This window comes from Halictus rubicundus, chromosome 6 (assembly GCF_050948215.1).
Source record: "Halictus rubicundus isolate RS-2024b chromosome 6, iyHalRubi1_principal, whole genome shotgun sequence".
NCBI lineage: Eukaryota > Metazoa > Arthropoda > Insecta > Hymenoptera > Halictidae > Halictus > Halictus rubicundus.
The window spans coordinates 8,100,445-9,253,877 of NC_135154.1; the positions used below are offsets into that span (position 1 = coordinate 8,100,445).

Consider the following 1,153,433-nt stretch of genomic DNA (forward strand, 5'->3'; position numbering starts at 1 on the left):
AATTTAACAAATTTTTAGTTGACAAAAACTCCAACCCTGTAACTTTAATAAATTTTTTATTGGTGAAAATTTTAACTCTATAACTACGCAAATCACGTCTGTTTAATTTGATAAGTCTTCAACTGTTGGTCTCCAATTATAATTTAAGAAATTTCTACGTTGGTTTCTTTTGTTTGCAGTATGCAGGCTCCAGGAAAAAATTGTATGATCAACGACATGATCAATCATTTCGGCGGAATTTAATTTTTTGCGTTACGATGAGTTACGCTCACGTGATGCATCAAACATTCCGCGGTTATTTTCTATATCTACAAGATACATTGTTCCGCACAGTACAAATGGACGAGTTCTACGCGAGATACATTTCTTTTCCAGGATTAATGCGGCACTCCTTTTTCCTCCAAATTATGAAATATCGGTAGATCCCGAGCATTCATACCGTCGGAGGATTTCCGATGGTTAATATTCATTTTTTGCAGCTATACATTCTGTGTAATGCTGTAATATACTTTCAGCCGTAGATTATATAACTTCGTTGTTCATGGTCTCCTTAAATCTTCCAAATAACTGCGTTTCCCATTGTACTCCTCTGAATTAGATCATTCGTGCCCCATAGAAGTAGCTGTAACGGTTCCAAAGTCGTGGAACTGAAACTCGTGACTATGGTTCCCGGTATTCGAGTTAGGTTTTAAATGTTGAAGCACGCGACGAAAATTGTAATTGAAATTTTTCATCCGAAAGTTTCGTTCTACTCGGTCACACGAAGTAACCGAAAATTACGAAACTTTAAAACCAGTTTCATAAGGATATTTTATTATTAAGCAAGATGTGAAGATAGGGAAAATTTCCAGCCCAATTACAGCGCGCTATAATATGCCGATGTCATATTTTTGATTCTGCTAATATGAAAACTTGCTTCTCTACAAAATTATCTCTAGAAAACTTTCCCCATTACCGCTTCAGGTACTCCGTTAACAAAACGTGCGAAGAAAGGTAGAATTTTGTGGTGTTATACAGGAAACAGCACATTACGTGTTTGAACGAGACTATTAATTTATTTTTTAACCCTTTGCACTCGAAGCTATTTCAACTCCAAAAGGAAACATATAAAATATTTCCCTTCCATGTATTTGTTTTCATGTTATACATATAATATAAAATATGGTGAGATTTACTCGTACAACAGTGAAATGTTTAGTAATTTATTAAATACAAATTTAATAATGCAATAGAATATTTTGAATAATGATACAGCAATTTTTAGTGGTGCCTTACAGCCACCATTCGAGTGCTAATAATGTGAACAAGTTTGAAAAATCGAGGTGAAATTCTACAGAGTTAGCTGTGCGAACACTTTTTCCACCGACTGTACATACTGTGCGTGCCGCGCAGGAAGTCTCGCGAAAGGAATGCGGGTCTGATTGGTCCGAGTGGAAGGGGCACGCCTCTAGCTGCTCCATTGGCTAAAGCGGCTGCACATACTATACAGCGTGTGACGTCAAAGCCTAAGCCTTAGCCTACTGGAGCGTCAGCGGTGGGGATGGGCGAAGCGAGCGAGTGCCCCCTTTGCCCTTGGGGCGTCGAGACTTCTTGCGAGGCGCTTGCAGTACACATCTTTTGTTTAGACTGTGTTCTTACAAAATCAAAAGACATAGTAAAATATATTTGTACCAAGAAACCTGCTAGATGTTTCGAAAAGCACGATAGCCGATCGATGAAGGAACGGTTAGCCTAATTTCCTGTTCTTGTTCCAGGTGCAGGGACGCGATAAGCTAGAGCCGGAAGTTGTGAGGATCGACGGGGCGACAAGGAGCAAGCAGCGTCTCGCGTTGAGTAACTGAGCACATGTGACGGAGTGTCGTGACCCGAGACACTTGTTGCACGTCGGTTATCCGTTAAAAAGTGCGCCGCGAGGCGTGCCTCTGTCAGGACCAAGGGATTAGTCAACGTCCTTAAACAGGGGAGAGAGAAAGAGAGAGAGAGAGAGAGGGGGGGAAAGAAAATGAAAAGAAAGAAAGGAAGCGACGCGCGCGTGCCTTGAATCCCGCTCGGATCTGTCAGCGTTCTTCCGGCGTACTGTCAGCCATGCTGCTCGTGAGCATGCTCGTCGTGTTTCGCGAACTTTTCCCGTTGACGCGATGCGAGTCCGCCGGTTGCTTCGATGAACACCTGTGACTGTCGGCTGTCATGCCGATCGTTGACGAATCTTCGCGCGGCACGGCTACCTGTTAGCTAGCTGCTCGGCGACGAGTGATCCACGCGCTAAAGTTCCTCTCGATTGTCGCGCGTGTCGCGTGTCGCGTGTGTCCTTCAAAAGGGGAATCCGTGAACCGTAACCGGACGAACAGAGGACATGATGATCGTGTGTTCAGGCCGGTGACACCGGTCGCCGTTGTGCGCGAGTGCGTGTGCGCGTGTGCCCATCGTCGCCGGTTCTCCTAGGTGGCGGACTGTCATCGGCGCGACGGATATTCGACCGTGGTGAGTTCTCATCCATTGTTACGCGAAACTGTAAGAAAAATAAAGAGAGACCTAACCCTGAACAGACTAGTCAGATGCGACGCCGCATCTACCACCCGTTCCATTTTATTCCGATATAAGGCAATACCTCGGAACCGGTTTTCGTCTTATTTCGGACGGGAGTACCTATGCGGCTTGATTTTGTCCCCGGGCTTAGGGGAACACGGAGAACGAGCTCGGGCAACGGTAACTTTCCTTGGAAGGGGGTAGAACATTTCTTATTTCGATATAAGACGATAGCTCGGGACTGGCTTTCGTCTTATTTCGGACCAGGATATCCATGCGGCTTGATTTTGTCCCCGGGCCTGGGGGGACACAGTATTTCTTATTTCGATAGAAAAAGCATCGTCTTATATCGGAATAAATCTGTACCGGAATACAACAATTGCATAGTTAGGTGTGCCGACCAATTAGTTCTGCAACTATCCAAAGTATTATTTATTATTAGACTGCGGATCTTTATGCAAAATAAAAAATATTTGATTGCAAGACACAGGAGCGAAGTAAAAATTTCTTCTTTTTAATTATTTTATCAAGCTAAAACCAACATGCTGGTGCCCTTACATCTTTTTAATATGTCCTCTGATTTAACACGTTGACTGCCATGTCACCTATATGTGGGCGATGGAATTATTTGTCCAGGTTCTAAAATGAATTTTTATGTTAATATATTCATTGTACCAAATTTGATTAGGATCTGTAAAATGCGAAAAAGTTGGAGGACTACTCAATATCATACATTTAATTTTTTTCAATTTTTATTTCATTAAATAACTTACCTTGATTTTATGAAATTTTTCAGGTTTCTAGTTTGGCAGTCAAAGTGTTAAATTGTGCTTACCCATTTTTGTCATAGATGCATAAAATCCGCAGTCCATTTATCTATTTATCAAGATTGTCGAATGAAGGCAAGTTTTGACCAACAAGAAATGACCTTGAACAACCTTGGGAACCAGAACATAAAGCGAGGAATACTGCTTAAATTAGAACCTGGCGCATACTAGATGCTTCCTGTTCTTGCTCATTTAGTTGTCACACAATACCCCCGTCCCCTTGAACTGCTCCTTTAATTACACCGTGAAAATTTGTAAAGCAGCCAGCGGGAAGAAAAAGAAATTGTTTTTGCAGACGAGAAAATTCAAGTTACAAAACTGAAATCACCTGAGAGTTGTTGTCCCCGGAGTCACCTCTGGAAACTGTCTTTTTCGTTGTTGCACGAAGTCCTGGAAAGTTTTATCAAAATCGGAAGAGGACGGTCGGACGATGTCCTTTGTGTTTTTCACTGCAATTCCCAACCCATTCAGAGGCAACGTGAGACGGAAAAAAAAAATAGACAGTTATCCCTGAAATTGTACCTCTCCAGACAGCGGCCTCTCCAGCGGGGTATGTCACTGTATCTATACTGTGCACCCTTTTGTTGCTGGAGCGGCCTCTGCTTGGACTGAAAATAACAAAAATAAAATTCGTGCGCTTTTAGAAAGTTCTACGAACGAACGTGACAGGTACGCCAACTCGAAGCCTCGTGGTTTTGTTTAGCAATCTTCGATTTTTACATTTCTCCGACAAAATACTTGATTAGTGTTATAATTTTTCGATTTAAGATAGACTTCCTTAATAATCAAACTTAACCCTTAACACTCGAATGGCGACTGTAAGGCACCACTAAAAATTGCTGTTCAGTATTATACGAGTAAATTGCACCATTTTTGTATGTATAACATGAAAAATATATATAGAAGGGAAACATTCTAGGTCGGAAGAAATGGAAGAAATGGTCGTTTTGGAGTAAAATAGCTTCGAGTGCAAAGGGTTAAGACTAAACGTCAAAAATTAGAAGAACTTTCAAAAACTAGTCTATTCTATTTCTCTATATATCTATAATTTTAATATTTCTCCACAAATGAGCGGAGCGAATAACGAAAAAATTCTGCAGGTCTAAATTATAGGTTAATAATCAATATTAATGATGACGTGCCCGGGATATTGTATCTGCATTCAGGCTATCAGCGCGCACGCCAAGCGCGAGCTTCCAAAATAATGAACCCGTCCATTTTACGAGCAGATTCATGCTGCAAAGACCGTTGAATAATCAAAGCGTGCGTGGAAACGCTCCGTTGAAGGCCTCAAAAGGAACACGTGCTTGTTCTTAAGTGTTAGAAGCACGGCAATTCGACTAAGTGATTAAAAATAAATCACAGCCTGTCTTTATGACACGTTCAAAACAGTTTAGCACGCAACTTTCCTGTGATCCTTACCCTGCACTGTCACTGTCAAAGAAGTTTTTGTTTCAACGCGACGACATTGTTGGATCAGCGATATACAAAGAGCTGGTGGGACGTTTGAGATTATAAAATTCGAACGGAGTGTCTTGCCGCAGGAACAACATAAAGACTGTAACAATGCTTTTCAAAAATATTCAGTGAACCGTATCTCTGCAAATTCTTGAACATTTTTCCACTTATGCGATACGCTACGGTATTCCCATTTCCATAAAATTGCACAAAGGACACTATTCAAAGGATAAAGATATTGTTAATTCAGATGTTGTGCTAAAGTTTCCAAACGTGAATGTAAATATAAGGGCCCGGGATAGTCACGTGACTTTTTAATTAATAATTTGCATTCACAGCCTTCAGACAGAGATTTAAGATCCGTCTTGGTCTTGATCCGACGGGTGTTCAGTCTGTGACTAAACTTGTCACATTTTTTCCTCTGTATTATCGATATTATGAATTCCTCTTTCGAACGAGCCCTTTATCAGCGACAAAATATTCTCACATAAGGACGAAAACTTGAGGCACGTAAAACCATTTTTTGTCGGTAATGTGGTCACTCTACTTTATCGCGAATCTACGTAGACCGGGACCTTAAGAAATATCTTGAATGGTAATAAGAAATAACTGCTTGAAATAGTTTCTCTTATAGTTGTAATGTTTATGGTGCTCAGCAACCTTCGGTAACAACGCAACTTTTAGCTGTTCGTTTCGGACTTTACGAGAAGCTAAACAGTTTCGACGCGGTGCCTTGCTTTCTCGCTGACTAAACTGCAGAAGCGTTAATAGTTTCAAACGGCGCTTTCAGCATGTATCGAACCAATATGGACGGCTTTTCGATCGTGTAAGACCGGCAACGACTCGAGCCGATATTGTGCGCTGCTGCAGCAGCCTGGCTCCGGCTTAGCAAAAGATTAAAACATTACTGAACGTTACAGAATATGTACTCGGAAACTACAGTAACACGTAACGCAGTTTCAGCTGGATATTTTCTATCGATTTACTCTTAAAAAATATCAGAATTTACTTTCCTCGAGATATCCGTTTTCGTCGAGCACACTTGTCACAAAATTAAATAAAACGCTCCGCGAACATTTACTTTATACACTGGGACTCTAAAACAGAGAGATACATATGGTAACCAGCGGAGAAGGGGGGATAGAAATGTTCTATTCTCAAAACAAATTACTCGTTGGTACCGTTGGTACCAATTACTCATTGGAACGGGGTATACTTCGCGGTAGTGGGGACAATTCCGCGACGTTTATCGTCCATGCCTTGGCGACATATATAGAGAAATCACTGTAATATGTTTTAATAGGTACAACCCCCGAGAGACTTCCCTTGCCCCCTTTTTTTATTGTTTTGGAGGGGGTTGAAATGCATTTACGCACTACTTCCTAGGATCATCGCAACCCTGGAAAAGTGAGGGAGTCGTCGGTGATCCCCGGTTCCCCTGACCTCCTTCTAATCATTATCGTGAGGGTTGCAATTCGTCCAGCTCCCCTTGCTCCCCTTTTTTCTTCTTTTTCTTGTTTTGGAGGGGGTTGAAATGCATTTCCGCACTACTTCCGGGGATCATCGCAACCCCGGGAAAGTGAGGGACTCATCGGTGATCCCCGGTTCTCCTGGCCTCCTCCTAATCATTACCCTGGGGGTTGCAATTCGACCAACTCCCTTGCCCCCTTCTTTTTCTTTTGTTTTATTGTTTTGGAGGTGGTTGAAATGCATTTCCGCACTACTTCCGGGGATCCCCGGTTTCCCTGACCTCTTTCCAATCATTATACCGGGGGGTTGCAATTCGTCCAACTCCCCTTGCCCCCTTGTTTCTTTTCTCTTATTGTTTTGGAGGGGGTTGAAATGCATTTCCGCACTACTTCCGGGGATCATCGCAACTCCGGGAAAGTGAGGGACCCACCGGTGATCCCCAGTTCCCCTAACCTCCTGATCATTATCGTAGGGGTTGCAATTCGTCCTTGCCCCTGAGTCGTTTTCAGCTGCCGATAATACCGGGGCGAATTGTTGACGAAAACTTATAAATTTGCAGGTGGATATCTTCGGGCTCGTACACGGGTGGCTTCGGCAAAGACAGGAAGCAGAAAAGACCGGAAGGCTGGATCACCTCCGTGGAATGTCTTCGAGCGCCAAGCGGCTGGTGCAGTCGCTTAGGGGCCGCAGCGGAGGTGGCAGAGGCAACGTCGGTGGTCGCAGCGATGCTGGCGGTGAGGAAGGCAGCGGCGGCGGCGGCGGCGGCGGTGCCAGCAGCACCAGCGCAACCAGATTGTGCCATTCTGATAACAGCCTTGAGCTCAATCAAATCTCGGTGGTCGGTGACACTATCGCTACAACACCCTGCCACTGCGGCGGTCTCAAGTATGACAGGAGGCAAGCACTGTTCAGCATCGCCGATTGGGTGCCCGACACACCGGCGTACAGACTCCATTCGGGTCAGTACCTTTCTTTCATTCACCGAATTGTCTTTCGCAGGCTTCAAGGTGACCCTTTCCCTCCGCGCGGTGCGCCGAAAATTCCGTTTTCTACACAAAATTACGTTACCAAGATTGTAGACGGTACGAGAAAACGTTTCGGACAAAAGTTGTCACATGTAGAATAGAGTCCTTGATGATTCTCCTTGGTTGACATTGCGGTGACCTTGAAAAGCTCCGTAGTGATTACAATTGGAACTTTTAGTGGGAACCTATATTTTTGATTGCGTAGGCACAAAGGTGACTCGAGGTTAATGCAAGATTTAAAACAATTTTCGAGTTTTTTTGCAGAAGCAGATTAGAAAAATTAGTTATTTGAAGTTGTCGCGTGATTTTATCGTCGATCGAGCAGAATTCCTCGTTAGCGTTTAGGCTTCGACAAGACTAAGACCGCGGCACAGAGTCGAAGTAGAGGTTTCACCCTGTTTAACCACCCTCGTTCCAATAATGCTCTGCGACAGACAGGATTCGAGCAAACTTTTCGGCAGATCTGTTATAGACACGTCCGATCCGACAGAGTTCGAATCAAATTGGAGCCAAAACAATCATGTTTTTGCTGGCGGAGACCGCTCAAACTGTTAAACCGTTTACCCTAAACCATTCGATCCGGTTCGGAAGCATTCCCGGAATTGTGCCCGAAATACCGACCACTATTGTCGGACCGCTTCGCTCAACGTTCATTTGTAATAGAATGGGCCAGTTTCGGTATCTACTTTGATCTTAGGCATCCGCCATGCTCGGTAAAGGTGAAGCAGAAAATTGAGCCACGGATGACTGAGAAGTGACGCAAGTCCAATCAAACTCGACCGTCTCTATACCAAGCTTCACGACCTTCGAACTATACGCGGCAACGCAGCTCGGTGCGTGTGTTAGTGTGCGATTATTTTGCGACGCCAGATCAACAAAATATTAATACCGCGACACATGGAACGGTATAAAAAGTGCGTTGTCTTTTTAGGGTTAAATTGCAGGGAAATTAGAGTGGAGCTAAAACACGGTTTGCAATGTCTTCGAACATGATTCAGTATCACGAAGATGATTTTGCAACGCCAAATCAACAAAATATTAATACTGCAATACATGGAACGGTACAAAAAGTGCGGCATCCTTAGGGTTTAATTGCAGGAAAATTGGAGTGGAGCTAAAGCACGTTTTGCAATGTCTTCGAACATGATTCAGTATCATAAAGTTTTTTTATGCATGAAATATTCAATTATCCAAGCATAACAAACGCATGTAACTTACGTAGTCGATTTGTCTAAAAATTGAATATGTCGAAACGATCGATTTATTTACTAGGGGGCAGTATAAAAATTACGAAAAGAGTCTATGGCGATTTTCCAAAGATTTTTTGGCAATTTTTGAAACCGTTTCTTCGTGTTTGGACGTAACTTGGGCAGAAAGTTCTCACGAAAATATTTTCTTTATCTGCCGATATTCCTGCCGCAGGGGTGAAAGTTCAGCCCGGAAGTTGGTGGCGCGTGGATGAATATCTTGGTGAGAGCTAAAAATATTTCACTAGAGCTGGAAGAAACGGTAAAGCTATTTATTTAGAGAATAATTCAACTGTGGAAATTCTATAAATTTCCATAGGATGCGTTAGAAATCTGTGTTTCTCGGTGAGTTTTCTGGTAAAATGTTTGTCCGCTCGACGACGATTATGCGCCGGCAACCGTTCGATGGGTAGGAATAAAGAGAGAAACTTGTTTTCACTTTGCGGTGGCGAATTATTTGCGCGGAGAAGTTCGTAACGCCGCTACTTTCCGGAATTTTCATCAGACTAATGCTGCGCGTCAATTTGCGAGTTTCGGCGCTGAAAGGAACTCTCGGGAGCGAACACTGTGGCGAACATAAACCCGAGACCGGTTCTCTCGCTGAAACGAAAGGCGGCTATCAGTCGCTTTCGAGTTTCGCGTCTCGCAAGTGGACGCGTTCGCGCTTTTATTGCTGGAGAACGGCCACAAGAACTGCCGACAACGCACAGCGGAACCTTGATTATGCGAATTAATTTCGGATCGAAAGTGTGACGGAAAATCGGGAACTTGGTGCGCCAATACTTTTTGGAGCCACGGGGTGTAATCGCCGATGGCGAGTTCCCCGACGCGCATGTAGTGTCCGCGGAGAAGAATAGGTCGAGTGATGAGGGGAACAATGGAATAGGGGACGAAGACAGTTTTCCGAGTTCTGAGAGGAGAAAAAATTTCGGAAGCAGCGCGCATCAGCCGCCTCCATTCAAAGATGTCGAGGATTCGCCTTGCGAACATTTAGCAGGGTGAATGGCCGGCGAGGGGAGGGCGGATAGGGGATATTCGGAAGTGGCTCGAGGACTTGGAAGAAACCGGCGAAATTTGCGGACCGCGTACAATCATTTACGCAAAGAAGTTGCCGCGGAGGTTGGCCGAAACTTTTTCTGCGGCGCGATAAGTGCGCCCCGTCGTAGAACCGGCCGCTGATTAATGGACTCGCCAAGACTGTCATTAGTAAAGCTATTCAGCGAGAATTGCCCCCAACGAAGAATCACAGTGGGAAGATGTATCGCGGATATGTGTCTATCAACGCGGATATTACGAGTCATGCTGATATCACGCCCCGGAACCGAACATACCACGCCGAACAAACGAACTACAGAAATGTTCAATGTTCGAACCACGATAATTTCGTTAAAAAAGACAGTACAATAACAAATTTCGACTCGTTTTAGAGCTCGACGCCTCTACCTTCGCACACCAGAATTTATTTTGCCTGGCATATTTGTGCACGATACAGCAGGTGAAAAACTCTGGACACGTTTTTCCTCGAAAACTATGCAAATTACATCGTCTGTAGGCGTATGAAAAATTTTTTTCTGAATGAATCTATTACAGACTCGAAAATCAAATCTTCCCCCTTACAACGACTGCTTAAAATTTGACGCATGATTTTTTTTTTTGGCTGTTTTATAGAACAAAAATGAGGAAGGCTGTGCGAGGCCTTCGGGGTGTACAGAATGCAGCCCAATAATATGTATAAGCGGGCACGAGGAGATTCTTTAAGAAAAATCGGGTTAAAGTTTGCTTCAGGAAACCAGAAATTTGTACCTCTTTTTTATGAAATCCTGTAGATTTTGGCGAGAAAATGCCGAAAATCCAAGTTTTAATGTTAGCAATTCACCGGTTCAAATGTTAAGCGTGTTTAAACCAATATGGCGGCGCCCTTACCTGTCAAAAACACTGAAAATCGCACATCTTTACACCAATAAACCATTGTAGTGCGTGGAAGCAAATAAAAATAACGACCAATATGGGATCCGGATAAAAAGGGATCTTCGAATAATAGAAGGCAGTGGCGCGATGGCGGCGAAGAGCCACGAGAAACTGTCTATTTCGCGCGTGTGGGGACAAAGCGTTTCCAATATAGGAAATTCATATTTACGGCAGACAACTGCAAGAAAGCGAGAACGAGTAGGTCAACTCGCCGAAGAATTCGATCATGTCTGAAGCATTTTGTCCGTTCAGATTTCAAATAAAGAAATATTTTCAATGCCACGTCCGGGGAATTGTTATAGACATTACTCGAAGGTACTATCGCAGCTTTTAATAATATTTTGGTGAATTTAGGACAGACGATTTTACAATACTAAAACAAATACAATACTAAAAGTATTCAAACAAAATATTTGAAAGTATTCGAAAAATTGTATATTGTATATTGTGCGCATAGAAATAATAGTTAGAGCTGCAAAAGCGAGCTGGAGGTTTAAAAATTCCATTGCAATTTTTATTAACTGTGAAGGGAATTTTTAAGAGTCCCCGGACTTTCCGTGTATGCCCGTCGGAATTCCGGCGGAAATCTCGAATGTTCACGGCGGATAAAAATGGAGGTGTACAAAGCGGAAAAACAGTTTTGCGGAACAGATTGAGAAAGACTTTGCGGAGACGTGGGGGATGGCGAGAAGATTTAAGAAATTGTATCTTGCCGTTTTATTGCGGGTAGTCTCGCATCGGCAAGATCTTTACACGGCCAGTGAACGGATGCGGTTGAAAGAAGCTCGCGCACATTTTCCGGTGAAAAAGCAACACCTATCGCGAAGACGTATACGCCTGCCACTCGGATTTTCCGGCAATTACGAATAGTCAAGAAGATTTTCGTTGGTCGTCGACTACACCTGCATCTTCTCTTGCACGGTGCGAAGATAAAAAGTTATTCGTTCCATCGATCTCCGCGCAGGTTTTTTCGCGCGTTTTCTTCACTTTCGCGCAGATTTTGCGATACAAGTTTCTTCGCTTTCGGAACGATTTAAATTCTTTTAAATGCATAAACTCCGCGACCAAATTATAATTAACAGGAAGATCGCGTCAAACTTCGAAGTTAATCGGATGAAAATTATAGCAGATACTTACCGCCGCCAGTTTTGAAAGTCTCGCTTTGCGAAAACAAGTTTGGAGGCTTTAATTTGTTGCTTTAGCGGGTCAGAGCTAGTAGTGAACATTTTCAATTCGGAAAATATAAGAAAAAAGAAAATGATTATTTTCTGAAAGGGGTCTAACCCTTTAACAGGGTCTTCAAAATATTTTTCACCGAGTAAAAATGTATAATAAATGTCGCGGTATCAGCAATACAAATTTTGTCGAGCGCAACACGCCATTTTAAGGTCGGAGTCCGAACGTGCACGACGAAATTGGAAGTAATTTGGATCCCGCATTATTTGGTTTTATTTTCGGGTGGTTTCCGCCGCAACGGCGATCATTTCATCAAACGCTAATAAAAAATGACAATTTTAATTTTGATTCGCGCACGAGGTTTTCCGCGCACGCGATTTATTGCGCTTTACTGCCCGCTGGCGGTAGCAAACCGCCTCTCTCTGTTATTTTGCATCCCCCTATGCGTGCCGCGCCTGTTCTTATTGAATGGTTCCGACGCGGATCTATTCACGCGTAAAACAATTCGCCGCCAATATCTGCGCGTGTACATTACATTCGAAAATAGTGATTTATACCGTGGAATAATTCTGATCGGATACTGAAAGACTTCGCCGCGAATTAATGAAAATTAATTTAACGCGAATCATCTCTACCGCGTGCACGACGTCTGCGAATCGATGGTACCTCAAACAATTTATTCCATATTCTCCTCGCATTTTTTAATGTACTCGCTCTTTTCTATTTCACTCATTTTTATCCGTCGAATCTGTAACACGAAAAATAGTAAAATTATATTTATGGAAAATAAAGTGGAAAATTGAATGGAAATCAATTTTTGCTTAACCCCCGTTTGTTCCAATCGAGTTGGAAAAGGTTTCTGCATAAAAATCCAGAGTATAATTATTGCAATCGCCAGGAGAGCAGAAAGAGATTGCAACCACAGTATGCAACTGTATACCAAGTGGCAAAATTTATTAGCACACCGTACTCACAAGGCTCATTAATATTGATCCAAAAACTGCCGCATTGTTCGTGCTGTAAATGTTCTATGTCCACGGTGCAACACGGATGTATAATTCAATGGACGTGCAAGCTGCTTAGTGAACGGACCGCTAACATGTATTTTAATGTGTTACACTATAATACACATCAGTATAATGGACACAACCTCGATGCCGTTGCGACCGCAGCCTAGTTTATCCACACCTTTTTCCACTAATTAATGCTGCCCGTGATAATGGTAAAGAACGTAATCCAATAATTACATCGCGGACACAATAATAAACGCGGTTATATCGTTAAAATAAACGAAGTTACATTATTGGAGCTGCGACGTAATTTCGCGACTATTATATAAGGGGCGGCAAGCAATCATTTTAAGAAATTTTATGTACATACTTTTGTGTAAATACTTGTTAGTTTCCAATTGTTTAAAAACAAGCTCTCCCGGTGTGCATACGCTTGCAGTAAATTCAGAAAGCAACATATAAATTAAAATTAAATAAAAACAAACGCTGTTTTCTTTTTTAATAACTTGGTGCTCGGAAAGCAGTGCAAGAATATTTCTAAAAATTGCGGTCGCCACAATGTTGTGTTTCGATTCATTTTTGAGTGTAAATTGCACAAAATTATTGTCATTGCAATGCGAGAGAATAATCCCGAGGATCCATCCGGAATCATTGGATGACAGACGCGGATTCTTCGGTGATTTACGATTTCTGGCGAGTTCTGTGCGGCGACGCGCGCGTTAAAAACACAAGTGGAAAACCAGCAGGCAGGAAGAATAAAAGCTTGCAGCGAGGCGAGGCCGCGAAGCTTCTCTTGCGGTTTAATTTTTGTCCGGGCAGCAGTTGCAGCTGATTATGCTCGAGCACTCAGCGCAAACCTGGCAGAGGCAGGACTCGATATCAGGGAAAAAAAGCAGCAGTTTACGTTGCTGAGCGTGCACGTATACATAATATAAGCAGTAACGTGCCTCCTGAGGATCCCGCTAACACTGATGATAAGGGAGAAGTACTTTTCTCTGCAATTTGCCCTCAGATGCTATCCGCGAATTATTTGCCCTCGCCGCCATGCACATTTCTCCGCTATCGCACCCGCAACGACTATGAATCTATACGCGTGGGAGAACGGTCCTGCGAAATGCACAATTCCTTCATTTCGAACGATCTCGTTCATAGATTTTTCAAACTGAAGCTTTGTTCGTAGAAATAGCGAGATTTTTAAATCATCAATAGACGGCGGATCTTTATACAAAATAAAAAATGCATTCATTGCAATACACAGGAGGCAAATGAAAAATTTTTTCTCGCTTTAATTATCGTATTAAACTGAAACTAATACGCTGATATTTTTATCATAAATGCACAAAATACGCGGTCTAATCATTAAAAATAAATTATTAGATTGTTGCTCTTCATGCAAAATGAACATTTTCAATCGTAAAAAGCAGGAAGCAAATAAAAATTTATGTATTTATTTAATCATTTCAATAAGCTGAAGATAATGTATCTTTATTCCCAATTCTATTAAATTTAGCTGCTCAATTTTGTTATAAATGCATAAAATCCGCAGTCTGTTATCGTGAAAGTTAATAAATATAAATTTATCATGATTATGATTTTAAACCGTAAGATTTATTGCACGAATTTTGTGAGAACATCGTTTTTACTGTTCTCTGTGAAAACACGTGTGAATCTTTTATTTCTGAAGTTGAGGGCGCAATTTTCAATCTATTTTAGGTTCGCGTGGACTGCGTCGCATCTCAATTTCATCAGAATCCCTGTTACTGCATCCAAATAGTGGCCCGTTTGGCGTCGAGTGACCCCGTTAATGATCTCATCGATACATACACGACATTCGTTTGAAGCTTGGATACTACGAGCTTCGAATCTGTCTCGTTCACAGTATCGATAATTCTCGTTCACGTGCTAGTGAAAATTGTAGATTTGCTCGCACAATCAAGATATGTCGGATTACGTCAAATATTTCTTACGACTTTTTACAATAGTTTCCATATTTTGCACATTCATGGAAATGCAAAAAATAAAAATAAAAATAGAATACTTAGTTTAGTTCTCCCTATTTTGCACATTCATGGGAACACAAAGAATAAAAATAAAAATAGAATACTTAGTCATAGATTGTAAAAAGTATTACAAATGATCTGTAGACGCCCTTTTCCAGAATGATTAATCGAATACCGTACCATAAATGAAAGATTAATTACCTTAACCCCTGTGCTATGAATGTGTATTATTAACGATGCTAAAATTTAAATACAATTAGGTAACAGTCATTTGTGAAGTTCTACATTATTATTGTTTAGCATTCCAGACAAAATTAATTCAATTCATGCAATACACAATTATTACCAATTTAATTTGTCACGAATGAAAGACAATTTGTTGTCTTATTGCAATTTCCTATGAATATTCTAATTTTTGTAGAAACATATTTCTTCTCATATCTTATACAATAATTTAATGCAATTTAATTTGTCACGAATAAAAGACAAAATCTGTTGTCTTATTGCAATTTCCTATGAATATTCTAATTTTTGTAGAAACATATTTCTTCTCATATCTTGTAGAATAAAATTTGGGAAACGAACAAACAGCAAGATCGATAAAATATTTGCAGATTGCAGCGACACAAAGTGCGATGCACATTTTAAAACTGGGCTAGGTTGTTAAACATTACGAAGTGGAGTAAAAAGAAAGCTCGCTGTTTCCATATTCTCGCGAAACGGTTCGAATTGGCCATAAGGAAACCCATGAATATGGAAACAGTTGGATCATTGCACGCGACGAAGCCTATAATGAGAGCCTCTTAAACCAGCGTTGTTACTTGGTAATTAGCGACAACAAGTCGAATAAGTTCATTGTATAAGCGCCTTCGGATAGGAGTTCGGAGCTCTGGCGACGCGAGCAAAACCGTGTACGATATTTCTAGACTGTAATTAAAGCAGGCTACGCTTCCGGGCATTGCCGGAAAGTTACGAATAATTTGCAAATTTGTGCGCCCATGGTTTTGTCGGTCAGACGGAAAACCAGGGGTAGCTTATGCTGACTTTTCGCATGGTTGTTTCGAGAATCACGTCCGATTTGTTTATCCTTTGCTTCGAGCTGTTTGCGGAGAATTAATAATAGCGAATCCTAAATAGTATAATAACTGAGCAGCAAAAGAGTTGTGAAACATTTCTATAAGTTACAATCGAGAACATTTTTGGAAAACATTTTTTGAGAACATTTTTTTGAACATTTTTAAAAATATGTTTACGTTACAAATCACGATGGGATTGAATAAAGAAAAATTCTGTGGATTTTATGGATTTGTATGAAAAATTGTTGTAGTCTTTTCTCGGTATATGTCTCTGTGTGAGACCACTACTAATTCAATAACAAAACTCCTTTATTTTTCATTATTTTTTTATGGAACCTTTTTAAACCCACATAAAAATTTGTCCTGATTTGTAAAAATCTCGATGATTTTATCATTCTTTTTGTTCGACAAATGTTTTCTTTTTTAATTGAATTTCGGCTGTAACTTAAATCACAATATATTAATTGTACAGTTACTTCTGTGATTGTTGATGTTAACAATATTCTGATATTGATATTTTTACATATTAGCGACGAAACGATTCGCAACTTTTGTCAGGAGAAACATTTAACAAAGAAAACCTAACACAGTGAAAACGTTTTAAAAGCTCAATATAGAAACACGTGTTTTGCAGAAATGGCTACTAGAAAATGGCTGCCACGCTCTTCTAGATCAAGACATTTACTTCAATTTTTCAGCACGCACTCGTTAAACATCACGTAATAACATATTAATTTTCCAAATAAACAGAATTTTATAAATTTAAGTAATTGTTTAGTCCAAAAATTGTTTACCTGATTTTTCAACAGTTTCACGCCTCAAGCGTTAAGGCAAAATCCAAGGTCCAGTCGGCCTTACGAACGCGAGAATACGCGATCAACGAAGTTGTTAATTAATGTAACAAGCGTAATTATATCGCACGTTGTCGAAGTTGTTAATCAGCGTAACTGGTGTAGTTGCATTACCTGTAAAATATAATTCCGAAATTAATGGCAGTACCGAAAACTTTCGGAACCGCGTATATATGTACCGTGCTTACATTTAATTACATAAGCAAGACGTAAAGCAATGAAATAATTGAATCGAGATGTTTATCTTCGCGCGGAACGAGAAGTAATGTTATACGCGGGTCGGAAATGGAATGCAAAATGGGCAGGTTAACAACGTGAGGTGGATAGCGTGTAATCGAGGCTGGGCCTGCTAATGACCTTGTCGCTGAGTCGCTACCTTGTCATTACTATTAACGATACATTCGAGATGAGAAATCGTCGGCGTTAATACGATTTCGTGACAAGCGTGTATCGATCCTGTCCGGCTGATATGTGTGTTCGTATCCGGGCTTGATTAAAGTGATCTGCGAACGTAAACGAGCATGATCGAATTTCGAGCCCCGATGACGCCGTGATTCCCGCCTTCTTCCTGATCACTTTTCTACCGGTCTTTCACGTGCTCTCGAGCAATCAGTTCCTATTATACGCACCTGAATTGCTTTTCTCGCCGTTACACACACTGTGCGCTTTCAATATAAACCTTTTCCACGAATGATTATTATTTATCGGTAATTTTTTACGGATTTGATATATTTACGACAAAAATAAGTTTAAAATACAAACAATTCAAGCATCTTGGTATACAATGTACGATTTATTAAAATTATTGTGATCAATTTAGTTAATTATTACTGGCTTCAAAATCTAAGATTATATTTGTAAGATAAATGTAAAAGAATTGGAAGGTTAAAAAGATTTGAAGATATCGGTATATAAAAGACACAATTTAGTACAACTTATTAAAATTACTATGATGAATTTAGTTGATTATTACTGGCTTGCGAATTTTATGCATTTATACCAAAATTTGTAAAATAAATGTAGAATAATTGGAAGGTTAAAAGGATTTAAAGATGTCGCGGTGTATAACACTCAATTTAGTACAATTATTGAGACAAAGGAGAAATTTTTGTGCAAATTAAAACATGTCTGTTCCAAATTTTTCTCGCGTTTTTTTTAAACAGAACGTCATTGATCAATACGGTTATCGTCTGTTACAATCGAAGGAGTATTTTTCGGGAGGACTGTTAATATTATTGTCTTTTAACTGCACGTTTGAAAAGTTGTACAGTTTACTAGAAAGTTCGGTTGCACGAAGCTTCCTCAGTTTTGCCGCAACCCCTCTCCCTTCCGCGCCCTTCCCCTTCCCTTCGGTCCTATTCATTCCGTACGAATTGGAATTCCGATTTTTATGAAACCGAATGTCCCAAGAATTTGTTAATTGCTTCCCCCGGGAAGATTGAATCGAACGATTCATCCGGCAGAAATCGTGTACCCGTCAGTCCGACCTGATTAAACGACCGATTTCGAGAACTGACCGCACACCAATCGGCGCGAAGGCACTCCGTAAGCGGTTTATAATAATATTGCTCTATGTGTCGACGGGCGCACCGAACAGTGCATCGAAATTGGTGCACGCGTCTAATTGCACCCTGCTCACCGTTTCACTTCGCAATCAGTTGACCTGCGAGTATATTCAATTTTTATTCCATTACAATCATCTGAGAATATGTGACACGTTGTTTACAATTCATCCAAATTATTAATGAATGAAATCAATTTTTATTTAATTCCCGCTACCAATGAGGAACATTTTTATTTTTCCTATGGGTTCGCAGTCTAATTGGACAAGGTATTTTATATATTTATATAAAAATAAAAACAATTCGGTGTTTCCATAAAAATGACTGTGAATTTTAAAAAATGAAAGAGCTATTCCGTTTGGAGCTAGTTTAGTGACTTTGGGTCACCCTATAGAAAAATAGTATATATCGTTACATGTTGCGTGCAATGATTATTATCGTGATTATTCACGAGGTATGATTTAGACGGGAATTTCACGGTTTTTTTTCTATTTTCTTCTGTCGCATCCGTCCGGAAAAACATTGTTTATAAATAAACTGAAGGGAAGAGTGGATGTCGGTGTAATTTCTGTGTGAAAGCACGACGATTCTTTCATCAAACCGACTATAAATTGCAACCGATTGCAAATGCTAGGTGTCCTGCAGGGAGTCAATCCGTTTTCCATGACGAAGGCGATGGAAGTGGAGCTTGATGATAACAGAGAGTCCTTCGTCAAAGGTTTTGCGGTTATTACAAAGGAATCTTCATGGTCGCGTTCAGTTTCCAAAGGCATTGACAGTACCGAAGTATTGATCCCCCTCAATCCACATAACACTAACGTGATATCAATAGCACCGCAGTGAGAAAGCCATTTTAGAACGACCGAGACAGAGAGTGCGAGAAGGAGAGAAGAAATGCCCATTTACGTCACGGAAAATCGAAAGCTAGACTTGAATCCTGCACCGTGCTCGACGAACGATCCCTTCGCGCACCTTTTAAAAAACCAATTCCCCGCAAACATATTCCGGTTAATGTTTAAAACAGCTTCGACGGCACGAACCCGCAAACAGGAATTTAAAATACCCAAAACCAAAATCGTTTAAAACGATTTCTCGTTTTCAGTTCTCGAACGGTGAACTGAACTCTCGTGCTTTCCATAGAAATCCTTCTGACACTAAAAAAATTAGATTTTCATTTTCTTTTAGTCTTAATCCTCGAGAGGACCTTCAAAATGTGTTTTAAAAATAATGTTTAATATTCATCTCTATCGAAATGGTAAATACCGTCTTTTCTTCATATATGTCGCAAACATCTAGCCGATAAAAGTCGTATAACTATCCCCACTACCACGGGGCATACCCCCCAAACCTCGAATGGCCGCCGAGGAGTGTAAACATAGTAATTATGCCCTCCCGTGGAGTGGATAGGCGAACTGACTAAGATCGTGTAGTTCCGTGCGGCTTAGATCAAGACTTTACTGTATAATAGTAACTATGCAGTGTGAGTATTGTGATTAATACTTTTTTTACTAAAACTGCGATAATTAAGATATAAAATTTGCACCTAAATATGCTTATATTACTTCCAAGTGTCTACGTCACAATAACGTTAAGGAGAAAAAAGAAACCTCCGATGGAATTAATTCGTGCAATTAATATAGCTCGATGGAATTAATTGATAGAATTAATGTAACTCAATGGAATTATACATTTTCTGTCTCTCTCTCTTTTTTAATCCTTTTAATCGACATCTTTTCTGCCGAAGGCTTCCATAGAAAATATGCACAGTAATCGGAGCGATATATCGACCGATGAGAATGAAATATTCTGATGGATTAAACGCATTCCTAAAATGAGTTCTATTGAATGGTTCATCCAACTTTTATCAGCGGTGTGTACAGAGCCCTCGCTTGTTTCAGAACTGCTTTATGACATACGTACATATTGACGTTTGTACCCACCTACCAATTTTCCAGAACCGAATCGATAGTACGTTTCCTGACACCCCCCCCCCCCACCACCCAAAAAAATATATGAACTAACAGAACAATTTTTTGCCTGTGAAAGATGCATGCATCAGCTCCGAGCAAACATTTTCGAAATATTGATTGGGTTACACTCAAATTCATTGTGCACACACCGCTAATGTAGATACACAACAATATGATTAATGAAATGCAGTCGTACGGATTTGCTACGTTGCAAAATAACGGTCAACAGTTTCAGTTGAAAATGGGACAACAATATTTCGGGAGCATTGCTTCTGTCAGACAATAACTAAACTGACAAATAATTCGATAATATTGTTAGACGAGAAATAATCAGATAGTATTATAGAAAAATAATCACTGCGAACTTTTGTGCAAAATAAAATTATAGAAGAATAATAACTGCGAACTTTCGTGCAAAATAAAATTCCTTCTCGTAATTTACAAAAGAGCAATCAAATAATAGCTTCCTATATTAGTAATTTTAATGTGTAGGTATTAATCAATCGGAATGCTAGCAGTTTCATTTTTTAAAAAGTACATTAATGTTTCGCGCAACTTTCAGCCGCGAGCGTTCACCGAGATTAAACTCGTAAAGAAAACTGATGTAAATATCGTGAACATACTGTACAAACCTGCTGCATAGTGCTAGAAGTTTCTAATACAATTAATTTATGGGAACGTGCATATCCGTGGCGTCTTTCTGGAGCCTGTAAATTATTTCCGTTCCTACTGCGAATTAATTTCACGAATTTAACAACTTGCGACATCGTACACTTGCCACGACTTTAAATTAAAAGTGAGCTTCAATGGTAACGTAGCAAGCAAGCTGACAAAAGAATAATAAATCAGAGCAAACAATAATATCTTTAACACGAAGAAAACTTCAGGTTATCTTCATAATTATGTTCTCAAGCATTTTTAATAGCAAAATAAATATCATTAACATTACCATGAATAAATATACTCTAGTTATTATGGAATTTAAAAAGTGGAGAATACATCAGAGCACCCTTTTTGTTCTAAACAATTTTACCATTAGGCATTTGTTGTCCAGTAATACCAGTAATATATCTAATTATTAGTGGCTAACTAATCTACTTATAATCTAGTTATAATATAATAATATTTAATTATAGTATAAATAATATGTTATTTTAAATTTCACCTGTAGGTATTTGTTGTCCTGCAATGTCTAGTAATTACTTCCTCCACGGTATAATTAGACGTGAAAGTGACGTTTTATAGGTGCCATTTGACTACAGAGGATTAATAGTGGCTCGAAAGAGTAACATACCTCTGGTATCGAATGATCCTTGAACGGATCTACAGCGTGTGTGCTAAACTCCTGTTTTGCGGGAAACTGATGGATCCAAATCACTCTTGGCGGTGTATTGAATTGCCCCTTAACAACTAGCGGTACGTACGAAAGCTTCGGAACTTCAACCAGTGGTTATAGGCTTGATTTGCTCGTGTAATGAAACTTGGATACCTGTATCAAAAGAACAATACCATGGGAAACCTCTGAACAACGCGTAACCATATATCACCAATTTCGAAATCGTGTCTAATGACTAGACTGTGGGTCTTCACAACACTAATTTCCTACGCCAAATGCAGGAAACACGAGCCAAATACTCTTGCTCTACAATAGTCCCAATATACTCAAATTAACAGATCGATATTCTAAAATTTTCCAAGTTCTTGTCACAAATGCATTTTTTTAAATCAGTTAGAACTTTTTTTTGAGATGTTAGAATAATTAATTTACTAGCAGACGAGTACAGCAAGATGGTGTAACTGCATAGAAAATGTGTTTTAGTTGTTTGTGTAAAATAAATAAATTCGCGAACTAAGGGGTTACGGAATTAATTTGTCACACCTGATGCAAAGAGAGGAAATTTTGTATGCAACTTCTGACTTTTGTGTTCGACGAAAAAACGTTTTATTAAGCGCAAAAATTGCCGGTCTAACACGACGTTGCTCGTAAGTCTATCAGGAACTATACTAAGCGCAAACGAGGTTGCTCGTTTTTCTCGCATTCTTTAAACTGCGGACGATATTCGACAGTTTTGCCAGTGCTCTCGAAGCGGAAGGCAATTAGTTGGTGCCGAACGGCCGCGTGCATACCTGCGCACGTTTTATTGCCACAATGGAGACCCCGAAGTGTCGATCGTCGATTTCGATGGAAGTTTGCACGGTGGTGGAGCATCGAAAAATATTAGATACATTTTTTTTCATCGAACGACGCTCGCGTTCGGGTGGTAAAAACAACCCTCGGACTGCAATTTATTTCGAAGATACTCAGGGGTGATTGAGAATCCGTGCTGCAGCACTATCTTTCTTTTTTTTTGCAGAATTACTGTACTCGTATCAATTACACTTATTTTTCTAGCATAATCAATATTAAAAAAGCGATATACAGCAATATATCAACTGATTTTGATGCAAAATCTTGATACACATTATATTTTAAAAATAACTATAATTAATGTAGCACAGTCCCTTTCCGTGTCTATGAAAAATGTTTGAACGTATTGAAATATTAGGTGTAGAATACTGTGTTTGTAGTATTTACTATGGTTTGAAATAACAAAGTGTATAAAATTAATTTAATTGGTAGAAGTCAACTGCTACTTGTTTTCCATCGAGATTAATATATTTTATGATTTTGCACACGATTATTTACCCGTTTAGTTTTTCAGTGATATATAATATAATTTTTGCGCACCGTAGGATATAGTCAGCAGAAAATCACCTGCCACATTTTACGCGATCGACTCTAAATAAAACCCGAGATACTGCGAACGTTATAAAATTAGTATGAAGGCTGCTGACTAATCGATAAATCCAGTATACTTATAATCGTTTAACGAGGACGCTATAAAAGGAACTAACATGGAAAATAAATTTTCCATTTTGTAAAACATATTGCTGTGCGTAGCTCGCTAATCTGTTAAAGCGTGAAAATAATACTATATAATATATAATATACAATATAATAACAAAAAATAACATGTGTTTAAAAATTATCCTAAAAATTCAAATAAAGTTCAGAGGTTGTAAGAAGTATTAACAGTCGTGGGCAAGCATGACCCCTTCTGGGTCGTTTATGTCCAGGACTAATTTCTTACTGTTCTTTCAAAAAATCTAAAAAAATTCTGGAACGTGCATTGAAGTCCTCGTTTTAATATATAATCATTGCAACATGAAATGCAAGCATTAAAGGGGAAAAATAAATATTGAAAGGAACCAAATTCAAGAGTGAAATTTTGCTCCGAGCATAAATGACCCAGGTTGCACGCCTGCGCACTCGCAGAGTTAATAAAATTTTAAACAGCAGCTTCTTTTAATTTTTGTTAAATTCCGTTGTTTAATATTGTATAAAGTAATAATTTTATTGGACTGGACTTAGCGGTAGAAAATTCGGAAGTCTCGAGGTAGTGGGGGTTAGGAAAAATGATCATTCGGGATCGGCGAGTGTATGCGAAAGACAGGAAGGAATTTCGGAAGTATCTAAACTAAATTCGAAATATCATCTAGGTTATTATCCGAGACTTTGGTCTATAGTTCGTCACAGCGTGCACCGTGTATAGTTCGGCCTGTACGAGCGCGATACAGACGGATCGCCTCATTGAAAACGGGAGCAACACGATTCGGCGCGTAACACAATTTCAAAAACAGGCTGGCTTATGCTGTCATGATCCCATCGGTTCAATTGTATCACAAACTTCAGACGAGCCCCGACATCCTTATTCGCGAGCAGCCAGATTGGATTCTTTCGTAATCCTTTCAAGACGAGGGAACGACTGGCAGCTTTTCTTGTCGTCGTTCCGTATTTCCGTGACAGTCCACCTAACCCGCCAGAGAGGAGAGAGAGAGAGAGAGAGAGAGAGAGATAGTACAGATCGGGAGACCGTGTATTCAGTGAACTGCGTCCTCTATGAATGTGGACTGCAGCCGGTCCACTTCCTACAGAAACCGACGCGACGGTTAAAGCTGGAAACCTGCTAAGTGGATATGTAAATTGCGTCCTCTGCAGGTACACGGCCCGGTACATAGGAACGTTTACAAGGGTTTTGGGTCTGATTTACCTTGCCCGGCGAGCACGATGCTATCCCGATGACAAGACTCGTCCTTTGGCTCTCGCAGACGTGTGTTTACTCCCGACGAAAGCTCCAGTTAAACCTCCGACGGCCGACCTTTTTTACGAATGCACTGTTGACCCTGCTTAGGATCGTCGACGGCATAATTCAGCTATTTTTTAAACCTATTCTCGTGGGGACACAGTCCAGTTGGAGAGTAAATTGACGACGGTGCAAATATCACGAATGAAATCAAATTATCGTGTTGTTCTTATTCATACGCTACGAGTAAGTGAACAAATACGTTAGCAAAACATTTATCATTAGACTGCGGATGTTTACGGAATTTCCAATTTTTATAGACAAATGTTAAGAAAGTGGAATGGAATAAAATCCTATTTTTAATGGGAACTTCTCTTGAAAATGGAAATTCTCTTGAATTTTGTATTTTTTGAAAATTTCCATAAGCCATAAACGCATATCCGCGGTCTAATTATCGTTATTAATCGCTAACCTACTTTTCGATACGACTGTACTAATAAGCATAGTAAATATCGTAAGTGCACTTTCGAAAATAAAATATTTTATTCGTCCGAAAAAGTTTTGAAAATAGTATTTATTTGGTTTGAAGGATTCTCCAAATTTTGTTCTCCTATTCTAATATTATTTCTGAAAATATGTACAGGATTATAGATTGCCGAAATAAAAATATATCTATCCATAAATACGGGGTGAGGCCGGAAGGGTGGTACAACCGGGCAGGGGATGATTCCACATATAAAACTAAGTCGATAAAAAGGAATAACATTTTTTCGTTTGACGACTGGTTTTCGAGAAAATCAAGTTTAAAGATCCTGTCGGTTTATGCAGGAAGTAGAATTGGTTGGCCATGGTCAGACGCGTCAGACGATTCCTAGCTAATAACATACGTATTTTCTGCATTTTCAAAATCGGTTTTCTCAAAAACGAGGCGTCGAACGAAAAATTATTATTCCTTTTTTCCGACTTATTTTTACATCTAGAATCATCCCCTGCCCCTTGCACACCCTGTATATCAAAAACATCTTGGAAAAAAATTACTGCTTTAGGCTTTCAAGTGAGGTTGCTCATTGTGCGATTACATACTTTTGACAAAATTGTAATAAACGGGGGTTGACAATTTTTCGGAAAATTCGAAATTTAGCGTGTCGATAGTTCCCGTAGCATTGTAGTTGTCGAGGGTGAAGTTTTTATGCTGTCGGTCAGAATAGGCCCGGTCCCCGTCGTCGGAGGGTAAATAGCGTAGGTATAGCAAGTTTCGCTCTTTCGGTTTTGCGTCCTTGGAACACGAGCAAAATGGAACTCTCCTTCTTCCTCGTTAAGCTCGGTTTCTTGTTGCCCGACCCGATAACACCGGTGTGCGAACATTTTTTGCTCGCTAATGAGTGGATAAGAACCACTGTCGGCAGAACTCGTAAATGGCGCTCCTGTACGGTATAACGAGACTTTCGATCATTCGTATTGCGTTACCCGGAACGCGGAGCTTCATGTTAATTAAAATTTAATACAGCCCCATTCTATTATTCGTTCGCCATTAGCGACAAACAGAAAATTCTGCCCCTATAGTTCATTCCCTCTATCGCAATGTGAATATTTTTTTTTGTTCGTATATCTGTAGGATACACGGTGGAAAAGCTCGTATTAAAATAATAAAAAGTATCGGTTGTTATAAAAATTTGTACAAGCGCGAGTGCTTTTGCTTTTATGATTTACATACATGTTCGAATCATTAATGGAGGGTATAAAATGAAGAGTATTTCGAAATACAAAAACTGGCAGAATTTACCGGTGAATAACATAAATTCGTGGAGCGAATGTTGGATTAATATGGTTTCGTATTATTTATTAACAATGTGTATACACGTACACGATTGCTCTTATTTTTATGATTCATTGAAGTAGAACCTATTACGTCCCGACAGATAAGCATTAAATCATCTGGAATCGATGATCACTAATTTCATCATAGTAGATTGAATGATGACGATGATGACGATGGGAATGAAGGATTGATTAATATGCAGGTCTGCTGACGAGTTTCATTTCCCTCGTATCGCTCATTTGCTGCAACTATGATATATCAAAAAGTCACGATTTTAGGAGAAACTAGGCGCCTCACGATACTCCACGGTAGTGGGGATAATTCTGCGACATTTATCATCCAGGTCTTGGCGACATATATAGAGAAATCACTGTAGTTGCATATTTAAACCGCGTCTCTAAATTCAATAATATAATAAAATTCAACTTCAGAATCTTTTCGACAACTTTTTGAGTCATTTCAACAATGATCCATAAAAGAGATTGTTCGGCATTGTGCGAGGCGTGTTCGCAAAATATCCGGATGCATTCAATGTTATCGAATCGATTCGACTTCCCTTGCGTTTTATTATGCCGTTCATCGCGGGCAGAATTCAAATAAATGATTGTTTCCCGACAGCGATTCGCGAACCGCAATTTAAAAACCGAACGCGTTTAACGCATAAAGCAGCGTACTCAAGCGTGTAGCGTAACTTCATCGAAAACAATGTCGACAGTCGAATCATAATACGGCGTAACAAACCTGTAAACAATTTCTGTCAATATGAATTTCTTCGTGAACGTTTACAGGACTCGCCATAACGCGCGGACATTATTTAACGACGCGGCGCGAAAATACGATAAACAATTTTCGTAAACGAGTTACTATATTTTTGGCGAATCAATGTTTGCTTTACGGAAATTCAGATGCGAATCTGTAACATTTTACAGGTTCAACTTAAACGGGAACGTTTCAGCTTTCGCGGGATCGAGTTTGAGCGAATTAAGCCGTCAAAGTTTTGAAATGCTGTGTCAAAATGGACGTTAATTAACGTACAGCCCAATCATTTATCTCGAGAGTATTAATGGCTAGACATTTAGTTTTTAAATCTTCGGAGCCTAATTAACGAAAATGTAAACTGTTCAGAGGATGTTAAAGGACAAGAATATTAAATTTGTTCGATTTCTTTCCGTACTAATTTCTATTCAATACTATTTGTTATAACTACGTAAAGATCAGCAGTCAGTTTTTAAATTGCGGTTTTCGTGTCGAAATAAAACGCATCCATGAGATCATTTGCTACAGCGAATGAAACAGTCCCATAAATGACCACCGCGTGTCGTGCCTGCATCGCTCTTCCACCATTATATTCCACCATTGACCATAAAGCCTTTGGTACTAAACCGCGTATTTTAGCCATAATGTTAGCTCTCGGCTGTTGTAAAGTCGTTGGTTTGTTCGCGTAAACCTGTTACACGGTATACTCCTACAGGAAATCGGTTACCATCACGTCCGATGATGTCGAGGCCTATGTAATCGAGCAGAAATGATTTTGTCATTAAAAACTGAATCTCCGGACATGTTGCTAAATTCCTATAATTTTAATTCTCTCTCGATTCCCCTCACTTGACATACTCGTCAGCGGTTCCGGATTTCCGGATAATTCCGCATTTCATTTTCCGATATATTATATATTTATATTACTCTTGAAATAAATATTTATTTTTCGGAACCGACGCGTAAGCTTTCTTTAATTACTCGCAGTAGGGTGTCAAACACAAATTTCAGATTCATTCACAATTACAAAATTTCTTTATTTTTCGTTATTGTTTACGGGACTTTCGCGAACTTATTTGTGGTATTTTTCAGATTGAAATGACACTAAACACGATATAATTTGATGTGTATTCAGTGGTTTAACACTAAACCTACCAAGGCCGGTCAAGATGACCGTTCCAGATTTTTTATTTTACAATTACTGAAATTGCAAAAATGCTTTGGTGGGAAATGATTAAGTAAATATATTTAGGAGAGTAAACATTGAAATAAATTCAATGTCGTCATTTTTATAAGACAACATGTATTAGATACTTTTAAGGCTCGGTAGGTTTAGTGTTAATTGGGGGTACGTAGTGCGACCTACACGATCTATGTCACTGCGGGGACCCGAGCATTGGACTTGGATCAAGTACTTTATTGTACGTGAGCACGAAAAGTCGCGTCGTTCCGAGAACCGCAGCGGTGGCTGACAATTCCGGGACAGACCTAAAGGAATAAGGTAAAATCTTGTTTGGGTGAATCGTTGGATCACGCTAAATGGGAGCGTCGTGGATTAAGTGCTTGAAAAGTAAAGGAGCTCTCGCTTGAGCCCTTGCCGCCGGCGCGGCGTCACGGGAGAACGGTACAAATCGCCGTGCCGTCTCTGAAAGAGAACGAGAAAGTTGTGTAATCCGGTTGCACATACCCTTTTGAAATCCTCGGAGGAGTTCGACAAAAGAGGTTTTCTTAAAAGGAGCACGGCCGACTGCCTGGCCAACTTATCCTAATAATATAGAAAATATTACAGAAACTGGGAACGTTTCGCAAGAATTCAACTTGGTTCGTCCCATTTTACCGAGTACCAAATTAGGCCAATAAATAGTCGCTAACGAACTCCATTCCGTTCATTATATCTCGAGAAAACACGTCTGTCTTCAAACGTGTCTGATAGTTCTGAGACTTTTACCGGCTAGATAGTTGGGACATATATCGAGTAAAGACTGTATTTAATATAAAATGAAATATACAGTAAAACGATTTCTCGTTTTCAGTTCTCAAACGGTGAACTGAAGTCTCGTGCTTTCCATAGGAATCCTTATTATACCAAAAAATTTAATACAGTATGCTTGTATTCATTTATTGTTCCCCTCAGGGTTACAATCCCATTACTCGCAAAATCGCAGACCACTAAATACACACACAGAGAGAGAGAGAGAGAGAGAGAGAGCTAATGCCGCTTTTCAATATAATAAGTATAATAAAATAATAAAAACGGACATAAAAATATAAAATAACAATATATCAAAATAAAATAAAACAAACATAACGCTCGCCATAACGCTCGCCATATATGCAATATAATAAAATAATATAAAATAAAATAAAATTAATAATAATAAAAAATTTAATACAGCTTAACTAGATTTCCATTTTCTTTTGTCCTTAACCCTCGAGTGGACCTTCAAAATGTATTTTAAAAATAAAGTGGTTCAATTGGATAATTTTTAATATTCATCTCTATCGAAATGGTAAATACCGTCATTACTCGATATATGTCCCAAATATCTAGCCGATAAAAGTCCCAGAACTATCCCCACGGGTCGGGTGTATCGGTGTGAGACCACTACTAATCCAACAACAAAACTCCTTTATTTTTCATTACTTTTTTATTGGACTTTCACCAATATATTCGTGGCATTTTCTACTCGTGTTTACTTGTTCGCTGTCCTGTTCCTTGGACATACGTGTTTTGGACATACATCATGTAGACATGTATGTTTACATTCCTCACCTACCAAGGCCACCCGAGCTTCGCTATCCTGTTCTACGTAGGGCGGTGTATCAAAGAATAGTATCTTCTAGCCGATAATTGTCCCTGGCCAGGCCCGCGTTTTGGACATAAATCGCGTAGACGCTGTATTTTCTTTATATACATATGACGAGGTTCTTTATCGTGCTGGCCTTGTTCTGGAAGAATTCAACGCTTCCCATTTTAATAAAATATCAAAATTCAATAAAATATCTTCTTCTTCAGGGACAACACCTAATCGTCCGTGATAATCTGACCTTGCGTACAGTCACCCACACTGCGCACAGACGTCATACAGTCAAACCTGTTTTTGTGCGGTCCTTTTCTATGCTTAGTTTTGTCCGATCTTTTGTATTGTAGTTGTAAAATATTATTTGTTACAGCTATTTATAAAGTTTCTGAATATTTTCTTTTTTGTGTGGTTCCTTTTATGCGGTCACAGGTTAAACCAGGTTTGACTGTATCTGAAGGATTAAGAGAGTCACTTTCGGCCATTGAAAAGTGGGCAAAGCACGGAAAACGGTATAACAACAACAAAAAAAGAAAACGAATATTTTTTAGTGCTCCAGCTGTTCCGTAAAAATCGACGACCGACACTTCAGGATTGTTCCTTGTTAACGAGCGACGCGGAGAGCCAAAGCCACCGAAGAGTCGCGGCGTGTGTAGATGTGTATATGTGTGTATGTGTGTGTGTGCGTGTGGGGTCTATAGAGGGTGTCTGGTTGAATAGAGCTCGCAGCAGTGCCCCACTCACAGATTTCCCCACCGCGAGAACCTCAGCTCTTGGAGAGGGTGGGTTGCTTAGCGCGTCGCTCTTTGCTTCCCATTCTGGATCCCGAAACTGGATCGCACGAGCACCGGCCTCAAGATCCTCGGCCTACTGGAAATCGCCACTTAGCTCTCAGTTAATTATCACTTTGATTCTCAGTCGAATCGGCCCCGCTGAAATATTTTCATCTCCCGGAACGCGGTTTTTAATCGTCTCGAGTTTCGCGCGTCCGTTCGCCCGCGTCCGAAATAAAACGAAGGCACGTCGAGGGCATTCCTGGAATTTGCAATCAGCGCCCTTTTCAGGGAAACGGTGTCCCTAACGTTACCGCACTGCTCCTCCGTCGTTCTTCTTCGATATTTGCAATTATTATTTTGGTTTTATACTCTCCCGTAATCTTCAACGCATTGTTCTCTCATCGCGAACGCCGTTTTGACACATTTTTCACTGTTTTCGTGCATTTTTGGAAATGCCAAACTATAGAGACATTACACGAATTTTAAGAAAATTTGTCGACTTATTGAATGATAAAATGTATTCTCATCTGACTTCTATTGCTTATAACTGGGATGCTTATGCAAGTTTCAATTTTTGTAGACGAATTTGAAGAAAGTCGAATCAAATAAAATCTGATTTTCACTTTAGATCGGAAGTTCCCTCTTTAGTACCCTTTTTCGATCCGAAGTAAATTAAGATCGTGCTAAACTCTGTCGAATTTCGTGTTCTAGCATTTTTTGAAAATGTTCAGATGCCAAAATTGCATAAAGATCCGCAGTCTAGTTATAACTGACTCGGGAAATTTGTATTTCACATGAAATATTTTTCTTTTATTTTATTTAATAAAAGTTAATAAGGTGCAAATCTCGATTCCCTAGATTCGAGAGACCTGAAGACCCTAAACTTCTAGATTCGCAAATTAAACCGTTTTAGGAGTGGAAAAAAATTGTAGAAATAGGCTAAAATAGTTTAGCGATTAGCATTTTTGCGTGGAAGGGTAGTTCTGTCATTTTCGTCGCGGTGGTGTAGCACGTTGTCAGAGGCGTATTTTGAGCTACACGCTTTACAAGCTTCTTCCAGCAATCCCCGGAAAATTACTCAAAGCTTTCGTCGTGGAATAGACACCTGCTGCGTGTCAATTCGATTTCATGCTAACGAAGTAAAAGCCGTGAACTTGCATTAACGTTACTCGGAGTGAGATGAAGTCTTCCGACGTCGAACCGTGATGCTCGAGCATCCGCCGCCGTCTTGGGGGTGTAAAATATGTAATGGCTGCGCGCTCCCGAGAAGAAAACAGATGGGCCACGCCAGAAACTGTCTTAAGTGAATTAAAAAAGTGTTAAAGCTAGATTTATCCCTCTCCGTTTCATCCTTTAACCCCGACGCGTCACATAAAGTCCAGTTTCGCCTTTACGGCGGCCAATCTTGGCTGTCCACTGTGCGAAACTGTTACAAGATCTTAACTTCTTGTAATTTCTCTATTCCTGCAAACAGCAGTGTTCGAAAATTAACAGATGTATCCTCCGGACGGCGGTCCATTTTTACAACTGTACAATTGGTGATGGCAGCACCACTCACTGCTTTATTTCACAATTTCTTCAAACTTATTTTTGGAGGTGCTTCTTGGAGATGCATTAATCTTTATATTGTTCCTATTGCAGCATTTAATTACGGATTACGATTTTATTTGCATCATAAAGAAATGTGAAAAGAAGGCCTTTATCACCGAACTTTGTTTTTTATTATATTTAAGTACAAAAATTACTACAAGTAAAAGAACTTCATATTTCAGCATTATAAGAGAAAATAAATTGAGCGTATATATATATGCTGATGATGCAAATGGGTTAATAATCTGGGTCAAAGTAGACCCAGACTCCCTGCAGGGTTAATTCCCGGTGACATTCTGATTCGTTTTTGGAGAAATATAAAATTTTAGCCTCTTCCGCCCTTAATTAAGGGTTAACGAATCGTAACAAATGTAAAATAATGCTACGTGATGATTATAAGAAAATTTCGATGGCATCAGAACACGAGGTGCTAAAATACTGTTTAATTTCTTGCTAAAAATTTTGGTTTGTTAGAAGAATTTCCTCGATGCTTTGGAATAGTCGAACACTTTCTCCAATTAGTGCTAAATCTTCTCATTCTGTTTTTTTTCCATTACTGATTTTTATTTACAACAGTTTATTCACATGTTATAACGCAATTGCCTAATTTCGAATTCTTGAAAAAACACGAAAACAACGTCGCTATAAGCAAGAACAGCTCCTTAATTTACTTCCGTGATTTTAAAGGATTGTGTATCTTCCTCAACGATTAAATCGTTTCAGTAATCTCTTAATACTTTAATACCAATCCTTTTAGATCTTAATCCATTCATTATCCCACAGAGTGAACATTTTAGGATAGAAGCTGCGCTGAAGTAATCATTAACAGAGCGCTCTAGTTGATATCATTTCGCCTAATAAATAATTTTTCTTTCATTAATCTTTCAGTATGCAATAAATTCGTTTAGGGGGTGGGGATAAAATAGGGTTAGAGATAGAAATTTTTTGTTATTGTAATAAATGTTGGGGTCCTGCTTTCTCTCCTAACAGTTATTTAAAAAAAATAAAAACATTAATTGTGTACTGAACGGTTAGGTCCCTCGGACCGTTTAATTAAAGGAAACCGGAATTGGTATCTTCATTAGACTCTGAGAAAACAGCTCGTAACGCTTTATTCGGCACACCCTGTACACCGGCGGTCCCTTTCAATTCCATGACCAGGGTTTCCCGGTCTAGCACCCTCTTATGGTAAATTTCGGACATGGGCCATTCTGTAAATGTTTTTTATACGGAACGAGCACCTCATTAAGCGGGCGGAATTCGGAATTCTGCCAACGGTCCGCAGTTCTCCGCTTGCCATAAAGAGTCTGCCTGTTTGCTATCAGCTACGCTCGGGAGCCCCGCGCGAAATTAGTGTTTCGCGCACCGCATCCTGCATTCGCTCGAAATACTCTCCGAATTGAAAAATATTCGAGAAATTGTCAAGTATTGCACGATAATCTGCAAATAAAACAACTTACCGCGAAAAAAGGATCGTTAAGTATAGTATCGATAAATTTATTGCTATCATTCGATATTCATTTAGACAAATACTAATGTCGATATCACGTAAATTACTTTCCGATACCCTTCGATTCTTCCATAGAAGGAGTTACTTGGAAATTAGGAAAATGAGTAGGATCATTTCCATAGCTAGCGATCATGAGTTAAAAATCACGAAGATTAGAAGCTGGAAAAAAGGGAGACGTTTCGATATCGAAGAAGCATGCCCTCCCGCCGTATATCGATTAACCCCTTGCCGAAGATTAATGAACGAGCTTAATCCCTTAACACGTCCAAGTTGTTTCCTACGGCCGCTTGTTTGTTCGCGGTAGCATAATCGGGGATCAGCCCATAGAAGCATCGGCCTTTGAACGAAACCATAGGGAAACTATTCCGAACGAAGAAGGTAGAAAGCTGTCACGAAGAAGCTACACGGGCCATTAAACGTTTCCTGTGAACTGTTAAATGGTCGGTCGGGTTACAAATTGCAATTCATGATCGTGCACGCGTGATTAACGCTCGGATGAAATTTCCCTTAATAGTTTCAAGCATCGCTCCGCGGATGCAATTCTCTATAAGGAATCAGCCGTGCAACAATTTCTCGTGAAAAATTGACAGAGTCGGATTACAAATTTTCACCCCCAATTCGACGAAATATTTAAACCTCCAACTTGATTAAAAACTTGAATACCCAACTTGATGACAAAGTTTAACCCTCGGTGCGATGAATGGCCTCCAGTTTGATGAACAATTTACAGAGAATGATTAAAACTTTTAACCCCCAATTCGAGGAAATATTTAAACCTACAGTTCGATTAAAAACTTTAACACGCAACTCGATGACAAAATTGAACCTTCGGTGTAATGGAAAATTTTAGACTTCAGTTTGATGAAAAATTTACCCTGCAGTCTGATTCAAAATTTTAACCCCCAATTCGAGGTAATATTTAAACCTCTAGATTGAACTTTTAGTCTGATGAAAAATTTTGACCTCGAGTTTGATGAAAAATTCACCCTAAAGAGTCTGATTAAAAATTTTAACTCCCAATTCGACGGAATATTTAATCCCAATATCTTTCCCCCATTTCGATGGAAAATTCTAACCTAGAGTATAATTAAAAATTTTAATCTCCGGTTTGATTAAAAATATAAAAAAACTGCTGAAAAAGAAATTGATATTTGTTCTCGTTTTTCACACAAGTAACTTAACATTAATAATCATTTTATACTAAGTAAAAAGTTCTTCATATACGAGGTGTATCCATTATTCTGTTCAACTGAAATCATATAAATTGTGATATGAAACTCTAGTGAAATGTGTTATGAAAACTACAAGTAATGTGTCTTTTGTTAGAGCAGAAAACTGTTAATGTTTTATTTATTTCTGTTTTTGTTCGAACATTTTTAATATTTGTTGACTTTACGATACTCTAAAACCTCATAATTGTTGTAATGGGTGGTGACTACAATTAAAATTGATCTCAACAAGAAACTTTACTACACTCTCGACAATCATCTCTGACGACATTAGCTACGGTCAATTAACGTTCAACAAATTTTCGTACTTGTTTAGCACGCACCATTAGTTTATTGCCGCGTAGTATTAGTTTATTCCCATAAATCAGAAAGTGTCCAAGTGCAACGTGCTTAGGATATATTAAACCGATGTAATAGCATCTAGCAGAGGAAAAGCAATTTAGTTTTGCATTAGCTATAATTAGCCACAATTAATAAAAATATTATCTCTCATACCAAATGTTTTCTTAGATACATGAGATACAAAATCAGAAAGAAATACAAACCAATACACCCAAAATTTTTTTAACATCACAATAATTTCTTGCATGCAATTAAAAGATAAATACTTTTTCCAAATAAATCGAAGAATTCAAATCCAAGGATCCCAAATTTTTTTCCCAATCAAAAAACACATACTATCCTTTGTATTCAAAGTTCCAGCAGATGGAGAATAACGCGAAATTCTCCGGAACTTTTACCCGTATTTTAGCCTAATCGATATTCCCGGATTTTCGAAGGAAATTTCGCAAACCGAAACTCATTTCCACGATCGATCTGCGGCGATTAATTGCAGCAGCGTTCCTGAATACGCCGACACCAAATTGTCAAGCGTGTTCACGGAGAATGTCATTAAAAAGCAATTGAAAAAAAGGTTGAAAGATTCCATCGCCGGTGTTGTTGTTTTCATTGGCGTTTCCCATAGACCCGTTTTCCCCGTGGCTATCGAAAAATAAGCAAAGTTGATAAACGGAAACATTCTCCGTCGGATATTTTCATATTCGGCGGCGTTGCCATAACGCCAGAACTAATTTAACTGTCATCTAACGCTGGACGCCATTATATTCTGTCGTTACGCGTTTTCGGTATTGAAAACGCACGCGCGCGTGTGTGTGTGTGTATGTTCGTATAATTTTCTTCGTGGTAGAAATTGTTCCGCGCTTGATAAAATTGATATTTCCAGAGAATGTGTTGTTCGAAAATAAACAATACAAAAAGAACAGAACAATTCGATACACTCTATAGAAATTGCATATTCTCCGCAATTGCTTTGTTCTCTGCAATTTTGCTCAGGAAGGGAACTTTTCAAGAGAATTATAATAGAATACTTAAAACATCAAATATTCATGCTATTGTATTAAGAATTCTTATGGAAATCCTCCTGCTCGCAGTTGATGCAAAAATGATTCACTTTGCGAAGAAATCCGCTGTTTAATAATTGGACTGCGGATGTTTATGCGAAATAAAGATTGTCTGTGTACAAAACACAGTGGCCGGTCAGAAGTTTTTATTTTAGTAATCCTAACAAGTTGAAAAAGTGTTATATTATTAAATTCTTTAAAAATTTTCTGTAGTTTTAACAATGGCAACAGCTCGTTTTTCTTACAAAAATCCACAGTCTAATTAATCATTTTTGTATCTTCATGCAAAATTTCAATAAATTGTTAGAAGCTAAGATTAGGTGAAAACTATTTAGAGTATTTCAGTGAAAATAGCGTAACAGTGTTTGTAAGTCCTTCACACACCAAATACAACAACACACGCCTTCCTAAATATAAAATAAACTCAAAATTCCCAATAAAGCGAACGCTCTTCTTACGTTACGAAATATTTTCGTACAATATTATTCGCCTGGAAAGCTATTAAATTTCCGAGGTGTCACGAGGTTCTGTGCGTGGTATAGCAGCTGGGGATATAGGAAAAAATGCATATATATATATATATATATATATATATATATATATATAAAAGTAGTTTGCACGCAGATGTATTCTCATTTGCACACGGCTATATAGTACATAGGACTTGCAGGTATCATTTGACTGGTCTCGCTGCTCTTTCCTTAGAACGCTTTTTGGTCTTTCATCTCACGGTACATTCGCCTTGCTTTTCACACTACTCTTCGCCAGCTAATCTCACTTTTCTCTCATTACCACGTTATTCCCGCGTCGCTTTTCTCTCTGCATTTCGTTCTCCCAGACATTTTGTAGTCATTATTCACTAATTTCGCTTCTGCTTTGCACTACGCTCCGCTCGGCCCGTTTACTGTGACCCGGCTACCACTCCACTAATAAAAGTTTGTTTGAAGAACACGTCGCTCGGTTTATGTTACACTTACCGGGCGTACAATCACCGATTTTTTCTCTTAATTGTCGTTAACAACCTCGCAGCTTCGCTACGAAGATCATGCACTGCGGATGCTTATGCAAACCAAATCGTTTCTGCGCCAACTGCGCGAATCAAGAATTCAACAGATTTGATCTGCATGATTTTAATAAGCAGAAGACAATATAACAGTGTCTGTGGATTTTTAAAATATGTTTAAAAGTCATATTTAATTCCCTTATTTTTGTCGCAATAAATCTGCGGTTCGATTGCTTTATTTTAAAATGTTTTAAATGTATCTACTTAAAAATATTGGTACTTCAAACCACGGAATTTGTTGTTTCGAGAGAATAAACGAACAAGAACATTAAACTAATAATCATTTGTATTATTTGAAATTATTTGTGTGTATGTTTGTTGTTTTAAAAAGAAAAATAATCCAGTTTTAAAATTAAAACTTAACGGGGTAAAAATTAACGAAATTCGAAAAAGTTTATTTCAATGTTGACACTTTCTTATGTTCTTACCGTTTTAAAATTCGTACTGTTTTACAAATGTCAGGAAAAGATTCGAAGGAGTGACAGGAAAATTTTCAATCGAGACTGCAGTCTGTCATGGAATGTTTGTTTATGGAGTTCCATGAATTTTTGAAGAAAATCGTGTAGTAAGACGATAAATCGCGATGGCGGTAACTTCATTACCAGTGAATATAGTTGAATTCTAATACTGTTTGCACTGACCACGTCTGGAAGCGAAGATAACGCCCGGAAATTACACTCGCGGGTTCGTTTCCCGTGATACGTCCCGTAGGAATAATTCTCCTCCACACGTAACCCCCATTTGCACAATCTGTACGAAACACAAAGCCCCGGAGCCCGCAACTTCTGTTTACGCATGAAAAATATATATTCTTGCGCACAGCTCCCGTATATTTTTTCGCGATCCTGAAGAACGAAGGGATGCGGCAGAGCTTGCTATTAATTGCGCTACGTTCACGACACGTTCATCATAAATTCCGGTAATCTTTTATACGTCGAGTCTACAGAACCACTGACAATTTTACCCCCTTCTGCATTTTATGAAAATAATTTTAAGAATTATTTTAATGCCCCGAAATAACAACTCTGGAATGTATTAATAGGTTACTAACTTCAGCAGACCAATAATATCAGAACTCTCCCACGTTTCTCGAATACTTCCGGTTTCTCGTTACGTCGATAAATCATGTGCTCGACACCAGCGAACGCTCGTTGTTCGTTTTATTTTTTCTGTTGAACCATCAAAACCGGCTCAAATATCGCGACGACCGATTCACGATGACAGATCGTCCGGCTGTAGGAAATGTATCGACTCATCAGCAGCTCCGGTGCAGAGTATAGTGAGCGTCGTTGAAAGAGAAACTGCCCGTTGAATAAAAAGGATCGCGGTTGTCACGAGAGAACAAAAAAAAAAATCGCTTCGTGGGAGACTAGATAATCGTCTCAAGAATGTTGCCGCAAAATTTGATCGAAATTGGCCCGGCAATTTTTCAACTATTTTTGGTCCCGACTTCGAAAACTTCGTTTAAAGTTTCAATTATCTGTTACCGCCATGCAATACCGACTGCACTCTCGGAGCTATAAATCCAGCAGTTTCGCGAATTTCCAAACTTTCGGAGAGCACCGCAGAAGTGCCGTGGTGGTGCCATTTTTTGGAAAATCGATTTTTCTTATTTCACCGAAGGTACGCAGCCCGTTATGCGAGCATCCGAGGGAAACTTTTGAAATCCCGAGCCAAAGAAGACCCAGGCAGTTTAAGCGGTTAATGGCGTCGTGCTTCCGGTCTAAATATCGTTGATAACGGAGGGTGGGGAGGGGGTGGAGAGAGGGGAACCGATTTAGTCTCGAATGAAGCCTGCAGAGCATTGGCACGGAGCACGGGAATATAGTACTGTGTCTATTAATGGGGAATCAACGGTGATAGAGTGAGGGTAGCTTAAGCTCCGGAGCTTAGATTGGACAGCAATGATTTAATTCAAGAAATATTAGGTGTCTAGGGTTGCGAGTGTATCGGTGGCGGAGACTATCTCTGCCGTTCCGTTCGCTAGTGACGCACGGATGGAAGCGTTTGAGAACATGTCAACTATTGTCTGATTTGAACTGGCAAATCATTTAACGCGGAGAAATAAACGGAATCAATGCGAATCAATATCGTTCAAATTTTCTTTCCCTCTCTCTACTATTGCTGCTATCACTAGAAAATTCTACTACCGAAAAGAAGTGTTCTCAACAATTCGCGGAAATTATGTCTCCTGATTATATAGAATAACAGGAACCGTCCACTTTTTAGTGCCCCGCAGTTCCAGGTCAATGAACAGCATTTTGCAAATAATATTCCCTAATGTAGCGAGAAATGAGAGAATATTGGTAAACCTAATACCTTAATGGTAGCTTAGCATAGATACCGTACACGGTATCCGTACCTACGTCTATTTAGGACTAATAACCCGATTACGCTAAGCCATATCGTTTGCGCATTATGTATCCTAATTCAACATTTAATGTTCGGTTTTTCACTTCGGAAATAATACCACGATCGATTAATCACAATTTCGACAGATTATTCTGGCGAAATCGGAATAGGAACGAAATTCCAGATCACATAAAATCTAACTGTATCTTAAATATTCCCATGAATAAAAATCGCGATTTTGACGTACAGTGATGGAGATATTTGAAAATTTATTTAATCCTCTATTATCTGACGGAACTCGTAATTGCGTGAGCCGTATTAATTAATCTTACACAATTTCACGCTAATATGACGTTTAAACGATAGCTAAAATTGCAGAGCAAAAAGATGTGAGAACACTTTTTAGCCAATCCAATACTTTACACTTACCAATTCGGTGAAACCCAACATCGAATGAAAGATCTATAGAACGACCGTTGGAAGTCGAAAGAGGAGCTACTAATTACTGCCTCTCCAACTCCGAAAAAAGCGACGCGGACCGAACGAACTGATTAGAACGCAACGGTGCAATTTATCGGACTCCTCACGCCTTTGACCGCGGTTTTATCCTCCCGTTTTCCATCGGAGCTATAGCTTAATCGTTTGCACATTTTATAAGTATCCACTTGCGTTGCAAAAAACACTGTAAACATTTTTACATCCACGACAATCTTCCATATTTTATGCAATTAAAACAAAAAGAAAAATGTATACCTGCCTTCGTCAGTTATTGAATTTCATTTCAATTATTTTATCACTTTCCGAAGGACACGTTCCACGAATGCTAAAAGCTTCTCGATGTTAGTATTTTCGCGCTGATAAATCTTTAATTTTCTGTATGTGCAAGGTTTAAAGTGGTTTTCAATTTGACATTACATTCTTATCTTTAATATATTTTGGAACGTACTTTTTAAATATCAAACATTGCTTACTAGCGATTATTTCAGGATTTTAAAAAATTGATAATGCATAGTTAAGGTTCTTTAAATCAACTTCCGGCTCAACTTCAGCTTGGCAACCCAGAAATTATTAACTTTTTAATATACATTCCCGTACGTCGTGACGAGAGAATGCCAAAAATCGAAATTTTAAGGCGAGGAATTCGCTGGTTCGAAAGTTATGCGTGTTCAAAGTTGAGCGATTATACTTTGTTCTCGGATAAGTAGTCATCGAACAGTAATTAAAATATAGAGAATCATATACGGGATCTCAAAGGGAAGGTATAATCCAGGTTGGTTGTGATTAGGCCTATGAGGGGAGAGGCCATCATGCCGGCCTAACCATGATTGCAAGTGGACGTTATCGACATCAGTGCTTGTGCTGCCATCCAGCGATTTCGCTCATCAAACGTCGCGCTATGCCGAGCGACACCAACATGGCGGCGCCCTTACCTGTCAAACACGCTTAAAATCGCTCCACTTTAAACACGCATAACTTTTGAACCAGTGAACTCCTCGCCCTCAAACTTTGATTTTTGACATTTTCTCGTCGAGTTGTACCGAATTATATAGTAAAAAGTTACAAATTTCGGGGTTTCCAAGGTGAAGTTTAACCCGATTTCCTTATGACAATTGCAATTGTGACAACTCATTAGTAACGTAATCCGATAACTTTGTTTAAGAATATTGGTTACAAAAGTTTACTTAACCCCCCTTTTAATACAACACAATCATGAAACATTCTCCAGTAAATGAAATGTTGAAGGGCGCGAAATCGCTCCTCACGAAACAATGGTTCCACGGTGTGAAAGTACACACTATAGTAGTGCTCGTAGTATGAAAGTCTGCCGATGCCGAGAATAGACTATGCGTAGCCGTTACACCCCGGCGAACCATGTTACGTGATTGAAGGCATGTATAATATGTGTACACCACCGGCTTTGCATATATTGCATGCATCATCTACGCTATTAATAGAAATTTAATTATTTCCCGCCCATTCAGTTTTACCGCGGCAACGTGTTCTTCGTTCAACTTCGCGCTAATTTCCCGCGATGTAGAACCTTGTTTCGGAAAGCAGCCACCGTTTAAATCGAAACGGAATGTGCATTATTAAATTTCTTTCTACGGGGGAAGAAGTAACGGCAATTTCGTCTTCCTTTGAGGTCGATGCGAAATAAAAATTGTCTACCTCGATCGCAATAAATTCTAGAAAGACAGAAACTGATTTTCTTCTTAGCAGTAGCTTGAAAATAATATAATGACAATTTTTAATTCCTCTAATGTTTTCGCTGAGGTAAAATGGAAATTGATTTATTTTCTTAATAGCAGGTTGAAAATAATATAACAATTTAAATTTTTCTAATGTTTCTACCGTTTTATATTTTAAGTGTGTCTCTTTGGACGTTTTGTTTTACAGATTGATATTTTGAACATATTTTAAAGTATCATGTAGGAATTCGCGAATTTGACAAAAGTATAAGATTTAAATGTACTTTCCTCGAAACTAGTTTTCTTTTCATGGTGGCAGCCTAAACTCGCGCTGCGTCCGTCCAATTAACTTCAAAATTTGCATGCGGCTTCCTAATTAGATTCGGCGCCTGTTTACGGTGGCCTTTTGTAATGCGGATCCCCATTTTTTATTTATGAAAAAGGAAACTAGATTTTCCTTACGATCAACGTACCGACCCTTTTCCTTGTCATAATACCATTTTACTCGTGAAAACTTTCAAGATAGACTTGCCCAGCCTAATAGGTAGCTATTAACATGTTAAATACAAAATCTTTCATTTCACATATTTACAACAACATTGAGTACGTGTAATTTAAAGCAGACGTCAGAAAATTTTTAGAATGTTATTGTGTTACCTTCAGCCTACTAAATATATTAAAACAGAAAATAATTTTTCATTTCTCTCCAGTTTGTCGCAATTCAGGTTGACAATTTTTGAAACTACAATGTCATTGAAATTAGTTAAACAAAATATAGATCCTCGTAAGCTCAAAATCCTGTAAATGAAATAATGAATTCGTTTCAGTGGATCTTTTCACGTTAGATGAATGGGCTTATAAATATTTTCGCATTCAATATATTTCGTTTCGAATATAGTAATCGGCTACAAATATTTCATTCATTTTATACATAGCGCACCGTTCGATATCGTCGTGTCGCGTAATCGGCCTTTTGAGAGATTAACGCATGCGATTGGCCATTGTACCGTAACATTTTCCACATATAACAATTACCGTTATTGTTACGTTCTGTTTCGAAATATTATTAATTTATTTAATCATCCACTCTTTCGTTAGTAATTCTTTCGTAACTGCCTCTCCTTAACATTTTGAACGCCAAACTAGAAACCCCCAAAATTCCATAAAATCAAAGTAAGTTATTTAATGAAATAAAAATTGCAAAAAATTAAATGTACGATACTGAGTAATCCTCCAACTTTCTTGCATGTTACAGATCCTAATTAAGTTTAGTACAATGAATATATCAACGTAAAAATTCATTTTAAAACATGCACAAATAATTCCGTCAGCCACATATGGCTGACGTGGCGTTCAACGTGTTAATAATCCAAGAATAACGTATATACATGGTACCTATAACGTTAAATTGAGAATGTCCATAAAAATATAGAAGAAATTTTAGAAAAGAAGCTTTTAAGTTATTGAACTACCCAAATTAATATTGTTAACTATTATGCTTGTTTTTAGTACTCGATATTTTAATGCTTGTAATACTTTGTTCTCTTACATTTCCTATATTTCTTCATTTTCATTCGAAAATTCATGGAATACAAGCTCAAACACACACAAAAATAATTATATTATCAAACAAGCAATTTCGGAGTTAACAAGTTGAAGCAAAGTGGTCATTAAATAATTTCTCGAGTCGCGCCAAATGTAGAATTGTCATTTAAAAGTTGGAGGAGCATGAACGAATATTTTCAGTTCGTCAAAACTGAACCGCCATAAAACTTTTAACTTTCGAGCGCCGAAGCAATTATTCCTGCCCTATTTCATCTGTGACTAAAATATTTTTTCCGAAAAATTATCCTCTCCATCGTAAATTTGCCAGGGCACTGCCATGTTAATTTTCATCGGAAATTTTCGCTTCGATAATGTAGGACTGTCAAAGTAGACTAATTTACTTTGCCCTTCAGCCTCGGACACAGTCCAAATTTGTTCAAACTTATCGTACGTGGACACGAAAACCTTACAGTTTCGCTCCGGAGAGCAAAAATCATACCTAAATATTTGTCGACCGAACGTGGGCTTGCCCTTCACCGTGACGTAGTTTTATGTTAATGACGAGCGATAGCGGTTCCATTTGCTTTTTCTGCTGGACGTACTGCCATTATCTGTGGAATCCCTCCTGTTAAAAAATCGTTCGGTCATTATTTTTCCATTTTTGTGAAATTACTTTCGCTCGTTATAGCAATTAAATGAACACGAACAATATTACTATAATATTACAAAATTACGATATTACTAAATTACAATATTACCAAATTACAATATTAAAAAATTACAGCATTACAAAATCGCAATATTACAAAATTACAATATCACAAAATTGCAATATTATAAAGTTACAATGTTACAAAATTGCAATATTACAAAATTACAACATTACAAAATTGCAATATTACAAAATTGCAATATTACAAAATTACAATATTACAAAATAACAAAATTACAAAATTGCAATATTTCAAAATAACAATATTACAAAATTACAATATTACAAAATTGCAAAATTAACTCTACAATATTACTAAAATATTACAATTAATAATTAAAAATTCGTAACTTGATCTTCGTATCGTTAACCAAACAAATAACTGTCGACCGATAGAAAATAAAATCATCACGCACAATTTCAGCACTGTTATAGTAGTCTTGGTTTTACGAGATCGCTTTTATATCGGGGTCTATCACTTCTAGAATACAGTTCTGTGTCGGAGTGTCTCAACAGAACAGAGAAGAACTGGATCGCGTAATATTACACCTTTTAGCTCGAAGGGTATATCGTAAAACCTGTTTATTAACTGAACTCCGTTCGATGGGCTCAATGGGATGGTTGAACCCCTCGCTATCTGGCGAAATACGGGGTGATTGACCTAAGTGTGCTGAACTACTTCCAAACCCTTTGTCATATGGAAAAATAGATCCAGCAAAATTTGTATGATAACAATCAGAACACGCAATATGATTATCAATTTTTTCCTAATTTTCTTCTTCCATGATACGTCCTCTAATTCTTTAATCCCAATATAGTGATGAATATTACCCTACGATTTGCTAAGTTTATTTAACAAGATATAATTGCAGGGTGAGCTACCCAAGATTAAATATTGTTATAATTTTCTTTACCACTTTAACTAGTTCTTTAATGCCGATTAATATTATAAATATGTTCTACAACTTGGAGACAATCGATATTTCTTAACCGAAACCGTACGACTTTGAATTTGATCTATTGGATCGTAGCATAGAATCGGTATTTTCCATAAAATCGAAGAAATCGAAAATAAAGTTATCGGACATTTATGCGAACTCACATTGTCACAGATGAAAGAACGGACGGGGTTAAGAAGAGCTCTGCAGCAGCAATTTGATCTTTCCGCTTTATTGCGCCTTAAAAAACTTTTACAATCTACGATGAGATGAAAATCATAAAAATCTACAGTCCGAAGGCGATCGAGATTCATGTTTTTTTCAGGGCAATCAAGTGCTCGGTGACTTATGGACAGAAACGTCGATAGCCGAGAAGTCGGCGTGTAACGCTGCGCAGTCTTATTGAAGATGAAGTTTTTAAGAGAAGCTTACATTGATATTCTGTCGGCGGGGAGTTCAATGATTTTCACGGAGAAAAAAATATATGGTTCAATTTAAAGGAGCGCGACGACGTTAGTATCGGGGGCTTGGGAGATCCGCGAGCGAGAAATTGATCGTGCAGTGTGAATTTTATCCCGACACTGGCTCAGATCCGGAATATCCAACTACAATCACGTCGATTTCCGCCCTTACAGTAAACCACGATATTCCGGTGTGCCGTGTCGACGAAATACAGTAATGCCCCGATATACGTGCAAGAGATGCGCACGATATATGTGACAAATTTATCACCTCTACCCCGCGGTGTACAAAACAGTGGCAAAAATTTTCTGACAATTTTTTCGTCCAAAGCCACGTTAGAATGAACTTTTGGGAAAATATATTTGGTAATAAAATTGCATATTTTTAATAATAAGTAAGAAACATTCTGGTCGTCTTTCGTACACATTTTCGTGTCATGTTCCCTATAATTCCGCTGCTTCAAATTCGTCGTTCCGGTTACAGGAACGACAGAAATTCTTCCGGCAACCAGTTTTCGAATTTAGGTAAACCGAACATGTCGTTCTATAATGTAGACAGCGAACGAGGCGTGATTAAACACGTGCATCAATTTCGGTGCACCGTTATGTACCTACCGATTTACGGAATAATATGGTCGTAACCGCCACCCCTGCTAGACACTTTCGGCGGGCGAGCAGCGCGTTTAATTTTCGAAATCGCTCGCTTAATTGGGTCTAATCGTCCTGGATACGATTTGTCCTACAAAATCATTCTCTGCCGTCGCTAGAAAATAATCAATCGGGCTCAATTTGTAAATTAGGTCCGACATCATTGCGTAGGTGTTGATAGGCGAAGTCAGTGTAACAGTGAACTCTGGCCTGGTAGTATAATATTATAATTGCACTGAATTTAGCATATCAATTTAATTTATATATTGAACGTACCCATTCAATTAATAAATTAGAAATATCTTGTCTACGTGACCAGGCGCTCGGTCCATCGGGACCATACTCAAAAGTATCAATTTAATTTAGAAATTTGAAGTGGCAATTTAATTTATAAATAAAATTTCAATTCAATTTGCAAGTGAAATATCAGTTTAATTTATAAATAAAATTTCTATCCAATCTGCAAATGAAATATCAATTTAATTTATTTTAAAGCATAAATTCAATTTCGAAACATGTAAATTTAATATATAAATGTGAAGAATAGAAATATGAAATTTAAATTTAATTCAATAATGTACACATGCACGTGATTTGACAGTATATAGCGTATATTTCGTTACAGATGAGTATACATATGACAATATTTTATATAATTTCTCACTGTAAAAAGTACTTCAGATTTTTAATCAATTGAAACATTACATTATTAAGATTCGCAAGTGTCGCATACTGCCAATAATCCTCAAGATTTAAATTGGCGTGCAGTTTTGCTTTCGCACATTATCTTCACATTGCATAATTCACTACAGAAAATTGGAAAAGAGAGTTTACCTGTTCTGCACGACCCTGAGTGTTCGTTTCATTCAAAAAAGGTAAAACGTGGATTAGGTGTATCCTAAATGATCCAGTTAACTAATAACTGAGCTACAAATTATCAATCATCTTTCTGGATGTTACCTGGAGGCTGCATAATTCACCGCGTAAAATGAAACATCATCCCTAACGAGTATTAATCGAAACTCGCGCAGCGATGTTTTCACGCTGGAATTTCCTCGTGCGCGTCGTGGTACACATTGAACCTGATCCGGCCTCTACTTAATGCATCAGGATGGTACTTCTCGACCTCGAGAAAGGAAGGATCATCGTGCTTAGTAGAATGTCTAGCGCGTTGAAGCGATGGAGCTAATCTCTCAGGATTTCTGCGTGCGGTCGGGCTCTAAATTTGCTTACAACGCCCGGCGCTTGGTCGCAGCTTGCCTGCTGGTTAACCAACGTATTCCGATCCGTCGCGTGCCCGGAGTAATTCGTACATGCACGTTAATGAGACACGCGTATCGCTCTCCACTCGATAGTCGCGGATACTGTTCGCCAACTGATACGCATTCGTTATCAGAACGGCATGTGTTTGACAGTTATGACCGGCGACAACATGTTCTGATAATCACCTGTTTTCGTCCACCGCAGTTTCGACGCCTGTCGTTTAACGTCTATTACTTCGAGGAGATTTCGTTTCCACCAACTCGCCAATTACGAGCCCGTACGGCTACAATCAACGTACGTTCACCTACAATTACCAATACAGTGACTTCTCCATATATGTCGCCGAGGCGTGGATGATAAACGTCGCGGAATTATCCCCACCACCGCGGGGACCTCGAGAGGCCTCGGACACCGAGGAGCGTAAACCTAACACGGCTCAGTTATGTCTCCTAGACACTTGTCGTTGATATATTATATGATAAAAAATCAGTAGTGGATTTTATATATTTATCATAACAATATGTAGGAGAATTTCAAAATAATGTTTATAGAATGCCGATGATCAGTGGTTCATGTTTGCAACGAGAAAAATTTGCTATGATATTTATTTTAGATAAGTCTTCTATATTTTTCTCTATAATTAGGATTCTCTACAATTTTTGTACTAGATGGAGTACATTAAAATCTTTTTGAGACTGTTTTTAATTCTGCGAAACGAGACGAGGAGGAAAATAAAATAATATATGATTTTGCAAAATTCGAGGAGGGTCGAAAACGTTAAGTTCGACGCAGCCCTTTAATAAGGAAGAGGAAGGGCCCTTTGAGAAATTCCAGTTCCCGTAAATTACTGCATGAAAATTTACGTTCGCGCGAAGATCTGCGCGCCACGGTGCAATTCGTTAAGCCGGGATCGGCGTCAGCCAAAATGGAGACCGCGCGGCGAGCTTGTTACAGACAAGAAATCTCTATTCAACGCGATCCTTCAGAAATTTATTTTTAAAACGTGGATATTTGCGGTCTGCTAATGAGTCACTTTTCCCGAGATACTTGGACAAACAATGAGAGACATGCTCGCGGGTATGGTAGAAGGTGTTCCTCCTTTCACGGCCGGGGTGAAACGCCCAAGAATTACAGCATTTCGTGTCAAAAACGCTGACACGGACCTTCGCGGGTTACTGTGCCGTCTCACGGACAGGTGCGCGAGTGTGTGCAGAATGTGGTTGTGCAAGGTGAGGCAACCTATGTGCGCGAACCAGCGGTGCTGCAGCTTTTCGCAAAATTGTAGAAAGGATTGCGCGGAAGTGTCGCTTTAACGTCGCCAACGAAGAAAACGTCTTTTACCGCGGAGACGCATGTTACGAAATGGCGGTACTGCTTAACCACTTGCAGGCCATAATTCCTGAGAAGGGAATGCTCTTTTCTTATACGTTGTGAATCAAGAGCTAAAAAGAGAGCTCGGGAAAGCCTTTACGGGTCATTGAAATGGTCACAAACGACGTTAAAAAATGTAGAAATAAAAATTACTCCACTCCTTCCATCGACCAACAAATTTCGACTATTTTCACGAACAGTTGTTAAAATTAACATCTCGCACTGCGAATTCGTAACTAAACCGTGGGTCTTTCTACCAAATAGTATTGTTCAATTACATGAAATAAAAGCAGAGCGGGAGTTCTTTTCTCTCTATAATAATTTTAACATTTTGAAAATAATATATTTATTTCATTAAACTCTGTTAATCTTTCTACTGTTTTAAGCTACGTTTACCGACTTCCACCATAATTCGCAGGCTATTTATAACTGAAATATTATGGAAAAGTCCGTGTTAAAAACTGTGTTCAATTAATTTTTTTCACACTCCTCTTGACAACTGAGATCAGAATGGATGAATATATTCATTTTAGTTTTATTCTTGTTTCTCACAATTTGTTCACAAAATTTGTGTCTTGCATGAAGACCGGCGGTTTAACGATAAGCTCTCAGTGATAGTGCCATGCCAAATGTAACTATTGAACGATAAGGGGTTAATTTCGGCGTAGAATGCGATCATCTGTATCTCGAGAGTTGGTTAATGGTTCGCTCCCTTTCCCAGTACCCGTTTAACGACTTCGTTGTCTCGGCGTTGCGGTTAACTTACATTGCATACTAATTTCATAGCTGGCAAGCGTATGCTCGGTCAACATTTGATTTCGGGACCCTATAATAAATCAACTGGATTCAGAAGATATGTCACGACACGCGACATAATTTATGCAAGGTTGCAACGTGAAGTCTCGGAAGCGATTACTGTGGTGCTTGATGACCTTGCACGATAAATTCTCACCGGGCTCGCGCGAGTCGAAAGTTAAACAATTACGAGTTTCGCACAGGAATTTCAGAAGAACGTCTACGTGCACGTTCCTCGAATTCTTTAGCGGAACAAAAACTTTTATCGCTAAGGAGCAGTCATTTTTATATTTCTCAAAATTATTGAAAATAATACTACTTTAAAGATAATATATTTCGCTCCAAGTTGGCGCAAATTTGTTTTCATTTTTCATATGTTAAGGTTTTGTCACATCTCTAAGTTTCGTAATTTTAAAGCAATAATATGAGAATAGAGTTGAAATCTCAAAAGCTAAAAATCTCGTATTTTCGGTAAAAAGAAATGTTGGATTCACCCAATTTTCCTAGGCTACCATTTGCCCCTGAATACGTCACGATATGAACGAATCTACTTTAAAGATAATATATTTCGGTCCAAGTTGGTGCAAATTTGTTTTCATTTTTCATATGTTAAGGTTTTGTCACATCTCTAAGTTACGTAATTTTAAAGCAATAATATGAGAATACAGTTGAAATCTCAAAAGCTAAAAATCTCGTATTTACGGTAAAAAGAAATGTTGGATTCACCCAATTTTCCTAGGCTACCATTTGCCCCTGAATACGTCACGATATGAACGAATCTACTTTAAAGATAATATATTTCGCTCCAAGTTGGCGCAAATTTGTTTTCATTTTTCATATGTTAAGGTTTTGTCACATCTCTAAGTTTCGTAATTTTAAAGCAATAATATGAGAATACAGTTGAAATCTCAGAAGCTAAAAATCTCGTATTTTCAGTAAAAGAAATGTTGGATTCACCCAATTTTCCTAGGCTACCATTTGCCCCTGAATACGTGACGATATGAACGAAGTATAGCTGCCCAGTTATGGCTGGCAGGGGATCGTTCAAAGCGTCCGCCGTCGACAGATTAAACTCGTTTCCCCTTAAAATAAAATATGTTCAGCTAGAATATACACGGGACCGTTGACAGAGCAGCTGAATAAATTCGTTAGACCTCTACTCTGAATAATTGCTGCAACTGATACCGCGCACCATCAATTACCCGAAATATAGGATCAGTGGCAAGGAGGTTCGTCAATCGAACGCGGAATATCAATAACAAATAGCGTTCTGTGAGCCGGTTCCGCAGCAAATGTTAAACTTGTCATCGGCGAGGGATCAAGGGGCCCCAAAATTACAGTGACGCGGACATTGCATCGCAATGACGGACCGGCGTGGGTGAGGGGGAGGGAGGTCACGTGCTTGCGTGTTAGGGCGTTGGTCAAACAAATCACGGCGTTACAAAGCCGGCGCCGCTCAAAGTGTTGCGCCGTTGCACGTGCACACGCGCTGCGCCCTCGCAACCCGGCAGTATTGACATGCACCGTGCTCGAGCCTCTTATGTGACCCCGCTACCCTGCTCGGGAATTCTCAATGTCAACGTTTTCACGTGCAAATGTTTACCGGCGTCGCTGCTGCGAGATTTGTAACTGAAACGGACTGCCGACTTCCAATTGTTGCATTATTGGCAAAAGCCACACACGCGAGAAGGATACAGCGTGCACACATTTTTTCTCCGGCGCGTATTTCGTTTTCCTTCGATATAAGGCGACAGCTTGGTACCGGCTTTCGTCGTATTTCGGATAAAGAAGAAGAAAAAGAGGGGATTTTCTTATTTCGGGATAACAAATTGTCGTGTTATACGTGACGACAGTGAAGAACCAGGCTGAGGTAACAGTGACCGAGCTTATTGTTAGACGAACCACAGCCTGTCCAATCATGAACGTTGAAATATTTTCGTAGGCGGAGCGTTCGAGGTAATGATAAGGCAGATCGGTGTCCAGGGTTAACAGCACTCGGGGATGACGTTTGATAAGCCGGGATCGACGAGGGCTTAGGAGGGAGAAAACGCGGGATCGAGTGGATGAAGAACAATGGCGACGAGTAGAGGAAGACGATAAACTCGAGACGAGACGGTCGGGGGAATCTGGGCGAGGGATCCGGTGCTGTGAATAATTCGCGCGCAGCCGGGAACACATTCGCCGGGTATAAACTAGCCCCGACTGCGAATTTATTCGACCGTAAGCTAAAGGATGTGCGTGGATACGCGGGCCCGTTGTTCCGTGAAGAGCCATTGCGCCTGCAGAATGGCACAGTTTTAGCCGGGACACGGGGTAATGAAACGCTGCGTCGCGGCAGAACGGACCATCGGGAACAACGCCGATAGCAATCGGATAGGCTGTTTCGTTTGCCTTTTACGGAGCCGTGACGGAATCTGCCCGTTTAATCGAAGGACAATTTATGCATCGGACCCGCTCTCCCCTCTCTTCCCCTCTTTCGCTATCTCTCTTGAGCGTATCACGCCACGAGCTGCTTCCCCTCCTGGGCACCAGTTCCTGCGTGAGCGATCGTTTTCGCGCGAAACTAACGCCCCTTAACGGATTAACCCGAACACCACCCCTCCCCATCCCGCCACGCCGCCTCGAAATCAAATGACACGCGAGATCGAAGCGATAGCCCGCGTTTCTCACTGCCACCGATTGCTATTATTTCGGATGATCACGTACCGCGGTCAAGATGACATCGATACGCCGCGCAGCCACGATGAATTTGTAAGCGCTTCGCTCCGGGGCCTCCTAATCCGTGATATTTCTGTACCGAAATTGCAGCGAAACGACAAGAGGTTATCTAACTCGGCTAACCAATTTGGCTAATGACATCAATTTCTTCGGCGATTCCATGCTAGGCGCTCGAACGTCGCGCGTGGAACGCGCCTCTGTGACACAACGGATTAGCGGACGCGATTGGTGTAACTGGACTGCAGGTTTTTCTCTCTCTCTCTCTCTCTCTGTATTTATGTATTGTTATTTATTCTATTTCGGACATTTAAACACAAATTGTTCGCACAAACATACCGAGGGCCAGCTAAAGAGTTATCGGCCCCTGAATGGCTCTCCGCGTTCCAAATGTACCATTCGAATAACGTCCCCGCATGTAAAGCAGAATTAGGGGGAAGTATACAGTGAAGTAGAGATATTAGGGGGGCCCATAAGTAATCAATTATTTTGAAATCTAAAACGAGCTTTGTAGTAAATTCAAGTTTTTATTTCTTAATTTATTATGTAATCTCCGTCATTATCGAGGACAGTTTGCCATCTTTCCTGCAAATTTTCAATCCCCTTATTATAGAAATCCAGGATTCGTGAAGCAAAATATGACTCAAGGCGCCTCCTTACATCTTCTACAGAAGTGAATGTTCAAGCTCAATTTGCTTCAGGCTTCCAAGCAAATCTAACTCGTCCAATCGAAACGTAAAATTCTGAAATTGCATTACACTGTGTTATACACTTGCGTAAATCGAAAACTACGTAGCATAACAAAATGTAATAACCAGGCTGTAGATCTTATGGAAATTTTTGTGTGTTATTTTATGAAAAGTGGAGTACGTTAAAATTTCCTTTCGGTTAGTACAAGATGAAAATATTCATTCAAGAAAAATATTCATAATATTACTATTACTGTAAATATTATTTGCATCTGCAGTTTGTAATCACTAGACTGTGGCAACACAAAATCATTTACAGAATTTGAATCCGTGATAATTATCAGGGGGGCCCATAAGTAATCAATTATTTTGAAATCTAAAGCAAACTTTGTAGTAAATTCAAGTGTTTATTTCTTAATTTATTATACAATCTCCGTCATTATCAAGGACAGTTTGCCATCTTTCCTGCCAATTTTCAGTCCCCCTATTATAGAAATCCAGGTTTCGTGAAACAAAATATGACTCAAGGTGCCTCCTTACATCTTCTACAGAAGTGAATGTTTTATTTCTTAAATAATGCTCCAGAGAGCTGAAAAGATGATAGTCAGAGGGAGCAATATCCGGTGATACACATCTCCGTAAACATCGCAAATTTTCTTTGTTGTTACCGTTGCATTAAATCCCGCATGAAAATGAAAAAGTGTGCAATGGCGAATATGATCCTCGGAAGGTACGGACGCCGCCATTTTATTACAGGGTTGTAAAAAAAAATTATACTTTTTAGAATATTTTGAACGCAGGCTGCTTTACCGAAAACTGTAAAAGAATATGTGTTTCCTCTTCAACGATCGGTGCAGAACTAAAGGCAAAACAAATTCTTTGCAAATAATTGATTACTCATAGGTACCTCTAATATATGCGTAAAATTCCTTGCCATAAACATTTTAAAATTCGTCGGATGTGTCGCAGAGTGCTACAGTATATGATGGAGCACGCAAGCTGAATCTGTACATACATTATGGCAGGATTCTTAAAGTGTGTGTTATGAGGTTCCAGCTTCTCCTAGCAGAGCATATTTCAGAACGACGCTACAAAAGTGAGGTGCCGCGCTGGGCTATGGTTCCCATAATATTGACACTTTCGAAAGTTTTGTCGTCCAGTAACACTCCTCGGAACTCTGCCACCTTTTTACGAGTGAACATTGCACGTCGACCGAGAGATCTCAAGCTACGAAATTACAGAAAGAGAGATATTACTTCGCGCCACATCGAGCTACCACTTTGCGTCGGGAAGTTCGAGTGAAATCACTATGTTGTTTAACACCAGCATGTGCACAGCATTGTTCGCTATCAGTGTTTGTCTCGCTGTATGAAATGTTTCTTCAACGCTGGGTTTACGGAGCACTAAAAGTGAATATTTAAATTACTTTATAAAAATAAAATTTTCAGAGATCTTTACTGTACTGTCTGTCCAAAGAGATAAGTTTATTGAATAATTCCCCGTGAATGCATCTCCACAATTTTAATAACAAACTGCAAGTAAACAAATCGAACTTAATAGTAAATATTGTGGAAGTTTTTTATGCGACTTTGGGTAATTGTTTATCAAACCAGAATTCTCCTGAGTCCCGTTAGCACTACTGTCGTCATTCAAGGGAGACACCATCCTTTTTATCCGAGGCACCGGTTTTATTTATGTGCCCATAACTCGCAAACTACAAAAGATATCGAAAACACATTTACATACATTTTACGTCGTTTTTGATGGTACACATTTGGTTGTCAGAGATGCCCTGCCTTCTTTTTATGGAAATCAAATTTCCTCTGCCTTCTATTTCAAAAAGATTCTTTCCAGATGAATACAGGCTTTCTTTTATTCTACATCCAACAATATGGCAATATATAATCTAATCATTCGGTATATACATATTTAATTATAGTGATAAAATCATTTTTATTTCATCCCTTTATTCAAAATCTTTTAATCCTTTCACTGTCATCAATTCCACCTACAGTTTTACTCGATACAGTAATTTCTCTCTGTATGTCGCTAATGCCTGGACGATAAACGTCCCGGAATTATTCCCACTACCGCGGGGTATACCCCGTGAGGAGCTAAGAAGCTCGAGAGCTTCGAATGCATACAATCTGTAGTCTGAAAATTTCTTCGAAACAATTATTACTATTATTATTTATAAAATTACTTCGAAAGAATTTTCAAAAAAGGTGGTACTAGAGAAAGCGCTCAATTTTTCCGTCGAAAATGGATCGTAGACAATTTTATCCTGCAGAAACGAGTTTCCGCGATTCTATCGTCGCGCCAATTAAAAGATTTTTCACGCTACTCTCGATCGGCAATTTCACACGCACCAAGCCCGCAATAATAGCGTCGCGAACAATTAAATCATAGCTGCACGAATAAATACGAAAAAAAGGAAGAATAAAATTGCGGGAGTCCATATACAGAGAGAGAGAGAGAGAGAAAGAGAGAGAGAGAGAGAGAGAGAGAGAGAGAGAGAGAGAGACGTCTAAGCACTAAACTGGTCGAAAGTGGAACAACCTTTCAATGGAATTGGGGCTTTCAGTTGAAAATTGAACGACGCCCGGAGTCTCTCCAATCCGAAATCTGGCTGATGAACTCGTTCGACAAAAAAAAAAAAGAAAAATGGCGAAGGGTCACTTTGTTCCGTCCTGTTGCGACGCTTTAAGAACGCAATAGCGAAAACTCGTTTTGAGGGGCCGCTGTAAACCAGTTGTGTCCGGACACTTTTCCACGTTTTCCGCTTTTGCTGTAATCCTGCGCGCGTCTAGGCGAATTTACACTTCTTCGCTTTGGATGCGCATCGCGGATGGATCTCCCACGATGAATACGAAACCGGAGCCAACCCCTCTGTGCAATCATCCCCTCCACATTTACACCGTTCTGGGACACCCTGTAGACATATGGGATAAAACAGTTTACGAAACTTCAAAATTGTTTTTCAAGAGAACGGTTGACCCGAGACCTATAGTCCCTTCGAGACTTTTGTTCGTCACGATGAGTACTACAGGATGCAATAGAAAAGAAAGTTAGACCTTGAGAAAAGGCTCAAGGTCAAATCTGCGATACATCTTTTTTAACAAATCTCCACCTATACAGAGGCGCAGAATCAGGATACAGAGGTCGCTACATATAATTTTGAAACGAAATGGATGGCTCGTACGTCAAAATGGAGCATTGAAATTGAAAAAGATGAAAATCAGCGTTCGGGCAGGTTTCGACTCGGCGTTTCACTGTCACGTTGTCGGCCAGTTATCCGGGACTGCAGATCCAAAGTGAAAAGTCGAAATTCGCCTTCGACGTATCGCCTCGGCGATATATCGAAGGTCGCACCGGCGAACCGGTCGAACCATCAATTTCATGTAACTGAACTTCACCAATTCGCGAAATGACGGGCTCGTGAACATTCCTCACTTTCGTTGCGCGTGTAATTGACGGCGCGCCGGGAAAAATTTCCCGCGGAGACGAAGAGAAACGGCGCCAATTCGCCGCTCGTCGATAAATCAATGCTGTCTTGGACCGTTTCAAGCTCGAATTATTTTAACAGTTTGCCCGCCGGCTGCCCATTAATAGAATTCTGAATAACTCTGATAAATCAGGCTGCAGGGTCTCAACCCCCACCCCTCACCCCCCACCCCCACCGGGTATCTATGTCGGCTCGGTCTCGTGACAAATATTTCAAAGGTCTGTCAACTATGAAGTTTTCTCTCTTCTTTTATGTCTTAAATTTTCGTTCTTTTGCTATCAACATTCAAGAGATATACAGTTAGGGACAAAAGTATCGGCACACTTCAATATTATTATTTATTTTATACGGGTAATATTTCGCGTGTAATCCCTTATTGTTTATAACCGTTTCGGCATTATTTCTCGACTGTAAAAAACATTGCTTTTTCTATTTGGCAACCCAGGAATGAGTTCATGCCAAGTTTTCAAGTTTTGTTTGAATTTCGAATTCGCCGATCTCTCCTTGTCGCTAGAAGTAATGTAAACTGCCATATTTCCTCTTACAGAAGTTAGTGCCTCGCGAAGTATTGAATCGGTTTACCATACATAACCCGAGTTAAGTTCGAGAGAAGTTTTTCAAGTTTTCTACGAATGGGGATGATCTGTATAACCAGGTGAATGCTATGCATATAAATAGGGTAGGAAAATAGGCGATAAAGAGGACCGTTTTAGATAAGCAATCCTTTTCGAATTCATGATACCTGAAACATCTTTTTCCTGTTACCGTTTGAACACCTTTGCGTAAGTATTTTGCGAGCCGTGTACTCGGAAACGTTGTTATTCCAGTCTATGTATAAATTAACACGAAACCTACCACGGTCTGAATGACCGATTTTATATTTTACAATTGTGGAAACTACAAAAATATATTTATGGAAAATAGCAGAATAAATCTCCTTGTTCAAGCATTTATTATATTGGAAATTACGGACAATCTCAATAAATGTAGGGTTGCCATTTTTAATAGCAACATTTACCAGATACTGTTAATGTTTGGTAGGTTTAGTGTTAATAACGGTGAATGGAAATGCATAAAGTAAATCTTTACTCTCAGATTTCAAACCTCTGTTACATATTAATAATAATCTATGCCAAACTATAATTTATTTAAACACGATGTAGTTTACACTTATTGTAAAAATTTGTGGAAAATTATTGAATAAATTTATTTCTCTGAATCTAAATTATGAAAAGTATTACTAAAAATTTGAATAAATATGTCCCTGTCGTTTTTACAAAATACTGCGAAATATTCGCTTTTAGTTCTCCGTAAAGTTAAAAAATTTAATATTGAATTGGGATTTACAAGTAAATATTTTAAATCTCTATGTCTTACGTGGCCTTATTAGTTCATCACAGTCCTATTCAGCGCACTAATTTATTAATTCGTAAACATTCTGCAATCAGATCGCCAGAATAATTTATTTTACAACTTTTCATTTTGAAGTTTTATCCGTGAAATTCGGGACAAAATTTGAAATAAAGCTGGACGCCACTGTCGCGCGAAATATCAGACAGAAATTTCAGCTTCAAACAAAAAAAGAAAAAAAAAAAGATTGAAGGTATAAAATTTCAGCTTCGAGCACGGAGTTCCGTACGTAAAATTTGATTCTGAATTTTTTATTTATTTCCGCGTGCAAAATCACCCCCTGCTCAGCTGACCACCGTGCACCGCTATTTTTGTAGAAATTTAATTAGTTTGCCGAAATTTCGCAAGGTCTCCTTGCATTTCAGATGTTAAAACGAAACGAATTCGGTTAATATTAATCCGAACGGGATTAACAATTCTTGTCGTGTAACCGGTATAGTGTTGCAACCGCGGAAATTCATTGTTTTCATCTGAATCAAAGCTGGAATACTTGATCCCTGGAAAGTCCCGCTTACACTTTTGTGACGCGGCGTTCAATTCAGTTAATCTAGCCGGAATGGCTTTCTACCGGTAAGTCTCATTGCAAATTCAAAAGACAGAAAAGAAAAATTCTCAGGGTTTCCAGGGGAATTCAAATTAGTTCAAGCGACCGCTAAAAGTTTTACCGAAGGCCCCGTTCCGTTCTACATTGCAATGTTTGCCATTTTACTGTCTGTTCTACATTTCAATCGTATAGTTAAAGAAACAATTCTTGCGCAACGATTAATTCTATCGGAATACTGTCTCACAAATGCATTCAAATTTATTGTTCTGAAACGAAGAAATTATACATTAATATTTTAGCATCGCCGCGATCACTAATTTTATAAGACAATTTTACGAAAACGAAATTTTCCCTTCTTTATATTCAGCCGCTACAGTTTAGGCAGAAAATGTTAATTCATTAGCTTACATTTGTAAAATCAATGAAATGAACAAATATTTACAAAGTACGAAAGTAATGTTATTTTCTAAAAATGATACTTGGAAGCGAAGGAGCAAATTTCTTTGAGTGGTATGTGAAAAATGATATTTTGATTATACAGTAAAGCCTCGATCTAAGCAGAACGGAGCTACATGATCTTACTTAGTGTACTTTACTATTACCTCGAAAATAAGTATCACGCAAAAAGTACGTCATTGTGCATCTTTGCATACAGGACAACCTTTTGGCCCCAATAGTAGACCTGGGACACCTTATGAACATTTATTAAAGTTCCATTGATACGTCCTATGGAATGATGTGATCGGTGCATGCACTTTAGCGTTGCCATGAGACTTGACATCGTACAGTTATAATGCTCAATATGGTAATATTGTAGTACTGCACTTCCTGACGCGAGTATAACGCAACAGATACAGAAACAAGAGCTTTGTCATGTAAATGTATCGATCCGTAACGAAGGCAGTAGTTATCGATTAATTAATGTGCCATTAACAAAAGGAACAGTAGCTGTTACGTATACGCGGATGCAATGTTTGCTGAATATGATCTGGTGCCACCAACACGGCTCCGAAAAGCAAATGGAAAAACAAAGACCCTCCAGCGAGTGGATCATTATTCATAAAATGTAACACTAATAAAACCTTGTTTATTCTTGATTTTATTAAAATGTTCATTGAAATCAAATTTTATGAAAATTTTATCGAATGTCATGTAGTATTAAAATTTCATTAAATTTTATTTTTTATCATACAGTTTTATTTTGGTTTCAATGCAACACCACTGCAAAATATCTAACAATTTTACACGCATTTAATACCTAATTTAATTTTTATTCCGTTTCTTTTCGAAACAGCGTACTTTTCTTCTGGCAATGAATATTTATTGCAACTAACATTCTGTGTAAAGTAAATAAGTAACTGAACATTCCGTGTTTTAGATTATCTAAACTTTACCTTTTATAACCGTTTTTTGTTTAGCGGTCAGACACTAACAGTCGGTGAAAAACGCGCCGCGCGAAAGGCGAACTATGAAAATTTGATATTCTTTAGCATCCGCGTTTACGAAGTGCTCGCGTATTCTTTGTTAAAACGTAATTTTCCGACGGAGTTATTGTCGCTAGGGAACGAAAATGTGTTGATAAATAACACACATTGCGTTTTTGCCAGTAAAAGCGCACTCTCCGCTCTGCTATTTATATTTCAGTTGGAAATGCGCGTAATTTGCCTGATAAAAATTACAAACAAGTTCGTAAATCAATTAGCAGAGTCAAACTGTAGATTAATATTTTTTGGTTTGCTCGAAAATATAAAGCGAATTGTTTAAAATTATTGTGTCGACGCTCATTGGGCAAATTATAAGACGTTACTCGATGAGAGATATTAAAATCAGTAGTATACTTGGTTTATCTGGAAATGGAGGTTTCGGTTCAGCTACAGATTAATTACATACAAATAATTCATACGCGCTTTAATTAACAGGATTGGACAAATTAACTTTTTGGTCGAAACTGACTGCTGTCGAAACAAATTAACAGGCAAACCATTAAAATAATCTATTATACACATATACATAAGCCTATATGTACATCGTAATGTTACAATTTTGCTTGTCAAATCCAGAATCACCATGTTAATAATTAAAATGACGAGTGCTGGGCATGTTCAGTTTGTGACGTCTGTGTTATAACCATTCTAGCAAACAATTTGTCATAAATTCCTGGAAAAATGCTTAATATTGCCTAATACAAATTTTCATCGTTTCATTTAAGCCTTAAACATTTTTACGATTTTTATGGTTAAAAAAAGGAATACCAGAAATGTTAGATCTTTAATAAATGCAATAAAATTATAGCATTCTTAGTGTTTCATTCATCAGAATCACTAGAAAGAACTCGATGAAAAATTAATTTTTAAATCTGCACAAATGAATTTGCGTTCAACGTCTTAACAGTAAACGATATTATTAACAGTAAAATTATTATTATTTCCCTAATTTCAAATTTTCTTTTTACTTCCTAAATTCTTTTTCGCAGTCTTATTTAACTGATGATTTTAATTTAACGAATACGAACCAAGCTATTCTGGCGTTTCATCTTGAACGATTCGAAATAAATAAAAATGGTGTGTTCTGCAATTACTTTCTTCATTGTCAAGCTTTCCGTGTCGCGTACATTCGACATCGTTTCCCCAAAAATAATTGGCATTTGCGGTAACGGAGTTATTAAGCCGGTCCAGTTAAACAGTTAAACGATAAAGCAACTCGTTGCGATAACCGCATCCACCCGACACAATTATAAAGGATTACGACGAAATCGCAGTTCGCAATTACTAATAATGAGGTTAAACTGTTTCCAATTATGATAAACGGGGCTCCAGTTATAAGTGTCCACTGCGATGCACTCGGATTTGAATCTGTGACGCCGGGTCCGAAAGATAAACAGTTTTTCAAGCTCAATTTCCTTCAGGCTTCCAGGCAAACCTAACTCGTCAAATCGAAATGTAAAATTCCGAAATTGCACTAGACTGTGTTATACACTTGCGTAAACAAAACGTAATAACCAGGCTGTGGATCTTATGGAAATTCCCATTTTCGTGTGTTATTTTATGAAAAGTGAAGTACGTTAAAATTTCCTTCCGGTTAGTAAACAATATTTTGCGATCAAATGAAAATATTCATAATATTACTATTACTATAAATATTATTTGCATCTGCAGTTTGTAATCACTAGACTGTGGCAACACAAAATCATTTACAGAATTTGAATCCGTGATAATTATCAGGAGTCATTTTTTTTTAATGTTTCAGTGTATACGCAAAATTTCTTTAAAATGCACTTGAGAACGTTCGTGAGAAAAATTCATAAAAATGTCAGTATCCCTTTTTTCGTGCGAGCTAAACCCGAACCGAGCAGTGAGATTAAATATCGCTTTCCACCGGCTATTTGTATGCGGGCATTGCACAAAGCCGTCAAGATTCTTCTTTGTCCATGAATTGAACAGTCTCCCCGTAAAAATATATAGGATTAAACAGGCGACAGAATATTTGTCCGTAAATCTAATTCGCCGAGAAAAACTCATCCCCTTACTCGGGAGCGTTTTAGCGTAAAACCTTCCTGCAAAAAGCTCCGAGATAATACATATTACAAGACCTACGGTTAGCAGAAGCTATTGCGGCTGGGAATCCTTTTCTCCGAGTTTCAGATCTCTGAATTTAATTTCTCGAAAGCTTAAACGTTTGCTGCTCTCGAGCCCTTCCCAGTAAGAATACGGTGACGTGACGTGAATACTTCTCACCAGTATCGCGCGGAGACGCTCGTATATTACCGACTAGACTGCGGATGTTTACGCGAATTCCCGCTTCCGTGGACAAATTATGAAAATGGAAGTTCGCGGCATTTTATCTCCTCCGGACGTTGCAGCGACTTCGGAAAGTCTATTCGAAAAATTTCTCATATTTGTCTATCTGGAAATAGTGAATAATATGCAACAAAATCATAGACAAAATAGTTTATGGCAAAAATGGGCTTAACTTTACCTCGGGAAACCAGAAATTTTCAACTTACACACGCATAACTCCTGAACTAGTGATCTCCTAGGATTGACACTTGGACTTTCAGCATTTTCTCGCCAAAATCTACAGGATTAAATTAAAAAAAGTTAAAAATTTCTGGTTTCCCGAGGTGAAGTTTAACCCAAAAATGAGCAAATGCAGCTGAAAACAGTGGACTCGTGGCTTTGAGATGATTGAAATGAGGAACAAAATTGAAATAAGCAAGAATAAAATTCCGCGTGGCAGTGAACGTGTTGAAACATTGTGCCTATAAAAGACCGCGGCAAGACACGACGTTGATAGCGGTCGCGTGAATGGAAATTTCAATTTCCACATTCTAATCCGTGCACACGGGAAAAGTCTTTGGCGAACGATTTCCTTCTGTTCGGCCCGAAATAGGTTGCGCTTGTACTTCGCGATTACGTTTGAAAGTGAACGATGTTCCGGGGAACGCTCGCGGCACATGTTTTCCAGCTTCCAATCCCTTTTGCAGAAAGAATCGCGGCGTTTGTACGCGAAATCCGCCTGTAGAAATCGATATGCATGCTGCTCCGAGGTAAATTCATGAAGAGAACACAAGTGAGCCGGGAGCGGAAGCTCGGCGCTCAGGTAACTTTTAACGATACAGGTTGTAGACGCGTAGAATGCGGATGTTCGCGGAACGCAGTCCCAGAGACGCATCGATCGTGAAACGAAGCAACCGACAATTGAATTGCACAGGCTCAAAAGTTCGATCTCGATCTACGGTGGATCCAAAAAAGTATTTGAACATTTTCCTTTTCTAAAAATATTGTCAATATCTGAACCACCGTAAGTTCGTTGAAAAAAATAGTAAAATAATGGAATTTGGGCTCGTTTTAAAGCTCATTTCTTATCTGAGACAGCTAACTAGAATGAATTAAAAAGAATCCGCTGACAAACATTGCGCGTCATTCGAAAAATATGCTAAAAATTCCAGGTGACACGTAAGGTGGACAATCTACCGTGAAACCATTACTAATATAAATATACGCGTGCATAAATATTGCTTGATAAATATTCATACGGCAAAGCGCAATCCAATTATCTGAAAAATTCGATTATCATATTTGAAGGAAATCCGAAGCGCGCGTGAAAAATAATTAAAGAGCTCGTCGGAGTTCATGAATATTTTTATCTAATTTCAAGTTCTCAAAGAACGAACCTCGGCGAATGAAAAATAAATTCCGCGGGTAACGATATAAACTGGAAGAGGCCAGTGAATTAATGAGTAATATTTTTTATTTCCGGATCTAAATAAATTGCCGAGCGAGCCCTCCTTCAAAAACAAATTTATGTTGATTCCATGTACACTGCGGACTTTTAAACATTCGCTAAAAAAATATTACAGTAACGAGACTGATAACACGATTTTAAATTGTTTTGCATTTACGTGTCCAGCATTAAATGATTACTTTTCGACTGAAGCGTCTATTTTTGCAGTCCATTTTCGTCGAAGATATTTAAATTATTAAGAAATTTTTTCCATGACTCACAAAGTGTAACATAGGTTTGAAGATTGTCAGTTCGCGTATGGTTTTTCTAAGGAGGTCCAGTATTTCCTGTAAGGATAACACAGCATGCTTCTCGGCAACGATAGGCGACTGTATTTTATTAATCTGCTACTTTCCCTGATGGAAGTTCCTTCAGCTCTGAAAGCACTTAGTCGGTACGAAAATAAGTTTGGCTGAAACGGACGGCAGACTTCTGGATGAAGAGAGGTTGCGGCGAGCCGGATATTGGAAATATGATACTCTCTCATCGGAAAAGTTCGAAAGTGAATACTGCCTTCAGAGAACTTGCTCGCTTTCGTGGAAACATGTCGGGGAAATGCGAAATTGTGAAACGCGGCGAAGTCGAAACAGTGCGCACTCTCGGAGCCGTCGATGAGATATTTTAATGAGGCTAATCACCCGAGAAAACCGAACGGTTCAGGAAATTTTATGCTCCACAATCGACAACAGAGCTGGTTAATATACTATTCCGTACAGTAAACACAGTGTTTACTCTATATATGTCCCAAATGCCTAGCTCAAAAAAGTCGCAGAAATATCCACCCTGCCCTATAACAAAACTTCCTTATTTTTCAATATTTCCTATTTTCACTATTGTCTACGTTCGGCGTGGATCAAAAAATAGTATCTCCTGGCCGATATAAGTCCCTGGCTAGACCCGTGTTTTGGACATATATCGGGTAAACTCAATAACAATTATTCAGTTGCATCTTTATTTTTAATCTAAATTTTTTATCCTCTAAATTAGAGTTTCGTTAATTATCAGTGAGGTAAAGTAAATGCACAAAATTTGATGCGAATTATTTTCGACAGTAAAATAAATTTTAATTGTTTGTAATATTATCAAAATGGCTATAAAAAAGACACTGTCGTAATATCTTGTGTAAAAGGCAAAATGGCTCGTTTGTGCTAAATGAAACCTATAAACTAAACGGTGCGAACGATATTTTCAAATCCGGTATTATTTTTAGCCGACGCATGAAAAATCGAGGATATTGAAGCATGAAAGCGTAAAACTGACATGATCATAACTTTCAGCATTTCTATTTTAACTGCTGGCTTTTATCATTTTCCTTCTAAAAGAAGGTACGACCTATTTATTTGAACAAAAACGTTGTTCTGATATGATACATTAATTCATAACATTTATTTCAAACAATCATTAAATCAAGGCAATACTAAATATTGCCTATTCTGAAATTCTTTTAAACTTTTTGCTATGTTAAATTACACCTATGTACGCGTTTCTATCAGAAATGTATAAAATATACAGTCTAGTAACAAATGTGAACAATAAATCAATATACTCACATTTTATCTCTGGTTACCAACCTCAAATAGCGGGAGTTGGGTCCATTTTGACCCAAACGTTCTAACTAAATCCTATATTTTTAGCAGCCAATCCAAATTTTATCAACTATTTATATTAACTAAAAAGATCAATGACGATCTCAAGAAAGTGGGTTCAAAAATATATTTTAAAAATCGCTACCAAGAGTTAAGGAATAAACACGCGATAAATGACAATAATTTACTGTGTAATGAAAAATAAAGTGTACGAACAGTAAGAGAAATCTCGAACAGGTTCCAGTTTATAGAAAGTAGTTTTTAATCATCGAAAGAAGTAGACTTGCGGTGAATGGTGCAGGAGGAATAGAAGGAAACACGGTACACTTGATTCGCCGTATTGGAAGGACGAGAATAATGCGGGCGAGTTATGGGAATACAAAAGGGACTGTCGATGGACGTTTGCCAACGTCGGTTGGCGAAAGACGTGGATCGCAAGAATTAACGCGAGAAGATTTCCTATAATTCCCCGCGATTGTTCCATGACGGCACGTAATGCATGCAATCCGATGCTCTGGAACTGAAAACGACCGAGGTATTCATAAAAGGTTCGAATACGCTCCGTCAAGATTCGAGTGCACTCACAAGTCGTCCGCAGAATTTATGCACTCGTTGCGAACGCCGCCGCCGCGCGAAATACTGCGAAATAAAATCTTTAGTAACACTTAATTCAATTTCTTTCTGCAAATTGGATTGAGAAACTTGCGGCGAAATATACGAAAGCAAACGTTGTCAAACATTTCATAATTTCCAACAATAATTTCATGAATTCCTGACATTAAAGCACGGATTTTCGGCAATCTCTCGCAAAAATCTACAGGATTACGTTAAAAAAAAAAGTTAAAAATTTCTGGTTTCCCGAGGTGAAGTTTAAAATTTTTAATTTGCACTCAAACGTAGAATACAGAGGTCTATTTCATTTATACTGTATATTTTTATTCGTGTATTACTTGTTTGGCTCTCAGTGACTAGTTGTTGCTTCGTAATTATAATTTTTAAAAACACAGGCATTTTTACATTCTAAATTCCCCTCGCGAGCTTGAAAAGCACAAAATTAATCGAAATGTACCCGTGGTCCTATTTCGAGGTTATTCCACAAACTGTAGAACAAAATAGAAGGCAGGAAACAAAAGCTTAATATTCTAATGTTCATTTCCATCTCTGCAGACAGGATTAAAATTTCGCGGAGTCGTCAGGGACGCCACAGTGTCGTTCTAAGGTTAACTATGTTTATAAGTGGAACATAAATGGCGGGGGTAACAAGTGGGTAATCCTGACTGTTATATAGGTTTTTGGAAAGTTAGCAACAGTGTGTGGATGAGAGCAGAACACGAGTTTCATGCACGACCATCTCGCGAAAATAATTTGATCATTGCTGTACGTATACTAAAGCTGTTCGTGCAAATCACCTTTTCGATAACTTATTTTATTAAATTTCGAAGGCATTGATTTTGTCGAAATTGTTAAAGTTGTTGCTATTGTCACGAGGGCCAAACGAAACGAAAGCACGGCCGAGTTACCGATCAAAATGTTGAAGTCAATTCACCACGAAATCAAAAATCAACGTACCGTACGAAAATTGGAATAACGATGAGCACTTGCGAACGTGTAAAAGTTTCAATATGAAAGAGTCAGCGCCAATCAGTTTGCAAGCTCGGGTGTAAACAATAGGAGCATGCAATATCAGAACATTGTTCCAAAAAGTACGATACATCACACATTCGGGTCAACGTTGCCCAGCATTTGGATAACTGTGTCCCGGAAAAAAGCTCGTGTCATGAAGGGCGCCGCCATTGTCACGAACTACTGTCCAAGAAGCTCTGTTTCATATTCATTTCATTTCTTTGAGGACAAGCGCACCGTGTCGCAATGACAATATTGAACTTTTCAATGTTCGGCGAATTTATGGCAACTCCTGTGCTCGGTGTGCCGGAAAAAATTAATCACACAATTAGACTGAGACCATGAGAAGAATAAATTTTAGAATTTCTTAAAACTCTCTTGTGATTTAATATTAGGGGGGCCCTTATATAATCAATTATTTTGAAATATAAAACAAACTTTGCAGTAAATTCAAGTTTTTATTTCTTAATTTATTATATAATCTCCATCGTTATCAAGGACAGTTTGCCATCTTTCCTGCAAATTATCAATCCCCCTCTTATACAAATCCAGGGTTCGTCAAGCAAAAGATGACTGAACCAACGTTGACACTTGTTCACCTTCGATACATCTCCATAAACATCGCAAATTTTCTTTGTTGTTACCGTCGCATTAACCCTTTGCACTCGAAGCTATTTTAACATTTTGCACTCGAAGATATTTTAACTCTAAAATGATACACATTTCTTCCGACCCAGAATATCACCCTTCTACATATTTATTTTTTCACGTTATTCATACGAAAATGGTGCAATTTACTCTTACAATACTGAAGTGTTTAATAATGTAAAAAATATTTTCACTAATGATACAACAATTTTTAGTGGCGCCTTATAGTCGCCAATCGAGTGCTAAGGGTTAAATCCCGCTTGAAAATGAAAAAGTGTGCAATGACGAATATGATCCTCGGAAGCTACGGACGCCGCCATTTTATTACAAGGTTGTAAAAAAAATGATACTTTTTAGAATATTTTGAACACAGGCTGCTTTACCGAAAACTCTAAAAGAATACGTGTTTCCTCGTCAACGATTGGTACAGAACTAAAGGCAAAACAAATTCTTTGCAAATAATTGATTACTTATGGGTATCCCTTATACTTTGATGGGAACGCTTTTGTTCCCTAATTTTGGTCATACCACAATAATGTTGATGTGACCGTGCTTCAAAATTAGTGGAGTATCATTTGATGTGGCGTAAACGCAATCCAGACCATTCTAAACAACGATGCCGAACCTAAAGGGTTATCTTTATGTCAATCATTCAGCAGCGTCAAAGGATTTGAGTGGTGGAATAGTGCTCGGCGCGGACGTAGGCTTAGCAGTCATGCTCGCGACTAGGGGAGTCTGGCTCAAAGCTAAGTTCACGGCACTCCTGCAATTCCCGCGGGACTACACAGAAGGTGTACCGCGGGATTTTACGACCTCGGAGCTTCCACAGCTTGTCTGCCGGTACCCAGAATTTTCAGACATCTTAACTAGAATTGCGCAGCTACAAAGAGAATGCTATTTCCAAAATATGCAGTACCGAGTAGCCGAGTACACGAAATTCCGAAATCAATTTCGTATTTAATTCTACACGAAAGCTGTCATCAGTGAGATTCGCGGAAATTTAAGCGAACTTATGTTATGACTGGACTGCAGATATTTATTGTAAAATTTTTTCTAAGTCGAACACGTTCCGTGGCACGTTTTTATCGACTGCGGAATATCGGAAGGAAATTTAAAATTATTTGCATGTAAACACGTCTAAGCACATACCTAAACGTTTTACGGAGATAAGCGAGGATTTGCGGCAGATATCCGTGCAATCCATTTATCCTCCTTATCTGTCGTTTTCCGCTTGGTACCACGTTCTGGCAGCTCGTCAACGGTATTGTTCTCCTGAAACCGGTTTATCCGTTTGTCTACGAGCGCTCCTCGCATTCTTCGCTCATTCTGCAACCTCTTTACGTGACGTTTCCGACTAATCGGACGTGCAAATGTAATGACTTCGGATTGGAGAACCTCCAAAATGCAAATGACTAGACCGCGAGCCTCTGTGCAATAGAAACAAATCGATTGGAAGAACAGGAATTAAATAAAAATAAATTAGACAATTTTCGAAGGTATTAAATTGTACCGTAATACGTTTTAAAAATCATTAATGTTGTAATTTGTTAAAGCACCCTACAGCCGCTGATGCGACTATAAATAAACGCAATTAAAAAAGAATATACAGTAGAATTTTATCCAACTATATTTTCAAATTGATATACCTGTATAGTTATATGCTTTTGAAAATATGATGTTGTAAGAACGTGGTAGGAAATCATTTTTATTTCAGAATCTTTTTGTGTCTAAAAAGTTCGGGAATGAGTGAAAAGTAGTGCAGTTCGAATGTTTGCGGTTTAAATAATATCGTTTCCTTGCGAAAGTCGAGCGAAACCGAGGTACACGCTTTCTGGAACGTGTATTAAAGGAGGGATCAAGGTACCTGGAAAATCGCGAATCTCCAGATAAAATTCGTGGCGTTTATTTTATCGCACTTCTTTACAGAGAACGTAACCGCCGTATGGAAAGAGAAAACTCCGTAGAAATGTGTGTACAACCATAATACCGAAAGAAACATTTTTGCAAACGTTTGCGCTTTATGAAAAATTTTACGGCGTGTATGAGCTTCGACTCGGCTATTTCTGAAACAAAATTGTGCACACAGGGAACATTTGATATTCGCCAAATAACATTATTTGTAACAATTGCTAAAATGAGTTTCTCCTAATTCTGACATCAATATTTGAAAACGTTCCACACACGCCTAACTTTTGAACTAGTTATCTCCTAGGATCGATACTTGGATTTTTGGTATTTTCTTGCCAAAATCTACAGGAATATATCAACAAAAGTTAAAATTTTCTGGTTTCCTGAAGTAAAGTTTAACCCTCACCTTTTAACACTTTTAAAACTAAAATAGGAATTTAGATATCTCTTTGTATAATTTTGGGTTTTGTCAAAAAAGACAATTCTATTTAAGGTTTACCATAATTTTGAGAATTTAGTATAAGTCGAACAGAGAGAGATATTTCTCCTCGCTAAACAAAGTAATCCCCTTATTCTTGGAGTCTCCTATCAATTATCGATCACTTTCATCCCCTTTCTCCTCCGTCATTTTTATCATAATCTACACCTTCCATTTCGCGCAGAAGCGTTATTGATTATTACATCACCCATCAAGTTCTGAAATTTAATACCTGATATCGATCTCTGTCTTCTATATTTTGTTTAACTATGACCGACATCCACGACACACTATACATCCGACAGCGATTTAATGGTGTGTGTTCGTTCATCTTTCATACTCATTAACCTTCGAACACACATCTCTAAACACTATTACGTACTGAATTTAGATCAATATTTTAGGACAATTTTACACATAATTTAACACCTAAGTGCAACCTCAGAATAGTAAACTCTCTTTGGCACCATATAATTTATCTGAAATATCTTTTCGTATGACGAACAATCCATGAACAATTTATTCCGACATTGCTCTAATCTTGAAATACGCGAATCGTTTTACTGTTTTAAATTTTACAGGGTGACCTATAGGTCAGTGGACCATTTAAAATTCGAATTTGTATACAGAAAATGTGAATTTCTAAAAAACGATATATATGGTAAAATGAATGGTCTAATGCGTGTTGGACCAGCCTGTATCTACTTAATTTCGATTAAAGTTGATTCTCCACTGTTTAAAAATGTGAGAAAAAGTGGAACTACTGACCGATAATTTTGTTAATGGAAATGTCCTGATTTGATGTTGCAGGCGTGATTATATCGAGTAGCGGCAGTGCTGTGAGGGACCGGATCACGGGGGGGTCCACTTCCGCTCTAAGCTGTAAATGCATGAATCGCCACACACCCACGCAACAACAGGTTAGTTCTGTAATTGTTGCTCCAGTACTTCTCGTTAATTGCTTAGACGAGGCTGTCAGGTCTGCGCTAAATGCGCGAACTCGACAAATAAAATTCTGCCGTCGTTATTAAGGGTTGCAACGAGGTCAGAAGAAAAAGAAGACGTAATAAGACCGTTTCCAACTCTTTCTTATCCGAGGCCATCAAGATCGCAATAAACGTACAAACTCTACAGTTTATTTATTTCGTTCCGCAGTTATTGCGTCCCCTATAAGTTCATAAGATAATACGCCTAAATTCCCGGAGTCGGTAACGGTCGTTAATCAGGAGCTTACCAAAGTTCCGTGCCGCGTCGTATCACCATACTATTATTTCCTCGTTTTCTTTCCCCTCATTAACGTGCTTCTTCTATCATGCCCAAGAGGTCTCCTATTTCTCGGGGTATTCTTCATCGACCTGTTTATTTTTCCGAAGGAAAAGCGCGGACCGGGGAAAAGAAACGGTAACCGGGGGAACAGGAGGTCCGTACCGTCGTGAAAAGGATGAAATTCCCCATTCCCCGGGAGCAGATGGTAAAAAACGAGAACGGGCCTGAAACGCACAAAAGAAGAAATTTTTCCGTGCCGGTGGAATAAAGCGCGAGAGTCTCCCTTAATCAAATAAATTGTCCGTATCAAACCCCGTGGAACAACCGTTCCCGGACCCTTTCCCTTAGAAAACCCATTCCGATGTGATCCATTATTCTTATTCTTTCGTTGCGAACAGCGTTATTCGATTACGGCACGGCCTCCGACATTTTAATCGTGCTAGCGACAATGATAACACTGATTACTGATCGGAATGATCCACCTCTTTCTCATGATTTCCGACGAAACACGCATAACTTTTTCATTCCTCGCTTTAAAACTTTGATTTTTGGCATTCTCGCGTCAGGACGTACAGAATTATATATTGAAAAGTTAAAAATTTCTGGGTTGCTAAGCTGAAGTTTAACCGGAACCAATACTAATTACGGATCATGGCTGCTCGAACAAAAACCCCGTTTCCTTCGTTCGCTATAACGACCGTATAGTCGACGCGCCAGCCATAAATCCCCGTACCGGTTGCCACGGCAGAGTAATCTCGCGGTTCTGAAAGCCAAAGGAAAGGAAAAAACGCATTATAGATTCTATTCAAACGCGCGTCGCACAGTCGGAAAGAGCAATGCTTTCTATTTTATTTCCCCCGGACGAACGAACGACATTCTATATGCGTACGCAATTGCGCCAGCCATGACACGGGAAATGACTTGCCGCGATATAAGGAGTTTCAGGGTGGAAGTTGAAGAGCGCGTGACGCCATTTGTACGATGCAATTTTTAAGACAAAGCGGCAGTACGGTCCTGGGTTCCAGAAAATGGTTACAACGGTTAGGATTGCTAGTCCAAGGTCTGAGCTCAGTGAAATACGCTCCTATACTTTTATTGACAAGTGTCAATATCGCTTGCCGATGCCGAGCACACTCGGAATACGCCAATCTATCGAAATCGAGCATAAAAAAGTGGACGTTCCATTTTAAAAAACAAAGGTGACCTCTATATCTTCTCTACGCCTCCAATTGCAAAAATATCATTTGTACCCTTCTGTAAGTAACATTTTCTCGTATTGTTTGAAATAACCAAGATATTCGAGTGGACGGAGCTCGTGGTACACACTGTATGTCCAAAATACGGGTCTTGCCAGTGACATAGATCGGAGAGGAGATATTCTTCGGCAGGATAGCGAAGCTCTAGAGGTCTCGGTTCATGACCCCGTCACGGGGTATACCCCCCGCGGTGGAGATAAATCTGGGACTTTTATCGGCTAGGCATTTGAGACATACAGTCCCGGACGAAATGATAGCACATGTGTGCTATCTTTAACACGTTGAATGCCACGTCAAAAATATGTGGGTGACGGAATTATTTGTGCAGGTTTTAAAATGTTAATATTGGGCTATACTACTTGAATTTTTTGAGAAGTTAGAACAATTGGATCGCTACATAAAGTGAAAAAATTTTTTACAAAAATTGCAATTGGTCGAAAGTGCAGAGAAACTACTAAAAGTTGTATTTTGCAACTTTTTTATGTGGACTTACATTGAAAATTTAGAAAGTACGATTTGTAGATCTGCACGAATTATACATGTTCTGAGAATTTCATCAAAATCAGTCAACGTTGCAATGAGCTGCAGAAGTTCCAAAATGATCACATAAGGGCGAAATTCCCTGAGAAGGTCAAAATTCTGCGACTTTCGCCCTTAAGTTTTCATCGATAAATGTTTGTAGCTCAGTGCAATGTTAACCGATTTAGATGAAATATTCAGAATATGTATAATTGATAGAGATGCACAAAACGTACTTTTTAAATTTTTAATATAAGTCCGCATGAAAAAGTTGCAAAATACAACTTTTAGTACTTTCTCTGTAACTTCGACCAATTACCATTTTAATCAAACATTTTTCTCACGTTATGTAGTGATCCAATTGTTCTAACTTCTCAAAAAAAAAAAAAGAAATCAAGTAGTACAGTCCAATATTGACAAAGTTATGCGATTTTTAAGAGCGTACGAATACTTATGGGACTGACTGTATATGGAATGAACAGTGTACTTGAAAATCGCGAGAAAGAATTGGATCATTCCCATCGCCGATGAGACTTTCGCGTTGGACTGCATCAAAATCCATCGGAATCGTTTTCCGGTGATCGAGATGCGTCAGCGTATGCACCGGATAAGAAAAACATGCACGGTCGCTCCGTTCTGTTTCAGGGGGCTTACGTAAACTACGAGGCAACCGATTTCGACCTAACCCGCAAATCAGAGAAGGGGGACCATCTGTGGGGCAGATTCAAGCTGCATGCAGATACGCTGACACCCTCGCGCGACCAGTCGCACCTGCACACACCGACGTCCATCAATCATCTGAATAACAGCAGCTGCAACGGCACCGAGACGTAAGTGTGCGATCGATTATTGGTGTTACGCAGATGGTGATCGTGGATCGAGCCCCGGATTCTCCTCCGGCTGAGACAACAAGCTCGATCATCGTGCCCGGTAAATATTGTTCGCATCTCCGTGTTTTCGTTTACCATAGACAATGCCAGCCAGCCCGGTTAAGTCCAGGGACGAGGAACCGCACTTTCGATTATACGTATCCCATATACCTAACTACTGGTCTTCCGTGTGGCATACTTCCCGCACGCCGACTATGAATTATTCACCGGATATTGCGGCGTAAAGATCCCGGTCCCGTCTTCATGTTTATCGTGTAAAGTGAATTATTCATTTCTTTATTTCGCCAACGATTCTTAGGGTTTTACCTGTCGTCGATCGATCTTTCGGATAGCAATCTGAGCATGCTCTTACGGAGTTTAATCCTTCGCACTCGAAGCCATTTTAGCTCTAAAACGAAACATTTCTTCCGACCTAGAATATTTCCCTTCTATATATATTTTTTCACGCTATACATACGAAAATGGTGCAATTTACTCGTACAGTACTGAAATGTTTAGTGATTTATTAAATACAAACAAATTTAATAATGTAAAAAATATTTCGAATAATGATACAGGAATTTTTAGTGGCGCCTTACAGCCGCCATTCGAGTGCTAAGGGTTAAATCATTATCTTGACCATAGAAAAATGTGGTCTTGGGAATTTTTTTCAGGGATAATTGATAAGTGAAAAATTCTGGTTTTTCACGGCGATATTAACATAACTCTTAACTTTATTCTCCAGTTTTCCCCCCAGAACGGAATATCAAAAATGGCAGAGTTATTCGGTGTTTCTGGGACGGACTTTTATTGGTACATCGATGGATGCCCGCCGTTGCCGACATAAATTGAAACATGTGGAATGAACTATTTTTTATTTTCTCGAACTAGAATGTATTGTTTAAACCGGAGCGGAAAATTTTTATGAAATTCAATCATTGTAGAAGTGGCAGCAGGTTGAATCGAAGAACTCGCCGTTCACGTTGAAAAATTAACTTTAATCGTTTACAGCTGAACAAATGTTTGAGATATCGAGGAAATATTACGGTACATTTTAGAGTATTGTATGTAGAATGTTCCATTAAAATTTGGAAAATATAGGTCAGAGGGTTCCAGAGATTTTCGGCCATGCGACAATTTTTAGGAAAACTCGAAAAAGGTTTCAACGATTTGGAATGTACAGATGCTTGTACAGTAGAAACGTTCGTTGGAACTGGACAGGTTCAAAACGAGAATCGAAACGTGTTCCGCTGCCAATTCGAAATGTACGCAATGTACGCTGGACTCAGCATGATTGATTTCCTACGCATCTTTCTTCTACCTGGAACGCTCTTGGGAAGAGGAACCCATCTCTCTTCCGTGCGACTAACATGTTTCAGAATTATATTCCGAATGTATTCAAATCGATGGATGCAGGACACGAATTTGTGTAACAATAGTTCCAGGGTAACAACGACCTTTTCCAGGTCCAAGAGCTTTAAACATTAAAGGTTCACTCTTTTACGTCAACAAAATATGTTTCATTCATAGTGTCATTTTACCCCTCGGACCCCTGCAAGATCTAGGCCTATGCCGGAGTCATAATACACTAATTACTACAGTAATTCACTAATACAGTTTTATTCCGATATAAGACGACGGCTCGGGACCGGCTTTCGTCCTATTTCGAATGAGGGTATGCGGCTTAACTTTGTTGATAACCATATTTTAAATTATATTACATACGGAGGGTCAAAGAATTAGCTCTGGAGGGTTAAAGGATTAACCCGACGAATTAATGTTGTGAACAGCTGCTGCCTTAGGGACAATAGAAAGATTAACGTGTCCATAATAAGGGCCACAAAAAATTGATAAATAAAGCTGAGAGTGGGTTCTGAACGTCGTCAATTATAAATAGTCGTAATTAGAATGCGAATCAATATCCGGACCCGATTTCTCGTGTACCTTCACACATAGCGTGTCTAATATTAAATTATCCAAAAGGGAAACCCGTATACGTAATGGCACAGTTGCCGTTTCCCTTCCAGGGAAAACATTTCTCTCCAGAAACCGTTTCTCTTTACATACCAACGACCCGGGGTCCCGCTAAATGAAACGTGTGCGTCCCTGCTTAGACCGAGGACGCAATTTCAAGGAGCAAATTTTACGACAGATACAGAGTCGTTTGAGATGTGCCAGGCTTTCAGTTACATCATGCGAACGTTCAACAACTAACTAGTTTGACGCAGACAGATAAACAGAAACTTCTGCCGGAGCTTCTCAAGCGAAACAGCTTTGTTTTGTGTTGGCGTTATATGCATACTGGTGTCTCTAGCGCGGAACACGCAACGTCTACTGGTCACACACAGCGCATAAGTATGACGTACAATGGCGAATGTATCGCATGCTCGAGTAATTTTTGAAATACACTTTGCGGCACACAGTTATAAATACGTTACAGCGTTTAGGGTAAGGGTACTAATTATACCGATTTTTAAAGTGTATCGAATATTCGAAAAAGTGATATTAAATTTTTTTCATTAAAATCTCATTTTAATATTCATTACGCTTTAAAAATAAGTGTAATTAATATAGGAATAATTGGTACCCCCTCGGTAATTGGGTCCCTTACCCTATATCAAATATTAATATTATAGAAAATAAAGTAGACACAAATTTTTCGGAATCAGCTGTTTCCGTCGGGTTCACAGCACACTATTATTGATTTCGGAGACAGTAAACACTGTACAGCACACTTCGCGAAATCGTGACAGCGATCGAGGAAAAGTCACTCTGACCACGATCATAATAATAGTGCGATTTCAACCGCTTCGCTCCCATGTGTTAAGGTCAGGTTATACTAGGCAGGTCGGACGCTGAAGGTGTATGAACGCTACATGCAAAAACAGGGTAACCGAAGGTAACCATTTATTTACCGTTTTTTTTGTCTAGCGTTTATAGACCCTCACCTGCATAGTATAATCCCGTCGCGACGCCGGTGCTGTTCGTACAAGGGGTCACTCAGTCACTTAGGGTCAGTGCCCGTTTAGCCGTCCACGAGAGTAGGCGACGATGCCACTATTAAGAAATCGTATTATAAGTGATGAATCTAATTATGAAGCACGCGAGATATGTCGTCTGTGGCATCTCGCGAACGGTATCGGCGTCACGACGTAACACGTCGTTAAATAGTTATAATTTTCAACAGTGTCATTATTCAAGCATGAAGAAATTCTAAAGTGTTCTTCGAAGATTTATAAACAAACCTGTAAAGATTCACTTTGATACGTTCATTAGTTTCGTTTTTAAAAATTCAAGTGTACGAGCTATGCGTCAGAAGGACACGAGTTGTGCAGAACTTTGGAATGAATTTTTCGGAAACTGAAGATGTCATAGGTATGTTACCACTATTATAATTACAGTGTTTCAAAGCGATAGACTTGAAATAATATGTGCAGTCCGATAGGAGAACGAGGAGTTGCGAATTGAATAAATGACCGTTTCAGCGTTGTAAATTGCACGTGTGCAGCATAAAATTTCTTGTCGCAGTTTCGGGTGGACAGTAATATTGAAATATCAAGCGTTCATAATATCTATCGAGTGAAATTACTTAGGGCAAGCTGAAATGCGGTTGGTCACGGCCCGGTTTGCTCCTGCGAGAGCGACACGTGATTGGTGGATGAACTTTTAGTCGGCAATTTGGCTGGTCGTTACGGAGTTACGTTTCAGAGGACAACGAGTCGCGAATTCCTAGAATTGCAGGTGGTAAATTCCAGGAATCGAGTGCGGCTGTAACCTGCATTCTACCGAAAAGTGGCAGTTTATGACAGTACCGGCAAAGTAGAGGGAGGCGTTCCGTGTTCATATTTTCGTTCCGGCCTTGCGAGTTTTACGATTACTACCTGAACTTATAGGATAATAAATACCATCGCATTTTAGTAAAAAAAATATTTCTATACGTACGTTATTATGCATATTGCTCTTAGACAGCGGATCTTTGTAGAAAATTAATACTCTGTGCCGATTGTGGGGAGCTGGTGTTCGATAAAAATTGATTTCATCCCTTAATGACTATTTAATAAAATTTCTTTATAAATGCATAAAAATCCGCAGTCTAAATACCACTAATGAGACGTTTGTTAGGTCAAGAGAGAAAAGAATGCTTAAATTTAGTTTGCAACGAATCCTGAGAAGTTATGTTGATTATTTGTTTCTCTACATACTGGACCAGCGAATTCCTAACATTAAAACTTGGATTTTCAGCGTGTTCTCGCCAGAGTCTGCAGGATTACATAAAAAAAGAGTTAAATATCTCTGGTTTCCTGAAGTAAAGTTTAGCCCACATGTCTAGTTGAAGTTTGAATTAAAAAATATTTTTCAATGCGGAGATAATACCACGCTACAATGTGTTTTAAAACTTTAAGCTGTGAAAGTGTAATGATCCTAAAATATTTTTGTTACTGAGCACGATGAGTTTCTAATAAAAAATGAGCAATTGTATATGTACACTTTTAAATCCTGTTTCTCGTCCGTAGCAGGTATACAGTAACACAACAGCAACAGCAACGTGGAAGCAGAGGATATCCTGGACAATCGGGAACGAAAGGCTTCCGTACTGGTGCTCCTAACTGGTCCTTCATCTTTGATCCTGCGGGACGCCTCTGTTATTATTGGTCGATGGTGGTATCCCTTGCCTTTCTCTACAACTTCTGGGTTATCATCTACAGGTTCGCCTTCCAAGAAATAAATGGTTAGTATAATTCCTGCACACTTTGACTCGCCTGTTATCATTTCTTTATTTTAGAGGAATATTCTACGTGTTTTTCATACTTTTTTACAATTCTTATATTGATTCTTATTTAGTGTACCCTCTATCCAAAATTCAATAGACTCGTGCCTCTATATTCAAAATTTAAAATTGCCAGCATTTCGGATACAAAGTTTCGACTTTTTTTGTCTTTAAGAGGCTCTGAAAATTATAAAAAATATATTTCGGCATGAAATCTGTTGGGTAGTTGCAAAGAAAAGATTTAGATTTATTACCATAGTACGTTCTTTAAAATATTGGCAAATAAATATTACATATAGCCTAATTATTTTTATCTTCTTAAGTGAAGCTCGCTTAAAAAATGTCAAATAATTTTTCAAGTTTTATATTATACGACAGTCTGATTAAATTGAGAAGAAATTACTAAAGACTGAATGAACATTTGAAAAATTATCCCATATAAGCGCAGCCATTGTCTATGAATGCTAAAGGATCGCAGCAGATTTCAAAGTCAGCTTAAATAAATTCAAGGGACTAAGCGATTCGATTATTCGTTTCCTCGAAGGATTTCATTCAACTGAAGGCGATATTTCTCTCTGTATAAGTCGTCTGTATTCAGTGGTCGTCGTTTGACGCACAGTAGTTTGAGTCGTCGCTCGCAGACTCTGAGAATAAGAGGAGGAACGACCTTAAGCTCTGAAGCTTAGTTCGGACATCATTGCTTTCTGGTATAATAGCTTCGCTAAATGTTGTGCCCCAGGCTACCTAACCGGACAAATAGGATACAGTAAATACAGTATTGTTAAAAATATACCGTTATTACCGGAAGAACAATACCCGCTATTCTGGTCCTCTAACAAATACAAGGAAAGACTTGGCTGGACTCTACAACTTCCAGACGAGTAAAATTCTTTTACGATATTGAAATTATAAAAATGTTTACATGAGAAATTTTTAATAAACCTCATTACCCAAAGATGTATTGCCACAATTATATTTAATGCTTAATGCAATATGCAAAAATGCTAAAATATCAGGCAAACGTCAAACTCACAGATGCATACGCTTCAATTCGTTTCGGATTTCTAAGTTGACAAACGTGGTAGTAAAAAAATCAAAAACCTCAAAAAAGTCGGAAAGGTGGAGAAATTGTCGGATTTTGCAGTGAAGTTTAAGAGCAATATCATTTATTTTTTTTTGGCAGCATCAGTGTATTGTTGCAAGCGTTGCCTGTGATTTTTTTCAATTTTTATAGTGAGGTGAATCGTAGTAAAAAAAAATGAAAATCGCAGAACGGCAACTCCACTGCTTTGTAGCCCCTGTGTTGCCCCGGGCAATCTAAGCAGAATAATGCAATATTGTACCGTTTATGTAAATGTTGAAGTCGAGACTTCCTAGCCATTGGATTTTCAGCACCGCCCGAGTCTACGATAAGAAGAAATCGATTTTCCGAAAGTTCTAGTCCAGAATACCCCTTAATCCAGGACAGCGGCTCTCTGATTGGTCAGCGCCCGAAATTGGGTAGACGCGATTTTCTAGGAACAGTCAAAATGATCGTAAAAGCACATTCTCTTGGATAAAAATTTCGAGACAACGATCCAGTTAACTCGGCAGACACTCGCTCCTCCGCTGGGGTTCGTAGATCGAAAATCAGTCCCGATAGAAGGTCGGCTTTCCTCTGCCTATCTTACAACTCCCGTGAAAGAACTCTGCGCCAGCTCGGATTTAGCACCTCGGAGAATCACCTCGCTTCTCTATTCCAAAAATTCCCCGGCTCCTCCGTGAGAAAGAATCCCTCGTCCTGCTTGGTGAAAAGCAGAAACTTCCTCGTTCCTCCGTCAATCTGGCCCCCGGGTTTCGTAACGTCCGAAAACTTCGACGTTCGCTCCGATATCCACCGGGAGATATCGAATTGTTTTCTTTTATTAGGGGGACCCATAAGTAATCAATTATTTTGAAATCTAAAACAAACTTTGTAGTAAATTCAAGTTTTTATATAATCTCTATCATTATCAACGACAGCATGCCATCTTCCCTGCAAATTTTCAATCCCCCTCTTATAGAAATCCAGGGTTCGAGAAGCAAAATATGACTCAAGGTGCATCCTTGTATCTTTTATAGAAGTGAATGTTTTATTTCTTAAATAATGCTCCAGAAATCTGAAAAGATGACAATCAGAGGGAGCAATGTCGTTATCAAATTCAACTGGTCGTCCACTTCGAGACCTGTCAGAGAAATCATAATCACCAGCAGCAAACCTTCTGAACCAACGTTGACACTTGTTGAACTTCAATACATCTCCATAAATATCTCAAACTTTCTTTGTTGTTACCATTTCATTAAATCTCGCATGAAAATGAAAAAGTATGCAACGACGAATATGATCCTCGGAAGGTACGGACGCCGCCATTCTATTACAGGGTTTTTAGAATATTTTGAGCACAGGCTGCTTTACCGAAATCTGTAAAAGAATACGTGTTTCCTCTTCAACGATCGGTACAGAACTAAAGGCAAAATAAATTCTTTGCAAATAATTGATTACTTATGGGTACCCCTAATATTTTTCCTCGCTAATTGCGAGCGCCATTAAACGAGTCTCTCATTCCATTCTCGGCCCATTCTTCGAAAATATCTTCGTCCTACGAGCTTCCTGCCCGCACTATCCTTTTACTTTTCCGCTTCGCTTTCTTCGAGAAATCCGCTGCCTTCGCCCAGTTCACTTTCCCGGCAGAAGTCCCTACAAATATCATACTGCCCAGCATTTATACTGTTCTCTATTTCTCTCTCGAATTTTGTTCTGTAGCTCAAATGAGAGCGTTCCAAAGTGGACACATTTATAATATTTCAAGACACACGGTAGCAAAGACCGTGTTCCAAAGACTCGCGAGATTGTTTTCCTCGTTGCTTTAAATTGTGCTTGCTGTAAATTAAATCTCTATCTTTGTTTTGCACGGAATTGTTTGAGAACTGAAAGAGTATTATAGAATTGACTGTAAAACATCTTGTATATTCTATTTGTAACGCACTTTCCAAATGACAATTTTCAACAAATATTCAAAAGAAATGAATTTTTGTGAATATATTAAGTCGGTGCAAAAACACTAACCGAACTCTTCTAAAAAGAGTTAAAATTACTGAAACCAAAATCAATACCATGGTGTTCTTTAATTAAATTATTAAAGTTAAAGTTTACAGAAAATATTGACGTGTTTTCATCCAGTTCGCGGAATAGTAGTTTTGTGTAACGAAGATGACAATTGAAAATGCTATTTTGTTTAGAAGAGATGTTTGTTTGTTTTGCAGGCGAAACGCGGTGGGTGTGGTTCTGTCTGGATTACTTTTCCGATTTTTTATACGTGTTGGACATAGTATTTCACATTCGAACCGGATATTTGGAGGATGGCGTGTTGCAAACCGACGCGACTAAGCTGCGGAATCATTACACGAACAGCACCATATTTTACATGGACATCCTGTGCCTGCTGCCACTCGACTTTTTATACTTATCTATAGGATTCAATAGTATACTGCGAAGTTTTAGACTTGTGAAGATATATCGGTAAGTGACGTTTCCAAAATAACATTAATAACACCGAAATTCCATTAAAACCCCAAATTGGTTACAATCGTCCCCGATTTACAATTTTGTTACATTGTTCATTCGGCTCCAAAATTATTTCGCAAATGAATCGATCTTCGAGAAGGGCACACTCGAGTCTGACAATTAAAGAAGCTACATATACAGAGGATTCAAAAAATCTTTGAACATCGCAGTTTCTAACTATGGTAGTTTCAGTGTTCAAATACTTTTCGGATCCATTGTATATTTATGACATTTAGGTGCTTCCCTTTTTCATATTTCAACGAATTTAAAGGGAATAAAACAGAATTTTTAAATTCTTCAATTCCTCTAAAATCGTTGTCTTCGATAACAGTCGAGTTACAATCGGTTACTAGACACATGAGTTTCATTTCGTCGAGACACCGGTAATTATGCGGTGAACGATCAGGGGCAAACAAACCGTGGTCATCTCGTAAACATTCTTCGGCAACTATCCGCCCCCCTTATGGTTGAGCGAAAATTCCATGGCGCGAAGAAATTCGCCGGCGCAATATTTTAATAGGAATTTCGGAATTTATCGCCGGGTTATGACCACCACGCTGGAATCTCGTTCAATCTTCTTTGTCCATTGTCACGCAGGTTCTGGGCGTTCATGGATAGAACTGAGCGACACACGAACTATCCGAATTTATTCCGCTCCACCTCCTTGATACATTATTTACTGGTGATCTTTCACTGGAACGGGTGCCTCTATCACATTATTTATAAGAACAACGGCTTTGGCAGTAAGAACTGGGTGTTCAGCGACTCCGAGACGGCGGACGTCGTGAAACAATATTTGCAGAGCTATTATTGGTGTACGCTGGCCCTGACGACCATCGGCGATTTACCACGGTACGTATCGCCTAAATTTCCGAAATCTCGTTAACCCATCGCTGGCCCATTGCGGTCTTGGAAAGCCGAAATAACCTTCAATATTTCTGTTATCTATAATAATATGAAAAAATGCGTATATAGAAATTACATGGTATTCCTTGAAGAGCAATGATTCCTAAGGTCATTTGAAGTAACTTTTCCCTTTGCAAAAATGTTCTCCGACGCTTCCTTAAGGAGTTATTAACGAAAAACACGGACCAATCGCAGCGCCGCTACTAGCGGACCGGTTCCGGCTCGGCCAATGCCAACGTCACGCTCAGAGCGCGATCTGTGCTCTGATTGGTCCGCGTTCTTCGTTAATAACTCCTTAACGGAGCGGCAAAGAACATTTTCGCAAAGGAAAAAGTTACTTCAAATAACCTTAGGAATCCCATTCAAGGAAGTAAAAAATTTGTGGGACACCCTGTACATCATTTTTTCGTATTATAATGGAGATATCCAAGACGGTCGAAATTACTGGTCCACCTTGTATTGAAATTTTTTAAGTTTGTTAAGAAAGAAAATGGTAAAGATTAGGCAATAATAAAACGTTGGCAATAATAATGAAAATTTGGGACACCCTAGTATGAACAATTTGAAGGCAAATTCATTTGCAACAGCTTCCGTTGTAGTTGGTACGCGGACGTAGCCCGAGGCGATTGCGATTCGACGCGACAAGTTCGAAAGAGATCGAACAATACCGGTTTGTTAGGTTGAACGCGCTAACGTTCGGAATCGTCTTTTATTTTCAGGCCGAGGAGCAAAGGCGAATACTTGTTCGTAATAGCTCAGCTGCTGTTTGGCCTGCTACTGTTCGCCACCGTGCTCGGGCACGTGGCCAACATTGTTACTTCCGTCAGCGCGGCCAGGAAAGAGTTCCAGGGTAAGTGAAAACCGAATCCAATTATTTCCCCGTGCACCTGATTCGTTTCGATCAGCTGGGGAGAGAGAGACAGAGAGGGAGAGAGAGAGAGAGAGAGAGAGAGAGAGAGAGAGAGAGAGAGACGGTCGCAGCTTTGCGGCTCTAGCCGGTCTAAGCTCGCGATTGTTTCCCTTCAAAGGCGATCCAATGAACGCGGTTGATTGCATGTTCTTCATACTGAAGAAAAGTTTGTGTCCCTTTATTCTACGCGTTCCGGACTCCAGGCTTTCACGAAAAGTCACTATTTTACATTACTTCATAAAAACAACAAAGATGGTATCTATACAAATATTTAGCCTTTCTATTTTTGTACAAACTTTGGCTTAGGGGACCACAAATTTTGGACCTTTTTTTATATAATCCTGTAGATTTTGACGAAATAATTCCAAAAATCAATGTTTCTACGTTAGGAATTCACTAGTTCAAAAGTTATGCTATTTGATTCCTCCTATATGTACGTATGTATGTACAGAAATAGGAATTACTTCGACAAGTTCGTGGATAGATTCAACCGCATGTTTGCATTTTTCATGAAACCAATGCATTTGCCGTGCAAAGAGCTCTGCGTATTTTCATCTGCATTGCAGAACACAGATTTAAATAAACGTCACTCAGTGGCCGGAAACCGAAAACATTTGGAAAAACGGAAAATCTCGGAACTGTATAAACTCATATATTTTTGCCGTATCTGTTTGTTCGACATTCTATATTAACTGACTTAGTTGTTTTAATAAATGTGTGCATGTTCGACGACCTGATATACCGTCTGGGAAAAGTCAAATTATTTCTGCTCGGTGTTATTAAAAATCGCAACGCGTGGCATAATGTTCTTGGAAAAACATATATGCCACCCAAAACTAACCGTACATGTGCGCTGGGAAGGGTAACGATGAAAAGTTTGCAGACGTTTCGACTTTAAAAGTGCAACCACCCCACGAACACTATTATCGGTTACGCTATCGAGGGGTCAATGTTGCTGTCGCTCAAACTTGTTCCCAGTGAATTATTGTCGGCAATTTCAATAACGCCTCTATAATACAAACAATTTAAACTTTCCGATACGATATAAATCATGCCGAGGTTTGCACGAGGGACTCCTCTGTTTATAATGCCAACATATTTTATTAGTTTAATAATACGCGGGAAAGCTGTCCTGTAATTAATAAGAGTCCTGTTCAAGCGCCGGAACAGAGAAATTCGCGAATAATGGAACAATCGTTTTGCTGATACTAAATTTCATGATGAAGAGCATAAAAACTCAAAGGAAGTAAATTCTGCATAGACCAGACGATAAAATATTATCTACTTCTATATTGAATAGTCAAGTAATGGAGGTGTGAAATTCTACAAATAATAATAATGGAAAACTTAATTTTTCTTTAATATTTTCATAGAAGCTAATGTGGAAAACCTCTACGACTTTATTTCCATTAATTTCTTTTATGAATCATGAATGTCTCCATAGGGGAGCCAACGGAATGGTAAGTGCTACATAATTGGACGGAAAGGGAGTGTTTAGTGTTTCTCTCTGGCAAAGCAAATGTTAACTCTGGGAGGCAGGGAATCAGAATCGAGTAGAACAATTAGCCATAATTAAATGTAAACAAATGTTACTAATAGAGGAAAAATAATCTCTGGAGGCAGTGTCTCGTTGCGATATCTTCTGTAAATAAATGTACCGGGTGGTCCACGGTTCAATTACATTCCACAGTCAACATTACAATTTTTTACATTACGTTACCTTACATTCCACGGTCCAAATTACAATTTTTTATATAATGTATCAAATAATTCGGCAAAAATTATATTCGCCTGTTGAACAAAAACATATCTTTTCGTAAACCTTATTCAACGTCATCCCTGCTCAATAACTATTAAATAGGTGCAGTACGACAGTTACGAACATTAGACAAAAATTCAGGGTGGCATAGCTACCTCTTGCACAGAAGTTATAACACATACAGAATGATTCATCTGCACGATTATAGTAGAGACAGGAATTTAGCCATATGGGTAAAAATAGTGGGATAATAGTAACTATACACTGGGAGGTAGCAGAATAAACAAAAATCTAATTTTTTAATATTTCGTGGCATAGCTCCCTTAATTGTGAAATAAAAAATTTGGCACCGTTCATTGGCAGATTTAGTGTTGAAGGTGACACGTTTGGCAGATAGCAGTGAAATGTGAACCTCCCGGTACAATGTCGCATTACGCTGGCGTGCTCGAGAGACCTGCTTCCATAGCTGTCTTTGATTAATTACCGTGGCTTTATTTGTAGTTGCTTTTCAGAAGCTATCGGATCGATAAGGAATAAACGGCGCGGATGTTGGTCGCTTTATTGTTGTATGTCCCCGTGGTTCATTCGTGCTCCCTGAGCTGTTCAACGGAAAATACAGTTCTTGCTCGAGTTAATCGGCGTTCCACTCGTGGAACACGAAAAGTCTTCCGGCCAGGAGGATTCCGGATGTGCTCGCGACACTGCGCTCTCGGCTGGCGTTGCCAGGTTTTCAAAACGTGACGAGGCTGTTCGGTACGCAAACGTGTCGCGAATCAATCCGAATCCGAACGGTTAACAATGTTACAAAGCCACCGGGACGGGGGAAGCTTTAGCGTTCGCCATATACACGGCTGAAACTTCAATTTCAAAATTCCTAACAACCTTTACACTTGATCTCTCGCTCCCGCTCGGAAACACCCGCGGACATTTTCAGCCGAATCGGCACGAAACCTCGCTCGACAATGGAACGAAGCTTCCACCATATACACCGGGCGATAATGAAAATACACGCGACAAGTATCCGAAACGAAACGCTGCGAATCCCTCAAATTCTTCCAGTTCCTATTTTTTCTTTTTTATTCCGAGTCGTGGAAAGAAAAATATTTCGGTTCTTTCAAGAAATTCTTTAACAAATTTTTCTCGGTTCTTTAACCAGTTTTTGGGCCCAGAAAAAATTCTGATAACGCAAAAAGAAAATTCTGATGCACGGAGAACTCTCCTCCCGAGCAAGTGAAATTGAAATAAATTGTGTCAATCGATCGAAACGTGTTTTGTTTAAATAAATCGTGTTAAATGATTGGAATAAGTGAAATTTCGATGAATCGCGTCGAGCAGCCACGATGGATGTTAATTTGGAAATGTTTTCGGTCCTCGAAGAGGGGTGTTGTCACCGGGCTCGCGTTCGTTAAGGGCTCGTTTCATTAATACTGCAATTTTTAATTTACGCTGGGAAAGTTATTTGCGATTCCTCGGGCCCCGACTGTATTTACCACGAGGTTTCTCCCGGGCCGCGGAAGGGTTAATATTGTAAATGTAATCCCGCGGAATCCGAAGAAACGTGAAACGGTCCGTGGCGATCTCGTAATGGCGCGCTTCTCATTCTTACAATTTCCTTCGGGGGAATTGGACTACATTTTAACGCGGTGACGCTGATGGGATATTAAATTTCATTTTCTGTCGACCGTGCCTAAGCTGGCTCGTAACGTTGGACATCTGCGATTTTATCCTCGACGAGCGTTTTAATCATTCGGTGACGATTCCGTTTGATGACTGCTTTACGCTTCGGCGGAGTCCGCCGAAAATTATTTTCAGCTTATTTGGGGGTTTTAAGTCAGCTTTTTATTACTGTGTATACATTTCACTGAAAAGTGTCGCAAATCTATTAAATATAGAAAATTGCTACACCTACGCGATCTATGTCGTAAATCACGCTCTTTAGCAATATTTCGTTGATCAATACTGCCATAACAGGTTTCATTATCTTACACTCTATTGTCTCTGGGTACACGAAAAGAACCGTTATAATAAAACCCTAACGGTATTGTGTGGGCGACAATGTAGTAGAAATTTTCTCGTCGGTAGAATGCTTTTGTACGCACCTAATATTTTCTTTATAGATTTTTTTTTGCTGTCGATGCGAATGGTTTTAACGAGCAATAATACAGGGCCGTCCAACGTTAAATAAAGTAGCAACAACAACGGGGAAAGAGGACGATGGGGCGTTTAACTTTTTCCCCTATGGTCTCGCGACGTGTGTACAGAGTATCGACCGAATATTTTCGGTGGCAGAGCACGCACTGGGCCAAATGTTTATAGCGAACATTGGTGTCGAATGCACAGGTGGTAACAGAGTCCGCGCCGAACAGTTTCATCTGGTTACATATTCATATAAATCCTTGATCCACGGGGCGCGCATTTTTATAGGAATTCACGCATAGAAATGCAACAATCCGAAATTCTTAAAATAAAAAATTCCACTCCGCAACATTTGTTACGGTAAATTAAACGTCACTCGATAATTCTTTCTTTGCTTTCACTCGCAACGATTATTTGCGCATTATATTTCTACCGTAGGACTTTATGCAAATTTATTATTTCATGGCCGAATTCGAGGTAATTGGAATCCATTCTGTTTCCTTCGCGAGTGATTTCAGCAAATTTGGAAATAAAATGTAAGTGTTCAATTTAATCCATCATTTTTAATAATATCGAAGCCTGTAAAATATAGAAACGACAAAACTCTGGCGTGTAATTGTAGTGCACAGACTCTGTCGAAACGAAAATAAAAATACTTTTCGCAGTGTTGCGTTATTCTAGATGTACAGTGATTCCCACTAATATTCGAACGCTCTTAAAAATCGCATAAATTTGTCAATATTGAACCATACGACTTGGATATTTTTTAAGAAGTTAACACAATTGGTTTGCTAAATAAAACGAAAAAAATTTTCTACGAAAATTGAAATTTGACGGAATTGCAGAGAAACTACTAAAAGTTTTGTTTTGCAACTTTTTTATGTGGACTTACATTGAAAATTTAGAAAGTACGATTTGTAGATCTGTATGAATTATACATATTCTGAGAATTTCATCAAAATCGGTCAACGTTGCAGTGAGCTACAGATGTTTCAAAATTATCACATAAGGGCGAAAAAGTTGCAAAATACAACGTTTAGTACTTTCTCTGCAATTTCGACAAATTGCAGTTTTAATCAAACATTTTTTCACGTTATGAAGCGAACCAATTGTTCTAACTTCTCAAAAAAAATTCAAGTAGTATAGCCCAATATTGACAAAGTTATGCGACTTTTACGAGCGTCCGAATATTAGTGGGAGTCACTGTTCGTAACTATATGAATTTCTACGAAACATTTCTAGGAGCGTATTTCTAGCGGAACGTTTCGAAATGTGCTGTAACATTTATAAGGATTGTTTTCTCGGTGGTCAAAGTTAAGCTTCGGGAAAGCATACAAAAATATATATCGATCATCGAAGCCATAAACGTTGAATTCTTCCATAAAAGACTGTCTCGAGGGTCAGAGACTAAAAATACTCCTTGTTTCATTTCTCTTTACGGTCTTAAACGAAGATCAATAGACACTCCTCTCGAGCCTTACGGAGCGAGCAAAGACAGCCTTGTGTTAGTTGAAACAAAACTTTTTTCTAACCGAAGAGAAATTATTCCGTTAGAGTATTCAATGAACGGAACTGTCTTTAGAAAATTTGTCTCGAAAACGATCCGCACGGAGCTCGTTAGCAGGAAGATTGATATTTTCTCCGATTCCCGCGGCCCAGAAAACCGCAATTAACTGAAATTTATTATTCTCGGCTGGTATTGATAGCTCCTAGAATATTATTCGGATGTAATTAACATTCGGAGAATGTGGCTGATACGAAATGCAAGTTAATGAACCTTCGAACGGGAGCGCTATTAATCTCACGGTTTTCATCCAGCATTTGAATGAATGATAAATTGCCGGCTCTGACGCTGTCCGATAATTTCTAGATGCTTCAACATTTTTTTTAAATATCCTCGAGGTATTTTTCTAAATTGGGAAAATTTTTAAGCTCCTTCAAACATTATTTTGGAAAAAGCTCTAGCTACTTGTAGACGACAGATTACTATTTCGCTTTGACGAAAATAAATCTTTAATTTTCAAACGACTGTTAAATAAATTTTATGGAGTGAAGTACTAGTTTCTTTATGAAGAAAAGCCACGAATTGAGGGAGGGGCGTTACCCTCTTTCTGTCACGTGACTTTGCGGAGTGGGGGTAGGCCGTAGCACAGCTGGCAGCCATATTTTTCAACCACAGCTTGTCCAGCGCTCTTCGCCCCTTCGATATGGATATTTGTCAACAAAAACAACGTGTCAAACATTTTTTCCAGGACAACATGTTTTCATGAAAACGTTTGACACGCACAGAATAGCATAAAGCGTTTAGGTAATAGGAAATCTGTGCGTAGAAGTAGGCGGTCGGAGAGTTCGTTGATCCTCGGCATGCAATCTGCTTTGGTGAACCACAATACACCAGGTGGCTGGCCTTGGCTAGGCCAATATTAATTTCGTTAATTATGCGCCGCCATGTTACGATGTTAAGGCCGGTCCAGCCGCTTGACTTCCCGAGCATAATTTTCCTAGGGAATCGCGGCGACCGAATTCGGTCGAAGCCAAAATGAAAACTTAGACTCTGTTGTTGAACGGCGTGATCGCGGCGAGTTGCAACGTGGAACTTTCTGATTAAATTAAAAAAGGATCGCTCGCGATTAAACGCGTGGACCGGTGCAACTGGCTCGAACGATTAGGGGATAATTTGTCAATTGACAAGCTTTTAAACCCTCGGTGTCTATGCGGGAAATTGGCGATAATTAAGAGTTAAGTAACAGTCTGGGCTTCTTTGCTATAATTACTTGGGTAGAATTTATTTTTCTGTTAATCATATTTTGGATCTAATAACGAATATTATAGAATTTTACATTATTTTCGCATAGTTAATCACTGTAACTGGAATAATCTTTTGGAATTTCAGTTTCAATAAATAAACGACTTTGGTCCTGTAAAATTTCTGTGCTTGTTGACTCGTCAGTTGCAAATTCGTGTACACCTGAAAATTGATTTGCAACGCCAAAATAATTTAGAATTTAAGTTGCTTGCTAGCGTAAATTGCTTTACTTGCGGCAGTGAAAACGACCGTTAACTAGTTTGATGTAATTCCGTGGGCGTGTCAATTCTCTAACGAACTGCTCTTTCCATTCGGCACACAGGCACACATAAGTCAATACGTTTGAATGGAAGGTTCATTGTATGTACATACGTAGCGGCGGAAAGATTCAATCTTCTGTTGCCGTTGGCAGTGGCCTATTCAAATGCAAAATGGAAGCTCAGATGCCTCGGGCCGAAGCATTTTTTTTTCTTTTTTTCTGTTTTTTTTTTTTCGACGACCTAAACGCCGTGTGGATAGCATCCACGTTTGCCCAAACTTTAGCGCCTCGCGTTTTCTCTGTCAACAAACCGCTGTGCATCTAGATGCATTTAGGACTTGTTTCCGGATGCTTCTGCATAATTCAATACACATTTCACGGACAATTAATATTCCATAAGCGACCTCCGGTAACCTGGAAATTCGGACTATTGTTTATAAAATATTATACTCAGTCAATGTGGACTCATTTTAAAACTAGAGAAGCCTGCAGTTTTCTAGTCCATCGTCAATTTTATTCTACGACTTTTTTCGCGATGTACGAGACTCGATGACACGTTTTTGGTTAAACTTTCCCTGAGGGAACCAGAAATTTTTTACTTTTTTTTATGTGATCCTGTACATTCTGGCGAGAAAATTCCGAAAACCCAAGTTTCAATGCTAGGACATCACCAGTTCAAAAGTTATACGTGTCTAAAGATGTGCAATTGTTATGTAGTGACCTTCGTTTTTCAAAAATGCTAGACACCGGGAACTAGAAAGGAGACTTTTGTCCTAAAATTCCGTTTGTCATTCAGTTTTGTTGCTGCTCTTTTATTTGCCTTCGCCGGCAGATTCTCGAATCCTTTATTTAACTTTCTCCCTTGTACAGGTATTTCCACGACAATAAATAGCGGCTCAGCTGGATTTACACTGCAAGTCTACATCCACCATTCTTTATTTACGTATCCGGCTTCATACAACAGAATTTTTCAAACTAGCATTGAAGGGTATTACACGTCTAAGTGGAAATAATGTAGGAGAGCATGGGAGAGCTGAGAATCCAGGACACATCCGCGGTTCTGGATCGATCCAGAAATTATTACAAAATGTCTAAGGACAAACAGAAACGCGAATTCGTCGACGAAAAATTGAATCATCGACGGAAACTAAATATTTTTACGTTTTCATGAAAAATATTCCAAGTATGGGAAATAATATCATCGTGGGGTAGTTAAAAATTGGACTGTGGATTCGTACGCAAAATAATTGATCGAGTCTGAATGCAGTTTTGCATTCGGTATTTAACAAAAGATCGACGCGTTGCCAAACGTGACGGTGTAAACGAAATGTCAGAGTGAAAGTTTGCAACGAAACACAATCCCGGCTGATTAAAATCTTCAAAATTCGTGGTCCGGCTCAAAATTATTAATAATTCTCTTTCACTTCCTCAACGTCAATTCAATCCCGGTGCACAGTGAGTATGCACATTTGTAAATACGAATTCTTAAAATTGCAATAATCAGAAAACAGAACGTGCATCCTTCTCGATTTAAGTTTACTTTACAGTTAAGTAAAAAGTAAATACAATTTGTCCTCCCCTTCTATTTTCTTATATGCCTGTACTATAAATTCTATGTATACAAATGAAATGCATTATTTAGTGAAAAATATTTGCACACATAAATAGGGGAACAGTTTCAAGCGCGAATAAATCGATTTTCAATAATTTCTTTTTTAATTAATTATTTAGCTTCGTTTCACCGCCGACAATTTATTTTGTGCATCAAACGTGACAATCGTTCTTGTTTCATTTTTCTATGAAATTTTTCAAAGGTGAAATTTCATTCTTGCCGGATGAAAGATATAACTTTCGTCGAATGACAGAGTCCATAGCAGAGAAGACACTGTTTCCAGAATAGTTTTCGTTCTCCCCTTACAAAACGCAGATCACTTTAAATGAAGGGGATCGCGCAAATCCTTCACGAGTAAAAGCTAGTGACGATCGAAGCGTGTCGCGTTCTCAGAATGGCAGAACAGGAAAAACAGAGTCTCGAATCGGTTTCTAAGTCTATGTCTGAACGGGATCTAAAGCCAGGAAAATCGCAGGACAAAGCCTTGCCCGATCCGTTCGATTGCACCCCAGACTGCGTCTCTTCTGCCATAGAGGACGATCCAACATTAGTTGTGCGTAGCCATTGTCATTTCACTCTAACATAACATCGAGCACAAACCGCTCACACTATTTATTTTACGTATCTCAAATTTTAACACGTCGACTGCAACGTTAACCACACGTGCTTGACACTTTGACCACGCATGGGCACTGATTTTTATTTAAATACATTCAGGATTAAAAACATTAGGATTTTCAGAATACAAAAGGGTTGCATGTTAATTGAATTATTTTTGGGGGATTTTTTAGGGTTGATATATTCGGCAGTCAACGTGTTAAAAGAAGGATTCTTTCAACAAATCAAACATTAACTCTTTTTAATTACCAACTTTAATAATATCTTTCTGTGATTATTCTCCATCTCTCGATTGTTCACCAATAATTTGTTGATATTTTCAATTTAAAAATTCATTGCATTATATACTCGCATAAAAGTAATGATAATGGGTTGGGTAAAGATCAGAATAACATAATGGTAGCGGGGTATATTCAAAGGCAGTTATTGTTAGCGTCGTGACCAAGGAAAATGACTATACGAACAATACAGAGTTTCTGGATATTGCTTCAGTCGTTCGAACAATGTACACTATTTTTTAGCATAAAATTGTAAAGGCAGTGTGTAATTGCAAGAAGAAAATGGCGAACATTGGTCTCTCTTGGACTGTGTAATTAGAGTTTGAATAATATTAACAACGCTTTTTCATTACTCTGCTGGAAATTTAAGCATTATTTACTCGGCGCCAATGCAACGCATTCGGCTAGCAAAAACTCAAGTGCCTTTCCATTCACATGTAGATTTCTTTGTTCGGAGGCACGGTTTGCCTCGAACATTTCTATGAAACGTAGAATTAAAAAATTTAACGCTCCTATATCATTTGACATGCCAGTGTGTTAACTTTTTATTATACAATTGCATGGTACTCTACTTTCAACGAAGTTAAAATTTAAAAAATTACCAATCCAGCGGCAAAACTGTGCAGATTATAGTAAAAAATATTACGTAGTGACATACGCAATACTTTTTCTAAATAAAATTTATTTATCGAAATAAGCTCCATAGATTTTTATGCAAAATAAAAATTGTACGAAACAGATGTCAAATAAAATTGTTACTCTTTGTTTAACAGCTTCAGCAAGATGAAAATATACATTTTTTAATTCCTCAATTCTTTTACTCTCTCAAATTGCAAACACTCATTTTTGCGATAAAATTTGCAGTCTAGTAATCAACATGCTTTGTCAACGAACTGCAAGCATTTCGAGTGCATTTGACATTCTTGATTATTCACGGTTCTTCGTTTACGAAATTGTTATACAAATCTAAAAACATTGTCGTTTTCAATGTGTCAAAGTTATTAAGAGATGAAATTAATTTTCGATGCAGAACATTTTTATTTTGCACAAATTTCCATTCAGTGGCATTTTTTAGAAAATTTTGCTCGAATACGAAATTAGAAGTTTATGTATTGAATGATCTTAATATTTTTTTTTTTTTATTATGTAACGAAATCCCGACTTTTCCGGTCCCGAAAAATGTGAGGCATGTTCTCCGAAGTATTTCGATTATGGAACCAAAGTCGGTCCCGAGTAAGATACGAAATGTTCCGTGCGAACGTACCCCGTGGTGCGCGCGGAATATTCGAGGCGGCGCGCTCGATACTCGAGGTAATTCAATAAATACCGCCTCTATTAAGAAGTTCCCTGCGCCGATGAGCACTAAATAATTCCAAAAGTTCCGAAAATTGCCGAGAGAGGAATTTCCCGGCCGAAATCTTCTCGATACGCGCGCCTGTATCGCGTACAACAAACTCGAACCGAGTTCGGGCATTTTTCCGCCGAGTATTTATTCCCCTCGAAAATCTTTTGAAAACGATAACGCGCTTCCACACTAAAACAGTCAACTCTAACAGTCATATTAACCCTTTGCACTCGGCGCTATTTTCATTCTAAAACTAAATTTTTGTTCCGTCTTAGAATATTTTCATTCTATTCATGCGAAACTGATCCGATTTCCACATATAATATTTAAAAGTTTAGTAATCTATTAAATACAAATTTTGTAATGTAACAAATATTTTGTAATATTTTTTGTTATTTCTTTGAGATAACGTCACAACAATTTGACTAACATGTGTTTCTCACCTTTTTGTTCCGTCTTGTATTAATTTCGAATAAATTCTTCATTTCCACGGATTAATTGAATTCATTTCGATTTAAAGAAGATAGAAGCATTTATTTACTGCAAGACGCGAAGGACTAATGTTCACTAATTAGTCATTTGGTTATTGGTGATTGGCGGCGAAATGACTAATTATAGTCATGCGGTCGGATATGCGTTAACACATTCGCCCTGCAACTCGTCGTACACCTGCTAATTGAACGTCCTATTATATGCGAATATTATGTTTCCTGTTACTAAATTTAAATACCGATGCTAAGAATAATGATTTGAAAATTCGTTTCTGCAAGATGAAATATAATACAGTATAATTTTAATTTGATTTTATTTTTATGCGTGATAAAATTGGCGATAAATTCTACACTCGATCGGGATAAATTTTGAAAGGGTTAATTTTGAGACTACGAAGGGCTCCGGGACGGGAGAATTTTTCCAAAAAACTTTCCCCTTATCTTTTCATCCTCGACTGCTCCGGTGCATTGAGTATGATACCCCCATAAATCTTTTTGCTCGTAGAACTACCGAGAACTGAAAACTGACTAGTTTGCATCGCCTTCTAAAAATAGTTTTTATTTAGTTACTAACTGAGTGTTTGTTCGTGAAGCAATGCAATCTTTAACTAAAATCGAAATTATTTAAAGTCGCGCACTACTTGGCGAGTTGAGAATTTTTCTATTTATTCTAGAATTGTTGCAATGACCGGTACACGATAGTTTATCTTCAAAGTAATACTACGTTCAACTAACGTTACACTGAAATCGGAAGCTTTATGGACGCTAGTTCGTGTGACAAATTCTCACGGAAACCCAGCTTCGGCAAAAACTAAAACAAACCGACCAAGTATTGATCGATAGCATGGTTTGTACTTTTTTTTTCGTTTTAAAGACGATACCCGCGATACACCGATAGTCGCAGTAGTTGTCCGCTGCGCTACGAACACTCAAATGTCATCAGTGTGAAGCGATTGTGGTGGGGTAGACTGTACGGTGCCTCTTTTTACCGGAAAAGAGCCTATAATGTTGACCGACATACGATTTTATCGAATCGGGGCTGTTACGTTAAAAGCGCGAAATCCGGTAAATATGTACAAAGTGTCTCTCCTACCATAAGCATCCTAAATATCTTACTTATTTTTTATGATAGAAAATATGTCTCAAAAGGTGAAAATATTTTACTCAGTTATTTAAGGAACGAACCTGGACATTCTCTAAATGGGTATACATATTTTTGTCATCGCGATATGATAAGATTATGACACATGCAGTGACCTATAACACTATGACCTCCAAATGACCTCGAATAGAAAACGAACCATAGTAGTTAAACAGTGGATGAAACGAGTAGAACAGTAACCATGATTGAAAGATTAGTGAAGAATAAATTATTTTGTTATATTAAATGTTCAAAATAATGTCCACTGAAAGTAATAAATTTGTTTATAACTTAATATGCTTCATTTTGCGTAAGTCTTCTTCATGGAAGCAAATAATGTTCTTAAGAGAAACGCTGTAACAATGCTTAAACGAAAATAAATAATATTGTTCTAGTTTTTGCAACCACTGTCAATTAAACATATGATTGATGTGAATTTGTAGAATTTGCTATTTCAAACAAAAATTAGGAATGCAGATGAGGAAATATTAGCTCGTTACATATGAAATATCCAATTTTAATAATTTTTATTTTATTTATTTTTATTTTATTCGATCAAGGAATTACTATTATGGGCCATAAGTTTAGTATACACATACCGCTTTAAACTACAAAGCTGACCGTTAAAGTAGTATTTTCAGTTTTTATTTGAATATATAATTCTCTTTTCAAACAAAGCTTACCTCCACGTCGATCAATATGATTTATATTTTTGTTTATACAGGTAGAAAAATAAACGTATTGACGGTTGTGGGATGTTGGGTAAAAATGTGAAAGTAAATAAACGCTCTATTCCTCGATGGTAAATAAATTTGATTTAAAAAAATTGTTTCTCATGTGTAGCAAACTAGTATTTCTTAAACAAATACCATATCGGAAGATAGAGTGGACAGTTTGTCGAGTATGAATTAGTTTTGTGTTTCACGTCAGACATTGAAGGATTTTCGACCGCCACCCTGCGAGAAACGTTGCAAATACGCTGACGAATTACCAGCGACACCGAAGAAGCCGAAAGAAAAAAGTTCCAGGTCGCCAGAATGCGATAACTACTGTTAAAAAGGAGGACTCGTTAATCTTTCTTAAAAGAAGCGCTTCTGGGTCACGAAGATAATCTTACATCGAGCTGAGACAAAGACTTCGCCTTTTACTTTTCCTTTTCGAAAGTAGGTTTTTGGTATTACCATACCGCGAATTCTCAAAAATTTCCACACACCTCCTCTCGCTGTTTAATTGACTCTTCTGAATTATAAAACGGGACTTTTCGCTAATAGAACCAACCCACCCCGCGCAAATATAAAAATCCACCACAGTGAAATTAAAAGTCTAAAAAAGCAACAATTTTCTTACAATTTTATGAAAAAACGAGATACCAAAAATTTCGTAAGAGGAATATAAACATTCGATAGACATAAGACAAATTTTATATTTTTGTAGACAAATTAAGATTGATTCTTTTTAATGGAACTATGCTGTGGTCTTATAAAAAAAGAAGAGATAAACAAGTAGTAAAGAATTAATAAATGATTATAATGATAATATTTAACATTTTCAATTTTATCATATGAAGTTCTAATCAATCTTTTTTTATGAAGTTAGCGCTATCTACATAAAGGAGTTAAAATACAGAATTAGAATTTGATATAAATCTTCGTGCGATTTACGTGTCTGGTTTTCAGACTATACAACAGTTTAATACATTTCTCACTGTAGCGGGTAATTAAAAAATGCCTATCATTGGTTGCACAAAGGAGAACAATTGCAGAAGACTCGCGTATCTGAGGGCGAAGATGCTTCAAGAAGAAGCCCAAAAGAAAGGTTGATTTAATTATTTTATCCTCATTTTTAAACGAAAGTTTCCACGGAAAGTCCATTTTCGGTTTACAACTACTGTGCAATTTTGAATTCTTTTATGACCGTGTTTGCAACATTTTTTTTCACGAAAACCAAAGACATTTTGTGTAGCCATTTTCGAAGAGCGTAGTTTAAACGGAATCGCAATTTTACTTTCCGCCCCGTTTATTTATTTCATTGCACCGTTGTTTCTCTTTGGAACAAACGCAAACAATTTTCGTTGTGCGCCACTTTCACCCTGTTTCGCTACCGGCAAACTATGCGCCGGCCGAATAGACTTTAAATCAAATTTTCAAATTCAACGTCTAAAAATTGATCGACTTCTCGATTGTATGGTCCCGGTCCCGGCGCGCCTTGTATGGAGCGAATGTTCCGTGGAGAAATACAATTTCGAAGTAGATTGGAAGGGCACAAAACAGTAATGTAAACGTGTGAATTCGAACCTAGAGGGCCGTGAAAGCGTATCGAAGGACAACGAACCTAACGTACCCTCGGCTACGGACGCCGGGTCGCAAAAGGTCGAAGATTCGAGTAAAAGTGTCGAGGTTAGCAAGAGTGAAACCAGCGAAGTCAGTGAAGTCAGTGAAGTCAGTGAAGTCAGTGAAGACAGAGAAATCAGTGAAATCAGTGAAGTCAGAGAAGTCAGTGAAATCAGTGGCACCACGACTGACTCGCCGAAAAAACCGTCGGAAGACGAACCGTTTGAAGAAGACTGATCCAAAGAAACGGCTAATCTCGAAAAGAACTATGAACGAGCGTTCGTTTAGAGCACAAGGAAATTTCGAGGTCGAACAAGGTAATTAGAGAGAGTTCAAAAAGTTGTTTAAAAATATTACTACCCCAAAATATTCAGTATTTCTCTAGACATAACAATATAATCAGAGATGCTAGAAATCTGATTAAATACATTTTTGTTATTTTCATAGAGTAATATAAACTAATCAAATGATAACCATACTTTCAGAGCTCTCGAGATCTAGTGTCAATTATATCTATAACGAGAATTTCTCGAGTTTCTGACTGAATTAGTTTCAACTCTAAATGGGTTAATGAAAATTTCCGATGTAAAAGTCGATTTCGCGTCTCGTCGTATTTTTCATTGAAATGAAAATATTCGGAATGTGTTGAAACATTGGATATCGTGAAACACGTATTGGAATTATATTTGCAACGAGACAGGGTTGAAAGTTTAATGGAACTTCTTCATTAGCTATGCCATAAATCTCAATGCACGTCAGGGCTATCATAATTAACTTTTCTTCGAATGAAATTTCTATTTGGAACTGGGGTTCTCCGGGGCGGGCAATCAATTTAAACTCTCGAAGAAGCTGAATCGATATTCGGAGACGTTCGAGTGTCGTGTCGAAAGATACATGCACGTTCGAACAGACTCTCGCATTTCCGTCTGGGAATGTCGATAAATAAACTATCGGAGGTTCCATTCTGGTAATAATTTACACTTCTGAACTTGATATTATTTTTAATGGACATAATACATTGTCTATATTTTTTACTTTGTTTCCTTCTAAACGTTACAACCGAACGTTAGAGTTTAATGTTATTAGTAAACTGCAAATTTTATGAAGTTCATAAATTGATAAAATTATTGATTTAAATTATTAGAAGACCGCGTGCTTCGTGCGTTTATGATAAAAATGGGCACATCGAATGCAAGACGGTGAAAATATGTGAACCATTTCAAAATTCTACCGTATTACTTTCCGTTTCATTAAGATGATCAGAAAAAAAATTGAATTGATGTCTACGCAGCTCCTGTGGCTTGCAATTGATTCAGACAATTTTTATTTTGCACAAAAATGCTCGGTCATTTGAAGCTGAAATTACTCTACGACAAATGTAACCCTTCCAGTTTTAATTACACGAACTGAATTGGATTGATTTTATTAGATCTTCCGGGGGTGGTAGAACTATGACAAATTTTCACCGGCTCCGTTCAGAGTGTTATACATTAGATCGCGGAAGATTCTCTCGATAGGAAACGCGGCCATGATGGTTCGGAGCATATTTTTCGCGTTAATTTCGGCGAGTCGGCCGCGTCGAAGACGTTCCCGTTCCTGGCGTATCAAATTACGCGATTTTCCACATCTGGCCTCGTTAGAGTCACAACGTGTTTATCATAAATTTGCATCGTTCGAGCGGAAAATCTCCCCGGAGAAATGCCGCTGGCTTCGGGAACGCGTCGCCGTCTAACTGTGTAATCACCGGAGGCAGATTAATTCGTCGTCGCCGCGAACATTCAGAGAAAAGTGTGTATGAGAGAGAGAGAGAGCGAGAGAGAGAGAGAGAGACTTCTGGCGGCAGAGCGAAACGAAAACGGCAAGAAATAGGAAAAACCTTTTGCGCTTAACGACAGCTTAACGAAGAAGGGGAAAGAGATCCCGGGTAAATTTGCCGTCTACTTCGCTAACTGAGAGCCGTCCGAACTGGTGATTCCCTTCGCGGTGAAAGAGGGAAAACGCCGACGAAACTTGTCCTCCCCGCCCGATAACTCCGAGGTTACTTTGACTTTCTTCTCTTTTTCCTTTTCGTTCTTTTTTTTTCTGTTGACAATTACACCGCGATAACGTTAGACGGCTCGGAATTAAATTAACTTGTTCGTAGAAGTCGATCGACACTCGAGGAACGCTTTCCAACTGCTAACTTCGACGGTTAGCAAGCCACCGAAGGAACATGGCGGCCGAAAATGGCGAACCAGGTGAGGTAATCAAGGCTCGCGTACGCGCGATACGCTTCGGTATTTTTAGAGACCTTTTAGCGTTCCAATTTGACGCATTTCTCATTTATACGCACAGTATTAAATATACAATAATTAACTACAATTTATTATGAAAACTGCATCAGCACTCCAGTGTAACACAATCAGAAAACTATATATATATATATATTTTTTAGGTAGAAATAAATGTACGGTAAATGTAGCAACAATTATTTAAAAATACTTAACGCTTACATTACAAATACTTTACGCGCACAGAAGATACGCAGTCTTTTTAAACAATTTTTTGATCGCGTTATGAAAATAAAATTTTCTGCATTCGTTCTAAGAAAGAATATAAAAGAGAAAAAGTCGAAAATAATATAACAGTATTTTTAAATTCCTGGAACATTCTCATTGCTTGATACAGTAATATATGAAAATTGAAAATGTGGTGAATGGGAACACCGAACTATAAATATTAGAAAATTTTGTTCGCGATGAACCTGCCATGGATTCGAAGACTATTGCGTCCCTTTCACAACGATCCCCTAAAACATGATGTACGATCCTTTTTTGTAGTGTCGACAGTGCATATTTCATTGGTAGATCAATAAAACGATCAAAAAAGATCGTATATCATGCGTTAGAGTTAGAGGGTCGTTGTAGAAGGGGCGCTTCAATTTTCATGTATAGTGAGGTTAGATCTGAAAAAAGTTTTCCAGAAATTTTAGTAACGTGAACTTGCTAAATTTATATATTATATATCCTAATTTAAAATTTATTCGGACTTGGTAAAATACGAAGAGAAATTGACAAATCTTACTAACATGTTTGCCGTATTTTTTAAAGTAATGAATTCGTTCCTTTGCGAGGTAGATGTCTCTTTTTATCCTGACTTTTTAATTGGTTCTATGAAAGCTGATTTAGAATGTGGAAGAATAATGTGTAATTTCGCGTAGGTACGTCCGAAAAGGCTACAGCCGAAGATGAGATCACGGTATCGGAATCACGACAATACCCAGCATGCTCGGCCACGAATCTGTTTGGTTCTATGGACGAGAGAGCTAAAGAAAGTGAGGAAATTTCCATTTGTTCGAAAAACGCAAATCAAACTGTTTGCACTCAGAAAATATTGACTATTTCCAGATATATTTTACCAATAGTATCATATAGGTAATCGCTGGACTGCGTTATACAGGGTGAGCCATAAAAATACTCGTTTTTATGTTACTAATTAATATTAACAATCCAACATCACCCAATCGATTACAAAGAATTGTATTTTCTTTTGGAGATCCCAAGGTCACCTTCACTTTTCTAAACAGGACCGCCCCTAAACACCTACGATCACAGTCCCTTTCTTTAGGTATTCCGTGATTACTCAAGGTCAGTCAAGATCACAGACAGAGGAAAACTATGAAGTCTAATTTCCTCCGTCTGAGACCGAGAATGACCTTGAGTAATTATAGTCGCTGAATTCCTAATGAAAGGGACTATAGGTGTTTAAAAGGGAATGGTTTCCGAAAAAATGGTGACCTTCAGATCTCTGAAAAATATAAAAACAAATATTTTTATAGAATCCCCATTGAACCGTTCAACTTTGCCCATGAAAAATTTGATAATATTTTCATAAAAGCAACAAAGATACTCGGGATGCGAACGTTAGGTGATTCACCCTGTATAGCGTTCGTATAGGGTAAGGGACCCAATTACTGTGAAATTGATAGAAAAAATTGCAGAGGAAAACATTAGTTGATTCAGGGGGACAAATATTAAGATAAGCAAAAAAATTTGTTCAAGGTTATATTTTTTGAGATTTCAAGGTCATCGAAGTTTCTTTAAATGGAACGATATATTTTTATTGTCGCTATACGATAGCCGAGCTCAAGACGAATCCAACGACCTGTAATATTATGACCTTCACGTGACCCTGAGTATGAGAAATTCATAAAAGTAGGACATGATCCCCCTAGGGTTTCAAGAAATGTTCTTGAACCTTGATTAATGACTGTAATCACGCTCATAATAAATTGTAAACACTGATACAAATATAACCATGAACAAATTTTTTTGCCTATCATAATATTTAGCCCTCTGAACCAAATAATGTTTTCCTCTGATATTTTTTTCTATTATAAACGACAAGCGAGATATTTTAGGTGCTCCAGTTAGGTGAAACACCCTGTAGATTCTACTGTAATTGCAAGGAAAATACGGAATACGAAGTCTGAACTTTCGTGCCGGAAGGTTTCACACGCGCCTCTAATAACCGGCGTGTTGACAGTTCCCGGTGCTGACGGCAGAGAGACGTGATGTTAGCGCCGGCTGAAACAAATATTTCGCGAATAAACAGATCTAAAATAATAGAGGCAACGTGTGCGAACCGGTCCGGCCGAATTAACCGAAACAGATGCCGCGGAATCGGAGTTTAGTTTGAATTCCATCCTCGCAGGATTGGGAACGGCTGTCTTTACTTTGGCCACGTTCGCCGCGGTTTTTGCCGTCTACATTTGCATCGTCTACAGTTTGAGCAGTCGGCCGACTGTTATGCATCAGCTATAGAAAACTCCCCTCGGTCCTGCAACTCCGACCGGTACCGCAGCCGAACTTCCATCGGATTGAACGTTATTATTTATGATACCACGTTTCTGAACGAACGTGTAGCGTATCGTGTTGTCCGGGGAGCTCGTGCCCGATTCTTCGTGTTATGGAAACCGATCGGACCTCCGAGGAAATGAAATTCAATGAAGATTTCGCGAAAGTCGATGTCACAATTTTATTCCTCGGTGAAAACTTCGACTTCGCGAGCTACGAATTGTTGCGGAATTTTTCGGAAGACTTTTGGACACTGTCCTTTCATTCTTGGTTCGTCGAAATTTCTTAGGAAAGATATAAAACATTCTTAGAAATTTTTATTCCACATGAGAGCATTTTACCTATTATTTTATGGCAACGGTATTCGTTGGTGTATATTCAAATAATTTTGCAATCTATTATTTTAAGTATTGGCACGAACTTGTCTGACAACGCAGTACACATGCTCAAGAATACATATTCGCACAGTGTATGCTAAAATATTCTATTTGTTTAGGTTGCCGTGAGATTGGAAACAATATTGCGGAAATCGGATTATTGAAATTTAACAGGAAACTACACTGATTTCCGGCGACGGGATATTAATTGGCAAAATGAGTCTCGTACTGAACTATGAATGCATACTAAATGGATGAATAATATTTTACTATTTCCTACAAAAATAAAAATTTAATAAAGAGTGTCTTTAGTTGCTTAAATTACGACTAAACTGCGGTGCGCAAAATGATGAAATTTGTGAATAGAAGTTAATATTCTGCTGACGAAAACCGCGCCTAAATCCAAAACATAGTGAATTTTTGTTTCGGAACAGCGAGGGTAACGTAATCCATTTTTCCGATTCGAACTCGTGAAATTCTACGTGACCGATATCGAATTTCAATTTTTCCTTACAAATATCTCCGCCGCGGAACATGAATTTCAGCGAATTTCTACCGCAGAGTGTAATGTGTTCAAGTGAATACGACGTATATCTCGTTCCCATCGACTCAGATTAATTAAATTTCCAGAATCCTTTGACAGAGAACGATGACCCTTCACCTTTTCGCGCTATGTAACTGCCGGCTAAGCCTGTCTAGGCCTGCCTGTGAAATCGCGAGTAATTAGTGCACGACGTAAATAACGGATTTCACAAATTAGGAGATGCAACTTGCGTTCGCCCGCCGTGCTTAATCCTCATTCTAAATGCATATTTGTACCTTATCTTTATCAACATTTATGCGTTCCGCCAACTAAATGTTTAAATTCTATTTCACCGACGCCCCGAGCTAACTGAAATTCCCTTCAAATTCAAGAAACTGAATTTATTGAGAATTGGAAATCGAAATATTTATGAAATATTGGAATACACTCTACGTCACTGCAAATAATCAATAAAATAACATCTACTTTTTATTGTGAAACAGAAAATTTAATATTTCATTTTAACTGAAAATTCTATTTTGTTAATTTATGCAATTGTAACTGTAAAATATACAGTAACGTTTTATTGTGAAATATTGGATGTTTTGAATTAAATTAATTGCATAATATCAATTAGATTAAATCACTTTGTACAGTATTGTACTTGTTACAGAAATATTTCTCCCGTTTCTCGTCTAATATTTTAGACATTGTTTACACATGAAATATTTTTTAGATGTCATTACCGTATAGAGACAAACGTCTCGAATAGAAGTTATAGCCTGTAGAACTACAAGAGATCCACGGACTAGGCATTTTTAACAGAATCTATTTCCTCGTATCTGTTATAAATGCGCTGCCATCTTCTTTGTCACATTTTATATTGCCTGTTATATAACACGGCGACACTTGCTTCCGGTCTTCCATACGTTGAACTCGAAGCACGTTACATCGTCATATTTCCGGAATTTGAACATGAGATTGTGTAGAAGTATTTCCGAGTGGGAGTACTTCAAAAAGCTTGATCTCTGCAAAGGGGAAGCTCCTTTAAACCCAGGGTTGTTTCAGTGACGAGAAAAATTGTTCAATGTTCTCACAGGCGTTTCAATTTGTAACACCTCGAACCGAAAAGGTGTCTCCAGTTTTCCAGACGTAAAAATATAAATATAAAAAATTTAAATAATCGAATACTTTTTGGGCAAACTGTCTTTGATAATGATGGAGATTATATAATAAATTTAGAAATAAAAACTTGAATTTACTACAAAATTTGTTTTAGATTTCAAAGTAATTGATTGCTTATGGGCCCCCCTGATATAACGGTGGTTCCACCGTAAACATAAATTATACGTCCGAAAATGGCCAGATACAAATCAGATTGCGCCGGGCCCGTAAACTGCGGAACTTTAGGCCAGATAATAGACTCGAAACTGGGAACGGACAAAAGCGGGCCGCTGAAGATGCCATTGTTCGACGCGAGCACTGTCGTGCACACATGACCGAGCCATTCAATAAACGTAGTACACCGCGAGTACTCCGCGATCTCAATACTGTCCATCGGTATTGTTGCATTCAAAGATGTAAATATTGCCGAGCCCCTTTGTCCGCGAAGATAATTGCCGAGAACTCGATTTTTCCGCCAGCCGCTACGCAAGCGAAACCGGGGAACATCTTCTGAATAGGTTCCGTATCGCTAGATTGTAGATTGCGGAACTTCTGGGGTACAAACTTCAATAATATTTAGCACAACTTCACTTCGCTGCTGACTCACGAAGACCATCCATCGGGACAATGGAACACTGTGTAATTTATGGCGATTTGTTTACTACAATGCAAACTTACCATTTCTGCGATCTACCCGTGACGCTCGTGGAATTTTGCTTACGTTTCACTGTGATAACTAGACTGCGGAAGTTTCTGCAGGTGTAATATGCAATATGCAGTGAACATGGGAAGTACATGGAAGATATGTGCGAAATACATGTGCAAGAAACGCAGAAAATATGCAGTTTGAGGAGAAAGAGAAATATTCGTGTAATCTAGTCCAATGAATGCACTCATTATGCAAGTACTAACGTTAGATAAAATATTGAACTATAAAATCGGTTAAAACATTTATAAGATCATGAAATAGCTAATGCAGTTGTATGAACAACATGTGAATGATATATAAACTTCATAAATGTTGATAATATTAGAAAATAGTTAATTTTATGAACTATTTGACCATGATACACTTGTGTCGCATCTCTGAGTGTACCTTAAGACAGGCCTGGACAACTTCTTCCCCGCCGTCGCTTCATGACCCCCACTACCACTGTGCAGGTTCCCCCACCACTTCATATTAGCATACCGTGCTTTTATCTCTTCCGGAGGCAACCTCCTATATAGGTTCCTAGCCCCCCTCCCCCTTCGTCGATACTCAGGAGTGGGGAGAGGACTGGCCTGTGGCTCGCGAGCCGCCAGTTGCCCGGGCCAGGCCCAGTGTCGGCAGATCAAGATTTGTTCCCCCACTCTAATTTCCCCTCCTACCGTGCTGTTCCCCATGCTTCGGTACTGGCAGGGAGAGGGCAACTTGTTCCCCTCAATTCGTGCTCCCTCCCCTCATCTGGCAGTACTGGCCTGGACTAAGATGTTCTTTGAACAAAGGACTCTAAAATTTGTAAATTTTTGTAATAGCCAAAGTTAAAAAGATGTGATGTTACGTATGAAAACTACATTCGATTTCCGTGAGCAGTAGAAAACTTATGAAAATGCCTATCGATATCACATGGACTTTCAAGAGTTTTAAAAGTTTTAAGAGTTGCAGCGACAGGGAGACAGATCAGACACGGCAGCACAGAATATTTTAGTCCGTTTCGAACTCGTTCAGAATATTTTTCTATCAATATCTAAAACAAGAGTCATACCGTTCTCGAATGTAGTATGTTCCCTCTTTCAATGTGCTCAACAGAAAATTATTTTTCTCGAATGAAGTTCTCCAGTCGCACGAATTCATGATTATTAGTGCATCTTTATGCAATTATAGCGTTTGCACATTTGTAAAATACAATAAAACTCTAGTTGATAAATTGAACTTGTTCCTCGTCCTGATTTTTAAATTCCGCAGCCTAATGATTATCGTGCCTGATAATCGTGCCCAACAATTGTTTTTTCCATTTTGCAACTTCGTCCCTAATTAACCACGAAAAATCAAAAAAAAATCTATGTGCGTCGTGAACGTAAATGCTTCTGATATTTATAAATCCATGGAAAAACAAATCTAACGCATTCTGGACCGACTTTTTATCCGTTTAATCCTATTTCATGTGCCCCAGAGAATATAATTATGTAATTATAGATTATATTGTATAAATATAATATAAAATACCGCGTTCCTAGCGGTTTTTTCATAGAACCTATAATTACCGGAGATATTTACGTAGTTCCCTCTGTATAAATCAAATAGAGCATACCGCCAGGCCAAACAATTTTTTTCCTTGTTTTTACGAAAATACATGGCAAGCAGCGTTCCCAAAATACCACGAATCTTCCGCACGAATAGAAATAGAGAGAGCAAACGTGAAACAATATGTAGTTCCAAAAACGAAACAAAAAATTTTTTCAAATTATTTTTCAACCCCAGCAACCATCGGTAACACGCGATGTTCGTTTTGCGATAGACAACACCGTGTATTCTGCTTCGTGTGTTTGCGAATGTTTGTATGTTTCGCGAACGGTCGCTCATTATGCCACATTCTGTTTTATTCTTCGCTCACAAAGCCGTTGGACCAATTACTACTCGAATCGCTAGAATTCCAATTATTTTCAGAATTATTTTGCGATACGTTAACCGATAGCCCCGTTCGTTAATGAAAGGTAAACATTCGTTAAAACGCGAGCCGGACCCAATTGCGCGGATAATGAAACGCCGCGAAATATTCTGTCACGCGAAGGGACTCGTCGAACATTCTAAGCGATCCAATAATTCAGTATAGCAGATACAGCCGTCGGAGAAATTGAAATTTAACTCAATCCGCGGGAGGTCTAAGTGGTAATTTCACATCGCAATGCATCGCTTAACGTTTCCGCTGTTATTTCATGGTTGGAGCTAGGCGAGTTCAGTATTACCGCTCCCGAGAAGAATTTATTTCGCGTTATTACCGCTGCTATAGTATTTCCTCCTCTTCGGCGTCCTCGAAACACGATAATACATTCTTACGCACAGTCACAGCCGAGGATTGGACTGGAAGATCAAGACTTCACCGTATTTTTAAATAAACGGGACTGAAAAAATTCAAGCAACATAATAACAGAATAATACAAACATATAGTGACGAATTAATTATTATCAAAAAGAAATGTCTCTGTTAAACTCGTTGCAACTTCTCGCATTCAACGACTCTAACTTACCTGTTCATCTGTTTCCAAAGCAAATAGATAAACGAGAGCACAACAAATTGATGGAGAAAATGTGTCGTTGTTTTTCGTAACAGGAAATATACTTAGAAAAAGGACGTAAAGGGTTTACGGCTTCATAAAACTCATTTTTAATGTTTAACAGCCGAGACTACTAAAATTCTCGGAACACTGCGGTTTACAACGGTTTTATGGAAAATTTTATCCGTTTCTAAACGGAAGTACGTAATCTTTTTATTAATCTCTCCTTATTGTGTATTTATGCACCATTATTTGCTAAGTACAGCTATCGATAAGTTTTACGATACAGTCATCATCCTCGTAAAATCTCCGATAATCCAGCGTAGTGTGTAAACACTATTATCGAACCGGAGCCACGAGACATTAAAAATTACGAGGAACAACGGAATCTGTAAACATTCAAGCACGCTCGCGAAAGTATTCCAATTTCGAAATGGAAAATGCGCGTGAAAATCCTAGTTTTGAGCTCAAGTGGCTAGTCAGCCGTCCACTTGTGTACGTCACAAATACTTTTAATGGCATTTTTAACTGTATCACTTTTTTTAAATACAGACATTCTTAAATTCTTTCAATCTCTTTACTGTTTTATACTTCACCTACTCGTTTTCACCATACAAGTATGAAATCCACAGTTTAGTAATACTCTGCGGATTTTATGCAGACAAAAATGGATTGGTCAAATACAAAACTGTAAGGACAATAGTAGAATTGATTGATGTTGGCAAATTATTCTGGACTTTCTAAAATTATTAGAAGAGAAAATACACTCTTGTTTGCATTGTGCTTCCTTTAATTGTCTCGGAGAATTGTTATGCTAAATAAACATCCGCAGTCTAGTAATGATGCTCGGTACGTTGCCAACGTCCGACTGAAGCTTTCCGCTCGTTGTCGGATCGTTTTTCCGACGAAGGTTGTTTATCGTCGGTCCCATGGCGGTTGGTAAAATGGGGGGGGGGATGCCCGATTCAAAACAGAGCTATCTCTCTTTCGAATGGCTGAGACAGCGCCGCCGGCCTATCGAGAAACGAATATTCCCGGGTATTTGTCCCAAGAGATCCGAGATCAGCCGTGATAATATCATGATGCGAGCCGGTCTCGTCGACATTTTCGGGAAAGCCGTGGCGCATCCCCGCGATATGGAAATTGCCGACCATTGGCTGGCTCGCTGCAACGCCAATTAATCGAACCCATCCGAAAAAGACAACACGCGAACACACTCAACGGGCCGACTGCGTCACCGAAAATCCGGCTTTTATGAAAACTCGTTCGGCGCATTATACCGCGACTTCTGTCGACTTTCTTTACAGGCGGTACCACTTTGCCGAGCTGGGTAACTATAGTAAGTATATTGCGATTTTTATCCATTTCTTGTGCCAAATCGACGGCTTCAAATGTGGCATTCTATTTGTCCTTGCCCAGAGCTGAACTACTATTTCAAATAGTCGTACGTGCACCGCCGAAAATAAAATATTTTGATGGTTAGAAAATTGTTTAAAAATAGTATTTGATCTAGAGGATTCTCAGTGAGAATTTTATTCGAAATATTTTATTGATTTTAATGTGTCTTTCCTCTTAGTCTTGTTTTATCTATTTCCATTTTGCATAGATATTCGTGATCTACTATAGAATGAATAGAATTTAAAATTTCGATTGTTTTTCAACACGCACCGACAAAAGAGTACAGACTAGATGCAAAACTTTGGACGCTGAAAACTGAAAAAGTTCAACACTGGAAGAAAGCATTGTTATTAAAGAATGAGGAAGCCGGCTGTAAAAATGCAATCTCTTCATGCACCTCAAAGAACAACTTCCAGCTGGAATGTCATGGCTGACCACAAAGCGTAACTTGCCTCCACTCTCGTAATCCGATTTAATTCTTCATTCGCAAAGATTTTACGAAAGCAGCAAAGTTTATTCACGCTCCGCGGAATCCTCTGATGTAAAAGATCCAGTGCTGTGCGTCAAAACAAAGTTACACCGTCCATTCGGTTATTTATTCATTTTGAAAAAAATCTATTTCATGTACTTTTGCTTCACACACATAACCTCAATCATAATCTCGAACAACAGCCATCTCGAAAACGAGACGGTCAAAGCGACTTATTGCGAACGATTGGCGGAATAACAAATTCTGTTGGTCTCGAAAACTCGAACAATGTATACTAAGGGAAAAAATCGTCTAAGCAGCAGGCCATATTCGAGCTTTATATTCCATAAAAGTTGAAGGAGAAGACCGTTTATAGCATGCAATATTTCACGGGTGAGAAAGCTGACGTGTAATACTTATCCCTAGACAACGTTCAGTAATTTTTAATGCTGACATTTCATATCGCGAACTATAAGCTCTACTTATTACATCGATATACGGAGACTCGCAATCAAGTAGCAAGGCTTGTAACTTAAATACCTGCGATCAAGAAAGACCATGATTGAGGCTTCTGTCAAAAATAGTATAACAGTAATTGTAAACTCTTTTCATGCTTTAGAAAATACACAATCTGCTGACTAACAATTGTTCATTGATTACACTAAATTTCATAAATAGACTGCGCATCTTTATGCAAAATAAAAATTTTCTACCCGAATTGCAACAGACTGGAGTGAAATAGAAATTTATTTTCTTTCTTAATACGTTTAATAGGTTGAAAATAATATAACAGCATTTTAAAATTTTTCTAATGTTTTTACTGTTTTAGGATACGCCTACCCATTTTTGTCATAAGTGCATAAAATCCGCAGTCCACTCATAAAGTATGTAATAATGATGTTTCGTACAAGTATTGTTTTATTGTATTTTAAAGACGATGTCAAACAATTTTTTAATACCATTTTACTGTAAGTTTACAAGTTTCGTACAAAATGTGTACTGGAGACAAAAATTGTTTGCAGCTACCATATTAGATTAAATAAATTTTTAATAATTGGAATTTTAGCATCTACGTGGAACCCGAATAAACATTCTGCTCTGGCAAGAATTCGGTCACAGATTCGAAGCTGCGGTCGAATATCTCGTCTCCCATTGTGGCAAAACTTTTCAGCGCAGACATTCAAACTCGCTCCTCCCCTCCACTTTTTCATAAAAATTGTACGTATCGAAGAAGAATTTTTCGCGAAGAAAGGTGCGGCTTGCCGAAAAGCTGGCCATTTTTCCGACGGACTTTCCCCGGGAAACGTAGTCGCAGCCCGCCCCTGTAACAGGAGAATTGTTTGTCTTGACTTGGAGGAGAACTTTCAGTTCGAAATGAGATACTATGGCTACGATTTACATAAATATGACAATCGTGTAGCTCTCCTTCTCTGCCATGCAAGTTTAGCGCGCGAAGAAATGGCGAACATTCCTCCGGGGGGATCTAATGAAAGGCGCAGATGCTCGCCGAATTAATTTTCAGCACGCTCGAGGCGTTCGCATATTTATCCGATTTGCCGATCGGCCATGTCGGATTTCTCCTCGGGTGTTATATTTTTAAAACGAATGATTATTCGAAAATAATCAATTTTAGTGTTCTGTAGATCTACTGTTAAATTACGTTATCATTACTTTGTAGAACAGTACTTTTTGCTAAAGAAGTAAATATTTTCGTTCGACATATAAATTGCAAGATACTAAAAGGTGAACGCGAGGACGATTCGCGTGGCCACGCCTAATCCCTGTAATTCCTGAATAAAGGGTCACGTCTGCGGTCTTCGGATGCACGCCATAATCAAAGACACGACATAGATCGAACGATTGTCTATCAGCAAAGACGGTCCGCTCTCCGAAGCAAAATGATTCCGACCAATGGGATCCGTACACCGGGACGCACGAACATCTTAGGGTTCGGCCATCCTTCGGCGTCGTTCAATTTCCGGTAATGGCTTCTTCTGTCGGATGACGTCTCATGGTTGGCGCGGCCACGGGTCACCTTGCGAAATATTTCGCTGACAAACAGCGGGGTCGGGGGGTTTCGATAACGTCGAAATCCCTGTGGCTCGCTATTCAAAATACACACGCTATAGTAGAACCGCTAACCTAACAATCACAGCACACCTTCAATAAAAGGTATTGGTAATAGTAATTGACAAAAATTGCCTGTATAAAGTAGAAAACACAAGGGTCAAATAATTCCAGCTCAAAGCCACAAGTCCACTGCTTTAAGCTGCATTTACAAATTTTTGGGTTTAACTTCAATTTGGGAAACCAAAAATTTGTAACTCTTTTTTTTATGTAATCCTGCAGCTTTTGACGAGAAAATTCGGAAAATCCAAGTTTCATCCAGAGTAAAATCCATCAACTCGTATTGATGGTGCTCGCATTCATTTCGGGTATTAAAAAACAAAATCGGCTCGATGTGTGTGCAGCGAGAAATGCATAAGAAATGAACCGGTACTGATGGCTTCAGGAAACTGAGAAATACGCCGGATAATGTCCGAAACGCAAGAAACGCTGGAAACAACGCCGGTCGAGTTTTTGCACGATGAAATGTTTTTGTTGGACTATGCTCAATGCAAAGCTTATGCGTGCTTCCACCGGAGAAAAATATCATAATTTTTCTGAGGAAGCTGACGCGCGCGAGAGCGTGGTACTCGATCGTATTTCTCTTCCGATGGAAGAAAGTATTCGGTTCAAAGTATTTCGTTTAGGGACCGATTATGGTTCTTCACCAATGTTGCAAAATTAAGGTCAAGAAAAAAATAAATGTGTGCTATAGATTAATAGTTCGTTAAGGTACCCGTTTAATAAATGTTATACACTCTTGTTCTATTTTTAATTTATTGAAAGTATAAATAATACTGGTACAAAGTTTATGGACTACTTCTTTAATTTATTAGATGTACGAATTAATTTATAGCCCTTTCCTCGTGCATTCATTGTTCATCGAGGCCAACAATTTATTCTCAACTTTAGATTTATAATAATTATTTCCTATAAACAAGATCAGTTTTCTAGCATCAGCTTAGGTTGGCAAAACTTTCAAACTAATAGCTGAGATACAAGCTCGACCGACCTCGTTAAATTATTATACCGAACGAGCAATAAATCCACAGCGAATTCAGCTAACGAAGATTTTATACGAAGAATGATCGCGCAATACTAACTCGTCGGAGTAACGCTGAGTTACGATTTCTGATTTCGTATGTCAGATTTATACGCGCATGCTTCCGCAGTATTTGCCGGGCAATTACAATTTTCGTCGGCCATTCCGCCCACTTGGAGCAATGTTTATTAACGTAAACACCGTGGACAAACAGCTCCCGTCTGAATCAATAAATCCGGAGCATCTACAATGGTATAGTTTATCTCCGCTTTGATCGCTGGGTAACATCAGGTATAGTGACCGTAAAACGCTTCGCGTAGCATGCCGCCGAAATAGTTCGGCCTTATTACACCTTACAAATTTTATGCGGAACGAATTCCATGTCGAATTCCCCGGACAGCATTTCGCGAATATTCACTGACGTTTCGGTAAGCGAAACACAACTGTCATAGTAGAATATCTCCTCTGACGACGAGTGACATTGTTTTGCAAAAATTCGCGTTACAAACTGATTTACAATAGCTCCGAAAATTGATCGAGATTTTTTATTGTACAGGAAAGTCGGGTATCGTAAAGAATATAATATCAATTTTCTTTGATCAATCGATGGGAATGTTTCAAAATATTTTGAACAGTGATTAATTTCTATTTTTCACCGTTTTTAACGAGTTTGAACACGATGCTATTTTGTATTTTACAGGAAGAAAATCAAATTCATTTCGGGCACACCGTTATATAAAATTGAAGCGCTTGATATTCAGAGAATTTATAATTGTTGTGAAAATACTCCTTCTCGTATCTCGTGAAATGATACCGTACATTTAATAGTTGCTACGATTATTATTTGTATTATATTATTAACGTTCAAGCGATTCAATTTTTTAATGAGCGGCCACTTGTAAAATTGACGCGAGCATACTGTTTCGTGATACTAAACGATTTTCTCGGATTTGCGAAGTAATGATCCCGGTTTGCTTGAGATTATTCGAAAGCTGCGCTCCGTAAGCGGTATTATTCTAATTGCCGTTAACGAGGTGAGCCAAATTACCATCAGCACTGCCGCGGAATCACCTGTCGAGAATTATTCCATCTATTCCCCGTCTCCTCTTAGCCTATCGCCTAATCCTTATATCACCGTCTTCATCTTCCTTATATCGGTCCCCTCTCTTCAACAGGTGCTTGTGTAATTCTTGGCTCGAGCTTGCACCTTCTTTCTCTTAACATGGTTGCGTGATCCTATTTAGTCGCACGCTACCTTTTGCCTGACAGCGATTTTCCCTGTTATCTACTATACACTTTTATCTAATATTCACTATTTACTTTAATATTTAATATTTAGATAACTGCACGATATTTGTGAAAAATTTGTGTCCACTACCGACAGAACACTTTTACTATTTCTTTATGAAATTGTTATTAACATATTATAAATTATTTCTGTATGAAAGTTTTACCAATATATTTGTTTGATTTTTCTGATTGAAACGAGTACAAACACGATACAATTCTCATGATATTTCCTTGTTTAAATCGCAATAAAGTAGAACCTCGCTTATCCGAACGGATGATATAATCCAAATTCTTCATTATCCGAATTAAATTCAATCTAAAGGGATCCATAAAAAATACTGTGACTGTTTTACTATTCGAACACTCGTGTCCCACTGACTAGTTCGGATAATCGAGGTTCTACTCTATCGTGTATTAAACGAGTAAAAATAATCCTTATTGTACCGTGTTTGGTGTCGTTTTAATCAGAAAAACGTCACGATTGTGTTGATAAACGTTTCGTGAAAGAATAGACCACAGTTTAATCATTAATGACTGAATAATTAATAACTTTATTAATGCAAGGTGAGAAAGTTTCGGGTGACGTCATGTTTTCTTCATTGGTCAGCTTCCAGAAGAGATGTTGCTTCTTCAAAATGAACGCCAAAAAAGACAATTACTAAAGATACACAACGTCTTCTGCTAATATTTGGAAAACCATCGCCTCCTTTCTTTATCAAACAAGCAAATATTGAAACCGAGATTCCTTTTCTGGGTCACATCAATTAAGATATCAGTGTCATAATATTTAACTGTTTTCAGAGTACACAGTCTCGGCAACTCTTGATTTTACCCGCGATTTCACAATGTTACATTATTTAATTTTTAATCGCGTCTACATTTCGATTTACACAAACATCGTCGAACATTTCGGCGAGCTCGCGCGCCGAAAATAAAAGTTTGAGAGAAAAAAGTGAAGAGTGTCACTCTCCTTTCGTCGAGTTGACATCCATAGCATCGACATAAACCTAATTAACGCGAGCCGGTGCGGCACAAACACGACAGTGGCATAAATTTCCGACGGTTCGAGCGAAAACTAAAATTGACTGAAAATCGCGCGCGGGCCACGCGACGATTTCGCGAAATTGATATTCCATGTCGAAATTAATTAATGATGTTTCAACGGGAAAATATTTGCACGGAATTGTGGAATTCGTGAACGCGGTCCTTCCTATTTTCGCGTAACACTCCTCCGCCAGCAGCAATTTGTGATTTATAAAAAATAAATAATCTAACGCACAAGCCTCGTCGGATTTAACTGCACCAGAACTTCATCCGACGAAAATATGCAATTTAATTAGGGTCCCGTTCTGTTTTTGACGTGTTCGTTCTGCACCAGGGAACGCTTTTATGGCGCTGTTTGAAACGAGAATTAAATCTTAAAGTATACTACCTTTAACTGTTGTTGTGCGCATAAAAACCGCATTGTTACGTATAAAACTGTACGACCATGTGATAAATTTTTCAGGGGCACTAACAATTTCAATTACTCACCAACAAGTCTTTAATAACACTACTAATTTTAATACTTAAAAATATCTAATATGCTCAATACTTATCTAATGCGGTGACAAAACTCTTCCGTTTTTAACTACTTCGTGACATTTTTCTGATTAGAATGAGACCAAACACGATACAATCCGCATGATGTCTGAATCACTATTCGACTAGCCCAATAGCCAGTGAAATTTCTATAATTGTAACGCTAAAAATGATAGAAAAATTTGTACACGCATTTTGCTTGTTGTTGTTTGCAAAATTCCTCCAGAGGATCGCGCTCGGCGACAAAACGGGGCGCGGCGTTTAAACGCGAAAACGTCCCGTTTAATTACCAATATTATTTCATCCCGGGTGGCCGAGGACGACGCGGGCCTTTAAACCCGGAACGTAATTATCGTCCGTAAAGTTTTCTCGTTTGTATCTTGTCACGTTCCATTTTCTTAATCTGAGACTGCCGGGCGAGCGACAACTTAACAGCGTCGTATTGCGGTTTATCAGCCGTGCAATCATTGCACAGGTCACAGATCAATCGTAATTCAGTGGAACGGAAAACGAAGATACGGACGGAGTTTTATCCGCACGTACCAGCCGCACAGCCGCCCGCATTTGTACCAACTGAATCCGCTGAAACATTTAAACGTTCGCTATAGCCGGCCGAATGAACGCTCTGCTACTTTCGATCCTTCGCGGTTATGCGTCCACCTAGACTCGACATTTCATTTTATTGGAACGGCTACGTGTTTTAACGATCCGTGAGCTATTTCCTCAGGATTTTACAACTGCGTATTGCGCCAATGCAATCTCGCGGGGGAAACCTTCGAGAAAATCCAGTTTCGTATAACGTTAGTCGTCCAACCGTTAACCCTTTACGCTCCGAATTCTGCTTCAATTTTGCTCCCAACAACTAACTATGGGCACAGTCGCCAGATCGAGGCTTGTTCCCCCACTCTAACTTCCCCTTCCACCGCGCTATTCCCCTACGCTTTTGCCGCGGCCGATCACGTGACGCGCCAATGTCGTGCTTACTTAATGGGAGAGAGGGGGTAACTATTTCCCCTCGATCCGTGCTCCCTCCCCTCATCTGGCTACATTGGGCACAGCGACGGACCCAAACGGCCCGCTAAGTGACTCGGAGTGGGGTTAGGCCGTCGCACAGTCGTACCTAACCACGTAGCTATGACAATATGTGTGACAAATACATGGAGCCTTGCCCGCAGGGGCGTGGCTTCGTGCCCGCCGTTTTGTGCACGCCCGGGGCAAGAAAATCGCTGCTCGCACGGACAGATACTGAACAGCTCTGAACTTAGGGAGGGCTGTTTACATAAGAATTAAATTGTTAACAAGAATTAACAATTCTGTTCTGTAGAACATTTAGTAACGAAAGTGTAGGTACCACTTTTAAATAGAATTAATATAGTGTTGTGTAGTGTATTCGATGTTAGGAGCACTTTTGATGAAATTTGGCTGACGTCGGTGTGGTAAAATCCGGCAGGACTACGAACGGATGTTCCTTTTGCTGATTCGATCGAGTTAGGTTACTCGAGCGGAGTCTTCGGCACTTCAAACATTCTCAAAACTGCTCTAAAAGGGAAACTAATTTAGGAGAGGGCTACTTTGCACAGCATCGGCGGCGAGTCGCTCTCCTTTTGTCCCGATACACTTTGTTGACCGTCGGTCCCAAACTCCTCTTTGTGGTCCCACTGAATTTAGCACCCCGCTTTGTGCATGCTCCATTGCTTCGAGAATATTTAATGCAGTTCCGATTCTAACGGGGGATATCACTTCAGCCTAAGACCTCTATTTTAAGGGTACCTGCGTACGTTAATTGTTTAACACCGTTTAATTCTGCCGTTGTCCTGAATACCGAAAACTATACCATGATTACTATTCTAACGACATTAAATCATTATTACTGTTATTTGCAATACTCACGTAGGTAATTTATAGTTTAGATCTTCTTTGCATTTCTCTTATTGAACCTGTTCTAAACCTGTTAATAAACATTTTACATGTACAAATTTTTTCCTAAACGAGCCATATAAATTCCAGAATAACTTATTTATACTTTAATATAACTGTTTATATCGACCTCTGAAATTTAACAAAATGAAAAATAAATGTGGTAATGCGTACCACACGCCGATACAAAAGAATGCGTTAAAATTGTTAGTTCCATCCTTCCAATAAAAGTAAGAGTAATTATAATAAAACAGCTATCTCCACAAGACGACGGGAGCCCGAGCAACAAACCATTCGAGAAGTTGTAAAATTCCGTAATATCCTGGATAATCATATTACGTCCTGCGTCTTTAACCTTTTATGTCCTCGGGGTACCCACTATAAACTATAAAGCAACATTTCCATCAAAATGCTGCTATAAAAGAAACATGCTTTAATTTTTACAAAACTTTAGTTTATTCATAGTTTTAATAACTAAATACCGCAAATTCTGCAATAACCATTGAATAGAGAGTTATCATAAAAATGTTGGATATTTATTTACCTGAAGACATAAATAAATACTGTTCCACTAGAAGGGATATATCAATAACAGTTTTCAAAGCGATTTTTCTATGTCAGTGCCTGCGACTTTCGAGTTACGTCATCATTGCGGCAAACCAAAATGTCCTCCGAAGCGATGGTGCACGTGTGTCCTTTCGAAATTCAAAGCGAATAAGAAAAATGGACCGAGGCGTTCGAGATTATTATCTGGTGGACGGGTTTGATGGGAATGCTCGGCGGAAAGAGGAGAATTTATCGCGCCCCCGCAAAGATATTTATATATTCCGCGTCCGCGGCCATGCTCATGTAAATGACATAAGGTTTCGAGGATGGTAATGCCGTGTCGCGGGGGAAACGATCGTTTCCCCAGCACCGAAACTGTCTTATTAAGCGCAAACACGATTCCCCGTTGTATTATCGCCGCTAATATCGGTCTGGTAACTTTACAAAAGGCCCTTTAACGGCCAATAGGAATTTCAAAATGAAACGCCATAAATTGACGCCGGACGGCTACTTTACGGCATTAATACAGAGACAACGTGGAAGTTCGCGATTGTGGAAGTATTGAAACGCGACGACGCAGGCGGATCGATACTTTTAACCGAAACGTTTTCGGTTACGGTAATTCCTCGCATTACCGAGAATTTTTCAACACCTCGCCCTTACAAATTTAATTACAAGGTTTCGCGTGAAAACGCTTTAAATTGCCATCGGTGGGAAATAAAATAATTTATGCCTCAGAATTAGCGTAAAATGGTTCAAAAACAGCGAATAACTCTACCATTTTTTAATATCCTCTCCTGAAAAAATGGAGTACACAGTTAAGAGTTGTGTTAATATCTTTGCAAAAAACCGGAATTTTTCATCGATTAATTATCCGTGAAAAAAAATGTTTTAGTTGGTGTGAGAGGGTGTTGTCACGTAGAGTTTCGGAGAAATGGCTGCTTAGTCTTTCTACTTCATGATGTCTAGCTCAAATTTTCAGCAAATACTGTTCGAATGATATACGATGATATGTGTATAGTGATTTTTTGATGGAGCCTAATTTTTTATCTGGAAAAAATTGTTGAATTGTTCTTATTTTTCAGTCGGCGAAAGGTAACGAACCCCTAGAATCCCGCGCGCTCCGTATCGGAGGGGCTGACATTTATATAATTACACGTAGCCGCGATGACTGCGAATTTCTGGCATGACCGAGCACGCGTCGCTCGTTAATCTTTTCGCCATGAGGATTTTTATTTCGAACCCTTCGTCGCGATATAAAGAGACAGATATTAATATGCGGGTTTCGCCTAAATATAATATATTTCGGGGAATGCTGATTCGATTGAACGCATGGAGAAGAGAAAATGGCCGCTGCACACGAAGTTCCTATCACGCGAGTAGATTTTTAGATTATGGTCTCAAGGGTATTGCATATGGTAGCGGGGGGTTGATTTAATATTTTGATTAAAACTAGAGTTGGAACTTATTTATTTCCCCAGATTCAAAAAAGTGAAAATGTCGGAAGAGTAGGTATGTTAAAAGGGAATAGATATATAGGTATATTAAAATATGTAGAATTTATATCAGAGTCTTGTAATCTTCCTCCTATTTTAAATTTTGTCATAAATTCATGGAATCTGCAATCCACTAATTTTAATTGACGTGTTAATCAACGCCGATCAATTTTGCAAAATTGTTGTTCCCTGTTCGAATATTTTATATTCAAAAATACGCGTGTAGACTAACGCAGCTGAGTGTATGCAAGGTTTATTTGAGTATATAAGTTTCGACTGTCTATATTTTCTGAGAAGCACGGGAGTACAGGTGAGATAATTTCGTGTTGTTTGGAAAAAGTAATCAAGAACAGAGGGATCCCATGAAACCCGGTCCTTCTGCTCGCCGACGATCCTCTTCGAAGTGTACGTCCTTGCCAGAGTAGCTACGGAAGTTTCAATCCACTCAACTAATCGTAAGTGGAGGGAAATTGGAAAGGCAACGGCACGCTTGTCTGAAACTTCGAGCTGACAACGATTCATTCAGAATAATCGTTCTAAACGCGCCGGGGGTCAAAGACTGTTTAAAACGTAATCGCGAATCCTGGTATATCAAATTGCGCGGAACTGGTACGCGTTTATCCAATTAATGCACAAATACGCGCATTATGCTGCCGGTATTGATCTGTTTAAAGGTTTCTGTCGCCAACGTCTAATCACCGGTTTCGGAATTTGAGGGACGTTCAACTTGCTATACAGCCCGTGCCAAATAAAGTGTCCCTAGCTGCCACTTAAACGACTCGAAATCGAGAAATATCTAAACAAATTCAATATTCTTAGTTTTATAAGGCGACCGGTTCGGTTTGCGTTTCAGATTTTTCATTTTACCCACGCACACATTTTTATAGAAATCGAAAAATATCTAAACAGATTCAACATTGTAATGTTTATAAGACGACCAGTTCGCATAGTAAAGAAATGGTTCGAGTAACTTTTATTTAGTGTAATGAGAACTATCGCGACAAAATCTTAATACCATCTCCTAAAAAATATTTTATAGCTTTTTGTAGTTTTTCCCCCCAAAAGATGTATTGTGTGCTAAAAGTTTTGCAGCCCTGAAAAAAATAACGCGAGGCAGATATCGTCATTGGTTTCTGAGAAAACAGCTGGAGAACGCTTGATTTGGTACGTCCCGTATATACCTCAATTATCGCGTTATTAATTTAAGTTCTCCGAACTGCAACAGCTGTTTCCCACTCTGGAAATTTTTGTATAAAATTGCTGACAAATAATGTAACAAGTCGCAGAAGTTGCAGCAGGTATAGTAAGTAGTCTGTTCTTGTATTGCAGCAGACACTCAGTAGCAACGTTCATTAAGGAGAGTGCTTCGATCGAGTGAACTAAAAGATACACGACCTTATAGACTACGCCAGTGATAGACCTCTGTGTACGTGTAAGCTTGAAAACGGACGCGCGTTTTTACTGCAATATTTCGGAATTAATTTGAAGAAAACAATCCGGACCAGTGGATTAAAATTTTGCGTACGTGTCTACCCAAGCTTGAAGTAACGACACGAATTTTAATCAAACGTTCCACTCAAAACTACAGAAGTTATTAATTGCGCAATGTCACGAAAAAGCTGTCCAATCGAGCATATTCGTTCGCACAGTTCCTCGGACATTTATAATAATAATTCCTGTAAAACTTAATAAATCGTCTCACAAAAATTAGTGCTGACATTTCAACTGTATATAAACGTATCTGCAAGATTTCAACCTCCTAGGTTTCCCCGTTTCCCCGAAATTAATTCCCAAAAGTGACACTGCCCAGACGGGAATACCTCCTCGAACGCGAACAGTGTTCTCCGACTTCTATTTGAAAAATTCCGTCGCTGTATCGTCGACCAGCTACAATATTAGAATGCATTTTCCTGTTCCCCCGTATTCTCATCCACTTCATCATACGGGCTCTCCAAATATTTGTATTGCGCCTGCGCTTGTAGATTCGCATCTCCCGTAAGTGCGGCGCGTATAGGCAAATATTTAAGAATCCGCGGAACATTCTCCGTCCGCGTCTCGCCGGAGAAAATCATTGCCGGTTCGTTGTCTCCGTTTAGCCCGGCGGATCTCCCTTTGGATCCCCGCCAAAAATCATCGCTTCTCCTTTTGAAAATCGTTCCCGACCGGCCGCGGGAGTCTCTCTCTTCGGTTTTTCCGTATTATCAGCGGTGTTCGCCTATGGCCATCCCTCTTACGGACTGTCATCCGAAATCTGTAGCTGTTCCGCGAAGAAAAAGACCCGTTAGCTGGCGCGAACGGGAAAGTTTAAATTGCATCGCCGTCGTATATCACAGTTCGGTTGTCGTTTATTCGACTGGTTCGAAGCCCATTTCCGATTGAAACCGATCCCCCCCTCCCTCTCGAACTTTCTTCTAGGCCGCTTTCGATTCGGTCGGATCCTTCCAACTGCACAATTTTGAAAGCTGCGACTCCTGCTGTGCATGCACGCATTATCCCCCTTGCGAAGATCCCGAAACTCGAAGCGGTTCGACGAAATTTACAAGAAATGATTTATTCATTCATTTCACCTCAATGGTAGACTCTATGCAGAATAAAAATGGTCCGCGTCGATTGTGAGAAACAGAAATCCTTTTTTTCTTTCGAGAATTTTAATAAGTCGACAATGGCGTGGAGGTGTTCCTAAATTCTTCTAATGTGTTTCCCTTATTCGACTTGCGATTAACTGGAAACTGAAAATAAAACTTATTAACAGGAATCAAAATGGTATTTTCTCCTTCAACAATAGATAATGCATTGACGTGTTTAGGTTTGTTTAATCTTCGTAAAATTTCCATTTTCACTCAATTCCGCGATAAACCCGCAGTCCGACGGACTTCAATTTCTAATTCTTCTATAGAAGGCAGCCACGTTGCCGGACAAAATGTCAACGTTTCCCGGCGTGAATGCCGAATCAAACCGCGCGCGATTCCATGGAAAAGACTCGAATCCTTTCCTCGTGTCATCGTCAATGCGGTCGACCCCCCGACGCTGGCCGCTGACCCGTAAACTCAATCCTCCCCTCGGCTAACGAACTAATTCACTCTCTAACTGTAGAACAATCATCCCTTAATTAGCGGGACCTTCTAAGCAAACAATCCGACCGCCTAAACAACATGATCAGGTTAATCAGGTGTCTAATATTACAGCCGTATAACGAACGGCCGACGATCATTCCCCGCGGTCTGTCTAATTAACCGGTTTTGGGTGGGGGCCTGATAGTACGTGTTCGCGCCCGCCAGCACAAAACGGAAATGTAGAGTCTTCCAGCTGGCCGATTCGCCGGTGCAGATAACCGGGAACGAATGGCTGTAGTGAATTTTCGATCTGGCACGGCCGATTCCGTCCAGGTAGCCCTCTCGCACCGATAAGAGAGGTACAACGTACAGATTAAAGGGCTCAATGCTAAACTAGACTGCAACGATCCGGTGCCGTTTGCGCGGTTACAGTCTAATCCTGGCAGGACCTACGTACCTACGGATGCGTGCATACGTAATCAGGTATTAAGGCACCGACATTAGGTGGACGTGCTAGAATTAATACGATCCTCTTTGTTGCTTCGGCTGCTTACCGACAACGAGCTCTAAATGGATCCCGATTGATACGATAACCTTCCCCAACCCCCTTCCCCTCAACCCTCTCCTCTCCAGGACACTGCCACTTCGCGCATTCACCGCGGCAAATTGATCTCTCGAACTGCCTTCGCGTCTGATGTCAATCGAAACATCAAGGCGAGCACGGTGTTTGTTGAAGAGAGCACTCGATTCGGTGGGGAATTTCACAGTGCTCTGCGTCGAAGGATTTAGGAACATTCTGGCGCAGGATACACATAACTCTATGATAGTTTCCGGTTTGAATGTGTTGGGTTGTTGCAGAGGAAATGTACGACTTTAGATTGTTGATGTTGCGAAGAGCTCTCGTCAGGAAATATTATTACAGTATACGGGTTTGTTGCTTACCATATTCAGGCACAGAGCTGTTCTTTGAGGATCTATCTTGATATGAATGCCCTAACTGGGCTCTGTCTAGATATTAATTCCCTATCTATGTCCTATCTAGATTTTTAAGGACCCATTTAAGCCCTATCTAGATTTTTAAGGTTCCAGTTAAGCCCTATCAAGATTGTTAGGGTCCTATCTAAATTTTTAAGGCCCCATTTAGGCCCTATCTAGATTTCTAAAGCCCTATTTAGGCCGTATCTAGATTTCTAAGGCCCTATCTAAATTTTTAAAACCCTATTTATGCCCTATCTAGTTTTTTAAAGGCCCTATCTAGATTTTTAAGGCCCTATCTAAACTCTTAAGGCCCTATTTAGGCCCTATCCAGATAACTAAGGCCCCATCTAGGCTCTACCCAGATTTTCAAGGCTGTGTTTATCTGTACCGAGATGTTTAATTTTCCTTATAAATAAACTTTATTTCTATCGCGTGATGCATCGTGCGAACTATACACTTACGTTCGGGCAGCTATCGCCGCGATCTTCCCGGAGACAAATTGTTTATTCGATCCTTTGTATCTGATGCCAGTTCCGATAGCGAGCATTGCGCTCTCATTCTCACATATTGGATCGCAGCGAAAGGTTCCCCCGCCTTTTGAATTATTCACTTTGAGATAACATCGCTCCGATGAAATTCAATATTTTTATTAAAATATACACGCTCGTCTGCCGAGAGTCTCCTCCGAACGACAAAGGCGCCGTATTTCCGTTTGATTTATAAAAAGGAACGAAAGCGGACAGTTTTGAATTTAGCGTTTTTATTGATAGCCCGGACGATAATTAACGACAACGTACCGATATGGTTGGACAGATTCGACGTTTCTATGACACTATTGATATGGAATCGCGGGTAGATTGGAGTTTTATGCGACAGCGTATTTCGATATGCTATTAACCGATGTTTTGCATATTGCGTGTGTTTTGCATATTTTAATTAGAAATCGCGTGCACGTGTGTGCGCATGTGTGAAATATTACTTTCATGTCTATGCTATTATTGTCTCATCGTATCTTAGGTACTGCATATCTTATTCTTTACATTTTAAACAATACTCTGTGCAATATCATATACTAAATATGACATTATACTAAATTATAGTATATTATACTATAATATACTATATATTACATATATTACACTATACTAAATTTTACTGTATTATACTATAATATACTAAATATTACATTATACTCACTTATACTAAATTATACATATACTATATATTCTGCTATTATAATTCTTTTAACAATTTTCTATTCTATGCTATGTTGTGAATACCATAAAAGCACTCTGAACGTGCATAATCCGTAAAAGTTCTTCATATTTTTTATCCGCATATTCAAGCTTCACGCGGAATGATGAATTAATTGCTGGAATTTTCCGATATCTATTGTATTTTCAAATTAATCGACAATAAACGAAGGTTTCGGTAGCTGCGGATATTTTAATTGAATTTTCGCATGACACATTTCTTTCCTGAAAACCAATGTTCGTCGAATCGATTGGCCAACAAACAAAATTCACGCGATAAAGAATTTAATTATGAGTTAATGCAGCAACAATTAACTCGTCGGAAAACTGTCATGAACAACAACGAAAATCGTATGATTAGCTCTACGTAAGTCTGTACTTTGTTAAATAAATGAAGAGTTTAAATTTACGTTGAATCTAAGTCGAGTGCCAATAACTTTTCAATTTCTAAACGATATTTTAATACTGTACGATGAGACAAAAAAAAACACGTATACGAAACGTCTTAATTTTGACGTTAAAGCATCATTCTTCCGTGAACATTGATGAAAATGAATCCTTAAGAGGGGGGACAAATTAAACAATACGGTTGATCGATCGTAGCGCACAATGCCGCGGCCGATCTGTCACGTGCGGCAGTTAAGGTGTTGGAATGCTTTTATGAAGGGTAAGTAAAGTAAAAAAGCGTGTTATGTAGAAAAGATCGTTTTCAATAAGCTCCGAACAGTTTGGCCGCGCTGGACAGGAGAAAAACGTAAAAAGCGAATCGAACTCGATACGGGGAGTTTATAATTAAAAACCGGAAGCAAAGGGCGACTTCAAAAGGTAAACGCGAACGTCCTTTTCAATTTTTCTCGGAGTCCCCCTTTTATCCGGTCCAGTCACTTCTGGTGTCAATGGTATTATAAAATGGAGTCGCGGCAAGTGACGAACCTAAGAAATCACGCTACGTTCTGAGCTATACTTCAAATTCCACGGTTGTGCATCGTCCCCTCGCTAAACGGATTTCGTGGTTTTCACTCTCGGCCATTTTGCTTCTGTCCCGCGGAGCTCGCTCGTTTTCCTTTTATTTCGTAGCTTAAAGAAATTCAACGGTATTGTTAAACGATGGCTGCTTAAGATTAATTACCGGAATCTCGCGGGTCGTTGACACGACTAAGCATTTATACCGCATTTCTGTTTATACATACAGGGTGTCCCAAAAATGGTGTAATTCCTTGAACAGGGTGGTTCCTGAGGTTATTTCGAGTAATTTTTTCCATCGCGAAAATGTTCTCCGCGGCTCCGTTAACGAGTTATTAACAAAGAACGCGGACCAATCAGAGCACAGGTCCCGCTGAGCGTGACGTTGGCATTGGCCGAGCCGGAACCCATCCGTTGTAGCGTCGCTGCGATTGGTCCGTGTTTTTCGTTAATAACTCCTTAACGAAGTCGCGGAGAACATTTTCGCAAAGGAAAAAGTTTCTTGAAATGATCTCAGGAATCATCGCATTCAAGGAAGTATAACATTTTGGGACACCCTGTATAGCTCTCCTACTGTTTCCCTGTCGTCCAAAATTTGGGAAAACAGAAATTAAAAATCATCCATCAAATGCAACCATCTTTGGGAAATGGAATTTATAGGAGAAAGGAGCAAATATATTTAACGTCAAAATTAGGTAATTTTGAAAGGCTTCAATTTTTTAATTTACGACTGTTGGTATCGTAAAGAGGAATAAATTCCTATTTGGTTCCCACGCAATGCAATTAATATATACGATTTTAATTTTGCAAGAAGATCCAAGGTTCAGTTATAGCATGAACGTCATAAAAATCCTAACCGTGCGGAGGAGGATCTCGCCAGAAATGATATTGTCAGAGGAATCGCCGGTGCACATTTTCAGTTAGGAAAGCAGTGGCCCGTTAAGCTTGAGTTTGCCAACTGGGTACATCGATTCAGTTCTTGAGCAGACGCCCCGAGGAATCCTTTGTTAATTCGCTAAACGAAACCACTCTTTTTTTGGCCAGATCTCACGCTGACTTTCCGCTCCACTTCGCGCGCAGATCTACTCGCGCTCGGCAGTACAGTTCGAAAGTGTATCGGTGAATTATTCATGCTGCGTTTTCTTTTGGGCTGCGTTAGTACCCTGCACGGTGGAACTTCTCGTTAAGATGTTTACGCTGCGAATACAAACGCGTCCGGAGAGAAATAAACGCAGTCATCGAACACCGGGTCGAATGCGCAGGGATCGAGGAAAATAAATCTACGACCGTCCCTCCCCTGCGAACAAAGCTACCTATACATTTCGAGCCATCGGGCTGTTTTATTGCGAAGCGAAACCGCGCGAAACCATCGCGCCATAGTGATCAAGCTATCCCGAACTGCGTTAGGTCGAATATGAAATGCCCGATTTTAGAATGCAAATGTCACGCGAAGCGTTCCGATCAAGAAACACTATTACGACCCACAGCTTTATAATTATTTTTATTTTATAAGTAACTATTTCCTTTGCAAAAATATTCTCCGCGGCTTTGCTGAAGAGTTATCAATGAACAACAGGGACCAATCAGAGCGCGTTATAGCAGTTCAAGCATAGTCGATAGATCAAGACTTGTTCCCCTAAGTTCCCCCTCCATTGCGCTATTCCCCCACGCTTCCGCCACGGCCCGGTCACGTGACCAGCACTGGTAGAGAGAGGGGGCATCTTGTTCCCCTCGATTCGTGCTCCCTCCCCTCATCTGGCGCATCCGAATTCGTCCGCTGTAGCCGCGCTCTGATTGGTCCGCGTTTTTCGGTAATAACTCTTCAACAAAGCCTTGGAGAACATTTTCGCGAAGGAAAAAGTTACCTGAAATGATCTCCGGAATCTTGTCAAGGGAGTACAACATTTTTGGGACACATTTGTCAGTTATCTTGTATTTACATAAAAGGAAATTTCGTGAGATAGTTACATCAATCAACAAAATTTGCTCATTAGCGCATAGTTCCTGTTACAGTTTCACCGTCCCAACCAGTTCACCTACTTTTCCGTCAATACCCGCGAAATAGGTGGGCAACAATTTCAATCAGTTCCAACAAGTGGTGCGCCTCAACTTTGAAATATTATCTGGAGATAGTCCCGATGGTTCGGAACTTCCGGTGGAAATTCAGCATCAACAGACAAGAGAATTCTGGAATGACAGACATTCCAATCTCGTGACAGTAACCGATGTGGAAAGACACCAGCTGAACCGTGTCGGCTCCCGTGACGTCTGATAATATTCAGATCACTGGAATCTTGCTATTATTCTAGGGAAACGTTATTATAACGAACGAAAATATTTCTCCTAATAACATCAGACACACGTAAACTCTGCCCTCGCGAGAAATAAATTGTGTAAAATTGCCTGGGTTGTCAAAGAAATCGAATGGAATAATTGCCAACATTTCAAAACAGCCTCTGTACGAATAAACAAATTTTTTATAAAATGATTTACTTCAGAATAATAATTAAATTCTTCATATTTTTGATCTGCATATTTAAGTTTCACGTGGAATGAATTCATTGCCGGAGTTTTACAATATTTATCGTATTTATAATTTAATCTGCGAACAAACGAAGCTTTCAGTTGCAGCGAATATTTTAAGAGAAATTTCGCACTGCACGTTCCCTTACTTGAAAACCAATCTTCGTCGGATCGAGTGAGGAACAAACAAACAAAATTCACGCAATAAAATTGGCTGAATTGCATTTCATTTCTGTTTTAATTTACTTGCAATAATTACCGCCGCGGGATTATAAGAACAATACCAACGACTCGGTACACAATTCGCTACGTTCAGTGCAATGAAAAAAGCCGACGGATGCGATAATAAAATGCAACGAACAAGAAATAAATGAATAAAAAGCGTGCAATAAGTAATACGAGGTAACGCTGCTGATTATTGACGGTCCGGTGTGAATACTTGAAAACATTCTCGAGCAGAAATCACGCCAATGTAATTTCATCAGCGGAACAGGTTTAAAGATTTGCTCGACTTTAAATAATCGCGAAACCATTTTTGTTAAATGTCAATAAAAAATAATAAAAAATTCGTGTAATGTTTCATCAGATTCATATCCATAGTTTTTTACTTGAAAATATCACCATATTACTTTTCAAATTCAATTATTAAAAATTCAGATAAAAATTTCGTTTCCTTCACTAGTATCTAAATAAATCAAGCCCGTATGTATTATAAAAGAACTTTACTCACTCTTGTTCTACATTTTTAATTTTTTAAATAATGTTTCAAGGAAATATTTCGAAGAAACCACCATGAAGAATGTACGAGTCCTAAGAATTGTTTATCCAAGATCCTTCGTGGCGGGAATAAAATAAGTGAGCAAAGTTGATGGAATATATTAGCCATTTGTTAAATGGCTTGGATGAAATTTTGTGGGAAGCGTTTTCATCAACGGGAAAGTATCTTTTGACGGGGTAGTTAGAGCCTCTTCGGGGATCCACAGGGAAATCAGAAAACGAATTCTATAGCCGATTATGATGCACCCACGAGGGATCCTTCCACGAGCGTATTCATCTTTCTGAATCGCAAAAAAGTTGACAGTTTTTCATTTACCAGAAGTACATACAGGATCCTTCCGACTTCTTCGAAAGTTTCTGGAGCGTCGGTAGAAAGTTTCCGACTCGCGGAGAGTTTCTTCTACGACGACGTTTGACTCCGACGAGTCCCTTTTGACGAACCGGTCTATAAATCTACGTCAAATTTCGTTAAACTTGATCTATGCGATCGTTCATCAAGAGCCGAGGTAGACGTGCGAGGAATCGGGTCACGAACAAAAATGTATTAGCACAGCTGGTTTTTAACCACACGACTTACAACTTGACACTTACTGAATTAATTTATTTAATATTTTACGTGCAGTCCATTATCAGCGCATTAATTAGAATTTTTAAAGAAACTGACCGAATATCAATTTATTCCTTACATTTATGTGCAATTATGCAATTAAAAGCTAGTTTCACAGTTATGCCAATTAATTCCTCGATATATGCGAAAATTTTACCTGCAGAGGAGTATAACAAAACTTATTTGTTTTTAACTACATCTTCGTAAAACTTTTACCGACATATTAGCGACACTTTTCTGATTAAAATGAACCCAAACACGGTACAGTTTCAGTCATATTCTCTTGTTTAATCCACGATTTAGTAGAACCTCGATTATCCGAACCGACATATCGTTGACTCCAAAATTTCCTCTGTTTTTAAGCTGTGAAAGATATTATCTTTTACACCACATTTTAAAGTAGCCATTTAGTCGACAAATATGATGTATTAATTTTTCAATCAAGATTAGGGATCGAAATACAGCTTGTATCTAATAGAAACGATTTTTTCTTTGTTGCAGCAAAGTTGGATGGTGTGAAAACGTACATGAGAATGAGAAGAGTGCCAAAGCATCTACAGGTGAAGGTGATCAAGTGGTTCGACTACCTCTGGTTGACGCAAAAATGCTCGGACGAGGAAAAAGCAGTGAGCTGTCTTCCCGGTAAGGATTTATTAGGTTTCCACTAAGTATGCGACTTTAGCATTCTCCTAAGTGAAGCGTATAAAAATATACTTCTAAAAAAATTTTAATCAAAATAATGTCGCTAGGTCTATCGAGAAAATATCCATATGACACTAAGAATAAAATATTATTTACTCTTTCCACTGCACTGTATCGCTTTTAATTATAATTTACTATAGTTGATACTGGGAAAATGTCGATAGGACATGTTACAGAAATGACGAAACTCGGAAAATAAAATTATTTGATCTACGACACTCTTTTAATCATAATAATATTGTTTTAAGTATTAGGAAAATATGGGCCTAACGTGCTAAGCAAGAATGTGAGATTAGGAAAATAAAATTATTTGTTCCACGAGACAAAATAGAATTATTAATTAATTATATAGTAATTCTATTTTGTCTCGTAACAGTTTTACGTTGGGGAAGCTCCTTTCTTTCCCTTTGTTCCGTCAAAAATGATATACGCCTTGAAAATATCTCCGCGGTACGATTCGAGGTTGGATCTCGGACCATAAAAAACATTCAACTGTGAAATATGCCAAGAAAATTCCTTCTGCTTTTATGGAGATACTAATACCCATTTTCCAGGACGTTACTCGGGAAAACGATATTATAATACTAGTAAAATGGAGTAATAATAAAATATCCGTTGACATTCGGATCAATAAAGTAGTCTGCAACAAATAGAACAGCCTGCATAAACGCTTACTTTACGTACAGTATTGTATTAGAAAATGCACTGTTCGCAAAATGAAACGATTAAACGACAGAAAATACAATCACGTAGCAGAAGTTCGCATAACCGGGCCTGCTATTGTATTCACCAAACGAAAAGTGCAACTTCCAAAGTCGATGCTTTCTATTCCGTTCGAAGAAGCAGCATTTCGATGCGGAATCAGCCTCGCGAGAACTTCCGTATCTAATGACCTTATTCTCGAAACGTTCCAGACAAACTGAAGGCGGAGATTGCGATAAACGTGCATCTGGACACGCTGAGGAGAGTGGAGATCTTTCAGAACACGGAGGCCGGGTTCCTGTGCGAGCTGGTGCTGAGATTGCGACCCGTTCTTTTCTCACCTGGCGACTACATTTGTCGTAAAGGTACGTATCCACGTCCACTTCGTACGTACCTACATATACCTGTCGAGGTGTGTCCCGCTTCCTTCTTCCGTTTCGGGCGGCATGTTTTCTGGATACGATGTGATTCACTTTTGGAACGAGCTACTGGAACCGAGCCAAGAGATGTACCAACCTGGAAGGGGGCTGAAAAGTGATTGCCCTGCCCTTTCCACTTGGCCTCATTACCAATAGCGCATAGAGGTGACGCAGTTATAACAGAACTACTTCATTCCGAGATATAGCCGTTTATGATCGCCGATCGTGACTCATTCCCGCGAAACACATACTCGTATATCAACATCGTTATTCATTTAGTTTCCATCCAGTGTCGTCAGATTAGGGGAAGGAGCACGAATTGAGGGGAAATAGTTACCCCCCTCCCCTCTCTGCCAGTACCGGAGTATACACGTAAGAGACTGAACGCGTCACGTGACAGGACCGCGGCGGAAGCGTGGGGGAATAGCGCGGTAGAAGGGGCAATTAGAGTGGGGGAACAAGCCTTGATCTGGCGACAGAGACGGAACGCGTCACGTGACCGGGCCGTGGCATGAGTGTGGGGGAATAGTGCGGTAGAAGGGGGAATTAGAGTGGGGGAACAAGCCTTGGTCTGACGACTATGCGACAGAGGCGGAAGCGTGGGGGAATAGCGCGGTAGAAGAGAGAATTAGAGTGGGGGAAAAAGCCCGGTCTGGTGATTATGCGACAGAGGCAGAAGCGTAGGGGAATAGCGCGGTAGAAGGGAGAATTAGAGTGGGGGAAAAAGCCCGATCTGGTGATTATGCGACAGAGGCAGAAGCGTGGGGGAATAGCGCGGTAGAAGGGAGAATTAGAGTGGGGGAACAAGCCTCGGTCTGGCGACTATGCAACAGAGGTGGAAGCGTGGGGGAATATCGCGGTAGAAGGGGGAGTTAGAGTGGGGGAAGAAGTCTTGATCTGGCGACAGAGATCGGAACGCGTCACGTGACCGGGCCGTGGCGGAAGCGTGGGGGAACAGCGCGGTACAAGGGGGAATTAGAGTGGGGGAACAAGCCTTGATCAGACGACGCTGCTTCCAACATCTATAAGGAGATTCGTTTAAATAAAATTTCGAAAATTTCCTCCGTTTCGAAGAGTGTACTTCCGCGACTAACTGTGCAAATTCGGCGCGTCATAGTTCGAATAGGTTTGCGGCGTGCCCAGGTCGCCGGCAAAATCCTCGATTGCCGAGTTAGCCGAATCAATTCAGGTGTGGAATAGTTTTCGTTGGATCTGTCACGAGCCGGTCAATACATCTCCGGTCTTTCGAATCGGCGAACCCGCGAGCAACCGGGCAAATAATTCTGCCTCGCCTGGGGAAACGCGCGGTGGTAAAATCGGGGCGAACGGGGATGAAAGAAGAGACGAAGAGAGGTCATCCCCGCTGTCTTCTTTCTCTTGTTCATCGTCGCGGAAACGACAGCCGCATGGCTCCCGGAATGCGGCAACCGTTTCCTACCCCTACCACGGTGATAAACGCTTTCGTTTGATGACCGTGCTGCTGCGAGTGCATCATTGCCGTGCAGTTGGCGTCGACCGAGTTACACACGCCTCATGACCACATCATGTCGCACAGATCGATGAAGTTGTCGTTGTTCTTAACGGCGCGATCTTCAAACGTAATATGTAACTGGCGCGAGTCGCCTAACTCTGCCATCTTTTACTTTGTCCGGCGAAGGTTCGAACAATCTAGGATTTACAATCGGGGTTTCAGTAATAAATGTAATTTTCTTGGTCATTTTTTCAGTTTCAATTTTCCCGCCAACTTAAATCGTTTAGATTTACAATCGGGAGATTATAACAGCCATTTTGTTCGCAGGCAAACGAATTGTCTTGTGTCAAATAACTTTTTCTGTGGTTCTTATCGTTTCCACAATTCTTTTCCATATACTTGAATACGAATTCATACCTAGCGTTCACAGTTGAAACCGCAACTATCACTCATTCTCACGACAAAGTTTCAAGTTTCACTTAACAACGATATATCATTTCTTTTGCCCGAAGGCACAAATACTCTTTCGCAATCTATCTTGCTCGAACAATTTGTCACGCGAACTGCAGTTTCTTATTACAGCTGCAGTTATCCGCGGGAATTCATTTTGCAGATGCGTTAAATACCACTCGCCGAGGCTAATCTGACGTTCCTACTTTAATTGTGGACTTATGCGTGACAGATGAATTATCGATGAGCTGAACCCGAGGTTAAAAAACCGCTGCTTCAAATTAGAATGTTAACTACCGTCATCGCATATGTATGATATTAAACCAAATTAATTTTATGCACACTCTTGTTTAATGCCACAACTTTCGTTTAAAGTAGTTTGTGAATATTTTATTGTTGTGTGAAAATCTGGCATAAATTTTGCATTAAAATTTGAATGAAGAAAATCGGCACGTTTTCTGAAAGAGGTCGCCTCGTTGAGGCTGGCAGGGTGATTAGGTTATCATCGAGCACAATGGGGCCGTTCGACTGAAATATTTGCGTTGAAATTCTGTTAAAATCTGTTCCAGGTGAAGTGGGGAAGGAGATGTACATAGTAAACAGGGGGAGACTGCAGGTGGTGGCTGACAATGGGAAGACGGTACTCGCTACACTAAAGGCGGGTTCCTACTTCGGGGAGATCAGCATTCTCAATATGGGGACTGCAGGTAAAGAGTGCGGTAAATATTCCAAGCGGACCAGGGGCCCGTGAGCTGTCCCCCTCATATTTCACGATCACGATTTCACGTTTCACGTTCTTACCACTCTGTGAGAGGGCAAGCCGTCGAGCCGGTATGAGCCGATCTAAAACCGATTCTTTCTAGTAACTTTATTTACTCTTGTACTCTCTCTGTCACCGACATTCCTGTTGTCGATATCCACCAGCCACTCGCGATCGACGATCACGCAACGAGCATGGGACGCGCAGGGAAACCAACCTAACGCAAAAAAAGTCGTCCTCCGTGGTGCATCCACGCTTTGCAATTCGGTTCAGTATTTCTGAAACGAATTAGATTCGGGCACACATCATTTCAAGTTTAACAGTACATTTACACGAGGTCACAAATAATTTCTATTATATCGATATTATTCATCATAATTATTAATCGGGATGAAACGCTTACCAACACATTCGTGACATTCTCCTGATTGAAACGAGCCCAAACAACATATAATTCCGACCATTATTGCGCGTTCAATTCACGATTTAGTAGAACCTCGACTATCCGAACCGACGATATCCGAAATCTCTATTATCGAATTCCTGTTTCACATTTATGATTCATTGTACCAATCAGTAACGCTTTAGTCTAACGACGTAGCAAGGTAAGTGTATAGTTATCCACGAGTCCTATTATAACACGAGTGTTCCACTTATTAGTTCGGATAATCGAGGTTCTACTCTAACCACGAATTCACGAAGTAAATATGATCCAAACCGTGTCGTGTTTGGGCTCGTTTTAATCAGAAAAATGTCACGAATATGTTGGTGGGAGATTCATAGAAAAAGATCATTCAGATCAAAAAATCTGTTTTACCGACGTGCTTTTCTATGTTCTACGCTAATAGATCAAGTCTGTACACGACGCAAGCGACATTTCGGACCGAAAGTTTCCTCATATATCGAGTTGATGCACTTAACAAATTGAACGGTCAGTGAAATTTTTTTGTTATACGAATTGCAGTGTAATACAGCCAGCGTGCATTTGGTATATTTAGCAGCGGATTCGACGTCTATCATTTACGGGACGGTGAAGTAGTATTTATACTACGAATTGCATTTGCAAAATTGAACATGGAATCCAGGTCGGGACAGAAAGGGCTTGAGGCAGGGCTGCGCGGGATAGAGCTGATGATAGCTAATGCATGAACCGTGGGGTTAAGGAGCTGATAAGGGTTTTCGTACGAGCTGCGGACGATTTCCCTCTTGCGCGAAAGCGTACAAACTCTTGATCACACTCTCCGTTGACACTCTAAACGCAACCTGAGATTTTACATCCGAACAGAAAAATATATAGCACGCTCCAAAGTGTTCGTTTTGAACGCAGGAGAGAGCCCCTAACTCTCCCTATTTTAATTTAATAGCACAGTCGTCGCCAGCGTTCGTGCCTGCAAATTAGAATAGTTCATTAAATTCGGCACGCTTCCATTTTAGCGAAACGTGAACAAAACTCGACCGAAGAAAACTCATAGGTTCCCGGGGATATTATGCGTTATGACTTCGAATAACAACGCGCATAAAATTAACGCGAATCTCTTTGCGCAAAATACGGGATCGCGGTCGTCGCACATGCATGGCGCTGCTCCGGCTAGCGCGTCCAGCATTTGCAAATGAAATGTTTTTATGTGCATTTTTTAGACCGCATGTGCAAATGAAATGAACTTAAATCTTAATGACGGATTTAGTTTTATTTCAGCAGCACCGGAACGTTGAGGTACTGCGACAGACGTCTGAGAAATTAGTATACAAAAGAACTGCATGCAAAAGAAAAATTGCCCAAGTCAATTGTGGGAAACAGAAGTGAACTGAAAATGTATTTCTTCCTTTGATCATTTCAAAAAGCTGATAGTAACTTAATAGTAGTACAGTGAAGTCTTGATCAAAGCCGAACGGAGCTACACGATCTTAGTCAGTTCGCCTATCCCCTCCACCGGGGAGGGGAGGAGGAGAAAAAATAAATTATATTTGTTAGGATAAATGGAACTGAATGAGAGAAACGTGGACAAAATCGTTGCGAGATCGTCGAATCGTTTTGGAAAAGGCCCGTGACACGAATTGCCCTTTAGCCTTCGACCCTCTGTTTTATCGATTGTTGTCTTTCAGCTAACATACGTATATCAGCACGATCTACGAAAAAAGTGATTACAGTGACTAGTATTTTATGGAATCTGTTCGCATTGACTGTGTGATGTTGATATTGTGATATTTCGTAAAGAAAATGTCTGGAAACACTGTAGATCGTGTTGGTTGATCGATTTATGACAAAAAGAAACATATCTTTAGTCACTCTTGACTTTTATCATGCTTCCGTAGTTACTTTAGCTAGTTTAGAATTTTCCATTATGAAAATGGGACATGCTCTTCTAACATCTTTTCAATCCTCTTTCCAACTTCTTTTGGCGATCGATGACGCTTTTATGACATGCTAATACACATATTTCTTGTAACTATACGTTTTAATTGACCGAAGGAAACATTTTTCACGTATTTGGCAATTTATTTAGCTTCAATCTGTTTGTTCATCTATTCGGTACCGTCGAACAGTGTTCAATGATGGAAATTCGTGCAAATGATCCTTGCAAACAGTGCTAAATTGTTAACATAAGTCGATTAACATTGTCCTTGAATGTGGTTGTTGAACGAATTATATAGCTGGTCGCAAAAATGTTTGAATATTTATATGTGTACTATGATATGTGTGTTTGTACAATTCTATATTTTCTATTTAGTGTTGCACGAGAAATTACACTACGACCACCTGTAAATACAACCAGGAAGAGCACACTTTATATACATATTATGTTGCTGTTTAACTAATTATCAAATCTACACAAACAACGTATGTATAGTGTATTCAACCTCGAAATTATGAATACGTAATCAATATTGTAGAACCGTTAACATCTTTTTGTATTTGTTACGTCACAGTGTTCAAACATTTTTATGATCAATATTATAAATTTTGGGCCACAAAATCGGGATGATCGCATTAACGGCATCGTTAGTCTCCAAATGAATTTTACAAATAAATTACAAAATACACAAAATGTTTCTTGGATTTCTTTTCGTTTCTTGTACTTTCCTATTGTTACTCGATGCATTACTGTTATTCATGTATTACATATTTCGCAATTCGCCATTGCCGTTACTTATCGTAGCCACTAAACAATGATTGTAACTTACTGCTGCAATGCATACACTCCACAAACGTGATTAATCCGCATCCGGATTGCTCATTATTTACGCCCACATATTTTACTATTACAGATCCCTGTACATTGTACAATTTCCATGTAACAGACATTTTGTCAACATTCCCTGCGAGGAGAGGCAGTCAACACTGCCTTTGACTCTGAAATTACATTTAACCCTTCACCAGTCACGTGACAACATTGTGCAGATTTTTGCAATTTTTTTTTACCAATCCTACGGTTTTTATAAAACTTTACGACTGTTTTCAATCTACCAGCAAAAAATACCTGATTACGCTTTTCTATTCTAAATTTGTCGATAGCCATTCATGCGACTGGTCAAGCGTCACATAATGATAATAAACAATACGATGATTAGGGTAAAAAATTTCTATCGGCATGAACAGTTGCGCGAAGGAAGTGAAAAACGTTAACAGTGAAGTATTAGTATCAAAAAATTTAATTATATTTTACATTATTTGTGTTTGAGACTAACACATTTTATAACCTAATCTGACGTATTCGTTCCACCAGTATACTAAATGTGAACGAAATTATTGGAACTGTTAAACACACTGTTTCAAAGTGGTACAACGTTTGTTCAATGTTCTGTAAACGATTTTAAACTAATATTTTGTGTATAATCCCCTATGCATCTGAGTCCCTCGAAATATTTGTGCACTCTAATACATTTATTATCAACCACTTTACACAAAGTAACTTGTCATCCTCGAAGACTAACAGCTTGATATCGCACCTCTTCTTACTAAAACTTTCATAATCGCATCGGCGTGAACACGCGAATGTTTGTTGCAGTGAATCCGATGCACTGACAATTTTTGGTAAATAATTCTCCCACAGAAAATAATTCATTCTTACACTGTGTCACGAGAAATTTAGTAAAAATATTCTCCGTAAATTGAATTTCAATCAGAAGCACACAGAGTATAACACACAACGTTCAAACATGTAATGTGGGTACTATATGCTATTTTTTTAATAGTAAAACAGAATGAGCTTGGATTCAATAACAATTTACAGCTTACGTTTTGTTTCACGGTATTGACAATTTCTGTGCGTATTTTATTCGTAGCAAAAACTATTACAGCATAAAATATTGTTGTGTGGTAAAAATACTATTGGAAATAGCATACATAATCTTTCGTTTATTGTGTCAAAATCAAAGAAATTATTCTCGATCATTATTCCATCTAGAAATATTGAATATAAAACATTAGTATTCCATAACTCCGTGGAAAACATTTAGTTTGCAATAGGAATCACGTACGCTTATTATTGTAAATTATAAATTGCAATTGCAACAACGCGCTAGTGTGTGACAGATATGACTGTGTTGTGGATATATATCGAGTAGACACTGTAATTGTTATTTTCATTGAATTATTTTCATTTATATAGACTGCGAATCTTTATGCAAAATAAAAATTTTTTCCATCAATTACGAGGCGTGGGAATTTCATAAAAATTAACTTCCTGTCTTAATAATTTTAATCTTTTAATAGATGGTACATTCTATATGTGTTATCTTATATCTAAAATATACTAGAAAATTTTTTAAATAACATAATCATATTTTGATGTCCTCCTAGTGCTCCCACTGTTCTATGTTTTGTGTAAAACTTAGTGCTCCGTAAACCCAGCGTTAGTAAAACAACGTACTTACGAGAAGCAGGTGTGAAATCACCGGAAGCGTATGTGATTCCTTAGAAGATTCAGTAACTCCAAATGTTCCGGCGGGCTCGTCGGAAATTTGCATTCGGGAAGTCCCATACGAATAAAGTATCACGTAGCTTGTCAATCGACAATGAAAACTTTTCTAGGCATGAGTTTTACGGCGTACTAGCCAAGGTTATGCTTCCGATATTTCGATAATGGAGTTTGCATAATAGAATCCGAGAATCTATTACAATATGCAACGTCAGTTAAGGTAGGATCACACACACACATTCACACGACCAAATGGGAATTTGTGAGGTTCAGAAACGATCGATTCTGAGCGGATACAAACGAAAGCTTGATGCATCCCGATAACCAATAAATGGCTACATCGTCGCAGGTAACCGGCGAACAGCCAGCGTGCGATCGGTCGGATACTCGGACCTGTTCGTCCTCAGCAAGAAGGACATGTGGGACGTCCTCAAGGAATATCCTGCTGCCAGATTCCGCCTCGAAGCCATCGCCGTCAAGAGACTCGAGAAATACAAGAGGGCGCCTCCGGAGAAGAGTAAGAATGATTTAAACACCGTTCTCCTAACTTTATTTTTCAATTTTCTCCGATCAGTCCACAAGTTAGTAAACCGGGGATCATTGTGCACAATTTTATCGAGTATTTCAATAAATTTTAAGCAATTTTTAAACGATTTTTAAGTGATTTTACACCTACAGTGCATCCGAAAAGTATTTCAACGTTAGATTTCCGATTCTCGAGAAATTGTCAATAGTTGATTTCGTTAAAAAATATGCTAATAAATTTGGACCCTACAAGATAATTCGTGTAAAGTATAACTGCTTTCAATAGTGATTTTACGCTTACAGTGCATCCGAAAAGTATTTCAACACTAAATTTCCGATTTTCGAGAAATTGTCGATATTTGATCTATGAGAAATTTTTCTTAAAAAAAGTACTACAATAATAAATTTGGACTCTAAGATGATAACTCGAGTAAAGTTCATTGACTTTGGAAGAAACTCTTTCTCTTAAAAAATAGACGTTTGAAATGTTTGTTCTATGCCAGTGATGGGCACGGTAGGGGCCCCTCAAACGCCTGCTTCCCCCACCAACCTCTTACAGGCGCTTACTGCAAGGGGACAGTGATTGCTATGGCGGGGACGTCATGTCTCAATTCAGACAAAAATGCCCATCCCTGTTCTATGCGAAGCAACCTGTGGACTGATTTGATACATTTTTTAAATATCTAGTATTTATTATTTTTTATTATTAGGTTGTTGCATCTAAATTGTCCGTGAACAACAAAAAATTTAATTTTTCACCGAGATACTCGTAATTCGTTGAGAAAATATGCTGATTACAATGGTCCCTGCTTTGATCAATAACTTTTCTTTAGAAAAAAGTTAGGTTTATTTAAGGTTACTTAAAAATCGGACATTTTGTACGCAACAACGTAATGTTAGTCTTAATAATTTATTTGACATACAAGCTTTTGCCGTATACATGCACATAACAGAACGAAATTAAAAAATGAACCTCTGTTTCACCTAACTGCTTAGAACCACAGACACAGTTCGAAAATCTCTCAAAATTAGCAGGGTCTTTGAGAAAATTTTGGGGGGGTTGAATCTTTTGTGTCTAATGTACACAAAAGTGTTAAAGAACCTGTTCAATGATCGCATAAAAATGAACCACGGACAGAAAAAGACAACTACGTTGTTGATAACGAAGATTCTCGCAAAAATGTATTTGTTCGAAGCCAGTATCGGATAATCAATATTTTGAAGTATTAATAGCTGTTTATGCTTGTTTCAATAACTACGATATTCCCTCGTTTAATTTTCGGAGCAACTCAAACTTGTAATGCACGGGTCAGGCTTGATTTATGATATGGTATTTTGGTAATAGCATATATTAATAATTATAATTAATTCCGTGTTAATAATTAATTGTTTGTTAATAATCTATTAGCTGTTTACGATCAGGCATTCCTGTATCGACTTACAATAGAAAAGCTGTTCGTTTAGATACATTTTAACAAAAAGTTAAAATCTTTTGCATACTGCAACTTTAAATTAAAAATAATTCAAATTAAAAATCATAACCACATAATTGCCGATTTCACCTGTGCTCCTTTTAAAGTACAAAATCTTTGCTTCCGCACTCTTATTTTTTTTTTTCAAAGACCTTTTTTTGTTACAAAATTGAGCAAAAGATTGCAGTTGCTTTTCCACTGGTGAAATGTTACATATGCAAACTATTTCACGTAGTTCAACAAATTTCTCTCCACATTCTTTTCAATGTAATCTCACGAGGGAAGTATCCTCTCCACATTGACCTCTCAAAACTTGATCTCCGATCCTCCGTCGCGTTTTTACAGTGTACTTTACACACTAGACCCACGTGCGCTATCCACACATACTAAAATTTCAAAAGAAAGGAGACAACCTCAGTGTCTCGCTCCACTTTATAAGGGAAAAGGGTCTCTGAAAATACTAAGTTTAAGGGCACGAAAGTGAAGACTTTATCCTCTAAAATGAGCGCTGGCGGAATATCGGAAGATTACTTTACAGGAAGTTACGGGGTTTCGAGCATCGACAGTTTTTTTATTAAAATTTACCGCTCGTTTAACTTATTAAAACATCTTAAAGCACAATCGCGTAAATTTACCGATATTAGGAGAAGGTAGATTAATTTGGATTTTGTAATCTGAACATTCGCTAGTAATGTAGATTAATTAATTGTTCTTTCATTTTTTCGGGGAGGTTATAAACTAGGCGCGCATTTTAATTATTTCTTTATGAACCCTTGCAACTTGCGTATGTTATCTTGCGAGATCATTGCCCAATCACGCAGCTCCAAGCTATGCTCTATTCGACGAGCCGAGTCAGTGCAGATTAACAAAACATCGACTAAGCCAAGCACGTCATAGACGCAGCGGCTTATTGGCTCTGGCCAACTAATCCGACTTTGCCCTATTTAAATGGTACCATCGGAGTGGTAGCATCGAAATGATCGTCACGCGCACTTGTTTACCGCTGGTGCCACTCGTTCGGCACACCACGGATTTTCTTCGGGGCAGTGGCGGCTCGTAGCTGAAATTAGTGGGGGTGCTGCTCCAGAAAATTTCAGCAAATTTCAAAATTAAGTATACAAGAATTATCGAAAAGACTTGGGTCCACATGGTCAACTATACAAAGGCACCTACACAAAATGGGAAAGGCATATAGGCAAGGAATGTGGGTACCGCATCAATTATCTGAGACCAACGAGAATATTCGTCGATTAATTTGGACTTCATTGCTATCCAGATTTCGTAGAGATCCATTTCTTAGCAGAATCGTTACCGGAGATGAAAAATGGATTCTTTTTGATAGCATAAAGCGTTCCAAGCAATGGCTTTCTGCAAATCAAACCGCAATATCAACCCCTAAACCTAGCCTATCACTTAGAAAGGTGTTACTGTGCATTTGGTGGGACTGTCGTAGCATAATTCACTTTGAGTTGTTGAAACCTGGAGAAACAGTTACTGCTGAGTTGCATTGTCAGCAATTACAACGGCTGTATTCAGAACTATTGAAAAAGAGGGCATCTTTAGTCCACAGAAAAGGTGTAATACTGCAAATTGACAATGCCCGGCCCCATACAGCGAAACTCACTCAGGAAAAAATCAAAGAATTGCAATGGGAAGTTTTACCGCAACCCCGTACTCACCGGATATTGCTCCCTCTGACTATCATCTTTTCAAATCTCTGGAGCATTATTTAAGAAATAAAACATTCACTTCTGTAGAAGATGTGAGGAGGCACCTTGAGCCATATTTTGCTGCACGAACCCTGGATTTCTATAAGAGGCGGATTGAAAATTTGCAGGAAAGATGAGAATTTACTACAACGTTTCTTTTAGATTTCAAAATAATTGATTACTTATGGGTCCTCCTAATATAAAATAAAATATAGATATTTTCCTTTCTATACTTGACATAAAAATGTCGAGTGCACAGTTTCTCTTCGTATGAAAAGTAGCTTCGACCTGGTGGTAACTAAACTTGAAATACTTCCGGCGCGTTAAGGGTTAATAATATTAATTACACGTGTATAATAAAACAATACAAACACACTCGTTTCAGGTATTGTTTAGCCACTTTCGAAACTCAGAAAATCCGCAGTAAGGAATTATACAAACCTTTTTCTCTTCTTTTTTTTTTTTTTAGAAAAAGTGTAAACTTGCTTCGCGTTTCGGGAAAAGCCTCTTAAAAATCCTGGAATTCCGCGAGCTCGCCGAGGAGCGTAGAAAGTGCCGTAATTTAATTTCCCCGATTTCAATTTAAGGGTCAGCGCGAAGTTTGGTTAGGTCCTGCCGCGCTAATAAATGCCGGTCCACAAAGGATAATTTTGTATCTTTGTTTTATCTCTTCCGGCAAGTGTAACGGCACACAAAGTCGTCTCCACTCGTTCCCTCTGAACCAGGTGTTCGTAACTCTCCGGCCGCGCCGCCCCGGCAGTTTTGCCTGGAGCGACCGCAAGCGGCCGTGCTTTAGCACAGGTGAGTTGCCCGAGTCTTTTGAACACTATGGTACTACCCCTGTAGCCCTGTACTCACGTTGCTCTTATTACAAGGGCGAACCCGCGTAACTGTAACGACTTCGATAACTCGGTAAGTAATCGCTAGACTGATGCAGATCTTCATGCAAATTCGGATTCTTCGGGATACCTTTCCCGGTGCGCCGAAACAGATTAAAGCGAAAGCTTCAGCGGCTCGCCCGAATCTCCTGGCCCCGAATAGAACGGAAAGTCTAAAACTAAAACTGTAAATCTAAATTGAAACTAAATTTTTCTTCCGTGTTAGAATATTGTCATTTTATTCATACGAAACCGATCCGATTTCCACATATAATATTTAAATGTTTAGTAATCTATCGAATACAAATTTTGTAATATTTTTTCTATGTTCTTTGAAATAATGCCGCAACAATTTCCAGTGGCGTTTCAGAGTCACCACTCGAGTGCAAAGGGTTAATACTTTCAAGCCAGCTACCTCGAAAATTGTATACAGTCAAAGTACGGTAATGTCTCGATGTACGTACCAGAGATCCGCACGATATTTGTACTTCGATAGAACTTTTTTCGTGTTGATAACAGTCTCATAATGATTGCAATAAAAAAAGTTGTGTCCAACCAAATTCGTACCGCGACTTCAGCAATTTGTCCGCGAGTATGCGCACGTTGGACAGCAGTCCGGCCCATTAATTCCTCCGAAGTGGAAAGCCGTTTGCAACAGGGTCCTGCCGGAACTCCTAATTGTAAGCTGCTCTTCGAGCAACTATGCTGACCGGACTGGTAAGAGCACAGAGTGTCTGGGCGCCGTTGTGTTAGTGATCGCGAACGAAGCATGAACGGCTTTGCCTCGAAGCTTTTCGGTCCGGCTTCGGGGCGCGCAGCCTAGCCCGGATGCTTAGCATGTTCCTGCCTTTCGGTTTTCTGCGAGAGAACTGTACCGCCGAGATTAATTATCGCAATTTTACGGGTTCCTCGTGAATTCCCTGTAGGAGGTCTCTCGCGTAGCTCCCGCGGTTTATCGAAATATCGTACCCGATACCACCGCTACCATGACATCGCGGCCTCGCATTTTAAAAGGCCGCGCCGCAGAGAGGAGTTCGCCGTTTCATTAAAATTCCATGGAAAACTGAAAACTTCCGTTCGGTTATTTTCGACCGCGACGGTACCCGCGAATTCTGGCCGACCATCAGCTGTCCGAGCGACTCTTTCGATCTGCAATTTCGCTGCAATCGTTGTGTAGAATTTCTGCGGAACACCCCTCCGGGAGGGTCCGGCGTGCGCTATACAGTGGCATATTCATTTGGCGGCGATATCGACAGCCTAAGTGAATCAAATGCGCTGCTCTACAAATGGCGGACCATGGTCGCGCGCCGCCGGAAAGGTTTATAGCCAACCGGGTCCCCGGCACTGTGCCCCTATTTTGATATTACGGAATAATTATTATTATTCCTTGAAAAAGAAGAAGTTTTGAAGAATGTCTTGAATCCGCAGAAAAATGGATTAGCCTTGTTCGTTGTTAACGGTTAGTTTCGTCTCTATTTATTACGGTCGGTCCGAGGGACATCATAAAGCGTAGAAATCCATCGTGCGTTATTGACCGAACAAAACTCTGATGCAGAAAATATGCGAAATCGGGCACAGCGCAGCGCAAGCAAATTTGCTTGTACGTATAACACGTACATGCACAGCCCCGTGAGTTTTATATTCGTTACACGTGTCCTGAATTAGAGCCTCAGTTCTACCCACAATTCATTTTGAATATTTTATACGCGTGTTTTAATCCGTTCGAAAACGAACCAAGCGAATTTCTTTTCTTTTTTTTTTTTTTTTTGTTTGTTTACACGTAATTTAAAACGTTCCGATGGTCGTACAAACGCGTGGTCATTTTACAGTTTCGGTTAACCGTTTGACTGCGTCCAGAATATTCTTGAAAAGAACATTCGGTCGTGGGCAGATATGCTCCGAATAAAGATTCAATAACGTCGCAACAAAAACATTCATTAACGCTTCATTAATTCTGGCGTAATATTCATTTGAACAGATTTTTTGAAATTATAATGACGAAAAATGGACAAACGAAGAATATAAGGGCGCGATTATTATTTAGGACGGTAATACTACTCTGTATGGAAAAAATGTTTAGCAACGAGGCTATACAGAAATACACACATTTTACCTGTACACATGTTTAGAGGATAGTGCACGGAATTGCAACAAATCGGTAAATTACAAACGTGCGAAAAGTTTTCCGTGGAACGTTTAAGCGGATGAACATGTATGTATACAAACGAATGGGGTCCATTTCACGGTGAATCGATCACTTGCGTGCTCTCGGTGTCCGTGATTTCGTACAAATTGAAATATATTGTAGCAGGATCGAAATAATCGTATTGCTGGTTTCGGAATTGACTGGAAAAAAAAACACAGATGTTTTCCCCGGAGAGTTTTCACAGAAGTATACAGGGTGTCCCGAAAAATGTTGTATTTCCTCGAAAGTGGTAATTCCTGAGGTCATTTCAGGTAACTTTTTCCTTTGAGAAAACGTTCTCCGCGGCTTTGTTAAAGAATTATTAACGAAAACCACGGACAATGCCAACGCCAGGCTCAACGCGAGCCCATAGTCGCCAGGTGAGGGGACGGAGCAGGAATTGAGGGGAAAAGGTTACCCTCTCTCTCTGCCAGTGACGGATTAGTAGGGGAATAGCGCGGTGGAAGGGGAAATTAGAGTGGCGGAACAAATCCTGATCTGTAGATTATGCGACAGAGGCGGAACGCGTCACGTGACCGGGCCGTGGAGGAAGCGTGGGGGAATAGCGCGGTGGAGGGGGTAATTAGAGTGGGGGAACAAGTCTGTAATCGCGCTCTGATTGGTCCGCGTTTTTCGTTGATAACTCCTTAACGAAGCGGCGGAGAATATTTTCGCAAAGGAAAAAGTTACTTGAAATGCCCTCAGGAATCACCCCCGTTTCAAGGAGCTGCAACATTTCTAGGACATCCTCCGAGGATCCATTCTTCGCAGATGTTGAATAGAAATTGTTTGCATAAATTGCAAGACATGAGACCTGAAAATACGAATTTTTATTTCTCTTTTTAGCGGTTTTATTGAATTATAAGAAATACATTGGTATTCTTAAACCCCTCTTCTGTCCTGCTACTGTTTAAAATTACCCCCATCGCCATAAACGCATCAAATCCGCGGTCTATTCATCACGCCCGGACGTCGCACAATGGATGTGAAGGGACGGTCTAATTGGCGGATACATGAAAGACAACGAAGAAGACACGAGAAGATTTCTTCCGCGCGGTGACGGCAACAGGCGTAGCCGGGCAGAAAGTTCTAATTAATTAATTCTGAAGTTCGGCGCAAAACAAATGCAGCTTGTCTACCCGGTAGCTTCCTCCGGCCGGTGAAAGAAAGTTCTCGGGGGCGGTACGAGACGAACTTTCGAACCGGCGAATCGTTTTGTGTGAACTCCGGGAGGCAAAGTTGCGGCACGTAGCACACGTCGGGGCGCGTGCGCGCACTCGACTGCAGTGGCTGCACAATGAGAAAGGTGCGGTGGCTTAATTAAAGAAGCTCGCCGGTGAAAATGAGAGATGGCTAGACGCCGCGGCCGGGACGGCAAGGTGCGTGCGAGACCAATAACGAAACAGTCCGGAACGAAACGCGTCCGGGACGAAACCGAAACACGTCCATGAAAAATTCGCTCTTCGAGCTGCATTTTAAACTTGCCGAAACCTGATTTCGGTTTCTAGGTGGTCATAGAGAGCCCGGTAGTCCCGGAAAAAAAATCAATAATCTTCTTTCAGAATATAGGCACGAAAACTTCTGTGAACAAAAACGAAACCTATTTTTTAAATAATCTTTCGAGAAACATGACGATACGGTTTTTACCCAGGTAAAAATAAGGGAGTAGTCCTGTACGTAATTTTAACGTCTTAACTATCTTCAATCGTTTTTACAATAAATAATTAACTTCTTGTTTGCCAGTAAATTTAAGCTCAATTTACGCTTTCTATGTATAATTTATAGCGTACTAATAACTGAATGTATACGTCGACAACATATTTTTTTTAAATCCTTCTGTTAATTATTATTTGAATTTCTAACAGTGCCTCCATTGTTCTTGAGATTGTGTTTTATACCGAGCAGAATCATATGTATTCGGTAAAGATTGATTTCCTACCATAAAAAGTTATGTTTGAGCAAATATATTTGTTCGTTACTGCGTTCCGTAAAACAAAACGTTTTTCCAGTTCCGATATTCCGTTTATGGAGAAAAAAAACACTTGTTTATTCTTAATTATTACTGGCCCTGAGGGCTATTTATTTAGTACGTCCAATACTGTATAAATTTTATTGGACATGGATACGTTTCCAATCTCGGATAACATTCTTCTGTGTGTTTTATTGAATATTTCCATATTTCATTTAATCATATTTTCAAATTAATGAAACAATGTTTTTACATCTCTTCTGTATATGATATTTGATCATCAACTTTTAATTGGCAGAACTACAAAACAATGCTGTCGTTACATTAAAATGTACCCACCTTTTGTAGATGAATGTAGGGAATAATTATTTATAATTTAACAAGGACAATTAATAAAAAGTGCTGTTTTCGAAGAAGATATTTAGATGGCCACTACTACATAAAAATTCTCCTACGTTTTTATTTTAAAAAATAAATTTTTAAATTTAACGCTACTGTCCCATAATTAATTCATATAACGGAAGTTCAACCGTACAATAGTGCGCCTTACATTTGCATCTTGAAAAGTTAGATGAAAACAGTATCTCCTCAGCATTCACCTTCGGGAGACTAAGTTTTAACCTTTGACTGGCACCGCGGGGCTTGACAGGCCCCAGTCAATTTTAAACGTTCATAACATTGTTATTTCGATCGTCCACATTTTACACTTGTGAATATATATACACTTGAATATATATACTTATGAAAGATGTGATGTCTGCATATGTTTAAACAAATGTTCTAAACTTTAGAGCATAGTCGCATGTTATACCAAAGTTATGCACGAGATTTAAAGCATACCTTTGTACATATCACAACGGATCACAGTGTGACGAGCAATGGACAAAAGTCAAAAGACATAAATTTAAAATTCAAAACATTTTATACCATAAAATACTAATAAAGATACCGTAGATTTTAGCACCGCTGATAATTTTTATGAAATTTCTCATTCTGTTGTCAAAAATAATAAAAGTTTATTCTTTCCTTGGACATGTGCCATTTGTCGATTATTTCCTTAAAGTCATTCAAACAGACTTGATCACAAATTATATATTTTTCTTACTATCGATTGACACATTCCCGTACCCCGTTTAAAAAAGTATTTGGAGTCCTAGGTCCAAAATGCAATAAATAATTTTACGAACCTCCATATACGCGTCACACTGTGCGGACGTCCGAAGCAATAATAACTAAGATTACAAGCGTTTTTCATACAGGGTCTGAGAAACCCCGCGTGACCGAGCACGTGATTCAAAAGGCACGTGACCAATCAACGGTTAAAGTAGCACAGAGAGGATGAGTGCGGCTGGTAGCAAAGAAAGCGGTAGTGTCTTGCGCGAGGTTAGCCAGAGCTAGGACGCATGCGAGAGAAACGCTTTTATCCTCTGATCTTCGGTCCAGCATCCTCCTGCACACGTCTGTAGATAAACTAAATTTTCAGCTTCGATGGGACGGTGTCAGAGCACGCCGGGACTGGTGGAGTCACGGGGTCGCATACCGTTGGAGGAGATGTGGGTCTCGCCAGTCGACACGAAGTCCACTCATACGTATTCAGCCGGACACTCGTTGTTCTCTCCTAGCCCTAGTCCGGTGATACCGCGCGGTTTAACCGTCACCGGGAACAATGTCAACGCCAACACCGTTCCAAGGAGCATGGACAGCCCGATGAGCGCCGCGAGCAGCGGCCACAGCAGCGAGGATCAAACCGCCAGGGCGCCGCAATCCGCGGCCACCCAACCGTCCACCGGCCGACAGTCCACCTATTCCGGCAAGTATTTCTTCTGGGATTGTTAAGTACACACCGATACTAGGGATACGGTAGTGCACGGTTAAATTTACATCGAGTCTGCACGGTCGAATTTGCACCAGTCAGCCCCACTCATCTACCGGCGCAGTCAGTGTCTCCGAGCTCGGCGAAGCTGCCTCAGCAGACGAGGACACAGAACGAATGTACAATGTATGCAACGCCACGAAAACGTAAACATGAAGTGAAGAAAATTTTTTATTTTCAGCCGTTGTCGCCTCACCTTTGTAATTCTAGCACCAAAGGATAGCCGGGATTCTTCCGATTAAAATGAGTCCAAACACGAGGCAAATCGCCCGCCTGTACCCCCCCCCCCTCCCCCCTCCTCAATTCCAAAATTTACGACTAGGGATTGAATTTCGAGCGGGCCAATGGAAACTTGATACGTATCGGGTATCGGTATCTAAACTCTCAGGCGCACCCCCTCTCCTTTCTTCAGTTGAAACCACCTCCCCACTTAAACGTTTCGGCCCTCGTCAAAATGGCGGGTTCCAAAGTAATCTGTAATTATTGAGAATGTAAAGATGCATCCATGACGAATTATTCCACAAATTTATTTCTTTGTATATTATTAGTATACTGCGGATCTTTATGCATTTATGGCTAACGAAACTTTTCAAAAAATGCTAGAATATAAAATTCAATAGAATTTAGTACGATTTTGATTTCTTTTGGACCAACGCTGTTCCCGTTGAGAATGTGATTCTATTTGATTCCGCTTTCGTAAAATTTGTCTATAAAAATTGAAAATTGTACAAACATCCGCAGCCTAATTATTAATATCAATGTTACATTACATAATTTTGAATCGATAAAAATGGTCCGATTCACGTCGTGTTTGGACTCGTTTTAATCGAAAGAATCTCGGCTGTCCGTTGGCACTGCAATTATGGAGGTAAGACGTTAATTACTGAAAATGAAATTTCCTCTGTTGCATGTTCATTTTCCCAGTTTCCCTTACTACTACTGTTTTCCTTCACAAAGACATCCTGCTCGACTGCTGGCTCCCGAACCGATGTAAATTTAACCGTGCACTACTGTATCGTTTTCTCTTCGAAAGTCCGAGCCAGGTCGTCGAGAGTTCGTGCCGTTTCCGGAGCTGTCTCTTCGTTGTCCTTCACCCTAGGTCAAAGCCAGGCTACTTCAACATTAATTAACCGGTTCTCCCACTCTTCAGCACCCCTCCCAGCTTTATCTCCAGAGCTGGGGAACTGGGTCCTGCGAGTCGCACGCTATTTTTTTCATAGGATTCTAATGGTGGGAGACGCTGGTAAGAGAAGAGGGGAATGGCAGAGTGTGCGGCCCATGGGCCACCAGTTCTCCGGCAGGGTTGCCAGATCGAGACTTGTCCCCCCACTCTAACTTCCCCTTCCACCGCGATATCCCCCACCCTTCCGCCACGGCCCGGTCACGTGACGCGTTCCGCCTCTGTCGCCAGATCAAGGCTGGTTCCCCCACTCTAACTTCCCCTTCCACCGCGATATCCCCCACGCTTATTCCGGTACCGGCAGAGAGGTGGTAACTATTTCCCCTCAATTCGTGCTCCCTCCCCTCATCCGGCGACACTGGACCCAAGGTATGAAATGTCCTCTGACCTTGCGAACACGTAGTCTTCTAGATTTATATGCGCGTGTGATTTATAGACTCTTCCTTTTACTTCTGCGGGAGATGCAAACGGCAGACCGTGTGTGCCGGTAGTCAAACTTTGATCACCCTAACAGAAACTACTCTAGTTCTAGGGAACGTCGTGAATAAGGTTTTCCGAATAGGAGAAGTCGTTCGTAGGCGAAATATTTCAGAGAAAGAAGTGTAATTGCGGTGATAAAATCGTTTGATGTCGCGATTGCTCGCACAGCAGAAACTGTGATACAACTTCATGAAACGACACGAACTCCTCGAACGATCTGACGGACATTTTTATTGCCCAGAAACCTGCAGACATACTAATATACTCATATTAATTGTGAGAAATATGTAGCGAATTTTTTAAGTACGATATTTATTGAGCTATTACGATATCCAAAGTACCTGTAAAATAATTCATTGAGACACGAAGTGATTCGTATTGGTTCGTAGTGATTCATGTTTCAGTATATTTCAGTATAAGGCTAACTAATGTATCGTCATCCACATCTTTACATTTATTTTGTCATTATTCCACTTTTGAACACATTCTCTGGGAAAAGCTTCTTAAAGTGACTTGATCGTAAAATAGTTTAATCTTAAAGTGACTTAATCTTAAAATAACATAATCTTAGAGTGATGTCTAAATGGAACACGCATAACATTTTTTCAGAACATGTCTGCGTAACTTACTTCTGAAACGATGCTCACGTATGGCGAATGTAAAAGTGTTCATATGATAGACGACTTCAAATTTGTTATCCGAAACTTTATATAATTCCGTTATACATGTATGTATGTACTTCCATTATATGTGTATATGTACTTTTTGAAATCTTTGGAATATATTTTATTTAAACAACACCAGGGTACCCAGATTTTTCGTGAAAACAGCACAATCGACAGAAGTAGCACGCTGAATTGTTAATATACAACGTGAAAGCTGCTACAAGTTTTAACATTGTACAATGCAAATATGTGAACCCATTACACCGAATACAGAAGTACGCATTGGGATTCCACATTTCGAATTATTAAAATGCTTATTACAATACTTATTAATACAAGTGATACGTATTAATGCAAGTCCTATTTCCAGGTACTTTATCAACGACATATGGTAATAATTAGACTGCGGATTTTATGCATTTTTATCGACAAATTTCTGACAACTGAAATAAATTCCTATTCGGTTCTCATGCTTTGCAATATTAATGTTAATTTTCCACAAAGATCCGCAGTCTAGTAATAATAGTTCCGCTTCGTTACGATGCGAGAAATATCTTTCAAAACGTTCCTCCGCGGGAAAGCTCATTCGAAAAATCATGTTAGCTCGCTGTAACCGTATCGATTCAACGATAGTTTAAAATATTGTTAGAATATTGGCAGACTATCGTACGGATGATTGAAAGCCGCTCTTTTTGAGGGATTTTCGACGAACGGTATTTTGCCGCGGTTAAACAATTTATTTCCGATGCCTCTAGCATCCTGGCATAAAAGCAATTTTTAAAAGCGATCGACGTGCTGTAAACCTGAAGACGTGTCGCGTCGACTAAAGCCTGGTTCTGACGTGAACCGAACAGCATTTTATGACGTGATTGCATCAGTATGGACGGGCACAGCGAACCTACTACCGATTCCACCGATCACCGTCATTCGTCGTGCTAATAGCAAACTTTTTTCGGAACCGGAAATTACTGTGCACAGAATAACACTCTGAAATCTTCATTGAAACAATACATACATTTTCACTATCAATTGCTAGTCGTTCTTGGCTCTTCTAGGTCGATTATGAATTCAGAATTCTACCTGTTCCATAATTGTAACTCAGAAGCGAGTGAAGGAATAAACAATTAAAGAATTTGCTATAAACTGAACGTACTATAACTCACAATCAGCTTACTATAATCTTTTTACTCTGACCTTTTACTCTGACTTTTTATTCCGAATTCTACTTGTTCTGTAATTTCAACCCTTGCTCGTGTACATACAGTGTGAGTCAGTAAGAAACTACCATCTAAAATAATTCGTCTGTTGGTTGTGTCAAAAAACTTTTTAATGGATTACGTAACATTGTAAGGGGATGAGTAAAATTCGATTTTTCTGTATCTCATTTTGTCCGAGGTATCAAGGTGACCTTGAGATTTTTCAAGGTCAATGCAACTTTGTCTTGACACCACGTCGTCACCGATGGAGGGACGAATTCGGCGTAACACTTAAACAGTCGCAAACTTGTTTTAGTAAAAATTAATAACACAAATAATTGTGGGAAACTCATTGGCGTGTAAAGGTTGTAAATTCTACGATTTTTAATGAACGTAACCATAACCGGGAAATGTGCTCTATTCAGTAAAATGTCTGATACTCTCAGCTCGTGTTTCACCGGAATAAAGAAGGGTATCGGTACTCAAAATAAGCAAAAACAAAGTCCGCATAAATCGTCTAAGGCGAGCGAGGTTCCTGCGCCCATGCCAATCGGTCATTCAATAGGTATTGACATAGTTGTAATGCAGATGAAACTGCAGATCTTTTGCATCTGCTTGGTTCCCACTTAAAGAAGGATCTGCCTAACCGACCCTACAGGTAGTAAATCGGCGTATCAACATTCAACCTCGCAGCAGGTAACTGATTTAATAAATAGAACACGTTGTACATTTTCCAAGTATCCGTTTGACATTCCCGTTGCAATCTGTTGACATTGAATATCATAATATTCCCTTGACGGCGCCATAACTCTTGACGACGGCCTGCATGCATACTTATTAATTTATGGCCTGCGTGTGTAATAAGTCATTTTTAATGGCTGTGAACGGGAGTTCCAGTTTCCATGAGGTGAGTGCTTGGTCCTCGTTGTCTTTCGACGATGACTATAGGCGCCTCCATCGAGTTGCCTCACGAATGACGGTGATCGTCGGATTGTCTGTTTGTTGAAGATGATCTGTGTCCAATATTTAAGTGTTTGTAACTAAAACCGAAGCGTAATTAAGCTTAATAGCTTCACAGTTTCATCATTTTGTTGTCCTCGTCTTATTTCATCATGTAGAATCAACCCTAACATTTCTTCTTACGGCTAAACCACTCTCTACTCGCCCGTTCCCCCAATCTCTTTTTATGCTTGATTGATGAGATCAATTTGACAATTGATATGGGATTGTTTGAATTAATTATTCACCAAACAGCTTGCGCCCCAATTGCAAAATCTGTAATGGACATTATGATCAAGGGAGGCCTGTGAACAGGACAAACAATTTTTTTAATGAAATCATGGAGAAATATAGGACACGATGTATGCAAATGAGGCCCTGAAGACTGGTAATGTTTCATCATTGTTGTAAAAAAATCTGTAAAATATGAAATGGGCATTGTTAACGAAGGTGGCTTGTAAACGGGACAAACAATTGTTTTTTTTTTCATGAAATCATGGTGAAATATAGGACATGCTATATGTAATTATAACCCTGAAGACTGTAAATGCTTTGCCTATAAAGCCTCCCATAAGCAGCCTCCATTATCAAGGCAACCAAAACGTTAAACATGGCGCCATCTATTGCCTTCTGCTTCCAGCGCGAGAATTTAAATTCTCTGTTAATGTTGATGCTACCTTTATTAAAAATACTTGCAAATCTGTCGGCATTTATAGCGTTTACACTCAATTTTTAAATTTATATTTCATTATTTCCGTGAAGAACATTTTAATCAACGAAATAAATGCCTCCTTTGGACGCAATTTGATGATAAATCAAATAATTATGAAATTAATTCCATAGCATGTACATATATAAAATTCCAATATAAGATTGTTAATTTTTAAAGTCTAATGGCGCAGCGAGATTTTAAACGCGAAGAAAATAAAAAACGATCCTGTTTGCGGCCTCACAATAATTCATTATATTGATATTGTAGATTGACTGACCCTTCTATACACTTCCTTATATTTGCATACATATTATATATTCGTTTCATGGTAAACACTATATAATATTTATAGGAATTATTGCAAGTTTCTGTGTTACAATTTATATATTATAAATATTGAGCAAAGGTGTAAATACACAAAATATTAAAGGTTCTTTAAATGTTAAAGAGTTGACGCTTTAAATGAATGTATTTGAAACTTAATATTAATTTTTCAGTGTTTAAGTAAACGCGTTTTAAATGTATTGTCGTGATGGTTAGTAGGTACATGAGAGTATAAACAGTGTATACCTGATTGTAAGTAGGTAAATGATACTTACTCTGAAAAAACAAATAGAGTATTCAGGTTCTGAACAGGACGTCTGTAAATAAAAAGTTGCGTATGCGTTTGAGATGCTTGTTTAAAGTCAGTTCTACGTTTTTTCATCTTTCAAACACATAATTCGTTGCTATTTACGCAGAAGAACATTGTGCGTCATTCATTTTGTTTCTTACGTTACCATTATGCATTTTCATAACATTCTAAAAAATGTATGGAAAATAGAACTACAATCAATAAGAAGTTAAAGAATGATCGAAAAATAAAATTAGTTATCGCATCATGAGTAGTTATGGCAATCACTATTACAAGCATACACTAAAAATATAAATGTTTACACGTCATAATTTCATTTAGTTCGTACACTTTCTATGACCGAAAAATTCTAATCATCCCTTTACAATATCGATAGAGTAATTGAACTAGAACTACCCAAAACGCCAATTTGGTTTCCGTTTCTCAATTTTCACCAATAGGAGATTAGCGTGTGAAGGGACTGTACACTCACCGAAAATTAATCCTCATCCGCCTCTTAGGTCAATTTAACACGTCAACTTGAGACCAAGGTGACAAATTAAGCTCGTAAGATGAGGAACGGATGAGGGTTAATAAAGGAACTCTAAATCTGCACTTCAAACAATAAGCACATAGAATATAAGAATTGAACGCACTGCTTCGATATACATATCCAAAAAGTATTTGAACTAATTAAATACACCAATCTCGAGAAATCGTCCATATTTGAACTGTGAGAATTTCGTTAAAAAAAAAAATACTACAACAATATAATGGGACTCATTTTAAAGCTTGAAGCCTCCTCTTTTGCTATCTATCTATATAGAAGATATTTTTTCATGATTGAACGACTGGGGAACTGAAGACAATTTTCTGGTCCAAAATGTTGACATGACATTGTTTATTAGACAAGTAAATATTATCGGAATTATATTTGGTATCATTTTTATTCGAAAAATGCCACGAATATGTTGGTGAAAGTCCCGTAAAAAAATAATGTAAAGTAAAGAAGTTTTGTTATTGGATTAGTAGTGGTCTCACACAGACACACCTAACCCGAATTATGTTTACACTCCTCGTCGACCGAGACCACTCGAGCTCCCGATATCCTTTTCTACATTCGGCAGTGTATCAAAAAACAGTATCTTCTATCCTATAATTGTCCCTGGTCAGACCCGCGTTTTGGACATACATCGTGTAGACATGTACGTTTACATTTTTCTACAACCGAGGTCACTCGAGTTCCGCTGTCCATTTCTACATTCGGCAGTGTACCAAAGAATAGTATTGTATCTTCCATCCGATATATGTCCCCGGCCAGACCCGTGTTGTGGACATATATCGAGTAGAACTTATATATCGCTGTAGTTCAAATATTGGGAATTTCTCGAGAATCGGAAAGGGTTCGAATGCATTTTGGGTGGACTGTATATTAAAATGACTGTTTGTCTGTAGGGATGACTTATAACAGCATGACGCAGCTGGTGAGCGACGGTACGGGACCGTTGTTGGATACCTACGAGACGTTGCTGGCCGAGATCAAGCGTCTTCGGAAACGTCTGATCTGTTTGGAATCGGAGAACGCGGCGACGAGCGTCAAGCTGAACCAACAGCACCGGGAAGTGAAGCATCGATTAGCGGAAATTGAAATGCAGATTCAGACCGGAAGCTCGTGGAGCGTGGAAGACAACGAGAGGAATCGGGAGAGTAGCATTTAACAAGAAACAAGGCCGCGAGAGCGCGGCAAAACTAAAACTGGGCGAATACGGCACTACTTGGCGGACGCCACCGACAATAGGTAGGTTTCTTCTATTTATACTCATTCCGTTTCGCGGTTAGGTCAAAGGAAAAATCAATCGAAACAATCAGGAGCTCCGCTTTGCTTCGTTTCATCCTCTATTTATACGACGTTCTTTCTAGCAAAACACAATTCTTTGAGACCTCCGTCGGCCATGAATCGTCGCTAATAGTACACTTCGAGAGCAACAAATACTTACATATTTTTTAGATCTACTAGCTTTCGTCGGGACTCTTTGACGACTAAAAAACACTTTAGGCACTGAACCAAATTTTATTTAAAGAGCGATTTCTCAAAAATTTAGAGTAATAACATATTTACTAAGCTGAATATGTTTCTAAAAGTTGTTGAATTTGTAAATATATTTAAAAAATAGTAAAAAAAGCAAATATCACTTCGATATCTTTAATAGTTTAGAACTTACACCAAAATGTCACGAAATTTCGTGAGAAAAGTATATTCTGGTATAGTCTGGTATATTCAGGTATATTTTAGTATATTATGGTATATTCTGGTATATTTTGGTATACCTTGTATATTCTGGTATAATCTGGTATATACTAGTATATACTAGTATATTCTGGTATATTTTGGTATATTCTGGTATATTTTAGTATATTCCGGTATATTCTGGTATATTCTGGTATATTGTGGTATATTCTAGTATATTCTGGTATATTCTAGTGTATTCTGGTATATTCCGGTATATTTTGGTATATTCTGGTATATTTTAGTATATTCCGGTATATTCTGGTATATTCTGGTATATTGTAGTATATTCTAGTATATTCTGGTATATTCTAGTGTATTCTGGTATATTCCGGTATATTCTGTTATATTCTAGTATATTGTGGTATATTCTAGTATATTCTGGTATAGTCTGGTGTATTCTGGTATATTCTGGTATATTCAAGTATATTTTAGTATATTCCGGTATATTTTGATATATTCTGGTATATTGTGGTATATTCTAGTATATTCTGGTATATTCTGGTATATTCTGGTAGAATATAGAATTTCTAGCGTACGACGCGGCAATAGCGAAATGTCTGAGCAACGTTGACCGATTTCCTTCTAGATACACCGGGGAGGATCAAGAAGAGCCGGAGGGTGCCCGGATCTCGGGCCGATCGAGCGACACGAAGTCGATCGGCAGCCTCAGTCAGCACTTCTTCGAGAGCGACGAGGACGAGAAGTTCTTCGGGACGTGCAACGGGTACGCCTCCCAGCCGGGCAGCAAATCAAACTTGTTGCTATGTAGTGAGTGCGACCAGAAGTCTCGAACTTGCACGTACAGGCCGCAAACGCCCGGCTCGTACAGCAGCCGGTACGTGGAGGAGCGTTTCGACGATCAGCTTCAAACACCGGGTACCTCTCGGTCGTACAGAAGCCCGGTCCGCGGGTCGTCGCCTCAACCGTCTCAGCGGGATCAGGAGACGAACGGGCAGAGCTCCTCTCAGAGTTCGTTTTGCTGCGAGCAGGAGTATCAGGTTCGTCAGGGCTGGTCGAAGAAGCACGAGCAGGACTCGAACGGCCACGACCACTACCGGGACAAGCTCCTCGACCAGGAGGACGAGCTGTGCGAGCTTTGCCACGGGAACGGTCGGGAGCCGCAGTGCGAGCACTGCGATTGTTCCAGCGACGGCAACCTAATCTGCTTCCAGTGCGAGAGGGACGAGAGCTCGTCGAACGGCCGAGTTTGTCCTCGTTGCGAGGCCGGCGACAGAGGGATGATCTCCGGTAAATCGAGATCGCAGAGGGCTGCTGCATCCTCCAGCGACGAGGGAAAGTATCCGGTGGACGCCGTGGTGAAGATCCAGGTGAACGATCACGCCATGGACGGGGACTCCGACGAGACGACCGACAACGACGTATCCGGAGGTCAACACCATCACAGGAGCCCCGTCGAACGGCTAGACACCATAGTCGAGGTGAAGGAGTCACTGCCAGTGAGGATGACGAGGAAAATGGGGGTACAAAGATAAATCGAACTGACGGAGGATATTTCAATTACGCACCTGGCCAGGACTACTGGTCTTCTTCCCTGTAAATAAACACGGTTACGATCACCGCGGTTGAGCTACGGGGTTCGCCGATGGCGCATGGAGAGTATTGTTGAGATTAGAGTACCGACGGTTCACTGTAGACACCGGTCCCAGTAGCGTTGTGCCAGTCCCGCGATCACCGATCGACGTACACGATAGGCGCATGTATTTGTAGCGTACTGCTGTCATATTGTTATACTATCGTACTAATCTGAGCTAGTAGTATTCATAGTGTACTACCGTAAACTTTTTATACTCTAATATGCATCGTTTATCACATTTTATTTTATCCGGTTGCTTGGCTGTCGGTTTGGCGAAAGAATAAAAACGCCAGAACAATTTCAAACTTCTGTTGCATTAATTTCAGTCTATTGAGATTATTAAGAAAGGAAATAAATTATCCTCTGGCACCTGCTCGCTGCAATTGAAGTATTTTTAATTTGCGTAAAGATCTGCATACTAATGATTACATTAAAGTAATATACCAACAGTGAATCGAAAATTTTTCACTATTAGATTTTGCAATTTTACATTTAAAATTGGTGATAGCAATTTGATCATCTTAACAAGTAAATCAACTTTCTTAAGAAAAGAGTGAAGGTATTTGATTCGCCCAGTTAATAATAAATAAAAGGCAACAGTATTAAACTTTAATTAATTCGGCAATGTATACAGAGTGTCCCAAAAATGTACTCCCTTGAAGGAAGTAATTCCTAAGATCATTTGAAGAAACTTTTCCTTGGCGAAAATGTTCTCCGTGACTCCGTTGAGGAGTTATTAACGAAAAACGCGGACCAATCACAGCGCTGCTACGGCGAACAGATTCCGGCTCAGCCAATGCCAGCGGCCCGCTCAACGGGACCTCTTGCCTGATTGGTCCATGTTTTTCGTTAATAACTCCTTAACAAAGCGGTGGACAACATTTTTGCAAAGGGAAAATTTTCTTCAAATGAGCTCGGGAATAATTTTTTCGACTCTCTGTTGAAGCTATGATAAGAATAGCTCTGAAAAGCTATGCAAGCTTTTCGAAATGATCATATTATAATGAAATATTTACGAATGAACTGTGACAAAATTTTTCTTAAAATCTTCGAAACAATGATCGAAGAATTATCCGATCCTGGCAACGAGAACAGTGCATTTGTTATTGAACAGAAACTTCGTACACTTTCGTAGTTACGGAACCACTTTTAATTTTATGTTCCGTTTCACAAGAACTGTAGAATTTTAGTACGCAAGGAAAACTTCCAGGCATAAAGGATTTTTATTCCTTTCGTTTCTGCGTGGAAATCTCGAGGAGCTCCTGTCCAAGAATTCGAATAATAAAAGAAATGAAACAGAAAAAAAGATTTGAACAATAAAAGAATTTTTCTTCTGAAGTGTAGAAAAGAAGCTAAACAAATAGAAAACGATTTGGACGGAAAAATTATTTTTCATACGTTCAATTCTCACGCGTTTAATTATACTTTCTTCCTTTCAAAGACTGCTGAATACAATGCTTTTCTAACACTTAGCATCGCTCATTATTTTCTCACCCTTGCGGAGAGAACTTATACTTTTCACGATAATTTTCAGAATTTTTCAAGAAACTTCTAACGACGCAAAAAGTCCATTACAAACCACTTTTCTCGCAATTTCTCCCACGAAAAAATATATGCAAAATTCTACACTTTAAATAATAAAGTGATATGAACATTTTTTGAAATTTTTCACGTTTCTCGACACCCACAAATTACGTTCTGTCACGTTGTAGTTTCAAAAAATTCAAGCAAATACTGTAGGATTTATAGAAGCATAACGAAAAACATGACAATCTCAGTTTGTCACAAAGGGTTCATATTTGCAGTTTTATCCTGTAAAGCATTTGCAATAAAATCAATACTACACCGTTACAGAACCGATACAATAACTCTTTCAAACTGATGTGGAGTCACGATAAAAGTGATATACAGTGTATGAAAAAAATAATCGACCGAAACAGATAAAATAAATGTTAGATTGAAAAAGATTGTGGTACCAGCAAAAATTACAACAACTCCTGCTAATAAGAAATCCTGCCTTTCGAATACATTGGTTGCTCGTGGTAATCGAAACCATAATCGAAACTGATCTACACTTTCGATTCTTCGGAAATGTAACGAGAACCGAAATCAATATAGAGTTATTTTCAATCTCTGCTTCGAATAACAAAAAGAATTTGAACGGTAAAACCTGTTCGATTCATTTGTAAATGTTTCATAAGTCAAGCAAATAATATAATATAAATAATATAATAAATAATAACATATTTATATTAGGTATTAGTGTCTGAGACACCAATATATATCGTTTGACATTATTAGCGAGTTACAAATGCCAAATTTTTCTTAACAAACACTTTTGTCAAAGATTTTTATGCAAAATAAAAATTATCTGCATTAACTTCAAAACACAGAAGCCATACTGACGTTTATTTCTTTTCTTAATAATTCTAGTAAGCTGAAAATTTTACAACAGTGTTTTTAAATTCTTTAGATTATGGTTTTATATTTTTGATCTACTAATTTTTTCATAAATGCATAAAATCCGCAATCTAGCGATTTTAATATGAACACTTAACAGGAGTTTGACTGCAGTGATTCATAAATCGACCTAAATCGATTTTTTAAAAAGATTAGATTGCATTTTCGTATTTTACGTACACCAAAACAAGTACTTTCTAACAAAAATAAAACGAGATTTCCGTTTCTCATGATAAAAAATATAAATTGCCAGTTCATTTTACCATGCATCAACTAACCGATGTTTTGCAATAAAGATTGCTATAATTAACAAAACAGATTAGCGACAGGTAAAGGCAAAGGTGAATAGAAATTACAAAGTGGTAAGCTGAGATAACATTTGATAACTACTACTCGCTCAATTGATAAAGAAAAAAAAAGGAGATGGTTGACGAAGCGACTGACCAATAATCAACAACGACACTCTCCATCCAAAACGAAACAGAGAGGAGTGTTACTGCGCCGCGAAACGAAAACCTATTATTGATTTTATCGTCGCGTTAGTTTCCCACGATGATCCCCCGGATCGTTCGACATCGAAATTTGTTCGTCGTGCGAAACGCGTTCGGCGCCGTAGCTCGACTCGCGTGTAAATAAACTGCCAATAAACCTTATATCGTAGGGCTGTATAGATTTAATAAGTAATCCGTAATAGTTAAAAGTGCTATGTGAGTGTGAATCCGAGTCGAAGAAAGAAACTAACGTCGGAGAGATGTAAGAATGAAAGAGAGTGAAGAGAGAGAGAGAGAGAGAGAGAGAGAGAGAGAGAGAGAGAGAGAGAGAGAGAATTTTACGTTCGACACGTGCTGTGTCGCCATGAGCTAACAATAAGATGCGTGATGCAACGATCGACACGATTCCATGCGCGACTTTTAGAATGGATTTGTGCAGAAATCGTACTCATTTGAACCTATACTCGTTTCCCCATTCCTCGCCAATTAGCCCTGGACGTTCCTTTGTCTTATTGTTAGGTAAGATGCATTGCTGAAGTATTTAGATTAATGGGAAATCGAACGTGCTTCCGACTTTCTCGATAGGAAATCGAGTTTCGAATAAAACGGTTCTTGATACAGTGAATTCTCGATATATGTCGCCGAGGCCTGGGTGATAATTGTCGCGGAATTATCCCCACTGCCGCGGAGTATGTACTACCCAGTTATCCGAATCTGTTTCGAGCAAATTTTGCGCAATGTTTGGGTCACACTTTGCGAGCCTAAATTGCTTAGTGGGAGTAAAATGGTTAAATGATTTTTATGCAGCAATAAAACGAATTTAAAACAGCACCTGATTTACAAAGTAGACATGCTGAAGAGATTAAAATATCATTAATAAAAAGACGAAGAATCGAATGCGGATTAGGTAACTCTGTCAAAAATTGTTAGAAAGAAATTCGTTATTTTTTACTAACAGAACAGCGAATTTTATGTGCCTATTCATGATAAAAATAAATAGGCGAAACACAAAGCAGTAAAAATATCAGAACTATTTAACAATTCAATTGCTATTGATAATTCAATTTCAAGTAAACATTTTTTATTCAAAAATGTACTAACATTTTTAAAGACAGTATGTGCAATCGAACTATTTTACTCGGAATCACGTTTCCTGTCGAATCCCCTAAACGGAAGCACCGATTCAAGCACGCGTTTTGAACGCAAAATCACTCGGGATAGTTGAAAAGTAATTAGCGTAATTTTGAATCAACTTTGATTTTCGCGTAATCTGAGTAATTGTTTCAATCTGATTGAAACCGACCTGCTTCGAGCAGCTTGTTACAGTAAAGTCTTGATCTGAGCCCGATCCTCGGGTCCGTGCAGTGACATAGATCGTGTAGGTCGACCGGGCGGCCGAAGGTGCACTACATACCGTCAATTAGACCACTAAATACGGTTCAGATTATATCGTGTTTAGTGTCATTTTAATCAGAAAAATTCCACGAATAAGTTAACGAAAGTTCCATAAAAAAATAATGAAAAATAAAGAAGTTTTGTTAAATGGATTAGTAGTGGCTCACACCGAAATACCCAACCGGTATCGAATTACGCGGCATGATTACCCTACTCGACCTTCTCGAGCTCGAGCTTCTCGCGAACTATGCCCGCCAGTGGAGGGGATAAGCGAACCGACTAAGATCATGTAGCTCCGTTCGGCTTAGATCAAGACTTTACTGTAGTTTCGTCCCGGTTCGAGCCGATTTGTCAGTCATATTGATCGCATAAATCTACGGGAAGAAACTCGACTTCGTTTACCACGATGTTCAGTATCTCACGGTGTTTCGAATAAAAGTCGACTAATTGAGATTTATACACAAATCCATTGTAACTCATGTTCGGGACCAACTAAAAACCACCAACCACCATTGCTGCTGATTTTTCCGTTCTCACTTCCGGTCGCTGTGTTTCGCATACTGCATCCTTGTACGGAATATGAAAATAGTGCAGAAAATCTGTATTGTCATCAGAATCAGTTACGTTCCATTCGAATCTCAAAACTGCATTTTTGTACACCACCCATTTCGAGTACTAATGTGTAACTTTAAAAGAAAATCAATATGACAAAGAAATAAACAAGGTTTCTCCAAACTTAATTTACACGGGAAATTTAATCTCGCTATTTTCACTTCCTGGTACCGTTTTCCCTTTCGGAAATGGATGGGAAAAACTGCGAACGAATCGTATCGGTAAACGAATGTAATCGAAACGAATAGCAGTACAGTTTCTCGCTCTCGAGCCAACAAATTATTTGTTCAAATTGCGAAAATTATTCAATATCGTACAGAGTGGATCCAACAAGTATTTGAAAACTAAATATTTTTTGGATTTACTGTGTATCTAGTGAGTCAACGTAGAATTTTTCTTTGTGGCATCGTCATTTATCTACCATTAAAAGAACAACAACAACGACGTCGCAGCTGAAGCTGTAAAAAGTATTCGCGCGTTCTTCCGTAATCATTTCGAAATTCGATACACGCATCTGCTCCAACGACAGTGAGTTTTGTTTTCATACTCGAAGTAAAGTCTTAGTGTAACGATATCACCGATAGAATAATAATCTAGATGACCAAATAATAATCGCGTCGACGAGTAAACGAGGGGCTGATATACAAAACGCTGTTTCAGGAACTGACACAATTCTGCCGGTCATAATACTCGACAGCGTTGATTGCATTCGGTGAACAATGCGGGGGAAGCTTGACGATGCAAAAAAGTTTTCTATGTACAATGATTATCCGAATATTACACACCACCGATAACATAGACAGTCTGAGTATAAATAATTCCTGAGATTCTCAACGAAGTGTCTTAAATAAAAATATAAGTATCTAGAGGATATGGGATTTTCCTTTGTTCTTTCGCAATTACTGTTTCCGTGTCCGATAGTTCTCTCGTGATAGTCATCGTTCGCGTCGCACATTCTCGACTTTCGGAGACTCAACTTTTCAAACATCGAGAATTCTTTTTTACGAATTTTTTGAACCACTCGGAAGGCTAGTTAACCCACCGTGTAAAACTGTCTTACAGCTATGCAAATTTGTAAATCTATATGCAGATTATCGTGTTACAGGCTTGACTACATGCTTACAATTCCATGAAAAAAGAAGGTAATAATAATTAGTAACTGTTTGGCATTTTTGTGACGAGCTTAATATTAATTGCAACTGAAGTTTAAATAAAACCATAGGTGTTAGCTATATGGACAGATATGAAAACAAACTTGTTTGTTTATTTGGGATCAACTCGTCGACTCGTCTCGGTGAGTACAATTATCCTGTAAAGTCTTAAATCGGTTTTTTTAGCCCTGTATATCTATACTTGTAGGAGTTTGCAAACTGTACTGTACATACGTATACTGTAATCATTGAAGTTATGTAACTTTTTTTGTAGCTACTGTTTTATATTTTTGTAAATAAGAATATTTAACCATTGGTTGAGACGTTTGATCAAATTGGATAAAAACAATACTCAATACCTTATCTTACAATAAAGTCATGAATATTTCTACAATAATGTAGTATTTCTTCACACAAAAACTTTTCAAAAACATATTTGTAAAATAAAACAAAAATCACAGTTTGATAATCTGCGTATCGATATATACATTCGCGAAATCTGAGACAAGTAGTGTACTAAGAAAAATCGATGACTATTTACCATTTAATTTATATTTATCCGCTTAACTATTTCATATTGCTGTTATCATTGAACAGAACCTTATAGCTAATGTAAATATTATGTATTGAAAATTGGAATTGTAAATTCACCAACTTGTTTTAATTTGCTAATCATAAAAACTGCTGGACCCCATTTTTTTCTATTATGTTATATAATGAAAATTTGAGTCACACCGAAAGACCGAAAGAAAAATTTTAATTTTTTTGATTAACACATAATTTGAAATATGGACAACAATATTTGTTTCCCATCTTATTACAGCATTCAATTTATATTATAATTATATTTATTTATATCCTATTCTAATTATTATTCACTCAGACAACATGCAACAAACGTTTAAATAGTGTGAATCTCGGTGAAACAAAAACATGTAGAATGGTAATTAAACTGTTAAGCTCTCGAAATAATAATATTATCGGTGAATGTACTAAATTCGACGAAAAAAAAAAAGAAACCACTTTCCTCAGTGATTTATGAGTGAACTGAACACGATCACTGCCAAAAACAGGTCCGTTCCTGGGTGCTGCGCTGTCTTAAAGATTTTAAGGTTTTACGTTCTTTTTCAACAAAACAAATGGGATCATTAATGTTTAAGACATTACTTATAGACTAAGCTCTTACAGTAGTAGGTGTGTATAATGGTCGTAGATAGCGATTTATACTAACGAAGTTTGAAGTCACGTTCACATTGCTCGCGGATGAATGAACAAAAATCACGAATGCAACCGACGATGCTGTCGCGCATTTATTTATATTAATTTCCACATAATTACATTATCAGTTTTCAGAAAAGAAAAAATCTTACACCGCTACCGCCGATGCAGTGTCGCCAGGCGAGAGGAGGGGGCACGAATTGAGGGGAAAAGTTAACCTCCCTCTGCCAGTACCGGAGTAAGCACGACATTGGCGGAACGCGTCACGTGACCGGCCGAAGGGTGGGGGATAGCGCGGTGGAAGGGGAAATTAGAGTAGGGGAAGAAGTCTTGATCTGGCGACACTGGGCACAGCTATGGGCAAGTGACTTAGCGAAGTGGGGGTAGCCCGTAGCACAGCCATAACTTGCCGCGTAGCTGTGACTATGCGTGTGACAAATACATGAAGCCTTGCCCGGAGGGGGCGTGGCTTCTTGCCCGCAAGGGGCGTGTCTTCGTGCCTGTCGTTCTGTGTATGCCCAGGGCAAGAATATCGCTGCCCGTACGGGCAGACGCAGAACAGCTGGGCTCTAGAAGTCTCCTTGAAACCTTACGGATTACACCGATATTTACATAAAAATAATGTCAATTTAAAAATGTATGAACGTAGTACTGCCAGATGCAATGATAGTTGGACATAATTTAAAAATGGTTTCCTTTAGATTTAAAGTGATTCCTATAACAATACAGTCTTAAGAATCCATTTACTTGTTCAGCGGAAGTAATCTGTATTATGTAAATAATTAACAAGTTTTTCGAGATCGTTACCAAATGCTGCAAATTCGAAAGTGTTAAATAACAACAACAGTGAAATACATATAATGAAGCAGTCTACAATCTACAATGAAGCAGTTTGATTTTAGTCGGCCGAGACAATTAAAACAGGGATTAGCTTACCAAACGTGCATCGTTCGATGCATTCGTGTTTGCAATGATCGCGGCAGTGTGGACGTGACGAGTTTAGGGTGTCGGCGAACAAAATAGCCAGACGTAAAATTCCCGAGCATCGAGGTACCGATAGTGCTCGGTGGCAGTATCAGCAGTGTAGACGTAGCGTAAGATGTATGCATAAATCGACATCGTAATACGAATGTAAACCGCTCATTGTAATTATGCGAAGAGTTTTTCGGGCACCACGGAACCGTTGAGTTGCTCGCAAACGTGAACAACGTACGCGGATTTAGCAGTGAACGTGTTAAATAAGAAATGTTTTCGGGACGTTTACATTGCACACGTGGCATTTCACTAAATAAATTCGAAATCTCAGGATGTTTAGCTTCGATGTAACGGTGTACAATAAAATATCTGTTTTTGGATATTGTTGCAATTTGTGATCGGAATCGGAACAATAAAACGTACGTGCTTTTTTTTTTCTTCTTCTCGCGAGAACCGAACGTGTTCGACTAATTTCTGGAAAATATCCGAAAGAAATCCACACGTAATTCTCAAGGAAAAATGAATTCTTGGTAACTTCTCGCATGTTCGGATTAGTTCGCTGAATTGTCACTGGACGTGTCTCCGTATTCATTGTTTCACTACCTCTTTACTTATCGCGGCGCTTTAACGTTAAATAAGCTATCCGATTAAACGAAGTGGGAAGTTTCTTAATGAATGGTCACTCAGGAATAAAGTTACAATGTAACGACGATATAGCGATAATGAATATTAACGTTTAGCGAGACTACTTCTTGTAAATATTGAGTGTAGCGTGTAAGTATAAATATAATAACGAATACACAATAACGATAGTATGAATATGTACGAAAGTTGTGTACAGGGTTATTCGAACTGTACGATCGGAGCGAGCACTGTTTTCTTTTTTTCATTAACGATTGTAATATGATTTTAAAAGGATACAAAATAGAAAATCATGCGTTAGAGCAACTAAAAGGATGCACGGTGAAACCTCGATCATCGAAACGGTGGTTAACGATTGTTGGAATTACATTTTTTCGCCGCCATATTCATTTCTTGAAACGAAACGAAACCGTGTTTTATTGCGTACATTAATTTTTTAAAGTTGCAACAATTTTTCTGTTCCGTGGTATTAAACCTAGAAAATTTATTTGAAATGGAAAAAATCTTGAAAGGAAGGAATAAACATTCTTCGATATTTTGATAATACCCGACATGGTATCGAAGACGAAGGAAATGGCGATGTAAACGAAAAAGGGGGAGAAAAGGTGTCTAAAAATAATTCGAGCTCTATCTCCACACGCCGGCGAAGCTTTCGCTCCTTCAAAAACAGTCTCGAAATGGATCGAAGCACAGAAATAACAAAATTAAAAATTTTCCCAAGAAAATTCGACGAAAAATGGAAGCGGTAACTGTAGAAAATTGTTACCATTTTCCCGAAACGTTATTTCTAAACCGAACTATATTACTAAAATACTTTCAAAAAAATTAGTTTCGTGTAATCGAAGATTCACCGTGTGCTTGTTGTTCTTTAGATCGAATTAGCGATGCCTGTCGCGTTAGAGGTTCTCCGATCAAACGCCAACGAGAAATCATCCTGTACAACTCTAGAGCATTATCCCAATAAGAGATAAAAAGCCTGAGATTACGGTGCGTGAATGACGAGGAACATGTGAGAGAGAGAGAGAGAGAGAGAGAGAGAGAGATGAAGCGAAAGTAAGCGTGGTAGAAGTATTAAGCGAGAATTTACTTCCGATTACAGAAACTGACCAAAAATGTCGACATTAAGGTTGCATAACGTTTGTGGATGATCGTGACTTGTGGGAGAGACACACAAATAGAGCAAAACGAACAAAAAAAAAAGAAAAGAAACAAGAAAACTGTCACGACGAAACACGGCTGGAAACCATGCGATTATCAATTACCATTCGCAAGCATGCATCGTGTGTGTTGTGAACTATACATATAACTTACCCGTGAACTACCATTTTTCCCACTCACATATGCACAGATTTTTGTCCATCTCGACACATACATACATACATATTAATATCCGTTTTTCCTCTCCTCAACCAGTTATTTTTAAATTTTCGAAACTTCGCTGCGCCGCTCCCGTGTGCGAGTGTTGTACAATCGGATGTCAGTAGAAATTCACAAATATAAATAGACAATTGAACTTGGCGACATGTTTTCTTTCACAGACCCACCGAACCATACTAATTAACAACGAACCTACTGAAAGCGACCGACGTGTAATGAAGGTGGAAAAATTTGGTTACAGTCGAAGTAGACAATTTTTATTTTGCATGAAGATTTGCAGTCTAGTTATAAAATAAAACTGCGTTAATTTCAACAACAGCAATATTCGCGTTAGTAACAATTTTCTTATGGTTTTCTTAAGGAATTTGTCTTTCAAAAAATAGAGACGTGACATGATGAAAAGTAAGTGCACAATGCTATAATTTTACAATTTTATAATTTTTTAATGGTATTTAAAAAATCAAAGAATTGGATACACTGCTACAAAGTTAAGAAAATCATAGTTTTCTGAGAGACGCTTCATCCACCTCTATTCCGAGATGTGTGTTTATTACCGTGGAATGTTCTTTATGAATCAGCATACGCAATTACAGTAGGTCAAATTGAAATCATCAACACAGGCCCCGCTGACACTGTTTTCGGCGAAAACAAGTTTGACAAACATCAGCGTTGACCATAAATATCTTCAACTCCTTGTCTTATCGAGCCACAGACGTTTCGAAGATCTCGAACCGACAATGATGACGAACTGATAATTAATAGATATGAATATTAACGTTAATAAACTGAGTAGAGGATCCGATCTGAAATAAATGAATTATTTACAGTTGGACCTTAGTGACGCTGCATTTTTTATATTTCTAATATTTCAAGGTAACAAGGCTAATGAATAGTGTTTGATACATAAGTCTCGGTATATGTATACATACATCGTTTTACGAGGAATTGATCTAACCGGAAGTTTCTTTGCGCAATCACGAGCGCCGTCGATATGATTGCTTCCGCCGTTGATGGCGTGGTTGCAAGCATGGTTGCCTGCGTTCAGGCGCCAATTCCTTTGACCACGTGTTTCCATAACAACTATACTTTTATATTCAACAGTACCGTTAAACGTAGATAGAACAAATATTATGTAAATTCACTCGGAATAAATGAAACATTGGAATTTTATACTAAACAACAATAGTTCCCATCGATATGAACATGGTAAATGTATATTTCAATTCAATTTGATTAAATTATTTTTTTCTAATTCATTGATATTCAATCATTTTATTTCACTCGATCTTTTCATTTACCCTTTTTCCCATATCAGCAATTAGAGTAACAATTGATCGGAGATAGTGTGGTCTTTATAAGAATATATATTTATTTTATTGTCCTCAATAAAAGAAATTAAAGTATAAACATAATTAGCAACTGTTTCCGAAACACTTATCGTTCTTCTGCGATTACTTCTTCGATGCAACGAAAAAATCGGTAATTCTTCTTATCGAAGTACATGATTAACATTTTGTTTTTGTTTGTTCAGGCTTATCCAACCGTGTGGTTCTCATTTTTTTAGGCATATATTTTGTGCTATGTAAACAACTTTTAACAATTTTATAATATTGGTATGCAGTGTACATTTATGGAATAGCTCGTTTACAACTTTTTAACTCGTAATTTTTCATAAAATTACGAGGACCTTTTCCATATGTATTGGAAAAGTGAATGTGTTGTGTTACTTTGTATAATGCACGTGAATATAATTTCAGAAAATTTGCCTGACTCTTTACAACTTTAAAAAAAAAATTTTCTAATTACATATGCTTGTATAAAACCTCTTTTCTTATTACTAGGTGTAAAAATTGGTGATACAATCCCAATATACTTGGAAATAACCGATCTCGGGTTAGTAACCATCTACGATTGGGAAAATTTGACCTGCATGTCAACGCTCCCATCACATACAAGGAAACGTTACCATTTGAAAGCAGTGGCATTGTGTGCACATAATATGTGTATGCCTGTATACGTACACGTATCTCCCACAGAGTCTTCCTATACCTTCAAACAAATCACACAATCTGTTCATATAGCTCTACAAAACCACGCAATGCAGAAAATCGAACACAATTACCAAATGCTATTTGTTTTACGCTAACAGCAGCCAATTAGTTACTGCTAAAATATAAACGTGGTTAGAATAAAGTATTCCTGATCTCATGAAGCGTACAGAATTGTTTGTGCAACAAACGAATTCGCGTTACAATAACGCTTAATTGCATAAGAACGCATGCAGGCTATCGTTGCATATTCTTTAGTATTAATCTTCATGCGCTGAATTACATCAGAGAGGAGACTGCACCGAGCATAGTTCGAGCAAGACACGTTAATATCGCCTACACGCCTTCTCGCAACGAACGCCGAGAAAAGTGAGTGAGAAAGGAAGTTGAATTCTTTTTCATATCGTTATTCAATACCCGAAGATTCGTGAGATTCAAGGTCACGCCGTTGAATCTCGCGTTACAGATGCATCAATCTACGGTTGAACATTGTGGCCCTACACTCTCTATCTTTTTCTTGATTCCATAGCTACGCATACAACCGTACATCCTGAGAATACCTGTGTGTAACATATATATGTTTCCCGGCACGCCTGTGTGCTGCGTAACCGTAGCCTCGAAACCGTAGCTCCATTTTGTTCAAAGAGTTTCTATCGAAACGATTACGGAAATCGACAGATTAATAATGTTATTGCTAGATGGATATTAGTGGAATTACTTTGCCAGCTTTTCAAGGATAGAAATACCGCGAATAATGTCGACAGAAACCGTTGATTATCCTACAAGTGATCGATACGATGGAGGCGCTGGGTTCGAGATTATGGTTGGGAAGCCCTATGCGCATGTCACTTCACTTCGACGATCTCTTTCTGTCGTGGCATCTGGAGGTGAGTGGTTGTTCGTGGTTTTTACACGGGAGTATAATCCGTCGATTTTATTATCGAGACGGTAGCATCGTACGTCAGGTACAGAATAGAACAACGATCGAAATATCAACGAAATGTGTTGTGACAACAGTTTTGCGGAAATATCATTTTTTATCGGTGAATTGCAACGTTGGAAAAACAGGCGCATGGCCAATCGCCGTTTTAGCCGGCTGTTCGAACCCGCGGACCACATGCTGAACTTTGTTGAAAATCGTTTAACGTGGCCTGTAAAAATCGTGCGATCCTCCGACCGATTGCCGGTCGGATAAAAAATAAAACACTCGCGGTTTACGTAAAGAACGAATTAAAAATTTCGTTCGGCTCGGTTAAAAAGTTCGGAAAAAGCAAATAACCGGATGCAGTATGGCGGACGCTTGTCACACTTGGAGATTCGGTCACGTTCGTGCATCATTGGAGATATCCGTTGTGTAATATTGCTCTTTGTGAGATTCGCAAGCCTTTCGAAAACCATTTCTAAAAACGTACATTCGCGGAACGTAACCAAAAATGAACTGTAATCGGTTTTGTTCTTCGCAAATGGTGTACGCGGACGAACATCATGATCTGCTGGAAATTGTATGCAACGGCGACCTTGTGGGACGACTTGTTCCTAACAATGGAGTTCATTTGCCGCTCTACAATATACCTAACCGGCTCGATTTTTTTCTTCTCGTCGTTACATAAACGATCATTTTTGTGCGAAACGAACAACACATCGAGTGGAATTATTATTATAACGAACAATAAGTGATTAATTCGAACGCTATTCATGGTGCACGTACATGAGACTTATCTTAAATTTGACTGCTCGCTAAGCAACGTTAGTTGATATTTTTCCGAATCTCTAAAATTTTTTAGTATTTCTAAATATCGTTCCGACATCTTCTTGACCAACATTTGCATATACGCTTCGGAATGTGTTAAGAACGCTACTTTGTTAACCTGAGACTAATGCTACGCGAAAGCGGAAAGTTTATCATTATTTTGCCGCAAATTTTAATGCAAAGTAAAACGTCGAATCTGTAAGGGTTAATTGCGGCTCCTTTCATTAGAAATATTACATGTAATTCACAACGTGGCATCATCCGATGCCAAGCGTCAAGGAAATCGTGGCAACGTTGCAATATCTCGCCATCTACAAAATGGCTGCCAGTTCCGTTCTAGAATATTCAGACGTCGCCACGTGTACGGTAGAATAGACACCTGCTGCTTTTCGCGAGTTTTTATTTGTAAATAACGTAGTCGCGTATATATAATTTTGAAATAAGTTAGTTTTGACAAAATTATATATTTTATTAGGTTCGTTATACTCGTATCACTTGCTTTAACACAGTTTAGCGAGCATGTGGTCGACTCGTATAACCTCGATTTATTAACTCGTTTCGTCTCGTTGCTATTAAATAAACGAAGTAATATTAACATTTTTTTGATTGATTGCAGAGATAACCAGTAGTCTCGCTAAACGTTCAAGATGGGAAAGGAGAAGATCCATATTAATATAGTCGTTATCGGACACGTCGATTCCGGCAAGTCCACGACCACCGGTCATTTGATCTACAAATGCGGTGGTATCGACAAACGTACCATTGAAAAATTCGAGAAGGAAGCCCAGGAAGTAAGTTATAAAACATGTAACACATGTAAAAATATGAAGCAAGTATTTGAAAATTCTAACAATACTAACATGTGATTTCTAAAATTTCTAGATGGGCAAAGGTTCCTTCAAGTATGCCTGGGTATTGGACAAACTGAAGGCTGAGCGTGAGCGTGGTATCACCATTGATATCGCCCTGTGGAAATTTGAAACCTCCAAATACTATGTAACCATCATCGATGCCCCTGGACACAGAGATTTCATCAAGAACATGATTACTGGTACATCTCAGGCCGATTGCGCGGTATTGATTGTCGCTGCCGGTACTGGTGAATTCGAAGCTGGTATTTCAAAGAACGGACAAACCCGTGAGCATGCTCTGCTCGCTTTCACTCTGGGTGTCAAGCAATTGATCGTTGGTGTGAACAAAATGGATTCTACTGAACCACCCTACTCCGAAGCCCGATTCGAAGAAATCAAGAAGGAAGTCTCATCCTACATTAAGAAAATCGGTTACAATCCAGCTGCTGTTGCATTCGTACCAATCTCTGGTTGGCACGGAGACAACATGTTGGAAGTTTCTTCCAAGATGCCTTGGTTCAAGGGATGGGCTGTGGAGCGTAAGGAAGGTAAGGCAGACGGAAAATGCCTTATTGAAGCTCTTGATGCCATTCTTCCACCTTCGAGACCTACGGACAAGGCTCTCCGTCTTCCTCTTCAGGTAAGAATCGCTGTAATAGACAGTAGCATTAAACTGGGGTTTTCTTTTCATGATGATAACTTCTATTACTCATTCGCGGTTTCCACCGGAGGGTTTTTCAATCCGTTGATGGCCAGAGGTGTCTGACTAAAATAATAAATTTCCAAAAATTGTCAATTGTTTTAGAACGAAATATTAAGAATGTTTGCTATTTGATTACAGGACGTATACAAAATTGGAGGTATTGGAACAGTACCCGTCGGTCGTGTCGAAACTGGTCTCCTGAAACCCGGTATGGTCGTCACATTCGCACCTGCTGGTCTCACCACTGAAGTTAAGTCCGTTGAAATGCACCACGAAGCCTTGACGGAGGCTGTTCCCGGCGACAACGTTGGTTTCAACGTGAAGAACGTGTCTGTTAAGGAATTGCGTCGTGGTTACGTAGCTGGTGACTCGAAGAACAACCCACCTAAAGGTGCTGCTGATTTCACTGCACAGGTAGGTCCTCCACGAGTACACATAGAAAATTTGCTACGGTTATTAGAACAATTGGCATAATGATGAGAAATTGTATACTTCATTCGCGGTTTCCACCGGAAGGTCTTTGTATCTGCTGACGGCCGAAGGCGTCTGAATGCTGATCACAATGCATTCTTTTAATACAATTATTGAAGGATATTGTCTTTAATTTTATGCTTCTATTTCGCGCAGGTTATCGTGCTGAACCACCCTGGCCAAATTAGCAACGGATACACTCCAGTGTTGGATTGCCACACTGCCCACATCGCCTGCAAGTTCCACAAAATCATCGAGAAGTGCGACCGTCGTACCGGAAAAACCACCGAAACCGAACCGAAAGCCATCAAATCCGGAGATGCTGCTATCGTCACGCTTGTCCCGAGCAAACCCATGTGTGTCGAGGCTTTCCAAGAATTCCCACCCTTGGGGCGTTTCGCCGTTCGTGACATGCGTCAAACGGTGGCTGTAGGTGTCATCAAGGCCGTCACCTTCAAGGACGCCACGGGTGGCAAGGTCACCAAGGCTGCAGAGAAGGCCCAGAAGAAGAAATAACTAGTTTCCGTACATATGTATCCCAAGATGGGCGTCGGCGTATAGTAGCTGGAAAGTAGCTTACCTTCTTTCTTCATGTTCCTCGTGCGAGAATGGCAACATATCGCTTTCATCGCGGACTACGATGTTACCTATGAAATCACAGCCAGTGATTAAGAATAACAGGATTATCAAATATTCCCGGCGGATGGCTTTTCGTGCACATGAAATAGCACGTTCCTCTAACTTCTTTTACATTCGTTTGTTCCGTTTGTCGAAGTGGTTGCGCCGTCATTTTTCCCATCGCAAAGAATTTCGTAGGAAAGGTCGGCAGCCGACGATGGCAAGCCTCGGTGAGCCATCTCTCTCGTTTCTCTACGAGTTCCATGGCAAAAGAAAGTAAACTACGTGAGCTACTCCTAACATCTGTTTCACAAGAACATCTCAACAGACATCATAATTTAGCTCGGCTTAATTATATTTTCTAATTATTATACGGAAATAAATCCTATATCTGCGATATTCGAGAAATTTCATTATTATTTTTTGTCGTCGTTATTACTAATTATTCATCATCATCCTTATCGTATAGATTTCTCAGTAAAAAAGGATATTTTATTTTTAATTGGCATGTGACATTCTCATCATAAAAAGAAAAGAAAAAACTATCTTATACGTCGGCGCGAAAGTAAGCAGCGAGAAACACACACAAGCGATCGGTAGTTCCAGTGCTGATTTAATTGGGGGAAATGGGACCTGCTTTTTTATTACTTTTCAATTACCTGACTCGATAAGGAATTGAAGTGCTGGAAGATATATACACGAAACACTTTTTCTACGAAATATTTCTTTACAAATATACCTTTCCTTTTTACACTTTCTACATTGAGAAAAGGGAGTATGTGCGAAGATACGATTGGTCTGCAACGGTTCAATACTTTTGCCCCGCGTTTCTTCCTATGACCGAGATTGGTTAACAACGGTTTTCTGTACATACCTATAAATAACAGTAATAACGAATGAAAGTGAATAAAAGGAGCTACCGAAACAATTAATAATTCATTTGTCCAATAATGTCCAACATTCTATTCCTCCCAAGTGTTCCTCTATTTTTCTTTAACGAAGTTATTGAAACGAATTCCAGCAATTTTACCGTCTTTAGAGAAGCTTACATGAGTTAGCTTTTAAGAACTAATAATCTAGGGAATTAAAAGATTTACAATTATTTTTTCTACTGTGGCGAGGACAGGTATGAGAATTCAGTGGGAGTGACTTGTGTGAACTACTTTTCTCTTGTGGACTGTAACACAGAAGCTAATGTTTTTAAAAACACTTGAGATTTATAAATTACGCAACGGAAAACATGTGTATCGAGATACGCAAATTGTGTTACTGGAACATTGTACAATTCACGTTAGAGAACGCAAGAAATATAATTGTATACAGTATACAGTATGCAAAATGTATTAAAAATAAGTAAATATGGTAAAATATGCATACGTACAATATGTAACGACAAAATGAGCATATATGAGAAAAACTTACATTTAATAAAGAAAAGAACAATATTAATTTATAACTATAAAACGGACGTTCTTCCGTTATTCATTCTAAAGAAAAATGTGTTTACGTATGTAAACATATAATTCCAATATATTTTATGCATCGTCGAACAAAATAGTTGTTCATTACATTCTATTATAATATTGAAATATGTTCGGCCAATATTTTTATATTGAATCACTCTATTTATACTTAGAAATTTTCTAAAAATGTATATTTCCATCTTAAAAAGTTCCTTAAAACAATTACGTTAATATACTGCATATTTTGCAACTTGAATATGTAATTCCATGTTAACATTCTATTTTGCATAATCCACTTTAAAGTATGCATACAATACATAACAATGTGTATGTGTAAAATTGTGTATAATAAAATGCTATTTTTCATAACGAAAAGAGAATGAGGTGGACAACTATTTGTTTAACACTACGCAGGGTGTTTAATCACACATGTTAAAAGATAATTTAACAAAAATTTATTTATAATATGAGAACAAAATCAGTGCCACTTTAAATTTTTATATTCATAGCCCTTACTAGAAAACTGCGTCAGATTTGCTTCGAAGTTTTTCCAAAGTTTTACCTGAAAAGCGTTTTTTAAAAATTTGTCAGGCATAGTGACTGCACAAGCATCACTAATACGGACAATTTGAATTGTTATCATTTCTAATATCTGCAGAAGTGTTACACAAGACTTTGTAATGATCTATAAGTAAACTTCGGATGTCTGTACGCTCATTGCGAATTGCTATCAATTTTCATCCTACTTCGAATGCACTGAAATAATTTTCTGGTCGATTTCAATCAACGAAAATTAGTTTTTCAAACTGAAAATTGCGTAAACATCCGCAGTCTACTGATAGGTCATAACGAGATACTCGACCAGTATTATACGTAGACACGCAACGGAATTTTATGATAGGCTCAAAGTTGAAAACTATTTTATAATTCTGAAACAAATGACGTTTGTACTCATATATTTCTTAAATGACTCCTAACGTTGTTAATTGTTTCAATAAGTATTACATGCATTCATCTGCAATTCGGCCTCAACTTTGTTCAACGCTCTGTATATTTCACGTACTATACGCACATTGTGTTCATTATTTATAAATTTATACAATTTTTGTTACATAACTACTGCATTTTTATAATACACAAATTAATGCATACAAAGAACGATTATGTCATTATTTAGTAGAACTTACGATTAGTGCAAATAGATTTCCGAGTCATCTAAAATTCTAAATACTTCACCCTTGTCTTATATTAGAATGACTATTAATTTTGAGTTGATTTTTCAAATTCCCCCAGCGAGATACTATCACATTTGATAAATTTGTTTGATTAGCTAATATTTGGTCTTGTTCATTTTCAAATTGTTGACAGTGAACTCGGTTCTTTCTGATATTCCAAAATTAGCTTGTTTCTCAAATATAATTCATTGTAAAATAATTGTGTACATTTAACTTATTAATTTGTGACGGAGAGTAAATTCTAAAGTGAGTATATTACATTTCCTGATGCAATACTATTCTTATCTGAAACTGATTAAATTACCAATTTTTAAACCCTAACAATTCTAATTTTTATCGCATATTTATCCATAGCTGCAGATACTATTGATAAGTTATAGTAAAACTAAAATAGCAAGTTTATTTGGATCTATTCTTTGTTTTAGATACTGTAAAAATTGTTTCTCTAAAATTTAAATATGAAATTTTTATTGTACAAAACATCTGCATCTATCTTGCTGTTTCAAATAATCACACTTTACAGACTTTGCGCTAGGTGGCGTATTTTCATCAATTTGAAGATAAACAGAGGTGTCAAGCATGGCGACAATAACAAGTAGATTGACGAGTTTCTCAAATGTTCTTTTAAAAAATGCAAGTTCTACACTATCTGGTGTAAGTATTAATAAATTTTTACAGTATTGAAGATGTCATAAAAATATATAGTTGTATATATTGTATTACGTAAGCGTGAATACTGTCTTGTAACTGATGTACTTGTGTGATCAGTTTCAGCAAATACGTAACAAATATGTTGGCCGGTGGATGATTCGAGATATTAAACGAAGAAAATTGGCCGAAAAACATGCTCCAGAGCGATTACGACTAGTTGCTCTAAAAAGAAACGATATTTTACCAGTGGAAATTCGGGTAGGTAAACCTAACCTTAATGTGTGAAACAAACTAAAAAACTATGAACGACAAAGAAGTTCTATGTAGTCACTATAACCATAAAATAATATGTAGCGTAAGGGGTTAAAAGCATTAATAATTTTCTACTAACATGATTTGTTTTATGCTTCAGGAACTTGCTGGTAAACAAATAGATGAGACAATTCCTCGTCAAACAGCATTAAGGCAGTTAACATTCCGTTGCGTATTAACTTCTCGTGCCCGTGGTAATGTTCCGAGATGGAGATTATCAAGAATAATGTTCCGTCATTTAGCAGATTATAATAAATTAGCCGGTGTGCAACGTGCTCTCTGGTAAAGCAATAAAGTAGTTTAACATGTTACCTATGACTGCTTGATACTTTTAGTGCGTTAGAATATAAGAAAGTTGAATAAAGTTATAAAATATTAGACGATGGTAGATTTAATTGTTTCCTTACAATGTGAAACAATAACCATTCCCATTTATTTAGAAGAAAATGCTAAACATGAAAGATGGATAAAACCAGTCCATCACTTCGGATAAAATTAACTCGATTGTGAAGAGGTCTTTGAATCGATTTTAGGATGTACATGTTTCCATAGAAATTTTTAAACTTTTGAAGACTCAAATTAAACCTGGAAGGTCGCTCGTAATTATAAATTTATTTAAGTTTGAATAAATATTCGAAATTCTACTGAAAAATTGATATATCTAGATCGATAACTCTGAGAAAAATGGTTGAATTTTGAGTGGTTACCTCAAACTGATTTTAAAATGTATTTTCATGGGTGGTTATGAACTTCTTAGCATGATATAAAGTAGAAAATTTGAACCTAAAAACTCTTTGAGTATTCAATGGATCTCCCATAAAAAAAATAATACCAACAGACTCTTATTCAGGGGAATAAGTCCTAATTTCTTATACAGAAAAAATCATCAGAAAAACATATACTTTTATTGTATTTTACCATGAAAAAATCAAATAAATATACCACTTCTAACGTATCGAAATCTCAATGAATATCGAATCCAACGTATAATCAACATTAAACCGCGAGGAGCTAGTAGTACAACTACCTATCTGATCTGGCATGCATAGCGCAGGTCCGAGTATACACTTCAATTCTTCTGAATCAAGAAACTTTCCGTGTTAGTATCCGTTCGCACTGTCATACAGTGAATTCCTCTTTGTTCCCGTATCGAATTTGACTTGTTGCATTTGTTGTTGTCATTTTCCGGAGTGGGACATCAAGGGAACGTATCTTGCGTCTAATTAATTTCCTAAGCTCCTTATGCGGTAAGTAGAATTTATTTTATAATTATGCAGCTCTAGCAAGTCGACGCATGCATGCCGTGAACAAAAATCGAATTTATCGTTGTTCGGTGATATCATTAGTCGTGTTAGGTAAACTATACAAATGTAAACATTAATTCCCGAAGAGATCGATAGAGGATTAGTCAAAATTGGGTATACATCAAAACCTAATTACTGAAAAATTAGTTTCCAGTTAACAAATTCTTTTCTTTCCTTAGAAAGTAATTCAAAAGGAAACAGTACAAAACTTATAAAAGTTTCTTTTTGCTACACTGGACGTTATTCATTTTTTTCAAATAAATTTTTTAAAAAATTTGTTTCATTGAATGTAAACACAATATCCAATGAAATGGGAGAGATTATGTTTAATGTTTACTGTTTGGCGCTTGAAAAAGAATGGAAAGATAGTTCCCGAAATCGGTATTGTTTATTTAAACGTAATCGCGTGCGATTGAACACTGAAATAAGTATTGAAGATATTTGAAGTGACCCTATGCACATTTTTTGTTTTCTCGTTCCGAATCCCCCGTTTAAATGTCGCACTGTGCGATGCTATGAAATCAATAATATTATGAACTGATAAGAGATAAAAAAGTAAATCATTACCGTTGCCGGCAGCGGTTAATATGTAATTTCTGCAAGGTTGGGTTGTGCAAAGTCGTTCGTGTGCGGTAAAGTATGGATCATGCAAAGTTTTCATTGTGTAAATATTTTTCACGTCTTCTGTCCTCCGATTAACTATACCAGACATTTGTTGTCATATTCAAGTCAAGATACGGCCCGAAGCGCTGTTGAAAAATTTTCAACGGACAATAAGTTCCATAAAAACTTTAGACGCGGCGAGTTAACAAGACTCCGAAGCGTCAACACATTACTTCACATCCTGAATAAACATTTGTCACCCCCATTCCAGGAATATACCGCATTGTTACTATCGGTCGAGCCGAATGCGCGTCACGTTACAGTGTATGGTAATTAATTAAGAAGCGTGTAAACGGCGGCAAATGACGCAGCTACGATCTAGAGTTTTTTGCAAGTTCCCGGCTATGTTGCTTTTCGTAATTAAGGTTGCCGATTAACGTGATACAACGATCGTGATCGGAAGCATGCGATATCGGATGCATTCTGCAAAATAAAAAAATTCACCTCTCGCTTGCGTGGCGATAACTGCAGTTAATCATGTCACAATTTTCCATCGCTACATTGTGCCTAAGCTGAACTTTCCGAAGTAATATTCACGGAAAATTTACGATCCTAAAAGGCGTCGCAGATATCACGGAATTTTAAATATTAAACTGGAGCGAAATAGACATTTTCTGCTATAAAAATTATAATTAAATCGAGCTAGCTAAATGAAGATAGCTGAACAAAGCAATTTTTTTTTGCTTCTTGAAAGCTTTCAGTATTTCTGTGAAGATTTGAACGCTTTTGGAATAGAAGAATCAATTTTACAAATTACATAGTGGGGACAGGAGTCCAACTGTAATATTCACTGCTATTTATGACTGCACAAAGTTCAATTTAATTGTGCTTGTAATCGTCGATTTCAACTCCTACAATGAGACGAGTCAACGGAGATAAACAAAAAGATCTGGACGTGTTCTATTTTTAACTATCCCAAAAACGCGAATGAATCTGACTCTGTTTGATTCAAATGACGTCACGTACAATTGTTTACAGCTACTGACTCGACATGTGAACTATAGTAATTACAAAACTAGCGTGGGACGCTTGGAACGTGTAAACGGAGCTAGCCGGTAAGTTCTGACCAGGTTTTTCGAAAAGCGTTTTATTGTTTCGTCCATAGCTTTCACAGAATTTTATTACAAGGCTTTATTAAATTCATTTCATTCGTTTGTCCAAATTGCAACGATTGATCTTTTAACTATTCATTTAATTATGTATTCTTTACGTACTTTTTAGTATTGTTTGATGAAGTTATTTTGGCTGTAATTTAATAATAAATCCCAACATTGGTCCTTAAAGTGACTGGAGTTGTATATGATTTTTCTGATTAAAAAGATAAAGTTCAAACATTTGAGTAGTAAAATTTTACTTTTCGAATGCTGTACAATAAACTAAAAATTATTTTATCTCTAAAAGCAGGTAGTCTTAATTGCATACTTTTACATATCTTGTTTACGTGCATTTCTTTTTGCTTACGGTTTAAGTAAATATTGGACAATAAACCCTTAAATGCTATAACATTAATAAACACACAAAGAACGATGTGCTTTGCATTATTATTCCTTCCGCCAATATGCAACCCAATCGGTTCATGTTAAATCCACCGTGTATTATAAAAATGTCAAAGCGTTACGTGATCTCTGAATGTTTTATCTCATTGCTTGTTTTCCACATCTGTTATTAGAGCACGCGTGTGTACAGTGATCGAGACCATCGCAGTACAATTTAGATGAACGATGATCTAGATTTCGACAAATTACTCATTACTAGAAATAAATTATTCAGATCGGTGAATCGAAATTGTGTGGGTATGTAAGTATTTTCACATACAGATAGGCAATAGTTCCCCAACGTTTGCTCCAAAGAAAAGAATGTTAAACTGGTTGTTTTATATTCTTCACCGTCAATCTAACTTTAAAGAATTATTTAAATAACAGCATATCAGTACGTATTTTCTCTGAATATAGAATCCTTAACAAAAATATCTTTTATATTTTAAAAAAATCTTCGTCAGCAAAGATCCAAAAATTTCACGCCCAAATTCTGATAATAGAAATAATTTATCCGAACCGAGCGTTGAACGATAAAAACTTAAGAAAGGGGTTGCGCCTGTTAAGCCCGTAATAATTCCAATTTTTCGCAGGATTATGTCCGGATCAGAAAATAATGGTTGTCATGCGAATGTGCGTCTCGCAATTTAAGTCATGCTTTTGGAGATGGAGATGATCTCCCTTAATGAAATTCCTAGTAGAAGTAAGAGGCTGAATCAAAGAATTTGGCCGTTGGCAGTGCAAAGAAAATATGACAATATTATCGGGGAGATAAGGATGAGTGAACAAACGCGTTTATCTACGGATGAGTATCAACGTCGACGGAACTATTCTCCGCATTCTGACGTGAGGATCTAGTGTTTAAGACAGAGCCGGGCAACACTCACTGATGCCAGATCAAGACTTGTTCCCCCACTCTAACTTCCCCTTCTACCGCGCTGTTCCCCACTCTTTGTCGCGCATGCGTCACAACGTCACGTGACTAACCCGGTACAGGTAGAGAGAGGGTAACTTTTTCCCCTCAATTCGTGCTCCCTCCCCTCATCTGGCTATACTGCGCACACTGTTTCTTTCCCCTCTTCTCAGTTCCTACCAGCGTCCCCCCTCCACTCGATTGGTATCCTATGAAAAAAATAGCGTATGAAAGTCAAGTTAGGAGTGGAACCGAAGAGTGGGAGAACCGGCATACTAATGGTGGGGTTCGCATAACGACGGTGGGGAAGAAGTTTCTCGGCTCTGGTTTTCTAATAAGGGGACCGCGGATCTTTATGCGAAATGAAAGTTTTCGGCATCAGTTCCGAATTAGTTAAATATTATATATAATTATTTCTGTTCTTAATCAATTTTAATAAGTAAATAATTTTTTTAAATTTTCTTGTCTCTACTCCCACTTATTCCGCCAACTTATTTTCACCGTAAATACATAAAGATCCGTAATCTACCGACAAGTGTTTGTAATATGTATTTTTGTATTTAATTTCAGAATACGAGCATATAATTTCTAAGTATAGGTGGTTGCAATATTTATTGTTTTAAACAATTATATTCATCTGAAAAGAGTTATGCTTGAACTTGCACTTCTAATTAGAAAAATTGTGTAGTAATAACGTTATTTATTTTTCTTTTCACAGAACGCTGAAAGTTTTCACTGTGCGATGGGGCCTATTTTAAACATGGCTCAAGTGTTCGGTATATTTCCGGTGTCTGGGGTACGAAGTCCATCGCCATCGACACTTCGTTTTAGCATAGTCTCGGTGCTCACCATCTACTCTTTTTGCATCATTGCGATGCTACTTTTCGCGACAGCCGTATCACTGATTTTCATGCTGAAATCTTTAAACGCTTCAACTTTTCAAACTCGTGGTAGGTATGGCTCTTCAAGCATTTTTTCAAACTGATATAACGTTAACCTGGAATTTTCCTCTTCACTGGCTCGGTTCTTCGATCATGCACACGATTATTTACTATCGCATTTATTTATTTGCTTTTCGTGCTTCACTCGTGTGAAGATGCAAATCCATCAACTGTTATGCAAACGTGTTAATTATGTTCGCAAAGGTTTCTACAGGACTTCAATTCCATTAACGGTTGCATGTCCTGTGATGATTAGTATTGTGAGACTGTCTCGTGAAACGTAGAAACAGTGTTCCACATTCTTCCCGCTGTTTGCAATTATTTTTCATATTGTTAACGTGAAAACTGAGTTCAAAGTCGCTACAGTAGATTGTTACTTTCCATTCTTATGCCAAAAATCATTGTTACGATAAACTTTGTCTTTTCTCGTATTATTGTTTATTTTTGCGTTTTAACTTTGTGTGACTGTTATGGGAATCGGTGTGGCACTTAATGCGTAAAGCGATTTTTACTCTGATTGGAATAAAAGTTTCAGGAAATAATGTCATCCTCGCGTTGCGCGAGGTGTTGACTTGTGAACGCATTATGTGGCACCACTTTGCAACTCCAGATATCCGGTAATATTGTTTAACGAATCGTTGGACAAATGATTTCTGGGAACCGGGGTAGTTCAACCTTTTAGATAAGAATCCGTAAAAGTATAGAAAATTGCGATTTTATGTGTGTTACCCGGCGAGTAAGTGGGCACCATCGAGAGAGGGAGAGATAGAATCATAGTTCGCGTGACAGTCGAAACTCTGAACCCTGGCTTTGACGTATTGACGTATTTATTACTGTACAACAAAAAAGTCGTCGTATTTTTCACCGTACAGTCACGGAAGTGTCGTCAACTGACTAACGAGATTTTTCCAGCAAAGTATTTACTAAAATCAAGTTTTCATCTTCTATAGTCTGTTTTTTTATTGAGAGAGAGAACGTAAACTTTGATGTTTTTCCAGATTCGGGGTGCACTAATGAACGTAAACAATTGTTTATTTTACTGACAATAAAATTGCGATTTTTGATTCTATTTTTCTACAGAATGTTAAATCGTGTAAGTAGATTGTGTTGACTAATGTGACTGACTGATTGTGTTTCAGGTGGCATAGGTGCAGCAACTGTCGGCGCGGTGTTCTATGGGAACAGCCTGCTGGGCTCGATTCTATTTTTCTGGCTATCTTCGCGATGGTCGTCCTTCCAATGCGAATACAGAGCTATGGAACAATGCATAGATAGGTCAATATCGTGCAGATGTAAAGCGTGACATGGTTCATTTACTGATCGTGTTCTTCATCCTTTATCAGCGATGATCGACACGCGATTTTAGATAGCTATTAATCGACATTACGTTCCGAAGGGAGGATAATTGATATGTTTTCTACTAGCATGACTGCGCATTTATTTACATACACTGTTTCTCCAGAAAATTTGTTTTTGCACCACGGATGCTCATGCGGGAGCACGGTTTTATGGCGGCGATAACGATGCAGGACCCGGATGGAATCTCCGTTTTGTCTTTAAAAAATAAAGTTTTGTAGATTTGTGTCAGAATATCTTTTTAGGATGACATTAAAAGAATTTAAGACTCCTGTTCCATTACTGTCAGCTTACTAAAATTATTGAAAGGAGAAATACATCTTTTATTCGATTTCTGTTTCCCACAATTGACTGGAACAATTTTTATTTTACATAAATATCCGCAGTGTATTAATGATTATGCATAATCTCCGTTCCTTTCTTTTGTGCAGCAACTCCACAGAGAAACCGAGACTTCGATGGAAATTCTTCTTCATTAGTTCTGTTGTCCTGTTGCTGGCACTCGTCGAGCATATTCTGAGCATGCTAAGCAACGTCGAGAACACCGAATGGTGCGAGAACCGCAACTCCACGTTTCGCGACTTCCTAGAAATATACTGTTTGAAATCGAATTTCTTCATCTTCGATATATGTAAGATTTTATTTGTAGGAAATTATTGTATTACCGTAGAACCTTCTTGATGAGTGGGCGAAATCCAAAACGGTCGAATTCGATGAAATTAATCGGTTCCAGTTTCTTGTAATTGACGTGGACGTTTTTTATTAAGAAATTATATGAAAATTATTTTATGCGAACATTTTCGTCCCTCGTTTAGTTCGTACAATGGAGGTTCTACTGTACATGTAAATACGTATAACACATCTGTACATATAACAGTGTTATTGCAGTGATTTTCGATTTCAGTGGACTATAATTTTGTCTTCGGTTTATACATCTTTCTTATCAGTAAAGTGGCAACCTTTACGTGGAACTTTACGGATCTCTTTCTTATGCTGGTACATATTTCATATTTTCGTACGCTAGGATATTTTAGTATTATTATTATATTATTCATCTACTTAACACTAAACCCACCGAGCCTTAAAAGTAACTGATACTATTTAGATTTCGTGGGGTTCGCATTATAATACATGCTCTCCTAAATATATTTATGTAATCACTTCCCGTGAAAGAACTTTCATAATTTTAGTAATTGTAAATAAATAATTTGGATCCGGTCATTTTGACCGGCGGTGGTAGGTTTAGCGTTAAGCTGATTAATAGGGGACTTTTGTTATCAGTTCTCCATTGAGCATGAAAGCTATCTGGCAATTGGAATGCAAATATCGTTCGCACACTCTGTCAAATATAAAAATTAGTACGTGGTTTTTAGATGTCCACTGGTCTGGCTGAAAGGTACAGGTCTTTAAATAAGAAATTGGCGATCGCTTCGAGAAATAGCCGGTCGCATGGTGGTTGGTGCAAACTTCGCGAAGATTACGCCATCTTGAGTTCCATCGTGAAAACAGTGGACAATTACATTTCGCCAATTACTTTCCTATCCTTCGCAAATAATCTCTACTTCATTTGCCTGCAATTATTGAATGGCCTTTCGTGAGTATATTTATCAGAAGCTGTTGATTAACTGTTTAGTTAACTTTGTTTAACCGGAAAGAGTTATTGAAAGTTCTTCCGTTCTTGCTTCAAGAATCGCGGAAGACAGCACCATTTTGAACGCAATATACTTTTTCGGCTCGTTCGCGTTCCTCATCGGCCGCACGACCGCGGTTACCTTATTGTCTGCGAGGATATATGACGAGAGTAAACAAGCGTTGCCGTATTTGTACAATTGTTCAACGTCCAGCTATGGTATTGAGGTAACTTTTTTCAAAATCTGTTTTTTATTAGCGCACAATTTATTTTAGTAACGTCACATTACATTCTTTATCCATTGCCGTACGATTTTTTTTTCCTCCTCTTTATAATTTTGTATGTGATTTTTTAATTGTTGTCATAAATATATAAAACCCGCAGTCTAGTAATGATTGCTTGCAGAATAGATATAAGAATAGGATATATTCATAAGGAAAACAAGTTTCTTTCAGTAGGAATTCAGTGACTATAATTACTCAAGGTCATTCAAGGTCGCAAGAGATTTAAAAAGATTTATTTTTGTGAGGTACGCTACAAAGATAGCAGTATATTCTGCTTCATATTTCATATCTTATACGTTTCTTCTGTGACCTTGAATGACCTTGAGTAATGGTCACTGAATTCCTGGTGAAAGGAACTATCATCGTGGGAGTTTCATCCTGTATATATACTGAAATAGAATAGACCTACACACATTTTTACGTAGATTTATGTTTCTTTGATAATAATGCAATCAACTTTTTTTAATAGACGCAGAGACTGCAGTACCAATTGGCCACGGATGAGGTAGCATTGACGGGATTGCGATTTTTCTCCATCACGAGAAATTTCATGCTAGCGGTATGACCACACTACTTCGTATTCAGTATTTTTTAAATTATAACCCAACTGCCAAATTCCAGTTTCAACTTGTACTACTTCATTGTATGACTTTAAATTATAATTTTCACTTAACTTAATTTAGCACCGGTTATTCCTACTGGTTATTAAAAGAATAATAATGAAAAATTGCTGAACAATGTAATGTACAGAACCTTGTTTATTTATAGATGGCAGGCGCGGTCATAACATACGAAGTCGTGCTCTTGCAGTTCAACGGTAAAAGTTAATCAATCGTACCTTTCGGTGATATCAACAACGCGCCACGAGTGCCAAACTCAAGCATTATAGTGAATCGGGAAGAATCGATCAGCATAGTATCCGAAATATTGGCGTTCGACACTTAGGAGCTTCGCGCCGTTTGGCACATCACAGTGTTTCACGAATTCACTATATACTCGTCCCGCACTCAGTACGAACAAGGGTCTACACTTGACACGCGATTGCCACACTTAGGATTATACATTGCCAAATGTTTCGGTACCAATAATCAATAATGTACACTATTTTTCTCACCTGAACCCTCGTGATCCTATTTCTCTGTTATGCGAGCATTTTGTAATTTCTTTTTCTATCTTTTGTGCACTATACAGTGTCTTCAATCCTCGCCCGTCCCTCCTTTCCAGAGTTAAATATAAAATATAATGGAAACATGAATAATTAACATTGCAAATTTATTCTGTAATCCTTGTGTTAATATCTAACATTTTCTACGATGTTCAATAGAATTGTAGTCGTTAGACTTCAAGGTTTTAATGTGTTTGTTGGTGTTTCTAACATTAATCGAATTATAATTATCCAGGGAAGAACATTTATAAAATTTTTAAGACAAATATAAAATAGGTACCCAGGTACTGACATAAGGGTCAAGGAACATTTAATTAAATTTCTAGACAATTGTCTTGGTCGTGGTACTATTTGAAAAATATCATACACTTTGAAAATTCAAACTGCATTTTTATCTTGAATAGTTCTTCAAATATTCAACTGTAAATATAAAAAAAAAACGCGAATTACGTGAATAGATACTCGATGTATTATTATACGTATAAAACACAATAAACCAAATGTAAGATGTGGTTGAGAACTTCTTTCACTATTGTCACATCAGTTCTTCTCTTATTGTAGTGCCACGCAAAGTGTATTTTCGAAAATTGTACAGTTCGTCGAGGTTTTTCGATCTGCGAAATCATCCAGCAAGAAGAACTGCAATAAACAAATAAATCGGCAATTATAATAACAAGAATGTATTTCTTTTTATTCAGTTAATAATTTTATTATGTATCGCTTGTACTTCGAGCAAATATACACACCTATGAATCATGAAATAAAAATACGTTTTTCCCCTTCGGGATCTTGTCCACTTAAATCCCCAAATCGGAAACCTATATAGGCCGAAATAAAAGTTTATTTAACACCTAGTTATAACAGAAACTTTTAACTATTGTTACTATAACAATGACATTAGTATAAAACATTCTTTACACTTGCTTCTCATGTTAGTTTTTTATTAATCTAAAAATTATGAGACCGTTGGTCATTGTTGTCTATTTACATATGTGCACAAGAAGTTTCATTTAATACCTCGATTATCCTTTTGTACAGATTAAAAAACACATTATTAACACTTTACCTACTGGAGGTTGTCTAATAATGTCCTATAAATCAACAATTAACAAACTTTGTAGTTTTTTCATGAATTTTTCAGTAGCAATTTTATTTATTAATCGAGATATTTCCAGCAAAACGATTGAATAAAACTTTGTTAGGAATTATTATTGACAAGAAAATTGTCATTGACCTATTTAATACTGTGTTCCCATATAAATAATAAGACTATTAATCTGTAAATTAATCTTGCAACAGGTAAAATGTTAAATGTGGAAGGGATTATGACTTAACACACTCAAGACCGGTGACGCAACTGTTACGTCATTAACTGATTCCATCATCATTAGTCTGTTATTGGATTATAGGCGGAAATATTATGTTACAAATGAGGCAAACTATAAAATAAGTGTCAATATCCTTATCTGATTTTAACACGAGTCTAATTACTATTAATTAAACTGAGAGTAGAAAAGTATCATCAGGAAACAGTTTTACAAAATTTGCCGATCTTGAACGTGTTAATAATTGTGCAGAGTCCAATGATAATTGAACGATCTTTTTGCTGGTATTTTATTTACATTATTTGTATGTACAGTGTAAACAGGTGCATTAAATAGTAATAAACATTCTATTTATATATTACATGCATGCTTTTATTTCTTATAAACATATCTGAGACATTCTCGCAATAAATTATAACCGTGTAATGTACAATTAATTAACGAAAAATAAAATCTCTAAAGAAATCATTAAATCTAAATCTCTCGGAAATTTCGTTCCGTGTAAAATAAACCTTTATGATATTTCAGTATATGACTATCAATATAATACTCTAAGTACATGTTCCATACATAGTGTAGTATCAGCATACGTGTTTATACAGTCGTACACGATTGTGAGATGAATTATACAACACTTTTATACACTATACATATAATACACATATGGTTGAACAATAACAATCACAGTAAAAATGAAAGAAAGAGCCAGGTTGAGGAGTTTGGGGGCGATAGCGTAGCTCAGGGAGTTCTAATTAATGTCGCCAGGTGAGGGGAGGGAGCACGAATTGAGGGGGAAAAGTTACCCCCTCTCTGCCAGTACCGGAACGCGTCACGTGACCGGGCCGCGGCGGTAGAGTGGGAGAAGGGGAACTTAGAGTGGGGGAAGAAGTCTTGATCTGGCAACTGTGGTTCTAACTTGTGGATCGCGAGCCATACGCAGCTTCTTCCAGCGTTGCCAGATCAAGACTTGTCCCCCCAACTCTAATTTCCCCTTCTACTGCGCTGTTCCTGAAGTTTCTCCGGTATTGGCAAAGAGAGGGTAACTCTTTCCCCTCCATTCGTGCTCCCTCCCCTCACCTGGCGACACTCTGCTCCTTCCCCGCTTAGATACTACCCCCACTCTACTTTCACGCTACTTTCGGAGAGGAACAAGTTAGAACTCCATGGCGTAGTTCACAGAACGTTGTTATATACAGCAGCTTTATACAATACCGTAACATTCCACACGTATGCACACAAAACGAAGAAAAACCAAGGCGGGGTGAAAGGCTGGGAGGGGAGAAATTGGAAAATCTTCTACGCTTTTTGACAGCGTCTTGGAAGGTGTTTGAAAACGCGTTTACTTCACCTCACAAACGTTCGTTACGTTCGTCGAGTCAATTTGCTGGGCGTAATTGAACTGGACGAGGACTAATTCGTAGGTGACTATGGTCCCTGCAACCTGCAACGTATTATCAATGAGTAATTCCCATTCCCATTGAAAGAAGAGAAGGAAAAATTGTATAGTTTTGTAAGCAGAGAGCAATTTGCAAGTTTTTGTTACGTGACCAGCAAAACAAAGGAAAAACGTTATTCTTCGTGTAATTAAATATCCTGATCTTCATGATAAAAGTCTACAGATAAATGCATCGAGATACGGAGTTATGGCGGTTGATACGCACCGTTAACACGAGGCCTCTGGTCACTGAGAAAAATTTCATGCCTGTCAAGCAGATACTGTCCGTCGTCACCTGAGTTAAGAATCTCATTACCTGGCGAAAATAAAAATAGAAAATTTTATTTATAACATATGCAGACAAACATTTTTATCGCTTGGGAGGTTTTGATCAACATTGGAAATACTGACAATCATTGTAAATTTGTTTCTGTACATCGGCAGAATTTTATTAAGGATTTTAGCTTTATTCACGTGAATTTTGACCATGCTTTTCACAAAATTCGATAGGTTTGAAAAGAAGAACGTCGACTATGCGTGAAAAATGGAACATTTCTAAGCCCGATGACACAGGTTCGGATGACACATTCGGAAAGTAATTTAGTATTGCAAGAAGGACCAAAATGAGAATCTTACTTCCGTAGAAAAACTGCTTCCAGACACGCTGTACAAAATTGGAGCCGGGAGCAAGGATTCGTCATGAATCGACGCCGCGTACAAAGAAACCAATGTTGTCCTCGCCAACAGGAAGCCGAAGGAAAATCCGAAGTAAATTTTCTCAACGATGCCCCGCATCGGACTGTTTCAAAATTAAAAAAAAAAATGAATTATCTTCGTAATTTTCGACGAGAAGAGGACACTGAAAAATAACGAAGCAATCGCAAGTTTCAAATAAAAGCAACTAAACCGCACAAGTACAATAAAATTATCAAATCCGACCAAGGATCCTTGTTCTGAAATTTAGAAAATTTAATAATTGTGAACTTCGCTGTACTTTCCTACGTTCGGCAGATCTTCTAGCCGATATATGTCCCTGGGTAGGTCCGTGTTGTGGACATATATCGAGTAAACACTGTATTGGGTTGACCACAAAGTCTTCACGGTTTCCTTTTTTGTTTAAAACAAAATGAAGACGCCAGTTCAAACTGGCCAAGCTGATATTAAAGTCGATTGCAAAATAAGGAAAAAATACTTGAGACAAGATGTCCCAAACAAAGCGACGACACGGTTCGCACGACTAACATTTATTGCGCGCTAGGCATACTTGAATGAGAAGAGAAGTTGTATGCAGATGAAGTAGAGATCGGTGGCAAAGGAGAGAAGAACCATAATGGAGATATGAGAGTCCAATTGCCTTGTCAAGCTTGCCAAGTGGTTGTAGTCACTTCTCGCTTCGGCCCACCACCATTCTGGCATCGCCTTAACAATGAAATGATACTAACGACCAAGATTCGTCATTAGAAACGATACTACGATTGTCCCTCCGTTGTTGACATCGCATTCGCTGCACGGTGAGTGTTGCAAAACCGATTTTGTCGCACTTCGATTCGAATCGATATTTGTACGAGCATAAATGTTATATCCAAACCGCGGATCTTCATGCGAAATGAAAATTTCTGCAGCGATTGCAAGGAACAGGAGCTACGTTACTTCTCCTTTCAATAAGTTTAATAAATTAGTATATAAATGATAAATTTAATAAATTTCTAGAATTAATTCTAAATTTTATATCATACACAATACTATACTGTAGAATAATTATGATCGCCTGACAGCCCGGTAACTATACAAATTTTCAATTAAACGACTCACCTTGCCTTTTATCGAGTACAAACGATTGTTCAGTTGACGAAACTGCTCCACCAAAGCGATGCTAATTAAGATGAGGAACAGGTCGACAAAGTTCCAAGAGAATGTGCTCAGAATGTTGATGAGGTCCACTATAATTCCCATCCACAAGCTGTACGAGATTTTAGAGAATACCTGAAGAACAAAGGCGTCATTTAATAATACACCCCCATTAATATTCAAAAGGCTCTGTTAATTTAACACAATTAAAAATTGGGACGCCTTTTCACCTGTGGAAACTGGGACTCGAAATAAACACCGACGACGTCTGAACTCCCCTGAAAATTTGCGCATTCTTGGGCTTTGTTGAAGCCATGAAGAATCGAGAAGCCATGCTCCACTGTGAACAAGTAAGTGATTCAAAATGAAACCCAAAATTATGCGAGAGTATTTATGTCTTATCAATACTTATTAGACCATTGTGATAATTTGACACGCGAGGGATACATCGAGCTGCGAAAATGAGGGATGAAGTACAAGTGGTTCTAATGCTAAACATAGAAACCGGTGTTTTGTGTCTCGAAATTTATAATTATGCGCACTATTCGAATAACGCTACTTGTATCGAATACTGTTAACCTAGAGCAGATGACCCAGATATCCGTATCGAGCTGCGAGGCGCCAATTAAGAGTTCAGTTCTTTGTTATTAAGTGCTGAGAGACTTTCATGGTCAAGTACTTGCTAGAGGAGTCTCCAACGAATCTGGCTACAAGTTTCCAGAATTTTTAACACGTCGTGCGACACGTACATGCAGGGTTGCACGCAATGAAAACAGTGAAAAGTTACGGTAATACAAATATTACTTACCTAAAGCCAGTATCATCACTATTATAGTGACAATCTTGAATTTGGTGGACAAGCTTGTTTTCGACAATTTCCTATGACGGTTGGAAAATTCTTTTTCGAGCTTCTCCCACGTCAGCATCAACGAGGGCCACTGCATCGCCAATTTTAAGAAAAGGACGGATGCAATTAGGTTCGTTCCATTGAATACGAAGGTGGCTAGTTCACATTTGAAAAAAGCAAGCTGTTACTTCAATGATACAATTAGTTGAAAGTGAGCTGGTATGATTAACCGAGAGTTCGTCGTAGTAAATAAACGATTCTTTTTCCTTACTCATTTTAGTAGAATTGACTGTCGTTGTGACCATCCTCATAATGTTGAAAACCGTCAACGTCATCGCTCCAACCAATGAGATCGCACAGTATATGATCTTCGGACTGCGCCAGGTAAACCTGAACAAACAAGTGAACGTTTATTAGCAATAGAAGTGGACTGCCGAAATTTGCGGCAGTGGGGATAGTTCTGGGACTTCTATCGGCTAGATATTTGCGACATGTATAGAGTAAATACCGTACATTCTTTCGAAAGAACCCCAGACAAAAATTTTTCGATCAGACTCGACAGTACGACATTGTTTTTAAAACACTTATTGCTAATTGTATAGGAAAACTTTACCTGAGGTACGATGCATCCGGAGTGTTGACACCGCTTACAGGAAACATGGAGAAACATTGAGCCAACATAATGATCGGCTTCATAGACGCGTGCAAACTGTCGGTTTGAGGATTGAAAGCGTTGTCGGAGGGCACTGCTGGGCCTGACACTACAAATTTGATTAAACAATCACATTTTCTTGCCTTGTTATCAAAATCATCATAATCCAAATGTTAACAATTTTCTCGAGAACCGGAGTGTTCAAATACATTTTAGACTGGCGGTACAACTGAGAAGGGGGGAATAAAGATAGAATAAAAATTGTCCACACTTTGTCTACTAAAATCCCGCCGTCTATTCATAACTTAATAAATTTTTGCATTGCACACGGCTCACAGATTTCAGAGGAAACTTACTCTCAGGAGCCACCAGAGTGGACTTCAGATTGTCGAGTTTCCGGAATGTCGCAACGTCCCTGGGCGATCTGAAAATGTCATTCGCAAAAACTGACTGCACACACGAACTTCCACTGACAAAGAACAGGTCGCGGAGAAGCACGTGGCAATTATACCGATTATGCGATAGGCGACACGAATGTTGACGAGAGGTGGGTTCCGCGTAGCAGCACTCGCGTCATTCGGTTCGCGAAATATAAAACGAACCGCGAATTAATCCGGGTGCGATCGTTTTGCGATGAATTCGTGAGCGCATTGATCTATCAGCGGCGCGTCGCGATCGACGGTGTGCACGAGGCAGGATCGCATGGCGTACAGAAGATAAACTCGTTATTTCAGAGTTTTATCATGCGTCAGGGGCGAAAGGGTGGAGGGTGTTTTACACACGGCGGAAGCTCAATAAACGTCTGCTTGTACAATCATCGGAAACGTCGCGTCGCCTCTGTCGGCCCTCGCGAACGAGCATAACTCTTGCTCGCGGCGCAAAATGATTTGTTTTCCTCATGCTAGAGCAAGTAAGCGTTCCCTCGAGTTGCTACAATATGTCTTGCCCGGAAACATTGAATCTGACAAGGGAACATATTCCAGTTACACAAGCCGGTTTTGATGAAACTTATGCGAGACGTAATTCTTCGAAAAATATTTCACACGTGTTTCTTTCTTATCGTCAACCATTCACTTTGAAGGGGTGAAAACAGCCCTCAAAGTTGGGGGGTCAAATTTTTTTGTGATATCTCGAGAATCATCTCCGAAAGAAATTGAATTTTTTGACCCCCAACTTTGAGGGCTGTTTTCACCCCTTTAAAGCGGATAATTGACAATTGAAATATTTAACTACAGTGTTTTCTCGATATATGTCAACAGCTCGGGTCTTGTCAGCGACATACATCGTCCAGGAGATACTATTCTTTGATCTACGCTGAACGTCGTACACCCCACGGGGATAATTGTGCGACTTTTATCAGGAATTTGTGACATGTATCGAGGAAAGACTGTATCTCTCACATAAGTTTCATCAAAATCGGCTCGCCTAAATTGAATATGTTCCCTTGCGAGGTAGAGTTCGAAGCAGAGACTGAAAGAGTTACGGAACTTTTTAATAGTTTTATTTTATTTAAAACAATATTTTTACAAGTGGCACAGAATGGCGTATCCGAAGTGTTATCAGCGAAGCATAATAATAGAAATTCTCTGCACTCGAGGGTAAAATGATATACGCTAAAAAAGATAACATTGACGGTCTAAACAAATACTACGTCGCCTAAGCATTATAAAAATTATCAGAAAACTTATCATAAAGCTAGGTTTTCCCCGCGGAGTGTCGACTATTAGGTCAAGGTCAATGTTTTATTGTATCCTATTCGTACATCTTGAAGAACGGTTCTATCAATACGCATCTGCCACACTAAAAATATTGCGTTTGTAGACAATACGACATTAATTGAAACGTAAAACTAGTGAAATGGAGATAACGTTCGTACGAGGTATGTCATGAAAAGAAGATAATATTTTCCTCAAGGTTATCAACAGAAGAACAAATTTTAATATGTTGTCCTTCAGGTAACCTTCTGTACGATATCGACATTGCACGTTGTATTATTGCAACTGAAATGCTCGCGAGCACGCATATTGTCCTTTTACGCGGGCTGGATTAATGATTCAGAAAAACTAATCCCCAGAGGTCATCTAAGAATTAACGAGTTACGTACAGATCAGCCTCTGTTATCGTTTATGATACTGCGCTAATGAATCGTGAATTAAACATCTAGACGCTATCCAAATTGTATCGTGTTTGGTCTCATCTTAAGCAGAAAAATGTCGCAAACATGTTGGTCAAAGTTCGACCAAAAAATGATTACAAGCAAGTTTTGTTATTGGATTAGTATCGTCTCGTTTTTCGCAATTATCGTGCGCATCTTTTTCGCATATATCGAGACATTACCGTGATCGAGCTACTCCATCTTCGAAAACAACGGGAAGTGTTTCCACTCGTAAAGCCGTATAAAATAGAGTCTGTCGTTTTCGCTTTAGAATAATGGGGGAACAGATAACGAAGCGATAATAACGCTCACCGTGATACGGATAACTAATGAAGACTTCCGCTAGGTTCGCGTCTATCGAATGATCTTGGTCGCTTTCAGTGATAATCTTCTATTGTCATAAATCTAATGGGTTTCCTCGTATCCGTCTAGCTAATATGCGCCTCCGAGCAAACATCCTTCCAGCCAATAACGAGAGTCGAGTGAGTTTCCCATAACACCTGAGTCATGTGAGTCGATTATGACGATGAAAATTCAGGTTAGGGCGGTAGAAGGGGAAATTAGAGTGGGAGAACAAGTCTCGATCTGGCGACTCTGGGAAAGCTACGGAAAAGTGACTTAGGGGAGTGGGGGTAGCCCGTAGCTGGCTCACGTGACAAATAAATGCAGAGGCGTGGCTTCCCCGCAGAGGCGTGGCTTCGACTACTATCTAAACATTTCGAACCCTCACTATAAATTAAATTGAATGCCTCAATTTTATATTGTTTCGTGAAATTGCTTTTGTGGCATTCCGTTAAGTAGAATATTTTTGGATTTTTTGCTGGAATCATTTTTTCGAATATCAGGAAAAATTGCGCAATTGATGCAGCTATGAAACCCGCTGATTTTGTTTGCCGACTTCATTCGAACAATACGGTGCGTTTACGATGCGATCAGCCTGTGTGCGTGACTCGCTGCAATTACCTACAGCCAGTTGCATCGCGACAATTATCAGTTTATTTTAATAGTATACAGAGAAGCTAGTTTACTACAGAAGATTATCCTGTAAAAAGTATAGTAAACTTCGTAATACTCTTTTGAAAATTCTAAATATTTGATCGTGATTGAATTCATGTTTGCTGCATCTTTTATATGTTCTTTTACATTTTTTATGAGCAGAGCGAATGAATGACAACTAAATTTGCTTTTTATCATTTCCGAGCTACGAAGAAAATACATTTATATCTGTAAAATTTCCAAAAAATTGTTACTTATAATTAGTATCATTGTTCAATAGGAAACTTCAGATGAGTGTCTGACATAAAAGTTTGGATAATCAATTTTTCGAAATAATATAGTTTCACTAAAATGTTTAATCCTGAAATTATTTTAATACTTCACCTATTGGTAGCTATTAGGAAACCAATGGTTTGTTAATGAACTGTTCGATAATAATAGCAATTTTATTTGTAAACTGACAGGTTATTTTATATTACGATATATACCTCTAATTTATTTCTCAAGTAAAATAGACCATGATTTAATTGTATTCGGAAAATATGAACACAGCAATTTTCCAATTGTAAGTAGTGTGCAGCAGAAATGACATCCCAAATTATTTATTCAGCCTGGTTTTCAGTAAAGTGAAATTATATTTCGTTGTTAGGAACGACAGTAAACATATAAAAGAATTGATGAAAAAGCCAACAAGCGCCTGAATTTTAATGAAATCGACAGGACAATCAACAAATGTGAAACCACTATATTTGTACATACCCGACATTGATTGACAAAATCTTTGGAGTTTTCTCCATCGACAAATTAATCGGCCGCATAGTGTTCAGTATGTTTCGTGTATCACTACTATATTTCGACATATTCGTGTGAACATAGAACCATCGTAGTCTACACAACAGAAGAAAATAGTGTAACGATTACTATCGATGCAGAAGTAAATCCGTTCTGTGCATTTCTACGATCATTTTAGCAAACACACTCTGTATCGTAGAAAAATATAAATAGAAGAAAATCGAATGGTAAAGAGAATATTTAGATAGAATGATTCGATATGAATTCCAGAATAGACTGTTGCGTAAAGTGGAACATCGAGTAATTAAAAATCGATTAAACTGTAAAAAATCGTATTTGCAACGCGGTAGCGAGGATAGCTCGTTCCGTTGGAGAACGCGTCAGAAAATGAACTGAGGATGCACTGGACGACTGCATCGGGTATACACTTATATTGTTTATACAGCGCCTCTATAAACTATGACAGAGAAATAACAGATATGCACCGCTTCATAAAGGTTTATATATGGACGGACATTTGACATACTTGACGGGAATGTCATTCAATAGGACGCTCACACTATCGACTGGTGCTCAACTTCAATGTATTTCACGCATTGGAAACGTCTCAAACTATCCAATAGAAAGCTTTTTTTTTCAAGCACAGATCACGCAAGCTCTCACTTTTAATTGATTAAACATTTTCTTCTCTCCGTTTTTAGGCTGCTAGTATCCATGCAACTGCACATTTTTTTTAAAGTAAATAAAAGAAAACAATAAAATGTTCGTGACATCTAGAAATTGCATTTATCGTAAATAAATTCGCAAGTTTTGTGCGGACTAAAATTGTTGAAAAAATATTGGCATACAATATTAACTATGTTATTACGAAACTGTGGATTTTGATGAGTACCTAAGTGTCATTGCGTGATTTTTTTAGAAAAAGATTGACTATAATTTGCAAGAGAGGAGGTTTTTTATTCGTACTAAACAAATGTTCGCATACGTTGAACAGAAAAATCTTCCTTAAATGTTGTGACACTAATTGTGTTAATTATTTTAACGTTTTAATCAGTGATCTCAATGATATGGAGGGGGGGATTATGGGAAGGAAAGAGCGAGAAGCAAAATCCTTCGTATTTTTGTACAATTTTTAATAGTGTTTGTCCGCAGCCGAGCACAGTCTCATTACTTCAGTATTTTCCACAGCAATAGTGTTCCGCATACGTGAACAAACGATAACCTGACAGACTGTGTAAACAGAATTTTTCCATTGTCATGCCGCGCGCATTTGTTTCCAGTGAAATGGGACGAGTGTGTGTATCCTCTCCCATAACACCGACCCACTTTAGTATCCTCTCGTTTTTAGTCGTGGAAACCAATAGATCCAATACCTGGTACTCTGTTGTTTAAACTTTCGAACGTGTCACGGGTGTCACGTGCTTCAACAATACCTTTGGGCAACAATTAACACTTCATTCACTTGCTAGGCTGTGCGTTTTACGTAGGGTAAGGGACATAATCAATATTAAAGAAGAGATTAAATGTTGTTTAATATTCGTTAAGCTTTAAAAATAAGTAAAATTAGCATAGGCACAGTAATTGGGTCCCTTACCCTATTTATAACAAAAATGAATGAACAACACACCAAACTATTTTTAGATAATTGATATTAGTAAGGGGAGACATTTTAATTTTGTCTAGCTATAAAACTCATTTCCACGAGGAGCGAACAGTTCACTATTGTGATAAATCAGTTGTCATAACCCTGTAACATGTTACGATCAATCCGTGAAGCATCTGAAGTGGCTAACGATGATGAAGTGAAAACATGGGTGGAAGGTGAAGTTTGTCAAAACAGAAATGACGGTCGCTGACATTTCCGGTTCGGGAAATTTTGCTCACTTAATGTCCGCCATCCGTGCCACTCAAACGGTGTTTAAATGGACTATCAATAATAGTTTTCATTCTATTTCTTCGCGTAGTTAATGTATTATAGTATGTCTAATGAAAACTTTTCTACCTTTCGAAAATGTATTCTAAACACGTTTCACAAGAGAAGTGACTATTCTCCTCCTTTACCTAACCGTTGTTCTATTTTTTAACTTTGAGTATTTGTTTATTATTAATAAACTGCAAGAGACGGGGACTAAATAAAAATTTCTTTTTTTTTTCTTTATTGGGTTAATATTTTCTATAGAACAAAATATAAATGTCAGCGTGGCAAAAACTTCATTTATTCGAGTGAAAACACCCTTTCATATCTAAGATCATTAAAGAAATAAATCATGACGTGACGTAGAACGTAGCAGCGGTACGTGTATCCACGCGCAAGTCGCGCTAATTAATCGCCGCGTCGCAATTAAATATTCATTCCGCCGTGCGAGATACCGCGAAACGCGATCATTTCTCCTTAATTATGTACCGCCTTATGTCTGGCCTGTTTACTCGTAGTCTTTCCCGACGATCATTTCGAATCCGAGATCATTATCGGAAACATGATGGAGGAAAGGAAACATGTGTTTACATTGCAGTCAATTTACACTTGTGATTTATATTTATTTTGCGCTCCTGCATACGCGTCGGCTGCAATCGTGTCGATTCTCAGTATAAAAGTGCTCGATCAATTTTACAGTGACGAAGGTCGTTGTTTTGTCTACAATTTATTTACAATCTATCAAAATTTATCATTTATTTAGTCGTTATTCCATAATTTAATTTTGAATAGAAGAAGATACTTGTTTTCGTCGGTTAGGGGTTTCGATACGTTTCAAAGAAGCAGGAAATGTTGGCTATCGGATGGCGGTGGCCGGGTCCATTTTGACCCAGAATTTCAAAGACTTTCACTAGCTATTCAGTTTTTGATAATGATAACGACAAGTACAGAAATGATCGGCCACTCTTTGTGCAGATCTGTAAATATATACATTAGCTATTCCAATTTGCTCCAGTATAGTTTCAATGACCGTGTGTCACGAATCGCAAGGTGCTTCACGCGAATGTTACGTGCCTTTCACATAAACGTGCTTGGAGATTAAAATTCTATCAGGCTTACCCTAACTCACTAGTCCCACGAGATCCAGCCGTATCTTCATTCCCAGAACATGATTCGGCAATCTCCTCACGTATACAAATATTATTTTATTATTAATATATTGTCGGGACAAGTTAGCATTAAAGAGACACTAACTATTTTGCACAGCTCACTATTTTACATGAAAATAATATTAATAGCATATAAATCGAAATAAATTAAAATAAATTAAAGAAAGAGAGAACAGCGCGCACGTTTTCTGATAGGGTATAAATGCAGGAAAGCAATTTCGCTTTTTGCCCCAGTCGGATTTGCTTGGAAGGTTATGTTTGCATGAAAGAGGGTGGGCAGGTGAGCTGTCGTTAGGCGATGATTTATGATCATATTGGGTCATTCGTCTATCGGTTGTCGCACGTTTATTTGTTGTAGGCCAATGAAACGATCGTACGCAAAGAAACTGGTATCAAAAACCTGATTGAAGGAACCATGCAATTATATGCTCTGCCAAAAACAATTTCCATTCTGATTTTTCTAAATATATGTATGTATATTGATGTAGAATATTTAATAATTAATATTCGTCGAATTTACCATCTCAATTATTATTGGACGTAATTACTATTCTATTAAATCATTCTCGTTACTATAATCAGTCCGTGTCCATTTATCACACTGAATAATTGTAATGTAAACATTCTCGTTAATATTGTTAATTCATAATCATTCGATAATTTTTCGACGTTATTTATTTATCACGGTGATAGATTCGAATCATCAAAATTCGACAATATTTCCAGCATCGATTTATTTTTGTCGACGTGCGATTAGTTTTCTGAATTATTAATTATTTTAACCCTCCGAGGGGACAACCTGAGTCGTTTATATACAGAGCGAAATTCTGTCCTCCCAATATTTATATTTTCCCACTAATGTTTTAAACATTTAGCGTTCGAACAATTTTTTCATATTAAAGTGGGGACTTCAATACGTAGTTCAGAATTTTTTTAGATTTTTTGAGAGCCCAGAACAGTAAAAAAAATATTAGTTCTGGAAGTGAACGACCCAGGTTGCTCAAAGAAGGTGCGAAACATGCTTAAATGGATTAGGAATTATTTTACTGTATTTTTTCTGGAATAAGTGCCGCCATTTTGCTATAGAAAAATGAAAGCTGGTTGATGCTGAAGAGACAAACAAACTGGTAAACGTTGCTGAAAGAAAACCGAGGTGGTCGGTTAATTAATGCCGGGGATATCACTTCGTTTGATCCGAGTCTCTGGGTTTAAACTGCAGGAACGAAGTACATGCTGCGTGTCACCCGTTGCACATTGCACATAGATTATCCGATTGCGTCTAATGCATTTTAATTGCCTTGATCGCATCAACGGTTTCCACAACTCATGCATGTTACACGACACTAAAACAAAACAAAAAATTCTGGAAAAATTAATTTTCTCGAATGAGCAATTTGGTGAAAAACTGAATGAAATTTACGTATCACATTATTTATCTATGGATGCACAATCACTTCAATCCATCCGGTGGAGCGTTAACAAAATCATGTTTACAAGCTCTTAACAAACCAAAATATTTATTGTTGCTTGGTCCGTCGTGCATTAGATACTAATAATATAAAGTCGAAAAACGCATCTTTAAAAAGTGATGTAGCATTTATTTTGTAAAAATTTGTTAATTTATCGAAAGAATAATATCACACTTTTTCCTTATTCTAGTATTCTACTTCTCCAGTATTGTTTTCTCTGGAAGCAAAATTATGTCTGAAACTATAAAATTATAAAATTATTCACTTACCTCGATCAGCTAGATCTGCGACCACTGGTCAAGATATAAACCATAAAAATAAATAACACTGTGGGGCATTAATGCAATGAAATAATCGTAACGAACACGCGTGAGCATTCGTTAAATAATAAAGGATAGAGCTTCGTGAAAACGATACATATACTTCGATAACTTTCGTTTAATATCAAGAAATCGTTTCCAGAATTTATACACAAAGGATTCCAATCTTTATACAGATTTCCACTACAGGTTTCGGACAATGAAAGACGGTGATTTAAGCACGATCTTATCCGCAAAATGTTTAATTTGGCCACAGAATATTCTCATGTATAGACAACACAGAAAAGGTAGTTCCAGTTACGCATGACGGGTCGTTTTCTGCCGCGAGTTTCCAGGTTTGGTCTATGCGAACTTTCTAAAGCTAACATGTATTCCTAGGAGTCATACAAATGATCGTGCTAACTCTTGAAAAGTACATTCGACGCGACAATGAGCATAGGTGTCCAATTTCGAGTTTGTTCTTCAAGTAACGAGTCCGATTATACCACGTTACCTCGTTGACTCTGTTATACGTTATAAGATGGACATTAAACTCGAAATTTTAAAGACGCTGCCAAGGGAATTCTAGCGTATGATAATACAGAGCTTGTAGGTTCACGATAAGAAGTAGACATTTATCAGTGACTACTATTGTCCACGTAATCGTAATGTTTCTTTGTACAATGTATCTCGAAATTCGTCATATCATCCTCACCTGAAAGCCTTAGCAATATCATTGCCAGCCATTTTACAAATCAATTAACATTCATGATTTATCGTAGAACTGATTCCGAATCTCAGTTTGCGAGTGACGATATTTCTTCTCAAAGTATTGAGCCATTTTTAATGGAACTGATTTTATTAGACAAACTTTTTTCCTTTTAATTAATTCCTTCTGTTACACAAATCTCACTCTTTGCCCGTCGACGAATGCCTATAGCGTTTTCTCGTAACGGACTATATCACGCGAAGCAACCTATTATGATGATGAAACTGCTGCTCCAATTTCGTCACTCTCAATTTTCCTCCTATTTCGCCGCGTGGAATCATTTGCTGAAGAACAGTGCAATGAATCAGTGCATCATACCGGACACGTATTTACTGCGCGCATTCTGTAACGTGAGAAACGCTCGCGAACTCGAAGCTAATTGCCTCGGTGTCTTCTAATTGTTTCGGAAAATATTCCTCTAGGCTTCTCGTTTATTCAATTCTGGCTGTTGGAAATGACTTCACTCTGCTTAGACTCATGGCTTTTACGTTCCTGTCTACCCTTTCGTGAATCTGCGAGCTCGCGATACAGATCTTACGAAGGTATACACGTAGATAGCTAGACCTCTTTAACGTAACGTGGCTTTGCAACACGCTGCCTCATTGAAAAAATAATAATCTTCACTGCTTAACCCCCCGACGGCCGGTCTAGTTTGACCCAGGACATCAAAATCGTCATTCAATTACTCTATCGAATCGATTAAACGAACAGCTGCTGGAACAATAGAAAGATTACCAGAAGTACATTCAAAAATATGTTTTCAAAAATTTGGTAATTGAGCAGTAGTCCTGAACATCGTTAATCACGTAGTTGTAAGAATGGTTCGCCGTCCAAGGGTTAGTAAGCGAATTCGAAATAATTCTTTTCGTGTTTGTCCTACAAATGTACGGACGTCGTTGCACGCTATTAGGTCCAACACATTCTTCAAGAGTTTCGCCACCCTTTCCTAAAACTATCACCCATCGTTGGGATACAAAAATTATCTCCTCTCTCTCTCCCCCCCCCTCTCTCTCTCTCTCCTCTTCGTTGACTGTTTTCGTGCCAGGCGAAATTAGACATAAACTACGAAAAAGAGACTCATAGGCCAGTTTCGATCTGAAGATTACGGCTACAGAAGAAGCTCGATCAGCCTTCGAACGACGAATGAAAAATTTTCAATATCAATATCAATCGTCAACACCTCGCCGGTACAGTCAAACTCGAAGGTCTGTCGCAAAATGTAACTGCAAAATAAAGGATGCTTGCACCTTACGTTTATTCACAATGATTCCGCGGTAGGCCAGTTCGTCGATGCGTGAAATTGGTACACAAAGATTGATCATTACCGCGTGTAACGATGGAAATCATAATCGTTAAGCGAGAGACGTTATGTACAGCAACCTACTATCAGCAGGATCCGCGTCATCCGAAGCATCGCTTCTAAAATAGTGCCTGCAGCAACTCCGTATACATACTGTTCGTTATGTTCGAGTGCGTACGATGCACTCGTATCATTGAACCTCGACCAGTTGCCATCAACATTTTACGTCAATGCGCAATTATGAATCTTACATACGAACGCGTCGGAACTTACGTGTTGACAGATTTTTTTTTTCTTTTTTCTTTTTTTAGAGTACATGTTGAGAAGAGTACATTGTTCAGAGTTTTGCGCACACATAGTCGTATATCGCGCGCGGTATGACGTCGTTGATGATTCAGCAACCGTCCCCGTAGAATCTCCATGGGTACCGTTTGCGGTACCGTTTATATCGATCGCGTGCGTCGATACAGAGATCGAGATAATCACGGACAGAATATGGATTCACGTCAACCCTGCTGTTTCGATGTGCCTGGTGTGTTTGGATCGTGCGCGCCATTCTTTGATTGACCTGCAATCAGACCGATCGGACGCTTCGAATGATTCCCTCTGTTCATGGATATTCGACAATTTTGCTGGGAACGCTCGGAAATATCGAGCGGAGTGGAAATATGAAATCTAGAAACAATAGAAGATAAACTGATCGCAAAACTCTCGAGTCTCACACGCCTAGGGACCCCCTCTGAAAAATCCTGCAGATTTTAGGAAAATGACTATACGAGCCGCTCATTTCCTAAATCGATTAATTCGATTCTGCATTTGTTACAAGAAACAAGAGTCGTTTGGGAGCTTCTTTCTTTCGTTAACAATATTGGTAGGTCGAAAATTGTATATCACCACTCCTCTTTTAATTTGTTTACTGTCGTAAATTGTGGCTAATCACTTTTCGGCATAAAATCAGCAGTCTGATGAGTAATCAGCGTTTTTTTTTACGATCGATAAGGCTGTGTTCGTTTCGTTGCACGGCAGCGTTCGATCACACGTTTCAGAAAAAAAAAACCCAGGAATTTAGCGAATCGGTCACGCAACACGCAGGCTCGCCAATTATTATTCAGCGTTAACAATCGGTTAACCACCGAACCAAACATCCTCGATCCCCGCGGCCGCAATCTTTCATAACGGAGCAGCCGGTTTTCAACGTCTATCAAAAATTGATTGGCCTGAAAAGTCAAGAACGACGAGACGGAATACGTAAACGCGCCTGTTAATGGCGGAGACGAGCCTAATGGCCTTTGCTCCGATTAATAAAGTTTGTCCCGGGATAAGTTAAATTACTCTGAACTTCACGGATCAAGATCCGTAATTTATTTCTCGAGAAATGAGACTCTTGGCTATTTTGCAGGTTATACGTCGCGTCGTTCAGTAAATGGAAAAGAAATACGAAACGACGGGGAATTTTTAAACGAAGTGGCGCGAACGCTAGACTGTACTAAAGAGAACGCTGTAATGAATGAAAATGTAATACTGCAACATTAACGCGAGTGACATTTTATGCGTTGGGAGTCGCGAACTCTACCCACTTGAACTCCGTTTAACGATGAACTTTTGAAGGTAGAATATTTGAGAATTTTTTCTCAAAAACTGCAAGACTATTCGAGAAACGTTTTAGTATTTAAAACGGGTTGCTTTAGAGAGTGCGTCTGAAGTTTTTCATTTAAGAATGCTTATTAATCACGAAATTGCGTAACATTTTGTATTGTCTAGTCCTTGAACGAAGAACTTCTGGAAACATTGATCTGAGACAATATGGCGGACGCTTTAAGGCGAAAATTTTAATTTTAGATGTGTCCAACAGCAATGGTTATTATCCTTTTTTATAGGGTCTCCATAACATCAGCCGTGAATAAAGAAATTAGGGAGTGCTGTCTAAACTAAATTGTTTTAGATGTGAAAACACTTTTCGACTAAAGTCTTATGGTTTTCTGGAAAAAAATTCTCCGATCTCCCAACGCATGGTGGGTCAGGTAATTTATGGTGTATTTCATTTACCTATGTTGACAGTGAGGTCCTCGAAACGGTTTGGCAATTCTAGCATCCCAGCCTTAGCATGGCAACGTAGCACATTCGTGATGGCGTTCCTCCTAGCAGATCTATTGGTTGAAAGAAATTCCCATAACTGGGCATCGCGTCTGCTTGGCGTCACCGGTTCGCTTCCTATGGTAAAAATGTAACAAATGTATTCCGATTTTTGGAAAAGTAAAAAACAAAGCACTGTTGTCAAACTCTACGAATATCATACATAACGATATAAAAAAGTTAACGTTACTCAAAACACAAAAAAAATATAATATACTTTGTCACGTGGGTTCTATGTTTTATTTACTAAGGCAATTCGAAAACTTCGCAACCTGTAACTGTTACTTATATGCATATAGTATATAGACTTAAAATTCTGTAATTCAATGCAATAAAAAGAAAGCATTTCGTTTCTTTGTCGATGTAATAAGAGGAAAAACTTGAAAAATATCTCGATGGCCGGGAATTTCTATTCGATGGGGAACAATAAGCTATAATAAACAATTACTTTGAAGAACTTCAAGCACTTTGAAGAACTGGGGCATCGCTGGATCAAGCACGTTGACTACGTTACAAGCATGAAGAACACAGTTACTACATAACTACATTGAAGAATAAAGTATCTGTTTCCATCGTTAGCCTGCGAAATTCTCAAATTGCCCTGGTATAATTATTTTTATGATAGAAATAATTTCGGTCATGCCATACAAAATTAATCTTCCAATCACTTGATTGTATGTAAAAAGTTACGCACATTAAAACCGTTAAAATATCATCCATTGGTCGACAATGTTCTTTCCATAAAAATAAAATTAAGCGCGATACACTCGTACTTTGAGGTAACGGTGATAACGTCATGTTTGTGGAATTCTTAAGATAAGATTAGGTTTTTGGGTTTAAAGATCGGTTTACAGATATAATGCGTTTCAGCATAGGGCGATAGTAGGATAAGTATGCGTTTCATTTACTGCGTCAATTCCAACAAACATAAGCCAAATGGAATTTGCTTTCTACCTTTAACAATTGTGTTAGGTTCGAAATAAAATGTTGACGTTGCTAAATTCCTTTAACCTCTCGATTGTTTTAAATTTCACCTACTCGTGATTGTCGTAAGTGTATAAAATCCGAAGACCGATACTGACTTTTAACGTAGAGTATTAAAGGCACGTAATGAAAAATGTAAGCTCATGGCGAGAAATTAAAGAGAATCGAGTACGCTAATAATTATAACAATTTTTTAAAATGTCCATGTTCGTCGTGCCTGGAATTACCGAACCGTCAGTCGAAGTGCTGGGATTCTTCTTCTCAGGTTCGTTATCATCGATAAACTCATTGTCTTCTTCCTCGGGAGTGAGAGATCCCGATCCGTCTGGCGTTTTGCTCCGTTTACTCCACTGCAAACACAAAAAATCACTTTCAAATTTCACCATCGCCAGTTCTCGAAAAATGTTGATGCTCGTCCTTGAAGGAGCATACGAGGGTCGAATTGAAGAAGATTTTTTTTTACTGCAACGATTTTGTAATAGAAATATCCGAGAAAGTTTCCTGACGTACATCTTAACAGCTGTGATGCGGCAAATTTTTTGCTTGCGAGAAGAAAATGAAAAATCTCGGTTTTCTTTTTATTGCTACCCTAATGGATAAGGATAAAGGGTTTTGGCCTTTGAGTGGTTGAATAATTCATAGACTCAATGGAGCTTTCGATTAACACATTGATTAATAACCTTTAGTAATACTGTAAAAAATACTGTAAAAATATTTTTTAAAGGAACTCTAATTATATGATCACTCACTGCATGTGACAACAGTTTAATTATTTCATAAAATTAGTAATGTTAGTACCTGAGTGTAACATTTTGTGGTGTTAGTAAACAAACATAAATATTTGAAAATAATTGTCTATTGTATGGAAAATGTACATAACACAGGCGTTTCGAAAACAAACAATTTAAACGTCCTTCAAGTTGGCATTGTAAGATTCCATCACAATAGAAACTAGCTATACCTTACGTTCGATAGTTTGTACAGTGTTCGCGTTGTCTCGGTTTGCCATGAATATGACTGTGAGTATTAATAACGTTTGTTCGCCGCCGGTTACGTACGAAGCAACAATCAGTGACGGATGTTTTTTTGAGCTGGAAAGTTGCGTGCCAGGTCGAAATCGTGCAACACCTATATGGCAGCACTGAGCTCCCGGTTGTTCGAAATTGAAAGAGACGTTAAAAAATCGACATTTTCATCTGTAGTTGAAGTTGCAATTGTGACGTGTGGAATTCAGCGGGTGCAGTTTTAGTTTACTTTTTAGCGAAAGCACGCTAAATTGTAGAAACTTTTTTCATCGAGAGAACGAGAATACTGATATACCATTTTTTGAAGGGAAGTTGATCTATTTCATTTTGATACCAGTTTTATTGTATTATTATGCTTTGATTTTATTTTAAGTATTCAATTCATTATTACAAAGAAAAGTTTATTTATTTCATCTTTGTACCAGTTTCATTGTATTGGGTTTCAATTAAAATAAGGGCGGGGGTTGGGGGCGGGTTTTTTGTAAGTAATGCTAAAAAATTTTTAAATGTTCTTACAATAATTTTGCAAAGACCTCAAATGAGATACTTGATCGCATGAATCACTCCGCTTACTTTATTAGTTCTTTAAATAATCATGCGTCAAGTGAATTTTAAATAATAAATACGAACATAAAGTGAAAGTTACTTAATTTTACTCATTACTATTCCAAAGATTAATATTGTCCAAGACGCATTAAACAATCTACCTCGAACATCAGTCACAGTTGTGACGTAATTGCTGGCTTTCTTATCGCGAAACATAATCGCATGGAACGCATTACTAAAATTACAACCTTACATGCATAATATCATAATTAGTGGTTTCCCTCCAACACGTGCACCGTTACGATAAAAGTTATACAACTGAATAGCATGTGCTATCGTGTCAAGAATCTAGTAAATATTTTTTGAAATTGATCATCGTTTAAAAAATTCACATTTGAATTCCATAAATGTGGGAATATGCTATTCTATCTCAAAGGCAGAATAAATATATTATGCAATTCTATTGTTCTAAAAAATATCAACAATAAGTCGTTTCCTTGTATTTTTGTTAACCAGAGCGGACAACTGTAAATATGTCGAAGGAAAAGACACGAGTACACACATTTTCGGTAATTGATGCGCATAAATTTGGATTGACCTTGACGCGAAGAATTTAACCCGTCCACGGTTTTATCAAAAATTTAGGTCAATACAACAGAACGCTACGAGGCAGCATATTCGTTGCTTATTTTCTCTGTATGATACAGTTTCTTCTATTTTAAAGTCCGTTTATGCGATCCGAATTTGCGTACTCGACACGACATCATACTGACAGAACGCTATTGTTCAAAGCGTAAAAATAAAATCCAGGACGTTTCGCAAAATATTTGTAAGATTCCACACAAAAATGCTGCACTTATGGGCTGTTTCTCGAAAGAAGGCACTCTGATGTTGATCACAGTAATCAGTAGCGTTATCTTCAGTTCGTTTACGCTATTGAAGGGAAAAAGAAGCTTCCGTTCAGCTCTCATTTGTTGCAATTCGAAGAAAAAATTTCAATTTCGCATAAATGACAGCAAATTCGCAAGTTCCATGCAAAAAGGAACGGAATTTTACACTCGAGTAATTAATCGCTCTAGTCCTTCCACGTTCAGTTCTCCGTTTTATATAAAAAAAGGATTTATTTCTTAAATAAATCGTAGAAAAAGAAAACATGATCGATGTCAACACCAGCTTGATGGTGCTATAGATGATGACTATATCCGCGTAACAACCCCCGAAGACAGTGATCGATCCTTCTTCGGTATACAGTTACATGAAAGAAATACCAACTCTGTGCATAACTGCGATCATCGTCAATGTTTCAAATCGGGATTAATAGAATTTTCAATGACAATGCTGCCGTTGAAACCGGCATACCCCATTTTTGACCTAACCAAGAACGTTCTTAAACGTGATCGCTATCGTCGTTAAAAAATCCATTATCAAATCAATCAGTATTATTAAATCAATTTATAAATTATGCACTGATTGTTAATGATTTTTTAGGTGTTGTACATTACAAGGTGTACAAACTAATTCGTAGCCCTATTTTTGCGAGTCTATTAATTATTTATAAACAACCAAAATGTATTCTAGTCTGGAAAACGATCTTCGCTACCTTCTATGCATCTGGTTCATCTCACCAATAATTAATGAGTCTGCAATATGGCGGGCAGAAGGTGTGAGTTTAAAATAAGGTTACACTTGATTGTGTGGGCGGCGAAATAATCTGTGCACAGTATGTAGTATTTATAAACTATTATGAAATTGATTAGCTGCTAAGTACACACAGCATGGAATATCGAAGCATACGCTTTTAAGCCGTAGAAAATTGATCATCGGTCTATAGTTACTTGGTGGAAGAATATGGCGAGATAAGGGGGTCAAAAGCACCCTTCAATGAAAGTGGATTAACGATGGATCATTCGATAACTCGCCGACAAAAAGACATACTCTGTCATGATTAACCCTAATGTTCGAATGTTCTTTTTTTACGTCTCTTCACACAGTTGCTTATTAAAATCCAAACTAAATTATTAAATGTGATAATTAGACTGCAGATCTCTAATTCCAGGTATAGAAGTTACATATTTACATGTAAAGTTCATACTAATAAAATTATAGGGATAGAAGTTGATCTTCATCACTGATTTTGATGACCTTGAAATATGTTGTCAAGGCCATCATTCTGAGCAACTTTTCCCTGTACATGTTACCACCGCTCTACTTTAACTTACGAGATATTTGTAAAAAATTTTTAGGTCCATTACAACGAACTCCACTATTATAAATCTATTTTGGTTAATTCTGGGTTAGGTTTTCGGGAAGGGGTTGCAAAAAAAAACACGTGTTCGGTCCATTGAAAAGGGAAGAATTCGCTGGAGTGGCTGTCTGCACTTTTCTTGCGAATATCTAAGAAGCTAAAATGTTGTTCAGAATGATGACCTTGACCTTTTGCATCCGTTAAGAGCAGGAGTCATATAAAAGTGGAATTCATCCCCTAATATACAATATGATAAATTGAAGACAACGTAACAATATTCTTAGATTTGTCTAGTCTTTTACTGTTTTTTATTTAATTCAACCAGCTTCTTCATAAAAACCTAGATAGCTTATGAATGCATTAAAATATGTAGAAGAGGTTCCCAACAACCCTTTTTAATTTCTGAAGATTAAATAAGTTTAGGAGAGTTTAATAGTTTATTTCGAGCCAGAGTAATGCAAAACGTTCAAAAAACTTAAACCCTCTACCCCGATAGAAGGGGTGGTAATACCGGATTATCCGTTTTTGCTCTATTTTTCTTCAGTCGTATATTAAAATGAAAATAATGGTACACAGCATACACATAGGTACTAAGCGAATTTTTTCCAATCTTTTATCCAGTTGAAAAAAAGTGAAAAATCAAAGACGGTACGAAATGCAGCTATGGAATCGTCTCCGCAGCATTAAATTTGTATTTTTAATTTTTTAATTAAAAAATGTATAGTAAGGATAGACTATAGTAAACATTAAAAACGAGTATATTTTCAAGTATATTAAAGTATATTTTAATGAAATTTTAATAAAATATATTTTAAATTACGTATTTTTCTATGTAAAATATATTATATTTGAAGAACCTTGTCAGACGACTGAATTTTCATATTTACGTCTTAAGTGACCTCGAATTTTTTAAATGTAACCATTAGACTGCGGATATTTATGCAAAATAAAAATTGTCCACGTCAATTTGCAAGTAACAAAAGTTAAAGGAAACTGCAGTTCCTCTTTTAATAATTTTAATAAATCGGGAGTATAAAACATTGATCAGTTCCTCTAATGACTTTACAGTTCCGTATTGGACCAATCAATTTGTATTATGAATGCATAAAATCCGCAATTTAGTAATCGTAAATTTCTTGTAATATTGTAGCGGATAAACAGACGAATTCAACGACATACAATAAAGTCATTATGCAGTAACGTGCAAAGTGTATCGATAATCTTAATTAATGTAGTAAAAGAGAAAGCTCATGAAACTCAATGAAATTCGCCGAATGTTTCACAGCAGTTTTCAGTGACAAATACAGGGGTTGCGACACCATGTCATTTTGACAGATTCCAAATTTTTCAATTTACGATCACAGAGATTCTAAACACACGTCTATAGGAAATTATCCGAGAAATGTATTTCTTTGGGCGTATATTAAAATAAAACCACAAAGAATAAATGTTACTTTTATAAAGTACTATCTTCTATTTTTTTGCTAATTATTTTTTGCTCTATTTCTTAAGAAAACGGGACCGAAGTAGCCTTCTTTCTCTAATGACTGCAACAAGTTAGAAACAATACACCGACATATTCAAATTTTTCTAATCTTCCTATTCTTTGAAGTCACTAATTTTTGTCATAAACGCGTAAAATCCGCAGTCTAGTAGTGTAAAGTAGTCAGTTTTGGTGTTCCGTCAATCTAGCGGCAGCGCATTTCGATAGTGTGAAAGTACGAATCAGTGACAGGTAGTACCGAGTTCCCGAACAAGGCCTGTTCAATCGTAGATTACCGACAGGTGCGTGTACGGTCGAGGTGCAATGGAAATCCGGCGGACGCGATGCAACCAGCACGTAATGTGAAGTCTAAGCTCACCATTGGAGTATTAATTGCGTTTGTATTCCATGTATGCGGCGCGATGATGTCCGTTGTATATTGTTGACTGTCCTAGCTACACGCGTATCTGCAGTCACGGGTCTACGTGCTACGGAGGATGCACGAGACGTTGCGAGCCTTGTGGAAAACAATGTGACGGCCAAAATCCCGTGTCAAACAGTTAACAAAATGTTTTTTTCACCGGCACACAACTCGCACACCGAACCTACGCGTCATGGAAGCAGACCGTGCGACGACCGCTTATACAATACTTTCCGACCAATCGCAATTCCTCAACTCGGTGAGAAATTAGCGACAACCGAGGCCGACGGGAAAACTCTGAAACAGTTCGGAACTTGTTCTGGTCCGTCGGTACGGCAGTGCGAAGTCGATATTCGTAGAGGTCGATAAGGTAGAGTGACCACATTACCAGCAAAAATAGGCGAAAAGTGGTTTAAACAGCCAGAAATAATAAATTTTACAGTGAATTGCGTACGATAAATTAATGCGTGCGAATATTCATGGCTTAAAAGTTATTCTATATCTGGGTTTCTATAATTTATTTTTACTAAATAATTAGTTGGCAAGATGGTCAAGGGAGTGCTTGTCGACATCATTGGCGAAAGGAATTGTTATAAACATTAAACAGCCAGAAATGATAAATTTTACAGTGAACTGCGTACGATAAATTAATGCGTGCGAATATTCATGGCTTAAAAGTTATTCTGTATCTCGGTTTCTATAATTTATTTTTACTAAATAATTAGTTGGCAAGATGGTCAAGGGGGTGCTTATCGATATCATTGGCGAAAGGAATTGTTATAAACATTAAATTGCCAGAAATAATAAATTTATCAGAGAATTGTGTTCGATAAATTAATACATGCGAATATTCATGGTTCAAAAGTTACTCTGTATTTCGAGTTCTATTAGGTATTTTTACAAAAAAATTAGATGGCAAGATGGTCAAGGGATTGCTTGTTGATACCATTACCAAAAGAAATTGTTATAAACATTAAACAGCCAGAAATAATAAATTTATCAGTGAAATGTGTTCGATAAATTAATACGTGCGAATATTCATGGTTCAAAAGTTACTCTGTATTTCGAGTTCTATTAGGTATTTTTACTAAAAAATTAGATGGCAAGATGGTCAAGGGATTGCTTGTTGATACCATTACCAAAAGAAATTGTTATAAACATTAAACAGCCAGAAATAATAAATTTATCAGTGAAATGTGTTCGATAAATTAATACGTGCGAATATTCATGGTTCAAAAGTTACTCTGTATCTCGAGTTCTATTAGGTATTTTTACAAAAAAATTAGATGGCAAGATGGTCAAGGGATTGCTTGTTGATACCATTACCAAAAGAAATTGTTATAAACATTAAGCAGCCAGAAATAACAAATTTATCAATAATTACTATCGCGGCGATCGAAATCTAGCGAAGTTAGTTTGGGGTGGGGGAGTTGCGCACCGCGCACCGCGCACCTAATCTCGGCGGCCGCGCTCAGTCCGTCAGTCGAGGTGCGCACTCAGGAGGGAGCGGAAGGACTCCGGGACCAGAAGGACGAAGGACCTTGGAGTTGACCAGAGGTTCTCCAGAGCTGCCCTGGCACACCCTGACCACCCTGGCCTACCCTCGCCTACCCTCGCCTACCTTCGAGTGGACCAGCGATCCTCCAGAGCTGCAGTGGACATCACTGGTCAACCCTGGTCCACCTTAAGCTGGCTCGCGGTTGGCCAGCGGTTCCTGGAAGCCGTCTCCGCTCACCTTGGTCAACTTTCAGCAGTTGGTAAGTGACAATACAAATATACATTTTCTGTTTTGGAATACGTGATGATTCAACGAACGCCGTCAATTATTATTTGTGTATTTTTAATTCGAATTTGCTTCGGAATTTTTCACAAGTTTCTTTTCTTGAAATTACATTGTATTATATTCTTGACATAAATTTAGTACTCTGAAATTTTATTATATTATATCATATTTTTTACATAAAATTGGTATTTTGAAATTATATTATATTATATTATATTATATTATATTATATTTTTAACATAAAATTGGTATTCCTCCGAATGGAGGTCCCTCAAGGGGCTCACTCACGGGTCGGGCCGTGGGTGAGTACGGGTATTAGCGAACCCGAGGCGACCCTAGCTTGTAGGTCGTTGCGTCATAATTTCGCAAGAGTTATTTTTGATTGGGATTGTTCATCTTTCCGATCGAATATTTACTTCTAAACTTACAAAAGTCCCTCTTGTGAAATTTATGTATCTGATTTAAAATTGGTATTCCTCCGAACGGAGGTTCCTCAAGGGGCTCACTCACGGGCCGGGCCGTGGGTGAGTACGGGTATTGTCGAACCCGGGGCGACCCCAGCCTTTATGTCGTTGCGTCCCAATTTCGTTTGATTTATATTCGATTGGAATTGTTCATCTTTCCAATTGAAATTTATTTCTGAACTTTCAAAAGTTCTTATTCTAAAATTTATATATCTGATTTAAAATTGGTATTCCTCCGAACGGAGGTCCCTCAGGGACTCACTGCTGTGGGTGAGTACGGGTATTGGCGAACCCGGGGCGCCCCGAAGCGCCACCTCAGTAGAGTGAAGTTCTGACTTCATCTACTCTTAGTTTCTTGTCGGTTAGGTCGTACTTGTGTACGAGGTTGGTTTGGCTCTCTTGAGGTGGTTAGATTCGCACTCTTGTGCATATTAGGTAGGCCGTACTCGTGTGCGGGGTTAGCTTGGCTCTCGTGAGCTGGTCTTAGGTTGGCTCTCGTGAGCTGGTTAGTTTCGCACTCTTGTGCGTGTTAGGTAGGCCGTACTCGTGTACGGGGTTAGCTTGGCTCTCGTGAGCTGGTTGTAGGTTGGCTCTCGTGAGCCGGTTAGATTCGCACTCTTGTGCATGTTAGGTAGGCCGTACTCGTGTACGGGGTCATCGTTTCTTCTTTCATTACTTCGGAGTTCCTTCTTTTTATGTCTAATTGTTATTAGTCTGTTTCAGTTAAATCACAACAGTTCAGCATGATCATCGTTGAACGAAAACAACCAACAGTAAGAAGACTTCACATTATTTATAAATTAGTATTAGTTGTCGAGCAATTATTGTGTTCGATTCATTTTGTTAGTTTCGCTTGTTGATTTGGGTGATAGCCTTCTGCTGTCACCAGGTGGTAGCGTCACCCTCGAACCAGAGCCTTCTGCTCTGGTTCTGTTCTTCCATTCTTGTTTTTCGTTAATCTGAGCCTTCTGCTCCATTTTTATTTTCTCTGGCATTGTTCAGAGACTTGTCAGATTCAGTTTTTTTTTGCTCACAATAATTGCTCGACCTGAGTGCGTGCGTTAGTTGTTAAGCTTGTTCATTAGTATTGTATATATGTCGAGTAATTATTGCCATAATTTCACGTTGCTCGGCTCGATTTTTGCTTTCGACACAGCCTTCTGCTGTGTCGGACCTTGCTTGTATGTACCAGACCGGTTGGTACCGGTGCTCGGCGTAGATCCATTGAGAGGGATGTTCGAGAGACTTGTTCACTCGTGTAAAATCCTCTCTGCTGTAAGGCCACCCGAGTCGCCTCAACGCTAGTCGTTGCCTGGCGGCAGGTGGGTGGGGGAAATGGGTAGCGTTTGAACGTTTCTTTCGGCCATCGCTCTTCGTGAGGACACGTCGGGTATCGGTACTGGCTGGAGTTGGTTCTGCAAGCATTGTACGCGTCGCGTCACCCTCGATCCAGAGCCTTCTGCTCTGGTTCGGTTTTGTTTCTCTCTTTGAAAGAATCAGAGCCTTCTGCCTGATTCGTTTTTCATCTCCCGTGAATCGGAGACTTCTTCTCCGACTCGCACCTTTTTCTCCGCAATAATTACTCGACATATGCTGCGAAATTTAGTTTGTAATACTCGAAAGCGTCGTTGTAAGAAAGGGAGTCAGAAGGAAGCGTATTGAATTCCTTCTGGCTTCCTTTCGGGTCTCTTGTGCAGCAACCTCCTCGTGGTGAGACCCGGGCAATCGGTAATATTCTCTATTTGTTAGATCTTCTATTATCTTACAAATAGAGAATAATATCGAGCTAATAGCTGCTCATTTATAATTTGCGATATCATTGTGAAATAAAATTTAAGACATACCAATAATAAAAACATGTTTATTTCATTGAATTGTGTATGAATTTATTTTAAACTTGCTTTGGGTGGGCCAAGGGTCCTTCCTGCTTTCCTTCGTGCTTTCCTTGTTTACCCTTGGCCCACCGACGCCTTCTTGGCAGCTCCTTTTAACTATTAATCGAAACACACACTTCTTGTTTCGGAATACTTTTTCATTTAATAAACATCGTAATGTTTTTCTGGATTTCTAATTGAAATTTGCTGCTGAACTTTTTAAAAGTTCCTTTTCTTAAAATTGCTATGTTTGGCTTAAAATTGGTACTCCTCCTAACGGAGGTCCCTCAAGGGGCTCACTCACGGGTGGGGCCGTGGGTGAGCACGGGTATTGTCGAACCCGGGGCGACCCCAGCCTTTATGTCGTTGCGTCCCAATTTCGTTTGATTTATATTCGATTGGAATTGTTCATCTTTCCAATTGAAATTTATTTCTGAACTTTCAAAAGTTCTTATTCTAAAATTTATATATCTGATTTAAAATTGGTATTCCTCCGAACGGAGGTCCCTCAGGGACTCACTGCTGTGGGTGAGTACGGGTATTGGCGAACCCGGGGCGCCCCGAAGCGCCACCTCAGTAGAGTGAAGTTCTGACTTCATCTACTCTTAGTTTCTTGTCGGTTAGGTCGTACTTGTGTACGAGGTTGGTTTGGCTCTCTTGAGGTGGTTAGATTCGCACTCTTGTGCATATTAGGTAGGCCGTACTCGTGTGCGGGGTTAGCTTGGCTCTCGTGAGCTGGTCTTAGGTTGGCTCTCGTGAGCTGGTTAGTTTCGCACTCTTGTGCGTGTTAGGTAGGCCGTACTCGTGTGCGGGGTTAGCTTGGCTCTCGTGAGCTGGTCTTAGGTTGGCTCTCGTGAGCTGGTTAGTTTCGCACTCTTGTGCGTGTTAGGTAGGCCGTACTCGTGTACGGGGTTAGCTTGGCTCTCGTGAGCTGGTTAGATTCGCACTCTTGTGCATATTAGGTAGGCCGTACTCGTGTACGGGGTTAGCTTGGCTCTCGTGAGCTGGTTGTAGGTTGGCTCTCGTGAGCCGGTTAGATTCGCACTCTTGTGCATGTTAGGTAGGCCGTACTCGTGTACGGGGTCATCGTTTCTTCTTTCATTACTTCGGAGTTCCTTCTTTTTATGTCTAATTGTTATTAGTCTGTTTCAGTTAAATTACAACAGTTGAGCATGTTCATCGTCGAACGAAGAAAAGGAATCGTATGAAGACTTCACATTATTTATAAGTTAGTATTAGTTGTCGAGCAATTATTGTGTTCGATTCATTTTGTTAGTTTCGCTTGTTGCTTTGGGTCACAGCCTTCTGCTGTGACCAGTTGGTAGCGTCACTCTCGAACCAGAGCCTTCTACTCTGGTTCGCTTCTTTCATTTTTCTTTTTCGTAAATCTGAGCCTTCCGCTGCATTTTTATTTTCTCTGGCATTGTTCAGAGACTTGTCAGATTTAGTTTTTTTTGCTCACAATAATTGCTCGACTTGAGTGCGTGCGTTAGTTATTAATCTTGTTTATTAGTATTGTATATATGTCGAGTAATTATTGCCGTAACTTCACTTTGCTTGGTTCGATTTTTGATTCCGACACAGCCTTATGCTGTGTCGGCCTTGCTTGTATGTACCAGACCGGTTGGTACCGGTGCTCGACGTGGATCCATTGAGAGGGATGTTCGAGAGACCTGTTCACTCGTGTAAAATCCTCCCTGCCGTAAGTCCACCCGAGTCGCCTCAACGCTAGTCGTTGCCTGGCGGCAGGTGGGTGGGGGAAACTTAGGGTATCGTTTGAACGCTTCTCTCGACCATCACTCTTCGTGAGGACACGTCGGGTATCGATGCTGGCTGGAGTTGGTTCTGCAAGCATTGTACGCGTCGCGTCACCCTTGAATCAGAGCCTTCTGCTCTGGTTCGGTTTTGTTTCTCTCTTCGAAAGAATCAGAGCCTTCTGCCTGATTCGTTCTTCACCCCCCGTGGATCGGAGACTTCTTCTCCGATTCACATCTTTTGCCCCGCAATAATTACTCGATATACGCTAAATGGTAAAGTGACCTTTTCCGTCTGTGGAAAAGTAATCTTTCCCATTTAGCGATCTGCGAAATTTAGTTTCTAATATTGTAAATCGTCATTGTAAGAAAGGAAGCCAGAAGGAAGCGTATTGAATTCCTTCTGGCTTCCTTTCGGGTCTCTTGTGCAGCAACCTCCTCGTGGTGAGACCCGGGCAATCGGTAATATTCTCTATTTGTAAGATCTTCTAGTATCTTACAAATAGAGAATAATATCGAGCTAATAGCTGCTTTGCGATAACATTGTAAAATAGAATTTAAGACTTACTAATTATAAAAACTTGTGTATTTAATTGAATTGTGTCAGAATTTACTTTAGGCTAACTCGGGATGGGCCAAGGTGGGCCTTCAATGCTTTCCTTGTTTTCACTTGGTCCACCTTCAGATTCTTGGTAAGCTCGATTGAATTACTAACCAAAAATCACAGTTTTTGTTTCGGATTAACTTGTCATTCAATAAACATCGTCACCTTGTTTCCTGGAATTCTAATTGAAATTTGCTTCTGAACTTTTCAAAAGTTCCTTTTATTAAAATTTTTTGCCTAAAATTGGTATTCCTTCGGTCGGTGGTCCTTCCATTTATTACAGGTGTATGGTCTAAGCTTCTCGTGGATCTAGTTGCAACATTTATCGTTCGTCAGCGTAGAGGGCGTAAGAAATCTAGTTGTTGTTAACGATGTCGGTATTTCAGATCGTGAGACACGAAACCCCATATGGTGATTGGTCTACTCCTATACCTCATTTGTGCCCATATAATGATTGGTCTACTCCTATACCTCGTCCGTGGTATTGTCCTTGTCTCACGCTGAGATGGTCTTCTCTTCTACCAAGAGAAACCAATGATTCTACGTTATTTTCACATATTTATAGAAGGTAGTCTTCACACAACATTTAGAATTTCTTCAGTACCATAATTATAACACGAGAAATTAAAGCTAGCACGCGCGTACTATTTTTTTGTCTGGGGGGTATACGATCTGATCATTCCACGAACACTGTCAATGTTTATTTCTGAATTTCTAATTGGCATCCCTCCGGGGCTCACTCATGGTTGGGGCCCGCGAATGAGTACGGGTCATCGCGTCCACATTTAAATATTTTTTATAAGAGTACTCAAATGATTTCAAAACAAATTTCTTGAAATGTTTTCGGACCAGGTAAATATAGTTCAATTTTAATATTACGTGTCAATATACCTACTACCTAACTAAATATGTAATTGCAATAAATATTGACTATTAAAGAAAAGTCGTAACATGGAAATGCTCTTACTGAATCAAATATTGACCAGTTGTGGCAGACTCGACGTATACATACTATTTTAGTGGACGTCACTAAATAGAGTCCACAAGGAAACACTTACATGCTGTCTTCACTCGTCGTCCGATGTAAGCTAGTAATACAATAATTATGATATAGATTTAACGTAGATATAAATAAGAATACCTGGTAACTTTTCACCGCGTTTTATATTTTTTATATCATACAGAGAATGACTAAATTATTAGAGCCACAAATTTACGTATTTACACTAAAACAATCAATTTTTAAATCAAATCCCAGGTCACTGATCCCAGATGCCCAGACACAGTGACTGACTTACCTGCTTCGCGCCGATGACAGACAGAATGCCAGTCATCAGGCGCGTTGACTCGAATTTTGAGTTACTTATTTTCTCCTTTTTCATTTAGTTAGTCACCTAGTTACTCTGTCCAGATCTTGTTGCACAAGTTTCCGTAAGTTATGGGAGCCTATCTTTATTTTTAACACTAGAACTATATAACCCAACAAAATGGCGGTTACCAAATCGTTTAATTTATTATTTGTGATCCGTGATGCGCTTATTGCGATCCATTCAAGTATTTTGGAAAATAAAGGAGAATTGTTTATTTTAACGAACGCAACTTCAGGACAATTTGCATTGTAAAAATGTGGTGTCATTTTCGTCAACAACTTTTCAAAGGTCGACTGCGGCAAGTTCATCGACAACGCAATCATCGTTTTGCATTGTAAAGACGTGGAGCTCATACTTGTCAACAAAATAATGTTCTTCTTCAAGACCATTGGAATCACGACGAATATTTCGAAAAAATAAAACATATTTTATAGAACATTAAAGATGTGACTTTGTTACATTACTTCGAATTTATCTGTAATGCTTCGATGACAATTGATAAAATTAATTTCGTACGTGGAACTGTATTTTTTGAAACGATCCGTGCAATGATTGATCATTATTTGCGAGTAATAATGAACATAAAAGTTGATATGTTCACCAATTAGTGAAACTAATCATTTACAACTACGTCATCAATCTGTAATCGAACGATTGATGTCACAATGACGTCATGCTAATACGTACAGCAGATTCTAGTATGATTTTGATATAAATAATTGATTTTCAAAACGTGTTCTGCACTTTTAAAAACATCTTGTATAATAAACTTGACTTTACGTCACGTGTTGAAGTATTGTGAAACGTTTTGAAGGTGAAAGCTATATATGCGCGTTGAAATATTTAATATGCAGTATGTTGCATATATAATGATAGAATACTAATGCAACGCGCGCGCATCATCATTTTGATTTGACTACAGTATCTCTTTTTCTTCTATCGAATTCACTGTTTCCTAAATGTTCAGTAGCATGTAAGTGTAGAGTTTAATTAATTAATTTATTATTGCTACAAACCCCTTTATTATTACCCTACCCCAAGTATTTATAAGATCACACGAATTAAAAAGTTAGGGTACTCAGAAAGATGTAAGATAATATCTGAAATATTTCACAAAATGTTTAGCAAAATGGACAAAACAGACAAAATGTAAAGTATGAATTTGTAAAAGTGTTGTACAGGTATCAGAACATCTAATTTTTTGTAAATTTCTTTATGCCGGGATGGAAATATATTTCAATTTGTGTATATAACAGTTTACTGAATTTTAGGGTAGTTTGTCATTCGTTTTATGCGACAACGGAACGAACCGCTGAATCGGTGAAATTGAAAAATGAATAATTCGTTTAACGAGTCGAAACTTTCTTTGAACTTTTCTTGATCCTCCATTTAAACGATTGGGTGCATTACTCATAAACATCACGTACTTCGTGTAACTGTACAAATTTCTTATTGGACAATGCGGAACAAAGGATGCCACGCCGCCAACGAATTCTTACGTAAGCTATCGTCAGAATTTTTTCTCTTTTAATCACTGCGAATTAATAGTTGAAATTTTCATTTCGAACGTTTTTCTATTAAACTATGTACAACAAGAAACAGTGAAAACTACTGATAAAATGACAGTGCGATTGTGCAACACATTAATATCAACGATAAATGTTTCTTAATACTTTGTCAAACAATTCATACAGAGTTTAACATTTTTTTTAAATCTCTGCGAACGTGATTATCGTCTGCAAAAATAAGAGAACATTCTAAGTAACATTTCACATCAATTTTACAATGTGCATAAACTTCAAGAATATGTGAAAAATTGGCATAAAACAGATTCGATAGCATGATCTGCAATTAGTATCCACATAGGTGTATGCAGAAATGATAATCGTTAATAGTTGTTCAACTATGTATCTGTGCCTCCAGGTTGAAAAATATCTTGATTAGAAAAACGGGGTGATTGAATCTTTTTATTCATCAATTTTCTTTTCTTTCTTTTTTCTCTTGGCATTTACATAGTCATGCACCCATTCTTTCTCGCATATTTAATACACCCGTTTCTTGTTGCAGTAGCACCAGCTCCATGTGCGTTGAGATCTAAGCCAGCTTTGAATGTCCTTGAAATATCCGACAAGAAAGTGTTTCCACAAGGCTATCCCCTTCAAACAGAATATTTTGTACACAAAATATTTCAGATTTCTCATGATTCCACAACACTTCGGATCATTGCGTTAATCACATTCCAATCAGGTCGTATATTCAACCCTTATGTCAATACCCAAAATTTTTCACAACATTCATTAACATTGTGCTCGTTAGAAAATTCTACAGATAATTTGAAAATATAACTTGGCTATTAACATAACGACAATATTAATCTATCCCTTAGCTTGAAAATGAATCAACAAGAATTCCTTTTAATGGAGCAAATTAGGGGAGAAATTATTTAATTATTTTGTCGTGGTACTGCTACGCTTTATTTTATTTTTAATTCCACAGATTGACATTCACGTGTGACAACACAGCAGCCTCCATCTCCAACATTTTTGCAAAACGTCACAATTGAATTGCAAAGAATTTGCAAAAAATACACGGTCGGTTAATGAAACGGGGACAAAATGGAGCCAGAGTCGTTGGATAATAGCAGAAAAACTTTATTCAACTGTTTTTCTTTTTCTTTTTTTCGGCGACGCAAACTAGACTGATCTCCATTCACTAACACGTACCACGGTAGAATGGCATCGATTGATTTAGGGTCAATAACTCGTACGTGGCATTTACATGCGCGGTGATGCAGTCAAGTGTAATTAAAATAACGAACGCGCTATGCGTAATGCTATAGTGCACAGAAGGCCGATCATTCTGCTCGGCGTTGCGCTGTTTGAATTAATAATGATCATTGTCACTTTTCATCGGCCAACAATGACTGATGATCCAGTGGCACACAAAGAGACTCGTTGTTCATAGAACCTGTTTTATTTATGATCTTATTAGTTCTCATTCGTCGAAGTTTATTAGTAATTATTAGATTGCAAATTTTATGCATTTATGCCAGAAGTGAATACAAAATACAAAGCTGTGAAGACATTGGAAAAATATTGTTGCACTATTTTCGACTTGTTAAAACTATTAACAGAAAACATTCACTGCATATGAACATATATTATCCATAATAGTGGCATAACGCATTTTATGAGCTTCTTCAGGTAGGTGTACATTAATTCACTAGTTACCCTAATTTTATAGCGCCGTTGTCTATATTCAGTCAGACATATAAAAGAAAGTTTTCTCTTAATTTTTATTTTCAGTTTTCGCACCGTTCAAGAAATTGAAAAATGGTACCTAACGTTCGTGGACAGAAACGTTTCGCATAAACGGAGCCGTAAGCATAGAGGTTGTCCACCATATTCACAGATCGCACCGAGCCGTTTTGCATTATATACTGGTTCTCGCGTTAAAAACATATGAAAAGTGTACGACGGTGAGAGGAACAGAGAGCTCGTGGAATGAAAAAGATCGCGATTGTCGGCACGGCAGAAAACTCGGCTGGAAATGCAAGTGTCAAACCTGTATTATAATCGACGGAGCTATGTCTCTACGTCAACCACCTGTTCGAACGTGTTCGCAACCCGACTGCAAAATTCTGCTATAAACTTTCAACCGCAGGTACCGCGAAAATAAAAGAAACCGAGCATCGATTATAGCGTGGTTCTCCCTTTTTTCTAACTTTGTGAACAACCTTATAAATATGCGAACACCGGGTACATTACGAACAGGCAATAAAGCATGAAATTATGGCGGAGTTACTTGCACCTGAACACTTAGGGTTGGACAGCAATGCGAATAGTTATAGGAGGGTTATCAGGTTATTAGAGATTGTTACCTACATCGACGAGTTTATGTTCAAACAATCAATTTTTCGATGAAAGACCGGCCACACTGAATTCTTCTTATTATTTATTTATTGCTTTGAACTACACTGAATCATGTTACTTTTTTTTTTATGAAATATTAATGTTTTCATATTTCATGTTTTCTAGTTAAAGCGTAGTGTCCGGGGGTTTTTGCGACTTTATTTTTTCATTTCCGAAAGAGAGGTGTATAGCAGAGTGTTAAAGAACGGGTTTAGTCGTGATTAGAGTGGAGTTCTAGGTAAAATAAGAAAAGGATATTAGGAGAAAGGGATTTAGAAGGAAAATTACAAGTGCAATACCTAGAGATACAGTGATTGAAGGAGATAGATAGATAAGCCAGGTAGGTTACCGCAACATGGAAAATGATGGCAGGCAAGGTAGGCTGAAACTAGTTCTCGTAACGAGATGTGGTAGTTTAGAAGAGACGAATGAGTACCCGATGGCAGTTGAGTAGCAGTTAAGGCATATTATGTAAGGACGTAATGAGGAATTTGAGGAATTTCGTAGAGGGATGAAGAGGGACAACTGCAAGCATAAAATTAGATGAGAGGGCAAAAAGACTATTCTTGTTTTATTGTTTACATAATGAACAAGCAATCAGCTGGTTAATTTTATGATTTGGAAAGATATATATCTATACAGGGTGTCCCATTTGAAGTACCGCATGCAATTATTTATCAAACGTTCCAAAAGATTTCTTTAAATAAAGCCTGTATTGTTTCAGAGGAGACGTCTCATGTGGATCACTGAATAGCGGATTTAATGCATTTATGACGCGAATTTTTAGCTCAAATTCAAAACAAAAGAAATATTCCAAGAATTTAAAAATACATCATTTTCGACTTATTAAAGCAATTAAGAAAAGAAATAAATGATATGTATATCGATCACAAATTTTCTTTAAGCGGATGTGTTTCCAAGAGTTCAAGGTGACCTTTACGTAGCCAATTCATTGACGAATTCATTGATCTATAATACGTTGATCTTCGGAGGTCATTCAAGGTCATTCATCGCCGTTCGAACCTTAGCTTCGTTGAGCGCTCTTGAAATTGTTTGTCGTCTCTTGTATTCACGAAGATGACCTTGTGGAATCTTACAAGACGAGTTTAACAAGAAGAATTTGTCATTCCTGATAACATGATGATAACATTCTCGTGTTTGAGACGTCAATTAGCAAATTGGATGTATAATTTTTGAGAGGGTAGGACACATTTTATTTAGAAATCCACACGATATATATTTGTATTACTAATGTGTCTTACGGTACCCCGGCTCGAACGAGCAGGGTATTGACCTCGGGTCCATGTTTTCATTGCTTTTAAGAATATTTCCGGATTGTTAAGTGTCTTCCCGCAAGCTTTACTAGAGACATTACATAATATCTTAAAATGAACGTTAACTTTTAATTTCTCGGAATTAAATTGATTAAAAACCAATTTGATTTGGAATAGAAGCAAATTTCAGTTGCAATGTGAAAATAAATTAAAATCGTTGAATGCTGTGTTATCATTTTGTCACGCGGTGTACAATTTAATGAATACCGTTCGAGGTCTTCATGGCAAGTCTGAGTGGGCGTGATAGCGCAAGGGTGCACAAGGTTAAAGAGGGATTGCATCCCGAAAAATTCCGAGAGCCTTAGCCCCAGGAAATCCGAGAAGTGATCTATCATCTACCTAGCTGGCCAAAAGCTAAAAAAGGCGAACAGTTCCGAAGAATTCGTCGTCGTCGACGAGGTCCTTCCCAGAGTTCTAGAGTGGGAGATGAGCGCGGTGTCCCACCCCTCTTCTCGCCCTGTTCGTGAACACAGGTGACTCCGTCGTTTCACGATCACTCATAAAGCTCGCCTTCGAACGATCGAAGCAATCACAGAGACCGTGAAGCGTCCGGTGGCACACTGTTTTACGAATCTGTTCCGACTCTCATCACATACACACACACAAGCCTGTCCTCGCATGCAACAAAAAGGCCGCACGGTAGTTCGTTGGGGACCGTGCTCGAGATCGTCCGCGAAATTCGTCCGGTGATCCTTGGATCTTCGCGTGGCCCGTCCGATCCGAATGTCCCGAAGGATCCCCGCGATCTATACTCGTGGTAAAATCTCGGACCGGCGCTGCTCGTTGGATCGACGCTGACCTCGAAACGTTTCGGGACGTTCGATTCGCGGACTGGAAGCGTTTCGCGCGAAAAATGGCGTTCAAAAATGAGATCCTGAAGCTGTGGGCTGTCTGCTTGCTGATCAAGCTGTCCCAAGCCGGAAAACCCGTAGACGTTCTGACTTCCACTGGATTGAACACCTTGGAGGAGGAGGAAATCCTCCGAGTGCTCTCCCACAACCAAACCACCCTCTCGTCCAACTACTCGCTGATCCAGCTGATCGACGGCCTCCGAAATCACACGATCGAGACCGGCGAGGACGCCTGGAAGCCCCTCAAGTTCGAAGTTCGAGACACGAACCCCCTGTACGGTGAGTTTCCCGTAAATAGATCGTTTGATCGAGATCCTAACCCTCCGTTATAGGGATCGCAAATTTCTTCGTTGACATTTTTTTTAACCCCTTAATTCTTAAGTGGTCCAAAAATTGTACACCTTTTTTGATTAATGGTTGGACATATAATTCTTAAATAATAATAACTCTTCATTTTAAAAAGGTAAATAACATATGAAAATATATGAATGTCATTTATTGCATTTTCGATCACATTTTTAGGTACATTTTAGTTGCACGAAATGGCTTGCACGAAATGAAATAGTATTACATTTTAATATGTTCATAGTATTACATTTGAACACTAAACCTACCGAGCCTTAAAAGTAACTGATACATGTTGTCTTATAAAAATGACGAGATTGCATTTATTTGGATTTTGTGGGGTTAGTATTATAACACATGCTTTCCTAAATATATTTATTTAATCATTTCCCACGAAAGCATCTTTACCATTTCAGTAATTGTAAAATAAAAAATCTGGAACGGTCATTTTGACCGGCGGTGGTAGGTTTAGTGTTAAAAGAATGTCTCATAGTACAGACAGAAAGGGATTAATCATTTTACAGTATGTGAAAATAGTAAATAAATTTTCATCCTGAGGAACGTACTAGGGTTAAAAGCTCAGAGCTTTCCTTCCTCAATGCTATTGAATTCCTAAATAAGTTTACGGAGCTTGGAGACCTAATCCGTTCATCGGAGGGCTAATTAACGTGATCGTGGACGAAGGTCAATAAATCTTTATATTTTTGTGCGAAATTCGCGGCTCGACCGAAAGGCAAAGTTAATGGTCCTAAATGAGCGGTTAATATTGAAGTGTCCTTTAGAATGGTTCTCGGTGAATTATAGTTACCGAATGCACGGTAGCACGCTGTGAAGAGTGTTAATGAATTGCACGCCGTTTGCGCGTCCGTTACGGTGCACGCCACGGCTGTGAATATTCAAGGAGTTATGGTTGCTCGAAAAATTTGCCTGGTTGCGTCACGTGTCGACTCGAGGTAAATCAAAATTTAGGTTTACTCTCTGATTTTTAGTACATTAAACTGTGGATATTTGAGAAGCTTAATTGCATCACGTGCCGGTACAAAGTGGATCAAAATTTTTTATAGTATTTCCTATGGCAGTAAGTGTAAGGACATTTTAAACAATCTTTTGCACATTTTTTTGTACATTTACTTCCACAAAAAGCACATATAAAGTTTCTTGATCGCGTTATGCAGGAGTCTGTTGTATTCGTAAATTTTGTTAATATTTCCACCGTGTCAAATTTGGTTGTTTGTTGCAATCGATGCAGCAAATTTGTGCGTTGCATAAGAATCCACAGCGTAATGATTGCTTCCATTAAATATGGTTTGTACAAATGCGTTTGTTCTACGTCAATCATTTTGACGTCATCGATTGATTTACCATTTCGAGAGTGAACCTTGCTCGGAGAATACTGCTTCAATCATTCAACGCGGATGAATGAAAGTGAAAATACATTACGATGCAATTACCGCACACATATTTCGTAATGAATGAATTATTAGGTATACTATGAATTGAATATCCGGATGCCATTCTTAGTGGCTCCAAAGATTACCATTAAATTTTGGCATTAGCGGTTCATAACGAATTTTTCAATAACGACTGAAATTTCAGTCTTTTTTCCGAACTTCTTTTGAAGTTGTTATTTAGAATAAAATTGTTATGCACCTCTCAAACGTGGTATAGTCATTTCAAAACTAAGCTCTAAGAGTGTTACTCACTCTTTGTCTTTCTTTTTACATGTATTGTACTACATGTTCAAAAAAAAACAGAGCTTGCATATTAGTTCGAAGTTTACAATTTTAAATTATAAAATTATACAATATTGCAGAACTTCGGTTTATTCGTTAGTCTATTATACTTATAAGATGAATGGAATGTACAGAAAGTGATAAAGATTATTTTGAGGAGTAGTAGTAAATAATCGATAAACTCGCGAATAAAGGGCTACGAGTTAATTTGTTCACCTAATACTGTCAAAGACAAGGATTCGCTGGCGCGATTGCTTTTGTTACGGGGGAAAGGGACTGTCGGTGCAATGTCAAAGGTAAATACCACATTGCAGGAAAAAAAGTCGCGTGCCTTTCGACGACACGAGCCGGTTGGTAACTCGAGCAGGCGCCGCACGATCGATCAAATTTTTGAATCTGCTCAAAGAGTTTCGGTCGGTGTCCCGCAGCGGGTCAAACGAGCGTAGAATGAGTGAACGTCGGAAAAAGGCAAAACTACTTTCGACGTGACGAAATGGTAGTCACTACTCGGGCCTCCGATTTTTATCCATGATACAGTGTCTGCATACCGCATGCGCGATTTCGTTGCTCATTGTGCCGCGTGCCCGCGGCGGCCGTCACGATTCGCGAATATAATTACGCCGGCGACGTACGAAATGTGATGTGAAAAAAAAGAAAAAACAAAACAAAAAGAAGTATACAGCGGTTCGACACCGCGAGAAAAAATATGTCCCCGCTTCGGAGCGAAAACAAAAACCCGATGCCGATGATCTCGATTACAATTCGACACGCAATTACTTTCTACATTTCGACACGTGTAACGTTCCCGGCCGGACTTTTCGTCTGTGCAATCCGCCTCGGCGATCCACGAAAAGTGTCACGCCGCTTCTGCTAATAGTACAGTGCCACGAAAAGAAAAGTACGATCATCGAACCAGTTTAAAACTCGGTTTTGATAGCACGCGCGAGCTTTCCGACGTGGACCTACCGGCCCCGCTTCCCAAGGACAAGTCAGTATTTAGATTGCCGATTATAGTTAACTGTACATACATGCAGCTCTACTTCTAACTGGTTTGACGAACTTCTTTTGCGCGATATGCGATTACAATATCATTCTTTTTCTACCGGCACTGGTTTCCCTTTCACGATATTACACTTTTTATTCCACATTTGGGTCAATGCTTATGTTCTTTTATTCAGCGTGCATTTACAGCGATCTTTTTTTTACTGGCTTCTTGTTGTCACCGGTTATCGTGCATGTCGTTCGATGATCGAGTAGAAAATATGTATAATTTATGTTCACAGTGGAACTCCATTTATATGAACTGAATTTCAGCAGCGATTTGTTAACTGAACTCTAGCTGGGCGAAATCCTCTTTTACGAACGCGAGCTCCTATTAAATGAACAAAATATCATAGTAAGTGGTGGGAGACAGGTGGACTCCTATTATATGAACCACCTGATTGTGTGGTCCAGCTTGTCCCCCAACAGATTCATATTAGTTCGTATCAATGGAGTTCTGTTGTATTTTATGAACAATTCAAGAAGTACTAGAACACCGAATAAAAGGCTCATTTTAAGGCTAGGAGCCTCCAGATGGGCATTTTTGTCTCCAAGTCTAGAGACATTAACTAACTTTCAAAATAATAAGAAAAATGTCCGAGAAATTCTTTTTTCGCGGAACGTTAATTAATCGTTAAAGTTTACAGCAAACAGTTGATTAAGACGGATGTCTTCGTCCTCGCGAAGCATGCCTCGCTCAAAATCGCGTTTCTCCTGTTAACAATAAATATTATTTCATGAAATCTTACTATCGACAAATGTACCTTCACGGCCTCCATTGATATGAGTCGCGAGCCCGCCGATTACTATACCGAAACATACTCATTGAACACGTTCCGAGGAGATAAGCGCGGATCGTCCGTGACGAGCGCGCGATCAAACAGCGTGGTTACCTGATCGTTACCTGTGTAATTGAAAATATTTTTATCGCTGTCCAACTGCATAATTATCGACCACGACGGTGGTGACCACAGGTATACACCAGTATACTGAAGTTTGGAGAACCGTTTCCCTGTAGAAACCTTATCTTACGTCATTTTCCATTGCCAACGATGATAATGAAGCCGCACGGATTGACAACGATACACGTTTCTCGAATTCCTCGACGTCCGTATTTTCACGTTGATAATAATTTCCTCGTGAGAATCGATTTCCGACGGATTCGCGATCCAACTTCCGCGATTTCATATTGCAGATTTACACTTTCTATTAAACAGTTTGCCTCGCGCGTTTCTTGTTGTTGACTTCGGACGCACGCGGCTCTTACCAGATAATTTCATTCTTTTTTAATTAGAAATTTTACGTCGCATCAACATCGAAGGAATGAAAAAAATAATTATTCACTCATTAAATACTGTTTATTCATTTTATTTCTTTGCTGAAACTAGTTTGAGTGTTAATTGTTTTATCAGGTGTATACCAGTTTTTTTTTATTTTCACTCGTTAATCGTAAATTACAGTGTTTACAAATTAATCGGGAACATATGATCTCTTATTTTATATAATTTTCCGCTGCCTTGAAATTGTCGGATTTTTTTCACGAAAGACTAAATGCTAAAATAAATGAGACGTAAAAATAAAAATTGTGTGTATTAATTGTGAGTGGTAGGAGTCATTAGTGACTAGATTGCGGATTTATTTACAACAAAAATTAGTAAAGAAAATTAATTACACTACTAACGATACAGTTCTATTGTTTTCGACTTATGAAAAATATTTCGAAAAGGAACGCAGTGTAATTTAGATTCTGTTCTTTGCAAACCATTTTTTATTTTGCACAAAGATCCGCAGTCTATTAATAACTTATGTTTCAGTGCAACACAACAAGACTTGCCAATCTAATTACTATTCATCCATCGAAATTTGCATTCTATCGGTAATTATGTAACTAGACTGCGGATTTTTATGCATTGGAAAAAAATCTCTGCAATAATTGCAAAATACATATTTAGACGTATTTCTTTTCTTATCAATTTTAATAAATTGAACGTAGAATACTTGCTTATAGAATTTTTATATCATTTTGTATTAAGGTTAATTTAAAGAATTCTCCTTATAAATTCGTTAATACAAAAAATTCGTCGAATACTTTTTTCTGCTTTTATGTATGTGACTCTGTTGAGATTTTAGAATAAGTGTTGATACAGAAAAAACCTTTACATAACAAGTTTCAACAGCCATTTTCAGGACTGTTCAAACCTTAGTTTTCAGCACGATTCTGATAAACTATATGTCTAACGATGTTTAATTCTAATGTGTTACAATATCGACTTAAGAAACGTTTCACAGTTTTTGTAAATAATCCGACTCGTTGCCGTCTGTTCCTCATTATCTGATTACGCAGTCGATGTGATCAAATGCAAATTTAGGAAATGCTGACTCCTGTTCGATTTTAATGAACCACGATTTCGGAATAAATTTTCTTTCAGCGGTTCATCGCAATTTATTCGAATGATTGTTATCTTGACTACTTTCGAACTTCTTCGGTTTCCATTCCCAGAAATTTTTCGGAAAACAAACATGCGACGACAGGTAGTATGGCTACGTAACGGTCGTAACGAAGCATTGACCTTAAACTTCTGAAGCCACGAGTCATTCATTCAGTGTCCGCGACAGTTATGACCAAATTTAATTTCTCCGAATATTTTCGTATGAAATATGGTCGTATAAACATTGAATTCTGCGGTTACGGTTACGCTAATCATTTTCTACTTTCTACACAAATAACATTTTCAGTGTGTTTCGAATAACCTGATAAAATCTCTTGTTATGTATTTTTTATTATTCTTTTGCGCCCAGAGTCCGCCTCCGCAATTGTTTATTTATGATCGCATCAACAAGTCGTTTCACTATATCTAAGTAGCATGTTAGGGTTAACGTAATTAGGGTACCGCCATTGTCTTCGTCGAACAATGTCCGTTTGTCGTAATTGGTGGTCATTCATTACCGATTTATTTACACAGTCGCGGTCGATGAACAATTATAGTCCATTGTAGCTGGCCGATTGAATCATTTCGAAACGATCAGGTTACCAATGCAGGCACATCCGGTCCTATTGCTAGTTCGCTGACACTTGTTGCAATGAAATGTCGCTCGAGGATTTGTTACGACAAAAATGGTGGAAATCGGGTCAGCCTCGATTGCGGTTATATTAACATTTCGAATGAACATTGGTGGTTTGTTACGAAAACGTCACCGGCTTTCACTGAATTTATTTGCATGTTGTCGCGCGCGGCTTACATGTGTGTAATACGCTTACGACGCGCTTAAGAAAAAAAATACAAATTAACATTTCATAAACGCCGCGCGCCGTTCCAAGATGTAGATAGTACGTTTACTCTTAACCTTGGAACGTGTATCTAATTCGTTTACATAAAATTTAGAAATAGATGGAAACTATTTCGATAGCTGAACTGAATTTAACATAGCAATTAATTACCATATTAACTACAACACAATTTTTTTTCGCTCAGAGGGTTCATATTTAATAATACATTTGGTAATACATTTGTCAATTTACTAAATTTATAAAATATATAAATAGGCAAAAAGTATTTTAATAGCTGAATTGAGATTAATATAGTTATTAATGTTGCATTGGCTTCAACAGAAATCATTTTTCACTTAGAATGTCCATATTTTTAAAATAATTTCGTGGTATTATTACCGGTAATACATTGAGCCATTTAGTTGAATAAAAATTAAATATACGTCATTATTACTATTATGACTACAAGTGAACTATAATCTTGAACAAACTCAGGTCGTTCAAACGCATTTCTAGACGGTCATCTCTTAAATGGTGCACAGAAACATTTTCGATTGACTGTATATGACGCAAAGTTTGCAAGATCGAAACACCGTTCAGATACGAGAGATTCCGTCGTAATAACGTTGAACAGCATGTTTTATATTCATCGTGCGTTCCAGCTAGCGACAGCTTTTTCGGGGATTTCGTCAGAGCAAAATCATCATTAGTTCTTTGACCTTTTCCGTTATTCTGTAGTTTCTTCCGCGACGATGTCCAGGATCCCACGAGCGTTGATCGAAGAAGGCTATATTTGTGGAAAAGTTATGTGAACGCGTCCAGCGTAGCATGTCAATGTCAGCGACGACGAATTTTGTTTCCCCGCGACGAAATCCCGGTTTGCACGCGACCCACGTACGCGCGCCAATTCATTACGATTCACCTGAATTCACTCGATTGAAAGACGGTGAAAGTCTTTCTTCACTGGGTTCGTCGCAATCTCGCTTTCGTGGTAACCGTATCGAAAAATCTATTGTTCGCTTACGTCTTTTACACAGGCTTTGTAAACTGACGCGAAACCTGTCCGTGTACGTGTGATGAAAAAGAAATCGGACTCTGTCAGTTTCTTTGTGATGTCATCAGATCAAATTTGATGACTTGGCTAGTCACTTCTCTGTGCTCTTGTATGTCAGTCTGCAAGTTTTTACTGAGCTGCGGACATTTGAACGCGTGCTATATGCGATTTAGCCACACTAAATTCGAGAAGGTTCTGTCAATCAGCCAACCTAAATTTGACTTCCATAGTACAGTACAGTCTAAGCCGAACGGAGCTACACGATCTTAGTCAGCTCGCCTATCCCCTCCACTGGGAGCACACTCCCAGTAGCCCTACACGATCTATGTCACAGAACGGACCCCAGGATTGGGCTTAGATCGAGGCTTTACTGTAGTTCCCTTCTGCAACAGAAAATACATGTAATAGAGTTTTTTTTTTTAAATCTTCATGCGAAATTGTTTGCAACGATAGCAAGGAATTTAAAATTAAAGGAAATTAAAATTGCTTAAAGGAACTTGCATACGTATCTTCTGCGGCAGTAATTTTACAGTCTCATTAAATAATGTTTATTGTGTATTGAATTCAAATTTTCAATCTGATAATTTGCACCTATTAATGATTATTACAAGTCTTTAAATATTTAATATTGTAAATGGCTTCTTTATAAAAATGATACTAGAAGTGATTTATTCCCTGATACAAAAATTATGATAAAATAATTCAACGAAAGAAAGAGTCTATTTTTATGTTAGCATGGTTTCTAAAATTATACCCCAACTTCACTCTTTCGTTTCTTATTTTCACCATTTGCACTCATCCGAAGATATTTATATATATCCGCAAAAATGTTGTTCGAAACCTTGCCAGTGTATAAAATAAAAATAGCATGACTGATATATACTTCTTGCTGATGCCATAAATCAACGCATTCTTCCGTGAACATATCGTAGATAATGAATTTTGGCGACGGGTATAATGACACAATAAGAATAAAAATCGTTATGTAAAAATGCTAAGAGGCTGCAAAAAGTTTTACCTGCAATAAAAAACCGTTTTTTTTTCTGGATGTTACGTTACGATTTCGAGACCAATAAAAAATGTAATCGCCGACATTCTAAAAGACGCGTTTTTTTAAACAACGTTTTATATGTCTTCCCTGCGTTTCTGTTTGATTAACTTAAAATGAATAATCACTGTGACTGCCGATCTTCATGCAAGATAAAAATTTGATATATCCATTGCAAAAACCAGGAGCTGCATAGACATCTGTATCTTCTATTAATAATTTTGAGAAGTTACAAATAATATAGTCGGAGTCTTAAGATTTTTTTTAACTTTTGTCATAAATACATAAAATTTAAAATTTAGCCATCGATGACTTATTGGAAGGGTTCTCTTTTACTTTATATCGACATGAATTAATCAAATACTTTAATTTGTTGCAGACGATTTTTCAGGACAGATCGATCGCGAGGCAAGAAGATTGTTGCAAATTCTTCCTGCATACGATCCCGGTGCTGGTCGGGTGAGCCCGCAATGCAAAAGACACGCCGACATTTTTCGCCAGGAATTGACTAAATTCACCTTATGGGCCTTGAAAAGTAAGTTTACTATGTTATTAACACATTTTTTTCTTCCAATTACTCCATTCATTCGAAAAGCCTATAATTGATGGCTGAGAATTTTTCAATAAATTCCTCAATAGCCTTAGCAATTTTATGAACCGCAACTCATGCACAGTAATTTTACTAATAACCACTGTTGGACATATTATAATGCTGAAGTTATGCTGCTGCCGTGATATAAGCCACGTGCCGTCCTGCATAGCTAATAAATTTTAATAAGCAACTTTCGGCCAATATTATACAGTTCCAGACATTTACGAATGTTAATGTTATTGATATTGCATTTTTATTACCAAGTTGTATATTCAGTTCCTTACGAATATAGAATTTTATTTTTCATAGCATTTAATTTGCTGGGTAGTCTACACTGTCCTGTACATAAAACTTTAATTTTGGAGTCAGATATAGATGATCTAATAACCGATTTTTATCTAAACGGATTTTACCCTATACAGGGTGCCCCAAAAATGTGGTACTTCTATGAAAGGGACGATTCGAATGACGTCGGGAATCGTCTCTTTCAAGGAATTATATTTTTGGAACACCCTGCATAAATCATGAGCCAGCCATAAATCCCAGCAAAAAAAAATCAATTCCAAAAGCTATCGTCTCGTGAAAGCATTTGTCCGGGGTCCTATAAATATGGATCTGAATAATTAACTATTTTAGTCGGAACCATAAACTTAAATCGGGTATTTTCGAGACATCTTTGCGTACCCTACTGGATCTTCTGCTTTCCTTTTGTTTTTAGTGTACGACGCAACTGCGAAAATGCCGTCTGGCCTTCTCAACGGAAATGTAAATCAGTTTGGTGACTTCGACGAGTGTATCGGGATTCAAGGAAGTGAAGGAATCCAAGGACAATACTGTTTGGCGTACCTGCAGTTCAGCATCGACGAGTCGCGGATAGATCTCAAACATGTCCAACGGCTTCTGCATTCTCACTATGCGTTCAGAAGCAACATTACCGATGTGAGTACATATTTATGAAAGAATCCTGCGACCGCAACATGTTTTCCAAGCCGCCGTTATTGTAATTTCTCAGCGCATACTCGCGCGCAACAGCGAAAGCGAGAACAGATTCTTCGTGTCAAGGTGGCATCCCGGTTTTTCATTTTCAAAAAATCGATTTTCATTTCTTTTCGTCTACGGCAGACCAAATTTCGAACAATTTTCTTATTAAATGGCAAATTTTTTAATTATTTCACGTTAACTGAACAGGAGACGTTTTTAGTCAATTTTATTTTTGAATTGTGTGATGCTAATTATTTTCCAATTATCTTTTTGAAATAAGTCAGATTTATTAGACGTACAAATTAATTCGTAGCCCCTTCTTCCTGAATTTATTGATTATTTACGAACAACTAGAATACGGTCGACTCTTCAGAATGATCTCCATCATTAATTTAAAGAAACGCGCAGTTATGCTACACTTAGGTACGGCGAGTTATTAGTTGCACAACGAAGTGGCTTGATACGACATACCGTGATCGAACTTGCGCAAAATTATACCAAAGCTGTTTAATACCCCCGGTTTGCTTTCGTCGCAACATGTCGTCCAAGTTTTACAATCGATTGGTATTATACTTTTAGAGAACGTAACGTAATGCGAGAAAGTGTTTCACGCGGTTACCTGTAACACGCACTGCATTGGAATTGCACCCCATACTTTACAATGTGACAACAATACCTAAACGATGCTTGTGTTGTTATTGCAAAGCGTGTTGTAAAAAAATGAGTAATAATATTTTCGCCACAAGCATTTGATTCACTACGAAATACATCGATTCCCTGATTAATCTTTATTTAATAAATTTTCAAACTACCATACATCGCAATTATCAAAAATAATTTTAATTTAATAATAATGAAATTTAAATAATTCATTTCGTAATTGATCGTTCCAACAAAAACAAATGCAATTTAACAGCTAAACATAATTCATTAAAACTACCAAAATGATGGGTCCTTTATAGTTTTGCAATTACCAAAAACAGAAAAGATATTATTCACGCTGTCTTATTATTAAAACTAAATAAAAATCTCAATAAATCTGTCCTTCTAAGTAGCATAAAATAAGATCCAGTCACTTTGATCTACGCTTCTAGTATCGATCCGTTTTTAATTAATGCAGAGAAATTGCACACTTTACAGGATTAAAAACTGGTCGAGCAAGTTTTTGCTACGATTCGTTTTTGCATGCTCGACCGACATATACAATTAATTTAATCAAATAAAATTATTTAAATAAACTATCCAACTGATTACTTTAAATGCAATGAACATCTTTCTAAATCAAAGCATTGTTCAAATATCTGCTATGCTGATTCTACACACGGTATTCAATTTTTCTTTCAGCCAGGACATCGAGTACCCAGATTCAATATAATAAATTGGGGAATATGTGCACCAGCCAGTTGCAGCCCTAAGGACGTCGAAACATCTGTTCGCGACATCGTTACGAGGTACACGTCACAAACCGACATCAACATTACAGTAAAAGTGAACGAAGAGATGTGCCAGGTGAGGAAGAGGGAACTTCCAAAGGAAACTATGTATGCCAGGTAAAAATCAACGAAAATTGTCTCGTTGTCAATGTCAACGCGACAATTGATATTAATTGAATTTACTATTTGAAATTAAATATAAATTGATATTAATACACCAATTGTATACTTTTCAGTTTATTCTTCATGACGATACTGGCGCTAACAATCGTGGCGGCATGTTATGATCATTATAATGTACCTGCCAGCGAGCTGCTTCTGTCGTTCTCGTTGAAACGAAATTTTAAGAACCTTGTGTCCTTAGACCGAGGACAGAACGATATAGCTACGCTTCACGGCATTCGAGCCATGAACGCCTTGATGCTGCTTTTAGCTCATAAAAGTATGGCCCTGTTTTTCAATCCATACGTCAACAGGACAGAGATGAGCGAGGTATGATCCTTCTACATTAAAAAGAAACACAACCGCTATGCCACGACACGGTCAACAAACAGAAAACGCTTGGCAAACATTTTTACCATTTGAACATTAACTATGGACGGAACAAGTTATGGCAATTCTTGGAAAATACCAATGAGATTTTCTTTAATGCTTTTCGGACAATTTTTCCTATGTCTAGCCAGAGTTGAAGCGTTCAATCGATGTTGAATTTCCGGCGTAATAGCGGAAGGGTTGATTATCTTGTTAAGAAGGTACACAGCAGCATGTTCTCGTTTCAGTATCTTGGTCAACCGTGGACGGTTGTAGGAAGAGCCGCGAGTCTTTACACGGATCCTTTTCTAATGCTTTCTGGACTCTTGACGTCGTATTCTTTCATCGGAAAGCTGAAGAAAACCGGAAACTTAAATATCAAAGACGAGTACCTGTCCCGTTTAATCAGGTGAGACGAAACGGCTCTCGTGCTGAAAGTTACCGACACTTATAAAATATATATTAAGACATTTTTGTAAATACCCGATTCTCAAAAAATTGCCTACAAGATAATCGTACGAGAATTTTGACTCATTTTAACTGAACTCCCTTTACCAACTTCTAGACTTATACCACCATTGGCGGCACTAATGTTGTTTTGCACTTACGTAATACCTTATGTCGGCTCTGGCCCACAATGGAATTTGGTTGTGACCGAGCACGCGAATATCTGCAAAAGGACTTGGTGGAGAAATTTCCTATTTATTCATAATTATTTCGGCTTCGAATCAATGGTAGGTAGTCCGTAATGAATTTTATACAAATAATAAATAAATTTTATAGACATGTATTCTCTTTGATTTCAGTGTTTGACGCACACGCACCACTTAGGCATAGACACACAACTGTTTATCCTTTCACCAGTGCTGGTGTTGTTGCTTTACAAAAAGCCCAAGGTCGGAATGATTGTACTGACGATAGGCGCTCTGTTTTCGACAGCGTTGCGATTTTTCGTAACGCTTGTGAGACAATTAAATAATTATGTGTTCTTCGGCACGTCGTAAGTCGAGTGCTTTTGCAGGGGTCGACTCGTGTCACAGGGTGAAAATGAGAGTAAAAGGAGAGTAAAAAATATTTTTTTATAAAAAAAATATACTGGTTGTATTTACCTAAGTAATAACTTTTATTTGTGCGAAAAAATTCGATTTTTTCAACCAGTTACACAAGTTGCGCCCTGACATATGTAGGTAACGGTATCAGAAAATTAATAATTGTTAACGGTGATTTCATGTTTGCAGAATAAGACAATTATTTGATACTGCAGATTTTTCGTACACCTTGCCATCACATAGACTGACAGTATATATTATAGGTATTGCCATCGGTTATTTATTAAGATATTTGCCAAAAGATTACAAGATGAATAAAGTAAGTAAAAAAGATTGCGCAAGTTCTTAAATGATTGCGCTCGAATTGCATCGCTTTCATATCTTTCAGACAGCTTTGTATGCAGGCTGGATCCTGAGTACAATAATGTTTTGCTGCGCACTTTTTGGTCCTGCGCACATGGGATCTATAGATTACGTCTATGACCCAATACACGCTGCAATGTATAATGCATTCGCTCCTATTGGGTGGTGTGCCATTTTCGCTTGGGTAACTATAATGTACCAAACTGGAAATACAAACGGTAAGCACCGTGCCATGGTAAATAAAGTTTGAAAAATTACATCAGAACATCGACTTTTTTTTTTAAACCGTATAAATTATTTAGAATATTAACAGCTAATTTTCAATCGTTTGTACTAAGAAGTGATTCTAAATTACAAAATTTTTACTATAATACATCTTCATGAATATTACATTTGTGTTGAATTTTAGGTCTGTTTAGCCGATTTTTAGCATGGAAAGGATTTTTAATAACCACAAGACTGAGTTATGCAGTATATTTAACGCAATTTCCGATATACTTTTATAATGTTGGAAAGACCAGGAGTGCCACGCATTATGAATTCTTTAGTATGCAAGTACGTGTGCATTAATTTTGAATATACACGTTTGTTGGATTTTATTTTACAATTTCTGTATTTTGCAGTTCAACTTGAACGAGTTCTTGATGATTCTTGTTCTATCAGTAAGTCTCACCCTACTCTTCGACATGCCATTTCAAAATATTAAAAGTTACTTGTTGAAGAAACCTGCGTCGAAAGCAACAACAAAATCGATTAAGCAACAATAATGCTTTTTACCAAATAATGAAAATTTTTCCCAGCCATTTTATGGTATTGTAAATAATTTTGGAATTTTCACTTTGTTCTTAGTAAAATTGAATCGCATTGCTTGCCCTCATATACAATGTATATGATAGCTAACAGTAATTATTTATAGAATGTCGTACTTAGACTGAGTAAGTGCTTGTAAATAACAAAGGTTTTTGTAATTATAATTTTATATGTTTAGGTAATATTTTGTAAGTTAAATGTCACGTTACTCCGCATAGACATTTAGTTAAATAATTTAATACAGCGTTATTTATCCAAAAGAATGTTTCTTATTGCATTAGTACTATTTAAATAAACGTATTTCATGGCTTATTTATAGGTATGAGGTAATTGTTCATTTTCTTTTCTAAAAGCAATTTTGTAAAAAATATAGTATCTCAAACTTTAAACTTCAAGTAATTTATACCATACACACTGTGCATGTTTGTAAGCTACATTCGATTTTTATAAAATTCACACTTATACATAATAATTGCATATATATATATACTTGATATCATTATTGCCTTTACACCAAAACAACTACTGTCACGTTTTCGAAATGTAACATGTTACGATGTAAACTTTACCTATAAAATAACAAAATTGTTACTTGTTATAAAAAAATAATAAAGCATATTTTGTATTATTGCTATATTATGCATTAGTCTTCGTTTACTTCCTTGTTTTTCATGCAAACAATTATTTAAAAATTTATGAATTAGAAGACATACTTAGAAGCATTATGATAGTATTCTAGTGATAAAGTTGCATAAATAACATTGATGAAGTATGAAGGCGTATTTATTTGAACTAAAGGAAACTTTCATATCACATGATACAACTTAATATTATACCTTTATAAAATGGGCTTATCCTTAATTGTATTTTATATGCACGAAGGATTAAAAGAGAAACTGTGGTAGAATATACAACCATTTATTATAATTATGTATGCTTATGTTAATTAATTCTTAACCATAGTAGCATTTGATTTTTATAGTTATAATATTTTTCATTATATACTTCAAGCAAACAAAATGCTTCTGAAAGACATAGAAATATTTGAATTAACTTGACTGAATAACACTTCGCAGTTTGCCGTTGCATTAATTAAAGTTCTGCAACGAGCGGATGGCCGTCCCTCCTAAGAATGTTGAATCAAGCATGCTCCTAGTAATTTAATTACGAGACTCAATAAATTAACGTATTTGTCGTCGCAACAGCAACAGGCTCAACAACAATACCTGGCAATATAATTAATTATCTCTTATATTTCCGTATAATAAAACTATATATTTTATATTTGTTCGTAATAATGAACATAATATGATAATACTTTTTATGTAAATGTTGATAATACTTTTCATCAAATATTATCAACGATTAATATTTTACTTTAATAACACGATCTACGTTATAAATGGGTATTGCGATAGTATTAGTGGTCACATAAAATGGTGAGTAACTAAATATTAAGTATCGCCTGTAAAAAAGATCCATTTGATAAAGATTCCAACAGAAGATTCGCCACAGGTGCTCTGTGATGTTAGAATATTGAGGTCTATCGACGATATTATGTCAAAAGCCCTAGGTGTCTTGACGCAACGTATTCCTTATAATAACGAAACATCAATAAACCATTGTCTAGTAATTCTAAGTTTAAATAGGTTCATTTTCACTGGCATACGAATAGTAAAAAAAATATATATCAATTTAATTTCTTATACAATCAAAGAACGTCCAATACAATGAAACAGTAAAACGCGACTTCGAGTTATAGGTTGATGAATGCGAATCTCTTAAATGCCGCCATTCTATGGAAGCTCAAAAATGATAGTCAAAGTTATGTACCAATTTGAAAAAACATTGTAATTACTAAGTACCCCAAATTATACAGATTGGAGTATCTACTACTTACTCCTTTTGCCGTTTTGCGGATAAATGTATGCACTTATGAGAAATCTCGGTTTCTTAAAATCGCAGGAGCAATTAGCGACCAGGTGTAGAGACCCAGACACATCCACGACGATATAATCTTTACCCACATTGAAGCTGTGTTGGCGTTCAAGGTTTCCAAATTCGAGTTGGGTCTGCAAAATTGTAGTTATATGTAAATATGTCTCGTCCTGACCTAAAATTTTCGGGTTCTTACACAGCTCTAGTAATATGAAATACTTACTGATACCAGTTGGTGAGTGTCATCATTACGTATAATGTGGCAAGGGCGAACATGAGATGGAAGAAACTCCAGTTATAAGCTACCGTGTCCTCTTCGTTGTCCCATACTTTGGCTTCGTTTCCGTTCTCAGCATCGGGATTGCGACCTTCTACCGGAGTATAATCTGGTTACATTTAGGAAAAAGACAAAATAACTCAAACTATAATATTTATAGTGCGATCAACACTCTATCGAACATTCCTGTTAGGGTTAGTAGCAATGAGTGTTAGTACATACACGTATCCGTGCAGTGGCGGATTTATACTCCTGCCGACTTCAGCTTTCCTTAAAGGGCCAACTCCCTCCTCCCTACTACGCTTTCCCCCATAGGTTTATCAATAGCACAAAGCACAAAATCATTAATACTACCCTAATTTTGTTCACCTATTTTTCAGATATGGGGTGAGTTACGTACTTGCATTCTGCATTCCCCTCCCGTAGACTTTAAATGATTTCTTGTGATTTCATACAACGTCATTCAAACATGTTATTTTTATTTTTAAATTGGTTAACATTGTCATTTATTTGTTTTCATTGTTGTGACTTGTGCCTTTAATATTACCCCCCACCCCCCTAAATCCGCCACTGTATCCGTGACAAGTTTTGTTTAAAATTAAACACCCAACATCACATTTTTAAGCAAACTAAAGAAATAACGTGATACATTGTGTTGATTAAATCGCTAAATGTAAAACGAGTATTGTGCCAAGATTTTTTTTTCATTTAAGAAAAATTAAATCATAATTTTAGTGGTAGCAGTAATAAAACATGCTGCCATTTTAAAGCCATAAGAATCTAATAAACTTTTTAATCGTCTAATAAAGCACAATGAAAGAAGGCACACGCTGACTACCACTATACACTGGATGTTCTTTGATTAGTGGTAAAATAATTGTTTTTCTCCACTAATTTCCAAACATCCTGTACATTACTTATAACGAAAGTTATGTGTATTTAGCATTTCTTTAATTTCGCACGTCTAAAGATGATATGACAATTTCAGCAATCATAAATACTGTACGAAATATTTATCAACTGAAGAACAAACTAAATCTCAAGTGCACAAAAATATTATACCTACAATGTGATGCTACTTTCTTCATTATAAAGAATAAGAAATGATTTGAGTAAATACACTGAACTTAAAAAGTTTATTTTAAGGTAATGGTGTGCCTACCTTCATTGTCGATAAGACTCTGGTCTCCTGCATTCCTGACTGCATGAAGAAAGCATCATTTTATTTATTAAGAGATTACACGAGTAATTAAAGTTTTAAAGGTAAGCAGACAACTTGTACAAGATATATATAGTCTACGAAACTGTCCGTATCAAAATTTGTAATGCTTTGTAAACTCCTTATCTTAATATCATCTGTCTTGTATGTACGCCATTATGTATGCAGAGTGTTCTTTTGTTTAAATTATTTTTTTAAAGAATCATATGAAAAAACACTGATGAACACCTTTGTAATATGTAAATTAATATACATGCATATGATTATAATATTCTAACTACATATTATATTATGTATATTATTTTACAGTAGAATAGACTTGTATAAGTTTTATATTTTACACATAACTGCGAATAGGTGTAAGTTTCAGAAAGACAACATTTTTAGACATTAAGAAATAACAAATAGTCACATAATGATTTAAATAAAGTGGTTTGTTACGTACCTGCTCCATTATCTTTGACTAGAATGTTCTCAGACATAGTAATTTTCGACGATTTCGAAACGGTACGTAAAGAGCTGTACAGGACACAACTGAACCAAATAATCAAGCCAATAATACTTTCTTTGTCAAAAGCAACACGATTTTTCGCGTCAGCGTCATTGCCAGAAATTATTTGCAAGAATCCTGGATTACAGTTATGATCTGAAAACAATATGAAATATTTGTATCTCAAAAACAGATAATATTACACGTGTGTATGTATTTGAAAGAACAATGGTTGAACATTGTTAAAGTATTAAAAATTGAAATAAATTCAGCATGTTTTCCCTCATTCACAATATGTACCTGGACTGTTTGAAATTCCACTCCACGTTAAATAAACCACATACAGTGTAACAATAGACGATTGAAGAAGTCCTGAACGTGGATGGTGTTCTTGCACAACCGGAAGAGTTGATATCACGCTAGTAATTGCGCACAAGATTAAATTGAAAGATATGAAAAATTTATTCAAAGCACAGCTGTCGGCCTGTAATTTAGAAACAAATAAATTAATGACACCTATTAAATACAATTACTAGACGTGTGCAAGAACCGAAAATATCGGGTCGGGACGGGTCCAGAATTTTATTTGGGATTATGACGGATTCTCGAATATTCTCGGAAATCCCGAGATTTTCGAGAACCCGACTCGTTTCGACCTATCCCGACCATCGGGTTCTCGCAGACGTCTAACAATTACACGACAATATAATCAGGACACGTACGTGAGTGAAATACACGTAGAGTAAAACTATTCCAGTAATAGAAGCAGCATAAAAGAAAAATGTTGCTCCTAAGAGTGCAGCATACCTAGCACATTAATACGATTATATAGCTTAACTAACTACAACACGAACACGGTATAACAATGTAGACTTATTGTATTCAATTACATACCATCCTTTCGATTCTGTCTCATTATAATTACCCACCCATTCGTCAGCCCATGAGTGGGCAAAGTCAACAATAAGAATTAGTTGGATAATAATGAAGAGAAAACCACCTATCATTCCAAAATACATCCATGTTATACCAAACGACGTTTCAGGGATGAAGAATGCACCGATTATTCCACCAATAATTAGAAGATACTTAATGGCCCAAAATCTAGAAACATAATTTATATATAGCAAATAATTTTTTATATATAGTTGCTCGCTAAAGTATCCCAAAAAATCAGGTCGTTTAAAGTCCAACTTTAAAAGAGTTAATCTGTTTTAAAGGGTGTTCGAATACTTTTGTGAACAACTGTACACAATATATCAAATAAATATTATCATACCCATTTTGTATAGGAGCTCGAGGATCTTTAGAACTTCGTACTTTGATCATCATAACTGACATCAAGAAGAAGTAAAGAGATATGATGAAACATATTCTGTATACTGCCAAATAACCGACAGCAGAATTACAATCAATAGTAACTGTTGATGGAACATAATTGGAGCTGTTGGCACAAAATGGTACCTGCAAAGGAAACACATGATCAACATACATAATTCTTTATCATAATTGGATTAAAGCTGTGATGAAGGTTGAAGGCTATGTGATGTATTTAATATTATTATTAAATTGTTACCTTCTTAAGTGCATCTTGTAAACCAGGAGACAATGTAATGCAAGCAACAATGGTTCCTAGCATCAATAGTAATGCATACATAATCCGAGTACTTGTACTATTGCGACATGTTGGACATTGGGAACAGCAGAAACTGCAAGCTGTGCTGCCACAGAGGCAAGCAAGCTGAAAAGTAAATAAAGTAAAGAGACAATTAATACAGTAAAAAATACTTTTTAAAAATGTTTAATGCTATGAAAGTAATTGTTTTAATTCTATTGAAACATCTGTTGTGACAGATGTCCGATCATCAAAACAAAGAAATGTATGTGACAATGGTATTGTTCTATATGTTCTATATACATTTTACGCTGGTAAAGAAATAAATATTAAAATAAATCTTCGTATAATATAGTGTTAAAACAAATTAAACTATATATTTTCTTTTTTTACACATTAAAACGAAAGTTTAAGTATCTCCTGACAATGGTATAAAACATTAGTACAATATATGTATAATCAATTAAGATAATCAAAGCTATAATTGAATTTGATGATTCATCTGTCTTTCTTGCATATTGTTAGGTATGGGATGTTATTACTTAAATAACAAGAAATGAAAGACCATAACCGTTTTATAAAATATCGTATAATATCTTCAGAAGACTATTTGTTTAATACTGAATTTTTCTGAAAATTATATATAAGGTGCGATTTAAAATATAGAACGCTTACCTGTGCTGTAGAACAAACGAGACCCATTTTGACGTTTTCTCTCGTTCAATTTATTGTATGACACAGGAAAACGTGAGATTTACAGCAATTTTAACTACTCATTAGTTTAAGTGAAAGAACAAACACGAACTCGATACAACACAAATTTCACAATAACAATGGCGTCTTGGCAGATCTTCATAGCCAACTTCATGTTATCAGCTGACGCTACAGTGACGTCACGTCCTTTTCCCCCAAATAAAACCTGTATATTTGACAAGACTGTTCTTTCTGACACTAATTACTAATCCTAATTAGTAACGAATGAACTCGTAATAAGGGCTATCAGATGGTGTAATATATGAAACAGAATACTCTTGCTAACAAAATTATAATAGACCAATGCTTATCAATACTTCGTATCGCAGCCAATATATAAAGCCTTACCTTTATAATATTAGTTATAAAAGTCGATAGATAAGTAAACGAGATAAGTTCTAGTGTATCGAGCGATTATTTTACGTAGTAGAACTTATTTGTTCAACAGAATAGGACAAAAAGGATAATAGAAAAGGTAAAAATTTCAAAAATTGTATATTTTTAACAGAGTACATTTGATAATCCTTCATAATCCTATAATGGCAAATAATCCGCATTCTTTAGCCTGTATTATTGACACAAGACGCTTTTTAGAATTCCAATAACTAGAATAAATTAAGCTTCAAAGATATGTGTTAACAATTAAATCTACGTTAGAGATGAAAGTGAACAACAACCGCAATATAACATAATTGCATCCTTGTAAAAATACAATGGCGACTTTTGTGTTTTTAATAGGATTGTTTAATGTATAATGTGAAAAGTAATCAAACTTTAGAACAGTGTCAAGGTTATTAATTAAAAAGATAAGTAAAAGCAATCATAGAGATTCCATTTTCAAATAAAGTAACATATATGTTTTAATAATGAAACGTTGGATAAAATTCGAGTATAAACTTGATATTATTAGCGGTGTTCAGATTTTTTCCAGGAGTGTTAAGTTAGCTACTAATGCGGTTCTATTTATACATACACACACGCATACTTCGCAAATGTACACATGTAAAACATACAGTTGTTCACGTTCGTGACTCACTTTGAGAGATGCTATATTGCAATAATTGATTGGTCCGGAAAACATTCCATTATGCTTGTAGTCACAGTTACATGAAGTTATAAACAACTAAAAGTTAATGTAAGCATTATCCACAATACGAACTGTACTTATATCTATTTTTAACAGAACTAATGCTTTCGCACACCTTAAAATTTGCATGTATTATCTATTTGCATTTCTTCAAAATACTAATCTGAAAATCGTGTAATATATGCGTAATAATACATATTCAAGGCTGTAAGACTGTAGCATTGTTAATCATATCAAAAGTCTTCTTATTGTTTCTACGAAAAATGGGCGATTCATTTTTCGTAAAAGTTGTGTTCGTTCAGATATAAAGTTTCTACTTAAGCCGTAAATAGATTAGACTGTATTTTTATGCGAATATAAATTTGACAAAAATAGATTTCCATTAGGATCTAGATGCAAGAAAGAAACATAGTTAAATCGTTTTTAATATTTTGCTGTATTTAATTACCGACAGAATTTACAGTATATTAATAGGCATTGATGCAATCAAAGTATTCAATTCTATGGGTATTTTATTTTACATTTACCTTCTTTTCTTTTTTATATAGTTGCATTTAGTATAATTAGTATAAAAAAGAAATTAGTAAGTTTTGTTATAAGTATTCATTGTAAAGGATATTGTTTAAAGGACATAAAGAGTTACATCTTTAAATTGAAAGTATGTATACATATAAGTAACTTATCTTATCAGTATTGAAGAAATGGACAGTCTATCTTAGCAGTCCATCTCTAACCAACTAGTTGACATAAGAAGGTGCAATTGATAAGGGAACTTCTTGTGATTCATGTTTTAAGGACTGATCAATCTTTTGTGATAACTACTATCCTAATTCTTGGTTCCATCTTAATACGATAAGATATGTAGAAACAACTTTTTAACAATGTTATTTATTAACATTGTTATTTTAATATATTTCTTAAATATTCTGTAATAAAAATGATTAAATATGTATCTTCACAAACTAATGCGTAATTCTCTTTTGCAGAATCGATGCAAGTAGATAAATTGTATCTAAGTTAAAGAAGAAATTAAAGCTGAAAGTTAATCATACCATACAAATGGAAGGCAAAAGCGAAGATAACAGTGTTTCCAAGCCAACCCCTTGGCCATACATGAATATAGGTTCACTGACCATGTCGTTTTTTACTAAATTAGCAACTGCTGGTTTCATTTGGGGATGTGGATATTTGAATGTTAGTGTAGCATGGTTGATTGCACCCATTGCTTTATTAGCATGGAAGGCAGAACGAAGAAAAGACAACGAGTTAAAAGTAATTACTGCCAAGGCAAGCATAATGGCAAAAGAAAAAGAATTGATAATGAATCGATTAGACGAACTGCCTTCTTGGGTTTATTTTCCTGATGTTGACAGAGCTGAATGGTTAAACAAAGTACGAAAACCTTTTATCGAACAAGTTATTCTGAAATATTCAATTTCTATTAATTTCAATTACTTTCTTCTCAACACAAGGTTCTCTATAAAGTTTGGCCAAATATAAATCACTTTGCTAGAGAGCTATGCAAGCAAAGTATAGAACCAGCTATTGTTGAAAAATTGACAGAGTATAAAATAAAAGGTTTCCAGTTTGACAGACTGGTTTTAGGTCGCATCGTAAGTGGATTATAATACTTGATTCTAAATGCTTTCTACAGTTAAAAAGTCTTCAATATACATTAGAATATGTCCCTCTGTTTTTCTAATCCGACATGTCAGTGTAAATACTTTATCATATCATAAAAGTATTGTGTGTTATAGTATTTACACAATACGATTCATTACTATGTATGTTTACAGCCTTTAAAAATTTATGGAATCAAAGCATATGACAAAAACACTTCAAGGAATGAAGTTATAGTTGATGCTGATGTTATGTATGCATCATTCATGTTAACAATATTTTTGATATTCTTTCATTACTGCTTATATTATTTATCTAATTATTTATCAATATCATAGGTATGCTGGCGATTGTGATATTACCTTTTCTGTTGGAAATATAAAAGGCGGTATTAAAGACTTTCAGGTAAAAAGTTATAAGTAGACAGCGGATCTTCATGCAAAATAAAAATTTTCTACTTGAATTGCAACAAACATTTTTTTTCCTAATATGTTGAATAGGTTGCAAATAATATAGCACTCTTTTTAAATTTTTCACCTACTCATTTTTGTCATAAATGCATAAAGTCTGCTGTCTAGTTATAAGTACACTTTTGTTATGTATTCAGCATTTCAAAAATTTAACGCATAATTTATAATTCATTTTCAGATTCGTGGAATGATGAGAATAGTGATGAAACCATTGTTACCAATTATGCCTATAGTTGGAGGTATACAAGCATTTTTCTTAAATCCTCCAGCTATTAATTTCAATTTAGTAGGAGTAGCAGATGTTCTTGACCTACCAGGATTTAAGTACGATTGATTAATTTTATTTACTTTAAATATGCTTGCCTTCTACAGAATGAAAATATAATCAATCATATATTTTGCTTACAGCGACATTTTAAGAAAGACAATAGTAGAACAAATAGCAGCTTTCGTTGTACTGCCAAATAAAATTGTTATACCTCTAAGCGAAGAGGTACCTGTTGAATCATTGAAAATGCCTGAACCAGAGGTGAGACATCTATTATGGCTATGAACGATTCCAGTTGTCTTTTTTTTTAAATAGACCAAAATAAATGTAATTATTAGAGGTGTGCGAGAACCCGAAAATTTCTCGACCCGACATTTTCATGTTCTCACACATTTCTAGTAAAACACAAAAAAGTTATACAAAACTTCATTATACATTTTGCTCCTGTACAGGGAGTTTTACGAATACATGTAGTAGAAGCGAAGCATCTTATGAAAAAAGATATCAGTGTGTTGGGCAAAGGCAAGTCTGATCCATATGCGATTATAAATGTTGGAGCACAAGAATTCAGGACAAAAACCATAGACAACACTGTGAATCCGAAATGGGATTACTGGTGCGAGGTACGCATGACGCATTATCATAATAAATTAGACATTAATAGTATTGCATGTGCTTTGCTATAATTTTTTTTTATTGTAAGTCCATTAAAATTACAAGTACAGCATCTTTCAGATGGTAAGAAAGAACATCATTTATTCAAATAAAGCACATAATACAGTAGAGAAAGTAGATTAAAGTATAGAATATTTTCAGGTGCAAATTTAATTTTTCATTTTTTAAATTTAATTGTTACACATGAGACTACGGTGAACTGTTGATTTCTTATTTCTTTCTCTGTTTTTTTTTTTTAATATGAAAATTGTCCATGGTCTTATTTTAGTTGTAACATGTTGCTGATCTAACATTGACCACCGTGATTTACTGGAGACAGCTTTTCCTAGTGAATCGGGTAAACTATAATCTCACCTGCGATTGCATAAAAAATTGTTCTACTTGTAGTAGCGCAATATAGTTATTTGCTTACGTGTATAGATCAGAAACATCTTAAATCGTGTCGATCTAATTTAAGTTCATATTTTGGTATGTATGTGTGTATGTGATGTGCGATGTGTTATGTGGAATTAGTGTGCCGTCTCGTCGGCCATCGCTCAACAAATTACTGTGCTGCTGTGGGACTATGACGATACCAAGGGCGATGAAAGTCTTGGAAGGTATGAATAACGTTATTATATATTTTTTCTATATTTTATGCCAAGTATAAAATTATAATGAAAAAAAGAATTGCCATCTTATATATTATACATTGCATTGTTCTTTTATTAAGGCACACAAAAATGATTAATAAAGTAATAATGTAATAAAAAGAAATTGAAGGTAGAAGAAAAACAATTGAAACAATTTTTCGAATTGATATGCTGATTTAATATTGGTATTATTCATTAATATTTCAATAATATTACTATTTAATGATCACCTACACTTTTTCACAACATATCTGATTCATGTTAACATTATTAAGGCAGTCACTGTTATTTGTAAAATATATGAGCATGTCGGTGTTGCTTTGGTTTACCGCAGTATTATTTATAATAGTGGATTTATGAGTGTTGTCTGTATGTGTCACTTCACTGTGTGAGCAACCTAATGCTTCATCATAAGATTTCTAACAGTAGATAGAATAGGGTTTAGACTTATTTCTTTAATAATATATTTATTTCTTTTAGTTGTTTGTATATTAATTTTTTAATCGATTTATATTCATAGTCATTTTATGTGGCACATATGTATGCAGTAATAATAATTATAATTTTTAGTGAAATTGTAATTATTATTACTATACGAACGAAAGATTTATAAAGTATTATCTTGGTTTTTTATATCTTATATACATCCCTAATATTGGCATACAGGCTGTGATCTACTCATGTATAATGCAGAAGGCTATGGTGTTTCTGTGGGATAGGGATGCAAACATTCCATGTGTTCAGTATGATGACTTCCTTGGCAGGTAGTTGTGTGTTTATGGAAAGTTGTAACACAGTAATTAATATTTAACAGCAATTACGAATAGTGATCTACTAATTTTTGCACGCCTGCATTATGTTTATAAATCTTTCTTGCAATATCAATATAATTTTCAATTAATAATTTTTGTTTTTTATATTAATTTCTAACAAAGAATTATATTCAAATGTACATACATATAAATGTGCCATATGCTTAGTGGACCTCGTTTATTTATTATATCTTAATAATGAATGATATTTGTTGTAACATATATTAACTCTAGAAATATCTTTAGGCATTCAATTTGTTTTGTATATTTCTTTGCATTATATATTTTTTATCATATTAAGGTGGTCCTTAGCTACAGGGGTTGTTTTTTGATAGAAAAATGTTATCGACTAGAGGTGTGTGCTTGAAAATGTCAACTCGGGACGGGTCTCGAAGGGTCTCAAAGGTTTCATAAAAGAATTGGCACGGTCCAAAGATAAGGACTACCCTAATGTAGCACATATATTGTGGGAATTTTTATGTAACAACATTAATCGTTTCTTTAATGAATATTCTTGTTTTCTATAATTTAATCTTAGATGCGGAACGTTTAGTTGATGTATTTATATATTTTAATTTCATTATGTTGGAATTTTGCTTTTAGTTTATTTTTATAGTTATGAGAGTGATTAGGTGACCGTAGTTGACAAATAAGAAACTAAACTAGATTGTATGATGACAGTTTATAGTGGATAAGAGCTTGGGAGCCTATTACAACAGAGTGGTTGCCCATCTCTTTGACAAAGACAACGCTGGTCAAGATGATCCACTTGGCAGGTATTGCTACTTGCAGCAAGTACATTTTTCCAGGAATAGAATGCATTTGAACATTCTTCTCTATAATTAGTTTAGAAGAAACATACTTAATAATTTCTTAGTTACTGTAGATCGCGCGCTTGAAAATCTTGAATTACTTTGAAAAATGTAATTGTACTATATCAGTATGATGCATGTTAACGAGAGTTATTCACGAAACATGGTGAAGTCATACAGTTAAAATTTTTCATGAAGTCTATGTGCCCTTTACAGATACAGTGAAACAAGAATTCATTGTCACCACATTACTCTTTTCATTTCGTTCTTAATTATATAGTTCAAGAAGCAAACTTTTATTAACGAGATTAAACGATTCTCTAGAGTGCTGCTTATATGACTATGAATGTATGTAATATAAAATATATGGTGTTTACTCGCAAAATGAAAAGCATGAAAATTTAAAAGGAATTGCTTCTATTGACGTGGATGCTTCATAATTGCATGAAGCATGTTGAACACTCAGCACATCGATCATCAATCATATTTGCATATTCGTCATGATGACAAGTGATAAGCTTTACTATAACAAATTTATGTAAGCATTACAAGCAAAATAAATTCTATTCTTACTAAATATACTGTTTTTTTGGTACTGTAATAATATAGAGCTAGTATCGAGGTCAGTCGAGTAAAGAAGAAAGGAACAATTGATACGGTAAGAAAAAAAAGATATTATTTATATTGCAAGAAGAAACTTATAGCGATAACGAATTCTTTTAGTGGGTCTCCTTAGAGCAAGCGAAACATGGCATGATTCATCTACGATTAATGTGGTTTCAATTTTCCAAAAACGTCGCCGATTTAAAAGCTGTATGTATTATTGAAAAAAAGTACAATCTTAAATATTCAGAAAATATTAATATACCATTTTTATGCACAGGCTTTGATTGAAACTCAAGAATTGCGAATAACATCGATGAGTACAGCTCTTCTCGTCCTTTACGTCGATTCAGCAAGAAATTTGCCAGTACGAATGCAAAATTTCCGTACTTAACATCAAATAAATCTTAGATTCAATTGCAAATCAATTTTAATTGTAGTGCGTCCGAGGAAATAAGCAACCTGACGTTTTTCTTGAGGCGACCGTTGGAGGGGACAAAAAAAGAACAGCAACCCTGTTACGATCTTGTGATCCAGTATGGGAACAAGGTTTCACGTTTTTAGTTAGCAACCCGGAAACCAGCATATTGCACATAAAGGTTTCAAAAAATTCTTAGAAAAGTTCGGCTAATTGTTCTTGTTGTTAACACGTTTTAACTCGTATATTTTTAGATCACAGACGAAAAGACTGCTTTCATTGTAGGAGAAATGAATTACAATATCTCTTTGCTTCTGAAGGAGAACAATCTTGAAATCACACAACAGCCTTATGATCTGCAAATGGCTGAGGCTGACAGCAAACTAATACTGTCTATGTCTTTAAGCGTATGTTTTCTTTCTGATTATGTAAATGTTTGAATTAAGTGAGAACGTTATATTACGGTTGTATACGTATATCTTCTGTTCACAGATTTTGAAGTATGAAGAACCTGAACCTACTTCAGAAGAAGACGATGACGATCACGACATTACTCAGCTAAATAAACGAATTGAACGCCAAGAATCGAATATTAGCAATACTTCTAGTCGTAAGTGTTTGTTATTTCTTACAATTAAATCTATTCTATACGGAATACAGTTTAATTATATGAACGCATACAAATGAAAGGAAAAGCACAGTATTAGATTAATTTTTTTTTTATTAACCATAACTACTGGATATAATTTTAGAATAGTAGAACAAATTTAAATTGATTGTATTAGCTCATCTATCTCTAAAAGTAGTTTCATTATCAGAGTGTCGCTCCTTATACCTACTCTTTGCCTACACGCTCTGGTATTCTGAAAAAGTTTCTAAGCATAATCACGTTCTTTCAGTTCCACCTAGCCCGTTGAAAAGACAACCGTCAAAGGAGTCGGTTAAGAGTAGTACTGGATCAGGCGCAGGCAATGGACCTGAAGAAACAGCTCCACCAAATGAAGAAATAGTTGTTATTAATACCGCTTCGTCGCTTACCGGAAGTCCCCAATTACTTCATAGAAACCTAAGCATAACGTCATCGTCCGGCGAAGCTAAATTGGGACGAATACAACTGTCGTTGCGTTACAGCGTCCAAAGGCAAAAGCTTATAGTCGTAGTACATAAAATAGCGTACGTAAATTGTGCACGCAGGAACTTGTAAGTTGTGTACATTGTTAATTGATTTCTTTCCTATTGTTTTAGTAATTTACCTCTGCCACATAACGATCCGTACAATATACCGGACCCGTACGTAAAACTGTATCTATTGCCGGATCGTCATAAGGAAACCAAACGCAAAACAGCGGTGATGAAGGACAACTGCAACCCGGTCTTCGACGAGCAGTTCGAATATGTTATTTCTCAGGGTGATCTGAACACCCGTAAATTGGAGATATCGGTATGCACCCAGAAAGGCTGGCTATCTGCCGGGAGCAAAGTTATGGGTCAGGTGCATATAAATCTGAGCGAGATCGACGTCACAAAGTCTTTTACGAGCTGGTACGATCTGCAACCAGAGACTAAAGACTAGAAATTGAAGAAACGCAAGTGGAAATTCGCACAGTTGTTCACGTGTTTCTGAAAATTGCCTGTTGCCGAATTTTCACAATGCAATCTCACCGGAAATGAGAGAAGTTCAAGTGAAGTGATCTGGAAAAAGAAACAAGAATCACGAAACACAAATTTGCTATTTGGGACTTTTCGAGATATATGAAAGTATCATCAGTTATGTTTATTTATTTATACTTGGACCGTCCACTGTCGCTAAATGGTTTCGTTTCCGTATGATGCCATGTTTATCGTTCAATCTCAACTTTATATTATTTGAGCTTATTGAATTATTTTTGATGATAGTGAGTGCCATCGAGATCTATTACAGCATGCTTATGTGATGTGCACAAGGATGTATGCATAATATTGCTATCGTATACATAATACTAGTTTAGACTGTTAAGAGATACACGACTTAATATTTTATGTAAAAGTTTAATTAACGTTGAATCGTTATGTTGTTTTGTGTTTAACATTACAAACGCTGGATGTTTGATTTTCGCTTTTACTACGCTTAACTTTTACTGTACTTTGTTACTAATTCCTACACATTACTAATTCTATAGACGACGCATTTATATATCGTATGATATACTACTAATTTTATGATCTGTTAACGTAATTCTACGATCTGCACATTATATATTATTATTATATAAGGAACATGATCAAAACTACTGATCGAAGTTTATGGCTAGCATAAACTACTAAATGAAATTAATGTAACATATACATATACTATATATATGTTATGTTTATACAAGAGTTTTGCTATATTGTATATTACTATATATATATATATATATCTAATACATGAAGCAAAAAATTTATATGTTTGTGTATTTATCTGTCGTTTAAAAACTTTCGAATAGTAAAGTTTAGGGTCACGACATTTGCCTCGACCCATTTTGCCTGGCTGATGTCTGGCCAATGTCCTTTTACTTACAGAGATTCGAGTTGCTAGGAGCTAACGAACGATGCCGGCTAGTAAAGCTAGTGTTATATATATATGCTTTTTGCATACTGGTCAAAGATTGTACCAGTATAATGTTGCGAGTTATTGAAGATAATAAATAAATATACGGTTTTAAATTACGGTTCTTTCCTCTCCCATACTTACTTCATGGAACTATCACCAAGGAAACACAACGTCAGTAAATAGGGATATCTCATTCCTTTACTCCAATGTGAGGTTGTAGAAAGTGTTTACCAGTTATTAATACTTTTCTGGGTTAATTGTGCATTGTTGCATAATGCAGCGCGATCATATGCTTCCTTGTTTACCCGGATATAATTTCAACACAAATGTAAGTCTCTCTGCAAATGAATCCTTTGAAAATATAGTTAGTAAAGTGAACTATTTTAACGAAAGTTCAATATTATATTTGTAGCTCGGTCGTACAAGTTTTCACAGAGATCAATATTTTGGTAAGATACACGAAGGAGTTTATTATTTATCAGATAAAGCGGATAAAGGAGAAACTGTTAGTTATCCGTCAATATATCCGCGAGGAGAAACACAGGAATTGCCGTCATGGATTGCTTTTGATGGCCAAGTACAATGATTGATTACAATATTTGATGGAAATAATATTGACCCCTTAAGTGACTAGCCCGTGGCAGTCACGGGCCCGCGTAACGCATGCAAGCAAATTTTTAATATACTTAAGAATATTATAAAAAATGTAATAAATGACCTTCATTTTTGTCCACCATTTTTTACTTGTTTTGTACCATTTTAGAATAAAAAGCTATTATTTTACCAATAATATCGACTTTTTGGACCGCTTTCTTGACTTTCGCGAATCACTTAAGGAGTTATGATCATTATATATAGTCTATAAAAATAACAGAACATAGTACGATTTACGAGATGTACTTAGTCTAAACCATATCTGTTTTAAAATATAGTATACTTTTTTAGAGATTGATGTTTAAAGCTTTCTTTCAAGAAACTGTTGAGGAAAGATGGAAAACTGCTTATCAAGTACGCACAGTAATCATCAGCTTCTTTTTAGAAGATGGTACAATGAAAATTAACGAACCTCCCACGAACAACAGTGGTCTTGAACAAGGTTTACTCTATTGTTTTCTTGATTATATTGTTATACATATTATATTATTTTTATGAACGATAATTTTGTCACAGAGTCGCGAATGTTCTTAAAAGTCTTATTATTCAATAATAAATATTTCTATAGCATAACTAATTATTTATTACAGGCGTTTTACTCAAACGTCAGAGAGTTCCAATGCCGAATCCAGCGAGGTACAGATTTTATGATATACTTGATTTAAATATTGGCAAAGAACCGGAAATATTTGGAAGGGTGTACAAGATTGTCGATTGTGATAAATTCACAAGACGATTTTTGAATCGTATGGGTATTCCAGTTCCAGATCCCATTAATATTCCGAAAGATCCGTATACGGAACTACGACAAAGTGTAAGTAATAATTTTCGATTTTATTATCATAGTTTTTTAATGCATATTTCCAGTATGTATTTTTTATTTATAATTGTATGTGAACAATTGTTTTTGTATTGTAACAGCAAACATTTCCAAAGAAGCCCAATCGAAGGATCGACACTCGCGGGGATTTTTTGAAATATGATAAACAGGTGCTTCGATTTTACGGTTACTGGGATGACACGGATAATCTTTTTGGTATAGTTCACGACCTTGAAATTCATTACTATTTATCCGATAACACGATGGCAATTAAAGAAATAATACCACCCAACTCCGGGCGAAATGCTGGTGGTATGTTTTTGCACCGGATGAAAGTTCCTAAAGTAAGGATCTCTGTATGCGTTAAGTTATTATTAAAATCGCTCAACTTTACACACGCCTAACTTTCGAACTACTAATTCCCTAAGATTGAAACTTGTATTTTCGGCTTTTTCTCGCCAAAAGCTACAGGATCACATTTACAAAAGTTAAAAATTTCTGGTTTCCTGAAGTAAAGTTTAGCCAAATGAAGAGTTGCAAAATTATGTTTGCATTACAACTTTTGGTAGAATTATAAGTTTCGTCACTGTGATTATAGAATTTAACGCTTTTTACGATACAATAAATTAAGAAATTAATTTCCAAATATAGTTTTTCTCCGAACTGGATGCAATCGGCTCGGCTGAACCTATCACTGTCTTAAATGTCATGGGAGAGGATACGTCCAATGGCTATTATTCAATCGATCCATTGAATGCTGGAAAAACGAACAAAGAATCTTATAAAGACAACGAGATTGGCATTGGTGCCCAGATAAATGTTTTTGGAAGGATAATTGTTATAACGGACATGGATGCATTTACAAAGGAGTATTATAGGTAGCCGGAGAAATAAATTCGTATTTGGTTTCGTACGTCTTGCAATTAAGGCAAACAAGTTTTATTTTGCATAAAGACCCGCAGTTTAGTTATAAATTAGTTAATAATATATAAATATGTGTTTGTCATTACTTTATCGTGTCAAAGGAGAAAGTATGGCGTAGAGGACGTAATTCCTCTGGAAAAACCTCGGAAAGGCGACGATGTTTGCATCAAAGTGGAGAAATACATTCCACCGTACAACGGTTATGGGAGCTACGAAGATTCTCTTGGAAATTGCTTCAGTGTTCTGCCGCAGGCACCCAAAATGGACCTCATAAAATTTTTGCATTACGACAAGTACACATTTCTCGAGATATAAATCGTGCTACCGTTATCGAACGTTGGAACTCGTTTTTTGTTTGATTTTAGGCAAGGCTTCGACAGCTATGTTTTGAGATTTAGGGCCAGGATGATATCGAATATCCCAGAAAACGAGGACAGATTGTTTATAATAAGAATTTTTCTGATCGACGACTCGATTTCTATTTATGAACTGGCAAAGAGAAACTCAGGTAAAGTTTCATTACAGTTGAACATTATAGTCTAGTTGTCGGAATAAAATTTTGTTTTATCATTGTCTTGGTAAAAAAGTGTTAATTATCATGCTGCACGCGTACTATGGCGTACACGTGAGACATCTCGACCCCAATTAGTTCGAAGAGCGCAACTTGTAAAATTCTATGCGGCTCATTTTGTATAAATATCGTGCTATTTACGACACGGTTGTCATAAAAATTTCGGTGACGCTGGTTTAACGATCGCAACAAATCGTCCATGTATTTATAGGTTTCCGGCGCTGCCTTTTCCTAAAAAGGATGCCGATAATGCAGCCTAATCAGGAAATATTTGCGAGCACAAAACCGGCTTATTACAAACCAGAAGATTTCTATATCGGAGCACGTGTTAACTTGAACGATTTTATCTTCGAATTCACCTCGGCCGACGTTTATTGCCTTCGTTACATGGAGTTACATTGCGATAAGGTTCCATGATTTGTACCTGTCGCGGTATTTTATTGTTCCTCGGGCTTCGAACTCGACTCGCGCGATTAACGTTTCTCACGACGTCCATTCTCTGCTCGCAGAAATATTGAGACATTCGACTTTTCCAGTTTCCGCAAGCCGACGCCAAACGAGTGCTCGCCAAATTACAGCAAATTTTGAAACCCGTTTACAAGGAATTTATTGAGCTTTACACGCCCGTGAAATCCGGCGATGAGCTTCAGATATTGCCCTTCGAAAAATTACGGTACCTAAATTTTTATTCTACTAATGCGCGTAATAAAACAATTGGACATTATAAATCATTCTTTTAAGAAGTATTTTTATGTTTTTAAAAGTTCAATGTGACCATTTATTATTTAATCATTTGTGTAAGCTTAATAATGACATTTAGCATTACGCTACATTTATTTCTATAACATAGTGAACAATTTTTTACAATAACATATAAATTCTTTTGATCTAGTGAAATCATCCACAAGTACTCAGAAGGTAAAATAACGGAGCACGAAATGATTACTATAGCTCGATACTATTCTTCACACGAAGAGAAAGAACACCACAGTCGAGAATATGTGAGGTAATATATTTATATTTATAATTAGTAGATTTTTGCGAACTTTATACACCCATGACAAAAACCAGTGGACGAAATACAAAATTGTAAAAATATCAGAATTTAAAAATATTTTTATCGATTTTTTATCTCGTACAATTGATTTAGAAAATTTTTATTTTGTATAAAGATCCGCAATTTAATAATTACCGGTACTGTTTCAGTTAAAATAATTTCTCCCCTTTTATTTTTACGCATAATAAACGCATGATGCGGTATTTAATTTTTTACGAAAATATGGACATAATATTTCTTTTTTAATCATTCTTTTCAGGCGATTAATTCATACAGAACTTTCTCGAGCTTTATGGATGGACCTGGACCGTTTGGAAGAGGATCTTCATCATTGCGATAGGGAACGTACAGGATATTTATCACGCGATACGATGTATACTGTTCTTCGAGGAGCTAGAGTACCAGCTGACGTTGAACTCATAAACTCTATGCTCGATCAGTATGTAAATTGTTGATATTCTCATTTTATAAAAATTATACAAGATCTGGTGCAATATCTTTGAAAAAAAAACAAGATATAAAATTAACACTGACATTTTCCTTCATATTTTCGAACATACAAGTGAATCATTTTGAAATTTAAATTTAATTTTAGTTGACAAAAGGTGTGAAAGAAATTTTACAATGTCCAACGTAATGGCTTCGAAAAAATGAAAAAATGAGATATGAAATCAATATTGACGTTTTCCTTTGCATTTCCGAACAAATGAATAATTTTCAGAAATACTTTATTCGAAATACTTTATTTGGCAATATCATGGAACTTGCCGATTAATTACTTTGTAATTATAGAAATACGTTTTTTCAATATAGCCTTCGCAGGAATGAGAAAGGGAAATTGGACTACAACGATATGCTGCAGTTCATGAATGTGAAAATTGATCCTGTTCCAGCACTAGTACCGATAAACGTCAAGGTAATTTTATTATTGACCCCAATTTTTTACTCGGACACGCAGTCACTCACACTCGATTGATTTGTGCGTACTTTCTAGACCGCACTTTGGTGGGCATCGGAGAAAGAACCAGATTGCGGTGCTGGTATAAATTGGTGTGCTTTCATAAAAGATTTGGACATTAAATACGAAGATGGAGACCCTGATGACACGGCGAAATTGCAATCGGATCCAAAGTGCATCAGAATTGGATCTTAAAAGAGTTTTTTCTATTTTAATTATACATTATTGCTACGCTGCGGATTTTATGCATTTATGACGAAATTGTGTGGGTGTTATTTGAGACAGTCAAAAAATTAAAAGAACTTAGTAAGATCAATATATTATTGTCAACTTACCAAATTGTTTCAGTGAAGAAAGAAATTGTTATTTGGCTCATGTCTCTCGTAATTAATATGGAAAGGTTTTATTTTTGCATGAAGATCCGCAGTCCGTTTATATACAAAATTTTGTAAGCATTGAATTTTTAATTAATCAATTATCGTATTGCATGTGCACTGTGACAAGCGTAATGGTCGCTTTCCGAGCAAATAAGAACACATTTTTGTACATGAAGTATTATTTATTATATAATTTCCATATAAACTACATCAGATTTAGCAAATTATTTACATTGTATTATGTTTATACGTGTCCACTACGTCACTACAGCAGTGTCGTTCGATAGTCAACTTGCAAATTGATATTATCCGACTTTGACCGAACATTTTTGCTAACCATTTTTTTTTTGCGATGATACTGTGGTCATTTTGGCATAGTTGACTGACAATACCGTGGCTGACAACATACTCGGGAGAAGACACGGAACGTAATAAATAGTAGGCGACATAAATAAGAGTTCTATAAAATATTCTTATCGTTTACGTTTTATGCAATCCTCTGATCAAATGTTAATTTACTTAGATAATTGTTTAATGTACTCGAGTGCTCGTATCCACCGGTTGTACATACAATTTTCGATGTAATTCACGTCGACCTCTAAAAACTGCTACGAATACGCGTAATGTTGAAGAAGTTCTTTCAGTTCTTACGACAATCAATCGTTCCGTATAAATAAATTTCGTTCTTCACCGCGGGCGCGCGCGGTTTCTTTTTCAAAATGGTGGCGCGTATGGCTCGATCTAATTTGTTACATCGGTTTTCGATTTCTTATCGGCTTCGGTTGCTCGCGTCCTCGTGTCCTCTGCATTTAATTGCACTCGTAGGTCTTCACGATTTTCCTGCACGTCTTGCACTTCACGTAGCAGCAGCTGACGTACTTGCAGTCGCATCTTTCCAGGACCTCCTCCGTTCTTGTGACGTGTCCCCGACTGCAGCAAAGATATTCGCAACTCTCGTATCCAGAACTGCTGCCGTTGCATTGCCTGTGCACAAAATAAACAATTTTACACAAAATACGCGTAATATTTAGCTAATCAGTCTTTAAAACCCGAAAAAACTAAGTTTATATTAGGACAAGATGAATTTTCGATTTAATGCCTCATTTGCAAAAATAAAAAGAAAACGTACACATAATTTATATTCGGGTTCATTTCGAAACGATTTAGTGATTAATCGCAAATAAATTACTGGACGAGGTCAACTTCGAAGGATTTTGGAAATTAATCGTTTGCTACTTCCGGGCACGCTAATATTTCATTTCTAATTGTACACGCTATTAATAGCCCAGTTTGCTTTGGGCACCACTGGCCACGCAGCTCTGCCGGTTACGGCTTACAACCGGTAATTATAACCCCCCATATAATTATACAAAGTGGGCGTGGTGAATGTTTATTACGGCACGCCTTCGACCATTTCTCCGTACACTTTCCGAATTCGTTTCTTTTTTCCTCTTTTCCTTAACACTGTATCTGTGTTAAACACGCTGTAAATTCTGTAACTCGTGAGAGCCGCTTTAGTTTTCGTTCGTTTTTATTTTCCCCGACATTGAACGATATCGGGAAATGAACAGCTATGCCGAAGGGTAGTTTGTAAATTAGAATATGCAAATTTCTGTAGAGCAGGCGAGTCAATCTAATCCTTATTAAAACTGTCATTTTGTTATTATTGCGGAAAGAGCATATACAACAAAATTATGAAAATTATATTATAATGAAGTCAATTTTAATTTGGCGCGGGAGTATCCAATTAGCAAAAGTATCAGTGTTAAAAACATTTAATAAAGTAAGACTTCTACTTTCATTATTATATTTATAATATTATATGTATTGTGTACCAACTAGTCAGAAACGAAATTTAAATAAAAATCTATCTTTTCTTTTAATAATTTTAATAAGACAAAAATAGTATAACAATGTTCTTAAATTCGTCAAACTTGTTCACAGTTTTGTGCTTTATTTATTCATTTTAAAACGTATAAAATCGGCAGCGAAGTAGCTCAATTTTTAATGAAGCAACAAAAATGGATTTTAAAAAATAAATACTAGAAAAATACAATATGGATGTATACTTTACGGATTGAATAAATTAATTGTAAATTTTGCATATACTATGAATAAACTCTTTATGCAAAATAAAAATGTTGTGCGTCAGTTGGAACTTGCAGGAGTTAAGTAAAATTGACGTGTTTCGTAAATAATTTTAATATGTTGCAAATAACATGTTCTTAAATTCTTTTAATCTTTCTATTAAGTTTTGCCTACTTCGGTTATAAGTGTTATAGCAATAGTGACAGCCTAGTCATAAACGTTTCCACCGCGCCAATTAAAATAGGTCGATCGTAGAACTCTGAAGGCTACAATTTCTCTTCTGGAACATGAATAATTAATTGCAGTTTGACGAAGCGAAGCAGAACATCATCGGCGATAGTTTCTCAGTGGAAGTGAGTACTTCCTCTGTGCTTCTCGAACCGGTCACCATTCTCAGAATGTCGTGGGTGATCTTAATTCGCGAAGACTGAGGCGTGAATAATTGAACGCGACGAAGGTGCTCCTTTCGCTTTACCACCGGAAAATCCATAGCGAATGCAATCACAGCCATAAGAAGGTCATCGTTTATTCTTCATTTCCCCCTGTTAGGGCGTTACAGCTAACAGTGATTGCTGCATTTCGAAACACCTTTCATGATGTGTTTAGAAATTATGCGTCCAAAATAAATGACCGCAAAACGTATTTCGTGGGAATATGTTACGCACAACAATGCAACGGGATGAACAAAATTCTTTAATTTTCAATTATGACCAACACATATTGCGCGCGTGAAGGTATACGAGACCCTAAACCTAAACTATCGAAGTTGTGGCAGCAGCGTTAGATCAAGGAGACCGTTCAAATGCCGTAAAATGGAGGATTTATTTCGATTCGAGAACAGGTTTCCCGATCACGGGTAAAAATGGGGTTCCGCCCTATCTCTCGAGGGTCTTCTCTCATAGGTAATTACCGTCACAGTCGCATAAATAAGCTAGTATCTGGCTATGTCGAAGATAACTAAGGTCGAACGGAGGAATGCGTTGTGTGTGGCTAGTGACGACAAGAAGAACAGCGAAAAATCGAGTGGATGCACGAGATGGAAGTATTTTATTAGTACGAGATACCGATTAGTTGACGACTAGCTCGGAGACAAAAATAAAGGCTGCGATCGTGTTCTATAGCAGCTCGTAAACCGTTCTTACATGCTGCAAGACATATTAGTGCCTGTACAATTTTCTTCCTATTTTTTTGTTTAAACGTCGATGGAAGGCTAATCGAAGTTAGACACGTAGTCGTCGATGTCGACAGTGAACACTTTAGAAGACCGTAAACAGTAATTTATTCAATGCGAAGGTAAGGCTAATTGCAGTTTAAAATCTCAAGAGATTATCTCGTTAGTCGTCAAGAATAAATATTTAAACAGTGTGATATTAATCTGAAAGAACCTGATCTTCAGGAATTTTTTGTTGAAAATGTTGTTCGACCTTCTTTTAAACGAGCACTGTTGAAACCAATTAGTCGACATCCAAAGAAAGTATTTTAAACAATAGTGAAGCGTTAAACACTGAAGAAACAGTTTCTTTGAGTATTTAGAGGATAAATTGATCAGTTCTAAGAGAATTGAACATTCCGAGTCCGCATCGTATCGAATAATACAATTACGCTCCTAATTATAATTTATCTTTCCCCGGGCGAAAAGTTGCTACTGATTTCTATTCGGGAGATTTTCCTGGCATTCTTAAACCCTCCATTGTGGCCGTTTTCAATCGCAAGGTAATGACTATTCAATGGAACGTTACATATTTCATAAGACGGTATAATATTTTCAGCGCATAATTTTATCGATCTGTGTAATCAGTCGCGAACACATAACCAGCTAAACTATGGCATACGGAATGGCCGATTTATAGACGAATGGGACAGTGAACGTCGGAGTTCGTTAATATACATTATAGATGCCTCTTATCGCGTATCAATCTAAAGCTCTTTTGCCGGTATGATTATTCTTTTTGCGAGTTTATTCTCGCCACTGTCGTCGTCGACCGGAGGATGAATAAGCACTGTAGACTAGATCATGCTGCAGCTGCATTGTTGAAGATACCAACGCAATTGTTGCGAGCCCTGGATCGAAATAAACAGTTATTATTCTTTAACACCTGAATATTCAGCTACTTATTTCCGACTTGCTTTAAAAAATTATTGAACATTCTTGTTGACAAAATTGCTGTGGACTTCTACATTCTTCTGGGATAATTATAAATTAATTTACATTTGGGGCATAAGAACATGCGTTGAAATTACATAGTACATTCCTATTCAACGTCGTAGAAAATTTTTGATATTAACATAGTGTTAAGAAAATTTTCATGTGGGACTTTTGTTTTCTTATGGATCAGATACTTTAGAATTTGTACAATAAATATGTATAATAAAATGGTCCTTGGCCCCCAAGCTGCCCACTTAAAAAACAATGAATTGAGTTAAACTTCACCTCAGGAAACCAGAAATTTTCAACATTTTTTTTGTATAATCCTGTAGACTTTGGCGAGAAAATGTCGAAAATCCAAGTTTCAATGCTAGGAGATCACTATTTCAAGAGTTATGCGTGTGTAACAGGTCTACAGGTTCACATAAAGGAAGTTAAAAATTTTTGGTAAACTTAAGCTGTAAATTGTTTAGGTTCTAATAAATAATATATTTAGACCATCAATTTAGCTGTAATGGCTATCTAATACTGTTGTATTTACTATATTGTTATAAATTATCGTTAAAAAAATGTTGATGCTCGCTACTGTTCTTTATTTCATCCGTTATCGGTTCGCGTTTGATTTTGTATCATTAATTTGTTAGGATATAAACGCTAACAGAAGAAAAGCGAATTACCTGCCGATAGTTCCCAGACTTCCCCTCTTCTTATCAGGAAGACAATAATCCGGGCTTTTAGTAGTGTATAGTAAGTTATCGTGATGATACAGCGGCGGCAGCCTCCCGCCTGATCTCGGTCGAACTTCCGCCGCGGTGGCGTATCTTCGAAGTAGACGAGTTCCTGCAGCCGTAGGCCCTGAAGTGCCGAGTCCTCTCCAACAGGTACGCACACTGCACGATCCAGATACCCCGTGGCACTTACATTCCAAGGTCAACGATTGTTCAACCGCCTTATGGTAATGGTACACACCAAAAAATTAATAATCTTGTACAGAGTCGCCAAGTATAGGATTATTTTCAATCAACTATGCAAGTCTCGACTGCAAGCCGCTACCTTTCAATCGCAGCTGTGCACTATCATTGATAACTATGCGTTCGTGGCAAAGCCGAATCGGTAAAATACGAAACCCTGAAGGAATCTCGAAGCTCTGCTTGCCGATTGTGAACCTCTCAAGCACGGCGCGTTTGTCCGCAACTCTATCTCCCAGGTACGGCGCGCCTGGCCGTGAAGGGCACAAAAGCCACTATAGTGGCGTTACCGTTCAAACTGACGCTTCCCACGGAAACCACTATAGTGGCGTGCCGTGCTTAGGAGGTTGATGAAAAGTGTCGAACGAAACGCGTTGGAGAACCGCGCGTGAAAGAGTGTCAGGTGAATCAGGTATTACCCTTCGACCGGCCCGATTGTTGTGCATATTAACAGCGTGCATAAACTTCGCTGTGGCGCCGGTGCCAGGAGGCGTTGCGCCCTGAAGAAACCTTTTCGCCATCCTGGACGCTGATCGGACGTCGTCGCCGCAGCCGCCCCATTTAAAGGAGTTCCTGGTGGACAGTGTCCCGAAGGAAACCGGTGTCGCTGTGAAGGACGACGGCGATATCAAAGCCGACGGCGAAGGCGGTTCCCTTCGCGGAGGAGTTGCGCACGAACAGGCTGCGAGACTTCCCAACGCGCAACCCCTTGCCAGCCTCCAAACTGCAGCTGCAGCTGACATAGCGTACACGAACGCCTGTTCTCTCGTCCCTAGTTCGAAAACAAAATCATCACGAGTCTGCGGGTCCTCATTTAACCCTCGGAACTCATGCGAGCTCTAGTCCCATGCCGGAGTCATCTCTGACTCACGCCGATATTTCGTTCCCTTTCGATATAAGGCGATAGCTCGGGACCGGCTTTCGTCGTATTACGGATGAATGAAAAAGCGTCGGATTGTACATATTCATGGTCGCCCGAGCTGCTCCCCACCGCGACGGGTCACGAATGACTCCGGCATAGCACACGGAGAGTTAAAATAAAAATTGCCTACGCCTGTTGCAGGAAAGGTCACTTTAATATTTAATACCAAATATTAATATTTAAATATTTAGTATTTAACACTGAACCTACCGAGCACTAAAACTGAGTGCCGGTGATCGTGGAAGCAGTGTAAGTTGAAATTCTAATTGACTTTACTAATAATTACAGTATACAATTTGTGTAAAATTTACATCTTCAGCAACTAACAAGGAATACTACATACAAGGAATATTACATTTCGAACGACTCGACTGGATGATAGCACGGTCCCCGGTGTCTTTTTAAGGACCGCATTTATGATCTCTCCTTTTGACAGCTAATTCCAAATAATTGAAGGAAAGCTGATTAGCACACTAGCGTACCGCGTACAAAAGGAGAGACCCTTTAAACCTTCTAATACGTATATTGGGCGACTACGTTTTTCATCAGTGTCGAAATTCAGATTGAGCGTCTCAGTTTTCTCATTAACGAAGGATCTGCTTCCGACGGACAATTTTATTAATTAATTTGTAATTGGAATGAGGAAGACGAAGGGAGCCAAGTTGCGGTCTCATAATGACTACTAATTGAGACGCCTTTTTATGAACGAAATTCTTTTCCGTAATTTATCATTATTATCAACTTTGAAACTGTGTCTGACAAATGTGCGTATTCGAAATTGCGATAAATAAAAACAATTGAGAAACGCAATTTCCAAATGCATATTCGGAAATTTGATTTTCTCGAGAACAGATGCTTACACGAGGAAGTTTAATTAATATTATTTAGTATAGAATACAAATTAATTTTATATTTTATTGTACTATTATTCGTGTTGTTGTATTCACATCGTACTTTTCTTTTTCTCTTATAAATCAGGCGATCAACTAAATAATTGCCAGGATTTTTATAAGTTTATTTTATGGAGCGAAATAAATTAGTTGTAATTGGAAAAAGGAATTTTTGTCGGCATAGGAATGGCGTATTACAGCTACAAAGATTGAGTTCTTCAGGATTCCGGTTTCAACGAAGCAATCATCTGGATATTTATAATTCAGCATCTTTATATCGACGGTTGAAATGAAGTTTTTGATGAACCTAGAAAGATGTTTGCCCTGCTAGTCTCTATGGGATTCAAGAAAACCACGGTGCGAATGATGATAAACGACGATACCGTAATTTCCGTCGTAGATACATCTCCCAACCGTTTCTTATAATAGAATTGTGGAAACTCTCCGAGGTAATCGAAAACGTACGTTTATGAAATTTGGAAAAAAAATCCGGGAACATAAAATTCGATAGAATCTAGTACAATTTTTATGTATTTTAGATCTCATAGGCTATTCCCAAATAAAATTCCATGTGATTCCACTCTCTTCAAATTTGCCCACAAAAATTGAAAATTCCATAAACATCCGCGGTCTAGTAATCCACATAGAATCCTTACGCCGCCCTCGGACTTCCGATAAAGTTATACGTGTAGATACGATGTTTGCAAAATGTTGAGAAAATGGTCCTACTGAACGCGGTTCGCACGCGGAAGTCACGACAAGTGATAAAATTAAATAATTTATATCTTCCTCAGAGGTGTTCGAATTTTACTTCACGTTTGCAGGCTTCTTAGCATACGAACATTATGTCATCCATAAAAGTTTGAAACGTCTTTGCGCTGAGCGTAGGCACATCGCCGTTCGCTCGAACGACTTGAATACGCGAATTCTAGTATAGATCGCCAGATAATAGGATGCAAAATATCTCCCAAAATTAAATCGTAATGCGTAAATCAAATCAATAAAGAATTAGAATGAAATTCATTACAAAATTGTACAAAATCGAAATAAATGTAGTCTTCTATAAGACTGTTGTCTCATTTTTATAGTGCATTAGTTCTGATGCTCAATTCACTATTCAACTCACTATAAAATTATAAGAAGGCGAAATATCAGTGTGGGTCAGAAACGACCCCGGAATAGGCCTAGAACTCGCAGGAGTCTGAGGTTTAACACTAAACCTACTTATGGATCGTCTTGTGGAAAGAAGAAGATTGAACTTAGTTAAACTTTGTATGATTTTTAATATAATATGTCCTTAAATGAAGAAGTCATTTCAGTAATTTTCTATGAAAAGGTTTTTACAATTTCAATAATTGTGAAATAGAAAACCGGTCATTTTGACCGTGGTAGGTTTAGTGTTAATGTGTTACAGCATGAAATATTATTGCAGTGCGAAAAATACTCTCGGACTTATTCTACACCGATCAAAAATAAGTAGAAATTCTTATATCGTGTGGTGCACGGTGTAAAACTATCTAGATCGAAATGTGACGTCGAATAAGTTTCGACGCAGGACCGGCAAAGGGTTAAATGAAAGCGTAACACGTGCGTGAATGTGTATTCCTTTCTTCGAGTTTTCTACGGGACGAAACGTTTTGATAGAAAATCTACCGGTTAGCAGTTCGGGCGTGTAGTCCGGCGCTCGTTCGATGCTGCTGCAATTCCACCTACGATGTCGAAACGCTTGCTGGCATACTGTCGAAGTGTCCAACGCTGCCTGCACCAAGCTGGGCATTACGTCCGGCGTTGCTCTACACGCCCTTGCCTGCTTTCTCTCCAACAAACCGGCGCTCTTCGCGCTCGTGCAAGCTTCCCTTGTCCATGTGTAACCGTTCCCTGCACGGCCGAGGGCTCTGGAATTGAACAGGTAACGAGCTTAAGTCTTCGAATGGAAATTATTAATTAAAAAGTCACGTGACTCGTCAAAGTCTCTCGTGTTCTGCAACTTTCCATTCGCGAGACAATTTTTGGTCAATCTTCGCAAGAGACCTTCAATTTTCAGCCCTTGCACGGCGAGGGACCCATTTACTGTGCCTATATTAATTAGACTTACTTTTAAAGCGTAAGAAATATTTTAAAAAATTGGGTAGAAAAATGCCACAAATATTAGATTTTATTGAAAAAATTCTGCAGTGGAATATTCGCCGAATATGTTGGCGAAAGTCCCATAAAAATATAATGAAAGATAAAGAAGTTTTGTTATTGATTTCCCTATATATGTCACCAAGGCCTGCATGATAAACGTCGCGGAACTATCCTCACTACCGAGGGATGTACCCAGTGAGGGGCCAAGTAGCTCGGGAGGCCTCGAGGAGAGTAAACATAACACGGCTCGTGTACGTCTCCTGCACGATACAAGACGTTGATCAGACCCGTGTATTGGACATGTATCGAGTAGACACTGTAATTCAACTGCGGATTTTGTTCGTTCGTGGTACAAATGAGTAGAAGGAACACAAAATGCCGAAAATAGTTATAATTTATTTTCACACAACCCATTACGAAAAGAGAAAAATTTCCATTTTACTCGAGTTTGTTGCAGTAGAAAATTGTGCATAAAAATCTACTAAAATAACACGAGGGTCAGTTCATCTTTAACGTTGACGGTGCGAGGCTCCCCTAGCGATGGGGCCACCCCGGGGACGAAATGGCAGAGAAAAGAAGACAGTAGAGGAAGGGGATTCGGCCGTAACGAAAATCGAAAGAGAAGTTTTGAAATTCACGTCAGGTGAAACAGGTTCGCGGGCGCGCGTGTGCGCGCGGGAACGGGATTCACGGGTAGAAAAGCGAACGGGTGAGTTGTACCCGCGCGCGGTTCTGTCAGAGTCGTAAATCAGGGGTGAATTTCGAAAATTATAGGGCGTGAAGCTGAAAGGTGCCTTTAAGCGGCGCGGGTGGATACGTGCGCCACGGTGCAAACCGTACGGAGGATAATTACGGACACCTGAAAGTCAAAATGGCTCGAGTACGGATACGTCTAGACGTAACAGCCCTGGGAATGGCCGGCCCGCCAACCCCGTGTCAGGAGCCTACCCTCGAAATTACCCTATCAAAAGGCCGCGGCTCTAATTCATTATTCCGTCGCTGACGACTGCGGAGACTGTGGTTTCCAAGATGCCATTCACGTTATTCGAGCCCCTACCTCTCCCCATTCACGACACTTTCCGAACTTCGCAAGCCCCGTGTACCCCGCGAACTGGGACAGCCATAAATGCTCTCGCGCTTTTCTATTGTCCGCCGGCCTTCGGTTTACGCGCTCGACTTTACGATCCATTTCGGTAGCTTACCTGGCGGCTTACCTCCGACGCTAACTATTTCGTTAGCTTCACCCGATGTGGCGAGGTTGCCAATTACAGTGAATTCTCGATATATGTCAACTGCACGGCTCTTGCCAGCGTCGTGTATCGTACAGGAGACATAGCCGAGCCGCGTTTACGCTCCTCGGCGTCCGAGGCCTCTCGAGCTTCGGGCTATATCCCGCGGTAGTGGGGATAGTTCCGCGACGCTTATCACCCAAGCCTTGACGACATATATCGAGAAATCACTGTAAATATTCGGTTGTCCCAAAATGTTTCTTCCGCAACGATCACCCTTTTACATTCGTTTCACTCCTACCATGAACGAGACCATCTTCGACTTAGGACAAGTCATTTGACTTTTGAATGAAAATGAAAATTTTCATTTGGCTCCCTTATGCAAACATCTCTTATTTCGCATGAAGATCTATTTTTCACACATCTCTTCGCATTCCTCTAATTCGTATTGTGGTAAATGTGACCTATTTCGACACCTACCTGACTGTATATCCCTCTAATGTTTTAAATTTTGTCGATTAATTTTTCTCACGAATTCATAAAATCCGTAATCGTCGCTTTCTTTCATTTTTCATTTTACGTGGAATTAATGTCGCAGAAGCTACCTTGCAAACGCGACCTTTTTAAACAATTTTCTGATCGCGTTGTATAAGAGCACACTGTAGACGAAACAATACCAACCACGATGACGGAAAAATTTAATTACAGGTAATTATGTCTCTTTTTTTTTTTTGCTACAACTAGGGGATTACATTTAATTATCAGGTAGACCACTTCACTGAAGCTCGGTCTAGAGGAGCTGGTTTTATCCGCGCGTCAGGTTGCAGTCGTTTGCCGCACGTTTAGGAAATACAGATTGCCACGGTGCGTAACTTATGGCACAGGCCATTGCGGGCCGTAAGGAATTACGCGAATCTCGGTCGTTTTAATCGTTTTATGGCCGAAACCAGCTGTCACGCGGAGGATGTCACGAAGTCGGGAAAAATTTACTATACATTATCATAATTCGTCCTAAATACACTTCACAATACAGCTCGCTTTCACTACTGGGGATTACACTTTCTACCCCCAGGAACATTGACCCCTTTCACTGACACACCTGACGAACACCCTAGTTGCCAACACTTATTTGTTGGAGTCTATACAGATATTAAACTGACCAGGGTGAGGGACCCAATTACTGTGAGGGGGTGTCAATTACTTATTTTTAAAGCATAATGAATATTAAAAAAGCGATATTAAATTTTTTCATTAAAATCAGTTAATATATATGTTCTATATCTCTTTTCTTCATATTCATTGTGCTTTAAAAATAATTAATATAGGCACAGTAATTGGCACCCTCACAATTGGGTCTCTTACCCTTGTGGATCTTTATGTAAAGATTTTTGCATCAATTTCTGAGAACCATAAGTTTATTTCTTCTTTTAATGATTTTAATAGATTGAAAATGATTTAATTCTTAACTTTGTGGAGCTCGAGATATACAGAAATTATTTAAGATCTGTGTAGCAGAATTCATTTTTGTGAAGAAAGTAGAATGTGCTCGAATGAAAATGTTTAAAGGTTCATGCCTACTAATAATCTTGAAAATCTAGATTTTCAGAATTTTATTTAATATCACATTGTTTATAATATGTACTATACACGTTAATTTTTATTTTTAAAACAGATGAGGTATTTCAGATATATAGAATTCGCGAACCACCCTATATGCAACTCGCACAACAGGTGGAACTAATTTTAAAGAGCGATTCCACACGACGAAATTAATTATACTCCGAAAAAGTAATCCGTCATGCTCGCGCTATACCCTTGGCTGCAGCTTGTACACTAGATCTTAAATTTAAAATGTACCATACTTTAAAACTCACATATTTATTAAATTTTTCAAGCTAACTAAAATAGCTGGCACGAGCTTCTCCTCGCTGGTTTGAAACAAAATTGCATTATATCTTGTTTATGGCTTCTTCAAAAAAAAAAAAAAACGTTAATTACCGTCACGCACACGAGTGACGGAAACAATCTCAGGAGTCAGATCAATACTCCAGAAGTGACACTTGACAGATTCGTGTGTACAATTTATGTTAACTGCTTGTCTGAAACATGCGGGGTGATAGGTAGCAATTATTTCGACATGGGAATGCAACTCGTTTTGCTTTACAGTGTTGTTCTTTTTACCATTTTATATCAGTTTTTTTCTTGGGCGAGAATTAATAGCGTGTACACTCACACACACGCACGTACTTGTCCACTAAAATTTATGCTCGTACGTAATTTTTTTCTTCTCCATTTTGTTTCGATTTTAAGAAAGTATTACGAAGTTTATACTCTTCGTGACGCAAAAATAAACCAATATTTCTTTTCAACAATAATTTAATAATGTCCAACAATAATTTAGTAATCGTAAGCAAAAAGTGGTGGCAAAACTAATAACAAAAATAAATGGCTACGGGTCGCTTCAAATAATGGCAAATATACGATTAAATAAAAGAATTAAGGGAGAAATTATTTTTTGTAATTTTGCAATTTTGGGCCAATAAGTACTAAAAAGTGTCATTTTAATGCGCAATGCCAGAGGCATCGTGTTCCTTTGTCGCTTCGTGTCAATAACCATCGAACGAAACGGACAATGCGCGAGAGCGAACAGAAAACTGTATACGGAAATAATGAAGCCGTTATGCAACATTCGTTAGATAAATCATTCGCAGAAACGGCACGACAGCAGCTGTCCGGCGGTGCAATTTGCGGCGTGCACGGTTAAATTTGTTACGACTTATTATTCGTGGGCAGTATATCTCGCGTCGATAACCATTTCAATTAGCGAATGAACGGATTTTCGAGGCGATTCGAACGATCGCATCGAGATCTTATCTCGCGAGACCACCTAGTACGCAACAAGTCCGACAAGGTGCTGCGAACGAAGAATATCGTTTGTTGCATGTTCCATTTCCATGCGATTATTTCGGGCCAGTATTGATATCGATTTCCTTTACACGAACCGTGCACGATTTTATTGACCGCAATAAGCGTGCCGTTCTATTTTTCTTCCTTTTTGTCTTTTTCGCAGCCATTCCGAAGTGTTTATGCTTCCTCGAGAGCGTACGTCTCGGTTTCAGTTAGCTTTATTTATTGGTTTTTATAATGCAGAGCTAACAAGACAAGAACTATCGAAGCAAATCAATATTTGCTCTTGCACGGATTTATTCACGCGGCACAATTAGACAATTATACTTTTGATATTTTGTTTATCGGCGATCATAGTCTGATTGATTATCTCATTGGTAGACTCTCGTTGGTACATTGGTTCTGCATCTCGTAACGGATGCAGGCAATTTTTAGTTTGCAGAAAAGTCTGCAGTCTACGCACGAGAAAATTTATTAGATCGTTTTGTTGGAAATGTTTCCTTAGTTAATAACTGAAATTGCCATTGAAGAGTCGATTAACCTTGAACAAACATGGAAAGCTTCAATAAAAATTCGGTTCGAAAAATTTTCGGAAAATTTTCCAGGTACAACCCAGATTAAAAAAGAATTTAGTTAAAATATCTGCGTAAGGTATTAAATCAGCTATCGAAATCAAATGAAAACAGATGTCCACCTACCAATTACCATTTGTGTTTTAAAAAATGCATACACAATTCAAACATGGACTCTTTTTCGTAGCTTTGGCCTCGTAAATGATACAAGTTAAAAGTCAAGTAGTTTGACTTGAATGTTACGACGGTACAAAGCATCGGACTATGTATGTATGTACTCTCCTATTAGCAGAAATAATTGCTTATATTTATGTGCACAGTCGAGAGAGATATGTGCATTAATGCATCGAGTATACAAACCCCTTATTGGAATCTTTCACCGGTCAGACGTTCTGATATACAATATGAAAACTTTCTTATCGAAGCACTCCTTCCAATTGCGATCAGAAAAATTATGCTTGTCCCCTTGAGCTGCTCGCTCTCCGTCCGTGTTTACTATAGCCTGGAGAGAATCGTGAGGATCAAGCATATGTTGCTCTTAAACATTTGCAATAAACATGTCCCGGATAATCATGCCCCGGTGACGGCAGTGCAGATTTATAAAATTTATAACTTCATAATAACTTCCATTAACGACGAGCCATTTTGCGTCTACCTGTAATTTGAAATGCAACACTTCGCGTCTTTTATTGCGCTCTTTTCAACGTTTCGCCAATAAAGGGGTGATGTCTCAATTGCGGCAAAATTTACGAATTTACAAGTTTTCCAAATCTCGAATTTCTGGATATCCAAATTTCCAAGCTCTACAAATTTTCAAATTTCTAAGTATCTACGTTCCCAAATTCTCAAAATGTTGAAATACCTAAAATTCCAACTTCCCCAAATTTTCAAATTCCTATATTTTACAAATTTCCAAATATCCAAATTTCCAAGCACCCCTTTACAAATTCTCAAATTCCACAAATTTCTAAATATCCAAATTTCCAAGCACCCCTTTACAAATTCTCAAATTCCACAAATTTCCAAATATCTAAATTTGCAAGTTTCTAACATCCCAAATTCTCAAAATTTTGAAATATCTAAATTCCCAACTTCTCCAAATGTTCAAATTCCTATATTTCACAAATTTCCAAGCACCCCTTTACAATTTCACAAATTCCCCAAATTTCCAAATATCCAACTTCTCAAGTTTCTCAATTTCGCCAAATTTCCAAATATCAAAATTCCCAAATTTCTAGATATCTATATTCCCAAAATTTCCAAATTTCTAAGTATTTATATTCGCAAATATCTGAATTTCCAAATCCCCCAAATTCCAAGTACTCAAATTCCCAAAATTCAAAATTTCAAATAACTCGCGTCGTTCGCTGTAATCCCAAAAAAGTTATTCTCCTTTAAAGAGCGTGCAGATATCAGCGCGAGTCACCGTGGGCATTTTTATTAGTCCTCTGCGAAAAGTTCCCAGGAGAGTTGCATATTATTTTCCGACCGTGTGCATAAGTATGCGAACCCCATAAATCCGTGATCGGAAAAATCGTCGGGAGCGCGTTACGATTCGCTATTAGATCGTTTATTGTGGTGGTAGCGTAAAACGAATGGTCAAGTAACGACTACCTCAGTTTCGTTTCCATTTATAGCTGGATAAGCCCGAGGCCTCGGCGCGAGAGACCACAGCCGGGGATCGTAGGCGCCGGCCTATTATCAGCACCGTAAAAACACTACTTTACGATTCCGCGAGTCAAAACGAATTTCGAAATTGCATCCGACACTCGGTTATACTCATCCGTTCGAGCATTTCGAAACGTACGTCAACGAGTTTTATTGAACCGTCGTGCATTTTCATAAGAATGTGTATACCCGTGGTCGACCCTGAACTTCTCGGAGAACACAGCCCGTCCCTACACACGCTTCTACACAATGTAAGCCTGTAGGCGAGGAGTGTATCCCGAATTTATTGGCGCACACCTTTTTTTCCACCATACGCAATTTCGAATGAAGGTGGCAAAAGAACGCGACCGCTGATTGCCACCGAACCGAGAAACCGGTAGCGTGCCTCTTGCATTATTATTGTGCATTCGAATCTCTTGTTTGACCGGAATATTTTATTAACTAAACTGCCGATCTCGCTGTTTTGTGCGAACCCTGCAAATTCGATGAATATTACATTCGCAATAAAACCCGATTGCAGGTGCATCGAATTTTCCATTTGTTCTTACTCGCTTCGGTAGTCGGCCATTTAAGGCCCATAGTTAGCAATTTGAGCATTGTTACTATTAATTTGTTAGTAAATATTTATTTGTTGCGTAGAGGACTGATTTACTCTAATACGCCGAGAAAAGTGGTTTTCATTTTTTCCAGCTACGACGCACCAAACTCAAAAATTTGAAAAAAATCGAGTACAATGCTTACGGCAGTATCTCATTGCTGAATTAAATCTGTGGTAGCGTCTCTTCAACTTCTATACGAAATCTGCACTTTGTCGATTATTTTCGTGTTTTTCATTAGTTACAACCAGAGTTCGCAACGAAAAAATCTGAAAACGATTCATAACATTGGTGTTCTAAGTGTGTCAGATTTTCATCAGAATTTTGAATCGTAAACAGGGAAAATGGGCTAAAAATTGGATTTTTGATTTTCCTCTGTAACTACCCCTAGAGAGGAGGTATCGGGTTGAAATTTGTCAGCAAGGTTTCTTTTTTGGCAGGCAGTCGAATGGTTTGAGCTCGATTAAAATTAGGCTTCGAACTCGATTGTAGTCTTTGCCAGACAGAAAATTTGGTCTAGTGGGGCTATCAGGATTCTAAAAAAAAAAAAATGGAAAATTTCGCGTTCCCGGGAGCCAGCGTGGGATGATTAGTACAGAGAAGCGATTCGTCATGTTTATTGTTTGGCCGGGCGATTTGTTTCGGAGTTCCTTCGAGAGACTGAAAAGTCGCCGGAAGTTCCGTTCATAAATATCCGTTGAAAAATGGTTGCCGTCGATAGCACGGTCACTGGCATGGGCACTGAAAGTGACAGGATAGATGTCATTTGGCCCCGCGAGGCAATAAAAGGGAATCAGTGACGCGCGCGCGTGGCCCCCGACGTAGGAAATCACCCTTCGGAGTCGTTTCTTGGTCGATGATTATAAACAAAAGAAACGCGGTAGGGGGACCCGGTCGCCGCCTAGAACCATGGGGAGATCCGTCGGCGAGCGCGTTCCGAGAAACCGGCGCGCGTGCATAAATCACGAATCGCAGGCAACCCCTAATTTCCCACCCTGTTCGAACCGGCAACCACCCTCGGCCTCTGTCTTCCTTTCGTAGTTTTCTTCCCCCCCTCCCCCGGGGTCTCCTCAAGCTCGTATTTTGATTTTGCACGCAAAACCACCATCACTCCGCCATTCATCATCCGCCGGCTAGCAGCCTACTCTCTTTCTGTTTCCGCTTTTCCAACACCCCCCTCCAACCCCTCTTTTCGCAAGCACAACCCCGGCCACGGTTTCTGCTCCGTCGTTCGGCGAAGCGACGAGACGGTGAAATTCGCTCTCGAATCACGGGACAATTAACGTCGACGAGCAGCTACGTGATATAAGGGAGATTTTAACCGACGATCACCTCCGGCGTGAATGATAATGGCATATCTTCATGCTTCGTAAGCGGTCAGCGAATGGGTCGAGGGAGCAGGACAATATGATTCATAAGAAACGCGAGGAGCCCGTTTGCGGAGGAGGGGGGGGGGAGAGGCCAGAAGAAAGGAACGAATTAATTGATACGGAGAATGGAATTAAAGCTGGAATCCGCGGACGGGAATATTTCTTCTGGCCGATGGAAAACGATTAATCTCAGCCGAAGGAAACGTGATTGATGGAATTTGGAGGATGGCACGCAGCAACGAAACTTTAAAACAGCTATTTTTTTTTTTGTTTATCACCAATCTTGGAAACCTCGTTCTTCGTGAACGTTTAACGTGCCAAATATCAACCCCAGAGATTCTAACAAAATCAGAGTAATTTAGTTAATGAAACCGAAACTAGAAATTTAACATGTATTATAGGGGATGCTGTCTTAACCCTTTTGAAGTTGAAAGACTCCAATAAAATTCGATTTATCTGGATATTTTGTAATAAAAATGAATTTCTAAACCCAGTGAAAGATCACTGTCAGTGATGTGTGACAGACGTGGCAGGTAACGCGTTAACCCATTTGCATCATAAGGAAATGTGAAAAGAAGGCCTTTATCACCAAACTTTTTTTTTTTTATTATGTTTAAGTACAAAAATGACTACAAGTAAAAGAACTTGATATTTCAGCATTATAAGAAAACAACACCCTCCATTTCTATTTGTTAGCTAACGAATAACGATAGTGACCAACAAAGTTGGGTTGATAAAGTTGGAGTGACTATAATATGGAGTATATGTACGCTAATGATGCAAAGGGGTTAAAGAAGCAGAGGACTAGGACTGGAGCAGAGTAATTACGAAAAGATTTAAAAGAGGGTATACTTTGTCTGTGATATATCAGTCTTGAAAATATATTTACAACAAATTACTGGTGAGTTCGTTTGTTTGGTGAAGCTAGAGGGTGTGGATAGTGGCGCGACCGGGCGCGCAAGTATAAATCGGAGTGCCTGGCATTCGTGATAAAAGCTGACCATTGCATCAAAATACCACATGGCACCATTCTGTTATAAAGACCTCCCCGTATGCACTATACCTATACATAACCCTCCCCAGCCACGGAATAGCCGATTAATTACTTATTGTAGACTATAAAACTTTTGTTCTATTTGGAAAGTGATTTCCAAACGAAATCAATAATTAAATTACCCATGGAAACATTAAAAAGAAATTTAATTTCTCATTTTAAACGCGGAGAAACTCTTACCGGAGGTTACAACTGTACAATAAAAAAAAAACGGAGAAATTTTCAAAATGCACATAATTCAATACTACTTGTCGTAGTCTAAAACGCGCATCTTCTTGTGATAAGAAGATCACAAGTATGTTATAATGCCAACACCGCTGGCATTCATATACCGCAAAAAAAGAAAATCGCACAAAACAAATCGCGCAAAATAAAATTCGCATAGAAAAGGACCGCACAAAAACGAGTTTGACTGTATAACATTTAAATGTTTAGTAACCGATTAAATACAAATTTTGTAATGTAACGAGTATCTTGTAATATTTTCTGTAATTTCTTTCGGATAATCCCACAACTAAACTAAAATGGCGAGCGCAAAGGGTTAAAATACCGTGCTTTCGTGGCGGACAAAGGAAGACGAATTTCCGGGCCCCTCGCAACAGAATACCCCATTAATTCGGGGAATTCGAATTGCGCGGACACTGACTTTTTTGTCGAAACTGGCGAACGGTGATCAAGGAACAAGTAATTCCCTAATAAACGTTAGATCCTGGATCGCGCGCGAGGATCCTCCCGGCGATAAATCCTCGTTGAGACTTATTGTTCCCGCGGGGCCTGCTCGCGCTCGCAAGAAAACGAGCAGAAAAGAAATCTTCATAATAGAGTAAATGATTCTTGTTCCGCTGGCGTTCGTTCCCTCGCGTGCGCGCATCCTTCTCGGCCGCTAGCCTATTTGTTTCTCATTAACGGGCCTACATTAATCTTCGGGCTGCTCCGGAGGGCCCGCAAACGGACGCGAGGATGCTCGTTAAAGGCTCTCTCTCTCTCTCTCTCTCTCTCTCTCGCCTGATCAAGCCGGGTACGTTTCGAACTACGCGAAACGGATCTCGAAGGGAACTCTACTTACAGCCACTTGATGCACTGGCCGCCTTGGACCATCAGCAGCAGCATCATCAGCGTCGGCCAAGCGTTGGCACCGCTTCTCTTCGTTGCCAGCATGTTTGATCGCACTTTACATTCTAGAAGAGATCGGCGGCGTACTTTTCTCGCGTTTCCGCACCGGTATCACTACAGGTCGTTCAGCATTGATGAACAGTTTTCAAGGACCGCTGTGCTTGCCTCGATGATCGGTCGATCGTTTCGCCGACGAGTGCGGTGCCCTCGGTGCCTCCATGCTCCACGGAATCTAATTTTTTTACCGAGATTAATCGGCCGTGGAGGATATCAACGTGACAAACCGCGAGATATCGGTCGAGGAGCACGGTTGGTACATAAATTCACGGGACACTGTGACTCCTTTAATTGCCGTTGTCGATCGAATGATAAACACCGGCGGCGGCGGCGGCGGCGGCTACAAATCACGCCCTGGTGCGCCGTTGTTGTCCGGTTTCTTTCTTCCGCGTCAACATCGCGAACGGTTCCGGTGAAAATGGCAATCGGCAACAACCGATCGGATAAGATTATGCGTTCCGTTCGCCCGGGAGAGAAAGGAGAAGTTATTCCTCGAGAGACTCCGATTCGAGACGCACTGACACTTCACGGTTAATCTTGGATCGATCGGCACCCGGTGACTTGTCAACGCGCCCGTATTCTGAATGATCCGCGACCGATACAAGTTCCCTATCGGGGAAGTTTCTTCGCATCGTCCCGTGCTGCAGGGAGTCTGCGTGGTTACAGGTGTCCGTCGAGCCGTCCTGCAGGACTTGCCGGTCGTCGTGGAGGTGGAATCCTCCTACTACTACTCTAATTCCTCCTACTTCACCTACTCGTTTTTCGTTGGCCGAAGAACCGGCCACAGGGATGGCGATCACCGAGTCCGAACACCGCGCCGGACGACCGCAAGGGAGCACGGGAGGACGGCCGGTGTTCGGGTTGAACTGCGCTCGTTCCACATAAACAATTTTTCACAAAATCGAGACTCTCAATATTGTCACGTTGCAAATGTTTCCGTTTTGCCAACCTGTTCAGCTGAATTTGACAAAAATACGATTTTTCCAGCGGGACTAAATGGACAGCCGCGTAGAAAATTAGTGAATGATGTCTCGCGTTTAATCGTCGTGGTACGAGCGGAATTTACATTCGTTTCGCGAACCTAATTTCTCCGATTGTGCTTTACTTTCTCTTTCGGAATAATTACACACACGCAGTGGCTCATATTTCCTTTGGCGACGTGCAAATTACTAATTGTAAGTCGCGCTGACCTTACCTGCAAACACTTCCATGGTAATTAACTGCACGGATTGTATTACTCGCGATTAAGTTTCAGCTGTTTTCTTACGAACCTGTACTGTTAGACGGTGTTTCGCACATAGGATATTTAGTTGCAAAATTATTTTATACTCGAAAGCGTCGCGAACACAAGGAAATTAATGTATCTATTTTTGAACGCTGCATTTTTTATCATCATAGAATGATACTTAATTTTAATACTACTTTGATGCTCATACGTACCTCAGAGTGAAAATTTCCCCATTTTCTTTTTTTTGTCTAGATACTGTAAAATGTTTGTTGTAAGATGTACTACTTTCAAATGTGACATAAAAACAAAACATAATTTATTAATTTAATATGTGAAGCAAGAATTGATGGTGTATTGTCCTAGGATTTTTTGTGCAACAATTTCTGAGGTACTGTTTTTTATGGGAGTCTTTTATGGGACCAAATTATAATCGCTTGAAAATACTTGAAATACTGTCTCAGAAAACATGTACTTCGAACATGTATATTTATTTATTTGTATATTAATGTACAAGAGAAAATCTATTATTTTGTATACACTATAAAGAAGACTAGCAACATTGCTGTATTGAATATTTATTTAGGTAAAGAATATTATATGATTTTTTTCCCAAGTTACAATTATTATTAAGTGAATTTTCAAAAGGTTTAAAATTAACAACAGGTTGATGAGTATCACCGCGAAGTGCGCACATTATCTTGAACAATCATTATGAATGATGCAGTTCTCACTGGTGTGAAATGTAGCATGTTGAACATGAAACGTGGCAAACCTGTAGGAAGCGTTGGAACAGGCTTTCAGATCAATATTCAGATCAATTAATTTTGCAGGGAAAGCGAGATCGCGAATTATTATAGATCACGAAGTCAGTATTCGAAATATCAACGAAAGTATCTAGAAAGGTCTAAGGAGCCGGTTCATTTTCCACGAACCGTTCGTCGAGTGTCTCGCTTCGAATTAGGCGAACGTTTTCCGTGAACGTTCGCGCAAAATATTTCCCGATTTAGCCCTTGAACAAACTATTAGGGCAGATGCGAACCCGCTCAACATGCTAATAATTATTTAGCATGCAATTATTAAAAATATAACTATTTTTGGATTTAGGTGAAATTTTACTAGTTTCGTTAAAGATCGATAATATGTTCAATTAAATATAATTAAATATAATTAAATATAATTTAATTTTATCGTTTATCATATTCATTGAATTTTGAATATTTTCACTATCTGTTTAATTTAACCGAATCCTTTGCAGATGTATTTTCGAAGACACGTGCTTCAAGAAAATGCGAGAAAAGAAAAACGGAATTTTTCAAGGTTGCAGACCAGAAGAACCCCTTAATGAATCACATAATAATGAAAGTAAATTATATCCGATACTGTTTCGGCAATTTACACTGAAAATTAGTACGTAGATACCGGTTCGGAATAATGAACGCCGGCCTCCCGTTTCATCTTTGTTCCCTAGGTATTCTCTTCCTCCCTACCATCGCATCGTCGATAAATAAACCTCTGTCAGACGGTTCATTACGTCGTTAAGTTCGGTTCGAACTTATCCGCCCTCTTTTTACAGAGTTACCTGCATTCGTTTATCTCTATTTGCGCTGCGCTGTACACCGCTATCATTGCTTTACACGAGAGAGAGAGAGAGAGAGAGAGAGAGAGAGAGAGAGAGAGAGAGAGAGGGAGAGAGCGAGAGAGAGAGAGAAACTATATTAAAACGCGAAACTGTATAAATTAAGAAATCTTTTTTGAAGTGTGTATATATATATATATATATATATATATATATATATATATATATATATATATATATGTATACTGTACGGTAATTGATCACCAGAGAGCGTGAATGAAAATTATGGCCCAAAGTTTCTGCCTTAATTGCACGCCCTCCCGAGAAAAATAGCTCAGATTATAAAATACTTATCAGTTTACAAACTCGTTAAATTAATTGGAAGCCACGAAATTGGGAGGGATATTTATATATATATATTTTTACTACACAGAAGTCTAGCTGCTAAACAAATTATTTATACTATGAAAATTCTTGTTAAGTATCAGGAACTTTTCAAAAATATTAAAAACGTAAATAATTGGTAATAATAGTTTACAGGCGTCTCTGATCGTTTTCTGTAATAAATCACTGTCATCTTTTTTTAAATCGACATTGTACAGTGATCTATAGAAACAATTCCAGTTTGGCTTCAAATTCAAACGAAATATCTCTATATCCAATTTTCAAGATCGCCATGTTTAAAGTTTTGTGACACCCCTATTCCGAAGCATCGTTCTCCTGGAATCGTCATAACGTAGTCGTTTCAATGAATTCGAGGGGGTATTTTTGAGGTTACTTTTGACGAGTACGATTATAAAAAATAAAAATAGATTTTTTCGACCCGTCTACGCGAGACGAGCGGCCCCTTAAAAACGGTTTATTGGCAGAGGATCGCAAAGGATGGCCGGTTCTTTCGTTCCAGATTATTCCCCACCATTATTCGTCGAAGACGTCTAGCATAAAAAGGGGGCAAACAGATCCGGCGACAGCTGCTTGGCTATTAAAAGCGACTTAAACCTCAAACCCTCGCCGTGATTGCAAAAGTTACCTCTCGTTCCACGAGCTCCTCTCGCATCAACCCCCTTCGCAATTACGCACAAAGCTAAACGCATCCTTATACGCTACTGTCTTTCCTAACAAATAAGCAAATTGCTAAATGAGCCGTGACGCCGCCTTGCGAACCGCCAAAGAACCAAACGGATGAGGAAAAAAAAGACATTAAACCCGCTTGAACTGCAATTATCCCTCGCACCTTATAATTTCGTCGAATTTCATTGCGATTAATTGCTAACGTTTCGATAACAGAGTAACGAGATTTTAATGTAAAGGCGAGTACATTCGTACAATGTAATTTGCGTGCATCTTACATTAGCTGCTACATCAACAGGACATTTTCTACCATCACTTTTAGGATCTGTTATATCTCGAATATATTTTATTAATTTTTAGTTATAAATCTCCTGTTAATTTTAGAAATTTCAATATTAATGATCTGATTTTATGCATTCACAATTTTAAGATTTCTGAAACTCAAATTTAAATTCTTGATCGTTAATTACATCCTCCAATATTATAAATTTACTATTAATTTACTGTTATTGATCAACTCAATTCATCCTGTATTTTATTAACTTTATTTTACGTATCAACTTCATTATTATCTTTATATCAATAATGACGATTTATAGTTCAAGGAAGAATTATGTCAGGATATCATACTTTAAATGTTACAGATTATTTAATAATTTCTGTAGCTCAAGCAAAATAAGAGTAAAATTTGTTGTTGTTAAGAAGTGAGTACTACTCGAAATGAATTACTTACATATTTGAGCAGAGAGTCTGTCGGAGAATATTTAATAACAGTACTTGTTTAATAAGTAACAATAATAACAGTTGCACTGTTTTGCCAGTCGGATCGAAGAAGTTGCAAACTGCATATCCACGTGAACACGCAGATTAATCAATCTGATATCATGCAATTAAATACACATCAACCTACTCTGCCACATCAGTGTCTTATCTGCATAATTTGTAAATGATAACGTCACGAAAAAAAGGAGACTTGGCTCCCTTCCTCCGTAAACCCTTTTTGTGAACTTCTTACCAGCGCCGCTCGCTTATGAACAAAAGCGCAAAGTTCGTCAGTGCATGACAAAATTGAAAAGCATTTATTATGCGAAATAAAAATTGTCTGCATCGATCGCAACTTCCTTCCTCTAGTAATTTTAACAAGTTGGCAGTAATGATTTGCACTATATTCAGTAATTGCTATTATAGACGCATAAAATCCCGAATCTAGTATTTTTCAGTTCGAGACATCGTTCACGTGAACGTTGCATAAACTTTTAAATTTTATTGTTTAAAAAAAAATTGCATACCCATAACTGAGAAATGTGTTATTTAAACAACGCCTTGCTTTGTTCCGATACTTTCTATTTCATTAATCAAAAAGACAATTTCGACAATATGACACAAAAATAAAAATTATTCCGCTTTGACAGTGAGTATGGTACTGATTTAAATATCTTAACAATGAATTGATACTTTGATTGTTGGATGTACAAGAATGATTAAACAGGTGTTTGTTTATGACAACGGGTTGAAGTAATGTTCCAACGAGCCATAACCATCCGGCAATACTATCCAAGGCATCCACGTCCCATTGAAATGCTCAGGGAAGGAATTTGGATCCACTGGCATTATCGCTGGAGGTACCATAACTTTCGTATAAGCTTCAATGTAGTCATTGAGGTCGTTGACGATCTTTAAATAAAATAATTCTTTAGAAACGAATAATATAATCATCAAACGTGTAATAATTAAACAGAAGTTCAGTAAATATTTATCTCTTCCTTTAATGATTTTAAGATTAGAAGAATATAACAATAGTCGTTAATCCTTTTAATGTTTTCACGGTTTTCTATTTTTTTTTTTCTACTATTCCCGTTAATTTCTTTTTCTAGTCATTTTTCCAAATATTTTCGATATTTAAAGAAATATGTTCGTACCTTTGGATAAATAGAAGACAGATCTGTAGTTTCGCAAGGATCACTATGCACGTCAAACAAACACCTATCCAGACACTTTGGATACTTCGTAACATGTTCGCATAGTACTCTTGCTTCTTCCCGGAGCTTGATTACATCCTCAGTATTCAAGTTAGACTGCGATACTTCCATAATCGCGGAGCCCGCAAGCGATTTTAAAACGCTCGACGCGTTATACTTTGGATACGATTTTTCCGTACCAGAGTCACCGTAATAATCGTTATATTCACGACTTGCACCTACATCAAAGTTACATTAAGCGTAAACTATAAATTAAAGCACGCAACGTAATTACCATTTATCAGTTTGTATTTTCCGATTATAGCTGCAGAAGTATTTTCCACCGGATCGATGTTCAACAGTGCGTCTGTCCGTTTGCTTTCTTTTTCATAAACAAGCGTGGACCATTGATCGACGCCATCAAGATTCTCTTCTAGATCTTCTAAATTGCCACCTGCAGCGGTGTAGAAAGTTGGCAACCAGTCCACTATGTGCATCAAATGATCAGCAACTCTGGAGGACCTTTTAATTAACGGCGAGTAAACGCATGCTGTGCCGCGAATTCCACCCTCAAACAGTGTGAACTTCAACTGGAAATCATCATATAAAATGTTCGTAAATAACCCGATTTATTTAGTCAATATTAAATTGAAATCCAATGGGCTGAATACAATTGAATTACCCCTCGTAAAGGATAATTTGATCCATAGTTCTCCAAGAGACCTACAGTCTGTGCCCCATTGTCAGACATGAAGACTATGATAGAATTGTTCAACATTTTTGCATCATTCAACGCCTTCACTACTTTACCGACAGATTCGTCTAAAGCTGTAAGTACACCTGAAAGAAGAATATTACATTACGTTTAATATAACGATTATATTAGAATTAAATGAAAATTAAATATTAAATACAATATTGAAAATAATTATATTAATGGTAATGTTCAATATTCTATTTTATTAATTATAGATTATAGTTAAATAAAATGTCTACAAAACTATTATATTGTACACCTGCAAATTTTCTTCTCTTGAAATCTTTGATGTAGCCTAAGCTCGCGTTCACTTCTTTCACGTCACGAACTTCCATCACGTCCTTAGAGTCGGAAGAATGGACGGCCGCATGAGAGAGTTGTAGATAAAGTGGTTTCTTGCGATTGTGTTTCGAAATTATGGTTTCAGCACGTTCTGTTATAAGATCGGTCATGTATTGATCAGTGTGATCCACTGATAGTCTTCCAGGAATGTCGTAATGCAAATCGTATCCCGTGTGATTCTAAAAACAGACATCTCTTCAATTGAAGTCTATACTTTACTTGAGGAAACCAGAAATGTTTAACTTTCTTAAATGTAATTCTGTAGATTTTGGCGAGAAGATGCAGAAAATCCAAGTTTTATTCCTAGGAGATCAGTAGTTCAAAAGTTATTGTAAAAGTTTTTGACAGGAAACCAAAAATTTTTAACTTTTTTAAATGTAACCCTGTAGATTTTGGCGAGAAAATCCCGAAATCCAAGCTTTAATGTTAGGAATTCACTGGTTCAAAAGTTATGCGTGTTTAAAGTTCAGCGATTTTAAGCGTTTTTGACAGGTAAGGGCGCCGCCATATTGGTATGTAGTCAGATATCGTCCATGTGCTGCCACCTAGCGGCTCCGCTCGTTACACAAGTACATACCAACATCGCAGCGCCCTTACCTGTCAAAAACGCTTAAAATCACTGAACTTTAAACACGCATAACTTTTGAACCAGTGAATTCCTAACATTAAAGCTTGGATTTTCGGGATTTTCTCGCCAAAATCTACAGGGTTACATTAAAAAAAGTTAAAAATTTTTGGTTTCCTGAGGTAAAGTTTAACCCAAACGAATTTTCTTCAAAATTAATATTTGAGAGGACTCACGGCTTGTACAATTGTATGATTAAAATAGGTAACATATCCATTGTAGTATCCAAAGAAGGTGTTAAACCCACGATTCGCTGGTGTGTGATAATCACTATAGTAGCCCACATGCCACTTCCCTACTAGATGAGTGCTGTACCCTAATTTTCGCAAATACTCCGGTAGAAGAGTATTGTTTAATGGTATCCCGCGAGACTCGCCTGCCTTCAGGGGATATCCTTGCATACCTACAATAAACAACACGTGTCATACACTAAAAATTTATTTTTAATGTCAGGACAAAATACGGGAATCGTCTAAAATTGTTTTTGGAAAAAGTCAACGTCATTTGAGAAGAGAAAAAGCGATCTAAAGCAAAACCAAACCAGTAAAATACCAAACTGTAAAGACATTTAAAGAATATAAGGGTATATTTTTATTGAATTTCTGTTTCTCAGAATGAACTTACAAAATTTTCATTCTGCACAAAACATCGCAGTCTAGCAACAATTTGTCAACTGTTCTTTATTATTTACACCTCGTATTATTTTCTCTGTTCGAGGTCCAATTGTTTGCAAGTAATTTCGCGTTCGCTCAAAAACTTTCTGGCATGATTTCAGCCAAAATGTAAGAGGAAAACGTTTTACAAATTCCTATAAACGATAGAATGACGATAACAACAACTAATAATAACAGTAGCAACTTTTGTGGGTCGGGAATGGAAGGAACAACTAAAAATACATCCTCCGTTGACAAATAGAATATTTTTAAATGTAACCAAGTTCCATAATACGTGACTTTGTACGACCTGAAAGATTGTGTAGTCGCATCCTTGAATATTTTCATTGTACAGATGTCGAGCGATGCAAGATAAGTCTCACCTGTTTAAAAAATTAATGGAAAAAACAGACCGTACGTGACACATTGACGTCACGAATCGTTCACGAAGAAATGTTATGCATGAAATATACTTGAGAAAGCTTGATTTGTTCGATCGAATAATTTTTCCCAGGGGCGTACTTTCGGCCGCACCCCGTACGCTCGGTTACCCTTTATGGTGGTCTATATCGAACACACTGAATCGCCTTTATCCGCACACAAAGGTCGGCTTGTGGTCCGGTTGCTGTTAATGCGGCTGAGAAAAATGTGTAAACGGGAATGTCACGGCGAACGCTCGCTCGTAGCTCCTATAGTACAGTACCTATGCTAGTAGAACAAAGTACCTGAGCGAATAGGATAACGTCCTGTGAGGAAAGCTGTCCTTGATGGCGTGCATATCGGCAAGACATAGTGACTTTGCAATATCACACCATTGTAAGCGAGAGCGTCGATGTTCGGCGTTGGTATTTCATCTGCACCATGAAAACTTACGTCATTCCATCCCTTAACGAACAAACATTCGAAACATTCAGCAATGATTATATCATAAACGTAAACAGCACGACATTTTTCTTTAAATAATAAATATATTTCTAATCATTTCAGTTAGCCTCGAACGGTGCAACGTTATTATTAAATTCTCTTTCCAATGTATTCACAGTTTGGTATTTCATTCATTTACACGAACAATTATTAAATATTGTAACATCAATGTAAAAATAAAATTTTTCTTTGAAAAAATTTTAGCGAGTCTCGAACGGTGTAGCATTATTCATAAATTCTTTCTCTGATGTCTTCACTGTTTAGAATTTCAATTATTCATTTTCGTCATAAATGCACAAAATCCACAGTCTAGTAATCAGTATGACGATCAGTATCATTTTCAACGAATATTATACCGATCCGATTTTGTGTATTTAGAAGAAAAACGAATAGACGAAATATTGTTGTTATTATAAAACTATCTTATTTTTATCCTGCTGATGTTATCAAGAGCAGAACCAAATTTGCTACTCGCGATAGAAAAATTTATATTGTACAAAACTCTATAGTTTCCTCACTGTTTTTTTTTTGTTTAATAAAATTTACAGCCTTACCAGGTCATCCGCCATAATAACAATTATATTCGGCCGTTGTGGGTCCGCTTGTCGATGTTCTTCTGACAGTGCAAGGTAGAGACATCCTGATAGAAGCACCATAGACAATAACAAATATACTGCACGCTTCTTCGCTTCTGACATGGCTACTTTCTAACTCGATCACGTGCGGCGGTTGCTTCACTTTAACTGTGTTCAATGAGTTTTTCGTAGACAGAGAACAACGTTGGTGCGCGAATTACTTCACGAAAAATTAGGCCACTAATGGACTGGCATTTCGGGGAAACAAACGAATGACGCAATAAACATTTCCACGGGCACAGGCACACGTAGCAATAGTTCTTGCACGTTTTTCTTGTTGATAAGAAATCTGCACTCGATAATAACAGTTTTGCGTCAAGAACGCTACTGTAACGAGTAACCAAACTTTACTGGCTTTATACATCCAGCAGCGAAAGTATTAGGGCATTGCGGTGGTCTTGATCCAATTGTCTCAACATTAAACACGCACTAAGTAATCGTCGGACGAAGTAATTGATTTACTCGACACGATTTGCATTATCCTTAACGATTCTTAACATTTCCAACAGCATTCGTATTTCATATGTTGTATAAAATAATAAATTATTATGTTTCTATATTTGTTTCAACTGTTTGTAAGACTAATACTGCGGGACCCGTTAAAATGGCGGATTCGAAATCTTTTAATTTACGATTGTTAAGATCGCAATGACGTATTTATGGAGATTCCTTTTTCCATAACGAGATTAAAAGAACACAATACTCATTTCTCAGCAAGAAAACGTTTCAAATTTTAACAATAAATTTTACAATGTTATTTTTTTTTTTTATTAATAGAATTCGAGCACATGTTTTCTGTCACGAATAAACAAAAAAGCTGTGTGCTAAACTTCTGCAAATAATCCAAATATTCGAACAAGAATACACAGACGTTGCGCAACTGCAACCATAATTCATTATCGTAATAGCGTGCTGCGCACTTTCCATAGACACGTATATTTTTCCACAAATAAATAGAAAAGAAAAAAGGAAAGAAACATGTAAATACTTCATACAACAATATGTTAGCGAACAATAACTATTTTTCCGATCTCGTTTAGAAAGAGAACAGCTATAATGCATTTACTCTTGTTTGCACAAGCTGAGTTTAATAGTTGAGGACTTTGCACGCGTTTGCTTTCAATGAACATCGTTCGTTTCTAATTTTAAACAGAAGGTTAAGCAAGTATTAATGCGAGGAACTTGTAATGCATTACGTCGAAAGGAAAAAGTATTCGACAAAAAATATTCGCAACGTGAATTCATGAATGCATTGCATACAATAAGTATTGCATAATTTTGCAGAACAGTGTGAATTAACAATGTGAATTTTTTAATTGATCACATAAAATAAATTAACAACTACACTTACACGACAGACGTAAAACGAAAGAACGACTGAATTGTTACAGATCGTGAATTTTATAGATCAAGGTCATTTCAAGGTCATGGTGTCATAAGTCCTTGTGCTGGCCTTGATGTCGACGATATCGCAAAAAGTCGATGTCAATATGCAAGAAATGTCGACGATCTTGGAGTAACGTTCTAGTCAACCTTGAATGGATTGTGTCCTTGAACCGTATAAATTGCTCGGTATTCCAATAGCAGTGGGAATCATTTACACGGTCGATACAAGTGTTACACCCTGTATAAAAATAGTTAATGGTAGCAACCGATAAAACAAACGCAGGAATATATTGATAATATAACTGATAAGATTAGGTCTTCCACTTGGATTTCGAGATTCTTGTATCGCGGTGAATAGTATTGATCGGAATTCCGGTGGGATCGGTGAAAATTATGAATTTAGAAGGACACACGATAGCATAGCGCAGTGGGCTTTCGGGACAAAAATCATAACTTCTGAACTAATCAATTTTCGACATAAGTACCTTTTTGGGAAGCATTCGTTTGGGTACCATTTTGAGAAGAATGCAAAGATGCATTGATTTGCATAAAAAAATTATATGATTTCACAACAAATATTGTGGTCACCTTTATTTTTTATCGAATGAAAACTTTCATGCAAATTTCCATCAACATAATTTATTGTTAGCCGAATACTGAGTAACTTTTATTGGAAATATTTTTACAATATCTAACAATAAAAAGTAATAGATTAAACGAAAAAAGAAAACATTTTATTGTAAATCTATGTAAGAAACAACAAATACATACCACAAACTAAAATTACTTGATGAGTATAAATAATAAATTAGTATAACTGCAGTCCGCGGGTTGCTCGTCACTGGCATAGCGTATTAAATCCGTGCTGCGCCGCGACAGTTAGTACAGTATGAGAAACTTAGAGAGTATTCGCAAATCCGTTAATATAGGGTTTAATGAGCGAGTGACAACAGTGACAAATCGTATTGATATGAAACGATATCTTTCTAGTAAACCTGTGCTTAATTATATCGGCGATATCGACGTAATCCGTTTCGTTAATAGCAAAGTCAATATTTATGTGTGAGATAACGATTGCTATAACCTAGTCTTAAAAAAAAAATGATCTCAGCCCAAAAAATTCTGATTTTAATTAAAATTCCCAGTATTGTAGAGTATAATGAAAACCTATTGTAGATAAGGAACATTTCCCAGAAATTTACACGAAGCAGTTGACATAAAGCTGAAGTGTTCGAAGTTTGTTACATTGGCTGGTAACATTTATATTTAACAGAATACTTTCGTGAACAGTCTAATTTATTGATAATCCATACTAAATTATAGTTACATATTTGTCGTTTTTCAGGACTTCGCCGTTGGATTCGTTGGCTTAATGTTTCTTCATTGAACAATAAATAAAACAAAATAAATACATACGTATACGCACATGCGTATAAAAAGATTTTTAATACATCGATAATGCTGGCATAACTTACTCCATCGCTTTTTGATACTTAAAATGAAACATTCGTTTCGCCTGGTACTTGTAATCATACTTATCGCTTAAGTAAGACTGTATTGTACTTGTACACGTTTATATAATCCATCGTATTGTTAAAAAGCGACTCTAAACATTATAATTTTCATGTCCTTGGAAATAGAAATAAATGACATATCGGAGTTTCTGAATGTTTAATTTTTTAGTTGCACTCACGATCCAGGTATAAAGTTCAATTATACTTCGTTTTATACATACAACTTCGTACAGTTTTGTCGTAAAATAAATTAATCCTCGATATTTCTTCTAACGTAAGATTTGCAACGGTTTCGCTACGAGAATGACTATGACGCGTTCAAACGCCGGTGTTCAACAAAATCGAAACAAGGATGAACAATAGATGAAAGTAACAGACTAAATTGCCAAGCATGGCTGCGGCGTTCGGAACGTATACCGCGGCTCCCGATTTCATCCACGGTTCCCAGGTATCGTTCCTCCTCCTAGGATCAGCTAACCAATCGACAGGTACTTTCGTTTGTCTCACTAAAATGCGACCGTATTTCTCCAAGTAAAGGTCCAAGTCCTGCGCAATCTGTGAATCATAAATCTGTTTGTCATAATTTGCCCACCTTCGGGCGAAATAAAAATTGTTTGCAATTTGTTTTCGTTGCAAGGAATCTCTTTCATCATTTATCATACTCTTAAATTCACGGTTATTGAAATTCCTTATATGGTTTAACCTCTTAAAGCACGGCGCGCTCGTCCGCAACTCTGTCTCCCAGGGACGGCGCGTCTGGCTACGGATGGCACAAAAGCCACTATAGTGGCGTTACCGCTCAAACTGATGCTCCCCACGGAAGCCATTATAGTGGCGTACAGTGCTTAAGAGGTTAAAGCAAATAAATGAATAAAAATTTAATTTATAATTTCTCTAAGTAGCCCTGCTATTTTTATATCAAGAGATTAATATAATTATATACATGGTGGCAACTGAAAATGGGGCTTACCCGTGGGTACGCTTCGGCAATGTTTTTCGTTTCGCATGGATCGTTTACTATATCAAACAAGCATTCCGTGACGTTGCATGTGGTGAACGGGTATCGGCGGAAGTACGTCATGTTTGGACGACAATTAGGTGTCGTCGCGTCCTGTCGTAATTGCGACATTGTGCTCGGTTGTGTTACTGGGCCGCCCAAGTGATGGGTGATGACCTCGGATATAGAACTCCTCATTACAATATCTGAGTATGGCACAACGTCTACGGTTCTGCCAGAATCGCCGTAGTATCCGTCGTAATAGCCATTTTCCATGGAACCTTAGAAACAAGAAAAATCAAAGAATTTCAATAATTTGGTTCTAACGTGATGACCACGTCACCTGTAAGTAGGTGACGGAATAATTTGTCCGGTTTTGAAAATTAATTGTGCCAATCTAAAAAGAGAACTTGAACTTTTCATTTTTATTAGATAAACGATTTCGATTTCATTTTCAGGGCTACTGGTTCAATAAACAATATCAGACTTTTAAGAACTGAATGGTCGGGGAAAACATTTCTCCTATTTTTTCTACAGATTAATATCGTAATAATTAGTACGTAAAATTGATTTATGCGATGTACTCGTACTGGATATCTCGAAGAGCGTCACGCGCATAATAAATAAAAGCGTTTGACTTTCCGAACGTCCATATTTTCTTCTATCTTTTATGCATGCGACCATGACATCAGTGAATTTAGATATTCTTTAAAATTTCGACGATATGTGTATGCAAAATAAAGTCGTGTATGTTGAACGTGACGTAAGTCACCGTCTGAGAGAATAAGTTAAAGCTGAATATCTAGAAGTCAAGAAAAATTGTAAATTTTGCAAAATAAACTGGTATGTATTTATTATTAAATAAGCATTACCGGATATGCATAGGTTGGAGACGAAATTAAATAAATGTGTATTATTTTACAAACGTACTATCATTTTGTGCTTGATATAAATCAGTTTCGTTTCGCTCTATACAAAATTCCCAGATACCGCGACTTGTATCGAGTGGTCCACTTATTCTAAGCTCGTGATCTCACCGACTTATTTGTTAAATACACAAACACAAAATTGTACATCGTCGCTGCGAAATTAAAGCTCTCACGTGATAAAACAGAAACCGAACTCTGTAAGTACTGTTGCAACGCTATCAGATAAAACTTGATAGCTTACCTAATCACCTCTTTATGCTCTTACGTATTGTTCTGCCAATTTACATCGAGCTGCAGATATGTTAATGCGTGCTACATGCAATTTAGTAGAGGTATGACCGCTCTGCGATTTGACAGTGTGTCGAAAAGTGGAAAGAAACCCGATTCAATTCAAAAATCCATCAATTAGTTCCATTAACCGACAAATTCCATTTCCGTCGCGATAGCTCTCTTCTGCGTTAGTATAGCGATTCCAACAGTTCTGCAATCTACAGCAGTCCCGTGCGGCTATCGCCCGTGCGGGCAGAGAATTTTGCCCCTCGGGCATAAGCGACTTGGCGGGAAACGAACCACGCCCCCTTTCGCTGGTTCAGCCCATGACAATATTTTTCCCGCTGACGTCACATTGCCCTCGGCTATACCCGCGGGCATCGGCGCGCGCCATTGTCCGTCGCAAGGACGATGAATTTCTTGCCTTGGGCATACACAGAGCTGCGGGCTTCCCAGATGAGGGGAGGGTGCAAGCATTGAGGGGAAAAAGTTACCCCCTCTCCGCCAGTACCGGAGTATGCACGACGGAGATGGAACGCGTCACGTGACCGGGCGGAAGCATGGGGGAATAGCGCGGTGGAAGGGGAAATTAGAGTGGGGGAACAAGTCTTGATCTGGCGACTCTGGCTGCGCCTTGCAAATTGTACATTACGCTTACCTCGTAGCAGTTTAAACCGACTGTATATTGCCCCCTCGATTTTGAAAGCTTCGTCGATGTTTAACAAGAGAGTGTCCCTGCCACGGCCGTATCCTTCGCTGATGATTTGCCATTGATCCATGCCGTCGATCTCGCCGAGATCTTGCAGGTCCCCGCCGGCTGCCGAATAAAGTGTCGGCAACCAATCGGTCATGTGCACCAATTGGTTCGAAACCCGTGCCGCTTTTTGTATCCTCGGCGACCATATCGCCGCAACGCCTCTCACGCCTCCTTCGTATAATGTGTATTTCGTCTGAAACGAAATGGCAACGAGAAGCTGTTTAAAAAAAACCTGAAATTTGTTTGTCCGAGCGTGATGCTGAAAGTACAACGAATAGGGAAAGAGCAAACCTAACGTAAGCATGTCATGAAACTAAATTAATTACGTTGGTATAACAGTTGCTAAAAGCTTGAGGCGTGATTCTAAAGTCTATTGTTTTAGATAGTTAATTTTTGTGTTAAATCCTTGTTAACACGTTGACCGTCGACTCGGCGATCAGAAAAATGAGATAAAATCGAGGTTTAACAAAAACTGGGAAGTTACAATTTATGATGTTAACTACTGTTTTAAACCGCTCGCACTTTACAGATTACAAATTTGGCACACTCAATCTAGCAAGGCCATAACTAATTTTCAATTCTGATCGCATAATTCCAAGTGATCCTTGGATGGCTCGGCAGTCAACGTGTTAGTTGGTTAGGTTTATTAATTTTTATTGTAGTCTTACTCCTCTCAAGGGGTAGTTCGAACCCCAATTTCGATGTTTTCCGATCGACGGAGCTCCGTTATCGGTGAGAAACAAGATCAACGAATCCTTGAGCATTCCCTTCTCGCCTAATGCTAGGAAAATTCTTGCGACCGACTCGTCCAATTGCGATACCATTTCTAATTGCAATCCAAATATTAGATAGCTCATATAGACGTTGAAATTACACAAAAATTCATATAATTACCACAGAAATGGGAAAAAGTAATAGAACAGAATGGAGAGTCTGTTATTGAATAAATCTATGGATAAATACATCTTAATTTTTAATTTATAAACGCAACGGACTTTCGTTCCAATTTTCACCAGGCCGAGTTACCAGATCTCGAAGGCGATGTAAAACAGGTTTGACGTCGGTTTACTCACTGGCATATTTACGCCGATTCGGTTCCCGAATTTGACGGAAATCACTATCGTTGTCATCTCCCGCGGGCTGTTCCAACGGAGCGTGAACCGCGAGGTGAGACACGTGAAGATAAAGGGGCCTTGTAAGTTCGTGGTTCTCGATCACTTTAACGGCTTCCTCGGTGAATAAGTTCGTAGCGTATTCACGATTAATCCCGTGAGCAGGATCGTCTCCTCGGTGCATATCGTATCCGCTCATGTTCTGGAAAAACGCGAACTCAATATTTCGAGAAAAATTCATTCTTTTCTTCTTCCTCTTCCTCGTTATCGCGTCTTGGGGAATGCTCGAACTTGTGCGTCTCACCTGATTCGAATACCTGTAATCGTAATAGCTAATGTAGCTATTGTAGAAACCAAGGAAGAAGTCGAAACCCCTATGCAGCGGTGTATACTGAGGCGTATGGAACCCTAAGTGCCATTTTCCAATTAATTTCGTGGTGTATCCTAATCCTCGTAAATATTCCGGTAAGATTTTAATATCCAGAGGCAGGCCGCGTGGTTCGCCGCCATGAATTCCATCCCCCTGCATCCCTGTAACCAGCAGTTTTTCATAGTTTTTAAAAGAGTTTTGAGTAACATTTAAATCGAATAGAAGGCAAAGAAATGTAATAGACGTTGTCGTATTTTCAGAATTTGACTAATTTTAACTAGCAAGTTATAAATTATATTTGTTTGAGTAGAAACAATATATATTTTTTCATTCGACTTAAAATCTATGATTATTCGTTTATTGGTGGACGTACCAAAACGTATTGGGTACTGTCCAGTAAAAAAGGCAGCCCTAGAAGGTGTGCTGGACGGTAGAACATAATGTCTGTTTAGTATAACCCCGTTATATACGAGAGCGTCAATGTTGGGGGTTGGTATCTGATTCGATCCATGAAAGCCAACATCGTTCCAACCCTGTAACGCAGCGTTCGATATCTACTGTACTTTTTGTTTTGAAAAAGAAAACAAACATTGTCTTGGCATGCGTAGCGAAACGGTCGTTACGCAATAAAAAGTAACAACACGATTTTTGTTTTGCAGTTGCGTTACAGATGACTCACGCCGGCACACTAGCATCCTTGTTAATCGCGGAGGCGTAGATAATTTTCGAGCTACGATAATTGTCTTAACTGAGGGCAATTTTAATTCAAAACGCTTCCATACTACAGATTAATCGTAGCGAATTAAGCAAAGTAGGCAGGCAAAAGTAATACTCGAGAACGGTCACACGTTACATTTACATCGTTTCTGGTGTAATATTGAAAATTGAAGCAGCTAATGTTAACAAACCATTCGCGTTAGTCGTCTAACATAGGCTGATCGGAATTTATAATAACCAGATCGCAGATTTTATGCATTTACGAGGAAAATGTGTAAAATTTAAAATAGTGGAAAGATTAAAAAAAATGTATTCAGCACGTTCGTTTAAATAATTATCTTCGAAAGTTTAACCCAGTTTGACGAACCATTACCTACCGTTTCTTCTACGCACTTCCCCCTAAACCACGCATACGTTTCATAAGAATAAAGAAATTGATGAAACATAATCTCAAGCTGCAAAATTCTTTTACGTCGGATTGTAAAAGTCTAATAATTTATTAGAGTTTCTTGAACTACAAAAAATTACTTTAACAAACTGTTGCAAATGTGATAAAAATTAACACAATTCAAAGTCGATAATTAAGAGATTATTAATAATTTATCTGTGCTCTAATAAACATTTGTGTAAACATTTGTATCCATTTGTCGTCCATATGTGAAACGGGTAAAACAAAGATTCGACTTTGGACTTTTTTACAGTTTTTTCCGAAGCAATAGTTCACTGTAAATATACTTATGTTATATATAAAAGTAAAGTAATTAAAAATTTTAAATATAAATTAAAGTAAAATGTAAAGGATTTGAAAATTCCACATTGCCTACAGTAGCTCATGCAATATCAGTGAAAATGTATGTTTTAAACATTTTCTAATATTCAAGCCAATTGAATAAATCAATGCCAAGCGGTATTATGTAAATTATCGAACAATATTGTAATCATACCAAATCGTCGACCATAAGCACGATAATGTGCGGCGCTTTTTCGTACAAATTACCGCCGCTACCAGTTCGTATCAGGAGCAAGGAGAACGAGCTTATCCAAACTATAGAGAGGCTGCGCATTTTTCACAAAAAGGTCGGTCGGTCGCACTAAAGATTTGAATAGGAAAAAAAGAAAACCACGAAAAAATAAAAAAAAAACGGACAAAAATTCAAAACTGACGAGCACTTCCTCTTTTGTCACTTTCGGAACACAATTCACGAAGGGGAACCGTTTAGAACATTATGCACGATGTTTATCAGAGAGCTCCTGCGGGATACAGAAGAATGAGAAACAGAAATAAACAGGTTTATATAGTCCACCCACGAATGAACATGTGAATGGGCTACTTGAAAGGGAAGGGAAAATACACTAATAATTACGACAATAAAGGAGGTACGTGTTTCAACTGGGTTGCTTCTCATATTACGTGCTATCTTCCGTACTTGTGTAATTGCTCATCTGCCTATTCACCGTATCACGTCATGTGATTTTTACATTAAATTTCCGGATGTCGTGACAACAAATATCGGATAAGCTTTGACACCTTAATCCCCGAAGCTAAATGCTACAAAATCAGAACAACTCTTGCTTGCCTCGTGCACGAGCTCGATTCGCTTTTTATTAGGTGCAGTGGATTTTAATTAATTAAGAGAGCAACTTGGAAGTCTGGAAGTGATAAACACTCCAAGAATAAATTAAAAACGAGATCGTACTTACCGATGAGGGAAAAAGTATCGATGATCTAAACAGCGTTTATTATAACTATCAATATGCATGAAATAAAAGTTAAATATCTATACCCACAGTAATTTATCGAAATTTAGAATTTATAAAACTGATTAGTTGAGCACCCTTATACTAAAATTTGTTCATAATCACAGGTACAACTCCTATAATATTTATATCTAATCCGATTCAATAAACGCTTGATTGCATCTCCATTTTGGTAAATTAATAAATCTAATTATTTGCGGTAATAATAGCATCGGCCTTAGTTGTATTTAACCATATTTTTATGTAAAAATTACATAGGCTACGATTTTTTACAATTTATTCATAAATATGATGCGACATGGAATTACACTAATTACACATTTAGAACTGGTTTTATTACGTATATTTACAGAATCGTTCGTTGTATAAGAAAATGGTATTCACAAAATTTACATAAGTACATAAATAGTTTCAGAATAGATGTTCGCAATACTTACGAAAATTATATTGCCTTTCCTTACACCTAAAAAGCGTAAGTTAGTAATTTTTAATTTAATTTATTATTACAATGCATTAAATGTGTAAAACGTACTTTGTTTTATACAACTGGCCTGTTCCAACTCTTCTGCAGCCGACGATACGAACGCGACAGTTTCGACCAATTACCGCCAACAATTTCCAAAAATCTATAGCTGAATGCTCGAATGTTTGAGCATTAAAATGAAAGTGTAAAAAATGTGTTGTTATATAAAATATCCAAATTTTCTAATCTTTCATTTTTAAATACTTTCGGTAATCATAAAACTAATTGATAGACTCCTAGTAAATACAGATTGAACATTACAAATATCAAAAGACATAGAAGCATAGATAAAAGCAGCCAGCTATAGACTTTAACATCATGTAGAACTATTTTAACAGCCTTCAAAATACACAGTTATAACGACGGCTGTAGAAGAGCTAATTAACTTTGTACTTTAACTTTACTATTATACATTTGAATGCATTCATGTTTGTAGTACCGAGTTGATCGATTTTAAAGCATTACATATATTTTTCTGCACTGATATCTGATAGTGAATCTGTGTCCATTGGCATTGTAACAATTAGTTCACACTAATGAAACAGTGACCACGAATAAGACACAAACACTACAGGAAAGCACATGGAATGTCATAAAAATGGTATTTTTGCTCTTGATCTAGAAAGTATTATGCATTCATCTGTACTTATTATCACAATGTCTGCTGCATAGATCATCAACCTTCTACAATTTCAAATACATACTACCAACAAAGAAACAACAAACGTTTTAACAATTTATGTCAATAAAATTTCATAAATTTATGTCAATTTATATCAATAATGAAACAAGGAGAAAAGAACATAGAGCTGAATAAAATTCATTATCGCTATTATAAATTTCTAAAATTTGAGTAGAAAATAGTTCTTATACAAAGCATAAATAAAAATATTAATTTGTTAGTATATTTTTTTAATAGACTCAACAATGTGTTTCTGATGTAGATGTTAGAATTATACGATTCAAAAAAAAAATTTTTAAATCAAATTTCCTTAAAATTTGAACATTCTTACTATCTTCATTCTTCAATCAAATTTATGTATTGTTCCGTGATCCTTCATTTGTTCTAACTTGTGCAGATTATCCCACCAGAGTGACAATTTATGCTTAAGAACTAAGTTAAACCATGGAGACAGTGGTGCATCTAAATTCTTAATAAACTCGTTTATATTAGATTTTGATACCCAATGAAGTTGAGCAATTTCATCAGGATTTGGATCTAATGTTACATGATCTTTTTGCGCGAATAACATATAATCTATTTCATGCTCTCCCCAATTACCGTGCGCCATGAAATAATGAACCCTTGTCAAATATATTAAATCGGATGGTAAAATTTCGTTTGAAGGAATTCCCAATTCGTAACCCATTCTTCTGATGGCAGCTCTGCGAATTCCTATTGCCTCATGCTCGTCGGTCTCTTGTGGAATTTCTGCCAATGGATGACTGCAGCATGTATTCGCGTAATAGTTTGGAAATGTAACCTGTGACAAAGTAAATTATGGTCCTTCTACGTGCACATAAAATCAATTAAAAAGATTTTTATTATACATGAGATTACTTTTACCTTATTCGCAGACCGCTTTTGTATCAATAGCTCTCCTTTCTTATTGAATAGAAAAACACTAAATGCTCTATGAAGTGGAATACGTCCATTAGAATCAACGGTGTGACAATCCCTTTTCGTAGATTCACCAATTACTCTATCACATTCATCCACAAGGAGGCAACGTTCATTTAAAGCAGCTTCTTGCAAAGGTGCTACTTGTGCAGTACCAAATTTTCTTGTTGGGAGTACTAGTTGTTTTGCAACTCCACACACTTCCTTCAGCGTTTTGACCATCATTGTAGCATGTGTTTTGTACAACTAATTTTGAAAGCTGCAGTCGCTCGCCTTTTTATAACACACATAACGCATGTAAATAATAGGTTAACAACGTATGTAAATGATAGGTTAACTAAATCACTGACCAAGTGCAAATGTGACAGATAAACTACTTGGAGATGTAAAAATGACTTGAAGTATAATGCCAGGTACTTAATACGTTTTTCAAATGAAATACTTTCTTCTTTAAAAATGCGGTCACGCACTGTTAACACACACAACACTATGTATAACCTTAACGAAACATCGGTATCGTCTTCTGAATATTCAAAGTTCTTCGATGTAAATAGTACGTAGTATACAGTCAACTGAATATACCGTGAATACTGTCAAACAAGACTAACAAGCGTATATTATAATTTGAACACTATGCTGAAAACTAGGAAACACAAAGCAAACATTTTTCAGTGAATTATAAGTGAAGAATAATTTTCGAGGTAATTAGGTATGCACAAAGATACGGTCACTTCAAGGAAAGTATATCAATTAAAATAGCATTTAAAAGTAACAGGCTTTCAATTTCTTTTGATTTGCATACTATCTATTAAACCGAACACTATTAATACCGTAAAAAAAACAATAAAATTGCACAATGTTATAAATAAATAGTTTATCTAAAAATTAATCATAGCCGAAATTGTTTACAGTTATTCATAGACCGAAACATTCATCATTTGAATCGTAATGATCGATAGTTCTCGTTTACTCCTTTACTTCGATTGATCGAATCGTTTTATAGGATAGTTGAGTAGGTTTCAAGACACTCACAGTGTCTGGAATAAAGCCGTTATATAAAAAAAGTTATTCTTTCTTTAATGTGTTATTTATTATCTACGTTTCGGTATAATTTAAGTCATTTTACATCAACTTGTTAATTTGTTGGTAAAAAAAATCTCAAAATGAGTGAAAACGCAGAAATTGCAGGAGTAACATCACCTGAAGATGCAGCCAAAGCGGAAAAATTTAAAGAAGAAGCGAACGAATACTTCAAAAGTGCGTTTACCGAATGTTATTTTAAATTTGCCGACACAATTTAGCTTATAATCTACAATAAGCGTTAGGAAAACATCGCAATTACCGTTAAATGAATACAATTTAGTCACGTGCATGTTTAAAACTAACCCAACTTCCGCAGCGTAAATGATCGTTACCAATTACCAAGCGAAATCTCATTGTTGAAAGTCCAACATTGAAAATTTAAAACAACCGTACTGTTTGCTATACTTTCCTGTACAGTTGTATTTCAAATAATTATTTCTATTTGTAAGGACACATCGTAGAAATATTACACAAACTTTTACACATGACATGTCTTACTTTATATGTGTCACGATTTCAATAAATTTTTACAAACACAAAGATACTTACACGCAACGTTCGAAGCGTTCGATTAACATTGTAAACAACGAAATGAGACTGACTTTATTTTTACAATTAGTCCCGTCTTATTACTTTTTAGATCAAGATTATAACAAAGCCATAGAGTTATATGCTAAAGCGATAGAATTAAATCCTGCAGTGGCAGTGTATTATGGGAATAGAAGTTTCGCCTATTTAAGGACAGAATGTTTTGGATACGCGCTTACAGATGCGTCGAAAGCTATCGATTTAGATAAGAATTATGTAAAAGGATATTATCGTAGAGCTGCAGCTCATATGTCACTTGGCAAGTTCAAACTAGCTCTTAAGGACTATGAGACTGTTACTAAAGCTAGACCAAATGATAAAGACGCGATGCTTAAATATACAGAATGTTGTAAGATATTGAAAAAATTAGCCTTTGAGAAAGCAATTTCTGTGGAAGAAAATAAAAAGAATATAGCTGACACGATTAATTTAAAATCTATGGGTATGTTCGGACTGTTATGATCTAATCTATTTTATATAAACAGATATTCCAAACTAATTGTCTTTTTGTATTTTCTAGTCATTGAAGATGAATACACAGGGCCTAAACTTGAAGATGGAAAAGTTACGTTACAATTTATGCAAGACTTGTTAGAGTGGTACAAGAAACAAAATAAATTACATCGTAAATATGCTTATAAGATTCTTTTAGATGTGAAAGCATGGTTCATGGCACAGCCAACTTTAGTCGATATTACAATTCCCGATGATAGTAAATTTACTATATGCGGAGACATACATGGACAGTACTATGATTTACTTAATATATTCCAGTTAAATGGTTTGCCTTCAGAAACTAATCCATATGTATCCTTTGTACTAATGAAAGTGTTATGGTGTTATAGTTTTGTCTCGAGAAACGCCAACAGCTTGGAATCAGCTTTTCAAAACAAACATTGGTACCGTTTCTCAAGACAGAACTAGATTACCTCCCAAATATTGTATTATTCGCAAAACTTATTCCTTAACGATCATACAGTTATTCAATGGAGATTTCGTAGATAGAGGCTCGTTTTCTGTAGAGTGTATATTTACTTTGTTCGGATTTAAGTTGTTATATCCAAATCACTTTTTTATGTCTAGAGGTATGTAAGTATTGTTTTATTTATTTCGTCCAACACCAGTGTACATTTACTATAAGAACTGACATTCAGGTAATCATGAATCTGCCACCATGAATCAAATGTACGGCTTTGATGGAGAAGTCAAGACAAAGTATTCTGCTCAAATGGCAGAGCTATTTACAGAAGTTTATAATTGGCTCCCTCTTGCACATTGTCTTAACAACAGAGTGCTCGTAAGTTTTACTAGTGTATAATAAAAATATTCATCACTGCATACAAATATATACATTTATTTTGTAGGTAATGCACGGTGGTCTGTTTTCAAGGGATAATGTTAAATTAGAAGAAATTCGACAAATTAATAGAAACAGGCAACCACCAGAGGAAGGTTTAATGTGTGAGTTACTGTGGTCCGATCCACAACCACAACCTGGAAGAGCACCCAGTAAGAGAGGAGTTGGTGTTCAGTTTGGACCTGACGTTACACACCATTTCTTGTCTTTGAACAATCTCGATTACATTGTTAGGAGTCATGAAGTTAAAAATTATGGTTATGAAGTGGATCACGACGGAAAATGTATCACTGTGTTCTCTGCTCCAAATTATTGGTACATTGCATATGTGTATATTTCATAACGTTCTAATTCGTTAACCTTTCACCAGCAATATTTTAATTACACTTACCTTTTTTCAGTGACACTATGGGTAATCAGGGTGCCTTCATTACACTCAATGGCAAAGACATGGAACCTCATTTCACATCATATGAAGCAGTGGTATGTTTTATTTAATACATTGTTGTATTGGTTTTTCCTACAGAACTATGCAATCATATCTTTTTTTTTCAGCCTCATCCAAATGTAAGGCCAATGGTATATGCTAATTCCTTACTAAAATTCATGTTTTAGTGGAACACCTAGGTACTGTTAATAAATAAATACGAAATGATAAATGAATACGAGTAGACCAATCAAAGTGTGCGTAATATATTTGATACTGAAATGGGGAAGGTGAGAAATTCTTAGTCTTCTCCGAAACAATAAATACTGTATTCTTTTTAGGAACGAGAAATTTTTCTGTATAATAATAAATGCATTGAAGGCATAATATTGATGGGTACAAAAATGATGACAGTTTGCTTGTTTTTATAAATGGTGAACAAATGTAACAAATTTTCTTGCCTATGGATTAGAACAAAACCCTTGTTAGAGATTTGTGTACGATTAGAATGAAACGACGCGCAAAAGAGAACATTTCTATTTTGTACCCTCAATTAAACCTTATTGTTCATTAAAGATATTAATGTTCACGCACAAAAAGAAACCGAATAAATGATCTCAAAGATCTCATCAGATTGAACTTTAATTCTAATATGGTGCTGAACATATAATGAACACACCTATTATGACTTTAATTTATTCTTTAATGAATAATGATGCTTTCTAAAAATCAATGATTATTACAAAGATATTTAACACATATGCGATCTAGCATGACTATGTAGTACAATTTTCCAGCCAGTCACTATTTATCGCAATATTTGCGATACCTACTTTTTTTACAAATCTAACGTGATTGGAAGGATTTTTATAATCTAACATTTTGTTTTTTTTTTTTTTGTTAATAATAAACGATGTTTATAATGTATTTGAAATTCAATTGTTTTTTTTATTGGAGCAATGACAATTGTACCTTATGAAAAAAGACGAAGTATTTCTTCTGCTAAGTTATCCCGATTTCGATGATTCACGGTTATGAGTTTAGATCTTTTATCTGCTTGCAGTTTTTGAAATAGTGACAAATATTTCTGTGGCACTTTGTGCGTTTCAGGTATCGTTGCGATTATGAAAGGTTTATTTGTAGTTCTAGAAAATAATTCCAGTACCTCATCGTGAAATTTTTTGCTGAATAATTCCATTTTACCGATTTCATCTATGATCAATATGTCCTATAAAAAAAAGTAAAACTTTAGTAATTTCAATGTAAAATAAATACAGATGTAATGTCTGAAAATAATCTGCTTACCGCATTCGACTTGAAGACTGGTAAGGCCGCGGATTCAAAATCATTAATGAACACATAGTATTTCCCCACTTTGTGTTGAGTTCGTTGCGACTGGTTTATGACATCTCTGTTTGCAATAACAATCGTTTTAAACAAGAGTAAGATTAAACTGTTTTATGACGATAAAGTAATACTAACTCAGCCTTCGCCAAGCTTGATTTTTTCTGAGAATTGTTTACAAGTACAACATCAAACCCAATTCTATTACCACTCTGATTCCGCACTTCCTGTGTATAGAATCCGTCAACTTTACGAGCTTGCTCCGTTATGTTTAAAGCTATCTTTTTGCATATTGTAGTTTTGCCTATACCTAATATAGTTGTTTTAATTAAATATTAGCGAATCCCTTATTTACAGTGATTTAAATATTATGAATAGTCAGAGACAGAGTTGGGCAATGTGTAGATTTCAACCGATCAATGCCCAACTGTGATCAGAGATTTCAAACGATTTTATATATACAGTTTTGTCTGTTGAGGCTTTCGGGTGTAAGCCATGTCCTAAAGGAAGAAATTTCCCAACGTTCCGCAAGCATTGCAGCTGGCTTCATGTGGGGGTCAGAAGACACAGATCAGTGTCAGTATCAGTGTATCCTGCGAAACGTTGGAAAATTTCTTCCTTTAGGAAATGGCTTACACCCGAAAGCCTCAACAGACAAAACTGTATGATGCCAAATCAAATCTCTGATTTTGTATATATTAATTGATAAATAAAAGTTTCGTTATTCCATAAACGAACATTGCTAATAAATTACAAAAATGTAAGTATATCGATGTCTGATTTATCGTAGGTAAGAGTTTGTTCAATATTCCCGGAATAAAACTCCAGGGATCTTTAGGATACTCTGTATTTATTGTATTCGTTGGTTTTCAAAAGTCGCGGACTCACCAGGGGGACCGGTCAGAAGTACACGCGAGACACGCAACGTGGCGCCGGTATCCATGTTGGTTGTTTTTTTAACTTCGACCAGAGATTGTGAATGACAGTTGCTCGTTAAACGTGAAAATAATACTGCTGTAGAACATACGAAAAAGAAGTTTGTGATTTGATGTAATCGTGATTCGGTGATTAAAATGCACGCGAGAGAAACACCGACGTTAGACCGGCTGAGAAATATTTGCGAAACTACCGCGACGTGGAACCGCTGAATAGCGATCAGCTGATCGTGCTCGAGTAAGACAATCCGCTCGAGTGGGTACAAACGGTTGTGTATATGCAGGTATTTCATACTTTGCCTGCGTCGGCAGTGCGTTCGTGCGTGATACGCGCCTCGTGCGACCCCTTGTTTGTGTGAGTTCGTGAGAGATGTATAATCGCGACACGTCTGTCACAGAATAAATATAAGATCGACCACAACGAAACTTATAATAGCCGCAACATCTAATAGTTTCGCGAACTTGATTGCGCCACGAATTTCCGTACGCGTTCCGTTTTTCCGGTTGTTCGATCGAAAAGACGCGAGATAGGCTTTTAAAAATCTCGATTTTGCACAAAGGAGGATCTTAACCGAGCAAGAGAATACGGGCGTTTACAGGATACATGGAAGAAAGGGACGAAAGGTGAAGACGACGGTTTTATCCGTTTTTCACGTACGGGAGCAGTACCTACGAAGAAGAAATGGCTCGTCCTTCCGTTTGTAATCCGCTTTCGTACCTTATTACGCGACAGATCGACAATAAAGTCGATCACTGCAAACGTCTCGTTAATGCCCGATTCGAAACCTCTGAAAATCTATTCAGAAAGGATCTATCATCTCATTATGGATGTGTTAACGCTATCGAATTTTCGAATCAGGGTGATCTTCTTGTCTCCGGTAAGATATTATAAATTGCATTTAATGTGTTTCAGCTTACGCGATGTTACGTTGTCGTCGTCTTTGAAAATCGTAGTTCAACGGAAAACTTTAACGATGTTTTCAATGGTTTTTCTAACGTTTCGATTCTTTGCAAAGGAAATCGGTTTTTTTTTTTCGTGTACATGGTTTTGAATTTATTCGATTAATCACTGAACCAAGTACTAATTGTGTAACACGCGCATACTTTATGCACTAATTTAACAGGTGGCGATGACAGAAGAGTTTTATTATGGAAAGTTGAACAAGCGATACATGGTGTCGGCAAACCTGCTGTCATGAAAGCTCAACATATTAGCAACATCTTTTGTCTTGGTTACGATAGCAGTAAAACCAAAATATTTTCAGCGGGGAACGACGATCAAGTTATCGTTCACGATTTAAGAACGTACGAATGCTTCGAATCCAGAATATATCCATTTAAAGTTGAACAATTAATTAATCGTTTGTATTTTATAGGGGCGATGTGGTAAATTTCTTTCTACACGAAAAGCCTGTGTACGGTTTATCGGTTCATCCACACAATGACAATGTGTTTGCTAGTGCTTGCGATGATGGGAGAGTTCTAATTTACGACATCAGAGGTTCCAGTGCTATGGAAACCGTTTGCCTAGCAAACTACAAAGATGCTTTTCATTCTGTCATGTTCAATCCCATGGAGCCTAAAGTGCTTGCTACTGCCAATAACAAAGAAGGTGTTAGCCTGTGGGATGTGCGAAAGCTTTTGGAGTAAGTAATCAACGTAAATGTACTTATTAATTTTAAAGAACACAAAAAAAAAACAACTGGTTTTGTATTTGCAGACCTGTGCTACGTTATGGAAATGAAAGCTCTGCACAGAGTTGCATGAATGTTAGGTTTAACGCAGCAGGCAATAGACTATTAGCTTTGAGAAGGAGGTTGCCACCTGTACTCTATGCTGTGGATTCTCCTACACACTTATGTCAATTCGATCATCCTGGATATTATAACAGCTGTACAATGAAATCATGCTGTTTCGCTGGCGACAATGATGAATACGTTCTTTCTGGTAAATAGATTTCTTGTAAAGATATATTAACCAGTTTGGTGCATGACCGACACTAGAGGTGTGTAACAACCCGAAAATATCGGGACGGGTTCTCGAAATATAATATTTTCGAGAATCCGTCCCGATTCCGAATAAAATTCTCGATCCGTCCCGACCCGTGATCATTGGGTTCTCGCACGCCTCTATCCAGTATACACATGTATACTTTTAATCGTAATTTTATTCGTTTTAGGTTCCGACGATTTCAATCTGTACATGTGGAAAATTCCTCCTGAAGGAGTGAAATGGGTAGAGTCTGCACATATGGTGTTACGTGGCCATAGATCCATCGTTAATCAAGTACGATACAATCAAGCTAACTGCATTTTTGCGTCCTCTGGAGTTGAGAAAATTATAAAAATTTGGAGCCCGTTTTCTCTTGGGCATGGTTGTTTAGGTGGATTGAAGGTAACAAGTAACATATATATCTTTATTATGATACACGTATTATTCATTCATAACTTATTTTATACATTGATTTTATAGAAAGATGTGTGTCAGAGACAGCGTAGAGTCTATACTCACGACGAATACATCGGATTAGTGTTACGCAGTGGTCAATTTATGTCACACGATTACAGTCATCAGTCGACTAGAGAAGATCCAAGAATGATGGCATTTTTCGACTCATTGGTGCAACGTGAAATTGAGGGTTGGAGTTCCGAATACATGACGACGACACCAGAAACACACAGCGACTCGGAAAGTAATCCTACAAGTGGGCGCACTTATAACGCAACCGATTCCGACGGTATTTCATCCCTCTAAGATCGAATTACAGTAGGTACTCGCTCGTTTCACGAAAACGGGATCCAATCAATCGTATAAGATTTCTCACCTATAACTTGCCCACTATTGACTCAAAGCCGCGATCAATGTGCACATAACAGTATAAGTAGCATAGTTATGGGCACATGATATAAGGTTACAGTCGCGACGCGACTCGTAACACTAACAAGAGACGATCCCGAAATGGCATCACCAGATTCTTGCAAAAATATGTGTCTAATATTTTCGCAACAGCTATATCCTCCCAAAGTTTCATTAATATCTGGTGATATCACTTCGAGATCGTCCCTTGTAAGTTACATTCCCCACCTTGTTGCGAACAAAATGATCGGGAGTGCAATGAGCGAGAACTTACTATATGGCAAACTAATTGGAAAACATCATTTACATTATGTAAAATCATAATATGTCTTTGTAGATTCGACAGCCTCTGATCAACAATTAATGCTGAGCATTTTAGGGACAGTGGTTACCTCTCGAGGATGTTTAGGAGGTGGGACAGCTTCCGAAAGACCTTTAGAGTCTCCGAATCGTATAACTCGACTTATAGCAAATCGCAGAGAAAAATTGATGAGACTTGCTGCCATGGACTGTGGTACACCATTAAATAACACAACTACTATACCTCTTGGTCTGTCTGCTTCAGATTCTGCGAGCGACGGTGAAAATGCGCAAACGAAGTGCAGATCGAAATCAAAAACAAAAGTAAAAGGTATAAAGAGAAAGCATGATAAAATTTCTGGAAGAAGAAGCAGAGCTAGAAGAAAGTGTGCCGTGCTACAAATTAACAGTGACTCTGATAGTGACGAACAACCAGTCGATACGATGCAGCCTAGTACCAGTTCTGGTGTAATTTCTAGAAGATCACGATATGTTGCAAACACAATCGAGAGTGATACGAAACATTCAAGTTATAGCTGTAGCAGTTCAGACGATAATGATAGTTGTAGTAAACGAAAACATTCGAAAATCGATCCCGATACTTCTACAACGGTACACAGAAGGAAACATGGTAAATGTAAAAGTAATTCAAGAAATGACATTAATAAAAACAAAAGCAAACGGCAACAACAACAACAGCAGCAACAACAACAACAACAACAACAAGCCGATTATGACACAGAGGAGGAGAAATCGGATTGGAAGATATATTTGAACGGTGTTAACACGACAAAAATTCAAGAGGATGGCCCTTCAACGCCTGTGAGCAAGTCATGCAAATTTCCTTCAACTCCTGATAGTGGTATCACGTCCGGAGTATCTACGATTGAGAAGGATGGTGAACAAGCACAAAAAGAGCAAAACGACGCGGAGAGTTCTGATCACGAACAGAAATTGAAAAGTTTAGAGTGTTTTAGGAAGAAAGTGGATGTAGCGAGGCGGAGCTATCATAATCGATCCACGCCTTTGTCACAAACCATTTCAACTACAACTGATTCTTCCGATTAAGCTCCTATTACCTTCAGACTTTTAATCCCTTTCCTTTTGTACATAATGAATTTGTGATTCCTTAAAGTATATTTTTATAATACTAAGTTTGATCACACACGAATATGGTCGTTTTTTTTAAATTTTCTTTTACTTTTTATTATCTTTCTGTTATCTTTATAAAGGTTCTTGTCATACAGAAAGATTATTATAAACGTCAATCCTTTTTTTTTTTTGGAATCTCTTACAACACTAAATACTTTTGTAAATTGTTCTGTTAGAATCTCTCTAGGTACAAGACTGTTTCAGAGTAATAATACCGTAAAGCTCTGGTAACAATGTGTCTTCACCGTAAAATAATTTTAATCATGATTGAATGACAAATTAAATTTGTTGAAATTGGTATGCAAACTTATGAATTTTCTAATTACTTGTCTCTGAAATTTACTAACGACCGATATCATAATTATTTAGACCAGCTCGGTTTTTTATTACAAAATTAACATATTTCTATATGACCATTAAACATCATATGTAATCGAAATTACCACACCACCGAGAATTATATATAAAGTAACGTTACATTAGCTATAACAATGCGACTCGGCTAATGTGTATTGTTGACATGGTTTGTAAGTGTGATGAAAAATAATAAAACAATAAATTAATATACTTTTTTTTATATGTTCAGCTTTGAAAACAAATTAAGAATATTGCATTATTTAATCCTGCATTTATATTTCTCTATTAACTTATGACAAATAAAGGAGGGAATTACTTAAATTTATGTATCATTTTATTATTATGGATTTGCGATATAGAACTGCGGTAATATTACAAAACGTTAGTGCCGGATAATACCTACACAACGTATTTGCGGTTTCTAGATACGTCTTTAGAGCTTCCTGAGGATATGAAATCACCTCACGAAGTCAAAGAGTCTAAGGAGCAGCAGTGTACATTATCCTCTCTAGCTATTAGTTTCGTTTATTTTACTGAAAATGGAAAATTTATCTTCACTAGTCATACTCAACATATGGCTATGCACGCTTATAATGGTACGACATACAGTACTTCCGTATAATTTGGATGTTGATAATGCCAAAATTTTCGATATTCCAAAAAATTTATATCATGAACGAGCAAGTTACTTCGGATTCTCTGTCGCGTTTTATAAGAAGGGAAAAGACTCTATTTTACTTGTTGGTGCACCCAGAGCAAATGCGAGTGCAACACAGAACGTAATTGAACCAGGATGCATGTATCAGTGTCCAATTAGAGGCACATGTACAGAGTGGAATATTAGTAAGCAACATAAAAGGTTCCATAAATTCCGAGAATTTCAAAATAATATGTGGATTGGAGCAACGATTGCTGTTGGAAATAAAGCGGATCCTCGAATAATGGTATGTTAATATTTCATTTATTTTCTCATGAACGTTTCTTTTATGTACTACATTTTTAATTGATATTTTTATATATTCTATCCACAGGTTTGCGCTCCAAGATGGAAATTTGATTTATACCATTCTATTATCTATATGACAGGTATTTGTTACTGGAATACAGTTAAGACTATCGCACCGTTCGAAACAGAACTCGAATATCAAATATTGCCATTTACGAACACCTCGCAATTAATGGATAACCGCTATTATATTTATGATTATGGAATGAGTCAGGCTGGATTTTCTTTACATATTCCATCTAATACAGCAGAATGGAAGGCCGTGTTAGGCAGTCCTGGTATGTTTCATTGGACAGGTGCACCTCTAATAACAGGACCAAATAGACAAGTACAAAGGATAAATCTATATGATAATATATCTTACGATAGATATTTGGGTAAATACTATTTCAATATTTTGTCTGTCTATAGTACATCGTTAATTATACACACTAAGAAGTAAAATATTCCTTAGATTAAACAAATTAACCATGAGACCCTTTTTCACAATCATAAAGTTGATGTTGCTTAACACCATTCACAGTTTTATTTAAGATAAAGATACCTTTTGTAGACCCTTTTTGTAGTCTTTCTGATATTCCTAAGGTGAAAAGTTGGTAACTTACCTTGTGTATACTGTATTGTAAAAAGAATTCATTAAATCTTTTTAGGATACGCAGTAACGTCAGGCTGTTATTTTGGGAAATCAGAATTGTGGTTTGCCTCTAGTGCTCCAAAAGCAGCTAATATGTACGGAGATGTCATTGTATTTCAACAGCATTATAAAGCAGCAACTGAGAAGCTAATTATACATGGAGACCAGTATGGTGAATACTTTGGAGCAACTTTAACATCATGCGATATTAATAATGATGGTAAAGACGAGTTAATAATTGGTGCCCCGCTGTGGTCAAAAGATGTAGATGAGGGTCGCATATACATCTATAAAACTTCCCATGAAGTATGTATAGAAAGAAAAACATGTAATCATTGTAAAGAATTCAGTACTATCTTGAAAAGCAATTTGCAGAAATACCAAATTAATTACATTTTCAGTACCATATCTATTTTATATTTCAATAAGTAGTAGATCATCATTATAGGTTCTGAAATATCAAACCAGTTTTTCTACAGTGCATTCAGTTTTTGAAAAATTTAATTTGGAGGAAAAGTTGAATTTTCAATTTTAACATATTTTATTCTTTAACAGTAAGAGTGTACATATATGTTTAGAAGATTATAAATATTTAAACCGATTTAAATCTCTTGTGAGGTATACTAGGCACCAAATACTTCTTGCGTTGTTGTTGTCTTTATATTACATATTAATTGTAGAATATGTTTGAAAAACACACATTTGAAGGGGAGATATCTGGAGGTCGGTTTGGTACTGTTGCTACTTGTCTCGGTGATATCGATTACGATGGTTATGCTGACTTTGCTGTTAGTGCACCATACGTTGAAGACACGGGTGCAATATATATATTTAACGGCAATAGAAATGGATTAATTAAACGTTACAGCCAAAAAATAATTGGCAAACAGTTTGGAAAAAACATTCGAGGATTCGGAATTTCAATTTCTGAGCCTCAAGATATAAACAATGATATGTATCCCGATATTGCTGTAGGGGCTTATTTATCGGAGCAAGCTATTTTAATCAAATCTAAACCAGCCATAATTTTAACAACAATATTAAATCATATTGAAGAAGAAAAATTGTTACAGAACTCTACGTATCTTTTTATTGATGCATGCACGTTCTATGATGGAAAATATTCTCCAACATCTCTAGGTAAATGTACAATAAAGATGTCACAAAGTAGTGATGTATTTGAAAACGTATAAACACTGTTAACAAACTCTATTTTACTCAGGTGTTGTTCACTCTTTAAAATTTGACCAATTGCATGGAAGAGCATTTGGTGATGAACAAACATTGGAGAAACATATTGATGAAACCTACAAATTTATCCAAACAGTACTCTTAAAAGACACTGTATGTAACAGGTTCAAAATTCATTTAAAGGTGAACATATGATAATATATATTATTAATGGACTGCGGATTTTATGCATTTTTTATCAGAAAGAGTAGATGAAACATAATCAGAGGAAAGATAACAAGAATTTAAAAGCATCGATACAGTTTCCTTTCGATATAAGACGAAGACTTTTACTTTCGTCTTATACCGAAAGAGATGTGTATATCATAATCAATGTATGAACATTATTAAAGGAAGAAACAAATTTTTATTTAGTTACAGTACGAAGTAACAGAACATTTTTATTTTGTGTAAAGATCCGCAGTCTAGATGTTAAGAACGAGATTTATGAGTCATAAAACTTGTATTACCTACTTAATTCATTTGTTTAGAAAAATATTCAAAACATAATAGACCCGTTAGAAGTATCTACATCAATTGCTTTAGAAAAAGATTTACAGCCTAAAAATAAAACAGCAACTCCAGATATTTTCTGTAAAACCTGTGCAAGTATAAATAAATTTCTCTCTAAAACTGAAGACTCAATAAAACTGCCATTTGCTGTAGACTGTGGAGAAGACAACATCTGTATATCAGATGTTAGGATAAAATTGTCAACAGATTTAAAGGATAACATATACACGGTTGGGTCCACGTCTACTGTCATGCTTATGATAAATGCCTATAACTATGGTGAACCAGCATATCAACTTAAAGTGTACATATACATCCCACAAGTATTATCTCTAGCAAGTGTCCCACCTGCATGTGCAGAGGGCTCTCACATGCATAATACTTTGGAAGTAATTTGCGACATTGGAAATCCATTGAGAAAGAATGTAAGTTTTGACTGTTACAAACAGACTGCGGACATTTAATTTTTTCTTAATAATTTTAACAAATTGAAGATATTGTATTGATAGACTTCAATTATTTTAGTTTTTCTACAGTTTCACATTACACTTACTCATTTTTGCCATAAATGCATAAAATCCGCAGTCTAGTTATGAATACGAATTTTTAAAATAGTATAAATAAAACCGTATATATATATTTTTTAGGAAACACTAACATTGCAGTTGGATATGAGCGAAATTCGATACAATGTTAAAGAAACAGAGCTAACGGCAAATTTTACTACGCAAAGTGTACAGGTGGATTCAGTAAATAAATCAGACTCTTTAATTATATACTTTGATGCTGATGTTGATATAACAATAGCTGGGTTAGTTAATGTAATTATTAATGTTGTTATGTACAACGTCATTAAATAACGATCATTTTCATAAATGTACTAGGAAAGCACATGATGATCTATATTCGTATTATCATGATGAAGAACACCGATTGACTAGCATGCAATTTGAACACATTTATGAAGTTCAAAAATTTGGTGTAAGTCCACTGGAAAAAGTGATATTAATAGTTAGTATTCCATCATATTGGAGACAATCTACTGGAGATGTACATATTGTTAATCTTAATAAGACTAACGGCAACATGGATGGGCAGCAGTTTTATTGTACACACTCTAATTTTACATATTCGATTCCTTCAATTAGCACGTCAAACATTTATCCTATAAATTCTGACTTTAATGTGCAAGAAAAATTTCAAACAGAGACAAATTTTTCAATAAACTTACCGCCAATGAATAGGACACTATATCTGAATTGTTCGAACACGAATGTCCATTGTACACATCTTGAATGTGCATTAGGTCCATTCGCAAGTTATTCATCTGTCGCTAGACTTTCTCTTACATTGGATCTTTATTTGACAAATTTTGAACGTAAGATTCACTTGTAATTTGCTAATACAAATCTAACTTTTGAAAGCGCATCTCTGATTCGTATACTTTATTATTTTATTATTTTTACAGCAGCTGTGTTACAAATGAAAGATATCATACATTTTTTATCTAATGGAAGTGTATATATTGCACAGCCACAAAACATTACTCAAAGATATGACAACAAACCTGATAATGCTATTGTGGCTACAATGTTCTTAGGTTCACCAGTAACTGAGCAGCTTGCCAGTTGGATAATCATTCTATCAATATCTTTAGGTATTATATTACTTGTGTTCTTAATTTTGGGATTGATTACACTTGGATTTTTCAATAGAAAAAAGCGAGAAGAGCTTAAAACATTAAAATCTGACATGAATGTAAGTATATCATAAATGAAAAATTGAATACATATTCAAATATGTGGCAGCTGCTAAAAGTTATTACTATTGTAGAATGAAAACAACACTATTGTTGTGAATTCAAACTCAGACAGAGAAGAAGTTTCTTAAAAATAAATTCACCACCAAAAATATGTTTATGCAGGTATATATTTTTTATTTTATGTATATCACGTCAACAATAAATAACAAAATGTTCTGCATTCCATTAACATATAAGGCATATATTTCTTTAAGGCTTCTAATACTTTCATAAAAATATAATAAATCTTAGAAAACAACAATCAGCTTATAAATCTTCACTCCAGCCGTTTATAAAGCTTGAAAAATGTATATTAAATATATTTTATTTCATTTGTTCGTAATCTCCGTTATATGGTATTCTATAAAAGCATATTGGGTGAAGAACTATCTTAAATAAATAATTTATATACAAAATATCAGATCGTTTCGTATGAGATTCAGGCAACTTGTACTATTTTTTCTTATATATATTCGTTCAAATATACTATCCACAAAATTAAAATAGCTGTCTTCGTGTACTCTTGACATGGCCGGAATAACTATATGCTTTCGCTATTTATATTGAAAATAACATAGCGTGTTTCACGAAGTCAATAAAAAGGATAGCGTGACACGCTCTTTCTATACATATGTATATGTATATTTTTTGTGACACTTGTTGTCTCAACTTACTTTAATCGTCCAAACCTAGGCCTTTGGAGATTTCATCCGCAGTTAATTTGTGTCCAGAAGCAGGAGGACTGTCAGAACGTGGAGCGGGTTGAGAAGGAGGCGGCGTATAAGGTGGCGCAGGAGCTGAATGACTCTCATCTTGAGATTTCTGTACAAGAACAAGAAACATGTAATTAAATGATGAAATTCATAGAAATTTCAAAATTCGAAAATATTTTATACTTACTCCTTTACCATGCTTGCTGAGACTGTCCAAAGCAGAGCTAAACAAAGAAGAACCAATCGTGGACCCTAGTCCCGACAAAAGATCTGAACCTCCACTCGGTTGTTGACTGGAATAACCGCCAGAAGGTTGATAATTTCCGTAGCCCCCTTGTGGTTGATATCCTGGTTGTTGACTTCCACCACCACCGCCGAGAACTCCGCCAAGAATGGATCCTAGAGCTCCCGACAGCGGATCAGATGGCTGACTTGGTGGTGGAGGTGGGGCTGCATGACCACCACTACCTAATTTAAACATAGAAAGTATACCACTTAAGTATACCACGTAGAAAATTCTTAAAGTTAGACTATCTCTAGTAGTAGCATATATAGAGATTATATCCGCCTCAATGTCTCAAAAAGAAATTCGAAGTAGTTATGCTCATGAAACATTCTACAAGTTTCAAAAAGAACTGCTTCATGGTTTCTTAAAAAAATGTCAAACATTGCCTTAATTTTAGCGCCCTAAACCAGGCTTCTTCTCTAAATATAACAATGTTTTAGTAAACTTGTGTGAAAATGTCTACTATTTATGGGTTTCCATCATCACTGGTAGGACATGAATAGTTCTTAATAGATGATGTCACCCTATGTAATCATTTCAACATTCCACGATAGCTTTACTCACTTTAAATCGCCGTTTATCATATCTAATGAGCCGAGTATTAGTGGGAGGTTGTAATGGATTACCAACTTTTGGAAATACAAAAAACTTGTTTCTGTAGTAAGTGATGATCGTAATTGTTTAAATTGTGAATCGTACACATACCTAATGCTCCAAGGATAGAGTCTAACACACCACCCCCTCCGGATGGTTGAGGATAGCCTTGTTGTGCATTACCGTTGCCTTGTAAAGCGTTGCTCACTAAATTACTTGCTAAAGCTGCGCCAAGAGAGCCAAGATTCAAGCCACCCTCGCTTTCTGTTTTCGACTTTGAAGCGTCCGTTTTGTCATGATCCTGTTCAGTCTCGTCATCTTTCTTTTTCTACAAATTTTAATACATGCAGATAGTTGTATTTCTCAAAGTTTCGGTGCTCACTCTGTCCTGTAGTATGGCATACATTTAACCAGATAAATAAAATACGTATATTCATAATTTAGAATGAATAAACATAAAATGTATACCATAGTCCTGAACAAAGGGAATATCGTTGGCTTTGTTTACATACGTGTAATGCATGAGCAGCAGCAGCTATGCCTCCAGCTGCAACTAATCCACCTAATGCCATACCAACTTTGTTCAAACAACCACCAAATACATCTTCCTCTTCTGCTTTTTGATGATCTGGATGATACACGTATGGTTTTTGAGGATTAAAATCAGTTGGTGGTCCATATCCTCCAGGCATAGGACCATAACCGACGACTGGTGGTGGTCCATATCCACCCTGTGGTGCCTGTGGACCTAGTGTTGGATATAATCCACCTGGGGCTAAAATAATAATAATATTTAGCATATACAATACATACAAAATTCATTGTTAACATGTGAAATGCTACGCTGGCCCCTAGGGACTATATTGACTAGAGAAGTATGGAAATACAAAATTCTTTATTACGTGGAGGTCCGAAGTTTGCTGTGGGCACTTCAGGTATAGGTGCAGCTCTTGGAGAACGAGGAGGATCAACAGGAACAATTTCATAAGCAATAGAGTTCAATTGCACATCACCGTCGATGACCAAATGGGTAACTTTCTGATACGGTAATCGGTGATTAAATTGTGCAAAGTGTCTACCATTTATAGCAATTTTATAACACGCAGGTTCGCATAAAAGCAATATTTCGAATTCTTGACCAGGCTGGATCCACATAGGACCATCGTTCTCTTCTACACCCCAAGCCATCGATTCTATATGATTCCTAGTGATAAAACCTTCTGGAAAACGTGGCGATACATGACAAGCTATATCGTCCCTTGGGTTTAATCCAGGTCCTAGCTGATAATTGACAGCAAAGCAAACTGCATCCAAAGGAACCTTTCCTTGAACTTTTACCATTTTGCCAGGTATCAGACCTCCTTCGACTAGCCCCACATAAGGTACTGCCTGTTAATATATAAAAATTCTTTTACTAAATTGTACAGTCTACAAATTTAAAAAACGTATTTAAAATGAAAGCATTATCTCAAATTTATGGTTCATTCCATAAAATATAGTCAACTCTATTTGTATGTCATTGGAAATACAACGGCATTGCAGGTATCGAATTTATCGCGGATCAATGGTTGTCACTTTTCGCGTTACTCATCAGCAAAATATAGTTTTGTCATTCAAGAAACGAATTTAGTACTCACCGGATTTAAAATTGGCTCGGACATTTTTTCGCTATATTTTATATTACGAATACGAAACAAATGTATACTCTAGTGTGCGACTGAAGACGCGAAAATATGCACTAATGCGCACACGAAGAACCGTGTATTCCCTTCCAATTCTCTTGAAACATTTCTATTTAGAGTGCTGACGTTTCCAGCTTGAACTGTGCAATGCGGCATACACTATAGTGACGTATTGCTTGCTGCGCGGTGGTTTTCTTCGCGCATGTACATATTTCAATCCCATAGTTCTACAACTACAACGATGCTCCCTCATCGCTGTAAAAAACGCGCGAATTTATCAAATTGACTCGATTTCAAAGTGGACCGACACGTGAAAACGAACCATTTACGAAGCAGGAATGATCTGACGTAATTAACATGGATGGAGTACAATACATTACACTACAAAGTTGCGCGGTTCAAAATAATGTTATGCGGTGTATTCGACTATATCCAGTGACATTTTTGAAAGTGCTATTCTAGATTTTGTGAATTAAAACATGGGGAAAATTCAAAATGATGGATTTGTATTAGTAAATTCGTTCTTAAGTTTTGAAAATTTAAAAATCAGTCAAAAGCAGCGCATGAGTGACATAGTTACATATCGCCTTTCGCATGATGTCACGGCCATGCTGACTTGACTTGCGCCAGTATTGGCGCATTATTATGATTCAGAGAAATTTTGATGCAGCAGTATTGGGCAAGTACAATTAATGGTTCCTTCTGAGTTGAATTGGTTTTTGCAATTAATTGTGGGTATATTTACAAGTAATTTTTACATGTTGAAATCTAACATGTTGGAAATTTTTGCAGTTATGGAGCGATGAAGATAACCCAACGGAGGACCTATAGTCGGTGTATATAATTTCAGGAGTATCAATTATTTGAAAGCAAAATGCTCCGAGGTGGGTTACGCACAAAACAAATTTTTGAAAAAAATAGTCGTTAGTAGTTTATAAATGGTCTTGCAATGATTCAATATTGATGTTCAAGTATTATAGAAACTTCGGCAATAATTCTTTTTCTTTTTAAACTGGCCTGTAAACAATGAAATTATGTGTTATTTAGTTCTAATTTTCTAATGGGGTAAAAAATTGTACAATTAATTATATATACTTTCAATATTGGACCATAAATTTTAACTATTTAAATAAATACATAATTATAGTACAAATGGTTATACTACGAAATTTTGTTAATAAACTGACATAAATTATATAAATTTATTTACAAATTTTAAAGCTGTGTTCTCCATGCATGGGGCCCACTATTTATTCCCTTAATTCGCCATTGCTAATAAAGAATAGCGGTGATAATAAAACGTAGAGAACTCAGATTCTCATGTCTGATCTGATGCAGATGGCAGTGAATGGCATCGAGTTTAGTTGACAAAGGTGGTAAGGTAGGGGAACTCCATTTTACTCGTGAGTGAACCTTGTGAGGCCCTTGTTATGGGACTGATGGGGCCCCCATATGCGTCTGCTCTATTTCGAAAACCTCCTTTCGAACACTTTGCAAGAAAGAAATATTTTATCTACGAAACTTCGTCAGAAATGTGATTTCAATCATTTACAACTTATTCTTTTTGTTTAACGTTATTAAAACCTTGTTGAACACAACTTGTTTCAACTATTGTGGATCACTAGAATTCCTTATGTATTTTCGTTTTTAATTTTAATTTTAATTATTATATGATAATATATTTGAGTTTTCATTGGATATTTGTAAATTTTGATATAATGAATTTTAATTTAATATTTATCAAGTTTGACATATTAATTTTTTATCTATATATCATATTATTCATATATCGTAAATTCTGTTTGAAATACAGGTTAATAGATACAACATTGGTGATTTCTGATACCTTTAGCTGGAAATCCGAATGGCCTTGAAACATCAGTCCTCGAACGTTGCAAGTTGCGAATTACGGAAGAACATTACACGTGCTAAAGTGGTTCCATTAAAATTATCGTTTGACTGTTGCGTAATTAATTGGTGAAACAGTTACAGCGAAGTGAGCGCAAATGACGGCCCACGCTCGTTTTTGCCTGTACATTGTTTAACACTACGGGAAACTAAACAAACCGTTCATTGAGATACACCAGTCCGGCGCGGAAGAAAGTTTTCTTGGCGAGGGAAATATAAACAGTCAAACGGGAGCCAGTTAATAGTCAGCAGATGTCTTGTATCAATTCGGATCGATAAAACTGATGTAGGAACAGACACATTCTGCTCGCGGCATGTGTTTGAAAATTAGAGACCGGTCTATCCGTTACCTGTGGGAACAAATAATCTTTACACATGCGAAAACAAATGTTGATTGCGCTAAAGCGATGCAAACATTTGCGAAAGTTCAAGATATACAGAAATAACTTTCAAGAACTACGGTGCGCTAAAAGTACTTTACATTACAAAAACAACGAGATTATTTAGTATTTCTCGTTTTAACAATTTTAATAAGTCGAAAATGATTTAATCATATTCTTAAATTCGTCGTTTTCTGCTTCGTTTCGTGATGGTTTACAATAAGCATTAGCCTATGAAATTACTAGATACAATGTTCGTACAAGCTGTAGATTTTGCTCGATTATTATTACAGGCTCCACACACGTAGGGTGTGTCACTATAAAGAGTATCTGAAGCGTGCAAAGGCTAGGCACTGACGCGCCCACAACCATACACATGAGCACGTCTGAAATTGTATTTATCATTTAATTGGTTTAATAGATTGTGATAATAAATATAAAAATTTATTTCACAAAAAGATAAACGAATACTCCTTGATTCAAGGCGAATTTAATACCCCACAATTACTGTGGGGGTGCCAATTACTGTGCCTATATTAATTATACTTATTTTTACAGCATAATGGATATTAAAAGAGGGATATATTTGAATATATACATTAACTGATTTTAATTCAAGTCGAGCAATCCGTCCATGTTGCTTTGCGATATTTATTGCAGATTGGAAGGAGTTGTTAGAACGATTTTGTTCGCGAAGACAGCGATAGGTACAGGACTGAGAACGACGCAAGGACTCGAGGCGACGAGATCAATAAGCAACGTAAGCGGACCCTTCTTCGCAAGGTTTTCAATGCTTTCTTAAAAGCGGCTTTCCACGTGTCGGCTTTGTACGGGTGTACGTGTACGCTCGTTCCATCCATCCCCACGAATCCAGGTGTCTGCTAAGGTAACAACGGTCCGTGTTCAATGTACTCAATCGTCAGAACACACAATCCCAGACTATCTTCCTCCGAAGGCAACAATGGCTGTATTATATGCACGCATCTACAAGTACGCTCTTATGTACCAGGAAATAAAATTTATCGTATATAGTACACGGCGTGCAAAATTACGTTCGCATAACTGCTGCCCTTGGCGAAAGATATTCAATCAAGATTCCGAATATAACTGTCTAAAGGTAAATTATGCGTGCGTGTATTAACCCTTAAGTGGGCCTTCAGACTGTACCTTAAAAATGCAAGCACGCATACAAATGTTTCTATAAACTGAGACAGAAATAATACTTTATCATCAAATATTTCGTTTTCTTTTATAGGGGATCTCAAGCGTTCGGTGTGTTTAAGCTCATGGAGAGATTAGTCGAAATTGCAACATGTGTGTAGCGGCATAGTTGGCAGTGTCGCCAGATGAGGGGAGCACGAATTGAGGGGAAAAGGTTACCCCCTCTCCGCTAGTATCGGAGTATGCGCGACAGAGACGGAACGCGTCACGTGACCGGGCCGCGGCGGAAGGGGAAATTAGAGTGGGGGAGCAAGTCTTGATCTGGCGACATTGGGCCCATGGGCCCACTGTTTCTTTCCCCTTTTTCAGGGCCTACCAGCGTCTCCCACCATTCGACTAAGAGTCCTATGGGAGAAACAGCGTGCGGCCCGCAGGGCCCGACTCTGGAGATGAAGTCAAGCTAGGAGTGGTGCTGAAGAGTGGGAGGGGTCTCTGAATAAGGGACCCAATCACTGTGCCTATAATAACTATACTTATTTTTAAAATGATAATGAATATTAAAAAAGAGATATATGCTTTAAAAATAAGTATAAGTAACCCCCACAGTTGGGTCCCTGACCCTATTTTTTGTGATTAGCTACGGGCTACCAAGAAAAGAGGATACGTTCGCAGAATTTCTGTATTTGTGCAATTCGGAAAATGTTGATCTGACATGCAGGCCCGCAGTTCGGTTATTACGTGTCATTCGGTGTTAACATGTTTTCCTTTTTTTTTTTCTAATGTCGAAACCGCAATAGCGAGTGTGCCCAACTGATTGTTTCCGAAATGTCGGACAGGAAGTTCGTATGAATGCAGGTATCTAATTTCGGATTGCAGCTTTGCGTATACGAATATCGTGCGGGCCCCTGTGTGCGCGCCACTTTATTCGAATGGTAGTGCGTTTCAGTATTCGTACTCGCGTCGGAAGCACGTATCCCCTGGTCGTTGTGTCCTCAGCTGCTGAATAGTAAAAATGTGCACGTGGGCACGGGAGGCAGGTTAAATGTAAATTGCTTCGTAGCTAACAATATTTGATATTTTCCAGAATGTCTGGAATCGCATTAATTACTTCGTCGAGAAGTAAACCGCTTGGATAAAACACTTCTGCGATATCCTCATCCTCGACAGCGCCTTTATTTTATTTTCTTAAATTAATTATTTAGCGTCGCGTCAACCACTCTCGTGGGTTACCAGGAACCTCGTGATTTACAATTTGTCCTGGAATTTATTACGTTTTGGGTGACATAATAAATTTCGAATCGTTATAAACATGTTTAGTAATAAAAGTGATTTTTCTGTGTATCACAAGTATATTTAGGAAGTATTTCAATGTGTATTAGAAGAATGGATGTTTCAGTTAATTATACAGAAATTATTGTCGTAAAATTGTTGTGAATTATATTGTCGGAAATGATGCAGAGCGAATATTAAGAATGTCCATAAGTGTTCGCGTAAGGGAGGTTCCATTGTACAATCATACAAGCCGGTTTGCTCTAGCAGCGGTGCCATAGTGAGCGCACTATAGGACGATGGCGGAGGTGCCTAACACTCTTTTCAGCCCTCGGCCGACAGTTCAACGTAGTCTGCAGTGTTCGACGGTTGCTCCTCCTCGGATACGTTGCGTTCTCTTGCCGCCGTAATCTTCGCACAGTGTTTTCACCAATTAAACAACAATCCACTCGTTTACAAATGGAAACTTTTGTATCGCCAATTTCCACGGCTGCAAATATGCTACACCGACGTGTTCATGGGAATACGGTTGCTTTGTGTCAGTGAACGAAATTTGCAACACTTCCGAGAAACTGTCGTAAACTATTCTTAGTGAACGAAATCAAATAATGGTGAGAATATTAGTATTATTTTTACAATTTATCCCCGGAAAGCTGTAGAACGAAAAAAGCGGCCCCACGCGAGTTGAGAAATTTTTGTGAAGAACAAATGGCACGATCATAGTGTGTGTTTGAAAATATTTGTCAATATCTCGATCGTTTTTCGAGTTATTTCAGAGAAACAAGCTAGAATGATTATTTTTTCTCTTCTTTCCGTAACAACAACGAGAAAACGAAGATAATTCGCCGGGATCAGAGGTCAAGCCGAGATAAACGTCCTCCTCTAAAAAATGTAAGGGAAACCTCGCTCCGACGATAAGGAGTATCTCTACTTTCTCAGTATGTTTTTAAACGTAAGAGCGCATCTTCTTTCGTTAGAATGTTCGGGTCAACAAGATACAGCTTCTTTCACCACGCAAAAACGTTTGTTTGTTAATTACTCGGTGGCGAAACGCGAGTTAGGCTGCTTCATTAAATCTGAAAACTACTTTTCCATTCAACTATGCTGCTGCGAACAGTTTCGCAGACGGCGAAACCGAATTTTTATTAAACAAATGCGGCTTGTTAAGTCCGACGTTTCTACACAAATAATTAACTCCAAAGGTGGAGTAAACCTCCAATTAGTATTGGCTGTTACTAAGAATTGGAGATAATTGAAATTGTTATTTAAAAAAATATTGAATACTTTTAGTGACCAGTTCGCGGATTTTTATGCGAAATGCAAATGTCCTGCGTCAATTACGAGAAACAGAAACCAAAAAGAAAGTGCCACCTGATTTCACGAATTTTCAATTCTTCGTATTAGCGTATATTTCACTTACTCGATTTTGTCACAAATGCGTAAAATCCGCAATCTAGTAAACAAATTATATTTGGAGTAAAAGCTTCAGCACGTGCCAAGGAAAAATGGTAGAAAACACACCCACGGGCAATTAAAACGTTTTAGACGTTGTCTAGAAGGTTGCTATAATGTTACAAGATAAATACAGTTTGCTAGCTACAGCGTTGTTCTTCGTGCTACGCGCCTTCTCGAACGTCTTCAGGAACCGAGCAGGCTCGTGACATAATTTCTTAAGCGACCATTGCTTTAACTAACTTTCAGATTACTTCGGAGTAGTTCTCTTGTTGTCTGTGGTGTTTTTCAAGTTTTTCTGAAGAAGCGGAGAAGTGACTTCGTGCAGAAAATGTGGATAAAATCAACAGGAAGACATTCCACCTTGGATCCGAACAGCCAAGATATCCGTGTTTCGCGTACAGAGCCCTTAATTGGACTTAATTAACGATCGTCCGTCTTTGTCGTCAGGCTGTGACTCACAAACGACTATAACTTCCAGTACTTACCTTACTTTATCTTTACACTATTCTTACTTACCCTCTGCGCTTTCAACCGGTTCCATAAGCGCTTTAATACTAAGTTCACGGAGCACTAAACATTACTATTTCATATTATCTTATGAGAATAACAAGGATGTACGTATCCAAATTTTTAACCCTTTTTGAATCGTGTATACCCAAGGAAATAAATTTGTTGAATAATTCATAATGTTTACTTTTAAAATTGTAGTAAACACGAGTATTTAAAAGAGATCTAGTTTTTCTTTGTTTTGCAATTGTAAATGCAACGGGGTATATTATCATGCTACACAATAAGATAATTTCGAGCGAATACTGTAAAGTTTAACATATATTTTTAACAATGTTATCACATTGTTTAGTAAAACAGTTTCAACTTAATACTCTGGTGTTTATGTAACAAGTTGTAAGAAACATAAAGATTTAAAAAAAGACATAGCCTTTGTTTATTTCACAATAACACCGTTTTTCAACAATCCTACGGTGTTCGGGTGAAAAGTTGCAAGAAGCACGAATAGTATGAAAAATTTTAGTAACATGGAAAATATTTTGGTCAAATTTGAGAACACAGAGGGCCGACCTTGCCACACTCGTGAAGGACACGAAGGGATGAATCATTCCCGAAATGAAATGAATTACGCGATCGATATCAGAACCTCTCGACATTCGAGTCGACCGTGTGTTTCGCGTGCAGGCAGTACCATTTCAACGCAGGCATAGTGTGGACAATAGATCGGTAGATAAGATGATGTAATTATTCCATATCACCATGAACTTGTGTTGTGATTACGTTTCACGTTGTCTTCCGTATACTTGCAAAAATTAGGTACGCTAATAGGTTTATTTGATAGTATCATGTCGTCGAGTTGTAGTTCTGCTTGATGACTTTGTTCTTGGGCGATTCTGACTTATATAATAAACTTGTCACGCTGTGTTCGAGTAATTGATAATTAATAAGCGTGTAATTCTGTGTTTCGAAATTTTGCTTAATTGCTTTTTAGAAATGTTCTTTAGTTAGTAGCTTATACGAATTCCTAGCATAATACTAGACAACTTATAAATTAACTTATTAAATTAACTTATTAACTTATTAATTAATTAAGTTAACTTATACAATACTTATAGATACAAGAAGTGAGAGTTACTTCTAAACATTTTCTATAATTATAAAGAAAATTCTCGTGTAGACATACAATTGTTGGACGAAACATTATAAATTCTTTTTAATGTAATGCGTTTAACGTATAATAAATTTGACAATACGTTTAAAGTTTTGAATAAACTATGAACAACGTTTGGTCACGGTTAAAAATTATACGACGAATGAAAAAATATATTTGTATAGGTGTAGACATTATTAAACAACCATAGGAGTCTACAAAAATTGTTTAAACTCAATGCAATCGTTTGAACGAACCGATAAAACTATAGCAGGATCAACTTCAAATGTGTTAAATTTTATGGTATTACAAGAACAATGAAAATATTTTGCTTCAGCTGTGAGAACAGCCTGAAAACAACGCACAAAGTGCCATAATTCTTTCGGAAACAGAGGATCTTTTTTAGGATTTACCTTGGATCAGGATGATGATACAGCAATCGTTATCGTTTGTATGGCACTGTCCCGTCGCATTCTTATCCTGTAATCTTTCATACACTTCCGGTTGCGACAATCATACATACAATGCGTATAAAATAAGTTTGGATACTGAAGGAAAAGGGTATGAAAATTTTAGATCGGAAAGTAAAGAAACATTTTTATTTTCTTAACTATGATGCTCATTATAAAATAAAAATCTGAAAAACATTAAGCACGTTGCTTTCGACAATATGTCACTATTGTGTTCGTGTAAAACTGGCATCTCTAAGACTTCAATGAGAAATACGTATTTTGTCGGATTTTTTGGAGATTTTCAATTCTTTTGAAAAAATCCAAAAAATTACAAATTAGTGATAAGATACTAATAATGATAAGATCGTAATAAGATACAACTACCATAATAATATAAACGCGGTCATCGGATAGCTCCGATATAAAATTGGGGATTCTAAGTTTACAAAATTTTAAGTTTACATTAAAAATCAGAGACGAGGGGGCCCGGCTGCTGGCTCTGCCTAGTGTCGCCAGATGAGGGGAGGGAGCACGAATTGAGGGGAAAAGGTTACCCCCTCCCTGGGGGACCCACGTGACCAGGTCGCGGCGGAAGCGTGGGGGTTGGCGCGGTGGAAGGGGAAATTAGAGTGGGGGAACAAGTCTTGATCTGGCGACTCTGAGTCTACCTAATCTCTAGAGAGCTGCATCTACCGATTATCTACTTATTATAACTAAATCACTGTGATTCATACGAAACACTATTTATTGTGCAAATCGATACAGATCGAATCTGCAACCAAGCAACTTGCTCGAACGTTCACGGTTCTCTGTTTAGTTGAACTGTAACTGAAAAATGTTTCTCTGTTCGAAGGACCTAATCGAGGTGGACTTCGCATGATCGGATCGCGGTGCCCATTGCCTTCGAAGATGTCGAGGAAGAGGCCTTAGCATGAACCACGCCGCCTTATTCAAAATTCTGATACTGTTGCTAAATCTTGGAAACCTCGAGTCGGTCGCAGTGGTGAACCATCATCCGGACGAGGAGTATTTCCTGGAACATGAAGTCCTCTACGAGGATGCAATCGCCGAGGCGAAGATGCTTAAACTTTACCCCGGTACGAGAGACCTAACAGATACGCGCTCTGTACACACGTACACACAGTAAAAGCGTTACGCTCCTTGTCCGACTTCATTCTACGTCTGGTCTATAAAGCATCTTTACGAAGCACAGAAATCTATTTATCTTTCCTCCGAGAATAGCTTGCCTTTGATCCGCTCAAACGGCTACTTCGGGCCTGTATCCTCGACCAGCGAATTAACTTCGTCAGCCTCTCCCTCGGACGCCGGGAGTTGGGTCCATTTCGACCCGGAGTTAGAAAAGTTAAAATTCCAATTTTTCAATAATCAATTAACCCTTAACGGACCAATGCCGCCGTATAAGCGGCATGGCACTTTTACTTACCGGGTCCAATGTCAAATTAATGTCTGGATCCAAAAATCAAATTAATTAATAATAAAAATATTTAAATTTATAATATTAATATTTTCCTTTCTATACTTGATGTAAAAATGTTGAGTCCACAGTTTCTCTTCGTATGAAAAATACCTTGGACCTGGTGGAAAGTAAATTTGAAATACTTCCGGGTCCGATCTTCGTAGATTCGCGATAAGGTAGAGTGACTACATTACCGTAAAAAAATGGTTTTACGTGCCTCAAGTTTTCGTCCTTATATAAGTATATTTTGTCCCTGGTAAAGGGCTCATTCGAAAGAGGAAGGTTCAACCTAGAGCGTGCTGGTCAGGAGCTGCCGAGATTATGCAGACATTTGGTAACATAAGCGTTAGAAGTGGGCCAAAAATTGACGATGTGCATGCCGCGGAATCCAAGCATTTTTATGCCATTGGATGAGTTTTCTGGATGAAATCGAGAGCAGCGCGCACTAGAAAATATCTCCAGCTACAAATTGAGCTATATTTTGTCTTGATTCTCTGCAAAATAAAGCGAAAAACTTGAAGCACGTTTCTGGCGTCAGAATTCATAATATCGATAATACAGAGCAAACAATGTGACAAGTTTAGTCACAGACTTAAGACCCGCCGGATCAAGACCAAGACGGATCTTAAGTCTGTGTCTGAAGGTTGTGAATGGAAATTATTAATTAAAAAGTCACGTGACTATCCCGGGCCCTTAAGGGTTAAAATTGTTGGCCGTTTAATATCTATTCCCAGACGCAGGCTAACGTTGATCCGAAAGAGATTGAAAAATACTTGAAAGACAATTGCTATGTAAATATGTATTGGATTGAATTGTGTGTAAAATAGTCTTTCTCATTTTCCTGTATTGCAGCTGGTACGGATCAAAAAGGTATCGCGGTAGATTCGCAGATCACTGTTGTCCGTTTAGGCTTTGTGCATGATACCGGAGGACAATCATTGGCGTATATGAAAATTATCGAGCATCCGAACCGATCGTTTATTTCTCCAACGTAGCATTACAATCGACAGGAAATAACAGCCAAGGTTACCTCCTTTGTCAGCGACTCGAAACTAGAGGGCGATTAGTTTAGTTTCTGCTCTTTATAGTAATTTAGAGAATCGATCCACAGCGTAGCTGATCCTAGTGTTTACCGAGTGCTTGTTGCGCTGTGAGACTGTAAGCCATTCATTTCGATAGATCTTTCACTGTTTAGCTTTTCTTCCAACTAGGTCAATTCCATTCCGCACCATAAGAGTTTTATTACATTTTTATATCTACTTATTTGTTTATTTTCCTTTGTACATTTATCAGATTTATTTGTGTACCGAATGCAAACATACGTGGACTCGATCGATCTCATTTTTTACAAGCTATTCTATGCTAAATATAAAAGTAGATGGACTCATTTTTACTGACCCACACGTAGAAGTAACATAAACATTTAGCGAATGCACATGTAAATGTTTTCAAACTTTCTGGCTTCATAAATTGCGGCCATTGATAGCCTAACAGAAGATCTAACGTTTAGTAAATAGAATAAGATTGTTTTAATATTGGTACATGTTTAGTGCCCATTTTTCATGTCTATTAAACACACGTACAAATTTTGGAAGCGTTCAGCTTATGGTCGGTAATATCCTAACAGGAGAAATGGCGCTAAATAAATAAAGTAAAATTTGTTTCAACGATGGTTTAGAGTCAGCTATTTAATTTTGGCAAACACGTGTACAAGCAATACAAACGTTCCACTTACGGTGCCTAATAAACAAAAGAAAAAGTTTCAATGTCAGTACAAGTTAAGAGTCTACTTTGAACTACGCCGGTAAACATTGTTCGGACTTGCAAATAACGGAATGGAAAGCAGCGTTTATCTGCGACCGGTGAACGTACCTGTACGCAAAAGCAAGTATCGCGAATAATGCCATCAGCGTCGCGTACACGCGGACAACACCGATTTCAAAACAATCGCGTGAAACCTCGAGACAGCAATTATCGTGAATCATGCTAATATTCCGTCAGTTTAATACGATTGTCTCGTATTTTAATAACGCCGCCCGGAATCGAGGATGGCGAGGCGTAATTTTAAATTGTCCAATTAAAATGGTAGATGCGTAGTGCGTAATTTTTAAGCTTCGGAGGCACAGTGTTTTGCAATATTTTTAACTATGCGGTATGGCTGCGACCTGAATGCTTTATCGTTTGTACTGGCGTAAACGATTGTCCGCTTTTCCATAGTTAATTAATAATTTTCCACTTAATAGTTGAGAGTTACAGTAGACCGGTTAATTATGTGACGCATCAATGACGAACTCGCATGCGCCATTTATGCGTCATCTGGGGATTATTTTAGCGAATTGTTATTTGGACAAATGATGTACAGAAAAAATGTTCACGAAGGTCCAACGACGTATAATATGAAGAAACATGAACGCGTTGAACCCCCATGCCCTTTTGTTTTAGTAAGTTTTAATAATTTTTCAATTTAGGTATTCGTTATAAATTTAAATGTTTTCTTTAATCGAAAAATAGATTGCAGATTTTTATGCTAATCTTTGTAGATCATTTGACGCAATGTGACGGATATAAATGTACAGAAATTCAGAAACTGACAACGACATTTCGCATAATTGGCGTTCTACTGTAGCTCTGCTGTAGTGCTTCAATATAAATAACGAAATTTTCTAAATGAATAAATGGAACGTGTTTGTAAAAATTTTCCAGGACCAATTCCAGGATGCAAGGCTTGCACGAGGTCGGAGATGAGTTATTGCGAAGACGAGAGCGTTATAAACGATCATTGTTGTTGCGATGGCAGTTTTAACGGTGAGTGCTATAGTATTTCCAGGTTCATTTTTTTATACAATTTTTTACGCGTTTTTTTGTCGCTCCCAATAACGAGGAACGATATTTAATTAGATTGTGGATTTTTATGCAAAATGAAAATGTTCTGCATGACTTGCAAGAAACAGGAAAAGTCTTTTCTCCTTCAATAGTTTTAATAAACTGATAATAATGTGTATGTTAAAAAAATTCTCTCAATTAGCTGCCAGATAATTCAACAGTACAATGAAATGTTGATCTAAGCCCAATCCTCGGGTCCGTGTTGTGACATAGATCGTGTAGCTCCGTTCGGCTTAGATCGAGGCTGTACTTTATTTCTAAATTCTTTAAATGTTTTTACTGCTCTGCCCTCGATCTACATATTTTTGTTCTAAACGCGCAAAGATATACAGTCTAATGATAACCTTGCTTCTTCAGATTTGCTTTGTCCGCCATAATGCGAACCGCTTGAAATTAATTCTTTTTCTACGGTTTCTTATTTCGATCGGTCCCGATAATGTGGAACAGTTACCTAACCAGACGATTTCTTTCATCTTTATTAGCTTTCCCATTATCCATCGGTCACGTATTGTTACCGTATTGTCCTTCACAATATCGCCTGAAATCACCTGAAAACAGCAGTCGCGTGTAGACAATTCATGCGTAAAGAACAATTGACCGTGGAAACGTCGGCGACACGATTATGCAACTTTTTACGGACATTTCGAATAACCATAATGGGAGCTGGAATCGCCGCGATGCCTATAATCCGTGCAACAGAGTAACAGATCTCGTAATCTGAATCATAGACACACGATTCAAATCGCATGAATGCACGTCCTCCTGTTGCGCTTGGAAAGAACACAATACTTGTGCCAAACAAAACAGTGGTTTCCATGAATGAAAATTTCAATGATTTTACGCATTTGTAAATTATTAAAAGTAGAAATAAAATTAGATTTCGTCCCCCTTTGTTGCGAATGATGCAGGAATATTTTATTTTTCATAAAGACGGTTTCAAGCCTAAGGATTTAATAATGATACTACTCGGGCAAGCGTTATGATAGGGGAAGCATTCGGACCAATAAAAAATGCATAAGCTCAGCACCTCAGCACCTTTAAATACAGCTGGACGGAAGGACAATCACCTGTTCAGGAAATTATCGTTAGCAGCAAGAAACCATCCTTGTTTCTCGCACGCATGTTAATGTCAACCAGGCACAGGATCGTTATACCGGGTGACTAATACGAACACAATGGCGTGTCTGCTAACGGGGCTACTTCGTATTCCAGGCGTCCTTCCTCCGAACTGTTAGCATGACTATCGGTCATCGGCCCCTAAATTTATTTGCTTAAATTTCTGATTAGCATGTCTCCGCGCGACCTTGCTTCCTAGAACGGACTACGAAATAATATTTCATCGGTAAATCATACGATTTTAGACCGTGACTAATCGCGCATTCGCGTGTAACTCCTGTATTGTTTTTAGCGATTACCGTGTGTAATCATCCACTGAAAATGTTAGTCACAGTATTGTAATTGACGCCGTCATATTTTGTCAACAGTTTATCAATCATCGTCATGTCTTATATCAAGCAATCCTTACCCTGTAGTTTCAATAAAGCAGCATTTCAAATGGGGTATTTTTTCTAAAAAATGAAATATTTTATTTTTCATTATTTATTATTTGACAAAATATTTTACCTAGCTCTGTTATCATAGTCATCTGTTTACAAGATCGAGCTCACAGATATGCAAACATTTTTAAACAACACATAATGGTGACGTGTGAATACAAAAATTCAAGTACAAAAAGCAGAATGAATTTCACGCGGGATTACGTCAACTGAAACGACAACGTAAAAATATTCACATACTACATATTTTCAAGTATGCGATAAGCATTTAACGAGTCTGATAGTGACACGAAAATGTATGCAAATGTCTCGTATATATCGTTACGATAAATTGCCTGATGGAAATCATTTTTATAATCCTCAACCACCACTCTTCGTTCTTTGAATCCTTGAGAACGTAGTGATCTTTTAATTGATTGTTAACTGGACGTTCATTCTGAATGACTCGCGAACCCAACCTTTTGGACGATAGTGTATGTAGTCAAGCGTAATGTTCCGCTAATTGCGTAAATATTTTTCACTTTTCTAACTAAATAATTTCTATTTCACCGCTTTTACTTTTGCGATTACTCCATAAGGATTCGTCCGTACAAGTAAATGAAAGTTTAGGGTATATTGGTCGCATGAACCGTTACTTTTTCATTTATTTTGTAGTATTCAAGCACAGCAATTGTAATATCAAGAATTTCCGGACGAATGCGTAGGATTATGTAACATTTCGATATGCACAACACAATATTCACTGTTAACGCACGTCAAGTGGATACGCGAATCGCAGTAACAATGACAGTAGCAATAAAATTGCGTTACTGCACGCACCACGCAGCACGTATCGAATACGTGAGTTCGTTTCGATCAGTCATACGAATTGCACATTCTGCCTTGCACTTTTCTATTCGACCGGAACGATTAAACAGTTGGGCGGCGCCGGTCAAATCGATGCTGATCGTTTTCTTCGCAGAAACAACTATAGTACTTGACAAATCGGTTAACTGTACAAAATAGAAAGTAGAGAAAATTGATGAAATCGTATAGCATAGTAGAGTATAGTACAGTCTAGTATAGTATAGTATAATATAATATAGTATAGTATAGGATAGTATAGTATATTATAGTATAGTACAGTACAGTACGATACAGTACAGTATAGTATAGTATAGGATAGTATAGTATATTATAGTATAGTACAGTACAGTACGATACAGTACAGTATAGTATAGTATAGTATAGTATAGTATAGTATAGTATAGTATAGTATAGTATAGTATAGTATAGTATAGTATAGTATAGTATAGTATAGTATCGCATAGTACAGTTTAGTATAGTACATTTTAGTTTAGTCAGTACAGTACATTTTTCTTGTCTCCATTGGCACAGTTTGCAGCCATTTGTTCTTACAAAGAGTTGTGGGATATTTAATCTGGTCACAGGAAACCGTAATTAAGCCATTCCAGTTTACTTTACAACCATCATCGTTATCTGTAAATGAAGCAGAGAGATACGATTTGCCCCACTTACACAAATTATCGTGAACGTCTTAAAGCTTCGAATAACTGTACTTTAGATAACCTTTTAGATAAGCTTTACACAAACTTTACATGAGAAGGGAGTGTTGCAAAATTAAGAATTGGAAATAAATGTTTTCCCACTCTTTGCACAGTGAGAAAATAAAAAATCTTTTCGTGATGTTTATTGAAAGTATTGTATTAAAATCGCCTGGTATTTTTATTACTTTGTGTTCTCCCCTACTTGTTATTGTTATAAATACGTGAAATCCGGGGTCCAGTCATAATTACAAATACTTGATAACTTTGAAAATAAAATTGCTACCTTTGGACGAAAAGCTCCGCAAATAAATCGAATTTATGGTCGTCGGTTACGCTACCGGAACCGAGGCAGAACCGGAAACCCTCGGCAACACGTTCCATGCATTGGTTAATCGACCCAAGTACAAAACCGGTTAGTTATCGCGATATTTCGTTTCGTGTTCGATTGTTTTATCGACCGTAGAGGCGATATGTAAAACGAGGATTCGTCATATTTCGTTTCAAAACAAATTTCAAACCACAATGGCTTATTTATATCGATTAGAGCGCGTAGCCTCTCTCGGTTGTGCTAATTTTAATTTGCTTACTGCGAAAAGTAGAGAACCTTTGCAATTTGCTCTTAAACTATTAAATATATCGTTAAACTAAACAATCGTTATTGCTAATTGTTAAACTAGCGAAACGTTGAAACGTTTCGAAGCACCCGGTAGATTTCTAACGTTTCTGCAATTTTCATTGATCGCAACATTTTTTCTCATGCAAAGTAGAAGAGATCGTGTTTCGTATATTTATCAGTCTATTGTTTTAGAGGTATTCCCTTTCGTCAAGCATACTTGTCGCGTGGGACCAGAAGAATGTAAAGTGCATGCTGGGGACTGCGCTGAATACGCGAGGTTACGGGAATGCTGTTGTCATTCCTATTTAGCTTCTTACTGTAAGTATTACTTTCCTAATTACACCTTTCAAGCCTGTACAATAATTAACGAAAATACTTGGTTACCGATGTACATTCCCATCCATAAATCACTGGACAACTTCCATTATTGTCGGGAAAGTAAAGTCTGTGACATTGTTCTAAGTAAAGCGATCGGAAAAATTTTTGAACATTACAATTCCGATTCTCGAAAAATTGCCTATATTTGAACTGTGATAATTTAAATATGAAGAATTTTTCGAAAATCGGAATTTTAGTGTTTAAACACTTTTTGGATCCACTGTATATGATATAAAACGCTAAAGGTGAATAAATATCTTGTTATTTTTATAAGGCGACGTAAAATAGTCGTTTTTGATTTTGTTTATTTATTCAAATGGTGTACAGCGAGAAAGGAGGAACATTTTTTGATTGCATTACGGGTCCACACCACGGTGGATAGAATGGCGTCATTTTGAAGTTCCGGTCATCGAGTACAGCTGTTTCACGGGTCATTGATCGATGACTCCTGAGAAGTGGGAAAGATTTCGAAAGGTTCTCAATGGACCCTTTTCAATGATGCTATTTTCATATAGTATTACCGTGATTAGACTATGAAGCACATATTATTAGAACTGAATGTTATCGCCATTGAAATGGTTCAAGGAAGATACGATTTATCGTACAATCGTTGTACAATCGTGTTTAACGTAAACTTTTTGAGGTATAATGAAAAAAATAAATCGATTGTGTAATTGTTAAATGATCATATGAAAGGATTTGCTGTATGTCTTTGGGAGGTAAACAAAAGCTTTCGTTAATATTCTGTGTTTCCTAGTTAATATTATAGAGACACTTGTACAAAATGTCTTCCTATAGTTTTCATCCATTTTTGTTTTACAAAAGATTGCAAATGTTGAAGATTGCGAATAGAATGCACTAGACACGAATATTATTAATTTTCTTTATGTCGACATTGATTTTGAACGATTTAAATGATGAGTGGTTAATGTAATAAATGTGACTGTACACGAATGATTGTAGAGAGTTACACAACTGTTTCTGTTTTCGAATGATAGAGCAGAGTTAGACTTCCTTTGAACGTTAGGAAAAAAGATTATCTTATCAAAAGTCCATACGGGTTCGTATGGGATTCTCAAATGTTCATGTGGAACTGTCGAATGTTCTTGACTATGCAAACCCCATACAATTTAAATGCGTATTTCACCTTTCTTCAAGTTTAATATATGCCATAGTCAAAGTACTTATTTTTAATTATGATTAAATAGAGCTTATATTTTCGATGAAACATTTAGTCATAGTAGGAATAATTTATCCACATTTATATAAAACTGACATACTTTCCCACTTCTTCAGTGTACTATTTAATTGATTTATTACTTTAAATATTCATAATATTTCATTTTTTATTATTAATTTAGTATGTATATCTTACATGTTCACAAGTCAACGCAATGTCATCGGCATTACGACGACCAGTAGAAAAGTACACGCAACCTAAAAAAATGATAACAAACAAATTTCCTAACTAATTATTAACAAAATGTTTGTTTTCAGGGAAACATTTGGCGAATAACGCACAGCTGTATGCAGGCACATGTGTCACAAAGTTCCTGGCGATATTAGTGGTGCTCAGGTTACTCGCATAACCGACAGAAATACCAAATATTTTGTATAATACGAATTATTCTAATAAATTATTTTTCCATGAAAATACCGGAGGTACAACACGAAATCGAATTTGTACGGATTTGATAACATTTGTACTTTTACAAACCTCACCGAACAGTCCATTTAAAGCCATTTTGACAAATTGTGTACAAGAACTTATACATATGAAACTTACAATAATGTATAAGACAATGAATCCAAATTCTTAGGCGGCAGTATGACTAATTAAACCACACAATGATAATGCTCTAACATTTATTTGCAAACTCATTGTTTTTGTGTAAATACTAGGATAATGTGTTTATGTAGGCTAAAATTGTTCGGTACAATTTTGTCGTTCAATATTTGTTTAAGAAATGGCAAATATTAGCAGCACGCGAAATATTGTGGGTCTCCATGTACGTAAATAATATTCCAAATACTATTTTTTGTGATATGTAATGTAAGAAGAAAATAAAAAATCACGGAAAAGTGTATTTTATTATTTAATTCGAAATTTACAATTGTAAGAAAGTAAATGTGATTCGATCTTGTACTATGTATAATCAGTTTTAAGGCAGAATCAGCATGTATATTGTACCTAGAATTACATAAAGCAACTTAATTGTATATTTTCATTATTGTTAATTATGGTTGTTGATTACTAAAGAAATATAAATATGCTTTATGCATTCGGTACGTAATACGCGCAGAATAAGCATGGCATTCTATATATTGAGTTCTAAATTCGATTTCTAAGAAAAATGTAAATATTTGTTAAATTGTATCGTTATGTTGTGTATTGTTGTATGCGATATAAAGGTAGACCATCTTTATGACAAAAATTTTATAAAAATATTTTATGAAACCAGATGCATGATTTCTACCACAGGCGAGATTATTTTCTGAAACGTATTGAAACAATAAGACACACTTACGTGCTATCTATTTAATCATCCATTTAAAGAATTGTTTGCATTTTGAACCATAAGACACACTGCAAATATTGGCAAGAATTATTTGGTTCATAAAGTCTGTATTTAGCGCCATTTATCGTAGCGGCGAAACGTTCAAACTGGTACAAAAACGTTACCGACAGAAGAAATTTTTTTTTTTATTTATTACGCATTAGGCCAGAACTGGCCTGTCAGCGGACATACATAAAGTGAACATAGTACTGATAATAAATAACAGACAATATGCCTCTCAGACATATTCAGGTACTAACATTACCATCGTATCATAAGAAGAAATTATCCAACGACCACAGACGAGGTATAGGAGCGTCTGTGGAGATACTCTCGTCGGTTGTGGAACTAAGAACGTGGAACTATCACTGATCCACCGACGAGATATATATATATATCTCGTCGGTGCCTGCATCATCTTTTTAGCTTGGAACAGAACCTGCATCATCTTTTTAGCCTGTATTAGAACCTGCATCATCTTTTAGGATGGATCAGAGCCTACATAGAAGAGCCTCTTTTAACATAGAAGTAGCATCCACTCTGTCATTATTTGGAATTCGCTGTTAATGATGAAGGTTCTGATCTAGGTTAAAAAGACGATACAGGTTCTGGTCCAGGCTAAAAATTTGACTAGGGGGCAGCACTATACCAAGAACAATAAAATCCCGGGCGTGAGCACTCTCATTTCCTCTCTGTCTTATATTTTAGTAGCAATAAATAAACGTTTTGGCATAGTACATATGCAGAAGAGTCCCTTACACATTCTCGTACCTTCAGAATATTTTCTCAACCCTTAAATAGCTTGGCCTCATCCTAGTTTCAAAACGTATATTACCCTCACAGGGGTGATTTAATTCGGATGTTCCACCGCTAGATGGTTATAGCGTTTCTATCCCTGTGGAGATATGATTTTTCAAAGTCGTAACTAGATATGATTATGAGAATGTGCGATATGGTTTCGATGCGTAGGAACACGAGGAACAGTCTGAGACCAAAATTAATAAATTTGAGCTACTAATTACCAAGATATTTAATTTTTTCTGTTTTAATGTTGCTTGTTGTTACCGCTAGATAGCGCCGCCATTCACGAAATTCTTTTGTCTGTAGATAATGTTCCTCTACTACTTTGCGCATTTTGTCACAATCATGAATGGCGTTCAATTCAGATTTCACGAAACATATGATTCTTGTCAATATTGCGCCTTATGAGCACATTTTTAAAAAGCATTGTACTATGTTTAAATTAATTAATGTAATTATTATATGTTTAAATTAACTCATTTTTAACTGAACAAATATTTATATTTTTTTGTAAAGCATGTACTATAAAAATGATGTACAGAATGGTGAGATCAAATTTGGAAGCAGAGTGCACACGACGTTTCTTTCAACTATTTTTATTATGAGGAAAAAATATATTAAGATTTTGTCAAATTTTATATAAAAATATCTACTTTCCTTTTTAAGTTTGAATTTACAGGAATATAATGAAATAACATTCTTTCACGGATTGCGCACTGCCATTTTACTAGTTCCAAAATGGCTTTCAAGCTAATTATAGAATACGCGCTATTTACTATCCTATTATAAAATGTCGTATAATTCATATACCAGTAGGAAGATTTATTCAAGCTACGTAATTGGAAATGCTTAAGATTCCAACAAATTATTATTATTTACGTGTTGTAAAATAAATCGTAATAGCAAATTTCTCTAAGTGGAGGATTTATACGGTACGTTATTTAACATGTACTGATTTTATACGGAATAATATTTATATACGCGACGAAAGTTATTGTAAATCTGTGACAATTGTCAATTGACTGTTCAGTCAATTTTGATAGAATAGATTTTATTCGTGAACATTACACAGAAATAATGTTTGTTTTTCCATATAAATTCAAAATTTGATTGTCCATTTTCCATTTCATCACTTTTCCACTACTTGGGACGTCCAAGAATGTCTTTATCCGGCCTCATCGGTACATATCCTATGAAAACGTTTCCTAACAAGTCGACATTTATACCGAGCCTATTAAAAAGTTCCCCAACTTTAAAAACTCCGACTTTAAATCCTAATATATTTCTTTAACACTATGCTTACCCGTCCAAACGACGGGTTCTAATATTTTATTATTTAAATCGCGAAGATGCGTCCCTGAGAAACTACACAATAAACGTATTTCTTCGGGTACATATGATTAACACCAGGTTTACGGAGCACCGAAAATGACAATTTCACATTACATTATAAAAATAACGTGAATGTATTTATCAAAATTTGAAATCAATTTGTTAAATTATTCCCCACGAATGCATCTGTACAATCTCAATATTCGTAAATTAAAAATATTAGAATCCGTCATTTTCACCCGTAAATCTAGTGTTAAAGAACTGGCTAAAAATGTGTATAGACACGTTCGCGTTACTTCTACAAAGTAATGTAAAACAGTTACTTTCAGTGGCCCGTGAAACATAGTGTGAAAACATGGCCAGGTCAGTCGTACAGTGTGTGTTCAGTGATAAAAACGAGTTCGAATACTGTCGACAGACACTCGACCCGACTCACAGTATCACAAAGCTCGTTAGGATAAAAGTAAGAATAAAACTGATCTGGAGTGGTGCGTTCTCGAGATGCTTCTGGCTACGTTGTTGACGGCCGATTAAACGTCGGTGCGCCGCAGTGGTGGCTGCGCGTGGTCGGTATGCGCATGCCGCGCGTGCGCGTTGCCCTAGTGCCGCTACAGTGGCGCCAGTAATGGCGGCGGAAAACACGCGCGCACGCCACACCGCCGCCGGTTTGTTTCTCCACGCCTCTACCTCGCCTCCACCACCGCCACCGTTCTCACGACTCGTGGGTAAGTATCCTCACACTCCAATCAGTCTGCACTCGCATGTCCACGAGGTTGCTCGCACAGGCTTGGCGCATTCCTTCCGCACTGACCCCTCTCTCGTACCTGGCTCACCACGTTTAGTGCATTACCAGACATCCGTACCGAGTGAACCGAGCCACCAGTTGAGGTACTTGGTCGGGTATTATCAGTCGCCCGAGAGGTTAGGTCACAGTGATCACCCGTGGCGGGCTCACGGTCTCGGTTTGAATTTGAATTCGTCGCGCCACGTTCGCCGAGCTCGATCGCTGTACACCACGGGTCTACGAATCACATCAACGTTGAACGAACAATAACATTCCGACGACTGTCAAAACAGTTCGACGGTTTGTTTGTGGTTTACGCGGCTGTCGGACCGCGTGACAGCCACACCGGTGAGGTTAGGTTTATCCGTCGCCTAACGCGCTCTTTTCGAACGGATTGCTCGCGACGTCGCTTCGAAATCGATTTATGCGGTTATTAGTGCAAACAGCTGGTGATAACGACACGTCCCCTAAGAGACGGATAAGGACCATGAGATCCATGGAAATAGAGTGAATGTTTTCAGACGGTCGTATTTCGTGCAGTGACTTCTTCGGTGATCAGCAAAATGTACGCGTGATATGGTGATTTGTATACATGCAATTTGTTTACTTGGTTGTTTTCTTTTTCATACTTACACACGCACACGTACACTAGACTTCTGGTCGGCATATTCTCCACGTAATAACGATAGTACGCAACGTGTTCTGACGCGTTTCAAAACACCGATCGAAATTACGTTAGCCTGTTGCGTCGCTGCGTTGCGGGTGTTCAGTGCTGTCACGCGTTCGTTGCTCGTTGAAAGTGTTTAAACAATTTAATATAATTGCTATACGATCTTCGGAGCAAGTCGCATTTATTCGTTAGACGGTAATCAGAGTTCCGAATGAATTGCATTGAAGTGAAATTATTGTTTACGGACCTGTTCACTGTTTTATAAAATTCATTTAGCTCAAGACATTTTGGGAAAAATTGTCTCGGATAGATACTCGTGCAATTATTAAATCAGTCGGTTCTAGGCGTACAATTGCTAGAAAATAAATTTTTTGTTTACTTTATTAAGGGTTTCATAGGCTACCCCTTGTGACAATGACCAACATTTTTAGTAGTGTTTAAGACAGGATTCAAATGTTTAATTGTGAGGGCTCTGAATTAGTTTATAATCCCAATTGATTTTTGCATTAGATTGTTCACTACCAAAATGAAAAATTTCAAGAAACAGTAAGGGACTGAGCCTATATTAATTACACTGATTTTTAAAGCATAGCGAATATTAAAAAAGAGATATTACATTTTATTCATTAATAAAATTAATATATATATATCTTTTTAGTATCCATTATGCTTTAAAAATAAGTACAATTAATATAGAACAGTAATTGGGCCTCTTAGTGAATCTATACTAAAAACTGTGTAATGAACGAATTAAAAAATTATTGTTTGGCTTTCCCAATATAATATGTTAATAAGCATAAGCGAATTTTTAATTTCAGTATCTTTTATCGATACACGATGTAAACAATTAGATTCGCGATATAATTATACATGAATTATCGTGGGTACTAAATTCAGTTGGTTTGCGAGCAAATTTGTTTGTCCGTTATTACTTGTTGAAAAATTGCTCGGAACGCGGCGAGCGGGAAAGAAAATTCGATATTCGGTAACGGAAGCTAAAATACTAATTTCATATCTGTAAGCTAATTCCGAAACAGGCCGATTCGAGTACTTTCTCGAATTTCGGTTTGTATATTTATACGCTAAAATTCATCGTCGCGCACCATTATCGTGCAACCCAACGCGCGCCGGCAATTAAATTCCATCGGCGATACAGAGTCGGCGAGACGAGCTATGCACTGATTTTTAGATATTCGATAAACGGATCTGAACACCCACGACGATTTCTTTTCTCTCTCTCTCTCTCGATTCCTCGAGTTTTTCGCGGCGGAAATTAGCGCGTCGCTTTTTATTTTTTTTTGTCTTTTCCCCGCGCTCCTCGATGGGAGAGACAGAGACGGTCGATACGACACCACGATCGATGCAGTTGCTCGTGGATCAAATTCGATAGCTCTCGTTGAAACACAAGAAGGAACAGAAATCGAAGTCATTTGTCGATCGAGTCGTTGACTACATCACGCTCGAATTGTCCTGAAATGTTCCAAATTATTCTGCGTTTACAGCGCTAGGCTACGTTGTCTTTTTGTTTGTCAAATTGTCTATTTGGAGGTGCTCCTAACGAGCAGAACCGGATGCAACAAAAAGTATTGGAAACAGTGATTGAAATACTTTTGCTCGAGTAAAGTAATGTGTAAAATTTTGTCTCAGTTCTGCAAATCAAGAATATTTGAAAATATCTATTTCGTTACGTCCGAATTGGAATTATTGATTGAAGTAATCGTGTTTGCGTTGCCCTTAAATGTTATAAATTATTCTACGTTTATAATACTCGTTGTCTTTTTGTTAATCAAATTCTGTTCAAGATCTATATCAAAATGTCCATTTGTTATACACGATTCGGCAATAGTTTTTGCGGGATGTATGACGAATAATTATGCGAATATTGTTTAGTGATGTATGAAAAATAATTATTTCAATATTTGATGCCTTTCAATTCACTTTACAATGCGACACTCGTAGTTATCTTGTACAGAGGATTTAATCTGCGTACAAAAATGTATTTCAAACAGTGTTTCCATTAATGCTACAGTAAATAATTGTTTGGAACAATTTAGGAAATAATCTCCGAAAATTATGTGATTGCCTATTTCAAATTCCATTGTACCGCTGCAACCAGTATGCGTAATCAGGCTGCGGATCTTTGCGCAAAATAAAAATTGTCTGCTGCAGTTACGAGGCGTATTTCTTAATAATTTGAATAAATCGAGAATAACAATGTCGATTCTTCTGATACCGTTCGGTATCTGTCCGCTTTGATCATAAACGCATAAAATCCGCAGTCTATGCATAATTTAGAGATGATGAAATTTTTAGTTTACAATTTCGAATTTGAAATTCGTGAGGTTTGAAATGACGTTATGGAATGATTTACAACTAGTCGATCAAACGTGCTGTATAATTTGTAATGATTGCGCAACGGGCTGTATGGTCTTCAGTTTCTACCAGCACTGATTCAGAGTTCGAGGCGATGAATCAGCATGACTATAGTGAAGGGTCATACCGTCGATTTTCAAAGAGACAGAAATAATTAAAAAAAAAAATCCAAATTGTTGAAAGAAAAATTGGATCGTCATTAAAAAACTGGACCCAACAGTTTCTCAAAACTTGCTAGCATTTTGTATTTTCCCGATAATAAATTTAATAGTGAGTCCAAAATGATTTGCGAGTAATGTCAGTTTCTTCGCCTCTCTTGCTGCCGGAGAAAGTGTAACAATAGTCTTTACCGTTGCTGAGTCAGCACGATTGATCGAACATTTTTTACCGGAGGCAGTGGTACTAAATTGTTAATAATTTTTATCAGGTGTTGTATTAGATCGGGTTAGCTGTATCAGATTATTTAAATGTATAAAATCTTATAAAACAATTCGAGGAATTGTACGAAGCACAGGCAATTGTTAACATCACACTGCACACAACACACTTGCGACAACACAACATAAGGATTACGAAGAGTACCACAAATACTGTTTCTTATCGAATCGAATGTCTCATAGCAATTTTATAGAAATTCAATTACAAAATGGCAAATAATCGTGCCTGCACTTTTGATCATTCCCATAACCATAACCAAGATAGAGTTGATTTCCGTTTTATGATGGCAGAAATAATCGTTGGTTAAAAATCTGTGTAACGTCTAAATATTTTGAAATAGTATTTTATACAATTGGAGATCATTGTTTTCAGAAAATTGATTAACTCTATTACTTATCCATCGAACTGTAAACCAAAAGAGTTATTACAAGAGCTGTTAAACAACCTAGTGTACATAAATATATTATAAAAAAATTGTGATACAACATAGATATCTATGTATACGTATCTATAACAGAGCAAATGCAATGTCTGCGTTGTTTTACAATTTTTCTTAATTTTCGAAACATTTATGCATTCGTATAATACAATTAAAACTACGTTGTTGCTACAATGTTCGTAATTAATTTCCTAGGAACAATGATTTCTACAGTATAAAAAATATGCGAGCATAAAATCGTCCGGACTGATCTAATTCTCCACGCGATCGCGATAACAGGGATAATAAAAAAATCGTGGCAACATTGAAACATTCCAAAAGAATATTTTACACGATAACGAGCGTAGCCTGGTACCATAACGAGCGATTCGTTCTGCCCTATAGTTTCAACACCAGAATCCGCGATTTCTTGTCTGGCGATCACCGGAGGCCGCGAGGGCTCTCCGCAGCAACAAAGCCATCGAACAAATTTATTTATTCCCCGGGCCGCCGTGAAAAATTACGCAAAATCTCGAGCGGACACGGGCCTCTCGTAATTCTCGCGAGACATTGGAAACCCACAGCTTGCTTTTAGCGCTCCTAGCGTTAAAGAGACCGATAAAACGGCGCGAGAGAGTCTCATGTTTCCGACCAATGCACAGAAATCATATCTAGACATTCGATTCGATACAAACAGTATTTTCGCGCTCGATCTCCGTCCGAGTCGGAGCAGTTCCTCAACTTACACGGACGCGGATATCTTTACACCGGGCAAATGGCTTTTCTTCAATTTTTTCTTTATCCTCAAACCGAGATAAATCGCGACGAACATGATTTTTCTCTCTCTCTCTCGACAATTCGGTTAATTTCGGGATTGCAGTTCGCGACGACGGATCGGCCGTTAGGCGACTGATTGAGAAATGGAACACGACGGTATCTGTTCTAGATGGATAATTCTGCGTACGTGCCAAATCATCTACCGCCGCCGTCTCTGGTTGTGTTTTCACAGTCCGGGGGGCTGCCGGAGGCTCTGAGAATGCAAAGACCCTTCAATCCACAAGTTAGTGTCCTATTATCCTTACCTATAACGCTTCGGCCTGTGTGTGTGTGTATGTGTGTTTGCTTGTACCTCGCCGCCCGCTTTCGCACGCCAATCTGCTGAAAATAATATTTGCAACAGGACCATGCCTCGCCGACGATCGGCTTGATCTCCTTTCTTCGCGATCGCCTGATCCACTGGTCCCGTTTCTTCGTTGCGTGTTGCACCTAACAACCTCAAACAAAGACTTTTCAGAATTTGCCTCATCAAGACCGACTGCGTCGCTGATTTCATGCGCTCATGCCGGAATTAAAATGGTGAAAAGATATTGAGTATTACACCGTCTTCGTTTACAGTGACTCACGTAATTAATTGCACACACGTTAATGCACTATTTTTATAAATGGACCTCACTTTTCCGGCGAAGCCAAGAGTAGGTTACGTGTAATGATAGTTTTTGGAAAACTTTTAACTTTTATGATGCAAATGTGTTTAGTATATTCACTATGGCATCAGCCCTCCTGTATGCCGGAGTCGGATATAAGATGGCGCTTTTTATTTCGAAATAAGAAAATCGCTGTTCCCCCTTTTTCTTCTTCTTTCGAAATACGACGAAACCCGGTCCCGAGCCATCGCCTTGTATCGAAAGAAAACGAAATACGGGGTCAGAAATGACTCCGGCACAGGCCTAGCAGGGGTCCGAGGGTTAAGAAATACAGTGTTCACATAATAGAACGTTCACATAACCGGTGTCGATAAACCGCAGACTCTACTGTAACATTTAAAAACAAGTTTGTTATATCTCATGAGATTCAGTTTGTTTGCTCTGTACGCGAACGAGGTTTGTCTTCGTATGGGCAACCATATTGTGTAAACAAGCTTGAAGCTTTTACCCTCGACTATTGGCATCTCTATGGAATGTCTTAAATCAGTAATTATTTAACTGTGTTCGTTTTCAATGAAGTTGTAACTTTCAAAACTGTTCGAAAACTTGTGTCGATACGTTTGGAAGGACGATTATCGAATCGCGACACAGTTCACACCAATCGTCGACAAGCAAATACAGTGTTCACTCGATATATGTCCAAAACATGGGTTCAGGCAGTGACATAAATCGAACAGGAGATACTATTCTTTGATCCACGCCGAACGGAGAAAACGACTGGGGAGTAGAACGTAGAAAAGGAGTGGGTATAGTTCTGGGACTTTTATCGGCTAGGTATTTGCGACATATATAGAGTGAACGCTGTGTCCACGTGCGAGCACGCGACGCGTGAAAAGGCTTTTGTTCGAGCGCGAATGGATTTCCTTGGAATCGACACTGTCCGTCGGAAAAAAAGGAATTTGTTTATAAAACGTTCAACCGTTGAACATTATCGTCATCGCGAGCGATTCAGACGCTGTTCGACGGGGGAGGGGGGCTGGCCTGTAATTCGCGAAACATCGGTCGCTCGTTTTCCAGAGAACATCGGCGAGCAGAGTCGATCATTGTCCAAAAAATCACGATGAGAAAATTCTGCGCTAGAATATCAAAAGCGGTTTTAATCAGTGTTACGTTTAATGAAAGCCGCCTCGCGCAGCGCTGGTCTTTATGTTTCTCGCAGTTTATTGCGAATTCGTTTTAGCGCACTATCGTAGTGAATAATAAAAGGGAGCCGCCGCCGCCCAATCTTTATGCTTCGAAAAATGTCCATTCCAATGGGCCAACAACAGATGCAATCGCTTCGGCCGCTTGTTGCTTTATGCACAGCCACTGATAATTAATGCATGCTCTGAATAGGGATTTTGTTGCATGTGGGCGAACGTGCGTACGTGTACGGACGGGATAAGTAGTGTAGTAGACAAATGCACGTGTAGATACGCATGGTTACAATAGCAACTCTTCGGGAGGAAGAAAAAAAGAAAATGACGGGACAAAAATCATTTCACCGACACGGGGCTACGTAAGTATTGCATGCGACTGCGAAAGTTATTCAGACCGTTGTAATTGTTGTTGCTGGACCTTTGTGTAAAATTAAAATTCTCTGCGCTGATTTCAAGGAACAATTGGCACGTTGAAGTGTCCTCCTTCTGTGGCAATATTAACAAATTGATAATGATCGACATTTTTTTAATTCTTTAAGTCTCTCTACTGTTTTTATTTTCACCGATCACAGAAGTTATGTTGTCTGAATTATAGTCACAGTGGGTGCGTTGAAGTTTCTTTCCTAATAATCTTAATAAATTGACAATAATACGCGGACGGTTTTTAAATTCTGTTGGACTGCGGGTACTTTTGCAAAATAAAAATTGTGTGCGTCAGTTACAAAAATACAGTTGACACAAAAATGCAAAAATTTATTTCAAGCGTGTCTGTCGTATTTGTTCTTAAAGAAACAAGTGAAAATATGTTTGTAGCAACAAAACTCGTTGCAGTAATAAAAGACATTTTTAATAAAAAGAAATTGTCAGTATTGGACAGTTTGATTTCAAAGAGAAGACAGGATGTTTAAAATGCTCGAATTTCTCTATAATTTTTTCCATAAGATTTTTCATAATTCCTACAACTGTTTCTCAAACTTTTTCGCAATTTTTCTGAATTTTTCGAATTCTTTCTACAAACTTCAAGCTTTACTATTCCAATCTTCTGTCGACCAATTTTAACATGGTTCAGACCCGTTTCGACGGACACAAAAACCCAACTCGGGTCGCAAACAACCATATCAAATACATTGGACGAGGGGGAAGAACAAAGCGAGAGAAACACAGTCGTCTAAAACTGAATCTGTACATATACGATTTCGTTTAACTTTTGCGGCAACAATTCCGTCATGTCTCTTGGTCAATTGTTTGATAGAAATATTCGTAAAATAAATCCTTAAAAAATATCCCATTCATAATTGAACAAAAACAGGGGAAGAATAACTGAACGATAATAAATATTTAAAAAATTCACTGGAACAATTGATTTACACCAAAACTAAAACGTACAATAGCGAAAGCAACTTGATATATAAAACTGCGTTCTACAGCAACAATAAACGATAGCATATGTCCGCGAGGTATTTCGACGGTGTTCGCATAAGTGTCCAAGCGACACTCGGATTCCTGCGAGTCCTATGCCGGAGTCATTTCTGACCCACGCCGATACAGTGATTTCTCGATATATGTCGCCAGGGGCTGGTTGATAAACGTCACGAAATTATCCCCACCACCGCGGGGACCTCCTGCACGATACACGACGCTGGAAAGACCCGTGTTGGTGACATATATTGAGAATTCACAGTATTTCGTTCTCTTTCGATATAAGGCGACAGCTTGGGTCCGGCTTGCGTCGTATTTCGGATGAAGAAGAAATTAAAATTGTCGTCTTATATCGGGATAAAATTGCATACATTGGAGCTTATCCCCACCGCTACCGCGACGGGTCACGAATGACTCGGGCACAGCACACGGAGGGTTAAAAGCGGGGCGAAAGCGTTCGATTCGAATGCGTGCCGGGCGTATGGATTTTTAAAGTGTTCATTAACGAGTTCGTTTGAACACACGTCGCGGACCGATATGATGGTATTATGGAAACCAATTACAATGAGTGCGCGGAATAAAAAGTATAAAAGCCTCGGTGTCTTTCAAGACACGTACGCATCAATCGATTCGAGCCGGACAATAAAACGCGCGGCAGTGCATCAAACTTTGGTAACGCTAAAAAATGAGATAATTCCGTTTCGAAATTAATCGCGGCGGAACAACCAGATTTGCGCGCGTTTTATTCGATGCACGACAATGATCCGGAGCACAAAGGGGCAGCGAGGGGAGGTATCGGCGAATTAAAAAAAATATTGTGAATATGCAAAAAGCGCAGTCGGCGGCGATCGACAAAACCAGCCGTCGGACGGCGTAAAAAAAAATATAGCCGGCCACCGGTGGTCGGTCGGTTGTAATTAAAATAATAATGAATACCTAATAAATCACTGATTGAACTGAGCCAGAAAGGGGGTGGACCGGCGGGGGTGGGGGGTGGGCTTGCAAACGAGAAGCTCATTTCCTGGCATAAAAGAATAATAAACTAATCGTGCCGTACTAATTCCCGTACAACTCGTCGGCTACATCATTATCGATTCGATGAAATGTTTATTCGGAAATTCGGAAACCTATCGCCAGGCACATTTCCGTCGACGATCCTTTTTTTTTCTCCGGCGCGGTGCTCGTTTTCCGTTTAAAACTGCATCGAACGTTGCAATTTTTAACCGGGGAAAGCGCAACGCTGCAACAATTTTTCAATAAATCGCCGAATTAATACCGATACCGAGACTCCGTTACGCGTTCTTCGATGTCCGTGAAAACGAACGATTAATTCGCTATTGTAGACTCTAATTCTATTCTAATGCTGTCGTAAATTGATCCCTCGCTGGCGATCGTTTCCTTTTATTATTTGTTGCATAAGTTCGAAATAAGTATGGCGCCTGTTACCAGAAAGGCTAACGACTCGGAAAGAGATTCAGGGTTACAGTGAGTTTTCAAAATTTTAGAGAAAGCATACATTAAAATGACGTTACGTGGATTTGACGCGAGGCTGAACAGCTATGCGAATGAATATTGATCCGATAGTGCGTAAGCATTGTTCGAATATTAGCACACTATTTTCGAAGTTGGAACGCTCCCATTTCTATTCGGAGTACACAGTGAATCTTTTAGCGAGGATTTCACGTTTGCAATTATATGAACTATGTTGCAGTGTCGCGGATTTTTTCATGTGTTCGAACGGCAGATATTTTTGCTGACCATAAAATTAATTATGATCGCTCGCAGCTTCATTTATCCATTCCTTTAAACGTAGTTTTGCAGGAAAATAGGTAATTAGTAAACTGCGAAAAAAAAAACGAAAGAAAACCTTTTATGCAAAATAAAAATATTTCTTCGAATCGCAAATAATATGATCGATCTCTTAACCCTTAACGGACCAATGCCACGTTTACTTACCAGGTCCAATGCCGCGTATATGGCGGCGAAAATAAAATAAAATATAAATATTTTCCTTTCTATACTTGATATAAAAATATTGAGTCCACAGTTTCTCTTCGTATGAAAAATAGCTTGGTGGGAAGTAAACTTGAAATACTTCCGCACCGATTAGGTATACCTAATCGTAGTCTGAACGTGTTTATCAACATACACGTTGTCTATCATCTATACCAGAGCTGTGTCTGCCCGTACGGGCAGCGATTTTCTTGCAGTGGGCGGGCACGAAGCCACGCCTCCTGCGGGCAACGTTGCATGTGTTTGTCACACGCATTGTCACAACTACGTGGGCCAGCTACGGCTGTGCTACGGCCTTCCTCCACTCCGATAAGTCGTTTAGCGTCACAGTGTCGCCAGATCAGGACTTGTTCCCCCACTCTAATTTCCCCTTCTACGAGAGGGGGTAACCTTTTCCCCTGAATTCGTGCTCCCTCCCCTCATCTGGCGACGCTGGCTTTGTCCTTTGGTCTGATCTACATGGTATACATATCGAGAAAAGACGGTTTAAAGTGAATAGAAAATAGCAAGAATTATAAATGATTATATCTTGGTAAATAATGCGGAGAAGTTTTCTTTCAGGGTTGTTTAATAAACGTGGTAGTGATAGTGCTGATTCGATGAAAATTCGATACTTCATATTCCCTGAAATATCCGACAAAATTCGTGGGTAAAACTTATCATATTATATAACCGGATATCTCATTTGCAGCATACGGGTATTCCTATGCATTGGGGCACATTGAAATAGCGTATAATACCAAAGCAATATGGCATTATACTGTTAATAACGTGAAACCACTGTGTTATAATAATCCGTCAAAACGGTGAAGCTTTCCCCCGTCAGTTGTATCATTCTATTCGGAGTGATTGACGAGTCTATTAAGCTGGCATAGTGAATGCTTCGATGGAAATCAACGAGTTCTGTTTTGTAACGTTTATAATAAACGAAATATCAGGCTACGGTAAATGTCATCCTCGCCTCCTGTAATAGACAGCGGCAGCATTGACATTCTTCGAGCGTTTAATGCGTTCCGTTGCTTTTTATAGTCTGCGGGCGGAGGGGGAGAAAATGAGCAATTTTGCCACCGCGAAATTAGCATTCATCGTAATTAATACGCGCGCGTTAATCGGCTCTCTGTACATGTAACATAGACGGGAGCTCGTGAATTTAATTATTTCTCCTTCTATCAATGACAATGCTCGAACGCTTGGACGATTCAGCATCGTGCTCTAGGTAAGTGCGAAAGAATTTATGTTAATTTCTTAATGGGTATAAATGTTGCGTTCGACGAATGTACAACGTCATTTTATTACTAAATAAGTTTCCCGAGTCTAATTAGGCACGTTACGGTCCTCTAACTATGGAGTATCAAATTAAAAGGTAACGTCTTAACATGCTGAGTCTCCCTTGTTACCAATTAATCTGCTGCCCTTCGTTAACGTGTTTTTTGAAAGCGAAAATTAAAAGTGCAGTGTTAGCGATCAAGTATACATAATTGTAAATAGTAAAAATTCTCGAACAAAATGTATGCATACATGATTCTTTCAGGTAAAAATTAATATATAAATGTAATTTATACGTGCGTATACATGATTTTTTATAACTATTAATTCACTTGGTGACACATGTGGAACAAACTTCTCGTTTATAACATTTTCTTGTAGAGAAAATTGACAAATAGTTTCAATAAAAAAACAACTGAAAAACAAGTGATGTGCTTCTTAACTACTGAAAAATGACATTACAAAGATCAGATCACTCGTTTTCCAAACTGAAATTAGAGTCGCAGAGAACAGGGAAACCACGCCTAAACGATTGAAATGCATACGCGGCCGCTTAAAAATTTGGCGCATGTTATGCGTTTATATTAAGTAAACAAATGTTCAATTGAAAATATTCCGTTATGGACGTGTATGTATATAAAAAAAAATGAAAATCAATAGCCGTGTGTGCCGCAGGGTGCTGGGCATTAAAATGGGAGCGAAAAAAGGATATTGCTTTATAATATCATGTTTGCGACCACTTGTTGTTTAAAATTGAAACAAATTTTCGGCGTTACAGATGCGAAATAAAAAAATTAAAAATTTATCAACATGGAAATATTAAAACTGAGCAACCTCTTGAAATTCATCGAACGCAAACAAGCTTTAAAAAAAATAAAAAGAATAAATAAATAAAAACACTAACACAATTTGGCATAAAAATCAAATTTATTCTCGGCAAACGTAAAAACGAGCGATAAAATCCTAGTACATAAATGTAAAATACACGTCACTTTTGCTCGTGCCGCGTATCTATAAATTGACGTAGAATCGCGTCAACGGTCACCGTTCATAGACATTCAAGCGACGTAAAGACATTAGCCGGTAATCTCCGATTACAAACAGTCCAAACCTGACACAGTTAATAGTGTTTATTCAATAACGGCAGAGTGTCACGGCAGTGTAAGCTGCCGTGATCATGGCAGTCCCCGCTAAATCACCTTTATATAAATAAGAAAAATATAATAATCAGCACGGTATCGTGCCATTTATAATCCTGGCTATCTTCTCTAATCTTGTACTTGTAAACTCTACTATTTTGTCGTTGGCTCCAAATTACAAAAAAAAAAAAAAAACAAATGTTTAACACGAAGTCTGGAAGTGATAAGAATAAAGAGAAATGCGCCCCGTGCTATCAATAAGGATTCAATCAAACAACCGTTCTATTATCCAAACAGGCCACTGATTAATTCGGATAATCGAGGTTCTGCAATATCGTGGATTAAACGAGTAAATGTGGTCCAAATTGTATGTTGTTTGGTGTCATTTTAATCAGAAAAATGCCACGGATACGTTGGTAAAAATCTTATTATTGTACTGACATTATTGCACTAAGACAGCTATCTAATCACTGCATACGGGTGAACTCGGGTTAGCAGCTTGCTGTAACGCCAAGCAGAAGGGTATAAGTGATACTAACCGACTGTTGAGCCTTGTGCCTATAATTTGAGTGATCTAATCGCCGCTAACATGCGATATTCTGCTGCCCAGGTGACTGATTCGAAGGACCTCCAAGTGCCGTTCAGCACAGCAGCATCCCTGGGCTACGGTCTCCATCACATGCTCCACTTGCCACCGCAATTTTTGCACCCTCTGGATCATCGTCTGCCGTTCGGAGGGTTCAGGCCCCTCGGGCCATCGGCCTTCGCTCCGCCGAGCAAGTGTCTCAAAGTGGAAACCGGAAACGGACCTGTGACCAGCTCCGGATTGCCTAGCATCGGCTCATTGTCCAGTATATCGAACATGTTCTCGCCGTCGTCGTTGTCCTCCGCCGGCGGGAGCGCCGTGGTGTCCGTTTCCGGTGCCACCACGGGCATCGGGGGCGTTGGGGGCGGGGCGAGCAGCGCGTCGGGCCAAGACGTGGCACCCCAGAGCCCAGCTGGATCGACGAGTCGATCGCCGACTGGCCCCGGAACTGGGCCCGGATCCGGCCCCAACAGAGGAACCACCCCCGAAGAAGAGGATCGCGACGCCAACGCTACCCCCGGCTCCGAAAACACCGAGCGGTCCACGCCTGAGGAGGGACGACCATATCGCCGTGAGTCACGCAGTTTTTTCTTCCTTTTGTTTCATTCTTAGCCACGCCCCCAGGGCGACGCGATCACCAGAAAGACAATCGACCGGTGGACGCGAAAAATCACGGCCACTTGTCATTTTTCTAATTTTTTCGCGGCCATTGTAAATGGCCAGAATCATAATTTAATTTTTATTAACTACTACAGTACGCATACAGTCACTCAAAAAAGTCCCTGTACACAGGTACTTTGAAACGGAATCATTCCTTTTAAAATGAGTTTAAAACGGATGGAGCTCTTCTGAGATATTCGAAGTTTACTAGTTGGCGTATAAAAAGGACTGTGGAAAAATTTGCAATTTGTCGGAGTTGCAGAGGAAATACTGAAAATTGTTTTGCACGGCTGTTTCATGTGGGTCCGTATGGAAAATTTAAAAATACATTCTGTAGATGAAAAGACGACTACATTTTAAATTTTCAATGCGGGAGTAAATGAGAAAGTTTTGAAAAGGCGCCTTTTTTAATTTTTCCACGTAACTCCTACCAATTGCAATTTTTGCACAATCTGGCTTCCACGCCATTTGGCAAACCAGTGTTTCTAATTGCTAAAAAAAAAAGTCAAATCGCTTGGCCCAATTTTAGAAAAGTTATTCCGATCTTCAGGGCGTTCGAATATCTTCTATTTATTTGTTAATTAAAAGGTTAGAAACAGGGTTCTCTATTTTCTACGGTGACTTCAGATTTTTGGAATTTCCGTCGACGCGATTCTTTAAGTTCCATTTTTCTTGTACCGTTTATCGCAATAAAGTTCACGTTTCTCACGCGACGGAATAATCGTGTAAAAAAAGGCGATTAAGTAATCGTCGCGGTGGAGGTCTGCCGTGGCGATAAAAAGAGGGGGCCACACGCACGTGACCGAACTGCGCATCTTTACGCATTTTCTCGTTGTCATAGATTATTTCATAAGAACCAGGATATTGAGAAAATTGATCTCGTCGAGCAAAAAATTCCTTCCAGCAAAGTTAAAGTGGGAACGTGTCCTTTATGCTCGCGAACGATTAAAGATATAATGAAAAAGTAATTGGATTTGTCACGGGACACCTCTCCGATTAAACGGAGTTCTATATTTGCGTGAACTTGTCTTTTGGTATTTCTTAATATCTAAAATTCGCTGTTCTGGCATATTAATTAAATCCTATCAAACACCCAATTAGGGGAAAAAAACTTATCTGTAATTCGATTGCATTATAGACTGTCTGTTTTTAATAAATCTCTATATTTGTACAACGAAAGAGTATACTTAGACATTAAAGTATCCTTTTATGAAAGGGCATCCGGGTTAACGAGCCATTTTTCACTCAAAAGTTGTCATGATAAGCGATAACTACCAAATTCAATTTCTTGTTATCGTTTTATTAAATTTCCCTGCGCTGATATTTGTAGGCCGACTGAATTTAGAATAATTAAGAAACGCTGTTGCATCATTTTCAACCTATCGAGCATATTGAAACAGAAAATAAATTTTTATTTCACTCCAGGTAGAAAATTTGTATTTATGCGTAAAGATTCTCCACTAATAACCAACATACAAAGGCACAGCCTAGAATGATTAAATAAAAAAAAAAAAGAAGGAAGAGAGTGGGTTACGTGTTTGTCGGATCCTGTCTATTATATTTTATTACAGTTATTTCCGTTATCATAGTAAGAGCGAAGCGTCTCGCTGCATTTAATATACCAGTTGGAGGATTTCATACTTTTTACGTTGACAAACGATGTATATACAAAGACCAGCTGAAACATATATAGGAATTTGCAGAGGAAGAACCGCGGAGATTTGTATGCTTAATCTACCTAAGTCGTTTATTTGAATTCTCAGGGGCGTAACAGCTGCGCCGCGTCCGATGGCTCCGCGGCTCGCGCGGCTTTCGTTTCCACGGGTTTGCTTATTTTTCGGTGCTCGGCGTAGTCTTAATTACCGAAAGATAGAGCCATACATTTTTCTTTGGCTAGAAATTTCGTGTTTCCGTCGTCGGGTGCCTCCTCCTCCCGGCATTTTTCATTCCCTTTCCGCTTTTTTGTTCTGCACCCTCAAAGAATCGTGTCTCGCGCTTTGTATATTCTCTCTTGTTAAAAATCACCGAAAAAAGGGGGAGAGAGAAAAACGAGAACCGGGTGGTCGAGATTCCTGTATCCTTCTCCTCTGCCCTTGCTAATTTTCGTTTGATTGCAAGACGAGCAAATAAAAAGCGGGGGTTGGAAAAGGTCGAAGGCGTGCAACCTTGGCGTCAAGCCGCCTTTGAGTTTTTATTTTGTATTTTTCTTTTTCCGACGAAACGCGGCCGATGCCAGGATAACGATGTCCTTTGACCGCGGCCAAGCACTATGTAACCTTGTTGTTAATTAGTCGATATTCACTTTGTCACCGTGCGCGTGTGTGCCCCCCCCCCTCTTCCCCCCCGGGGTCCTGCACAGAAGATCTCGCGTTGCGTAAAATATTGTTTGTTCTGCGGCGTCGAATCGAGAATTCGTTTCAATTGCGTAAAGACCGCGCGCCGGACCCGTCGACAATTTACATTTTTCCCGATGAATTTTCGACTGTCGGGAATCGTTAATGTTTTTTGAACGTTAATGGCTTCTGGTTTTTTTTTTTTTGAGAAATATTAATGTCGGATCGAGCGGGTCGCTCAAAAATATTTGACCGCTTGTTCGATGAAAAATGAGACTTGGCTGTTCCGGTAAACAAAACACGAACGCGGCCGAATTCGAGACCTTCCAATTATGAGTCATGTTCGCCTGCCCTATTCTGTTACAAAATACGGACGGATGCTTGAGCTTTTACGCACTTGACGGTAATCAATGTGACTGCAAATGATGAAACGGGGCTAAATGAGTAGGCCCCATTGCTTTTTATCCAAACGTTTTCTCTGCGAGCGATGCAAACTGAGCAGACTTGATTTCAACAATCAGCAAAACGAGATTTAAATCAGTAAAAAGTTTAAAAAGATCGCAAAAATATCAATAGATTTTTCTCACCTTTTTGAAAATTATTGGGAGAAAGAATTCTCCATTTGGCCCCTGTTACAATAAATACGCAAAATTTCTATTTCCCCTAAAAATCAATGAAAAAATTTTTATACTGTCCTAAATTTTATTTCCTCAGATTCTATAGCGTTTAATATTTTTAAATCAGAAAAATTGATGGAATTAGATCAGAAAAATACAATCCGAAACTTAAAAAAGATACTATAACGTGAAGCTCAAGTATAGTTAAACAGCGTGAACGATTAGATTTCGAATATTTATGCAGTTTCTGCAATTTGTAAAATAAAAGGGTCGTTTATATTAGAAGTTTTCTGGTTTAGAAACCAGATCAATTTATTGCTGAGTTTTGCGTTGTAAAGTAATGAAATTTTATTAATTATTATTTGTTTGAAACGGCAGCGGAACGAGATCGCCACTCGGTCGCGTAAGATTTTTAAACGGCGTATATTAATTGCATAATCGGCGTACGAAGTTTGAAGAATTTACGGGGAAAATTGTGACATGATCAGCAAATAATTTCATCGGCGCGTACGCCTGTCGGCCGGTTCTGTGTATTTTAAACTGAACGACGCGCATCGTTTTGCTCACATAGCCGCCGTCCACCCTTTTTGGTAGCTACACCGAATAGAGGTTGGAATATATCAATACCTACGCATGAAATATGCTCATTATCTCGATTGACAGAGATTCATGGTAAATATTCATTTGCCTCGCCATTCGCGAATTTACACTATCGTTATTTGATTTTAGCGACACGGAAAAATTGATCACTATTATCTGATCGCCGTGGAACGATGCGAAATCGCCCGTTCTAATTATCACGATTATTTTTCGACTTAATTGCCGAAACAATGCCCTCGTATCTTCCACATTACTACATTTTTTTCATCGAAAATGCTTAATTTCTTCCGTTTGCAATATTCAAAATTCTATTTTACTTAGGATATAATTGAAATTTTGTATGATTTTTCTGTCAAATATTTAAATTTATTTACATGTAAATTTTCGTCACTTTTTCGCACGGTTTGCGGACTGAAATATGGTTTTTTAATCAGTTGAAACGCATCTCCCGTTTTACTGTAGGAAACGTATCTTTTTTTGCGCGATTTTTCACACCGATTTTTTGAGTTTCATTTTTTCTGCCGAGAGTAAGTTTCTTGCGAAATGTGCGATTTTAAGCATGACGAACGCGGTGAGTGCGCAACGAGTACGGTGCTGCCTTTGCGCAGTTCTCAGTGGAACGAATGCCTTTGTCGGATCGGTGAAGGATTACCGGTATAACAAGTAACTCGCATTTTTGCATCGAAATCAAATCGATTGTATCGTAATCACAAAACAGAGAAAATAGGGGGAAGCGAAAGAGTCGGGGCGGAGAGATATTGAAACGGAAATGCAGATATTTGTCAGGAAATTGATAACTCGAATAAACTCGTCGCAAAACGTTCAAACAGTCTGCCAAACGGGACGATTTTACCTCTTCTCCCGGCGGCGCATCCCAAACTACATTTGTTGGACCGCGTGCGAGCGCACGGTGCACGGTGCACGGTGCACACCCGTGTGCATATCGGCCGCCGAGCCTCGCTTACCCACATTATTCCGATTCGGAATAAAATTTACGTGGAGCCGGGGATGTACTGCGCGAGGAACTGATTATGGCCAAATTTCCCAATTATTTGCGTTTTTCGCTAATTTCATTGTGCCATTTTTGCCGGGCATTACACTGATTGCCCGTAGATTACATCGTAACTATAATGTCGCCGGATTTTCACCCTCGTGCACCGTCGAATTTGTAAGAGTCGCTTATCCCGTCGAAATTATAACTGTCCATTTTTTTTTTGTTATTGCTGTCATTACATTTTTACGTTCCACATTTTATTTTTGTCGCCGGATACCTCAACGTGTGGAATTAACTGTCTACAATCTTTATAGTGTTTTATTTCTTTGTCAAAATCATACTAATGATACGAATTTCAGAACACGTATAAAGCTTTTTTAATCTCACAGTTAAAATAAATCTACAGTGAATTCTCGATATATGTCATCAACACGGGACTTGCCAACGTCATGTATCGTGTAGGAGACCTCTCGAGCTTCGTGGCCCCGCACGGGGTATACCCACGCTAGTGGGGATAACCGCGACATTTATCATCTAGGTCTTGGCGACATATATAGAGAAATCACTGTACTTAGGCCTTGCAAATAATACTATATTACATACTATTAAAACTGTTCGAATAGTTGACGATTTTCGAACGTCCTAATTTGATTCGTAGCTAGACTGCGGATATTTAGGAGGAGTAGAAATGTTCAAAGTCGATTGTAAGAAGTAGGAATCGCATAGAAACGAATTTTTTTGGGGCGTTCACAGTGCGCATCGCTAATCTTCTCAAATTGTTCTAATGTGTTCATTGTTTTGTATATTACCTATTCATTTTTGCCACAAAAATTTCACAAAATTCTGACAGAAAATGACTCGTCGACGATCAGCGGTCCCAATGAAGATATCAAACAATTTCGTTGTCGCTATTGTTACAAATGCCGGATTATTTGTGCGGTGTAAAGGTGGACTCGCATAACGACTAATTTTCGAGTTTGTCATTGAGTCAATACGGAGTTATTCGGTAAATATTAGCCTGACATTGAAGCAACGTTTGTTCAATCCGTTCACCTAGTACCCGCGGAACATTTTGTGTCCTCCATGCAAAGTGCTCAACGTCAAACTCGCGCAACGTCTGTCGATATTTATACAATTCCTCATTGGCAAGGTGGTACATCAGGTTTAACATCGATGCACGCCCGCGTTTCGTTAATGATCAACGTTATTGGCCGATACTGATTTACCCGGGGGTGAGGGGGTGGGGGTGGGGTGTTTAAAATTCACTCAAATTAACCCTCGGACTCCTGTGGGTTCTATTTCTAATTCGCACCGATATTTCACTAATACGGTTTTATTCCGATATAAGACGATGGCCTGGGACTGCCTATCGTCTTATTTCGGATGAGGGTACCCACGCGGTTCAGCTTCGTCGAGAATCTGCCAGAGGCTCGAATATCGCGGCAAACTATATGTACAATTTTGTTTCAAATTACTTAAAGGGTTATGGGGACTTCGGACGCGCGTATTGTTCAACGTTTGAAAAAAATACGGGGCGCGTATTTGCCAAAATTGAATGTTCAAAGAATATCGGTTACAACATTCGACTGGCGAAATCCGAAATCCTTGAACAAGCTCTACCCCTCCAGTTCCACGTTAGCTCGTTGCTTTTATGCATACGTAAAAACCACGTGGATGGACAGTTCACTGATATACGAGCGCCATGATTCCACGCGTCGCTTATGTGATGCACGCGGTGCACTTTGCACTTTTTTTTTCTGCCCGCGCGAAAACGCAGTTTGTAGTCGATCGTTTATACATATGATCCTCGGAGGGTGGGAGGAGGGGCTGGGGGTGGGGGTGGGGGTATTTACGCGGAGAAAAACGAATGAGTAACGAGAGTCTGTATTTTATTTCATTGTTTTGTTATTACATATTAATTTTCATTTTATTGTTCCGCGCTGCCATTGAAAGACGTGATACGAATTAATGGGACCGGATTCGGCGAACTTTTAAATTGGAACGATTAAATTTCACAACATTTCCGTGCGTTGCAAACAAAATTTGTTAATGCGAAAATAATTCGTTGCGCAATCGTTTCTCGAAAAATCGCTCGCTTATCGCGCTGAAGCGTCGTTTATACTCGTCGAACGCCTCCAATCGACGAACTCTGCTCGAGCATATTTTTAATTCGCTGTTGCCCTAAGCTGATTGATTTAATTGTTGATTCGCGGTCATACGTGACGACTAGGTTTCAGATTTTACGCATTTATGAGGCAAAAATTAGTGGGTGAAATATAGAAAATTAAATAATTCCAGATGAATTAATACTCATCCGAAATAAGACGAAAGCCGGTCCCGAGCCATCGCCTTATATCGGAATAAAACTGTATTGGTGAAATATTGGTCAGAAACGACCTAAGTCTAGAACTCGCAGGAGTCGCAGGGTTAAACTGTTAATATTTATAAAAGAAAAAACAAATTTTGCCTCAAAATTCCTTTCTTTTACATAATTATAGAAGCTAATTTATTGCGGCATAAATATTCTAATTGAACTAGCGAAAATGCGGAACAACAAAATAATGCCATAATTTCTAGGTACTCGCACAGTGTGACATAAAATGGGGTTAAAAATATGTTTCCGTAAGAAGAGAAAGTGGAACACTGGAAATTTTTTATCCACACATTTTCTGCTCGAACATGCATTTTTTTTGTAACTCCCCATTGCTTCCGGTGTGTGTATTTAATATGTATAAATATGAATTATAAAAATTACCCTCGTCACGCATGACACACCGTGCGTTTACGAGAGGAAAAAGCTATGGCTTCCTGTTTTCTGTGTTTAACGATCCTTAGATTTTTAGATAAAAAGAAATGCAATTTTTCGAATTGATATGTCTCCAAAATTTTTATGGTGACTGAATTCACCGTGGACTTGAAGATCAAAGTTCCCCATTGCAAAGATTCCAAAATATACGAGATTTTTTGTCACAGTTTACTCGATTTTTAAACGGAGCATCGATAAAGATACACTAAATTTTGCATGGAAGAATTTGGATGCCAGCTGTAAATTATTTATAACAGCAAAGAGATTGAAAGAATTTGGGAACATGATTCTCGTCTTGCCGAAAGGATCAAAGGAAGAACAACAATGTTATTTGGCTCCCGTTTCTGGCAATCGACGCAATTTTCATTTTGCAGAAAGACAGTCCGCGGTCTGCACAGAATTTTTTCGGGAATTGCGTGTTCCGTGTGCAAAATCAATTTTCAGCGCGCGAAAATGCGCTGCAGCAAAATCGAGACGCGCCCGGCCGATCTTTCTCGCCGAGTGACACTTGACTTTCAATTTTTGTTTTCGCGCGAGGATTACACACGCGCACCGGGGCCCCGCACGTTAGGCGCATATGAAACACGATACTTTTGACGAGAATTTTTTTTTCCACGGTTTTCGCTTTTATTGTTCGACAAGAGTGATTGGTAACTGGTCGCGACCGTCTGCAATGTCGCCGTTGGTCATCACGCTCCCCGCCGATCGGACACAAACGAACGAAGAGGACAATGGTCGGGTATGGGATTGCTATGGCCCATAAGGCACCCCTTGTCTCTCTTTGACCGGTCGAAAAATGCAATTAAAAATTCAGACGGTAATCAGGTCGGGTACACGTCGTCAATACGATTTCGGAAGTTTGCGAAATCACCGGTCTTCGACGTCAAACAATTTTTTAAAAACCTCTTTCCGTGGGACTTCCGGTTTCCTGCTAGGAATTAACTTGTCATCGGTAATTAACCCTTTGCACTCGGAGCTATCCATTCTAGACTCTTAATGTCCTCTTAAAGGGTTAAAGGTCGCAGAAAGAAGTTTCTGCTTGGCTTCCTCTGGAAATGTTTGATTTTTCCGCGAAGGCCCGTGCGGAATGAGAAAATTGTGAAGGAGAAGGAAGCCGTGGTTTATTCCGAGTGTGCGAAATTTAATTTCGAGCCGTGTAAATGGTCGAAAATGGTTCCACCGTGTGAAACGTATTCTTATTAAAAGCGGAAGGCGGAGAACCGGTTTCCGGTCGACCGCGGATTTTCGAAAAAGCCCGGCCCGTCGGCCGCATCCATATTCAAGCCTTTTTTATCCGGCAAAGAAAGGTTGTCGAGATTTTTGTCCGCTTGTTCGTCGGTTTCATTATCGCTCGGCCGCGTAGGAGCACTTACCCTCATTTGTATTCTAAGAACGAACACGGCGAGCCGCGCCGCGATTTACTAGCACGTTCTACGAATTATTTGGTAATCAAATTTTTCCGCCGTCCACCCTTCTCTGGAGAAACGGCCGGCGAGGCGCCACGTCGTTTCGGACCTTTTACAATGATTTCTCTATTTTACGGTGGCTGCGTGAGAGGGCCATTAGGAGGCCCGTGTAAAACGTGCCACGAAAACGATTTCCCGTACGCACCACCACTTTTAACGCGGGACAGCCTGTCAAGACTAATTGTATGCGGATCGATCGGCCGGGGCATCTCGCGATTACTATATCTTCCATATTTCTGCTCTTCCTTGTATTTTTTAACGAATCAGTCCCCCCCGTCAACGTTCGTCGATTATTGTTTGAAAATGCTGTAACTCTATTTCCATAGGTAACCTATTTAGAACAGTTAAAAATAATTGTCGGTAGGTAATGTATTAAATTATGTACTTAAACGAACTGAGAAAATTTACGCAGAATTTTGGAAAGGTCCTAGCATGATGCTTCGTTATCTGAGTGAACACTCAAGGGTGAATTTCTTCGAATTTAACCCTTCAGGGACGACGTGGATTATTGTTGCAAAATGCTGTAATTCTATTTCCATTGGTAATCTATTTAGAACAGTTTGAAATAAATGCAAAAATAATTACCGGTAGGTAATGTATTAAATTATGTACTTAAAAGAACTGAGAAAATTTACGCAGAATTTTGGAAAGGTCCTAGCATGATGCTTCGTTATCTGAGTGAACACTCAAGGGTGAATTTCTTCGAATTTAACCCTTTAGGGACGACGTGGATTATTGTTTGCAAAATGCTGTAATTCTATTTCCGTTGGTAATCTATTTAGAACAGTTTGAAATAAATGCAAAAATAATTACCGGTAGGTAATGTATTAAATTATATACTTAAAAGATCTGTAAAAATGTACTTCAAGGGTGAATTCGTTCAAATTTAACCCTTCAGAGACGACGTCTATATGTTGTACCAATTCTGAAAAATATTTGCGAATTTTTCTGTTCGCTCGTAATTAAATTTTACCTTTAAAATCGTATCACAAAATGTGACTATTACATCCACGTAATTTTATAAAAATTGAACGATTGAGCAATATGTGCTTGAGTGAAGAAATTTATTTATCATGAAACCGGTCATTTGACTGTGCTAAGGTTAATATTGATCTTTCATGTCTAAATCGTGCGGAGGAATATTGGAAAATTTGAAAATTAAATTAAAAAGAAATATTAAAAAGAAATGGATTATTGCGTTACAAAACGCGCTAAAGATCGCGCTCCGTTGTAAAATTACAAGATCGTAAGTTTGACAGATATTTGGGAATTTTTGTAATGGAATTTGCGAATTTTTTCGTAACGAATATTTCTATTTAATTCTTGATTTTTAAACCGCGCGGAGGAACAGCGAGGAAGACGCGAAAAGAGTATAGAGTGTTTCGCGATCAGTTATCTGCAGGCCGACACATCGTGGTTGGACAGTAGTCGATGGAATGCCGGTCATTTGTAACTCAATAATTCTAGTTCGTTTGTAATCCGGTAATCTATACTGCGGCTCGTTATTCACGCATCGTAATGAGTTTCGCGTTACGCGCCTTTTCTCGCTGCGGACAGCTGGAAAGTTCCTCGTAATGAGTTGTCGATACCCCCGGCACGGGTATTTGCGATAATGGTAATAGGGAAAACGTAACGCGGTGAATATCTCCTCGCGCCGCGCCGCGCCGCGGAATATCGGGTGTTGATTCTTTTATTTGTATATCGATTTGCCGGTATCAACGGTGTGTCGTTCCAATCGCATTTTATAATTCGCGGAAATTTGCAATTCCATTTTTTTTTGTCGCGTCGCGATCGTCGTTGACACGCGTCCACGTTCGCGGGCTGATCTTTTTTCCGAGCGGCCCGCGACCAATTATGATATCCGAACCCTTAACACTAGGTTTACCGAGCACTAAAAGTCACTATTTTGCATCACTTTATAAAAATAACGAGTACGCGCTACTGACATTTTTTAGCAATATATTTTTTTAAATAATATACACCCATAGAAATAAATTTGCTAAATCATTTCTCACGTATGCGTCCTTGGGATCTTTATAATTTTAAATTAAAAATATTAGATCTCGCCGTTTCGATGGGTCCCGTTAATCTAGTCTATCTATTTTACATCATTTTTTAATATTTTACATTATTATTATAGGCGAGTCGATTACACTCAGATTCCGTTTTCTTTAATTTAGTTGAACGTTGTTTGAATCGTTCCAAAATATTTTTGAAACTGCCATTAACCCTCGGACACCCGCGACTTCTAGGCCTGTGCCGGGTCATTTCTGATCCACGCCGATATTTCGTTTTCTTTCGATATAAGGCGACGGCTCGGGACCGGCTTTCGTCGTATTTCGGATTAAGAGGAATTTTCTTATCTCGAAATAAAAAGCGTCGTGTTATATCGGAACAAAATTGTACATATCGATCTTATCGCCACCGCGACGGGTCACGAACGACCCCGGCATAACATACGGAGTGTTAAACCGCTGATCTGACGTAATTGACGAGCTGAAAGGTATTGAATGGGCGGGCAATAAAGATTTCACAATCGTATACCAGAAAAAAAAAACAAACTGCACTTTGACGAGTGTCGGCGAACACGCGCAACGAAATTTGCATTTTTGAGGTGCACTAAAATGCAGTTCGAAGTCGAATATCTGTGCCCGCGTAATAAACGTAGGTGTTATAAACGAGGAAAGAGCGCTGACATAATGAGAGTATCACCATTTTGATATTACGTACACATTCTCGTGACATCGTTTCCTATTAAAAAGCCGACCGCGCGGACATATTGGATTTAGTTTAATGGAAATGCAAATTAATTCCGAAAGAACACATTTACGCGCAGGAAGAAGTGGCCGGTCAGGAAAAAAATTGATCGAATCATGAATGCACAAAGTATCCGGCTATGGATAATGGTGAAATGTGCGTGATAATAAACGTGTTTTCGATGAAAAACAAAATATGTTGAACACTCACCCCCGGACTCACGCGAGTTCTAGGCCTGTGCCGGGTCATTTCTGACCCACGTCGACATCTCACTACTGTTTTCATCCGATATAAGGCGACGGCTCGGGACCGGCTTTCGTCGTATTTCGGATGAAGAAGAAGAGGGGGTAGCGATTTCCTTATTTCGAAATATTTTTATTAAAAAATAAATATGTAATACATATATTTTTTAAATGTATGTTTCTATAAATATAACATATATTTATAAAAATATCTATTTGTATATAATATATAATATAATATATATTTATAAAAATTTATATTTTTTATAGAACTGTACAAAATAATATGTTTAGTGTACATCGGTTATTGCACAATTATTTACGACAGAGTGCGCATATAAAATCCTCGAAGGCGAACATCTCGCGACACGGAGCGATTAATGTGTAATTAAATGCGTCAAGGTGATATCAAGGTCACCGAAACTTTTTAAACTGGAACAGTTTATGTTCGATTTCACGAGCATACGGCGGGAATGGCTTGGCGATGAACGTTCGGTTTTTTGCAACGAATTGTAACGACCGTGAACTCTACGACTGTCGCATTTTGCTCGTAAAATTGTTTTTCACGAAGTAGATTTCGCCTCTGCAGTAATTATCGCTGCCGTTGCGTGTCATTACAAGACCAAGTTCCACTTCGGTATACTAAAGTGACGAGATCAACACGTATAAACCAATGAAACGTGTATTGCGGTACTTCGACCCCCTGACGCATAATTATTTTTAATTATATATGTCGTTTCAGTGCTTCGAATTAGATTTTAATCGTATTGCCGCTTGATCGTCACTTTGAAGTAGTTACTTTAATTAAGATGGCTACTTTAAAGGACTAATTATAGCAATTGTCTGAAAAACATTTTGAAGTCGCAATTTTACTCTCGGGCACGCTCTGCTGCGATCACTATGCTTCTATAGATCACAATTTCTGTAAAATGGTCACTTTTTTAGTGTTAATAATCTGAACAAGTCAAGAGAAATATATCCTTGACACGTTAACTGTCACGTCAGTCACATATGACTGGCAGTGATTTTTGACTGGGTTTAGAAATTCATTTTTATTATGTGATGTCCAGATAAACCGAATTTTACAACGTCCCCTATAATACATTTAAAATTTTTAGTTTTGGTTTCAATAATTAAACTACTCTGATGTTGTAAGAATCTCTGGGGTTGATGTTTGGCGCTTAACGTGCTAAAATATTTTAATTTTATCATTATTCTGAATTTCAGCTATTCATTTCTGCCGTAAATGCATAAAATTAGTAAGATCGGATCATTCATTGTAAACACCGGTTGGCTGGTGATCCCACGTGCAAAAATAAGTCGAAAAACAGGAATAACATTTTCCCGTTTGACGCACTGTTTCCGAGAAAACCGAACTCGAAGGAGGAATCGGCTGACGCGTCTGATCACGACCAACCAATTCCACTTCCTGCGTACACCTACATACCTAAGCACGCTAACCCGACGGACCTTAACACTAAACCTACCAAGCATTAACAGTATCTGGTAAATGTTGCCTTATAAAAATGGCAACCCTAAATTTATTGAAATTGTCCTTAATTTGCCATATAATAAATGCTAGGACAAGGGAATTTGTCCCACTATTTTCCATAAATGAATTTTTATAATTTCAATAATTGTAAAATATAAAACCGGTCATTCGACCGTGGTAGGTTTAGTGTCAAACTCGATTTTCTCGAAAACGAAGCGCCGAGCGAAAAAATATTTTTCGACTTACTTTCATCACCGCCAGAATCGTACCAGAAATTTCACAAATTCGAGAAAAACCACGTTTCGCGAAACCTGCCGCTCAAAGTATCCGCCAATAATCACCCATTCTAATTCTATTCCCAAGCATGTCTGCCCTCGCAACCACGATCTAAGCAACAACCACATTCTCCGAAAGCCGACTATTTTCTAAAATATTCCAGAAAAACGTTTGATTGTCGAACCTCGATTCTCGACATACCTGCAGGGGCCAAAGGGTGAAGCTGGTACCCAATGCAATAATTACAAACCCTGATCCTGTTACCGAGCATTTCGAACAAACATTCTTTTAAAAAGCCGACCATTTTCTGTCGGTCTCTCCCGGCACTTAAAGTACCCGCGGGTGGTAAAGGGTTAAAGTGGAACCGTCTGTATACTGTGTTCGCCGCGTGTTCATTGAATTCCAGCCTGGTCAACATACTCGGACATAGTTCCACTCGGATCGGAAAACTACCGATGATTTCAAGCGGAACAACCATTTCTACGAGAACGGTATTTCTCGTTTCATCTCCGCCGGAGAGAGTCGCTTTTCTCTATTTTCGGTTGGTCCAGGCGTCGGAGAGAGAGAGAGAGAGAGAAATGCTGTGCGAGTAGAAGAGGGGAAGGTAGAGGAGGGGGTACAGAGAGGAGAGAGAGAGAGAGAGAGAGAGGGAGGGAGGAGGGAAGAGGAGGAGGAGCGGATAGCTGTGAAGGAAGACGTTCGATTTATTATACAAGAGCAGGTGCAGCTGCAACTGCGACGACGTCGAGTACGCTCCTCCCGTTTGCCGGTATATACATGTAGTCGGTGCCAGAATGGAAGAAGAAGTAGGAGAGTTGAAGGTAGCTCAGCATTGGTGGCGGCGCTGCATGCCGTAAAATAACTGAGACGTAGAGTCCTCCTCCTCTCAACTGCAGCCAACTAGGCGGAGCTCTGTATACGAGCTGCATGTGCATTGGATAAAGACTCCTCTCCGCCTGGATCCTTGCGCAATGGAAAGGACTCGGTTTCTACCTAGACGCCCTGTACTTCTTCGACGTGGTCTCACCTACACGTACACACTCTACCGAGGCCGGCTGCAACTTGGCGCACGAACCTGCGCGGAAGCACAACCGACATCTATACTCGTCCGTGTATACTTGTTTTCGTTTCCTGACCGCCTCTCGCTTCTCTCCCGATCGATCCGACGTCTTATTTCGAACCGGAAGCTCGCACTATTATTTCCCGAACTCGCGCTCGCCTAACGTTCCGCGCGGCATCGGCCGCGGCCGACTGTTTAGGGTGAACGCACCTGGGCTAGCGGACCGGTGTGATTCAACAAATTGAAGATCCTTGGTCGATTAGGAATGAATGAAATTGTTAACCCATTTGCATCATTAGCGTATATATACGATCAATTTTCCTGGTCACTATCACCGGAATTTATTTATTCTTATAATGCTGAAATATGGAGTTCCTTTACTTGTAGTCATTTTTGCAGTTAAATATAATTAAAAAAAAGTTTGGCGATCAAGGCCTTCTTTTCATATTTCCTTATGATGCAAATGGGTTAATGGGTTTTTTTGTGAATAATTTTTCTGTCAAATTGTTGCCCTTATCGCTACTCCGTGGGCAGATTGCACATGAAGGTTTTGTTTTTGTGGGATCATTCGGTAGGGTAAGGGACCCTGTGCCTATATGAATTATTAGAAATGGGCAAGCATAATTTAAAGCAGTAGACGTATTAACACGTTGACTGCCATGTCATCCATATATGGGTGGCGGAATTATTTGTCCAGGTTTCAAAATGAATTTTTGCGTTAATACATTCATTGTACCAAATTTGATTAGGATCTGTAAAACACATCAAACTTGGAGGACTACTCAATATCACACATTCAATTTTTTCAATTTTTATTTCATTAAATAATTTACTTTGATTTTATGGAGTTTTTGAGATTTCTAGTTTGACAGTCAAAGTGTTAAAAAGATTTAAGGGGGAGCAGTGTATTTGGTTTCAGCTTGATAAAATAATCGAAAGGAGAAAGAAATGTTTATTTCGCTCCTGTGGCTTGTAATCAATGGAAGTATTTTTTATTTTGCATGGAGATCCGCAGTTTATTATTTATACCTACTTTTAAAGCATAACGAATATTAAAAAAGAGATATCAACTGATTCTAGTGAAGAAAATTGAATATCTCTTTTTTGATATTCATTTGCTTCAAGAATAAGTGTAACTAGTGTAAGCACAGTAATTGGGTCCCTTACCCTAAGATGACTCGATATTAAATAATTTTAATCCTCGCCATCGCGATGCATTCCCTGAATTTAGTGTATATCGTTTCCCAACTGTTTTATCGAAAAGAAACGAGAAGAAAATGCTGTCAAACTAAAAATCTCACGGTTATAGCAAACCGTTACCTTGGTGTACAGCAAAATATGCTGCACCCGGGCCTCTCATTCGAAACTCGGTAAAAAGATCGCGAAAAAAATCGTACCTCAAATTTTAAGGGGTACCGTTGTGAAGAGGAAGCTTCGATCTTCAAACCTGTGGTAGATTCAGTCACGAAAAAATTGTCCGACGTCCCCAGAGACGTTAGATTTGATTTGAAGGATTGCAAAACTAATTTTCTAGGAGTTCTAAACTAATCGTGCGACTCCTCGCAAAATTCGAGCAGCGTAAGGATCGACATTTTTCCTCAACTCGGGAAGGTCCTGTGCCTGAGGCTTCCGTTCTCCATTGTACACGTGTTCCGTATCTCTTCAGGAGCATGACATTTTCCGTGGTTAATACTGGGTCCCGAGTGGTGTCTGCTTCCAGTTACAGCGGGGCGGCGTCGGTCAGCGATAACGGAAAAGGAAATGGTGTATATTCTTCTTGTTCGCCGGTTGCCGACTTGAAACTATATTTCTGTCTCGTTGCAATGGAGTTTGCCAGGAGAGGAGAGAGAAAGAGAGAGGGAGAGAGAGAGAGAGGACAGCAAGCGCCATGGCGATCTCCTCCGTGGCCTCTCCCACCTATATGCGTATACTCCTACGCGTGCTCCTACTCTTTCTGCTCGTCTTGCAGCGTCGCGACGCCGTTCACTTAACGATCTCTCTCGCGTTTCGCCGGGGATAGAAATAGATGCTCCGCCTCCTAGACGAGCTCTCTCTCTCCGCCGCGAACCTGGCGCGGACCGAACGTAGACCGAGAGAGAGAGAGAGAGAAAGAGAGCGCGAGAGAGAGAGAGGAATTCTGTGGTACGTGGGTGGATCTCGAGGTACGAATCTCTTTGCAAGGATCTGGGCGTGGTGAGGGAGGAGTTCTCTTTTATCGTGCACGCGAACTCCTTTATATTCACCATCAAACCGGATGTCTGCACACCACCCAGACATCATCGTACCCCGGTACGCCTGCAATTATCCTGCCTCCATGCACCGGTGCACGCGTTTACGCGAGAAATTTCGCTGCGAGGAATATCACCGCTCGCTATCATACCCCGGCAATGCTAACTGCTCCAACGGTGTTTACTCTCGGGGAACCGTCGCGTCTGGAAATCGAATCGCTTCGAAAATTCTTCCGGGACGAAGGCTGGTTTTCCACGATCTTATGTTCTTTTCATTTATTCTGCGCAGATCGACGCGTTACTTAATTAACCGCGGTAGTTTAATGAATTTTAGACGCTTTCGATTCGCAACTGAACATTATTCTGCGCAGGTCGCATCGACGCGTTACTTAACCGTCGTAGTTTAACGGATTTTAGACGTTTTCGATTCGCAACTGAATATTTTTCGAGAGAATGTCTGAGAGTCATGGCAACAGTTTTCTTTCATTTTTCTCCAGTTTTCGCAGAATCTTGTTTTCTTCGATAATTATTGTCGCGAGAGATCGCACTGATGTGACTACGCTGTGGATCTTTGTGCATTTACAACTGATAGAGATCGAAATATTTGTTAAAATTATGAAAATATCACAAGTAGTAGGAGAATGAGTAATTGAAAAAAAAAAAAGAGAATAGTAGAAACGACACAAGCTGATTTTAAGGAGTTGTTGGCAGAAGGTTGTTTTTACGAAAGTATTGGTTTTCTTTTTATTGCGGTTTTCATACTGAACGGGTCCAATTCATCACAGGAGTTTACCACCTATTTGAAATTTTATGTTCGTGGGTTTTGTCTTAGGAAATACGAGAGCAGTTACACTGCGATATTTTTATAATGCTGAATAAAGATTTTAGCGCGTCCGTATTTTGTACGTATTTTCTGTTCCATTAACTGAATTGCATTGATCTCATGCAATTTCCCGCGGCGTAATGGTGACAATAAACGCGTGTAACAATTTTCTGAATGGGTAATTTGATTCGCGAGCAAAAGTTTCACGCAGCAGAAGGATACAGAGACATCTCACTCGAAACGCGCGAACCTTCCATTGAATCCAATTATCTACACAAAATTAAAAAGGGACTACAAAAAATTGAGTTCGGGGACGTGAAAGTAGAGAAATTCGCTCTTGAAAATGTGCCCGAGAAAAGTTACACCAGTTAAAAATGGACCGTTTTTTTTATTACAATTCAACGTTCTTTTAATTTTGCGGAGTAGTATTAGTAGACCACAAATTTTATGTAATAATAACAAAATTGAATAAGTAACGTTAAAAATAGTGGAACGCTTAAAAGAATTTAGGAATATCAGCGTATTGTCTTCAGCCTATTAAAATTAGTCGAAGGAGAAAGACGAAACACGGATAATTTTTATATTGCATAAAAATCCACACTCTAATTATTCCTTCGTTTCTTCATAAATTAAACGATTCCGAAAAAGCAGAAAAGCATCATAGTGTACTGTAAACTGTAGCACACCTTTCGGACAAAGCTCAGTAAAATAATTAAAAAAAAAAAGAAATTGTACCTCAAGTTTCAGGGGACCATTGTAAAGAGAAAACCTGAAGTTTTGAATCTATAGCTTCAGTCACGAAAGGAATAAAATTTACGCAGAATCAGTGGAAAACGTGTGCTTAACCCAGACCATGTATTTCAGTAGCACAACTTTCAATCGAAACTCAGCGAAATAACCAATGAAAAAAATCGTACATCAATTTTTAAGGGATCCTCATAAAGAGGACACTTCGCTCTTCTATTATAAATTTTACGAAAAAAGTAAAGCATAACGAGAAAGAATTACACTTTTATTCGATAAGAAATTAACAATTCATTAACACTAAACCTACCAAGCATTGACAGTATCTGGTAAATATTCCCTCATAAAAATTGCAACCCTAAATTTGTTAAGATCCTCCGTAATTTTCAATACAACAAATGCTTGGGCAAGGAAATTTATTCCACTGTTTTCCATAAATGAAATTTTGTAGTTTCAATAATTGTAAAATATAAAACCGGTCATTTTCACCGTGGTGGGTTTAGCGTTAATGTGAACCGCGCCGCAACAGAGTTTCGAAGACGGAAGCATCGTTACAATTTCAGTGTTTGTAAAAGAAAAAATCTGGAACGGTCATTTTGACCGGCGGTTTAGTGTTGAAACAGCTTCGAGTGCAAAGGGTTAAAAAAGAAGATGGCTCCGCAAACTGTCAAACTCGGGTGTTCCACAGTGTGAGCCCTTAGGCTACACACGACCGCACGATCGCATCCTCCAACTAGCATGGTCAGTCTCGCCGAAAAACGTCGTGGTGGTCGTTCGCTGGCGTCGTCGTCGTCGTCGGCGTCGGCGTCGGCGGGCTAATAGAATTTGCGAACGGCGGATTTCGCGTTAGCCGCATCCGCGAACTTTCTCAGAGATGCGTGCCACGGATTCGCGCGGCACCTCGGCGCATACGTAAGCAGTGGAAAGGGAAGGGAAAGAGAGGACAGATTGGTCGAGGGTGTTGCGAGGGGGTGGGAGTGTGAGCGGGTGTTGCGAGGGTGGACGGAAGGAGTGAGAGGCGTTTTGCAGTAACGGGCCGCGTTGACGTTCCGTGCGGAACACTCGACTCGTGACAGAAATTACTAAACGGTGCCCGGGCACTCGTAGCTCGTACAATCGCGGGGCATACGTAGGTTCCTACGTGTTCATGCACGTATTGTATGTTTCGCAAATGGGAGCAGAGAATGAAAGGACGCGACGCGACGCGACCCGACGCGACGCGACGCGACGCGCGGCCAGGATACGGCGACCAGCAGGCCTGGCTCGCGTGTGTGTATATATATATGTAGGTACGTGGGCGAAACTGAAGGACGGAAGATCAGGAGGGCCCTGCGGGGGTGTTCGAGCGTGCGAGCCTCACGCATATTAATCTGTTCGACCGCACATCAGCCTCCGCGTCACCTCTCTCCGAATCTCGTTCGTTCACGCACTTCATCTCCCAACCTGTTAACCGGTCGCGCACCTACGCACAACGCCTGCGGGAAATTGGTCTGCTGCGGTGCCAGTCCGCTTTCCATTTCCTCTTCATCGTTCTGGAGAACGATTTCCGTGAACGCGCGTCGATCATCGCGCAAACCACCGACGAATTAATATCCTTTCCCGAGCAACGAGCTCAGGAATCCGCTCCGTGGCTCGCCTAAACAACGCTCCAATGAACCGGGGATGATCCACGCGAAAAGAAACGATCGAAACACCCGTCCCGGTGATCGTGCTCGCGACAGGGTATTCTCGAACCGTGGCCCGCGAACGTGTCACAGGTTGCGAGCTACTGGCCGAAAAATTAGGCACAGTGTTTTTGACATATATCGTACAGGAGATACTACTCTTTGATCCACGCTGCACGTTCTACCCGATCCTTATCACGTTTACACTCCTCGGCGACCGAAGCCTCTGTGACTTTTATCAGCTAGGCATTCGCGACACATATCGAGAAAAGACTGTACATAGTTTTGGACGTCTTCCGTGTTCTTAATAATCTTGAAAGGTGGTCTGAACAGAATTGGTTAATTCAATTATAATTAATGAATCACACTGGGATCGTTCTAAAATTTTGTAAAAATTTACTAGAACAGTTTCAGTCACCTATGGAATTTAAGAAGAATCCTCACGTCCTAAGGAAGTTGAAGAAACTTTGTATTCGCATTAGTAGCTGAGATTAGTGGACAGAAATTTTGTTGGGGTCACGAGAGACCCCTGTGCAGCGGGTTAACATTTTTAGAAGGCAACGTGCAGCGATTAGGTAGGTTTAGCGGCGACCGAACGTTAACCAAACGGCAATGCAACACGGATAAAAGCTGGTGACGATGCTCGGATAACGAGTTTGAAAAAAAAAAACAACAACAACAGCAGAAACGTATCAAAAGTGCCGCTGGAGAAACGGCGATGATTTGGCACGGGCAAAGAGAGGCAGAAATCACGCGTGCGGTTTTGCGGCCAGCATTTCTGACCGCCGAACGCCGAAGTTCGGATTGAACTGTCACCATCAGCCCGTATGGCGGTATACACCACGACAACGTGTCATATATTCGTTCGTAATAACTGTGGTCGACTAGTCAGGACACTCGGCCAACCGACGTTTTATGGCTAACTAGTAAACTAAAGCGTCGATATTCTTTCCCCCCTTTCCTGTCCCATCAACGATAATTACGTATGCGGTCCCCTAACGGTTTTTGCCAATTCGAGATTCGATTCTGTTTGGCTCCCTCGTTCCTTCTTCACTTGTTGCTCGCTTTCTTTCAAAAACGTTCGAGCGTAATGGAAAATGTAAAAAATTTGCGCAATACAATGGCTCACATGTTTTTTTTACAAGTTAGAGCAATTAGTTCACTAGGTGTTGCAGGAAATTTTGGGACAGGGTGTTAATTTTAACTCGAGAACCTAAATTAGTTCCGCTACTATTGACAGTAAGAAAACACGGCCAAATCCTGTGAAGGTCATTTTAACGGTTTGGGTAAGGTCATCGCATTTTTTTGCACATTAACATGTACTTTTTGTAACGCGATGTGGTAGTTCACGCCAAGACGAGTTCAACGAACTTCACACCACGACCTTGAAGTGACCTTGAAGATGGAACTATCAGTTTCAGTTTGAGGAATGCAAAAGCTATAAAACGAACAAGTACCATTTTACTGAAAACGAAAGTACCAAAGAGAATTAGGTATTTTGGTTGGTGGTATTTTTGTAATTGTATTAGTTCTTTGTGTAAAATTTGTATTTACGAAAAATAGCCCAGAAAAACCGATGCAAAATGACGCACCGATTCCAGCTCGATCTACGTTCCCATAAATCCGGCGTTTTCAAACTTATCAATTAAATCTGCACAATTTGTGGAACCTGTGGCAGGTTAATCTTTTTGCCATTTGCTTCCGATAGTTTCCGGGAATGGCCAGCCAACTATGGTTTCCATCTCCACAATTGAGAGTCGTTTTCATCCCCCATTCACGACTGATTCTCGATAAAACAAAATGCTATTTTTCAGCGTTCTAACTTTGTGGAAAATTTTGTCAATATTGGTGATTGTTACTTCGGTTCTCGTTAGTTTTTCGATTGAACGGCCGCTGGTACCGCAACGTTATTTTTTAGGGGATACATATGTTATGAATTTTGCAAACTTGTCATTTGTCGGATGAAATGTGTACAAAATGGTGTTTTTGTACAAAATGGATTGAACATCTTTGTGGATGTTCACTGTGACTAGAGTGAAAATATTATAACAAAAATCAAATTTTCTAACCAAGGTTGCAGTCTGTTGAAAATAAATTTTTATAATCAATACACTTGCACTTGGTTAAAAATTCGTGCATCTTTGTGTAAATATATTCATAGATAATCGCCGCAGTATGAGAAGTAGCAACACGGTATACGACTCCCAAATTATTGTAAACATTCCCAGTCGTGTAAATCGCCTTATTTCGAACGTGGATCGACGTTGCAAAATTATTGCTTGACTCGGAAACAAAGTTGCGCAAGCTTGCAGCTGGATTCCGGTTGAGAAACTTGTCAGACTCGGAATACGTCTTAAACGTCGCAGTTTATTGCAGGAGTCCCACATATAACACAGAAGTGTAACAAAAATTATGGCAATAACTGTGGATTAACAAAACACCGGGTTGCTCGCGGCGGTTGAATATCCGAGAATGACCATTTCAGAATGATAAAACCCATATACGGGTGACACGATTATTTTTGTGCCATGTCGCGATGTGGAACTCAATGGTTTTTATATCTTTTACAAGAAAGTATAAATACCAATAAAAACCGATGTTGAAAGGGAGAAACGTATCATAGCGATCGTCTGACTGTCCCTGTCACCAGATGCAATTTCGAGTTCGATGCTAGGCTTCGAACTGCACACTTTTGGCATAATGTTAACGCAGCAGGACGGCCAGAAAACTCCATTTTGTGCCATTATCTGTATTTTTAACAAATTTCTTTGGTCCAAAACTCTCGTCGAAATAGTCACAGATTTTTTGGAATAATTCTCTCCACGTTTATACCATTCTGGGACACCCTGTAGACATATGGAATAAATTAATTTAGGAAAATTCAAAGTCGTTTTTTAAGAGAACGGTTGGGTCAAGACGCACGGTTTCTTCAAGACGGTTTGTCCTCTCGGTGAGTAGATTGCGATGCAACAATAAAAAATGTGACCTTGAGAAAACCGGTCAAGGTCATTGCACGTAATTTTTCTGAAAGATCTCCGCCGATCCAAAGGTACAATTGTGATAGTCTTTACACATAATTTTGATACAATAAAATTTGGTTTACTAAAATTTTCTTCCGGCCTCATGCGGGAAGAGACAAAGAAACGTAAGTTGTCCTGCCTTTTTATCGCCGACTGTAGTTTCCCGGCGTGGCCGACAACAGGTTTTCGAGAACCGATTTCCCCTAGATAAAGCGATAACTTTTAGTGTTTACAAAGTGTCCCGTTTGCCCGCGCAATTAATCTTCGCCGCGTCTTGCTCGGTGTAGGACGATCAAGCCCAATAAAAACCGGCGTCGCGTGTGAACGATAAGAGCGGCGACAGTAATAGGTGGCGTAACATTAACAGCTGCTGGTAGCACTAACGATAATACCGATGACAGCGACAGAGGTGTTAGCGTCGAGGAGGGAGGAATGGAGGGGAGTACGGTAGTCGAAGGTTAGACAGTGACAAACCGCCTTGGCCCGGTGTGATTTCAGTTAATTGTCGGCGGGGCCATTTCTCACTCGAACGGCTCTCGGCTTCTGCCCGGGCGACGACGTTGTAAATATCCCTAAAGATGGTACGGGTAAAGGGCTAAAGGTGGAACGTCTTACTCCACGCAGGCTTAGTTTATCCCAGCTTAACCTCGCATCCGTGAGCCGCGTCCCTTCTCCTTTTCTGCTGTTCTTTTGTGGAAACGACCTCGCGTCTACGGGGAATGCACGCCGAACCTGTCGCCGTCGAAAACTCGGTCCCATAACTCCCGAAACCGATACGTGACGAGCCCCAAACCGGCGTAATAGTGCGAAAAATATTTTTGGCATCGACACCGAACGCTACGCTTAATGAGCACTAAAAATTCCACTACTTTATACTAAAAGTAAAAAATGTCCCTACTCAACCTGATACTTGTGCAAAAATATTGAATGCATCAGAAAAATAATGGCACTAATTTTCTTATGGCTGGGGGCCTCAAGGACATACGAAGGTCAACTCTGTTTTCTTTTCTTCTGAACAGAACAGTTTTCTGTTTACATTCTGGTAGTGTGTTCTAAGACGATGGCCTATTATGAAGGTCATTCAAGGCCACTCGAGGTCACTAGAGGTCAACTGTAACAGAAAATAAATTGTCTCAAAGCGAGCAAAATATGACTCAGGGTGCCTCCTTACATCTTCTATAGAAGTGAATGTTTTATTTCTTAAATAATGCTCCAGAGATCTGAAAAGATGATAGTCAAAAGGGCGCAATATTCGGTGAGTACGGGGGGCGCGGTAGAACTTCCCATTGCAATTCTTTGATATTTTCCTGAGTGAGTTTCGCTGTTTTTGGGCCGGGCATTGTCAATTTGCAGTATTACGCCTTTTCTGTGGACTAAGGTGCCCTCTTTTTCAATAGTTCTGAATACAGCCGTAGTAATTGCTGACAATGCAACTCAGCAGTAACTGTTTCTCCAGATTTCAACAACTCAAAGTGAATTATGCCACGACAGTCCCACCAAATGCACAGTAACACCTTTCTAAGTGATAAGCTAGGCTTAGGGGTTGATATTGCGGTTTGATTTGCAGAAAGTCATTGCTTGGAACGCTTTATGTTATCATAAAGAATCCATTTTTCATCTCCGGTAACGATCCCGCTAAGAAATAGATCTCTACGAAATCTGGATAGCAACGAAGTGCAAATTGATCGACGAATATTGGTCTCAGATAATTGATGCGGCACCCATATTCCTTGCTTATATGCCTTTCCCATTTCGTGTAGGTGCCTTTGTATAGTTGACCATGTGGATCCAAGGCTTCTCGATAATTCTTGTATACTTAATTTTGGATCAGGTTCCACTGAAGATTTTAGGCTGTCATTATCAAATTCAACTGATCGCCCACTTCGAGGTCTGTCAGAGAGATCATAATCACCAGCAGCAAACCTTCTGGGCCAACGTTGACACTTGTTGACCTTCGATACATCTCCATAAACATCGCAAATTTTCTTTGTTGTTACCGTTGCATTAAATCCCGCGTGAAAATGAAAAAGTATGCAATGACGAGTATGATCCTCGGATGGTACGGACGCCGCCATTTTATTACAAGGTTGTAAAAAAAATTATACTTTTTAAACTGTTAAAGAATACGTGTTTCCTCTTCAACGATCGGTACAGAACTAACGGCAAAACAAATTCTTTGCAAATAATTGATTACTTATGGGTACCCCTAACAGTAAAGACTCGCCTTCCTCGCGCGATACGAAATATAATTAATTCCGGAAAGCTTCATTTGCGAGTTTAGTATTTCACTGGTATCCAATAGGCCCGCTGGTCCTGTCGAGGATAATTTATCGATTTAGAGCAGACGAGAGGAGAGCAGCGCGAAAAATAGGAGAACGAGGCGGCGACGCGGGAGAAGAGAGAGAGAGAGAGAGAGAGAGAGAGAGAGAGAGAGAGAGAGGAGGCAGAAAAAAAGAAGAAGAGCACGGGTGCCGCTGCGGCTCTTCATCAGCGATTTAATTCGTGAACGGCGCGCGGCTTCGAGTTTATTTATTTTTTCGCCGACTCGTGACCGGCGCCAAAACGAGGGCGAAAGAGGGACAAGATTAAAAATCCTCTAATTACTTAATCGCGTTACCCCGATACGACCGTGTCAAAGAGACCTCTGGCCCTCTGCCCGAAGGATGTCGGGACGCTCTCTATGTCGCGGCCGATTTTTTTCCTTCCTGCTGTTTCGCAGATTTCAAGTGCACTATTTGTCGAATACCGGCTCGCCCTCTCGCAGGTATTGCGCTTCTTCTTCGTTAATCCCTCCGGGGCCCCGTTCAAATCAGATCATCGGTAACCGTTAACCGGATTTTGTTAGAACGAACATCTTTTTTGCTGCCGTCGGTCCTGTCAGAAATTGCAGCAATTTTCGCGAAAACGCTCGCAAACGCGCCGGACCGCGTTTACATCCCTTTTTCCATCGTCGCGTCGCAATTAGACGCTTCTTTTGCGAACACGCCCGGCGATACGTCGCGGAACGACAACGGACGACGAACAGTGAGTCGAATGACGAATCTCATGCGTGGTCGTCACAGCGTCATTTCAATATACAGACGCGTTAACGTTTAATCTTCCTTGTTGGTCCACTTCTGTAACAATTTCTGTTTTAAAACGTGTTTTGTTGAAAGCTCGGCGAATTCGCCGAGATTTCGCTGATTCGGTTTGAATAAATTATTTTGCTTTTGATGTACTGAAAATTTGATTCAATTTTAAAAGGATTTCTTTTTGTTTGATGGCAGAACGAATGTAAGATGTTTTGGATTTTGTCCTGCCACTTCTACGCATTTGACAATTTGTCTACTGTAACTGTTAATAAGGTTAGCAATAACTGTATTCTGCTCAGAGGGAACTCAGAATTGATGAAACTTTGCTATTTTACTATGAAAGCAATTAAGTTGCGTTACAAAAGAAATAATTATGTAAATATGTTATGCAACTGGAAAGGGATTTTGCATGGAAAAATATGTCGAAAACATAGTTTATAGTTTTTTTCATACGAGTTGTCTGAAATATCGTGTTTGTATGTTTAGGAAGTATTTGTATAAAAGCATAAACCTTCCATGAAAGAAACATACTTCTTTTTTTCTCAGCATTTTCGGACGCAAACTTTGAATGTTTTGAAAAAGCATGTTTTTCTCGCAAGCACTGTAATACCTATAAAAACGTACGAAAATCATGGAAAAACCAAATGAATTACAATCAGTATAAATTCTTCTTATTCTGAATCCATTCAAAATAAACCTGCCGCCGACAATGTAACACTTCAAAGTTATATTAAACATTCAGCATTTTTTATGGGAACTAAAAATGTATTTTTGAGTACTCTAATCTTCGTACGACTCCGTGAAAATTTGTTTCACAATTCCGACGAATAAGATAAAGAACGAATCTTTTGTTTAACAGCGTCCGCTTTGATTTGTCCACATAAAGGATAGAATTTGTGAACAGCGCCAAGTTCGTCCGGCAATGCATACAAATTTTATTGATGCATTATCTTTGTCGCAGGAGTGAAAGCAATATCGAAGGAAAATACAGGATTGCATTGCTGCATCGGTGCAGCGCGGAGGCGTAAATGGCTTTGTATGCGTTTGCGTGTGCACGGTTGACCGAACAGTAACCAAAGCAGTGCTAAAAGGCCAAGCATAAACACATACCACCTCTCTTATGTTGCTCCCTTTCTTGGTCTTTTGTATCTCGATCTTTATCTGGAGCTTCTCCTCCAGCCGGGTTCGATCCTTTCGCTTCTCGTTTCGTTCTGGACGCTTTTGAATTTAAAACTTAATTAGTTAAAATCGCGAAGCATGCACCAGCGTGCGTAAGTGCACCGCACATTCGATAGTCTGCAAAATAGAACCAACATGAAAAATCTAAGGAACAAAATCATTAAAAATTATTCCAGAAATTAGAAATTTTATTTTATTTCAAATGATGAAATACAAAAATTCGTTGAATAAAGGCTCTTCCAAATTTTTAAAGTGTCCTGCTAGTACGAGGAAATTTCAAATTGGATATCGTTAGGGATGAAGTAATAGTTCGAACAGGTACTCTTAATAAAATATTAAGTTTCAAGAAAATTCTAAAGAAAACATTTATTGGACAAAGGTTTCAAGAAAAATCAAAAAAATTAGACAAAGGTTTCAAGAAAAATTTTAAAAATTAGACAGAGGTTTAAAAATAAATCTAAAAAATTACACATAGGTTTGAAGAAAGACTTTAAAAATTAGACAAAGGTTTGAAGAAAAATCTTAAAAATTAGACAGAGGTTTGAAAAAAAATCTAAAAAATTACACGTAGGTTTGAAGAAAGACTTTAAAAATTAGACAAAGGTTTCAAGAAAAATCTTAAAAATTAGACAGAGGTTTGAAAAAAAATCTAAAAAATTACACGTAGGTTTGAAGAAAAATTTTTAAAATTAGACAAAGGTTTGAAGAAAAATCTAGAAAATTGCACATAGGTTTGATGAAAACTTTTAAAAAGTAGACGGAGGTTTGAAAAAAAATGTAGAAAATTACACATAGGTTTGAAGAAAAATTATACGAAGGTTTGGAGAAAGATCTGAAAAATTGAACGAAGGTTTGGAAAAATCTAAAGAAAAATTCCTTGGGCAAAGATTCGAAGGAAAGTGTGCAAGAACACTGTCGAGAAAATGGCGACGAATATTTCGAAGATTAGTTCTATAGAATTCTTTCGCACGATCAACTGTATAACAGGAGTGAATTCGGACATCTTGGCACATGTTTAACAGGAGCGGTCAACGCCTCTGGTTGTCTTCTACTTCGGACCGGCTTTTTCTGCGTGTCGCCTCGGCCTCGTCGTTTTTTAACATTTGACAATTATTCGGCAATTTATCAAAACGTCCGCACACAATGGTCCACAGCGAGTTTCGCGCAAAGGAGATGCCTAACGGTCTGTCCTTTGTGAGTCCCCCATGTAAGCGGTGTTCGAAAAATACTCGATTTTGATTTTCGTCCCTGACTGTCCACTTTAAACGTTTATACGCTAATACCGCAAGTTTATAAATGGAAAAAATGAAATTAATATTAATATGAAAAAGAAATTAATATCGAAAATATTGAAACGGGAAAATTCTGTACGCGGCGAAGTAATTTTGTACAGATATTCTTAAAAAACTATATTTTCGAAAGATGTTACTGCACAATTTTTTTTTTCATCAAGGAACCTATATCTAAAAATAGAACTAGATACAGAAATTGAACCAGAAATTATCAACAAACTTTTATAAATGTTGCTGTTAGTAGAATAGTTCAGTAAATTCACGTGTGTGTGTGTGTGTTTAATAATTAAAATAAAAATTACCGGTGACAATTGTCGAAGCTAATGCTGCAATCTCTGTCGATGAATGATAAAGTCATGGCGTGCACAGCCGAATGATTTTGCTAGAGCTGTGGTTAGTGGTAAAATGCGGGGACGAGGGCACAACAAAAGGTGGACAAGTCGAATAAATCGCGGCGTTGGCTTTTAATCAGCTCGTTCGCCTAAGGTACTCGGAAGATTCGCCTGAACTCCTCTCGGCCGCAAGAAATTTTTCTCTCCGGGCGGCTCTTAGCCAGATAGATGATCCGAACCCATCAGCTGGGCCTCGCCACAATGTATTCCTTACAATTACAAGCAAACCCCGGGGAAGGTTGGCTTTAATTCCACTCGTTTCGCGTTCACGTTTGCCACTGCGGAGAATATAATTGTGAACCGTCGCCAATTAGCGGAATACGTCCGGAAATACAGGCACTAATTTCACGAGTCGTCGCCATTTGTATACCTTCGCTGATTGCCGAACCAGTAATTTGCTCGTTCACGTGCGTTCCCTTCTTATCTATCTTGTTAGTACAACGCTGACTATTTGATTATTTCGCTGTCAGTGTTAATTAGCGGGTATTCCTCGAACAACATTGTCCGGGTCATCGGAACCTCTCGATCCCACTCGATCTAGATCTTCCTGTCTTCAATCGCTTTCGAAGCTCACTTTTTCTTTTTACTTTCACCATTCGTCCATGGGAATTAACAAAATTGTTTATTAAGTACATTTTCAGATCAGTGATCGTTGGCCAGTGGATTTTCTGCATTCGTGGCAAAAGTGAATAGACCAAATGCGGAACAGTGAAATTGTTTAAGAAACTTAGAAGCACTGTTGTGTAAATCATTGTATAAACAAATTTTCTTTGTAGCCTCTGCATTCTGAAACTAATGCAAACAATTTTTATTTCTCGTGTAAACGTGCAGTCTAGTGGCCATTTAGCTGGTTGTGCAATCGAGCGCAATAAGATTAATGGATCTAGATAAAGTGCCATTAAAAGTGTACTTTAAAAAATTGATAAACTGCCTAAATGGAACTAAACATTGCCATTAGCGCAATCATTAAAATCGTTCGCTATCCGAGCGTTACTATACCAGGCAGGCAGTATGAACTCCTTGCCTCGAGATTTTGCAACTACGTTTATAACAGCCATTTTATGGTTATTAATTTTCTAGCATGTGCACGGTTTGCTTTTACGTTTATGCTAAAGGTCAAACATTATTAACAGGAAGATTAGTATCCAATTTCAACTTCATACCAGGCACTAAAAGTGACTGGCATGTGTCGGCTTATAAAAATAACAAGATTTTTATTATAACACGCGCTTGAATAATAAAATTTAGAAAACTCTCTCGTGGAAAGTTTCTTGCCATGCCAGCGATAGTCAAATAAAATATACGTTAATATAAGTTGGTCATTTGACCGTTGCTGGTAGGTTTGCTGTCAATAACAATTCTTTCTTCCGTTAATAATTTTAATAAGTCGAAAATAATCGATGTTCTTAAATTCTCTGAATATTTCCACTGTTTCGTATTTCGTGCAGTCATTTTCGTGGCAAATGCATAAAATATGAAGTCTAGCTGTCACTGTTACAGATAAGTGGCGGTCACAACCTCCCGATTTACTTAACGACACTAAAATTTTACACAGACTGTTACTTAACGAGCACAGAGTATTCAGAGAGTCTCCTCTGTTAAATTGTTCGAGTATTTCGAGAATCAGACGGCGATAGTGAACGCGTTAACAAAATATTAACGCGTTTACGCAGACATGTAAAATGGCCGAGAAAGTCACACGACGAAAATTGTCGACGCTGGCGAGGAGAAATTGATTAGAAAAATAATAAAATGGAGGGACTAAAGACGGTGCAAGGTGCGTCGCATTTAACAAATTTTCGGACACCAGGTAGACAGATATCCATGGCACGGAACGTGCTTCCGTCGGAAAGAGAAGCAAAGCGAGTGCACGGCTCCCAAGGAGCGGTGGAACAAAACTATCTCATTGTGTGTTAATACGTTTTGCCGCTGCCGCCTCGGCTTCAGCGGCGTGCAACTGCAAGTATGCACCGCACTGTTGCAACGCAGCGAGATCGCAATACCCGCGGCATTAAGGTTTCAATTAAAAAAAGAAAAAAGAACCGGGAATGTGACGTATAGATCGAGGCGGAACAGGTGAGCAGCATTTGTTGTCGGAAATTAAACACGCCGGAATAACCGGGCATGCCGAAGAAACGACAATGCAGCCGAACGTTAAACCTTCGATGCATAATTGATATCGCACCTGGGATTGTTTATTACCGACGGCTAAGAATTTACCGGCATCAAACCGCCGATACGTATTTTTTCAAAACTAATTGACCATGGGAATAATTAAGTGCGAGGTGATCATGCTGGGAAACTCTGTTTCTCCGAGAAAAGAGTGTTACACGGGTTTGTTAAAATTAATATTTTACCGGATTTTCGTCAACTGTATTTGCTATGTTTTCCCACAAGTCCACAGTATAATAGTTACAATTTTACAGTGTCAATCACAATAATTCAATTTTGAGGAATCTTTGTTAGCTCTTGCTATAAGTTTAAAAAATGATCAAATAATAACTCTATGTATAATGTTATTGCATTTTCAGCTTACCAAAACTAAACTCTAAATTAAAATAAATTAAATAACAAAATTAAGTAAACTCTAAATCTGTCCAGGAAATTTCAAACTTGCTTGAGATATTAATCTTATGATACATAAATTAATTTTGTCTTCTACTCTAACCGCAGGAAACTTTCGTACGAATAAAGCAAAATTTTCCCAACGTTTTGAATTTCCTAGAGCAACGCGAGAAAACAGATATTTGCATAAGGACGCCCCACCTCGAAGCTTGGCATCTCTGCCGATTCCTCGAATTTGTTTGTAACGGTTTCGATTATGATTTTGAAAAAATTGTCAGAGCGAAGAAATTCGATGGTTTCGGGGAGACAAGTTTAACGACGGCGCGCACAATACGTAAGCGCGTTTAACATATTCGAAACGGATCTCCGGCTTGTCAAAACTTTCGGAGTAACCCTCGTATGTTTGTTTGCGCGTGAAAACTGTCGGAACATCGAACCACCTGGATCTCCGCTCGTCCTCTCGCACCGTTTATTTTTCATTTCAAAGTTCCTCTTGGTAAGCGAGCCTCTTCTTGCCGCTCGGTTCACGCCGGAGGTAGCTCTCGAGAATTCTTCGCGCAAACTCGAGTATCGGCAATAACGCTTTTCAGTCATGCCGCGTAACCCCAATAGCGCGCGCGACTTTTGCGAAAAACTCGCTCGGAACGGCAGCTTCGACCAACTTCCAGTCTTTAATTTGTTTGGTTACTTCTGACGCTTTGCCAGCATCGTCTTGCTTCGCTTATCGGCTCGACGCAACACTCGTTTTATTGCAATTTTTATTTAGATTGCTTAATTTACAGCGTTCATTCTTTTTTTTTACAATTTTACGAAGAGAAACGACCTCTTTCGCACCTCCTTGAATTCGCCTGAAAATGTGCATTACCTACACCAAAATATGGCTGTTTGTAAAAATCAAATTGACTGAAATCTCCCTCACCGTAACAGGTATCAAAAAAATATACCCCCCTCTATATTAAATAATTTTTGTTGGAACATTTTTCTCGTAGCACCATTCCCTTAAAGGGTACTTCTCTGTGACGAGATAGTAAGAGTACAGAGTACAGTTTTAACCCTTTGCACTCGAGTGGTGTGACTCTGAAGCACCACTAGAAATTATTGTGGCATTATTTCAAAGAAATTACAAAGAATATTACAAAATATTTGTTACATTACAAAATTTGTATTTAATAGATTACTAAACATTTAAATATTATATGTAGAAATCGGGTCGGTTTCGTGCGAATAACATGAAAATATTGCAAGACGGAAGAAAAATTTCGTTTTAGATTGAAAATAACGCCGAGTGCAAAGGGTTAACAGTATAATTGTTTATGACTATGGAGTAGAATTGGACTAAATGTGACCCAGGATGTGACATAAAACGAATACGACAAAAATTCCGAAATTCCCTGTACACCAGTGTAGAAATTTAATGCAGTCGATAAAAGTTGAAAAAAAGGGGGGATTTAGATGAGAATGAACGTTTGAAAAATCGGATATGAAAAAGGGAATGCTTGTAGCGCGGAGAAAAGTGCAGGAATCAGGACGAAAGGATGTTGGCATGGTTCGAGAGGGGCTGGTGTTAGGAACCTGTCGTTGCGCAGCAAATTACTCGAAAATTCGCGGACCAATTTTCAGCAGATTAGGGAGGGGATGTTGTTCACAGCATCCTCGCAGGTTGAACGCGTTTAGCGGGTATGGGCGGACCACATATTGGATCATATCGTATCTTCTCACACTCCATGAATAATGCATCTTGGAGGTCGCCCCTCTGGGCCCATCGTCTCCCTTTCCTGACCATCCTTTACCGCTTACCATTCTTCCCTTCTCTTCTCTTCTCTGTGTTCGCTCGCTCGCTCGCTTCTCTTCTCTTCCCTTCTCTTCTCTTCTCTCGCGCGCATAATACTTCGTCCAGTCGCGTCCCGAAATCTCTTCGTAATTAAAGCTGCCATATATTTTACTTTAATCGTAGAGATCGGCTTGCTACCATTGGCTACGACGATTTATCACGCTTCTGACTCTGCCCGCTTCCACCTCCTTCGCCAAAGCGCTCGCTCGCTGGTCGCACCTCAAGAAGATTATAAACCCCGAAGACGTATACACACGCGGACACGTGTAATTGCGCGATCCTAGCGGGATTTCGGTTTTAACAAGCTCGCACAGAACCACCCCGCGTTTCATCTCGCCGCGAGATATTTTCATCGACTCCGCGACTCCGTTGGACACCTTTGATCGATGTTCCCCTATCTTCTGCTACCGCCAAGGACGAATTGCCGGCGACGCGTCACCATTTTAATGGAGCTGCCGCCTTCAACTTCGGTTCTTCCTTCTTGTATTTCACCGAAAAAAGTTATTGTCACTTGCACTATACATCAGAGATTCTCAGTATTTCTATCGTTTTCAAACTGGTAAAGGTTCTGATTAAATTCCCAATCCTGATCCCTGGCGATTTAAGGCCCAGTCCTCGGGTCCGTGACATAGATCGTGTAGGGCTACTGTTTTCTCGCGACCGGTAATATAAGGAATGAAGTATATAAATTACGAAACTGGCGGAAAGAAAGAAATATAAAAATACAATATAATAGAATGAATCATACGTGTTCGCATTTGTTACATAGAAATCTAATAGAAAGAATGAAAAATGGCGTATGATGAAAGGAAATAAAATATAAATGGAGAGCAAGTGTACAGAAATTTCTGTAATTTATGGTGTTCGAGTGCGAAAAATCTGTAACTGTTTTATTTAATTTAGTTTTGTTCTCCTATAGTTAGTTCGTAGAAATACGTGGACGTCGGAGCTGCATGCTACCGCCTTCGCCTTCGGTCCTTGCTTCTTGTATTTCACTGAAAAAAGTTATTGTCACTTGCACTATACACTAGAGATTCTCAGTATTTCTATCGTTTTCAAACTGGTAAAGGTTCTGATTAAATTCCCAATCCTGATCCCTGGCGATTTAAGGCCCAATCCTCGGGTCCGTGACATAGATCGTGTAGGGCTACTGTTTTCTCGTGACCGGTAATATAAGGAATGAAGTACATAAATTACGAAACTGGCGGAAAGAAAGAAATATAAAAATACAATATAATAGAATGAATCATACGTGTTCGCATTTGTTACATAGAAATCTAATAGAAAGAATGAAAAATGGCGTATGATGAAAGGAAATAAAATATAAATGGAGAGCAAGTGTACAGAAATTTCTGTAATTTATGGTGTTCGAGTGCGAAAAATCTGTAACTGTTTTATTTAATTTAGTTTTGTTCTCCTATAGTTAGTTCGTAGAAATACGTGGACGTCGGAGCTGCATGCTACCGCCTTCGCCTTCGGTCCTTGCTTCTTGTATTTCACTGAAAAAAGTTATTGTCACTTGCACTATACACTAGAGATTCTCAGTATTTCTATCGTTTTCAAACTGGTAAAGGTTCTGATTAAATTCCCAATCCTGATCCCTGGCGATTTAAGGCCCAATCCTCGGGTCCGTGACATAGATCGTGTAGGGCTACTGTTTTCTCGTGACCGGTAATATAAGGAATGAAGTACATAAATTACGAAACTGGCGGAAAGAAAGAAATCTAAAAATACAATATAATAGAATAAATCATACGTGTTCGCATTTGTTAAATAGAAATCTAATATTAGGTCGTCCCACAAGTTCGTGCCGTTTACTCTTGTACCATTTAAACTCTAAAAATAAAATATGTAATCACCTTTTCATTCCACAACCTCCTCTAACCTTTTTGGCAAAGACATCATACCGTCACTATAAAATTTCTGCGGTTTTTCATTAAAATACTTTTCAGTGGTGAATCATATAAACATATCCACGACACGAACTTATGGGACGACCTAATAGAAAGAATGAAAAATGCAGTATGATGAAAGGAAATAAAATATAAATGGAGAGCAAAATATAAATGGAGTATACAGAAATTTCTGTGTACAATAATTTCGAGTGCGAGAAGTCTGTAACTGTTTCATTGAATTTAGTTTCGTTCGTGTATAATTGTTTCGTAGAAACGTGTGGACGTCGGAGTTGATGGAGACGCGAAAGAAATTAGGCAACACACGGACAGATATTATCGGCTGGAAGCAGTGATTCTTTCTCCGGTTCCCGGCGCCTATTTCCTCTTGTCTCCCGGTCGGATTGGTTGGCAAAAGCAGTCTGCAAAAGTGGAGGGATCCGATAGCCCTTAAATCGCAGTAGGAGCAGCAGTCCTGCTGTCACAGCCCGCGGGGATAAATCTTGGATTACCACGCGCTCCCTTTCTGCTTCGCCTTTTCTCGATAGTCCAGCTTCCTGAGTACCTGGTATATCGATCTTCCTTCTCCGTTTCATCCTCTTCGTGTTACCCTTTTCGGGTAACACGGGCTTAACACCGTCTTATAAGCCGCGACAACTCGGAAACTACCGTGCAACCCCTGCGAAAGCCGCTCCTACAGTTTATGCGTTTACCGTGTCACGTCGACCGGGTTCGTTTAAACATTTGCTTCTCCGGCACAGAAATCTCTCATTCGTTAACAAAAATATCCCTCAATTTCTTAGCGTACGTTCAACCGACAATTTTTCTACAAGAAATAGTCTGCGGATTTGTTATGCTATACAGCGATTTCTCTGTATATGTCGCCGAGGCCTGCGTGATAAACGTCGCGGAATTATCCCCAAGTGAGGGGCCAAGAAGCTCGAGAGGCCTCGAGGAGTGCGAACATAACACGGGTATGTCTCCTGGACGATACATGACGCTGGCAAGACCCGTGTTGCTGACATATATCGAGAATTGTACAACCCTGATCTCTCAAGTCCTATCTTCAGTTTCTATTTGTATATACAACATTACTTTCAAATTAAGTTTATTTCCGTATCATTGTATTTTTTTTATATGGGAAAATGAAGATAAAATGTGGCAAATGTTACTGCTAGTCAGTGATAGAAAAGTACAGATGACAATCTAATAAATAAGGAAAGTGAACGACCAAGAAATTCAATTTTTAGAAAAATCGAAAAATTCGTAATTTTTTAATGACGATTGCTGATTATTTTAGTCAATAAGTTTTATTTAAAGAAAAATATGTTTAACCTAATATTGACCTAATATTTTTTAACGAATTTTTACCCGAAAGATCGGGAGGGACTTGTTTGTATAGCTAATAAAAATCGAAAATAGGTGTAAGTGAGTATCGAAAATGGTGGCAGGAGTGGGGGCAGTCACGACGATAAGGAAGAGGACGCGACCCTCTTCGTTTTCTCGGCGATCCGCGAGATGCCACGGAGCTCCTGGTAGATCTAGTCAGACGGTGCCTGCCAAGAGTTCCCGAAGAGCCGGAGCCCTCTTAAATTAATTACAGGGAAAAGATCCTCGCATCCAATTCCCCTACTACCACTGTAACCGGCTACGCGTGTGTCTGAGCGCTTGTGTTTGCGTGTGCGTGTGCGTGTCTGTGTGTAGTTAGTCTCGCCTCTTCAGAGTTGAAGAGAGCGAAAGAGGGTTGTATGTATTCACCGCGTTTAGCCGGGTTGAACGGACGGAAATCTTCGTTAAGGGAGAAAAAGAGCGTCGCTGCCGAAACATTCCTTTTCGTGCCGCCTCGGACGATAAGGCATTTAAGTGATTCAACCGCGGTCTCCTCGATACCACAAACCGTATCGACTGCTATTCATTCCGGGCAGTCTCGATTTCAATTTCAGCCCAGATCATGAAATCCTTGATCTTTTCTCGAGTTATAAGCGGACTGCGGGTCTTCCTGCGAAATTAAAACTGCATCTCAGCTGGTCGAAAATAATTCATACCTTCCAATGCTTTCGATCTCCTCCTTACTTGCCCACAAGAGAAATTTAACAATTTTTCTTGTAACTTACTTAGTTACAAGAGACACTGAACAATTTCTTTTTCGTACACAAAATTAGGCGTTTTTAAGAAATTAATACGCACGTCTTATTATATGGTATTTGGTACAAAAATTGAGCTAGATGTCTTAAACTGGAAAGACGTGGCAGCCATTTTCCCAGAAGTATTCCTGGGAAACGTCGTTTGTGGCATCAGGTAAACATATCTCGGTTTTATTTAATACACAATCTTCAAATTTTACATTGAACTAGATCAAATAATCTAGTTGAAACTAATTTTCAAAATTCTTGTGAAAAAGTTGCTGCTATCCGAGCCCAAATATATACAACTCGGTAGTTTTTGGTAAAAAAATTGAGCTAGATGTCTTAAGCTAGAAAGACGTGGCAGCCATTTTCCCTAGAACCATTCCTGCGAAACGTCGTTTATGGCATCAAATATATCTCGGTTTTATTTAACATACAGTTTTCAAATTTTACCTGCGACAAAATAGTCGAAACGAATTTCCAACAATTTTGTGAAAAAGTTACAGCTAACCTAAATATATATAATTTTCAATCTGAGTTGTCAGATTCTTTTGTTTGTAAAAAGAGGAAAAGTGGACCAGATAGTTAAGAATGTTGCTGCAAATTGGCTGGAAGTTGAAAGCTTAATTTTGGGAAAAACGGTGTTTAGATGTTTTAATTATTTTTTCTCGGTGTGTAATTTGTTTTTTTATGGTATAAAGCGAGCGGTGAAAGTTATAATGTTGCGGGGCAGGCGTTGTCAGTGGAAAGTGAGCAGCAGAATGGCAAAGTTCGGTGGAAGGGGTGCGTGCGGCACGGGACAGTAGGCAGGCGGATATATCGAGCAAAGCGAAGAGGGTGGAACGGCCTATCGGTATTATTCCGACCAGTCATCGGGACTTATGCCGCTTATGGGATTACACAAGCATTAGCAGACAGCTTGTTCTCTACCATTTTGTACGAAATTCGCGATAAAGCTCAGCATTTCCGCCAATTCGTTCGCGCAAACTAGCCCCAACTTTCTTCGATTCTTCTTCCGCTCTTATTGCTCTTCTGGAATTCGATCTTTGTCCCATTTTCTTGTCGTCTAAGCCTTACAGATTAGGCGAACTGCTCTTCAAACATATCACGGTTCCCTATTGTCGAAAACATCAAAAACTATATTATATTAACGATTAATTCTCCGACGAAAATGAATAGGTGAAACGCAAAATTAAAAAGATATTAGAATTTAGGGACATTTTTGTATTATCCGAGACTTACTCAAATTATTAATAGAAAATATATTTACTTCTGTTTCTTATGTTTAATCTAGAAAATATTTATTTTGCATAAAGAATCGCAATCTATTCACCCTCCTTATGCCATGCCGGGGTCATTCCTGACCCGTAGCGGTGGGGACAAGCTCGAGCGACCGTCAATATGTGCAGTTTTACTCAGAAATGAAATTTTTCATTCATTTGCATTAGGAAAATTGTGTAGGTATTACACAAATTACAAATTATGTTGTTAATAATTGATAATTGAATATTACAATGTTCTTCAAGGCTTCTTGTTGAATAAAATAGAATCACACGACACTGATGAATTTAAAGAAATGTTAACGTAATGCCTCACTTTTTTTTGAGAATTTCAAAAATAAATTTTTCTAATGGATTCCAAATGCAGTTTCGCATCAGTATGTTTCCGCGTAAATATTCATCGGACGGATATTCCTCGGGAAAGAATGTTAATAACAGGACTCTTTAATTGTCATCGGTGACATAAGGAAACTGTTTTAGCGATACTATAGTGACCAGGGTATGCAATATGGTTTCTCTTCTCGAATTACCTGCTCGACAGTTTTTCAGTCTCACGATACGTCAGGTTTACGGATAGTTTGTTATACGTAAATGCTGAAAGTAACATGAGTTGGAGAAAAGTAACACGACGCCGTGGCATATTTTTAAACCGGCCAAGTGTCAATGATTTTATACCATCCCTTCCGATATCATTTCTTCCGATCCGCAATATTGCAATAACTTTACGAACGATTTCAATCAAAAATTCCACGGGCATCATCATCAGATTCAAATTCATTTCATAATTTAATTTTTGCAAAATATATAACAATAATCGAAAGCATGCGTGTGAAGCTATTTTACTATTCAATACTTTTACTATTATATATAATCTTTTACTACATAAAACTATATAAAACTTTTACTATATATACAATTTATACATTTTTTGCTATATTTTACTATTCAATATTTTCATTATTTTCTTATTACTTATTTTGAATTAACCCTCGGACTCCTGCGAGTTCTAGGCCTATGTCTAGACCTAGGTCTTCTCAAAATACGAAATTTAAAAAAAAAAATATATAATAATAATCAAAAGCATACGTGCGAAGCTATTTTACTATTCGATATTTTTATTATTACTTATTTTTAATTAACCCTCGGACTCCTGCGAGTTCTAGGCCTATGCCTAGGCCCAGGTCTTTTCAAAAAGAATTATTTTATCAATTTCATAAATTGAAAATTGTGTAATTTGATTCGTTCATATCTGTGGCTGATAATTTTTTTTCTCGATTTAACCCCTTGGTGCCTATTCCTTGATGCCTATAATCTACTAGGAAAAATAGAAAATTTATATTTATTGTATAACCACGTGCCCTAAAAATGGCTAAATGGCTAAATATTGAATTTCATTTCAAGTTAAAGGGAATTAATAGTATATATATATATATTTAGAAAATTTTGTTGGAAGTCTTCACCAAGAGTCTGACTCGATATTACAGTACAAGGGGTGAATTCACAGCTACGAAAATTCAAATAAATGATTAAAATTCCAATAATCATACCTCTCTTCATTTCCGACCCTCGATTTTCAAGTTACACTCGGACGTTAGTGCCTCGAGTAAGAAAAATCGTCGACCGCGCGTCGTTCCCGAAGGGTCAAGTAAAAACGTAAGAGAGGGTATTGCGCAAGCAGGCGACGAGCGCAAGCTCGACGCGCAGCGACCAGACGCTGGAGAAACGGTGGTATTCCCATCGAGGAACATCCGCGTGTGTTCAACGGCGTGGAAGAAAGAGAAGATCGCGTGGAAGCGATTCAAGCGCGGGCCCGGTATAATTTATTTAATTATATCGAATTCACGGTGAGAAGCGCGTGCCTGGAGTTCTCACGGTAGCACAATAAGGACATTCATTCGTCCCTTGGGTTCGGGGCCACGGCGCGTTCGGACAAGCGGTTTCTCTTAGGTCTTAATCGCTCGCCACGGAATGCGCGTTTAATGCAAAAGAGGACACTGCCGGCCTGTGTTTGACTTCGCCTGTATTTTCTCCGGTTGTCCTCGGCGACACCGCGGAGAGCTTACTTCACCGGTCGTTTCCATAGGCTCCCTCGGGCTCCACGGGGCCCACCGAAATTCTTCCGTGTATCGCTACGACGCTAATGATACCCGCGCCTAATCCAAGCGATTGTTCGCGCGCTCCGGGCCTAGGTGCTTCTCGGACCCTGTCGACGCAAGATCAAATCGCCGGAGCTAATTTTTATTCGAACGAATTATCGTTTCGCTCGACCTGCCGACCTTTTTTTTTTATATAAAACAGGTGAAAGTGAGGTATTACCGTAGGAATTGAACATTTTTTAGACGTTAGAAACGAAAGTGAAATTGCGAGAGGAACGGAGGGAAGGTTTACGGTCGAACGCTTACAGCCGGACGCAAAACCACACTTTACTCAATGGGGTATAGACCGGCGGAGGACACGTAGTAATAATACGGGAACAATGTAGGTGACGTTAGGTTCCGAACAGGTCGACGCGACGAAAGGGGTACCCGGTCGCAGACTCTGTATGAAATATCAACCACCGTGAAACTTGAACGCCCTGAGAAACTTCGAGCCATCCTCCGTCGACTCTCGTTTTCGCTCGATCGGCAATCTGCCGGGTTCCCCAGAAATTAGGAGGCTGAAAAATCTTGGGAATTTCGATCAAAAACCGGGGAAACTCCGGCTGACCAGAACCCGCACGGCAAAGCCGGACCTTCTCGCAAGACTCGCCCAGCCAATATTCACCGAACTATGCGCGCGAGTATATCAGATAGGAGGCTCGTTGCTTTATGAAAAAGTTGTAAAATTAATAAAGAATCCGGGAACCTTCCCGGCCGTCCGCGGGTATCCGCAATATGGAGGGGTTGATTCGAAGGAGCCCTCTATGCATGGAAATTTTCGGTGACCGCGATTCTTCCGAAATTTCGGTCTCGACAGTCATTATTAATATTCCTGTGTGCTCCCGCACGCTTTGCGCAAGCTGCGATTCAATTTTCTGCTGCACGGAATTTCCTAAGATTGCCAGTGATATCTTGTTGAATAAAATTTAAACGTTTTCACGGATTTTTCGATAAAAATTAAACACGGGCAAATCTTGGATGAATCATGGATTAATCTCGGATTGATTTGAGTTTGGTATAAAGTTTTGAAGTCCGGTGAAAAATGGATCGTTTGTGAAAATGTTTCGTCAAAGATGGCGAGTGGAATCCTAAAGGGAGGAATTTTGTTTCAACAATTCCTTCCGGCGTATATTTTCATATCGCGTATTGGTCGGCAGTGTGCGCGACGTATCGGCGCGGATCCTGTAGCCGTGATTGTTAAACTAATATTGAAACAGACGATTCGGGAACCGCCGCTATTTATGTCCCCGTTTGAACTGGCGGACTTCCGCCGTGGGATAATACGGTTAACCACGCTGGCCATTAGTCTTTCCACAATCGATACACGCCGGCTGTTACGGTGAAAATCGACGTCGATTATCATCCAACAGCTTCGACTGCTCTCGTCCACCTTTCTCTTCTTCATTCCGCTATTCTAACTTTGAACTAATCGAAATACTAATACCGTTCGGCATTTTGTTACTCGACGATGCCCTGCGTCGAATCATCGACCTAATCTGTTTAACACTACGGGCCGTCGAACGCTCGACAGCGACTCATTTTTCTGAAAGGAACAACAACGGAAATGCGCGAACGACCATAACAGTTTCCGTGTGATCTTCGACCCATTCACTGCGAAAGACGTTCAGTCGTTTGCAATAATATTCTAGCAAAAGACTAGGACTTTTTTAACAACCGGTCAGGCGACTGGGATTTTTATTAGCTTATTACGTGACGTGAAAAACAAATTTTTGAAAAATTCTAATCGGGAGGGAGGGAATGCTAAACGTTGTTTCCTACAACTTTTTTGTGTGGGCATATACTGAAAATTTAAAAATTACGTTTCCTGGACCCAAGTAGATTATATACATTTTGGAAAGTTTATCAAAATCGGCTAACATGAACAGTTGGTGAAAATTGCACTTTTTCAGAATCTAACTGCAATAAATCTAAAGATTTTTTATTTCTTTCTAGCGTTTTTTTCTGCATCAACCGATTTCGATCAAATTTCCGGAATATAACTGACACAAAAATGAATTTTTTAAATTTTCAATATAAACCCCAAAAAGTTGTGGAAAACAACTTTCAGTATTTTCTCTGCACTCCCGACCAATTGCAATTTTTGTTTTCCAAATTTCTTTTTGGGGTCATGCAGTAAACTAATTGTTCTATCTTTTTAAAAAAAAGTTGTATGATCCAATATTGAACAAATTACCGTCTTTTTGAAAATGTCCGAATATTATTGCGAGTAATAGTATATGTGTAGGCTCAAGAAATCGGTAGATTGCGGATTTTTGTGCAAAATCAAAATTGGCTCCGTTAATTGCAGGACGCACGAGCTGCGTGGACATTTATTTCTTTTTCCAATCATTTTAATGAGCTGACTTTTAAATATCTGGATATATTTCGACGCTTTTCCGTTCTTAACAGTGCGCTTTCACTGCTTTCACTGCAGCAACAATTTGATTGCGAATTAGTTTAGCCAGTCACAACGATTGCCATGCGAATATCGCACAGCAAAATGCTTATGGTTTCAAGAGCACTCTAAAACGCTTTAGTCAGAGGATGAAAACAAACTTTTTTTTTCAAGTAGCACAAAATACTTCAGATTTTTTAAGAATGAAACAAAATACTTGTAATTAGTTTTATACAAAAAACGTTGTATAAACATTGTTGTTCACCTTCATTTTAAAGCAAGTTAGTGTTGTTTATACAAGATTCAGATACACAGTTATCGAAACGTTCAGAATTATTTATAACCATAATGGAGCTTAAATATATTTTCTTTATCATCATTTTTGTGTGCAACTATGATACATTTGCCGAAACGTAATGATTCGTATGATGAACGTACTGAAAACATGTTCCATCGAAATACAATTTACGGGCGAATAAACAGTAAAAATTACATTAACAAGTATTCGGATTTAATGATCCATCAAATGTAAATATTAAATGCATTAACTTGAGTAATGAAACGAACGCGAAATAATAATTTACTTTTTATTCGAAGGTGAAATATAAGCCCGTAAACGTTCCGTAGATTTTCAAATTACAATTTAAATTGTACTTAAATTATAATTCAGCATTATCGCTTCTTTAGTTATTATTGCCTGTTTCGGGGCTTGCCGGATTATCAAAATATCATACTTGTTTATATCTCATTCGTTCGTAACTTACATGTATATTTTTAAGGTACAAAATTGTATAAAAATGCGTATCGTATAAATGATTTTTTAAAATCTTCCTATTACGGAATTCGGAATGTTTTAAACAGACTGTTTATAAATGCATATTAAATTCAAAAGTGAAGTTCGCAATAAAATATACAGTGGAATTAAATCTCTTTTTACTCTAATTTCTTACAGAAAAATCTTTCGGTTATAATTCAGTGTCCGGTTTCATATTTTACAATTATTGAAACTATAAAAATTCCTTTATGGAAAATAGTGGAATAAATTTCCTTGTCCAAGCATTTATTCTATTGGAAAAATACAGAAAATCTCAATACAGTTTTATAAGGCAATATTTACCAGACACTGTTAACGCTTGGTAGGTTTAGTGTTAATTCTGTGCAGCAAATTTAATTGCACCTTATAGTCTAGTCACAGGAATTCAATAATCGACAGTTTGTCGGTGATATAGATCGTTGTTTCTTCAATCCCGTGGAGCGTTAAAATCGGTTGCAAAGAGATTACTTTGGAAACCGCATCGCGGAAGTTTCTCTAATTAGAAGTATTAGCCGGTGAACGATTCGATATCGATCTTATGGTTCCCGGGATCTCTGGCTGCGGGTTGCGTCGCTCCGTTCCCCGTTTTTCCAGCTGGATCTCGTGCTCGCAGCGTTGGATCTCACGCCGGGAACTGAACCAGCTAAGTTGCCGCAACACAATCCACTCTCGAGTACCCATGTCTGAACGTCTCGTCTTCTACCACTTCTTCTGTTTTACAGTAACTGAGCTCTCCCCCTTTCCTCGGCGCATTGCTCATTCTTGCGAGAGAGTGATCCCGTCCCTTCGTACACGCACTCACCTCTCCTGGTGTATCGTGCACCTGCAACACGCTCGAATCGTTCGCATCGTTACATCTTTCTAATAACCATGGAATTTTTTAATCTCGTCCTCCACCCCCAATCTTATTTCAAACGAACTTTCCAAGACGCGGTCGCTAGATGCTGCATAGATCAAGTACAAAACCCTGAAACCATACAGGGTGTCTCAGCGAAATGAAGCCACCCGTCTTCTTTCCAATTGGACAACAAATATTTATGGCATAAGTCAAATGGCATCGAACTTCGTACAGTTGGACAGATTGGATAGATTTCTTATTTTTTATCGGGAAAACTTATTCCTCGTAGCCGGTGAAAGAAATACATTCGAATATGTTTTGAGTCATGACCTTCGGGCGACATTGAGTACCAAAAATGTGATAAAATTGTAATATTTGGACACCCTGTATAGTAGATTCCTGTCCCTTGCGGTACAGTATAAGTGTACAGACTTTGTAAAACGTTTTCTGGGAAGAAATGTTTAAACAAAATGTTCCAGCGGATTGGAAGATTTTTTAAATAAAACGCAGTTTAAGATACTGATGAATAAAAATGGGAGATTTCATACGTCGCAGCCTAATAGTTTGAATCTAGAGAGTGCCAAAGAGTGAAAGAGTGAAAAGTCGGTGTTAATCCTCGGTATGCTCTGCCGGAGGGTCATTGGTGACCCGTCGCGATGGGGATAAGCTCGAGTGACCGTGAATATGTACAATATTATAAAGATGACGCTTTTCATTTCGAAATAAGCATTTTTCTTCTTCATCCGTAATACGACGAAAGCCGGTCCCGAGCCGTCGCCTTATATCGAAGGAAACGGAAATATCGGCTTGAGTAAAAATGAGAAAATGGTGGAAATGACTCCGGCGTGGGCCTAGACCTCGAAAGAACCGTGAGAGTGGGCAACGCGTTAAAACCTGTCGCACAATAGTGATCGGTGCGTCGATCTCTCCTGCGGATCCGTGTAGAAGAGGATCGGGTGCAGCAGTCGTCGCGGCAAACAAAACGCGTTTTATGTAACAATTACCCGCAACAAAGTCTCCGCATTCCCCCGGGGGGAGTGTCCAATTTCTTGCGAGGAGGACGACGGATCATCTCGCGGTGGATAGACGACGGTGTCTGGGACGTCTACGTAAATGGAGGGCGAGGTGGGGAGGCGAAGCTGAAGAAAAAGGCGGTGCAAGAAGAGTAGAAGAAGAAGAAGAAGAAGAAGAACCGGGGAAACAACGGGAAACAGGAGACCGGCCTAACATGGTGCACGAGACGATTCCGAGGCATCCGATTGTTGCGCATCATGATCACGGCAGCTGACAGTCGATCCTGCGATCTTAATCTGGTCAACATACTCGCGAGTAGGGAAAGAACTGCTCCCGGGATGGGGACAGGGGGATTGGGAACTGGGGAGAAGGAAAAAATCGGTAGCTGGTCGATTGAGAGGACGGGAATCCGTCTGTCGGTTTATACGGCTGAGAGACCGGATCAAGAAGCCTTGAATAATTCATCGAGAAAGCGAGACTCGCTGCTGCTGCTGCTGCTGCTGCTGCTACTGTTTCTGCTGCTTCAGCTTCGACTGACGTTCCGTAGCCTGTTTGCACTGTTAGCTGATTCGCTTTCTACGCCAACTCCTCGCCTCGGCTATTTCTGACACCCTGCATCACCCTGTCCGTTGCTGCTCTTCGCCACCCTACGACTTTTCTTGCCGGGCGAAAACCACGCCGATTTTTGACCCAACTCTTTTGCCGTGCGCGGGAAGCTTGTCTCGCAAGAAAAACGGAATGGCTGATGGCTAAATACTGTATTATGGCTGCAGTAGCAGCTACGGGTTCTTCTGATGCTGCAAGGTTTATGGGGGAGTCGAACTGTGATGGCTTCTTGTAGTTTTATCGATTTACTGATTCGAAAGGATTCAGTGCAGTTCTAGAGGATTTTTCTCAAAGTGAAAGTTTTTTTCCTAAGTGAATATAACTGTATCGAACACGCCTTGAAGAACTCACCTGGCTAACAGGTGAATTCTATTTGGCTAACGCAAGGAGTTGTATACGTGGTTGCAGTGGAAGCTCAGGGTTCTTCTCATGATGGAAGGTTTATGGAGGAGTCGAACTGTGATGGCTTCTTGTAGTTTTATCGATTTGCTGATTCGTAAGGATTCAGTGCAGTCCTAGGGGATTTTTCTCAAAGTTTGTGTTCAACCTAAGTGCATATGACTATATCGAACACACCGTGAAGGACTCACCTGGCCAACAGGTGAATTCACTTTGGCTAACGCAAGGAGTTGTATGTATGTGTGGCTGCAGTGGCAGTTCAGGGTTCTTCTCATGATGGAAGGTTTATGGGACAGTCGATTTGTGATGGCTTCTTGTACTTTTTGGGAAGATCTAGTGGACAATTCTCTTTTGCAAAAGGAACACACTTTTGCAAAAGATTCGCCTGGTAGAAAGAGAAATTCTTGTTGGTCGAATGCTGCATAATTGACTGCAATGGGAGCTCAGGGTTCTTCGCATGATGGAAGGTTTATGGGGGAGTCCAATTTTGATGGCGTCTTGTATATTTTGAGATCTAGTAGAAAATTGCCTAACTGGATCATGGATGTTTGGAACACACTTCTGCAAAAGATTTTTCTGATGGTGGTAGGTTTATGGGGGAGTCGATCTGTGATGGTTTCTTGTATTTTTGGGGAGATCTAGTGGACAATTGCCTAACTGGATCATGGATGTTTGGAACACACTTTTGCAAAAGATTTGTCTGGTAAAAGGACGAATTCTTGTTGGTCGAATGCTACATAATTGGCTGCAATGGGAGCAGAGGTTTTTTTATGATGGTGGTAGGTTTATGGGGCAGTCCATGGCTTCTTGTGTTTTTGTGTATTATTGAATTGGTGATTCGGAAGGATTTAGTGGAGTTTTTGAGAAAGTTTAAAGTTTATGCTGAGTACCTATTTAGATCAAACTATTGTATTGTATTGTATTGTGTCTGGCTACAGTTGGGAGTATGTCATTGTTTATTCCGACGTTGGAGGTTTTATAGGAGAACTGTATTTCTCATATATTTTTGAGAGGATCCACTGAATGATTGTTTAACCGGTTTGGTGATTCGAGAGGATTGGATAGATTTTTTAAAAGTTGACTCTTATCAGTGGAACGTGATTATGTCAATCGTACTGAACTGTAATGTCTTTTTAATTGTAGCGTGCAGTTTTGTGGCTGGAGGCTTGATGAAACGGTTGTTAGCCTTTTGTTTTATGAAATGAAATGTTAAATGAATTTTGAGAAATTGCGAAACATTCTGCTGCCTACGAATTATTGTAATATATTATAAAAGAGTATGTTTCCCATTACGTATTCTGAGCAACAGTTATTCAATTACCAACATTTCCGAAGTTATTGTAAAATTGCTAGAACTTTAGAACAAGTCACTGTCTACGAAAATATTAATTGAAATGAGTACTATAGTATCGCTATTAATTATTTTAATTATTATCATTAGTACTGTTAGTTGAGATTTCCACCTCAAATATTGGGAAACTAAAATTCGTAAATATCTGAAAAATGCTCCGGGTGGGGATTGCCAATTTTTAGACTATTCTACAGAAATATAAAATATAATACCTACACAAATTATCAATCATCCGTTTGCTTCACGGTCGCACGAAGAAGCCCCCGTCGACAACAAACCTGATTGCGTTCCCTGAACAGTCGACGTGTCTCTAATTAACTAAATTGTGGATTACCGCTCTTTAACAAAGAAATACATTTTTTCCGACGAGAACGGTATCTGTCGTCGTGCGAAATGAGTTTTCAAACAGGGAGCTGCTCGTCGAATTTCTTCGGCAACGAAGAGAAAACCACCCCAGTGTTTCGTGGCACCGGTTAAGCGTCTACATCCGGCACGGGACGTTATGGAGGGGTCGGGGGAGAGGGTGGTGGGGGGTAGACAGGTAAAGAGAGGCGTCTTTTGAGGTTCTTTTCGCCGCCTAATTGTATCGGGTGTCTTAATCAGCGTGTAAGCTCCTGAAGTCAAAGGTCTTGAAAAGAACGCGCGCCTCCGTACTCTGCATCTCAAAGGCCGAATTTAAAAGCCGCGTTCAGCCTCCGACATTACACTCGATGCATTTACCCTCCCCGAGCATGAATTTAGATTGTGACTTAGGCGCTGCGTGCCGCTCCTCGCTACTTCTAGTATTTTCTCCTTTGTAATCCCGCGGAGAAATTGCTCGCGAAAAAAAACAATACACCGGAAGCTGTGGCTCGCGGATTACAGCTTTCTTTATTCCAGCAGATTAATCAAAATATAATTTTGTCGGTTCATTTAATCGGGGGACGCACGGTACTCGGGTTAGATCAGTTTTCGTTATTCCTTTTCAGTTAATTTTTCGCGATTAATTTTCTACCATTTCGACTCGACTAATCTTTCAATATTGCCCGGTGTCACGCACGTCGCTTTGATGACCCTGAAAATTACGCGGTCACTGTAATGAAAATGACATTTTTACGTATCAATAACGGACGAGCACGCGGGCGCGCGGCATTCGTTTATAGCTTTCATCCAATGAATATGAATTTAAGCTGGATCAGATACAGGAAGGGTCTTTGATAGACAACCGACCGCCACGTGCTGCCTACATACTAAAAACCAATATAATCCGCGCGGAACGTAACGACAATGCTGTCTCTATATTTGACCGTAATAATGCGAGCTTCGAAAGACGACGAGCTGGATAAAAACATCATACGTTCAATACTCTTCGGAGCGATATCGTAATCTGTCCGTTTCATCTTGTTCGGCCGCGTCGTTGAAGAGGCGGAGCCCGCTTTTCACCGTCGGCTTCTAATTTCCAATTTCGACGTCGAGGGTATTCTTTATTACGACCGTGCAATTAGTACTCAGTGTCAAAACAGGAGCGCACACGCGTGTACGTTCGATTTCGAAAATCCGCCGGTGATTAAAATATTAATATTCGAGATGAGTATTAGAAATGAAATGGAGCATTAGAGAATAATTTTGTAGTAATACTAAGTAATTTTATTTATTGTTTATCGTAGTTGAATAAAGAAATTTCGAAACTTGGAATATGCAGATTTCTTTGCAGCAGTTAATTTTGATCGAGATTGGTGATCTAGATTGAGGATCTTAATCCTCGCAGGGCCGGTGATTTTGACGACTTTGGGTTAAATTTTATTACAGTAAAGTCTTGATCTAAGCCGAATACTCGGGTCCATGATGTGACATAGATCGTGTAGGACTACTATTTTCTTGTGACCGCGACGACCTTAACGAACGTAGAAAAGGACAGCCCGTGTAAATGTCTATTGAACTACTAAATTCAGTTCAAATTATATCGTGTTTAGTGTCATTTTAATCGGCAAAATGCCATAAATAAGTTGGCAAAAGTCCCATAAAAAAATGACGCAGAATAAGGAAGTTTTGTAATTGGATTAGTAGTCACACCGATATTACGGCGCCATCTTTACGTTTTTTATCGGCGACCGAGGCAGCTCGAATTTCTGGGGGCAGCCAACTAAAATCGTGTAGCTTCGTTCGGCTTAGATCGAGACTTTACCGTACATCCGTTCGAGTGTTGAGCATAATTTTTTCATACATTTCTTGTTTTCACTTGTTCATATTCGGTCCTTCTTGGATCCAATGAACAAATGACTAGAATTGGCTACAGAAAACTTCGAATTCAGATGGAACTTTTATAACACTGGGTCCGACCGGACCCGCCCTCCGGAGGTTTAAGACGAAAGGCCTCGTGTCTACACGAGCAACGCGATTGTTATTAACTGCGCCAAAGGAGAGAATTTGCATGAACCTTGTACTAATCTATATATAACATGTATTGTATTGATGATGACGATGACTGATGACCGTTGTTATGTGGGTGATTCTAGTGGGGCCTGTGTTCGGGGGCCGATGCGGCGCGGAGGCGCTCGGGCTGGGGTTAGGGTTGTCGCTGGGCCCAGCCTACAGATTCGCTCTGCCCCCGGGACTCGCTGCCAAGACCACCCGCTGCCTTGTATTCGACCAAGGTAGGCCTACCAGCCATCTTCATTAACGCCGCATACCATCCCCAATCGACAACACTCATTAACCCTCTCGTTAGGCTCGTTCAACTAAACTTTCACTCCTTTGTTCCGTTCGGCGTCAACTATACCTCTCTGGTCCCTTGCTTCCTTCGTTTTCAGAATTTTCCATGGATCATACTCTATAGTTATCGAAATAGTGCTATACAGGGTGTCTCACCAGACATTACCACCCTAATTTACGTAATTACGTACAGTTTTTATGGACACGTCGAGAACGTATATTTTTCATGCGCCAATCGATGCTTATACGTTTTATTCTCCACAATGTTTGACAAGACTTGGTCTTGTGCGGATCTAAATTAACCTAAGCGTTCGACACTTACACCCGGTTCCCATTTTGTTTTATTGTTTATTAAAATAAAGAAAGCAAGTATTAACCAATGTCGAGAAAATGATTAGTTTAGGAGATATTTTAGCTGAAATATTGCTGAGAGATTTAAAAAAGATTCGGTCAAGAAAAGAACTTTTTATTTGGATTTTCTGCAATTGATACGGAAAATGTTTCATTTGCAATTATTTGCAAAGAAAGAGCTCTTTGCTTGGCCCCTGTTTCTCGTAATTGAAAATTTAAGTTTTGCGTAAAAATCCTCAGTGGGGAACAAAAATTATTAACTAGGGATTTAGAGATAGATGACAGATGTAGATAGAGCTCATTTTACAAAGGCCAAAATTTAAAACTTAAAGAGAATAGCTGAACCAAGGAGAGTTTTGGTTCCGATGATAAAATCTCGCTGACCTCGCTATAACGAGGTAGCCACCGCGATTGTGAAAAATATGCGAAAATATGAGGAAAAAGGATCGCGGTTTGCACCCGGCGTTAACGATCAAGCGGACGAGCAACGGACAACCGTCTAACAAACGATCGATCCTTGGATCACATCATCGAACCGATATATTGAGACAAGAATATCGATTGCTCTGTTAATTTCCGCAATTCCCAGGGCTTAGAGTGGTCCATCGATCCCCGAAATCCAGCTATAAGATCGACTTGCGCGTTTGCACAGACTAAGCCAACGAGCTATGCTCATCTTCGTGTCTACAAATGTAACAAGACCGATCGCAAACAAGCTTGCACTTCCGACAGATATCTCGAGGCCGGTTTCCGACGGGTAATGCGTGACAACGATCGCTCTACCGTTCGCATACTTGCGCAACATTAGCACGTTCACCGGCAAACCGGCTGCCATAAAAGTTCTGCAAACTCGAAGTCGTTTATTTCACGATGGAAAATAGAAAATGTTGAATTTTATCACTCTTTGCATCACACGGATATCAACTGAATTTGATGCAGCCAATGTAGCTGCTGGAAGCTAATTAATGGACATTTTTACACAAATGTTGCACAATTTTATGAAAGTTTATCACTGATCAAGCGTATTGCAATTTTTTAGATAGAGCTAGAAAATTGTTAGGGCAAATATTACATTTTTCGTGAAAATAATGTTGCCCATAGATGCAGATGTTTGAACTATATTTTTCACAACTGATTAAGCGTATTGTAATTTTTTAGATAGAGCTAGAAAATTGTTAGAGCTAATATTACATTTTTCATGAAAATAATGTTTCCCCCAGATATTGGAACTATATTTTTCCCAACTGATTAAGAGTATTGTAATTTTTTAGGCAGAGCTAGAAAATTGTTAGGGCAAATATTACATTTTTCATGAAAATAATTTTTCCCCCAGATGCAGCTGTTTTAACTATATTTTTCCCAACTGATCAAGCGAATTGCAAATTTTTAGATAGAGCTAGAAAATTGTTAGAGCTAATATTACATTTTTCATGAAAATAATGTTTCCCCCCAGATGGAGATATTTTACAGAGCCATAGGTATTTTATGTAAAAAATTACATCCACTCGATTAAACGTACCGTTCTGCAAATTTTATTCTCAGAGAATGTTTTTGGAATCGCAATCGATTTGGAACCGAACTCGCAACAGTAAGAAATGTAAGCTAAAAGAAATGCACCGAGTATGCGATTTAATCTCGTAAACGCGCGAAGGAAGATCCGCCTCTTGATTTAAGAACATTTCATATTACGTGTGAAGCTTTTTGTTCGAGAAGCCCCTAAATTATGCATTCGCTTGTTTCGCCGGCAAGGTGCACCCGACGACGTCAGCCGCGGGAATGGAATTTCAAAGGCAAGAACAATGACTCGTTTCGAGCTTTCTCGTTCTCCTAGATCATCGTTGCCGCCGGAACGACAAGGATCCTCCTCAGAACGGAGGTATTATTTTTCATAAGCGCGGCGTAAATGGCCGTTCCGTGTGATTGCATGGATCCTGCAGGATGAACGCGTTCCTGGTTTTACTTTGGTCGAAACGTAGAGGGCAATTCCGACGATCCTCGAAACACCTTTTCTTCATCGCGCGTTTAACGCGTTTCTCCTGGAATCACTCATTTTTCTATAATGTTTTATTTTATGTTCGTTTAAATTTATTTTACAAATTATACGCGAAGGTTACTATATCGAACTGGGGACGACATCTTGGCAGAAATGGTCACGGTTACATACAATTGACATTCGTTAATTGTCGTATTATTCGAAAAAATTGGAATTTTTCCCATACAGTTTATATGGCAAAAATTGTCATAGAATACCTAATAATTTCTAAGAATTCCTAATAGGAATTGTAAACGATGTTAGATTCGGTTTGGAATTATGAAGAAAATTTTAAAGCATATAGTTTCTCGCAAAGTTTGGTATTTTTCGGGCACAGGGCAATACTTGTCAAGCGACTCGGAGTATTAAAGCGATACGTTACCGATACGCCGCGACCATAAAGAGAGCTGCAAGAGAGAGAGAGAGAGAGAGCCGGGCGCTTCCGGCTGGCTTGAATTCGTTTACTTTCTATTACTACGTTTTCATCGAGGGATAAGATCATTATGCCAGTCCCTGCTCCTGGTTCCCCATGTAACGTCTTGCATCGCCACCTTCTCGTCCGACATCCTGCATCCCCTTTCCTGCAGCCGTTCTCTCCCTCCCTCCCTCCCTCTCTCTCTCTCTCTCTCTCTCTCTCTCTCTATCCAACCCCCGGCCCCTCGTCCCGTTTGCTTCTCGCCTCTTCGCGCGACAGTAATTTTACTTAATTAAATTCCGTTCTTTCTGCCTTTGCTGGTACGACCCCTCTGGCCATCCCCGTCCTTCTATCGCCCAGCGAGGATCGTCACTGATTTTTCTCGGCTGTCTTCTCCTCTCGTCGCAGCTTCAAACGATTTTTCCACAATTTCGTGCTCGCCGGGATAGCCTAAAAGCGTTGACAACACCCGACGACGCCGAAACTTCGGGTTTTCTCAGCCGCTCGGCGAATCAACCGTTTGCGAGACTCTAATTAATCGCTTTACACCCGTCGATTCCACGGTTCAAACTTTTTCCCGAAATATTCCCTCCCCTCTTCCACGGTTTTTCCCCTATTTAACACTGCGCGCGTGTGTGTTTGTGTGTTTTCTGCGGTGTTCTGCGATGGTTCTTGATTACACTTTAGGATTTTTATTTATTCGGAAAAAGGATTCGCGTGTCCTCTCCTTCGGCGTACAGAAGGAAACCTAAACAGAAAAATTTTATTAATTTTTAACCCTCGGACTCCTGCGATGTTTCGGTTTCTTTCGATATAAGGCGACGGCTCGGGACCGGCTGTCGTCCTATTTCGGATGAAGAAGAAGAAGAGGGAACAGCGATTTTCTTATTTCGAAATGAAAAGAGTCGTCTTATATCGGAATAAAATTGAGCTTAAAATTTAGCTGAAATCGAGCGTATCTCCACCGCTGTGGGTCACGAATGACCCCGGCATACGGAGGGTTAATGATACAAATGCTTTTGCACATTTCATTGCACATGCCGCAAATGCATGAACAGCCGCAGTCTAATCGTAGATGGTGCAAGTAATAACATAATATTGGATACGAAAAAAAGATAATATAATAATAATTTATGATAATAATATCTAATAATTATAATTTTCATAATTTAATATACTTGCAGACTAGATTTTGGAGATTTTAGTGCATGAAACTCTGCATCATTTCCAAACTGGAAATTATTTGGAAAAATGTAGCCACGAAAGCGTGAGTTTTTGTTCAGGACATAAGTTTCAAGTAATGTATGTGTAACATTGTTATAATATTCCCGTTGAATCGGTTTTCAAAATTTCATCTACAGGCGGGGTTTTTAAAGTGACGCCCTTTGACTGCGTTTCATCAAAATGAATCGCGTAAAGAGAATAAAAATGCACGCCACTTTAAATGTATCAATATTTTTACTTGGACTCTCAAATTGGCGATACATCATGTAAAACTGCTAAAACGTTCATGCTAAAACGATTTCGCACTGTTCACACGTTTGCGCGCGCCGTACCTGGCGGGTTTTTATGAAAACAATTTTATCGCGGATTATTGTCAATTGAAAAAATGATAGGCCAAATGGAGGCCGAAGTGGGAAATAATTGAGAAGAATTTTCGAATCACACGATTTTTTCAATCGCGAGCAGGCCTGATAGATTATACTTTTCGATATTCCAAGACAGAAAGATTATGCGACTGCGCGTGAATTTTTTGAGATATGAAAAATTTTCTCCTCGGAAAATTGGATCGCTCACCAAAGAATTGAATACGGAGAAAATTATTTACAGATTTTTTAGTATCTAAACAATTAAATTGTTTGTTTGCGACTTTAACGCATTGACTGCCACGGTACTTTTCAGGATTCCGGTGTAAAAATCCAATTTAATTTAAGCGTAATCGCAAAAGACTGTTCTTCTTAAACAATTTACCACTTTATACGCGAATGTCATTTCTCAATGCAAAAATATTATGGAAAGTAAACAAATTAAAACAACGTGTTAACAATCGATACACGAGTCTAACTCGTGCCGAAAGGGTTGAACCACGAAACCCGAAGTCCAAGGGAGCGTCCCGAGAAAAAAAGAAAAAAGGAAAGAAAAGATAAAGAGACCGTCGGGAGGGAAATTACGGGAAGATAAGGGGTAGCCATTCGGATGAGGAATGATTTACATTGAGGATCTAGCAATTGCGTACAGCAAGATGTCAGCGAGGCCGTAAACGAGGGAAAAATGTCTCTATAGTGGTTTTCGTTGGATAATGTTTGCGGGTACTCGTTAAGCGTCGTAAGTATCAAGGGCCAAAGGGAGAGCAAGAGAGAGAAAGAGTGGGGGGGGGGGGAGAAGGGTAGCTCTCCGGCAAGGACTCAGGGGGGGACTTTTTATTACTACTTCATCTGCAATTAACATTTATGGACGGCGACTGTCGGCTGGAAAAACTAATTAAATATTCCACGGCACGCCGAATAGGGTTGCTCCTTTACTTACGACCTTGACTGCCAAGAATAAGGAGCGTAAAGACGAAATAAAGAGATAAGAAGTGAAAATGATAGTTGAACGCGGCTTCTTTGATTAAATAACGCGTAAATTCATTGCTTCCCCCCTTCCACCCTTCTCGCGAGGATTTTTCTTGAAAAATTTCACGCGAGGGAAATAGTGTGGTTGTTACCACGTTTTAATTAAAATTTAATACTTCCTTCAAAACCGCGCGTTGACGTCGCATCATCGATGACGCTTGCCTTTAACCGTCGATGTTTATTCCGCTATAAAAAGTAGCCGGCGCCTCGCACGCGGCTATCGCGCGTTAAATTAATCAAACGTTTTAACGACAACACACTCCCAACGTCCGCTGATTGCACGTTATTTTCTATTTCTATATTATCCCTTTCAATTTCATGGTAATATTCAGATACTGTTCGGTAATAATAAATATCGCACCGGCAATAGACGAAACGCCATTTATCAGCGGGGCGGAATCGTCGTGATATATATTCGCGTTAATAAATTTTTTCCGAGCTCGTCCGACCAACGTTGAATAGTTTGATTTATTTTTTTGTCCGCGGGCGCCCGATTCGTTTTAATCGGTTAGGGCTTTAAATAAGTATTAAACACGAGACGTATATCATCCGGGAACGGTCATTTTTGTTTCGCCGTCGTGTTTTGTACGCGCGTGGCCGATTTTTTATTCGCACATAAATTTACATAATAGCGCCGGATGATCGTCACGATCAATCCGAAGTTATCTATCGAAGACGCGTTGAATTTTCCACCGTGTTGCATATTTTTTTGTGTTTTTTTTTTCCTTTTATTCGATGTATTATCGAAAATGGACAGTCGCTTTGTTTTTCACCTCTTTTTTCCCGCCCCGCCAGCGATCGCAGATTAATTTTTTAAATTCCACGGTAAATCAGAATTACTCCTTCGAGTGCTTTCGCTCGGGGAAATAACAATACCCGGCTCCCGCGCGATCGCATAAAACTCGCGGAAATTACGTTCCATCGAACGTTTGCTAAAATCGTTTTCCCGGTGAAGTGATCGGGGCTGCTGATTAACGTTAAACCGCTCTTGCACAATAAGATTCGATTTTCTCCGATTATCGGTAACGCTTGCACGGAAAATGTTATTTTCACCCTGGCAGATGATTTTTAATAAGAAAACGTTGCCTTTTATCGCGGAGTTTTAAGCGAGCCGGATAATTTATTGGAATGATCTCTTCTTCGTTGTTGAAGAATTGGCGGTGAAAAATTTAATTCGAAAAAGAATTAAAAAAAGAATGTTCTCGTAAACAAAATGTTATTTTCACCGTGGCAGATGATTTTCAAAAAATACTCGTTGCCTTTTACCGCGTAGTTTTAAGCGAGCCGGATAATTTATTGGAATGATCTCTTCTTCGTCGTTGAAGAATTGATAGTGAAAAATTTAATTGGAAAAAGAATTAGAAAAAGAATGTTCTCGTAAACAAAATGTTATTTTCACCGTGGCAGATGATTTTCAAAAAATACTCGTTACCTTTTACCGCGTAGTTTCAAGCGAGCCGGCTAATTTATTGGAATGATCTCTTCTTCGTCGTTGAAGAATTGGCAGTGAAACATTTAATTCGAAAAAGAATTGAAAAAAATTGGGTGTGCTCTTAAACAAAATGTTATTTTCTGCCGTACCGTGGCAGATGATTTTCAAAAAATACTTGTTGCCTTTTATCGCGTAGTTTTAAGCGAGATAATTTATTGGAATGATCTCTTCTTCGTCGTCGAAGAATTGGCGGTGAAACATTTAATTCGAAAAAGAATTGGACGTGCTCGCAAACAAATAATCGCGACGATCGAAAGCGAACGTTTCCTTCGGCGTTGCTATTGTACTGTTGCTATTGTAAATTCGAGGCGTAGGCAGGCGCGCCGTTAAAAGTCGCGTGAGAACGCGATTTGACGAGAAGCTGCAAAAACCCGGTACTTTGGTTTAACGCGATTACGAGCACAGAAAGGCCGCTGTACTAGGAAAAGCAGTAACGCAGGACCAAAACTGGCCACGGGGATATTAAGGCCCAGCATAGTAGCCGTTAAAATTTATATATTCCTCGGCCCTGCTGGTCGGGCCGCCGCGCCAGGAGACCTTTAAAAATCATTTCCGCCGGCCTATCGTCGCGAAAAGGGCCCGCAGCCGACGTTTAATCGGCGATCTTCTCGTGCCGAAAAATCGCAACGCGAACGACGCTTTTTACGCGGCAATACTACGCGATAAAATACTCCTAATGTTACGAGTACTCCGTTACACTCTTTTCCCTCGGTTTACGCTTCCTTGTGAAATTTCTTCCCCGGAAATTGAATTAATGTTGCAATCGAATCGTTTTTCGACGTTACACGACGAAATATCGGCGACCCTTTCTGCAGGCTTTTCCGTGAAAATTCCGCGTTTCGGGAAACTCTGTGATCGTGAAAATGACCTTAGGCACGAGGGTTGGAGAAATTCGTTTCTTGCAGTTTTTAAACGGGTCGGCTGGAACACGTGGAATATTCTCGACGAGAGCGATCGAGAGGGGCTGTGGGGAGCAGGGAGATATTTATAGAAAGATTTCAGAAATGTGTTCCTGCATATTTTTGCAAATGCGAAGCGAATAATAAACAAAAGTGCGCTTTGTATTTTTCGATGGATTATACTCGTGATATTTGCACGGGCGTTTCCGAGCGTTTCAAAATTTAATCTGAAATATTCCGTGAAAATTACACGCGTTACAGAGGTCGGAGGAGCTTTGTAATCGTCGATCGAATCGAAACAGTGCAACTCAGCACGTGCATAAATTCATATTTTATCGCAAAATGCATTATGCATCGTTCCGGCATATTTTAGCTGCAGTTTTTGCTCTGTTGCGTTTCACTCCCCCCTCCGCCATTGAAATGAACCGCAGAGATTTTGCTATCCAACGTGTTTTTAATCGTGCGCGTTACAGACAGGTTTTCCGAGCGGGCCGAGGCATTCGAGTACTCTTCGAGCGCATTGTTCCTTGCATTTTTAATCATTCAGTGTATTAATCTACCTAGTTGCCGGCGTTTCATTCGCTGTACGCCAGTCTCCACCGAATAATTCAAAATCTTTGGCAGCATTCTTTCTCAAAAGTTTATTTTTGCTAAATACCATTTTTCCCCAGACTCGTGTAACCACAAATCCTTTTGTTTTATTCGCACTTTTCAGATCTCCTACTCGACTGATAATTTTTTTCTCGATGAGCGAAAAATATTTCAAAAATGGCACGGTATCAATTATATAAAATTGCAATTCGTTTTTAATCCCCTGATTTTTTCATCGCAGTATGCAGCTCACTTTACATTTTTTAAATACCTATGATCCTTAACGTTTCTCCTCGCACTTCAATAAAATGTCAAACATTGCGCAGAAAATTTTATAATAAACAGCGTTTGGAGCTGACACGTGCACAACACTCTGCAACTTATAAAATATTTTTACGTTATTCGGCAGGAGTTATTCGTGTATGAAATTATATTAGGCTGGTCGCAAAAGCTGTTGCATTTTTCCATTTAACGGTATTATTTTCAAGAATAAAAGTTAACATAAAATAAACACGCTGCAAGGTGGTGGAACCTTTTTCGAATAGACCGAACAACCTTTTATTCACGAATATTTTATTAATTTCAATTTAACGCAGCAGCACTTGTAAACATAAAAACAGTTTGGATTTTCCAGACCAACGCAACAATTTTAAAAAATATGTTTCTGGTTTAATTGACCAATAATTGAAAAAGGTTGATTAAAAAAAAAATTATGTGCCAGTATGATCGAAGATAGTTAATGTATTCCAAAAAGTGAAACGGCAAAGGGGGTTGATATAAATATTGGGGACAATGATTTCATTGTATAGCAAGAACTCGACGCGGAACCAGCGACGAACCGAGCGTCCTCGGGCGAAACTAATTAAATCGGTAATTAAAATCGGGAAGGTACATCGGGATGAGCGGGGAGGTAGGTATTTCTCAGACAGCGGGGAATAAAACGAGACCTGTTAATTTATCGTAATCGTTTCTAGTGACTAAGTAAGTGTGTGACGTCCTGCAATCTTCTTTATTAAAATATCGAGCAACCGGCTCTCCCGCCTTTCCTTCGGCCACTTCCCTTCAGTATTTCATCCCCGACGCGACGAAACACCCTAATCTCGACGGGTATATTTAGGTAGGCGGAACATAAAGCGCATTTACCAGCTGAAAGCGAAACAGGATTCTATTTAATTTGACTTTTTCCATGATATACTCCCCCTAGGACACACAGCGACAAACAACAATTTATTTTTCACGAAATTATGCTTCTTTGGAAAATCGATATTTACTAAAAAAAATTTTTAGAAAAGATTTGGATAGGTCCTGAAATTTGAAGTAAACTGCCTGTCGAGAAGCAATTGTACAAACAAATTTTAATTGGTCAGCGGTGGCCAAAAGACTGGAGAGGACAGTTTCCAAAATTATGCAAATAGGCGCAACTAATTTGACCGACGCTTTTTGTTTCGTCAGGGCGATGTTACACACGGGCGCTAGAAAATATTTGGTCTCCTTGCTGATTTGTTTCGTTCGCTCAAGACTCGACCGGCATCGATCGAAAACAGTCTCGTGAAAACATATTTCAATATCCGGTCTACTTTCCTTTTTCAGCAAACACACGTTTCAATATCTATTTCCTGTATAACCTGCATTTTCCGGGGCTGTGTACGTTTTTTTTAACTCGTTACCAGGCATATCGACAACGCGGGTCCTGAATAAAACGCGACTCCCACAGGCTGGCCGCATCTCCGCTGGTTAAAGCCGCGTAACAATGTGTTTTTGTTGGTGTTTCCGTGCGCCGCGGCGCACGAGCTACTTGACTTTCCGAAAATGCAATTCTGCGAAAAATTTGCTCAGAGAAATTCGTAAATCGAGTCGCGAAGGGCCCCCGACATTGTCAATCGTATTGATATGCGTCTCCGATGACTTATTCACAGGTAGACCTAAAAATAAAAGTTAGTTAATTGTCAAAAACAGAACGAATTAATTTTGCGCAGACGAAATTAATACAGTTCTTCAATTTTGCGAATATTTCATTCTTGTCGCGGATAAATAAAATCCGTAGTTTAATTTTAAAAAATTGGTCAATGACATCGCGCGTCCTATCATTTTGTCCGACACACTAACACCACGCGTACACAAATGTTTCACAATAATATGTAAACGTTTGTTCATGTATTGATCGGCGGATGTTTATGCAATTTCCAATGTTTGTAGACAAATTTTAATAGAATGAAATAAAATCCTACTTTCCATGGGAACAGCCTCTGTAGATCCGAAACGAGTAAAAATCGTACGAAATTCTATCGAATATTACAGCATTTTTTAAACATTTTCATAAGCCACAAACGCACAAAGATCCGCAGTCTACTGATGTATAATTGTACCTAGATGGAAGGGGATCAAAACCGATAAAACGTTAAACATAATTTACTTGCATTTTCAAAGTACCCGCCAAAACGACGGATTCTAATATTTTTAATTTACGAACATTGTAAAGATGCAATTGAAATTGATTTCTCCTGGTATACATTATCAGTATCAAAGTGGCCACAAATCTCGATAGATACGTTCATGTTATTCTCATAAAATAATGCAGTATAAACTAGCATAAAGTGCTCCGTAGTGTTAAATACCGTTCTTAAATAGCGACTGGAAGCGTTACCTTATACCGGAACGTTACCGTGGTTTCGGACCGCCTTCCGAAAAAAACTCCCCACGCGCGGATCATCCGGCGATCATCTCGCCGGGTTAAATTACGTTTCTAACGACGCGAATCATTAAACCCATCGATCACGCGCGCGCACCGCGGGCACGCCGCGCCCGTATAATACAAACTTGGTGGAATCGCGGCGGGAATAAAGCGCAAACATCCGAGACGGTTCTCCGAATTCAGAGCGGCCGAGATTTGATATTGACATTGCGCAGTATCGTTTAACTACGTTGTTCGGCCCGATCGCGGGCGTAAAACGCGCGCGTCATCTTTCACCAAGGCTCGCGAGATCGTGTGGCGGTCCGCGGTGCGCAAACATAGCATAATCACGATACGTTGACTATTTGTCGGCGGCCTCGTAAGCAGGGGTGGTGTGAGAGTAGTCGCACGGGGTATCAGAGTGAGAGAGGGAGGGGGAGAGAGAGAGAGGGAGGGTCATAGTTGTCGGCGATTGGGTGAGAGTATATTTGGTAGTATCCTGACGGTGTGCGAAGCATCGTAACAGTCGTGGTTGTCGAGCACAATCCACGTAAGCCCCTCACACACGATAAGCATTCCGATAACAGTCGCAGCCATCCCTCTCCGCGATTCCCTGACCACCGTCGAGCCCCCACGAGGGTAAGCGCTTTAAATTTTCACCGATTTTCTTTAAACTCGCCACTGGGATGAGATCTCCCTGCTCATCCCCCTGCACCCGCCGCCACCACCCTGACACGTGGAAAGGAAAAGGACGGAAAAGTGGATGGATGCAAAACAATCCTGGTTTTCGAGCAGCCGCAAGGCGGCAGGAGATAGCGCTGACGGATAGGGCCTGGCTTTCGGGGAGGATGGGAGCTGTTTAGAGATTTTCGAAATGATAACGCGGAAGCATGCAACCAGCCAGCAACCCCCCTCTCTCTCTCTCTCTCTCTCTCTCTCTCGCGAGCGTGCGATCTCTCACCACCGTGCCTGGTGAAATCTACGCACATATGCGACCCGTAAGCGGCTACCGGGGATTCCCACTGATTTAGTTTCCTCGCCGCGCTTTTCACACCCTGACAGATCCTCTCGAACGATTCCACGCCCGGATTCGTTCTTCCCAGGAACCCATTTTCTCCGACCGATATTTCTCTCTCTCTCTCTCTCTCTCTCTCTCTCTCTCTCTCTCTCTCTCTCTCTCTCTTTGTTCGACGTTTCGTCTCTCACCCACTTTCCGGTCCCTCTCCTCGGCGATGGACGACTTTATTGCACATCGGAGACGAGTTCAACCCCTTGCGCTACGATTTGTTTCACGGTTTCAGCGATTAGAACTCTTTTGTAATTCGTTGTTTCCTTAAAAAGGGAGAAAAGTTACGTCTATTGCATGCCTATGCGGTCTTCAACGGCTGTACGCCAAAATAGAATTTTATAACACGTTGACTGCCATGTCACACAAATGTGGGTGACGGAATTATTTTGTCCAGGTTTTAAAATCAATTTTTACGTTAATATATTCATTCTAGCAAATTTGGTTGGGATCTGTAAAATGCAAGAAGGTTGGATGACTACTCAATATCACACATTTAATTTTTTCAATTTTTATTTCATTAAATAACTTTGATTTTATGGAATTTTTGAGGTTTCTAGTTTGGCAGTCAAAGTGTTAAAGGAAATTAATAACATACAGTGGCTCCCACTAATATTCGGACGCTCTTAAAAATTGCACAATTTTGCCAATATTCGACTATACTACTTGAATTTGTTTGAGAAGTTAGAACAATTGGCTCGCTACATGTCGTGGAAGAAATGGTTGATTAAAACTGCAATTGGTTGAAACTGCAGAGAAAGTACTAAAAATTGCAGCTTACAACTTTTCTATGCGGGGTTATATTAAAAATTTAAAAAGTACGATTTGTACATCTGTATCAATTATACATAGTTCAAATATTTTATCTAAATCACATACATACATATGTATACGTACATATTTATTAGACTCAGCTCAGAATCTTCGTCACGAGTAGGACTCGATATTGTAGGCCAAGGGGTTAATAATTATTGGTCAGTAATTGGGATTCATTTTGGCGGTTAGCCCTTCTAGGACCATTTCAATTTACTAAAAATAAAATAAAATAAAAGAGAAATAAATTTGTCTTTAGGGGACCAAAAATGACTTCTCACAGGCTGGAGTTTCTCCAGAACAATTTGAATATATTTTTAATGTTAGAAGGGAGTTGGATAAATCAGTTTTCGATGAGAGTAGAACCGTTTGGGAACAGGAAGTGTCCACTCGTAAATGTATCGGTGATTTTCCGGGATTTTTTTTCCTCGGACTTAAAGAATAGAAACGTCGGAATGCCGGCCGGGGAATGTAATTTAAATACTTGCGAGGGGTAACAAATTCTTGTAGACGACGACGACGACGACGACGACGCGTTCGCGCTCACACAAATCCTGGTGCGCGTGTCGCGCGATAACGCGCCCGGGGGATTCGGGCCAATTCAGTTTCCTCGATTCTATTCCTTTTCCCCGGTGCGAAGCGCGATTTACAAACGTCGCGTTTATGGCGACCCGTGAATCTGTTTAATGCTATCGTGTTGTCAACACTTTCGCCAGAGATTTTGCCGTTCGTTATCGATAATCTCCCCGCACTGGGCGAGGGGAAAAAAAACACGTTAGATACGGAACAGATGAATCAGTCTCTGGTATTTATGAGTTTTGAACATGCGTCTTCTTTTTTTACCTCCTATCAGTGTTTATTTACACGGTGGTCATTATAAAAATAATTATGATACGTTTATTATAAGAAGCACGGATTTCAGGTGTTTGCAATTAGTGGAATTGGAGAAAAATTATTATTATTCAATGTATATTGTTTCATATATATCTTCATTAGTTTAACAAGTTAGTTTAACGCTAAACATACCATGCTTAAAATGACCGGTTTTATATTTTTCAATTATAGCAACAGGCAGAGTGTAGGTGGATAGGTTAGAGTAGGAATGAGTGAGTGAGAGAGAGAGAGAGAGAGAGAGAGAGAGAGAGAGAGAGAGAGAGAATACGTGGATAAGTTTTTTTATAAATATAGGATATTGTAAACCGAGTCCAATTCTTGGCTGTAAGGCAGAATAAAGCAATATATGTATTTTACAATTATTGAAACTACAAAAATTCATTTGTGGGAAATACTGGAATTTCCTTATCCAAGCATTTATTATATTGAAAATTACGGACAATCTCAATAAATTCAGGGTTACAATTTTTATGGGGCAATATGTACCAGATACTGTTAATGCTTGGTAGATTTACTGTTCAAACGAAATCGAAAGAACAACTTTTACTCTGTAGAACCAGCTCGAAAGAAGAGTTTCAGAGGAAGTAGAATTGGCTGGCAATGATCAGACGAGTCGGTCGATTCCCATCGCCGATTTTCAAACTCGATTTTCTCGAAAATGAAACGCCAACCGAACAAATGTTATTCCTCCTTCTGTACTTATTTTTGCAAGCAGCCTGCACCTTGATAAAAACAAAATACAATTTAGAAATAAATGTCTACTTCACTCCAATTTCTTGCAATTCTCGGCACAAAATAGTTACTTCTCATAAAGATCCTATTCACTATACCACGCAAGGGTAGGTTACCGAGAGCCACCCTCTTCCATGCATCATTATTTACATCCCAATGTTCCATTCCCGAGCAAAAATTCTAGAACACGAAGATATCGTTCAATTCGAGCCCACAGATAAATCAGAGTGGTTCCCATCACCACAAAGAAGCGCGCCTAAAGAGTATCCGCGATCTTAGTTCGGCGTTAATGGGGAGAATCGTTAGCCGGTTCGTCGCAGAGAGATCGGCCCGCTCGCGCGCGCGCGCGCGAGAGAGAGAGAGAGAGAGAGAGTGAGTGTCGTCGTACTCGTATGAAGTACTATCGTAGCTGTCGCGTGGGCAGCCGCTTTATCGCTTTAGCGTCAGATTAATAAGCCGCACGCTCGGCAATAACGCACCCACACGCGCGAACCTATACAACGTGTATATCACTCCGCGGGCTCGCACATAAAGTCACGGGCTCGCGTGCAAATAAACGCCGTTGGTGCCGGGGCAGCAGCGGCAGCGGCATCGGCAACGGCAGCGTAGAGAGACGCGCGCGCGCGAGCTCGTGTGCGCGTACATACGGAATCGTGACCGCCGGTACACGCTGAAAGCCCTTAGTATTTATTTTATTTGGCTTATTCGTTTCCGACGGCGTTATATCGCCGTTTGCTGGAATTCAATCTCCGTTCGTGTGGGTGTGCTGCTGCTCGCCCCCGCGCTCGTGTGCACACAGATTACGCCGCTGCTCGTGTGTACCTAGGGCTCCCGGTGCGAGAGAGAGAGAGAAAGAGAGAGAGAGAGTGAGAGAGAGTTCCCCTTTCTCCGCAACCCCTTTCTCTCCTGCCCCCCCCCCCGCCCCTTTTCTCCCTACCATCCAGCTTGCGTTTCGGTTGCGTGTCTCTCTTTCGCAGTGGCACGCCCCCCCTGCCCCCGCGGACGCGCGCACACCGTCGCCTTTGTGTGCAAACAAACGACAACCAGAGTGTACGTGGACCCACCCTCATCCCGGTTCTCTCCTCCACGGGCTTCTGCATGACGTATGATCTTCCATATTGCCAGGGCACACAGGCTGCGCACGTACGCGCGACCGCTATCCCGTGTGCCGACGTATATGTACGTCGCGCGGCGTCGCGACGCCTCGCGTCTCGCAAAAACACGCGCGGCTACCGACAAACCGGGAGGAAAGGAACGTTTGTCAACCGGGGGCACACTTCTCTTCTCTTCTCGCACACACCGGTTTCCTGTAGCGCGGCGGCGGCGGCGGCGTCGGCGGCGGCTGCATTATATCTCAGAGTTACACCGTACTTCTCGTAGTCGACTGCAAATAGCACACGGTGGTTTAATCAAAAAATCGCCAACCCCCCTGTTTATCTCTTCCCCTCCGTTCCCGGCGAGGTTGAAAGGAAGTTATGAAGCGGAGGGAAGACGGAAAACATCGCGATACCACCGCCGACCGAGATCGCCGACGGATAAATCCCGCGGGACAACTTTACTTTCGGACGCGCCGCGGTCGATCTGCACCGGGACCTGGACGAAATTCTTATCTTCGGTTGTTGCATCGTTCGTCGTTTATACTTGTTGCTACCCCCCGCCCGTAATGCCGCGAGACTGCGCTGCTTCCGCGAATTATTAGGGCGAGAAATGTGCTTTTTGTTCTCCCTCGAGGATAAATAATCCTAATATTTTGATTTCGAATATCTTTGCGTGACAATTCTTCGTTGAAATGAATTTAGAAATAGTTGAATTTTTCGAGATAATTGGAGGAAATGACTATTAGGTGATACTCCCATTTGCTGCAATAACTGCGTTCACCCCTTACTAGAATCGAATTTGCACAGTTTTCATTTTCTTTGTATTATACATTGTATGGACCGTTTATTTTGAAAGTCGTGTAAGTCCATTTTTTTTTTTGTAATGAGGTAACACTTGATTTTTATATTTGCAGTTTTTTGCATTTTTTTATTCAACAATAAATGCACTTGCACCACTTTCAATATAAATATACCTTTAAACGTTTTTATATAATAAAATAAAACGCATTGTTTTTGACCTTTGTTTAGAAAAATGCATGTTTAGAACAGTGCTATTACATGCTGTGGATTTTTTTGCCAAACTAACATTTTTAGCATCGATTTAAAGAACAGAAACTAGGTAAAATTTTCTTTCTTTTTACTATTTAGATCAATTGAAATGAGAATATATAAAGTACCTTCTTTTTCTAATAATTTATCAGACGTAAAGATTTTGATTTAAAATTTAAATTATCATGCACTTCTTTTTTTTTTATTGAACATTTGGAATATCGAATGAAAAAGAACAAAATAAAAATTGTGTGAATTGTTTGCCAGATTTAGGAGCTACATAGACTTAAAAAAAAAATGCAAATATCAAATGCAAATATGCAAATTATGTGATACCTCATTAAAAAAAAATGAGATATCACATAATTTGTATACTTGCATTTGATATTTATAGTTTTTTTATCAACAAAAAATGGACTTGCACCACTCTCAAAATAAACGGCCCATATAATGAGAATTTAGGGTAACTAGTTTGCATTTAAGAATGAATGCGTTTTAGGTTTCCATTTAAGAATTCATTGATTCAGTGTGAAATCAATCAAGGTGTTTCTGAAATCATGATGTAAGTGGCCGGATAGTGATTTCATAGCGGTTCGTGTAAAAATAAGTCGAAAAGAAGGAATAACATTTTTATGTTTGAGAAAAATGAGTTTGGGTTCTCGTGCCTTACTATCCGCAGTAAGTAGAATCGGTAGGTCATGACTTTTACGAAAATGAAAGTTTCGAATGTACTTTTATTACACTGTTCGATTTTAATCACCCCTGCGACTGCAACCTGACATTCGACGGCTGAAACTAGATAACGATTTTCCTCAATTACTCTTTATCGTTGGATCGAGTCTAATCACCTCTTACCTATCGTTCCACGAAGCTATTACGGGAATAAGGAAGGTAGAAAATTGGCGATTGACCAATTAAATCGGTTTTTTATACTTCAAAGCGACGCCGAACGTTTTCGAGTGTCAACTATTACGGCGACCTAAAAATTGTCTTCTTTATTGTCGTTTTACGAAACTTTCACCGCGGCATTAGTAACGTTTTCTCATAAAATGAAGACCGAACACGACGTTGTTCATCCAACTTTCTCTTTTGCTCTTAACAAATAGCTTCAACAATGTACGGAATTATTTAACGTTAGAGATTCTTTGCAGTAAATATATTTTACTAATTTGTAATTTTTATTGTATCCCGCGAGTTAAGAAATCAATTTAACAAATTCATTCCATTCATGAATTCAGACCATTTTAATCAATTTTATTGTTCTCGAAGTAATAAATACTGGAGATTTAAAGCGGAAGGTTTTTTAAGGGTTGAAAGTATAAAATATTGCGAAAGAAATAATTTTAAAAAATTGTCACGAAGCTCTAATTGCTGTGATGTGTTGAGATTGGTAGATCACTTGGTTCATTTTGTTGTCTCCTAGTTAATAAATAAGACTGTTGAAAGTCGAAGATCTGTCACGCGTAGGGAGTGAAAAGCACTGTAGAAAAACTAGTTTAAAAAAATTTGTCACAGAGCTGTAATAAACGCAATGGAACGTGAAAACTGGACGTTTCACCGGAAATTACCATTTTTAAGCTGTACTCCGAGATAGCCATACTTTTTGCGGTGACTCGGAAGAGAAGTGGAATAGTGGATAAGGGGTGGTTACCATAAAGCACATAGCACGAGTCATCCATGGCGCGACTCTTTGTTCGGGTAACAATATAAGGGTGAATCGCGGTCGGGGATTGTTTGTACCACGCAGTTGTGGCAGGGGTGGGGTGGGGTGGGGGATGATTCCACCATTTATTATAGCGACATTCCAACCTGATAATACTAGGAATACGACTGCTAACCGGAATGCTGGTTCGTTCCTTGTTGTTGGATCAAGGAGGACATTTATAAGTGGAGGGACAAAAGAAAAAGTTATTGGCTTTTTTTGCTCCGACAAAATTAGACATTTTCCGAACAAATACGTCGCCAAATTTTCCCGAACAACTTCATTTCGTTGCTTTTTGACGTTCTCCAGTATTCAATATGTTTTCCTGTACATTTTCAAAAAAATTTTTTAAATAAATTTTTAAACCTGAACGAAGATCATTTAACGTCCGAAGCGATAAGAATTTTAAGGGGTGCTTTAATTGGTACACTACTAGGTACACCATAATTGGTGACATTTTTATATAATAAAATACAACGTATTGTTTTTTTACCTTTGTTTAGAAAGATATAACAGTGCTGTCGTTTTTTTTTTGCCAAACTAAAATTTTTAGCATCGATTGCAAAGAACAGAACCTATGTAGAATTTTCTTTCTTTCTTCAATAATTTCTTTTAAAATTATTTATATAGACTTTAGATCAATTTTTACCCCATTTTTACCTTGAAGATCAAGTATTGATAGGAGAAAAATAGTATATGATTTTGATTCAAAATTTAAATTATCAAGCACTTGTTTTTTTTTATTGAACATTTGGAATGTCGAATACAAAAGAGAACAAAATAAAAATTGTGTGAATCGATTGCCACATACAGGAGCTACATAGACATTTAAAAAAAGAGAATAATTTTATAGTTGAAAATAACAGTATTTTTAAAATCTTTAAATGTTTCACTGTATCGCTCTTGATGTACTTATGTTCATCATAAATGCATAAAGGCCACAGTCTATCCATAATATGATGGCGATTAATTAATGCTCACAACAAAATCTATACGCGTCGAGAACAGTATTATCAAATATTTTTTCTATTCCATTTCGAGCGTACTGCACGACGGTTTTTCTATTACCAAACTGTGCGGGGTTGGGGAGGGGAGGGATAATCGAAGGTTTGTCAGAGTTTTTCTGGTAACTGAACCGTTAGTCCGGTCCCAGCGCAATATTTTCGTTTCATTGACAAACACTGTTTTGATAACAGTCGATCGGCCGGTATTATTTTTTTGGTCCCGATCGAATCGCTTAGTCCATTCGATGATTTGTCACCCGTTCTTGTTTCTGTCGTCGGCGGCGTTTACATCGATTTATTACGCCGAGATTTCGAGCCCTTTCTGCGCGCGGATACCGAACGCCGAACGGTTAAGTGTGGGTGGCGAGACACCGCAGAAACCGAGTTTTGCGGTGCTAAAATCAATTCCGTGTTTGCCTGTCAATTTATCGCTAATGGCCGGCCAGGTAACAGCTGATGATAACGCGATGCTCCCTGGCAGTTTGCCTCGAATGTCGCTTTTAGTGTTCAAGCATTCGGATGGCCACTGCCTCTCTCGCAACAGGCATGCACGCATACTTTGTAACTTTCTATCGAGCGTTCATTGAATGTGTTAATCGATGATTCGGAAATGGCGCGTATAAATGGAGATTAATTTGTTCCCAGCTCTTGCGTATTGTACCTGTAAACGATTCGAGCGAAGATTTTATTATCTTTGACCCGGATCGACGAATTTTTCCTCAACCCTCGCTCTGTCTTAATGTTTCATCATTGCCTCAGTTTCGCTTTAATTATATTCCACGATCATGGCATCTCCAACTCGTCAGAAAGATGACGAGAGATCGTAGAACAAAATGGCCACCTGAATCACCGAATAAAAACGGGGGCGTCAAAAGTTGTATATTTTTCTGCTAATAATAAAAACAAACAGGAATTCTACGAGGTCTCCAACTCTTCAGAAAGATGGCGGAAGATTGCACGACAAAATGGCCACCTGCATCGCCGAATGAAACTTCTTCGAAATAGTGAAAAATGGTCTTTCGTTTTCCGCTGAAAAACGAAATTAATTTCCGAATAAGCTAACTAGCGAATGCTCGATGATCGCAACGAAACGAAAGCCAATGAAAATCGGTATAGCGTGGAGAAGAGAAACCTGCCAGGGCATCATGCGGAATAGAAAAAGTATAGTTAGAAGATTTACTGCTGCCCGCGTCCTCCCCTTCTGAACGCCGAAAGATGCCGGGTGTCCCACAATGGCCGGATGATTTACGCACATATAAATACCGATCGTCCTCTCTTTCGTTTTTTTTCTCTCTCTCTCTGTCGGCCAACGAAAACTTTTGGCTACTCTTCGATGGATCACAAAGAACCGGGGAATTCGTAGGCCGTTCGAAGATGCAATATCACCCCGTTATGACGGCCTCGTATTTTAGTAAGGTGTGTAGGGTGAGATTCCCATTGGCTGGCCCCAATGCTATGGTGTGTATCGTAACGCGGTACCGCTAGCACGGTACACACATCAATCACCGGCATTTTAATATCGGGTACCGTACAATATCACCGACACCGATATTCCACGGTACTCTACCAACCAACCAACCAACCCCCTCCCCCCGTTCACCTTCTCGAAAACCGGTTTTTATGGCGAAATTCTTCTAATTCGCTCTCTGACCCCGTGCTCGCACATTTCATCCGCCGTCGACGTCGATTATGGTTACCACTTTTGTTTCCTTCCCTGACACTTTCGGTTAACCCCTTGCCCCATAATATCGTGACATACTCATTACGAAGACTTCGAGCGAAATCAAATTTTGCTATCGGTATTTGATCACTGGACCTTTATGCGAAATAAAAATGTTCCTCGTCAATTATAAGCCCCGAGAGCCATTTGAAATATATCAAAATCCTTAAACTGATCCTTTTCTGTCAAATCCCTCATCGTTAAACACTCATAACTGTTGAACCGGTGAATTCCTCGCATTAAAACCTCGATTTCCGGCATTTTCTCGTCAAGATATACAGGATTGTACAAAATCAGTTATAAATTTTTGATCCCAGAAGGTGAAGTTTAACCTTAAATTTTTAAAATTATTCTCCTGTTTTAGGATTCATCTATGAAATTCCCAGTTTATTAAATTCTCGTCGTGTCTTTCCCATGTATAAGTTTATCAAATTATTAATACTTTTATCGAACGAATAAATGTGTCGAATCAAACGAACGATTGTGAATCAATCGCACACCTGCATTTTATATAGCATGTGTTATACCCCATGGTATACGGGGGAATAACGGTATGTATCGTGCATACTGAAGTGCGAAGGGGTGACGCTACAATGTTCTGCTGAGCAGTGACACAGTCAATGCACATTTCGCTGACGATTTCCGTAATTGCATCGACGCATTCGAACGTCCTACATTGCTCGGAGATAGGTAAACAAGTTAATGGTTGGATGAGTAGAGAATATGATACCGCGAGCGAAATTTGTCTTTGAGCTACTTTCCTAGCGGACGCGCTATGGCCTGTAGTAGATAGTTTGCTAAATACGAATCCTCATGCAAAGATATAGTTTGTGCATGAATTTCGGGAAACATCAGCTGACTAGAAATTTATTTTCTTATTTAATAATTTCTTAATTCTTGAATGAATAGTGGAATGAATGTTCAAAGAATAAAATAATATACAATAATAATAACGGGAATAATACCTTATAAAAATTCGTTTCTAATGAAAGAGATTTGTTAAGGTGTAATAGTTAGAAAGTGGCTCAATATCAAACACAATTTTTAAAAAATAGTATTTTCTTTTCGATCATGACGTAACTTGATATAAGAGAACAGTCATTAATTAAATTAAAGAATCCACAGCAGAGCAACGAAATATTCGAATCGCTATTCCACGTTGGCAAAAACTCGCGCAAGAAATTGATAATTGGAGAAAACTCTTGTTCCCTTCATTAGCGAATTCGCGGAACGAAAAACCGATCTGAAAAAAAAGAACCGCGACATTTCAATTTTATATCTTACAAAACTTCACAGATTTTCATGCGATGCCGATGCGTCAGGATCCACAGATTATAATGATCGTTATGAGAAGCGAACAGAGAATATTCGATAGAAAACAAAAGAATTGGATTATTTCGATAATAGCGAAAAAGAAATAATAACATTAACGAGTCGGCTCGGGCACGGTACAGGAGGCGCGTTTCTCCCGTGCGCAACAAAATGATTTTCTTCGTGTTGCGCGATGGCAAAAACAATACCGTGAAATTAATTAAAACAAACTAGAGCAATCAGAATCGAAAAGGGTACGGCCGGGGTTAGAAGGTGTGCCACGCCGATGAATATATGGGACGAAGGAACAATTTACGCATGGTTGAATTTCGTTTTCAGTTTTCCAGGACAAAGTACCACAAATATTGACGATGGGAAACGTCGGGTATCGGTCCTTTTGTAATCCATACATTACATGGGCTATATTTTCATTTTTATTTGGAAACAGTTCGGGTTGCAGCAACGCGCGTGCGGCGGGAAGGGGTGAGTGTGGGTGCTTTTATAGTGACTGGTCCCTGTCCGTATGTACACACGCATATGTACACCTATGCGAATACATGCCCCCCCCCTCCCTCCGTCTATGGATTGGTGTACGGGCTCGTGAACGGGAGATGAAATTCACCTGGAACACGTGCTGCCCTTTTCCGCCTCGTGACGCGATGACGTAGATACTGAGAGGATTATTTCTCCATGAAAAACTGATAGGCACCGTTAATCGTACAACCGTGCACCGGCATTATGCAATAACACCACCTACAGCGTCGCGTTAAAAGATACGAGACGCTCAACAAATGCCACGTTCACTATCGTTTATTGTCGTTACTTCGGCCAACCGATCGAAAAACAACTGCCGCCACACGCTCTTTCATCTCTACGTTTTCATTAGCTCTTCGGGACATTCAATTTTTGCGGTCCTGAGCACTAGAAGCGACTGTTTTACATTAAAAATAACAGGAACGTGTTTATACAAATTTTTAGCCGTCTTCATTACAATATATATCCAAAGAAGTCAATTTGTTTAATAATTCTTCATTGACACATCTTTACAAAAAAATAAAATATTAGTACCCGCCATTTTGACTGGTCATACAGAATATTGTGCGGCTTGAAAAATAAAAATTGTCTTACCTGAATTGCAACGAAGTGGAGTGAAATAGAAATTTATTTTCCTTCTTAATATGTGAAGATAATGCGTTTGTATTTTTAAATTGATTAACAACGAAAACGGAGACGATTCTGCATGAAAAAGTGAGTCGAAAATGTAGAATAAAAATTTTTTGTGGGAGGCTCTGCTCTCGAGAAAATCGTCTTTGAAGATCAGGTTTGCGTGCTTAGCATTCGTAAGTAGAATCGGTAGGTCGTGATCAGACGCGTCAGACCATTTCCACTGAACAGCGCGCGTATTCGCCGAATCTTGAAACTCGATTATTTCGGAAACGAAGCCTCGCATGAAAAAATTTTATTCCACATTTTCGACGCCTTTTTAAATGTAGAATCACCCCCCTCCACTTACCAATTAACTACGAATCCATAACTAACGAATCCGTTACACCGAATAGAAAATGGGCTAATATGTTCTGCTCGTAATGTCTTCGCATTTCTTGATAAACAAATGTTTCAATTGAATATATTGTGAAATTTAGGGGTTTTAAAAAAATGTTTTTCTTCTTTGTGGACTGACGTCATGGACACGTTGTACACGAATTATGTTTCAATGGTTGCGCTCACTATTCTTATCACTTAAGGCTGATAACATTTCAATGATTGGAATAGTATGAACTATTTTGACTGTGGACGTGCGACTTTAATTGACCCATGTGCGAGTGACAGGTTGAAGGGTTGTAGTCAAGTGGATCAAGCGACTGTTCGAATTGGTGTATAGTTAATTGGTCCTCCTGAAAAATGGCTTGCATGTTCGGAGTTTTTTTTTTTTGTTGACTTTTCAAAGAACACTTTTACAATTGAGTATGTCGAGTAGTACATACGTACCAACGTGAGTCGGATCTTTTCAAATGCAATGTTCCATCGGAACGATTTTAGCATATGGACAAAATCTTTTATGCACGTATTAGTTTTTTTGGATGCACTTTGGATAAACTAAATTTCGAGAGGATTGTCAGTGTGGATAGTTAAAAGTGCAATTTTTCGAATAGATCTTAAATTTTACTTTGAAGTATATCCTTTCAATTTTTAATCTTAAATTTTAATTACATCTGTTGTGTGGGATTTTCGTGAAAAGAATATGAAACAAATATTGTAACGTGTTACAAAATTTTGCGATATTTGTCAGACAAATTTGAATGAAATTGTAAGTGCAGAAATACTTTGCACGAGACACAGAAATATTAATGTGTAAAACTTAATTATTCAATATAGGTAACTTCATTTTTAACATTTTATTAATTTTCTGTATTGGTTGTAAGAAACCACACAAGAGCACAGAGGAGCTACTTAAAAGTGATTTTCCTTCTGCAATAATTTTGATTAGTTGAAAATAATATATTCATATTCCTAATTCCTTTAATCTTGTTGTAAATTTCACCTACTCATTTTTATCATAAACGCATGAGACCAAATCTCATTTATAATAAATCTATTCTCCATCATCTACAAATCCCATTTATAATAAACAACAGAACCGCGATTGTCCTTTATGAAAATTCTTTTACAGAGCCTTTTCTAGCGTCGCATTAATTATTTTAATCGGATCGTTGATAAGGATCACAGGACAACGAGCAGAAAGTCGTGGAATTAAAAAACTGCGTTGCGCGCCGACAATTTGTTTTTTATCCTAGAATGTAGATTAGATAAAAATATTTCATCGCACGGTTCCGGTCGTGCTCGCAGATTTACAACTGTAACTTTCGTCGGTGTAACTGCGCCAATGCGTCAATAGGCCGTATTAAATCGCGAGCGTGGAATATCCGGTTTTTATCATAAAAATAACCGAAAAATTCTGGGCACGCCACCGGCCGAGAAATATATGGAGCTAAACACAAATTATTGCCGCAATATTTTTCGCTCCGCTCGATTGTTCACCGCCATAATCTCTGCCAATGAATTGGTTAAATTAATTACTCGCCTTTCGACATTGTCGACGAGTTTTTTTTCACCGGCGTGCCGGACCGAACGGAATTTATTCGGTTATATCGTAAGTAATACCGTTTTTATACGTATAATGCGTGGACACGGTTGAATGGCTGTTGCGCGAAAAGGAAATTGAGATACAGTTAATACCCCGAAAACAAATCGGTGATAACACGCATTTATCACCAAGTTCTTTCCACCGTGGATTTTACTACGACAATGAGAATTCGCATAATCGACGGGGATGTTCGAAGAAAACAATAGAGCCTCGATTATCCGAATTAAATTGTGACGCGTCGCTGCGATTACGCGAGTTTTCCAAACAATGAAATTCGAAGGGACGCGAATATATTAATGTTGGCGAAAAGTATATTGAAATTAATGAATGTTAAACTTTCTTCCATAAGAAAAACCTTCTTTTTTAATATTTGTAGTTTTTAATGATTTTATTTTCCTCTTGATTGAATCAGTTCTTACACTTTGTTATATTATTACTGATAAGGATAATTGTGATTTCTACAGTGTCCTCAATGCTTCCTAATGATTCAGAGAAGAAGCTTGGTCAAAATAGAGTAAATAAACTATAGCATTAAACACGACAGAACATTGTCAAGAAAGTCACAAAAATTCGAGATCAATTTTTACCGTAGGATTTATATATTTAATATATTTAATAGGCTCAGCAACGTAACCGTTTCGAACATACCTCGCATATGCTCTAACCGCATTGACACTCTAATTTGCTGCACCTAAGATGGATTGCTTTGTAACGACACACGACGTGATGCTAGTGAGAATTACACAAGCAGTGCGCTGCACGCCGTGCAACACAATTTCTGCGGAACAGGATTATCTTATTGTTAAACGATAAATTTACTTATAGCGTGAACCTGCAGCCGAAATTCTGCACATTTGTTGCAAACGCATTTCGGTCTTTCCACGGTTGATTAAAATTCCTTCGAAATTATTTTACACACAGTAGAGCAACAATTGTCACTGCAAAATAATTTACACTGAAGATTCGTGTAATTATTGCAATGTGAACATTAACGGAAGACAAAATTCTAAATCGTTAGAGAATGTAAGAGAGAACTGCAAGATAAACACAGGAAAAAATGCTGGTCAAATATGTGTTTCAAAAAGAAAATTCAAGGAAAAACAAATTCAAAGCAAAAATTCAAACGAAATTTCTTTTTTTTTTTAAATAGTACTTCAAGAGCTAGAAGCATCTGGTCACGATTTAAAATTTGAGCTATCCAAAATTTTTCACTTTGGCCCCCTCAATAATTCAACAAATATGTCGAACGCAGTATACTTCAAGGAAAAATAAATTCAAAGCAAAATTTCATTTTTTTTTTTAAATAGTACTTCAAGAGCTAGAAGCATCTGGTCACGATTTAAAATTTGAACTATTCAAAATTTTACTTTGGCCTTAGGTCCCACTAATGAAATAAATATTTCGAACGCAGTATCTAATTAGAAAAATCAGTTTCGCCTAAGTGTAACAATCTGACGAACGGCGTCGACGTATTGCGGGGAGAAATTTCGGTACGCTAACTGTTTTGGATACAGCGCGGAAATCACCGTCCGCGATTATGATCGCCGTCGATTCTAACGTGCTAACGATTCGTCGGCTCGGATATTCCGCTTTGATTCGGTTTCGTAGCGAAAAGTACTCTTCAATGTCATCGTCTGTCAACGGTCTCGCTATTATTCGCGATAACGTTCGTTATATCAGGTTTTCGACATTTGAAATTCGCACCGGCCGAGCTGGAGGGCAGATGATGCACGCTCGTGCCAAGCCGCGGCCGTTGATACTTTCGCAAAAGCTTTCGTTCGAAATATAATCCACCGGCAGGTTAAATTACAGCTATGCTGAAATTCGCGCCGCCGCGCGGAACAGATATTTCAATTGACAACGTTATTCCAAAACAATTATGGACTGCCTGCGCGTCTTTCTGCGCGCAACAGCTTTTTCGCGAACCGGCTTTTCCCCCGGATAATAGACAAGATTTTTCGCCTGCTTTTTACACGGCAGTTAATGCTCAAAAACCGTGCAAAAAGTCCACGAAAATTTAACAGTCTCAGTTCCGAGGTACAGGTTTTAATTAACAAATTCGATACCGTTTATTCGCAGGCTAAAATGTTTCTGTTGTTGAACAGAAAATCCGCGGTTTTAATTGGCGTTGCTGTTTCTGCTTATAATAGTACACATTAAAACTAATTAGACTGCGGATTTTATGCACTTATCACGAAAATGACCGCATGAAATACGGAACAGTGGAAGTACTAAGAGAATTTAAGAATATCGACGTATTATTTTCAACGTTTTAAAATTATTAATGGAAGAAAGAAATTTTTATTCGGACCCTGTGTCTTTCAATTGATGCACAAAAGTTTTATTCTGCAAACTTTGCGTTTTATTTTGAAATCACTGATAAAACATCTACTGATCCTTTTTAAAAAAAAAAAAAATGTTCTTCTAAATTAATTTATTAGTATTTATATTATGAGGTGTCTCATTAGGTGTCCTTTTAGTACACTGTGGATTTTATGCATTCATGATAAAAAAAGGAGCAATCAAATGCAAAACAGTGAGGATATCTAAAAAAATTTGAGAACACTTTATTTCCAACTCCTCAAAATTATTAAAAATAGAACTAAATGTCATGCGGCTGCTACACCTTGCGAGCAATTTTTATTTTCCGTAAAAATCCGCAGCAATGAGTATTTTCAGTTTAATAATTCTTCGTTAAACCCACCTGTGTCTTTTCGCGAACATGATCGTTTCGTCGGACCACTCGAGAAGAACACGGTTCCGCGTTGAGCGTCGAACTCGTCCCGGGTGCGCGTTTGTTATTAATTTATAATCGGCGGTGGCCCCCCGCGCGGTGCTATCGAGTTTAAAGCAAACCCTCGTTCTTCCCCTCTTGCCACCTATTCCCTCTTCAGCTTTTATACATGTGTGAACGCTGATTGACCCACGAGCGATTGCTCGGCCGTGAACGCGAACCGGTGGCTCGTCTGCTCATTTTAAACCCACAATGGAAAATACGAATTTTCCCTTTTTCAGTATTTACGATAATTCTGGGCAGCGCCGAGCTCCCCCGCTTTTCCCATACCATCGTACATACCCGTCGCGCATTTCCATGTCTTTTGTTGCTCATCGTGAACGAGCGGACTGCTGTGGGGTGAACATCATTTTTCCGGGAACGCTCTTAACAGCTTTTTTTTTTACCGAAACGCTGACAGACACCCGGATGATTCAAATACATTTTGCTCACTGGCAAATTGCGATTATTGGTCCAAATTGCAGGAAGCGGAAATTCTATAAAAATGCGTTTCCTCTTTCTTGTCTCTCTATCTTGCCTTTATCTCGCCTTTGCGCAAAATAAGAAATTTCTTTCTTTTTTTAATTATCTCATTAAGCTGAATAAAAGTGCTTTAAATTTTACTCGACCATTTTTGTCGCAAACGGACAGAATCTACAGTCTGTACGTTAGTAGTTGCAATTAACAGTGTCTACTTTTGCGAGGGTGCTCAGAAAGCAAATTAAATGGATTTGAGGGGTTGAATTTTGAAAGAAATATGACCGATGTGTGGATTAAAGCATGACTGAAGCGCAAATATGGCGGCGTGGAAGACGCGGCAGCTCGCTCGGCGTAAAGTATCCGAAAAAAAGACGCGAATTTCCTTGTCGGCGATTTGCACCCTTCGCGCAAAAATCGTACGGCGAACACCCTCGGCGACTCGTATGCTCGTTCTTCCAGCACGTTTCATCCCCTCGCTGTCAGACGACTGACAGCGGCGCGCGGTTCTCTCTCTCTCTCTCTCTCTCTCTCTCTCTCTCTCTTGCCCGCGGTCTTTCTTTTTCTTTCCGATGCCGTCTACTCTCGAAAATTTTCCCTTCTTTCATAATTTTATTCATTTTTCTTGCCAGCGATCCTACGCGGCCGTCTGTTTGCCTATGGAAATGCCGTGAGCCGGCCGAACTACCACTTCCTCCTCCACGACCCAACACTTTTCAACCCTCGTGTACATTTCACACCCGCCCCCTTTTTCCGCCGAGCTGTCTGAATATTATTAGTAATTAACGAAAGGAACGGACACGAGAAGGGATTCCCGCGGGTAGCCGCGCAAAATGATTTTATTATCGAAAAGTTTCAACCGCGGGGGCCGCCCGCTTGCTCTCTTTCCATGAAAATTTCGATTTTACACGGAACTTCGCCGGGCCGGCGCTTGATAAGCCGGGTTACGCAAATCTGTTTCATTCTTTCTGCATAATACCACCCACCGTGAGCTACGTTTTCGATCGGAGTGATCGCAGGTTGCCAATATCCACGCGATTTCTATTGTTTCAGCCACTTGCACCAATTGACGATTTTATTTCCTCGTGTAGTCGAGGTAAAACAAAAAGAATTTATGTGCTTCAAGTACCCATGAACGCGTACACAAAATCCTAACTCAAAAAGTTGAATAGTTGTTTTGAAAAAAATTCCTAAACATTGTTAGATTTTGTATCGTTCTCAAGAGACCGCTACCCTTAAAAGACTGAACTAAAAAATATATAATTCGAGCAATTTTGATTATTTCGACGTAAAAAAAATAATTTATACGCTTCAAATACCCGCGAACATGCGTACCAAATCCTAATGCGAAGAGTTGAATAGTTCTTCAGAAAAACAATTCCTAAACATTCTTACATTTTGCATCGCTCGCAAGAGATGCACCCTTAAATGACCGAATAAAAAAATATACAACTTGTGTAATTTTGATTATTTCGATGTAAAAAAATATTTTACACGCCTAAAATACTCATGAACTCGTACATAAAATCCTAACTCGAAAAGTTGAATAGTTCTTCTGAAAAAAATTCCTAAACATTGTTAGATTTTGTACCGTTCTCAAGAGACCGCTACCCTTAATGAACTGAATAAAAAAATATATAACTCGAGTAATTTTTAATAACACTTCAAATACCCGTGAACATTCGTGTCAAATCCTAGTGCGAAGAGCCGAATAGTTGTTCAGAAAAAAATTCCTAAAAATTGATGAAAATTTGACATTCAGAATCGGAATACGCCCTTTAAGTCTCGATAGAATCCTCTTTGAGAGTAGAAATAGAAAAATGGAAAAAAGGGGAGAAATCGATTTTTTGACATTTCTGGACCAGATTACCTTTTTGACTTGGTTTGCGAACACTGATGGTATAATTCGCGTTCCGTCGATTCCTTCGTTTATGCGGGCAAGTATCGATGGGAATAATCCGGGGCAAATAAAATGAGAAGCTTTCATATCTTTTAGAGGAGGCTGTCCGGTAACCGGCGCGTGTTCGTATTTATACGGAGCACAAGTGGCGCGCGATGATCGACAGAGCAGGGCACGTGATAGCTTTATAAATTCGTGGCTCTGTATATGGGCGCACATGTATCCCTAGTAAATAAATACGCGGGAGCACGTATTATTCACCGGGGATCGAAGTGGAGAGCATTATGGAATTTATTTAATCCACCGGGCGCACTGGCTTTGTCACATACGAATGTACGAAATTGCAATCGATGACTATATTCCCGGTGGCTCTTGTAAACGAAAACGTTCGTTAGCAGGATCTTCAAACGAGAATTCGACGAAATTTCATTTCGGATACATGCGCGTTTGTGTTTTTTTTTACCTGTCCATTTTTCCGTGTGTGTGTGTGTGTGCGTTTTTTTTCGTGGTGCCATTCTTTATTTTTCGCGTGTTCAGGCAAAAGCGAATTCGCGAGGACACGCGACAGGCTGTTTCGCGAGTGATTAATCTTAATTAAGCAGCCGTTACCGGTCCCGGTAATATTCTAACGACGAGAAGTTGCCCCGGGAGAATTTATTCGAGGGCCATGAAAATTTCCAAAATTCCAATATGCGTTGCGTTATGAAATTACAATAGGTAGGTTTCATCGAGCGTTTCGCGGATTTATTAATACGCGAATATAATCCTTTGAAGCACGGCCGAAACTATTTGGCGAATATTAAAATATCGTAGTATGCGGTGCGTAGTTTCGAGTGACGGTTTACAGATGATTTCGGGCTTCCGGTGTAGTTTCCACAAAGAAATTTTTGCGATCGACGGATTTCTCTTTTATCCCTTCCGCGGTTAACACGCCGCGCGATTCAGTTCTCTTTTTCAAGGATTTCTAGATCGTGATTTAAATTGTTTTTAGATCGTCTTGTAATTCAAATTATTCGTAATTATTTGAACTACGGATTCTGTGCATTTATGGTAAAAATGGCTAGGCGAAATATCAAATTGCAAAGACATTGGAAGAATTTGAGAATAGTGGTACATTCTCTTCAATCTAGCACGATTATTAAAAGAAGAAATACTGTTTTGTAGAATTGATACAGAAAATTTTGATATAGCTTCTGTGTCAATAATTTATAATTAATTAACTGGTTAGAAGTTTTGTGAGAGTTTATTTGGAAAATAATGTTGGAACTGTTTAGTGAAAATTTCTGTAGCTAGGAAATTTAATAAAAGTATATTTATTTAATTACGTTTGGTAATATTGAATCTATTTGGCTATGCAATTTAGGTTTTCTGCTCTGTGATACTATAGCCGGAATTTTCGCTTGAAACGGTGCGAAGCAAACAGGGAGGCTGGTAATCCGTCAGAGAAAAATCGACCTAGTGGGGAGGATGCTGGGAAATCTCCCATCCAGCTGTCGAAGAACCATTTGTGTTAAGTTTACCGCCTAAACTGAAACGTTATCAACAAACATACTATATTTCTCACCTGAACCTCCACATTCTTCACCGAAAAATTCACTCTTTAAATATTAATAATTTCTATTTGTTATTATTTTGATCTATTCTTGTATAAAAACTATACCAGCCTATTCGTGACATTTTCCTGATTAAAACGACACCAAACACGACACAATTCGGATCATGCTCTCTCGCTTAATCCACGATATAGTAAAATCTCCATTATCCGAACTAACCAGAGAAATAGGCATCCAGCTTCGATATTACATTCGTCCTTCACTGTCTTGCACAATAAAATATATATGGAAGGTTTCAGTCGTAATTCACAATCTGAACAACGTTTATTTAAAACATCAAAAATTATTCCTGGACTGGGCACGTGTCAAATAGCAAGGCGTATAAAATTAATTTATCTCTAACACTAGCGGTACAGGACTCGTCAAGATGATTTTAATACTTTCGGTTCACGATTATTGAAATTGCAAAGATGTGTCCAATTATTCAATAAATTTATTTCTGTGGGTACATATTACTTTTAAAAAATGTCTGAAAATTGGGATGGACATGTTGTTGTTATTTTCATAAAATAATGTGAAATAGTTAGTAAAATACCTAGTATAGTTACTAACACTAGGCTTACAGGGCTGGTCAAAATTTTAATTCACGATTATTGAAATTGCAAAAATGCATTCAATTATTCAATAAATTTATTTCTCTAGATATATGTTATTTTTAAAAAATGACTGAAAATTGGGATGGACGCATTCTCGTTATTTTCATAAAATAATGTAAAATAGTTAGTAAAGTACCTAGTATAGTTACTGACACTAGGTTTACAGGACTCGTCAAAATGGTTTCAATAATTTTGAATCACGATTACTGAAATTGCAAGGATGCGTTCCATTCTTCAATAAATTTATTTCTCTAGGTATATATTACTTTTAAAAAATGGCTAAAAATTGGATGAATGCATTCTCGTTATTTTCGTAAAGTAAGATAAAATAGTTAGTGCTTGGTATACCTAGTGTTAAAATGTGCTATTTCCTCGCAAAAGTTAATTCTTTGGTGGCTCGGGCACTAGCAATATCGTACGTTCAGTTGGCGCGCTACCTGACGAAGGAGTGGAGGCAGCCAGCATCTTGACAAGAAAATCGAGGAGCAAGGACACACCGGTATCGCGGGGCCACAGAAGTTCTGTCGATTTGTCGCATCTGTGCACGTTAGGAAGTTACTACGTTAGCCTGCCACTTAAATCACTGTCGACGGGGGTGAGGCGCGGGGGAGGATGATGCCTAGTTTCGTCTTCCACGTAGAACCTCGTCGCCGAAAGTTCATCCCCTTGTCGGATCCCCGGACAACCGACTCTTTATTACACCGTAAAGTTTTCCGCGATGGACACGTGTCCCTGATCGCTATCAATCCCCTTCTGATCCTCGCCGTCGCCGGGACCGCAGCCTCATCGGGACGATATTTAAAAGTATCGTTATCGAAACAACTCCGAGCCACCCCCCACCACCAGCACCGCGAGCAACAGACTCGACGTGTCGTTTCAGATTCGCGAGATTAACGATCACCTGTCCGCGACAGAATAATGAATTCTCCCTTTAACGCGACGGATTTTTCGCCGAACATTTTTGTTGACCCGATTTCTATCGCATACCTTCGCGAAACATCAATTTTACCGCGATTTTCACCGGTTCAACGCGACGGATATTGCCGAGCATGATGAGCCCGACGGTTCAACCATAGTACTTCGCTGATACCATGTTCCTCTTCACTTACCTCTTTTCAGACTCATTTTAATAGTTTCCGGGGCTTCGGGGTGGAAACAACCCTTAAATCGGACTTTGACTTTGTACATTTTGAGATATTTTTACAAAAATTGCAATGAACGTAGAATTTTATAGTGGATCATATTTATAATGGTAATATTTTTCTAGTTTCCGGGGCTTCGGGGTGGGAACATCCCTTAATTGGGACTTCGACCTTGTACATTTTCAGACTATATTTCTACAAAAATTGTTGCAATGAAGGTAGAATTTTATAGTGGATAATATTTGTGATAGTAGTATTTTTCTAGTTTCCGGGGCTTCGGGGTGGAAACATCCCTTAACTGGGACTTTGATTTCGTACATTTTCAGACTATATTTCTACAAAAATTGCTGCAATGAAGGTAGAATTTCATAGTGGATAATATTTTTGATGCGTCAGGGTGAAAACATCCCCTAAAGATGGACGCTGGTTTTTCGATTAGATTGCACATTTTTGGGCCACATTCCCGAAAAGTTGTCGCAATAAAATGTTATATTACACCATTGCATACTATACTATTTTTTTTCCTACCTCCCCTCACTGTCTCGTTTATGCCAACACTGCAATCGGTACCTTTGCCGTCCCTGATTAGATGTTTTAAATAGCCGAATCTATCTCCGCGCAAATGGTTTTATTCTATTAGAGGGTGAGTTAGGTCTACGGACGTGGTTTTCGGGGGGCCGAGTTAGGCGCTCAAAGCGTCGGATCCGCAAAGTCGAAAACCAGGATCGTAAATTCCATCGAATGAGACATTTCGAGGAACGTTTGCGGGTCTAGCGAAAAGTGAAAGCGAACGGTGAGGCACGGTCGAGGTGTGATTCGCCGGGTAAAATTAGATGTTTGAAGTCGAAAGATAGGTCCTACGAGGTTGTTACGACCGGGGACGCTTACGGTTGGAGGATGGGGTTAGAGAGACGGGTAAAGGGATGGAGAAGCACCATACGGACGAGCCATTTAAACTTCTCACCCCCGAAACCACACGCTTGTCCGCATTCTGACTTATACCAGGCATCGTTCACCCCGTCGTCGGAGCCCTCACTCCCTCTCTCTCTCTTCACCCTCTCTGTCCGCCCTCAGTCACCCCTTACTCCCGCGTTATTATACGCGTTTGACATTCGCCACTTTAACCCTCTTCGACTGCACGACGAATCGCTTCGGGAAAGGGAGCAGCCCCCTCTACGATCCTCTTTTTTATATTCTTGAAAAACTTGAAAACCGTGCCAGAAATCTATATCCTAATCGTTACTCATTTCCTCTGCAATCAAATGAACATTTCTGCACGCCGATTTTCGCCACTGCGTTGCAAATAGTTTCTTGAACTTTTTTCGAAAATATTTAGATTATGGAATATATTTAGTATCTCGGAAATTTTTTACAGAATTTTCGAAATGTCCCACTGCGATAATCTGACTAAACGTGGTACCATTTCAGGGTTGAAATTCTATTATGCACACTGATCGATTTGTTAGAGCCACTTGCATAGATCGACGATTTGTCTTTGAAATTATAAATTCTGAAACAATTAATCTTGCCACGCTAAACTCTTACTGTTCATATATGGAGTATTAATGTTTAGAAAAATTAGAAATGAAAAAACAGACATAAGAAAAATCAGAAAAGTCAGTTCGTTCATAGGAAAAGTGACATAAGTCAGAAATAAAGAAATTTTACAGGAGAGCCATCTGAAAATGACCTAAAATTGCCAATTTTCTTTAAGGTGTATAACTTAGAAATGTAAAATAATTTGTTGTCATTTAGATACTAAGTTAATTGTCCCGTACATTAGTTACAAAGTATACCAGAATTTATATATTTATTATTATAATTTTTTTTCATAAATATATTTTGAGATGTGTCACTTTTCTCATCGGTGAACGATATGCGATGCAAGGATTGGATAGATTTTCTATTACATTGATTTTGGAACGAAGATTGTGACCTCGCGTTGTAAGTAGAATAACAGTGGATTAATAATTGTTGTACGCATACTACGCGAACTCGTTGCAGCAACAGAAGTACGTCGATACCGGCCAGACTGAAACTGGCGTAAGCTACAAGAAACTGGGATATACTGATACGAAACGATCAATACTGCAAAATGGAACGACCAATATTTGATCAACACTAATCAAATCGTGCACTACAAATGATTACGATGTTTCGTCGGTCTTGCATAAGTGTACAATATTGAGCTACTCGACCAGTCGACACCGAAATTGTTTCTTTCAAAACTGTTTCACAACTCGCTCGCCGGACGAACATTGTCAAACAATTTCAAGCATTATATTTACTAGAAGAATATTAACCATTTAACTGGAGACGATTTCCTAGCTTGTTCTTCATATTTGCTATCACGTGTGAAAAATTTTCCACTTCTTAATTCGACAAATAATTCTTTCACTTTCTCGTAATATCCATGTTAATATAAATTACATTCACGCTAATAATTCGACAAATAATTCTTTCACTTTACCGCAATATTCATATCAATATAAATTACATTCGCGCTACCCACGATTTTTATTACGTCCATTCCATCGTTTTATGTTACGTTTCTATGCATGATTGAAAAGTCACTCGGTTAAATGGCGGACACGTATTTTTGTTAAGTATCCTTCTGCGTTAGGAGGAGGTCAGCTTACGGTAAAATGTTTCTTTTTCGCGCGAGTCCTATTAATCGTGAAAGGGGCATGTGGGTCCGATAAGAGACATTCGTTTACACTCCGCTGTCATGCGGGAAGGATTAACTCTCAGACGCGAATGCTTCTTATGGTTACTTTGCAGGTGTTGTACACATGTGCACACGTGCAGGTAAACACTACTTACGCATGTATATGTTGCACCTCATCAAGGAAACTCTACTATTACTGACCACCTTCTAAACTAAAACACTCCCCTAACACGTTGCCTACCACTCCAGTAACCATAAATATTCTGTAAAATCGAAGCAATTTACTCAATCATAGTAGTTTTCACTGAAGGCTACACAAAAATCTTTACTTAACGAAACATATTATATTTGGGTCATTTGTGACCCGTCGTGGTGGGGATAAGCTCGATATGTACAATTTTATAAGTCGACGCGTTTTTATTCCGAAATAAGAAAACTCTTCTTCATCCGAAATACGTCGAAAGCCGGCCCCGAGTCATCGCCTTATATCGAAAGAAAGGGAAATATCGGCGAGGGTCAAAAATGACTCCGGCACAAGTTGAAAACTCGCAGGATGGTTAAGTGAAGATAAATCTTATGCTACTGTATAATATAGGAATATAGGAAAATAGATTTCTCTATATATGTCGCCAAGGCCTGGATGATAAACGTCGCGGAATTCTCCCCACTACAGTCACGGAGTTCGAGAGACTTCGGACGTCGAGGAGTGTGAACGCGGCTCGTGCACGTGTCCTTTACGATACGCTGGCATGAAGACCCGTGTTGTTGACATATATCGAGAATTCACTGTATACCCATAAAGTCCCATTGACTCGAAAATTTGCATTTTTCTAGTAGTTTTACCAACTGAACCGTAAATAAAAGCAGTAGGATATTTTTTGTTATTTACCGAATAAAAATTAAATTGATCCCTCTGTCCCCGAGACTGTGTCGAGCATGCGACACGGCGATAGCGATCGCGTTAGTGTAGGTCGTCGTATCGCGGTCGATCGAAGGGGCGCGGGTGGGTCTGACAGGGAATTCCGGAATTGCTTAATGGACATTCGGGATCGGAGTTATCGTTGGTAGCCGCGGTGGCTCTTATGAATGACATAGCAAAAAGCAGGAAAGCGAGAAAGCAGAAAATCGTGGGGAGGGGTGGGGAGGGGAGGGGTCCCGTCGTGGCTTAAGCCGAAGTGTCAGGGTGATTAGCGGGCATCGGTACGCGTTACATTTCGACAAGCCTCGCTTACAAATACCCTCGCAGACGGGCTCGTCGGTGCACTGACCCGGCAGCTGGCTGCTGTCTAATCTTTCCTCGATTACGGGGCTAGATGTAAATCAAACCCGAAACCCTACACCGCTATTGCCCGCCCACTATATACACGTATCCGCGACGTATCGCTCCCCACGTTCAATTCTCGTTAAAATTCCGTGGCTTTGCAAATTTTGCTTTCCACCGCGATACGTTTCCTTTTTCCCTTTGCCATCCCCTTCGCCCGTGATTTATGGGACGTTCATTAAGGATTCCGCGCCGGGATCGACTAGATTTCATTTCTTACGATTCGCCGATATTTTTGTCGGACTCGAAATTTCGGGGAACACGCGTTCTCTTGTGTAACAACCCCCGTGTTCGGCAAAACATGGGGCATTCGTTGCAATTTAACATTTCAAATGAATTTTCGAGCCGGGACTGCCACGACGGCGTCGTCGAAGGACGAGGAAAATTGAGATGACAAAAACGTAGTGTTAACAATGTTAATAGCAATTTATAACAATATATGGACTCTATGAGAAAATGAAGAGTTTTTGAGTCATCCCGTTTGAGTGATCCCGAGTTAACAATCTTTTATTTTTATGTTTCTTTTATATGTCGATGGAGGGAGTAGTAGTGGGGTGACAAGAAAAATTAGGTTTTTCCTTAGTTTCTCTTATCCTGTTTGATTGAAAATTCTGCAAAAAATCAGGCATATTTTAGCTATCACAATGTGCACATCTGTGAATTTTTTCAGAATTTTTCGCCTCGAAACCGAATTTTTATTTAGGGAGTTAAATTAAAATGGACTAAAATAATGGACATTAACGAAAGACAAAATAATTCATCAGAAAATATAAGAATGAAGAAGTTGATAAATAAGGAAACCGGTGCGAAGTAAAACCGAGCAGCAAGCATTTAATCCTGGAAAATAGTGAAGCATAGCGTGAAGGGGAAGGAGCCGCCGCAAAACAAGTTACCCTAATCCGGTTATCCAATTGATCGTCCTTCGAGAAGCTATTCTACTAATTGTCTTTCTCCCGTCCTTATCCGATAGAGGGGGTGGCCTCTCTGGCCATGTTACGATATCAGTCCGTGTCCCCGTATACTCGTCCGAACGATCATAGATCACACGAATTTACTTGCGCGTCCGGTTGCACGATTTACCTGCGGTGAACCGCCCTTTACACGACGGAATGATATTAATTATAAGCGGAGGTGGATGTTTTGATTTCATCGCGCTGCAATTAATTTGTAATCCGGATGCGGTTCAGCCGCAGTGACATTATAGGATTCGATCGGCCGAAAATATTCATGTACATGGAAATACCGTCACGAGTAACTAAATTCGTTTCGGGCAATCGCTCTGTCTGCCGTTCCCGCGCTATTTTTCGCCGCTGATCATGCATATTTTGTTACAACCAACACGTCGCCAGATTGATCAGCGCTTAGAAACGACGGGATTTCAGATTTTTTTTCGCAATTAGCGAAATTACAGAAATATTGAGAAATTTTTGAGTCTTGTAACTCGAATAACTCCGTAAATTATTTGTTGCACGGTTCTCAGGGGGGCATATTTTTCCCGAATTTGAATTATTTCTCCCTAATAATTTTCCCCGAAAAAATATTGGGAATGCTTAATATTTTTTCCCAAATTCGGATAAAGCGACACATTTGGTATAAAGAGGTATTATGCTATACCAAATTCCCGCGCTATTTTTCGCCGCTGATCATGCACATTTTGTTACAACCAACACGTCGCCAGATTGACCAGCGCTTAGAAACGACGGGATTTCAGATTGTTTTCTTTCGCAATTAGCGAAATTACGAAATTTTTTAATCACGTAACTCGAATAACTCGTAAGTTATTTGTTGCACGAAAAAAACTTTCGAACAAATGTTGCACGGTTCCCAGGGGGACATATTTTCCCGAATTTGAATTATTTCTCCCAAATAATTTCCCCCGAAAAAATATTGGCTGAATATTTTTTCCTGATTTCTGATAAAGCGTCGCATTTGGTATAAAGAAGTATTATGCAATATCAAATAAATACGATCGCCTGTACCCTAAAATTTTTACTGGCGATATTTTTTGTACCGCTTATATTTTCGAAGATGTGGAAATCGGTCGGGGAGAAGAAGGGCTTTGCGACGCCAGTGTGCGTCACCGGCGAAGGTGGCTCTAATTTCGCGTGAAGGAAACGAGGGCGCGCGGTCGTGGTCGTCGGTCGTAAACGGTTTCATCAGTTGTCAGACTTTCTTTCCTCGGTTTATCGGGGGCAGATCGTAGAAGTGGATGGCGCGGCTGCTCGTGATCGGGAAAGCGTAAGAAAAGATCAACGAAAAATCTGTCTCCTCGGCGGTCGCGACGAAATGGTTAAGCTTGCCGGCGTTTCTTGCGTTTTCTGCACGGCGGCGTCGTCGTTCCGGTGAATCGTCGCGGCGTGAAACGAAACGGAAGGCGAAATCCGCTCGAGGGCGTCTTGCCGAGAGGGGGCGGGGGGCGGAGAGGGGAGGGGTCCGGCGGATCATTCCTCTTTCTGCTAAAAATACGCAATCTCGCGGCCCTGTCAGGCTGAAGAATTGAAATACACGTACCCTCCTTTCTACTATCCTCGTCTCCCCTTTGATATCGTTTACCCATAATCATTTAATTTTCTCGAAGCGTCGTGTGGACCGTGCAGACTCTTCAGGAACGTCTTCCTCTTCTTCTTCTTCTTCATCTTCTTCCATCGTGCGAACCTCCTCCGGCTCCCAGATTTCACGCAACTTTCCATCGCGTTCCTTAACACTAGGTTCACGGAGCAGTAAAAATGACTATTTTACATTTCCTTATAAAAATAGCATGAATGTATCTATCAAAATCTGTAGCCATTTTTTAAATAATATATACCTGGAGAAATCAATTTGTCAAATAATTCCTCATGGATCCATGTTTGCAATGTTAATATTCGTGAATTAAAAATATTAGAATCCGTCATTTTGTCCGGTAAATCTAGTGTTAAACGTCTAGGACCCCGTTACCGGTCGTTTCGATCTCCAGAACCGGAAGAATTTCCTCGCTGATCGTGTACAGTCGGTCGAGAGAGTGTCTCTTCTTCAAAAGAGTCATATTTGTCTCACACCGAACCCACCGAACATTAAAAGTACAGCGTTTACTCGATATATGTCCGAAACACGGGTCTAGCCACGGACATGTATCGGCCACGAGGTACTATTCTTCGATCCACGCGACCTTACACTCCTCTGCGATCGAAATCTCTTCAGGGTCTTACCGGGTACACCTCGCGGCTGTGGGGATAGTTCTCGGACTTTTATCGGATAGGTATTTGGGACATATATAGAGTAAACACTGTAACATTGCCTTGCAAAAATTACGAGATTTCATGTATTTAGAATTCGTACAATTTTTATCAAAATAATTGAGCAAGGAAATTTATGTGATCTTTTCCTACGAATGCAGCTCTGTAATTTCCATAATTGTTAAACGAACAGCTTGAAACCGATCATTCAGGTGAAAGGTACAGTATTAACACGAAGTACTCAAAAATTGGTAATAGCTAATATCTAGACCGAGGATTTTATGAATTTACGAGGGAAATAAGTGGCTGAAGACATTCAACTAATTACAGTCTTTACTCGCTATATGTCGCAAATATTTAGCAGATAAAAGTCGCAGAACTATCCCCACTGCCGCGGGGTATGCCCCATAAGGATTCAAGAAGCTTCGCTGTCCTTTTCTACGTTCGGCAGTGTGTCAAAGAATGTTCTATCCGATGCATGTCCCTGTTTAGACCCGTGCTGTGGACATATATCGAGTAAACACTGTAACCGATGTCCATTGTCTTACAAAAGTTACGACATTTTATGTATTTAGATTTCGTACAATTTCTATCAAAATAATTGAGCAAGGAAAGTTACCCGATCATTTCCTATGAATGCCGCTCTGTAATTTCCATAATTATGAAATGAAAAGTTAAACCGATCATTCAGATGAAAGGTACACTATTAACACGAAATATTAAAAAATTGGTAATGGCCAGTACTTAGACCGAGGATTTCATGAATTTACGAGAGAGATATGTGTGGGTGAAGACTTTCAACTAATTACAGTCTTCATTCTATATATGTCGCAAATATCTAGCCGATAAAAGTCACAGAACTGTCCCCACTGCCGCGGGGTATACCCAGTGAGGGGCCGAGATGCTTCTCTGTTTTTCGGCAGTGTATCAAAGAATAGTATCTTCTATCTGATATATGTCCCCGGGTAGACCCGTGTAAACTTGTGAAATGAGAGAGGATTATTTTCAATGGTGTTCAAATATTGAGTAGGTTGCACGAGGAGAGGTTAACGTGCCGACGCTCTCGGACAACGAAACAAACAAGTGCAATAAAAGAGAAGGATGGCGACCGGAGGATCGTCGGACAAAAGATCGACGCAGTGACGGCGGACAGTTAGATCCCGCGGAAGACGGGTAACAATAACAGTCGCGGGAACACCGGTGGGGGAAACACTTTCGATGCAAAACTACGGAAGGTTGACGTATTTCTGCATCAGGGCGCCCGATATCCTGATCTGTTATTGAATTGTTAAGCCGCGCCGGAATAAAGAGATATATCCACGTAGGCGAGAACGACCCCTAGCGGCCCCCTATTTCTTCCAACACGACACTGTCCCCGAGATCCTCTTCTCTTCTTCTTCTCCTCCTTCGTTTCTCCCTTTTTCCCCATTGGTTCGAGCTCGTTTCATCCGCCACCCCCCCTACCCCTTCACCCCCCCTTGTTCAGGGGTTTTTGTTCTCGGCGATGGACGTCGCAAGGAACGGCGACGCAAATACGACCGCGAATAATATTTCCAGCCGCTAAAATGTGTCAGCTCGCTGATCCCTGTTGACATTTGAATATCTGTGGCTCCCTAGGCCGACGGGTATCACGGGTTTCCGGCGATATTTCGAAAGCTCTGGCGAATGTGCTTGCCGATATTCCTCCGGCGTTCAGCTGCTTCACACCGGCCAAATATCGTGCACATTTCAACGTCCAATGCGCACAGCGAAGCAGCCTAACACGAGACACATTTAAAAAAAAATTATGACTCTCTATTAACCACACGCCTTTATTAAAAACTGCCACATGTTTCAAGGAAAACAGTGAACGCGGTTTTGTCTTTCAAGGTTACGTCTAATAATAATAAAGAAATATCTATAATAATATTAATAAGTATTTTACATGATGTGATTTATTCTGAATTTCTTAAACATACACTATGCATATACTGTAACATTACTGGCTCCTCTAATTATGTTTTAATGCTCACAAAAATATCTTCATTATTTACTGAAACAGCTGAACAATTTTGCTCATATATATATATACAATATAAAACTATGTTTTCATGTATATAATCTGCTAAAAATATTCGCAGGCACAATATAAATAATTCTTTGACTAACGAAATTAATGGGAAACAATTGCACCTGTGTCTTCTTGGTCAATTAAAAATCCTGACAATTGGAAATTCTGTAAATATGACGCTGGTCTAAAGAGAATAATAAATCATCTAACAGTTTACGGGCGCACTAAGAGTGACTTAAGTTGCGTTATAAAAACAACAAGAATGTATCCAGGAAATTTTGGGGCATTTTTGAATAATATGTACCCAAAGAAATAAATTTCTTGAATAATCGTAACAGTCTCGGTAATCTTGAATTAAAAATATTAGAACCCGTCATTTCGACGTGAACCTAGCGCGAAAGAAATCGCGAAAAATCATAGCAAAATTCTGCCGTTGAAATATCTCCGTTAGTCGACGGGGCGCATTAATTATCGTCGGCGGACGCATCGGTTGTTGAAATTCACGGCGAATAACTTTGTTGCGTTTAATAGTCGCCGTACTGAGGTTCTACCAACAAGAAATAAACGCACCGTTGACGCTATTAACTTCAGCCTAACCAGTCCGCCTTTATGGTGTAGAATAATTAAAGATGTAATAAAGTCACCTGTTTCCGATTTCCATAATACGTCCGCGCGGGGCCGTGCAACGGCATTACTATGTTGCCAACCGGGCAGCATGCTTTTTCAACTATCTGGCAAATGATACGGCGTTATGCCCCCGGCCCGAACGTTTAAGGAGATACTCGGTATTTTTCCGAGTCGCAGAAATATTAGTTGTAATTTAGTGACTGTAAAGGATACCGGAGTCCAGAACGGCCAATGAGGAAGAGACTTCTACCATGAGAGGAGAGGAATGATCACTTTAGTTGAAAACTTGAAACGCGCTCCGGATGGCCGGTCAGCCGCCGCTTCATTTTTGTTTCGTTTTCTTTCTTTCTCTCAGATAATTATAATGGCCCCCGACCGGTATTAGAACTCCCCGATGTCGGATCGATGGTTATAGCCACGGGCTTTAAACCATCCGAGAATCGCGAAAGATGTCGAGCAGCTCGTGGAACGGTTTGCACCTGGTGAAAAAGAATTTCACCGGCAGCCCTGACGCGGAGACTTCAACGTCGGATTGCGAAGTATTCCACCTCGTTTCGGTTGCCAGTTTCCGCATCATTCTACCGTTTTCTAGCACTGTCGCGATACCAACGCAATATCCTCACTAATAGCAGGCGACCGTGCAGTAATTAAATGATTATTCAAATTTATCTCATATCTTCCTACTTCTCCTTTCCCGAGAAGCGGAATACGGTTCCACGATTTTTTAACAGTACCAAATGTCCCAATAAATATTCTCCTGTGTTCTTAACGACAGGCGAACGCGCAATAATTAAATGCCAAATGATTTCTGGAATTTTTGCGCAGGGTTTTGCCTCTCCCTACTTTAAATAAATGAAAAATAAATATTCTACCGAAAGTGGGGTACCATTCTACAATTTTCTAATACTATTGCATCCCCAATAAATACTCTACCATAATCAAATATGATTTTCTGAATGTTAAGAGTGTCTTAATAAACATTCTACTGTATTCTTAATGACATGTCAATGCGGAATAATTAATTGCGAAACGATTTCTGGAATTTTCCCTACTTTAGGGTTTTGGCTCTCCTTGCTTTAAATAAATATAAATAAATAAAAAATAAATATTCTACCGAAAGTGGAGTGCCAATCTACAATTTTCTAATACTATTACATCCCTACTAACTATTTTACGAGCGTGCAATAATTAAATATGATATGATTTTTGGAATTTCTGTACGTCAAAAGTGGAATGTCTTAATAAACATATTACTGTACTCTTAATGACAGGCCAATGCGCAGTAATGATTTCTGGCATTTTTGAAATGGCAAAACGGTGAAACATCTTCATTAATAATTTCCCGCTTAGGCGCTTTCTCGCTTTCCCAGCCAATGCTGTTATATGGGCAATAAATATTCTACCGAATGTAGGATACGATTCTACAATTTCCCAATGGTGGTACACGCCTTAATGAACATCCTGCTGTATTCTTAACGACAGGCCAACGCGCAATAATTAAACATGGAATGATTTTTGGACTTTTTTAAATGGCAAAACGGTGAAACATTGACGGTTTCGAGAAGCTAATGCTATTATACGGGCAATAAATATTCTAATGTAAGATACGGTTCTACAATTTTCCAATGGTATCACATATCAGAGAAATATTTTACTGTGTGCTTAATGGCGGACAAGCGTGCGATAATTAAATTGGTTTTTTAGAATTATTGCCTAGAAAAGCGATGGAGCATCTAGACCCGATATCTTCCTCTCGTGACAGTGACAAAAAGAGAAGTCCGTTTCGCGTCCATCTTAAAAATATAATAAACGTACTAATAAACAGTTTTATTGGTCTTTACAACGGTACGCGAAACTGTAAACGCATTTTTCTGCGAGCGACATTCTTCGAGATGGCGGATATAAAATCCTCCAGTTTACTTCAACCTTGACGGACAAACTGTTCTTCTTTTATTCTACCGATTTATTATTAAACATGTAGACTCTGTGCAATAGACCGAGACGTAGAGAAATTCGAATATTTTCAAGTATTACTGATAAATCCCAGCAGCTCGAAACGGAAATATTTATTTTTACTTCAAGGAATCAACTTTAAGCGTTCATAAAAAATTAAAAGTTTAACATTTTGTACATCGTTTGTTTTATTAATTATTACTTCGCGATGGTACACTTTGGAGTAAATATTTAATACCTTATTTTGTAAGTATTTTTCTCGCAGTTTCGCTGACAATATCTGCAAAGGAAAGTTTGCAATTTTTTTTATTACGCAATTGATTCGAACAAAAATTGCAGAAATGAGGAATTACAAAAATTAATGATTATATCATCTTGCCCTGGTCTCCCCACATCATCCAGTGCTCGGCACGCCTATGTTAAAAAATAATCAGCGAAACGATTAAGAAGAACGCTTGAATAATGGAAAATAAAGGAGAAGAAACATTTGGCTTTGTGAAAGAGTGATTTTTAGGGTCGTTCGCGATCGCTTGCATTTCGTGCGTTCGAGGGTGCCTGCAACAATGTTAGAAAGCCCGTGAGGGTCCTCGCGAAAATAAAGGCAGAACTTTATCGCGTGAAAGAATGCTGATCAATTTAAGATTTTGCAAATCCTCGACGGGCGTTGGTCGTCTTGTCCCGTCTCGTCTCGTCTCGTCTCGTCTCGTTTCGTCTCGAATCATCCGGCCTGACTCGCGGTCGCCGCCAGCAGCTTGAGAAAGTAGTAGAAGTCGGCAGTATAAGTTTACAACACTGGTTTGACATGGCGATTAAGCGGGAAGTTTAACGATCGATCGGGGCCGGCCGAGGTCCCTCGAACTGAAAGGCGACCAGATCGAAAGATCTTTCACCGTGGCCCGTACCTGTTGTGACGCGCGATTGTCACTGAAAAAAATGTCGCTTCGAAAAAACGGCAGTAAATATAAATCACAAGCGGTAATCGCGGCTCGCGTTTCTCCGTATTCCACCGCGGAAAATGGAAATTGCCCCCTTCACCTTTAACAAGGGTCGCTCGTCTATTGTCAATACCCTCCAAACATACGCGCGTTTCAATTATTCGCGCGCAACCACTTGCAATTAGAGTGGTTATAATATTCCCCCTTTTCGCGAAATCCTTTATTATGATTACGACTAAATAACCATTGTAGCTAGTAGTATAGATAAAGGACAAATGAAAAAGAGACTAAAACTTTTTTGTATAATTAACCCTCCCAATATAGAGATTACTCGATATATGTCCAAAGACGAATCTAGGCAGTGACATATATCGGCCAGGAGAATATTATTCTTTCATCCACGCTGAACGTAGAAAGGACAGCGTAGCTACCCCACGGCAGTGGGGATGGTTCTGGGACTTTTATCGGCTAGGAACTTAGGACATATATAGAGTAAACACTGTACTGTCATTCGTGACCTATCGCGGTGGGGGGAAGCTCGAGCTCGACCGTAAATATTTACAATTTTATTCCGATATAAGACGATGATTTTTATACCGATGTAAGAAAATTCTTCTTCATCCGAAATACGACGAAAGCCGGTCCCGAGCCATCGTCTTATATCGAAAGAAAGGGAAATATCGACGTGGGTCAGAAATGACTCAGTCACAGGTTTAGAACTCGCAGATCTCCGAGGGTTAATATATTCAATGCAAATCTGTGGGACGTTGTCAAATGTGCACAGTAATTGAATTCAACATTTTCTAACAAATAACTGATCATTTTCATTTATCGTCGAAATTTCTTTTCCGACGATTACGAATTGATAAATGAAACGTCAGTAATAAATTGATGAGTAACGAATTCTTGTTAAACGATTTCCCGGCAAAAGGTTGCCAATATACTGATATGTTCATTTTTTAATGACGCCGCACATTTATTTACGGTAACAAGTTCTTTTATGATCTATATGATATATATATTTTTAAAATATAATATATATATAAAAAGACATTGTATACATTTGAATTTTCGATCGTAAATATCCGATACGCTCGCCGTCATCGCCTCGCTGTCAACAATTTGCATACTTTAAGAACGACGCCGAGCGAAAGGAAACGGGAACGAATGCGATAAATTTTAATGAAATCGGAACAATGTTTTCCTTCGAAGTATTTCGTATTCGGTAAATGCGTCATTGCTGGGTTTTACGAGGCTCCTTTATAGTAAGATAGGCGTGTCGTCAATTAAACAGAAGCAAAAAGGGCACGGCGCTTAATTGATCCTCGCCGATTAATGACAATCAGCGGACGAAGTAAATTTGATGGGACTGGTTTCAAACGTGATTACAAACATCGAAAATGCTCGCCGTTTCATTCAGCTTCGTAATATTGCTTTTACGCTCGCTCCTTTACACCATAATTTCTTCTTCGATCTCCCCGTAACGAAAACTTCACCGTGAAGTATTTGTAAAAATGTTTTCCATAGGACCATAATTAATGTCGAAAAAGATTAAAACAATTTCAAAATTCAAAACAATTGTGTTTCAGCAACGGTAAAAAATATTTGAAGAATTCCAAAACTATCGCATCGTTCTCAACTCTATGAAATGACTAATTTTTCATAAAAATCTGCAAGTCTACTTATAATTATGGTGGCCACAATCTTTTGCCTTTCTGCGCAATTATTTGTTTGTGAATAAAAATAAAAACTCCTTCTAACATAATATTTAGTTACAGTAATTTTTTAAACAGAGAGATAGGAATCGTGAAATGTTTATTGAAACTCCACGAACAAAATTTAGCAACATGTGCTACAAAAAAGATGAAAAGGGAGTACAAATAATAAAATACCAAAGCGCTATATCTTTGTTACCTAGTACACTGCTGTTTCGGAAATAAGAAATTTTTCTTGACGAGCAAAATTTCGTAAAATTCACAGTTAAAATAAAGAATAGAAAACAGGTTGCCAACAAGACATTACGACTGCAAAACTTGCAAAAATTAGTCTGGAACCGCTCGCAAAAATGGCAGAACAGTTTCTTGGTTTGAAGCATCGCCGTTAAACCCGTGCGATTGGCATTCCCGTCCGAGCAAATTCGAGGCTGTAACAGCACGTTTGTAAACGGTGTTCTAAAACCCGCATAAACTCGTCAGGAAACTTGTCGGGCGATTGAAAAAGGTCGAAGAGGCCGGTCTTATTACGGTGTAAAAGACAAGTTTAACTGGAGTTTGAATATCGAAAGAGCGGCGTAACGTCGCCCGCGGAATCGCGATATTATTATCCGGCTCGTTCGAATAAATCGCAACGGTTATTACTCGTTGGATTCGACATAGAAATCCTCGCAAAAACAAAAAGAAAAGAAAAAAAAACGAAAAGAAGAAGAAGAGGAAAAAAAGCGAGCATTCTGTTGCCGCGGCGGATACTTAAATCCTTCAATGTATCCGCGGCTTTCCGAGGAGCCGTGGCTGTCCGGGCGCAAACTGTTAATAATCCAATAAAGAACGTGGTCGAATATCTTACTTCTGTAGACGGGCTGTAATATTTTGATCGTCCGCTGCCGGCGCGGCTTCCTATAAAACCAGTTCAAATTAAAATCGGGAACAAGCTCCGCCTGGCAGGATCGAAGGATCCCGAAGATCCCGAGGTTTGGTCCGATCCTTCGCGATCCGTGCCGGCGCTTAAACGCCTCGCACATATCTCGGGAACACCCGTTACATCGCGGCGGAAAACGCGCGTGCACGCATGCAAATTTGCAAGTTTGTTACTAAGCACACAGGAGAAGAGGGCCGCGACTTGTCGTTCGTCGGTGTGAGATGTGGTCCGTCAAAAAGCCGTAAAATCCCGAGGGCCGCGTCGTTCGGGTCTCTTCTCTCTCCTCTTTTCTTCGTCTTCTCCGCGATCCTACGACGACGACCACGGACGAACGAATGCGGACGAACAAAAATGAACAAAGAGGACGGTGTGCGTGTGTCTCTCACACAGGCGCGGCCGGCACGTACGCCGACGACGAGCTTTCGCGCTGTTCCCCGCGTTTATACCGGCGATCCTTAAAACTCTCCCGGTCGTTCCGTGGCATCGCCTTAAGCGGCCGTCGGCGAAGATAATAAAAGGTGGACCCACCTCGCCGACGATCGACCCGGTAAATACGGACGACAACGATTCCCAAGCCGTATCTCCGCGGAGGAGAACATGTTGATGAGCCGGACGTTTTTCAGTTCGTTTATATTGTTCGCGAGTCTCGAGTTTAACCCCGACCGCCGAGGCAACGCCGTCTTTCGGCTTCCATGAACCCACGGACTCCTTGCACAGTTTTTATTTATTTTTATTTTGATGGTTTAATAAGTATTTTCCTGGTTGTGCACATCACTGGGCACTGTTTTGTGTGCAAAAGTAATCGGAAGGTACTCTAGACCGATTTTTGATGTTGACGAGTAGCTAACTATTTTCATTTTGCTCGCATCTACGAATTTCGTAGTATCAGTAGTGGATCGTTATGCGAAATACAAATTTTCTGTCTGAAGTGCAACAAACTGGAGCGAAATAATCATTTATTTTCCTTGTTAATGTATTTATGGGCCGAGTCAACGGCGTCTTTCGGCTTCCATGAACCAACTCCTTGCACAGTTTCGCATAGAACGTATATTTTTATTTATTTTTATTTTCATGGTTTAATAAGTATTTTTCTGCTCGTGCATACCATTTGCAAATCCAACGTTCATCTCGAAAGAGTTTTGCGTGCCAAAGTGAGCAAAAGGTACTCTACACCGTCCAGTATGAAACTTTTTATTTAATTTTTGGTGCTGACGAGTAGCTAAATATTTTCGTTTTGCTCATATCTACGAATTTCGCGAAATACAAATTGTCTGCTTGAATTGCAACAAACTGCAACGAAATAATCATTTATTTTCCTTTTTGATGGATTTAACGGGCCGAGTCAACGGCATCTTTCGGTTTTCATGAACCAACGGACTCCTTGCACAGTTTTTATTTATTTTTATTTTGATGGTTTAATAAGTATTTTCCTGGTTGTGCACATCACTGGGCACTGTTTTGTGTGCAAAAGTAATCGAAAGGTACTCTAGACCGATTTTTTATGCTGACGAGTAGCTAACTATTTTTACTTTGCTTGCATCTACGAATTTCGTAGCATAAGTAGTGGATCGTTATGCGAAATACAAATTTTCTGTCTGAATTGCAACAAACTGAAGCGAAATAATCATTTATTTTCCTTGTTAATGTATTTATGTGTTGAAAATAATATATCAGTATTTGTAAAATCTTCAACTTACACCTATTTATCCTTGTTTCAACTTACACCTATTTTTACCATAAATGTATAAAATCCGCTGTCTAATCACAAGTGAGACAGTAAATGAAGTTACGATGGAAAATAAAATTCGAAACCGTTCGGATTTCAACTATTGTCTGACTGTAATATTTTTCAACCTTTTCTACTACCTCGAGAATACTACTACGAATTACGTACCAGCCATATTGAATCATTGAGTTAACGAAACTGAAAATATTCAAAGTCGTTCGCTATTCACAGCGGAGCTTGATAAGAATTTTCCACGTTGTGAAAGGTACGAACAAACAAATCTGATTGTCAGCGAATCTCGTAAAGTGGCATTAAGAAATAATAACGCTCTCCCAATAAAAATAATAAAATCGCAAACCTCTGTTATTGTATTGCATCAGTTCGCGATCTCGCATAAACGTTTGACTCAGTGACCAATGACTCACAACATCGGCTAGGAGCGTGAAGCTATGTTATCATAAGTGTCTTAGGAGATGTGGGTAGAAAAGAACTGGTTCAAGACCTTTTACGATTGCGATCACAGAAAACTGGAAGATAGCTCGGAATTTCCCGAGTTCGAATTAAATCGTGCTATAAATATATTTTTATCGTGTTCAACCGTGTATATTGTTCCATTAAAGTGCAATTCAGGAGACATAAAATTAACAGCGATTTCATTCCGTCATAATTCCTGACACCGAGTGCACAAAATTATCAATTTTCTTGCCCACATGTTCGGAATAAAACTATTCTCCGCTCGGGAATTTCTGACCACCATAATCGTTTGGCTGCAGACTTTTACGAGAAGCGAAAATAGTCAGTTTGAAATAATAAACAGCTTCCCTTAATAATTTTAACAAACGGAATAGTGTTTTTGACTCCTTGCCTTGGTCTCGGAGACGTCCTATTATTTTGAACTTACCATCTTATTATCATTCTATTTTTATTTATTTTAATATTATTTTATGTTATTTTCCACCGAATTTATGAACCTGCACTCTTGGAATTAAATAGGCATTGTAAGGCAAAGGGATTTTTTAAATATTCTTACATGTAAGAGCTACTAGTTTTGGTCATAAATCCACAGTATAATAATCACAAAGAAATTCGGTAATATGTAGAAAATTGTAGAAATTGATTCGTGTCCCTCAGAATAAATTTATTTTACATTCAAATATTTGATCAGCTACCTGGAATCCATTAATTCATTTCGTCGAATGAAAAAGATTCATTGACATCAGTTGTAAAACGTAGTAAATACATGAGAAGCGAGAGAAATTATTATCGACTGTGGACCGTATTTGAATTGCTTGCAAACGGTGTAGAAACTCACGAGAAAAATTAACAGATTAACTCGGGCACCTAATACGTCACGGATTTCCATAAATCGTTGGTGGACAGAGGAGTCCCGGCGAATAACCCACGGGAACTGTATAATTTATCAAAGAAGTTATCCTTGGAGATCGTCTCCTAATCTCGGTAGCCAGTCTTCGGGGTGGCGAAGAGGGGTAGAAACAATCCTGTCCGCGCTTTCGGACGCAGCGAATGGATCATCCATCGTTGGACATGCCTCTAGGGTTTACTAGTCTCGTCACCCCATCGGTCGGGTCCTCGAGTATAATTTATCCCGTTATGCTAATCGGGACGATTTGTCTAAATTAAAAGGCACTCCATGTTGATCCGCGGTCACGTACGCCCCCATTTTCGTCCGCCCGACCCTCCGTCACTTCTACCGCCATCGTCAACACCGTTATTACTGTATCAGCGCAGTTTACTTCGTCGGAAAGCCCTGATACCTTTCCCATAATTGAAAGAAAAATTCCACCGACTATACCAATTGTATCGCCAGTTTAAAATTTTCCTTAAATCCCTCACGAACCAAGCCTGATTAGTGGACTGTGGACTTTTGCGCCAAAATAAAATGCTTCCAAAAGCTGTTCTTATGGACACTCCCCTTTTAGAATAATTTTTTGAAAGCTGAGAATAACAGCACACCATTTTTATCCCCCTTTTCGCTAATTTTGCCGTGAAATTACAAGACTAAGTTAATTAGAAAAAAATTAAAATTCGGATAATTCGTTGGACACTGTCGCGTCGATTTTTAGTTTCAAACGAGGGTTAAGCAATTTTTCCAAATGAATGTTTTTAATATTCTTCTAACGTTCCCCGAAGCAAGAATATAATATCGAGTGGCAGAATTTGTGCGTAGAAATGCGACTGCTTAAAATCTTTTGTTACATTAGCATTCATTGCTCGAGCATAACTTTCCTCGAGGTATAGATCAAAGATATCGTTCGGGGAGGCGAAGCAGTGCCTTCCATCATTATTTCAGTGTTAGGTGGACAGGCCGGACACCTCGGATCTTCCTCCCTCGAGGGACGATGCCCGTGTTATCGCGTCCAAATCCCGCGGATGATGAGACTTTAGTTTATTGTACGTGCGGACAAAGAAAACACCGATATTTCGATGCTGCGAGGGTGTGCGCCCTGGTAGGGAGAATAGGTGGAAAGAGGTTAACTCGATGTCCACGGATTTGTTTCGTCTTCCTGCGGGAGCATCTCGGGAATCGAAGCGATCACGCTGGCCTAAAATCCCAGTCCGTACGAGACTCGCCTGCGAAATGAGATTTTCTCCGAAGAAAAGAAAGAAGAAAAAAACAGAAACAAAAAAAAATAGATACATCGCTCTGCCCGGGAGAAGAAATCGTTCGGTTACAATCCTCGCTCGCCTGTTTCCCGAAATTTCAGTTTACACTTTGAATAATACTGTCGTTCCGCGAGATCGAATTAGATCTTTTGTTGCGGCCCGCGCATTTTTCGAACTTGGCGGAATACGAATTTTGACGAGCTATGATGCAGCTCCTCATTTTATTTTTAATCTGCAGAAAACCATCAAATTTTACATGATTTTTCTACTCTTAAATCATTTTTCTTCCTACTTTTAAGAATACAGTTTTGCAGTTTAATCTGCAAACCGATGATTGAGAATTATTGTTAAAGATTATTTTGTGAATATTCTTTCCTTAAACACTCGACTAGTTGAAAGCCATTTTTCTTCCTACTTTTAAGAATATAAAGTTTTGCGGTTTAATCTGCAAACCGATGATTGAGAATTATTGTTAAAGATTATTTTGTGAATATTCTTTCCTTAAACACTCGACTAGTTGAAAGTCATTTTTCTTCCTACTTTTAAGAATATAAAGTTTTGCAGTTTAATCTGCAAACCGATGATTGAGAATTATTGTTAAAGATTATTTTGTGAATATTCTTTCCTTAAACACTCGACTAGTTGAAAGTCATTTTTCTTCCTACTTTTAAGAATATAAAGTTTTGCAGTTTAATCTGCAAACCGATGATTGAGAATTATTGTTAAAGATTATTTTGTGAATATTCTTTCCTTAAACACTCGACTAGTTGAAAGTCATTTTTCTTCCTACTTTTAAGAATATAAAGTTTTGCAGTTTAATCTGCAAACCGATGATTGAGAATTATTGTTAAAGATTATTTTGTGAATATTCTTTCCTTAAAAACTTGACTAGTTGAAAGACTACTTCATTTAGTTACAACATGAACGGCTTGCTTTTATTATTTGTTCACAGAAAACGGTAAAGAAAAAATCGAATTTCACCGGATTTTTCCTTCCTCAGCGGTGCAAATATAAAATTTCGACATAGAACGCTAATGGTTGTGACAGTGTTTCAGTGTTTTAATATCCAACGATATGCAAAAATGATTTATATTATTTATATATTTAATTATTTAGATTAATCTTGATATAATCATTTCAGTTTGCAATTTCCATTCGGTTGATCGCCTTATTTGAAATTGCCGCACGTTCTGCAGCCGCTAATTAAAAATATTGGAGTAAAATGTTAAAAGAGCGATCGGATTTTGTTAAACGGCCTTAATTTTGCAAGATTTTTATGAGATTTGAGGATCGATTATGCGATTAGAATTGATAGGGAATGGAATAGTTGATTTAACGAAAGGGGAACAATTTTCTGAACCGGTCATTTCTCATCCCGAACACGGCTGTCCAGGAAGACTGGGACGTTGATGACTATGATGATGATGATGCTACTGTTACCGTAGCCAATACTGCCGGTGTGTTGCTGTCGTTGCCGTTGCGAGCCAGCGCAAGAGAGGCTGCAAATGCGGGAGTGCTAATATCCAATCACGTCGCTTCCTCCGGCACGATACGTTCGATCGGCTAATTTTCCATAATTAATCCACGATAAAGTCGTCACCGTTCGACAGCGTGCAGCCAATGTCGCTCGTGGTTGGCTTTTCAGGGAAACCGGCGATCTTCCGTTCACCGATTCGCCCAATTTTTCACCCACACAACCGCAATCGCTGTTGCATTTTTTGCCTGTGTGCACAACGATCGATCGAATCGCTAGACGAAGCCAACGAGAAATATTAAATTCTAACAAGAATACAAGAAATAAATAAGTTCGCCAAAAACTGAATAATCGAAAGACGATTTTGATACCCCGGGTCAAAATGGGCCCAGCCTCCGGCGGGTTAATAATTCGAGTAAACATGAAGCGATAAAAGCTTTCCGATCGAGGCGACAATTTCCAAGCGAACCGAGAATAATCGTCCGCAAAAGATTGTAAAATCCAAAATTTGTATAACTCGTCCGATTCCCGTTCCCTCGAATTGTCCAATTAAAAAAAAACGAACCGCGCGCGTAAAGTTTTAACAGCCTAATTACACACCGTTCGTGCAGCTGTCTTTGATTTCGAGGAAAAACGAAAAAAAAAAAAGAAATAAAAACAGCAAAACGGCGATTCGATGTCGTAAATTAACATTGTAGTAAAGTCTCCGGGGAATCGTAACAGTTTACAACTTCGGCTTTCATAAAACCGAATGTTATTAAGATATATCCCGGGGCCCGAATGACGAGAGTGTTACGCGGTAATTCACGTGGAGAGTAATGCCGGGGAATGATCGCGAAAGGGAATAGGAATCGGTCGAGAGAGCAGAGCTTATGCGAAATGCAGATTATATCAGGGGTGACGAATCGGATCCGGGGACCGGCGGCCCCCGATCAACGGAGCCTTAAGGAAATTAACATTCATCGAGGTGTTGAAGGCGCAAAAAGAAACCGGCGAAACCGAAAACGCGAGTAAAAGATTGCGGTTTCGGCTCGCTCGCTCGGGAGAGCTGCCCCCGGGATCCGCGGACCGGGAGAAAAGGGAGAACGACGAAACGAATCCCGAGCCGCTGATGCGAAGAATGCTGGTTAATCCGCAGACTTATGCCTCGGTAAAATGGTCAGATTTATATGGCTTAGTAGCGTAAAAGCTACTGGATACGCAAGCTGCGCCACTTAACAGAACGCGGCGAAAACGCGATTTCGGCGCTCGAAAATGGAAAACATTTTTTATCTTTTTAAACAAATGAGCGATGTTTTAAGAACATTCCAAACGAGCAAATCCGAAAAGAAAATTTTTTATTCCCCCAACACGACCCACAGGAGGCCGGCAAAGTTCGAGGACTAAATTAACCCTTTGCACTCGAGCGGTGACTCTGAAGCACCACTAGAAATTGTTGTGGCATTATTTCAAAGAAATTACACAAAATATTACAAAATATTTGTTACATTACAAAATTTGTATTCAATAGATTACTAAACATTTCAATATTATATGTAGAAATCGGATCAGTTTCGTACGAATAAAATGAAAATATTGTAAGACGGAAGAAAAATTTAGTTTTAGATGGAAAACAGCGCCGAGTGCAAAGGGTTAAGAACGTGAAATTATGATTTTTTCAATATTCAAGTGCGATTTAAAGGAAAACTATCAGAAATAGCTGAGTTGGGTTTAGACAATACGAAAGCTTACGTCTCCCAGGATTTAAAACGACGTTGAAACAAGTAATTGTTATTACATTTTGAAAATTATAGTTTTTTCAAGTGAGCACAAGTTTTTCACCTATATTTGAACTTTAAGTATGCATATGTTAGCCGGAACCTAATAGAACCTAGCAACGACTACACTCTGATAAACTATGATTAGTTGACCAAAGAATGCAAAAAAATTCATTTGCTACAACTTGCAACAAATCTACCAGAAATTACAGATTTACTTCAGGAATATTAATGCAGAAGAACAGGTACATTAATTCCACTTATTCTATAATTTGTTTAAAACCTGTGTAATTAATAAACACCGTGTAAATTCAAATTGATTTTTGTTGCAATTTGAAGCTATAAGTGTTACCTTTTTACCGATTAAATTTCATTCAATTATCTCTAATGCTTTAGAAGTTATTATTTTATAGTTTCCGAACGATGTTCGAAGAACGCGATTTCAACCGAAATTTGTGGCTCTTTAACCAGCAAAACGTCGACATTAATCCAATTAGTATATAGAGGAAAGTGGCCTAATATGGGAAGGATTTTTTAAAATAAAAATTTCGCCTTTACTGCTTCACATTAGATTTTTATTTATTGTTAAGTAATCAAAACCCTGCGATCCCCCATATTCGAAACATGGTGTCCCTAACGTGTTCTCTAGTGAAATAAAAATAATTTCTAGCAATTTAATTGAAATGAAAATTTTTGAAAATTGTGTTTACTAACGAGAAGGTATCAAAGGCCCGCAATTTGTTAATTAGATTCTCCTACTTAGCATGGCAGATTTTTCTCATAATATCGTCGTCAAAATGAGCCGTGTCTGATTTATTTATCCGGATAGCGCGTCCGAAAATATGTATCTGTTTCAATTAATTTTTTATTAATTTGCGATACCAGCAGCAACGCAAGAGGTGCGCGCGAGGAGGTGATTAATATTCGAGTAACGCAATAAATGTTTCCAATATGCGTGTTCAGCGCGGAGTGTACGGGTCAAAGTTTCTCCATTTTGTTTACAGGACCGTTACCGATTTTACTGCGGTGATTGCAGTTAAATAGTCGTGTTACGATCGGACGTGAACGTGATAATTGATTTGCGCGACATCGCGCTCGAACTGACGTAAGAATAACGATGATTTAGTAAAAAAAAAACCGATCTGTCACACGTACGGTTTTGCAACCGGTTGTTTGTTATCCGGAGACAAACGGAAAATAATACTGACGACTATAAATCTGTGCGTTAGATTGTAAAATAAATGAAAAAGACACTCAAAGTCACTCAAAGACATTCACACACACACACATACACACACACCCCTCCCGAGCAATCCCAATTTGTAGGAATTGTTATGCTAGTTGCATTAAAACAATAACTGGACTGCGGATTTTTATGGAAAATAAGAATTCCCTCCTTCGAATGATTTTAATAAAACGAATATATTAAATTGTTTTAATCTATCACTTCAAATTGTGTCTACTCATTTTTGTGATAAATGCAAAGTTAGTTTAATTTTGCAATGCTCTAAATCAATTTTACAAATTCAAACAAATCCTGGTGTACACGTGATCAAGAACTGCATTAGAATGCAATAGAAATTAATTTTTCGAAGTTTCGAAACTACTTAATAACTACTTAATAAATAGTAACGTATTAACCCTCCGTGTACTATGCCGGAGTCATTCGTGACCCGTCAATACGCACAATTTTATTTCGATATAAGACGACGCTTTTTATTTCGAAATAAGAAAATTTTTCCTCTTCACCCGAAATACGACGAAAGCCAGTCCCGAGTGGTCGTCTTATATCGAAAGAAAACTGTGCTAGTCTTGTAACATCGGTGTGGGTCAGAAATGACTCCGGCATAGGCGTAGGACTCACAGGAGTTAATTATATTCGTGTAAGAGTGTGTCGTGTCAATTTTTGGGGGAAGTTCGGCGGTTTCGATTATTCTTTCGAAATAAACCGTGTACTTGCTATTCCACGCGCCCTTGACACAAGTTCTGAGGGATTTAGGCGACGAGCTGTAGCGTTGGGAGGCGGATAGGAGGTGAGAGAGAAGATACAGGTTTCCTGGGGACGGCTGATGAGGTATTGATGATAGGATCGCGTCAACACCAGCTGAGCCAATTACACGCCTAAATCTCTACTCGCCTCCCTCCTCTTCTATCCAACGTCTCTCCTCCTATTCTCTTCCGCGAACACATGTCTCCTTTCCATGACCAGAATTCCATTCAATTTTTCCGTCTTCAACAACTTTTCAGAAAACCTACAATGCCAACCTCCGCTCTACATTCTATCGTTTCACCCGAACGCCCTTATCGCAATCATGCTACCAATCGACTTCTCCGTTCGTGTCAGCGAAAACTGCAAATAAACATTTAATACTGAAATATGTAGTGTTATAATCTTTCACTCATTTGTTTGTCAGATTCCTGTAATTTATATACAAATTTTAGATTCTTCACAAAATAATCTTTAACGAACAATTTCATACATGCAATCAATTCGGTAGGTTTTTACATAGAGAACTTTCTAAAAAGCAGTAAATCACGAGGATGTGCGTAAACTCACCTGTCAAAATTTGCTGAAAATGGCACACCTTTACACACGCATAACTTTTGACGTAGTGATCTCCTAGGATCGAAACGAGGATTTTCGTCATCTTCTCGCCAAAATCTACATGATTGCACAAGAAAGAGTTGAAAATTTCTGGCTTCCTGAGGCGAAGTTTCGCCAGAAAAATTAACGTAGAAGAAATGCCAGTGGAACTTCGCTCGAGGAACGTGCGCGGACAAAATCGTGAACGCGCTGGCAACGACAATAATTTCGAGTTGCAAACGTACGAATTTTCTGCACCCACTTGCGAACAATTTATGCACAGCTCCAGACTTTCCGAGACCGATTTACCTATCAACTCGGTTGATACGTTTCCACACTTTGTAAACCGGCACAATTCAAACCCGTCGGAGCGTTACGATTCCCCCCCCCCCACCGGTCTAATAACACGTGTTTCTCTTTTCTGTTGCAGGTAAGTGATCCCGTCGATCTCGAAAAACTGTTAGTCGGCCGGAGTAGTAAAATGTCGCGGCGTTTTTCGTCGCCGAGTTTATGTTTATAGTTGCTGCTTGTACCCGTAAGTAGGTGGAGAATATGTCTTTTGGCGTTTCCGAGCATAGAGAGGCGAAAGGAAAGGGGGTGTTGCGCATACCTTTCGCCGCAATAACAACGCGCGCGAAATTGTTACGTCCCGCAAAGAAATCCGGTTTTATAAGACCGTATATCTTAAAGGTTATCGACACGGAACGATTCCCATATGTTAAGTTGTTGTGTCGTAGATACGCTCGCGAAACTTCGCGAAGTCATAACGCCATTCGGATAGTCGTCGAATTTCACCACGGAGACGCACTGTTCAACGCGACGCGACGGTCGTATCTAATGACAAGTTACGACGTCTGCGCCGATACGATTTTTGCAACAAAATGTATCGAACCCCGCCGCGAAGAACAAGAAATTACGACGACTTTCCAGTCCTAATTATTCGGGTGTGGACGTGTGGAATTGATTCGCTACATTCCTGCGGGTATCACGGTTCTTTTCGTTTCTTTGCGAAAAATGTGTTACGCACTGACTGGCTTAATAGTGCAACTATTGTCGACGGCTGGTGGCTAACGGGTCTGTGGTGGACGACTGTTGTCATTGTCGGTGTATGTCAGGTCTCTTTTTTGAAGAATATTTTAGATTTCTTATTAAATTTACACAGTTTTTAGTACATCTATTGAAGTCGACATATTTTACTTCTCATCTACTGATCTTCTACCTAAAAATTCAATAAATATATCTTTAATAAGAAATCTTAAATATTCTTCAAAAAGAGACGTGACATACACCGACAGTGACAACACACACAATTCTTAGTGCATCTATTTCTATTCAAGTCGACATATTTTGCTTTTTATCTATTGATCTACCTAAAAATTTATTAAATATATCTTGTTATATTTAAAATTGAGTTAAACATTTCAAACTGGGAACGCGTCGTAGCCATTTCTGCAAACCACTGTTTAATAATTAGGCTGCGGATTTTATGCATTCATGACAAAAATGGCCTATTTTAAAACAGTAAAAACCTTAGAAAAATTTTAAAATACATTATTTTCAACCTGTTAACCATATTAAGAAAGAAAATAAATTTCTATTTCACTCCAGTCTGTTGCAATTCAGGTGGAAAATTTTTATTTTGCATAAACATCCGCAGTCTAGTAATAATATATCTTCGTGGGGTTTTGTCTACTGAATATTTGTTCAATTTTCAAAGCTAGTTAATGTCGAAACAAATTTCTTAAAAACTTCCAGCTATCAGGACTGATAGCAAAAGAAAAAGGAAAAAGGAAAAAATTCACAACTAAGAACTAGAACTTAACCCTGGGACTCCTGCGAGGCCTATGCCGGAGTCATTTCCGACCCACGCCGATATTTCGTTTTCTTCCGATATAAGACGCTGGCTCGTTTTCGCCGTATTTCGGACGAAGAAGAAGAACTTTCTTATTTCGAAATAGAAAGCGTCGTCTTATATAAAATTATACATGGGGGCTAAGAATATTATTGTAAAATGTTATCCGAATTGTAAATGACTTTCAAATTGAATTGACTAACTTTCAAATACTTCAGGTCTTTCATCTATTTTATCGTGTACGTGCAATTTTATTGAAAATAGTGTAGTAATAGCAATGTCAATTATTTTTAGAAAACTTTACAGTGAAAATGAACTACAAAGGTATCATAAAAGTTGCAAAAATTCATCCAGTACAAAAGTATTATAAAAATTGTAAATAGTGTCGATCGACGATGCGACGATAATGTTTAATCACGAAATTCGTCATTTTAAGTCTAACATAAAATTGTACATGAGGGCCAAGAATATTATTGTAAAATGTGATCCGAATTGGTCCAGCAATCCGATTTTGAAAACTTTCTAGAAAAATGCAAGAAAAATAAAATGTCCAAGTCATATGGTCCCATATTAACACGTTGAATGCCATTTCACTCATATGTGGGTGACAGAATTATTCGTGCAGGTTTTAAAATTAATTTTTACGTTGATACATTCATTGTACTAAACTTGATTAGGATCCGTAACATGCAGGAAACTTGGAGGATTACTCAGTATCGTACATTTAATTTTTTGCAATTTTTTGTTAATTTCATTAACACTAGAACTACCGAGCAATAAATGCGACTGACGTATATCCTTTGTAACAGTGACAAGACTGTGACCATTTAGACTTCACACAACTTTTATTGTAATATGTGCTCTAATGAAGAGCCTCATTAAAAAATGTCCGATGAAAACATTTTTACAATTTCAGTAATTGTAAAAGAAAAAATTAGGAACCAGTCATTTTGACTGGTCCGGTAGTTCTAGTGTTAAATAACTTACTTTTTGATTTTATGGAATTTTAGGGGTTTCTAGTTGGGCGTTCAAAGTGTTAAAAAATGTGTCGTCTATTAAATATTGTCCGAATATTAACGGGATTCAGTGTAGGTTATTCACGAAGTATTTTGGCGTAGGCAAAAGGCGAGGGAGGGGAAGAGGAGGAAACGGAACGGAACGGAACCGGGCGAGCAGAAGAAGGCTATTTGTCCCGGAGTCTCGCGTTGCCGCTGCTGAATAACAAAGTGGTAGGAAATAACAAACGCGTCGGTACATTGAAATAGCCTCGACGGCCGTATCTCACGGTCCTGGACGGTGGAAGAAGGGTGTCGAGGAGAGGCTCCTCTGGGGCGAGGGAGGAAACACGATGGACGGGGAACCAGCGTGGAACAGAGAACAGAGACGGGGCTTATCCATGGGAATAGAGGACGCGGAAAGCGGCTCGTGGAAGATGCTCGTCGGCGCTCCTTCTCTCGCGAAATCGCCTCCCAAATCTCGCGTGAAAATTACCCTATTGTGTCTGGGTCGGCACTCCGCCCACGTTTGCCGACCCCGTATTTCATCCCCCGGGTTACATAATCGGCTTTTTGTTTCACCTTTTTATCCCCACCTCTCTCCGAACCGAACCCGAACCAGGCTCGGGTCCGGCCCCGACCCGGCGTTTTCCCTCTCACCTTTTTTCCCGTAAACCACGGGAACCAAAGGACGGAGAAAAAGTGGCCTCTGGATATCGTAAACCTCCACCCCCGCAACAGTGGACACGCTCGATTTGTTTCTGAGCACCTCTTCGCGGTTCGCCGCTGGACGCGGGTCTTCTAAATCGACCAAGTTCACGCTCTTCTTCTTCCTCTTCTTCTTCTTCTTCTTCTTTTTCGGTTTCGCAGAGTCCTCTTCATCTTTCGACCACCGCTTGACCCGCCCCATCGCCACAGATCGACGGCTCGTTCGTTGATTGACGAGTTCTCACAATTTTTAGGCATTTTTTAAAAATTATTTATTAGGCTGAGGATCCGTTTGCAAAATTATAGTCGCACGAACCAGTTAAATTATTGCAGAAACCAATCCGTGAACCTTCGTGGGTCTATCGTTCGTGTACGAGCAAGTACAGTGTCTTCTCGATATGAGTCCGCAACATGGGTCTGGCCAGGGACATATATCGAGTATAGACTGTACACTGAAATCATGAAAATATACTGTATTAGTCTGAGGAGTTAGAAACACGGTATGATCGAACTCTTTCGATTTCACGAAGTATGAAAATATTTCTGCAATATTTTATATTTTTATTTCATCCTGGAAAAAATCGGGCAAGTCCATTTTTCAGTGGAATTATGCTCACAGAAGTTGTACGTGTTTTTACATATTGCCGATTGTTAGAAGTGAGAATTAAGTTCAGAATCCGAGCATTGTTAGTAGAAATATCAGAAAAGGAATTTTGCTTTGTCAGTCAGTCAGACCAGGGAAACCTTTTGAAATCGATGCGGCATTTCGTACATTCTTCGCGATTGATACTTTATAACAAATGCGTACAGAGCAAGTATCTTTTTATAATTAATCCCTGTTAACAATCGCCGGACGGATCAAGCTGTTTTATCGCTCTTTCGCTGATTCCTCTTCCAGTTGTCACGTGGAAATATTGAAAAAACATACACACACGCGCGCGCACGTACACATGTACGAGGATATACACGTATGTGTGTACGTACGTGCAGGATTATAGGTAGTTATGTACACGTTGAATAGTAGCGAGATATCATCGCAGGTTATCAGTACGAAATTGCAGAAGGGGACGAATGTCGATGTGGTGGTAGAACGAGAGAGATAAGAGCTGCAGGCGCGAGTGGGATGACTGAACGACTGTTTGAAAGATCGACGTGGACCGTATGCTGTTTACATGTTTATAGTGTAACGATGACAAATTCATTTCCACCCCCGCGTTTGGACTGCGACGCGATATCGGCAGGGAAACGAGGATTTGTCCTGTGTGTTTGTGATCTGTTACGTCTGCAATCGATTACCTGAAAAAAAAAACGAAAGAAACATTATTTTGACATTCTATTTATTATTCGAAAGTATCTGTCTCCTATTTATTATTCTAAAGTACGAATCTAGTATTTTAATATCGTATTTTGGCATTCTATTTATTATTCGGAAGTATCTATCTCCTATTTATTATTCTAAAGTACGAATCTAGTATTTTAATATCGTATTTTGGCATTCTATTTATTATTCGAAAGTATCTATCTCCTATTTATTATTCTAAAGTACGAATCTAGTATTTTAATATCGTATTTTGGCATTCTATTTATTATTCGAAAGTATCTATCTCCTATTTATTATTCTAAAGTACGAATCTAGTATTTTAATATCGTATTTTGGCATTCTATTTATTATTCGAAAGTATCTGTCTCCTATTTATTATTCTAAAGTACGAATCTAGTATTTTAATATCGTATTTTGGCATTCTATTTATTATTCGAAAGTATCTATCTTCTATTTATTATTCTAAAGTACGAATCTAGTATTTTAATATTGTATCACAAACAATACCGATCAAATTAGAGATTTTATCGCATTTTGTACATTTGGATTTACTATACCTGCATGAAAATCTCGTCTGACAATAATAATATATTAAATTTGATGAAAAGTATCTTTTTTAAAAGTCTGCAAAATTTCGTGGAAGTATGTTACGCATTTTATCTGTTCTTATTCTACGAAAACATAAATGTCGACACAGCATATAGTTCGTGTACCATTTTCTGTAGTTTCTACTGTTAACTAGCAAATAATTGGAATAGCTTGCTGGTTAGTATTTCAGTTTAGATGATACGGTCAGGTTAATCTCATTTGCATTATCGAGGGATTTTATTATATTCCGTATAAAATGTCGAATACTTTTGCGACAGCTGGTCAAATAACTATAAAGATAGTAATAACAGTTATAAACAATATAAAACGCAATGTACTGTGACACAGGCGAACACTAAATATGTAGGCTACTTTCAAATACTTCAGATCTTTCATCTATTTTATCGTGTATGTGCAATTTTATTGAAAATAGTGTAGTAATAGCAATGTCAATTATTTTTAGAAAACTTTACAGTGAAAATGAATCACAAAGGTATCATAAAAATTGTAAAAATTCATCCAGAAGTATTATAAAAATTGTAAATAGTGTCGATCGACGATGCGACGATAATGATTAATCACGAAACTCGTCATTTTAAGTTTGAATAATCATTGGTGCGCTTGAAGTCAAATTCGCTGATTCTTGTGAAAACTTGAAGGGCTGGAGTATGAATCACAGTTTGAAAGTATGCGAAACTGTCGTCCGTGTGACCATTGCATTGACAGTAAGTACTCGATGGAAAGTCGAGCCAAATTTCACCAACTCATGATTCAATTAAAAAGCTTTTGCACATACCGATCAGTATGTTCAACGCTCTCTCATCGAAGCAGTTTAGTCCTCGATTCGAGACCCCTTCTCATGTTTCGCTATTGAAATCACCCTCTCTAACATTTCGCATTTGTGCTCGACATATTAAATCGCGCCCACTATTTCAAATAACCCGCTTCAAAAAGATAGCGATTGAGATAAATCCCATTTTACAAATCCCATCGACTGCCAAAATTTAATATGAGCCCTAAATATAATTCTCTTACCATTTCCCTTATTCAGACTATGCAATAATCATTCGATTGCAGATTTTTAAAAACTGTATTTATAAAATACCCAAATTAGGAGTTCTTCCTCTAATAATTAATATTGCTTTCGTCTACTAATTTTTGTCATAATTACTCTCATGTAGGGCAACATGCATTATGAAAAGGGCAGTATGAAAAGTGAAAAGTAAGGGGTTTTGGTAACTTTCTGAAAATATTGCTAGTTAAACTATTAAATTTTATAAAAATGCACTACTAGTTACCAAATTTTTGGCAGATACAGATTTGTATTGTTGTGAAATTTAGAATTTAAAAGTCTGTTAACTGAACGAAGTGTTTAAACTATTAAACGAAGCAATATACGTAAAAATTGCAAAATATATAAACCAAAGAAACGATGATTCGATAGCGTCAGTTCCATCTTTGAACTCCACACTCATCAGCGAATGCAATTAACGTTTTATAAATCTCGTGTCGAGTGAAACAAAAAGATTTACAAAACCTCGTGCAATTTCATCACAGGGCATCGTTAAATAAAATCTCAAATATTTTTCGCCCGCGATCCTTTTTACTCGATTGTCCAATTATACAAAACGTATTCATCAGAATTTGTCCATTGACTTCCGAGGTCCAAACGTTTAATCGAAGATAATACATTATCCGGCAATATATTGAGATATGTAGAGTGGTCCATAGTACCCTAAATAAACGATAAATTTCCCGCTCCTGACGCCGCAATCGCACCCCAAACCATTATATGTATGCCCTCCGTCGTGCTTAACGGATATACAAAATTCAATGGGTACACGTAGACTTTTCTGACCAACTGTGTATGCCCACTTCAATAAGTGCACGCGTGCCTTAACTTTCGATTCTTCCAACTATTTATGCACTCCCTTTTAAGAATTAAAAGGCACTAATGCACTAATTTTTCCACTTCGACCCTTACATGTTACGGTGAAGTCTCGATCTAAGTCCAATCCTCGGGTCCGTGCTGTGACATGTATCGTGTAGGTGTGTATCTTCTTTTGGCCCCGTCGAACGCAGATAAAGAACACACAATTTAAATATATTTTCTGCTCGCAAAGAACAGGAAATGTTTTTTTCGGTTTTTTTTCTGGGCTGCTTTACCGAAAATTGTAAAAGAATACATGCTTCCTCTTCAACGTTCGGCACAGAACTAAAGGCAAAGCAAATTCTTTGCAAATAATTGATTACTTACGGGTACCCCTATATGTATTTTTTCTGCTTTTTTCTGAAAAAAATTAAACCTGCTGCACTAATAGAGCTTTTGCCGAGATTGACTGTCGAGGAGGTTGCGGAAAAAAAGTAGAATTCTTTTTGCACATGGTGCCTGTGATTGTGGACGAGTGCATCGACCGGCACACCGTCAAATCGTTTAGAGGCCTTCGCGTAGACAAGGTTATAAAATAGAAAGGATCTGCAGCAAGAAGTGTGCTCTTACATCGTCTCTTTCATAGTTATCTCGAGCGTACACGGACGAACGGTAACTCGGTAGACGAAACGTTTGTGGTTACCTGTTGTGCTCGCTTTATTAGACCGTTACCACTGTCATCAGGAACCTGATGGCAAATGGATCTCGCTTTTGTAAATGAAATTCTCCTCCGCGTCTAACACGATGAAATTAAATGAGAACTGGTTCTACTCGCAGCGATGGGATCAACTTCCTCCCGTGGATTATTGAAACGCACGGCCGCCGCGCCGGAGCAACTTTGTTTTTCAACGGTGTTCGATTTTTTCCCCGTTCGGAAAACCATCGCACAGCCCGGTTTTTCACTGTTGCCTACAGTCGCGGTTTACGGTAACTTCGTGGTAAATGTGTTCTGGACGCACCGGAGGGAAGCGTGTAATCTCGTAATTGGTCATTTGCGAAACATTTAATGTTTGTTAAAATGTTGCTGTTAGCAGTAAGAAAATAATTACGATTTTCTGCTGGATCTTGCTGGAACGTTCATGCGCTGGATGCGCGTTCAATTGGGAAAGAATTCGTTCTATTATTAACTAATGAAGAACAAAACTTACGATATCAGTCAGATATTTCTAAAGGCGAACATTTACTTCAACGTTCGTTTCTTTAATTTGTAAATGGATTTTTCTTCGTAGGATTGGATTAATTTTTTTACTATCGAATAGTTTTAATATATGCTTCCTTTTAAATCTGCTCTTTTGCGTATAATGTTCAATAGAAAATTAGTTTGTGTTTTTATGAAACATCGATGGATATATTTGTGACATTTTTCTGGTTAAAACGAGCCCAAACACGGCACAGTTTGGTTCGTATTTGCTTGTTTAATTCACGATACAGTAGCACCTCGATTATCCGAACCAATATCTAAATTCTTCATTGGTCCAGTGATCCATACACAACACGATTTGTTATTGAAGATGGAGTCTAATACTGCAGCGCTAGATAACCGCTTTATAATCCTACTGCTTATACTCCACAGTTCGGATATTGGAGGTTCCGCTATATCGTGGATTAAACAGGTAAATGCGAACGAAGTTGTGTCGTGTTTGGTATCGTTTTGACCGGAAAAATGTAAAGAATGTCATAATCAAAGTTTCATAAAGAAATGATGAGAAATGAAAGAGCTGTATCATGAAATTAATATTGTCTCTTTAGTAGACAAATTAGTATTGTCGCTTTAGTTGTCGCGTTAGTAGACGATATAAGTGACATTTCGGTGCGAATTTATCGAGACGTAGCTGTATGAAGACGGTTCTGCCGTAATGCTTTTCCATCCGAGAATAATTTTCACGACCGATGGCTCGTTCATTCGATTAAATCCTTTCCGGCAGGGGTCGGGCGGCAATAAAGAAGTACAAAAATGTAACCGGGCAATAAAACGTGTTTGGGATTTGTACGCGATTTGCTCGAGAGCCGAGGAGATCGGGTCCGTACCATCGCTAGGCGGCAGATTTTTCGTCTATTCCCGGTCATAATCGAGACCGGCACCTTTCAGTGTCTCTAAATCGAGTCGTTGGTAGGAATCTTTACAAGCAAGGTTATAAAATTTCGAGGGACTTTAAAGATAGAGGCCTGGCAGGGGCTGCAGGGCGAGGTGGAGTCGAGGAGGCTCTTTCACGTATTGTACGGGGAACTGCGAGATCAGGCTTGCAGCTTCCACAGCTGTGCGTATGGAGGCACCGAGTGACGTCTCTTTCTCTTCGAACCGGCCATCTTGGAACACTCTACGGGTTTTCTCCTTTTATCATTTTTATTAGACCTCCGTTCGCTATCGTCATTGAAGTCCGGCAGGGGTTTATGGTTACAGTGCTATTCAGTAGGCAGGAAATGCCACGATGAAATTCTGCTGTTCGCGGCTGCGGGAACTCTTTCACGCGTGAACATTCAATTGGTATCATAAATTACTCGTGAGACTGCTCTCCCCGCCATATCGCGAAATACCAAAAGCTGTGAAACGTTTCGAACCACCGACCGGGAATTCGGGTGAAAGATCCTCGAGGATGCGCGTTTTGTTGGCCCTAACCCGTTGACAACCGTGTTCAGCGATTGTTCGTGCACAGTTAAAAATTAACTTTACAGGAGTATCGCTGTTCAGAGCTGCCAATTTTACACAATTTATGCGGTCAGAAATGCCTAGGTTATTGTAGGTCGCTTCGAAATTTGGTATACTTGTTTGGCTTACTTCAGAATAATACACTGTTGTTTGCGGCTTAACTTCACCTTGACAACTCAGAAATTATTAACTTTTTAATATACATTCCTGTACATCTTTACGAGAAAATGCCAAAAATCGAAGTTTTATTGCGAGGAATTCACTGGTTCAAAAGTTATGCGTGTTTAAAGTTGAGTGATTACACCCTGTTCTGGGACAAGCTGTTATAGAACCGTAATTCAAATATAGAGAATTGAATACGGGATCTCAAAGAGAAAGTAACTGCCAAAAAACGCTTAAAATGGCTCAACTTTAAACACGCATAATTCTTGAACCAGATAATCCCTCACGTCAAAACCTCGATTTTTTACATTTTCTCGCCAAGCCGTACAGGATCGTATAATAAAAAGTTAAAAATTTCTGGGTTCCCAAGGTGAAGTTTAACCTTCAAAATATTTCAGTTCAAATAGTTCCGAGCGCAAAAGTTATCGACTTTATATCACTTTTCATGGCTGCCGTATCTCAATCTCACGAATTAGACCATCCTCTTCATTCTGTTTAACCAGAATGATGCAGAAAAGAAAATGTTTTGACAAAGTAGCCGTGTTGCCAGCAAAACGAACTTACGTTCCGAAGAACCGATTATTTGGATCTGCTTCGTGTAGGTAATTAGGGTCGAATGTGTGCCGGGAGTTGCACAATATAGATGTAACCGTGAAGTGAGACAGGGTGACGAGTTTATGCGCGGTGACCGTAAATCCCGGGCCGGTGACGTTTATACTCGTCAAACCGAACAATACCGGACGTAAATAACTTAACCGAGAACTTGAGTCGGCCCGGAGGTTTCGGGCCGAACGGCCCGCGAAACCGTTTCACCTTGTACGGACTCGGAACTCGCGTTGCGACAGAAAACGCCCGTAAACACCTAGCCGTTTGCTGTAAATCATTGTTACTGCCTCCAGCTGATTGCTTTTAGGATGATTTACCTCGACACACATGTGGGTCCCTCCTTTTCGGCGACCGCCTTGTTACAGCAAAACGCACTCGTACTTTTCGCTAATCGGGTCGTAATATTAATTATTATGTCTCTCACTTATACCGCCCTCGATTTATGATCGTTAGACAAAATATAAGTGGGCGAAATCAGTGAAATCATCGGAGGAGGCCAAGTTTTCACATTTTTAATGCACGTATGGCTGCAGTTCAACGGTAAAACTTTTATGCAATTGTCATCGCTATTTTAGTTATTTACATTGCGGATTTTTATGCTTTTTTTTTGACACATGCGAAATACAAGACAATACAATAAACAAAAATTAATGATACTTTCGTTTTCAATATAAGGAGAAATGAAGAAGTTGCTGCCTTATTTCAGTTATCGTAAAGTTAAATATTAAGGTGGAAAAATTGTAATAAACATCCCTGTTTTCATCTATAATTTCTCAAGTCTCCGAAATCCAGCCATAAATTTTGATTTTACTGTGGCCATTTTATCGAGCCCGTGACAAGTTGCATGCGTCTTTCGGTATTCAATTTTTGCAATCCTTGATGCAAGTTAATTGCATTGCCGAAAACGTGCTGTCGTAAAAATGTAATCAAAATGGTTACTGCTCATTTTATACTGCAACTGAAAATTCGATCGCAGCATGAGCGGAAGAATGTTAACTTTTTCGAGAATTATTACGTTAATATATCGTCACTGTAATTTACAAATGTTTATCGAACGGAATTGTTGCCATTTTGTAATAAGAGAATGAATAAACCATAAGACCGAAATTCAGTAATCAATGGAGTTAGTTGGTACGAAATAGGAAAGTAATTAAATCATATTTTAATGAAGCTTCTGGGATGTAGATTGTTCAACGACAGCAGATCTAATTAACTGGAAAATTGATATCTGGGATGAATGTACATTGTGCGTGCACAGTACTCGTCAGACAGTTTTATCTGTTTATACATTTAGACACATTATGCTATTGCAATTAATTAATTACTGTATCTTCGTATTTCGACGGTCTCGCAGAGACCAAATATTATTGAGTTTAATGAACACTGTGGCGTCAAGAATTGATACAGGAAACGATACAAAAGGCGAGATAAAACGTTAATTATTTAAAAAAAAATTTGAACGAACCAAAAAACTATTTCGAACACTTGGAGATGATTTAACCTTTATCGAATCAGTTACAAATTTTCACAGTTCGTATTTTGCGAAGAAAGAAGCATATTTTAATTAATATTTTGCTGTAGGCTGAGTGCGAGAAAAAATTTGTAAAAATTACTGGCACAGTGGAAAGGGGTGGAGGGTTAAATTAATTTCGCTGTTAACAGAGGCCAACATGCGAAAGAAAACGTTTATTATTTTATACGGTGATAAATGTTGAGTAATGGATCGAAGTGGGTGCGGAAAATAAATTTAAAAAATGATCCGCAGGGCAGGAAACGAGAGGGTAAGTTAATTTCGCTATTAACAGTCCTCGCCCGAACACCGTTAAATCTCGTGGACCCCAAACCGAGCCGATAACTGATTTTTCTAAGGTCGTTATTGTAATCCTCACCCCCAAGGGTACGTTGCAAATGGTGCTACCGCGAAGATTAATGTAGCACGATGAGTGTCCATGGTGATCGCTGCGGAGCCACAATCAGCCCCTTTCATGAATGAACTAAATTCTGTTTGGAGGTTATTAATTCTTGCGGTTTTCTCTAACGAGTCAAAAGAACAACACTCGAAGCTCAATTTTGACAGAAAGATTCTCAAAAATATTTTCATTTTATCCACGAAGAAGATGCAAACTAGCCTCTATAATACTGTGGTTCTTTGTACAGAATAAAAATTGTCCAAGTCAATTGTGGTGTCCTCAATCATTTTATTAAGTCGAAAATAATACAGCAGTATCCTCGAATTCTTATGACGTACTTGTAGTTGTGTATTTCACCTATTAATTTTTATCTTATCTGTACAAAATTTGCAGTCTAAGCATTTCTTACGTTTTCTAGAATTTATCGTAGGGTAATAGACCCAATTACTATGGACGTGTCTATATTAATTAAGCTTTAAAAGTCAGTATAAGTAATACAGGCACATAAATTGGTACCCCCACAGTAATTGGGTCCCTTATCCTAGCATTTTATTTCACTTTTACTCTCAGCGAAAAAATTTCTCAACAAAGAATTTGAGAGATTAAAATGAATGGGAATTAAAAATCCTAAATTGCATTTTTACTGGGAGTTTCATAAGGAACATTTACAAAACGACTAATGCTGTAATATTCGAGAAAAATGTCAGCAGCGACATATAAAAATCCGGCTGGATAATTGACTGTATCCTGTCTGCTTTTTTCTAATGAACGAACCGGCGCAGAACAGGATCTTTTGAATAGCATCGAAATACTGCGCCGGCGGCCGCAGAGTACCGCGATATTTTATATTTCGGCAACGCACAATAGAAAACAAACTCCAATTAGACCGCGTATCGAGTAACTCTCAAACGTGATGCGAACAAAAAGGCACGCGAAATCGACTACAAATCGGCCTGTAATGCACAATGCATCGTTAACACACCTGTCACCGGTGACGGACTCCGTTAACTTGTATGTAATACGTGTGTGTTAACTTTTAAACCCTCCGCGGTCGGTGCAACGGCCGTTTCGATGCCGGGCTGTTTGCATTATGTTGCAAATGTATACACACGGCAACTGCTGCAAAATCACGCTTAAATAATCACTCGGACCCGCTCAACTTTCGCATAGTTACAAAACACAACTACGGAGCGTTCGAACCCTGTCAAATATACTCAACCAAAATCGTGAGCATGATCCACCAATAGAGGAAACCACGAGTCACTCAATTTTATTTTAAATATTTAATATTGAAGCAAAACTTTTAGTACGGATAGTATTGACGGGTCAAAAATTGATAAAGCACTATCCCAGGTCCTATGCGATCATAGGAACCTATAAAATTTATAGATATATAATAATATATGAAAAATAGTATTTTGTTTATAGTAGAAAATTCTTTCGTGATCGTTACGGATGCGAATAGACGTTTGATTGGACACTTCTCGATTGGTGTAGTCATCAAGCCTGATTGTTTGACTAGCACGCCGGCAGTTTTGCTGACCGGTCGATCGGTTTTCGAGCGACTTTGAAAACCGGCAGCGGGTAATGAAAGTCTAATTGTGAGGGCGATTAGGTGTCGGAACGAAGCCCTTGGCTATCTTCGGCCAGCCCGTATTGAAGATCGGACATCCGATGATCCTGTGGCCGGCGGAGATGCTGGTGTCCCGAGCCTACCGGGTCATGGAGAACCTGAACGAAGGAGGGAGAGAGAGAGAGAGAGAGAGAGAGAAGAGAGGAGAGGAGAGGAGTAGCGCAGAAGGGCGGGTGGTGGGGCGGGCATCAGTCAAGGGATTAGCGGGATTAGCCCTCGAGGGGAACTTGTTAATTGCTCGGTAGGCTGCCAGTAGAGACGAGGTGGATACATGTGGGGAGGTCGGGGCACGCTCTGTCAGAAACGGAAAGGGAGACTAGGCTGAGAAAAGGCACAAATCACTGCAGAGTTACGGACTTAAGGAGGCTTACTAGCCAGGTCACGACGATCCTGTTGCAGTTGCACTAGCCGCGCCATGCTGTTGCAGTCCTTGCACAGCTTGCTTCAACATTCGCGGAAGAAAGTGGACTGAAAGAGACATACGCTGGTAAATTAATTTTTTGAGGATCGATTACAGATTTTATTGAACAATTTTTGTCAGTACATTCTTCTATGTGGGCCTGTTAACCCTTAGCGCTCGAATGGCGACTGTAAGGCGCCGCTGAAAATTGCTGTATTCAAAATATTTTCTACCTTATTACATTTGTTTGTATGTAATAAATTACTAAACACTTCAGTATTGTACGAATAAATTCCACCATTTTCGTATGTGTAACACGAAATAGAATATATAGAAGGGAAATATTGTAGGTCGGAAGAAATGTTTCGTTTTGGAGTTAAAATAGCTTCGAGTGCAAAGGGTTAATAGTATTAGCTGGGGTAGCCTAGTCCTTGTACCCTTTGGTCGAACATTAGGGGAACGTTACCTGGAGAGAGGGAAAAAAGCACATGGACAATTATAATTTTGTTTTTAATCAACAATGTGTGAATTCTTGTGCCTATTGACTGGTAGGGCTAGCCTAGCCCTTGTACCTTTCGGTTGAACATTCTGGGAACAGAAAAGGGCAGGGACTGTGTGAGAGGACGTGTGATATTTTATTTAATATAAATTTTATATTAACTGGATTTTGTGTCGCGCAACAGCACAGTTGTTCTAATCTGGACAATACTAAGTGGAAGTTCAAGAAGACGTGTCTTACAGCCGATCTGCATCGCGGGCTATTCTACTTGAACGTTTTCTCGACAACTGGAACAAGCGAAGTATCATTACACCATTTGTTAAAATAAATAAGGAGACGATGAACGGTGGAAGATAGAAAAGATAGAGGGGCGCAAGTAGAAAAATTATTAGTCCTTTTATCAACTTTTGTATTACGAAAATATTAAAATTAAAAAGCTGTTAGTCCTTTTATCGATTTTTCTGTTACGAAAATATTAAAATTAAATAAAATCAATTGTAGTTCTTTATAACATATACATTCTCGACAACTGGAACGAAGTATTATCACATAATTTATTGAAATAAATAGGAAGACGAAGAATAGGGGAAGATAAGATAGAGGGAAAGTAGAAAAATTAGAATGAAAGATAAAAAAAAACACGAGAAACGAAATGAAAGATACAGAGAAATCAAAAACGCACGGAAAGCGAGAGATAGATCAACGCGGATGATAAGAGAAGGTGGGAGATATTGGTGGAACATTTCGCATAATGAGATTCCGCCCATCGTTTCCAATTAAACGATATTTGAACGTTTTTACGTATAATTTGTTCGATATATGTTTCGCAATAGTGTAAACAGAGAAAACGGGATTCACTGAAGACTACCGATCGAAACTCTCTTTTCACGGTAAATAACGAGTCGCCGACGAGTGGAACGTCCAAACAGTTTGTGTATTATGTAACGTGTAAGAGTGCATTAGAGTTACACGCGTCCGATCGTTCTGTAATCTTGGGCGGATACGTTTCATAGTAAATTCAAAATCTGTGTGCGCGTTTCAATTATCGGAGATAAATTAGCAGAATTCGAAGGGGACCCCGCAATTATTAAGCAAACGATCGATTATTCAAACGCGCGTTAAGCACGTCGAGAGCTCTGTCTGGCTTGCTCGTTTTTAAAATTCCGGTTGCATGCGATTATGCATCAATAATAGTACACTTAAGAATAATTCTAATCGAGATCTCTCTGAGAAAAAGCACTGAAAATAGTAATGAAATATAATAATATGAAAATGGTAATAATGTGAAACAACCTTCTGTCGGTCTAAAATTGATCGCTTCGCGTGATACAATTTTTTAAATAATTGAAACAATGCACAACGGCGGAACTGAAGTGGAGGACAACTCCGACGCGATTCGATTCGAGGAATACTCGTGTAAACAATTAATTAATCGCCGCGTTAGTGATACATGGCAGACGCAAGCGCGGGATGAGGGGCGGGCCGATATATATATTTTTTTATTTTCTGTTTATCCGAAACGAGTGCGCGGGAATAATGTTCCATAAATATCGGCGTCGGCTGACACAATTTTTCCGCATCGGCCTTCAACAGTTGCGACGCGTTTTTCGGGTAAGTGGCATCTCGTACGCGTAATAGCGCAATACCGGACGGACGGCCGTATATGACTAGTATAACACGCAAAGCCGCAGCCGTACATCACAGCTAAATCGCGATCCAAAAAATATACAATGCCTGACAGGGATAGTGCTCCCGTCATCGCGGCTAACAATGTGTACCACATCGCCCGGTATAAATGACAATCACTCCACGATGTAACGCTCCCTCTCTCTGTTCCCTCGTTTGCAGCTTCCACTTTTCGAGCCACCGCTTCAACCCCCCAACTTCCCCCTCGCCCCATAACCCACCCCCTTTAGGCAATCCCCACACCACTCGGCCTCGTGTTACCAGCATGCTCGGGGAATCGCAGGAAAATGTTCTTCAAATAGGATTCCGCTCCCGCATTCCAGGATCCTGCCTCCTTTTTGCAAATCGCCGATGGACCAGTTTGTTTTCGAATCTTCCGAACGATTTTCGCGTGTGTCCAGATTTTTGTTTTTAATTTTCGCTTCTCTCGTCATGAAAAAAATGACACAAACAAAATTTTTATATATTTCCGTCGTCGTTTTATTAATTTTATCGATTTTTGTTGTCAACATTTTCGTACAATAGTGCTGAATTTAAAAGGAATGATTTTTTTTTTATTTTTATGTAATAAATACTGCTGTTTTATTTTTTTTTTTTTTTTGAGATCTTGCAATTGCTGGCACCGTACACGAATTATTGTTGTTATTGTTTTCGTGCGGTAACTGAATACACTACACTACATAAACAGTAAATTATCTATGATCATGAGAAATACTGCTATGAGAGATACTGCAGTAATTGAGAACGGTTAGATGGATAATTTGATGTGAAGAATAATATATTATAATATCTGATTTTTGCTTCTTGTGTCTCTCTGTTGGTTCCCTTTTTTATTCTAGAAATTAAATTGATATTATAATCTTTAGTTAAAGAATTTGTTCATCTAATTAAATTGTTTGGGATTGTTTCGTGTGTCCCTGAAGGAAGGCAAATTAACAGGTATAAATTGAACTGTTCCTTTTCAAGTGAATTACTAACATTAATACCTGGATTTTCAGCATTTTTTCACCAAAATCAACAAGATTACATAAAAAAAAGTTACAAATTACTGGCTTCCCGAGGTAAAGGTTAACCTTCCCAACTATACTATACAGATTCACACTGGAATTACAGAAGACATACTCCATTTCTGTTTTATTCTGTCTTCAAACAATTACAATAAAGAATAAAAATAAAGAATAACAATTTGTAACAATTTTTAAAAATAGGTGCGTTGTTATTTAACCACAGATGAAACAGCACGTGGAACACGTAGGTAAAAAATGGCCTTTATGATACTTCCGTTACGGTATGAAGTAACAATGCTTTCGGTTTGAATTACCAGACCGTGTGTAATATCATCGAGTTCCAAAACAAAAACCAACAACAACAGAGTTGTTTAGTAAAACGAATATAGGTATACAGTGTCTCACGGAAGTATTCGAAAGCTTACGTTTGCAACTTTCAGTTTACAACACGCGCGCGTTCAACCGAACCGTTTGAAACGATATGGTATCCGTTGCAAAGCGGGAGAGAGATTCAAGACTGTGTCAGCACAATTGGGAAATAATTGAATAACGCTAACAACATGTACATTACATTACAAACGAAAAATTATTTACACTTCACACACCGAACACTGCACTCTTCTTTTTCCTTTTCAAATCCAAATTGCAGAAGGGATGCACAATCGTCTCCTCAGTGTTCGTCTTCGATACTTCGAATTAGTAAAATTCACACGAAACCATAAAACCAATACATTATCAGCCAGCGATTGTTTACAAATTTTGTAAAGTTTATTAATTGCAAGAAATAGAAGCCGAGTGGAAGGCCCTTCCTTTCTTTAGTAATTTTAATGAATTAAAAGTAATGCACTGAGTTTCTTAAATTTAATGGTACCTATTCCATAAGTTTATAAAATAACATTTTTTTCTTATCAATTGCAAAAAGCTAAATAGAAGGGCCTCTAATACTTCTAAGGAGTTGGAAATAATGTATTGAAATTTCTAGATGCTGTTAATCGTTCTTCTGCTTTAAATTGCAGGTACCCCATTTTACCATGAATTCAAAAAATGCGTAATGTACAAAATAATGTCCCCCAATCGTCAACAGTACAATTGGAAATGCGCTGCGCTTCCTGCGCGCTCGCAGCAGAAAAATGGAACCGCGAAGAGCAGAAAGTAACAGAAAAGATTTCGCGAAATCTGTCGTTCCATTGCGAAACTAATGGTAAATCAAACAGTTCCCCCGGACGGAATGGCCCTGTTCCAGCGTGTCAGCGGTCTTGTCACGCTATTACAAGCTTACAATGCACCGGGGTCCGCAGTGTGAGCTATTATGTCGCATTTCGTTACGTCTCCCAATACAAATATCCCCGGGGCGATGCGAGTGATAAATCAGACTTTTCGTGCGATCTGCCATTGTGCTCACCCCACTGACACGAATGGATATCGAGAGATGCGCCGTTCGTTCCTTTTTTTGTCTAACCGGTCCCATGTGTTCGGCCGGAGAGCGGAGTCCTTGTAACTGGTGGAACTTGCGAGAAATTGTAGTCTCTGCGGTTCGTACGTGTCGATCGATGCAAATGAAGGGCTCCGGCGCCGATGATCGAGTGGGCTCATTCACGTCCCAAATAATGTCACCGCTATCCAATCGAAAACGGCACTTTCATACTCTCCCGCGACTTTAAAAATTAATACTTTCCACTACCGAACTTTTACACCGAATTATGTATCATTTTATTATCAAGTTTTCGGCATATTTGTCACTAAATCTCCACAATTATTCTGGAGATTATGACAAACTCCAATTCGGTCCCATAACTGTTCCAGTGGAGGTGGTGAGGGGTGACGTCTTTTTATTTAATTTCTCCTCTGGGGAAGCACATATTGTTCTAATAGATTCTAAGTCTGGGCAATTTAGAAATATTTTAAACAGTAAATTAAAATTAACAGAATTAAATTGTTACTCGTGTTGTAAGCTTTCGGCATATTTGTCACTAAATCTCCACAATTATTCTGGAGATTATGACAAACTCCAATTCGGTCCCATAACTGTTCCAGTGGAGGTGGTGAAGGGTGACGTCTTTTTATTTAATTTCTCCTCTGGGGAAGCACATATTGTTCTAATAGATTCTAAGTCTGGGCAATTTAGAAATATTTTAAACAGTAAATTAAAATTAACAGAATTAAATTGTTACTCGTGTTGTAAGGTTTCGACATACTTGTCACTAAATCTCCACAACTATTCTCGAGATTATGACAAACTCCAACTCGGTCCCATAATTGCCCCAGTGGAGGTGGTGAGGGGTGACGTTTTTTTATTTAATTTCCCCTCTGAGGAAGCACATATTGTTTTAATAGATTCTAAGTCTGGGCAATTTAGAAATATTTTAAACAGTACATTAAAATGAACAGAATTAAATTGTTACTCGTGTTGTAAGCTTTCGGCATATTTGTCACTAAATCTCCACAACTATTCTCTAAATTATGACAAACTCCAACTCGGTCCCATAATTGTCCCCAGTGGAGGTGGTGAGGGGTGACGTTTTTTTATTTAATTTCCCCTCTGAGGAAGCACATATTGTTTTAATAGGTTCTAAGTCTGGGCAATTTAGAAATACTGTAACTATGTAAATTAAAAGTAACAGAATTAAATTGTTACTCGTGTTGCAAGTTTAAATAAATAGGTGGATAATGACGTTTTGGAAAAATTGGTTTCACCGGTTCAGTGTTGCTTCAGTTTTGTCGAAGACCGGAATCAAATTTTTTGAGAGTTGGAGATCAGAGTCCCCCCATCCTAGTTTTTGTATTCGATTAGGCGTCGTTGCGGCGACAGGGCTCGACGCCGGGTGAGAGTCAGTCCGGCTCGGCTCGGGGCGAGTATAAAGGAGGCACGAGGGGGTGGAAAGTGTAAAGTTTGAAAAATAAATAACAAGGTGCTAAGCAGCCGGGGAGAGGACGACCCCTCAGATCTCGGCCGGGCAAGAGGAACGGGAATCGTTGGGGAAGTGAAGTTTCGCCGGGGATCCCCCCGAGAGGAAGAAAGATGGAGGTTAGCAGAAAGGGGAACCCCTGGGCTGACTGTGGTCGAGAGGCCTGTTTAACAGATTTAAAAAATCACCAATAATTCCAAGTAGGGAGGCTGTTTGCTCGTCCAGAAGGGTAAGGTATGTAACTACCGAGCGGAGCAAGTGAGACCGTTGCGGGGATGTCAGCGAGAATGTCATTTTTCATTTTAATGGTGGCTTCTTTTCGCCCGGAGTATCTTTCTCTCTCTTCCACCCACTAAAAACACTCCCCCCCACGTCTCCCCATCCCTACGCACCTACGTCTTGGCCTCTTTCGCGCTTGTTCCTCCTTTTTTCCTCTCCCGCAACCGTTTCTCGCTCGTTCACCCTTCGTTTATTTGTCTCGCGTCTTTCTCGCCCTTCCTTCCTCTGTTACCCTCTGCTCTCTGGCCCCCTCCGGTTCGTTCAAAGGTCTCGCCATGCTCCTTTTATTCACAGCCGCCGCCGCCGCCGCCGCATCCTCTGGTCACTGTTTCGCGTCCTCCTCCTCTTCTTCTTCTTCTTCGTCGTCGTTGCCGTGCTCGTTTTCTTCTCCTCCTGTTCCTCCTGAGCTCCTTCTTGTTCTTCTTGGTTCAACAGCTTTCTTTTATCTCGGCGCGAACGTCTTAATAGGCTTCGGCCTCCCTTCGCGCCCAGCTTCCAACCTCCGTCCCCTCGCGTTTCTCTTCGACGCCGGCGACGCGCACTGGTCCCCACCGTCGGATTCAGTGACATTTTGACTGAACTTTTGCATCGTGACAAATGTCGGAATGCGATTTTCGCGGGATTATATTAAAACGTAATAAAGCTGAGCAAAAAACGAAAATGTAAGATTTGTATAAAAATTGGTATCCTCGTGTTTCTCGGCGGAAATCGGCATTTCAAAATTTGTTGTATTTTTTTAAATTCGGTTTCGAAGCTAGAAATTCTGGAAAAATTCACAGATGTGCACCCTAATAGCTAAAGTATGCCTGATTTATTTCAGAATTTTCAGTCGGAGAGGGTAAGAGAAATTGCGGAAACTGTCAAAATATAAAACATAATGAAGCTGATCAAAAAACTAAAACGTCGTAAGATTTTGGTAAAAATTGGTACTATTATGTTTCTCGGGTTTCCGAATTCGAATTTCCGATCTGAAATGTAAAATCCAAAGTGGGAGATTTAAAATTCCTTGTTTATGGAAAATAAAATTATTTTACTTGAATTGCAACGAACTGAAGTGAAGTAGAAATATTTTTTCTTATTATGCTTAGCAGATTGAAAATAATATGGTAGTATGTTTAAATTTTTCTAATATTTTGGCTACTTAAAATTACACCTAATTTTTGTCATAAATGCATAAAATCCGCTGTCTATCATTTTTAGATTCAGTTTTGCGAACATATTTTCTGACTTTATATTAAAATTAATTAGAATGTCGAGTTTGCTGCAATGACGTTAATTTCGAAGCGTTTTCGGAATTTTGAAAATTGAAAATTTTCCAATTCTATATTTCTGTAGATTAATTTCTTCTAACACATTCAATTAATCATATTTACTTCCAGAGCTTGAAGCGTTATAAACCGTAATTGTTAAGCAAATCGTGTACGAAAAAATTAGACAGAAACTCCAATTAAAGTGATCAAATTTAGCAGTTGTTTTGCAGGGATTCAGTAATTAATCCGTCAATTATTTCAGCAGTATATTTCATTAAATATTAACAATTCGTTACAGATCCGAAACGAAAACGTAAATTAAAGTGTATTAAGTATGCAACAGCAGTTAATGTTTAAAATAGAAATTATTATCAATAATTTCCAAGGGAATCAATATTCCAGTTGTTACTATACACAAAAAACAATCATTTCACAATTGTTTATGCAGAATAGATTGTCCTTTCTCTATAACCCTTTGATTGCCACCATATCGGTGACACTAGGATTTTCAAATAATTTAATGAACGAAATTAAGTAACAAACGATCATCAGAACCTTTAAGAAATTATCAGACGCTAAAGTGTCTTTAACATTCCAAAAAAAAAAAAAAAAATTCTCATCTAATATGTAAAATCCACGAAATTCTAAATGCAAACGGCGAGTCACAAATTTCGTCAGTCCCCCGAACAATGTGTCGGCCCGATTGTAAATCTGCCATTTTAAATAACATTCCATGATCTGATATTAAGGTAATGCGGAAGCGTGTCCTCCTCCATCACGAATATTCATCGTTCGTCTTCCTCGTTCCTGCGGGATCACCCTTTGGAATTTCTCCTTCTTTCTCGCTGTTGAAGAGCCCTCTAGCTTCCGTTGGTGCTCATTCGCTGGAAGATTAGCCACCCCAGCTCGGAACCACGGCCATTTAAGCGGGCAAACTTCGTCGGTTGGGCCCATGATTGCACGTCTCAGTCGGCACTCTTAACAGAATAAATTGCTCATTTTGCAAAGACGCAGAACTTTCCTCTCCATGCTCTTGTGTAGCCACGGCGAAAAGAGTCGAGAGTTCCTCCTCCTCCTTCTCTCGCAAGTGTAACCCCGCCTTTAATGTATTTATATGGCAATTAGGGGGACGGGGGTGAGCCTCCTCTAAGCGCAAAGAGATAGACCAACGATCCTCCGACATTGAAATTATCGATGTTTATCAGCTGCTGATTAACCCTCCCAATACGAATGCGCACAAGAATGCGTTTATTTAGAATTTGATACCATATCTATCAGGGAAATTAATTACTCATACGGGTAAAAAATAGTGACCTTTTATATTTTTTAACTATGTGCCCCCGTTTTTAAAAATCTGAAAAATTATGTATTAACAACCATAACGAGATGCTGAAACTGTAAAAATATAGAGTTAGTATCTCCACAACTTCTACCAGAAATCGGCATTTCAAAGATTGTTTTATTTTTTAAAATTCGGTTTCGAAGCTAAAAATTCTGAAAAAATTCACAGATGTGCACTCTAATAGCTAAAGTATGCCTGGTTTTTTTCAGAATTTTCAATCGGAGAGGGTAGGAGAAATAAAAATTAGAAACCTGATTTTCTTCGTCACGCCATTGCTACCCCCCCATGTCGACATATAGGGTTGAAAATTGGTGCACAGTATTTTCTTGGGACGAGCTATCGAATCCAATTTGGTTTGGGGTCACTTTTGACCTCCTTATCCGGCTACATTTCCAGATATTCCTAATAAAGTCTCGAGTATCTAAATTCGATTAGACGTCGATATTAATTCCAACATTTCATCTGGGTCCAGGATTAGCGCATTCAGGTTACAGATTTGGATTGGACGACAATAATTCTATCAACGGCGTCCGCTAACGCGTTCTGTCCGTTATCATTCCGTTCGTCCCATGTAATCTTGATGCGAGCACCGAAAGAGGTCCTCGCGAGCAAGGAAATTCGAGAAAAGCAGTTCAAGCGGAAATATCCTAGATGGATTGTCCCGGGGCTAATGACATTCGGACCAGCAGAGTCACCGAGTGGATGTCAAGGAGGGCGGCGGAGGGTAGGGGGAGGGACTAGGAACTGTCAACGCTGCCATGTGTCACTCGCATCACTCCCTTCGACTGCTCTGTTGTTCGGAGGCTTGCTTCTGCTACTCCACTTAGCCGACAGTCGGACCTGTCGCGGTCCCCTCTGTTTGCCGCTGTAACCAACACCTTGTTCTCGTCAGCCGTCACTGAATTAATAAAAAAACCGGAAGCTCGTGGAAAAATCGTCCTGGCTTACGGGACGCCGGGACTCGGACCGCTGGCTCCAGGCGTTCCTGTAAATCGCCACCGTTCATTTAATTACTGTTCATTGATTGCACTCCTTTATCCGGGGGATATATTATTTTCACTAATATTACCAGTAGACTGCGGATGTTTATGCAATTTTCAATGTTTGTCGGCAGATTTTGGGAAAGCGGAAACAAAGAAATTCTAATTTTCAGTAGTATTGGCCTTTGTAGATCCGAAATAAATAAAAATCGTACGAAATTCTATGGAATTTTATATTGTAGCATTTTTTGAAAATTTTCAGAAGCGATAAACGCATAAAGATCCACAGCCTAATTATCGGTGAAAAATAGAAATTTATATTTTGCTCCTGTCTTTTGCAATTAATGCACAAAGATCTGGAATCGCAGAAAATTATTAAAAGAAGGAACATATTTTTATCTCGTTTCTATGCCTGACAATTCATCTAGAAAATTTTCATTTTGCATAAATATCTGCAGTCTGATTATCAATGAAGAATAGAAATTTATATTTTGCTCCTGTCTTTAGCAGTTGATGCACAAACTTTTCATTTTGCATAAAGATCCGGAGTTGCAGGAAATTATTAAAAGAAGGAACACATTTCTATTTCGTTTCTCTATTTGACAATTGATCTAGAAAATTTTTATTTTGCATAAAGATCCGCGAGGTATTAACAATTCTGGGAAAAATTAAATAAAGTAATGTTTGTGACACGAGTATTGGGCTACGAGCAATATGTCGGATATCGTTTCATTTTGTTTATCCGCAGCCAGCCAGAACTCACATGTCAAAATATTGTTTCAAGCGGCGATCCCCGGGAAAAGAGAAAAGTTCATGAAACCGGTTCCCGTCAAAACAGGAAGAAGCTGGCAAGTTGTCGATTCTCGTCACCGACCGGATAAGATGATATTTGTTTCCGGGAACGGAAACTTTAAAACTATCCGGTCCAAAAAACCATATCGGGGTCGAATTTTTCATTCCGAGGTCACCCCATTAGTTACAACTATTTAAAAAATTTATATGCCCAGTGTTACCGCAGTTAAAATTCATAAAACTCAACTGGAGAAATCAATGCAGAAAATTGTCGATTATTAACCTCGATTCTCGCATAAATTAACTGATCTTTCACTAAATAAACACTAAGAAAAGTACTAAGAAAATATTAAAGTTAAATAAATTATTAGTCCTTTTATCGATTTTTCTATTACGGAAATATTAAAGTTAAATAAACTATTAGTCCTTTCAACGATTTTTCTATTACGGAAATATTAAAATTAAATAAATTTATGAATTTTGGTTCTTCGTAACATACATATTAACTGATTCCAATGAAAAATAATTTAATATCTCCTTTTTAATATTCATTATGCTTAAAAAAGTATTAATATAGGCACAGTAATGGGCACCTCCCACAGTAATTGAATTAGAATAACGGAATTTATTTATTCATTATGTACAAGTAATCAGCCGTTTGTCCATGAAATTAAAATTGAAACATATTTGCCTCTTTATTGGAATAGGCAGTCTTTCGATGGGGTTAAACAACGTAAATGGGATCGCGTAAAATATCTCCGGGCGTTTATGGTCGAACGTTGCGACAAAAACTGTGTAGGACACGGTGGCACCGTTCTATTTATAATTTATAAATATATAATTACGTAGAGCGGGATCAGGCGGATAGAGTATCGGGTAAATAATAAAACTGTTTAGAACATATTAAACGGTTTTTTGCCGGTCGAACCATAAATACCATAGATGTTGACATGATCCCATTTACGCGGTTTACGTTGTATTTACGTAATCACGGAGGTGAATTCAAATGCGGGAAATTATAGTGTACGACTTGGAATGGGACAGGTAGGTCGGTGTAATAATACTAAAGTTAATGGGAATAATGAATATAAATAATAATATATAGAGATACAGGCTCGTTAGAGAATGATAGCGGCCGAATTAACGGACTCCTTTACAAAATCAGTTCGAAGCAAAAGCTCCGATCGGCTAGTTTGTTGCGTTAAAAACGTAAAATGTTGTAAAAATGTACATTTCCAGTTTTACTGTTCATTTACATTTACAGTTCCAGTTGAAATAACGTTGCAATAGACCAGAATACAATAGAATAACGTTGTAGAGTGTACATTACAAAGTGTACATAAAGTGTTCCAGCACAAAGTGTAGTCGCTCGACTTTAAACACGCATAACTTTTGAACCAGTGAATTCCTCGCCTTGAAACTTCGATTTTCGACATTCTCTCGCCAAGGTGTACCGGATTATTCCGGCAAAAAGTTGAAAATTTCTGGGTTGCCAAATTGAAGTTCAACCGATACATATATTACGTGTTAAATATTACAATTACTGTAGTAGTTATCGTCTTCTATTCATGCAATACAGCGTATTAACGCAATATACTGGTTTCCTGAAGAGAACAACGAGCACAACGCCCAGCTGTTTGTACGCAAACAGAAGAAAACAAAAAATCGGTTGAAACGAAAGGTGTGCTTTTTGCCAGGCACCGTACATTCGCAGAATTTCACGTTTTTGCCAGCGGACGCATTCTGTTGCGTGAAACCGTTTTTCTCGAAATGGGTGGGGGTAGGTCGAGGGAAGCAGTCGGAGAGCAAGAAAGGAGGAGAGGCCACTTCTCAATTCTGTATTGACATGTAACTGTCATCGATAGGGCCTACAGCTGTCCCCCGGGCGCGGTAGCGAAAGATTTCTCTCGGTCTCAATGACAACCGGTTCCCGTCCGATCCGAAAACACAAACGAAGGGATCCGCCGAGCATCAAATTGACTCACGGGCGCTTCCAATTGCGTTCATTGCCGCAAAAAAATCCGCGCGGCGCCCCTTTGGACAGCGTTATTCACGACGATTTTCTGCTCGGCGATTCGATAACTGCGGTTTCCGTACTTACACGCGGCCCCGCATTCTATCGTCTTTTTTAGCCTGGCTTCCACCTCTTCTTCTTCTCCTTCTTTTTTTTTTTTTTTGTATTCGCGTTACCCTTCCATTTTGGCTCCGCGAACCTGCTCCCTTCTTTCCTACGTTTCTTCTGCTTTCGAGCTTGCCCTTCGACGTGCCTGCAACTTTGTGCAAACCGATGGAAATCCGCGAATAAGGCTGCTAACAATGGACGTTCCGATACCGGAGTTTGAGAATCTCCGAAAAGGGGTCAAACAAGAATTTATGCTGGTGCTCTAATCTATTTTGATTATTCAGTCTTCATCGGAAAATGTTCTACTATTTACTGAATATTAGTATTAGTATGTGGATATATTACTCTGATCTTCGGTGACTATGAGACACGGCTTTAGGCGTCGCCTCGACTGCTGTCAGGAAACAGGTACCAAAAGATTCTATTTAAAAAAACAAAGGTGACCTTCATATCTGTGGAACGACTAGAGGAAAAAAAGATTAACCCTTTGCACTCGAGTGGTGACTCTGAAGCACCACTAGAAATTATTGTGGCATTATTTCAAAGAAATTACAAAAAATATTACAAAATATTTGTTACATTACAAAATTTGTATTCAATAGATTACTAAACATTGAAATATTTTATGTGGAAATCGCATCAGTTTCGTATGAATAAAATGAAAATATTCTAAGACGGAAGAAAACTTTAGTTTTAGATGGAAAACAGCGCCGAGTGCAAAGGGTTAAGAACGTGAAATTATGATTTTTTTCAATATTCAAGTGCAATTTAAAGGAAAACTATCAGAAATAGCTGAGTTGGGTTTAGACAATACGAAAGCTTACATCTCCCAGGATTTAAAACGATGTTGAAACAAGTAATTGTTATTACATTTTGAAAATTATAGTTTTTTCAAGTGAGCACAAGTTTTTCACCTATATTTGAACTTTAAGTATGCGTATGTTAGCCGGAACCTAATAGAACCTAGCAACGACTACACTCTGATAAACTATGATTAGTTGACCACAGAATGCAAAAAAATTCATTTGCGACAACTTGCAACAAATCTACCAGAAATTACAGATTTACTTCAGGAATATTAATGCAGAAGAGCAGGTACATTAATTCCACTTATTCTATAATTTGTTTAAAACCTGTGTAATTAATAAACACCGTGTAGATTCAAATTGATTTTTGTTGCAATTTGAAGCTTCAAAGAAATTACAAAAAATATTACAAAATATTTGTTACATTACAAAATTTGTATTCAATAGATTACTAAACATTGAAATATTTTATGTGTAAATCGCATCAGTTTCGTACGAATAAAATGAAAATATTCTAAGACGGAAGAAAACTTTAGTTTTAAAATGAAAATAGCGCCGAGTGCAAAGGGTTAATCTGATCTTCAGTGACTATGAGACACGGTGTACATATTACTCGACAAGTTTATTTCTTTAGGTATATATTATTTCAAAAATGGCTGAAAACTTGGATATACACGTTCTTCTTATTTTTATAAAGCAATGTGCAATACTTGTAAAACGTTTCGGCAATCGCTAGGTGCGTTAAGATCGCGAGGGTTGATGTATCTAGAGACTACAATTTTGCTTTTTAACACGTCAAGCGCCAAACATCAACCCCAGAAATTCTTACAAAATCAGACTAGTTTAATTAATGAAACCAAAACTAGAAATTTAAAATGTATTATAGGGGACTTTGTCTTAACCCTTTTGAATTCGAAGGGTTCCAATAAAATTCGGTTTATCTGGATATCGCATAATAAAAATTCATTTCTAAGCCCAGTCAAAAATCACTGTCAGTCATAAGTAGACTGCGGATTTTATGCATTTATGACAAAAATGGGTAAGCACAATTTAAAGCAGTGTAATAAAGATTTAATATTTAAGATATTAAAAAGATTTAACGGCAGCAGCGTACTGATTTCAGCTTAATAGAATAATTAAAGGAAGAAAGAAATTTTTATTTCGCCCCTGTGTCTTGCAATCGAATATTTTTTATTTAGTCTAGTCATATGTGACTGACGTGGCAGTAAACGTGCTAATATAGGGAATTAACTATATAAATATACCTGGAAAATAGCAAATGATGGAGCATCGGTGGTCACGGTTGGGAAGCAACGACGCCGCACACAGGCTCGCGAAATTTCGTCCTGTTTCCACGTCCGTTCCATAGCTCACGAAAACGAATCTTTATATGATCCCCGCGTTAAGGTATTACACGACTCGGCTTGTACCGAGTCAAATAAATAGCTGGGAAGTCGGGTTACGTTGGATGCAAAGGAGCTGGGCAAAAAGCAAGTGAACAGGAAGATGGTCCCACGTAGCGGAGGTGCCAGAATCTCCGTGTATAATTCAACGTACGTACAAGGTATCCGGCTACCCAATTAATGAATAATCCGTAATGAGGATGTGATGGTCCACTCGTGCCTATACGTGACGCAGGCAGAGTCAGAGAGAGAGAGAGAGAAAGAGAGGAGCGACACCGCGAGGGGGAAAAACAGTTTGCAAGAAAGAGGCTGCGGTATGATTTAACGGTGTAGCGGCAATCTTGCCGCACTCCACGTAACCATTAAAATATTGCCAAGTGCGAAGGAGCCCCTCCGTGAATCTACGTACGATCCTGGCCAAGGTTGTAAACCTCCTGGCCGGTGTACATGCAAACGTGTCTCACCCTGTTTTTCGCGAGCAAATTATTTCTCACCCGCTGGAACGAGGATTAAGTGGTTTCTTAGGAACAACGCGATTATCAACACACGATCGAATATTCATCACGCGAGCTTCCCCCGTCGACGTCTCCTCCCGAGGAACCCCGCGCCTAGATCCGAAGATGTTCGGATCGTGTCGCACAGAGGCTCCGCGAGAACCTCGATTAGCATTCGACCGACTATTTTCGAATTCGGAACCTGCTGCGGAATATTTTAACCGGTTACCGACTTCTAGGTTGCTGGGAAAGGGTTTTTGAAAATGTTGGAAGCTGCTCGTCGTCGACGAATGCCCTCCAAAGATGCGTTCAAATGATTTTGTACTGAATGCTGAGAAGTTGCCTTTCAGAAAAATATATGAAAATGAAAAAATATATGTGAGAATATTTTAACAAAATTTTCTTATTTCTGTTAATTTTTATTTGCAATTGATCAGTCACTGACCATATCTTTCTGATTAATCAATTTTTATGAATTTTTGAAGACCCTTCCTGCAGTTCTTCAGTTGTCTTAAAAATATTTTAACAAAATTTTCTTATTTCTGTTAATTTTTATTTGCAATTGATCAGTCACTGACCATATCTTTCTGATTAATCCATTTTTATGAATTTTTGAAGAACCTTCCTGTAGTTGCTCAGTTGTCTTAAAAATATTTTAACAAAATTTTCTTATTTCTGTTCATTTTTATTTGTAATTGATCAGTCACTGACCATATCTTTCTGATTAATCCATTTTTAAGAATTTTTGAAGACTCTTCCTGCAGCTGTCCATACATTCCTCATAGTATAGAACAGGTTCAGTGTTTTTATGTTTTGATCACGCATGAAGATTCACAGATTATTTATAACGAACGAGGTTCTACAGTCTGTTCTAGCATCCTGTGCGCCGTGTACATGTATTGCACGCTCATGCGAATGCACAACCGTCAAAGCATCTTCGTTAAAAATTTTATTGAAAAATTCGTGAACACGAATAAAAGAAAAAATGCTATTATACAATATAAACCCCCATTCACAGCTGCGAAAGCGTTTCTCTCGGAACGACATTTTTCGAGCTTGATATGGTACGAATTCGACAAAAAAAAAAGAGTTATTCAGTTCAGTAGGGATTATGCTAACGCGTAAAAATGTTCCTCGCATTCTATTAAAAAAATGACGCTGCATTTTTCCCCATTTCAGCGGCACTGATTTTTACTCGTGCGTTATAAACAGACATAGAAAACATTCTGTGTCAATTAGAAGGCACTGGTACCAACTAGCTTCGTAAGTGTATCAATCAATTGCCCCTCTGATTTAACAAAATTAACATTTAATAACTTTTTCAAATTTTCATTTCCAATCCAAAAACGGATCGAATTAAATTTCTCCCTTTTAAGCGGCACTGTTTTTCACTCGCGTGTTATAAACAGACATAGAATCGCGAAAGAAATAGTAAAAATTGATTTTTCCAACTTTTTTACCAGAGCCTGTATTGAAAATTTAGAACGTGTTTTATTCGCTCGAATAAATTATATCCATGCCGAAAATTTCACGATTAAAAGTGCGAAAAATTGCCGTTTTTTACGATTTTCGGCTTATAATCGCACTTTTAATCATTTATTCAAATTTTCTTTTAAAAAATCGTTTTCGCCTCGTCTAACAAACTAATCCTTCCAACTTCTCGATAACATTCAAGTTCATTTGATCTGATCTTAAAAAAGTTATGTTGTTTCAAATAGTGTGGAGTCAGCTTTGCTCTCCAGTGTGTAACATAGTATACACTATTCCAAAATAATTGTCAAGTAAAGAGGTGAAAAAATCGAGCATTAATCCGAGCAAGCAGGGAATTCGCCTCGCCTCGACTGTTGGCGTTCGAAAAAAGTTAGCGCAGCCGTTCCGCTATCTTATTCTTTAATTAAGGTGTCGAGTTACCGCCCCATAACAATAAGATAATTCCAATTATCAGCCCTTTCTTAGGCAGTACGCCGGTTAACGGCCGAAGGGCGGGCGCGGCCATCGATCCTTATCGGAGAAGTTTTTCCGTTTCGCGGGGCGAAGTCGCGGCGTCGAAAAAGATTACGTTGGGAACGAGATTCAACGACTACCACTGACGACGAAGTAATTCAAGGCAGTCCCTACTACCGAGAGAGTCCTGACCCCCGACTACGACGAGTCCTGTTCCCTCTTCCTCTTGCCGATTCCCTCATACAACCCCCTCTCCCCTCCCCTGCCCCTCTTTCACCATCCCGGGCTATCTGCGAGCTTGCTCCTGGCTATTCCACCGCGGCAGTATATCAACAATGATAGTTATACACGTACGTTATAATCGTAAATTAGCCGCAGCAACATAATATATTCGTGGGCTGGCTGGTTCGCGCGTATCTGTTTTATGCGATTATTATATATGACAGCGGCAGTCACTGGCCCGTCCGCTTATTTTTTTTCGCCTTTTTCCCCCGAGAAGGTTCCTCCGGCTCGCTCTTTCCTCCCCGCCGTCTTTCGCGGAGGCTACGCGCGACAAAACTATGAATAACACGCACAGGAATTTTCTTACCTCCTTTCCGCGATTACAATGAATAATATTTAACACGTGCCAGAAATCACTCCCAGAGATTCTCACAAAATCGGTGTAACTTAATTAATGGAACCGAAACTAGAAATTTAAAAAGTAGGGGATGCTGTCTTGGCCCTTTGCAATTCTAAAGATCCTAATAAATTTCTAAACCTAGTCAAAAATCACTGTCAGTCATAAGTAGACTGCGGATTTTATGCATTTATGACAAAAAAGATTTAACGACAGCAGCGTACTGGTTTTAGCTTAATAAAATGATTGAAGGAAGGAAGAAATTTTTATTTCGCTCCTGTGTCTTGCAATCAATGCAAATATTTTTTAACCTGTTGACTAAGAAAAAATCATTCGTGAAAATATTTTTCGCAGTACTATTGTGTCTAATAAATTACTAAGCGTCAATAAATTTCTAAATTTTAGGTTAGAAGAAATGATTACTGTGACAAAGGCGGAACTTTGGAAAATTAATCGTCCATTGAAGGGATTCCATTTTTCAAAGCAACGATTTATGAACAGTACAGGTGGAAAAATTTCGCAATGGCCGCGTTACGAAATCACCGGCGGGGAACTAGGAAGACGATATTCTTATTGTCACGGGTGAATACGCGTATTGTAGGCAGCAGCCACGCATTGCGGCCACTTCTGTTAGTGTATCCTATTAGTCACAAGCCTCGATATCCAACGCAGCGGCGCAATTGTCAGCGGTACCATTATCGGGGCAACGCAATTCAGCTTCCGGCATATAACGTTCCGAATCTAACCATTCCGAACGTCCACCGCCGGTGAGTTCGGCCTTTAGCGATCCGTCCACCGCATCCGTCGTTTCATCATGCATTCGAACTGGTTTATTGTAAACCTGCCATCTCTGTTTTCCTTGCTCTTCAAGAAACTGCCATATTTAGCCGTCGCCCCTTGCCGCGTTGTTCCCGGCGCGGTTATAATCGACCGCGGATTTTTATGCAAAATAAAATTGGTACCTTTTATTTGTCACTTTCGAAAAGCATAGAAAATTCGATTTTCCATGAATTACTTAAGATACAGATCGAAGGGTAATATGTCAAATCTGGGCACACCGAATTTGATGACATTTCTGTGGGGGGTGGTATTCGGAAAAATATTTGCTATTTTTTCCGGCAATCGTCCCGGTTGAAAGGGTGGAAACAGCCCTTGGACTTGGGCAAAGTCAGTGAAAATCGACAACTGTAAGGGCCGTTTCCACCCTTTCAATCTTCAAGGTTAATGGTGACGCGGAAGAAATTTCATCCCCTGCGAACTAATTCAACCCGTTACAATTCGAAAATAATTTGTCTCGAAGGAACTTTTATCACACAGTTTTCTGAACTGTCGGTCCCATGAGGATTTTTTAAAGAATTCCTAACAGTAACCATGCAAAATTCCGTAGGTTTTTCCATAAACGAGACGGAGGGTTTATATCTGAAAACGAAATTTTTAATAACTCGATTTCTGATTTAAGTGTTATTAAAAATCGTAACTATTGATATCGCGAACAGTTCCAGTGTTTATTCACAGTATCAGCAGTGATAACCTTATCGTGTAGCCACGTGGTGCTGTTTTTTGAAAATATAGTTTGCGGACCACTAATCACTGGGTGATAGTCAATTCAGTATCCTGTGCGTGGTTCTGATTTTTAAAATTAGTCTGATACTCTAATTAGAATATAAATACGTGGAAGCGTCGATTATTAAAAACTCAGTTTATTCATTTTTCAATACAATTTTGAACTATAATTTTCAATATAATTTCTATTTTCTCGTACTGAATAAACAAGTGCGAATTCACGTTTTAAAAAGCATGTATTAAAAGAAAAATACATGCATAATTAAACATAAATTAATTTGACGGACGGTTACCTACTTCTTATGGTCCGATGTACATCAATTAGACACGATCAAATGCTGCTTTGAAAGTGTATCGTAAATAGATATTTACATTTTGTTTATGAGTACCGACGAACTGAAAAACTGCAAAACAAATTATTTCATGAATGACAGTAACATGGCAAATGATGTTGACCGAGCCACCAAAAACACGAGTAAATAATTATTTATTGCGGAATAATAAATATTTGCGCCATCTCACACGCGGAAATTAGTCGGAACGTTTCAAACGAGATACAACAAAATTCCGTTCGCGTTTACGTTCGCAGCTCGTCGGAATTTTTTATTCCCCCGCTATCGAGTAATAAAATTCTAGCGTAGCTGTACCGCATCTGTATCCATAATGTAATCGATAGCTATAACACCGTGTAATCAGTCTTTAAATCATCGACAAAATTAAACGGTCGATCGTAGTTGAAATGCGCGAGAAGATAAGCGGTGTAAGGGAGGCACCTGGTTGGTTTGAACAGAGCAATTTTTCCGCGCGATACAATCTGTTTCCGCGTCTGGCAAACTCATATCGTCACTTTCCGGATCAATGGACGGGAGGACTATTAGTATCGAAATTGATAATCGTTTATTCCTTGCAAATAAATACCGCGAAAAATAGGAGCACTCTGATGAAAGATAATTCGTAGCTGTGCGAATATTCATCACAATTTTTCGCCGGCCCGTGCTGTGCTCCAGCCACGACAACAAGATGATAACGCTCGCCTCCGAAGTGCACAATAACGGAAAATCATTTCCCAAAATTAATATTCCGAGAAGGGACGCGTGATCAACAAAAATATCATTTCCCGAGTAATTGCTCTGTGTCAAACGAATATTAATTTACTAATATCAACAGAAATTGCGTAGGTACGTTTTTTCCTCGAAAATGTACATACATGCTGCATTCATTTCTACACGCGTACATTTTCGAAAATAAAAGACAATGTCTCCAAACAGCAGTTTTTTCTCGAATACTCTAAAGTACAATACAAGTAGAAAATTTCTATTTATTGCCAGTCGTAAAACTAAATGTATCGAACAATTAAAATCGATTCCTCCCCTTAGGTTAATTAACCTCCACATATTTATGATACTATGGAAATCCTAAATTCTTCAAAATACAAAATCAGTTAACAAGTATTTCGACATCAAATTTCCGATTCTCGAGAAATTGTCAACATTCAAACTATGACAATTTCTTTCAAAAAAAAAAAAATGGTACAGTAATAAATTTGTTTCCTGTATCGTGCAAAAATATCTTATATTAAAATGAATTCATGAATTTATTTTATTGTTCTACTATTTTTTCTTTAGCGGAATGATCGCAGTTTAAATAACGAGAATTTCTCGAGAACGGGAATTAATTTCTACATTCTGGAAAAATGTAACGGCTGGAAACCGTGTTTCGGAAATCGTTGAGCAATTAATGAAACGTTCTCGCCATAAAATCGCACAATCTGTCCGGCGGCTAATTTCATTCATCGCAAACATTAATCCGTGTGACGAATGTTTCCGTTCATGGAATCGGAAATTGAAACAGAGCTCATCGCGGCAAATAGCGCCATAGTATCCCGTTCGGTTGAAGAATGTCTCGTAATATATCCACGGTCCGATGACAGCGGAGACTCGAGAAACAATCTCTCTCTCTCTCCCTCTCTCATCCTTTTTGTTTCCGTCGAAAAAGACGGAGCGGTAACTGCGGAATTCGTCTTGCGCCGGACAAATTGGTAGGTAGCAGGCGAATTATTAATTGTCCCCGACTCGTTTTTTGTTTCATTCCGGTGGCAGTTTCCACTGAGGGGACTATCGGGTTTCTCGCTCGTTGACAAGCCACGATAAAATGTCCTGTCAATTTATTTATTAGCCAGTCGCCCCTGACGTGCCGATCCGTAGCCGCGAATTCCATCCCCGACCACGGGTTCTAGCAAACCCAGCCACGCGCTGCCTCGACGTTTAACCGCAGAACAACTTTCTGTACATATCGTTTTCTTTTGCGCGTGTCCCCGCCGTCTCCGATCGGCGTTGTTGCGCTCCTTCGCGATTCACTTGCAAAAACGTTTTCGACTTTATTACGTCGATGCAGTCACATTTCTCAATCTCATTTTCCACTTGGAATACAAATTCGCTCGGTTGCTCCCACAAATATGTTCTGATTTCAACAGTTTAGTTGCAGCTGGAGTGTGGATATGGCTAAACTTCACCTTCCGGGACCAAAGATTTTTAACTTTTTACTGTAATAATCCCGCACATTTTGGCGAGAGAATGTCGAAAATCGAAGTTTTAACGCGAGGAATTCAATGGTTCAACTGTTATGCGTGTTTAAAGATGAGCGATCTTAAGCGTTTTTGACTGATTAGGGTTTTTGACAGACAATTTTTCTAGATAGAGAAAATTGGTGTTTTCAATCCAATCGTGTAGAATGAGGCCTAAATTCTCACAGTTTTGTTACATGTAAAAGTGTTGATAGTACATAAAAGAAACTTTTATTACTTTGTTGCTCCCTGAAATTTCTGAAAGGATTTCTCCGTGACAATTTAAAAATTGCTTTATACATAATTCTCATCTACTGGAATTTTCAACCCTTTTACATAATCCTTAATGATTATGAGTGTATTTATGATCCTCTGATGAAAATTCATCCATTTTCTGTTTACACATACCGCGAAATGCTTTATTTCTCTTTTATCATGCTGTAATTCAACGTATTTGTTCGCATACAATGAATTCGTAATGCATTTTCTATTGTAGTCCTTGCAAAATTGTCTACGTCCCTACAATCGCGTTGTAATTTGATACGTTCGTTTAAAACACGAGATTATGAATAAAAGGCAATTGTTCGTTCGCGTAATGATTGTTGGGCAACGTATGAGAGTTAATTGGAGAGCGTCATGCGATTCTAGATTTTTCGTATTTTAGATAAAAATGTATGAACATATTATATGGAACTTTTAAGTATTGGGCACGCAGCGTATTTTCAATCGTCGTATCAGTTTTCCAATGTTAATTAATCAGTTTTGTTGCTGTTCAATAATCCACACGCATCCCAGAGGCTTCATTAAAATATGATTTAATAATTTTCTCATTTCATCCCCTCTAATACGATTGATTACGGTATTTCTATTTTACTGTTTCGCTAATATTATTTCTTTCGCAACGGTGGTGGTTCGGGACAAGTCTGAAACTAACTCTGAAAAAATCGAGTGAAATTATAATTATAACACCGGTGGAATTAAAATAATATAATCCATTGAGACTATTATTAGCTTCGTAAGTGTATCAATCAATTTCCCCCCTCAGATTTGATAAAATTAACGTTTAATTGAAAATTTAGTATTTGTTTTTTAAATTTTCATTTCCAATACATAAACAAATATTCTATACTATATCGACATCTATGTGGAGTTTGGTTTCCTTTTAAAACGAATTAATAACATTTCGTAGATTCAAGCCGAGAAGAAAAATGCGAGGACTTTTTAACCGACAATGATATGTTAATTTATATTGTTCGGTTGAAAGGATTCCGGCAGGCTTGATTTCGCGGATATGAAAATAAATGCGAAAGAAAACGGACGCGGAAAGAACACAATGGTGGAAGAGGAGCCGGCACAAGTTTATGTTGATACATAGCCAGAAAATTAACACATTCTTCTCACTCCACCGGTAGCCTGGCGACAATCGCGAAATAATGCGGGTTGCACGACCGACCGAACGCCCGAAATGTGTAGTTGTTGTGGTCGCTGTAACCCCCCCTAACATCCCCTCCGCATAGTGTCACTCTTGCTATACCGCTATGCACACGCTCTTTTACCTTCCGCCAATTTCCAGAACGGTGGGGGAGATCGGGGCAAATTGATACGTTTTTCAGTGTCCAATTTTTTTTTTAGTTTTTACTCGGGCTAATTGGTTCGTCAATAACACATACATCTCCAACAATTCTTAGATTAAAAATATCTAAACAATTCTCGAACTTTTTAACAAACAATATTCGAATCTAGTGGAAATTTTTTCCCGAAAAAAATTCACTAAACACGATTTTTCATTACATGCAAGCGACGACCATTTTTTCGAAATTTTAGAAGAAAGAGCATATTTTTAATATTTTTTAAATGATCTAGTATCGTTAGGCAAAAAAATAAATATCATAAAGCCAATCGTTTGCTAATAAATATCTGTACGTATTAAGAATAAATAAGAACGATACTTTATTTCATAGTTACGCAATAAATAAATTACTGTATTTCCCATATTCTCGAAATATTTAAAAAATTGAGTCAGTTCCGATTGCACGAGACATCCAATGTATCTTTTCGAATGAAAATATTTTACCTGTTAAACAAATTATATGAATATTCTTTAGACGACACTGTGCGAAAGGGAATAAAAATTGTGTCCGATAATCGGTATAATTTTATATCGTTTTGCGAAAAGTGGTTTTTTCGATGGTTACGAAAATCGCCTTTGCTCATTCATATTATGTATCATTCTAATAGGTTTCGGTGTTTCATGCGAGTGATTATTGCGTTAGGTTTTGAATTCGGTTGCATCGAAGTTACGAATTCACGATTGAAAGCATCCGCTTTAATCGCCTCTAATCTGCTCACAGGAACTGAAAGCATCAGTACCTCGCTGATTAATTCATCACGAATCAGTGGTTTTTTTTTTGTCCCCGAAAATGCTTTCTAGCTGAATCGGAAGATTAATTACTGGAATAATACCTGCGCTAGACAAATTAATACCGGCCCCACTTTTATTACACGATTCCCCAAAAACTGTCAAATAATGCTCCACTAATAATTCTTTATTTTACAATTCCCGAAACCACAGAAGACATTCTCCACGTAACAATTAATTCTAGTATCAAATATTCAATTCTAGTGTCAAAAAGTACTCCCCCCCCCCCAATTCATTTCTTTAAAGGCCATTTCGAAAATAAAGATATTCCCACTCAAAAAGAAATCTTTGAAATTCATAGTTACGCATTTCGGAAAAACTTTTACTTGGAAAATGTACTGCAAACATTTTCTGCTGTATAAAAAATGGAGACTCTACAGACACAATACCTGCTTCATATTCCCACTCAAGAAGAAATCTTTGAAATTCATAGTTACGCATTTCGAAAAAACTTTTACTTGGAAAATGTACTACAAACATTTTCTGCACTATAAAAAATGGAGACTCTACTGACACAATACCTGCTTCAACCTCATAAATATCAAATTTTCAAAAAATTTAGTTTGCAATTAGATTTGAAACGCGTACCCCTTTCATGGTCGCGCATTTTGAAGAATCTTCTACATCGAGAACGTGCTATGTGCATACATTTTCTGTATTATAGTTCCCTGAAGACTCCGCCGACACAAAACCGGCATGACGCGCAGTAAAATACAATTTTACAGGTAACATAGTCGCGTACGAATTTAATTGAAGACCCACACGATTCCCTTCGGCGGCAGCTTATCATTTACGTTTGCTCGTACCACTGTCGTTTGCGCATTTCGCAGGATCTTCGGTTTGTCGCTATGCGAGAACAGAATTGCGTCCATTGCAAACCAGTCACATTTAACGGCCGTGGTCAATATGCTCGCGTCAATATCCGTGTAACCCCCGGCTTACAGGAGTCGAAGAATCCGACTTAATCCTCGCCGATAATAGGCATGCAAGAAGAACAGAAAAGTATAATGTCCGCGATTAAAAAAAAAAAGGAAACAACGGAGAGGTGGGAGGCGGAGGGGGGCCCGAATTCTTAAACCGCGAGAGAGACGCGCACGGTTACAGAAAACTGCGAGCCGACGATCGCCGATGGCATCCGAAACATTTTCCAACGAGAAAACGATTCCCGTGGGCCGGCAATTGCTTGAAACTGGGCGTTCCTGTTTCTTGATCCTCGAAAAGGATGAAGGGGGACATCATCGACATCATCCTCTCAACATTGTAAGAAGAACGACCGTTTTTAATAAGGTACAATTAGCGAAGGCAGAGCATTGAAGGAGGCGGTGAACCACCATTCCCTTTCCTTCCTTTTGAGAGAATTTTGCGATCGTTCGGACCTCGGCTCGTAGCCGATGTCGCCAGGTATACGTTTCCAAGGATCGAGCTGACTGGCTCGTAAACCTTCTAAAATATTACATTTGGCGCCACGAGGCAGCCTCCGCTCGACTCCTTAACCTTACTGCCTGAAAACTGTGCTGTGGCCCCCGTGAGAAGGTGATTAGGCATCCGGGAGCATCGTATTGAATTCTATCCCCCTCCCCCTCCCCTTTCCACCCTTCCCCCTTCACAGCGAAATCGTGAAACATCGCGATGAGATAATTAAATCCTTTAATAGTATTACCTCGCGTTCGATACAAAGCACGCCGACGTACACAATCTCCGCGGAATGGTCACTATATAAATATTTCATCGGCCGTAACGTCGATCCACACCGTCGATCGGAAAGAGTATACCCTGTTTATTTGTGGAGTATACAAATCGTTGTTTCACCCCGATGCCGGCCACGTTGTTTTCTTTTTTTTTGGTTTTGTCTTTTTGTACCGTCCTTTTTCTCTCTATCTCTCTCTCTCTCTCTCTCTCTCTCTCTCTCTCTCTCGCTCTCTCTATCTCTCTCTTCTTTCCCCCGATCGGAATCATTAGCGAGATAACGATCCGAGTTCTACATTGCGAATTTGTAAAGGCGGAACGCCGAGGCTGGCAAGATCCCTCGATGGAAACTATTATAATAAAGTACGCGGGAATTGGCCGGCGAATTATTTCAGGGTGCGAGTCGGTATGGCTCTATTTTTCTGATTAGCCCGGCATCCGTGTGACGTGTCTACGCTTTTGTACATTGTAACGAAATACTTTGTTTATACTTTGTACGAAAACTGGGAATTCGGACTTTTCTTATTAGGATTTTTAGAGGGACGATTGGCGACGCCATTGTTGTACGCACCGAAATTTTAGATTTTCCGATTGATTTACAATTCAAAAAGATACAAAGATTTACAAGTCAAAAGCATTGTAAAAGTCTGATCTGTCTTGAAAATAATTGATCCGACTCCATTTCTCTGATCAGCTCGGGACACGAAAACTTCGATCACAGATCCACCCCCAACAACGCAATCTAATAGTTTAGGATTATTGTGCGAAAGAAGATTGTTAAGCTTTTGTTGGCTACAGCACAATTGTTGAAAAGCCTATTAACCATTCCTACGCTATGCCTTTTTCTTTCGAAATAAGAAAATTCTTCCTCCTCATCCGAAATAGGACGAAAGCCGGTCCCGAGCCGTCGCCTTATATCGGAAGAAAACTGTACTAGTCTTGAAATAACTAGAACTCGCAGGAGTCGAAGGGTTAACAGGGTTCCAGTAGATAAAGTACCCCCTCCCCCCCCTTGTACTGTAATATCGAGTCAGACTTCAGGATTTCAAGCATAATTAATATGTTATTAAGCGCGTTTGACGTGTATACACGTCATCCAAAATTCTATTGCGGTGCGGTTAACGTTAATGAATTGTTAATTTCTTATCGAATAAAAATGTAATTCTTTCTCATTTTGCTTTCCTTTTTTCGTAAAATTTATAATAGCGGCATTTGGCCTGCATTCGACGCATATATTCGTCATTGCTCGAATTTAATTCCGCGCCGTGAGGGATTTTTAAAATTAAATTCCACAGTCAACTGATTAATTTCGTTGAACGTGCAGGCATATAATAAATGTAAACTTTCTTTGTTTTCTCTAGTGAATTATAAACTTACAAGGAATTTCTAATCACTGGAAAATAAATCGTAGTGCGAGGTGTTAGTGCGGGGTGCATTGGTATCGGCGTTATGGAAAAATTTCTCCGCGAACGGTCGGAACGCGAAGAAAACAAAACGCTGGGGGGACATCGGCGGATTTTATCCGATACACCCAGTAGAGTGGCTCGGGGCGCGCCAGCTTGATAGTTTCTTGTAAATTGTATTAAAACGCCCGTCTTTTACGACCGTGTCAAACTACCTACACGAGCATCTTCGAGAGCCAAGCGAAAGAGAGTCGCAAAACGAGTGAGGCAGAAAGGGAGCTGGGGAGAACGGAGAAAGAGAGGTGTAACATGCATCGAGAAACACGCAAGCATGCCTCCTCTTTCACGCTCCTACATAGACGTATGCTTATTTTCGTTGTGTACCAAGCTTTCTATTTAATATCGACGCGTTAACCCTTGCACGCCTCGAGAAACACCAAGTTTCATTCTTGCTTACGAATTAATCAATTTAGTACAAACACTGATGCAAACCTTCAGGCTATTATTGTCATGCACGACGAATGTATTGACCTATCTCGAACCTAATCCTCAACTAGATACCATCGAAATAATTTTCTATATGTAATTATTGATTATCTCGTTAACTATTACGGTTCACGAAGGTACATTTTTACGCAGTATTATATTTTATAAAGGTAGGTCATTCCATTTAAAAAAACATTACTGAAAAGATCTCAGAAAGTATGACCTTGAGATGACCCTCAGCCATACAGACTTATAGCTCCCTCCTCCAACTTTTATTCCGAACATATATACGCGTATGAATAAAAATCCTTCGTTTATTTTGAAAATTCTATGAAACCTAGTTTCAAGCACAGCTAGGTAAATGATTCTATTTATTTCAAAGTATGCGTACAACTTTGAAAATAAAATATTTTATTTGATAAATTTTTAAAATAGTGCTTCAAAATAGTATTTTATCCGGAGAATATTAAAAATATTTGGATTTCATCTCGGAATATATTACTCCTTTTATTTTAAATATTCTTGCCGAAAATAATGGTTCGTCTTCAATGTAAGTATTCTATTTTATGCCAGATTATCGAAATAAAATATTATACTTTGTGTTTCATCTAGTGATTCAGATTTTTGAAATACAAATATTTTATTTCATGCTTTAGATTGTCAAAACGAAAATGTTTTACTGTAAAATATTAAATAGTACTTGAAATATTTATTTCACCAAACAGTGCCCACCTCCGGTTTCAAGTTTGGAGATACCGATTGTACTGTAAACAACGCGAAACGATTTCGGATTTTCTCCCACCTAGAATGGGACGCCTAGTTTGCACGCACGAAAATCGCGCGTGAGACGTCCACCCTCCTTTGGGTCCCCGCGGCTCGTTCCACCCCGTACGCGCCCTTACGATATTGAATCCCGATTTTATGATGCCCCCGCGAGAGAACGCTCGCGGTGTAAACTTTTATTCGCAAATTTAGAGGAAATCAGACCGATAGGAAGGGAAAGGGCGCGGATCGGGGTCGGGTCCCCACGGGAGGAAGACGAAGGCCAGCCGAGCGTGTCGAGTTATGCACGCTTTTATGCGGAGATAAAAGTACGGATCGAGTGCCGGTTAGTACAAATGCATACTGACATTAGAATATACGACACACCCGTACTTCCAAAGCGTTACAGCCGAAAAAACGCGGGAACCTTTTAATAAAACTACGGACGTCGAATTAACCCCCTACCCTCCACCCCCTCCTGCCATTACGATATCGATTTAAACGGATTGTACGAATATCGAATTGTGTATATACTTTAGCAGTTCCTTTTCAATTGAAAAGGTAGACTGGAATATTTTGTTATTATTAGCGGATCTTTGAATTAAATGACAATTTATTTCTTCCTTAACCCTTAAGTGCATAGGTAAACTAAATATTAGGAACACGAATGCATACATGGGGTCCATTGAGGACCCCACTTACCTAATTCCTTGCTAACTTTGATTACAGCAACAATTTATTTCTGTAAACTTTCTGTAAAACTGTAAAATTTCTGTAAACAAAAAATGGCGCGGCTAAAAATGTTAGCACGAAATCCAACACTGGGGTCCTTTGCAGACCCCACTCATGCATTTAAGGGTTAAATCATTTTAACCCTTAGCACTCGAATGGAGACTATAAGGCGCCACTAAAATGTACTATATCATTGCTCAAAATATTTTTGACATTATTAAATTTGTTTGTATTTAATAAATCACTGAACATTTCAGTATTGTACTTGTAAATTCCACCATTTTTGTATGTATAACATGAAAAAAAAATATTGTAGAAGTATTGTAGAACTTCGAGTGCAAGGGGTTAATAAGTTGAGAGTATTGACACTTTTAACACTAGGTTAGGACATGTCTTCTGTTAATACATGTTCAATACGATATCTAAATTTCTCATTTATTTAACGACAGATCATTCGATTAAATCACATAATAATATCGGTAGAAATGAGAATTAAATTACGATTGTATTCATTACAGGATAAATTGTTTCAGATCGTTATCGCGTCCCTTTACTTGCGCCCATATGGGCATCCATGGTCGAGAGATTCAGATAACAGGTTCAATTCGAGTTCCAACTGATTACGTTAAAGTTCATAAAGTCTTCATTGTTTTATGCAACAATTTCCTCGCTTCCATCACTATATCCGCTCGTTTATTTATTTCTTGAATTTCATTCGTATACCATAATATGATCTTCTAAAATACGTCTGAAATACGCGAGAAATCTTCTCCACGAACCAGGTATGTAGCTTTTCGACAGAAAAATCTTCAATCTGTTAATAACTATCGAGATGACGTGCACTTCGAGATACGCGAAGTTGTAAAACTTTGTAACTATCTCGCTTGCCGAGAAGTATCGTCGACTTATCACTTGTATGCACAGTCTTCAGCATGAGTAGCAGGATACCCGATTATGTTCAAAGAACGTATAAATTCTGACGCAGCTACAAGTATATAAAATAATCTCTCGCAATTATTTTATTTTTATGTCGCCCGGTGACTCCGAACAGCTTGCATTAGTTCCAAGAAGTAGATCGTTACATTGAACTTATCGTTGCACAATATGCTCGCTTAAGTACGATTAAGAAGTAGCCATCAATCAGGTTTAATCCCTGGTAGTTAGGCAAATTTTTAGTGTCCCTACACGATATATGTCACAGCACGGACCCGAGACCGTGCACCTTGAGTCATATTTTGCTTCGCGAACCCTGCATTTCTATAAGAGGCGGATTGAAAATTTGCAGGAAAGATGCCTTGATAATGATGGAGATTATATAATAAATTAAGAAATAAAAACTTGAATTTACTACAAATTTTGTTTTAGACTGCAAAATAATTGATTACTTATGGGTCCCCCAAATATTTGATGAAATTTCGAGTTCAGAGGGTCCCAAGCTCGAATTTGTGCAGCTCTCGACCGAAAAACAATTATAGCTGGCATAAGCTTGCCAGAGGAAGGTTCCCGAAGGTTGGAGAATCGCGATGCCATTTTCGCCGGCGAAATCGAGCCTCTCCGCTTAGATTTATAGAGTTTTGCCGGGCTTTCAGGTGGAGTTATGAAGAAACATCGTACACACGAGCGTAGCGGCCCTCGGAATGATCTCGTTGGTTTAGTAGCGTCGATTAGAGGGCTCTTAAAGGGCTTGAAGGGCCGATCCTGAGTGGCTACAAAGTGAAACGTAGAGGATGACTGCAGGTTTGCCCTTCTTCTCTTCAACCGTGATTTCTTTTCCTTCTCCTCTTCGTTTTTTTTCTGCTTCCTCTCCGCTCCTTCTGTACATGTCTTTTGAGCCGGGCTCGCCGACGCTCGAAACAGACCCGGCAATACAGATACCGAAGCATTAATTAATAGCGACTGCTTGCTCGAAACGGTACTACGGGTACCATCGACGGTTATCTTCGTTTTATGGTTACAGAACATTTCGAGGATGTATCCGAGGCACCTCCGAACAGGGCTGTAAAAGCTTTCGAAAGGTGGAGAGGCAGAAAATCGTTTTTCTTTCGTCCTTTGTGTAACCCTTCTACGAACGTGTTAGTTTACGTTTTATCGTCTTTGTTGGCTTCGTCCTGCGCCTTTATGCCCCTTCCGTTTCTTCGTTTTGCCATTTTGGCTCGGGCCGCGTTCGTTCCCCGACACTTTCGGAAAATTTTCCGAATTTTTTACACCGAGCACACTCGTCGGACTTCGACGGACTCGTCAACTTTCGATTTTTGGGCTAGACAATCCTCAACTTATAAATCGAGTGTGTTATAATTTTGGATTGCTTTGTAATATACGTTCGATCTGAATACCTCGTGGAACTGTTTCAGTTCATCTTACTTGTTTTCCCAAGCTTTCTAAAAAAGCTTAACACGTTCTACATCAGCGTTAAAACAATTTTAACCCTTTGCACTCGAAGCTATTTTAACTGCAAAACGAAACATTTCTTTCGACCTAGAATATATCCCTTCTATATATTTTTATTTTCATATTATTCATACGAAAATGGTGCAATTTACTCGTTCAATACTGAAACGTGTAGTAATTTATTAAATACAATCAGATTTAATAATGTAAAAAAATTTTGAATAATGGTACAGCAATTTTTAGTGGCGCCTTACAGTCGCCATTCGAGTGCTAAGGGTTAAACGATTGATTTTTATTAGCTAAGACTCGAAGGCAGAATAGCAATTGCTATAAGTTTCTAAAAATTGTTCAAACGATCTCCAAAAGTTGGTCCTTTAATTTTCTATGATTTTCACACCTGTGCGAATTTAATGAAAATTATTTAAGGTACGAGACGCAGTCACGAGGCCGGAGAAAACGATCTTTGAGAATTTTTTTCTAAAAACCCGTTTAAATATAATATTGTACTTAAAAATATGTAGAACCCATTTAAAAATATTTCAAATGGCTTATTTAAAATATTTGACATTCCCGAAGCTCTGGCCGACTTCCCGGAGGCCTACGTTATGATAAAAATTGAGTCTGAAGTTGTTCTCATGAAGTGGTATAGAATGGTAATTTTCGTTGCAGTGTATGCCTATTATTGGAACTGCGTTTTTAACGGTAGGAGTAGAAGAATGCGAGGAAGGTCGATTTTATTATTCGGTCGAAAGTGAAAAGAACCGTTCGTCGATCGGGGTGCATTTCATTTTGTGTAAGGAGGGACATAAAAATTAAATATTTCACGTAATCGTGTCGATGGTGGAAGATAAGGATTACAGTGGCGTAGGTTTACGAGCGAAAGAAGTAGACAGGCAGTTCGATCGGTCGATAAGGGGGGTATTCCCATTCTTCTCTGCGAAACGAGCATTCCTCGAGGCTGGAAGAAGGGCTCGTTAAATTGGCTATGAAACAGTGGCACACCGAGGTGGTTCAGCAATCATTGGCAGGGTGTCGGTATCAAACAATTAGCTAAAATCCAGCCACTCTAGTTAACCGGTGGTAGGAGGGGATAAGATATGGGGGAGGTTCGGGTTGAAACCGGTTGTACCAACTAATATCCTTTAGTCTTATCCTTATTATTATCCTCCCCCTTGACTGCGCTTTAAGCGCGACTACTCTCCGGCTACAAGGCGTTCCTATAACCCCGGGCTGCCTTACAGATATTAAAGCGCATCCTTAGCCCTAATTTTAGCGACTAATTTTATGCGAGAACACCGGCTGATCCTTTAAACCGGCGATTGCCTCCGCTTAAACGGCGCGCGGGTGAAATTTAATTTCATGAACGACGAGAGCCACAATTGCGGCACGATAAATGTTTCACAAGTACATCTCTCTGATCAATTATTCGCTTGTTTTGCCGAGCGTAACAGGTAATCGGCTTGAAATTCTGCTTCATCCTGCTGTTCGAGAAAAGAACACCTCGCCGGAATAGCCTCGCGAAAAATCAAACACCATTAACCTAACCCCGCCTTCTCCTATTTACTTCTATCGCGGAACCACAGTCCTGTGAATGAATTCGCAAAAGTGAACGCGAACCGTTTCGCGCGCGGATTATACCGGGTGCTCCATCCAAACGTACCTAGAATATTTTTGCGACCACGCAAAATAGCCCTATTTAAAAAAAAATACCTACACTTAAACTGTGACGATTTTGTAAACTTGGACTCAGTTTAAAGCTCTAGACACCTCTACTTTTATAATCATCATTGTTCATTTTATTCTAAGACTTCTTTTTTCTCGAAAATGCTATTCGAACGTCTGTGAAAAATTTTCCGACACTTTAGAATTGATGTATCATTTTCTTTTTTAGTCAGGCGTATTTAAATTAATTTTATTGCTATTTCGCGATGTTGAACAGTCGCATTAGTCAAATTTTTGTCCGCATCGGCAAATTTGTTCAGCAGCTTTAATTCCGCGCATAATTACACAAGTTATTATTATCATTTTGTAATTTTCATGTTTGATTACGCGGGGGATGATTAACGCGGGTTGTTGGCGTACGGCGTCGTTTATTTAAAAGAAAAAAAGAAAGAAAGATGCACGCAATTTCCTTTGATATTTGCGAATGGAAGAATTTGATTGAATCGCCGCCGTCGGCCGATCCGGTTGAAACGATCATTCATGCGCGTAACAAAAGAAGAACTTGCCGATGAATGGCTTCCAGTAATTTTCAATTTTGTGCAGTATTATGGGTGCTGTTGCGAGTCTTATTCCATCAATCGAATGATTAATTTATCCGATCCGTCTGAACGACGTTATGCATCCACTCGTTATGCAGGATTTCCCGTCAATAAGTAGATTATGCGGATTGTTAATGACCGTAAAGCGGTACAGACCGAATAGGATGGTTTACTTAATCCGTAAAATATTATTATTATCCTCGGCATAGAAGTCACAATTTTGTGAAACGTTCTGAATTATACGGTTTAAAATATCCACCGTTCCGTGTAATACTTATTGTTCTTAAATGATTAAATCGACCGCATTAAGTCATTCAGCCTGCGGTGAAATTTATATTTAACAGACGTTGCTATTTAAATTATTCTCGAATAATAGTAATATTATTCGGGGGTCCGTGTAATCGCGTAATAATGTAAAGCACGTTTCATACCGTGTTCAGCATCTGCCCGTACGGGCAGCGATTTTCTTGCCCTGGGCATAGACAGAACGGCGGGCACGAGGCCACGCCCCTGCGGGCGCGAAGCCACGCCCCTGCGGGAAAATTGAGTCACGGGCCCCTTGCCCGCCAATAGGCACACAGTAACAATAATTTTTCTAAACTCACAGAAATGTAAAAACAAAGTGAAAAGCTAGCTTCTATAAAACAACTACCATATACACATTATTTTGAAACTGCACAGGAAATTTATATTTTTAAGAATATGGCAATTACAATAGCAGTAACTAAATCTATAACTTTTTAAGCAGTAAAAAAAGAAATCTAGAAAATTACTAAACGGTATAATTTCACTTCCGAACATTTCTTTTGTAACAAATTTAACACTCTAATTTGGAATCGATAGAACTTGAACCAAATGCATTATTATTTTACGTTAAAGTATTCGTTTAAAAGTGTTGTCGAAAGCAAATGGAAAAGAATAAATAAATATGTATTTGAGATACTTTTTGAAATTCAGATTGTTGTAATCGTTGCTCGGAAATTTTGAAAATGGAACACGAATTGCGAACAAATTAGTTAGACAGCAGATTGAATTTTATTGAAATAAATGTTTGAACGTTTTTGATTTTTGGTGGGGTTGAAACAATATAAAGTGGAAATATAACGATTACTTAATGGGACATTAATGTTACTTGCGTACGGTGCACTTGCGTAGAATTATAATAATATTGATGTTGGCCTGCATAAAGGTTTGATTGTTCACGTTCACAAAACGTGTGCATAAAACCGCAGATACTGATCCTGAATAATATTCTACGGATTTAATGGAATCTGTATGTTAATTAATTTCGGGCACTTTGATTGTCATTGTGCGCATACCTCTTTAATTTTATGTCCCATCTTCCGCGTTTTATGTTTTAAATCTGCCCAATTATACTGCATTACAATAATGCAACCGAAAAACTTATTTTGTTGCGAATTTACATTTATGAGAGCAATTTTGGGGCTATACTTGACGTTTCGCATATTAATGCGTCCGTATTAATATATTCGTCTGTGCGTTTGTACAGTTTTGTACGCGGAATTATAAATAGCTTTCCCATCAAATTGAAAATGAGTAATTTAAGAAGAGGCTTTCATGTTTTCCGAAATTCCTGAATATCCTGTTTCGTGCTGCAACGTGGAAATACGCCTTGTTCGATGGTATTCTAAACTTATTTTTACAATTTTATTTATTTAAACCACTTGTCCAGCCACGAGATTTTTTTGTCGTTGTTAAATTATATACATACGTCGATGCTAAATACTTTTACTGATTCCAAATTATCGTTAGACTGCAAATCTTCGTGCAAAATAATAATTCTCTTCGTCAGTTGGAGCCAGTAAAAAAAATCCTTCATTCTTAACAATTTCAGTGATTGGAAAATAATAGAAACTCTCAAATTTCTAACTTCATCTACTCATTTAGGAACTCATTAGGAAGGAACACAATGTAAATACGGAAAAATGAGGAAAATTTGACAAATAATTTGACCGGTTGACAAATAGGGAAAATCGAAATAGAAAGGAAGATTTTTAAAAAGAAAGCGAACGGATTGACACAATCGCAAGCATTCGTCGGCAAGCGTGAAATCGCTGAACACTGTTAGGTTCTCGCGCACAGAGAAACCGGGCAGGTGTTCGAAAAACCGGAAGCCTTTAGAAGCGCCGCTGTTCGATGTACCGACAAATTCGAAGTCCCGACTTTTGACTGTATAATCCCCGGCCTGGTCCTCTTTATACGTCTCTGGGAAAGTCCTTGTGAACGGATTTACTGAATAACATACCTCTGAATGCAGAACGCTGCGATACTATGCTGTCACTCCAAGCAACCATGAACGGACGTGTCCCTGTCCCATTCAGCTTCGATGGATCTACCCAGTAAGAGTTTTTACGTTTTCACGACTTAGGCTTTCTACCGCCGCTGCCGGCCGTCGCTTTCATACGTCAGACGTATCCTTCTCGAAATGTATACCTTATTTCCGTAATGGAACAATTCTCTCCTGTGTCGCCTGATCTGCTCCTTTCATTTCGTCCGTATTAAACTCTGTAAATCGGCCATTTTATCTAACAATACTTTCACAGTAATTTCTACCATTTTCTACACGTAAAACGTGTCCTTTGTTTCATCTGTATCGAAATTTGTTGATTTTTAAATCGTTCATTTTATTCTGTAATTCTTCATCGCTATTTCTTTATTTTCTTGGTATATAAGATTGTTCATTTTACTGTTCGAATATGCTCCGAAAAATTAAAGGGGCACTGAATTTAACCCTTTGCACTCGGCGGTATTTTCATTGTAAAACTAAATTTTTCTTCCGTCTTAGAATATTTTCATTTTATTCGTACGAAACAGCTCCGATTAACACATGTGATGTTTGAAGATTCAGTAATCTATTAAATACAAATTTTGTAATGTAACAAATATCTTGTAATTTCTTTGAGTCACCACTCGAGTGCAAAGGGTTAAGAAAATATAAACGTGCCAGTGGACGTATTTTATCCCTCGCACACCGATTTAACCGAGCCCGTTCCGTTCAACAAATAATAGTAGCGAAAACATTAAATTTTGCACGTTCTAACGTTCGAAATCAAATTATTCAATTACCGAAACTGCGGACTAATCAATATACTCCCGTAACATTACACGCACACTGGTATAGTATAGATAATCGAAATTCAGTGATTAATCTGCTCCCAAGGCAGTTTATCAATGCATCAATACATTAATCCTCCATTTTTTACAACTTTTACAAGCACGTATTCATTGATCGAGGGAAAGACACACAAGTATCCTAAGAAAACCGAAGAATAGGAACGGGCACACTTAGGGCATCGGAAACAGTGCCTCCAATTTTTATACGCTTAACACTAAACCACCGCCGGACAAAATGGCCGATTTCAGATTTTTCATTTCACAATTACTGAAATTATAAGAACGCTTTCGCGGGAGAGCATTAAATAAATTTTTATAAGACAACATGTGTCAGTTGCTTTTAAGGCTCGGTAGGCGTGTTAACGGCGGCAGAAAACTGCATGATCTAATACGATCCCAACGCTGAAGATTAACGCTTTATCAACCCACTTGCATCATTAGCGTATATGTACGCTCAATTTTCCTGGTTGCTATCACCGGAGCGTATATAATAGGCTCAATTTATTTGTTCTTATAATGCTGAGATATGAAGTTCTTTTACTTCTAGTAATTTTTGTATGTAAATATAATATTAAAAAAAGTTTGGTGATAAAAGCCTTCTTTACCTTACGATGCAAATGGGTTAACAGACTCGTTGGAATAAAAATGATCGCGGCTGAACGAAATTCTCGCAGTGTGGTACTCGGCGTCGGTTATCTCCGATATAATTTGCACAAATATTCCGGCGTACAGATTGAACGACATAAGTAGATTTAATTGAACGCGTTCTGCGCATCTACTAAGCACCCCTAATGCCGGCCCCATGAAGCGGCACAACCGGCTTAGAGCTCCCGCCGACTGTATATTTTGTCTGACTGACTTTGACTGGCCTGACTGACTGACTTCCATGCCGACGGACGATACAAAAGCGCGCAGCTTCATGTGAGCCTACATATTAGTGGACTTATATACAAAGTCATTCATGTCGAGCAAACACCCGAATATCCCTGGTCAACCTTTCGCCCTCCTTTCTGCTCCCCGGTCGGCCCGGTTCGGATCCATTCCGTTGCTGAAAACCGGGTGCGCGTCACGTACCCGGGAACCCTCTGCCGCGGAAACCACCCGGTAATCTTGCTAATACAGATGTCAGTGGCTTACGCACGGAAAGGCGAATACATCTCCCATTGATGTACAACGCCGCTCCGCTTCCTTCCCCTTGTTCTGGACACTCTTTCTTCAAAGCTTCCCGACAATTTGCTGCCGCCATCCTCCTTTCGGTTTACGGTCGCTCGACCACGATTTTTCAAACTTGCCCCAAACAGACCAGTTGCATCGAATCTGCACGAGTCGCTTAACCCCTTGCCCCACAATATCGAGTCATGCTAGTGACGAAGATGCTGAAGAGGGTCTAGTGTCCAGAGTCTAAATGTGTATGATATTTGTTGACTGTCGGTCACATATCACCGACAGTGATTTTTCACTGGGTTTAGAAATCCATTTTATGGAATTTTATTGGAGTCTTTAGAATTCAAGAGGGTTAAGACAGCATCCCCTATAATACATTTTAACCCTTGACGCAAGTATTGCAAGTATTGCCGGAAGTATTTCGAGTTTACTTCCCACCTCAACATTTTTGTATCAAGTATAGAAAGGAAAATATTTATATTTTATGTTTTTTTTTTTATTTTTGCCGCCATACACGCGACATTGCACCCAGTAAGTAAAAATGCCGCTTATATGGCGGCATTGGTCCGTTAAGGGTTAAATTTATAGTTTTGGTTTCATTAATTAAATTACTACGATTTTGTACAAATCTCTGGGAATGATATGTGGCAGTTAACGTGTTAATTTCCTTTAAACCGAAATAAAATTCTATTCTGGCGTTGTTAATGTATAGCTATTGAAGAACATATAGAATAGATATAAATGTTTCTCCTTTTTTTTAAAGGAAATTACGAGTCATAAAACAGTTCTAATCATTGAAACCGTAAAACAAATCGCAGTGCAAGGGGTTAACCTCTTCGCATACCTCTCCGCGCCGCGATGCCCGGGTCTATTCCGACCCAAAGTAAAAAAGAAAAATAAAACAACCCCCTTATCTTAACACTAGGCTTACTGGGCCCCTTAAAAGTACTGGTTCTAATATTTTTAATTCACAATTATTAAGATTCTAAAGATCCTTGAGGAATTATTCGAGAAATTTATTTCTTTAGGTATATGTAATTAAAAAGAAAATGGCTAATAATTTGGGCAGCACATTCTTGCTATTTTTACAGGGTAACGTGAAAGAGTCACTTTTAGTGCTCCGGAGTCCTAGTGTTAAATAAAGTTTATTTAACCCATTTGCATCATAAGGAACTATGAAAAGAAGGCCATCATCACTATCGGATCTTATTTCAATAATTCGTCTTCGTTTCAGTGGCCCAATTTCTTCTTCGCTATAATCAGAATTACTACTCTCATCTCCAACAACACCCTCCATTTCTATTGTTTAGCTAACGAATAATGATAGTGGCCAACAAAATTGAGCGTATATATACGCTAATGATGCAAATGGGTTAAGTATATGTTATTCGACAGAAAATGGCTAAAAATTTGGTCAGCACGTTCTTGCTATTTTTATAAAGTAACCTAAAATAGACGCTTTTAGTGAACCTATCGTTAAACAAAGTTCGTTTCAACATCTGTCGATGCGACTGTCTCGTGTGCCTCAAAAAATACAGGTGTCAATCTCGTAAAAGAAGACCGCGAACGGCCAGAAAATTCAATTTTCACTATAGCATAATTAAAAAACTTGTTTGTTGGTCAGAAATGTTGTGTTGGTTTAAACTTACTGTTACGAATCGGACATTTCACACGCGACAACGTAATAAAATGATATGGAGAAAATTGAAGTTGGCCTTCGGAGCCCTTAGCGCGCGCGCACACACACACTCGCGTCGGCCGAATCCAAAGTTAAGACTGCAACGAATCGTCAGATTTCGTCGTTGCGGCGTCAAGACGTCGAGAGGAGAGAGAGAGAGAGAGAGAGAGAGAAAAGAAAAGAAAATCGGCGGCGATGCACCGGTGTAACATCGAGACGGGCCCTATCTACAAATCTCATTGGAGGCTGCTGTTAGCAGGGGTGCCCGAAACGGCTTTCACCCTACGTTTTAACTCCCCCCTTTCCCCGCCGATTCTCTGAACGCATCCCAGGCGAAGTCACCCTGACGGACGAGCACAGGCCAGAGCCACTATTAGTTCAGTTTCGATGGTGCGCTAGTCGGTTACTCGGTACGACGCTTTCGACCCTTCCGCGTTGATCCGTCCGCGAATGGTCACTTAAAGGTCTCACGGTAAATGGCACGCGAGCTACTACTACGGCCCTACGGGACAGCCCGCTGGAAATTTCAGGATGTACCACAATCTCAATCTCGCCTTCCTATGGAATCTCCACTGTGAGTAGCAACAACGTTGTTTCTTCCAGCTGCGTGCACACGCGTGTGCCGCTTCGGACACGCGCGAATTTCGTGTTGCTTGGAGCGTTCGCCAGCGAGTACGATCAGCAGAAATTTTCAAAAAATTCTATAATATTACATTCGAGAGAATTTAGCACGATCTTTAGCCGTTTTGCATCTGCAAAGGCTGTTCCCAGTAAAAATAGGATTCTATTTCATCATTCCACTTTTTGAAAATTTGTCCATAAAAATTGGAAGTTGCAGAAACATCCGTGGTTGTTGCAAAGTTTTCTGGAAGATGGCAATCTCCATTCCGATTTGTAAAATCGCACACGGTTGTCGTTGATACGACAAAATGAGAAACGTATTAAGCATTTGAATATTCAACTTTAGTCCCGAATATTTTTTTCTCATAAAACATTAATAATAGAGATATTCAGGTGTTCCTATTTAAACGTTCCACCCTGTATAGCAAGCCAAAAAAATCTCCGTACACCATTTAAATCTTAAAGTACATCATTATATTTTATTCTGATTTATGAATTTGTCCTTGATATCAGAAACTTGGTATGGCATTTCTCGCTCAAAATTAATTTCTCACTGGAATAGTCAAAACATTATTTAGGTAGAATCCAATTCTTCAGAGAGGATTTATTATCCACCTTTTCCTTTTTTTCTTACTAACACTGAACCTACCAGCAGTTTCAGATTTTTTATCTCACATTTATTGAAATTCTATTTCATTGGAAATGATTGAAATATCTTTAGTACCGGACAGATTTTTACATACGGCATCCAGAGTACCAATTACTGTACCTATATTAATCATACTTATTTTTAAAGCATAGTGAACATCAAAAATGAAATATATAAAATATCGACCGATTTTAATGAAAAAAATTCAACATCTCTTTTTTAATATTCGTCAAAGCAAATATTTCGCTTCAAAGCAAAATATAATTAATACAGGCACAGTGGTCGGTACCACCACGGTAATTGGGTCCCTCACCCTGTTACAATAAGAACCGTGCAAAGTCTAGTTTCAGATTCTTTATTTCACATTTATTGGAAATGATTGAAATACCTTTAGTACCGGACAAATTTTTACATAGGGTAACCAGAGTACCAATTACTGTGCCTATATTAATCATACTTATTTTTAAAGCATAGTGAACATCAAAAATGAAATATATAAAATATCGACCGATTTTAATGAAAAAAATTCAACATCTCTTTTTTAATATTCGTCACGCTTCAAAGCAAAATACAATTAATACAGGCACAGTGTTCGGTACCACCACAGTAATTGGCTCCCTCACCCTGTTACAATAAGAACCGGGCAAAGTCGAAAAGAATTCACTCTCGTCATTTTTCATACGGCAACGGTTACATTCACCGCTCGGCTAGCGTCGAACAACAATTATCACGGAAATAAAGAAACCCGGATGTCACCGATAATACGGGCCCACGTATATTCGGCAGGGTCGAATAAGACTGGCACATAAAAGCTCGCAAATTCCATCGTCGCATCCGTTCACCTGCAAAACGAATCGACTTACGAAACGAATATAAACTAAGCGCGAGCCAGCAGAGACAGTCTCATTCCTCCTGTTTTATGATGTCATAATTAAAATGCGAGTCACAAGAAGACAGGGCTTAGATTGGCTGATAGCACTTCACATCGAGAAGGTGGAAGCTAATTTATGTAGAGGAGAGAAAAAAAAAAGAGCGAGAGAGAGAGAGAGAGAGAGGGAGGGAAATAAAAGGACCAGTTGAAAAAGATAGTCGGGAGTGGCGAAGAAAGAGGGAGTTATGGTATTTATGGTGGAGGCTCTACGTATGTATCGACGCATTATGGGGTCCATGATATCAAAGAGGCCGCCTTTACAACGATCCATATACCGTTTACAACGTCTGAAATCTGACATCTATATAAGAGTTCTATAGTTCCGTTTCGTATCTCGCTGTACGCATCTTTTTCGTTGCGAGACCGCTTCCGACGCTTTCTAAACAATTTCACGCCACCGCCTATTATTCCGCGAATCCTCGAACATCCGATTATCCTCCAACTCCAATTTATTTACGTCCATCAGTACCGCGAACTGAGTATTCCGCTATCTCCCGACGCGAGTTGATTATATTCTATCTGTATCATCAATACGTATCGTATCATTAATTTCTATCTGCATTGTAAAGCTTCATTATTTATGATGCACACTTGAACGGACGTTCGTTACGGGAAAGACATAATGTTGCGGAGATCAACGCGCGCAGAAAGACCGTGATATTGTTCTCGTTCGAGAGTAGTATGCGGCAGCACAAGCCTTTCCTTTCCCGTGCCGAGTTCGTTTAATGGAATGTTATTGTTTTACTCAATTAAGGCCGCGTGAAATGTTTATAGGCGTTTATAAGCGATGTACTCCGTAATGCGCGCAGTAGTTCATCGAAGTTTAATAGACGCGTTTATCCTTGCTTCGCGAAGTTAATTAAGCCATTTATTGCAACCACTCGAACGTCTCTAATGCACTCGCATTCCGGGGAGAAACATCTCCATTTTCCCATGTCGATTTTAACAAATTTGCGCGAGATGATCAGACGAAGTTGTAATTTTTAAAATAGACGATTATGCGGTGTCTAATAAATGGAAGTTGTGCTCGAAGTCTCGGTGAAAGGATTTGCCTTTTGAGTGAATAATTACTAGGATATTGACGATAGAAATTTGTAAAAGTTCGTAATTGTGGACCGGGTCGATTTTAACAAATTTGCGCGAGGTGATCAGACGAAGTTGTAATTTTTAAAATAGACGATTATGTAGTGTTTAATACATGGAAGTTGCCAAAGTTGTGCTCGAAGTCTCGGTAAAAGGGTTTGCTTTTTCTGTGAATAATTACTAGGATATTGACGATAGAAATTTGTAAATGTTCATAATTGTGGACCGGGTCGATTTTAACAAATTTGCGCGAGGTGATCAGACGAAGTTGTAATTTTTAAAATAGACGATTATGTAGTGTTTAATAAATGGAAGTTGCCAAAGTTGTGCTCGAAGTCTCGGTAAAAGGGTTTGCTTTTTCTGTGAATAATTACTAGGATATTGACGATAGAAATTTGTAAGAGTTCATAATTGTGGACCGGGTCGATTTTAACAAATTTGCGCGAGGTGATCAGACGAAGTTGTAATTTTTAAAATAGACGATTATGTAGTGTTTAATAAATGGAAGTTGCCAAAGTTGTGCTCGAAGTCTCGGTAAAAGGGTTTGCTTTTTCTGTGAATAATTACTAGGATATTTGTAAAAATTCGTAATTATGGGCCGGATGTGTCTAAGTATGTCTGTCAGGTTTCGTAATAATATCGTATTTAGTTCATTTTTTAAAAATTGCCAGAGATTCTGAAACAGAGGCAACGATAGAAATATGGAGGAACTAGGAAATTTGTTAACGATTTTAATTTTTGTATAGTAATGCATACATGAAAGTGGAAGATGGTAGACAGTAGTATCTACGTAAATTTAAAATTTTATTTCTTCTTTTATTTTGTATTCTATTATGTTAGAAATTATACTACCACCTAGTCAATTATATTAAAGGTTTTTCTGCCGTATAATTGCGACTGTCTGAAACAATTTATGGCAAATACAGTTCGCACAGATGGAGCAAAATGCATCAGCAAAATAACCAAGAAAAGTCGTCAACGTCCCGATAAAATAAGAAAGGAAAAACCGATATCGCATGCGCCCGATTGAAATACAATTTAAAGGATAACGAAGTTGATATCTCGCGTCGGATTGTTACCGGTTTTGTAACAAAGAAACACGTACTGTTTGAACTATAATAATAAAACCGGACACTATCGGTCAGGTTAGTTCTCCGCACGCCCCCGTTGTCGTTATTACTATGAGGACAAGTATCGCGAACGCTTTGGTAGCGATACACAACTTGCTGCGCCATGTTGAAGCTGAAATAAGGACCGGACAGCTTGTATTCAATAAATACGGCCGCCGGTCGCCGGCAGTGGAAGTTAAAAACGACTCGCATACTTGTTTTATCAAACCGTCGAATCGATTTCCCGTTCAAACTGATACTAACGATGCTGCGAATTTACGCGCGCGAGTGAGACATTTTTCCCTCGTCGCGCCTTCAAGTACTATGATAAGTTAGTCACGTGGGAGGAACTTGAAGTGCAGGGACTCCGAAACGCATATGAGGCTGCAAGACTGTCAAATTAATTTTATACGCTATTTGTGGTCATCGTACGTAATTTTAAAGTCGTAGTATACAGCGTAATATAAAATAAATTCTGGCTAAGCTTTACCTGAGGAAACCAGAAATTTTAAACTGTTTTTATGTAATATTGTAGACTTCAGTGAGAAAGTGCCGGAAATCCAAGTTTTAATCTCAGGAGATCAGTACTTTAAGAGTTATGCGTGTGTAAAGATGTGCGATTCTCAGCATTCTTGACAGGTAAGGGCGCCACCATATTGGTATACTCTCAGCGTGCTTATGCTGCCACCTAGCGGCTCCGCTTGTTAAACGACGCGCTACGCTGAGTATATACCAACATGGCGGCGCCCTTGCCTGTCAGAAGCGCTTCTAATACGCTTTAAACACGCATAACTTTTGAACCGGTGTACTCCTAACATTGAAACTTGGATTTTCAGCATTTTCTCGGCAAAATCTACAATATTGCATAAAAAGATCCAAAACTTTCTGGTTTCCAGAGGTAAAGTTCAACCATAAATTCTGTTGAATTTACTTCGCTATGTATTCTGCTAAAATAAATGTTGCTATTTCAAGTCGTGGACGCAATATTCAAAGGCTCCATCACTTTCTCCAATTGTTTTAATACTTCGCGAAACAGGCGCGTTGCGTTTAACAAAAGTAAGCAAACGGTGATAGGGAACGTTTTAAGAAGTGGTAATTACAGATTTTAGTTTGACGAAAGGGCTCGTAGTGGATAGGGACGAAGGGCGACAAGAGTGCAAGAGAATGATAAATGAGAGATCTGTTGCACAATGGTTTGCGTGAAGTAAAAATGTCGTTCTCGAGAAACCGACTAGATGCGATCTTAGTGAACAATTAAGGGTCGGTTCTAACAACAAAATGGGCGAAACTCGTGGGAAACGGGAGAAATTCGCGGATCACTCGCCGCGTTAAGGGGGAGTAGAGTGGTTGCGCGAAATATATATTAATAAAAAAGTCTCGGCGAGTATTCCAACACCTTTCGCCTGCACGGCACTTGGGATGAAAGGTTCGCCGACAGGTGGTACACGTCCGTAGGTGCCGGAACGTAACACGGCAAACGGATATCCTCCTGTGCATACCTTTGCCCTCTTTCCTCTTCTCGCGCGCTCTCTCTGTATATGCTATTCAGGCGTAACGGAGAGTTTAATTAATATTCGCACAGTGGGTTGGCCCGTTTGATTAGCCCTACGTTGCGCGGCTTGATGGGCAGGCATGCATCCGCGTAGAACGCACGTAGGCAGAAACCGGGTACGGGGTGAACGATAGTGAGAGAGAGGGTGGGAGAGCGATGGGGAGAGAGAGAGAGAGGGATAGAGGATACACAGGGTGGTAGAGAAAGGGGGTGGGAAAGGGGGTGGGAAGAGAAAGAGAGAGAGAAAGGCAGACACATTCCGAGAGGCTACGTACCAACTGTAATATCACAATCATAACCAGACCCCTCGTCAGTCCGTCCATCCGTCTGTCTGCCAAAACGTCCTCACGCTTCAGCGATATCAAAGAACTGACCGTCGTTCGTGACGTTTACGCTACGCCCACGGCACGCTCACGTGTCCTGTTTGTGCTCGCAAGTTTTGTCCTTGCGGGAAATGTATAATTCTTGAAAAATCCAATGCTCGTTTCCACCGACCAGGCCCGGAACAATACGCGCGCGCAAATCATGTAACGAATTTTGTTGCTACGATGACAAATCCCTTTTTTATTTGGACTTTTTGCTTTTGGCTCTTTTGCCCGTAATTTGCTCTTTCTTGCACGTACCTCCCGGAGACTTGGTTGGGGTTAGGTCAACTTCTTTTGTTAGGACTCTAGAAATAATTATCGAGTTTCAAAGGGACACACACTGTGCGAAAAATATATTTCGTATGGAAATATGAACAATTGGTTCTGTAGGTGTAATATAAATGATGAATCGTTTTTCGAAGGAATCGAAATGTTCAATGAAACTCTTATGTCATTTTTCTGTTTGAATAACTTGAAAGATTAACGAAATAAAATTTAATTTTCTTGGGTTTAAGAAAATCCTTATAATTTATGAAATTTGGATATTATTCGTTTTGGCAGAATGTTTGACTCAACGCAAATATTCTGTTTCGCGTCGTATCATACTTGAACAGCCACGCGAAATCCAGATTTGAATCCTTACCGGTGCCCTCCTCAGCCTTTGTTCTGCGACGCTGATAATACTTGTCGTTATCTCGCTAACGGGTTAAATTCACGAGAATATCCTTATCTTCTCGAAACGTGCAGTTTTTTATACTGATAGGGTATCGACTTATCTTGTGAATACACCCTAAATTTTCGATACTGCGAACGTTGTCCTTCGAGTTGCATTCGTTGCCGACCTACTTTCAGATCTTTTAGGTTTCTTTTGTAACGGTACTTTTGTCACTTCATTTTGAGCATTAATCATTATTATTTTAACTGGTCCAATAGGTATGAAAATGAACAGTCACTTTGACTGTAGAGTCCTTGGAGTAGTAGAACACAATATCAGGAATCATCTAAACATTTTGTTTTAAGTCTTTTGTTAAATGAAATTGCATTTCCTCCCTTAATAATTTCAATAAATTGCAACAATATTCTTTAATTCTTCGTAAGCTTTCATTGTTTTCGGTTTCACTTACACATTTTTATCATAAATTAATAAATAAATCACAGTCTACTGTTATCGAAGATTTTGCAAGTGGACATAAATGTAGAAAAGAATTTTTTCCAAAAATCACGTAAGATTTAATTTTCTCCGGCGTTAGTTTCGGTGAATATTTTCTCAAAACTTGTTGTTTCAAATAAAAAATCTTTACCAAACTCTTAAGGGAAAGAAAATTTCCGGCAAGAACATCATAACCTAAAAGCGAAGAATTTGGCACGGCTTCGGAAACCCGCGAGAGAAAAACAATAATTTCTGAATTATCGAAACATTTTGCGTCCCTGCCGAAAAATACGCCTAACTCGCCGTTCGCCAGAAGATATGTAACAGGAATCACGTAGGAAGTTCTGCGCCGGCGCCATAACGCAAAAAAGTCGCATATCCGCCGGTTATTTTGGCAAGAAGAGACAGTCGGGCCGTATTTTTCAGCGTAAATTTCTCAAGGATGCAAATAGCGTACAATAAAGCAGCATGTCCGCGGAGAAACGTAAATCGGGAGAGAAGCGTTGGAAGTATAACGTGTAAAATACAATGGCCGTTTAAATCCTAAAGGGAAGAGGCACGAAGCAGAAGAAGAAGAAGAAGAAGGAGAAGAAGGAAAGAGCGAGAGGCCGGGTGCGTGTCGCCCGATACTATAATAACGTAAAAATCTACTTCATAAAGAATGTTCTCTTAGCGGACAAGCTCGTACGTCCTCTCTCGATTCAGTCTTTATCTTTATCTTCTTTATCCGGCAAAGTGGCCACCTTGCGGCAAAGAACAGCGGGTCAACCACGATACCGGAGAGAAAAAGATATGGAGGAGCTTCTGTGGATTTACATTGGCAAATGAACGACTGGTTTCGGGCCAGTAAATCCCAGGATTCCTCGCGTCGCGTCCTTCCCCTTCCTGCAATTCCTTTTCTCCGTTTTGCACGCTGCCACTCTTACGCCTCAATCCTATCCTCAGGGTGGACAACGAAGGTTACAGAAATTCAAAGGTCACTTCGAACGGTCAAAAAACTTGCCAGATGATCCAATTTCGCGACCATACGACACTATACAAAACCATACAAATTATAAGAAAGAATTTCTTCTTCTTGTACGCTATGAGTCACAGTTGACCTTGGTCATACGCGTCTTAAAACTCCTTATAAGATAATACATAGAAAAGTATATCGTTCTAATTAAAAAATCGGAGTTGACCTTCATATGACCTCTACGCGGCCACCTACAGAAAAACTATCAACATGACACATTTTCTTTTCTAGCGTCAACAGTCAATATTCAGGTGGCCTGTTTTACGCCTCTGTATATTAAAAATTTGGATAGACACAGTTTTGTAAAGTAGGGTGAAATAGTGATTTTTGGTGCCCCCTAAACCTAGCGTTAACCCCTTGCCCTACAATATCGAGTCAGACTCGTGATGAACACTCTGAACAGAGTCTAACAAATATGTATGTCATTAATTTCCTTTAAACCGAAATTAAAATTCTGTTGTAGTTGATATATATATATATCCTTTGGAGAAAACATAGGCATACAATGAATATAAACTATCTTTTTTTTTCTATGAAATTCTGAACGACGAAGAATTTCTATTCCTTATAATCACCAATTAATTAGTAGTGCAAGGGGTTAACAACGACGCAGCCGTCTTATAGGAATACTAATTTCAACAGACGTGCAGCTTAATTGTTTATACGCTGGAAGAGATCAGCCCAGAGTGAAAATGTTCGAATCAGCGCGGAGAATATCGCGAGAGGGTTGGGTAAAGGATGGGCCCGCTTAAAACCGGGCAGAAGTAAAATGGAGAACGGGCGAAGACAAACGGATCGAGGCCGATCATTATTCAGTAGTTAATACGATCTCTTCATCGTGAAAACGATGATGGGTATATTGGGGGCCCAGTGTTACCGCGAGGTAACCCGGGGAATACTTATGTGCAATTTCGAGGAGAGGATGCGCCGCGCATGCAACTGGCTTTGACGTACGATCGACTTAAGAGTAACAGGGCCTGGATGCAACAGGGTGCATCGGCTTGCAGCGGGGGCCGATGGAGGAGGGGCGGAGGGGAGGGTTCCTGGATGGTTCCCCTCCTTCCTCGGTCAGAAGTGATTACATCGGCGAGAAGAAGATTACAAAGCGGTCGACGAGAACACCGAATTGAAATTGATAGCCGGTCGATCGTCGCTACCACGTGCGAACTACGCCCAGCAGCGATCCGTCGACGTACGAAAAAATCGACCGTCGACACACGAACGAAAAAAAGGAAAAAAACGAAAAAAACAACAAAATCGTTGCGGATAAAGACAGTGGTTAAAAGAGGTAAAGAGGCGGGCGAGCGCGTCAACGAAAAGAAACGAAATTGGAGGGGTTGTGTTACACGCCGCGCTCGATGCTTTCCCAATTACATGAAAACCGGTTATAAAGTCGACGAACGGCGCGATCCCTGTATCGATTGTTAATTAATTGGCCAACTATCGTACGCGCGGAGTCACTTAGCTCCGGATAACCGGAGTTCATTTCTCATAGACCGCGCACCTGCATGCGAAATAAAAATTCCGCCTATTATCGGGAATAACAGTTATACAGCTGGGTTCTTTATTGGAAATTTACAAACCTTTAATTTGAAAGCGGAAGAAAATTATTTCCGAAGAAAGCACATTTCTTATTTCGTTCACTAGGAAGGAAACTTTATTTTATTGGGAATATTTTAGGAAACACACTGCCGCTCAAAAGTATCCGGACACTCCGCGGTCGGTACACCGATGAATCTCGTATTTAATTTTAGCGTAGTATCAGTAAGTTCCACATACCTAATTTTTAATTTAAACGTTTGCCATCTCATAAGAAACTGATAAAAATCGATTTTAGTCACTGAAATAACTTTTATGCATTGCTAATACATATTTCGCGAGTTTCCGGACACTTTCGAGCGGTAGTGTATATATATTTATATATATTTTTTTAGGAAATATTTCATACAAATTTTACTTATATCGATCGAACCCCAACGGGTTTGTCAATTTTGGGGACAGTGAAATGTGTTTATTTTTGAGGAAGATTGTTCGGGCATCGCGTAGACTTTATTTTTATGGCTGGCTTGGCCAACGCCGCCAATTAGGAGGCTTAACAAATTCTGGATAGGCCGCATTTTAAATCAGAGTCGCAGCACGGTGCGCTCGGAAAAACCGTGCGTCGGGCAATAAATATCGAAACACGTTCGAAACGACTTATGTTACAGCCGCCAGCTCGACTTTGTACACGGAACAGTTCGGACGTTGCGCGGCAACCGCAGACGGAACATCGCGCAGCCCGAAACAACTCGTTCACCAACTTACCAATATTCATAAACACGTCCGAAAGGCGGCAATATCTTAGTTAAGCGACCTCTGCAGAAGCATTTACGAGGACCGAGAGATTAAGCGATCAGTTTGCGGCTGTTCTTCGCGGACTCGCGCGACTCCGTTCCGCAATATTAACACGCGCGGTGTCGCGCTATTTTCGCGCGGTTGTCCAGCGAATTGTCTCAATATCAATTACACTCTCCGACCAATTTTGCATCTTCAGTTGTTCCGGTGGAATTCGATTTTCGAGGGAGAGCGACATTTTCAAGTTTGGGAATTTTTTCGGCTTCAATCGTAGAAACTGTACGAATGATCTTTACGTAGAACGTTTCTGTAGACTATCACGAATGTCGTGGTATAAATTTGATAATGTTCTAAACTTTTACATAAGTTTGAACGATTTTTAAAGGGAGCGAGACTTTGCCGCGCTCGAACGCAGAAATTTCCTCAGACGTTTATCAATTTATTTATACAATTAAGGGTCTCAGGAAAAATTTAATTGTACCTCGCAAACGGGCTGATCTTTTGCCCTTGGTGGCTGTGGGAAAGATTAAAACTCGAATTTCATTTTCGCTGTAGGAATAAAAAGTGATAGTCGAGCAAATTGACTCAATATCAATTACACTGTCCGACCAATTTTGCAGTCCGAATATGAATTCGAATTTTCATCATCCTCAGTTCTTTCGGCGAAATTCGATTTTGGAGGGAGAGCGACATTTTCAAGTATGGGAATTTTTTCGGCATCAATCGTAGAAACTGTACGAATGATCTTTACGTAGAACGTTTCTGTAGACTATCACGAATGTCGTGGTATAAATTTGATAATGTTCTAAACATTTACATAAGTTTGAACGATTTTTAAAGGGAGCGAGACTTTGCCGTGCTCGAACGCAGAAATTTCCTCAGACGTTTATCAATTTATTTATACAATTAAGGGTCTCAGTAGAAATTTAACTGTACCTCGCGAACGGGCTGATCTTTTGCCCTTGGTAGCCGTGGGAAAGATTAAAACTCGAATTTCATTTTCGCTGAAGGAATAAAAAGTGATAGTTGAGCAAATTCGTAATACCATGACAGTCACCGCGCAAACATCACCTACACGATTTTGTTCCATTCTTTTCGCAATGTTGGTCGTCATTATCTTTCGCGTATTTAACCTACTTTTCTTTCGCCCTCCCATTCTTTGCTTCTTTCTTTTTTTTATCGTTCTTGTTTCGTCTCTCTCCTCCTCCGTTGTTATTCTCGTTGTCATCAGTCTCGACACGCTTCTCTTTTTCGGACGATGCACCTTTAAGAGAAGACAGTGTGTGTGAAATAAATTTTTTATTCAAGTTATACTGATGTTTGACGGAATACGACGAAGAGTCAACGAAGAAGAACGGTTCTTCGCGCGCCGCTCAGACGTTCCGCTTGCTCGGGCTAAACAGTCGAGGGGTTAATAGGAGCCTAAGTGCTTCGAATGTCAACTGGCTATGCTGACTAATAGAATCCTAATTGCTTCTGACTAGTTGTCTAAAGCTCGGACGCCGCGACTTAACTGACTGATTAACTTATACCACGGTTAGCGGTGAAAGTGCTTGGACGTCTATTAGTCGGCGTAACGCATGTTAACAAGGACAACAAATATCGCACGCGTCTTACAACTTATCCTAAGCTTGTCGTTTCTCGCTTGACGAGACCTGCCGTTGCTCGAAGACTATCGAAGAAACTAATTAACTCCCGGTAAATTGTTACGAATTTAGCCCAACATGTTAATCACTATCGGGATCGGGGTGACCCAAAAATTCATTAATTCTTTTAATCTATAAACTCTCTTCTCGTCTCTTCTTTTAATCTTTTAACCCTTTGCACTCGAAGCTATTTTCACTCCAAAACATTTCTTCCGACCTAGAATATTTTTTTTTCATATTGTACATACGAAAATGGTGCAATTTACTCGTGCAACACTGAAATGTTTAGTAATTTATCAAATGCAAACGAATTTAATAATGTAAAAAATATTTTGAATAGTGATACAGCAATTTTTAGTGGTGCCTTACAATTACCCTTCGAGTCCCAAGGGTTAAATTTCGCTTACAGTTTTGTAATTTCGTCTAGCACGTAATTTAGTAAAATAAAAATTCATGTGCAATTTTGGAGAACTCATAAAATTAGGGGAAAGTCGAGAGTTCTCTAACGGGGGTAGGCAAGGGTCTCGTGTTGGGAGAGGTGCGTGTTAGGCTACTTTACCCTGCCAGGAGACAATCGGAGGTGTGCAAATGAAGGAGACATGTGCCCTTCGAGGATCGGCTTTCGCAGTGAATTTAATAATGTCAAAAATATTTTGTATAATGATACAGCAATTTTTAGTGGTGCCTTAGAGTCACCCTTCGAGTCCCAAGGGTTAAATTTCGCTTATAGTCTCGTAATTTGGTCTAGCAAATAATTTAGTAAAATAAAAATTAGGGGAAAGTCGAGAGTTCTCTAACGGGGGTAGGCAGAGGTCTTATGTTGGGAGAGGTGCGTGTTAGGCTAGTTTAGCCTGCCAGGAGACAATCGGAGGTGTGCAAATGAGGAAGCAGACATGTGCCCTTCGAGGATCGGCATTCGCAGTGAAGCCGTTAAACCGCAAAGAGGGCTACTTATATAAAGCGTAGCGATGATATATAAGGGATTTGTCTCCGTGGCAGCGTCATACGTCATGTCGCAAATATTAACTCTGATACAGGCCATTCATTCACTTAATTACAAACAGCCGTGATTTAAGAGATGCCGTGCGGCAGGGGGTCCAAGCACCGACCACGTTTCGGTAGGTGTCCGAGGTGTAGCTGATACTGTGTAGCTTTCTTTACGATCCCTCATTTACACAACAGGACCCGGAGCCACTTCGCCGAACTTTATTCTCCCTCTCTCTCTCCCTCTCTCCCTCTCCCCCTTCGACTCTCTTGACCTCAAAATCCCACGGAAAGTACTCCGATTTACGCTGCTCTTTGTACACGCGAACGCGCCCGAGGAATATTCCGAAAGTTATGCCACTGTCGCAATGGTGTCCCGCGATCGTGCCCTTTTAGGACCCTCCGGGAATTCAAAAATCATGCCAGAACATGTAAGAGGAACGTATTCTTTCGTTGTTAACACTAGAACTACCGCACGAGTCAAAATGACTTGCTACCAATATTTTCTTGTAGAAATATTGAAATTATAAATATGGTTCCATGAGAAAATTTGTTAACAAACGTCTCTATCGAAGTAGATATTTAAACAAAACTGATACGAAATCTAAACATATGCAATTTTGTTGTTCTTGTAAGGCAACGTATGCCAGTTACATTTAGTGCTTGGTAGTACTAGTGTTAAGAACGTATGCACGCTGTTATGCGTACACGTGTATCGTGATAGATTAATCAACGGACGATCGAAACTATAATCCAGTGAAAATGCAGAATGTGAAAGGAATAAATCATATTGCACAATTTCCGTGCTGTGTAGGTTTGATAAAATCGTAGAAATTCGTGCGCGTAGTCATGCCGGCACACACACGTTCGCGCCCGTACGTATGTATATCTACTTTAAAGAGGAATGGGAAACTGAGTCGAACGCTATCGCCCCTCGTACGCCCGAGGTGATTCGCTTACAAGATTGCGGATCGTTGAAATGAATTTATCGGCGAAGAATTTGCGTAAATCCTCTAGTAACGAGAAACAGGAAAAGAAGTTGCTCGTGCGGGAATTTTCGAAATTACTTCGGTATCGGTAATAAGGTTCGCCGCGGTATAATTTCCTAGAGCTCCCTGAAACGTGTCGGTCTCACACTATTTTTCTGCGGGAATTGTTTTTCTTGCACTTTAAACATTTTACTCTGGAAAATTGTACTCTATGCAGTTTATTCTACACATTTTGTTCCACGTATATTATTCTACAAAATTCTATTCTATACATTTTATTCTATATTATTCTATAAAATTCTATTCTATATTATTCTATACAATTCTATTCTATATTATTCTATAAAATTGTATTCTATATTTTTCTATAAAATTCTATTCTATATTTTTCTATAAAATTCTATTCTATATTATTCTATAAAATTCTATTCTATATTTTTCTATAGAATTCTATTCTATATTATTCTATAAAATTCTGTTCTATATTTTTCTATAAAATTCTATTCTATATTTTTCTATAAAATTCTATTCTATATTTTTCGATAAAATTCTATTCTATATTTTTCTATACATATATATTTTATTCCATATTAGTCTATAAAATTGTATTCTATATATTTTGTTCCATAAAATTGTATTCCACATATTTTATTCTGTAAAATTGTATTCTATACATTTAATTCTACACTATTCTATAAAATTGTGTTCTACGTATTCTATTCTATATTATTCTATAAAATCCCATTCTGTAAAGCCACCAGGTGACCATTACAAGGTTAGATATAATTGATTGGAGCGCAGGTCCACTTAAGTATTAAATAAGTTGCTTGATCACAGTACCAAAAGCACTGCTGAAGAGAAGAAAATGTTGCCGAATTTCAGTTTCGTTGTCGGTCCGTAAGCTCGCATAAACGTTCGCAGGCTGATCAGCGGTAAGGTTAGCGGGATTCGGTCGAAGTAAAAGACTAGAGGCAGGATCGCGAGCAAAGAAGATCGAGCAAGAGAAAGGAATGTCTATATGAAAGGACGAACAGTTAGAGGGATGCGGGCGCGGTGACGCGTGATCCTGCACATCGGCCAAAGGAAAGATTACCATCCGCCTGCTTTTTCCCAAAACTACGGGTGCGTTCTCTTCTCTTTGTCGCTCCCTTCCCTCGGTTCCACCGTCGAGCGATCCACAAGAACTCTTTGATATTAAGCGTGCGCGAAAATCCAAGGGGTCGCGAATCGGTGGACCGGCTCGCCGATATGCTGCAACCGAATGAGCAAGGAAAACAGTATTGTCAAGAACAACAGCCGGGGTCAGTTCCGAATAGGTTCGGTTAGGTGCGCGAATCAAATGCTCGAAATCTGTCGATGTCACTTTCTCAAACGGATTTCGATTTCTCAGCGATAACAACGTCTGGGAACAATTTTTCTAGCAAGAATGGAGCTTCGAGATTTGAGCACAAGACTTTTTGGGAATGAAGGTGATTTTTATAGAAAATTAGTGCCTCCAGATTTGAGCACAAGAATTTCTAGGAATGAAACCGATTTTTATAGAATTTTAGAGCCTTCAGATTTGAGCACAAAAATTTCTAGAAATGAAACTGATTTTTATGGAATATTAGACTCTTCAGATTTGAGCACAAGAATTTCTAGGAATGAAATTAATTTTTCTAGAAATATTAGAGCCTCCAGATTTGAGCACAAAAATGTCTAGAAATGAAACTGATTTTTATAGAATATTCGAGCCTCCAGATTTGAGCACAAGAATTTCTAGGAATGAAATTAAGTTTTCTAGAAATATTAGAGCCTCCAGATTTGAGCACAAGAATTTCCATAAATGAAATTGATTTTTATAGAAAATTGGAGCTTCCAAATTTGAGCACAAGAATTTCTAGAAATGAAATTAATTTTTCTAGAAATATTAGACCTTCCAGATTTGAGCACAAGAATTTCCAGAAACGAAATTAATTCTTATAGAAAATGGAAAGAAAATCAATTTTAACATCCTCCTCTTCGTGAAATTGTTTGTCTCGTTTTCATAAACAGAAAATGTGTTTGTTTTTCTCTAATAGCATAACTGACCTATATAATTTTTTAATAAATATAAGGTATCCTATTTTTAATTTTGCTGACACAATCTAGACATTTTCATTTAGCTACGGACACGATGTTGCTTGAAATACTTCGATTCAGCACACAGTCACTATACATGTACGACTACAGCAATAGCCTCCTTGATGTCGTTTCCTTTAATTACGCATATTCACAAATTCGCATTAAATTTGCAGGAACGAACTTTCCCGAATAAATTTATTCCAAATGTTGACGCAAACGTGCGAACATATTGAGTCCGAAAACTCTCGGTGCAAGCGAAAAGTGTAAGCAAATTTGAAATTTATAAATTCGCATATACAAATCGCGAGGAATTCGTTGGTATAGCTGTCTCGATCGGCTTACCAGCGTGTACGACGTGTTTTGATCAACGTGGAAGCTCGCTCAAGGCTGTAAAAGCAAATTAGGTGTCCCTCGACTTTTCTCACGGAATACGTTTTCCCCCCACCCCCTCTCCTCGAATTTATGCAGGAACATCACTCGAGAGGTATGTGTCATGTCAGGAGCAGAATTCATCTTTACGACGGAGTATGAGAGAAACGAACGGAAGCTAAATTCGTAAAAAATGAACAACAGTGTAACAAGGGAGGACGAATGTGTAGAGGGTGGGAGGGTGGTTGAAATTACGTCACAAAACGAGGGAAAGGAGCAGATAGCTGAAACATTTATTATTTAAAAGGCGAGCTGCTGGGAAACATGTGTTGGGTTGAACGGTCTTACGGTGCAGTGACAATCATTTGCCAAGATATTAACAAAAGTAACAAACTGAATTTGCAATTGCACTTTGTGCTTTGGTGCTTTTGTATGTAAGTAGATTTTTAATTTTCATTTATTTACTGTTCCTTGGATGAAAGAGCTTTTTACAAAAATTTAACTTCTGTGCTATCAGTTAGCATATTTAATTTATAGAACAATAATTATTAATTTAATATTTTCATACCACGTATATTTTATTGGAAATTCTTTCTTGAATTTTATCTTGTAATTTGATGCTTATGTATTGCGCATATTTAATATTTAATTTTGGAAATGTTAGGAAATTTTAATGTAATTTTAGAAATGTTTGGAATATTTTGTGCATATTGTGGGAAATATTTTTTTATGACGAAACGGAGATTCCTGTAATTAAAACATTGCATAGAAAAATTTGATTTTTGAAAATATGAGGAGTCACAAAAATTTTCAAAATTTAACAACAAGACAGATGCTCCATAATTATTCACGTGGTTTTTAATAATACGAGTAATATTTGCATTTATAATCGACTATATTTCAGTAGTAACATTTTTTTTTCAATACAGCAATTATAATCCGCTTTCCGACGGTCACAGTAATATTTTATGAGTGTTATATAAAATGCGAATAACATTTTTAGAATGTTTACCGCGTTGTGCAACTTATATTCTCGTTGATTATATATTCATCGCGATCCGAATAGTTTTACACGTTGTGTCGTAATCGTGTTATAAAAACTGCAGAATGTGTTTGCTAATTATTTAGACAGACGACTGTTAGGTTAAATTTCACTTTTGTAATAGTTAAACGCTGCACCGAAATCTGTTTAACCATAGCGGGGATCTTCAAGTGATTACACATTTTTAGTTAATTATATGTTCTTCAGCATTATCATTTATATTCTTACTTGGTCGTAACTTGGATCGCGTTATTTTTTATCCTGTTATAGTTTACGCTTCGTTGAAGAAGAAGTTGGAAAATCTAACTGCTGGACCGGTTCCTCAAATCTACATTTCCAACGTATCTCTAATGACTCAATCAATTCTCAGTACAAAGTCTGTTCGGAATATTTTTTTCCTCGAAGTGCTGTAATTACGTCTAATTACAGTCGCAGGTTGCTTGCGTTTATGAGATATAGGGACGAAAAAACGCGTTCGAGTAAACTTGTTAATGAAGTTTAATGTACATACCGACCCTAAAAGATAAGATCATTTTCCATCTAGTTCTCCATTTTGTAATATATTTTGTAATCGGCGTAGGCATCTATCTATCGCACGATAACGATTAGCACGATGAAAGTTTGATGAGCATTGATTTCAGACTCCAATTAAATGTGCTCTACACGTTCGATACACAGTTCCAAAAATTGTTTGCAAAATAACCATTAATTGTACAGCGATTAATAAACTAAGAATATTTACGCGTTCACAACGTAGAAAAATTTCCAAATATTTATGAAGCATTACACTATTTCACTTTTTCCTGATCACTGAAACCATAACCGTTCACCTGATTTTCCTTTCGTCTACAAAATGTACACTCACAGAAAAAATTCTAGACATCAATATAAAACTAGCTAAAGCAATAAATAAATGAATGGAACATTGCACTCTAGGTTTTTTCGCCTATAAGAATATATATTGAAATAAAATTCTAGAGGCCAATATGAAATTAGATATACAAAACGAATAAACTATTATTACACTCGAGGTTACAGTTTCAATCCTTTTAGTTGATTTTAGCTTCTTCTATAAAAATGTGTATGCACATGAAATTTTAGACACCAATATAAAGTTACACCCCTAAGTGAATAAAACTTTATACTCTAGGTTACAGTTTCAATCGTTTTATCCGACTTCAGTATCAACTATGCAAATGTGCGTTCGCATAAACTTCGAGACAATGAAATGAAATTTGATGTGCAACACGAACACTATACTCTAGGTCAGGACCGGGCAACTACTTCCCCTCCGTCGCTTCCCCCTCTATCTGTATATGTCTTTACTCGATATATGTCCGAAATATCTAGCCGATAGAAGTCCCCTTCTACGTTCAGCAGTGTATCAAAGAAAATATCAATCTTCTAGCCGATAATTGTCATGTTTTGACATGAATCGTGTAGGCACTGTATCTGATTGTAGCTTCGTATATGAAAGTGCACATAACCTATTTTATAACATAAAATTGAATACAGCGGATCCAAAATGTATTTGAGCATTTGCGATTCTCGACATTTAAACTGTAATAATTTCGTAAAAATAAATAGGACAACCATAAGCCTTATTTTTAAGCTCGAAGCCTCACTTTCGAAGTATTCATTTTCCTCGAATATGGAATAGGAGGAATAGGGAAGGATTCCGGTTCGAGATGTGTTATAAAAATATTCTATGATTCCTCCCGAGGCATAGAAAACTGCTTTTCTGAGAAATTGTCAATAAAGCCCGATTTAGGAGATACAGAAAATTCAGTATGCATGAAGGGGCGCATGTCCTTAGACGAGACCCTTTCAGGAAGTCTGCACTTAGGGAAGCTTGAGCGTGTGAACGAATCGGAAACCTCCCTCAGACCCTTGTATCCTTAACTGCTGAACTTATGCGAACACTTAAGCGTGATAAGCTTGCAAATATCCTGCATGGGTTAACGTCGATGATATGACGGTAGCCTGGGAATCGATTTAAAACTGGTACGTGTTGAAATAAAGGCAATCAGAACAATGAAAACCGTCCGACATATTTGACAGCACAGAAAATCATGTTTATACGCTCTGACTTATATTTTAGGAACCTAAACTTGTTACTTAAATTTTTGAAAATTTGTCATCTAGTTCTCTGTTTAGTCAATGATATTGTAAAAAGATATTAATCATGTTAAGTCGCATACTTTTCCAGTTTGCAATCTTTGGAATGTTTAGTAAAGTTAATGTGCCACTTTATTAAATATTCGAAAATATACTTTTCTTTTTACACTGTGAATAACAATTTAGACGTATCTGAAGCCATCGCTATCTAATTTGATAAAAACATGTTCACTATGTGTATATTACAATTATAATCTGACATTCTTTTACAAGTAATTCTTACATACTCCGTTCTTGCACGTATAATTTGAACCGTGTAAACACAATTCTCAATTAACTTGATAACGAAACATTAACAACATCCTACTATTTTGTACATAATACATGACCGCATAATGGAGCATTAACATTCCCATTATTTTGTATAGAATAATACGTGAGATAATTCCACGGTTTTCCAAGTCTTCTTATTTCGTTCACCGTCAAAAGTTGTAGTTAATTAGCTTTTATTACGACGCGCACGTAACAATCAGTTACATTAATATGAATAATATGTACATTGTGCTTTCCCGACGTGAAATGTGTTTACACAGCTACGTACCCGGGCCGTGTCTTGTTCGGTTCTCATTAAGATAATTAAGCGGCTGATTAAAGTCGAAATCGTTCCTGCAGCAGGTGCGTTTCCATCGGCGCAAAACGAAAGGTGTTAGCAGTTATCGGGTTTGTCTGACTACCATTTCGACGTTTTATTGCTCTATACAAAAGCCGGCGAATCGTCATTATAATAATTCATTGATAAAACGTCATTACAGCTGCGTTCGTTGCATGTCCCATTCGCTATTGCAGTACACTATGAACTTTAGAGATGTCGGAAACACCCTCATGCCGAAAATGCTTTGTACTTTACAGAAGTTAAAAAATAATAAAAATAAGACGAATACTTGCACTGCATAATAACTCCAGCTAATTTGTAAATCACTCTTTGCTATGTTCAATACTAATTTTACGAGGCTCGTAAGGAGCTCACAGAACAATTGTGGATTTTTAAAGCAGAAACATTCTTGAAAGTTTGTAGTGGGGGGTACATTAAAATTCAAAGATAAAATTGAGGTATTTATTCATAGGTTTCTTCAATAACATGATAAGTTACCTCGAAAATGGCAAAAAGTGATTGAACAGAAAATATCTTATCGAATAAATCTATGAATAAATATCTCAATTTTTATTTAAAAACGCTATGAACTTTCATTACAAGAAATTGGAGTTAAATAAAAATTGATTTCTTCTCTTAACAATTTGAACAAGTTCAAAATCATATCTTTACCATTTTTCTTATTATATGCATTAAATCCAGCCTACTAATCACACTACGAAACGACCTGTAGCAGTTTTTCCGCGATTTGGACAACTTGCAATTTTTCCAGAAAAAAAAGTTCTTTCCAGAAAAATGTTTCCAGCTTCTCGAAGGGAGCTCAACTCGTTAAATCTGATTCGAAGAAAGTTATTCCGTTTTGAGGGGCGTCCGATCAACCGCTAGAGGCAGTGTGCGCATTTCATATTGAATAATATGTGGTATAGTACGCGAACATGTGAGACATACTAATAAAATAGCACTTGATAGAAGGTAAAAAATGTTTGATGGTGGAGATGTGTCTAGGGGCAGTGACCCAACCCATCGAGGTGCCAGCAGTTGCGGCTAAATGCCTGAGGGAATTTGTAATGGTGACGCCGCGGTGCAAAACCGCCGACAACCCTTTCTGGCCACCATAACATCAAGCGAGATGTTTCACTGCGTGCCATCGACTTAGGCTTTATCTCTCCGCAGATTCCAAAAACCGATTCATTGATCGGTCCCGTGCGTAATTACCCTTACACCATTCGAGTCACTACGAACTTCGTCTCTTTGAAACCACAGATCAACAGTCGAACGTTTCTCAACAAATTGTTCAAAATTGACAGCATTTTCGTTCATGATTCACCAATTACCAATCAATGTAATGCAACAATTACTTCTGAAATTGTCCAAAAGAACAGGCTCCTGAGCAGGCAAAGTGTACGTCATCCAGAAAATTAGTGCACGAGCTTCGTGTACTAAATTAGGTTAAACTTCACCTTGGCAAACCAGAGATTTTTAACCTTTTTCTGCATAATCCTGTACATCTTGACGAAAGAATGCCGGAAATCGAAGTTTTAAGGCGAGTAATTCACTATTTCCAATTTTAACACGTTAAGTTAATTTTGAACTCGCATAACTTTTGAATCAGTAAATTCCTCGCCTTACAGCTTCGATTTTTGGAATTTTCTCGTCAAGGTGTACAGGATTATACAGGAAAAGGTTAAAAATTTCTGGGTTTCCGAGCTGAAGTTAAGCACTAAATTAAAATATAGTTAATTTAATGAAACGTGAAAATATGTATAGACTATATACAGAATATATGTATATGTATAGATCACAAAAGAGCAGAGATTACATGGAAAAATCTTCCGTACCTAAATAATTTTGATCAGTTGAAAACAATACATCAGAAATGCTGAACTCATTATAGGTATAGCAACATTCTTCAATGAACACGTAATTACAAATTCTTCTTTGTATGATGAAGCATCTAAGGTGCAGAAGAAACTCGTAAATTGAAAATATTTGTATAAAGTCGTAATTTGAACAGCGTTCACGCCGAGAGAGCTATTCGATTTAACGTCAATTATTGTATTTCTCCCGTTGTAAAAGCGAAGAAGCACGAGAGTGCATTATTGTATCAATATCCATCAGGAATCTGAGATTCCATTGTGGGAGTGACGGAGGGGTGAGGGGAGCAAGGGAGCAACTGTTGCGAAAGAGAAACTCCGTTATTTAATTAAAACCGGATTATACGTGATAGGTAGTTCCCCATGCTCCATCTGTAACCACCAACCTGGCACCATCGATATGTACTAATTGTTCTATCCGGATTAAACGCTCGTAAATACTACAGGAGCTCTCAACTAATTACCCGCAGCTTATAATATTTCAATGATACGGGAATTCCTTCCTCCTTGAATCCGTCGTGAATGCGCGCCGCTTCAAATTGCGTTTCCGATCGACAAACAGAATTCATTCAGCTGCACGAACCTATTCAATCCCCCCATTAACAGATTTATTTCTGAACCGCGGAAATATTTTCCCAATTTAACACTTGTACGTTCTCGAAAAATTAACATTTTCAAGCTTTTTTTGTCTAAGATATTTGTCCACGATACAGAAACTGAAAACACTCCTTCGATCCAAAACGTTGCAAATTGAAACGTCTGCAAAAACGTTGAAAAATTTTTCTACGTGACCGAAACCACCGCGGACTTAAAGATCGAAGCTTCCCCTTTACAACGAGCCCTTAAAACTCGATCTACGATTTTTTCTAGCCGATTTATTGAGCTTCGAATGAAAGGTCGTCACTCATTATTTCACTTTAGGTCACTTTCATTATTTCTCATTTTTGTTCTATCACACAGCGAAAAGAAAAAATCGTGGATTAAGTTACAAGCAGTGGTTGTAAAGGGGAAGATTCAATCTTCGAATCTGTAATGGATCCATTAAGAAAAAAAATTTTTTTGTTTGAACAATTTGTTTTGACCAAAAACGTGTGCTCAGTTTTTCACCTGCTGTATCATGCACAAATATCCTAGAAGAAAAGAGGCTTCGAGGGTTAAAATAAGTCCAAATTTGTTATTGTGTTATTTCTTTTAAGGGAATGATCATAGTTGTGTCCAGTTATTATAGCTTTCGTCGATATTTAAATTAGGGAAAACGGGCGTAACATGGCGACGGTGTTAGGCATTGATGTGCCACGTTTTCGATGTTATCATTCGAAAATGTATTTCATCATTGCAACGATGTTATCGCAAACGTTTTATTCCTTTTTTTATGTCCGTTCCAGAAGGAATCCACGTTCACCCCTTTCAAACCCGACTATATCGGTGCGGTTCTCTCACCCTTCGGGTTTGCGGTGATGTTCTCTATTAAATCAAACAGGCATTCAGATGGTGACCTATGCGAGAGGAATCTAAATTGGTGCCATAAACCTTCGAAAACAGAGCTGACGAACTATAATTGAATCGCTCGTTTCTTCTCCGTTGCTTTGAAATATTTTCAATGCGACGTGAACTGCAAATTCACTTAAATAACAATCAGTTGTTCTCTGGAAAAGTGACGTTACACTGCTAAACGGAAACATAAGTGTTCACAGAAATTTATTATAAATAAATTATTTAATTTCTTATTGTGTTAAACAGTGATACAAATATAAATACAGTGCTGTAAATACAATAAATTCATTGCTGGAATAACTGTTTCAAAGCATAAATCTCTGCTTTGCAGTAAATAAATTTGACAACCTATAATTAATAATAAAAGGAACATTTTCCTTCGGTATAATATGCATTCTCAACTTCAACCCTCCTGCCTAGGCCTGTGCCAGAGTCATTTCTGACCCACCCCGATACTGATACAGTTTTAATCCGATATAAGACGACGGCTGGGGACCGGCTGTCGTCCTATTTCGAACGAGGGTACCTATGCGGTTTCCACATTGTTCTCGATAGTGAGCACGGAGAGTATGCGAGTATTTTCGGTGTTCGTCGAAGCAAACATCAACTTTCGCTTTTCCAGTTACTTCGACCGAACGAGGATACTACTCCCTTTTCTCAACGCAGTATCTCGTTTTACCCGACATCATAATCGCGCTATGATTTGCATTTTAGAACCGGTATAACAGACAGACAGACAGAGAGGGCCCGCGTGTATTTAATTAAAAGAAATGACAAGAACCGGAGGCAGCGAAATAAGATTCTCTCGAGCACGCTGGGGAAAGTCGAATATTTGAATCTCCACTCAGCTACGTAAACCCATATTAAATAAACGAAGCGTTCGTTTTATAACCTGGCCGCGAGAGTTTATGCAAATGTCTATTTCCTCGGACAAATATTGTGGAATATAAAATGTTATCTATTCGCTGATAAACACTTTCAGATTCGTCGAATCTGTATTTTATAAATACCGGAGGACTTAAATAAATACGTTTAAATTTTTCATGCAATCTCCGCTTCGATAAAGATCGTTCAGAAATTGAGAACATTTTAATAATTCCGATGATCGTGATAACAGAAGGTCGAGTCACCTTTGATCCCTCTGGCGATGTTACTGTTAATACGGATGAACGACAGCGCCGTAGAAATCGAATTGATAATAAAAAGGTCGTTTATTATGTTCTAAATTACAAATGGTCGCATTCGGGAGCGTTTCCCGTGAAATATTCGCGAATCCGCGCTGGGGCGCCATAATCGAACGGGGACCGTCGGCAAATTATGAAACGAAGGAGCGAGCGTGTTTACCGGTATTTTGCATCGCGATTATTTCCAATCGAGGCCGTTCGCAATACCTATAAAAGGGAGCAGAAGGTGTCTGTTTCAATAAAGAAAGGAAAACGGAATATCGAGTGTGGGGCACGGGCGCGGCGCGGACATAAATTTGCGAGCGCGTTTAATTGAAAGGAGGGGGGACGAAGAAAAAAAAGAAGGAAGAGCCGAGCCGAGCCGAGAACTCGGTGCTTCCGACAAGAAGAAGAGGAAACTCGCGCGGGAGTGAAAACGATGAAGGCGGTGGGAAGAGACGATGACTTGCGGAGCTGAGAAAACGAACGAGAAAGACAAACACTTCGGGATGTATGTTAAACTGGTCGGCGTTCTCGAAATTCTTTTCCTTCGCGGTGACTTACGATGCTCGTAAACGCCGCGGAAATCTTTTAATCGATTCGCGTCGCGAGCTTTTGTCGCAAACGAAATTGGGGACGATTTTTTAGACGCCGGATCGCAAGGAAATTGCAGTTGACTCCATTCCTGGACTATTAAATTACAGTGTCTACTCGATGTATGTCCAAAACTCGGGTCTAACCAAGGACATGTATCGGGCAGGAGATTCTCTGATCCACACCGAGCGTAGAAAAAGACAGCGAAGCTCTAGAGGCGACCGAGATAGGAGTGGGGATAGTTCTGGGACTTTTATCGGATTTGCGACATATACAGAGTAAACATTGTCTGTGTTGAACAGAAGCCACATAAACATTTCTTTACTCCTTGAATGATTTTAATACTCTGAAGCTCCGATACGTTGACATTCTTAAGCCCATTTCATTTGTTACATAAATTGTTTAAAGTGACAGTGAATATTTTTCGCAGCTCTAGAGGCGACCGAGATAGGCAGTCGGGATAGTTCTGGGACTTTTATCGGCTAGGCATTTGGGACATATATAGAGTAAACACTGTATGTGTTAAACCGCGGATCTTTATGCATGATAAAAATTGTTCGCATTAATCGCAAAAAGCAGAAGCCAAACAAATATTTCTTTACTCCTTGTATGATTTTAATAATCCGAACTAGTTAGATTTCTTTTCATCTGTTAAATAAATTGTTCGAAGGGACAGTGAATATTTCGAGAATTATTAATAATTTCATTTAATTATTTCCGGGGACCTGAAAATTTATCGTAGATTGGATATCTAAGCTAGATAATATAAACAATGATATATACGAAATATATATTGAGGTTAATAACATCTACATGGAAAATTGACCTTGGCCCTTCACAATAAAATTTCTGCGCCATTTCCAGTTTTATTTTCACAAGTTTCCTACAGTCTTGTCGCATTTTAATAATTGTAGACTGAAAAGGAAATTCGAAAATTAATTTTAGAATGTAGATTTTAAGTGATGGATGGAATTTAACTTTTTTTTTTTTTTTGATAAATTGGGGAAATCTTTTTGTGTCGCAGGTAAAAAGAAATTTCCATCGGATCCGTCGTGTTGTCCAGCTTGCGGAGTGACCGTGAGGCCGCAGGAATTAGAGCAACACTTTGCTCAGGAGCTCGATCGACTTTACAAAATATCGTCGGCGTCGTCACGAGCGCGAGCCCCGAGATCAAACTTACCCCCCGGACATCCGCAGGATCATCCCCATGGGCCGATGCACCACACCCCATCGTCCGTGGACGGAACGCCTCACGGACGATGGGAAACTTACAAGAGGATTAAAGCGAATAGGCAGGTAAATAAATACAGATATGTAATACTGTCTACCCAGCCGCCAATTAGTACTGCTTAATATAATATGCAACTAACTCTGCGTATTATGAAACAGTGTCCAAGCGACCGAAAACAGAAGTGCATCATTAAACATTTTCCTTATTCTATACGCCAACGTTTCTTAGTCTTACCTTCACTTATTTTGATATCTACACTTATATTTATTGTATCATTAAATTACTACTGTCATTTCAATTCAATCAGCAGTTCACTGTTTAAAATGTTTTACATAAATTTTTTGAACCGAATAAAATTGCTTTGTGTCAGCTTGCACAATTCTGAACATTACACACAAAAATCGCAATCTATTTTTGGAGAATCTGAATTAAAAATTTGATTTAAATTTGCTCTTCTTTTGGGTAATATTTAATGCTTCACGCGGAAATATTGTAAGGAATAAATTCATTTTGGGGTGACTCACCCAGTTTTAAAAATCCCGATTTATTTTCGAGTAACCCGAATCAAACATTTGTAACACACGAACGTCGAATCACCGGGAAACTCGTGTGCAACAATTTGAAATTGACAGTCCTGTAATTGTTCGAAATGTAGTTTTTTTCTTTAAATCGTTGACACTTTCAGGCCAGAATCCGCGTAAAGAATCGGAAGAGAAAAGCGGACGAACCGTCCTGTCCCGTTTGCAACGAGAGGCTATCCGGCTCGTCGGAGGAATTGAATCAACACGTCGAAAGATGTTTGAGCAAACACAACAATGGCAATCCTGCTGGGCAGAACAATCTCGACGACGAGGAGGTCGATGTAGAAGGCGATGCCGAAACTTTCGAGGAATACGAGTGGGCCGGGCAAAGAAGAGTCAGGGCCACGTCGATGCTTGTCGGAGGATTTTCTGGTGCGCATTCTGAAACGTTTTATTAGATCGATGCTCGTGCCTGATCCCAAAATAACACATTCGACGTTTCAAAATTTTACGAATCAAAATAACATCTCACCTTAACATTAACTTCCTGCTACTTTTGCTGGTGGACTCCATTTTTGTGAAACCTGCGCGCTTTCAGAGAAGGCTGTGTAGTCTTTGAGAATCAGGGATGAATTTTTGCAATCGTCAACACTGTAAGATTACTATTAACTCTTTGCACTCGGTGCTATTTTAATTCCAAAATTAAATCTTTCTTCCGTCTTAGAATATTTTCATTTTATTCATACGAGACTGATCAGATTTGCACATATGATATTTAAATGTTTAGTAATCTATTAAATCAAAATTTTGTAATATTTTGTAATATGTTTTGTAATTTCTCTGAAATAATGCCGCAACAATTTTCAGTGGCGCTTCAGAGTCACCACTCGAGTGCAAAGGGTTAACCCTTAACGGTCCGGAAGTATTTCAAGTTTACTTCCCACCGGATCCAAGCTATTTTTCATACGAAGAGAAACTGTGGACTCAACAATTTTATATCAAGCATGGAAAGGAAAATATTTATATTTTAGTGAAAATTTATTAATATACACTACCGTCCATAAGTATTTGGACACCTTTTCATGAAATTTTCAGTATGCAAGTAAGTTACCGAAGTCAACAAAACGCATTTTTTAAATTATCGTTATAGGCTCAGATAAAAAAGTTGAAAAATCATAATTTTTTCATTTTTTTATCAATCCAACCAATTGCAATCTAACAAAATGTTTGTTTACTCATTCTCTAGCAAACTAGTGGGTCTAACATCTAAAACAGATTCAAGTGATTAGGACCAATTTTAAAAAAGTTATTCCGCTTGAAAAGATGTCCAAATACTTATGGATGGTAGTGTATATTCCGATTTGATGATTTCAATTTGATTTTGAAGTGCCATGTCGCTCGTATGGCGGCATTGGACCGTTAAGGGTTAACGTTTCTCTGTACGCTACCCTGAAGAATATTAACAAATCTTTATTTATTATAGCCGCAGGTCTGGCGACGTCGTCGAGCAATCGTTCGTCGGCCGGCGGGAACGGCGGCCCGAATCAGCAGGACGACGAGGACGTTGATCTGGTGGTTGACGGCGATGATGTGGCCGAGTTTGGACCAGCTCAGTATTCCGAAGCCGACGTGATCGCGCCGCGTATGGACGGGACGCCGAGGGAGCAGAAAGAAAGAGACGCCCTCCGAGAAGCGGTGATCTCGCCGAACGCGCCTAATTCGATACACACGCCGCAGACTCCGGAGCAAGTCGGTCAAGGGATGGTCGAGGTCAAGCCTGAGCCGGGGACCATGACTGCTCTGGGTCAGAGCGAGCAAGGCGAGGGGGTACCGTCGTCGCCTAGAAGAGACGGAGACACGCCTGTCATCGAGGCTCTCAGGGGAAGAATCCGAGAACTCGAGGCGGAGATGCGCGGACAACCTTTCAAGTGTCTCATCTGCATGGTAAACTTTTCGAATGGTTCCACGTCACTGATCTAATTGTTAGAGCCACATCTCTGTCGACGACTCTGCATTGGAACGACCAATTGTTAAATGATAACTAGCAGATTTTATGTATTTATTGCGAAAAAGGGGGCTTGAAACAGTAGAAAGGTTAAAATTCAGCCTTATTCATATTTATTAACGCGTTCACTGTCATGTCCAGGTTTTAAAATGAATTTTTACGTGAATATATTGATTGTACCAAATTTTATTAGGATCTGTAAAATGCAAGAAAGTAGGAGGACTAGTCAGTATCATACATTTAATTTTATTCAATTTTTATTTCATTAAATAACTCACTTTGATTTTATGGAATTTTTGAGGTTTCTAGTTTGGCAGTCAAAGTGTTAAAATGATTGAAGTAAGAATGAAATGCCTATTTGGCTCCAGTTCCTTGCAATTTCGCATAGTGATCTAGTGATCCAGCTATCTAGTGATATCCCATTTGTACTGAATTTTTATTACACTTCTACCAAGTAGTGAATATTTGCAAATTGCAAATACACATTTAGTAGTACTGTGGGTACTTTTGTATTGTAGTACTTTTCGCATTGTGGCTCCAATAATTTGATCTAGTGTACACATTGTTTAGACAGCTTTAGGCGGCTCCCGCCAAGAAACATAATTTTATTTAATAAAATATTTACTAGTTGCTTCGACAACTTTTCCGCAACGTCTATTTTTCGTAAAGCTTATACATCCCGTTAGCTTCCCAGTGAAATAATGTTTAAAAATACAAGAGTTTCCGTTTGTCTCTGTTCGCAGGAACAATACAAGAAACCTGTAACTTCCGTCTGCTGCTGGCATGTGCATTGTGAACAATGTTGGTTGCACACACTGGTAAGTTCTACTATACTGTTAAATTATTCGAACCGAGGTAAATTAATTTTTTCAATTATGTAGTCAACAATAATTGTATTCGAAATTGGAATTACTCGACGTAGGCGCAGATATAATTTATTATTAGACTGCGGATTTGATGCATTCATGACAAAAATGGGTTGGCGTACTTTAAAACAGTAAAAACATTAGAAAAATTTGAAAATACTGTTACACTATTTTCAACCTATTAAACATATTAAGAAAGAAAATTCTATTTCACTCCAGTCTGTTGCAATTTAGGTAGACAATTTTTATTTTGCATAAAGATCCGCAGTCTATTTATTATAGTTTAATCTGAACAGGTCAAAGAATGGAAATTTTTTCAGCACTGCTCAAAATTGTTGCTGGATTTGTTACAGCATATTTTTTTAAATTTCTATTCACAATGTCTACAGGGAATAAAAAGAAACAAAAAAATTTGGAAAAATTAAAAACTAAAAAATGTATCAACTTGTCCATCCCTAGGGTAAACTAATACAAGTTTATTTTAGCAAATAAACTCTTTTCGCATATATCGTGTTGCCACACGTAATACGTTTTATGAATCTTTGAGCATGTTTCTAAAAAAACTGTAGGTTTGAGTGAAAATTACAAAAAACGGAAAAAATTGTTCAGCTTACTCTCGAATCAATAAACGGGTTACATATTAACGAATCGTTGAAAATCGGAGTGTGCCTTTTTAGAGCCATTGCAAATGAATGTATGCATAGATGAAAAAGAAAGAAAAAAATAGAAATAGCGAAACGTCGACATTTTCGTGTTTTCCAGGGTGCAAAAAAGCTCTGTCCGCAGTGCAACATGATAACATCGCCCTCAGATTTACGGCGTATCTACATGTGAAGGAGGTTTTGTGCCAAACAAGACATCGTTGAACCGGATGTTATTCGTAGAGACGTCGCAGCGTTCTAAACGCGCGCGGATCTTTCCTTTGTAAATACCTGTACATATTTATGCGTCACGTTAAATTAACTCTTTTAGACATAAACATGCACTGTTACGTAAACGTAGCGTTATACAGTAACCTAAGCGTGAACGGCGCGCGCGTGAATAACGTCTCGATCGTAGATTCCCATCGTTTTTTGGTTTTTCTTTCAGCCGACAGGAACAACAATTTCCGAATTTCCCGCGACTCGAATTCCGCTAGTTTCTGGATATTCTGCACGTGTAAATCGGTGGCTAGCCCCGTTAAGCAATTACGATAAATAGTTACGTAATTATCGTGTGTCGTTATTAGCAACGGAGTAACTTTCTCTCCTGATTACCGATCAATGTATATTATTTAACAGGGTAATTGTATATTAGCGTCGAGGATCGTCTGTCAGAACAAAACGCGGTCGCAATGTTCGCAGAATCAGTATTTCAATCATTTTCATCGCGATCACGGTGCATGATTCCTTGCGCGCGCGGGCGCACCGGTTTTCGAATTCATGGCACTTCGTGTGCGTGCCGCAGCTAATTCTCTTTTTGGCAATCCTTTGTAATGCAAGGAGCTGCGATAATAACGTTGACGATTTTTTATGATCGATTTGTGAACCAAGAAAAAAATTAATCATTTAAGGGCTCGTGCCTGGTTAACAATCTGAAAGGAACGTGGTGGTTTGGGGTTTCTTCTGGAAAAAAGTGGACTACTTTTTTGAACGTCGTTTAAACTTACGTGTATTGCAAAATTATGAATATATTAAAAAATTGCTGAATTACTAAAGGTACAGGATGTAGGTTCTGTTAATGTATTATTTTATTTACTAGACGAACCGAAAATTATTTTTCTTGGACACTTTTTTTAATGCACACAAAACAAAATATTTAAACATTTTTAATCTTTTTATCTAGTAAATCAATGATCAAACTTTGATTCACCTACTGGATTAACTCACAGAAGCATTAGGATTTTTCTGTTTCTGATGGCCCAGAGAAAGGAGCTGTTACTTGGGCATTTTTTAAGATTTGGTAATATAAAAATTACTATAAGTTGCGCACTATGTCTACCTTTAAATAAGGTGCTTGATTAAAGGAAGAGTCCACCAATTTTTCCTGAAAAAATTACAAACGTCAAGTTTCTTTAAGGCTTAGATAAGTATGACCCTTTAATTGTAAATCAATAAAGAAATAAATAATTTTGACTTTCTTTAGAGGCATATTGTTACGCAGCTGGAAATTGTAATATTTTCATTATTTTCATCAATTCCATCAAGTTTTAGATGAGTATTTTCGTGCCAGTTACCAAGGGTCTAAGTGGCACCCTCTCATTTTTATGAAAATTAATTAAAAATGCAGAATTCGATTAATATCGCTGCAGTTGCAATCATATTTAATTGTTCATACTTTTTAATTTGGCATTGTCCCAGTGATATATTAACTTGTTGGCAAATTCTTTTGGTTGAAAATGAAAAACATTTTGTCAACGTTATCTCGCCGCGCCCCGCAAAGAGATTTTCCAAGGCATCGATTGCCTTCGATGTATTCAATCGAAATCGAAATCGAACGGACACGAATCGAGGAGTATTCGCGCGTACCCGAAGTTTTCAGTGTCACTTCAAGAACCACTTCAAGTTAAACGTCTTTGTCTGAAGCCCACCACGTTCGATCCATAAACACTATAGCGTGCATGCACAGAATGTCTTCGAACTTATCCAGGTGAGAGAAAATTTAGGGTTTTTCACTGCAATATAAAGTAAAATAATTACAATTTTTACTTCATTTTTTTAGTTAATATTTAGCTGCTAGTATAAGTAGAATTTCCGAAACCAATAGTAATTTTACTATACCGATTAATGCAACGCACTGATGCAATGTTTTGCAATAAAACGTGCATATTAAGAGAAATTAATTATCAATTGCGAAATTAATTGAAGCACGAAATTTTGTGTTTGTTGTAAACGATCTTGTCGTTGATACAAGAAATTTGTTCCTCGTCCAGATTTTGATAAAATAATTAAAGTTTGTGTAAATATCTACTTGTTATAGATAAAATTTTAGTGTATCAAATGATTGTGAGTGATTTTGAAATTCCAAACACTTGGAATGATATAACACGAGACAAGTGAAAATTTTGCAAATGCATTTCGCAAATTTTGTCATAATTAAAGTTTGTTAACATCACATGTCAATGTTTTTTTATCTGTATTCGTACAATTTCGACAAATTAAAACCAGGTGACGCTACATCACAATACTCTGGTATTTTTAGATGCAGGATTCGTTTTCGAAAAAGTCAATTTCACAATTTCGACGAACACATGCACTTTTTTATTGTATAGTTGGTAGTGCCCGCTTCTCGTCAGCTATTTTTATCTGCGATAAACATTCACGACGATATTGAAAGTGTTTCGTCAACTTTTACAGCAGGTAAAAATAATTAATAATAAGCAGTCACGTGAGCTGAATGGTGCTCGAGTGCACGCATCGTCGAAGAGTTTTCGGTTTCTTCGAAAACGAGCACCCGTTTGCGCTAATTTTTCACGTAAAAATTTCAATTTTGCAGTTACGAAAAACATTCGGCGACATTCTGTGTAGTAACTATCCCAGAAACTTTGGTTCGCAACACGTGTTCCGTAATGCAGCAGAAAATGTTAAGCGTTAAACAATTTACAAAAATTCTAATGTTCAAATTTGTTGCAATTCGTCACAGAGGAGATTAAATCGGTGGTTCAAAAATGTGCTTCCTTGAACGGCGTGATTCCCGAGGTCATTTGGAGTAACTTTTTCCTTTGCAAAAATATTCTCCGAGGCTTCGTTAAAGAGTTATTAACGAAAAACTTGGACCAATCGGAGCGCGGCTACAGTTACCGATTCCGAACCGACCAATGCCAACGTCGCACTCAGCGGAGATCCGGACTCCGTCTGCTGTAGCCGCGCTGTGATTGGTCCGTGTTTTTCGTCAATAACTCCTAAACGAAGCTTCGGAGAATATTTTCGCAAAGGAAAAAATTACTTGAAATCACCTCAGGCGTCATCCCTCTTAAGGAAACACAACATTTTACAACTACGTAATAAATTCTGCGCTACGAGTTGCGAATCGAATCCGAATTAAAAATCATCGCACGAAGTGAACGTCTTATTTTGCGAAATTCGATTAGGTGATACTTGATTAAATCAGGATCGTGACGAACAAATAAGTTGGTCGCGATTTCCTCTCGGTAGCCGGTCTCTCGATTTTCGTTCGACGATATACAATGGAGAACGCGCTTCGTCGATTGTGTTTGCCGCGCGATGTACATAATTACTTGACAGTCGAAACGAACCATTGTCCACGTTAGCTAGCCAAAACTCGCCGACGAGAAAGAGGTACCTAAGGGGAAGGAACGGCATTAAGAGAAGGAGGACCAAATCGATTCATAATTGAAACTATCAAATCGATTTATAATTTAATCGATTTTCGCGCGATCGTTGATCCGATTCGTTGGCGTAATCATTTCGGCGATGCTGTATGTTTCCTTTGTGCTGACAACGTGCGTGGGAGGACACTTGAGGCGACGAGCAGTGTTGCGAATCTGCTGGACCAAATTGCTGGTGAAACATAACGTAGCAGAAGTCATAAAAATGTGTCACGAACCCAGCTTTACAAAATTAATTTACGGATGCTACGTAACATTTAGTAGTTCCTCTTCGGTACGTCTCTTGAGGACACCTTGGTGACCTTTAGAATGACCTTCGTCCAGATCATTCGTAACGCTGCGGTTCGACGAGGAGCCGTTCATCGAGAATCGTTGTTTCGCGGAGATCGGCCGCGATCGTCGGCGATTCCGCCTGGATCGTCAGATTTTGATCATTGCCAGCGTTGTTCACCGATCGAACGGCGCGCACGGACATCCCCCCAGATTCCCAGGGGATCTGTCGATCCGATCGACGAGAACCTCGACTTCAGAGCGAAGTCGGAACGCTTTCCGTGCGCGTCAACGTGATTACCGCAACTTGTTGTCCGTGAAACGTACTATCCAGATGCATTTTGCGTTTAACAATACTCTCTCGTCTTAGGATTAAATATGCGTCTTGATCTGTCGATCGCCGGGGGAGAAAGGGACGAAAATGGCCGCCCCCGCGAACATTCCCCGACGACGCGGAGACCGCTTTTCCAAGTTTCGCGCCTTTCTCCCAAGCGTTCTGAACCGTAGATTGACATAATCGTCCCCTCGCGCACATCGGGGACGTTCCTGTACATACACGAACGAAACAAGAGAACAGAGAAACCAACTGCCCGATGCGAGCATTGTTCTGTAACCGAAATAAATGATCATGGAATGTAAGGCTACCCGTTCATGTTGAATCACCCTTTTCTCGGATCAGTGTCCCGCCAGGGGCTGCAACCGTTTGGAGATTTTGGAAAATCGATCTTTTTTTGTCCGTAGTTGAGAGTAACGTTTTCGGGAGATTATAGAGCAGGTTCGATGCAGAAATTCGAAGAATTGAAGAAGTTATGGTATTCTGAACGGAACGATCTCTTTTTTGTAAATTACTTTTGTAACAAGAGTTCTTTTAATTTCTTATTTTCTGGTTAAACGAAAATAGGAGTTTTTCTTTCGGAAATCCAGAAAATTTTGATATAGCATGGTTAAGAGATATGTTTTGTGGGGAGAAATTTAAGCTTTCTATTCCAAATATTAAGATCTTGGTTAAACTTTATCTCAGGAAACCAGAAATTTTTAACGTTTTTTAATGCAATCTTGTAGATTTTGGCGAGAAAATGTCGGAAATCGAAGTTTCAATACTAGGAGATCACTGGCTCAAAAGTTGTGCGTGTTCAAACTTGATTTTCTTGTCAAAATCTACAGGATTGCATTAAAAAACGTTAAAAATTTCTGGTTTCCTGCAGTAAAGTGTAGTCAAGATCTTCACAAATGTAACTTGTGAGAACGGTTGATAAATTGAATTATAACATTTTGGTAAAAATTCTTTTTTTCTTGGATCAAGAGGTTGTGCTCCTCCACTCTTAAAAATGCTACCAGCAAGAAGATGTCAACATGTTTTACGTTGACGAAAATAAAAAGGTACGTGTACAATTTTCTTCAATATAAACACACACATTAAACAAATTATGGTCGTTTCTGTATTCGACCCATGTTTTAAATGCTTCCAATACAAACATTTTTTATTTATTTTGACAATCCATACAGCTCTCTTCTCCTATTATAGTCATCTCTCTGTTTCACCTAAAAGATTGCTGTGGGTTTTTCTTTCTGTACATCTTTGCACAACCGTCTGAACAATAATTTATTGTTTCCAACCACATTCTATTAAACTATTTAAACAAGCTTATACTTCGCAGATGTACAGTATCATTCTTTCGATAACAGCGTGTACACAGTTGTTTAAATAATTCTGAAATATTTTAATTCCTTGTTGAAATGTAAATAAATTATTTGCACGATACTTTTTATCGAACCTTCTTCGATTACGTTGTGACTTAAGAAACTATACCACGGTGCTTTAGAATCATAGTTGTATTTAAGACAAGCATCTCAAGCGTTTATTTAGTGCATAAAAAGTGACTGCAAGCATGCAAACTACAAGTGCAAAAACGTGCTATGATTTGTGACTATGTCCCTCAACAATTTCCATTAATACTGGCCGACATACTTCTTTCGCTCTCCTTTATGGCTTCTTCTTGCGAGTTTACTAACGAACTGCTAAGATTTATTCGCTCCCAAAGGCCCTAATTAGACATACTTTGAATACGTGGATATTTAAATAATAAAGCGGAAAAACTAAAATATGCAGGTAATTTGCAAGTCTCGGTAGGTTCCTGAAGTAACAATACATAGTTTATCGTTTTGTGCCATATTTTGCAGAACACTGAAAATATACTATAAAATAGTAATTACTGGACTGCGGATCTTTATGCAAAATAAAAATTATCTACCTGAATTGCAACAAACTGGAGTGAAATAGAAATTTATTTTCTTTCTTAATATGTTTAATTGGTTGAAAATAATGTAACAGCATTTTAAAATTTTTCTGACGTTTTTACTGTTTTAAAATACGCCTACCCATTTTTGTCATAAATGCATAAAATCCGCAGTCTAGTAATTACTGAAGTCATACTGATTTTGTGAGAGAGGTAGTATTATAACGTTAAGATAATTATCAGGTTTGTAAAGCCAAGAAATGTCTTCAACTGTCGACGAATTAGTATTATATCTCTCCAAGCTAATCAAGCTGTACGTCTTTTCGTAAATAATTGCGGGCACCAGCTAATCATTTGCATAACGACGATCCACAATTGGAAATTTCATTCGAAGCCACGTTCTAAAAGAATGCTCGTACGTTAAAAATAGGAAAATTGAATATTGCTCACTTTCTAAATACGTAACTTTTGTTATATTTAATATATAGCAAGTTCATGTCTGCTGTAGGTAAGTATAATTGTTAAAGAATGACATCAAATTCTACCCATAGGGTAGGAGACACCATTACTGAGGCCAATTACTGTGCCTATATTAATTACACTTATTTTTAAAGCATAATGACTATTGAAAAAGAGATATATAACTATATTAACTAATTCTAATGAAAAAATTTAATACGTCTTTTCTAATATTCATTGTGCTTTAAAAAGAAGCATACTTAATATACGCACAGTAATTGGTACCCCCGCAGTAATTGGGTCCCTTGCCTATACTGACACTATACTATACTATACTATACTAGACACTATACTGACCATAACAAAAAAGGTCCGATGCATTCCTTCGGACAAATACTGTACCAAAAATTGAAACAAAATGGTTCTATCGAACTGCGCCACTAATGCTTACAATTAGACCACAGATTTCTGTGCAAAATCAAACTTTTCCGCGTCAATTGCAACAAAGAAGAGTCAAGAAAAAAATTGGAAAAATTTTCCTTCCAGCGCGTCAAAAACAACACCTCGGCACCTATGACTCCTTTCAACTTTCTTGCTGCTCGAAATTACACTTGCTAATTTTAAAAAGCTGCGTACAACAAATCACTGACAACGCGCTATAAGACAATCCCAGTCTCCGAATCCTGTCTCTCTCACGCACGCGTAAGCTGAACAGTGTCGGCCTAAATCGCCTCCGTGCAGCATTTAAATCCCCGGAGCAAAAGGTTCGTTGCACGGCGGCGAAACGACGCGGCAACAAACTGAACAAAGTCGCCCCGGCGAAGAAAAAACTGGTGCAAAATGGCTGCAGCCCCCTTAAACGCGTGTTCGTGGTAATTCGAGTAGATGCAACTGGAAGAGGTCGAGAGGTGTGGAGGGGGTTCTGCGGTTTGCAGGTGCGGATGGATCGATTCTTTTTGCCAGCGAGAAAGACAGAGGAGAGCGTCTGTCCGCGAGAAGAGGGCTGCGCGAGAGAAAGAGAGGAGCATAATGGGAAAAAAGAGAGAAAAGAGAAGAGTGTCGGAGATAGGGAAAGACGGGGAAAAGTGGCAAGGGGGAGAGGGGGAGTCGAGGCGACTAAACGAGCCTGATCAAGCGAGATAAAGAGAGAGTGGAGAGAACTCGGAGGGCGTGGGAGAGGAGAGGGAGAGGAGAGAGAGAGAGAGAGAGAGAGAGAGAGAGTAGCGAGGAAACGATACAAATAGGAGGACGCGGAGAGGGAGTTTGGAAAAGGTCGGGGAAAGCATAATAAGAGGTGGGATCGTAGGTGGAGGCGGAACTCAAGGCTCCGCCTATGCTTTCCGTCCTCCACTTGCCGACAATTGACCTCCTCTACTTACACGCAAATTCACGTACCACTGTCTTCCATAGCTCACCACTTGCCAGCCACTCATGACCCTCGCAATACCGGAAACGCTCCGACTCTGCCTCCGCCGTTTCGACTCTCGAGATCCGGTGATCGTTCCGAACCGAAACGACTCGTCCGCGACGGTCCCGAATCGTCCGCAGATCGAAATTCTGAGCTGTCCTATTCCGCCGCGGGGTTAACTGTCACAGTCAAATCTGTTTTTGTGCGCTAGATAGGAACCGCATAAAAGAAACCGCACCAAAAAGAAAATATTCGGACACTTCGTAAATAGCTATAACAAATAATTGAGTACAACGTATTAAAGTATTATGCGGTGGAGAGGGACCGCATAAAAAAAAGTCTCAGAAAATATGTCAAAGATTTACGAAACAGCGAGAAAGTACTTTCCAAACAGAATAAATAATTAAATTACACGTAGAAACGTTTTTAAAAAATTTAATTTCTCATTTTAGACGTGGAGAAATTTTCAAAATGCACATAATTCTATACTAATCGTCGTAGTCCAAACCGCGTATCTTCTTGTGATCGCACAAATAAAAATAAAACACAAATAAAAAATCAGGTGTGACTGTATGTTTTTTGGCTACCGGGTACCTTGGTTGATCGTTTATTGTTATTCGTTTGACACGTTAACTGCCATGTCAGTCGCGTATGACTGACATTGATTTTTTAGTAGGTTTAGACATTCATTTTTATTGTGACATGTTCAGATAAACCGAATTTGATTAAGATCTTTAGAATTCAAAAGGGTCAACACAGCATCCCCTATAATACATTTAGAATTTCTAGTTTCGCTTTCATTAATTAAATTACTCCGATTTTGTAAGAATCTCTGGGAATGATATTTGACACTTAACGTGTTAACAATTTTTTGGCGTCTTCTGAAAATATGAGACTGCTCTGAATATCCATCATTCTTTGGATCGAGAAACAGAAATTTGAAAGGAATTTGTGGTTTCGAGATACTAATATTCTTCGACGGCGCTGTTGCTGATAGAATTTGAAATCTCATATCGGGGATACTATAAATAATGGAGCAAACAAAAGAGTGTTGTGTCCTATTAATTGTTGCTATGCGCAATTGTCCATGACAATTAGTGGACGCTACCATGTGCGATAACTCGGTTACCGACACGCAATCCACATTAAATGTGAACATTTATATTGTGTTTTAACACAATCATTTTATATAATAGTCGACAGTGAGTAAATAAAGACGATGTAATGAAAAAACGTATCTGTGTTTATAATTATTGAACTCTCAATTTTTCCCGAACGTCCTACTTATCGTTGAGTTATACTACTGAATTTCGAATTTTCGTGCCACCTCTTTCAATATCTTATTCTCCTAATACAAAGCTCAATTTTCGAAAAATTTCGGAAAATTTCGACAGTTCGACTTTGCCATTGACTTGTACTACTGAATTTCGTGCCACATCTTTCATTATCATATTCTCCTAATAAAAAGCTCAATTTTCGAAAAAGTTCGGAAAATTTTGACTGTCTGCCTTTTCATTGACTTGTACTACTGAAGTTTCGTGCCACCTCCTTCGATATTATATGCTCCTAATACAACACTTAAATTTCCCTAATTTCAAAAATTTTACTCTACCCGAAATTTTCGAGGACTTGTGACGAGGAATGTTGACGAGTATTTCTTCACTTTCTGTAGATCGATCTTGATACTATCAATCTCCTTCCCTGGCTTGACAGCTCCATTGTGTCTTTTAATATTTTATAGACGACGTCATGCAAAGAGGCTTCTTCTTAAACGCGAAAGATGCTCGCAGGGACTTAAAAAGGAAGCAGCATGAAGCAGCGTTGAGTAGAGCTTGAATTGTTGCTCTAATAATTTTCCTGGATACACAACTCGTGAACCGTAACACGAAAACAGTGCAAAAATCCATCTGAAAACTATTGAATATTAGTTTGTGAATATTAGTATTAGCAAGAACTTTACTACGGGTGTGTAATATAATTTGGCGTCTGTATGTATTTGATCAGATTTGATCGCGTTCTCGTGGATCTAGTTCCAACATTATCGTTTATCGAAATGTTTCTATGAATTATGTTTTTATTTTTTTATTATTTTTTATTTTTTATTCGTCCTCAAGGAGTTAATCCTTGATCAAATCCTCATAAATACCCACATCCCATTTGTTCTCAAAATTGCATTAATGTTCTCCTTGGACAAATGGCAAAGACAGACAACTTCTCAGACAATTATAAATCCATTTCCATTTGAGGAATAAAAATGTTAAAACGACGAAGTACAATTTCACTGAACGTCCTAGAAAACGTTTGGCACCACCGAAAGGTTTAATTAGGGGTTTATTCCTACCTTCCATTCTCATTATTTCCGCTCGTCTGGTCAACCTAAACGCACCCTTACGCATCAACCTAACACGATCAACCTTTCAAACGAAATTCCGAAACTCCGTTTCTTCAAATTCCGAATCACGATCGCATCAAACTGAAAAACAAGATCATATATTTCTACGCTTCGTTCTTGCCGTGTCTCTGCCACGCAGCCCAAAACGCACCCTTACAACGGAGTACAATAACGATCCCAACCTTCCGAACAAAATGGCGAAGCGCACGGGTGCAGCTCGTTCTCAAAAAAAAAAATAGGAGGAGGACACACTGTGCATACAGTGATACAGCTCATCATCATCCCTCTGCTCATGCACCCGATCTAAACGCACCCTTAGTCATCGACCTAGCACAACAGCTATCCCAATCTTTAGGGGATGATGCGATCAAGAAAGAGAAAGACGATCGCATCTAACAAAGAAGAACTATTAGAATATATTTCCACGCTTCATCCTCATCGTCCCTCTGCTCGTTCGCCTAACCTGAACGCACCCTTTCGTAATGCAACGATCCGAATCTTTCGGAACGGCGGGGCTCATCGTCGCGGCTCGTTTCCGGGCAAGAAGCGGGGATGACGCGGCGGAGGGAGGGAAAAGATGGTGGACCCGCGAGGGGTGAACGGAAAAAGACGCTGTCCGGACGCGACGCGACGGTATCTCGGCGACGTCTGACGGTGGAGGTCCGAGCGTAGAGCCGCGCGAGAGGCAGCCCGGAAGGGTGGTGTCGGAGGCGACGGAGGCGTTGGCGCGATCGCGAGAAAGGGCGTGTATCTGCGAGGAAAAGCGAAACGGGTGGCCATACGACGGCGCAAGTCAAGCACCCGTTTTCGACGCCTGCGAACTCGAGCGTAAGGCACCTATGAAACTGGTTGCGACCGCCTACCATCCTATCGAAACGGCCCGGATCCGAACCGCGGAAGACCTCTTCCACCTATCCACCCGGCGGTTTACCCACCTACGACCTTCAATAACTTCGTCGGAGAACGAATAGAGCGACCCAGTCAAAAGAGGACAGAGGAGCTGGCTGCCGCTCTGCTTCTTCATCTTTTTTCTCTTTTCTCTCCCTTTTTCATGTCCTTTTCTCTCCCTTTCTCCCCTCCCCCTTCTCTCTCTGACTCTCTCTCTCTCTTTTTCTCCACTCCCGGCCTCTCGCCTACTCTTCTCGGGGATTTAACCTGCTCATTGCATTTGTTTTATCTACACATGCTCCGATTCACTGTTTCTCTGTTTCCCGGTGCTCCTGGCACGACCGAGTCTCGAATAAAAAATGTGTTGCTCTTCTAGCCTGACTCGCAATTTTGTTTTCGATGCTATCTGTGATCGTTTGGTCTCTTTTTTTGGGGGAGTGGGTCGTTGCGGAGATACTGTAGATTTATTGTTCTTTTTTTTTTGTTTTTAGGAATTGGAGAGCGTTGGTGAACCTCTTGTTGAGCTTCCGGTGGATTTGTTTAGGAATTTTGTGTAGGTTTTATGAATTTTTCGGTGGTGACTGTGGGGGATTTTTGTGGTCCTCTTCTGGGGGGTTGGTTGTGCGAAGGTGATGACTGATTTGTTTGTTATTTCGAAGGGATTGGAGAGCTTGGTTGCGACTTTTGTTGAGAGTTTGATGAATTTGATGAGTGTAGGACAAGTGTTGGCCATTTTGATCCATTTTGGTGGTAATTTTGGGCAGCATTGGTATGCGATGAGAAGACAGAAATTGGTCCCTTTAAAGATGAAGAGATTGTCGAAAAAGAAGACACACGTCTGCTATAGTTTTTGGTATTTAACATGCAAATGCGTAGGAGGAATTTGAATCAAATACAGAATGAGTTGTGAAATATAAAACCGTCGCGTAATAGTGTAACACATTTTTGAACGTAATATAAAAGAATTCAGTAGACGTACTTAGCATAATTGTTTCGCGTGCAGTGAAACGTAAATATTTAATATCCTATCAATTATTCTTAATATTGTAAGATAGAAAGGCTATGTAAATATAAAACTTCGTTATAACAATCGAGGAATTTTTATTATTTGATTTTTATTATGAAGTGATAAACTCTCAAATGATACTTTTAAATTATCAAATACTAGTTCTAAATTGAATAATACTAGTTCTACATTGAGGAAGCTAAAAATAAATGATGTATTCCCTAAATTATTAAAGATTTTTTTACGTATATGAATACAATTTAAATCTGAAATGTAAGCTTACTTGATTAAACCTTACTGGGTATAAAATATTAAACTTGTTTGATATCGTTAGAGGTGTCAATAGGTTCTACATGTATGTGCATCTTCATCTAGAGATTGCATAACTATTGAATTTTTGGCATACTACCCCTACATAACCAGTGATTTAAACTTGAAAAATGATTTTCGTTGCATCGTAAATACCATAGCAGCAATTTACGCTAATCCAAAGCACTATTTTTCATTTATAAATGTCACCATTTGTAAATCTGTTCAGCTTATTGATTGTTTGCATTAATTACATATAACCGAATATACAATAAAAATAACAGGTTGCAGAAGAGACCCATATGTAACAAAAAGATTGGATACTTACAGTGCAGAATGTTTTCTTCTTCCAACTCACTGCCACAACACACTTTCTGCTGCAATTTATAATTATTTATTGCATTTGGTATCATCTGTTGTGAAGAATGTATAATAAAACACAAACGGTATATTGTTCCTATGGAATCCACTATATTATCATAATTATTTCAAAAGGGAAGTATGGCACTGTAATGTGAAATAATATAAAATATTTTCACATATTTATACTGTACGGTTAACAATAATGTTCCAACCGATTGGTTTTACTAAATTATTTGCATTATGATGGCAAGCACAGGTTAAAGTGAATTAAAATCAATTAAGATTCAGTTTAAACGATTGAATACTATCAAATAATCTAAAATATTTTTCTACAGTGACTATGGATTCTGTAAGTACAAGTAAATTATTCTTTAACAACAATTTTGTTTCATGATTTCTACAAGTTAGATGTACATCTCAGTAGGCTTTGTTAATTCCTACAGTTTGCCATAATTGCAAGAATCACATGTTTCTGGAGCACATCAGGAAACACACAACTCGGCGGAGCTTCATAATAAACATAATATTTATTTCGTTTTGTATTATTTATAATGATCGATGCATTTAATCTATACTTAAATATTTGATATGATTACATCATAACGCGCTTTAGCAGAATAAATTTAATTTAAACTAGAATGGAAGGCACAATTGGTATTTTCTTCAATTGAATAATTGACATACAATATGGTTGTAGCATAACACAGTTCCACGTAGGTTCGCAGTTCTCGCTGCGTTTTCCAACCCCATTTCTCATCCTAGCCGATCGAATCGAACAAAATCGAGTAATCGCTATGCGTACCCGTGGCTGGACGAGGTACGAATCAAACCGGAGGTCGCGTGAACCGTACATTGATTAAGAATCAAACATCTTAATACGTCACATAATTAAAATAACACGAAACACTGTTCCTATTTCGCTATGTTTGAGCCAGCTCGCAGCATGTTCGCGCGCCGGACATTAAAGAGAGCAACGCAATCGTTTTCATAAAATGACTCATGGACCGTGTGTGCACCGTCAACGACGGTCTGATGATGGTGGTACTCGATTATGCAACCGTTTCCCTTTCGAAACCGATACTCCTCGAAATTCGCGCAAGTAAAAGTACATGTCGTTTCATGGAAATTTATCATTTGTACTTTGACCACTACTTCGAAAGTTTTCATAATTTTCGTTAGAATCGACACAGAGCACCAACAAATATTGTCACCTATGACACGAACGCCTACACAGAGACTCGTGTCGTGCAAAGTACAAATTATACATCATCCTAATTACATTACACTCGTTCGCACGTCTCTCTCTTTTTAGTTTTTCGCTTCTTCTTCTTCTAAACAACCAAACAAAATTAACAATGTCGGGCAATCGCCTAATAGTTTCGAAGTGGTTTCTATATAACGATAAATAGTATGCTATAACGTGTTCGCGTTAACAGAATAGCACCTTTGTGTTCTTACGCGAGGACTCTTACACAGAATAGTGTACCGGGCGAATCGCCTACCGCGATCAGCCTGAAATCGTTCCAACAAACGTTTCGAAACAAGACTCAAAAATTTCCTTCTGAACTGCGACATTCGACAGACAGCTAATCACATGGAAAAATATTTTCGGTCGACATATTCACTGACAGGAACAATTCAAGCTGATCGGGTCGATCGGTTCCCCGGTACGCGTTTTAATATCTTATATTAAGTAAACAAGTGCTTCATTCGTTGAAATTAAAACCCTAAACGGGGGACTGAATCGTCACCGATGTTCACGGTGAAACTGATCTAGGGTCCTGTCATAGTTCCATGAGTTTCGTTCTTTCGTTCCAGGATACCTAGCGTGCTTTCATTCTCGTTTAAGATAATTTTATAGTAATAGTGCATCTTTCAGGCAAGCCCTCGAAAAGAATATCTGAATATCTTCTCAATTGAGACAAAAATGTCCATCCCTGGTGTAGAAGAAAACATAAATTTGCCCATGGTTGGAAGACTGAATTGACTTTCTAGTGTTTCTAGCTATAGGTGAAGTGCAAGAATGTCTTGGTTGCTGTCTCTGTTATTGACCTTTATGACACCATCGTGAAACATCTGTTCCGTCTTGGAACACATAGAACAAGTAACATTAACGTGCAATTAACGCAAGGGAAAATAGACAAAAAGAACGATACTCAGGAAAATATGTTCGTAAACTCGCGGCCCCGAAGAGAAACAACGACGCGAAGTACGGGGGGGGGATTTATACTTCGACCTTGTAAGGCGATCCAGGGATATGTTCTTCGCCCCATTTTACGAGGATTATGTATTCCCCTCTCTCGCGAACCATGTAGCTCACGTTGTAGTTATTGCGACCCGTGTGTTTCATTGTAATTTCCTCGCATGGTCCTTTCGGCCCATAAACAGCGACGTACAGGATATTGTTGCCTAAGCAGAAAAACGATCAGGTTAATGAAGAATGCTCGAACGAAGATTTACATGTTTTTAAATATTTTATTTAAAACTATCCGATGCTCCCTCAACTTTATAGTTTCGTTTCAAGAATGACCTTTTCAAGGACAAATAAAGAGAAGTATACCGACTTCCTTGGTATGGAAACTCTCATGGTACGTACAGGGTGTCCCGTTTGAAGCGAACCACTCGAATTTCTTTGGAGTTATTAACGGTATCGAGAAATGTTTTCAATAAAAGTTATATGGTCTCGAGGGAAGCATAATTCTGTGTCAATAGTTTTTCTGTAGTTGCTGTATAATTATTGCAATCGGATGAAAATAATTGCAAGAGCATTTTGTAAATTCGTGATACTTTACCAGCATCTCCTGCGCTGACGACGAACTGGTTCTGTTTTCCAAGATATGCTTTCTTCAGGCCCATTCCCTTGCTTGTCACCTTGCTAGCGTCTGACTTGAACAAGGGTAAGACCGGACCTGTTTGTTTCGATTTCGAAATCTTTTGAACAGTCTCCACATGGATTGTACTTGATTCTTGAGCGCCCCTCTCGGCAAGATCCGCACCTGTAACGTATAGTTATACGAAATTGAACATTTGCCACACTATTCATCATCTAAACAGTAAGAACTATACAGTATAAAGTCTTCTACCCTCTTCAACTGAAAAATCTAATTCCTACCATTTACAATTTCCTAATTTCTCTCCCTAAAATATTTATTTGCTAATATCTATAATAATTAAACTGTTCAAACTGTTTGCTCGGACGTGTCCTGCTTTAGATTAAAATAAATTCAAAAGCTATTTATAGTTTTGTACAATATTTCCTCCATACATATAGAAGTGTAAAGTTAAGTTGTGACAGGGGTGTTTCCAACAGAAAGTAAAGAAGATCCCCTAAAGGGAATAAAAAAATATTTTTGTCGAAAACAATAGAATATATATATGCCTGAGTGGATGCTACTTCTATGTTAAAAGTAATCCAGCCTAAAAGATGATGCAGGTTCTAATACAGGCTAAAAAGATGATGCTGGTTCTGGTCCAGGCTAAAAAGTTGATGCAAGTTCTGTTCCAGGCTAAAAAGATGATGCAGGTTCTGTTCCAGGCTAAAAGGATGATGCAGAAAAAGTGGGAACACTAAAACCCTAACTGTCATTTCCTCTCGGATTTAACTCTTTAGACATTGCTGATGCGATATACCAATACCATCAGAAGGTCTCAGCACTATAAAATTCGGAATATTCCCAACAGATGTCAGGACAATCTTAAGGGACTACCTTTTCACTTCCATCACAAATTTTCAAATAATAAAATTCGCTTAGTCAATAACCAAAATTTATAACTAAAATACTAACCGGTGCATGGCACCTTGAATGGCGAACCGACAATGTGATAGCCATTGTATTTGACGCTGATGTAATAGTCACCGGGTACCAACGGCGTGTATCTAACTTTGTACCCTTCCTCGACCTCTGTGCAGTCCATAGCGACCTTGCTCGGTCCATCGACGGTCACGTTCAACGAACCGCTACCGGCGTTGCAAGTGTCGATGATGAAGTCTGTTTTCGCTCCCGTTTTAATGTCCTTCAGACCGTTGCCATAAGCGTGCACCGCGGCAGGATCTGCGTCCACCTTGCCGACTTTCACGGGGAACGGGCTTCCCGCTATGTGGACCCCATTGAACTTCACGTGGATGTTGTGGATGCCGTTCTCGTGTGCCAAAAATCGCACGGAGTACGTGTCGCCGTCGATGGCCTGGATGAAGCAGTCATCTTCTGTGCCGCTGGGCGACACAATCTGCAAAACAATGGAATCATTTCATCATCGATGGATTTTTGGACGAGAACGCTCTAGCGAACAGCAATTAGTTTACTTTCATTTTTATACAACAGGAATTTTAGGGTAGCTAGACTTTCATTCAAAACTTGTTTGTTTTTCGTATTTTTAAAAATCAAATTTTTTCCATTTTTAAAAACATTTTTCTGTATTTGCGTTCCTTTAAATATTTTTCCATATCTGCAGTTATTTAAATATTTTCTATGTTTGCATTAATTTAGTGTTCAAATACTTGTTGGCTCCACTGTACATTTTGTATATTTAATTAATGCTATACTCGAGGTTCATAGAACTGATTAAATAAAAATGTTATTGCATAGAAATTTCTGAAAGACATTAACTGTATTTTGATTTGAATCGAGCCCATAATTGATGACGGTTGACTGAATGGAAATTACGTTTGATTGAAATTTTATGAAATTTTATAACTATAAATTAAGGCGTGCACAATTGAACGGTAAGAAAAAATTCATTTGAAGGCCATGCTTCTCAAAATTTATCTACTAAAATTATATTTCCCAGGTTAGTTGCATTTTTCTATAACCTAATAAATTTATCAACTGCAAATCAATCTATCGAGACATTTAGAAAAACATGAAATTGTAAAGTATGAAAAATTGTCAAAGTTCATAATACATTTTTTCTAGAAAATTAACGTGGTAAAAAGATATCATTTCACGGCTGTATAAAAATGTTCCAAGTTATTTTCGCGTTTTTTGCATTCACATTTTCCACAAAAACAACGCCGCGAAATTATTTAATTACAGTGGAGCATTATTTACGATGAGGACGGGATCTCGCCACCCACGTAGAATGATGTGGCGCGCAGTTTCACAAGAGGAAGTTATTTAGAGCGCTGTTTTCGCAAGGACTTCGTCACCAAAATGATGCAAGTTTCTATAAAGACCGAAGGTCTCCAAACGTTTTGCTATTAAACATTTAGCACCCCAAGGAAACTGTAAAACCTGTGCAATCTCAATTCATTTGACGGTTAATAAAACCTCTGTGTCACTTATTATTATTGCACGGCTCACCTCGCACTAAAACCAACAAACACCTTGTAAACATTGTAAAACCTTGAGACACCGACCATCTTTTTAATAAATCTCCATGCAAAATAAAAAATTTCCGTATCAATTGGACGATCCAGAAATTCAATAAAAATTTACATCTTTCATTAATACCTTTTAATTCTACTGTTCACAAATCACTTTATAGCAGTTAATAAACATAGTTTCCATACAGCGTCCCAGTAATTTACTAACCAAGCCTATTAATAAACTTTGAATCATTATGCAGTATCGAAAGGAAGCTAGGAAATTATTTTTCATATAATCCCAAAATTATATTACGTTACCGAGGCGAAGGTTCGCTACTAAAATTCCTAAATCCTAAAAGTATTTTTTAAATCAATCCTCCGCACATGGGCTTCCACAAATTGTAAAAAATAATCAAACGACTATTAAAAATTCTGCTCGACTGCACTCGACGGTGGTACGCCCACGAAAATAGGATATCGCATAAACGCCGGCAGTCTAACAGCTAATAAACCGAAATAAATATTTACGGGATGAGCAACGCCCGAGAAATATTCTTGACCGGTGCGGGATTAAAAGATAAAAGTAATCGCCGTCGTGTACACAAGAGTATGGTCGCGTGTATAAGCGCGAGAATAAATGTTACCTTTCCGTCGAGTTCACCCTTGGCACCGTTCTTGCGAACGAGGAAGGTGGCTGGCTTGTCTGGTTGTGCGCCGGATTCTGGGAATTGAGCAACCTCCAGCTTGTGAGCGTCTCCCATGGCCGGCGATATATAAACTTTGTGCGGGGAATCGGGAATATGTTGGTCGTTGAATTTTATTCCCACCCGGTAGTCCCCTGAAAATGCAAATCGACCGATTAGAACGACCGGGTCCGCGAAACAAAATCGAATTCATCAGCACCGTCTCATTTAATTAGAAAAATTAAAAAATCGGAGACAAATCATCGGGTTCCGAATTTGCCCTTCAATCAGACTAACCGCTGTCCTCGCATCGATTAGAGTCGTTTCCCGAGAGGATTATCTGCGTGGTGGCCTTGAAAGTGTCCATTGTGCCAAAAATCTTTTCCCGATATATAGCGGACAAATGTGACTTTAACCAGGTTTTTACTAGGTATAAACGGAAAAAAGTAGAAAGTAGAGAAAGAGAGAGTGCAGCAAAAATAAGAGAAAGATAAACGTGGCGGAAGAATGAGAGAATGCGATTGCGTAGGTCAGAGAAGAAACGAGGAACCGGAAGTAAAACAGAAACGAAAAGAAACGGAGAATAAATAGAGAAAATAGGTGAATAAATAACGACAGAGAATCGGTTGGCCAATTCAGGAAATAAAGATCAGAAGACAGAACATGAAGAGAAGGGATGGAGAATAGAAAATGGATGACTGAACGCAGCTTGTTCTCGAACCACTATTTTCCTCAGTCTGATTCTAACTTCTGATTTCGATTCGTCCACGTTTTCTCACTTTCCTGAAACGATCTCTCTCTCTCTCTCTCTCTCTCTCTCTCTTCGGTATAGCCCTTGCTGCGCCCGTCTCTCTTCCACGTTTGATGCACACTATCCAAATATAACAACTACGCTAATTCAAATTCTGCAGTCTTAGCCACCAAAATATGAGTCCACTCCTTAGACGCAAATACAGATCAAGATATTTCTGGGATAGCTCTGAGAAGTCTCTGTACACTGATACTCGAAGATACAGCGTGTTCCTTTTTGTAAGGACGATTTTCATTCATTCTGAGTCACGCTTGCTATTTCAAACTGAAATTATGTAACGTTCTACCGGCTCTTTAACATTAAACGTCGCCTATGTCGTTTCAGAAAATCTGCAAGACTGAATTCGATTACATTTCTTCGCGATTCTTATAGAAAATTCTGCTTACGTTAAATATAATTTCCCTTACAAGCATCTTTACGATTTTAATAATCGCAAATTTTTCATACGCTTCTATGTTGCATTTTTTTTTTTTTATACACTTTCAACTTTAAAATCATTCTATTGTACGATAAACTATTTATTATAAGTGTAAACTATTTTTTAAGTCTTCACCACTTTCGAATACAACCAGATCTGAATTTGAAAGGAACAAATTTTTTATTGACCTTTATAACCACTTTTATATTCATTTTTACTTGACTAATTATATTCGCGTTTTTAATCGACAACTGAAACGACTTCACCGACTTCTTTTCTAATTGATTATTGTATTTATTATTAGCATTTTGAATCGTTTTTAATCACTAATATTTGTATACAATTTTTATCCCGAAATTGGATTCCTTTTATTGTGTTACGTACGAATGCAATTTAATTTTGTTCATCTGACTCTTCTTCTATCTTAAAGAACAATATACCGTTTTTTTTTTTTATTTTATCCCCGCAGTTGAATATAATTTATTTTCACGAATATTCGAAGACGTAGGTCTCCACGGTCCAACGATGCGAATCATTTTCGAAAATATCATTCACCGATGTCCGACCGCATACCTACGAAAGTTTAATCATCTTTACTGTGTTACAAGCGGGCTCGAGTGACAAGAACAATTTCTTGGCGAGCCTCCATAGTTGAAATGACAGTTGAATGGAAGGCTCGTGTCAATATGTTTCACGAATTGCATATGGTAAACAGTATATTGTCGGTTATTACATGGTCTATTAATATTCGCTTTGTATCCACTATGTTATTTCTACTCGAGCGTTTTGTCAACTTTGTCTTCGTTACATCAAAACTGTCTTCTACCTCGGTAGATAATCACTTTGTGAGTGCTTAGCACGTTGTGCTACTAACTCCAGCAGACGTCTCATACTTCTCTCTTGTACAGATTATGCGTTCAGCGTTATTCTAATCCTCCGGATGAAGCAACTCTGTTCTTGCCAACGAATTATCAACGATTTTATAGTGATAGATTTTAAACAATTTTAATTTGTGTTCAGTAGATTTAAAATTTGAAGTTTAATTTCACTGTGATAATATTATCATGAACATATTATTATTAGACTGCGGATGTTTACGCAATTTTTATAGACAAGTTTTCAGAAAGTGAAATAAAATACTATTTTTAATAGGAACAGCCATTGTACATCCAAAACAAATAAAAATCTTACTAAATTCTATCAGATTTCATATTCTAGCATTTTTTGAAAATTTTCGTAAACCATAAATGCATAAAGATCCGCAGTCTAATTATTATACATATATCTTTTCTGTATGTTATTAGTTTATATATTTTGTATAGTATATCTTCTTTTGTGAATATATTACACACATAATAATAAGCTTGCGTATCCTTATCCAGTATATAAATTTTCCAGGTAGCAATTTCTACTTTTCATCATTAAAATGGTGTAACAATGTTCTTAAAAGTCATTTTTCTCTCAAGCGAATAAAATTGTACAATCAGAATTGAACTCCTGGAGCTGCATTACAATTAAATTATGTATGAACATAAAAGTACACAAAGCATAAGAGGTATCCCAAAAATTAAATCTTCAAGTTAACAAGTACAATTTTTATTTTGTGTAAAAATCCGCAGGCCAGTGATTCAATAACAGAAAACCTCGGACAGATCCTCTGAACCCCAAACGCCCAGCAGCCCTAACTCAATGAGAATGAAGCAACTACTCACCAGGTTCCGAGACGACATAGCTGACGTAACAGCTGCCATCTTTCCTGTCCTTGAAGTCGATCTTCGCCTTGCTGGGACCCTCCACAGAGATGGCCAGAGTTCCAGCTCCAGCTTCCCTGGTCCAGACGTTGAACTCGCAGGGTTCGCCCTGCTCCCCTCTCTCCAGACCAGGTCCGCCGGCGTGAACCCTATGCGCCCCGCTGTCCCTCAAGGGACCGACGGTGAACTGGAAGGGCGAGCCGGGAATGTGCATTTCCTTGTAACGCACGGAAACGGTGTGCACTCCAAGCTCCTTGGGCACGAACGCGACAGCGTACAGACCGTCCTCGACCTCTTTGACCTCGGCGTCTTCGGTGACACCTCCAGGCGAGGTGACAGTCGCAGCGAGATCGAACGAGGTGATGGCTGGCATCTTGAAGGTCAGTTTACACTGGCTGCCAACTTCGGTGATCGGCACCGCTTCCCTTTGCCTCTGAATCTTCTCCCTTTGACGATTGCTACCCTCACCGGAGACTTTGACGGTGAACGGCGAGCCCTCGACGTGATGATCCGCGTACTTCAGGTTCATGATGTAGTATCCCGGCTCGGTCGGCTTGTAGGAGATGTTCAGGGTGCCGTCCTCGTTGTCCTTGCACTGGATCTCAGCCTTGCTGGGACCCTCGATCGACAGAGACAGACCTCCGAAGCCGGCGTTCCTCGTATCGATCGTGAACGAGTTCTCCACGTGCGTTTTGCCCTCCTTCAACCCTGCGCCGGACACCTTGACCTTCTTCGCGTCCCCGACCTCGCGATCCGACACGCTGATCTTGAACGGCGAGTTCTGGATGTGTTTGCCCATCTTCTTCACGGCCACCGTGTGCTCGCCGGCCTCGCGGGGCGTGAAGGACACGCACATGTTGCCGTTAGGGGACATCTTCAGGAAACAGGGCTCCTCCAGGCCACTCGGCGCCGTGATCGACGCGTTCAAGGACCTTATGTCCGAGTCGGTCACCTTTCCTGGCAACTGGACCTCGCTGGATGCACCCACCGAGATTTGGTTGCGCTTCCGGCCCTCGCCTGAGAAAGGAGCAAGCAGATTGTACTCTGGTGCGCTTATGGTTGCTTAAGTGGCGAAAGCGGAACGTGAAATTGTTTGCTCGTTGGTTTTAGTGTTAACATTTTCAAGGTGTTTGCGTATGCGGTTACGGGGCTGTTGATTTATATGAAAGGCGCGTGTACAGGGTGGTTCGATAAATGTCACCACCTTGAATATTTCCGTGATTTGTAATGATATTAAGGAATAATTAAAAGCTAGTGTTCGAACTGATGTCCCCCCACTGGAACATGAAGAATACACGTGGAAAATTATTTCGACAATATCTCGCGAACTATTGGATCCAGGACTTGTGAAGGTCAATGCATTTTTATGTATACCCCGCGGTAGTGGGGATAATTCCACGACGTTTATCATCCAGGCCTTGGCGACGTATATAGAGAAATCACTGTATATCGATTCACGGTACAAAAGATTGGTCGTTTCATTTGAAGAAAATAATGTGACCTTGAAATCTCGAAAACGCCTTCCCCATATAAAGAATGTTTCAATCACAACATCTTCCCCTTTATAACTTTCAGGTTTTCTATGTATCATTCTTTAACGTTATTACAAATAATGGAAATATTCCGGGTGGTGAAAGTTATTGGACCACCTTCGCATAACTTGAGTTAGTAACTAGGTTAATTGTAATCCCTTAAAAATATATAACGTTCATAAATCACTACGAACTATACACTTGCAAAATGAACAACTATGACTGAACACAACGATTTGGAAAGCTCAAAGAAAAATTCTTTCGTGAACATGCACTATACAAAAAGAGAAGCACAATACAGTGTCGTGAGAAATAATGGAAATAATCCAAAGTAGTCCAAAGTAGAAATGTTACGTGTGCAAATTAATTTAATTGTAGGCCTCGCAAATTAATCATTCTGATTTTGTTTTGAAATTTGCACTACCATGATCCATCTGTAAGTCGTAGTGACTATATAGAAAATTATGGAATTTGTTCTGAAAATTTGAATATATTTCGAATAACAAATCCACGAAGAAAGAGTCACGAATTAATTTGCACAGCTATAGCAGGCACAACAAAAGACAAAATAAGATAAAGCAACGAGGATTTCGATCAGCGAACTATAGCATGCTGCGGAAAAGAGTGAAAATGGCGTATGATGGCAACGATGGTCGCGGGCGAGAAGTGATGATTCGAGATGTGTGAACGCGTCGAGTGCAAACTATGAATAAATAGCGTCTATCACGCAGATGTATAACAGAAGGAGGACTTATGATGAGACATATATGTATGCGTATAATATCACTCACATCTATCACTCCGAGAAGACAATTGTTCTGTGCAAAACTCGGTATTCCGAAAGAATGTGACATTGAAATTTTGTTTAACGACGTTCCTTCGAGCGGAACGCACGGCTCGATCGAACGGAAATCGAATATCGAAAGCAATCGACGCACAACCGTACGTTTTTGCGCTTCATATTCCATTCACGACTACGAAACACGAAGGGACGTTTCGAATATCATTGTCGGTCATTGTCACAAGTATCCCGGCAGCGGTACCTCGAATGCTATGCAAGAAATTTCATTAAGACTTAATATAACATGTAACAATATCTCAGCTAATCGACCTTAATCTCTTTCAACTTCTTCTACACTAAAACTACCCTCTGTCTTTGTTAATTCTAAATTACAAATCTCTTTCTACTCGCGATGAAATGAAAAAAATTCGAAGACGTAAAATTCAATAAATCGTTCCCAAAATATTTTCGAAAATGCGACTGTAGTCGTCGGTGTTCCCGCGAATCGGTGTGAAAGAATTTGAATCAATGAATAATCGCGAATGTAGAGATGTGAAATGTTCAGGTAGCATAATACAGCGAATTCTCGATATATGTCAACAAAACGGGTCCAGCCACGGACAAGTATCGTCCAGGAGACATACTCGAGCCGTGTTATGTTTACACTCCTCGAGGCCTCCCGTGCTTCGTGGTATACTCCGCGGTAGTGGGGATAATTTCGCGACGTTTATCGTCCAGTCCTTGGCGACATATATAGAGAAATCACTGTACGTTGAATTGCGTAAAGCGTGCAGTTAGCTTGATTTAATGTCGATCGTACATTCCGAACCGTGAAAGATCAGTTCACACACAGTTTAGAATTAGATTGTATGGAATGCTTAGTGAATGTAAATGAAGAATGATAGCTAAACGAGTCCGACCAGTGTTATCGTTCGATTTCCTCGCATCAAGAAGATATCATACAGAAATTAATCGATATATTATTGTTAGGCTAGCTCAATATACGTACAGATCAAATGACATGTATGAGAGTGTATGTTACACGAGTTAGTAGAAAATATTTCTGTAAAGAAAACAATGTACCCGTGATCTTTGCAACATACGGGCTGCCCTTTATATGCTTATCCCCGAATTTCACACTAATTTTGTATTCTCCTGGCGCGGTCGGCAGATAGGATACCGAAACGGTGCCGTCCTTATTGTCGTGACAAGATATCTCTGCTTTGCTGGGCCCTTCGACCGCCAACGAAAGTCCACCTGCACCGGCTCCTTTCGTCGAGATCATGAAATTTCCCGGCTCGCCGCACACGCCGTAGACCAAACCAGGCCCGTATGCGGTCACATAACCGCTGGCCAACGAGTCCACGTGGAATTTAAACGGGGAACCTGTTAAACAACACAATCGATAAATATGAAAATTGTTTCCGGCGTTTGCGAGAAATCTTCCGTCAATTAACGCATACTTTCTCAAGTTTTCTATATGTCTCTTTTCAAAGCTTTCTTTTTAACCCTCGGACTCCTAGGCCCATGCCTGAGTCATTCCTGACCCACACCGATATTTTGTTTTCCTTCGATATAAGACGATGGCTGGGGACCGGCTTTCGCCGTATTTCGGATGAAGGAGAACAGTCGCCTTATATCGGAATAAAACTTATCGGGCTTATCCCTGCTATGGGTCACGAATGACCCCGGCGTAGCATACAGGTTAACAGAAACTTCCAATATTGAATTTAATATTTCAACAGTTAGATTAAAATAACAAATAATGTCCAAACACTGAATTTCCAATGCCTATGATTGTAAACTATAAATGATTCTTTGGCATCGATAAACAGGATCTTGTTCAAAATGGAGTATGATGTACCATATGCAAAATTAGGGGAGGTTTAAGTCATCATTTCGCTGATTTCCAATTTGTTCACACAATGCAAGCCTTTGAACCTAATAATTTGTCGCGAAAATGATTCACTGTTGTCTCGATATCAAAGAATAAATTTAATTAATAAACGGTATCGATAACAAATAAAAAATGATTCTTCTCGTGACCCAGACTGCTGACAATTATTCAAATTTTAAGTCTTAAATAGAACAAAATTTGGTTTCCCGCAATAATTGCATTGTTGCAAATTGAAAATTGCAAATTGGAAGTCTGTTTCTATTTATATAGGCAGAAAAATTGCTCGCGAGTAAAAAAATTGTATATTTATAGAATGTTCGATGTTCTGAAATTGTAAACCATTACACCGTGGGTCCAGTTTGATCGCAATTAATATTTCAGACGCAGTTATTACGATCTCTTGGCTGCATCCCCAAAATATAGTTGCTCGTACTTTTAATCCGTCGAATCAATTTTAGAGCGCTTAACATGTAACCAAACTTTGCAAAATATGATCGGACGGTCTTGAACTGAATCAGCCTATCGCGACTCGTTCCATTACTTTTTGCGAATTTTGCCCGAGTGTCATTAATAAACGTCTATAGTCCGACTCGCTTCCAAGGCTCGTAGAACCGTATGATATTATTTCTATCTACTTTTGGCACGAACGGTTGCAATATTTTCACCGGGAGTTCGATATAAATTTTGTCGGCTGTCAGCACTGTAGCATTCATTGAACACTCTCTATAATATACTGCGACATTTATTGTGAAGTTCTACGTAGAACTAAGAACTAATTAACAACACGTTTCTTGTAGCACACGACGGAAAGATCTGTCCAATAAATTCAAAGCTACTACTGTTGTTTCTCTAAAAAAATATAAACAGTAAGATACATAATACGAGATTTAACGAATCAATCAATTTGCCGAATAATTGTATTTGTTTTAAAAATATTCCAAATTTTTTCTTACATATTGTTTCAATTGCACTAGTACCAATTCGTACCCGAATCGTCAACTGATTGTTATAGAACATTTAATAAACAATTTCGTTCAGTATAAACACGCAATAAATATTTATGAATCATAATTTTAAAACGACAATCATCCTCCATTTTATAAAGTATAAAACATTTCATTTAGCATGGAATATACTTAAGCACGAAACCGTAAATATTCTTAAACAGAATAACAAAAATGAAAAGAATTTCTTTTCCCTTCCATTTTGATAATTATTTATTACTTCTCAAAAGAAGTGCAATGCCAATTTTCTTATATGCATAATTTTTAATTTCATTATGCTTTCACATAAAATTCTCCGAAAACTTGTTGCCAATTATGTTTAATTTGTCGTTTATAGTTCAGAACTATTTCTATCGAGGATATTAAAAGACATAACAAACCTTGCACATGCACGCCGTTGAATTTGACAACAACCTCGTGCTGTCCCTCCTCCCTGGGATCATACCTAATCGACACCGTTCCGTCATGGTTGTCCTCGATCACCGGTTTGTCCATATTCCCACTCGGCATCTTCACTTCGGCTGAAATTTCAAAATTCATCTAAGTAATCGTCTACATCACTAACTATGATTGCATCGATATAGAATTCTCATAAATTACAAAACATTTACTATTTCATATATTACAAGATATTCGTTTAGTAATATTTTCATTCGAAATCAAGCAATCCCTATAAATCGTGGAACCGCATATTAAATCCTAAGAAAATTGTTTAAATAATTGCACAGCGTCACGTTCGTTCAATTGTTGATCATTTCCGACACTTTCGCGACAAGTTCCAACACACGAGCTATCCACATGGCACGAAGCGTCACATTTAACTATAGTTGTCGAGTAGCTTTGCGAGAGCGTTGCACATTACACAGCATCTCGTTACAACAAATAACTATGATTATAAAAGAAGTGTTCATTTGAAATTTCATGATCACAATTGAACCACGTGACGAATGATTCGAAACGTTTGTTGAACGGACAACGAGTACTATGAAACAGTTCCCTAGGGTCGACTCGGCGATGAATACTATGAAACGAATAAGTACACTAGGGTTGCCGCGACGTTTCGAATGTGTCCCGATAAAATGGAAATCGGTGTAATTAGTGCTCGGAGCGTGACGGTGACCGTGTTGGAGGGGAGGGGTGGGGGTTGTTAACTATTATCTAGATTATAGTTTCCTGAACTGTGAAACCTTTTCTCGATTGCACGTAGTAAAGACTCTGAAAAATTAATGCCGTGTCCTCGGTCTCCGGATAGATCTTGGTGTAACAGATCGGTCCACGGACAGCGGAATCGTACGGACTGCACGAAACAGTCTTCAGTCCGTGTCTGTAAAAGGTCGACACCTCCTGCCACGTGGTTTCTACCTCCTCTTCCTCCCAAACCATTTCCAAATGTTTAACTCGATCGATGCACTGATACCAAATAACATTAAACGTTCAATTTGTAGAATAGCTCGGCGAAGTCTACGATTATTCATCATCGAGCAGATTTTGCTATTCCATAGAAAAACGTCCGATTTTTAATTTTGTCAAGAAAGTTTGCTATATTTTCACTGCAGAACATGCAATTGTCATGGTTAGACCGTGGACCCATACGCGGAATCAAAATTGCCCCCCTAAATTGCAAGGAACTGGTGTTGGATAAAATATTCAAAAGTGCCCCCAAAGCAAATTGATTTTTGTCCACGTCGTTCGATAGGGCTCCGAAAGAAACCCCTTTCGCGACAAGTTTCAAGTCGCTACCCCTACCACAAGGGTAGCTACAGGGTGAACACGGTTTAACAAATTATGCTTTATTTCTCCTGTTCGGTTTAATAAAAAATTTCGAACAAATTTGAGAACATTCTACCTAATAGCAGGCACGGCAGTGAATTATTTCAGAATTTTTGGTTGCAAGATCGATTTTTTAAAAATCGGACATTTCGTATGTAACACGGAAGGGCCTAACGAGTCAGCGCATTCTCGTAATTGCTACAGGCTAAATGAAAAATGACAGCTATACTATGTACAATTGCGGTGTACACTAGGCCTCCTGTACCTCAACAAGGGTTGATTTTATATCGAAAAGAAAAAAAGAAGAAAATAGGTCGACAGCAAGGAATATTTTTGCGTACGAAGCTTCGTTTACGAAAGTTCATTTGGCACTTTATATTAATGGGTCACCGGGGTCTGTTCATGACGCACTGTTTTCACTATTTATTAATACCAATCGCTGTGGCGCGTCGGAACTTTCGAAATCAATTATTTCAGATACAAAGTTTCCTATGAAAATCTGTTCTACATTTTCGACTGATTTCATTTTCGAAGAATCATCTCCGGGTTGCATGTCGTTCCGCGTCTGTTTTTTTTTTTCGAGTCAAAGTTACCCAATTCCTCAATTAAAAAAAGGGAACAGATTATTAAAAAATGGTCAGATTATTCATCATCATATTATTAAACTATCTCTCGTCAAATCTACACGGAATACTCGACAATCGGGGTGAAAACGCGATAAAAATCGAGAATCTGGGTGAAAAGCAGAAGATATCGAACAAGAAATAAAAAAGAAGAGTCCAGTTATAGAAGGGGAGAGTTTTTTTTTTCAGCGCGAAGAAATATAATTTTACACACGGGAAACAGTTATGGTGTGATGAATAAAGTTGGAGGAGGAATGCAGTATCAAAAATGTCCGTCATTCCGAGAATAACTTCTTTGACGCGATGCGTCCCGATAGAGGACGCTCCATCTTCTCGAATTCCTGCGGTGTTTGCTTCGAAATATCGACGAGGGCCTGTATCATGTTACCCCCGAGGCGAATAAATTATTCCGCCGTTGCTTTGTAACAAACTTCACAGGAAACCGACTTCTGGGCCATTGCATTGCGAAAATCGTCTCGCTGGACCACCCGAACCTCTCGAACATAACCCTAACATTACGTCACTGTTATGGGACAAACGAGGCGTATCGAAACAACCCTCAGAAATACGACTTCCGTTCTGCAAACAGACACTCAAACGATTCACAAAAAGCCCACCGCGTTCTGCAAACAATCGAAAATCGCTCGATCACGATCGACGATAGTCCATTTCGATTTTCAAATCATTCCTAATTATAATTAACAGACATGTTCGTGCCAAATGAAAACTTTCTACCCGAATTGCGACAAACTGACCACAGACTGGTAAACAATTTGACAAATACTGTTGTACCAAATTTATTTAACACTACAACTACCGAACCAGTCAAAATTAGTTCTCTCACAATTACTGAAATTACAGAAATGCTTTCATCAGAAACTTTTGAACGAAACTTCTTCATCAATGCACATATGGCAATAAAAGTTGTGCGAAGTCTGAATAGGTATAGTCTCGTCACTATTACAAAACGATATAGTCGCATTTGTTGCTCGGTAGTTCTACTGTTAAACGATTAAGAAAAGAACCAGATGTCGCTCCAGCATGTAGCAAGACAATTTTGAATTTGCGTGAAACACCGCAATCTATTTGCAACTTTCCTGCGTACTTCGAGGAGGACACGTATCCCGTAAAATTCTGTCGCGGAAACGAACGTTCGAAAATGTTTGTCGAACTTGTAATTTTCAAGTTGCACGGAGGTCTGCTCGTAGCTTTCCCGCGACAATATTTTCCGCGTGGAGGAAGACACGTATCCCGTACAATTCGGCGAAACTTCGACTCGGAAAGAAATTCGCTGGACACTTTGGCGAGCCGGGACGGAGTGTGCACATTTGCGAAATAGTCGGTCGATTCGAAGAGAACGGCGAAACGCTCGGCAGAGAGGAATCGGACGCGAGAGCACCGCGCGGAGACATAGTGATCGGTAAAGGAAGATCACGGACCTAAGTCGCGCAAAGGAGAAAGACCGACCGAACGTGTTACACCGTAAAGAAACCCTCTCCTGGATTCCCTTCCGTTTAATGAAATAGTCACAGCGGCGCAGTTCCCCGGTTTTCTTTTGTCACGTTTCAGGACGGTTTTTTCTCTCGAGAGCTTCTTCTCCTCTCTCTCTCCAGCTGGATTGGCGACGTCAATAGACTTCTCGAGGATACATCTCTGGCGCGACTGACGATCGGGCGCGGGCAAGAGAATTACTATAGCGGCCCGAACGCGACCATGCCAGCCCGGAAGACCTTCTTTTTTTTCCAGTACACCTACCCGCCTACCGGACTTTATATCACGCGGTGGTCGCCTCGCGTCGAATAAATCTTCCAACCTCTATCACACCGACGCACCCACACCTTCTCGGCTTACCGGTCGCGGATCGTCGCATAATTACGCGCGGGCCGCTCTCTTACGCGTAATGAATCATTTCCAACGGAGATATGATGGGGCCCTGCGGTTTGCACCTGCTCCTCCGCTCTGCTCTGCTCTGCTCTGCTCTGCTCGCTATGTAAGCAGGGACCTGTTGCGATCGCATAAATCCTGAGATACCCTCGGATCTTGCATTCACGCCAATTTGCTTGTTTTTACGCGAAGCTTTGTGTGTTATGCGAATCGATTCGGGAGAGCGTGATTTTATGCTGGGATGCTGAGTTCCTGAAGTCCGTGTGTTTTGTTTCAAGAGTTCGTCGAGTTTTATTAGAATTTATCTTGCTCGAGTCTCGCTCGAATTTATCGAATTTTTGTGCGCGTTTTGCGGAGGACTCGGGGCTCTTTTGGGGAAGAATGACTAAGAAATTTATGCATCATTCTTGATTATGCAATAGGATCTTAATGTAAAATGAAAATCGTTTGCATTAATTGCAAGACGTAGGAGCCAAGTAGGAATTTATTCCTTTCTTTAATAGTTTTATTAAATTGTAAGAAATGTATTGGCAGTCTTAAATTATTGTAATCCTTTTATTGGTTGAAATGACACCCACCCATTTTTGCTATAAATGCATAAAATCCGCAGTTTAGTGATGATTAATACACCTCGGTTATTGTCAACGGGTTGAACAGTACATAGATGATTTTTTTTAATTTATAAGTATACTGCGGATTTTTACGCAAAATAGAAAGAATAAAATGGAGAGAATTCTAATAGCGAGTGTGCTGAATTGAACATTGAAAGCTGCTGAAACAGTTGATTTTTAAAATTTCTCAGAAAAAAAATTCAAGAAAACTTCTCTATCATTTTTGTATAATATAAAAGTATCACATATAATTTCCGTTAATCATTTTATAAATTCAAGAATTTATTTATTTTTATTGCCATAGCTAGTTTGTGGGGGCGATCTAGATCGTTGTGTGTTCATTTAATTTAATGGAAAAAATTGTGAGTTAATATTAATATTGTCCTAACGAGATCTGCATGCTTTTTTATACACTCAACTTTTGTAAATTCGCTGATCAGTTGAATTTATTCGTACGGTTGTAATTTTAAGATATTTGATTGGGTTTTTTCTTTTCAGTGGGGGAACGGTATGCACACTATTTTATAACAAATATGATTTCATTTTGGCAGCAGAAGGGTTAATAAATCCAAACTTAATGAGACGTGGAAATCTATTTGGGTTTAGAGTCCTATATTTTTAGTTCGAACGAGTATTTATACGTTTCTAATCTTGCGGACCTCAGAGGCGTTTACCTCGAACATTTTTCTAGCCTTTCTTCGTTTGCGTGGACAGAAAAAAAATTGTAGTTGATGAACATTTCAGCGTTCACGTTGGATCCCTCGTTCTTGTCACATGCTACTGCACAGTTGAAGTACTTTTGTAATTTTTTAGTATTTACAAATTGTTTAAGCATTCGTGATTCGACTATATGCAATACACAATTTTATGGAAAGAGACTAGAATAAGGAAGACTGATTTTAAAAATGATTTTGAATTTAAAACTGATTTTAAAAATCTGAAAATGATCAAACTGGATTTTGAAAATCTGAAAATTATCAAACTGGTTTCGAAAATCTGAAAATTATCAAACCGGTTTCGAAAATCTGAAAATTGTCAAACTGGTTTCGAAAATCTGAAAATTGTCAAACTGATTTTGAAAATGTGAAAATTATCAAACTGGTTTCGAAAATCTTGAAATTATCGAACTGATTTTGAAAATCTGACAATTGTCAAACTGGTTTTGAAAATCCTGTAATTATCAAACTGATTTTGAAAATCCTATAATTATCAAACTGATTTTGGAAATCAGAAAATTATCAAAAGCAAAATAAAATTATCATTTCACTTCTGTTGCCTGAAATTTATTTGGCAAATTTTTGTTTCGAGAGGTGATACCAACGATTTTAGAGCTCGTTGGTTCCAGGTGTTCAAGCTGCCGCAAGAAGAGGCTATTGTGTCAAACGATGAACACAGCAAGAGCATTATTTTTGAGTTGTGGACGCGACCTGATCGATTATATACTGTGTTACGTAATTGCTCTTATCGCGTCGAAGGAATCCCGGAATTCTTAAGATAGAAAAGAGAGGAATTTGGCGCATAACATCCTGGCTCCTCTTCCACCGGTGTCGCTGTTTTCACTGGGCGCAGGAAGTCGTCGAGCAAACGGATCAGCACACTCGTACACATTAAATGCGTGCCAAAGGTAACACGGGTAATGCGAGAAATCGAGCCCGCTTCTTTTGACTAATTACGAACAACAGAGATTCGATGAATCTGGGCGACGTCACATTATTCATGCAAGTTTGAATCCGGTGGAAATGTTACCGAGATATACTACGCCACGTGCGACCATTGAAACCGAACGCTAATTGGATAGAGACGCCACGGTGATACAGCCTGGTAAAAAAATTAAATTTCAATTTTTTATAGCTGGGTGACCCATATTTGAACTGAACCGAGAGAGAGAGAGAGAGAGAGAGAGAGAGAGAGAGAGAGAGGGCTGCTGGATTTAAAGAAATATGTAGAATATGTGTACTATACGATAATTTAAAAATATTATTTAATACTGAAGATACTTAGTATTAAATTTAGATTAGCTAAATTTAGATTAGGTTAAACAAAACCTTCATAGCCCAGTAACGCAACTTGAAGGAGTTGCTCGAGAATTCTCGAAATTACTTTGATGTCGGTGATAATTTCAATCTTCCGAAGTTAACTTATGAAGCAAATTAATTGTTATACTATTTTCTTTTTAACGAAATTAGAATAGTTCAAATTTTGACAATTTCTCGATAACGGAAAGTGTTCGAATACTTTTTGGATCCACCGTGTGTATTAAAAAATAATAGAATAGTATATTGAGAAATATTATTAATCGAATAATTAACATCTTGCCACGGTCCATATTTGTCCAATTAATTTTGACTTATAATGCTTAGGATAACAAGTATAGTGCACACAAGCTAGCACGCGACGAAGATGTCAGGACAAGAATAAATATGTATTTATATCCGTTGTTTGTTAAAAAAAAAAAATGTTGAATTTCTTGCTGTGAGAATTAGATACAATGGAAAACGGAGAGGAGGGGGGAGGGGGGTCAATATTTCCCACCGTCCGTCGTCTCCGTCAGCGGATTTCGGATTCAGGTTACGATTTTTGGGGCCAATGACGAATCCGCACATCCGGAGCCATTTAATCATCCAATATTAATATCACCGCCTTGCTTCCGACACACAACCGTTCGCACATCGCTCTTTCTCGCTTTCCTTCTCTCTCTCTCTCTCCCTCTCTCTCTCTCTCTCTCTGTCTGACGTTGTCCCTCTCGCACAGCCTAACTATATTTTTGGTGTGGTAGTGGAACGACCAGCAAGACGTAAAGTGCGAACCTGTCGCACTTATTCTTTCGTACATCCTGTCCACGCTCGAGTGTGCGAACCGTGAATGAGGGATAATTCCAGTGAAACTGCAACTTCGATTTATATATATATAAAGAGTCGTGCAAATTGTTGCAAGCTGTTTTCTCCGAAGGGTCCTAATGGCAAACTTCTGGGCGCACCAGTTTCGTTTGACGGCGCGCCACAGCGCAGAACAAACAGTTCCACCCTTAACGAGATACCCGGAAATAGGCTCTCGTTAATTAGACGGAAAATTGTTTTGTAAGTTGTATGAGGGAGCGATATTTTTGCTGAAAATATTTTTCGTGCCGGGTAACATCGAGTACGACGATTTTTGTATACCGAAAACAGAATAATTAGAGCCCCATTGGTGATTACTAGACTGCGGAGCTTTCGAGAAGAACAGCATATCAATGAAAATTAATTGCGTTAATATTTTATTTTTGCCACCAGGAATATTCTAATCCAGAGCTGCTCAAGGCGCAGTGTCGCCAGATGAGGGGAGGTAGCGCGAATTGAGGGGAAAAAGTTACCCTCTCCCTACCAGTGCAGGAGCATGCGCGACAGACACGGAACGCGTCACGTGACCCCGTAGCGGCGGAAGCGTGGGGCATAGCGCGGTGGAAGGGGAAATTAGAGTGGGGGGACAAGTCTTGATCTGGCGACTCTGGCCGCAGCTACTATAGTATTTTCAACTCATAATTAAATTCTGATCGATCAGGATGGAAAATTAAAGATGAATTGTAGTAAGTGTGTTTGTAAATCTGTTTTACAGAAACTAATTGGGTAGTGAAGCAGACCAGAGGAATCATGAAACGAGTGAAATATAATAAATGTTCGTGTCCGCAAGTTTATGTGCATTTTCTGGTCAGCCGTGAGCCACCTCGCACTGCTACGAATGATCTGAATTCTTTCGAGAATAATACTACCTCGGTCGTTAAACAATAGATACATCATAAATTTTAATATCCATCCGGTAGCAAAATTAGAATTTTATGTACTGACTGAAATAGTCGGGCTCGGCTATGACTTAGTCGGAGCAACTTATGTTCATTCTGGCCGAGTTATAGGAATTTGATTCGGATAAAATCACTTTAATTAATTTTCTAAATACGAAATCCTGCCCAGAATTATTCTTAATTTCTGAAACTTGTGATATGTTCTAGACCTAACGTTTAATCATTCTGTTCTAAAATAATTGCCGAGTTATAGGAATTTGAATCGAATAAAATCACATTAATTAATTTTCTAAATATTAAATCCTGTACGAAATTTTACTTAATTTCATTCCCTGAAACTTGTGAAATGTTCTAGAACTAACGTTTAATAATTCTGTTCTAAAACAATTGACGAGTTGTAGGAATTTAAATATTAAATATATAAGTAGTAAATCCTGTAGGAAATTTTACTTAATTTCACTCTCTAAAACTTATGAAATATTCTAGAACTAATATTTAATCATTCTGTTCTAAAATAATTGCCGAGCTATAGGAATTTAAATATTAAATAAATAAATATTAAATTCTGTACGAAATTTTACTGAATTTCACTCTTTAAAACTTATGAAATGTTCTAGAACTAATATTTAATAATTCTGTTCTAAAATAATTGCCGTGTTGTAGGAATTTAAATATTAAATCCTGTACGAAATTTTTCTCAATTTCACTCTCTAAAACTTGTGAAATATTCTCGGTTTAATAATTCCGTTCTAAAATAAATGTTAACAGCAGGAAAATTAATATGCAGTTCCCGAGGGATGTGTTTTAGTGCACGCAGAATACTGAACTCACCTGTTACTGTCCCGGTTGATAATGGCAGACGGATTTTGTTCAAACGGATTACGTTGAAATTCTTCTTCGCTGGACTAACAGAACTATCTGTTACACTTGTGCTCTGCTGTTCGATGCGTTGCTCCTGCTTTTGACGGGACCGTCTTGTCCTTTGAGTTTTCTGTGTGCTGTGCTCTCGATATTCCTCCGAAGCCTGCAACACGATTTCGGTTTTCCGTTTCTGTTCCGTTTTACCAACGACCAGTATTTATTTATTCTACTCTACTTATATTTAGTACTTGCATTTTATCCACTTTTCAAACGTTTTAGAAACAGCTTTCAAGGCGCAATTTCGATACTCAATTTACAGTTTCGACGAGGTATCAATTTGCTGACAAATAAAATTTATTCAATATACCCAATAAAGAGCATTTTATTCTTTTTTAACATCTGTTCAATTTCCTACTAATTTTGCGGCATTTAGTGTCACTTGAAAATTATTTTACACGTATTTAGTAGTTTACCAACCATTCTATTCACTGGGTCCCTTTTTTAAAACATTTTAAAGACAATTTTTAAATAGGACACGATTGAGGGATTAATTTGCGAGCAAATAAAATTACGCGCAACACGTTTGTCAGTTTTCTTCGTTTTTTGAGAACAGTACAATTTTCAGTAAAATTGTATACATTTTTTTTACACATAATTTTTTCGAAAAATTGCAGAGATTGTTACTTTGCCGTTTATTAATTCGAGTCAATTTAAACCTTTCCCATGCAATATGTTCGGAATTTTTATGAATTTTTTCTGTGTGTAGGAGTAAACTTAGATTCGTGAAATTTCGCGAGAGTTAAAAATAAATGACGAATGACAGTGTTCGTAAGTATCGACGACATAAGTACCCCAATATCTCTGAATTCAGGTAATGGTGTATGCTACAGCTCATTACGATAGAATCTACGTATTTTGAGGCTGGTAACTAGCCAAAGCGTGCTGCGTGTAAAGAATTTATTATGTAACCCGACAGGATTATTGCAAAACACGAAGCCACGGGAAAAATCCACCAGATTCGATCCAATAAACATATCTCATAATCAAGCTCCCTTCTTCGTGTGGTGCAACAATAGCGTGTCGAGACGTCTGTAGGCGAAGAAGTCGCCTATTGTTCTTCTTGTTAAAAAAAAACCTCGAATTATTTAATATTTCGTCGCTTCTATATTCATCCTATTTTTATGGCCGAGAAGTAACGCACAAATTTGATTAAAAATCCAACTTTTCAAGCAGTAATATAAATTCAAAGCAGTAGTAAATAAAAAAATAAATAAATATCTCGAAACGAATAGGTCCTGCACAATTAAAAAAAAATGCATTGGCAAACAGATGAATAAATTGAGCTGCATCGTATGAGGGCTAACAAAAAAATTATTTAAATACAAATTGAATTTCCCAGGTCCGAAAAAGTGATAAATGGTTGCCTCAAATGAGCAAATCGATCACAAAACGAACAGATTCCTGTACAATTTTTGCAAAATGCGTCGGAAAATCTTCGATCAGGCTGAATCGCATCACTATCAGCCATGACTATCGACCAGGCATAGCAACAAGTGTCACTACCGCAGTTGTCTCCCGTCATCGGCGAAATATCCGGGGAATCGTGTTCTATTCGCGATAACTTACGGTGCAGATCGATTATGCGTGTTTTTGTTTTTTCGAGGCTCGATGCGTACCTAAATTTGCACTATACGGTATCGGGTGAGAATAATGCTACAGCAGGAACCAGCCAGGACGGTGGTCGTCACGAAACTCGTGGTAACCGACGGTAATTTCGGGCACAATGCTGAATTCGATGTTACCATAATAGCTGGCCAGCCAGCCCCCACTCATTCCACTTTACAAAATATTTTTCGATAGTAACAACACGTAAACACGATTGTACAATGGGACACGGCGATTGATTAATGTAGACATTTTCGCGAACATTCGCGATCTCGCGGGGCTCGCGGTGCCAGGGAACATGACGGTCGACCGTTAAACGGCACCTATTATAGTTATCGTGGTGGCAGAACGTGGCAGCGTGTTGCTCTAAACACGCTTTTTTTTCTTTATAAAAACATGATTTTTGCAATTTTTAACTTGACATTCCTGGGAAGTCGGCCACACCTTGGGACGATAAAAAATCTTCCAGAATTCTCTGAGAAACTTAAAAGTTCATGTTTCACTTTATTCGACTACCTTGTGCCATTTTTCATTTTTTTTTTTTTTAGGGATGATTAATGACGAGTTTCACTTTATTCGACTACCATGTGCCATTTTTCATTTTTCTTTTTTGAGAAAGTCTAGTTTCATTCTATTCCTCTATCTTTTTTACCATTTTTTGCCATTTTTCAATGTACTTGATTATGTTTGTTTTAATTAAGTTCACGGTACGAAAATTCTTTGATTAGAGTGTACAGCATAGTCGTACAAGCAGTTAAATGCCTGTGCTGCTTGTGCATTTGTAATTTAGTCGTTTAATTGATAAATTTTATATAAAGATACACGCAGAGACTGTTTAAGAAGATCAATTTTTGCAAAGTGACAGATCAAATGGTAAACAAAATGTTTTCTTGGTGTCTTCAAAGGGTTTACATATATTAAAATATTAAGAATCGAGTATAAATTGTTTAAGAAGGGAGTATCAGAAAACGAATTCTTGTTTGAGCGGATACAACTTATGTTATGAAGCAATAGTGCGGCTACAATACACCAATCTTCTGAAACATTGATCTGACACTACCACGTGTCTATCTTGTCAGTTTATAGCTGGTGTTCTTTGGCCAAAAACAATCGAAAATGAAATACGCAGTCTGTGTACTTGAGTATTGCTTAATTCACGCGATTTAACATGGCTGCCAACAGGTTCGGTTGTCTGAAATTCTCGAATCGAAACAGGAAAAATTTAACTGTGATTTAATCGCATCCATTCAAAGCAAGGTTGGACATTTAAGCACCAGATTCTCGAAAAAATTGCTCGCATTTAAACGTCTGTGAAAACTTTGAAAAATTTTTCTCGTGACTGTAACCACCGGGGATTTAATGATTAAAGCTTCCTTTTTACAACGAAATTTTGAACATTAATGTACGATTTTTTTAATCGTTTTATCGAGCTTTGAATGAAAAGCCAATTTTTACATACGTCACACTATGAGGACTTTCCACGACCGAATCTGTTCCTCATTTTTACCGCGTAAAAGCAGCGAAAAAAATCGAACATCGGGTTTCAAAGAGTCGTTGTAAAGAGGAGGCTTCGAGAAAGAGAAAGATTTTTGAAAGTTTTTAGAGAGGTTTGAATTTGCAGCTTTTTTGAGGAAAAATGGGTCCTTGGTTTCCCACCTGCTATACAATGTAAAAATATCTTAGAGGAAAACGGACACTGCTTCGCTAAAGTAGAGGCTTCAAGGTTCGGAACGAGTCCAGACTTATGGTTGTACTGATCGTTTTTACGAAATTATTAGAATTTCAACGTCGACAATTTTTCGGAGATAGATGTTTAAATACTTCACAGCGCAACTGTGAGTGTCGATGCAATTTTTCCTGTATAGAATGCGTTTAAGATAATTTATTAATTTTCATATGTTGAAAGGAAACAGCGTAGTTTAGAGAAGCGGTGCACGCGAGATCTATGTCACTGTTTCGGGAATGAAAAAGGAAAAGCAGCCACCGACGCGCTAGATTAAACTGATTAACTGGCCACTGCGTGCCATCAAATATTTCTCAACAACGAAAGATCACTGTTACCATTTCGCCATCAAAGCTCGCTATTCCTGACCCACTTTCCAATTATATTTACGTAACGGTCTCTACTTCGTTTATAACGTTAACATTCACGAAAGAATTTCGAAAAGACGTTTCACGAAATTGATCGGACCTACGTCGAAATGTAGGATCATCGGTTGATCTTTCGTCGAGCTATTTCGATGGAACGCGAGAGACTTAATTTGCGTTACTGGCACACCGAATAACGGCACGAAAGTTAGGTGAAATGTGGACGGTGCCGAGCAAAACGATTTTTTGTATCAATTTGATGTCTCCTACCAACACGCCTACCCACCAAGGCATCTGCTTATAAATTTGGGAAAGCCTGACATGCACTCGAAATAGTCTAGGCCTCCACGGAGGACAAGATGCGTATTGAATTTCAAGCTGGATCGTGTAATAGATTCGCTAAATCTTTAATAGCTCGACCCGTGTTGTGTGCCGGTGACAGTGCTTCGACCAATGCTTCGACTTATGTTCTTTCCCGGTCTTATTAATGGCGGAACATGACGAAGGTATCCACGCTCATTATAGCATCGCATGGCGAGCTTTTATCGAGGTATTCGACGGGATTTATTGGATCATTTCGCAAACATTAAGCTCCCAGTGCTAAATTCATGTGCCCCGAAGGTGCTTCAACGTGTCGTTAGTTCATTCGCTGCGAAGCAAGTATGCTCAGATTGCATTTTTTAATGTAAACTAAAAGCAAATTGCAGGTAGAGTGTTCGTACAGGTGGATGAAGTTTGTCCAATTTACTTTTTAATAGCTTTTCAAGAATTATATGTAGCGTAAGGTTCGTAACCATTTAATTTTGCTTAAATTCACCTTAGAAACTCAGAAATTTATAACATTTTTTAATATAATCCTCTACATCTTGACGAGAGAATGCCATAAATCGAAGTGTTAAGGCGAGGAATTCGCTGGTTCAAAAGTTACGCGTATTTAAAGTTAGTTAAATCAATGCAATTTTATTCATGTCTACAAGCACCTTTATGGACTCGAAAATAAGTTTCGTGATCACCTAATTTAATTGGCTGATAAGAGCATTCAGTAAAAATCTCGACACAAAATCAATAAATTGAATAAACGTTATTCGCATCTATGAACACCTTCACTGGTAAAGCTGAAGCCACTGGAAGGTGATATTTATCAATTAGGAGACTTATTACGCTGAGCATAGATTAAAAGCATTAATTAATTGGAAGTGCGAAATTTTTTCGCAGAGTTATCGAGCTATTTTTACCTGGAGCACGGTCTGCGGATTACCAGGTTTAATTTAATGTATCATTGGTCCCGAAACAGCTGTTCCCTTACACTTTACGCGTACCGGGGGATAATTAACGAATATACTTTGGGGACGAAGCAACGCCACCTGACAAACGTCCAAGCGTTAATTATATTAATGGCGGCTGAGTTCGCGTAAGCCGTCCTAACCCATTTGATCCACGAGACGGCGGGAAACGACATGACGAAGAATAGCCGGTACTTCACAAGTGCGCGTTAATTGCTTTATGGGTTTTGTTTACGAGCTTGCAAGTGGCTTTAACCGTGCCGAGCACGAAATGCGACTGCTATACGCACTTTCATAGCAATGACAAGACCGAATTTATTTCGATTTCTTATAACAACACGTGCTTGAATGAAGGCATTTATTTAATAATTTCTAATGGAAGCATTTTAAGGATTATCGAATCCTGGTTGTAAAGGAAATAATATAAAAATAGTGTGCTGTTCGTGCAAACCGAATATTATTAAACGATATTAAAAAATTCCATATTCTTTTGTGAACGAGAATATTTTGAAAGATTGAAATTATTGTTCTTGTACAAAATTACCGATCTTTTGCTAGTTGAATAATCAAATTATTTCTTCAGAGCTTTAGAAGCTAAATTCTAATTTTTTCGTCCTAAAATGGTTTAAAAAAAGCTACTTAGAAATTTATTATTTAAAATGTAATAAATTTTTATTTTTGTTGAACACTAGCAACCTGTAATGCTCCATAGAGCAAACGAATTTCTGGTGGATTGTAGCGCCCGTAGTTCGACCTATAAAGCTCCATATTTGCATAAACATCCGCAAGCTGGTTATTATTGCAGAACGTTAAGGTTAATTCGTTGCGCAACGTTTGCTTAGCGTTTGAACATTCCACAGCTACTTTGACGTTAACAATTTCCGAGACCGATGAGGAATTAATTATTTATTATACACGAGTCAACGAATACGATTAGCCTCCGATAAAACTGTTTTAAAAATCTGACATAATACAAGCCAAGAGTTAGTTCTTGATACCGATTGAAAATGTGAATCTGACGAGTATTAATTATCGAATCTGCCGCACGATCTTCAGAAATGGAAATACGAATTATTTAGCACCCTCCGTGGTTCTGGAATATTTTTAGCGGTAGATAAAACTGGATGCATTTAATGACCTCAAACTTCACTCGAATTATCAAGTGAATCATCTCTGTCAAACTGCAGCGTCGTAAACAATAGGTATATAAGAATTTCGAATGACGGCAGCTTGCTCGGAGGAAGGAGGACAAATGATGCAACAGAAACGTGGCGCGAACGAGAAATCGTATCGGACGTACGAACTTTTTCCTAATTTTTCTGTGCCGAAAATCCACCACCGAAGATATGTTATTGCGAAATACTCGGTGTGTTCGGAGTTATGCAAGGCTGAGCAACCATTGGCACCTACATTTGAACACCTGTTTCGGTGCCCGGCGTTTTCCGACAGTGTACACGGCGGCAACTGTAAATTGATTACACCGTTCAACGAATCCGGATTCTCCCCTAATTTTTTAATTATAACCGGCAAATCTTTTTCTCCTCTACGAGCAGTTCTCCGAAATCTCAGTTTGTAGAAAACGAATTTTCAATTTCAAAAATATTTCTGGTTTCGACGGTAACAATTATCCGTATAAAATTATTTACAGCACCGTTAGGGTTTAAGATAAATTAATTGGTCCTTCTCTACTTTCATCAGAAATTGCTGTAGGACGTGACTGCTTAGTATGTCAGTGGCTATTTATGTTATTATTTATCTACTAGCATAACTAAATCGTAGATTTTTATACGAAACTCCATTTTTATACTCAATTCGACAAAGGAAAAATATGTTTCGTTAATTAAAAATTTCTGGCAGTCAAAATAAAGTATTATTAATTTTTGTTCATAGAAAGGACCAGTGTAGTTATAACAGCTCGACGATTCTGGTAAACTATGCATGCCGATGAGATAGCATAAATTTGAAAATATATGATAAAAATTATAACAAAACGTAGCGACAACTTACCGTGAACGTGTAGAATCCACCAGGGACCGGTTGGCCACCGAATTTAACGCTTAGCGTATAGTCACCAGCATCCGCAACTGTATAATAAATGCTAACAGTGCCGTCTCCGTTATCTTCAATGTCAATATCTACAACTTCACTGCAAAATCAAATAAGAAAAACACATATCAGATTTAAATTGATCTCGACGTTCGGAATTTTCTTTTTCAATTTTCAACAAAATATCTAATACTTAATAAAAAGTACTGTTAATTCGAAGATTGACACGAGTGGCTCCTGAAAATATTTCCACGTTGAATTTCCGATTTTCTGACAAATTTCGATCTTTAAACTGTTATGAGTTCATAAAAAAAGAACAGTACAATGACCACTTTTCCAACGTGCTGCTCATTTTTTAAAGCTGTTTTGACACGACATGGCAGAAGACAAATTGGCAACATGTTACTCTCGAAAATGTAGCCTTGGAAGCTTTTTCTCTTACTATAAAATAAAATTGCTCCGTTACCTCTTACGTGCCATGTTTGTAAATTCACTATGTTATTACGCGAACGTCTCATTTACGATGCACTCAATGAAAGTTGACCTACCGAGCCAACAGTTACTATGAACGTCTATTATTCGACCTTGCTTTAATATTTTTCAACAAATCTAATAACTTTCGTCCGATCACGACTCCGTAGTGTTTTGAATTTCTATTTAAATCGGTTGATACGTCACAGAATGTGAAGTTTACACGGTCCATTAAAATTAAATTATCGGTATGCAAACATGACTATTTTCGTCGGATCTGCAAATCAAGTATTTACAAATTGCAATGAGCGTCCAATTTGTTATCTTGAAATTGAAACACACATACTTAATACCGTAGAGAAATTTTTCGCTGCCAAATGTTAAGTCCAGTTGTAATTTCACGTGAAGGAACAATAATGAACGATAATGGATTATATTTCTGTGAGCTTTTCTAGTGGAAAAGTATTCTTCTGACTTTCTACACTCCCTTCTGCTACATTCCATCTAAATAGCGAGGATGCTCCATTTTATTTTAAAAACTTTACCACGGCCTCGATATTTATTTTGGATCCGAAAATTTATTGGTGTTGAGTCTGTTAATACGGGGCTCTCTTATAACGACGGCTCAAGACGCGACACTTTGTAGGTCATATTTATAGAATTCGTTCTTCCCATTGAATTTCTCGAATGTATTTTTAGACTCGCTTGATCTATGAAGAGTAATAACCGAGGGAAAGAAAGCAAAGAAAAAGAATCGTTTTTAAAAGTACTAAAAAGAAAATATCCCTGCAGCGCTACTATATCCTAAAATACAAACTCTCATTTCTTCTTTTATGAAATATAAAAGAGCAATAAATTCACACCATAGATCACTAAGAAAGTAACATGAAATCTTTTGTCTTAAAACGTAACGAATTAAAATCATTTTAAATGTTTTCAGCGACAAACTTTCTATTGACCAATTAGCTCAATTGAAATTTAAAGCATAAGCTTCAATCATTTTTCCATCCCCTGAAAATACAAATAAACGCGCAAAGGATATCTCCCGACTATATCCTCCACTTATCTCTTTCAGATCGCTCAACACAATAGCGTCTCGTAAAACACAAAAGCCTTCGAGCACGCGATAAAACTGCACAGTAAAAATGCACTTACCTTCCAGACGTGGATTTTATTCTGCAGGTCACCGCACCGCGGCCCGCGTTCATGGTATCGATTGTAATACACTGCTCCTCGCCCTGTGTCAACGTGTGCTGTATTCCCTCTTTTATTTTGCATTCGTCCGCTTTACCCGTGGACACGCTTTGCACCAAAATGGGACAGTCTGGAACTTCTACTCCACCGTAGCGGACTTTTATCTGATAACGGCCGCAATCATCGGGCAAATATCTAGCTCGGTATTTGCCGTCCCCTAGATCCTGGATCTCCACTTTGCGAGGAACTTGATCAGGACCCTGAAAACAAACGTTGTTCATTACTACACAACTGCAATTCAAGTGGATCATCATAAGAGATATAACACTAGAACTACCGAGTAATAAGTACAACTGATGAATATTGTTTTGTAATCGTGACAAGACTACATCTATTCAAACCTAATACCATTTTTATTCTAACATGTGCTTCAATGAAAAAGTTCATTCGAAAAATTCGGATGAAAACATTTTTATAATTTCAGTAATTGTGAAAGAAAAAATTAGGATCCAGTCATTTTGACTGGTTCGGTAGTTCTAGTGATAATAATGATAATATTCATAAAAGTGGTTTTGGGATAACTGTCACTTTTGGTCCCTGATAATATTCAGAGATTGCTTTCACGAAAATGTTTAGAATAACTGTCGCTTTTGGTCCCTAATAATATTCAGAGATTGCTTTCACGAAAATGTTTAGAATAAATGTCACTTTTGGTCCCTGATAATATTGAAAGACATTGCCTTTGTAAAAATATTTGGGATAACTGTCACTGTTGGCCCCTGGTAATAATATTGAGATTGCTTTCACAAAACTGTTTAGAATAACTCATTTTTGTTCCCTGATAATATTGAAAGAGATTGCTTACACAAGAACGTTTGGAATAAGTGTCACTTTTGGTCCCTGACAATATTGAGAGGTTGCTTTCACAAAAGTGTTTAGAATAAGTCTCTTTTGTTCCCTGACAGTATTGAAAGTCTGATAATATTGAAAGATTGCTTTCACAATAATCTTTGGGATAAGTGTCATTTTTGGTCCCTGATAATATTGAAAGATTGCTTCCGCAAAAATGTTTAGAATAACTCTCTTTTGTTCCCTGACAATATTGAAAGCCTGATAATATCGAAAGAGATTGCTTTCACAATAACGTTTGGGATAAGTGTCACTTTTGGTCCCCGATAATATTTGAAAGAGCTTTCGTAAAGATATTTGGGATAACTGTCACTGTCATTCCCTGTTACTAATATTGGTAATGGTTTTGTTCTGGGATAACAATATAGAAAATCGTCAACCACCTACCAGAACTTGAACTTCAAGGTCCCCGTAGCCAGCCTTCGAAGTGTCCACGACAAAATCAACGGGAAAAGATGCTGTGCAAATGGAAGAAACTCCAGGTCCGGACAGGACAACTTTGCTGGGCTCCACAGTAGGCAGTATCTTTGGCTTGAAAGGACTTCCGGGTATATTCTTCCCGTCATACGTCACTCCAACTTGCAAATTGCTTCCCATAGGCGGTGGTTGATAAGTGACCTCGTACAGACCGTCCCCGTGACTTTTGATCACCGGCTTCTGCACCTGTCCCTTGTCCGTCTTCAACGTGATGTCCAATTGCGCCGGACTGCATACCGAGGTGTCGACCATGAACTTCGCCAGCACGTTCTCTCGCACAGCCTCCAATCCGGTGCCATAGGCGGTGACATTGTTCGCTTCGAGTTCGTTCAAGACTAGGATTTGGAAGGGAGAGCCCGGAATGTGTTGGTCCGCGAATTTGATGGAACACTCGTAGTCGCCTGGTTCGGTTGGAATGTATTCGACGCTGCACGAGCCATCGTAATTGTCTTTGCATGTCATCTTCACCTCGCCAGTACCTTCCATTGACAGTGCCAGGCCGCTGTTACCGGCATCTGCAAGTGAGGAAAGGATTAATCATTTTCTTTCGATATAAGGCGATGGCTCGGGACCGGGTTTCGTCGTATTTCGGATGAAGAAGAAGAAGAGTCTTATATCGGAATAAAATTGTACGTATTAGAGGTCGCGCGAGCTTATCCCCACCGCGACGAATGACCTCGGGATACGGAAGGTTAATAAATTGGCTTTTGAATGAACTCACCTTTCGTTTCTACAGTGAACGTGTTTGATTTGTTCACGAATCCCTCCTTCAAGCCCGGTCCATATGCTTTGCACTTTCTAGGATCGCTCATACGTTCAACGTTGACTGAGAACGGCGAGCCAGGAATAGGAATATTGTCGTACAGTATATCTATGATGTGACATCCTTCTTCAAACGGTACGTAGCTCACGTAATAGGTGCCATCTTCTTGCGGGGTGACGACGGTTTGGGTCTCGTCACCACTCGGATATTTTATCACATAGGAAACCTTCTTGCCATCGTTTTCTGACTTTGGAATTCCTCGTGTGTCTATCGTGAATTCTGCTGGCTGATTCACGTATACTCCTGGAATTCACAAAAACAACAATGTTATTTCGATTTGCTTGTATACGTGTATCTAGATTAGAAATGTGTAGAACGGAAAACATATACAGTGATTTCTCTATATATGTCGCCAACGCCTAGGGGATAAGCGTCGCGGAATTATCCCCACTACCGTGGGGTATACCCCGTGAGGGGCCACGAAACTTGAGAGGCCTGTGACGCCGAGAGGTGTAAACATAACACGAGTATGTCTCCTGCACGATACACGACATATACGATGACATATATCGAGAATTCACTGTACTGCTTTTCTTGATTAAACATGAAACTTGACGTTGTTCGATCATTTTCACGCTTAATCGACAGTGAGAAGTATATGTATTTTTAGGTGGGTCCTGTGTTCGATTGTCTACGTAATTATTTAATGTTATGTTAACTCATTCAGTAACACACAGTAGTTCAAACAAAGCAAACAATGTCTTAGCAGTTCACTAGCAAGTGACAGTTTATATAGAGCATAACTGTATGTATAGACAACTACAGTTACGATTGTAACATTACGTTCAGAATAAAAATATTTTTATTCAAATTCGTGAATGTTTTGTAGATTTTTCGGTGAATTGATCATGTTCGTAGTGTGGTTGAATTCGAGTTTGATGTGTTGCAAATGGACTGCAAATTTTATGACAAAACTGATCATCATTTTCCACGTGTCCAAATTCTTTAATTTCGAATAGTTTCGACATTTTTATTTTGCATAAAGATTCGCAGTCCAGTTGCAATTATAGTTGTCTTTTCTTCGTTATTGGGGCAACTCTTTTATGTGTACGACTAAATGTATAGGAGACGATAGAGAATTGAATGAATCATTTGTTTACAGTGTTATCATCTTGAATGAAGGGGAAATCAAGTTGTAGGATTAATCATGAGATCATCCGGGTCCGATGATCTTCGATATCGTCGTTAACGTTCGCGAGCGGCTCCCAGTTAGTGTACATACACGCCAATCATGTCAGCATGACGATACGACAGCGAATGATCTGTGACCGTAAATCATTGATCTTCTAGCTTGTAATGTAACGCAGCTTCCAGGAAAGCTTCAAGTGCTCTGTGTCAATCAGAGTCAGAGGATTGCTATAATCTGCGAGAGATATTGGAGGATCCATGTTTCTAGTTTAATAACGCGTTGAAGAATTAACAATAAGTCGATTGTATGAAATTGTTAACCCAATCTTTACCTTTCGCGGACACAAACTATTTTTTTTACACAATTTTATATCACCAATTCTGTGCTTCTTATTTGTACAATTTACGTGTAACATTTTCATTACTCGGTTAGAAAAATTCTGAGAAATACCTATAACTTTCATATTGTCACTATTTGTAGAATTCACCTAATTTATCAGAGAATCGTTTTGGATATCCGTGATTGAATTTCTTGTGAAACAGTAAAGTGTAGGAACAAAGAGTTACAATGTTCTTTTACTTCTAAACATTGACTAATCATTCGTTCATCGATTTTCTATTTGCATGCAGTGACGGTTATAAAAATCGGTGGGGTGTTAAAATGGCTACAGAAGATAGAATAAAGGTATGAACGGGTTGAAACAATAAAAATGTCAATGTTTAACTCTATATCCGAAAGAAAGTCAGAATAATTAATATAGAATAAATTACACATTTCAAACCTCGAACTTCTGCGAATTCTACATGCTAAGAAATAAATAATGAAAAATCAAGGGGGCCAAAATTAAATGAAAGGTCACAAAAAAATGATATTGTATCTCTACATCTACCAACATAGATGTCAACATCACCAATGTTAGCAAAACATCACTTCGATCTTAATTGGTCGACATCCATTGCCTGAACACTCTTACGCTGTAAATTTTGTGAAACATGTACACATTTGGGCTAGATCCTTTTCGCGAATATTTCAAAAAGTATACCCACATAATATCGAATAAAAATTGGAGTATTTTACGAAATGTTAGTACTTTTCAGTAATAATTATTACTTCTTCGCATCACGCGTAACGCTGCAGGCGAGAATTCGTTTCTTTCCGCAAAAATTCGTATTTCCTCGCACCGGCACTGATTTTATTTAATTTCTTAAAGCCAAACTAACGTGTAAGGAACATCATGTTCATGCAATTACGTGCACTTCGCGTAGATATCTCGACTGCATTGAAGTATTCAACACGGTCTCTTGAGACGAGGACAAACTTTGCAGACATAATTTGTACTAGAATGTCCAAATAATTTACGAGATACCTACGGTGTAAACAATGTACGTACGTTGTAATAACAAATTTGGACGGTATATACATATATCTCTAACGATTGCATTTCTATAAAATTTTCAATTCCTGTGGAAATGGATCTTCGAAAACTATTCAATCATTTCTTTGCCATTGTGATGCACAAAAGCACATTGTTTAATTAACCCCTTGACTCACAGAGACGTCTTAGACGATCTCGCATAATGTGTTTGTAATGCCGTTGTAAATTTTGAGGCAAAACATTGTTCAATATTAACAGAAAGTATTACAGAAAATTCATTGTTGAACTTACGCGAACGATAAGTCAAAAAATGTATGTCTTTAGTCACGCTGATTGTTGTTCAAAGTGAAGCAACGTAACGATTTTCTACGTACATATATCCCGTCCAAATCATGAATATCGCAACACATCATCAGAACATCCAAAACCACTTGAAACCCGTCAAACAATACCAAACATCACACAACGCATATAATAGAGTACCATGCGGTTGGATGCCGTTCCCGGTAACTTTGATCTTGGAAAGATCGGCGTCCTTGGCGACAATGGCCTGAAACGGGGATCCCGGGATGTGTTTCTCGTTGAACGTGATATTGATACCATAATCGCCGATCTCGGTCGGCAGGTATGCGACCGAGCACGTGCCGTCGCCGTTGTCGCGACAGTTTATGGCAGCCTCGCAAGGGCCCTCGACCGTCACGCCAAGGCCACCTTGTCCAGCGCCGCGTGTGTCGATCACGAATTCGGCGGGTTTGTTCACTATGCCGTGGGACAACCCTTGACCCGAAGCTCGGACTTTTCCGGGGTCGGAGCCGTGGACGCAGGTCAATCTGTACGGTTGATTCGATATAGACTCGCCGCCGAACGTGATGCCGAGAAGATACTCGCCGAGCTCTGTCGGCGTGAAGTTCACCAAGTAACCATCGTGGGTAGGCAACACGTGGGCCTTTATGCGATTTCCAGAAGGGGCTGTTATCGCCACTTGAAAGTCCGCCGCCGTTCCTGCATCCTGAGTTATTACGTGGAACTGCTGCAAGCTGTTCACCGGGGCCGCTGCAGCATGGTTTTATTCAATGATCATCTGCTACGCGTATTACCGTCCATCGATTTCTTTCATCGTGGTTGCTAGCACCGAACTAGCCTACTCCACTATGACAAATCTCGTCTTCCCTATTTTTCTTTTTAACCCTTTGAATTCGAAAATATTCTGACTAGGCTTGACATGTTTGCATCTTCTAGATAGCTTCTTACCTATACTCGATGGTTACGAGTATGTATAGTCTCATTTTGCTAAACTTTACTTCAGGAAACCAGAAATTTTTAACTTTTTTTAATGTGACCCTGTAGATTTTGACGATAAAATACCGAAAATTCAAGGTTTAATACTAGGAGATCAGTAGTTCAAAAGTTATGCATATGTAAAGATGTAAAGACTGCGCGCGACGCTGAGTAAATAACACCACAGCGGTGCCCTTAACTGTCAAAAAACGCTCAAAATCAATTTGACGCACGCGTAACTTTTGATCCAGTGAATTCCTAACGTTAAAACTTGGATTTTCCGCATTTTCTCGCCAAAATATGCAGGATTTCATTAAAAAGAGTTAAAAATTTCTGGTTTTCCTGAAGTAAAGTTTAACAACCTCTTATTTATATAGAATGAATAACAATAAGAAGTGCATAATTACGGTGAGCCTGTATGAGACTCAGATTATATATCTTGGCACCTTGTTACGTGTCACAATGGACCACACAACGCCACTTTATTCACACCTATTTCGAGAACTGTCTTTCGGGATTAACGGGCAGATTGTGTCTGAGAACTTCCGACAATGTTAGACATTTACGCTGACAGTGAAAACTGTGTCTCGAGTTTTCATCTGCTACGTTCATCACCCTATGCCAAACTGATGAAAATGAGAATTGAAGTGAATTGTAATCTTCGAATTAAGATGTGTGCTAAATCCCATTAATTGGATGCCTGTAATTTCTACTTCGAAAAAATTCTTGACATAATAAAATCTTTTGAGAACTACCGAAGGTCTAAAAATACTCTGTCGTTTATCTCCACAAGGATAAATCGTGAATTGAAGTATTTAATAAGTAATTGGCAGATAAAAGCATAGCATGTACTTACTTCGTGCAAGGCCGTCAACTTTGATCTTCGAGACGTCGACGTGCGGTTGTGCATTGACTTTTATGGGACAGTAGGGTACGTTCAGTCCACCATAATTCAAGTTTACGAAGTAATTTCCCGGCTGGTTAACCGAATAGTGGACGGTATAGACGCCATCTTCTTTCTCCTTCAAGGAGAACAGAATATCCTTCCCTTCGGAATTTGTGATGTTGACGCGAAGGTCACCTGGCCCAGCCTTCCGGCAGTCGATGTCGAAGTGCACCAGCGTGTTCGACTTCAACCCCTTCTCTAAACCAGGACCGTATGCTGACACCAGAGCAGGATTCAATGGTGTCTCCACCTTCACCCTGAATGGGGATTCCTTTATTGCCACGCCACCGTAATTTACCTAAATAAAACCATATGATTAAAATTGGAAGGTAATAGTAATCAGTAGACAACTAAATAAAATGTTCACACAACATTTGTAAGGAGACGGAGCGAAAAATTTTTTATGTAAATAATTTTAACGGGTTGAAAATAACGTGTCCATATTTTTGTAATTTATCACCAGAATTTTAAATAACTCTATAGATTGGAGACTTTTCTTTAATTAAAAATTTTTACTTTCTCAAACTAATATATAAACCTTTCAAATTTTAATGCTGAACGTATCAAACACTATAAGTAACTAGGGTTCCCTTATAAAAATGATAACATTGAATATATTTAGATTTTCCACTACTTTTAGTATAAAATAAATGTTTGAATATAGAAATTTATTCCGTCATTTTCTATGAATGTATTTTCATAATCTCAATGAATTTTCCCCAAAAACATTACAAAAACCCCACATTGCTATTTTCGCATGGTACGTCACTGTTCATCCTCGTATCGACCTAACTCCCCTAGCGCCACTGTTGGCAGACCATCGTAGGCCGGGAAGAGATTCAATTATTAATTACGTGAAATCGAAACCGAACCGTAACTTCATTACTTCCGTCTATCGCATAATTTTAGCATGTAGAGTCAACCTGGTCAGGGGTGCATTACGGTATTAGCTTCGGTTAGGGGTGTATTAATACTTAAAAAAATAATTTACTAAAAGCCTTTTGGTTCGGATAATCGGGGTTCCAATGAATCGCTAATTGGACAAGCTTGCAGGAACGAAAACCATACTTGGGTTCATTTTAATCAGAAAAATTGTAAGAATACGTTGCTAAAAGCGTCACAGAAAAATTGAAAACAAAGAAGCTTCGACTCTCGAGCTCCTCAGGGAATATTGTACTACGTCCCCTAAATTAGAAAATTCAATCAATCTAACCATGATGATATGTTGCGTCCCAGACGTGGGAGTGTAATGACATTTAATTTTTCCATCGTGAGTGTCCTCCAACTGAACGGGAACGTCTTTACCATGAACATCCTGAACAGTGACTTCCAAAGGTGCTTGTCCAGCCTGTTTCACGTCTACCGTGAAGTTCGTTGGTTTATCGATAGGAATGGACTCTGCTTGAACTCCCGGACCGTACACTTTAACCTGCAACCGATATTCGAGTGTGATCTGATCGTGAACCCGCGAGACATCACGGATCATGCGACAACAACAGGATGTACGAACCTTATCGGGCATGAAGCCAGATTTCGGCAAAATATTGGCAACGTACGGCGAGTTTGGTATATCTTCGTTCTCGCATAATATGTGGATAGCGTATTGTCCCGGGGCGGTCGGCAGGTAATACACATCCGCTGTCTCGTCGCCGTTGTCGTAACACATGATCTTCGCTTTCGATGGACCTTCGATTGAGAAACCAAGGCCACCGGTCTCGCCGTTCGTGTTCACCGTGAATTTCGCCGGATAATCGACCACTCCGCCGTGAAGGCCAGGTCCGAACGCTCTGATAGCTGACTCTTTGTATGGTCCAACATTCACTTCAAACGGCGACTTGTATATGTCCCTGCCGCCATATGTTACCGACACGATGTGTCGGCCCTCCTTCACCGGAGTATAGTTGCATTTGTAGGTCGTTGGATCAACCTTGGCAATGCTGGAAACGTTGCACAATTTTTGTTAGATTGCTTGTGTAATTTCATTTAATTTTACAAATGACGAAATTACTCGACTAGCATAAAGGAGAACTCGAAACCAGTTGTGGAACAACCACCTCTGTATTAGCAAATTACTTACTGCACAGGACAATTAACTCCACCCGGAGCGATTACTTTAACACCAGGCACTTCGTCGCCCGCGTCCTTGGTGACGATAGTGAAGTCTGCGTTATCCTTAACGCGCACGCCATTCGGCAGGACTCCGCGGCCATAAGCTCTACACTTCTTACTGTCAGTCACCGGAGCCGCGTTGACAGGATAAGGACTTCCGGGTATGGGCTTACCAGCAAAAGCTACATTTACCGAATGCAAACCGGGCGAGAGCGGTGTGTATTCGCATCTCCACACGTCTGGCGACGGCCGAAGTAATTTTGTAGGCACACTTGACAGTGATCCCTAAAAAACAATGTTTCGTATCAATTAGTGACTCTAACTGCCTGTACACACAACAATATTTTATGTATTACATTGTATTTCTGTATATTGCGTGTACAGTAAAGTCCTGATCTAAGCAAAAACGGACCTACACGATCTATGTCACAGCACGGACCCTAGGATGCGGCTTAGATCAAGACTTTACTGTGTTTGTGTATAATTGTGTACATTTGTGTGTATCTCGTGTATTTCTGTGTCAATTTTGTGTTTATTTGTGTATGATTGTGTATACTTGTTTATGTTTGTGTATATTTCTAAATGTTTGTGGGCAGTTGTGTATGTTTGTAAACATTTGTGTATGTTTGAGGACAGTTGTGTATTACTGTGGACATTTGTGTATGTTTGTGGACATTTGTGTATGTTTGAGGACAGTTGTGTATTACTGTGGACATTTGTATATCTTTGTGGACATTTGTGTATGTTTGAGGACAGTTGTGTACTACTGTGGACAGTTGTGTACTACTGTGGACATTTGTATATCTTTGTGGACATTTGTGTATGTTTGAGGACAGTTGTGTATTACTGTGGACATTTGTGTATGTTTGTGGACATTTGTGTATGTTTGTGTACATAAAATAGGACTGGTATGCTGCTTGAATGGCATTAACGCGCTGCAAAAATCATTTTTGTGTTCCGACGTGCTCCAATTGCGTTGAACAAGTAAATTATATTACCTGGGGATCCTTTACCCCGACTTGGGGCACGCCATGTCCAGCATTTTTCGTGAATATTTCGAAATAGGTAGGTTTGCCAGTTGCGACGCCATCCGGTAGCAAGCCAGGCCCACTAGCTGTAACTTTGGTAGCGTCTCCGGACTGTGTTCCCACATTTACTGTGTGAGGACTGTTAGCACACTCTTTGCCATCGACATATATCTTCACTTTGTGCGGTCCTTGAGCTTTTGGAACATATGAGACAGAGTTTTTAAGTTTTCCATCGGGAATAGTTTCCACCTGCCAAAAGGAAAATGCATTAACATCGAGGTGTCTGCAATCTGTTGGCTATAGCGAGTGATCAAGTTATTACAGCCATTTGTACCAATTTACACTTAAGTTAAACCATAACTACACTAAATATTGTTTTTTTTTACGGGATATTCACGTTCATCAATTGAAAATATAATTTTAGCAACACTGTAGGATACTTCTCTGCCACTCTAATAATTTAATCACTCACTGTATAATCTTGTGTGTATAATGTATAGAAATGTGTATAAAGTGTATAATGTTGGAATTGGGATAAAATTTGGTTTGTGCAGGTCCGGTACTTTCAATCAATATTAGCAGACGACACACATCCAATGATACTTTTTTCCGGAAATAGCATCACTTCCGGAAATGACCACATCAAATGACACTTTTTGGGGGAATATCATTTTCAAAGGTTCGAAGGAGGATTAAAAATGTTAGGCAGATTACCTGTCGGTAGATATTTTGCAAATGTTCCTTTGTGTGTTAAGATGTACAAGAATTAGTCCAGCAATTATGTCAAGAAAAGCGATATCAAATTTTCGCAAAGACTTATGCTTACCGGTATCCTGTTTCCTTTTGGATCTTCTACCACAACGTCGACTTTGCCCGGCGAATAAGTTTCCACTATGAAATTGTTACGCGCATCTGCGACTGGACCGTTCGGCTCGATACCGGGTCCATAAACTTTGACCCTATAGGAAAACGTTTATTAATACATTACTTCTTGTCTCGGTTTGTTAATTGCATTCTAATACTAGCATATCTTTCACGTATGTCACACTCCTCGAGATATTCGACCACTCGTTCGAACTTTCGTGTCAGAGAGTAATTTTAATACTGGATAATCACGTGATGGAGCTCAGGGTTTTCTATTAACTAATTATTTCAATCAAACCGAAGAGAAGCAAATTCAGTTAGTGCAAGGTGCTCAGTGTACGTTATACCTTTCTGGACCTGTTCGCTGCTTCAATGGGGCTCCTTCTTTTAATTTAGCATGAGGATATTGCGACAAATAAGTCATCATTGACAATTCGTCTATGTTGGGGCTGATCATTTCCTCAGGTTTAATGAGCTGTAACAAAATTATGGGTGAAATCAACATTTAATATTGTATAACAAATCTCCATCGAGGTATAAAATGCTCCCATCAAAAAATAAAAACAAATAATTACTGTACTTCATTTTGCACTCCCTCAGACCCGAATTTTGCACAGATTATTCACGGCAAATAGATATAAAGGGTGAGACTCGTAAAATGACGACTTCAAAAAAATTGTTCAAACAAGCATGGTTCCCCGGCGGGCCACACAGTGTCGTAATCTGTTTCCTGTTACTTTGCCTTTTTTATCGAGATATGAGGGTCACCTTCAGTGTTTATGGCTCGCAATAAACTTCAGTTTTTAACGCTCAAAAAATTAAATAAGTTCGCCAATATCTCGGTAAGTGATTAATTCCAAGCCCTACTTGGTGTAATACTTTTTTACGCAAAATTCGATGCTCCACACGAGTTCGAGAAAAAATATTGAAAAGTTGAAGGTGACCCCCATATCTCGATGGAACAACAAAGCAACAAAAAGCAGATTAAAATACAGTATGTTCCCCCGGAAACCATGGAAAATTTGTCGTACAACAAATAACTTACGAGTTATTTCATTACCTGTGGTATGTTCAGCCAATTGTCGGCCAAGTCCATTGCAGCCGATGTATTTTGCAAAGCATTGTTCGGGTTCCAATCTTTCCACTCCGGGCAGAGACCGGGCGCAACAGCGTCCACGAGAGCGCCGATGGTTCGTCCATCTTTCCAGTTCGATGTGAAATTATTGATCGGCAAATCGGGAATCTTAGACTGGATCCATCGCATCAGTCTCGCGTTCGGTGCCACGGGCTTGTCCGACTCGAAGTCCTCTTCCTCCAGCATGGGCAGGGAAATGCAATAGTGCAGAATTAGGGTCCATAGTAACCCCAGAATCAGCTTCAGCTTACAGTCGACGATGTCCGTCGAATCTGCAACGGCAAATCGGTGCGGTAATGTCAGCGTTTTTACGGGAAATCAATTAGCCATTATCGGCAATACCGGCGTGCCTTATCAAGACGAAAAGTCAACAAGGGTGTCGCGAAATGGTTCCGAGCAAAGAGTGTTCCCGGGCACCTGAATCGACAAGCTATAAACCCACGCGAGAAAAAATTAGTTTATCCAACAGAATCCCAAAATGTCACGTCTAAGAGGTCTCTCTGTATTTTTATGAAAATTTTATCGGTTTCTCGACTCCCAGGATGAAATCTCCATAATCAAACTTTTAATTTTAATGCCCTACAAATATTTCGTCCTTAATACTTTCATGTCTCCTTTTAATATCTATAAACGATAAATGAAACATGTTTCGTCCACATGACGTTGCACGCGGCGTTATAAATTTGTAATTCGAATGATCGATTCGTCATGCAAAAAATAATAAAAATTCCGTCTAGCTGAATCTCAACATAGAAATTGATCGGCTTAATGTAAGCTCGTTAATCCGCACGCGAGTGGACCTAATAATTTGATCGGCCACCGTGTGTACAAAGTATTTTTGTCCGCAACGTCGGGAACGCGAGACAGCTTGCCACGAAATCCTAGAAGATGCGATTAAACGCGAACCGTTCGCATAATTCGGGCTCCAAGTATTCGAGCAAGAGGCCCGACGACAAAGATGCATAAGGTTTGTCCTTCGTGACAGAACCGCTGTCCGAAGTCGAAATTCACGCGGATCAATCGCATGCGTGTACCGATGTCCGGGTAAATGCCAGAGATTAATTGAAGGTCTCCTTATTAGCTAGTATTACATCCGACTATTGGCAAGCTTTCAATCGGTGAATCACCACCTCAAAGATACGCCTTAATGTTTTTCCTGCTCGGTGCCGCGCCGTTACGCCAGATTCGACGACAAGCAGAAGCTTGTTCGCGAAGAGCACCTCTTTTCGAGCCATGATTGCACGTTGCACATTTGCAAATGCAATATTCGATCACCGTACTCCATGTTTGTATCATTAACCCTCCGTACGCTAAGCCGGTGTCACTCGTGACCCGTCGCGGTGGGGATAAGCTCCAGCGACAGTCGATACAGTCTTTACTCGATATATGTCACAAATATCTGGCCGATAAAAGTCGCAGAACTATCCCCACTGTCGCGGGGTGTACCAGGAGACCACTACAAATCCAATAACAACAAAAAAACAAAACTTATTTATTTTTAATTATTTTTTTAAAATACACCAATATACTTGTAGAATTTTTTCGATTAAAATGATACCAAACACGATATAGTTCGGACCACATTGACACTAATTTTCCGTCAATATAATTGTAATGGGAAGTAACATTCATCGTCCATTACACAAGTAAAAATGCCACGAATATGTCGGTGAAAGTCCCATAAACAAATAATAAAAAATAAAAAAGTTTTGCTATTGGATTAGTATCAAAGAATAGTATCTTCCAGCCGATATATGTGCCTGGCCAGAATCGTGTTTTGGACATATATCGAGTAGACACTGTATGCACAATTTGTTGAAATAAATGCCACGAATATGTTGGTGAAAGTCCCATAAACAAATAATAAAAAATAAAGAAGTTTTGCTGTTGGATTAGTATCGAAGAATAGTATCTTCCAGCCGATACATGTGCCTGGCCAGAATCGTGTTTTGGACATATATCGAGTAGACACTGTATGCACAATTTGTTGAAATAAATGCCACGAATGTGTTGGTGAAAGTCCCATAAACAAATAATAAAAAATAAAGAAGTTTTGCTGTTGGATTAGTATCAAAGAATAGTATCTTCTAGCCGATACATGTCCCTGGCCAGACCCGTGTTTCGGACATATATCGAATAGACACTGCATGTACATACAATTTTATTCCGATATAAGACAACGCTATCTAATTCGAAACAAGAAAATCGCTGTCCCCTTTTCTTCTTCTTCATCCGAAATACGACGAAAGCCGGTCCCGAGCTATCGTCTTATATCGAGAGAACTCTGCAGTGACAAATACGCGTGGGTCAGAAATGACTCCTCCGACATAGGGCTAGAACTCGCAGGAGTTAATAGTAACTAGACTGCAAATCTTTATGCAAGTTCAACATTTCCTGCTTCGATTGTCATATTAACACAAAATGCATTAGCAGTCGAGGAGAAATAATAATGATGCAACGACCGAAGACAACTCTTCATATACGCGGGTGAATCATCGAAACCGAAAAAAATGGATGAATCAAAACGCGCGAGAATGTGAATGCGATCAGAAGCGTGTCCAAGAGTCTTGCTAGGTTACAGTAATATTGCATTACGTCACGGCAACATTACGTTAGCAACATTCACTGCCGCGGCTAACTGCTATTAAGAGAACCATAGTCAAATGGCAGCTCAAAGTTTGGTGGGAAAACGTGCGAACATGATCGAAATGAATTTGCATTTTACAGAATTGGAGGAACTCGAATTCGCGTACAGGTACGCGCGCACCGTATTTTTAGCATGACATTGTCTCGCTTAGGTTACAAATAGAGAATGACAAACCGTTGCGGAGACAATTTAACCGAAGTATTTCGGGAAATTTCACTTGTTCGCACGTGATAAGATCAGTAACGGTGGTTGAATTGTTTATTTAATATCAACGTGCTGACTAATATGATGTTTGTGTACAAGTTGGAGAGGCGCTTTATGCGTTAGGTGTGTTGCACGTCAGGATTTGGAACCGCGAACAATTTGGGGACCACGAAGATTGTTTTGCGATCTAGGGTTAGGGACCCAATTACTGTGGGGGTACCAATTGCTGTCACTATATTAATTTTGCATATATATTAATTTATAGCAATTTTGATTTTTAATGCCAGAATCACGGTCCATTTGATGTACTCATTTTTGTTACAAATGCATAAAGTCCGTCGCCTAATTATTAAAAAATGTGTTTGATTTTATAATACATTATAATGCAGCCGGTTTACCACAGAACAGGAAGCAGGTTTTATAAAACTCAATGGCATTCTATATTTTCTTTCCCATACTGCTTAAGAATATGCATGACGCAAAGAGAATTGCGTGGACTGTTTATAAATCGATACTTCAATAATCAGATAAAGTGGCTTAATGATTCTATCGATACATGGTAGTTTATTAATATGTCGCATAATTTAAACTGCACAATGTTTAGACGAGTGTGCTGCAATTCTCAGCGCCAGACTTAGGCCCCAAATGTAAAATTGCTGTTATAGACCCTGTATAGCACGACAAAAAGATTGTTTAAAAAAGACTATATATGTACCCTTAGTGGTAGTACGTGCACAGACTTTTTAAACAATTCTGTATACATTTACTGTGCTTTTGCTGCCACAATTTGGAACTTTTTGCATGCTTTGAATTTGTATACAATTTTTTGCTCGCGTTACAGAGGTTTACTGTATATTTAATTAATTTAATGCCTGTGGTCTAGAAACTTTTTCCAATTTTTTCCTTCGATTTAGAGAAGTTCCCAGATATTAATCCAGAAGCGTAAACTCCTAGGTATTAATGTATTATAATCTTTTTGACACTTTCAACAATTTTTGTTTAGGAGGTCACTGTATGTTTAATTGCTGTGAAACTTTTTCCAATTTTGGTCCTCGTTTTCGAGAAGTCCCCAGATATTAATCTAAAAGTCCAAGTCCCTAGATATTAATCTAGAAGACCACGTACCTAGATATTAATTTAGGGCGTTCTAGCTTTTTAATGACAGATCACCAATTTGGCAATGAGAGATTAATAATTAAGGATGATAAAAAGTGTAAAAATAGGGAGAGGGAGAACGTACACTTCGGCCTCTGACGTATACACCCGATATTTCGGACCACAGACCTTTAATGGACTTCCTACTTTATATCCGCATGTTGCACTCTGCTGACATTTAAGGCTGTGTTATAAATAATTACGATACACTTATTGTAGGGCGTTTACATGTTCTCCCCAAGTTTTTAACACTTTGACTGCCAAACTGGAAATCTCAAAAATTCCATAAAATCAAAATGTTATTGAATGAAATAAAAATCGAAAACAATTTAATGTATGATATTCAGTAGTCCTCCAACTTTCTTGCATTTTACAGATCCCAATTGAATTTGGTACAGTGAATACATTAACGTAATAATTAATTTTAAAACCTGGACAAATAATTCCGTCACCCACATACGAGTGACATGGCAGTCAACGTGTTAAACTGTGAAGCCTATTATATATACAAATACAGTATAGTCTGCTCCGAGTTGTGCAACACGCGGGCTGTGAGATGTGAAAGCATTGCTAATGAGTATTTTACTATAGGCACTACTATACTTAACACTATGCTGTGCCGGAGTCATTCGTGAGGTAACGGTGGGGATAAGCGAAATAAGATATAATTCTCAACGAAGTCGCATAGGTACCCTCATCCGAAATACGGCGAAAGCCGGTCCCCAGCCGTCGTCTTATATCGGAATAAAACTGTGGTAGTGAAATATCGGGTCAGAAATGACTCCGGCATAGGCCTAGAATTCGCAGGAGTGCGAGGGTTAAGAGAAGAAATTCTCAAAATAATAATTAGGCTATCGACTTTTGTGCAAAATGTGGCGGTCAGATTAAGTTGTGTTTCTTTTTTGAATTTTCTTTCATTCAATACTTTTAGTAAGCCTAGAATAATGTAATAACGTCATTTAATTCTTCCAATGTCTTATATTGGGCCAATTGAGTTTTACATTTGGCCATTTTATTTTTGCCATAAAATAAAGTCTAATCATATTTGCAACGTAATTTGAAATGTAATATGTTAGGTTGCCGGTGTCCTGAGAGATTAGGGGATGTTCTAAAATTTTCAAACCATCCGTATTTTGATAAAATGAAGCGGAACCGTACTTTTTAGAGTTTTTATGTGTAGATTGGATTTTCACATGCATGGGCTGCTTAAGGTTGAGTCGACGAGAGACGGTGCATGAATTTGCTCTTTCGCCCCCCCTCCCTTCACCTGTAGACCGTATTCCCCTCTTTGCCTCATCCTTCAAAGGTGATGCTCGCCGATCAGCCATTACGCGCCTACCATTCGAAGTAGGGTTATATTTGTACGATCGAGAACGATGACGTCATTTGTCGTTGACCGGAAAATGTACACAAATCTGCGGACGCCATTCTCAATTTTTGTCAAAAATTCCATCTTCCAATTTTTCCTAATTCTTCAAATCCTCCACCTGCCCTCTCCATTTACTATCATTCCTGCCCTCACCCTTAAATTCCAATTTTTATCAATTAAATTAACTATACTAATCGACACTGTGGGAGAAAAAATATTATTCAATTGACAGCTATATCTTTTTATTTTCTTTCTTTTCCACGAATCTCGGGAGTTAACCTCCGGATAGGAGTTGGGTCAATTTTGACCCAGAGGTACAAACGTCCCATTTAGATTCTAATCTCTTATGATCAAGTTTGAATGATTAGCTGTTTATATTGAGTTGGGAAAGAAGAATAATAAGTGAATTAGTGAATTAAGTTTGTTTGCAACAAATCGTTGTTGCACAGTATTCAACTCGGGGAAATTTGCAGCAAAAGTGAAACATCATTTGCAGTAACGTGTTCTTCTTAGACTGTCACCCCGTGAAATCAGAGATGGAGTGGTCAATTTAAAGAAATTACAATGACCTTGAAACAACCTTGACGCATCAGAGTAATCGTTTTCCCGACAAGACTTCTCCCTGTTCGAACAGCGTGTACCGTGCGCGTAACAAATTTGTTGTTCGTGCCCCCCGAAACTTTTGAACGCACAATCGCATCAGCGATTCGACGCGAATTATCCTGCATGTTCGAGGCGATCGAACGACTAAATAATTCATATTATGTTAATCCGAAAGCTATAAGCTAACAATGCATTTCCTACTGATCGGCCAAGTGGCGGAGCGGTATTTGCATGCCAATTTAGAAGCGCATAAAATAAAACAATCACTTCGACGGCACTACGGCGCGAAAATTCATTTAAGTTTTAAATACACCGTGGAATTAAACGGAATACTGAATTATAACCGGAACATTTTACATTTCGCGTAAAAATTGTTAAAATATTCAGCCCATGCTAATTTTAAAGGGTGATTCCTCTACTTTCAAACAACCCCTGGACTGATTTTTTTTCAAACCTTTTTTTCATTACAAAACCGTGGGAAAAACTGGAGTTATTTGCAGTTTTACAAAGAACGACTGTACGGTGTTCGAAAAATTTTTTCACACGTTTCCATACTACTTTAATAAAATTACAAATTACAAGTGAAAACTGTCGCCAAGAGAATAACTCAAAGTACAAGTTATAAACCAACGAAGACACAATACTCTTTCCTAAACAAACTTGACATACATTTTAGACACACACATTCCACACACATTCAATACGCGTATTAGATACACATTAGACCCCCACACACACACAAATGTTAGTCAAATACAAATCTGACCGTGGTCTATCTCGAATCGTTCTAACACCTACGACACACTTTTCATTTAAAGTTTAATAAAATCGTGACACAACAAATCGCATAATTTTGAGAGATCGCTAAAAAGGGTAAACTTGCCTTTACGAGGTCTACTTGATCTGGAAAAAATTGTTTAAACTGTGTACGGTACGTGGGTTGTAGAACATTTTTAAAAAATTCTAACAGGAATGGATGAAAAAAGTCCTGCAAACTAGTTGTTTTAAGATTTTTTTCCGAAGTTGCAGGAGTCTACAATTTTCCGCTTATATAATTTCTTTGGTTTTGTGGAGCAACGCGGCTTCGCGTGGAATCGAAATTCGTGAACGCACAATTATTGTACCGTGAAGCTGAATAAACAAAATACGAGCTCAAATATCGCAGAGTTCGAATGGCGTGAGGTGCAACACCTTCGGTTGGACTCTCGCTATCTGTTAACGCAGCTTATGGTCGTATAGCTTGCGTCGAAGCATTCTTTCGGTGTGAATAATTCGTCGAAACGTTTATCGCTTGGTACCGAAAAACATTTGAGTGATTACTGACTTCAGCAATTTGCTCCGGTAAAATGTGTTTAATAAATCTTCTTTGATTTTTCGTTATTTTTAGTGTTACTTTTAGTCACTGGTAAAGTTTAAAAGTCAGTGGGGGCCTTCTTTGTATTCTCATTACCATTTACAAATAAATCTTGGAGCAAATTTTATTCCAGTAACTATTTACAAAAATGCTGAAAAGAGCCATGCATACAGAAATTTTAGTTTTCGTTTCTCACTTATTTTCTCACTGTCATAATTTGCAATTTTCCGTCGAGTTGAGTGACATAAAAGTACGATTCGAAAATAGTATTTTCCCAGTGAACGTAAAGATTTAATACTAAAAACTAACCTACATCCTGCTCATTCACAGATATTTCTCAACCACGAAAACCTCAAGCATATCATTATACTGCATGTGATTAACATTTCCTGGTTCTAACAAACCATTTCGACCTGCGTCAATTAAAAGACTATAAATTTTATTCCTCATAAACTCGGTAGTTCGCTATCGGCTTTGCTCTGCATTTTGTTTGCCGAATAAATTCGAAATTAAAAGGAATGAGAGATTTTAAAATTAAAATAATTCGTCAGTCTTGAAGATTTGAATTAATGAAGACTTCGAATTGTGAAACGAAACAACATAGAAATACGAAGCAGAACGAAAAAATGGCTGTAGACAAAGCACTTTTTGTGTTGCTGAGTAGCTTCGTAAGTAATCCTCTGTTTACGACCGAAAAGACGATTAAGTTACGATTATGTAGTCGCAAATTTGCATAAATGTTTCAAAACAGACAGTACCTATCGCTGAGACACTGTGTTCCAGAATGATTTAATAGACAAGGTAACATCAATGAGGAGTCATCAATCTTTATTTCGAAGGTAAAATGATGATCGACGTTATTAGATACGTTTTAAACGAGGCAATTGCTATGAACCATGCGTTTTATCGAACTAATAAATAAAAAATCGAATGAAAAACATACTTTCTGCTGAAATTAAATTTCGTCAGAAATATTGTTTTATATCTGTTAATTAATGTTCGACACTTACGCAAGCAGCCAAATAAAAATATGATTCAACTAAAGTAAATCATGTATCATTCTAACAACTACAAATATGCATATGCACGACCTCGTATGCAGTGTAAAACTGACAAGGTTAAAAATGTATTAAATAATTACTCATCTCTCCATGTAAAAATATTGGTTTGTACGTGTCTACCAAATGTTTTACCGCTCCATGCTCACGTAGTTGTTTCACAAAATACAGTCCCGTTGAAAAGTGCAAGTCAAACGTATTATTCACTGAACGCGAAATGCAATAAAATATGCTACAATTCTCTCGGACAATTCACGTGTAATTTTTACTCTCGACCGTGTCAATTAAAAATGGCTGAATTCGAGAAGATTTATTTATCCCCTGCCTCCAAAATGTTCATTTCTCGCCGACGAACCGTGCCAAACTTTTGACCCGCAATGTATCTACTTGCAAAACCGTCAATGACGTTTCAGCGCCCATATATGGATGACGCAGCTCACGGTAAAATGAATGTGTCATCCGTATACGGTCATATGATGGCCAACGTGTTAATACAGTGCGGTGAGAAAAAATTAAAAGAAATTTCGATTGCGTGTCCCGTAAACCTATTTCACGTTCCCACCATGATCGATTCGACGTGGACGTTATTCACGTGCACAATCAGAATTTCTTCGCATCTAATTCCATATTTGTCTCCAAATTATTCTACAATTTTATTTTATGTTTCTATTTGAAAAAAATAATCTGCCACTGATCTTGGTTTCTGGAAAGTATTACGTTTTCTGCAAAAAAGAAAACGTAGAATTTATTTTTTCTAGAAAGTGCACGGTCAAAATGAGAACACCTGAGGAAAGGTCAAGCAAAACGTTTTCGACGTGTACAAATGCCTACGGGCGATCGGCACGTACGGGAACGTACGCTTTCCTAATCGTCCAGTTGGTTCTGTCGAAGTTACAAATACTTGTGCTTGTTTAAATACTGGCGATCTTGCTTTACGTTCTTCGCGTTCTAGTTAACCTGAATTTATTTGTAAAATAAAATAGTTCTGCGTCAATTGCAAGAAACAGAAGCTGGGGTAAGGGACTGTATTAATTATTCTTACTTTTAAAACGTAATGAATATTAAAAAAAAGAAATATTAAATTTTGTCCTTAAAATCAGTCATATGTTATATATTTCTTGTTTAATATTCGTCATGCTTTAAAAATGATAGGCTCAGTAACTGGTACCCCCACAGTAATTGGGTACTGAAATATCGGCGTGGGTCAGAAATGACCCCGGACAGTGCTAGAACTAGCAGGAGAATTTAGTATTGAATGGAAACTGAAAGAGTAATACGCGATAAAGATTTGTAAAAATATGTTACAATTTTTGGCGAATATCTTTTATGGTAGAAATAGTTTTGCATTCTGCAATTATGCAAGGACCATTGCGCAGCTATTCTGTCCCACTGCAAATTATTATTGTTTCGAGCTGTCTATTTCACGTCGTTTTATGCGGCAAAGTAACTGCTTCTAAAGCCCTGTTTAGGTTATAAACTCGTGAAATGCGGTGCAGTAGATAAGCCACCGAAGTAAGACATCCCACTTTCTGTCTGCATTCAGTCGAGAGAGCACCACTCGAGACGTCAGATTTAATTAAACTGTGCCGATTTCGCGACGATCGCTGGCGGACAAACACTTTTTCAGAATCTGGAAACGAGATTGTCCAAGTTGCGTCTTCAAAAAGAATATTTTCATCATGTTTTCGTGATATTGTACAAGCTACATTTTCCTATAAGGATTTTTATTTCATTTTTATTGGCAGTGCATATTTGATATTATTGATTTTATATGAATTAGTTTTATCGCGTGACCTCGACTATGCAGAAATATCAAAATCTATAAAATATGAAACCATGAACTACGTGTATTTTAATCCAGCGCAGGCTGTAGATATCGCAAGTGCACTTAAACTTTTGACCGATCGAGTACGATATATGCACATCGCACGTGATCGCAGGCTATTATTAACTCTGAATATTTCTTTGAAAAGAAAAAAGCAGAAGACCTGACTACAAATCGTGAAGCAACGTAAGAGGCAAACTTGAACGTTGCGCGAATAAAAAATATATTTTTTCAAGATCTCCAAAAAGTGTATATCGAAATTTTGGAATAAAATTTGGAAATATTTAAAAACGACGAATTCATCGGACTGCGAACGGCAAACGCAAGAAGAATCGCACGATTTTAAGCCTTCTTTCGGGTTCCCTCTAAGCGTGCGTTCTCATGACGTAACCGGTTAGCCATCAGTGACGTCATCGTCTAAACTCGTCGCGGAATACGGTCGAGGAAAACGTCATGGACAGTCAGGTTGGGAAGAGACGCTACTGTCATTCGAACACGTGTCGCCAGTGAATTCAATGTACTAGAAGCCTGTGTGCATTAGATAAAACCGAACTATCGCAGACAACATCTATTTCGTAGACTCCGGAAGTTCCTCAACCTGTCTCGAAGAGAACAGAATGAACGCATTGTGTGTCTGCCATACTATTTCGGAGCGGCACACTCGTCACCAGAATACCTACAGTACCTAACATACTAAATTAATTAAATATTTAAAATAACATACTTCCTCTATCATTTCTTTTTTTACTGGTCTTCACTATTTTTTCTTTTTTTTTTTTTTTTTGGAGTGAAACACACTTACTTCTTTTCACACAATTCTTTTGTTCTTTCTTTTTCGCTATTGTTTTGTACGTGTACTGTGTACCCTATTGTTATGTAACGCACGCTTCTTTGAACATGTGTCTTTTATTAATTTTTTCACTATTTTTTCGAGTGAAATACAGTTCTTTAACATTTCATTATTTTTTATTTTGCTGTAGTATTTTTTGCTGTTTTTGAACATTTTCTGATTTCGTTGATTACGGAATTGGGTTATCGAGTGTAATTACGTCGGAATGATTCACTCCTTTGATCCTTGGAACCGTACTTGGAAAAAATTTATTTTTAGTCGCTCTACATAGTTCTACATTTGAGAATTTTTTTCTGGGAAAGTCACTCAAATGTGGCAAGATGGGATGTAGGTATTGATTTCTTAAAGAAACATAATTTTATACAGAACATTGTCGAGATTCTCTCATTTGTCAACCGGTCGAACGTGATTAAACCCTTCGCTTGTGCGCAGGGTAGCGCGACGTACAATACAAAGTGTCTTAAATCGTTCGATATAAACAACTCTCTTCCCTACAACGTGAAGTTGTTGCTAGCCTACAGCTTCCCGGGCATCCCGGACGGGCGTCATTGATCCGTGCTCCTCTTATAATTGTCTACAATCAGTAGTAGTATTGGTTTTTCGATTTCGTACCCCACTGAACCATTTCGTCGTTATTTTTATCGATTACTTTCTTTTTATCTGGTCTCCATTCAAACTTCTCGCTGAGCAAATAGCCGAGGAACTTGACCTCTTTCGCTGGTTAATTACTGAATTTATCGCTTCGCTCTCCGAACAACAGCCGATTTTTAATCACCGTTATATAAAAATAATAGCCGCTCTTATTCAATAAATGCCGAGCGTCGAGTGTTTGTTGAAACAGTTGAACGTGCTTCTGATGTGACGAAGTCAGAATAATGAGCGGGCAGAGAAATATTTAAACGTAACAAAGAAATTTATTAATTCTTTTATTTAGAATTTTAAATTCTTTTATGTGTTTCGATGCAGTAACGTATAAACAGAGAAATGTAGATAATTAATTTTAATGATGAGATAGAATTTTACATAATTATATCGTTGAAAAATATTTTTTGCAGGTTTGCATAATTTTGTGATAATGATAGGTAACTTTGAATGAAGATATTATCTAAATTTCTATTAGCACGTGACTCATTCCCTGCCTTACAGTTGCCTGATTCATAATTGCTGGAAGCTCTGAGGTGGCAAACGATCATCGCCGAGTAAAAGTAATGAAAATCGCATTAGCAGACGGTCTCGGTAATGCATATTTTGAAATTACAAAATTTGGAAACAGTGAAATCGACTTCGCTTTTCTTCCAAATGGGAATTCGGGTCAACAGCGGCCCTTTTCCTCTTTTACTTCACGTCTAATTACGTGGGAAAAAATGTAGTCTTCTCGCGATGTATGCATTCATTTGCGCGAAAATGAAAACGAGTTCAAGAGTCTGCGTTAATGATCAATGGTATGTTCGAAATAAATAAATTATTCGAAGCCACCAAATTCGGTTAATACTTTTCACATTGCAACGATGTATATTAAATAAACTTCAGTCGGCTTAAATCGAATCAGAAATCAAATTATTATTTAACTTTGCACGCTTTTAGCAACTGTCAACAGTTATCCATTGCGTTATAAATTATTTTCAAATAACTAGATTTTTTCGATAATTTTTGATAATTTGATGTTTGGTTTTCATATTCTAAATCTGAGAAAATCGTCTGGAAGAAAGTATGATACAAATCTCTCAAGCTCCATTTTTATAACACTCGTACACCTATGTCAGCTTATCAATGTCAAGATTATCATACCGTATTGTTTTGCATCGACGTATTGACACTTCGCAGCGGCAAACTATAGCTGACTTGTATGTTGTATACAAACTAATAATCAGCTGATTACATGTTCTGTTATGTTTAGCATCACTGAAATTTCACAGGTCAAAGAAAAATTCACGAAACTGTTCCCTTTTTATAATACAGTTGTATAAAGAATATGATATTCCAAAAACAAAAGCAACTGTCTCGGTTACTTAATATTTAATTATTTTTATTTCCCATTATTATCTTCCTCATAAGACACAAATTTAAAATAAATTTTTATTGTAATATTTTGCAATACTATGGCTTCAAATTAAATTAAATAGTTTGCAAACCACAATTCTGGGACAACCAAAATTCTAGTAGCAACTGGAAACCAATATTTTATATTTTTTCGAATTTGTTAAGATCTGTCAGACCATAATTGCGAAGAAACCAAAATTGTAGTAATTAATGCTCCAGCAGATTTTCTATCCTAATACAAGTTTTGAAATGTAATTAACGATGCTCCGTTTCGAGTAGAATTATTTTGCGGTAATTGCATGATAACGATATTTTGACCGTAATTTTCACGAATGATGTCACTCCCAATCTTAATTTTTGATAAACTTGCAAGACAATTTTCGTTTCTCGACATACATTTCAAATTATTATATTAACCCGCAGAAATCTATATCTCGCTCCGCATAAATTATTAATTTTCATATCACCAACATTATTAGATTGCAGCGAATCGAATTTAAGGCAAGACGATGTATTTGTATCGTTTATTTAAACACGATTTTTAATCATTGTTTATTTATATGATTTTATTACTTCCTTAAATATACAAAATGATTTCTCATTTTGAAGTTAAATTGAAGATCAGAAATCATTTTTTCTAATTTGTAATCATACTTTTAATTGTCAATTGTTACCTATTATTACTCGTTAGATTTTATTGCTATTTCTGGTAAATTCGTTTTTGAAAAAATTATAAAATCATAAAATAGTTTGTACCGTTATTGTTAATATATGTATTATTCCATCGAAACAAACGTTTCGTTTAATTAACTCGACTAGCATGCAAACATCAATCAAACTTGCGAGCAATTTATTTGTAAAGAATTCAAAGGTAAATATGCAAATCGCCTGTTCAAAAACGAGAATTATCATAAAATTAACATAACAGTTTCACTCGAAAACGGGAATCATTTTTAAAAGATTACAGTATTCGTACGCTATATTACTTATTTCTGTCGTTTATTACAAGCAACTTTACTATTTGTTTCTCTCATTTATTACAAGCACATTGTAATGTTGCTGCAGTAGAACTTGCTTAACTGTGTCACACTTTATTAGCTGTGATTATTGCTCGTGACCATAACTTTGACCGTATCCACCAGTGGGAACTTGTTCTTGACATGACCGTAAATATTATTTCACTCGAACTTTTTATTGTACCAATCAATGTTACAGTCAACAAACACCTTCCTTCTCGTATAATATGAATTCCAAATTAAATAGCCGCCTATTTCTCACGAAAATTCACCAGACGTTAAACTCAAAAATTATTTATATTCATCGCCATTTACATTTAAAATTCGATTCCCTTATACAATCAAAAACAATTATTTGAAATAATGACCAGATCATTCTGATTACGAGAGAAAAGCAGTAAATTCAATAATATAAATTTAATATGAATTTCTTGGAGTCGTTGTAGACAAATATACAACTTTCTCATTTATATTTTAAATTTAAATAAAAGCAGAAACAAAATGACACTTTCCCGAATTCCTCTACGATTATAATTTTAACTACACTACTTCATACATATACGCCTAACCGACAGGGAAATCTTGAACATACTGAACATGAGATAAAAGTATTCCGCATCACATTTACAGTATAATAAATAAATCACAATTCGATAGTAGTTTTAGAAATACGCTTCAACATTTAAAATTTCACCGAAACGACAAACTAAATAACGTTCTCTGAAATCTCACTGCAATCCTATTCGACAGACCTTCAAACTCCTAATCATGAAAGAAAAATAATCCCCACCTCATTTCCCGTACCACAAACAAAATCACGATCGAACAACAACATCTACGGTTTCAAAATTTCAACGAAACCACAACGAAAATCGCGAATTCCCGAAACCCGTAATTGCACAAAGCCACGAAGAGAGGAAAACAAAAAGAAAAAAAAATTCCAAAACAGTCTGGACGATTGTTGCGAACACACGCCGGTTGTCGCGGACAAGATTGCCCGTTCTCGAAATGAAAATAGCGAAATGAAAAGGCGTCGGTAAAGACGGTCTCGTGACTTACCGATGTTGACGATCCGTATCCCCTGGTCCTCCAAAAATTTCAACGCGACTGACACATTCTCGAGCTTCTGCGACCTGAAGGTGGGCTTCTGATTATGCCTCGGTAGCCTCTTCTGCGCGAGCACCTCGATCAGGCTTATCAATACGAGGCCGTCGGACAGGTCGCACTCGAGATCGTCGATCCGTTTGTTTATAACTTTCAGTTTCTCGTTGGCCCATCTTGTGAACGTGTTCCGTTGGATTAGCTTCCACGGTGCATCCTCGAGCAGGTCCTGATCCAGCATCTCTAGGTCCTCTTCCTCGGCGTTCTCACACTCAACTGACTTATCGTTCTCGCACATTTTATCGGCCGCTTCGCTCCTATGGGGACGACATTGGTGATGGTGAGCAAAGTGGTGGTGGAAATCAACTTTGTGTGCGTTCATATGTGGCTGCTCTGCGCAGCCACCTCTCCCTCTTCGACAGACTCGTCGTTCTCTCTCTCTTTCTCTCTTTCTCCCCTCCCCACCCCTCGGACTCGCCCTCCTGCTCTCTCCAGTAGCCTTCTCTACACTAATGTTTTGCTTTCATTCGGTTTCTTGTCGATTTTTATCATGTTATTATGCCCGTTTCTTACGAGCTACACGTTCGTAGAAAAACGGCCGGCGTTCTCCAGCGGAAAAAATTATATTGCACGGATAAGGTATTTTATCAGTGGGACTATTGTATCTGTGTACCTACTCGGCGCGTATTATGTAGTCGGATTTATCGCGGTAAGGTTGATACCGATGTGCATCGTATACGTCATCGTTCGCTTTAATTATGTCAGGAATGATGGAATACTAAAAATACAACGGTGATCGGACTGGAGGAAATTGTTATCTGGAATTTGTATATTTGTTATCTTACACTTCACGGTATTTTTTCCGATTCGATTGCAATTAGTTTTGGCGTATTATGCGAACCTCTGGCGGGAAGTGCTCGATCGAATGAATGGGTTAAGAAAAGGTCGATTGTCCAGCTGAAATATGTAATTTGTAATTTGGAAAAGTTGGATTTGCGTCGGTAGACAGAAATGTTTGCAATCAATTTTTGAGAAAGTGAGGAAGAGAGAGAGAGAGAGAAAAAGAGAGAGGAAAAATTTATTTAAAATTTGTTCGTGAAAAATATTTCAGATTACACTGTAAATGTTTGCCCCAAGACAAAATTTGTTTCCTACCAAAATGATTACAAAAGCAAATTAAAATACTGTACAAAAGTTAGTTGCAAATGCTTTATTTCAAAGTCGTGAGCAAATATTGAACACAATGTGAAATAATACTTTGGCAGCAATTGGTATGGCAGAATAATATGAAATGTGTTGACTTTATCTGTAATTACGCGATGTGCTTGCAGACAATACAATACGGCTGATAGTTAATATCATTAATCTCTTAACGTGCTTAATTTCTTCTTTCAAAGTGACGTCCTTCTACGAGCTTGACATCGATATTTATGTGTTAAATATCTTCAATAATTTTATCGAACGTCAACAACTCGGTTATTAATTTGCTGGATTGATTTAATTTTACAGATTTCCACGTACAATCGTTCTTGTGCCGACTGTACCCATTGTACATAAGCAGAGATGAGGTAAACATGGTCAACCGTCATTTTCAACGCCTTGTCTCGGTTTTAGCAACGCTCTGAAGTTCCAGGCAAAATTAAATGCGTTTACGCTACATTAACAGACACGGAGAGTTATAAATCACGGGAGACCGTCTGCAGCAGGACTGATAACAATGTCTTCCATTGTTGGGACCAGTGAGCACAATACAGCCTGATAAAAGAAATAGAAGTTGAGGTAAAAGGAAACGTGAAAACTGTTCGCAGGTTTCTCGGCAATCTGTGGAAATGGCGAGACGATCTCCTTCGAAGGATTCCAAGCGGCACGAAATTTGGGGCTCTTGTATTGACTGTACTGTATATGGCAGTCGGTGCAAGTTGACACAGATAAACGAACATGCATGAAGAAACTTGGTTCGCTCCATTTACGTACGTTTTCCATTCATGATTCCGTTCATACACTACGTTTTTTTATTATTATCTGTACAACAAAATTTAATTATACAGGGTGTTCCAAATATGTTGTTCTTTCTTGAAAGGGGCGGGTCCCTCGGGTCATTCGAAGCAACTTTTTCCCTTGCGAAAATGTTCTCCGCAGCTTCGTTAAGCAGTTATTGACGAAAAACATGGACCAATCAGAGCGCGGCAACGGCGGACCGATTCCCGCTCGGCGACAGGTGGGCGTGGCCCCGCTGAGCGTGGCGTTGGCATTGGCCGAGACGGAATCCGTCCGCTGTAGCCGCGTTCTGATTGGTCCGCGTTTTTCGTTAATAACTCGTTAACAATGCCGAGAAGAACATTTTCGCAAAGGAAAAAGTTACTTCAAATGACCTCAGGAATGAGCCTTTTCAAGGGAGTACAATATTTTTGGAAATATCAATTATTTTCAAGCCATTAAAATGATCATAGAAAGAAATTAGTATTCGACTCCTATTCAGATTTACTCAAAACAATACAAGAGTATTATAATATTAGCCTATAGGCTATACTTGTGGTTGGATATATACAATAAAATTGAATTTTACGATGCTACTAAGCGAGATGTACAGCATCAAAAATTAAATAAAATACGGATGCTGTGTAACTGAAATATAGGATCTCAATTCCTACCTATACCGGGCTCTTTCGAGGGTCGCGCCATTTTGCGCCAAATCGATCACTTCTGTGCTTGTCGTCCGGGATTTTATCGTAATTGAAATATGTTATAGACCGTATCACCGCACGAAAAGAAAGTGAAGAATTTCAAACATCGTTTCGCTCTTTTCGATATTATTTCAAAAATACGACCGCCCACGCTCACAATTTGCACAGACTGCAAAAACTGTCCTCCGCAAATATTAAACTTATTAGCTCCAACTTTTAGTTTAATAATAACCGTAAACTGCTACCTTCCTTTATTAATATTTTTATGAAAATGTAAAGCAGTGTTAATTTGACTTCCGGTTCGAATTTTACAAATTTTGACCAGATAACTCCGTATTTGTTCAGAATGATAAAACAATACCGAACAAATTTTGTTGACATTTGCCAATTATTTACACGGCTTAATCACGGCTGGGTACGATTTAATTTAAATTGCGGTTTAATTGCGCCGAACGCATACGGTTATGACGACTCAATAAAATTCGCGGTATACTGAAATTACAGGATTAATATTGTTCAATATAATACGCGGTATTTCGCAAATGCTAAAATCCCCGTTTTTTAAACGATCCATTCCGGCGTAAAAATGCTGACAAAATTTGAAAACGAAAAGAAGTACACTGGATCTAATGAGTACGCGTAAAAGTGAAATAATTGGATCCATCCTGAATTACGACGAGCCATTTGTAGCTTTTAGTGCCAAGATATTTTTGGGTTTAGATAGATATACGTATCCTTTCCCCAAGGTCTAATATTTTACGCAAAAAATAGATTGAATCGTTGAAAATGTGATGTGAACTAGGAAGTACGCTTGTCTGCAGATTTATGCGAAATTTCCGTCCTGCATGGCTTTTTACACGGGTCGGGCTTGAATGGAGCCCGCTAGCATGCAAAAATAAAAGCACAAGTACAATAAGAGGATTTGTGACAACAATAGCTGTTTTACAGATTTACACGGAAAAAGAGGAGTATCGAAAATCCCGAAAAATTCATTCAAATTGTCTTCGATGTTACTGTCAATAATAATATAATGTATAACTATAAATTAATTGGACATTGCTAATAATTGGAAGTTGATAAAGTAATCCTGCTTCAGATTTAGTATACATATTTTCATGAAAGAAAGTTACATAAATACCGAGATTAGAATCCAATTAAGATAAGTATTGTTTATCAAAAATTTAATCCTACTTGATCAGAGACCAGTTTCAACTAGGTATCAAGAATTGAAAACGTGCAATTGTAAGTAAGTTTCAAAAACCAATTCCGATGTAGTCTGCATAGTTAAATGACAAAAAATGGTGCCGGTCGCAAGAAATTTCGCGCAGAAATTCGTAGAAGATTATAATGAAACCTTTGCTCTAGAGCATACGTTCGATAAGAACACTATCAACAACAACATTATCTGTTGAACATGATTTACGTTCATATTATCTGCAGATGGTAATATCGCATACTTCAAAGAACATCTACCTTGATCAAGCGGCAAATCCAGAATAAAATTGGAATAAACTTAATCCAATGAAAATGATTTAAAAACTTATGTTTTTAAGAAGATTGATTTAAAAGATTTGCCGGAGGTTGCACCGGATTTGTTGCTATGGTACGAACAAAGTATGTCTCGTAATGTGTAGAGGGGATTTGGCACGGACACCGTAAAACCTGTTATATAGGGCCACATAGAAATGTAAAAACAAAGGGCACTGATAAAGAGAACACTGCAGCCTGGCAGTAATACAAAGGGAAACTTTAGTATCAATTCTATTCAGTGCATACAGGGTTGGTAGTAACATACTCTTGTATAATGAACCACATAAACTATTGCGTGTGAAGCAGTACAGAAAATTATTAAAAGGGAAATTAATTTTCATTCAGCTCCTGCTTCTTACAAAATTTTAATTTTGCTAACAAACAACTTTTGCTACTAAAGCTTTCTTTCATCTACGAAAACAACGGAGGTGAAACCTGTATAGTTGACAACAATGTCAACATGTGTGTTTCAGTGTTTTGCGTTTGATCTACCCATTTGTGGTAAAAATGAGTATGTGCAACTTAAAGTGGTAAATAGATAAAACAAATTTAAGAACATCATTAGTTTCAGTCTCAGTAATTATCAAAATTTTCGAAGAAAGAAATTTGGCTCCTGTGCATTCTAATCAATACAAAGAGTTTTTTATTTCGCGCAAAGATCCGCAGTCCTGTTATGACAGTCTCTAAAATCAGTCTCAGTAATTATTAAAATTATCGAGGAAAGAAATTTTGCTCCTGTGCATTCTAATCAATGCAAAAAAATTTTTATTTCGCAGAAAGATCCGCAGTCCTGTTATGACAGTCTCTAAATTCAGTCCCAGTCATTATTAAAATTATCGAGGAAAGAAATTTGGCTCCTGTGCATTCTAATCAATGCAAAAAAATTTTTATTTCGCAGAAAGATCCGCAGTCCCGTTATGACAGTCTCTAAAATCAGTCTCAGTAATTATTAAAATTATCGAGGAAAGGGCTCCTGTGCATTCTAATCAATGCAAAAAATTTTTTATTTCGCAGAAAGATCCGCAGTCCTGTTATGACAGTCTTTAAAATTGTCTTGAAGTGGTCGTAGGCAGGCTCGTTCATCTCGCAGCCAGAAGAGTGATGAATCTGAATTTCATATTATTTTGAGGAGGACTTTTACTAGGAATATAGATGAGTCATGTCCAAGTGGAGGCTTCTCGAGCAAGAGAGCTGCCCTGCGAGGTTCGGATAGCGATCCAGGGCCGAAGTGGCAAAACTATAAAAGGGTAGAAAATTGTATCGTCGTGTATTCGCGAGGCTTGCAGAGGAGGTCTAGTAGAGCGGAGGGGTCGCACGCAGGCAGCGTTCGCGACAATGCCTGACTCATAGATTACCCCACCGCGAGAGACTCTGGTTCTTGAAGAGCGTGGCTTGCTCAGCGCGTTGCTCTTGGCTCTCCGTTCCCCGAACCTGGCTCGTACAACCGCGCCGGCTTGCTACACGCCTGATCTAGACCTTCTCTTACACGATTTCGATTTAGTATAGCATTCCCCGCACCTCGTTGTCGGAAGTCGACAGTTTTGTCACCGGATACACGAGGCTCGGACGCTTTTAGGGGATACTCCGGTGAATGGGTCCGAACAATCGAAATTATTTTTGCATGTGTCGAGAGCACAGTGTTTGGACAACGTGCTCCCAAAATTTTAGAATCGCTGCGGAGGGAGTACCGAAATTGCAGGTCGTTTTGGGTGACGCATCAGAGGTCGGCCTTGAAGAGAATTAAAAAGTATCTCTTCAAGTATAGCTATCGTTGGTTCCACAATCATGGCGAAATATATATATATTTTTTTATAATTTTTACACCCTCTCAAAGACAAGGTCGGAGAAATTGAAACTTTTAAATTCAAAGTGCCGCCATCTTTTCAATTTTCTGTTGTATCAATTTACTAGTATACCAAATAAAAGTCAGTTGGATCTTTTTACTTCATGGCAACGTTAAGTTTCACACTTTCTGTCGCAAATCTGATTACTTTTCAACAAAAAATTTTGTGATCACCCATTAACGACAAGTAGGTATAGGCGAAAGCTTATGGTAACATAAGACATGTAATTTTTGTTCAGCCATAAATTATGGAATGTTTTAACTAAAATCTGAAGAAATTGTTTCATTATCTAAAACTTTCCTTTCCTCGGTTTCCAGTTAAAACGTCGTGGACTCGAAGTAAAATTATAATGGTTGTAACAGGAGAGTTATGCGAAACGTAAACACCCCCTCCGCAGTGACGACAAGTTACAGGACACCCCGTATATTCACGCATAACAGTGATGTAATAGAGTATGTAAGCTTTTTGAAATAAGACTGCAGATCACCTCATGAATCGAAAATTTATAGAATATTGTTAGACTGCAACAAGGCGTAAAATTATCGTTAAAGACTCATATCTGTGTCATATTAATCGAGAACTGTCTCCAAGCAAATCGACACCAAGATTTTTCATTGAACAGTGATTAAAACAATAATCAATAAAAAGAAAGACAAACGATTCACAGGCGTCTATGAAATTTATGAACTGTGAATTTATTGTATATAGGTAAATGTTTGTAGTCGGACGAAAATGACATCGCAACGAAGCGTGTGTTGTACTCGTAGCAACAAGTTCAACGAAATAAAATCTGCCTCGTGGAAACAAGTAAAACACGTATGAATATATTTTCTTTTTCTCCAAAGCTGAGGATAACTACCTTTTTCACAAAACGAAAGAAAAACTTGCAGTTACGTTGAACGCGTTGCACAACGTATTTTCCTCCTTGTAGAGTCAGTATAGCCGGGGGGTACACTACTCGCACTGTTCCACGGAGCACCGTAACACAAAAAGCGTAGAACACACGGGGGTTGAACGACAGTAGAAAGAGAAACAAGTTTCCCAACTATTCAATGCAGTTTACAAAGGTTTACTGACGTTTACCGCCGCCGAATTTGGAAGAGAGGGAAAAGCGGTACCGAACGAACTCCGAGAATAGTTCACCATCCCCTCGTCTTCAACAATCCCCCCACTCCACGGACCCGAACTATATATACATGCTGTTGTACACGACGAGTTTTGTCTGTTCCTCTACTTATTCTTTTATTCGGCCGTCAACTCTACGATTTATAGCCGGGATTTATAATCTTTGCATCCGCGTCACCTTTTTTTTTCTTCCCTCCCCCTTCCTCTTGCGCAACCCGCGTAATTTAAGAGTACCTAGATATAGATTGCAACCGTAACGCAGAGAGCTTTACGCGTGCACGCCGACTTTGATAGCAGTTCGATATTATTCCCGAGCAATTCTCGACAAATCGATTATCGTGGACAACCGATGCGGCCGTAGAGTAATTATAATTAACTCCGTGCCGTGTGCTCGGGGTGCATAGTTCTCGTCTCATAGCCGTTGCCAAAAGACACGGTTGGTGAAAGTAGAGATAATCGTTTTGTCATTAATTGTTGGTACCGGATTGTTATATCGGATTCTTAATCGGAGTGTTCAATCTTGGATTCGGACGAGATCGCGTGTAATTGCTACTTCAATAAATTTATCAAATTATTTATCGGATTATCGCAACTTGATTGTTTGCTGTTTCACTACTCTTGTTGTTCAAGATTTTTAATTTTTGTTTACGCTCTTTGGGTACCTGCTGTTCGGTAGATCGTGTTGTAAACTTCATTGTATTGTGCCTGCTATTGTGGACGTCATTATACAGGGTGTCACCGGTCTGACGGTGGCAAGCTGAAAGGAGGTGAATCCACGTGTAAAAATAAGTCGAAAACACGCAACAACATTTTTTCTTTTGACCTCTCGATTTCGCGAAAATCTAGAATGCAGCGTGCTATGCAGTAGAAACCGTCTGACGCGTCTGATCATGACCAACCAATTCTACTTCCTGCACGTAACGGAAGCACGCGCGCCGTTAAACTCGCTTTTCTCGTAAATGAGGCGCCAAGCGAGAAAATGTTACACCTTTAATCGATTTATTTTTACATGTAAAATCATCCGGCTGTATCACCCATCCGCCCACATACTGACTGCACACTTCTATGAATTCATTGTGACCGCCTCTCATTTTAAATTTAATTTCGTGACAAAGTAGCTACGATTTTGTGTTTGCGGAACTTTCAGTATGAAATTTTCTGGCAGAATAGTCTGTACTGGCACAATATTTTGCAAAATTTACACAACACTGTATTAAACGATTTTTCTTAATCGTTGTGTTCACACACTGAATATTATTTTCGCGTACCCGAAACAATGTCACTGTAAAAGTAGGTTTACTGTTCAAGTTTCATAAATTAATTTTCTACACTGTGGCTCTGATACTTTAACGTAAATTACAGCAGTAAATAGATGAAATTAAATTGAAAATGTAAATTAAATTAAATTCATGAGTAGACTGCAGATTTTAAGCGTGTACGCCAAAAACGGAACAAAAAGTTTGAAGTGAAAGAATTTAGGAACGCTGGTATAATAATTTTAACTCGTTAAAGATAATAAGGGCTCGTTAAGGATAAGAGGACTTTATCTTGCATAAATATCTGCAGCGCATTGAAGTTCCGAGTTAGCGTAACGAGGTGTAACAATAAATGTGCGCATGCTTCGACGAACGACGCGTTCGAAGTTCCCTCTCGTTGCGTTTCAATTGCATCGGCGATCTATAGTTGTTGCTCGATCTGAAAGAATGTCACCAAGGATTGGAATAAGTCTGGCCAGCCTGTAACGGAGTCCTCAATGACAATGGCATTTATTTCAACTGTTTCCAACATAAATACGTGAATCTTGTTTGTTACCGAGTAGATAGAAAAAAAAAAGGAATTCGAACCGAAGCGCACTTGCCGACGGGGGAGAAAATGGTTTCCTCGCCTGACAATACTGTTAGAAAACAAAGCGAAACTAAAGAATTAAGAAAAAAAAACAAAAAAAAAAACAATATACCACTATGTACATGTACATTTAACGCAGTGCATTTTTTTTTTCATCAGCATTTACAATTCGCCGCAATGTTCTTCTGTGTCCTCCGTTTTAGCATATTTCAGCGAGACATCAGAAACTCGTGTACACTTTCTATTACAAGCATCAAACCGAGACTCGGTTTACAATACACGCATACACATGCACGCCCGCACGCACGCACGCCACTTACCCATACAAAAGTCGCGTAGGAAAATATAAACGAAATTCAACTGTATCTCTCTTTGTTTTATCTTGCGAAATCTTGCGTATTTTTTTTGTCTTGTGTTCTTTTCTTTGTTTCTTTCTTTCATCTTTTTTCATTTTTTTGTTCTCAGACTTTTGGGTTCGAAACAGTCGCGCTCTTTGAAGATCCCCTTGACGTTTTTTTTTTTCTTCTCTACAGCATCTCGCGCAGTTTACGATTTTTTCTTCCACCTTTCTCTCTCTCTCTCGTTTACCATCGTATATGTATATATATATATTTTTCACTTATATATATCTATATATAGATATTCTTTTTTTGACATTTCATGTGCTGCTTTTATTCGTTTTTTTTTTGTTTGTTTGTTTGTTTGTTTAGCTTACTATAACTTACTCGCGTCGTCGCTCCGTTATCTCGCGTTCGCGGTCATCTACGTATTTGTTAGATCGACTATCCCGCGACTCGTTAATTCTCCGTTAATAAAATATAGAACAATTTCGATTTTCTCTAGAATAAAATATTCCTCTTTTCCATCTTTGTCTTCTGTGTTTTGTGTTTTCTCGCACACCCCCGTTTTAAGTGTCATCCGCGCATACCTTACCACGTAGAACTATACATATTACAGGTCCGCCGTTTGTTTCGTTTTCTAAACGCTAAACTATCGCAGTCCGCCGCATCGTCGTCGTCGTCGTGCACGCGTGTCAATTCGCGTGCGAACAATTAGATACAAATGGCAATAAATCGAGTACGCAATCTGACGGAAAAAAAAAAAGAAACGGTCCGCCCCGCGGGGCTCCGCTTTTTCATGGTGTGTCGTTGGATCGACGAAATGCTCGTGTCTCCTCTTAAACAAAGAAATCTGCCCGGGAAAATGTCAGTGTCCGGAGCATCGGTGAAAGAGAGTGAAAGTGACAGAGAAAGAGAGGAGATACAACAGACAATCTTCCGACGACGAACGCAGAAACGCGAACCTTTCGTCCATCCTTTAACCGCTCCCTGCAATCGCAACTTTTACAGGTTACCCTCACGCGCAGAGCTGGGTACGTTTTAAATAAAACGTGTCTTTAAATGGTAATTGAAACCTGGCTGATGAACCTGGCGGAACTGTTTTTACAGTGTACTTGTAAATTATAGAAAAACATTTCCCAGGAGAACTAAGAACGTTTTTAGTTTATTTTTACACTGAGAATGCAGATTTCTAAAATAGAAAGAAACGTACACATTCGGGAAGACTGATTTTTTAGTTAATTGAGGCAATTTTCTCTCGCCTCTGAATTTCACACCTAATGTGTCTGCGTACAAAATTATTTGAAAATTTTCACTGTACAAGAGGGTCAGTAAATTAATTAGATGCACCCTCATTTAATTTTTGTTTCGAGAGAGGTAAGCCTTTACCAATCACAAATAACATACAAAGTTCCATTATACAAATAAGGACAGAAACACTTATCTCTAATAACTATTCAGAATTCATACTGAAAAACACATGATTCGAATATATACATTAAACATACTTGTTAAAATTAGTATTTCAGATACTTTCAATAATACGAATAATCTGAAATTAATCAAAATTTGGGAAATATTACGAAAATATTTCTATCTCTCATTTCAAACGAATATCTTTTAAATTCATAAAAAGAATTGTAATACTAAAGGAAAAACTAGACATACTTTCAAAATCAATATTCCATATAATACAATTTGGGAAATACTCTCCGAGGATATTTCAATTTTTTAGTTCGAAATGCGATTGTACCCAGCACTGCTTACACAGCGGCTCGACTAGCACGAACGGTCTACGCTTATCTCCTAGAAAAATGTCTCACCGAGTCTCGAATCTCGAATCTGCCAGAACAGAGGGAATCACGGTTCAGATGTCTTAACTCGAAGGACACGTCGTCTATTCTTCCAGAAGCGACCGTGTAACTCTCCGGGACGCGGCTCGATTCCACGAAGAGATTTCTCGAGAAGAAAGAAGTGTCGGTGCGAGATGTATCGGTGTTCGTCTCGTCGCTCCCGAGACCGATCCGACGAATCAAGAGTATGTACAAAATGTCTTCGAGCCAACGAAACGTCCAAGGATCCGATCGTGCTCGTTAGAGGCTCGTTAGAGCCACAGCCTAATCGATACGCGGTATCAGCTGCTTGCAAATTAACCCATCAAGGCCCAGCATTTAACGCAACATTTGCAAAATCTTTTTCCGGAGAATTTTTACTAACGAATCCTAGTGTTCATATTGCAGTCGTTAAGTGTACTGATTAATTCGTGACCTCGTCTTCGGAAATTTGTTGGAGTATTTACATAGTGATCAATCAATTTTGTCTTAAATTATGAGAAGTCAGTTTTATATATTTTCATAGTGTATATCTCGTCAAAAGGGTAAGTATTTTACCTATGTATTTTACGGTTATTGTAAGTTATCTTATTTATCAGAGAAGATTGAAAATTTCACTCGAAGCATTTGTATGCTTTTCCGTGTGATTTGATAAGGAAGAAATAATTACATACGTAAAAATCGTTTTATTAGCCAGGGGCTTAATGGGTTAATGGGGATCCTTCTCGCACAGAATCAACGAAAATATGTCTGTGCGCGAGGGGGAATTTGTTTGCATTAATTATTTCGCCGCTGAGAGCACGGACTCGGTTACCAAGTCTGTTACCGAGAAACTCGGTAATTGTTTACCAGAAGGGACCATCAATTTCAATGATCTTTTGATGCTATCAACCTCAACATTCTCAACAACTTCTTCGAAAGAGTCCTTCGAGAATATTTTCGACATTACGATTCGCATTATAATTCACGAAGCTCGGGGTTAGGCCTGAGTTAGTTTTCAAATCGAACTCAATTTCATAACTAAAAATCGTGTACTACGAAGGAAAAGCATAAGCGAGAATGAATCTTTCGCCCATCCACTTAATCCAAACAAATGTGAACGTATCAGAAAAATTGGAAATATGTACAATGTCAAATAAAAAAAAAAGAGAATGTCAAATACAGTGAGTGATCAAATTATTCCCAATACGAAAACCATATTTCTTATCCGAGTATTGTTAAATTCGCAATTAGCGGTACTCTATGAGCAAATAATAATTATTCAGTGTAGCAAGGTTTCCATGAAAAAATTGATTATTTTAGTATAAAATTGTCCATGTAAGCAGCTGTAACGATTCCATCATCCACTGTACGTGCATGAGAAACAATTGTTCAGAATATTGAGCTTGAGAAGATACTCGACGATCATTGAAATCGATCAATCACGCAATTTCGCGAATACCTTCGAACCGACAGCATCGTTTCCGCAACAGATCGCACGAGCGCTTCAAAAATCTCACTACGGCGCTGATAATCGACGAAACGTTCCGGCGCGGAGCCGTTTAGAGTGATTAGCCATTAATACGTTATCGCCTACGCACCGATCCATACTCTAGATTCTAGATATGATTCCTTTGGACCGGTATACTTCCGTTTCGCTTCATTCGTCGAAGAAAAATCGCCGAGCGGAAGGCTAGATCCGCGGCGCGGTACAGGTAAATTCGATCGGGTCGTGTATAAAAAAACGATCGAGGACACCGACATTTCCTTAGATACTATACCTAGTCTACGTATATTTACAAATCTACAAGCGAACATGCCTCCTCTACGTTGTGTCTACGCGTAAGCTGCTTCTCACAGAACCGAAGCGTCGAGGATAAGTCAGTATAAGGTGATTCCCCAGGGAAACGACGAAAATACTAGAGGCGCGCGAGAACTCGGGCCGGGTCGGGCCGGAAATTGTTTTAGTCAAATCGGGATACCCGACAAATTGGAAGTATTCGCAAGAATACGCGCTGATTTGAATTTTCGCACTTCTCGCCTCGTTACACACTATGCGCGATCAATAATCGATTTTTCGAATGTATCTCGTGAGAAAAAAATGTCGGGATTGCCGGAGCAAATTTGATCGATCCAATCGCGAACTGAGATCGTATATTCTTGGAATACATTAAACAATTTCAGTTCGCGGTCCCGTTGAATGAAGCTCGTCGAGAAATTTCGAGAATCCCGACCCGGCCCGACATTTTCGGGCTCCCGCACAGCTCTACAAAATACCATGGAAATATACAGAGACCGTGCATGGCGTGCGCGATCGATACTGGCTAGAGAAGGCGATCTATCGATCTGTCGCCCCGGATATCGGCGACGAATTGATCTCGTCGCGTCGGCGTGCGATGAACGATCGCTTACAGTAGAAACGGAGATCGTGATCTATCGGAGACCGATGTCCGCGTCCATGGGACACCGTGGAGTGATCGCACGCGTTCACGACGCACAAGTAAGTAAGTACCTTTATCGTCGTCGCCGAAACCGCATGGCCGATTATTGTAACTGCAGTTTGTACTAAGATCGTGCCTCGTCCCGTTCCGAGCAGCAGATAAAATCCTGTTCTCGGCAGCGATCGTCGCGCAAACCAAAAAGGACAAGGGCGTGGCCTTGACGAAACAGGGAATCGATCGAGGATCGCGATCGAGCGCCGTCCTCTCGAGTCAACACAGTACAATTCGTATCTTCCCTTTCCGGCATGGAAGGTCCCCTGAATTCGGAGAAAGCAAGCTCGCCGGGGGAGCTTATGGCGATTTGCGAAAGTATTCGAACGCTTATGTTTGCGGATTTCGACCCTTTGTCCTGACAATTTTTTCCGAGGTCCCCCTATAAGCGTTTTATTTACAACGTACTTCAATAGACGGTCCCTTGATCGGTACTGATTTTAAACAATGTTTTTCTAACAACCCCCTATAGTTTTAACTGTTTTATTTAGTATTATTTATTTATAGATACTTTTGTGTTTTAATAATCTGCGATAGCCTATCTCCGTAGAAATTGCTCCAAATGATTATCCTCGGTTTTGTACAATTATTAAACATCGCTTTGTATCATGCCAATCTCAAGCGTTTACGTTATGCATACATGAGCTTATGAATTTCAGTGTACAGTTCAATTGTTCAGTTCTCTAGCTAGAAGTACTTCGTAATGTCGTGGATTATTGAAACACGGAAGTAGTTACAACTTTGGAACAAGGTCAAATAGAAACACAGTTTTATATGAGCTTTTTCTCATTGCTTTTGTGTACACTCTGCTTTACGAATCCTGTCAAGATCCAACTTCTCGCTTGTCCTCTTTCGAACGCGTTTTGAGTTTATTCCATGCGACACTGCATGGTTTTCAGAAGAAATTTTTACAAACAATGCCAACTCAACATTTTCTGTATAATTTAATCGATAACGTCTCCTGAATTTCCCAATTGAGAATACACAATTCGTTTGCTCAAAAACCGCAAAAATAATCGTCCAGATACTTTCGCGAGCCACTATGATGAGAAGACCTTGACGCTAACGAGTTCCGCCGTTGTCTAATCCCGAATAGAGGTGCGACTATCGATGAATGTCAATAACATCCAACTGATTAAGCTCTAATAATTCCATTTAGAATTGTTATGTGAAGAAAGAGTTTCTTAAGCTTCCTTTTTATACAGCACAATAGACTTCCAGCGAATAAAGTGTTCAATTCGATCGAAGCTTCTACGTTTTTGTATCTCACAGGTTTGCCCTAACCGCGTAAAATCCGTAGTCGAGATATAACTAACTTAACGCGTTGCACCTCGGCCGCTTCTATGCAGTTTAACAATAATATCGACACATCGTCAGGTATAAATAAGACAGTCGACAATTTATCGACAATTTATCAACAATCGACAGCAACACCTCTGCCTCAGGATCGACGGTTTGGGAACAATAAGCGCGTAGCCCACGAACAGGTTGTGCGTAGCACCTAGTCAGCTCCACCGGTCCTGTTTCCCTTGCATTGTTGAGAAATAAAACGAGAAGGACACCTGCTCGCATCACAATCGATCTATCATCCCCTAAATCCTACGAGAAACCAATTACACCTGTCACTCGACAAGCCAGTAGCTCCCTCTACGCGCAACCGCGCCCTACGCTCGTGATTGGTCGCGCGCCGGCCACTTAGCGGAAGCGCCCGCCCCTGGAGCCCCGGAAGTCGCTCGCTTATCGAGCGACCATTGTGTATCAAGACCAGGGAAAGAATCGAAGGGACACGAGCAGGCGATTCTTAATCTAAGTACATATACTGGTATCCCTGTGTGTATGTGTTGGTGTGTATTTGCGTGGAACGCGAGAGTATTGAATAAGGTCTCTATTTGGAAAACCTGGGGGCCTCGAAAATCCTGGTAGCTCGTTCTCCTCGGTCTAAAGAGATCCAGGAGAATTCCCGTGGGAATCTCCTCTCGCTCGTCGTTCGTTTCTTGAGGGTTTCCGGACGATACTTGTATTATTAAACACGGGTCTAACGATTAACAATTAGAGGCGAGTCTCTTTCGTAGTTAGATACTTAACGTTTATGTACAACATCCATATATAGACTCTATGCATGTATAGTATATACACAGTCAATAAAACATTCTCAATTCCGAGAGGAGTCTTCTCTCGTAGATTCTCTCGCGTCGTCGTAATGCCGCTCGGTATACTTATTGCATCTCTCCTATACAGAATTGTTATACACGCCGTCTCCTGCGCTCTCGAGAACGGTCTTGCCATCGGTGCGCATTCACCGGTAACCGCAGAAAAGACAGAGAGTCCCCTTTTCGGTTTTGAATTCTGTTACACAAGGCACAAGCCTCCTGCTTACTCGGCCGTCTCGATCGGGCGTGCCCGTATATAAAACTATCACAATACCAGGCCAAGTCTGATATATACCTCTTGAACAACGAAACAACTCGTCATTGCACTTGTCTGTTGTTTGTCTTATCGCTCTCCCGCTAATCGTAACAACGAACCGGGAACACGGGGACCCGTGTTCATTCGACAATGATTCACCGGCGAAAGAAAAATAAGCTCGACACGTTCGGACGCGAACGCGCATGAAAGACGCAAGATAAACTATTCGAATCAACAACCGGTTCTCGCGGCTTCGAGAATCTCGATCAACGGTGCCACGCATTCCCCCGGAAATCGGTTAAATGCAAATCAACGGCCGCAACAACGTAGAGAGATTAGGGGAAAGTAAGATGTACCGTTCACAATGCGGTAATAAATAATGCTTGTGCCTTGTGGTCGAAACCCGCGGGGTTCCGTCAAAAGTACAATCGAAGCTGTTTTGTTCGTTGAAAACGTTCCATCCCTCCGACGAACGGCTTTCGTTTGCGAAATTCGTCGCCGCTCGAATCATCATCATCCATCCCGTCCATTCGCCCCGAAAGCGTGTTGCTTCGCTGCAAACCGTAAGTTCCCAACTGTGCTGGTTAAACGCGACCACGGCGTTTCATAGTTATTTCGCAGTATTCGATCAGGTTGCTGACGGCAATTAAGTAACACCCGTTAGCTTAATCGTCAGCTTTAGCTGTTCTCAAACAACCCCCGGTTGCATAGTCAAGAGGTACGTGGTGGGGTCGTAGTCACCGGCCAAATAATACATGTCGTTATTGTCGTAGATCGTTAGGTACCTGTGCGGTTCTTTACCTAGCTTATCCGTATATTCTTCCAGCGGTAGCACCTCGCATTTGTGAGAGATTGTCTGTACGTCGTTCTCGTCCATGTGGGGGGACTCGAACAGCGCGCCCTGGGACAGTGAGAAAGTTGCGTTACTTCTTATACAGCCATGAAACAGTTAACGTTAAAGATGCGGAACTCGTCGACGCGATGGGTCCTCAGAGTTCTCTTTTTACAGTTACGATAATGTCTCTATATTCGACCACAGTGATATTTGAACACTTTTTAAAGATTGGACGTTTAAGTTCAAAACAGTTTAAGAATATCAATGTTAACACGTTCGCGCAGGCGCGTACCACCGGTAACTCACACTCGAGAGTGTCAACTCCATGTTAAAAAGTGTACACGAATTGTAGTTACTTTTCGATCGTTAGATATGGTGCCAGCACAGTAGCGCCCCGCGCATGCGCGCAATTCAAGATGGCACCCCGCTAAATTTTGGAGCGCTTGGCGTCGTTCAATTCAGTCAAACTGAACATCCCGCACCAAACAAATTGAAAAAAATATGCCAGCGTCGGTTTCCCCACTTCCAGATAAAATTTGACCTATCAGGTAAACATTCAAAGTTTCGAGTGGACACCTGAAAGATATAATTGTATGTGGAACTGAGAAAACAGATTCAACAGCGAGCGAAGAATGCGATTACATGTAAGTAAGACGTTAGTACACTTGAAAATTTAAATAATGAAAATTTAATGTGTACTAATTGAAAGGAAGTAAATAATGATTACGAGCGCCGCCCCACGGCGAGAAACACAAACAGCAGCGCCGGCGTGAACGTGTTAATCTCAACGGAGTATTATAAATTAAGAAATATATAACGCAAAATTGAATAGATCAAAGCGCGATCTGACATGTACCAAGTAAATGTTGCGTAAAAAGAACAGTTCTTACCGGGTATTTCAAGTTTGTGGGACACCCAACCGTCTCCTCGGGATGATAAAACCACTTGACCTTGACAATCATGTTGGAACTGGAAGTTTCCCACATGGATTCGATGCGCCCAATGTAGGGTCTGTCCGGTCTACCGGTCGATAAAAATACTGCACTGTCGCCGATTTGAATAGTTTCGCTTCCGCGTTGAATGGCCTTGAAGAATTGCTTCTTGGCCCTCCCTTTAGCACCACGTCGCCTGTAGCCTTTCCCGGCCCAACCCCATAACTGCCTGGCAGGTAGGAACGCGGCCATTTTACTGCGACTCTCCACGGACTCCTGCCGCTCGCGAATTTTCGTCTTCTTGTCCGACTTTTTCGGCTTTTCGTGTTTCTCTTCGCGAACAGATTCCTTGATCTGCTCTACAGGAGCAACTTCAACGATCTCTTCTTGAGGTATCGGTTCCTCCTCGGTTGCTACTTCGTCGTTTTCGACCGTAGTCACTGCTGCCTCTCTTACTACTTCTTCCTCGCTCTTCTGGCTGCAGCAGCTCTCTCCGCCACTGGAAAATTGTTTAAAGACAACGCATGAACGATATGGAAATATTCTCTATATTAATATATTTATCTAGTATTATTTTTTAACCCAAGGGTATTATATTATATGCACTCTGTAACTTAACAGAAGAACAAACCTGATATGACTCCCATCGCTATGGCTGCTGCTCTGGTGGCTATGTTTGTGCTTGTGCTTTCGGTGTTTCCTATGCCTGTGTTTCCTGTGTTCGTCGCAGCATTTGTGCTTCCTGTGCTTCTTCTTCCCCTCTTGAGCCTCCTGCAGCCTCTTCAACTTGTCCCTCCTCCTCTTCTTCATGCGTTTCCTTTCGCGATATTCCTCCTGATCTTTCGCGTCGACGTCGTCGGATTTGTGTCGTTCCAGCGACTGACCATCCGACGAAGAGACGTAGCAACATGTTGTGGAGGTGACAGTCTGCACTGCGTTGTTTGCGTTCAATGAAGAGGCTTGCATGGTGCTGGACGAACGCTTGTCGTCCGTGGACACGGACGTCTGTCTTCGACGTTTGCCCAGTGACAACAACGGATTTGGATCGTACTCTACAATGCGAAATTCAATCAGTTAGACAGCAATTCATGAAGGCAAAATGTGTGCAGAAATGAAAACTTCCAATGCGTTAGAGAATGTTTTAGTCCACATGAAAACTTACAGAGTCTATCGAGTATCAGGTTGTAAAATATGTTCAAGTGCATGTTAAATTAAGTCGAAACCGTCTGTAGTAAACGATTTCATAATTGATTGATTGTATTAATTCAGTGCACCGTTGCAATGTACTTTCTGCACGAAATAAATGAATACAAAGTTGCAGATGCGTACCGACAACTGGGTAGTCAGGTTGCAACAATCTGATGTCGTCCAAAGGGATTCTCCCGCTATCGCCGTCGTCGAACTCCACGCTGACGAATTTCTCATCGAGCTCTGGGTCCGGTTCCGTCGGTTCCACGGAAGTGCCCGGATACAAGCACCGATATTGCTGGCTCCAATAAGCGCAAAGTCTTGTGCCAGGTGGTAACTCTTTCGCCGAAGCAGGACAGACTTCTACGATCTGTGACCAGCAAGAGCACACATAGTCAAACTTCAACTCATTCCTGCTCCTGTATCATACCAGATTCAACGTTGACTTGTTCTACTGATTTATATTACAGTTACCGTTGATGCCACAGTTACTTCTTGCATCGAATAGTGCAATTATCTTAAATACATTAGCAAGCTGCATGATTTATTAATTATATATTATAGTTGAGTGATTAAATTGTTAGAGTTACTTGCATAGATTAAGAATTTGACTTTGGTACAGTCACTTGTTAAATGGAAACCTTGTTACACTTAATTCTTTCTACTAAACTGCGAATTTTATGCATTTATGGTCAAAATGAGTAGGTCAAATATGAAACAGTAAAAACACTGTCGCAAGTTCTGAAATCAAGAATCCTTTGGACATCGAAGGGTGTTTCGACGAAACTTGTTTTCTAGCGAAAAGAACGGATGAATGAATCGACGTTAATTTACCGCGTCTTGCAGAATCTCCTCCCTGGAATGGATGTGAGGTCTATTGCCTCGTTCGCCGTCCAGCGTGATAGCATAAACGTCGGGAGCCTGAACGGCGTTCAACCTCCCGGCATAAAATAGCCCGCCCATCGCCGTGAGAACCCTCAGCTGGTCAATGGCCAAGTGCGACGACGTTAATTTGCACTTGTTGACGACTTCCGGCTTCTCCGGCTTCTCGGTCTTCTCGGGCTTCTCGGCCTTCGCGGCTTTCGCGCATTCCTTGCACTCTTTGCACTCGACCGATTTCCGGCGTTTCGACTCCTTCCTCTCCCTGTCGCTCGACTTGTGCCGCGATGGCGACGACGAGCTCGACTTTCGCTTCTTCTTCTTCGACTTCTCATGGTGGCTTCGCTCTATCTCATTCTCGACCGTCTCTGTCGCCTCCACCGGAACTTCCTAAAACGATCAAACTTATATTATGATAAAATATTAAAATATTATAAAATACACGTATGATAAAATTTATATTATTTATTAATCATGAAATACAGAAATAAATTTGTTGAATAGTTCCTCGTCAATTGAAAATACTGGGACCCGTCGAGCAAACTGAAAATTTATATAATGAGTAATAATTAAATAAATTAACTTTATATTACCACTCTTATTTACATTTATTCTCATTTTGTAAAGGGGTTCAACTGTTCTGGAAATTATTAATACTAAGGAAAACGTGCAAATAAATATGCACAGTAAAAGCTTATGAGAAAGTGGTACTTTTTAGTATGCTTCTTAATCTTAATAAATAAAATCAAGGTCCGAAGCGTTTACGAATTAATTGCGTTCAGTTTGGTATACGCTACTGCATCGTAGGAACGAGTGGTTATTATACTGATTCATTTTTGCAGCAGGCAAACACTGCCAGCCGTATAAGCTGTTGCTTCCTGTTGCTACGTTACCTTTATTGGTTCCTGTGCGACAGGTTCAGGCAACACGTTCTCCATAACGCTGTTAGATTCGTCGTCTTCCCAAGTTTTCACCTTCACTTCCGTTTTCAGCTTTGACTTTATTTTGCTCTGTTTCTCCAGCTTCAGCTCTTGACTCAATTTCGCTTTCTCCGCGACTATCGAGCTTATCACGTTCTTGTTGTGCAGAGGCGTTTCTTTGACGGGTTTTGGTTTCAATTTTCCGGACTTGTGGTTCTTCGTCGAGGATTTCATCGTGGAGATCACGCCCTTGAAGGGCAACGGTGTGTACGAAGCCTTGCTCACGTACTGCAAAGAAATTGTTTCAATTGCAGAAAAACCATTATGCGCACCGTGGCCTGTTTCTCGAAAGGAAGGATCTGAAGTACACCGGTGATCACAATTGAATTATAAAAATTTATGCAAATCTGTATTTTCCTAAGAAATATCAAGAAATTTCACAACATTAATGTTTTCTGGAAATTCGAAGTAAAATGAAGCTGCATGAAATTCTAATAAATCACTAACCAAATAAATTATTTGAACATATTTGTACGATATAGACGCCATAATTGTGATAATTGTCATCCACACGAGACTCATTAAATAATGGTAACTAGAGTGGAGTGTATAACTAGTTTAATAATTCAAATTTGATTTTAATAATCTGTTTGTTTTTCGTAGGTAATATTTTTAGTAAATAACGACGTTTAATGTAAGTAAGGTACTGCAAATTTTTATGTGATATACAATGCGATAAATGCTGTATTTTTGTAACCATGTAAAAATTGTTTTACAGTATAAGCGTCCAAAATATGGCACATTAATTATGATCACCGGTGCACTTCAAACGTCTTCCTTCGAGAAGCATCTTACACTCTCAAAATTAGCTTACCTTGGTCTGAAGGTGTCTGTTCTTCGACGACAAGACATAGCCCACCAGCGAGCTCTTGTTTTTGGGTTTCTTTGCAACAATCGTCTCCGTTAAGTGTCTCACGCTTCCGGATGTGCACATCAGCTTCCTGGGCCGACCGACTTTCCGTTTCTTCGAAGCGGAACTCGAACTTGCCACAGTTGGTGCCGGTGACGAGGTGTCGTACCCCAGCTGGAAATACATTACCATAATTTATTTAAATATCGTAAAATCAGTAATGTGCATTAAACGAATAATTGAAGACATCGGTGCAAAAATACAATAGTACAATTTTACTGAAAAATAGACTTTCTCGGTTATTTTTTGTTTTATGAATTTACGACAAAATAACTTTAAAATAGTAAGAAGATTAAATAAATTTAAGAATGTCGATATATTATTTTAAATCTATTAAAATTTTAAAGAAAGAAAGAACTTTCTCTTTTTGGTTTCTATTTCCTGCAGTTGACGCAGGGAATTTTTAGTTTTCATAAAAATATTTAAAGATATTTCTTAACGTTGAAGTGAATATGCGAATTGCACGAAATTCGCGCGACACTAATGTTAACATGATACCTAAATTGTAATTCTAAACCGAATCCAATTGGAACGGATTTGTAGGGGCTCTAGCATGATAGCAACAGTAACTCACCCCTCCGGTGCTTTTCTCGTCGTCGTCCTGCGGCGTTTTGTTCGATGGTAGAACAGTAATCGGCGAGGCGACTGGCGGGACGGGGATCGGAATGCTTGGTATACTGTCCAACAGTTTAATGTGACTTCTTGGCTCACCCAGTTTCACCAAATTTACGTTGCATCTGGGCATAGCTAGGACAGTCGAGGGCAATGGCGGTGGTGTTCCATCCAACGAGTGCGCCGGCGATTTCTGCGGTGAAGATATGGGCTCCAGCATCGGTGGTGAAGCGAGTGGCCCGTGATCCGAACTGTAAATTATCAGAAAATTATCAATCTCATTAACTCATTTGAAGTCACCTTCAGTTTTTTAAACAGAATTCCCAATACTTTTTCACGAGTTCAGATAAAGCACTAAACTCTACGTAAAAAATATATTATACCAAACACTAATTATTAATTTTAAATGGTATAACACTTTTTTGCGCAGAATTTGGTGTTTCATCCGAATCCGGGAGAAAAATATTCGGCATAAGAAAGTGAAACAACAAAAACCAGATTACAGATTTTACCTCGAAGAGTGGCTCTTCTTCCTCGGTCTGCCAGGACTCTTTTTCTCCTCCTTCTTCGGGGTGAGCTTAGACAGCTCCTTCTGCTTCTCCCTATACTGCCTCTGAATGTCCGCCAGCCTAACCCTCATGTCCAGCTCCATGGCGTCCATGTTCGGCCAATCTGCATCGTTATCCATGTGACCCTTTCGCGCGATGAACTTCTTCGCGTCCAATTTGGCCTGCAAATTCCTGTAATCATGGCAATCACGATATTCCCCTGCGGACAGTCTTCTGCTCATATCTCTGTTACTGCCATCCATCTCTTCTGCATCCTCCGCAGCTTCCTTGTGATACGACTCCATATCAGAGTCCGACATAGTATCCCCCACACTCTCTCTCTGACAGTACACTCCGTTCCTCTGGTATCGATCATAGGCTACGTCAAATTCGTCGAATGCCTCGTTGCTCTCGTAATCGGAGTTCTTGAAGGAACCGTTCCGGTCAACGGCATTCTCTTTGATCGTTTCCTCATCTTCCTCATCGACCTCTTCGCTTCTCTCCGAGAAGTCTATGCTCCTCTTAGTCTTCTTCTTCGCCCTGAAGATCACCTCGTCCTGCAGACTCTCCGCTCTCTGCTTATCGTCGTAACTGACGTCACACTTCGCCTCATCGTTCTCGAGCTCCGCGTCGCTCTTGAACCTCTTGGAGCTCTGGTTGCTCTCAGCATCAGTTTGCACGTACTTCCTCTTATCCTGAGCGGATCCCCCCTCGCTCCCATGATGACCGATCCTCCCTAAATTCAACAGCAACCTACCAGCACGAGATATCTCCTCTGAACTCTCCAGGTTCAACTTCCTAGGCACCTTGTCGCCGACCTCCTCCATGAACCTCTGCTCCGCCAGAGCACACAACAAACCCAACGGACTGTCCACGTTGTTATTGTTATTATTATTGCTCTCTCCGTGAGGAGAAATCAAGTTAGCCCTGACAGGCGATTTCTCAAGGTCGTCAGACATAGAATTGTTCTGGGTGTCCGGCTTCAGGTGCTCCAGCTGCTCGATGCTGTTCGAGAGCAACTCCAAACCACTAATATCAACGGCGAGCCTCTGTTTAGGGTTCGCCCGAGGCTTCGTGCTTTGATTGTCTGATTCGTACGCGTCTTCTGGGACCCTCCGGTGCTTCTTCGGGGTGAGAACGTCGTTGTCGAAGCACTTGACCTCCTCCAGATTGCAAGCAACGACGGAAGAGCTTTGCTCCTTCTTCACAATCGGCTCGCTGCTGTCGGCTTGCTTGATGTTGTTGTTGTTGCTCCTGGTGTCGTTGTTGTTGTCGTTTAAGAAGAACTCTCTGGACAGGATCAGCTTGTTCACCGACGTTGCGGTCTCCGTTGTGGGGGAGCACTTGAACTGATCCTGCTGCGTGTGGCTCGCGGAGCCGTTCACCTCAGGTGCAGGGTCTTCAGGGTTCTTCGGAACCTCGTGACTGTCGAACTGCACGTTCTCGCAGGACTTCAGGATGTGCTTCTTCAGACCGTTCTCCAGCTTCCTCGGCGTTGGTTCGGATTGCCTCTGCGACCCCACGTTGTTCGCAGGCTTCTCCTTCGTGGTCTCCTCGATCCTCTGAGGCGCTGTCTCTTGCAGGGCCGCGGCCGCGTTTTTCTTCAGCTTCTCGACCACGTTCTCGATACCAGGATGTGATTTTTCTACCGAATGCCTCTTCGGCTTCTCCAAAGTCGCAGCCTCGCAGTTGTACGCGTACTCGTCGTACGCCGACTCTTCAGCTTCTTGCTTCACCACCACCTTCTCGGCTTCGTGCTCCTCGCAGTCGATGTTCGGCATGTCGAATGATTTCACGCTGATCTGTGGTCGACCATGGGCTGCATGATCGTCTTCGTTTTTACTACAATTGTCACGGTTCGAATTGTCGAATGGCATCTTTGACTCGCTCGACTCTTCTGCTGGCTTCTGAGACTCTTCGGGGGGCTCCGTCGACACGAAACTGATGGGCATGTGGGTCTCCGGCGCCTCCGCTTCTTCGGGTTTGGATGCTTCAGCCTGGAAGATGTGGAGGGCTATGGTTTATCTTTGTGCGAAATAAAGATTTGATGCATCAATTGTGAGAAACAGGGGCGAAAAGTTCTTTCTCTCTTCAGGGTTGTACTACTTTAAATAGGACCAAGCATAGCAATTTCAATACTATCCTCGATTAAAAATATCAAACAGCAAGAACCTCACCTCGAACTTCTCCGCCACCTGGGTGTCCTCTTCAGCATCCTGTTCTGCAGCAGCGTCCGCCGCGTAGCTCCTCTTCCTCTCCTTGTGCCGGTCCAGCGGATGATCCCTCCTCCTCCCAAAGAACTCGAGGTTCTCGTGAAAGCTGTCGCAATTCTCCTCCGTGATCTCGATGATCCTCGGCCCGCTCCTGATGTCCCTGCAACTCATCTCATCCTCCTCGTCGCCCTCCTCGTCCACGTGACCTCTGGTCTCGTGAGGCCTTTTCGCGTGCCTGACCACGTGCTCGATGGTCCTGTCAATCGCGGTGACGCTCCTGCACTCCTTCGTGACCGAGTACTTCGGGCAGTCAATCATGTTGATGACGGTGTTCTCCCCTTTGTCCACCTTGCCGACGAAGTTGCAAACCGTCGGATTGACGGTTGTCGTGGTGGTGGTCGTGATCCGGACGACGTTGCAGAGCTTTTCCGGCGCGGGTGCAACGACCTCGAAATTCGTCAGGTTCGTCAGGTTCGTCGCCGTCGCGGACAGGTTGGTCGGGTTCAGTGCCTGGCAAGGACTCATTATGCCACTCTGCTCCTGTTTAACGCTCGTGGCCGACTCCGCTGGTTGCAACAGCGCCGGTGGATCCGGATCTTCCGTTTCCGGCGCGTCCGTCTGGTTCGAGGCATCTTGGACACCGACGATCGCTGGGACCACTTCCGGCGGCTCGATCGCGTGGATCGTGGTCACTTCCGGCGGCGGCGTTAGACAGGAGACCGGAGACGTTGCCTTAGACAAAAACGAATTTCGCTGCTACGCGCAGGATATTCGGGAATGAAATTCGGTACGCTCAAGCGACGCGCACCGCCAACGGAGTTTGTCGAAGGTGTCAGCGAACGAGCGAGCCACTATTCACCGGGCTATTCTGGTTTTGAACTCTCGGCGCCGTTCGTTTCTTTAACCTCTTCGGCACTGTACGCCACTACAGTGGCTTCCGTGGAAAGCGTCAATTTGAACGGTAACGCCATTATAGTGGCTTCCGTGGAAAACGTCAGCTTGAACGGTAACGCCACTATAGTGGTTTCCATGGAAAGTGTCAGTTTGAACGGTACGAACCACTATAGCGGTTTCCGTGGAAAGCGTCAGCTTGAACGGTAACGCCACTATAGTGGTTTTCGTGGAAAGCGTCGGTTTGAACGGTAACGCCACTATAGTGGTTTCCATGGAAAGTGTCAGTTTGAACGGTACGAACCACTATAGCGGTTTCCGTGGAAAGCGTCAGCTTGAACGGTAACGCCACTATAGTGGTTTCCATGGAAAGTGTCAGTTTGAACGGTACGAACCACTATAGCGGTTTCCGTGGAAAGCGTCAGCTTGAACGGTAACGCCACTATAGTGGTTTTCGTGGAAAGCGTCGGTTTGAACGGTAACGCCACTATAGTGGTTTCCATGGAAAGTGTCAGTTTGAACGGTACGAACCACTATAGCGGTTTCCGTGGAAAGCGTCAGCTTGAACGGTAACGCCACTATAGTGGTTTCCATGGAAAGTGTCAGTTTGAACGGTACGAACCACTGTAGCGGTTTCCGTGGAAAGCGTCAGCTTGAACGGTAACGCCACTATAGTGGTTTCCATGGAAAGTGTCAGTTTGAACGGTACGCCACTATAGCGGTTTCCGTGGAAACCGTGAGTTTGAACGGTATGAACCACTATAGTGGCTTTAGTGCCTTCTGCGGCCAGGCGCGCCGTACCTGGGAGATAGAGTCGCGGACAATCGCGCCGTACTTAAGAGATTAAGTATTCCTGAGCACAAAAGGATTCAGATATTTAAAAATTAAAAAATCGCATTCAAAACCAGAATACGCAGGACGCCGGCCGCTCTTTACACAAATGGTGTTTATTGACAAAATAATACGACACACGACGACGAAGCGTTAGCTAAGCGTTTGCGTCTACACGTGCTCACGTTCGTGCTTCAGTCCCGTGTCAAACACGGTGATTCTGGCATCGACGTCACAAACGATTGAAATCATGCATTTTCATGGATACGAAGACGTAAATACCGCGATAGCGTAATAAAATATAGCTTGCGACTACTCTGTTCTAAGAAAATGGCGTAGATAGTGGAACGAGGAAAGTATAGGGTGGATGACACATGTTTATCTCTGGCTAATGCAAGGTTAAGAGGAATTTCGTTGTTTCGTTCGAAATTATCGGTTGTTGTAGCATTATTATTTTTCTTTTTTTTTTTTTTAATAGAATGTCTGTGACATTGTGTTTGCTCGTTTTCTTTCGAACTGATAATATCAAACAGATGGTAATTATGTATATATAGCTTGCTGATTTTCACGTACCTTGAAATATGTTCTAATGGTAGATATTCTGAGTAATTATGTGTACCCAGTAGTGAAAGCATTTAGTACATTCCAATAGTACACATGTTATTAAACAATCTCTCGTATTACTAATATTCTATAAAGTGTGTTACCCTCGAATAGCGGACCTTTTTCACAACTGCAATAATTGACGATACCCAGGACAATATTATTCAGGACGATATTCATTAATTATTAATTTTTTAATTCGGTTTTAATTCAATTCAATTTTTTTTTTCATTCAGTGCAATTGCCAAAAATTTCCATCAATCTTCGTACTCCAGGTTAAAATAGACCCAGGCACCGTCGTGTCGACGGGTCAAGACAGATATTTATTCCAAAATATGTAACTTACCGTATCTGGTCTAGAATAACTGGGTACGTACCTCCTTTATAAAATATTAAAACAATTCAGTAGAAGAAAGTCATGAAATCTGTGAGTATTATCCCCTGTACTATGACGTTACAGAACGAAGTATACAAAATGAATTTGACTCAACAGGTCCGCTACTCTCGTTTACTTTAGCAACAGCTATCATGGTCACAAGATTCTATTAACACTAGTCTTACGGGACCAGTCAAAATGACGGGTTCTAATATTTTTAATTTACAATTATTACAATTCTAAAGACACATTCATGAGAAATTGTTCAACATATTTATCTCTTTAAGTATATGTTATTAAAAAAAAAAAATTGGGCAGCACATTCTTGTTATTTTTATAGTGTAAAATAGTCGCTTTTAGTGCTCCGTGAACCTAGTGTTAACCGCAATATATCCTCTTGTAAGGCATGGAGAAAGATACTGTCACAGAATAGTTACGAGCATTCCGAATATTACGCTACTTATTAATATTAATACAATTATTAATATTACGGTAATTTAATTTTTAGAAAATAAAAGATTACGAGATCACGGACGTCGTCTGTGAGGGCGATAGCGAACGTGTTAGCAAATCTACCGAGAACACTAGCAGTTACAGCACACTTCAAGACCATCAACCCCTAATCAGCAGAATTACCAAAGAAACAAGCACCCAAAGGGCTCCGGAGTTCACGAAGTTGAGGAGAAGCACCGAATCGCAACAAGTGAACGCGAAAGTAAAGGGTGCGACTGGGACAACGCGGGGGAGGGGGGGGGAGTAACGGCGGCGGGAAAACAAAGGAAAAGTCGAAGGAAGCGAGAACGGGCTGAGAATCGATGAGGGTACGAATGAAACGACGAGAGTTGGTGCGAGGGAAGAAAAGTAAGCTGCGGGTCGAACAGGCCGACAGGGAATGCTGAACGTCAGAGGCATCGAGGGTCTACACCGGAGAGCCGGCTCGTAATATCTATGCAGATAGCGATGCAGATATCGATGCAAATCGCTTTGCGCATAGTTAATACAATGTGCCACAACGTTTCCGCATTATGCGAACGGCTGGGCCGAGCTCTCTGGGCTTGGCATAATTACTGTCGTTCCTCCTCTTCGTCCGCGTCGTTTGCTTTTCATATTATCGGCCCGCGAATGGGGATGAGGATCGACGCGATCGATCGGCACGTGACGCCGGGGAACCGAAGACGAGAAAAACATTGACATACCTGCGATCGACAATGCGTCGGCTCCGCCTGGCTGATCTGGACCAGGGCTGGTGCATGGGGGTAGTAGTGCAGCGTGGTCACCAGAGGCGCATCCGGAACGATCGCGCCGGTCATCGAGGTCACCGTCTGCAACGCCTTTGTCGACTCCGTCGACGCTATGGGATTTACGATTTGGACGTTATCTAGAGATAACCGCGACGTCATTTTCACCACTATCAACCTCTCCTGCGGTTTTTGGTCAAACTTTCGAATCGCCCCCATCCCCGGCCTTGCCACCTGTTACACTGTTCTGCTGTTCTGTTCTGTTTTTTGGCGGAAATTTCAAGTAACCGAGGTACTTGCAAAAACCTTGAATTCTGTAAGTGTGCATCTGTGACGCAAACGGAGGGAGGAGAGGCAACTGTAAAGTTCAGGCTTTTTAACCCCCATAAATGGGAAATGTGTGAAATTGACAAGAGGGGTGAATGAGGGTTACGATATAAGAATAACGTTGAAATATTTGACCGTTTTCAGGGAGACTCCATTTTCATCGAGGCTTCATTATATGAAACTCAATGTCTATGGAAATATCTTGGAAATATAAATGAAATGGCTGCATCCATGGGACACGTTCTAGTAAAGGATCGCCCTTGTTCAATAATTCATAGAAATTGTTCGTCTCCTCTTTGAATTTTCTACGGTGCAATCACTATGCGCAAGGTGGCTACGCCTATCTGAATGCAGCTGTTCGATGTCGAACGACCTGTAGTGACACCTTTCAAACACAACGATCGTTCGAAACGAGATAATTACAGTCACACCTTTACAGCATGTTTATTCCTCGACACCGTGAGATTCTAAGCGTGTGTACCGTTTGACACTGACGTTTGTAGTGGCACACTGTACGACACTGAACGACTATAGTCATCTATTATCTTTTTTTTCAGTGGACTACACACCTGGGGTCGCGCGTTATGCGTGTAATTCGCTTGCGACAGAAGGGGAAAGGAAAAAAACGTGGTACTCACTGATTATAGTGGTGGGACTGTTGCCGCAGTCGGCTTCTATCTTCACAATAGGCAGAGTGCTCTGTTGCTTTCTCTTGCTTTCAGTGAGAACCAACCTCGCGCCGCCGATGTCGCTCAAAAGCTGAAGAGACGGCGGCGGCGGCGGAGGCGGCGGAGGCGGCGGAAGCAAAAGAGGCGGCGGCGCGACGTTTCCGCTATTGTGATTCGAGTAATTTGGCCACACGACCGCCTGCTGCATTTGCTCTGTTTCCAAACAAATTTCCGATTTTTTAATCACCTGCCACCGTAAAAACTTGTACACACTTATACCCCGTGTTACAACCAGATTCTGTATTTATGTCGCCAAGGCCTGGATGATAAATGTCGCGGAATTATCCCCACTACACGGGTCTTGCCAGCGTCGTGTATCGTCCAGGAGACGTACTGTGGTCCCTCACGGGTCCCCGCGGTAGTGGGGATAATTCCGCGACGTTTATCATCCAGGCCGCGGCGACATATATAGAGAAATTACGGTACAGGTTTGTGACCGATTTGGTGGTACAAGGAAGTGAATCTATATAAAAAGATAAGTCGATAAAAAAGTATAATGTTTTCTTTTTTGTTTAAAGTTTCGGTTTCGAGAAAAATGAGTTTGTAGGTCCCCTGGATTCGCGTGCTGCAAGGACACGTTTCCAGGAAGTAGAATTGGTCGGTCATGAACAGACACAGCAGCCGATTAGAAACTAGATTTTCTAGAAAACGAAAAAACATTGTACTTTCTTTTAACTTTATTTTTTATGTGTCCTGTACCAGCAGATCGGCCACGCCCTGTATGAGAAATGACTGAAAAGTATGTTCCAGTAAGACCACTGTATCAGACACTATTAAACTAGATAATTGTGGTTCTGCTAAACCGTTAATCGAACAAGCAAATACGCTCCGAATTGTGTCCTGATTGGTCTCGTATTAATCAGAACAATGTGACAAATATAACGGCAGAGGTATCTTTTAAAAAATCATTAAAAATGAAAAAGTTCTGTCACTGGATTGGTATTTCCTCGTCGATATGCTGATGGCGAATCGTTTGCTCGTCCGATTTGTAAGAATGACTTTCGAAGCACGAAATAATGTTCCATATTTGGCTACTTTGGTCTATAATACGAGGGAATTTCCATGCATACCTGCGGCATGAATGAGAAGAAGATGGCCCGTATTTGGATCTCTGACCAACTGCAAACCACCTTGGACTCCGACTCCCATTTGTGGAAACCCGACAGGCTCCATCGGCATCGCTGTAAAATACGTTTAATAAATATGATACGTCGAGGTTGAACGTCGCGTTTGGAAAACGTAACACTTGCACGCTCTTTCGAAATTGTTGCGCGAAACATTCGGTCGGAAAATAAATTCGATCGGTTGAAAAATATATTCCAAACGCGCGGTCCAATAAATAAGCAGAAAGGAATCAAGCAGAATCTAAAAGATGAAGTTTCAAAAGTTGAATTTTCACTCCGAACGACGTACGAGGGTATTAGTTTAGTGTCGTTGATTTGATGTCTGACAATGAGTGTCGATAACTACGCACGCGTAAGTGCGCTCATCTCCTCGTTTTCCGGTCAAATAAAAAAAGTTCGAATATAAAGCAGCCGACAATTGGCGGTTCGAATGCAGAGCCACGTGAATGATTTAAGGAACCTGTAAATGCGCGAGCGTCGCGAATATAGATCTTCGTTATCCGATTAAAGGTCACTCGGTCAACGACGGAGTTTCGCCGTCTTTGGAACAGCTCGCAATCATGCGGACAAATGATCAGTATGCGAAGAAATCTTTGAAATTTGGTACACGAAAATAGACGGACTGCTCCAGATTTTTTCTGCGAAACTGAACGAACACACACAATTGCATAATTACACATAGTCGCATAATTGCTAACGCTATGATTGCAAGAAATGCTTAACCCTCCGTATGCCGTACAATTTTATTACGAAAAAAGCTTTCTATTTCGAAATAAGAAAATCGCTATCCCTCCTTTTTCTTCTGCGTCCGAAATAAGGCGAAAGCCGGTCCCGAGCCATCACCTTGTATCGAAAGAAAACTGTGATTCGTGATGTGAGTGACTATAATTAATGTTCGGATCTCCGATACAAATTTAAAAATTACGGAAGCTTTTTTTAGAAAAATCTTTAAAACGTAATTCTTAATTATTCATTGCCTATCGTGTGCTCGCGTATTTTCCGGTGGCTATATTTCGATAACAAAATAGAATTTTATTACAGATTAAAGGGAATTAATAACATACAAATTCAGTAGATTCTGTAGTACAAGTGGTCAAACACAAACTCGAGCGGCCCGAGCTGATTTTGAAAATGTTGTTCCGTTTTAAGAGGAGACTTTTTGATTGATTTACTGCAATGTACCCCGAACGACAATAAGCCGATAGATGTACCGGATTCGCGGGTAATCAGCACGGTAATTTCTATAGCGACCGTATTAATGAGGCGTCAATTATGAATATTTACCAGTGATTCGGTTATTGCAACCGAACGGACGGCAATAATTTACGAAACCGTTGAAAAAGCTCGACGGCACGAAATTACCTCAAACAAGCGTAACGAATGCTCGCGATTTTTTGGGACGGCGGCGAAGGGTGGGGGGACATGTTTTCAGAATTCGCAACGTATTGGACAAGCGAGCCAACACCCCGAGCAAAAAGATCCGGCCGGATTAACTAAATGGCGGTCGCAGGCTCGCAAATAAATATCCGATTATCGAAATGATTTATTCGAGCACGCAGCCCGGCCGCGGATTCTCCCCGAAAAAACAGGTCGCCCGATGTAACATCGCTGTATAATGCAGAGAACGGAGCGCGCACCGGTGCTTTCGCAATAAATATGAAATTTTCTAAATACAGTCTCGCAAACGAGAATAACGTACCTTCGCTAATTCTTCTTTATAACGTCGGACACCGCGGAATATAGATATACGATTACAAACTGGTTCGTAGCATAAAATGCACGGGAATAAGTGTGAAAAATATTACAGTGAATTGTGCGAGTGTATGTAAAACCTGTACTGTGCGTACTCTATAATTGTGTTTCGATCGGGCTTTTTGTCAAGCTTTACAAGGTTTCCTTAAAAATCCTCGGTTCTGATGAGCTTCCAACAAGTGCATACCAATATGTTGCAAGCACCGAAACCTGCCAATAAACAAAATTGTACGTCTACATTTTTGTACATTACTGTACGGTTTTCATTTTTCGATTTCATGCGTGCATGCGTCCGTGTATTTAAAGTCTTTTTAATCCTCCTTTTATTCCAGACTCAGTTCCAGGGAAAATTAATATGAAAAATCCCTCCACAAATGTTAATTTTGCAGAAATATTTTGTAATTAAGTAATGTTTAAAACATTTAATTTTCAGGATCATTCTCTGAAATCATACTCTCTCAAAAAAATCAAATCTGATGAAAAACAGATCTATAAGTCCTCAGAAATAATTCAGTATAATTACCGCTCATCTGTGTAGCTGTTTGAATATTTCAAAAATTGTATTTCCATATGCTCTTCGGGAATAGTTACACAGTAGATTGTCAGATAATGTTTCACACATTTTTTATTTACAATTGACTTCAACTCCCAACGATTATTACTAATATCTATGGTGTTTATTTGTAATGTACTTCGTGCAGCCAGTTTTCTAAAAATTATACCAAACAAATATAAGTCAATCTACGGTTGCTACGTGACACGAACCATATTGCAAAGCAACGTTTATAAATAAACAAGGTACTGTTCGTAGTATCCCAGTTTCAAGAAGTTTCGCCAGTATTCAGAGGCTGAATGGTCGTGTGAATCACAATGCAAGGTACAATAGCGTGCACGAAGCTGCATGAAATTAATAGAACGTAAATAGACGTACGCAACGAGCACGCAATTAAATATTAATCATAGAAAACGAGAAACCGGGATATTGATAAGCGTCCTTCGAGAAAAGCCGAGCACGTTGTGCACACACCGGTCTAACGGCGGGCTTGTTAGAAGGTTAAGGAGTGGTGGAATTTTATTAGCTGCAACATCGAGTGTCCGTGACATATAACGTCCGTGGGACCGTTAAAGGGAAATCAGTTTTCCTAAACCGGCCCGCCATATGGCAAAAGCACGCGGAAGGAGAAAATTTATTGAACGCGGATTTGCAATTCCGAAGCCGAGCTTGGAACGGCTCCGAAAATAACTGTTCGAAACTGTCGCGTAAACGTTCAGGTTCAAACAATTACAAATAGAAGATCTTTACGTAAAAGAAAAAATTTTTTGTTGCAAGGCACAGGGTGTTGTTGAACAGGGTCTACTTAGGACCGTATTTTCTCAACGAAACGCAAATTAAGAACAGGAAACCGAAACTTATATTTTGCATAACTAATTTCGCATAGATTCTATGGGCAGAAGTTTGCAAAAAAAGACGGGTAATATATTAGGAGTACCCATAAGTAATCAAGTATTCGCAAAGAATTTGCTTTGCCTTTAGTTCTGTACCGATCGTTGAAGAGGAAACACATTCTTTTACAGTTTTCGGTAAACCAGCCTGTGTTCAAAATATTCTAAAAAGTATAATTTTTTTTACAACCCTGTAATAAAATGGGTGCATCCGTACCTTCAGAGGATCATATTCGTCATTGCATACTTTTTCATTTTCATGCGGGATTTAATGCAACGGTAACAACAAACAAAATTTGCGATGTTTATGGAGATGTATTGATTATGATCTCGTCCTCCTATGTCAGGAGGCACCTTGAGTCATATTTTGCTTGACGAACTCTGGATTTCTATAAGAGGGGGATTGAAAGTTTGCAGGAAAGATTGCAAACTGTCCTTGACAATGATGGAGATTATAAATTAAGACATAAAAACCTGAATTTACTACAAAGTTTGTAGTCTCTTTTAGATTTCAAAACAATTGATTACTTATGGGTCCTCCTAATATTTTCGGTTGACGGCTCCTTTTCGAGAAAATCGAGTTCGCAGGTCCGCGTGGGCCAGAAGTAGAATAGGTCGGCCATGACCAGACGCGTCAGCCGGTTCAACGCGTAACAATTTCTGGGTAGATTGCTGTGTGTTTCATTCCGATGACTAGAAATGGGCGCCAAAAAATGGTCTCTTTGTACGAGTGTCCACTGCTATAATCCATAACGCTGTAACAGCTCTGCTGCGGAAAGACGATATGTCGGAAACGCGCGAGATTCGCCGACAAGAAACGCATAGAATGGGACCCTGTAGAACCGTTCGAGCCTCAATGGTCTCCTGTACTCACGATAATACAGTAGAACGCGAATTCCTCCAACGCGTTAAAGACACAGCGCCCATCGTTCTCGCGTAACGCGTTTCCTCGTACAACGCGCTCTACGATTTTTTTTTTTTTATTTCTTCGTCATTCCTTTCATAGTACGCCAATTATAATTTCCCAGTTCTGCTTCGCGGGGTTATCGGAAGAGGAAGCGCGCGCGAAGAAAATCGAAAAGAAGGAGAGAGTAGGCTAGCGAGCCGGGGAATGGGACTCACCTGCAGCTGCAGCTGCAGCGGCCGCGGCCGCCGCGGGGTACTGCCATAAGGTAGGCGGCCATGCGGCTGCGGCTGCGGCCGCGGCCGCGGTGGCTGCGCTCGCCGCGGCGCCGATGCTGCCCAGCGTGGAATTTAGGCTGGAATTCAGGCTGGAATTCAGGCTCGAGCCGAGAGTGGCGTTCAAAGAGGGTGCCAGGGCTCCCGAAGGAATGGCTAGGTGGGCCGGACGGTCCTCCCCTCCAGGTCCTCCGCAATGCACCAGGGTCGCACCGCCTACCGCCATGGCCGTGCTTGAACCTAACAACAGGTTCAATGTGTACACAAATTGCGCGTCACCATTCTGCCTGGAACAAGCAACCGGCGGGCGATCGTTCCCCTCCTCCGCCCCGCACGAGTCAGCCGCCTTTACGGCGGTTATGGCAACCTGTGCCGCACGCGTCGGAACAAAGAAACGAACGCGAGTAGCATTTTGGTCCCTACCCGGTAATCAATTTTCCTTGAAAATAAACGGCTTAGTGATAAGAGATATCTGGTAAAAAGGTTCCCGTTGTAAACTTAACATTGTGCCAGGTCCTCGTATGGAACGTTCAGAAAATAGTGTATTAATAATGTCCAGGCTGCGGATGAAATTCTAAATAGCGAGAAAGAATTATTCCAGAACGATGACTATATCTCCGACCGACGCGCGACGCTCCCTGGGAATTTTCCGGACCCAAACCAATACCAATTTTTAATGAAAAAAGTTATCCATAGGACTCGAACGTACTGCATATGAATTTGTTCATATTCGAGGGAAATTCGTGGAAAATTCGCGAGTGGAAATTCGCTCGAAATGGTAGAAGGAAATTCATGTGTTCGAACTCCGTAATAAAACAAGCGACCAGTTCTATAATAAAGTGTCTAATATTGAAGTTGCCAAGCATATCGGAAGATTATTGTATACTAAGCTTCTCAATGGCGCCTAATTTTCGCGTAAAGAAACCCGAGCGAACTTCTTGCACAACCTAATGGCGGCGCGTAGCTACAGCGGCGTGTAGAAGTTTCCAACCAGATAAACTTTTCACTTTACATTTTGGAAGTGATATCTAAAAGACTATACTTGCCGCAACACATTCTACTGCTTCCCATATTCTTAGATTCAATATTAGCCAAAGTTCGCTTTACATCGCTTCCGCGTAAATGGAAAACATTCTAGGAGCGCCTCCGGTCGGAAATTTTTTGTACACCGTATATATATTTGCCATAATGAACGGTCCTTATCGATATGAACAAAATAAACGAATTTGAATTATATGAACGCTTAGAATGCTTTCATTAACATTCGATCTGCGTGATGTAACAAATTTAAAAACTCTTTAATTTGAATCGAGTATAGAAGAAAGTAATTTCTACCTGTTATTAATCAAATAAGATGCCTAACAATTTATTTAACTAAACAAAAATACGATAAACTTGTCCAGTGAGTTGCACCTGATTGAAAATGAACCTTGTTTCAGACTATGTAAAATTGCATAAATGCTAGAAAACAACTTAAAAATTTCGTTTAGACATAGTTAATGTTAAAATTAGAATACAAAAGTTTCATTTCCATGAAAACTATTTAAATCTCTTCCTCCTGCAACCACATTCAATTTATTTGCAAATAAAACCCGGACTAAAATTAGTCACAATTTAATATTTATTAAAGTGCTTGATTTAAAAAATTGACAGTCAAATTTACAAAATTGTTCTGTGACGGCGTTCGTATCGGTGCGTACGTAGGAATGTTGGAAGCATAACTCCCTAGCATAACTCTTCCAGAATCTCTTGTCCGCCTCCCCCTTTCGCACAGATATTATCTGCTTCCAATAGAAATATTTCTACTCGGGAGAAAGCAGATAATGCGAGCGTGCATCTAGCCGCGATTCGAGCGAAGTATTATTCGCGTTCCGACAATCCACCGAGCAGTTCTCTCATGCTGCCAGGAGCGTATGTACACCATTGTCGGCTGACTGATCCGTATCGCGTGTCGGTCGCGCGAAAAAGTATCGATATTCCGCGCAGCAATTGGACAGCGTCGACGGGATTCGCAAACAATCGGGAACACTCTCGCGAATACTACATTATAAACAATTATACAACACGATCCTTCGTTAGTCGCTCCAAAACAAGCTGAACAATTTTCAGAGCTAGAACAGGCATGTCCATTTTAGAAGGGCTCTAAATTATGACTGAAAAATTACTTTCTGACATTTTTTCTGTCAATTACAATTTTTAAAAAATTTAGTTTACACATTATTTTGTGAACTAATTCTTCCAAGTTCTCATTCGGTCCACTTTTTGGAAAAGTTGCTGGTGCACTGAGAGCCGAATGAATAAATTCTTTCGATTTTCGTAAAACCTAATTTAATCTAATTCCCGCGTTAATAGGGATCCGCTAGGAAGTTAGGCGAGTCCAAAGAGAGATGGAACGCGGGTTTCGCTGAGAAACTGCAGTTCGATCGAAATCAAGCAAAAGTGGCGGAGACTCACCGAGATTGTCGGGTTGAAAATGATGATAGCTCGCATGATGCGAGGTGTGATGACTCAGGGACACGTTGCGGATCGACGTCGAGGTTTCTTGGTGCTGTAATCTCTGTCTGCCGACTGCGATCCCGACCGGCACGCCACCGGCTCCTGCATTCGATACCACGATCCCTGAAAGACAGATACGGATGCACATAAATTTCGAGCCCCATTATTGGTGGGGTTGTTTTTTCTATGGAAAACCCGTACTCGCAGACCTGTAGCGAACGCGCGCGCGCGCACTTCCGGTAGCCGAGGCGGATCACGCTGGAGGACGCTCAAAGATTTACGGATAGGTTTCGATGAACGAGATCAAAGAAGACCGGTCTCCTTTGAGTTTTCCGTACCTTTCGGGTGCAGCTGACTGCAATTAGAACCGCGTCGCGGCGTTCGTCGATCACGGATACTTTTATGTATTAACATAAGCGTGCTCTTCGACCCGAGCTCGTTTCCCGGCTTTAGATCGGGGATTCATCAATTTATTTCGTGTATCATCCCATTTTTTTCTTGTTTTAGCAAAAGTTAATCCACGCCCGCTGGGAATCCACTTTGTTTAAACCGAGTGATTTTGTGATTATGAACATATTAAGCAAGTTTACATATTGGACACGTAACATATTGTACACATAACTTGTTTACAGATTGTACACACATCAATTTATGAGAATCCGAAGTCTGAGTGTAACCGAGCAAGGCCAGCAGTGGTAAAAACCAATTTATTCTTAGAATATTTTTTAAATAAATTATTTTCCTGAAAATCCGTCTGCACTGGAAGATTCGTCGTTCAATGACGTATAAATTCCACGTTGAAATTATCGTCCCGGTCTGATGGTTTCGGAGATATTCAAGGAAATAGATCATACTCTGAACCCTAACCCTAACTTGAGAGGGTTGTTTTCTGGGAAGGATGAATTTATTTAAAAAATCAATTTCCATTTTACTCCAGTTTGTTGAAATTCAGACAATTTTTATTTCGCACAAAGTGTCCGCCGTTTAATTATAATAAATCATCTCTTCGATATGGACATTAGCTGATGAAGAAGTACGTGTAAAATATTTATGTGAACTCCAAAGCATACCGAAGGCGCTCAAAAATTGACATGTCTCACGTGACAGTGATGAGAACGATACTAAGGGATTTCAACCCTAACAGGTTCCTGGAATCATTCACTCCCTGTTTCCAGATTTAAAAAAATATTGATTGCTCCCTGTTTGGGGAGGAAAAGACAAAGTTTATAGTAACAATCATTTTTCCATCACTCTCACATCTCGTACAGTACATAAACGATTAGGATAAGGATGAGAGTCGAGCTCAACCCCTTTGGCAGATCCACAAACGACTCCACTCGCAAATCAAAAATCGCACTGGACGAGTCCCCGCAATTCGAGTCTCGTTCTTTCGCCTTTTACTCGGCGTCATTTGCCGCGGGATTCGAATGACGTAACCCCGCTCGCGGGATAAGCGTAGAGTGGCGATCATGCCATTCGCGAATGTGCAAGTGGCGAAGCACACTTCGGTGTGCCAGGGATAGACATAGGGTCGAGACTCTTTCGAGCCACGCCTTGTGTTTGCGTCGCCATGCGTGCCACGCACCTCCTACTTAACGAGCTCGTTTCTCTTTCTCCTTCCCTCCCTTTCATTCCCCCTCCCCCCTCCCACTCCTCCTTTCCCCCTCTCACCCGTGCCCCACTCCTAACCACGTTTTGCTTTTTTTCCCTCTCTTATTCCCCTACCCCTTTTACGCGTGTTGGTATAGTCGGCGTATAGGTGCTCCCTTTTCTTACTTCCTTAATTCCTTTTTCGCCTTTTATCGTTTTGCCATCACCCCCACCCCGCTCTTTGCAACCCCCCCCCTCCCCCCCCAGACGTATTCGCAGGGATTTTATAATTTTCGCGAAACGTTGATCGCTACGAACTTTCGCACTTAACGCTTTGACGGCTGTATATTTCCCTCGGGATTGCCGCCGGTGGTAAACACTCAGCCGTTTCTAACGCGATCAGTGATTTTGTAGACTGCAGATCATTATGACGAAATTTTGCGGAGCATCGATACGTTGTTTTCCAACGGCAGAAATTGGGGAAGAAAGAAACCACAAGGTGGCTTCCGCTTCTTTTATTCTATTTTAAAGATATTTTTTTTATTTTGTAATTTTTGTTTCGGTGATCCACAGTGATCAAGATCCTGATCATCACTGGACGGAGAAATTACTAAAAGGAGAAAAATACCTATTTTTAGTAATTTTTAGTATTTTTACCTATTTCTAGTATTTTTCTCCTTTTAGTCATTTCTCCGTCTAGTAATCATCAGGATCTTGATCACTGTGTATATTTATAAATATTTTGCGAGGTTCTTGCGAGTATTTGCAAGGTTCTCGATTGTTCTAAGAAGTAATAGATATTTTTATTGTTGCAAAGCTGACTGCGGACACTGGGCCCTGAGGTAATTTTCTCCAGTTCATTATCTTCTGTCGGACAGTTCAAAGGAATTCGAAAACGTTCGACAAGATTTACAGTGAGTCATAAAACAATTCGATTCATAGTCTGCGCGTTCTGTCGTTCTCTCGAAAGCCAACTTTCTGCGCTGTTAGTGATCTCTAGTTGGAAAGTTTTCACTGCTTGTCACGTTTTGTGAGATTTTCAAAAAAAAGTACTGCGATTCTAGTCCGGGGTAGGTATCTAGAAAGGTAAACAATTCATTCAATTTTCTCAATTTTCAATTTTTTTTAAATTTTCTTTTAATTGACTTTATTAACTGGTTTTAGACAACTAACGAAAATATGGTTATTTCGACTTTGAGATGCAAAATCTTTCGAAGTAATTCATTTTTCGTACGGTGCTCAATACTTTCAGCCAAGGCTGCGTTCGCTTGTATTTCATATACGGCGTCCTACTAATTAACGTCAACGACGACTACCTCCTGCCTCGCGTTATTAATGATCCACAGATTCTTCGGATTTTAGTAACGGAGTATATTTAACCCTCAACGATCGTCGTAGTCATGGTGATACTGCTGAGACTTCTTCCGAGTAAACAGCAAAATTTATTATATTCCAAATATAACGAAGCTCTAACAATTTCTAATGGACCACTACTGTACAGAGAAAAATTCTAAACCTGCTATATCGCAGAACAGAATTATGTACGTAATCGATAAGATAATATATATATTATCTTAACAAATTATATATATATATATATTTATATATATTTTTACAATATAACAATATAAAAATTACAATATAATTTATATATATAAATAATAGTAGTGTAATAATAGTAATAATAGTATAATAGTATAGTATAGTATAATATTATAGCATAATAATAGTAATTTATCTATATATATATATATAAATTATATTGTAATGTTTAAATGACCATACTTGTTAATTCAAAATTCAGCAGAATACGTACAAATGGTATGTACAAGTAGGGCTCAATGTATTTACCCGGTATGTGTACAGGGTGTCCCAAAAATGTACTTCCTTTCAGGGGTTGATTCCTGAGATCATTTGAAATATCATTTTCCTTTACGAAAATGTTCTCCGCGGCGTCGTTAAGGAGTTATTAACGAAAAACGCGGACCAATCAGAGCGCGGCTATAGCACAGCTCCCGCCGAGCGTCGCGTTGCCATTGGCCGAGTCAGAATCCGCCCGCCGTATCCGCGCTCCGATTGGTCCGCGTTTTTCGCTAATAACTCCTGAACAAAGCCACGGAGAAAATTTTCGCAAAGGAAAAAGTTATAACAAATAGAGTCAGAATTCACCCCTTCCGAGGAAATACAAAATGCAGGGCTGTCGAGGGCTGTCGCCCCTCGATAAGCGCAAACGATTCGATCTCCCGTGTAAAATGTAAATCGCTTAATTACGCGCGCCGCGAAATTCCCCATTGAAAAAGTAGCTATTATCCCCGGTCGCGGGCGCACCTCGGCCATTCCCGTTCTAATTGCTGTGATCGATAACGCTAACGACGTTCACGGATCCTTCGAAACTAATTTCGTCGCGCCACCATAGAAATTGTTTGTGCGAATCTTGCTCTCAATTATCGATGCTCGAATTGAACAACTACAACGAAAAATCTTCGATTGGAAGCTGCGCACAGCTCGTTGAAAATAAATTGGAAAATGTCACGTCCCGTGATTTAATCGCGAACGTCAACTCATCGTTAATTGAATTTGACAAAATATGTATCCGTCGTACAGATATTTAAAACAAATAATATAGGTTCACCCTTGGGCGCTCCTGCGAGTTCTAGTCCTATGCCGGAGTCATTTCCGACCCACGCCGATACAGTGATTTCTCGATATATGTCGCCAAGGGCTGGATGATAAACGTCGCGAAATTATCCCCACTACCGCGGAGTATACCCCGGGAGGGGCCACGAAGAGGCCTCGGTAAATTTAACACGGCTCGGGTATGTTTTCTAGACGATACATGTCACTGGCAAGACCCGTGTTGTTGACATATATCGAGAATTGACTGTATTTCGTTTTCTTCCGATATAAGGCGACGGCTCCGGACCGTCTTTCGTCGTATTTGGGACGAAGAAGAAAAAAGGGGGTAGCTTTTCTTATTTTCAGCTGAACAAAATGATTAGAAATTAAATTAATGTCCACGACGCTCCTGTATGTTGCAACTGATACAGATAATTTTAATGTTGCATAAACATCCGCAGTCTGAATATCACTCGCATAAAACAGGTACTCTTGCGTATCTAAATTCGTTAACAAACCTAACAGAAACGTTTCCATGTTAATTACGTTCGGTGGCGATAAGTAGAGCCGATAAACGCAAATAAGTGGAAGTTTTTTTGTACTTTTATCACATATTTTGATAATACTTGTCGGCAGACTGCGCGTACAAAATGGAGGTCGTTAAAGCGCACGTAGAACGTTGCATTTTGATTATCCAAAGGAAATCGTCGGGTAAACCGACTGGTAACTATTTCTGAAGCTCGGGACCGCCATATTTTATTTGGTGCACATCGACATTATTTTATGGGACTCGAAACTGACGATTTCGACGTTGACGACAGGATATACCGTAAGGCTAAGATTAGGCTAATATTATCGGACGAAAAGCCTGCAGCTACTTTATGAGCTTGTCAGACAGTTATATGTAGGTTGATCATTTAACAGTAGCGCGACGGTTTCGCGCGGCGGGAAAGGTGCTAGGAGAAAATGATCTCGGCATAGTGAAAATAGACATTGCGTGGTTATCCCACAGGCTAATATCTAGGTCCATATTTTTCAACTGGTGGCATAATCCGAGAAGGGATGAATTTATTTAAAAAAATCAATTTCAATTTCACTCCAGTTTGTTGAAATTCAGAAAATTTTATTTTTTTTATTTTGCATAAAGTGTCCGCCGTTAAATTATAATAAATGTGCGTAACTTATGCATAATACAGAGGGTACAGTGTAACTACAGCACCAATACCTGGTACTTTAATCATTGTAACATGGAAATTGTTGTTGCCAGCCTGGTTTTATGCGACTCTGCAAATTTGCTATTTGTTTCTGCTATTGTGTCCTCGAGGTTTTATTTTTAAGTCCCCGCGGCAGTCTTTGAAGTATTGTTCAGAAGCGTCTGGATAATTGTGCTTGAATTGCATCTTTTGGCTCAGCTCCAAACTACGATAACATATGTCCAGAGACGTCTTAGCTAATAGACACCTTAGGCATGTTGCCTAGAACTTCTCAAAAATTGGGGACCCGTGACAAATTTTTTACAAATTTGATTCACAGAGGGTAGAACTACAGAAGAAACCTCCTCCAAGGGTGATTGCCAAAGTAGGCTACTTTCAATGCTCTTTTTCATGGTATAACATTCTCTTCTCAAACAATTGTATTATTATAAAAACAGGTAAATGCGTAGAACTCCTTTTCGTCAAACTTTCTTTACCAAACGTTAGTATTTCTATTCATGGTAATAAGTCGAACAAAAAGCTTGCAATCACTTTCTCGAGACGTTTGGAAAACAGCTTCAATTTCACGCGTGCAAAGCAAACAAATTATTTCAAGCATATTTTTCAATCGAATATAATCAGCGGATAAAATCGACGTCACAAATGAAGAAATTACTGAATTGAGAATTTCGCTCGAGCGGCCAAAGATAATTTAATTAATAGCATTCGCGAAACGTGAATGTTAATTGCTGCAAGTTAACTGCTCGGAAATTACCCGAGCGATGCGTACCCATTTTCGAACACTTCATTTTCAGACGAACTCGTTTAAATAGACTAATTTCTCGTGAATTCCGATTTTCGAGCATTGTGAAAAATTACAATGACTCTACGACTATATTGAAATAGAGGTAACACGAATCCTCGTTGATGTAATCATTGTCTCGCCACATTGTACGAGTTTATAAACGGTATAAATGTCCGGTACACTCTGCTTAACGTTACATAAAGCGCTACTGGTTTAGAGAATGAAACATTTAGTAAATAGCAGTGCCATTCCGTGAACATGACATAAGCGAGCCGCAGCAGTCGGCGTCGGTCACGGGCTAGACCAGCCCTGGGCAATAAGCGCTCTTTGCCCTGGAAGCGCTCTAGATTGCCCCGGGAGCAACGCTTCGGGGCAAGTGACGTCAGAATCGTACAGCGGAGCGGGGTACACTTGAACTTTCGGGTTCGCCAACAAACGGCGATGGAAATCCTGCCCTAACCATTCGAAACCACATTTTTTCCTTATCTCCTCCGTCAAAGTTTAACAAAAATTGCAATTTTTATTTCCTCCAAAATGTACCGACCCTCCCCGACCTAGTAGAAGTGCCCCATTTCTGTTTTCGTTCGAGAATACAACGAATAAGTGTAATTGCACCGTGCGACGAGATCGTTAAAATATTAGGACTCCCATAAGTAATCAAGTATTCGCAAAGAATTTGGTTTGCCTTTAGTACTGTACCGATCGTAAAAATACGTATTCTTTTACAGTTTTCGGTAAAGCAGCCTGTTTTCAAAATATTCTAAAAAGTATAATTTTTTTTACAACCCTGTAATAAAATGGCGGCGTCCGTACCTTCTTCATATTCGTCATTGCATACTTTTTCATTTTCACGCGGGATTTAATGCAACGGGTAACAACAAAGAAAATTTGCGATGTTTATGGAGATGTATTGAAGGTCAACAAGTGTCAACGTTGGTTCAGAAGGTTTGCTGCTGGTGATCATGATCTCTCTGACAGGCCCCGAAGTGGACGACCAATTGAATTTGATAATGACACCCTAAAATCTCTAGTGGAAGCTGATCGAAAATTAAGTATACAAGAATTATCGAGGAGCCTTGGGTCCATATGGTCAACTATACAAAGGCACCTACACGAAATGGGAAAGGCATATAAGCAAGGAATATGGGTGCCGCATCAATTATCTGAGACCAATATTCGTCGATCAATTTGCACTTCGTTGCTATCCAGATTTCGTAGAGATCCATTTCTTAGCAGAATCGTTATCGGAGATGAAAAATGGATTCTTTGTGATAACATAAAGCGTTCCAAGCAATGGCTTTCTACAAATCAAACCGCAATATCAACCCCTAAACCTAGCCTATCACTTAGAAAGGTGTTACTGTGCATTTGGTGGGACTGTCGTGGCATAATTCACTTTGAGTTGTTGAAACCTGGAGAAACAGTTACTGCTGAGTTGTATTGTCAGCAATTACAACGGCTGTGTTCAGAACTATTGAAAAAGAGGGCATCTTTAGTCCACAGAAAAGGCGTAATACTGCAAATTGACAATGCCCGACCCCATGCAGCGAAACTCACTCAGGAAAGAATCAAAGAATTGCAATGGGAAGTTTTACCGTACCCCCGTACTCACCGGATATTGACTATCATCTTTTCAGATCTCTGGAGCATTATTTAAGAAATAAAACATTCACTTCGGTAGAAGATGTAAGGAGGCACCTCGAGTCATATTTTGCTTCACGAACCCTGGATTTCTATAAGAGGGGGATTGAAAATTTGCGGGCAAGATGGCAAACTCTCCTTGACAATGATGGAGATTATATAATAAATTAAGAAATAAAAACCTGAATTTACTACAAAGTTTGTTTTAGATTTCAAAATAATTGATTACTTATGGGTCCCCCTAATATTATTCAGTCCTCGAAAATGCATCGACCCTCTCCAATCGTTCCAGCGAACAAGCGAAAATAAAAGAGACGAGTTGTTGTCGGTTTACAAAACGTTTGAAGAGACAAACTCACCGTTTTCCGATTTCGGTGGTACCGGCTCGATTTTCACCGAAGTGGTGGTCGCGTGAAGAGAGGTCGAGACTTCGGCGACTTGACACGGCACCGAAGCCAGGGGTTCCCTCTTCACTATGTTACCAACGCCGTTGGCGTTGCCATTGCAATTCGTGTCCTGCCCGTTCCAGGACGATGCAACCGGCAGCGTCCTGCTGCAGCCCGCGTCGGAATGTACCACCTTCGTCTTGCCTGGAATTTGCGAAACCAGATCGTTAGGAGAGGAAACGATCAACAAAATAATCTGGTCACCTGGCACGGTAGGAAAAATGCTTTATTAGTGCACGACGCCGTTCGTCAAAATAGCTGATCCCTAATTCTTTCCTTCGAGGTTACTGAAGTTACGAAAACGCTTTCATCGGAAATTAACACCCTTACATGTTACAATAAAACTTGCAAGAAGCCTGAGTAGGTGTAGTCTTGTCGTTATTACAAATATACAAAATGCAAAATAAAAATATTCTGCATCGACTGTGGGAAGCAGTAGTTAAACAAAAATTCATTGCATCCCTTAGTAGTCTTTTTACGTTGAGAACAACATAACGATATTATGAGATTTTTTTATATTTTTCCCCTTGTTTCATATTTCGCCCAGTTAATTTCTTCATAAATGCATAAAAGTCCGCAGTCTAGTTATCGAATTCGAGAAACAACCGTAGAGAAGTTTGGAAATAAAGGCAAAGATAAAAGAGCTTGCGAACGAAATTTAAAAATTGATTTTAACATTCTTCTGACGCATCTTGCTATAACTTCGCAAATCTTCGGAAGTTCTTCCGTGATTTAGATCATCCGAAAATAGTTCAGGAGTTGCAGCGATTTCGCTGGGGAATCTTCGACCACCCCACACCCTACAGCCCTGACCTCGAGCGATTACCTCATTTTTCTGCATTTCACACACTGACGTGCATCGCGCCGCTTTGAAAATGACGAAGAATCGAAAAACCGCGGACGGTTTAAACCAGCGACTTCCAAAGCCGCTGGTAGAAATTCCAGTCCGTGAAAATGTTCTTTCCAGTTACTCGGTTCTCTCGTTAAAATGTTGAATTCGAAAAACAACATACTAGATACCACATAAATAACGATTTTTATCTCCATGAAATATTTCGGTGAGAAACCACCGGACGAAAAAATGTTGTTCACACGTTCCAATAAATAAATCCTCCTCAAGCAATCTGAAATCGTCTGTTCCAATTCCGAAAAAGTTATTCTAACTGAACCCCTTGCCCTACATTAGCACTCGAATGGTGACTGTAAGGCGCCGCTAAAAATTGCTGTATCATTGTTAAAAATATTTTTCACATTATTAAATTTATTTCTATTCGATAAATTGCTAAACACTTCAGTATTGCACGAGCAAATTGCACCATTTTCGTATGTATAACATGGAAAAAAAGATATATAGAAGGCAAGGGATTCGGAAGAAACATTTTAGAGTTAAAATAGCTTCGAGTGCAAAGGGTTAATTTTCCCAAAACCGAAATAAAATTCTAGGCGTTATTAATGTACAGCTATTGAAGATCGTATAGGCATACAGTAGACATAAATTTGTCCTTGTTTTCCGAAAATTACGAATTTCAGAAAAGTTCTAATCACTGAAACCGTAAAATTGGTGGTAGGGGTTGAAGAGCGAGCGAACCACGAAGAGAGCGATGCTCGCAAGACGTTCAGCAGATTTTCCCGCTGTCGTTGGAAAATTCGTACCTGCGGGGACATTTATGCAATCGGTCGATCGGCGGAGGCAACGTCTCGCGGAACGATCGGCGAGACGAAATTCGCAACGAGGTCAATAACTGCACGAGCAACGCCGACATTAATTCCGCGAGCCACCGCTTCTATCGGGGCGGGGTGGGGGGAGACAGAGAGAGAGAGAGACAGAGAGAGAGAGAAAAAAAGGAGGGATCTTGATGGTATCGTCCGTGCCGTGAACATTTATGCCACCGAGCGTAGACTACTCGAGCACAGGCCCAAGAGAATATTTGCCTTACAATGTACACAGCGGCGGCGGCGGCGGCAAGCAACGGTGCTCGTAGCTCGCTCGGCCGACAATGAAAACATTTATATCGTCCAGCACTTTGCGACACAAAGTAGCGGGAATTATATGGCCAACGAACATCCTTTCCGCCGTGGCTTCCGTGAATTTCGTTGTCCCCGAACACACTGCCGCGGAGCTCTTTGTGTGCCGCGCTGCCGGAACGATCAGGATGACCAATAACTTCGCGAATGAAACGAGACTTTTATGGCCGACCTACAATTTGACGAGCTTTCATGAAAACTCTGTCGCGTTCGGAACGCGTCAACCGCGCGATACCGCCTGGCCTGCGTTTAATCCGCCTTTAGGCCACCGGCATAGTACACACACGGTTTCCGACGAAACGCCTGGCAAACACTGGCCGGCGAAATTAAAAGAGCACTGCCTCGCCGAGACGCTTCGCCTTAGAATACTCGACGCGTTGAGTGCTGTACCGGTCGCCTATTTCCTTGGGAAAAATATTCGGAAGATTTTCAGATCCCGCGAAAAAAAGAATACGCGAGAAAATTCACCACCGTCGTCGGATGCAATCCTGAAAATAATGTTACCTTAAGTCGAAAACAATTGGGACTATTGCTAGTTTTATTACCCGTTGTGTTCTGTGCAATTTTTATTGCGAGTCATTCTAATTTTATCAGGGTGAATTATATCTGAGGAATAATTTCCTGGTGAAGTGTGAAACTCTGAGGCTAAGCATTTCTGTTTAGGAAATTGTTCTTTAGAGAAAAGATTCCCGAAAGTCCAGGAGTAAGTTAATAGTTGAAGATTAAAGTTCGTCGAACAGTGTAATTATGAATATTGATGCACGAGAGGTGTATAAATAATAAGAAAAATGTAGGACCTATCTTCAGCTCATTTTCTTCGTAAAACTCGCTCGAAAATTCGTTCGAATTTTCTCAGATGGAATTGTATCTAAGAAACAATTTCCAAGTGAAGTGTGAAACTCTGAGGCTAAGCATTTCTGTTTAGGAAATTGTTCTTTAGAGAGAAGATTCCCGAAAGTCCAGGAGTAAGTTAATAGTCGAACAGTGTAATTATGAATATTGATGGAAGAGGTGGACGAGAGGTGTATAAATAATAAGAAAAACGTTGGGTCCATCTCCAAGTTATTTTCTTCGTAAAATTCGCTCGACGGAGAGTGACATAACATGCGAGACGAAATATCAGGCGTGACGAACACGATGTTCACGGGGGAGCGCTATAGAAATATTGGTCGAGCCCGGCCTCACGGAATCGCACGGAGAGCATAGTTTTCACGGTATTCCGTGTGATTTACTGATTGTCAGCGGAGTTTCGATAACGAAGAGCCTCGGCCAGCAAAAGTCATCGTTGCGGCCGAACAAGTAGCCCGTCGTGGGAAGCATCGGCCGAGCCACGTGGTGGAGTGGAATGAATCATGAAAACGAACCGTAAAACTGGCGTGGCGTCGGGGATACCAAAGAGAACACACCGGAGAGAGAGAGATAGAGGCGAGTCGGTTCTTACAGTAAATATAGAAGCCGGAGAATCTTGCGTAAGCACGTCCCTTCTGCTCTCTCTTTTCTCATTTTCGTGTCTCCTTTTTCACCGCGAGGAGCCTGTTCATCGGTTGCTTCCTCCTACTATGTTTGCCGCTCTTTTTTACCCCCCTATTTGAAAACCACTTCTTCTCATTTGCGTCTTTTTCCTTCCGTTCGCATTCCTTTTTGCCTCTTCTGCTTCTTTTTCTTTCTCCCCTCTCTCCTTCTCCTTCGGCCCCCCTCTCCTTGCTAGTCCTTCTCTCTCTCTCTCTCTCTCTCTCTCTCTCTCTCTCTCTCTCTCTCTCTCTCTCTCTCTATTTTTCGTATTCTCGACTTCACGATTTTTTCGCGATACCGGTTCCCCTACCATCCTCGTCGTTTCTTCAGCGTCCTCGGGCCACTCCCCCTCGCTTCTCTTCAGGTTTTGCACGTCCGAAGGAACCCGCGTCTCATCTCCTCCCCTTCGGACTCGGACAACCGACACGTTTTCGTGTTGCGGAACACCCGAAGGGACTCGCTGCAAGGTCGTCAATTGCATCAGCGTCGGTTGCGTCCGGAAGCTTCCTGGTTCCACAGCCTGCGCGCCATTTTGTCGTCGGGACACACCGTAGACGACCATCCGCGATTTTCTTTCAGTACAATCGCTCCGACGTAACCAAGCACTGTATCCTAACGTCTGATGATTTTACACGAATATACTATAACGCTCTGTTCGATAACTGACCGCTCTGCTTCTTTATCGGGCGGGGTAGTGAACGCGCAGCGGTGGATCTGATTAGGTGCAGAAATGAACACTTCTTCGTTACCGTCGAACACTAAACTATTTTCAACTCGAATATGTTGCTCCCGTTTCGGGATTTTAACTCTTGACAACTAACGACGCGTGGAGATGACCACGATAATTAGAAACACACACATAATTCAATGCTTTCGATTTAGTAATAGAAATATTTTTATCTTTTATACTATAGAAGATACTATACTATAGAATGTATACTATACTATACTACAGATTATACTATATACTATACTATACGATACTATACTATAGATTTGTTACTATACTATAGAAGATAAAAATATTTTTGTTACTAAATAAAAAGCATTTCTATCTTCTAGAAGATACTATACTATAGAATGTATACTATTCTATACTATAGATTATACTGTATACTATACTGTACGATACTATACTATGGAAGATAAAAATATTTCTGTTACTAAATAAGAAGCATTTCTCCTATACTATAGGAGATAAAAATATTCTTGTTACCAACTAAAAAGTATTTCTTCTATACTATAGAAGATAAAAATATTTTTGTTACTGAATAAAAAGCATCTGATTATGTTTGTGTTTATTCTATAGAAACGGAGTTATATTTGGTTATAAAGTTATATTTGGGTGTTGGATTTCTCAATTGTATTTTTTTATGGTAATCACTTCAACGTAAGGAGCACTATAGTAAACCTCGATAAAACATAGGACACGTTTCTTCGCATTTGCAGAAAGATGCTGGTGAGCCCATAAAAATGATTTTTACGTCACGCGATCTGGAGAATTGGGAGATTTTTCGTGTACCATCGCTGTACGATAAGATACTGCGTAGGTGTACCAAACATTGAAAGTTAGGCGTTCGTGCTCTTCGGACAAGATCGATCAGCCCCGAAGAAGATGGCGAGCTAGAAACAACGCGTCCTGTGTGCTCGATCTCGTTCTGTTCCTTCAAGAGCCTCTAAGCGGTTCGTTCAGATGAAATTCGGGGTCTGATCGTAAACCTCGGTCTGGATCGTTAAAAAGCACGTCACAGAGGAAGAGAGAGAGAGAGAGAGAGAGAGAGAGAGAGAGAGAGAGAGAAAGCCGGAGAAGATGGAACGGAGCAGAAACGAGAATAAAATGAAAGGGAAGAAGCGGGAAGAGACGGGCGTCGTCTATACGTACCACTGTTCCTGCAAACGCAGGGCTGCCTAGTTGATTTGTTCTCCAGTTTCACCGGCTGACCTTGACTGGGCAGGAAGGCCTCTCGTTTCTTGCCGATGGCCTGGACGACCTGGTTGCTGGTGGCCTGGTCCGCTGCTCCCTGCATCACCATGGTGCTCGTCGTCGAGCTGGTCGGGCACGAGGTGCCGTTCACAGTGACCGAGCATCCGGTAGTCGAACCTGTCGGCGACTGATACTCCTGGAGGACCACTCCCGTCGTTGGCACCACGTTCCCCGTCGAATTCGGCGACGAGAAGCTGTTGATCGTCAGGGTTGGCGCGTTCCCGGTGACCAGTGACAGTTGCGGCGAGAACGCGTTCTGATGGAGACCACCTGTTCGCAAAAATTTGTTTTTACTCGTCTCGATACGATCGTCCGGGAGAATCGTCGAACAGCGGTCGCTGGGCAATGATCGATCAGTAGATTCGCGCGAATATCAAAGATTATTCGAAATCACTCATCGATCTCAATTATTGAGAATCCCGTTGATAAGCTTCCGGCAGATAAAGCGATGTTAGGGTTGTGCACATTGAATATTTAGATTAGTAGCGTTCGCACATTTGTAGCAAGAAAGGCAAAGGATTCCATTGGAATAAATTTGCTCGAAATCCGAGCAAATCAAGTTCCTTTCTCGTGCATTCTTTTTGAAGATCTGTCTACCCAGACTGCGCTCGCGATACCACGAGTCTAAATTTCAAGCATCCTTTTCATACGGATCCGTTGCGTACTATAATTTTCTGCCTTCTGCTATCCGCGAGTTTTCATCCTACCCTTCGTTCAAACGCGCGGAGAAAACTTTCGTCTTGCAGCGATTCTCCTAATTCTCGTCTTACTACTTTTCCGCGTAATCAGCCGTACCGTTCTATAGCGAGCTTGACAGTCGGCGTTACTCTAACAATGTTATGTCTATAGGTAGTTCTCGAGTAGTATATTTTCTGTCTCCTGTTATCAATACTATTTCACCTTTCTATTTTTCTGCTATCCATACTTCACAAGTTAGTTTCACAAGTTAGTTATAACCCTCTTGGTTTCATTGGGACTCAGGTCCATTTTGACCCGGAGTTACGTGAACGTCTCAAAAATTCTAAAGGTTTAATAGCTATTTATTATATTAAATCCTATAGGAGCACTAATCCCTTGCCATTTGCTGCTAGTAACGTCTAGACATAAAAATTAATTTTGGTTAAACTTCACCTAAGGAAACTAGACATTTTTGACCTTTTTTTATGCAATCCTGTAGATCTTCGCGAGAAAATGCCGAAAATCCAAGTTTGAAACCTAGGAGATCACTAGTTCAAACGTTATACGTGAAGATATGCGATTTTTAGCGTTTTTGACAGCTAAGTGCGACGCCATGTTGGTATTCAGTTTCCTAAGGTAAGCCATTAATTTTTCTTCATTTTATAGAGCATAGCTTCAACATTGATCTCAAAGAAGTAGGTTAAGAAATATATAAAAGAGAATTGGTACCGTAAAGGTTCGAACGGGTCTATTTATGGCAGTCGTGACATCGTCGAAAGATTTCTGAGTTAGATTTCCAAATTACTTCTGATTACATCTCACCCACGTGTAAAACCTATGTGTACCTCCATATGTGTACAGTATGTGCCTGCATATATAAACGTTTTCTAATGCTTTTTATGCAGCCGTATCACATAACCGCGATATAATAATGATAATACGTTACACTGAATATCCTCGACTAAATATTCCAGCAATTTTTCCCCCTTTATTAAAAGAATATTCCTCGCAAAAATTGCGAAAAAGCTCGAATATTTAACTTTCCTCTGATCACTTTTGAATGTTGCGTACACAATAGACACGAATGCAAATTAAAAATAAAAGCGCTGTGTGCCAACAAAATGTACAGAACCATTCGACACGGCCAACATTGTTGGGTTACTGGCAAAATACTAACAAAAAAAAAATCCAGTTCGGTAGATTTTTCAGTTCACTGAAAATAAAATCCAAAAGATTTGTTATCGACTAGACAGAAAATGATAGACAGCGTTCGTTTGTTACATTGTTTTCGAATTATATTTTCTAGTTTACAAAGCACTATTTTCTCTATTGTCTGATTGATTTTATCGCTTCGTGTATGAAGCTATCTACACACAAATTGTATTTTACCCCATCTTTTCTTAACTCATTTCGATCTGCCGCGCCGTATACGGCGCAGTTCATTAAAAAATATATATTAACGCACTCGCTCAACTTTTGAATATGCATGAGCCTGCTACTATACCATACATGGAACGGGTAATTGCAAACAGCCCTTACATGAATTAACTCTTGCTGTACTTTTACGATGATTTCCAAACCTCCTCACTTATATTCATCATAAAACTTCCGTTAAATCCCGATTGAATTAGACTCGGACTAACTTAAGCGAGGCAGCCATAATCATTCGACTGACCAATTGCAATTTTTTAAAAATTTCGTCACGTAGTAAATTGTTCTTCTGTAAACTAGTTGTTCTAACTTCCCGAAAAAGTCCAAACCGTGTGGACCAATATTAAAAAAGTCTTTCCAACAATTTACGTGCATTATGGCGAGTGACAATGTCAAAAATGCTTCGGGTGGACACAGCCAGTTTTGACACTGTACAATTCTCTTCAGCGTCGGTCTCAAGATACTCACCATGGTGCAGATGATGCAGACCAGTCAGGTTCAGCGTGTGCTGCGTGTGTTGCGTGTGCTGTGTGTGTTGTGCGTGATGCAAACTGCCGACGTTCACACCGACACCTTGAAGACTGAGCGCCTGTTGACCCGGAGGAGCCAAACTGGCCAAATTCTTGGCCAGTAGTTCGAGCTGCGTCACGGGGACAGGGCTGTAGGGTGATCCGGGTGGTGGCGTGGGAGCACCCCAGGTGTACCCACCCACACCGACCCCGACGGCAGCGGAAAACACGCTCTCTGAAACTACAGAATCCAACAATTAATCAATCGGCTGCTCCGCCGACCCTCTGATCGAGAATAAGGCGACCCTCTGCGTCGCTATAATCGAATCGAAGCTAATTCTTCCAATTAGGGGGGTTCGTCCGAAAACGAGGGTGCAGCGAAAGTCAATCCCAAGATTTCCTCATGCAACCGTTCCTACTTTTCCCATTTCCCGAACTGTGTCATCGGCAGGGAAAATGTTCTGAAAATGACTGTTTCAAACTGCTACACAGGGTGAGTCTAGTAACACTCCAAATAATCGGAAGTCATTTGTTATAAGGCACAATTTTTCAAATGTTGCATGGTTTCCACGGGGACATACAGTGCTGTGCTCTGTTTCGTCTGACCTTGCTTCTTTCGGTCACCTCCAGCTTTTTAAACGGAATGCCCAATATCTTTTCTCGAATCCGCATGAAGCACCAAATTCTGCGCAAATAAGTACTACACCAAGTAGAGCTTGGAATTAATAGTTGCCGAGATATTGGCGAACTCATTTCATTCTTTAATCATAAAAAACCGAGCCAGAAAAATCTGAAGGCGACCCTCGTATCTCGTTAAAAAAGCAACGTAACGGAAAACAGATTGCAGCACTGTACGTCCCCCTGCAGAGCACGCGATATTTGTTTAAACATTTTTTCGGTTCAACGAATAACTTACGTCATGCTACGAGACTCACCCTGTATATCTGTTCTGATTGAAACAGTTACGCAGAACCGAGATAATGTTATAACTGTTACGAGGATATCGGTCCTTATATCGGTGAGACGAGATATTATCGGTTCTCGAGAACCATAACCGTCGCTGATATAATCCAGAACCGATATCTTCATAACAGTTTTTAACAGTTCATAACTGTTTTCAATCCCTGGTCATCAGCCTCTGTGGCTTCAAGCTTTGCGGCCTTAAGCCGTATCCACACCGAAGACAAAAATCCAGCGACTTTCTATTGCCGCTTGTTGTATTCTATTGTTTCTTTTGTTGTATTCTCTTGTTGAATTCTTTTTGTACATCAAACTAAAAATTGCTCGTTGTTGCGTCAGTGTGGACAGTGCTTTAGACTCTAAGCTCACGTGTCTTTCGCGTTTTCATTTTGACCCGTAGTCTAGTCATTGTAGCATAAATACGAAATTCGTGTGAGTCTGATGGATGTCCAGACATACATGAACAGTGTATTGATTATTATCTCGAGTTGACATCAAGCAGCAAATTAACACGTTGTCAGCCACGTTGATCATGTGTGACACAGCTCTTCGACTATCTTCGAAAATTAATTTTGTTCGTAATAGATACAGTGATTTCTCTATATATGTCGCCAAGGCCTGGACGTTAAATGTCGCGGAATTATCCCCACTACCGGGGGGTATACCCCGCGAGGGACCTCGAAGCACGAGAGGCCTGGGACGCCGAGGAGTGTAAACATAACCGGGTATGGCTCCTGCACGATACATGACGCTGGCAGGACCCGTGTTGTTGACAAATATCGAGAACTCACTGTACTAGTGAACTCTAGTAGATATCTACTAGAGTTCAAGGAACGATCTTTATCTTTAAGGGTCTTGAACCCTACATTTTTAATTACAGTGGCGAAATTATTTTGACCTTGTGGCTCTTCGACAGCGTTGAAGAAAACGAGGATTAGATTAGAGGAAGGACGACGCGAAGGGCAGTAAAGTTTCTAACAAGCGGGAATTTTTAACTGGACAAGCCGATCGCCGGATCGCTAAGAGATCGCGCAGTGGCTCCGCGGGAAAAACATGACAGAAGTTAGCTGGCTTGAGTGGATCTCGCGAGGATCGTTCCGACTCGGACTTTCGATCGTAAATCAGCATCCTCGTCCGGAGGATCGTTCGTGTCTCTGTACGTGCCCGTAGAAGCTCTGTAACCGAAGCCCCTGCCCCCGGTGGCTTAAGCCGCTTGCGTTTCCTGATTTCGCAAACGGCGACAAGTCCCATCCCCCCACCCCTACTTCACCCCTCCCCCCTCCCCGACTTCATCGAATATCCACCGAATTTGTATGAATATTAAAGTTGCCGAGTGACGCGTCGCCCGGCGGGCTTATTGAAATTTATCGCATTAGTTGTTCGCCGTTTTCGATAAATATGCAATAAACGGACGGCAGACGGATAAATGGAAAATCCATGCAAATTCATTTAAATTGCTCGGGATAGCCCCCTCGACGAGGGGAACGAGAAACGGAGAAAGAAAACTGGACCAGTGGAGAGGGAAATGCAACTGATCTTCTTTTTTTTCTGTTTTCGACAACCGTCCCTAGGCTTGCTATCCTTTTGCACTAATCCGCGGAACGCTTCCGTGTTCGCAGATTCGTGCCTGATGCGATCGCGTTTTCTTCCGTCAACCCTTTGCTTCGCGATTCTTTTCGCGATTGTTTGCAGGTGCAGCGAGTCCAGGAAAATTCGAATCGCAGGTCGAAAGAGTTATGGGAGTTCTTAGTCGGTTTTAATTGAAACAGGGACCGTAGAATTTTTTTGAAAAATATTTTACTGGTACATGTTCCGATGCGAAGTGACAAAGACACGATTTTATTGATTTATCAATTTATTTGAGCGTGTATTAAATATGAAAAATAGTACTCATACGTTAATGACATTTAAAAAAGAAACATTAATAAGATGACGAATTCCTTTGCATTTTTACGTGAATTCTAAAAAAATTAAGTATCATGACAAAGAATTGGAACACTTTTTCATCTTTCGGTGACGGAGGTAGACATTGCCAAAAGCATGTTTTTAATATCTTCGAAAAATCCGTTATTGTTAGTGGAAACATTTTCTACATTAAAAACATGAGTAATTACGTAGTTTGAGTTAAAATAAAATTGATTCTTCAATAGAAGTTTATGATTTGATATTGTAGAATACAGTTTCGGTATTGTATTCTACACGCTCTAAATGAGAAGATAGATCAAGAGTTTATATATTAATTTTTAAAAAAATACATTATCCGTAACAGAATGTGCGCTCACTGGCATGAGGTATTATGCAAAATTATAAGAATAACTCCGTTTGCTCGAGTGCACTCACCTGTTCGTTCTGCGATCGATCCGCAGCATGAAAGATAAGAAATTCGATAAATCTGAGAAGGCGATTCGAGGGGAGCTGCAACATCGTTTAGCCGGGGAACGGTGTTCGAAACGATCGGAACGAAAAAGAAAAGGAGCGAGACACGCGCGTGTGCCGGAGACACGCGAGCGGGTTGCGGTTCGTCCGCGCGGATTTGCATTGTGCCGGGGATAATTGAAATCTCGGATTCGCGGTCCGAGATTCGATTTTAGACAAGCCGAGGCGCACTGCTTCGAGACGTACCGCAAAGTAAATCCCAATTGACTAAAAAAAAAAGACAGCAGAAACTTATTTTCTAAGTGCTGGAATGCCTCGATGTATGTGAGAGAGATGCACACGATATTTGTGAAAAATTTGAACCCCTTTTGGGGGCCCGGAAACGCGATCGTTAACATAACTTTTTTTATAAAATTTTTATAAATTTTTATGGAAGTATTACCAACGTACTTGTGACGTTTTTTCCGGTTAAAATGAGTCCCAACACGCGTACAGTTTTGTCTCGAAAAACGGCAGTGGTCTAGGATCGGTTGCTGCCGTTTCTCGGATCAGGGTACCTATTCGGTTTCCCTTTATTCTATGAATTTGTCGGCCGCGCGGCGATATCTTTTGTTGCAAAAGGATAGATTACGAAGACGCGTCATTTTGTAATAATAATACATCATTGACGGTATTTCCCCGATCTCCCTACTGTTAAAAATTAGACGTTCGATATGCGCCAACCTAACAGTGAAAGCGTCCGTCAAATCCGTCCAAAAGTCAAGAGCCAAGACTCCGTAGACTCGCGATAAGGTAGAGTAACTACGTTACCGACACAAAAATAGGCGAAAAATGGTTTTACGTGCCCCAACTTTTCGTCCTTATATGAGAATATTTTTCGCTGGGAAAGGGCTCATTCGAAAGAGGAAGGTTCAATCTAGCGCGCGCTGGTCATGGAGCTGACGAGATTGTGCAGATAATTGGTAATATAAGCGTTAGATGTAGGCTAAAAATTGACGATGCGCATGCCGTGGAATCCAAGCATTTTTATACCATTGGACGAGTTTTCTGTGGGTGAAATCTCCGAAAATATCTCTGGCTACAAATTGAGCAATATTTTATTTTGATCTTGAAAAAGTCATGTGACTACCCTTGGCTCTTAAGGGGGCCGGCAGGCATTTGGCCTTGACTGTCACGCTATATTACGCTGTGCCTTTTTTTCTAAACATTTTACGTATTAAATAAGTAAGTAATCAATTAAAAATGCATACCACCGTGTTTGTACATGTCTTTGCTACGTCTGTATAGAGCCTTTTTTTCGATACGAACACTAAATCTCTCGAAATTAAGAGAATCTCTCAGCGGCAGCCATCTTGTGACGTCATACTTGCTTCAGAATTCGAATTTTCTGCCGAATATTACAAATTACTCCAGGATGAGGTAGAAATTCGCAATTTGGGCTCCATACAGACGTAGGTTGGACTTTTAGGAAACACAATTGACCACTTCTAAACTGCTCATTGCAATATTGAAGCGGTAGTTTGAAAAGGTTTTGACCCTTGCATACGTATATGGATTTCAAACCATGCCGGCCCCCTTAACGACAGTGACTACACATCGGTGGAACGGTCCGCGAGTTACCCTCGATCGCGAATCGTTCGAATATTCGGGGGAGCCGCAGCGAATTCGAAACAGCTCTCGAAACGAATGTAACCGATCGGGTCGGGGGCACTGCTAATCCGTCCGCAGACTCATCAAACTAATTAGACCCGTGGTAAACGTGATTCGCGCGCGTCCACCGTGCGGAGCCGGCGAATTCCTGGGCTGCCACGAACTATCCTCGGACTCCGGTTCGGTCCCCGCTTGGCAGTTTTTCTCACCTCGAAAGGTGGCCTGGTCGGAGGCGGCGCGTGAAGGGACCCCGGGCCATTCACGGCCCCCCGTCCGCACCGGGGCACAATGGCACAATTATGCAATTAAAACGGGGTAAATGAGGGGCTCGGGTCGAGGCGAGGGGGGTTAGAAAAACTCTCGGGCCAAATAGAATTCCGTCGTGCACGGCGCGGCGCGTCCTGGCCAGCTTCTCCTCTCGCGTCGGTCATCGAAAAAGGAGGAAGGGGCGAGATATCCAGCCGGGAATCCAGCCCGGAGGTGTTGAAGAGGAGGGAACAAGGAAGAGACGCCGCGATGCTCGAGAACGCGAGGGTGGCGAAGCATCGTCCGTCTACTTTCTACTTCTCTTCTCGTACGCCCCCTAACGACCTCATTGTCCGAGGAGTAACCCAAAACGACGGCTAGCAAAGCGCGCGCGCGCGCGCGAGAGAGCACGCTCTTCGCGTGAGAAGAAAAGAACCGAGGAGCCGAAAGCCGCTCGAAACAGAAAGCCGGCCTCCGCGTGCTCCATAGCGTCACAGATCACCGATCTAAATGGATCAGCATCGAGCTAAACTTTGTTTAACACGTTAAGCACCGAATATAAATCCCAAAAATTCCCGCAAAAATCAGAGTTATTCAACTAACACGCGCACACCGTGCCACGTGGGTCGCGCACGCCCCCTGTTGCATTTTCAATTTAGGCAACTTGAAATTTTCGCCTTTCTGCATCATACGCTGAATTTAATAGGTAAATTTAAAGATTTTCCGTGTTTTTTTTTTAATACTAAACCTACCGAGCACAAATAATATAAAAATGAAACGTCTCATAGTAGGGAGACGATTGAATTTACTTAGACTTTGTACGATTTTCATTATAATATGTGTTTAAATAAAGAAGTCGATTACTATCAGTCAATTTAGTATGAAAACGTTTTTATAATTTCAATAATTGTGACATAGAAAACCAGTCACTTTGACCGCGGTAGGTTTAGTATTAAGTAACACATAAATCTCAACATTATTCATCCAAGGCAATGTCTTTTAATGATATCTCCAAAATAACTAAATACAGTTGCGTTAGAGAATAACATGAAATCGTTAAAATTTTAAAACTTTCCCGCAAATTTTGCGCACATTATTTTCTCACTATTTAGGGGGATGAGTCTAGAAAAAATCTAAAATCGAAAAATAAGGACCACCCTAATACGTATCTTTTTGGGGGGCCGTGTTATTTAAAAATCGTGTAAAAAAAGAACTTATAATTGAAATGAATCGTCGCAGTTTGTAGGTTCACTTATGGGGTTGATGACGCTGATCGCTTCTACGTAAATGACACACGCGAAACCAGCACGAAACGCGCAAAATTCTCTGGTGCAATCAACGTGCAAAAGGCTACAGTGTTTACTCGATACATGTCCAAAACACGGGTCTAGCCAAGGACATGTATCGGCCAGGAGAAACGATTCTGAACGTAGAAAAGGACAGCTAAGCTCTAGAGGCCTCGGTTCATGGCTCCTCACGGGGTACACGGCAGTGGGGATAATTCCGCGTCGTTTATCACCCAGGCCTTGGCGTCGTATATAGAGAAATCACTGTACTTCGGTCTGGTGACGTTCGTGTGCTGTTAAGCGAACGGCTGCCTTTAATCCGGTACCACCATGGAACAATTTATTATGTGTAGCAGGTCTAATTTAAACAAATATTTTTATATTATTTTCAGGCTGTTAAACACATTAAGAAAGAAGATAAATTTCTCCGTCACTCCAGATAATACAGAGTAAACACTGTAATTAACTTGATCCGCAGAGCTTGGCTTCGTGCACGAATTAACTTTTCGTTCTAAATCGCCGTGACCCGTATATGGGAGCGCGTTAGTTTTTGGTAGAATAGTATTGTCACAGAGTAGACGCGATAGTTTCCACATGGTGGCCGGTTGATACAGCTTTTTCGCCGACTGACAAATTTTCTGACAGCGTCTTGGAAACGTACGGGCTTCCGACATCGTAAATACGAGACAGCGTTAGTTGTCGGGGGCCGGGGTTTGATATACGACGTGGTCGCAGACAGAAACAGGACCTTCGTGTACGGCCGATAATTATCGAATAAAGCGTACGCGGGCGTCGCTCTTCAAACTTAACGCGCGGGCAGCAAAAGGTCGATACTTCCCGGGGAAATAAATTAAAGACAGGGCCAGCTGTTCCCGTGCCGCCGTGGCCGCGCGGTGCCAGAAGTCCCGAACTTCTTCGTGGCAGCTTCTCGAAGCTGCTTTATGCCTGGCCAACCCGTCGAACACGCGCGTGCCAATAATTTGTCCGGCGCGATGCAATCTAAATAAAATAATATACGCACCCCGACAATAATGATTGCCCGAGGCCGGGCCCCGTCACCTGCTGCAGCTGTTTACCGGATAATGGGAAATTTTCGGGGGAAATTAAAGACAATGGCACAACCTTCGTACTTCCCCCGATCCCGAAACTAACGCGACGAATAAATTCTGTCGACTTTCGACGCGATAACGAAATTCAAAAGGAAGAACGGATGATGTGCAACTTCATGCAAATGTAGAACCCCATATGCGCAATTATTGGAGCCACTGCACGAAAGCCGTAAATTTTGACCGCCTGACTTTTCCCGTTTTTGGAAGGTGAAATACTAAAATATAGACTGCGGATCTTTATGGAAAATAAAAACTTTCTGCCTGAATTGCAACAGACTGGAGCGAAATAGAAATTCATTTTCTTTCTTATAGATTGAAATTTATCTAATGTTTTTACTGTTTTAAAATACGCCTACCCATTTTGGCCATAAATGCATAAAATCCGCAGTCTAATGATCATCAAGTGTGTGCAAAAGTTTTAATCTTTTTCTACCTGTTTATCAGAAAATTGTATGTATACAGAAGGCTTGTGTGCTTGTTTTCTATGTTCCACTTATTCCAATTATGAAAACGGGCGGAAAGTCAAAACAAACGAAAAAAGGAGATCCAAGTACCAAACAAATAATTTGAAAGTTTTACCAGGTCATAGAGAATTAATTCGAGATTGAAAAAAAAAATCTACAATATATGCCTTTGTGCTCTCGATGGTTGCCCGTAAAAAATTAGCATACAGGATTTGCATAAAAGTCCGCGGGCCCGTGATAGCACGCAGACCTCAGCGAAATAAAGATTTGAATAAAGTTTAACGCCGTACGTGTGTTGCCGCCGCGAACAAAATAAACCCGATAGTACTACAGGGGAATAAAATTCTGCCCAACTTTCTGCTCCATAAATTGATATCTAGAAATAGCGAATTTGCATAAACGTCCGGCCGTTTACTGATGTGAACATTTATTTGCACGACGGTCGCGGGGGGGGGTCTCGATAAAGCCGGGCGAAAAACAAGGCGACGCGTTAGGAACGTTGGGGAGGAGGGAGGGGGGTGGAATGTAACGAGTATAAATAAAATATTAATGATATTTATAAATCGTAGTAAACTTACCCTTGTGTGTTGTCGCGTGATAAGCTCGTGCTGGCGTGGGTGGACCTGGGGTGGCGGGGGTGGTCGCGACGTAACTACCCCCGCCACCCCCAGGAAATAACGAGTACAGCCCGTAACGACTCACACCTGTAACATCGTAAAAGTACGAAATTGACTTTTTATACCTTGCACGCTCATACTGATTTACAGTGGTGCTCCACATCGATTTTACTAAATCTGTGACACTTTTTAATTTGCACCACCCATCCCCACTCTTTCCCATTCGAATGAGCACAATGTCTATTCTTCGCCTCCATAGCTTCGTGGCTACATGTAAGAAATTTAGAAAATAATATATTAATAATAACAAACGTGAGAACGTTTCGTGTGAAGAGCACAAGCAGCGCTGTTATGGTTGCACAGCTTCTTTTTTTAAACAGTCACAAATCAGTTGCAACTAGTTTACACTGATCCTATTGTACAAGGTTGACTTACAGTGATTTGTTACACTTGATCTAAATAGATTATAGCCATGTAAATTATTTTTCGATTTACTGTTATAATTTTAGATTGTATCTCACATACAATATTTAATATGTTGTCATTCGAAGAATCAAATAATTAAAGTGTTTTTAATTAATTAATATTTTCTAAAAGTAATATATTGTCATTTAAACTTCCCGTTAATTATTTATTTTCACTTTTTACTGTGTGTGGAAGAAAATATTTAAATGACGTTTTACAATATTAAGTTATAAATGCACTATTTTAACGCTGAAGCTATCGAGCACAATATAATAGATTCTTATAATAGGATAATACATTCTTGTTATATATTTCCCCAAAACCATCTTTACAACTTGAATAACTACAAATAAATGATTGAAATTGTATTATTTTTTAACAATGTCTTGTATCACTATTTTATTATATTTATATTGTGTATATTTTATTTTCATTATTTTACACTTAAGTTGTATTAATGAAAAAGTATTACTTTTAAATGATATACGTTTTAAATAATTTTTATGTATTGTAAAATATCACGGTAAGCATTCAATATAATAGGTACGACTGCAGCCTTTTATATTCGAGTTTCCACGGATTACAACGGTATGGAATTTATAACGAACATTATTTTCGTAAAAAATAGATTTATTGAAATTGATTTATCGATACTGCATTTCTGTAGAAATAAAGCAATGGTAAATAAAAGGAACAAAAGAGATTTGTTAAAGCAGGATTGTGATAAAATAAAGATTTACGAGAACGTGAACACGTTCATACGTGTTTCGTGAATTAGGTGTAGCGTTTATTATGAAGACTGAAAAGCTGGGATGAATGAAACGAAAAATATACAGGAATATTAATTGATAAAATACGAATATTAAAAAAATCTTTCGTGGAGAGGTACAGTATGAAAACAGTACATGTGAGAGCTCGATGATCTCGGTGGTGTAATATAACCGTTATTATTAAAATAATAAACAAATTCGCGCTGATAAAATTAACTCTTGACAACAATGACGTTTGGAATGGTAATTCGAACAAGAAAAAGAAAGAAAATTGAAAAAAAAGCGAACTGCCGAAACCCGGGATTGAACCGGGGACATTTAGATCTTCAGTCTAACGCTCTCCCAGCTGAGCTATTTCGGCCACCGAGGTGTACTGTCGTACATGTCGTTCTTCTAGTCGGATTCCTTTGTATGAAATGAAATGGTGAAAAAAAGTAAATTGCAATAAAAACAATGAACCAGAAAAGAAGAAAAATATAAGATCACGGAAACCAGGGTTTTTTTATCGTTTTCATTAAAAAGATGAGTAAGCGAATGATTATAAAATTCAATTTTCATGCCAGTGACGTTTGGAATTGTAATTTGAACAAGAAAAAAGAATAAAATTGCAAAAAAAACGAACTGCCGAAACCCGGGATTGAACCGGGGACATTTAGATCTTCAGTCTAACGCTCTCCCAGCTGAGCTATTTCGGCCACAGGAATACGGCCTTATGCCTTAGGTACACGACGTCTGTTGAGTTTTCACACCGAAATGAAATGTACATGAGAAAAGGAAATGTTAACGAAGAAATGAAACAGAAAAAAATTAATAAGCATACCGATGATCGGGATTTTCACCGTTATTATTAAAAATACAAGTCATAAACGATAAAAAAAACATTCTCTCTTTATGTCAACGTTATTCAGAATTATAATTCGGATGAGAAAAAAAAAACTAAATGAGAAAAAAAAAACGAACTGCCGAAACCCGGGATTGAACCGGGGACATTTAGATCTTCAGTCTAACGCTCTCCCAACTGAGCTATTTCGGCCGATGAGCAGTGCTACCTTATATGTCTCTCTTCTGCAGGAATTCAGCCATAAAACTGAATTGGCCAAGAAAAAGTGAGCTCGCAAATACCTACGTCCCTTGCCATTATTGTTAAAAATACGAATAAATGGACGGTTAAAAAATGTACATCTGATAACAATGATGTTTGGAATGGTAAATTGAACGAGAAAAAAAGTAAAATTAAAAAAAAAAGCGAACTGCCGAAACCCGGGATTGAACCGGGGACATTTAGATCTTCAGTCTAACGCTCTCCCAGCTGAGCTATTTCGGCTTGTATGGGTGGCGATGTTGTATGCCTTCTTCTCTCAAGAATCGAACATTACATAAATAAAGGTTCGGGAAATAGAATTTTTATCAGTTTTGTCAACATTTGCTCTCTTGATTTACGAAGTTTCTTTGTTTCTTTCTTTAACAAATATAATTTTTCGTCTGAATAAAACTCACGTGCACGATAAAATTGATATTCGACAACATTGATTTTCATTTTTCTTTTTAGGAAACGTGCACAAATAATTTATTTCATTCGAGTTCAGACTTAGTGTTTTCATTCTATTCGTTCTACATTCTGTCAAATTGAATAACAGTGAATAATATATATTTCAATTTATTTCGAAACTATATTCGTTCAGAATATTGCACAAGATAAATTTCGAACTTCCCGTTGAAATCTTTTATTTTCCCTTTTACGGATTTAGATATATGTGCCAGATTTGTTGCAGATCTTTTTATGCGATGAAATAGAAAAAGAGAAGAAAAATCAATAATCCGGTTTTCCCCGGTAACTACCCTCTCTACGTGGCGGATTTAAGCTTGGTGCGTTCCTTTCTTAGTCAATCGAATGTTTCATCGACAATTCAATTTAGTCTATTTTTAACTCGTTAATCTAGTTAACTTTTCTCATACCGTATCACTTTCATATATCTGCTACAGTTTTTAAGATATAAATAAACTAGAAAATTTATAGTTCGAAGGGTGTCTACTTTTCAAAACCCAACATTTAAAAGTTAATACACCTTTATTCCAATTTTTTGTACACTTAAGGTTTCAAAAAAAAAAAATCGACATTTTCAAGTTATCAAAATTCTACTGCCAAATGGATCACTAATTTTAGTAAGCTGCTGACCGGTAGGAAAATATGGCAGTAAACAACAAACGTAAGCTCTTAATCTTAGCTTCTTCAAGGTACACGTTCCTTCATTTTATCACGATGAATGACTACGTATTACGGAGAAACCATTTCCCGGTATGGGATGTATGTACACAAATTGATTACTCGAAAGTACGATAAGAAAATATCTGGCGAATGATATCATACTGTTATCTTTATTTTCTATTAATTCATTGGGGATCCCCCTTCGAACCTTAACACCATTTGATAAATTTACAGAGTACAGAGCCTGGCTGTTCGGTGACTGCGAATTTAGGGACTGTCAATTGGATCAATATTGACATATTATATACTGTTTTAAAATTTAAAAATTGAAAAGAAAATTTTTTAAATTTTTTACTACAGTTGCAAGACACAGAGGCCGAGACATTTCTTTCCTCCTCTAGTGACTCCAATAAGTTCAAATAATTGACATTTTTCAATTCTTTCAATTCTTCTGCCGCCACGAGATATAAACAATTAGTAAAAATACGAAAACATAAGAATGTTCTGTAGTGTAGAATTTGGAAAGAGGAAGAGGAAGAGTAGCCGAATTTGGATCAGAAAAATTTTCTCAATTTCCATTTTGAGAAAGAAAGGTGTATCAAGAGTTAGTTACAGTGTTAATTGATTAGAAATTATGTCCTGAATCTGGTTTACCCGTATGCCCTCAACAAGAAAAATACTTACAGTATTACTAGTGGTGATAATTAACTATGATTTGTAAATTAGGTCCAACCTAGGCGCTGGTCGAAATTCGACTACTCCCCCCTATGTTTTAAGTAGAATCTTTTAAAATGGTCCAGAACTGTTTGTTTGGTTGAAATGAATGTTTACCTTGGTTGTGAGCGGGTGCAGGAGTGGCGGCCAAAGGTGGTATGCCCTGTGATTGTTGGTTAGGAACCTGATTGGATTGTGCAGGTGCTAAGGGCCATAGGGTTGCCGCCGCGGCAGGGCCGGACGTTTGTTGGGCCCGGGTACCCGTGTCGGCCACGGCACGATCCCCACTTTGGGCCACGGGAGGGACCAACATCGAACCTCCCCCTCCCGAGGCTGAAATCAAACAAAACAACATTTTATTTCACAATCAAAAACTGAAAGTTTTAATTGTTCCTATTTCTCTCGCAAAATAACCACACCCCCGCAACGGAAACCAGTTTGACAACGACACTTGCAAGGAACACTTGCCGACTTGTGAAATCACCCCCTAACCAAAAATTTAAAATTTCCTTTCTCAGGAAATCATCCCCTTCCTTAAAATACTCTTCTTTCATCCCTTAACAAAAGTTTGGAATTTTCTTTTCTGTAAAGTCACCCTTTAACAAACTTTTAGCATTTTATTTTGGGTGACATCACCGCTTAGCAAACATTTAGAATTTTAGTTTACGTTACATCACCCCTTAACAAAGTTTTAGAATTTTATTGTAGGTGACAAAACCCCTTAACAAAGTTTTAGAATTTTCTTTTTCGTGAAATCACCCCTTAGCAAACGTTTAGAATTTTATTTTACGTGACATCACCCCTTAATAAAGTTTTGGAATTTTCTTTTTCGTGAAATCACCCCTTAGCAAACATTTGGAATTTTCCTCATCGTGAACAAAAAAGAATCACCCCTTAACAAAAATGTATAGTTTCCTTTTGTTTTGTGAAATCGTCCCCCAACAGACACCTAAAATTTTGTTCATCTTACCCCGAAACAAATATTCAAAATTCCCTCTTCGTGAAACTACCCCTTAATAAATATCTAGAATTTTCTTTTTCGTGAAACCACCACTTTAACCAATTGAATTTGATGTTATTTTAACCTCGGTTATTTTTATTTGTTAAATATCGTGATTTTCGTTTTTTACATAACAGAGTATAAGGTGTGACAAATCGCATCACGCAAACGTCTTCCACTGCTTCCTCTGTCTACAGCATGTTATGTCAACAGGATACGAAGGAAACTGACCATCACGCTCGCCGGATTTGACAGAGCCTGACTTCTTCCTATGAGATTATTTCAAGGAAATGAAACAGGTTACTAAACCCCGAGTAAAAGCCCAAGATCAATATTCAAGGGATTACGTTATTGCAGTCAACGTTCGCAATGATCATGGAACATGCTATAAGAGTCCGCCTGTACATATAAAACTGAAAGTAGAAGCCATAAATATGCTTCTTCATGATTAACACATTATTGGCCGGAAACGATAATTGCTGTCTTTCATTTTTCGAACGTTGCTATCCAGAAACGGCAATTGACGTCTCTCGTTTGTCAAATGTTATTAACGGAACATGACAATTGGTATGTTTTGTTGCTCAGGTGAGCTGGGAGGTCAAATGGCATCTTCTATACTTCACTTTTTACGATTCTGGTGAAAAGCGATAAGGATATCCGTTCCATTGCATCCGGTCAATAATATGTTAATGTCACATAATCTCCATGCTTCGTACTTTGCTCTGGGAAAAGCATAGAATTGCTGACAAATAAAAAAGTTGTTACTTTAATACGAACCAGCACTTAATAACAATAGTCAACACTAGGCAAGACATTGTCAACAACAATGGTTATGGTTATAACTGGACTGAGAGTTTTATGCATTTATAGCAACAATAGACGAGTAAAAACTGTGAAGACATTAGCAGAATTTAAGAATATTGTTACCTGATTTTCGACTTCATCGAATATCTTAATTTTGCAAGTACATTTGTATAGTTATAATACTTTAATAAATGCTACGTATCTTCTTGTAAAATACGAACAAAAATACTGTCACACAGAAAAATTAAAAATTCTCTAAAAAATTCTCTCTAAATTAATCTAAACAGCAACGTACAGAAAATTAATTTGTATTCTTTAGGTGAATCACAAGATCGTGGTCGACCGGCTCGTAACTTATGGGCCACCGTGTACATCCGGAGAACAGTAACGAAAAGCTGCAGAAGGGTGGTGAACTGATCACGACGCATCAGCATGCAAAGAAGCTAGCGATGGGATCGAGTATCTTGCGAACACGTTCAAGCCTTGGCTGATTGGATGCGAAACCTCTAGAAGTATTTTAGAAAATAGTACTTCCTACAGTCGAACCTAAACTAGATTCGAAATTTCAATGAGTACAGTACTGCCTCGATAGACATATGCAAAAACTTCGAACTGTTTTGTTTCTAACTATTTTTTTGTGAATCTTCTGCCAACACAACCGTGAAATTTTTCTGATTGGACACCTCACACGTCTTGGGTCATATTTATTTGTTTCGTCCACGATACAGTAGATCCTCGATTATCCAAGATAATCAGGGGAACATGGGTATTCGGATAATGGAACAATTAGCGATAGCGTTAGATCAAATCTTCACTGATTTCAATCTGATCTTCACTGATTACAAATCGTGTTGTATATGGCTCTTTTTTGACTGAACTGTTTGCATGTGAAACACGTTGTATACGGGTAACGGGGAATTGAGATATCATCAGTTCGGATAATCGAGGCTCCACTGAATCGTGGATTAGACGGGCAAATGTGATCCGAATTGTGCCGTGTTTGGGCTCGTTTTAATCGGAAAAATGTCACAAATATGTCAGAAAAGACTACTCCAAAAGTACTCCAAAAGTACTCCAAGTAGAAGTATTCCAGGGTTCGAAATTAACTTGTATGATGGCAAGTGGTCGTTAAAACTGTTTTTGAACGGAGATGAAAACTTGTGCAATGAGACTTGGTTATTGATTTGGATAATCGAGAATATATATTGAACTTGAGAGAGAGAGAGTGAGAGTGAGAGAGAGAGAGAGAGAGAGAGAGAGAGAGAGAGAGAGAGAGAGAGAGAGAGAGGGTGCGAGTCACCGAAGGGATGGTCATGGAGGGCTCGGAAGGAGTGAAAGCGGAGGAGGGGTAGCAACAGGTCGGCAAACATAATGTAGCCTCTTAGGTGCAACGTACACACGCATGTATTCATTCTGGCGAGGTCTGCCGCGAGGACGGACATTTCCCATAATTGAACACGATTTTGAAAATTGTGTACCCCTTAGATCAAACAATTAGAAATGTGTAAGCACACAAAGCTTCAAAAAGTAGAATTAAAATGTACTTCTTCGCTTAATAACGTTGACCCTTCAAGGACAAAGTCTGCGCATTGTACTAAACCCAACGAGTGTTGCAAAATTAATTACACGAGGCCGGACTGTTATGCGCATGTTATGCCACGACCATTATGTCACCCTGGAAACCGTGCAACGTTTGTTTGAAAAATGTTCTCGCACAACGAATGACTGTGATTCGAAGTGGTCGTGTTACGCTCGGTAGTTCTAGCGTGAAGAATGAGTTTTCGCGCAGGCTCCTACGTTGCTCAAGATCGGTAAGAAGCTTCGCTGAAAATGTAAGGGGTTTCGAAGATAAGTTACTTTGATTTCACGCAGTTTTTGCGGCCGTTGGGTTGGCAGTGGAAGCGTTGTAACGCGTTCACGTGTGCAGGTGAAATGACGGGAGCGAATGTCGCGTGTCCAGAAACGCTGCGTGCGCGAATCAATTGTGAAAAGTCGACTGCTTTTGCGGGGAGAAACGCGAACGCGCGCGCGCGCAAAAGCCTGTAGGAGCTGAACGCGTCTTTGAAACCCTCGTTAACCAGTTCGGTAATAACCATCGATAATCTGTCAATCGGCAGATACCCGTTCGTTCGAGTCCGCGTAGCAATTTCAACCGGTCGGGGGATGGCTCTATTGATCGGCAAATTAGAATAATTTAAATAACTAGCGTTGCAGCTGGAAAACGCCGGTTCTCTTTCGATGTGTTAATTACCGGCGCAGGAAACATAATTCTTCCACAATGAATAGCATGCTCAATCCTCTGGGGCCCGGGTTATCCTTCATTTTTAAATGTAATTCTTTACTCCGGATAATTGAATGCTTCATGAATTTTACACGCCCTTTCGTGTGAGAACAGTTTTCATTCGCATCTACCGGCGATCATGCTTGAAAAAATATAATTTAATTTAATTCACCAGTCTCGTGTTTCTGGATATGATAAAATCTTTAATTTCTTACTGTCCCTGCTGTAAAGCGCACTTCTTTGGACTGTACGGTTATAAATGAAACGACACTTAGTAATTCAACAACTTTTTAATTAGGACCTTTCGCCCTGGCTATGACAAGAAAGAAATTCGACCGAGAAACTTCGTCAAAGCAAAGTATAATAGTTGTACTTTAAATCAAAAAGTATGTGTCTAAATAGTTATTACTAGACTGCGGATCTTTATGCAAAATTTTCTACCTGAATTGCAACAAACTGGAGTGAAATAGAAAATTTTCTTTGTTAATATGTTTAACACGTTAAATGCCAGAAATCAGTCCCACAGATTCTTACAAAATCAGTGTAATTTAATTAATGAAACCGAAACTAGAAATTTAAAATGTACTATAGGGGATGCTGTCTTAACCCCTTTGAATTCTAAAGATCCTAAATAAATTTTGGTTTATCTAGATATGTCACAATAAAAATTAATTTCTAAACCCAGTCAAAAGTGAGCGAGTTAACGTGTTAATAGGTTGAAAATGACGTAGCAGCATTTTAAAATTTGTATACTGTTTTAAAATCCGCCTACCCATTTTTGTCACAAATGCACAAAGTCTAATTATTACTGTACGTGAGATTTTCTAGCTCCATTGTGTCCAATCTGACAACGACGACGGCAGGTGCCTGAAAAATGGTCAGGCGTTTAGGATGGCAGCGAGACGGATCCTGCGTTCGAGAATGATTCGAGAATCGTTCGAGGAGGTAAGGAAAGTCGGAGACGTCAAATTTTTACGAGCACCTGTCCACCATTTCCCAGCCGCAGAGGGGCCCAGTTTCGCGTCGTCAGGTAGTCACAATTCTTACTGGCCCTTCCTTCTCGTATCCTACCGACCTGGAAACCTGTTCTACTATCCCTCCCCCAACTCTTCCTTCATCTTCTCTCTGCCGTCCAGCAGCAGAAGCGAGGGAAATTAAGAATTAGGCCTTTGTCGGAACCCTCGAGCCGTTCATCTCCCAAAAATAAATAAAACACCACCGGGGTGTAGAAATCGCTTTTCCAGGGACACCGGGTATAGGTACACACCATACAAAATCCGCAAAGCGTCCTCCGCTGGGTTTCGGTGCTGAAAAAATTATACTCAACACGTTGGCTACCGTTGTCACGGTGACACGTCCACGACCTCGGAACTTTAGCCCTTCGTGGCTCGGCAAGGGACCGGTAACTGGATACGGTAGATCCGAAAAGTGTTCGAGCGCTATCAATTTTCCAAAAATTCTCTATCCCTGTCACGAACAAATTTTTCATTTCGCCAGACCTCTTCAGTTTCTCGCTAGGTCCCGAAAACAATGGATTGTGAAACTAGAGGAGCTTTAAAATGAGTCGACATTTATTGTTGCAATTATCATTTGTTACGAAATTATCACAGTTTAAATGTACGAAAATGTTTCGAAAAATTGTCTGTCCCAGTCACGAAAAAATGTTTCATTTCGCAGACTTCCTTTCCCAAAATGGGTTATGAAACTAGAGGATTCTAGGCTTAAAATGAGTCGAGATTTGTTGTCGTGCGATCGTTTGTTACGAAATTGTCACAGTTTAAGTGTATGAAAATTGTCGAGAATCAGATTTCCGGGATATTTAACGTTGAATGTTGGAATACTTCTGGAACATGAGATTTGAAACGGGAATCGGGATAGATTGCGACCGAACGAATTTATCCGCGGTCTGGCTTGACCCAATGCGAGCACAGGCGAGGCTGCGTGAAAACACGTGAAAGCATTCCTAACTTCCTGCGCTGCTCCATTTCCCTGAATTTGCCGGGGTTGGCTCGCTTACGCAACCCTGTGCAACCCCATTCTGAATCCTCAAGCACGCGCCCGCGACCCGCGTGTGCTTCCACTCTCCGCAGGACAGACGGATAGACAGAGACGGACGCACGGATATCGATTTTTGGCGTTCCCGGACGTGGTTCGGTTTACCTTTGTTAGATTTCGGCGCAAATGCCAGTAGCTTCTGAAACGCGTTCACTTTCACAGGGGAAACAACGATGCCACACCGGCCGCTCGAATTATTAAGGCTGCTCAACGAAAAAAGAAAATGTATTCTCTATGTTTGCGGGAAAATAAAATCAAGATTAACCCGAATTTTTTCAATCTTCGTTAAAACTACACGAAGCAAATCGACAAATCAGCTTCTAAGCTGATTATAAAAATGATAGAACGATCAGTATTTAGTAGCACCGACGTTGTATTGTAATTAAAGGGTTGCTGGTTGTGCAAAATAAACATTTTCCGAGTCGACTGTGAGGAACGCCAGTTTAAACAAAAATCTTTCCCTTGTGAGTAGGTGTAATTCGAAATAGTGAAAAGATTAAGAAAGCTTAACAATGTCGATATACCATTTTTAACATATAAAAATGATTAATGAGCGAAATAAATTTTTACTTAGCTCCTATAGATTGCAACTGACGTATAAAAATTTTATTTTGCATAAAGATCCGCAGTCTAGTAATCACATATCAATATTCTCGAATTGTTGTAATTTCGCCACAGTGTAGTACTACAAAATGTTTGTCATAGGTGCATAAAAACAGAGTCTTCTCATGAATAACTAGACGGGTGTTCGTGTGTATTCTGATTTCCATCAATTATTTATAGAAACAAGATTTGATAAGAAAGGCTTATTTTGTCACAAAAGTATTCTTTATCGCGCGGAAAAAGTACACATGCCACGAATGTTTTTTATTTTAAACGTTTCCCAGTGTTTGGAAAGTACGTAGATTCCGCAAACGCATAAAAATTCGCAGTCCGTTAACGAGTAGCTAGTATTAAATATTTGTTGTTTCATTAAAATAAGCGCAAACGCTCCGGCACGGTAAAATCGCGTATTACCGAATATGGTACGGTTTACCTTTGTTGGATTTCGGAGCGAATGCCAGTCGCTTCTCAAACACGTTGCTTTCGCGAGGGAGCTTGGTTCGCGAGAGTTTCACGTATTTGATTGGTGCGCGTAAAATTGTGTGCTCTGCTCTTAATCAAATTTTATACTGCGCAAACTTATGACTATATACGGTTCTCATCGACGCTCCTGCTCTCGGACCTTCAGCTTGAAAATGATGGATTTGGCCATTTTTAGCGTCTCGTGATAAAAGGGCTTTTAAAAGTGCACCTCCCGACGAATTTTTTCGGATTTCTGGAAATTGGTTGCCCCGATAGTTTGATGAATTTGTTGGACAATTTAGACAATTTAGACCTATCAATTTAGACAATTTAGCGTTCTTCGACATTTAGTTTTGGATCGACGTGTTTGGGATTTTCCAGAAATTATACCCCGGAACCTCGGAGAGGGTTTATACCCCTAGTTTTTTGTTTCTAAAATTTGCAAATATTTAAAATCCACTTTTCCAATTCTTGTTCCAATTTTTAATTATTTTCAAGAGCTCCGGAATAAATTTTTAGGCATCTCAGAGTGCAATTTTGAACTACCCTCAATTTATTACTTTTTGTAAGTTTTTCTCCATGGAAAATAAGAACAATTGTATTTAAACTTTGTTTAAATTCTTCTCTTAATAGTTTTAATAAGTGACGCGTGATATTGGGTGTAGAAAATAATTCGTAGGCTTTTCCTCGTGGATATATTGATTATTAACAACCAAATACCGTCCAAAACGGTATACATACTACCGTCCAAAATAGTTTCCCCCACTTTCTACTTCATTTCACAAATAATTAATATGCTGATCGAAAGATTTGAATTCGACATGCAGCTGCAACTGATCAACTTTGAGAGTCACGAATTAATTCGTACTAATTAAATTTTGTATTCCGCTTATTCATTTTTGTCCGCAGTCCAGTTACATCGGATTTCATTTGATTTGTCCAAAATCTCGTCTCCTCGATCTCCGATTTATTCGATAAAGCATACATCGATCTAACCGAATTTCTCCGATCAGGTCAACGACCACCGTCTTAAACAACAGGGCGCGCAAAATCACTCGGCCGCCTCTCGCAGAAAATATGACACGGCGTTGGTCGGGCGCGTGTAGCGTCGTTAACGAACGTGTTAATTAAAACCACGCCAATCGGCCTGGTACAGCCAGGATCAAGAAGTAATCGAGAACGAGCGACAATTAGGGAGGATCGCCGTTAAAAGAAGCGGTGGGTGGAAAAAGTCCCCGGTCAAGAAGGAAGGAAGGAAGGAAGAAGAGGGTTATATATAAAGTACCCGAAAGGATTAATTACCGGCGCCGCGTTGCGGTTATGGTGATACAGTTTCGGGGATAATCGACGGGTCGGCGACTCGCGTGTTTGCGCGTTTCGAGGGAATCACGAAACCGGCGCGGAAAGTAGAGAGAGAGAGAGAGAGAGAGAGAGAGAGAGAGAGAGAGAGAGAGAGAGAGAGAGAGAGGAGAGAGTTTCGGGCTGCAAATCACATCGGGCTGCAAGCGGGCCGAATCTTTCTCTCCTCCTCCCCCTCTCTCCTCCCCCCTCCCTCCGGTCTGCTTGGCCGTTCAAGCCGTACCCTCGTGTACTTGAATTTACTACACCATTCACGTTCGCGTCTACATAAATCGTCACGTCGAACCTGCACGTGCACGAGCGCCTCGCCTTGCCTCGCCCAATATGTATACGTGTGCACGCGCGTACCAGCAAAGCCGTTTTCCGAGTTTCGCGAGGACAACGGCGCTGGAGAACCTCCTAACTCGAAACGGCCCTTTGTCGATCCTGGGACGGGCCAATGGAGAATCAAAATTTTAGGGGAACGTTCGGGGCACCGTGATTCTGGGACATTTATTTCACCGCTGGTTGAATAAAGTTCGGGACACACAACCTTAACCCCCTACTCTACAATATCAGACTCATGATGACGATTCTGAACGGAGTCTAATAAATACGTATGTTATTAATAGAAAGCGGATTTTGTGCATTTATAACGAAAATGAGTGGGCGTAATTTCAAACAGTAAAAAAATTAGATGTCTTTAATATGTTATATTATTTTCAGCCTATTAAACGTATTAAAAAAGAAAATAACTTTCTACTTGGTTCCAGTTTGCTGCAATTCGGGTAGACAAATTTTATTTTGCATAAAGATCCGCAGTCTAGGTATTCATCTCCTTTGACACGTTCACCGCCATTTCACTCGTACGTGGGTGACGGAATTATTTTTTCCAGGTTTTAAAATGAACTTTTACGTTAATATATTCGTATTCGTAATTTCATTAAATAACTCACTTTGATTTTCTGGAGTTTTTGAGGCTTCTAGTTTGGCAGTCGGAGTGTTAAAGCGAAATAAAATTCTATTTTGTTGTAGTTGATGTATATAACCTTTGGAGAGAACATAGGCATGCAATAGATATAAACTATCTATTTTCTATAAAATTCTGAACGATGAAGTAATTCTAACCATTATAATCACAAAATAAATAGTAGTGCAAGGGGTTAACCTTGAGCCATCCATCGTGACAATTTTTCGCGTGAAGGATGATGTTCTTTTGTCATTTGTAGGACAATTTATATGAAACTTTGTAACCTCTCTTTTTTAACTATATATATTTAGTATTGTTAGTAGCAAAACATCCGACAAAAAAATGTGAAATTTGCTGCAGAAAGGGACCCAGGTGTGTAGCAGATAATTTTCAGGTTTCTTCAAGTCCTTTGACGGCTAGTTCATTGTTTTTTGCTACACGACAATTATGCATTCATCGGTGCAACCCCTTCAGAATGCAGCTAGACACGTACAGCTTTGAACATCAAAAGTCGGCGTGAAGTTGAAGAGGAGAAGAAGAGGCGTGTTACGTATTCTCTTCGTCCTCCTCTTCGTCGCGAGACAACGCTTAAGATCGAAACAAAGCGAAGCTGAACGCGCGCGAATGAAATCGAGAAACGCGAATATGCATGCAACACATACGTTACATTTGCGTTTACATTTTCCTGTAAACATTTATTACTTCAGAGTCGATGAAATATTTAGCAAAGTTAACTATCCATCGTTCCGTTGCATTTGACGTTTCACCATTGCGTCAGTTCGACACGCGAGGGACCGTTTCGTTTCCGGAAAAATTGAGGTCCGAATAAATGATGCTACGGCGACCCTAAACAAATGGTAATCAGATGGAGCCGCGTCAGGCGAATATGCTATCGGTCACAGTTGTTTCACTATGGGCGGCGCAAACCATTTCGGTTGCCTCAGTCACGGTTTTTCCAAGATCGAATGCGAAACAACGCGCATTGTTAGCCTATTACGCAACAGCGTATTTCCATTTGAATAACTGGATTGATTATGGGTGAAATTAATCGGATAGTGGAGGGGGTAGTAGTGGGGTGACAAAGAAAATCCGTAATTTCTCCTATCCTCTTCAATTGAAAATTCTGAAAAAATTCGTAGATGTGCATTCTAACCGCTAAAATATGCCTGATTTTTTTCAGAATTTTCAAAGAAAGAGGATAAGAGAAATTGCGCAAAAGTCTGATTTTCTTTGTCACTCTATTACGTAATTTCTCTTCGATTGAAAATTCTGAAAAAATTCATAGATGTGCATTCTAATAGCTAAAATATGCCTGATTATTTTCAGAATTTTCAAGCGGAGAGGATAAGAGAAATTGCGGAAAAACCTGATTTTGTTCGCCGTCCCATCACTACCCACCATGTCGACATATATGGCTGAAAATTGGCACAGAGAGTATACTCTTTGGATAAGCTATCGAATGGCCCGTTGCAAATTCAATTTGGTTTTGGGAGCGCTAAGGAACCGTGTCCTAAATTGGCTCACAATGTTTCCTCAATTTGCGCACAAAGAGATGCACTATGTGTACCGGATTAAAGTCTGTAGCAATTTATAGGATGCAAACGTCAGTGCCATAAATCCTCAGAGTCGCTATTCGAAGGTAAAGGGTTGGAGCATTGTTCAGTGTAAACGAACATGTAAGAGAGTTGCCAAGCAGCATAAAGGGGCGGAAATTCTTCGCGGCTTTGATTGAGAGACTCCGTGGACGAGGCTCGTTCGTCGGTAAGATTTTCTAACCGAAATCCGCGTGTGTTTCATAAGGCCGGGTATTTCCGCGCGAAAGAGTGGTCTGGCACAAACGCTTGTGTTTCGCTCGACACTCGAGCCTACGAAAAATATTTTCCTCTACTTCGGTCCTCCCCCACCCCTCTCTCTTTCCCCACGCGTCCTTCCACTCGGCGCGACACATGCATCAGAAATTCTGCGCCCCGACAAATTGCCGCGGGATAAAAAGGAAAAATCACCGTCGCCGATCTCGTAACGCGTTCGCCATTTCCCACAGACTTCCCCGGCTCGCTCTATCCCCGGACAGAGTGAAAGCATCGTAATGGAATAAAAAAAAAAATCGCTCCTAATAGTTATGAAATTGGTTAATATCGCCCGGTGATTTTACGGTGGAACAAAAAAATGAAAGATTGAACAATACAACGAGCGTTCTCGTTAAAGCCTCGCCGGCGATGCCCGAGGCCAGATAATATTGTTAGGGAACCGCGGAGGCAGCGATCACGATGGGAATGTCGCGATTAGGTTATGCTGCCGCTCAGGAATTTGGATTAGTCCTCACCGGTCGATGGTTTATTGTTGCATTGTTTTTCGGCGATATAAATCCATCCTGCGCCCACCATTTTTACTTTCTATTACGGTCGAGCACTATTTCGTTACTGTAATTTTTTTACAGCATTTATTATTTATCATCAGAATTATTCATCTGCTTTTCGTCCGGCTGCTAGTACTTATTTTTGCTGGTTCTTATTTGTACCTTTTTTAAAGCATTTATTCTCAAGGGTTTAGTAGCTCCCTTTTCTTTTGCTTGGAAAATCTCATTTGATTAGTCCATTTTTTTCTCATTTTTAGCGAATTTTGTTTGGTTATTGCTCGTGGTGAATGAGATAGGAAATTTATATGTGGCACAGATTCTATGAAAAAAAAAAGAAAAATTGGTTGTTTTTTTTTTAATCGGAGTGAGCAAGGAATTTTTAGGAAATCGGGAAATCGGCGCGTCGCGTCGGTACCCTCCGTCGCCATTTTATTGCGAAATGAGGACTTGAAATACGAGGTTCCATGCACGCGTATCGCAGCCTTGCGATCCGAATGTTTCGTGTTTTCCGTTTAATTTATTCCGACGAACAAAAGCCGGGGGTTCCGTTTCTTTTTTCCCGGGGGCATTTGAAATTCGGCCGCGGCACGCGAGGATTTTTCACGCGAAGGGTTTCCAAACATCGTCCATCTTGATTCCTCGCTAGGTTCGAGCGCGAGCAAGTGCAAGCGACTGCACTTTTTAAACTGCACCTACACACACACGCACGCGCGCGTCTCTCCCCTATTTTTCTTGCGAGTGCGTATCTGATCTGCGCGACCGTATTAAAAATACATCATCGAGCATCACGCGAGTGAATTGTTGACCCCCTTCCGGCGAAAGTGAAATAGTGCAGGAATATTAGCCGGCCCATAAATCACATTATCGGTACGACATCGTAAATTATGAAATCGTAAAACACAAAATCATCGTCCCAGTTCGGGCAACGTGTTGCGGGAGAATCGTAAGCGAGGAAATTATGCGCGTCGACCGTCAAAAATTCGAGAAGACTTATTGTAAGAATTTCATCGGATTACGAACATCTGTTATAGCGATTTTCCGAGCGCTAATTTGTACATTGTCGATTCGTAGAAGTTTGATACTTAAATTTTCAAGAACATCCACGGAAATATCGGTTGATTAGTCTGGGCTAATTTCGCATACGGAAATATAATTTTATATTTATTTAACACCAGGTTTACGGGACCCGTCGACGGGTCCTAATATTTTTGCAATTAGTGAAATTGAAAACGTGCAAACCGCGAGAACAAATTTCTTTCTTTGGGTGTAGATCACGAAAAAAAGGCTAAAATTTGGATAACATGCTTGTTTTTAACAATATTCGAATAATTGTCCTTCAAGTGAAATTAAGTGACGTGAAAAGTAAGAGATGTACAGTCCAATTACATATATTGTTACACATATGAATTGAAACAAATAAGAAACAAGAGATCCGTGGTCTGAATACATACATTGATATCCGGACAGATATATTGATCAATTTCCAATGAACATGGTGCAACAAATTGTTTTTCTATCGTCGCGTATCGGCGCGGCCGGTATTTGCAAAATAAAAAAACAATCGATTCTCCATTAAGACGAGTACAGCTCGGAAGCGTACAATATTTTCCGTAATTAATTACCCGAAGGTGGAAACTCCGGTAAGTTCAGGCAAGAAAATGCAACGTCGAGACGCTATTGCATCGTCATAGTTAGCGAGCATTAATCGAGCTTTAATACCCGATTGCCTTGAGGATTCACTCGCCTAAGGAAACGTTTTTCTCCGGCGCTCACCGTGCCGTTCTCAAGCATCGATTATATTCAAAGCAAGAAACGAATGTGTTTATAACCGTGGAACTATACAGGGTGTCCCAAAAATATTACACTTCCTTGAACAGGGTAATTTCCGAGGTCATTCGAAACAACTTTTTCCTTTACACAAATATTCTGCGCGGCTTCCTCGAGGAATTACAGCGATTTCTCTATATATGTCGCCAACGCCTGGATGATAAACGTCGCGGAACTATCCCCACTACAGCGGGGTATACCCCGCGAGGGGCCACGAAGCTCGAGGGGCCTCGGATGCCTAGGAGTGTAAACATAGCACTGGCAAGACCCTTGTTGACATATATCGAGAGTTCACTGTATTGACGAAAAACACGGACCAATCAGGGCGCGACAATAGCGCGCGGACTCCGGCACGGCGGTAGGTCCCCGCCGATCGCGGCGTTGGCATTGGCCGAGCCGAAATCAGTCCCCTGTAGCCGCACTCTGATTGGTCCGCGTTTTTCGGTAATAGCTTCTTAACGAAGCCGCGGAGAACATTTTCTCAAAGGAAAAAGTTTCTTCAAATCACCTCAGGAATCACCTCTTCCAAGGAAATGCAACATTATTGGGGCACCCCGTATGTCGGACATCATATTTCCAATAAATGAAACGAGAAAGCGTTCGAACGACAAGAAAAATAGAGTAAGACAAACAACCGCTTCAGGTACAACTGTCCGTGATTTAGTCCGTAACTCAGGCCGCGGATAAGGCGTCGCATAATTTCCAATAGTTCGTCGAACCGGCCGGCTGAATTATGGAGTGGAAATTTCACGCGTGCGAAAGGCGTTCGAACGTGATTAAGATAATTTCGATAGGATCTGTGCGCACCGCTCTTTTCCGAAGGGAACGGGTATGTCCGAGGCGTGTTGTCGTTCGATGTAAGGCAGTCGGTTCTTTTTTTACTTTTTTTAATGGAGTCCGCGGGAAAAATCCGCGCTATGACAAATTACCGTGCACCGGGGACCGCGGCAAAAAGAATGACACGGACATTTTGAACGTGACGCTTTGATGGTCGACGGTTCTTGCGATTCTCTGAAAAGTGAACCGGCACGGTTGCGCCTTTTCACGGAAACCAGTTTGCGGCGCGTGGTAGCTGCGGCTGCGAGAGACCGTTTTATCCTATTACATTTCCGGAAAAATGTCCGCTCGCCGTCCCTAAACCACCGTTGCCTAATGAACCAACCGAAAAAAGTCGCGCGAACAAATGACGGCGATAGAAATATTATCCCTCGGACGACGGAGGGCCATTCTGATCCGGAGCCCGCGATGTTCCATCTAGGTTCCCTCTAACAGTCAGTTGCATCGTGTATTGCGATCCATGCGTGGACACAGTCACTTCTTTTCACCGCAATAATGTGTACAGTGATTTCTCTATGTATGTCGCCAGGGCCTGGATGATAAACGTCGCGAAATTATCCCCACTACCGCGGGGTGTACCGCGAAGCACGAGACGCTCTGATAACGGACACACGTCTACATGATCCCCGACGCGACAACAACCAGCCAACAATACAGTGAATTCTCTATATATGTCGCCAACACCTCGATGATAAATGTCGCGGAATTATCCCCACTACCGCGGGGATAAGAAACTCGAGACGCCGAGGACGCCGAGGAGTGTAAACACGGCTTGGGCATGTCTCCTGGACGATACATGTCGCTGGCAAGACCCGTGTTGTTGACATATATCGAGTATTCACTGTACATTAACCGTTTGCACTCGAGTGGTGACTCTGAAGCGCCACCAAAAATTGTTGTGGCATTACTTCAAAGAAATTAGAAAAAATATTACAAAATATTTGTTACATTACACAATTTGTATTTAATAGATCACTAAACGTTTAAATATTATAGTACGTGGAGATCGGAACAGTTTCGTACGAATGAAATGGAAATATTCTAAGACGGAAGAAAAATTTAGTTTTAGAATTAGATTAGCGTCGAGTGCAAAGGGTTAAAATCGTTGATCTACGCAAATTTCTGTAAAGCGATATTCTTTTGTCCGGGAATATTGTACAGAAATCAATCTTCTCGGCAGGAGGATTTCGGTGTCGGTGCTTTCTACCAGCCGAAGAGTTTCGGCCTCACCCTAGAAGAGTCGAACCTCGTGGAACGAGTAGAACAATTTAATGATTTGTCCGGTTTCCCTCTTACATGGCCGCGGTGAAGTGTCTTTGAAGTAGCCCGTATTGTCTGGCGCTCATGCTGGCGTAGAGACACGCTGGACCAACGCGTGTCAAAGATCTTAGATTCCTCTTCGTGTCCTGGCTGCCGGCAATGGGTCGATATACGAGGCTGGGCCGACCGAAGGGTTCCCGCGTGACTTTGCCAGGGGACAGCGAAACTGGCTGTCATTTCCACCCAACCTCTGCCCACTACTCTGTCTCTCCCCCCCTCTCTCTCTCTCCCTCTCTCTCTCTCACCCTGTCATCCAGCTACCCCTCTAAATCGCCCCTCTTGGATACGCGATATTATGTTCCTGAAATATTGCCGCGAAACAAACAGTCCGCCGCACGCGTTCCACGTGTACCCCTGGCTTCCTCCCTCGTCTGCCATGTTTTCCATTCTTGATTCTCTGTAGCTGCAGGGTGGAAGGAAATTATATGTCACCGGCCACCGTTGCCGGATTCTACGGATCCGCGGAGATTTGTTTACCGGCGCAGCGGTAATAGCCGCAATCTACAGTGAATTCTCGTTACGAGTCGGTTGCGCCGTTCTGGTGACTGACTCTTAGACGAAATCCGCGGTTGTCGCCGAGCGTCGCATTCGAAATACACAGGGCACGCTGGAAACCTAAGAGTCATATCCGTCTACAAGTCATAAGAGCCTATGACTACTAAGCGATAGTGACAAGAAGACTGAGAAAATGTCAGCTCGAGAGCCGTCTCTCTTCGGCCCCTCGCCGCGGTGGTGGGGGTAGTTCCACTGACTCCAAATTGCAAGGTTGGCACTGACTCGTAACGAGAATTCACTGTACTTCCAGAAAACAATGATTTACCTTTTCGCCTCAAATCGACCCTCGTTGCACTAAACGCGAGCGAAAGCGCGACACGAAAACGAAACAGCGTATGTCCCGGTCCCGTACCGGAAATGATAGAGCAACGTACCGGTCGCGTTGAAAAGAAACACAGGCGAAAACGCGGTTAAAAATTTCAATGGAATGTTCAATTAATTCCGCGAAGCAATTATTTGTCTCCGCGGCGGCGGCGCATAACAATATTCCCGGAACAATACGGGCGAGTAATAAATGAAAAATTGAAACGCTATTTCGAAGCCGGTTCCCGCGTTTCGTTTCCAGGCTGTTCGACGGCTGTCCCTGCCGAGGAACTTGGAACACCGCCTGAGTCAATAAACAAACCAGCAACGAGCCAGCAACGAGTCAGAAACGAGCCAGGAACGGTCCAACGAATGACTCGAAGCGATTCCCGTCTGCGGAGGGGGATGGGAACGAGACGGGAAATTCTACTCGTGTTTTCACCCCTCGAGGAAACAAGTTATTTCGTCTTGGACCTGTTCGAAGGGCGCACAGATTCGACGGTGTCCCAGGATACGTGTTTTCTTTTCGTTTATGGTCGAGCGCGATATAACTTCGTCGTTCCTACGTTTCTATTACCGGTGTCCCTTGGAAAATAAACTTCTTAACCTGAAAATTCACAAGTTTTTCTTAAATTCGCCCATTTTCTATTTCTAGGTAGTGCAAAATGGCGATTTCCACCCTTTTCTGTTCCTAGATAGTGCGAAATTGCTCATTTCACATATTTTCCATTTTTTGGATACTGTGAAGTATCTGATTTCATCCATTTTCTATTTTTAGATAGTGCAAAATGGCTAATCACACCTCTCTATTTTTAAATATTGCAAAATAACGAATTCTACATTTTTCCTATTTCTAGGCACTGTAGAGTGTCTGATTTGATCTATTTTTTATTTTTAGATAGTGCAAAATGGTTAACTACACCTTCTCTCTATTTTTAAATACTGCAAAATGGCGCATTCCACCTTTTCTCAATTTCTAGATACTGCAAAGTATCTGATTTCATCCATTTTCTATTTTTTTTTTCATTTCCTTTATTTCCAAATGCTACAAAATGGCGAATTCCACCCTTTCTCTATTTCTAAGTACTGCAAAATGGCGAATTCCATCCTTTTCCTATTTCTAGATCCTGCAAAACGTCTAATTTCATTAATGTTCTATGTTCTACGTGCTACAACATGCCCGCCTTTTCCGTTTATGCTCCAAATTGACTTCTTAGAAATCTACAATTGTAAATGAAACAATTCACTGCTTTCGAGTGAAAATAAAAATGGAATAAAAATACAAATAAATGTGAATTGTTGGAAGGTCTGGCCATTCTAAAATCGTTTAGCGACTTTTTGGTCAGTTTCCTGTATTATTCCCTGCACGATCATTATGACAATTCACTTGTCACTTGTTATCACAGTAAAATGTTTTGTAAAATGTGTTCGTCAGCAAAATGTTCGAATCTGTCCGATATCGAAAAATAATATCAGCGTTCGCAAGTTTCAACGAAGAATGTTTACCCTGAAACAATCGCATTCGCTTATAGTCAATAAAAAGATGTTTGTGTGCTCGGTACGTGTACGGTAAACTTCGCTAACAGGCGAAGGATGTTTGATGCAGTATGCATAGCACTCTCCTACGAGAAAATTGCACGAACCAACGCACGCCGGTGTGCGCTATAGTCATTCGGGTCGAAGAACAGCAGCGGTAGCACTGTGAACGGTGCAGAAATCTCGCAGTCTCTAAAAGAACAATAAAGCAGTAATAACATATCAAGACGTACAGAGCCACTCGTATATCGCAAACTATCGTGCAATCGTGCAAAGAAAAAGAAAAAAAAAATAAAAAAACGTTAGCGTACAAGCTGCTACGTCTCCGACGAATACCTCGAGCGAACGGTATGCAACGTCGTTTATGCGACAGCCGAAAAGAAAACTAATTTATACTCGGAAAGGAACTACGCTCGAACAACACAAAAACGGAGACGTAAGTTCTCCGACGGGCTCCATGTCTCAGGCGTTCTATAATTCGATAAAAAATTGGACTCACCAGAGATTCAGAAAATCGATCGAACGATCGCTCTTTCCCCGGGGTTCTTTAAAATCCAATCGGTTCGATGGAAAGGACGAGATTGCGCCTCGATACCGATGCGTTTTATTTTATCTGTTCCCGCACCTCGCCTTTTCGCTCTTGCACGTTTCTGAACAATCAACACATTCGGATTAATTGCGACTATGCTGTTCGGCGAGATCAAGCTTGTCGTGTGCAAAAATGATTGCCGGCTTCTTTTCGTTCGAAAATAACAATTTCGACTCGCACCGTATTGCTTCTATTGTCAGTTGCTCTCAGACTTCTCGCAGAACAGTGCCATAATTGTCACGACGCGGAAAGAGGGAACCTGGCGAATTTCCGCTGGATTTCCCAGCGAGCAGCAGATCCCTGGGGCGTGCCAGGTCCAGTGTCACCAGGTCGGACATTTCGGTGCCGAAAGCCGCAATAATTTTTGCACAGGCCTAAGTGTAGCAGAGCAATGAAACGGCCGGCGGTCCCGGAACGACGCGTCGTAAAAAGAACGTGTCGGAAGGACGGGACCCATCGGTTCCGTAACGATAAAAGCGTTAAACGGAAACGTTCCCGGTCGGAGCGACGCGAAAGTGCTCGTAGATCGGGGGGTCACGTCGGCCAAGTTACACGGTATTTGCATTTAATTAACGCGGCCGGCGCATACCGGTGTCCGTCACATCCGGCACGGTTCAATCCGAACACGCCGCGGCGAATGTAATTTGTCGTCCCAAGGTTAGAAAATCGCGATTAAATCGAGCCCCGAGCACTCCGAACCGGGCGACGATACGCCGAGCCGTTGGCCGCCATTTTGCCACGACCCGTAGTCCTCGTGGCGTTCCTGGCGAGCATACTTCGCGGCTCACTGTCCAGAAACCTCTTTTCTCGGACAAAATTCCGGCAAATTACATTTTTGGTGACACGCAAAAATGTTTCCGAGGAAAATTGTACAGAAGAGAGTACGCGACGATTCTGTTCGACAGTGCGGTGATACTTGTTAATTGACAGAAATGTCATACTCGTCTCATTGATATTTCTGCGTGCAATCTTGTCTGTCTGCGGATATCGTTACAGAAAAAAGCGTACAGCGTTCTTCGTACGGTTAACCCTTTGTACTCGAGTGGTGACTCTGATGCGCCACTAAAAATTCTTGTGGCGTTATTTCGAAGAAATTGCAAAAAGTATTGCTATAAAAATTTGTATTTAACAGATCACTAAACATTTAAATATTGTACGTGGAGATCGGATCAGTTTCGTATGGATAAAATGAAAATATTGTAAGACGGAAGAAAAATTTTAGAATTAAGACAGCGCCGAGTGCAAAGGGTTAATATAAATTTACGCAGCAAATCAAGTACTTATCAAGTACTTATCGGAAGATCATAATTGTTCTTATACAAGCTTCGTCTACAGTAGACGGTGTGCAGTGATCGTAGCACAGTTGCAGTTCGAATCGACGCTCGACACCGAGCTTCTAACGAGCTGCAACTTTCTACAAATTAGTGTAACGGATCAATTATGTTGCCGCGTCGTTCAGTTCTCCGGTACGTGATATCGTGAAACTTTTTCGTCGGTTTTATCGGGACGGTATCGGTATAATTCGAACGCGGTCCGGACGATCGGAAACGCGCGATTGCGGTCACAGGCTAGGAATAATTCTTCGATTCTAGGTTAATCGGGTAAAAGTGCCGGTAATGAAGTTCGCAGGTGTAAAGAGAAAGCGCGATCAGTCTGGCGTAACGGCGGCGAGCGCGTTGTCAAGGGTCACTTTTACTCGCGCGAGAAAGGACCTTGGGAAGTTAGGGGATGAAATTCTGTTAACCCCTGCGACATCGAGACAGACTCGCGATGAGGATCAGAGACTAATAAATATGTATGTTATTAATAGACAGCGGATTTTATGCACTTATGACGAAAATGAGTGGGCGTAATTTCAAACAGTAAAAAAATTAGATGTCTTTAATAATGCTGTTATATTATTGCTGTATTGTTTGTATTGTATTATATGCCGTCTATTGAACGTATTAAAAAAGAAAATAACTTTCTACTTGGTTCCAGTTTGTTGCAATTGTTGTAGAAAAATTGTTTTCACTTTATGTAGCAACCAATTGTGCTAACTTCTTAAAAAAAAATTCAAGTAGTATAGTCGAATATTGACAAAGTTATGCGATTTTTAAGAGCGTTCGAATATTAGTGGGAGTCACTGGATATCCTTTGGAGAAAACATTGGCATGCTATAGATATAAATTATCTCATATTTTTCTTTTAATTCTGAAAGATAAAGAATTTTTAATCATTACAACCAGAAGATAAATAGTAGTGCAAGGGGTTAAGAGAGTAGAACGATCATTTTTCGCAAAATTCTGTAGAAGATTATTAGACCGCGTTTTAAATATCTCTTTTTTTCTTAATTCTGAAAGATGAAGAATTTTTAATCATTACAACCAGAAGATAAATAGTAGTGCAAGGGGTTAAGAGAGTAGAACGATGATTTTTCTCACAATTCTGTAGAAGATTATTAGACCGCGTTTTAAATATCTGTTTTTTTCTTAATTCTGAAAGATGAAGAATTTTTAATCATTACAACCAGAAGATAAATAGTAGTGCAAGGGGTTAAGAGAGTAGAACGATGATTTTTCTCACAATTCTGTAGAAGATTATTAGACCGCGTTTTAAATATCTCTCTTTTTTTAATTCTGAAAGATGAAGAATTTTTAATCATTACAACCAGAAAATAAATAGTAGTGCAAGGGGTTAAGAGAGTAGAACGATCATTTTTCGCAAAATTCTATAGAAGATTATTAGACCGCGTTCTAAATGTCTCGAAGGAAGAAGGCTCACGTTGTATAATTAATTGACTAAAGTGAACATTTTCCTCCGTTAAAAGATAAAAGCACAAGGGAGCGTAGAGTGTTCCGTCTTTTCGGCCGTGACTGTAGAAGAGCGAGGAGCTCCTCCGAGAAATTTCGTCTCCGGAGCGAGGGTGAACTGTTATCGTAAGCGTGCCGGTCGGAACGGACCTAACGACGACGATATCCTCCCTTCCTCGAGTTCTCCATCCCCTCTGCCGAATCGACCATCCCTCGCACACGCGTGTACTGGTTCGCGCAATTGCTGTCCATCGCCCCGAGGTTTGCGAGTTTGCGTCCCCCGACAATTCCGGTAATACCTACGACCCTGCGAGTCGCGAGCCACGAACCACGAGCCACGGGCAAGTGCTACCCCTCTGGATACTGTTACCCGCTAATTGAGCATCTAGGGGATTCTGTAATTTTCGTACCGCCATTCTCCTACCGGACCGAGCCACCTCTCTCTCCACCTTTTTCTCTCGTTGTCTTCTCTCCGCTATTCTCCCCTGGAACGCGTATCCCGTGTTGTTTCTCCATTTTTCCCGTTTTCCCTCGCGTCCCGTGTTTTCTTATCCCTGTCCTCCTTTTTAATTATTCAGCTCGCGCCACCTCGGTCGAGATTCCTTTCGATTCCGTGTTCGGTTGCAACACCTGCGCCACGCTTCCTCCAAATGCAATTTTATCTCGAAAGCAAAGTTTTATTGTAGACTTTTGTTCTATCTTTCAATTCCACTTTTTAAATTATCTGTATCAATCGTATTAAGAGCCAGGGTAATTGCTGTATAATTTCGATATTATGAATTCCGACGCCAGAAACGTGCTTCAAGTTTTCGGATTTATTTCGCAGAGAATCAAGACAAAATATAGCTCAACTTGTAGCTGGAGATATTTTCCAATGCGCGCTGCTCTCGATTTCATTCAGAAAACTCGTCCAACGCACATCGTCAATTTTTGGCCTACTTCCAGTGCACGGTAGATTGAACCTTCCTCTTTCGAACGAGCCCTTTCCCAGCGAAAAATGTTCTCATATAAGGACGAAAAGTCGAGGCACGTAAAACCATTTTTCGTCTATTAGTGTCGGTAACCTGGTCACTCTACCTTATCGCCAATCTACGGAGTCTTGGCTATCCCTTGAACAATCTTGAAAATTCTTCGATTCGTTCGAACAAAATATTGAACGCTACCGACCCGTGCACCGGAGGATCAAAAGAGGAAACTAACGTTTGGCCACTGGAGCTGGTTTTCCGGCTATGGCGTGCGACAATCAGAAGTTAGCGGCAAGTGAGCCGTGGCCGTTTCGGAATTCCCGTGGAATCTCTAATTCGAAACATCCGGAGGTCAGAGGACAGAAACCGGGGGCTCTTATTAGATTCCGACGATCGCGATGTTGACGTTGGCCAGGAGCAGGGGCAACCGCCGCGGTCACGAGGATCGCTGCGCGATCAACGAAGGGAAAATGCGTTTGTCCATGTTGTGCCGAGCGTTGCTTAGCCGGCGAGGGACGATCGCTAACGGGTCCGCTCGAGTCGACGGACACCCGATTGTTAGTTAGGACAAACGCGGACTAACCGGCGGCGATGACGTTTCTCCCATCTCTTCCGCTCTCCTCTGTACGCGCGCGTTTTCTCTTCGCGTGCCTTCGCCCGGTTTATCTGCCGGGTTTATCGTGCCGCGACTCGAACAAGGGACCCCGAGACAACCGCCGAGAGAATCGGAGACGCGATGCACACACTCGACTTATTCCGTTCTGGTTCCCGTGCTCGTTCGATAAATTCCGAACGACGCGACGCGCAAACCGCCGTTTCCATAATCCAGCCGCACTTTTTCCTCCAAAAGTCAAATTTTCAACTTCCTCAGAAAACAGTGAAATGTCCAATAGCCTCCCAAATGCGCAGCGTAACTTTAACACCAGGTTCACGGAGCACTAAACGTAGTGACCATTTTACATTAATTTATCAAAATAACGAGAATCTGCTGTCCAAATTTTTAGCCATTTTTGTTTTTAATAGTATATATTAAAAGAAAGAAATTTTTTAATAATTCCTCACGGATGTATCTTTGGAATCTCAATAATTGTACATTAAAAATATTAGAAGCCTATTAATATTATGAAATTTTTTAATAATTCCTCACGGATGTATCTTTGGGATCTCAATAATTGTAAATTAAAAATATTAGAAATAATATTAATATTAAGAAATTTTCTAATAATTCCTCACGGATGTATCTTCGGAATCTCAATAATTGTAAATAAAAAATATTAGAAGCCTATTAATATTAGAAATAATACTAATATTAAGAAATTTTTTAATAATTCCTCACGGATGTATCTTCGGAATCTCAGTAATTGTAAATTAAGAATATTAGAAGCCTATTGATATTAGAAGAAATATTAGAAATTAAAAATATTATAAGTGATCTCTCTGTATAAGTCGCCAAGTCCTGGACGATAAATGTCGCGGAATTATCCCCACTACCGCGGGGTATACCGCGAAGCTCGAGAGGCTTCGGGCGTCGAGGAGCGTAAACATAACTCGGGTATGTGTCCTATACGATACACGACGCTGACATGAGCCGTGTCGTTGACGTATATCGAGAATTCACGGTATTGAAGTAGAAATTAAGCTAGAAAAGGTGAAGAACAAAATGAGAATGAACTGTTTCGTTTTTCTCTTGTGATAATTCGATGCCCGACCTTCCGGAGTGTCCGAGCTTTGAGACTCGGGTTTTTCTTTTCCGATAACAGAATTTTCGTGCAAACCGAGTGCTCACCTGTGTTCCGAGAGCACGGGCACAGGGAAGAAGAGTCAGAAGAGTCTCGAAAGGGCAGGACTCCGGCCGCGATCGATTTTGTTCCGGCTGCGTGACTCATCCGAACGAACGGAGGTTCTTCCTTGCAAGAAGGAACCTTTCCTGGCCAAGGTCTCGCCTAACCGCAACAGCCGGAGAGGAAAAGAGGGAAATCTTCTCGTCGTGACCGTACACACACACGCGCGCGCGCGCGTGTTTACGCGCAGTGTTTACCTGTACAATTGTTCGCCGCGCAGCAGCGCCGGAAAGGAAGATTTCGTCGAATGCAACGCGGCTCGTGCGTGCATTAAGGGATGCAATCTCCGTGCGCAAGCCTCCACAGGTTGTCGTCAATTTTTCTTTGTCCCCGTGACCCTGGGGAATACTATTTTAAATGTTCGGCCGGCTTGCTTCCGTTTTCCTGACGCGGCTCCCGCTTAACTTGTTGAGCGAATTTCACTGGTATTGCATGCCTCTGCATTTTATTTATAAATGTTGAACGTTCAATTTCAAAGAATTTCTCAATTTTTAGTAAACGTAAAATGGAATTAATCCTCTCGTGAAGGTCTTCTATTAACAACGAATCTACCAACCATTAAAATGGCAACCCTAAATTTACTGAGATTGTCCATAATGTTCAATGTAATAAATGCTTGGCCAAGGAAATTTATACCACTATTTTCCACATGTGAATTTTTATAGCTTGAATAACTGTAAAATGTACAACCGGTCATTTTGACCGTGGTAGGTTTAGCGTTAAATTTTCCGATGGGTCTCGCACTCTCATTTTTGTCCAAAACGACACACGTGATGTTTAACGAATACTTGTTGGACGTCGCTTGAGAGTACGAGCGAATACTCGATACATGTCAACAGCACGGGTCTTGCCAGCGCCATGTATCGTGCAGGAGACGTGCCCGAGCCGTGTTATGTTTACCGAGGCCTGTTCGTGGCGCCTTCCGGGGTATACCCCGCGGCAGTGGGGATAATTCCGCGACGTTTATCGTCCAGGCCTTGGCGACATATATAGAGAAATCACTGTAATTGTTTTCTCACTGGCATAGAGGGTTCGCTGAGGGTTGAAAGATGTGTAAATGGTTTTTCTTCTTTTGACAATAAATAAGAGGAGGCAGGGCGAGGATTGCAGGTAGAAATTGCGTTGTACGAGGTTATTGGAGGCGAGCTATAGTTCGTCAGGGAGCCGGCAATAGAATCGCGTGCCAGAAAGTTCCATTAAAATGAAAATCTGATCTCGGCCACGGAACTCGAGGACGGAAGGGGCGCGGGAGGTTAGGTTTTCCTTCTTAATTTACCGTTTACTTTGCCCTAATCTAGAAAGTAGCGTACCGCCGCCTGTCCCTCGGCCGCATTAGATCGCCGCGTAGCGTAATCGCGATGCACAATCGATGGATCGGTCCTGTTCCAATTTAACGGTGCGTTCCCGCGTTAAATATAACGAGAGGAACGGTTTACGTGGCCCGGCACTACAACCGGAGACAATTGAATAACGAGACTAATTAGTGTCCCGCTTGCGCGGCTGGATGAAAGGTAAATTTTGGTCGGGGCGCGACGATGGCGGCGGCGGCGGTCGTCGACACGCATTCATCGTTATTTGTACGTTTGTGCTTTGCATAAATTTCGCGATTGTTACCTGCCCGCTCGATCCGGCATAATTTATCGGGCCACGGTGGGACAGAGAGGATCCTTTGGCAAGAGCTGTTTGCTACTCTAGAACCAACCGCGAGGCACACTCGTTTATAATCTGATTGGCATTGTTTATTGCTAACGCGTCTTTATTCGCCGATGATCATTCCATCATTTTTGAAAGTCGTGGCTAAGCATTTCTTAACTCGGAGACCAAACACTTTTGCCATTCTAAATTATTTCCATTGTACAATTATTGTCTTTACTCGATATATGTCGCAATTATCTAGCCGATACAAGTCCCAGAACTATCCCCACTGCCAATAATATCTTCTAGCCGATATATGTCCCTGGGTAGACCCGCGTTGTGGACATACATCGAGAAAACACTGTAATGTTTCCATACTTCTGTAGAATTTTTTTAATTTTTGCATTTTTAATAGTGTAAATAGTATTTTCAAGAATGGCACAGCAATTTGGTGCCTCAGAGTCGCCACTCGAGTGCTTTGACTTCTCAAGAAAATTTTCTGCGAATATCTCGGGAAGTTGCAATTTCCGGCGAAAACGAGAATCATATTCACGTCGAAACGAATAGAATGACGTATAAAAGGAGGGGGGGGGGCGTTAATTATAAAGTTCCGTCGACCCCTCAACAGCAACTTCGAGAATCGATAATTCATTCTCAGTAATCTGATAATTTCGTTTGGAATTACGAAAAGATAATAATAATAATTATTATTATTTTTCAATAATCAAGTAGAGAATTTCTACCTGTAATTCTTCACGGTGTTACTTTGCTACTTTATTTACGAACACATAGAATCCCTCAACTGTCATTTGGGTATATCGGTGAGTTTTGTAAGTTTCCCTGTTGCCTGCCTCTACCGTTGCCAGGTATGTCCAGAAAAGCCATAATCGTTCACCGCTGTATTCTCGAGTTTCCTGGTAGTGCACGCTACATAATACTGGCAGATTTGCGTAACAAAATAGCTGGTTGGGTAGCAGAACACGGCGGAGATACCGGCTAACAAAGTGCGTTCACGGCCTCGCATATTACACAAGTTTTGGCAAAGGAATAACGCGGAAAACTACAGGAAAATTTCTGCGTTTTTCCGAGACATCGTTTCGGAAACAACATGTTCGTCGTAGCTTTCGGAGACTTGAAAAACTTCAGCTCGGAAGATGTAAAGTCAGATCTAAGTCGCAGTAAAGTCTCGATCTAAGTCCAATCCTCGGGTCCGTGCTGTGACATACATCGTGTAGGACTACTATCTTCTCGTGGCCGCGTCGTGAACCTTGTCCTTCGCGTGGACGATTATGAGAGTGAATTGTAAGTAAAAATTCTTAACGAATTGGTCTGTTTGTTTATTACATGTTCATTAGATCTGCATGCGAGATAGAAATTGTTTGCATCAATTGGAAGAGAAGGGAGCCAAATAGAATCGTCTATCTTCCTTTAATGACTTTAACAAGCTGATGTCGATACATTGATATACTGACATACGTTCAATCTGTTCACCACTTTAAATTGTGAAACACGTTAGGAGCAAAACACCGATTCCCAATGTCCGAAATGCACACAATTCAGCAGACGATTGAACTTGTTAATAAACTGAGGGGTGCCTGGGTGGAAGAGCTGAGCTGACCGACGAGCTGTACGTCAAAAAAAAAAAAAAACTAATGAGATTTCAGAGCTGGATAATGGCGAAACGCTGGACCCGATGAACGATTTTTCCCCACGGATAGAGAACGGAGCGTGGCGAACGATCGAAAATACACGGTCCGCCACCGGCGAGAACGAAATATGCAGTTGGAGTGGTCGATCCTTGAGCAGAGAGAGCCTAACTAGGTCCGCAGGGACCACAGGGCCCCTGTGCCCCACCTCTGCCCCCGCCGAAGGCGAAGAGGACGTTGAGGAAGGCAGAGAGAGCCCACTACCTACCAGCCCGAGACACACCATTCTTCCTTCCTTTCGAACCGATTATTCGACCCTATTCCCTACCTCCCTCCTTCGCACTTGTCCTTCTTTTTTCGCTAGCCCCGTCGCCCTCTATCTCTCTCGCTGTCTCCTTCGTTTACGAAGCCTCTCGGTCATGGATCGTGTCTCGATCAGCGGTGCTCATTTTTCTTCGGGGACACGACCAGAAACCGTAACTAGACTGACGATCTTCGCCTGAAATATTTCCTAGCTCGGTCGCAACACGCCGGGGTGAGATTCAAATTTCGCGTCATCCCCTGGCCACTTGTCCTACGATTTATTTGTCACCCAACCGAAACCGTAACTGTTGTAGACTGAAGATCTTCATGCGAAGAAAACATTCTCTATTCCGGTTATCAAATATTGGGGTAAAATAGACATTCTTTAATTTCATCCCTTAGCCACTTGTCCTACGATTTATTTGTCACCTAACCGAAACCGTGACTGTTGTAGACTGAAGATCTTTATGCGAAGAAAACATTCTCTATCTCGGTTATCAAATATTGGGGTAAAATAGACATTTTTTAATTTCATCCCTTATCCACTTGTCTTATGATTTATTTGTCACCTAACCGAAACCGTAACTGTTGTAGACTGAAGATCTTCATGCGAAGAAAACATTCTCTATCTCGGTTATAAAATAATGGGGTAAAATAGACATTTTTTAATTTCATCCCTTAGCCACTTGTCTTATGATTTATTTGTCACCTAACCGAAACCGTAACTGTCGTAGACTGAAGACCTTCATGCGAAGAAAACATTCTCTATCACGGTTATCAAATATTGGGGTAAAATAGACATTTTTTAATTTCATCCCTTAGCCACTTGTCTTATGATTTATTTGGCACCCAATCCAGTGCCATAATTGTTACAACTAGACCGACGATCTTTGTGTCAAATAAAAATGTTCTAACTTAGTTGTAACACTCTGAAGTAGAATAGAAATTTGTTTAGTTCATCCCTGAACCACTTGCCTCGTGATTTACTTCGTTCCCAATCCAGACCATAGTTGTTATACTTAGACTGTCCATCTTTAAGCAAAGTAAAGATTGTCTATACCTTGGTGCAACGATCTCGCAAATCTATTTTCTTTTTTTCATAAACAACGTAGTTATTGATGTTTTAGAACAACTGTGCTTCATTTCATGTTCTTCATTCCCCACCCAATAATAAACCTCCCTGAAGAGAAATTGCTTAACGCTCCAGTGTACAACAGCAATTTTTGGTTAACATTTCTAGGAAAAGCTCGGGGCTTTTGAAACTGCCAAAAGTAAGAGATAATGAAATAGATAATGATAAATCGAGATTACAAATGTAGGTGATACAAGAAAAATGTCGGTTACGACAGAAAAAATTCGGTGGGCGTACTGGACGGAGAGAGAGAGAGAGAGAGAGAGAGAGAGAGAGAGAGAGAGAGAGAGAGAGAGAGTGAGAGAGAGAGAGATTCGAACGGATGAATGGTTAAAGGGGAAGAAGACACGGGGCGGATAGTAAAAAAGAGTTGGTCGAAAGAAAATTTCCTGCGGCCTAACAGGAAGATGCTAAAGAGAGGAACAACGGGGCGAAGTTAATGACAGAGAAAAAAAAAGTGAGGAAAGTAATGGGGAAAGAGGAAAACGTTGGAGGAGGGTCTCGAGCGAGGAGTTAAAAGGACGAGGATAGGAATCGGATAGAAAAGGAAAAGAATAGAAGAATGTTAAATACAGCGAGAAGGGGGAGAGAGGTGGAAACAAGGGTTGGGGCGAAGGGGGACAGAGAGAGAGAGAGAGAGAGAGAGAGAGAGAGAGAGAGAGAGAGAGAGAGAGTGGGAGGGAGAATTGGGTAAATAAAACGAAAGTGAAAGAGACGGATGGAAAGAGAGAGAAAGGGAGAGAGAGGGGGGGACGGTGCAGCCTGGAGCTAGGCACGGCATTCCAGGACCCAGCCTCTCCTCTTCGTCCCTTTGCCAGGATCAGGGTCAACATCAGGATCGTTGAATGGATAAGCGGACCTCTAGGCATCCCCTCGCTGCATCGACCGTACAAACAGTTCCATGCGGGTCGAATTGCACTCCTTCGATTATCGAGAACGTAACAGACGCGCGGTCTAGGAACCCTCGGTTTAGGGATGCTCGATGTCGGTATGGTCCAATTCGATTCTCTTGGTCACCTAACTATCTCGTAATTTTTGAAAGCCGATTCCTCGTCGAAGACTTCTTAACCCTCCGTACGCTATGCCGGAGACAAGGATACAAGGATACAAGTGGGGATAAGCTCGAACCACCGTCAATATTTACAATTTTATTCAGATATAAGGCGACGCTATTTATTTCGAAATAAGAATACTTGTTCTTCATACCTTCTTCGTCGCCTTATATCGAAAGAAAACTGTACCGAAATATCGGCGTGGGTCCGAAGTGACTCAGGCATAGGCCTGGAATCCGAGGGTTAATGGATCCTTCGACAGCAATTGTGAACCAACAACTCGCCCCCGGAAACGTTATACAGGGTGTCCCAAAAATGTTGTACTTCCTTGAAAAGGACGATTCCTATTTGAAGTAACTTTTTCCCTTGCGAAAATATTTTCCGCAGCTTTGTTAAGCAGTTATTAACAATTAATATAAACTATAACCCAATCCTCCAGAACGAAGCCGCGGAGAAGATTTTCCCAAAGGAAAAAGTTATTTCAAAAGACCTTGGGAATCACCCTTTCTGAAGGACATACAACATTTTTGGGACACCCTGTGCAATCGTTTCGTTCGGAATTGTAAATTCCGAAGTTCCTCTTACAGCACAATTATTGAAAATCTTATTAATGGGCTTCCGGTAGCTAAAAAATAATGTTTAATTGTAGATAGGAGGGGGCAATCTGACGAAAGAGACTTGCCACGACTTATCGGTTGTACAAGTGAATTCGTGAAACGGGCCAATAATTATTTATTTCATTTATTTCGGTGGGATTCGGTTTATTTACGAGCGACGAGGACTCGGCTCGAAAATATGATTCTTTTATGTACGCTACGGTACTTTTATGGTCCACGATAAACCATTAACGACGCTTTTATGCCTGTGTCGAATTCGCGACAAACACGCCGCGCGTTTTTATTTGCTCCGTTTGAAATAGATTCGAGTAGATCGCTCGAGTAATCCGGACAGATATATATATATACAGGTTCGATGATGAATGATCGCTCGAACACGAGGCTAAATTAACAACCGGTTTAACACGTATACGGCTCTCGAAATTAGGTACGCGAGAGGGAGAGAGATCCTTGCGGGATGTTTCAACATTTAACGTTTCCGCTTTGCAGTTTCGTTTAACATTTTTTCCTTATTTATCGTATCGAGTCGTTTCGCAAGTAATGCGAATTTTCCTTCGCGTTTTTTTTTTTTTTTGGAAGGTGAAATGAGAAAATTACAATCCTAACCGATATATGAAATTACAATCCTAACTCTGTGTACTTTCCTACGATGCTCGTACCTTTTGTTCATTTCTCACACCGATTTCACAGTTATTCGAAACTCTCACTTTTATACTCGAGTCGTATCTCACACACTTTATTTCCTACGATATTCATTTTTAAAATCACCCGGTGACTATCATCGATTTTTCCCGTTGCTCATACGACTGTATTTTATTGACGATTTTAGATTTTAGGAGAGTATGCAAAGTTACAACGTACACGACAAGCAATTAAACATTTTATAGTATCTAGAAACATACTGCCCGTCAAATCGTTACGATTTTATAGCGAAGCATGAAATCCTCCTTGAAGTACGTTCGCTAAAAGCGCTCGATGATGAAATGTATGTGTGCCACGTATGAAACGGAAAGCCAGTAGAAAATCGTAAATTTTTATATGCACGTAGAAACTGATACGCCGTAATCTTCTTAGAAAATGTCGAAGAATTTTTAATTAACGGGACGACGTACGATGCGCGATTTTTCCGAGTACAGTCAATTCTCGATGTATGTCGTCAACACTCGCCAGCGGTAGTGGGCATAATCCCGCGACATTTATCATCCAGGCCTTGGCGACATATATAGAGAAATCACAAGAGTAAACAATAAGGTTGCGATCGTATATGCAAGCTTTTCATTTTTATTACAACACAGGTTTCAATAAAAAAATTGATTGAATCCTTTCTCATAAGCTCTCTATAATCTCAACAATTGTGAAATAAATAGAACCGGTCGATTAGACCAGTGACGGTAGGCGGAATGTTAATATTAGATGACAATGACATATTATTCGAGTACAATTCATGATCAAACGCAAAAATAAAAATTCTCCACAAAAATCCACCCCTCCCGCTCCGGAGTCGAATGCAAAATAAAAGCATTTCCCCTCGTCTTGAACCGTTCCGTGTCTCGTCGATTCATTTTTGCCACGAACGCACGAAATCCGCGGTCACCGATAAAATTTCACCGTAAAAGTTCGCTGCCAAAAATCTGCAGCGATGTTGTCACCGATAAAACGTCGTCATGAAAATTCACTGGCACTTCGATCGCCGTTCAGTCTCTTAACAACATTCTATAAACTCTCGGCCGGGGCTTTCGGAAAGACGGAGTTTATAAAATTATTTATCTTCATTGATTCGAAACAAAGGAAAATACGAAACTGCAGAAACGACGGCGAACGAAAATCTCCAGATTTTTGCGAGAGAACGCACGATCGTTCGCACCGTGGGCACAAGCCAGGGGGTCGCCATTTCCATTTGCCTCCTCGTCCCTGGGGGCCTTTGAAGGATCAAGGATCAAGGATCAAATCGCCCACCGGCAGCGAGGTTTTCCCGTGGCAGGGGGAACTTTCACTGGCAAACGGAAAGAACCGGAGCCCCGAGGCAGCGAGCGCGCTTATGGCTGGGCTTATCGCTCGCGATCGTTGTCAATAATTATCTACGTCTATCTCGTCGTTATTATTTTTGCGCCCGATCAGTGAGACTGGCGGGCTGCTCTCCGTACTCTCGGGCCGGAGCGCCGATAAGATCATGTTTATCGGGCCGTTGCCGGGCCGGTTAGGTCCGGATTAGGCTCGCAAAGCCTTCGCTCGCCTTCGTCCTGAGAGACGCGGCTCCGCTCCTCGACACGACCACACGACGGATTTAGAATTTTGTTCGTTATTACTAAAAATATACACGGGTCGAGGGTGTTCCGAAGAAATCTGTGGTGCGATAGTGGTGCCGGAGTGCGCCCCGGGGGGGAGGGGGGACTACGGGGGTGGGTTTCCAGGGACTGGTCGCTAGGCAACTTACGCCCCCACCCTGCAAGGGCAACGTGCTTTTCCATGCTCCCCTGTCTATAGGGTGATCCGTCAAAATTTGGCCAACCGTGCACGCCCGATGCTTCGAAGATGATGCCCGAAACCTGGTCCGGGAGCCACTCTAACAGCGGATGCGTGTGACGCGCGACAGATCCAGAAAAACCTGCAAATGGGAAAAATGACTGCACCCTTGGATCCGGGGGACGCGTCCCACGGAAAGGCTTTCTCGCTGACAGCGCTATGATAGCGACAGTGATTTAGGTATACAGTACGACGATACTATAAGACATTCCACGAAACCATCCACCTACAGCCACTAATATTCGCACGCTTTTGAGAATCGTATAACTGTATTGCTTTTTCATATGGTAAGTTGCACCATTTTCGTATGTTTAACATGAAAAAAAAATATATAAAATTATATAATATAGATTTATATAGAATAGAATATAAAATTATATAGAATATAATATAGAATTATAGAATATTTTTACTTTGTATTATCGATATTATGAATTCTGACGCCAGAAACGTGCTTCGAGTTTTTCGCTTTATTTCGCAGAGAATCAAGACAAAATATAGCTCAATTTGAAGCTGGAGATATTTTCTAGTCCGCGCTGTTCTCGATTTCGTCCAGAAAACTCATCCAATGACATAAAAATGCTTGCACATCGTCAATTTTTGGCCCTCTTCTAACGCTTATATCACCAAATATCTGCATAATCTCGGCGGCTCCTGACCAGTGCGCGCTAGATTGAACCTTCCTCTTTCGAACGAGCCCTTTATCAGCGACAAAATATTCTTATATAAGGACGAAAACTTGAGGCGCGTAAAACCATTTTTTGACGGTAATGTAGTCACTCTACCTTATCGCGAATCTACCAAGACCGGGCCCTTATGCACCGTTCATGGCAGAATCGGCGGTTCGAACGTGAAATGAAACGAAATGACACGCGACCAAGTTCGCCGTGCGTCATTCGGTGAAATAAAATATCACGAAGTGGCCGGCATGGTGCAAACCGCGTTGCTAAACGAGGGTCAGTAACCCAAGGGACCGTGTGGAAGACGGACAGGTCTGTCAGGAGACTATCATCGTTCCCGACGACGATTGCGATATAAACGAGCGGCGTACACGAGGCGCAAAACTTTCTGGAATCATTAGGTATTCCGATTCAAGGAAACACCCTGCTAATGTACAGCGAGAGAGAGAGAGAGAGAGAGAGAGAGAGAGAGAGAGATCTTTGGTGGCCACGACACGATCCTTCGATTCCGCTCTCGGCTCTCGAACCGTTCTCCCTGCCTTCGGCTCGTCCTCGTTAAAAAGGCTTTGAAACGAGCGCATAAAATATGCACTCGCTTGACCGTCTCACGACTTCCTGTTCGCGCGTCGACGGGGCTCCGCTTCGCAAGATTCGCCGAAAAGAGGAAACGTCTTTCCATCCGCGTCACTCATCTTGCCGCGGGAACGCCGACCGCCACGCGGACCGCTTTCAAAACGACGCACACTCTTCGAACAGTTATTATAAAATTATAAAATCAGTAACTTCTAAACTAATCCGTTTGCGACCATAGACCTCCAATACTTTTTCGAAGACGACAAGAAGGTGCGTCGAAAAAGAAAATTTTAGGGAAGGTTAGCCATCAGATTTTGCAATTTTTAAATTTTTAAATTTTAAAGCACCTCTCGGCCCACGTTCGAGATCGCGAACGTGGATTTTATTTTTTATTATTTCTTAGTGGACCGACATTTTATGCTCTTCGAACTGTTATGCGCCGAAATTCAATAACTTCCAAACTAATCCGTTTTCGACCAGAGACCCCCAATACTTTTTCGAAGACGACAAGAAGGTGCATCGAAAAAGAAAATTTTAGGGAAGGTTAGCCATCAGATTTTGCAATTTTAAAATTAAAAAATTTTAAAACACCGCTCGGTCTAGGTTCGAGATCGCGAACATGACCTTTATGTTTTACTATTTTTCAGTGGACCGACATTTTATGCCACAACTTAACAATAAATAACAGTGCCGATAAGAAACCTATGTAACGGTAACGTATAATAATTTATGCAAAAAAGTGTCTCTAGGTCGTTGTTACTGAATGTTGTGTAGGTTTAAAAACGGGACCTTCAGCTCCACTCTGTGCACAAGTTACCTGAGTAAGGGTTCAGGGATAGAAAGGTGCCCGACATTCTTCCGGAAATATGTCGTAACTGTCACAGTAAATTCTCGATATATGTCAACAGAAAGGGTCTTCGCAGCGTCATGTATCGTCCAGGAGACCTAGCCGAGCCGTGTTATGTTTGCACTCCTCGGGGTCTTCGGCGTCTCGAGTTTCTTATCCCCGCGGTAGTGGGGATAATTCCGCGACATTTATCATCGAGGTGTTGGCGACATATACAGAGAAATGACTGTATTGTTGGTTATTGTCGCGTCGGGGGCCACGTAGACGCGTGTCCGTTATCGGAACCGGGTGTAGGACAGCGACGCTAGGAATCTCGAGGAGCGAACAAGAAAAGAGGTGTGTGGGAGCGGAGGAAAAGGTATCGGAAAGCGCGAGGGGCTAGGTAAAAGGAAACGCGGGTAGGAGAGCGGCGGAGGTGAATGCGAACGGGCAACGCAGGGTGTGTCGCGAATGAATGCGATCCGACGCCATTTTGAAAGGGTACGGGAATTAATGGCGATAGGAAAAAGTAGATTGCGAAAACGCGACCGTTAAGGATTCATCATCGGTTGCGCCGATTTCAGGGTGCCCGGCGAGAGACCGGGGAAACCCGGGGAAAACGTGCCGCCATTTTCTCTCGTTGTAAACCGCCGCACGGTCGTGTGCGAAGTTGCATTTTTAGCAGGTGCACGGAGTAGCTGCTCAAGGCAGTTTTGACGGTAGCAAAATGGCCGAAAATGCCGAGAAATGGCCGCGGCGATATAAATGCTAACTCGGCACCGATTTGCATAAAAAGCAATGCGCTAGGCTAGGTTCGGAACGCAAGAACCGATTGGCCGTTGCAGACACAACCCTGGCATGTCTTTTTCACGTGACGGTGATCGTTTTGCATGTGGTGGAACGTATGGGAACAGCATTGTTGTATAAAAGTTGATTGCACTGTTATGCACGATGGAAATGGAGGCGGCGTTGAAAGGAAAAGTCCTGGGACGTCTTATTGGCGACGAGCGGACTCGGTGATCTTCCAAATGCTTATGCGAAAGTATATTTCAGTGGTATGTGCCGTTTATGATTGTCGTCTTCTGTGATTCGACATTGTTTGCTGAATTTTACTAATCAATTCGTCGCGAATGAAACCAAAATTTCGTTCGGTTTAATGCGATCGGTATCATTCTGTACAATAAAATTAAACAATGTAGAATTAGAACAACAATGTAGAAGATCATATTTTTGAAAGAAGTACTAAGGATGGGAACATGCTCCGACGCATAAACTAATGTTAAAACGTTCAGCGGTGTACTTTCCTCAATTTTTTTAAAAAGTTAACTCGGTCATTAGACAAGGCGATTGCTCGAGCCACGCGATTTGGGCTTCTCGAAATTCGTTTTTCAGCGCGACTTTAAAGTTATCGAGTGATAACGATTATTGCAAATGATCGGCTTCCAGATAAGTACAGACACTCTCGCGATCGTTCGAACAGAAAGTCGGTGGCGAGATCATAAAAGGCGGTCCGGCGCGGATTTTAATAGCATCGGCAAGAAAGCATTCATTATCATCCATTATGTTGTCCACGCGAAATCGTAGATCCACGCAAAAGTGGTAAACGATCCAGGTCACACCGAGCACGCAACTTTCGACCCGCTTTTCCTGTGTCCGTGCCCTGTCGTAAAGGGTTTATTGCGAGTCACATTCCTCTCCCTTTAAATGTCGCTTAAAACTGCCATGATTTTTTCTTGTTAGCCAGCGCCGCCGCGAAATTTATGGCTGTTGCGAACGCGGTACCGCGCGCCAACGAATCGGAAAAATCAAAGAAAAACTCTCGGTGCCGACGGTTTCGTTTTTTACTTTTTTTTTTTTAGTTATTTTATCAGCAAATCGTTCGTTGTTACACTCTGCGCTCCGAAGCACGTTCTCTAGTTTATAGTTGAATTTCATTTGCATGCGCCCGACGAGAAACAACCGTGCGCGCCGTAGCTATACTGAGGGTCCACCTAATTTTCCGTTCAAATAATTGAAGTCCGGGATCGGATAAATGCAGTCCATTAAACATTCGCTCGTATATAATAATGCTTCAAACCGTACAGAGGGAATGGATTTGCGTGAACAATGCATCTATGACTCTTGGCGAGTCCATCTTTTATTCATTCTATAACGTAGACACGGCACCGGACTAATGGTCGTATCAAATTATTTAATGGCTCTCGGAGAACGGGACATTTAAAATAAAATAAATTATGAAACATACACATTTTGTTTGAATTTTTATATTTTATTACATACTCGGTTGTCCCGCAAAGTAACGCTAAAGGCGTCCGCGCCTCGGGATAATAATATTTTTTAAACGCGTTTGCGCTAAACTAAAATCTCGTTCGAAGAAACGCAGGTGTACCTGCACCGGAGGCGGGCAAATTAATAAATCGATATCGCTGAACAAGCTATACCACGTTACAGCACTAGAGGAACCAAGTTCTAAACCAAGTGGTCAAATAAATATTTCACGTGTCGCCGACCAGGCACAGCCGAGAATTCTACCCTCAAAGACAAGATTAATTCACACATTAATTATACAATAGTCCGCAACTTTTCAAACGTGAACTTCCGAGGAAAGTACACATCCTTTTCAACGGAAAGTTCAACTGGAACTTTTCTAAACACTGCTTATGCGTAATGAAAAAGTGACAATAGAAGCAAAATAGAGAAAGGACAGTAAATTCTGTCGTATTTGATATTCATTGCAAATTTTCATAAGGCATAAAGATCCGCAGTCAATTAATCTCGACTCTAACGCAAGTATATAGGAATATTAAGAGTATCTAGGAATACCAGTAATATTAAGAGAATATTAATAATATCAAGAATAATGTTTGCAAAAATATTTATGCTCATATCCGAGGTTTCCAGTGTCGTAGCATGTTCGGGAATACCCCCGGTTTGTTTCATTTCAAGTTTTCCGCCGGTTGTTCGATATTTTGTAATGCAACGCGTGCGAGTTGCGCCAGTGATGCACATTCTTCAGGATCATAGATGCACAGGCATTTGAGAATTACATCATAGCTATTATACGACCGCTGCGGCACGATATGCACGTCCACGGTGTGCTGCAACTGCAACAGAACGCGCGGCTCGCTTCTACGCGATGAATTAACGATTAATGTTTAGGACGTCTCTAATTTGCGTGGACACACAACGGCGTCGCGTGAATATTTAAGCGTCCCGCGGAATTTCACTCGACGCGTCGCTGTATACGCTGGATCCAAAACGTGAAAACTAAATTCCTCATTCCATCAAAAAAAAAAAAAAAGAAAAATGGTCTGCGAAAGTCGAGCTTTGAAATTTATTATTGCGCTGCTCCTTTTAACGAAATCATCATAGTTCAACTATCGACAATTTCTCGAAAATCGGTGGTCAGATACTCTTTTCGGATCGACGGTAGCTATTCTCAATATAATTCCTAAAAAGAGATTGCTTAAAATTAGTACCAAGGAATGACTTAGTACTTCTTTTGAAGCGAATTCTAAAACATTGAAAATGGGAGGGACGAAAAAGCTGAGGGCCGCTTCCGCGAGGTACGGGGAAGAACGGACAGTGTGAACGGAGCTTTAGGTGGCACGACTCGAGCCCGGACGTATCGTTAGGAGCCGGGGCGCGCTTCTCTTTTCTCTTTTCTTCCAACTTGTTTCCAGCGCCGACCACGCTCGTGTTTAGTCTACGCCGTAGACTTCTACGTGGACCACCGCGTGGCGATCCTCCGCGTCTGAGGCCTCCTCGTTTCAGGAGAGGTCCGCACACTATCTACCCGTTGCGGCGGTCCGTTCTCCATCCGTCTAAATATTCTGCCTAGACAGTGGCTCGACCGACAGGTCCGATAAACACTCCCGTGTGAAATCGTCGAAAGTATTTCGGTGATTGTAGGGGGAACAGCTAACACGGTGAACAACGTGGACAAACTTGTAGCCTCGCACGCTGCTCCCAGAGCTGTGACCGAACTTGAAAAATCGCACCATGCTTGGCTGCGCGCGTTTTTCACCCTTTTTTCGGCCGTGTTTATACACTGCCGTAATTACACGGGACTAAATGAACTTTTACTGTGACTATGCGCTTTTAGGGAACCGGAGAACTTTTTCGAGTATTGATTCTATTAGGGGTACCCATAAGTAATCATTTTTAGCCTTTAGTTCTGTACCGATCGTTGAAATACGTATTCTTTTACAATTTTTGACTAAAACAGCCTGTGTTCAAAATATTCTGAAAAGTATCATTTTTCTTACAACCCTGTAATAATATGGCGGCGTCCGTACCTTCCGGGGATCATATTCGTCATTGCATACTTTTTCATTTTCATGCGGGATTTAATGCGACGGTAACAACAAAGAAAATTTTCGATGTTTATGTAGATGTATTGATTATGATCTCTTCCTCCTATGTAAGGAGGCACCTTGAGTCATATTTTGCTTGACGAACTCTGGATTTCTATAAGAGGGGGATTGATTATCTCCTCCGTCAAAGTTTAACAAAAATTGCAATTTTTATTTCCTCCAAAATGTACCGACCCTCCCCGACCTAGTAGAAGTGCCCCATTTCTGTTTTCGTTCGAGAATACAACGAATAAGTGTCATTGCACCGTGCGACGAGATCGTTAAAATATTAGGACTCCCATAAGTAATCAAGTATTCGCAAAGAATTTGTTTTGCCTTTAGTTCTGTACCGATCGTAAAAATACGTATTCTTTTACAGTTTTCGGTAAAGCAGCCTGTTTTCAAAATATTCTAAAAGGTATAATTTTTTTACAACCCTGTAATAAAATGGCGGCGTCCGTACCTTCTTCATATTCGTCATTGCATACTTTTTCATTTTCACGCGGGATTTAATGCAACGGGTAACAACAAAGAAAATTTGCGATGTTTATGGAGATGTATTGAAGGTCAACAAGTGTCAACGTTGGTTCAGAAGGTTTGCTGCTGGTGATCATGATCTCTCTGACAGGCCCCGAAGTGGACGACCAATTGAATTTGATAATGACACCCTAAAATCTCTAGTGGAAGCTGATCGAAAATTAAGTATACAAGAATTATCGAGGAGCCTTGGGTCCATATGGTCAACTATACAAAGGCACCTACACGAAATGGGAAAGGCATATAAGCAAGGAATATGGGTGCCGCATCAATTATCTGAGACCAATATTCGTCGATCAATTTGCACTTCGTTGCTATCCAGATTTCGTAGAGATCCATTTCTTAGCAGAATCGTTACCGGCGATGAAAAATGGATTCTTTGTGATAACATAAAGCGTTCCAAGCAATGGCTTTCTACAAATCAAACCGCAATATCAACCCCTAAACCTAGCTTATCACTTAGAAAGGTGTTACTGTGCATTTGGTGGGACTGTCATGGCATCATTCACTTTGAGTTGTTGAAACCTGGAGAAACAGTTACTGGTAAGTCGTATTGTCAGCAATTACAACGGCTGTATTCAGAACTATTGAAAAAGAGGGCATCTTTAGTCCACAGAAAAGGTGTAATTCTGCAAATTGACAATACCCGGCCCCAAACAGCGAAACTCACTCAGGAAAAAATCAGAGAATTGAAATGAGAAGTTTTACCGCACCCCCCGTACTCACCGGATATTGCTCCCTCTGACTATCATCTTTTCAGATCTCTGGAGCATTATTTAAGAAATAAAACATTCACTTCTGTAGAAGATGTAAGGAGGCACCTTGAGTCATATTTTGCTTCACGAACCCTGAATTTCTATAAGGGGGGGATTGAAAATTTGCAGGAAAGATGGCAAACTGTCCTTGATAATGACGGACATTATATAATAAATTAAGAAATAAAAACTTGAATTTACTACAAAGTTTGCTTTAGATTTCAAAATTATTGATTACTCATGGGTCTGCCTAATATTAACCTTTCAACCGGAGTTGTTAAAAAATTCGAAACTTTTCCCCGGCATCGGAAATAACCGAGACATTGTATAACTTGTTGAAAATAAGTGCGGCAATATAAATATAAAAATAGCCTTCGATCTACTAATCCTCTCGATCGCTACACAGCTCTAATAAATAATCCACCAATCCGGTTAAACAGTTTCGAAAAAACGCCGGACTCTATTTTGAAACAGCACCAGGAAAAAGGGAGATGGCAGAAAGCCAGTAAAACTCCCATAAAATTAGCTACTGTTCGGGAATATAAAGGTAAAGGGGAAACAAAGCGTCCGTAGACGAGAGTTCAAAAAGCAAGAGAAAAAAATGTGGGTACTCGACGAAGAAGATAAATCAAACTCTCAAGTTCGAATCAAGGCGGTGGAGAAGAAAGTACCAAAAAGAAAGGCGTCTCTGTTGACGTAATAAATCCGGGGAAAGATAATGAAAAGGATATATAAACGTTCAGAACGGAGACGAAGACGAAGACGAAGACGTGGCCTGCATTTATTGCAATTCGTTATGATCGCGTCCCGGACCTCATGAATACTGAATTCGACGTCCGACGTATTATTAGTGGAGTGAGGACTGTGCCGATGAAAATAGAGCGGTTTCAAATTGTATGATTTCCTAGGGGTAAATCGTCTTATCTTCTCTCATTCTATTCTCATATCTTTTCGATTACTAAGGTATATCGCGGCATGCAAAAATGAAAAAATTCGAAATCGTTCATCAGAGTTCACTTCATCAAATTACAGAGATACTCCTTTCAGAAGAAAAATTCGAATATCGAGTAAGGGGCCCAATTACTGCGGGGGTACCAATTACTGTGCCTATATTAATTACTAGACTGCGGATCTTTATACAAAATAAACACTTTCTATCTGAATTGCAACAAACTGGGATGAAATAAATATTCAATTTCTTGGTTAGTACGTTTAATAGATCAAAAATAATATAATAGTGGGGAGCGTAGTGGGAATAATTACGCGACGTTTATCCTCCAGGCCGTGTCGACATATACAGAGAAATCACCGCAACCCTGTGCAACAAATTAATGAAAATATAGTAGAAAATGAGCGAAGTAGGAAAAATAATAATAAATACAATTACAACGATGCTTCCTATGATCAATAAATTTTATTATCATTTTATTACCGGCCGACACAGCCTGCATTAAGACGAATCCTCGTTACGTATCGTCGAATCAACGGACACGCATGATTCTTTTCCGGACCGAAGTGACATACCCGCTCGATCCTCCGGGAGGCTACGAGAGCACGAGGCTCCCCGCCGATTATGCTAATGAACCGGTATCGGTTTCCCACATCGTACGTCCGATTTCTATCTTTCGTCCGTAAATTAAGATTCGATCCCGTCGTCGGCGCGAAACGCGCGGCGGAGAGATACAAGAAAAAAAGCAACAGGAAAGAAAGGGAAAAAAAGGAACAACGGGCGAATTAAACGAGCGAACGGTTATGAAATAGGGGAAAAACGATTCGCGCGAACGTAACCTGGACGCCTATAGGTGGAACGAGGCTGTCGCGCGGAGTTTCGACCGGACTAATTGCCGGCGTTCGCCGGTTAATGGCTAATTCTGTCGACGCCGTAAAGACGGGCCCCCGGAGAATAGTTTTTTCGAGCGGCCCCCTAAACGCTAGCTATGCACGCGGCGATTGAATCTCCTTCGAAGGTTTTCGCGCGCCGAGACAGATTCGCAACGACCGCAACAGGTCCATTCGCGAACATCCGCTGCGAGCCGGCCGTCCTCTTCCGCAATAAACGTAAGCCGGCGCGTTACCTTATCATCGACAGCCTTCGGGGCTCGACTGTATGTACAGCAAACCTCAACACGCTTCCAACGCTAAGCCTGCCTAGCGCGAAACATATAGAAATGACGCGTCTTATAGAAAGGAGAAGCTTGACCTCACTTAAACTTTGTAAAATTTTCATTACAATACCTGCTTAAATAAAGAAATCAATTCAATAATTTGTTTCAATGGGTCATTTCGACCCTGCTGGGATCAGCGATACAAAATTAACATTTTCTTATATGGGGGGTACCAAATACATCTTAATTAATTAATCCTTTGCAGCAACCGTCGGCATATAGATCGATCCCGAAGACTGTGTCATACAGTTATCCGTGATTGAGAATGGCGAGGTTATGATTGATATAAAGTACATTCCACGAACCCGACGGTTATCTCCAGCGCGACCAATGAAAGAAATCGGCTTGAAATTAGCGCCATTAGTGAAATTAGTTCGAGTGGAGTAAACTCGAAACGATGAGGAGATGTCGACAGTGAAATTTGAAGAATTGAACAAAAAAAAAAAAAATCGTGGCGCAGAGGGCGCTAAGATGAAAGGCGAAATCTGCCTGGAAATCGTTGTTGGACAGTGCAACGATGCGTGCGGGGGAGGGGAGGCGGTACGGTGGAGGGGAGCTAACTAATATCCGAGGATTGTTATCTAACAAGCGGGACCTGGCAGTGGAAGCGACAAAGTTATGACGAACGTAGCCAGGCTAGATGGGTGGAACGTGGAACTCGCATCTGTCTGGGCTGGTATAGACATATAGGAAGTGGAAAAGAGAGAGGTCTCTCGACGAGCATAAAGGGGATATATAAGCTGGGATACGTGAGCATAGGCAGAGAGAGCTCGCCGTGCGAGCGTGGATGTCGATGTGCCAGTGTTCTATCTGCTTTAACAACGAGTTTCTGTCCGCTCCTCCTTCTCCTCCACCTTCTTTTCCACCTCTAGCTTCTCCTGCCTCTATTTCACCACCTCCGCCTCTCCTCCCATCTTCTTGTTCGCCTTCGTTGCCACCTCTTCCGTGTCTTTCTGAATTTTTCACTTGCCACCATCCACCCACCCAGCTACCCCTTCAAACAGGCTTCGCTCCTTCTCTGTTCCTCGCTGTCGCTTCCTCCCACGCCTATCTCTCTCTCTCTCTCTCTCTCTCCCTCGCTCTCTATCCCTCTCTTTCTCTCCTCCTCTATTTCCCTTGCCCTTTCTCTCCTTCTCACTTTCATCCACGCGCACCTTCCCCGTTCCTCTAGCTCCTTCTCGCTTTCTCCCGTCCGCTTGCTCCCTCTCCGTTTCTCTAGCTCTTTATCTCCCTCTCTTTCCTCTCTTTCCCTCCGTCACTTCTCCCGTTTCTCTCCCTCACTCTCTCTCACTCTCTCTCTCTCTCTCTCTCTCTCTCTCTCTCTCTCTCTCGCTCGTTTGACCCCCACCCCTTGCCGGTCCCGCTCGTTTCTTCCTTCGCCCTTTGTCCCCCTTTTGACTCTGTTCTCGCCCTCTCCTTTGTCACGCCGTCTCCGTTCATCCTCCATCGCTTCTTTTCGTCAATTTCATTACGCCGCTGCCCGCGTCCTCCGCGAACTTTACGCCTCGTATTTTATTTTGTGTAGATAAGAACAGCCGCCGGGGTAGGGGAGAGAACAGAGAGAGAGAGAGAGAGAGGAGGCTTCTTTGCGCTCCAGGCAAGGTGAAAAACTGACAATGAGTCTGTTGTAAGGGAGAATAGCTCAAGGGTCAAATAATCAGCTGACGGTTCCTGGTCTCATGCGCGCCGCTTTCTTTCGAATATTTCGAGCTCCGCAATCCCGTTCCAGCCGGCGCTGGATCTTCGTTTCGACTGGTTATTGTTGCACTGTTCAACGCGTATTTGCAAGTTCGGGCAGCCGTTTCTGATCATTCTTCAATCGCTATTCGGTAGCCCCGAAATCGAAATCAAATCTGCTTTCTTATTTTTGCAGGACTATATCAATTAGGATATTTTAGTGATTGGTAAAATCGCGATTCGGTAGCCGCGAAATCGGAATCAAATCTGCTTTCTTGTTTTTACAAGACAATATAAATTAGGTTATTTTATAATATAAATTAGGATATTTTAGTGATTGGTAAAATCGCAATTCGGTAGCCGCGAAATCGGAATAAAATCAGCTTTCTTATTTTTACAAGACAATATAAATTAGGTTATTTTATAATATAAATTAGGATATTTTAGTGATTGGTAAAATCGCAATTCGGTAGCCGCTAAATCAGAATCAAATCTGCTTTCTTATTTTTACAAGAGAATATAAATTAGGTTATTTTATAATATAAATTAGGATATTTTAGTGATTGGTAAAATCGCAATTCGATTGCCGCGAAATCGGAATCAAATCTGCTTTCATATTTTTACAGGACTATATAAATTAGGCTATTTTAGTGATTGGTAAAATCGCGATTCGGTAGCCGCGAAATCGGAATCAAATCTGCTTTCTTATTTTTACAAGACAATATAAATTAGGTTATTTTATAATATAAATTAGGATATTTTAGTGATTGGTAAAATCGCGATTCGATAGCCGCGAAATCGGAATCAAATCTGCTTTCATATTTTTACAGGACTATATAAATTAGGCTATTTTAGTGATTGGTAAAATCGCGATTCGGTAGCCGCGAAATCGGAATCAAATCGGCTTTCTTATTTTTACAGGACTATATAAATTAGGCTAATTTAGTGACTGGTAAAATCACAATTCGGTAGCCTCGAAATCACAATGAGCTTTCAGCTTTCTTATTTTTAGAAAACAATTACGAATTAGATTTGGTAGTTTTACTGTTAAAAATTATTGTCGCGAGAGGTTCTTTGCAATAAAAGACTGTGAAGACACTGGAATAATTTCAGAATATCGTTACACTGTTTTACACTCGTATAAATTATTACAAGAAAAAATTCATCTACCTCTTATAACCGATTCGGACTTTTATCTGACTCGGACTTTTATCTAGCATAAATCTTTACGCGAAAGTCTAGCCGCGAGTTTAACACCATTGAATGTCAATTTATTAACACCGACACCAACCAGGTTACAGTTTGAGGTGAAAGCTACGTTATCAGTCAACTAACGGTTGTTATTAACAACGTTGATCGCTTCTACGAACGGAATAGATAACACTTGGACGGAAACGCGGCAAAATTTGCGCAGCCCTCGACGAATATTAAGAAATAAGCTAGCGATTTGCATCCAGATCTCGAGTTACGAGAAAATGTGATGGCACCGTAAAAGAAAATATTAAAAATCCAGCAGCTGTTTCGGATTACGACGGGCGTACGGAAGCAGTCGATGCGATGAGCGATAAGAGCGTACTATAGGACATATAAAAAAAAAGTGTTTTTTTATTTTACCCGGACGATGGCCCACGGTTGCCGTAAAATATCCAAAAGCGGTAAAAAAGATGGATCGTTTCATGCATTCGAATAAAAATTCGCGTAGGTAGTAAAAAATATTTCAGAGCAGTAATTCACCTATCAGAAGAGTGGAAGATTATGTATGCTCTATCTGCTGATCTATCGGTATGATTTTTGGTCAACATTTTCCGGAAAGGGGACAATCTGTCTATTATCAAGACAGAAACACTCGAATCATTGTGTAATATGCTTATCGGATACAGTAAGAATAAAAATAATCCATAATTTTGATGTGTACCGATTGGCATTACGTGTGTACCGTTTGAACATGATTCACACAGGTGAAAATAAGTTATTCTTTATATTTTTCCCATGTAGATTTATACGTTAATAAAATCGTGAACTATTCTTTTGTTTTGTTGTGTCAATACTCTGTTTTTTCAATTACAATTTTGTATATTATTCTGTAAAGGAAAATTATCAAATCGCAGTTTCTTATGAAAGATTAGTTCAACTACGAAAAGACACATTTTCCCAAGCTTTTTACAAGTAGATTAACATTGTAATTGTTTTAGTTCGACATTCAAAGCCATCAGAGAGGACTCGCGAGAAAGGTAATTCACCTTGCTCTTTATTCCAGACGGAAACTGAAAGTTGATCAATAATCCGAAAGTACTTGTAACAAGGGACAACAAAGTCATCGACCGCCAGTAATGGCCGCATTCTCGCTTACGTGTAACAAATGTTTCAGATGGTTGAAACTAGTATAAAAGAAAAGAAATTTTTCCCCAATATATTCTCCCAACAAAAATTTACCAACATTTAGAACACTACAAAATGTTTTATTCCTCTACGATTGTGTTTTACCTTGAATTTGTTTAAAATATAGTTTATCTTTTCTGTACGGATACTTATATACAGTACTTCACTATACTATTACTAAAACACAGTAATTTGTTCCTGTATGTCACATACTATCAATACTAACTATTTTCTTAAGAAAATAATGTTGGTTGACATTTTCTCAGCAAAAAGGCGAAACACTTTTTTAACAATTCCGTCTAAATTTCTGTGGTCACAGTTGCTCGAACTTTTCTATCTAACTCCACCCACAATTTCAATCTACACCGATTCAATTTCACGTTTATCAAACTTACGCAAATCAGACTGGAACAGCTGTACGATACAGACGGCAACGAAGTATTAATAATTTTTTCGGACAAGATATTTTCTCGCTTTTAATCATCAAATTCAATTGAAATCGATACATTTCTATACGAGTTTTCAGTTTACTCGCGCCACTGTAAAAAACATGGAGCACATCATCAATTTGTCAGAGTCGGTTTCATTTCGCGCATGAAACGAACGAATGCCCGGTAAAATGTTCACCGATCCACGCGTGTAAACGTGTTCCCGACTGACCGTAAATTGTCCCGATACTTTGCACACGAAATCTCGAAACGTACTCCGCGATCGCGACGGATTCACGGGTTGTAAAAATTTCAAATGTACCTGGTCTGGTACAGCTCGCGGAAATTCGCCGACGTTTCGGCGCGTCCGCTCGCCGGGAATGATCGCCCCGGCGTACATCAGAAAACCCTACTTTCCTCCGTCGCATTTTCTGTCTAGACGGGCTCCCACTTGTTCGCAGTCCGACACACGGTCCTTGTCGTCGCGGTGCTCCGACACGATTTACTTTTAATTCCCGTCAAACCCGTATTTCGTGCACGTCGCGTCCGCGCTTCACGCTATAGTCGAAAAGCACGCGGAGAAGCGCATCCTCGGCCGCAATTATCACGCTGAAAGCATCCCGCCGCGAAACCCGTACGGTAGAACCTCGCTCGTTGCACCAAACAGGACCGAAAGTGTTTATATATGTCACAAATGCCTAGCCGATAACAGTCCCAGAACTATCCCCACTGCCGCGCAGTATACCTCGCGAGGGGCCATGAACCGAGGCCTCTAGCTTTCCTTTTCGACTTGGATCAAAGAATCTCCTTCCCGATATATGTCCCTGGCCAGACCCGTGTTTTGGACACAAATCGAGTAAACACTGTATTGCGTTACGAAAGAGGTAACATAGGGTGAACAGTTATCTAAAACTAAAGCTAAATCTAAATTAATTTAGACTTAACTTGAACAATTTTTATTTTGCACTACGATCCGCGGTTTACTCGTAACAAATATTAATTTGCAAAGATGCAGATAACTGAAACGTCCAACGCCTCGAACTTGTATTCCGTTTATTTCATCGCGCAGATCGTAACCACGGCGAATTTGAACGCGGATTATATATGTCTATATATGTATATATCTATCTATATATGTCCCAAATTCCGATAAAAGTCCCAGGACTATCCGAGGACGAACCGAGGTCTCTAGCTGTCCTTTTCGGCTTGGATCAAAGAATAGTATCTCCTTCCCGATATATGTCCCAGGATGGACCCGTGTTTTGGACAAGTATCGAGTAAACACTGTATTGCGTAACGAAAGAGGTAACATAGGGTGAACAGTTATCTAAAACTAAAGCTAAATCTAAATTAATTTAGAATTAACTTGCACAATTTTTATTTTGCACTACGATCCGCGGTTTACTCGTAACAAATATTAATTTGCAAAGATGCAGATAACTGAAACGTCCAACGCCTCGAACTTGTATTCCGTTTATTTCATCGCGCAGATCGTAACCACGGCGAATTTGAACGCGAATTATATATGTATATGTATATATGTCTATATATGTATATATCTATCAATATATGTCCCAAATTCCGAATAAAAGTCCCAGGACTATCCGAGGACGACCCGAGGTCTCTAGCTGTCCTTTTCGGCTTGGATCAAAGAATAGTATCTCCTTCCCGATATATGTCCCTGGCCAGACCCGTGTTTTGGACATACATCGAGTAGACACTGTATTGCGTTAAAGAGGTAACATAGGGTGAACAGTTATCTAAAACTAAATCTAGTTCTGAATTAACTTAGAATTAACTCAGACAATTTATACTTTGCGGTTTTTACTTTACGATCCGCGGTTTACTCGGTAACAAATATTAATTTCCAACTGAAACGTTGAACGTTCCGAGCATGTATTCCGTTTATTCCATCGCGCAGATCGCAATCTCGGCGAATTTGAACGCGAAGTAAATTAGCAAATTGCAAATTCGTCGGCAGATAGGAGCCACGGGGCACTCCGGAACCGAATTATACTCGAGATAATCGGCGGCCGGCGCTGATACGCTCGCCGAAGAACTTTTTTATCGAATGGCAAAAAAAAAAGAAGAAGAGAAGAAAAAAGTTTCCGCGACGTTTCCCAGCAGATCACCGCGTAATAACTTCCTGCCCGGACTCTACATATTCATCGTATGTAAAGAGAACGTTGTTAAAACGCTTGTTACACCGATCCTATCCGTCCCATAAATAACATCACTCATTATTCCCACCTCGTACGGATCATGGTCTTAGAAATCCACAGTTCTCAATAGCATCGGCAGACGAGCATCGTGACGGCCATAGTCCTTTCGTACCGGCGCGAGATATATCGAGCGAGTGAATCATGAAAGTACCACCCACTGCCGGTGTTTATCATTAGGCGTAAGTAAAAGTAATGGCCGGTTCATTATCGAGTATCAAACGTATACAGCTTTGTATAGCAATCGCGGTACAACCTGGTCGCACTGCTCGCGGAAACATCAAATGAAAGCGCGTGGCGTCTCGTCTGAAAAGACACAGTGACTCCGAAAAATATTAAATTTGTAACTCTTTAAAAATTGTCTATATTTAACTAGACCTGCGGCCGAGAAGCGCGACGATCATACATATCAACATGGCGGTGGCCTTAGCTATCAAAAACGCTAAAAATCGCACATTTTTACGTACAACTTTTGAACTAGTGATCTCCTGTGCTTGAAACTTGGATTTTCGGAATTTTCTCGCCAAAATTTATAGGACTACATAAAGAAAAGTTTAAGATCTCTGGTTTCCCGAGGTGAAGTAATGCCGTAAACTCGTTTAACGCTTTCGTAGTTCCATATTTCTCTTAATAGTTTTATGCCTGTGCTATACGCCGCGAGAATTGGCCGCGAGCGAGACAATAAAGTGAAAAATTCGAAATTTCTTTGTCCACGAGGAGTCCCGTGGGATACCGGTGTCAGTACGTGCATTGGTAGGACCGGCACGAAAACGAAACAGGAAGCGTAGAGTTCGTGTCGCTGTTTCGAGAGCGTGGCCGTCCGATATGGGCGTTGTCTTCGCGGGGTGCATCGTTTTTATCGTTGCAGCGATCATCCGTTGTCGATTCACACTTAGGTTTTTCTGCGTGGCTGTCGAGGGCCAGAAAAAGACCTCTCATTGTCAGTCAGAGATAGAGCGGCGGGACGCGACGCTATCGAGTGAATATGTATGCGAGAGACCCAGCCCATAGGATGGAAGAGAGAGACGGAGAGAGACAGAGAGAGAGAAAGCAGATAGAAGGATGGTTGCACGATGGGTGGGAAGAAGAAAGACGGAAGAAAGAAGGAAGACGATGTTTTTGCATGCTCTCCGTTCAAGGACCTTGGCAGTCCTGTGCGGGGCGCGCAGGAACGCTCCTTCCCCTTCCACCTCTCTTTTCCATCCCCATCATCCCCTTTTTGCTCGTCATTTTATCTGGCAGTTTATTAGTCCCCCTTCAATATCTTCGACACGGTACTTTGATTTTCCTCCTTCCTGTTCGCAGTTTTCCTTTCTCCTTTTTCTTTTCCTTCTCTCCGAGAGACGCACGATCCTTTTCCCTTCGCGTCGACGACGTCGCGTCGCGTCGCGTCGCGAAAAATCGATTTCGCACGCGGATAGATAATCCCGTTCGTCGGGAAGATAAAAGATTGATTCCCTCGATCATTCTAGTCGCGTGATCCATTAACCGGAGACATTAGCGAAGCGAAATACACGGGGGGGGATCGTAATAATAATATCGTTAGCGCGTGACACTGCTAAATGGAGCGGCACGCGAGTAAATTGAATAAACCGCGAGGGGGGTGGGGAAGGGGCACGTGACACGGACTGACCAACTTTTCAAATTCCTCCGGAAAAGTAATGAATTAATGGCTGTTGTGGAACTGGGCTATCGGTAACCATTATGCTCCGTTCCGTCTTCGCGATTCACCCCGCCTGGGGGATCAATCCTGCTGAAATATCCTCACGACGGATCACCGGAAACTCGGAAATCGTGGGAACAGTCGTTCATTTCACCATTCGGGGAGGTATTTTCGGAAGATTCATTTACGAAATAAATATGAAACAGTGTTCATCGTTCTTTGGAATGCCACTGGGCTGATCAATACGTAAGAATGTCATTTCAACCCCCTGTGGGACCAAAATTCCGAACAAAATCCACTGAATATGGATATTACTCTGTCCTCGTTGTCAATATTTAGCCATTTAAATAAATAAAGCGGAATGAATCATGGGGCAAGGGGATAAGGGGGTCTTCTGGTTTCAGGCGTCATTTTGTAGGCCTCGTTTAGAAATTTTTATAAAGAGATCCGACGACTGCTTTGTATTGAGGTTTTGCATACATATTTTCCAGCATTTGGACTACACAATAGAATTTTTTAAAGTCAAAATACTTAAAATCGTAGGAGTTCTAGTTCCTTGAAGAAGAACACAGTGAATAACTACGTTACTGCTGCGAGATCAAACAAATCCTTTTGCACATTTTTAATACGCTTTAATAAACAGCGAAAAATTGATTTTTCATTTTCCCCGGACCAGGGGACTCTCTTGAAGGGTTTTCGACGGTCCAGGCGTCGGACGGCGTTCTTTGTCTAGAGACGCGTCCCGTTCGACCGGGCCTCTTTCACTAGCCACTCTCACCTCGTCTCCCACTTGTTAGTCACAGGTAATAATGGGTTGGCGAGCGATAGTTTTCGCGCAAAAGGTCCCGCAGACCTGGAATTCCGTTCCGTTCTGCGGCTCGCTGACTCCCGCGCCCAACTTTCGCGTGCCTCTCGCGACCACGAGACGTTTCGGGTCGTCGGCGAATGGAAATCGACGGGTAATAATAACCGAGAGCCGCCATTCCGTGAACCCCCAGGCCCGTCTTCCCGTTCCGTATTTACTAAATAAGCTAATTATCTTTTCAGGGACGACGTCCGTGCACCGTGCGTACTGGCTCCGGACGTGTGCTTCGAAATTTATTACAGCGGGCCAGATTATAGCGGGCACGGGACGCTTTTCGTCTGTTATTGCTCGCTCTACACAATTCGGGAACAGATCCCGGAACAATACGGTCTAGTTAGATTAGGGGAGTCGAGTGAAAATTAACCCTTTGCACTCGAGTGGTAACTCTGAAGCACCACTAGAAATTGTTGTGGCGTTATTTCAAATATTCGTAACACTACAAAATTTGTATTCAATAGATTGCTAAACATTTAAATATTATATCTGTAAATCGGAGCGGTTTCGTACGAATAAAATGAAAATATTCTAAGGCGAAAGAAAAATTTAGTTTTAGAATGAAAATAGCGCCGAGTGCAAAGGGTTAACCCAACAACGTCGCGAACAGTCAGATAAGGCAACCGAAGAGACCTCGAAGAGATTGTTGTTGTTTCTCCGGAAAAATTGCTAACGTTCGGAACGGATTCGTGATGAAATCGTCGAATGGTGCAGGTTCGTAATTATTGCCTGTAATTATTTGTACGCGGACCACTTCAGGATTTCGCGTGTCCCTCGTGGAAATCAAGGACCCAGAATATCAACGGGAAGAAGCGAAAAAGACGAGAAGAGGGCACGAGAACGATTAGATACGTGATGGAAGAGAAGAACGGCACGTGTGTGCTCCGAGGAAGGGTGATCGGGAGAGAGAGAGAGAGAGAGTGAGAGAGAGAGAAAAAGAGAGAGAGAGAAGCAAGGAGAGAAGGGAGGAAGTAGCAAGCACGATTCGTTGCCGGAGAGAGGGACAAAGAGAGAGACGCGGGACAGGATAGAGCTCGAGAGAAAACGAGAGAGCCCACGATGAGAGAGGGAGAGAAGGTTCGGTGGAAAGGAGCGGGGGTATAATGAGAGAGGGACGAGCACGCGCGACTGTGTGCCTGCGTCAAATAAAACCGAAAAGAGAGGAGAGCTCGAGGCGGACAAGGAGAGCGAGAGAAGCAGGCGGCGAAGGCCGACCGCTCGTCAAACGTCTCTCTCGGCAATTCTTACTCAAAATTTTCTCTCTCCCACGCGCGGCGGCTTTCTCGCGACGCGGATCCGCTCCGCTCCGCTCTGCTCCGATCCGCTCGGCGAGGCTCGATGAGGCTCGGCGCACCCCTTCGAAACGCGCCGGCAACATCTCGACATTTGTCAAGCGTTAACGCTGGATCTACCGAAGGCGAGTTTTTCTTTTTCTCTTTGACATTGCTTTTCACGGAAATAACCAGATTTATTCAGAATTTTATGGGATCTTTTCTTTTTTTTTTTTAGGCAAAATTTCGTACGGTTTTCTTCCGAACGAAATGTGGTAGCATGCGCATCAACAGAAGGTTATGTTGGTGATATACAGTGACCCCCACTAATATTCGGACGCTTTTAAAAGTCGTATAACTTTGTTGATATTGGACCATACGACTTGGATTTTTCCAAAGAATTTAGCACAATTGGTTTGCTAGATAAAGTGAAAAAAAATGTTCGCTAAAATTGCAATTGGTCGAAATTGCAGGGAAAACACTAGAAGTTGTATTTTGCGACTATTTTATGTGGACTTACATTGAAAATTTAGTACGATTTGTAGATCTGTATGAATTATACATATTCTCAGAATTTCATCAGAATCGGTCAATGTTGCAATCAGCTACAGATGTTTCAAAATGATCACATAAATGCGAAAAAGTAGCAAAATAGAACTTTTAGTACTTTAGTACTTCGACAAATTGCAATTTTAATCAAACATTTTTTCACGCTATGTAGCGAACCAATTGTTCTAACTTGTCAAAAAAATTCAAGGAGTACACTCCAATATTGACAAACTTATGCGATTTTTAAGAGCGAATATTAGTGTATTTCAATTGTTTCAACGCTCCTTTATTTATACGATGAATCCCAGGAATTTAAAAATATTGTATTATTCCCAGCCCATTTTATTTTATCTCGTAAGGTATGCAGGCAATTTTTATTCGGCACAAAACAATACAACAAGCGACACGCAACGCAGATTAATGTTTGGCAAGGTTTTAAAAAACCATTAGAGTTAGAGTGAACTCCTCGCTGCACCTGCTAATTGAAGACCAAGAGAAGTTAATTAATTGCCCATTTACTATATTTAAAAAATATATCGAATAGGAACAGCGCTTCCGTGTTAGCAATGCCCCCATTCATTACGTCACTTCTCGCTAATCCCCCAAATGGGATTTCGACGTTGCTGGTGCACCATATGTACCCATAAGGGTTTAAATCTTGATACAATACTGATCAAGGGTTCGAATACTTCCGAAAGTATTAATGTTATCGTTCTACTCTCCTCGAGGATCAATGAAACTATTTTTCACATTGGACTCGCGATTTATATTACAGTGTTTACTCGATGTAAGTCCAAAAGACTGTCACTGGCTGGTGACAAATATCAGCCAGGAGATACTATTCTTTGATCCAAACCGAAACGGACAAGAGGCCTCGGTTCATGGGTATACCCCGCAGGAGTGAAGATAGTTTAGGGACTTTTATCGGCTAGGAATTTGGGACATGTATAAACACTGTACCAGAAACTCTTGATTTATTCAAACGAACACTTTTCCCAGGGGTGGCGTTCATTTAACAATATTGATCAGTCCAAAAGCGACCGAACAAGCTTTGCCAATAGAAGTGAGAACAAACGTTGAAAAATGGCGTGGACCTCGATACAAAGGACTTTTTTGCGAAAAGTAAACCAATGGAGCCGTGGAACGCTTAATCGTCGCTCTACGTCTAAAAATGGTAAAACAGAGATTGATCGAATGAATCATACTAAACCCACTGCCATTTCCTTAATCGTTTAATGGCAATTGTGCATTACAACTGGAATCAAGTGAAATGAAGAACCTTCACACCGAAATGTCGCTTCCGCAGAACGGTAAGCACACCGAAATTTTCATTTCTGTCTAGAAGGATTATTTTGACCATTGTGCTCGTCGTACCACTCTTGAAGAAAATGAATCGTCTTCGGGACACTGTTCGTCTCTCCGCAGAGAGCGAGCGTTCCAAAGGAAGACTGGCGAATTTTCGGCAGAAATGGCCGAGTCAAAAAGTTTTCTGGCGAGCCAAGGATAAACCGAAGATTTCCGAGGACTCGTCCGATCGAAGCCGGCTGGGGCAGGTACGCGTCGAAGGGAAACAAAGAGAGGCTCCGGCCACAGGAAAAGCCGAGTTTCCTCTCTCTGGCTCCTCTGACCGGGTCTCGCAAAAACGACGCTCGCAGCGCAAGAAAAACGGCCATCTATTTCGAGGAATTTCGTGGAGCTTGGCTGGCAACGCTCGCAGACCCATGTGCCCCTCTCGGGATGGCTCGTTAAATAATGCGAGACTTCGTGGAAGTACTCGATCAACGGGACGCTTAAGGACACCCCGATTACTTATTCTTGCGGATCCGAGTTGTCGCTAGTCCACGACTCTCTTTTTCGGAGTGACCGCTGTAACGATCCTCGACCGATCCCGCTGTCTAATGTGCTCGCTGAAATCTCTCTCTCTCTCTCTCTCTCTCTCTCTCTCTCTCCCTCTGTCGCCAATTGAGAAAGAAAGGCGAGACGAGAGTCGCCTTTTTCCGAAACATGGCGCAACTGACCAAAACACGCGTATCGATTCCGCTATGATGGTGTAGAACGTTTTTACCTAGCGTCGCACAGACTTTGGAGAAGTTACAGTGACTCCCACTAAAATTACGCTCTTAAAAATCGCATGACTTTGTCAATATTGGAGTATACTACTTGAATTTTTTTTTTTTTTTTTTGAGAAGTTAGAACAATTGGTTCGCTGCGTAACGTGAGAAAAATGTCTGATTAAAATTGCAGAGTAAGTACTAACAGCTGTATTTTGCAACTTTTTCATGCTCATATTGAAAATTTAAAAAGTACGTTTTGTACATCTGTGTCAATTACACATATTCTGAATATTTCATCCAAATCGGTCAACGTTGCACTGAGCTACGAACGTTTAACGATGCACATACGAAAACGGTGCAACTTGCTCGTGCAACACCGAAATGTTTAGTAATTTATTAAATGCAAACAAATTTAATAATGCGAAAAATATTTTGAATAATGGTACAGCAATTTTTAGTGGTGCCTTACAGTCGCCAGTGCTAAGGGTTAATCCAGAAAGGGGATGGTTACTATGACGAGCGATAACGTTTAGTATGCATGTGTGATATCTGTTTACTAATATTTTATAATATTCTGCGTATTGACAGGCATGCCGAAACTAGTGAAAATATGGTATTGTGACCAGTTTTGAAAACCGTAAAAAATGCAGGATATCTTTTTGTCGCGGAGTGTGTTATACAGTTTCATTGGTTCCCACGCTTTCCTATTTTTATTCGTCTTAAACAAACGGGTATGCGAAACACGCGGCAGTTCCGCCGCGTTTTCCCCGATTTATTATGACATCGGCATTCAGGAAAAAATGTAGCCGCGCACACGCTCTCGGGCAGACTATACCCGCCGCACACGTACATATAGGGTACCCCGTTCCCTATAATCGCAATTTCAACCCCTTCGCATTCCTTTCGATGCCAATAGCCACCGTTCCGTGCGCAACAATCCAATAATCACGAAAATACCGTTCCGTGACAAAAAGTATCGGAGCATTGCACGCCGGTCGCGCGAGAGAGAGAGAGAGAGGGGGGGGGGGGGGAGAAGAGTTTGAAGTCTCGTTACGTGGCGAATGCGATGCGTGCGGAGAGGGTATCGAACGCCTTCCAAGGATTAATATGTCGCAAGGGTGATAAAATACGCGGCCGGTGTATTATTACGAAAAGGAAGCGGCAATTTATTCGCATCAGTTCGAATAACCAACCGTGCCATATCGTGTGTCACTGTAACGCGATGACATTATAATAATCCGGTGTTTCACGACGCGACGACGGAACGGTCGGCGTCGTTTCAATGTCGCCGCGACGAGTCGATCGGGAAAATATGTACGACCAAGTTGCGAACATATTTTTCTTGTTGCGAGCACGGTCAGCTTGAAATCCTCACAGTTTCCATTGACGCGGCTTCTCTTTCAAAGAGGACGCGACGAAGCAGCGTTTTCGATCGTGAAACATTTCTTCTGATTTCTAGCGACTGTGGCGTTACTTCCAGCCCGTTGAAATTATTAACAAGAGAAACAAATGTCTACGTTTTTCAATTAAAGCAATTTTTACTTTGCATCGAAACCCATCAGTCCATTTTTGCAATGACTAGACTGCGGATCTTTACGCAAAATAAAAATTTCCTACCTGAATTGCAGCAGACTGGAGTGAAATAGAAATTTATTTTCTTTCTTAATGTGTTTAATAGGCTGAAAATGATGTAACAGTAATTTAAATTTTTTTAAATATTTGTACTGTTTTAAAACAGGCCTTTTTTGTCATAATTGCGTAAAATCCGCAGTCTAGTAATCATTGGTGTACTTGCACCGTCAGTGCAAAGAAACGATTTAAAAAATTATTTAAAAACGATAAAACTTTCTTTTTAATTCAATTTACAAATTCTGAAAATTACAACTTTGTCGCTCGATGATCTTTTGCTGTCAGAAATATCTCCGATCTGGTTTATTCAAGACGTTTCCAAATACGGAAGGAAAATTTTATTTTTTAAAGTTTTATCAAAGAAAAGAGGAGAAATTGATGTACAAGATTCGCAGTCCACTGCATAATTCACTAAGAAGTTTATTTAAAAATTTGTTCCAATTCCTCGTGCGACCGAGTACATCGACCAGCTAGTAACAAGTGGGTGAGAAGTTGAAATACTTGAATCTTAAATATTTATTAGCAGTTTTTAACATGGCGAACGGAGCCGCTGACCGGAATAGGCAGCAGCCGCGAACGGGGACATTTGTTTTACTCGAATCTACCGTGGAAACCGTAATGCATCGCGACGCAACGCAACGCAACGCAATGTAGATCAACTACGTGTTTTCAATGATCTCATAAAATAGACAAAGCAACAGTTGGCATAAAGTATTTGATCAAAATCATACGATTTTGGAACGAACTATTTGAGCGTATATCTCAAACACGAAAATTAGTCCTGTGTACGCACAAGCCAATTATCAAATTCTTTTTGCGTAGAATGATTCTTCCCCCAAAGTAGCGTAGAAATGTTGTCGCCATAAAAATTTGTTCGTAACTTACAATTAGTATAAATTGCTTGTAACTTCGGGCTTACACGGTCCGCAAAGTAAAACGGCCGTCCACCTCAGGCTCGTCATAATTACCTAAAATCAAAACAGATAAGATTTTGTTAAAGCACATGAAAGTGGTTCTGGATATTTTGATATATCAATTATTTACAAAACGGCGCGGACTTGAAACGAAAGTTTCAATCCTCAAAAAAAAAAAATCGAGTAACAAAACCAGGCCTGTAATTTCGTTATTTTTAAGAATTTCAAATTGTCAAACGCGAAAGCGGCGTCAAGAAGACGCGGCAAGATTCTAGAATCGATCGATCGAGGTGTGGCAAAAATCGTTATCGATCGCTCGGGGTGATTCCTCTCGGTGACGCAGCTTTCGGAGTCGTCCCCACAGTTGAAACCGTCCGAAGTCATGAGACACGGGGTAATAACGGCCGCGGGATCGAATGGATCGGATAAGTGTACGTGCTGGGGTAAAAAAGATGGCGCCAACGAGATACACGCGTTTCGCACGCTACGTTACCGATGGCCCGATGCGAGATAAGCTGCAACTAGGTTACTCAACGCCGTGGCCGTTGCGCCATTCCTCGGCTTAATTGGTCGGCGAGGAGGAAGGTGTGCGCCGGCTCTCTGTTCCATAGTAAATGTACGCATCGTCCTAGCCACGTTCTTGATCATAAAAGCGTGTAATTAATCGAATCCCGGCGCCCAAGTGGCTTCCGCTGACCGGCAACGTGCTCTTCCACGGAGCCAACCGTCGGAGCACCTAAACTTCAGATTCGATTCCGATTCGATCCATCCGAAGGTTCTCTCGGTCAAAAGATCGATCTTTTGCACCGATTCTCTGATCTTTCCCGCGATCAACACTGCAAGCCTACCATCGCCAATCAAATGAACGAATTATAAAAATAATCGATTCTTTGTTCGGCAAAAATCGTACAGAAACTAAATTAATCCCATTTTTATGAGATAGCCATTTTTGGTGCCCGGTAGGTTTAGTGTGAGAATCGATAACGATACAGAATTTTATTTAGAGTTAGAAGAAATTAATAATGTTGTAGCAGAATTTTCTTGAAATATTCTTTTATTCTTGCAGAAGTTCATTGCACGCCGATTTGTTTTCCGGAGAATAGATCCTCACATTTCGATTTCCCATCGATTCTTTGAGGTGAATCGAGCATGCCTGCTTCGGTGCCGGCGAAACTGGAGCGCAACCGCCACATGTTCGGCGATCATCGCCGCGTATCGATCATGCCGGAGCCGAATTCTATTTCGAAACAGCCGTGGCAGGTGCGCCGTTCGAACAGCGCGTGGATTCCGGGGGTGTTTTCGACGGGGGCCGTTCGATTTTCAATCGACGATAAGAGCCTTTCCGCATGGAGACGCACGAACCGCGACTACATAGCTACATACATGCACGCGTATGAACAACGCGCACTTAGCTTGGCAAACTTTCGGATCCAGAAGTAAAATTGTTTCGTTAAAGTGACGCGTTCCCCGTCCAGGGATTCGCTCTAGCACCGTCGAGCATCCACGACACAGGTGAGAACGCTCGGTCGTGTACGAAATAAACGCGCGACAAAAAAACTGTCAAAACCAGTCCTGTCCGTCTTATCTTTCCAAATGTGGTACCACTGGATTGGCAGGATTTTTCCGGTTAAAATGAGTACAAACACGGCATAAATCGGTCCAGTTTTATAAATTTCGAAAATAGTGCGTTTTTTACATTGGTAGCTACGTTAAGGCTGAAAGTAGTCCGATTTAGGTCGTGTTTGGACTCATTTTAATCGGAAGAATCTGAATGATCCGTTGATACTACGTTTGGAAAGGTAGGACAAAAATTTAACAACTTCTCTATTTCTCCACGCGGAGGGTGAAACTGGAAAAAATTAGTTTCCGGCATATTCTGGAAAACTGTAAAGAAATCCCGAACAGACGTCAAATACTCGGATACATGCACTGCAGTTAATTCGGATTTGTTGGAAACCCTGGTTGCAAAAATCCCAAAAACTCGGAAAAATGCAGATTTCCGTACAGTGTAAAGAATGTAGTGTACTCTGTCGCTCGGGCAGAGCCGACGACACGACAGTTACGGAGATGCTAGTGCACCGCGGTCGCGCGTCGCGATACGTATGGCGACACGTGAAAATCGCGTGTCCCGATGTGAAAAGGCTGTTGGGGCTCTGCCGGCCGGGCGAAAATAGTGGCGGCTGCCCCGAAATCGATCAGGCATGAACGCGAGCAGAGTTTTCAGGGAGGAGGCTGCGGCACAGGGTGGCTAATCTCGCCGCTCGTCCGGAAGGGCACTTATATTGATCGACGGAAAATACCGTGATGTCCTCCTCCCCGTTGGCGACTCGGTTCGACAAGTCCCGCGATCCGAACGCTCCATAATTGGCCCCGGTTTCGCCCAAGCGCTCCCATCGGCCAGCTCGCAGCACCGCCGCTGCCTCTATATAGAACACCCACCGCACCGACGTTTCTCGCACCTGTAGTTAACGTGCGATCTGATAACGGCTAACCACCCCGTGGCTAGGGAGCCAGATAGGGCGGTAATGCGCGTGGCTGGATGCTCTTTCAAAGGCAACCCTAAAGGCGCTTTTCCGTTCCGTCGACACGATACACCCGACTGTTGTACCGTTTTGAGGAAACAACCTGGCCACGGCCGGCTCTTAATCGACCACTATAGGGTGCATCGTTGTCTATACACGATGGATGTGCAAGTATTCGGTCATTGCGAGAGTCTGAATACGTCTCTAACAGATCTTACTGTTCCTCTAACAGTGGGGACTGCTTTGAACAAATAGAACACAGGGTGCAGCAACTAAAGTGTTACAAGCTGTTTTCTCACGATACTATGAAGATATCTACTTCACAATTTTTTTTTAATTAAATGATTAAGGGGGGCTAATGTCTTAGTATGTATTAAATTTTTTGTGCTCGCTTTTTGGAGGGAAAAGTGGGAAACATTCCCTTAAATGGGATGTAGTATTGATTTTTTCTTCTTGCGATACCTCTCATTGAACTTAGTGGCATTTACTTGAACCACTTTTTTTATCGTGCACAGTGACAGAGTCATTTCTCTAATTGTCACAGCTTCGGTGTAAAGGATATAAAATCGAATCTGGGAAGGTTCAAAGCTCAGAAGCGGCCGCAAAATTCCCTGAATTTCCAGAATAAAAAATTGTAGAAAAATCGACAGGCGTCACTTATCGATCCCCTATCGTCCAGCAAATTTCCGAAGATCTGTGGATCGATCTCACGCGTGTGATCGTTGGAACAGTGCGTGCACCGAGTTACGTATCGCGGCGGCCTTAAAGTCTCGCGGAACGTCGATCGCGGATAAGAAAGTTTAACGATCTTGAGCCTTTATCAGAGCTCATTTGTTCGATTGCTTTCATGGCCGGTGCGTTTTCGTGGTGCGCGCGCTTGCGATTGTTACCATCGAATATTGCATAGCCGAAGCGTGACTGCGAAACATCACGCCGCGGGCACGCACCGTTTCTAACCGACTGATGCCCGACGACACCCAATACCCGGCGATTCGAGAGGCTGAAAATAATAATCGGTGTTAATTAGTAATAACAGTGATTCGCGATTACCGGCGACACGCCATCCGGAACCTGGTAATCGAAACAGCCTTATCGTGGCCCCGACGGAATTATCCCGAACTTTTAAACGCGCGGTGCATTTCAGGTTCCATTCCGGAGGAGACGCGATACCTCCGTTCGAATTAACATACGTGTTATTAAGGACGTCGAGCGCGCAAATTAATTGTAATTAAGCGGACCTCCGCGAATGCCGACGGTATCGACACGGTACGCGTTATCGGTGCGTATAATACCGTGACTTTTGTTCAAACAACGGCCGCATCAATGACCACGCTATTAACCAACCTTCGCTGCAACAACCCCCTCCCCTTCCCCCTCTCGTCGGTGGTTTTTTTAGCAGGGAACATTTTTATGACAATTTTATTTTCACCTGAAGATTGCCGTTTTACTGCCTTTCCTCCTGCGCCGTCTCGAGGATCTTTCCTTAAATGTTAATTTTAATTTTGTATAGAATCAAAGTGAAATCAAGGTAACTTTTCGAGAATCTTTCCTTAAACATTCATTTTAATTTGGAATAGAATCAAAGTGAAATCAAAGTAACTGTTCGAGAATCTTTCTTCAAATATTAATTTTAATTTTGTATATAATCAAAGTGAAATCAAAGTAACTTTTCGAGAATCTTTCCTCAAATATTAATTTTAATTTTGTATAGAATCAAAGTGAAATCAAAGTAATTTTCCGATTCCAGAATTCGCGTCTTCCCAGCACCCCAAAGTAATAAATAAGTAAATAACTCCTCTAAGGATGAAAATTTTTGTATTTCTCTGTGTTGTATAATCCACTTCTTCGAACCGAGGAATGAAAAATGAAACGCAATTTGTTGATTTAAAATGTGAGGGATGAGTAAAGTGTCATCTCGGTGTCTCTCCTGCAACCATTTCAATTAGCCACAAACATTGGATAATAAATCAGCAACTTAAATTCGTTTACACGCGAACATTAATAAATCAGAAACACGGAATTGTGAAATGAATTCTTCAGCCAAAATGAGGACATCAAAATTTACAAAACTCGTCGTTACGATTATTATTATTGTGATAACACTGTTTTTTTTTAAATAACAATTTCAGAAAAAGTTGTCATACAAATTTCCAAAAATTGAATTACGAAATTACTGTCGCTTTACAACAATTAACAATTTATGGATAAGTTCTCCACCAGTTTCGATTTGAAAAAACCCTACAAATGTTTCCAGATTGTCCCAAGTTATTTATATCTTCCTCCTATCGAACACAGCATATACTCGGAGACCGTATAATTTTAGCTGAAACGTGAATTAATGTCCATAAAATGTCACAAACCAGCGGCGGCCGGTGCCAGATAATTCGCAATTTGGCAAGTGCAGGTAAACATCCTGTAAATATTCTCGTTCAGGTAGCCGCGGGTCTGTTAGCCGGTGAAGTTTCCGCGTAGATCGCAGAAGCGACGAGACAATTTTCCTCGTATAGTGATCGATCCTTTCGCGGGGACAAATTTTTTCTCTCTATCTCGATGAATGCTAACAGTTCGGCCAACCAAAGAGGACCCCGAGTCCTTTCGAAGCGACGCTAACGAACGTTTGTAGACTACTAACGAAGGGAGAAAAGGGCCTAATCGACGGGATCTTTACCGGTCTCCGTGTCGTATTGCCGACTGCCGTTCCACTGCTCGTAGACCTTGCCGGCTCATTCGAGAAGCTGCCGAAGCATTCGCCGTCGCATCGTGATCGTATTTGTCCGAAACACAATTAAAAAGAACAATATCTTCTCCACCGAGAAAGAACACACACGTACATTTCTTTACTTAATATTTTTATTAGACTATAATTCAACGCGACTCTTCAATTCTTTCATTGTTCTACTCCTTCGCATTTGATCTACTCGTTTTTGTCATAATTGCACAGATCATGACCATAAAACCTCGTATGGATATTGTACAATTTTTATATTTCCCTATAATCATGTAACCTCATCGAAAAACGTTTCCAAAAATGAAGATGAAAAATTATTCGTAATCATTTATTTCCAAAATTTCATGCCAACGAATGAAACTACTTGTCGGCAGTATATCAAATGCAAATGATTATTTATACATCTATTTGAAACTGTAACATGGTATCGCATATAAATAGCATTTATTAGTAATCATAAAATCTATTTCAAACAAAAACACAGAATCGCGTAGGAACAGTTCCCACTTATAAAATCTATTTCAAACACACTATCGCCTACAAATAGTTTTTACAATCACTTTATTTATAATCACGAGATCTATTTTAAACAAAAACATAGTATCGCGTACGAACAGTTCTCACTTATAAAATCTATTCCAAACATACTATCACCTACAAATAGTTTTTACAATCATTTTATTTATAATCACGAGATCTATTTTAAACAAAAACATAGTATCGCGTACGAACAGTTCTCACTTATAAAATCTATTTCAAACACACTATCACCTACAAATAGTTTTTACAATCATTTTATTTATAATCACGAGATCTATTTTCAACAAAAACTATCGCGTACGAACAGTTCTCACTTGTAAAATCTATTTCAAAGAAAAACATAGTATCGTCCGCAAATAGCTTTTATTTATACCCGGTAAAATCTATCTCGAACTGAAACATAGTTCAAAATCGATGGTTCAAAACCATTTTACACCGGGCAATAAACCAGAACTGAACAGAAAAAGTCCAGTCGAACACATATTTTGTAACAATTTCCGAGAAACGTAAGAAAAGAGGAGGTTAGAAACGAGGGTGGCACCATGCTCGACATAGTAAAAATATTTCGGCAAACATTCGATGTTTACCTGGACGCGACCGCGCCTAGAACGGGACGGTATAATCCCGAAGCTTAATGAAAGATATTTTATTCGACATCTATCTTGTCAGCTCGATATGGTACACGATTGATCTTGCTAAAGCGTTGACAATTTTTATCTGTCCGGCCGCTATCGGCCGTCGCGATACACATTATCAGAGCGTGGAATGGTGTACGGTACACGAATACACGGGAATTTCATAGTGTTTGCTCGGCCGACGACGACGAAAGAATGTGTGCTCGTCGCCGTGCCCCGGGGCACATTCTTATGAAACTGATCGTTCGTCGTCGACGGAGTTGATAATCGCTTATCAACGCCGCCGGTCAGATCAACGCCGCCTATATAGTCCTTGATATACACACCGGCGAGCGCGCGCGCGCGTCCGTAACTCTTTTCGCGCGTTCCCGGGGCAACAATGGATTCGAAACGATTAAACGCCTTCGCGCAATGAGCTCGCCTATGCGTCGGGTCGTTTGACACGTCTTCTTCCCGTACTTTGTTCCGCAAACTTTCAACGCGTCCCTGCGCACGGACGCCACGGAGATAATATCCTTTTAATGCTAACAGTATCGAGCGCGCTATAAAAAAGAAAAGAAAAGAAAAGAAAAGAAAAGAAACGAGACCGCGGTTAACGAGATTTCACGCGGTTTTTGTACCGCGTACCGGGAATATATAAATTTCTATAGGCTCGCTGCAAAGTCTTCGCGATTCGCTTTTTATTGCCGGCTTTGTTCTGCGAGAGACGCCCGGGAATTAATTTACCAGAATAAATTACTGTACGTTTATTGCCGCGCAACATGAATCTATATATAATATCTCTTCTTTTTTTTTATCAACAGTTTAACGCTCGCGTCGACACCGACAATTTGTTTATTGCGTTACGGGAGAGCCTACTGTGCGTGCGATCCTCGAGATTGACTTCAAAGGCTTTGTATTTTTCTGGTCAGTATACTGATATTTTTGCTTTATTTTAATCCTCCGTGTCGAATATGTTTGAATTTTATTCCGATGCAAGACGACGCTTTTCATTTCGAAATAAGAAAATCGATTCTTTTTCTTCTTCCTCGTCCGTAATACGACGAAAGCAGGGCCCGAGCCGTCGCCTTATATCGAAGGGAAACGAAATAGACGGCGCACAGTGGGCAATTTGGACAAAATCGGATTCAAAATCAAGGAACTTTCGATAGGAATGAGGTAGAGCGATGAAATTTTTTTTAAATGAAAGCTGCAACTTTGTAGAATATGGGAAAAATAGACAGACTGTGGTATCAACGTTTGTTAACCTCGAGAAAATTCGTTAAACGCGCACAAATTCAAGAAAATTTTAGTTTTTCCAATGCCACGCGCGGAAAAAATTTTTTTTTAACATGCTATGCATCAGTTCCCATAGATTTTTTCACGCTGATTTCAAACCTGGTCTCAAAATTTGTCCACGACCTCAGGATTTTGCAAAAAATCGATTTTTGTGACGAAAAACTAATGAAGTCATTTTTTCGTTGAAACGATTGGATGGTAATAATCTCCCTATTTTTCCCATATTCTACAAAGTTTCAGCTTTCATTTAAAAAATATTCCATCGCTCTACCTCATTCCTATCGACAGTTCCTTGATTTTGAATCCGATTTTGTCCAAATTGCCCACTGTGCGGCGTGGGTCGGAAATGACATAGGCATGGAACTCGCAGGGTTGACGAACCTTTTATCCAAATATAATTGCTCTTTGATTTTAATTGTCAATATTGTATATTGTAATTTTAATAGTCATTACTGCAGAAAAACTCAGATTTGTATTGAAAATCTGCTGTCGATGACTATATTGCGAAAGGGACGAACAGCGAAATAACCACTGTTATTATTTTAGTCTAAAACAAAAATGTCACAATTATATTACGCTGACAAAAAGGGTAATAGAGGACTGCAGCCGCGGTGTTCTAATTAACGTCTTGTTGCGCGGAGAATGTCTGAAACAACCTCATAAACTGCAACTTTCCTACCATTTTCCAGGAATAAATTGTTGAAAATGTGGAAATTTTATTCGGCGAGTGTCAATTGTGCGGGTTGAACCTTGGTCAACAAAGCGGAGAAGTACCGCCCGGCATTAGCGTTTGCTCGCAAAGCTCCGGCTTTTGTTTCCGCTCCGATTCAAATCCTGGTCTACCACTTTTTACTTGTTCGTTCATGTTTTACCGTTCTTGATCATTAAATAGAGAACGCCCGTAGTCATAGCACAACAAGTACTCAAATATTTCCCTGCAAACAATTAGGAGAATCGTGAAACGTAAATGCGAAGACGTCCTGCAAACATGTTCGCAGGTTGCGTTTCAACAAAATTCAGAAGATAAAGACAAATATATAAATCGTATCTAACAATATTCAAACAATGTTCAAACAGAACCTCGTGATTAACCTCTCCCTCTTTTCCACAGAGGGACGTCAAATAATAATTAATAAATAATTTATTTTCCGTGACGATTCGCAATTTAATAGTAACGCGTTGGGGGTCCCGTTTTCGTTGCAAGGATTGGAAAATACAAATGTAAAATTTAAAAATTCGTAGATTCGAAATTCGCGGGTGGAAGACAAAAGGGAAAACCGTGGAATTTGCGAACGACCGAAATTTTCGCGACTTCATCAGCCTACTCGGTTCTCCCCTTCGCTGGAAAAAAGGAACGTTGAATAAAATATCAGGATTACAGATCGGCCGGTACCCTCGTTAATGCGTCGCGTCTTCCTGGAACGAATTTGATTGATGCCACTAAACGATAAAGGAAGCGAAAAAAAAAAAAGGAAACTGCATTAGGGGTAAGAGGATTGGAAAGTAATAGGAGACGCTCGACGAATCGCAAAATCGAGGACGGAAAAGGGAGTTGTCGCACGCGCATTCAGCTGGCTCGCGGAGGAATGTCGAATTCATTTGGTTCGCCACGTATGACGACGACGCGCATACATACCCGCGCGCGCGCGCACTATACGTGCACGGAAACACCACCCGAAAAACCCTGAACGTGGAACGCTTCGGCCGCGTCGGAGCTGATTGAAAACGGCGATAGTTACTTTGTTAAACAGCTAGATTCAAAGAGGAACACGCGGAGATAAGGGAATTAAAAGGCAGCGGAACGGCCAGCGGAACCGGAAGGTGCGCTTCCGGGAATAGAAAATTACCTTTCCAGGGATTTCGACCCTATCCGACCGGCCCGGGAGTCACGAATTATTTATCGTGCGGCTCCTGGTCCATGGGTGTCACGAAAAAACAACTGAACCTCGAAAATCACACACGCGAGAAAAAATCACGAAGAACCCGAGAACCTATGCGCATTGCCGCTCGGACGCGGGCGACTTTAAACAATAACAACGCGTGGTATTGCACGAGATTGGAAATAATTCTTGCACGATTACACAGAAGAAAGTGTGCTGAACATATTCCATTTTGTAAAATTCCATAATCTCTTCTGTCTTAGAAGATATACTGAACTAATGGACAAAGTATACTGAAGTATCCGAGAACCTATGCGCATAGCCGCTCGGACGCGGACGACTTTAAACAATAATAACGCGTGATATTGCACGAGACTGGAAATAATTCTTGCACGATTACACAGAAGAAAGTGTGCTGAACGTATTCCATTTTGTAAAATTCCATGATCTCTTCTGTCTTGGAAGATATACTGAACTAATGGACAAAGTATACTGAAGTATCCGAGAACCTATGCGCATAGCCGTACGGACACGGGCAACTTTAAACAATAATAACTTGTGATATGGGACGAAATGGGAAATAATTCTTCCATGATTGTGTAGAAGAAAGTATGCTGAAAATACTCCATTTTGCAAAATTCTATGATCTCGTATGATACAGAAGATATTCCTTGCGAAGTCAGGAGAATTTTGAAAATTTTCTACATTGCATTTGGCATAACAAGTTTAATACATTATGAATCGTAATTTTTAATCGACGATGGTAATTTACAGCTTAAAGATAAACCTTCCATTTAAAAAAAAATTGAACGAAAATATTTAAAAGGATCGTCAGGGCATCTCGAAGAAGAAAAGCAATTTTTTCCATGAGAAAGGCTATCTTCAAAACTGTAATAGTATTTATTAAATTTTATTAATTTTTTAAGGTTGATGGATATTTAGAAAGCAGAAAGCATTCAACATAGGTCAATATGAGACAGTTGATTTTTTGGGCAAAATGTCACTTTTCGCGTTTTGGACCACTGTGCAGCGTCAGGAAATTATCAGAGTTATGGTAAACTGAAATATCGTTGTTAAATATTGTCGGTAGGAATTCCAAGAGAAATATTTTTTTGTTTATCTTCTATGCGAGAAAGAAAGAGGGAGCACAGCACGGTTGTGCGGCCGCACAAATTACGGAGTCGCCCCGTTCGGAAACGAACGGGACCAAGTTATGTGTCGTGTATAATGCCGGCCTGACACTTCGGTAATCCAATAATGCTGGCACTTTGAAAACTCTGGTCCTCTTGTAATCCGACCCTCACCATCGGAGCATACGAGATCAATTTTAGTACGAGCACACCGGCGGCGAACTCGCTCAAGTAGCGTGCGCAACTAATCCGAGTGAAATTGAATCCCGCATTCTTCGTTCGTTTATCTACGCCGCGTGTTTAAATCTCAGCTCGCTCCTAATTTCCGTGTTCGTTTCACGCCGGATGTCGCCGAAAAATCGAACCGCTGGGCCGAGTATCCCTAGACACGACGAACGCTATGTCCTGGTGATTATGGACCCTAGGGACTTTTGCATTGGCTCCGCTGTAGCGTGGCTCGTCGAGATAAATTGATCCCTCAAATCCCTTCTTTCTGACCCCTAAAATGCGGATGCTTTTAGATCTACTCGAATTTTTAGGTACCAATTTTAGCTGTATTTTTGAATCCGCCTTTTTCAGATTTTTGGGATTACTGACAGTGATTTTTGACTAGGTTGACATATCCAGATAAACCGAATTTTATTAGAATCTTTAGAACTCAGAAGGGTGAAGACAGCATCCCCTATAATACATTTTAAATTTCTAGTTTCGGTTTCATTAATTAAATTATACTGATTTTGTGAGAATCTCTGGGATTGATTTTTGGCACGTGTTAATAAAGATTGTTAACGATACGAATTGGCTGCCAGAAAATTCTAGTTTATGTATACGTTTGTCGCCTTCGTGAGATAGACGCTTCCAAAGATTTGAGGGTCCAGTAATTAGCTAGGATGCAGTTTGAAAATATTTAAAGTGGTGCTACATAAGTTGTAAAAGAAAGTTAGTATGTCCGGGTACTGAATGCGAACCATCGGATTTAGGACGCTTGAATAGCAACCCGGTGGATGGTTACCAGGTCACTTTGACCCGGGGTAGTATAGTTTATTGTACCGATACTTTCCAAGCGGTTCGAAAGGTTGTAAACACTGTGAATTTATTGGACCGTCGTGGCCGACCTTGGAACTAGATTGCTGCCACTTTCTATTGAATTGGCCAATCCGCATACAAGTGTCAACATTAATGTGGAATCGTTATGCCACAGAACACGAAATTCTCATAAATTAATTGACGGCCTTTGCGACCTAGGAAATAAGTGGCAGTAACATTAGAATGTGGACTGAACATGCTAAATCAGCATATTTACATACGTCCACTGAATAATGAATCTATTTTCGATTCTGCGAATTGTTCTGTAACTCTATCATTAATTTTTTCAGATCGATAAAATTTGAGAAACTGACAATCCTGCTGAAATATTTTTTTGTTATATCATACAATGTTGTATTCTGTATTAATAGATGTGTACGCTGCACGTTATTATACATTGAATTCTCTTAACCCTGCACTTCTTTGAAACGAAGCCATTCGTTTTCGTCCTAAATGCATAAAATCCGCGGTCGCTAATAAATTTGAAAATCAATGAAATCTTTGCAAGAAAAAACTTTCGCGCACGTTAATATGCGATTTTATATATTACCATTTCGCATGCAGATATAGCATCGTTTTTCACTAGACTGATCGCCGGCTCACTTTCTGATTTATATCTTCCATAAATCCGCAATATTTTACTATATTCCACCGTTCAATTTCTGCTATTCTTTTTGTTTTCACTTGTTCGTCGTTGAAGTAAGTTACACGCGTTCTCCTTCAATCACGTGCGCTATACTACGAGCGAGCGCATCACTGTTTACGTTAAATCGATAAGGAAACCCGGAATTCGTTGATTGGGGATTAATGGCTTTATAATTAATGTTGCGGGACGAAGTCCAGCAAAACAAAATTTTTTCCGGAGACTCGCGAAAAATGCCGCTTTCCTCGCTAATACACGTTCACCGAGAGATAGCGAGCCATCATCTAATTCATATTTTCATCAATCAGTCCGCGCGGAAACGTAAATTCGCGTGAATATCCGCGGAGTCTAGTCATAACATTTCGTCGCGGGCACCGAGTATTTCGCAGGCCCTAGGCAATGTGCCTAACGTACCTATTGAATAACATGGCCTTGGCGACGAGCAAGATCCATTTCGTTTTCATCGGGCATCCATCGCTTCCGCCGTGAATCTTCTCTCGGTCCGTTCTAAAGACGTACGGCCCTGACGAAAACGAGCGTGAACGAAACACTCGTAATTGACACACTTAACATTTCGACGCGCAGTGGCCCCAAAAAAATATTGGCATCGTGCACCAGGTATTGGAAATACTGGATCCTCTATCTTCCAATTTTCTATGAATTCTGCGTGTTCAAACTGTTACAACTTTCTAGAAAAGAATCGTGCTAGAAACTCCCTCAGATTTGACAAAAATTGTACATCAAGTTTTAGGGGGTAGTTATGGGAGTAGAGGGTTGAAGCTCCAAAATGAGCTTAATCGTTGTCCGATTCTTCTTTACGAAATCGTAACAGTTTCAATATTCAGAATTTCTCGATGATCGAAAATTTAGTGTGCCAATACTTTTTGGAGGCACTGTAATTTTTTCGAAAATAAATTGTCCCTAGCGGAATTGAACTCGTACGTTACTCATTTTTCCAACCGAATGTGCATACATCAAATTGTCATAATATTGTGAGAAGATAAATATAATTAACTCTATATATTCTTTGTTTAAAAATGGAACACTGTGGTTAGTGCAATTTTGACAAGACCATTCGCGACGTTCGCAAGCAATAAACGGAACATACGATTCACACTCGGAATCCGTGAAGAACGTGAAAAATTAACGCGAAGAACGAATGAGGCTTAAAAACCAGTTACGCTCGTCGCCACCCTGAAGTAATTATCGAACGAGGCTTCCCATTACTCCGGCGTTCCTAATTACGCAAGTTTTCTAAACTTTATACGCAGTTGCCGCGAAACTGGGCGGACGTTCGTAGCTAAAATTAGGTTTACGTTTATGGTAGACGCAAATTTATCACCCCACCGAATTTCATTGGAACGAAGGGGGTGCACTTCTAAACTTTAGAATTCTAACGCCGGGCATGAGTATTAGATGAGTGCAAGAGTATATGGCTCGAATAGGAAACTGGATAGATAGTACGTATTATCTTGCTGCAGATAATTTATTTAACCCTCGACTAATTACTTGCTATCTCCGACTATTTCGTTTCATGCTTTTACGGTAATTCCGGTCTTAAATGGATTTGCGTCTTACACAGTATCGATACGAGAATGTTTCATTCATTCATTTTCTAAGAAACTCGCAGAAGTCTTACTTAACTTTTTGCTCGAATAACTTTTAGTATCGGTTGGTTAGTTCAGCTGTTATAATTTAACCCTTAGCACTCGAATGGCGCCTATAAGGCGCCACTAAAAATTGCTGTATCATTATTCAAAATATTTGTTACATTATTCAATTTGTTTGTATTTAATAAATTACTAAACACTTCGATATTGTACGAGTAAATTGCACCATTTTCGTATGTACAACGTAACAAAAAATATATAGAAGGGAAATATTCTAGGTCGGAAGAAATGTTTTGGAGTTAAAATAGCTTCAAGTGCAAAGGGTTAATAACAAAAACAGATCGACATTTCACATGTCTGTATAGCAATTTTCAAGATTTTGTAAAATCCTTACAGTTCGTATATCACTAAAGACTGCAGTAAATTTGAACAAAATCCGAAACGGTGCTGCGAGAAGCGTCCGATTCCGCGTGGAATGGCCGAACGCGGAATTTTCAATTCTCTTCTCTTAATTGTGAAATAAAGAAAACAGATTCCTAAGTGGCTCCGGGTGTCTCGTAATCGGCGCAGAGAATTTTTATTTTGTACAAAGATCCGCGGCGCTGGTAATGACGATTGAACACTTGAGACGCGGTCCCCCGGAGCAAGATTGTCCATTGTTTCCAGGAAGTAATAATGATCGCACCGGCCATTAAGAATCCATCAAAAGTTCTGGCCGAACGTTTCCGTCGGACTCGCGCTCCGAGGCTGCTGGCAACGTGCTCCGCGAGAGCGCAAAAGAAACCGAGAGCGGGCCCGAGGGGTAGGACAGAACCACCGTGGGGGAGGAGAACGAGGAGGAGGGGCGGGGCGGGGGAAAAAACGTCGACCGGGGAAAAAGGTACGAAACAAGACGAGAGACAGGACGAGCGAGAGCGCTAGGGAGAGAGCAAAAGAGAGAGAGAGACAGCGTAGGCATGCAACAAAAGTATATAGATACCACGACGCGATACGGCGCGATAGTGTGACGCGTACACACACGGCAACACACGTGCAAGTCGCTCGCATGTGGTGCGACGCGGAGGGGCGTGGGGGGCAACGGGCGGGGAGGAGAAAAAAGGAAGGGGGGAAAAAGAGACGGGGGAGTGACGGGAGGGGAAAGGAGGGGTGGAGGGACGAGGAGAGGCGAGAAAGAAAGAGAGGAGTGTAGTACATCGCGGTTAAAAAACGGCGAACGGAGGAAGGAGTAACGACAGAGAGAAACCGTGCGTGGACGCACTACAGCCCGCGCAAAGCTGCTTTCATACGTGAACGGGGAGCGTGTCGTGTGTACGGTGTGGGAGGCGCTTGAATCCGAGCCCTCCTACACCGCGAAGAAGACTAGCGAGAGAGAAGAGTGAATGCGTGACAACACACTGTGCGTGTATGCGTGCAGGCACGCACCCACGTGTCACGCATACAACAGCCTCCCAAGTCCCCCCATGACGCTCTCTCTCTCTCTTCCTCTCGCAACCATACCCGTCCTATCTCGCATCCTTCTGGACCCTTTATCTTACTCGGTCACGTACCGTTTCCCTCGTGTTTCGCTATCAGCTTCGCTCTTTCGCTCCGTTCTATATCTTGCACGGTCTATCTCCTCCTGTTCCCCGGTGCATAGTCCCTCAGCCCTTATACATTCTTCCTTTCCTTCCTTCCTTCCTCGGTCACTTAGCGCAACCTCTTTCCCGTTTACTCTTTCGTTAACTCGATCGTCGTTGTCCGTTCACCTTGCTCTCGACCGAGCCGCCCCCTTCCTGTTGCTCGCGTTCTTCTAATCTTTGGATCAACCCGACTCTCGTTCCCCCGACAGGGAACCGACCACCTTCTGCTCGTTTTTCCATGCGGACCCGGTTCGAACGCTACGCGGCCCGCACCGGCTACGTATGCAAGCTCCGCTCGGCTTCGCAACGAGGATCTGCGACGAGCGAGCCAGCGCGACCACTTCCCCGTGGGGCACCGGCCCTGGCTCCCGGAGCCGCGAGGCCACGCCCACCCGGGAGCACGCCGCCCGTGAAAAATACAGTGAATTCTCGTTACGAGTCGGCGCCAACCTCGCAATTTGGAGTCAGCGGAACTACCCACACCACCGCGGTGGAAAGACATTTTCTCAGTCTTCTTGTCGCTGTCGCTTAGTAGTCACAGGCTTTTGTGGCTTGTAAACGGATACGACTCTTAGGTTTCCTGTGTATTTCAAATGCGACGGATTTCGTCTAAGAGTCAGTCACCGGAACGGCGCAACTGACTCGTAACGAGAATTCGCAATGTGAGACGATAATGCCAGTAGGGCGGAGTTCTTGTCGAGTTCGGAAATGAAGATTTCCGAAGTGCAGAAACGGAAATTAGATGAAAAATTGTTTTCTTTCCATCAAGTTTGCAAGACGCGAATAATTTAACACTGTTCCTATATTCTCCTAGCGTCTGTTTTGCCACTTTGATTCAGCAAACTGTGTTTCATTTACAATTCCACGACTATTACCTGAACGACCGGTGTTAAAGTAAAAAGAAACATTCTAGCGTCAATATAAAATTGAAAGTCTACAGTGAAATTTCTGTATGAAGAGAAATTAGTCCAGTTAAAATTTGTTCAGTCGATTTTCACGTTCCACCAGCAAGTACAAGGTAGATTCGTAAAAATATCAGCCATAAAGCAGTTTACGGCGCAAGAACGTTCTACCAGCCCGTCCGTTACTCTTAACAGGGGAATAAACTGGTCATGAATAATAAAGTCGTGAATAATTAGAGGGACAAGAAGCACGCCTGATGGCTCGTAATAAAATTAAACAGAGATTAATTTAATGAAGAAAGCGCCACGGGAAAAGGCAAACAAGCAAAAAAGTAATACACAACATCGCAAACTTTGTATGTACATATACATATACACTAGATTCGTGACCCGTATACCTTAATAACGGTCTTCCACCGTCACCGATTCCGGATTCGCAAGATCGAAAGTCTCTGACGTCGTCGTTCGCCCCGAAGCGCATTGCCCCCGGGGGCCAATCCGGAGCGCTCCTAGAGAAAAGACCGTTTATTGCCAATGTCTGCATTCTAAAGGGTATGAGTAACCTTCGTCGGAGACACAAGAGGCCGGCTGTCACTGTACTGGGACACATGCATTCGTCCCACGAATGTGCGTCATTGTGTCGCGCAATAGAACATGCCGCAGTGCATCGAAATATTAAAATTCAGCTTTCATATAAAATATTGTGACAACAGATTAAAGTCATTAGCTGAAGCTGTAGGAGTGTCTACTGTTACTCGAGTTCCGAAAGCTGTGTCCACGCTGGAGCAACGTCCAGCAACTTTTTCTCGCCTTTTTGCACCGAACAAAAGGAAAATAAGGCAACAAGAGGCGACAAAAAGTTGTTCAATGTTGCTTCTGTGTGGCCGGAGCTGATGCTCCATGCGACGAAAAGTTATTTTCCATGGTCGTTATTTTTTCCAGGTTATTAAATAATCCCGTCAGTTCCATGCACTTCAGAATACACGTTCGTGTAACTAATACTCTGCTACGGTGTCAGGATGTAGAGGGTCTAGTAACTGGGACGAATTATTACTTGGTTAATATTGAAGATAAAAATATTATCATAATTTCTCAAGCTGTATCACCCTGTAATGCGAGTTTCCACGGAAGTGCAACTATTCCATGAATATTTTTACCCCGAATCAATTCCTCCTATTATTCTGAATGAAAAAGGTATCGGGGCACAATGGTGGGAAACGTATTTTTCGAAAAATATTTTCGCTTTACTTGTTTCCTGTATCTACAGTAAACGTTTCTGCCATTACGAAGATTTGCATTTTACAATTTCCGTGAAAGGTCGCATGAAAAATGTGCTAAACTAAATTTGATTGCAAATTGCCGGAGGCAGAGTGCGAGAACTTAGAGTGGCCGGTGCCGCACGACTCTCCCGTACTTATTGTCCGAGAGCATGTGATGGGAACGGAGCCGGGCGAGCGCTTGCGCGCCCTGTTCGGCGCGTGAACGCCGTTATCGCGAATGGAAGTGCAATCGAGGCAGTAATTGCTAATGTCAGTTTCGATCGATCCTCGACGTTCGGCCGTCTGTAGCCTCGCATCGAACGGCGACCGCCCCAAATTCTATGGAAAGCCCCGAAACGAGATTTCAGCGGGGCGAGCTCGCGGGATTCGTTAGCGTTAGAGAAACCGACGTCGATGAATGTTCAATTTGCCTCTTCGAGTGCGACAGCCGGAGCGTGTTTGGTAACCGGCGATCGTGTTCGCGGCTAGAAAAATTTCGGTTCCGGCTTTTCCATTATCCTCTCGAACGATGCATCGGGAAAGGGGGCCGGGTTCGGAACATTTGGTGGTTCGCAGAGGGGCAACGGGGTCGACCACCATAAAGGGGATGCTGTTTGTTTTCTTATAGAAACATTGGGTCCTTCCCGAAAACTACGGAACGTTCGGAGTTTCTACCATGTTCACCGTAACGTGCCTATTTATTGTTCTGCTTTTTGGAAAAACTACCTTTTTCGAAACGGTCCACAGTTTTCCATGTTTCACGACCACAGTTTGCTACAAGAAAATCGGTAAAAATTCTCTAAAATGCGCCTTGGGATCCAAAATAGGCCACATTTTTTTTCAGAATTTTAGGAAGCGTCAGAAAGCAGAAAATGCGCGGGAAAGCGCGAAATCTAATTCACCCTGTAACTACTGTCACGGGCAAGCCAGAGAGCTATAAATTAAATAATATATCATTTATAAATTAGGTCCAACCTCTATTAATAGAACTAAAATTCAATTTTAATAATCGATAATTTGAGCAAAACTGTCGACTGCATGTACAATGATTTCCTCTGTATATGTCGCCAAGGCCCGGATAGTAAACGTCGCGGAATTATCCCCACTACCGAGTGCTATACACTACCGCTCAAAAGTATCCGGACACTTGCGAAGTATGTATTGCATAAAAGTTGTTTCAGTGCCTAAAGTAGTGACCAAAATCGATTTTTATTAGTTTCTTATGAAATATCTAACAATACTACAATAAAATCAAATACGAGATTCATCGACATATGCACCGCCGAGTGTCCGGATACATTTGAGCGGTAGTGTACCTCGGGTATGTCTCCTGAAGGATACGTGACACTGACAAGACCCGTGTTGTTGACATATATCGAGAATTCACTGTATTTAGTGTCTGTGATTTGGAACGGCAGAAGCATTGGAAGAATTGAAGGGATTCTTTGCGAACAACTAAAATTATCAGAGAAAGAAAGAGATTCCCAAGTGGTTTTTGTTCCTCGCAGACGGTTTCTATTTTCCATAAAAATCCGCAGTTATTAGGTACGCCGGTCGAAAGTAACTTTTCCTTAGCGTCCCCTATTGCCTCTTTTCCCCCAACAGTCAAGTCTGCATTAGTACGCCGACTTTGCCTCGGAGTAATGCTGGGCACAATCATCCCTATCGTTCCGTTTGTCTACCCGTCCCGAACGGCTCTTTGACAAAGTGGTTCGCTTTCGTGCCACGGAGATTGAGACGAGTTCCACCAACTTCGTAGAACGAAGCGTGCCCGATTTAATTCCAATTCGGACTCGGCAGCATAAATCCTATATGATCGTACAGCCATGTGCATACTCTCCGCGTCCTTTAAAGCGGCCTTCTCGACTGTAGAATCGGGAAGATTGATTTGCTAAATATCTCCTCTCTAACGTCCCGCTGTTATCATACAGCCTCAAAAGCTTCTCAAACGGATCTTTATCGAAACTGTATTTCCTAAATGAATATTGGATACGATATTTCCCTTTTCAAAGGATTTATTAAAAAAAAAAATTCATCTTTAGAAACAAGGAGTTCCTTTGACTTCGGATTTTATGCATTCATGGTGAAAGCGAAGAGATTTGAAACCCACTTCGAGTTCACGAAAAAAAAAAAAAAAAAAAAAATTCATCTTTAGAAACAAGGAGTTCCTTTGACTTCGGATTTTATGCATTTATGATGAAAGCGAAGAGATTTGAAAGTTCTTCTCCTCGAAGGGAGATTCTTTTCCATTCCCACGTCTTGCAGTCGATGGAGACAATTTTGCGTGAAGCGCAGTTTAATGATCGGTGCAACGATTTTCGAGGAGCGCACGGGTGGTTGACGTTTCGAGCGATTCGCGTGCGTCCCCAATGATCCAGAAAGATGCGGGAAATCGCGAACCGTTCTCGCAGAAGCAGCAGCGGCGACAGCACGTGGCGCTCGGCGACAATACTCGCGGGCCGTCTCTCGCCTACCGAGTTCCTCGATCACCTCCCACTTATTATGCACGGCTGCAACGTGCTTGCATTTCTGCGCGTGCTTGTGTGAGAAACTCGATACGAACCGATACCACGGCGACGGGGAACCGGTGAACGCCAGCCGAGGCAGCACTTTGTCGGAGTTGTCCTACCTGTGCGGTGCTACCGCGAGGCCGCCGCGCCCGGTAACGCGATGCGATCATGCTTCTTCTGGCAATGAGTTTCGGGAGCTCGACCCGGTCCCTTGGGTCAGTTATGTACCTACCTACCTACCTACCTAGTCGCAAATGGATTACCTTGTTATTTCGCTCGCCGTCTGCTACGAACGTTCGCTCACAATCGGGGTAACCCTCCCCAATCGGAACCCGGGTCTATTTTGACCCCGAGCACTAAAATCGCATTTAACCCTTAACGCTCGAATGGTGACTCTGAAGCACCACCAGAAATTGTTGTGGCATTATTTCAAAAATATTACCAAATATTTGTTACATTACAATATTTGTATGTAATAGATGACTAAACATTCAAATACTATATGTAGAAATCGGATCAGTTTCGTTCGAATAAATTGAAAATATTGTAAGACGGAAGAAAAATTTAATTTTACATTGGAAATAGTGCCGAGTGCAAAGGGTGAATCATTTAATTCCCACCGATGGAATCGAATGAATGTTATGCTAGGAATATCGGAAACACCAATCCGCAAGAAATATCTTCAAAAATATGTTTTAAACCATTAATAATTCAAGCTAGAATCAGTAAACCATATTTTATTGGGATCTGCGGGATGCGAGAAGGTTACGGCATTGTTAATGTATTATTAAATAAAATCTTTTTGATTTTGTGTGAGTTTTTGTGTCAGTGTTTCGAGAATATAAATGTCACCCAATTTTTGTGCTCGTGTCAATAATACTAAAAAGTTTTAAATTGGTCATAGCGAGTGCTCGAACCCTTTTGCATTTTGGCAATCCTAACCAAATTTGAATATACCACAATTAGAGATCGCATGTGTCGTTCGTACAGGACTGGTAGTTAATGTGTTAATAATTTAATGCGTATCAAGTCTTCTCATGTTGGTAATAATATTAATAATAACAACAATTATATCCGGATCCTTTTGCACCGCGTATCTTTTGTATTCGATACGCATCGAGTCGTTTAATAATGATAATGATGTTAATAACGGCGGCAACGTTATTCGAATTTCTTTGCGCATTATGCCTTTTGCATTTGATGCTCAGTGATCATGATAATCATGTTAATAAAGGCAACAATGTTATTGTTTGGGCGTCTCTTCGCTTTGCACCTCTTGGCTACTTTCATGCTTTTGATGATAATATTCATGACGGCAATAATTGTTAACAAGCACGACCCCGTGGAAACTGGTTTCACTAATTTTATTAATTTAAAAACACGTTGATATTTCACTTCTTACTGTATTTGTAATCTACTATTAGTTCCGCGTCAATCCAATAAAAATTCTAAAATCTTCGCGAACAAAAGAATGCGTATTTCAATTTGTAGAATTTGTACTCGTTTATGAAATATTAACTAAAAAAATAATAACTGCCATTGTTCTACGTGTGTAGCCATTTTTCCTTGAGAACCTTATCCCCTAGTAACGTTAAAAAACTAAGAAACAAGTTTCTTATACTAAGAAACAAATTGGTAATGGCGATTCATTAAAGACCAAAAATTTGGAAATAAACCAAAGGTCCAAATATAAATAATGCGCAAAGAATAATATTTTAACAATCGGGAAGATACATTTCTCCAGACGTGAAACGCATTAAGTCCGCAAAAAGGGCGCCATAGCACCCACGGTCTGGATAATTTAGGTCTCCCACAAAGAACCAGAAGAAAAAGAATGGCGCGAAAGTGGGGAATTATGAAAGTGTTCTAGAGTTCGCGAGGTTCAACGCCGCGCGATACGTCAGTCTCGTGTTACGCGAGAAAGATGATAATAAAGTTTGATTAGGCGAAATAAAAGCAGTGTGTGTGTACGCGCGCGCAAAGGTGCAGCGCTCGGTCGTGTTCAGCCAGTGGTCGTGCCCCTCGTGAGCATGTTCGAGCGGATAAAAACCGGTGGAAATTAGTATTTCAGAATTTCGTTGCCAGCGGAGAGAGAATCCCGTCTACCGTTCCCAATAACCGCGTTTCTAGCCTCTAACGATCATGCTGGAACGTGCCCCGAATAGAAACACATAGTGTTTATATCAAGTTTCTTGCTGCTATCTAAATCCGCTCCGAATACGCCCGAGATTCAAATTTCGCGCGTCATCGTGCGAAGGCAATTTCATGCAAAGCCTTCATGAAAAAGATTCTACCGCTTCTACTGCTCGGGTAAAATTTCATCCACGCAAATATGCAATCTACAATGCAAAAATAAAGTCATCGTTTCGTTGATATCGATTATGCTTCAAAAATGCAGGTTTTCATCCTACCTCGCGGCTCACTAATTAACTCTTTCGACGATTTCAACGTACAGTTTCAATTCTAATGAGCAATTAAAACTCTGCAGTTTTTTATTCGGATTATTGTTCAACGTTAAATTTGTTTTTCGTTTTCCGAACATATTGCTGGACCAGCATTATTAACCTAGATGTTTTATTAACACTGAACGAGAAATACGTTTTTCGACGGTCAGAGAAGCGACTAATCTTTGGACATTAGTTTAACCGTTACAACAATTCGGAAACTGTCTTACTATGTTAAGGCAATTGGCGAGGACAATTGCCATTTCTTACAGACGTTTCTCGTAACAAGAAACGGTACGAACTTTCCCTTCTAACCGATACTTCTTCTCTCCAACAAAAGTAGTAAATACTGGGTGGAGCAGTTAAATGGAAACCCCTAAGCTCTGTGACTATATATATGGTGGTACGAAAAAAACTCCCCACGAGAAATTTATCTCATTTTAAAGGGCACCTGCCATGGGCCTTTAAAGTCATCGATAGACTGCGGATTTTGTGCTTTTACGACGAAAATGGCAAAATGGCAAATTCGAAGAATTTAAGAATTGATTTGGAAAGTTTCCATTTTGCATAGATATCATGTCTCTATTATTATTAGACTGCGGATCTTTATGCAAAATAAAAATTTTCTACCTGAATTGCAACAGACTGAAGTGAAATAGCAATTTATTTCTTTCTTAATATGATTAATAGGTTGAAAATAATGTAACAGCATTTTTAAATTTTTCTAATGTTTTTACTATTTTAAAATACGCCTACCCATTTTTGTCATAAACGCATAAAATCCGCAGTCTAATTATTATACGCGAAAGAAACTGCAGTGCAAGTGGTTAGCAGGTTCAGAATGATCAACCGTAACTTTACAATCGACAAATGTATTTCAATAAAAATATTAAGAGCTAAACTAAACCATTTCGGATAAAAAAAAATACCCACTTGCCGAACAAAGGCTCGCAGTGTCCGGGAAAAAATTCGGAAAAATCAGTTTGCCAGTTGGCACCGATCCCCTAAGTCGCCGATTGTACAAAGCGACTCTAGCATAAGCGCTCGCGTGGCTTTCAGTGATTTGTCTCCGGCGTGGACGCGCCTCAAGGCAAATCCATGCGTAACGAAACGCTGTCAGGTACAGAGACCGAGCCACACCGACAACCATAATTTTCCTGTTTGCGTCCGACAAACGTGCAGTCGATAGAATCATTCCTATCCTCGGCCAATGAGATTGACGCATTCACGACACCTCGATATCCGTCATTACGCCTCGTCATCCCCCGTCCCGCCTTGCATCGGTTGCATCGGTTGCATCGGTTGCATCGGCTTCACCTTCCTCCTATCGAATGTGCATCCTGCAATTATTACTTGGCCCCATTCCCCCCTACCTCCCCCCTCCCCGCCACCGTCCCTTCTTTATTCCCTCGGCACCAAACTCGTTTCGCGTCAACAGGATTAATGAATAAGGATTTATTCAGTATTTTATCGCGAGTATCTCTGAATAACGGCCGCGACACCACGATCACCGTTTCCAGCGTTTCAGTGACGACACCGAGCAAGAATTCCTGCCGGTGTCTCTCGCACAATTTGCCGTTCTTTGTTGTCGACTAACATTTCTCTTATCGAACCGTGCCGCGAAGCCGACGAGCAAATTACAGTGTTTACTCTATATATGTCACAAATGCCTAGCCGATTAAAGTCACAGAACTATCCCCACTCTAGAGCTTCGCTGTACTTTCCTATGTTTCGGCGCGGATCAAGTATCTCCTGTTCGATATATGTCCCTGGCTAGACCCGTGATTTGGACATATATCGAGTCAAAACACTGTAATTTCCACTTTTCGCGAGATGTCCAACGTCAGTCAAGAAAGGTGACGTAACTTTTTGAAGAGTGCCAATTTGGCCGGAAAACGCGACACGTCGGCGTATCTTTATTTTCTTCCGGATAGTTTATCAACGCGGTATGCATTAATCTGTGTTGTGAAAAGTTTTACGTTGTGGTACCGACAGTATGGCGGGGGCCGCAATGGACTCTGCGTTTACCGAGCAAGGGTTAAAACTAGGGTGCAGGCAAAGTTCGAACTTTGGAACAGCTCGAACTAGTTCGAAGACGAACTTATTGTTTAGAGCAGCTCGAACTTCCGAAACGGTTCGAAATTAATAAAGGAGATCGAATTTCAAAACGTGAATAATATACACACATGAAAAGCTAGTTGAGCACCAAAGATAACAAGACCTTCCGAATTTTTGTGCAGCACTGTACGTTGGCTTATATGCAAATAAAGTTACTTGTGATAACGTAAAACACGTAGAGAAGGTACCTAATTTGTGGTTGCAATAAACACTCAAAAATTAATTTATGATGCTTTAAAGAAGGCTTGCTCTATCTGACCGTACATAAGCCATTATAACTCCTTTACGTGTAGCTTCTTTCGACCTAGAAAAATATATTCAGTGACTTTAGTGGTTTAACAAAATTGCCCTGCAGTTTAAGACAGATTGGTCGAACCCATTAGTTACAATTAGTTCCCAAATGTTCATTGTCGACGGCTTACATTAGGTTCGCTCCATCAGGCTTTACGCTAGTGTGTATAAATTCTGTAGGCATTGCTCTTTGTGACCAAGAAAAATATATTTAGTTACTCCAATAGTGTAATAAAATACCCCAAAATTTGAAGAAGGTTGGTGTACCCCATGACTCACCATAAATTTCCCATTGTCGACGGTTTACACCAAGCTTGCCCCATCCGGCTGCTGATATTCGTTATAACTTGTTAATGTAAAACTCTTTCCGACCAAGAAAAATATACTTACTTGCTCCAGTAGTGTACTAAAATACCCCAAAATTTGAAGAAGGTTAGTGTACCCCATGACACACCATAAATTCCGCATTGTCGACGGTTTACACCAACCTTGCCCCATCGGGCTGCTGATGATTGTTCTAACTTCTTAACGTAGAACTCTTTCCGACCAAGAAAAATATATTTAGTTGCTCCAATAGTGTACTAAAATACCCCAAAATTTGAAGAAGGTTAGTGTACCCCATGACTCACCATAAATTCCGCATTGTCGACGGTTTACACCAACCTTGCCCCATCGGGCTGCTGATAATTGTTCTAACTTCTTAACGTAGAACTCTTTCCGACCAAGAAAAATATATTTAGTTGCTCCAATAGTGTACTAAAATATCCCCAAAGTTTGGAAAAGGTTGGTGTACCCCATGACTCACCATAAATTCCCCATTGTCGACGGTTTACACCAAGCTTGCCCCATCGGGCTGCAGATATTCGTCATAACTTGTTAATGTAAAACTCTTTCCGACCAAGAAAAATATATACAGTTGTTCCAATAGCGTACTAAAATGTTCCCAAAATTTGAAAAAGATCAGTCGATCCCACGAGTTGCAATAAATTCCGAAAATTCATTGTCGACGGTGTAGATCAGGCTCGCCCCCCTAATTTCCCATCGGATCCCGGGGCCAACTGCCGCCGGTTGCTTCGAGGCGAATCGGTCGTGTGTCACACGTTCGAGGATCGGCGGTGGTGCGAGGGGGGAGAGGAAGAAGTTCATTTTCAAGTAGTTAACCGCTCCCTTTATCATCCTCCCACCGTTCGCGACCCTCCCCGGTCCGGACTCTCGGCGATAAGGCTCGCCACGCTATACTACACCGTGGAGAGAGACACCAAGATCCCTCGGACCACCGAGGCACAGGAGAGTGCCTCCTTCGCCCTCGCCACCTTCGCCTAACCGTCAATCTCCTCTCCCTCGCGAACAACGAGATTTCAGATTAATTGCTTCGACGTTAGTTGCAACTTAATGAGATGGTTGCGGCCCGGGAGACAGACGGGCGGTCTCGCCGAGTGCCGCGACAGGCGTTACCATTCCCGATGACCCACTCGGAGATCATTCGACAAGGAATCATCGACTGAACAAGACGAAAACGGACGCTGGAACTACAGACCGCGGCCGAAATTACTCATTTCTTTCCCTAAACAAGGTCAGATGAGGTTCTAACAGGTCCAACAAATTCTCTTTTTTGCATTTATTACAAGCACAAAATGTCACATTTTTTAATTTCTTGAACAAAACGGGATAAGATTATATTAAAGAGAGAACCTGCTAGCGTAATAGATCCAAAACTGTAGCATTTCATGCTCCGCAAAATTGTGTAATCGTGTTCGAGAAAAATGTTATTCTAGCTCGTTTAGTATGATTAAGAGAATTCAACGCACCAAGAGTTTTTAATGTTGAAAATTTAAAACATCGTTGGAGTTGTTAAGCTATATTAGACGGAAAATTCGACGGTTCGGTGGAACACACGCCATTGTAGTCGGAGACGGTTCAGGGGCGTCCGTTAATGAACCAAGACAGCCAGGGTCAGGCGAAGGAACAAAGCGAAGGATTTTAGGATGAACAACGGCGGCCAAAGCACTTTCTTACCTCGTTCCCTCGAACACAAAGGACATAATATAAACGGGATATTTCGATTTATATCTGCTCCTCCGTTTCCTATTTATTGCCTTTGAAAGCTTCTCCGAGACTCTGCCGGGTATACCTGCCACCTTTACGAGACCCAAACGCTATGCTGCAGACCGAAGCAGACCGATTCTCGTAACAATATTTTCTGTTATAACGTTAAATAATACGTCGGTGACAAAAACGATTTGCTAAATGCACCGAAAACGACTGAATACACTATCGAGAGCGGACACTTATCGTCCACGGCGCAGCTTCTTCCAATTTTAGGCACTAAAAAGTGAGTAGCTGAGGAACGGTGGGAAACAACAATCAAAGATCCTACATCAAATTTTCAGATTTTGTAAAAAGAAGGCTCGAAATTTTTAAAAACTCGGGAAAGTTTGAAGCTGTGCAAAAATTTAGTGTATGCGATGCTAATGAAACCGCGAGTTCTATTTCTGTTCTATTCTACAGAAAAGAGTATAACAGTTAAGTGCCAAAAATAAATCCCAGAGATTCTCACAAAATCAGTGTAATTTAATTAATCAAACCGAAACTAGAAATTTAAAATTTATTATAGGGTGTGCTGTCTTAACCTTTCTGAATTCTAAAGGTCCTAATAGAAATTCTAAACCTAGTCAAAAATCACTGACTGACGTGGCAGTTAAGAGTTAAGAATTTTCATTTTGTACAGAGATCGGCGATAAGGGAACAATTTTGTTTCCGGGGGATGGAAATACCCGCGTTTTGTATTTCGACCGCGCAGCGCCGCATTCCGGAAACCACGGCGCGACGGGGAAAATGGAAGAAAATGTAAGAAAGCGTAAATAGAAGAAAAGCCGTCGAGGAAAGAGGGCGTCGGTCACCAAGAGACACCGTCATCCCGTGTTCGTCGGCCACGATCGTCGTCACCGTCATCTGTGCGTTCCTCCGAGAGGACGCGTAGCGCGATGCCAAGAATCTAAATGCGTATTCTAAATCGCCGCGTGTCGTCGGCCTTGACCCTCAGAAAACGGAAGACACGCGACGCAACGCCGGGAAGTTCTTCGCTTCTGCGACCGTGTTCCTCTTCCTGCGGCTTAATCGGACACTCGCGCCGAAAAACAATCGTTTCGCGAATATTCCCACCCCTTTCTTCTCAGTCCTTCGCCCCCCCCCCCCCGGCAAACCCACCGTTTCCTCGCGTGGATCAACGCGATTTCCGTACTTCGCATACTTTTGTCTTCTCGCTAAAAATACGCCGGCCGGCTTCTCTGCACTGTCAATAGTCACGCTAGACGAACGGTTCAAAGTTAAACTTTCGATGTTGCAACCATCTCCGATTAACCTCTTGCTTGGGAATTTTATTTCACGGTGATTAGAACCTCTTCGACATTCCAGCGAGTCGTAAAACTGCCATATAAAAGATCTCAGAAGTTTTTGAAAATTGATTTTAAAATTCGGAAAAAATTCACTGGTGTGCGTGTCATCGCACGCAGAACGGGAGAAATGCAGGATGATTCGTTAAACCGTGCTCACCCTGTAACTACCCTTGTGGGAGGGGTAGCGACTTGAAACTTGCCACAGAGGGCTTTCGAGTGCCCTGTCGAATGGTGTGATAAAAGATCAATTTGGCACATTTTGCTTATTAACCTTTTCTTTAAGTTTTTTGTGAAAAATTTTGTTCTACACCCTCTAGTTTCCAAGATATCAAGAAACGCATTTTTCATCCCCAACACTGAGGGTTGTTTTCATCCCTGTGATACGATACAGAGGAACATGTGTCGAATATTTATTTAAGGACCCTCTTCCACACGAGTTCGATCAAAATTGGCAATATGTTCTTTCGTGAACGTCAATTCTTTTCGTTTCTGACGGAATCTTCCAGCTAACCGAGGAATACGTATCAACACTTGTCACAGTTGGTCGTCGACTAATAACCCGCTGTCCGATGCACTTTTTCTTTGATCCGTTCATCGAACAGTAGGTGTGTACGGGGGGGGTGGATGGCCGAGGGGGTGGGAATCGAGCCGCGGATTATTTGCATGCAGCCCGGTGTCGATCATTTACGCTTACGCCCGAGACGGCGACGCGGCGCGTCGCGTCGAGTAAATGAAACGCGAGTATACGTCGATGCTCTCTTTTTGTTGCCCGGGGGCCTCCGGCGTAACTGTTCTCTGCCATCGATTCAAAGAGTGCTCCCGACGAGCTCGACGGTACGCGCGTGTGTTTCAGGAATAATTTGACGCGTTATCAACTTTTCATCGCGTTCGAACGCTTTTGTCGAGTGTCTGGCACGAAGCGGAATAAAAGTCGAATTGCTTAGGGATTATCGACTGCGCTTCCGTCTACGAGCACGGTAAACGGATGCTCCGGGAAACACCGTCGACCAAAGGATCCAGGAAGTTACCACTTAAGAGGATATCGCCTTTTGTCGACTCGCCTCTGGGCCGTGTTTTCGGATTTCCTTTCCCAGAAACTGAGCCGTTGGATCGGACTGAAATTTTACAGATTTGTTTACGAACGTTTCACCTGTGTTCGTGAATTTTTGTACGGCCTTGTCGTCGTACAGTGATTGTTTGGCGAGCAAGTGGATCGTTACTTTCAGACCATTCGTGCGATGTCTCGCGGATACACTGCGGATTTTATCCATTTATAATGCAAATAAACTACAAGTTCAAAGGGACAACGCGATTGTACCAGCAGACCCCGGTGAAAAAGTTCGTGCAAGATTGAAACATTTTTTAAGTAGCTAGAAAAACGCGTTCGAAGTTTCCGGACTTACGCGTCATCAGCGACGCTGAGTTCTTCAAACCTCCACGAGGTTCGCAACTTTGCAATTTAATCTCTTTGAAGATACATCCTCGACAAAACAACGGCCAACATTACAACTACTTGCATAAGTTAACAATCCTGCGAAAGAATCAATTTTCAAATGAATGTCTAGCTTACACCAAATTCTTCTAATTTTTATCCTTATGAAATATTCTCACATTTATGAAGTATTAATTTTTTTAATTACAGCAGCACTGTGAACAACATTATCCGTCAGGTGGTCGGAAAATATATATTTTTAGTGTGCCTCTAATCACTGTCGATTCAAAAACTGTAGACCAACCCTGTACTACCCTAGAAATTAAACAATCCTGTTTTCATTTCTGGCAAAAACGATCAAATTCGAAACAGTAAACATATTCAATTTTTCAATATCCCGCTGCGGATTTGTTATAATTAGACTGCGGAACTGCATTTATGGCTTCCGAAAATTTTCAGGAAATACTATAATATAAAATTCCACAGAATTTGGTACGATTTTTACTTATTTCAGATCTACAAAGGCCACTGCCACTGAAAATTAGATTTTATTTGTTTCCGATTTCCTAAAATTTGCCTGCAAAAATTGAAAATTGCATAAACATCCACAGTCTAATTATAATGATCAAAAGAGGGAGCGTTTAGCTGCTGTTTCTTGCGAATGACGCAGACCATTTTTATTTCGCACAGAGACCGGCGGTCTGGTGACGTGCAACGGGACGATGTTTGATCCTAAATTTGCCATTGAAAATCGCTTCTGTTTGCGTCCCCGCGGCCGTTGCCACGCCACAGAAAATTCCGTCCGGTCAAAGCGCAGGAACAACTGTATGTACAATGTAGCAAACGATGTAGCCGGCTTATTAAACGTCGATTCCCTTTGATCGGACCATTGACAGGCGGCGATCGGCGCCAGTATGTAGTTGGTTCGACCACGTTCGATGACATCGTTGTAAAGCAAACAGGAGACAGTGTCGATGGGAAAAGGAGACGTAACCGTAGGTCGATGGTCGTGCCGGGGTCGGATCAATCCGGGCAAACAGGAAACGCGGCTTGCGTCACGGTCACCGCCGCGATTCATACTACTTCGGTCATGTATATTCGACTTTAAACGCATCAACGCTTTCGTCGCCGTTCCACGACCTACGGCAACACGCGTTTCCTCGACGCGCGCCTAACCGAGGTGGGATTCGACGATCGCTCGAACGGACGCGTTTTGTGGGTGTCACGGCTGCCTCAACCAATAGGCGAATTAGGCACGTGCTTAGGGAGAAGGGGGAGACCCGTAGAAATTTTCTGAATTTTAAAATCCCTAAAGAGATCAACGAGATACACACCCAAAAATGTAATTCCTTGAAAAGGACGATTCCTGGGTTCGTTTGAAGCAACTATTTCCTTTGCGAAAATGTTCTCCGCGGCTTCGTTAACGAGTTATCAAAACGCGGACCAATCACAGGGCGCTTACGGCGGATGGATCTCGGCTCGACCAATGACAATGCCGCGGCTCGACGACAGGTGACCGCTGGAATCTGTCCGCTGTAGCCGCGCCTTGATAACTCCTTAGCAAATGTAAACATTGACAATGATTCTTCTTTGACCCCTTACCGTACTAAAACGGCATGTTACTGGAAAATGTCATGGAAGAGAAAAGAATAAAATTTGATTTCTTCAAAAAAGAAAGACGTAACATTCATATTTGTTAGGCTTTCTGACTCATTATGCGGGGCGTTAAGTTCCACCAAATTATGAGCAACAGAAATGTTTTAATCGCTGCACCCGTGAAATAAATCGTAGTACGGTTTAACAGACAGCGCAATGTTATTAACACTAGGTTTACAGGCCCCCTTCAAAAAGACAGATTCTAATATTCTTAATTTACAATTATTAAGATTCTGAGGATACATGCATGAGGAATTATTCACAAATTTATTTCTTTGAGTATATATTATTAAAAGAAAAATGGCCAAAAATTTGGGCAGCACATTCCTGTTATTTTTCGAAAGTAACGTGAAATATATGAATACCAACAGATTGACAAATCTTCCAGTATCCCCGAGCGAGCTTTTTCCCATGAAAAGTCCGGCTGACGCGAAGCGAATGGCGTCGCGGTGCCGGGCGTTGTGTAGATCATCTAAATACGTGTCTTTGTACCAATTATATTAAATCACCGACGCGTGCACACGGTTTCGCAAGATCATGCTCCCTCTCGGAGAGCAGAGCAGAGCCGAAGGAGGACGGTTCGCTCGCGAGGAGCATAAAAGCTCTCGGCAGGCGACCGCGGCCGACTGTCTCCGAGCGTCATTAAAGTGGCATTATTTACACCGGCCGCTATTGTCAGCTGTCCAAACATCTTGGAACCTGGTAACGGGCGCGTATCTTATCTAACGCGTTGCGTAAAAATGAAAACGTTACTCAGCGGCGATCACAATGGAATTACGATCGCCGCGCGTCCCGCGGCCGTGCTAAACGAGCTGTCCGATTGCGCGATTAATTAAACGGCACCGTTCGGGGTGGCGGGTTCGAGCTGTCCGCGAGACGAGAGAATTACTCGTCGATCGGGGGTTACAACGACGGCGAAGGTACGGGCGGGAGAGAGAGAGGTCAGGGGGAGATAGCGAGCAAGAGCATTATCAGAGAAGCGAGAGGCAATGATAACCGAGTGTACGGATAGGGATTCGAAACAGTTGTAACATTGGTTTCGGTTTCGGGAACAGAAATAAACTTTGTACGTATCGTTTGCAAGAAACGGTACACAGAAATTTATTTCTCCCGTTAATGATTTCAATTTCCGCTGATAACTGTTTTCTCTCGGTTTTGGTACTATAATTTGGACTACTGTTGCTCAAAATTAAATTTCGAGCACGTTGGATTTTAGAATGCAAATTTTATACAGATTGCGCGACGGGTTACCGCTTTCGACGCACAATCTCGGACTTTTCCCATTTCCGGTCCCGTTTCGTGCAACGAGCGAGGCACTACCGTACTTGTAATGCGAAGAGTGGGGGTAACGGGTAGCGGGGCATGGATGGGGAGAATGGCGGTCGCTTAAATATTGATTTAAAGTAGAAATATTTGTTTAACACGTTGAGTGCCACGTCACCCATATGTGGGTGACGGAATTATTTGTCCAGGTTTTAAAATGAATTTTTCACGTTGACATATTCATTGTACCAAATTTGATTAGGATCTGTAACATGCAAGAAAGTTGGAGGACTACTCGGTATCATACATTTAATTTTGTTCAATTTTTATTTCATTAAATAACTTACTTTGATTTTATGGAATTTTTGGGGTTTCTACTTTGGCGATCAAAGTGTTAAAGATACATTTCACGAGCTTAAATTCTTCATTTATTCGTACAAAGGAAAAGAGCTTGTCGGTGCGATAACGGACATTCTGCGGGCAACGGTGGTCTAAGAAGTAAGGGACAGATGTCCCAAAAATGTTGAATTGTAAAAACGCTTCGAACGTGTTACTAACCAACGCGAAATTTATTGTTCTCCAAGCGAAAACCGAACGGAGCTCGTTTTTCTTGGCCGTTCGGAGATGATTGAGTGGGGGCCGTGCACATGTGCGGCGAACGGTACGCAGTGAGCCGTAAACAAGTGAAATTGAAATCTCGGGACGTGTCATTTTGTAATAACAATAATGCCGGTGACCATCGTCGCCCGGTGACCGCGATTACCCTATTCTCCCCCCTGCGAGTGTCTCCGTGGGTTCTTCTCGCGGAGAGAAAAATACACGTGTAACGAGTAGAGACCGGTGGACGTCGGTCTCGCCCGCACGAATCATGTTCCGCGTAGGACTAATGTCCTGAGTACATTTTACGTACTGGTACCTGCTGGAGGACGTGACTGGTAAAAGCCAGGAGGAAGGCGGAAAGGAAGAAAGAAAACGAGCACGCAGCCAGGCAGGCAGGCAGGCAGGCAGGCGAACCGGGCAGGCGGACGGGTAGCCGCCGAGCAGGCAACCAGGCAGCTAGCCAGGCAAGCAAGCAACCAAGCAACCAAGCAACCAAGCAGGCAAGCAAGCGGGCAGGCAGGCAGGCAGGCGAGAGGGCGGCCGGTCCGGGACGAGAAGAGAAAGAAAGAGGGAACGTGGGATAAAGAAAGCAACAAGAAGGGACCTCGCTTCTTTGTGCTCAAGAAGAAAACCGGTCGGCCAATCTTAGCGCCGTATTGTGAAATTTTGTCCAATCAACATCGCGGCTCTTCCTTTTTCGCATTTCTCCGAACATGATTTAATTATTTACTTACGTCCCTCGCCTTTCCCGTGTGTATTACATTATCACGGGAGCGGTGGCCTCGCTCGATCTCCTCGAAACTAGAAACCGAACGGACGCTGTTTCGCGGTTTTCAAAACGATTCAACCCTTTCCCACCCCGGGAAATCGAATGATCAATGAACGAAACCACTATAATGTGTATAAGACAGTACGCTGAGAACTCTTGTAACTCGGTACTCCGATGCCAAGAATTGCGGCAATACTTATTACTAGGCTGCAGATGCAGAGTAAAAGTTGCATTAATTGCAAATTGAAAACGATTCAACCCTTTCGCTGCCCGGGAAATCGAAAACAGAATGATCAATGAACGGAACCACTGTAATGTGCATAAGACAGTAGGCTCAGAACTCTTGTAACTCGGTACTCTGATGCCAAGAATTTCGGCGATACTACCAGGCTGCAGATGCAAAATAAAAGTTGCATTAATTGCAAATCGTAGGAGTCTGGCAAGACAAAGATCGGCGGTCTAATTGTCTTTGTCAGAAGGAGGAGAGGAGGCCAAAGAAAGAATAGAAGAAGTGGTAGGGTTAAGCTGAGGTGAATTAAGTAGGAGGGGGTATTATTAGATATTAGCATAGATATTAACCATAGGTATTATTAACCTCTTGCACTCGAAGCTAAGGAAGCTAAGAAGCTTTGGAGTTAAAAACTCCGAAACAAAACACTTCTTCCGACCTAGAATACTTTCCTTCTATAAATGTTTTTTTTTTCATGTTATACACGCGAAAATGGTGCAGTTTACTCGCGCAATACTGAAATGTTTAGGAATCTACTAAATACAAACAAATTTAATAATGTAAGAAATATTTTGAATAATGATACAGCAATTTTTAGTGGCGCCTTATTCAAGTGCTGAGGGTTAACATCAAGAAATAGGGAACGAGATATGGAAGAATAAGCGACGCGAACAATGTAAACCAAGTCCCGTTTGTGTAAACCACTGCGTTTGAGTATGCCACCAGTTAAACTCGAAAACGAGTGTCTTGCGTTGGGCACCTTCGGGCGTTGTACACAAAGTCAAAGGGTTAATAAAAATCGAGGACTCTGCGACATGCCGCAAACGAAATTGAAGGATAAATTACACACGTCCCCGAGACTTTTCTATCACTTTCCATTGTTGCGGACTCGGTGTTACGTGCTGCGCGGGCTACCATTTTAATTATCGAACGGTCGCGCTCCGAAACTGTCAGCTTTTAAAATGCTTGCGGGCTGGAACTCTGCTGGAACTGCAAACCGTTCGTTTAAGAAACGCTGCGAACGCGTTTGATCGCTCTCACGGGTAACAGGAATCGAAACCGACCGCCGACTTCGTTCGAATAATCTGTTTCCTAATTTCGTTGTTTTATTACAAAGGTAGAAGAGGTTTTCCAATTTTGGAGCACGTTTTTAAAGGAACTTAGCAATTGTTTTTTACCGGGGACGACGAGTTAATTCGTCGGCCATGCTCGCTGTCGGCTTTCGGAATCCCTTAACCCCTTGACGTACAAAGACGTCTCTGTTTTATGCCATTGCACACAATAACGTAAAATATTGTTTAAGGATTAATTCAATTCAATCAATAACATTGAAAGGAAATGTCAGGAACTGCTTTGAATTCGTGCGAAAATGTACAGTCGCATTTACACATACTTAAATAACAAATGTACCTTCGGACACGCCGAGTTTCATTACATTCGTTATGTCAAAAGGTTAACGTTCTTCTTAGGTCAGTGAATAATGCGGTTTATTTGACTTTTCGTTGTGTCATAATATCCATACTGGTATGGAACTATATTCTATTCCTCTGGATTGTGGCATTAATTTTCGTGTGGCAGGTTTATTTGTTTTTGTGCTTAAGCAAAATCACGGTTTGCGGCGCTTCAATAAAATAACGCTGCTTGCCCATGCATATTTATGTACAAACAAGATACCGCGTTGAACGAACTTACTAACATTATACTCTCTGAATACATCTCGACTATGAATAATTAAAGCTGCGTAGCTTTCGTAACTTCGCGATTTGCAGAAAATCGGTTCGAAGGTTGCCGGAGAGGCATAAAGGACGAAAAAATCTTTTTGAAAAAAAAAGAATCAATTTTTTTTCGCTCTCCAAGATGAAAGAGCCCTTGAAGGGAAGAAGCATGAGTCGCAAGAAAACGCGAGTGTTCATAGACGACTCGGCTCTCGGTGAAACCTCGCAACTTTCGAGCGTTCTTCGGCCGGAGCGAACGCTTCGTCCGCCTCTGTTCGCCACGATGTTTCGTCTGGCAAAATCGAGGACCGGTTTTTATAACCTTTGGAATATACACTCGATCTTGCCTCGCCTCGCCTCGCTCCGCCTCGCCTCGCCTCGCCTCGCGTCGCCACCGTGCTCGTCGGCTCGCCGGCCAAATTTGTTAAATATTCCCGTATTACATTAACGTCGCGGATCAACGCCTAGAATGAATTGTCGTGAAATTCCGGATTCTCCCGAGAGAGGTCCCGGACAAGTTCGCAATAACTCGAAAATCATCGCGGCAGGATACGCCGCGAAATTGTTCCGGCCGTGGTCTTTCAAAAAAAAAAAAAAGAAAGAGAAAGAGAGAGAAAAAAGGCAAATTTATTCTGGCGTGATGTAATGGGATATCTTTGAACAAGCGTCGGCGTGGTTACCTAACTAACGAAAGAAATAAAGAAAACGGCGGGTGCAATTTTATCGCGATCTCGAGTCTAGGAAGATCATTTTATTGCGACCGCTAATCCTCTAACGCTCGGCCAAGCGATTATCGTCGGTGGTAATCATTACGAGAAATTATTAACGGTCGAAGGCGCGAAGGACGATGTCCGATATGATTTCGCAACGCGAACCGATCCAGGCTGCTTTCCGAACCCGCTATTCGCATCTTAAATAACGTTCCAACCTTCTTCTGTAAAATACTACCGTAATCGCATTTTCTCAATCAAGAGGCTCTCCTTTCACCCTTAAATGAACCTGCGAAATGCAATTAAAAATTAACGAAAATTCGTTCAAAATGACCGTACAAACCTCAGTTAGGTTAAGTATTTTAATTTTTCTCGGAATTACCAAAGACCACGGAGAGTTAGATTTCTATAGCTATTTGAAAAGAATCTTGGTTAGGTCTGGCTTTGACCTTCCGTGTATCTAAAAATTCGAATAGCTTCATTACCGATCATTTACCTAAAATATGAAGGAGATAAAGTAACTCTGCTAATTGCTGACTAGTGTAAATATGTGGTTATCGTGTATACACCGCTGTACGTATGCCTGCGACGAATGCGCCTTTCCACGGCAATATGGAGTAACTATTTAGGATGCGTGTATGTAGTATGAACCACGGTGCACGAAGTATTAAATCGTCCTCGTTGAATGTAAGTAATTATTTACTCCAATATATTGTATTTCTTATATTCCCATCCCAATCCAGTCATATCACCCTGTAAAGACAACAATTGGTTCAAGATCGTAACTCGTGATGACAAGAAAGAGAATAATATAAAGTATACGGAGAGGTGTGTATGTCGTGTTTTAGGTTAGGAAACGAACTCTGTGCAATGGCAACAAATTCTTGCAAATATCTCAGAAACGCAGCTCGTCCGAGGGTAACATGTATAGGAAAAAGTAGTTCAGAAAGACGACCTTAATAACATATTTCAAGGTCATTAAAATCCCTGGATTAGGTTATGTTGTAGGTTAGGAAACGGACTCTGTGCAATGGCAACAGTTTCTTGCAAATATCTCAGAAACGCAGCTCGTCCGAGGGTAACACGTATAGGAAAAAGTTGTACAGGAAGACGACCTTAATAACATATTTCAAGGTCATTGAAATCGGTGAGGAATCCTCTATTGCAAATAATTACCAATCTTTTAAATAGCTGCCGGTAAGTAATGTGTACACAAATGGTTGAAAGTAGAAAAGATTTATTTTAGTCAAAGATCCCTAGCTAGGAGCAACAACCAGGAAGAAAATGTGAGCTATTAGCAAATGTATCATCCTGTTTTTCAAATTACAATGTATAGAAGCTGAAGCAACCGGTTGGGTCTTGTTTGTCGAAAAACCTGATTTCATTGTTTACCAAACACCTGATCAAACATAATTCAGCGACGCTGTATGGTTCGTGCACGATATACAGTATAAAATATGAGGTACGAGAAAATGTAATGTTGTAAAGCAGTTTGGACGCACAGAGTGCGCGGAAGAACGGGGATGCATCGGCGTCGTCGCCGGCCGACAATTATTTCAGGAAACTGCGATCGTTTCACGGTTGAAAAACTCCCTAAATCGATCGGAATAAGCATCAGAGATTTGTAATACGCAAGATGTACGACGCTCGTCTGGCCATAACGTGAAATATTTCGAGCGTACGTTCGACAGCACAGCCTCGAAGCGACGGCAGTTTCCTTCGAATAAAGGAGCAGAGTATTTATCGTCTATTATTGCCGATACAGTTGGAAACGGTGCTTTAAGTTCGTCGCATTCTGTTGCAAACAGCCCTCCCAACGAATCAACGGAATCTCCGTTCCACGACTCTAACGAGTGTTCAAACATTAATTAATTTGAAATATTAATCCGCCGAGAAAGCGTTTGCAAAGTTCAGGATCGAAATCTTCAAGGAAAAGCACTCGGTCTTGGGGAATATTTTCCTCGAGCAGAGTAGCAAATGAAAAGAAATAAAATTAGGTAGATTTGAATCCCTGCGTGCCGGTGTTATGCAAGAACACGCCAACGCAACAATGCTACCCGATAATAGATGTCCGTAAAGGGTGGCTGCAAACACATGGAGAGTTTTATTTCTGCGAGGGACTATTCTGAACCGCGAGTTGCCGGTTTTAGAAATTTTCGTTCGAAAATATTCGACGTGTGTTCCTCCCTTTGATTGCATTGCACGAGAAAAACAATTGTCGAAATTGGAATTCACTCTCGGACAACGGACCATTTTTAACAACTATATAATTTTTACGTAACTTTATTAATCAATTTTTTAAAATATATTTCAAGGCAATTCTTCGAAACACGTTAGTCTTTCTATTGTTCCTAATGCAGTTCAGTTGAAAGCTGAATAATCGTTCTTCCTTACTGGATATCTTCAGTTGTATATTTTGCGTTTTGCAATCATGTACGTATTTAACACTCTAAACGATCGAGATGATTATTGCCGTAATGATGAGAAGTGCGTTTTACGATCATTTGTTGAATGTCATCAAATGCTCCAAAAACAAAGAGTACGGGCACAAAGGAAAACCGCGAAAAGGAGATCACGTGACCCGTCGTTCAGTACATAGTGGAGTACACTACAGCGAGCATTTGTTATCAATAAAATTTAAATGCCAGACCGATCGTATAATTAAACCATTTCTTTCGTTTAGTTTTTATGCTTCTCGTTCAACATTGTCTATAATATTTAAATTTACTACGAGAATAAGATAACTTCATTTTTATATTATTATTGCATTGTCGTTTTTCCTTTTTTTTTTTGTCCTAAAACATCGCGTCAAGCGCATTTCAATGTATTATAACCAACACACGGCTACAATGAACGAGATTCCGTAATTATGTTCGTTCTAGTATGCTTCATTACATACATTACGAACAGCAAGTGTAATTTCACCCTTCAGCCTTGAATTATGCCATTTTTTACTCGCCTTTCTAATCTGGACACTTCAACCCCGGCTAAATATATGTCTAAGTATAGTATAAACATTTTGTACAATTATTGGAGCGTGAACGCTTGAAACGGTACTTTTGAGTAAACTGAATTATATTTATGACATAAAACTGTTCTTGATGTTCAAAAGACTTGTGGACGTTGTAGCGTATCTTTTAAACGAATATTTATCCTTATGTCAGACACAGGGTTAAAGATTTGGTCGAAAATCTTCGAATTGTCTGCACCTAAACAATAAAAGTCTGTCTACAGAGTAAAATATCGACTTGCCAGATTAAAACGAATGTCCGATGTATTAATCAAGGTGCTCTATTTTAAAGATCTCTAAAGCTCTATTTTGAAAATCTGTCACTAAGATCAATAATTATGTTACATTAAAAATACTCAATTAAACAACGATCCCGAAAGAAATGAGTGTGTTGCGTTACTGAGAGTAATTCCTGAGTACACAATTAACATTCTTGTTGATGCTGAAATTAAGAAATCCTCGACTATGAATCATAGACTTTCTAAAACCATTAACCCTCGTCCTTCAGGGTGAAAACACCCATTTTCTATTTCTATATTTTGCGGAATGTCAGATTTCTTTCTATTTACGTTACAAAACCGATTTATTTAGCCCTAGATCTACAAATCTAGATCTAAACCTAGATCTACGTCGTTATTTATAATTCTGATGCATGGTAACTGCTATCGTCACAATGACAGTATCTTTTTCCATATTTTCTAAGCGGATACATTGTATTCAATAGATTATTGTAACCACAAAGGCTATGATCACTAGAACTACCGAACCAGTCAAAATGGCTGGTGGATGATTTTTTTCGCGATTAGTGAAACTATGAAAACGTTTTCACGAAAAATTTTTTAATATATCTCTTCTTTGGAGTACATGTTACCATGAAAATCGTATGAAACCTGAGCAAATTCAATCTTGCTGTTATTACAAAGGGATAAGTCTAAGTCACGTTTAGGGCTCGGTAGTTGTAGTGTTAAAATATTATTTTCTGAAAATACTCTGGGTGTAAAACTAACAAGAATATATTATTCCGCAACTCTTATCATAGCCCAAAGAAACAAACCAACGTATTCAATTCCTATGAATGCATTCTTATAACAAGTCCTAAAGAAAAAAATTTTGGAACCCGCAATTTGACGAGTCCCACAGTTTTACTGTTCAATTCTGAAATTCTGAAATGGAGCTGAATTTTTTGTGTCATCAGAAACACCATCTTAGGTTGCCTCGCACCTAGGTGGGCAAAGTGTTAAGGGTTAAAAGGTAGAACCGAGTCAATTGCCGTTCAAACCGCTCCAAAACATAGTGAGCTACTCGTTAAAAGACGACCGTCGCAAGGCTGCACGAGCATGAAGCCGCGAGGCGTCGCGTTGCAACGCAAAGCAGTCGTCTGGAAAGAATAGGAAACCCGAATTACCTGCGATTAGGCAGAACTCCACTGTGGCGGCTATGCGAACGCTCCGTGGTCACAGGTTTCGGTCATCCTGGTCTGTCAAGGTGCACAAAGAGAGGTATCCGTATTCAGAGTAGCATGCTCGTTCCCGGTAGGATCAAACTCGCATCCGTCGGAACGCGTCGCTCCCTTGGCACAGGCTAGGTGTTCCAGCTGCGACGAACACTATCTCATCACTGGTTTGCACACCGTGGGGACAGATCGAGTTCCTGTTTGCGACGGGCGAGCAACACCCCGTTGGTAAATTCGCAAAAACGGCCGGGCGAGATCAACGGAACGCGTGCACAGATCACCGCCGTCGTCGGCTGGCGACAAAGAAGCCCGTTCGAGTTCGACGAAGAATCGTGTTGCCGGGTCTCGATCGATAGATCCTCGATCGCAAGGACCTCCGCTGGCCAAGTAGGCTGGACCAAAGCGCGTAAACACTCGGCGTGTGCGACGCCCCTTCTCAGCCAAGATGGTGTTTTCGGGTTGCCGCGAGAAGCTACATTTTCGTTCGGTTCACCGGGGAAGGAATGTTTACGATTTTCCCGAAAGAATTCCGTTGCGGGGCTGCGACCAAACCGAGCAGCTGCGGTTCATTTCGGAGTTAAATAGTTTCCTCGAAATCGTTCGGACCGGTAGAGGGGGAGGGGGCTTAATCGCGGGCTCTGGTGCTGTAGCACAGATATATACGTACACACGGGGTCGAAACGCGACGAGAACGTTAGGACCAAGCGAAAATCACGCAGCGAGTTGAAACTGTTGAAAGGGAGGCGAACGCTTCGAGCATACTATTCCCTTTAATGCGGGCGCCGGCCGGCTTAAAGCTGCGGCCCCCGACCGACCAAACGAGTTTCTGCTCGTATCCAACCGGTGCATCCGAAAATCCCAGAAAACACTCGGCGATAAATCTCTCCCGATATATCACGTTTCACGAACTGGTACACACCCGTAGAACGTTTAATCCACTGGTACTCTCTTTTATCGATGGCCTCTGGGCGGGTACACTTCGATCATACACCACGCGCGGTACGTTATACACTGGACCGCCGTAATTTTCTTTTCTTTTCGATCGTTCCCGGAACGAGAAACCCTGCTCCGTTTCGTGACAACACGGATACGTTACGACTCAATCGATGGACAAGTTGTCCTGTCCGCTTCCGGTAAAAAGAAATCCCCCTGTAACGCGGAACATCGTAACATGTTCACCGTAGAACGGCTGAATTGCGACTGCGGCTGGCAGGATCCGATGTCGTCGCCCCCACTACCGCCGCTCCCCAACTCGCCAGCGGAACGCCCGAATCAGTTGCGCGTCTTCCCCCGTCCTGCGAGGCCACGCCCACCGGCGGTCGCTCCACGCCCCCTCTGGCCGCGCCCCTTTTTTTCGGACCTCGCGCGGAACACTCGAACGAAACGCACCGGGCCGACTCGCATACATTCCCGCGCTTTTTCAGCGGTTAGATCGTCGTACGAAATTAGAAATTATTTCGAAGAGAACGTGTTCTTGACGCGCAACTATAGAAGAAACTGTAGGCTCCTGTGGTCGAGAGTTTTCCGAGGTTCAGTCGATTTGCCAGCGACACGAATTCAGAAACGCGACGGTTGCGGTACATGATTTCGCGTGGAGAATGCAACAATGACGCGTTTCGCGAATTGGTTTCCTTTGTCGTCCGATGGACGAATGAAAGAATGCTCGGAGCAAATTGAAGCTCCTTCGTGTTTCGTATGAGACCGTAGCGAATTAATATTTGTTCTCATGACTTAGCAAGTTCTCTTTGTAACGCGTGTTTCAGATTTGGAGAAGTGCAGAGAGTTGGGAAGAATTGTGGTTTCGATTGTAGGAGAAATAAAATTTGGTGGCAAGGTGTATGGATGATGCGATTAGTTGGCTGCTTTGGGTACGCATGATCGTCGGTATGGCGTTTTCTGGCGGACCCTTGTGGCGGTTCGAGTGCCTCAATTTCTGTCTGCCCCGCGACCAACCCGAACTCCCTCCCGGAGAAGCAAGTGGTGCCATTTCATGCGGTTTTTGCTGACAGTGATGCGGTATATACCACCCGGTACGAGTCGGTCCTAGATGTCGCTCCGCCTCCCGACACCATCGCAGTCATCCACCCGATTCGCGCATGCGCGATCAACGGGTCCCTGTATAACGCCCGTTCGAATTACCCCTCCGCCATCTTTCCACCAGCTAGAATCGCTAGTATATAGACTTAACGTGACTTTCTCTCTCTCTCTCTCTCCCTCACTCTCTTTCTCTCTTTCTTTCTCTCTCCTCTTTCCTCGTCATCGTCGGCCCTCCTCGCTCCGCAGAACTCTCTCTTTCTTACATGCTGTCTTGGCCGGTTGTACCTTTCCGTGACTTCATCTCCCTTGCTCCTGTCGGCCGGTTCTTAGCCTCTCTCCCACTTGTTTGTTTCTCCTGGACCGACTATCGCCGCGGCTACCGTGGGAAATAACGCTGCTACCAGAGAAGCTACCAAAATGGCGGACCGACGCCACCTGCCGCCTATCGAGATCCAACATGCACACTTGTCTCTCCTCCTCGGATCGAGTCCGATGCTTTATTTAGATTGTAACGTGGCCCGGTCGTGCTGTCTGGTCGGCGTTTTACACCGATGACACTGCACTAATGCTAATCTGGTATTAAATCGGCAGCGAACCGATTTAGGTATCGAGAGTCTAAGTCACCGTTCGGTGGAAATGTTGCGCCATTTTTTACTGGACCGAGCACATAAATCACGCGTAATTGCAAACTATTTTATCGACACTACATTCGACATTATGCAAGACGCGAGATATGGCACACATTTATATACATGTTTCGTGTGTTGTTGTCTCTTCTAGCTACCGTTCGGCCCGTGATGTTCATTGTGCGAAAACATATTTTGTACGGTTTCTATAGCAGAAATACTAGTATATTAAATTATAGCAGGAGCGTGAAAACTGAGAAAAATCCATATACTTTTCAAGCAGAATTTATTTATTCATCACTATGTAGTAGGTTGCGAAAGAAACCTGCTTGCCACAGTGTTTGAGCTGTTTCTATTCATATCAATATTAGGTATATTATACGTAATACTACGACAAAGAAATCAAATTATTTTGTGTTAGCATCATTGATTTTGTCTAGATTTACGAAAATGTCTAGCGCCCCGTTTAAAAAATACAAAATAAGCTCCATTTTTACGAGAAAATGCAGATCTGCAGGAGCGCCAACAGTGACGTACGATGCCCACCTGGGGCCCTTACGTCTTTTTTGAAAATGTACAAATAGATCGTTGCACGTGATTAATCTGTTGACTCGTCCAAATCTATACAGTTACCAAATTCAATATTTATTAAATTACAATAGAAATTAAAGCTCAGACGCAGACTATAATTGGAATTACATTTCCAAGTGAATTCAGAAATGTAAACTGTCTTCTATAAAAGGAACACTTTTTGTCGAAGTAGGTCATAGTTTTTTATTTCGAAGTAAGTCATAGTTTGGAAACGCTTCTAATTATTAATAACTTGAAAACGAAGCATCTATTTCAATTTCGCGGTTCCCGATTATTGTCTTGTTTTGTTTTGTAAAATTATAGAGAAAAATAATCATATGTAGTCCAATATAACGTATACATGTAGATTACCTGAATCTATCTGCAATGGTACAAAAAAGGATAAGAAAAAATTAAAATGCCGAAACCCGGGATTGAACCAGGGACCTTTAGATCTTCAGTCTAACGCTCTCCCAACTGAGCTATTTCGGCCCGGGATATCCTTCGCGATTCTGATTCGAATTCACGGCGCCAAAAGTGTACCAAAATTCAAAATGTGCATCATAAATGTATCTAAATTCTGGAATTTTATTAAAAATCGTCTTATATGTACTTAAAACAATGTAGTATCTTTATATCAGTGTAAATAAAATTATTAAAACGCTCAAGTATTTCAAATGTTGGAACGATATCGATAATCGAAACCGTCGATACATATCGATAATTGTGAAAAGATACTTACTATGCTGATCATTTCCGACTGTTGTTATTTTAAAAATTGATTTATTTAAAGGGATCCTAATTCTTTAAACATCTAAACATTAATTTTTAATTTAAAAGAATATAAAAATGGAATTTTTGTAAGTTTAACTGGAAAAATGAATGAATGTCCTTCCTTGTAGATTTATAAAAATGTACATAAAAATATTATGAAAAATGAGACGTTGATTTTTCAATTTCTTTAAAATCTTTCAAATTATAAAACGGAGAAATGAAATGTCGCAAACTAGAACTATGTTTACGATGTCCTACTTGCGCAGTAGAAATTGGTTCTTGAAAAATGACAATGCTCATTTCCGTGACAGTACTATGTAGACAGTACCGTTATATAGGTTATGGCTATAAGAGTACAATCAAAGATTTCCTCTCTGGTACAATCTATCTAATTAGAAGAAACGGTACGTAATTTATTTTGTAAGTTATTAGTCGTATCTTTTCAAGTAAATTATAATATATCGATGTAATATACATACGTGAATTCATTCGTTTAGGAACTTCGTTTAGGTTTAGGTTATTATAATACTTATGTATTTTTCAAGCGAACTCGTCGCACTTGTCATTTGTTTATTGTATATATTTGTTTAGGTAGGCGCGAAAATATATTCCATTTTTTTAAGTAAAATTTCAAATAAATTCTCCTTTTTTAAAGTTAAATTTGTTCCAGTAGACAGAATAATGAGAAATGTACGATATATCATTATACAAAGGAAAAATAATATATTTCAATGTCATATCTCCTATATTTTAAACAAGCTGTTTACGCTGCTCCTATCAGTTATAACGTCATTACATAAAATGTTTTGTTACAGAAAGAGAAAATATGATGCATGCTATGCTAATGTTAAACGATGTGCCCACCTCAGTCGTTGCAGAAGGTTGCTGGGTAGAAAGAGACGTTTCACAACTTGGCAAAAAAGATGTAGTTGTAATTATACCAGGCAACCCTGGAATTCCAGAATTCTACACAGGATTCATAAACTCTATTAAATCAAGAGTGCCTACTGAAACACCTATTTGGTTGGTTGGACACTCAGGACATGTACAACCACCAGACAATTTGTTACGTACTATGCCAAGCGATTCAATTTGGTTTAAAAATTATAGTTTAATGGCACAGGTGGAGCATAAGGTACTTTCTTTTTAATGTATTCAGATTCCTGCTTACAAACTTTTGTTATACTCTTACATTAATTTACTTACAGAAACTTTTTATAAAAAAATATGTACCAGAAGATGTAAACATACATCTTGTTGCCCATTCGATAGGAGCTTGGATAGCACTGCAATTGCTAAAGGATGATTCTATATCCAAAAGAATCAAGAAATGTTATTTATTATTTCCAACTATTGAGAACATGTCTGCCAGTCCTAATGGACAATTTTTCAATAGAATTGTAAGTTCTTGTGGTATGATAATATTATGATACATATGGCGTAAAGCAAAAAAATAAAATGAGGTACCTTCTGTTTAGGTATGGCGTATTGCACCTCTCCTAATCTTTTTATGTTGGATTCTTTCATGTTTACCGTTGTGTTTACAACATTTTTTAATAAATTTGTTTGCACCTATTTATGGTGTTCCAAAAAAATACAGCAAAGCGGTGCACCAACTTGTAAACCCTCATTGTTTGAGGCGAGTGCTCAAACTAGCAAATGAAGAAATGCAAATGGTAAAGGAGAGAGATGATGATATACTTTCACAGCATACTGGTAAGTTATGGTTCTATTACGGGAATTGCGATGGCTGGACACCACTTACATATTACAAGAGTATGAAATCCAGACACCCTGACATGAACGCAGAACTCTGTAAACATGGTTATCTTCATAGTTTTATATTAAAATTTGATAAAGAAATGGGCTGTATTGTAGGAGATTTAATTAACGAAAATATATTATAAGATTTAATAGCGTATTAATATTAAATAACTGCTTAAATTATACAAATCTATTAATAATACTTTTAGATTGTAACTAATTTATCAAGCTTCTTTAACTCCACAAAGCTTCTCAATAACGTTTTCAGTGAGGAATATCTTTTGTAAAACATGAGACAAAGATTAAATATACATATGGTTATATGTATTAAAGACATTATCCATAGAGACAAAATTAAATATAGAAGATTACTCTGAAGTTGTATGTTATGACAGTCCACAACAGATCATTTGGCACGAGAGAACGTTATTGTCTTGTAGCTTTAGCGAGATAATTAGACATGTGTGAATTCTCCTTGAGTAAACATCACAGAAACATCACGGTAGAATAGTTGATATAGACAAGTTGTACTAAATTTCCTAATACAGTATTAGGAAAAACTTTGTGTAACTGTGAAAAAGATTTTTACCGTAACTGTGATAATTTTATTTCCATCAGTGGGGAGAACTCATACTAATGCAAGTAAAGGATTTTGAGAAAATCAAGTTTAAAGATCCAACGGTTTTACCTGCTGTAGTTTTAGTAGTATTGTACAGTATATACCATGCAATGCAGGGAGTAGAATTGGTTGGTCATGATCAGACGCGTCAGACGATTTCTATCTAGTAGCACGCGCATTCGCTGCATTTTAAAACTCGGTTTTTTGCAAAACGGGTCGTCAAACGAAAAAATTTTATTTCTTTTTTTCGACTTATTTTTACATTCGAGAAAATCGAGTGTGAAAATTCGGCTATTTCGCGGGTATTGAAAAGGAATCATCTGGCGTGTCTGATCACGACCTACTGCTTCTCCTTACAAATGTTAGGCACGCAAACTTGACGGATCTTCAAAGTCGATTTTCTCAAAAACAATGCCTCAAACAAAAAAATTTATTCACCCCCTCCACGGTTGCATCATCAGTACTGGGATAGCCTTACCTCTCTTATGCGTCATGATGAAGAAAATTGTAAATATATGCTAAATTGATTAGAAATAAATAAAAAAAATATGAAATTTTTCAAAACAAAATCCGCGTATATTCGAAACCACGTTGCTGGAGATCATGTGGTTCGAGGAAGCGCTGTAGTATCATAGTTCATGAAGTTATCAAAGTTTTAAATTGTGTCAACTATATAAAGTCAATACGATTGATGCAAACAATCATATACAGGAAGATTAGACAAGAATAGAACACACAAGCTTTAACTATAATAATAATAATAATTCCGTCATTTTCATAATTACATAGCTATTTAGCCTTACTGTCATATTACTGATGAGTCGAACCTGCGCCATAATTATATACTTTTTTACATACCAAATATTTCTTCTAAGTATTTCTTACATACTAAGTATTATACCTCCTTATAGGGCTTTATTTTATTTTGCCACTCTGTTCGCACAACATTGATGCTTCCCATACCGTCGTGTGTTGAATTGAATTCCACTATTGCATACCATTGTGCGACAGTAACAAATTGCGAGTATATTCATAAAGAAGAAAACGAATAAAATTAATTTGAAATATACAAGTTTTAGAATATCATACGAAGTAAATAGTAGTAACAGCAATAACTGCAATAACGAGGTAACAATACCAAATTGAAAACATAACAATATTCAGAACTGCAGCGATAACAAATCTTGAGCAATACGTAGTCCTAAGAATATATGGCGGCGATACCGTTTCAAGTGCGATGTGTATCTGCTCGATGCACGCTACACTTTCTATACTTCCGGTAAGGAATTTTTCGTGGACGAGCCGATGACGGCCGAAAAACCTCAAGGGCATGGGGAATTATCATATTTTAAATATGCGTTTCCTCTGTCGGTGACCTTGAATGACCTTCAGTAATTATAGTCATCGAATTCCTAATGAATTCCTAATTTATGAAGCTTCGTGTGTTGTCTTCAAGAAATTTCATGTATTGTTAAAAACAACAAAGATATTTGAGGTGCAAACGTTACGTGACCTGTATACTATTCGTTAAACTATACACCCTTGAGATACCGCGAAGGCTGGTCGAATAATGTAAAGTGTAACGTCCTGCCCCGCTACCTGGTATCCCTATTTTGCATTACAATTTTACAAGTACATATTTCGCAGTAGCCCGAGTCATTTAACAAAGAGAACAAATGAATGTATCGAGTGTGACTGGAAACAGAGAGATGCGTAACGTCAGCACGTCCCGCTGCCCTTCCAGAACCCAACATCCCTACTACGTTAGCGGGGTCTCTGAGATCCTCCTTACCCCTCTGTCGAAATTTGTCCTATCGACGCGTTGCTCTGGATTGTGGAGGGTATTAGACGTAACGAAGCAGGGGGAGGAAACAAAACGCGACAGAATGAGATACAGCTACGCCTCTCCTTACCCATGAAACTCAGTAACTTGACAGAGCTGTGCCAAACGTCAAGTACAGTATTGTCGCGATCAGCATGTCGCTTCCCTCTCCGCTATCAGATTCCCCTCCCGCGATTCTCTGTACGAGACACTCGCCAGCGGCGCGAGCGGATACGTGACGTCACATTACTCCCACTACGAGGAGAATCGAGCCATATTCAGTGGTAGAAGGGAATAATTTCGAGGGGAATACGTCTGATAATACTGGCCGTAATATAAGTGAAGACCTCGGGACCGGAACTTCACAAATATCGGTAGGAAAACGATTCCTTGAGAGTCTCTTGCCTTTTGCCGTCAGCGTCGAGTCGAGCGACTAAAAACATCAGCACCAACGTGACGGTGAGACAATACTGATCCAATGACAAAACTTTTTTGTTTTTAATATTATGAAACTTAGACTAAAATATTCTTGGCATTTTTCTGTTTAAAATGATACCAAATATGACATATAGTTACCTATTTAAAATAACCATATTTACAGCATACACCAATGTCTCGATATAAGAGAACATTTTTCACATATATCGTATAGGAGACACGATTCGATGCCCTTCAAGGCTGGGAAGATCAATCGCTTGACTCGACCGAGAAATGTAACATGATACAGGTCAGCCAATCTAATGCAATGACAGAACTTTTTTGTGTTCTATTATTTTTTATTCGAACTTTTACCAACACATCCGACACATTTTTCTGATTAAAATGATACCAAACACGATATCATATGGATTATATTTACATGTTTGATTGGCGATAATAAGTTTCGGGCGCAACGAAGACAGCGAATGAGAAAGAAAAAGAGACTAGAGAAAACATCGATCGCTCAAACAATAAATGCAATTGTAAAACTTTTTTTACTTTTTATTCTTTTCCTATGAAACGTTTACCAACATATTTGTGTAATTTTTCTAATTAAAATGAGCGCAAACAAGACATAATTCGGTACGTATTTTCCTATGTAAATTAAGCAAGTAAATATGATCCAAATTATATCGTGTTTGGTGTCATTTTAATCAGAAAAATGTAACAAATGTGTTGGCAAAAGTTTCATAAAATAATAATAAAAATCCGTATTATATTATATTTCTGGGCCGAGTCGAGAGGTCGAGCTTCCCCTAATATCGGTTTTTATAAGAATGCATAATTTTGACTTTAAAATGAAGTATTACGTAAAAACTAAGTATGCGAAAACGTTCGGGTTTGCGTCCAAAGGTAGAGGGGACGCTATATATTCATGTAAACAATTATATTTCTTTGTAATTTTTAATAGTTGTAAGTGCTAGTTAAAGTTTGAAACGCAGCTGGCGCGGGTACTCTATAAGCACGATTTTTGTATTTATATGAAAAATCCTTTATCTAGCTGGAATTTACAATACAGATTTGATTCTACAGACGTTTCTGGCAAAGAAACTATTTACGAAAAGTATTTATTCCGGTTAGTACATGAGTAGGTCAAAAAATATTCATTGACAGTTAGCGTGCGATGCGTTCCCGCCACGCGGCCATTGCGTACCTATGCGTAGACGATATATTGGTGAGTGCTTGTAAATGAATTTCTCCTTTAAAGTTACATTTAGTCCTGTAGACAGAATAATGAAAAATGTACGATATTTTATAATGCAAAGAAGAAATAGTATATGTTAACGTATTTCCTATATTTTAAACAACTTTATTAAGTTGCTATTACCAATTATAACGTAATTACATAAAATATTTTGTTACAGAAGGAAGAAAAATGATACACACTATTTTAATGTTAAATGATGTGCCTACCCCAGTCATTGCAGAAAGTTGCTGGACAAACAGAGACCTTTCACTACTTGATAACAAAGATGTAATTATAATTATACCAGGCAACCCTGGAATTCCAGAATTCTACACAGGATTCATTAACTCTATTAAATCAAAAGTGCCTGCTGAAACACCTATTTGGTTGATTGGACACTCGGGACATGTGCAAATACCAGACAATTTGTTACATACTATGCCAAGCGATTCACTTTGGTTAAAAAATTATAGTTTAATGGCACAGGTGGAGCATAAGGTACTTTCTTTTTATTGTATTCAGATTCCTGCTTACAAACTTTTGTTATACTCTTACATTAATTTACTTACAGAAACTTTTTATAAAAAAATATGTACCAGAAGATGTAAACATACATCTTGTTGCCCATTCGATAGGAGCTTGGATAGCACTGCAATTGCTAAAGGATGATGCTATATCCAAAAGAATCAAGAAATGTTATTTATTATTTCCAACTATTGAGAACATGTCTGCCAGTCCTAATGGACAGTTTTTCAATAGAATTGTAAGTTCTTGTGGTATGATAATATTATGACACATATGGCGTAAAGCAAAAAAATAAAATGAGGTACCTTCTTTTTAGGTATGGCGTATTGCACCTCTCCTAATCTTTTTATGTTGGATTCTTTCATGTTTACCGTTGTGTTTACAACATTTTTTAATAAATTTGTTTGCACCTATTTATGGTGTTCCAAAAAAATACAGCAAAGCGGTGCACCAATTTGTAAACCCTCGTTGTTTGAGGCGGGTGCTCAAACTAGCAAATGAAGAAATGCAAATGGTAAAGGAGAGAGATGATGATATACTTTCACAGCATACTGGTAAGTTATGGTTCTATTACGGGAATCGCGATGGTTGGACACCACTTACATATTACAAGAGTATGAAATCCAGACACCCTGACATGAATGCAGAAGTCTGTAAACATGGTTATTATCATAGTTTTGTATTAAAATTTGATAAAGAAATGGGCTGTATTGTAGGAGATTTAATTAACAAAAATATATTATAAGATTTAATAGCGTATTAATATTAAATAACTGCTTAAATTATACAAATCTATTAATAATACTTTTAGATTGTAACTAATTTATTAAGCTTCTTTAACTCCACAAATTAATCAGGTTAACAAAATGTAGCAACAGTCGAAGTTAGCAAATGCTTTCGCATCTTTTAGCATTCCTGTACATATGTATTTATTTACGGTTTTTTGTAATAAAAATATAATATGAAATACGTACGCTTTGTTTTATGAAGTAACATCATAATGTGTTTGTTCATATGTTTTTAAACTGCCACCAAAAGAGCATTGCAACCAGTGATGGCTTATTGGACGGTTTTATCGCGCATGCGCGACGATTTTTGCATCAGTAAAATAAAAATCTTTTCTAAAATGGGGTACCTTGGTCACTCCGCATAATTCTCCAAAATTTGTTATGTTTTGATTTTAAAAAGGAACGTATAATATGTGTATGCCACTCAAATATTAATAATGATTTACCAAAAATTCGTAGCATGTTTGTCTCGTCGTCTCGTCCTAGACTCTTCCGGTACTTTCCCGCCAATAATAGTACCCCATTACTTTCCCGACAATATTGATACGTTACTGCCTTTGGATGCACATGCGCGAAAAGCCCGTTCCATCACTGATTGCAACTTGCAACGGCTTGATGGCGTCGTAATCGCATAACCTAAATCGAAATGCTAGTTTATTAGTCCGCTAGTCAGACTCTTCGTAATCTTTAATTCTTTTCTTTCACCTTCGAAGTAATTCTCATGATTCAATTTATTTAAAATACATATTAAGGAACCCTTTTGCTTAGCCATATCTTTTATTATTACTTGTGAAATAAATCACTTCTTAAAATTTGTCTGTTTTGAAAATAATTTAAATTCTATACACATATATATTTCGCTGAATTATTGATTTAATTTTCTTGTGCGGATAATTAAGTTCATCACAGCAAAATTGAATTGTTTTGCCGCTGTTTCTGCCGGGTCTTCCGGTCATGGTGGCGTACATTCTGCTTAACAAATTTTGTAAATAAAACATTAATATTATAGTAGAAAGATATGACATCTGCTTTTATTGCAATTGCAAATTAATAGTACTACAACAGGAATTTATTACTGTACAATAACCCCGTTAAATACTTGTCTTTTTGTATACGTACGTAGTAGTCTGATAGGATTAAATAAATTTCATCCTTACCAATTCTAATATAAAATAGACCAAAGGGAAACTAATGACATTACTTTGTACAGAAATATTCAGATAATTGTGACAAATGATAATACAGTTATAAAACAAACGCAAGATGAAAATATACTTATTGATCGACATTCGAATGCAGTAATTGAACCGACAACAATGCTATAGTGATTCGGTTAGTCACCAGGTGTCGCGACGGTCAGGAACGACGAATCTGACATCTTTTGACTCATACTCGTATTTGAGGAAATATTTAAGAGTTCGCGCAAGTTGCAGTGTGGTGTTCTCGCTATTTGCTACAGTTCAATATTTCTTATTACAGTGAAGTTTTATACATAGGAGATTTTTTTGAAAGTTGGACCGAGTTCTTTCATATTGAAATCCTCGAAAATGTTGCGAGCCACCACCTTGCTACTGCTTATCACCCTTCACGCGGGATTATCCTACGGTGAGTGTAATATTTATTATGGTTGTTAATCGGCGACCGTATATGTATTGTAGCTTTCCGTACCATTAATTGTGACTCGTTAACATGCTAATACTTACGTAGCATTTGAACTTTGATTGATACATCGATGCGGTTCACGTTCCTCGAGTCTTTTCCTTTGTTCCCGTCCTATATTTACTAAAGGTAATAACATGAAGTATCAGTTTCGAAGGATGCCGCTCCTAAGAGGCAAATTTTTCCGACGAATTCTATTTAATAAAAAAAACTATACGCGGTGTGTATACATGACGTATGTATACAGTTTTATCCCTTTATATTAGATACAAACAGTTTTTATTCGAGATCATACTTACAGACACCTTATCATTCTTTCTTCTTTCTACTTCACACACTTTTGGACATGAATACCTGTTTCGAGTGAATTCAATTTGGCGGACGATAAATTGTGTGAAATAAATCGGATAAATTAAATATAAAATATCGTGCATTTTGATCTGATTACGGTGTTGTAGGCACTGAATCCGAAAATGTGTACTGTAAAATTATTTCGCAAATTTTTCCGAATAGATGCATATACAAGCTCCGCTGTTCCGGTCAATCTGGCCACAGAACGTGCACCACTGTTCCATATTACTTCGTAATTTTTAGTCGTCAGTTTAAGATAATAATTATTTTAACAATTTCTCGTTTAAACACACATGACCATTTAGTCGATACGGTGAAATAATCATAAAACCTATATGCGAAATATACTTTTTTAGTTAGATAGATAACTAAATAATTAACCGGAACATAACATAATAACAATAATAGAGTTGTAGAATGCAGTATGTGCTTATCAATCTGCCAGTGATAAGATATGTATTCCATTGAACGATTTGAAACGGTTCCATCGTGAAAGGAGAGAAAAAAAATTCAACAGAACCAATGAGTCATAAAGCCACAGAACAAGCGTGGGCCTTCGTAGTTATTCCAAACAGTGTCATTTCACCGGATGTTGCCGCTAAAGGAACAGCATTTGCTCAGAGAGCACTGATAAAGATTGTGCTCAATGCTCGAGTTGCCAAGAATGGGCTCATGAAGCTTGTATAGATATCCCTGAATGTTCGAATAATTATACTTGTAACAGATGTAGCCTATTTTGATGCCGTCGAACGTTACGCGCCATTATTCGCTTCATTAAATACGCAAGCCAAAGTGATTAAGACAATTAACGCATAAAAGAATCTAAAGAGACACGTATAATTTTATAAACACACTTCCCCCCACCAGCATAATCCCTTTCCGCAACACGCAACTTTTTCAAATGTTTTTCCATATCCTGAAAAATAATTAAGACGTCCAAGACGATCAAATTGTGGAATTTGGACTTAATTCTCGGATAAAAAATATTTCGCAATTTCGAGAGTATTGTTTTTGACTGGCAAATATTTTGGACTGTGAACACGTCCAAGATTTTCCAGAAATGGCAGGAATACACGGAGCTAAGCAAATCTGCATTCTGACGTTTGCATTTGCCGAGGTTCTAATTACAACGGATTGAATTCCGTCAGCAGTAAAGAAAAAAAAAACTCATCATTTGCAAATGCATTACATCTTGAGGTTCGGTCGGCTGAACTATTTATGGACAAACGCCGACTTGTTTTACACTAGCATCAGATATCAGACGGGGAGTTAGGCTACAGCGTGCGTATGCGTTTATACGCATCGCCTTATATCGAAAGAATGCTGTAGTGAAATATCAGCGTGGGTCAGAAATGACCCCGGCATAGGTCTAGAACTCGCAGGAGTCTGAAGGTTAAAACGAGTCCAAATTGATTGTCCTACGGTCATTTTTTTACGAAATTATTGGTACAAACATAAGCAATTTTTCGAGAATCGAAATATTATGCTTCCGGGATCCACTGATACATGATTCTCGAATTTTCAACGTGTTCCGAAAAATTCTTCCGGAAAGGGCGTCGGTCTAAAACATATTTTTGTCTTCCCCTGACAAAATATCGATATAATCGAGATACCGATAACCGCGACATCCGTTCGCCTGTTTCCGGTAGAATATGAAAAAAAAATGAACGAAATACAAGAGACGACATTACGGATGGACGGTCTTTAAAATCTGAACATTTTTTTACGACCAAGAGAAATTTGTAGAAAATGCAAATGCATATTTGCAATTATGATTCATGCAATTTCAGTTCTTCCTCGATCATTATTACTAGTATCAATGTTCTGTTATCGATGAACTGGTGTCTGTGAAGTTTGTTGTCCCAAACCCATTGTATCTCATTTATGTATGCCGGTTATTATCGTTATACCTGTTTTCACCGATCCTGAAAATATTATTCCCGTCCAGTGTATGAATAATTCACTATACTAATCGATTGGTCAGGTTGATCGAATATCTTTTTGTAACGATCTGCGCGATAAAGGACACGTAAAAGCGATACATTATACGTGTAATAATAAAAACGTTGCTGGAAGACTGACCAATTATAATATTATATACAGGGTGTTTCAAAAATATTGTATTTCCTTGGAAAAGGGGTGATTCCTGAGGTAATTTGAAGTAACTTTTTCCTTTGCGAAAATGTTCTCCGCGGCTTTGTTAAGGAGTTATTAGCGAAAAAGACGGACCAATCAGAGCGGGGATACAGCAGGCGGATTCTGACTCGGCCAATGCCAACGCCACGCTCAGCGGGAGCTGTCGCCGAACCGGGATCCCCCTGCTATAGCCGCGCTCTGATTGGACCGTGTTTTTCGTTAATAACTCGTTAACAAAGCGGCGTAGAACATTTTCGTAAAGGAAAAAGTTACTTCAAACGATCTCAGGAATCCCTTCAAGGAACTACAACATTTTTGGGACACCCTATATACATCAACATTTCTTTATTTTATTTGTATTATTTATTTACACATATATCTCATTTTAGTAGGGCAGATTCGTGCAGTACCGGCCACTCTAAGTTTTTGTACCATAACTTCTACTAGAAAATCGTTTTTCTTAAATCTTATCATAAAGATTAATAATTCCAGTGCAGACCAGCTACTTGTTAGTAGATTTTAAGATCTAAGTAATTAATAATGTTACAAAAAAAAATTCTGAATTAGTTTTGGCCGATGCTGTACCATTCTCTCCTACAGAATAAAATTCTAACAAATCCTTCACACTGTTGAACGGTTAAAACTCTGGCTCTTATTATCTTTTTCAGGAATGCAATGTTCATTCGGAAAAGAAAGCTTCCTGGATCAGATTCTGAAGGGGTGTCCGGGACTTCTGGACTCCTCTGAAAAATCTTACTGTTGCTACAACCTCGAAACGAGCAAGGCTTACTGCTGCGATGCCTACGAATTCGCGTCGATGACGGCATGGTATTGAAAAAAAAACGAAATATCTACCGACGGAACGGTGTTCAATTTATGACAGGAATCAAAGTTCTCGTTGTTTTATTGCAGGGTTGGTACCACCATCATAGTGGTGACCGTGATAGTGTTATTGGTGGTGGTCTTCTGCATATCGTGCCTATGCTGCGTTTGTTGCCGGCGATACCATAGACGTAACCGAGGAACTGTTTACGAACGTGGGTATCTTTCGTAACTCTATCCCTACAATATGATTCTCCCATCATACGATGAACTCTTCAATTATGGTGTGCAACAAATTTTCACTTCTGTCTCGGGTTTGCAACGTTGACGAGCCGCTTCTGAGAGATTTCCATGAGCTGAATGCGGGTCTGCATCTTTTTAACGCGTTGGTCGCCCACAAAAATAGGGCAAAATCAAAGCAATTTCTTTAACATTAAGTGCAAAGTTGAATTGAAAATTGATAAATTCGTATTCAATTATCAAAAAACTACCAGAAGCGCTTACTGAAAATTGCAAATCCAAATACGTGTTGCACAGCGTAATTCATGTAGTTGCACACGATGTAGAAATTAGCTGTATCATTTCCCACAATACATCTCGAACACTACACACCCCCGATTCTGAATACTACATAGAATATGATTTCTTTTTCTTTTTTTTTTCTTCACTGTACTTGACCATGTAATTGTTTGTAGGAGCATCCAAGGCCTGATTCCATTACATCGCCTCTTCCACTATCCATGACAGAAACACGCGATATTGTTTTCATAAATATTTTACTCGATCGTGATGCGGTTTTTATACTTTGTCTGATAATTGTGATAAATCATAAGTCGTATTTAGTCCACTAAATATTCTCCTTACACTACTTATCAGAGTATTTATATTTTATGTAGTAATTATAAGTTGTATGCGTTTTTATAAAGTCTTTTCCTTTTGTAAGATTACGTGACAAGTTCACAGACTAGACTGCAACGTGATGGTGTTTAATTAAAAGACATAGAAGCGTATACAAAAAAATAAAATAAAAAATATAAAATCTCTGTCTCTAATAATTATAAGCGGTGCTGGAAAATCGTAGTTATGACGGAATTAACTATCTGGGATAAAAATGACAGTAAAAAATAAAAATAACATATTGGAAGACACAAATAATTAAAAATTTATAAGTTAGTCACGCGTGCACAATCTCGAATATAAAGTATAGCAGTTCTCCTGTTCGCAGGTTTTTGCATCATTGCGTCTAATATATTATGCATTCACGGATATGATTCTCCTTAATATAGAGGAACCTAAATGTATCGCAAACGTGACTGAATTAATCAGAAAGCACTGCTAAATTTTTCTAATCTTTGACTAACAAGTTTTAGTAGCGAACACTAAAACTTGGCTATTATAAAAGTATCTGTGAGCAAATAATTTCTGCAACGGTATTTTCACACCAATTTTGGAAAAAATTTCTATGTAGGGTTATATATGGTTACTGTTAGCATCCTAGTAACCTATAGTGAGTCATTTGAAAACGAAGCCTCTAGCATAATTTCGTCGCTCTTTTGCCATACTTTCCTCAAATCGCGGACTATCCATAGACATCCACTATACACTGACACAACGAATACTGCGATCAAGAATGTTACACGACCTTGTTAACAAACAACAGGGAAATATCAGAACTGTCTATGCTCAAAAGAAATATGTTTATACACAGAGAAGGGACGCTAAACATTCCATGAGAATAATTTTATATAGACATCTATTTATGTATATACGAACAATTATATATATATTTTTTTTATATAATCTTGGCAACGAATTGCTATAATAAACGCCTACGTAATATTATACGAATATTAAATATAAAGGCTCGCGAGAAAGACAATTTTGAGGCATAGATAAGCGCTTTCTATTGTACCGTTTGCACAATAAACAACAATTTGGTGTTTGAATACGAGCGAACACTTTCCTTCCCATTAGTACGTTAAAAATAGTATTCTGTCTTACAGTTGCGTTATTATTAGCGCACCAGTGTGCGTGCCGTTTATGTATATAGAAATAAAACGGTACGTGTTAGCCCGTGATAAAAAATATTGACCTACTTCCTGAAACGTCCCCTATAAACGATCCGTTTCTCTCAATGGTACAGACCGAGATGTATTTTCAAACACGCTGTACTAAAAGTTCATGGAACTGGCCGATATTATTTTATTATAGGGTCACGCGTTATTTTTAGCCGTTGAGAAGGTCACAGTTCACGTTGAAACTTGTTGCTTTCGGCGAGAAAGTGTTACTTTGCGGATCACCGGCGACGCACAGTGGCAATAAGTACCGCAATCATGATGAAAAAAATAAAAAGTTGATTTTTACTTGGTTTATAACAAGCTGTGGACATATGAGAAAAAATTGATCGAAAATGCAGAATAAAATTTTTCAAAGTCCAAAGTTAAGAGTTTCACACAGCGAATTTTCCTGATCACAATTTAGGGTAGATGTTACATTCCTGCTACAAGTAACATAACATTTGAGTGTGTTTGAACACCTATGTGAATAGTTGTTTCCATCAATTTTCCATCATTACAGTTTTCTTTAATAAAATCTGAGAAGCCCTTAGGCACGTTATTACTACGAATTCATATATAATAAATTCGGAATTAGATACATTAATTTTGTCCGAGATGTCGGAAAAGTTCGCCGCTATGCGACGCGAGTGATTCGAGTCTGATTTTTGGGAATATTTGTTTCAGACGTACAAGCTCCTCATGTTGTACAAGTAATTCACACACCCGCGAATGGTGTACCGTCCTCGGGCTACGTTGCAAATTCAGCGATGCAAGGTGATTATTACAAATGCTGTGTTTATCGAAACATAATGAAACGAAAAGAACGGATAGCACGGCTAATACTAATGCGTTTTTATAGTTTCAACCCTTTACGCTCAGAAACATTAATGCTTTACTAGCTGTACCGAGTATTGTACATTTTATTTAACCACTTGGACTGTCAATTGTCCTGCTATGAATATTGTTTCATCATATATACAGGGTGTCCCAAAAATGTTGCACTTCCTCGAAAGTGGTCATTCCTGAAGTCATTTGAAGTAACATTTCCCTTTGCGAAAATGTTCTCCGTGGCTCTGTTAAGGAGTTATCAACGAAAAACACGGACCAATCAGAGCGCGGCGGACGGCGACAAGTCCCGCCCTGCGTGGCGACGGCATTGGCTAAGCCGAAAACCGTCCGCTGTAGCCGCGCTCTGATTGGTCTGTGTTTTTCGTTGATAACTCCTTAACAAAGCCACGGAGAACATTTTTGCAAAGGAAAAAGTTACTCCAAATAACCTCGGGAATCTCCCCGTTCGAGGAAGTACAACATTTTTGGGTCACCCTGTATATATTTTGAAGACGTTTCGATTTTTAATTTTGAACAAATTCTTTATATTTTTGTGCGCTGAACATGAATCAAGTTGATATCTGCAATGTTCCGAAAAAACGGCTTTCAAGTACATATATTTAAACAATGATTAAGGCGAAGGAATTTTGAAACCGGCTGATATTAACAGATGCGTTTCAATGCATTCAATTTGATATTAAAAATGGAGTTGATGGAAGGAAATCTTGAACTGTTTCCAGAGTGTAAAGGGTTCATTTTTTTTAACCCCTTGCCGTACGATTTTCTTCACTGCTACAACAATTAGAAATTCTCTGTCCTTAACAATTTTACAGAAGAGAAATGAAGATTTATATTTAACATTAGGTTTACGGAACACTAAAACCGACTAATAATCAAACATTGATTAAGAATAGAATTTTATGTGGTCCTATAAGAAAAGCAGAATATTCACATTTCGTTATTGTGCGACAAGGGGTTAATAATAAAGTTTGCTATTTACAGCGATGTCGGGATATACAGTAAGGAGCAAAACTGAGTCCACACTATTTGAAACAACATAACTTTTTTAAAATTAGATCAAATGACTTGAATGTAATGGAGAAGGTAGAAGGATTAGTTTATTAGACGAGGTGTAATAAATTTTTGAAAAAAATTTGAATTGGTCGGAATCGCAAAAGAAATAGCAAAAGTTGGATTTTTCAGCTTTTTTATCTGAGCTTGTATTGAAAATTTAAAGAATGTGTTTGATTCGCTCGAATAAATTATACCCATGCTGAAAATTTCACCGATATTGGTTAATTCGCTTACGAGTTATAAACGCTTAAAAGTGGGAAAATTGCCATTTTTCACGATTTTCGACTTAAATTCGCACTTTTAATCGTTTATAACTCGTAAACGAATTAACCAATATCGATGAAATTTTCAGCATGGATATATTTTATTCAAACGAATGAAACACATTCTTTAAATTTTCAATACAGGCTCAGATAAAAAAGCTGAAAAATCCAACTTTTACTATTTCTTTTGCGATTCCGACCAACTCAAATTTTTTTTTTTAATTTTTTACACCTCGTTTAATAAACTAATCCTTCTAACTTCTCAATAACATTCAAGTCATTTGATGTAATTTTAAAAAAGTGATGTTGTTTCAAATAGTGTGAACTCAGTTTTGCTCCTTACTGTATGTCCGGGATTGGCCGTGGCCATATATCCGGACATCATTTTAGAATGATTGTAACAGAATTTCCCTCTTTCAGCGGCGCCAACATCGGTAAACCCACACGATATCTATGCAAAACCGCCACCGTATAATACCAGTTATATCGACCCAGCTGGCAATAATATGCAACATCGCCAGTTTTGAACAAAAAGCTCCATTGGGATTGCATTTTCTCAACGGTGTCCGCCAGTGAATATTCGATCGCTAGATCGGTCGTTACGTACAAAAAGCCTTTTCTACCAAGGAGATCGTTAACACTTTTGGACCGATGGCCCAGTGCCTCGTGCACCAAAAGTTAGATTCAAAGAATATCAAAAGAAGCGCCGCGTTCATTAATATTAGACCTCTTACTATCCCGGTATTCGGGAGTACTCGTAACTCGAATACTATTCAAACTTGAATGCGAGGATTTATTCGGATATTCGGATCCAACGAGGAAAAACGTGTCCAAATTACATAAGTCAATTATGATGAAACTTATGTGATAGGTAGTTCTTTGAAAAATATTCAACACATATTTTCCTTGTGGCGATTAGTATTTTGTAACAGCATCCTCGACTATTAAAAAAATAATTACAGATACCTACCACAGGATTGTAATTTCAAATACTCTAGAAGCTTATGTTATCATCTATAAAACAAGCCTGAATATTTGCCATTACACGGACGAGGAAATTGAGGAAGGGAAGTTGCAACAAAAATTAAGATATTATTTAAACAAACAACTTTCTCTGAAATTTTCTTATACTACCAAATTCTCCATTCAAAACACGTAATTTTAAACAATGTTACTGCCCCAAATCCTGTAGTTACCGACACATTTTAAAAGTGTGTGTTTTAAACCCCACCTTTAAGGGCTGTTTCACCCCTCCAGTATGAACAATGGCCGATAAAACAATACATGTAGAATATTTTTCAAATATGTTGCCTTGTAAATTAAGTATCCGAATACTCGGATAAATTTGTACACTCTGATTTAAGTTGAATTGGTATTCGAATACTCGGCCGCCTGTATCAAAAGCGTGTGAGTATCAAAGGCACTCGAGTTTACACGTTACTACGTGTAATCCGAGCAATAGTAGGAGACCTAATCAATTTGTGAAATTATATTTACAACTTTCTTCGTCTCGAGATTCAGTTTGGGACGTCGGAGACGTTCTGAACGTGTTCAAAACATAGTCGACGCAACGTCGCGAATACGTGTTCAGCATATGTATAACTATGCGATCAGATCCTTCACCCGGACTATTCTTTTGTATGGTTTTTATAGTTCTAACGGAAACTGCGTGGAAGAACTGATACGTCAATTTGTACGTTTTGTTACTGCTTAACCTTTTCGAACAATCAATTTACACGGTTTTACTAATTGAACAAATTGCTTAATGAAATTATTTCAAGTAAAAATTTTATGAAAGAAAACGCACTGGTATTATACTTCCATTTGTACTTTCTGAGAAATATCTGTAATCTTTTTTTACGTGTTGTACATATATTATATACATACATAACAGGATGACCCGTTTAAAACAAATTCCTCTGCGACGTTGACGATAGGGAAGAGTGCATTAAGCCAACCTTGTTTAGCATGCATAATAATTTTTAAATTAAACACACTTAACAACGTATATTGGTGTTTAAAATCACCATTTTTAACTTTTGCATTAATAACGTGCACGCAAATAAATAAGTCATCGAAATATTGAAACAGTTCCTCTGAATAAATTTATTTTCCATCATAATTACCTGTAATCTCGAATTGCTTATAATTATAGTGTAAACGTACCATTAAAAGGTAATTAAAAAAAGCATTCTAAAAAATCAAACTGATTTTTGCGTCTTATCTGTGGTGTTTCTTTGTAAAAAAAATTAATAAACATAATTATGTACATTTTTAATGAAGCAAGATTGATCTAATGCACTTTTTACTATTGTTAAAAACACTCAAGTCAGTAGAGTAATCTGTTTTTAAAGACTCAGTCTGTGGTAGTGTGCCCGTCTTCCTAACAATCAGAGACTAAAGTTCATCGATCGTCGTTATACGTTTGTTTTTTATAGAAATAAATAAATATTCATTTATTTTTAAATAAATATTTATTTATTTTTCGCCATCGAAATGAAATGTACGTTTCACACCTATCGAACAAACAGATACTGTTCATATGTATAAATATCAATATCAAATTATAATCGCAGTGTTGTATAGGTACGCTCGAGCGTGACACTCACGCAAGAGTTCTGTTACACCGTTTACTGTACGATAAGAGAACAATAAAAGTATTATGTTAACAATAAAAGTGTTCGTCATTTTCCATGTGATAGCGCATCTTGCTGCGCTTCGAAATATTATCTAAATACTACAACACGATCAAATTCGAACTTTTCTGTACCATAAGAAGTATATATAAATATGAGTATACTTTTACAGTTAATTATAAAAGACTACATATAAATAGCAAACACTGCAATTTTGTACGAGATAACAAATAAACAAAACAACAATTGCTTGCATTTATTTACCTGGAAACAAATAAATTCGAAATGCAAAATGCTATATAACCAGGAGGGTGTATTAAAATTCATCAAATTTATTATTACAAATATTCTAAATTTGGCGAGCTCATACATAGACTTTTGTTAACTGCACACCATTCCTTAAATCAGTCAAGTAAAAGAAAGCATTTCGTGACTTATAGGAAAATATATATTTTCTGAATATCTATGTTACAATATGTATATATGTATAAATATTATTATTAGTGTTACACAGTTCTCTCTATGATGTAAGTAGTAATGTTCTGTTATACAAGACCACATTGAGTATCCATTGCTATGTTTTTACATTGACGTGAGTGACTTGTTCACTTGGATTGATGAAACATATGAAAAGGAACATGCTAGACAATTTGTCGCAAATATAGAAACTGCATAACAATATAATTACAATTATTATTAATTAGGCTTACAGGATTTCATTGATGAATCATTTCCCTATTGCTGTTAGGTTTATGTTTCTGACATAAATACTTATAAATAGTTTTGATTATTATTTTTCGCTATTCATGACAAACTATTTTTCTCCTTTGAAATTTCCATCTCAAAAGTACAGTACACGGAATCGGTAGATTGATAGAACCTGCAATCGTTTTATCAACAATACAATCGGACAATACAAATCAGCATGTCTATTGAAATACTTTCTATATAAAATATATTAAATAAATACTATTCGTAGCTCCTCATGAACAGAGCATCTAGCGATACCACTCTCTATTAATTGATCTCCATTATATTGCAGAGCTTATTATTAAAATCATTCGACAACATATTCCTATTCGTAATCAGTAAAATTCTATTTATACAAATTATTGCCAAATAATGCTTCAATTATAGGTACGTTGTGAACATTGTTCGTTTGATTAAGACTAAATTAATAATAATGTCGACAACAGATCAGAAAATAAACATTTAATTAATCGTGTGTTGATAAATTGTTATTATTTGTAACGTTATGTTCATAAGACTGCGTAAATCAACTTCTATAATAGAATGGTGAATTGTAAATTCAATATGAAAGCTACTGTTTGAAAAATTTGGTTATGTCGTATAAATGCGTTAATGTTCTTATTATAGAATTCATTTTATGAGTATTATACAATCTCTCTTTTAAATATAGCGTTCTTGCACAATATGGGCAACCATCAAATTATGTACAATATTTTTAACTCTCTTTGGATATATGTAATTGGTTGTAGATTTTCATACATTTACAAATTTTATATTGTACAAACTGGTGTTTATCGATGACATGATATTTTTCCACTACACCATTCGCCATACCAACTTTTCGTACAAAAGCAATATCTATAGTAATATCAATTACAAAGTTATTGACATGCGTTCACGCAGCAATTTGCTTTCAATTTGATTGCTTAGCATTTGCCTTCATTTACATTAAAAACGAATCTGGAGGACGGTAATTTTTAATATACAAACCGTAGCTCAATGTACAAACACAATGATACTGTGTCGTTGTTGATTTTCACGGTGCGAATCTTTTGAAACAACTGATCTACGTTGAAACTGGCAACAATTACTGCACGCTACTCGTTTGCAATTCAGTCATTGGATTATTACATCGTACAAAATATTCGAATTCAATATTATTGTTTCATTCTTGATTAAATCTACAGCCCTACTAATACCAATTGTACTCAATATCGATACTCGTTACGTATTATATTGTCTACGAATAAAGGAAGAAATAGTATCAGTCGTGTTTAGTAGGTGTTTCAATCACTATTATCTGTCAAGTATTTTTAAGAATGAATCTAAAAATATGTCAACAGTACCTTCCCTAAGAATTTAAGAGCGTATGTACACATATAGAAATGCTTAAAAAATTGAGAAACATTACAATTCTCTATCGTGTATATAATTAATCACCTCGACGTTCAACGATGCTCCTCGATGTCACGATGAAAAATTATTATAGCTCTTTTTATGTTACACGTGTAACTAATTTCTTAAACGCGTGAGCTCGTTGACGTTCACCTATAGTCCAATATTGCTTCAAGAAAAATCTCGGTAAGAAACGGTACTCAAGTGGATCCGAAAAAATTCTCATACCCTATATGCCCGTACTAAAACGCTATACATAATGTAATGTTCGTGAAAACCGCTATTGCTTTAAGAGATTACGCATGTAGACTGCGAAGAAGTATTATCCGCGTTGTTGAGATTGCTGTAGCTATTCCGGAAAGCCACCTCGTCGACAGTTAATGGTAGTTCATGGGATCGTTCTTCCTCTAAAGGAGCAGTCGTTGATGCATGACTGATCGACGAATGCCGCGATCGAGACAAGTTCCCTCGCTGATTACTGCCAGCAGAAGGTGCTGGACTAGGCGATGGACTTTCCGGTATTTGTTCTTGCTCTTGTTGCTGCTTAATTACAACTAATCGGTTCAACAAAGAAACCTGAACTTGGATGCCCGACATAAACGGCCTGTAACCCAAACTGAAACGCACACGAAAATTAGTTTCTTCCAGAGGTGTGCGTCGACTCGAAAATGTCGGGTTTGTTCAAGATCGGTACGGGTCCTCGAATGAATCGGGATTCTCAACAAAATTCTCAAGAATCCTAATGCATTCGAAAACCCGAATATCCTCGGGAATCCCGAAATTTTCGAGAATCTCGCAGATTTCTAGTTTCTTCGTGTTATAACTATCCTTTTTACTATTGCAGTTACTAGCAATAATACCCACCACTCCGAATGAGACCATCTGGTTAAGGTAAGAAGACCGTCTCTCAGGTTAATCACAGAATCGAAGGTTTGCATAGGAGCATGAGCCGCTCGGATAGTTCTAGCCATAGCAGGCGCATCACGTAAAACCGTTGCCAGCACCGCAGCCCATCCTAAGCAACCGCCTTCGAGAAACAGTTGCAAGAGGTATCTAAGTTGTACTTCTGCACGGCTTATCGGTGCGCAAGGGGAAGCATTATGGACTTCGGTTTGTTCTACTGGTTCTGGTGGTACCCAACACACTGTTCCAACACCTGTCCCAACAATAGATTCGGTATCGTCCCTCCAAATGGTACTGCTATCACTAAGAACGCTATTGGCGTCTGAAAACAAATTTAAGTGGCAAATTCAAGTAACTTATTCTACATCAATGACGTGTAAAGGCCAGTCCATGTGAATTCCATTTTATTGGATATAAATTGTTTTTGTAGGAATCGGTAATTGCAAATTTTGATGGTCTGCATCTTGTAAAGAATTTCGAGGATAACAAATTGATGACTTGGAGCCCCCTTATTTTAATAGTGCTAAGAAAGTGATCCGCTTCACATGGAATCACCCGAAAGATACATACCGTGTAACATGTTTGCTGTTAATTTGGTTTCAGTGGCAGGAAATTGTGTTTCTAAGCTAGCAACAGGGGATACCAAGCTGGTATAAGGTGGCCGCCCGCTTGGTAAGCTAGTGTAACCGCTGTCGGGTAAGTCGACCGCGAAACTTGGATTCAGTGGTTCCTCTTCCGGACTTTCCAGACTAACCGACCTTATCGAACGCAAAGACGTGAGGCTGGACCTTCGAAATTTTTGCAACGTTGGAAGAGATAGTACCGGATAAGCGAACGCAAAATCCTCGTGCACCGCTTTCAACGCTGCTACGTAATCATCTATTTTCGCTGCTCTGTCGCGTTCTCTGCCGAACCATGTAACTAAATGAAAGTCCAATCGAGCAGCGAATCTACCTAAATCAGCGAGTCGTTTCGCTGAAAGCAATCGACGGGCATGGCGCTGCAGTATCACGTCGATGAAGAACTCTTCCGCTGAACCTTCCCTGCAGAATAAATTTTGTTTGTTGCATACGATTATCGCGAATATGTAGAATAATGCACCATAATTTACAAATTATCAAAGCTTACTTGTTATCCGTCTTTTCTACTTTAGAATTATTCGTAGGCACAGACTTTTTTCGTCTCATAACTACGTTCCTAGTTTTTTCTAGCATCGATGAAGGAGCTATATCTTTGGCTACCGACTCAGATTGCACTTTAGGAGTCACAGTGGTACTGTAACTTCGACTTCTAGACACTTGCATAGTCCCTAATACTAAAGATAGATCGTCCTCGTGAGGAGAAACTGGCGGTGTTTGCGGAGGTCCTCCTAACTTCGATGTACCGCCCCAAGACGTCCTCGGTGACTCCACATCGTTTGGATCTTTGGATCATACGAAAATGTCTTACACGTCGGTAGAACTACCTGATTTTGAATAAGTTTTTCATGATTTACCAATCGCTCTGAGGAAACGAACGAGATCTTTCGAGAGCTCCCATCTTCCCTGTTCCAGAGCAGCATCCAACAACAAAGTAGCATGTTGCCGGCTAACGGTGGAAGGCTCTAGGTTTTGTAAAATAATTAAGTAACTAGCAGCGGTGTCAAGTTGCTGCCGCTGCAAACAATCTTGCAAAAGCTTCTTCGGTGGTCCAGCAACAGAGAATAAATAAGGCCAGAGTGCTATCTCGGTCTTTCTAGCACATTGTACAACAGCCCTGGCCCATACGCCTGGAAATTCACGGATGAATTCCACCACAGAAGGCAACTGAGCATCTGGGATTGGTTCTTTACTAGTTGCTTCTTCTTCCAGTACCTCATGAAGCAGAAGTTCTAACGAATGTGGAAAATACGGCAGTGAGGAACACGAGCGAGCAATTTCCCAAGCATGATATCCCAAATTACGATGGATAAGCTGTCGTAATATTTGATGAAGATATACTTGACTCTAAAATTCATACCACGCATGCGATTATTACGGACTCTTAATAGAGCATAGTATGCTATCGTATAGAACAGAATCCTATCGATCGATTAACGATAATACGCTTACCGTAAGCTCCAACAAACTGAAAGGTAACGAAAAAGGAGAGTTCGTGTCCGAAGTAAAAAGCACTGTGTCGTTTTCGGCCCCTAATAAAATGGCATCTTCGAACAGTATAGCCAACGGGTAGATACGCAAGTGGAAAGGTAACATGATTCGTTTGCTCATAAATGTATGCGTTTTCTCTTGATGATTTCTCGGAAATAATGGAAGCCAAACACGCATACCATGCGCACCGCAAAACAACCACAGAGCCTCTGTTAAATGTGGCTTGTCTCTCCTCGACCTCCACGGTACCCAAACATTTTCTACATAAGAGGCTAATACTGTCGGAGCACTACATGTGAACAGCTGTAAAGTATTTTTAAGTATAAAACTGAAGGAATTGATGGTTACGCTAATTCTGAATGAATTGTTCACATACAACTTCCGAATTGTCGGTACAATGTTCCCGTTGAACCATTAGAAGACGCCCAGATACATTCAGCAAAAGACTTTCAGGATGCGGATGACTTCCGGCCGTTTCAGCACGTATAGTAGTCAATGTGGCACTTACGACACAAGCTGGGTGAACACAAAGCCCGCTAACGTCTACAGTCTGCAATCTTTTTAATTCGATACTTCCTGCATCTGAAAATATTATTTATTTTACGTACGAGTTCCAACTATTAAATGGATCGTGTGCAAAATATCTACGAAATAATTCACGAAAGTCTACTTTCCGCTCTTCTAAATCAAAATTAACTGTGTTTCGATATTAATAACGATACATTAATATATGCAACATTTTCGAACAATCGGTTGAAGATATTTCCATAAGCATTTTGCACAAAATCCTTTGCAAAGCGATTTCTTTCTTCCTACTCACCATTATTGTTTTCTACTACCATATCATAAATACTTATCTGCGCGTTAGCGCAAAATGTTAAGAGCCTGTCTTTCAGCGTATTGAGCAATAACACTTGCGATGTCATTCTGACGGTTCTAACGTAATTATTATCCAAACGTGTGTCGCGGGGGTATATTCTAACTTCATCTTTATCATCTAATATTGAGTAACTGCTAGCTATTAAAAAACCTCGATGCCACAATAAACCGCCGGTTACGATGAAATCGCGTTCTTGAGTCTCGTTACCAAATAGTTTCCATTTTCGTGTGGGTAACGAATAATGAGCTAACCCTGTTCGTCCAGCTACAGCGATACTCATGCCTTCGTTATCGATAGCAGTATACTAGAGAACACAATTATGAAATAGTATCGTGTAAGAATCGGAAAATTTACGAATAGTAATTTTACATACTCGTATTGGCCAATTGGAACCACTATACGCAGTTGGGATAGGAACAACTAGCCATTGTTTACAGCCCGCAAGCGTTTGCAATGTGGAATCGTTAGGAATATCACCACCGATATGAAAAGTCGAAGTGTTCGTCGAAACTCCGCTACCAAGATTTAAATACAGTCTATCTTCGCCTTGTAAGTATAAGTGTCCATGGTGACCCTGTTCACCAAAATACAAATAACTGAAGCGGCTTATTACAAAATATCGGATCGAGGATTTTCGCACACCTCTACTTATTACGGCATATAAAATAATTTGTCAAAATATCTTTTTAGAGTATTACCATACAAGGATTGATTGTTAAAGGGCTTTTTGCAAAATCTAATTGTATCAAAGAACGTCTTAAAATAACTGGGTCATTTCCATTTTCCTCTGTTAACGTTGGACCCGGAGATTCTCTTAACATCCAAAGCTGATAGCCTTCCGCAGACCATTCCTGCGATATACAAAAAATGAGCCTTTACATGAAAACGAACTTAATAATAGAAATTAAAATCAACGAGAGGGCCTACCATCGTATGTATGTGTAAAGGATTGTCGTGGGATAAATCTACTCTCAAGCCATAATCCCATTTTAAACTACAAAGTAAGAGAGCACCAAATGTGCTCCACACTGCTAGGCCACCGTCTTCCCAAGCTAACGCGATGGCACAACTATCGGGAGTCCACCTTAGGCACCTTACACGACCCGGTCTTCCCGGGTAATCCTTCGAAGATAGACTCAGTGTATGCGACATTTCTAAACCTCCCGTTGTTTCGTCCACATAATAAACTATGCCTTCAGAGCTAATGATAAAAATGATATATTATGTCTCAATGAATTTATATAAATACAGTCGGGAACAAAATTGTGTACACAACTTTTAACAACCAATAATTTTAAAAAAATTATTAGTTTTTAAAGAGTGTCCCACTTAATTTTGTCCCCGACTTTATGTACTCGAACATGAGATTCAAACGCGAAAGAACGTACTTTTGCCTTCCAATGGCAATAAGACGATACTTATGATTCACTGCTGCACACGTAGCATCGTCAACGTCTCTAGCCCAAATTCCTTGCACTTGCTACAAAGTAATATTAGTGGTGTTAATACTTGTAAAATAATATAATTGTCATCAGGTGTTATTGCAGGATCGACGTACATTAGGATCAAACTTTAATGACTGTGCAGTAAGAAATGCTGCTTTGCCAGTGTTAAGAACAATTGCGAATCCACCAACCAGAGGAGAATATTCAATATCGGTAACGTAAACATTATTCTCAGTTAGTGGTACAGCCACAGTGGATATTTGTTGATCTACGCTAAATGGTATTCTTCTTAAATCGAGGGAGTAATCTCGATTGACAGTGCCATCCCATTTGTGACGTATTATATGGCTGGTCTTTGTAGCTACCATCAATTCATCGCGTATACAAACTAAAGAACTAATACCTCCATCTATCCATGCCGATTTCTCCTAAAAATGAAATGTTTTTTTAAACAAATGTTCATAGAAAATATAGTCAAACGTTTATGTATGCACTTACAAATGTCAACACTAAAGACGGAATAACTTCCTTGATGAAAAGTTCAGCACTATCTCTTTTCAAACTAGTAACTGGAGAGTCTCTTTGCTCATAGAGACCTCTCCCTTCTGGGCTGGAATCTGATAATCGGTAAAATAAAAGATAGCTATCTGAGGTCTGAAAGAATTGAAATTATAATAATTTGAAACTCTAAACCCTTACAATTAGCATTTTCATTGTAATCGATTTTATTATATAACTTTTCATACCGCTATAACCAGCATACTGGAGTCTGGTCTCCACTGTACCAAAATGTTTTCACCATGTTTCCTTAAAGAATCTGCAGTTCTTCTGACAAATAGAATGGGTACACACGGCTGTAATTAAATGTGTTTTTTGTTGTAAATCATATACGGACATAGAAAAAACAACAATTTACACATAGCTTTGTTCGAAAAGAAAATATCGGTGGATGGAACGTAAAACTTGGCTCATTTATATGGCTGAACTACAAGTTTCATTCCTTGCAACTAGGATTTATAATGACGTTACTTCTGCGACTACAGATAATACAGAAAAGTATCTTGTTTAGGCAAAGCATTAATTATCGAATAATAATAGCGTATTTGAGAGACATGCCTTGCAATACCAGATGGTGAGAGAATCTGTGGTCAAAACAGAGAAAAGTATCTTGTCCCTGTTGCACACGATCGCATTTATCTTCTCCGGGTCTGTCGTGTTCAGGACCCGAGGCCACCCGATCGGGAAAAACATGATTTCTCTTTAGAATAGTCCACTTTTCATGTTCACATCTCTGTTTCCCTTAAATTACTCTCGCGTTTTATCCCTTGCACCGATGAGTCTGACAAGTAAACACATCCTAACCTCACCATCTTGCGCTGATCATAAATGCTAGGTTACTGGCACGATACGGAGCTGTCTTCCGAAGTCCACGTAGCACAATACATACATGGGAACAGCTCATTACATTTGTACTACTTATTCAATTCACAATCATTCGCACTGTCGTGTGAAACCATAATGATATTATCGCATCGGTTTATACAACGTACTCGAGCGTCGTATTCGCATGTGCACAGAAATTGACACGAATACGTAAAGATTAAAAAATACATAAAGCAATGTGCAATTGTGTACGTGTACGTACACACATACGAACGCTGTGCAGTTACATGTGTCGTAACTTTCTGCGATTTCCTACGATAAAATTTTGAATACTGGAACTTTGAATTGCAAAAGATATTATTGCGTGTAATTATTCTTATGAAGGATTATCCAACGATCATTTTCGGCTAATTAGTTTTAGATATTAGGATATTCTTTGTCCAATTTTTAATATCCGCAAAACGTATTTATATTTGAAGGATTAAATAGTACAAATAAAAGAATAACCGGAAATTAGGAAAATCGGTCAAGGACGGAAATGTAAATCAAATTACAACGAAAACATACCACTATATTTCTTTACAATGTTTCGTAGTTATTGCTAAGTAGTAAAGTAGTGGTAACGCGTTGCAAATAGCTTACGAACCAAGTCTGTTCAATGTATGGTGATTCCGAAGTCCGTACATTACTGATCGATATATCACAGAATCTCCTAATCGAAGAGTTCTCGTATAATACTTATTCATTCAAGTGAATATAAACGGCGAATAATATGCATAGCTTCTATTATTCTCAACAAAACCGACACGATCGTCGCAATTACAAACCTTATTATAAATATACATTTATTTACATCTTACATAAAAAAAAGTCTCTTACCCGCTAGACGTACTGTAAAGAAGGCATAAATAATACACTGTTGAAAAAGAAATTCGGAATTAAAATACCAACATGAAATCGAAAAAGTTTTTACAAACGATCATTTCTATAAAAAATCCTCGTTTAGTTTAATGAGCTCTCTTGAACTATGATTGCGTACAAAATCGATAAGAGCACTAGCCTGACTGAAAGAGTTCGATCATAATCGCGAAAATGATCACGGAGGCATTTTTATTTTGTGTGTTTCCAAGGGAAGAAATTTAGAAAAAATTGTTAGGTAGTATCGAAATATTTTGAAGAACAAAGAAGACGCGGCTTAACAGGACATTTTCTCAAGTATCTTTACACTTCCTCGAATCGATGTCCACCATTTTGAAACGAACACTTTCAGCCAAGGGTGGTGGTACGCGCAATGTCCGTATTCGAAGAGGTCGAAATCATTTGATAGACTAGGTGATTGCTTTCCAAAAATAAAGTTTCGGCAACTTTATGTTCCAGGTGCGGACCTAGACAATGGAATAAACAAAGGCCGCTCAGCAGGTGAGTTCCACGGCATGGTTTACGTTCCATATTAAAAAGTTTGGGCAAACTCCATGTTGTGGGTTGCAAACTTAGGCGATCGAAGAGGCAAATCAGCAGGTGGGTTCCGTGATATGATTCGCTTTCGATATTAATGTTTGGGCAAACTTCATGTTGCTGGTTCCAAACTTAGGCGATCGAAGAGGCGAAGGCCACTCGACGGGTATGTTCCACGACGTGGTTCATAGTTTGGGCAAACTTTGCGTTGCATGTTTCGAGTCCGGAAGACACAAACGCCGTTCAGAAGGTGGGTTCCATGGCATGGCTCATTTTCGGTGGCCTGCCGAATCCTCGGGTGCCATCGGGACCGGACGGCATCCTGGTCACATTTTGAGGTAGATGCGTCAGCGTGACACCGCTGTTGCTCCTGGGCCGACAGAAGGTGATCTGCTCGGAGCCAGAGGAACACTGGGACAATCTTCTGGGGGACATGTCGAAGCCGGAATCCCGGCTGCAGGCGGACAGCTTCCTCATGTACGATCCGTAATCCGCGGATCCGCGACGACTAGAGTGATAACAGGCAGTGCTGCACTCGGAACCGGAGCTCGAGCAGCAGGAGAAGCGTCGGTTCTCCTGGTGATAGTAACTTGGCGGGAAGACCGGGTGACAGTAACCGGTCTCCGAGCCAGAGGAACATGCTGAGTAACGTCTGCCGAAGCTTCCGATCTCCGAACCGGAACCGGACCCTGAACCGGAACAGGAAGACAGACGACGAAGAATGAAACCGCTTTCCGACCCAGACACGGAGCAGCCGGACAATCGACGAGACAGCCACGCATCCGGCGAAGGGGGTCCTGCAATCGAATTTATACTACCTTTCGACATGTTCTGACAATGAAACACATTTAGGAGCCAACGGTAGTCACGTGACTTTTGCAGAGTCAGTAACTGCTGTATAATTTCCGTTCACAGCCTTCAGACACTGACTTAAGATCCGTCTCGGTCTTGATCCGGCGGGACTTAACTCTGTGATTAAACTCGTCACATTATTTGCTCTGTATTATCGATATCATGAATTCTGACGCCAGAAACGTGCTCCAAGTCTTTGGCTTTATTTCGCAGAGAATCAAGGCAAAATATAGCTCAATTTGTAGCTGGAGATATTATCTAGCGCGCGCTACTTTCGTTTTCATCCAGAAAACTCATCCAATGGCATGAAAATGCTTGTACTCCACGGCACGCACATCGTCAATTTTTGGCCTACTTCTAACGCTTACATTACCAAATATCTGCATAATCTCGCCAGCTCATGACCAGCGCGCGCTAGATTGAACCTTCCTCTTTCGAACGAGCCCTTTACCAGCGACAAAATGTTCTCATATAAGGACGAAAAGTTGAGGCACGTAAAACCATTTTTCGCCTACTTTTGTCGGTAACGTAGTCACTCTACCTTATCGCGAATCTACGGAGTTCTCGAATAGCAGATCTTTTCGGTAATTGCACAGTTGACCTAGCACCATTCGTAGCTTTTTATTCGTCAATCTTTTTAACCCTTAATTGATGGAGTGGTTTACAATGTACTTGATATCTCCCTCCAAATAATATTTTAATATTTTTTTCAAAATGAATTAATTTAATTTTTGTAATAGATCCTTCGGCAAGGACGACAAACTCACTAGCCTAATCCAATAATTTCGTTTGAGATTACTATATAGAAAATGATTCTTAAGCTTCCTTTTGGTGAAGCAGCATTATTGAAAGTCCTATTTTTGGAAGAGTTAACGAGAGAGATTTATAAAAATGATTGAAACCTCGTGCCATAGTATTCTTCTTTGTGGTTATTACCGCAGGGACCAGAAATTGTTCTGTATAATTGGAATCTATGATGAGCATACCTTGATAGGGATGGCCCGGATAAGCGTGGTACATCGGGTAGCCGTGGACGGGTTTCTTGTGTCTGGCTTTCCCATCTTCGGCCTCCGACCCGCTGGCACAGCTCGAGGAGTTGTATGCTTCCTCCTTGGACAATCTCGTCAGGGCAGTTTTCTTCGTCGATTGTTGTTTCCTCTTCTTGTCGCTGGATTGTTGCAGCTCGAACACCTTGGCATTGCCCAAGGTCATTTGCAGAGCAAGACGAGCGGCCGCTGAATCCGTGAACTCGACCATGGCGCATTCTTCACTAGACGCCAGCTCTGGCCTCTTAGCGATTGCTTGTCGCACCTGTCGAATCGAACAGAAATTTTTCTTGTCGTTGTGAAAATTTCTCCCTCTCTCTCTCTCTCTGATATCCAGACAGAAATTGACTATAGCAAAAGTAGAGTAACTGCTCGATAAGTACTTATGCTAGGGGCTCTAGGGGCGTACTTTTAGGGAACGGTTACCTATCGAACGGAGTCACTGTCACAAGTTTTACCTTACAGGTTCATTCACGGAAGTTATGGACTACATGCAGGCAAACATATTACCTCCGCGGGCGCAGGGTGTCCGGGTCGAAGGACTCTGATAAGGGCGATCTCTCCGCAAGGTCGGAAAATTTCAGCCACGGATTCGACGGACAGTTTCTCGACCGGTAGCCTCGCGGCCAGGATCGTTCTCGACGGGGCGGTTTGATCGAACGGCGGCAGAGGATCGGTCCTCCTCAGTTTGGTCCCCTGCGGATTGACTTGCAGCTTCTTCGACTTGGCCAGAGCAGCGCCAACCACCCTCCAATCTCTGCTGAGATGTTTTACCCGTTTGAAGCTCGAGATCAGCTTCAAAGACACGTACCCCTCCTTGTTCCTCTTCACGTGCTTCAACAGAAACGCGTCCTTGACGATGTTCTCGTCGGAAAAGTAAAACTCCACCTGAGTACAGATTTTCTCGGCAAGTTCGTCGCTGGGCGGAACGAAATCGTCCGTCGACTCGTTCCCGGCTTCGACCGACTTGTTCTCCAGCTTTTGGGGCTCGTCGGGACTGACGACGTCCTCCGTCAGGTCCGTCCCCGAGTCCGGATCCGAGGGCTGTGGCTCTTTCGCGGGGTCGGTCATCTTGATCTCGTTGTCGGAGCTCACGCTGTCCGATAGATCGGCTTCCTCCCCTTTGGAGCCTCTGCGATCAAAGGTGAGGCTGAGGTCGCTGTCGACCGAGGAGATGCTGTCCCTAGTGTCGGATTTTTTCATCGGCGGCGGGGAGAAGATCAGGCTGCCCACTTTATCCCTGGACTCCTGAACGTCCACGTCCTCCATGTCGACGCGCCGCGAGCCTCGCAGATGGGAATCTGAACGTCCGGAGGATCCCTGCGTCCCTCCAGTTGATCCTCATTCGAGATGCTCGGTGTCCCGACGGAAACACTTTTCCAACAGTCTCGGTTCAATCCGACGATTAAACGGTCATCCTAATCGACGCGGTCGGTCGGCGACCGGTTCGGATGGTCCAAGATTTCGGGCGATCGGAGTGCTTTTGGCACCCAAGAGGAATAGAGGATGGATGATCGGAGTCCGTTTGCTCCCGACACCGGAGAAGAAGAGAAGATCGAGCGACGTCGAGCGGTGTCCTCTTGTCACCAGGTGCGGCACGTTTGGTGGCGCCAAATCGAATCTGCGGAGACAGGCCAGTAGGTCTATTAAACGATTCGATGGCACGCTACCGATCCTCGGAGGGGGGAACCCGTAGAGGACGAATGAATCCTAGCTCGGAGAGGGGGGCTCGGAGGGGGCTCGTTGTCGAAGGGGTAGAGGCGATTGCCTTTAGGGAGAGAAAAATGAAAAAGGCGAGGAGAGCAAAAGAGCGCCGATGATATTCCCGCCTCCGGTTGGGAATGCTCGTTCGCCTCGGAAGGGGAGGAAAGTGGGGGATTCGTTGCGCGATTCGTGACAGTTCGGGGAACAGTGGCCTTCCCGGACACGCGTCCACCTCTTTAAATACTTTCGCCCGTGGGTTGCGCATGCGTGGTCACTTGTCCCGCGACAAACCTACCCTGAGGTCGTGACCTTCCTAAATACCGGTCAAGAGTGAGGACACGAGAGGCATGCGAGCCGGGAAGGCTGCTGTCCGACGGAGGGTACTCGCCGCGGTGGACGCTGGGAAGGGTTGCCTCTCGCTTATCCGGCAAACGTGTTATAAAACTCATTATATCGGAGATCGTGGCGTTAAAAGATGGTCCCACGCTGCTGGAAGAGACCTCCTCCGTTGCGAGTCCGCTAAGTAATTCGCGTCGACTGCCGTGAAGAGAAGAAGAAAAAAAAAAGATTATTGTCTGCTGATTCAGGGTCGCTTGTTCCTTGTACGCAACGCGTAATCGTTGGCATTTAACTTCGCACCGCGTGGAAATGTAACAAGGACAATGGTCTCTGCGATATGTTTTCGCAGAGGTTTGCTCGTTTAAACTTTTGTTTGCAGATTGTACAAGAGAGATCTTTCTCTCTCTCTCTCCGGTCGGCTGGAAGAATTTCAGGGAAACGATCACAATTAATTAGGTTGCTTGTTCAGGGTACGGACGCTAGAAGAACGAGACCGGACTCCTCCCCGACTCTTTCAGCCTAGTCCGCGTCTGTCACGGAAGTTGGGCCGGCGAGACGGCTTCTACAGGAAGGAAGGATTTCTTCACGGTGGAGGCAAATCTCGACAACCTCGAAGAGCCCCGGCGGGCTTATTCGCAAACGCTTCGTATTGCATCCGGACGCTGCCAGCATAATAAGATATAGGTCAAGTGCGGCTGGTACCATGTATGGCCATACCTGTAGTGGGGAAGGACGAAGATATGCGCAGGTTATCGTTGTCGAATCGAAAGGGTTCACTCTTTGTCTTCGTCGCCCCGGCTTCTCGTCTCTTCGTCTATTCGGCGGACCACCTGTCTGCCCCGTGTAATTCCCGGTTGACCTCTAACTGAAAACTAATCAACCATTTCGATTTCAAGTTTGTACGGTGTCAGTTGAACACCATAATTAACGCTAGGTTTACGGAGCACTAAAACCGACTATTTTACATTACTTTGTAAAAATAACGACAACGTGCTGCCCAAATTTTTAGCCATTTTCTCTTTAATAACGTGTACCCAAAGAAATAAATTTTGTTAACCCATTTGCATCATAAGGAAATATGAAAAGAAACTTTTTTTTTATTACATTTAAGTACAAAAATGGCTACAAGTAATACGAACGAATTGACGAATTCCCTTTTTTTTTGTAAATGCATAAAATTCGCAGCCTGTTATCTTTAGCAGAAAGCAGAAAATTAGCCAATTTATTTGTAAAAAAATGTCTGTTAACTTGTTACTCTATCAGCTCTCGTAAAAGGTGATTTTCTTTTCGCATTAGATACGATTTTTTGGAAGCCGCGTTTCACGGACGCGAACGGCGTTGTTCGCAGGGAATGGGAAAAATTAGGGGAATCGATAGTAAAGCGGAAATACAATTGGATTAATATTTACGTAAAAGCGTTCGACGGATCGTCGCATAACCCTCTTAGCCATGTGTACGGCTTCGTAGATTGCGTAAGCAGCTATTCGGTATGTTTCGCAGTAGGTGTACAGTGCCGATAAAAAAAAGTGCCTTTTATTTACCGCATGACAATTATCAGACACTTACCACGTAACAGTAACCAGAGATAAGTATAATGTTCTAAATCCAGTGTCATTCAAATTGATTCCATGAACGGCTGTATTTAGCGCGGTGCGTGCGTATACGCGTGAAGCATTCAGCTTCCCCGAGGCGATATTTCAAAAGAGAACACTTTTAAAAAGCTACGTAGGAACATATAAGTATGCAAAGACCCGCCGTGCCATAGTCATATTCGTAACAAGATCTGCTACGATAGAAACGGTAGAAAATGCGTTCACCGTAGATCTAATGCCACATCAGCGACAATTAACCCATTTGCATCATTAGCGTATATATACGCTCAATTTTTCTGGTCACCGTCACCGGAGCGTATATATACGGTCAATTAATTTTTTCTTATAATGCTGATATATGAAGTTCTTTTACTTGTAGACATTTTTGTACTTAACTCTTTCCACTCGAAGCTATTTGAACTCCAAAACTATTTTTTGTCATGTTATACATACAAAAATGGCACAATTTACTCGTACAATAACGCAACGTTTAGTAATTTATTAAATACAAACAAATTTAATAATGTAAAAAATGTTTTGAATAATGATACAGCAATTTTTAGTGGTGCCTTACAGGCACCATTCGAGTGCTAAGGGTTAAATATAATAAAAAAGTTTGGTGATGAAGGCCTTCCTTTCATATTTCCTTATGATGCAAATGGGTTAATCTTGTGCCGTAAAGTCGGAACCGTTCGGATTTGTAATTCGTAGAGATGAACGGGACGAGACAATGAACCAGATTTACCAGGTATTAAATAACTTTCAACAATAGATAGGGGCAAATCAATATCGGCCATTCTGATCGCTGCCTGGGGCATCCGTCAAACGTTTCATCGCCCGAAGCGAATACTGGCAATAAACGTTATGAATAGCGACCGGCGCACACGTTGCTTTTCTATGCATGTATTGTCGAACGATCTAACTCGTAAGCGTGGCTGACACCTCTTTAACTTTCAACTAGAGCCCTGGCTTCGGTCCGCTGTTCAACTTGCTCGAGCCGAAGTAGCCATTTTTCGACTGCGAGGAAACGAAATTCCGTGGGAAATGTTCCAACAAATGTTAGTTCAAATTACAAATTTTTAGTTACAGATTATAGTTCAAGCATATATTACAATCGTAGAAGATTTATATAAATTCCGGCTTCTCACTTTTATTTTGCTGCGTTTAATTATCTATTATTTAATTAACCGCATTTTAAGCAGGGAATTTTATTTGTTGATTTCATTTGTGATAAAACGATTTTCAAAACATTGAAATCAATTAATTTGGAACATTACGTACATTTTTATTATAGCATTTTCTGTTCTATTTAGGTGAAAAAGAGAATGTGGACTAGGACTGTGTGACTAGGGGTCACTGGTGACCCGTAGCGGTGAAGATAAGCTCGAATGATCGGTCAATATGTGACCGTCAATTTCATTCCGATATAAGAAAACACTTCTTCTTCTTCTTCATCCGAAATAGGGCGAAATCCGTTCCCGATCCGTCGTCTTATATCGAAAGAGAACGAAATATGGGTCACAAATGACTCCGGCATAGGCCTAGATCTCGCAAAAGGGTTAATCAGCTGCGAAAAGGATCCAAAAAAATCGCATTTGCATAGTTCGCTACTGTTTCATCAGCTGTTTTTTGCCTGAAACTTCAAGTATACGCGCGTGCCGCTGTCGATCGACGCAGAAAATTGAAAAAGAACCTTCTCCCATAAAATCTGGATCGCTAATTAGACAGCAGAAGAAGCCTGTGAAATCGCTATAAAATACACATGTGACGACAGTGAATGCGTCCGAGTGATTCGATTCAGCGCAAGAGAAATGTTCATACATTTTTAATCGAGGATTCCCAAAGACCTCTGAGGAAGAAACGTTAGGAGCAACTTCTTATCTCCGTTATGGTCGTCCTTGTTAATCTCCGCAAATAACAAACGAACAAGCACGATTCTCACCGACGCGACGCGCGGCGGTTCTTAATTTGAATTCTCGAAGGAAACTCGCCGGTCACGCGACCTCGCTCTTCACCGTCACGTGTCATTCACTGTCCGACCTTTGTCGATATTTATTGATGTCGAAACCTAATCGAGACGCGGCAGCGTTCTTCGAATCCGCGAGCCACCGGTGTCATTTCGGCCGGTAATCGAGTTTAGCGTTTAGGCTGAAGCCTGGTCGATGAACAGTGGTTCGATTGTTCGTAATTGAAACGATGAGAATTGCGAGGGAGAAAGAGAGAGAGATAGAGGCTTATGGGAGACGGTCAGGGTGCCCGACAGTCATCCGATGATCGCGAGGGCGAATCGGTGATTCCCCGAGGCGATTTTCTCGGTGCTCCGAGCGGCGCGGCGGCATCGTCTTGTTCTGCTCGCTGGAGACAGGAGCAGAACTCGAACTGGGTCAGGGCAGCGCGCCAAATGGTCGGATCAATTTTATTTTAAATTTATCAAGTCCGCTTTGGCTCCACGGACACGCGTGATCAGTTCAGATTTCCAGCGGCACCGTTGCTCAAAGAGCTGCCTTGTGTCTCGTGTGCTCGCAACACGGAAACCGGACGACCGCCGGGTATATTTCATTCACTTTCGCTTTTTATTTTGCAGAATACCTGCCCGACGGATCTGTGGGAAACTTTTCTAGCCGCTGTCGATCATAAAAGCTGTCGAGGATCACGAACCAGAGGTCTAATGTGTTTTTCAATTAATTATGGAACAACCGAGATTTCGTGACCATTGTCTTCTACGTGCCAAGACAACTGTTCTTTTATTCTACACGCTTTTTTTTTTTTTTTTGAAAGTAGAGAGGGTTCTCTGGAACGTTTATTCTGCTCCGAAAAAGTTCAACTTGCGACAAGCAGGTTTTCCTGGAAACGTTATAAAATTATCAAATTGAAACCTAAATGAGATTATATGAAAATCATGATGTGCTTTCTCTTCTATATTTATCCTGCTTTTCGACTGTTTAAATGATAAACGATATTCTTACATTTTACTTTTACATTTTATCTTAATTAAAAAGCGAGTGGATGGTTTCAAGAGAGAATGGTCAAATTGAAATGGAATTGGTGCTCCGCAACTCGGTAGAATCGTTTACAGATTTTCGATCTCGACGGCGAAAATGGGGAAAGATTAACTAGATTTAATTGCGCATCGTCGACCGCAATTACACTTCTTTAATGAACCTCCAATCCAAGGAAGCGCGTCGTTTTAATTTTCTTCTGTCGAGCTTGTAACGGACGGCCTTCCGCTGTCCTTCCTCCTCAACCGGAGAAGCATTCAGGTCTCCGGATAAATCTTCAATACAATCGAATCCTTTTTTTTTCTCTCTCTCTTCCCCCATTGTTCGGTCTATTATAATTACTCGTAAGCGATGGATCGTGGTATTAAGGTCGTGCATCTTTTGCTGCGATCACCTGTTTGATATAGTAAAATAATTGCATAAAATCTACTGATATTTTTCTTCTATTCGCGATCATGCTCAATTCTTCAGAATTGTACTATAAAGGTCTAAATTTACGCTAAATTTACATAAGAACTGCCGAACGTTAAAAGTTCTTAGCTTGTACCGTCTCGTATAAGTCTATTGAAATTAATTATTTAATAATGCGCTACAAAAGCGATGGTCGATTTTTGACAGTTATAAATTTGGAAGAATTATGCAGACCCTGCCGTTTAAATTATGTAATATTAGGTATATTTGATTGCGTGTCGAGAACTTGTGTGCACGCGTGCTTTCAGGAAACGATTATGTCTTGTTACCGATCATACATATTAAATAGAGGAAACGTTGTCACACGTGGAATAACTAACAGTGGAGAACCACTGGATATGTGTGAGTCAGTCAGAGTAAGGTCCAGTATAAGGCCCTGGGGTGATTCGCCTAGACGGCCATGACCATATTACAGGCCAGAGGCCTCCAATACCATCCAGCGAGTTCGCTTCCAGTAACAATTGGCGAAATCATTGCTGGCAAGTTAACACGCATGTTTACAACGCTAGGACTCGTGCCGCAACAAAATCATTTTCTTGGATACAGGACAAAACGAAGTACACAATATTAGAATTTTAAATACACTTTTACGTTCTCGATTTTACCTTGAAAATCGAGAGTCTAAACATGGAAAAATGAACTTTTTCCTTGAAATTTTATCTGTGAAATAGACCTGGTTCTAAAAAGAAGTATTTCAAATTAAATTCGAAACTAATAAAATGATAACTTTATCGTCCTTCTCATCCACCCATTTCAATTTTATATACGCTATATCACAATTTGAACAAAATCATGCAAAATCACATTCACTCGAAATCAATTCATTCATTCATCTAACCGAATGTAATGTCTCGTAGAGCGAGAGGATACTACTGAAAGTATAATTTTAAAATACACATGGTTCCAGAAATATAAGAATTATATTTACAAAACTTTACAAAATATAGAAAAGTTATGGTATTCATCAACCAATTCAATCGATATTTCCGTGGAGTCTTAAGTTTTCATGTCATACGTATGTACTCGAATACGCAGGTGCGTACAATTGATTCACGTTTATGAAAACAGAATTTACAAAAGAAATTTACCGTCAACGATACTGTGGACAATGCTGTTTTATTATTGACCTTGAAATATCCGCGTGACCTGCAACACAACAGAAAAGTGATTGTATTTTCCTTAATGTTATTTTCAATGCGAGATATATTAGTAATATTACCTAATTGTAATTCTATATATAAAGCTAACATTATGACATGTATAGGAACATCGCAGTCCGGACCTTTAGACATCCACACCTGAAAAGAATTACACAATGTTTAATAAGAACGATTGCGGTAATAACAATACAAGCTTGGGCAGGTTTTATTAAACAGTCAATCATTTCAACGAATTTGTTATTTTTATTTTCAGACATATTATTTGAATAATACCCAAGCCTGTGATAAAGTAAAACGAAGCTCTTCAATGTTAATAATTACTTGTTTTAAGGTTTCTCCAGATTTATCAAGTTCACCGCGAATCGCATAAGCTACTGCTAAATTGTATCTAAGTACAGCGATACCGGTAGGAACAGTTGTCGGGTACCACGCTATAAAAAGTAATTAACCATCATTCTACGTGTAAATAGCGATAATCGAATTCGTAAGAAGAATAAAGAAAATGGAAGTTTGTTCTTACTCTTTAGAGGTTTCGTGACAACCTCGTCGCCTTTATCTTTATCTTGTGTGTCAGGTATAGGTACAAAAGTATTTAAATCTTGAATATTCTCTGGTTTAAGATATTCTATTGCTTCGCTGATCTTGTCCATAAATATCAAACTTTCCGCGGCATAAAGATTTCCTAACATTTTGTATGCCCCCGGCAATTTATTGATACTTAGTAGCGACTTTGCATGTTCAAGAGCGACTACATAATCGCCTAAACATAAGCACACGTAAGCACTCGCTGCTAGAACATTAATCTTTAAATTTAACGCTTCGGCAGTCGACACTTGTGACGTCGGAGCTGAGTGTGAAGCACCTGAACATGTTTTTATTATTCATTAACTCAATAAATAACAGTAAACATAATCTGTATCTTTGTTTTCAAATGTATATAAAATGTTTCAATACCTAAATTAGTACCTGCTGTTAACGATAGAGGTACTGACTGTGAACCAGTGATTGTTGTAATTGGGACATTGAGTTCGTTGAGTTCGCTGATATTCGGTAACAAAAACAATGCATTCTTTAAACAAAGAGATGCGAATTCTAACGTTAATTGTGGCATTGCGGAAGGGAAACTTTCAGAGTGATATTTCGTATCTTTAGAGAGAGATGATGCTAAAATAATTTTTCTATGAATTCCAGATCCTACAACTTTCTGCACTAAATCTTTCCTCCGTTTGGGGATATTGAAATCAACTTCGTTCGTCTGAAAATTGAACGGGAGTTATAGTTCATTTGAAAAAATACACTGATATGATTACATGTCCTTACCGGTTTGTGACAATAAATACAACACTCTGCAACTCTTAACCATAGTTTAGGATTATTGTGAAGCTTCTGGGCAGCTTCCATAAAACAATCAAAAGCAGCCAACGCTTGATTCGCGTGTAACAACGATACACCTAAACTGTACATCAATTGATAGTGTTTATTTCCACCAAGCGTATACAGGGGTTGAGAAGATAAGGGATCTAAATACAAATAGTTTGGTTGTATAAATTGCTTCCAACATCTGAACTCATAAATGAAACTCATAAAAGGTGGAAATCATAATTACCACTGTCCTTTGATTGTACACTTTCTAATGCAGATTTGTTCTCACGGAGAGCTTTCCTTAAATAGAAACAAGCTAAATTTGGTTTACCCATTGCAAAATGTATACAGGCCATATTGTTGTAATATAGAACAGCAGAGGACTCTCCAGTAGTTCTGAAAGCAATGATAATATTTATCGACATGTACTATTGTTAATATTACTACAAGATATACACAGTGTGTGAACACATAAATTCGACATACTTAAAATCCATATTTTCAGATGTTACAGAGTTCAGTAATTTGATGGCTTTTTTATAATTTCCCCTTAAGTATTCGAGATTTGCTTTCAAGAATAGCGTTGATACATTCTAAAAACGAAATGGATTTTTTAGAAGTATGGAAAAATGTATACATATAATAGATTAAAAAAATAGTGTTCTATTATCTTACTACAGGTGTACCCAGGGAAACTATAGCCTTCCATTCTCTTTTACATAATTTCAGCTGATGCATCATAAGATATATTCTAGCTTTACATTTTAATAACTTTAACTTGAATGCGTCTGTAGCTGTATCAGTTTCTTTTTTCTGTTCCTTCTGATCCGTCACAGATTTCATAATGCCCTCCTTGTCCACAGACGCGAGTTTAGAATTGTCTGTGGATATCAGTTGACTTTCTATGTAAGTTATCAAAGAAAGTGCAGCGTCTAGCTGATCAGTTACTATATGTAATTCTATTAGTAGCAGACAAACTTTATGAGCCAGTGATTCTTCTGGAAGAAAAATGTAATGCATGTACATATTAAATTCAATGCAACGATCTTTTCCCAAAAAAGTAATTTCACTTAATTCTAAGTATAATTATTTTATATGTACCCATGGGTTCTATAAAAGTAAATAATCTATTCATAATTTGTAGTGCAGCGCTGTATTGCTTTGTATGATATAGCAAAACAGCTTGATTGTATCTCATAACACACTTTTGAATATCGTCTATGGTAGTTTCAGTCGAATCAGTCATTGATATTTGTCCACATATCGCATTCAAACTTTTTCTCAACAACTCGGTCTTCTTCAAGTCACTTTTATAACATTCTACCACGACTTTGTTGTGCATCACTTTTAAATCTTTAGGTCTGAGTGTTTCTAATTTATTTAAGTATGACAAACAACTGCTGTACGCGCCTTTCTGAAATTCGGTGAGCGCATTCTGTGCTAACTCGAAATTCTGCGCTAGCTCCATTAGGCTACCCGGTAAGTTGTCCTTATTTTGTGCTTCGTTCGTGTCACTCATTTTCATTGATTAGAAAATAATATTAATCATAATAATTGTCATAAAATCTTATAAATTCCTTGTAATGTTTGTTTGAATATTTTCATTAATTTGTACAATTGACATTTGTATAGGTTAAACTTGCAACGATTTGCTGTACAATTAAAATCGTTTATAACCAAATACATAACATTGTATAGGTAGTACCATTTAAAATAGTTCAATACGCATTTCTAATAAATCAAGCGATTTGACAAAGGTTAGATCAAATTTTCAAATTTGTCTTTGACTCTTTCGTACTAGTACAGCAGTACAGCCTGGTACAGCCAAGTCAGTGAAGTCAGCCAAGTACAGCTGACTATAGCAGAGAGGATATGAGAGAGCTCACGCCCGGGGTTTCGGTGTTCCCGGTACAGTGCTGCCACCTAGTCTAATTTTTAGCCTGGATCACACCCTACATCCGAAACGAGGTATAGGAGTAGACCAATCACACCGACGAGATATTTAGAAATTCCTCTCTGTCTATACCTCGTCTGTGACTGAACTGGCCTATTCCTACATCTTGTCTGTGATATTAGTTCCACATTATTAGTTCCGACCGATACGGTAGGATGTGACACAGAAATGGTAATTTGTAAATGGTATATTGGGTGAGAACTCTCATCTCTCTGATATCTATATTCTATGGAACTCTCGCACGCATGCGCAACTGGAAGTACCTCTCAAATAACGCTGAACTTTCACCTCTAGTCGAGTACGTTGTATCACAGCACTCTTGCTTCCTCTGTAATGTAAGGTTAGAAAAGATATGATAAAAGCTACATCTAATGAAAATCACAATGGATTTTAGTAGGTTTTTATTAAAGGACAAATACCTTTTAAGTATATGTGCAATAAGCACATTTCTTCTATCTATCGTATCAGGTGAAAGCGAACCTCGGTACGATGACAAATATCAAATATTATTAACATCAACTGTAAGTATTATATCTTATACTCTTATATTACATTTTCTTTGTTCTATAGTAATGCCGTTTGTAACAAATTTTAGAAACCCGATGATGCGATGGTATCGCAAGCCAAGGATAACCTTGGCTTTTTACATGCATTTTTAGCTTCTTTGTCAGTGATTATCGTTTCTGAACTAGGGGACAAAACTTTTTTCATTGCCGCAATTATGGCAATGAAACATCCACGAATGATTGTCTTTGTAGGTGCAATTTGTGCTTTAGCTCTTATGACTGTTCTTTCAGGTATTTTTATTTCAAAATTGTTTACTATATGGAAAAATTATTTCGAGAAATATTTTGTAGCATAGAAAAATGAATTATATGAAGACATATATTTGGAGTACTTCTGACTTGTATTTGAAATTTACAGAAAATTTTAAATGTTAGTTGCACGAACATAATAACAAATAATGTACCCAATGATGTATTTATAATATTTATATTATTATTAGGCATCTTTTTCTTTGACATATAAATGATCGTTTTGATTTTGAAATTAAAATTTAAAATAGAAATTATTAAAGAAGTATAAATACAATATGAATGGTAACTCCTAGAACGTACAATGCTATCAAAAATAATAACATTAAGCAGAACAAAAATATCTGTTTTCATTAAGAAAAGAGAAAAGTTCATTCATTTGAAACTAATGTATCATATCTTTCTCGATTAAAAATTACTTGTAGTTTGTGGTTTATGTGCTGTAATATTATGCATAAAATGATCAATGCTGATCTCAGTAATTTTTTCAATGAAAGAAATCATGAAAGTGATTGTAAGAGTAACATTTGTATTTATTTTCCAGTAATTTTTGGATATGCTGTAACTATAATTCCTCGAGCTTATACGTATTATATTTCTACAGCACTTTTTGCTATATTTGGTTTAAAAATGCTACGAGATGGTTATTATATGTCAGCAGTAGAGGGAAAGGAAGAATTAGAAGAAGTACAATCTGATTTGCAAAAGCGAGAGGACGAGGTATTACAGTAAAAAATAGTTTCATGGCACTTGAGAATTTTGAAAACCTTTTTTTGATATAGATCTTTTTTCAGTATGAAAGAGAAACAGTAAGCACATTAGTGCAGGATCCAGAAACTGGTGTCATTAGAAAAACTGCAAAAGTTAATGCACTAATGCTGCTTTTTAGGATATTTTTTCAATCATTTACACTAACGTTTTTAGCAGAATGGGGAGATCGTTCTCAACTTACAACTATTATCCTTGCAGCAAGAGAGGTAATAAATAACTAACTGATTTCTTTTAAACATTTAACTGGTATTGTTTAGTATCAAGATACTAGCAAAGACATGATTTCAGAATGTTTATGGAGTAATAATAGGCGGAATATTAGGACATGTATTCTGTACAGGACTAGCAGTATTAGGGGGTAGAATGATAGCTCAAAAAATTTCAATACGGACAGGTAAAATGATATATTTTTATGTGCTGTATTAATGCTTTACTAAACTATAGTTTTACTAGACTGCGGCTCTTTACGCGAAATAAAAATTTTGAGTGTTTGAGTGTTTGTGTGTTTTGATATATATATATATATATATATATATATATATATATATATATATATATATATATGATTATATTAATATAAAAATTGAAAATTTCTTCTATCATTTCTAGTTACCATAATTGGAGGATTAGTGTTCCTATTATTTGCCTTAACAGCACTGTTCATCAGCCCCACAGAGAATGTGTAAAGACATATTTACGGTATTTAGTGTGTGCATATGTAAAAGAATTGCAATATAATGTAAGAATTTTTATATGTTATATAGCAAACTTTTGTATTGTACAAAATTTAATTTATCTACTCGAACTAACTTTAAGATTGTATTTGAGATATATTATCAGTTTTTAAAATATCTGGTACAAACATTTATGCTTTGATTAAATGTTTATATAAAGAGATTATACTTCTACAAGATGGTAAGAATGTAATATACTTGGAGGTAATAGTATGTCCATTTGGAAACGCATAAAACTTCTTTTCCAGGTTCAGACTTGCTAGGTTCCGTAAATCCAAACTAATAAAATAATTCAGCTCTTATAGCACTGACTGAAATATTATTTTTTTACTATCATTACACCATTTGTTGACCACTAAACGAAAATCTATATTCTATTGTTATACTTGTAAGTGGATTACCTAACTGATGTATCTATCAGAAGGGCTTGTCTATGTTATGTTTACCTTCAAGTATACTGTAACAATGTTTGAGGAAATACTTATTTCCACAAATAAATAGAGATTAGTTTTGATAAAAAATTATTTTAGACTATTTCAATTCTTAATAGTAGTTTACACTGAAAGCTTGTTTTCGTACAAATTTCACACATACCACTTTTCCATAGTATTCAAATTAGTTTTAGTTGTAATTACTATAAATAATTATTACAGATAATGTAATTTAAATGTTTAGAAAGTACTTACATATTCCATATTTTCTGTTAAACAAAGCAATCATTGTAAATAGAGTTCACTTAAGTACTTTGTACATAATATCTAATTAGTTTTTCATATTTTAATGTGAATAACAGAGTTAAGAGTATTTATAGATATTACATTATTTGTATATGTGAAGTTGTTTCCTATCGATTCTAAGGAAAATGTGAAGTTATTAATTGTAAATGGTGATACGAGATATTGGGAGTATTTTTCTTTATTATTGTATTGACATGTAATATTGTCGTTATATAAAATAAATATTAATTATATTTTTAATGAAAAAGAAGTATACAAAGTTTATTATCATCTCCATTCATCATTCACAACGAGTGAATGAACTAAAATTAAACCAGTAAATTACAAAAAAGTGATTACCACTTGTTACCACGCAAATATAATCAACAATGATATTGTAAGACATATTTTATTGAATATTTGAATATATACACAATCTATTTACACTACGTAAGATGTTCTAGAATTTCCTGAAGACATTCATATTAAATTATTATATAATATTTTCCTAATGCTAGATACTACTTTACCACGAAAAACTAACGTAATAAATCTGTTATTCGTATTATTCGTATTATTCGTATACCTGGATATAAATATGGATAATAGTATTTCTCATAGTACGATTCAATTTCGATTAATTAAATAACAAATGTAGTTGTTATATTCTCGCTTCATAAATACAGAATTAACAAAAAATTAGCTTATAATATTATACATTAAAGATTGTTTATTTAAGAGAAATAACGAAATGTAAATCGACTGTAAAAATCAGTCTATAGAGAGCATAATACTTCCTTCTTATAGCTTAATTATTATAAAATTCGCATAAATATGAGTAATATAACACGTTCATAGTTCCATTGAATATTTTAACACATAAACTTGCAGTTAGTAGCAGCATAATCTATATGTAACTACTGAAAATTCGAACGTAAATGCTACAGTTAATGTTGCACTGAACAGCATAACATTACATTGGGTATTTTTGTTAACATTCGTTATCTATGTACTATGTACGTTACTTAATATTGTGTTATACGTATTGTTGGTTCTTCGTCCATTCATTTTAAGCACTGCAGTTCTGCAAGACAGAATTTATTATTTACATAAAAATAATAAATTCATGGAATATATACGAATATTTACGTTTGTAAACTTTTAGAAAGATTTTGAATTTATATTTTTTAATTTTGTAGTATATCTTTCTTAAAATAAATTTTCGCTTTTACCGATTAAAATTTTTTCTTACGTAATTAATATCGACGAGGGTTAATTCATGTTGTACTTGGTTGAGTGGTAGATTTACATTGTGCTTCGTTTGCTCTATGTTTTTCGAGCCTGTGCAACGGATCCATTAGGCTTTTTTCATCGCGTCCAGCGGGATCATCTGCAATACATGACGTATATAAATTCAAATGATAATATGGATCATGAACTAAATGATAAATTCATTTCAATATTTCGCATATATTATTTACCTGTTAAGTATTCATTATTAGTTTGTGATATAAGATTTTGATTTTTTCTTGCTTGATCGATGTTTCTTAATCCTTGTTCTATAAAATCTTGGAAGAATTGGTGAGACTTTATCAAGAATGGTTGTACATCGGCTTCAGGATATTGAAGTTTAAAATCGTACAATTGTATTAAACCCTGTTTAGAAAGCTGTTTAAATACTATATCGCACTGAATATTAATAATGAAATAATGCATAATATAAATTATTCCACGTACTTCTTGCGTGTGTTCCTTTGATCCAATCTTCTTAAATATTTCAGACAATTGTTGGTGCGTAACCTTCGATAAATGTTCTTGAGTCTTACCACTATTACTTGATTTTATTGTTGTTCTTGGATTATTAATTTCATCGGGTTTGAAGGTCTGTTAAATTTTAATATGTTAGAATTTCTGCATACTAGAACACGATAGACATCATTGCACGAATAATTAATTGAACTAACCGTGATTAACCTTATGAGGTAGGTATGCAATTCTGATTCGTTAGTATTATTTATTCGAGTCAAATGACTAAGAATTGTACTGCCTTTTATGCGTGTCATACTGTGAAGAATTGTCTTAATTGTCCGTAATGGAGTGTCAGATTTTCGTTTTTTCCACCATAGGGTTGGATAATCCTACAAAATATCAGTGTTATCAAACTCTTCTACCAAACAAATAAGAGAAATACATACTTTCAAGAAGCGGTGGACTTCCAAAAGAATGGTGTCATAATTTAAGTCGTCAGCCCAGTTAGGAATTGTTTTTACTATTTTCCACAAACATTTCATAACTAATTCTTCGTATTTAGAAGGTTCATTAGATTCAGCACATCCGTGGAGCAACTTTATTAAAGCACTGAACATTGAAAAAAAATATTAATGTATTAACTATTTGTTTATTGCTTCCAACATTTGTAATATATTTGTAACATCTATTCGTCTCCTAGCCAATCAAATGTTAATGAAAACATTAATGTCTAGAATATTACCATATGATCGTGGTATGATTAGAATTATCTATTATTTTGCAAACAATGTTGTTAATCACACGATAATATACGTCAGCTTGATGTAAATGGTGTAATTTTTGCTCGGCTAACAAACTAATCATTTGATCCACAAGTTCCTTTAAGTGAATCAACGGAACGTTTTTTCCGAGAACTCCACTGTCGTAGAACTATAATATCAGAATAGAAAAAGTTTATACATTTTTACTTTCTTTACCCCCTTATTTAATCGTGCTAATCAGTTTAGTTTTGAGAGATTTACATGTATATATGTATATATTTATTCTTACCGCTAAAATAACCATAAATGTGCTCCTAAAACCTTTCGAGATGTCTGTTCCTCCTTGTTGTAAAGGATACGTTTGCAAAAGTTTCAATTGCATGTTTATCGAACCAATAAATTTATCTTCTTTGGATTGTAAATTCAGAACCTGATGAGATTTTATCAACTACAAAATGTAAAATAAATATATGTACAAGTTAACGTAAATAGTAAGTGAGTAAGACGCTCAGTATAAATACAAACATTATCTATACTGTTCATCGATTGTATCGCAACAGCTAAGTCCAAGCTAGACATTGCAAGAATTTTGCGTTCAAGACTATCTTCTTTGCTTGCGTTAGCCGTATTCAATTGTTGTGTTACCATTGATGATTTCGATACCAACAATTTCGGTGGAGAAATTGGTATCATTCTGAAATATACACCATAAGATAATAGTATTACCATTGTAATTTGAAATATCAAATTAATACATGTGATCGGTACGAACGACAATTTTTACTTTTCATAATGGACTGACTATTTATCAAGTAGATAGTAAGTACATGATTACTTACGGTACTTTAGGTAGATTGATTGTATTTGGACTATCGAGTAGAGCTTCGAGCTCGTTTAGATTCACTTCCACAAGAACGGGGTTGTTGAATTTTACGGGAGCCTCTAATTCAATCTTTTGCAAATAATCCATATCAAGTCCAAATGGACCCGTGACTTTTTTCTGCGGCGACGATGAATTACATCTAAATGATTAAATTGTATATGAATTACTGTAATAGAAAGAAGTGAACTAAAAAACGTATTACGATATTTGAAAGATATTTTTAAGAAACATAGACATCAAGCTGCATGATACCACCTTATTTCGGTTTTATCATTTTTAAGCTATAAAATATTGACTTTACAGTCCGAAGGAAAAAATATGTAATCGTATGTATTCTAACATGATACGTTCCAATGATATGTACAAATGCTATGTCAAGTAATTGAACAAATCTAATGAAAAATTACTAACGATGAACGCAGAACAAACGCAATTCAGTTTCTCATAAATTAAATTAAATAACATTTGAAAAAAAGAGTAGAAAGAAAGATTAGAAAAAATAAATAGATACTGCAATTGTATGTGTTCCCACCACCATAGCGTGTATGACACACTGCAAACGAATACATAAGAAGCACGAACGTTTTAGTGTTATCTTCATGATCACTTTGAGGCGAGTTGTTGATGGTAATTTTTACTGGCGATGTTTTCGAAGCTTTTTCATTAGTGATAGAACACGTCTGTATTTCGTCGGCGGTGCTGTGTAGCGTTACTGCTTCTGTGTCTGTTACATTTTCCCTGAAGAAGCATTAAAAAGCAAAGACGTGCCAACATAAATAAAATAAAAAAATTTATATGAAAATCTAAAATTATATAGATATGGCATTAGAATAGCATAGTGCTGGGACTTAAGTTTCGGTATTTGCTAACATAATACCAATAATAAAATAATACTGGTTCTAAATCAGTGTTTACAAATATTTTGGAAATTATGATGAATTCTGTTATAACCATAGGGAAACCGAAAAAAATCATCGATAAATATACCGCTGTTTTACATTTTGGTAGAAAACCTTGATCTAGTGTTTACACAGGGTGTCCCACTTTAGTCGATAAATTCGATTATCTCCATAACTATTATTTATTTTAAATAAAGTTTCATACGAAACTTTTTCTATTTCGAGGAGGATGTTATCCAGTGTCGAGAAGGTCATCAACACAAAGATCATCATTAAAATGGGATACTCTGTATATGCATGCTATTAAAACCTTGAATAGGATTTTACAGAACAATAATATATTATACGTACAGTTCATTTTGCGGCTGTGGTGGTGGTGGTGAAGCAGGCTGTGGCTCAAGCATCTCCTCATTTTCTTCTTCATAATCTGCTTTAACGTCTTCGTTAGAAGCAATAGGAGTTGTACTTGTGGGCGGGGCAAGTTTGTTTGCCGAAGCTGACTTTGTTGGACGATTTTTAGCTGCCCTTTTAATTCGTTCGTCTAACAACGACTGATCTTTTTCCGATATCTACAAATGTAAAAAAATTTATTTTTCCTACTTTTATCAATTAAATAGCTCATAGAGTAACATGGTAAACAATATTTCTCCCAGAAGAATTGACTATAGATTTGAAGAACGGCATTTTGTAATCATTGTTACCTGGCCGATAAGTTTATACACTCGTTCTCCTTGAAGGAAATATGCTTGAACTATACAATTCAAAGCAGCATTCCGAACGGAATTATCACGATCAGCTATCTGCTTTGCTATTTCTTTCAACGCGACACCTGGAGACGGTTGACAAACAGATAGTCCATAATTTTCTATGAGGGAACTTAGTTGATCCAAGCATTCTGAAAAAATATAATTATTTAATACCGCTTGATTATCTTTCTTTAAACTTCAGGCTAATATATATGTCATTACCCGTTCTTTGCCGAGCGTTTTTAGATTTTAAACCTTCCATTATATACGAAAATAACTTGCTTACTGGATATACCAATGCAAGTTGTTTAAATAATGCACGAACTCCATTGCGAACTGCGTCTTTTGGATCGCCAATCTAAGAAAAGTGTTCACATTATATGTACGAGTTACTGAGAAAAATGTTCAATAAACAAGAACAATATAAGGGAAGTTTTACTTTAATAATGAGGTATGGAACAAATGATGCTGCTTCATTCTCCAACATATGATACTGATCCTCTATTAGTAAATTAAATACCACTCGTAAATATTCCAGACCTTTCAATAATACTGAAGGATTTGTGTCGAAAAATCTTAACGTTAACCACTTGAGGATTAGGTCTAAATTAGACACTAATGCTTTGCTATTGTTCGGCAAGTCCTAGAATTTATAAAAATATTTCACATTAGATCGATACAAAGTTGATGTTTATTAAAACCATTATTTGATATTATTATATGATACCGGTTGCTCTTCACAGTTATGCCGAGTAATATACAGGGTCTATATGGACCCGTTAGAGAGCTCCGCGAAATCGATAAACTGCTACTACTTTTAGCATTAAAATGTTCGAATTAAAGAGATTCAAATAATTTGAATATTTACCTCGGTTAATGCCTCGATAGCTTTGAGATGATAGCGGAAATCTGAATGAAACATATTTGCTAACAAAGTTTTGTTTACATTTGCAGCAGTCATAAGTTCCTTCAAGAGTTCGACAAACTCTTCTCTCGGTGTAGTAAAATTCCATTTCAGAACTTTCAACTTTTGCTCGTCAATTACCCTCTGATGTTTCAGATTATTCGTGACCAATAAAGGACTCGTGTCTGTATCATCATCCTTTTTGCGCGCACTGCCAGGTTTTGCTGCAGCTTGATTCTGTTTTGGTTTTACTATTGCTTTTGCTGCTTTCACGGCCCCAGCACTCTTAACAACTTTTTGATTACTTTCTTCCACCGGCTGCTTCTTGGGCAATGGTTTCATAGGTAAACTCGGTCGAGCCTTATCTAACGCAGCAAGTACCACTGTCCTAGACCCAGGCTTCAATTTCTCTGTATTCCTAGCCATCGCTTCATACGAAAGATGGATCATGTAACCCAAAACTGCTTCCTGAGCGTTCTTTCGAACATCTGAATTACGATCCTCTAAATTATTATACAAGTATGGAAGACAGACAAGAAGTTCTTCTTTCGGTATTTGCTTAACGGGAATCAGTGGTAATTTTTGTGCTAACCAATTCCACAATTCAGCTCGAAGCACTGGTGATCCAGACTTTAATGCGTCACCTATAATCTCTCCGTCGAAAAATTCTTTATAGCCGCACTGGTCTCCCCATGTGTTTATGCACGATATCGCCGCTGTTCTAATCCAATTTTTGCTGTCTCCCAAACATTGTATAAAACCGGGAAATAGAACTCGAATGTGCTGCTTTGCTGGTGGACCCATAGCAAGTGCCAATGCCTGACATATACCTAGAGTCGATTGTGCTATTTTACTGTTACTATCAACCAATCGCAGAGCCAACCCTTGAGGTAAATCGCCAATAGAGCCCTTTATAAATTTCGCTTCAGAAATGATAGCATTCACTTTTTGTAAGCCTTCGTTCCGCACCTAGCATTCAAAGAAAATTTCAATTAGCAAATATTCCTAGAGGTGTACGATAACCCAAACAATTTCGGGATTCTCGAATATATCGTAGCCAATGTACGACTTACTTTCCAATTTTTATCAGATAATTCATTCAGAAGGCTCTCTGTGATTTGATTGCTGACATCAACTCGTGGAATAAGATTATTAATATCGAGCTCGCTATTGCAAGACGATTTCTTATCTGCTTCAGCATCGTCGTCATCGTCGTCACTTATTTTGCCCTTTTTGCTTTTTACTCCACGAATCGGTGCTGGAGGACTTTCGCCGTTGTGCTACGAAATAAACATTTTGTTAAGTATAATTATTGGTCGCGTTAAGCACAATTTCTACAGAGATATAACTGAAGAACCAGACGGTTACCTTCTCGCATTCTTGCTCGATTTGCTGACGCAGGGCAGGTTTCTCATTTTCAAAGAACATGAGCAGAGGTCTCCCCATAAACATATATAACGTACCTAACAATGTAATGGCTGAAGTACGAACACCAGGGTTTGTTGCTGCAACTGCTTTTTTCATATTATCCATTAATGATTTAACATTGATACTAAAACATATATGCATATATAATACATACTATGAACGTTACAGCACTTCTTTACTCCTTTTACAGTCTTTAAACGAATTAAATACTTACACGCAGCCAAATTCTATGAGACCTCTACATATTAACGATAACGTCTCTTGTTGAACTTTTGGATTCTTCTGATTGAAAGCAAACGATACTATTTCGTTAGTCACGTATTCGAAACTAGTTGCTTCCGAAATTGATAGAAGAGATTCAGCTGCGACTGTACTATTTTTCGCATCTCCCAATTTCTCTGTTATGTCCATAAGACAATATTCACAAACAGTACTGCAAGGAAAATAGTTAATTAATAAGGGCACTTCGTTCAAACGTAGGATTAAATGCACAAATCTTACGTTGAAAACGGGAAATTCTCGGCCAGATACTTCACTATTTCTAACCGCAATTTCAGAACTTGGAAATTTGTGTCTTTGAAACCTGGTTTTTTTGCTAATGTCCGCACAATCACTTGTGTAGGTACTTCTGATGGATTCATTTGTTTTACAGACTGAAATACAATTATATTATTGAAACATCAATATACAGTAGAATTCCGTTTATCCGGATCCTGTTAGTCCGGATTGTCAAACATAATTCCAGGCTTGTGTTTTACCTCTAGAAGTTGTTCGACTGCAGATAAGCGGGTCTTCCAATTAGTATCAACGAGACCCGAAAGAATATCTCCTGGTAAATACTGTATAGCCATTTCATCTATTTCTTCAGCACTATAATTTTTTTCTGTTTGAGCTTTTGCAGCAGATGACTTCTTCGAAACAGCTGAAAAATAGAAATTAAGTGTTACTTAATGTAATATTAGTATTTATTATCAATCTCTAATGTTTGAATACCTAAGTTTGTCAAAGATGAACCAGACGGCTTCTTAGCTAAAGGTTTCTTATTTATGCCTGTATTCGGTCTCTTTGGAGCTTTGAAATCTGATTCTTTAGCTTTCGCTGCCGATTCAATTTTACTCGGCGCCGTATTCGGCCTTTCAACGACCGTTTTCGGCGCGTTTTGGACTTTAACGTGTATTACAGCTTTGTCTGCACATTCTTTGATCTAACAAACAAAAACGAATGCACGTGAATAAAGTCTACACAATATAGTTCGTTCCTTAATTCACGGTGTGTCTGCACTGAACTGTAGAGAATAAACAGTCTTTTAAATGAATGCAAAACAGATTTTGTCACGTGTTCAATAATTTGAAAGATAATGGTACATCTGAACGCTGAATCGCAAACACAATGTTAAACCAAGTAAAATTAACAGTTGTTATTTAGAAAGTACCTTTGTCATCTTCAGATTATCAATATCTGTAATGAATGGTGTCATGGCTTTCTCACCAACTAATTTCATTGCTGTACCAAGAGCATCTGCAGAAGCATCTCGAACAGTCGGATCTAAAAGACATTATTTTAGCATTATATTATTGCATGCATTAACCACTTCAATTACCTAATACGTTAAAAAAAAAAGAAAAGATTCTATATAAAAATTCCATTATAAGGTATACCTGACTCATTTAATGTTTTTAGAAGTGCACCAGTATACGCCTTTAATAACTTCTTATTTAAACTTTGCGGTGGTGTATGAGAAAAACATCTTGATAAATATGCAGCTGTTTCTGCTTTGACTGCAGGATTTTTATTTTCTAAAGCTGCAAGTGTATCTTCCAGTGAAACATCAATAGAGATCTAATTTGAACGGAAAGTACAATATCATTATTTACATATCTAATAACTATAGTGAGGTGCAATTACATATTATCAGAGGTTTGTTATAATTCGCGCATAATATGAGAAAGCGGCTCTTTTTGCATTTTCACTACACTAGTTGTACAAAGCCTAGAAATTGATACATTTCTATACATTTTAACCAAACATGCGTGCTTTCAATGTCCAAACTTCTAAATCAATAGCTGCTGCTGTTTCACAAATCTCCAATTGTAACGAAATATGAAGAAAATATTTGGTAGATCGAATTTAAATACTTGAAACTTACACTAAGAAAGATAGCATCAGCAGCTTCTCTGAGTGCTTGTACAACGTTCTGTTTCTTTTCACGGAACTTCTCTAAAATTGATGAAAGGCAAGCAGTTGCATAAGGTTGGAACCGCCTTTTAAGTCCTACAGCTAGGCCAGTTAGACATTTTCCAGCGAGTGCAACCACTAATACGTTAGTATCCTTTGATATAACCTGTTCATAATATTTCCAATATTATAAGTAACATAATCGTAACGCACTAAACGTGATTAAATTACGAATTATTATTAAATTACCTTTTTTAGAGCTCTTACTACGTCCCCATAATCACCATTTTCTAGCTTGGGACTTTTTACAAGAACCTCTAAAGCTTCTAAAGCTTCTTTCCTCTCTTGCCATTTCTTAGCCTCAAGTTTTTCATAAAAATCTTTTGGAAGCTTAGAAAGAATATCTACTGGCTCTAATAATTCATAAGGATCGATATCTGGTACAGAAGCACCATCACCATCATCTTTGCCATCTTAATTAGAAAATGTTTTGCATTAGAAATTGAAACGAAAAATGTTTTTAGAATCATTTCACATTTGTGTCTACCTTCAACGACATCGGTTGTAGAACTTGCAGCACATATTTGCTTTGGTTTGTGAGATTTCAGAAAACGGGTTGGTACAACCTTCTCTTCTTTCAAATTATTGAACTCTGCTTCTAATTCTGTAATTTGTACTGGCTTCAATGTGTTCAACTGTTGTTTCAATGGAGCGCCTATCCACCTAAATATACAAATACAAATTGTATTACGCAAACAATTATGCTTTTCCGAGATAATTTCATAATATTAATAAAATACCTATAAATCTCAATGACCATGAATTTGCCTTCATCTCTAACTGATTTATCTCTGTCCTCAAGAAAACCAGGAATCTTTTTTAGTAGAGGCTTTATATTAATCACTTTTGGACCGAATTGTCTGTGTAAACAAAATAATCAATGGATATTGCCATAGTACGCATAAAGTTATATCTTACCTTATTTTAATTGTAAAAATCAATAACATTTCGTTACCTTAATGCCAGCGTTAAGGTGTTGATACATGCAGCAACAATTTTTGGATTTTTAGCTTCTGTTCCCTTTAACAGTTCTTCTTGAACAGCTTCATGCTTTTCAATTTCTACGTACATCAATGTTATTTGTACTGCTAACTCTTTCGTCTTAACTTTAGGGGCTGCAATACATTTAGTAACTATTCCATTCATAACTTCACCAACAGTCCTATAAAATTATAAAGAATCTGTTTTATCTATGCCTTTAGAACTACTCTGTAGCATACAAATATATGTATACCACTAGTTCATATTAGTAATAATAATAAAATAGTACTAATAAATGATTTCAAAGCTATTAGATTCATTTTGATGAGTAAAACTTACTTTCCTGCTACTGCAGCATTTTCAATAAATGCTAATGTTGCTTCTAATCCTTTCTCTTGGACTATAGCATTACTGTCTACTACAAACTTTTTTATGAATCCTAGGAACTTGTTCCACTCAGGTGATTTTTCATCGTCGATACATTGAAACGTAGTTACGCATTCGTTATAACCATGCAAACGTGCTCTCCATAACTGTTTAATATCAATATAAGAAATTATTATAAATATAAATGTATTGTATTAAAGTGAAAAGATTAAATTATAGGACATGTTACCTTGTGCGCACATCGTTCCTCTAATGGTAGCTTAATGTATTCTGTATCTTGTTCCATATTTTAAAAACTCTGAAAATGACTAATTTACGTCAAACTTGAATAACATTAACGATCATTACATATGGCTTAAGTTATAAGTAAGAAACAATAAGCAATATATTGTGAATATATATGTAGTTCATCAAATAATTAACAGGGAATTTTGTTATGTATTTGTTAACAGTAACTTTGTTTTACGGAAACAATTTTGAAATAAACGAAGCTATAGTTAGAAGTGTCATAAGTTACAACTTGACGTTATTTCCAAACCTTATAAGGCAGTAACTAAAAACCTAGATTTCATTACTACATTCGGAAAATGATTACATTCGGAGGACACTGATCATTTCTTTCGCAGAAACGTTCAAATCATAATGAAGAACGTTTCTTTTGTTCCACAAAAATATGCTACATATCGATATGTTTGAATATTAACGATTCACACATTTCATTAAGTGTTGAAAGTAGTAGGAATTTGTTTTTGCAGATGTTCCGTGTTGGGATGAACGAGCAAAGACAACGACGACTTGTGACAGTTGGACATTTCGGATATTAATCGAAAGGATTCATGATTAAAGATTCGAACTTACCTCAAAAAAACGAGGGTATACGAGAATAATTTTCGACAGGACAGTCAACGTTCGTAGAAAAATCGTTGACTCAATACATTAGAACCGTTCGAGTAGTCAGGCTAAGGTCCACTATGACCTTTCGGCAACCGTTGAGTCTTTACATTTAATTTTTAAATAGTCTTCAAGATCCTCGTTGCAACCGTCAAGACGAAACGTAAACGAAAAGACAAACAAAACAATCTTTCGAAACTATGAATTTTGCGAACCCGGTCAATGTTGCAGTTCACCGGTTGCGTCGGTAGATGGTACTAAGAGCGAATTTCTTTTGTCCCGAAGCTGGTTTCGTTCTCTTACCGTTATTTTCAAATTTTGCAAAAAGAAAGAGGTTTGTTTATCTAACTTCTTGTTGGACGTTTAAAAGACTGACACGACACATAATACTAAAAATATTGCTGTTAATTAATTTTGTAGAAATGTCTTTCTTGCAACGATTGATACGAATAAAGTCTCAGAAACGAATAAACTTAAATAGAATATTGTACAACACAATGGACGTCTTCTTTTAGAGTATTGGTATACATATATGCAAGCAAATACCTCCAAATTTACCTGCATCGTTGATCTATAGATAGCTTACTAATAATACTATAGTGATAGCAGTCTTTTAAGTACTTTTTCAAACTATATAATGTAGTATATTGATTCCATATAATATGTATATTGTAAAAGAGTAAAAATAGCTTTGATGTATTTACATATATATGTTTGTAATCATTTCTTCAAGTAAAATATAAGAAACTTTACCCTTATGAATGCAATTAAAAGATAGAGTTTTATAATTTCTTAATTCACAGACTTTATCTATATATCTTCTAATTGAGTATAAGTTCCACATATTTACACACATCTTTTTTCTAAGTAACATTTATATTGGGAACCTGGTATAGTTGGTACCTACCATACATAGTATTATGATAATATCTTCATTAATATGGAATACCAGATTCATTTTAGAATGTGATTTTAAAAGTAATGTAGTACTAACTCCCTATATTAATATAGGTATATTTATTATGTGGATTATACATACATTGTACATAGAGGTAATTCATTCAGAATATTGCTTTGAAATAAAGATAATTGGGTCTTGGAATTCTGTAAACTAAAAAATGCTCGAATTGAACATGTATATTAATAGTTTAAGAATTTGCAAGTACTGTAATAAAACCATGATAAAAGATGATTTAATGTTTGATAAGTAATGAGTATACATTTGATTACTAACTAAATGCAACAATAAATTTTGTGTGTATGTTTCGATTGCTAGTTTATTACAATGGAATTATAAAACAAGCGAGTATTACCCGTTACATGTACGAATGTGTTATGTTCGTTAAATCATGAATTGCGGCTACAAGATACTAAATTGTTCTAATTGATATACAAACAAAAAATTTTATATTATAACAATTATTGATTTATTGTTAGAAATACTACGTCAAGGGGGTACATTTACAATCTAAGGTAATGCTTATAAAATAATAGAAAATCGTTCGAACCTATGCAATACATATAAAAAAGTTACAGTAATGTCCTTTTGCGCTGAAGCATATAATGTGTATAACATGAAATAAGTTAACACATTACTTCCAGGTTTGGATTATCTGCTAATTCTTATCTGATTAGCGTCAGTATAAATTTGTAAGATACGAATGTAATCATTCGCATTACAAGAAAGCAGCAGTGTGAAAGAAGATAGTTCATGTCATAAACAAATGGCCATAGTATATACTTACTTTTATACAAATATCGTAACTGTTAGTACTCTAAGTCTAGTACTGCTTTCGGAATCAAATATTTCGGACATGTATATGTTTAGAAACAGGTTTGGAGCAGTACCAGAAACATATTCACAAATTTTTTGAAAAGTTTATTTATCCTAAGTGATATACAAAACAACCATCTCTTTTATAACTGTTATAATTCCCCTATAATAATACAGAAAATTCTGTCGTAATTTTCAATATCTTTTTATTAATTATCTCCATCAATTGGATACCTTCGTATCAGTACAATTCATTTTAACCAGCTATGTTAAAATTATGCACATCTGCAAATCAGTATTAAAATATTACAATTTCATATTTTACAGTATTCGTCCTCTAGCTCCCTCTAAAACAGGTTTTATTTTTGCTTATATAATCACACAATTATCCGTTATATGACAATGTGCAGGGGAGATGAAAAGCTTTATGTCAAAAAGTAGTGGTTACCTGCTGAGCCAAATCAAGGTGCAAGTCAGTCTGACTGTAACAAAGCCTCTTGTATATTCGATTTGCATACCAATTCTTGGCCACGAAATTCACATCTGCATTACCTAGCCGGTTTTGTTTGGTATGCTTCTTACACAGTTGGCTCTAATCTCAATTATTAAGATCTGTACATACTAAGATCTAGGAATGTTAATATTACAAGAAACCACAATAATTTATTATAATACAGCCTGCTGTACACCAGATGACTCGAGGCAGTACAAGACACGCCCTATCTTACTTTCTTAAACAATGAACGGAATCACATAATTCTGAAAGGATTTAAACGTATTTCCATTATTGGAAAAATGAATATGAGAGGGAGGATGACGATGGTAAGGGCAGGGACTACTTCAATTAGATAAAACTCAAAAATACATTTCTAGTTTGGTATGTCTTTGAAGACTGTCAATTGATTTCAATAAGAACAAAAATTTATCATTATTTTTTGGATCATTCTAAAAAAGATTGAGATTATAACGATTATTTAAGACAACATGATTATAAACTTATTATCAGTTTTATAAAAAAAATCGGATGGATCCGACAATCAAAAATCTTACGAACAAAAATTATTCACTTTTATGTAGTTATAATAGGACTTCAAAATATACCACTGCTCCATGGCTGGGTTGTTGTCCCAATTTTTTTTTTTTTTGATTTCAAAAAGTTGTCAATCAGAGATATTTGTTTCGATTCCAATTACTTATAAGCTATATAAGGCTCAATCTCCTGGTTTAGAATACATTGTTAGTGGAAACTATCACATGTTGACGCAGATGTAGAATCGAAATTGCATTTAAAATATACTTATCCTAATACTTACAACTATACGACACGTACTTAAATCAATTACATTCATACAAAGCAGCCCCATGCCCCACCTGCGACAGATTTGATTTAAAGAAATGTTCTGTACAAGGATATACAATAAGTCTTCTTACACTGACAACGAATGAACTGAACTGATAAATATCAAACTATATATCGAATGATACCGCCCAACTATGGAGCCGCCGTATCCTGTATTACGATTTGCAACTACGTTAGCTTTTAACATAGTCTGGAGACAATGTCAACAATGATTGAGCCCCTGCGCCTTCCACCTGATACAAAGTGGGCACCATATTCTTTCCATTCTGCTATCCTACGCCATTTTACATGTTACTATCAATATGTTAAAATACAAATATCACTCATACGATCTTCTCTCTCGCGCCTCACATACATACAATTTTAAAATAATTATTATAATCGCGGGTATTTTAATTATTATTGTAAATAATCGAGGACTGGTGATTAGTTATTCGTTTCCCTAGTGGTGTAAGTACGCTCACGCTAAGGTCAATGGTACGTACAGTAGGTGAGGTATGCTTTCAGGATCAAGGACACGGGGTGATAGATGAAATTTTGTCGTGTATCCGCTATTCATCGTCTTCTTTATACTCTTCTTCACTGTCGCTTTTTACAGCATTTACTGGATTTGCTACAACAACTGGTGCGCCGTCCTTTATTTTCTTTTTGTACGCAGTCATTTCCTAAATAATACAGATCATAATATAGTTTCTTTTTTTTTCTTCTAATATTAAAATTGGCTTTAACACATACAATTTTTCGATAGCAACAAAATCATATTTATATCATATGAAACACCGAGCAATTTCTAGTAGCAATAAAACATACTAGGGTTGAAAAAATGATTACAATCTATCAGTGTAGTTAACGTATACGGGAAAACTTTGTTTGCATTGTTGTGTAACAATGCAACTTCGTAAAAGCAATGCATACCTTTTCATATCGAGCTTTGTCTTTCTCTGCCATAGCCTCGTACTTCGATTTGGTTTCAGGATCTGCATCGGACCACTTTTTGCCTAGTTCCTTAGCAATATCTCCTACGCCAAATTCGGGATTAAGCATTTTAACCTTTCCACGCTCATCATTACAGAACCAGAAGAAGGCAGACCTAAAAAAACATGCAATAACGTACGATTTTAACGACGATAGGCACAATTCAAAAATATTTATTTTAATCGCGCCCGGTATTATTACATCGTTCAGCAAGCGCTTTCTATCACAACAAGTACTTACAGTGACCTCTTCGGAGCATTATGATCTTTGATGTGTTTGCGTTTCTTGCCTCTGCCTTTACTTTCGCCTTTGGGTGGTGTGTAATTCTGCATTTCAGCATCATATCTCTTCTTGTCCTTTTCTGCCATTTCATGGAAACGTTTCTTCTCCTTATCTGACATAGTCTAGAATCACAAGATACATAAAATTAGTCTTATAATAAATTATAAGTCATTTCCATACAAAATCAGACACTTTTCGGAGTACTGTTTCCGATTTTGTTGTAGTGTTTAGTAACATATTAACTTATTAACATATTAACATATTATCTCGATGGATTTTTCGAAATTTGAAAAATTGTCGATTTTAAAGATGTCTTCAAAGGGTTAGCCTATTTTTATTAAATTGTAACAGTTGAGCTAAGCACCGAAAAACTCATTTTCGTCGGTTTGTTCGTTCAACTGCTATAATTTAATGAAAAAAGGTTGACACCTTATTGTAGACGTTTGTGAAACCAACAATTTTGAAAATTTCGAATAATTGTTTAAGCTTCGTACATATGTCACTAAAGACTACAACAGGTTCTCTGAAAAGTGCACAATTTCGTGTGAAATAACCCTTATGTTTAATATAAGAAATATCACGTACACAAAAGCTTAAGATTGATCAATTTTCATTATATAAACCCAGAATAAAAATTTTTATACTTATAAATGAACCTTCATAACATAACATTGAATTTTAAAGAGAGGCGTATTTCACAAAGGATTTTTTTATAAGGGCGTAATTGCAAAGTTTGGAAACCACTGAAATAAACTGCTACGTATTTAAGCGAATTTCTTGTGAGTACAAAAAGATTATTACGCATTTCTTGTTTTTGAAATAAACAAAACCTATATACTGCATTCGAATAAATAAACATTAGTGGGGCGAGAAGAAACATTAATTGAATAACTCATATTTATTTATGTGTAGCACACACATATTTGTATTGGTTAGAATGGTGTGCAATACGCATAATTGATATATATCTTTATAGAATTATTTGATCGCTTCAATGTTTGTATTTGAGGTAAATAATATTACATAATACTCGTCTTGTACTGCGATTATCAATAGAATCAAAGTGTATTTTTACCGTCTTTGTTGTGCCATGATTGCTTATAAAATTGATTATCGTTGGATATCGGAGATTGACAGTGTGTTAGTGGATTTGTAATAAAAGAACTTGGAGTTGGTTTTCATACGATGAATCGGGGAGGTTCGGGAATGAAGAGACATTGGTTCAGGAGGGTAGGTCGATAAAGGTGGAGTAAAGCGTAGACGCAATCTGAAAATGATTGAAGTTCATTTTACACACTATTTTATATAAAAATGTAAACCGTTAGGATAATATGATACCACATTTTTATGCATTCATATACAAAGTTACAGGGTGAGAAACTGAATTAAAACTAACTATTCTATCAGATTCAAAACAAAATCAATATCATATTAAATTGTATAAAATTTGGTTTACCTCGCTTTACAATAATGCAATATCCTGCATATTGTAAACGGGCAAAATCATTTTCACAAAAATTGAATACGTAAAATATCATTAAGTGACTTTTATATTGTGAAAATTATATTATAAATATAGCGAAATTAAATGGCACTGTTAGCGGGTATATTTGTAACATGATAAAAGTACTAATGAAGATACTAATCGTCTGATCAATGCCTGCTTGTGTGAGTCATGTTACAAAGCCTTAGATTTTCATAAATAATACACGCGATTTTCTCTGTTATTTAAGTGTAAAAAATGAAAAATTTGTTTAATTAAAATCATTCCGTAAGTATTCAATTGTATCATCACGTATTATTATTATTTATTAATTTGTAACAACTTTTCACATTTTTCTTTCCTTTTGCATTTACCTTCCCGACATTATAATACTCCTGGATAAAAGAAATGTATCATTAAGTTGTTACACAATTGTTATAATATATAATGAAGCTTGAACAATTACTTCGTTTTAAGTATTAAGTACAATAGCATAAAACGTATTCAGCTACGTTGCTTCTCGCGTGTTCCCATTTTCATTTAAAGGAATAGCACTAAAATACAGTCAGGGTCGAAGAATAAAATGGAGGTTTTATTCGACTACATCAAGTGTCCTTTCTCTTTTATTTTAAGAACGCACGTCGAATTATATTGGAAAACACAAAACGTCCCTCGAAAACTCACTCTGAAAGTGATGAAAATTATTGCACAATTCAAAATAGTACAGCGCCACTATCCTTGGCAGAGAATATCTAAACAAAATTGTGAATGTAATCGTTGAGGAAATTGTTCGCATGTGTTACGTACGAAAAATGGCTCCGCTCTATACATCGCCAACAATTAAGAAAACGAAATAAAGCAGCTGATAAATATTCAACGAAAGTATTTCGAAAAAAGAAATAAATACTCGTATTCCTTCAGCAACGATAAAACGAGATCTGTTTACTAACAAGCTGCAAGGAGGCTCGATAAGGCGTTATCGGATTCTTTCGTGCTCGCTCGCGGGGAACTTTTCTAATGGCGTTTTTCAACCCCAAGACAAAGTGACGCGCCAAAGACAAAGCAACGCTCTGGTACACGGGGGCTGGGTTTGTGGCGACCCATGACGAAAATTGATGTTCACTTAACTTCTTGAAATTACTCGATAGCTTAAATATATTAGCTTCCTTTGTTCCGCAGTAGTGTTTTGCGCTAAACCCCGTTACAACCAGAAAGAACAATTTTATTAATGGAAACGCGGGTGAACGATTTCCTATCCGGACGTTGTGTTCCATTCGTCCGTGCACTGGTGGGTTAACATTTCAATTGTGTAATGTTTCTATAGCCACTGTAAGAATAATTTTTGCAAGCGGATGCCAATTTATCCAATTAAACTGCTTCTGGTGGGACTAGCAAACAGAATTTTCCATCGGGATTCATTCCGCTAACAAGGGGCTCTGCTTGGACTTACTGTCGCTGACAAAAATGATCTGAAAACGTGCATTCGAGACGGGGAATCATTTTACGAAAGAGCCGGCCAAAAGTTTGCAGCTGCTCCGGCTAACATTTCGCCACGATAACTGGAAGGTCAACGCCTTTAATCCTTCTAAGGACCATGTGGCCCCTGAAGTCCATAAGAAAAGTACGCAGCGGAAAGTATCTCCCACCCTTGTTCGAGGAGTAGGATGGCCAGATGTTAGTGTGGCACCTGTTCATAATGACGACGTTGTTTCACATTTCCAAGTTCTTTCTCCGAAAAATATGTCCGACGTTCTCTCTCCCTTTTTTTTTTCTTTTCAACCATCTTGCTGCTTCATGGCACACGCATCTGTTATACGCGAGTACTTATCGCTAAACTGCAGATGCATATGCAAATCCACACATTTGCTATCCAGTTTACAAAAAGTAGCATCAACCCTTTGCACGAGAAGCTATTTTAAACACTGGAATAAAACCAGACGTCTCATCCGACTTAGAATATTTTCATTCTACAGTCGATCCACGAAGTAGGGAAAGGGACCTAATTACTGTGCCTATATTAATTTATTTTCTTAGCATAATGAATATTCAAAAAGAGACATATGCTTTAAAAATAAGTATAATTAATATATAGGCACAGTAATTATTGGCACCCCCACAGTAAATGGGTTCCTCACCTTATTCGAATACTAAATTTCCCATTCTCGTGGAATTGTCGATATCTGAACTGTAATAATTTCGTTGAAAACAATTGTACAAACAAATAGTTCATTGTGTCTTTGTGAATGTTCATAATTGAAAATTCGCACAGGTAGAAGGTTAAAAAAATTTTTTTAAATCGAATATTTAACAGCCTGTAGACAAAATTAAAATTTCCAATATCTGTTACAGAGTAGTAGAACGGAACAATTATACAATCCGCATAACTGAATTTGATAACATTAAGTTTAAGATGAAGATCATGGTTTGCTCTGTCATATACGTTTCGGGTACTTTTTGCAATATTTATTGATTGATTTAAAATGCATTCCACATTCTTATCGTAATTCTAACAAAATCTATCTTCAATTGTAATAATTTTTCGCGTGTGACGATTGCAGAAATGTCTATGAAAAAATACTAGAAGTATGAATTTCTGATAAGACGTTAAACAGTAAAAGAGTTAGAATGATTTCATTGTCATAATCTTTCACGTTGAGGAGAATTTCCCTCTCTCTCTCTCTCTCTCTCTCTCTCTCTCTCTCTCTCTCTCTCTCTGTCTCTCTCAAAAATCTAAATATTGCATAAATACTTCAACTACCAGATAAGATTAACTGCAAATTAGTGGGATTTCAACGTACAAGGCTAGAAGCCACTCCTATTTTTCTAAAGTGCGTTGAAGGGACTAATTACAGGTGAATTGCATTTGCCGGGAGTGAAGTTTGCCATTGACAGTGAACGTGTATGTAAATAGCATGATAACGTGATCTCTTACCTTCCACCTCATTGCACACTTTTTGGAGAACTCTCGGAAAACGATCTTCTCCTCGGGATGTTTCTTTTTGTGCTCCTGACGGCATGTCTGCACGAAGAACGCGTACGCTGTCATCCGTCCCCTAGGCTTCGAGTCCTTTCCCCTTGGCATATTGTCTCGCTGTTGCAAGCCTTGAGCGTTATTCTGCTGAAGATTATTTTGTTGCTGCGTTAACTGTAGCTGGTGCTGCAATCGAACAAACGACCAAATTATTCACGTGACCGACAAACAATTCTGCGTAAACAAACAGCTCGAAAACAATTTCACGTTCGTTCTCAGTGAATCTATAGAACAGAGACGTGGTCAAAATGCCTCTCACAACAAATTCCTCTCGAAACCTACAAACATGTTTGAAGTTTACCAAGTTATGTTATCTCACAGTGACAATTTTTCAATTACTTACAGTCATGATCGTATCTTTCTTGATTTGCATGAACTCTTGAAAGTTGTCGGTTGGACAACTTTGTTACGTGTTTCAAACTGTTAATGTCTAGTCATATGTTTGGGACACGGTGATCGTATAAACGAAGAAAAACGTCGTCTCAAGGTAAAGAATAGCAAGAAGACACAATAGAAAACTGTCTATCAGAAATGGAACAAAGGTACACGAGAGGAAAACAGTAACGATGCTGAACACATTTTCTGGCGCCGTTTGTTCCCTGAATCCACAGAGAGACGGATCAGATGTTTAAAATGTCAAGTTTAAGTTCGCGTACATGTGTTGGAGATGTCGGCGAAGACTCGGAACAACGTGAAACCTTATTCTCGAGTTCAAATTACTGTGCTGTACTTTGCGTTCAACTTAATTAATATCTTGTGGTAGGATAAAGATATCACTATTTCTGTTTCTGCGTAGATCGATGGCGTTGTCCTACGAGAATAGCCCAAAGGTGTTTAATGAAATTCGAATAATTAAGATAGATTTATAAGGCTATTATTTGAAGCAATATTGGATAGTGACCCTTAGAGCAGTGATCTCCAGGTAGGGTAAGGGACCCAATTACTGTGCCTATATTAATTATTCTTATTTTTAAAGCATAATGAATACTAAAAAGTAAAATATATGTATCTCTTTTTTAATATGCATTATGCTTTAGAAATAAGTATAATTAACGTAGGTACAGTAATTGGTACCCCCAAAGTAATTAGGTCCCTTACCCAAGTGCAAAATTAATGTGTCGAGCACATAGAGAAAATTAATATAAAGAAATGTGCAAAAGTCGAAGACGTAGGTTGCCAATTAATAGTGCAATTTTTTAGTGGACATGAGTAACAAAACTGCACGTGATAGTTGAACTAGACCTTGACGTCCGGCAGCTATGCAAAATGTTCGCGGACGTGCACGAACAGTATGCACACTCCTGAATTAAATATCTTCGGATTTTGAGTTTCTCACAAGCACAGCCAGCCACTACATTGCATGGCGTGTAACAATTTTCTTACCGAAGGGTAGGGCGTAAGCTACTACAACAACATTATTTACAGCCCTTTTGAATCAAAGTAAATTGTTTGATTACTTCAAGAATGTAGTAAAGTAATCCTGTAATTTCAAAAAGATTCGTTCGATACATTGCCTAAAATTAATTTGTAAAGACTCGTTAAGACTCGAAGAAAGAGAACGCATTACAGAATTCCCCGAGTAAATGGTTTCTTCACTTTTATAAATGAGTATCTGTATTCAATCCAGGATTGTAGATAGTGATCTTCCTCAGTTCGTTCTAAAAATGTTATATATGTTGAGATCTCGCGCAGTTTTTTTTTTTCTTATGTACGCGCAAGCGGATAAATTTATTTACTATGTTCCCACAAAAGATGGGTCGTTTGGCATTCTATTATAAATTATTTTGACCTGTTTAGTAGCTTTAATACTTAGCGGCCCCGCAAGTTTAACAATTACTGTGCCTATATTTTAATTATACTTATTTTTAAAGCGTAATGAATGTTAAAAAAGCAGGTATTAAATATTTTTCATTAAAATCTCTTTTTTTAATATTTATTATGGTTTAAAAGTAAGTATAATTAGTGGAGGCACAATAATTGGTACCCCCACAGTAATTGGGTCCCTTACCCTAGTTTATACAGTGAAGTCTACTGTATAAAAAGGGTGTCTCACAACGGAGTCGCCATAAAATTCCAGGACTTCCCTTGAACTTTATAAAAAAATTGCGTCAGACAAAGGTTGAACTATATTTAAATCCTAACTCTCATAAATCATTTTATATAACTTTCATATTATATCAGAATTTTTTATCTATACATCCTTTATGAGGATATGAAGAACAATATCTTATGTTTTTTTTTTTTTAGTAAATATAATATTTTTCAAGCAAAATTATAACAAGTCCGAAAAACAAAAGAATATCGAAAATTACAAATGGATTTGAACTGTTCTTCGTCTATAGTTTATTTTCATAATATGTGTAATAAATATTCAAAGAGAGTGGGCCTTCTGTTACTAACAAAATCCTGATTTTACATGCGAAGCATTATGTATAACATTAAGATATTACGGCATGGGTGCATGGCGTGCAGGTATTTTATAATGCGTATGTAGAGTCACATTAAACGTGTATGCAAAGCACGTTCGAACTACATTCGTGCACCATTACTTGTCTAAATAAATCTACAATTTTTAATCAAGTGTAATAATAGACATTACGAAAAAAAATGTTAATATAAAGAACTACTGTTTCAACGTTTGCCTAAGTAGCGAGATACAACATTTCAACAATTAATGTTCGAACAACGATAATTTCAATAATTTAAATATAACTTCGTGAATGGAGACATTAAAAATCCATCGAGATTCGGATTCACTAAGTTAGATTAAATCTGGTGGATGTAGATAAAATTAGATCGCATGTTAGCAGCTAACGAACGATCAGATAGAAATTGGATGTCTAGATCTACGATATAGAATTTCATTGAACTATCAAACACACGCGAGCTAAATTGCGAAAAATGAAAAGTAAATAAAAGACTAAATACAACAATAACTTATAATAACAGAGGAAACGAGATAATTTTGAAACTTATGATTTTCTAAATATTGTAGTGACATCAAAACATTGTCATAATTTTTGCTATTCTAACTTCTAACTCTTCTTTTTTTGCGGTTTCTGAAAGAAGAAAGTCCACTATTTTTTATTTTAAGTTATCATTTCATATTGCATTTCATAAATTTCTATATAAAACAAATATATTACAATTTTAATTGTAAATTAGTCTATAGAAACCCTAAAATAATAAATCTCTAATTGGTAACTTTTATAGTTTATGGTAGTTTATAAAAATAAGAAATTGTATAGGCATTTACACTATGCACTACTAAATTTTTCATGTCGCACTTCAGTTCTACTTTCATTAGACTAATTTTATAACGAACCAAAAAATCCATTTCATTTCTCCAGTGTTTTAAAATCTACTCGGAAATATTACCGCATTCTATTGCAGAAGATTAAAATCAAAATGGAATTCCACGATGAACAAAAATTTCGTATAATAAGAATGCAAATTCGCAATTTGCCAGTTAACTCAGTTGTGCGCATCATCTCTGTTTTATGCGGTGACTAATGAATTCTTCCTCATTGTTTTACTGTTTGAGAATGCTAATAAAAAGAATGATTAATTATTGATTTTAAAATAGGAGTTTTAATAAAACGCCTAACTGTGTTTAATGTATTAGATTTTTCTCTAATTATAAATATTCTGCAGAACAAAGCTATTACTGAAGAAATTCTCATCGGTATTATCATACTTCAAAATGATATACTTCAAAACGATAATTATGTTACACTACTAGCTCAAAGATTATGAAAATAAATTAATTTTAAAAGGTAAATATTAACATTAAAAAATTCATGCTACGATAAGAAGGCGTGTAATTCGTTTTCTATGTAAATTTATGCCCTTGTGGTATGTGTGAATTTATAAACACTAAATAACGAAAACTTTAAAGAAGAGTGATATAATTTCTCTTTTGTTTTCAATTCAATGAATACAATAATGAAATATTTACTAATTCCAATATTTCATAAAAAAATCTACGAAAATGAGAATGTGCTCCAAGACACGCAGTTTATTTTCATACGCTGACGCATCAAGTATTAATTGCATGAAGATTCTCTGAAAATAGAAATAGTCTTCGAAAGGAAAGTATAAAATTGCAATTAATATAATTATTTTTTTAGCGACGGAAAACACTTCGTACCACTCCACGGACTAATTAAAGTCAACAAAATTAATTAAAGTCGAAGAAATCAATAACTCGAAATAAACTAAGGACCAATATGAATTTATACATCGGTTTCATCTTATGATTTAAAAAGGGATCTCTTTATGCAATTTTTCTTTAACTTGAATCACGTACAAGTCCATGAAACTTAATCGTTCTCGGAATCAATTGAAATGAACTGTTCGAACGTCAGTCTACGAGCACAAAAGGAAACACACACGCATTCAGGAATAGTTTCAACGCATGGTTGATTCCTATAAACGATTGCTACATTTCTTTTGTGTTTCAAGTATTATTCGTGCATGTTTAAAATATCCTACAATTAAGAAACGCGTTATAATATTGCTTAATTTGTTCCACGCTAGAAAAGTAATTAAAAGCTAAAGTTTTCCAAATACTAAAATAATTTTAAATTCAGATCTAAATATTTTATCAATTGTTTTCACTGTTAATACTATATGGTTGTTATTTAATAATTTTTCAATAAAGAAAAACATATGAGAAACATATGAGTTCATCCAATGATAAATTAATATAAAGTTTTTAAAATGTAGTAAAAGTATTAAAAAATACTGACTTTGTTTTCCATATTTTGGATTAAATAAATGAAAATGTTATATTATCTTTTGCCACTGAAGCATTAATGCATACATGCCTTTTATTACTCTTTTGACTATTTGAATGTTCAGAATGATAGTGTTTTCAAAAGAAGCATTCACATTTACAGCCCCTACATTGAACAAATTTATTTACCAAAATGTATGTAGATTTCATCGTCAATTTCAAATACAATATTAAATTTTCAAATTGAAATTGATTCCATACGTTTAGTTGAATTTGATATCCATTTATCATTTGACTTGATTAATTTTAAATGACTACGTACGGTCATGATTGAACATACCAATTAACAAAGAATGCCATTTCGCGAGAAATAACCAGTCGTAAAAGAAAACGTTTGTGAAAGAAATTCCTTAGTAAACACTATAAAAATTTGCCCAGATTTTTTTGGGAACAGATGAATTTAAAAATCTAACTGAAGAAAAAAAGGAACAGAAAAATTGATAATGTTATAAATATTACACAGTAAATCGTGTAAACTTTGGTTCCTGAAAATTATAAGATTTTATACAACAAAGTACAACGCATCATAATACATTTCTGAAAAATATCAAAAGTCAGACATTTATAAAAAATCGATTGGTTCTACTTCTGAGAAGCTTAAACTTTAATATTACTTGATCGAATATTTAAACGTCCGATAGTCAAACGTATTAAATTATCCAAACGACGTTAAATAATATCTTAGCATTTAGCAGCAGGTAATGTAATCTTTGGAAAGCAGAACATTATTAATAAGTTTAAATACTCTTTGTGTAAAAAAATGAAATCGAAATTTAACTTCAGTAACAAGTTTCATTAGTCCACGAACAAAGTATATCGTTATTATCTTATTTGAAATATTTTCCCTCCTCATTTAGAAGTTAATTAAATTTCTTAAGAAGAAAATGAAGAGTTGAAGATGAAGAGAAAATTCCGGTGGAATTTTTCAAAAAAACTCTTACACCACTTCACACGTGTACACGTGGAGGAACGCAAGTCTGGCCTCTTCCATTTACCTCTATCACCATAATCTTGAATTTTCGGACCACTTTCCGACTTTCTCTTCGTCTGATAGATACGGACTTCAATCTTAACTTTCATTTCAGTCCCGCTTTTAATATTGCTCCAAATACATTTTCGATACTCTTTGATATGCGAACCATAAGCTTTTCAATACAAAAACAAATATTAATAACTCTAAAAGAATTAGAAGAGTACATAGAAAAAGACTAAAAGAAGAATTTATTGAAATACATCTTGCTAAATACTTTCATATATTTTATCAATTTCTGTCAACTTCCTAACGTAATGTGTATATTCATAAACTTTTGAAGCATTTTTTATTAAAAAATTTCAAAATATTTAGTATTTCTTTCATTATCAACTCCCTTTGTCGAACTTAATTATCACATGCAAGACAAATGTGTCAAATATTTTTAAAAACAATTTTTGATTATATGCCTCTATATATCCAATCCTTATTTCCATAAAACCCTATAATATAATCTTGTAAGTTCGAATTTGTCAATTTGTGTCTCGAAGACACGACGAATGTTTACACCGGCTTCCTAATGTGTATACTATTCGGTCGATATTCTCGTTCGTGTAAATGCAAAAAATGTTGTGACCAAGGACTCGTACCGAAATACAAAATACAACTACTGTACCGATATTTTCCGATTACATCCAGATAGCCATTGCCGAAACAGAGATGTGTACCAGACCTGTACATAAATTATCTGATGTAACATATTAAAATACATAAAACATTGGAATATGTAAAATCAATGGAAAATAGAAAAAAGTTTCAAATAAATGTAAAATAACAGTACTTCAAATAAACAAAATACAAATAAACGTGAAATGTTTCAAACTGTCGGTTCTCTTCATTAATAATCAATTAATAATTAATTAACCCGCATGTTATATTATGTATATTCAGATATCGAACATTTCCTTTTTCTTGTAAAATATTGAATTTTAGACTTTGCACGGCTAGATACAGTTATAATGAAAATATAAGAAATTATTTAGAAAGACCTTAATTTACCAACTATCGATTTGGCAAATTAAAAGGTAAAATAATATATGTATGTAAAGACAAAATCACAGAATAATTCACAAGTGAACCGTTTTCGCAGAATGGCCGAGATATGATTAATTAAAATTCTGTGAATTTCCATTAAATACAAAAATTGACAAAGTGAAATATTATGCGAATATTGCCCAGATCTGGTACGTCTCGGTTTCAAATCACTGAACAACAAATTTCCAGTTTCTGTATCTCTGAATAAAATAAACGATGGTTGATTGTAGACAATTTTCATTTACAGCCATGAAAGAGAACGGCACGAACAGAAGTGACTTAAATTGAGTTTTCAGGCAACCAGAAACCCTTGGAAATAAAATTCTTTCTTCTTCACCGGGGGTAAAACATGCCCCTTTCATAGCAAATAGGGAGACTATTGATCGAAACTTTTGTATCTAATTACGAAGGACTGAATTAGTGGTCGTAAAATGAATATATCCGCGCATTTTATAATCATCGTGAAAGTTAATGAAATTGTTTTTCTTTTCCAGAAACAAAAGCAATTCGAAAAGGATCTTTATCAAAATTTCCATCGTTCACTACGCACGTTGAATGTTCAAGAAATTAATATCAGAATACATATCTAACCGTGAGACAGTAAAAACATGTAGAAAACATATTACATGGAATATTTCACGTTATTGAAAGAAATGTACAATTTTTAAGTAGATAACAGTATGAATATTTCATCAGTGATGTAAATATTTAGACACCAATACAATCATTATTTCTGAAGTCGATACTTTGAATAAATACAAAACTAGTAGTAAGAATACATTACACCATATTGTAGAAAAAGTTACAGATAGAAAAAATAAAAAAACTGTTCTCTTTTCTCTTACGTAAGATTGTTTAAATATTGCTAGAAAAATTGACAAATGCGGCTAAGTCTTTACCAAACTATGTTAACTAAATTTTGTGTTCAATTTATAAACTATCCAAATATTTGTTAATCATAAAAAACGTATTTCATCATTTCCTTATTTAAATAACTTCTAGTTACGAAACACTCAGCTTTTTAATTTTGGCTGTCTGTATAGTACATTCAAATATAGTGCAAAATATTTTTATTAGTCACTGTATACTTGTTCAAAGTATAAATTAAAATTGTACCGTTGTCGAAACATTTTGTAAAAATTTCGTTCGTGCATGAGACGGGTTACGGTTAAACTTCGAGTCACATTTTCCCAAACGGTGCTGAATGGCTAAAAACCGTTATTTTCACAAAATTTCAGGTTCCAGGTAGAATCGAGCACAAAAGAAAGAGACTAGGTAGCGGCTTTCGAATGGTTTGAATTTCCATGGAAGCGACGGTTGATTTTCACAAGGAATTTACGCCCAGTGGGAAAAGTTGGTGTCAATTGTTTAATAATAACCGAACAAGAGACGTGGAACGGCGTGATCGACAAAAAAAGGAAGGGAACCGGGCCCAGCGCGGCAAGAGCCGCTGTACGAACGTACATACGAAGAAGGCCGCACGAAACCCGGAATCAATAGCGGACAACGGTCGGTGGGGCAAGGGACGCGAGTCAGGATGAAACGCAGACGGTCGTGCGAAAGCAGCCACGATAGAATCGGTTATTAAGATTTTCTGAACGCTGGAGAACCGATCAACGCCGTGACTAACTGCAAACATGTCAACACAACCAAATTATTTTCTGCTAAAACAATAGCAACAATTTACTATGAAAAATATCAATTTCGAAAGGAATGCTCCGGCGAAATTCCGTTCGGCTATTAAATATAAACGAAAATAGAATCGGGACTCACGGAAAGGTCGATTCCTTCAAAACGTTTCTAAATAGTTTCCCCTAGCCCCGGGTAAGCAAGGTTAAACGAGTGTAAATATTTAACGAAAATGTATCATAAGAATGGTTTCAAATGTTCATAATAAGAGGAAGTTACAAGCCGTAGTATAATCTTACCAACATCTGCAAATCTAAATGAGTAATTATTGTAAAGTTACTTCCTTATTTTTGTTATAAAAAAAAAAAAAAGAAATGCTTGTATCAATCTCAGTTGGTGATTTTCAAACCTAAAGTGTAGCGAAGCCTCGTGTTCGTTACGAACAGCAATTTGTCTACATGTATCCAAGCACATCGCCAAACATTTTTGCTTAAAACGTAGAAAATGAAAACATATATATATATATATACATATATATATGTTCAATTTCGAGGAAATGCTAAAAAGTGGTCAATATTTGCATTAATCTACGCAAAGAAAGAATAAATCATTAATAAGTAAGAACCACGATGTGGTACTAGTTTAGGAGCCTTAGGTCCATTGCTTGAACAAGATCACGAAATATGTCTATACAAGACACGACAGTACCGATATATCTAGGTTCTTCATTCCAAATGCACAAAGTTGTAATCCTGCTCGGTTCTTCCGTAACCGAAAGAAATAATACGTGTACGGACAAGGTAAGAAAAGATAGAGCGAAATGAACAAAAAGAACGAGAAATTAAAACTGAAAAGCAGGCAAGAACGAGAAATGAAAAAGCATATATATATACATATATATTAAAAAAAAAGGGGGTCGATCGTGGTCGCAACATACCGAGGACATAATGGGGGGCGTGGACGTTTGTGTGGTAATGGGCGAGAGGTGCTGCTGTTGTTGGCCCTGCAATTGCTGATGCAGGTTGTTCTGTCCGGCGTCCATAACTCCACCTGGGTACCACCACTGTACGCCAGGCGGTGGTGCGGAAGGTGTACCTGGTACACCTCCGCCTGATCCGGGCCCCGTTCCTAATCTATAATCATAGCCTCCCCTCATGCAGGAGCCAACCGGCGTAGACGTCGAGACGGGATTCGACTGCGTGCCCGTGGTGGCTGGGTTCTGAAAGCTGGAGGCCATCTTGTAGGAGAAAAGCTGCTGGGTAGCGGCAGCTGTACTTCTAACGATATCCTGATGATGTTGCTGCTGTTGGGCTTGCTGTTGCTGCGAGAGCTGCTGCTGTTGGTTCATCAGGTGTTGGTGTAAATTTTGTTGTTGCTGCTGCTGCTGCTGCTGTTGTTGCTGTTGCTGCTGCTGCTGTTGTTGTTGTTCGGCAGATACAGTATTTAAACCTGCGGACCACCAGGCGGTACCACCGGAGGCATCCTCGCGGCTTCCTGGGCTTGCTGTGCCCCAGCCACCGGCTACGCGGTGGTGTTCCGACATATCGTACACGCGGACGATCTGTCTGTCACTTCGGCCTCGTTTGCCGAACCGTCCCACCGACAACGAAAAGAAGAAGGACGCACGAAGAAAATTACACGACTCACGCACTCACACCACCAACACGCATACGCTCTTCTGTCTCCCTCGTACAGGACATACAGGCACGCACACGCTGCGCGCGCGCGTACGCACGCACGCACTCTCGCTCACTCGCTCTCTCTCACAAGGTGTATACGCGGACACCCCACATACATGTATACGGGGCACGTACCCTCACATTCGCACGGAGTCTTGTTCGTGGCCGTCGTGTGTATCGCGACACGCACCGCACGCGCTACCGTGCTCTCTCTCTCTCTCTCTTTCTCTTTTTCACTGTCGTCACACCACGTTTCTCTTGTCCAGCCGGCGCACTACACGATCACTACTAGTACTCCTGGTAGCACAGGCGGCTTCATACACGCTTTTTCCACGATGTATAGGAGAAGGTCCTCGTGAATACGTACGTTATACTTGGGATGCGGTCTCCTCGACGCTACGCTCAACCGTTCGTTAGCTCCGTGAGTAGGTACGGCGGGTAGAGGAGGAGGGCGGGCGGGTGGGTAGGGGAGGGCGCTCTCTCTCCCCTTCTAGCTCTTTCTTTTTCCCTCTGTCTCCCCACCATCGACAGATACAGAGCGTCTCTCCGTCTCTCTTTTTCTCCCTCTTTCTCTTGCTGGTGTCTCTCCTCTCTTCGTTCTCCCTTCTCGCACACGGTCCGTCTCTTTTTCTCTAACGCGCGTTCGGTTGTGCTCGCTCTTTCTCTCTGTCTCTCTTTTTCCCTCCCTCTCACTCTCTCTCTCTATCTCTCTTTCTCTTTTCTGCCCTCCCCTAAGTACTCATGGGAGCCTTTCATTCGAGAAACACAGCGTTTCTTCTCGATGATATTCTAATCAAAGTATTAGACATAAGAAATAGTATTCTCATTCATTTATCCACGCACACTCTGTTCTTTCCCGTCCCTTTCGTAAAAGATCCTACGGAATATTGCTATATATATACAGATACATATGTATATATATATTGGTGGTTTCTTCTTCGTAAACGTGACGTCCCTTTTACTTGCTTGTACACACGCCGCTAATTACGCACTCTATGCGACACCACGCGCGCGTAGAGACGCAATGCTTCTTTTACGTGTATATATGCACACCGACGCTGACTGCTGCACAGTGGTAGGGAAACGCGTAATAGCTTTTTCACATGGAGAAGCTTACGCGCGGATTGCTTCTCTCGTCACCGACTCTACACGCGATGCCGCACACACAGAGGGCGAACCTGGCGAGGACGGGCTGGCTGGACGCTTGTATATTCTCTCTTTCTCTTTCTCCAACTCGATCCCCTTCCATTCGACCTGAAGTCTCGCTCGCTACTTGTCTGTTTGTCTCTTTCTCTGCGTTTCGCCGTCCTTCTCACTCTCGCCCAAGCTTAGCCTTCCTTCCAGCGGACGCCGGCGAACTCGTACAGCGTTGCCAAGCCACGCTTTCACCCGCCCGCTCACAAAGGAAAACCCGAGCACGCCGACCAATCGAACTACATTACAGTGGTGGTGGGGATGGCGGGAGACTACCACTACTGACATCGAGGCAACGTCGCTTTCTCTCTTCCGTTCGTAGAGAATTCGAGAGCCATGGCTCGTAGTCCCTGGTAAGGTAGAGGGGTAAACGACTGCAAACCCTTCTCTACCCTTGAAACTCGAGGTCAACTTTTAGGCAGAGGAAGAGAGCGAAAGGGAGAGGAAGATACACCAACTCTGACTTGTCGCCGTGCGCTTTCTTCTCGCGCCTTTTTTTACCCTTCTTAGTTTCGTTACACTGCTACGGCCACTGGAATTTGCTCCACATTGGCACTTCCTGCTTTTCGCGCACCCTTTTTCCTGCGTGTCAAGTCGCCTTTACCGACCGAAGAACGCTTGCTTCTCTATGTTACTTGTCAGTCGATACAGAAGAACTTTTAAATTTCTCAAGGATCACGTGACAGAGGAATTCTTAATAATTTTCTTTCAACGGAACGACACTATGCCTCCAGTCTTCACACATTCCATTCAGATGTATATAAAGTTTGCCTAGGCATCCTAGCATAGAATGTTATCTTAAAGAGTAAACCCATAACATAATTGTTCAATTTAAGTTTCTTATATACCTTCATTTAAAAATAGATTCGATTCCAGAGTCTGGACAATTCATGCTTCATGAATATATTTCATGGTTAATTTAACATTCCCCTGAATATTTACGTGTTACTATTAGACACATGGCTTAATCATTTCTGACGTGGTCAAACAAACAAGTAACTAATCTATTATTAAATTAAATTATGTCTTACGAATAAAACTCATTTTTCTAGCAATTTCAGAGAGAACAATCTATCGCAAATGTAGTTAACAGTTCATTGTTACGATAATAATTGCTTCATCAATTAGAACCACTTTTGTACTATTGATGTTCGAATCAACGTTACATTAATGTTTCACACAGCAAAATGTACGTTAACGGCGACGTGAGATAAACTATAGCGTTGTTTGTATTGTCGAATAAAGTAGTTGTTAAAACTTTCAATCGATGTTAAAACGGATCGAATTCATTAATGCGAAATCGCGAGACGGATCCTTGACATTACACGTTCAAAATTTCTGACGACGCTGACGAAACGTCGCAAAACCGTCGTGTAATTTGAAGTTCGAATTTTTTCGAGTTACGCATAGACAAGAGAAAATGAAAATGTATATCATAGGATTTATACATCGGGCTTCCTTTCTTCCCACTCAACCCCCAATCAAGAGGCGGGTGAGTCGGAGGCAACCCGGCGAATCGAGAGAGAGAGAGAGAGGAGAAGAGGAACCGGGTCCGGGTCAATAAGACGCATGAGCGAGTGAAACAGAGATGGAACGCGAGAGGGGGGAGAGAGAGAGAGAGAGAAGAGGGAGAAAGAGAAACGACGGGAGGGAGCGCAGGCAAGTAAGCGGGAGAAAGAGAGAGGTACAGCGACCGCGCATTCCCAGGGCTAGGCAACGTAACGAACGAACGAACGAACGAATGCAAGAAGGGGCACTACGGTGAACAAGGGAAATGGTAGAATGGCAAGAAAAAGAGAGGCGCCGATGACGAAAGGAAGGAGAAAGAGAGAGAAAGAGAGAGAAAAAGAAACATACGACGAAAGAGAAAAGGCACAGCAGGCAACGAGAGCCCCGGCTTCAAATTCTCCGGCTCGTGTTGGTACCGCGATGTTCGCTCGAGCGAAGCGAGCCGATTCCCACCGAAACGAACCGATCTCCCGCGAAACACGCGATTCCGAAACTCCGTCATCGTGAGGACTAAACTAAACGGTTTGATGATACAATCTTCAATTTAGAAGCTCATTATTATTCTTATAAATCTATAAAAATAGTTGCTTGCACAACTCGCGGGATCATCCAGTATTTTTTCGAAAAATTGATAAATACGATGCTGAAATATTTCATGTGTACATTCACAAAATTGTCTTAAATGAAGAGATCAAGAGCAGATACCAAAAATTCTCAGCTTACTTTGTTTGCTTAATATCTGTGGTTACAAGGAAAAACAACCTACAGGTTGAAAAGGAACAATATTATTTTACACGATATAATGCAATTTGTGGAGGCAATGTCTACATATAATATCCATGTTTCATTAAATTTTTGCAGAATAGTTTCTTTCTTCGTTAAGAGAAATATCTGGTCTCGTATTTTTAGACGGTGAGTGTAAATAGCGTGTAGGGTGGGAGACTTTATGCACTTATAGCATATAAAAATGTTCGAAAACTCGAAAATACATAGTTTAACAGTATATAAACATTCAAACTTGTGTAAACGTTTATTCTCAGCTCACTGCAGCGTCAGCTAAGAAAGTAATAAACAGTCAAGTAACTGATTATCAAATTAATTAATACGTTCGTGTACTGAAATTAATTGATATACAAATTTTGTTTATATTGTCACATTTGTTAGGTCCAAACAACTGTGGGAGCTAGTAAAATAAGATTTTCTACATTTATCAGGATTCATGGCGATTTCTAAACGCATTGATATTGTAAAATTTTATTATACGGCAAGAAAAACTATGCGTTTTAACAACTATGGACTACTGCCAAACGAATACATTTACATGTACTACACTGTGAATGCAACAGCGTTATATTCCAGTTTATCGAATGCACCTGTACAAAGAGGCAGTACGAAATATTTAATATTTTCTTTCATGCAAGTATACTCGAATGAATTCGTATAGATGCCTATGCAACGTTCTCCTCCTATTTCTTGACAACGAATAAATGGTAATTGCGTGCTACATATATGTATATATAAATATATATATACGCATATAACGTTCAACATGCCTGTCAGTATTGCGCAACACCACTTTCAATTTTATTATTCCTATATTTGAGACTGCTCCTATGTTCAATTATTGTACAAATGAAAAGTTTGTATGCGTTCTATTAAATCCTTAACGACAAACATTTGAAACATTTATTTATCCGTTATGCACCGTTTGGGTCGATTCGATCTAAAAGCACATATTTGTTAATCAATTAATTGAACAACTAGCTCATAGTAATTTCATATTTAATTTATATGTACCAATCGTATTTTTTATTGGAAAAGCATACAAATTAATTTAATATCCATGGTGTTCGTATATTCCAATCGAGTTATACACAAGTACTTCTCCTTAATTGGATGGTATCTCCGATCCAATTTAATTTGTAAAATGCGAACGTAATAATTTACGAAACATTATACAAGAATAGGACTATTCGTTTTCTTTCATGTTGAAAATAAAGTAATAACAACGATTTTCCGAAAATTCGATAAATGTGTTTTGTGTACATACTTTAACAGCTCTACCGAAATTGTAGAAGTGTAAATTGAAATCACTGTTTGCTTAAACACGATTATTAATATACTCCCAAATGATTATAGCATTAGCTAAACGAATAAATTACATCTGGATATACTATATGAAATTATCCAAAGGATTAAACTAATCTCATACTCAACATATAAACATTATTATATTAAATTTAAAGTAGTTGTCCAGCCATTTCATAAACAATTTCACCATTACAATAATTTTAAATATAAATATAAACAATACTCGATACATGGACAATTTCAGTTTCATATTGTATTTCAAATGTTAATTCTCTCCTAAAATCGTTCTTTTTTCGTTCAGTTAGAACAATACTAGTAGTATTTTAGTTTCTTTTTAGTGATCGAGAAATATTCTCCAGAAGTTATGAGCAATGTCTAATATATGTATACTATTTATTTATATTTTCGAAATATAACAATGTTACTTTAATTCTAGAAAAAGTTTCGGTAATCAATTACTAAAGTAAAAAATGTTCATATCTTTCGAAATGCAGAAGTTACACGTGGACAAAGTATTACCAGGAAGTATTTCGCAAAACAGTTACGTAATAATACTACATTATACGTAATCCGAAGTTAATCTCTTACTTTTAGATGCCTATCCTGCGGGATATCCATATGCAACATAAAGTGCTATGGAATATTTCATTACAAATACGATAGAACGGGAAATTTTACACACCGAATAAAACGTCCTGTTTTTCGAACATGTTTTTCGTCAAATAAATCTCATTAAAATGCTACAGGTATAGAACGGGATATTATGAAGAAAATTTATGAAAATTTAACAATAAATAAGTAAAAGAGAGATTGAAATTATATATTTGCTTGCTGTTTTTATATTGATAACAATTAATAAAATATAGTGGTTCATTTTGCATAATCAAATGTTTAATATTGTTCGCGTATATATTTCGCAAAAGCATAATATCTTGCTGATCACTTGATTGAATTCCGAATCTAAATATCAGAATTTCTTCGTTGTTATCAATTCATTCAGAACTTCGCCGCACAGAATGCAATGTGCTCGTCTCGGTTCGTCAATCTAAACTGACTAAGCAGCTGGAATATTTGAATTTTAAATTTTGTTCTGCTATGATCTTGAAGTAATTCAAACGTATGCAATTTCCTCAATTCGTATGAAAGAAATTACTCGAGAGAATCCGTTATTTCGACGACTAGTAAATATTATTTAAACTCGAACTTTCATCACGTCACTGTGTATACTAACACTATCAATATCAATTTTACATCACATTTAAATAATCAAAATATTGATATTCCTATCAGTACCATCTAGAATTAACAGCTGCTTAACCCTTCCTGTCTCGAGTTATTATTTATATTTTTAATTACATACAGTTACTTGTTCGTAGCTTTGTACACGGTTATTCAGGCATAAATGCAGATAATGTATTTTTTTTAAATGTTGTTGTTAATATCTAAATGAAAATCAAATTAGCTATAGGCAATAATTTATAATTTTAAATGCACGAATCGCATACAACTGTTATTATAAATCCATAAATTTTATACAACTTGTTAATAATTTGCTGTAAGAGAAAAAAATCACACATAAGTGACTAAACAATGTTTGTATACTAATTTACATATTTGTGATTCATCTTCAAATACCGATTTGCCATTACGACAACATTCTAACAACATTGAAAATCTAACAAAGCTGCCTTCCGCTTTCAAACGACCATTACTCGGGTACCCTAATGTTCAATCGTTCGGTTATGAACGCTCATTACCTCTCACGTAGTAACGGATACCCACTGTTGTAAACATCGAGTGTTTACATATTATTTATACTTTCGTTCATTCGACCGAACGAACTCCGTTCATAGTTATTCTGAACGAAAAACTACGTTAGTTATGTTTACTTTTGATACGTTCCACTATTTCTGGAATAACGACTCGACTGTCCCAAAACTCCATTTACCCGAACAGTGTGTGCTAATACAATATGTGTGATAAAACAATGTGTAAAGGCACAGGTTTTGTTAGTAATTTCATTGCACACAAAAATAATGTACCTGTTTAAAAATATTAACAGTCTGATCATCGTAAAATAAGTTAAAAAACAATAAAAACTGTAATTAAGAACATCGCTAATTGTAACCAGTAAATTGTACATTTGAATTAACAGCGATCGACAGAGACAATATGTACTCATAAAAAGATGATTGGAAGATTTTCATGTGACTTTTGTCTTGTTTGAACTATAATAAAAATTCTAATAAAGTATAGACATCCATTAAAATCTATGTGAATTAATCCATAAAAGTCTATATTCGAATATAGATCTGTACTGTGATTGCGACTAACGTTATTAGATAAATTAATGTCTCCGGCGAGGAAAGAATTAAAAGAAATAAGAGCTAGTAATTTTAAATTGAAAGAAAACCTTAAAAAGTGCTACAACGATGGCGTGCATTCGTTCGATTCGAGCCTATATAAGAATCATACAAACATTTGCCATTCTTGAAATCATATAAAAGCGATTAATCCGAGAGAAGCCGCCATTTCGACGTCTATTGGCGTTTTTTGGATTGGATAATTACACAGTCGTATTATTCCTGCTGCACACCAATCGGCGAACGTTTTACATCGTAAAGATAGGTTCGATTAGGCACCGCAATTACCGTAAACATTCTTTCTAGCTTCACCCACATACCTGACGGGAATAATGCAACGAGATTGCCTAAATAAAAACTGGTCAAACGGGTAACTAGAAAAACGAGGGAAGGCAGGGAGGGCCGGTGCTTGAAAGAAACCGTAAACAATTACTTATATTGCCGTGTATTCCTATGTGCACCGTTCGCTCGGGTTAGGAGCGTTTTTGCCCAAGAAAGTAACGTCTCTAGTTACAGCTTTTCCTATAGAGTTATCAAAATACATTTATATATTTACAGTCTTGTGGAACAGGCTGAAACGTTTTGTCCGACGAGCAAACGAAAACACGAGCGGATTAACGTTCCAGTTTCTACACTATTTTAAAAATCCTGTACAGACGCAAATCAACCGACAAATATTAATTCCAAATAAATCTTTGCGAGTATAATAAATATTTAATTCCAATACAAAAATTGAACAAATCGAATGAAAACAAACATTCATGAACATGAATAACATAACATAACATTCTTGAACATTCATTGAATGTGAACAAATCTTGTATGAAAATGTTTAGACATTAACATTTAAACGGAAATCGAAGTTCTTTATCTTCTTTTACAGTTTTGTTATTTTATACTCGTTAGTTAGTATCTCGAGTAATAATTCTATTTGAAAAACAAATAATCTCGTGAAAACCGCGAGATTTTCATGGAAAATTTATTTCTCAAAGGCATAATTTTTTCATATCTTAGAGCCCGTAATGTCTGTGTATACTACCGCAAACGATAAATGTACTATCACATGGTTGAATGGTATCAGTCAAAAATGTATAAGTAGAACGATTCACAAATCGTCTGAGAACGTGCTCAAAAGCTTTCGTACAAAAATTGTCCTTCTAACGAAGACTTATTGTATACGTAGCTTTGCAGCATACAAGAAAACAGAATGAAGTTTTAATTCAATTCAATGGTTTTTCTTTCATTTGTGACCTCGTAAAATTTGGAATATGGTAACTACACATTAGTATATAACTCCTAAACGCCGAAAAACACTAAATGCAAACCTATTAAACATTTACACAACATTCTGTTATTACAAAAGTACGATACGACCAGTAAAATGTTTAGCAATTATCAAATCGAATACGAACAGTTTGATGTATGTCTCCTATTGTTGTGGACTATTTTTACAAAGCATAAACATTTGATAAGATATTATATAACTGTCTGAACATCTCTGCTGCCAAATTTATATGTCAGAGTTATAGAAACATACCTGTGTCTAAAATAAATTGGGCGTACGTCTAATATAGGAAAAAATAAATTTAAGACATTGAATTCTTAATAAATATGATTGAATAGTTTACTGATAATTTAATAAAAATTGCAAAACTGACAAAAATTCTACAATTTCATTGAAATATTAGTCACTATCATTTGTATACTAAAATGTCTCGTATTTCTCAATTATCTCAAACTTTTTAATTTAATGATAACAACATTTCGATAAAACTATTAACCCAGTGTAATCTAAACCTACGTGCAGATAACATTTTATTATTGATCAGTCATAGCTGGATCATTCACTGTTGCTTTACCCTTTATACTACGTACATGTATCCAATAAGTTTACGTAAAATTTACATAACTTTCGTACCACGGGTAGAGTATTAATAGTGGTCGGGTATAAGTTTAATAACATATAAACGTTAAATGAATGTTGATGCTCGATAATCGATTATTAATACACGTAACATGTAGAGGTACGTGTCACACTCGAGTGCTTTATATCGCACTGGTCTTGTGTTAAAGTGGGTAAGTAAATAATGGGACAATGGGGAACGAAACATATTTGATTATAATCAATCGTACATTACACGTAGTTCGCGGTTTTTATTATTCCGTTCGTTGATTCTCTTCTTTTACGTTGACCTTTTTCCGTTTAATAGTCGTACAAGACAATTAAGAAAGGTATACGCTAATTTATATAATAATTAATTACATCAAATTAGTTAAGTATAATATTTTACAAATTAGTAATAGAATATATTATTTCATAAACTTTTAATATATATGAATAATGTACCTTCTATTAAAAATAGTTATACTACATTAACTTCAGATAATTAACTAATACATAAATTCGTACACGTTTTTCTCAATTCTTTTATAGAACGTAAAAATGACTTACACGCGAACAAATTGTTGGTGTACACGACGTATAATTTTTTGATTAAATTAAAAAATTTTTAGCATTGAATATAATTTTCACAGTATTATAGTTCACTAAAAGATGCAAAGAAAATCCATAGAAAATAGTATTTTATGAAATCATATTAATTAATTATAAAATGATTAAGCTCTGTTGATCATAGAATTTCAGAGCCTTGGGCTGTTATATGAAAGACTGGGGAGGAGGGGGGCTAGAAACAGACCAGATGAAAAATGAGAGAATAAAATTATCACTCTTACGTTAAAAATTTCACAAGATGCCGTTTATGTCTTTAATATTGCTATTAAATTGCTGGTTTCACAAAGCAATTATTAAAAATATGGATAGAATGGTAATATACAGTGTGTCCTGTTTATCTCGAAACGCTGAAATGTCTCGAAAACTATGAACAATATTAAAAAATGTTCTAGACCAATTTGTACGATGTCAAGGGGAACATCACGATCTCATTTATTTGACCTTGCAGCGACTCTGGAATGCCCTACAAACGTATATGTGTACTCTATCCATATTTTTAATAATAATTTGGTTAATCCAAGATCAATAGTTTAATAGTAATCTTCCAGGTATAAGTGACACTAAACAATTGTAGAACATTTTTCGACAGAAGAGAAATAATATTTTCTTGACATTTTGTTTTATGGGTTCTAGAAACTCGCTTCCCCAAATTGTTCTAGGGTCGAAGTAATAAAATAAATTTAATAAACAAACTAGGAAAAATAAATGATGTTCAATATTAATATTAATATCGTAAATATCATTATTTATCTATTTAATATATTGCAACCATAGTTACACATTTAACAGTGAAAAATGTAGTAAAATATTATAAAAATAATACGGGCCCCATTTTCTATTTTAACTTCAACGACAATTTTTTATTATAGATTTCTAATATCCGTGGTATAAAACATCTCGAAAATAAAAAGGTGCCCTTTGTTTATTAAACTTTCCTGAGTTTTAATCAGTTTATTCAACAGTGTATAAACTTTCTCGAAAGTTTCTCGAGCAGGTAGTAAAAAAAAATCGTATAAAAAGTTGAATTTAATGATTCTTCGGGACCAGATAAATATTTACAAGAACTCCATCCACAATGCGATATGTATAGAATATATTATGTGTATACGCGTATATTCAGAGAAAATACGATATTCACCCTACAATTAATTTTCTTCATTGTGCTAACATCGATCCGCTTGGGCTCTTAATGCAAATTCAATATTAAATGCACTCACGTAATACAAAATTGTATTTTGCATGTATGATTATATGGACGCCGGTAACATTATATTTCCCGCAGTATATGCCTGTGTATCTAATACGATTCTCCGTCGTATATGAACGAAATAGTGGTTGGTTCTCGATTTCATAATATTACCAACGATGTGTTGGCCGTATTACACGATGCATGTAAATTCATCAATTTTCGTACGATTCAATATTAATGTAAAAATAATTAACGGAAGACTTTTCCATATTTAGCACATAAAAATATTTCTTAATTCTCCTAAAATGTAATTTCTTATTAATACAACAACAATTACGGTTTTACTGTAAAATCAGTAATTACCTTCGAATATTTATATTGTAAACATAAGCATTTAATTTGTACCTAAAATGGTAGAATGTAAGCTACGAAATGTAACTTGTATTTGTTTTTGAATAAGAAGTACTTCGTTTACCAACTGATGGTATTATAGGTCTTGGATATAGGAATCTTATCTGTGATTCGTCAGTCTCTAAACGTGGAAGTGTAATCCGAAATTAAGTATACATCGTTATAGTAACTACCAATGCACTTATGATTAAAAGCAAGCTTTAACATTTTTTAACGTGTAGGATTTTAATTATATAAATTAAGACAAAATCTTTAAGATAACTAAAAGTCCATCGTGATACACTTTTCGCTATTTATGTACAAAAATGTGTTTCGTAATTCTTACATAAAGTCAGACGTAAAAATGAACAAGATACCATAAGTCTTATAACATATTATTTCCAAGAGTATTATTTTTGCTCTGGGTGGGCAGTTATAAATATAGTGTAGAATATCGAAATTGTTATGCGGCCAATACTTTCATTTCGGAAAATATATGATCATTAAACAATGACAATATCATACAAATCAGCTACACTCACGTTTTCCAGAAAAAAATCACAGTCCTGATAACTATTGGCAAATATCAGCAAAAGAAACAAGTATAAAATCACGTACATATCTCCACCGGACTACATATAACCTCATATTACGCACATACAACAAGTACGGTGACGTTTGCGTATTGCAAACATGTCTTCCATCCATTGATTATATTCCCACCATTTTACGTATACAATCATCTTCACATATTATCCACATAATCAACACAATAAATATTTACATGAAAAATATACAAGGAAACGAGAGTCGAGAAATTTCAGAGACCAACAATAAGGTTACATATTATTTCCACAAATCGAGTACAAATTGGAGAAAATAAATAATGTCATTTTGGCGCCTTGAACACTGAGTATTTTCTGTTGGAAGATATGGCGTATATAGAAAAACAGACGCCTAAGAGACGCTTACTGTGTACACGTAAATACTGCGAATGACACTCTTTTTTTTTCTTGTTTCTGCAAATCGGTTCAATTATTTCACAATAACATAAACTGGCCATGTTAGGTGTTTACTGTCTGAAAAGTTGTAATGGACTGAACCGTGCATATGTCACTGCCGATTACGTACATATAACTTTCAATGCTCAAGAATTCGACGTGAGCGGGAAATCAAAAGCATCACAATATGTTGTGAATCGTGCCATAGACATTAAACTGATGACTAAAAGTCCCTCTTATTTTTCATAAATTTTCGAAGTGCGCAATGCTTGCTACCGTAACCTACGCGTTAAGTGGTAAATTATTCGTTATAAAACCATAACGGGTGCTATAGTGCAAGATCCCATATATGCTAATGCATGGCGTAAGTAGCCAAACAGAGACCGATCGTACGCGGGCTATAGCCTTGACGGCTGATTTATGACGAAACACCCGTAATATAAGCCACGCCGACATTTTTACGTTGCAAATCATGAATATCTATGTTTTCACGATAGTAAAAACTGTCACGCAAAATTTCTTCACGTATCAGCACATTACGATAACAAGGTACACGAGAACCTTCTTGCTAAACACATCTCCGGGCAGCCATTTGCTATGACGGTTGTGTAGAAATAAAAGGTATATGCACGATACGCAGCACAACAGCACTTCACCAAATGTTTGCCCGTATTACGCGTATCATACAACGGTGATAGCCTAGTAATCAATTGTTAGTCGCTGAAATCTGTCAACGCTTGGAAAGAAAAATATTTCGATTTTTCTTACCTGGACGGTCCTCTACAGCTAAAAGGATTCTCAGCTTCGAATATCGCGACCCCACGCCACTTGTGCGGCATATGAAAGTGTATGGGGAAAATCTGTATTACCATTGGCTTATTTCAGATAAGCCGCAAAAAGTAAGCCAATCAGCATCAACCTTTTATGTTTTGAAGCGTTTCTTTTTACCCCCCCAATAAAATGTCTGCTGGTGAAAAGGGCGGGAAAAATCATGCGTGGAAAATCGTCTACAGCATATCGTTAATACCAATCTAAACGATATCTAATTCGCGAAACTAAATAAACGATTTTTCCGCAATAAAACTTACTTACTAATTTTGATTTGACTAATGGTATATACTGACAGATAAATGGTTTAAATGATTAAGGTTAGAGTTTATCATTACAGTAGATGGCGCTAGGTTCCGTAAGCTAAATTTAAGGCGCAAATTACAGTATCGCCAACTTGATGCAAACATTACTTAAATATTTTCCGCCGTTTAGACGAATAAGCATGTATGCAGATATAATATTTAATAAAAAGTACAAATACACACAGTATTATCTTCTTATTACATTATATGTTCTGCATATTGTTTTACAAGTAATATTTCTGAAGTCTATATATATTTAGACAGGCCTTTTTCCATAAATTAATGAAGATATCACATTATATAAATTTTAATAAAATCATATTTATCTCGATAAATTTTATCTGGTATTGTGCACTTTTTTATAATAATTCAGTAAATAATATATGCTTTGGTATATTGAAATACCAACGATTTCTAGAAAAATGATGTATGTTATCCAAAATAGCAGTTATATAAAAGTAATTCGGAGTCATGTTTTGCACTTAATGAATTTGTTGAAATTTTAATAATGTTATTGCCATACGTTAACCATCATATTTAAAAAATAATTCACGATTCATGTGTTACAGTATATATTCAAAAAAGTCTATATATTCTAAATAAGTAAAGTTACAATTTTTATGCGAGCAAATATACATATGCATTGGTTTACTTATACGTATAGTAAAAAACAACATATAAGTACGAAATAACTTGAATCGAGAGTTCTGGTATTATCAAAGTTTCATTGCAAGCGTTTAAGTATTCTATTAATTATTTACAATAGATTGTCACGTAATATAAAGGCTATTATTATAAATAATTTTGTTCCATTATAATTTTCACGTTAGAGTTTACATATATAAATTTTATAGAAAAAGAAAATGATTAAAATATGTTACAAGGAATGTAATAGGTTTTTTGCATGAACATAAAAATGTATAGTACATATTTTGTATTAACTACAAATTGTACAAAATATAGGTATAAAACTATTTTATCGTCTGTCGATGATAATATCTAAAGTTGGTAGTACTGAATTTGACAGAATGGGAATGCCTCAAAGTTGAACCATCTTGCATGCATATGTACATATATGTAAGTACATATATCAAATATATATATATATCTATATATATATACATATGCACCTTTACGCAGTATCGTGTGAATCAATGTAGTTGTGTAAATAACAAAACGCGGTGTAGCTGGCAAAGAATTATAGTAAAGAACATTGAAGAAGTTTATTAATTCGAAAACCCGTTGCAAAGGGAATAACAAGGTTAAACGTCTGTATTGTGACAAGATTCGCGAAACACTTGTTATAGTGAACATATAAAAATAACTCACATGTTAAATCGTTTGAGGGAAAGAAAGTGAAACGTTATAGGACATCGCTCAACTTTGAGGTGCCCGTAATACGCAAACTCTACTATTTAAATGATCGATTTATAAGCTTGAATCTTTTGATTAAATAACAGACTAGACACCGGTTATCGAAGTTCACATTATATCGTGTATAAAGAAGTGTAAATCTCGTTAATGAATGGTGTTTAACAAATGAATTTCGACAGGAAATTATGAGTGTGAAAAGCAGATATCGCCGAGTGTATTTTACTCTGGGACACGCCGTTTTTTGACGCAAACATATACGTCGTGACATTTCGAGGTTGTTAAAGTTCTACATACTCTTCATACCGATTTAGTTGATGTTAAGAATAAAAAAAAATGAATGGATTCAGTACCGGTGAAGAAGATTCCAGAGGAGCTGCTGATCAAATTTGTTGCCTTGTAGATGAGGGTGAACGATGCACTCGGCCAGCTGGCAACGCTTCTTACAGCAAACGTATTCAAAAAACTGTAACACAGCGGCGATTGAAACTTAATCTCGATCAAGTGGTAAGATTAACAATTACGAATAGTTCTAGTAAGATTATTGTAGTAAATTGTTTTTCAGATTTGTTTCGTTTAAAATTTTTTTTCTTTCATGTAATTGTGACATCATATGTGAACAATGACAGATCAAATATTATTTATATATATATAAAATGTAATAAAACTTTTACACTTAGAGAGAACAAATTTGAAAAAGTCATTGTGAATGATTGAAGTTCATTAACAGTAAACAACATTATAGATGTATCACCTAATGTTGTTTATTATTGAGTATTACTAATTATGTATTATTTCAAACGAGTGTATTATTATATGTTTTTGCACTAATTATAGAATGAAATATATACACCTACATATGTTCTACACCCAGCATTTCTAAATGCTAATGGTTAGAAACATGAATAATCACATTTTAAAATAAAATTCTTTACTAACGAAATTTGATTTTGTCCTATTAGATAAACATTTGATATCGTTGTAAACCTGATTTGTCAATAGGCACGACATATATACATTTGTGATTATCATAAACAAGTAATCCAATGTGCAAGATCAAAACAACAGCAACAGCGAAGACGTAAAGATTCTGAAGAAGATTCTGGAGAAACTGATAATGACCTTCCAGAGGTTGACCTTTTCCAATTACAAGTCGGCACATTAAGGCGGTACAAGAGGCACTATAAAGTTTCTACACGGCCAGGTTTAAATAAAGCTCAATTAGCTGATGTAGGTGTAATGATGCATACTTTAAATAAAAGGAGTGAGTTATGAAGATATTATAGTAAATATTTTATCAATAAATCATGTATTTTTTTATTTCAGACACTTATGAAGCATTTTAAGACCATCCCTGTAGTTGAAAGAGAAGCATTAAGCTTTTTCATGTACACAGTAAAAACCAATGCAAATAAATTGGATCAGAAGAACGGTTTGAGTAACGATACCACATAGCCTAGGCTACATTTTACGAATATGAGTTTTGTTATTGTAATGATATTTTACTAGTGAGATCAAAAGTATAGGTATGGATTTTTACTTGTTAATAGGCATAGGTATTTTATAAGATCTATGTATAAAACATGCTAAAACAATATATTATGTATAACAACACGTTTTGAACTTTCATTTATTTGATTTATATTTCACGATACTCAAGAGAAATAATATCTATATCGACTTAGCAAAAAAAGTGATGGAATACTTTTTTTTATAATCGTATAGAGTTTATTAGTTCTATGAATTTACATTTACTGCATTATGTCTTTTGAGTCTAACATTTCAGTAGCTTCTTCTTCACTATCTTCATTTATTTCTAAAACAATAATAATTGACGTTATTAATATTTCATAAATTGCAAATATGAAAAAAATCAACATTTTTTATAAAAAATGCAATTTTTAAAAGCATACCTATATCATCTAACACTTTCTTTCCTTTTTGTACTTCAGCTGTAATTTCTACGTCACTGGCTTCCTCTGAGGATTCTGACATATTCCATGCACTGGGTCCACCTTCACCAACTGGTATACCCTGTAGAATTGATTTCATTCAGTAAATTAGTAGTAATTCAATGATAATTCTATGAATACTTACAGTATCTATTATTAATTCAGCTGAACCTTCTCCAGGATTCAAAATTTTGCATTTACTCTCTTCAGTTTCTTCTGAATACGCTTCTATAAAAATTAGACTGTATTCAATTTATATTCATTTTCACAGAACAAAAAGGAAGTATTGGTAAGTGGTTATAAAAATATTACCTTCAGACTCTAATTTTTCTAATTCACCCCATTTACGCAATTTAATACTAATAGATTCACTGTTGATTGTAGTCAATTTCTTTAGCGTTATACACTCTTTAAATCGATTTGTATTACGATCGTCTTTTTTATACCTACAAACATAATAAGGTATGTATGTATGTATACTAGAAATTAGGGCATGATAAAGTAATAAAAAAGGAAGTATTTTAATATATATTTAAAGTTGAACCTTGCTTCCACATCGTGAGTTACTGCTTCCCTAATCTGTTGTACTAATTTAGTTGCATAATTTGCTGCGTAATGCGAAACTGCTGATATTACATCTTGCACAGTCATAGTTTTCGTCAAATAATTAAAATGTAAACTACAAACTTCCCTGTAAGAGTTTATGCCAAGTGTGAGTTGAGCAACTCCAACTCTTTCTTCCAAATATGTGGGATCCATAATTGTGTTTCCACTAAAAATAAAATTTCATTAAAATACATTTAGCTTAACGGAATTAGATCAATTAAAAGTACTGACCTTTCAAATGTTATAAAAGATACACAAACTGGATAATGATACAATGTTAAAGGAAGAGGATCTTTTTCAGAAAACGAATGAATTATAATATCTTCGCCAGTTGATGTTACATCTGGCCTATGAAAATGTAAAAGTGCTGCTAATGTAGCAATGGAAGCACAGTCAATTAAATTTCCATCATGATTAATAATATTTATGTCAACCCTTAAATTCCATACCTGCATCATATTAATTATTTAAACTATATGTGGCACTCTGTTGATAATTGATAGTATTTAAAAAACTATTAACCTTTTTGTCAGCTATAATACATAATGATTCCAAATCGATACATTTTGAGTCTTTAAAACATTTGTCAAGTTGTCTACTAATTAATATTGAAGCTTCAGATTGTCTACCACCATCAAAATGTGATGCTGCTAGTGGATTAAGTTCAACATTGATATGCAACATTCCTTCATTCGGTCGTGATGTTTTAGGTTGCTGTATATCACATGATACCTGTGCTACCACTCTGCAATAATATTTTACAGTATCATACAATATGTCATTTTGTTGTTATTGATAGTTATTTATATATACAGCAACATTAATGTCTACCCTTATATGTGAAATTGTAACAGCCTAAAATAAGAAAATAATTGTGTCTATTGTACCTAGTTTGACCAAGTAAAACCACACAGTTTCCCCAATTGGACCCAAAATAAATTTTAACTGGCCTTGCTTCCAATAAATTTCTGCCATCTAATCGCTGAAAGTATTTTAATACATTAGATAAATGTGCTAATTTTATTTGTTAGTCTTGCATAATTAGAGTTAAATTTAATCTTTTGAAAATAAATTAGTCACATAATCCCAAAAGACAAAAAAATCTTATAAAAATTTATAATAATTTCATACATGGGATATATAAAATTTTACTTGAATAATATTTTTAAACTGTGTACTGTGTAAGGCTCCATAAAACAATTAAATAAAACATTGTACCGTTGTTTGTTCCACTGCCTTATTTATGAAATTTTTCTCACAATTTGTTAATATTGTTTCCTTCATGATTTTGTATATTATTGACACATTAAACACGTGGACAGACAAAATACCTATGTATGTATGTAACAATGCTCAGATGCACATAACCTTTGACACAAATGTCAATACGTTATTTCAGTTGCATTGTACAGATTTCTAGTATTTTTTATTCAATTTATAATCACTAGTAATATAAATAAATAAATTTTTTCTTTATTGTTATAGTGTAACAAATAATTGTAATCAAATATTATTTTTAAAAAATATTTAATATCGATACGTCAATATATTGATCGAGATAAATTGCAACAGTATCGACTTTTGAAAGATTCATTAAAATGTGTAAAATTTCCCCGTAAGAAATAATACATATGTATTATTATTAAATATTCAAAATATATTAGTAAAAGAAGTAAACAAACTACAGTTTTGTACTTAATAACAGTTTTTTAAATAAAATTATATTTAATTAACCAGAATATAATACCCATTCACATGCATCTATTTTATTTATTGTATACATATAGACTGTAGATTATACATTAGAAAAGATATGATACAGACAATCAAATTAAATATAAACAATCTTATATATTTCACAGAGTATTTTATTTAGTTTGAAAAATAAAGTGATAGTTAAAAGAACAACAGATCAGTTTTTGTCCTACAGTTTAGAAGTTGGAAGTTAGTGAACTAACTTTTGCCTTTGCAAAAATGTTCTCCGCGCCTTCATCAAGGAGTTATTAACGAAAAACACGATCCAATCAGAGCGCAGCTATAGCGGACGGATTCCAGTTCGGCCAACGTCAACGCCACGCTCCGCTGTAGCTGCGCTCTGATTGGTCCGTGGTTAGCGTTAATATTTCCTTAACGAAGCCGTGAAGAACATTTTCACAAATGCAAGAGTGACTTCAAATGACCTCAGGAATCGTCTCTTTCAAGGAAGTGCAACATTTTTGGAACACCCTGTATAACGTAGGAGTCATGTTTATCCGCGCGCGCGCGCGCATTATACATGTATATGCACACCACAAAGTGGCCATGCCCGGTCATATCTGCTTCAATCAGCTTGGTTTATACGATCTGTTTTTTAACATCGAGTCCTGTTGTCAATAATTCGCTTTCTATGGTTCAATAACTGGCAAGTATTTTACCATTAAATATTTGCTACTCCAATAAATCTGATTTTAAGTGCTTGGTAAAAAGTTGCGTTTAAACACTGTACGTGTTCCGTGTATAATGCTGATCACGGTACGCGTGATACGTACGGATAGATGTGTATAGATAGGACCGATCTGTGGAATGGATGCTTAATAAGTTACGTTCCGCGTTACTTATAGTCGCTTTTTCCGTACTCCTTTTGCAACGCTGTCATTCAATTGTTGCTGGTAAGTTGAAACACTGTTTACGAACCAGATTAAATCTTAGTTTTATTTATTTCCTCTTAACTCTTTCGGGGCGAGCATCAAGAAGCATTTATATTGTGTTGTTGTAGCAGCGATTGCCTTTGTACGTCATCTGTAGGCAAATATCTGTTACATTTGTCTCTTGCTTCCATTACTTCCATGTTGCTATTATATTCGAAAGTTTTAATATCTTGGTTCATTTTATTATTGTAAGTACCGTTTTTCTTATTATCAAATTCTTCTTACATATTTTGTTTCATTTTTTCGACGAAAGTACGCGATGTGACTATAGACAGTTTTTTTATAGTTTGTATCGTAACGAAGGAATCTGTTCTCCTACGATGTCGTTTTTTGTTTAGATTTCGTGAAAGCATTATTAATAAATATACGAATAAAGTCTAATATTGTTATTTCCAGTATGTAACCTATTTCAGAGACATGGTACAATTATACAATCGGGATTTATGTATTTAATGTCAAAATATTCGATAATTAAACAAACCATAATATTCGGAAAAAGGTTGTTTTAAATATTATTGCTCAGAAATATCTTTTCTGTGGATTATATGGTATTTAAAATTTTTTTTATAAAGAATCATGAACAAATATGTTACATTTGTTTATGTTCTACAAAATAATGGTATTTATTAAGGTTATCAGAATGGGTATTAAATGCTTTCTGTAAATTATATTTCAAAAAATTACAATTTAGTATTCAATAGTTCTTGTATGAACTTTGCACCAAATTGCATTGAAAATACGAATGAAACTTGAAATTTTAATACCAATAACTTCTTTGTTTTTAAAACATGAAATCCATAAAAAGTATTTATATTTATAACAGTATATGATGATTTGTCAGAGTATAGCAGTAATCACTTTTTAAGCATTTAAAGCAACTAGTATGTATATTTTACACAGATCATTATACTTTTATAAAGATCATCAAGTTGTTGGGCACAGACTGGTAGCAAAAAATCTTTTATAAACATGGAATCATCTGACAGGAAGAATGTTTACCTTACAAAAACAGGTGATAATTCTTTGAATTCTGGAATGCGAGACACAATGATCGTTGGTCAAACAAATATGACTCCAGGTAAAATTTTATTTCATTCTGAAATAATTTTTAATAACTTTCAAATATATTTAATAACAAAACGACATATATAATACAGTTGAATGCAGAAATATTATATCCATTGACAAATATACATGTAATCAATTGTTTAACTCTTAGAATGTGGTGAACAAGTAATGAAACCTGGAAATGTATCCAGTGTTTCAAACAATCAAACGAAATGGTCAAATATGCAAAGTAAAAATTTTATCATTAATGCTGTACCAGTGAAGAATGAAGTAAGTTTGATTGAAATAATCTAAAAAAGGATTTATATGATAGATGTATACACATAAATAAATAAAAATTATTTATTAGATTGTACATCTTGAAGATGGGGCACATTGCAATAAAAAAATGCATTATTATGATAGACATTATGTAAGCCATGAAGAACCAGAGAAACCAACACGTAGAGGAACAAAAAGATACAGAGATAAAGATGCGCCTAAAAGAGCACTGTACGTTTATTTGTATACTTTACGATTACTATGCTTGATGGTGTGTTTATAAGTCTTTTTTCAGGTCTGCATTTTTCTATTTTTGCCAAGAATTACGTGGTAAAATGAGGGAATTACATCCAGAGATGGGAGTAGGTGATATTGCCAAAGAATTGGGTAAACTATGGATGAGCACAGATCTTCAAACTAAATCAAAATATATGGCAATAGCAGAAGAGGATAGAGCCAGATATGAAAGAGTAAGCTGATTTTCTTAAACGATTTAGACATTTAAGATAGTTGAAATAATAAAAAAATTAATATTTATTACACTTAAATTATTCATATTCTTTTTATTAGGAAATAATTGCGTACAACAAAAGAGTAAAAAACTATGATCCCGAAGAAGTTGGCCCTGTGTAAGTCTTGAATACATAAATGAAACAGCATAGGACAGTATACTTTGTCCTAAATCAAGCATTCGCCAATTAAAAATATATAACAATTTTACTAATAGTTTAGTATTGTCAATCGTTGTATATATTATGTACACTATTGACATTAACATCTAAAAAAAGTTACACTTATTATAAAACTCGGTTGCAATTTTTGGAAATAGCGTTCGATATCAATTGTCGTTCTCCATTAATTTCATAATTGGACACTATTTTTATGTGAATAAGGTGTGCTAATATATTTACAAGCGATACCTAATACAAATAATTAATATTAATATCAATAGTAATGATAATGAAAACTATGATGCCGATGATAATAATATTATTATTAATACTGATGATAATGATAATCTATATTGCTATTAAATATGTTATACAACTGAAGCACAATAGCAAGTAAAAGTCAAGCAGAGTGAGCTTTGTACAGTGCACTTGTCTTGTCTACTTACACATTATTCATGTTTATAATGACAAAACTAGATAATCAGGGACTATTTATATCTAAAACCCTGTATAGTACACATATTCCATGTATTTTGTTCTTTTTCCAATAAAGGTAAAATCATTTAAAGCATTATAATTCTTATATGTGTCTTATTTTTAATGTATGTTTATAGTTATTATATTTAAGAAGGTATTAAAACGCACATCATTTATTATATAAAAATAGTTTATTGAAGTCAAATTGTTTCACTTTTTTTTTTGTAAAATGACACACCAATTTCCTTCATCGTAATATACTTGTTCTATGTTAACCATGGGTACTTGGGAACACAACTGTGGTAGTTCTCCTTCTTCAAATACATGATAATACCTCAGAAAGTTTCCTCCTCCTTTTCTTTTCCAAGGAACAAGCATATCTGTAGACATAAATTTTGTACGATTTTCATGAACTGGTAGTGTTACACCATATTCTGTTAATTTTTGTTCACATGATGTTGTATTGTCCTTTCTACTTGTGTTATATTTTAAATATGCAGTTTGTGCAGAATCCTTTTCTTGTTCTTTCGCCCATACATAAATTAAACATTTTCCATTAGGTCTAAGAAGTCGTGCTAATTCTGAAATTGCTTGTTTTCTTCTTTCATGAGTTGAAAGGTGATGAATTACTGCTATGCTTATTGCTGCATCCATACTATTATCTCTGTATGGTAAATACAAACAGTCGGATAAGAAAACTTCAAATTTCTTTTTGTAACATATTTTCATTAGATTTTGGCTTCGATCGCATCCAACCTGAAGTAGTTAATTTCTTGAATAGATTGAAAGATTTAATCATATCGTACATAGAAAAATGAATAAATAAAAACACAGAGAAAGTATACCTTAAATATATGTTGTTGTTCATAGAGATACTTGCCATTTCCACAACCTACATCTAAAAGAATATCACCTGGATTTAAAGATTGAAGAAACTTTAGAACATTTGGCCACTGTTTATGTCTTGTTTCGTTAAAATGACTTGAAATATTTTCATAAACCTATAATATATAAGTTCATTACAACTACAGTAATATATTTTATAACAAAATATTGCAATATATAATTTATAACACATACACTATGTACATAAGAGTATTCTAGTCCTTTTGCTATTTTATCATCAATAAGAATGGTGGAAGATTTTGCTTTAGTGTCACAGCATTCTGGGAAAATACAAAGGCAATCACCTCTTCTCACTTTTCGAAATGTAAATGACACTCTTGTGCTTCGTGATTGTGTTGTCGTTCCATCTGTAGATTTCACTACATCATTATGTCTAGGACAAATTCCATGAGACCATGCATAGCGAGCTTCTCCTGACATAATTAGCAATGAACGAGAAGGTAAAAGAATATCGACTTTTTTATCTCCTCGCTTGAAGTCCATTATACATGCTGAACCCAATGACAATGACAATATAGAATCTTCAAAGACGCTATGTGTATCAACGTGTGGAGGAATTCCTTAAATTATAGAAGATTACAAAGATTTAAGAAATAAAGCAACATTAAAAAGAAGATTTCATGTAATATACCTTGTCCAGGTAAATAATGATTTATTGTTAACTGATCATATTCATATGGTACGTTGTGATATTGCTTAAATAATGTTTGTAAAAATTGGTATTCTTCTGGAATGGGTATAATTGGTTTATCAGGATCTACTTTGTTTGAATTATATTGGAATTCATAGCCAAAGTGTTTAACTCTTCTATGTTTTAAATCAGATGAAACAGATTCTAAAAAGTAAAAAAGAAATATATATATATAATGTACATACTATGTACCAATAGCTATAAAACATTTATGATACCTTCATTGGTCCAATTAATTGAATCCAATAAACATTTTTCTTCTTCTTCAGTTATAATATTTTCTATTAATCTAAGTCCTGAAGGAAGGTCGCAAATTAATTGATCATCTAGATCAGGAACTGAAACATAATTTTGACATTTATATGGTCTTTTTGATTTTCATAAAGTGAGAAAAAGTAATATGTACTTAGTTAAATTTATGAATGAATAAAGTACCTGATTCTGTAAATGTTGCATACAATGGTGTATCGGAACCATTAATTTTTACATGACCATGGATTTTTTTGTATGCATCTTCAGCATCTTCCACTGAAGAAAATTTAATGAAACAATAGGATTTATTTGGTGGCATTATTATATCATACTTTGAAACAATTGGGTCTGTAATATTTTGCAATGCTTCTCGTTTAAACCCAGTTACCAAACCAGCATTGCAAATCATCAAATACTATAATAGAATATAAGATAAACAAGTAGATTTTAGTACATATTTCATCATTCATGAATTCTACTGATTCTATTTTTTTAAATAGATAATAACCTTTGTTGGATTAGTACAGCATTTAATATTCATATCTCTAAGAAGTCTATGGTAGGCTCGTTGTTGTTTACGGTGACTTTTTTTAATGAGTTTTTCATCCATCCTTTCTAATATATAAAATTATACTTCATTGCTGTATATATATTTTTTAATAATATCACCACAGATTAGGAATGTTCTGTGGTTATGATATTCCATAAGCTTGATACGTGATATAGGATTAGATAGGTATCTCAGTCAATTTTAATAACCCATGATCGTATATCCAGTGATACGATCCTAAACTAGAAAATGGGAGCGGCAATAATTTGTGCCACGTAAGAAGGAACCTATTTCGCGCATGTCGTTGTGGGTTAGCCTTGTTGTAAAGTCTCAGCTCCCCCACTCGATCATCCACTACGTCATGAATATTCATATACCGGGAGACAAGTAATTTATAATTTGTCTTCTCTTAACCCCTGAAACCATATCTCTCTGAACGCTACGAACACATGGTATTATCAACAACTAGCGTTTAGACGCAGAAGAGATGCGCGGTCGTAGGAGCGCGAGTAGGGGATTAGCCAATGAACGACTCCCGTTGATGTCATATGCGCAGTAAAGTCTTGAATTCGTGGCATCAAGTATACACTTATGTATACGGACTTGCTAGCGTAGAATCTTTATGCTTCCCCTCTAACATAAACTTCTCCTTTTGCGATTCTCTGCGCGAGAAGAGGAACGTCACGCACTTAGACCATAGAACATATATACTTATAGACCTGGCTTCAGATAACATGCCCTGTCCCAAGATTATATCATCTACCAGATCACGGTTGTGGGCAAAGTGTTATAGTATGTTGAGAAGTCGCAGTACCACGAAGCTACAGTGTTAGAGGGGATAGTCGTCACCGTATCTAATTCTGTATAAATATTTTATTACTAGCTCATTTTTATTTTACTCTTATTATTTTAAATAGTGCTAACTCATTTTGTCAAGTATAATTTGGAAAAAGTGAAATTTTAATGTATATGTTGATAATATGAAATCTGTATTTATTTCCTCACAACTTATTTTATTTAAGAAAAGAATGCTTCGTCTCATACACTATTGAAATCAGCACTCGTAGCAAGAATGAAGTATACAGAATATTGAGTTCGTGCTAATACCACAGACGAGTGCTATACCTCGTCTGTGCTAATACGCCAAAATCTGCGAACTATCGGTAACATTGGGCGCGACATTGAAACGATAAGTACGGGGGCTCCAGGGGGCTTTTAGAGCTCCGCAAGCCCTGGACAAAAAAGCACATAAGATGCAATGTCTACTCTGATTTTAAGTCTCTGATGGAATGCATGAAGAATATATTTGATGTACTTTATACATTTTGGAATTTGATACCGGAGGTTCTTCGACTAGTACGCTGAATTACATGTTGGGCCTATTATGCTGAACAGAGAGGAAATGAGAGCACAGACAAGGTATCTCACTCGATGTATTTTTCTATAACACGTTCGTGGGGCTTCAGAGCGTCGTTACCATTTTCGTGTCGCGCTCGTCATTACAAACAATAAAAAATAAAAAAAAAGGTAAGACGTAGGTAGAAAGCCGTACAGAGGCGGTTCCAAAATAACTTCCAAATGATTCCTTAAGAATTCAACTGACGTTAGCTTGCGTGTACGTGAATCTAAAGAGGAAATTTATTGGAGAAAGTTTTGTGAAATGCACGGTGCCTGCAGACTGCTTTTTTTTCGTTCGTTTTCGTTCACCGCTGATACGCGACGCCGAATATTTATAACCGGCAATCAATCAAACCGTATCGAACGTTCCGCTGCTCGCAATCCTTCTCCGCTGCTCGGCAAGGTGATTGTCCAACACGTGAAAGGCACATTTTATCAGTTTACTCTTGTCGCTTTCGCTTTTCTTCCTTTTTAAGCGATTCATTTTCTTTCTTCAACGAATCCCGCAGCGACGCGCATAAGTGGAGATACGTAATGCGTTCTCTTTGAATTTAATGATAGCACGTCGAGGTGAGCGCTCGCTTGATCACCGGTCGCACTTACACGCTTGTGCATCACATAAATTACCGAGGACATCCGTGCCATTTACAAAGCTGAGCCTTGATGAGTCGAATCGCCTGATTACCATATGTTTACCGTGTGACGAGTTCTATTGCAACGGGCCCGCAATAATGTGGGATAAATTATAGGCCTGTAATTCATTCTGTCTCCGTTAGGAAAAGGAAACGCTTATGAAGTTTTCATCCAGCCGTTGGCTGTTAGTCGCACGCCTTCTGACTTATTTTAATGAACCGATGTGTTAATTTCCACGCACTCGCGCCGACGCTAAGCTATTATGCATAGTATATTCCGCGATATCATCGAAATGCGTTCACGATGCCGGCTGGTCTGCCGTTGTAGTCACACGAACGTTCAGGTAATTGACGGTGTCAGCGGACGTCGTTTTCGGTGAACATAATACATACACGGTGCGCTGCTAGCATGTTGCAGAAGCATTTGTGTGGTGCTCGAATCCCAGCCAAAATGGATATTAAACTTATAACATTCTTTTGGAACAGAATCTCGGCAAACAATTGGATGCTGTTATTAATTATATTGAAGTTCCGAAAATCGGTCACATCGGATCGAGCTCAAATTTTGCACATAGCCTCATTTTGCATTAGAAACATGTTTCCCAAAAGGATTATTGGCGACTCGAAAAAAAATTTTTATCATAATCATTTCCTACCTTACCGACGACATTCTCTGTTGCCCTCGTTCTTCTTCATCTTTTCTGATTTTCCTTATCCTATTGGTTACCAGTTTTGTTTTTAATAAGTAGACCGTCGTTTCCACAACGACGCTGCGTATATCCTCGACGATTCTGTGTATATACTAATATTCGTAGCAATATAAAAGATCATAAAAGCTCTTATAGTGTATGTCTCAGTACCGTTACCGATATTTATATTATATGAATTCAGTACAAATAAAGAAAGGAACACTTGGACGCTGCAGACGCTACGGTACGAAAGTGGAGCTATAAAAAATATAGCAAACAATTTAACTAACCGGTTTTGTCTATTAACTGTACATCCATGCGCGTGAGAGCACGGCTTACGTGTGCAGTTTCATTCACCCGCAAGCACCCATACAATTATAGCCTGTACCCGAGGTAAAATATGTGCCGGATAAAGAGTGATATCGTAAACTATTACATCTTATTACAACGTGGCGGCTTTAACGATATCACGTAACGCTATTCGTTGTATCGTAAAATCAAATAGCGCATAACGAAACGTTGCATCTCCATAAGGGCTGCGAACGAAAGGCAAGAACTACTAGCCGAGGCCCGATGCGTTATTACAAACAATATTCGTGCACGCAATCGCGCGTCCATGATAGTATGAAACGTTAGAAGCTGTAAATTTCCCGCCAGTTGTTTACTATATTTATGGGGAAGCAGTGGAAAGCAGTTTCTGTCATTTATTAGCGCGAACATATCTCCGACTGTTCGACTCGTTCGTTTCGATTGGAAACGTCGAACACGCCGGCTCGATATAAATTATGATCGCTATCTCTCTCCTAGTCACCATCCATACTACTCAGACGCCCGCTCGAAATCCTGCTAATCCCGAGAGCGGCTATCGATAACCTGGTTATATTTCGCGTGTCAGCTCGTAGTTTCCTTTCAGATCTCATTCATCGGTCATTGCGAAACAATAGTCGTAGATAAGTCATACTGAAAATCAGTTGAATTCGCAGGCCGCACGTATTATACAATAGGATAAAATGTCGTGACCCGTAGTCAGCTAGCATCCTCACCCTACATCGAGAACCCTTGGTAGCCGTTCTTAGCAGACGCTGAACAGCTCTGGTTTGGAGTCCATTTCTTGACCGTAAGGTTGAAATTAAATAAATATATATTTTAAGGTACACTGACCAGTGAATTCTCGTTACGAGTCGGTTGCGCTGTTCTGGTGACTGACTCTTAGACGAAATCTGAGGTTGTCGCCGAGTGTCGTATTTGAAATACACAGGGCACGCTGGAGACCTAAGAGTCATATCCGTCTACAAGTCATAAAAGCTTATGACTACTAAGCGATAGTGACAAGAAGACTGAGAAAATGTCTTTCTCCGATACAATGTTGCACGTAGCTCCAGACGGCTCTCGAACTCTCACCGCGGTGGTGTGGGTAGTTCCACTGACTCCAAATTGTAAAGTGGGCACTGACTCGTAATGAGAATACACTGTATCGAGCAACCAATAGCACACGCGCTCTTCCCAGGCAACGTCGCGCCATGTCAACCTGCTTCCTCTCTGTGGGAAAATATAACGAAATTTATTTACATAGATTTTTCAAAGCCAGTTGAATCTAGTTGATCTAAATTGGACGTCTGAGTGTTAAGCAGACGCTATTGAAAATGCATGAAGCTCGTTACTTCAGTCATAAAACCAAATTTTATTTCTAAATTTTAAATTCCATTTCTGCAGAGGATAGTGTAAGCCACGAGGCGAATTAACCTGAAAACCGACCGGAAAAGTCCGATCTAATTTAAATACAAAGAATATTGAAAAAAAGAAGATTATTGATATGTTTATGTAATGAATACAGAACGGGCATTCATCTATTTCTGCGAACTGTTAATTCTGTGAAATCGATTCTACGTTATGTAACACGTTCGGAACGGATTTAGGGCAGCACCGTTTATTAGCTCTTCCTTATCTATTGCTGTTCATTCATTTAGATTGGAAATGCTGAATACGCGGGTCGAGTATAAATTACGATTGCTATCTACAGCCTTGTCACTATACATACTACTCGGAGACCCACTCAAGGCTCAGCTACTCCAGTAGCAAACTTTATCACGTGAGAATTTGTTACACGCCGGCAGATTTGCATACCAGTCCTCCATCCTTCTAATTTCAGCGGTAATACTTCATAATTTATTGTTTTCCTATTGACTCCCAATCATCGCTTCTTCTTCTGATTACATGTTCTCATTAGCATCATGCTGTAGACACATAACGTTCGACCAATTCATTTTTATTAGTGCGACGAAAAAACAATGATATTGCAACACTACAAAATATTTTACATTTCTGCTAGAGAATTAGATTTTTTAAAGATGTATAAATAAGGGATAAGGAACCCAAATACTGCGGGGGTGTCAATTACTGTGACTATATTAATTATCCTTATTTTTAAAGAAGTATATTAAAAAAGACATATATTTAGTATAGGCACAGTAATAGTATAGGCCCTTACCCTACGTCTGGAAGGGCATTTTTCGTAAATTAATTTCGGTGTGTGCATTAGCGGAACGACCATCGTGCCGGGGTCTTTGTGTTGACTTTTGACGCCATCTTTTTTCTGGCCGTAATTAATGTGAAACATTAATAACAATAATGTTCGGTAACGACAGGAACTATCCGGCAGATTTAATTTTTTGCATCGCATCGTGCCGTCTTCCCGGCATCGACGACCTGAATAATTTATAAAGTCCGCGCACGGGCATCCACGACACGCTTCGGAAGTTGAAACGATGCCGCTTCGAGCCTGAAGGGCTACGGCCTTTATAATTAGGCAACGAAACGAATTGTGGCTGACGTCCATATCGACTACCTAACTCAAACCTGACTAACGAGCTTTCGTTTCCTTTCTACGGGCGTAGACGCGCGCGCGCGCGCTGCTCACCGTCCGCCGCTAATAAATCTTTTACCTGTATCTTCGTCATTATCAGCATACGCTTAACTTGAACGGGATCATGCGGTTGTTGCATTTCTCTGTCCCATTCTTAACTAACGAGAATTTCTTTCGAACGGTTTTACCCATATAAGCCCACATTGGATCATTTGTTGGCAAACAAAATCGCAGTTCGTCGAATTCGAATATTATTTTAAGAAACATTCATTCGCGGAAAGATACAAAAATATTTATTCGAAACTCTATCTTTGATTATGCAGTGAACACAACTAATTCCGACTCGCCGTGTATGAGTTACTGTCAATAAAACTAATGACATGACAAGCTTCACTTTTCCTTTTCGCTAATTATTATACGTTCGCCGGCTTCATAAATACTTAACGTGAGAAATCTTTTATGTGTCACGCATGTGCATTCATTACTGCGTCAGAAAACTTAATGTGTTGTTTCAAACACAAACGGCTGTTACACAGACCAGACCCGTTTTATCGGTGTACGTACTGTTGTAACAAGATATACTGTGTTTTATTGCTTTCAATTTATAATAAATTATACTATGTTCCGTTCTTCGCATTTTCGCGTTTACGTAATTTCGCTGTACTAATCCCGACATTTTATTACATTTCATAACAAGCGCTACCTTTTATCTACGTTTTACGTAATGCAAACATTTTACTTTCTAGCTTCATTGTCGATTTAGCCCCGCAATAAAAATTCTCGAGACAGACGAATTCATTAGTACTCGGCTGAAGACGTTTCATAATTCTTTTTCTGCATTTCTGACTAACGCGAATACACGTGAAACCCAAAATTGTGAGCACATTAAATGGACTGGGGACATTCATAATTCATGGAATGTTATAACATTATTTTCACTTTAAAGAAGGAATACATTTTCGTCTAAGTTCTGTTTTCGGTGATTGACAAAATTTTTTATTGACAAAGTAAAAACTGTGGACAATAGGCTCGGCAATTTCTGATACGGTTATTCATCGCACCTTGCTCGGTGGGGGATAAGAAAGCCGTGTGATTATTGTTTGCAAAAGATATATAAAGCGGCGGCGAGCGGCAATGCGGGAGAGTTGTTACTGACAGCAAACATGGCCGCCTCCGCGGGGGCCTCGGGCTAGCTTAACAACTTCTCTCTTACCGGCGATGCAGCACCTTTTTGTGAATCGCTCGAGCATTATTAATCGCTTGATGTGGATTTCAAACTTATTACGCCGGCTGACATGACAGACACGGCCTGGGGCTCCTTATCTCTCTGTTCTTCACCCACGAGCACATCGCGAACCCGCCTCCCCCTGCTTCCACTATTTCATTTGATGTCCGAGCCAGGTGCTTGTCTAATTGTATGCCTTCTCGTTTGCTTATTCCGCTTCGAAATTCACCGGTTATTTGGCTCCGGTGCTGGTTCAGTCGTATCGTGGCTTTTTCTTTCTTGTCCCTTTTTTTTCGTTTTTCTGAAAATTACTGTTCCCACCGCGGGAAATAACGTCGGCTGTTTCCAGAAGGCCACACGAAGGTGTAAAAGAACACCTGCGAGGCGCGAGTGAAACACGTTTCCGTACCGTGGTCACTATCATGGTAATTAATCGCCATTGATACTCTCGTACGAGTGTTGATTATACCCCGCAACGTGAAATTAATGTTCACACATTGTGTATTTACATCCTTTTCTGGAAACCCCGTGTACCTGTGCTGACTGAACATCTAGGTCGTTGTTTCCTGATTCGGTCACGTGACTAACATTTTATCAGCGTCGCTGCCGAACAATCCACTGAAAATTGCACGCGCGAGAACAAATAACACGCTTTTTTCGCGCATCAACTGTTCCCTTTTGAATAATTTCGGAATACGTTCCGCGAGACGAGTTTACCGACAACTGTTTTACCGACGGGTTTACCGACAGCTGCTTAGCTCGTTCCGCGGCAGATGGCGTTACGTGTAAAATGATACGCCCGATTTATTAACTTTGCACGAGAATGTTTAAATATAAAAGGGAATACTGGACTTCACGATAGAAAGAAACAACAATATGTTTATTTATACATAGAACTATTCAGGGAACTGCATGCCAGCAGGAATTTGTTCAAGAGACTTTCAAAATTTCTTTCAGGCATTTTGATGTTTCAGAAAAATATTTTCCATTTACAAAGTTATAATCAAGCTTGTTTCATTTACTAGGCGTATTAAGCTCAAACATTCTAGAGTAGGGGACTCTAGTACCGTGCCTGTGTTAATTGTATTTATTTCTAAAGCGTAATGAATATTAAAAAAAGAAATGTATGCTGATATAGGCACAGTAGTAATTGATACCCCCACAGTAATTGGGTCCCTTGGCCTAGTTCGGTGAGGACGGCCACGAATTGTTTTCTTCCACACTTTCTCTCGCCTGATCGGAAGAAAAATTAGCAGAGTCGAGCGAAGCGGGGCCCATTTTGTGTGCCGGAGGTTCCGACTCGCCGTGACGCGGCTTTGTGCGCGCCGGGAAATTAGGGGAAAATGATTAGGCCAAATTGAAGCCGCGACAAGATAAAAGTCGTACGGCTAACTGGAACTGCCAGGGTCTGACAGGACAAAACAGGATACACAGGAGTGGAAGAGTAGGGGAACGTCCCAGGAGACGTGTTCGTAGCAAACGCCCACGAACGGTGACAGCCAGCGAAGATTTATGACGCTATAAAATATCATTTGTATTTGATGTCAGAGCGAGGGCTTGATTAATGCACTGCCGGGCGCACAATGAATAACCGACGTGTTGTTATAGTAACATCAATCTGAAAGAAGCGCGGGGTGAGCCGGTACCCTGTTGATAAATTGTGTAGATTGGAGTTGCTGTTGCTGAGATACGATCAGCGTGCCTTCTACGATTCAATCATTAATGCTCTTTCCCTTGATAGAATCGTCGTGCATTTACTAAATTATTCCCGTAGCGTTCGTTGTTATTGTGTTAATCGGACTTATCAAAACCGTATAGTCATCGTTATGTTCCTCGTCGTGCATGCGTTTCTCATTAGTACGTGTACGGCGTTCGTAACGAAGCCAGCAGAAAAATGCTGTAGTCATTTTTTAAACAGAATCTGCTATTTCAGGTACCCAATTACACAGAGAACATCTGAGAATGGTCGAACTCTTTCTTTCCATTGGAACAGTTTTCTTTTAAAGTTGAAAATGTTAATATTTGGACGATAGTGTAACTGAAATACGAAGAAGGGTTTTTGTCCCGATTAGCGTGCCTTTACAAACACTTTGTGCTGATTAGTGTGCTTCTATAATAATTCCCTTAGCAATTTTTATTCTCTTTAAATAAATATTTTTACTCTCCGAAGAAATATTCCCTTCGTCTCGTAGTCGCCGGATGAGGGGAGGGAGCGCGAATTGAGGGGAAAAAGTTTTACCCTCTCTCTGCCAGTACCGGATTAGTCACGTGACATTGTCACGGAGGCGGAACGCGTCACGTGACCGGGCCTTGGCGGAAGCGGGGGTGAATAGCGTTGTAGGAGGGAAAGTTAGAGTGGGGGAGCAAGTCTTGATCTGGCGACTATGACTCCGTATAGACGCGCTATTTGGGGGAGGCAGCGAGATGGTAGAGAACCTCGAATCGAGATCCCTCCTCTGTCCTGTTCCTGTTTCCTGTGACCGATGACTGAAACGAAGCATGATGAGCCTACTGTCAGCCCTGCTCGCGACGCAGCATGGACGGGCACCGTCATTATAACGAGAGATTGACGAATCGCCATTATTGGACGGGAAGGTTGTAACTCCGAATGTATCGATCATGGGAACAGCATGAAAGTGTCGCGAAGTTTACAGCATCGTCGAGACAGGGAGCCGCGTTCAGTTTGCCCCTTATAACACAATCATTAATCACTTACCAACAATGATTTTATTCGCGGCGAGCGATCCCGGTGTAACGTACCGTGACGCACCCCGAACACTGGGGGACCATACATCACCGCGATATGTAATATTGCCCCCCGGCCCCTACAAAGAAAGAGAATAGAGGAGAAGAGAGCAGAAGAGAGCTGTCCTGGTCCGACACAGAGCCATCGACCGATCACCCTATCGCCCGGAGCGATGTCAATCGATCTTCCCGCGCGCGCCACTTTCAAACCGTGAAAACGCTCTTGCCATGGAACGCCAACAAGAAACCACGAACCGTGAAGGAAGATTGATTCCTTGTGCGCATTGTATTGCTGTGATTTATACATTTCCCATCCGCGCCGGTGTTGCCACGTATGTCCCGTGGCGGTAATAACATTTCGAGGAAACAGAAACTAAAATATTGCACAAGAAACACCAGCGGGAACGCCGGGGCAGGGGCGGAGCTGCAGGGGAGATTGGCACTTAGAATGTCCGGTCCGATTCGCAAATTGGCATAATCCAATAAGTTGTCCCAAAAGATTTTCTTCACCGACTCTAAAAGCGCAATCGAGCCTCAACGGAAACCAACTTTCGGTCACACAGCTTTGTTCCGATATAAGGCGACCATGCTTATTTCGAAATAATAAAATTTCTATCCCCACTTCTTCTTTTGAAGTTGCCCGCACAGCGTCAACTTTTTTTACATATCCACCCACTTTTTTTCAATGTTAATCCTCTTATTAGACCTAATATAAATACAGCGTCTACTCGATATATGTCAACGACACGGGTTTTGCTAGCGTGATGTATCATCCAGGACACATACCCGAGCCATGTTATGTTTACACTCCTCTCGAGCTTCGGGGTATACCCCGCGGTGGTGGGGATAACTCCGCGACGTTTATCATCCGGACCTTGGCGACATATATAGAGAAATCACTGTAGCTAATAATCTAAACTGACTGCTAAGAAAATTAAGATGGGACATTTCACAATTCTGGACAAAAACATCTGCCACCCCCAGAGTGTTTTACACGTTCGGAAAGTTTGGAAGCATCGTTGCTGATATACCTGCCGTTCTCCTTATCGCGATAGTACCTCAAACATCTCGATGGTCATGGCAGGGTGTTACGCTGGATTATTAAAGTCTGGATGCAATACAAGTTAGCAGTTTATGAACGACAAACTACAAGTTTTATCGCGCTCCGACAAACGTAGAAATCCGACAGTCTACACTTCTCGAAGGGAATAAACGTTAACGGTTGTTAGAGTATTTACTATTTGCGTTGCGACAGGTTTGAAACATTGATAAGAGCGTACAGACGACGACGACGACGATATCGGTGTCTTGTTTATATGGCGCGAGGACACGATAATGGAATAAACGAAGAGATTTCCTGTGGTCGAAATACGGGGAAAAAGAAAACCCGGTGTCACGCGAGAAGCATAAAGCGTCAGTGATGAGGCGAAAGTAGTTGGACGTCAGGAAAGGGGAGAGTGGGGGGAAGGTTACTTTATTGTATATGGGCTGATTATGCACGTAAATATTTCACTGGGGATGATTCCCGGCGCGGGGTGAACGAGGTTACGTGGAGGGGCCAAGCCAAGAGGGGTACGAGCTGGAAGGGAAAATGGCGGTAGGGAGAGGACGGGGATTTACGCGTGCAAGCCTGAACGCCCTTTATACGTCGTCGACGCCGTAATATATGACACCTATAGATCACAATTACGTGTAATGGCGCTCACTCTTGTATTCATGGCGATATTATTTCTGGTTGCCTTTCACGGTCGTCGTCGGCTCCACCTCCCCTCCCCTCCCGTTTCTCTCTCTCTCTCTCTCCCTCTCTCTTTCCGTCCGGCTCTCTCCATCTTGTTCGTACGAGACTTCGGTCCGTATGCTAAGCAGCCGGTAATTCTAGTTTGATTTACTTCCCCGTCCACCCTAAAACTTTGCGGCGAACGGCCTCACCGTACTTTCAACCCCGCCGGGAAAGTGATTACGCCGAATCGGGCGATAAGTCTTTTACGGTCTTTGTTCTTCGCTGGTCGCACGGTAGCGCACTCGGGACAGGGCACTTTCGAACGTCTATACGTCGATTACATTAACAACGATTATTCTCCTGGCCCCGCCATGTACGAAAGTCCCGTTCCGAATGGGAAATTCAGACGAGCATGCCCGTTTACGTAGCCTCCGAACGAAGCTTCGGAATCATTCGGTTTTTAGGGTACGGAGAATAAGAAGATTATGCGTTTCCGGTTTGATTAATTGGTTCGCAGTGCCATGGCTGGGAACGTTTTTAACTAAAAAGTTAACAAGGCACACGTAGTTGGGTGTGCTGAGCCGTTCCGCGTAACGAGTCTGGAAGCCATTTTGAATCCAGTGCAACGACATTGTATACTCGTCGACAGAAAAAGTAGGCTCGGATTTTCGGAGATGCGATCTTCCGTTTTGAAAATTCATTATACGCCTGCCTGTACTGCGAAATCAACGATATGATTATATAATTTATTAAACCATTTGCAAGTCGTTTTACAGGTTACTGACATGTTTCTGTGAAGAAGATGATTTTTATGCATGAAATTCTGCATTACCTGGGCGGAATAAATAGTCTAGCATACCGGATGTAGTATTACACCGTGCGCTTTACAAATACTCCGTTCGCGTTGCAATTATGTAAAGCTATGCGCCTGCTCCCGGGGCGGAAAATAAATATTTTACAAGACATATCTGACGTGTTGAATCCTAAGAACAGATAATAACACAGTTCTCGGGGCTATCGTTTCATATAGAATATTAGAGGTACCTTATATATCATGTGGAATCATGAAGCAATTAGTTCGAGCAGTCAGCAGAATGGGATGATAGAATCAAACTTCGAGAACCCGATTACTTGTTAACGACACAGCGTTGCACGAGAAATATTACTGAATAGTCACTCGAAATTATCGCTGGGTATAGCTGACATGACTGGAAGTGTGTTAACGCAAAGACACGCCATTAAGGATCGCTATTTATTATGCGCAGAGGATGTTCTCAAGCATTGTAATAGTGTAACATTATTTACAAACGACTGTTACACAAATAAATACTAACTGGTACTCTCCAGTTATCCTTTTACATTTGGTTAGTTATGAATAGACTGTGGATTTTATGCATTTATGACAAAAATTAGTCGGTGTAACTCAACGCAGGAAAAAGGTTAAAACAGCTTAACAATGTCGACGTACCATTTTTAACGTATAAAAATTATTAATGAGCAAAATAAATTTTTACTTGGCTCCTATAGATGTATAAACATTTTATTTCGCATAAAATAAATTGTCTAGCTACTAAGAGTCTGTGTTTCCAAGGTGTCACGTTTCTGCCTGCGTTTAACTGTCGCGTTTGATCCCCATGCTAGGACCGATAGAAAATCGAGCCCCAGTTTTGTGTCGTGACAAGCCCCCAAATCTGTGACAGTTATCGCGAGGCATTATTTTAGTCGGTTGGCAATCGTTGGATGATGTAATACTTAAGGGTTAATTGGAAAAGGGAATATAGGGTGACAAGCGCTGAAAATGAGGTTCTTTTAGAAAAACTATTTTCGTTTCAAATGTTTAGGGCATAGAGAAAGATGGAGACTTCCTTGATTGTTAAAAATTTCAGAGTTGAACACCCATTAATTTATTATCGCGATGAACAGAGGTGGGCAATATTTGGTGAAATAACTATTTCAAGTACTATTTAATATTTTACAGTAAAATATTTTAGTAAAATATTTCTATTTTGACAATCTACACCATGAAATGAAATATTTGTATCTCAAAAGTCTGAATCATAAAATGAAATATTTCCAGTTAACAGTCTGAAACACAAAATATATTGTTTTATTTCAATAATCTGGCATAAAATAAAATGCTTATATTGAATACAAATCATTATTTTCAGCAAGAATATTTAAACTAAAAGGAATAAAATATTTCGAGATGAAATCCAAATATTTTCAATATTCTTCAGATAAAGTACTATTTTGAAATACAAATCAAATCAAATATATGCATACTTTGCATACTTTAAAATAAATAGGATTATTTACTATTGAAAATACCATTTTACCCAGCTGTGGCGATGAACGCACGTAAGTTCTTCTAACTACAGTGGAGCCCCGTACAAGGTGATAAAACAAATTGTTGAAAAAATAGTTTTTGTGGCACAGTAAACGTATAAAGACTTTCCGAAAAAGAAAGTTAATCCTTGTATTTACTGCCTCGAAGAGCGGGCAGCGGAATGAAACTTCTCAGAAAGGATACGTAATCCGAAATAATAATTCGTCGGCAACGATACGTTAATAAACAGAGATTTTCATAAAACCGTCGGCAGGTTGAGGATTATTACATCGTAGTTGCTCCTGTTGGCAGCAACGTTGAGGCAAGCCGGTGTCCAATCAATATTTACATCAGTGCCCGGGGGTAATTACACCTGTCGTAATGACCGGCGACTTAATTGGTATGATAAATGAGACGTAAACGGGGCTTGTAAAAAACACGAACCTATTTAAAATCGCGGGAACAGCGACCGTACACGCGAGAAACACGTTTCTAAGTAATCGCGGAAGACGTCGCGACTCGACGCGACGCGACGCGACGCGACGCGACGCGACGAGGGGGTTCGCTTTGTGAATCACCGGGGCTGCGCGGAGTGTATTAAACGGGCACGGTAATTGAGTGAAGCGCCGTGCGTCGCGGCGCTTCCGCAAACGGGCAACTCGAAACTCCACGTTCAGGACACGGGGGCTGCGTTTCAGGACAGCACCAATGGCGCTACTTGTCGCCGTTGGCGGTGACACGTGTGCGCGTCCGAATAATAACCGCGCACATACACGTTTATACAGCCCCGGAGATAGCTATTGTCTCACTCCCGGGGAGTAATGCCCCATTGTGAATTGGTCACGGTGATGTATCGCCTGTCGTCAGGAAAGCGACGGTTAGTTTATTTCATTTCAAACACCCGTTCGCTCTGCTCTCCACCGACGGGGAACGCTCAATGAAAAGATCAAAATTGAACCGTGGCCCGGCGTTAATTCTCCATTGAAACAGAACACGGGGGCAACCGCTAATCAGCCGCTAGGAAAACTAACTGTCGGCTCGGGCCGGGCCGGGCCTGGCCGGGCCCGACGCAGACATTTCTATACGCGGCGCGGAAAGAAAGCAATGCGTCCGCGACTATGCTGTCGAGACTCGATTAACCGGCTTAATCAGCAAACTGGCGGCTCAGATAAATCGAGATTTACTTGCCGGATAATCGAGGCCCGAGGAGAAAATCAAAAACCTTATTTATGGACACAATAGCCATTCTATTGGCCGGGAAACGCGTTGCTCCTTGCAGTGCCCTGGTAGTTAGCCTTAATGCAACTACTGGTTTCTGTTGGCGATTATGTATTATACGCGCCAGGCGTAGGCTTTATGAAGCTATTTGAAAAACCATCGTTTAGATAATATATTCTTCTGTTCGATTTCGTTTGATCAAATAATTCGCACTCTCAAAAATTCTACTTACCTCGCGCGCTAAAGAACAATTTTAGAAATGTAAATTCAATATTTAGTTACCTCAATAACCGCTTGGCGAGGTGAAATTATTTTTTTTATTTAAACAGTGCAATTGAAATGAAAAATTATCCAAACAACGTATTTGATTTAGATATTGATGTATATTTTTATTGTTTAAAGTATTTGATGTATTTTGTCACTGTATCGTAGGCAACAACTACAAGTGAAAAATTTACGGTTTACGGAGCACTAAAGATTACTATTTAGCACTACTTTATGAAAATAACAAGAACGTGCTACCGACATTTTTAGGAATATTTTAAACATTTATTCGGTCCACTAGGTTTACGGAGTACTAACACTAAACCTACCAAGCATTGACAGTATCTGGTAAATATTGCCTTATAAAAATGGCAACCCTAAAATAAAATTTTTCAATGTAATAAATGCTTGGACAAGGAAATTTATTCCACTATTTTCCATAAATGAATTTTTATAATTTCAATAATTGTAAATTATAAAATCGGTCATATGACTGTGGTAGGTTTAGTGCTAAAAATGACTATTTAGCACTACTTTATGAAAATAACGAGAACGTGCTACCGACATTTTTAGGAACATTTTAAAAATAATACATACCCAAAGAAATAAATTTGCTAAATAATTCCTCATGGATGAATCTTTGCAATATTCATAAATTAAAAATATTGGAATCATTTTTACGTAAATCCAGTGTTAAGGAATCCCGTTATGATTGTTTGAAGGGGTGACGTCGATATCGTAAGGGTTTGCAACCGCCGGCGTGCGTGGAAAAATATCGCCGGTAAAAGTTTGGCCTTAACAGTAAATGCCCATTAATTGTTGCATCGGGAATCGCAATCTGGTAAACGTCCGGCTGCGAGAAAAACCGTGTAACCCCGGCGGCGGCGGTGTGCGCGTTACACGCACGCAGTGGTACGTGCGGGCGCACAAACGAATCACTCACGTTTCCTGTAAATTGCGGATTCATGGTTTATCGGCGCACGGCCGAAACGTTTTACTGGCCGGCGATGCGCGATAACGCCGCGCTGACAGCGGAATGTCCCGGCCAAAATGAATCCAGCGAATACACGCGAGACGCATATGCGGGAAACGTATTCCCCTGTGTTTTGTTTTTTTGCGGGCGTGCTTGGAATATCGGACCCGGCTACCAGCGGCGTAGGATCAAGAAGAGCCGACACGCGACGCGACAGTGCCCTGAAGAGTTTTCGGAACATCGTTTTCGCCGCCGTTGTCGCCAGAAAGGGGAAATCGAGGGGAATACGGTTACCCTCTCTCTCTGCTGCTAGTCACGGCGCAGGCGCGGACGCTACGCGAATTCGGCGCGCGCATCGCGTCACGTGACCGGCCCGTGGTGGTGGCGTAGGGGAAGGGGAATAGCGGCGCGGAGGGGGTGAGGTAGAGTGGGAGAAAAGTCTTGATCTAGGGACACTGCTGCTACGGTAGGGAAGGTCCTTAAAGCTTTTTTTTAAATAATTAAGAAAATGAACAGTGGAACCTTGATAACTCGAAGGGAAGGGAGCAAAATTTTGGGATATAACATTTCCGATTTATTGATCAGATTCTTCACAATTTAGAAAGACTGTGGAACATTTTTTTGTTATAAAGAATCTGTTTGAGTTTTACGATATCTTAAGAATCACTGTTCTTGTAAAAGTACGAACATAAAATCGGTCTTGCACATTGTACTTTCAGCGATCAATGGATTCACAGTTGCACATGAAAGTTCTTCGAATGTTATGGCATCAAATACGACGTAACACTGCCATTCTTATCGTTGTTTGATATTCGAATGTGATTGCTTACACACCGGTATTATACCAAGGTGATGTGACATAATGTTTATGTGCATAACAATTCAACCGTGCGTCAGAATCTGTCTGCCAATATACAACGTGTAATTGAGAGACGGTGTACATACTGCGGAGTCGAGCCACAGATAAAAGAATCATTGATATAATTTGTAATTTGTCCTGGCGATGTCTCGTCGGTCATTTAAACAACGTCTGCCTGCTCGTTGAGTAACGGTTTAATACTTCTTGTAAACGATTCCTTCGCCAATGAGTATATAAAACTATGTGAAATATATTCTGTAAATATATACATGTGAGATAAAAATTTTAATTTAAATTTAAATTAAAGAGATTCGTAAGCATCGTTAACGCGTTCGTATGCAACGATGTAGCGTTTGAAGCCCTTTATCAGGAAACATATTGTCGCTTGGCAACTATAAATTATGATTTCCCTTTTAACCGGATTTATATTGTTTTGTTTGATTTGCACGTAGCGCCCATTAATTTAATATCCAATTAAGCGGCATGCTGGTTTTATTAAACGCGTAACGTGACCCATTAAGCGTAATTGCCTGATATTTATTCACACGATATTGATAAATGTCTATGAATTTAAAGAAGGACGTGTCAGGTAATCTTTGGTACACCCATTATAGTTCTCAGTGTTTCACTTTTCCGTTGATTTACAAGAAATTCTACAGGTCTTTCACGTTACTCATGTAGATTGTACAGATAACATGATTGTAATCTATAATACTTGCAAAACATTGCGAAATGCTATTGTAGTACCACCCGACGATTTACCATTCTTCCCGCAAAAATTTAATATTTGCTCCCATAAAAGTGTTTCCAAATGTTTTGTGACATTTTTATCGAACGCAGTGTGTTTGGAAAGTTCATTGATCTTAAGCTGCGCTGTCGTCTTAGTAAAAAGTTAATCTATTGTAATTGCGATCAAATAATGAATGCATAAAGAATTAACAAACTCCGAAAATCCAGAAAGGTTAAAATCTCAAATTAGTTTGGATATTCGAAACAGAAAAAAAAAAAGATTAAGTATATCGACGTATTATTTTCGTCTCATTAAAATGATTGAATGTGGCATTAGTTGAAATTGAGTGTGGCATTAGATGAAAAACTAATCTGTGCAAAATTTGAAACGGACAACTAGAGAAGTGGAAATTTTCTATTTTTGCAACTCGGCTTTTTCGATCGGTCTATATATCACGACAATACAAAAACAAACAACTTATCGGAAAAAAGTCAAACAGTTAATTTTCGCCAAGTATAGTCATGATCTAACGAAGTGTAAATATAAATATATTTCCATATATTTAAATATATGTAAATATATCTATATTCTGGTTGAAACGATCGCTTTATTGCAGTCCGCAAAAAGGCAAAGCAGTCTTAATGCACGGACATTTGTTAACGATTCGAGAGCGTGTTTCGTCGCTAGAAAGTTTCATAACATTCTTTGCAACGATCGCTCAACACATTATTGCCGGTAAGAAGGCCGGGATATCGTATCGCGGTTATTTTAAAATTTATCGGCGTGCACACTTCGCATTAACAAACGCTAATAAACCTTCAGTTTCTTAATAATCATCCCATAAATCAGCGGTGAAAAATTATCGCCTCTCCGTGACAAAGCAGAAAAAGAAAAAATAAAAAAAGAAAAAAGGAACGAACGCCCAAACGACCGCCTCTAACCGCCGCTGATAATTGCATTGTCGCATTAATACATATCTAACATAATGCAGCTTCGAGCCCGAAGATAAACGATCCAATCTGTTAAGAGTGTGCCACCCCTTGACGTGCGCGCGCGCTTTCACGTCACAGTTATATATTTTCCGAGGTCGAAATTTATTATGTACTAAAACACCGGTATTGTTGCAAGAAAGCGGCCGTTGACTAGAAAAAGCTGCTGTTATTAATTCACATTAGCCTAATAGGTGCGAGAGAGACGGGAACAAAGGAGGGTAGGGTGTTCGTGGCCGGGAGGGGGAGGAGGAGAGGCCAGGGAAGAGAGCGAGAGAGAGAGAGACAGATAGAAAAAGAGAGAGAGAGAGAGAGAGAGAGAAGAGAGAGAGAGAGAGCCGGTAGAGGAGGAGACCGTAGGGGGGAATAAGGTCACGCCAGAAAGTGAGTAATGAAGGCGGTTTATCTCCGAGGAGTAACTAGCGGTGTTCGTGTAATGGAGGCATTCATCAACGCGATCTCACATCGCCTTTCCGTTCGCGTTTCAGAGTCTCATGACGATTTGCACTACGAACGGACGGTGAGAAACGGAGCTGAAACGATTTCTTTTTGCGCTCGCGAGCGCGCGCGCGCCCGCGTCTTGGAAAACCCGTTGCCACTTTGCCACGTAAGATTAATGTCGCCGAAGTCGAGTTTTCGGCGCCATTAATTTTTCTGGCACATTTATTAATTTTCCTTACTCGGCAGTTGTTCGGCTCACAGTTTAAGATCTCGACGTTAAGCTGACGGTAAACGTCCTAACTCCCTGCGAATTCTTCTTGCGATTCTTTCTCAATATTTTTTCATTCCCTCTCTGACCCCCTCAATCCCAACAGCACTTATTTACTTTTTCGGATATTTTATATTTAAACATTAGAAACTTTATATCGAGCTGTAACGTAAGTTCGGTTACAAATACGAACACGTTCTAGTATAATTTCTAGATCAAATTTATTTATTTACTATATCTCTTCGCCTCTCGGCTTCGGCGAGGATCTCCTCTCTTCAATTCACATTATTTTACTAATTTTATTTCCATTGAGTCAATCTCGCTCACGAGGAAAGTATAAAATTTCAGATTTTCCAATTACAAAATACAAGTATCGAAGATTAAAAAATACAAATCAATTTGTCTAACATGTGAATACCTCCCCGATGAAGAAGCGAATAGATTTCCCAGTTTTCGTTTAGTCACGAGCGTCCATGAAATATTTAAGACACCGTCGGCACCGCGCGGTGAATTTATGAAAATGACCGTTGAGCGTTCGCTGAAAACGGCGGACAACGAGCGGCAACGTCGAACGACGGAGCCTGTCAATGCCGCCACGTGTGACATCCGACAGGATAGAAGCGCAACAATAACAATGGCGGCAACAACAACAATAGCAACATAGCCCGAGCAACGGCCGACGCGATATACACGCGCGGAACACGCAACGAGCACGGCGGGCAGCCATATTATTACCGTCTTTTCGCAGTCCGTGCCTCTGTAATTATGATTTTATTTTTATGGACATAAATTATACAGGTTGCTTAGCTGTGTCATTATATGGCATTTTAATTCAAGGCTATAGACATAATGGTAACCCGCGCCACGGACTCGCTGCTCACCTGCCCGGCCCGGGAAGGTGGAATGGGGCACGCCAGGGGAAAAGAGGAGAAACCATCGTTGTTGGTGGGGGAGATGGCCACTTTGCCTCTCGCGTTTCTTTTGCTGCATCCTCCTCCTCCTCCACCTCCCCGCCCCTCCCTCTCTCTATCTATCTGTCTATCTATCTCGCTTTGTCTCCCATTTCCTCGCTATCCGACCTGACAATCAATCTGCATAACATTCCCCGGTTTTTGCAACTTGAATTATTACCGTACGATACGTTCTATTAATTAAAGACATGTCACGCCGTAGTCATTTTCACTAAACATCGGTTGAGCGCGAAACTTTCCAGAGAGTTTCTTTGCAATAACCGCTACGATCTTTAACGCTTTTTGTCGTCTTTGTTTCTTTTGAATTTTCTGCCGCGTCTCACGCCCCTCGCCGCGCCTGGCAATTACAGCGCGAACTACTGTGGGAGAGCGTCCATTTTATCACCGTTTCGCGAACTCATCAAGCTTCACAGCTTTCCACGGGCTTAGGTATTGTCGTACCAGCTTGTTGCATATGAAACGTCTGATCCTGAACAGTACCGAACATATAGAAAAATATAGTACCATTCACCAGGAGAGTTAAACACGCTCTAACTAGCTTAACTCATCTCTCATTCTACTTTATCAAGTAATATGTGCATTCGAAAATACTCCATTACCCTATCACACCTATTATACCTAGCTCACCTCGCGTTTGTCGACGTGCCGTCATACTGCGCCAAGTAAACAATGGAAGCTACCAATTTGGCCTTTTTGGTTTTATTTTGCCCCTTTCTACTTATTTTGGGTCAGTTGGAAAACATAGATCACAAGCATCAAACATTCTAAAAAGCGAAGATTTTATACATATATGTTCTTCATGAAGGAACTGTTTATAACAATTTTCCAACACATCTCTACGTTTCAAAATTTAAAACTTGTTGCGAGCTAACTCCCACCAATAAAAATTCGCAACTGCTTAGAAACTGTAAAAGATTGCAAAATTCGCAACCGCTAACAAAAAATTCCTATTAGGTTATTAGAATGTATAGCAAGCATTTTGATTGCAAATCTATTATTCGCCTTTTCCTACTACCTAGAGACATACAGTCTACCATTAAAAAATATTTGACAAAAGTTGGGAACCAAAAATATTTAAAAAGCCAAATAAAAAAATGCCATTTTGCAGTAGTTTTGAGGAAAAATGGCTCTCCAGTTCCCCACCTGCTACGTCACGTGAAAATATCTTAGAGGAAAATCAACACCACTCTGCGAATTAAAACGAGTCCAGACTTATGGTCGTACCGACTATTTGTTTTTAGGAAATGATCAGAATTTAAATATCGACGATTTTTGCAAAGCGGAACCTAGTATCAAAAATCGACTTTGCCAGACCCGATGTCGTCATCCGACTCGTGTGGCTGATATTGTTACTGATGTGAACATTGATTAACATTTTATTTAATTACACGGCCATGCATACATGAATTTTATAATCGTAAAGTGGACACTGAATATAAAGTAAGACTGACGCTGTCACTTTTTCCCGGGAAAAAAAGGTCACAGTTCAGACTTGTGCGTCATACTTCACGTGTCATTTTTCCTCGTTAGCAGTCTAATCGAGATCATGTAGTGATCTAGCACGAAGGTGCGATAGGAGGCCGTGCAGAAATAAATTCGAGAACGTAGAAGAATTTTTGAAAGACGATTTAATTATGCCAGATAAATGGCAGAAAAAAATAATGGGAAAACGCTTTCGTGGAAAAATACTTGAAAATGTGGCATACTTAACGCCAGTTCCTCTAGATTTATCCGGTGAAATATGGTCGGTACGTAGTCGTGAAAACGCTTGTATCATGTCTTAAGGTGAACATGCTCCTTGCAATTTGTGAGTTCCTTGCACTTCCGTTTTCGCACAATTTTAATGAGCGCGTCCACGGACTGATTAAATCGTGTGACGTTTAGTCTCGATGTAATTAAATAAACTTACAAGCGTTCATTAAAGTTAACGTTCATTAATTGTTTCCACTCGAGTCACTGTGGAAACCGACGCGCAACTTCGTCAAAATTATTTATACAGATATTTTTAGTTTATCAGATCCGAGCATTTCATATCCTCGTTCAGTTGTTTGGCGTTCGTTGTAATTATACGGTTAATTTCGCAATTAGTGACTACCAAAGTTTACAATTCAATCGGGCAACGTGTACAACTTTTTTAACGTCGGTGCTGTTTCGTTCCAGAAATACATAAAAGGAAGTTACACTCCAGTAACAGTATGCACTTATGCTGGAATTTTAAAGACTCGAATATTAGAACTAAAGAATACAATTTCATTAATGACTCTTTCAGTGCATTATTTTTATTGTATTCCAAATAACGAGCTATAATATAAATATTAACGTGTAATAGTTTCCAGTATTGTATTCGAGGTATAAGGAGACGAAGTCGAGAACTTTAGAATGTTATAAAACATTACAATGGAATGGAAATGTTCATTGCGATCACTAGACTGACAGGCATGAACGATTTCTCTGAAACGAGAGTGCTATATATCATTAAATAAATGAGCCGTTTAGTTTGAAACTGGCCTAAGTCCACTTATATTTAAATTGAGATATTTAAGGGTTTGTGTTTCAATAAAATTAAAAATATACGTATAGGATATCTCTCAAAAAACACATCCAGCATATTTTTAACCAATTTATTGTTTCTCCGTTAGAATTCTTTACCCTTTCAAAAATTGCGTCCTCCAACAATTTTGTTGATGTGAAATCCTCTTGTTTCATTTCATTTAGAATAAAGTGATTACCTTTCCGGCACTTTTTGATAATGTGCTTCGGGCATTATCAATAATGAATTGGACTTAGGCCACTTTCAAAGTGATGGTTTTAATGATTGAACTAACTGCGAAAACTTATGTGTCCAAAATTATCGTACATACTCTGAAATGTTGTTTATGACAGCTAACTTGAAGTTGTACACGTAATTACGGGCAACAAAAAATAATTGACAAATGGACTCAGGCCACTTTCAAAATATACGGCTCAATGTTCTCATATTTTCAATTACAAAGAAGGATTGCAAACTGTTAGAATGCTTTCTGAACAGTTTTCCATTTAACTGTTAAATATGGAGGGCCCATTACCGTTTCAGCGATATGTCGAACGTCTGCTCCTATCTGAGTGTGCATTTAGCACGGGACACGTGACTGATATTCGTCAAATGCCATATGACTGTAATTTAAGCGCAATTTTAAAAGGTAGTGCAGCGTTCCGGAGTCTTAGTGATTACGCTGAATAATTATGTACCGACCCGTTGTTACGTTGTTACGACCGTCGGAATTATACGTAATTTGTAGTCATAAGTATACCTTACGTTGGTTTACTTTTGACAGTAACCTATACTTTCATGGAACCGTCGCTCCTATTCCGACCGATGACGTCCGCGTAGGAATCGTTATCCCTGTAATTCGTTCTGTACGAAGTCAATGACTGTGTCAAAAAGTGGTGTCGTTCGTTCCGTGTACTCCGCCGTTTCGAAAATCGAAGTATTCTAAACCACTACTTACGCGAATGTCCACAATTGATCAAAATTCTTGAGAATTTTCGCGGAAAAAATTGTACTGTAAACATTTTATTATTACCTAGGGTAAGGGATCCAATTACTGTACGGGGGTACCAATTACTGTTATTCATTACACTTATTTTTGAAGCACAATGAACATTAAAAAAGAGATACTACATTTTTTTATCATGCACACAGATATTTGGAAATAAGTTTCGTGTCACCTCGAGCTTTGGAAAATAACTAGTAATGTTCGTATTTGACATACTTTTTTGCCTGCGTCGTTTTCCATGGTATTTCATAAAACAGCTTTTTCATCCCCAGTTTTAGGGGACGTTTTCATCCCGTGAATATGAAAACGGACACCCATAAAAAAATACGTGACGCACATTTTTCGGTGCTCTACTTGTTTGCAAAGTTTCGTCATTAGACTATGAAGTTTATGCATTTACAGTGTTCACGGAGCACACGAAATATGTATAACAAACAGAACGATCCAATGAAAAAAATAAGATCGTTATTTCTCGTTTAGATATTCGAATACCCTTCGAAATAAATATGAACATTCCTTTGAATCAAATTAAAAGACTTATGGACCATTATCTTTTTTTCTACCACGGCTGGCTCACCAAAAAATCCGAAAAAATTCACGAACAATACTTACGCTTATACACTGATACTGTAAAAATATAAATGATGTCGCTCTTAAACTTTAATGCGAAATCTGCATTTTTCCGATTTTGTCTGATTTTCTAGGACGTTCTACTTACAAAATCTGAATTAATTATAGTATACGTATCCGGGTATTTGACACGTGTTAGATTTTTAAAAAAATTTTTGCATACGATTAAATGGGGAAAATAGGCCAAAAACTAGTGGTAATTTTTCCGGAATTCAATTTTAACTGATAAATGAATCAACGTTCATACAAAACCATTATTTCGTTTCCGAGGATTTGCAATTTATGAGGTGCACGAAAGGACTTTTGTTATTCAACTTCGGTAAATTCCGCAGGTATTATTAATGCAATCGGAACGAAAGAGCAAACGGTTGGAGATTTGCGGGTTTCCTTGAGGATGATCGTTGATCCCGTTCGATGTGATAGAACAAAATCGCAGGTTCGCTCGGTTTTTTGTCGATGAATGGGACAAGGATCAACACGTACGGTAGCCGGTAATTCTCGATGTTGCGAACGCTCGGCAGAGTGGCAAGCTGTCAGCCCGTCGCCGTGCTGTCAGTTTCCTGTCTGGTTGCTGTCTATCTGTCATTCACTCACTCAACCCACTTATTCGGGCAACCCATCTCCTGGACTTTTTTGGCACTCTCCCACCTCTTTTTTTTTTAATCCCTCTTTTTCGTGACTGATGTTCAAACTCGTTGGCCCCGTTACAACGCCACCCGTACGCATCTGCCCTGCGAAAATATTTTTTCGACTGGTGCTCGGCCGACCCATAGACGATACTCGTCAGCCACGGTGCCTTGCGAAAAATTCATTCCAGATGCGCGTCGCGTCCACGGTGGCCAGGAATTCTTTTCGATTTCCGACCAACCGGATAAGCCTGCTGATGTTCATGCAAATTCTTATTTTTATAGTGCCGCAAAGTGGAATTAACTCCCATCTTTGCTACCGCCATTTGTTTCGACGTTCATCCCCGCTGTTAAAATGTTTTGTTAACACGTTGAACACTGGTTATTATTAACTGGATTGTTCCTTCATTAATACTGAAATTAACTAGATTATAGTGTGAGCTATACCGTGGGTACAGCCAGTATCGCCAGACGAGGGGAGGGAGCACGAATTGAGGGGAAAAAGGTTCCCCCTCTCTGCCAGTACCCCGGAGTATGCACGACATACTATCATTCTATCGAACCCGTCACGTGACCGGGCCGTGGCGGAAGAGTGGGGAATAGCGGGGTGGAAGGGGAAGTTAGAGTGGGGGCACAAGTCTTGATCTGGCGACACTGGCTCAAGGACAAGTGACTTAGCGGAGTGGGGGTAGGCCGTAGCTTTGCCGTTGCCACGCAGTCTTCCCCGTAGGGGCGTGGCTTAGTGCCCGCCGTTATTGTGCCCAGGGCAAGAAAATCGCTAGCTGAACAGCTCTGAGTGTAAGGTGAAAACTTAACAAATTTTTGTTGATAATGCCGAATTAGTGCACACGCTTACGTGGCAATTTTACTTTTAATCCGAAAGAAAATTGAGTTCTCTATTGTGGTTATCAACAAGAATATATTTGTCACCGTCGTTCTTTTTCCTTCGCGATGACCTCCACGGGATTCAGCTAGAAATACGTAACAGGTTCGTGGAAAAAAACGTAGGGAGCATATTTTTCTGGCATCTCCTGACAGAATTTTGTGAGCTATTTATCAGTACATTAAATTTATCTTGATGCGCGTTATCGTCGGTTACGTAAACGAAATGAGAAATGGAAACGGCCGTTGTTTAATGGAAAGAAATATGAAAATCCAACGACGCAGTCAAACGATACATAGAATCTCGACCCCTTCACGCTCTTACAGACGGCTGGGGCATAAATCACGCGGATTTACGATCGCAGTTAAAAAGGGTAACGCAATATTTATAGTCATCTCGTACAGTTACATATAACAAATTGAACTTTTATATAAACGCGCTCACGGCCGAAGGCTCCGCTGGCAGGTACAGATTTTAATTATCGATATCGATTTATTGCCAATACATATTAATGCAGAAGTAAGCTATCTCCCGTACCGGTGTTTATTCATATTGATGGAACCAGATTGAAACATAAACCGGATATGCAAACAACTGCAGGTTTAATCGTTCGACGGTGCCCGATAAAAAAAAGCCAATTTTACACGCGAGCCAACGTAAAAAGTGTGATTTCGTACTTTTCGATTTTATAAATTCGAGACCGCGCGTTTTAACGATTCACATGCATGGAACGCACATTTTCACAACCCGGCGTAATATTCGACTGTTGTAATAGGCGCCCGATTTGCGGAATTACTCTCTTTACGGATAATAAGCAGTAATCAGCATTAGTTTATTAGGTTCTCGCGTGTGATGTTACTTATGATTGGACTGCGGCTATTATGCGTTCATATTTAAGAATTTAGAAACACCGTTGCACCGTTTTTAACCGATTAGAATTATTAAAAGCAAAACGATCTATTTGTTTAATTTTTGTTCTCACAGTCGTTGTTGAACATTCTTATTTTGCATTTTTAATGCAAAACACTAAAAGGAAAATCGAAGGTCATTGAAAAGTCACAGAAAATACTTTTAAACAAATGACAGAGCCGTTAGGTCAAAATGCAAATAAAAATTAAATTACTTATATTAGGTAACAGAACAGTAACAATGAAATATTAACATAGCTGTATGTTTTCCGTATTGTCTATTTTTCCCTCTTTAAACAAAATAAGTTTTCGGTCGTTACTAATATATTCGAACAATGGTATTACAGGTAATTTAAAACAATAATGGAAGTATGTAAAAACAAATGTATTTTCGTTCGGTATCTTCCGGATTAGCACGAAGCAGGAAGTCCCGTGCGTGTTAACTAATCCGTTGTTTAATTAACGAACGCGAACGGGTGTATGAAACAATGAAAACAGTACATCATTTCAACGCGAGAAAAATTATCTAGCGAAACGGAATTATCCCGGATTAAGCACGCGAGAGAGTCATTAAGGCATGATCCGGACGTTGATTGCGTTCAACGTAAAAACTAAATATAAGGTAACAAATTGTGCCGGTCCGGCTCGCGTTGACGAAGACGTTGCGATAGTTGTTGACAAATATCAGCCGGGGGAAAAAGAAACGAGAAACCGGAACTCTCGCTGACTAATGACGCCATCTATTTCCTTTTATATCTCGCATGACGTTACAAAGGACCAGCCATCCGCGTCCCCTTCTGAATCTTTGACGCGTATTCATACTGCAAATGTGTCCACCTCGTCACGTTTCCTTTCCTTGTCGTCCGTGCCCCATATCGCTTATTTTCATATACGCTTTTATACTGGGTGCGCCGATAACTTTCACCAGCTTGAATATTCCCGTTATTTCTAATAACATGAAAAAATCATATAGATACAGGAGGAAATATTGCGATACAATCGTTTTTCATATGGGCGAAGGCTTTTCGGAAATTTCATGGTCACTTTGATTTCTTTAAATGGAATAAAAATCCATTTGACCCGAAAATGTTCGACTTCCTTGAAGGAGGTGATTACTGAGATTATTCGAAGTAACTTTTTCCTTTGCGAAAATGTTCTCCGAGGCTCCGTTAAGGAGTTATTAACGAAAAACTCCGACCAATCAGAGCGCTGCTACAGCGGACTGATTCCGGCTCGGCCAATGCCGACGCCACGCTCAGCGGGGCCGTCGCTCTGATTGGTCCGCGTTTTTCGCTGATAACTCCTTAACGGAGCCACGGAGAACATTTCCGCAAAGGAAAAAGTTATTTTAAATCACCTCAGGAATCACCCTTGTGAAGGAAGTACATCAATTTTGGGATACCAAACCTGACAGTTAGATATTATCGAAATAATTTTCTTAATTTGACAATACTTTCAGAAATAATATTTGCGAGAAAGAAAACAAATTAAAATAAATAAAATTCTCACGTTTCTTGAGAATCCTTCAAATGGAATTTTAGAAACTTTTTCTGGTAAGTAGAATATTTTATTTTAAAAATCGCAGGTACGGTTTCAAATAAAATGGATTATTTACTATTTTGAATTCGCAAATAAGCGACGTTAAGGAGACCGAGTAGGGATCGTCTGGTGGTAGTCGAAACGCGAAATTGCGGTCGGACGGTGTAATCGACGGTACGCGACGTGCCCGTTGCGAAATCAGAATTATGTAGATCTGTCAAATGTCCGCGGTCTAATGGGAACGAGATCGGAAGAGGTTTCGGGGTCCGTTGAGTAGTTGCAATCAATTTACGGTTCGTGGGGGAGGGGGTGGGGCGGATGTAACGAATTCCTCCGAAGTGCCATCAATTCACCGGTTTCCTGATTGCCGGGTAGACGGACTCGGGTGAGTAAACCGCGGCGTATCATCGTCTTTGCAGCAGGGCGTGAAAGGGGTTTTACCGAATCTCTGGCAGCGTTCCCGGAAAAGTCTGAAAGGAGGAAAAAGGCTCGGCGCGGCGCAAGGACGGCGTCGACGGGAGCAGGAGAGCGGGAGCGGGAGCGGGAGCGGGATCGGGCGAACAGAAGCAAAGGAAGGAAGATGACTGCTCGGTTGAGTAATGGATCAATTTATTTGCTGACTGTAGGTACCTACCGGGGGTAGTAGATACGTATATAGGCGGCGTATAACAGGCCAGAGAAATGGCTACGTTGGATCCCCCGAGTGTCGGATAGAAAGATGTGCTGCGGGATACGGGCCGCTAGGAGACGATTTTGCTATCCCCCTCTGACTTGCCGTCCTCGGGATCCGCTTCTTCCGCTCCAACCATCGGCATTCCTTCGTCTTACCCTCCCGTCACCCGATCTTCTCCTCTCTGTCTTCTTTCTCCAACACGTACCCACGGGGCGGCAGCCTCTTTCGCGAAGAAGATCGTATTTATTTCCACGGTGGTGAGAATGGATAGCGCGCCGGTGATCTATGTCCCAGTGCAGACACATCTCATTTACTCCGCGAAGCATAATTCCTTAACACTTTTTTGGGGAAAAGTGCTCGTATATCTTGGTTACGCCACGAAGTCGCGCGAACTCCAACGCCTGGCACGCTCGTACGAGCAATTCCGACTCCCTCTGTATCTTTCCTCGATATTTTATATTCGCCATTTTTCTTTCGCCCGATGCCTCCGGTTTGATTTAGGCTTCGCGCTCTTCCGCTTTGAATCACGCTCGGCTTCTCGTCGGTTTCAATCGTTCTCGGTAATCGGACTCGGCCCTCCCGTCACTGTCTCGTTCGCTGATTCTGCAACAAATTATAGAAATTATGTTACTCTCTGTCTATTTGTCCGGAAAACAATACTTAATATTGCCATCGCCTTTCTTAAAGTTGTACACCTCTAGCTGTGATAGGGACCCAATTACTGTGCCTATATGAATCACACTTATTTTCAAAGCACAATGAATTTTGAGAAAAGAGATATTAAATTTCTTTCATTAAAATCAGCTAATATGCTATATATCTCTCTCTTAAAATTCTGTGTTTGTTTTTTTAAATGTTGCTGTCATATTTATTGATATGAAAATATACATTCCGCGCTGTAAAATTATAAATTCTGTTTAGCTACAAACAAATTTTTAGTATTTTTTTTAGTTGTCATAAATACTAAGACACGATTAAAAATCACAAAAATTTCACTGTCAGGTTATAAATACTAAGACACGATTAAAAACCACAAAAATTTCACTGTCCGTATGCAAAATAAAAAATATTTGCATTGATTGCAAGACACAAGAGCGAAATAAAAATGTCTTTCCTTCTTTAATTATTCTATTAAGCGAAAACCAGTGGTGCCCTTAAGTCTTTTTAATATGTACACTGCTTTAAATTGTGCTTGCACATTTTTGTCATAAATGCATAAAATCCGCAGTCCAGTTATTAATCATTTCTGTCTGGTGTTTCCCTTGAGTTGGCGATTAACCTTCTCCTGTGGTACATTCAATTATACCGTGGTTTAACGATTATTATTAAAACTGAAGTGATTAACAGATTCGATGACTAACAAGTTAGTTAGTAAGTCGTAGCTGTTGGGTAGACGATTGAGAAGAATTGAGATTTTTCTGGCACACCATAAATGTGTCGACGTATAAAGCAGACACCCCGTATAGGATGCAAACACGTAAAAGTTGATTCACACTCTCCATCTAACTGGCAGCAGGAAATTGTCCGTCAGCCGTCTGTCAAAACATTGTTCAATGGGTTTTGCATTCAGATATTCTCATTATTCGTCACCGTCACATCTGACCACCACACCGTCAGCCGGTGCCCAGCACTCTCAATGGGAGTGTTTTGACAGTCTCTGATAGACACTGTGATCAGTCAGTCACATGCTACCTGTCAACGGAACTCAAGATATTATGTTATATTATTACGGGAGCGAAGGATTCGGACACTATCAGGCGCATCGATACCGTAGGTAATTTGATAATTTATGAATATGCGTATCGAGAAACGCGTCATCGTCCGTTTTTACTTCATGCGAAATATCTTCGCGGATTCCTGTTTTTCTGCTTGACGAAAAAGTAACAATAATTAATCCGGACAAGTTAGCTAATGAGATTAATTATTTATATAAAATAGGAAGCATAATTGTCACGCATCCGCGACAACGGATCTTGATGAAAATTAATGGCAACTCTGCGAGATATTTTCTGTTCAAAATAAAATGGAGTTTCTTGGAAACTTATTACACAAACGACGATAACAAGAATCTAGAATTGCGAATAATAAATGAGGCTGAGAGTAGAAATTGGGCTTATTAGGTAAAATCTACCTAATTAGACTTTTGCTTGCGGTAAAGCTTTCGCGTCCTACTATTACCTTTATTTTAGAATTGAAATTTTGAGGTATGAATGTTGAATATAAACGTTAAGTGGAACGTCCACCGATGAAATTTCCTTTCGAGCGCGAACTACAGTAATGTCTGTATGTGAATACACGATATTTGTAGAAAGTTCATCTCCACCGTGGAATTTACCCTTTCAGGGATCCACGATCACCGAAAAGTGGTAACATGATTAGATGTATCATTGAAACAATTCTAATCCAATGACGAAACTGGTTTTTTTTTAAATATTTCCCCGCATAAAAGTTTTATCAACATACTCGTGACGTTTTTCTGATTACAATGAGTCCAAACACGATATAATTCGAAGCATATTTGCTTGTTCAATTCACGATTCAGTCGAGCCTCGATTATCCGAACCGATGCTACCCGAATTCTCCATTATTCGAATACGTGTTTCATATATGCAAACGAGGTGTCTCTATTTCTCAAGCATTAACAGGAACGATTTTTTTTATGAATGTTATGGGTTCGGATAAGCGGTATGCCGCGAGCAGTTAGTTCACATTATGTGAATAGAAGGTCAACAACGAGTTCGATAAATTGGACAATCCGACGTTAATAGTTCGGATAAATGGAGTCTAAATAAATGGAGTCGGTAACAACAATCGATTCCAAATTGTTTCGCGTTAATTGCATTAATAAAATGACGTCTGCAATTTAAAACAATTATTTTAGGGGAAGTTGCCAAACACACACTGGTCGCCTAACTCGTACCCCATTAATCAATTCAGTATTATTTATAACATCAAAATTGGAAGCATGCCTAAAGGAAGTTCTAAATATTATTAAAATTCTTCATTTTAACAATTTGTATCATAGCTCGACCAATTTGTCAAAATTAAATATTGTTACTACCTTATAACTATCCTGGTGCTGTACAGAGTGAATCTGTGATCTTGAATGGCCTTGAGTAATTATAGCCACCGAATTCCCAATGAAAGGGACTATCAACGTAGGCGTTTAAAAATGGTCCTGTTTGGAAAAATGAAGGTAACCTTGTGATCTCTAAAAAAAAAAAAACAAACATAACCTAAAAACAAATATTTTTATGGCATCGCGTGTGCCCTATTGAAGATATTTGAGGCGCAAATCGCTTCGTTTTAAATAAATAATATTTTCACTCTACTTTCGTTATGTATAATTTCTTTTTAACGTACATTTCATTATATTTTTTTTTCTTTCAATTAATTCTTTCTAAAGTAGATCATTGTATAAATGTTCCGAACTGTTGAAAATTCGAGTGGTGCTATAGTTATGCTGCGCAGCGTACAACAATTCTTAGAGTAGGAGTATGCTGTTAAATGAATGGATAGCATGTTTGGAGGACGTTCGAGGATTGTAAACCACAATGGAGATTGAACAATGCATTAGCCTGAATGCGTGGTAATTTCCTATCTATCGAAGTAAAATAAACGCAAGCAATTTGACTTCATTATGTAAAACGATTTTGAAACGACATCGAACAAGTTCTTGCCGGACCGGCAGCGTTTCCTTATTTCTTTGTGGAAAGGAGCGCGGATAAATGGCACGCGGAAAAGGCAAACGCAAAATGGCTTGTTTTAACGCTCGAAATGATATCAGGGTCGAAACGTATATAAATTGTTCGATACCGGGCGGCAATCAGACGTCGAATTAGAAGGTTGTCGATTGGCCGACGCCGCAGGTGGGTATTTATGTAACATCAGGAGTACCTGTATCGCAATCATTAATAAATAACGGCATTATGCAAATGCGCAATTTGTCTCCGGCTGGCAGGCCCGCGCACGAGCCCTCTCCGATGTAGCCATTTTAAATATAAAACGAAAGTACAAACGTAACGCATGGCAATTTATTTCGGCCCACTGTCACGGCGCGGTAGAGCCGGTGGCTCACATTTATAATGAGAAGACAAATGATGCGTTACGATGTGTCCGCATGCCTGTACAACCGTGTATGAGCGCAATGATGACCGGCCATTAATTTATTGCGCGACACGACACGATGAGGCTAGGGCCCCCGTCAACGAGTTTTTCGTGTCGATGTCATTTTCGTTGTACCTTCGCGTCCCGGCTGTTTTATTGCAGACCTAAATAGAGACGCACTGCCTCTCCTCTTCCTCGTCCTCTGACAAATCAGATCTAGCGTAACCTGACTTTTCTATTTTTCGTTTCCCGCCACCCGGATGGTTATTAACGGCCAGCAATTTCTACGTGTCTCCAAATAATTGCCGACATAATTGTTATTTGTATTCCTTCTCGATCACATTTTCTTTCTCGCTTTCACGGTCACCAAATAATGTTTCATATTTCGAAGCGGCAGAAAAATCTCATTTCAACGCTTCCAATATTTATTTTAGCAATCATTATATTACTTTTCTACTTCCAAAGTTGTGAAAATTGTTTAGATGCTTTATCGTAAAGAAATAATTGAAACTAATTTCTGTCAAATTTGTTGATTCTGCGATATTTTATTTTTTAATTTTGCAGTTCGAACAATGGCTCTTAAAAAATAGGAAAATGAGTATGAATACGGTCTGCACTAATTGACGTATCGCTGGCCATTAATTCTACTAAATTAATTAGCGCACGCATTCTTGCATGGAAAATAGTAATCAACTGCGGCGTACGTTATCGTATTGCGATACGTCAGTAATTCTTTGACCTACATTTCTCGTCGGATTAGTATTTTTCATGTTTATGCATCCACATTGAAAATAAGCAGCCGTGCACCGGAGTGAAATATTTATGCGGGCAACACTGTTAAAGTAGATTTACAATCTAAGATTTCCGTTGTGCATAATAGCTCGATTAAACTTGTGCGCGTATCTATTCCACGAAGCATCCTGTATGCAAGCCCCGGCATGCATATTATCCCACATTGCAGATTAGTTGTTACCAGGAGTTTAGCGCTAACTTCATATGTGCGATAATCTCAAGCTTATAGAGGAAACCACGTATGATAGCATTATATTATGGGACCCGCAGAAACATGCTAATTTAGATGATTTATAAATCTTTATTTCTGAACTGCATCGTCGGCGGGGCTAATAGAATAATTTTGTAATAATATACGGGGGAATGCAAAATCATCAAATTTCGATATTCGAGTATTTTTACGATCAATGTACATAAGTGCACGAAACAATGACTGAACTGAAAAAACATTTAAAGATTTCATTTTTAGAATTAAATTGTTCTATTTTAATTTTATTACCTTTTGATAAAAATTGTTTCAGTTGTTTAGTATTCAAGTTCTTGTTAATACCCTGTTCGAATTTTTAATTGTCACGTTTTCTGGTGCCATTTTTTCCTTCGCAACATGTGACAATTAACGCGATTTAGGATTTCCAAATGTAGTATTCATGATATCCTTCAAAGCCATTGTTCACCAGTGTTACGTTTAAAATTTAAAATAGTATGTGAAAGAAAAAATAGTTTTGTCTCGGCTAACGTTTCGAGTATTGTGAACGTTTATTTTGAATACACGAGCGAAACAGATGTGCAATTTAACTTATGCTATTTACATTTTATTTCAATTCGATACCTTTCGCCTATAGTTATTTTGGAATTGAAAGAGTTACAATGTTTGAAAGGTAAATGTTTGATCACATCATTTGTTGACGCTTTGTTTGCGAAAGTGTGTGTGCACAGAAACCAGAAAATGGAGCAACGTCCAGAATAGAAAATAAATATACAACGTGGATTATGAGCACACAATACCATATCCCATAAAAATAGGAAACCGTCTATTATTGCTGCCAAAGTATCCATTTTTTTTTAATTTTTCAATTTTGTTTTCAAACGTTCCCTCCTTACACTTATTTTTCCCATTATTAGATAAAAATTTATTGAATCTGCGAATTTTAAGACAGTACAAAAATTAAAAGTATTTAGCTAACTTTTTATTTATTTGCTGTTTCAGAAAATTCTTATTTTGCATAAAGATCCACAGTCTAATAAAATCACCAAGCACTCATAAGTCTATAATTATATGAATATTAAGCTTGTAAACGTGAAGAAATTAAACCGTCTGAAGATTTTGAATAATTTTAGAATTTTCCATTCCAAGGCCGTAAATCGAAAATATTTCCCAATTTAATATTCAGAGGGGCTGAGATTATAAAGCAGTTGAAACGTAAAGTGGCTCGAAGACCAAAAGAGTAATGTTAGCGTATAAATTCTGTGATTTTTATCTAAATAGATAAATCATATATCATGCGTAATTGCGCCGGCTGCATCAAATCAGTTGCGGTAGTTAATGATTAATAGCAGTTAATAACTGGTTGTCTAGAAATTTATTCATAATTCTTGTTATGTTCCGCGGTGTACATGTAAAATGACCTATTTATATATATAGTTTCAGTGCAGGAAATAACGAACCTAATGAAGATTTTCCAGTGGAAAAAATCGGGAATGATGAAAATGAATTATTACCGTGGTACATGACGGAGAGAAGTACCATTATGAATCATGTAATACAAGACAGGCTATCTTTTCCGATTTAATAGAGTGTAAAATATCAGTTACAACGAGCGAGATACAATAATGCAAAATAATAATAATAATAATATTAAACTAATGAGATGCACGGATACCGGTTTCAGATAAAAACGGATTTGCGCGGGTCATATGTTATTTTCATGCGTTCCGCGTGTGCATGTAGATAATTAAGATTCTGATTTAGATTTTCGGATCAGGCTCAATGTGTATCTAATGTCTTCAGATATATTTGAATTGGCGCAACCAGTTCTTTTTTAGCTATCGAGATAATCGGAAAGAAACGGATTGAAACAGGAATGTCCAATTTGCATTGATTACGCTGTACTCCGGATATTTAATTGACCATTATCGAGCCCAAACGTTAGTTGATTTAATAATCTCCACCGTGCACTCAATTATTTCTTCGCGATTGCTTCATGCATACTCGAACGATACCGTAACATTTTCAATTCGTGCATGAAATAGATAACGCGAAAAATAATTTAATAGTACGAGCGAGCAATAGTTGATCGCATCGACAACGTTCGTGTTACCATTTCATTAGAATTATAGACGATCAATTTCATTTGAATTTTAAAATATTCAAATCAAGAAAATCAGATAAACAAGAGAATGATTGCACGTTTAGATATAATTATACAATACGGTGTACATTATGTTACAATATGATAATCTTACTATTCCATTGTGTCACAATTATAACTTTTGTGTGACTTTAAGAGCTCCCATTGTGAATTATTTGAAATTATTTCTGCTTAATATTAATCAAATTGCAAATTTTTATTTATTTCCTTTTATAATAGAATTAAGAGGTGGAAAATAATAAAGATTTATGTGCAATAATAGATTTTGGACGTTTCCGTTGTCAAAGTAATTTTACTATTCCGCAATGGGGATAACAATACAAGAGAAGATGACTATGTCAATAAAACTGGTTTACTTATTGCCAGAGAAAGATTCAATTTACTGTTGGTAGAAAAAGGAGAAACGAGATTAATCTAGCATAGAGATAGATCTAGTGTTGCGTAAGATTCGAGTAGCTGTTGACACCGTGTGACGGTTCGGGATCGATGGTGAGTGATCGAAAAGAATTTTTTGCCGATGCGAAACATTTATTTAGTACGCTCCGGGCATGGTAATTAATTGCTCCGATCAGAAGGCATTAAGAAACCGCGCTATCGAGCCGCTTATTAAGTATGCATCGTCTGACGTTCCCCTCTAAGGAAATGTGGACCCTTGGACGGTAACGATTGCCAACGCTGCAGAACTGCTGGATTGCATGTACCGAAAGGTTACCGGTAATAAAATACTCCGTGTCTAAAGGCTATTAATGTCTCAGTGCAACGCCAAGCATCGTTTCCATCGACACTTTATTCCTATGCGTACTCGCGTCAAAGAGCTGAGAGGCCTTTCTACTGGGGTCTCGCAGCGATACAGTCGGATCAAAATTAAGTGGCCGTTCAAGGTCGTTCGGTACTCAAGCCTGCCGCAACATTTAATTGCCTTGATGTTTCACACGTTGTTTCTCCAACGAAATTATACACAGTGTCCCATAGGTTTTGCCGGGAACCTTTTCCTCCACAACAAAATTTATATGGACCATGACTTATATGATCCGTGTAACACGACTAATCAACCATACGATTAAACGCCTCTTAGTCATTTCACTTATAATTTTTCATTCAAGTAAAGTAAAACAGGTAGATTCCTTCTGTATCCTTTTTCTAGAGAGATATGCACTTCCGTATAAATCTAAAGCTCCGAAAATCGGCCAAATCCGATTGAGCTGAAATTTGGTAAATAGGTTCAGTCTGCATTAAAAACATGTTTCCCAAAAGGATTTTTGGCGAACCGAAAAATTTTTTTGATCGTACTAAGATCGTTTCCTACCTTATTGGACACTCAGTACAGCGAATTCTGCACTTTTCAATTGATGGAACACCCAAATGTCGGTAATTCGAGTCGAAAATTTGTCGGTAAGGTAGGAAATGATACTACTGTGATAAAAAATTTTTTTCCGAGCCGCCAAGAATCCTTTTGAGAAACATGTCTTCAATGCAAAATGAGGCTGTGTGCAGAATTTCTGCTCAATCGCATGGACCCATTTTCAATTTTAAAGTTTCGAAAATTGGCCAAATTCAATTGAGCTGAAATTTGGTAAATAGGTTCAGTCTGCATTAAAAACATATTTCCCAAAAGGATTTTAGACTCAGTACAAAGTACATTCACTCAGTACAGTGAATTCTGCACTTTTCAATTGATGGAACATCCAAATGTCGGTAATTCGAGCCGAAAATTCATCGGTAAGGTAGGAAAGGATATTATGATAACAAATTTTTTTCCGAGTCGTCAAAAATTCTTTTGGGAAACATGTTTTCAATGCAAACTGAGGCCGTGTGCAGAATTTGAGCTCAATCGCATTGGGCCCACTTTTGGAACTTCAGCCAAATCCGCTGTCTGGCCGTAACTGGACCGTGGTGGACGTGTTTGGTGGTTTTATGAAGTTTTATAAATGCATTTAATCTTCCTACTGTTTGAGATTACACTGGTAACTGTATCTTGGATGGATTGAAGCATAATATTTTGAGGAAGTATTGTCACGGTACATTCAAAAACCGTGTTTAAGGAGATCGATTTTTTGGCCCGTTTGTAGGGGAAGGAGAGTGGCCCGTTAAGTATGTTATCCGCGGTCGAAGCGGAAACAAATCATATGCATCGTCGGGTCTCGAAACCAGGTGCTAGCGAGCAGCAAACTCCTTGCTGCGGTTGTGCTAAGCTTTACATGTCGTATAAAGTTCACGGAGCGATTCATAAAGCCGAATGGACTCTGTTGCGGAGAAAAACAATTTCCGGCAAAACAGGGAATTAAGTACTTATCTTTACGAGCGGCCGTGCAATTTTCTGAAAGAAGATACCGGCGGCCACCCTCGGCACGGCAACAGCACAACCACCGCCGCGCCGGCAACAACACCACCACTCAGAAAAATATATCGCGGCCTCGATACCGCGTTTCAACTGCATAACGCGTTCGCAGTTTGTTGACTGAAGTTATTCCTGACGGGCCGGAGCCGCGAAGGAAACCGGTGCCCGCGATAAGGCCAAAAGGGAAGAAGCATTACCACCTCGGAGATGTCGTCGTGTCATTTCACCGAACAGGTGCATTTAGATTTCACCGAGGGGGGAACGGCAAATCGAGGGAAACGAACGGCTCTGACAAGCGTACGTCGAATCGAATGCACACGGTTAATTGCGACGCTTTATCCAAATGACTGATATTACCCATTCGTTTCATTTATTGATACTTTAATCACACCACTTATACAAGCTGTCGCGCGCGTTTAGAAACCCCGACTCGCGTACTCGACGGCATTCGAAATCGAACAACATTTCCATGTGACAACCGGCCCATCAATTTTCTGGTCAAGTTTTATCGAAAACATTATCGAAAGATTGAAAATATTGCCCGTCAAGTAAATTCCGTCGTTTACGAAGGAAATGTGGAAGAGTGGGAACTCATAGCGAGGAGGACGAATGCGAAACATTTATTATTATCCGGATAATTTATCTTCCGGTAAAGTGAAAAGTACTTGTGGAAAAACAGAAAAGATGGATATTGTTGCTAACATGGACAAGACCGTTGCTCGTCAGGCTTCGGCATTATCGAAATGAATTATGAAATAATGTCAGTTTGTTTGTAATCCATCAAGGAGCCCCTTTCCGTTTAAGCATTCGTTTATACATAATTGTCGATGACGACACCAGACCACCTATATCAAACACCGATGCAAGTATTGTTTTGCTATCCTACAGTACTTTTATTGGCAATAAAAAAAGATGCTGCCCATTTAATGATTGTTTTAGTTGGCCGTTGATAAGTTTGTATACAATTGGCCGTGTAAAACTGTCGTGGGCGCCAAAAGTTGGTCTCCTATAAATAACAAGTACTACACACACACACGTACACACGTTACATGGTCAGATCTATTCAAAAAGGTGCCGGATTTGAAAAATTAATTACCTCGAAATTAATGCTCCGTACAGGGAATTGTATTACATTTTGTCGATTTGTTTTTGTACATAAATTCTCCTTTTTCGCGATGGTGTAGTGTCCATGGTTACAAAAAGTTTAGGAAATTAGAGTTCACGAAAACACGGATGATTTTTTTGTCTGCTTTTCATTGCAAATATCTTGTAGTCTGGAATATTGTGCATTTTCAGATATATAGGCGTATGTGGAAAATTACGTAAAACCGTGGTAGGTGGCACGCGGTATATCTATAACATCTCGTTTCGTGTCGTCGACATGCAAAGGAGATACTTTACGCCTATAATTTTACATTAATCCATTAGTCAGTTACAAAGTCACATGTCAGCAGACGCAATGGCCATTATATCCTATTAATAGGCCATTACATAGACGCACTTGGAGTTCATGAACATGATTAATGGAGAGAAATGAACGCTCGGCTAACCATGCATCGATCCTTGCATGTAATATTCCTGTTATTGCATTAACAAATGCCTATTATTTATTGCAGCCCGTAATCAATTAACCACTCAAATATGAGCAGTTCCTATTAATACACGGGGTAAAGACCGTTTTATAAAATTTCACCTAATTCTATCGAGAACTTACTTATACAGTACAGTAAGGAACAATTAAAATTCTCATCTCGTCAACTGATAAAATTATAGATTTGCGCAGAATGTTTACGATTATTGAGTATTAATTTTTTGTACTTTCTTTTAGAAAACGTGCTTAATACAGAATCGTAGTCGTAAACTAAATTTGTCAAAAAACTGTTCCCTCATATTTCAATATTACTATCTAAGGAATTAAAATACAATGTCGAATAAGTTTCGGTGGAAATTGGATACGGTGCTGATTAACACTTTGCACTCGGCGCTATTTTAATTCTCAAACTAACTGTTTCTTCCATCTTAGAATATTTTCATTTTAATCGTACGAAATTGATCCGATTTCCACATATAATATTTGAATGTTTAGTAATCTATTAAATAGAAATTTTGTAATGTAACAAATATCTTGTGATATTTTTTGTCATTTCTTTGAAATAATGCCACAACAATTTTTAGTGGCGCTTCAGAGTCACCACTCGAGTGCAAAGGGTTAATACTTCCCAAAAGACGAACAAATCTGTGCCAAGCGGCGCACAGTTTCCCGAAAATCGATATTTCCAAATTCCTATCGGGAGTCAATAAGTTACCCTAAAATTCCGATACCGATTCGACGTGACATAGCACATTTTCCTATTGTCGGGCGTCACACAGAGACTGGTTCGCAGGCTAGACGCGAGCTGTCCGGTGTAAATCGAAGTCGTGGGGAGGGGAGGAGCACTTGAATTTTCATTGATCAAACAAGTACAAATCGAATCGGGGAAGCGGGGACGCAATGCCAGAAACGATTAGTTTGACACGCGGCCGGGGTTTTACACGATACATAAACCTGAAACCGTTCGAGAATAAAAACCGTAGACGTATGTTAGCAGCGGACTAAAGCGGATCCCCGATGTGCGCGTTGCACAAACCAGTTGGCCGGAATAAACGTACTGACCGGTAGGTTGGCGAGCCGCCAGAGCACCTATCCACGTAAGCATTCGTCTTTTCATCGCGACGCGTCGCGACGCGGCCGAAACCGAACAGATTGATGCGCGGCTTAAAACACGCCGGCTGAAAAATCCGGATGATTTGGATGCCTCTAATGCGCGGCATGATTGAAATTTTCACGACCCAGATCGCTGCCAAACGGCTGCCAGTTGTTGTCTCGCTCGTTCTGTTATCGACGAGTGACACGCGCGGTCAAAAATAATGCACTGACAGTTCGTGCCTCGCGCCGAATCAATAGAACTCGCCTCTCAGCGGAAAGTCCGCCGACAAACCGGATAAAACGTTCTAACGACACGCATTCGCGTTCTCCTTCTGCCATTGTTTCCATTCATTACGGGCCCTTTCAGTCTCGCTCGAGGAATGAAACTTGGGCGAAAAATGCTGCTCCAAATTTCTAATAGCGACGTGAATATCACTTGGAATCAAACTCTGAATAGCGAATGATAAATAACATAAAATTCGCATATTATTATAAATATATGATAAAAGTTAATGACGATTAATTTGTGCCTACAAATTACAAGAAAATTCCAAGAAAAGGAACTGATGGAGTTAGAGGGGATTTCTAAACTTTGGCGGTAATGTTAGACGATTAACCGTTGAATGTTTACCGAGCGGATCCGTTAAATGCTCGCGAATTATCCCCGGCACTTCTTGGTTTACAGCCAACTCTTTAAGCTAGATTGCACGCGGCACATGATGCTAGCTGCGGTGAATCAACAGTTCAATGTTTGAAAAACAAAGCATCCGTGACATTTATTTTGCTCGATCGGGGAGGTTTTATTGTGCCGAGAAAATATTTTTGACAGCTGTTTCGGTGACATTGACTAATCTCTGCCACGATAGGCCAGAAAGTAAACACAGAGTGTTACAGGGTGATTCTACGTGTAAGAATACGTCGAAAAAAAGCAGTAACATTTTTACGTTCGACGCTCTGTTTTTCAGAAAATCGAGTCTAAAAAGCCGCCGGTTTCGCGTACTCAGAAAGTAGAATTGGTTGGTCATGGTCAGACGCGTCAACCGATTCCTAATAGCACGCGCATTCGCTGCGTTTTCAAACTCGAACAAAAAAAGTTATTCCCCTTTTTCGACTTATTTTCACATGTAGAATCACGTCCCTTCCCCGTCCGGTAACAACCTGTTTAATAGACGATTTTGAATAATTTTTAAAGACGGCGCACACAGTTTTGGTTCGACAAAATCGGCTGTATTCGACTTATTTTTACATGTAGAATCACGTCCCTCCCCCGTCCGGTAACATCCCCTATAACAGAGCATTTTTAATAATTTTTAAAGACGGCGCACACTGTTTTGGTTCAACAAAATCGGTTTGGTTCGACAAAATCGGCATTTTTCGACTTATTTTTACATGTAGAATGACCCCACCCCCTGTCCGATAACATCCGGTATAACAGAGGATTTTTAATAATTTTTAAAGACGGCGCACACTGTTTTGGTTCAACAAAATCGGTTTGGTTCGACAAAATCGGCATTTTTCGACTTATTTTTACATGTAGAATGACCCCACCCTCCGTCCGATAACATCCGGTATAACAGAGGATTTTGAATAATTTTTAAAGACGGCGCACACTGTTTGGTTCAACAAAATCGGTATGGTTCGACAAAATCGGCATTTTTCGACTTATTTTTACATGTAGAATGACCCCACCCTCCGTCCGATAACATCCGGTATAACAGAGGATTTTGAATAATTTTTAAAGACGGCGCACACTGTTTTGGTTCAACAAAATCGGTTTGGTTCGACAAAATCGGCATTTTTCGACTTATTTTTACATGTAGAATGACCCCACCCTCCGTCCGATAACATCCGGTATAACAGAGGATTTTGAATAATTTTTAAAGACGGCGCACACTGTTTTGGTTCAACAAAATCGGTATGGTTCGACAAAATCGGCAATTTTCGACTTATTTTTACATGTAGAATGACCCCACCCTCCGTCCGATAACATCCGGTATAACAGAGGATTTTTAATAATTTTTAAAGACGGCGCACACTGTTTGGTTCAACAAAATCGGCATTTTTCGACTTATTTTTACATGTAGAATCACGTCCCTCCCCGTCCGGTAACATTCTGTGTAATAGAGTATTTTGAATAATTTTTAAAGACGACGCGCACAGTTTTGGTTCGACAAAATCGGTTTCGCGCCGATTTACCCGTACGGCTTGATGTATCTGTTCTGTTGGGACCGACAGCAGCCGTTCGCCGATGCAGCCAAGTTTTATATCGCGATAAATAGATTTTCCGAGTAACTACAGTGGCCTCGACGGAACGTTTTCAGGCACCCCATAAATTCTAATTTAAAATCAGTGTCGCAACAAAAGGCCCTCAAGAGCGGCGCACCATTTCTCAGAGTGTTCCTCGCATAGCTCATTCGTTTTATCGTCTTGAACGGCACGAGCGTCACTCCGACACCGTGATAAACAGCCGCTTCTGTCGTAAGTCAAGTCACCGTAAAATCTTAGACATTACTTGTCGTAGTGTTTACTAAGTCAGGATGACTTGACAAGGTGAATATAGTTAGCGCCTAGATCTTCGCCGCTGGTCCGCTTATTTGGCGTCCCCCGGTATTTATCATTGTTCTAACGGTCCGGTTCAACAGATTGAAGGGTTACACCACTCGCGACTAACGTGTAATAAATGTTGCGCGCGTAACGTCATTCTGTTGATGAATCGGAATAGGATGCGTTACTATGTACGCTCCTAAGTCTCACGGTTTCTAGTTTTACAACTAACACTGTACGCACGCAATATTTAATTTTTAGTTTTCTGATCGGTCACAATTGGCTCTTCTTTTTCCTACACTCTTTCCGGGACACCCTGTATATCCTAACTCTTGTGAGAGATCTGAGATCTGAGATCGTAATTATTAGATTGCGGATTTTAAAAATGGGTAGGCTTATTTTAAAACAGTGAAAACATCAGAAAAATTTTTAAGTACATTATTTTCGACCTATTAAACATATTAAGAAAGAAAATAAGTTTCTATTTCCGTTGCAATTCAGGTGGAGAATTTTTATTTTGCACAAAGGTCCGCAGTCTAGTATTTTTACGAAACTTTTACCGAGTTTGAACGACAAATTTGTAAAATCAAGGAATGGCGATGTAAGCGGTCTCGAGGTTTTCACGTGTGACGTCACCGCGAATAAAGTCAGGTTGATCGGGCGGGTGATACCATTTCACGTGGCGATACCGCGGGACATCCCGTAGGTACAAGCAGTCGCATAATTGACACCCGATGGCGTATCTATTCGTAAGAAACATTCCAGCAGTCGAGTAGGCGAGTTTCTAGCATCGGGGCTGTAAAGTCCCTCGGACGCATAGCTCCGATGAAACCGCGACGTTCGTGTATGCTACAGTCGGCTAAGGTTAATCCGACGGTAACACCGTGACGGCCGGGCTAATGGTACGCACGACGTCGCCGACATTTTCAGCCAACCAGTCGTCGGGCGTTCGTCGTGCCTAACGACAAGAAGAAGGGAAGGCGCGCGCTGACGCTATCGCGGGTAGCTTGAGTGATGAAGTGAGTGCAGAGTGAGACCTATTTTTGTGCTCACCGACAAACAGCCTCGTAGATCTCGTGACACATCGTTAGAATGCCACGAAAATACCCTCCGCGCGGACGAAAAGTGCTGCAGGGATATCCAGACACCGGCTACTACAATTTATTCCGAGAAATTGCCGGCTGTTCCTCTTCGTGCACGCAATGATACGTTCCCCGTTCTACACTCGGAAATGATACTACACGCCTTTTCGTATGTAACGCGTATTTCATACGCCTTATCGAGCGATTGCACCGTTGGAAATACGAAACTCTCTATTGCGTGTCGTTGGATAAATAGACGCCGGCAATCCGCAGAGCTACGCGAGCTGCCACAAGTTGTCCTCTTCGAAACCGCTCAGCGTGCCCCAAATCGTACCTTCAGTGTGGACAAAAATGATTTTTAAAGCACGACGAATATTACAAAACAGATATATAAATTGATTTTAATGAAAAAAAGATTGAATTCTCGATATATGTCAATAACGCGGGTCTTGCCGGCGACTTGTATCGTGCAGCAGACATACCCTAGCTTGTTATGTTTACTCGGCGTCCGACCTCTCTATACCCTGCGGCAGTGGGGATAATTCCGCGACGTTTATCATCCAGGTCTTGGCGACATATACAGAGAGTGTATCTCTTTTTTAATATTCATTATGCTTTAAAACTAAGTAATATACAGTGAAGAGTAAAACTGAATCCACGCGATTCCGCAATTCCGACCAATTCAAATTTTAAAAAATTTTTTACACCATGTCTAATAAACTATTCCTCCTAACTTTTCAATAATTTCTCAATAATTTTAAAAAAGTTATGTTGTTTCAAATAGTGTGGACTCAGTTTTGCTCCCCAGTGTAGGCACAGTAATTGGTACCCCCACAGCAATTGGGTCAAACGCGAAGATCGTACATTTTCATAGTACAAAATCATAGCAATGTTTCCATCTTTCGTCTCAATTAGCTCTACCATAATCAATTCCAGATCTTCTACTACAGCATAACGTTTATGCACCATATAAAATAAATATTATTCCTACCAGAAATTTTGTGATCTCACGCGAGACTGTAATTTACTTTTCCCCGTGTTTATTTATAAGTGTCGTCAAACACGCGAAAGGTGCTGTATAATTAAAACATATGGTATGTGTCATAATGTTTTACTGATTTTTGCTATATTGCGACTGTAAATCGTAAAATACTCGAAACACCGTGTTTCCCGTTGAAATTCTTTCTTTTACGACAAGCATACTTTACGCGCAACGATCAGTACCATAGTTAGGAATACATGCGTTACGTCTTGCATAATCCGCTAACTTCTGGCGGATTATAACTCAAAATTCTGATGCGCACACATATAAAGTTTCAATAAGTATTCACGATCGAATTTGACTACCATAGAGAAAGTATATAATAATTCCGCCTATGTGGCGTGCGCGTAAATTAATGGTGATTTATCGTGATTGCCGCGGAAACCGAAGAGCACGAATAAATTTTACTACCAGGATGTTTTGATGTCGACTGAATACTAGATTCTAACTCCTGACCATCAACTAGTCACGCATCGTTACTTACAGCGAATAAAATTAAGTTGACGATGCACTTCGTCGTAAATTCTCCGGGTTATTAACTTTCGGTTGCCATATTTTATATTCAAGAATTTATCCAGTACTTCAAACACATCGGAAGATCACGCGTCACCGGGCCTGAGAAAAGATAGAAAACCCGACGGATAGCCGGGTAAATCAGAAAAATACAGAGTGGAAAACGTGTAAAGTTTTATTGCCGATCGTTCGTAAGAAGTAGTATCTTTATCGACAAGATATATTCCAGTTGTTCATAAAAATGAATTTTTCTGCGAAACAGGTTATGAACGGCATCTGGTTGTTACCTCGGATTCGTGTGCGAAATAAAAATTGTCGCTAATTAGACACGGAAGCTAGATGAGAACGTATGAATTTTTCTAAAGTCACGTAAAATCATAGTGCTCCGTAAGCCTAAATTCACGAGCGTGCCTCTGTAGCGAACGTTCGAAAACGTTAGAAACATTGGAAGAGATTTTCAGAACAAATCGACGCACAGCCATGCCTTATACATCAGGCTTTCCATCGTCTCCCCTTCTGACAGTTATTACAACGTTTGAAGATACTTATTCGGGGAACTTATGGCGAGCAGCTGCGCGGTTTTTTCGATCATTTGGTTTTCAGTCTGAAAATTATTATGTACCGTGCAGACTTTATACATACGATGTAGGCATAACCTGCCGTCAGAGGAAGCCTTATATATATTTTCCAGAGCTAAGTGGCGGGGAACTAATGATAAACACGACTCTTCGTGGCTATAAGGGGAAATTAATGTTCCGGACGTAACGGTAAATGGAGTAGAAAGAAGACAAGAAACTGTGAGATAAATGGTGCCGGGTCTCCCGTAAGATATCGCTTTTTATGAAACACTGCCGAACTAGGATTACTGAAAAATCTAAAATTACTCCCTAACTACTTTCCGAAGTACTCTTCCATCTATCTTCGTTTAATAAACGCACTCCATCCCGTTCCAGATTGATTACACGTATTATTATATCTCACTCAAATTTACGAAAATATATGACACACCAAGTATTATTTCACGAAGCTTTCGAATTATTTTATTAAACGCTGCAAATGCTTCTTGGTGCGTTATTAAGCTGTAATATAAATTCAGATCTAAATATGTTCAAATTGTAACGATTTAATTATGACAGTCAGGAATTGTACAATTGACTGAACATAATTTTGTAGTTTTTTAATAAGGTATAAACTTGAAGAACACTTACATCTAAATGTCACTTTATCTACTGAAAGCCCATTAATAATCTTTTTAAATAATCCCAAAATGTTGTACTTCCTGGAGAGGGGTGATTGTTGAGATCATTTGAAGCAATTTTTTCCTTTGCGAAAATATTCTCCGTGTCTCCGTTAACGAGTTATTAACGAAAATCACGGACCAATCGGAACGCGGCTGCAGCGGACCGATTCCGGCTCGGCCAATGCCGACGCCACGCTCAGCGGGGCCTGTCGCGGAGCGGGAGTCGGTCCGCTGTTCCCGCGTTCTGATTGGCCGGTGTTTTTCGTTAATAACTCCTCAACGAAGCCGCGTACAACATTTTCGCAAAGGAAAAAGTTACTTCAAATGACCTCAGGAATCGTCCCTTTCAAAGAAGTACATCTTTGTGACGGTCAGTACAATTCACTAGATAATTTGTTGTTGCTTTTGGAAGAATTCGTTAAGAAATAACTGTTAACCACCGGATTTCAGGACTGTTAGAAGTATCAAGTGGACCCAGTTCATAAAAATAAATGTTAAAACACGCTTTTAGAAAAACACTTTGGAAGTTGAGAGCAGCACGTGATGCAGTTGGGACGGGATTAAACTGCGAAAGAATTGGCGAGTTTTTCAAGGAAATTGTAATATCCTGAAAGCATTCTAACGATATAATAGAACACGGCCGAGTAGGAGAACGGCAGCAGAAAATTGAAAATGGATGCAACTTCGAAGATGTGCAGTGGAACGAAATTTGGATTGATCGCAGCTCCTCGCCGAGAGTAAACGCGCAAGGAAGTGATTGCGAATGATGGACGATCGGGTGCCGAGGGATGATAAAGTAGTAGCGTGCGGTGGAGAATATCGACGGGAAGCACCCCCATCTATCAGCCCCTTCCTACTTCACGGATAATCACCGGCTGCCAACCAAAGTCAGACTACAAGTAAGATCTTATGGGATGATCTGCCTCCGCGCCGATCGATTTAAAAAGATTACATCGGGTTATATCGAAGGTGTCAGCTTAGAAGAAGATACCGGGAGACCTTTTATTTCAATTTATCGACCGCCCTGCACACTACCGCGCTAATTTTTATTGTTGCCAACCAACCGGATCTCCGTGGAAATTTTAACTTTTGTCCTCGCCGAGCAACATCTTTGTTCATTTATTACATCCACATTTATTTCTTCGGACAATAGTTCACGAAGCCAGGAATCTCTTCGTTGAAAAATACGTTTCAGTAAGAATGTTATTCATTTTTAAAAAACGCGTGGAAAAAATAAAATGACTGGACTGGGAATTTTTGTGCATATTAATATTATTAAAAAAAAAACAAATGAGTAGGTGTATTTGGTCCTATTTCTTATAAATAATAAAGGCAATTTTTATCATATACGATGACACGAAATATATTGTGACATAAAAGACGGTTATTATGATCGTTCAAGGCTTATGACAAGAGGAAGAGAAAATGTTAATAGGAACTGATAGGTCTCTTGATAAAGAAAAACAATGTAACATCGTGCAACACTAGATATGACAATTATCACATATTTTTAAATACAAAATGACCGACACGTACACGACTGAGGAGTGAAATATTCTTCGTCGTGTGGCTCCAGATTGTTGCCATTTTGAGATGAGCCTTTTCCGTGAATCGGTTCGAGTGTGCCATTGGAATGCAGATCTCGCGAAAACATATACATTAAACTTCTTGCGTCTGTGGTTGAACGCGCGTTTGTGTAATAGCCAGGTTCGCAGCGTACGATACATGGCGCAACATTATTTTAATGCATTCGAGCAGTTACACCTGTTACGTCTATCAAATTTGACGTCAATACCGACGACGGACAACGAACGCTATAAAATTCTTGTCGCATTTTACGCGGCATAAATTCAGCCTCATGAATATTAAATTGACGTTCGTTTATAGCGAATTTTGACTGACTGCGTGTTGAAAAGGAGTGTAGTCACCTAGAAAACTTTTTGCGCCACCGGTCGAATAACATTGTGCAAATGTACTGCCGATAGGACAGCAAGAACATTGATTCAGTGCGTGTTGAAATGCTGGATTTGTATGGGAACTAAAACCTCGGAAACTGAAGAACATTCATAATCATTGAACGCTTCAAATTGTCGATGAATGCGAAGAGAATGAAGGGTGGATCAACTGAAATAAAAATAATATATTTGTTCCCTAACGTATTATCCGAAACGATGTCTTTGCTTCACGAGTTCAATATTAAAAAATATCTAAAATGCTACAAACTGTTCGCAATGTTGGCCCAAAAGTTTCTCCTTTTCTCTTCCATCTTGAACCAGGAAAAAATGAACATTTCGACTGTTAGAATAGGAGCAATTTTCTAATTGTATATTGATCGTACAACCCAGTGAACATTGTACTTGATCTGTCATCCCCACCTCTTCGTCACCGCCGCGTCACATGACCGGGCTGGTAGAAGGGGAAATTAGAGTGGGGGAACAAGTCTTGATCTGGCGACTATGCATCCACTGTACACAATATTCAAGAAGAAGTGCATTTCCAAATGATTAACAGTTTTACTGCCAAACTAGAAACCTAAAAAATTCCATAAAATCAAAGCCAGTTATTTAATGAAATAAAAATTGAAAAAAATTATATGTATGATATTCAGCAGTCCTCCGACATTCTTGCATTTTACAGACCCTAATCAATTTCGTTACAATATATAAATTAACGTGAAAATTCATTTTAAAACCTGGAAAAATAATTGCGTCACCCACATATGGGTAATTTTTGCCCACGAAACTGTCCAGGACCATACAATAATACAGTGAATTCTCGATATATGTCAATGTTTACACTCCTCGGCGTCCGAGGCCTCGCGAGCTTTGTGGCCCCTCACGGGGTACGGCCCGCGGTAGTGGGGATAATTCCGCGACGTGTATCGTCGAGGCCTTGGTGACATATACAGAGAAATCACTGTATTCGGTTGTAGGGACCGTGCCGAATGTGCCTAACGCGCACGGTAACACGCAACCTGGACGATTGGATGAAGTAGTTGGTTCTCGGTGGGCGAGGATTCGCTGAACCCATCCGAAGTTCTGCGGATTTGAATTCTTAGGCGGCTAGTTGTGCCGCGGGTACGCGCGTACACACGCACGGGTCAGAGAAACATAGTCGTCGTGTACGGCGCGGCGCGGCGCGGCGCGGCATTCGTACGTAGAAACGGAGATCAGCATACGTCGCGTATTATTTACAATTGGCGGCGATTTATGTCTCTGTGCCGGATGAGGGCAGGCAAGCAGGCATGGAGAATGCGGGGAGAGAGAAAGAAAGGACGAGGGAAAGAAGGAAGCGGGTAACGGAGACAGAGGACAGAAGGAGAGAGAACGCGGCCGCCTTGCCAGCCAATTCCCGGCGGCCCGCTATATTTACGAGGCCCATAAAGTAGCGGGCACGGCCGCGTATATTGCCGCGTAAATATCAGCTTATGGAAATATAGAGCTCAATATCTGCCTGCCTGCCTGCCTGCCTACCTGCCTACCCAACGCGTTCCGCAGCTTTCCTTCCCTTTCGATTCAAGGACCATCCTGTGTCGGTCTCTCGGTGCCCGTGCCCCCGTGCCCGTGCCCGTAGCCGTGCCCGTGCCCCGCTGTCGGGGTAGTTTTCGTTCAGCTCGTTGGTAATCGCATATCTCGCCGGGAAAAATTATTTTCGGCTCCTCCGCGGACCTCGTTTCGAACCGAGCCCGACGTGTTATGGAATTTACTTCTTCTATTCCCATTCTCTATACCAACACACGTAATTTCTGCTTTCTCAAAGATCGTTCGTGCGCTCAAACCACGGCCGTCCGGCAGTCTCATCTTTCCACCAACTTTGATATACAATAGCCGGTGTTTTAACCATTAACGGTCTGGAAGTATTTCACGTTTACTTCCCACCAGGTCCACGCTATTTTTCATACGAACAGAAACCGCGGGCTCAACATTTTTCTATCAAGTGTGGAAAGGAAAATATTTATATTGTATTTTATATATTAGCGGACCCATAAGTAATCAATTATTTTGAAATCCAAAACAAACTTTCTAGTAAATTCAAGTTTTTATTTCTTAATTTATTATATAATCTCCATCATCACAGTTTGCTATCTTTCCTGCAAATTTTCAATCCCCTTCTTATAGAAATCCAGGGCTCGTGAAGCAAAATATTTTGGATCAGCTTCCATTAGAGAGTTTAGGGTGTCAGTATCAAATTCAACTGGTCGTCCACTTCGAGGCCTGTCAGAGAGATCATAATCACCAGCAGCAAACCTTCTGAACCAACGTTGACACTTGTTGACCTTCATCTACATAAACATCGCAAATTTTCTTTGTTGTCACCGTTGCATTAAATCCCGCATGAAAATGAGAAAGTATGCAAAGACGAATATGATCCTCGGAAGGTACGGACGCCGCCATTTCATTACAGGGTTGTAAAAAAAATTATATGGCGGCATTGGTCCGTTAAGGGTTAACGCTTTATCTATCGGTAGCCTGTTATTACGCTTTTCAAGAATTGTGCTGTACCAAAAAGAAAATCAGCAATTTTCTTTTACATAATAAGCTGGAACTGAGATTACTGTGAAAATACAATTTTTCCGAAATGTTCATTACACACCAAACACGCCATTTTCTAAATAAACTAATCTTTCTAGCTTTGCAGAAAACCTGAAGCTGTTTGGTCCATTTGTAAGAGGTTATTCTGATTTAAAGTGTGTGCGATCAATTATGCGACTCACTGTATCTTCTAAACGAATGCTTTGCAGCTGTGGAAAAGCAAATAATGTTGCTTTCTTTGCATTCTTGGCATTTTTTGTAGTCCTTCAACGCCTCGAAAAGATTGGTTGAATTTTTAAAATGTTATTCCGCTGTGAAGAGTGCCTGAACATTAATTCCGACCACTATACGCCTTTTATGCACTGTACGGTTTTATGGAACACATCTACAGGTCACTTCGAGGAACCAATACATGCATGCGATTTTTATGTTGTTCGAAAACTGATAAAAATATGCGGCCATGGAGTTTTTTATGAGTTTTGGTTAGTAGGCTGCGGACATGTGCGCATTTATGGCATTGGCGAGTTTGTAAGATGCAATAAAACGTTCACACTAATCCATATTAATGATATCTTCATTTTATTTTCGCTGTACGACATTTGCAGACTGTGGAACTGCTGATCGTTACAATTTGTAAAACTGTCGTCCACAAAACTGAAAAACTAAAAAATATACAATATCAAATACATTGTTATATCAACATACATTATTTTCTTTTTAATCTTTGCCGTGATTGACAACAAATGAAAACTAATACTCGTGGGATTTATAAATAAACATTACTCCCTGCGAGTAGTTCCCTTTCCAAGTAGATCAAACGCAAAACAGTGAAAATATTTAAAGAAATTAGAGCTGCTGTTGTGTTACTTTAAAACCGGCAAAACTCTTTCAAATAGAGATAAATGTCTATTTAGCCATTTAAAAAACAGGTATTTATTTAATCACAATGAAAACAGATCGGTGTCCTTTAAGGGTCCGTCCGCAATAAAATACAAAATGAAAGAAGTGGGCCAAAATATAGAAGCAAAAGAAAGTGCGAAGATTTATCGCGAAGTTTTGCTTGAACGAACGGGGGTGAAAGGTTAATCACGTGACAAGCCGAGATAGCACTGTAATTTTAACGGGGCCTCTCGTTAATGTGAATGGATAGTAAACGTAACCGTCAGTAATTGCAATCGAGTTATTTGTAAAGTGTACATAATCTATTCAATATACTTCCGAACGATTGTTTGAAAATTGAAACAAAATCACGAATTTGTTAAAATGATGTCGCTTTAACGTAAATCAATTCCATTTGTTCGCCGTGCTATTACCTTCGGTGGAAAACAAATTAATTTACCAGTTGTAACATTATTCACTCATTGCAGAGCAGCTTGCAATTAATCAATTAAAGTTCCACGCTAGCATTAGCATTAATTAGCATGAACTATGATCTAGGTTTTGACTTGCCAACAACATGATTATCAGATATTAAATCTGATCTTTTTCCTCTCGACGTCCGCGTACATACATGAAGTTATAAATAAATTGTACATAATTTAAAGACGAACAAACATCGTGTCGAGTTTCTTTCATTTTTTGAACTGCGCGGAATAATTATTCATATCAACACATTCAAGGTAGCGTGACCCACCGTTAGAATGATGCAGTTATGTGTTGTCGTAACCCAGGGGATTAAGTACCATTTCATAATTAATGCAAATACACACCTGCAGCTTGTGCATCTCAGCAACAGTTTTTCAGAAATTCTTCAAAGTAGAACAAAGTCAAGAATTTTGTAGGAAACTCAAAGAAATATTTAAAGGGAACACTAAAGCTGAAAACCAATGCAACAACTATAATTTTTAATGTGTCCACCTTTAGAAATTACAATACAGTTATAGAATGCAGTTTAACCTAGCAGGAATCAGTAATAAATTCCTTCAGAAAAAGATAATCCCATGCTTTTGCACGCTTTTAATTTTTCGCATTTTATTTCTAAGTAGTGAATATTAAAAAAGCTTTATGCTTTAAAAATAAGTATAATAACTATAGGCACAGTAATTGGGTCCCTTACCCTATATCGTGCAAAAATATGAAGTAGAGGCTTCAAGGATCAAAAACGAGTCGAAAATTAATTAGAGTACTATGTTTTTTTTTTCAATAAAATTATCATAGTTGAAATATTGAGAATTTTTGGAGAATCGGAAATTTAGTGTTGAAATACTTTTTGGATCCCCTGTTTGACCGTGGTGTGAACTCTGGAGCGCTTTTTCTGGACAATTCTGAGCGCGTTTCCGATAATCGCGGACGATTACTATGGGTAAAAATGAGTGTTAGGCGACCGGTGAATTCCGCGAGCCGCGGACTCGGATAATGGAGGCTCTACGGTAGATTAAAAGTGTTCCTGCGGAACGTCAATTTACTGGCACGGCAGAACGAATCAGTTGAGCTAATCCGTAAAATCCTGTAATCCCGCGGAAAGTAGACGGGTTCGCGATATAAGTGCGGTTTTAATCTAGCGAAACAGCTAGTCAGAAGTCTATAGTCAACGGAGGAGAACGCGCCTGACGTTGGCTGACACCATTAGCGCAGCCATCCGTCACCATTAACACAGATGTCCGTGTGTTTCCGCGAACATCGCATTAATCACACCTATCCACATAAATTTCCGCCAGTCTGAGCCGAGCAACGAAACCCGAGCGCGTCCTGACACCTTAATGGATGATAAATCAGGAATTCATTAAGGGAGGCGACAGATGCGACGTATTTATTAAATCGGATTCGACGTCAGCAAATGGCTGTATTTTAATCTGTCCGGCGCGTTACGAAATGTCCGTCTGCTAAGACGACGTCGCCGCTTGAGCTTCCCGTGTCAATTAGATTCGACAGTTATACACTTGATCGTTGTCCGTTTTAGAATAGCCGATGAAAATAATTTTATTATTGAGCGGCTCTTCGTTATGCCCGGCGAGAACAAGTCTAAATACAGAACCAATCGAAATATCTTTCGCTCGCCGGCGAAGCGACGTGAAAATTGCTCAGACAACTGTTCCATATCAAGTATACCTCACCAGCCAGAAATACGGGACTGGGGTTCGTAATTAAGGAAAGTGTAAATCATTATTTGTCTCGGTTCGCCGGAAAATCTACGCGCCTGTTTTAATCTTCGGCAAGTTCTACTTCGTTGAATTGAAATCATTCGAATATTGTGTATTTAAAAATCTCCATCTCGAGTACCTTCGTCTTCTTTTAATATTTATTCCTGAGAATAATATCATGACTATAAAAAGAAAAGTGCAAAATGATTATATCAATAATAAGCAATTAGCTGCTGTGCCCACCGTAGTCGCCAGATGAGGGGATGCAGCACGAATCGAGGGGAAAAAGTTACCCCCTCTCTACCAGTACCGGGTTGGTCATGTGACGTTGTGACGCATGCGCGACAGAGACGGAACGCGTCACGTGACCGGGCCGAGGCGAAGCGTGGGGGACTAGCGCGGTAGAAGGGGAAATTAGAGTGGGGGAACAAGTCTTGATCTGGCGATTATGGTGCCCTTGCCCGCTAATAGGCGTGTTGAGCAACTCCGGATCGTAGAATATGTAAATATTGACGATTTGTATGAACATTTTCTTGAAAGAACTTTTGTACGTAATTTTGACGACCATGAAACGCACAAAAAATTATACGATTATTTGAACAGGCCTCTAACTCGTTCCTCTTCCGTGTAACACTCAATTATCGGTCGTAACAGTTAATGTCAGTTAGTGTCATCTGTACGGCTCATCAGAGACACTGAGGTCTCCATAATACATAATTTCAAGATGTTTCAAGGAAAAACTGTTCGAGTGACTCATTCCGAAGTCGTACGTGCCGATGAATATTCTCCGAGTTTTATCACAGCAATTTTGCAGTTTAACTCGGTAACTATTTTCCGTTGACAAGTGTGTGTGTGTGTGTGTGTCACCTGCCGCCGCTGTTTCAGACTTTCAAATTCCCCCGGCAGGAGAGGTAAACTGCGAACCGTGTGTACCGCAGTCGACGCAAACAATTTTTATTTCGCACAAAGATCCGCGGTACAGTAATTAACGTCGAACGGTTACCCGATTAAACGTCGGCGAACAAGAAATTTCGACGCGCGTGAAAGATTTCGATGACGCTCGTTTTTGCTTGTCATTGAGCCCCGGGTACTCTTGCGGAGAGTTCGGAACGGCGCGTACGAGAACCTTTTAATCGGCCATCTGCACTGTTTACGAGAACCTGTTTGCAATTAATTGGAATTTATGGCACAGTTTTGCGCGCCGCCTCGAATGGATTCATACTAAATACTGATGCGAACGGACAAGTTTAGGTCTGGTTAGGACCGGCTGGTGTTCCTGTCACGGCAATAACCGCGCTTTTTGTCGGGGACAGCTGCTGAACGTTCGTCGTCTTCATCCGGCGTTCATCGGACGATAAAAACGAAAATTTACACAATTTACGCGATCCGGCCACTCTGTCCTTTCTCAATTTCACATTTCCGCTCTGACGTCCTCCGCGGCATAACTCATTTAGATTGATGCCGTACGGTTCGCTCGAAAGTCGCTGCGGGACCCGGTGACATGGCGTTCGAACTAATAAGTACCAATTTCCAAATATAATTTTATGGTAACAAATTGGACATAAAGTCTGTTTAATATCGTTTCGTGCGACACGAGTTGCCGAGAAGATGTTAACCAGCAGGATACAAGTTTCATTAGCAGTAATTATTACATTAAAATTAGTTTTCAAATGGAATGTAAAATACGTACAATATTTTCAACCTACTAAACACATTAGGGAAGAAAATAAATTTCTATTTCACGCTAGTTTGCGCAATTCAGGTAGAACATTTTTATCTTGCAGAAAGATCCAGTTATTATTTAATTTAATTCAGGGAGCACTGAACAACACACTCCTAGGAAAAGAAAAAATATAACACACATATTTAGATATTATTACATATTATTATAACATACATATTATACATATTACGGATAGAAAATAAGCTTCTATTGTACGTTAGTTTGCGCAATTCAGGTAGAAAATTTTTATTCTGCATAAAGATCCAGTTATTATATAATTGATGAGAGTTATATCGATTCTCTTTGATTTTTTAAATTTAATTCATGGAGCACTGAACAACACACTCCTATAAAAAGAAAAAGTATAACACACATATTTAGATATTATTACATATTATTATAACATACATATTGTACATATTAAGGATAGAAAATAAATTTCACGTTAGTTTGCGCAATTCAGGTAGAAAATTTTTATTCTGCATAAAGATTTAGTTATTATATAATTGATGAGAGTTATATCGATTCTCTTTGATTTTTTCAACTTAATTCAGGGAGCACTGGATAACACACTCCAATGAAAAGAAAAATAAAAGAACAGTTGCATCATTAACAAACACTTGCTAAATGAGATTGGCAATGTACGGCACTAATTGGCAGTAACAGCGATTTAATTTCGCGTTATGAAAATACGGGGAACGGCCGTTGTTAGGTGGGCGGTTGTTAGGATCGCTAGATAACGACATCGGAAAATCCTTAGGATTACGGGCTCTGATTGAAACCCGGGCATATATTTCCCAAGTGTGTTGTCGCGTGTACCGTTTTGGCCACCGGTTTGCAGAAGCTGTAACAAGCAACCTCCCCTGGCGACAATCAAGCTTTAACCAAAATTAAACCTCACTGAACTTGAAACCTCCAGAAGTTATTATCGCGCCGTTGCTCTCGCACGCTTGTAAAGTAAATCTATCCGATCCAAATGGTGTTCTCTCTCTCTCTCGAGTTAACTGTTAACAACTTAGCGTGTTGCACGTTCGTTATTAACCCTTCGCCTTCGAATTATCGAACCAGACGGGCATAAATATCGAACCAGACTGTCAATGTCAATCTAATAAACACGAATACACGGGTCGTACAATCATTTTAATAAACACGAGTACGTAGATATCAAACTCAATCCAATGAACACGAATATGTGCAAAGATATCGAGGTCAACTTAATATGAGTATACGAATTTCGAAGCCAATTTAATTCGTGAGAGATTTAAAAATTAATTTCATAAATGCTAACAAAATCGATTTGATAAATGCAAATATCAACATGTCTCTTCATGTCGAAAAATAATTACGTTTTTCTAGAGCTTTATTTTTCCACAGAATTAAACAGAGGGTGAAGATGCAATTTTAGAATATCCAGGTTTCTCCGAAAATTGTTTTCAACGTTCAATCATCGTAAAAAGTCTCGACAAAGAGTAGCGTAATGAGGTTTACGCCCCTCGCAAAGATTTCGACGTTCTCCTTCCACTTCAAGTGTTTCCGCGCCCCTGAAAGTTGCCACTTCCACGATCGCTCCGCCCAACAATTATAATTGTCATTTAATGAATTGTCCGAGGAAAGCTGTCAATTCCCCTTCATTATCTGAAGATCATTTATAATTTTTCTGCCGGCCAAGTGCAAGAAAAAGGAATGGTACCCGAAGGTCGTAAATTATACGATAATATAGTTGTCAAATTTGTAACGGCGGAAATTGATTGCCATAATAAAAAGTATTAACGAAGCGAGGAGAGAACACGAATAAAAACAACATGCATGACAGACCAAAATTATTAAAATCACTCATTACATCGGCTTCAGAAACATCAGCTTTGAAAACAGTTTGTTGCTGCTGCGCGAAATTAGATCAACATACGCTGCCTATAAAGATTAACCGATATTATTTTTAAAAAATTCATGGCGGTTGTTACTTGTTTATCAGAGCAAAAAGTAATTTCGTCATTTGCTCCGCAGAATATAGAATATGAAAATATCGAATATAAAAATATAGAATATAATCCTGGTAAATTCTTTTGGTACTTTTAATTGTTTATACGCGTGACCTATATTTTTGTCCTTGGCTGTATTGTATGGTCACAGAATGCAAATGGGAAAAATGGGAGACGGATGAGGGTTAACCGCCAGCACTGGAATGGCGACTCTGAGGCTCCACTAAAACTTGCTGTATCAGAATATATTTTAATAAATTGCTGCATAACTTTTGAACCAGTGAAGTCCTCGCCCTGAAACTTCTATTTTTGGCATCCTTTGGTCAAGACGCACAGGATTCTATAATAAAAAGTGAAAAATTTCTGGGTTCACAAGCTGAAGTTTAGCCCATTTACGTATTCCACGAGTAAAGAATTGTATAGAATGGGTTAATATCGTGGTTCCGGTATCGCGTGTCCGTTGAACCCGAGGGTTCCGTGTTTTGCTTTGGCGTTACGCGCGACACCGTTGTCTTGCTCGGTTTCCTCGGTGGTTCGTCGATCTGTTTGATTCGGTGCGTCATCCGTCTTCGTCCGCGGGCGGCTCGGTCTCTTTTTGCGGTACCATCCAACCCCTTCTGTGCAGGCTCGCTCGCTCCACATACCGGCGTCGAAGCATCATTAGCCGGCATTGTACTCGCAACACGCATACCCACTCGAGGTAAGAGTTACCGCGACACCCGCTGCGCCACGGAGATCTGCGATAGAGTTAATGATGCTGGGACCGCGGCGATTTAACAATAAGCCGCATTATTTACAGTCGGCTCTCGGCTCCATTACCACCGGTTGTCCGCCTCACCTGGTCGTGCTCCTTTCTTTTTTCCCCTGTTATGTATCCCCCGGTCGTTCCGTCTCGCTTACTCGCCCCGGCTTGCTATGTTTGCTGCTCCTCCCGTATCCTTTCTTCCCTCTCCCATGCACAAGCCCGTAAGTCTTGCGCGGCGGCTTGCATTACTTCACCGCAAATGCCCGAGGAGCAATATCAAACCTTTATAATCAGTCGGCACCTACCCCGCGCCGCTGCGTATTTATGTTCAAGCTTATACGTAACTAGTTTCATACCGATTCCTGTACTACAACGGTGCACCATTTGTTCCAACCGACCTCGGCTGGTGTTACATAATTTCGGTGTTTACTACTTTATAAATCGTGCCGTATTAACCCCCTCCAACCGAGTATGCACTTTTTGTCTTCCGTTCCTCCCTCCTCTTCTTTCGGAAATCCATACATTGTCCACCTGAAAGTGAATATGTACTATAGTATGTTCATACTATATTAGTGATCCCTCTGTATATGTCGCCAAGGCCTCGATGATAAATGTCGCGGAATTGTCCCCTCTACCGCGGTGTGTACCCTGCGAGGGGCCACGGAGCTCGGGCGACCTCGGACGCCGAGGAGCGTAAACATAACAATTAAATTTTGTTTTTATTGTACAGTTGTAATCTCCGATAACAAGTTATTCTGAAGTCTGTTTTACATACATAATATTACAATAATAACCTTATACTAATGATAAGGTAACGTAATAGGTATATAGACGTGGTAGTGACATTATATATACAATCCACAATCTTTCAGGAATAACAATTAAATTAAATATGTTCTGGATTGGGGGTCCTCCGTGTTTATTTTATAAACTAAAACAAATTTTAATTAACCATGTCCGAAGTGTAAAGAAACAAGAAATGCAAACTAAAAATGTGAAAATGTGAACTCGTTTCGAAGAGCTAGTATCTAGGGGGGAGGGGGGGAAGTGTTACAAATACAAAGAAAGGTATCGCAACAGCTGTCTGTGCGCGAGAGTGAATTTAAGCGGATTTCACGTGACAGAGCATAAGATCGAACGAAGCTGGGATATTGTAGGGACACACGATACCGTGTGTGCATCATCCGGTATAGTGAGGGTATAGTCTCGCAGGTCACGGGTGCAGGAAAGATCGCCGCAGGGGACAACCCTTCATCACCCGTCAATGATGGTTGTCTTCCCCTTTCTCCTTTTGACCACACGTAACGCCATCGTGCACAGTGACTCACGCTGAGAGTGTACCCGCCGCTAATGAACGTCTCAATACTCATGCTGAGAAGCTTCATCTTTCGAGCCACACACCCCGCGAGCATCAGCCTAGTTTAGTGCCGTGTAACATGCGACGGTTAATCATTTTTAGACCCTGTCATCGCTCCCATTTCGTCTTGTTCCCGTTACAGTCCCCCCTCCCGTTCGCATCGATGATCAAGTTTCAACGATTACCGATAGAGATGATATATTCAATGCGACGAAGCATACGATACGGGTCCTGTGTATCGCTTTATCTTCGTTCTTCTGTTTAATACGCGTTTTATTAATACACCGCGCGCGAGTTATGGGGTCAAGCTCTCGGACTACCCATGGGTTCATGGTGACTAGAGCTGCGCGGATCTTTCATGCAAAATATACGTTTGCTACTCGAATTCCACCAAACTGGGGCGACGCAGAAATCTATTCCCCTTCTTAACAAGTTTAATCGATTGTTTATAACGTAACAATACTTTTAAATTGTCTTATTTGCAAATAATTCGTTTCTAATATGTAGTGCACATAAACATAGAATTTTGAAAAATATTTCACAATGTTCCTTCAGCATCGTCATATAAATCAGTTTAACATTCATATCAATATAATAAAAAAATTTTAATTTAATGATAAAAGGGATACAAAATTTAACGTAATAATAATTAATAATTTAATATATAATTGTTACTTATTATATAAGTCCTATAAATTATCAATATAACAGCTATTTATATTTCAAAAATCTATTTCAGAAACAAATTTCAATTTTCCAAAAAGAAGTGAGATCGTGCCTCTGTGTTGCTATTGTGTGCTTCCATGTAGTTTAATAGACACTGAGAAAAGGTGGACACCGTCGTACTCGTTCCACTGCCGAAGGAGTTATAATAGTAGCTCATAAATAATGTATAAACGGAACCCGTCGATAAATGTAGTTTTAACAACATGTAAGAACGAAAAAGGCGTTAAAAGTAGCGTTGTTATAAGTTCAACCACTACCGCGCATCTCAAGGGTGCGTTGCTATTGCCGATACCGGGTCTAACGGTATACGCGGCGTTTATTCGCCACGTTTGTTACAATAGCTCCTTCGAGGATTGAAAGTTTTTCGATTTCGTTCGTACATACCATCATAGTCGGTATTGCTTTTTGTTCAGTACATTATTGCTGGATATATATACGTCGAATCTTTCGGGGACGAGCAAACCGTAACACAGATTTGACAAAGAAAAGCTCGAAATCTCGAGTTTCTGTTCCGAAAAAATTTTAAACAGAAAAGTCCATTTCGTTGAGAAATTTAACAGGATTCATATTTTCGAATTTCTCTTTAATACATTTTTATTCGAACTCTGTTTCTCGTAGTTGGCGGAGACAATTTTTATTCTGCATAAACTTTCGCAGTCTGGTTATAAGGATAAAAAGAAAAAGAAACGTGAGAAATTTTTGCGGACAAAATTGAAAGGATTAATTATAACAGAAGTCGGGTTAATTATATAACCTGAAGCTGTACATATGGCGCGTCAGTGATAAAATCTCGACTGAAGGCAACCGAAGATCAATTTTGAAACACAGAACAATGACGAAGCTTGCGCTTGAATGCGAGAGAAGGAGTGAGAGAGAGAGAGAGGGGGGGGGGGAGAAAAAGCTATAAATATATATAATCGTGGAACATCCGTTTTGTATAACAACAGCGGACCTACGGGAAGGATAATTAATTTTCGTTAGACAAGTCTTGACGCTAGGTAAAAGGCAATATGTATTGAACGCATCTCCCGCAACGACGACGGCACGTTGGAATCCGACACAGCTGGAAAGACGAATGGATTTATATAGTGCGTATATTATGAGTTATCTCCAAGGAAGAAACAAATATTTATGTTTCATTGCGCATAAGTCCGACTCCGCCATAAATAACGTTGTTTCATTTTATCTGTTCGTTTGTTTCGCCTTTTTTTTTCTTGTTCTCCACAACAAACAAGAAAAAAGTATGCTTCCTTTTTGCGGAACGTGAGATTAAAGATAGCTTAGCGCATCATTTGTTGCAGCGTAATTATTCGGTGTTACATTTATAACTGCGGATTTTATGTGTTTATGATAACAATGGAGTAGCTGTCGAAGTAAGTTAAAAGTGTGATCATTTTTCTTACATTTTTTAAAGTGATTTTTGGTTTTTTTTGCTACTCAATTGAATGTTGTCCGAGTGTAAATTTAAAAATTTGAGGTTTTGATGGAAAATGACCAATTGCAATTTTTTCAAAAGTTTCCTTTCACGTAGTAAAGTAATTGTTCTAACTTCTAAAAATAATCCAAGTCATATACGGTTTAATATTAAAAAAGGCCTTCTAAAAGCGGTCGAATATTACTGCGAGTCACTGTATTAAATTGAACCATTTCATATTTTTGAAAATAGAATTAAAAATCTTTTGGGTTGCCAGAAATTTGAGAATAAAACTGGTTTGCCAAGCAGACATACTGAAATGACAGATTCTAGTAAATCATCACAACATTGTGGGCAATGTGCTGCGGTGTCGTTACATAAACAATCTATAAAAGTCTATTCAACATGACATGATCTTAATATCTGGCACCAAAATAAAACGAACGACATTGAAGATTGTCATTCCTCATAACTCATACCTTTTTAGACACGTTTTGAAATAATTCCAGAAATTTATATCTACTGATTCCACATATAATGTACAGCGTCATATGGATGTGAATATAACAATCTGTACTTTTCGTGGAAAATGTATTATACGCGTTAAACAGTTAATCGAGTTTACGTGTCATAGTACACATATCGTACAAAATAAATTGGTAATCAAATTACCAAACTTGAAATATTCGTTTTCACAAAAAAAAAAACTGAAATGCTGTACTTGTAAATCAAGATTTGTCTTATTGAAAATATATGAAACTTGCTGTTTGCAAAACACTGATGAAAGAGGCCAGTAAAATAAAAATAAAAATTTCAGAAAGCTCGTTCAACATCTGGTTTTGTAAGGAAGACCATCTGCACAAAGTTAATCCTCGTGGAAGCATCATAAATCTTGTTATTTAGTAAAAAGCATATAAAATTGTGTGTTAAACATGTGTGTAGAAATTGTTACACTGGTATGTGTTCCCGTGTTACTCGTGTTCATTTGAGTCTCATAACTACACTGTGGATTATTCTTTATATTTTTATAGTTTAGTAGGTAGAAGTAAGTATAGTGTCATTTCAATCTGTGAAATCATAATTGTTTAGAAAATATGTAAGGGACCCAATTTCTGTGGGCGTGCCAATTACTGTACCTGTATTAATTATACTTATCTTTAAAGCATAATGAATATTAAAAAAGAGGTATTCAATTTTTTCGTTAAAATCAGTTAATATACAGGGTGTCCCAAAAATGTCGGTAAACCTCGAAACAGGAGGTTTCTAAAGCAATTTGAAGTAACTTTTTCCTTAGCAAAAATTTCCGCTTCGGCTTCGTTAAGGAGTTATTAACGAAAAACGCGGACCAATCAGAGCGCCGCTATAGGGAACGGACTCCGCCTTGGCGACGGATGGGCGCTCAGCGTGGCGCTGCCGTTGGCCGAGCCAGAGTGCGTCCGTTGTAGCTGCGCTCTGATTGGTCCGTGTTTTTCACTAATAACTCCTAAACAAAGCCGAGGCGGAAATTTTCGCAAAGGAAAAAGTTATTTCAAATGACCTCAGGAACCCCCCCTTCCAAGATTTTCAGACATTTCTGGAACACGCTGTATATGCTACTTATCTCTTTTTCAATATTCTTTAAAAACAGGTATAATTAATATAGGCACAGTAATTGGCAGGCCCACAGTAATCGGGTCCCTTACCCCGTAGATAAGAAAAGCCAGGAATATCTGTTACAAAAGAAATGTACCAATTGAAAATAGCCGTCCCGAGGGAATACTAATTTCTAGTGCTGTGGTTGTTCCCCGGCAAAAACGCGTTCCACCGCTTCAATCTTCTTCGAGCATTGTGTAAGCGGGTCTAAAACGCGTTACGAAACACACCCGGGGACAAGAAGCTTTGATCCCGTTAAGTGAAGAAATAATAACGATAAAAAGTAAATAGCGTTCCGCGCGGGCTTTGCAGATCGTTGGGCAAGCCCGTACAAAGTATAACAAAGTTTTGCAACGTAACAGTCATGGAATCCCGGCGTGGGCGTGGCGCGTTATTAATATTTCGCCCCGGAAAACGTCCGCTCAGTCGTTCCAAGAAATTAAACGGATGGCATCATTTGGCAAAAGTTGCACCGTTATGTTTGGCCAGCGTGTGCAAGGTAGTCTGGTGATATTACGCCGACCTATCCCCGTGCCTTCCGTCTTTCTCCGTTCCACCACGAACCGGCGCCCTCTTTTCGCCAGACGATGTCCTCCGCACACTCCAACACCCTCGAAGAAAAGTGCTTCCACTCCATGTTAGAAAAAGAAAAGGCGAAAGTGCCGGGGACCATAGACGATGTAAAGAGGACACGAAGAGAAAGAGCAACCACAATTTCCCCGCACAATCATGTCTCTCTGCGGGCTGCGGAGTCGAAGGGGGTGAGGGACGGGGGGTTATACCAGGGGCGTACCGAAACCGGAAGGGTGGGGGAAGTTTTTGCGACGGTCAAAGCTGACCGCAGCGCTGGACACAGCAATACCGAGTTCCCAGTTTGGCATTTTACGAAGCCATTCGAACAAGATGGTGCGTGATAATGGCGCCTTATAGGGGAAAAGCAATTTCTGCCTGCAGGTCCGTGCTGTACCCGCTCGCCTCGGGCTCCGTACTCGATGTACGTTACGACGTGCCGCAGATACGTCGATTCTCACCTCTTAACGGAACGTCTAATATTCCAGCCAGTTGGTCTTTCTCGAATTTTGCGGCCAGATACCGATTAGCCGCGAGATATTTTCCGGAAATTCTCATGAACATATAGACACCGTTGCGCCAGCAGTCGCCCCCACGAAATTTCAACGAACCGATTTTAATTTTTATTATATTTCTGTGTCCTGTCCTAATATGAAAATCTCAATTCCTGCAAAATGGTCAAAACAGTGCTGTAACCCTAATTTTCTATCCCCCCAGATAGCATCAGTTACCATTTGTATGTATACACAGTTTTTATTATCCTTTCGCACTCGAAGCTCTTTTAACTCCAAAACGAAACATTTCTTTCGACCTAGAATATTTCTCTTCTGTAGATTTTTTTTCATGTTATACATACGAAAATGGTGCAATTTACTTGTACAATACTGAAGTTTTTAGTAATTTACAGTCGCCATTCGAGTGCTAAGGGTTAATACTTAGACACTCTTCGCGATAGAATAAATTTTAAAAATTACAAGCAAACGACTTGAGCTCTTTTAAGGAGTTAGAAAAATTAATTTACTGGACGACGAATAATAGAAATTTTTGTAAAGTTATAATTTGTCCGGACCGCGGAGAAAATAGTCCAAAATAGGATTTTGTAAAAATGATGTTTGTTCTGTTGTCATTTTTAGAAAACAAGGAGCATCAGTTATTTTTAAGGCTCGGTGGGTTTGGCGTTGAAAATGGTCGCCCCAATTTTGCAAAGTTACACGGGACCACTTTTAAGGAGTCAGAAAAATTAATTTACTGGACGACGAATAATAGAAATTTTTGTAAAGTTATAATTTGTCCGGATCGCGGGGAAAATAGTCCAAAATAGGATTTTGTGAAAATGAAGTTTGTTTTGTTGTCATTTTTAGAAGACAAGGAGCATCAGTTATTTTTAAGGCTCGGTGGGTTTGGCGTTGAAAATGGTCGCCCCAATTTTGCAAAGTTACACGGTACCACTTTTAAGGAGTTAGAAAAATTAGTTTACTGGACGACGGAATAATAGAAATTTTTGTAAAGTTATAATTTGTCCGGACCGCGGAGAAAATAGTCCAAAATAGGATTTTGTAAAAATTAAGTTTGTTTTGTTGTCATTTTTAGAAGACAAGGAGCATCAGTTATTTTTAAGGTTCGTCGGCGTTGAAAATGGTCGTCCCAATTTTGCAAAGTTACACGGGACCACTTTTAAGGAGTCAGAAAAATTAGTTTACTGGACGACGGAATAATAGAAATGTTTGTAAAGTTATAATTTGTCCGGACCGCGGAGAAAATAGTCCAAAATAGGATTTTGTAAAAATGAAGTTTGTTTTGTTCTCATTTTTAGAAGACAACGAGCATCAGTTATTTTTAAGGTTCGTCGGCGTTGAAAATGGTCGCCCCAATTTTGCAAAGTTACACGGGACCACTTTGAGAGTCTGGGGACGCGGGGATCGAGAAGATGTGAAAGAAATGGGATTCTTTGCTATAAATCAGAGAGCCCGCGTACACTCTCTCCAGAAACGTAGGAGCCGTCGGTCGAAACTCAATTAACGTCGATGTCGCCGAAAACGTGTCTGAGCGGCGACGAAACATAAAATAAGTCTGACGTTCTTGAACGGGGAAGAAAGGGCAACGAAGGCTTTTAGCGTGAGTCTAGTTTACGAGTGTCGGCTACGAGCATTTGTTACGTGACAGCTCTCGGCCGTCGTCGCATGGAAAGAGCAATGCGTAATATTTCTCCTGCAGTCGACGGAACGACGCCTACGTTTCGGCTCCGGCCGTAAATCCGCCATTTATATCGTGCGGATGATGTGTTTATCTTTTATCGACGATATAAATATTCAGATCCCGCGGACGAAGCTTGCATCATCGACGTTGAAACTAATAGAAGGCTTCCGTTCGTTCGCAGGAACGTTCAAAGGCGACCGGGGGTAAATTCGTTCGAAAAATTCTCAAGACGCTGTCGCGGCGATGCGAATAAATCTCGACCTGAAGCGAAATAAATGTCTCTCAATCGTGTATCCCCCCTGGTAATCCGTTTACATAATTTATGAGAATCCGCGGCGCGGATAAACCTGATCTTTACACACTTCTGAACCACTGGCAACCATTGATTTATCGTTTTCATCAACACCTCGTGTAAAATTAGCCGAGGATTCTACGTATACGCCACGGCAGACGCAAGTCGAATTTATCAAACCCACGAAATTTATTAATCAATTACGATTACGTAAGGCGCTAGCGAAAGTATCAATTAGGCATAATCTATGGCCAATGTAAATTGTAATGTGATAGACGGTCTCTATAAAAAGATGGTCTAACGTAGTCATATACTTGTTTGCTAAAGTCATTCTAAACTGACGACGTTTGTGAAAGCGTAACGTCGAGATTTTAACCCTTTAGCGGGGTATAGTGATGACTAGACTGTGGATCTTTGTGCAAGACAAAAATTGTCTGCATTATCTGCAAGAAATAAGAGCCGAACGAAATTGTCAATATTTCTTTAATATTTCCAGGAAGATGAAAATAATACATTGATGTTCCTAAATTCGTCTGCTGTGTTGAATTACATTTACACATTTTTATCATAACAGCGTAAAACCCACTACTTGAAAGCCAGGATGAACTTTCACCAATTAAATAGAAGCGAATGTTATTTGTATTAATTAAATTGTTATATTATTTAAGTCCGTTCCGCAAGCTCACTAGCACTACTAGATAAAAGTGCAACTCTAGAGAATTTATTTCTCAATAAGTAATTTTAACAAATAAATGTACTCCATCAGACTCGTACCACTAAATTCTTAAAAATGTAAAATGGTCGCTCCTGGGGCTCCGCAGATCTAGTTAAGCGTTAAGGGTGGACTTGTTTGTGCATGTTCGAAGAACGATCCCGGAAACCAATCCAAAGTTAGCCTAGGCTTAGCCTTGACCCGATCTATATCAAGTCTCTGGCTAGCCTAGACCCCGAGCCTAACCATCAAATTTATAGGCTGGTGTGGTCTGTGGGAGCAGCTACTGCATTGCATGTGTACAGGATTGCTTATCAATTTTGGGCGTGCATGTATTCACTGTCAAGCGTGTGCCTGCGACACATTCACTTGGGTACGCTTACCGCGCGTGTAGGCACGTGTGCGCGTGTGTGTACATACATTCGGAGGGGGGAAGCGAAAGCAACGACCGTGGAAAGATTTTCGACATAGCCGGACAAATCGGCGGAGCCGAGTAGGTAACACCGTTGGTTGGCCACGAGCACGTGACCAACCACTTCATATCCGATCGTATAAAGCGGGAAACGCGGGCGTACCCGCCGCCGCCGCCGCCGGTTTCGCTGGTATAAGGTCCCTCACGAAAACTTTGCCCGACCTCCCCAGCGAGTTGCCTCCACGTTTATAACCTTTTCCACTCTGCACGATATGTCTCGGAGCCTCCTAGCCAGCAGCGGCTCCGATCTCTACGACTCGCGGCCCGGGTTCGACGAATGGGACGAAGAAGGTGGTAGCCCGGCAGGGGTGAAGATAGAGGGTGGGAGGGCAGGGTGGCCGAAGGGGTGGGAAGGCTACCAGATATAAATTTCCTGATATTCGACCGTTCGTGTCGTTTGAAATGGGGCAGTTTTCTCGGGACCTAATGGTTATTGCCTTTCTCGGTGGACATATTGCGTTCCATCCAGTGCAATGTGTGCGGCCGATATATCAGAGCTCTTCGCTCTCTTGGGTCGAGCTCTCTCGGATAAGGGTGGCTGTTCGGTGGGGAGCGCGGGGAGGCACGAGGGGAGTGGATGCAGGGAAGAGAGAGAGAGAGTGAGAGAAAGAGAGAGAGAGAGAGGAAGGAAGAAACCGGTGGACAGAGAGGAATAGATCCGGAGATAGGGTGGAAGAGAGCGGGGTAGAGAGGGACAGAGAGAGAGAGAGAGAGAGAGAAAGAGAGCAGAGGGAAGAGAGGAAGGGAGGAGGAGAGATGTCGACCGCGCAGTTACCGGAAACCCCTCCGCAACGGAGCAGCAGTCCGCTTGGTGGTCGTGCCCTGCCAGACTGCAGACGGGAAGTGGCCGAGGTGTGGCCGCGGAGTTGAATTATTACAAGCTGCCCCGACATTCATACAGGATGCATGCCCCAGCCCGTGCCCGTAAATCTTCGCCGCTACGTCAGTCCTTGACTTTGCACGCCGCCCGCCGCCGGCTGATGTTATTATCGTTGGCTTAAGCGCGAATTGAATAACGCGCCTCGCGTTCGCCTCTCGCATTGACGAGGGGTTAAGTGATTTTCACCCCATTACTCCGGCCACGATGCCTTATCCCGCGGACAGAAATCGCGCCGCGATAGTCCCGATAGTCTTCGACCGTTAAACGGATCGCCCGATACATCCACGAAACATACAGCCTGTCCCACGAGCTCTGTCCACTTGGTCATTTCAAACAATACGAGAAAATGGTACTTGCAGAAGTTGCAGGGTTTCAGAAACTACATAATACGGTATAAATCATATTCTTGCAAGCGAAGGCGTAGGGATTTCGATAGATCGGCGTATTCTGAGTATGAAAGTACTGGAGTGTATTTGTCATAAAACTTACCGTTGCTGAGATATTTTAACTATTTTCGTTTGATTACTTTCATTATGGAACGTATTCAAGGATATGCTCACTACGTCAAATGTAAACAGTTTCTCGGTTAGCGAACATAAGATAGTCAATATGAAATTTTCATTCGAGGAACGATTAGAGATGCTTCTAATTTATGCAGAAAGTAAACGCGATCGTGGCTCGAAATTTGTACGGTGAAAGATATCCAAACCGCATATGCCCTTCGCACAAGACTTTTGAAAGATTGTGTAAAAAATGAAAAGAAACTGGAAGTCTCGCTGTTCGAAATCGTCAAAAGCCTATATGTAGTGATGAAGATAATGAAATTAATGTTGTTGCAACGGTACATCATAATCCTCGTATCAGTGTACGTCAGATTCATCTTCTCTATATCTTCTCTACGCCTCCACTTGCAAGAATATCATTTATTATGTAGTATCTTTAAACTTCTGTAAGTGACATTTTCTCGTAGTGTTTGAAATAACCAAGATATTCAAGTGGACAGAGCTCGTGGGACACACTGTATTCTCACTCGACGACCATCTTGTCTCAAAACTTCTTTCCGCAATGCGTCCACTTTATATTGTTAGGCCGTCATCTTCCGGTGCTCGTCACGCCATTTGATTACTTGAACCATCAAGGGACAAAAATAATTTTTAAGTAATTTTGCTATACTGCTGCTAGTAAAGCAAGAATTCAGGATTCCCAGATGCCTGCCTCGAAGGGAAATTATTGCGAAAGCCGAAAACTTTTGGGACAGCCTGCCGCTGTGTTTAACGCTCGAATGGATACGCGCAGTTGCGCGCGAGCGCATTATTGTTGATTATTTATTTCCTGACCTGTTAACCGTTTGGTGCGCCGCCACGGAGAAACTGCCGCCTTGACTACTTTTAATCAGTATTATCGATTATCGAAGCCGATAGCGGCACCAAGTAATAACAGTAACTCAACCGTGCTGTCGTTATCCGTGGCTTAAGCAGGAATTGTATATCGTACAGTTAGGTTATACCGACGAGGGGTTCAGTGATTTTCACCCCATTAACTAGAACGTGTTACTCAACCCAGCAGACGGATCTCCGTAACTATCTTGCTCCCCTAATGCTGTACTGTAATATTATCAAGACGTCGTGCGTTCCCCTGATTTAATTGCTGCGTTGAATTTTTCATACGGCAGCTGCCTCCGGAATTTCCAGTTATGCTACGGCAAACGTGTTTCGCAAATAGACGCTAGGCGAAAAGTGTACGAACGCAGGCGCGTCAAAAGTTAATGGGGATGTTATCGAAATATACGGGACGACTTCGTCGTATCATGCGGATGTTACGGTGATTAAAGAGTTAATACACAAATTATTTTGAAAATTTCTACGGCTATAGATTGCGAAGAATTATCAGCAATTTGAATAATATTATAATTTATAGACATTTGCCCCGGGCCCCGTGACCTCTAAGGGCAGCACTGCGTAGTAAACGCAACCTTGGAGAAGTGTTCGAACTGTTAATAAAAAAGAATTAATACACAAATTATTGCATTTTGAAAATTTCTGCGGCTATAGATTGTGAAGAATTATTAGCAATTTGAATAATATTATTATTTATAGGCAATTGCCCCGGGCCCCGTGACCTCTAAGGGCAGCAGTGTATAGTACACGCAACCTTGGAAAAGTGTTCGAACTGTTAATAAAAAAGAATTAATACACAAATTATTGCATTTTGAAAATTTCTGCGGCTATAGATTGCGAAGAATTATTAGCAATTTAAATAATATTATAATTTATAGACATTTGCCCCGGGCCCCGTGACCTCTAAGGGCAGCAGTGTATAGTACACGCACCCTGGAAAAGTGTTCGAACTGTTAATAATGTCTTTGCAATGTTTACTGCTTGAATACGTTAGTACCGGTTGTTAAAAGAAAATGAAGCACCTTGTACATTCAATGTACGTGATCGTTTTGTATAAATAAAAAGACCGTGTCCAGCAAATAACGGTTCATCCAACACGTGTAGCTCATGCTTCGATAATGTCAACTAAATTATGGATTACGATACAAATTCCGGTTGACATGCAACAAATTAAACGGTTTTCACCATTAACACTTCGCCCGAGTCTAATGAAATATTTATGAAACGATATTGAAGCGTACGACTTGTTCACCAACGATGTTAGATGTTGTACGCGCGATATAATGCGGAACGTAGGATATGAACATTTATTAATCCAGCTATTAATACTTGGAGAGTCTGAAATTCTTCTTTCAATGTGTCGGGCGCGCGTTGAACGGAATTATTCGTGCAAGTAATTTACGTTGCATTAGTTGGTTCCAGTTCCCGACGTCTGAAAAATCGCCAACTATCATAATGTTCAACGCGTAGCAAATAAATAACAAGGTGACTGCACGACAGGCAATTAAATACGTCGACTAGTTCTAATCAATTGCGTGAAATTATTGCCAACCTTAATGATACAGGCTCGCAACCGCATGCATTTGGCAACCTTACCAATTTCAATAAATCACTCGAATAGTTTTGTTTGCGTGTATCGAGCAACAATCTTCTCCTGGTCCGCCTGACATTTCGCGACACCTTAGAAACAACATGGCTCCGAACACTCGTGCAGAGTTGACTTGTTTTGAAAAAGAAACATATCGAAGAAAAGCGTTTTCGTAAAGAATTTGGCCAGGGTAAAAATATAAGGTCAATTTAAAAAAATTTGTTAAAGTGATAATATTATTTATTCATTGTTATGCATTCGTGATAATGCAAGTGTAGAAATTAGGCAAGAATTGTAGATAATTTTCATTTTTAGAAATTAATACTTGTCATTCATATAGTAATGTTTAATAGAGAAACTGAAAAATATAGTATTTTCAAAAAAATTTCAATTTAAATAATCTTACTGTTATATTTAATAGAGTCCAGTGTTATATTATTTTGATTATTAATGTATTAAATTTGTTATTGCTGTAACTAATGTTGTTTTACAGAATGTAAAAAGAACTGGGATGAAGCTACTAAAAGATTGTAGTTTAATATTTTACTTAACATTGCAAGTTTTGCAAATAAATAGCGAATCAGCATAACGCTTCTGAATATGGTATTCTCACAATTCTTGCTTAAGAATTATTGTTAAAGTGTTTACATTAATCGTACGTATTTGATAAATTGCTATTTGACTGCAAAAGGTTAATCTATTTATTAATCTTTCTATCTGACGATAACATACGAATAACTATTTAATCCCTCTTTTGGTTTGCCTAATACAATCATTCACAAGCAAGAAAAATGCCAAATTATTAGATCTATTAAATCGTGAATAGGACACGGTAATATTTTAGTTTATAAATGCGCATATTAATTTTATGCGAATACCTGTATTCACAAGCAATGAATAATAATCAATTTCTGTCATAGTAAAGTATTTGCTATTAACCTGTTTACGTCGAGTGTACTCGTCATGAAAACATGGCATTTTTTTGTCTAACGACGAGTGGACTCGTCGTGTAGGACAAACATTGCATTTGCTATTAAATAAAATTTAGGAGAGTACAATAATGCTCACGTCCCATTTAGTAAAGTACTTATAAATAAAAATTCATCAATTTTATTTTTACATTTATATATCTTTATTCACTATTATATTCGAATATATAAATATATCTATCTGGATACACAAAACTTATGCAACTTAAAGTGCAACCAGAGTTATCTAATAGGAAAAAAGAATTGTTTACTTGCATTAAAAAAAGTAATTCCTAAAATGTTATTATATGCTTTGAAGAGCGTTTCTTACTTTATGAACGAAGTTTCCAACTAAACGTTCGTAGACCCATTTAATAAATTACAAATTTGTATTTTTTTGGACAGATTTATACGTTATTTTGTTAACTGGTTGCAACTTAGATTGCTAAAACACCGAGATTGGAGCTAGATATTGAAAGTAATCTAACCGTAAGCTTTTTCCTGGCCAGGCGGAGATTGTTCGAAGGTGTTCATAAGCGGCTGGAATGGAAAAGAAAAAAGAAGAAACGATACCGAAAGAGCGTATCGAAGGGACGGTATCGAGTTAGGCAGATTCCAGCGATCCAGTAGGAAATACCATACAATTTCGAGTCCTACCAGGGAATAGGGCTGAAGAGTCGAATCGGGGATGCGAAGCACGTATCGACAACCTGGTCACCAACACGCTCAATGGCGATCCCAAATAAAAAGAAAGGAGAAAGACATTGCATTCTCCGTAACCACGACCTGCCGCCGCCTCTACATTTCTTCTCTTCTGCCTGGTCCCGGTACGAGTGCTTTTACAACGGTCAGCGCTCTCTGATGCCTGAACAAATCTAACCGACAACTCCTCGCATGCAGTCCAATTTAACTAAATCCTTTCCGCTTTTCCTTCGCATTCGAGAGGGAGAGATCGAGAAAGAAAAAAGCTGGAGAGACCAAGAGAGAGAGAGAGAGATATCGTGCGTGTACGAGAGCAAGGGAGAAGGAGAGAGAGAGAGAGAGGACGCGCGAAAGGAAAGTGTGGAGGACAGGAAAGGACAGGGAAGGAGAAGCCATACGTGAAGATAAGATTGGAAAAGTTGTATGAGGGGCAACTTTAACAGCTATATAACCATTACGGTGCCGATAAAGTGGAATCTAGTGTCTTAACGGTCTGGAACGAAATTCCGGATATAGCGTCGTATATTCCAATAGAGTTAAACACGACGTTCAGATACTCGTTTCCGACTCGCCGCCATGAAGAGTGTACACGCCGCTTTATTGTCCAATAGATCTGAAGGATCGCTCTTTCCCACCGGCGGGACTTCTTTATATGCGTTTATCAATCCGTTTGTTGAATTACCTGATTTATCACCCCTTGCTCACCGGAAACAATTCTGTCGCATGCCCAGAGGTATCACAATTTTTTCAATATTTGCAATATTTGCAATAACAATTGCAACGCGTTACCAACCTGAGAGGTAGGTAGAATGTCTAAACAGGCCCAGTCTAAACCAATTTCAGCTGTTTAGTGGATTTCAGTTTCTGAATATTTGCAATAACAATTGCAACGTGTTAACAACCTGAGAGGTAGGTAGAATGCTTGAACAGGCCATGCCCTGACTAAACCAATATATTTGCAATAATAATTGCAACGTGTTAACAACCTGCGAGGTAGATATAATGTCTAAACAGGCACAGTCTAAACCAATTTCTGCTGTTTAGTGGATTTCAGTTTCTGAATATTTGCAATCACAATTGCAACGTGTTAACAACGCGAGTAGGTGTAATGTCTGGACAGGCCCAGTCTAAACCAGTTGTAGCTGTTTGATGGGTTTCAGTTTCCGAATATTTACAGTAACAATTATGTAAATATACAGGCAGAAATAATGCATAACAACTGATTCAACTGATTCTGATTTTCAACACATTTGAAAGGGAACATGCTGTTATCAGTTGACGGACTAAAAGCAGGGTCCGCTAATTTCGTATTATAACGAGTGTTGCTGGCGTAAATATAAAGAACGCCTGTACAGAGTAATACGTGTTTGTGCTGCAGGCTACGTTTGCCATAACTCACCTATGGGACTGACAGCTTGCATAATACCCGCGAAATTGGTTTTATAAGACGACGCCAAGCACTGCTTCACAACAATGCCATAAACGCTCCGGGTAAATTACGACTCAGTGGCGTAACATCATCGGGAGGAAAGAGCGTTCACTCGATTTAATTTTCATTTCATTTTTGATAAAGATCATTTTCATTCAATTTGCGTTAGAGAGAATTTTCGTTCAATTTTTGTTAACTATGGAACAGCTCGAATGCTTCTTCGGTGAGTATACTCTTCTTGGTCAATATATTTTAACTTCAGGTGTTACTATAATATTCAATTGAATAAATGTTTATTAATTAAATTGTTCCTTTTATAAGGGAAGAGTCGTTAAGCATCCATTTCAGTTTGAATGGTTAATTTCTAATTAATGTCTACACGCTTAGTTCTAACATTACTTTTGTTCTTGTTGTTTTTCATGCAAATTAAGAATTTGTTTACGTTTTCAGAATTTCAGTAATCCCTGTCGTATTAACAACGCAGAACAATTTCAAAAAGATCCTAAATATTGTTTAAACACACACGAATAAATCCCATAAAGTTATAGCTGTGTTTAACAGTTTTCGCTAAAAACACTCTCGGAATTATAAATATTAATTTTAAAAATTGTATTTTGGATTGAAATTGTGAACAGTTACAGAGCATCTGTTTACTGAAAGTTTTCTAACAATCATTTGTTAAGAATGAAAATTTGACGTGAGAAACTAATATATGCAACGCATTACCAGTTGTTTCTCTTCGTGCAGCGCATTATTATATAACTTTGGAAGTACTATTGTATTAGCATGCCTCGTTTATTGTAGAAACGTCTGATATAATATTGCACGCGATGCAGGAAATTGAACACCCCTCATGTGGACAGATATCATTTATGCATGTATGAACTTCGCAGCAATATCTGTTATTGATTCCACATTTAGCATGTGCATTTACATGTGATCGCTATGAAATATCAGTAAAAGGAATACATTGAAATCAAGAACTGAAAAATTTTTTCTTACATTTTCCAATAAATTATATTGCTACCAAAACGATTTTAATTTATTTTAATTTAAAGAAACCAGAGTCATTTATTTGCCGCAACATTTGCTGAAAAATAACAAACATTAATGACTATCGGTGAAACGACTAATTTATTATTAAAATTGTGGAAAAAAAGTCGACTGGCTTGTCAGTTGTTATTTTAAAACGATTATCCGGATAAAGCGACTGGCTATACCGAATAGAAATTCTGCCGGTGAAATAAACAATCGGTGGATAAAAAGCATTGAAATTTCTGCAACATGGAGTGATTGCAATTCTTATTGACAAACAGGTGTTATAACTCAGAGCAGGTGAAACAGCGCGGGTGGTGGTTCGCACACAAAGAATTTCATTACTCACTGAGTTATAATCTCTCATATCATTGTTTTATGGCAGGGCCATAAACAATTCAGGCGCACGGCAGTATTCACTTGCGGGGTAAGCAGATCTGAGCCGTGATTTACCGAAAGTCGTAAATTTTTTAACTTACTGCGGATTAGATAGCGCCATCTGAATGTAAATTCATCCCGACAAAACTGTGCCAGCTACACAGTTACCAACAAAACTTTATTTTCCGGTTATAATGGAGTTTCAGCCTTTTATGCTTCAGATGCTACGCCAGTGAGCATCATTTACATAAGATAAATACTTTTGGACTGCAGCCCTGCTCTATTTAGCCAGCGGCGGCTTAACCTTATTCACATTGTATATTTTACTCGCGTTAAATAAACTCCTGATTTTCCACTTGAAATACAAATCTTTCGAAATTCTTTGCATTTCGAAGATATCGACTGCAACGAGCATCATAACAGTCGATTGTTTCACTGTACCGTTCACAGAATTCTGTTGCAATAAATTTCTTATTATTTCTAATATAAATAATGCAAATACATATCTCCTACAAAATATTTAATACATTTTCGACTGTTACGAAATATTAATTATTTCTCTCATCTACAATATTCAACGAAACGTATTTATTATTGCTTGTATCGTTAAGGTTAGTATCAAGAACGCGTCTTTAATTTGATAAATGTAGTAAATATGTTGAACATTATTTTACCGTAGATAATTTTGTTTACAATTAGTCTCGCAGCGTAATTCCATCGTTGTTCATTGGCAACATCTTATCTGACACTTCGATGCGGAATAATTATTTTGTTTTCAAATTGTAATTTTCATTTATTGCGGTAATTTGTGTGCTGATTATGCACGTCGCAAAATCATAACATACGACGATAACGATGCAATCGTAACAGGCTTGTGCCTCTAAACAAGAATCCAAAAACGATAACATTTTTGTAACTTTCCGTGACATTACGTAAAAGTTTATACGAAATTATTTGTCGAACGGCCCTTTTTTCACAGCAAAAACAGTTTGAACTCTGTAATCCTTAATCATCTCCTACAGAAAGAGATCGAAATTTATATTCATTCCGCATTTACATTCACTTCGAGGCTTAAATATTAACGACACCGTTTCATTCCAATTTAATGCAAACGAGTGACATCCATATTTAGCTGTTGCCGTTTTAAATCTTCGGCTCGAGTGCGATTCGATGTTTTATGGCAAATAGTAAGGTCGACCCTCGGATGCTTTTGACATTCTTTTTGCATCCTTTTTTTAAACCCTTTTCCCATATTTTTAGACATAACGTCCAAAAGCGACATATATCGTCCAGGAGATGGAGTGGGGATAGTTCTGCAACTTTTATCAGTAGTTAACGATTTGAACTGACTACTAGAAAATTTATAATGATAATAATAATAATCTAGTTTCTAAATTACACCTACTCCATTTCGTCATTTATGCATCAATCTTTTACGCGTCAATCCAAAACTCTACAAGGAATTCTTAATTCCTTATCGAATAAGAATGTAATTCTTTCTCATTTTGCTTGACTTTTTTCGTAAAATTTGTAATAGCGGCGTTTGGCCTGAGTTCGACGTGAATACTCGTTACTGCTTGATTTTAATTCCGCGCCCCGTGAGGGATGTTTAAAATTAACCTCCGCAGTCAACTGGTTAAATAGCATTTCAAAAACTTTTTCTTATAAATAAAATAAATTAATTGCATGGTATTTTCTATTTTCTATTTCAAATACTATTTTGCCCGCACTGTTCGGAGCAACGAAGGAACAATGACCGCCGAAGAAGCCCGAAGTGGAATAAGACGCTGCGCACGAAGGAGCCCGGTGGACATTTTCCGGTCTGTAACCTTTCAATCCGGCGAGTTTACGGAACGGTAACAATTGATCCCGCTTCTAGGCTGTTTGGTGCGCGCAGGATCGTCGTAAAGCTCGGAAAACGAAAAAGAAAAGGAAAAAGATGAAGAGGAGCAACGGGACGAGGTCGGTGCGCGTTCAAAAACATGTCCACTTTCACGGGACACGAAAACGGGCTCGAAAACTACCCGGAGATCGGTGTACCGCGCAGTAAGTAGCGGCCATGATCCGGGTGTATGCGCACGGCGTTGTAAGTTCGCTTGCAAACGACCGAATTATTCAAATGTTCGCGGTTGCAAGTGGTTCTGCGTTACCGTGACGACGACAACTGGCGCGTTTGCGGAGTCATCCGCGGATAGCGTTCGCCGCAACTTTCGAGTGGTATCCCGCCGGCGATAAATTGGCGCCGATATCGCGGCCAATTTCCTGAATATCTTTAAGATATACATGCATAACCGCGCATGCGATCTACCCTGCCCGTGACGTTTTATGAACTCCCCTGCTACAATGTGCCCGCGACACCGCTCTACCGAAATTCAATCCTCGTATCGACCACCGAAATTTTCGACGATCCCCCGAAACAAGCCTGGAATCTCCGTATCGGAATCGCTGTGTGCAACAAATTATATCTGCTTTGCATAACCGGTAGAGGAGGCTCGGCAACTCCGAATTGCGCGTGTTTCTGTAGAGGCAAGGTAATAATTAGGGTGTATACGCAAGCGAGCGCGTAATTAAGCGGTTACCGATTTAAATTATTTATTTAAGTAGATGCATGATGCTCTCGGAGCGCTCAGTCGAAACGAGCCCGGACTACATCGTCCGAAAGCTGAACTATTTGAGAATTTCAAGAATGTTAAACGGGAACGGAAGAATTACAATGGGGGATGTCACGAGACTCTACATTTTTTATTTCATATTTATTCTAAACGAAATCATAAATCTATTCGAAGTCATGGTACTTGTAATCTGGTGGGCAGCTTGCATATGTGACAGGCAGAGTCGCCAGATTAAGACTTGTTCCCCCACTCCAATTTCCCCTTCTACCGTGTTATTCCCCCACGCTTCCGCCGACCCGGTCACGTGATGCGTTCTCCCTCTGTCGCTAGATCGAGACTTGTTCCCCCACTCTAATTTCCCCTTCTACCGTGTTATTCCCCCACGCTTCCGCCGACCCGGTCACGTGACGCGTTCTCCCTCTGTCGCTAGATCGAGACTTGTTCCCCCACTCTAATTTCCCCTTCTACCGCGCTATTCCCTCACGCTTCCACCGCCGGCTCAGTCACGTGACGTGTTCCCCCTCTGACGTGCGTACTATTGGCAGAGAAGGGGTAACTTTTTCCCCTCGATTCGTGCTCCCTCCCCTCACCTGGCGACGCTGGTGACAAGACCATAGCGTAGCTTCGTGACACGGCAATTTGTGAAGCGGATGATCGCTCGATCACCTAGATTCTAGCGACTAGGAGCCGCACGGTGCCATAAATCACGTCGAAGAAATCATAACACAAAGAACCGATCGCAAGAGACAGGAACAGGTTGATACAGATAAATGTTTTCGACATTGAGCGCGTACGTAATCCAACCAGGACAAGTAGAATGCTTATTCATCTTCGGACGTAATGTGAAACCTTATGTACGTATTCTGAATTAATATGACTTCACATTGCGTCATCCGAATGTAGAGCAGCCTAGTGATCTTAACTAATTATGTATGTTTTGCTTCGCGCAAAAGTTTATATATATATACATATGTGCAAAAGAAATTCATTGCTGGCGACGCGAGCGACGAATATTGCATTAGCATTATTCGCCATTTGGATTTAGAATTTTTCTTGGAAGTCATTAATTTTTTCTCATTTGATAAAAATTTTGGGTTTCTAGAAGACGCCTACGTAAAGATAAAAACAGTTATTATTTGCCATTATTGTTATTTGACATTCAGATTTAGAATTTTTCTGTGTTGGAGGTCATTAATTTTTTCTCGTGTGATAAACATTTTGTTTCTGTAGGAGACACCTACGTAAAGATAAAAATAGTTAGAAATTCCACTATCGTCTGGCTTTCGTTGAGCGGGCTGTATAGTTTAGTTTAAATTCATAGGGTTCTATATTAAAATGGACGGTAATGTTACGCGTCGCGCGATAATAAAACCACGAAGGAGGGACAAGGCTTCATAAAAATGAGGTTAAATATTGCAAACCGGGAGGAGGGCAGTGATTTACCGAGGCACATCGTACGCCACATTACCCTGCAACCCTTATAACACCCGCCACCTAACTCCGTCGGAAAGTTAACGGAGAAACCGACACTTACGGCCACCCACATCGCAATAAACGAGCCAATTAATATTGTTGCCCCCTTGAACTTGTTACTGCCCTTGACGCCATACCGGATCATCCCTGCGCGTCGGTGAATAATTGGAGGAACGACTAGCGACTAGACGAAGGATCGCGGTTGGCCGTCATTACTGACTACGGAAACTCAGAAATCGCTATCGGAACATTGCCGAGACCGGACAAATTCGCAGAACAGTGCCACAAATCTAAATCATTATTATTAGACTGCGGAATTTATGCAAAATAAAAATTGTATCAATTAAGAATTTCTTCCTTGCTTCGTTGACTTTGACAAATTGAGTATCACGTATCGGTAGCCTCCAATTCTTTTCACCTTTCTATTAATTTGTCTCGTAAATGTACAAAATCCGCAGTGCAGTTATTGTACCGAGTTTGAGGACATCAATACAATTGTCAGAAACAAATTTAATACCTTTTGTGCATTCGTAATCATTGGAAACCAATGTTTAAAAGTCTAGGAACACAAATGAAAATAATGTATTTTTAAATCATTTCTTTTACTGATCATCTTCATTACACAAAATTCATTAGTGGCTTTTTTTTTTAATAAGTAAATTCTCTTCAAATGCATGAAATCCGCAGTCTGCTCATTATTGTAAGACAAAGGATTAATCTTTCTAATGTTCTGAATCCCGTCCGTTCGATTTTGCGATGAATACATAAAATCCAAAAGGTGCCAGTAATACCGCGTCGAAACGGGTAAAATTCGTAACGTATTCATAAGTCATCTTCGGGTTTAATTAAATTCCGGAGGAAGGCATCGAAGGAATAAGAGGAGATCGATGTCGATATGATTTGATTGGGAAACACAATACATATTACTGACACTCGTCAAACTCCGTATTACGCGATAGCGAAACTGGTAGACACACTAGTGATGTAGCAACCTCCATCACTTGCGGCATTGTTTTAATGCTCTGCGTGATTCTCTGTGCCGGTCTGCGTGATGAGGCTTCCTAATAACCAGTCGCTCACACGTCTGGTTTTACCTCTCTCATCCTCTCGGAGCCCTCCGACGTCACCCCATACTGCCGACATCACCAACATCAACCGACCCCTTCTCGCGAGCTGCGAAACTGTGGCATGTCGGCTTCGCATCAATCTTGTTAAATTACCCGCCCGGCCAGGAGTCGTTCTCTCGCTTGTGGATTGATAAATTGCCCGATCCCGTCTTCCGCAGACACGTAACGCTCGACGTCGCGACCTCGAACAGAGGAAAATGGTGGGGGAGGGTTTGCAGCCCCGAAATGCACCGAAGAAAGTCAAATTAACGTATACAGGGTGTCCCATAATCTATATCACCTCCACCATATCACCTGTACAACGAAATTCATTCCGATCTTTCGCGGGAACGCCATTAACGAATCTAAATAACGAACACTAACGACGCCTCTACAATATTTACTTGCCGTAAGCAACTTTCCAGTTGATAAATTGAACCTGTACCTGGTTTCTATCAAATCAGCCAGGAAATTTAGTACCAAAAATACGGAAAAGTTTGTTATCCACTGGCAAAAATTTGTTTTTACCCATTTCGAGAAAAATATGTATAATGAATTATCGATTTTTGTCAACAACACGGGTCTTGTATCGTCCAGGAGACAACCTATGTTTACACTTCTCGGCCCCTCGAACTTCTTGACCCCTCACGGGGTATACCCCCCGGTAGTGGGGATAATTTCGCGACCCTTATCGTCTAGACCTTGGTGACATATATAGAGAAATCACTGTATTCAGTCTCTCAACGGTATATGTGAAAATTTCGTTCTCATTACTCCGAGCCCTATATTTTCTATCATCATCGCTTCTGTTTAATTGTTTACAAAATAGTAAAGTTAATATTTAACACTTTCATCCCTCGTTAAATCTTTCACCAATGACGTCCTCAAATTCTAGAAACCGCTAAGCCAACAGTAGGATCCAAGACAAAGAAATTACCGGGACATTATGGAACGGCGGGTGATCATTTTCAAAATGTTCTGTGCGGATAATCGGCGGCCTACGGACACTATCCGTTTCTGGGACGAGCGTGCAAACTCCTACATTAAGAATCCGCCGGTGCAATTTTGCGGACGGTATCATCACGGCTGCCAGCAAGTTCGCAAACGTTGTCTTCAAGGATTTTTCGCAGAACCGGCGAATCAGGCGTATCGAGCGGACTTCTAAAAATCCCTAATTCGGGTAATCACAAGCGGACACGATCCCGTCGCGTCGCGTCGGTTCGTTTCGAAATTACGAAAAGTTCTTCATAACGAATACGAACGGGAGATCGTGCGAAGCATCCGCTATTACTTTGAATCTTCTCTGTTATGCCACCTTAGCTTACCTTGAAAGTAGCCTGGCCACCTATCCCCATTCGGACCTGTCCTATCGCTTTCAACCCGCCGCGATGAAGATAACTATCAGCTCGTTACATCTTTCGGGGCAGCGCAGTGAGCGTGTTGTAACTACGAGCAAGTACCACCTAGTCGGATCACGGGATGAGATAGAAAGAAAGCCAACTAAGCCAATGCTGATAGCGTCTCTAAGCTTGCGGGCCTGGCTACCCAGTGCGCGCCAGTGGCTAATGGCTGGTCCGCGGCTTTAGCGCGACAACGCGACCATGTTGAGTCGGACCAACGTAATCCTTACATATGACCAGATTCCGTAGGATTAGGAAGGCGCGAACCCATTGCGCTTGTTCCGTCTCTCCGGTTGACTATCCTCTCAATATTTAGTATAATCTGTCGGGCAGTTTTTACGAAAGAATGCGCGGAATATTCACTTTGCCTACTCCTCTCCGCCAGGCTCGCGGCCATGAATACTTGAAACCGGCCTCCGAGCCTCCAGCGTTTCGGGAATTATGCAGCTCTCTCCAACCCGATGCTCGCTTTTTACCGGCGACGGCGGTGATCCAATTCTCTCCCGAGATTTTCAAGTAATTCGACGCAACGAACACTTACGCCGAAGAATCGAAGCGTTCCGAAATGGATGGCGACTTGTAGGCAGTATGGCCAGCCGGTAAATAAACATATTAAACGAAAAAAATTGAAATTTATGCAAGTAATTGCACCCGCAAGTTCACAGTGTCTGTTTTGTTGCAGTGGTGCAACAAAAAATATCTGTTTTCGTTTGAAAAAACTTGACGACCTTCACGCGTCCTCTAAAACTATTAACGTGCCCCTCTCGATACCATTTTCCGCTACGAATGATAATAGTCGTGCGAATCGAAGTGGTGATAATCATGAAATTTGCATAAAAATGTCTTCGAAAACAAGCTATATGAAACATTCGATAACCGAGTGGAGGCACGATCTTGAAGAATGATTTTTATATGTAAACAAGCTGGCGCATCGTTATTTCAAAACAACTTGCATTTCCGCAGATTTAGAACATCAAATTATAATGAAAGCGACGAATTGATTTGATCTTCTCCGTTCAACGCTTCAACATGATAATTACCTATTATAATCCGAATTAGTAAAACTATTGTGCAGATCCGCGCAGCGTTAGGATTGAATTCCCGAACATTATTTTCCGGCGAGCAAAGCGGCTAAGAATATATCGCTGCGAGACGTGGGACTGTCAGCTATCGAATGATAAACGAGCGCCGGCAGACTGTTTAATGAGTCGCTTAGACTGTCTTATAGAAGAACTCAACATCGTATTTTCCATTGAACGAATCGAGTGCACGCGCCACCGGCAGAAGGCGCTTAGAAGAGTAGTCGACGTATCATCGTTACGAGTGCTCATTATTCAAACTTACCGCGTTCCATTTATCTCAGTTTTACATCGCGGGAGGATGTGAGCTGCGTGACGATATCGGTGGCTCAAGATCTCTCGGCATGCATTATTCACAGTTTCATATTGAAATTGCACGGCGCACCGTTCGTCGTGCAAGAAAATGGAAATGCACTTTATCTATCGCCTCTTCGACAACCTGTCAATGATGCACCCTGCGAATTGTTCTGCCAGATTCGGAATATGCTTGTATCTGTAGCTGGAGAAAAACTCTTTCCTCCAATTTGCTAAAATCCGACTCCAACGACACGAGCCTACAGTGAATTGTAAAATTGTAAAATTATTACTAAACTGATCTTTCATTCCCTCGATTGAATCTGCCACAGATTTCAAGATTGGAGCTTCCTCTTCACAAGCTTGATTGTTTAGCTGTTTTACAAAACAGAAATAAAGAACAAGTTCGATCGTGTAAAATAATTTCAATTATTTTTATTAGTTATAGTTAGTACAACGTTAGTGATACACCTTTCGTTCGAAGCTCAGTAAAACGACCGAAATAAATTATATTCATTTGTTGTGCAGATTGTTTAGAGATTTTAAATTATGGAACAGCTCATAAGAAGTTTAACTGGCGGGTTCGAGTTGTTTATTTATGTATAGAAAATATAAAATCCTGGTCTGCTGGAATTTTGTAATTCAGGCTACTGGGTTAATGGTTTTAGCTGACCTCGCATTTCCTGGCGGAGCTGTTGGTTTAGCATTTGGAGCTGTTATTAGCTTCTCAATTTTGGCAATTAATGTGCGAATTACTATGCCAGAACTACCACTTATGCGTTCAAAAATGTTCATTGTTTTCACTTTATCGAACTTCCCCCGCCCTAAACCACGAGTTCCGTCGATTAAAGAGGGCAGAGTCCGCTACAGTGAGTGACCGATAAGGTAGGAAATGATATTAGCATGATAAAAAAATTTTTTCGAGTCGCCGAAAATCCTTTTGAGGAACATGTTCTTAACGCAAAATTAACCTATTCGCCAAATTTCAGCTCAACCGGATTTCACCGGTTTTCGGAACTATCGCCGAGTGTGACAACAACGAAAGCCGAAACAAACTTTGGTTTGGTGATTTCTCTATATATGTCGCCGAGGCCTGGATGCTAAGCGTCGCGGAATTATCCCCACTACCGCGGGGTACACCCCGTGAGGGGCAAGACCCGTGTTGTTGACATATACCGAGAGTTCACAGTAACTGGTTATTGACACAAGGGTTAAACCAATTAGATTTTATTTGTTGTCAAAGTAGGTTTAGAAAATGAAACGAGTGTCGCTCTGGAGTTAGAAGTATTTGGACAATGGCGGGCGTCAACGGTACCTTGATCCGCCGTGAAATTTGTATTCATGGTAAAGTGCATGGGGGTTTAGCCTCCTGAAAGGTTTTCTCACACTATTGACTTCACGCGCGATTGAGTAACATTATTGACCATTCCTCAGGTAGGATGACGTATACCCATTAACTGGTCTAGTGTCTCCTAGTGACGTAACGCCAAGGTGCGTCCCCATACCTGTTTCGAATAATGCACACGGCGAACAATGACGTGTGGTGATGTATGTGGGTTACGGGTCGAGCAGCTGTTGCACTCGACAACTGGTTCCTCACACTCCTGTGGGCGCTCACAATGTCACAATGACGTGCGAGCACTTGTGACAGCATCGTGTGGGTACTACGTACTACATCGGCGTTTGTATTACAAGCGCTTGGCTGCACGCAAGGGTGGCGCGACTCTTGACGCTCTCCGAGTACGACAACCACCGTGCGCGCATTTCCAAAAAATCATGCCCGAACCGTACAACCAGCGCTCCCTTCGATTTCCAAAGGTTCGGACCCGATTCTCGCGTTACAGCGGTGCACGGTTAAATTTACAACCAGCGACGAAACTGCGGTACCAAGTATTTGCACACTCTTCAAAAACGAATAACTTTTCTAAAATTCTACCAAACGGCCCGAGTATTTTTTTTTAGATGCTAGAAGGATTAGTTTACCAGGTGACCTATAAATTATTTTCTTTTAAATTTCTATCGGTCACAATTCCAAAGGAAAAAAATAATTGTACACTCTTTAAAAACGAATAACTTTTTTAAAATTGTGCCAAACGGTTCGAATATTTTTTTTAGATGCTAGAGGGATTAGTTTACTAGGTGACATACAAATAATTTTTTTCAAAAATTGCTATCGGTCACAATTGCAAAAAAAAAGGGAGTAGATATACTATATAAGACGTAAGATCCAGACTGTTTAAATAGTAACAATTTAAATAGTAATAGTAATAATTTAAATTATTATTATTTAGCATATCAGGGGAAGACTGACATGTTAACGTCATAAATAAGCAATTCACGAAATATGCGGATCGCACAGACAATCGCATAGTTAGTCTTGTACCGTTAGCGACCAGCGCTGAAAAGAATAGGGAGCAACCATAGCTTCGACATCAGCAGTATTGGTTAGATAACACCAATCCAATGATAATACTCTTTCCAATGATGTGTTTACGAAACTTTTGCCAACACATTTGCGATATTTTTCTGATTGAAAAGACACCAAACACGACACAATTTGAATTACATTTACCTGCTTAATTCAGGATACAGTAGAACCTATGTTATCCATACTAATTAATGGAACATGAGTGTTCAGACAATAGAACAGTTACGTCGCTACAGCGATAGATTAAATCTTTACTGATTGCTACAATAAATCGTGTTGTATATGGATCGCTTTAGACTGAGCTGTTTACATGTGAAATACGCTGTATTCGGATAATGGTGGACACAGATATCGGTTCGGATAATCGAGGTTCTACTAAATCGTGAATTGAACGAGCAAATATGCTTCGAATTGTGTCGTGTTTGGCTTTGTTTTAATCAGAAAAATGTCGCAAATGTGCTCGCAAAAGTTAAATACTTTCTTAAACGAGACAATTTTCCAATTTTGTCTGAATTAGACTTAATTAATTCTAACTTCTAACGTAAATTCTTAATTCTAACGTAACTCTCCAGTCGCATTGTGCAGAATGATCGTGATTATGGAAACTATGACTAGAAATAGGAGCTGCTACAATGTTGCTTGTCCAGACACATTATACACATATAGTAAACAATGTGCCCGCCGCATCATACTGTATATCGTGTCATCACGCGTGTTTACTCATTGTCGGTTGTCTAACCATATTAGTACAAAATCATTTTGCGGGGACGCCGTGTTAACGCAGAGGATTATCCGCAGCCATAACTGGTCACGTGTCATTAATTAAATTGTGATTTTGACAATCTCACAGGAACAACACGAGAACTTGACAATTATAACATTCATAAAACTGTTCGCAAATCCCAATTTTCACCAAAACCATAACAGTTTTTATCAAATATATTACATTCGATTAACTAGAAAATCTCGTATTAGTGAAATGCCATTCGTACTTAACATATTTTCTCGTATTGCAAAAACGCGCAGTAGCATAAAGATTCGCCGCGGCACAGCTATAATAGATGCGATTCGGAGCAATACGACTGTATAATTAGACTCTCACGGTAAAGCAATTAAATCGTCCTCCCCCCTCCCCACCCGTTCGCCACGTGGAGTTGAAAAATTGGGTCAATGCGTTACACGTATGCAACAAGGTTAATATTCGTGTCAATGAAAATCGATGCGCGTTTCCACGGCGAATGGTTAATTATTCAAGAGAACCGGTGTGTGTCACCGTTGACGCCATTACGCTCCCAAGTTTCTAATCCGGAATCCATATTAATCTCGGCGTACGCTGGTCTCGTCCGCGGTGGTTAACGAATGTAGTAAGTAGTTCAATTTCAGAAGATACGTCACGTAAACCTATCTGTGTCAATTTTCGCGGAGTATGGTTTGGTAAAGCCTCCGGGCAGGCTTTGCCCTTCTCGACACCATGCACAAGGCTGCTGCCGCTGTTGCTGGTGCTGGTGCTGCTGCTGCTGCTGCTGCTGCTGCTGCAGGGTTGTATTTGCTGGCTATCGAGTCTGGATCACGTCACGTCGTGTCGGATCGCGTTACGCTCTCGACACTGATCGGAGATTAGCACCGGTAACCCCACCCTCCCTACAATCCCCTACTTTTCTCCCCCCCCTCGCCCCGTGTCCCCCTGTTAGCTCTCCGGCGACCGTACGGCATCCCTCCGATTGCATTCAAATCACGCACAAAGAGCTCAACTTGAGAGCTTCTCCCGTAACCGCACACTAGAGCCGCGCCTATCTGACAGCCGTATCTAACGGATTTTTAACGACCTTTTGTTAGCCAAAAAATGTATATAAGCTCCCGATAGTCGAGTACTGTCCCGGCGAAGGAGACAGCGCGCGGAAACGATGATCAGATATCGCACACGGTCGGTCGGCCCGTACCTTTTCTTTCTCTTTTTCTTTTTTTTTTTTTCTTTTTTTCCAACGTGTGTCCCCGCTTTTAAATCGTTGCCCTTTCAAAGAAAACCCGGACCCCTTTTGTTTGCCCCCGTACCCGTAAATGCAGATTCGAGAACGAGAGTATATGCACCACATACATGCGTGCCGCGAAAACAGAAATGACGATGCCGGAATGCGACGCTCCTCGCGCGACATCCGGCCGCCGTCGTAGGTTTAACATGCATAAACCGCTCGGCGATCCGCAACTTTCTAACTTGTAAGCCGGTATCGTTTACATATGTATATTAGCGCTCTAACGTCCAGCGCCGCGCCAAGAAAGTAATAACACCGATAAAGATCGAATATGCTGACGCATAGGATAACACACGCTCCTCTATTTTCCTCCCGATCGTTCCGTAAAAGCCTCGCCGCGGACTTTTTCGATGTTTATACAGCCGTATCAACACTTTTCGCATTCCTCTAATTTAATGCTGTTTATCTGCCCGTGTAATGTTATCTTGAATATCGAAATATGACGCGAGGACAACTATCCCGACAACTGCTCTTACGCATCTCGTTTTACCGCCAGCTTACGCTGTAACGGTGTAGGCTTTTTCTCTGGTTAGTTCTCTGTTTTTCAATGTACCCACTATGCTGTCACATTAACGCTGTTGACTCGCGCGCGCACCTCGTTTTCGCAAGTTGATCTTTCGCTCGCCGTCTCGTTGAAAATCGAGAGAGATAAATATAACCCACTCTGGGGACCTACGGTATAGAATTTACAAAATACTCGATATATGTCGACAAGCCCTGGGTGATAAACGTCGCGGAACTATGTTTGATTTTTCGCTTGGCGTCTCGTTGGAAAGATCGAGAGAGATAAATATAGCCCCTTTGGGGACCTACGTTACAGAATTTACAAAATACTCGATATATGTCGCCAAGCCCTGGGTGATAAACGTCGCGGAATTATGTTTGGTTTTTCGCTTGGCGTCTCGTTGGAAAGATCGAGAGAGATAAATATAGACCCCTGGGGACCTACGGTATAGAATTTACAAAATACTCGATATATGTCGACAAGCCTTGGGTGATAAACGTCGCGGAATTATGTTTCATTTTTCGCTTGCCGTCTCGCTGGAAAGATCGGAAGAGATAAATATAGCCCCTTTGGGGACCTACGTTACAGAATTTACAAAATACTCGATATATGTCGCCAAGGCCTGGATGATAAACGTCGCGGATTTATGTTTACACTCCTCGGCGTCCGAGGTTTATCGGCCCTCGTAGTCCCTCGCGGAGTATACCCCGCGGTAGTGGGGGTAATTCCGCGACGTTTATCATCCAGGCCTCGGCGACATATACAGAGAAATCACATGTATAATATACAGTGTGTCCCAAAAAAGTGCTTCCTTGAAAGAGGTGATTCCCGATTTAGGAGCTTCAACTATAATTAATTGGGTTGAAAATAATACAGCGGCTATTTTAATTCCTTTAAATGTTTTCCCCGTCAGAAGATTCCATCTCACAGGTAACTGTACCACCGGAATGTTGATAGTGGATTTTTTGCCCAATTACAATATATGTTTCAGGTATTGGTGAATGATAACATTTATAAACAAAATAGTACATTTAAGCATGAGAAGTTCAACGTACGAGGGATTGTATTTATAGGTTTTCGAGATGTAGAAATCCAGGAATTCAATCGTTGCTGACAGGCTGATGCCGTAAGTACACTAGATGATGAATGATTCCTGCGGCGAACGGTCTCGTTAGCTCCTCGTTTCGAAGTTCCTCATTCGGGCGCAGTTCGTTTAACGTCATGTTGAGTTTTCAAGATGGCGGTCTGAGCACAGGGGAACATTTTGCGAGAGTCGTTAGCACGGTTCGGAGCCACGCCTCCTTCGACGAGGATGCCTCCTTTTCCGTTCGAACACGTTCTGTTCCTCTCAAAGAGCAGAAACGCCACTCGAGACGAAACCAGTCGCACTCGAAATATCCGAAAAGCACGAAATAATCACTCAATTATCGACAACTTAACGAAGTTTATTTCCGGCCGGCGGATCTTCATTTATAGTTTGTAAAGATCTTCGAGGGGGAAAAAAAAGAAAAATAAAACTGACGATACGAGGAATAAAATTCTATTTTATCTCAGTTTGCGATCAGCAATAGCAATGTTTGAATTTAGCATACGAATTTCTGAACTCCGTGTTTGTAGTCAATTTGTCCGTCCTTCAGCGGACGATGATATTTTTTATTTTTTGCACTGGTTAAAATGTCTCTATTTCAAAACCACAAGGAAACTAAAAATATTGGTGCCAGACGCTCCCTCATTAATAATGAAACGTCTCGGGTCGGTGGTTGGACATTTAATTACATTAATAATTATATGGCTGTTACAATCATAAAATGTCATAAGATGAAATCTCCCCAATGACTTCACATCAATTTCTGATCAGTTAAGAGTGTGCGGGGCAAGCTATTTAACGGCTCCACGGCGAGTTATTATAGATTCATTGTTAATTTTATCCGTCTGTACAATGTCCGGTTTGAAAGTTTATTTATGTGCCAGACACAGTAAAAAGAGTTACTTAGAAATTATTTTTAGTTGCCTAGAAAATTATTGTAGCTCTGCTACACACATAACTGTATTATTACAGCACAGAACACGTGTACTATTGTATTGTAACTTACAATGGATAGCAATAGTACAGAAAATAAGACTAGGTATATTCTGCTATTTTTTTTATGAAGTTATCATAGTTCAAATAATGGAAATGGGAAATTTAGTGTTCGAATACTTTTTGAACCACTGGATCCACTGTATATAATTTTATTTCCTCTTTTAAATTAAACTTTAAAAATAAGTATAATCGATATAGGCTCCGTAATTGGCACCCCCACAGTAATTGGGTTCCTTATCCTAAATTTGTCATAAAATCCGCAGTTTCCTACAGGTTTCACGTGTTATTGTCTCGAAACTGAACATTCGGCGAACCACTTTTGCTAGCCCCATGTGCAATTTCCAGGAAACTGAAAAATTGATCTGGACTCGCGGCAGCGAAGGCCGGTGGATAAGTAAAAAAGATTCACAAAAAATGTATCGCGGTCACGAAGAGGTTAATTCGCTTATCATCGTGATCGGGTGTGCAATCTCTGAGAATCGGTCGTCGCGTCGTGCATAATTCCGTGTAACGTGCAATGAAAAGAAAAAATAAGTTTGAGTAGCGCGATGGAATCGGGTCAAGTCGAAATAGATATAGATAGGGGTTGGTAAGCAAGCACAGGAGGATGATAGAATGGGCCTATGCATTCGTCCGGTAAATAGCGTGATTGATCGATATTATATTCATAACAGGCAACGACTTGTCATCAATCATAGCCCGTCGCACATAACTGCGGTTCTCTGTAATATACCTGCCTAGCTGGTATAATACATTACGCTTCCAGTCCCGTACACCGGGTGTTCTAAAATCATTTACTCGTAGGCATTGCAAAAGTTTTTGCACGGCCGACATTAATGACGGCAAATCGCCATGATAATGCGAAACTATAAAAACTTGTTCTTCGCGCGGAAAATTCTTCGCGTGTCGCCGCTGATAACATTTTCAACATGTTCGTCGTGCATTTTGCACAAATTATTAACGGATCTGTGTTCAAAAATAAAATATTTCCATCGCGGGAGTTTGGAATAAATTGATTTCGTCCTTTAATAATTTTAATAAATGCCTAATGAATATTATAATGTTCGTTAATTATATATATTTATATATATGTTATCATTATTTTCTATTTCATCCATTTTTGTCATTAGTGCATAAAATCGAGAGTATAATAATTATTCGTCAAAACGGTGGCAAACAAGAAAACTGCAATAGAAATGTCTACACGCAGAAATATTATAATCGTTGGAAGATTCTGTTGGACTAATTATCGATGCCATTATTAGATAAAAGTATACATGCATGTGCAATTACTATGCTAACTTAATACCTGCCGTGCAGGCTTGGAATCGTAACGTGACATTAGCATTCGTAATACACGTTGACAGTAGGTTATATGCAATGCGAATGTTAGGTTACACGATAGGTCGAGTCGTTTATATCAATTTTAAAATTCTTATCGTAGCATTGTAAGAAGTAGATTTTCAGGTTACAATATCATGCAACGCATGCGATATTCTTGCTGACTGATTGAGAGAAATTTGCCGAAATAAAATGCCGAATTGACGTAATAGGTGAGCAAATTGGGTTCAGTATAGCATACGTATACATACACACGTAAGTGATATACTGAAGATAAGAAACTAGAACGTGAGGGTTAAGAAATATGATCGATGGCAGTTTATTAATAACTTCATAAATTTAATCCTACCGAACAGTTGTAACGAACTGAAAAGATAGCAGATAAATTGTTGACTGGATTTAAAATGTGCCATAAGTTCGCAAAGTCTTAATTAAAACATCGCAAAAGACAGAGCAAGGAACCCGATTACTGTGCCTACATTAATTATACTTATTTTCAATATTAAAAAAGAGAAATTAAATTTTTTGTGAATTGCTCCACATTGTGCATACAATTTTTATGTAACGTGTAGCATTTGTTAAAAGGTATATGAAATATTCTTCTTTCACCCGTCAATTGCAAAATATTAAAAGTATTCTTTCCCCCGTGCGAAATATTTAAAAAATCACTAATAACATATTGTAAAACAAATGCAACCGGAAGTGATCAAAAGCTGAAAGGCACGAGTAAACAGTAAATAAATAAAGAACGATATTTGTGGCCGCCTATATTTTCAAGATTGCCAACGAAGATTTTGTTACGCTAGTTGTATAACATTTCAAAAAAGATGTGGAAGATAAATCGTTCTGAGCAAGAATAATTTGAATCTTACACAGCCTGGAGGCCGATCCTTTCAGGGTTAATAGAAAATAATGGGAATACAATGGGGTCTGAGTGTCTAATTGTAAAATGATTGTGTTTGAATTTCCATTTGTTAGTGTCGGTAGGCGGGCATTCATATGCGGCTCCATATATTGATATCGTAGCCTGATGGGCCCGACGCGTGACAGTGAGTTCAGCGCTGACAACGGTAGTCTTCTCTCCCTGCCACTCGAAAGGCTCTCAGGTAATGCGATCCCGGCAGCCTAAATAAACAGGTTAGAATAAATAAGAGCTATTCTAAACGTCAGTTCAGTGTTTACGTAGCTGTCAGGGAGGTGAAGGGCACTCTCAGTCTCGAATGGTTATCGAATCGGCCGTTTGCAGCCCTCTTCCTGTACGCGCACCATCGTCCACCACTGTCATTTCCGTAATGTTTTTTATCAATGAAACGCCGACACTCGTCGAACAGCGTAACAAGAACCGGAAAGACAAACAGACTGCTCTAAGCTTCATAAACATTATAAAGCTGGAGTACGGGGAACAACAATTTCTATCAAGGAAGATTAAATTATCGCCAATTTCACTGTTCCCAGCCTAATATTAAACATATTACTATACATACTCCTGAGAAACCGAGGCCTCTCACGAATAGTGCCTCCTGTCCGATTTATGTCACTCGCCAGACCCGCGACGTGGACATTTATCGAGTAACTGCTGTACTCTCCTTAACCTGAGCGGAAATATTAATATTTACTGCAAGCTGTTTACTAATATCAATTTGATTAGACTTCATGGTGTCACAATGTTACTTTGTATTAGTTGCACACACATGATAACATTTAAACATAATTAATAGTAGATAGAAATTGTGCATGAAAATTGACTTTATTCAGGCAAATAGAAATTCTTTTTTTATCCAGGGAAATAATAATAATAACTTTAAACGAAATTAATAATCTTCGAATAGATTATTTTCTTCGAATATTAGAATATGATATCGCCTTACCATTCGATCGATATACAGGGTGTTCCACCTAACTCGAGCACCTATAATATTTCACTTGTTTTTAATGATCAAGGTCGCTTGAAGGTCATAACATTACAGGTCGTTGGATTGGTCTTGACCTCGGCTATCATAAAGCGATAATAAAAATATATCATTCCATTTATAAAAACTTTGATGACCTTGAAATCTCAAAAAACATAACGTTGAACAAATTCGCCCCTCTGAACCAATTAATGTTTTCGTCTGAAATTTTCTTCTATCATAAAAAACAAATTAGGTGAAACAGCCTGTATACTTTTTAAGAACAAACCACTCGAAATATCCTCGACGACCGAGAACTTTCGCGAGGCGGTATCGGCGACTTTCGGCCGCATAATTTTCGGACAAAGAGTGATCGCGGGTCGCGACAGATTCGTGGAAAATGTTTGTGCGGCGGTCGATCGTCGCTTCGCGGAATAACTTTCACGCACAATAATAATATACACGAAGCGGCAATTATGACGCAATCGTCGGGAACGTTTATTGTGTCGAGAGCGAACGCGCTAGTAACACAATGGCCGGGCCGTTGCGTTTAAGTTTCACGTTCTTGAAATATGTCGGGGCTGGATAAAAGAAAACGTGGGCATGACGCGCGCGCGGTGCGCACGGGTTTTCAGCCAGTGGTAACGCCCGAAGTTCGCGATAATATCGATGGCATATTTAGCAGCCATTGTCAAGTGAAATTACAAAAGACAGAAAAACGGAGCAGCCGGGCGTGAGAGGCGGTATGTCGCGGCGAGGCGAGGCGAGGCGGGGCGAGGCGAGGCGAGGCGAGGCGAGGCAAGGGACGCGACTGGTGAAAGAAGCAAATAAAATTGAAAGTTGACGTCTGGCTGCCGTGATCCTCTCGCTCGTAGTCTTTCTGTAGTCTGTCAGCATGACACCGAGCGACGCCTTCTTTATTATACATTCAATTATTAGGCGCTGCGCATGACAAGCGCTATTGCATATTTATATCTACCATCCGAGGCGAGTTTAGCCGGATAAGGGGGTTCCTGACAACCCGTCACGAACATACGTTAACATTCTTAATAACGCACTCCTCTGTATGCACACGTACACAGTCGCGCGCTCGCACCGTCTATACACACTCTAGGTGTACACGCGCACCGAGAAATCACACACGGAGACACCGACACACAAGCGGAGACCGCGGCACACACGACTCGGCGCGGTATAAAACACACGTTTACATAGTGGCAATGTACGTGCAGAAACCGTACTGCTGCAGTATAATTTCAATACACGAGGAAGCTATCAGCCTTTATAACCTGTTTATTACGATAATACCGTAAATTTGCATCGCGTGTTCCCCGTAATCGCTTGCCGTGGCGGATGTCATATTACGTTAACTACAGTAGTTAAATAGGCATCCCGGGAATAGGCCCAAACTGGTATACCGAGGAATTTGCGTTCGTCCTATGTCTGCGCGTGTAGGAGCCTATCGATTCCAGAACGGTTTAATGAATTTTCACCATTTTACTCCGATGTCGTCCCACGCTAAATAATTATCTTAAACGCTGACAATTAGTTCGCTCGTCTTTTTCCCCCGATACACTTTGTCGTGCTTCATCTGCGACCAACGCGTACACCAAGTTTTCTTATTCAATTTAACATTACAACTACCGAGCAATAAATGCGACTGACGTATATTGCTTTGTAACAGTGACAAGACTGTGCCCATTCAGACTTCATTTTTATTGTAATATGTGCTTCACTGAAGGGGTTCATTAAAAAATTTCCGATGAAAACATTTTTACAATTCCAGTAATTGTAAAAGAAAAAATTAGGAACCAGTCATTTTGACTGGAACGATGGAACGTCTCTGTTTATTTCTCCGTTTGTTGAAAGCACTGTTCCATAGAGCCAATACAATGTTTAGTTGTTCCCCTTTTTTATAGTACTTGTATCTCTGAAATACTGCTGATTTTAATTGTATCTGCTGTTATCGAAATTGTACAAATTGACTCAACAATAATTTTGTTCGAATTAGCGTTCCCACAATTTTTATCAGCTGAAACTTTAGAATTTAAGAAAACGGGACAAAATAATTTTTATTAAAATTTTCTTGTTTTCCAGTGACTGAATATTATATATTTTTTATCAGATTTTTGTACACGTTAATACGAAGTCCTAATGCGACTAAAATATAATGCATCGTGAACGTAAAAAGAAGTTAATGAATTGTGACCAAGATTTTACGCATTTAAATTTTCAACTCACTAAAATTGAAAAGAAAAGATATAAATTGTAGCTTCTGAGCGTTGGAATAGGTTTAAACAATGTTTCTTTCGCACCAAAACTTTCAATCTAATTATGAGTAATTGTTTACAACACTTGCATTACGATTAGTTTGAGGATTCGAGGTCCTTATATTTCTTCGGATGAGTGACATGTAATTTTGTTACACGACATCTACACGTGTTTCGAGGATTCTAAACGGTGCTCGCTTTTGCAAAATAACGTAATATTTATGTTTTTCGTATTCAAAGTAGAAAAATCCGAGCCAAGGTAGTAGCTTTTTCGTCAACAAAATGCTGAACTCCGATCGTATATCAGACACCGCCCACGGCGACCGTGGCTCCGTAAAAAGAACAAAAACTTTCTTATTTTCCCGTGGCCATGGCCGCCTGCTTTGATATACGATACGTTTGTACCGTGTCGGCCAAAGCCTTCGAAAGCCGACCATCTACCGTAACAGCATTTTTATGCTAAACTGGACGGTGCAACTGACAAGAATTGACAGAGTTCGAAAAACAGCTGACAGTCCGCCATGGGACCACTCCTCCATCCGACAGCGGTAAATTTTGAACTGTCTCCCGGCCATTTTTTTCCCCACTCCCTTTGCGAAATAAATGCTCGCTCGGCTCTACCATTACACACGCTCGTTTTCCTATTGTGCGTGTACTAATACGATATCCGGTCCAGATCGAAATTTCGCTATTCAAACAGCCCTTGCGCCGGAGAAATCACTGTACCATTACGTGAACTAATTAGGGAAAAAACGGTCCGCGTCAGACAAATTTCAAATCGTATGGGAAAAGCATTCGCCACTCGGATTATATGTATAAGACAAAGTCAAATAAAAATATTCGAAAGAATACTAAAAATAGAATAGAAAATATAATCTCAAAAATATTAATATTACTATTTAATATTTGGACCTTCTTTAAACTCCTCCAATAAATATTTTCTCAACGACACGTTTCCCGCTTTTGGTCGATTTTTCAACACCACGTTTTTGTGCCAGATTTATTGCAAATTCTCAAGTTTACTAATTATATCGAATTTCTTTTAATTTTTAATAGCCATATTCCGAGATAGTTATAACTATCTCAGATACCAGTTTCATAAGGAATCGTTTCTCTATATATGTCGCCTATATATTCCGCGGCGTTTATCATCCAGGCCTTGGCGACATATATCGAGAATTCGCTGTAAATAGTACACTACGGATAAAAATTTTCTACTGCAAGAAGTTGGAGCCGAATAGAAATTGACTCATTCGTTTGATAATTGTGATACTTCGAAAATGAAATATTGATGATTAATTCTAGCGTTATGGATCTCATCTATTCATCACTTTCGTAAACGAATGACACGCACAGCCTATCGAATAGATTTCGTCCTACGAAAGTAAATACGTAGACACTTTCAATTAGCGTAGTTACACATAGTATTGTATCGGCAAGTGGAGTGTTCATATAATAGAACGTGCAAATAACAGGCATTCATGTAACAGAACGATCGCATAACGTATGTTCACATAACGGAGGTCCTATTATATTCCTATAAATGTACGTTACACACGTACAATTTATACAAAATATAGGCTTCCGAGGTTCATAATTTTTGTGACAGCAATACTCTCGATATATTGAGCTGCCTGAAGACAAAGCGCTGGAATTGCTGGGTCGGCGCACGTGAAATTATTTTTTCATGAAGAAGAATTTCAATGAATACACCGTTCGGTTTCCGACTGTTTCATGCCATGAAAGTAGTTTTTATTGACTGGCATAAGTGCATTCTTTCGAGAAACGCACAAATTGTCAGTCGTTTATTCTTTTATAATTCAAAATAAATTCTTCCTTGACAAAACAAAATCTAAAAATGTAATTCAATCGTTTCCTTTTTTCTCGTCTCTTTCTCTTTTTGTACAACACAAAAGAAACATAACTTGTTGATTTGAAGCGTAAATTAAAAATGGGTCAAGTATTCTTTTGCGCAACTATTTCCGAGAAGCATATGAAGGTTGAACGGTGCTCAAGATTCGGATTTTTTTCATTTCCTGTAACAAAGAATAGATCGATACATATAATGTGTTTTTATCGTCCGAATCTGCCACATTTATTATGCTATTGTAATTGGCGTTCGCGCGAAGAATTGTTTTTCCAACAAAATGCAATTACCGATCAGCGAAACGAACGCGTGAAGAACGATTTCCTGGAATCACGGAGAATCAACTATCGTACCCGCTGCAACAGTTAAACGGGAATTTACGTTTGACAGAAAGTGATTCATAGATATGACTCAGGGCAATCGACAATAAGTAATTTCCGTTAATCACGCTATTACATGTCAGCGAACAATTTGCCACGCCTAAAAGGCAGCGCAAGAAAGATGTAATCGCGATATTAGCGCCGATATGTTCGCCGACTGTTAAATCGGTGTTACATCGCAAAGAAGCTTATGCTCGCCGAGCAACATGTCGGTAGCCGTGTAACGTGACCTTAGTTAAGCTTACCAACGCAACTCATTGTCAGTTCGAGTTTCCAATAGAAAAAGAACGAAAAAGAAAAGAAAAAAAAAACAAAGACAGAGGTGTAAAGTCGATGCGTGTCCGTTTGCTCGTAAAACTCGACGAAATATATTCGTCCATTTTGCATTCCGCGCTACATGAGCCGTGCATTCTGCGAAAATGTTTGCGACACTTCTTGCAAATTTGTCCGCTGAATTTATTCATCTATTCGCGAGCCGACGTGCGAATTAGCTGACAGCATCGACGATCTTTGCAATGCCGTGCATCGTTTATATAATAAATATAAGTATGATTAATGTACAGGCATGGAATAAATATAAACTTTCTTTTTCCACTAAGAAACGACGGAGGACGAGGAAAAATAAATCTACATCCCGAAAAACGTCGCAGAAGGGGGAAGAAAAAGTGACTATTTTGCATTACTTTATAAAAATACCCAGAGCATGCTACCCACGCATTTAGCAATATTTTAAAAATAATATACACCCACAGAAATAAATTTGCAAAATAATGTCTCACGGTGACACCCTCAGGGTCTAAATAATTTAAAATTAAAAATTCCGTAACCCGTCATTTCGACGGTAAACCTAGTGTTAAATATTGCTCCGAAAAGAATACAATTTTACCCGGTCCGAAAAGAAGGACATAACTGGTTCATATCTGTTAGGCTTCCATTAAAATCCTCGTCACGAGTCTGACTCGTTACACGGCGCGGCGCGGGGTTAAGGGTTAATCGTTCCCATTCGAATTTCGTCGAAATAAATGAAGTTTCACCGTAATTACGGCAACGTCGAAACGCGTGGTGCCGCTCGACCGAACATTTCAGACGCGCTACAAAGTTCAACCGAGCCGTGTGTGCATGCATATGTGCGTGTGCACGCGTTTTTCATACACAACGGAGGGGTTTGCACCTTTTGAAGTCGGATACCATACCCGTGGCTGTCGTCACTACCAAACTAAGGTCGGCCTTCATTGTACGCGACTATAGAGGAGTACAGGACAGGGGGGACGCACGAATATCAATGTAAAGTGAGACGGGTCCTGAACTGGGAGCAATCTCGACAGTGCATCGGCCAACGGATGACAGGTATCGACCTGGATCAACATCGTTTTCCTGTAAAGTGCCACCAGCCTTGTCCCATCCTCTCGCTTACTCATTCGATGTCTCTCTCTCTCACCCCCTCTCTCTGTCTCCCTTCCTCTCTCCCTCTCTCTCTCTCTCTCTCTCTCTCTCTCTCTCTCTCTCTCTCTAGGCCCCCTTCTCCCTTTCCTCTCTCTATAGTGCTCCTTCCTGTCTGTTCACCGCACGTCTCTTCCTAGTCTATAACCCAGGGCGTGTGTGTACACGCTTCCACGGACAGAGAGAGAATTATTATCCGGCCACTCTACTCCGCTACCTACCGTGTTTCTTGATTACTATCGGCGCAGCTGCGCCCACAATTTGTGTTTCCCGTCAACCGAGCGTAAGAGAGCCGTCCGTCAACGTCGTGCCCATAACGATGCCAGCACCCTTCGCTAAGACGCCGCTGATAGTTTGATATAGACGCGTATCCATCATAACTTCTGTGGAATCCTTCTGCGTGTACGAATTCGCCATTTCCATTCGACGCGTTTCTTCTTTCCTCCTTTGTTTCGCCGGAATGCCACTTCTGCGTTATCCCGGTGGAATCTAGGATCCGAGTAAAATAGCATTTCGAACGGCGAATGCTAAATAATCATACTTATTTTGAACGATCACTGCCACTTTGAAAGTAAAGTATTCTATTCCGAGCTTTTGAAATAGTATTCGAGAGATATTGGGAAAATTTGGGTTTCCTCGTGAAATATTTTATTCCAATTTATTTTAAATATCTCAAAATGATGATTCGTATCGAATATATTTATATGTAAGATTAGAGTATTTTATTAAAGAATTATTAAAATTTAGAAATGCAAACGTTTTATTTTAGAATTAGGATTCCTGAAACGAGAATATTTGATTTTGTGACTTAGAATCTTCAGATCCTTAAAATAAAAATATTCTATTTTTGAAATTATTCTGTTTTTCCGGGTCAAATAAAATCTAATCTATATATAAGCTGCTGTGTAATTTTATCGACAATTAAATAGTCTTCCTTGTAAGAGATATATTTTGCAAAATTTCAACATTTTAAGTTTCATCTAGTCGCTTTTCGCATAAATGCGTAAAATTCGCAATCTACTGATTAGATTTCATCTTATAGAAGCAAATATATAGACACTGAGTATATTTACGTAGACTATTGTATCGGGAAACACAATGTTGATATAATAGATATTACTACAAATAACAGGTATTCGTATAATAGAACGTTCACATAACGGATGTTCATATAACGGAGGTTCTATTATATTCCTATAAATATACGTTACACATGTATAATTTATACAAAATATAGGCTTTCCGGGGTTTATAATTTTTGCGACAGCAATACTCTCTCGCAGACCCCATCGATATAATTGAGCCACCTAAAAAAAGAAACACTGGAATTATTGGGTTGGTGAAATTGCTTCTTTTTTAATTATTAAAAGGGAAAACGCACTTTAATTCAACATCTGTTTCTTATAATTGAATTAAACAATTTTTATTTGGCACAAGGATCCGCAGTTCAGTTATTATATTCCCCAATTATTAATTTATTCTATTCTTTATTCTATTATTCTCTTTATTATTCTTTATTATTCCCTTCACTCTTTTATTCTATTTATTCTATTCAGCACCAAAATAATTTTGACTTTCTCATCATAAAAATTCATCGAGAATTATTATATATAATTATGCATATCTGAAGTACGCATTTAAATATAAAGTTTCTAATTTTGTAATGTAATGCAGAAAATGAGATATCAAATTGGCGGATGCAATTTGCATACTTGTATCATACTTAATCGCTCGCAGTGCTACTCGAAATAATCACACCTTATAGCGAAGATAACATACGGAATCTGTATCATCTGACCACTTGTAAGCGTTCAAACTGTTGCAAGTATAAACACTATTAATACCTCGTACATAGCAATATTTTTCTTCACTGCACTTCGTAGATTTAATAATCCCCCCATGAATCAAGAAAGATAATAGGTTACTTCATTTGTTCTTAGCCAACTCTTCTTTACATAATGATAGGTTATTTGCTCGTTCTTCGGGTAGTAAATTATTTACATTTTTATCCAGCTAGTTTGATTTATGTAAACTGTACGTCAGGTGGCTGTAAACTCGCGTTCAATTAATTCTGTGTTAATTAGCTGTTCCATATTGTTTGTACTAGAAAATTTCAAGGCCAGCTTCATTTTCGTATCGTGGTGCGTTTATATGTAAAAATTAAAAGTGTATTTAATCAATGATCAAATAATATAATAATAATAATTTTTGTAGATAGCAGAAACGAAAAAGAACAATACCATTCGATTCACATGTGTGCACAGATGGCTGATGTCTCTATTGTTCGCTCGGCCACTATAAAATAAAATAAATAAACAGATAAGAACAATGGTCGAACGTTTCGCGTATTTCTGCACTTACACATTCTTCAGTGATAATTAGACTGCGGATCTTTATGCAAAAGAAAATTTTTTTACATCAATTGCAATCCGTAGGAGCTAAAGATTGATTTCGCCCATTAATAAATTTTACATGTTAAAAATAGTATACCGACATCGTTAAATTCTTTTGATCTTTTCACTGTTTCGAATTACGCCTACTAATTTTTGTTGTAAATGCATAAAATCCGCAGTCTAGTGATAATGCTCAAGCGTATCACAAGTTTCGTCAATGAATTCAACATTTCCAAATGTTGATTCAAATAACTGATCGGCAAACATTAATTTAGTGCAAACTCTCAGCGATGACTAATCCTCGTAATCGAGAAATCCCGTATAAATGCACGAAGGAGGAGACACTTTTTAATTCTGTCACGAGATTTGAATAGAACGCGAAGGTTCAATGAATAATGTGACAAACTTCTGAGACCACCCGGAAGTAATTTGACAACTTATTATACGAAGTACAATTCATTCAACGTGCACCATGTCTTTCCTCTTATATTTCATGTATTATTCAGCGCCCGGCAAACCAAAAACCTATGTACTAGTTCACCTCATTTCCATGAATATCATTTTCGCCGGAAAGAAGGAACTGTCAGCCTATGCAAACGAAACGGCACTCAACGGTATGCTTATTATAAACATTAGAAAAGGCGGCGCGGCCGACCGTAGAAATTAATCCGTAGACAGTTTCGGCCGGGTACTTGCGTTTCGACAGCCGGGCAAATAATAAAACTGACAACCGGCCGATAGTGGTTTCCGGGATGGGAGTGACAGAGGGGCGAGAGGGGAGGGGAGGTGACGGGACGAGATGCAGCAGTAGCATGTAGGGATTAGAATGTAAATTAACTTCGAGTCCCGTCACAATGCGACCTAATCTCGTTATGTTTACGAAATATGATGCTGATGGAGTGCTTGTCAGTCACTTTCGGTGATAGCAGGCGGCACCCATTGGTTAGGGAGCGGCAGTTGAATACGGACCAGGGGAGATATCGTTATTTATGCTGTAAGTGTCCCCGGAACTCTCCTTCGGGCTCGCACAAAAGCCCGGTTCCGTGAATCATGCCCGGCTATTCTAATCCGGAATATTAATAAACCGTCGTCACGAAGATTTCGTCGATAATGTTCTTTCGGTGTTAAAAGAGTTAATTCCACAGCCGCGGGGCTGCACGCTGGCTAGACAAGCCGTTCCGTTCCAGAATAGAAAAGGACGATCCATTTTTATCTTCTGGGATGACACGCCTAAGATAGACCACCCAACATTTGTTTTTCCACATTCTTGCCACCGTTCGAGAGGGATACGCCACTTTTTTAAAGCCGCGTGAAAATACATACAGGTACAAGAGGTGTCGGACAACCGAGTGAAAATTATTTATATTTAAATCTGCTGTATGTATAGTTTGCAGCGATCCGGTACTCTCTCCGTAACTGTGAGAACTTCGGGTCTGCAGAGTCACAGTTATAGAAGAGGTACCACATTCCTGTCGAATTGCTTTTCCACCTTTATCAGCGTTTCAGGCGTTACTGTAGCAAATTTCTCGATATTTGTCAACAACACGGGTCTTCAAAGCGACATATATCCTCTAGGAGATACTATTCTTTACTCTCAACCCGTATTATGTTTACAATCCTCGGCGTCCGAGGCCTCTGGAGCATCGGGACCCCTCACGGGGTATACCCCGCGGTAGTGGGGATAGTTCTGCGACTTTTATCGGCCAGGTATTCGCGACATATATCGAGAAAAGACTGTACTTCGACAATTCAATTTTGGCCAGCTTTTCGAGAAATTAGCGCGTCGTTCTTAGGGGGCATCAGGAGAAGGAGGGCACCATACTGAATTTCACATCTTTCACATACATAATTTTCGTTAAAAACCCTTTTTAGTCCACGGGGTTGAAGCGACCCGTTTAAAAACTTTGTAATTATGGCCCCTAAAGGACCTGCTAAAATTGTCATTTCCATTTCCAGAATTTTAAAAGTCCGTGAAACGCTTCCCGCAAAGAGGCTCGGAGCCATTATTTATTCTAACATGTGAACAGGGCCGCACCGACGTTTTTCTGTACAGTGACGTAACAACGGTCGGACAAAGAGGACGGCGAGCCCGATTGTTCCCGAAGAGTGCAGTTCCGGCTTAATCGAGCGTGTAACTGGTTGTGCCGCGGCGACGTAAAGTAAATCGCCATTACGCAACGAAAATGCGAGCGAAACAGCCGGTGAAAACTAGGTTTCGGCAGGTGCCATTAATGCGCGTGTCGCGTGAATGGCGCGAAAGACGCATCTGATAGAAGGTTAAATAGCGACAGCGCCGTGACACGCAACGCTGACCGGGCCGGGGGCCGGCCAACTGTTCCTGGCCAACGAATAGAGTCACTACGCCGCGACAACTTGACATGTTTGTACAGAGGCCACATGATGATCATACCAGCATTAACAAATAGCGTACTACCCACAGGGTACAGGCCATACGCGGCACCACTACCACACACAGAGGCGCGCGCGCGCGCGCTTCTGAAGGGAAGTTCATCATGGACAGGTGGTCACGAATCATGGTCGCCCTGTCCGCTATGTCGGTTCCTCTCACACGCTCCGCCAAGCAATTAAGGTGGATGGAGAGGTGGATGGACATTAGCTACTTCGTCTGGAAAACGAATCTTCCGGGACGGAGCGGCACCTTCTTAGAAATAACGCTTACCGAGAACAAACAACGGTTCTTTGTATCAAGGCCCGGCCACTTCGTGTTGCCGCCCTCGTTCAAGCCAATATTATTCATCCTAACCGAAAGGTGGGCTGAATCATATTATACGGAGTTCAAGCTGGAACACTGGGGATTCCACCTGGAACTCTGCTTCCAGTCCTCCCGTGGCCAGTCAAATTTTTGCAATTTTTAACGCGTTGAGCGCCAAAAATCAATCCCAGAGATTCTCACAAAATCAGTGTAATTTAATTACTCAAACCGAAACTAGAAACTTTAAATGTATTACAGGGGATGCTGTCTTAACCTTTCTGATTTCTAAAGATCTTAATAAAGTTCGGTTTATCTGAATATGTCACAAGAAAAATGAATTTTCAAAACTAGTCAAAAATCACTGCCGATGCGGAAAATTATGCGTAAATATTGATAATTAGACTGCGGATCTTTGCAAAATAAAAATTGCATCGATTACAAGAAATGGAAACTAAGTAGAACGTTATTTCTTCACTTGCTCAGTTTTAATAGACGAGAAATAGTATATTGACATTTTTAATTTTTAAAATTTTCCTACAATTTGTATCTACTCAATTTTGTTATAAATGTACAAAGATCCGCAGTCTATTGATAATGCAACGATTTGTGGATTTAGATGACATTTTACTACCTCGCTACGTTTCTATTTACCATTTCCACAGAAATGACAGCGACATTATGTGAACCGCAGACGAAATCGATTAACCCATCTTTCCAGTTTTCTGACATTTTACCGGCAGAGCACTTCGTTAATCTTTCACATTTTATATTGCCAATGAATTTCATTAATAATTACGCTTGCTATCACTGAACGACGAATTCGAAAGAACGTCCAAATGTTCATCCGTTTTCACTACTTTTTATTTTGTGGAACCAATCCATTTGGCAAATGAGCGGCTCGTGTTTGATTTAAATATGGCGTTCATTTACTAATGGGCTATTCGTCGATGGTACGAGGAATTCAAACATCGAGACGACAATGTCTTGATAGAATATGTTGATTAGAATTGGTCAATTTTATTTAGAAAAAAAAATTACATTCTTTGACGTTGCTGTTAAAAATCGGACATTTTATATATACCTGTGTGCACAATGTGTTTGCGAAATGCGTGGAGTAAGCGGGCCAGGAACGCATATAGTATGCGATACAGTTTTCGCGTAGCATACCCGAAGAGAAATGGCGTACAAGCCATTTCGGTATTCGGGCAGAAGTCCCACTTCAGACAGAATATAATTTCTGTTTATTGGTCATGGTATGTCGTTTCCCTGGTGGCTAAAAGCGCGGAGATAAAGCCAAAATTCTTTTGATATCGGGACACCGTCGCTGGCGGTGGGGTGGAGGGAAAAAAAGAAAGGTGAGGGACAAAAGGGGTATGTCTTTCGTTGAAACGGTTCCTCACCCTTATCTCGAACTAGCAAGCGAGCTGTATTAGCCGACGGCATCTTGATATCATCCCGAGGAACTTGCCAACTCCTTTATACAGACATTTATTTCCTGGCGTATCTGTTACGGCCAAGTGGCAGTCCCGCAGATTGTACTACTTTGCTTTACGTCAACCTACGTTCTTCGCTCCGACCGCTCCATTTCTCCCTCCAAAGAACTTGAACGACCGAAGGAAAACATAATCGTGAGTCATCCGTTACTGCTGGCCCGCGGTCTAGTAATTACTTTATAGATGAAACTTCCCTGGAAATTATGGCTCCTTTGCCTCGCCGCTGTCTTACGTAATAGTTAAGCAAATACCCGTGCCAATGCCTCGATGGTTTATCGGTTAAATATTCCGCTCGGAACTGTTCTAATCTTGACTAAAATGTGCCTGAAATATTATACACACGCGCTCCGACCTGTAAACAAAACCCCCTATTCTCTGTCGGAAATTAACACGTTCGTTGGCAACATTTTTATCGACAACAATTTTCACAACTGTACAATATTCTATTTATTATATTCCATTTATAATAATGCATTTATATTTATTATATTCTATTTATAAAATTGGATTTATATTTATTATATTCCATTTTAGAAAAATGACAGGAATTATATATATTCAGATTTTTAGCAATTGTTTTTTTCATCATTTATGTACACAGTAATGCATTTATTGACTAATTCTCTACAAGCGCATTGGACAGCGGATCTTGATGCAAAATATAAATTTTTTACCTGAATTGCAACTAAACGGAGTGGAATAGAAATTTATTTTCTTTCTTAACATGTTTAACAGGATGAAAATAATAGAGTACAGTTGTTTTAAAAATTCTTCTAATGTTATTACTCTTTTGAACTAGACCTAGTCATTTTTGTCATAAACGAAACGAAATTATAAAAATGACAGAAAATATATTTATTCAGATTTTTAACGATTTCTTGTGACAGATTTTATATTAACTGTTAGGACAACAGTTACCGGTACCGAAGCCAATTTTCGGTCACCTAAAATTAGTATCCGTAATTGAAAACATTTTAGTCAACTGTTTTCCATTTGGATCGTAACTGATATATTAAACATTTTTGTAAATTTAATTCTAATTGAATACAGCTACAGTTCAAGTCGACTAGTTAACGGTTCTTCGAAACGTTAATTTGATATTGGAATGATGGAATACGCGGTAATGATAGTGCACTTTTGAAAAATTCATTCAAGAGGGGTATGGTCGGCCGAGCAACAGAAACGTGTTATATTATAGGTGCTACCTGTCTGAGACGTTCCATGAAAAACATCAACGGCAACGACGGCGTACAATAAAAGTCATCAAGAACCGGTAGAATACATTACAATTTGCAGGACAAAAATTTATGACCTGTCCGAACAGCCCGCCCAGTAATCATCAAGAAGAGTACCGTCAGCCCAAAGCCTTTTGGTCCTTTTCGACCAATGACAAAGACCAAGAGGACATTAGCGGATCCGCTCTTGAAAGATGCCGCAAAGATGGAACACCGACGAGAAAGGCGAGTAATTTTAATTTCATTTCATTACGAAACAGAGTCGTGCGATCGTATCGACAAAATGTTAATTAATCTCGAATAAAAAGTGTTCCATTCGATATGTGCGAAACAGCGTTAATTAAAATGAAATTGAGGAAGGGGCGCCGCTACAAACGAGAGAAATTCAATTCGTTCGTGTTATTAATGTCTGCTGTTTTGGTGTTCTTTCTCGCGAGAAAAGTAAAAATAGTAGGCTAATTATCTGGCAGTTTATAACCTTGAAATACAGTCGGTCAAGAAAGTCTCCGTGCACCCCTTTAAAGTGGTGTAACTTTTTCAAAAGTGGACCATGCGATTTGAGTTTTTTTTTTAATCTAGAAGAATCGATTTACCAAATAATGTGTGGAGAAAATTGCAAGAAAATCGTAATTGACAAGAATTGCGACAAAAATGGTAAATATTGATTTCACAACTTTTTTAAATTCAGGAAATACTTGCATCGAGCTAAAAACATTTAAACGCGGTGCAAAATGGGTTTGTTTCATTAAAAGAATATCGGAGTAACTCTAAGGTTACAAATAATTACAACGTACAGCGCGCAGATCAATTACAGACGCAGAAGCATCAATAATTGATGCGTTTCGATCAATTATGCTCAACGCTCTTCAATCTGTAATCGATAATTATAAGGCTAGACTACCACAGATTGCGTTACTTCCGCTGGCAAACGTTTCGAGAATCTTATTAATTAAGCACCTCTTTGAATCCCATTAAACCTCTTGCAGTAAAAATTTGAATATTTTCTTCTGCTGTGTTCTAAACGACACTTCTATTTTTCTTTTATTTTCCATCCGTAAATCTTTCTAAATTGTTAGTTATCTTTCGTTCGAACCCAATAACTTACTCTAGTTCGTCAACAATTTTTTAATTGTGTCCCTGAAAGAGTCGAGCTTGACATCGTTCGTTTGTCCACCTGGAAACAAACTAAACGCGCGAAATTACTAAATCCTCGGGGCAGAACGCGCTTGAAAAATTTCTCGAACAACAAACTGTTACGAGGATAATTGCGTTTGTACGCGAAAATGGGGCGGCCTGCCGTCGTTCGGCGCGCCCGTGCAAATTTCGAGTCCATTCTTCGGGTGACAAGGTCGGAGAAGGAATTAGCAACGTTATTCAGCTGGCAAAAGCACAAGGGACTGCGGGACGGGGGAAGTAAATCTTATTGTGCCGGTATACTGGGATCATTAGTCATGACCTTTGTGCGAGCGAATGCGAAGATTAGTTGGTGGGCGTTTCTATAGGCTGAAGTCCCTTGATACCGAGCACCTGGAGAATCCTTTTCGGTCGAGTTTACGCAGAATTTACGCGGCCGGTGGAAAAGTGCAAAACCGGGAACGGATCTGAGGACACCCTGTTGCGGTCTGCTAATTGGACGCTTCACGGGGCGTTCGTCTTTCATCCTGAACACGTTGACACGTTCCCCCCTCCTGCCGGAACCATAGTCGCCAGACCAAGGCCACTCTAACTTCCCCTTCTACTCCCGCCATGGCCCGGTCACGTGACGCGTTCTGTATCGCGCCTGCGTCACAGTGTCACGTGACCAACGCCAGCACTGGCACAGAGGGGGTATTCCCCTCAATTCGTGCTCCCTCCCCTCATCCGGCGGCTACGGAATCTTCCACATTGAAAATATAAATAATTACAGTGGTAGACACCTGGTTCGCTTGATGGAATAATTCTTTGAAATTACTCGAAGATCACGATAAAGAATCGAATCACTCCCATCGCTACTAATTACTCACCTGCCCTCCACGCGATCATGTAAAGACCCTGATGTCTACATCAAATCACCGAAACTACTGTTATTATGTAAATCTGACATCGATTAAATTAATCTCCGTATCGTTTCATCTTCCGAAATACATTTGCATGGAAGAATTCAATAATGAGAGGGAAAACGAGTTAAATTTATGCTACCTGCCTGGAATGGTTATGCGTATACGCAGTGGTATTCGAAAGATTTAGCGTCGTTTGGTTGGTTTTCTAATATGATAGGTCTTGAATTTTTTAATGAAACAAATACGAATATAAGTGTGGAACGAAGTGATCCACCTAAGCATCTTTTTTAATTGTGGCCGGTAAGCAATATTTTCTATGCAATTTTAATTTTATTACCGAGAGCGCAGTATTTATTGCATTTTAAAATCTGCTGCAATGCGGGACAGAAGAAACATCGAATTCTTTTCGAGTAAATATTTTTTCTTAAAGTACACATTTATACGTTTAATCGTAAGTTGAATTACAGTCAGAAAGATAGGTGTGTTTCACAAAATGTTTTGTTGTATTTATGAACTGAATTCATTGAAGCTGTTCAGCGGACGGAATTTCTGCATGTTCTAAACAGTAGATACGATATCGTTTAAAAAGAAAAAAAGCGGAACAATAAAACGTTGCGTATAGAATTTCTGCAAAGATAGCGATGCTTTACACGGCGACGTTTATTTCCCAATGTTCAACGGTTCGAATAGAAGCTGTGGGCTTGATGTACCGTCAATATTTCCATCGATACTGAATAACCTATTCAATTTCTTGGTTCATAAAAATCATGTCCCCTTGTCTCGGGGCTAAATTATGAGAAAGCCGAGGCTGCTTTCCTAAAGTAGCTGAACGTATCTCGTGACACGATCGATGTGTGTGCGTCGTGTAAAAGGTGAAAGAAACATGTACCACTGTCGTTTTATATCATTCAACTTGTTCAGCCTACACGGGAACGTAAAATAAATTGACGCAACTCACCGTAGAACACAAGACGACGATGTGTAACGCGATCGTATCATAAACCGTGAGGTGTCGAGCGATCGACTCTACAAATACGTGTCTCCCTGCTGATCGAAGGGTTTATACGTGGAAAATTACGGAATTAAATACCCACGCGTACAGTGACGCCCGTAAACACTGCTTTTTAAATTTCAATAAACCATCCGCACTTGACGTCGAAAATTCATGCGCGCTTACACAGAGAAAATCACCGCCTTCGACGACAAATATGATAAAGGTGAACGCGATATGTAAATCACTGTTTATTTTCGCAAGTTAATATTCTTCATAAATTTGCAAAAATTCATTTACGGCAAAAATATTTTCTACGTGTGACGTCCACTTGCAGTTCGTTCAAAGATAGTAAATTGTTTGAATATATCACGAAGAAAGCACGTTGCATTTGATAAATTATTTTTACAATAGTATATAACTTGAAAAATAAATTTCCCCTGAACTTCCGTTTTTTGGAATCGATGCATATTTTGAAGGCCAAGGAAAATGACCGCGTTCGACGACAAATATAATAAAGGTGAACGCGATATGTAAAAATTCATTTACGGCAAACATAGACGAAGAACAAAATTAAGGATAGTAAATTGTTTGAATATATCATGAGTAGACTGCGGATCTTTATGCATTTCCGAAAATGTTAAAAAAATGCTAAAACGTAACATTCGACAGAATTTAGTAGAATTTTTATTTATTTCAGATCTACAAAGGCTACTACCACTGAAAATAAAATTTTATTTGACTCCAATTACTTCAAATACCTCCAGAAAAAATTACAAATTGCATAAATAAAATATTTGAACAATAGCGACGCAACAAATACTGCTGGCGAACTGATATTTTACAGGTAACTTGAAAAATAAATTTCGCTTTGACTTCCGTTTTGGGAATCGATGCATATTTATTTTGAGGGCCAATGTTTTTGAGAAACGATTGCAGAATTTGGAGGAACGCGGGGTGGAGAAACCGTGAGCTTCATATTTTCATAAAACTGACATGCGGTAATAGTAAGTCGGTATCGATACGGCAAAGAAACCTGATATTCCATTACATCCCGTTTCCTACACGCGGGGAACCCGTAACGACAGGAGCCGACGAATGAAACCGAAGACCCGCCGACATCGAGAACTGTTGGATATTCGGCGCTGCTAAAAAGCGTCCGCGTTGACGCTTGGAAACTTTTATTCGGAAACGTAAAACGAGGAGACATCTTTAGTAAGGTGACACACAAATGTCGTTCCGCTCTGAAACGAATCGAGTGAAACGTGCGCGTAGGTTGTCGAGAGATAGCATTATCTATCGCGCGCTCCTCCACCTTTCTAGAAAAATGGCAAAATATGTAGAGACTCTGACAAACACGGAATGTCGATTTTTATACTCCGGGTCAAGATAGACCCGGACTCCGCCGTCGGAGGACTAAGGGAATATAAGAATTATTAAAATTATCAAAAGAAGAAATTCTTCGGAAAATTTTTATTTTGCATAAAGATACCTATTTGTAGTTTATTGTTAATAACAAAAGCTCAGTTGGAAAAAGCGAAACAATGTCAGTATAGAGAAACAATGAATAATGTCAGTATTCGGACCATGAGAAATATATTGCGTTCAGCTAGTTGCCATGATGGAGCAGTTAAGAAAAATCATTCATTAATAGTAGTTGTAAAGGGAAACGGTTGAGGTTCGCGAAACTGGATCTACATAAATCAATAGACCTATGGAAAAATATATCAAGAGAAGCTAATATCATTCATATGACTCGGATGCAGATATTCTCTTTAGATAATGGCACAATATCAGTGAATAAATATCTAACATTTACAAATGAGTTTCTTATCGCTTTTCTTGCAACATGACGCTGCTAAATACACGGTTAGTATAAGGATCAATAGCGTGTCGCTATCTTTATGATCGCGGGATTTCCATTTCCTTTGCATTATTTTTTATGGATATATTTACGTTCCAGAACCGCCATCCTCATGTATAATGCACTTTATGCATTAATGACAAAAATGAGTCAGTGAAAGGAAAATATAATAGGTGAATTTAATCATTAAATCTTTTTTTTGACTTATTATTGTTGTTAAAGAAAACTTATATTTTTATTTGATTTCTGTCTTTCATAAACGATTTGAAAAATTTTTGCATAAAGATTCGAACTCGTAAAGTACTAAAAAACTTAGAGTATGTTAATATACGATTTCTATATGAACATAAAAAAATAGCCCTGTCGATACTTTTCTGGGCCACTATACTTTAGTTTCTCAATTTCAATACACGTTTTGTTCTTTTTTGAAGTTCTGCAACATCTAATTTTATGTAAAATACGTGGATTTACAGTAATTTCTGTCAAATTTTCCACGTTTTGTCATATTTTTATGAGCTGAGAATTTGGAACAGCAGCGTGGAAAACACTTTGCAAAGCGAAATAAATTCAGCGCAGGACAAACTGTTGCGAACTTGCAGTCTTAGCGGAAATTTTTTCGCGCTGGTACGAACAAACGCATAAACCGCAAACAACATTATACTTATGAATCTGTCCCCGCGACGCATTCGTTGCTGCTGGAAACCGTGAAAAACCGCACATCATGTCCATTTTTAACCCTTAAGTGAACAATTCGGGCGGGTAAGGTAAATTCGTCGGTAAGGTAGAAAACCATACTAATATGATACAAAATTTTTTTTCAAGTCGCCAAAAATTCTTTTGGGAAATATATTTTCAATACGTAACGAGTGCAAAATTTGAGCTGTCTAATTTGTCCGATTTCCGGAACTTCAGCCGTGTGAATATGCTAGTGCGACTTCCTAAAATTCTTTTAAAGAAAGAAATCACGTTTAACCCTTAAGTGAACAATCAGGGCCGGTAAGGTAGAAAATCATACTAATACGATACAAAATTTTTTTTCGAGTCGCCAAAAATCCTTTTGGGAAACTTGTTTTCAATGTAAAATGAGACTGTGTTCAAAATTTGCGCTGGGTCTGACTTGTCCAATTTTCGGAACTTCAGCCGTGTGCTAGTACGACTTCCTAAAATTCTGTCAGCGACTGTAGCGTCGACTGCAGGGGTATGCAAGTTGCACAGTGCGACACTGTTGAATAGGGCAACGTAGTTTCCCTGCCTGTTGAATTATGCCCTGTAAGGGGTTCAATCTAGGCATCATCGTCCGTGTAGCTGTCGGAGACGTCCGTCACGGGAAGGTTAATCGAGCTTACGTGTTGCTGCTACGGTTATGATCCGACATCGATCGATGAAGAGTGCGTACACCTAAGCCTCGACGCGACAGGAAGGGGTTAGGGGGAGGGGATGTTCCGTCAACTTAACGCGTACCTAACAATGAGGCCTGGACTCGCTGGAATCGGGGTGTACGCGTTAGGACACGACGAAGTAGTTAGCCGGTTCCAGGAATGAATTCTCGCTCGGTTTCTCGAACGTAGAACGCGGGCTCGGTGACCATATCGAAGCTCCATCTGCGGCTACTGTGCCACGCCGACGGACGTTTCGCCGATCGGCAATCTCTGCCGGATTATTATGCCTGTCCATCGGCTATGATCACCGCGAACACGCCGGTATGCCGACCTCATTAGCTGCTTCGAGTCCGGCTTAAGCCAATGAATAATGGGTCTCGGCACGGTGCCGCTGTCATGCTTGCTCATATCTTTCTCGAAAGATTTATTGTCTTCCTTTATTGGCTGCTCGCTAAGCACGCCTCACAATCCGCGTTGTCAGGCCATGCATTTTTATCGGGATCTCGCTTTCATTTTCGGAATCGTGCGCTCTGCTCTCCGCTCGCCTCCGACTATCCGGGCAACACGCGTTTCTATCTGTTCAACTATTTTCTATTATTTTCGATCGAGCATTAAGGGCCTGAAACGATTCTATTCGATACGCTGAAAAATTCCCTCCTCGCGACAATGGTAATCGTCATTTTATGGAAAGCAACGGAATATTAATTGTGTATACACCTTGAGGGAGGAATTTGTTTTGCAAAACGTGTGACAAAAGCGATGATAGTTCACACTGGCGCCGGTAGCCATTTTCACCATTTTTACACATTTTTACATTCACTGATTAAAACTGGTATTTCTTGGATATTCTTTTCACTGTAATCGCTATTTTATTATATTTATGAAAGTTTAAGGTTCTTAATTTATCTTTTTCAAGTACCGTTGACCTAATGTTGAACAATTAATAAATGTGAGTTGTAATGAAAAATTAAGTGAGACAATGTAATGTGACATTGAGAAATGGAAGTTTAAAATTTACTAGAGCACCCGAGGTTCGAGAATGCGCGTACTCTAAATTTCGGAGCCGCTGCGTTACGCACTATACCAACGCAGAATGTTATGTGTGCGATCTCATTTTAGACCAGGCATGTCCAAACTAAGCTGCGGAGCTTAGGCTTCTTCCACTGCTCTTTGTCGAAGATAGGAACCTCGGATGCGGATTACCGCGCGTGAAACGATACCCGTCGAATATAAACGCAACCGAATGACTCAAGATGATTCAAGATGATTCAAGATGTGCTTCCGAGCCAGCTGTCGACACAACTCAACAGGCAGTTTGGAAACGTCAGTGCTTTAACCTTTGAACTAATTCGTAGCAAGCTCCTTCATTCGGCACTAAAAGTGGCATGTATTGTTTTATAAAAATTACGAGGCTAAATTTATTTCGATTTTTCGCAACTTTTATGAAAAAAACTGTGCTAATTATTCGCTCAATAATTTCCAATTCAGCACACACCCGTGTAACGCGATTGAAAGACTGTTTAAAAAATACTGTATATGTGTATTTTATGTGGCAACAATTGTACAAATAATTGTTTAAAAAGGCAGTGTGCCTGCTTCGACTCAAGACCTTTCAAACAATTTTTAATTTAATATAATTATAACTTTAGTAAGCACAAAAAATGTGAAGCCGGTCATTTGATGGACAGTAATGTCGTTTTAGGGATGTTTTCAAAATAAGAATAATAAACGTATAAATTTCGAACTGCGTTACCAGAAGTGGGCACTAGTTTTCGGAAAGTATCAAAGAGTGTGTCATATGCAAAAATAGTGATTTAAAATTGGTCTCCTCGGAAATAGAAACTCAAATGGCCATGCGAAAATCCAACGGGCCCGAGCGAAACTAAGTGCCGTCATTTGCGCGATTCTCAAAAGTCCCGGTATTTTAAGACCGGAACAGCTGTACGTAGGCCTATTTTCATCCAAATTTGTAACAGGTCCATTTAATCTGTGATTCATGATGACTTGTTTAATCCTCGGACCGCGAACTAAGAAATGCTCGGGCGCATCTCGGACACTGGGTCAATAAAAACTGCGTATTTGCATAACTATTTAATGTATGTGAATAATCGCTGCTTAAAATACAAAAATAAGCAACGAATTAAACTTTCATATTTTCTATAATTAATTGCGGGTCTTTCCACGAAAAAGGTACGCTTTGTAGCAGATGTCAGTCATTTTATGTTTATTAATAAGCACTGAAAATGTTATAAACTCGCGCGAGCCACTCATCGCTGTCCTACATTCGATTAGCCTGAATCCTAAATCGGAAATGTATAAATATAAACAAAACGGTCGATGAAATGCGACTGCATGACATAGCAGATTTTCTTTGTTGTTACCGTTGCATTAAATCCCGCATGAAAATCAAAAGGTATGGAATGACGAATATGATTCTCGGGTGGTACGGACGCCGCCATTTTATTACAGGGTTGTAAAAACAAATTATACTTTTTAGAATATTTTGAGCACAGGCTGCTTTACCGAAAGCTGTAAACGAATACGTGTTTCCTCTTCAACGATCGGTATAGAACCAAAGGCAAAACAAATTCTTTGCAAATAATTGATTACTCATGGCTTATAATATTCACACGTCGCCCGTTTTGCGCGACTCAATTTGCGCAACGTAACACTCCTGCACACATAACTGTAATATTCTGTCGCGCGGTCCCATCATACTTATTGCATTCTCCATACGGACGTGACAATGTCCCGCGTCGCTAATTGTTAAGGAAAGTATACCGGTTAGGATGATCACGGTCACGTCGGTATGCAGGCCTCATTAGCTGTTGGGAATCGGACTTAAGCCAATGAATAATGGGCTTCGTCCCAACGCTGCCGCCGCGGCCGCTCGTATTTTTCTGCGCAGACTTATTGCGCTGACCCGCCAAGTCGCAATTATTTATAACGCCGCCGCGAGAACACTTTTCTCGGTTTTTGACAGCGAAATAAGTTGCACGTATCAAGGCCAAGGAAACCCTAGATTTCCGTACTGGATCGCCAAGAAAGGAAACTACGTTGCGCACCGTGCATAACCAATCGACCCCGTACCGTCTCGCTTTTATTTTTCATGTTCTCGAACTTTACACGTCGCGACACTTTTCCGCACAACTCGGCGCATACTTTGAACGACTATTTTTTTTTTTTTAAATCTTACGTAAGTTCGAACAGGGTTATTTTCAAAACGAAAGGCAGCTGTTTATTTCTGGTTTTAATTAATCGTTGTTTACGAATTAGGAGGTCGGTGCAATGGACGTGCGATGTCAAGTGGAAGGCTTTATGAAATAAAAGATGCGAATACTTCTTAGGCATTGATAAACGCCCATGTAGCATCTGTGAATTACGTTTTCACGGGTAGTCTGTTACGATTCTTCTTTAATATTTCACAGACGTGCGTTCGGAACGCATAAATCGCACTCCGGTGTGCTTGAAAGTACATTAGTAAATAAACGTTCCCGCGATATCTCTCAGCAACAGAATCTAGGTCCGGCCGAAAACACCCAAAAGTATTTTTAAGCGCCGCGACTTTGTAACGTTGTTTTCGAAATTAATGTTTCAATGTAGCACATTTTGTGCCGGAAAAAAAGCGAAGTGAATTTTCCGATTGCCTAGCAACCAGAAACTGAACGCTGCTGCGGGTCGTCACCCAACTTGGGTAAGGGACCCAATTACTGTACCTATAATAACTGTACTTGTTTCTAAAGCATAATGAATAGTAAGAAAGAGATATTAATTTTTTTTCAGTTAATATATATGTCTTTTTTAGTATTCACTGTGCTTTCGAAATAAGTATAATTAGTATAGGCATAATAATTGGTACCACCGCAGTAATTGGGTACCTTACTGTAAGGGTTAAACTGATCAGCGAAGGATTTCGCTGTTTTCTTTTTTTTTTTTTAATGTAGGCTAGCTGCACAACGACTTAAATATTCTTAACGTGATTAAGGGAGGGTTAAATGACCTCGAGCGCACGTCCCACTAGACATTGCGTAACACAACACTTCCCGAAGCGTTATATATTATGTTAGCGGTCTATATGTCAACATTCGCAGTTTGGCAGGGGGCTATAGATTTCATACTTTCAGCAGTCCTTCATCGTCCTAACAATTTAATGGGAGTCGTGAATAAGCCGAAGAGTCTCTTACCACTTCAATGAACGGACATAGCAGTCCCGAGAAATTACTTCTTTCACATTTCACTTCGTGCTCGTTCTTCTGGGTGATGTCCAAGATACCGCCCACGCTACGTCTATAAGAGCCGGTTGATATATCGCCTCGTTAATGTTTCGCTTCATCAGATGTTATGACTGAACATCCTTTACCCTGCCACTGGGTGGTCATTTCTGACTGCTCTTGTTGCGAAACCCACTGTTATAAATTACAAGGGACGTCGGTCTCGTATTCGTAAATCGTCCGTTTCGTCTTTCCGAGCACGTAAGTAGGCATCTTTTCGTGGCACTGAGATTAGGGATCGATTTCACTCCTTGTTGACGAATTCGCACCGATCCCAACTGTTATGCAATGCTCAAGTTCAAGATAGCTTACGTTACTTGAACACTAGTAACAAACTTTTTTAGCAAAACCCTCGAAAATGAGGTGCTTCAGCAGAAAAGTCACGCGGGTCAGTGTCGCCAGATCAGGACTTGTTCCCCCACTCTAATTTCCCCTTCTACCGGGCCGGTCACGTGACGCGTTCCGTCTCTGTCGCGCATGCTCCGGTACTGGCAGAGAGGGGGTAACTTTTTCCCCTCAACTGGCGACACCGGTACGGAGTCATAGTCGCCAGATCAGGACTTGTTCCCCCACTCTAATTTCCCCTTCTACCGGGCCGGTCACGTGACGCGTTCCGTCTCTGTCGCGCATGCTCCGGAACTGGCAGAGAGGGGGTAACTTTTTCCCCTCAACTGGCGACACCGGTACGGAGTCATAGTCGCCAGATCAGGACTTGTTCCCCCACTCTAATTTCCCCTTCTACCGGGCCGGTCACGTGACGCGTTCCGTCTCTGTCGCGCATGCTCCGGAACTGGTACAGAGAGGGGGTAACTTTTTCCCTTCAAATCGTGCTTCCTCCCCTCATCTGGCGAACTTGGGTAGAGCATACGTATGTATGCATGCGTCACACTGAGATAGAATTAAAAATAATTTTATAGCAAAACAGCATAATCACTACAATACATTTTAAATTATTTATAATATCATCTTCACCCCCGTTACTCTCTGCCTTCATAATGAGCATTCTATTTGACAAGCAAGTTTAAATTTATTTACAGAAGGCTACACTGTGATTCATGGATGTGTTGGCAAAGAATAGTTCGTTATAAATACGCTTTAGCCTACTGTTCTACGGAAATATTCGACGATGCATGAATATTTTTTTCAATCAGTGCGCACGCATGTCGTCATTCGTTCCTTTTTATTTTGGAATATGTGCACGTAGAAATACTTCGTCACGCCAATGGTACACCGTTCATAGTTTTTTTTTTGTTTTTGGCGTGCCGCAATATTGCATCAAACATTGAAGGATGCTATTCAAATCTTTGACGCAGATTTTTCGTTAAAAAATCCTCTTCTGAATAGTGTGCTCGTACCAATTAATTTTGAACGAACACGCTTTGTTTACGAATCAGACGGAATCGTAAAACCTAGTCGCACGATGTAAAGCATAATTGGGTTTCCAATCAATTGAGATCTAAGATTAAAAAACTGAAAAATTCAATTTTGCACGCGCAACTGACATTTTATTTTAGAGGAAATGAAATCTCTTCACTGATAAACATAAGACCAAATATGTGGCATTATTCACATTTCATTTGTTTGTAGAACTTCGCCAATTAATTATTAATACTTTTTTTTTTAAGATATTACGAAAAACAAGAACATTATGCTGCGTCGAAGTTCTACGTTTCAGGTTCCAATATAATTTTTCAACCGATTCAAGATGATGCTGGAAAGCGAAGAAGAGAAGGATTAAAAGGAGGTTTCCAATGCTGATGTCAATTCAAATTATCATGCTGTATAATGTTCGATGAATTGCCGGTTTACCGAAGAAAAGGTCAAACTTTATAGTCGATAAAGATTTGAAGACAAAATTTATGAGCTGATGGTGACGAAAATGTTTGTCTTCGGAACTTTAGTCTGACACACGATACCGGGACGACAGAACGTTGAACAGTAAATTTATTGAAATAACATTCTGACGAAACAATAAATTACGCTTGACTTGTTGAGCTAGTAATATATTTGAAATGACAACGCAGTAACTTCCACTATATCTTATCTAGCGAGCTTCTAAGTGTGCGCACTTTTTCTTGGTCAAAATGTATCAATGTCAACAAATTGATAATTCAATCAGTTTGCTAACTGCTTCCATAGAAAGTTTTACATTTTTTCGGAAACAGGTCATTGCGAATTGTATTACAGCAACTGTGTATTGTAATTAATGAAATACTATAAACACCAATTTTACTTATTATTTTCATATTATTATAATCAGTCGATCTTTTATACAAAGTGATTTTTTCTATACACGTGATCGTAAGTATTTTTCGTTATAATTCCTTAACTGCATAAAATAAATAAAATTATATGAGATCTTATTGAATATCAGAAAATAAATATGCTACCCCATTAAAAAAATAGGGGTGACACTCATTGCACCCTTAACGTTTTACACCCCTATATCGAATGTGACATTTTTAAATTTCCAGTTTAACATAAATATCTACAATAATTTTGCTACTTGTCAACAAGAATATTAAAGAAACATTAGTTAAATATAGTTTACAATATTAATTCTTTTTACTTAAATATACAGTAACTTAAGAATATAATATAACTTAATAATATAATTATAGGAACTTTATCTGCTCCATTCTGTACGCGAAGAAACAATAGTAAACTAAATAAAAAATCACGTTCTTATAAAGTCGGTTTAAAAATTCGGTCGAGCATTTTTACAGTGCATTTTACCCGAAACAGGGAAACAGCTGATGACGAATGTTATTGTTTCCCCGGCTATCATCCCCCGCATCCAGTTTCCTATTCATTCCCTGAACTTGACAGTCAATCTATGCATATTGCGAAGCACCGTCGTAGGCGACATATTTGAGGGTGAATGCCTTTTCGCGCAGAGTACACACTACACACACGCGCGCGCGCGCGCGCCGCCGCCGCACACGGGCGCACAATACCCGTGCTACACACGCACACCGGTACGTGCCCGAAGAATAGCGTGGGCCACGATCTCTGTAAAGGCGTCTCCGTTTAGATAATAACGCGCATTTTATCTCCCTCATAAAACCTAATTTATAGCCGTATGGAAGTCTATAGGCGTATACGAACGGCCGTCGGGAATAGGAAGAGCACTGACAGGAACAGTGCCGTAATTTTCGGGGGGTCGGAACATTTCAACCCTTATCGCTCGGCTGAAAAGATTTTTCATTACGGGAATTTATCTGACCCTGCAATTTTGTTTCTTTTACCACTCGTGCCAATTTAATCTTATTTGTCGGAACATGTGCTCAAAATGTAGAAACAATTTAATCTTATTTTCTTCCTTTCAATATCAAATATATATATTTACAATTTTCTGTAGATTATTAAAGGCGCCCATAAGATAACTATTTTCGTTCAGAACATTAGATTGAAAATCATGTGTCTATTATTCGAGTACTTAATATGATTCCACTTATTCGAGTACATTTTTTGAGTAAATTAAATTAATATAAATTATATAAATCTAAATATAAATTAGTATTTTTCCGAAAATCAGAACCGAGCGTAATAATTTGTGGCACGTGCATGTGTACTGTTCGTGGCGGTTTGCAGTAAGAATAGTTTACGGTTCTCGGAAAATGTTGTTCTCGGATTTCAGCGTTACGGCACTGGACGAAGACGTAAAGGAAGGTTGCATCAGCGAAGGTTGCTGAAAGTGAATAGGCCGGTAATATTATATCGGTGTTGAAACGTCTCCCTTCGGCATTTAGGCGACGAAAAATATGGGCCGTCACGTGTGTGTGTGTGCGTGTCCGTATGCGTGCGCGCGCGCGCCTTCACGACGGCTGAATGCAGTTACCGACGATAAACTGCATACGTGTTTACCGTATAATCTCCGACGAACGGCTATAAATCCGTGATTTACTCTCATTACCGCGTCTTTGAGTGTTACGACTTGTGCTTGCGTTATACAACCCGGCCGGATAATTTAATTTATTCATATTGGCCTGCGTGCTTTTCTGCCGACCAATGTTCCACTTTACTGACCGAATAAAAGTTACCCGACGACATTCGCGCGATAATGCCGGCGAGATGTATCGTTCGCCCGTTCCGAACACCTTATTAATTAAACGTCGAACTTTATAAATTCGACCGGTCGAAACGTTCGTTTAATAGCGGCGTCCGGTCAATGAGAAACGAAAATTATTTATTAGAACCCGTGCACCGCGCGCGCACCGTATAAACATATATATCACACTCCGTTCGGCGAACTTTCTTATGACGACTGTTTACACAGGATTTTTCATCCAATTATCATGTTCGCTGCCACTATAGTCAGCGATGCCCGCCGTTGATATATGAATGTCATCGAATAAACGTTTCTTTCTGAAACTTTACACTTCCGATCGGGTGGCGCATTCCTGCAACACAGGACCGTACAGTACCGTAGCCGGTGATGGGCGCGGTAGGGGCCCCTCAAACGCTTCTTTCTCCCACCAGTCTCGCTGACCCACGGTAATGGCGCTCACTGGAAGGGGACAGTGGTCGCAATGGTGGGGACGATTTTGTCCCAACTTAAACAAAAATGTCCATTTCTGACCGTAGCAGCGCAATTAATATCTTATTAGGTGATTTAGAGTTTGTTTTCATTTGTTGAAAATACATTTCTGAACTAATGCCGATTTATGTGTTTTTCAGGCAATGTATCTTTGTGTGCATGAATCGAACTGACAAATTGTACTGTTCTGATTTTTGATGCATTTACAGCAAAACAAATTCGAAGAATTTAAGACTAACGTTAAATTTTTTACAACTTAATAAAATCGTTAAAGAGAGGAACAAATTCCTACTTGATTCCTATGTCTTATAATTTATGCAAACAATTTTGATTTTGCACAAAGGGCTGTCTCCACCCTTTCGAGTTCGAAAGACTCCAATAAAATTCGGTTTATCTAGACATCTTATAATTAGACTGCGGATTTTAAGCATTTATGACAAAAATAGATTGGTCAAATACAAAACTGAAAGAACATTAGTAGAATTGACTGATGTCGGCAAATTATTCTGGACTGTGTAAAATTATTAGAAGAGGAAATACACTTTTATTTACCTTCTGCTTCCTACTTGGACAATTTTTATTTGGATATAGATCCGCAGTCTACTCATAATGAAAATGAATTTCTAAACCCAGTCAAAAATCACTGTCAGTCGTACGTGACTGACGCGGCAGTTAACAAGTGTTAAAAGAAAGTATGTCATAAACGTGTATATGGAGGAAAGTCCCTTTGGGGTAGAATCGCCGCCACTGGTTCTCATAAAAGTGTGTGTGGTCTAAGGAAGGAGGATCGAGGTCAAATCGAAAAGCGTCTATGCACTATAGAGATCGCGGTGTGACCTTAGATTGAAGAACTGGAATCGTTCGAATGATAGAAGTCGCGTGCAAGAGATATCTATCCTCTTGTGGCGTGTCTGTCGAGGAACCAATGCAAATACGTAGAACGAATATCATGGCAGCGCGTATCGAGAGTAACGAGACTGCGACGCGAACGCATTCGACAAGCTGAAGCAGGCCAGGCGAGAGAGCGAGAGAGAGAGAGAGAGAAAGAGAAGGAGAGAGGTTAGGGTGAAACCAATAGTGGAAGGATTGCGAGAGAAGAGGGTATAAGGTAATATACATCACGTACCCAGTTTATGGTCCGATACGCTCCTAGGAATTGGCACCCGTGCTGAGCTTTCCCGCAAATGCAAAGAACGCGGGGGTACGAGGCAACGAGATACGAGGCGTTATGGCTCTTCCTGGCTCGTAACCTGTGGTCATAAAGCTACTGCACGGTAAAATATTGTCCGCCGCCACGTCTCCACGCCTACGCGTCTATCCGTCGATCCATCTTAGTGCTATTATCGTAATTTATTAGCGGCATTCCCGTGGAATGAATCGATCGAACGCACTCGGCCCCGAAAACGGATCACGGATAATCCAAGACGATCGGTCGTAATGAGGCTATTAAACGAACGCGATACCGAGCCCGGGAATTAGTTTATCCGTTTAAGACTATGATATACGGGATCTTGATTAAAAAAGAGAAACGGATCCGACCGGGAGATATATTATACGAGGGCAACGCGAACGAATATTTTATCGTCACTTATCGCGTTACGAAACTAAGCAGTTACGCTCCGCCTAAGATTAAGACGTTATTATTCATGCCGCAATTACACCGCGATAATTAACAGGAACTTCGTGATGTCCATAAACTGTTCGAGTATCTAAATTACAGCGAGAGTTATTAAGTGACATCAATGCCGTCGGCGCCTCCGGGTAATTATTTTTGCAGTTGCACTGCCGGAGAAATGCCATTTTCATTTTCGAACGCGAAATAAACAACATTCACCGTTCAAATGGACATTTCTCGATTGAAGACTGTTCGAAACTGTAGTTTTTGTGTGCTTTATTTTACCCATCATTGGCGGGAACGAGAGGCACTTTTTTTCAATTTTTAATTTTTAGGGTGTACAATAGGGTGGGTCTTATTTACACTTGAAGAAAAGTCAAGCCAGGATTGTTCCAACTAATAGAAAAAAATCTGTGCAAAGTTTGAGCTTAAACATTAAAATAATTAATTAAATGCTCATAAAATCGTTTTTCTCGAATACCTTCTAAATTATTGACCGTATCGAAAACTATGTTCAACAAAAATTGTAGGACAGGGTGCGTCTTTCATGTCGTATTACTTTTTTTCGTAAAACGGGGAATTTTAGCTACGCAGACGGTATTGAAATAATGCAATTGGTGTATAGTGGACATAGTATGAAATAAGTATTGTGTAGAAGCGACGCAACGTACAATTACATAGACACAGTAGACTCCACGAGAAAGCTGCCTTTTGGGTCCGCAATGTAGCTCTCTCGTGACACCAGTCGCGATGGCAATTAACCCTTTCAACCCGACCTTTTTCTAGTTGGTTGTTGTTCCTCTGTTCTAAATAAACGGTACCGTAGACTGTAGAAGTATGTGAATCTGTGTGGAAATAATTTAAAGACGGTTTGAGAGTGAAATAAATGTCAATGAATTGTTAACTTCGCGTATGCTATTTCTATTGTATTATACATGGTACATATTATACGTTATTATTACATTTTGTAAGCATATAAAAGCCTATAAAATGTAAGAATATTTCAATTCGCAATGAAACGAACAAAAACGCCATAATTATGATGGCGTTTTAACGAAACAATTATCCTACAGTTTAAATTCTATTGTGAACGAAATTTTACTATAGCCATCTTAAATGACAGACGTAATTTAATTTAATCTTATCTTTCTCTCTTTCTACAGGATATTCTACGCCATTACACCGCATTATACTATCTACCTTGCATAACTAAGCTTGCAATGACATGCTTCCAGCTGAGTCATCCGTGTGTGGCAATTATTTACCCAAATAGAAGTATTAAGGTTTGCATTGCTATATTGCGTGCACCAAAACACGAAGATTAACATTCTTCCTGTAGATATAAACAAAATTAATGATTCCACAGGGCGTCCAAAAAATGTACTTCCTTAAAAGGGGTGATTCCTGAAGTGATTTAAAGTAACTTTCTCCTTTGCAGAAATGTTCTCCGCGGCTTCGTTAAGGAGTTACTAGCGAAAAACACGGACCAATCAGAGCGCGGCTACAGTATACGGACCCCGGCACGGCGACTGGCCCCACTGAGCGCGGCGTTGGCATTGGCTGAGCGAGGGCCCGTCCGCCGTAGCCGCGCTCTGATTGGTCCGCGTTTTTCATTGATAACTCCTTAACGAAGCCACGGGGAACATTTTCGCAAAGGAAAAAGTTACTTCAAATGACTCCAAGAATCAAATTCAAGTACACAAATCGTTAGGGTACTTATTTTCGCTAAATATCTGAACAAACACAGTCTTGTTGGTAGTTACGAAATAATACTTAGTCGCCTTGTAAAAGGTGCCAGGGGGATTGTTTATAGTGTTTCGTTCGGATTTGGAAAAGTATAATCGTAATAATGGGTTCCCGGTTGCAGAAGGTGTGTATTACTGAACGCGTACGGATGAATCTAGGGAGGCGAGGCGTTCACGAGCGTGGCCGAGCGCGCGTTCATAGGCGCACACCGACGCGCGAGAGCACGCGCGATATTATTATCTCGTGATTCATAGCGCGCATTCATAAATGTTCCCGAGCCGTATAACGGCGCGGTACACAGCGGCATGTATCGATTAACGTCGCTTCCCGACGGGATTTACAGCCGGCGACTAAATTATTTAAAGTCTTCATTTGTAGCGCGACGGATGGACGGACACGAACTGGCGACCACGAAGCCAGTTCTTCTTCGGACGACCGTGTACGCTCCAGGTACAATCGCCCACAAAAGTACTGTACCCCTCGCTAAAAGTATTCGATCCAACAAACCGGGCACCTCTCGTAACAATTACTCGGCACACCGCATCTGCATAACGTCATTTATACTCAAGTAATTTTGCAACCGTCGCATAAACGACTAACACAGTGTCGAAAAAGATCCTCAGTTTGCGAAACGTTTGCTCTTTTTTATGGGAAAATTTGTGTTAAATCAGGTTGATAATCTGGCTTTGTGGTGGGGAGATGTTACAAATATGTTGGATTGTATATAAACTGTTAATAAAATAAAATGTATTAAAATATATTGGAATATATAAAATATATAAAATAAATAAATATATATACCATATATTTTAAACTGTTAATAAAATCGTTAGAATGATAAAATGATCCTTAAGCTGACTTCACACTGTTTGAAATCATAAACGTTTTAGGATTAATACAAAAATGTTTGGTTCGGTATAATATGCCAAATAAGATGTTAAATGAATTTTCCCAACATCCTCGACCGCCATCTTCTTCGTCTGCATTGTTTCAGGAGTAACACTTTGTCATACTATGTTGTACTTTCCTATAATTCTTGCATATCGATGAACATATATTTATATTTTATATTTTTATATACCCGTAAAATATATTTTTATTTTTATATACATATTTATATTTTTTATATATCCGTTTTCACCATCAGTGCTATGAGATGCATTTCTTTAATATATGACGTTATAAAATGAAAAATGATCTTTTTTTTTCAAGTTTTAATTATCGTCTCTTTTATGCAATTATTTTTGAACCTATGAGGTTTAAACAGATTCCAAATATCGGATGTTGAGTAGAAAATCTCTCGAATAAATACAAAACAAAATTTGTTAATGAACGTAGAACGCTATTTTCGGTTTTAATATTCACGCGGATGATTTCGTGAGCGATCACCTCCAGCATATCGATCGATCACGTTCTGCCGAGGATAGTAAATATATGATTCTACCGTCATCGAGACCTATACACTGTCCTCTCGCGCTACAAACCGTTTTCTTTGTCTCTCGGTTTATATCAACGTTGCAGTTCTTTGATCGCCCGATCGAACAATGTGAAAGTTTCCGTAGAACCGATAGTTTCGCTTAAATTAGAGGTCTGTCCATGTTCTCATATCGTCGCTGCTCGGTATGTATCATTAAACATTCAATGCTCAAAGACGTGCTCAGTTTGGTCTCAATGACATATTCATCTGTATCGACGTTTGAATCTTTATGCTGACAGTAACCTTTATCACGACGAACGCCACCATTATGCGTTTAAAATATTAATCGCGGAATTCCAGGGACATGTCACATCTATTTTCTACACTGTACTTTTCTACATTGTACTCGCAAAGAAATACGGATTAACTAAAAATTACAAAATTTTTACTGTACCGGAACACAAATGTCGAAACATGCGTCCTTAATCTGTGTCTACATGCAATATTTTTAAATAGAATTTTTAGAAGGAGATTAGTAATATTTAAAAAGAAAATTGGTGGGGATTGAAAAGCCTTGTAAAACTTAACTTGTAAGAACTAAAACAATCGAATAAATATTCTTTGTATTTTTTGGTATATTCCAATGTATTCTGCTATATTCTAGTATATTCTAGTATATTCTGGTATATTCAGCTATATTCTAGTATATTTTGGTATATTCTGGTAGAGTCTTGTATATTCTGGCCTTTTTTGGTATATTCTAATGTATTCTGCTATATTCTAGTATATACTGGTATTTTCAGCTATATTCTAGTATATTTTGATATATTCTGGATGATTATGGTATACTCTGGTATATTTTAGTACATTCTGTTATATTCTACTATACTCTGCTATATTCTTGTATATTCTGGTATATTGTGATATGTAAAAGTATATTTGAGTATATTTTGGTATATTCTGGTATATTTTATTGTATTCCTCTATATTCTAGTATATTCAAGTATACTGTGGTATATTCTGGTAGAGTCAGCTATATTCTAGTAGATTCAGCTATATTCTACTATATTTCGGTATATTACTATATTACTTAAATATATTATAACTATATTACTATATTGCTATTATAACTATATTATTTACTAAGTAATATAGTAAACAACAGTAAAAACATAGTGAAAACGTATAATATAGTAAATAGTATATAGTAAGTATGGTATAATATAGTAAAAACGTTGGGTAGTGTTGCATCTGCATTGTATTACTAATTTGTTCGGAGGAAAAATCCTATTCGATTTTGTGCTTGTAAAATCGGAGTTTTTTTCAGCGTTGCGTGGAACACTGTGGGGCTGGTTGATCGTTGAACTTTTGCGGCCGAGTATACGCAACAGAGATCGTCGGATTGTGTGGCGTGCCGCGGCTGCCACCGTCCGCGCCACGAACGTCCAAATGCTTCAGCGAAGGAGGAAGGGAAGCGGAAAGCGAGGAGAGGAGGCGATCGAACAAGAAAGAGATAAAGACGAAAAGCTAAATAGAAAGAGGCAAGAAAAGAGAGGAGGAAGAGAGATAGTGTTCCGGGTGCCCATGGAAGGCACGTCGTGCAGAACGTCGGCGAACTCGTGTGTGTTCCGTGTTCCGAATGCATGGAACAAGCGCTGCTTGTCCGCGGTCACCTGAGTTATGATCGCTCTGTGCCCACCCTGCCTGCTCGGCTGGCTGCTCGGCCTGTCTTGCCTGCCTGCCTGCCTGCCTGGGCTGCCTACCTCCTCGCGTCCCTAACTGCCCTCTTCTTCCTTCGCCCTTCTACTTTCACAGGCGGCCATCTTGACTCCGGGAACCGGTTGCCTTCACCGGCTCTCTCGGTGTATTCCGCGCGCCGACACACGCATCCGCACCGCGGTTTCACGAACGCACGCGCGCGCGCGCGCATACACACACACACACGCACACACGACGACGATACCGCCAGGTAAATAGTGTCCGGCGACATCGCTGATCGTAGCACTCTCGGAAGTCCTTTTGAGTCTACTCGACGTTAATGGCCCCTGTGGCGCGAGTTCCTTTGTACTGTTTAATAACGTCGTTATGTTACCATGCGCGGGCTCGGGCTGGGGCTGCGGCTCGGGCCTGGCTCGGGCTCGCCCGGGATTGCTTTTTAAATCTCACCTGAGCCTTCGTCGATGATCTGAAACGTCGATAGGCCGGTACACCGTCCGCGTTCGATACACGCCCGGCTGTATTCGTTATTTCGGAATTTTTCTCACCGGAACCAGCTGTGAGAGCAATCGGGACGTCACAACGCGACAACGGAGAGGCGGGAAATTCGAATGGCCTCCGCGCCGCGCCGGCGAGAAGAGGTGAAAAACGGCGGATAACGTTTCGCGTGAAACGCGCGCCGACCGGAGAAGATAACACGCCTCGAGTGTACGCCTTCGTGCACGTCTCGATGCCTGGATAAGATTTATCTTTCATTAGTACGTCATTTGCATTGAATAGACACGTTATGGGTTAACGGGTTGCCCGTTAATTGTTTGTTCCCGTTCCTTGTCTAACTGCTGACGCCGATACTGCCACGGCCTGACGCTTTGACAAGGTACATGGTAGATATTACAGCGGTTTGTAGTATAGCGTATCAGGCTGCGGTATGCGAAAAGGTGTAAGAGAGCCGACCGCAGCCCACGGCAACGAGGCGTGGTCGCCGCAATTACCTCGATAGAGTTACAAGACTCGTTTTATGCTCTCGCACAAATTTATTAGCCCCATTCGCGTCAGTTTAATTACGAACACGATCCGCCGTGATTCTTTCTCCTTTACCTTTTTTTTTTCTTTTCAGTTCTTTCCTCCCCACCCCCCACACTCCGCCCGGTTATGTTTTGTTTTGTTTTGTTTTGTTGTTTTTTTAGTGAAAGCATACGGACATTGGCTACCACGTTATGAGGATTGGAAATTTCATTCGACCACGCGTATATGTGTGTAACAAGTCGGCACGTACACGAACACGCTCGAAAATACGCCTGTCCATTGAATTACACCTAGACGGGTTCGCGCGTAGCTTGATATCAATCGCGGCCATTTTACACTCGGCGCATTCCTTGAAACTCAAGCGGTAATTAGTTTTACCGCTAAACGCTTAGCGGAACCCGAGAGTCTGCTAACTGCTTTCCGCCTACGCAGGACTGCTCCTCTTCTAACCCTCCTTCTTCTCGCTTTACCGTGCACCCTCTCCGCCCCCACTCATTCACCCCCGTTTCACCCTAACGCTCTCTTGGATTGCTCACTTTTTCTCCCAACCCCCTCCACCGAAACTAGGCACCGCCGGCTCTGCCGCTTCGCCGCTAATTGTGAGCAATTAAGCGGGGCAAAGCCAAGGAATATTATGAAATTAATTATGTCGGGAGATTGAAGTCGTAGTTGGTGTGCGAGGTGTAGATAAGCATTGAAATTGACGCGTTCCTGAAGTAATACGGGGCAAGGCGTATGTATATCACGCTCGCGATAAACGCGTTGTTTTATTGCCCCGCGAGCCGCATGTCGGAGGCGCAACTTGTACCTGCACACCAGCGGCTGGGTGTTGTACGATTTGATATATTGATTACTTCCAGTTCAGTGGATACCGTTCGGTAATTATTTCGGTTTTCTCTTTCTTTTTACCAGCGACATTTCTAGGCTGGATCTCGACCGGCTGTTTGATTGCTTTCGAAGGAATATGTCGTTCCACTTGTCACAAGTATGTCGGAGTAAATTGCCTTCAAAATAATACAGCGAATTCTCGATATATGTCAACGACACGGGTCTTGCCGGCGTCATGTATCGTCCAGGAGACACGCCCGAGCCGTGTTATGTTTACACTCCACGAGGCCTCTCGAACTTCTTTGGCCCCTCACGAGGTATACCCCACGGTGGTGGGGATAATTCGGCGACGTTTATCATCCAGGCCTTGGCGACATACATAGAGGAATCACTGTACGTGTCAAATTGAATTTGACAATGCTAAAATATACAGTAGGACTCACAGTAGGACTCGTTAGGGCAAAGGGTTAAACGTGTGTGTTTTCTATTCGCAATCGACGAGCGAGTATTCGTTAAGGGGGAGGGGGGGGGGGGCTAGAGACGCAGATAACGTCGGCGAGCATGGGTCCCGACATCGAATCGCAACCCCTCCGCAAAGGTGAAAGACAAATCGGCCCCGGTGGGTGCAAACGTCGTAATTATCGGAGACGGTAATCTCTCGACGCGGAAGAGAAGGAAGAAGAAGAAGCGCTCAGTGAAAACTGCGTGACAGAGTGGCTCGGCCCGTGTTCACCCTTGCCGTCCTCCGAGTTGGTGTACCCCTTTTGCCCGGAGTGTCGGCCATACATTACCGCCGTTAGAACCCGCCGCCACTATATTATTCCCTGACACGCCATACCATGGCGAAGTGTAGAACCTTGCGGAATGAGTAGAAGAGAAGCGAAAAGAGACATTGAGAAGCTAAGAAGGAGGGCAGAGATAGGAACAGAGAAAGAGAGGGAGAGAAAGGCGAGTAGCTAGAAGGGGATCATCGCATCCGCAGGAGAAAGAGCATCATCGGGAAGCGCAAGAAGTGTAACGGAGGTAAAAATGATTAAAGAAGATGGCTGGGACATGGGGGAAAAAAAAGGAGAGAAGAAGAAACGAAAAAGAGGCGGTGGAACTGGTACATTTGGGTTGGTGATAAACCACTCCCCGCGTTCTCCTCGCCGGTATAATAAAATTATATCTGACCGGCTGTATCGTGATTCTGGATGCGAGCGGCACGGTCTGCACAAAGTTGCCGCTTGCACGCCTACGGCGACTGTGATAAATAACGCTATGCAGGCCGGGAAGCGGCGGACCGCATAAGCACGGTTCTGCTGCTATGTCGCGCCACCTCGAGTCACGGTCGGAGCACATGAAAGTGGCGTTGTTGATGCATCGTAGATGGCTTTTCAGCCCGTACACAACGTTAAAACCGCAAATTTCTTTCGCGCGCGCGGAACACGTTCTATTCGCTGATGGCGAAAAACAAAACAAAAAAAAACATCTACGAAACGGAGACGACAATCATCTGAAAATAAAGGACGCGAGTGACCAACAAGAAATTCAATTTCTACCGTAATACGCTCAACAATCATTCATTGCGGTGCTTTAAAAAGTTGCGTGCAACAACTTAAGGGCCCGGTCTTCGTAGATTCGCGATAAGGTAGAGTGACTACGTTACCGACTTTATCCTTATATGAAAATATTTTTCGCTAGATAAAGGCTCATTCGAAAGAGGAATTATTATGCAGATATTTGGTAATGCAAGCGTTAGAAGTAGGCCAAAAATTGACGATGCGCATGCCGTGGAATCCAAGCATTTTTCTGCCATTGGATGAGTTTTCTGGATGAAATCGAGAGTAGCGCGCGCTGGAAAATATCTCCGGCTACAAAATGAGCTATAATCTGTCTTGATTCTCTGCGAAATAAAGCCGAATACTTGAAGCACGTTTCTGGCGTCAGAATTCATAATTAAAATTGATATTGATGTTTTGATTTTAGTCACATAATGACAATTTTGGTCACAGACTTAGGACCCGTCGGATCAAGACCAATACGGATCTTAAGTCTGTGAATGGAAATTGTACAGCAATTACCGACCTGCTGACTCTGAAAAAGTCACGTGACTATCCGGTGGCCTTAATGCTTTTTCTTTTGCGAGATATTGGACAACATTTCCGCGCGTGTGCGCCGAATTCCACAGGGCGGCCCATTCAGGGCGCAAGAGAGGCGTGCTGGAACTCTTAGAAACTCCGGTCGGTACTCGGCACGATCCGAACGAACCAACCCCTGCTCGAAATTCCTAGCTCGTCGGGACATACGCGGTGTTTAGTCTAGTTTCGTTTTCTATTTTGGCGACGAGCACGTCCCCGCTCGCAGAGTCACCGGCAGAGACTGAGCGGCGTGTACTTATGCGCGCTTCACTCAACCCGTTCGTAAATTATAAGCCTTAGGGACGTGGCTCAACTTGAAATACTGGTACTGACGCGCACAGTGGGACGCGGATGTATAAACGCGCCGACGAACTGGAAAACGACGCACCGACTTTCGAGCTGGGACGTCCGGAATGTTCGTTCCAGTTAACGCAGAACGTCGTATATGCGACGTGAATGCGACATCGCGTGACAGTCCGCTCTCGTACGCTCCGCTCCGTCGACTTTATCGGACCCGATACCGTAGTTGAGACATTCGACGATGGTATCATCAGGTGCCCACCGGTTCAGCCAGATGAATTTATTCCTTTCTCGTGTCGAGTTTTGCATCCGCAAACATTTTAGATCGAACCCAGCTACAGCCGCGTCCATGTGACCTCAAAAAATTACTTGGCCCATTCCTCACCCTTCCTTCCTTAAAGTACGATTTTCCTTTAACACGTTTACTGCCATCTCACCCGTATGTGGGTGACGGAATTATTTGTCCAGGTTTTCAAATGAATTTTTACGTTAGTATATTCATTGTATCAGATTTGATTAACATTTAATCCTTTTCAATTTTTATTTCATTAAATAACTTTCTTTGATTTTATGGAATTTTTGAGGTTCCTAGTTTGCCTGTCAAAGCGTTAATTCGCTCTTTGTTGGAGGACTACTGAATATCATACATTTAATCCTTTCAATTTTTATTTCATTAAATCACTTTGATTTTATGGAATTTTTGAGGTTTCCAGTTTGGCAGTGAAAGTGTTAATTAGATTTTACCCTTTCTAATTGTATCAGGTCGGTGCATATGAAATACAGCCGGATTAGGACTCTCCCACTCTACGCTTCCCCTTGTACGACACTGTTCCCCCACGCTTCCGCCACGGCCCGGTCACGTGATGCGTCTCTGTTGCGCATGCTCATCAAGTCACGTGACTCAGGTAGTGACAGAGAGGGGGTATTCAATTCGATTCCCCTGACTGACGAGATTTACGATTAGTGACAGTAACGTTAAGCAAAACGTTTTCTTAGAAAAAGCTACTGAAATTGTGTTGACTATTAATGCTTGAAACCGAGCGGAGCTTGGGTTTCTAAATTCCCAAACCTATGAGGAAGGAATCACTCAGGTGTCCACGGTGGTAATAAGTCTGCGGTCTTGATAAATGCGGACGCTTTGAGAAGCGGATCGTGCAAACGGCGAACGAAGGCTCTTAACAGCGTGCTCGAAGCGTTGTTTAAACTGGCTTCTCGATGACTAAGAAGAAGATAGTCGGGGATTGGAAATTCCAAATCTAAATTGATATGCTGTCAGAAAATCCCCGAAGAAACGTCCTATCCATCAATGTACGAGAGTACGTTCAAGATCCATTACCGAGCGTGTCCAGTGATTAGCAAATACGCCGAGGCCAACGGAAACCAAACAAATCGTAGATTATCCCGGATTACATCTCCCCGAGGGATACTTACCGGCCACGATAAACCGGGGTTGTCTATAACCTAAAGCCCGCTTTCGAGTATTATATCCTGCTTGTCACTACCTGCTGTCAAGGTTTATGTCACCTTAATTTCCCTTTCACCTGCCCGGCAAGGGCAGCCTTTCTTAGGCAGCCAGAAGATTTGTCTTCTCGACGCACCTCGGTTCAAAATGGTTATACCGCAAAATGCAAAATGCGAAATATTTCATTTTGTGAATTGTTCTGGGCACACTAGACGACATAAACTCTTAAAATTGTAAATATGGAATTTATTGTTGCTTAGAATTACGTACATTCGCAATACTTACTTATTTCATTATCTAAATGCTTCTATTAAAATTATTTAAATGCTTCTATTCGAATAATATCCGAATGTTAAGGATCAAGCGGGGATTTTTAATTATACTTTTCACTACATCGCAAATTACTGGTAATTAAATCTTATAAATAAATATGGTAGCTAACGAAAGAGCATTTAATGATATTCACCCCTCGTTCCTAGTGATTTAATAGATATATAAAACATGATTATGCACATTTATAAGTAGACTGCGGATTTTCATGCAAATTCAGAAGATATCATTTATACAGATTGAATTGAACGAAAGTTCATTTCCCATGTCGATGATTCTAATTATGAAACTTTACATTTTATCATATCTCTCAGGTTTTATATAGAAATATGAAAAAACTGCAGTCTGTTTGGTAATAGTGTTAAAATGATTTCGCATCACTATATGTTGGTTTGTAGTCGTTATTAATTTAAAAACGAAAATACCAACGCAATTTTTGTTTAATTCAGCCTTTCATTTTATCTTGGCTCATGAATCACCAGATGAAATATTTGCTGCAAGTAGGCAACGATCTTGTACATTTTATAAGCCTGCAAACAAAAGGAAAACATTATTTCTACGGTTATGGCTCCATGACGGCGATCAACTCAAAAGATACGGGTCGCAGTTATAAAATCACGAAAATATTTCTTCCTTTGTTTCCATTGGCTGGTGACTCCGCTGGCTACTAGAACGGTGAGAGTAAGAAATTGCAGCTATAAAATCGAAAAGATCTTGCAGTTGTGAAATCATTACTAAATTTAGAACTTTTGTCATTCAACTGGAAGATATTTAGATACAATGATTCATCACCCATACATTTTTTATTTAATTTTAGTTTACGTGAAAAACATAACACTGCAAATACATTAGAAGAATTTAAGAACATTCCTCCATTATTTACGACGTGTTGAAATTACTGGAAGAAGAGATTTTTATTTTAACACTTGCACTGCAGGCAAATAAATAAATCAATGAAGCAGATACATGAACTTTTTATTAGATACGGTGCTCGAGCGGAATAAGCATATTTGTTTAAGCAATACTGCCAATTTTCGGGTAACACGTGTTTCCATTGTCTTCGTATTTTCAAGCAAAATATGAAAAGCGGTTATTTTTTTGTATTTACACTTCCTCTCATCGTTCAGTAAGCTGTCATTTCGCATTCCGCTTACCTGGCGTCCTTCCATTTACATTACATTGAAACTCGCTCAAGACAGCCCCGCCGAGTTTCGAAAAGTTTAGAGTTTCAGGGGAAAAAGCGGTTCTCGAAACGCACTGTTTCACTCTTACGTCCGGCTAGTCGAGCATGACGAGCTGAATTCAGAAATCCCGCTGACTTTGACATCCTCCCGCGGCAGAAACATGCTGCAACTGAGAGCAACGTTATGCATACACGCGGCCAGTTGAAATTAAGTTGAGAAAACGCGCTTAAGTGCGGGGTAGACACGCGAAAGATCAAAGAAGCCGCGTGAGTGACAGAAACCAGCTGGCAGACGATGTTCTCGACCGCCCAGATTTATGCACCCATTTTCTTCCTTTCTGATGCATCTCAAAGCACTGTTTTTTCTGCCCCTGTCCCTGCGCCTATTACAGCTTATTTAGCGATGTCGAGGGTCCATGCTGCGCCTCAAACCGTATTGTTTATAACATCGACACCATTGTAAATAAGGGGAGACTGTGGTAGTAGCTTACCTGACGCAACTCTTCCGACATGGAATAAAAAGTTTCTGGCGTAATCGAATGCAATACACATAGAATATACTAGAATATACTAAAGTATACATAGTGTAATATACTAGAATGTAGTATAATATACTAGATTCTAATAACTGGAATATAGTATATTATACTACATTCCAATATCTAAAATATGCTGTAAAATAATAGATTCTAATAACTAGAATATAGTATAATATACTAGACTCTAATAACTAAAGTATAGGTACTACAATAAACTAAATTCTAATAACTAGAATATAGTACAATATACTGGATTCCAATAACTAAAATGTAGTACAATATACTATATTTTAATAACTAGAATATAGTATAATATACTAGATTTCAATAACTAAAACATAGTACAATATACTAGATTCCAATAACCAAAAAATAGTATAAAATAATAGCTTTTAATAACTAGAATATAGCATAATATACTGAAATATAATTTAGTTTTAGTATAGTTTACAGTCATTTTTATTCCTTTGATAATTGTTGTGCTATTAGATAATCGTCCTTCGTCAAGTCCTACTGTGAAAAAACTTAATCTTTTTCAACAATGTTCTGAACAATTACCGACCGAGGCACACTGATCGCATAGAAAATCGTTTTTGTACTTAGGTTTGGAAATCCTTCGTTTCTCATTGATCTCAGAATGTTCTGAATACACTATACTATATTATTCCTATTTGCTATATTAGTAATGATTCGGTTGATCCATAAGCGGACGACGCTACGCCACTGGGACTATGGCTACCATATGAAGTGCGTGTATAGACGGTTGTTTAGGATTACAACACATAGAGATAACCACCGGCATGAGATGCATAATGCAGCAGGTATTGTGAACCATACCGCGCCCTCCTGCATACAATACGCTCTACCGATGCATTCTATTGTTGTCTTTCGGAATAAACTCAGTCAGCCACCACCTCCCCGAGGCTCTATATTATCATCATGCGCATAATACATATTGCATTCACGATCCTAGTTTAGACTGCCTCTTTACCTCGGCATGTTTGACGGAGAAGTTTTCGGAATGACTGTGTTAACTTTCGTCCCGAGCAATCTTTCCAACTTCCTATTCTGATTGGCTCGGTTCTCTCGCCTGCGACGCTGCGAACAATCATGCACTGCCCGTTAGGTTCTCGCGATCGGCATTCTAAAATCATTCTTAGAAATAAACGTAAAGAATAAATAATAGTAAATCTTTCCGAAGGGTCAATTTGTGTGACAAAAATAATTGTGGAACTACTTAAAAAAAAAAATACATTCGATCTCGTTATCTTTATTGAAAGCCTCTTCTTAATTACGTTAAATTTTGGAGAATACTTTTATCTTGGCCAGTTCCATTTTTCTACATTGCATATGAAATTTATAAGATAAATAATATAAGGGAGGAATTTCTTTGATCGATTAGAAGATTTATTGTGGCGAAAATAAAACAAAAATATTATCGGTGTCTATTAATGTTTCTTTGTACTTTAGAGATCCACTTATGTTTGGTTATGAGAAATGTTTGCCGGTCGGCGCCTCTAACTATGTCGCAGAATAAATGGCCCGGAATACGGAAAGGGTGTTCGTATTGGTCGTGTTCGGTAATTCCAAAGGTTTTAGTAACAAGGGCTTCAAGATAAATGACAAACATCGACCGGAGCTAATGGACACGTTTCGTAATCAGAGGCACGCGGCGCCGACACTCCCGTGCCTCTTAATTAAGCCTCCTTCCTAGTCCTCAAATATGGAACGTTCGTTGGCAACGTCGCGGAACGTTTTGCAATGTCGTTGACGTCCAAGAAGACACAAAACATGCCGGACACAGGCGCGCCATTTGTCATCCCCACAATTAAGGTCGAATTTGTGACATCCACTTAACCGAATAATGCATCAGGACCTGGGACTGGTTTTTGGCCCCGCTTAATAGTTCAAAGACACTCCCTAGAATGTTGATGCGTGAGGGTCTCTTTTCTGATCGAAACGACCGATCCGAACGGGTTTCGTGTCTCACGAATACGTGCTAACACTATTAACATGCCTGTTATTATTGTTTGGCATTTTTATTGCCTATCGAATACACGTAAGGGGAAGCAAAGGGAAATAAGGGGGACGCAATCTCTAGCGTACGCCATTTTGCAGTGGACAAATTATTTGACATTCTGATTTTTAATGTCAGTTAATTTTTAATAAAATATATATTCTTTCTCTATTTTTGTTAAACGTCTTAAACTATTCACTCTTTAGAAAAATTTTTTAAAGCACAGTTATCACAGCAATATTATTTGTCCACATGTATTATTCCACACTTTTTGGGGATGTATATTTTGCGTGCGATAGAAAATTTAAATATAAATAAAAACCGATTATTTATCTAAAGGAAAAAACAGAAAATAATCCCCACAAATGATCTGGACATATGATACATAATTCGAGTTCAGGGAAGTTTTATGTCGACGTATAGTTATATCTAACTATAATTAGGAAAGTTTAGAGTAGCTTTTCAAGAGAACGAGTCATTTGCGAGCTACGGTTCCTTTGAGGCTTTAGTTCCTCCTTGTGAGCACTATACGATGCAACGAATGAACGCTTACCTTCAACATCAAGGTCAAGGACATTTTTACACAGACTTCTTCACAAATTTACACGTATTTTTCATACACCGTGTACATGAATATTTTCAGAAATAAAATTTGATCGTTACGAGCAAGTTGAAAAATAAATTAAAATAAATACAGTATCTCAAATGGAATTTTCACTGTTTTGAGAATCCTCGAAATCAAATATTTGATTTCCAAAAGTGCGCGGCCGATTCCAAATGGAATAGACTATTTACTGTACACTGGTTGAAATAGTATTTCACCGAGGTCTGCAAGCTACCATATATAAGATAGTCGGAGAAGAACCGGTGTGAATAGAACGGTTAACAGCCGTTGTAATTAAATCTAGCCCGGAGGTAGGGAAAAATTAGCGGGCGAGATAGGACAAGCTCGACAAGTTGTCGCGGAATGTAATTGTAACACGGTCAATTAGAAGCGACGTACGCAAATAGGATCTACACAGAGCGCGGTGATCGAGGGCGCCGAGGGGTTAGGCGTGCGAGAACGAGAGCGAGCCGTCGGAGCGGATAGCGAGAGGGCGAGGGCGAGGGCGAAGGGTGAGTAGAAACAGATGAGCGTGTAGAACAAGCCGATCAGGGCATAGTGGAGCGGTTCCTAACAGAGAGCTGACGGGAAGGACGATGAAAGCCGACGGAAATTTATGACTGTCAGATCGAAGGCTTGTCCTGTGCAATAGCTAGGCATCGTAACTCCTTACCCCGTGCCCTTCGCCGTCAGCCACCGTGGCACGTCGTAACGAGGTACGAAGGAAGGCAGTCAAGCAGAGTCAGGCAAGGCAGCAGGCGTCACGCCCGCCAGTCATCGAGCTCGTCACTCGCCCACGAACGCTTATAAAGATTCTCGCGGGCAGAATGTAGATACGACCTGTCAGCTCGACATGAAGCATGCCGCCGACAGTACACGGACAACCGGGACAGACAGACAGGATAGGCGAATCTGTCTTTCCTTTTTTATCAACGTCTTCTTTACTTCATTCTTCCTCCTTCTCCTCTTCTTATTCTTCCGGCTGACTTTTTTCCACTTTGCCCCCCTCCCCTCTGCGCTCCTCCCTTAATCGCTCCGTCCTCGTCGCTCCTCTTTCTTCCTTCTTTCTACTCTACCTCTTTATTCCTCTATCCTCTTTTCTGGCTTCGTATACATCCGTCTCGATCGGCCCTTTGACTACACGCTTCTCCCTTCAACCTCCGGGGCATCGTCTTCCCGATCGTGTTCCACGTTGGTGCGTCTCTTTCCCGAGCAACTGAACACGTCATCGTCGATCCTTCTCTCATTGAACGCGCGCCTGTGTCCGTCTACGTGTGTATCCACGTCGGGTCCCCTGCTAATCATTATGCCAGGCGAAGCGGTACGACAAGGCACCGCGCGCGCCTTCTTAACTTTTCATTTGCTTGCTGCGAAAGAACCTGTGAGGGCTCAGCGGCTCTCAGCCGAGCCTACCGAGCCCTCGTTTCGTCACCAGTTGCTCCGATATTTTATTTCCATCCGCCACCGCCCCGATGGGGGTCTTCGGTCGCGCTGGTATCTCCTATTATGATGATTTCGTCATAGGGTTCAGGAAACAGTCTGCGCCCGCGAGACAAAACAACGCACAGTGAATGGACATTCTAGGTGGAAAAAAAAATCATATTAGGCGTACCCATAAGTAATCAATTATTTGCAAAGAATTTGTTTTACCTTTAGTTCTGTACCGATCGTACAAGAGGAAACACTCTTTTACAGTTTTCGGTAAAGCAGCCTGTGTTCAAAATATTCGAAAGAGTATAATTTAATTATTCTTTAACACTAGGTTCACTGGGCCCGTTCTAGTATTCTTAATTCAAAATTATCCGAAATCGTAAATATGCGCGAATCAGAAATTATTCAACAAATTTATTTCCTTGGGTATATACTGTAAAAGAAATAGCTAAAAATTTTTATGAAGTAATGTAGAATATTTAGTGCCCCGTGAGCCTAGTGTTAACAAAAATCAATTTTCTTGATCTAGGTCACTGTCCTAAAACAGTTCAAACGCTTTATTAGGTAGAGCATAGATAGGTATATCATTTTAATCGAAGAAAACGGAGTTGACCTTCAAATGTCCTCTACTCGTCCACATACAAAAAAAGAAACTATTAACATGGAATTATGCTAAAACGGAACGGGAAAAGTATTTTTCTGTGTATTTCGAGACCAGCAAGGAGATTTTCGTGCAACGGGAACGGTATAGTGAGCATTTGATTGTGTGAATTTCGGCCGGTCAAAAGAATAGCCGCGCGTGTATGTTCGTTCCGGGGGAATTTCGCGGCGGGGGAAGAAGAGGATACGCGAAACTTTTAGTTTGTTTAGCGTATATGAGATAAGCCGAACGCATTTCCATAAACGAAGCGTCGCCTGTGTATTTTTCAAGGTGTGCGGCGCGGTGGCCGTGCTTACGCCGTGACTTCCACTCCAGGTGCTAAGCATCGCAATGGCACCGTGAAAATGGAGTTATTTTATGTCGAGCTTATGAGGATCGTTACAAAGAAAGGCTGCTTCCGCAGAAAATGGTTACCGTCACTATACAGCCCCCCGGTACACACTCTCAAATTTATACAAGCTGTTACCTTCGTTCTCATCGTCAGCTCTCTTTTCTCCCGACTATGTTCTTCCGTTACCGACGGCAACGACAATGGCCGATTTTCGTCAAAATGGCGGCGGATTCATACGATAACACCGTACGCGTTATTAGCTCGTAATTATTTTCGAATCGTTGCCCGGCATTATTGAACAACCTTTATAAAACGAGGATTTCAGACTTCGTTTACAACTACGTTGCAGGTCTCAGTGCAAATTCAAAATTTCGAAGTTAATCACAGCGGACAGAGGTTAAATAAAAACGAATTTTTTCGATTCGAATATCCTGACATTTTTGCACTTCATCTACTAATTTTTATCATAAATACATAAACCGTGCAAAATAAAAATTTCGAAGTTAATCACAGCGGACAGAAGTTAAATAAAAACGAATTTTTTCGATTCGAATATCGAGATTATTGCACTTCATCTATTACTTTTTATCGTAAACACATAAAATCCGCAGTCTGCTTATAAGCGTTGCGCAGTTCTTGTTTACACGTTTCCGTAACAACAAGTCATAAACAATGTAAGCGGACCTAGAAAACACTTGAAAGATTATAACGAAGAACAGAGACTCGACAGAATTGTTACGTTATCTCCGGCGCAAACAAATCCGTGCATATCGATAAGCGGGAACGAGTGACACTGAGAAATCGAACTTCATCGGCGATTAGTCGAAGAAATAGCGATCGGTAGTGCGTCAGTCGAACCAGTTCTGTTTCATTTACAAACGAAAGATAAATTGTCGGTATACACGTGATCGATTAACATCGGACCTGTTTCACACAGATGGATATCAACTATATAAAAGGGGGCCCGATACGCTGTTAATTATTTACAACAATTCCGTGCGTCGCCGCGCGGCTGTCATACGTGTGCTTCAAGGAACAGTTTATTATCGTTATCATTACTATTATCGTTACCATTACCGGCGTTATTACTCAGAACCGGAGCAGATATGTGGTGCCGCGCACAATAATAATCTTGATTGTCTTTGGTCGGCAGCTCACGCCACTTTGCGCGGCTACGTGCAATTATACTCTCATAAGGGAAGCCGTTCCGTCGCGTCGCATCGCGTCGGAAGCAATGGCGGTGCCGGACAAGGGACGTACGAATTGGTATTTTATAGTGAAACGATTACCCTGGCTGCAATAAATTTTTAGTACCGTTACAAGCCCCTCTCTGACGTAGGAAAAACAACCGACCGACCGACAATTGTATGTACACTCTTTTCTCGATATACATCGCAAATACCTGGCTGATAAAAGTCGCAGAACTATCCCCATTACCGCGTATCACGAACCTCGAGAGTCCTTGGACACAATTATGTTTACCGAGGAGTGTAAACACAATACGGCTACGACGATCAGCGAGGAATAGTATCTCCTAGACGACATATGTCGCTGGCAAGACCCGTGTTGTTGACATATATCGAGAAGTACATTTTCTAAAATTAGCGCGAGGGTTCTCTATCGACTCGTTAACGTAGATTGACATCGCTGAATTGCACAAGCACACTGCCGCGTTGTTCTTGCAACGTTGTTTCTTCGCCAGAATGCCGCTTGCACTTTATCAACACCGACATCTTGCTTAATCAGTTAACAGGGTATCCGTTTCGATACTCTTCGGTGTTCTACGTGGCGTCGACCACCGCGAGGTAGGAACACACGGTAACAAGCATTTTTTCGTTTGCGTATACGTCGAAGCTGGAAACGGACAGGCCGTTCTGACAGTCTCCGGAGGTTCGAAAGCAGCTTTCGCGACTTAGCATACGTATTACAGAAGCTTCGCCGCCGAATTGTTTGAATATTTCACAAGAGCGTGCAGAATGTAAACCATCAAAGTGCAGCCGTGAACCTCCGCCGAAGGCATTCAGCATTTAGATTGTGTCCGCAGATAGGACGCGTGCTTGTTGAAACGTCGCCTCGCGTTTTTCCAATTACGGACACGTTTCTGTCACGATATTTCGAAAGGAACATCCGCCGCGACGCGCCGCGCCGCGCCGTTACCCCCGGCGAGCGTTCCGCTCCCTGGCTGAATCGTACTGGCTGTTGTTCAAATGACCATTAAAAAGCACCGTAGAAAACTGTTTCGCCCGCAATACTTTCGTTATAAAATAAAAGTTAACGGCCCGGGGGAGGGGGGGCGGGGGAGGGGCGAGCCCTTCGATTAGCATCAAACGCGGCGTTCAACGGGCGATCATCGCACGAAATTCCACGGTCGCTGCGAAAACGCGGCGTCCATTACGCCGACGATGTAGTAATTGCCGGCTTATTACCGGCGGTGCCGCGGCGTTTATACGAAAATCAACGAGCACCTTGTCGTTTCGCGTTGTAAAAGGCTTCTCCTCTGCTCGCGCGCAGTTTTCTCGCGAGACATTATAACTCGCCGGTGCAGCACGCCGGTAATTGCCACACGTAACGGCCGAACGGCGAGTAAATGATACCGCGAAAGAAACTTTACAACAGCTCGTGTCTGTTGGTAGCACGATGTCGGCGGACGCGCGAGAAGAAGAAGGTCCCGAGAAAGACGCATAAATTATATCGACGTTGGCGGGGCGCGGCCAGGGCCGTTTAGTGTCGTTTTCGGCTGTACACCGAGCGTAGCAACGCGCCGAACGCCTCCGGCTTTTCGCCCGTACCTCTCCAATTGGGAAATTAAGCGGGGCGCAAACCACCGCCGGGGGTGGATGAGTCAAACAAATTGCACCCAGGGCCGTCTTCTCCAATAGCCACCTCGGGCACCACGCCTCAGGCTTATGAGAAAATTATAGAACCCCCAGAAAATATCCGCTAATTTCAGAGCCCGCTAAATCTACGAATTTCAACGGAAGAAATTGTCTCCGGGCACTGCACCCTCACCTCTTCAGAAAACAGTTTCAATTTAGATAAGTCACGTCCGATTGTTTCTTCGGCGCAAAATCGCCCGGTACTTGGACAAATGTTGGCGAAGAACAGAACTGGCGAGGAACTACTTGAGCGATTGTAACATTTTTTTTTTGTAATAAAGAGCGAATTAACACTTTGACTGCCACACCTCAAAAATTTCATAAAAGTAAGTTATTTAATGAAGCAAAAATTTAAAAGGATTAGCCCTTTGCACTCAAAGCTATTTTAACTCCAAAACGAAACATTTCTTCCGACCTAGAATACAGTGAATTCCCGATATAAGTCACTTGCGCGGTTCTGGCGAGTGACACTTAGGCGAAGTCTGTGGTTCTCGCTGAACGTTGCGTTTGAAATACACAGTGCACGCTGGAAATGTAAAACTCACTATCCGTGGTGGTGTGGGTAGTCCCAGTGACTATTAAACCCGAGGCTCGCAGTGACTTATATCGGGAATTCACTGTATTGCCCTTCTATATACTTTTTTGTCACGTTATACATACGAAAATGGTGCAACTTACTCGTACAATACCGAAATGTTTAGTAATTTATTAAATACAAACAAATTTAATAATGTAACAAATATTTTGAGTACAGCAATTTTTAGTGGTGCCTTACCGTCGCCATTCGAGTGCTAGGGTTAAATGTACGATATTGAGTAGTCCTCCAACTTTCTTGCATTTCACAGTTCCCAATCAAATTTGGCACAGTGAATATATTAACGTAAAAATTCATTTTAAAACCTGGACAAATAATTCCGTCACCCACATATGGGTGACACGGCAGTAAACGTGTTAAGGGCGTTTGCAACGACCCGTCGGTTTCTGGCTAAAGAATCAAAATCTGCAAATATCGAGGGTGTTTTTCGAGCGCGTTGTAGGTTTTATAGGAGAAGGAGAATTGAGGGTAGGTTCATAAAATAGGAAGAAGAACAAGCGAGGGCGCGAGCAAGTAAACAGATAAGACAGGGGACACCGGCTGACACAGGTAGACGAGCGAGGCAACGAAGAGCCCGGAGGAGGTGTGTAGACGTGCGTGTAAACTGACGTGTGACAGTTCCGACGAGGAGGACCTCTGCGAAAGGAAAGGGACAAAAGGTATACGCGTAGCGAACGTCAAATCGTGGACTCTTGTTACAAGTAATGTAATAAGGATGCTTACTCTTTACGATTGCCCGAACGGATAGGAGAAAAGCCATTAGCGCCGCGGCGCCGGTTGCGGTTGCGCGGTCTGCCAGGGACCCGTATGTAGGTATGTAAAACAAAGTCGTTATGTCAAAGAGGCATCCCCGATCTGACAGAATCCCGGACGCGGCACTGACAATCGCCGCATACAACCGAGCAAAGTGGCAAGGTGTGGGCAGGCGGCGCGAGAGGGGTCCCCCGTAGCCACGCCGCGAATAAATAAAGCTATCTCGACTCGCGTTTATCATTCGCTATCCGAGCGGTCCTCGTAAATCTGCCCGACATCCAGCGAGCCAGCCTTCCTACCAGCCCGCCTGTCTGCCCTCAGTCGATAAGAGTCAGCTACGAGGCAATATGTTGCATTTCACCCCTGCTCCGCGCGCTTCATAGCACGAGCACAATTATGCTACAACCGCTCTTAACATCTCCGCAGAGCCGCGCCGCGGCGGCTCCTCCGCAGTTGTCTTCTTCGCGCTCCCGATACCCGTGATCTCACCTTCGCACAGCCGAGGGTTACCGCCTTTTCTCCTCCGACAGAAATATTCCCTCGTGATGGAGGGACGTCCTCCGGATATTCGATGCGCTCCGGCCAGATAACGAAACGTGCAACAACCCTATTCGTAAGTGCAATGCTCCGGACGACGTAGCGCTACGTCTTCTCAAAAACGTCAGCCGAGGGCCGCTGACGTGGTGACCCCAATGGTGGACGCTTAACAAGTGCCAAATATCAACCCCAGAGATTCTTACAAAATCAGAGTAATTAAACCACAACTAGAAATTTAAAATGTATTATGCTGTCTTAACCCTTTTCAGTTCGAAAGACTCCAATAAAATTCGGTTTATCTGGATATCTTCTAATTAGACTGCGGATTTTGTGCATTTATGACAAAAATGGATGGGTCAAATATGTAACTCCGTCGGTTTTGATAATTTTCGCTTTAAAAAAAAACGTGAACATTCGTAGAATATAGTATGTATGCAAAATGCCGATATTAAGACTCTTATATTTGTTTTGTAAAAAATTCCCTGAAAAGACCTGAAAAATGAAAGTCTAGACTAGAGACTCCGTAGATGCGCGATAAGGTAGAGTGACCACGTTACCGACAAAAATCGGCGAAAAATGGTTTTAGAATATTTATATTTCAGTGAAAATTTATTATATATCCAGAGCAATAGGATAACGAGATGATTTAAATTTGATTTTTGCCGCCATATATTGGACCCAGTAAGTAAAAGTGCCGCTTATACGGCGGCATTGGTCCGTTAAGGGTTAAATTCGACGTGGATCAACTTTCGCAAACACACGGTTTACCCGTTCCGCGGTCGCAAACGACCGTAAGCCAAGTTCGGCGAGGATCGGGACAAGCAAAACAACAACATCGGGGAATCAGTTCCGATTTAACGTTTCGAAAGGACCAGGGGCGAGAGAGTCCCGTCGTCGTAAAATGATCCGAGATGTCCCCGCGCCCCTCTAAGCGTTATAAATACACGGGGTCGTTATCGGGCAGCGCGGTAAAATATACTCGGAAAAACAATTTCGTCGTAAGTAGCCGCACCTGTGACGCATAAAACAGTTTGGAATCGCGCGTGTGGGGTAAAGCGCGTAAAAGATGTTTCGAAAAGAGAGGCGCCCGAGCCGCGGAAGCCAAAGGTTTAGAAGGGGGGTGGGGGGTTGGGGGGTTTCTTGGATGAATGCGCGATGCGTTCTGTACGGGGATACGTGACTCACACGACAAACTATCGACGTGTCGTTCCCCGGCGCGGCGTTTTCCCAACGACCTCTCTCCCGCTCTTCGTGTTCGTCCGCCATCGAGAAAGAGTCTCTCGCCGAAGGATTAAAGAAAGAGACGGACGAGAAGACGACGACGCGACGGACGATAGACCGAAGAAGACAGGAACGAAGCAGCGTGACAAACCTTCGGCGTCTATTTTTGTTAGTTCCGCTGATCGCCTGTGCATCTCGGCGTCCTCTCTTCGCTTTTACCCTCCACCCGAAGATGTTACGGTCGGATATATACGATCCAGTAAATTCTTTTTACAACACGGCTAAATCAGCGTGAGATGAAAGGCAAGGCGGACCGTGTAGGATCGGTTGGTATTAATGCGGACAGCGCATTAGACACGTCTCCGTGAGATATCTAAGACAGAGGGAATGAAAGACAGAACAACCTCGGAGGAGGACAGAGAGAGAGAGAGAGAGAGAGAGGGGAGAGGCTGCTCCTGCGTGTCGGCTCGGTGGAAAGAGAGGAGGGAACAAGAAGAAACAGAATGGGCAAGAACGAGACGGAGGGAGTCTCTTTGATCCGCTTAGGCTGGCAGCGCCATCAAAGTAATCCGGCAGTAGATTACTTTCAATACACGCTAACGTACGTACGTATGCACGGGTTGTCCGGCAGCCAACTCGCGTTAAAATCCCGCCGTGTGGGTGTACCTGTTTGTACTCGGCTGTGTCTACTCGCATGCAGGACTAACCGCCATATCTGCTTGTCGATTTATGCGGTCAACATCGCGATATCTCGCTCAAAACGAGCCCCGGCGACCATCTCGGTCGTCGCACCGAAATAGCGACCGGTGAACGCAGAAAAATTCGCACGATCTTCGATCCAACACGCGCGAAATTTCACCTCCGCGCCGTGGAACGGTTTGAATGAATGCACCGGACAACAAAATCTAACCAACGGGCAACGTCGCCGGAGCGTGACACATTAATCTTGACGAAATTTATTTATGGCGATGCCCTTTGAAATATTGCGCGCGCGCTCCTTTTTACGATGGCCGAAGTTCCGAGGGGACCGAAGACGCGACCCTGACAATCGAGAGCGGGTTGTCTCTTTAACCCTTGAAGAGGCCTACTTTGAAATTCTACTTTCATTCAAATACTGCTATGCGTCAAGCAGATTTAAATTCCCGTTCGATTTGACCCTCGGGTATGCAGGGTACCCTTGGGTCTATTTTGACCCAGTTGCCGGCGTTCCATTTAAATTCTAATCTCCTAGCTGCAGGCTCGAATTGTCATGTATTTGTATTCAATAAGGGGAGATAATGATAATGTATATTCTACTTTTGCAAAAAATAAAATGGAAGCAACGTTTGGAACCGTGGGTCCGTCTAGACCCAGCGTTCGCCGCGCATGCTGTTGGCGGAAACGGAAAGCATGAGTCGCACAACGAATCGGAATGGAGGATAACTGAAAATGCGTTAACGGGTGTAATCTTTAATTAAAATCAGGTTGAAGGAAAACGGATTCGCGGCGAAGTCAGAAAATATGGAGGTATTATGAAAATTGCATTGGAAACCGTGCATGTGTAATAGATGTATGCACACACGCGGTTAAGTATTTGCTTTCGCTTTCGCTGCGAGCAGCTGCACTCTCGCATGAAATATTAAAATGTACGCAAGTTTATTGTTAGTGCGCCCGGACCTGCCATAAACAACGCGTGCTCAGCACTTTCATTTGTCTTCTATGTTCGCACTATAGTTACACTCGGGGAAAGTACCACTCGTAAGCATGTGATCTTAGTTGGGCTCATGGTGTTTTTATACCTGTTTTTGACCGCGTCCATCGCGCACTAACGACGCGACACAGGAAATGTACGTAGCCGTGTATAATCAAAAAATACTATGTGCTTCTTAGTTGACAATTTGCTAGATGCTCCGAGACTAGTATTAGTACAGTAATGGCCTGTATTTAAATATATACATATGTATATTTTAGGAAACACGTCGTTTCGAGGTTAATGTAACTTCACAGACTTGCAATTGCAAATTTCCCTATGATATTTCCGTTGTAATATTATTATTATTAGAATGCGGATTTTATGCGTTTATAACAAAATTGAGTAGAGCAAGTGTAATTCAGCAAAAACATTTAAAGAATTTAAAAATAGCGTCACATTATTTTCAACTAGTTCAGATGAGTACGGTACTAAATAAATGTCCACGTAGCTCCTGCAAGGCGCAATTAATGCATTAATTAATTAATTCATTTTTCTTCGTGTATGCTTAAAATAAATATCATCATTTTTCTTTCTTGTTTTTTTTTAAGATCATTTTTCGCCAAAGAAATGACCTAGCAATGTAAATAATTTTCTAGAAGTAGTGGATGCAATGATAAATATTGACAAGTCTCTTGTAGAATGTATGATTTGCAAAATAATTACTGCGTCAAGTGTTGCCTTTCTTAGCAACTTTATCGAAAAAAGTAGAATATAGCATTTGTAAATGCATCAAACCCGCAGTTTATTTATGACAGTTTACGCTACAACATTTCTATACGTAATTATTGAATGACATGCTTCTTTATCACACTAAATAACGATTAATTGTACGTAAAAAAAAAAATACTTCTGAGTCCGTACTTTCTATAAAAAATATTTTATGAACACCCCTCGACGAAGCGTGATTTTATACACTCTTCGTAGCATTTATTTAAAAAAAAAAAGATAAAAAGAACATACTTTTACAGAGGTTAATTTCTAAAAAAAAGTTCCCTTCAATCCGCCGTTATTAAAAATAAATAAAAAGAAGCTCGTTGCAATATTTCATGCAAGTGTTCTTAACATCATATCACTTTTCCTTTAATTACAAGTACGTGGACGTCATAATTTTGAAGGGGGCGGCGATTCATTATTACGTTTCAACGTTAATCACTCGCAGTCAATGGTTCTTGTGGTTATCGTAACAAGCCGCAGATTAATTATAGTGTTAAGGTGAAAGACAGAAAATCCGAAGGCTACGCCGGTTCCGGCGGGGACTTTCACGTTCCCAGCTGCAACTGGCAACCCGTCAATTAGCGCCACTGTCACTGCCTTTAAGGTTCGCTGGGGCCCCTCCTTTTCGCTATTATTGCGAAGAATTACCGTGCATATACCTGTCAAGCCGTAAGACTCGTTCCTGTTAAACCTAGTTGTCCGTTAACCGCTCGATTAACGATCAATTAGATTCATTGAACAGCTATATGTGTACAGCGATTCCGAGGGACCGAATTGCGAATTATTTTACCCGTGTTGTGTTTCGGCGAATATAAATATTCAAACGTTTCCATTGCGACGCTAGAACTACCGTGCGCTAAACACGACTTATATATACATATCTATATTGCAATCTCATAATTATTGTAAAGCTAAAAAATTAAAACAATATATCACGACGTCGACTAATTATTGTCACTGAATTTGCAATGAAAGGAGGTCGTATTATCGTCGTAAGCGTTTAAAAAGGGGTGTTCCGTTTAAAAAAGGGGTGAAGGTGACCTTGAGATTTCTGAAACAAAATAACAAAAACAAATGTTTTTATGACCTTGTGTGAGTCTCACTGAACCTTGTCCTTAAGACTTTCGACGTATCTTTAAAAGGAAACAAAATATATATACATACTGTAGATATAAATACAGTCAAACCTGTTTTTGTGCGGTCCTTTCTATGCGATTTTTTTTTATGCGGTATACGACGAGTAGTATTGAATTATGTGCATTTTGAACATTTCTCTACGTTTAAAATGAGAAATTAAATTTTTTTAAATGTTTCCATGTGTAATTTAATTATTTATCTAGTTTGGAAAGCACTTTCTCGCTATTTCATAAATCTTTGACATATTTTCTGAGACTTTTTTTTATGCGGTCCCTCTCCACCGCATACAAAAGAATTTTCTTTAATATATTCTACAAAAAATTATTTGTTCTAGCTATTTATGAACTTTCTGAATATTTTTATTGTGTGGTTTCTTTTATGTCCCCATCTACCGCACAGAAACAGGTTTGACTGTGTACGTACAATAATGACGACATTGCGTTTTCAGATTTCGTGCCATTTTCACCATAACTTGTGCCTCGTTAGGGAAGCTTAGTCAAGACGTTGTCATTTCCATAATTGGAATTTTTATCTTGCGCAAAGATCCGCTGTCCAGGCTAACAGGCGTACGTCACTGGCACAGATTGATTCTCGTAGAAAACAAATGTTGTGGCGGCTTAGGACTTTTGCAGAGTACTGTGCACCATACGTATCGCCTACCGAACGGTACCGTGTATATCTCACCCTCATCGGCGGAGCTATCACGAGCTGTCCAAGATATTTTACGGATCGGCCTCCGCGCGGACGTCAATCCGTGTGTATGTACATTTCTAATATCGTAGAAAATACAACATAACATAGTAACGTATACCTGTCAGACCGTAACTCTCGCTCCCACTAAGGCTCGCCTGTTGCTCGTTCGATTAACGGTCGATTAAGCCTGTCGGGCGGTCGTTAAGGAGATACGAGGAAAGAGCCGAAGATATGAAATGCGAGATACTTTATAATTTGAGATAACGTTATGAATGGTAACGAGCTCTGCCCGCCTTCTACGGTGAGTGCGTGACGGTGTGCGAGCCGCGTCCCAAGTCCGTGTAAACCGCATACTTACACGCGCGGAAACCGCGCGTACATTCCCCTCGGCCGTCTCGCTTTAATCGAATGGAAACTAATGAAGCTGAGTGTTATACCGCTATCAATATTTTTACTTCTTCTTCTTCTTCTCCTTTTCCCGTTTTTTTTGTCCGTTTTTCTTTTCTCTTTTCTTTTTTTGTTCTTTGTCGTACAATTCCGCCCGTTTATCGCGATCACCGAGAAACCCGACGTGCCGCGAAATCGAAGCAGCCTTTAAATTTTATTGTTATAACTTTATGAATCTCAATAGGGCATCTCTCGCGCCCGAAATTTTATGGGGCGCGTAAATTTCTGCGCCAGGCCGGCCCCATGAACGTGCGCGTCAGCCTTGTTGTGTCATTATAATCCGTTTCGTTCTGCGGATCCGCAATATACATATACGGGCGCGCATTCGACTGATCGTTCTCGATTAATTGCGATACATATTTTGCGATCCAATTACCGAGAGCCGGGTTCCCGTAGGTCTCCGCGTGTCTTACATGCGAATCTGAAACCATGTTTCTACATCGTCCACAGCTTTTCAGGAATTTCATTTAACATGACGCCGTGCGAACGCTTCTGAAGAAAATACTTCCGCTGAGTTTGCCAAACAAGGTGGTTACACGTTCTTGCAACGTTTGACTATGTTTGAGCGATTTTTAATGCGAACGAGAGTGATAATCATTTTTCAATTTATTTTGAAAACCGAGGGTCATCAATTTTCATCAATTTTGTGTGTTGATAAATATGCAACAGAATGCATGGAAACATACGATTGAAACGGTGACGTATTAATTTTCAACAAGGTATAATTATATGTTTCTAAGGGACATTACCTACTTGGTTGAACATAGTTTATAGTCTGAATATTATTGTTAGAGTGATCACACAGTACAGTGATTTCTCTGTATATGTCGCCCAGACCTGGACGATAAACGTCGCGGATTTATCCCCACTACCTCGGTATATACCCCGAAGCTCAAGAGGTCTCCTGGACGATACAAGACGCTGGCAAGACCCGTGTTGATGACATATATCGAGGATTCACTGTATAACTTTTTATTTCACACTCGCAATGTTATTACGAATGTGTTTTTAAAAATGCATACGTTATTTAATAAATGAACCCGTTTATCCAGAATAATGGACAATATTATACGCTGTTAATAACTGCAGTGAAATTATACGCAAATGCATACCAATAAATCAGAGCTATCACAAAATTTTACTATCGGTATTACACTCATTCAAATTTATAGCGAAGAGTACAAGCAAAATAAAAAGTTTTCCGTCGAAAGAGTAGAAATTTCACGGTTTAGCTAACTCACATTCTTCACACGCGCGAGTTACACTTCTGTCAGCGAATAAAGTGATCGCCAACGAGAAGATTACTTTGTAGAAGTATGTCGGTCTAATAAATGTGTTAAAGATAATGAAATTGAAATACGCAACAGTGGCCACAGGGTACCGTTTCGTGCGTTGAACATTATAAACCGAAGGAATGCGAATAAATCGTTGCAGCGTTTCTTATACGCACGCATTCCGCCCGTTCTACATAAATTCATGCGCGTACGGTATAGTCATAATTACCGCAAAACATTCTCCCCGGCCTATCCGATTGCTATTATTTATTAACTGATAACAGGGCGCATGAAATTAGTATACATGCGTATAAAGAATGCGGGAGCATTTTCATTCTAACGGTATCCAACTGACCATCTACGCTCCGCGGCGGCGAGGAGTTAATTACGACACGTCGGGATGCACGGGCTTGAAATACACGCTGATGAGACGACGTAGCAACCGTCTGAGCTCTGCTCTCAGCTAAACACGTCCAAATAACGTCTAATTAACTCGTCAAGATGTGTTCCATTACCCAACACCTTGGCGCGAATGGTTTTAGTAGTTGGCCAGGACCGCGGTATCTATTCCGCGCGCTGAAAGTTGCTAATGATTACGCTCCGAACGCCATACGTTTCGCGTGATTATGAACCGAGAATATATCCGTCCGTGCGCGTTACATTGAATCCAACTATACTTTGACAGACAAACATTCCGGACCGTAAAATCGAACGAGCGGATCATTTATATCGACCCTTAGTCGGTACTGACATTTTACCAAATACAGTATGTTCTCGATATATGTCGCAAACACCTGGCTGATACAAGTCGCGGAACTATCCCCACTACCGCGGGGTACACCCCGTGAGTGATGTTACCGAGGAGTGTAAACATAGGATATGACGTTCAGCGTGGGTCAAAGAATAATATCTCCTCGACGATATATGTCGCTGGCAAGACCCGTGTTGTTGACAAATATCGAGAAAGAACTTGTCGATTACAAGAAATAGAAACCGACTGGAATGTTGTTTCTTCACTTAATAATTTTAATAGATGAGACATTTTTTTAATTTTCCTACAATTTCCAGTTTTGTCTACTCGATTTTGTTATAAATGCGTAACGATCCACAGTCGACTGATTATGAATCTGAATTTCCCCGTTCCATGGTCTTTCCTTTGAAACTTAAATTGCGGCTAAAAGCGACCGAAGTTGGTTGAGATTTTTTGGACACAGTTTGAGCAATATTACACCTTGCTTGACAATATTTTGGAAAATTTATTTTTGCCGGACAAGCGCAGTACCTGCGGCACACTTTCCAGAAACTTTCCCGCAACTTTGTTGGAAATTTTCTTTTGAGCAATATTACACCTTGCTTGACAATATTTTGGAAAATTTATTTTTGCCGGACAAGCGCACTACCTGCGGCACACTTTCCAGAAACTTTCCCACAACTTTGTTGGATATTTTCTTTTGAGCAATATTACACCTTGCTTGACAATATTTTGGAAAATTTATTTTTGCCGTACAAGCGCAGTACCTGCGGCACACTTTCCAGAAACTCTCCCGCAACTTTGTTGGAAATTTTCGTTTGAGCAATATTACACCTTGCTTGACAATATTTTGGAAAATTTATTTTTGCCGGACAAGCGCAGTACCTGCGGCACACTTTCCAGAAACTTTCCCGCAACTTTGTTGGAAATTTTCGTTTGAGCAATATTACACCTTGCTTGACAATATTTTGGAAAATTTATTTTTGCCGGACAAGCGTCGTAGCCGCGGCACACTTTCCAGAAATGTTCCAGAAATTTGATATTTTCGTTTCTACTGATTTTTTGCCATTTTGGCGAAATGGCACCGGTGCGCGGCGTACGTTGAGCGGGTGTACGTTTGAAACGGTAGCAAACTGAAACGTCGGATCGCGTCGCTTGGTATCATCCCTCGGCGATAGTAGAAGAAACGGGATGCGACGCGACGGTAAGATGCGAAACGAAACGAAACGAAACGAGACGAGATGAGACGAGACAAGAGGAGAGGAGACGAGTAGAGAGGAGAGGAGATGAGACGGGATGAGACAGGACAAGCGTACGAGACGCGGAGGCGGCCGAGGGGTTGAGGGGGCTATAGGATAGGTGGAAGTTCGATTCAGGGCGAAAGGGAAGGATTAATGGCGCAGGCGGGACACACCGCGGCCATAAATCGCCACACGGCCAGGAATTACCGGCTCGCAACTTGCGAAATATGACGGTCTCATAAATCCGAGTCCACTAGCCCGCGCGCCTCCATCGACTACGTCGACTAGTCCCGCTTCCAGTCTCGCTCTCGTGTGCCGCGGTCTCGCTCCTGCTTCTAACTTGCGACCTAGCCCCGTCCTCTTTCGCGCGCCGCGGCGAACAAGGGGAGAGAGAATACACCGTGCACTCTGTGTATACGTTTCAGCTCGGCGTGCAACGGCCATTTATAACTTGCGCGCCTGGAAAAGCGAGGTCCATAACCTAATACGTTCGTTCCTCTCGCCGAGGGGAGGCGAGAAAGGAGTTAAACAAAGAACGGGACACGACGATTTAGAGGACGGGGATAGATGGATGGAGACACCGGTGTGTCGTAACGATGTGCCACCTCGAGCGATCAATTCACTTACCGCTTACCGCGCGCTTAGATTCATGTGCCTCGCCGCGATTTCGGCTTCGCGTTTCACTATTTCACCCGGCTCTCCTCCGTTTCTTCGCTAGCTGGCCTACGCGATAAGAACGATCCATCTAGCTTCGTAATTGCTCCGCGGCTGTTCGTTTTATTAGCCTGCTGAACGCTCGACCGTGCCCGATCTGCCGTTCTTACGGGAAACTTTTCGGCCTATCGTTCGTTAATCACCGGACACACTCGCCTGCTGAACATGGAAATTGCCACGCGGACGCCATTACTTTCCGACCGTCCCGTTATTCTTCCCATAAATCCCATTTCGGGATATGATAACAGGCCGATCTTGTGTAACGCGGTAGCGGCATTCCGCGAAATTACCGTCCGCTTCGGAATAGCCTGCCCTCGGGTCGCCCCTGATCCGTTCAATCCTCTCTTCTCTCATCATCGACGCGATTCGGCAATGGATCCACTCGATAGTTTCCTGAAGACGACTTTATATTTCAGGAAACCGTGACACTTGTAGCAAACTGCTCCTCTTTATTTTATTTAACATTAGGCAAGATTGTGACGGTAATAAATGACCTTGATTCACCTTGAAATGTCCACAGATTTAAGTCCACAAATTCATCGTAGAACGGGCTACCAGTAGGGCTATATCGACACGTATAATTCCATTTGGACAACAAAGGTCACCTTCAGTACTTCAAGGTGACCCTACCAAAACAAATATGGTGGCCATCGTAAGCGCTCGTTGCCATACGCACCCCTCGAAACAGGCTTGCGTTTGTACTTTGTCGAATAATGTACAATTTAGCAGTTATTTTACTGGTATGTAACAACAATAATACTATTTCTCAGCTGTTCTAATGAGCTAAATAGGTAGATAAATAGGTTAGTGAGTTTATGCTATATGGAAATATACAGCAGGAAACACTTTGCAACGCAAAGAGTGAAATCGGAATAACTCCGTATATCTTGCAACGCAAACACAGAAAAAGCAGACGTTTGTGAAAAACGAAAATGGTTGTTATCTCGAGAGAGGTGAGAATGTTGGAATGATGAATGTACGGCAAGCAGAATTTCAAATAACTCATTAGGAAATTAAGATCGGGCCGGCGAGACATGCAAGACGTAAGAGAAAAGTTTCGTTTTCGTATGTACGGTTAACAAAGTGTGATACGACAATGATCTATAGTCACGCTCGTTGCTCAGCCGTAAGACAGTCGGGTCGCGCGACAGTTAAAAATGGTCTGAATTTCTCTGTTCGATTTAATAACTACCATACCAGCGCCGATAATAACGGCAGGTGGAACATTACCTATCGGAACCGTGACAGACGAAATATTTGCAAAGTGGTTGAGCGGGAAAGGACTGCGGCGGCGGCGCTGGAATTAATTTCTTGATTACGTGATATACAGCTACATGAAACATGCTATGCATATGAAAGAGCAGCTTAAACGGAGCACAATAGTTGAGGCACTTTCCGACCGTGATAACGCGTTCGCTTGAATTATTCTGTAATTTTCATGAAATTGTCTCTGAACATGATTTATAAAGTTATTAAGATTTAGAGAGATTAGAGGCGCGACCACGCTGGATACACGCCGTTATTACAAAGAAACAGATTAAATGCTGCCTCGCATTCGTAACTCATGCGCGGGCATATGAACCGGCAATGTATAACATTATTTACATAATATAGAGTTATCGCTAGGAAGATAGTTTCGAAATTAACAGCCGCTAGCTTTTCAATTATTACCGTGCGGACTTGCGTTGTTACAGACGATTTCGGAGAAACGGAAATGGAGTAAAGTTGTAATTTTTTTATTTTTGTTATTATATATTAAACCTTATATTTTGCAAGATTTTTGAAGCTTTCTGCGCACTAAATAATTGTGTAGAATGGTTGCAACTTAACCGCTGCGAAACATATTTTGTGAATTCTGAACGGGAGATTTAAAATAAAAAATTCTGAAAGCATAAAAAATGCCTGTAGACACGTTTGCAGAATCGACGCATTAAGCACGCGCAGCTTAACAAGTTAACAAAACGCCGGACAAACGGGCGTTGTGTTTTTTGGAAAAATATAGTGTAATCGCTTGTTATTTATGCCGCTGTTAATATTCAAAGGCCGATTCCCGTCGCGGGGAAAAAAGATTTATGGCGGTATCATATAAAATTTATTCCCGGCTGTAGAGAATAACGCTCGCGACCGCTCAGTATTATGGAATTTACTCGTGTAAAGGGCGTGCGAATTGACGTTTCACAGCAGGAATATTTCAATTCCGAATTCCCGCGTTATAGTGGATTCGCGTAAATGCACTCGGCGGGTCCGGGCTAACGATCCGTTTCTCCCCCGCGACTGGGTAAATAAATAACGCGGGAGCGCAGTTTACCACTTTTCATTTGGCACCGCAAAACACAACAAATGTTTACAGTTATTAAAATAGTGTCGGTCGCGCTCCCGGTAATTACCGATGGCTGCCATAATTGAGAGTTGCAAGGGCCGGACCCGATATCGAGTTGCCGAAATAAAATATACCCGGTACAGATATCCGTGTTCGCGTACGCGGTGAAAAACGAGCTTATTGTTTACCCGCGAGCTATTAAATAATAATTTGTGTTCGCGAGCACTCGTTTATTGATTCTGCGCCGTCTGTCAGGCTAGCTCTAATGAACGGTCGTCGCCAGCGTTATTTGTTCGTTACAAACAACATTTAAACATTTAAATTACCGTATCAAAGTTAGTTCGATAAATCTCGCTGAATTATTGAATTATTCGTACACCGATGTGTTAGTAATCTTTAACAAACTATTGAATAATAACTTTTACAGCCGTGATATTCCTGTTACTCTTTAGCCCTTCGACGACGATGCCCGGGTCCATTTTCACCTGGATACCACTATAGTTCGAACAATATTTTTACTATTCAATTCTATGAGAATAAAGAATATTTTATGACAGATACAATACATAAAAAAAAAAACAGCACACACATCCTGCCATTCAGAAATTTCCAAGAGATCGATTTCGTGGTCTGTTTGATAAATGATAATCGTTCGAAGCTACAGATATATAAATGTTATCAGATATTTTAAATATCTTTTATGTTACACAAAGCCGCCTTGTTTGTTCCGCTTCGTTGATGTTATCGTCGACAGTGACATAATGTTTGCTTTGTTCTAGAGACCGGTAATCGGAATTAACTAGGATTTTCTGATTATCAATTACCGATCAAAAATATATTTATTGCGTAACTGAGCTCAATTCAATCACGATGAAACTCGATGAACGTATTTACGTTACTGGTGACATTCGCCGTTTACTATGACACGATAGTAAAGCCAGCACAATGGCAACTAGGCATCGATTGCAACAGGAGCCAATTGGAATTTGGTTTTAATAAGATGGAACTAAATTCATTTTTCTACTGCCCTAAATTGTACCTATTCATTTTTATCATAAATGCATACAATCCGCAATCACAATTCGCACGGGCATCGTTAAACGGTTCGGCGGTTGGGTTATTAAGGTGAACAGGATATAAGTATAAATCGGACATGTATTGTGCTTCCGAGGCCCAATCCTCCGGGGTACCAACGCCCCGTTACCATTTCCGTTATCAACAGAACATAGGAATAATAGATCACAGTGCTCAGGTGTGCTCGCTGTAACAGAAAGGTTAAAACACACACTTCTGCTGGTATGTATTCTGTGTCTTGGTGTAGAACCAATACACCTTGACCTACAACGAATGCGCACGCTACGTATGTCCATGACAAATTGCCCGGTCAAAGAAATGTAGGTCTGACTGGCATCTAATAGTCCCACCACTATTTTGGGTCTAATAGCTCAACTTCCTATCACTCACGTTTCCATTATTGGCTATAACGGTCAGCTGTACTAATCGGATTACACGACGAACACTGCGAAATTGTCAAAGGTACAACCCCTTTTGTCCCGGTGCCATCGCGTTAGCCATGGTGCCAGCTGTTGTTGGCGATCCCAATCAAATGAAACTTGTATGTCTTTTGCTTGGTGCTACCAATATTGCTGTCAAAGTGTACATATAAAATGTGCAATAAGCATTAGGGGTACCCATATTATTACCCATTATTTGCAAAGAATTTGTTTTGCCTTTAGTTCTGTACCGATCGTTGAAGAGAAAACACGTATTGTTTCATAGTTTTCGGTAAAGCAGCCTGTGCTCAAAATATTCTAAAAAGTATAATTTTTTTTTAAAACCCTGTAATAAAATGGCGGCGTCATTACATACTTTTTCATTTTCATGCGGAATTTAATGCAATATTTTGCTTTACGAACCCTGGATTTCTATAAAAGGGGGATTGAAAATTTACAGGAAAGATGGAAAACTGTCATAAAAACTTGAATTTACTACAAAGTTTGTTTTAGATTTCAATATAATTGATTACTTATGGGTCCCCCTAATAAAATACTGTACTGGTGTTATTTATATTGTTAACGAATTTTGCGGATTATCCGGATCGGGCCGGGTCCCGTTTGAGCCGGATAACATATCCTAATAATTTTCCTAAATCGCATGTAGGTTTCAGGAATGATTCGAAGAGATAAAATTCTGTTAGAAAAATTCACAGCAGTGTTCGACAAACGCGGTCCTGAAACGTGTTTCGGACCCTTGAAACGTCGGAAATTCCGACATTCTTATGCGACGAGATATTTTCGGGAACCCATTCCGATACGATCTGAACGGTTCCCGAGCCGTCCCGCCGCAAGCATCGCCGGGTATACCCGGGATTTTGGATTTTCGCACAGACCTACTTGTCACCTTTGCGCAGTAAGTCTTCCGTAAAGTACCGCGCCGCAAGAGCAGCGACCCACGGGGGTTTATCTGGCCCCCGAGGTGCGAACGCATTAGAAAACCGCTCGGAACACGCAGTGTCGCAAGGCCGATACTGATCCCCCGGAGTATGGCCGGTCAACGGCCCTAGATCATCCAATAACCGTGTTCCAAAGAAGCCGGAGGGAACCGGCAATTGTGAGAGCCTAAATTCCCGAGAAGTGGATCTGGCTTGGGTTTTGCCGGGCCGAGAGCCGAAGCGGACAATGCGGCGATTGTTTGACGGCACGCCTACCTTCATTTGGAAATCACGATCTGCTCAAATTTTGTACCAGCGCGGAGAGCGTTGCTCGATTGAACGGCATCGATCAGTACAATGCTTGCCTCCTCGCGGAACTGAAATCAAGTGGAGTCTCTGTGGGAGACAAAAGTGTTCGTATAAGAGAATTTTTTATTTATTTTTGATTTAGTAGTCGAGAAAAATTAAATAACACGAACAGGAATTGTACACGATCAAAAAGAAACAGCATTTTTCAATTTTCCTTCTCTCCTGTGACGAAAACTTATGGATCCCACATTTGTTTAGAAGCCTAATCACGGAATTTTAAATTATATTTAACACGGAATACTAAAAAGGACTAAACCGGCCACAAAAATTTGAAGAAACTTTACTTTTGTAGTGGCAAGTGAATGATACGGATACAGTGATTTCTCTGTATATGTCGCTAAGGCCTGGACGATAAACGTCGCGGATTTATCCCCACTACCGGGGGGATACCACGTGAGGGGCCAAGAAGCTTTTAGAGACCTCGGACGCCGAGGAGTGTAAACATAACTCGGCTCGGACATGTCTCCTTGGCGATATATGTCGCTGACAAGACCCGTGTTGTTGACATACATCGAGTCTTCACTGTACATCAATATATGTTATTTTTTGGAATTTGTTATAGCTTTCCACGTCCTCTACACTTTAGGCACGCGAACTATAGCTCCGAAGCATCGCATTCTAGGCGTTCCAATTAAACTTTCGTACTTACAAACTAACCATTCTGCACCACAGTTATCAACCTCATCTACACACGACCTCTTGTCCATTTCAATACGATGATTAAACGCACTGGAAATAGTGTATAATTAGTGGAGACACTAAACAATGCACAGATACTGCTGTTTCGTGAGAAATATGTTATACAGGATGTTCAGCAACAGGTGGGAGAAAATTTAAGCAATCATTCTTCTTCATTATCACGTAAGATGAAAATCGAGGTAAGGACACTGCGATTATGGCTTCATTTTCGAGTCACAACGGACCGAGAATCTGAGTCGTTAATGGAGACACAATGCTGAGATAAATATTTTTATTGTTGAACTAATAATGACGGTACGAACTTGTAATATAAAAAGAGAATTTTTCAATTGTTCGTTTGTCCGTTACCAAATACCTTGTGTGACTCGTTGTTTAAAAGAAAACTAAGAAATAATCTGTACAGACAAATAATTAAATTTTTTAATTCTTCAGAGATACAACTTCTGAACCGAACGTAATGATTAATTATGAAAAATCTGTAGAAGTTTCGTACGATTGATAAATATCGATATGAAAATTTCGATGAAATTGTTACTGTTAAGATCTCTCGAGAGAGAGCCACTTTTTGAGAATCAATTAATCAATCACGACCAGTATAATCGTCGTTATTGATATCGGAATAACATAGGAGTAATCAATTATCATGGACGGTATCAGCATCTAATCTTTTGTCACTTGACAATTTTCTCCGAAAATAACAGCTCGTTATATCGAGCGTATCTGCTCGCCGCGATTGTGCAGAGCGAATAACGGAAACTTACATCTTATCTTAATAGAAGATAACGATTTCATTTTGTTCGACGATCTTAACACTACCACGATAAGAACCCAATCGGCCGGTTTATCTCTAACGGCTTGTTAATCACGTTCGCAAAATTTTCAATGACTCCCGAGCACGTTCGACGTGTTCACAGCTGTCGAGTGCTAGTTTTTCAACTGAAATGTAACAGACGATAAGACCGCTCTTAAGCTCTCACGTGTGAACAAACTCGTACACCGTTTCTTTCTCTTTCTCTTTTTTTTTTTTTTTCTGAAACGCTCAACCTTCGTTAGAAGCGTCAAGATTGTGTTGTTGTTGAGAAATCGATTTCCCGTATTCCCCCGAAGTGTTTGATATTATAGCAACCACTCGTGACTGTCCGAAGCGTTTTATACGAGATAAAAACGTTACACTCGAAAGCTAAATCGTTTCGCATGACAAGATTACGGCGATACAAAGAAGCCAGGTATGCGTATAATAGAAAAGATAGTTATCCAGGGACGAATCGGTGATGACTCGTGTCGTTGGAACGGCGAAAGAAAAAGTCGCCGGTCGACGAAATAATTAATCTGACCGATCATCAAGCACACGGGTGTCGGTGCTTCTCGTAGGTACGAAACGAACGAAAACGAACGAACCAGCGAGCGAACGAACGAACGAACCAACGAACGAACGAACGAAGAGGAGCCGGTTGCACGTCAAGTATGTGCGGAATGAAAACTGTCAGTGGCCTGACACGGCGGACTGGTTGGGGGCGACAGCTCGCTAAATGCACAACCACCCTGGCTGATTCTAGTCAACGTCTGCATACCATCTACCTGCCTCCGCTTCTACCTCTGTCTCTGTCCCCGACTCTGCGTCTGCCTCTGCCGCCGCCGTTATCGCCTCCATCGCTGCCGCTACCATCGCTCGGAAATACAGGCCCCGATATTGTTGTCCACGCATCAGAACTCACCCCACTCCTTCGACCGAGCGCAAAAAACCGCGAAATATGTTCGTTTACACATATATATATATATATATATATATATATATATATATATATATATATACATTATATGTATACGCACATATGTGCATACATACACATACGTATGATAGATGTATGAATATTGTATATAGTATATGTATATTTATATATACGAACAAAAAGGGAATTTGCAGATGCGTGGTATTGACGTGCCGCGACCAACAGCCCATTAACCCCACGCCGATGCCGGAAAGGTACAACGAACTGCCGAAAACCACTTTAAACTGCTTACTGCAAAACCGCGATAGCAATGATTCCATTTGTCAATACGAGAACCCCTAACTTGCTGGGACTGCGGTAATGTCTCGATACATGTCACAGAGATGCGCACGATGTTCGCGAGACGTTCGTCCCTGCTACATTGGGTGGGGCGTCTTATTACTGTGGGGGTGCCAACTACTGTGCCTGTTAACTATACTTATTCTTGGAGTATAATGAATGTTATAGTGCAGCTCCTACATCTGGAATTGTACTTGTACTGTCGACTTTCCTGTGACGGAGCTACATTGGGTGGGGGGATCTTATTAGTGTGGGGGTGCCAACTACTGTGCCTATCAACTATACTTATTTTTTAAGCATAATCAATATTATAGTGCAACTCCAACATTTGGAATTGTACTTGTATTGTGGACTTTCCTGTGACGGAGCTACAGTTCCCTCTGGCTTATTTGTTCCCCAATCCATGCTTGTAGAATTTAATTTTCTTTTGTAGAATTATTATCGGTTTTTGTAATTTCGAATAGAGTAAATATCTTTATTATAAAGTTATAATATCTTTTTCTTTTCGAAATAATATACATCTCTAAAATATACATGTGTATATTATCAACAAAGGGACTAAAAATTTGCGAAGACACGCTCTTGTTATTTTTATAAAATTGTATAAAATAGTCACAGTGTCGTCTACTGTACCGTAGATATAGTAGATATATAGTACCAAATAAAAATACACAGTAACAATAACACTCGTACGCTGTTAAGGTAATCAAGACCTAATTAAATTTTGAGGGAAAATCTCAAAAGATTTACTCAAAAGTGTAATAATAAAATTATAATACTCCAAAGTATAATAATATGCTCACTTTACTCTATCTAATAATATACTCAGTATTATACTCAAAAGTATTATAATTCGCCATCCGCTGCATGTAACAGAGATGTTTGAATCTCATTTAATTACTGTTGCGATAAACACTATTACGCCTAGTCTCGAGAACATGCGCTATCCCCGACGTATCGTTGTTTGCATTAAGACCAGAAAAAAAGGATTTGTTACGCGCAGGTAAGTGTTCCAGTACGTGGATCGAAATGGTCCGGCGTTCGTTGTGGAAGAATTAATGAAACAGCGATATTATACGGAATGATAGTTCAGCTGCCTGTAGTACAAGACAACGTGTTCATTAACATTTTCCTTAGACAGCCCGCAGCTGGAACGAAACACGGTGTTTCATATATATTCAAATTGAATTTAATGTTCAATTAAAATGCTTATTCAGAGTCGTATGAGGTACGACATGAAAGCGTAACTCACTGAGAAAAAATGTGTTTAATTGTTTTATGCAATTCTACGGTTTCCGAGTCAGAACGAACTATACCACTGTTATTTAATTTGAAAGATATGCAAGAAGAATACGATTATTTAATGAACACCTCAGCTAACATCGGCGAACACAGCCGACTGTTTTATCAATTAGCCTTTATTTTTGAATAAAGGCAATTTCCGATGTTATATTGCATTTTGTTTAACGTTAAAATTATTTTTCAATATTCAACAAATTCATAGACACTCTAAGCCAATGAAAACTAAAGTCTCCAGGCACTGTCATCACGCCAAAACGGAAAGTCATTTGCCAGAGTTTAATTAGTGCCACTTCAAAATAACAGTTTCGCCGTAAAATTGCAAAAAGTAAAGGGGAACGTTTTTTCCAATTAAAACTTTGAGAAGGTATTACTGAGGTATTAAAAACAGATATTGACAAATAATATCGTATATTGTTCTCATCGTTTGGTTACACTGTCGCCAGGCAACTGGGACGCGGATTTAAAGACATTTGTTTATAAAGAGAAACACGTCATTAGTGTCGACGATTTCCAGGGAATGCTCCTAAATACGATATGCTTTCCGTGGATTCACGGATGTTATTTATTACAGCGTTCATTCGCATCTTGCTGGAACTCGTGCGCAGGCATGGTGACGTGGTTGATATTAGTACAACGTCAAACTTATAATTGGCGTGTCCCGATCGATATTTTAATTTATCTAAGGGGAGCGCTCCAATGATGCTGTCAGTATACTTAACGAGTAAGGACAGCTTGCCGAACCGGTGAGTAGAAAATTGAAATCGTGACACCAGCTATTCAGATGTCACATACCCACATCGTCCAAGCTGTCAGGAAGTAATAAGTAAAAATAGATCTTTCTCCTTCGAGCACCAATTACTTCGACGATTATTCAATTTATTGGCGACAATTTCGGCAACGAAAATATTCTAAAGTTTCCAAGATCCGGGGAAATATCCCATATCAAAATTATACAGGTGTTCGCATTATCACTGGCCGGCACTCATCTTGAAAATAATAAATCTAATATAGTGACAATCAATTTTTTTTTGCACTTGCAATATTTTCCGAGAAACGAGGGGACATTTATATTTTACTACTACTGATTATATACTATAATTATTGCAATAGTATTCATATTACTATGGATCTTATATTACAAACCTACTAAATATAAAGACAAATAATTCGACCATATCTGATTCTACCTTGGGAGTCCAAGAAATAATTTAAACATTTAGATGGTGCTGTATCGAGTATATTTTAGATATCCATGAACGAAGTACGATTAAACAGGCAGCCATATCAATTAGATAGCCAAAAATAATTTCTGCCATAATGGAAGATTATTTATAGTCCCCCGCGAAAGAGTTTGAAGTACAACATTCGAAACGACAATGGATCCCCATCTTTGTTCAATTTGTCATCGTTATCAATTGGCGTTAAGGAGAACAAAGCACGATTGCTCGTTCTCGAGTGAAAAGATGGAAGATTCGAGTAAAATGGAGTCGAACACCGACTCGATATCGATTTCGAAAATATTATTTACGAGTTTCCTTATCTCGAAGCTCGGTCCGAGCTGTCGGGGCAGTCCCGAACGTGTTAATGCACGGCCGTGACAAATAATTCAATTCGTTCGATCTTCGAACGGGAATTTGCCATTGACGGTGATTATTACGAAACGCGGAAAATCCAATGACGAAATTGACGCCCCTATCGTGCTTCGTTAGCCGCTCATTTGAATCTCCATTATCGAAATCTCGCTAAATAATGTAATAGCAATTACTTAACTGATTCGGGACAGCAGTTTCGCACTTTGACAACCGGACGTTACTGTTCAATTGGTCAGTCGTACCTAGAATCGATCAATGGATCCGTTTGGAGACCGATAACACATCTTGACAGCATAAGTAGCGACAACTGGAATTCACAGTATCATTGTTACTCTGTAGATCTTTGCTTTGAAACCCGTATTTTTCAATTTTAGGGAAATGGGATTGAAGTAGGAATTTCTTTTCCTTTTTTTTAAATACTGTATTAACTAAAATTTTTATTCGACGTATATTATTTTTAAAAGTGCCTAAAAATTTCCATTCTTTCCATTTGTCCCTGTTGCATATCTTTCTATGTTTACGCTTTGTTGCGTCAAACGAATGACAATGTGTGAAGCTCATTTCGAATAATTGCGTCAGTTTCATGAGAAGTGGGTAAATTTATTCGACTGCGTAATTATTTACAGCATTGTATACCGTGCATTTTGAATATTGAGATTGGCATATTTCAATCACAGTATCATGTGAAAAAATTACAATTCCCAATGGAATTGCAATTCATTCGATGAATAGAGACTGATCCCATTTCTACGCTCGAAGCACATTAACAATTGAAATACTCGACACCTGAAATTCTGTAAACGTTTTTAACATTTTGCACTCGATTTAATGCTAATCGAGTCCGCGGTTCAGTCGTCGCGCAGTGAAAAGTCAAGTTCGGCAAGGTCAAGAGGTGAACAAACAGAATGAAAAGTCGAAGTTATGAAATCGTCGACCGCGATCTAAACGAGTCCGCGTAATAATCTATGGATCACGTCGCGTCTGGAACGATTGCACAGGTTTATTTCCATTTCTAATGCGGCAGTCTCGCGGACAATTGTAACAACTGCCGTCTCCGAGCGCGCGGGTCGTGAGAGAAAAAAAAAGGAAAGATAAAAATGAAAAAGCGAAAAACGAATCGAGAAAGCGTTCTCGGAACGGGGTATAAATGTTGAAGTAAAGAAAAGGGAGGGGGGACGCCCGGTTGATGCAAAGCCGCCGAGACACGATCGAATCATGCTGGCCCATTGTCCCGCGGTAGATTGGCTGATTTCGTCGGGACGTTTGACGAAGCCCCACCGCTGTTGCGTTCAAGATTGATTGGCAGTGATAGGGCCGATCGACAAGTACGACCGAGACCGGCACAGAAGCTCGATGAAGGTAATTAATGGCTCGCCAGGGCCGTAGGTGTTTCGAGCGAGGGGAAAGGCTCATCCTTGGCTCGCAAGGAGACACCGCAACCGCACAATTGGCCAAACCGATGACTTCTGTGTCAAAATCGCAAAATTTTTCATAGAAATGTGATAATTAAAGCTGAAATGTTGCAGAATATAGGAAAACTATAACGAAATCAAGATTAACCGTTAGCACTCGAATGGCGACTGTAAGGCGCCATTAAAAATTGCCGTATCATTATTCAAAATATTTTTTACACTATTAAATTTGTTTGTATGTAATCAATTACTAAACACTTCAGTATTGTTACGAGTAAAATGCACCATTTTCATATGTATAACACAAAATATATATATATATATACAAGGGAAATATTCTGTCAGAAGAAATGTTTCGTTTTGGAGTTAAAATACCTTCGAGTGCAAAGGGTTAACAATGTCTGGTCCTGAAAAATTATGTTGATGTGACATTTTAAAAAAATAAAATTTTCCGTTTTCCAGAAAGAAAATTCTCTCTCGTGAAATATACGACAAAATAATCACGCGCGTGCTCTACAATTTGAGTAAAATGTAATAACTATAGAAATTAATCGATACCGTTCGAATGTGTGAATATCGGAAATGTTCGAGAACCATAATCGCAGTGCCTATACTGATTAGCTGATCAAAAGTAAATTGGCTGTGCAACAGGTGCGTGATTCCGAAATTTCTTCGAATACGATTCAGGCAAGATTAATTTTAAGATACAAAATGGAAAGTTATACAAATTAACAAAACGTAACTTTCATTTGCAACTTTCATACTTTCTCTTTCCATGTAAATATATGCAGATATTGTATTGATCGCCGGTGTAGATACGAGAATAGTTAATAAACATCAAATTAAAAATACGTACGAGCATAATATAATCACTTTAGGAGAACGAAAACGGCTTCTGAATCGCAAATAACACTGTCCAAACGCAAATTATGCGTATCGATAACAGCAGCAGGTGATTCATAAATTTTGATGAGCTGAACGCGTCACCGAAACTCTTTTTCTTTATCGGCCTGAGGTTTTGAGAAGTTTCAGTAGAAAATTGCAAATTTCGTAAATTAAGCATTTCTTCTGCCTGAACCGCGAAACACTTCTTCAATACAGTGATATACTTTTTGTAGATATTTTATAAATATTTAAACATTTTTCAACAAGCTGGTGGAAAACTATGTGATTTGAAATCATCCAATAATATTTCGTATTGGAATGTGTTGTTTCATGTGTTATTTCTAGACTGCGGATTTTATGCATTTCTGGCAAAAATGGGTGGGTGTAATTTCAAACAACGAAAAGGTTACACGAATTTAAGAGTGCCAATACATTTCTCACATCATAATAATACCATTACCCAGATGAGTATAATCCTATTTGCTTCCTATGTCTTGCAATTCATGCAAACCATTTTTATTTTGCATAAAGATCCGCAGTCTAGTTATTTCATACATAAAACTGAAAGCCTAGTAATGCTTCATTTCCAGACATTTTATGCATTTATGACAGAAATAAGTGGGTACAATTTAAAGCATATTAAAAAGATTTAAGGACTAATTGCAGCAGATTTAAGTAATAATTGCAGCAGAATAAGACAAAATTCCCATAATGACAAGAGCTTTAACTCTTTGGTCGACATAAAAAATCATATTTAAAAGTTTTTCGCCGAAGAACGCAAGTTGCGCGAAAGATGGAGAAGGATTATGGAACAAAATGGCACTTATAATAATTCAATAAATGTATACGGAAATTTAAATGTACTGCGTTCCAGTTTTCCTTAAAAATCGGTACTTTCCGGACAACCCAATACACGTACAACCCACTAACAAAAGTAACAATTTCGATGGCGGGGAGTCGGCTCGCTTGTGAAATTAGTATGTGCATAGATTGGTTGGTAAGCATCGTTTAAACGAGCGCATTCAGTGCGCGGTACGCGGGGCCGTAGAAAGGCTAAATAAAGTCGTCGCTCGAACAATAAAGCGTCTCGTTAACGCTGAATCGATATTACGACAAACGTCGTTAGGCAGAGAGTCTCGTCGCTGACGAGAACGGGGCGGAAGATCAGAGGAACAGTGAACCGAGTGACGTCAGAAGGAGCGAAGCGCGTGAGAAAGGACGAAGCGCGGAGTTCCCTCTGCCACTTTGTCCTGTAACGCTAACAGTAAGTAAAAGCTAGCGAGCGAGCGAGCGAGAGAGAGAGAGAGAGAGAGAGAGAGAGAGAGAGACGTGTTGGTTCGCACTCGCCGAGTCCCGTGCCATTTGTTTCAATCTATGGACAGAGCTAATTACGAGCAGCATCGAATAACGCTCGTGTCCCGGTCTCTTCACCGGTCGGTTTCCACGAGCAGCGTATACCATGATGCAGAGCGTAGCAGAGCGGTGCAGAGCGGAGCAGAGCAGAGCGGAGCGGAGCAGAGTAGGCCAGAGAAGCGTAGAGAAGAGTACAACGGGACGAATCACGTTGGTCCGGCTCTCGCGGGCTTGGGCTAACGTTACTCCAGACAGGATAGTTCCTGTCAGGCTACATGGAGACAAACGAGCGACCGGCAATCAACCGCTGTTAGCCCCGTCCGACCTTTCGCCAACCGTCATCTGACCGTACCTTTTTGCCCCCAGAACCACTTCATCATAATTTATTGTGATACTGTCACGTTAATAACTCAATTTATTTCACTGGAAACCCTATTATTTTTATGGTTAGCCTCGGCCTGTCGTCGCGGACCGCGTCACGTTGCAGCTGGTCACGCATTTCGTCCGGTCTCGCGTGACTCTCCGCGACTACCTCCGTTTCGCTATGCCGAACGCTGCATTATGCTCGGCTTATTTGCTTTTGCAGCCTCGCCGAGATCCTGGCGATTATCCAGCATTGTCTACAGATCGACCTGACCCTCCTGGAAACGATGACTCGCAACCGTTTCGGACCTGTACAGGATGTTCCAGCATTGAGGGGAATACCCTCTCCCTCTCGGTGCCGGATTAGTCACGTGTCATTGCGACGCATGCGCGATAGAAGCGAAACTCGTCACGTAACCGGGCCGCGGCGGAAGCGTGGGGGAATAGCGTCGTGGAAGGGGAAGGTAGAGTGGGAGGCAAGTCTTAATCTGGCGACATTGTGCTCCAGTGATCATAATCAGTGTCACCAGACCGGGGAGATTGAGGGGAATACAGTTACCCTCTCCCTCTCGGTGCCGGATTAGTCACGTGTCATTGCGACGCATGCGCGATAGAAGCGAAACTCGTCACGTGACCGGGCCGCGGCGGAAGCGTGGGGGAATAGCGTCGTGGAAGGGGAAGTGTAGAGTGGGAGGCAAGTCTTAATCTGGCGACATTGTGCTCCAGTGATCATAATCAGTGTCACCAGACCGGGGAGATTGAGGGGAATACAGTTACCCTCTCCCTCTCGGTGCCGAATTAGTCACGTGTCATTGCGACGCATGCGCGACAGAAGCGAAACTCGTCACGTGACCGGGCCGCGGCGGAAGCGTGGGGGAATAGCGTCGTGGAAGGGGAAGTGTAGAGTGGGAGGCAAGTCTTAACCTGGCGACACTGATCGAGGCATCGTCTGGAGTTGTTAAATATCTTGAATTAAATTATGTGTTGCAAATAACATGTTGCTCAAATTGCGTGCTATTACTTTCGTTTAAGAAGCTAACGTCGACGACGCACGAAGAAACATGAAACGTTTTGAAAGTTAAAACCGAACATACTTTTCAGCCTATCAATCATAATAAATGCTTTCCCCGTAGACAACCGGCGAAAGCGTGAAAATATTGTGTCGGATTCAATTATTTGCACTTATGAATACTACATTTTCACTAATTATTCACTGTTCTCACAACGGATTCAATTTTCCTGAGATTTTTTCTTTCAGGCTTCCAGGATTCAACAAGAGAGATTTCCAACATGACAGCACACTTTAAATTTAAATTATTTCTTGTTATTCGCTGTAACATGGGTGGCTGGATGGTAAGATCGAAAGTTGTTGATCTTTTCTAAACCCTGATAAAAATAGTAAATAGTATGTAAATACGTCTAATATAAAATCACTATTGAACAACCGATTTTTGTCGAGTTAAAAATAATATTAATTTAACTTCCTGAAAATTTTCAATTTTACTAGATCATAATTAGTGTCAGTTGTTATAAATACATAAAGATTCGCAGCTTAGTCGTTATACCGATTTCACCAATTGACAAGAGGTGGTCAATATTTGGCGAAATAAATATTTAGTGTACTATATAATATTCTAGATTTAATTTGGCTTAAAAGAATAGTATTCTAAATAGAATATACAGTTTCAAAAATAAAATATTCTTATAACAATCTAACCCATATTCATAGAACCATTAAAGTGGTACGGATACTCTAAAATAAATAGGATTATTTGCAATACTATTTTACGCAGCTCTGTAACAGAGGCAGCGTTCTCGCTCCGACGAAAACAAGAGCGAGTGCTACAATTGAATCCGCAGTTGTAGACGGAACACGTAACTGCGTGTACGTTCGTCGAAACCGCATAAACGAACAACAGAAAATGATAGGCTGAAGCTGTTGAAGATCAGTAAAGCATGCTCGTTAATTTGAAACTTTAATAAGCACTTCATCGTTCCTACTGGCTAATCACTTCATAAACATGGTGTGCCAGATACAACGCAGATACAATGTCCGCATTAATCGTAAGAATTACTGGTTTACGAGCGGCGCGCAGCACGATGTGTCTTTCGTTTCGTTTCGTTTCGTTTCGTTTCGCTTCTGCCGCGTCTGCATTACATCACGTGGCTAATTAAGCCCTCATTATTCTCCGTGAATTATGGCAGTAATTCAACGACTTTCTCTCACTACGGCGGACCGGCACGCAAACAACGGAGGCTCGCGAGGATCCACCGGTTGAATTTCAAATGAACGTCCATTTCAGGCGATTATAAAGAACCACCTTCTTTTTTTCCCTTATTTTTTCTCTTTTCTTCTTTTTTTCTCTTCTTCTTTCTTGCACAGAACGATACTTTGCAACCGCTATAAAATATCACGCGACGCGTAACTGCTAATTTATTCGATTTCGGGAATGTCAGCGGAGCGACAACGTAACAACCTGCCGACATGCACAAATGAATTATAGCTTGCATCATTCTAGACCAGAAATTTCGTTTCGTTTATCTCGTTCGCCTTGATTATGATGATCGTCCGTGAAACCGGCGAAAAAAATGCCGAATCGTTAACAAAATGGAGACATTAATTCGTCAGCCAACAACTCCACGATCAAAAATCGTCTTCGAAAAAAGTATGTGAGAGAGAAAGAGAAAAGAAAAAAGAATTTCATTCGCATAAACGGCCGATACGACCGATAGGCAGAGAATTACGATGTATTTTAACACGATTCGAAATCTTCGCCGGACATTTATTCGTTAATCGTATCGTAAAGTACCGGGACCGGTACTAGCCGATGTAACTTTGGATGAATTGCTGCTTTCAGTATACTTGATCGTTGAATATAAAATTTTATGTCTTTACGAGCGAAAGGAGAAAAGTATTGGGCAGCGCGCACGCAAAAATCGAACCCGGCTGATTTGTGATTGAATTTACCCGATATGTTTTGAGCCTCGCATGCACGATTAATTAATACACTTCGATGTTTCGTTCAATGTACGTGTAATTTATATCGGTCAAAATATTCGTGCACTTATCACTTTCGCTGTGTGCTTGATATACGAGGTGAAACCTGCGCGAGAGCCGGCAGCCGCTGAATGATAACGCCGGACCAATACAACGCCCCGAATATTTCACGATCGAGGTAAATATTGAATATGGATATATCTTTTCCCTGCGGTAACGTGAAATGTGTGTCCGATAACTTCCAGTTAATTATAAATAATCATTTTTTAACTAGAAAATATCGCCCCCCTCGTACACCACATTGTTCGCGTTGATGGATCGGAATAAAGATAAGTGAAATCACTTATCCGAAAGATTTATTATTAAATTGCTTTACCGTGATAATTTCACGGAAAATTAATATTCTAAATAACTCGAAAGTTTTCTAGTTTACCGAAGTCTATTAGCTGTACAAATTAATTTATTCCTTTCAGAATCAATCAATTGTAACTTTACTTTATTTGCAAATCTCCTACTTGCGGATATATTAATTACTTGTAAGAGAAAGTACGTGCAACAGAAAGTGTTGGATACTTAAAGAGAATGTATATGTTAATTGCTCGTAAATAATCAATTTTGTGCATCTAGTGATAGTAAATAATTTTCTATAAATGAAGTGTTCAATGTAAAAGTGGTGTAAGTCAATATTTGTCGATTTACCGGAACTCCACAAGAGTCTATATTAATTTATGTTAAATATAATTTCAGTTTGTATAGGACAAACGCGTTTCACAGAACTTTTCCCATCGAGATGAACGCAAGAGTGTCGAGAAGTACAAATTGGTTCCGATAATTGATTCAATACTCTCTTGCCAATGGAGCGTTGTAATTCAACGGGAATCTCCGGGTCTAGATTTCAATTTCTATTTGCGATATCGATCCCGGGTGGTGAGCAGCGTTGTTGCCTGGGTAGCAGAAACCCGGCGAAGGCATTGCGGTTCATTAAGACGAGGTTGTAGCTGATTCTTCCTGATTCCTTGTATTTAGATTGTAAAACGACGCGATAAGGAGTGCAAAGCCGCCTTCCATCCGAAGGTATATCTACCCTCAGCACGGCCGGATATATACGGGCTCGCAGGATAACGCGAGGCAAGAGATAGTTCGGGTTTAACCCCCTCGACAACCACTGCTATACCTCCTCTTACTTAGGAACTCCTTGGCTCCTTATCACCAGGCCGGGCTATAACCAACCGAAGTTTCCTCATCAATGTCCCATCCAACCTGGCGTCGCCGACTTCCTGCCTCCTCTCGAGTGCCTCGTTATACGGCTTTTGTCACTAACATTTTACACGAAAATTACGATACCGCGGCTTAAGCGAGACAAAGACGCCAGGCGGTTCACCGGCGATGCCGCCCGACCCCCACTCTAATCTAATTAATCGATATTACCGTGATATTGTTGCCACGGCTCCAACAAGAATCTGTCGGCCTTAACCCTACGCTCTTCCAAACAAAACTACCTGTTTTTAATACAATGCTCACTCAGATTTCGAATTCACCTTTCTATATATTTACTCAGGCACCTTTAACCCTCCGTGAACCAGTTAAAACCGCTAAAGATGCTTCTCTCCCCAAAAATAAATCTTATATAAATTTCTGTGGCCCGGAAAGAGCGTCGGAAAAAGAAGGGGGTGATCCCTGACGTGATTCCAAGCACCTTTCTCCTTTACCAATTCGTGCCAAAGCGCTTTGTTTTCGAATAATTAACGAAAAACGCGGACCAATCAGAGCGCAGCTACAGCAGACGGCTTCCGGCTCGGCCAACGGCAACGCCGCGCTGGGCGGGGCCTGTCTCCCACCCGGAATCCGCTCGCTATAGCCGCGCTGTGATTGGTCCGCGTTTTCGTAGTTGAGTGCAATTTATTTATTTTCTGGAAAACAACATAAATATTAGAAACAGTGCGAAAATGTTTGATCACGGAGGCACGACGATTTGAAATAACAATTTAATGAGCCACGTGTAATTCAGAGCTACAAGTACTATTACACTTGCAAGTGAAATTAATTTAAACCCCGTTGAATAACCCGGCGTAATCAGGTTAAGAAAAAAACCTGCATATCATTGCCCTTTAGAAGTCATTACCTCTCATTATGCTCGAGCTTAGACGTCCGGACGATCGGCGTGTCGGGAAAAAGAATAAACTTATTCAAATAGTTAATGATTTTACATATTTGAAATACACCTGGAGAATTTATTTTCTTCGAACGACGCGACGGGATATTACCCACACGATTTCTTCTCTGCGCGTAAAAACCAGTTTCATCAGTGTAAATTGGTACTCGTTTACGTTTCAGCCCGTCGCGCACGAATAAACTACCATGTTTCTTAATTCCAATGTTACCAACAACAACGGAATGTATGGCAGGCCAAACGTGTTATTACGTCTTACTAAAAACATCAACGCCCGGGGAGATCCGAGCGTATTAACGAGAAATTAAAAGGGCGATTATAACGTGAAAGTTACGAAAATATCAAATTAATAATGAGAAATGAACAATCTTCCACAGTACGTTAATATTATTCGGATTAATGTATTTTATTTAAGACGTCAAGTCAATCAAGACTCGAAGGAGAAAAAGCATGTCAAGCAATACTGAAAGAATGACAAAAAGAACAACTCGATATAAAACACTTACCGTCGCCGGTAAGATTGCAAAATTTATTTTGCGAATAATCCAAAGCATTACCATGGAAATGAAAACAAGCAGATATAAATATTGTATTGTATATGCTGCATGCAAAATATTCAGCAAATGCTTCTTTCTTCATTTTGTTATTGTTTACGTATCCGATTTCTGCTTGTATTCGCAAAAGCACTGTATTATAATAGTTAGACCGCGGATTTTTTTATGTGTTTTATTCACAACACTGTATACATTCGAGCAAGGACAGAGAAATGCTTGGAGAACAGAAAAACGACTCGATTATTCGCGCGCGAATTTCTAACGAACTTCGGAAGACCATTCCCGCATAATACCCGTGTGAAAATCATTTCTGCAGAAGAGCGCGAGCTAAAATTTCCAAACGGATTTCGCATTCTCGCACCGCGTCACGAAATCGTTAATTGGCGTTAAGAAATGTCAGCTGCTGCACCGAAGAGGGCAACGAAGAAAAAGTGAATGCTTTCAGAAGTACGTTCGGCGTGTGTGTGTGTGTACTCGGTGCTTGTGCGCACGCACACAGACAACTGCGGCGCGTACGGACGCGTGTATGACACATATATAATCAAACGTGAGTAAAGTCTCTTGTCAGTTGGCTCCGTTACACCAATCACAATTAATCTGTCGGCCCCTTTGTAGTCGACTAGATTGAGAGATAACTCCCTCCTTCATGCTCGATCCAATAATTTAAGGTAATTACAAGCGTAGCGTACTGGTAGATAGGCTGCAGACGCGGCGCGGTCAAACACACTCGAAACTACAGCGCCGTGGCATGATGTCGTAAAACGCTTTTTTTCTTTTTTTTCTTTTTCGAACCGAGCACCGGTGATCGACTCGGAAATTAATTTGATTTCCAGAGGCGGAATCGCTTTCGTGAAATAAAGCAAAACGAATGAAAAATATGATACCACCGGCACAGTGTTCCCGAGAAACTTTCCACCAAATTAATTTAACGATACGTTTGTATAATCAGATCTGTATCACGGGGCACGCTCGGATACGCCACCGAGTAATCACCACGGTGCCAGAGCCGAGAGCAAACGTTCACGTTTCATCGTAACGGCACGCGGGAGCGGTAATAATTTTTGTAATTGCTAATTTTCTGGTTAACTGCAGGTCGTTTTTATGAATTTTACGGAGCCCACGTAGCATGCCCGTTCCTAATGAATTAAACGAACGATTTTATTTCATGCTGATTTTAAATTCAATTCATTGTTCGAACTACCCCCGTTCTGTTTCTTCGAGTTTTAATAACTTCTAATAAAGTCGCCACCAGAAGAACTATTATTAACCTATCAATTTTACGACGTGCTTAATATACTATTTGCGCGGCTACATGTATTCAATTTTTTGCTTTCGTCGAATTTTATGGTCTCAGAAGAAAAAACGACGAGTAGATGTTAATACACATTTATAGCTGAATTCAAGATTCGTTCGTACGAGTCATGGCGGAAAAGAGTATAAAAAGGAAAATATGCAACATTAAATTGGTTATGGCTACAAATGATCTACGGTCAAAGATTTATATTATCACCGCTGATAGATTTTCAGTTAAAAATATATAATGTTGTGTAACATATATTAATTATATATTCCTGGTATCTCCAAGCATTTGTTTAATGAATTTTCAATTTAGTATGCGCATGTTCGAATCGTAAAATACTCACGCCGGCGCGGCGTATATTTCGTTTTTAAAAATGGATTTCATAACTGAAATGCAGTTTTATTCTCAAACACCGGCGACGCTCTTTTAACGTGGCATATTGAACATTCGCGAACAATGCGACATTGTTAGACCGTGGTATCACCCCAACGCGACTCGAGAAGTGGGAAAATCAACATTAACATATTCCTACGCACATTTTCTTCCAGGCTCAAAAACAATCGGAAAACACATTTTTGTTTTAAATGTTTCTTTGCTGCTACGTGATATTATAGGTATCGACTAATATTATATCTATTAGTTAAAAAAAAATTCATGATTTCCCAGAGCCCGGTCTTCGTAGATAAGGTAGAGTGACTACATTACCGTCAAAAAATGATTTTACGTGCCTCAAGTTTTCGTCCTTATAAAAGAAGATTTTGTCGCTGGTAAAGGACTCATTCGAAAGAGGAAGGTTCAATCTAGTGCACACTGGTCAGGAGCTGCCGAGATTATGCAGATATTTGGTAATATAAGCGTTAGAAGTAGGCCAAAAATTGACGATGCGCATGCCGTGGAATCCAAGCGTTTCTATGCCATTGGATGAGTTTTCTGGAGGAAATCGAGAGCAGCGCGCACTAGAAAATATCTCCAGCTACAAATTGAGCTATATTTTGTCTTGATTCCCTGCGAAATAAAGCGAAAAACTTGAGGCACGTGTCTGGCGTCAGAATTCATGATATCGATAATACAGAGCAAAAATGTGAAAAGTTTAGTCACAGACTTGAGACCCGTCGGATCAAGACCAAGACGGATCTTAAGTCTGCGTCCGAAGGCTGTGAATGGAAATTATTAATTAGAAGGTCACGTGACTATCCCGGGCCCATCCACCCAAAAACGGAAGGTCTTTCGATCGATTTGTCCTTTCGGAGAACGCTAGATCAGCAAGAATCGCCCCGTAAATCCGCCTCTCGTCAAAAGTACGAGAAAAGGACGTTTCATCGGATGTGATAACATTGCGTGTACACGTATGCATCATGCGCGGCGCATCGACGCCGGCTGTCGGCCAGCGAAATAAAAGGAAAATTCAAAGGCGTCCATCAATTATCGTTATTCATTATACTCGCGACTATTCATCGGGTGACCGCGGAAGAAGGGGCGTGCAGAAGTCGGGGCCGATCGTAGAAGGAGCCGCGTAAAAAAATGGTTAATGCCGTACCATTAAGAAGACTAGGATATACGACTTGTGCAACATTATCAGCCGTAGCGGCGCAACGGTGGTTGCCTCTTTCCTAGCCACCGACCCGCGTCGACTCAGCTGATCGCTATGCCGCTGTCGTATTATGTAAATTCTTGACATCAGCTCTGACCCCACAATTAGTTATTCCCGTACGTTAAAGTTTCGCGGAGGATTCTCTGGTGTCTTCCTTATGGAATTCTCGGCGGTCGCGTATCGACGCGACGCGACGCGACGCGGTGCCGCGAGAAGCTCCTGACGCGCGACGTGGACGCGGAAGTATCTTCGGTTATTCCTGCCGGCGCGTGTAATTCCTCGCTGGATATTATAAGATATCTATAATCCGAGAGATGCCGTCTTCCCTTTGATTGCTAACGAATTTATCGCGCACGTTCGCGGCCGTAACGTGTTTACACGGGCCCGGAAAATCAACTGCGAAGAAACCATTCTGCAGTTTTCGAAACGTTCACCCGCGAACGCGGCATTATACGGTAGAACCTCGCTCGTTGCAACCTCGTTCATTGCGCGGAATCCTCATTCGTTGCATAGTTGGGATTCCCACCACGAGTTGATGGTAATTCTGAAACTTGCACTGTGGTTGTAAGCGGCATCACGGAGCGGGAAAACACATCGCGTGATTGGCTACTTCTTTCGTAGCATGCACCTCGATTTTTGGACGCATTTTCGGGCCCGTTTCGTACAATTAGCGAGGTTCTACTGTAGTCATAGAATATTTCGGCATAGTAGCTTCAGATGGAACGTAGGAGAAAATAGGGTAATTATTACCAAACCACGCGTCTTAAGTTTTCAACTTTTCTTGTTTACGTGTCACTATACCGTTCGCCTGCACGGTATCAAGGTCACGGGAAAGACGCATGCTGAACTTGTTTTGTTTCTGTACTCCCAGAATATCAAAACAAAAACCATCCCATTTGAGAAAACCTTGAAATAACCTTGAAAGAATAAAGATAAACATTCTTTTGTGATAAAAGTCCCACTACAGGAGTTATATCAAGCGGCACTTACAAGCTGTATAATAGCAAACGGGCTAACAACTCGCAAGGAGTCACAGCTCGCAAAAATGGTAAAGGACGTTCCGCTTTACGTCTGTCTCGAGGAAAAATATTCGTATCCAGAACGGTCCAATATTTTCGGAATAACCTTCACGGAAGCCCGACCGGATAACGGAACGGAGAAGGAAGTGTCTGGCTGAGAACTGTACCGAGATGTATCAAAGTCTCCGGATTAGACTACTGGTTCCGCTCGGAAAAATCGAATGCAAAGGCGTGTTGGTAGACCACTATTTTAGCGGAACCGTCGCGTCGCGTCGCGTCGCGCGGCAGGGAGGTCATCTTTTACGCCGTTCCCAACGACCTGTCCGACGATCCGGAGAAGATGAACGCGCATAGTCAATACGAAGTCAACGTCTAGAAACGTGTGGACGTAGCGCAGCTCGCGAAGATAGAGAGGGACAGGGAACCGGGAGGAGAAGGAGGATAGGACGAAAAAGAGACGGAGAAAGACCGAGATAGAGATGGAAGTGAGGTCGAATAGCAGCGCTCCGATCAACATTAATCACTATCCGAAGCGAGTAGATAGCCGTCGAATGCTCGCTTTCTAAAGCAAGGTGAAGGGGTGGCTGATAGATGGAGGTGATGAATGGCTCCGTGACGCGGAGCGATCCATCATCTCGGGGCCGACATCCCGGGAGCTGCCTACTGCGAGAGCTAGCAGGAGAGATTTCGCGCGAGAGGTCACCTCGGCTAATTCATCATCCGGTCCGTCGCGTTCTATCTCCTTCTCTCTCCCCCTCTCTCACCTCTCTTTCCCTCCTCTTCCTTCCTCCTACCCCTCCGTGCCTAATACACACTTCACCCCTTTCCCTCGATTCCACCCACTTTTCTCACCTCTTTTCACTCCGCCGTAGTTCCCCCTGTTTTCAGTGCAGCAGCCGCGCCGCCGGTTTCCGCGACTTCTTCTCTTTCTCTCTCTCTCTCTCTCTCTCTCTCTCTCTCTCTCTCTCTCTCTCTCTCTCTCTCTCTCTCTCTCTCTCTCTCTCCCCCCTCCTCTCTCTCTTTCTTTCTCTCTCGACAGACTTGCCTAGTTTCGTTACTAAAACCGTGACAACTACGGGCAAACTGGATCTGGTGGTGTCTCTGTCTCATAGCCGACCACTCAAAGGAAACGTCAGCCAGCTGGGCATCGTTAACGCCGTCTCTTTGACGGCACCGTGATCGATGAAACGGCGAGAGCGGCGTCTGGAGCTGCCGCGCTGAAGTTGATCCGCGTAAAACTTACTATCGAGCAAATCTTATTGGATTTCAAGCAGCTGTTGATTACGCGCTGCTTCCACGTCGTTATAAATATAGATCGCCCCGATCGGAACGACTTTCGTTTCTTTCTACCCGGATTTCGTTAACCTGTGCTCGCCATTTTGTGGATCTATAAAAATTAAAGACAAAAATATAATATCACGTTCATGAATAACACGTTAAGAATACACGTTACACGTTAAGAATATATCAGCAAAAATTTTATATTGGCTAATTGCAAAACAAAAATGAATGAAATCAAATAAGCCCAGAAACTACCCAAAAAATAGTTGAAAACTGCTTTTAATGTATACTTTTTTATCATTCTCACATAGTGTGCCGCCATTTTGAACGCATTCCTTAATAACCACTGCTTTTGCTGTAACTCCTGCAAAGGTCATTTAGAGGGCAACAGATTATACACACTTGAATTTGTCTTTTTATTGGTTGCAATGGTTCGCAAATAAAAATATGTCGTTCTATTTACAAAAACGTATATATGGGAACATTCTTTCTAACCTATAAATTCACGTGAAAATATTATTTAAGATATAACTTTGAACTTAATCCAACTGGTTAACCTGTAACTGGTTAAGCTGCGATAATACGATAGGCGACATGCGACGGATTAGATTTTGTAAGTATCGATCGTTTCTAAAATAAACAATCCAAGTAGATCTCGGCAAACATTTCAACACCAGATGGAAATAGCTTGGATTGATAACAGCTTTAACCTCTGCATTTCGCATCGGGAAACTGTACCACTATACATTATCCTCTCGTGAATAATCAATGGGAAATGACGAAATGAATATGAGATAGTACTTCTGCCCGTGTATTTCCTTCCTAAATAAGATAACCATTAACTTGAAAAGCGATGACATGAAAAAGGAGTACGAAAAATTTCCAATTATAAGCGTCAAATGTTTTTGGAATGCTATTATCGTCTCTTAGATATTGTTGTGCTCGATGCAAATAGCTTGTATTTAAGCATTCAACTGTACGTGGTTTTGCAAAAGTGAAATAGGCAATCAGAAGCAGCAAGTTCATTTTAAAAAATACTTGAGAATTTCCCTTAGCGAAAATTGCAATTATTAAATTTTGCTATTTTCTGTAGGTAAAAATAGTACTATTTACGTAAATACTCGTTTAATTTTAAAAGATTTTTTGTTGCGCAAGAATTAAATATTCAAGTAGCTAGGTTGAGCAAATGTATGCCATATTTTCCACAGTTACTAAACATTTTTGCAATTATTTTCGTACGTTTTCAATTTTCGTCTTGTATAAAAAAAAGAAGCATAAACATTTTCTTTTCAATAATAGTCTTGAAAGGAATCATTAAATTATGTTACTACATAGTAATGACTTCCTGATACACAAATGAGATTGTTTTTGGCGCAAAGTCTGATTTTGTAAATAATTTTTACATTAGCTTCTGCTTCTTACTATTTGTATAATAAAACTTTCAAGATTTCCTCAAAGTTCCCCGAGTAGGTAAATTAAATCAAAGAGCGTATAAATTATTTATTATACGTAGAAATATGTTGAACACTTCCTGAAGAGTTCCGTATAATCGCAGATAAGCGTCTAAAAGTCCACAGTGTACTTAGGCACACGCAACACGCAGGATTTATTAGGAAATACCTTAATAGGCATATCAGCGAACGTCTGAATTGATTTGCTACACGATACCCGCAGAAATCCTTTAGAAAGAGCCGGTCGGAGGTAAGTCGTATCATCGAAATTAAATGCGCTCATACGCAAACAGTGGCTTGCATTCATGCTGGGTGTAAATGGAAGTAACAAGGAGGCACAATGCATCACCGGCCTGCGGTTGATTCTTGCGTTCAGCGCCGTGCGTACGATGACGCTGCGGGAGACACCGACGTGAAAGCAAAATCTACGGGGCTGTCGCATTCTCGACAATCCCCTAAGCGACAATCAACATATCATTTCACCCATAAAAAAAATATATATCGAATATTTCTCAATACTCCGTGCCGAGTTTCAATACCGGATCTTTATGCAAAATAAAAATGTTCTACGATAATTGTAAAAATCTAGAGCTAAATAGAAATTTTATTATTAAAATATACTATATTCGAAGCCACTTTTTCCTGTGCGAAAATGTTCTCCGCGGCTCTGTTAAGAAGTTATCCACGGAAAAACACGGACCAATCAGAGGCAGGTTCCTTTGAGCGCGGCGTCGGCATTGGCCGAGCCGGAATCCGTCCGCAGTAGCCGCGCTCTGATTGGTCCGTGTTTTTCCGTGGATAACTTCTTAACAGAGCCGCGGAGAACATTTTCGCAAAGGAGAAAGTTACTGTAAATAACCTCGGGAATCGCCTCTTTCAAGTAAGTACACCATTTTTGGGACACCCTGTATATTAGGAAGAGCATCCCGCGTCCGCGATACAAAGTTTAAAGTTGCCGGAACGAGTTTCCGCGTTTCAGGGGCATTTCACCGTCGAAGAAAGAAAGCCGGCGGGTCAACGATATCTTTCCCCGTCGATTGCATCCTCTAAAAATTCAATTTTATGTGTCAGAAGCGCGAACATCGTAAAACCTTCAGCAAGGTTTGCCCTATCGATTTCGTCTTCCACAATTTCTGCCGAGGGGGATCGGCTGTAGCTTATAGATGAATTATAGTTGCTCTTTGCTGTCGCGCATTCAACGGTGATGTATGACTCGACGGGAGATGGCAGGTAGAAAACATCCACGATGTACGGCCTGTTAATAACAGCAAGAATGAACGAACGGCTGCACAGCGCGGTACACAGATGCCGCTGGCGGCTAGACCCCCTTTGTGTTTTATTACAAACGATACGTCAGCCACGATGTATGGGCTGCTTTTATCCACGGCCTGTTATTGATGTGCTAAATTGTCTGCCCTGACTCGTAAGACTGGCCACGATGGCTGATAGACATCGTTCAGGGACGTGTTCCCGACGACAAAAAGATTCGATCGAGGACACAACGGACTTTCTTTGATCGAAGTTATGCTAAAACCCCGACGGTGCAGGACACACGGCCTGCAAATCGTCCATCACCTTCCTTTTCTTGGTTTTCTCCATCAAGAATAACCTACGATAAGAGACCCAATTACTGTACCTATATCAATTACACTTATTTTTAAAACATAATGCATATTAATTTCTCTTTTTCTTTTTTACCTGGTCAACGACCAGGACGTTCTAGAACGACTATGACGTCGACGAAAGCACGGTAAAAATCATCCACTTGCAACCAAAATGGCTGTATTCTATATTAAAACATTTTGAAATGAAACACGGTGAAATGAAAGCTTAAAATGTTTTATTATGAATAGAAACATTCCGAAGGGACGTAACAATAACGAAAAAAGGAAGAAAACTAAAATAGAATTAGAATTTGATTTCGAACACGCGCGACAAGAATAAATTTTTAAATAAAAACGAGCCCGCGAAAAATGCCAGTCAAAAATTGTCGGACTAATAGCACGAAGCAGATTCATTTTAAAATGTATTTTAGAATTCATTTTGTAAAATTCATGGTAGAATTTATTTGCGAATTCATTTTATAAAATTCATTTAGTCCTCCAGAATATATTTCACTCTTCGGAAGATCGTATTACAATTGCCTTTTAATTCAAACCTAATTCATAAGACCACACGTGGACTTTTAATTGAGAAACCCGCGTTCCGGAAGTCTTCGATGATAATAAATCGTTTATTTGCGACTTGTTCGCGTTCTCGTCTTTCTGGTTATCGAGATAGATCCGGACAGGATAGCAAAAAGACACGGCGAAACAGAATGGGTATTAATCGCGACACCTACAACCGACACAATAACGATGCATACGTCGTAACACGAAGTGCACTGTTTGATTTCTCAATGTCCGTCGGTGTGGGTTTGCAGACGTGTGTCGGAGAAAGTTGTAATTTCCGGTGCAACTTTAATCGTTGGGAAAAAGTAGGAAACCATATTTCTTATTTAGTGATGGGAAGTAACACGTCGCTCGCCAGCATATTATTCATAAACATTACATTTCAGAGCGGAAATGAAAAATGAAAGCTACAGCGTTTGGAATGCTATTTAAAAAATGGAAATTAATTCTCCGCTGAATACAATTTACTATATGAATTTTTCCCAGGACGCTCGGAAATCGCATCAAATGGAACTTTTATGAAATTTCTTTTCTTCGTTAATACGTCTACTATTACTATGTATAGTTTTTTAAATGTCTCAACTACCATCTCGTTGCAATCTCTACTGTAACAAAAATATATACCAATTTCTACGGAGAGCGACATAAAACATAATTTGACAACGGGTTGACCCGAAAATGCTTCCGGTAGAATTATATATGGTCGAACAGAACATTAATCCCGAAAGTTTATGATCAGAAATTAATGTCAGTTACTATACACCTGTAAATTAAATGCGATTCATAATATATACACCTCGTAAAACGAAATCAATAACAATAAAATTACAAATTATTGAACAAGTAAATTACGCTTAGCACTTTGAACCGGATTTACAAGCCGCGTTACTATTAATGAATATTGAAAGACTGTGTATTCATTAGGGAGTTAATAATAATCAAATAACAAATAATAGCTGAGACTAAATTTTGGAAATATTGGATAACATTTTGAAAGGGATATTAAATAAAGAGATTAATAAATAACATTAGTAAAACACAATGTTAATCTTTGTTCACACGCAAGAGTTTCCACAATGACATAATATCTTTTTCTTAATATTCGTTATGCTTTAAGAATAAGTATAATTAATATAGGCACAGTAGTTGATACCGTTCCAAAATGGAAAATACTACATATTCTGCTAATATTATTTTTAATAAGTTACCGTAAATAGAGTTTAACCTAAGTCTCTATCGAGATTTCCTAAATAAGAACAATGGAAAAGATTTATATAGTCTGTTCCGATGCCCCTTTTTAGTGTTCCGTGTGGTTTTGTGCGAGGCAATGACGCGTGATCCACGAGTAGATAAACTAATGTCACCGTCATTACTAGAGTTCCGGTTGCGTCGATTATCTTTCGATTAAAGACAGAGCGCAATCTGTTACCGCTGATTGAATCGTTTTTCAGAGCAACGCCGCTGCTAAATTGCTTGCTTCATCGCGCTCGGGTTAATAGATGATGTACTTCGTTTCGAGCAACGGGACAGAACGTCCGATAGGCGACTCATCATGTGACACATCTAGCTGGCACAGCGATCTACATAGCAAGAACATGACGTTTGCGTGAAAGACGATCGACGACGGGCACGACGGCAAATGCCTGAAGATAGATTTACACTTTCCCTTCCGCCATTACCATGAATACTTTACAGTGTCCCGGCGTTAATGCCGAAGAAATAGTTCTTGTCGGAAAGACCCGGGGACTCAAAGCTGATGCGGAGAACAGCTGTTAGAAATATATTACGCGGAAGATCAATAAAATCACTCTTGAGGCTCGGAGTGAAGTCACGCGCCAGACACTAATTCTTCTACATTTTTTGTTTCTCTTCTTTTCTATTCCCCCTCGTTCCCGAAACAAAACCGTTAACACCGGACGGATTAAAATAAATTTCTATTATGTTTATAAACGTTCGCGTTTATTTGGAGCCTCGAAAAAAAGACACGGCCAGAATAAATAGACGCCGCCGGAAATAGACGCCCGCGGAAAGTCCAATACGCTCGATGTCGAAAAAGCCGATGATTTATTTTGTAATTCTTATTTACGACTTTCGTGCTCGCACGCTCCAGACAAAATGTCGCCCGCTAACCCCGGGGGGCTCGTAACTAATGGCTAAAACAGAGACGGCACGACGATACTTCGTTCTATAATTAGTCAAATTATTTGTTTGCAACTTCAGGAATCGGACAAGTCGACCTGACCTCGTCAATGTGACGACAGTCGTCCGCAAACGGTTAACGCCTAATCTTCGGAGCGAACGATGTCGTACAATGAATATGCAATTCACTTTTCGTTCCGCAAATTATATTAACGTAGCTATCGCGAGTGAAACCGTGAAAAAATCGCAAGTCGCGGGGTTAATTGGCGAAACGATTGATACGTTCCACTGTCGTCGAGCCGCCCACTTATCGGCGGCAATTCATTTAAAAAAAAAAAAAAAGATTATTGCTCCCATTACGCGATTAGCCGTACTTGTTATCCGTCCGGCGGCGAGCCTCTAGAAACCGCGAAACATACAATGTTTCTCGGCAGATCGAATCACGGGTGGTATAACTGACGCGGTTAGATGTATCTACACGTAAATACTCTAGTTAGAGCGGACGAGTCGCTAATTGAGATTCAGCGATGCGCATAATGGTACCGAAATAACATGAATTCCAATCCGCGGAACGAACCCGGAAGGCGAAATACGAGGAGACTATTCATCCCGACGGTTAAAATCACCGAATATTTCACTTTGCTGAGCCAGCTGAGCCTGCCACCGCCTGTCGTGGCACCCTGGCGATGGAAACGACGTACGCAGAGGGTAAAGCAAGTCTTCTCCCTCCGCGTGGGTCTAAAAACCTTCAACCACCCACTCCGTTTCTCCCTGGTGTCCCTTCCCGTCGCTCCTCCGCGTTTTTCACTCGCCCTCGCCGCTCCCCTCGTCCTGTCTCAACCCCCAGCACCCCCTACGCCCCCATACCCCTACCCCCGTCCTCCACCCCACCTCCTTTTCCGCCTTCCGACACTAGGCTGCAGATTTATGCGCCCCGCCTTGCAGCGTTGATATCCGAGAACTCGCGACCTGCTCCGTCCGTAATGAAAGAAATAAATTTACTCTCCTCGGTGCCCCCGGGGATTGAGACTCGCCCGTTCGTGCGCGCACACGAACGAACAGTCCCCGGCACCCTAGTGGTGCGAATCAAAACTACACGCGCTCATCCTTGGCGCTTCCGACTCTCGTTCCGAGCCCCGACGGATCATCCGTTCCTCCTCCGCTTTCCATTTGTATCGCCGCTTACGCGAGGTTTACGCGAAACCTAAACGCGAGGGCCGATTGACCCGGCGAGATCAAACACGAGTGAATTCTGTTTTGGACACCGAGACATTCCGCGGAGAGCGAGGGTGCTGGGTCCCGCGAACAAATTTCTATTTTATAATATGATAAATAATTACCAATTAACACTTTGGGGACAGGCACACCGTTCCGGGCATGGCGGCAGTGGTAATAAAAATGTCAAGCGTGACGGCGTCAAAGCAGCCGCGCCGTCGGGCCTCGGCTCAAGCGTCGAAGACATCAAAACAAACGCCGCCGCATCAATCGATGCCGATTCTTAAAGTTTAATTTACGGCTTTCCTTATCGCCAGGCTCGGTTCGACCTGCCAAAGACGTCTCCGAGGTGTTAACTGCACAGCTAGGACGAAAGACGGCAGCGTAATAGGAAATGTGAATATTTTTGTGTATAAAATACCTGCAGGTCCCTTTAGTACTAAGTATAAGAGCAAGAAGTTAATACCTAAATATGGCTATGAAACAGTCTTACACGTTACCGATGAAGAGTATGAATTGGTTGGCTTTAGAAAAATATTTGCCGATAACTTGTTTTCTTTTACCTAGAAAAAATCGTAAAAAGCGACAGCATACTTATGTACTTAGTTTTTAATCTCACTGAATCAATTGTAACAAGGACAAACGTTAATCGTCCATATCTAATGCAAAAATCTCGAGATACGATTCACATTTCTTATCAGTAGCTCACGTACGCTTAACTAAAGTTTCACTCTATTTAATTACGACAATAAATATACTTAGCAACTGAATTTAACCCTCAAAAATTCAAACCCGACACCGAGCAACTTATCTGCGTACATAAGCTTCGTTCTTCTGTGCTTTTCTCAAGAAACAACCTCGTTTGTTAAAGTATACGCGAGTTTTCAGTATTACACAGGCACGATAAATAATTATTTTGATATATTTGAAACAAAAAGAACATATTTTTCAAGTTTTGCGACTAATGTTTCCGAGGAGCCGCCTCAGTCTCTTTTGGAGTAAAGAATAATCTTTATGAAATCAAAAATTGTTTCAAAAATAATTTTTAATGAAGTGTAAAAGCTACAAATAGGATTACGAAAGCAATTTCGACCATTTGAACGACTTTATCCAAAATTCCGGTTGCGGTAAGATGATTAGATGAAATAAATAAATTCTTGAATTAAATTCTCTAATTCTTAAATTCCGTGAAAATAATCGCACAGAAGTTAAAAACATAAAGCACAACAACAACAGCACAGTATGGATTTCACAACAGCCAGGTGAAGAGGAGAATGCTAGTAAAGACACATATACTTAATGATTCCACAAACATTGTTTTTATTAAAGCGGTATGGAAACTCAACGATATTTACAAGAGATATTTACAGTGCAAATAATATTATATCATACATTACGATTCCATCAGAATACTTTACATGGTAGACAATGTAATCTGACGCGCGCCTGAACGAATTTTGAAAACGTTGCGTATTCTCTCGCAACGATCGTAATTTTCAAATCGGGTGAAATAATCTGCACACTTTTGTTTCCGTTCTCACGTGTCTCTTCTCATATACAAAACGATGCAAATAAGTTAGACGTAATATGTATTTTGCCGCAGAGATAGTTTAGATACCATTGTTAGTATTTCTTATTCGTTCTTCGAAAAAAAAAGAAAAAAGAAAAATAGCGTAATATCACAGTTATATCATGGACATAGAACATGCACGACCGTCGCGCGTCGCGTCGGGTGTTGGCATAAGTGGACGCGGGTATACAGAGACAGACGTCGCACAATTTCGCCGAGAATGCAATCGTGTTCGCTTTCCGAAGTTATGCAGTGAACGCATCGCTTGAAACACAATCGGAAAATACATATACATACGTATATCGAGCAGCTTGAGAACCGAAGGGGGCACAGGCAATTTTCAATACAGACATTGTTTCCGGTCTCAACAATTCACAAGTCTCAATTTCTTCACGGCCGTGAATAAAAGAAAACGTTTGCACACGATTTACCGCCCACGTCAAAATATTCCGATATCGTTCGAAAACCGGCGAACTTCCTCTTTCTTTTTCTGTTGTGGTGTACATGTTCTTCCCTAGAGTAGAATAATCAAAATGTTGTGAGATGTACGTTCAATATAGGATTTCTGCAAAGAATGATTTCGCGATGAAACAAACTGTCAATATATCTTTATAAACTTTAATCATAATTCTGAATTTATACACACATATGTATATATATATATAGATTTATTTATTTATATATATTTTTTAAATAAATTTATATTATACACGTTTCGTTATTTACACAACAGTCTGTCAAAGAGTCGCAGTTTCTCTCTATTTTACACTATCCTGGGACTGTACACTGTTTTCATTATACAACACCGAGTATCCTTTTTATGGATGTACGGCGGCACCGATTCGCTGCCCGTAGATCGCGTACGGCGAATAATACGGTCCTAACGCGTTGAAAGCGCTATAGGGCGACGCGGCGAGCGACGCTGGCAAAGGTCCCGTCGGCGGTTTTCCGTAAGGATGGTATCTGGCGCTGAGTGGGCTCAAAGATGGCGTTGGATAGGAGCCGCCGCTCGCGCGATGAAGGGCTGCCGACGGCGAGAGCAGAGGATGCGGATGCGGATTGCTGAGAAGGGCGGCCGAGGACGCATGATCGCCGCCGGTCAGGCTCGTGTGGCTGCGAAGATGCTGCAGAAGCTCCTCGGACGTGGTGAATCTTTTTCCGCAGTACGCGTCGCCGGCGATCCAATTACAAACGTACGGTCTGCCGCCGGTCAGCGTGGATGGATACGAGAGGGACGGCGGTGCCATAGGTCCTAACGACGACAACGCCATGGCCAGTCCGTACTTTTGATGATCGCACTGCGTGCAACCGCTCGGGCATGTCCCTGTGCCCATCATTAACTGCGCACTGTGCATACTGTATTGGCAACCGGTGCAGTAAGGATCCTTGCAGACCGGCACCAGTGCTTCGCCGCCGGCCGGAGTCTTGACGCGAGCGTAGCTCAAGTACGGATTGCCGCCCGTCGGCGTGGTCGAAGGGTAGCCTAGAAGAGCCGCCGCGGCAGCGTGATGATGCGAGAAGGGAGACGCGCCGGCGAACGGCGGTCTGAACGCTGGATTCTCCGCGAGACCTGGCGGACAGCAAAGCGGATTCCCAGAGAATCCTGGCAGGCCGGGTTTGTACGCGCCCAAATTCGAATCCTTCGCGTGGCCGCCGGAAAGAATCTCCATTCCGGATCGGATGATCGGGCTGGCACCGTTGTTGTTGTTGCTGCGCGGGGATCCGTCGGTCTTCTCGCGATCCGCCGGCGTTTTCCTGTCTGCCGACGGTGTGCTGGTGGTGGTCGCGGTCGCCTGGCTCATCGGCGACGCCGACTTCCGTCCGACGGGCGTCCTATTACCCGACGATTTTTTCTCAGAGTGACCGTTATCACATACACTCACACTGTCCTGACCACTAACACTGTGCACACTGGCCTTCGACGTCGGCCGACCCTCGTCGGTCGACCTCTTCGACACAACGTTGGTCTCGTACGGCTTGAACGCCAACGACTTCCCATCCGACGGGCTGCTGCGGGTATTCCGTTCCAATTTCGCAGCCGGCGGTGATTTTGCGTTCGTCCCGGCGTTCATGCCCTTCGGGGTTTTATCCAGCGGAGAGATCAACGGCTTCGTCGGGGAATCGGCACCGATCTGACTGCATGTCTGCGCCAACAACGCTAAAGGACTTTTCTTCGCATCCAACTGTAACACGAAAACGGAAGAAAATGCGTTACGAAAGAAGACACGGAATGTTTATAAAACTATGGGGATCGTTCATTCGATTTAAAGTCGCGGGACAATCGTGGTCTCGAGAAAGATGTGCGAACATACAGCAACCCGTCGGAGAGCGCGTGCCGCCCGAAAGCGGGCGATAGGCGACAAATAGTATCCTAACGTTTCGATTAAAATCTCCTCTGTTATATTTATCCTTCGCTCCGAAGCATTTATCGTTAATCGAGAGTATCTTTTTATTGAAAAATGTCGGTGTTGATGGACCGACGGAAGAGCGACGGAAAAGTGTCCGACGGCACAGAAGTTTCCGAACGAAACTCCGTGCATACGTGTTGTATCATTGTTATACTAACCGTGGTTGGAAGCGGAGAAAGATAATCCGGCTGTAGGTACTGATTATGTCCAGTAGTCAGCATACCGCCTTCCTCAAGGACAACCATTTGGTTTTGCACTTGTTTAGCCAATCACTGCACGAAACCACAAATGTATTCTCACAGATCACAAATAAATAGTGTAAACCGTTCTGCAGGGGGAGAGGGGAGGGGGTGCACGCAGAAGATGCGGTGGCACACGTAGCAGCGTCTCGGGTGTTGCGTACTCTGGTCGATCGATCCTTACGTAGCACGAAGCGATTAAACTGAAACGACGTACACCGAGTGAAATCCAGGAAAATAGTGGTAGCTCTCGGCGGAGCTGTTCGGAGCACGGAGTGGAATGCGACCGCAACGCCGCCTGGCGACACGGCACCCTCTCTTCCCCTCCCTGTTCGACAAGCCGGGGTGTATAACCTGTCCTCTCCTGTCATCCCCACCATTTTCTGGTCGGAGGATTATGGTGGGAGAATTGCGGTGGGGTTTGGCCCTGTGTGGGGTGTGGGAAGGCATTCTAATTCAACACGCCACCCATGATGTTGGCCCGACGATGACAGCTCCCATCCCGGCTTTGATATTTCACCGCTTTTACAGCCGTCCATCCCCCCTCCCCTCCTCTTGCTCCTCTCGCTCTCTCTCTCTCTCTCTCTCTCTCTCTCCGTCTCCCTCTCTTCCCTTCTCCTCTTTCGTTCCCTTACTCTCTCCACACCCCCTTCCCGCCTGTTCGCCTACCATAGCTACCTCGACATGGAACCGTCCCTGCCACCACAGCAACCCGATATTTTATACCGTGAAACCTGTCTGTCTCTCCGACCGGCCTCGCTTAATAAGCAGCTTTCAAAATAGAAATGTAATGGGCCGGTGGGGAAGGGAATGTCGGGTGATTGATTGCTCGCTCAGCGACTTACCGACTTGCCACAGCCCACGGGATAACGAATGACAGCCACTTAAGCGCTGTTTGCCTACAATTTTGTAAAAGCGTTTTAATTATCGCCTCGACCGCACCTCGACTTTGTCGCGCATTAAGTCACCGGATACTGAACGTTCCGAGCGACTGATCTCCGGCTCCACTTCCTTGTTATTTCAACTTGTTAACAGAAGAAGACGACCTGTTCGACGGTTAACCGGCCGCTTACGTTAACCCGCATCCGCCGATTGGTCCCTACTTTCGCATTTCGTCGCGGGCGGATCTGGAACCTCCGCTTTCGACCGCTCGAAATCGTATCTTTGCTGGAAACCGTGAAACTCGTCGATTGCTCCGTTAATTTTGGAAGTCTGTCACCCGCTCGGGATTTTTAAACAGATCTTCTATCATAAACCAAGATGTCTCGAGATTTTCACCAAATACGGCTCCGAAGAGTTCCGTCACTTTGCATCATTATATTAACAACAGTCGTAGTCACGTTTCCCTTTCTTACAGAACTTACAAAAGCGTACTCGCACAAGTTTATCGTAACGAATAAATTACGTTATTTCGGAATTTCTCAGAAAAGTCGTTTTTATGACCGGAGTGATGGTAACAAGAAAAAGCGATCGCTCATTTTGATCCGTTTGGTAGTAATGTTACGGTTAGGATTCGTATTGCAGTCTTTCGGTAATAACTTGTAACATAAATAACCTTTCAAAAGCCACGCAACGGAATGAAATTCTTTTATCGGGCGATCGGCCCGTCACGTTACTCGCGAGGATAAATATCTGTTCATGACTATTACAAATTACTTTCGCAATGATCATTGCGAAGAAGTATTTATATAAAGCCCCGGAAATAATTATACATTCATTGCATATATGTCTGCACGTTAAAAGTTACGCATCGCGGCTGTTGCACTCAGCCCCGGCATGGTCATTAAAAAACTTGAATATCAGCCGCGTTGAAATTCAAACGTTCCGCGCGGTTAGAAAATTACGGCCGTTTCACTTGTTAGTACGACTTCTGCACGATAAAGCGATCGATGAAGTAGCTATGTTAAAGGGTAATTACAACGAATTATGACAATATCCACGCACCGAGTATGTAGACCACATACCCGCGAGAAGGGATAATTAGATTGGGAAACGTATTGCGCTAGAATGTAACTGTACAGTGTGTCCGAGACGCGTATACCTACTCGCTTGTCCTTTTCATTTCAATTCATACTGTATCTGTACTTTTCAGATTCTATAGCGCGACAACTGAGAAAAACATTTTCCTTATTAGCGTGTCATTTTACGCGCAGTATAAACGAAACCAGTTAATGTTCCTCCATCATCGTTACTTTATTACACAAATGTCGCGATAATTATATTTTTTTTTTTTTTGGCATACTCGCTGTCCAGCATCACGTATTTGTGATAACCGCTATCGCGTATTGCGTGTGTTGTAAAGTCATAACATGCCACGTAGCATTGAAAACATCAATGAGTTACTGTTTTCTTTTTCACTTTTTAACAACGAATACAGATTGCAGCTAATTGGACGTTATAAATTATGTAGACGGCCCCTAACATAGACAACTCGTTACACGTGTTAAATCTCCTATTGAAAATTATAGATAAAATTATAAACTTATACATGAAATTATACATCAAATTATATTTTATCTTCACATTCTTCACATAACTGTGTATGTTATTTTATTTTCGGTAACAGGACATCGTATGTTCATTGTAAAAGTTAATGGACACGAGGGATACTTATTTAATTCAATTATTATAAGACAAGAACTGTACAATAATGATAATACGAGCCAATTAGAGTTCTCATCAGGACACGATGAAACGGTGTAAACATGAACACAGCACATCAACAATAAAATTACAAATTACCCATCCGGTAGTATAATAATCGACCGTATATCAAATCGCCGCGCGACGATTTATGTTTATATATTTTTAATTAATATTTGCAAATTATTTATACCGACAGCAAAGATATGACACAAAATCGATAATCCTTTATTGAATTCCCGTTTCGAGCTAAACAGTCGCGGAAACCGGGTAATATTAAATCTCTCTATACTGCAATATTTCTCAGAAGAAATAATGTTCTTCCACAACTCGGCTTCCATAGAATATCTGTGTTTTTCTTTTTTTCCATGGCTCTACTCCTCTCCTTTCGTTCCTCCCTTCCGCCTCTGTTTCTGTGAAGTTATGGCGCCGTTAATACCCCAATGGCAAGTCTTTGACGTTTTGACGCTGACGGATGAGTTTACGGCTAATATAGTTCTCTTTCATCTCTGCCGCTCGAGCTCCTTCAGCCTGCGTTTCGGAAATTTCAAGACGACAGCTACCAGCCGGATAACGATTCGGCTTTGATGTGTTATTGACGGCTGTACTAGTATAAACAACGTTTACTACGCTGTTATATCGTACATAATATTGAAAAACGAAACAGATGCTCGCGGAAGCGATTTTCCGCGAATTAATCGCGGCGAATATTAATCTTTTCAACTGGCCGACTTTTCCGGCGTGAACACACGCGAAAACGTGAATAATGTCGAGTAAAATCGAGATGACAATTTACACCAATATGGCCGCTATGACGTAATCGATGGAGTCATTCGCCGAAAATTTAGTAATTCTGAAACGTGATGGCTAGACTGCGAATTTTTAATGCGAGATAAAAGTTGTATTAATTGCAAGATACAGGAGCATAAATGCATAAAATCCTCAGAATTAATTCGTCAAGCCCAGTTAAAAAGATTAACTTTTTTTCTACAGTCTTAACACGGTCCGAACGGTCCTGCCAGACCAATCGGAGCGCCGAGATAAAGAGAGTCGTAAATAAAATATTAATAATCGGTATCAATTAACGCTGCGGCGGCGGCTTTGATGTCCCCAGCCTCCCTCGCTCGATTTTGACGAGCGGCGCCTTTTCAATTTCACGCTTGGTATTTTTATGATCTAATTTCTTCGCCAGCGTTACCATTTGCCGACGGCTTTCCCGAACGTGTTAACGCGCTCGGGACGGCTCTGACAGCGAAAATTGAACTTCGAGACAAGAACAATCGTAAATAATATTTTAAGAGTATCGATTTATGCTGTGGCGTTCGCTTTGATGTCTCGGATCCTGAACACGGTTTCGACACGCGGCGCCATTCTAACCTTCACGCTCGACCTTTTTGCAACCGAATCTAACACTTGCCATTCGCGTTGCGCGCCATTGCAACGAATCTGTTAATTATTACACGGAATGCGGAAAAATGGGATATTCAACGCGGGCATATAAATTAATTCGTGAACCAGCGCGATGCGGGTCTACGTTTTTATTTATGCGTAATAATCTTCGATGCACACTGTCGCGATATACTTCGTTAACCTAACGGGGTTTCGTGTACTATAAGAACGTACGTTGAATCGAATAGTTCTAGGTATTCGGAAACTAGTTCGTCGTAAATTATGCATTTATAATGTTACATAAATCTCGAGCAGTAGTAGTCGGTGTTCAACCAAAATTCTTTCTAACCTGAATTTACGCCTGACAGTTTTATTGCTTCCTAGTGTACAGGGTTATAAAATTTATTGTCTTTATTACTGCACTAACCACTTTTGGACGACGCTCCCGGCCCGAAAATAATTTCAGCTCCTTCGGGCGGGGTACAAAAGGATCTTCGCGCGGAACTCGTAGTCAGCACGTTATCCGTAAAATCTGCCAGCAAGAGGTAATACAATAAATAAGGTAGTAGGGGCTCCCCCTTGCAAACATGGAACGGCTCATCGCATTCTGCACAATTTGTTGTGACAGGGTAATAATGTTTCGGGCTATTGTCAATCTGGATTAGGACATTGGTTACATACCCTAGTCAGGGATCAGGGAATAGAATAGGCCGGGGCTTGTCAAAAGGTTCTCAGGTACCGTATCGTAAAATTTTAAATTACCCTACTGCACCCCGGACGATGTAGCGTTGTACCGGCAAAAAGCTGCGCAGGAATAAGTTCACGAAGTGTGTCCACAAAAATCCTATTGTTTATAAAGTACAGCCTGACTGCCGGCTAAATGCTCGGCCTTTGTCACTGCCGAAACACAAGCTTTATTTCAAATCACAGCGATTAGGCTACCTTCTTGTGGTTTCTTTAACGCGAGAAAAGAAAAGACAAGGTTTATTATACAACTAAACCGTAGGAACAATGGCTAGGCGAAGTGTAAAATAGGGGAAAGATTTCAAAGAATTTAAGACTATGGTTATGTAAATTAATTTCTATTTTACTTCTGTATCTTGATAAATAATTATTACAATTACTTTTGCAATCTTCTCACACCCCGTGGATCCTAATCAAGTTTGGTTTGATTACAGATTCCAGTCAAAATTAATTCATATAAAAAACAAATAGCGTCAGTCGTGTACGATTGCAATCAAAGAGTTAATAGATTAATTTCTGTTGCAACAATTCCGTGAAAAGCGGCGTGCCTACCGAGAACGCTGGGCATTTTATAAATCCAATCAGCGATCGCACTGAAAATTTCGCACGGAACATTTAACATCGGTTTCGCATTGAAATGCATGCGCGCCGGCTTAGAAGCGGCAGCTGCCTCGAATTTTCAATCTCCGAAAGAAAGATTGCGCTCGCCGCGTAATTTATAACCCGTGTATCAATTTGAATCAACCATTAAACCGCAATAGCTTTTCAAACATCATCGGCCATTTTCGCCCCGGGACTTAACAATACCGCGGTAATACTTCAGGATAGTCGCATCCCTCATGACGTATTGTGACCATACGAATTCGTTTCGGGGACAATGGATACTAGAACGCTGGATAAAACTGTAAAAATGCTGACAGCCGGATAATAAAGGAGGCAGTCAGTCACTTTGAGAGATGACGCGGAACAAAGGGGGGTGAATGAAGGAGTAGAGGGGTTAGAGAACCTGGGGAAAAGTTGCTCGGCAACCCCGTGAAAGGGAAAAAGATAGATGAACGCAAACGCAGTTGGCGTGCACAGAGGAGAAACAGAATTTGCGGCCGGGTAATAAATCATAGCAGTCTTCTTTCTTTCCCTGCGTTTCACCCCTTATTTCTTATATACCGAACTCGAGGCACAGAATGACAGGGGCGCTACGTGATTATGTGCATGTCGTTGCTTTCCTATGCAACTGTTTCAACGCGTATCACCTAACTAGACCGCTGCATGTTCCCTCAAAAATTCATTCGCAATAAGACGCTCGTTTCGAATAATTAGACTGCCGATTCTTGTGCAAAATGAACATTTTCAGCATTATTTTCAAGGTACCGAAACCAGAACAAAAATTGAAATATATCCATACTCTTTAAAAAATCCACAGCTTACCAATAATTGCAATCAATTATCAGCAGTTGTTAGATACACAGCGCGAAAGCGATGATAACAGCAAGGGATGGTTCAGGCGACAATGCCGCCATTGTGCGCAGTGAGCTTGTAACATTTTCCGACATCGCTTCGCGCTGATCAAAAAGGTGACGGTGACGGTTAATGTACGTTGATCCGGGAAACAGTGTATAAGAAAAAAAAAAAAAAAGAAAATAGAAAGAAAGAAAGAAAGCTATGTGTGGCAATAATAATAACAGAAGGGTGGTAGAAGGAAAGGATGGAGACGTAGACAGAAATACGAAGCTGGTGCAGCGCAGACAACTCGGCAAGGGCCTCGTTGCCTCATGTTTAAATCAGCGATAACGAGAAGCCTCGGTGACATATGTCACTGTCGCTGTCAGCCGGCTACACAATCAATATAGTCACCCACCCGTCCGTTCGTTCGTCCGTTTGTACGTCTGTCCGCCTGCCTGCCTGCCTGCCTGCCTGCTTGCCTGCTTTTCAGCCTTCACATGCATAGACCGTATTCCTCCCGATAATGTATTCTGTACGTGACTTCGTATTCGACAAATACAAGAGCGTCCTCGGTCCGGCGCGCGGCGACGCGGTCGCGACCCGGACCAGCCGCCATTGCCAACTATCTTCACCGCTGGCCAAAAGACATTCGCTTTTATGGAAAAACGAATCGCGTAATAGGATGCTTTCCTCCTCTTGAACGACCACTTTTGGTTGTTTCGATTCTGCTCTGCCGCGCCGTGGCTCTCTTCACCCCCACCCCTCTTCCCCACCCCCTACCCCCCTCTCTCTCTCTCGATCTCCGTTTCTACCCTGTGATCGCGTGATCCCACTTTTCCTGTTATCTCATCGCCCCTTTCAACTTACCGGATTCACGTGATTCTTCCGGATTGAATTTACGGAACGGTTAGCTCGGGTTTCACTGCCAAATAAATTTACTTTTCCTTCGGAATGTTATGGCACGTCCGTCGGCGGCGCTGCCTCGCCAGCCGGTTACCCTGGATGCGCTTTTTCACGGTTAGGCTAACCCTACTTTCAAACACATTGCGAACGGGAGACGTCGATCGACGTTTTCTCTTCTCCCAGCGCTGATAGTCCCATCTTTGTTTCGCGAAATACCGCGAAATAAAAATGATCCTAGTTGACCGTAAGAAACGGAAGCCAAATGATAACATAATTTTCGAACCAGTGAATTCCTCGCCTTAAAATTTCGATTCTCGGCATTTCCTCGTCGAGATGTACAGGATTATGTGATAAAAAGTTAAAAACTTCCGGGTTTCCAAGCTGAAGTTTAAACGAAAATGCTGATACACTATGGTAATAATTTTGAAACAGGTGTATAAAATAGCTGCAATGAATAAAACTTTCACGTCTCGTGATGTAAAGAGTTATGTGAAGAATTGTAGTGATACATTCGGATTTATGGAACTAAAAGTTGACGGGCTTATGTTTTCGTGGAATTTAATCGACCACCATATAACGTAAGACGCACAATCAAATGGAGATACATTTATATATATATGAGTCGTTTACCGCTGTCGCGACGAATATTAAGTAAATTAGTTATCCCATACGGTCGTTGCCATTGTGGCATTTTGATTAAAACACATTGTATTTTACGAGACCTCGTCGTGTGTCCATTAAATACGCGCACCGTGAAAGCTGCTGAAATTTATCGAATTCGGATGTGTTGTAAAATATTTTTTTGTGACGGTAAGGTCACGATTTACGAGCGTGTTGCATTCACTTTTAAGATATCTTTGAAATATTAAGTTTTCGAAACCGACGCGATTTCACCTCATTTCTTGTTGCACGAACATTAATATTAATTACGAAATAGGAGACGGTAAAAGCGGTTTCTTTTTTCTGCGAACATCGAAACAGGAATCGAGTTAATATATTGACTGTGAACGTGTACGCGTTTATTGCGCGTGTGAACGTAAAACATTCGATAAGAAGCATCGTAACGTTTAATGCACACTTCGCATTACTTTCAATGTAATAAAATGCTTAATCGAGTAATTAAAACACACAGTTCACGTTTCCGGTTGTATAAATTGATCAATCAAAATGTGTATTTGCATTAGCCCGCGTATTCAAGTTTAAATTGTATATACGACTATTAATTGTTTCGGTTGCGTTCGACCAATTAAAATGTATGCGATACGTGTACGCGAATTTTTCCGCTATTATACTTCAGTACTGAAAGCAGAAGTTGTTTCTCGCGAAAGAAGTTAACGTAAAACGAATCGCGTATTTACGTATACCTGTGCTGACGTGTACGAGTTTGAAAAAAAAGCTGATACGGCGAATTACGTTCCTGTAATTATAACTCGTGATTATAACGTTAATAAGTGTAAGTACGCGCGTATAAATAGCATCAGGTAATAACCACGTTGCTCGATTGACTCTAATAACAACTTAATTGAGACAACAGGCGAGGTGACAGTGTGTCAATCGACCCTGTTCTCGGTATAGTTTGTACATATGACTGATCAAATAGCTTTATCAGTGTCAATCAATAATGGCGGGTTATCGATTAAACGGGCTGTTGGAAAAGTTATTTAATATTCTTATTAGACGATACGAAATGTGCTCAGAAAGACGAGTCGTGGTGACTCGTTACCCGAGCCTTCCTCGGAATTAAAAAAAGAAAAAGAAAAACCAGGTAATCATCCTAATCTCAACAGAACAGAAAACAGTCGACCCGATGAATTATTCCTTTTACTTGCGTCAAGCAATAGTTGAGGTAAAAATGGTATCATTGGTGCATAAGTAATTCTGTGGACTGCCAAGGTTTATTAGGATATTTATCGACTACTTAGTATTCCAAAATTTCCATAATTCTTAATTATCTAAAACGCAAACATTTATGTATGAGCTTATACATATGAATGAAAAGTTGTCAAGCATGAAAGGAAGAATTATAAATCACATTTGTCGTATGCAACGTCCGATTCGTCGTGTAAATCATGTCATTTTTTTATAATGAAAATTAGAATACCATATTGATCGTTACAAAATTGCATGCATAATGTTCATGCTGCTTCTTGCATCGTTTGAATATTTATTTTTGACAATTCCCTTATGAAAAAGTTGTCTTTCTCAAAGTGTCCGAATATTACCGTGATCTTTATGCAAAATAAAATTTGTTTGCAAAGGTAAATTTTAGTTGAAACTAAATCAATTGATATCCTCAAGGATCTTAAATTACGCCTACTCATTTTTGTCATAAATGCACAAAATCCGCAGTCTAGTTGTTAAATGTATCCTGAAATAGTACAGTCAAACCTGTTTTTGTGCGGTCCGTTTCTATGCGATTTCTTTTTTTGGTGCGATTGAGTAGTACTGAATTATGTGCATTTTGAAAGTTTCTCCACGTTTAAAATGAGAAATTAAACTTTTTTAAAATGTTTCCAAGCGTAATTTAATTATTTATTTCGTCTGGGAAGCACTTTCTCGCTATTTCGTGAATCTTTGACATATTTTCTGAGACTTTTTTTTATGCGGTCCTCTCCACCGCATAAAAAAGTTTTCTTTAATATGTTGTACAAAATTATTTGTTACAGCTATTTATGAAGTTACTGAATATGTTCTTTTGTGCGGTTTCTTTTATGCGGTCCCTATCTACCGCACAAAAACAGGTTTGACTGTATATAGTAACAAATTCCAGTGGCGACGTGAAAATAAATTAGAATCACGTAAATCTCTTAGTGCGTGCTATCTTTCCGCCCGGCGTCTAGTACTGGTAGCATAAGATATATCTGGTAGATAGAGAAATTAAAATATTCCGAGCTGTTAAGTCAATGAATCCTCGGGTATCACTACGTCGCACCTGTCGAAAAAAAAGGGTTATTCGAAAGGGAGAGCCTCAGGTATACCAAATTTATTATAGGCGCGCTGTACACCGCCATCCTCCGATCCCCACTCCCAAACTATACCCCGGGGATCATATTTTATGTTTTAATCTCTCCATTGTTCCAGGTATAACGGAGTTTAGAAGGAAAAATAATGCCTACTCGGAACACACAAAGCTGTCGGCCATAAAACACCCATGTCGGGTCACCCAGCCAACGCGCAAGCGTGCACGACCTGCATTTTTATGTTCGCAGCCAGATCTGCGTACAGATTTTCTCGAAAACGCCGGATAAAAACGTGGGACGGAGAACGAAAAAAAAACAAGAAAAAACCAAAAAAAAAAAAATATGGAGAACATAACATTACAATGGCGTTCCGCGGCGGCATGTAAATTTCCTGCGGCGCGTCGACATCTTTAACTTTCTTCTACAAGTTTTTTTTCCCATGCTACCGTGAACATTATGTGCCCTGTCGCGGTACGCGTTATGGCACGATTTATCCGAATGCTTTTTATTTCAACGAAATTTCAATCGATACCCAATCGAATTAATTATTGCAGTTTAGCAAAAAACATTGGCATACACTATTTTTGTTTTAATAATTGTACTTTACTGAACAATTGTTCGTTTTAATACACGTTATTTAAGAAATATTTAATACTACTACTACTAACATAAGAGAATATAGTGGGGGAGCCAGTTACTGTGCCTATATTGATTATGCTTATTTTAAAAACATAATGAGTATTATAAAGGAGACGTATATACAGAGTGAAACAATTAAAAATATTTCAAGATTTTCGGTGTTTTACTCTGTCGCGTAAATAACAATAATAATAACAGACAAGTAGGTACTTTTTGTAATTTTTGAAAACGAACCTTGCTGTTGTATGAACTTTTTCTTTGTGTAATCTGAATTTGCATGGCACAGCAATTTTTAGGAATATAAATGGAATATTATGCGTGTAGAGGCTGCCTGGGCTAAGTACATGAAAATAACAACTATTGAATGCATTAATTGGGTAATGCAAATAACAGAAATGTACTTTTATAATCTGCATTAGAAAGTACAGATTAGTATTGTAGAACTGGAAATAGTAGAACTGGAATTGTAGAACTAAAAAATCGTAATGGAATCAATTGTTAAACTAGGCCACTTACGATCGTAAGTAAATACCTCAGTCATATCGTGTAGATACTTATCGGACGTCGTGCTGTAGAAACCACTATACAAATAGAATATGTCATAACGTTAATAGTAATGATTACGTAATCAATATGTAAGAAAATTGATTCCTTCTCGTTTACTCGAACAGATAAAGTAGGTGTGTGCTGTAAATACAATTTATTTCTTGAAAATCGTACCAAGGATATACTTTTTCTTTTTTTCGACATTAGATGCACATAAATTATGTGTAAATTCTCGAGTGACTTTCATTAGATTTTTTGTCAGGAAAAGGAATCCAAAGAAACATTTTTTAATCAGTCATATAATTTCCATCGTTGTGAACTATACTTTTTAATGAATTTTCCAGGACAATAATTTATTTGTAAAAAAAAAAAATTAGCACTTTTGGAGTCGATAAATTGAAGGCATGAACATCAGAATTTAGTCTATGATCTAATAAATAATAATATATTGATAACATTAGTATTTATTAGATAAATAGTAATAGTAATATCTATATAATTCAGCATATAATTTTTTGTAGCATCGCGATAAGAGCAGGGAAAATTCGGATTTATTCTAATATAATAAATCTTTACAATAGTTTGCGAGATGAATGTGCAATTTCTTTTTAAACACAAGGTGGTATCAATAAATTCATTTCCTCAGAGTTATTTGTCTCCCTCAAAATACCGAACGACAGCTTCACAACTCCGAAAATTTAATACGTTTATAAAAACGTCAATACAATCTGGAACCATGTATTCAATCGGAGTCCATATACAGGGTGTTACTGAAATATGTGATTAATCTCTACGAATGAATAATTGTTTCGTACTATACACTAACATATGCTAGTAATAAATATTACTTAGAATTAGAATATTATTCTTAGGAAACTATGTGCTGCAAATTATTACTTTCTACAGCAATAATAATAATATAATAATAATCCTAACAAATTTTAACTTTATTAAATATTCTAAAGTACCATGTAGACAATTTATTTCTTTATAATTCTAGTCAGTTAAAAATGATACAACAGTATTTTCAAATTCTCCGCATGTTTTTCCTGTTTCGCATTTTGGCAATAAAAGTCCCGCAGTCTAATAACAATCATGGCAGGTTATGGATGCGAGCGTGTTTGCTCGATACGATACGTTACTGTTTGTCGAGTATTATCTATTTGTTTGACTATATACAGTAGACTCTCGTATAACGCGATAAAAAAATTGTTTAAAAGAATCGTATATACACATATCTTTTTTCTGGCAGTAACTCTACAGTCTTTTAAACAATTCTTTCACATTCAATGTACGTTTACCGCCACATGATAAAATACACATGCACACAATCTTTTTAAACGGTTTTTTGATCGGGTCTTTGGATCAAATAGGAGGTCCATAATCGAATGTAGTCGTCGGTGTGCATTTCGGATGCGAAAACGGCAATGCTCGCAATAAATCAGCTCGCGTTAGGCCGCAATAAGGGAGGGGAGGGGGCGGCTAGACTGCAGATTGGGGGTGCGGGGATACTGGCACCCTAAATTTCGTAATTTGATTTCCGAAAAGTCGGCCTTTGGTGCCCTCTATTTATCTGGCGCCGTGGTATCGTTACGGTGGTTAGCATGTCGATGCCTTGAGGGTATCGCGGGACGACGTTACCGTCGCTCGTCTATGACTAATTCCCTCATTTCCCGGTCGAATTCGTTCGGCGGTTTCGTCCTTGCCGGAATTATCGGGGAGGGCACCCTGCCATTACCGTTTACGTTCCAATCCGCTCTTCTGGGACAAGTCTTGGGACCGCTAATTATTTCGGGCGAAAGGACCCAACGCGGCCACCGCGTAATGACAATGCCCGGCGAGCGGACGCCCCGTTGAAATCGTGTTATTAAAATAGGAGGGCCTGATGATACGTTTCTCTCCGCCGGTCCACCATACTTGTCTATCGGAGCTCCAATAAGATCGCGAACCGTTAAATTGCTTCGCACATCCGCGCGATGAGTTATAGCGCGAACAACGTGTCGTAACCGTTACCACCGGAAACCGTAGCTCTACGACCGCCCCTGTTTCTCGACTGCAAATCGCTATGCAAAAGTAACAATTTCTTCTGAAAGAAAAAATTCTTTTTCGGTTTCATTGGCCTTAAATTCTGTTAAACGTGCACCGGAGACATTTTTGAGACTGTATAAGCGTCGGCGACACGCGCTTTGAATGACTAGACTTTTTCCAATCGCGCGCGCCCGTCGATGGCAAAATGGATTTCAAGAGTCGATATATCGATTCGCGGCGATTAATTTGCGAAATTTCGTTTGGACAACGCGTCGGCGAACGACGTTCAAATCCTAATTTCGTATTTACGGGTATCGAATAAAGCGAAAGAGAGCGAGCCGGCGCGTTTCCACCCTAAAATTTCGAACGGCGCGGCGCGGCGCGACACACGCTAATGAAATACACATAGCGGCCGGGAGCCGGGCGCAACATGTACAAGCATTAACAGTTTTTTTTACGCGGATTTTTACACCGGGCCCGCCTTCAAAGTCGGCACACGGTACAACGCTGAAATTACTGGCGACTCGAGCCCCTCCGGGGGTAGGGGTAACGCGAACCGTCGGGTTTTGAAATACGACAAACGCACGTGTGTTGTCCGTGGGTAAATGTTGTTTATACACCAGGAGTTGTACGGGTGTTGCTCGCCGCGTCGGCACAACGTGGTTCTTTGATGAGGAGAGACGAGCCGTACAAGAGTCGTAAGCTTCACACGACCGCACAGCCACGGCCAGACCGAGGGTAACGGGGCGAGAGATTGGCGTATAAACCGTGGTGGCAGCATAGTCAAGAACACGCCGTCTGATACGTACACCAAACATACTCGCCCGCACACGCCCCGCCGCGCCGCACGTGTGTACGTGCACATACACACCGCGAGAAGTACGCGCGCGACTCACTGTGCGCGACCCGTAAAAAATGCCCGCGTACACGATGACACATTGACATCCGCAGAGTTCGTCGGTGAATTATGCGCGCGTGTGCAGGTCTCGATACTTATAAGGGTTGAATAAAATTGTAGGAGGGCGACGTGTATCATCGCCCGCACAAATCTCGCGCTCGCGCCAGGTGTATTTGAAGGTACAGACGCGGAAACAGAGTGAGACGGAAAGAGAGATAGAGTGAGAGAGAGAGAGAGAGAGAGAGAGGGGTAACAGAGGCAACGACTACTCTTCTACTCCATTGCGGATCCCGAGAATCGCGTCTGCCAAGGCGTAAAACACGGGTGCCTCGTGAGTTCCCGTGTAATTTGTATTTGTCGTTGGGATGCGCGTAAAAGCGGATTCCGCGTAGCAGACATGACGTCGCCGACGACGTGGAACGCATTTTCGTCCTGATGTACGACACCTGGCGTATGACAGTCGTGATTTATCAGCTACCGAACATTTCGCCGTTCCCGCGAAAAATGGAGACGAGTTCCGTTTGAAATATATTTCTATAAAACAGCGCGCGTCTATCTTTCCCTATGTTTTTCGCCTTTTTCATCGACCCCCTCCCCACACACCCCCAACAAATTGTTTTTAATGCTTTCGCTCCGAAACCGTTTAACGTTTATCGAGAGAATATTTATGTTAGCATCGTGAACACGCGGTTCGGGGAATTTTTTTGTTTTGTTTTTGATCTATCGATTGTACGAATTATAATGCTCGATTCGACTTTGTCAACGGTACATTTTCATATCACTGACAAGAAATACATTTTCTTTTATATTTTACACTTTGTTATAACTTTTCAGCGAAACAGACCTAGGCGAAATTTAAAACAGTAGAAAAGATTTGAAAATATTTATTTTCCGCACGTTAAAATCATTAATGAAAGACAGAAGTTTTTGTAAATACCTTACAAGTATAGTTTATACAAAATTGAATACAAAAATAAATATTGGTAACAGTACCGTTAGTTTATCGTAATAACTAGCTGAAGGCAAGGGATTACCATCAATGGGGATTTGTTTATATAAACAAATGCGTCGTCAAAGCACAAATTGTTAGTATCGAGTGCAGCAAGAATATCTTGAAAATTTGCTTCACATCAAAGATGCTTATTTGTCATTATTATTCAGTCAACATTCGAAAGGTCAGAAAATGTATTTCTCGAGAGAGGTTTCCAAAACCCTTAGGGTAAGGGACCCAATTACTAAAAAAGAAAAGGAACTGTTTCAATATTCACTATGCATTAACAACAAGTATAATTAATACAGACACAGTAACTGGTACCGCCACAGTAATTGAGTCCTTTAGCCTAGCAGTTCGCGTTCGAAAAAATACTTTGAGGTTCAAGTACGGTGTTCGTGGTATTCAGAAGATTGGCGTTGTTAATGTTTTTTCCCCGGCTAATACAGCGAGCGTGTCCCGTTATGCGGTTTCAGATATTCGTAAGAACGTAGACCCGGGTAGGCGAGATTACGCTCTGGTCAATTAATTCGCATAATAAGCGCGTCGTGTTTCCTGTCCGCAAGTAGCGTGAAACAGTTAGGATCGGCTGTCATGATAGGTTTTCATGTTCGAATGGTTTCTCGGGTACGGGGAGTCGACGTATTGGTCGAGAGTGCGGGAGGCGACGTCTACCGTCGAATGAGAGACGGGCATCGTGTTGAAAGCAGACGGCCGAGTGACGAGACGCCAGGACTTGTACCGTCACAGACGGGATGTCGTCTCCGATTACACACGGCTCTTCCCGAAATTCCGAGCGAAGTCGGGAGTGACATATTACCCTCCTGTTAATTCCGAACCGGAACGGTATTAATGCACGGTGAGCAAGATCGACGTGGATTTTTTACAGTTCCACCACCGTGCTCTGCAAACTCACCGGGAAATTGATCGCTTGCAACACCCGCACCAAAAAATTACCGTCACTCAATATCTTCAACGTTCCTCGTATTTTCAGTCATTACACGCGAACAGAATCCTGTTAATTGGTATATCGGATGGGGTCTGGGGTCTGAGGTCTGGGACCCGGGGCTGGGGGCCCAAACCAAATTTTTGTACAGCAACTTTGTATTTGTACTATAACTGCAAATATTCAATTTTTCTTTGGAAAATTTGAATTGTTTAGTCTTACCGCAATACTTATAAAAGTGAAACGCCTTGTGGGGTAGGGGACCGAATTACTGTGGGGGTACCAATTACTGGGGGAGGTACCAAATTTCTGTACAGTAACTTTGTGTTTGTACTATAAGTGCAAATATTCAATTTTTCTTTGGAAAATTTGAATTGTTTAGTCTTAACGCAATACTTATAAAAGTGAAACGCCTTGTAGGTAAGGGACCGAATTACTGTGGGGGTACCAATTACTGGAGGTTACCAAATTTCTGTACAGTAATTTCTTACTTTGTACGATAAGTGCAAATATTAAATTTGTTTAACCTCTTTATAACATTTGAATTGTTCAGTCTTAACGCAACACATATAAAAGTGAAACGCCTTGTAGGTAAGGGACCAAATTACTGTGGTACCGATTACTGTGCCTATATTAATTATACTTATTTTTAATGAATATTAAAAAAGAGATGTATAACATTAACTGATTTTAATATACACATCAATAGGCTAGCGAATTAAATTCTACACCTCGATATTAAGTCCGATGAACATCCGACAATGAAAAGAGTGATACGCTTAAAAACACTGATTTTTAACAAATGAACGAATTTTCAAGTTATTGTAGGCGAAATGGAGAAAATCGAACACCACGTTTTTCCATGTCAAAAATTGATACACGTGTATAACATAAATCAAATTATAAAAGAGAGAATAAATGAATATTTCGTATCGAGATATTAATATTGCACGTAAAATTGGTTTAACTTATCATACAGTGCGTGCTATTAAATTACAATTGTGATGTCGGTATCGCAGTATGGTGCAAACGCGCGTTAAAAAGCAACGCGGCATATTTTGGTTTATTTTAATTGCGTTAGAAACAAATGGAAATGATGGTTCTTCGCACGCAGTAAATTTATAAAAAATTGACAGAAATGTGTTTACTTTACTGGGACACTTTGCGAAGAGATTAAAGTTCATTTGAGCGTATGTGCGTATGTAGTCGCGTTCAACCCATAAGCACACACATCAAAGTATGGTAATGATTTTCCAAGAATTGAAAAATGTAAAATTTGAACACGAACCTACATTTTAAAAGTCAACGTGCGCCTCCTTGGATAAATATTTTATATTTGCAGTGCGTCAGATGGTTTATAACCGAGATAATAATTTTATAATTGCTAGACTGCGCCTTTTACGTCTAAGCCTGAACATACAAAATCATAATGAGCAAGACGGAAAGATACTGAAGTGTCGTTGCAGGATTTCCGGTATTTCATAGCGTGCTGTATGTTCTGCTATTATGTTATCTACCGTACCAAGGGTCCAAATTGCTGTGGAGGTACCAATTACTGTGCCTATAATAATTATACTCATGTTTAAAACATAATGAACACTAGAAAAGAGATATTAAATTTTTCTTTCATTAAAATCAGTTAATATATATATTTCTGATTTTAATAGATATAGATTTAAATAGTACAATTAATATAGGCACAGGAATTGGTACACCCACAGTAATTGGGTCCCTTGCCCTAATGTTCTAGTCATAACAAAAGATTGCAAGATCTATGCAAGATTGTGCCAACATTTACCGGGCAAATGCTGAGTTACAGTTCCTTTGCTAATATTTATTGAGTAAAGGCAGCTAATTATCCTCTACCTAGGCGTTCGAACAACATCTCAGTATCCTCAACAGTCCCGTCACTATAAAATGTCGGGACAGTATTTCCCCGGCAGTAACTCAGCCAAAATTTCAGCGGATCGTGAACGCGTCAGGATCCATTTTGTTTCGTTGAACCTTTCTCTGGGAGCTGTCGGAAACAGGGTTCTGGGGTGTTTGTTTCGAAAACTGCCGCCTTTGAAATATTATGTATCTTCGGCGGGGATCGACTCGGTCGTTCGACCTTTATCATGCATCAAATCGGGAACCTAACAATTATAAGTCAGCGAACGAACAGTAGTCACGAATCAGGATGTCCATTTGTTTCTGACCGGCGGACTAACGGAACGCGTGTATATCGTCGCCTAACACGCTACCTACCACGTTGACAACGAACGTTGTTTGCCGGCTTGAATGAGACGCGCGACGGCCGATACTTATCTCCGGACCCTCGTCCGCTCTGCACCTTCCTATCTTTCATCGCCGGGGGACAATAATTTAGACCGAGGGGTTTCACTTTTTACGCGATCACCGACTCACGGATATCCGTGCTTCTACAATCTTCAAAATCTGTTGTTCAACCGCGTATACCTCTACACAGCTGTAAAGTTTCGAGGCCGCCCGATCGACGCTGATACCGTCCGGCATTAGCTATTATACTTCTGAAAAACAAATTTTACTGAAAACGTCTATCCCCGGCGCACGGAATCTTGCATCTCTTCTTCGAAGGAATCTGGAAAGTTACCTAGCACGAAATTTCAGATTTTGTTCGGTTATTTGTCGAAAGTAGACGTGGTTTTAATTAACAAACTTTAATAGAACGTCCAAGTTCCCGAAAATTTCGAGAATCCGGCTACCGCGTTTCTCCGACTACTCTGACGTGCTGTATAGTGGCAACGAAATATGTAAATACACGGTCACACGTTTGTTTATATGCCGCTCCGAATGTGTTCATTAAAACGAATATAAATGGCGAGTTCTCGGAATTTTTGGAAAGCCGTCCCGATTCTGAAAAAATTTCGTGTCCTCAACCCGATATTTCGGGTTCTCGTACACCCCTACTTATTATGTGTACGTACAGTGCTTTCTCGATATACGTCAACAACACGGGTCTTGTCACCGACATATATCGTCGAGGAGATACTATTCTCTGATCCACGCAGAACGTCGTACCCAATCTGTGTTATGTTTAAACTCCGCGTTCAAGGCCTCTCGAGCTTCGAGGCTACCCACGGGGTATACTCCGCGGTAGTGGGGATAGTTCTGCGCCTTTTATCAGCCAGGTGTTTGCGACATACATCGAGAAAGGGCTGTACTTTTAACGCATGCGAGTACAATTTAATGAGAAAAGAAATGCACCCTAAATATCACTGATAAATTAAAGAAACAACTAACTATAAGGCGAGTGTCTTTAAAAATTGAAAAAAAATACCTCGGCGTCCTCGGTGACCTGCAGATCGGTACGCAAGAATATTTCTCAAGGTCAGTGAGAGTGCTATTGGTCAAAATAAGTATAAGAAAGGTGGCGTTTAGCAAACAAACGTCAGTAATCTCGATGCCGGGTCTCCTCGAAATTAATACATCTCGAACTCGAGAAAACCGATCGATTACAAGTAAACACAGAATCATCGATCCCGATTATCCGAGGAAAGTTTACGAGATCGTGTCCCGGTAATCTCGGCCAATTACCGCGCGATAATTACTGAATGTGACCGTTACAAATTTCGCGAGAATAACGCGTAACGTAATGTCGAACAACTAATCGGCGGGTGATACGGGCGAGCGGGGTTACGTAAAGGTACGCGGAGAGCGAGCGCGAAGTGAAATCCGGTGCGCGAGGCGAGTCGTGCGATAAAACTCGAAATCAATTGCCCGTGCGATTAAAAAGTAAGACACGCGGCGGTGTACCGTCGCTCGTCAATCTCCTAAATCATAGACGTCAGCGGCGGCGATAGACAGCCGTGCTATCCGCGGCTGGCGAAACGGAGGTGAGCAAAAGACCCGGGGATAAATGGGGTGGTAGGAGTGCGCGAGAGAGGGAAAGTCAGCGAGAGAGAGAGAGAGAGAGGGTGAGAGAGGAGAACGTTGCCGCAGCGACGAGTGACAGGCGGACGTAGTGAGAATGACACACTCGTTTCCATTTGAGCAATTTCAGCACGACACGAGGCCGAGACGCCGCGCCGCAGCGACCACGGTTGTCTTGCCGTCAGGGGGAAGAAAGTCGACGAAACGCCAGGAACAAAAGAGACGGGACAGGGTCTGTGGGGTGCGCGTGCTGTCACCTGCATTGTGTTGTTGCTTGTGCCTTCTCTCGTTTCCTTCTTTCTCCTTCGCCCCGGACAGCCTGGCCTGATCTTCCGCGTCCTCCTTCCCCTTTCGCTCGCTCGTTCTCTTATTGTCAACCTCCGTCCGTTTTCCTCCTCGTCCCTTTCTGGAGCCAGCCTCTCCCTCTCTCTCTCTCTCTCTCTCTCTCTCTCTCTCTCTCTCTCTCTCTCTCGCGAGCCATCTGGTCCTCCTCTGGTGGCTACGGTTCTCGTACTCCTCTTTCTCGGCCCGTCTCGCTTCCATTCTCTCTATGGCCGCGCGACTCGTTGCTGCGCGCAGGGGTACAATAGCCACCGGCGGTGTCCCTGTGTCACGACGCGGAGTATGCCTAATCACCCTTGGGCAGCCGTCTGCTATTGAGATGTTTAATTAACTCTATTGTGATTCTCTTTTAGATCGCGATTCGTGCCGTACTCCCGATTATTGTCAACGGGACACCGACGCCAGAGGCGTCTTATCCGCCAGGAATCATCCGGGACTCTTTGTATCTTTGATCTCCAGTCCTCGCCGCGCACCACCGCCGCGATTTCGATTGAGTTTATTCAATTAATTTCTCTGTTCGAAACAGTGCCACCCAGGAACCCGGTTCTCGTTCGTTTCCGGCGTTTAGGGTCGTTCGTGGCCATCCCAATAGCGTAATCTCGTCGAAAATATATTGCGGGCCGGTAATTAAATTATTAGAGTCGCAGGCAATCGAGGTTAACACTAGCGGTCAAAATAACCGGTTTTATGTTTTACGATCATCGAAACTATCAAAATTCATTTATTTAGTGGAAGAAATTTTCTTGTCCAAGCATTTATTATATTGACGCGGGTAATCTCAATAGATTTAGGGTTACCATTTTTATAAGGCAATATTCACCAGATACTGTTCATGCTTGGTAGGTTTAGGGTTAAGCCTTTTAACGGCGATCCAAATTTATGGTACTTGTTGAAGAGAAATCCGTTAATTAGAATAAAAAATCGATTCTAATGTCAGAAAAAGATTCAATTGAAAAAGAAGAGGATTCTAATATTCTAATGTTCTAATATACTAATTTTCTAATATTCTAATATTCCAATACAATATACATAGTATTAGTATTTATATATAGTTCATAGTATTTTCATTCGAGTAGAATTCCACAGGCATAGTTGTGGGACCGTTAGGTCCGGCACAATAACCGGACTGGGCTTGGATCACCTGGTCGTGTCAATAGTCTTTTACTCTGTCCGCAACAATATTTTTTACGTCTTTATGGCACGGACAAACGGCACCGCCATTATAACGCCCCTCAATAACATGCAATTACATTTATTGTTTAATTGCAGGTTTTCCCGAAGAGCACGAAATAAAAATGCCTTTCATCTTCGGGAAATAGAAATGCTACTGCTACAATGGTCGTTTATAGCCGTCACCATATAAGCATGATTCATTTCTCTTTTAAGCGTTGAACGGTGAATCCATAAAAGTTTCTCCAAATCGAAGCGGCTTATTTAACGAAATAGAAACGTTAAGAATCATTATAATTATTAGTCTGTAATAACTAGTTTTTAGGCCCGGATGTTTTCCAAGAGGTTATCAAAAAATCATTACGATTGATCCGGCTTAGGTGCGTGTCGTATTAATTTTGTTTACTATACTACGGGTCGTTATCTATTTTTAAGATAAAGTCCACATTCTTTGTTACTTTTTCTATAAATAATGGCTGCATCTATAATGCTCGAAAATTGGCAATCGAATCTAAAGTACTATTTATAAACCAGAAAATCAGTATATCGACTTGTCGATTATATTTTGCGAATAACAGATCTATCCACCGGTCAAGCACTTCTGTGAACAACCGTGTGATTGATTAGTCGAAAACAACAAGCGATAATAACCGACAGTACAAATCAATTTGGGATCTTTAGATCCAAGTTTAGGTTATCGCGATAAAAACGTGTAAAATCGCTTGTACCGTGATAACCGTTATCAGCTTATACATCATGCTATCAATCATAGGAAAAATTGGTCCTGTAAGATTGAATATATAAAATGTTATATAACGTCGTAACTGCTGAGGCATTTTGATATGAAAGTTTTATTAAAAATCAAAATTAACATATATACAGTGGATTCAAATGTTATTAGTAGACTGCGGATTTTTATACAAAATGAGAACTTTTTACCTGAATTGCAACGAACTGAAGTCAAACAGAAATTTAGTTTCTTTCTTATTATGTTTAGCAGATTGAAAATAATATAATAATATGCTTAAATTTTTCTAATATTTTTGCGACTTAAAATTACACCATTTTGTGTCATAAATGCATAAAATCCGCGATCTAATTAATTAGATATTTTTAGTTGTGTTTCAAATTGTAGCTATTGTTTTACAAATTTATTTAGATAAATTTTAATAGATAAGTTGTGTTAGAAAATGAGTGAATAAATGTTTGTGTGTAATTTTCTGAAAATTTTACTAGTGGATGCTGGTAGCTGCGTGTTATTAAATAAATGGCCCAACACATGCCCATTGATTGTTTGACCAGTGACTAGGGAACAATGTGGAACACGATTAAATTTTTCTACGATTTCTATTTAAAAGACGGTCGGCGGTGACAAACGAAAATGTCGTAAATGTGAAAAATTTAGTTGTCGAGTTAACCTATTCGGCTCGAATCCAACAGTCGACGACACAAGCTGTTGGTTTCGTGTATTTTAAGAGTTGATGCTGGTAGACGTATTATTTCATGAATTTCGAATGCACGGCTACATTTCGGTGCGGGTACATTGAAGATCGTGGATACTGGTTCCATAACAGCGTGCGCCATTTAGATACGGATGTCATTTTGTATTCGGGCCCGGAATGCACTTTGGGTTTCGGTCATATTTATTTTCGTATCTGCTCCATCTTTATTCTCGTGATTAGCCGTGTTAAATGTCCGGCGATACGACCCGTAGATTGTGACACTCTGTGTCAAACGGTGAAACGGAAAATTACGAAAGCCAGCGAACGAAATATATCATCGGTTTTTATTATTGAATCGTCCGCTGTTGCACGCGATAAAAGCAGTGCTTTCGCGGTTCCTTTACTTGAAAATCGTTCGATGCCCGAAAAATGGTACCTCGATGTGTCCAATCGGTGGTAACGTATTATTATTTACAATGGTGGAAACATGTCCGTGTTCTATATAAATTTATCTGTTATACGCCTCCGTTCGTGGAAGTTCAACTGAATTATATTGCAAATGCAATTTCGGTGTCGGCGCAGTTACAGGCGTATGCGTGCATTGAATTTTTCGACGCTTAGCGTGGCATACAAATGAGCACAATAATAATAATTAATCGAAACTATAATTCTTATGGTTGGAGTACTAACATTCTTCATAGAATATTATTATTACATCAATGCGCTGCTATTTCATTGAAAATTATGTTTGTAAAACTGGGTATAACAATACTTTTTTTATCCACTGTATTAATAGTTTTTCGATATTTAAAGTGACGGTTTTACGTTCATAAACATCTTTTGTTATTAATTTTTAAATTAGAAACGAGCTACGGGTAAAACCTCTTGAGGGTTACTCAGTGTCCTTGACAACATGTGCGAAGGTCAAGGTCATCGATCCATTATCTACAATGGCCACTTCCTCTGACAAACATCTTTTATCTCGCAAATCTGAACGCACTGTCAGCAAAAAGTAGAAAACAATTGGATTGGCGAGGTTAGAAGTAACATAAACAATCACGTTATCTATACTCAAAATATATAACATGAGCCTGGAACATTATAAAGTAACAGGGGACAGAAGATATCAGAAAGCTACACACACGTTTATCGTAATTAATTTCAGATTTATAAAGTCAATTTCAGATTTGTAAAGTTAATACAAAGGTGCCGAAATCAATAAAAATCACAAGCTTTCAAGTAATTAACGATTAAAAATTTGATTAATCCGATACAGGTGGGCCGCGCATAAATCAAATCAGCAGGACCGCAGATAGTGATATTCTCTCTCTCTCTCTCTCTCTCTCTCTCTCTCTCTCTCTCTCTCGCTTTAATGGACTTTGTACAATAATTAATAGCCTGAAAACTAAATTATAACCTCAAATTTATTACTCTCAGTTTTTATTTTACAGTGGCCTGTAGACTCACCATCAAACATATTCATAAATTAATATAAATTATTACTTGCAATAAAAATGACAAAATTCTGTGAAAAATGATAAATGTCCCCAAAATGATTTTTGACAAAAATAGCGAAATTCAGAAAGGGCTCGACTCTGAAAATCTAAAATATTCAGCAGCTAGAAAAAGTTAAATTTTTTAGTCCAAACTACTTAACGGACGAGATTGATTTATTGCAACATTATACTGCGCTGAAAACTCAGTCTAGTGAAGTTGCAATCTTGCAAGCAACTTTTTATTTTTAGTTGCATCTTTTTTTCCAACTCCTGTGAAAATTTAATAATTCTAATGAAATCTAATTTATTTAAATATGCCAGCCTTCGATTGTCTCTTCAGCTACCTATTTTGATTATTATTGAAAAAGTTTCAAGTGTTTTTGGTAACCTGACCTAAATGTCACTAAAATATTTCCAATTACCTAATGTATGCCTCAGCCTGCATAAAATAATTAATGCGAGAGGACTGTGCCCGTATTGTCGCACTTTCGCCGCACGCATACTTTCGAACGACACGCAGAAAATGCGTGGACAATTATCAACCGCGTGTGCTGACTGAGTTTGGCAGAAAAAAAGAAGAAACGAAAAATGCTCGTTTACATTAGCCCACCGTCAGCGACTTATCACGATCAAAGGAAAAGATTGATCGTTCCGCGCAGGTGCAGTCGTATCGCTACACTCGGTTATTTATAATTTATACGATGTCGATTGAATTGGGAAATGTTTCGACTTGAACACTCGCATGCGTCTGAATGTGTAATTGCAACGTGACAGCGATATTAATTGCATCGAAGCCATGGAGAGGCTGCATAGATACATCGGAGCCAAGGTCGACTATAATAACGTTCTCTGTCGCAGGAGATTTTTTCCCTTATTTCCCGGTGTTAGATGCCTATTAGCCGCGATGGCTGTCGATGTCGAGTTTGACAAATGCGTTCAAATGTCAGAGATAATATACGATACGAATACAATGCGACTTGACGACATTATGCAACGATACTTCTATCTAATCATTGAATCACACGGCGTCTTTGCTTGCAAACACGGTTTTCGTACGCCACAAACTGCCAAAGCGGTAGTTAAATAGTCATATTGTAAATGGTAGGGGATTGAACGTGTCATTAGAATGCGACTGACATAGTTATAGCTAATAATTTTAGAAACTGACGCTATAAAGTGAAGTCTTTTTTTAGCAGCAAATACAACCACTGCTGAAGAATTAACCTTTTTTCAATAACTGCACCCCGACATACAAATATTCGTATCAAATATTAGAATTATATAATATTTAATAAATATTCGGCAAAATGTTGACCTGAAATTAGGAGTTCGAGTATATGTTATGCAGTGGAATTTTCCATTAAGAAGCAAAATTATAAAATTAATGCGTAAGAGAAACAAACATATTTGCTTCGAAAAAAATAACCATAATTTATTTACAGCAAAAATTAATCGTGAAGGTACTGTTTTGTTTATGAATTAAAGTTTTATCAGTATTTTGTTACTTCACTCATTTCCAAAAATGCCAATAAATATCCTCGTATTCAATATTACCTGATAGTAAACAGCATTTGAAGTATTACAATAAAAAAAAAAAACAAATCTACAGTATATAGAGTATTTCCTGAATAGCTATTTCGTTTTTAGAGGTATCGCGTCGCGAAGTGCAGTTTAAAAAAGTTTCCGTCATGAATACGAATAAACAAAATAAAAAAGAACCACCTAGTTCAATGAGACACATAATTTTACGGTACAAAACGTTGCGTATAAATATTTACTCGAGCGCGATAGATATGCTAATAGCACAGGAACAGAAATAAATTTGTACGTAGTTTGACAACATACACTTTTTGTTAAGTTGTTGAATCATCCAGCGTTTTGAATGACAAATATCGTATGCATGCGCCGCAAACTGCTTAAGCGATAGCGAAGGATGTAGTAAATCTTTAAGTTCGCCGGTAGTGACAGTGTAATTAGCAGCAGATTAAAGGTTTTGCTATGACGCGTATGTTATAATTATATCGTGAACGACAGTTGAAAGAAGATAACGTTAAATAAATTGAAAACCTGTGCAATTTGATCTGTATATAAACAGAGTCCTTTACATTCTTGGGGACTTGTTTTGTTTAAACTTGTTTAAACCATAGTTTTCCACACTTTTTTACCTGAATTTCTTACAATTAATGTATCTAGAGTCAATCAATAGTTTTCAAAGTGTTTATGTTTAATTAAACATTCTGAAAATATTGTACTTCCTCGAAAGGAGAGATTCTTTGGGTCATTTGCAGTAATTTTTTCCGTTACGAACATGTTCTCCGTGGCTTTGTTCAGGAGTTATTAACGAAAAACACGGACCAATCAGAGAGCGGTTATAGCGGATAGCGGATCTGATTGGTCCGTGTTTTTCGTTAATAACTCCTGAACAAAGCCACGGAGAACATTTTCGTAAAGGAAAAAATTTGTTTAAATAACCTCAGAAATTACCTCAATAATTTTTCAAGGAAGTACAACAGTTTTGGAACACCCTGTAGTTATTAAGCTCATTACATTTTTTAGCTTTTGTTTTCACTTGAATCTTTTGTATTGTCAGTTGTTTTTCAGCTTTCACCGCCTTATAAGATTGTAAGTGTAGTTTTGAAAATGTTCTTTGTAAAAGTCTACAATGATAAGTTGTATCAGAGGAAATACCTCTCAAGGTATTTATTGTTAGCCTCGTAAAACACTGTTTCGAGTGTTCGCTACTAGAAATCGATCGAAGGAAACAAGTTCTTGTTTGTCAGATATAAACTATCTAATACGATATCTCCGGCGATTCTTCTTATTGAATTATTCGAACGTAACGTTACAAGTATTCGACACGGCGATCGCTTCTCCGTTATTTATCGGCCGAATCTGTTCGGCGCGGTCCGGGTCGAATAATAATTTTCAATTACCTCTCATCTGTCTATATCGCGCCTTCTCTTTCGCCACGATCCCTTTCGGTAATATTGTTCTTGGTAATGTCCGCATATTGCGATACGTAGAGAGCGTATCTGTCGGTATTTTGCGATCGTTAAGCCTCTGATATATACGTTATGTATATAGCTCTCCACGTATATACGAAGCATCGTGCTGCCTCGTAAAAACTCAAACGTATTACACGTCCGCGCGCCGCGGTTCCAACCACGTTGACATTTTGTGTATAAGCACGCAATATAATTAGCGGCCATAACCATAAATAAGATAATTTGCATGTATTTTGTATAATAAAGCTATTTTACGCCGAGGCACGAATCTCGTGCTTTATGGCCACGATATAAAAAAAAAAAGAAGAAAAATTGAAAACAAAACAAAAAAAGGGGAAATAAATGATCCCTGGAGATACGCAACTACCCGACGCGAAATCGGGAACGCCGCAAACATGTTTTCATCGCCGCTACCGACCACGACTCGCCGGAATTTATTAAAATCCTAATTGCTAACGGAACGACGCTCGCCCTTCCGTTCCAACTTCGCCACCCGTTACAGTATATAGGGGACATTTGGTAAATAGGTCCAGTTTGCATTAAAGACGTGTTTCCCAAAAGGAGTTCTGGCGAGTCGAAAAAATTTTTTTATCATGCTAATATCATTTCCTACCTTATTGGACACACATTACAGCGAATTCTGTCCTTTTTAATCTGACGGAACACGTGTTTTAGGACGGAGCCAGACCTGACCAAAATTCGTCGGTAAGGTAGAAAACGATACTAATGTGATAATTTTTTCGAGTCGCCAGAAATCCTTTTGGGAAACGTCTTTTTAATGCAAAATGAGGCCATCTGCAAAATTTGAGCTCAATTCAAGTTGACCGATTTTCGGAACTTCAGCAAAGAAACCGTCAACAGTAACGTATCGATGCGACTATACTAAGTCAGTGATAGTACTGTTTTCTTTTGATTATTTAATTGTTAAACGTTTACCAACGTATTTGCGACATTTTTCTGCTGAAACAACTTATCATTGCAGCTTATAGTAATGATATCATCTGTGTAGAACCCCCGTCGACACAATCTTATCAGAGATATTGTAGAAGTTCAATATAAATGTCTCAGGTGTTTATGCTGTCAATAAGGATTTGCCACGCCAATCAATGATTATACCGATATACGTATTAAGGGCTTTAAAGTTTTATATCATTTAAAGACACGAGGATAATTGTGGTTTAACTGTGCCGGACTGGCAAAGTGTAACAATGATACTAACTCATGTAAAACTTGGAATTATATTAAATGTATGTATACAAGATACTCTTAATGTGAAAAAAATGTATGAATCATCATACTGCGATATCGGAATGAAATGAAAAATTTCCTCCGAGTCCAGGCAACAACCTAGATCGTTTTGTTTAATATCTTATACACAAGCTTTTCGAAATTTTAATTAAAAATTTTTAATTGAACATTCAATATCTAGCTCATGCATCAGAATTAATAGTGAAACATTATTGCTTTTTTCCCGATTAGATAGTCAATGTTTGTTATTGATCAACCGGAGATCGTCACGTTGTTGTGCGGTTCCGAAGTACGCTATCTTGTAAATTGACCATTAAATCCCAGGAAGTTAACCGATTTAACTTGTTTTTTGCTAAAGGCTTTCGGAAGAGTCCTTCGCGACCTCGCTCGTTAAACAATTACCTCCGATGATGCTGGTACAGAATGTGAGGAGAAAGACACATGTCAGTGTAACCGAGGAAATAATTTAAACTTGTTGTTCGCGTAAACAACATGACGAAGATGAACCATTTCTTTGTAAAAATGGTCAGTTTTATGCGTAAACCTTGGCAGACATTAATGCTAAATTACTTACAAGTTACTTTCAGTTATTTTGTTTCCTTCTCTTTCATACGTTACTTACTTATCAGTAATACTTTTATTTTTTATACGTACATGCAATTTCAATTTCATCAATTATGAAATAATTAAATTGACCATTACATTTACCGTAAAAATTCATTTAAAATAAAGTGCTCTCTTATCGTGGAACATTTTCTGAAAATACGGATTTACGTAAATTTCAATAGCAACAAACTTAATTGAACAGAAGTCGCTATAACAGATCATTGCGGTGGCCCCGAAGGAGCCAATTTGTGCGACACTAGTTAAGGCAGCACAGACGTCCCCATTTTTTTTTGTGTGCGTTATCGGGCGATCAGAATTTGTCGGGGATCTGTTAATTATATTTATCGCGAGCGTAAACCGCGCACGCGGCTGACTTTGGTGGCTCCGGTTGAAAAAACTTAAGACGTCATCCATACAAATGGTCCCATTTCAGGAATCTTAGCGGTATCCAGTCCTAACGCGGCGGTTGTAGTGGATGCGGGGCTACGTGAGAATAACTGTAATGCACCGTACTGCCGAGGATACATAAATTTTCGTTGAATGGTAGAACTAGTAAGGAGCGTTGCTACGCCACTGCGGACAGCAAAGCCAAGCAGTCGAGCAGTCAGACTGGCTTCGGTGTGCGGCCACGAACAGTTCCTCGCCTAGAATACAAATGAAGAGTATAAACATGTCGTCATTATCTGCCGGATTTATAATAGGGATACACCTAAGCTTGATGCACAGGTGGCCGTCTGCCAGTGGTTCTCAGTTTCGACATCTGACCATCACTTCACGTCAACACCGCCACGACGCCTATGTGGCCGGACCTTCACCCTAATAACAAATGAAGCATACACCTCTTCACAGAAACATTAATGTCTACTCATACGAAATCAAACAACGATTTAATCAAAAATAAAAACTCTAGCAGCGTCTCGATCAAATTTCACAGTTACGGTAGAGACCTTTGCGACAGTTACGGAGATAATACTGTATGAGACATGGCATTATCGTGCAGCAGTATAACAGGCTTAGGCCATGTGAGTGTCAACGATCCTCTTCTCGAATTTTACAATTTTGTTGTGGGGAGAAGAGTTTCCATTTAAATAAACGAAGAAATAAAAATAAATAAATGAGAAGTTGTTGCCAGGATTTGTCGCCAGTATGAAGTAACCTATACAAGACGATCAATGAAATATCCGTATAGCTCGTTACTAAGTAGCTTTTTGCGAATTAAAACGATTGCGCACTATTAGTCGCAGCAAGCAGTAAAGTAAACAAGCAGGGACCACATGTGCGCAAGAAAATACACACGCGAGAAAAAAATGTAGCAATTACTTTCAAACGTTTCTATTTCGATCGTGCAATTTACTCCTAAGAACGTATAAACAATAACTGTAAAGAAGAAGTAAGTGAACCGGTTTCCATTTACAAAAGAAATGCTTGGTAAGTGCTTATTAAAGTGAATGACGTGGGAAATGAGTCCGTATGAAACGTTAATGAAACTTTGATAAGCATCGGCAAAAAAAAAACAACGGAAATGTCGAAGATGCCGTGCAGTGCTTTGTTCTTATTGTCGGCGGAGTAATCGAGAGAATTATGCGCGAATTAAACGCGGAAGTCGCAAAAGTATTACTCCCGCTACGCAGCTAGCGAAGGCTACGTCTTCAACAATTTATTAAACTATGACTTTCGTGTGACCTTGAATTTAATAACTTTAGCGGAATACAATCCTTTGCCACTGATTTACGCAGTAACAAGGAAATAATTGTCCGAATTAACGTTAAAAATTTATGTGCTCAAAGTCGAGCGAAGGTCACAGTGTTCGTCGAATTAGTCTTGGCGTCAATTACGACCCTATTAAATTAATTTAGTGCCACGAAGGTATCCGAAAATGAGGGTATCCTTGATTTTCCATTGAAAATTTTTTTGTTTCATACATTATTCTCTGATATCGTCGGGAATCCCGTAAAAACGGAGGATGCACTTAATCTGTGCATCCTATACATTACGTAGACGTGAATAAGGTAATTAAGTTTTTTCCCTTGGATTCGTTATTCTTAACACGGATCAACGCTATTAACGTTGCACAGCGTTTAGTGAATCCGCCGTTTCTTACGCGGAGATAATTATAGTCGCAGGGTACGCGATGCAATCGAACACCTCAGTGGAGCACACTGGTCGCCATAAATCTTATCTGGAATCTGCGGCGATCGTTATTTATAATTTCCACCGCTTAATACGAGAAAAAGCTTCGGCAGCGGTCGTTTCAAAAACCGTATATCGAGCGGAGTAATCGTAATCCGAGTCATCGAAGCATTCGCCGTTACGTGTGACACATGTGCTAAACTAGCAATTAGCGGGACGACGTCTCCATCAGCACTTCGAGCCGATACGCGTTTGCTTCATTAGGGGATAATGAAGCGTTCGAGTTAATAATTTCCTGTAAAGATCCTGTAATTACCTAGCGAGATACTCGCCGGGGGGAAGACCTGCGTGTAACGACTCCAATGTTAATTGGGGCCACAGTAAATAAACTAAACGCGCCCGAGTCGTTACTGGTGCGCCATCAAAATTCGAGACGCATACTCGATTCGTATCGCTCGCGTTTAAATCATGCGGAGCCTCGCCGAAGCGTAAACATCGCACAATAATGTGGCCGTAGAAATGCTAATAATCGAATTTCATGTGTTATTGAACGTTATCGCGACTCAATATTTTGCTTTTCTTCGTTTATTTTTATTATCCAGATCGCACTACCGCGCCTAAAGATCGCGAGGCCCCGGGAAAATTGGTTGCCTAAGCTGTGGATGTTCAACTTTCAAATCTCCATAAAATTTTATAATTTTTCAAGTAACACAACAATTTGTACTTTGCCTTGAGATCGTTTAAATATTTATATGATCGTACGGGTTTATATTTTCCGAAGGTCGTTGTATAATCGGATTAAACACAAGATGTGAAATGTTAATACGTGGACGTGTTAATTCGTGGCTTATGGACTCTATGTTCGTATAATAATAAATTGTTCGTATAATAATAACCGTACGTATGAAAACGTGTTTCTCCTTGTATTATAGGCGCTTCCAAATTGGAAATAGAGTAAAATCCTTTTATAATGACCGCATAATATTTATTTTCTTCTATTCTCAATGTTTACGAGCGCTATAAATAACTTTCGCCGCATACATATTTACAAACGACTTTAGAATAGTTGCAGGTGTGTTGCAAATATTTTCTACATTCTCCTATGATTACATGCCAAACCTCGCGCGGAACACGTCACTTATTATATCTTATATTTATACCCAGTTTATTTTAACTCGCGTCCCAACCCATAATGTTGCATATATTACAAGCGCGTAAGCTGCAATGAATGTCACTGCTGAAGCATTCGATACAGGCAAATGTGAAATTTACAGATGATAAACGTTTTAAAATCATCGTAAAAGCGACCGGCGTATCTCGAGGCTCGCACGAAGAATTTATACATTTAGAAATATTTAATCATGCGCGCAACGAATCGAAGTTTTTAAATATACATATTTCAGGAGTGAACTTCAAACCAAAACATGTCGAAAAGTTCAATGAAGTTATCACTGTCTTCGATTAGTGTAATAACATTGTCAATTCAAGCAGGACAAATCAATACTGTTGAAAGAAGATTTTGAGAGAATTTGTATCGCAAGTTCTGTTATTTTATATTTTCACAGAACCATACTTTTCTTAATTTATACCTGACGGTAATTAACACATGATATTATTCTGGTTTAAAAATGCAATGACACAAAGAAAAAAAGTAAAATAAATACTGATAGAAATATAAATAAATTTCGGGCTTAACAACAAGCGCAATTAGATTGATCATTAAATATGGCGCACGACGATGCACCACAAAGTTTTAATAAGATCTGATTACAAGTTCGGCTTGTACACCGCCGATACGGGAAGCATGAACTGCCAGTTTTAATTTTCGACTTGGTTCGATAAAAATCTGTATTCGCATAAACATCCGCAATCTAAGCATCGACGAGCGTAAACGTGTAAACAGAGCGGGCGCAGTCGAAAGTACACGCTGTCTAGAGATCCCGAACGTAGGCAGCGTTATTAAAGCCCCATAACCATAACCGTGGCCTCCAATAATTTTTCTCATCGTGCACTGAGAAAAAAAAAAGCTCCGAAAGCTAGGCCGGGGCATTGCGTATCTCTGGCCGAGGGTACGTGTTTGCGAGGGCATTATGAAGAGAGAGAAAGAGAGAGAGAGAGAAAGAGAGAGGGTGAGGGAGAAAAAGGAGGAAGGGAAGCGGGAGGTGAAAGAAAAATAAGAGTGAGCGCGGGAGCTTCCCTTCGCAGATTTTTCGTGACAAGATAAGCCACGTCCTGTTTACTCTGGACTGCCGTGGCGTACGAAGATGCTCGTTAAGCCTTTTAGTGGCGGCGTATCGCGCGAGCACCCACAAAGTCGTATATCACCCGGGGGTACCTCCGTTTGTGCTGGCACCTTAACTTGCCGCACAGAAACCCCTGCGAAGAAGACACCGATTTCACATTAAGTACGCCTACTCATATCACACACCGGAACTTTCACCAACCAATATCCCCCCCCCCCCGAAATATACTGCCTATTCAACCGTTTACCCGAGGGTGTCCCCTAACTGCGGTACCGCCCGCTTAATAGGCGCAAATTCGGAACCGCGCCGCGCCGTACACACGACCACACTGCGATATTTCAGCATTCAACAGAGCGAAATCACCGCACCAAAGAGATATTCATTTTTCGGATTTTATTGGCCTTCACACGAACCAAAAGCATAACTTTGACACGACAACTGTCTTCTGTCCCGACAGACAATTCGGCGTTGACCGTCGTGAAACGTCTCTTTGTCGCTACGCGAAATTCCACGTACAATCTCGATTTTCCAACGTTAAAACAAATGTCCGAATAAGAAAATGTGCCCGGCCGAGTCTGCCGTGACACGTGAGAGCGCGACAATAGTTTCGCTCCGAGTATCGTTGCTATCGAAACGGCGATCGAACCCCGCGACGCGAAGTTACGCTTTAATTGTAAGTTCCGATCGATTTAATGCCGGATAAACGGGAGAGCCGATAATCGGGTCGCGGTGAAGCCGTGAGCGATTGTTTATGGGTCGGGTCCGGCGCGTAAAGAACGATCATCAAGAGAACCAGTTGCGACGGTGGGCCGTAATCAGAGCAAGAAGAAGAAAAGGAAGAAGGAAATATGGGGGGGTGATAAGGAAACGAGCGCGAAATTCTGTAATGTGAGTGATATTCATAAGAGTATCGCTCGAAAGCGATTGGGCGCGCGGCCAAGGGAGAGTAGAGAGCATCGGAAGAGGCGTTTTAGCCGTGCAAAGACACCGCCTAGATAAATATGCGCGGTGGCGCGCCAAAGCGACCGACTTGGCGGGTCCATTACCGGCAGAGATTTCGCGATCAGCAACGTATTGCGGGTCGTCATTAATATGAACGGGGACGCGTGTTCGACCGCCCGGAAAACAAAAAAAGAGGCCCGAGAGAAATGAAGAGAGAAAATTCAGCGAGTGGGAGGGAAATCGGTTGGAAGGGTGAAAAAAAAAGAACAGAGAGGAGAGGGGGAGAAAGCGGGAGGGAGAAATGGTAGCGCGACAGGAGAGAAGGAACAAGCACGGAGAGAACAGCCATACTCTTCGAACCGCAAGATCCAAGATCCGATATACCCGGCTGAGGTGAGGTACGAAGCAATAACTGGTCATGTCGGCCAGTAATTCAGTAGCCAATTAGTTAGACGGCGGCGGGAGAGTTGGCGAAGATGTCTATCTGGTCTCGTACGAGGCGGCTGCACCAGCGAGCTGTTGCAGCTTCCTGCACCGTTGCACCTACACGAACGGTGCACGCACACCTGAGCACACCTTGCGCACGTTCGCACACATGTACCGGAGGAGGTTCAACACGGGTAGAAGGAACACCGTGGAGTCCTGGCGAGGGGTCCCCCATAAGAGACAACCGTGTACCTCCTAGAAACTGATTCAACGGTGATTTCTGTTCTCCTCCAACTAAGGCCGATCCCGAAGATATATCGGTGGTACATAGACGCAAATCTTTCTCGTTACTCAGCGAGCCGCGCCGCCGATGTTGCCCGGCTCCGGAACTTTTCGTCGAAACAACATGCTTTCCCAGATTCGCCGTAATGGCGGCCCGCGGTAGCCAGCCATTCTTTTTAATTGTGCCGAGCGATCGACGAAAGTAAAACTTTACGAACGAGGCGGCCCACAGTGGTCTAAAACGCGAGTGACATTCTGCCCAAAAGATCAACTGTCTCGTATTGACTCATGTTGACTTATCTATCAACCTTGAAAATGAAAAAATTAATCAAATTGAATAAATACTATTACCGTAATGAACGGTTAAAGTTGGAAGTTTTGAAGATACCCTTTTCTCATGGAAAAAATTGTTTTTCTTCTTTGAGATGCCCTGACGATTCTTTTTAATATTTTCCTTCCAATTTTTTTTTTAAATGAAAGGTTTATCTTTAAGCTGCAAATGACCATTGTCGATTAAAAGTTACTATTCATAATGTATTAAACATGTCATGCCAAATGCAATGTAGAAAATTTTCAAAATTCTCAAGACTTCGCAAGGAATATCTTCTGTATCATACGAGATCGTAGAATTTTACAAAATGGAGTATTTTCAGCATACTTTCTTCTACACAATCGTGTAAGAATTATTTCCAATCTCGTCCCATATGACGAGTTATTATTGTTCAAAGTCGCCCGCGTCCGTGCGGCTATGGGCATAGGTCCTCGGATACCTCATTATACTTCGTACATTAGTTCAGTACATCTTCTAAGACAGAAGACATAATGGAATGTTATAAAATGGAATATGTTCGGCACACTTTCTTCTATATAATCGTGCAGGAATTATTTCCAAACTCGCCCAATATCACGTGTTATTATTGTTTAAAGGCTATGCGCTTTCCCTTTTCCCTCATTTCTCCTCTTCCTAATTACCTTCTCAACTCTAATTGATGAATAAGATATCGACAATAGTAAAAATTGGTCACACCTCCGACTGTACCCGGTCGCCGGTCCTCCGTAACGAAGACACGCCATATTGGCAATATTTTGTGCGCTCGGAGCGCGCTATCGACGCGAAATCCGCGGCGCGGTAATGATTCGCCGAAAGCGGGCTGGAAATTTCGAGGGGACCGGACGTTATAATTACGTAAATGGTATGCGTCGGTCGATCGGTTCCTTGACAAAATATCGCGCCGAGCCGGACGGTGCGCGGTGTATCAAAAAATCGCAGAGGAGAAATCGCTTAAGGGTTCCCCGGTAGATCCACGGGCCGGTTAGCCGAAGAAGTCGATGAAATCGATCTTTCCGCGCGGCGGGTACCGTTTAATGTTTCAAGCGGGGAGAGATACCGCTCGACGTCAAGATACGAGGAATCGGCGATAAGTTGCCGAGTCGGTACCGAGCACACTGGTCTTTCCGAATTTAAGAAAGTGGATTTCAATTAGCCCGAAGACTTTGGAGGCGGCCGGCAGCCGATAAAATAACGAGGAGCCAAGCCCTTACACGAACACGTCCGAGAGAGGTAAAACCCACACTTTCTTGGGCCCGGGTGAATTATGCTCTCCCCGGACCGTAACTTACCCACGCGGAATTAATGTGTGCTTGTGCAATCTTGCCTGCCACGGTCCAGCCTACCTGGGCTAATGAGTAGGTGTTTGTTGGACATTCTGACACGTTTTACGACTCACCAGATTACTTCCCTCCCTCCTGCAGCCGATAGATAGAGAGAGCCGCCCCGCCGCGCCGCGCCGCGCCGCGCCGGCTGTTGCGAGTGTGCCGCCAACAAAGATTGGAATAGGACAGTTGATTTACTACGAGCAACCCGTACGATTTCATTCGAGGATACACGCCCGGTATCGCCAGCTCGTTACTCTTTCGATCTTTTCAAATGGAATCGGCTCCGTCGATCTGCCATAGGATTAAAAATTACGATTGATACTGATTTACCGCCTCGACGCCTTCTACCTCTGCTCCCGCGAAAATCTCTATCCTCTTGCTCGTTGACAATACCGTCGCATGGATCTTCCTTTCCGTATGAACGACGCTGATCCCGCCGTGCATCTTATTTTTATTTGTTGCTCCTGTTTCACATTAATCGGCTCGCAAGAAAATTCTACCTAGCTTCGTCCCCGAAATGGCGGCGTTCCACCATTTTCCAAATGGTCCACTCGACGGCTCCATTTTTGCCTGGAAATTGTCAATTGTCAATTGCACTGTTTAAAGTGTAAATTGCACTGTTCCGGATGGTCGTGTTTCGAGAATTAAATTGGATCACAGTTTTAAATTTTGGAAAAAAAACCGGTTCCCCAATTGTTTTTCAATGGTTTTCGATTGACCTGTGTGCACATTTCAGCGAGAAAAATTAGAACAAAAGATGGAGAGCTTTTCGAATGAATTGAACGACGAATCAATCTAGAAAAATTGCTAAGTACAGTGTTTTCTCGATATATGTCATCTGACCGATAAGAGTCCCAGAACTATCACCACTGCCGCGGGGTTGACCCCGTGAGGGGCCATGAACCGAGGCCTCTAGCTGTTCTTTTCTACTTTCGGCTTAGATCAAAGAATCTCCTGGCCAATATATGTCCCTGCCAAGACCCGTGTCGTGGACACATATCGAGAAAACACTGTATCGATCCGCATGGGCGAAGACATCAGCGCATATAAACGCCCGCCTCTGGAGGGTTAATAGAGAGGTCTGCACGCTTTTAAAATTCAGCTCATTAAGTCATCCTCGTACACGTCTTAGTTATTGTTTGCCGCACTTTGTCTTTTTTTTTTGGAACAGACGCGATTTCGCTGCACCATTGAGTTTGTTAATTAGTTAACCTACGCAAGGCCAGAATGGTCGTTTAATAGCGCAAGGTAGACCATTATTTACCTAACGTGCATGCATAATTTTACAAATTTTCGATAGTTCCCATTACCATTCAGGGTCAGACTAGCCACTGTAGTAAATAAACTTGTGAACTTTAACAAACGAGCGGTGTATATATGTACAAATTTTATTTTAAAGAAATTCAAAACTTCAATGGGAAAATGGCGGTCTTTCAAAGGTCAAATGTTCTTAGGAGATAACCTAAAAATTCCTGCAAAATTTAGGAAATAATTACGTTATATTTTTCCCTTATTTTTATTCTGAATAGCTATTTTCAAACTGTGGATACAAATAGTTTTTACTGTTAATATACCGCCGATACATATGAATCCTTTAATGCAAAAGTGGTATGAGCTAATAGTTGTCTGTTTTAATTCACCTCACGAAATAATTGTAATACAGTGCATTCTCGATATATGTCAACAACGCGGGTCTTGCCAGCGTCATGTATCGTCCAGGAGACATACATACGTGATAGTGGGGATAAGACAGTGGGGGAAGATACATAGTGGGGATAATTCTGCGACGTTTATCGCCCAGGCTTTGGCGACATATACAGAGAAATCACTGTACAATGACAGCGTGGCTTGGATAAGACAAACGTGATAAACCTTTACTCAATCCCTCACTGCCCAATGATTAACAGTTATTGCGTCCATCATCTTTTCATTGAACAGCTCATGCAACGGCCAAGGTAAATAAAATTTCGTTAAAGATCTGCTTATTTGATTTATCGGTAGCGGCGTAACGTTGGCGATAATTCATCGTGCTCGCCGAGCGTAAAAAGTGTGAACCGGCATCTGTGTTATTTTACATTGTTTGGATATTTCGCGAGGAACTAGATTCCTTGGGAACGAAGTTGAACAAGTTGTTTCTATGCAGCGTAGTCGGAAGACCACGGAAGATTTTGTTAGAGGGCCGGGGCACCGACAAAAAGGTTACACGGGGCCTCTTCATCGGGTTATCTGATTTTTGGAACTCATCTAAATAATTCTAAATAGCCGAGCCCGTCGTTCTTTTTAGTATTTTCTTCTTATCGAGATGCTCGCCACGGTTCCTCGAAGGAAGGTCGGCGCGTTAACGTCGGATGCGCTATTTCGGTTCGCGCCGTATCCGCTCGTAAAAGTCGCCCAAGGCGTGGGCATCCATCCTAATTAACAACCATGGAACCAGGTACGGGACCATCTGATACCACGCCGAGAGTATAATCCGCTCGTTACCAACACGAAGCCCACACGGACAAGTACTCTTTACCGCCGTAAACCGTCTCTTCGGCTTCTCTTGCAGTTCGGATGCGATAGGCTTGGCGCCTTAGGCGGAACGAACAGCATACGAAGAGAGATTTCATACCACGGAGCGTTAGAATTCCAGATATTTGCTTGGTTTTACGGCCTAATTAACCGTATTTTTCACTTACCCCCGAGCAGACCGAGATGACAGTCGCCGATTCTCACGCGACTTTTGCGAACACTAGTTTTTCGACAAATATTCGATACACATGGGTTAAGAGTCCCAATCACTGTGCCTATATTAATTATGCTTATTTTTAAAGCACATTAAATATGAAAAAATAGAAATATATATGTATATGCATTAACTGATTTTAAAGAAAAAAATTTAATATCTCTCTTTTGATACTCATCAGGTTTTAAAAATAGGTATACTTAATACAGGTATAGTAATTGGCAGCCACACTGTGATTGAACCATTTATTAATGTGAAAATTTACAACTCTATCATAATCGTGTATCAGAGAAAAGATACAACAAGTTTCAAAAGCAAGTTAAAAGTCGGTACCCCGGGTATTGGTGTAAAGATTAAACATAATTTTATTAATCACCAGAGGCGATGCCTTCGCAAACGGACCGGTGTCACGCCATTCAACTGTAAAACGTGGGTGTTGGAATCGATTCGCTCATTAACTTTTGTCAGCGAGCGTGCCTACGATGTCGTACAAGCATGAAGAATAAGGTAATTTATCCAAGAAGAGAAAGGGTGGTAAATCCTGGAGAAACAGCGGGCATAAAGAGCACGGGCAATAATTGAGCGAAAAGTTTATCAATACTGTGCGGTTTCTTTGTTGCACGGCCGCTATTCATCGTTCTCCTATTACACGTCCATATTGTCGCCGAATGAATCATGCCTAATACATTACGGAGTAATCGGCTTGAAACGTGTACGCTGCCCACGTGTTCTTTGACGCCGTGCCTGCCGTGCGTATGTATTATCAAATTGAAATGGACGCGAGAAAACAGGAAGGCGACATACGCCGGCCTACGCGATTAAGCCTCTTGTATCGCAATAAATTTCGGTGCTTGGATCTGAGTCGTGTCCCGAGAGTGCCACGGTCGATCAGTGTCACGAAAATGTCGCTTAATAGCGTGACTCCCGAGCCCGTATTCCACGAATTGCTCCGCTTAATTCGCTGATTTACTTAGGGCGTCAGTTACTAAGTGCTCCGCCGCGTTTCCCCGAGACACCATCGGAAATTTCTAGAATCGTACGCCAAGCCGATCATAATTTCCTTTCAATGAGCGTGCATGCATGCTACGCTCTCGCCGGAGATAAATGCGCCCGACAACTTCATGCATGTAGATCAGGTGTACAGTGTGTTCGCCATTTTTGTGACATCGCCAATAACCTTACGGAAAATGCTTCGGATCGAATCAACAACTTGGCCATTTGCTTCGGTAAAAGAATTTCTCTGAACTTTATGTTTTTAATATATACAATCAAAAACAAATTGAATTTCTCTAGTAGCCATTTTAGTATTAGCAGTGAATTTTGGATCGGGTTGTAGTTGATGTCAATTTGGGTCATGTCGATTAATCCGACAATTTACAATAACCTTCGCGTGACCTTGAAGTGAGAAATTTCGACAGAAGACTGCGGATATTTTGCATTTACGGAAAAAATGAATAGGTAAAATATGAAACAGTAAAAATGCTGGAACAATTTAAAACTGCTGTTACATTGATTTCAGCCTTTTACAATTATCAAGCGAGGGGACAGATTTGTATTTCAAAGGTGTTTGTTGCAATTGGGATAGACAGTATTTATTTTCCACAAAGATCCACTAATTATCAATATGAACGTATTGAAATAAATATATCCAAACGATAAAAATAAATGTTCATTTTCCACAGGAAAGCTATTCGGGATAAGTTCCGTAGCAGCTGTAGAGGAAACAATATGGCGGGGGGTTAAAAACCCGGATTTAGTAGAGTCAGACTTTAAAGCGCAGATATGGTGGAACATAGGAGATTCAGAACGGTTTTCACGATCACGAAACCGGGAGTATTATGGCGCCTTAATTTTTGACTCGAGACTTGATTTACAACAAACTGCCGTATCTTTTATAAACATGCATTTTCAACTGCACGCGTAACCTATATTCGCATATCCAACGTGACTGGTATAACATGGAAAGGTATCCTCGGTGTTATACAAGGGATTACTGCGTGAACCTGTCGCAGAGACGTTTCACCATGGAACGATTAAGTTTCGTCGGACAGGAAGGAATACGAATGTTCTAGGACAAAAGGTTTCGTTCTTGGATTGGTAGCAGACGTCGACGCGGTGGTAGCGAGAGGTGGGGAAAGGGGATCGGTTGGATAGCAAGCGGGTAGGTCTGGGATGCGGGTTACGGGTCGCAAAGTTGGTCGCGTCGCAATAAATTCGAACGGTAGCGTCCCGGCGATTTCGACTTGGCTTGATCGAGCGCGCCGAAATAAAGTAAAACACAGCAGTGCTAAGTCGGTTATAAACAAAGATACAAACTACTGTGGCTTACGGGACCGCGACTCACGCATGGCTGCCGGCGATAGAAGCAGCCAGTTCCGCTTTATGATCCCATAAATATCTCAATAGGATCTTAAATTACCTCTCCGGCCGGAGTCTGCGACTCCCTCAACCGCTTGCTGGCTGCTGTTCCGCCGCTGCCGTTGGCTGCCTCGCTGCCTCCGCTGCCTCTACTGCTGCCTCTGCTACCTCTGCTGCCTCCTGCCTCTGCCACTGCCGCCTCTGGATATACATTTACCCGGCCGAGTTTTCGGTGGAGACGTTACTGTTATTTATGGGCTCGTTTATCAAGGTGGCACCCCTTTCCCCTATCGTTGCTTCGATGCAGACTATCCGCCACTGCGAAGCCAATCCCGAGATATATCGCCTCGATACCAATCCGGCTCTCTCTCTCTCTCTCTCTCTCTCTCTCTTTCTCTGTCTCTCGAGTGAAAGAGAGTTTCGAAGAGGGAACCAGCTTCGTCTCTCTGATCCCTTCTTTCAACTTTTCGCCCAAGGGCACACTCCGAAACTTCTTTCGGTGATAAATGCTTGTGAAGAATCGCTACCGAACGATAGCGGCAATTAGCGGTGCCTCATTTGTCTCCTTGTCTGCCCCGTTCTTGACGAGCTTGCGGCTCCTGCTCGATGTCCGCAATCCATTTTCCCGCCGTGCCAGAAAACTGTAACGATCCTGCTCGCTGCTACTCTGCTGGCGCGAGTGCCGTTCGCCTACCAGATAACTCTGCTGCCAAAAGGTGCTCGATCCGGTGAACCATACGTCTGCAACCCGCACATATTTTCATTAGCCCGGTATGGTATAGTCTACGGAGGCATGTTCAAAAAGAAATTTCGAGTTCCATTTATACTTAACAAATGTATTTAATATAGTGAAAAAATTTCATTTGAGGTACGTACAGGCACGTTTTTAAAGGAAAGTCCAGTTTGAAATTGCCGCCAACTGAAGCCGAGAAGAGAACCACGCATCTGTGTATACACATACACACAGGGTGTCCAAAAAATGTACTTCCTTGGAAGGAGCGATTCCTAAGGTCATTTCAAGTAACTTTTTCCTTTGCGAAAATCTTCTCCTTGGCTTCGTTAAGGAGTTATTAACGAAAAACAACTACCAATCAGAGCGCGGATACAGCGGAGGAGTTCCGACTCGGCCAATCCCAACGCCACACTCAGCGGATTCCGTTCGCATCCGCCCTCTCATTGGTCCGTGTTTTTCGCGAATAACTCCTTAACAAAGCCGCTGAGAATATTTTCCCAGAGGAAGAAGTTACTTCAAATGACCTCGGGAATACCACTGTATATTTAAAACCTATAGTAATACAGGAAAAATTTTGTCTGCTGTAATTTTTTCGTTAATTTTAATGTAGAAGGGAAATATTTACATCAACGTGTTCTCCTCTCGACTTCAATATAGGGTTGTAATCGCATTTCGAGTTTCATTAACTGATGATCGAAATTAAATTAACGCGAAAGACAGATGTGATTGACATTATAATTGAAAGAAAGCACTGATATTTCATAATTGCACTTAAATGAATAAAACAGATCAGATATTTCTGGTTTTTGCAATTTCTATATTTTTCGGCAAACTGAATTGAAAGCGTATAGTGTAGTCAATCTAAGTTGTAACAGATTAGGGGTTGTTTTACAAATAATATTCAGAAACAGTGAAATTTCTAGTTTATTTTTCGAATACTTCATCGTTTTAAGCTTAATGCCTTAATTATTATTTTAAAACTTATTCGCACAACAATGTACAATTAAGTACAATTTTTGTGCAATTCAGTTTTAAAAGACTTCATCATCTCAGTTTTCATGCTGAAGGACTCAAGTTGATTGGCTACTGAGCCCTCGAAATATTCATAATTCGCCTCGTAAAGAGAGCCTGCTAACACGATTTTCTAACGAGTTTTCCAGCGGGTTACGGGTATGAAAAGTTCCGCAGAATCTTTCGCATTAACCTTTCATACTGTTCACGTAACACCGAAAAAGGAGCGTAGTTTTAGGTTTCCTTGTCGGAAGACAAATAGCAGCAGTCAACAGGGAGCGTAGCACACTTTGTCCCCGACAGCGTGGCGAATAAACGCCCGATCACTTTACGAGCTAGACAGGGAAAGAGTAGGGCAGATAGTGCGAACGCGAGCAAGAGAAACGCGTGGGGTAGGGGGAGAACAGACAGAGAGAAAACCCATCCTTTCTCAATTCGTACGTATCCACCTACACCCTCGAGGCCAACGATCCATTCCGGTGCCGCCAACACTATCCAACCCCTGATCCGAGACGAGAGTGTGAGAGAGGACTTCGGGGATCTCGGCCGGGCAAAACCGCAGTGTTGATGCGAGACCTGATAATTCCATACCTCGCCACTCTACCTGATTAATTTCTGTATCGCCGATGCTGCGATTTATGAAGAACCGGCGCGTCGCGCCGCGGCGTATCCGTGCCCGTGACAACAGTATCTGCACCCTGTTCCATCTCGAATATCGATAAAGATCCCGCTGGTTTGCTTGCAGTCTCGACATCCGAGACTTCAACGACTCCGCTGCTTCTTCGAACAACACCCTCGCTATCGGCTATTTAAGCCTCGGGGGAAAAATTCCGGACCCATTGGAAAGTTAACAATACAATATTACTATTGTTATACAACACTGAGCACTCTCACCACCTCCCTGTATCTTGCAGATGCCAAAGAAACGCTAACGTTCTGAAATTGAGATGAAATTTGGTAAATAGGTCCATTCTGCATTAAAAACAGGTTTCCCAAAAGGATTTCTGGGAGAAATTTTTTTTATCATACTAGTATCATTTTTGAGTCCCTCCTCCAGTAAGCGCCCCGCCTCAAAACCTAACCCAGACCTAGCCAAAATTCGTCGGTAAGGTAGAAAGTGATACTAATATGATAATAAATTTTTTTCGAGCCGCCAAAAATCCATTTGGGAAACATGTTTTTAATGCGAAATGAGGCTAAATGCAAAATTTGAGCTCGATCCGATTGGACCGATTTTCGAAACTTCAGTCGAAACAGGTTTGGCAAGCCACATTCTGTGTGAATAATTCCGCGATCCATATATGGATGGCATGGCAGTCACAGGTTAAAAGAAAATTCAGGAAAACGTGTTGCTTTTGCGACTTTCAAAAGCGAATATCCTTTGGAGAAGAACGAGAAGGCGGCGGGGATCACGCAATCAAGACACCGCGTCTGCAAACGAAGACAGTTACTTCGCGATGACTTTGAGCCAGGGCTTTAAAAAGTGATGTCGTTTGCAGTGCTAACGTAAACTGTCCTACGATGGAAGACCAGAGGGAAGACAAGAGGGCAAGCGTAGCTGACGGTTGACGGACAAAGATAAATAAATAAAGGAAACGGCATTCGCGCACAAAGGGAAGCAATATCCCTGTCTTTAGCCTTGTGCAGAACTCGGTGGCTCGTAGTTGGATAGGGAGCTAATAGCGGTTGCAGTAAACAAGCCGCTTCTGCCACGGAAACATCGTGTGTTCCGCAGACTTTCCTCTTATCCTACTATTCTTCCTTCTCGCTTCCATCTCCTCTCTCTCTCTCTCTCTCTCTCCCTCCCTCTTTCACCATCTTCCGTTTCCTTCCATTTGATCCTTTTTCCCGTCCCTTTCCGTTCCGCCCCCGAGCCGATGCGTTTCTCTTGCTTCCTCGCGACCATTTCCGTTTTCCGACCCACCTTCTCACACCTCCGTCGCCGCGGTTTTTCTTTTATTTTCGCCGACCGTGTCTGCCCTCCAACTCCACCGCCGACGAGTTCCTTTTCGACCGATGAAACCACGCGATTCGTTTAATAGCTTACGGCTTCAAACAATTACCTGGAATTTATTTCAGCCACGAGCAACCAAGATAAATGGGACGCGCCGGCCTGGCAGATAACTCATGTTTGCGTGATTAATGTGGACGCACGGTCGCCTTGGAAAGTAAGTTAACGGCTCTTCGAACACATTGCCGTTTATTATTATTAAAAATTCAGCCGATGCCTGCGAGACGGGCGTGTGCGCAAAAAACCGATTACGGAAGAGCAGTTTGTTCTGCGTTCGCTGTTCCTGATGGGAACGAAACTTTTCGAAACGAAGCGAACACTCCGAAAGCAAGTATACGTAACTACTTTGTTGCACTAGTTGTGCTTACTGTGCAAAATTTTCAACTGTTTTAGCCTTTAGTTTGTGCTAACAAGTTTCGTTTGTACTATCAAAAAATAATTGAAATTTATACATAGATGCAAACAATTAACACACGTGTATTAATTAAGAAATTGTGTCTACATACCGCTTTACGTAACCTTACAATGTTACTCTCAAATGAATCTTTCTTTTTTTAATGTCACTCATTATTTACTCCCAGAATGGTAAAAAAAGTATAGGTTTCAAATCCGATGTAAACGATTATTAACTATAGTTGATTAGAAATGCGTTTACACGTAAGTTTAAAACAGAATTTGACTTATGCGCCTTCCCGCGGCAAAATTGCGAAACTATTTAGGATGCGTATAGTATGAGCTACAGTGTGCGAGGTAATAGATCGTTCTAGTTAAATGTAGGTAATTATTTAAACCAATATATTGTATTTCTTATCTTCCCATCCCAATCCAGCCATATCATCCTGTAGAAACAACAATTGGTACTGTGACTCGTGATGACAGGAAACAGTATGTATGTCGCGTTATAGGTTAGAAAATGGGCCCTGTGCAGTAGCAACAGTTATTTGCAAATAACATGTATATTTCAAGGTCATTGAAACCGGCGAGGACAAAAATCCACAGTCTAACTATTACTTTCCCATAACGTGCAAATATTTTCCACGCAAATATTATTATTCTTTTTGGTTTCGCTACGTTAATCAAGTCTTTAGCGTCATCGAAAGACTCGATAAGAATAACAGGTGAAGGACATCGACACTTTATAGCAGTGCTGTAAGTGGTCATTATCAATCGCGCAAAACAGCTTTTCCATGACAATTTTGTCCATTGCGACTTCATGAATATGAAGAATACCGCTGTATTTGCATTTCAGCATACATAGTTGCAACATTACCATGAAATGGTAAATTGTTCGAAACGTAATACATACCGTGTTTTTATCTTTGTGTTCTATTTTGTTTCGATCAGCCGTCGCTCCCATACGCACGTGCTAATATTGGCGGTCGTATCACAACTATGCCAGCTGGACATTGAACTGCAACTATAGCTGAGTAAAAGGCATATCATTTACGTGACAGGTTGTAAATTATAGGTCAGAAAGATAACTGGGGAAAAAAGCTCATTTCAAGTTACGTTTGTTGCATGTAGATACCAGCCCGTTGTGTATCCTTGAAATAATAACAACGGTTCTTGCTAAAGGTATGCACAGCTCAAGCAAATGTTGAGGTTCGCTATTTTTACTTGAAATCCATAATCGTGGAACTGAACAGCTTCTTCCCGAATAAAGCTAACAACAGCAAATATTCCGCGTACAAAATATTTTCTTACAGGTATATTTAATATTAAAGTCGAAAAGTAACATTTACGAAATTGAATTAACAAACTAATGCCACACCTATTCAACATGTTGGTATGAATTAATATTAATATTCTAATGATGGTAATAATAAGCATATATAATGCAAATATTTATTAGAAATAAATAGTTTCAGTAGTTTGTACTGTTCGCATTGTGACAATGAGTCTCTGATATGCACGGCACATGTATTTGTATAGGTGATTCAATGGGGTCTTTCAGTTCTGATGGGGGGGGGGGGGGATACGATAAGGCTGTAGATCCTTTTGCAAATTTACATTTTTGTAAATTGATTGATAAGGAAGGGGAATAACTAGATTAAATCCGCGTTCAGATTCGTTGAAATTTTCAATGAGTCACGTTCGCTAAAGAAAGGCAGAAAAATCAACGACCCAGCCACAGCGAACAATAAGTCGTTTCTCGGAAGGTAAACTGTTACAGAGGCTACGAAACAAGCGTAACATTCGAAAATAGTCCTGACTAACTGTTTTAAATTGCGCCGTGGAGAAAAGTGGCGGTTGCGAAACAAATGATCGAGGGAAACTCTATTGGCCGTTAAAGCTTGAGCGCAAGTCTGCCGTAAAGTCGGCACGTTATCGTCGTCTATAATAAAGAAAAAGGTTAGTAGAACCTAACATTCTTGGATTTCACGCGTTGTTAAGTATGTATCAAAGTAAACTTCACTGGTGTGCACAACGAAGCTCGACAAAGCAATCTAAAAGCACTCTGGTAGAATGTGTCTTTGTGAAATTATGCACACTCATTAGCTTGTAATGCACTTCACATTATCTTTACGCTGTCCATCGTACTTCATTCAACAGTTAATGCACTCCGCTCCCGCGATCCGGACGTAGCAACATTAACATGTAATTATCGGTAACCTTTGTCAAGAAATATTGCGAATTCAGGCGAATACTCATCCGGCTAAGCAAGAACAGCCTTCGAGAAAATACAATTAGAAAAAAAAAAATAAGCATTGTTCATACTAGACACGATTATGAGTATTGTTTGTTTAGCGATGCGAGCTTACGTGGAGCCTCTCTTTTTTAGTTTACTTTTAACCTACTTTTATCATAGAATAATGTGCAACATTATTCGAAAAAATACAGCTAAAAATGTATTGTGCAAACTGAGGTCGTTTGGTCCATTTGTGAAAAAAGTTATTCCGATTTAAAGTGTAGTGTAGTTTAATAAATGAGATGGGCTACTTGTCGTTTGTAATAATAGTTCGCTGAATAGTGGTTATGTAGCTAGTTCGATTGTTTGTCAGATTCTGAAGAAATAGTAAACAAGAAGCGGTCATTCTTAAAGAAGTTGGAGCGAGTGTGACACGCCGAGATTTTCAGACATTATCGAGATTGAGGGTGCCAACGGCAGAGGTCGTCGGGTTGGAGGGCGAGAACTGAGTGATTTAGTGGGGTGGCTACTCGACGACTGACCGAGATAACCTGCCTGTCCACGGAACAACCCCATTTGTCCAATGTCTTCCGCTACAAAACTGCTCGCCGCCCTCCACGCTGGCGTCCTTTTGAATAATGATCATGCTTTGTCAACTGGCGACCCGCTGATAATACCGGATATGTTGGATATGTCAAAGAAAAAGTTAGTTAACTCTGCCCCTTCCGACAACATTGAATAGACGTCGCTCAGCTCAGACAAAATGTGACAAAACCACAACTTCCATTAACTTTCTTCATAGAATAATCACGAAGCTACTATAATTTATCCTCTCCGTTCAGTGTCCCCCAAAGCATTGCCATTTACATTTATTGTTACACAAAGCTCTTTACTTTTGGTTTTTGCATACAACAAATTTCCGTATAACGCGACCCTACAATTTTTTAAAAAGATTGTATATATACATCTTATGCAGCAGCAAATGTGCAGCCTTTTATAAACAATTTTTTGTCCTATTCTACTTGATCGCTATATTTAAACAAACTCAAACCTGGCGCTTCTCCTTCAACAAAAACGGATATTTGGCTTTTTCAATCACCCTTGTGATCAATACGATGTATATTTTTATTTTATACACGTTTATTTTTATATCAGAAAGCCGTCTCTTAATATAGATAGAACTTAATTAAACTTGGAAAGCAAAATGTTATTTAATGTTCGTAATAAAAAGAACTCTGAAATTAGATGTTCAATAATATTAGCTAATTTGTGGATGGTAGACAGTTTTTAATTAAAGGGGAACGAATTAATTACCGGTATAGATAATTAATTGATACATCGATCGCCGGCAGGAAGGAATCCAGTCTTTGATTCCACTCAATTAAGGGACTTCGCGTTCCGATTAAGAAATCTTAATTATGTTCATTGTCAATTACCTTCAAAATTAAAAAAACGTTGATAACTATCTCTTAAAGACATTTCAAATAAATGTCCAAAGAAACGCAGCTATTTTATTTTTACTCCAAGCTCATTTGTTATGTTCATGACCAAAACCTCAACTTTCAAATATTATACACATGTAAAATTAATGTATTATCAATGTTATTACTCATTTTTAATTCAAGTACAACATTTTCAACTAATTTTTTATTTCAAAAACTAATTTTTCCAGCACTCTAGTTCAAGTTATTTTCTCTCTAACGAGTTATTTACCACAATAACAACAAACATAAATATATAAACTCAAAATTCAGTAAAATTGTTTCGACAGTTTCACACGTTCGAGAGCGCTCTAAACAAATCAAATCGAACGCAACCGTGTTCCGATAAGAATATCCAGGAAGAAAGAAAAACAAGTGATCATGCAATTTCGTTTGGGGCGCCACGTTCCGCTTGTTCTAATCGAATTTCACTTTTCAGTAGCACAGAGCCAGGAAAACGGAAACTCGAAAGAAAGGCGAGTACCGACACGGCTCGAAAGAGGAGAAGCACGTCGAAAGATCGGCACAGGGCACAAAGAAAACCGGCGCGGCGGTCGATTATCTTGAACCACTGACGCACCGAAACACGGACACCGGTGCCTCGAAAATCGCGATTTCGAACACTCCCTCGATCTACCGGCGAGGCTGGGGGGCACGCACACGGCACGGCACAGGTAAAAAAGAGCGTGAATCGGCGGCCTAACCACACGAACGGAAACACCGCGAACATTATCATAGAAAGCGTGCAGCAAGCACAAAATACGAGTCATCCAATAAATATATAGACGGTTTCGAGAGAGGAAATATATCGCGTCGGAAGAAGGAGCTGAATCGTTGGCGATGTTCAGGCACGAACAGCTCGGGCACAAGCGTAGCCAGGACGAGGAGAGCGCTAAGGCTAAAGCTAAAGCTAAAGCCGAAGCCAAAGCGGCCTGGAAGGATGAGAGAAGAGAGAAGACGAGAGAAGGATCCAGGCTGGTCTCGGAAAGGGGTCTCGGAAAGAAGCAACGAGAGCAAAGAAGAGAGAAAAGCCAAGCAGGCAGACGAGCGAGGTGGGCCGTGGATTTATATCCCGGTCAGCCACTTTGAGCCATCAGCGGCTCGTTTGAAGTTCAGCCGCGGCCGCGCAGACGTTATAAAGACAAACTATGCCTACGGCACCGTCATGCCCCACCACTTCATACCATAATTCTTCAGGCCGATCCTTGAAACGGCCACTCGATCTCCAGGAGAGACGTACTGCCCTCCCCACAGGTTTCGGTATACGCTCCGGCAACGTATCTCTACAGGGATCCTTTCAACGTGTGCAGGGCAGACTGTACAGTCTACCAGTCGGCCAGTTGGCCCCACCGGCCCCCCAGTTCACAGCCCGTCTCTTTCTCTTTCTCTTTCTCGCGGCCGTTCACCGCTTTCCTCGGCCTAGCTTCCTTTACGGTTAGTGCCCGAGGGTAATAAAGATGGTTCTGCTTATGTACAACCGGCAACTGGAGGCGGAGCCAAGCTGCCCTCTGTGGGCAGGACTAACGCAAATGACTCTTCCATGCAAGATGGCGTAGGCATACGCCGCGCACCACGTCGCTCCGTTGCTGCCCGCGAGCTGCTTTTATATTTAGCATGCGATATGCATCCTGCGCGGCGAATGCACCGCGTGCAGTCCACGTTCTGTCTGCCCGCCTGCCTGCCTGCCTGCCTACCCGCCTGCCTGACTGCCTGCCTGCCTGACTGCCTGACTGCCTGACTGCCTGCTCCTCCGTGTGTACTCCTGCCCTCTACGAGCCATTACACTCTGATCCGCTGGCCATGCTGCGTCCACCGAAGGTTTCGGCAGAAAAATTCAATTTCAACTTTCCATCAGGCATCGAAACATACAGCTTCCGTTCCCAACACTTGCCCTCTGGGGTACTAAAACGATCCATCTTTTATTTTGTAAAAATATTCGAAGATTCCATGAGATCGTACCCCATTTGAAAATTAAACGTCAGCCCAATTTGTGACAATGAAACTAGATGAATGTACGTTCAGGATATCAGAAAGAGTGGCTACAGGAAATATCATTAAAAATATATTTGTAAAAGTTGTTATCATCAATTATGTAGCTAGAAAAATCGTCCGTAATTAAATC

The 1,153,433-nt window shown here is 39.3% G+C and overlaps 38 protein-coding genes, 3 long non-coding RNA genes and 5 other non-coding genes across 79 annotated transcripts; 20 read left to right on the forward strand and 26 right to left on the reverse strand.

Moving 5' to 3' along the window:
• The first annotated feature begins 2,330 nt into the window (after positions 1–2,330).
• Positions 2,331–153,220, forward strand: LOC143354857 (uncharacterized). The gene is made up of 20 exons (XM_076789233.1): positions 2,331–2,481; positions 6,841–7,240; positions 70,708–70,817; positions 73,584–73,768; positions 78,322–78,536; positions 81,858–82,113; positions 82,756–83,010; positions 83,784–83,914; positions 131,404–131,544; positions 132,519–132,671; positions 135,216–135,365; positions 140,675–140,842; positions 150,547–150,894; positions 150,951–151,055; positions 151,325–151,405; positions 151,861–151,926; positions 151,970–152,179; positions 152,553–152,718; positions 153,011–153,104; positions 153,206–153,220. The coding sequence occupies exons 2-20, from the start codon at positions 6,925–6,927 to the stop codon at positions 153,218–153,220; spliced, it is 3,165 nt and encodes a 1,054-aa protein (XP_076645348.1). The 5' UTR covers positions 2,331–2,481; positions 6,841–6,924.
• A 5,018-nt stretch (positions 153,221–158,238) lies between these two features.
• Positions 158,239–161,024, forward strand: LOC143354858 (uncharacterized). The gene is made up of 2 exons (XM_076789234.1): positions 158,239–158,488; positions 159,603–161,024. Exons 1-2 carry the CDS (start codon positions 158,239–158,241, stop codon positions 160,562–160,564), a joined length of 1,212 nt encoding a protein of 403 aa, XP_076645349.1. The 3' UTR covers positions 160,565–161,024.
• Positions 161,025–173,770: 12,746 nt separating this feature from the next.
• On the forward strand, positions 173,771–178,198 carry Ef1a-f2 (elongation factor 1-alpha F2). Of its 3 annotated transcripts, none has more exons than XM_076789760.1 (5): positions 173,771–173,921; positions 175,401–175,575; positions 175,667–176,275; positions 176,477–176,752; positions 176,966–178,198. In XM_076789760.1, the coding sequence occupies exons 2-5, from the start codon at positions 175,432–175,434 to the stop codon at positions 177,323–177,325; spliced, it is 1,389 nt and encodes a 462-aa protein (XP_076645875.1). In that variant the 5' UTR covers positions 173,771–173,921; positions 175,401–175,431; the 3' UTR covers positions 177,326–178,198. The 3 variants fall into 3 exon arrangements, with proteins under 3 accessions (XP_076645875.1, XP_076645876.1, XP_076645877.1); XM_076789761.1 differs by having other exon boundaries at positions 173,908–173,999; XM_076789762.1 differs by lacking the exon at positions 173,771–173,921 and adding an exon at positions 175,111–175,259.
• A 2,424-nt stretch (positions 178,199–180,622) lies between these two features.
• Mrps14 (mitochondrial ribosomal protein S14) lies at positions 180,623–181,466 on the forward strand. Its single transcript, XM_076789763.1, has 3 exons — positions 180,623–180,779; positions 180,894–181,034; positions 181,189–181,466. The coding sequence occupies exons 1-3, from the start codon at positions 180,705–180,707 to the stop codon at positions 181,372–181,374; spliced, it is 402 nt and encodes a 133-aa protein (XP_076645878.1). The 5' UTR covers positions 180,623–180,704; the 3' UTR covers positions 181,375–181,466.
• A 744-nt stretch (positions 181,467–182,210) lies between these two features.
• LOC143355172 (gustatory receptor for sugar taste 64f) lies at positions 182,211–191,966 on the forward strand. Its single transcript, XM_076789764.1, has 11 exons — positions 182,211–182,335; positions 184,034–184,110; positions 185,184–185,436; positions 186,222–186,453; positions 187,584–187,719; positions 188,232–188,431; positions 188,705–188,796; positions 189,174–189,394; positions 189,489–189,657; positions 190,184–190,273; positions 190,483–191,966. Exons 3-11 carry the CDS (start codon positions 185,245–185,247, stop codon positions 190,540–190,542), a joined length of 1,392 nt encoding a protein of 463 aa, XP_076645879.1. The 5' UTR covers positions 182,211–182,335; positions 184,034–184,110; positions 185,184–185,244; the 3' UTR covers positions 190,543–191,966.
• A 1,405-nt stretch (positions 191,967–193,371) lies between these two features.
• LOC143355173 (gustatory receptor for sugar taste 64f) lies at positions 193,372–201,510 on the reverse strand. Of its 2 annotated transcripts, none has more exons than XM_076789766.1 (11): positions 200,897–201,510; positions 197,343–197,410; positions 196,948–197,095; positions 196,606–196,724; positions 196,296–196,490; positions 195,718–195,827; positions 195,452–195,622; positions 194,904–195,076; positions 194,276–194,438; positions 193,866–193,955; positions 193,372–193,645 (listed from the first exon to the last, which is right to left on the reverse strand). In XM_076789766.1, the coding sequence occupies exons 1-11, from the start codon at positions 200,995–200,997 to the stop codon at positions 193,544–193,546; spliced, it is 1,440 nt and encodes a 479-aa protein (XP_076645881.1). In that variant the 5' UTR covers positions 200,998–201,510; the 3' UTR covers positions 193,372–193,543. The 2 variants fall into 2 exon arrangements, with proteins under 2 accessions (XP_076645881.1, XP_076645882.1); XM_076789767.1 differs by having other exon boundaries at positions 193,373–193,645; positions 194,904–195,058; positions 200,897–201,507.
• A 4,392-nt stretch (positions 201,511–205,902) lies between these two features.
• LOC143355174 (uncharacterized) lies at positions 205,903–216,918 on the reverse strand. 2 transcript variants are annotated; one of them, XM_076789769.1, is made up of 4 exons: positions 216,646–216,918; positions 211,200–211,317; positions 209,897–210,061; positions 205,903–208,418 (listed from the first exon to the last, which is right to left on the reverse strand). In XM_076789769.1, the coding sequence occupies exons 1-4, from the start codon at positions 216,646–216,648 to the stop codon at positions 208,357–208,359; spliced, it is 348 nt and encodes a 115-aa protein (XP_076645884.1). In that variant the 5' UTR covers positions 216,649–216,918; the 3' UTR covers positions 205,903–208,356. The 2 variants fall into 2 exon arrangements, with proteins under 2 accessions (XP_076645884.1, XP_076645883.1); XM_076789768.1 differs by having other exon boundaries at positions 211,185–211,317; positions 216,646–216,917.
• A 13,455-nt stretch (positions 216,919–230,373) lies between these two features.
• LOC143355178 (nose resistant to fluoxetine protein 6) lies at positions 230,374–245,442 on the forward strand. The gene is made up of 12 exons (XM_076789776.1): positions 230,374–230,911; positions 239,501–239,656; positions 240,432–240,652; positions 242,039–242,244; positions 242,364–242,619; positions 242,907–243,067; positions 243,224–243,392; positions 243,465–243,658; positions 243,897–244,026; positions 244,096–244,288; positions 244,480–244,625; positions 244,694–245,442. Exons 1-12 carry the CDS (start codon positions 230,635–230,637, stop codon positions 244,835–244,837), a joined length of 2,253 nt encoding a protein of 750 aa, XP_076645891.1. The 5' UTR covers positions 230,374–230,634; the 3' UTR covers positions 244,838–245,442.
• Positions 244,250–251,289, reverse strand: Tms1 (serine incorporator TMS1). Of its 5 annotated transcripts, none has more exons than XM_076789778.1 (11): positions 251,095–251,289; positions 250,381–250,545; positions 250,084–250,268; positions 249,699–249,908; positions 249,527–249,611; positions 249,105–249,288; positions 248,760–248,960; positions 248,258–248,296; positions 247,042–247,204; positions 246,781–246,952; positions 244,250–244,273 (listed from the first exon to the last, which is right to left on the reverse strand). In XM_076789778.1, the coding sequence occupies exons 1-10, from the start codon at positions 251,119–251,121 to the stop codon at positions 246,814–246,816; spliced, it is 1,398 nt and encodes a 465-aa protein (XP_076645893.1). In that variant the 5' UTR covers positions 251,122–251,289; the 3' UTR covers positions 244,250–244,273; positions 246,781–246,813. The 5 variants fall into 5 exon arrangements, with proteins under 5 accessions (XP_076645893.1, XP_076645894.1, XP_076645895.1 ...); XM_076789779.1 differs by lacking the exon at positions 244,250–244,273 and adding an exon at positions 245,783–246,032; XM_076789780.1 differs by lacking the exon at positions 244,250–244,273 and having other exon boundaries at positions 245,783–246,952; positions 247,042–247,189; positions 251,095–251,288.
• An 877-nt stretch (positions 251,290–252,166) lies between these two features.
• Positions 252,167–261,254, forward strand: Esyt2 (extended synaptotagmin-like protein 2). 3 transcript variants are annotated; one of them, XM_076789771.1, is made up of 17 exons: positions 252,167–252,307; positions 253,246–253,651; positions 253,732–253,872; positions 254,056–254,132; positions 254,218–254,284; positions 254,528–254,673; positions 254,758–254,878; positions 255,070–255,240; positions 256,591–256,688; positions 258,158–258,206; positions 258,272–258,361; positions 258,432–258,518; positions 258,592–258,750; positions 258,824–258,976; positions 259,062–259,185; positions 259,469–259,742; positions 259,815–261,254. In XM_076789771.1, exons 2-17 carry the CDS (start codon positions 253,319–253,321, stop codon positions 260,140–260,142), a joined length of 2,418 nt encoding a protein of 805 aa, XP_076645886.1. In that variant the 5' UTR covers positions 252,167–252,307; positions 253,246–253,318; the 3' UTR covers positions 260,143–261,254. The 3 variants fall into 3 exon arrangements, with proteins under 3 accessions (XP_076645886.1, XP_076645887.1, XP_076645888.1); XM_076789772.1 differs by lacking the exon at positions 256,591–256,688 and adding an exon at positions 257,418–257,512; XM_076789773.1 differs by lacking the exon at positions 256,591–256,688 and adding an exon at positions 255,806–255,891 and having other exon boundaries at positions 252,170–252,307.
• A 90-nt stretch (positions 261,255–261,344) lies between these two features.
• LOC143355177 (EF-hand domain-containing family member C2) lies at positions 261,345–266,427 on the forward strand. The gene is made up of 14 exons (XM_076789775.1): positions 261,345–261,469; positions 261,554–261,718; positions 262,087–262,237; positions 262,386–262,609; positions 262,717–262,959; positions 263,267–263,493; positions 263,641–263,832; positions 263,905–264,047; positions 264,322–264,518; positions 264,647–264,783; positions 265,003–265,116; positions 265,427–265,606; positions 265,981–266,083; positions 266,162–266,427. Exons 1-14 carry the CDS (start codon positions 261,416–261,418, stop codon positions 266,318–266,320), a joined length of 2,289 nt encoding a protein of 762 aa, XP_076645890.1. The 5' UTR covers positions 261,345–261,415; the 3' UTR covers positions 266,321–266,427.
• A 47-nt stretch (positions 266,428–266,474) lies between these two features.
• LOC143355181 (protein Wnt-11b-1) lies at positions 266,475–286,221 on the reverse strand. The gene is made up of 5 exons (XM_076789784.1): positions 286,106–286,221; positions 275,170–275,411; positions 272,124–272,476; positions 271,414–271,685; positions 266,475–267,486 (listed from the first exon to the last, which is right to left on the reverse strand). The coding sequence occupies exons 1-5, from the start codon at positions 286,195–286,197 to the stop codon at positions 267,312–267,314; spliced, it is 1,134 nt and encodes a 377-aa protein (XP_076645899.1). The 5' UTR covers positions 286,198–286,221; the 3' UTR covers positions 266,475–267,311.
• A 5,190-nt stretch (positions 286,222–291,411) lies between these two features.
• On the reverse strand, positions 291,412–296,922 carry LOC143355175 (arylsulfatase B). Its single transcript, XM_076789770.1, has 8 exons — positions 295,898–296,922; positions 295,145–295,304; positions 293,943–294,169; positions 293,059–293,320; positions 292,725–292,882; positions 292,338–292,632; positions 292,004–292,281; positions 291,412–291,758 (listed from the first exon to the last, which is right to left on the reverse strand). Exons 1-8 carry the CDS (start codon positions 296,039–296,041, stop codon positions 291,582–291,584), a joined length of 1,701 nt encoding a protein of 566 aa, XP_076645885.1. The 5' UTR covers positions 296,042–296,922; the 3' UTR covers positions 291,412–291,581.
• A 1,720-nt stretch (positions 296,923–298,642) lies between these two features.
• Positions 298,643–305,326, reverse strand: LOC143355179 (arylsulfatase B). The gene is made up of 8 exons (XM_076789777.1): positions 304,975–305,326; positions 303,687–303,846; positions 303,248–303,474; positions 302,905–303,145; positions 302,500–302,657; positions 301,733–302,024; positions 299,849–300,156; positions 298,643–299,433 (listed from the first exon to the last, which is right to left on the reverse strand). Exons 1-8 carry the CDS (start codon positions 305,092–305,094, stop codon positions 299,197–299,199), a joined length of 1,743 nt encoding a protein of 580 aa, XP_076645892.1. The 5' UTR covers positions 305,095–305,326; the 3' UTR covers positions 298,643–299,196.
• A 789-nt stretch (positions 305,327–306,115) lies between these two features.
• Positions 306,116–308,728, reverse strand: Idi (Isopentenyl-diphosphate delta isomerase). Its single transcript, XM_076789814.1, has 3 exons — positions 308,283–308,728; positions 307,879–308,205; positions 306,116–307,795 (listed from the first exon to the last, which is right to left on the reverse strand). Exons 2-3 carry the CDS (start codon positions 308,155–308,157, stop codon positions 307,337–307,339), a joined length of 738 nt encoding a protein of 245 aa, XP_076645929.1. The 5' UTR covers positions 308,158–308,205; positions 308,283–308,728; the 3' UTR covers positions 306,116–307,336.
• Positions 308,729–308,916: 188 nt separating this feature from the next.
• Positions 308,917–311,792, forward strand: Ppd3 (protein phosphatase D3). Of its 2 annotated transcripts, XR_013082459.1 has the most exons (9): positions 308,917–309,189; positions 309,656–310,045; positions 310,124–310,410; positions 310,583–310,688; positions 310,758–310,900; positions 310,968–311,275; positions 311,362–311,443; positions 311,516–311,644; positions 311,729–311,792. XR_013082459.1 is itself a non-coding variant. In XM_076789805.1 (8 exons), the coding sequence occupies exons 1-8, from the start codon at positions 309,096–309,098 to the stop codon at positions 311,573–311,575; spliced, it is 1,470 nt and encodes a 489-aa protein (XP_076645920.1). In that variant the 5' UTR covers positions 308,917–309,095; the 3' UTR covers positions 311,576–311,792. The 2 variants fall into 2 exon arrangements, 1 of the variants encoding a protein (XP_076645920.1); XM_076789805.1 differs by having other exon boundaries at positions 311,516–311,792.
• Positions 311,793–312,360: 568 nt separating this feature from the next.
• LOC143355194 (cancer-related nucleoside-triphosphatase homolog) lies at positions 312,361–314,343 on the reverse strand. The gene is made up of 4 exons (XM_076789813.1): positions 313,620–314,343; positions 312,870–313,041; positions 312,693–312,798; positions 312,361–312,615 (listed from the first exon to the last, which is right to left on the reverse strand). Exons 1-4 carry the CDS (start codon positions 313,957–313,959, stop codon positions 312,361–312,363), a joined length of 873 nt encoding a protein of 290 aa, XP_076645928.1. The 5' UTR covers positions 313,960–314,343.
• Positions 313,811–318,296, forward strand: LOC143355187 (uncharacterized). The gene is made up of 8 exons (XM_076789800.1): positions 313,811–313,950; positions 314,266–314,544; positions 314,791–314,971; positions 315,043–315,312; positions 315,387–315,613; positions 315,846–316,060; positions 316,139–316,403; positions 316,860–318,296. Exons 2-8 carry the CDS (start codon positions 314,349–314,351, stop codon positions 317,888–317,890), a joined length of 2,385 nt encoding a protein of 794 aa, XP_076645915.1. The 5' UTR covers positions 313,811–313,950; positions 314,266–314,348; the 3' UTR covers positions 317,891–318,296.
• Positions 318,297–318,848: 552 nt separating this feature from the next.
• On the forward strand, positions 318,849–323,674 carry LOC143355186 (integrin alpha-8). Of its 2 annotated transcripts, none has more exons than XM_076789799.1 (10): positions 318,849–319,275; positions 319,363–319,714; positions 319,988–320,277; positions 320,652–321,111; positions 321,194–321,345; positions 321,693–322,139; positions 322,362–322,525; positions 322,599–323,092; positions 323,186–323,472; positions 323,548–323,674. In XM_076789799.1, the coding sequence occupies exons 1-10, from the start codon at positions 318,871–318,873 to the stop codon at positions 323,602–323,604; spliced, it is 3,108 nt and encodes a 1,035-aa protein (XP_076645914.1). In that variant the 5' UTR covers positions 318,849–318,870; the 3' UTR covers positions 323,605–323,674. The 2 variants fall into 2 exon arrangements, with proteins under 2 accessions (XP_076645914.1, XP_076645913.1); XM_076789798.1 differs by having other exon boundaries at positions 318,850–319,275; positions 323,183–323,472.
• Positions 323,626–326,950, reverse strand: LOC143355191 (uncharacterized). The gene is made up of 6 exons (XM_076789806.1): positions 326,746–326,950; positions 326,011–326,497; positions 325,621–325,883; positions 325,220–325,436; positions 324,416–324,696; positions 323,626–324,337 (listed from the first exon to the last, which is right to left on the reverse strand). The coding sequence occupies exons 1-6, from the start codon at positions 326,767–326,769 to the stop codon at positions 324,191–324,193; spliced, it is 1,419 nt and encodes a 472-aa protein (XP_076645921.1). The 5' UTR covers positions 326,770–326,950; the 3' UTR covers positions 323,626–324,190.
• Positions 326,951–331,837: 4,887 nt separating this feature from the next.
• On the forward strand, positions 331,838–345,951 carry LOC143355197 (uncharacterized). Its single transcript, XM_076789816.1, has 5 exons — positions 331,838–332,119; positions 335,926–336,169; positions 339,253–339,354; positions 343,344–343,469; positions 345,027–345,951. Exons 2-5 carry the CDS (start codon positions 336,004–336,006, stop codon positions 345,116–345,118), a joined length of 486 nt encoding a protein of 161 aa, XP_076645931.1. The 5' UTR covers positions 331,838–332,119; positions 335,926–336,003; the 3' UTR covers positions 345,119–345,951.
• Positions 345,952–348,837: 2,886 nt separating this feature from the next.
• Positions 348,838–559,853, forward strand: LOC143355188 (E3 ubiquitin-protein ligase Rnf220). Of its 4 annotated transcripts, none has more exons than XM_076789803.1 (9): positions 348,838–348,945; positions 353,850–353,963; positions 361,974–362,520; positions 413,410–413,547; positions 555,258–555,529; positions 556,150–556,417; positions 557,469–557,929; positions 558,734–558,808; positions 559,619–559,853. In XM_076789803.1, the coding sequence occupies exons 2-9, from the start codon at positions 353,850–353,852 to the stop codon at positions 559,688–559,690; spliced, it is 1,947 nt and encodes a 648-aa protein (XP_076645918.1). In that variant the 5' UTR covers positions 348,838–348,945; the 3' UTR covers positions 559,691–559,853. The 4 variants fall into 4 exon arrangements, with proteins under 4 accessions (XP_076645918.1, XP_076645917.1, XP_076645916.1 ...); XM_076789802.1 differs by having other exon boundaries at positions 348,843–349,108; XM_076789801.1 differs by lacking the exon at positions 348,838–348,945 and adding an exon at positions 349,408–349,569.
• Positions 559,854–573,023: 13,170 nt separating this feature from the next.
• Positions 573,024–639,424, reverse strand: Cher (filamin A protein cher). 5 transcript variants are annotated; one of them, XM_076789791.1, is made up of 23 exons: positions 639,181–639,424; positions 632,222–632,580; positions 616,967–617,313; positions 616,254–616,381; positions 615,869–616,001; positions 615,013–615,291; positions 613,983–614,299; positions 613,416–613,842; positions 613,119–613,334; positions 611,816–612,203; positions 610,165–610,734; positions 607,076–607,420; positions 606,265–606,869; positions 604,930–605,228; positions 603,265–603,403; positions 596,192–596,384; positions 587,078–587,218; positions 584,880–585,182; positions 581,445–582,500; positions 578,465–578,658; positions 576,301–576,742; positions 575,308–575,511; positions 573,024–574,924 (listed from the first exon to the last, which is right to left on the reverse strand). In XM_076789791.1, the coding sequence occupies exons 2-23, from the start codon at positions 632,559–632,561 to the stop codon at positions 574,740–574,742; spliced, it is 7,251 nt and encodes a 2,416-aa protein (XP_076645906.1). In that variant the 5' UTR covers positions 632,562–632,580; positions 639,181–639,424; the 3' UTR covers positions 573,024–574,739. The 5 variants fall into 5 exon arrangements, with proteins under 5 accessions (XP_076645906.1, XP_076645907.1, XP_076645909.1 ...); XM_076789792.1 differs by lacking the exon at positions 610,165–610,734 and having other exon boundaries at positions 639,181–639,422; XM_076789794.1 differs by lacking the exons at positions 603,265–603,403; positions 604,930–605,228; positions 606,265–606,869; ... (10 more) ...; positions 632,222–632,580; positions 639,181–639,424 and adding an exon at positions 597,898–598,030.
• Positions 639,425–647,126: 7,702 nt separating this feature from the next.
• Wge (BAH domain and coiled-coil containing protein winged eye) lies at positions 647,127–800,170 on the reverse strand. Of its 6 annotated transcripts, XM_076789786.1 has the most exons (22): positions 799,971–800,170; positions 718,463–718,613; positions 699,834–700,049; positions 695,523–695,648; positions 686,813–687,094; positions 684,134–684,505; positions 678,628–678,858; positions 670,382–670,546; positions 667,871–668,167; positions 663,500–663,610; positions 662,340–662,582; positions 661,333–661,514; positions 657,400–658,191; positions 655,187–657,219; positions 654,637–654,925; positions 653,967–654,176; positions 653,066–653,380; positions 652,128–652,562; positions 651,435–651,663; positions 650,737–651,157; positions 650,064–650,604; positions 647,127–649,239 (listed from the first exon to the last, which is right to left on the reverse strand). In XM_076789786.1, the coding sequence occupies exons 3-22, from the start codon at positions 700,027–700,029 to the stop codon at positions 649,027–649,029; spliced, it is 7,683 nt and encodes a 2,560-aa protein (XP_076645901.1). In that variant the 5' UTR covers positions 700,030–700,049; positions 718,463–718,613; positions 799,971–800,170; the 3' UTR covers positions 647,127–649,026. The 6 variants fall into 6 exon arrangements, with proteins under 6 accessions (XP_076645901.1, XP_076645904.1, XP_076645903.1 ...); XM_076789789.1 differs by lacking the exon at positions 718,463–718,613 and having other exon boundaries at positions 657,400–658,167; positions 661,333–661,487; XM_076789788.1 differs by lacking the exon at positions 718,463–718,613 and having other exon boundaries at positions 661,333–661,487.
• Positions 697,085–697,157, reverse strand: Trnaf-gaa (transfer RNA phenylalanine (anticodon GAA)). The gene has a single exon. It is a non-coding gene; the product is annotated as a tRNA-Phe (tRNA).
• On the reverse strand, positions 697,419–697,491 carry Trnaf-gaa (transfer RNA phenylalanine (anticodon GAA)). The gene has a single exon. It is a non-coding gene; the product is annotated as a tRNA-Phe (tRNA).
• On the reverse strand, positions 697,757–697,829 carry Trnaf-gaa (transfer RNA phenylalanine (anticodon GAA)). The gene has a single exon. It is a non-coding gene; the product is annotated as a tRNA-Phe (tRNA).
• On the reverse strand, positions 698,048–698,120 carry Trnaf-gaa (transfer RNA phenylalanine (anticodon GAA)). Its single transcript has one exon. It is a non-coding gene; the product is annotated as a tRNA-Phe (tRNA).
• LOC143355192 (lipid droplet-associated hydrolase-like) lies at positions 796,197–807,603 on the forward strand. 3 transcript variants are annotated; one of them, XM_076789809.1, is made up of 4 exons: positions 796,197–796,242; positions 804,841–805,160; positions 805,234–805,425; positions 805,504–807,603. In XM_076789809.1, the coding sequence occupies exons 2-4, from the start codon at positions 804,852–804,854 to the stop codon at positions 805,930–805,932; spliced, it is 930 nt and encodes a 309-aa protein (XP_076645924.1). In that variant the 5' UTR covers positions 796,197–796,242; positions 804,841–804,851; the 3' UTR covers positions 805,933–807,603. The 3 variants fall into 3 exon arrangements, with proteins under 3 accessions (XP_076645924.1, XP_076645922.1, XP_076645923.1); XM_076789807.1 differs by lacking the exon at positions 796,197–796,242 and adding an exon at positions 804,165–804,429 and having other exon boundaries at positions 805,504–807,602; XM_076789808.1 differs by lacking the exon at positions 796,197–796,242 and adding an exon at positions 804,342–804,456.
• Trnaf-gaa (transfer RNA phenylalanine (anticodon GAA)) lies at positions 803,671–803,743 on the reverse strand. Its single transcript has one exon. It is a non-coding gene; the product is annotated as a tRNA-Phe (tRNA).
• An 846-nt stretch (positions 807,604–808,449) lies between the features above and the next one.
• Positions 808,450–811,544, forward strand: LOC143355193 (lipid droplet-associated hydrolase-like). 2 transcript variants are annotated; one of them, XM_076789812.1, is made up of 4 exons: positions 808,450–808,689; positions 810,075–810,394; positions 810,468–810,659; positions 810,738–811,542. In XM_076789812.1, exons 2-4 carry the CDS (start codon positions 810,086–810,088, stop codon positions 811,164–811,166), a joined length of 930 nt encoding a protein of 309 aa, XP_076645927.1. In that variant the 5' UTR covers positions 808,450–808,689; positions 810,075–810,085; the 3' UTR covers positions 811,167–811,542. The 2 variants fall into 2 exon arrangements, with proteins under 2 accessions (XP_076645927.1, XP_076645926.1); XM_076789811.1 differs by lacking the exon at positions 808,450–808,689 and adding an exon at positions 809,763–809,884 and having other exon boundaries at positions 810,738–811,544.
• Positions 811,545–812,544: 1,000 nt separating this feature from the next.
• LOC143355196 (uncharacterized) lies at positions 812,545–821,102 on the forward strand. Its single transcript, XM_076789815.1, has 5 exons — positions 812,545–812,814; positions 816,024–816,183; positions 816,268–816,392; positions 818,919–819,008; positions 820,820–821,102. The coding sequence occupies exons 1-5, from the start codon at positions 812,757–812,759 to the stop codon at positions 820,924–820,926; spliced, it is 540 nt and encodes a 179-aa protein (XP_076645930.1). The 5' UTR covers positions 812,545–812,756; the 3' UTR covers positions 820,927–821,102.
• A 2,363-nt stretch (positions 821,103–823,465) lies between these two features.
• Rich (guanine nucleotide exchange factor subunit Rich) lies at positions 823,466–832,126 on the reverse strand. Its single transcript, XM_076789796.1, has 16 exons — positions 831,654–832,126; positions 831,284–831,391; positions 831,036–831,191; positions 830,651–830,965; positions 830,481–830,572; positions 830,020–830,293; positions 829,791–829,943; positions 829,466–829,666; positions 829,033–829,396; positions 828,589–828,794; positions 828,174–828,515; positions 827,579–828,068; positions 827,212–827,506; positions 826,654–827,126; positions 826,045–826,405; positions 823,466–825,796 (listed from the first exon to the last, which is right to left on the reverse strand). The coding sequence occupies exons 1-16, from the start codon at positions 831,786–831,788 to the stop codon at positions 825,469–825,471; spliced, it is 4,293 nt and encodes a 1,430-aa protein (XP_076645911.1). The 5' UTR covers positions 831,789–832,126; the 3' UTR covers positions 823,466–825,468.
• A 344-nt stretch (positions 832,127–832,470) lies between these two features.
• On the reverse strand, positions 832,471–837,201 carry Achl (La ribonucleoprotein translational regulator Achilles). Its single transcript, XM_076789817.1, has 3 exons — positions 835,784–837,201; positions 835,214–835,538; positions 832,471–834,172 (listed from the first exon to the last, which is right to left on the reverse strand). Exons 1-3 carry the CDS (start codon positions 836,540–836,542, stop codon positions 833,619–833,621), a joined length of 1,638 nt encoding a protein of 545 aa, XP_076645932.1. The 5' UTR covers positions 836,543–837,201; the 3' UTR covers positions 832,471–833,618.
• A 6,078-nt stretch (positions 837,202–843,279) lies between these two features.
• On the reverse strand, positions 843,280–846,719 carry Not10 (CCR4-NOT transcription complex subunit 10). The gene is made up of 10 exons (XM_076789818.1): positions 846,002–846,719; positions 845,576–845,898; positions 845,387–845,493; positions 845,145–845,296; positions 844,859–845,058; positions 844,493–844,793; positions 844,059–844,400; positions 843,860–843,969; positions 843,598–843,676; positions 843,280–843,524 (listed from the first exon to the last, which is right to left on the reverse strand). Exons 1-10 carry the CDS (start codon positions 846,423–846,425, stop codon positions 843,469–843,471), a joined length of 2,094 nt encoding a protein of 697 aa, XP_076645933.1. The 5' UTR covers positions 846,426–846,719; the 3' UTR covers positions 843,280–843,468.
• Positions 846,720–847,128: 409 nt separating this feature from the next.
• On the forward strand, positions 847,129–849,199 carry LOC143355202 (putative divalent cation/proton antiporter TMEM165). Its single transcript, XM_076789824.1, has 6 exons — positions 847,129–847,375; positions 847,450–847,651; positions 848,214–848,389; positions 848,464–848,646; positions 848,729–848,834; positions 849,050–849,199. The coding sequence occupies exons 1-6, from the start codon at positions 847,226–847,228 to the stop codon at positions 849,124–849,126; spliced, it is 894 nt and encodes a 297-aa protein (XP_076645939.1). The 5' UTR covers positions 847,129–847,225; the 3' UTR covers positions 849,127–849,199.
• Positions 849,200–849,886: 687 nt separating this feature from the next.
• On the reverse strand, positions 849,887–862,152 carry Msps (msps cytoskeleton-associated protein 5). Of its 4 annotated transcripts, none has more exons than XM_076789820.1 (32): positions 861,722–862,152; positions 861,093–861,161; positions 860,816–861,009; positions 860,451–860,657; positions 860,236–860,355; positions 859,983–860,158; positions 859,685–859,908; positions 859,407–859,601; positions 858,919–859,099; positions 858,693–858,805; positions 858,254–858,464; positions 858,019–858,182; positions 857,762–857,913; positions 857,475–857,693; positions 857,201–857,384; positions 856,906–857,112; positions 855,797–856,801; positions 855,368–855,571; positions 855,151–855,286; positions 854,884–855,077; positions 854,534–854,751; positions 853,866–854,021; positions 853,240–853,422; positions 852,926–853,094; positions 852,690–852,848; positions 852,382–852,569; positions 852,086–852,248; positions 851,855–852,028; positions 851,628–851,774; positions 851,372–851,546; positions 851,143–851,280; positions 849,887–850,974 (listed from the first exon to the last, which is right to left on the reverse strand). In XM_076789820.1, the coding sequence occupies exons 2-31, from the start codon at positions 861,147–861,149 to the stop codon at positions 851,168–851,170; spliced, it is 5,988 nt and encodes a 1,995-aa protein (XP_076645935.1). In that variant the 5' UTR covers positions 861,150–861,161; positions 861,722–862,152; the 3' UTR covers positions 849,887–850,974; positions 851,143–851,167. The 4 variants fall into 4 exon arrangements, with proteins under 4 accessions (XP_076645935.1, XP_076645936.1, XP_076645934.1 ...); XM_076789821.1 differs by having other exon boundaries at positions 861,093–861,171; XM_076789819.1 differs by having other exon boundaries at positions 861,718–862,152.
• A 1,557-nt stretch (positions 862,153–863,709) lies between these two features.
• On the reverse strand, positions 863,710–881,123 carry LOC143355203 (high mobility group protein DSP1). 2 transcript variants are annotated; one of them, XM_076789825.1, is made up of 6 exons: positions 880,089–881,123; positions 877,104–877,160; positions 870,561–870,785; positions 866,104–866,267; positions 865,804–865,978; positions 863,710–865,553 (listed from the first exon to the last, which is right to left on the reverse strand). In XM_076789825.1, the coding sequence occupies exons 1-6, from the start codon at positions 880,692–880,694 to the stop codon at positions 865,440–865,442; spliced, it is 1,341 nt and encodes a 446-aa protein (XP_076645940.1). In that variant the 5' UTR covers positions 880,695–881,123; the 3' UTR covers positions 863,710–865,439. The 2 variants fall into 2 exon arrangements, with proteins under 2 accessions (XP_076645940.1, XP_076645941.1); XM_076789826.1 differs by lacking the exon at positions 877,104–877,160 and having other exon boundaries at positions 880,089–881,111.
• Positions 881,124–895,328: 14,205 nt separating this feature from the next.
• Positions 895,329–897,197, forward strand: Sap30 (SIN3-associated polypeptide 30). Its single transcript, XM_076789832.1, has 4 exons — positions 895,329–895,600; positions 895,766–896,090; positions 896,586–896,813; positions 896,910–897,197. Exons 2-4 carry the CDS (start codon positions 895,920–895,922, stop codon positions 897,036–897,038), a joined length of 528 nt encoding a protein of 175 aa, XP_076645947.1. The 5' UTR covers positions 895,329–895,600; positions 895,766–895,919; the 3' UTR covers positions 897,039–897,197.
• Rrp45 (exosome complex component Rrp45) lies at positions 897,198–899,852 on the reverse strand. Its single transcript, XM_076789828.1, has 9 exons — positions 899,360–899,852; positions 899,029–899,123; positions 898,664–898,886; positions 898,373–898,590; positions 898,080–898,307; positions 897,848–897,981; positions 897,681–897,763; positions 897,497–897,617; positions 897,198–897,399 (listed from the first exon to the last, which is right to left on the reverse strand). Exons 1-9 carry the CDS (start codon positions 899,423–899,425, stop codon positions 897,335–897,337), a joined length of 1,233 nt encoding a protein of 410 aa, XP_076645943.1. The 5' UTR covers positions 899,426–899,852; the 3' UTR covers positions 897,198–897,334.
• A 561-nt stretch (positions 899,853–900,413) lies between these two features.
• Positions 900,414–903,405, forward strand: LOC143355206 (high mobility group protein B1). 3 transcript variants are annotated; one of them, XM_076789829.1, is made up of 7 exons: positions 900,414–900,789; positions 900,897–901,016; positions 901,749–901,906; positions 902,048–902,166; positions 902,246–902,388; positions 902,453–902,627; positions 902,728–903,405. In XM_076789829.1, the coding sequence occupies exons 2-7, from the start codon at positions 900,967–900,969 to the stop codon at positions 902,788–902,790; spliced, it is 708 nt and encodes a 235-aa protein (XP_076645944.1). In that variant the 5' UTR covers positions 900,414–900,789; positions 900,897–900,966; the 3' UTR covers positions 902,791–903,405. The 3 variants fall into 3 exon arrangements, with proteins under 3 accessions (XP_076645944.1, XP_076645945.1, XP_076645946.1); XM_076789830.1 differs by having other exon boundaries at positions 900,900–901,016; XM_076789831.1 differs by lacking the exon at positions 900,897–901,016 and having other exon boundaries at positions 900,417–900,789.
• Positions 903,278–906,271, reverse strand: LOC143355204 (tRNA (carboxymethyluridine(34)-5-O)-methyltransferase ALKBH8). Its single transcript, XM_076789827.1, has 7 exons — positions 905,663–906,271; positions 905,338–905,569; positions 905,121–905,240; positions 904,843–905,046; positions 904,386–904,771; positions 904,151–904,306; positions 903,278–904,061 (listed from the first exon to the last, which is right to left on the reverse strand). Exons 1-7 carry the CDS (start codon positions 905,762–905,764, stop codon positions 903,516–903,518), a joined length of 1,746 nt encoding a protein of 581 aa, XP_076645942.1. The 5' UTR covers positions 905,765–906,271; the 3' UTR covers positions 903,278–903,515.
• A 3,354-nt stretch (positions 906,272–909,625) lies between these two features.
• LOC143355042 (uncharacterized) lies at positions 909,626–910,743 on the reverse strand. The gene is made up of 3 exons (XR_013082438.1): positions 910,548–910,743; positions 909,825–909,962; positions 909,626–909,643 (listed from the first exon to the last, which is right to left on the reverse strand). It is a non-coding gene; the product is annotated as an uncharacterized LOC143355042 (long non-coding RNA).
• Positions 910,744–933,429: 22,686 nt separating this feature from the next.
• On the reverse strand, positions 933,430–1,002,717 carry LOC143355217 (uncharacterized). Its single transcript, XR_013082461.1, has 3 exons — positions 1,002,550–1,002,717; positions 934,772–935,413; positions 933,430–933,546 (listed from the first exon to the last, which is right to left on the reverse strand). It is a non-coding gene; the product is annotated as an uncharacterized LOC143355217 (long non-coding RNA).
• Positions 980,308–981,502, forward strand: LOC143354900 (uncharacterized). Its single transcript, XR_013082409.1, has 2 exons — positions 980,308–981,288; positions 981,350–981,502. It is a non-coding gene; the product is annotated as an uncharacterized LOC143354900 (long non-coding RNA).
• A 95,719-nt stretch (positions 1,002,718–1,098,436) lies between the features above and the next one.
• Positions 1,098,437–1,101,604, reverse strand: Noc (zinc finger protein no ocelli). Its single transcript, XM_076789833.1, has 2 exons — positions 1,101,277–1,101,604; positions 1,098,437–1,100,893 (listed from the first exon to the last, which is right to left on the reverse strand). The coding sequence occupies exons 1-2, from the start codon at positions 1,101,361–1,101,363 to the stop codon at positions 1,099,529–1,099,531; spliced, it is 1,452 nt and encodes a 483-aa protein (XP_076645948.1). The 5' UTR covers positions 1,101,364–1,101,604; the 3' UTR covers positions 1,098,437–1,099,528.
• Between the last annotated feature and the right edge of the window lie 51,829 nt (positions 1,101,605–1,153,433).

Excerpts from the sequence above, each read along its gene's own strand:
- LOC143354857 (XM_076789233.1), top strand. The coding sequence starts at position 6,925 with ATGTCTTCGAGCGCCAAGCGGCTGGTGCAGTCGCTTAGGGGCCGCAGC. Across the intron at positions 132,672-135,215 it reads CGACTACATTTGTCGTAAAG|GTGAAGTGGGGAAGGAGATG; the intron begins GTACGTATCCAC and ends AATCTGTTCCAG. Across the intron at positions 150,895-150,950 it reads CAAGTATTTCTTCTGGGATT|TCTGCACGGTCGAATTTGCA; the intron begins GTTAAGTACACA and ends ATTTACATCGAG.
- LOC143354858 (XM_076789234.1), top strand. The coding sequence starts at position 158,239 with ATGACTTATAACAGCATGACGCAGCTGGTGAGCGACGGTACGGGACCG. Across the intron at positions 158,489-159,602 it reads CAACGAGAGGAATCGGGAGA|CGTACGACGCGGCAATAGCG; the intron begins GTAGCATTTAAC and ends TAGAATTTCTAG.
- Ef1a-f2 (XM_076789760.1), top strand. The coding sequence starts at position 175,432 with ATGGGAAAGGAGAAGATCCATATTAATATAGTCGTTATCGGACACGTC. Across the intron at positions 175,576-175,666 it reads TCGAGAAGGAAGCCCAGGAA|ATGGGCAAAGGTTCCTTCAA; the intron begins GTAAGTTATAAA and ends TAAAATTTCTAG. Across the intron at positions 176,753-176,965 it reads CTGCTGATTTCACTGCACAG|GTTATCGTGCTGAACCACCC; the intron begins GTAGGTCCTCCA and ends TATTTCGCGCAG.
- Mrps14 (XM_076789763.1), top strand. The coding sequence starts at position 180,705 with ATGGCGACAATAACAAGTAGATTGACGAGTTTCTCAAATGTTCTTTTA. Across the intron at positions 180,780-180,893 it reads CAAGTTCTACACTATCTGGT|TTTCAGCAAATACGTAACAA; the intron begins GTAAGTATTAAT and ends TTGTGTGATCAG. Across the intron at positions 181,035-181,188 it reads TTTTACCAGTGGAAATTCGG|GAACTTGCTGGTAAACAAAT; the intron begins GTAGGTAAACCT and ends TTTATGCTTCAG.
- LOC143355172 (XM_076789764.1), top strand. The coding sequence starts at position 185,245 with ATGCTTTTGGAGATGGAGATGATCTCCCTTAATGAAATTCCTAGTAGA. Across the intron at positions 188,432-188,704 it reads TTTCTTCATCTTCGATATAT|TGGACTATAATTTTGTCTTC; the intron begins GTAAGATTTTAT and ends TTTCGATTTCAG. Across the intron at positions 189,658-190,183 it reads CGTCCAGCTATGGTATTGAG|ACGCAGAGACTGCAGTACCA; the intron begins GTAACTTTTTTC and ends TTTTTTTAATAG.
- LOC143355173 (XM_076789766.1), bottom strand. The coding sequence starts at position 200,997 with ATGTCGAAATATAGTAGTGATACACGAAACATACTGAACACTATGCGG. Across the intron at positions 197,411-200,896 it reads ATTTTGTCAATCAATGTCGG|ATCGCCCAGGGACGTTGCGA; the intron begins GTATGTACAAAT and ends TGACATTTTCAG. Across the intron at positions 195,828-196,295 it reads AGTGATGATACTGGCTTTAG|TGGAGCATGGCTTCTCGATT; the intron begins GTAAGTAATATT and ends ACTTGTTCACAG.
- LOC143355174 (XM_076789768.1), bottom strand. Across the intron at positions 210,062-211,184 it reads TGACGGTTCGGTAATTCCAG|GAAGCGAACCGGTGACGCCA; the intron begins GCACGACGAACA and ends TTTTTACCATAG. Across the intron at positions 208,419-209,896 it reads GGACCTCACTGTCAACATAG|GTCAATCAAAGAATGGCGCG; the intron begins GTAAATGAAATA and ends GTCTGATTGCAG.
- LOC143355178 (XM_076789776.1), top strand. The coding sequence starts at position 230,635 with ATGGCGTTCAAAAATGAGATCCTGAAGCTGTGGGCTGTCTGCTTGCTG. Across the intron at positions 242,245-242,363 it reads AAGGAAACTATGTATGCCAG|TTTATTCTTCATGACGATAC; the intron begins GTAAAAATCAAC and ends TATACTTTTCAG. Across the intron at positions 242,620-242,906 it reads ACAGGACAGAGATGAGCGAG|TATCTTGGTCAACCGTGGAC; the intron begins GTATGATCCTTC and ends TTCTCGTTTCAG.
- Tms1 (XM_076789778.1), bottom strand. The coding sequence starts at position 251,121 with ATGGGTCTCGTTTGTTCTACAGCACAG. Across the intron at positions 249,909-250,083 it reads CGAGCTCCTATACAAAATGG|ATTTTGGGCCATTAAGTATC; the intron begins GTATGATAATAT and ends TTATGTTTCTAG. Across the intron at positions 247,205-248,257 it reads GAGTCTTATCGACAATGAAG|ATTATACTCCGGTAGAAGGT; the intron begins GTAGGCACACCA and ends AAATGTAACCAG.
- Esyt2 (XM_076789771.1), top strand. The coding sequence starts at position 253,319 with ATGGAAGGCAAAAGCGAAGATAACAGTGTTTCCAAGCCAACCCCTTGG. Across the intron at positions 253,873-254,055 it reads GACTGGTTTTAGGTCGCATC|CCTTTAAAAATTTATGGAAT; the intron begins GTAAGTGGATTA and ends GTATGTTTACAG. Across the intron at positions 258,362-258,431 it reads ACGTCGCCGATTTAAAAGCT|GCTTTGATTGAAACTCAAGA; the intron begins GTATGTATTATT and ends TTTTATGCACAG.
- LOC143355177 (XM_076789775.1), top strand. The coding sequence starts at position 261,416 with ATGCAGCGCGATCATATGCTTCCTTGTTTACCCGGATATAATTTCAAC. Across the intron at positions 262,610-262,716 it reads ATACGGAACTACGACAAAGT|CAAACATTTCCAAAGAAGCC; the intron begins GTAAGTAATAAT and ends GTATTGTAACAG. Across the intron at positions 265,117-265,426 it reads CACAGTCGAGAATATGTGAG|GCGATTAATTCATACAGAAC; the intron begins GTAATATATTTA and ends CATTCTTTTCAG.
- LOC143355181 (XM_076789784.1), bottom strand. The coding sequence starts at position 286,197 with ATGCTGGCAACGAAGAGAAGCGGTGCCAACGCTTGGCCGACGCTGATG. Across the intron at positions 275,412-286,105 it reads GGCCAGTGCATCAAGTGGCT|AGCCCTCGGCCGTGCAGGGA; the intron begins GTAAGTAGAGTT and ends GTTCAATTCCAG. Across the intron at positions 272,477-275,169 it reads CACGCCCGAACTGCTAACCG|GGACGAGAGAACAGGCGTTC; the intron begins GTAGATTTTCTA and ends TTTTCGAACTAG.
- LOC143355175 (XM_076789770.1), bottom strand. The coding sequence starts at position 296,041 with ATGTCAGAAGCGAAGAAGCGTGCAGTATATTTGTTATTGTCTATGGTG. Across the intron at positions 293,321-293,942 it reads ATCATACAATTGTACAAGCC|AATCACACGGGATACGATTT; the intron begins GTGAGTCCTCTC and ends GTCTGTTTTTAG. Across the intron at positions 292,282-292,337 it reads AAAATACAAACTGATAAATG|GTGCAAGTCGTGAATATAAC; the intron begins GTAATTACGTTG and ends ACTTTGATGTAG.
- LOC143355179 (XM_076789777.1), bottom strand. The coding sequence starts at position 305,094 with ATGCGCAGCCTCTCTATAGTTTGGATAAGCTCGTTCTCCTTGCTCCTG. Across the intron at positions 302,658-302,904 it reads GAATCGGCGTAAATATGCCA|AAATGGTATCGCAATTGGAC; the intron begins GTGAGTAAACCG and ends GATTGCAATTAG. Across the intron at positions 300,157-301,732 it reads TCGGTTTAAACTGCTACGAG|GTTCCATGGAAAATGGCTAT; the intron begins GTAAGCGTAATG and ends CTTGTTTCTAAG.
- Idi (XM_076789814.1), bottom strand. The coding sequence starts at position 308,157 with ATGATGGTCAAAACGCTGAAGGAAGTGTGTGGAGTTGCAAAACAACTA. Across the intron at positions 307,796-307,878 it reads AAAAGCGGTCTGCGAATAAG|GTTACATTTCCAAACTATTA; the intron begins GTAAAAGTAATC and ends ACTTTGTCACAG.
- Ppd3 (XM_076789805.1), top strand. The coding sequence starts at position 309,096 with ATGAGTGAAAACGCAGAAATTGCAGGAGTAACATCACCTGAAGATGCA. Across the intron at positions 310,901-310,967 it reads GTCTTAACAACAGAGTGCTC|GTAATGCACGGTGGTCTGTT; the intron begins GTAAGTTTTACT and ends TTTATTTTGTAG. Across the intron at positions 311,276-311,361 it reads TTCTCTGCTCCAAATTATTG|TGACACTATGGGTAATCAGG; the intron begins GTACATTGCATA and ends ACCTTTTTTCAG.
- LOC143355194 (XM_076789813.1), bottom strand. The coding sequence starts at position 313,959 with ATGAAATACCTGCATATACACAACCGTTTGTACCCACTCGAGCGGATT. Across the intron at positions 313,042-313,619 it reads ACTTCTGACCGGTCCCCCTG|GTATAGGCAAAACTACAATA; the intron begins GTGAGTCCGCGA and ends CAACTATATTAG. Across the intron at positions 312,616-312,692 it reads CAGTCTTCAAGTCGAATGCG|GACATATTGATCATAGATGA; the intron begins GTAAGCAGATTA and ends TTTTTTTTATAG.
- LOC143355187 (XM_076789800.1), top strand. The coding sequence starts at position 314,349 with ATGGCTCGTCCTTCCGTTTGTAATCCGCTTTCGTACCTTATTACGCGA. Across the intron at positions 314,972-315,042 it reads ATCGTTCACGATTTAAGAAC|GGGCGATGTGGTAAATTTCT; the intron begins GTACGAATGCTT and ends TGTATTTTATAG. Across the intron at positions 316,404-316,859 it reads TAACGCAACCGATTCCGACG|ATTCGACAGCCTCTGATCAA; the intron begins GTATTTCATCCC and ends ATGTCTTTGTAG.
- LOC143355186 (XM_076789798.1), top strand. The coding sequence starts at position 318,871 with ATGGAAAATTTATCTTCACTAGTCATACTCAACATATGGCTATGCACG. Across the intron at positions 319,715-319,987 it reads ATCTTACGATAGATATTTGG|GATACGCAGTAACGTCAGGC; the intron begins GTAAATACTATT and ends AAATCTTTTTAG. Across the intron at positions 320,278-320,651 it reads TCTATAAAACTTCCCATGAA|AATATGTTTGAAAAACACAC; the intron begins GTATGTATAGAA and ends TATTAATTGTAG.
- LOC143355191 (XM_076789806.1), bottom strand. The coding sequence starts at position 326,769 with ATGTCCGAGCCAATTTTAAATCCG. Across the intron at positions 326,498-326,745 it reads CCGAGCCAATTTTAAATCCG|GCAGTACCTTATGTGGGGCT; the intron begins GTGAGTACTAAA and ends ATATATTAACAG. Across the intron at positions 325,884-326,010 it reads AGCAAACTTCGGACCTCCAC|CCCCAGGTGGATTATATCCA; the intron begins GTAATAAAGAAT and ends TTATTATTTTAG.
- LOC143355197 (XM_076789816.1), top strand. The coding sequence starts at position 336,004 with ATGAACCACGCCGCCTTATTCAAAATTCTGATACTGTTGCTAAATCTT. Across the intron at positions 336,170-339,252 it reads GATGCTTAAACTTTACCCCG|GACCAATTCCAGGATGCAAG; the intron begins GTACGAGAGACC and ends AAAATTTTCCAG. Across the intron at positions 339,355-343,343 it reads TTGCGATGGCAGTTTTAACG|AGGTATTCCCTTTCGTCAAG; the intron begins GTGAGTGCTATA and ends CTATTGTTTTAG.
- LOC143355188 (XM_076789801.1), top strand. The coding sequence starts at position 349,516 with ATGTTTTCAGACGGTCGTATTTCGTGCAGTGACTTCTTCGGTGATCAG. Across the intron at positions 349,570-353,849 it reads TCTTCGGTGATCAGCAAAAT|ATGGATAATTCTGCGTACGT; the intron begins GTACGCGTGATA and ends TATCTGTTCTAG. Across the intron at positions 557,930-558,733 it reads TCAAGTGTCTCATCTGCATG|GAACAATACAAGAAACCTGT; the intron begins GTAAACTTTTCG and ends CTCTGTTCGCAG.
- Cher (XM_076789791.1), bottom strand. The coding sequence starts at position 632,561 with ATGTGCGAGAACGATAAGTCAGTTGAGTGTGAGAACGCCGAGGAAGAG. Across the intron at positions 614,300-615,012 it reads TCGGGGTAAAGGATCCCCAG|GGATCACTGTCAAGTGTGCC; the intron begins GTAATATAATTT and ends ATTGTTTTTTAG. Across the intron at positions 582,501-584,879 it reads GTATGTTGCAAAGATCACGG|GCGAGGGCCGGAAGCGCAAC; the intron begins GTACATTGTTTT and ends CTCCTTTCTCAG.
- Wge (XM_076789785.1), bottom strand. The coding sequence starts at position 700,029 with ATGTTGGTCCCTCCCGTGGCCCAAAGTGGGGATCGTGCCGTGGCCGAC. Across the intron at positions 661,515-662,339 it reads CAGTCCCACCACTATAATCA|ATAACGTCCAAATCGTAAAT; the intron begins GTGAGTACCACG and ends GGTTATCTCTAG. Across the intron at positions 652,563-653,065 it reads TCGCACAGGAACCAATAAAG|GAAGTTCCGGTGGAGGCGAC; the intron begins GTAACGTAGCAA and ends TGATCGTTTTAG.
- LOC143355192 (XM_076789807.1), top strand. The coding sequence starts at position 804,312 with ATGACAATGCTCATTTCCGTGACAGTACTATGTAGACAGTACCGTTAT. Across the intron at positions 804,430-804,840 it reads CTATCTAATTAGAAGAAACG|AAAGAGAAAATATGATGCAT; the intron begins GTACGTAATTTA and ends GTTTTGTTACAG. Across the intron at positions 805,161-805,233 it reads TGGCACAGGTGGAGCATAAG|AAACTTTTTATAAAAAAATA; the intron begins GTACTTTCTTTT and ends ATTTACTTACAG.
- LOC143355193 (XM_076789811.1), top strand. Across the intron at positions 810,395-810,467 it reads TGGCACAGGTGGAGCATAAG|AAACTTTTTATAAAAAAATA; the intron begins GTACTTTCTTTT and ends ATTTACTTACAG. Across the intron at positions 810,660-810,737 it reads GACAGTTTTTCAATAGAATT|GTATGGCGTATTGCACCTCT; the intron begins GTAAGTTCTTGT and ends CCTTCTTTTTAG.
- LOC143355196 (XM_076789815.1), top strand. The coding sequence starts at position 812,757 with ATGTTGCGAGCCACCACCTTGCTACTGCTTATCACCCTTCACGCGGGA. Across the intron at positions 816,184-816,267 it reads TTCGCGTCGATGACGGCATG|GGTTGGTACCACCATCATAG; the intron begins GTATTGAAAAAA and ends GTTTTATTGCAG. Across the intron at positions 819,009-820,819 it reads TGCAAATTCAGCGATGCAAG|CGGCGCCAACATCGGTAAAC; the intron begins GTGATTATTACA and ends TCCCTCTTTCAG.
- Rich (XM_076789796.1), bottom strand. The coding sequence starts at position 831,788 with ATGTTTTTCCCGATCGGGTGGCCTCGGGTCCTGAACACGACAGACCCG. Across the intron at positions 830,294-830,480 it reads ATTGCCATTGGAAGGCAAAA|CTCTGAAGGCATAGTTTATT; the intron begins GTACGTTCTTTC and ends TTTTATCATTAG. Across the intron at positions 825,797-826,044 it reads AGATGGTCTCATTCGGAGTG|TTTGGGTTACAGGCCGTTTA; the intron begins GTGGGTATTATT and ends TGTGCGTTTCAG.
- Achl (XM_076789817.1), bottom strand. The coding sequence starts at position 836,542 with ATGGAGGACGTGGACGTTCAGGAGTCCAGGGATAAAGTGGGCAGCCTG. Across the intron at positions 835,539-835,783 it reads GACACCCTGCGCCCGCGGAG|GTGCGACAAGCAATCGCTAA; the intron begins GTAATATGTTTG and ends TCGATTCGACAG. Across the intron at positions 834,173-835,213 it reads TCCGGGCCATCCCTATCAAG|GACCCCCTTCGCCGGATGCG; the intron begins GTATGCTCATCA and ends ATTCGATTGCAG.
- Not10 (XM_076789818.1), bottom strand. The coding sequence starts at position 846,425 with ATGAAAATGAGTGACACGAACGAAGCACAAAATAAGGACAACTTACCG. Across the intron at positions 845,297-845,386 it reads TCTGAAAATATGGATTTTAA|AACTACTGGAGAGTCCTCTG; the intron begins GTATGTCGAATT and ends CATTGCTTTCAG. Across the intron at positions 843,970-844,058 it reads TGTCACGAAACCTCTAAAGA|CGTGGTACCCGACAACTGTT; the intron begins GTAAGAACAAAC and ends TACTTTTTATAG.
- LOC143355202 (XM_076789824.1), top strand. The coding sequence starts at position 847,226 with ATGAAAATCACAATGGATTTTAGTAGGTTTTTATTAAAGGACAAATAC. Across the intron at positions 847,376-847,449 it reads AAATATTATTAACATCAACT|AAACCCGATGATGCGATGGT; the intron begins GTAAGTATTATA and ends AACAAATTTTAG. Across the intron at positions 847,652-848,213 it reads TCTTATGACTGTTCTTTCAG|TAATTTTTGGATATGCTGTA; the intron begins GTATTTTTATTT and ends TTTATTTTCCAG.
- Msps (XM_076789820.1), bottom strand. The coding sequence starts at position 861,149 with ATGGAACAAGATACAGAATACATTAAGCTACCATTAGAGGAACGATGT. Across the intron at positions 860,356-860,450 it reads ACCTTAACGCTGGCATTAAG|ACAATTCGGTCCAAAAGTGA; the intron begins GTAACGAAATGT and ends TTGTTTACACAG. Across the intron at positions 857,113-857,200 it reads TCGAGCAAGAATGCGAGAAG|CACAACGGCGAAAGTCCTCC; the intron begins GTAACCGTCTGG and ends TTTATTTCGTAG.
- LOC143355203 (XM_076789825.1), bottom strand. The coding sequence starts at position 880,694 with ATGTCGGAACACCACCGCGTAGCCGGTGGCTGGGGCACAGCAAGCCCA. Across the intron at positions 866,268-870,560 it reads AGTGTGCAATGAGGTGGAAG|ACTATGTCAGATAAGGAGAA; the intron begins GTAAGAGATCAC and ends TTGTGATTCTAG. Across the intron at positions 865,979-866,103 it reads AATGCTCCGAAGAGGTCACT|GTCTGCCTTCTTCTGGTTCT; the intron begins GTAAGTACTTGT and ends ATGTTTTTTTAG.
- Sap30 (XM_076789832.1), top strand. The coding sequence starts at position 895,920 with ATGAATGGATTCAGTACCGGTGAAGAAGATTCCAGAGGAGCTGCTGAT. Across the intron at positions 896,091-896,585 it reads AACTTAATCTCGATCAAGTG|GCACGACATATATACATTTG; the intron begins GTAAGATTAACA and ends ATTTGTCAATAG. Across the intron at positions 896,814-896,909 it reads ATAAAGCTCAATTAGCTGAT|ACACTTATGAAGCATTTTAA; the intron begins GTAGGTGTAATG and ends TTTTTATTTCAG.
- Rrp45 (XM_076789828.1), bottom strand. The coding sequence starts at position 899,425 with ATGAAGGAAACAATATTAACAAATTGTGAGAAAAATTTCATAAATAAG. Across the intron at positions 899,124-899,359 it reads AGGCAGTGGAACAAACAACG|CGATTAGATGGCAGAAATTT; the intron begins GTACAATGTTTT and ends AAATACTTTCAG. Across the intron at positions 898,308-898,372 it reads TCTTTTATAACATTTGAAAG|TGGAAACACAATTATGGATC; the intron begins GTCAGTACTTTT and ends TTTTATTTTTAG.
- LOC143355206 (XM_076789829.1), top strand. The coding sequence starts at position 900,967 with ATGTTGCTATTATATTCGAAAGTTTTAATATCTTGGTTCATTTTATTA. Across the intron at positions 902,389-902,452 it reads GATGCGCCTAAAAGAGCACT|GTCTGCATTTTTCTATTTTT; the intron begins GTACGTTTATTT and ends GTCTTTTTTCAG. Across the intron at positions 902,628-902,727 it reads ATAGAGCCAGATATGAAAGA|GAAATAATTGCGTACAACAA; the intron begins GTAAGCTGATTT and ends TCTTTTTATTAG.
- LOC143355204 (XM_076789827.1), bottom strand. The coding sequence starts at position 905,764 with ATGGATGAAAAACTCATTAAAAAAAGTCACCGTAAACAACAACGAGCC. Across the intron at positions 904,307-904,385 it reads AATACTCTTATGTACATAGT|GTTTATGAAAATATTTCAAG; the intron begins GTATGTGTTATA and ends TATATATTATAG. Across the intron at positions 904,062-904,150 it reads AACAACAACATATATTTAAG|GTTGGATGCGATCGAAGCCA; the intron begins GTATACTTTCTC and ends TAACTACTTCAG.
- Noc (XM_076789833.1), bottom strand. The coding sequence starts at position 1,101,363 with ATGGTTGTCCTTGAGGAAGGCGGTATGCTGACTACTGGACATAATCAG. Across the intron at positions 1,100,894-1,101,276 it reads TTTCTCCGCTTCCAACCACG|TTGGATGCGAAGAAAAGTCC; the intron begins GTTAGTATAACA and ends TTCGTGTTACAG.